A 1,153,433-nucleotide genomic window follows, 5' to 3' on the forward strand; every position below is an offset into this window, starting at 1 on the left:
CTGGCACTTTTTTTAAACAGAGTACAACTGTTTTTAGTTCAGCATTGACAAGACATCCGTTTCAGCTTTCACATAATCCTGCCTCATAAGACCATTCATTAGCAAGAATATCATAGGGTGCTTTTCCCCCACTCTGGTATGTCATTTGGAACCTGGGAAACTTCCTTTTACTTTTGCCAAACATTTTTCACTTTTAAATCTTTTACTTTGTATCCTGCCGACTACACCAAATTGTTCTGCTTAGCTTCAAACTATAGAGGAAACAAATAGAAAGAATGCAAAGAATGCAACACTCTTAGTCTGAGTAATGAATTTATTAAGGCACTTCCCAGATCTCAAACGAGGTCATACAAAAATATTAACGTGAGCATTTAACTTGAATGCAGCAAAACACGTGCAGATAGTAAAATAATCACAGCAGTTGAATAATGATATTCAGAAAAAGTGCACTACATCAACAATGTGTATATGCAGTGAGTATATATATATATTCAAATTTGTGCACAGCAAAGCTAGATAATTAAAAATTAAAATGCAACACCATGGTGATCGAATCCAACATCATCCTTGTTCTTGCCAATCTCAAGCTGTGGAACCCTGGACAGCTGAGACACGAGAAACATTCACCAATGGTACTTTGGTTTTTTGAGCAGTGCGTCCACCTTCAAAAGTGAGTTCCTTCCGCCTCAGCTTCCCCACCTTATATACATTAAAGACACCCAATAGAAAGATTCTGGTAACCTTCCCCCTCCTTTCGAGTAAGTTGTGAAATTCAAACGCTGGCTGTACTTGGTCTGTGTCGAAAAACACATGAAAGAACTACCCAGATCCCAATGCACATTCTCGAGACAGAACTGTACCTTTCTCTGCTGTAAACATTCTTGTCCTGATACACTCTTATCACCTCCGCATCCCTCATGATATGTTCCCTTCTCTGGTGAGAAAAGCAAAAGTGCGTTCAGTGTAGAAAACAAGCTGTGCTTGGTAAAATACCCACGCCACCGATGTGATGGCATTTGAAGCTAAGCTGAGCACAAAATGTAGTCAGTGGTCAAGATGGAATCAATGGTTAAATACAGATACCATTGCAGTAGTGTAAAAGGTTTTTCTTTGTTCTACTAACAATACAGAAAATATAAACTGCAATTGTTCATTTTAATGTTTTCCCTGGATGTTTAGAACAGGATGCTGGACATGTCTTTGGATTGGTAACTACCATTTGGCTGAATGGCTGACCACACTTTAGAAATTGTTAAAGGCTTGAGACAAACATCTTATTGGCTGATCATGTCCGATACACTCAAACCATTGTTCTTTATTATACAACAGTAGTGAACTATTCCTCCAACCAGAGGAAGCAGAAAGAGGTTTGGAAAGGGACTGCATCTTAAAACTGCACAAGTAGAAGAGACATTTTGGTGGAGAAAAGTAAGGGAACATAGATAGGTAATGACTACAAATATGATGTAATTCAGTATCCAAGAAGCCTTTTCTTGGCAGTGGTACATACTCCTATAAGAACAGAGAGATCTACTCTGTTTAGTTGGGCTTTTACACGAAGGGGGTGATTACAACTTTGGCGGGCGGCGGAGGCCGCCCGCCAAAGTTCCCCCAACAGAATACCGCTACGCGGTCAGAAGACCGCCGCAGTTATTCTGTGTTTCCCGCTGGGCTGGCGGGCGACCGCCAGAAGGCCGCCCGCCAGCCCAGCGGGAAACCCCTTCCCACGAGGAAGCCGGCTCTGAATGGAGCCGGCGGAGTGGGTAGGGTGCGACGGGTGCAGTAGCACCCGTCGCGATTTTCAGTGTCTGCATGGCAGACACTGAAAATCTTTTAGGGGCCCTCTTACGGGGCATTGGCATGGGCACTGCAGGGGCCCCCAGGGTCCCCACGACACCCCTCACCGCCATCCTATTCCTGGCGGTCAAAACCGCCAGGAACAGGATGGCGGTGAGGGGGTCGGAATCCCCATGGCGGCGCAGCAAGCTGCGCCGCCACGGAGGATTCCTCAGGGCAGCAGAAAACCGGCGGGAAACCGCCGGTTTTCCGTTTCTGACCGCAGCCATACCGCCGCGATCAGAATGCCCTTAGGAGCACCGCCAGCCTGTTGGCGGTGCTCCCGCGGTCGTCGCCAGGGTCAGAATGACCCCCCCAAGTGTATTTACTTAAAATCAATGTGTATTGGTAACTACATTTACATTATGTCCTCTAAGCGTGGCAGATTAAGGTGGTCATTATGAACTTACCGGTCTGGCCCGCCATGCCGGCGTTGGCGGGTGTGACCGCCAGCCGGCATGGCGGGCCAAACTGCCACATAATGATCCCAGTGAGGGCCGCCATCAGCAGCCCTCACTCACCGCCAGGATTCCTTCGTCAGGCAGCCTGACGGCGGGCGGAAACATTATCCGACAGGGCAGCGGTGCTACCACTCGGATAATGTTTCCTAATACTCCAGCCTGTCCCTGGCGGGGGGCTGGCGGAAGGGGTTCACTATGCATGGGCAGTGCAGGGGCCCCGGTGCAGTGCCCTATCGCGCAGGTCAGGCAGTGATCTGCGCGACTGGTGCAGCTGCACCCGCCACACAGAGGCATTGGCGGCGGCACCGGCCCCGGCCCCCAGGAAGGTTCATTATTTGGCCGGCGGTGATCCGGGGACGCTGACGGTCAGTGTTTTGACCGCCAGCATGAACACAGAGGTTGTTACCACCGTGTTCATAATGAGGGCCTAAAACTCTTCATCAGGGGGAATGCTTTAGTTTTACAGGCACTTGCTGAAACACAACCTAGGCACATTTATTTCCTTCCATTAAATGAAGCCTTTCTAACACCCTAATGGGCACCTGGTCTAAGCCTTAGTCATGCCTGCTGGTGAACTAGTAGGTTGTTAGGTGCCATAGGCTGACACCAGGTGATCTGAACTTCTTAAAACAGCATCTCTACACCATAAAGTTCGGATGTTCTGGCTTTTAGCACCAGAGTGAACCCCAATTAATTCCCTATGACTTCCCCAGACTGAGTCAAAATGAATAGGGACGTTTGGGACACGGATACTTTCTTCAGCCACCCGGTCAGTCAATGCAAGCTTTTGCTGGGGAGATATTCCTATGCTTTGTGAGACATGGTCAGCAAGATCTTGCCGGCAGTCCCCGAGGAATTTTGAGCCAACCATCCTAAAAGCACCCAGTACGGTCAATACTTACTATACTCAGAACTGGACACCACTAACAGTTTGGGCAAAGTAATTGGTACTATTGTGGTGCTTGGGCATCACATCTGGATGAAATTCACTTGCTTTTCCAGAGAGGTGCAGGCCTCCTTGATGGATATGCCATTTAACAGATCTTGCCTGTTGGGCGATAAGCCCTATTCAGTGTTTGTACACATCAAGCAAAGCCAGCCCATAGCTTGTTCGTTAGGCCTTTCTACCCCTGCGAAACAGCAACCTCAACTATTTCGCCCTTCAGGCCACTATGCAAGAGGGCTAGAGTACCGGCAAACCCTGGACCTTTCTGCCCCTGCAACAAGCACCCCAAACCTTTTGTCATCAGGACGAGGATCAAGCAGGCAATTACCAGGCCACTAAAGGCTGCAAACTTCCCAGTCTCCGGCACCAAGATGTTTTAATTTGCCCTGAGTGACAAACAACCACCCTGTGGAAGGAGGTTATCAAACAATTCCTCCATGGGTGGCAAAGTATAACATCTAACAGGTAGAACCTTCGGATCACCAAATAGGGCTATGCCCTTCCACTCTTTCTCAACCTGCTGCATCTACCATCTACATCAGAACATCTTTCAGAGAAGCAACTGTCCATCTTGCTTCAAGAAGTGTAAGCTGTTTTGGCCAAAGGAGTCATAGAGTGGGTGCTTGCCATGTAAATAGGAATGGACTGTTACCCCTGCTGAAGAACAGATGCCTTCATCGTACTTTAGATCCCTGCTCTTTAAATGCCTTCTTACTAAAGGATAAATTCAAGATGCTCACTCTGGCGCAGGTTCTGTCAACCTTGGATCATGGTGACCGGATGGTGGCTCTGTACATGCACGGCACCTATTTTCATGTACCCATCCTGCAGTCTTGCAGGTGGTGCTTGCAATTCAAAGTGGGGAAGGAGTATTTTCAATTTGACAGGCTCCCGTCAGCCTCACCAATGCCCTTAGGGTGTTTACAAAGGTGATAGTGGTGGTCACAGCACACCTTCAGACGTTTGGGATTACAGTGTTCCACTACCTTGACAATTGGCTGCTGAAGGTGGGCTCACCAGTCAGTCGTAGATCACCTCCAGACAATGCCCAACAACCTGACCTCACTGGGGTCACTCTCATTGTGCCAAGGACACACCCAAATCCTTTGCAGTCTCCTTTTTACTGGAGCCATTCTGGATATGGTGTAGCTTCGAGCCTTCCCTCTTCTACAATGAATTCAAGACATTCAGGCTGGGATACTGATGTGTCTGTGCCTGCCCTGAGTCTCGGTAAGAATTACTTTGAGGCTTCTGGGCCTCTTGGCATCCCACTTGTTGAACATGCCAAGTGGCATATGAGACCTCTGCAGTGGAACCTCAATTCTCATTTTCAAAGAGAAGAGGCTCTATTAGCTGGACCCCAAAATAACTTTGAGCTTTTACATCAATCATACTAAAACCATTGGCTCTTTGTGGGGCTCTTTGGAAGAAGAATGGTAAGGCCATGCAGAAAAGGACTCTGTCAAGGAGGATAATTCCATGCTACATGTTGGCCAAGAAGCAACTTCCCGAAGGGCTGAGGGCCCATTCCACTAAGGACACAGATACTACTACCACTCTGGCACATTGAGTGCCTGCCTTTGACATATCCGGCTGTGACATGGGCATGTGTACACTTTCACAAAGCACTACTGCCTTGATAGTGAGGTCCAATGGGAATGGCATTTCGCCTGTTCAGTCCTTCAGTTCTTTTTGGTCTGAGCCATTCCACAGACCCACCACTTTGGGCGGGACTGCTCTGGTATTCTTTTTAAAGGTGAAAATTGCAGTTATTAGTATCAGAAAAACAAGTTATTTACCTTTGGTAACAATCTTTCTGGTGGCTATATTGCCGATTTTCACTGGTTTTCTGTAGAATGCCTAATTTTCCATCTAACAACGTCCTAGACTTGAGATGTCAAAACTGATTATAGTTTGACTCTGCAGCCAAGGGACAAGAAAGAACCAGAGGTCGACATGCAGGGGTGGCACTTACATTGTCATTTTCGGTGAAGAACAAAGTTAACCCTGAGCCACACAGCACCACCTTGCATAATGCGGGAGCAATGCTGTTTAAATCCTCCTGATCCAGTGTGGTGCCTGGAGATATTCTAAAGATAAGCAAAATGCCTTTAAATAGGGTATCCTTGAGAAAAATTGTTACTGAAGGCAAATATCTGGTGCAACCTGCCTCTGTTCTTTTGTTCATGATATACCAGTTTTTTGTCTCAAGTGCTTTGGTTTTCGATTTTAAATTACATTTGTCCATTAAGTCTTATTTAAATTATTTACCAAATATGGCTGGAGACACGATTTTCCACCAGGTTTCCAGTGTGAAGGTATTTTACCTCTCCATTATTTTGGTGATATTTTAGCGTTTCAATCTTTACCGTTTAAAAGTGGAAGTCTAAAATGTGCTGCATATTATTCTGGGTAATGTAGTACTGTATTTAGTTCATATTCTCACTTTATTGTTTTTTTCACAATATACCACATCTTTTTGTATTTCACATCAATATGATTTATTATAGCAAACTTTTTTTGTTTGTATAATTTCGGTTACAGGAAATTGAATTTCTTTTTATAAATCATTATTTTTTTCCTTCTTTTGTGAATCATTTTAGATTTGTATTTCTTGCATACCTGTGTATTTCAACATGTTCTTAATGCTAGTTTTTATTTTATATTCCTTTACAATAAGCACGACTGCTGTTTATCATTTAGTCTAGCTGGTTCTAAGGAGCTTAATTGTCCCATCTACGATGCCTATCGTTGGAGACGTGTTATTCCATATAGTTGAGTTGTGTTCTTCAGTGCATATTTAGAATTTTCCTGTAGTTTGGTTAATGTAGAATTTTGGTATTTGCCTTACATCTGCTTGCCCTATTGACATGTCTTGTAGGTATGAGTTGATTGTGTAGATAAATAATGGCTTTTTCATTGCAACTGTTTTTTGTACCTGGATTAGTTTCCAGTACTCTCCAGTCATTTGTTGTGTTAGGTGAATTTGTAAAGCGCATGATTACATATACTTGTCGGCACTGAAGTCTGTCAAAAGGGTAACACTGAGAAAAGAGAAATTACCATTTGAATAGTTAGGTCTCAAAGAGTTTTCTAAAGATAGTGAGAGTAGGGTGAGAGCGCAGTTGTAGTGGGAGGTGACCCAAAGTTTGGCCACTGCTGAAAAAAACAGATATGTCCACAGTAGGAACTTTGAGAGTAAGTGTAAGATAAACAAGCATTGCCAAAACCAATAGGTCTCGCCTATGCAAGAGCCACTAGCTTTACCAATGTGTTTTATTCATGTTTTACACCTGCGAGGCTGCTGATAAGCATGGATAAACGTTATAGAGTGGAGAGGCAGATAGTGTCCTGTATTGGAGTGCAATAGTGTGGAGTCACGTAGAGTAGGATACACTAGTGTGGCATAGAGTAGAGTGGACTGGTGTAGAGTGCATTGATGTAGTGTTGCAGAGTATAGGGTGTAGAGTGCAGCGGCATTGAGTTTAGATGCATATAATACAGCTTTGTAGAATGCACTGGCATAGATTAGGGTGGTGCATAGTAGGGTGCAGTGGTGCAGAGTAGAGTGGTGCAAAGTGCAGCAGGGATGAGTGAGGCAGAGTGGCGTAGAGTTGAGTGATGCCGAGGGCTGCGGCTCATAGCAAAGTCGAGTGGCATAGAGTGCAGTGGCATAGAGGGCTGAGTAGAGTCAAGTGGTATAGAGTGGTGCAAAGTAGAGTAGCAAAAAATGGTGCAGAGTAGATTATAGTGCCGTAGAGTGCAGTGGCATCCAGTGGAGTAGTACAGAGTAGAGTTCAATGGTGGAAACTGCAGTGTTGCAGCGCTGTGTCAGAGTGCAGTGGTGTAGAGTGGTGTAGAGAGAAGTGGCACAGAGTACAGTGATGCAGAGTAGAGTGCAGTGACAGACTGCAGTTGTGTAAAGTGCACTGGCATAGAGTGCAGTGGTTAAGAGTAGATTGGCATAGAGTGCAGTGGCAAAGATTGGAGTAGAGTGCCACAGAGTAGACTGTTTCAGAATAGACTGAAGTGGCATAGAGTGCAGTGGTGCAGGGTAGAGTACAGTTGCATAGAGTGGCATAAAGTGTAATGCCTTAGAGTAAAGTGGTATAGAGTGCAGTGGTGCAGAAGTAGATTAGAGTGGTGTACAGTGGATTGGCGTAAAGTGAGGGGGAGTTGAGTGTTGCAGAGTAAAGTGCATTGACAGAGTGTATTGGCAAAGAGTGCAGATGTTAAGAGTAGAGTGGCATAGAGTGTAGTAGCAGAGAGTGGAGTAGAGTAGCATAGAGTAGACTGTTTCAGAGTAGAGTGAAGTGGCGTAGAGTGCAGTTGTGCAGGGTACAGTATAGTTGCGTAGAGTGGCATAAAGTGTAATGTTTTAGAGTAAAGTGGTATAGAGTGCAGTGGTGCAAAGTAGATTAGAGTGGGGTACAGGGGATTGAAGTAGAGTGCAGGGGGAGTTGAGTGTTACAGAGTAAACTTAATTGACAGAGTGTATTGGCACAGAGTGCAGTGGCATAGAGTGCAGTGTTGCAGAGTGGCGTGGAGTACAGATGGGTAGAGTGAAGATGTGCAGAGTAGATTGGTGTGGCCTAGACTGAAATGGTGTAGAGTGCAGTGGTGAAGAGTGAAGTGGTGAAGAGTGCATTGGCGGAGAGTGGTACATGGTAGAGAGGAGGTGTAGCTTGAAATGGCATAAAGTGCAAGAGTGCAGTAGTGCAGAGTGCAATGGCGTGAAGTGGTGTAAAGTGGAGTGGTGCAGAGTAGACTGCAGTGGTGTAGAGTAGAGTGGAATAGTGTAGAGTGGAGTATTTAATGACCATTATATTTGCACAGACATACAGTTTTACTAACAAAACTATACAGTGCACAGAACTGTGTAATGATTTGTTTGATCATATTAACAGTATTCGTCTCCAACACACTTCTGAAATAACAAGAAATGTGGTGCATTTGTTTCTAATTCTACTATATTCTGAAATTCTTACACAGTTCATTTAAATATTGTTGTGTGCTAGAGAAATAAACACTTTCCTACCTCCAGTATCCAGCAGGATTGTCACATAAATCCTCCCACTCTGAAGTTAGAGAAAAAAAGTAAACAAGCGCCCTCGGAAGACAGTGCCTGTCATTTGACCTCTGTCTTTGACTGCACAGCAAATCAGGGGCATCCTAAGGATTTTGGGGGCCCTGGACCAAACATATTTTTGGGGCTCCTGGTCGAAACAGCTTTGAATTTATGATACAATTTCAGTTCTTCATGCCCGGTTTGGCTAGGTCACTGACAATGCACAGCATACTTGTCCAAATTCTAAATGTGTTTAATTTTAATATTCAGGGATAGTGGCTTTTTTATATTGTAACACAGCAGTAGCTCACTAATATTACTGCAAATAAACTCTGTGACACCCTCCCATTACTCATGTGTGAGGTCCTGTTTTGAACTAAACGTTTTCAATGGATGTTGCATGAACCAAACACAACATTTCTCTACAAAATGTCTGCGAGAGACCCTCACACATCACCTACATTAAGAATAAATTCAAGGAAAACATATTTAAAACAGTCTCTTTAAGAATTATTCAAGGTCATCAGGCCAAGACTCTGTAGGGCAGAGCTGACTCTATCAGGGGGGCCCATGAAAGGCCGGGCCCTGGGCCATAGCCCACTAAGCCCATGCTTTAAAACGTCTCTGCAGCAAATGCGAGGAGGTAAGAACAAGATTTACAGGCCTGTTTACAGAAAGGGGGGACTCAGAAAGATACTGTAATTAAGGTTTTGGCCGGGGAAGGTACAAACTCAAGGTGGGCAGCCTAAATCAAATAAAGCCTGTAAACGTAAAGCAAGAAAATGTGAGTCCACAAACCACAAAGCCATTGGCAAGCAACGGGAAGAATGCATTCCTAGGTCAACTTTCTGAATGTCCTCAAAATGTCTTTAGCAAACCAGATAGCTGCACTGTCTGGTAGGTTGCATTTGGAAACGCTAGGGATAATTGAAGGATTTCTCTGCAGAGCCAAGACAAATATCACTTCCATAAACCAGCCTAGCTTGTACAAAGCATTGATTACTTGGATTTGAAATTGATGGCAAGTAAAGGCAAAATATACTGAAAAATCTTTACGTTGAAAAACAAGAGCTTGTTCCCACACAGATCTGGGACTCTGTTAACTTTTCATCCAGGCTGCAAATTGTTTTGGCAGAACGGGACCGGTGGAGGGGTGGGGTGTTGGGGGTGGTGGTGTTGTTCAGGGAGGTTGAAACAGCTTCTTGAGGGACATCCCAATTAAGATTATGATCAGATGAGAATGGTGACGGGACAACTCTTTGTGATAGGTTCTGCAAGAGACAAAACTGCCAAGCTAGAAGTGTTTCATGGCAGTCAACATCATGAAGTTTCTACATGAGGCTCTGATAGTCAAAAGAGGTGGACACACAATGCCTTTGGGTAAGATTCCCGGTCTCAAAAGATTCCCACTGGAATTCTTTAAAAGGTATACCACACTGCTTGCACCACACTTCGAGGTGCATTTTGAAGATGCCTACAATACACACACTTTACAATACGACTTGAGAAGGGAGACAATGCCAGTCATATAAACCCCCAGAAGACTGTGAATCCTACTGCCCAATATCCCTAATCAACGTAGATCGAAAACTCCAGCAAAAATCTTGGCAGCCCAAAGTTATACAATAAACCTTTACAATAAGCACGACTGCTGTTTATCATTTAGTCCAGCTGGTTCTAAGGAGCTTATTTGTCCCATTGACGATGCCTATCGTTGGAGACGTGTTATTCCATATAGTTGAGTTGTGTTCTTCAGTGCATATTTTGAATTTTCCTGTAGTTTGGTTAATGTAGAATTTTGGTATTTGCCTTATATCTGCTTGCCCTATTGTCATGTCTTGTAGGTATGAGTTGATTGTGTAGACAAATAATGGCTTGTTCTTTGCAACTGTTTTTGTAACTGGATTAGTTTCCAGTACTCTCCAGTCATTTGTTATGTTAGGTGAATCTGTAAAGCGCATGATTACATATACTTGTCGGCACTGAAGTCTGTCAAATGTGTAACACTGAGAAAAGAGAAATTACCATTTGAATAGTTAGGTCTCAAAGAGTTTTCTAAAGATAGTGAGAGTAGGGTGAGAGCGCAGTTGTAGTGGGAGGTGACCCAAAGTTTGGCCACTGCTGATAAAAACAGATATGTCCACAGTAGGAACTTTGAGAGTAAGTGTAAGATAAACAAGCATTGCCAAAACCAATAGGTCTCACCTATGCAAGAGCTACTAGCTTTACCAATGTGTTTTATTCATCTTTTACACCTGCGAGGCTGCTGATAAGCATGGATTCTAGACACTGTCTCAGGTGCCTTCTTGTTACCCTAACCCAAAATAATCTGTTGCAGGATGACTGCGCTCTCCTGTCACTAGATATTGACAAGGCCTTTGATTTGGTGCGATGTTACGAACCTTGGGTAAGATGCAATTTGGTCCTCATTTTCTCAGGTTTGTCAAGACCCTATGCACAAGTCTGAGTCAACAGTGTTCTGAACATTCCCTTCCCAGTGGAGAGAGGGACACACCAGGGTTGCCCACTCTCTCAATTATATTGATAGATTATTAGTTGAATGGATAGTAAGAGATGCTTAATTGACTGGATTTTGATGGAGCAATGTATATGAAGACGGGATCTCTGTGTGTGCTGATGAAATGCTTCAGTATATCCAACAATCCAATCATTCCATTTTGCGCATTTCCAGTATCCTTACGACATATGAAGATTAATCCGGGCTTAGAGTCAACTGGGGAAAATTAATCTTTATACTAATTAAAAAACACCACTACCATGTCTTATAGCAGCCAGATTCAGGTTGTGAGTAATATATTTTGATATTTGGGGATGACTTGGGGCAGGACCAACAGCGTTACTGGGAACTTCATATACTCCTGCTCATTGCCAAGGTCATGTCCAAACATAACTCTGGGAGCCCATCCCCCTACTCATGATGTGCAGTGCACTGTTTAAGATCATACCTCTTCCCTACTCCTCCTACGCTTTATAGATCTACTCTTATATGCAGCTACCAACTTTTTTCACTAAAGAGCTATTTAAACAGCCTTTTGTGTCCAACGTTTCCTCTTTGTAAAATATATCCAATCGCCATATGGTGCTAGATTGGGAAGGGCAGATCTGACACTGTACTATTGGGTGTCCCAGATTGTTCCAAACTGGCTGTTTGGGGATAGATGTAACCACCTCTCCCCTCAATAGGTTAGATTTGGACCTTCTAAACACAAATGGAATAAACATTTTACTGTATGGCAAGACTATGGCCTACATTTTGTCATCAGTATCAAGGCTTCCTATACTTTGTTTTCATGGGGCCATCAAATGCAATGGTACACCCACTGCATTAATTCCCCTGTGATATTACATAGCTCACCTGAGTGACAAGATTTGAGGAATTTCACCAGTGAGATTTCATAGAAATCGCAAACCTTGGAGACATTTGACAGCAATGGCATAGTAAATCAACCCATGGTTTGACAAATTACTTACTCCACAGAACCCAACTCTTTTGCTATTTACAATTGAGATACGTCCTCAACACACACCAGGAAGCACTAGCATGTGCCCTTGACTACAGTCCTCTAGAAGAAAAGCTAATCCTTGACAGATTGGGCAAGGAAGGTACAGCTAGGATATGTAGCTCACTGGTGATCAATTGACCTGACCCACTAGAGCAACTGAGGCACATTTGGGAGCTTGACCTAGGACCCTTTGCAGGCGAAGAATGTGGTGAACCTAAAAAGGCACCCAGAAATCTGTCAATTTTCTCCAGACTTGAGTCATTCAATTAAAATATTTCCAAAGATTTTGTTACAACCCCACACATCTATGGGGCATGGGCTGGGAGAAGAGCTCCAACTGTCTGCAATGTTGCTTCCACTGGAAAGGGATATCAGTTTTTCATGACACATGCCTAAGACAACCATCGGGTCGCAGTCAATAAAGGGCCTGATCAAAATCTTCCTTGCTTTCCAACTCATCAAGGGACAAAGAAAGAATAGGATGCACAACAAACATCATGCTTCACTACCAGGTAAGTCACCCCAGTGATCCCAGGCTCATGGGGAATGCAGAGTTGGAGCCATAGCTGCTCCGGATCCAGTAACTCCACTGAGGCCAGGGCACCGCTCTGATTCAAATTCTATGGAACTCTCACAAATGCTGCCCTAGCCCTAGTTTCCCAATCTGGATACTGCCCCTGCAGTTTTTAAATGCTATGTTTGACCTCTCTTGTCAAGCAGCAGTACCCTTGGGAGCACTTTCTGGTCACATGGAATTTTATGGGATGCCCTTCTTTATATGGATGGCCAACCCATCAGCACCATAAGGTCTCTAAACTGGCTCAAACATCCAGCCAAAGCAGATGTTCTCCCCAGCACATATATACATGGCTCTTCCTCTGGGATCATATTGGCTGCTCCATCCCTTCCACCACTGGCACAACTACCACCGACTACCTCAAGCACTGGACTAGACTATTCCAGTGCGAGTTTGACAAATTGGTGCTGATACCTTGTGTTTTGGATCCAGTGCAGGATCTCCTCCAAAGGATCCAAAGGTTGTTATCTCTTGAGAAGGGAGGGTCAAAACTTTGTGGAAGAAGAGAGCTACAGAGGGCAACACATCTGCCAAATGCCCTTACTGGCAAACTGTTCACAAACTATTTATTTCAGGTTCAGACCCTATGGAGGTACATAAAACACGGATGACAAGTCTACAGCTGCCAAACGTTTGGCTTTAGGAACAGCTAGTGGCCTAGACACATCACCTGAACTGGAGATCGAATTTCCTTCTGGCTCTGTCTCTTCAGACTTTTCGGCCTTCCATGCAGTTATCTGTATGACTGAAGGAATTAGAACTGCCATTTCCCAGTGAAGGGATAAAAAACAAAATCCTTACTGCAGTTCTTCAGCCAGTAACATAACCCATAGGACCTGTGCTAAAGTTCAGCAGGGCTTTTCTGGATCCAATTACAGCGGCCTGGGAGAACTTCAGCCCCAGCCTTCAACAGATTGGTGGGCTAGAGGCACTGACCAGCTTTTGGAGACCCTTCTTTTCTGTTGGCCCATCATTTTTCAGAGGTGGTCAGAGATGGCCAGGACACTTTAAGAAGCGTTACTAAGGTGGGCCCAGATACTGTAGATTCCTTTGCCATGCTTGGTACAATTGTCTTGATTTCCAAGGACGTGCATTTGACATTAATGGACTTGCCTTTTGATGGCTACTAGTAACTTAAGATTTCTCGCCTTTAGAATATACCCAGGTGCCACACTAGATCAGAAAATTTAAACAGTACAGTTCCTGTGCACTATCAGGTGGTGCCATGCAATTCGCTGTTGACTTTGTTCCACCCCGGAAAGATCCATTCTGTGCACTGATGTCAGTTTCTTTTTTCCATGCCTTCATATGTGGATCAAGAGCTCATCTCTACTTTTTCCTCCTCATTTGAGGAGTTTTTCTCAGAGTTCTTCTTTTTTTCTTTTGTGCAAGGGAGCTTTGTCCCCGTCTAAAACTACAGGGTTAAAATCTTGAACGGACTGTTGTAAATAATGTCTGAAACAGATGACTTCAAGTCCTGCAAGCAGTGAACCCTTATTAATCTGAAGGTAATTAGAGAACAAGAAGTGAAGCTGTACATTGCTGAACACCGAATAAAGTCATGGAAGTCTCAAATCCGCTCAAAGTCGCAGTCGTGGACCAGTTCCCTCTCTCAGGGCCCTTCATGCATCATGTTCTCCTTGCCAACTTTCTTTTGGTAAGTAGAAGTGGAAGTGTAAGTAGGATTCATCCCAGCCTCACCATGCTCAGACAGAGAAGAGACATCAGAGTGTCTCCTAGTCTCGCTCATGCTCAGAGAGAGAAGAGACATCAAAGTTCCTCCTAGGTCTCGCTCCCAGTCCCCCACTGGCAAGCTGATTCCAGAACCAATCCTAATGTATTTCAAGTTTACGGTGGACATCTGCAACATTACAGCAAATTGAGGCCTTTAGCGAGGCCATGTTCCAAATCTTAGGCACTATGCTGCCTCCCTCTGGTGCTCTTTCAGACCCCAAGGATTCAACTGGGTTAAAATCAGCAGGTCCATTCTCGGCACCATCTGTGTTTCCTGAACCAATCTTGGATTCCACTCTGACTACAGAGCAGGCTTCCAGTCATGCAGACCTTGACAGCCCAGATATTGCCAGCACCAGAGGAAGACCTTCCCTAATAGTTCTATCTGACTCCAAGCGAAATTCATCTCGACCCTGACAAAGGTCAAGTCCTGAAGCCATACTGATGCTTCTAGTTAAAACTAACTCTGACAGAACCATGACTTCACCTCAGAGCCACACCCCAGCACACCAACATCGTTTTGGTTGTACCTCTGATCAGAGTCAACCAGCTTTCAGAGATGACAAAGGAGATAATAGGGATTATTTTCCCATCCACATTATGACAATCTCTACACGGTTTTGCAGGAGGCCAATGGGATGTGTTCTCCCCTGGTGCATCAAGGGAACAGAGTACTTATTTTGCTGTAGTGATAAGACATGCAGTGAAGTTCTTAGACTTACAGCTGGCATCTATGGACGTTAAGACCAACATGTTAACAGAAGTTTTGCAAACAGGGCAGGTTTCCTCTGAGCCTTTGCTGCCATTTAGTGAAGCCCTGACTGACATCTTAACAGGTATGAGCCTTGTTTCTGTCTACCGGTGAACAGGCAGGTAGTGAGGCGCAATAGGCTAATGCCAGGCAACCTCAATTTCTTGATGCAGCATCCTAGGCCAGAAAGTGCGGTTGTTCAGGCTTCCACCAGAGGGGTGAACCCCAATTCAATCCCTACAACCCTATCCTCCAGATAGACAATCAAAGGGAATTGAAACATTCAGGAAACAAATGTTTTCATAGGGCAGCTGAGCACTGTGGTTTGTCATGCCAGCTGTTTGCTGGAGAGATATTCCCACACTTCATGAAATATGGATAAGGAGGTGTTGCCTGCAGTCCCTAAGGAATTTCAGGCCAACCAGGCTCAAACCATCCAGGATTGTAAGGATGTGGCCAAATACATTATCTGTTTGGGCTTGGAAACTGCAGACTGCTTGAGCAGAACAGTCAGCATTCACATGGTGTTTCAGCAACACGCTTAGATGAGATCCACTGGCTTTTTTGGTGACATGTAGGCCTCACTGATGGATATGCCATTCGATGGATCTTGTCTGTTTGGTGAGAAGGCTGATTCCGCACTGGAACTCTTGAAAGTGAGACAAACCATGGCACGTTCCTTAGGCCTTTCTATTCTGACTAGACTATCCCATCAGCAATTTTGCTCCTTTTAAAGCTGCTCCAGAAGGTTGGAGTACTGACAACTCCAATGCTCACTGCTTCTGCAACAGGCACCCGAGCCATTTCGAGGTCAGATAGGGAACAAGCAGACAATGTCCAGGTCACAAGGGGCAACCAACTTTCCAGCTCCCTCTCCTGCAGCATCATCCACCAAGCTGCTTTAGTTTGCTCTTAGTGGCATATGACCATCCTGTGGGAGGTAGGATCAGGGATTTTCTTTAAGAGTGGCAAAACAGAACACCCGACAGATAGGTCCTTCAGATAGTTCAACGGGGCTATGCCTTACCATTTGTTTTCAAACTGCTGCATCTTCCTACTGCATCACATGCGTATCTGTTTTCACAGGAGCACATCTCTATCTTGCTCAAAGAGGTGCTGACTCTTTTAGCTACAGAAGCCATAGAGAGAGTTTCGCTCCCAGAAACAGGAACTGGCTTTTACTCCCACTATTGCCATGTGCCAAAGGACAGTGACCGTCCTCCTCTTTTACATATCTGCCTTGTAAATGCCTTTTTGGGAAGGAAAAATTCATATGCTCACATTTGCCAAGGTTTTGTCTACCCTGTATCCAAGCAACTTGATGGTGGCTTTGGACCTAAAGGACTCCTTGCATATATCAGACATGAAATTCTACAGACTCTACTTGTAGTTCTAGGTAGGCCAGGAGCATTTTCAATTTGTCAGGGTGGATGAACTCAGCCAGCGGCTCTCGGCAGATCACAAATGGTGGTTACATCATGAGGTGGCAGAGGGCATCTTCCAATAATATGTACCTGATTAGGGCCCGTATTTATACTTTTTTTGCGCTGCATTTGCGTCGGTTTTTTGACGCAAAAACGGCGCAAACTTGCAAAATACCATTGTATTTTGTAGGTTTGCGCCGTTTTGCGTCAAAAAGCGGCGCAAATGCGGCGCTAAAAAAAGTATAAATACGGGCCTAGATGTTTTCACCACTATCGAAAACAGGCAGTGTCAAAACTCTTGCATATTGAAGCCTCTAAGAGGGAGACACATTCTGGATAGAATAGAGCATGGGAAACCTATAAGACTTTCTGCCACTGCCTGTCCTGCCCAGAGCCCTGAAGATGAGGAAGGACCAGATCCAAGTCATCGTAATGGCTCAGAATTGGGCAAGCAGAGTGTAGTACCCTGGACTTCTGGACATTAGCATATGTCCTCCGATCAGGCTACTTTTTCATGAGGATATCCTTCAGCAGTAGAGCAGGGACCTGCACCTAAACCTACCCAATATACGCTTTCACAGAAGGAGATTGAGTAGGGGCAGTTGATTGGGTTTTGTCTTCCTCCCAAAATTGTGGATGTCATCCTTGCTGCCAGGCATCTCTCTATAAAGTCTGTTTATGCCGGGCAATAGGACTTGTTTGTGGCCTGGTGTGGCACTCACAATACGCACCTGTTGCAGGCCAAACTGTTGGATGTTTTCTTACTTGTTTTATCTTTGGCCTAGCAATGACTTGCAGTGGGCACTGTTCTTTGTCATCCCTTTTTGCGTTTGTCAGACCAGCTATCCATGTTCAAATTACCTGATGTTATGAGGTTTATGAAAGGTCAGTTTCATGTTTCCTCCCAAACCATGATGTTGAGGACCAGAGGGACCTTTCTGCCAAAGGTGGTGACCTCTTTATTCATTGGCTGATCCATGTCTCTCCCAACTTTCTTTGCTCCACCTCACTTCTTGACTTCTTGAAAGGGAGAGACTTAAAGGGCTGGATCCCAAGAGAGCCTGGAGCTTTTACATTGATCACACCAAAGACCATTGAGTGGACAATAAAGCTTTTTGTGGGATTCTCTTGGGCAAAGATAGGCAAGGCAGTGCAGGAAAGGACTCTGTCAAGGTGGATAGCCCTCCACATTAGGATTTGCTACACACACTCACTAAGAAGCAGGCTCTAGAAGGACGGAGGGCTTATTCCGCTAGTGTCAAGACTGTTACCGCTGCCTGTTCTTGATATCTGACAGGAGATGATGTGGGCGTACTTAACAACCAGCTCGAACAGGAAGGTCATTTCATTTGTTCAGTCCTTCAAAACCTTTATCTGAACCCATACCATGGATCCACCACCTTGGGAGGTACAGCTATTGTATTCATTGCAAAGATGAGGAATCTGCAGTTAGAAGTTTCTATCAGAAGAACACGTCACTTACCTTTGGTAACACTTTTTCTGGTGAATACTCTATCTAACCGCAAATTTCTTACTGTCTTCCCACCTCCTGTTCCATGAAATGGTCTCTTTCACCCCCTCTAAAAAGATCTCCCACTAGCAACCTGCATGCTGGTGTAGGAAAGTTCCCTTTTTGGAATGGTTACCCCTCAACATTTTTCCTGGTATTGATGCTAATTTGACTGTGTGTGTGCTGTGATCCTGCTAACCACGCCTCAGCACCAGTGTTCTTTCCCTAAACCGTACCATTGTTTCCACAATTGGCACACCCCCAGGATACAGCTAAGAACACAGGTACTTGCCTGCCAGCAGATCTTTTCTGACTGCCCCCAGTCTCCAAAGGATCCCATTCTAAACCTGACATCAACTTTGACTTCTGCACCAAGCCGGCCTGTGTTGCTGGTGGTGCATGTTTGGGGTCAACTTGAACTCTGACCAGTGGACATTTTAACCCCCGGAGACTGGAACTGTAAGTCAAGTACTTACCTTTAAAGCATACTAATACCTTTCCTCCCCTAGGACTGCATTGGTTCGTATGAAAAATTGCACTACGTGTCAACTTTTGAAATAGAAAATTGCTACTGTAAACTGTGTTATCTGCTAAAACCAAACAAAGTACATTTGATACATATGCTTGATAACTACTTACAACTGTATCTACCTGCAACAAAGTTCTTCTGGTTCTAGTAATAAAGTAACAAAATATATTTTGCCTGGAGTTAGTCATTGAGTTTGTGCCTCATTTCTTGACTGTCTGTGTACAAGAAATGCTTTGCACTACCCTCTGATAAGCCTAACCGCTCAACCACACTACCACAAAGGAAAGCATTAGTACTACCTACTTTAGCCTCTGTTAAGCCTCTGGGGAACCCCTGGACTCCGTGCACAGTATACCTCATTTTGATATAGCTTGAGTCCCAAATTGATTCCAAATATTCATCTTTATTTCTTCCTCTCCATTCCACTCCAGCCAAGCCAACACGTGTTTCAACTGGGGTGTGTCGCCCCTTGACTTCCTCAGGGCTTCCAAAATCTCCAAATATGTCCTTTTTCACTACTCTGAATTCTTCCGTAATATCCGATCGAATAGCACCAGTCTATTTCTCCTTTCCACTTATTCTTTGAAATATCTCCCTTATTTTGGATGCTTCTTACAAGATATGGACCGCGAGTATGATAATGGACTCCCAAATCAGGTTTGGGAATCCATTAGCGTACTCACGGTCCAAACGGTAACGCGCCAGAAGATAGAGGATACGCTTAGAATATTGTGTAGGAGGCATCCAAAATCAGGGAGATATTTCAAAGAAATCACCTACACAGGAAGTGACATCACTGAATTTCCCATCATATATCTGGCCAGGAAGTTACATTACTGTTTTTTCTGCCAAAACCAACTTTAAAAGAAGAAGCCGAGCAAGAGGATTTCATTTCCCAATACCCATCAGCAAATAAATTACATAATGACACCCTGCACTCCTCCTCTGTCCCAGGACCTACTTAATGGAAGCTGCAACATGGATGCACAGCGGACACACCTCTGGTGCAGTGCACTAAAGGCAAGCCCATCAGTGCCTATTCACGCCCAGCGCCAGGAAACTTGGTCCGATCACAGCCTAGCCATACTCAGCTTGACATTGTTCAGAATTTTGTCCATCAGCTGTTCTTTTTGTATTTGTCACCCTAAGTGTGCCAGGTATGCCCAGATGTGGGTCCTGGGCTCACTGTGTCATCTGGATTCAACCTAGCCTGGATGATGAGGGGTGATCCCCTGATGCTTCTTTCCAGTCCAGGGAGGACCTCGTCTGGCAGTTTGAGCTGAACTATTCCCACGGGGAGCAGGGTCAAGACTGATTTGCATATGGCTGGGTCAAACCTGGGGAGGCATGGTGGGCAAAAAAACGATAGATTTTGGCCCAGATCTCGGACTAGGGGTGAATGTTTGAGATTGTTCAGCATTCCGTCCATCATCTGTTCTCCCAACATCACCACAACAATCCAAGCAGGCTATAAGATCGCTCGACAGGCCTTCACAAGCCAGGAGGAGGGCTCGCTATCATCTACAAAGAATCCATCAAATGCTCAATATTCACAGATAACACCACCTCATTCATGGATCACCTCAACTTCAAACAGCAAGTCTCAGAAAACTTCACCCTGAATGGAGCCCTCGCCTACCGACCACCGGGACCATGAGACACCTTTACCAACCTCATCACCAACTTCAACGTTCCACTCATCATCGACTCCAGAACCTACATTCTACTTGGTGACCTCAACTTTCCACTGCAAGACCGAAACATCCCCTGCTCCAGAGCACTCCTTGAAAGCTTGAGCAACATCGGTCTCACCCAGTTCGTCCCAGAATCAACACACACTGGACCCCATCTTCACCACAGGCGACAGACTCAAATACAATTCCACTATACTGCTCACATGCACTGACACTTCATCATCCACTTCCAAATCAACACACCTCAAGTCAACACCCCTACCAGGTTCAGCATTCCAAGCTGCAGCTGGTGGAAAATCACAGTAGCAGACTGGCTCAGCGCCCTCAGCACGGATCAACCTAGCCCCACAGACTACCTTTACAAGGACATCAACAACTTCAACAACAGGATCAAGTACAGTGTGGACTCCCTCATACCCATCAAACCCAACAAGCATAGTAGATTACACAAGCAGGCCAGCTGGTACACAGAAGACCTCCAAGACACCAAACAATACCCTAAACAACTGGAAAGGAAATGGAGAGCTAGGTGCAACACCACTGACAGAACTACCTACAAGGCTACACTCAAACGCTATCACCAGCAAATAAGCGAATCCAAGGAAAAAGCACTGCTTTGAAGGAAGTTCCGAAAGCTGCAAGGAGAGCTTCTCCACCTCTCTGCTGCCTTCAACACTGTCTTCAATAACACCATCATCAGAAGACCGCACAAGATTGGCATAAAAGGATACACTCTCAAATGGATCTGTTTCTTCCTCACAGGGAGAACCCAAAGTGAGAGGCTGCTACCCTGACTGAATGGACAACCCTTACCAGAAACAACACAGAGGCAATCATGCAGACCATCCACTCAGAGGCCGCAACAGACCCATGCCCCCACCACATGTACAACCTGGGAACATCACCAGTAAGCACCAACCTGACCCACATCAACACCTAAATCACATCTGGAACTTTCCAGGATGAATGGAAAGTTGCATAAATCAATAACCCTCCTCAAAAAGCCCACAGTCGATCTGAATCAACTGAGTAACTTCCGACCCAGCTCCCTCCTTCCCTATCCAGTTGAAGTGATTGAGAAGGCGATCAACAAGCAACTCACATCCCACCTTGATCTTCACCATCTGCTAGACAGTACTCAATCAGGTTTCAGAAAGAACCACAGCACCGAAACTGCACTCATCGCAGCCACTGAAAAATGTCTAATCATCATGGACTGAGGAGAAACAGTAGCCCTCTTACTTCTCAACCTCTCTGATGCCTTCGTCACTGTCTTCCATAACACCATTATCAGAAGACTCCATGACATTGGCATAAAAAGATATGCTCTCAAATGCATCTGTTCCTTTCTCACAGGAAGAACCCAAAGGGTGAGGCAGTCACCCTTCACATCAGAGACCAAGAAATTGATATGGAGAGTATCACAGGGATCATCCCTCAGCCCACCCTTTTCAACATAGACATGACACCGCTCGCCAACATCATCCGATTACAAGACACCACCATCATCTCCTACGCCGATGACAACCAACTCATCCTCCCCCTGACTGACAAAACAACCACCACCAGAATCATCTTCCTCAACTCCATGACCATGGTAGCAGACTGGATGTGAATCAACTACCTGCAGCTCAACTCTGACAGGACTGAAGTACTGGTCTTCTGTAACAAGATCGTCCCATAGGGTACTACCTGGTGGCTGTCGGAGCTAGGACCAACATCCACTGACCACACAAGAAATCTAGGTATCATCCTGGATGACAAGCTCAACATGATGGCTCAAGTCCTACTTGAACAAAGATTTACATGATCATCATCCCGCCCGCTGCTAGTAAAAAACCATACCCAGATAAAGATACAAGTCAACCTTTTCTAATTTGTCCTCCCAAAGTACCAGTTGAATTTCCCCCTCATTCATGTACCTTTCTTACAAAAAATCAAGATTTTACTTGTAGAGATGTTTATTTCCAAAATGTAGGCTTCTGCATACTCCATCAAGACAGAAAGACGACGCTGTAGGCCAACAGGCTTTAGATCCATTACTGCCATGTCATGGGCATACAACAGGGTACTAATAGACATTGTACCAACTTTTGGAGGGTCCCCCCTATGCCTGACTTAATGTACTGGGAAGATCATGTATACAGAGGGAAAACAACAGGGAAGCCAACACCCAGCCCAGCTTTAGATTGCTTTTCATCCTTCCCATAAGATTTTGACACCAAGTATCCAAATGAAGTTCGATAATAAGCTTTAGGAGATTGTGCAGGACTCCAAAACAAGGAAGCTTTCTCCACAGCGTATGGTGGTCTACTTTATCAAATGCTGTGGAGAAATCAATGACAGGTGTGTACACAGCATGCCCCAAGATAGAAGATATTTTTCAATTATTGCTTGTTCAGGGGGGATGATGTTATTTCCTTTAGCCCATTGTTGTAAGAGAGAGAGTACATTCCTGCCAAAACGTTTGGCAGTTGCATCCAATAGTGCTATTTGTCTAAAACTGGCGGGGAGGATTTGGGTCCTTTTTTTATACAACCGAACAAGACACTGACCTTCTAAGATGGGATTTTTCCAAAATTGATAGCAATATTCAAAGATTGGGCCAAGAAAGGAATCCCATGCTACAGCCTCCTTTTTAATAACCTCAATGGGAACCTCATCAGGCCCCACTGCTCCAGATGCTCTAGGTTTTTTTTTGTGAAACCAACAATCTCACCTACCGAGGATGCACCATTAACTACAAACATTTCTTCATCTACACAGAGCTCCACTGGGTTAACTTCTCAGCATTACTAGAATACAACTTGGTAATATACCCTACCCAAATGTTTTCAGGGATAGCGATTGTAAGCACAATTGCCCAATAATCACAGTATTCAGCACCAAGCACCAGTATTTCCTTGAATCCTTGTTTGCATCCTTCATTAGGTTGATCTGCTTGGTATCACTTTTCCTCCTATGCTTTTGCGTATTAAATGTACATCTTACACATTTGAGACAATCAATTTCATGCTATATTGCTAAGGAGAACAACAATTGATATCTCCTTATCAAGTAATTTATTTCCTGGTTTAGCGCCTTAATCTCAGGATTACACTTTTTCAGCTGCTGGTACCCTTCATCCAAAGATCCTTTGTATCGAAACCCATCCATGTGTGATTCATATACTGATATAGGGTCATCCCTTGTAAACCCACTAAAAATGGTTCAAACAGCATTTATTCCTTAATTTAAGGTTTCAATATTCTTAGCAGTCCAAAAAGTACAACCGTTCGACTTATTAAAGCTGATCCTGCCCAAAGATGAATTCCCAAGAACTAATTCCTGCAGATTGAAGGCCACAGTTGTACCTACTAAACTGTGAGCACTCTTAGCAGTTGCAGGCCCAATTAAGGCCCATATTTATACTTTTTTAGCGCCGCATTTGCGCCGTTTTTTTACGCAAAATCGGCGCAAACTTACAAAACAACTGCATTTTGTAAGTTTGCGCTGCTTTTGCGTCAAAAAAGTGACGCAAACGCAGGGCAAAAAAAGTATAAATATGGGCTTAAATTCCTCACAAGCTCCGAACAATTGAAGGGATGCTATCATATGATCGAGTAAACTCTGCATAGAATATTAATGAAAAGTATAGGAGGCAGTAACGCCAGCTAGAGATCTTCCATTTAAAATAATCAAATCATACTTTCCCAGAGATTCAAGTAATAGAAAACCTTGCTTGTCTGTTCTATTTTGTTCTGGTAGAGAGCTCTCCGGAACAGACTAGACTTCTTATTTACTAACATTCACGAAGGTCAAGGAGGCCGAATTAGAAACCTTTGAATTTAAGTCACCCATGATTATTACCAAGGGACAATCTTCGGCCATACTGATGTCATGGACTAAAGCAAAACATGAACTCACCAAGTTGTCAAAATATTTCCACGTATAAATGTACATGTTTGCTAAAAAAATAAAATAAAAAAAAAGAAGTGTAGCTTGTCATATTTTGAAAAGTCTATTTCAAGCAAAGACATAAATTTGAGGGATGAACAAAAACCTCTTGATTCCAATTCACCATATTTTTAAGTAAGAATGACCTCCCCCTCCAACTGGCATGGCCCCTTTCAGAACACCTTGCACTGCAAGCAAGTACAAAATAATCAGCACATATAAAGTCTAAACATGACCAGGTTTCTTGTAAACATCTAATTAATGGGTTCAAAGACTTTAAAAAGTTACGTTTTACCTCATCAAATTCCAGCTCTGCCATATTCCAAGACAGAAGTAGCCCACCGAGCTACCTCAATGGCTCACCATTTTTTAATGTGTGTGTGGGGGGGGGGGTGCTGTTCAAGGCTCCCACAACCCAACTTCACTTAAGGAGGTCATCATTGGATTCCACAGTTTATGGATAACCCACAAGACCTTCCAAGATTTTGATCACTTATCCACCCAGCGCAAATTAAACAACTGTGTTTTCAGGAGACCCCCTTTGGAAAAACATTACCATACTCGATGACAGTGACCACTATTGACTTATTTTCTTTAGGAGTATTTCATTGTTGTACAGGGGTGTCTAAGTGCTCCAACATAAGAACAACGTCAATCACACCACACTTTCATTCTCCCTCCCTCCCCCATACAAAGCAAATAAAGCACTTGGTACAGAATACAGTACTCCCGGGTGGCCTGGGGAAACCACAGAGGGAAATAAGAGGATCAACTGAGATTGCCCCAACTCTCGCTTCCATCATGGGATTCAAGTCATCTAAAAGGGAGTTAAATGAATGAAGATTCGGAGCACTGACTCCTAGGGTCATTAGTCACCTCACCAGAACACTTCGGGGGTGATTCTAACCCCGGCGGTCTTAGACCGCCGGGGCCAGGGTCGGCGGGAGCACCGCCGACAGACCGGCGGTGCCCCGCAGGGCATTCTGACCGCGGCGCTTTGGCCGCGGTCAGTGCAGGAAAACCGGCGGTCTCCCGCCGGTTTTCCGCTGCCCCTTGGAATCCTCCAAGGCGGCGCAGCTTGCTGCGCCGCCGAGGGGATTCCGACCCCCCCTACCGCCATCCAGTTCCCGGCGGTCCGCCCGCCGGGAACCGGATGGCGGTAGGGGGGGTCGCGGGGCCCCTGGGGGCCCCTAAATGTATTTCACTGTCTGCTGCGCAGACAGTGAAATACGCGACGGGTGCAACTGCACCCGTCGCACAGCTTCCACTCCGCCGGCTCGATTCCGAGCCGGCTTCATTGTGGAAGCCTCTTTCCCGCTGGGCTGGCGGGCGGCCTGAAGGCGGCCGCCCGCCAACCCAGCGGGAATGTCAGAATTACCGCCGCGGTCTTTCGACCGCGGAAAGGGTAACCTGACGGCGGGACTTTGGCGGGCGGCCTCCGCCGCCCGCCAAGGTCAGGATGAGGGCCTTCATGTCAGGACGGCTGGGAAAAATCATTCTTTTTGTTTTGACATTTTGTACTCTTTTTATTTTTACATTTTTTTTATAGCGCTTGTCTGCGTCCAACGAAGATGGCTCTAGTTTGGGCTTCTGCTTTGAGCAGCTTGATACAGGGTCAGAATTTTGCATTTCTACAGAATTGTTAACTACCTTGCACCCTGCACCAACCCCTGCTCCTGACTGAGACACAGATCCATTCTCCTTACTAGATTGCTTATCACCTTCTTTGGGCCCCTTTCAACACATCAGGAAAATTTCAACCCTAACGATGTCTGATGGAGAATTCTGACTATGGTCCACAAACAACAGGCTTAAGTAGAGATCAGTAGAGATCCTAATTAACATGTGTACAACTATTTTTGGAGACACCACCTCTCACATTGTTTTGCCAACTTGGATAGAGGCATTCTTCACACCTCCCGGGGGCGCAGCTGTTCTTGACTCACAAAAAGACTTACATTCTCATTAATACTATTCATATTAGAACTCATAATACATGATCAGAATTGGACACAGATTTTTCTAAGACAAAATGGAGGATAGAAAATGTTCAATACAAAACAGACATTCAGATGGAAAACTTCCTCCACCTCCTCCGTTGTCTGTATTCAACTGTGAACTTAGGAATGAAAAATGATCATATTCTGATTCAGAGGGGTAACCCACAAGGAGTGATGAACTGTGATATAGTGGTGGTAAGGATGGACGTGAAGGGTGGGTAGATAGGTTAATATTAGATTGACCCTCAACATCCATATTATTCATGTGAGAACAACCATTTGAAGCCCCTGTCCCTCAAAGGTCAAAGTCAATATCAGGCAAGGTAAAGTCTTCCACAAAAACAACCTTCTTCTCCACAAATTCAACACAATTGCCACTTACAGGAAAAGCTTCTCGATCTACATAAGGGCCCCCGTGACATGATGACAGTGATGACAAGGGACAATCTCCATTATCCTCATCAAACAGAATACCCCCGGATGGCCAAACTGAAGGAACAGCCATTGGCATTCCCTCCAAATGCCTTGCCTCCAAAGGAATCAGACCCAAGCCCTCAGATGTGCTAGCAACCAGCGAGGACCCAGTGAGCTTGCTGTTCCCCTCTAATCATCCTTTCCCCAGTCTTAGATGCTCCTGCGCATTTGCATCTAGAGACCAAGGTGAGAAAGTGTACTTCCAGTCACTTGAACTTGACTCAACTGAAAGCGAAGGAAACACATTCAAAGATGAGGATATCGGAAGACAAGAACTAAGGGCTTCCACAGCTTGGTTAGGCATAACTTAGGCTATTTTTCGGAAGAAACCAGAGATCGAAGAATGAGATTTATAAAGTTTCTGCTGAAAGTCTCTTCTGCTACTAATCGATTTATTCATTTTTTGATTTAAAATGAAAGGAATTACATGCCTAGAGTCAGTGCTTAATTTGTGCTTGTTGTTTCCAGTGCTGACACCTGCACTTATTTGTGAAGGCCGGGTCTTATTCCTATGCCTCAAGCATTTGCTGCGAGCAAAAGACACATATGGGAAAGATGGAAGAAGGAAAAACTAAAAGCGTCATAAAGGGAGAAAGTAGAAAGTTGCAGGATGAGCTGAAGGGGGAGGGGTGGCCAGAAATGGATCGAAGAGGCCTGAGATGGCTTTAGGATTAAGCTGCCTCAGTATTCAGTGTTGGCAGATTTAATTACAGCAGTCTCGTGTTTAAGAGAAGGGCTTTGAGCACCAGCACCTCTTTATTTACAAATTAAGCACTGCCTACAGTGCAATTTCCTCAGTGTCATCGTTGCTGGGGTCAGCTCCCAGAGCTCAGGCAGAACTCAGACAGAACAAGCAGAGAAAGAATAACTTGTGCCACTCAGACCAATCATCTAGTGCCCCAAGATGCCCAGCACTGGGAGCCAAAACTGCCACCAACTCCTGCCCCTAACCTATCTGCAGAAGGAGCCAAGCCGATGTAACTGTTGTAGACCGTTTTGGATTGTTAATGGCTGATTCATCGCTCTGTTTGTCAGTAAGGCAGTAAGGCAATGTGGCAGTGGGGCAATGAACCTATGAAGTGAACCGCTGCTCCCCCTAGAGCAGAGGTCTTCAATCTGGGGGGGCGCGACCCCCAGGAGGGGTATGGAGTCATGGGAAGAGGGTCGTGCATTCCCCAGTCTTACTGTCCGCACAAAAAGGATTTATGAAAAACTGCTCTTTTTGTAAAATAACCGTCAGGGGACGATTAATTTGGATATTGTAAATGCTTCAGCTTAAGTGTCTTTCAAGGTGTGTGCTGTGAAACAAAAGCCGGGTAGACAGGTAAACAACTTCCTGCCAGAGTGCCTGCTGCCTGAAATAAATGCTAATATGCGCTAAGAGTTAATTTGCAAATGTAAAAGGTAATCTGCATATGTAAAGGATGCTTAGGAGCCAGTACTGGCTTTAATTTATGGAATCTTTGTGATAACAAAAATGTATTATTTTTGAGTGGTAGTGCAGTTAACAACTGAGCTGTGATGTGAGTGCTTTTAATTGTAATTGTATTTACTTACTGCCATGAGTAGGTGTTGAAGGTGCAGGTATGTAAGAAAAACTGCATTACACAGTCTGGGTATTGCTAAAATCTATATTTTGGAAGCACCATGTTATCGCAAAACATTTAATGCATTTTGTAGCAGTGTATTTCATACTGGGTGTATTCCTAGTTTAAAATACTGACTTGCATATTCACAGTGCTTTCTGTCACAGGTTGTGACCTCGCAGCAGTAAAAATACACAAGTCACTATTTTCCACTGCACCAACTAAGATTTAATTGTGGTTACATACAGACCAGTGCAGTGCATTACCTAATAGAGGTTTCTCAACATACTATTGTGCATTTACCAATGAGTAACAACTTTTTTTATTAAATTCTTTTAAGCTGTGTGTTATTTTATATGTTACTACCTGACAGTGAGAGACCAAAAAAACGTACAGAATATTTTGTTATTGGCCACACCGTTGACAGCTGGTTGGCCTGGCTGCCCGTTCCTGTGCGGATGGTGAGAGGTTGACAAGAATTGGAGCACTGCACTGCACACAGCACTAACGCCTCTGTGAGTACAGTTGAATCATCACAAAATAGCTGGCACTGGTAGCGCTGGCCTGGGGGCTCAACTGCACTGGCTGTGCAGTCTGACCACAGCTGAGACTCCCTCAGCCCAGGCGGCAAGCAGCAGTTATGTTCCTTTTTCGTGTTGCTGCCTGTGCCAACAGTTTGGTGTATGCCTTATTGACAATGTGCAACCACTGACTTATTTTTGGGCTAAATTGAACCCTATATATGTGTTTTTTTAATGTGAGGGGCACTTCACCTGTAAGTCGTGCATACATGCATTGTTCTACAGTACTGTGCTAGATGCTGCCGCAGCTGCTCACCCACCCAGACAGTGCCTGCCTCAGCATACGGCTACACCCCTGATCCTAGGCCAACTCTCACTCCCAGGCAGCAGAAAAAAAGAGAAGTGTGTTGCAGGTGCACACATTAATTAACCCCAATGGTGCATGGGGGCACAGCACAGGATGTTATACCACTGGTTTCGGAAGCGCTGTCACATGGTTTTCCGTGCTCAGACTCTCAAGGCCCTCCAGCCTCCACCCCAAACATGACTGAAGCCAACAACATCAGCAAACCATTATAACTAGGAGTCACTGTAGGAAAGTACCATCTTGCCTGGCATGTTACTCCCATATTTCACTGTATATATGTTGTTTTAGTCTATGTGTCACTGGGACCCTGTCAGGCAGGGCCCCAGTCCTCATAAGTATGTGCCCTGTATGTGTTCCCTGTGTGATGCCTAACTGTCTCACTGAGACTCTGCTAACCAGAACCTCAGTGGTTATGATCTCTCTGCTTTCCAAATTTGTCACTAACAGGCTAGTGACTAAATTTACCAATTCACATTGGCATACTGGTACACCCATATAATCCCCTAGTATATGGTACTGAGGTACCCAGGGTATTGGGGTTCGAGGAGATCCCTATGGGCTGCAGCATTTCTTTTGCCACCCATAGGGAGCTCTGACAATTCTTACACAGGCCTGCCAGTGCAGCCGGACTGAAATAACATCCACGTTATTTCACAGCCATTTACCACTGCACTTACGTAACTTATAAGTCACCTATATGTCTAACCTTCACCTGGTGAAGGTTAGGTGCAAAGTTACTTAGCGTGTGGGCACCCTGGCACTAGCCAAGATGCCCCCACATTGTTCAGGGCAAATTCCCCGGACTTAGTGAGTGCGGGGACACCATTACACGTGTGCACTATACATAGGTCACTACCTATGTATGGCGTCACAATGGTAACTCCGAACATGGCCATGTAACATGTCTAAGATCATGGAATTGTCACCCCAATACCATTCTGGTATTGGGGGGTGACAATTCCATGATCTCCCGGGTCTCTAGCACAGTACCCGGGTACTGCCAAACTGCCTTTCCGGGGTCTCCACTGCAGCTGCTGCTGCTGCCAACCCCTCAGACAGGTTTCTGCCCTCCTGGGGTCCAGGCAGCCCTGGCCCAGGAAAGCAGAACAAAGGATTTCCTCTGAGAGAGGGTGTTACACCCTCTCTCCTTGGAAATAGGTGTGAAGGGCTGGGGAGGAGTAGCCTCCCCCAGCCTCTGGATATGTTTTGATGGGCACAGATGGTGCCCATCTGTGCATAAGCCAGTCTACACCGGTTCAGGGATCCCCCAGCCCTGCTCTGGCGTGAAACTGGACAAAGGAAAGGGGAGTGACCACTCCCCTGACCTGCACCTCCCAGGGGAGGTGCCCAGAGCTCCTCCAGTGTGTCCCAGACCTCTGTCATCTTGGAAACAGAGGTGTTGGGGGAACACTGGACTGCTCTGAGTGGCCAGTGCCAGCAGGTGACGTCTGAGGCTCTTTCTGATAGGCTCTTACCTCTCTTGGGAGCCAATCCTCCTAACTTGGTAGCCAAACCTCCTTTTCTGGCTATTTAGGGTCTCTGTTTTGGGGAATTCTTCTGATAACGAATGCAAGAGCTCACCCGAGTTCCTCTGCATCTCCCTCTTCACCTTCTACCAAAGGATCGACCGCTGACTGCTCAGGATGCCTGCAAAACCACAACAAAGTAGCAAGATGACTACCAGCAACATTGTAACACCTAATCCTGCCGGCTTTCTCGACTGTTTCCAGGTGGTGCATGCTCTGGGGGTAGCCTGCCTTCACCCTGCACCAGGAGCTCTGAAGAAATCTCCTGTGGGTCGACGGAATCTTCCCCCTGCTAACTCAGGCACCAAAAGACTGCAAAACTGGTCCTATGGGTCCCCTCTCATCCTGACGGGCGTGGTCCCTGGAACTCAGCAACTCTGTCCAAGTGACTCCCACAGTCCAGTGACTCTTCAGTCCAATTTGGTGGAGGTAAGTCCTTGCCGCGTGATTTGCAGCTGCTCCGGCTCCTGTGCACTCTTCCAGGATTTCCTTCGTGCACAGCCAAGCCTGGGTCCCCGACACTCCTTCCTGCAGTGCACAACCTTCTGAGTTGTTCTCCGGCATAGTGGGACTCCCTTTTGTGACATTGCGTGGACTCCAGTTCACTTTCCTTCCAAGTGCCTGTTCAGGTACTTCTGCGGGTGCTGTCTGCTTCTGTGAGGGCTCCCTGGGTTGCTGGGTGCCACCTCTGTCTCCTCCTCCAAGTGGCGACATCCTGGTCCCTCCTGGGCCATAGCAGCACCCAAAAACCTCTACCGCGACCCTTGCAGCTTGCAAGGCTTGTTTGCGTTCTTTCTGCGTGGGAACACCTCTGCAAGGTTCATCGCGACATGGGACATCAGTCTTCCAAAGGAGAAGTCCCTAGTCCTTTCTTGCTGAACTCCAAGCTTCTTCCAACAGGTGGCAGCTTCCTTGCACCCTCAGCTGGAATTTCCTGGGCTCCTGCCCACTCTTGACACGGTCGCGACTATTGGACTTGGTCCCCTTGTCTTGCAGGTACTCAGGTCCGGAAATCCACTGTTGTTGCATTGCTGGTGTTTGTTCTTCCTTGCAGAATTCCCCTATCACGACTTCTGTGCTCTCTGGGGGTAGTAGGTGCACTTTACACCTACTTTTCAGAGTCTTGGGGTGGGCTATTTTTCTAACCCTCACTGTTTTCTTACAGTCCCAGTGACCCTCTACAAGCTCACATAGGTCTGGGGTCCATTCGTGGTTCGCATTCCACTTTTGGAGTATATGGTTTGTGTTGCCCCTATACCTATGTGCTCCTATTGCAATCTATTATAATTCTACACTGTTTGCATTACTTTTCTTGATATTACTTACCTAATTTTGGTTTGTGTACATATATCTTGTGTATATAACTTATCCTCATACTGAGGGTACTCACTAAGATACTTTTGGCATATTGTCATAAAAATAAAGTACCTTTATTTTTAGTAACTCTGTGTATTGTGTTTTCTTTTGATATTGTGCATATGACACCAGTGGTATAGTAGGAGCTTTACATGTCTCCTAGTTCAGCCTAAGCTGCTTTGCCATAGCTACCTTCTATCAGCCTAAGCTGCTAAAAAACACCTCTGCTATACTAATAAGGGATAACTGGACCTGGCACAAGGTGTAAGTACCTCTGGTACCCACTACAAGCCAGGCAAGCCTCCTACATTGGTTGTGCAGCGGTGGGATAAGTACTTGTAACTACTTACCACTTTGTCATTGTGTACTTTTCATAAGAGAATCATACACAAAACAGTTCAGTGTATGTATACTTAACCAAAAAAGTTTTGCTTTTCTCCTCTTAAACTTTTTACAAAGTTCTGAAAAGTTTTCTAAAACTTCTAAAAGTTTTCTAAAAGTTAGAAAAAGTTTTTTTCTCTGTTCTTTAAAAAGTTCTGAAACTTTTTCTTCCTTCCCACTGTCTCTAAACCTTTTGCTATAATGTCTGTGGTAGATTCAGCTCTTAAAATGGCCAATACAACTTATGACAATTTGAATTACAAGAGCCTAAAGAGTCTCTGCTTAGATAGAGGTTTTGTGATAGGAAAGAACCCTACAAAAGAGTTTCTATATAACATACTTATTGTAAATGATGAGTCCCAAGCAGGCACATCAAATGAGAGGTTAATAGAAGGTTCCCATTGTGACTCAGAGGATCACCTAGAGGGAGGTGGGGAGGGTTCTGAACAGGATCTGCCCCCTAGCAGGACACCCAGTAATGTTGGTAGTAATGGAGGTTCCCATCACAGTAGGGAAGTCTTTATTCCTAGAGGCCAAGTTACCAGGGGCCAGACAATTAGGGACAGATCCCCCTCTGTAGTTTCCAACTTGCCTTCTGTGTCCAAGCATTCCCAATCCACCCACCCTGAGGATAACTTGTTAGAAAGGGAACTCAAAACGTTGAGGGTTGAAGAGACCAGACTGAAGCTTAAACAGCAACAGCTGGCCTTAGATAGGGAATCCCTAGACATTGAGAAGGAGAGACAGAGGTTGGGGTTAGGACCCCATGGTGGCAGCATCAGTATTCCTGATAGTAATCCTGTTAGAGAGCATGATTCCAGGAAGCTGCACAAGGTAGTCCCCCCCTTACAAGGAGGGGGATGACATCAACAAGTGGTTTGCTGCACTTGAGAGGGCCTGTATGGTACAGGGGGTCCCCTCAAAGGCAGTGGGTTACTATTTTGTGGCTATCTTTCACTGGAAAGGGTAGGGATAGGCTCCTTCCTGTTAGAGAAAGTGAAGCTAACAATTTTACAGTTTTGAAGGATGCACTCTTGGATGGATTTGGCTTAACCACTGATCAGTACAGGATTAAGTTCAGAGACACCAGAAAAGAGTCCTCTCAAGACTGGACAGACTTTGTGGACTGTTCAGTGAAGGCCTTGGATGGGTGGTTACATGGCAGTAAAGTATCTGACTATGAAATCCTGTATAATCTTATTCTGTGAGAGCATATTCTGAATAACTGTGTGTCTGACTTGTTAAACCAATATCTAGTGGACTCAGATCTGACCTCGCCCCAAGAATTGGGAAAGAAGGCAGACAAATGGGACAGAACAAGAGTGAACAGAAAAGTTCATACAGGGGGTGACAAGGATGGCAACAAGAAGGATGGTAAGTCTTCTGACAAGGGTGGGGACAAAAGTAAAACTGAGTCTTCATCAGGCCCACAAAAATCCTCTGGTGGGGGTGGTGGGTCCAAATCCTCTTCCAATAATCAACCTAAAAAGCCTTGGTGTTATTTGTGTAAAGTCAAAGGCCATTGGGCAACTGACTCCAGTTGTCCAAAGAAAAACACCAAACCTCCCACTACCACAACCCCTGCTGCAAATTCGAGTGCCCCTAATAATAGCAGTGGTGGTGGGAGCAAACCTACAAATAGCCTATCCAAGGGAGTAGCTGGGCTCACTATTGGTAATGTAGTTGGGGGTTGGTCTTGTTAGGGTGACCACAGAGGCTGTGTTAGTCTCTGAAGGTGCCATTGATTTGGCCACCTTGGTTGCTTGTCCCCTTAATATGGATAAGTACAAGCAACTTCCCTTAATAAATGGTGTTGAGGCTCAGGCCTACCTGGACACAGGTGCCAGTGTTACCATGGTAATAGAGAAACTGGTCCACCCTGAACAACACCTACTTGGTCACCAGTACCAAGTGACAGACGCTCATAACAACACTCTTAGCCACCCCATGGCTGTTATGAATCTCAACTGGGGGGGGGGGTTACTGGTCCAAAGAAAGTTGTGGTTGCCTCAGATTTACCTGTAGACTGTCTACTAGGAAATTATTTAGAGACATCAGCTTGGGCAGAAGTGGAGTTGGAGGCTAATGCAGCAATGCTGGGCATTCCTGGGCATACTTTTGCTTTGACAAGGGCTCAGGCCAAAAAGCAAAAAGGACAGGGTAACTTGGATCCTGGAACAATGGACCAAGTGCTCCCTAAAGCTACGGGGTAGCAAGGGTAAATCCATACCCACTATCCCTCCCTCTACAGATGTTTCTCCATCCATACCCACTATCCCTCCCTCTACAGATGATTCTCCTTCTGAGGAAGAAGAATTTCCTCCCTGTGCAGAACCTTCACCAGATGAGCTGGCAGCAGACACTGCTGAGCTTTTGGGTGGAGGGGGGCCTGCCAGGGAAGAGCTGAGTGTTGCACAGCAAACCTGTCCCACATTAGAGGGTCTCAGACAGCAAGCTGTCAAGCAGCAAAATGGGGATGTCAGTGACTCACATAGAGTTTACTGGGAGGACAACCTCTTGTACACAGAGGCAAGGGACCCAAACCCTGGAGCAGCCAGAAGATTGCTAATTCCCCTGCAGTACAGAGAGTTCCTCTTAACTCGTGCACATGACATTCCTTTGGCTGGGCATTTGGGCCAGATCAAAACATGGGAGAGACTTGTCCCCCTGTTTCACTGGCCTAGGATGTCAGAGGACACTAAAGATGTTTTCAAATTTTGTGTGACCTGCCAAGCCAGTGGCAAGACTGGTGGCACTCCAAAGGCTCCCCTTATTCCATTGCCTGTGGTTGGGGTGCCCTCTGAAAGGGTAGGGGTTGACATAGTTGGCCCCCTTGACCCTCCTACTGCTTCAGGCAATAGGTTTATCTTGGTGGTTGTGGACCATGCCACAAGATTTCCTGAAGCAATTCCTCTAAGGACCACTACAGCTCCTGCAGTGGCAAGAACCCTCCTGGGAATATTTTCCAGGGTGGGTTTCCCTAAAGAGGTTGTATCAGACAGGGGTAGCAACCTCATGTCTGCATACTTGAAAGCAATGTGGAAGGAGTGTGGTGTTACCTACAAGTTCACCACTCCTTATCATCCACAGACTAATGGACTGGTAGAGAGATTTAATAAAACTCTCAAAGGTATGATAATGGGACTCCCTGAAAAACTCAGGAGGAGATGGGATGTCCTGTTACCTTGCCTCCTTTTTGCTTACAGGGAGGTACCCCAGAAAGGAGTGGGCTTCAGCGCCTTTGAACTCCTCTTTGGACACCCTGTAAGAGGTCCACTCACTCTTGTGAAGGAGAGTTGGGAACAACCCTTAAAAGCTCCCAAACAGGACATTGTGGACTAAGGTGCTTAGATGCTTGGCAGATGCCAGTGTATCTATGAGCTCATCTGCCCTGGGTATAGGGTGAGAATCCGTTTTTGTTACCTGGTTGAGACCTCTGTAATCTACACAAAACCTCATCTCTCTTTTCCCATCTTTTGAGTGAGGCTTTGGTACAAGCACCACAGGAGAGGCCCATGGGCTTTCAGAATGTTCAACCACTCCTAATTCAAGCATTTTCCGAACTTCTTGTTTGATGCAGTCTTCTGACATGGTCAGGCTGCCTATAGATTTTCGTTTAGACAGGCATGCTGTCTCCAGTATCTATAGTGTGCTCACACCAAGAAGTGGTGCCTGGCACAGTAGAAAAGAGTTCAGAAAACTGACCTAGGAGATTTATGCAGTTGTCTTTCTGCTCAGCAGTAAGACAGTCTGCCAAAACTACACCTTCCACTAGAGCATCCTGTTCTGTGGAAGAGAAGAGATCAGGGAGAGGGTCACTCTCTTCTTCCTGTACTTCATCTGTTGCCATGAGCAGGGTGAGATCAGCCCTGTCATAGTAGGGTTTTAGGCGATTGAATGGAGCACCCTAAGGGGACTCCTGACAGTGCCCAGGTCAACCAAGTAGGTGACCTCGCCCTTCTTTTCAACAATTATATGGGGTCCACTCCATTTGTCTTGGAGTGCTCTTGGGGCCACAGGCTCAAATACCCACACCTTCTGTCCTGGTTGGTACTGAATCAGAACAGCCTTCTGGTCATGCCATTGCTTTTGGAGCTCTTGGCTGGCCTGAAGGTTTTTACTGGCCTCTTTCATGTACTCAGCCATTCTGGATCTTAGGCCAAGTACATAGTCCACTATGTCTTGCTTAGGAGCTTTTAAAGGTTGTTCCCAACCCTCCTTTACAAGTGTTAGGGGACCTCTTACAGGGTGCCCAAAGAGGAGTTCAAAGGGGCTGAAGCCCACTCCTTTCTGGGGTACCTCCCTGTAAGCAAAAAGGAGGCCAGGTAACAGGACATCCCATCTCCTCCTGAGTTTTTCAGGGAGTCCCATTATCATTCCTTTGAGAGTTTTATTAAACTTCTCTACCAGTCCATTTGTTTGTGGATGATAAGGTGTGGTGAATTTGTATGTTACACCACATTCCTTCCACATGGCCTTTAAGTATGCAGACATAAAGTTGCTACCCCTGTCTGATACAACCTCTTTTGGAAAACCCACTCTGGAAAGGATTCCCAGGAGGGCTTTTGCCACTGTAGGTGCTGAAGTGGTCCTTGGAGGAATTGCTTCAGGATATCTTGTGGCATGGTCCACTACCACCAACATAAACCTATTGCCTGAAGCAGTAGGAGGGTCAAGGGGGCCAACTATGTCAACCCCTACCCTTTCAAAGGGAACCCCAACCACAGGCAATGGAATAAGGGGAGCCTTTGGGGTGCCACCAGTCTTGCCACTGGCTTGGCAGGTCACGCAAGATTTACAAAAGTCTTTTGTGTCCTCTGACATCCTAGGCCAGGAAAACAGGGGGACAAGCCTTTCCCATGTTTTAATCTGACCCAAATGTCCAGCCAAAGGAATGTCATGTGCCAGAGTTAGGAGGAACTCTCTGTACTGCAGGGGAATGACCAATCTCCTGGTTGCTCCAGGTTTTGGGTCCCTTGCCTCTGTGTACAAGAGGTTGTCCTCCCAGTAAACTCTATGTGAGTCACTGACATCCCCATTTTGCTGTTTGACAGCTTGCTGTCTGAGACCCTCTAATGTGGGACAGGATTGCTGTGCCACATTCAGCTCTTCCCTGGCAGGCCTCCCTCCACCCAAAAGCTCAGCAGTGTCTGCTGCCAGCTCCTCTGGTGAAGGTTCTGCACAGGGGGGGAAATTCTTCTTCCTCAGAAGTTGAATCATCTGTAGAGGGAGGGACAGTGGGTAGGGATTTACCCTTACGAACCCTAGTTTTAGGGAGCACTTGGTCCATTGTTCCAGGATCCAAGTCACCCTGTCCTTTTTGCTTTTTGGCCTGAGCCCTTGTCAAAGCAAAAATATGCCTAGGAATGCCCAGCATTGCTGCATGAGCCTCCAACTCCACTTCTGCCCAAGCTGATGTCTCTAAATCGTTCCCTAGTAGACAGTATACAGGTAAATCTGAGGCAACCACAACTTTCTTTGGACCAGTAACCCTCCCCCCAGTTGAGATTCACAACAGCCATGGGGTGGCTAAGAGTGTTGTTATGAGCATCTGTCACTTGGTACTGGTGACCAAGTAGGTGTTGTTTAGGGTGTACAAGTTTCTCTATCACTATGGTAACACTGGCACCTGTGTCCCTGTAGGCCTGAACCTCAACACCTTTGATTAGGGGACGTTGCTTGTACTTATCCATATTAAGGGGACAAGCAACCAAGGTGGCCAAATCAATGGTACTTTCAGAGAATAACACAGCCTCTGTGGTCTCCCTAACAAGACCAACCCCAACTAAATTACCAAAAGTGAGCCCAGCTACTCCCTTGGATTGGCTATTAGTAGGTTTGCTCCCACCACCACTGCTATTACTAGGGGCACTAGAGGTTGCAGTAGGGGTTGTGGTAGTGGGAGGTTTGGTGCTTTTCTTTGGACAACTGGCATCAGTTGTCCAATGGCCTTTTACTTTACATAAATAGCACCAAGGCTTTTTTACCTGATTAGAAGAGGATTTGGACCCACCACCCCCACCAGAGTGTTTTTGTGGGCCTGATGAAGACTCATTTTTAGATTTGTCCCCACCCTTGTCTGAAGGCTTACCGTCCTTCTTCTTGCCATCCTTGTCACCCCCTGTATGAATTTTTCTGTTCACTCTTGTTCTGACCCATTTGTCTGCCTTCTTTCCCAATTCTTGGGGAGAGGTCAGATCGGAGTCCACTAGATATTGGTGTAACAAATCAGACACACAGTTATTCAGAATATGCTCTCTCAGGATTAGATTGTACAGGCTTTCATAGTCAGAAACTTTACTGCCATGTAACCACCCCTCCAAGGCCTTCACTGAATAGTCAACAAAGTCTACCCAGTCTTGTGAGGACTCTTTTCTGGTTTCTCTGAACTTAATCCTGTATTGTTCAGTGGTTAAGCCAAATCCATCCAAGAGTGCATCCTTCAAAACTGCATAATTATTGGCATCACTTTCTCTAACAGTAAGGAGCCTATCCCTACCCTTTCCACTGAAAGATAGCAATAGGATAGAAGCCCACTGCCTTTGAGGGACCCCCTGTACCATACAGGCCCTCTCAAGTGCAGCACACCACTTGTTAATGTCATCCCCCTCCTTGTAAGGGGGAACTATCTTGTGCAGATTCCTGGAATCATGCTCTCTAACAGGATTACTATCAGGAATACTGCTGCTGCCACCATGGGGTCCAAACCCCAACCTCTGTCTCTCCTCCAGATCTAGAAATTCCCTGTCTAGAGCCAGCTGTTGCTGTTTAAGCTTCAGCCTGGTCTCTTCCACTCTCAACTTATTGAGTTCCCTTTCTAATAATTTGTCTTGAGGGTCGGTGGCTTGGGAATGCTTGGACACCAAAGAAATATTGGATTCAACAGAGGGAGACCTGCCTCTAACAGCCTGCACTCTAACAACCTGGCCTTCAGGAACAAAAACATCCCTACTATGATGGGAGCTTCTATTACTACCAGCAATGCTAGGTGGTCTGCTAAGGGACAGAATAGGAAGATAACCCTGTCCCACTCCCTCAAGGGGCTCCCCTGAGTCAGAGTGTGAGCTATCTATCAACTTTTCAGATGAGGTGCCACCCTGGGCCTTATCATTCTCAATAAGCATATTAGATAGAAATTCTCTAGAGGGATTCTTTCCTACCACTAAACCTCTATCAATGCAGATACTCCTTAGACTCTTAAAGATAAGATTGTCATATGTTGTTTTGACCATTTTAAGAGAAGTTCCTACATCAGACATGATAGAAGAAGGTTTAGAGACCGTGAGAAGAGAGAAAAAGTTTCAGGACCTTTTAAAGAACAGGAAAAAACTTTTTGAAACTTTTAGAAAGTTTAGGAGTACTTTTCAGCACTTAGCAGAAAGTGTAAGAGAAGAAAAGCAAAACTTTTTGGTTAGGTGTACATACACTGAACTTGCTTTGTATATTTTTCTCTTATGAAAAGTACAAAATGACAAAGTGGTAAGTAGTTACAAGTACTTATCCCACCGCTGCACAACCAATGTAGGAGGCTGGCCTGGCTTGTAGTGGGTACCAAGGGGTACTTACACTCTGTACCAGGTCCAGTTATCCCATATTAGTGTAGAAGAGGTGTTTCTAGCAGCTTAGGCTGATAGAAGGTAGCTATAGCAGAGCAGCTTAGGCTGAACTAGGAGACATGCAAAGCTCCTACTATACCACTGGTGTCATAGGCACAATATCATAAGAAAACACAAAACACAGATGTACTAAAAATAAAGGTACTTTATTTTTATGACAATGGGGGGCAATACAACATTGGCGGTAAAAGCCGCTTACCGCTGTGCAGAAGACCACCAATACACCGCCGCGGCCGTGGAAATCCACCACAGCTATTATGACACACATCTCAGAATCCGCCGAAATTCAGACACCCACACAAGTCCGCCACACCAAAGGTCAGTGATAAACTGGCGAAAACAATTCCTCCACTGTCACGCCAACAGAAACACGCCCATGCTATCACAACCCACGAATCCACGCGGCGGTCTTTCAACCGTGGTATTCCATTGGCGGTACACACCGCCGGGCTCAAAATACACACACATCTCCAAAACACTGCCACATTGGACTATTCGAAATACACACACCTGATACACTAGCATGGACGATGAACTACCCACCACCTCCGCCGGCACTAGTGGACAGGATGCCCCGCCAAAGGAACACCACACCAGCACCCCACCCCCTGCAGACTGACAACCACCCCGCAAGCGGTCCCTGAGATCCAGGAACAGGACAGAGCAAGATGGCAAGACCCCCGCCAGGAAATGAGACCACCCTGATTGTCCTCCCACTGTCCCACTTTGTTACCCTGTCCAGATTGGAACTGCCCCAGCTCCACTTCCTATGCCCATTTGGGAAGTGCACCTGTGTGACTAATAGACTGGACTCTGCCATGGACATTCCTCCACCATCACCCATCACCATTATACCATCCCCCTCCAATATTTAGCACTTCAATAAACACCCTTGAACCACCAAACAATCTGGAGTCAGTCTGTGATTTAGAAAATTTGTATTATCAATGACAGTGTCAAAATGCATTTTCAATGGTAATGCCAACATACCTATGTCACACATCACAAGTCCATGAAGGATGCAAGCAGATGACACACGTTGGTAACCACACCTGTGAAACCGTAATGGAAAGTTACAACTCAGTTACCAAATACTGCTACTAAATGACAGACAGGATAGAGGTAGAAGTGTGAAAGTGAAAGTAATAGTAAAAAAAAATGTTCTCACCTATGTGTCACTGGAAATATTGCTGTATGACTGACTCCCTGTTGTCTATGTCTTCTTCCTCAGCTTCCTCCTCATCAATGTCCACAGTCTCCACAGCTGCCACAACACCGTCATCTGGACCATCCTCCTGCAGAAAAGGCACCTGGCGTCGCAAAGCAAGATTGTGAAGCATCGAGCAGGAGATGATGATCTGGCACACCTTCCTTGGTGAGTAGAATAGGGAACCACCTGTCATATGGAGACACCTGAACCTGGCCTTCAGGAGGCCGAAGGTGCGTTCTATCACCCTCCTAGTCCGCCCATGGGCCTCATTGTAGCGTTCCTCTGCCCTGGTCCTGGGATTCCTCACTGGGGTCAATAGCCATGACAGGTTGGGGTAAGCAGAGTCCCCTAATAGCCACACCCGGTGCCTCTGGTGTTGACCCATCATATAAGGGATGCTGCTATTCCACAAGATGTAGGCGTCATGCACTGAGCCAGGGAACATAGCATTTACCTGGGAGATGTACTGGTCTGCCAAACATACCATCTTTACATTCATCGAATGATAACTCTTCCGGTTCCTGTACACCTGTTCACTCCTGCGGGGGGGGACCAGAGCTATATGGGTCCCATCAATAGCATCTATGATGTTGGGGATATGTCCAAGGGCATAGAAGTCACCTTTCACTGTAGCCAAATCCTCCACCTGAGGGAAAACAACGTAGCTCCTTATGTGTTTCAGCAGGGCAGACAACACTCTGGACAAAACGTTGGAAAACATAGGCTGGGACATCCCTGATGCCATGGCCACTGTTGTTTGAAATGATCCACTTGCAAGGAAATGGAGCACTGATAGCACCTGCACGTCAGGGGGGATTCCTGTGGGATGGCGGATTGGTGAGATCAGGTCTGGCTCCAACTGGGTACACAGTTCCTGGATTGTGGCAAGGTCAAACCTGTAGGTGATGATTAAATGTCGCTCCTCCATTGTCAACAGGTCCACCAGCGGTCGGTACAACGGAGGATTCCGCCATCTCCTCACATGTCCCAGCTGACGGTGCCTAGGAAGGACAACAGCGTCCACAGAGTCAACAAATTCCCAGGTATGTACCCACACCTACACAGAACACGACACCAAATGCAAAAATCTTCCTGTATGTGTGTTGAGTGTAGGCCTAGGTATGTGTGACTGTAGGAGGCTGGTCTGATTTGTAGTGAGTACCAAGGGGTACTTACACTCTGCACCAGGTCCAGGTATCCCTTATTAGTGTAGAAGAGGTGTCTAGCAGCTTTGGCTGATAGTAAAGGGTAGCTTAGCAGAGCAGCTTAGGCTGAACTAGGAGACGTGTAAAGCTCCTACTATACCACTGGTGTCATATGCACAATATCATAAGAAAACACAATACACAGATATACTAAAAATAAAGGTACTTTATTTTTATGACAATATGCCAAAAGTATCTCAGTGAGAACCCTCAGTATGAGGATAGCAAATATACACAAGATATATGTACACAATACCAAAAATATGCAGTAATAGCAATAGAAAGCAATGCAAGCAATGTACAGTCACAATAGATTGCAATGAGAACGCATAGGTACAGGGGCAACACAAACCATATACTCTAGAAGAGGAATGCGAACCACGAATGGAGCCCAAACCTATGTGACTTTGTAGAGGGTCGCTGGGACTGTAAGAAAACAGTGAGGGTTAGAAAAATAGCCCACCCCAAGACCCTGAAAAGTGGGTGCAAAGTGCACCTAAGTTCCCCAGAGAGCACAGAAGTCGTGATAGGGGAATTCTGCAAGGAAAACCAACACCAGCAATGCAACAACGATGGATTTCCAGACGAGAGTACCTGTGGAACAACGGGACCAAGTCCAAGAGTCACACTCAGGTCGGGAGTGGGCAGATGCCCAGGAAATGCCAGCTGTGGGTGCAAAGAAGCTGCCACCGGATGGTAGAAGCTGTGGATTCTGCAAGAACGAAGAGGACTAGGAACTTCCCCTTTGGAGGATGGATGTCCCACGTCGCGAAGAAGCTTGCAGAGGTGTTTCCGTGCAGAAAGACTGCAAACAAGCCTTGCTAGCTGCAAGGGTCGCAGTTAGGGTTTTTGGATGCTGCTGTGGCCCAGGAGGGAACAGGATGTCGCCAATTGCGTGATGAGACAGAGGGGGCGTCCAGCAAGACAAAGAGCCCACTCAGATGCAAGCAGCACCTGCAGAAGTGCCAGAACAGGCACTACAAAGAAGAGTGAACCGGAGCTCACCCGAAGTCACAAAAGAAGGTCCCACGATGCCGGAGGACAACTCAGGAGGTCGTGCACTGCAGGTTAGAGTGTCGGGACCCAGGCTTGGCTGTGCACAAAGGAAATCCTGGAAGAGTGCACAGGAGCCGGAGCAGCTGCAAATCACGCGGTACCCAGCAATGCAGTCTAGTGTGGGGAGGCAAGGACTTACCTCCACCAAACTTGGACTGAAGAGTCACTGGACTGTGGGAGTCACTTGGACAGAGTTGCTGAGTTCCAGGGACCCCGCTCGTCATGCTGAGAGGGGACCCAGAGGACCGGTGATGCAGTCTTTTGGTGCCTGCGGTTGCAGGGGGAAGATTCCGTTGACCCACGGGAGATTTCTTCAGAGTTTCTAGTGCAGAGAGGAGGCAGACTACCCCCACACCATGCACCACCAGGAAAACAGTCGAGAAGGCGGCCGGATGAGCGATACAAGGTCGCAGTAGTCGTCTTTGCTACTTTGTTGCAGTTTTGCAGGCTTCCAGAGCAGTCAGCGGTCGATTCCTTGGCAGAAGGTGAAGAAAGAAATGCAGAGGAACTCTGATGAGCTCTTGCATTCGTTATCTAAAGAATTCCCCAAAGCAGAGACCCTAAATAGCCAGAAAAGGAGGTTTGGCTACTTAGGAAGGAGGATAGGCTAGCAACACAGGTAAGAGCCTATCAGAAGGAGTCTCTGACGTCACCTGCTGGCACTGGCCACTCAGAGCAGTCCAGTGTGCCAGCAGCACCTCTGTTTCCAAGATGGCAGAGGTCTGGAGCACACTGGAGGAGCTCTGTGCACCTCCCAGGGGAGGTGCAGGTCAGGGGAGTGGTCACTCCCCTTTCCTTTGTCCAGTTTCGCGCCAGAGCAGGGCTGGGGGATCCCTGAACCGGTGTAGACTGGCTTATGCAGAGATGGGCACCATCTGTGCCCATCAAAGCATTTCCAGAGGCTGGGGGAGGCTACTCCTCCCCAGCCCTGACACCTTTTTCCAAAGGGAGAGGGTGTAACACCCTCTCTCTGAGGAAGTCCTTTGTTCTGCCTTCCTGGGCCAAGCCTGGCTGGTCCCAGGAAGGCAGAAACCTGTCTGAGGGGTTGGCAGCAGCAGCAGCTGCAGTGAAACCCCGGGAAAGGTAGTTTGGCAGTACCCGGGTCTGTGCTAGAGACTCGGGGATCATGGAATTGTCTCCCCAATGCCAGAATGGCATTGGGGTGACAATTCCATGATCTTAGACATGTTACATGGCCATGTTCGGAGTTACCATTGTGATGCTATACATAAGTAGTGACCTATGTATAGTGCACACGTGTAATGGTGTTCCCGCACTCACAAAGTCTGGGGAATTTGCCCTGAACAATGTGGGGGCACCTTGGCTAGTGCCAGGGTGCACACACACTAAGTAACTTAGCACCCAACCTTTACCAGGTAAAGGTTAGACATATAGGTGACTTATAAGTTACTTAAGTGCAGTGGTAAATTGCTGTGAAATAACGTGGACGTTATTTCACTCAGGCTGCAGTGGCAGGACTGTGTAAGAATTGTCAGAGCTCCCTATGGGTGGCAAAAGAAATGCTGCAGCCCATAGGGAATCTCCTGGAACCCAAATACCCTTGGTACCTCAGTACCATATACTAGGGAATTATAAGGGTGTTCCAGTATGCCAATGTGAATTGGTGAAATTGGTCACCAGCCGGTTAGTGACAATTTGTAAAGAGAGAGCATAACCATTGAGGTTCTGGTTAGCAGAGCCTCAGTGAGACAGTTAGGCATCACACAGGGAACACATACATATAGGTCACAAACTTATGAGCACTGGGGTCCTGACTAGCAGGGTCCCAGCGACACATAACAAACATACGGAAAACATAGGGTTTTCACTATGAGCACTGGTCCCTGGCTAGCAGGATCCCAGTGAGACAGTGAAAACACCTGACATATACTCACAAACAGGCCAAAAGTGGGGGTAACAAGGCTAGAAAGAGGCTACTTTCTCATACAACCCCCCCCACCCCCAAATGAAGGACAATAAGGCTAACCTTGGCCAGTTGAGACTTTATTGCCTAAGTGGTGATAAGTAGAGAGTAGCTCTGCAATAGACTGGTTACTCCCTTTATCATCCACTATATGGTTACTTCCCTGTGGGGATGTAAACCACCCTGTTTGAAGTTTGTTAGCTAAGCAACAATGTGAAGATATATTTTCAGAGTTTCTATCAGTAAGTTTTAGTTTAGAGCAGTGGGAATTAACCACTGAACCTATTTCTAGTGATGAGAATGCCAGACAGGGATGCTGTCTCAGTAAAGCCGTAGCTGGGCAAAAACTTTGTCCATATGGCTGGAAGAGAGGACAGAGATGTTGTTTCTCTTTAGTTGGAGCAGGGCAGGGGTGCTGTCGTATGAGCTCCACACTAGGGCAGGGATGCTGTCCTAAGTGTTGTGAGGCAGTGCAGGGTTTCTGCACTAAAGTTTCTCTGGAAGGGTTGGAGGGATGCTCCATGTTAACTAAAATGGTGCTCTTTTTCTCACCAATGTTAGTTATCCCACAGAGAGGTACTTCCACCTCAGGGAGTACAGCTATGCCAGCTGATGATTCCCTTGGAACAGGTGCCACCCCAGGGTAGGTTTCTCCCACCACAGGAATGGTATCCTGAATGGTAGGGTGGTTAGGGGATACTGTGATACCCCTTTTACCTGTTGTTGGAGAGGGATCCTGAGTTTTCAGGCCTTCTCTCCTTTGCTTTTTCATTTCAGTAGAAATGAGAGGGATCAATTCCTCAGGGATACCCAGCATGGCTGCATGGGTATAAAACTCTACATCAGCCCAACCTGAGGCCTCTAGGTCAATACCCAAGAGACAGTCTACAGGTAAGCTAGGTAATACCACCACCTGCTTAGGGCCAGTAACTCCACCCCAACTAAGCTGAACTATAGATAAGGGAAGAAACTTAGTGGAGTTATGGACATCAATAATCTTATACTGTTGTCCAATGATGTGTTGTTCAGGAGCCACAAGGTTTTCAGTCACCAAAGTGATACTGGCACCTGTGTCCCTGTAGGCCTGGGCCTCAACACCATTTATTGAAACTGTCTACCTGTACTGATCCATTGTAAGGGGACAAGCAGCCAGTGTGGCAAGGCCAATGCCACTAGGTGTGACAGAAACTGTCTTGGGACTGACTACCCCAGTTTCTATGATAGACCCATAAGTGAACCCAACTACACCCTTAACTTGACTGTTGCCAGCAGTCCCAACACTAGTACCACTACTGCTAGGGGCACTAGAGCTTGATGTATTAGTGGTGGTAGGCTCAGGGGGTTTACCTGGATAGGACTTATCCCCTGGCCTATGGCCTCTGTTTTTACACACAAAGCACCAAGGCTTTTTAATGTGTGTGGGTTGAGAAGAAGAGGAAGAATTTGTTTTATCCCCACCCCCTGAAGAGTGTTTAGGATTTGAAGAAGGATCTTTGGTTTTACCCTTATCCCCATGCTTATCCTGAGATTTCTCACCATCTTTCTTCTTGCCATCCTTGTCACCACCTGTATGAACTTTTCTGTTCACTCTTGTTCTGACCCATTTGTCTGCTTTCTTTCCCAATTCTTGGGGAGAGGTCAGATCTGAGTCCACTAGATATTGGTGCAACAAATCAGACACACAGTTATTAAGAATATGCTCTCTCAGGATTACGTTATACAGGCTTTCATAGTCAGAAACTTTACTGCCATGTAACCACCCCTCCAAGGCCTTCACTGAATGGTCAACAAAGTCTACCCAGTCTTGTGAAGACTCCTTTTTGGTTTCTCTGAACTTGATCCTGTACTGTTCAGTGGTTAAGCCATAACCATCTAGGAGTGCATTCTTAAGAACTGTAAAATTATTGGCATCACTTTCCTTCACAGTAAGGAGCCTATTCCTACCCTTTCCACTGAAAGATAGCCATAGGATAGCAGCCCACTGCCTTTGAGGGACCCCCTGTACAACACAGGCCCTCTCAAGTGCAGCAAACCACTTGTTAATGTCATCCCCCTCCTTGTAAGGGGGAACTATCTTGTGCAGATTCCTAGAATCATGCTCTTTTACAGGATTACTATCTGTAATACTGCTGCTGCCACCATGGGGTCCAAACCCCAACCTCTGTCTTTCTTTTTCTAAGTGAAATGCTTCCCTGTCTAGATCCAGCTGTTGCTTCTTGAGCTTCAGCCTGGACTCTTCCACTCTCAATCTATTGAGTTCCCTTTCTAACACGCTGTCATCAGGGTGGGTGGGTTGGGCATGCTTAGACACAGAACAATGGTGTGAATGAACAGAGGGAGACCTGTCCCTAACAGATGGCACCCTAACAACCTGGCCTAAAGGAGTGATCTCCCTACTATGATGAGAACTCACATCAGTATCAGCCCTGCTAGGTGGACTGCTAAGGGGCAGGTTGGGAAGGTTCCCTTCTAACACTCTTGCTGGGGCTACCCCAGAATCAGAGTGTGAACCATCAGCTAATCTCTCACCAGATGTGCCAGCTATGGTCTTATCATTTTCAATGAGCATATTAACTAACAATTCTCTAGAGGGATTCTTCCCTACCCCTAAACCTCTATCAATGCAGAGACTCCTTACACCTTTCCAGTTAAGGTGGTCATAAGCTGTGCTGGCCAGATAGAGAGTTCGACCTGTACCAGACATGATAGAAAAGGGTTTAAGGGACAGAAAAAGAAAGAAAAAGTTTCAGAACTTTTTAAAGAACAGAAAAAAACTTTTTCAACTTTTAAGAACTTTTTGAAAGTTTTTAGAGGTACTTTTCAGCACTTAGCAAAAGAGTAAGAGAAGAAAAGCTAAACTTTTTGGTTAGGTGTACATACACTGAACTTGTTTTGTATATTATTCTTTTATGAAAAGTACAAAATGACAAAGTGGTAAGTAGTTGCAAGTACTTATCCCATCGCTGCACAACCAATGTAGGAGGCTGGCCTGGTTTGTAGTGAGTACCAAGGGGTACTTACACTCTGCACCAGGTCCAGGTATCCCTTATTAGTGTAGAAGAGGTGTCTAGCAGCTTTGGCTGATAGAAAAGGGTAGCTTAGCAGAGCAGCTTAGGCTGAACTAGGAGACGTGTAAAGCTCCTACTATACCACTGGTGTCATATGCACAATATCATAAGAAAACACAAAACACAGATATACTAAAAGTAAAGGTACTTTATTTTTATGACAATATGCCAAAAGTATCTCAGTGAGTACCCTCAGTATGAGGATAACAAATATACACAAGATAGATGTACACAATACCAAAAATATGCAGTAATAGCAATAGAAAGCAATGCAAGCAATGTACAGTCACAATAGATTGCAATGAGAGCACATAGGTACAGGGGCAACACAAACCATATACTCTAGAAGTGGAATGCGAACACGAATGGACCCCAAACCTATGTGACCTTGTAGAGGGTCGCTGGGACTGTAATAAAACAGTGAGGGTTAGAAAAATAGCCCACCCCAAGACCCTGAAAAGTGGGTGCAAAGTGAACCTAAGTTCCCCAGAGAGCACAGAAGTCGTGATAGGGGAATTCTGCAAGGAAGACCAACACCAGCAATGCAACCACAATGGATTTCCAGGCGAGAGTACCTGTGGAACAACGGGACCAAGTCCAAGAGTCACACTCAGGTCGGGAGTGGGCAGATGCCCAGGAAATGCCAGCTGTGGATGCAAAGAAGCTGCCACCGGATGGTAGAAGCTGTGGATTCTGCAAGAACGAAGAGGACTAGGAACTTCCCCTTTGGAGGATGGATGTCCCACGTCGTGAAGAAGCTTGCAGAGGTGTTTCCGTGCAGAAAGACCGCAAACAAGCCTTGCTAGCTGCAAGGGTCGCGGTTAGGGTTTTTGGATGCTGCTGTGGCCCAGGATGTCGCCAATTGCGTGAGGAGACAGAGGGGGCGTCCAGCAAGACAAAGAGCCCACTCAGAAGCAAGCAGCACCCGCAGAAGTGCCAGAACAGGCACTACGAAGAAGAGTGAACCAGAGCTCACCCGAAGTCACAAAAGAAGGTCCCACTACGCTGGAGGACAACTCAGGAGGTCGTGCACTGCAGGTTAGAGTGTCGGGGACCCAGGCTTGGCTGTGCACAAAGGAAATCCTGGAAGAGTGCACAGGAGCCGGAGCAGCTGCAAATCACGCGGTACCCAGCATTGCAGTCTAGCGTGGGGAGGCAAGGACTTACCTCCACCAAACTTGGACTGAAGAGTCACTGGACTGTGGGAGTCACTTGGACAGAGTTGCTGAGTTCCAGGGACCACGCTCGTCGTGCTGAGAGGGGACCCAGAGGACCGGTGATGCAGTCTTTTGGTGCCTGCGGTTGCAGGGGGAAGATTCCGTCGACCCACGGGAGATTTCTTCAGAGCTTCTAGTGCAGAGAGGAGGCAGACTTCTCTGAGGAAGTCCTTTGTTCTGCCTTCCTGGGCCAAGCCTGGCTGGACCCCAGGAGGGCAGAAACCTGTCTGAGGGGTTGGCAGCAGCAGCAGCTGCAGTGAAACCCCGGGAAAGGTAGTTTGGCAGTACCCGGGTCTGTGCTAGAGACTCGGGGGATCATGGAATTGTCTCCCCAATGCCAGAATGGCATTGGGGTGACAATTCCATGATCTTAGACATGTTACATGGCCATGTTCGGAGTTACCATTGTGACGCTATACATAGGTAGTGACCTATGTATAGTGCACACGTGTAATGGTGTCCCCGCACTCACAAAGTCCGGGGAATTTGCCCTGAACAATGTGGGGGCACCTTGGCTAGTGCCAGGGTGCACACACACTAAGTAACTTAGCACCCAACCTTTACCAGGTAAAGGTTAGACATATAGGTGACTTATAAGTTACTTAAGTGCAGTGGTAAATGGCTGTGAAATAACGTGGACGTTATTTAACTCAGGCTGCAGTGGCAGGCCTGTGTAAGAATTGTCAGAGCTCCCTATGGGTGGCAAAAGAAATGCTGCAGCCCATAGGGATCTCCTGGAACCCCAATACCCTGGGTACCTCAGTACCATATACTAGGGAATTATAAGGGTGTTCCAGTATGCCAATGTGAATTGGTGAAATTGGTCACTAGCCTGTTAGTGACAATTTGTAAAGAGAGAGCATAACCATTGAGGTTCTGGTTAGCAGAGCCTCAGTGAGACAGTTAGGCATCACACAGGGAACACATACATATAGGTCACAAACGTACGAGCACTGGGGTCCTGACTAGCAGGGTCCCAGTGACACATAACAAACATACTGAAAACATAGGGTTTTCACTATGAGCACTGGTCCCTGGCTAGCAGGATCCCGGTGAGACAGTGAAAACACCTGACATATACTCACAAACAGGCCAAAAGTGGGGGTAACAAGGCTAGAAAGAGGCTACTTTCTCACAGTGACGCAGTAGTAAAAGAAGCCATGTGGGCCCCTGAAATGACGGCTGCCTGACCTCTAAACTGGGACAATGGAATCTGAGGTATCTGCGATGGCGTTGTACATCGTCGCGGTAGGCGGTCATAGACCGCGGCGCAATGCTGCATTGGTTAACATTGGACCCTATGGGTCCCAGGAGCCAATGATGAAGTGCGCCGGCGGTGATGAGACGCACCGCCGCGGATCTCACCGCCGTGGACGTGACCGCCATTTTCTATCTGTTCAATCACTCGATACCTGATCTTCGACAGGAGAGGACCTACACTGCAAGTGCTACTGTGACCTCGGTCTGGAAGAGACAATGGCTGCTGCGTCTGGGGAAAGGGCCTCTGCCTTCACTGCTCAGGAGTTTGAGAAGCTAGTCAACGGGGTCCTCCCCCAGTACATGCTACTCTACGGTCCTCCAGACCAACAGGTAAGTACACAGGGAGCATGTTGTATGGGCTATGCCTGGGTGGAGAGGGCTGGATGTCAGTAGGAAGGGGGCTGTTAGAGTTTGTGCACAGCAAAGACCATGTCCCCTCTCACTGCACTAGTGGGTTCTGTAATAGCTCCCTTTTAAACTTACTATTGAAAGCCTTTCTTGTTATCTCACCTTCCTCCCCCCTCCCCCCCCCCCCTCTAGGCTTCTGTGTATGATGTTTAATGTGCTGTTTTGTTTACACATTGGGCCTTGCTTTTACCAAGGCGTCTTTAAAACGCTCCTCTCTAGGCCATGTGTTAATTTAACTCATTTGCATAATAACTGAAACTCTGCACACCTTTCAAGAACATGTGCAGGATGTGAGGACCACACCCAGCTCTTCAAACCACACCCAGCTCTGCACACCTTTCAAGAACATGTGCAGCATGTGAGGACCACACCCAGCCCTGTCTATAAAAGGCAGCCCCCGAGCCTCACCCAGTGCTTGTGCTCGTCTACCTCCCGCTTACCTGAGGACAGATCCCTCGGCGCTGGCACTCATGCTCTCTACAGACTTTCATTGGCTTCAATGGGCGCAGCTGCTGGCTCTTCCTTCTTCCGGTTTCCGGTTCCTCCTTGCCTTAGCCTCTCTCCTACAAGCAACCTGCAAAAGAGAAAGAAGACAAGGTTAGACTGATCAGTATCTCTTGCCAGCAACAAGTAAGTGCAAAACTTTTATTACCTGAAAGAACTTTGACAACAATTTCTGGATTCGTGTATAGACAATTTGAAACAAGATACCTTCCACGAACATTGTGATTCAAACTCTTTGTTACAAGAATACTTTGCGGAACTTTGTGAAGTAAACAATTGATTTTTTTTATGGAACTTTTAAGAATCGAACCGTGGAAACCATTAACAGCAAGGCAAACAGTAAATCAAGGACTTGCACAAATTACATGCTGTATTTTGACGTAAAAGTACAGTATTTGTTTTATAAAAGATTCTGGAAATATGGGAAAAGTGAGTCTGCTATTGGGAATTTAGGCTTTAGTTATATTAAGATGAATGTTTGATATTGGTAATTCTGATAACGGTATTTGTTTAATGTTTTAGAAGCTTTAGAGTAATAGAAAGCACATCCCAGAGCAGTAACACATTCCAAACCTGGAAACTAGAGACCAGGATCCAAGAGGTACTTTTAGAAGAAAATTTCTAATAAATAAAGGGATAGTCAGGAACCCAGTTAGGAATAGGTTGTACTTATCTGTTCTTTGTTTATGTTTCATTAGGCACCAGTTTCTACAAAAGTCAGAGGGGGCCGCAGATTTGTGCAGCACTTCAACAGTGGAAACGCAAGAACGGTGTTGTCTCTTTATTTTATTTTATCCACTTCCCCCCTTCCCTTGAGCTTCTGTTCTTAGTGCACTGTTTTAAAAACTAGTGTGCTGGAGCAAGCAGTTTCAGGGTGGGGTCGGATTGTCTTCAACCTCCATCAGAACTGAACAAGTACTCAGGTGAGCTGGGCTTTGACAGGGGCAGAGGTCAGGGAACATGAAGGACTGTGAATGCATGTGCCACATGGCAAGGGTAGGGATGGGGGCCACACTCTTCGACGGTGCTGTTGTTAATGACTTCTTTTCTTCCCCTGTACATGTCATGTAGGTCAGCGCCCACCAGAAGAAGGACATTTGGCGTGCCATCGCCAAGGACGTCCGGACCCTGGGGGTCCACCAGAGACGGGGCACCCACTGCCCGAAAAGATGGGAGGACATTCGCCGCTGGAGCAAGAATACGGCGGAGGCTCAGCTGGGGATGGCCTCCCAACGTGGGAGGGGTGCCCGTCGAACCATGACCCCCCTGATGTTCCGGATCCTTGCGGTGGCCTACCCTGAGGTGGATGGGAGCTTGAGGGCATCACAGCAGACACAAGGGGGTGAGTACACTCTCATTCTGTGGACTTTGTGCGCAGTGGAGGGGTCTGGGTGGGGGAGGAGGGCTGTGGGTTTCCCTAGGCCAGGGCGAGTTCCGTAGGCTAGGCCCCTCCAGAAGGCAGGTCATGTGGCACTCCACCCCACCTCTGTAGAGTGCCAAGTACAGGTATACATGCCCCTGTGTCATCTATGTGTGCAGATGACCACCATAGCCATGTAGGGCAGATCCCAGGAATTGTATCTGTAGAGGCAAAGAGCACGGCGTAGTGCAGGGGGCTGCTGTGTCTGTATTGTCCACCAATGGTAGCGGTAAGCCATGCACTCAACCTGTCTTTCTTCTGTCGTCCCCCCCCTTTTTGTGGTCTCCCTGTTCTTTTGTGCATCAGCATCATCAGGCGGAGGTACAGTGGCACCGGAGCACGAGGGACCTGCATCCCACTTGGCCATGGAGGGCCACACCACAGACTCTGAATACACCAGTGGAACAGAGGGCGAGGGGAGCTTCACGTCGGCCACCGGATCACCAAACAGCGACACGGACTCGTCCGCCGATGGGAGCTCCCTTGTGGTGTCGGCACCATCTGTGCCCCCCACTTCTACAGGTACAGCCGCCACCTCCCCTACCAGCACCGCCCTCCCAGCAGCCCCTCAGCCTTCACCCCGTGCCCGCTCACCCAGGAGGGTGGGCATCACCTTCGCCCCAGGCACCTCAGCCCCTGCCCCAGTCACCCCTGCTGCCCTCAGTGAGGAGGCCATTGACCTCCTCAGGTCACTCACTGTTGGGCAGTCTACCATTGTGAATGCCATCCAGGGTGTAGAAAGGGAGTTGCAACACGGTAATGCATTCCTGGAGGGCATTCATTCTGGTCAGGCTGCCCTTCATCGAACCCTGCAATCTCTGGCCTCAGCACTGATGGCAGCCATTGTCCCTGTGTCTAGCCTTCCCCCTCCAACTTCCTCCACCCAGATCCAGTCCCCTGTACCCCAGCCTATCCCAAGCACACCATCAGACAAGCATGCATACACCTCAACACGCAAAAGTAGCTCAGGCAAACATAAGACCCACACAACCCACAGGCACTCAAACAAGCATCACCCACATACAGACACAACAACATCCACTGCCTCCACTGTGTCCCCCTCCTCGTCGTCTCCCTCCTCCCTCCTAGTGTCATCTACACTCTCACTTGCATGCACTACATCTACAGGCACTAGGACTCGCACCAGAACCCCCAGCACCACACCCCGCTCCCCTGCAGTCACCACCCCCACTACCATTTACACGTCCCCTGTGTCCACTCCCAGTTTGTCTGTGACGCCCCCTCCCAAAGTACACAAGCGCGGGCACCCACACACCCAACATCCATCCACCTCACGACAGCCTCCAGTACCTGCACCTGCACCCAAATCACCTAAAGTTACACCTCCTACAACCACCTCCTGTTCCTCCACTCCCAGAACCCCACCAGCTACCCATCCCAGTATTCGTCAGAAACTCTTCCTCAGCAACTTTGACCTCTTTGCCACCACCCCCGCCCCTCTAATTCATAGGTCCCGTAGTAGCGCCTCAGCCAAAAAAAGTGCAGTACCAGTGGTGCGTGTTAAAGGTGTGTGGAGTGCACCGGCCACCAGGGCAGCCAGTGTGACACGGAGCCAAAGCACTGCCCGTCCACCCCCTGTAAAGCACCTTAAGTTGGAAAGTGGCCAACGGGACAGGGTGAAGACTACTGGCGGCAAAACTGCTCACAAGGGTCCCAGGGGGAGTGCCGAGTCAGCTGTGACTCCTCCAATGGTGGTGAAGGGCCAGAAGAAGTCTGCAAAGTCTGGTAAGAGCAGCACGGCAGAGAAGGGCGCCATCCTCCCCGGCAGCCGGGACGCCACCGCCAATCAATCAATCAATCATAACATTTATAAAGCGCACTATGTACCCGTCAGGGTTTCGAGGCGCTGGGGGGGGGGGGGGGGGGGAAGGAAGAAGAGAGGTGCTGCTAGCGTTCGTAGAGCCAAGTCTTGAGGAGTCTCCTGAAGGTGAGGAGGTCCTGGGTCTGACGTAGTGAGGTGGGGAGAGAGTTCCAGGTCTTGGCGGCGAGGAAGGAGAAGGATCTGCCGCCAGAGGTCTTGCGCTGGATTCGGGGGACGATGGCGAGGGCGAGGTGGGCAGAGCAGAGTTGACGTGTGGGGACGTAGAAGCCGAGTCTGTTGTTGAGGTAGGTGGGCCCAGTGTCGTGTAGAGCCTTGTGAGCGTGGGTGAGGAGTTTGAAGGTGATCCTTTTATTCCACGGGGAGCCAGTGGAGGTCCTTCAGGTGCGGGGAGATGTGGCATCGGCGGGGTATGTCGAGGATCAGGCGGGCGGATGCATTCTGGATGCGCTGGAGTCGTTTGATGTCTTTTGTTGGGATGCCTGTGTAGAGTGCGTTGCCGTAGTCAAGTCTGCTAATGACGAGGGCTTGGGTTACCGTCTTTCTGGTTCCTGCTGGAATCCACTTGAAGATTCTACGGAGCATTCGGAGGGTGATGAAACAGGAAGAGGAGATGGCGTTGACCTGTTTGGACATGGTGAGAGCGGAGTCGAGGATGAATCCGAGGTTTCTTGCGTGGTTGGCTGGGGTGGGTGGTGGTCCGAGGGCAGTGGGCCACCAGGAGTCATTCCAGGCCGAGGGGGTGCGTCCGAGGATGAGGACTTCCGTCTTGTCGGAGTTGAGCTTCAATCGGCTGTTGTTCATCCACTCGGCGATGGCTTTTAGTCCCTCGTGGAGGTTGGTTTTGGCGGTGAGAGGGTCTTTGGTCAGGGAGAGGACGAGCTGGGTGTCGTCGGCGTAGGAGATGATGCTGAGGTTGTGTTGACGGGCCACTTTTGCGAGGGGGGCCATGTAGACGTTGAACAACGTTGGGCTGAGAGAGCAGCCTTGAAACGCCGCAGATGAGGTAGGTGGCTTTGGAGCGGAAAGGGGAGAGCCGGACTCTCTGGGTTCTGTCGGAGAGGAAGGATGAGATCCAGTTGAGGGCTTTGTCTTGGATGCCGGCTTCGTGGAGGCGGGTCAGTAGGGTGCGGTGGCATACTGTGTCGAAAGCGGCTGATAGGTCGAGGAGGATGAGGGCTGAGGTTTCGCCGTTGTCCATTTGTTGTCTGATGTCATCAGTGGCGGCGAGGAGTGCGGTCTCGGTGCTGTGGTTTCGTCTGAATCCAGATTGGGAGGGGTCTAGGATGGAGTTGTCTTCTAGGTAGTGGGCGAGCTGGGTGTTGACGATCTTCTCGATGACTTTCGCTGGGAAAGGGAGGAGAGAGATCGGTCGGAAGTTTTTGAGATCGTTGGGGTCAGCCTTGGGTTTCTTGAGGAGGGGTTGGATTTCTGCGTGCTTCCAGCTGTTCGGAAAGGTGGCTGTGTTGAAGGAGAGGTTGATGATCTTGCGGAGTTTTGGGGCGATGGTGGTGTTGGCTTTGTTGAAAACGTGATGTGGGCATGGGTCCGTGGGAGAGCCTGAGTGGATGGAATTCATGGTTGTTAGGGTTTCGGCGTCGTCCACTTGGGTCCAGGTGGTGAGGCGGCGGTCGTGGGCGGAGTCGTCAGGGGTGGGGTCTGGCGGAGGTGCGGTGTTGAAGCTGTCGTGGATGGCTGCGATTTTCTGGTGGAAGAAGGTGGAGAGGTCGTCGCAGAGTTTCTGGGAGGGTGGGTGTAGGAGGCTGGACTGGCTTGTAGTGAGTACCAAGGGGTACTTGCACCTTGCACCAGGCCCAGTTATCCCTTATTAGTGTATAGGGTGTCTAGCAGCTAATGGTAGCTTAGCAGAGCAGCTTAGGCTGAACTAGGAGACGTGTGAAGCTACTACAGTACCACTTAGTGTCATATGCACAATATCATAAGAAAACACAATACACAGTTATACTAAAAATAAAGGTACTCTATTTTTATGACAATATGCCAAAGTATCTTAGAGTTTACCCTCAGTGAGAGGATAGGAAATATACACAAGATATATATACACAATAGCAAAAATATGCAGTATAGTCTTAGAAAACAGTGCAAACAATGTATAGTTACAATAGGATGCAATGGGGAAACATAGGGATGGGGGCAACACAAACCATACAGGGAGTGCAGAATTATTAGGCAAGTTGTATTTTTGAGGATTAATTTTATTATTGAACAACAACCATGTTCTCAATGAACCCAAAAAACTCATTAATATCAAAACTGAATATTTTTGGAAGTAGTTTTTAGTTTGTTTTTAGTTTTAGCTATGTTAGGGGGATATCTGTGTGTGCAGGTGACTATCACTGTGCATAATTATTAGGCAACTTAACAAAAAAATATATATACCCATTTCAATTATTTATCATTACCAGTGAAACCAATATAACATCTCAACATTCACAAATATACATTTCTGACATTCAAAAACAAAACAAAAACAAATCAGTGACCAATATAGCCACCTTTCTTTGCAAGGACACTCAAAAGCCTGCCATCCATGGATTCTGTCAGTGTTTTGATCTGTTCACCATCAACATTGCGTGCAGCAGCAACCACAGCCTCCCAGACACTGTTCAGAGAGGTGTACTGTTTTCCCTCCTTGTAAATCTCACATTTGATGATGGACCACAGGTTCTCAATGGGGTTCAGATCAGGTGAACAAGGAGGCCATGTCATTAGATTTCCTTCTTTTATACCCTTTCTTGCCAGCCACGCTGTGGAGTACTTGGACGTGTGTGATGGAGCATTGTCCTGCATGAAAATCATGTTTTTCTTGAAGGATGCAGACTTCTTCCTGTACCACTGCTTGAAGAAGGTGTCTTCCAGGAACTGGCAGTAGGACTGGGAGTTGAGCTTGACTCCATCCTCAACCCGAAAAGGCCCCACAAGCTCATCTTTGATGATACCAGCCCAAACCAGTACTCCACCTCCACCTTGCTGGCGTCTGAGTCGGACTGGAGCTCTCTGCCCTTTACCAATCCAGCCACGGGCCCATCCATCTGGCCCATCAAGACTCACTCTCATTTCATCAGTCCATAAAACCTTAGAAAAATCAGTCTTGAGATATTTCTTGGCCCAGTCTTGACGTTTCAGCTTGTGTGTCTTGTTCAGTGGTGGTCGTCTTTCAGCCTTTCTTACCTTGGCCATGTCTCTGAGTATTGCACACCTTGTGCTTTTGGGCACTCCAGTGATGTTGCAGCTCTGAAATATGGCCAAACTGGTGGCAAGTGGCATCGTGGCAGCTGCACGCTTGACTTTTCTCAGTTCATGGGCAGTTATTTTGCGCCTTGGTTTTTCCACACGCTTCTTGTGACCCTGTTGACTATTTTGAATGAAACGCTTGATTGTTCGATGATCACGCTTCAGAAGCTTTGCAATTTTAAGAGTGCTGCATCCCTCTGCAAGATATCTCACTATTTTTGACTTTTCTGAGCCTGTCAAGTCCTTCTTTTGACCCATTTTGCCAAAGGAAAGGAAGTTGCCTAATAATTATGCACACCTGATATAGGGTGTTGATGTCATTAGACCACACCCCTTCTCATTACAGAGATGCACATCACCTAATATGCTTAATTGGTAGTAGGCTTTCGAGCCTATACAGCTTGGAGTAAGACAACATGCATAAAGAGGATGATGTGGTCAAAATACTCATTTGCCTAATAATTCTGCACTCCCTGTATACTCCAAAAGTGGAATGCGAACCACGAATGGACCCCAAACCTATGTGACCTTGTAGAGGGTCACTGGGACTATTAGAAAATAGTGAGAGTTAGAAAAATAACCCTCCCCAAGACCCTGAAAAGTGAGTGCAAAGTGCACTAAAGTTCCCCTAAGGACAAAGAAGTCGTGTTAGAGGAATAATGCAGGAAAGACACAAACCAACAATGCAACAACTGTGGATTTCCAATCTAGGGTACCTGTGGAACAAGGGGACCAAGTCCAAAAGTCACAAGCAAGTCGGAGATGGGCAGATGCCCAGGAAATGCCAGCTGCGGGTGCAAAGAAGCTTCTACTGGACAGAAGAAGCTGAGGTTTCTGCAAGAACGAAAAGGGCTAGAGACTTCCCCTTTGGTGGACGGATCCCTCTCGCCGTGGAGAGTCGTGCAGAAGTCTTTTCCCGCCGAAAGAACGCCAACAAGCCTTGCTAGCTGCAAATCATGCAGTTAGCGTTTTTGGACGCTGCTGTGGCCCTGGAGGGACCAGGAGGTCGCAAATTGGACCAGGAGAGAGAGGGGACGTCGAGCAAGACAAGGAGCCCTCTCAGCAGCAGGTAGCACCCGGAGAAGTGCCAGAAACAGGCACTACGAGGATGCGTGAAACGGTGCTCACCCGAAGTCGCACAAAGGAGTCCCACGTCGCCGGAGACCAACTTAGAAAGTCGTGCAATGCAGGTTAGAGTGCCGTGGACCCAGGCTTGGCTGTGCACAAAGGATTTCTGCCGGAAGTGCACAGGGGCCGGAGTAGCTGCAAAAGTCGCGGTTCCCAGCAATGCCGCCCAGCGAGGTGAGGCAAGGACTTACCTCCACCAAACTTGGACTGAAGAGTCACTGGACTGTGGGGGTCACTTGGACAGAGTCGCTGGATTCGAGGGACCTCGCTCGTCGTGCTGAGAGGAGACCCAAGGGACCGGTAATGCAGCTTTTTGGTGCCTGCGGTTGCAGGGGGAAGATTCCGTCGACCCACTGGAGATTTCTTCGGAGCTTCTGGTGCAGAGAGGAGGCAGACTACCCCCCCAGCATGCACAAGCAGGAAAACAGTCGAGAAGGCGGCAGGATCAGCGTTATAGAGTTGCAGTAGTCGTCTTTGCTACTATGTTGCAGGTTTGCAGGCTTCCAGCGCGGTCAGCAGTCGATTCTTTGGCAGAAGGTGAAGAGAGAGATGCAGAGGAACTCGGATGAGCTCTTGCATTCGTTATCTAAAGTTTCCCCAGAGACAGAGACCCTAAATAGCCAGAAAAGAGGGTTTGGCTACCTAGGAGAGAGGATAGGCTACTAACACCTGAAGGAGCCTATCAGCAGGAGTCTCTGACGTCACCTGGTGGCACTGGCCACTCAGAGCAGTCCAGTGTGCCAGCAGCACCTCTGTTTCCAAGATGGCAGAGGTCTGGAGCACACTGGAGGAGCTCTGGACACCTCCCAGGGGAGGTGCAGGTCAGGGGAGTGGTCACTCCCCTTTCCTTTGTCCAGTTTCACGCCAGAGCAGGGGCTAAGGGGTCCCTGAACCGGTGTAGACTGGCTTTTGCAGAATTGGGCACATCTGTGCCCAAGAAAGCATTTCCAGAGGCTGGGGGAGGCTACTCCTCCCCTGCCTTCACACCATTTTCCAAAGGGAGAGGGTGTAACACCCTCTCTCAGAGGAAGTCCTTTGTTCTGCCATCCTGGGCCAGGCCTGGCTGGACCCCAGGAGGGCAGATGCCTGTCTGAGGGGTTGGCAGCAGCAGCAGCTGCAGTGAAACCCCAGGAAGGGCAGTTTGGCAGTACCAGGGTCTGTGCTACAGACAACTGGGATCATGGGATTGTGCCAACTATGCCAGGATGGCATAGAGGGGGCAATTCCATGATCATAGACATGTTACATGGCCATATTCGGAGTTACCATTGTGAAGCTACATATAGGTAGTGACCTATATGTAGTGCACGCGTGTAATGGTGTCCCAGCACTCACAAAGTTCAGGGAATTGGCTCTGAACAATGTGGGGGCACCTTGGCTAGTGCCAGGGTGCCCTCACACTAAGTAACTTTGCACCTAACCTTTACCAGGTAAAGGTTAGACATATAGGTGACTTATAAGTTACTTAAGTGCAGTGTAAAATGGCTGTGAAATAACGTGGATGTTATTTCACTCAGGCTGCAGTGGCAGGCCTGTGTAAGAATTGTCAGAGCTCCCTATGGGTGGCAAAAGAAATGCTGCAGCCCATAGGGATCTCCTGGAACCCCAATAGTGGGACGTCGTTGATGTTGGCGTTCGGGTTGGAGAGTCCCACCACCACTGTCGTCTCTGGTCCGGAGACCATTGCCAGAGTCAGTGCCCTGGAGGGCAGCACTGTAGTCACTGGTCTGGAGACCACCGCCAGAGACAGTGCCCTGCAGGGCAGCACTGTCGTCACTGGTCCGGAGACCACCGCCAGAGTCAGTGCCCTGGAGGGCAGCACTGTAGTCACTGGTCTGGAGACCACCGCCAGAGTCAGTGCCCTGGAGGGCAGCACTGTCGTCACTGGTCCGGAGACCACCGCCAGCGTCAGTGCCCTGGAGGGCCCCGGCAGCCACAGCCCCGCTGGGCAATGAGGGACCGTCATGCCACACACCAATGCACAGGTCAGAGACAGGAAAGGCAAGCACCGCTGAACAGGGCAAAGACCACCATGGCAAAGCACCGCTGAACAGGGAAAAGACCGCCATGGTGAAGACAGCTGAACAGGGCAAAGCACCGCTGAACAGGTCAGAAACTGCAAAGTCAAGCACCGCTGAACAGGGCACAGACCGCCATGGCAAAGCACCGCTGAACAGGGAAAAGACCGCCATGGTGAAGACCGCTGAACAGGGCAAAGCACCGATGAACAGGTCAGAAACTGCAAAGTCAAGCACCGCTGAACAGGGCACGGACCGCCATGGCAAAGCACGATGAACAGGGAAAAGACCGCCATGGTGAAGACCGCTGAACAGGGCAAAGCACTGCTGAAAAGGGCAAAGACCGACATGGCGAAGCACCGCTGAACAGGGAAAAGACCGCCAAATCAAGCATCGTTAGCCCATGTGCAGCTGGGACAGTGACGGAACAGGAACCGTCACGGGGAGCCTGATGCAGTCTGGGCACCAGTCCCCCTCCAGAACCAGTGGAGACTGTTATCCACTTGAGAGACTGTGGCTTTGCACTCCCTAGGATGGTACAGTGGGCAAACCACCCACTGCAAAGACTTGTGAGACTGTGGCTTTGCACTCCCCAGGATGGTACAGTGGGCAACCCACCCACTGTAGAGACTTGAGAGACTGTGGCTTTGCACTCCCCAGGATGGTACAGTGGGCAAACCACCCACTTGTGAGACTTGAGGGACAGTGGCTTTGCACTCCCCAGGATGGTACAGTGGGCAACCACCCACTGTAGAGACTTGAGAGACTGTGGATTTGCACTCCCCAGGATGGTACAGTGGGCAAGCCCCCCACTGTAGAGACTTGAGAGACTGTGGCTTTGCACTCCCCGAGGATGGTACAGTGGGCAACCCACCCACTGTAGAGACTTGAGAGACTGTGGCTTTGCACTCCCCAGGATAAATCAATGGGCATCGAGCCCCGTTGTGGATCTGGCGTGGTGCTGTAATCCGGCTGAGGTGCCCCCCCCCTTTCCTTCCCCCTGAGGTGCCTGTTGTATTTCTATCTGATGCCCCTGCAGTGCTCTCTCCGTTTGTGGACAGGTATCTAGTGTGGGCCTCGCCCATGCATTTTGGGCCCAGTGGGGCACGGACATTGATATGTGCACACCTGCACTACTAATCGTTATGTATAAATTCTGGAATGTGTATATATATCTGTATATATTTGGTTACCGTATTTTGATACATTACAATGGTTGAACTGATTTCCTTTTGTCTTTGCATTCTTCAGGGGGGGTGGTGGGTTGTTACTGTTCAGTTTGGACATGCATTGGTGTGTGTGTTGTAGTGGGTGAGGGTCGGGTTGGGGGTGGGGGTGGGGGTGTTGCGTGTGTGTCCCCCTGACTTTTGCCTCCCCCCCTCCCCTATGTCGTAGGTGCAGTACTCACCATTGTCTTCGGCGCCTACGTAGATGGTGATCGTAGAGGAGCAGAAAGACAAGCGCAGGGAGTATTTGTAGTTCGGGGTCCATGGTGGCCTCCTTCCTCGTGGAGTGTGTTAAGGTGAGCGTTTTCCCATTGAAAAAGCTGTTTCCGCCATGTTTTTATCCACGGTGAACCCGCCCCGGAAAAGGTGGCGGATTGGCGGGTTGTGATACTGTGGGCAGTACAATGTCTCCCGCCTGTCTGTTGGCGGTGACCGATGCGCTGCTTGTCTGTACCGCCGCGGCGGGCGGAGTGTTTAAGTGGCTGTCTATGTTGTCGGTTTCCGCCACGGTCATAATTCCCTTTTTTTGTCCGCCGGCCTGTTTGCGGTATTACCGCTGCTTTAACACCGTCCGCCAGGGTTGTAATGTCTACCAATATGCCAAAAGTATTTCAGTGAGTACCCTCAGTATGAGGATGCCAAATATACACAAGCTATATGTACACAATACCAAAAATATGCAGTAATAGCAAAAGGAAGTAATGCAAGCAGGGTACAGTTACAGTAGATTGCAATAGGAGCACATATGTATAGGGGAAACACAAACCATATACTCCAAAAGTGGAAGGCGAACCACAAATGGACCCCAAACCTATGTGAGCTTGTAGAGGGTCGCTGGGACTGTAAGAAAACAGTGAGGGTTAGAAAAATAGCCCACCCCAAGAACCTGTAAGGTAGGTGTAAAGTGCACCTACTACCCCCAGAGAGCACAGAAGTCGTGATAGGGGGATTCTGAAAGGAAAACTAACACCAGCAAAGCAACAACAGTGGATTTCCGGACCTGAGTACCTGTGAAACAAGGGGACCAAGTCCAAAAGTCGCGACAGTGTTGAGAGTGGGCAGCTTCCCAGGAAATGCCAGCTGAGGGTGCAAGGAAGCTGCCACCGGATGGAAGAAGCTTTGTTCTGCAAGGACGAAGATTACTAGGAACTTCCCCTTTGGAAGATGGATGTCCCACGTCGTGAAGAAGCTTGCAGAGGTGTTCCCACGCAGAAAGACCGCAAACAAGCCTTGCTAGCTGCAAGGGTCGTGGTTAGGGTTTTTGGATGCTGCTGTGGCCCAGAAGGGACCAGGATGTCGCCACTTGGATGAGGAGACAGAGGGGGCGCCCAGCAAGTCAGGGAGCCCTCACAAAAGCAGGCAGCACCCGTAGAAGTACTGGATCAGGCTCTTAGAAGAGGAGTGAACCAGAGTCCACCCGAAGTCAGAAAAGGGAGTCCCACAACGCCGGAGGACAACTCAGAAGGTTGTGCACTGCAGGTTAGAGTGTTGGGGACCCAGGCTTGGCTGTGCACGAAGGAAATCCTGGAAGAGTGCACAGGAGCCGGAGCAGTTGCAAATCACGCGGTACCCAGCAATGCAGTCTAGCGTGGGGAGGCAAGGACTTACCTCCACCAAACTTGGACTGAAGAGTCACTGGACTGTGGGAGTCACTTGGACAGAGTTGCTGAGTTCCACGGACCACGCTCGTCGTGCTGAGAGGGGACCCAGAGGACCGGTGATGCAGTCTTTTGTTGCCTGCGGTTGCAGGGGGAAGATTCCATCGTCCCACAGGAGAATTCTTCAGAGCTCCTGGTGAAAGAAGGGTTGCTACCCCCAGAGCATGCACCACCAGGAAACAGGCGAGAAAGCCAGCAGGATGAAGCGATACAAGGTTGCAGTAGTCGTCTTTGCTACTTTGTTGCGGTTTTGCAGGCGTCCTGAGCAGTCAGCGGTCGATCCTTTGGCAGAAGGTGAAGAGGGAGATGCAGAGGAACTCTGATGAGCACTTGCATTCGGTATCTGAAGAATTCCCCAAAGCAGAGACCTTAAATAGCCAGAAAAGGCGGTTTGGCTACCTAGGAAGGAGGATAGGCTAGTAAGAAAGGTAAGAGCCTATCAGAAGGAGTCTCTGACGTCACCTGATGGCACTGGCCCCTCAGAGCAGTCCAGGGTGCCAGCAACACCTCTGTTTCCAAGATGGCAACCTGTCTGAGGGGTTGGCAGCAGCAGCAACTGCAGTGAAACCCCGGGAAAGGTAGTTTGCCAGTACCCGGGTCTGTGCTAGAGACTCGGGGGATCATGGAATTGTCTCCCCAATGCCAGAATGGCATTGGGGTAACAATTCCATGATCTTAGACATGTTACATGGCCATGTTCGGAGTTATCATTGTGACGCTATACATAGGTAGTGACCTATGTATAGTGCACGCGTCAAATGGTGTCCCCGCACTCACAAAGTCCGGGGAATGTGCCCTGAACGATGTGGGGGCACCTTGGCTAGTGCCAGCGTGCCCACACACCAAGTAACTTTGCACCCAACCTTCACCAGGTGAAGGTTAGACACATAGGTGACATATAAGTTGCTTAAGTGCAGTGGTAAATGGCTGTGAAATAACGTGGACGTTATTTCACTCAGGCTGCAGTGGCAGGCCTGTGTAAGAATTGTCAGAGCTCCCTATGGGTGGCAAAAGAAATGCTGTAGCCCATAGGGATCTCCTGGAACCCCAATACCCTGGGTACCTCAGAACCATATACTAGGGGATTATAAGGGTGTTCCAGTATGTGTAAGGAAATGCCTCCTTGGCATGGTTACCCCCTGACTTTTTGCCTTTGCTGATGCTAAGTTTTGATTTGAAAGTGTGCTGAGGCCTGCTAATCAGGCCCCAGCACCGGTGTTCTTTCCCTAACCTGTACTTTTGTTTCCACAATTGGCACACCCTGGCATCCAGATAAGTCCCTTGTAACTGGTACCCCTGGTACCAAGGGCCCTGATGGCAGGGAAGGTCTCTAAGGGCTGCAGCATATCTTATGCCACCCTGGGGACCCCTCACTCAGCACAGAAACACTTCTTTCCAGCTTGTGTGTGCTAGTGGGGATAAAAAGACTAAGTCGACATGGCACTCCCCTCAGGGTGCCATGCCAACCTCACACTGCCTACAGGTATAGATAAGTCACCCCTCTAGCAGGCCTTACAGCCCTAAGGCAGGGTTCACTATACCATAGGTGAGGGCATAAGTGCATGAGCACTATGCCCCTACAGTGTCTAAGCAAAACCTTAGACATTGTAAGTGCAGGGTAGCCATAAGAGTATATGGTCTGGGAGTCTGTCATGCACGAACTCCACAGCACCATAATGGCTATACTGAAAACTGTGAAGTTTGGTATCGAACTTCTCAGCACAATAAATGCACACTGATGCCAGTGTACATTTTATTGTAACATACACCCTAGAGGGCACCTTAGAGGTGCCCCCTGAAACCTTAACCAACTACCCGTGTAGGCTGACTGGTTTTAGCAGCCTGCCACACACCAGACATATTCCTGGCCACATGGGGAGAGTGCCTTTGACACTCTGTGGCTAGTAACAAAGCCTGTACTGGGTGGAGATGCTTATCACCTCCCCCTGCAGGAACTGTAACAACTGGCGTGAGCCTCAAAGGCTCACCCCCTTTGTTACAACACCCCAGGGCACTCCAGCTAGTGCCCCACTTTTGGCGGCAAGGCCAGAGGAGATAATGAGAAAAACAAGGAGGAGTCACTGTCCAGTCAGGACAGCCCCTAAGGCATCCTGAGCTGAGGTGACTCTGACTTTTAGAAATCCTCCATCTTGCAGATGGAGGATTCCCCCAATAGGGATAGGAATGTGCCCCCCTCCCCTCAGGGAAGAGGCACAAAGAGGGTGTAGCCACCCTCAGGGCTAGTAGCCATTGGCTACTAACCCCCCAGACCTAAACACACCTCTAAATTCAGTATTTAGGGGCTCCCCAGAACCTAGGAACTCAGATTCCTGCAACCTAAGAAGAAGAGGACTGCTGAACTGAAAACCTGCAGAGAAGACGGAGACACCAACTGCTTTGGCCCCAGCTCTACCGGCCTGTTTCCCCACTTCTAAAGACACTGCTCCAGTGACGCGTTCCACAGGGACCAGCGACCTCTGAAGCCTCAGAGGACTGCCCTGCATCTAGAAGGACCAAGAACTCCCGAGGACAGCGGCTCTGTTCACCAAAGACTGCAACTTTGCAACAAAGGAGCATCTTTGAAACAACACGCGTTTCCCTCCGGAAGCGTGAGACTTGGCACTCTGCACCCGACGCCCCCGGCTCGACTTGTGGAGAACAATCACTTCAGGGAGGACTCTCTGGCAACTGCGAGACCGTGAGTAGCCAGAGTTGAGCCCCCACAGCGACACCTGCAGAAGGAATCCCGAGGCTCCCCCTGACCGCGACTGCCTGCTTCAAAGACCCGACACCTGGTAAAGGCACTTCCTCTGCAGCCCCCAGGACCTGAAGGATCCGACCTCCAGTGCAGGAGCGACCCCCAGGTGGCCCTCTCCCTTGCCCAGGTGGTGGCTACCCCGAGGAGCCCCCCCCTTGCCTGCCTGCATCGCTGAAGAGCCCCCTTGGTCTCCCATTGATTTCTATTGCGAACCCGACGCTTGTTTGCACACTGCACCCGGCCGCCTCCGTGCCGCTGAGGGTGTACTTTCTGTTTGGACTTGTGTCCCCCCCCGGTGCCCTACAAAACCCCCCTGGTCTGCCCTCCGAAGACGCGGGTACTTACCTGATGGCAGACATAACCGGGGCACCCCCTTCTCCTTTGAAGCCTATGCGTTTTGGGCACCACTTTGACCTCTGCACCTGACCGGCCCTGAGCTGCTGGTGTGGTAACTTTGGGGTTGCTGTGAACCCCCAACGGTGGGCTACCTTGGACCCAAACTTGAACCCCGTAGGTGGTTTACTTACCTGCAAAAACTAACAAACACTTACCTCCCCCAGGAACTGTTGAAAATTGCAGTGTGTCTAGTTTTAAAATAGCTATATGTCATTTATGTGAATACTGTATATGCTATTTTGCTAATTCAAAGTTCCTAAAGTACCTACCTGAAATACCTTTCATTTGAAGTGTTACTTGTAAATCTTGAACCTGTGGTTCGTAAAATAAACTAAGAAAATATATTTTTCTACACAAAAACCTATTGGCCTGGAATTGTCTCTGAGTGTGTGTTCCTCATTTATTGCCTGTGTGTGTGTACAACAAATGCTTAACACTACTCCTCTGATAAGCCTACGGCTCGACCACACTACCACAAAATAGAGCATTAGAATTATCTCTTTTTGCCACTATCTTACCTCTAAGGGGAACCTTTGGACTCTGTGCATACTATTCCTTACTTTGAAATAGTGCATACAGAGCCAACTTCCTACAGTATGCCAATGTGAATTGGTGAAATTGGTCACTAGCCTGTTAGTGACAATTTGGAAAGCAGAGAGAGCATAACCACGGAGGTTCTGGTTAGCAGAGCCTCAGTGAGACAGTTAGTCATCACACATGGAACACATACAGGGCACACTTAGGAGCACTGGGGCCCTGGCTGGCAGGGTCCCAGTGACACATACACTAAAACAACATATATACAGTGAAATATGGGGTTAACATGCCAGGCAAGATGGTACTTTCCTACAATAGGTCACTACCTATGTTTAGCGTCACAATGGTAACTCCGAACATGGCCATGTAACATGTCTAAGATCATGGAATTGTCACCCCAATACCATTCTGGTATTGGGGGGACAATTCCATGATCCCCTGGGTCTCTAGCACAGTACCCGGGTACTGCCAAACTGCCTTTCCGGGGTCTCCACTGCAGCTGCTGCCAACCCCTCAGACAGGTTTCTGCCCTCCTGGGGTCCAGGCAGCCCTGGCCCAGGAAGGCAGAACAAAGGATTTCCTCTGAGAGAGGGTGTTACACCCTCTCCCTTTGGAAATAGGTGTGAAGGGCTGGGGAGGAGTAGCCTCCCCCAGCCTCTGGAAATGCTTTGATGGGCACAGATGGTGCCCATCTCTGCATAAACCAGTCTACACCGGTTCAGGGATCCCCCAGCCCTGCTCTGGTGCGAAACTGGACAAAGGAAAGGGGAGTGACCACTCCCCTGACCTGCCCAGAGCTCCTCCAGTGTGTCCCAGACCTCTGCCATCTTGGAAACAGAGGTGTTCGGGGCACACTGGACTGCTCTGAGTGGCCAGTGGCAGCAGGTGACATCAGAGGCTCCTTCTGATAGGCTCTTACCTTTCTTACTAGCCTATCCTCCTAACTTGGTAGCCAAACCTCCTTTTGTGGCTATTTAGGGTCTCTGCTTTGGGGAATTCTTCAGATACCGAATGCAAGTGCTCATCAGAGTTCCTCTGCATCTCCCTCTTCACCTTCTACCAAAGGATCGACCGCTGACTGCTCAGGACGCCTTCAAAACCGCAACAAAGTAGCAAGACGACTACCAGCAACATTGTAGCGCCTAATCCTGCCGGCTTTCTCAACTGTTTCCAGGTGATGCATGCTCTGAGGGTAGCCTGCCTTCACCCTGCACCAGGAGCTCTGAAGAAATCTCCTGTGGGTCGACGGAATCTTCTCCCTGCTAACGCAGGCACCAAAAGACTGCAACACTGGTCCTCTGGGTCCCCTCTCATCCTGACGAGCGTGGTCCCTGGAACTCAGCAACCCTGTTCAAGTGACTCCCACAGTCCAGTGACTCTTCAGTCCAAGTTTGGAGGAGGTAAGTCCTTGCCTCCCCACGCTAGACTGCATTGCTGGGTACAGTGTGATTTGCAGCTGCTCTGGCTCCTGTGCACTCTTCCAGGATTTCCTTCGTGCACAGCTAAGCCTGGGTCCCCGACACTCCTTCCTGCAGTGCACAACCTTCTGAGTTGTCCTCCGGTGTTGTGGGACTCCCTTTTATGACTTCACGTGGACTCCGGTTCACTTTCCTTCCAAGTGCCTGTTCAGGTACTTCTGTGGGTGCTGCCTGCTTCTGTGAGGGCTCCCTGAGTTTCTGGGCGCCCCCTCTGTCTCCTCCTCCAAGAGATGACATCCTGGTCCCTTCTGGGCCACAGCAGCACCCAAAAACCTCTACTGCAACCCTTGCAGCTAGCAAGGCTTGTTTGCGGTCTTTCTGCGTGGGAACACCTCTGCAAGCTTCATCGCGACGTGGGACATCAGTCTTCCAAAGGAGAAGTCCCTAGTCCTCTTCTTTCTTGCAAAACTCCAAGCTTCTTCCAACAGGTGGCAGCTTCCTTGCACCCTCAGCTGGCATTTCCTGGGCTCCTGCCCACTCTCGACACTGTTGCGACTATTGGACTTGGTCCCCTTGTCTTACAGGTACTCAGGTCCGGAAATCCACTGTGGTTGCATTGCTGGTGTTTGTTCATCCTGCAGAATCCCCCTATCACGACTTCTGTGCTCTCTGGGGGTAGTAGGTGCACTTTACACCTACTTTTCAGGGTCGTGGGGTGGGCTATTTTTCTAACCCTCACTGTTTTCTTACAGTCCCAGCAACCCTCTACAAGCTCACATAGGTCTGGGGTCCATTCGTGGTTCGCATTCCACTTTTGGAGTATATTTTTTGTGTTGCCCCTATACCTATGTATTCCTATTGCAATCTTTTGTAATTCTACACTGTTTGCATTAGTTTTCTTGCTATTACTTACCTAATTTTGGTTTGTGTACATATATCTTGTGTATATAACTTATCCTCATACTGAGGGTACTCACTGAGATACTTTTGGTATATTGGCATAAAAATAAAGTACCTTTATTTTTAGTAACTGTGTATTGTGTTTTCTTATCTTATTGTGCATATGACACCAGTGGTATAGTAGGAGCTTTACATGTCTCCTAGTTCAGCCTAAGCTGCTTTGCCATCGCTACCTTCTATCAGCCTAAGCTGCTAGAAACACCTCTTCTACACTAGTAAGGGATAACTGGACCTGGCACAAGGTGTAAGTACCTCTCGTACCCACTACAAGCCAGGCCAGCCTCCTACAGTCACCCACAAAACTTTGGTTTGCTAAACACTGGCTAACATTATTTCTCTACAGTGAAAATGATTTGCTGTGGGAATTTGGGGCATTTATGGTTGTTGATGTTGAGGAGTACAAGGTTCTAGAAATTTTTGTCAGGAGAGGGTCCTTACGCCTAAACAATTTTGACAGGGGGGTCTCGGCATCAAAAAGTTTTGCCCTAGAGTGCAAGCTGCCCCGGCCTAACGCCACCCGACTCAGTGCTCAGGAGGGCAGCAGGTGCCAAGTGCACTTTTGTCACACCACTCTACCCACTAAGCCACTGGGCAGCCTCTCCACCGTGACCCTGCGTTCCCTGCCATGACTCCAAATTAAACCAGGGAGGGAGGGCAGTACTAGCACTGTGTGGACAGATCACGTTCTACAGGTGTAGAGTGTAGGAGTGCTCTGGATGCTCAATAGCTGGCTTCTGCTCCACCTCACCTCACTTAGCTGGTGTCTAAAACCTTTACCTGAGTCGGCACCCCTGAGTCTGCGGGAACCAACAGTAACCTTCCCTGCAGATCCGGCTCCAGTCCTATGCACAACTCCATTCCAAAGGCACGGGTGATGTGAAAGCCAGTGAGTGAATGTGCAGGCCCCACCAGCTAGCACAAGCTACACCAGCTTAGCTGTCTGCCACCATGCCGAACCGGAGGTCTGCCACCTAAAGCTGCCTTATTGCACTCACCACTGCCAACCCACTGCCCCAGGCAATTTGGCCTCTTCTGCAGGGAGCTCTGCGAGGATCTCCTCCTCTTTCTGTGCGCTTGCCTTTGCCGTATGGCCAGCAACCAGCCGACCCAAATTGGTCTGTGATGTTTTGGTGTGGCGAGGTGGGACCCTCAAGGACAACAAAGAACAAGCGGCACAGTAAGAGAAGCAGCAGCAGCAAGCACACCTCCACAGCTCCCCCCGTTCATAGTGTTCAGCGGCACATGTTGAGCACGAAACAGGAAACAGCAACATAATCAGCCATAAGTTTAATCAGCTCAATCACACATTTCCAAGAGTGGAGAACAAATGTACAGAGCCCCACTCACAAGCGCAGCCAATTTAAACTTCTCACACACACATGCAAAGCCCTACACAACACAGGACTAAAATACCTGAACAGCTGCATACACTTTCACCAACCCATCAGACACCTATGCTCTGCCTCACTCTCACTCATTCCCCGCATCAGCAAAGTCAAATCTGGAGGTCGCTCATTCTCTAAGATTGCACCCAAGACAAGAAACTACCTCCATTCACACATCAGAACTTACTCCTCACTTCTTGAGTTTCACAAGAAGCTGAAGATGTGGCTCTTTGTATAAGCACTTTGGGGGTCTGCCCAAACCCCCGGATACTCCCCATGTGATTAGTGCGCTATACAAATCAACATAAACCTCAAATAACATAGCAGGGTTGGCACTCACATGCAGCTCCATCATTCCTTCGGGGGCAAAACAAAGTCAAAACAGACCCACACAGTACCACCTACCTGCATGCAGGAGCGATGCTGTTGAAATCCTCCTGATCCAGTCTGTCACCTGGGAATAATCTAAAGGTGAGGAATGTGCAATTCGATAGAGTAGTCACCCAAAAGAGATTTACCGAAGGTAAGTTGTTCTTTCTGGCTGACAAGCCATATTGGACCCTAGAATGTTTGAAAAATAGTAGCTCCCTTGGCCACCAGTGCTCAAAAGAGACTATAAGTAGTTTTGTGGCTCCTTCTCTAGCTTCACTTTCTGCCAGCCCACTCTGCCTCAGCAGCAACAGCCCCAGGATCCCTTTCCTAAGCAATATTACGGCAGAGGCAAGGGCAAAGGACGTGGTCTCCATCAAACACAGTCTCCTCATCCCCTCCTCCCCACCATTAGGGTAGCAGTCTTAGTTCGCTCTTGTCAGATCATTAGGGGCCAGTGGAAGAGGTGTACCCTTCCTTTCTACATGCCTGGAAGGCCACAGCTTCAGACCAGCGGGATCTACAAACTGAAAAAAGGGCATACCCTACCCTTCCAACAGTCCATCCCTGTATAATTCCCCAAACATCCACTCCTGTGGAAGACCATCTATATAACTTGCAATAAGACGTGGTGGATTTACTATAGAAAACAACGATGGACTTGGTACCCAAGCAGGAAACTGGAAGTTGTGCCACTCCCAGTACTTCCTGGTTCTCAAGGAGGACAGTGTACTTCATCCGATCCTCAACCTCAGGATCTTGAACCTCTTTTTCCATAAGCAGAAGTTCAAGATGCTGTCCCTGGCTCAGGTTCCGGTGGTGCTGGAGGCTGGAGACTGACTGGTGTCACTCAACTTGCAGGAAGTGTATTTTCAAAGATCAATCGTGCCGTCATACATGAGGTATCGGCATTTTTTGTTTCCTGGATGAATGGCTGCTCAAAGCAGCATCACCGCAGCTGGTGTTGTATTACTTGCAATCAACAGCATCTCTGTTGTTCAACCTGGGGTTCTCTAATAATGAATCAAATTCCTACTCTGAACCTCTTGTTTATAGGAAAAGTTATGGACACATCCTTGGTAGAGCCTTCCCCCCTCCCCGGATGATCTGAGACATTTGGGTTACAATTTCTATGTTTGGGGAGGGAGCTCTAATCACAAGGGTTTACATCTGTATCCTCCTATTTTGCATGCATTCTGGCACACCAGAGCTCTGCAGTAGTGCCTTTGAGGGCAATGGTTCCAACATGGGGGAAAACTGTTTGACACCTTGGGGGTCTCTTGCAAAGTTTCAGCAGAGCTCTTCTGGTGGTCAGTAGAGGAGGACCTTCTCCAAGTGATGGCCTTCTGCCTCCACCAGCTGTGACCATGGTAGTAATAGACGCTACTGAGAACTGGAAATCAGAGGCCACTGATCTCCAGAAGCAAGAACACTTCCTATCAACCTTCTAGGACTGTCAGCAATTCAACTGGTGCTCTAGGTCTTTCTCCCTTCCCTATCAGTCTGTCCAGATCTTGATGGACAACACAAATGATATGTAGTACATCAACAAGCAGGAAGTAGTAGTTTCTCAACTCTTCTATCATAAAGTGCTTAGGCTGTGGGCTTGGTTAAATGCCAATCACTTACTTGAGCCTCCTAATGTCTGAGCCAACAGTCTGAATCCATCTCATGCTACCAACCACGAATGACATCTTCACCCAAAGGTAGTGGAGGGCATTTTCTCCCTGTAGGGGACACCTCTGCTGGATTGTTTTGTCATGTTGGACAATGATCATTGTCCTCATTTCTGTGCCTACCAGTATCTGCTAAGAGGAGGATTGGGGGATGTGTTTCGGATGAGGTGGAATTTTCTGCTTCTCTACACATTTCTTCGTTCTCAAACTCTTGATTCCTTGAGATCTGAGGGAGATTTGCCAAGACCAGGCCCAAGTCATTCTCATCATCCCAGACTGGCCAAGAAGGTTGTGCTACACAAACTATCTGCATCTCTCCTCGTGCCAACCGCTTTATGCACATCTCTATATGGACCTCCTTAGACAGAAAGGAGAATCCTGCACCCTAGCCTTCAAAACCCCTACTTTTACACCTGGAAGTTGAGCAAGGGTACTTGAATTCCTCTCAGCTGTCACCAGAGATGGTAGATGTCATTCTGTCTACATGTTGCACCTCCAATAAAACAGTCTATTGTGGAAAGTGGAGCAGGTTTGTCAGCTGGTGCACAAAGAACAAAGTACATCCCATAAGGGCCTGCCTGTTGGAAATCCTTCATTTTGCACTCTGGCTGAGCAGTATTCTGCAGAGGGCCTTGTCAGTACTCCTCTGCCTTCCAGAGCTGTGATGAGGTTCTTAAAAGAGCTGACATGTATATCTACCAACCCCTTTCATCATACTTCAATAGGATTTGAATTTAGTGTTTACATGTTTGATGTGGTTTACATTTGAGTCCCTTCCCATTTGCCAGTTAAGGCTATTGATGTTGAAGATTGTGTTGAAGATTGTGTTTTTGTTTGCCATTACATTAGCAAGACAAGTCAGTGAGTTGTAAGCAGCAAGTGTTCACCCTTAATGTTTTATTTTTCCCCATTAAAGTTGGTTCTTCGAACCAGAGCTGCTTTCCTGCCCAAAGTGGTAACTCCATTTCTACTAGGGCAGTCCACTACCACTCTTTCCTTTTATCCTCCACCACATCCCACAAAGAAATGATGCTCAGTTCCTCATACGCAACACTAAAAGCAGGAAGGGCAAGGCATTCGAAAAACTAATTTTGTCTTCCTGGGTCATTTGTTGCATTAAAGTGTGCTACACTCTGGTGCAGAGGGAATCCTGGCCCACTCCACCAGGGCCAAATCTTCTTCTGCCCTGCAACGGGTATTTATCTTGTGGAAATTTGCAGAATGGTGCCATGGGCATCCATCCACACCTTCACCAAGTATTACTGTCTGGATTCTCAGATGAAAAGGGATGGTCATTTTGCACGTTCAGGCAACTGAATTTCCTTCTCTAACCATTCCTTCAGATCTTCTACCCTTGGGTGGTACTGCTTGGGAATCTATTTGAGAGGGGAGGAATCTGCAGGTGACTATCCATCAGAAGAAAAAGTTACTTTCCTTCAGAAACAATCTTTGTAGTGGATAGTATATCTAGCTGACCATCTCTCACCGTTTCAACCCATTGTCTCTGTCTGAAGGCTGTCAAAGGCCGCAACTAGGGCCTCTTTTCTTTTTTTTTTTTTTAAAAGGTTCCAAGTTAGAACACTGCACTGCATATATCGATGTTGTTCCCATCCGTTAATTGCCTCGAAGGCATGTGAAAAAAATGGATGGAAGCTCAGGACACCATGGTGGGCACTTTATGACTGCAGTGATATCATGATGGCATTACTTCTGGCACCAATGTAGAGTCTGCACCTTACACTGGCACTGAAGATCTATTAAAAGTTTCCAGGTCTCCAGTAAGGTGCCTTGGATATTCAAGAGGTGTAGAATCTGCTGGTAGATAAAGTATTCACGGAAAGATTACTACAGAAGGCAAGTAGCTTTTTCTTTCAAATTTAATAAAGGCAATTAAAATTTCCCCAACATTGCAGGAGGCATAGAGGTCAATCCCGGTTGCTACAAAGTGGTTACAGAAAATGATGGCTTCTCCTCTTTTAGGACACTGTCTGCGGTTGGCAAGGAAATTAAAGCAAAGTGTGAATAAAAATTCCAGCACAGGGCCACTGTTGTTGGAAAGCCAAGTTTCTGTGAGGAAAACCATGTCCATTGTCAGTTATAAGAATGCCTATCTCAGCATAGTTTTTCACTGAGGAACTTGTGGTTTGAAGAAACACATTCACGTAACATTAAGTTACTGGGGAGGAGGAAGAGGCACAAAGATGTTGGGGCGGAGCAGAGAAAAAAGGCAGTGGAGAGAGTATCAAATTAGTTCGGGGGGAATGGGACGAGGAATTTGAGAGCTCATAAAGGGGTGAAAAGTGATTTGAACAAACAATTAATTCTCATGTGTGGAATTCTGAGCACGGAAAATGGCAGCTGGCAACGGACGGGTGCAGGTGGTCCAGATGGGTATCCCTTTTGTGCGTCCATGTACTAGCTCTCATTAAGGATAGAAGGTATTTTGCTCATACTCAGATGGTGTAAAAGAAATTAGACCACTGAGTGAGGTTCTACAAGATGGATCTACCAAGAGGCTGCTGAGCTCAGAAAGTGAGTAAGCTGGAGTATTTGCAACAATGGAAAAGCATTGAAGACCCTGAGGGGCAATGTTGCACAATAACAGCACCTAGACTAAAAATTACATTTAGAAAAAGAAAAAAACAATCAGTGCTCCTATAAATCTAGAAACAGTATAAAACGTCCAAAAGACAAAAACAGCATGTAAAATGAAAACAACAAGAGTATGGATTTAATCATGAATCACATTAATGACTTTTCAACAGCTTTTCATATTTGCATTGTTTGTGTCTAGGAAGAATATGTTTAATACACTTCATCTGATTTGTTTTTTACAGATACAGTAAATATTCTTTCCTGGTATTTTGTATACCCACTTTCTTTGAATTTTACTAACACTTCATTTTCAATTCTTTAAATAATGTTCATTTGAGATAATTTGATTCGCTCGAAAGCGTTGCCTATAAGGAAGATTCTTCTCTACTGCACATGGATGGTAAAATGTAGCTGAGAGTAATGTGTTCAAGTCTATGCCTTTGGTGTAGATCTCCGTCAGAGGTGAAGGCTACATGGACAAATTATGGTATATAATACATTTACCTTGGTTTTTCAATTGTGGTTGTTAATTTTATTGAGTGATGTATTTCTTCCGAAAATCATGAAAAATCAGACAATTCTTTCTGTGTAAATATTCATATATTTTCATCTATATAGAGCCACAATAGCTTTATCTCTGTCTACCAAGATGCATTTTGCAGAATAAGTCCTTCTTCAAAGTAATACATATATGTATTTTCATATTCAGCAGTGGTGCTACTGCTCATTGCTATGGCTTTTGTTTCAAGAGATGTATTTCTATCTAAACTGTAATAGTTGTTAAATAGGATTTATTTTAATAAAGATAATATAATCAGATTTGGGGCCAGATGTAGCAAAACGGCAATTTGCGACTTGCAAATTGCGAGTCCCTGCGACTCGCAATTTGCAAGTCGCAAATTGCTATGCAGTACGGTGTCTCAGACACCGACTGCGACTCGCTATGGGGTCGCAATGACCCACCTCATGAATATTCATGAGGTGGGTCGCAAATTGCGGCCCCATAGCGAGTATAGGCACGCGACAGCAGGCCTCCATGTTCGTGACTGCTTGATCAATAAAGCAGTTTTTTTTTTTTTAAGTGTAGCCCGTTTTCCTTACAGGAAAACGAGCTGCACTTAAAAAAAAAACGAAACCTTTAGTTTCGGTATTTTTTCAGGGCAGGGAGTGTTCCCTTGGACCACTCCCTGCCCTGAAAAAATATTTGTGGGTCCAGTCACAAACTGGAAGGGGTCCCATGGGGACCCCTTCCAATTTGCGAGTGGGTTACCATCCACTTCAAGTGGATGGTAACTGCGATGCCATTTGCGACCGCGTACGCGGTCGCAAATGGTATTGCATCCCACTGCGAGTCGCAAATAGGAAGGGAACACCCCTTCCTATTTGCGAGTCGGAAATGCATTTTGCGAGTCGGTTCTGACTCGCAAAATGCATTTCTGCATAGGAAACTGCGTTTTGCGACTCATTTGCGAGTCGCAAACAGTTTCCTACATCTGGCCCTTGCTGTATTAAGTTCTGGATGTTCCATGAGCATACGATCAGTGTTCTGTTAACCCTCAATAAGCAGAATTGATCCGTACAAATTTGCAACACCAAGAGAAATTAATGTTTCTACATCTTCCAGTTTGATTTGTTAATTCGGTAGTATGTTTAGGGTTGGTAGAAATTAAATTACACATTTCTGCAATTTATACCAACCCTAATCAAAGACAAACGTAACTTTATCAATAAACTGACTTCTTGCTTCAGCAAAAAAACTGTAAAAAAAAAAAAAAAAAACCTTATTGAAAGAACTGAATACAACCCCCCCAGCAGCCTTATGTCACACAGAATAATATGCAGCACTTTCTAGAGATCAACTTTTAAACAGACTATACAAGTGTGGAAATATTATCAATTAAATAAGAGATAATGGATAAATGGAATTTAAAAAAGAAAACCAGAGCATTGGAGACACAAATCTGATAACCATCAGGCGAAAAAACGGCTATGGGAACTGAGCTTGATTTCATGTTTGGATTTTTCACTCCCTATTAATTTACGTTATCCACAATGGGTAAATATGAACAGCACTTGTTATCAATTAGAACATGGATTGTCGCCATATAACAAATGGATTCTATGAACTAATAGTGATGCCAAAAATATTGCGATAAACAAATATTGTGGCCCAAAAGATCGAGTTTACATAGCTGGAAAGTAACCAACAAAAGTATTGTCTATAAAATCTTGTGGCCCTAAATATTGAGACTAAATAGCTAAGTAGATATATTTAAACGTCTTTACAAATATAATAACCTAAAAAAGTAATATGTACATAGCAAAAATAAAGGTAATGCACTTTTTAATAAATAAAACCATCTGAAATTAAATAAAGAAATATATAGTAAATAATTAGATAAAAGTATTTTATGAATAATTAAACCAAACACTAATAACACACATGCTTACATATCTCTCTCTCTCTCATATATATATTTATCTTTCCAATGCAGTCTCAGAAAGGTGGCACGCTCTTTCTGCTGCTGCCAGCATCAGGAGCTCAATGCACTCAGTGAACCTCCAATATTACTTTATTCTGGGATTACAATTGCTCCACCAATGCATTTGAACACTCAGGCCCTCATTCTGACCTTGGCGGGCGGCGGAGGCCGCCCGCCAAAGTCCCGCCGTCAGGTTACCGTTCCGCGGTCGAAAGACCGCGGCGGTAATTCTGACTTTCCCGCTAGGCTGGCGGGCGGTCGCCTTCAGACCGCCAGCCAGCCCAGCGGGAAAGAGGCTTCCACGATGAAGCCGGCTCGGAATCGAGCCGGCGGAGTGGAAGCTGTGCGACGGGTGCAGTTGCACCCGTCGCGTATTTCACTGTCTGCGCAGCAGACAGTGAAATTCATGTAGGGGCCCTCTTACGGGGGCCCCTGCAATGCCCATGCCAGTGGCATGGGCACTGCAGGGGCCCTCAGGGGCCCCGCGACCCCCCCTACCGCCATCCGGATCTCGGCGGTCCGACCGCCGGGATCTGGATGGCGGTAGGGGGGGTCGGAATCCCCGCGGCGGTGCAGCAAGCTGCGCCACCGCGGAGGATTCAATGGGGCCGCGGTACACTGGCGGGACCCCGCCAGTGGTGCCGGTCCGACCGCGGCTTTACCGCCGCGGTCGGAATCCCCATTGGAGCACCGCCGGCCTGTCGGCGGTGCTCCCGCGGTCCTCCGCCCTGGCGGTCAAAGACCGCCAGGGTCAGAATGACCACCTCAGTCTTTTTCATGGAATGCGAGACCTTCCTCTAATCATCTTAAATACACCCCATTCCTGCCCAGTAAGAGGCATTACAGGATATATAGTACATGGCTCTCCAATCACCAAAATATCCCATCACCAAAATTCAAATGCAATTTGCACCAAGGAAACCTCAATTCAGTCCAGGGCAGAAAAGCTAAACACCGCTTCTTTTGCATATCGCTCTACCTTGATCATTTTATTTTCCCGAGCTGTCAGCAAGAATTTGTGCCTCGTAGAAACCAACTGCTGCCCATCCATCACTCATTGGAGTAACTTCTCGAATTACTTCAAGCCCATAACTGCTCCCTCTTTAATCAGTGAGTGGAACATCCACGTATACACCTGAGTGTAACACAACTTTTCACCTTCTCCTCCCCCCCTTTGTGCTTAATCTGCATCTGTTGGAAAACATTCCTCCCAACTCTTAAATTCCACTCTAACACATTTTAAAAATCTCTCTACCGAAACATTAGTGTAAAAGAAGATGGGGAGCTGGTTAGGCATTTGTTAAATCCTGTGCCATTCCAAACTTGGAGAGTGGCACTCACATGTATAGTCCCTTGGTCCTATCCCCATTCCACAGCCATGGACCCTCCCACAATAGGTGACCCAGTTCTGTTCGATCCATGAATCACAAGTGGATCACTTTATACTCAAGAAACAAACCAATATCTCATATATAATTTATCTCATATATAATTTCGCAAGTACAGTACATAAAGAACATGGTCAACAATGATGAATCATTCTTAGCTTTAAAAGTAAAGGAGAATAATGGAATATATCAGTTCAAATACAGATACAATTGTTACAAAGCAGCTACATTAAAACAACGCTGTACATAAAAAAATAATCACATTTAACAGCCTCATCTACCATGAACAAAATGTACCTCATTAGCCCCCAATAAAACTGTAACATAGAACACGTGGTACATCTCGAACGTAAATAACAGACAGGGAACAAATAATTAGAGATGGCAAAAATACCAGTCTGTGAAGTGTCCGATGTACATATTCTTAAAGCTATCTCTTAACACTTTGTACCAGTATTCCTCAGTCAGAAAATTGGGTAGTTGTTCCTGGGTCTCTGTACAGTGGACAGAAAAATAATGACCCACCTTCAGTTTATGCAACAGAAGGACGAAAATGGCAACATCCCGATTCATTTGGTTGCGATGAAGCAGACCTCAATAAATAAGCTAATGGTAGACTACCCATACAAATTTCAATATGAACAACTTAACGTTCTGTGGTGCCAAAAATCTAGACATTTTTCACAGCTAAATTAATTCTTGTGTACATGATATTGTTCTTGAACCAACCTAAACTTAAAGACTGTAGGATAACTTATTCATGCCACTGAAAATGTATACTGACTCCACAATCTGCTCTGTGCCAGATTCAATTTTGATTTCGGGGATACTCAAAAGATATCTTAATTCAGACAACTTTAGCTGATTACACACATTTCAGTCATTTTAGGCCATTAGCTACCCTTGGTCAACTTATGCTGAACAAAAAAAGAGGAGCGAAGGGAAGTCTCAAGTACATATCACAAGTTCTCCCTACCTAGACACTATGGGCCTCATTATGAGTCTGGCGGACTTGCAGATGGCAATCGGACTGCCGCTGTTAGAAATGGGGGGTCTCTAGTTGATGTAGGTATACACCCTTGTCCAAGTAGGGACCACAATCCTAGTCAGGGTAAGTCACACACAATCCAAATTATCCTGTGCCCACCCTATGGTATGTTAGCCCTGAGCAGTCAGGGCTAACTTAGAAGGGAATGTGTAATGTATTTGTGCAATAAATCATACAGTAACACAGTGAAAACATCACAAAAACACACCACACAGGTTTAGAAAAATATAAGATATCTATCTGGTTAAACTAAGGTCAACAAAGATATCACTTTTGCAAGATTAAAAAGAGTCTTAAATCTAAGAAATCAACAGTTGTCTCTTAATTACACAAAGTACCTGGTTTGCGTAAAAAAATAACAAGTACGGAGACCCCAGAGGAGGAGATGCGTGGAAAAATAGGGGGTACGTTGGATTTTGCAGCACGGCACAAACAATGCGTTGTTTCTTTCTATGCTGCACGGGGCTTTGCTTCGTTTTTTAGCGCGCAGTCTTGGTTCCTCGCTGCGATGCGGGGATAATTTTGATGCCCAGGTACGATGCAGGGAAATCCTGGGCATGCAGGAAGAAGTCACAGGCATTGCGTCAATCCGGTGTGGCGATGTGTTGAACTTTCTGTTGCACAACAGGCGCTGCATTGATTTTCCACTCGCGGAATCGGCTGCATCGTTCGGGTTTGGCTGTGAGTTGTTCTGGTAGGGCTCTGCATCGAATTTCCAGTCACAAAGCAGGCACTACGTCAAATCTTCACTCAGGAAGTCGGGCTGTGTCATTCCGGCTCAGCTGTGTGGCGATTTCTCGGTCGCAAAACGGCTGTGCATCGTTTCCAGCAGCCTGCGTGTTGATTTTCGGCGCACAAGGAGTTTCGTGAAGAAATGAAGTCATTTTTGCCCTAAGACTTCAGAAAACAGGAGGCAGGCTCAATACAAGTCTTTGGAGAGCACTTCTCAGCAAAGTCAGAGGGCAGCAGGGCAACAGCAGGGTAGCAGTCCTTCTCAACAAAGCAGTCCAGATGAGTCCTTTGGGCAGCCAGTCAGTTCCTCTTGACAGTTTGTAAGTTCAGGTCCAGAAGTCTCTGAGTTGGTGGGTTTAGGGACCTAGCTTATATACCCCAAAATGCCTTCGTAGTGGGGAAGACTTCAAAGAGTGGTTTGAAGTGCAAAAGTTCCCCCTTCAGTACAGATCTGTCTGTCAAGGTACCAGTAGGGGGTTTGGCAGTACATTGTGTGAGGGAATACACTTACAAGGCTCCAGTCAGCTGCACGCAGGAGGCACATCAGCATCTGACAAGGGCAGGCTCTGCTTAGAGCTTATGTAGTCGGCTCAGTCAGCAATTGAAGTGGTCCTCCTGCATGGTAAGTTCTGTGCTTCCCAATGGAGGAGAGTGTGTTGGATTCCCATGCTTTTGATCCGGGTCTCAGTGATGTGGCGATACCCCCAAGGCATACTTTGCAGTTTACGGGGGCTAATCAGGTGCGAGCCACGATGCTTCCTTGTGAGCTACGAGTCACACAACTTCATAGTTCATGGGTAGCGGGCGGACGCTCAAAGCACTTGTTACCAGCAACCGCAACACTACCAACCAAGTGCCGAACCTCACTGCACTGTAGTTCGTACCACTGTGGCCCCTCCTGGCATACAGGTTCTGCACAGGCTTTGGTCCTTGTTATCCAGCAATATAACACAGCAGCCTCTCCTGGCATAATGGGTCTCCACAACGAGGCTGCAAAGGCTTTCACACTTCCTGCATAGCACTCTGCTCACAGCTATCTTCACACTGACCCTCTCCTGGCATACTGGGGTCACCAATTTGAATCTGCACACTGGTAATGACCTGTTTTGTGCAGCAACCATCTCCTCACACCTCACGCTAGTAATCCACTCAACAGAGCTCACCACTGGAACTCACTCCCTCCAACACTCTCCTCTACCTTACAAGGCACACAGGTATTTGCAAGCAGGCAGGTGCTGATGTTCCAGAGCAGGTGGTCTTGGTTTCCCTGGGTGATGTCCCCTCCCCCAGCAGACAGAATAACAGGCTTTGGCCTCCAGCCCTATGCAGAAGTCTTGCAGAGCTTCCAGTCCTCCTCACATAGCCCGTCTGGCTGCTTATCAGATAACATATTTTTGGGGTCTCAACCTTCACCTTCCTATAGTCCATTTCCAGGTACCAAATATGATTTACGGTCTGGGTCATTGCTGGAGTTCTGCTTCTTTTGAAGTGCACACTTGTCCAGTGGTGGCGGTTGAATTTTGAAAGTGGTAGGCGCTACTCCTGGGGTCATGTTGAACCACGCAAGCGAAGCAAGAACACTCAATTTCTTACCATACACCTTTCCAACAACATGGCAGCATCCAAGTAGGATAACCTGTTAGATGTGGGATTATTAGTATGCACAGAATAGTTTCAGTTTATCACTCTTATCAAACATATTCTCTCAAAAAGCATGGTTGAGCTGGGGGTAGGAGAGGTGCCCCTCCCAAGGACAGTAAATGGTAGAGTTGGATAGAGTTTGATCATTGGACTTGTACAAAGGCTTGTGGGTTTGCATAGGGGCATAGTTCAAAAAAAGGCATATTTTATGTTAGAGAGCATCCTGTACTGTATAGGACAGAACATAGAGAATGCACAAGATAATGACATCATTACAAGATGGATACAGTGTATAATAAAAGAACTGAAAAAAGGCTGACAACGGAAAAAGCTAATACTGTTAAGTTTCCTAAGAGTGGGGCAGCTATTTCGTATCACAGCTACACTATAGCTGATGTACACAGGACAAAAAATATAATTGTTGACTCAGATTAAAAATTAAACTACTAATATTTTCTTCCTGAAATGCTGTTTATCAGTGCACATAGCAAAATTAATTCTAATGATATATAGCATGGATAAAACACTAGAAAAGTAGTCATGTTAGAATGGATGATTAGGCAAAAATGCTTATGGCAATGTGAATATGCACCGTCTTCTACTTGCACAAAAATGGATTTTATATTGTTGATACGATTTAACGCAGCACTGGCTCTGACAGCTGTTTTCCTTGCAATGCAGAGCACGCATGCCGGCTCTTGTCAAGGAGTGAGTGTGTGTCTGCATGCCTGGACATTTACTTATTCTCGGCACTGTTGACTCTTAAGTAACATCAGCCCTAATCATCATACCGTATAATTGCACCAGATCTTCAAATGCATCCAGCAATACAGTGATGCACTTATTTTTAACAGGAACAAAGGACATCGATTTTTCTGCCTGGTAAGAAGCACGTCTTATAAAGTAGTCTGCACAGTTCAGTAACTGGCCCGGTAGCAGTCACTCTGCGGCTATGGCTAGGCCAAACCCAGACTTCCTCCTGTGGTGCTCACCTGCCACCTCGAGGCCCCTCCCGGCTCCCTGTGGTACCCTTGTAGTTCGTGCTGCCGTTATAATCAATAGCCTACCTTGTGGTACGTTACAGCTGCACCGCTCAGTGGGGTAATTTTTTAATCCATTTTTTTCACAGATGCCCCTGTAGGCACCATCTGATCTACGTGTGCAACAAAAGGTGAAATGAGTGTAGTGTATGTCTTCAATGCATTATGGAATGCAATTGCATCGGGAGGATTCTTTCTTCCTGATGCAGTGGCGTTACATTTCTGTTGGAATGTTTGGTTTGGTTTTCCTGGTGGGAGGCAGTTATTCTGAACCTCTCATTAGGTGACTGCTGTAGCCGTGGCTCTTATCGTTTCATCTATCTTTTTCAAAGAAGAATAAACTTCTCTACATTTAACCAGTGTGTGAGGACAAACTCTTTTCCTGTGCGCCAGTACTACATTTTGGTACCAGAAGTTGGGTACTACCGTGACTGCTTGGACCGTAGCATCACGTTTTCAAGAGAAAAAAGGAGCCTCAGACTTTTCTCTTTTCTGGATCATTACCCCAGGTGCATGTTTTTATTTTCCCTGACTGCCTCTTCGGCTGTTCGCACTCACCGTTACTTTCCTGCTCGTGCTGACATTTACTCGTGCTTGGCCTCACGCGCTCAGCACGCCCTCACTGTTGTTCTTAACCTTCCTGCTCGTGCCCACATTTGCTCGCGCTCTTGGCACACGTGCTCAACACTCTGTCTCTGCAGTTTGTTCAGGCAGCCCCACCTACTTCAGAAACTAGCGTACTCATGTCGTTTGACGTCCAGCCGCCATCTTGGAAGGTTGGGATACTTTCATGTATCCCAATAGACTTTAAAGGTTTTTGCCTTCATTTATCTTAGGTGTGCCTGATCAACATTGTTCGCTTGTTTTTGGGACTTCCTTCCAAGCCTCTGATTGGTTCACATGGCACTATTATTTTTTTTTTTTTTTAAAGTGCATTTGAAGCCTGCATTTTAATTTCTTTCATCTTTTGTTTTACAATTTGCTACTACTGTCTACTATTGAAGTCATCCTCATGGCAACATCACAAAATGTTATCAATCCTCCTCCTTTTTTGTCAAGACCAGGCAAACCTAAGTTACAATAGAAACATTGGATGCGTATATTTGAGAACTATTTGGCAGCCATAGACGGGCTTTCATATGATCCACCCAGGAAGTTTGCATTACTAGTTAATCATTTAGGAGTAGCAGGTCAAAATGTTTTTGACAATCTTCCCCAAGTACCTTCTACCAGTGGGGACTGTGTCTGGAATGTCTACACTGAGGCCATTGAGAGGTTAAAGAAACAATTTGCTGAAGAGTCTAGTGCGCTGTTGGAGAGACACAGTTTTTTCAAATGCAAACAGTCTAGCGATGAGTCAGTGGAGGAATATGTCGCAGCTTTGCACATTTTAGCGGCACCTTGCGAGTTTGATAATTCCGTTAACACATATATCAGAGACCAGTTTGTCTTCAACTGCTTTTCTTAAAAAATGCAAGAAAGGTTACTTACCTGCAGGAATCCTTCTCTTGCTGAAGTCATGGACATTGCCAAAAGTATTGAGAGATCCATTGTTTCCACGCAAGCTCTTAATACCCAGGAGGGTTCTCACTTGTTTCTTGCATTACAGGTGGTAACTATACTGTTGCAACTGTAAGGAATGTGAAAGAAAAGAGGAAAACTATTTGTTACAGATGTGGCTCACGCAACCACCTCGGTAACCATGTTTCATGTCCAGCGATAGGCAAGAAATGTATGAGGTGCAAAAAAGTGGGACATTTTCAAGCTGTGTGTAAATCCCTACCTTCAAACGTGAATGTTAGAATTCACAATCTTGAGTTTGGCTCCTCCCAAAACTCTACAGATGTCTACAATTCACAAGTTCAAAACTGTTCAGGCAGATTTGCTAATGTGATTCTTACCATTGATAGTGATCAGTCTCATATTAAAATTAAGGGACCTGTGTATCTAGCTTTGATTGATGGTAGGTCACTTTCAATCATGGCTGATTCAGGTGCTCCCATCACAATTTTAGCTGACAGTACTTTTCACTCTCTTTGGCCAACTACTTTTACACTGGACAGTCTTGATATCAACCCCAAGGCATTTGGTGACAAAGAGATTGAATTGGTTGGGTTTTTTTATGTTTATTTACAAATTCTTGGCAGGAGCACTTGGACCAAAATCTACTTAGCTGTTAATGGGAGAGATTTTGTTGGTTGTATGGACTTGGCCAGGTTATGTATTCATCTCAGACCTGGGCAAGTTGATCTGATTGTGTTGGGTGAACTACCAGAGATATCTGTGGAAACACATTCGGATGTTTTCCCTGCTATATCTTCCAAATTTCCAAACGTTTTCAGGTCTGAGATCGGTTCTGTTTTGGGTTTCCAGCACAAAATCAAATTGAAAACCAATGCCAATACTATTTCGCACAAGGTCAGGCCATTACCCATCAGTGTTAGGGAAGATTTGAAAACATTGCTTGGAAATTTGGAGAGAGAAGGTATTATAACTCCAAATGAGTCATCGGAATGGGTCTCTCCCATTGTTCTAGCTAGAAAAAAAATTAGGTGAGCTTTGTTTGTGCGTAGACCTCAGGTCTCTCAACAATAACATTCTTGTTGATTGTCACCCTTTTCCCCGTATACCTGATATGTTAGCCAATATAGGAGAGTCAAAATATTTTTCTGTTATTGATTTACATGCCGCGTACCATCAGATTACTTTGAATGTTGAGTCGCAGGACCTCACTGCCTTTGTCACACCTTTTGAGGCATAGAAGTATCTGAGATTGCCTTTTGGTCTGGCATCGTCAGCCAGTGTCTTTCAGAGACTTATGGAATTCCTGTTTAAAGATCTACAAAATGTACAAGCGTTCCAGGATGACATCCTTGTTTTCACAAAGAATAGGGATGAACATCTTGTTCTTTTGGAGAAGGTGCTCAGTATACTCAATGATAGGGGAATCACCGTCAGGCCAGAGAAATGCAAATTTTGGGCACAACAAATTGATTATCTTGGCCATTCCATAACCCCAGAGGGTATCCAACTAAAATTTTGCAATGTTGAAGCCATACTCAAAGCTCCAGCACCCACTGACAAAGATTCTCTGAAATCATTTTTGGGTATATGTGAGTACTATGCACAGTTTGTTCCCAACTATGCTTCCATCGTACAACCCATGAGAAATTTACTTAAAAAGGGTGCCAAGTTTACATAGTCCACTGATGTTGATGAGGCTTTCACTTCAGCCAAGAATCTAGCGCTCAAGGCTCCTGCCTTGAGCCCTTTTGTTCATGGCCTGAAGTGTTTCATCAATGTGGATGCTAGCTTGAAAGGTCTGGGAGCTGTATTTGGTCAGTTCACTAACAGCAAGCAAACCACTACTGCTTTTGCATCCAGGAGTCTCACTGTTTCTGAGAAAAATTACAGCACAATAGAAAGAGAGGTGCTAGCCTGTGTTGGGCAATTCCGAAATTCAAGACCTATTTATGGGGTAATTTGTTTGAATTATATACAGATCATAAACCCCTAGTCTATTTATTTCAAGGGGACAGTAAGTATGGTAAGCTTACTGTCTAAGCTGCAGGAGTATAATTGTTCCATCCATTACATACACTGTGGGAGGATTTTCAGCGCAGATTGCCTTTCACGATTATCGCTACCAGATGTTGATGAAGTGATTGAATGTGTTGTTGCTGCCATTGATGCAGTGTCAGAGCTCCATGGTGCTATTTCTGAAAAAGAATGGCTAGAAGCCATGTCTCATGATGACATGTTATTGAAAGTTATGGCATTCACGCAAAAAGGTTGGCCACCTATTCATAGTGTTGAAGCTGTTTCTAAACCTTTTGCCCAGATTTCAGCAGAGCTATCATGTGAAAATGGCATATACATTAGAGGGGGGTGTTTTATTCCACCTACTGGCTTAAGAAACAAATTGATTGCTTTGGCACAGGAGGGTCACTTAGTGGTTACTGCTACGTGCAGGAAAATCAGAGAGCATTATTGCTGGCCTGGTTTTAACAGCCAAGTTTCTTCTTTCATGAATCTGTGCCCACAGTGCATTGCTTCTGATAAACACTAGAAAACTGTTGAGAAGCCCCTTTTTCCTGTACCATTCCCTGATCAACAATGGAAGAAAGTGGCTCCGGACTTCATGGGTCCTATTAGCCTGCTCACTTTTATTAATAAGTTCTTTATTGTCCTTGTTGACTACTTTTTGAAGTGGATTTACTATGCTTTCGTAGAGTCACCAAATACTAAATCCGTTATTCAATTTCTTGAAAACAAAATTTCTATTGAAGGGGTCCCGAAAGAAATTGTAACGGATAATGGTACCCATTTTGTTTCCGGTGAAATGAGATCTTTTCTCACTAAACATGATATGAGACGTCTGCAAGTAGCCTTGTACAGTCCTTCAGCGAATGGTTTAGTTGAGAGAGTAAACCGCTTTCTCAAAGAGGGCATTCAATCTGCTTTTTCTTCTGCCACAGATGTTTTGAGTTTTTTGAGAAGCAAATTCAATGCCTATCAATCTACCCCCCATTCCACTAGGGGTGTGTCTTCGTTTGAGTTATTGAGGGGGAGAAAATGTGTGTCTAAAGTTTTTCCAAACTGGAGCGTGCACATAATTGTCCTAATCCTTCCCAACTGTCTGTTCAGGAAAAGGTGTGGACAAAACATGCTCAACAGAAACAATATTTTGATTCTCATAAACATGTACATGTGAAACATTTTGTTGTGGGATAATGGGTGCTTATCAAAAAACCTTACAAGGTTTGCAAAGGGATGTCTCAGTTTTCCTCTCCTTTTAGGATTGAGCAGGTCTCCAATAGTGCTGTTCTGCTGACTGGTAAGGGTTGGTGGAATAAGAGTAGGTTGGTACACATTTCTGATGCACAAAAGGAAATCTACAATTAAACTTGTGTTATTCCTAAGGATGATTCCATCATTTTTGAGACAGTGAAGCAAGGAAGTAGTGAACAGTATATGGTTCCTATCTCAATTAAGTTTCCTGTTGTACCGGATCCTGGATCATCTGTAGAACCGGAGTACATCTCTAATAACAATGATGTAAATGTTGATAACTCTTCCTTTCATGCTTTGCAGGGTTCTGTTGCCATGAAAAGGGTTTCCAAACTGCCTGTGAAATTGTTATACTATGATCTTAGTTATTTTTGTTAAGGAAAGGGAGATGATGTAGTGTATGTCTTTAATGCATTATGGAATGTAATTGCATCAGGAGGATTCTTTCTTCCTGATGCAGTGGCGTTCCATTTCTGTTGGAATGTTTGCTTTTGTTTTCCTGGTGGGAGGCAGTTATTCTGAACCTCTCATCAGGTGACTGCTGTAGCCGTGGCTCTTATCGTTTCATCTATCTTTTTCAAAGAAGAATAAACTTCTCTACATTTAACCGGTGTCTGGAAGACAGACTCTTTTCCTGTGCGCCTGTACTACAATTAGTCACAAATCCTGCCAGAGCTGGAGCCGGGAAACTGTTGCAAAGAGGGCAGCATCTGTTACTCAGGCAGGCACTTTACAGAGACCTCATCTAATCCCTATAATGGAACAGTCTACACTGGTAGGAATGGTGGACAGCACGCAAACTGACTGAAGAGGTGCACATTAGAGTGCAAGACACAGAAGAACATTACCAATAAATGTATGGCTTCAAAATAAAGCCACACAGTGACTGGCCATATCTTGTGAAGGTACCAAGCTGTTGATGGACTAGATGTCTACCAGCTGGCACCAGAACCCAATCCAGACGCTTCTCTCATGCTGGTTAAGTTAGCAAACAAGATGAAAGCAGCACAAGGATTGGCTGAAGAAGGCAAAACAAGCACTCCGAAGGAGACAGGGGGCATGTGGCTGTAATCCACCCAGCTAACTAACATTGTGCAGGTTCAAGAAACCTTTAGCGCCATATTTATACTTTTTGACGCAAACCTGCGCCGGCGCAGTTTTGCGTAAAAAATATTACCGCCGGCTAATGCCATTTTGGTGCACCGTGCGGGCGTCAAATTTATACTTTGACGCACGGCGGCGCAGACCACAGGTAGGAGTCATTTATTTTGACGCACACCGCAGCGTCAAGTCGTAAAGGAAAATTACGTTAATGCGGCGGAAATGACTCTGGGGCGATTTCTGACCCCGCAAACCAGATATGCGCCGTTTTTTGACGCAATAGCGTAAAAAAACCTCGCAAACACTGCCATTTCACCAGAGGACAGCCAAAATGGTTCCCAGATGCCACTACAGACCCCAGCAAGATGACAACAGACAAGGAACCAGCCAGGAGGACCCACACAAGAACCAGGACACTTATAAGAAGAAAAGAAAGTGTCGCTTCAGTGCAGAGGAGCAGGAAATTCTGGTTAAAGAGGTGACGGAACACCAGCACCAACTGTTTGTCACCTTAAAATTGCCAATCAGTAGGAAAGAGGCTATATGGCAACAAATTGTTGACAAGATCAACAGTGAGGCAGAAGTACGCAGAACTGTCATCGAGTGCAAGAAACGCTGGCAAGACTGCAAGAGCAGGACCAAGGAAAAGATGGCCAGGAACTGGAAGGCAGCACTGCAGACTGGAGGTGGGAGTCCAGCACACCAGGAGGCCCTAGACCAAATGGCGGAGATGGTCGCAGCCGTCATCCCTGAGGAGATCGTCACAGGGATTCAAGGACAGGACAGCGCAGATTACCAGGAGACAACGCACATGCAGGGTAAGTCGCATGGGCAATTGAAATGCACTAATGTCAACTGCAACCGGGGGGGAATACCTACTACACATTGCATGTAAGTCATCATATACATGGAGTGGCATGGGTAAAGGGGCACAGCATGGGGGCATGGCCTACACAGACAGAAGCTGGGGCACACCATTACACTACACCAACAACAGTCCCATGGGGGCATGCTGCCATGCCAACGTTGGAGCAAAGGGAAAGCCACGCCAGGAGGGAAGGGCACAACGTCAAACTGACATCCCGGCACACGTCAGCCACCATACCCCCCACATTAGGGCCCTCTTAACAACCTCTAGCCATACCGACAACTGGAATGTAACTGCTACAACAGTTGCCACTACCACCTCCGCTCTGTGTGCAGCTCAAGTAACCAATGGCAGTAACCTCCCCATGGATCATACACACCTAAATTAGAGGGTTGGGGATGACAACTTCAACAATCCCCTGAAACAAGACAAAGGCCCCAGTACTGTCAAATGTCAATGCCCATAGCTGTTGCAAACATCAGCCAATGTAAACAACAATAGGAGCTACACAGCACTAAGGACATACCCATGCTGCATATGTCAGGGTCCATCCTGTGCCTGGGTCACAATGTAACATCCCAAATGTCATACTGCTCAGACAGCAGCATTGAGGGGGACACACATGTAACTGGTCACTGAAATACACCTGCACAGTCAGAGGAGGAAATAGGACACTGATACGATTATCAGGGTAATCCAATGTACCACACATTCCCAACATCAGCTGTACACATTACCAATGCCAACATCCATATTGTGTCATAACATTGCTCTGCATAGGATATGCTACATGTCAAATACATTTAAGTGGATGTGAAAGATCAGAGACTGGGGCAGGTCCAGATTGTTAAGTGTGCTGCCAGTGCCATCTGAACACCCACAGCCAGTGAAAGGTCTCACCATGAGAATGGATGTAGACGGAGTGTTGAGTAGGACAAGAAGGTGGCAATTCACTATTTGGCCAAAACTAACACCTAGAAGAGATGATGCCAACAAGTCTAATAACTTAATAAAATACATGTGACATGCAGGTGGGCCATAGGCCTGGGAGAATGCCCATCTGAAAGACTGGAACAAAAAACACGAAACAAGATCACAATGTGAATTCATCACAAGGGAGGCATGTCACATCACTCATGCCACAACACAGACACACTAATTGTACCCTGTTTCATTGCAGAGGAAGATGGATCTCCTGCGGATATGCCTGTCCCAGATGACCCTGATGACATGGATGACGAGCCGATAAACATTCCCCAGGAGACTATCCAAAAGGTCCTTGAAACCCTCCAGACCCCACCTTCAGTCACAAGGAGGAGCACAGAACAAGCAGCCATTGCAGAGGATCCACCCACCACCCCAATTGTAAGACCTGCCAGCTCCAATACAGCTGAGGACTCAGATGACACAGGCACCAGCTTTTAGAGAACTGTAGTCGGAGTACAGCGGGAGCTGGCCAATGAGGTGCCGGTGGGGATGCAAAGTATGACAGCCAGCCTAGAGGGGGTGCGTTCGTGCATGATGTCATCTGCAGATCAGGCAGCAGCTATGCAATCCCTAACATCTATCTTGCAGGAACAGCAAAAAACCCAGAAGGAAATCAGCACAGCTGTAATACAGTTGACCCAATACCTACAACAGCAATCCTGTCAACGCGTGCACGAATGCAACATTGAACCCCTCAGGGCCGACCTGCCTGCCTACCATCGTGATGTGGCTGCTATTCTCAAGAACCAGCAGATCCTCCTTGCTTCAGTACTGCCCTTAAGACCTTCACAGGTAGCAGCGACCGGGATGTCTGACTCCACGTCTTTTAACACTGAGGTGTGTGTTGCCCCTTCACAACCACCACCACCAAGAACAGAGGAGGCAACACACACATCAGAAGAAGAAGACATGGAACAGATCACCCTCACACGGAAAAGTACCCAGAAGCACTAGTCCCTGCCACATGGCCAACAATTACCAAGGTCCTGCGCTTTGTAACATGCCAGTCTTCCAACAACTCTACTTAATGACTGTTCTGCTTACCACTGTATATCTTGTCAGCCTGCCCAGTGATTGTCTCTCTCCTACTCATTGGCAAATCCTGTCTCTCTGCACTGTCTGAAACATCACCCCAGCATGTCAAAAGCATTTCCGTAAACCCTTGTGTAGGATCACAATGTAAGATGTCACTCTAATGGACTCACAATCATGGACAATGTACAGATAGCCCTACAGCACTTTTCAATAAATAGCACTTACACAACAAATCTGTCTCTGGGTAATGTGACATATCAACTGTGCAGTAGATAACTGAAATGTGCCTACTGTCTGCTATTGGCCTTCAAAGGAGAAATGTACATGATATATGTCATTTACAGTGTGCGTGTATGTGACCATTGTATGTTACGCATCACATTAGCTATGGGATTTTCAGTGTCCTAATCAGTACATCAGCAATGCTCCATGAGGCAACACTCTTATTCTGATAGTTAGAGATGAAGGTGTGCAAAAATGATTAGCCAGACCATGATATGGTGATTATTATAGGTGTTTATTTAAATTAGTTCATTAAAGTGGTGATGGTGATTATGCTTTAAAAAAATTGTTAACGAAATTTTGCCGCCTGCGTATACCAGCGGCCGTGTTCTGTAGTTCCCCCTCATGTTGCAGACCAGCATCCTCCTCTTCAGGCATGTGTGGCTCTGGTTCCAAGAGGGGAATGTTCCTTTTGATGCAAATGTTGTGCAGAATAGCACATGTTAGGATGAGCTTACAGACCATCGCCGGGGAATATAGGAGGCTACCACCAGTGATGTCGAGGCACCGGAACCGTGACTTGAGGATGCCGAAGGTCCTCTCGACTATGCTGCGTGTCCTCCTATGTTCGTCATTGTAGGCACGCTCTGCTGCAGTACTCGGGTTGCCAATAGGTGTCATTATCCATGGCTGGATGCCATACCCCTGATCAGCTGCAAGAGAAAATGAATGGGATCATGTTGATGTAGCTAGCCCCATTGAAATCACCTTTCATGGCAGTAGTTGTCTTGTGCTGTCTGTGACTCTTTTGTGTTATTATGTCACATCCTAGGCTTGTAGGATGTACCATCTGCATCGTGTTGTTTCCTTGGCTGAACGAGTGTTTGGCTGCTGACCGTTTGTCAGCAGTATGTTTTGGGATTTGAAGTACAGTGTGCCCTCCCTAGCATTGTGACTTGTGATACAGGTGTCCCTGTGTCTTCACTGGGGTGAGAAGATAGTTCCATACACAGATTCATTTTCACAGTGTTGTTAACACATTCATATCAATGTACCCTGGACATACCATACCTTTCGACTTAAGCAATGTATTAATGTAAACGTCATTTGGACACTTACAATTTGCAAGGTGACATTTAGGCAACCCACTCCACATGTTGTGATCTTTGACGTCTTAACATTAGACCGTACACTAATTTCCGATGTGTGACAGGTTCAATGGTGACCTAAGAAACATGGCTAGCGGTGTCACAACCTCAGTGTGTTCCTGTTCACATGTCGCTGTTGTGGTGTATGTGTTGTGTGTCCAAGAGGGTTACTGTGCAGTGTGTATATAAGTAGGTTTTTGTACTTACCAACAAGTAGTCCATTGCCATACCGTCCATCCTGGAAGTGTTCATTGATGGTGCAGTGACGGAAGATGAATGAGTCATGGACACTCCCAGGATATTTAGCCACGATGTTGGTGATCAATCCTTGGTGATCCACAATGGCCTGCACATTTATAGAGTGTGTGTGCTTCCTGTTGCGGTAGAGGTGTTCAGTTGCAGCAGGTGGCACAAGGCGTACATGTGTGCAGTCGATTGCACCAAGGACGTGTGGGAAGCCACTAATGAGGTAGAACCCCAGTTTTGTTTCCTGCTGCTTCAGCAGTGTGTTAGGGAAGCAGATGTGGCGGGGTGCAAGTCCAATGATGGCATCCAGTACTTTGGGCAAAAAGGCAGAGAATGATGGTTGTGATATTCCGGCAACCAGGGCACCAGTTGTTTGAAAAGAGCCACTTGCCAGCATGTGAAGTACGGCAAGCGGCTTGGTTTCTGTTGGGATGGTGAGGGGTGTCAGCAAAGTGGGTGCCAACCGCGGCTCAATGTTGCGCAGCAGCTGCTGAATGGCCGGCCAGTTCAACCTATACCTCTGGATGATGTTGTGTTCTCTGAGGCCATGAAGGGTTGTTCTGAGGTGGAATATCCTCTCCTGCCTTCTGCGCTGCCTTTGGGGTCCCGGCTGGTGTTGTGGTAGCTGCTGTTGTAGCTGCTGGGCTCTGCGTCTGCGTGCACGCTGGATAAGAATCACCTACATGTCTCCCTTTTGCTGCTCTGCTGTTGCTTCTGTGTGTCTGATTAAATATAGGTGTGTTTGCCCCATTTTAACGCCTGCCCTGACCCAGGCGGTAAATTTTGACACAAATCGGGCTGTGCGTCATTTTCCGGCTCCGCCTCCCGGCCGTGCGTCATTTTTGCCCGAAAGCATAAATACGACGCATGGCCGTTTAAGTCATTTTTTGGATGGGAACGCCTACCTTGCATATCATTAACGCAAGGCGGGTTGCGCATCTAAAAAATTACGCACGTGGCAGACTTTTGTCGTCTGCGGGCGCAGGCGTCAAAGTTTAAATATGGGGCAATGTTTGCGCTGAATGTGCGTCAACATTTTTGACGTACATTCGGCGCAGACGGAGTATAAATATGCCCCTAAGTGCGCAAGTCAGGCTGGCTACAGTATGACACAGGTCCAGTCGGACATGCACACTTCACTTGTACCCCTTGCTCGAGACCCTTCTGCTGCCAATAAAGACCCATTTTACCTTCAAGCAGTAAGTTAACAGACCCACAAAACAGTTGAGCGCAACAGAAAAATGCCAGTGAAAAAAAACGTTAAATTAAAGTTTGTGGTAGCTCACAGGGTAGAGGGCATGCCAATGCCCTTCAACATTTAAGAAGCAGCCAGCCCTGCACCTCTCCTCTCCTTCTTCATCTTGAAACAGCAGGAGAGACTCCGAAGATGATAGTCCAACAACACACGCTATGGGCTTGTCAAGAGTTCACACCTGGATGTCAGCCATGGTGATGTGTGCTTCAAAAGGTTAACACGGGGCTCCCAACCTTACTATTTATGATTCCCTTAACAGCACCATCTCCTTCCTGAGATGTGCCCAGGTCCCTTCCTTGTGATATCTTAATGAATCAAAAAGCACATTTTGAAGTATACAGAGGAACTCTCTCTCTTCTCCAGTGAGTCCCACCGAACTCAAAGGCATGCAGCAATACACACATTTGTCTGAGGGTGGATTCCTCTACCTCCGCATATCTTCACCATTCAGCTCTGGGCCTCCAAAAATGGAATCCAGGGTCCTCCATGTAATGTACCATTAAAGGCATTTTGGCACTCAGGGTATGCACACAACACACACACTGTTCAGTACTGATATCTGCATGTATTGTGCCACCACAAACACATAAATTCAGCACACACATTCACTCAGCGTGCACTGCTCAGTACTGTAGCCTTTTTTTGTTGTGCCAGGGTCTGCCACTTACTGGGACACACACTGTCATCACATACATTCACAATGCATTCACTGCAGAACACTACACCTTTCATGCATCTGTACTTCTCCCATGTTCACATACACACAGTGCATGCATTCACCATGCATGCACTACATCTCTCATGTAATGTACTCCTCACAGGTATACATGCAACTAGTACATGCACTGACCATACACACAGTGCTAAGCAATGCTCTATACCTGTACTGTACCCTTTCTAGGCACCCATACAAGGGGCGAGTTAAGCACACGGCAGCAGAACTTTAAAAAAGTGAGTGAGCTGGTGGGCCTCACTCCAGTGACACAGGTTAAAAAGGACGCGTTCACTACTGATCACTACAGGGTATGCTGCCACCACTGCGCTTGTGCTGCTTAACTCCTGGTAAAGACAGTAGCCTTCCACCACTATGAGGTTAGCGGGTTGGGAGCCCGTCCTGGTCTGCAATCTGTGAGACAGGCATATGTCATGGTGCATATGCATGAAAAGTGTTTATCCCTGACAACAAAAATCAGGATTAAGGATCCAGACAACTGTTCATTTGGGCACTGAAGGCAGGGGTACATGTCTATTACCATGCAGAGGACTTTTTGAGTCCCAACAGGCACATTCATGCCATGTCAGCTCAGGAGTCTTTTCTCTTTGTGACCATTTGTACCACTGCCATCTTAGTACGCACCTTAATGTGGCACCTCATTGTGTTGCATTTATTCATTGACCACTGTAGTTGATAAAATGTCACAACATGCACTCAAATCACAATCAACTGTCACTCATTAGTCCTGCATCGAGTATTGCATACTTTACAAGCATGTTAACTTATTTCAGAGATTCCATTTTTGGGTTCTGAATCCCTTCAATTATGCCTAACCAGAAAACTACGTGCTTTCACAATTATTTGTCTTTCATTTAGGTATGCATCACGTTATTACATACTTTTCAAGCATTGTGGTCTAATGCCACAGAACTGACTACTTAGTTCCATGTCTTCAATAATACATTTTCAGAAAGCATACTCCTCGTGCAGGTTGTCCATATGCCGTAAAGTCAATTTCATTGGGTTCCACCTATCTTTCACATACTCATAGTACACAAAGGTTTTACTTCAACAAGACTTAGTATAGGGCTCTTAAACCTAGTCCTCATCCTTCATATTGGAAAATGTTTAACTGTGCTGGCTTGTCCCAGAATTGTCGCAGCCTCGCAGGACCGTACGCTGTATCTAATTCAGACACAGGGGTTTGCACATGGCTTCACACGAGTGGATTCATGGGAGCCGAAGTTTCTTCAATCCCGAGTCTTTCGGAAGAGGGTGGTCATTTCACAAAGTGGTAAGGAATAACCAACTGGCAAAATGAACACCTTCAGTGTAAGACTATATTTGAAACAATGATACTCTGGCTGGTACTGGACTGCCTGAGTAACCACCAACTTTTTTTTTTTTTTTAAGATGAGTGCTTGAAAAAGACTTACTACCACAGGGGCTTCAATTATTATAATTATTTCAATGTGTGGTGTAGAAAAAACGTACTAAATACACATTCAGTCTTAGAAATGCTCAAACAACAGATCTTATTAGTGCTGGTTGTCCAGCTGAGCACACACTGTCACTTGGATCCCTACTAATGTTGCTATAAAGGTATATCATTGTGAGCTCCTTCGTGTGCATCCCCACGCAGTACATCAATATCTGTTCTCACTTGAACAGAGCTAGATGAACATCCATATAGCTGTGGGCATTGCTTAAAGGATATACTATTCAAGGTCATACTCGGTGTGCCTCAAGGCAATATAGTGCTTGATCAGTTTATTTTTTATTTGCACCAGATTGTGCTGCGGTGTTTATTTAATTGTGCCCTCCATTTTTTAGACCTCACAACAATGTATATTAGGTTGAATAGGCATTGAATCAGATATGAGTTGAAGTTTGTATGTTGTTTCAGAACCAACGGTGTTGCCAAACCAAGGACAAGCCATTTTTTCACTTTTATAAAGGCACAGATGCCACATATGCTGCATAGGAAATGTCACGAGATTGGGGTACGTTCCCAGGAGAGGCTGTCATTTATTTTTTCCACTAATTTTTTGGGTCGAGTGTGCACCGGGCTATCTCTGAGACTCACTCCTTTTCTAAATAAGGGTACAGGTTTCTGAAGTTCCTGAATACACACGTTTCTAGTTTTTATTCTTTTCATGACCTGATTGGAATAGGGGTTCAAAGTAGTCACACATGTTAGTCTGTATACTTCATTTTTCTCAAAAAGTTCTAACATTGTAACTGCCAGGCAATCGTTGCCTTTCTGACATTTTTTCAGGATATTCAGGGCCATATTTATACTTTTTGACGCAAAACTGCGCTAACGCAGTTTTGCGCCAAAAAAATTAGCGCCGGCTAACGCCATTCTGAAGCACCATGCGGGCGCCGTATTTATTGAATGGCGTTAGCCGGCGTTAGTCGACCGGCGCTGCCTGGTGTGCGTGAAAAAAAACCACGTACACCAGGCAGCGCCGGCGTAGGGAAAAATGGCGTTTGGGCGTCCAAAAATGGGGCAAGTCAGGCTGAGGCAAAAAAATTGTCTTAACCCGATTTGCGCCATTTTTTTGGGGCGCCCAGACGCCATTAACATGACTCCTGTCTTAGCAAAGACAGGAGTCATGCCCCCTTGCCCAATGGCCATGCCCAGGGGACTTCTGTCCCCTGGGCATGGTCATTGGGCATAGTGGCATGTAGGGGGGCACAAATCAGGCCCCCCTATGCCACAAATGTTTTTTTTTTTGTAAACTTACCACAACTTACCTTTTCTTCCCTGGGATGGGTCCCTCCAGCCTTGGGTGTCCTCCTGGGGTGGGCAAGGGTGGCAGGGGGTGTCCCTGGGGGCTTGGGAGGGCACCTCTGGGCTCATTCTGAGCCCACAGGTCCCTTAACGCCTGCCCTGACCCAGGTGCTAAAATCCGGCGCAAATGCGGGTTTTTTAGACCCGCCCACTCCCGGGCGTCATTTTTGCCCGGGAGTATAAATCCGACGCAATAGCATCGGAGTCATTTTTTAAGACGGGAACGCCTACCTTGCATATCATTAACGCAAGGAAGGTGTTCACGCAAAAAAATCACGCTAACTCCATGAACTTTGGCGCTAGACGCATCTAACGCCAAAGTATAAATATGGAGTTAGTTTTGCGTCGAATTTGCGTCGAAAAAAACTACGCAAATTCGGCGCAAACGGAGTATAAATATGCCCCTCATTCTCCAGAAATGTTCCTGTCAGTTTACTGGCATGCTACTCAAAATCATCTCTATCAGTCCTTCTCAGTCTCAGGAATTGCCCAAACCGTAGGTCCTCCATAATGAAATGAAGGTGAAAACTGTCAAACCACAACCGGTTATTAGGCTGAGGTGGTTTGATGTATACCTCCGATTTCAAGGTACCTTTGTATGCAAAGATTCTCAGACTCAAGAAATAAAGTTCTTTTGGACTCGCAACGTAAGTGAATTTTAGGAATTTATTCCTACGTTTCAACCAGTTAGCAAATTCAATGGCTTGAGTTTTGTTTACATTCCAGACAATAAAAATATCATCAATGTATTTTTATCCATATCTTTATATGCTTTTTGTAGGGAATGGTGTTGTTGAAGATATTTTCTAGTTCAAAGTTATGAACATAGAGAATTGCTATGCTCGTACTCATGTTAGACCTGTTGGTCTGAAGAAAAAAAATTACCCTCAATCTCAAAGTAGCTCCTTGTTACTGTCACATATGCACAGTCGAGAACAAATTCTCATGGACTCATAAAGCCCCAGTGTACGTCTGAAAATAAGGAGCCAGTTACCTGCAATGTCTCCTCCTGTGGAATACTGCTATAATTTGATTCCACATCCATGCAGATTCATACACCACTGTCTGGATGTAATATATTATTTTTCAGGACATTGAGCATCTCCTTCGTATATATTAGGAGCATCTGTTACACCAAATGTCTTTGAGAAACAGTCACAAAAGTCCACCCGATAAGAGGGCCTCTAGACTGACATTACAGAGATTTTATTTGAGAACAATCCTCAGGATTTTCTTCTATAAGGAAGATTAGCATATAAATGGAAATTTTAGATTACAATCATTCATGACTTTTCCACCAATTAAGGCGTTTGACTACAAAGGGTGCCTCCGCTTTCTGCCCATGACAAATTTCTAACCCATAGCTAGGTTAGGGTGTATGAATACCTGTGTACAGCAATCTCCTACTCACTTCTGCAGTGTGCTTGCAGTGTTCTCACTCCATCTCACTTTGGGATCACTGCTTCTGTGTTTGTACTCACCACCGGGGTGTGATGAGAAAACTAACCTTAGAGGTGCAAATATGTTTGATCTTTTAATTAGCTTATTGACTTTGATTCTTGGTTTCTCTACAGATCAGCTAGAGATCGCACTTAGCTCTAGGAAGGCTATCAACACTTAGAGGCATAACATAGACCAAAACAAGTTGGTGTAACAATGATGAAAGAGTAATTGTGATCACTGTGCATCTTGAAAGCTATTTGGCTTATCCAGCATTCTACAAATAAAATTAGTTAGTTTATATATGAGGTAAATTTAGATATTTGAGTTCCTAGGATTAGCCACTGCTGATTTACTAAGATCTCTCTTCAATAAGAGGTTGAGCCCGCCCTGGCAGTACCGTCTAGCGAGGATGGGGTAAAGATTACCTATGATAAAGCATGTTGCAAAACAGTGGGTGAGGTTTCCTTTTCCACAAACTTTGGATCCACTGTGGCCACTACAGTCCCTCTAGGGAGCAGGTCGCCGCATCTATTGTGATATAGACCCTGGCTGGACTCAACATCTTGGAGGGCAACTCTCTAAAATACCAGGTCGGCACTTCTCCATAAACAAGCTCTAGCACAGTAAGGGCTTTAAGCGTATATTTGCCTCAGTCATAGTTAACTCCAGCACAAGATAAATTGGCAAATTAGGTATGTTCCGGGTAAGACTAATGAACGTTTTCAGAAAACCTTTTTCAGTAACATATAACATTTGAATGCTGGTATACCCACAGATTTCAGCACCATAGTGGAATTCCATAAGTACACAGGTATAGCTGGTAAGAAGGCTGTGCCGCCCAGTTTTTCACAAACCGTACTACAGCCCCTTCTGTTTGTGTGAGAATAGTGTTGCTACGAACTTGTAGATCTCACTTTCTGTTGCAGCTGTACTTAACCCCCAAATAATCGTTTGTCATGCTTTCCAGTCCCATTCTGTTGATTTAATTTACCACAGAAAGACATATGGGGATTAAAAGCCATACATTTTATTTTTGCACTTTAAAATGGCACATGCCCATCTGATCAGGTCTTGGGTCCAGATGGCAATTGTTATGGCCAGGGCCTTAAGAAGAACACTGCCACTGTAAGTATCCCCATGTTATCTGGTGCTACCCGAACTATCGATGGTAGCAATACGTAATAGAATCTCTGGAGGGCCAAGAAGATTTCTTTAATGAGTCCCAGGACATTGGCTCCATATACTCACTCTACAGTGGGAGTTAGACGGACCTCAGGTGTCTGATCCAGGTAGTTACCATTCACTGGTATCTGTCTTCATAGTCTCTTTCGTGAGTGGCAGATATCAACAAATTTCGAGCTTCTGATTTGAGCATATTTATCTTATACAGCAAAACCTCACTGAATTGCTTTAAGTACTCAAGCAGTACCAGTAAAGAGATGGTCGGAGCTGCTGGTGAGACCAAAATGTGTGCTTTAAAGAATCTCTACTAAATGTAACTAATTTCACATTCAGCGTCGGGAAAACCTCGCAAGCAAGTTGTGCAGTATATAAATACATACAGAACATTCCTTTTTCTCATTATTTATTGTGCCAGTGGTTATAGGGAAAGCTAATAGAAGAGGCAAGAGCAGACCCCACTGCCTCATGCCCCTCTATATTTGTAAAGAGGAATTCAGCCAAGTCACTTTTACCCCTGCTGTGGAGCTCACGTAGCTTACCAGTACCATGATCACAAACTTGCCCCCAAAACATTCTTACCTTCAGGGCCTAAAAAAAAAAACTAATGTCAAAGGTGTTTTTTCGTGTTGAGGGATAAGAGCTTCGACAAGAGAAGTAACTTCTCCATTCCTTGTTAGAGATATCCGAGAATCTTATCCTTTAGACCTAAAGCAAACATAGTTAACGTTCTCAGCGAAGCAGGTGTTATCCAGTACCAAGGAAATAAGATTTTCTTTTATGCAACTTCCTCCCCTGACTTGAGGAAAGTGGGGGAAAACTATTATGAAATAAAGGAACAACTAGTGTCACTTGCTATACCACACATTATTGTGGACTCGTCGACACCAAGTGTAGAAATAAAAAGGTACTTTGAGAAGCCTATGCTCTCCCTGTCTTATCTTATCTCCTTTGGTTAACATGACTGTTCTTCTCTATGATACCTAAATCTGCTTACTGAACTAACAGTAATGAAATAAATAATTTTGTCAACTTTACATCCAATGCACTGGAGCAAAGGGAAGTGAAAAATACAAAATGAGATGCTTACAAGAACATGGAAACTATACTCGAGGACCTACATGTTGGTGCCTAACTGTATATCAACTTTCCCCTCCACAAGAGTGCACCTGCCCCAGTTGTCCAAAGAGGGGGAAAACAAACAACACAGTTACACTCTTAGGGGCAAATTTAAGAGAACCTAGCGCCTCCTTGCGTCACACTAGTGTCATTTTTTAAAATGCTAATTTGGCCAAAAGAGCCAAAACTTGCGGTGCCAAATTTACAACGTGGTGCAATGCATGCATTGCGCCACTGTGAACCCATTTCGCTACATTATGCCTGCGCCAGGCATAATGTATGCAAAGGGGGTGTTCCTCCATTGGGGGGTGAGGGGAGAAAATCTGAGAGATTTCTTTGTTTCATGTTTTTTCTGCAGTTTTAATGCCTGCTCAGAGCTGGTGTTAAAAGGAGGGTCCCCACTGTTTACAATGGGCCTCTGGGTGCTTTGCAGGATTAGCATCAGAAGTTTTGACGCTAATCCTGCACAGGGCGGAACTTTCATAAAACATTCTGACACAAGTTCCCTGACTACCGCCATGGTGCGCCATATATTAAATACAGTGCACACATGGAGGTGTTGGAGGGGTGCTAAGGGGTGCAATAAAGGTGTTGCTGCACTGGTACAGCACCACTTTCTATAAATCTGCCCCATGGTCAGTTGTACCGGCCTTGGGCTTCAAAAGAGGCACATGCTTTTTGTAGGAAGCTGGCTTTCTACATGGTGCACTAAAAAGAAGAACACTGTGCAGAGAGTCAAGTGGGTCCCCAATTTGGTTGCAGAGGCAAAAGAAGATAGGAGTAAAGCTCTATTTTGTGGTAGTATGGGTGAGCAGTTAGTCTTATCAGAGGGGAGTGCCAAGCATTTGTTGAACTCACCGAGGCAATAAATAAGACACACACACTCAAAGAATAAATCCGAGACCAATTTAGAAAAATAACACTTCTTTTTATATATACTTAAAACCCAAGCACTTCATTATGAGGTACGTACGTTTTCAAGCATGAATACTTTTTATAAAAAAAAAAAAAAATCGACAGTGCAATTTTAGAGTTCTTCAATGTTAACCTATAGAAGGAAAACACAGTCAGCAAACAAGCACTTATTACAATTTCAGAGTTCTTAAATGTTAACCTATGGGAGGAAAACACAGTCAGCAAACAAGCACTTATTGACGACTCACGGGATCATTTTGGTAGACTTATAGAAATTACTGGGCAAGGGTCAGGACCTCACCAAAAGGTCATTCTGGGCAGCACTCTGGGGCCGGGTGCAGAGATGCAGTAAGCGTCGGGTGGCAAATGAATTTCAATGGGTATTGGAGTCCCTGGCTTTAGGCTGCAGGCTCAATCTGGGGGGCAGTCGGGGACAACCAACAGGTAAGTTACAAACGCGGGGTGCTCGGGGACGTGGATGCAGGGGTGACCTTTGGCATTGGGTTTCCTTGTCCTGGAGCACTTGCGTGTGGGGGGAGGGATCCTGTGGTCTGAGGCTGCAGGCACCGTGGGGGGAGTCTAGAAGGGGTGAAACCACAGTGGACTGGAGCTCAGGAGAGCTGGGGGACGTCGTTGACACCAAGGGTCCACATCACCTCGGGCTGGCGGTGCAGTGGTTGCTTTAGGTGTCGGGTTTCTCTCACCACAGACGCTGCGGGAGAGGAGGCCTTTGTGCACGAACTGCAGGCGACTTCAAGGAGTCCAGGTGGGGTGAAACCACAATGGATTCGGACTCTGGACAGCTGGGGGACCTTGCTGGCACTGGAAGTCCACTCCCACTCAGGTCAGTAACGGAGGGTGTAGTGGTGACTTCACCACTTCACCAGTTCCAGAGGCTTCAGAGTCCTTTATTTGGAGTTAGTTGGAGAGCAGGTCCGCTTTTTACGGGAGACGTGAGTCTTTTTTTTAAGGCTGGCAGTCCTCCCATGTTTCTGGAGATTCAGCTGCAGATCGAGGTGTCTTTTGATGCAGAGTCCGGCGAAAAGTGCAGGTAGGTCAGTGGTGTTGGTACCATGTCAGCTGCTCCTTCTTCTCCTCTTCTGCTGGTGCATCTCTTCTTTCTCCTTTTCTACTTAGGTTATCAGGCTCTGAGTTGTAGTGTTCAGAGGTGCCATATAAATATTCAAATTATGGGATGACCACCTTTAGGGTGACTACACCTTTCTACAACCACCTCTGCTGGGAAGGGGGCATAACGCTAACCCTAGTGGCCTAAATCCTTCAAAACAAATATGGAGGAATTTAAAAAGTGGTGTCCACTTCAGCTCGTCCACCTTAGGGGTGGAACTGTTATGCCGCGACGCTCCCCGCGGCCGCGGGCTCCGGTTACCGCGGCGCGGCACGTTTATTCTGCCGTGGCCGGCGCCCGGGTCGCGGAGAGCGCCGCGGCCGACGCTCAGGTCGCAGGGGTTGCCGTGCCCGGGCGGGAGCCGGTCTAGGGGTCGCGGCACTCGCCGCTTGCCCTATTTCAAGTTCTGCCGTAAAGGCAGAAGCGGCAGAGCCTGAGACCCCGAGGGGGTTCAGGCATGGCCGCATCAGCGCTGTTTGCGCTCAACATTTTTCTTGCATGTCCTTTACCTGCCAACCACTTACCAATGTTCCTGGATCAAACCGAACCCTTACACTTGGGGTACTTTATACTTGTCTCTCTTCTTCCCAGCATGCTGACCACTTCCTGTCTGCCCAGCATGCATTGTTAAACACACATACCTCATTCACTATTGTTGTCTTCTCCCCAATCCAAGATGGTGGTGTTCTACTTCCTGTTTCCTACTTCCTGTCCAGGGGTATATAAGGGGATTCCAACTGCTTGTCCATTGCATTGCAACACTCCTTGGTGGTAGTCACGCTCTGATTGATCTCCTCCTGCGAATCCTGTCTGTTCCTGTCCTGCCTTGTTTTCCAGTCTTCCTGATCCTCGGTCCTAACGCCCTGGTGTCCTCCTTTCATTTCAGGGAGTTCCTGTGGAGGTTTTTTACCTTACTGGGGTTTTTCCTCTGGGACTCCTTCTGGAGGGCACGGACTGTAGTGGTTTGCTCATACCAAACAGCACTGTGGCTACTGGAAGGGGTCGCCCCTACCTCGGCCAGAGCAGAACCTACCGGAACAAGGATCGTTCCCCTACGCCTCTCAGCTTCGACGGTAAGACCATTGAAAACCGTGACAGATTGCAACGCCAAAAATTCCAGTTGCAGTCCGGTACTATGGATAACCCAGTGGCAAACATGGAACCTACTAACCAGGACCTACTGGCGACGATACAACAACAGGCTCAAGAACTCCAGCAATTACGTACTGAGAATACTGTTTATCGACAAGCCTTTGCCTCCAGGACCACAGATGTTCCTGCAGTAGCCGCCTCTACACCTCGATTTTCCAGGGATCCCACCACATTAAAAGAATTCCTGGACGCCTTGACGGTGTACTTTGCCTTTCGCCCCTCGCAATTTGTACAAGATAAGACCAAGGTGGGGTATTTGATTAGTGCCTTATCAGGGCCAGCCTTGGCTTGGGCCACACCTCTAGTAACCAGAAACGATCCCTGTCTATCTAATTATTCCACCTTTATCACTACTTTTAAACAGATGTTTGAACGCCCTGGACTCGAGGCGTCAGCAGAAGAGGCTCTTTGCGAAGTCCAACAAGGGAGTCAAGATGTATTACAATACATCACCCGTTTCAGACAATTAGCAGCAGAAACAACCTGGGTGGAACGTACCTTGGTGACATTCTTCCGTAGAGGTCTCAGAGAGGACATCAAGGATGAACTAGTGCATTCTGCCAGAATAGAAAACCTCAAAGGATTGATGGACCAGGCACTAACGATAGAATATCGGTTGAATGAACGAAGAATGGAGAAAAAGAAGAGTCGTTTGCCTTCTCACTCAGTACCATCTCGTCCCTTCGCCCATCGTACCGAGGAAGTCCGTCCTGAATCCAAAGGGAATACCGAGGAAGAGCCCATGCAGATTGACACAGCTCGCGGACCTTTATCCGCCAGTGAAAGGGAACATAGACGAAGGAAGGGGCTTTGTCTATATTGTGGTGCAGCTGGTCACCTAATTTGCGCTTGCCCCATTCGTCCAACCAAGCCCTTGGGAAACGCCAACTCCCGTCCTCAGTAAGAAGGGTGAGGACGGGATATCGTGATATACCTTCTATTTGCTCTTCCAGGGAGGAAGGAACTGCTCTTTTTCTCTTACCAGTTACCCTCCATTTAACTGATGGCCGGGAAGAAAGAACTTTGGCCTTATTGGACTGCGGAGCCAGTGGCCTCTATTTAGATGAAACCTGGGCCAAAGAACGACAGATAACACAAATAGCCAAAGAAGTACCAGAACAGGTACATACCGTTGATGGGTCACTCTTGGCCTCTGGACCTGTACAATATACTACCCCTACCTTCTGTTTACAGTTTGGAAAACACCAGGAGATTCTCTCGTTTGACTTAATTTCATCACCACACCACGTCATGATCCTGGGGATTCCATGGCTTGCACGGCACAATCCTTACATCAACTGGGAAACGAAAAACATTTAGTTATCCTCCCATTTTTGTCAACACCACTGCTATCCGGCCGGGGATTATTGGTCCCCAAAAAGTCTCTCAACATCACCTTCTCAGGTGGGAGGATCCATTAATGTCCTACAGGGAGTTCCCAGACATTATCAGGACTATATCGATGTATTCCAGAAGCCAGAAAAGCCTGAATTGCCACCCCACAGAGAATACGAATGTGCCATTCCTTTAGAACCAGACACAGTAGTTCCTTTTGGGCGGATGTACTCTCTCACAGAACCAGAGAAACAAATTTTGAAAGAGTACCTAGATGAGAATCTACAAAGTGGGTTGATAACTCCCTCCTCTTCCCCCACCGGGGCTCCTCTTTTCTTTGTACCAAAGAAAACCAAAGATTTGCGTCCCTGTATTGATTTCAGAGGGTTAAACAGGATCACTATTAAAGACCGGTATCCGTTACCACTCATAAAGGACATCTTAGAAGCAGTCAGAGGAGCCAAGAGGTTCACCAAGTTGGATCTCCGAGGAGCTTATCATCTACTACGAATCAGAGAAGGTGATGAGTGGAAGACCGCCTTTAGAACACCTTTTGGTCACTACGAATACAGAGTAATGCCATTCGGACTCACTAATGCCCCGTCCATCTTTCAAAGATTCATGGATTCTATCTTTTCTGCTCTTTTGCAACAAACAGTGGTGGTGTATCTTGACGATATCCTAATCTATTCGGTTCATCCAGAGGAACATTCCAAGCACGTTCGCCAAGTCTTAGAGAGACTCCGACAACATCATTTGTTCTGTAAGCCTGAAAAATGCGAGTTTGATCAGATAGAAGTAAAATACCTGGGATACTGTATAAACCAGACCGGAGTTGCCATGGACTCAGACAAAGTACAGGCTATATTGAATTGGCCATCTCCTTCTTCCATCAAGGAGACTCAATGTTTTCTGGGGCTAGCCAACTTCTACCGACAGTTCATAGCAGACTTTGCCCAGAGAACCAGTTTCATTACTCAAACCCTCAAAAAGGAACATCTAAAGAAAGGGTTTTGTTGGACACCAGGCGCTGAGTCAGCCTTTCAGGACTTAAAGAAAGCCTTTATTCAAGCCCCTATTCTTCGACACCCAGACACCAGCAAACAATTCATTGTTGTCACAGACGCCTCAGAAAGAGCCATTGGGGCTGCCTTGTTACAAAAACAAGACGATGATGACCTAGAACACCCTGTATTTTATCTATCACACATTCTATCTGATTCTGAGCAAAACTATTCCGTGCTAGAACGCGAATTACTCGCCTTAAAAGTCGCGTGCACCGAATGGAGACACTTTTTGATGGGATCAAAAGAACCCTTTGAAGCCCGGACCGATCACAGAAATCTACAGTGCTTAAGAAATTTTCAGTGCCAAAATAGCCGGCAGGCTCGATGGGCCTTCTTCTTCAGCAAATATGACTTCTATATCACCTACATCCCTGGCTCTCAGAACATCCTAGCGGATGCCCTGTCCCGACGTTACCCTGGGTGCGGTGATTCCGCGGTTCAAAACTTATTTGACAACAATAAAATCATAGGGGTAGCACAGACTTTTTTAGATCAAGTCAAGTCCGAATATGCCCGTCTACACGAAACAGAACTAAAAAAGTTACGTCCGCAGCTGCACACAGATCATGACTACTATTATCGTGATAAGGCCCTGTTTTTACCCACTAAAGCAGTGCAAATCGAAGCTTTACGCATGTGCCATGATTCCCCTATCGCAGGTCATCGAGGAATGAAAGCCACTCAAGATCTTTTGCTTCGCTCTTTCTGGTGGCCAACTCTCAAGGCTGACACTGAGGCATATGTGTTATCCTGTCCTACGTGTGCTCAAGCCAAGACACCCCGAACCAGACCTGTGGGGTTACTTCGCCCATTACCTGTTCCCCCAGGCCCATGGCATACCATATCCACCGACTTTATGTGCGCATTACCTTCCTCAATGGGAAACCACGTCATAATGGTAACTGTGGACTCCTTCACCAAGATGGCCCACTTCACGGCCTTGAGAAAGTTACCAACGGCAAAGGAGTTAAGTCAGATCTTTACTCAAGAAATCTTCAGGCTACATGGGTTACCCCAAGTTATTATATCGGACAGGGGTCCTCAATATATCTCCCGATTCTGGAATCAATTCTGCAAGACCTTGGGGATCCAGGTGGCCTTATCATCCGGGTTCCACCCACAAACCAATGGACAAACGGAACGACTCAATCAGGGTCTTGAACAGTACTTACATAGCTTCTGTAACGCTACACAAAGTAATTGGGCTCCCTACTTACCGCTTGCAGAATTCTCCAATAACAACTCTCTACACAGTGCCTCTAAGGTCTCTCCTTTTTATGGCTCTTACGGTTTCCATCCCAGGGCCTTCCCAACTCCCCTGAGAGACAACTCCAATCTTCCCGCCATCTCCTCCTACGTTCGACAGCTACAGGGTATACAACAAATTATCCATTCCAACCTTGTGTCCTCCAAGTCCCGCATGAAGAAGATAGCAGATAGGAGACGCTGTGCGGCTCCTCTATATCAGGTCCATGATAAGGTCTGGCTCTCCTCTAGATTCCTACCTCTCCAACTCACCCAAAACAAATTCAAACCCCGCTTTTATGGTCCCTTTCTAATTCTCAAAAAAATCAACCCAGTGTCTGTGCGTCTTCGCCTACCTCGGACATGGAAGATCCACTCGGTATTTCATGTCTCGCAATTGAAACCTTACCGTCCTGATCTTTTTCATAGGCAGTTGCCCTGTCCCCCTCCTCTGTTGGTTGACAATGTACCTGAGTACGAAGTTCAGGAGGTCTGTGACTCTCGGTTTTTCCATGGGCGCCTCCAATACCTTATTCATTGGAAGGGATACCCTTTGAGTGAGTGTTCTTGGGAGGATGCCTCTTCAGTCCATGCTCCTCTTTTGCTCTGCCGCTTTTTTCGGCTCTTCCCTCACAAACCCGGGGCCTCGGGGGGGGGGGCATACTGTTATGCCGCGACGCTCCCCGCGGCCGCGGGCTCCGGTTACCGCGGCACGGCACGTTTATTCTGCCGTGGCCGGCGCCCGGGTCGCGGAGAGCGCCGCGGCCGACGCTCAGGTCGCGGGGGTTGCCGCGGCCCGGGCGGGAGCCATGGAGGCTCCAGGGAGCCGCTCCAGGGAGCCGGTCTAGGGGTCGCGGCACTCGCCGCTTGCCCTATTTCAAGTTCTGCCGTAAAGGCAGAAGCGGCAGAGCCTGAGACCCCGAGGAGGTTCAGGCATGGCCGCATCAGCGCTGTTTGCGCTTAACATTTTTCTTGCATGTCCTTTACCTGCCAACCACTTACCGATGTTCCTGGATCAAACCGAACCCTTACACTTGGGGTACTTTATACTTGTCTCTCTTCTTCCCAGCATGCTGACCACTTCCTGTCTGCCCAGCATGCATTGTTAAACACACATACCTCATTCACTATTGTTGTCTTCTCCCCAATCCAAGATGGTGGTGTTCTACTTCCTGTTTCCTACTTCCTGTCCAGGGGTATATAAGGGGATTCCAACTGCTTGTCCATTGCGTTGCAACACTCCTTGGTGGTAGTCACGCTCCGATTGATCTCCTCCTGCGAATCCTGTCTGTTCCTGTCCTGCCTTGTTTTCCAGTCTTCCTGATCCTCGGTCCTAATGCCCTGGTGTCCTCCTTTCATTTCAGGGAGTTCCTGTGGAGGTTTTTTACCCTACTGGGGTTTTTCCTCTGGGACTCCTTCTGGAGGGCACGGACTGTAGTGGTTTGCTCATACCAAACAGCACCGTGGCTACTGGAAGGGGTCGCCCCTACCTCAGCCAGAGCAGAACTTACCGGAACAAGGATCGTTCCCCTACGCCTCTCAGCTTCGACGGTAAGACCATTGAAAACCGTGACAGGAACTGACATGAAGTGGGCACACCTCCTAATCTTCCTGATTTGCCTGCCAGTTCTGCTGCCAAAAGTGGGGTCACGACAGGGACGTCAGTCATCTCTGCTATCTGGAGAGACCTGGGTTGCATTCCAAAGGTGGCTAGGCCTTTGAAGCTTCCTGCACTGGAATGTCCATCCTGCCTTGGTGAGGTGCTAACACCCCCGCCCAATGCAGGCTTTTGTCAGTGGCCCTCGAGGATGCTGGTTCTCACCTTGGGTGGCCAGAAATGTGTCTAAGGTGGCTGAACTGATCAGATGCAGTCATTCAACACACTAGTAGCTGATAGGTTTCAGGGAGCACCTCTAAAGTGCCCTCTGGGTGCCTTCATTAATAAATCCCTCACTGGAGTCATTAAGGGTTCATTAATCTGAGATGTTTGATACCAAACATCTCTGGGTCCGGAGAAGCCATCATGTACCTTGGAAAACTCGTAGTGACTGGCGTCCAGCACATGTATTTAAAATGGCTTCCCTGTTCACTTACTATGTCCAAGACTTGATAGAGACATACCAGGGGCATTTATGCCCTCACATGTGTCGGTATGAACCCTGCCTTAGGGGTGACTTACACCTGGCACAAGAAGTGGTAGGGGACCTAGCACACAGGGGTGTATGACAGGTCGTGTTTTCAATTTTACCTGCAGCAACACAAGCAGTTTGCAATGGTAGCACTGTGTGGGTTTGGTGAGGAGTCCCAGTGGGTGACACAACTGATGCTGCAGCCCTCAGGGACCTTCCTTAGTCCCCTTGGTCCTAGGCACCAGGGGTACCATTTACTAGTGACTTACAGATGGTGCTAAAGAGTGTGCCAATTGTGGAGAACAAATGTGCAATTTTGGGAAAGAGCTCTGGCACTGGGAACCTGGTCAGCTGGGCCCCAGTGCACTTTCATTCAAAATCACATCAGATACCAAGCAAGTTGGTGGGCTAACCATGCTAAAAAAAAAGGGTGCTTTCCTACATTGTTCAAGTAGCATTTGGTTGTGCGCTGGGTGATTTCATTAAAGTCCTGGACAAGATCAGGAAAATTTCAATGAATTTCAGAGATATTTATAATGCCCACACGCCATGTGACGAAAATTACTCTCAATATGTAGAAAGAGAAGAAGGACAACTGATCCTTCACCAAGTAATGCCTTTCAATGTTAAAACATATAAAAGAAGGCAAGAGATGGTTCTACCAATAAAGGCACTTTCACAGAGGTTACACTAATTATATATAAACACAATTAACAGTACCCCGATAAGGAAAACGAGGTATTACCACTGATGGTGATGTAATAAGTTCTGGAAATTAACTGCTCATTAGATACTGCCACTGACAGATCTTCAAATATACCTACAAGAGACCCCAGGGTTACGGTTGTACTCTAGTCACTATGCCCAGACACTGGCGGCCTCATTTATGAGGCCGGTGGAGCAGGGACCACCATTTTGCAAGAATCTTATGGCATTAAGAAGGTATTTCCATTTTGTGTGCTTGATGTTGTACTCGCAGACTTAATAATTATTAATGTCCTTATGGAATACTACTATTTGACTTTGTACTTATATTTGTCAGACTTTCCTCGACTTTAGAACTGAACAGTCCTATGATAGTTTGCTCTTGCACTTATCCTTACAATATTTCATTGATAACTGAGTTGCCTCACTAGACTTTTAGCTTTCTGTAATGATTTTTAATTTGAAATAAACTTTCAGGGTTTAGACTTTGAACCTTGTATGTTTTCCTGTTTCGAATTTTCCTTTAGTTGTCCGGTCCCTCAATCTTTAGGACTCACATGAGCCTGATTTATCCAACTGTCCCTTTTAATAGTAGAAAGCACTGACAGAGTTTGGTAGTGGAGGATGCTTTCAGCAGATTGGGGAAAATCTGTTGCAAAATTTAGTGCAACTCCTATTTGAAATTGCACCCCCAAAATTATCAGTTATGGAATCCAGGCATGGTGTGGATTATGTTGATGTAGCTGACCTGTTAGAGTTGTCGTATAACTAGAGCTTTGTGTAGTGAGTTGCCTACCGTAGTGGATTGTTATGTGAAATGTGATGGTGCACTCGTGCTGTCTTCCAGGTTGTGGTTTGTAGTGAGTAACTGATCTGCAGAGTGTGTAAATCACATTGAGTAGTTACGTCAATGGTGTTTTGAGTTTCATGTTGTGCATTTGTCAAAGTCAAAATTTACACTGCATTGTAATTTTGTCTGGCAAACTGTTGAAATTGTGATTTTGATAAATATATTGTAAGTTAATGTGATGTAGGGGCATAGGTTTTCTGAATTTATGTACTGTATAGGCTTAGCATATTCAAGGAAATCGAAGATCTGAAGAAAAACTGAAGTTGTCTGCTGAAAGTGTGTGGCGTCATTTCAAGTTATAGATTAAAATCCTTTGAAATCCTTAATGGTCTAGTTGTGCAGTAACTAATTGGGGTGGTTTTGTTGATTTCCTTGTGCACAGGAAATAGGTGTACTAACTCACAGGTAGGTTACCGATGGTTGAGAACCTTTCTTGATGTGATTGAACACACCAAGGGCCTCATTTACAAACCCCTAGTGGCACACTGTGCCACCGGGGAGTTATTTATTTTTAAGATAGGGTTTACAATGCCATGCAAAGCCCCATTGAGTGCCTTTTCGTGGCCTTGTAAATATGGTCCTCTTTCACTCATAACTCTGTGTGAAAGGGGTGTCCCATGAGTGTTGCTGTGGGTGTTCCCATGCAACACCCATGGAATCTGACGTATTCCCAGATTTACAAGGCTGGGAATATGTCAGATTCCTACGCACCTCAGGGGGGGGCGTAAAAGTAGTGCAATGGGGAGAAATAACATTATTTCTCCCTGTTTTCTTCTCTTTCTTTGCGTGTTGCATTCTGCGGCACACATAGAAAGAGGAAAACACCCTTAATGATTGTTTATCTGCAGGAAGGTGTCCCCTCCTGCACATAAACAATCATAACTGCAACGCAGACACCCTCGCACCATGGCACAAGGGTGCCTGCGTTGGTGCTAGGTAGCAGTTTGTGATCAGCAAAGTGGAAAATACAGGGATGGGTCATATTTCTGTAAATACAACAGATCCCTGCACTTAAAAAATGCAGGGCTTGCAGGGCCACGCTCCGTCATTTCTTTGTCAATGAGTCCCAAAGTGTTGAGGTGTTTCCCTAATTCTCTTAAGATTCATGTTTGGTCCTATATCCCAGTGGATAGACAAGGTATTTTTTTGGGATTGATTATTGTGTTTGAAGTCCTGTTTTGAAATCGTATTGTGATTGGTTGAATTAGTTTTGTCTGTGAGCTAGGTTGAGGTTACAATAAGTTCACGTTTAAATATGCAGATGGAGATAATCCACCCCCTATTTGTACTTTCACACAACAGATGCTAATGGATATCTGATCACATACATATTACGGCTAATGCAACAGAATTACTGTTGACAATAAAAAGCTACATTTCCCTATGTATGGCACATTTGAAGTGAAAAGGATTGAGAATCCGAGGTGTGCCATGTTTGAGATGCAGCTGCAGTCTGTACCAGCACAGTTATAACACCTGAATAAGTAGGTTTATGTAGCAAATGAGAGCGCACATAAGAAAATGCTAAAAGGACAGAGTGGTAAGGCAGTCAGCCATTGGATGGATGTGAGATTGTGCTTGCAGTGGAAAACATGGAGACAGGAAGAGTTACAAATAATAGGTGCTTTGCCAGTGATTATACAAGAATCAAACAAAAGGAATAAAAAAAGAGGACAAAAAAGGGATAACAAAAAGACAGAAAAGAATAAGAGTGACTCAGAGGTAGAGGATGATTCGATACATTGTTGACTGATGAGACAGTACCCCTGGAGGATGAGGTCACATAGCACAAGTGCAGGAAGTAGGGGCAGGAGAGCCCAGTGTCAGAAGATATACAGCGGTGCCTAGTTCATTTTCACATGGTGAGACACAAAGATGTAAATAAATACTGTTGAGTAACATCACGACTTGGATTAATGGTGGTAATTTAAGTTAACACAGACAACATTTTAAATTACAATAAAGATGAATTGGCATACTTTAGTGTAAAGGCGGGGAAATATGATCTTCCATAAACTTCTAGAGTTGGCCCAAAATATTGAGGTAGATTCAACACAAAAGAGAATTTAAAAAAACAACAACATTTGGAGGTCGGTGAATAAATGATTGTACTTGAATCCCAGAGCTTTACAGAGTACTCTCATAGAAATAATGGAGACAATTAACAAATGGGCAGATTTATCTAGTTATTGAGAATAATGGTCAAACCAGAACAGCCTAATAAGCCTGAATGGTTGAAAAAGTAAAAAAGATACAAAATGAGTGTGAGTGATTCTGAATAAGATTATAACAGTCAAGAAAGGAAGGGTTTCCATTGAGAGAAGTGCATGGAGGAGCGTCTGTGTGTGTGCCGTGGAGTTATCTCTATGCATTCTCAACAAATTTTCCCAAGCCTAGAGAAGAACCAGAGAAGTGGTATGCGGAGAATTGGGCAGATTTAAATATATTGTTTGAAATTATTGCTCCAAAGGTTTTGTGAAACAAAAATGTTAGTTGTCAATTGGCCAACTGAAGCACCCTAGAGAGAAGCACCTGAAAATAAACCTTCTCTGATTGTTATTACAAAGTACAAAGAAGTGACTGCTCATTTAAAGATAAAGGTTCCTCAGAAGCAGTGAACTGGTCAAAGATTATGAGAGCAACACAAGATCCAAATGAATCAGTACATGCATATTATGAGAGTTTAATGCAGGTTTACATGAATCTTTTTATTATCAATTAATAAAATATTGAACATGATATCCCTTCTATCAAATACATGTTTTACATATCTCGAACATTGCTTCATATAAACACTTTTTTTTACAATCAAGTTATGTTGGGATCTCTCAAATTCCCTGGTGGCTTGATGTCTTCTCAACCCGTGTTTCGGCGTGAACCCCTTTTTCACAAATGCCACAATATCATCATTCAGAATTCAGGGGCATATTTATACTCCGTTTGTGCCGAATTTGCGTCGTTTTTTTCGACGCAAATTCGGCACAAAACTAACGCCATATTTATACTTTGGCGTTAGACGCGTCTAGCGCCAAAGTATGAGGAATGAGCGTAATTTTTTTGCGTGAACGCCTTCCTTGCGTTAATGAGATGCAAGGTAGGCGTTCCCGTCTAAAAAAATGACTGCGACGCAAATGCGTCGTATTTATACTCCCGGGCAAAAATCACGCCCGGGAGTGGGCGGGGCAAAAAAACCTGCATTTGCGCCTCTTTTTAACGCCTGGGTCAGGGCAGGCATTAAGGGACATGTGGGCTCAAAATGAGCCCACAGCTGCCCTCCCATGCCCCCAGGGACCCCCCCTGCCACCCTTGCCCACCCCAGGAGGACACCCAAGGATGGAGGGACCCATCCCAGGGACATTCAGGTAAGTTCAGGTAAGTATAATTTTTAAAAAAAATAATAATAATTTTGGCATAGGGGGGCCTGATAAGCTTCAAGCAAATCAAATTATCCAGACAGAGAAATAGCAGACAGACTTATACATGCATTAATGTTGAGGATGTTGGTGTGATTGAGGTTTGAGTGAAGGTGGGAAGTTGATTTGGAGTGTTGGTTTTAATCTTTGCTACTTTCTAGATGTGCAAATATGTTGTTCAAGATATGTAATTAATGTATCTAATAGAAGGGATATCATGTTCATTATTTTATTGATTGACAACAATAAAAAGTTTAAAGTGAACCAAATATCCCTTTTCTGCCTATACATTCTAATCATAATTTTACAAAACATTAACTGATCACAATTGTAAAGTTGCCGGGGGTTTTCTTTACATTTTATAAATTTTTCCCTGCCCCAGGAACTCCGGGGGGGGGGGGGTAGTCTCTATTTTTAGATAGTACAGTGGTGTTGAAGACCCAGCAAAAGAAGGCATTTCTGGACTTGTTTTGGCTTTTGTGTTGGCATTGAGTCCAGAAATTAGTATGCATATTGAGCAGAGTGTGCTGTGTTGGCAGGTCAAATCTCTTGGTGAGCTTTTGGCCACGTTGTAGTGATTGTTGTGATGCTAAAAAGAAACCAAAAAAAGAAAAATTACTAATGGCTCAGGAAGGTTTTTTACAGAAGGGTAGTTGCTGACAAGATGGATTTCAGGTGACTGGTTCTGACATTGTTATGGATTTTGGTCCTGCTGAATGATGTTGGCATGCAAGATCTTGCATAAGGAAGTCGTGTGTAGTTTCGGTAAGGTGGTAATGGTGGTCTCCGTGGCAGAGGTAGAGGTTAATGACTAATCAGAATATTAACAATGCACAAATGAAAAATCGCCCTTGCCACATTTGCTGGAAGATAGGCCAATAAATATGCAATTGTAAGTTTAGGTTTCAGAATGAGTTGAAAATGATTCTCCAAATGCAGCAGAATTTGAGTGAGATGACACAAAATTGGATTATGCAGTCCGCTGTCCAATACCTACTGGCTTGTGAACAGAACATGCAGAATCCAAGGCAGTTAAACAGGAATATGCCTTTAGCTCCTTTTATGCAGCAACAGCAGAATAATAGACAGGATTTCCATCAGAATTATAGATTTTAGCAAAACGTCCAATGATTAATGATACTTTTTCAAACGTTACATGCACACTCAGAGTCCCTACAGGATCGAGTCAGACACAATGATGGTGTCTGTGGGGGCCAGGAGGATTGTATGAACCCGTCAAAGTATGAGAATACAAAGATCCCTGACCTGTGAAGATGGGCCGCTACGCCCGAAATGATCTCTGAAAAGCCCTGAGGTTCGGATGCCAGACCAAAGGATTGGATGGTGAAATGGAAGTGGTCATACTCGACAACAAAGCAGAGATATTTCCTGTGTGCCTGCTGGATTGGCACACAACAGTAGGTGTCCTGCAAGCCTCGAGACACCATTCAGTCCTGAGGATCCAAGGCTTTGAAACCTGAGCCAGTATAAGCATTTTTAGCTTATCCTTTCTAAGGAACAAGTTCACCACTCTGAGGTCCAAAACCACAATTAGGCCCCGTTTAGGGATTTGGAAGTACCCAGAAAAGCAGCCCAGGCCTCCCTATGCCTCGTGTAGAAATGTTATGGTTCCCTTAGCAAGCAACATTATCACCTCTTGGAACAAAATTATGGTATGTTCCAAAAAGGTCTGAAAAAAAAAACGGAAGCAACATGCGTCGGAGTGCACAAAAAGGCCCAACAATCTGAATTATTCATTGATTCAACATGACCAGCCAAAGGGGTAGATAATGGAAGAAACCTGGACGTAATTTGAAAACCTGGTAGACGCGTCCAAGCTTGTCACCTGATGACAACACTTGGGCCTAGAGCCCAGGCAACACAGTCGGTAGCACCCAGGCTGTACTTCAAAATATACGTTGCTGCATCCCGGCCACTATGTGTTGTCTGTGCACATGAATTGTGGAATCTCGCTTGCCATGACCTATAGGGGTTTTCCAAAATATTGATTCTAAGAATATAACCTGCCCATAACATCTGAGTCAAAACATCAAAGGTAAGTATATATTTATCATAATATAAAACGTTTAAAATATAATTTACTTTCAATTTGGTTTTTATTATGGTATCTTATTGTATTATACTTTTTTTTCTTAATTTAAAATGTTTTTTTCAAATATTCATGCATACCAAAAATCCAATCTGCAGTCACAAAATGTGTGACTTTCGAATCGCAGGATATGCCAGTGAAAAATGACTTTGTACATCAGGCAACAAGAAATAAAAAAAATTGTTATGTTGATAAACCAGTGAGAGATTGTCAAAAATCACATATAGAGGAAGACCGGGATGATTTAAACAAATTTGCAAGGCCCTTACTTTATGGTGTTATTTATAAAAGGACAGAAACCCTCACCTACCACCAGTGGCATACTTCATCATTGGATTTCCCATACCCACGACCTAGTCATCAGTATGTTACCTTTATTTGACAGGCTCTACATTGTGGGAGTTACATTGTGTAAGGAAATGCCTCCCTTGGCATGGCTACCCCCTGACGTTTTACCTTTTGTTGATGCCAGTTATGATTGAAAGTGTGCTGGGACCCTGTCTTTCCATAAACTGTACCTTTGTTCCCACAACTGGCACAGCCCTGGCACACAGATAAGTCCCTTGTAAATGGTACCCTTTGTACCAAGGCCCCTGTGGCCAGGGAAGGTCTCTAAGGGCTGCAGCATGGCTTATGCCACACTGGGGACCCCTCACTCAGCACATACACACTGCCTCACAGCTTGTGTGTGCTGGTGGGGAGAAAAAGATAAAGTCGACATGGCACTCCCCTCAGGGTGCTATGCCCACCTCTCTCTGCCTGTGGCATAGGCAAGTCACCCATCTAGCAGGCCTTACAGCCCTAAGGCAGAGTGCACTATACCACAGGTGAAGGCATAAGTGCATGAACACTATCCCCCTGCAGTGTCTACGCAAAACCTTAGACATTGCAAGTTCAGGGTAGCCATTAAGAGTATATGGTCTGGGAGTCTGTCAATTACGAACTCCACAGTTCCATAATGGCTACAATGAAATCTGGGACGTTTGGTATCAAACTTCTCAGCACAATAAATGCACATTGATGGCAGTGTGGGATTTATTGTAAAATACACCCAGAGGGCATCTTATAAATGCCCCCTGAATACCAGTCTGACTCCTAGTGCTAGGCTGACCTGTTTCTGCCAATCTGCCACAACCAGATGAGTTTCTGGCCACATGGGGTGAGTGCCTTTGTCACTTTGTGCCCAGGAACCAAGCCTGTACTGGGTGGAGGTGCTTTTCGCCTCCCCCTGCAGGAACTGTAACACCTGGCGGTGAGCCTCAAAGGCTCATGCCTTTTGTTACAGCACCCCAGGTCATCACAGCTAGTGGAGATTCCCACCCCTCCGGCCACTGCCGCCACTTTTGGCAGCAAGGCTGAGGGGATGATGAGGAAAACAAGAAGGAGTCACCCACCAGTCAGGACAGCCCCTAAGGTGTCCTGAGCTGAGATGACCCCTGCCTTTAGAAATCCTCCATCTTGAGTTTGGAGGATTCCCCCAATAGGGATAGGGATGTGCCCCCCTCTCCTCAAAGACAGTAGCCATTGTTTTTAGTATTTAGGGGCTACCCGGAACCCAGGAAATCAGATTCCTGCAACAAGAAGAAGGGCTACTGACCTGAAAGCCCTGCAGAGATGACGGAGACACCAACTGACTTGGCCCCAACCCTACCAGCCTGTCTCCAGACTCAAAGAACCTGCACAGCGACGCATCTGACAGGGACAAGCAACCTCTGAGGACTCAGAGGACTGCCCTGAACCTGAAAGACCAAGAAACTCCAGAGAACAGCAGCACTGTTCGAAACTTGCAACAACTTTGCAACAAAGAAACAACTTTCAAAGAACTCGCTCCTCCCGCTGGAAGCGTGAGACTTCATACTCTGCACCCGTCGCCCCCGGCTCGAGTTCAGAAGAACCAACACCGCAGAGAGGACTCCCCGGTGACTATGACAACATGGGTACCCTGAGTCGACCCCCCTGCACCCCCACAGAGATGCCTGCAGAGAGGATCCAGAGGCTCCCCCTGACCGCAACTGCCTGGTAACAAAAGAACCGACGCATGGACCAAGCACTGCACCCGCAGCCCCAGGGACTGAGAGGAACCACCTACCAGTGCAGGAGTGACCATCAGGCAGCCCTCATCCTAGCCCAGTTGGTGGCTGGCCCGAGAAGCCTCCCTGTGCCCTGCCTGCATCACCTAAGTGACCCCCGGGATCCCTCCATTGCTTTCAATAGCAAACCCGATGCCTACTTTTCCTACTGCATCCGGCCGCCCCTGTGCCGCTGAGGGTGTGTTTTGTGGGCTTGTGTGTGTCCCCCCCAGTGCTCTACAAAACCCCCCTGGTCTACTCCCCAAGGACACAGGTACTTACCTGTAAGCAGACTAGGACCGGAGCACCCCTGTTCTTCATAGGGGCCTATGTGTTTTGGGCCTTCCTTTGACCTCTGCACCTGACCGGCCCTGTGTTGCTGCTGCTGTGGCTTTGGAGTTACCTTGAACCCCCAATGGTGGGCTGCCTATGCCCTGGAGACTGACTGTGTAAGTGCTTTACTTACCTGAGAAAACTAACCAAACTTAACTCCCCTAGGAACTGTTGATTCTTGCAGTGTCCACTTTTAAACTAGCGTATTGCCATTTTTACTGTGTGTACTACTGCTTTGAATCAAAGTTCTATACTTACCTGTGTGAAGTACCTTGCATTTTATGTACTTACCTAAAATCTTCAATCTTGTGTTTCTAAAATAAATTAAGAAAGTATATTTTTCTATATAAAAAACTATTGGCCTGGAGTTAAGTCTTTGAGTGTGTGTTCTTCATTTATTGCCTGTGTGAGTACAACAAATGCTTAACACTACCCTCTGATAAGCCTACTGCTCGACAACACTAGCACAAAATAGAGCATTAGAATTATCTAATTTTGCCACTATCAACCTCTAAGGAGAAACCCTTGGACTGTGTGCACACTATCTCTCACTTTGAGGTAGTATATACAGAGCCAAGTTCCTACATTGGTGGATCAGCGGTAGGGTCTAAGACTTTGCATTTCCTAGACTACTCAGCCAATACCTGATCACATGACTAAATTCCAAAAATTGTCATTAGAAACTGATTTTCACAGGTAAGACTTATGAGCCTGAATTAGATTTTGGCCTGATTTAGATTTTAGCGGAGGGGTTACGCTGTCACAACAGCTGGACGGATATCCTGTCCACCGAAATCTAAATCTAATAGGAAACAATGGGATTTAGATTTCGGCAGACGGGATATCTGTCACCGTTGTGATGGAGTAACCCCTCAGTTGAAATCTAAATCAGACACTAAGGGGCATATTTGAGAGCCTTTAGCGCCATTTCAACGCCAGTTAGTGTCAACTTTTTTACTGTAATGTGGCGTATACCAAAAAAAACATTGCCATATTCACAAAGTGGCACAATGCATGCATTGCACCACTTTGTAACCCTTTGCGCTACATTATGCCTGTGCCAGGCATAATGTATGTAAAGGGGGCATTCCCCTTTCAGGAGGGCCCAAAAAATGGTGCAAGGAAGTCTAAGAGATTTCCTTCTGCAGTTTTTTTCAGCACTTTTGACGCCTGCTCAGAGCAGGCGTTAAAGGAGGCTTTTATTGCTTACAATGGGCCTCTGTGTGCTTTGCAGGATTAGCGTCAGAATTGCTATTCCTCCAAAGTGCCAGACTAGCGTAAAAGATTCTAACACTAGTCCCCTAACTACTGCTATGATGCGCTGTATTTTACTTTTCAGGTGAACTTGTTTTTACAGTTTTAAGCAACACCCTTAAGAGTAGATTTGAATATGCTGATGGAAACAAACTTTCAAATGTGTTTTTACTAGAAATTATTTCAGTTACTCTTCAATCACACATTTATACTCCTGGATGCTATTACTCAATGGCCATGATGTAAAATGTATCATATACCACATAAAGATTTACGCAAATAGGCATAAACAATACTTTTGTAAGAAAACAGCAAAGGCAGTTGACATTAATGTTTTCCACTGCAATGTTCCCACATTTCCTCTCTCTTTCCTCTGTGAGTTTTCTAGTCAAAAGAATCAATTATATATTTATAAAATTACAGTGTCCTGTAACGGCCCATTAACAAATTATTAGCCATTTAGATGGCACTCATAAAATATCAGACAATATCATATTGTCTCCGGCTCCACTGGACTTGGAACAACAACCCTCCTAACCTTTTAAGTGCATGTGTCGGCTAATGGCAGACACTCGCACTACCTCCCCAGCGTGTTTGTTGGCCACTGGCGGACTCTGAGGAGGTACTTATAGGTCTATCTGTTTTTGGCATCATTGTTTTTGTTTTGTAATGACGATCAACGCTCAGGGTGTACTGATGTCACTGCTGTAAATTGAAAGTAAAATTAGCTGACGGGCTTGTTTTACTTTCACTGAAATAGTTCTTGGGGGCCTTTCTCATCCTTCCGAGCACTGATTCTTTTAGGAGAGGTATCGGAAATGGGGGAATCGCCCCATTCCAATTGTTCCTCTACCCAGCAGATTCCTGCTTGGGGATCGCCACAGGAAAAAAATCCTCAAGCAGGGATCCACCTTCTAGGCATCAGAGGTGGGAGTGGTGGGGCAGCCTTAGGCAAAAGCTGTGCACCCTCTAGCACATTCAAATATTTCAGTCTTTCCGCCCCCCCCTCCTTGGGGGGCTAATAGTGGGTACTTCTTTGATCTACACCCTGGAGGGTAGAAATCCACCCGACACCAGGAATTTTGCCTTTGGGGCAAAAGACAGTATTGCAGCTTTTTCCCTCTAGCATTGGCCACACAACTCACCCCAAACGGACAAACCAGTCCCCCACCCCCTCAGGACAGACAGGAAGTGTGCCTGCAATTTGCTCCTGGGAGGCAGAAATCCCACTGTAAAATGGGAATTAATTTTTTTAATTAAATAATAGGGTGGGCCTGGAACATCCTAACATCAGGCCCCAACCTCACCCCTAAAGCCTCAGTCTTTCTGCTCTTCTGCAGACTAAAAGGGTGGTTCTCAAACCTTTGACTTCTGTGGACCCCCACCTAATCATTATTGGAACCCTAGGATCCCCACTGAATCATTATTGGAATCAGGGGACGCCCCCATTGAGTCATTAATGGAAGCCAGGGACCCCGGCCTAAACACTGTTGATGATTTGAACTGCAAAACAATACAGGAAAAATACAGAAACAAGCATTCATTTAAACACATAAACAAATGATAGCACATTTTATTTATTTGCTAACAAATATAAAATAAAAAATAAACATTTTTGATAGGAATGTAGGAGCTTTTCTAAATTCAATTTAAGCCACTCATCGTCCATACTATATTCTGTATGATGCACCTGCACTGCTCCCATGAATCAATCTGAGGATACTAATACAATTTTTAGCATCCAATTTCAAATTCCCTGATAATTACAAATATTTACAGTAAGTCTTAACATTTTTGAATTGCACATTTAGCCACTTTATTTGTATACACTTCATTAATCTGTTAATATTATTTAATTTTCTAAGCTGTCACAGACCCTATGAGGAGGTTTTGTGGACCCACAAAAGTCCCTGTACGACAGGTTGGGAACCACTGAACTAATACATCCCATCTCAATAGCAAGTGAGAGAACACTTGGGGCCAGATGTAGCAAAATCCCAAATTGCGACTTGCAATTTGCGAGTCCCTGCGACTCGCAAATTGCAAGTCGCAATTTGGGATGCAGAAAGGTGTCTCAGACACCTTCTGCGAGTCACTATGGGGTCGCAAAGACCCACCTTATTAATATTAATGAGGTGGGTCGCAATATGCGACCCCATAGCGATTCAGGGCACTCACGGGGATGGAGGCCTGCTGTAGTCAGCAGACCTCCATGTCCGTGACTGCTTTTAAATAAAGCAGTTTTTTTTTTCAAAGTGCAACCCGTTTTCCGTAAAGGAAAACGAACTGCACTTTGAAAAATAAACCGAAACCTTTTGTTTCGGTATTTTTCAGGGCAGGTAGTGGTCCATTGGACCACTGCCTGCTCTGAAAAATGTTTTTTGGTCCAGTCACAAAGGGGAGGGGGTCCCCTGGGGACCCCTTCCCGTTTGCGACTGGGTTACCATCCACTTCAAGTGGATGGTAACTGCGCTTTCATTTGCGACCGCGCGGTCGCAAATGAAATTGCATACCAGTGCGACTCGCAAATAGGAAGGGAACACCCCTTCCTATTTGCGACTCGGAAATGCATTTTGCGAGTCGGTTCCGACTCGCAAAATGCATTTCATATAGCAAAGTGTCTTTAGCGACTCGCAAACGGCAATTTTCGCCGTTTGCGAGTCGCTAAAGCTTTGCTACATCTGGCCCTTGATTCTTTTGAGTAGTATTTTTACATATAGGCCAGGAGAGTGTGGCTAACTCCCCGTATTGTCCCACTTGCAATGGTGAATAGCTGCACTTTTGGGGTTTGGGTAGGTTGTCACCTGCAAAAACCTACCAGACTCAGACAGTTTTTTTTTTTCTTTTCCAAACATCCGTTTATTACATTTTAAAGATATAAGAAAGAAAGGAAGAGAGGAAAGTTCTAGGGTGTTCCAGAGCCATCTCAATACCACATTAGGTGAAACAAAATGAAGGGAAGGTAGATTAAATGTTGAGTGATGAGTCACAACAGCATTCACTGCGAAGGATAGCTGGAAGGGCGGGCCCAAAGGGGGCTAACACACAAGACATTATCACACATAGTCACATGATTATTGGCCCTTCATGGGGAGGCCCAGATAGTTCTGAAACCTAGACATCTAGGGAAGTCCATTGTGGTGTGCTTCGCATTGCCGTAGGGCTCTTACTTTGGGGATAAGACTGCGTAGTTTAGGGCAGCAGCACCACTAAGAGTGGGTGACCGAGTCAGCTGGACTGGAAGTTGTTGGCCTGAGTTCGTCAGCTACCTTGCAGTTCCTCGCCCGAACCTAGAGAGTAAAGGTGGTTTGTGGCAGTCTAGAAAATGACACTCTGACTTCCCAGAGAAGTCGTGGTGAACAAAATATACTCTTTCTCTCAGTTACACAAAGTGTCACCCATGTCAAGGCAATAAAGGAGATGCAAAATGAGTTGTAATATATTTATTGAAGCAATTGCGTACAAGTATGAAAAGTGTGGGCTGCAATAATTAGGCAGATGAAACATAATACAGTGATCATTGTTACTATTAGAATGAAGAAAGTAAACAAACAATCTCACCATCCTGGTATGATCCTAAAGACCTAAAGATTTCTAACTACACCTTAATGTCTAAAACCTGAGAGCATAGTGATGTTAGCCCTTCTGCCTATCACAGTCTATGGGAAGAGCCCTAACCCCATCCCTGAAACACGGGCTAGGGTCTGCCTGTTGTCTGCTGGCAATCGTCCAGCTAGGTCATGAATCAGTGCCAGGATCAGCGAAGCTGTCAATGAAATGGAGTACGATCCCGGAGGGCCATGACAGCAATAAGCAAAAGCTAACTACCTAAAGATATGCTAAAAATATACATAAAAGAGATAACATGCCTAAAACGGTAAGACCAGGCCCAAGCACATGAGCCAAACTGAAACAAGGCAATTTAAAAGGTGCCAATTCAATAATCATTGGGATCCCGCAGGAGGTCACCAAGCACATTAGTGGGGATGGAATGCAAGATAGACCCCACTTCAGCAGACAGTAAAAACACCAGCTTGCCACTCAGATGGTGGAAGGAACATACATGATCCGTTGCATCAGCCTTCATTCCGTCCGAGATGGCAGCATTCCATGCAGTGCCAGATGCTGAGGCACCAGGAGCCACTAGATCCACAAAGGGAAGCTCTTAGTAGGCGTTGCGTAATAACTGCAATTTCACGGGACACCTCTGGCAATCAACCCTCATTGAGAACATCAGATTTACATACTCAGAAAGTACATGTTGCAAAGCAAGACACTTCCAGTGAGCATTCGAAAGGACACCATAAGCAGCAGAAGAAGAAGGGTGCACACAGTTCAGAATCAGTTGAAATGACACTGACCAATTCTTGAGTTCCTCCAATACCGATGCCCTGAAATACAGCATCATGCATTCCCAACACAGTTGGGCTCTTATGAGCTCCATCATTTCGCTTATTTGAGATGGGGCAGCCACTGTGAAACAAAAATAGCAACAGCAGGATATAGCCAATTAATACCAGAACTATCAGGAATCCCCCAAAAACAATTGATAAAAGTAAGTGAATGGCTGAAGGTATAACTCTAAATACAGCCCGGAGGGTGCTAGCAAATTCAGAACCCACAGCCTTAAAAAAGTGTACAATCCCAGCGGTGTTGGACACATTAAAGACGCGACTGACCAATTCACAATGTCTCAGAAATGTTGTATTTAATAGGGACTGTATCCCTGCAGATGACTTTGCCACTTGCAGGTCATAGGTTTCACAGGCTGATGTAAGCGGCACATCTTTCTAAAACAAAAGTGCTTTTATAATTTCAAAACTGATATTATATGTAGCAATGTGAGACCACAATTCCGCTACTTTTATCTCATGTGTAGGCGGAAAGAGAACATTCACACAGCAAGTCACTATTTGAGAAACAGAAATCATACATGCTCTCATCCCACAGCACTCTAGATCACTCAGCACTCTAGATCACTCAGCACCAAGTAACTCCCATTCAAAAGTAACTGAAATGCTGGGCAAATCAAAGGGATGGGAATAACCTTCAAATAGCAAGCAAAAATGTGACGCGCTACATGCACCATGCGAAACCATCTGCTTACAAACATATAGTGGCTTACAGAAGTTTCACATTCACTTTCGCTAAGAAAAACCTCTTTGTCACCATTCAGATCAAAGGGCAACTCCCACACCTGTGAATGTAGCTGTCTCCTAACTGCTCAAACCTGCAAACAGGAAAACATTTTAAACACAAAGTGAACTGAAATTTTGATATAGGCAGAGAGATCACTCCATGTATTACCCACATGGACAATAGCACTTTGGGTACAGTGAAAGGTAACTTTTCTAACTTCTCAATGTTAGGCATGATGTAACTAGCTTCTTTCTTAGCCATTATCTGTTGGTTTTGTGTAAGGTTGAATAAGGAAAATAACTCCTTAGCGTTAACGTGCTTCAAGGGCACGCAGACTTTTTCAGACCATGTGAAGTTCAACCTAACTGCATAAAGGATCTAAACAGACTGTCCATGGTGTAAAAGTGACATGTTATTTTGAATGATGTCAATAGCACAAGGCACAATGTTGATTAATGTGTATATGCGGTTGGACATAGGGTTCATACCATTATCGACAATGACTAAAGCTTTCTCTAAATTCTCTTTATTTGCCCGAAATGCGCAGCAGCTTTCGTTTGCAAAAGCTTCCATATTTCGTTATATATAGCATATAAGAAATGTTTTGAGCATGGTTTTCTGGGACCCAACAAGAAGACTTATAAGTCAACATCTTCAGAAAGGAGAGAAAGGTGTTTTTTTACAGCTGTTATTGTAGATGATTGTAACCACTGCTAACAAGGTTTACCTCAACTCTACGTGGTAACGATATCGGAGTGCTGTGTGATGATGTCATGAGGACCGCGTCTGCATGCGCTAAAACCATGTAGAGTTATTAAAATGTGTATGACAGCCAATTATGTCCACTGGCCACAATAACTACCTGCTGGGATCTGAAAGTGATGAAGTAAAGGCACCATTCTGAACCCAACAATTCAGCTGTTCTTTTGTAACAGTTAGAATATTCTGCCATTTTTTTTATTTTTGTTTATTTTTTTATTGAGTTTAACAAACAACAGAGTCAGCCCATGGCATAGAATGAACACAAACATTGCCTTATATACGCCGATCCAATTATCAAGTAACAGTCACATAGATCAACACATCCAATATCAATCGCATGAAACACCTGAACTCTTGATCCTGTCAAAAATGTCCGGGGCCACCACCGACGGGCATACGAAGATAATAACTATCTCAAAGACAAAGATTAAAACTCAAAGTATCCGTAGGGCTGTGTAACACTACGTCTAACAAATAGAGAGAGAAGAAAAAGGTAGGATAAGAAGAGACGCAGAAGCAGTGCCAACATCCATTCCAGCACATCAGTCAAAGCACACGGAGATTTAACGCAGGATTCTAACCACGAAGCACATGGCGGGGTGCAGCTCCCCATCTACAATCTCACAGGTTAGTCTCCAAGAAAGAGCGTAACGGGCCCAAATATCCAGAGGTCGAGATCCCTCAGGCATCAACTCCCAATAAAGCATAAGTTGTTCTTGGCAAAAAGAGGCATCTCGCAGCCACTCAGATTGGCGGGGGATCACCCACGTCCCCAGCACATCGCAACTCTACTTTTAGCCAACAACAGCAGGAGGCCTACCAGCTTCCTATGAACCAACGGTATCTCCTCAACATAGCCAAGCAGCGCAAGCTTAGGGGTAAAGGGCAGAACCAGGCCGGTTATACCCAAAATCGTATGCATCACCTCCTTCCAATAATCGCACAACTCCGCACAGCTCCACGCAAGTTGAATAAAATCTGCGTCAGAGGCACCACATCATTCACAACAAGAATCCACTCACAGTCCCATACCATGCAAACCACATGGGGTATGATATAAGCGATGCAAGAATTTGAAATGAATAAGGCGTAGTCTGTAATTGAGGGGAGAGCACCCACATATGCGCGCAACATTTCCTCCACATCTCATCAGATATATCTTCACCAATGTCCACTTCCCACTTCGCCTTAGCAGTAGTTTCTGTTCCCTTCTTCTCGCTTTGCAAGCAATTATATAACTTAGTAATGAGCCTGTGAGATGATTGCGCACAATACATCAACTCCAGCGCCTGATACACCAACGGGGCCTCAGGAAAACCCAGGAAGCGTGCACAGAGCATCGGACTAAGTCGCAGCACATATAGCCAATGTAACGCGGAGTCTCGTCCATCCTCCAGCGCAGACTCCAGCGCGATAAACCGCCCCTCCACAAACCAGTTTTCCAGATTGGTTAAATTCGATTCACAGAGGAATTTACACAGTCGGACGTCCCGGTACATACGCTCACCCGCAACATCGAGTACTGACATTGAAGGGGCGAACGGCTCACGTACACCAGCCCAACAAAGCAGCCCAGGCCCGGGCCATAGAGGCCAACGTGTCTGCTCCGCATGGCCTAGGAAGAGACGGGTTCCCGATCATCCGCGACAATCCGTCCGGCCACACCGCATCACTCTGGCGCAAGGTGCGGTACATATCGGATGGGACGTATCCAGAAATGTGCAAAGTGAGCCTGTGCACAGTGATAATAAAGCTCCAAATCTGGAGCAGCAAGGCCACCTAATTCGAACCGGAGCATCAAGTTGTCCTAAGAGATTCTGGGTTTGCTGCCTGCCCGAGCCAACCATATCAACACATAGCGAAGTCTTTGCAAAAAGCCAGCTGTAAAGGTAAGAGGTAAATTCACAAACAAGTATAACAATTTGGGAAGCACCACCATTTTAGCAATCACGATACGTCCAGTGAGCGAAAGCGGTAATGAACGCCAGGCGTCTACCCTGTCCTCCAGCCACGCCATTGCCCTTCCATAGTTAGCTGGCCAGAGTGTCTCTACCTCTCCACTTAGCCAAATGCCCAGGTAGCGCACCAGGCCATCAGCCCATCCAATAGGATACCTGGAAAAAAAGCGTGGCGTTCCGACAGAAAGAGGCATCACCACCGACTTAGACCAGTTAATCGTAATCCCAGAGAATGCACCAAATAGCATTATCTCATCAAGCAGGATATCAAGATTATCTCACGGCTCGCGAACATACAATGCAATATCATCCGCGTACATGGATATCAATATAGGTCGCTGGCAAAATGCCAGGTCACGGTGTTTACGGTGCTGTCTCAGACACGCCGCAAGATGCTCAATAGCTATCGCAAAAAGCAACGGGGATAGAGGGCAACCCTGTTGAGTCCCTCAAGCCACCCAAAAACAGCCAGAAACAATTCCATTTACTTGCAGCCTAGTAGTAGGCTCCAAATACAGCAAGCGGATCAGTTGCACAAACCTAGCGCTCATCCCCACTCTAGCTAGTAACGCATATATATACTTCCACGCCAAAGAATCAAAAGCCTTGGTAGCGTCTAAACACACAGCTGCTGCATTATCCTCAGCCTCAATCGTACTCGCGACTGCGAAGGACGTGCGTAAATTAGATGATGTAGATCGACCGGGGACAAAACCAGACTGGTCAGGTAACACCAGCTTCGGGAGCAAAGGCTGCCATTGCGCCGCTATCATCTTAGATAAGATTTTGTTATCTATATTGATCATAGAGAGTGGGCGATACGAGTCGCAGCTGCACGGATCTTTGCTAGGCTTTAAAACTGTGACAATCAAGGCCTCTCGCAGAGAAGCGGGGAGAATCCCAGTCTCCATATATTCCGCGTAAACTTCCAACAGGTGAGGTGCTAGAATATCCGCATATTCTTTATAAAAGGACAGAGAGAGACCGTCAAGGCCAGGAGTCTTATCTCCTGGCAGACTACGAATCGCCATTTTGACATCTTCCACAGTGAAGGGGTTGTCGAGGTAGGACCTGTGTGAATCATCAAACCAGAGTAGGCTAATCTCAGAAAAGTAGTCCTGCGCCGCTTCAGCATCCAGACCAGGAGGCTCTGTGTACAATTCTGCAAAAAAGTCAGTAGAGACCCGCATGACACCATCCGTGCCCACCACCCGCTCACCCGATGCGCTGTTCAGTTCGACAATATAGTTACTAGCCCATGGTCTTCGTAACATACTCGCGAGGGTACATCCTGCCCTCTCACCCTCCCCATATCTCCTTGCCTTGGCATGTTTCCCCAAGAAGCAAATCTCGCGCAGCGAGGTTTCCACGTATTGTGATACAGTGCTTCGCAGAGCTGCTGGCATATCTCCAGACCAGTCAACAACCAGGCACCCTTCCAGTTCTGCTATCTGCGCCTCCAGATCAGCCAACTCCCGCCGCAGGGACTTCAGCACACCATGCTGTTTAGAGAGGCATACCCCACGAATTACCAACTTGAATGCCTCCCACAGGGTGCCAGCAGAACTCACCGACCCACAATTCTCATCGAAATAGTGAATAATGGCCTCATGAACTTCCTCCCAAAACACCTGATCTCGCAGTGCTCCCTGCAGCAGACGCCACGCATACGCACGCCCAGGCCGCCCCTGCACAGCCAACACTAACTTGACCGGCGAGTGATCTGACACAGTGCGCTCCATATGCTCAACCGACTGCGTCCAGAGCGCCACATCTCTCATGCCCAACCAGCGATCAATACGTGACCAGCTATTATGAGCATAATTAACACAGGTGCCCTCTCTGGCAGTCCCATGCTTTGCACGCCAGATGTCCACCAGGGCTCCCTCGGTAATTACAGACAACAGGGCTTTAGCAGCAGCAACGTGCTGCACTCTAGCCAGGCTCTCACGGTCCACTCCAGGGTCCAGAATCACATTAAAGTCCCCTCCCCAGATCAAAGTGCTGCTTCCCAGCGACTCAATCAACCGCCACACTTCTCGGAAAAATACAGGGTCATCGGTATTAGGACCATAGATAGGAACAAGCCTGCAAGCTCTGTTTAGCAACATTCCACTCATCATGACATATCGGCCATTGGGGTCCACAATTACTCTCTGAGTGCGCCACTGCAATCCCTTCCGCAGCAGGATTGCAACCCCTCTCGCATAGCGTGAGAACACCGCTCCGTGATACTCTCCAATCCAGCCAGCCTTCAACCGATTTTGAGTCGCCGCCACTAAGTGAGTCTCCTGCAGCATGCATATATCAATTTCTTGCCGCTTCACATAAGCAGACATTAGCCGCATCTTGCGCCCGTCATTCAGACCACGCACATTCCAAGTAAGACAGCGTACCGGCGTCACATCTCCACGCACCATTGCATCTTCCAATCAAATAAGCTGCACCGTCACAGCGTCTCATTACAATCGCCCGCCACATATATGCAGAAGAGTAAAGTGAGAGAAAAAAGAACAAGAACGATAAACCAGAACCAGAGCCCATCCTCCTCCCTCCCACGCAGGCCCCCCAATTGGGTCAAAGCAGAGAACCCACGCCGCTCCTGAACTGCAATCCCAAACGCAGCAAAAGGACTCATCCAAGGGGCGCGAGCCAGGCCATCCATCCCACCTGCCCATACAAGATAGGGGTTAAGGGGGGGCAGTGGGCCATTGAACAAATCATACATCAGAGCATCCGGAAAGAACAATGAACCCAGTATCAGTGACAGGGAGCCCCCATATAGTCATCAGAGAGAGAACTGCAACCATCACCACCCCACAATTCTATTCATTGTCACTTAATGCATCTCTCTTGACTCCAGAGGCATCCGGATCCCCCAATGCTGCCTTTTTAGGAACGGTTTTGGCAAACTTGGCCGCCAATTTCAGGTCCGTAAAGAAATGCAATTTACCCCCATGTTGCACTCTCAGCTTTGCGGGGTAGATAAGAGAATATCTTGCGTCTGATCAGAGTGCGTTTGATCGACAGAAAGGCTCTGTGCGCAGCCTGTACTCCCAGGGTGTAATCAGGAAAAATACTCAATTCTGTGTTTTTGTAAATTACAGGCCGCCGCTCCCTCGCCAGTCGGAGAACAGTGTCTCTATCACGGTAATTTAACAGCCGAACAATGATAGGCTGCAGTGGCGTGCCAGGCAGCGGGTGACGACCCAACGACCTGTAAGCCCTCTCCACCACCAGCAGCTGGGAAAGTTCACCAGGAAAAAGGTGAGACAGCATGGACTCCACAAAATCTTCCATCCTTCCCATTGCTGTGGAGTCCAGAAGACCGACTATGCGAATGTTATTGCGGCATGACTGCGCCTCCAAGTCCTCATTCTTATTACGAATCACTTCCAATACCCGCTCCATACGCAGCAGATGTTCCCCATCGCCGTGTCGCTGATCCTCCAACTCCGACGTGCGCGACTCCAGGCAGCTGATCAGACCTGAAATCATGATCATACCCCCTAGCCTTGATCCGGTCCAGTTGTTCCATCAGGTGATCAATCTTAGCATCAATACCTGTGAGGCTGATCTTTAGGTCAAGAAACATAGCCTTGACCGAAGCGTCTGGAGCCCCCTCCTCCGCAGACGTCTCTTCCGAATGGGAACCAGGCTCTCCACCCTTCTTCCTACTCCCATCAAAGGTGAGCTTTGCCTGTCTCTGCTCCGCCTTGCCCATCTTCGCCACTATGAGGACCAGTAGCCAGGGTTTCCAGCCGCAGCCTCCCCAGTGAGACAGCAGAAGATAAAAAAGACGCACAGCCAAAGAGTGTCAGCGGCTCTCCCAATGCAGCAATACAGTTCAGCATCACCAAGGAAATGGGAGGCGTACCGGTCCCAAACACAGCCATTCCACCAGTCCCGGTCGGCCCCAGGGAGCCCCAGTCCGCCAGCCCAGTGGAACAGTACCCTAGGGATCGCAACTCTCACTGCACCGACCTGTCGCAGCCAATCCCCCGCAGACCAGGGGCCAGCTTCCGTCCATGGGCCCCATCCAGCAGCAGCTGAGCGCCACCGGTCCGGAAGTAACCTGTAGAGCAGAATATCAGCTGCCAGACCCAATCCCAACAGCTCCCCCAGCACCTCAAACGGCCCGCGGATCGACCCGCCCGCCAAAGCGCCTCTCAGCTGGGGAAGTCCCATGCACCACCTGCCCACTGCAGCAGCCTCCACCAAGTCACCATCTCAAGCAGCAGGGTTCAGCATTAGTAGTGGTATCGAAATTCGCTGAGATCGGGGGCCCTCACCTCCTCACCTCGCAGCCAGGCCTGTTCCCAATGGCAGTGACAGGACCCTGTACCTAGGGTCTGGCAGCACTCACGAGCCAACCCAGCTGCCGCCAACCAGCTCACACAGGCCTCTCACCGGCTGCTAAGGCCAAGGCCACCGGCGTAGGAACACAGCACAGTCCCCCCCTCCACTCGAAGCCGTGCCCCACTCAAGGCCGCGGTCCGACCCGACCGCCCTCAGGAGACGAGCCCACCACTCACCTCCTTCTGTCTGCTGCAGCCAGCAGCGCAACCTCAGCAGGGCCCGCCAGGAGTAACAGAGCGGTCCCTGGGACGGTGCGATCCGCAAGGCTACAGGCCCCCCTCCACCGCAGGCTCCAGTGAGGTGCCGGAGTCACCAGGCCCGCCTCCTCCCATCCAGGTGCACCCGGGGCAGCCGCTGCGGAAACAGCCCACCGCCTCGGGGATATTGTCAGGGAGGCTCCCCCAAAAAATACACCGACAAAAGGGGCCGCTCAGCAGGATAATTTAAAAATTAGGCCCCCAGCCCAGCAGAGCCTCACAGAGTGACGGCCATCTTGCTGGTGGGCCTAACCACGCCCCTGCCAATTCTCAAACTTAGCAAATACTGGGTGCATTAATGTCTTTTATTTTAGCTAACCGGTGTCTGTACAGTGTCATTTAAAATATAATTGGCAATGGAATTAAACATGCTCCAAATAAAGCCTCCAGGCCTTGCATTTGCCAATTTGTAGTTCCCCAAACACTTTTCAATTCAATGAATTTCTTCCAATATTCATAACCTTCTATGGCCAACTGGGAATCTAAATAAATTAATTTAGTGTCAGTTAGCAATATTTTCCTCACTTTCAACTGGTAATTTAAAATAATAAGACAGTGGGCCATATTTATACTTTTTGACGCAAAACTGTGTCGATGCAGTTTTGCGTCAAAAATTTTACTGCCAGCTAATGACATTTATTTGCGCCGCTTGGGTGTCAAATTTATACTTTGATGCACGGAGGCGCAAACCACAGGTGTGAGTCATTTTTTTACTCAAACCAATGCGTCACGTCGTAAAGAAAAATTACGTCAATGCGGCGAAAATTACTGTGAGCCGGTTTACTACATCGCAAACCGGATAAGCGCTTTTTTTGACGCAATAGCATCAAAAAGCGGCGCAAACACAGCAAAATGTGCTAAGGAGAGCCAAAATGGATCCCAGGTGCTTGGACGGACCCCAGGAAGATGACAACAGGCCAGGAACCAGCCAGGAGGACCCACACAAGACCCAGGAGAGGGAGAAGAAGAAAAGAAAGTGTCGCTTCAGTGCAAAGGAGCAGGAAATTCTGGTGAAAGAGGTGACAGAACACCAGCACCAACTTTATGTCACCTCAAAGTTGCCAATTAGTAGGAGCGAGACAATATGGCAACAAACTGTTGACAAGATAAACAGTGTGGCAGAACTACGGAGAACAGTCACCGAGTGCAAGAAACGATGGCATGATTGCAAGCGCAGGACCAAGGAAAAGATGGCCAGGAAGGCAGCACTGCAGACTGGAGGAGATGGGAGTCCAGCACTGCAGGAGGCCCTGGACTCCCACCTCCACATGGAGGAGATGGTGGCAGCTGTCATCCCTGAGGAGGTTGTCACAGGGATTCAAGGACAGGACAGCGCAGACTACCAGGAGACAACACAGTTGCAGGGTAAGTCACATGGGGAATTAAAATGCACAAATGTTAACTGCAAGGGGGGGGCATTCCTACTACACAATGCATGTAAGTCATGATATTCAGGGAGTGGCATGCGTAAAGGGACATGGCACAGGGGCATGGGCTATTCAGAGGAAACCTGGGGCACAGTACTACACTACACCAACAACCTTTCCATGGGGGTATGTTGCCATGCCAAGGATGTTGGAAAGGTAAAGCCAGTCCAGTAAGGTAGGGTACAACGTAAAACTGGCCTGCTGTCACACGACAGCTGGTATTCTCCCTACATGAACTAGGGCTCAATTAACAGTATCAGGCTATATCTGCAAGTGGAATTTAACATTGACAACAGTTGCCACTACCACCTCTGCTGTGTGTGCAGGTCAAGTAGCTAATGGCAGTAACGTCCTCATGGATCAAACACACCCAAATTAGAGGGTTCAGGATGACAACGTTATCAATCCCCTGTAATCAATATAAATGTTCTTATCTTGTCAAATGTTAGTGCCCATAGTTGCTACAAACATCAGCCATTGTCATAAACATTATGAGGTACACAGCACTAATGTCATACCCATGCTGCATATGTCAGGGTCCACCCTGTGCCTGGGTCACAATAGTTCCAATGACACCATGCAACATCCCAAATGTCATACTGCCCAGACAACAGCATTGAGGGGGAGGACATATGTCACCGGCTAGTGAAATTCACCCTCACAGTCAGAAGAGGAAATGGAACACTGCTAGGACCATCAGTGCAATCCAATGTAGCACACATTCCCCAACATCAACATTACACACTACCAATGCTGACATCTGTAGTGTGCCATGCCAATGCTTACATAGTATATGCTAGGTCTCAGCAACATATAGCTGGATGTGAAATATCAGAGACTGGCTCAGTTACAGATTGTTAAGTGTGGTGCAATTGCCATCAGAACAACCACAGCCAGTGCAAGGCCTCACCATGAGAATGGAAGTAGACGGAGGATTGAGTAGGACAAGGTGGCAATATACAATATACAGTTTGCCCAGAATCAAAACCCAGAGGATGCAGGTGGGGCATAGGTCTGGGAGAATGCTAATATTATAGACAGGAACAATGAACAGGAACCAAGATCACAATGTGCAACAAATAGGAAAGCAGGCACGTCACATTACAAATCCAAGACAGACACACTAATTGTACAATATCTCATTGCAGAGGATGCAGGCTCTCCTGGGGATATGCCTATCCTGAACTTCCCTGATGACATGGATGACGAGCTGACAAACATCAGCCACCAGACCCTCCAAGATGTCCTTGGAACCCTCCAGACCCCACCTTCAGTCGCAAGGAGGAGCACAGATACAGCAGCCATCACGGAGGACCCACCCACCACCCCAATTGTACGACCTGCCAGCTCCAACCCAGTTGAGGACTCTGATGACACTGGCACCAGTTTTGAGAGAACTGTAATTGGAGTACAGCGGGAGCTGGCCAAGGAGGTGCAGGTGGGGATGGAAAATATGGCAGCCAGCGCAGAGGGGGTGAGATCGTGCATGTCAACTGCAGAACAGGCACCAGCCATGAAAGGGCGAACATCTATCCTGCAAGAACTTGAAAAAAGTGTGAAGGAAATCAGCAAAGCTGTAAGAGAGTTGACACAACACCTCCAACAACAAACTTTTCAATGCGTGCTTGAATGCAATATTGACCTCCTCAGGGCCGACCTGGCTGCCTACCACACTGATGTGGCTGCTATTCTTAAGAACCAGCAGCTCCTCCTTGCTGCAGTACTTCCCTTAATAACCAAACAGTTGGCAGATACCGGGATGTCTGACTCCACGTCTTCAAACACTGAGGTGTGTGTTGTCCGTTCCCAACCACCACCACAAACCAAGGGCAGAGGAGACAACACACACATCAGAAGATGAAGACATGGAACAGATCACCTTCACCCACAAGAGTACCCGGTAGCACTAGTCCCTGCCACATGGCCACTTATAACCAAGGTCCTGTGCTTTGTAACATGCCAGTCTTGCAACAGCTACTCTCAAGCACTGTTCTCCAGCCCACTGTTTATCTTGTCACTCTGCCCTGTGATTGTTTCTCACTAACTCATTGGCAAATAATGGACAATGTAACTATAGCACTACAGCACTTTATGATAAATAGAACTTACACAACCACTTTGTCTCTGTGTAATGTGACACATCAACCGTGTAGGAGATCAGTGATGTTTGCCTCATGTTAATGATTACAGAATGTCAATACAACTACCCTGAAAGGGCTGATAACTATGCACTGGGGTCTGGAATGTACCATCATCTGCCCTTCCTGAGGGTTAATTCTGAGGTAAATAGAAACTATACAGTATAATGATGTGTTGGACAGAATAGGTCTTCCTCAAGGGATGTCTAAGCCAAAAATTATTGTCTTCAATTTTTTCTTCAATACAATCTTTACGTATGTGACATTTGACCCAAATCTTTCCTCACACACAACATACAGCAGGAATGGGTGTGTATGAGTGTACGTACAAATAAGTAACCTGACTGAACAATGTAACAAATGACAGGAGTGAGTTATGTATACCATACTACATGAAATCATACCACCACTCACCTTATAAGGCTTCACTTGAACATCAGGCTGCAGGCAGACATAACACAGTGTCCTCAATACCAAATTTGGCCCCAAAGTATGTGAGATTGAAAACATACATCAAAAATTAACAAACCATTGGGATCCATAGTAACCTTGAGTTGTGGGTGCAATGGATGGCAGAATCTTAGCAAAGTAGCTCTGGTGTAGCTGCCAATGTAACAGCTCAATTGGGAATTGGTTGCAGGATGGGACACAAATGCAAATACTAAAGGGACAAGGTCCTGATGCCCAAGCATTTGACACACACTGTAAATGAGTACCATAAATATTTATTTAACAGTAAAAAAAAAGGAAGATAAAACCTGGGGAAACACCTTAACTAACCTAACCTATCCTAACTACACATTACCCACAACAGGCCCTAACTAACGTAAGCTAAACTTACTTATCACATTTAACTAAACACTCTAAACATCAACCCCCAACCCCCTTTATCAGACGGGACACATGGAGGACAACATATACTAATCTAAACACATACTATCGTATACTAAACAAATATATATTTTTTTGTATTTATATATTTTTATATATTTTTTTCCAACACCAAAACCCCAACATCATCTAACACACATAATAAATAAACATTTTAAATTATCCTACCCCCACCCCAACCCACTACTACTAACTAAACTAACAGCTTATTCTAACCTAAAACTAAGCCCCCTAAACCCACTAATTAAAAGAACCAGGAAAGAGGGGGGAGGGATTCAAGGCATAGGGTATCATTTTCACAATGTTGCCCTCCGCAGGGTCTTCTTGATGGCACGCACCCTCTTATTAATTTGCGACACCTCCTGCTGCAGCCTGTTCATTCTCCTCAACACACGTTGCATGTCACGTTGCATCCTTTGGAAATCTGCAGGGTCAATGACTGCAGAAGGGTGGTCTGGATGCAGTTGTAGATGTTTGTCTGGTTGTTGGTGCCATACTTGTAGGGGGAGGTGCACGTGGTGCTGTAATAGGTCCGGGAGCAGTGGAGGTTGATGGTCCTGCAGTGGTACCTGATATGCTTGGTGCCACCTGGGTGGTAGTGGTGGTGCTGGTGGTGGCAGCTGTTGTGGACACCGAAGGGCCCCCTTGGGCAAATGCCCTCCACACTCCTGAAGCTCTTTCATGGCGATAACGCTGTGCCATGTGGCGGAACCCAGACTCCACATCCAGAATGTGGCGGTAATGCATCGCCCAGTGCTGATACTCCCAAATCTGGATGGCATTCATATTGGCTGCTGTTACAAAAGATAAAGCCAAACATTAGGTACTTCATTATGTGATATAGCTACTGAAGATAATCAGACAATACATCTAATGTAGCTGAAACAGGCCATATCACCATACAGATCACAGATTGTCCCTGAGGAAGAACATGCCAACGCAGCCTACACATGTCCTATCTAACAGCACAGCAATGCTCTAAAAGATGTGTAGCAACTTAAATGACCTATGCATTGTTAAGCCATTTGTCACGTACAAAATGCTGCAAGTCCTCCACATGTGACAGGCCAACTAATGACTATCTTCTGGATGACAATCAAAGGCCACAAGACCTGTGATTTGTAAATGGAATTGCCAGGATGGAATGCAGTTGCTAATCATGAGTGGGTATCCTAGTTTTGGACAAGTGATTTACATGTCTGTGTACTAAACTTGGATCATCACATGTAGGTACATATTTCATAACCCTAAGCCTGTGCCTCGGGGGGATCGAGAAGCAACAAATACTTTCAAACATCTAGGACACCCAGGAAGCTTTGGACAGCTGTACATGGGTTTGGGCAGTCCACCACAGGTAAGGAGGATGTCCAACTAGGATACACCCAAACCTTGGCCAATCCCATCCACATTTATATTTGTAAATGCTGACAATTGTCAGCATCATTTAATACCACTAATACCTGTCTTACAACAAGCATACATCTGGCCATGAGATGCATGCACACCTATGACATTGTACTCAAGTGCCACATACACATAGCACAACATGTGGAGCTTGTCAGAGTCACCAGATCCTTGGGGTCTGTGCACGTTCCCAACACGTCCACCACTGAACAGCTCCAAGACTCTGATAGATAAATCACAGAGACTGAGAGAGTTCAAGAGGGGAAAAGGGGATTAGGAAGGGAACAGCTGGGAAGGAGACCTGTAGTAAGAAAAAGGTTAGAACACACAATATGAAAATTATATCTTCTGAAATCAATACTAGACTATAATTCTAAGCCTAGTCACTCTGAAAACATGAACAATCTAAAAGTTAAGTTTAAAATGACTAAGTTTCAAGATACCTGTAAGGGAATCAAGATGAATTAAATGAAAACGTTCTTATTCAAGTTCTTTCCTTTACATGAGAATCAGAAAAAACATTCTGACTAAATTTTAAACCAGTCATATAAATCCTGTTTTGAGAATGTATACTAGGACCATACAATATTGCATCTAGAAACTCTGGCCTTCTGTGTACTCTTAAAATGTTTCAACACAAATTGCGCATATTGTAGATATATATATAGATATATATATATATATATATATATATATAGTAAACCCCATGAAAGGATTGTGCACCATGAATAACACAGTATGGATTCAGGAAACAAATCACATAACTTGTCAACTCGAATATTACATAATAAATATCTTAGAATAGTGGCATCCAATAAACAACATGAAATAAACTCGAGGAGAGAATTGTGCGTCTTGCCGATTCGAGTGTCACCATGTAAAATACCAAGAAATGGTAGCACGCAATGAATATCAAAGTCAAATCATCATTAATCGAATCGCGCGTCTTGCCGATTCGTAAAACATGATGTAAATGTCAAGAAATAACAGCTCACAATAAATAACAAGATCAAAGAACAATGAAACAAATCGCGCTTCTTTTGCCGATTCTTAAGCCACCATGTAAATGTCAAGAAATGGTAGCACCCAATGAACAACAAAGTTAAATTCTCATGAAACGAGTAGCGTGTCTTGCCAATTCGTAAAACATGTAAATGTCAAGAAATAGTAGTGCGCAATGGACAACAATGTTTAAACACCATAAAACGAATTGCGCGTCTTGCCGATTCTTAAGCCACCATGCCAATGTCAATAAATGGTAGCACGCAATGAATAACAAAGTCAAACCTTTTTGCCTATTTGTAAACTACCATATAAATGTCAAGAAATGGTAGAGCACAAGTAATCTGTTACTCATTTAAGAATGAAACCAAGAATATGAAAATTCTCAATAATGGTGTCGGAACAGTCCAACCACCGTCTTACCGCCTGGAACAATGATCACCAATGAAGGGCAGAAGACTGGAAGATCCAAATAGGCCGCCGGGACAGGAGCTCAGGAAGAAGCTGCTGCTCTGCACAGGGACCAGTGAATAGTAAGCACTGGGAGTTGGGCTGTCTCTCTTTTATAGAGTTTTGGCCCAGCCCAGAACCACGCCCAGGCATGTTGCAGGGAAAGTCTCTGGAAGGCCCTGGAAAGGGGCCACACCCTAACACACTCTGAAAACCTGCAGCAATACATTGCAAAGGAACAGTATTTGTAAGCATATTAAAAATACGTTTTCAGGATTGAACTCTGCAATGCAAAAGGTTAAACCACAACATATCAGCACAACGCATAAATTACGTTGTGTTGAGAGTGCTTGGTTTTTGCATTTTTGTCACCAATAGAGCGCGTACTGCTCTGGTGTTGACAGAGCTACATGCTGCTAGGAAGTCAAACATACAGTAGAACATGTTCATTAGTGAACGGGGAGGCTCAAGTCTGTGGGTAAGACTTTGGCATCCCTATTCTTTGAGACTCAGGGTCTGACTTGCTGACTAAATCATAAATATGGCCCTCTGCTAAATTTTCTTTATAACAAATTTAACAACAAATGTCACCCTATTCACATGGCCATGCCTACAGGGCTGCACTACAATCCCAAAATATGACTATACGCTAATGATTGTCCAACTCAAAGATAGAAAAAATATGATACTCCACTCAAGTAACATATCCAATCATTTACCAGCACATCATACCTTGCAATGTGTCCAACACACAGGAGTCAATCACACAACAGCTGCAAACACAACCCAGAACTGAAATATCAACACTTACTGGATATTTCTGGGTCCGCAAATCGAGCCACCTCTCCGATTGTGTAGGGGGCAGGTCCACCTGTAAAGCATAGAAGGGAAACATGTGCTCAATGTCTGTGCACTGTACAACACTTCCAAATAAAATGACGGTATGTAACATTAAATCTGAAACTCCAGCCTCTCAGGCATGATGATACTGCAACAGACATACCACTGCAAAAATGTACAGCCCCGGTCACTCCAGTGAGTGAAACACACATCTGCACACATGCGGGGGTCCTTACTATCATGTGTTGACAAACATGCTCCATCAATTGTTTGCAGACTCATTTATGGAGTGTACTCCTCTCATCATTTGTAGTAATGAGAGACATGCAAAGCCACTTTCCTGGAGCACTGCAATACCAATCACTCAGGTATTGTGGCTTGTGCATCAAGGTACAATCATTTACTGTGTGACGCACGTGTGGGTTGATTTAAGGTCATGATTTATCATGCTGTCTATGGTCCCTTACATGTAGGGCCTGTGTTGTGTCTAGGTTACATATGCTACATTAACAGTGTACTCTGAGCCACATATGCCCCCTATGAAACCATAATGGCAGGGATCCTGTGCATTAATTGGTGACGAGTCTAGCCATGGATTGACCAGTTTTAATATTTGGATACAACAAGGAGATATATGTTGACAGTGTATATCGTTGTGATCCATGACAGACTGCATGGGCACAGGTGTAGTCATTGCACCTGAAATGGGTCACTCATTGCCCTGTGTACAAATTATGGGTTTTGGAAATCACAGTGAGCCACATTCATCATCTTACATTTGCCAAGTTGTTTGATCAGCGGCTATACAGCAAACTGACACTGTCATATTATTAACACATGGTTTAGCAAATGTACCACTGTATCAATCATGATGATGTAGGTTTCAATTTGTATGTACCTTTGGAATGGTAGCAGTCACAAGAATGCTGGTCTTCTAATCTTAGTATACACCCATGTCTGTGATAGCCTCCATACTGGGAAGTTAGTTATTAAACAAATGCTGCACTAGATTAGCAGGGGTGTGCCAAACTAAACTAGCAAGTATTAGGGAACTTTATATGTATGATGGAATTGGTCAGGGATCCCTTGGACGACATCATGCACATAATACATTGTGATCATGCATTCCCCAACGTCAGGTATCCCCTGATGATCCCATAACTTATGAGAAGTTCATGGCTATAGAGTACCACAGATGGCAAATGCATTAGCTCTGGTCCAGCTATTGTGCCCAAGACCAATGTAAAACACACAGGTACAATGAACGGAGGGCAATGGATAGTTTTTACCCCTCAATTTGTAACAGTTGCTTCATTTTATGTGCCACAGCTATGGAAATTAGCACCAAACATTCAGATATGAACCTGTGTGCATTACTTTTGGCATCCATCCCTAATTTAATTGCGGCACAATCAAGCCAAACTATCAGTCTAAGATGTTACCTGCGGTTAGAAATAACTTGGTACGTATGTGTCAGAATCCAGTTCAGACACGTATCAGAAATAATTGGGGGACACATTAATTCTTGAAAATATGTGGATTAAAAACGTCTTTCCGGTACACTCACAGACAATGCCTAAAACATAGGTTAGAGCCACATTTGCTTCATCTATTGACGTGAAGGCAGCACTATTTACAGGCTTCAGTTGTGTTTTGTAACTCAGTGCAGCTGTTGCGTCAACAAATTACGGTAATGTGTAGCAATTATTGTATAACTCACGGCCAGTGTATGTTTAACTTGCATTCCACATGTCCGAAAACATTGCCTGCAGCATAAGAACAAATCTGCTACTGTCACTACAGAGCATTTAAATTTGCACATTACTCTGAATTGTACTCACCAACAGGGCCACCAATCACAATCCCCAGGTGGTTCAGCAGGTCTTGCTCCCTGGCAACAAGGTCAGCCCAACGGTGCTTTAGCTGGTGGTTGTTGCGCGGTGTGTTGTATATGCGTTGCAGATGGTACAGGACTTTTGCCCACCGGAGCCTCCTTGCCTCTGTGTGATACCCCTGTATCGCCCGGCCACTGCTTCTATCATCAATGGGAGGAAGTGGCACTCCAGCCAAATGAATCCCCCCAGCTCCTCCTCTCCCATTCTACCGAGATGTGGCCTACCCAACAAGCTTGAAAAAATGAAGGAATTAAGGGGTACAGAGGATAATGAAGGGAAAGGGTGAGAGGGAAATGAAAAGTAAATAACACTACAACAGCCCAGCTATCCCCAAACTAACACTACCCACAACAGACTCCCAACAGTACAAAGACAAAATTAGACACCAGAAATGACAAAAGTACACTCACACAGGATACCACAGACACTTAGAAAACACCAAAAGACAATATAAAGAGCACACAGGAGACAAATTCACAATATTCACACAGAGACAAGTCCAAACACAGCCACACAGTCAAGAAAAATCACAGACTGCAAAGTGAAAGTACACCCACTGTACCAATTCTGTAAACAGGATATCTTATTACATCACTTCCTGCCTCAAATGCAGTGCGTTTTTATTATGATGCGTCAAAATATTATAATGCTTACAGTCTGTGCGTCATTTTTTTTATGCACATGCTTAGAATTTACCCTGCATCCATATTTTCAAATACTTTTCATAGTTAACCAATTTCATGGGGTACAGAGTGGGAATTACCGCTCAGGGCCAATGGATGTATCATGGCAGTGAACGTCATTTTTCTACGCATATGCAATGTTTTTTGACGCATGTGCTTCATTTTTGATGCGTATGCGTCAAAATTTATGTCTTTTACTGGGTTTGGGTCATTTCTCAAATTTTATAGTACATGACAGCTGTAACTATACAGAGATAGGCTGTTTGCACCTACACTGTGCATTCCGGTGCATGGGCACATGTGGCAGATCACACTACTGCGGACCATGATCCTCTAGTTGTTGTACCGGATTTGCACTCTTCAATGACGCAATAGATCCCCAAACATTTGGAATACAAATTGGTATTACCCAGTTTGAGCAGGTTGTGCTTCAATAGAGGATAGCAAGGCTACGCAACTCAATACAGTAACGCATTGCCTGTGTGTCAATGTGTGTGAATTGGCTCTTGCAATTTTAGTTGTCCCACTGTGTGAACATCACAAGACGTGTTTTCATCAATGTGCGTGTATGCATGTGTTGTCAATGTGGACAACCATCAGGTGCTATTCAGTGTGGAAGTGGGTAAATAAATGTGTTTGTCATACATGTAGCAACAAATGCTGTGTGAACTTCCCAGACTTTTGGGACATAAGCATCTCCCATTAAAAACCATGCACAGGATAGATAGAAGAAAGTTGATCATGGTATTGTTCCAAGACTAAGCCATCACATGTCCTGGCATGTTGGATACCACTTCCTGGTCACTTGTTTGTATACTGCCCTTGAGTCAGGCATTTGAAAATGCTATGTGGGTACGGTGTTTGTGACACCGAGTCCCAAAACCAATCCACAAATGTAATGTCACTCCGCAGTTTGAGTCATATAAATGACCATGGTTTCTCCTGTGGCAGTGGAGGACCAGCAGACCAAGCAGCATGTGTTCACAAATTTCCAGTGGTTAATTTCACAAAGGTGTCCAGTTCAAATGTGTGGGCCCATGCGTAGCCTGTGTCATTATTGGGGTCCATGTTGTCACAGTTACGTGCAGGTCTAGTCATGAGTCTGTGGAGCCATTCCCTGCATTAACAAAGTATCCTTCACAGCTGAATTGAACGAAAGCCAAAAAGGAATTGAGAAGACACATTGGGATAGTCCAGCTATGGCACTGCAGAATATTTATGAGACTGACAACAGGGCAGCCCTAAAATTCCCACTGCAGCCAGGAACATCAGTGCCTCAGTGCTGATTAATCTCACAGCTATTCACCACACAAGCCCCATCAAGATTTTGGGGCCGATGTAAATCAATGTGTGGACCGTCAGGGTACAAATATGTGTTTACATTTCATGCACATTATCTAATGTTGTTTGTTGTGCTGGAGACACCATACCCAATCCATGCAAACAGCCATGGTACACTGTCACTATTTGTCACTCATGCAAACATGAAACCCAAACAAGGGATGGGCCGTGATTAGGCTATTTGAAGACAAGTTCCATCCCATGATATGAAAAGTAAACTGATTACGCTATACAATGTATTTGAGTATTCATTGTAGACCTACCTGACACAATACCCCAGGAGAAAAGTGAGGGCATAGAAAGCAACTATGAGCCAAATTTAGCCACAGGGAACCTTTTGGTAACGCAAAGACAGGAACCAGTTCTGGTCAAAGCTGGAACAACACTGTGGAAAATCTAAACTGTTTTTGTCCTGTGTGCTGCAACGTTACACAATAACCCAAGGCCTGTGTTACACAAGTGATTTATACGGCAATACATAACAGTGATATACATATAATGGCAGTTTCTATAACGTTCCAGGCAGCAGCAAGGGCAGTGCATGTTCAAATTGCTGGTCTGCATGGAGGTGCTCACAGGTGTGTGCAGCTTCAGTCTCTCACAAGTCCTGTAGGTGAGAATCAAGTTCAAAGGGCCAACAGTACTTTTCACATGGGAAGCAATGGACAGGTGATTACAGGTCCTGCAGACTACAATGCAGTGCATTATCCGACCAGAAGTCCATGCAGACAGATGAACAATGACTATGGCATACCATACCAAAGAGGGAAGCACACTAGAGTCAGAATGTGAGTCTGGGTGTGTGGAGATGAGGGATTATCTGGGTACAAATAGTCTATTTCCAGGGCCCCCTCAAGAAGGGTGGGGAGAGACAGAAAACATGGCAGTGGCAGGACTTATGACCTGGGATGGCATGTGCAGGGGATGTCTTGTGAGCAATGCTAGTCATACCTGGAGCACTCGTGCTATCCATTTGCTGCTTACATGGATTTCTTGTCACACATACTCCTTGCAAAGATAGCTGATGTCACACTTACTGCTGTCAAGGGTCTGGTCATGCATTTCTGTTACCAATGCAATAGCACATCCACTGCCTCATGCATGAGGCATTGTATTTCCTTAGTGAATGATGGTGTCTTTGTTGTGTGCCATATGCTGCAATGAACCATGTTGCCAACATGTATGTGCAAAATAGCTGTGGTCCTCTGCTATTGCCCTTCAAATGTGAAATGGACAGGATATATGTCATTTACAGTGTGTGTGAAGTGGCTGTACATTCATACCCATCAAATGTGATGTGGATTTTTCAGCATCCCAATATGTATTTCTGCAATGCTCCATGAGGCTACACTCTGATTATGAATCTTAGGGATAATGTGATGCAAAAATTATTACCCAGACCATGATATAGTGATTAGAATAGGTGTTTAATGACATATGGTAAGACAGTGGTGATGGTGACTATAGTTAAAAGAAGTTTTGGACAATGTGTTGCCTCCGACGCAATCCTGCTGCTGTGTTTGGATGGTCCCCCTCATGTTGATGGACAACGTCTTCCTCTTCCTCCTCTTCGGGCATTTGTGGGTCTGGTTTATAGAGGGGAATGTTCCTCCTTACACAAATGTTGTGCAGGATGGCACAGGTCAAAATTATCTTGCAGACCATTTCTGGTGAGTATAGGAGGCTGCCTCCGGTGATGTCGAGGCACCTGAATCATGACATCAGGATGCCAAAAGTCCTCTTGACTATGGTGTGTGTCCTCCGATGTGCCTCATTATAGGCACGCTCTGATGCTGTGCTTGGGTTTGCAAATGGGGTCATGATCCATGGCTGGATCCCATACCCCTGATTAGCTGAAAGAGAAAATGAGTGAGGAAATGTTGATGTTGCTAGCACCATGATTATCACTTTGCATGGCAGTTGTTCTCTTGTGTTGTCTGTGACTCATCTGTGTATTGTGTGGACTCCTAGCCTTCCAGGATGTACCATCAGCATTGGGTTGTTTCATTATCTGAACTGGTGTTTGGCTGATTGACCGGATGTTAGCAGTCAGCAGTATTTTTGCAGAGTTGCAGTACATCGTGTACTCCCTTGCATTATGTCATGTGAAAGAGGTGTCCATGTGTCTTAACTGGGGGTGACATGATACTTCCATACACAGTATCAATTCCATAGTGGTGGTAACAGAGTTGCATCTATATGGCCTGGAGATCCCATCCAATTTAACATATGCAATAGAATTTGTTAAACATCAGTGAGGCCCTTTGATTTGGCTAGGTACAACACATCTCCATAAGTTGTCAGCACTGAATAGTTGACAATTGACAATGCACAAATATCCCATGTGTGACAAGTTCTCTGCAGACCTCTTTCTCTGCCCTTACCGATTTGACTCATGTTCAACCGTGTACCTATACTACTGAACCTGGTCCAGTTCAGCTGGCTAACTTGGTTGTGAGGTGACGTTTTGAGTGTTAGAAGGTCCATATGCCTGTACATCTGTTGTGTATATATGTAATTGTCTCAAACCATATGTGTATCAATGTGTTGATTGATGGTGCAGTGGCGGAAGATGAATGAATTATGCACACTCCCAGGATACTTTGCCACGATGTTGGTGATCAATCCCCGGTGATCGACAATGGCCTGCACATTGATGGAGTGTGTGTGCTTCCTGTTGCTGTATAGATGTTCGGTTGCAGCAGGCGGCACAATGCGTACATGTGTGCAGTCAATGGCACCAAGCATGTGTGGGAAGCAGTTGATTTGATAGAAACCCTGTTTGGTCTCCTGCTGCTTCTGCTGTGTGCTGGGGAAGCTGATGTGGCGGGGTGTGAGGGAGATGATGGCATCCAATACATTGGGTAGGAAGGCAATGAATGAGGGCTATGAGATCCCGACAACCAGGGCACCAGTGGTTTGAAAGGAGCCACTTGCCAACATATGGAGGACAGCTAGCAGCTTGGTTTCTGGTGGAATGGTGTGGGGTGTCTGCAAGCTGGGTGCCAACTCTGGCTCAATGTTGCGCAGCAGCTGCTGAATGGCTTGCCGGTTGAGTCTGTACCTGTGGATGATGTCTTGTTGCCGGAGTCCCAGAAGGGTTGTCCTGGTCCTGAATATCCTCTCCTGCCTTCTGCGTTGTCTTTGGGGTCCCTTCTGGTGTTGTGGAAGCTGCTGTTGTTGGTCCTGTGCTCTGCGTCTGCGCACATGCTGGATGAAAAGCACCTTCATGTCTTCCTTTTTGAGCTCTGATGTTGCTTCTGTGTGTTCTCTTTAAGTACTGGTGTGTTTGCCCCATTTTAACGCCTGCCCTACTCAGGCGTTATTTTTTTTATGCAAATCGAGCTGTGCGCCATTTTCCGACTCCGCCTCCCGGCCGTGCAGGATTTTTGCACGTAAATATGGTGCACGGGTATTTAAGTCATTTTTTGGACGGGATCACCTATCTTGCATGTCATTAACACAAGGCAGTTTCCCGCATCCAGAAAATGACTCACACAGTGGAATTTTGGCGTTCGCAGGCTTGGGCGTCATTGTATAAATATGGTGCAAGGTTTGCGCCAAATGTGCGTCAAAAGTTTTGACACACATTTGGTGCAGACAGAGTATAAATATGCCCGTGTATTTTTAACATCATGCCCTATAAAATAAGTAAACTTTGCTACATAAGTTTTAGAACTCCCCACGGATGGAGTCGGACAATGCTCCCATTGTGTACAATTAAAAACTACTTTTGGAGTATTAGCTCGATGTAAATAATGGTGTCCATAATGGTGATAACAGATCATTTCTCCATAATTTGTGGTATTCATGTATACATCTTCAATTTCAAATACAGTATAATACCCGAGCTCAGAAAGCATCAACTGGCTTTACACCCCAGTAATCAGAAACAACCTCAGGTGTAATAATATAACTTGTTGATACTTTCAACACATATGGAATTTGAATCTCTTCTTTAGGGCCAAATATATGAAAGGGTACTTTTTCCAAAACAATCCCAAAAGGAATTGGAACAGCTGTATCATTCACAAGGGACAAGCATCTTTGCACTTTATGCGAGGACAAGTAAGGTTTTAGAACCTCAGCCACCAGTTCAACATTAGCGTATTCAGAAAGATAGTGAACATGTATCAGCAAGAAGACAATAACAAATGCGATCCATAGAAAAAAGGCAAGCAATGTCCGTATTATCCACAGATAGTACCGTAGACGAATCAAATAGTTATGTTTAGGCCAATCAAAAAGCTTATGTATATTAGATACAGGTGCTGATGCTGAAGAGTGAAGAAAAGTCATCAATGTTGGCAAAGTAACCAGAGGAAGTCTGCGCAAAAACCGGAGCCGGTGAAAGAGAACTGGTAGATGTATTCATGGGAGGGTCATCATAAACGATTCCATTCATTTGTGTTGCATTTGAAAACTGCACATTCATATTTTGGTCATTTCTTATCGATGAACGGGTGACAGGAATCAACAAAAGTTTATTTTAACCCTCCCCAGACTCGGGGTAATAATTTCAGCATTGTTTAGTACTTGAATATCCTGAATGGCAATAAGAAGGTAAGGGATCTACCCAGGAATCCTTGCAGTCTATTTTGTAGGGTCAGCCACATTATGCAATCTAACGTTATCAGTGGAGACAAAACAGTTTTCTTTTGAACCGGGCTGCATGGAAGAATGACAGTTCTGGTACTGTGAATTCCTAGAACTGAAATCAGCACTGGGCAGGGTGGGCCAAACTTCTTCTTCACAGGTATCTTTTCTCATACTAGATCCCCAACTTTAGGAATCCAGTCTGGGGATGTTAGCAAGTCCCTCATTGCCAAGGTGGTGGCGTGTGCTTATGAATTTTCTTCATGGAACTGTTGTATTTACTGCAAGACAGGGACACGTTCATTTATGTCAAAAGGTGTTTCTGTCGCTACCATGCCAAGGCCATCAAGACCTAGGATGTACATGGTGATTCCCAAACAGGACTTCATATGGAGTTCATCCTTCCAAAGACCTTCTGGGCAGATTGTTTCATGCTCTCTGGACTCCGTAAAGGTGATGGAGACAACTCCAACCTGAGCCTAATACCCTAGCTGTTAAGGATTGCTTTAAGTCTTGGTTCTTCTGCTCCAATACCAAATTCTCTCCTGATGATAGGGAGAGGAGTTGCAACGCCCATCATTACCCTGGAGGCAAAAGCAGGGCCCTGGTCCAAGTGGAATAGTCTAACTGCATATGTCTCAATGAAGACTTGTAAATCTTTAACAACAGTTTGAGTGTCAGCAGATTGTAGTGGCTAGACCAATAGGAATCTGGAGAAAGAATCTACAGCAAGTAGAATATAATTTTATGCACCAACTCTTTGTAAGGGACCACAGTGGTCCAGGTACACACATTCAAAGGCTTGTCAGCGGTGGGCCTTTAATGGTCGAGCCCTTTAATTTGTTGGCAAATGTCACAACTAAGATCATACTGAGTGATCTGTTTGTATAGACCTGGCCACCTGTAGCATTTTTGCACTAAGGCGATGGTAGATGCTACACAAACACAGGCAGAAGCAACATCTATATCAGCTGCTATAATCAAATCTAGTCTGTGGTATTGGTTGGGGATCACCTGATCACCCACCCCTGATACTGTAACAAAAGCAATCTCTTGGGCACTTAAATGGTAGGAATATTTTGCAGGATGTGCTTTTGGGAAAGGCTTGCCATCAGCTTAAGCGTTCACGGCAGGCAAAATTTCATCATCCATCCTCGTATGAGAACGAGTTATTGCAGCAACAGAAGCCGTAGTAACTGCAGATTTGGCAGCGTCATCCGCCAACGAGTTTCCAACATGTATTCCACAATGCTGGTGACCCAATGGTGTACTACATGACCCCATGACAGCTTGTCTTTAAGATCTGCCACTTTCCCCCACAAGAACTAGTGTTTTATGGTGCTCCTTTTACTGTATATCTCTAAACCCATTAGGGCACCAGTAGTGTAAGTATTCATTGAAGGACTGGATGCAATAATACGAAACGGACACAATCCGTGTTGAAAGTTCAGGATCCGTATGTTCCAGTGCCAAAATCAAAGCGTTGAGCTCTGCAAGATGTGCTGTGCAGTCCCCTAGGGTCTGCATCTAGGTTTGTTGAGGGTGGAATTTACCTTCCCTCATTACCCCACAAATGGCTGTGTAAGCCACTTAGTATTGATGGTTGGTACCTACAGCTGGTTGAGCTGAACCATCAGTGTAAATGATGATCCTGTATTGATCAAGATGCAGAATGTTGGTAGATATGGGGTATTCAAGTTCATACTGGAAAAATTCTTGGGTCTGCAAGTTTGGATCAAAACCATAATCAGCATCAGTGGCAGTCAAGAAGGTAGCCCATTATATCCAGTGTAGATGTAGCGCTTTTGCTTTCAGGACACTTGCTTTTGTGACCGCATCAAGGGGTGTTATTGGGGTGCCAACAATGATGAATTTCCCCTGGGCTAGTGGTCTCTCCTTTATGGTAGCCATCTGGATAGCAGTCAGTATTTTTTCTGTTGGTGCAAAACACATTTCTGCATTAGAGTACTGATGTGATTTGTATGCTTGTATCACCTTCATTGAATGTGACATATGCAAATCCGAAGGCACCCGTAATGAACCAAATTTGTTTTGTTTTTACATGAGTAAATGTTTTGCATCAAGCATGTCAGTGTGTACTGATCCAAGATTTTGTTTGTGTTGCAGGGTCCAATGTTTGCTTGAAAAATCAGGAAACAATAATTCATAAAGCCGTTTGATGTGTTGTACATAGTCTGGGATGTAAGTTCAGCAAAATTAAAGAAAACAAGCAATGATTGCTGGTTCTTGATGCTATTTGGTGGTTGTAACTGCACATATTTCTCTAGGAAATGTGGTACCAGGATTTTCCCCTCATTTGATAGTTCGTATCCTAAAAATCCCAAACAATCCGATCCATCCTGGCTAAATGTGTGTTGAGGTCGTCATCTGTCAGATAGACATCATCTACAAAGGACAAAGCCACGTGATCAATATCATGCAATATTGATGTCACAGGACTGCTCTTATACCTTTGAGGAAAACAACAAAATCAGTGTTAAGAACCCAACGCGGAAAATGCACTTAGATCCTGCATTTCAGGCTGTAGGTTTTGGCAGAAAAAAACATTGGAAGTATTTTTTGTGCACTATGTTGTTGATGAGTACTGTACTGTGTGAATGTTGGATAGCAAATGTGCATTTGTGGCTACTGAAGTGCCTGTAATCTAAGACTATTCTATATGAATGGTCCAGCTTAGCTATAGGAAACAAAGGGTTATTCATAGCAGAGACAAATGGTTCAATCACTCTATGGTACTCAGGTTGTGAGAGAATTTCCCTCACTGAGAGTTTAGCCTCATGTTTAATGGGATACTGAGGTTGTATCTGTGGACTGGACCGTATTAGTATGATATGGTAGGAAGAATTCCTATCCCAACCCACAGGGTACACTGCTGGGGCTTGCACCAATGCCTAATGTGCAGCGTAAACTTCTTTTACTGGGTCTGAATCAAGGACTGAGAAAGAAGACAAAATTACATCTTTCCTTTGTGGGAGCTTACAGACAAATTCTAGTGCCCAATCTTTTTCACCAATAGAATTTTGTAACCTAGTGTTAATCTTCCCCAGAAGGTCATTTTAATGGCACATGGGGAGATGCCTGCCCACTGTTTGAACTTCAGAGAAGTTGTTAGTTGCTGTCACATTCAGAAGCTCCCAAAGATTCTGGTGAACTATTGAGACCTCTGCCTCGCTGTCTAGCAGATTCACTGCCCATGTCCTGTTCTTCAGTTTTGCTCTCAGTATGTGTGGCATATTTAGCCCAATTGCTGCAATCCTTTTCTTTTTGAACTGGGGATTTTGTTCTGGAAGTTTCTCTTCCTTTTTAATCGTGATCTCCAAAGAGCACTGTGAATCCCTTTTCTGTTTCACATACCCTTTTCGGTGTTCTGACCGCCCCCTCTCTCTCTCGGTTTATCGGATTGGTCCTGAAAGGAACGAGAAGGGTGTGCATCAGTATACTGATATCAATCAGGGTTTTTTAAAGTGTCACAATTTCTTAAATTATAGCACTTTTCAGAGGTTTCAGACTGCGGAGATTCTCCTCTTTGCTTTACTTTAGCTTTCATTATATTTTCTGTTTATCCCAGCATTTCTTTAGAACCCTCTTGTGCTTGCTTGGTATTATCCTTACTGGATTTACCTTGTAATTGTGGTTTACTTGGTCGAGCTAACAGACTATCCCAACCAACCTATACTAGGATAAGTCTCAGCGATAATCAGCTCGCTTTCCTAATCTTGTTGAGGAATGTCCCGGGGCCGCTGGTGTACTGCCAATGCTACTGCTTCCCCTTTAATACTACTTAGTATGATTGAAGAGACTGTGGCAAAGTTGCCCATTAATCTCATCTCCAAATCCAGGGTAGGGGCTTCCCCATGTTCATCTTGAATTTGTTTTAACACTTCCAGAAGATTAGCAAGTGTTGGTGTACCATGTGTGGTAGTATATATTGCAGCAAATACTGTACCTCAAGTGGCACTGATATCTACTGAGGGAACTATTCCAAATGGCAAGAAGCACATTGTGACAATTTTATGTCTATCTTGGGGTCCTGTATGGGGAAACACTGCTTCCAGCACATTTGTTTTTTGTGGTATCCAGACCGGAATTTCATTGTGTTTGGAGGGAACCTTACACATTATTGAATGCACCGTCGCCGGGCTTATCCCTTTTTGGCACGGTTACCCCCACTTTTTGCCTGCTGTCAGTGTATTTTGACCCTGTTCACTGGGATCCTGCTAACCAGAACCCCAGTGACTGTGCTCTCTCCCTCTACATTTGGTTGCTTCCAGCTTAGCACACCCTGCAATTAGCATACTGGTGTCCCCATATAAGTCCCTAGTATATGGTACTTAGGTACCCAGGGCATTGGGGCAACTAGGGTTCCCCATGGGCTGCAGTATGTATTGTGCCACCCATGGGAACCCATGCAAAAGGTGGCTGCAGGCCTGCCATTGCAGCCTGCAAAGAAAAGGTGCATGCACCCTTTCACTACAGGTCACTGCACCAGGTCACTGTAAGTCACCCCATGGCAGGCCCTCCTAGCCAAGAGGGCAGGGTGCAGGTACCTGTGTGTGAGGGCACCCTGCATGAGCAGAGGTGACCGTACGAGCTCCAGCCCCATTTCCCTGGACTTTGTAAGTGCAGGGAAGCCATTTTACCTCTGAACTGGACACAGGTTACTACCTATGTCCAGCTGCATAATGGTAACTCCCGTCCTGGGCATGTTTGGCATCAAACATGTTGGAATCATACTCCAATACTGTCACCAGTATTGGTTGTATGAGTCAATGCACGCAGGGGGCCTTTTAGAGGATCCCCAGCATTGCTCCTACCAGTCTTCTGGGGTTTTCTGGGCAGCCCTCAGACAGGTTTCTACCCTCCTGCTGCTTGACCAGCTCAAGTAGAGGAAGGCAGAACAAAGGATTTCCTTTGGGAGAGGGAGGCATCACCCTCTCCCTTTGGAAATAGGTGTTACATGGCTTGGGAGAGGTAGCCTCCCCAAGTCACCGGTATACTTTGAAGTGCACATTTGGTTAACTCCTTGCATAAACCGGTTCACACCAGTCCAGGGACCTCTTGTCCCTGCTCTGGCGCAATACTGGACAATGGACAGGGGAGTGACCACTCCCCTGTCCATTACCACCCCAAGAGTGGTGCCCAGAGCGCCTCCAGGTGGCCTCTTGATTCTGACATCTTGAAGCCAAGGTGGGCAGGGGCCCCTGGGAGCATCTGAGTGGCCAGGTGAGGCAGGTGACATCACAGCCCCCTCCTGTTAGGTGGTCACCCTGCTAGGAGACCAATCCCCCTTCCCGTGCTATTTAGGTAATCGCTCCTGGGTGGGTCTTCAGATTTGACATCCAAGACGCCAGCAGGATTCTCGGTATTGTTTACTTCATCTTCTGGCCAACGGGATTGCACCTGGACCCTCCAGGAACCGACAATCTGCAACTCCAGCGACGACTCCGCTCTGCAAAATTGTTTCTCTGGCTTCTTCCAGCAACTGCAACATTTCCCTGGCTTTGCATCCTCTGAGGGCGACGAGTCTTCAGCCTGCAGAAGAAGCCAGAAGGAATCTCCCTTGGAGTGAAGGAGTCTCTCCCCTGCATCCACAGGCACCAACTGCAACAACGACCGGCTGCGTGAATCTTCTTTCCTCCGGAGCTGCATGGATCCTGCATCACACGTGGTGGTCTGGAGTGGTCCCCTTGGTCGTCTCTACCAGCTGTCCAACTTGGGAGATGGTAAGCTCTTGCATCTCCTTGCAGGACAGTACCCACGTGAACCACAACTCTTGCAGCTACCAAGGCGTGTTTGTTCCTCCTCCAAGGGATCTTCAGATGCCATGTAGGCCTGGCCTCCAGCACTCTTCTCTGGAAAGCACAGTCTCCTACCTGTTGCTCCAGCAACATGGGACTCATCTCCAGGTGTGCTGAGTGGGCCTCACTGCGACTCCTGTGCCTGCTGCCTATGGCTCGCCTGTGGGGGCTGCCGCCTCTTCTTGTGAATCTCCCAGCTGCTGAGGGTCACCTCGGACTCCCTTCCTTGGGTCGAGCCCCTGGGCTGTGCTGGTCCTCCGCAGCCTTGCAAAACCGTCTCTGACTCTTGCAGTTGCCAAGGCTTGTTGGTGGTTTTCCAGAACCACTGACTGACTGCATCATGACAGCCAACATGGGACATTACTTGCATCACTTCTGGTACACTTCTTCTGCTCCTGTTCTTCACTGCTAACTTTCTTCATCCACCGTCGACCTGGGCCTGCATCCACAGAAGGGTGGGTAGTGGCTTCTGCCACAGCCAGACACTCCAACTTAGACTAGACTTGGTCCCCTTCTTTTGCAGGTCCTCTTCTGTCAGGATCCACCTTTGGTTTCTTCCAGTCTTGTCTTGCACAGTCCTTTTCATAAGTTCTTCTGTGGGTTTGGGGAAACACCAGGTACTTACCTCTTCCCTCCTGGTCGCTGGGCAGCACCTGCTACTTACCTTTTGGGGTTCTTAGCTCCTTCAGCTGCCCACTACTGATTCCACTTCCTTAGGTGGTGGGGCTGCCTTCCGCATTCCACTTACTTAGTATATGGTTTGGTCTCCCCTAGGGCTTTCTCTATTTGCTATTGTTTTTACTATTTGCTAATGCTTTCTGTGCTAATCACTGCCTTCTAATGTGTACATAATAGTGTGTTTACTTACCTCCTACTAGAGTATTGCATATTCAGTATTTTAGTATTTGTGTTACTTTAATAAAGTACCTTTATTTTTGTAACACTGTGTGGTTCTTTCATCAATCAATCAATCAATCAGGGATTTGTAAAGCGCAATACTCACCCGTGAGGGTCTCAAGGCGCTGAAGAGGGGCAGGGGGAAAAGGTAGTGGGGGGAAAGTGCTGCTACTGCTCGAACAGCCAGGTCTTCAGAAGTTTCCTGAAGGTAAGGAGGTCTTTCATCTGGCGCAGGTGGATGGGAAGAGTGTTCCACGTTTTGGCGGCGAGGTGTGAGAATGACCTACTGCCGGTTGTAGTTCTATGGATGCGTGGTAACAGTTGCGAGTGCGAGGTCGCGGAGCGGAGATGCCAGGTCGGGATGTAGAAGGAGAGTCATCTGTTGAGGTATTCTGGTCTGGTGTTGTGCAGTGCATTGTGAGCGTGGGTGAGGAGTGCTGTGTAACTGTAGTGGTATTGCATAAGCTTTGCATGTCTCCTACATAAGTGTTGGCTGCTCATCCACAGATACCTCTAGAGAGTCCTGGCTTCCTAGACACTGTCTACACCTCACTAATAGGGGATACCTGGACATGGTGTAAGGTGATAATACCGTAGGTGCTCACCACACATCAGACCAGCTTCCTACAATCCCGGGTGTAGCCAATTGTGGCCCTGCTGGAGTAGCCCTCGCTGGGGTGGTATTTAAGGACTGCATTACAAATTGTATTACGTCTACATATATCTACTGAATTATTATAAAAGCAGCATAGATCCGCTACCCGCATATCTTGTACATTGGGATGTGGTGTGTATGTGACCAATTCTGGCCAAGTAGGTACCTCATTACTTAGGGAACCTACTGTTTTGAATAATATGTAGAAGGTCACCTTGAAACCAATTCTGGTGTTCTTGATAATAAAGAGGTATTTCTAAATATGCATAAGCTCTGCGTTGTGCAGGTATGTTTGACATGGTATAGTTATGAAAATTGTGTTATCTGCATCTGCTGCAGGAAAGGTGACCCATGAATAGAATATTTCTGTTCTGTATACTTTGTGTGCCTCAACCACGAATGTAACATCTCCACACTCATCAGTGAGCCCTTGAGTTAATAAATGTTGTGTGAAAGGAAGCCTCATATTTACTGAAACACCCACCCGTTGTGGTTGGGCCATATTGGAAAAACAGTAAATTCAGAGACAGAAACACCAGTTTGGCGAATCCTTTTAAGCTTTAAGCTTGAACAACCTACAGCATAAAATAGGTGCTCCCTATTTAGCTGAGGAGGATTTTCCCTAATACCACATACATCTCTTTATCGCAGTAATTAGGGCACCTTTGGCATGCAAGAAAGAGGTACTCAGGAGATCCATTACATTTGTGCCTGACCAAATGCTAGTGGCTCAATGTCGTAGGACTCTTACTTTGGGGATAAAACAGCAAAGGTTAGGGCAGCAGCACCAAGAGGGGGTGACTGAGTCGGTCCCACACAGTCTGGAAGCTCTCAGTCTGACTTTGTTGGCTAGCTGACAGTGCCTCACACGAACCTAGAAAGTAAAGGTGATTTGTGGCAGCCTAGAACGTGACACTGACTCCCCAGAGAAGTTGTGGTGAACAGAACATACCCTTTCTCTCAGTTACACAACTTCTCACCCATGCCAAGGCAAATAAGGAGATACAACCTTAGTTACAATAAATGTATTGAAGCAATTGCATCAGATTATGAAAAGCGTGGGCTACAATATTTAGGCGGATAAAACATATTACAGTGATCATTGAAACCACTGGAGTGAAGAAAATAAACAATCCTGCCATCCTGATATCCTAAAGACCTAATGAGTCCTACCTACAACCTAATGTCTAAGACCTGAGAGCATGGTATGTTAGCTCTTCTGCCTATCGCAGTCATACCTGAAAGATGGGCAAGGGTCTGCCTGTTGTCTGCTGGCAATCCTACTGGTTGGCTGAAGAGTCAGTTGCAGGATCAGCTAAGCTGTCAATGAAATGGTGTGCGTCCCCGGACGGCCATTACTGGAATGCCCTCTACCCTCCCTTAGGCCTACATGGAGTTTATATAACAAACTGAACAGCGTTCTAAGAGCAGGCCTGATCTGATATGTCTGAAGTCAAGGGTTGTCTCTGTAACTCCTGGGGTGCAATAGTGATTAGAATGGCAAGTACCAAATGCGACAGCTTTAAGCAGGGCACAGAATGAAATGTGTGAGAAGGTGCTGATAAAATGTGCAACTCGAACTATGCCTTCTCAGAAAAGACAACTGAATAAAATATAAAAACAATGAGCTGAAAGCTAGCTGTGGTAACAAATATTAACAGGAATAAAATGAATAAATGCTGTATTGTATTAAAGGCACAGGCCACTGGCCTAAGGTTAAAATAAGGATCACTAGTCAAGGTACTTAGGGGAACCTACAACAGCATGGATCCCACACCATTTTCTTACCCAGAATGCTCTGCAAACCTCAAACTTTGACTAAAAACACACATTTTTCCTCACTGTTCGCTGAGGAAAATTTCTGTAATTTGCAGGTAGCCATACAATTCCTACCACACATAATTCACCCAAGTCTCTCAATAAAAATGGTACCTTACTTGTGTGGGTGGACCAAGAGGCCTTGACATAAAAGCCGTAAAGCATTTCGTGGAGAGATCAGTAATAGTGATAGCTGCAGGATTTGGGACCGTGCTTGGCTGCCACCTATGGAACTCTACCAACCATAGACATTTTTGAAAGTTGGACACCAGGGGATTCCAGGGTGGTGTGCCTTGCATGGATCCTACAAGGTTTCCTTACCCACAATGCTCAGCAAATCTCAGACTTTGCCGAAATCGAGCATTTTTCTGTGATGGAAACTTCTGGAATCCACAAAATTCCTACCACCTAGTATTGCCTCACTTATGCCGATAAAATTTTTGTTCCAGTGCCTGTGATAGGAACGGATAAAATCGAGGTCAATGGAAGTCCCCTTGCAAGGACTCGCATTGACGCGTGCACATAATTCCTGATGCATGCACATAATCCAATATTTGTTTTTAGGAACCAGGAACTCCCTCCTGTTTTTAACACAGACTTCATTCAATAAAACTTCAATCCCTTCTAATTCAGGACACAGGATTATATACATATCCTTTTTAACTACAACACACTATGCACACAGCCTTAGGCTACTAGGTCCAGTGCTGAACCCACAGTGTGTGGCAAAACCCTGTTGTGTAAGTTCTAGGGCTCTGCGCAGCTGGTATTAGGCACAGGATCGGGCAAGAAGCACCTTGTCCAAATCGCACCCAGCAGCCAGTTCTTGCTGTGCACTGCCTTCAGTAGTGCACAGTGGGGTTGGCGGCCTTGTACCCAGCCCACTATGGATGGCCAACCGGCACTGTGTCTCAGTGATGTTTTACACAGCACAAGGAGGTGGCGCAAGTTATGGTGTGTGTTACAAACAATATTTGATTTTTTTTACTGGTCTTTAACACTGGACTAAATACCGTAATTCACTTTCTGTGTTTTTTCAGTGAATGCCATTTTTTAGGTCGAGCGTTAGCGTTTGGCCTGCTGTATACTAAAGTATATAATAGAGTGAGTTCCACCATTTTGATTTGTTAGTGCAGTGTCCTTCAAAAATCCTAGCTTGCTAGTGGTCTGTTCTGCCTTTTTGTCCTGCCTTTTTAGGGTCGCGCATGCGTATCGCAGCGAGACGCTTTAGGTATTAGAAAAGGGCTTGGAGCCCTGTCAACTTCACGTCAGTGTTTTTCATTGGTTCGTGGGCTTGCCTATTAAAATCTGCTTGCTTTCATTAGTCGAAGGCATGCATAAGTCATGCCTTTTCCGGTGGCTAGCCTTCCTCAAGCGCATCGACCAAGTACAGAAAACATGCGAGGCTCGCTGTTTTCTGTCCGGCTCGTGGACTAATTTTTTTCTCTATTTTCTTAGCGTGATTTCGCTTGGCAGAAGTCGAGCGCTTTACACAGTTAATTGCACTTTTTCGGGTTACGTACATAAAGCACTTTTGCCGATAGGTGTAAAGTCGGGTTAGGAGTTTACAAAGCTATCAGCTCTAACATGAGCAAACACGAGACCCGTTGCATTGCAAATGTTTGTTTCACTTTGGGAGCAGCGCAAAGTACTGTGTAATTACATTAAGGGGGTCATTCTGACCCTGGCGGTAGACTACCGCCAGGGCCAACGACCGCGGATGCACCGCCAACAGTCTGGCGGTGCATCCCAGGGCATTCTGACCGCGGCGGTACAGCCGCGGTCAGAAACGGAAAACCGGCGGTGTCCCGCCGGTTTACCGCTGCCCTGAGGAATCCTCCATGGCGATTCCGACCCCCTTACCGCCAGCCTGGTTCTGGCGGTTTTGACCGCCAGAACCTGGCTGGCGGTAACGGGTGTCGTGGGGCCCCCTCACAGGGCCCCACCAAGATTTTCAGTGTCTGCATAGCAGACACTGAAAATCGCGACGGGTGCAACTGCACCCGTCGCACCCTTCCCATTCGGAGCCGGCGTCCTCGTGGGAAGGGGTTTCCCGCTGGGCTGGCGGGCGGCCTTCTGGCGTTCGCCCGCCAGCCCAGCGGGAAACTCAGAATTAGGTCAGGTTGAGCCGACACCATTACTCGATTCCCCCGGTTCCAAAGTCAGCAGCTCTAGCCCTTGCCCCACACCTCTCTCTTCAAGCAGCTTTCAGAGCGCATGAGGCATTCCATCTCCTTAAATTGTTGCAGCGCGGCATACTGTGCTTTGTTTACATGTGGCGGCCACCGCATCACAATGTGTCTAAACCACGGAATCTGGACCATAAATAAAAATGTCGATTACATTACAAATGCTTGGTTGTACAAGATTTTACTAGTGCAGGCGTTGGTGTTTTAGTTTATCACAGCTCCGACTTCATAGCCACTCCACCGTTACCAAGCTTGATAATACATAGTTGTGGTGCTTTTAACCATTAGCGATGGATTCACACCTGCTTAATGGCATCTTCAGTGTAAGAGCTACATAAGCCTCCAGAAGAGGAACCGAGCAGTAGGCTGTGATTTTCATCTCCGATTGTGATCCCTGAAAGAAATGGAATGGGATTAGACATCAAGAAAAAGGGGGCCAAGGCCACTACCAGAGGGACGAAGAAAACAAGAAAAGGGTTATAAGGAGAACAAGGAAAATGTTACTCTACTCTTTCCATATACAGAAACGAAATGTTTTATTTTTCATCTATAGGGAAATCTGGGCTGCACCAGCATATTTACTTAGACACTTTTTGAAGGTAATCAGCAGGCCTGAAGGATTTTGTTGAGCATTTTTGGTATTCTAACGCGTGGCTTTACTGACGTGTTGGTTATTATTAAACCTTCTTTATGTGGTGAACATTAACAGTGGTCAAAATCCACTGGCTACTGTTTCCAAGTAGCGTCTTTGCTATTGTATCTTGTTCAATATTGCCCTCTAGTGGGTTGTCCGTGGCGTGCTTAACCACACCGTTTAAAAGGCATTTTCAGCAAAAGTCCTATTTTCTTTTTGATGGAGCCTTAGGATTAATTGAAAAATACAGGAAATTTCGAATTGATTGCAGTGTTTGTTCACCTTGGATACGCTTGTGGAACACTCAATGGTTCATATCCATGGCTTGCATCTGGTAACTGCCCTCCCGCGCATTCTCCCTCCCTTCCTAGTTAATTAATTTTCTTTTGTGTTGTTTCAGTCGCCTAGCTGAGGCATTACCCAGTGTGCTGTTATTTGCTACTTTTTCCACTGGATTGGTGACTTGTGGTCTCCAGCCTACCCTCTCTTGGTGCATCGTTCTTGTAGACATGTTTGTAAGTTCAGGATTTGTCCATGTTTATAAGAATGGTTAACCTGAGTGCATTATTTGGGCTATCCTATTGTTTTTGTATTTTCAGCTACTTAAATTGCTAACCAGCACCTATTGCTATATGTTAAGTGCCAAGAGGAGCTTTTCTTTAATGAAATACTTGTGCCCACATGCCCAGGGTGCTCAGTACACAGAACGTGGTAGTTTAATGGTGTAGCTGTTTGCTAGAATCTATACTTTGTGGCTGATATCTATTTTCAGACACTGTTTTGTTCACAGGGACTCTGCAATGTTTAAAGGGGCATGTACTTTTGAATTTAGCAGGGACGTTTTTCTTTTAAAAAAACAAACAGGTGTAGGTGAAAATGTTAGTTTGCTAGCCAGGCCTCGTACCATTGTACTGGATCTTCCCCAGACCATGTATTTTGAGATACTAATGTTAATCCTTCCACGGATCATTAATTTGAGGCTGGATTATTAAGGGTGTGTTCTTCGATTACAGGTTGGTGAATGTATTGCTTTAGCAACAAATGCATTTATATGCAGGGCCACTGGAATTATGTGGGAGGAAAAGATGAAATTATAAAGGTAGGATTAACCAATTTATGTGACACGAAAGGTTCATTTATAAATTTACAATGCCAATAGCTCTAACTCAAGCAAATGCAAGACCTATTGCATTGCAAATGCTTGTTTAATTATGCACTCAATTGCCAATTCCAGAATATAGAGAATCTGCACCCAGCCCTCCTTCAACAGCAAACCCACACCTTGACTCTGCTCATATGCAGCATGGATTGACTACAGACCCTTGCCTCCAGCTAGTCCCCATGGCCCGGTCGCAGCAGGCAGTCAAACCCAGCTACACAAGGCCTTAGGCCCTGTGCACCAGGAGTTGGCCACATGGTAGGTCTGCACTTGGCCCTGCATCCAACCCGCTTTTAGTGGCCAACACCTGCTGTGTACAACCTTTGGCATGCGCCTTAGTAACAAGCCCTCTTATTTGGTTCTTTAGCTGAACTTTATATTTTGTTAAACTAAGCCAGTTTCAGCACACAACACTCCATTATGTATGCCCTTGAGCCCAAGCATCCATGGATGACCATACTTGCTGAAGGCTGCCCACAGAGGGCTGGGCTCTGGGATGTGTTCAGAGGTGGTCAGTGCAAGTGGAGAGTTGGGCTCAGGGCCATGTGCAGCAGTGAGTGGCCACCCATTGAGGGTATGCATAGGTCAGTGCTCCAGCCAAGCCCTATGCCAAAGCTTCCTTGGGCACTACTTTCTGTTGTACACACCCTTCAGTCCTGACAGTGGGGATGTCATGGGGCCTGGCCCCTTGTGAAGCCCTGAACCCAACCCTCTGCTGGGAGTCATTGGGCATATGCAGCAGGGGTTGGCTGCATGACTAACCTACTGCCGTCGGCTTATCCCAGTTACACACTGTCTTTTTCTATGTGTAGTGCAGTTAGACTGCATGGTCTGGCTGTAGAGCTAGCCCCTCCACCTAAGTAATTTGGACCATACAGATTGCTCTTCTGAGAGGTTTATGTTCTTGTTTAGTGATTCCCAGACCTTAATTTGGTACAGCCAGGACAACCTTCATGCCTGGGTACCTCAAACACAGGACAAATTTCTGAGAGCAATGCAGGGTTCAAAGTTCTGTATCTATAGATATGGAACCATGATAGGTGATGCGTGGTTTGGCTTGGCCTAGGTTTACAGTACCCAGACATGCAGCTTGCCCCCAGAGTCACAGATACTTTGGGATTCATAGATCCTAGACACCTAAAACGGGGGGCCGAGTTCACACGTCTTAGTATGGGCGGCTATTTTAGGTCTCTGGGAACCCTGGAGGCTATAACTGCTTGAATTGTTGAAAAAAGGGGCAGGCCTTTGAGTGCCCCCCTCCACTATGGGCTGGGGGTCAGGGTGTGCCCACCCCGTCCTGGTACACAGTCTTTTTTATTTTTCTGCAAAGAACAGGGACTGTTCTCTGCATTCTGAAAGTTTTCTCTCATGGCCAGCTATCCAGATCACTCCGATCTGTGGTTTTAACTCTGGAACTACAGATCTGAAGAGGACAATAAAAGAAAACGTTCAGTTGTCCAATGGGTTCTGGCAATCTTGGAATTCTTGGCTTTGCGGAGGGTTCGATGATCCCAATCAGCCAACATATACAAAAGTGCTAATCCTTGAAATCTGCTCAGAAATCTACACAAACACACAAAAAAAAAAAAAAAAATATATATATATATATATATATATATATATATATATATATATATACACACATATATATCATAATGTATTCTCTATTTAAATCACTGTGTATAACCCTACTCGAGCTGTGTGACTAGAAAGAAGTTGAACCTTTGGATATAAGCCTCTTATTCGTCCAAAATCTGAAGCCAAAAATGTAAAACTTAAAATAAATCCTTTAACGTGTAATTCTCTATTTGGATTCCCCAGTCCCCAAACAGCACTAAGGAAGTGGTAAGGAGAACGGTCCATCCAAGAAAAATAGAACAAAGTGTACAACTTTACATTTGGGCTAAGTGAGGGAATTCGCCTGATGGCAAACATCAAAAGCAAATGAACGACCCAATGCTGCTCAGCCAATTAACCCCCTGCCACTCTCTTTCTGTATAAGCTGCATACTTGTAGTAATGTTAGAATCTAAGTTTAAATGCAGGCAAAGAGCTATCTGTATTTAATCTAGTTATCACTGTAACACAGCTTCCAGACATACAAGATTAATTATTGGTGAATCACATTTTTAGGTCTAGCCTTTCATCCAACGTTATAAGTCTTGTCAGACTATTGTTTTACAAAAAGAAAATCACACATAAGCCACAAACATAGATGACCAGAAGGCTTCATCATCCATTGGCCTGTTGAACTGTTACCCACATTTTGTTTACACCCACCACAGCATACAGATTAGGGTAATTGGTTATCTCACTGTACCACTGGCTCCCTTTACTTAGAATAACTGCACAAGCTCGTGCACATTGTTCACATATGCAGTGACAAAACTGTATACATTTTTAAAAATTTATTTTCGTTATTTTCTTTAAAAGCAGCTATTTATTATCATTGCACTTCAAGTGCCCAGTTAGATGGTGATTTAATTTCTGATCCCTTTCTTTAAAGCTTTTAGGGGACAATGTAGCTGCCCGGAACTTGAATACTTTGTTGCATGATGATTTCTTCTTGTCACCTGTGAGAAAGTAGCCTCTTTCTAGCCTTGTTACCCCCACTTTTGGCCTGTTTGTGAGAATATGTCAGGGAGTTTTCACTGTCTCACTGGAATCCTGCTAGCCAGGGCCTAGTACTCATAGGGAACACCCTATGTTGTCAGTATATTTGTTATGTGTCACGGGGACCCTGCTAGCCAGGACCCCAGTGCTCATAAGTTTGTGGCCTATATGAATGTGTTCCCTGTGTGTTGACTGTCTCACTGAGGCTCTGCTAACCAGAACCTCAGTGGTTATGCTCTCTCTGCTTTCCAAATTGTCACTAACAGGCTAATGACCAATTTCACCAACTCACATTGGCATTCTGGTACACCCATATAATTCCCTAGTATATGGTACTGAGGTACCTAGGGTATTGGGGTTCCAGGAGATCCCTATGGACTGCAGCATTTCTTTTGCCACCCATAGGGAGATCTGACAATTCTTAAACAGGCCTGCCAGTGCAGCCTGAGTGAAATAACGTCCACGTTATTTCACAGCCATTTACCACTGCACTTAAATAACTTATAAGTCACCTATATGTCTAAACTTCACCTGGTTAAGGTTGGGTGCAAAGTTACTTAGTGTGTGGGCACCCTGGCACTAGCCAAGGTGCCCCCACATCGTTCAGGGCAAATTCCCCAGACTTTGTGAGTGCGGGGACACCATTACACGCGTGCACTATACATAGGTCCCTACCTATGTATAGCGTCACAATGGTAACACCCTACATGGCCATGTAACATGTCTAAGATCATGGAATTGTCACCCCAATGCCATTCTGGCATTGGGGAGACAATTCCATGATACCCCGGGTCTCTAGCACAGAACCCGGGTACTGCCAAACTGCCTTTCAGGGTTTGCACTGCAGCTGCTGCTGCTGCCAACCCCTCAGACAGGTTTCTGCCCCCCTGGGGTCCAGGCAGCCCTGGTCCAGGAAGGCAGAACAAAGGATTTCCTCTGAGAGAGGGTGTAACACCCTCTCCCTTTGGAAATAGGTGTGAAGGCTGGGGAGGAGTAGCCTCCCCCAGCCTCTGGAAATGCTTTGATGGGCACAGATGCTGCCCATCTCTGCATAAGCCCGTCTACACCAGTTTAGGGATCCCCCAGCCCTGCTCTGGCGTGAAACTGGACAAAGAAAAAGGGAGTGACCACTCCCCTGACCTGCACCTCCCAGGGGAGGTGCCCAGAGCTCCTCCAGTGTGCCCCAGACCTCTGCCATCTTGGAAACAGAGGTGTTGCTGGCACACTGGACTGCTCTGAGTGGCCAGTGCCAGCAGGTGACATCAGAGACTCCTTCTGATAGGCTCTTACCTTTCTTACTAGCCTATCCTCCTTCCTAGGTAGCCAAACCTCCTTTTCTGGCTATTTAGGGTCTCTGCTTTGGGGAATTCTTCAGATACTGAATGCAAGAGCTCACTAGAGTTTCTCTGCATCTCCCTCTTCACCTTCTGCCAAAGGATCGACAGCTGACTGCTAAGGACGCCTGTAAAACCACAACAGAGTAGCAAAGACGACTACTGCATCGCTTCATCCTGCCGGCTTTCTCGCCTGTTTCCTGGTGGTGCATGCTCTGGGGGTAGCCTGCCTCCTTCTTGCAACAGGAGCTCTGAAGAAATCTCCCGTAGGTCGACGGAATCTTCCCCCTGCAACCGCAGGCAACAAAAGACTGCATCACCGGTCCTCTGGGTCCCCTCTCAGCACGACGAGCGTGGTCCCTGGAACTCAGCAACTCTTTCCAAGTGACTCCCACAGTCCAGTGACTCTTCAGTCCAAGTTTGGTGGAGGTAAGTCCTTGCCTCCCCACGCTAGACTGCATTGCTGGGTACCGCGTGATTTGCAGCTGCTCCGGCACCTGTGCACTCTTCCAGGATTTCCTTTGTGCACAGTCAAGCCTGGGTCCCCGACACTCTAACCTGCAGTGCACAACCTTCTGAGTTGCCCTCCGGCATCGTGGGACTCCCTTTTCTGACTTCGGGTGGACTCCGGTTCAATCCTCTTCCAAGTGCCTGATCCGGTACTTCTGCGGGTGCTGCCTGCTTCTGTGAGGGCTCCCTGACTTGCTGAGCGCCCCCTCTGTCTCCTCATCCAAGTGGTGACATCCTGGTCCCTCCTGGGCCACAGCAGCATCCAAAAACCCTAACCGTGACCCTTGCAGCTAGCAAGGCTTGTTTGCGGTCTTTCTGTGATGGAACACCTCTGCAAGCTTCTTCACAACGTGGGACATCCATCCTCCAAAGGGGAAGTTCCTAGTCCTCTTCGTTCTTGCAAAACGCTAAGCTTCTTCCATCCGGTGGCAGCTTCCTTGCACCCTCCGCTGGCATTTCCTGGGCTCCTGCCCACTCTCTACACTGTTGCGACTGTTGGACTTGGTCCCCTTGTCTTACAGGTACTCAGGTCCGGAAATCCACTGTTGTTGCATTGCTGGTGTTGGTTTTCCTTGCAGAATCCCCCTATCACGACTTCTGTGCTCTCTGGGGGTTGTAGGTGCACTTTACACCTACCTTACAGGGTCTTGGGGTGGGCTATTTTTCTAACCCTCACTGTTTTCTTACAGTCCCAGCGACCCTCTACAAGCTCACATAGGTTTGGGGTCCATTCGTGGTTCGCATTCCACTTTTGGAGTATATGGTTTGTGTTGCCCCTATACCTATGTGCTCCTATTGCAATCTATTGTAACTTTACACTGCTTGCATTACTTCCTTTTGCTATTACTGCATAATTTTGGTATTGTGTACATATATCTTGTGTATATTTGGCATCCTCATACTGAGGGTACTCACTGAGATACTTTTGGCATATTGCCATAAAAATAAAGTACCTTTATTTTTTAGTATATGTGTGTATTGTGTTTTTTTATGATATTGTGCATATGACACCAGTGGTATAGTAGGAGCTTTGCATGTCTCCTAGTTCAGCCTAAGCTGCTCTGCTATAGCTACCTTCTATCAGCCTAAGCTGCTAGAAACACCTCTTCTACACTAATAAGGGATAACTGGACCTGGCACAAGGTGTAAGTACCTCTGGTACCCACTACAAGCCAGACCAGCCTCCTACACACCTTAAAAAAAAGTAATGGTATTGTACGTGGCGCAACTAAAGGCCTTGTTATTTATAATAAAAAAAATCACTAGTAAACAGCCAATCAGTGACGTTTTTTAAATGTAACATTCTTAATTTATTTATGTGGCAGTCTCTTTTCTTTTTATTATGTGACATATGCTTTCATTAAGAAATGTAAAATAATAAAAGGCCACACCTAATGGCTTTGCCCATTCTTGTTTTAATGTTTTCAATGTGAACTCCTTGCTGAGGACCTATAGGTATTTGCTCTCTAGCTTAAAATGTAATTTTAGCTAACATTTCTTGCAGGCTTTTCTTTGTTCTTCCCTTTATTTGTACCACCGCCAAAGGTGGAGAGCCTCAGGACATTGGACCCTGGACCCCACTCTACCCTGCTTATTATAGTACGACATGGCAGTACTGATGTTCAGCAGGAAGGCCTTCAGAGCCAGATGACTGGCCCACTACTCCAGTAGACAGATATGGAGCTCGCTCTGCACTGGAGACCAGAGTCCCCTTATCTCTACCTCCGCCAGCTGATCTTCCCAGCCCAGAAGGGTTGGGTCTGTTACCATCCCCAGCCTTGAGTGGAGAAAAGGAAGGGGGCTTAATGCTGGACCAATTGTGTTGAAGCAGCATCACTGCATATTATGAGCCACCTCCGAAAATTAGATGGCATCAGTCAGACTGCCTTTGTGATGGGCCCATTTTAATTTTAAATGTCACTGCAGAGCCCACATGTCCCAACGGGCATCAGATGAGGAGAATGCAAGAGGCTAAGAAACTGCTCTCATCGTGATCCTATATCAAACCCTGAAACATCATGATCATAGCTTGAATCTCTTACACCATTGTGGCAGAGGGAAATCTGTAAATTCCACTGTATACAGGACTGCTCTAATCAATGGAAGCCTCTGTGAAAACATCAGGTAGGACTTCAGCTCATTGACAGAGACCCCAACAAAGTCAATAGGCTCTCCATCATCCAGAGGATCCCCATGACTGACTCTAGCAATCTCACCTTCAACACAGTCCTCGAGGTAGGGGAAAATATTTACCACCGCCATCAATTTTGTGTACACCTGGGCAGAGCTGGTGAGGCCAAAAATACTCATGGCCTACCTTGAACTGTACATAATGTCTGTGGGACCACAGGGTGGGTGTATGGAAACATGCATCCTAAAGGCCCAAAGACAACACTCAGTCGCCTGACCACAGAAGACAGAATCTGAGCCAATGTGAGCATTTTGAAACTATCCTTTCACAGGAAGGTTTTCAAAAGTCATGGATCCAAAAGAGGCCTGAGGCCCCAGTCTTTCCTTGGAACAAGGTACTAGCAAGTAGCAACCCCTTCTTTCCGATTACAGAACCCTCACAATGGCATCTTTAGAAAGAAACAACCACACATTCTCAAACAGAGTGGATAAGTGCTCCTCTGTGATTCACTATGATATTGGAGGAATAGTGAGCAGAGCAGAAAAAAAGGTGGGGTGCAGCCATTTCGAAACATCTGTAAGAACCAACTTCCCAGCGTTGATTGATCACACAACTGGAAGGCAATGTCGAATCTTACCCCTACCAGTTGGACATGTGCGACTAAAACCAAACTAAAGTGGTTGTTGGCCTTTGTAGCAGGCAACGTGGAGTTGGAAGATTAATGCCCCTGCTGTCTCACATACAGCCAACCAGACTCCTGGCCTCAAAAGGACAGAGACAATGGCCGCACAGGTTCGGTAGGTTGTCTGCCTGTAAACAAGTCCCCTGGAATAACCTCTAAACTTTCTCAACTTACTGGTAACTGCTTGGTACGTGTCAATAGTCCCAAAGAGTGTGCCATAGGTCTACTGTCAGTAAAGCGCTCTACTGCCGAGTCAGTCTTCTCACCAAAATGCGGGACCCACCGAAGTGCATAGCCATGGCGTCTGCAGCCAAGTTGAGGTAAGCCGGTCACATGCTGCTCAGGCAGCTGCACTTAGTGGGTGCAGAGTCTCTCAGTTGCACTTCTCAAATGAATGCAGGTTTTCTGCAACTCCTTCTGCGGAGTGCTTGTTTGGCTCCTGATGTCAGGTGGCTATGACGATCCTGTCTTGGGCCCCTCTCCTGGGTGCTGGAATGCTGGTGCTCCCATGGCATGCTCACTTCTCTGGCGGAATGTAGAACAATATATAGGGTCACCACAACACATCTATGCTTTGGTCTGATCAGCATGGTGAGATTCTCCACGACAGCCACTCCTAGGCTACAGGGTTACTGCCTAGCCACAGCACAGGCCTATGGCCCCACCACTCGGCAGTCTGTCCCACGGCGGCCCCTACTGGCATATGAGGTTGCTGCCAATATACTGTACAAGGCTACACCCCTTACTGCACTGCAGTTTTTTCCATTATAGCCTCTTCTGACGTACAGGGTCGCGGCCTCGCTACTATGCATGGGCTCCAGTAGATTAGCACAGCACGACATACGGCTAAATTCATACCAACTCTCTCCTGACACACGGGCAACAACCTGATCAGTGCAGTAGCTGTTTCCTCACACCTCACTCTGGGAGTCCACTCTACAGGGTTCTCAATTGGTCCTCGGTCCCAATGCTCGCTTCTTCCTCACAGGGCCACTGATCTTGGCAAGCAGGCAGACCCTGGTGCTCCTGTGGAGCAGGTGGTCTTAGATTCCCTGGGTGCTGTCCCCTCACCCAGCAGGGAGACTAGCGGACCTTGGCATCTAGTCCTGCTTCCTCTCCTCAAACAGCCCTCCTGGCTGCTTTGCAGATGACAATTTTTGGTATCTTAAACTCCCCTTCTTATAGTCCATTTCCATACACCAAATGTGATACAGCATCCGCATCTTTAAAGTTTTATGTTTGGGTCTGCTTCTTTTGAAGTGTCCATTCCTTTGCTCCCTCTTCCTCTTGAAAAGCAGTCAGTCTCAGCAAAAGTGTCTCCAATGCAGTTAGTCCCACAGCACAGGCCATGGAAGTGACTAGAGTTCAAAACCTGGATGTCAGCCACAGTGATTATTGCATCAAAAGGTTAGCCCAGGGCCCCCAGCCCTAAGCTTTGATGTTCTTATCAGTCCTATCTCCTTCCTGAGGTGTGCCCAGGCTCCTTCCTTGTGCCTTCTCACTGAATCAAAGAACACCCTTTGAAGTGTACATGGGAAGCCAGGTCTTCCCCTCCCCCATTTGTGTTCAACCCAGTTTACAGCAATGCAGCAATTCACAAATCTGTCTGGTTGACCTCACTGCCTCCTCTCTGTTTCACCATAAAGGCCTGGGTCTCCCAAAATGGAATCCAGGGCCCTCCATTTATTGTACCATTCACACACACATATTCACCCAGTACATGTATACAGCAGACACGCACTGCACAGTACTGTATCCTTCATGTACTGTACCACTTGTAGGCACATATACATCCAGCACATGCATTTAACATGAAAGCACTGCACTCTCCATGTATTGTACCACTCACAGGTAAGCATACACCCAGCACTTGCATTTAATCTGCACGCACTGTGCAGAATCAAATCCTTCAGTTATTGTACCACTCATAAGCACAAATACATTGACCACATTAATTTATTATGCATGCACTGCTCAGAGCTACATTATCCCTGTATTGAACTCTTACTCTTCCCTGTCACACATACTTTTACTGCAGATACACCATCTCGGCACTACGCAGCACTTCACAGCAAATCAATGTAGGCCAAGAGTTTAGATAAGCACACAGCAGCGGAACTTTAAAAGAGAGTGAGCTTCTAGTCCTCACCCCAGTGGGGTTCAAAATGACCTGTTCATGCCTACTGATCATTACACAGTATGCTGCCACCACCGCACTCGTGTTGCTTAACTCCTGGCGAAGGACCCTGTGGGTAGAGCGCACTCAGGAACTCCAAAAGCTTCACACATGCCGATGCGGGTAAGACTGGGCTTAGGGCTTTCGGCCCAGGGGAAGTTGCTGCTAATTTAGTGCGAGAGCACTGGAACACTTTGACTTAAAGCTAAAGTTTTAGTGGAATCTTAAGCCTCAGACTACTAGTAGCGCACACTGTGGACATTATCAATAGTGAATGAGTAGTAACCAGAATTGCTAGTGCAACCAGTGAGTGGGACAGGAAATTACCAGAGAAATACTAGAGCCTCGACCTCTTGGGAGGGCTGTGTAATTGTTTAAGGCTGACATTTTTCCTTTGTGTGGTTAGTGGCGGGTAAAAAATACCTCTTGGGTCATAAAGGTGAGTATTTGGCTGGACAATGATTTATTGCTGCTGCGCGCATGCTGAATTATCAGCCCATGTTCACTATCCTGATTCCACGCCTCCTTCGACTGCTCGGACCACACTTTCCTAAGAGTCAAGTGCAGAAGGGGCACTTGACCCAGTTGCTTAGGATCTATAGTAGGTCAAGGCCCGGGACATCAGGAGTAAAAGGCCTCAAGCGCCAATGGTTGGGCCCAGTGGCCCATATGTGTTCCATGGCCCTCTGCAAGGGGCTCTGACAGGCACTGTTGAAAGGTAGCAGGGCTCAGAAGTAGCTGAACCAACCTTTAAAATCTCAAACATTTACTTCGGTCTCAACTGAGAGTAGCAGAGCTGAGATTGACCACCACTGCAAATGAGGCACTCTCTTCCATGAGCGGGGGAGCTAGCTATCCCTATCCCTATCACCATCATCATCATTATCATCATCAATATCCTTTGTTGAACCCTCCTCTGGCATAGGTTCAGAGTTAGAACCAAAAAGATTATTTAGCATCAGCTGGTATGTCCAATTTGGCAGAGGCTCTGGTTAGAGTCAGGCTGCACTATGCCTGATAGCACTTTTTGTGATTTTGTAGAGCTACATTGGTTGAGGTCAGGCACTGCAGAAAGGACTGGGTGGATCTCTGGGCCAGAATAGAAGTCTGTACTAGCGCCAGCATGGGCCCTGTAATGGGTCCCAAGGGGAGAGACTGTGCTGAGGCTGAACCTGCCAGCTGTAACCAGCTGGGGCCCCTGCAGTTCCTTGGCACAAGAAACTGTGTCCGAGGGGACCAGAACTGAGCAGAAAAGTTGCAGCATAGCCTCCTTGAAGGTCTTGATCTGCTGCAGGGTTGAGGATGGCCCAGAAAATTTGTAACATGTCGGGACGAGTTGACAAATTGGTTCCATGGCCAGAGACCTCGATGGGGGAGAGGGAAGTTGGGGGGAGGGTGGGGGTGGCAGCCTAAGATAATAACATACTTGTGTAGCTGGATGGGGTAGATTTCCTCTTTGTTTTCTTATGCTCGCACTTGAACTTGGACTTACTGAACGCCTTTGAGTGTAAAGTTCAGCAGCTGTGGAACTGGCCAGGAGACTGGGATTGAGTCTGCAACTTGGAACAGGACTTATGTGAAGGCGACAATTTTTTGGGGCAATACAAGCTACATGTTGCGGTGCAGGATCACCTCTGGGTACATGAGGGGACTTATTACACAACTTAGAGTCATGGCCAAAACCAAAGTTACACCTTGTGCAGGTTCATGACCAACATCTGCATCCTGCAGTTGCAACATAGCTTCAAACCTGTTGTTTTAGGTGGAAACATTGTTTCCTACTATGATGATTTTGGAATAGTTTCAGAATTCATCAGAAAACAAAGTTGAGAGAGAAGCTTCAGACCCTCGTCGTTCTAGGTGCAAAAAGAAAGGACTAGCGGTCAGCATGCCAGGGTGTCCCTTATATGCAGCTCCAATGTCACTACAGGGTGGTACTGAACTAGCAAAAACCACATGTCATAACCTAGCAGCATGCTGGAGCACTACTGTAAAATGTTTCCTGATCCAGTCTAGTGGCTAAGGAGCATCTGCGGTTAGAAGTATCCATCAGAAAAAGAGCAATGTAAACAGTTCAGAAGAAAAAACTAGGATACCCATCACGTACTTCATTTTTTCATATTATTATTATAACAATCTACAAAAGGTATTTGAAATTATTTTGAATAAAAGTAAAGATTTAGTGATTATTCTCCATGTGCCCTTTTTAGGTTGAGCCCACCAGACACCACACCTGTCAGAATATGAAAGACCTATTGTAATAACATACAGGTATTTGGAGCCCACCTATTGCTTTTAATTGGTTGACTTACGTGTCACTCATTTGCCTGCTTCTTATTTGTGTCCCAGTTTGTCAATTTTGTGTTTGTCCCAGTTTGTCAATTTTGTGTTTGTCCCTCCCATCGACCACTTTTTCTCTCCCATCTATAGTTTGTCAATTTTGTGTTTGTCCCTCCCATCGACCACTTCTTCTCTCCCATCTATTTGATTTGGCTGGCTTCTATGCTACTTCAGATCACTTTTCAGGGACTACTTTTTTGCTATTGTTTAAGCACTCCCTGAGAGTGCGTATGTTCCCCATCTCTCCCCTCCGTCTTCAGTTCCCTCAAATTCTATGCCCCATGCTTGTGCAGTGTCTTGTGCTGCTGCTTTCATACATAACATTATTGCACTTTTGTTTCATTTGTTTTCACACTGCTTCAAAAAAATCATATTTTCTGCCTTGCTGTAATGCTTTCGCTCCTCCGCTGTTTTCACTTTGCTTCAACATTATTAATGCCTTTCTGTCCTTCTGTAATATGTTTGTTTTATAAGTAGGATCACCGCCGGCGCTCTTTGTTCCTTTTTAAAAAAACTTTAAGTGGTCAGTTTTATTTTTCTCGTTTCCTGTGTGTTTCTTTTTATTCAAGTCTGGACTGTCCTGATGAAAACAGAAACCTCATCTGCAGAAGACTCCATGCCTAACGGAATCCACATGCATTGTAGTCAGTCAGTCTACAACCAGGGCAGTGCCATGTTGTCACTGAGCTTTCCTTGTGGCTGGAAGGATGGAGGCGGACATGAAAACTAGATATGGGGAGCGTAAACTGAACTCTGTATGCAGTTTCATCATTTTGTGATTAAGTATACAAACGGCATGCCTTTATGCCAGTAGCTGCCGGAAGCTTTAGGAGGGAGGGGGGCAGGCGGGAAGCGCACACACACACACACATTCTTTCACACACAGACATGCACGCACATCCATTAAAAACACTCATAACATTCAAACTTGCACACATGCACCAAACATTCATTTTAAAAGTTCACACACACTCATTCTTTCAGACACACACGCACATCCATTAACACTCATACCATTCAAACATGTAGGCACGCACCCAACATTCATTTTAAAACATCACACACACATTATTGCAAACACGCACGCTCGCACATCCATTAACAACACTCATAACAATCAAACATGCTCGCACGCACCAAACATTCATTTTAAAACATCTCACACACACTTACCTTCAGCCTCGAGGTCCCAGGAGGGTTGGGACTGCTGCCTTCCCTCAATGAGGGAAAGCAGCAGTCCCAGCCTCGTCACAGAGTGGGATGGGGCCAGTGAGACTGCTGACCCCACCCCACTCTGTGATGAAGTGTCACTGATTCACTCTCGCCCGGGGCGCTTCAGGGTTTAAACCTGAGCGCCCAGGTCGAAGTCAATGGATGACACTTTCCTCGTCACCCAGGGGAGGGCCTCGAGCAGGCGCAGCCCGTCCTTTAGGGCAGAGGGACCACGCCCCCCCCACCTTTTGCCCCTCATGAAGAGTGTCTGTCAAGCTGAACAAAGGTCAGCCTGACAGACACTCTTCATTTTCAGCTCAAACAGCCAGGCATGAGACATGCGCGATTTGCGCAGACTCCTGGCTGCCTGAGCTGAACTTTGCTGGGCTGAGGAGGTCACAGCTCCTATGGGCGTAACCTCCTCGGCTCAGCAAAGGTGCCTCGAGGCCCTCCCCTGGGTGACAAGGAAGGCGTATGTACTGTTCAGGTTTAGCGTGAACATTTTTGGGCTAACCCTGAGCAGTACGCAAATAGCGTCAAAATTGTTGACGCTGTTGTCCCCTACCCTGCTCCATGGTGCAACGTATCATGGATATGGCACACACATGGAGGAGGTAGGGGGAGTTTTAAGGGGGGGCAAGGAAAGTGTTGCCGAAGTGGGTGCTGTGCCACTTTCCTTAAATCTTCCCCTTAATGAGAGTGCATGTGTTTTTCGCTTCCCTTCTCTGTGCCATCTGTCACTGCAGCTCCGTGTTGCGCTCTCCAGTCTGTTTGCATTTTTATCTCCTACTCTCTGGGCTCCACTTTGCTCTCCGTTTTTTCCCCCATCCTCTCTATGTTGCTTCCCCATCCACACTCTCCCTGATGCTTCTGGTCCCTTGGTGTTGCTTCCACTCTCCTTCACCCAGGTCGATTCCCACAACCGATGTAAAAAAAAAATAAAAAAAAAAACATACATTGCTTTTGCCCACTTTTTTTTTGCTGATCCAGTTGGATTGGCACATAAAAAGAAAAAAAAGGTGGTTTACTTATTTTACAGGCACACAAATGCATAGTGCATGTCCCCAACAAATAGGCATTTTTTTTTTTCTTATTTAGCCTTGCTACACAGCATCAGGGAGGCATGACTAAAAGGTATTACATGGCTATTTGGCGAGACCGAATGCCTTTCCCAACGCTTGTTGTTTTTATGTATGTAGTCAGTTCAAACAGCACAAGGGGTTATCGTTATGCATGCCTCGGAGTAACAAGCTGCCAATTAATTGCAAAAACCTATTCCACTCTTGTATATCAAATGAGGATGCACTTTAATTGATTCAATGTTTGGCAGAGGTTTATTGACTTCATTTTACAATGATCCACCATTCAGTCAGTGAAGAGTCCAGCATCTTATGGTTCCACTCAAGTAATGAGTATCCTTCATTGCTGAAAATAATAAGAAAAATACATATTGCCATTTTGTAAAATCTCGAACCAATAAACTCATATAATTTAATTTTGTATGTTTAAATTTTTTTTTTATTGGAGAATTGTATGTACATACAGCGAAGCAATTTATGGTAGTAGAGACTGATACAAACGTATTTTAGATGCAAGGAAAAACATCTCTGAGTTAAATAACAAGAAAAATGAATAAGAATGTGTGAAAAACACTTAAGGGTAAGGGGGATGTAAATAGGGATGGATGTTGTATGCAACACTCACGTTAATGACAAAGAAGATGAAAGAAAGTTCAGAAAAAGGGGTAGGAAAACAGATAAGGTAAACAAGGGGTGTGGGAGGTGAGGGGCTACTCATTAGAACGAGCTCATAAATGTAGGTATTAGTAATGATTTACCCATAAGGATATTACCATTTAACCATGTAACTCAGTAATTCAAGTCATATATATCCATTATCTACAACGTAAGTTGCCTTTCCCATGTCCAATAAAAACCATCCACCCACCAGAGGTTTTTTTGGGCCGGCTTCCTTAGAAAAGTCTCCAATTTAGTGCACCTGACATACGTCCAAACCAATATTTTAATACAACAAATTATAATTAAGCACGGAATGATTTTAAATCACATCCATCGGTTAACCAAACTTTTTGGCCTATCTGTCTCTACAATTTTCAAACACAGGCAAAAAGAATTCAGGTCCCCGACGTTTGTGTCATCATCTCATTATTGATTGTGACTTTTTCGATACAGGTTATGAATTTTCCCATGTTAAAAAATTCTTGTAAAGATGCTCTGTCCATACGATTTTTATACCTTCAGGGTATCTTAGTCATTACTAATATTTAGTTCATCTTCAGCTTAAAAACCCATATAAAATAGCAATAAATAACATTGCAATGCATGTGTCTTAAGAAAACTATCACAATAAATGATCGCACATCACTATTTATAAATATTATCTGAGCTTTAATCTTTTAGACTAGTTATTTTTTTATAGACACATTCTATTGAGTTTTGTTACACAAATAGCAAATGAGGCAATAAAACAAGAACAATAAGAAAGCTCCCTGCATATTGTCCCGGTCCTTCCTGCACTCCTGCCAATCCACTACCACAAATCAAACCATATGGCTCGATCTTTTAGACTAGTTCTTACCTGTACCAATTTAACAGCCAACCATAAATCATTAATCTCATTATGCAGTTTCAGTTTGGAAAACTGAACCTTACCAAGACTAGCAGGCGTAAATAAAACAATTCAGAAAGTGTTACTGCTTTTATACCTACCCTCAGAAAAAAAAAAAAACTATTCAGTCTGTTTTCAATATGAATATGCATCAACAAATGGCTGACCACATCTAGAAGGCTTTAAAATAAATGACAAAATACTTTTAATCGTGACCAGCTAGAGCCAATTATGTTTAACAATGATTCTAGATTGGCTGGAATAGTTTCTTACTGTCCCTATGGTAAAAAAAAAAACAGGCTATACTTGAGTGCACCAGGAGTTATTCATATAATCTACTTTGAAAAAACAGCGTAGTTCCATTTCTTTCAAATTAGCCTAACTATCCATACAGCAACCCATATTCATAACTGGGCGGGCATCTTTTTTATTTGAGATCGAATGGGTCGGGTCTTCCAAAGTAGATGTGCTAGCAGACTGAGTGCTTTCTTACGTTACATACTGGCTGGGAAATGTCCCCCAGAATGTGGCCAAGACTCATGAGAACAGCGATGTTTGAATAAAGCAAGGGTGCATGACTCACTGAAGGAGTGGGTGTTTCGCTGCATGTGGGTAGGAGATCTTCTATTTGGCGGGTGTACCAGCTTGTCCTTGTCTTCTAGTTTTTGCCCAGTTGTTGGCTGGACTGTTGTACAGTTGAATTATGCAGGATGTTTTGGAAGCATGGAAATGTGGCAAAAGGAGAAGACATGCAAATCATAAGGACATGTTGAAGTGAAGAGGTGAGGGGAATCAACAGCAATCAAGTAGATGTCATCAGGGTTTTATTTAAGAGTAAAGCATAGCCCACGAGTGATGAGTACATCAACATCCTAGTTCAACTTGCACCCGGCTGTAACTGGCGTTCCCCGATTCCCCTCACAACAACATTTTATTATAACATTCTAATTCTGTTCTAAGAATCTCATAACACACATACATGCCTGCGCACCTTATATTTACAAACTACAAAAAAAAAAAAAAAACTAGTAGGATACACTACATAAAAGAAATGAAAAAACAATACAAACTAAATTTCTTAGGCAAAATATTACCTCCCAGAACCATTCAATAACTCTTGATTCATTGGATAAATTCTTTCCAAGTTCTGATGAACCCATATTTCGAAAATGTGTCAGAAATATCACTCAAATTATTATCTTTACACTTATTAGCACTGGTATGACAACTCACATTTTCTTTTGACCTGACAACTTCATCTAGATTCCTCCCTTCAAAACCATGCTGTGAATCAACATTTTCTTTTGACCTGACATCTTCACCTTGACTCCACTCTTTCAAACCATGCTGTGAATCCTCATCACTGGTGTTGTTTAAAGCAGATACATTTCAACTGACCAGTGATGAACAATAACCACCCGGGATGGCAGTTGGACCACTGTATTAGGAGTCCAGCAGGCATTTGGAGCAAATACTGGCATGGTTCCACCAGCACCGCCTGGTAGCAAAGACCACCACGATTATGAGGCCGCACAAGCAGGCCAGTGGAGCCTGTGTTTCTGCTGAACACATTACAAGGTTGCACACTGCCAATGTGACAGTGGCGGTTCAACCACCACGTATCAGCAGGTGGAAACGGACAGTATAAAGGGAGACACTCACCTGTAGGCAGCCTCACTTGTCCCCTGCCTCTATGGAGCCCATCACACATGTCCTGTTTCTGATCATCGGAGGTGCACAAAATAAACGTCACCGTGGACAACACCGACCATAAGTACACAGCCTTTATAGATCGTAGCGTGTCATCCACATCATATGGGGGTCACGCTACCGGCACCAAGTACACGTCTCATCCTGTACACAGGGACAGTGGAGGCTACACAATATTGTCTCACACATCACAAACAACACACAAACATCACATCTACCAATACAACTCACACATTCACATTTCACACAGGCCAAGGACTGTCATCACAAACACCACACATATGTATCAATGTGGCATGGAACACAAACACTCCCAGTAAACAGCCCTGAAATGGACAAACACAAATCACAGCAAAATGGAAGGACAATGGCATGCACAATAAGGGAGACAAACAGACAAGGCACACTATGCTGATTATACCTGCACAGTAGGGATGGGGGCATCAGGAACACTCAGGGAAGGAAGCTGCACTGGGACACAAATAACTTTGCACACACCACTAAAACATGTGCACAGGAAAGGGCCATACATGTGTCTCTGGGACAAACAGTACTAGACCCAAATGTCATGCCCATCTGCACAGTAGGGAAGTGCAAGTCAACAAGCACACACAACTCCAACTGCATGGGAAATATCTCGACAGGAAGTAGCTGCAAGGAACACACACCTAAATGGACACATGCACAGTCAAATGCAAACAAAGCTACCACACTTAACCCACTCCATGTCTGCACAATCAAAACTCAAGCTGACACACATCAGATGAACACACAGGCCATATCAGGTGGACAAGTCTAACACCATACATGCTCACACTGGACAACATAAGATTAAATACTCACCATAACAAACCACACAATGCCATAACACCACCATTGCACGAACACCCACATATCCATGAACTCAACATATACCTTTTTCTTGGGGGACATCAGCACTGCCCACAAAGTCAGATAATGCAAACAAAATCAAATGGAGCAGCACGCAGGCTGAAACACACACAACTCCAGGCAGACAACACTCAGGAACAACATAAATGTAGGAAAGGGACTGCAGAACAAATGTATACCCCAAAAAACAACTGTTGGGTTTATCAACCTTGAAACACTTTAAAGTGAAAAGGCCCTTGGCCAGTCCATATATATATAGTCCAAAAGTAGCACAGTGTTGTGCCTAAACTTGACTCCCAACACCCATGGAACCAAGGAAGGGGTATCAAGGGGGCAGGCGGGCACCTCATGGGTCATCCAGGGTAGGAGGGAGGGTTGGATTTGGGAGGGAGGGTTACGCTTGGGAGTGGTTGTGGTCTTCTTGGGAGGGGTGGACTTCTTTGTGGGGGGCAGAGGTATGGGTGCTTGCAGGGGGGGACAGGGGAGGCCTGGGAGGTGAAAGGGAGGGACTGGGTGGGGGCCAATTGAGTTTGGGATGAGAGGTGGAGGGAACAGGGTAAAGGTCAAGGTCTAACAAAAAAATGTTTTTTAGGGACATGGGACGGTCATCAGAAGGGGGGTCAGGATTTGGAGGTCAAGGGAGTGGTTTATGCTGTGTCGGTGGGGATGTTGCAGGTGCATGCTTATCGGAGGTATGCTTGTATGTGGTGGGTGAGTGAACTTGTGTTTCTTGGGGGTATGGGAGATTGAGGTGCTGGGTGGTGGAGTGGTGGATGTGTGTGTGGCTTTTGGGGTGGTGACTGTGGGTTGGCTGGATGTGGTAGGTGTCTTTAGTTGTGGTGTCTGGGGGTGTGGTGCTTGTGGAGGATCCCCGGGGGTCTGCTGAGGTTGTGTCTGCAGGTATGATGTGTGTGGTGGGTGTGTCAATGACTGTTGGTGTGGTGCCTGTAGGTATGCTGGATGCTGTGTGTGTGTCATGCTGGGGGTGGTGGGAGTGTCCAGGGAAGTTGTAACTGTTGTTGTGTCTGTGTGTGTGTGCCAGTGTGTTTGGTGGTGCTTGCGTTTGTGTGTGCTGCTCTTGGGTGTTGTTGTGGATGCATGAAGATCTGTCTGTCTGCTTTGGGTAGATAGGGGAAGGAGGGATTTGGATCTTCCAGGAATGCATTGGTTTGTTACAGTTGGGTCGCCAATCCCTGGATGGTGTTCACAATGGATGACAGACCCAAGAGGTCAATAGCCTCCTCACTGAAGGCAGCAGGGGTAACACCTCTTGGATGAGCGGGCATGGCCAACTGGGGGGGAGCAACAGGGAGGGCGGTTTTAGAACGGGTTGTGGTGGACAAGGACGGCACAGGGCAAAGCCCAGATGGGTCTGCCATCACTAGTGAGTGCCCACTGGAGGGGGAATCTGATGATGAGAATAATGTTCTGGTCTCCCCGTGGCACTCCCCTGGCCCTCAGGGTCCCTCTGTGTGAGTTGTGCCTTGACCCGAGGTCCCATAGCCAGATGCTTTCCCAATCGGCTGTGTCCTGTCTCCCTTGCTTGCCAGTGCCAATGCCAAGACAAAGAGGAATAGGGTCATCACATGTCCATGATCACACTAAACAACAGCTCTGATTAGCAAACACTACCATGATGTCAAGTAGGCCCCAGCTAAAAACTCCATGTAAGTGGCCCATACATGTGCCATTTCATATGCATGCCCGTCATCTGAACAGTCAATCAATCAGGAATTTGTGAAGTGCACTACTCACCCGTGAGTGTCTCAAGGCGCTGAGGAGGGGAGGTGGGAAAATGGGTGGCCAGGGGGTGCTGCTACTGCTCGAACAGCCAGGTCTTGTGAAGTTTCCTGATGGTAAGAAGGTCTTTGGTCGGGTGCAGGTGGGTGGGAAGAGTGTTCCACGTTTTGGCGGCGAGGTGCGAGAATGATCTACCGCTGCTTGCAGTTCAGTGGACGCGTGGGACAGTAGCGAGGGGGAGGTCGCGGAGCGGAGATGCCGGGTCAGGGTGTAGAAGGAGAGTCGTCTGTTGAGGTATTCTGGTCCGGTGTCGTGCAATGCTTTGTGAGCCTGGGTGAGGAATTTAAAGGTAATTCTCTTGTTGACTGGGAGCCAGTGCAGGTTTTTCAGGTGGTCTGTGATGTGGCAGTGGATGTCCAGAATGAGGCATGCAGAGGCGTTCTGGGTGCCTTGCAGTTGCTCACAGGAAAATCAGGTTCTCACACAACTACAATTGCAAGGTTGTGCAATCACAATAACCAGTCAACATGTAGGAGACCTCCTCACCCACAAAGATTTGCCCCATGGAGCAGACCTCAGTTACCTGTTGTCATAAAATAAAAGCCAATGCTAACTGCATTCCCACAGATCCCAAAAAAGGTCATGCACACATCTATTGGTCACATACATAATGACCCTACAATAGGAAATGATGCTCCAAAATCCTGCCAAGTTGATGACAAAAGTACAATATCCTGGAGAAGGTGGCATGGAAATACTCATGTCACACTGGAAACATATCAACAATGTACACTTCACAAAGTGACATTTGTCTCAATAGTCAAGCAGGTAGTATTGAGTTGCTCCGGTAGATCATACAAGTGGCAAGGAAATGAACAATGTAGACATGTTCAAAATGTCAGGGAGAGATGTCCCCAAAATATACATCACAATGATTCAGCAAGCCCTAGGGTGATCACCATGTAGGCGGCTGGCCTGGTTTGTTGTGGGTACCAACATTACTTACACCTTATACCAGTAAAAGACTAGAACCTGTACTAGGTATATATTTGTATAGCTCTAGGTATAGAGTACACTTTCCTGTGAAAAGCACTGGTGACAGAGTGATAAGGCAAATGTAAGTACTTATCCCACTGCTGCAACATCAATGTAAGAGGCTGGCCTGGTTTGTAGTGGGTACCAAAGGTACTTACACCTTATACCAGGTCCAGTTATCCCTTATTAGTGAAATGTAGTCAGTATCTAGAAGGCAGGCTGTCTAGGGGTAGCTGCAGTTGAGCAAACTGAAGCTTATCTTGGAGACAAAACTCATGCAATACAACTGTAGTCACACAGAACCTACACACATGAAAGAAAATACTCAGTTTTACAAAAATAAAGGTACTTCATTTTTAGTGACAATGCCAAAAATACCTTAAAGACTATACTCCCTTAGGAGGTAAGTAATATACACAGTATATACACTAGAATGTAGAATTAGCTGTAAAAACAGTTACAAAACAGTGCAAATAGTGAAAATCACAATAGGTTGCAATGGGCCTGGGGGAACACAAACCATATACTAAAATAGTGGAATGCTAAAGTCGCTTTCCCACCTATGCAAGTGTAATGTGTAGAGGGGCGCTGGGAATGTTAGAAAACACCAAAAGTAGGTAATAGAACCCACCCTAGAGCTGAGGAAAGCAGGAGTAAATCACAGTACGTTTCCTAGGACACACAAGAACACGTGATATAAGATAATGCAAGAACCAAAAGAGACTGGAAGAACCCAACAATGGATTACTGGACCTGAAGATCTGTGGAAGAAGGGCACCATGTCTCAGAAGCACTGAAGAGTCCAGGGAGGACAGAAGCCCCTGCTAACCCAGATGAAGGTGCAAAAGAAGAACCACCAGTGAAGAAGAACAGTCAGTACTGTACCCAAGAAGACGGATGCGGGTTCCTGGTTGGTGCAGATGATGTCCCACGCCGGATGGATGATTGCAGTCTGGTTTGTGTCGCTGGAGTCCTCCAACAAGCCTTGGCACATGCAAAGCTTGCGGTTGGCAGAAAATGGTGCTGCCCGAAGCCAGGAGGGAACTGGTGGCCTCTACCCAGGAGGGGGGTTGGCAGAGGGGGCTCTCAGCAAATCATAGAACCCTCAGAAGACCAGGCAGCACACACAGGAGTCCCACAGCACAGGGACAACAAAGGTGCAAATGGAGGCCTACGCAGCACGACACAAAGGGATCCCACGCCGCCAGAGAACCACTCAGGATGCTGTGCATCGCAGGAAGGAGTGCTGGGGGGCGGAGCCATGCGGTGTACAAAGAACTTTGTGGAAGGTCGCACACAAGCCTTGGTAACTGCAAATCACGCGGTGCACAGGGGTAACATCTTGCGTGGGGAGGCAAGCTCTTACCTCCACCAAAGTTGGACAGCTGGACCTTAGGACCGTCATGACAACTTCAGTCCACCACCCTTGTTGCTGGGTCCATGCACTTCATGAGGAGAGGAGACCCAGGCCACCAGTCATCACTCCAGAGGGGTGCCTGCTGAAGCAGGAAAGTGACTCCACTTCAAGGGAGATTCCTTTGTTCTTCTGGTGCAGGCTAAAGACAGGCAGTCCTCGGAGGATGTACAACCAGGAAACAGTTGCAGCAGGAGCTAAAGATACAATGTTGCAGAAGTTGTCTTTGCTTCCTTGCTGCAGTTTGTAGAGTTCCTGGAGGGTCCAGATGCAGTTTCGTCGGTAGAAGGTGAAGTAAAGGATGCAGAGGATTCCTGCTGGAGTCTTGCAATGCGAATCTGAAGAAACACCCAGGAGAGAGACCCTAAATAGCCCTGAAAGGGGGATTGGTCAGCTACACAGGTAAGCACTAATCAGGTGAGGGCTCTGACGTCACCTGCTGGCACTGGCCACTCAGATGCTCCCAGAGTGCCCCACCACCTTGGAATCCAAGATGGCAAAAACCAGGGATACTCTGGAGGAGCTCTGGGCACTACCCCAGGGGTGGTGATGGACAAGGGAGTGGTCACTCCCCTTTCCTTTGTCCAGTTTCGCGCCAGACCAGGGGTCCCTGAAATGGTGTAGAATGGATTATGCAAGGAGGGCACCTTCTGTGCCCTTCAAAGCATTTCCAGAGGCTCTGGGAGGCTACTCCTGCCATGCCTGTAACACCTATTTCCAAAGGAAGAGCGTGTAACACCCGTCTTCCAAAGTAATGCTTTGTTCTGCCTTCCTGGACTTGATCTGCTCAAGCAACAGGAGGGCAGAAACCGGTCTGTGAGGTGGCAGCAGCTGGGGCTGCCTGGAAAACCTCAGAAGGCTGGTATGGCATTAATGGAAGTCCACTGTGGAGCCCCCAGAGTGCATAGAATTGTAAAACCAATACTAGAATCAGTATTGAGGTACAATTCCCAGATGTTAGACACCTTACATGGCCATATTAGGAGTTACCATTGTGAAGGTGGACATAGGTATTGACCTATGTCCAGTGCACGCGTAAAATAGCGTTCCCACACTCACGAAGTCTGGGAAAATGGTCCTAGATGACGTGGGGGCACCTATGCTAGTGCAGGGGTGCCCTGACACACAGGTACTTTGCACTCAGCCTTCAGGGTTGGAAGGCCTGACATATAGGTGACTTATAAGTGACCTGGTGCAGTGTAAATGGCTGTGAAATGGTGCATGGACCATTTGACACAGGCTGCAATGGCAGTCCTGTGTAAGGCTTTGCATGGGCTCCCTATGGGTGGCAAAAGTAATTCTGCAGCCCATAGGGACACCCTGGAACCCCAATGCCCTGGATACATAAGTACCACATACTAGGGACTTATAAGGGGCACCAGTATGCCAATTTAGGATGAACTACTGGGGTACCATTACGTAGTGACAAATTTGAGAGGGGAGAGCATAAGCACTGGGGTCCTGGTTAGCTTGATCCCAGTGACACAGTCAAACACACTGACATCAGGCAGAAATTGGGGGTAAAATGCCAAATAGAGGGCACTTTCCTACACAGCACCCCCACCCCCAAAACGAGGGACAATATTGCTAACCTTGCCCAGATGAGTCTTCATCGTCCAAGTAGAAATATCTGGAGAGTCCATCTGCATTGGAGTGGTTACTCACAGGTCTACATTCCACTGTAAAGCCCATTCCCTGTAGGGAAATGGACCACCTCAACAATTTAGGGTTTTCACCTTTCATTTGTTTTAACCATAAGAGAGGTCTGTGGTCTGTCTTAACTATGAAGTGAGTCCCAAGTAAGTATGGTCTCAGCTTCTTCAATGCCTAAACCACAGCAAAGGCCTCCCTCTCTATGGCAGACCAACGCTTTTCTCTAGGGGTCAACCTTTTACTAATCAAAGCAACAGGTTGATCCCAGCCCTCTGAATTGAGCTGTGATAGCATTGCCCCAACCCCTACTTCTTAAGCATATGTCTGGACAATAAACTTATTTGAATTTGAATAGTGTGCTTTTTAGGACCGGAGCAGTACAAATAGCCTGCTTAAGCTTCTCCAAAGCTTTCTGACAGCTGTCTGTCCATAATACCTTCTTAGGCATTTTCTTGTAAGTGAGATCATTAAGAGGGGCAACAATGGAGCCATAATTCTTAATGGACCTCCTGTAGTACCCAGTGATACCAAGAAAGGATCTGACCTTGGTCTGTGTTGTAGGGGGAGACTAGTCTAAAATAGTCTGTATCTTCCCCCCTAGTGGTTCAATCTGTTCCCCACCAACCAGGTGTCCCAGATAAACCACCTCCGCCTGCCCTATCTGACATTTTGAAGCCTTGATAGTGAGGCCTGCCTTTTGCAGGGCCTCCAAAACTTTCCATAGGTGGACCAAGTGGTCATCGGAGGTGGAGCTAAATACAGCAATATCATGTAGATATGCTGCAATGAAAGCTTCCAGACCTTGAAGGACTGGGTTCAAAAGCCTCTGGAAAGTGGCAGGTGCATTCTTCAAGCCAAAGGGCATAACAGTGAACTGATGGTGCCCTCCAATGGTAGAGAATGCAGTCTTTGGTTTGGCCTCTTCTGATAGCTTGATTTGCCAGTACCCTGCAGTCAAGTCAAAAGTGCTTAGATACTTCGCAGATTCCTGTGTATCTATAAGCTCATCTGCCCTGGGTATAGGGTGAGCATCAGTCTTTGTGACTGTATTGAGCCCTCTATAATCAACACAAAACCTAATCTCCTTTTTACAATTCTGAGAATGAGGATTGGGTACTAGCACCCCTGGCTAGCCCAGGGGCTATCTGAGTGCTCAATCACTTCTAGGTCAACCATTTTCTGAACTTCAGATTTAATGCAGTCCCTGACATGGTCAGGCTGTCTATAAATCTTACTTTTGACAGGTAAACGGTCTCCAGTATCTATGGTGTGCTCACACCAAGTGGTCTGACCAAGTGTCAGAGAGAACAGCTCAGAAAACTGGCTTAGGAGGTTCCTGCAATCCTCCCTTTGCTCTACTGAAAGCCACTCTGCAAGAACTCCTCCTAACACTGAGCCTTCAGCTGCAGTGTTGGAGAAGAGGTCAGGGAGAGGGCCACTCTCTTCTTCCTGCCCCTCATCAGTGGCCATGAGTAGGGTGAGGTTTGCCCTATCATAGTAGGGTTTCAGATAGTTCACATGAAGTACTCAGAGGACTTCTGGGAGTGCCTAGGTCCACTATATAAGTGACCTTACCCTTTTTCTCCATTATTATATGTGGACCACTCCATTTGTACTGGAGTGCTCTTGGTGCCACAGGCTCCAGTACCCACATCTTCTGTCCTGGGTGGTACCCAGTCAGGACAACCTTCTGGTCATGACATTGTTTTTGAAACTCTTGGCTTGCCTAAAGGTTTTTGGTGGCCTTTTACATGTACTCGGCCATTCTAGATCTTAGGCCAAGTACATAATCCACTATATCCTGTTTGAGGGTCTTCTAGGGTTGCTCCCACCCCTCCTTCACAAGTGAAAGTGGACCCCTAACATGGTGACCAAAAAGGAGTTCAAATGGGCTGTAGCCCACTCCCTTCTGGGGTACCTCCCTGCAGGCAAATAGGAGGCATGTTGATAGGACATCCCATCTCCCTCTTACCTTTTCTGATAGTCCCATGATCATATGTCTTAGTGTTTTATTAAACCTCTCAACCAACACATTTGTCTGAGGATGGTAAGGAGTGGTGAATGTGTAAGTTACACCACAATCTTTCCACATTGCTTTCAAGTATGCAGACAGGATGTTACTACCCCTGTCTGATACTACCTCTTTTGGAAAGGCCACCCTAGAAAATATTCCCAGGAGGGCCTTTGCCACTGCAGGAGCTGTAGTGGTCCTCAGAGGAATTGATTATAGATATCTAGTGGCATGGTCCATTACCACCAAGATAAACCTATTGCCAGAAGCAGTAGGAGGGTCAAGGGGGCCAACTATGTCAACCCCTACCCTTTCAAAGGGCAGCCCAACCACAGGCAGTGGGATGAAGGGGGCCTTTGGGGTGCCACTAGTCTTACCACTGGCTTGGCAAATGACACAAGAGCGACAGAACTCTTTTGTGTCTTCTGACATATGAGGCCAGTGAAAATGAGGGACCAGTCTGTCCCAGGTCTTACTTTGCCCCAAATGTCCAGCAAGAGGAATGTCATGTGGAAGTGTTAGAAGAAACTCCCTATACTGCAAGGGAATGACCAGTCTCCTGGTAGCACAAGGTTTTGGGTCCCTTGCCTCTGTATAAAGGAGATTGTTTTCCCAATACACTTTGTGAGAATCACCGAAATTATCTGCATCTTGTTTGACAGCTTGCGGTCTCAAACCCTCTAGTGTGGGACAGGTCTGCTGTGCACACTCAACTCCTCCCTGGCAGGCCCCCTGCACCCAAAAGCTCAGTGGTGTCAGCTTCGAGCTCTGGTGTAGGTTCTGCACAGGGAGTAGACTCCTCCTCATCAAAAGGGGAATCTTCAGTGGAGGGAGGGATAGTGGATAAGGGTTTACCCTCTATATCCCTAGTTTTTGGGAGCACTTGGTCCATTGTTCTAGGATCCAAGCTTCCCTGTCCTCTTTGCTTCTTGGCCTGAGCCCTAGTGAGAGCAAATATGTGCCCAGGAATGCCCAGCATTGCTGCATGTTCCTCCAATTCCACTTCAGCCCATGCTGAAGTCTCCAAATCATTGCCCAGTAGCCATTCTACAGGTAGGTCAATGGATACCACAACTTTATTTGGACCAGTAACCACCCCCCCCCCCCCCAAAGACAGTTGAGTTTCACAACAGCATTGGGGTGGCTAACAGTGTTATTATGGGCATCAGTCACTTGGTACTGATGACCAAGTAGGTGCTGCTCAGGGGCTACCAGTTTTTCCATCACCATTGTGACACTGGCACCTGTGTCCCAGTAGGCCTGAACCTGAACACCATTTATTAGGAGTTGTTGCTTGTACTTATCCATATTAAAGGGACAAGCAACAAGGGTGGCAAGACTAATGCCACCATCTGAAACTAAAACAGCCTTGGTGGTTTCCCTACCTAAACCAAACCCCACTACATTACCCAAAGTGAGCCCTGCTACACACTTGGACTGGTTAGCTGTAGTGTTTTTCCCACCACCACTGCTATTACTAGGGGCACTAGTGAAAGCAGTGGTGGTTGTGGTGGTGGGAGCTTTGGTGTTTTTCTTAGGACAAGTGGGGGTCACTTGCCCAATGGCCTTTGTTTTTACATACGTAACGCCAAAGCTTTTTCTGTTGGTTGGAAGAGGATTTATACCCACCCCAGAGGATTTTTGTGGGCCTGATGAAGACTCTTACTTTTTATTTTTGTCCCCAAATTTGTCATGTGACTTACCATCCTTCTTCTTGTCTTTGTCACCCCCTGTATGAACGTTTCTGCTCACCCTTGTTCAGACCCATTTGTCTGCCTTCTTTCCCAATTCTTGGGGAGAGGTCGGACCTGAATCTACCAGGTACTGGTGCAACAAGTCAGACACACAATTGTTAAAGATTATAAAGACCCTCATAGTCAGACACTTTGCTGCCATGTAACCAACCTTCCACAGCCTTCACAAAACAATCCACAAACTATATTCAATCTTGTGAAGACTCTTTTCTGATCTCCCTGAACTATATTGTTAAGTGGTTAAGCCAAATCCATCCAAGAGTGCTGTCTTCAAAACATTGTAATTAACTGAATCTTCCTCCCTGACAGTGAGAAGTATATCTCTCCCCTTGCAAGAAAAGGACAACCACAGAATAGCACCCCACTGCATCTGAGGGACCCTCTGTACTCTACAGGCCCTCCCAAGTGAAACAAACCACTTCTAGATGTCATCCCCCTCCTTGTAAGGGGGAATAATTTTGTGCAAGTTCCTGGAATCAAAAGTATTCACCCTAACACCATATTTCCTGAAACTGCTGCTACCACCATGGGGAACAAAACCCAACCCCTGTCATTCTCTCTCCACAGCTAAGGCCTCCCTATCCAGGGCTAGCTGTTGCAGCTTCAGCCTGGCCTCTTCCAATCTCAGCTTTCTGAGCTCCCTATCTATGGAGTCATCAGCTGGAGTGGAAGTGTTGGGCCCCTCAGAAACTGAGGTGACATGAGAATTGGCAGAGGTAGATCTTTCCCTAGCTTTGCTGATTCTAATGACCTTACCTCTAGGTGTGAAGGGAGCCCTACTTGTGTGTGAACCTCTCCCACTGCCAGCTACACTAGTAGGTCTGCTAGGTGGAAGATCTTGGGAAGAGCCCTCCCCTGAATCTACAGGGTGATTCCCTGACTCGAAAGGGGTTAGAATATCCCTTTCGTTCCTCCTCCTGGTTATCAGCATGCTACTGATCATTCAGAGGAGAAGACTCAACAGAAAATTCTTGTTTGGGTTCTTCCCTATCTCTAAGCTTCTCTCTGAGCAAAGCCCTCTTAGTACTTTGAAAGTCATGTCCTCATAAGGAGTTCCCATGACTCCAGGGGTGGCCTCAGAGGAAGACATAGGGGGTCATTACGACATTGGCGGTAAAAGCCGCTTACTGCCGTGCAGGAGACCGCCAACACACCGCTGCGGCATTCCGCCACAGCCATTTTGACCCACAGCTCAGAATCTGCCAAAATCTAGACACCCACACAAGTCAGCCACACCAAAGGTCAGTGATAAACTGGCGATAACAAAACCTCCACCGTCACGCCAACAGGAATACGCCCACACTATCACGACCCACGAATCCACGCGGCGGTCTTACAACCGTGGTATTCCATTGGCGGTACACACTGCCGCGCTCAAAATACACACACATTTACAAAACACTACCACATTGGACAATTCAAAATACACACACCTGATACACATACATTCCCACACACCCAACACGCTATAAATCACAAACCCACATCACCCACAAACCCCTACGACAACAATTGCGACAGAAGGCCAGAGAGAGACACCACCAGAAAGAACAATAGCATCCCCAGGCACTCAAAACCATCACTCACACAACTTCCACGCACCTCACACAACACACCTCTAAATATCACCCCACACATCACAACACACACTACCCCACATATCACCCACACCACCCCATGGCAGCGCAAAGACACCCCAGGTTTTTGGAGGAGGAGCTCAGGGTCATGGTGGAGGAAATCATACGGGTAGAGCCACAGCTTTTCGGATCACAGATGCAGCACACCACCATAGCTAGGAAGGTGGAGCTATGGCGCAGAATCGTGAACAGGGTCAACGCAGTGGGACGGCACCAAAGAACTAGGGATGACATCAGGAAGAGGTGGAACTACCTACGTGGGAAGGTGCGTTCCGTGGTCTCAAGACACCAGATTGCGGTTCAGAGGACTGGCGTCGGACCCCCACCTCCTCCCCCAGGACTTAAAACATGGGAGGAGCAGGTCTTGGCTATACTGCATCCTGAGGGCCTCGCAGGAGTAGCTGGAGGAATGGACTCTGGTAAGTCAAACTTTAAACTACTTCATCCCACACCCATCTGCATGCTACCACATACCCCCACCCTCGCCCTCACCCCCATCACTCCAACTCCTCACACATGTCCCACTATCACAAACCACACATCCCAAACCCAAGCCCTGCATGTAACACCAAAGCATGGACACCCATCACCAAAGCATGTCCACTGCACATACCCATACACCCCACTAAATCATTATCACAGAAGGTCCCACACAAGAATGGAAGCACTGAGGTACAGGGTGATCCACCCATTGCACACCATGGCACACAAAGATGCAATAATCATGCCTTACACCCCTGCAGGACCCCTACCCAACTTCACCAGACAGGCGGGTCCAGACATGTCCACTCCACCCACAGAAGAGGCCCACAGTGATGACAGCAGCTCTGTCCAACTGGATCTAGATGACCAGCCCAGCACATCCTCCACGAGGCCCTCTCCAACATCATGGGAGCCTAGCACCATTCCCAGGAGATGATGGCAATAGTACTGGCCATGTTTCAGGAGACCCAGCGGCTGCAAGAGGAACAGTATTTGGGGTTCCAGGAGGAACTCAAATCCATCAATTCCACCCTGGGCACCATTGTAGGGGTGCTGAAGGAACTTGTGAACACCAGGAGGGACACTGTGGCACATCAAGAGGCCCCTGACACTAGCCTGGAGGATGAACTGGCCACCACCTACGCCGGCGCTAGTACACAGGAGGCACCGCCACAGGACCACGACACCAGCACCCCACCCCCTGCAGATGGAGAACCACCCCGCAAACGGTCCCTGAGATCCAGGACAAAGACAGAGAACGATGCCAAGACCCCCGCCAAGAAATGAGACCACCCTGATTGTCATCCTTCTGTCCCACTTTGTCACCCTGTCCATACTTAAACTGCCCTAGCTCCACTTCCTATGCCCCTTTGGACAATGCACCTGTGAGACTAATAGACCGGACTCTGCCATGGACATTCCTCCACCATCACCCCTGACCATTTTACAACCACCTCCACTATTTAGCACTTAAATAAACACCCTTAAATCAAAAAACAATGTGGAGTCAGTCTGTGCTTTCGAAAATGTGTATTAGCAATAACTGTGGCAAAATGCTATTTCCAATGTAATGGCAACATACCTATGTCACACAGCTCTAGTCCATGCGGAAACAAAGCAGAGGTCACACAGTGGGACCCACATCTGTGAATTCAAAAGGGAAAGTGAAAACTGAGTGACCATACACTGGATGAAAATGACAGACAGATGAGAGGTAGAAGAATTAAATCAGATGTAGCAGGCAGTGTTGTCTTCTTACCTGTGTCTCGCTGGAAGTATTGCTGGATCACCGTGTTCCTGTTGTCTATGTCCTCTTCTTCTACTTCCTCGTCTTCACTGTCCACAGGCTCCACAGCTGCCACAACACCTCCATCTGGACCATCCTCCTGCAGAAAGGGCACCTGTAGTCGCAAAGCCAAGTTGTGAAGCATACAGCAGGCCACGATGATCTGGCACACCTTCTTTGGTGAGTAGAATAGGGAACCACCTGTCATATGGAGGCACCGGAACATGGCCTTCAGGAGGCCGAAGGTCCTCTTGATAATCCTCCTAGTCCGTCCATGGGCCTCATTGTAGCGTTCCTCTGCCCTTGTCCTGGGATTCCTCACTGGGGTCAGTAGCCATGACAGGTTGGGGTAACCAGAGTCACCTGCAAATGGCGAGGGACAACTGTTAGACACACACTAACTCTTAGGGACATCCCCATACCCAGACACCTAGTCACACTGTATTGGGTCCATGTCCTCACCTATTAGCCACACACGGTGCCTCTGGAGTTGCCCCATCACAAAAGGGATGCTGCTATTCTGCAGAATGTAAGCGTCATGCACTGAGCCAGGAATTTTGGCATTTACATGGGAGATGTACTGGTCGGCCAAACACGCCATCTGCACATTCATAGAATGGTAACTCTTCTGGTTTCAGTACACCTGTTCACTCTTGCGTGGGGGGACCAAGGCCACATGTGTCCCATCAATGGCACCAATGATGTTGGGGATATGTCTCAGGGCATATAAGTGACCTTTCACTGTAGGCAAATTCTCCACCTGAGGGAAAACAATGTAGCTGCTCATGTGTTTCAGCAGGGCAGACAACACTCTGGACAACACATTAGAGAACATAGGCTCAGACATCCCTGATGCTATGGCCACTGTTGTTTGAAAAGACCCACTTGCTAGGAAATGGAGTACTGACAGCACCAGCACTAGAGGGGGGATTCCTGTGGGATGGCGGATAGCTGACATCGGGTCTGGCACCAATTGGGCACACAGTTCCAGGATTGTGGTACGATCAAGTCTGTAGGTGATAATTACATGTCGCTCCTCCATTGTTGACACATCCACCAGCGGTCTGTACACGGGAGGATGCCGCCATCTCCTCACCTGCCCCAGCGGACGTGCTCTATGGAGGAGAACAGCGAGCAGAGAGTCAACCAACACTGAGGTAGGTAAACACAACTTTATCGGAAAATGTTTGAAAATCGACATATGGCTGTATTAGTGTTTAAGCAAGGCCTAGATATGTGTGACGCAGTCAAAATTTATGCCATGTGGCCCCTTGAAATGGCAGCTGTCTGACCTGTAATGTGGGACAAGGGGATATGAGGTAACTGCGATGGCGTTGTACACCGTTTCGGTAGGCGGTTGAAGACTACGGCACAATCCTGCATTGGTTAACATTGGACCGTAAGGGTCCCAGGAGCCAATGACGATGTACGCCGGCGGTAACGGTACGCACCGCTGTGGACGTCACCGCCATTTTCTCTCTGTTCAATCACTTGATACCTGATCTTCGACAGGAGAGGACCTACACTGCAAGTGCTGCTGTGACCTCAGTCTGAAAGAGACAATGGCTCATGTGTCTGGGGAAAGGGCCCCTGCCTTCAGCACAGAGGAGTTGGAGAAACTAGTGGATGGGGTCCTCCCCCAGTACACGCTACTCTACGGTCCTCCAGACAAACAGGTGAGTACACTGTGAGCATGCTGTATGGGCAATGCCTGTTTGGAGTGGTGTTGATGAAAGATAGGGGGGGGGGAATGAGACGTGCATGATATGACGGTGAGTGCATGTGCGTCATGGCAAAGGTAGGGATGCGGGCCAATGACTGTGACGGTGCGGACGGTTATATCTTCTCCTTTTCCCCTGTACTATTCCTGTAAGCCAGCGCCCACCAGAAGAAGGATATTTGGCGTGCCATTGCCAAGGAAGTCCGGACCCTGGGGGTCCACCACAGACGGAGCACCCACTGCCGAAAAAGATGGGAGGACTTTCTCCGCTGGAGCAAGAAGACGGCGGAGGCCCAGCTGGGGATGGCCTCCCAACGTGGGAGGAGTGCCCATTGCACCATGACCCCCCTGATGTTCCGGATCCTGGCGGTGACGTATCCAGAGCTGGATGGGCGCTTGAGGGCATCATAGCAGGCACAAGGGGGTGAGTACACTCATTCTGATTCAGCGTGCATTGTAGGTGTCTGGGTGGGGGAGGTGGGCTGTGGGTTCCTCTAGGACAGGGCGAGTTTAGTAGGCTAGGTCCCTTCTTAAGGCAGGCCCTGTGGCACCCCACCCCACCTGTGTTCAGAGCCAACTACACCTAGTCAGGCTCCTGTGACTTCCATGTGTGCAGCAATCGGGCATAGGCCTTGTAACCCATGTCCCTGTGATTAATTAGGAAACTCTAAGCGCACAGCGTAGTGCAGGGGGCTTCTGTGTCTGTAGTGTCCACCAAACGGCAGCGATATTGGATGCACTCAACATGTCTTTCTTCTGTCTTTCCCCCCCTTTTTGTGGTCTCCCTGTTCTTGTGTGCATTAGCATCATCAGGCGGAGGAGCAGTGCCGCCGGAGCAGGAGGGAGCTGTATCCCACATGGCCCTTGAGGGTGACACAACGGAGTCAGAAGCCACCAATGGGACGGAGGGCGAAGGGAGTTCCACGGCGGTGACAGGAGCTGAGACCAGCGACACCGACTCCTCCTCTGATGGGAGCTCCCTTGCGGTGGCGGGCCCCTCTGTGCCCCCCACATCTACAGGTACAGTTCCCACCCCCCTACCAGCACCGCCCTCCCAGCAGCCCCTCAGTGTGTGCCCTGCGGCCGCTCACCCAGGAGGGTGGGCATCTCCTTCGCCCCAGGCATCTCAGCCCCTGCCCCAGTCAGCCCTGTTGGGCAGTCTACCATTTTGAATGCCATCCAGGGTGTAGAGAGGCAGTTGCAACAGACCAATGCATACCTGGAGGGCATTCATTCTGGTCAGGCAGCCCAATAGCGAGCTTTTCAGACTCTGGCCTCAGCACTGATGGCAGCCATTGTCCCTGTCTCTAGCCTCCCCCCTCCAACTCAGACCCAAACCCCTGTACCTCAGCCTATCCCAAGCACGCCATCAGACCAGCATGCACACACCCCAACACACAAGGGAAGCTCAGGCAAACATAAGCACCACACATCCCACATGCACTCACGCAAGCATCATACCCATGCAGACATACCAACAGCCACTGCCTCCACTGTGTCCCCCTCCTCCTCATCTCCCTCCCAGTCTCGTCTCCACTCACACCTGCTTGCACTACATCATCAGCCACTACCTCCATCACCAGCACACCCACCACCACACCCCGCTCACGTGCATTCACCACCCCCACTACCATTCACACATCCCCTGTGTCCCCTCCCAGTGTGTCTGTGAGCCCACATCCCAAGGTACACAAACGCAGCCACACACCCACCCAACAGCCATCCACCTCACAATAGCCTCCAGCCCATGCACCTGCACCCAATGTCACCAAACGTACACCTCCGACAACCACTACCTCTTCCTCCACTCCCAAACCCCCTCCATCTACCCGTCCCAGTGTGTCCAAAAAACTTTTCCTGTCCAACCTTGACCTCTTCCCCTCACCTCCCCCACCCCTTCAGTCTCCTAGGGCCCACCTTTCCAGGTCCCAACCCAGCGCCTCAGCCACAACATCTGTGGGAACAGTGGTGCCAGTAGTAACCAGCTTCTGGAGTGCACCAGGCAGCAGGGTAGCCAGTGTGCCGAGGAGCCAGACCACGGACAGGGCCCCACCTCAAAAGCACAAAAAAGTTGGCCAGTGCCCCGCAGGAGATGGGCAAAACATCTTCCACCTAAGCCTCTCCCAGGGGTACAGTTGGGAGTGTGAAGACAGCTGCGCCACCATCCAAGTTGGGGAAGGGGCACAGTAAAACAAGCAAGTCTGCGAAAACCTGCACGGTGGACAAGACCGCCACCAGCACCGCTGAACAGGACACCGCCGCCACCAGCACCGCTGAACAGGACACCGCCGCAACAAGCACCACTGCCAAGGACACCGCCGCCACAAGCACCGCTGCCAAGGACACAGCCGCAACAAACACCGCAGCCCCGTGAGCGCCAAAGATTCTGAAACTAATGAGGCCGCCACGAGCAGGATGAAGCACTCTGGGCTCAAAGCCCCCTCCAGAACCAGTGGAGATTTACATCCACTACCTCTGTCCTTGGCAGAATGACGCACTCTGGGCACAAAGCCCCCTCCAGAACCAGTGGAGATTGACATCCACTTGGGAGACTGTGGCTTTGCACTCCCCAGGATAACGCAGTGGGCAAACCACCCACTGGAGAGACTTGAGAGACTGTGGCTTTGCATTTCCCAGGATAAAGAAGTGGGCAATCCACCCACTGGAGAGACTTGAGAGACTGTGGCTTTGCTCTCCCCAGGATGCAGCAGTGGGCAAACCACCCAATGGAGAGACTTGAGAGACTGTGGGTTTGCACTCCCCAGTATAAAGCAGTGGGCATGGAGCCCCCTCATGGATCTGGCGTTGTGCACTCATCCGGCTGATGTGCCTGTTGTATTTCTATCTGATGCCCCATCAGTGTTCTCTCCGTTTTGCTCGGGTATTGAGTGTGGGCCTCGCCCATGTATTTTGGGCCCAGTGGTCAACGGACGGTGGAATACCTTGGACTTGTATTCTTGGTGTATATATTTGTTTCTAGTGTAAATATATATATATGTATATATTTCTGATTACTGTATTTGAATAGATTACAAACGTTCAACTCATTTCCTTTTGTCCTTGCATCTTCCAGGGGGGATTGGGGGTTGTTAATGTAATGTATCAACATGTACTTGTGTGTGTGTGTGTTGTAGTGGGTGAGGGTGGGAGTGTTGCGTGTTGCATGTGTGTGACACTCTTTTTTTCCCTCCCCCCAACCCTGTGTCGCAGGTGCAGTACTCACCATGGTCTTCGCCACCGTCTTTGTTGTTCCTGGTAGAGAAGCAGGAAGATAAAGGCTGGGAGTATCTGGAGCTCGGGTTCCATGGCATCCTGATTCCTCGTGGGGTGTGTAGAGGTGAGCGTTTTCCCTTCCAAGTCCTGTTTCTGCCGTGTTTTTGTTTGCGGTGAATCCGCCCCGGAAAAGGTGGCGTATTGGCCTGTTGTAATACAGTGGGCGGAACCTTGTCTTCCACCTGTCTGTTGGCGGTTACCGCTGCGCTGTTTGTTTGTACCGCCTTGGCGGCCGGAGTGTTAAAGTGGCTGTCTATGTTGGCGGTTTCTGCCACGGTCGTGATTCCAATTTTTTTACCGCCGGCTTGTTGGCGGTTTTACCGCCGCTTTAACACCGACCGCCAGGGTTGTAATGACCACCATAGTGTAGTGAGTGTTAGAGTAGAATGAGAGGAAAGAAAAGACCTACTCTACCTAACCCGTAGTCTTTTAGAAAGAAAGTAAAAGACTAGAACCTGTACTAGGTATATATTTGTATAGCTCTAGGTATAGAGTACACTTTCCTGTAGAAAGCACCAGTGACAGAGTGATAAGGCAAATGTAAGTACATATCCCACTGCTGCAACATCAATGTAGGAGGATGGCCTGGTTTGTAGTGGGTACCAAAGGTACTTACACCTTTATGCCAGGTCCAGTTATCCCTTATTAGTGAAATGTAGTCAGTGTCTAGAAGCCAGCCTGTCTAGGGGTAGCTGTAGCTGAGCAGCCAAGGCTCATCTAGGAGACATGCAAAGCTTATGCAATATCACTGTAGTTACACAGTACTTACACACATGAAAGAAAATACTCAGTGTTACAAAAACATAATGATACTTTATTTTTAGTGACACAATGCCAAAAATAAATTAGAGACTATACTCTAATAAGAGGTAAGTGATATACACAGTATATACAATAGAATGCAGAAATAGATGTAAAAACAGTTAGAAAACAGTGCAAATAGTGAAAATCACAATAGAGTGCAAAGGGCCAAACTATATACTTAAATAGTGGAATGCCAAAGTCGGTTTCTGACCTAGGCAAGTGTAGTGTGTAGAGGGGCGATGGGAGTGTGAGAAAACACCAAAGGTAAGTAAAATACCCCTCCCTATAGCCCAGGAAAGCAGGAGTAAAACACAGCAAGTTTCCTAAAACACACTAGAAGTTGTGATACAAGATAATGCAAGAACCAGAAGAGTCTGCAAGACACCAATGGTGGATTGCTGGACCTGCAGACATGTGTAAGAAGGGGACCAACTCCAAGAGCACTGAAGAGTCCAGGGAGAACAGGAGCTCCTGCTAACCCGGATGAAGGTGCAAAAGAAGACAAAGTCAGTATTTCACTAAAGAAGACAGGGTTCCTGGTTGGTGCAGATGATGTCCCATGCCGGATGGATGAATGGAGTCTGGTTTGCGTCGCTGGATTCCGCCAACACGTGGTTGGCCGAAAACGGCACTGCCCGGGACCAGGAGGGACCTGGTCGCCTATACCCAGAAGGGGGAGGCAGAGGGGGCTCTCAGCAACTCAGAGAGCCATTAGAAGACCAGGCAGCACACATGAGTCCCAAAGCATGGGGACAAAGGAGGTGCGAATGGAGGCCCATGCAGCACTATACAAAGGATTCACACGCCGCCGGAGAACCACTCGGGAAGCTGTGTGCATCGCAGGATGGAGTGCTGGGGGTCCCAAGCTGTGCTGTGCACACATAACTTCTTGGAAGGTTGCACACAGGCCTTGGCATGGGTAGGCAAGTTTTGCTGGATTCATGCCTGTCGTCATTCATCGCTGCAGAGAGCTGCCTGCTGAAGCAGGGAAGTGACTCCACTGGAGATTCCTACGGTTGTTCTGGTGCCGGCTGAAGACTGACAATCCTCGGAGGATGCACGACCTGGAAACTGTTGCAGTTGCTGGCAGGAGCTGAAGATACAATGTTGCAGAAGTCGTCTTAGCTTCTTTGTTGCAGTTTTGTAGAGTTCTTGGAGCAGTCAGCGGGTTATCCGTCAGTAGAAGATAAAGTAAAGGATGCAGAGGATTCCTGCTGGAGTCTTGCAATCTGAATCTGAAGAAACACCCAGAGGAGAGACCCTAAAAAGCCCTGAAAGGGGGATTGGTCACCTAATCAGGTAAGCACCTATCAGGAGGGGTCTCTGACATCATCTGCTGGCACTGGCCACTCAGATGCTCCCAGAGCGCCCCACAACACTAGAATCCAAGATGGCAAAACCCAGGGACACTCTGGAGGAGCTCTGGGCACCACCCCTGGGGTGGTGATGGACATGGAAGTGGTCACTCCCCTTTCCTTTGTTCAGTTTCGCACCAGAGCAGGAACTGGGAGTCCCTGAACCGGTGTAGACTGGATTATGCAAGGAGGGCACTATCTGTGCCCTCCAAAAGCATTTCCAGAGGCTATGTAGCACCTATTTCTTAAGGAAATGCATAGTTCTGCCTTCCTGATATTGAGCTGCCATGCCCCAGGAGGGCAGAAGCCTGTCTGTGAGGTAGCGGCAGCTGAGGCTGCAGTGCAAACCTCAGAAGACTGGTATGGCAGTACTGGGGGTCCATGGTGGAGCCCCCAGAGTACATGGGATTGTGCAACCAATACTGGAATCAGTATTGGGGTACAATTCCCAGTTGTTGAACACCTAACGTGGCCATATTCAAAGTTACTATTGTGAAGCTGTGCATAGGTATTGACCTGTGTACAGTGCACATGTAAAATGGTGCCTCCGCACTCACTAAGTCTGGAAAAATGGTCCTGGACGACATGGGTACTTTGCACCCAGCCTTCAGGGTTGGAAGGCCTGACATTTAAGTGACTTATAAGTGACCTGGTGCAGTGTAAATGGCTGTGAAATGGTGCATGCACCATTTCACACAGGCTTCTATGGCAGTCCTGTAGAAGCCTTTGCATGGGCTCCCTATGGTTGGCAAAGGTAATGCTGCAGCCCATAGGGATCCCCTGGAACCCCAATGCCCTGGGCACCTAAGTACCATATACCAGGGACTTATAAGGGGGCACCAGTATGCCAATTTGGGATGAAATACTGGGTTACCAGTATGTAGTGACAAATTGGAGGCACGAGAGCATAAGCACTGGGGTCTTGGTTAGCAGGATCCCAGTTAAACGTTACCCCCATTTTTACTTGTGTGTCTGTCTGTTTTTGCATGTGTCACTGGGATCCTGCTAGCCAGGACCCCAGTGCTCCTAGTTTGTGGCCTATATGTTTTCCCTGTGTGGTGCCTAACTGTAGCACTGAGGCTCTGCTAACCAGAACCTCAGTGTTTATGCTCTCTCTGCTTTTAAATTTGTCACTGCCGGCTAGTGACCATTTTCACCAATTCTGATTGGCACACTGGACCCCCCCTTATAAGTCCCTAGCATATGGTACCTAGGTACCCAGGGTATAGGGGTTCCAGGAGATCCCTATGGGCTGCATAATTAGCTTTGCCACCCATAGGGAGCTCAGACAATTCTTACACATGACTGCCACTGCAGCCTGAGTGAAATAATGTCCATGTTATTTCACAGCCATTTTACACTGCACTTCGGTAACTTATAAGTCACCTATATGTCTAACCTCACTTGGTGAAGGGTAGGTGCAAAGTTACTAACTGTGAGGGCACCCTGGCACAAGCCAAGGTGCCCCCACATTGTTCAGGGCAATTTCCCCGGACTTTGTGAGTGCGGGACACCATTACACGCGTGAACTACATATAGGTCAATACCTATGTGTAGCTTCACAATGGTAACTCCGAACATGGGCATGTAACATGTCTAAGATCATGAATTGTCCCCCCAAGCCAAATCTGGTATTGGGGTGCCAATCCCATGCATCCCCGGGGCTCCAGCATGGACCCGGTTACTGCCAAACTAACTCTCTGGGGTTTTCTCTGCAGCTACCGCTGCTGCCAACCCTCAGACATCTTTCTGCCTTCCTGGGGTCTGGGCAACAAAGTCCCAGGAAGGCAGAACAAAGGATTTCCTCTGAGAGAGGGTGATACACCCTCTCCCTTTGGAAATAGGTGTTAAGGGCCTGAGAGGAGTACCCTCTCCTGGCCTCTGGGAATGCTTTGACGGGCACAGATGGTGCCCTCTTTGCATAAACCAGTCTACACCAGTTCAGGGATCCCCCAGCCCCTGCTCTGGTGAGAAACTGGACAAAGGAAAGGGGAGTGACCACTCCCCTGTTCATCATCACCCCAGGGGTGGTGCCCAGAGCTCCTCCAGTGTGTCCCAGACCTCTGCCATCTTGAATGCAGATGTGTGAGGGCACAATGGAGACCTCTGAGTGGCCAGTGCCCGCAGATGACGTCAGAGACCCCTCCTTATAGGCTCTTACCTGGTTAGGTAGCCAATCCTCCTCTGAGGGCTATTTAGGGTCTCTCCAGTGGGGTTCTCGTCAGATAACGAATGCAAGAGCTCACCAGAGTTACTCTGCACTTCTCTCTTCAACTTCTGCCAAGGATCAACCGCTGACTGCTCCAGGACGCCTGCAAAACCACAATGTAGCAAGAAGACCACCAGCAACATTGCAGCGCCTAATCCTGACGGCTTTCTCGACTGTTTCCTGGTGCTGCATGTTTCTGAGGGCTGTCTGCCTTCACCCTGTACTGGAATCCAAGAAGAAATCCCCCGTGGGTCGACAGAATCTTCCCTCTGCTAACACAGGCACCAAACTTCTGCATCACCGGTCCTCTGGGTCCCCTCTCATCTCGACTAGTGTGGTCCCTGGAACACAGGAGCTGGATCCAAGTGACCCCAACAGTCCAGTGGTCCTTCTGTCCAAATTTGGTGGAGGTAAGTTCCTGCCTCCCCACGCCAGGCAATAATCCTGTGTACTACGTGATCTGCAGCTGCTAGGGCTTCTGTGCACTTTTGCAAGGATTCCTTTGTGCACAGCCTAGCCCAGGTCCCCAGCACTCCGTCCTGCATTGCTCAACTCGCTGAGTTGACCACCGACTTCGTGGGACCCTCTTTTGTTGTGCTGAGACGACCGCCGTGCTCAGATTTTTTGAACGCCTGTTCAAGTGCTTCTGCGGATGCTGCCTGCTTCTGCATGGGCTCTCTCTGAGCGCCCCCTCTGTCCCCTCCTCCAAGCGGCGACCTCTTGGTCCTTCCTGGGACCTGGCAGCATCCATTATCTTCAACTGCGAATCTTGCAGCTGGCAAGGCTTGTTTGTGGTCTTTCTGCGTGGAAACACCTCTGCATCCTCCAGCACACCGTGGGACATCTTCTGACCAAGGGAGAAGTTCCTGGCACCTTCCGTTGTTGCAGAATTTGTCGGCTTCTTCCACCCGAAGGTAGCCCTTTTGCACCTTCATCTGGGGTTTAGTGGGCTCCTGCCCCCCCAGGACACTTGCGTGACTCTTGGACTTGGTCCCCTTCCTTTGCAGGTCCTCAGGTCCAGGAATCCGTCTTCAGTGCTTTGCAGTCAGTTGTTGTCTCTGCAGAATCCCCTATGTCGACTTTACTGTCTTTCTGGGGTAGTAGGGTAACTTTACTCCTACTTTTCAGGGTCTTGGGGTGGGGTATCTTGGACACCCTTAGTGTTTTCTTACACTCCCAGTGACCCTCTACACACTACACTCGGCCTGGGGTCCATTCGTGGTTCGAATTCCACTTTTGGAGTATATGGTTTGTGTTGCCCCTAGGCCTATTGTCTCCTATTGCTTTCTAATGTGTTCTACAGTGTTTGCACTACTTTTCTAAGTGTTTTACTTACCTGATTTTGGTTTGTGTGTATATTTTGTGTATTTTACTTACCTCCTAAGGGAGTATATCATCTGAGATACTTTTGGCATATTGTCACTAAAATAAAGTTCCTTTATTTTTAGTAACTCTGAGTATTGTGTTTCTTATGATATAGGGCTTTATGATATAAGTGGTATAGTAGGAGCTTTGCATGTCTCCTATTTCAGCCTAAGCTGCTCTGCTATAGCTACCTCTATCAGCCTAAGTTTCTAGAACACTACTAATCTATTAATAAGGGATAACTGGACCTGGCACAGGTGTAAGTACCATCAGGTACCCACCATAAGCCAGGCCTGCCTCCTACAATAGTCAAACACACTGACATCAGGCAAAAATCGGGTGTAACATGCCAACAAGAGGGTACTTTCCTACATACCACTAATGTCAAGGATCCCTTACAATGACATACTCTGAGTGCTTCAGTAGAAGCTATTTGTTCTTTGCATGTAGGAGAGACAGAAATTGCAAGGACTTGTAGAAGGCCCTCAACAGGTTGCTCAATGGGAAGCTACATCACTGTCCACATTTTCCTTATGCAAACCCAGATGTCTGTCTGTGGATGAATGCCTGTATCCAAACACGTGTTTTAAACATAACTGAAAGTCACTCCATGATGCGTGCCAACAGTCAGGTCATAAACCTTAACCATTACACAGGTGCAGTGCACTTCACCACCTGATGCCACATCAAGGGCATAGATATTCACATTGTGGCTCAACACTCTAGGTATGCCTGTCATGTCCATCATTGCTACTGCAGTTGTACATGACAAATTACATGCTATGATGCATGAGGTAATGTGTCAGACAATAAACAAGGGTGACACTCCTGTATGTGGCACAACAAGAAATATATCCCCATTGTAAATGTACTAATCCACAAACAGTTTGCCATGCACACATATGTAAGTGAATACAATCAATCAATCAATCAATCAGGAATTTGTAAAGCACACTACTCACCCATGAAGGTCTCAAGGCGCTGAGGAGGGGAATGGGGTGCAAGGGGGGAGGAAGATGCTGCTACTGCTCGAACAGCCAGGTCTTGAGAGAAGTTTCCTGAAGGTAAGGAGGTCTTTGGTCTGGCGCAGGTGGGTCGGAAGAGTGTTCCACGTTTTGGAGCGAGGTGCGAGAATGATCTACCGCTGGTTGTAGTTCTGTGGACACGTGGGATGGTTGAGAGGGCGAGGTCGGCGGAGCGGAGCTGATGGGTCGGGGTGTGGAACGAGAGTCGTCTGTTGAGGTTTTCTGGTCCAGTGCTGTGCAGTGCTTTAGTAGACCATTCATGAAACTGAAGCTTACAAATGTTTTGTAAAGAGAAAGGGACACATGCTAACATGTAGGCACAAGGAATGATGGCAACAGTGATGGCACATAAATCATGTCAATGGACATTCCCCACTTACCAAGGGAATGTAGTGATCTATAGCTGCATCCAAAGAACAATGTAGGCCCTGTCACATGTACGTTGGACACCTTCAAATTACAGACTGCAGTGAGGTGCCAGCACCCATCATATGCTGAAGATAAGTGGCCCCTGGTTGGCAGACGCCAACATATACATTTGCCCAGACACATAGCAGAAGACAGCAATTCATCACTTACTTACCTTTAGCCTGGAACACGGAGGAGTAGTGGTCTGTTCCATAGAATTTACACACAATACAACAAAAAGTACATGATTGATCAATGTACTCAGCCATACGTGACCCCAGCTGAGCAAGGTTTTGAGGATTACACCCAGTTTTGTCCGAGGCCCCTGGTCCAATAGGCACATCAGTATACAACACATGAAATGTCAACACAAACAATCTCTCATGTACTGTGTGACACATGGTTCATCTCTGTCAGGGGGAGCTGTCCGAACCTCACCCAATCACTTGGCAATGAGACAGGCAGGGATATGCCCCTACTTATCCCCTTGTGGCTGTTGTGCTGCCCTCAAATGCCCATCAAGGTCGGGATAGGCCACCGCCAGAATGTGGGCCATTAGAGGGGTCATGGCCCGACAGGCACCCTGCCCACTTTGGGAGAAAAGCCCCAAGCTGGGCTTCTGCAATCTTGCAGGCCCAGCTACTCAGGTCCTCCCACCTTTTTCTGCAGTGGGTGCTCAGCTGGCTGTGGGCCCCCAGATTCCTTACCTTCTTGGCGATGGCTCTTCATGTCCCCTTCTTTTGATGGGAGTTGACCTGCATGGATGCAAAAGACAAATCAAGAGACCGTGTTCACAAGTTTCATCACAAATGGTTGTCACATACATGTCAGTAACATCAAGCAAGAACTTTCCTGTTTGTCAATACTCCCCAAGTGTGACACATACAAGTGAATGAATACATAGCCATCCCTACAGACATACATTTCACAATCTAGAGAACAACCCACCACCCTGCTTAGGCCCTACCAATGATTAAGCAAGCTTACTGACATCATGTTGGACATGCTCTAGCAACCTGACTGATATGTGAGCCACTATGAGTCATATCAAACCTCTGTGGCTTCTGAAAGGTAAATTCTAAAGGCAGAAATGGACCAACACATTCACACTCTGAGAATGACTCTCTGCATACAGTCCCCTACAGGCTACTGCCACAGTACAAACTTCAACATTACACATGGGTAATGTAAGAAATGGGGTCTCTGGTTGGCAGTCAGTTATGAATGTTTAAATTAAAAAGAGTGTTAATCCATAGAAATCAATAGATGCGTTGTTTTTACACAAAGTACCTGGTTTGCGTCAAAAATAGAGCGGCACGGGTGAGCATGCATGGAAAAGTCAGAAATGCATCGATTCCTTACTCACAAGCGAGGCCGTGTGCCAATTCTTCTCCGGTAGCTAGGTGATGCGTCGTTTTTCTTTTTTGCAGAAGAGCAATGTGTCGATTTCCAGACGGGCAACCTCAGGCCCACCCAGGTTTACTGTGGTTTTGATGCCCATCAATGATGGATGCGGAATCCTGGTGCACAGTGGTGCAGACCCACGCTGCGTGGGTGATGCATTGGTTTTGGCAGCCACCAGCGGGTGTTGGTCGATTTTCCAGCTGCAGTGCAGGTGGTGTGTTGATTTTTCAACCTCAAAGCAGGTACTGCATTGTTTTTTCTACCGCACAGCTTCTGTGCATGGATTTCAGCCTTGGTTCCATCAGATTCTCCTTTTAAAGCCCAGGGACTGGATTGGGCACCACTTGGCAGGGTAGGAGACATAACAAGAGAGTCCAAGTGCTGGCAGAGGAAGTCTTTGATGGCCCAAGACTTCAGAACAGGGAGAAGCTCAGTCCAAGCCCTTGGTGAGACTTCACAAGCATGAAAACACAGCAAAGTCCAGTCTTTGTCCTCTTTCAGGTAGAAGCAACAATTGCGGGCCAACCCAGAAAAGCACACACACAGGCAAGGGGGGCAAAACCCCTCCTCCAGCTCTTCTCGGCAGAGTTTCCCCTTGATCCAAAAGTAAACTAAAAGTCTGGGGTTTTGGGTCCACTACTTATACTCCTTTCTGCCTTTGAACCTAAAAGGAAAGTCTCTGTTGATCACAGGATCCTGCCTTGCCCAGGCCTGGCCCCACACACACACCAGGGGTTTGGAGACTGCACTGTGTGAGGACAGGCACAGCCCTTTCCGGTGTAAGCGTCAGCTCCTCCCTCTCTACTCTAGCCCAGGAGACTCATCCGGATATGCAGGCTACACCCCAGCTCCCTTTGTGTCACTGTCTAGAGAGAATTCACAAACAGCCCATCTGTCACTCTGACCCTGACCCTGACCCTGACGTGGATTCCACAGGCAGGCAGAGGGACAGAATGGTTAAGTAAAAAATGCCTACTTTCTAAAAGTGCTATTTTAAAACTGATAATCTAAAAACCAACTTAACCAAAAGGTGTATTTTTAAATTGTGAGTTCAGAGACCCCAAACCCATATCTCAATCTGCTCCGAATAGGGAACTGCACTTAAAAGATATTTAAAGGCAGTCCCCATGTTAAGCTATGAGAGAGATAGGTGCAGCAACAGTGAAAAACTAATTTGGCGGTATTTCACTGTCAGGACATGCAAAACACATCAGTACATGTCCTACCTTTAACATAAACAATACCCTGCCCCTGGGGCTAGCAAGGGCCTATCTTAGGGATGCCTTACATGTAAGGTTTGAGCCTGGCAAGTAGGTACACTTGCCAAGTCAAATTGGCAGTGCAATACTGAACACAAAGACACAGCAGTGGCAGGTCTGAGACATGTAGGAAAATGCCTCTCATGGCATGGTTACCCCCTAACCATTTGCCTTTTGTTGATGTTAGTTATGATTGAAAGTGTGCTGGGACCCTGCTAACCAGGCCCCAGCACCAGTGTTCTTTCCCTAAACTGTACCTTTGTCTCCACAATTGGCACAGCCCTGGCACACAGATAAGTCCCTTGTAAATGGTATCCCTGGTACCAAGGGCCCTGATGCCAGGGAAGGTCTCTAAGGGCTGCAGCATGTATTGTGCCACCCTGGGGACCCCTCACTCAGCACATGCACACTGCCTCACAGCGTGTGTGTGCTGGTGGGGAGAAAATGACTAAGTCAACATGGCGCTCCCTCAGAGTGCCATAGCCACAACCCACTGCCTGTGGCATAGGAAAGTCACCCCTCTAGCAGGCCTTACAGCCCTAAGGCAGGGTGCACTATACCACAGGTGATGGCATAGTTGCATGAGCACTATGCCGCTACAGTGTCTAAGCCAAATCTTAGACATTGTAAGTGCAGGGTAGCCACAAAGAGTATATGGTCTGGGAGTTTGTCAAACATAAACTCCACAGTTCCATAATGGCTACACTAAATTCTGGGAAGTTTGGTATCAAACGTCTCAGTACAATAAGCCTCAAAGGCTCAAGCCTGGTTTTACAGCGCCCCAGGGCACTCCAGTTAGTGGAGATGCCCACCCCTCCGGACGCAGCCCCCACTTTTGGCGGCAAGTCCAGAGGAGATAATGAGAAAAAAAGGAGGAGTTACTCACCAGTCAGGACAGCCCCTAGGGTGTCCTGAACTGAGGTGACCCCTGCCTTTGGAAATCCTCCATCTTGTTTTGGAGGATTCCCCCCAATAGGATTAGGGATGTGCCCCCCTCCCCACAGGGAGGAGGCACAAAGAGGGGGTAGCCACCCACCAGGACAGTAGTCATTGGCTACTGCCCCCAGACCTAAAACACCCCCTAAATTGAGTATTTAGGGATGACACTGAACCCAGGAAATCAAATTCCTGCAACCTGAAACAAGAAGAAGGCTTTCTGACCTGAAAGCTCTGCAGAGACAACGGAGACGACAACTGACTTGGCCCCAGCCCTAATGGCCTGTCTCCAGACTCGGAGAACCTGCACAGCGACGCATCCAGCGGAACCAGCAACCTCTGAGGACTCAGAGGACTGACCTGCACCTAAAGGACCAAGAAACTACTGTGGACAGCTGTTCTGTCCAAAACTGCAACAAAGAAACCATCTTTAAAGAGACTCCAGCCTCACACCGGAAGCGTGAGTCTCCACACACTGCACCTGCCATCCCCGGCTCGTGTCCAGAAAAACCAACACTGCTGAGAGGACCCCCAGGTGACTCCCACATCATGGACACCCTGAGATGACCTCCCTGCACCCCCACAGCAATGCCTGCAGAGAGGAGCCAGAGGCTCCCCCTGAATGCGACTGCCCGGTAACAAAGAAACCCAATGCCTGGAAGAAGCACAGCACCTGCAGCCCCCAGGCCCGAGAGGAACCAACTACAAGTGCAGGAGTGACCAGCAGGCAGCCCTCATCCTAGCCCAGTCGGTGGCTGGCCCGAGAAGCCCACCTGTGCCCTGCCTGCATCACCAGAGTGACCCTCGGGTCTCTCTATTGATTCCTATCTGCAACCTGACACCTATTTTTGCACACTGCACCTGGCCACCCCTGTGGTGCGGAGGGTGTATTTTGTGTGCCTATTTGGGACCCCCCCCCAGCGCTCTACAAAACCCCCCTGGTATGCTCCCTGAGGACACAGGTACACACCTGCTAGCAGACTGGAACCTGAGCACCCCTGTTCTCCATAGGCACCTATGCTATTTGGGCCCTACTTTGACCTCTGCACCTGACCGGCCCTGTATTGCTGGTGCTGGGTGCTTGGGGTTGACTTGAACCCCTAACGGTGGGCTGCATATGCCCAGGAGACTGAACTTGTAACTGCTTTACTTACCTAAGAAACTAACCAATACTTACCTCCCCCAGGAACTATTTATTTTTGTACTGTGTCCACTTACAAAATAGCTATTTGCCATTTTTGCCAAAACTGTGTACATTACTATTTTAATTCAAAGTTCCATACTTACCTGTGTCAAGTACCTTCCAATTTATGTACTTACCTAAATTCTGAATCTTATGGTTCTAAAATAAATTAAGAAAATAATATTTTTCTATTTAAAAAACTATTGGACTGGAGTTAAGTGTTTGAGTGTGTGTTATCATGTATTGCGTGTGTGTACAACAAATGCCTAACGCTACCCTCTGATAAGCCTACTGCTCAACCACACTACCACAAAATAGAGCATGAGTATCTCATTTTGCCACTATCAACCTCTAAGGGGAACCCTTGGACTCTGTGCACACTATCTATCACTTTGAGATAGTATGCAGATCCAACTTCCTACACGTTTGCAGAGCTACTTATGTGGGTGATGCAACCAGTGCTGCAGGCTCACTAGTAGCATTTGCTTTACAGGCCCAGGACACCTTTAGTGCACTTTACTAGTGACTTACTAGTAAATCAAATATGCCACTCAGGGATTAACCAATCACCAATACAATTTAGACAGCGAGCATATGCACTTTAGCACTGGTTAGAAGTGGTAAACTGCCCAGAGTCCTAAAGCCAACCAAAACTGGTTAGAAAAATAGGAGGAAGGAGGCAAAAAGTTTGGGGATGACCCTACAAAAAGGGCCAAGTCCAACAGGTAACAATGAAGAGACTGGCATGGTGGGTACAGAAGTGTCTAGCATGTCCATTTTTTTACATTTGGAATGACAAATGCAGACTCATGCCACTTCAGGGGGTTGGGTTCTGTGTTATGTATCTATAACAAAGAACACGCTTTTGGACACATGTGTCTATCCTACAGAGATGGCATCCAACAGACACAGCCATGCATTGTCCATTTTCTGCTATGTGACGAGACTACATCAGTGCTCCCACGCATCCCATAGGGAGTAGCACGCCCTGCTCTGTTGCGGAAAGGGAAGAAACCAACTGATAAAGCATGCCACCAGGGGGGTAACTCTGGTGGGTGAGGGTTTTTCTAACAGGAAAATTCTTTTTACTATCCATCCTGTGGTAGTTCTTTTAGCTGGGCCTTTTTTGTAATGTTACAAATCAGTAACTCACCTCTGTACCCATTCCTCATCGGATCAAAGGAATAAGGCATTCTAGGCAGCATATTACACCAGAGCCTCATACTGGCCACATGACAGGATCTGCTGGGGTAGAGGGAAAGGAAACAGTGCCACAGCTGCATAGCCACACTAACTCCACCCCAGCCTAGATTAGGACCCATACTGGGCGATATAAGTGAGAGGCCACGGTCTCTGCAGGCCAAGGAGACAGAACCTACATGGCACTACATTCCCATCACTTCTGTGAGGAAGGGCCTCTTTTTGACATGGTTAGCCCCTACTTTTTGTCTGATTCATGATGTATCCGAGAAGCTGATAGTGCCTAGGGCCCCTGCTAACCAGGTTCCCTGGGCCAGAGATCTTTCCCTAAACTGTTGTGATGCATTTGCACAATTGGAGACACCCTTTGCTGGCACCACAAGCCCCTAGTACATGGTACTTAGGTGCCCAGGGCAGGAGGTACGGGTAGGCCCCTGAGGTCAGCAGCACTGATTGTGCCACCCTTTAAGGCCCTGTGTCCAGTTGCACCCAGGACTGCTATTGCAGGTTGAGTGCCCTGATGAAAACCTAAAGTGAATGCTCAACATGGCACACTGCCCGTCTGCCCTGTCCACTCTTCACTGCATACCATATAGTTAAGTCACCCCTCTGGCAGGCCTTTCAGTCCTAAGGCAGGATGCACTATACTGTATGTGAGGGCATAGTTGCATGCGCAATATGCCCCCACTGTGTCCTTGTCCAAACTAGGACATAGTGAGTGAACAGAGCAGCCATTTTAAAATACACCGGTCAGTACGAGTTTCACAGCAACATGATGTCCACTCTGAACCCTGGGTTGTTTGGTATCAAACAACTTAAAATGATAAATCCACGCTGGCGCCAGTGATTTATTATGAAAAGGTACCCAGGGGTCACCTTAGAGGTGCTTCCTGCAAAAGCTAACTACCCTGGCATGGTTGCTGACTGGATGTCTGGAGGTGGCAGGCTGGATAGAACCAATCTACAAACCTTGGGGGAGAGATTAGTCTCGCTGGTTTGTAAAACAAAGCCCTTCCAGGGTGGGGGTGCCAACACCCCCTCCCTCAGGAATGTGCAATGCCCTGGCAGCTAGCTTCAGAGGGATAACCACCTTTGAAACTCGACCACCAGGCCTGCTGCTAGCAGCAGATGGTAATCCCCATGGAAACCCCCACTTTTGGCGGGAGCAACAGTGGGAAACTCAGAGTAGGAGGAGTGGCCCCACCTGGCATGCACTCCCCCCTAAGGTTTTGCTTGCTAGGTGGGCATTCCATTTCATTTTCCTCCATCTTAAATGGAAGGAAATAGCCAATCAGGGATAGGGAAGTTACCCTTTCCACAGGAAGTGGTCACTTTAGTGGGTGTAGCCACACAAAGATAGATGACCCATTGGTCACTACCAGGTTCCCCTTAAATACAGTATTTAGTGGGTATCCCTAGACCAGGAAATCAGATTCAACAGACAAAAGAGGACCAGCACCAAGAAGATCCATGGCACGAGAACTGTGGACCGGTTACAACCAATAAAAGGCACCAAACCGTGCCTGCTGCACCCAGGACCCAACATTGGCCACTGAGGAGCTGCTTGACAACTGGAAAAACTCTTAAAAACCCCAGAGGACCTCCAGGATTTGAAAATCACCATAGAACTCCCTCCAGAGTGAAGGTACCACTCTACAACAGCAAGAACAAGCAAGTCAGTGAGGGTCACTTCACTGACCAGCCTCTAACTCCTGAACCAGATGTCACAGCTGGACCATACTAAACACAGACGACTGCAAGGACGACCCCTGCAAGTGTGCCACGTTTGGTGGCACTGTGCCCTCCAATGATCAAACTGTGCCAATACCATGGGTATTGGTCAGCCAACATCAGACACCAAGAAAACCAGCTCTCCCTGGGCTGATATAGGGACTTCAGGAACACCGCAGTCCTCCCGCCAGAGTGCCCCCATTGTCCTGCAAACGACCCTTGAACCAACTTACCTCTGGCTTCTTAGGGCATCCTTGCGCCCAACTCTAGGCTAACCAATTTGCTCTGAACCCGGCCACCCTGTGCCCTTCACTGAAGAACCTGCCGTGCCCTAAGGGCCGCCACCCATTGCGACCTCAACACTCCAAGAGGACCCCAAAGAACCATCTTCAAACTTACCTGTGCAGTGCTTGTCCAAGTGGTCCCCCCCAGCAGTGGCCCTGCACCAGCTCCAGAGATCTTTCATTGCTGATCCCGCCTGAACCAGGAGCTTCCTGAACGTCTATAGCTGGCACAGTGTGCCTATCGATGACATCAACGAACCTGCAAAAGGAGAACTTGGTAAACCAACTGTACAATTTTATATGCATTTTTAAAGGTGGTCTTCCATTAATTACACACAAAGACTATTTTCATTAAAATTCATTAATTCATATCTTGAAAACTACTCAATTTTGATAATCTTGATCTTAAAAATTACATACAAATCTGAAGTATTTTTATAAATTGGTCTTGAGTTATTCCTTAGAGCGTGTGAGTTGCAAGATTGATACTGTGGGTACAACAAATGCTTTGCACTTCTCCAAGATTGGCCTAAGTGCTCGAACAAGCTACCTAAAAATTAGAGCTTTAGGTGATCTCGTTTTTGCCCCTGTAAACCAATGTGTGGTTGCCTGGCCCCCTGCACAGTGTGCCTAGCCAGCCCCCTACAACTTCCATTTATAACAGTACATCATGTAGCCAACAGTTAATTGGCATGTGGTGGGTGTGGCAACATGAAGGGAAGAGAAAGTGATGACATGCCTTACAAACCACAGTCTAGCAAGGGCAGATGTGTGAAGAAATCCCTGAGGCAACATACACACAGCTCACATTACTCACAATTGACACATATAACATGCATACTCAGCTCATGCTGCCATGCACAGACAAGTTGTCGCACATATAGAACAATCAAGTGGAAAGAGATGTTAGTGGATAGCTGTAATGTCACCTCACCTAGTTATGTGCATCCAACACAAGGTGGATCTAGTTACACAAAAAACACAGACACCACATAGTGATTTAACTTAACATATGGCACTGGCCACCAATACCTGCACGTTGATCCTCCCACTGAAACCACAAAGACTGAACGTACAGGCACATGAGTAGTCAATCTGGCACACGTGCACAATGTAGCCTGTTAGGAGAGAAAGAATGGTGAAGTACAGAGAAAACTCTGCACATGAGGCACTTACCTGCTCCTCTGGTGCACCACAGAGTTGTGCATACCAGGGTGGGGCCTTGTTAACTAGCCTCTTCAGCTCTTCTGGAGAGAAAGCTGGGGCCCTATCACCTGCTGGATGTGGCATGATTGTCCCCAGAGGCCATACACAGCAGCTTGGTAGTAGAGGTGTTGCTGGCAGCAGTGTCAGGAGTCAAGTTAGGGAATCTGCAGAATATGGCGGTTATGTACGTGGTCGTCACTTCCGGCAGTCATAGCCATTGGCCCACGACCACCACTGGCAACAACGTTAGCCTACATTTGTGTATCAGCTGCAGTTGCAACCACCTACCACCATGACAACTTTAGCCAGTAGTCGCAGGTAGTTCCTAATGTCCAGTAGAATAGGTCAGGAAGCTGCCATTTTAGAGGTCTAAAATGTGGGACTGGGCGTCAAAAACTGTGTCACACGTCTGAAAATGTTGTCTTGTGTCATCAGTTGGAGCCAGATCTGATACCAGCTATTAGTTATCCAACCACCCATTGTACAAGTCATGTCAGTGTTGCACTTCCTAGCCACAGGGATCTTCCAACATACAGTGGCCCTAGCTGCTGGCATGTCCCAACCTATGTTTAGTCTGGTGTTGAAGGATGTCCTATCTGCAATATTGAAACACCTGCACATCCAGTTTCCCCGACGTGAGGATTTAGCCCATGTGAAGGCTGACTTTTATGATTTTGCACGCCTTCCACATGTGGTGTGGGCTATTGATGGCACACATGTTGGCCTGGTCCCACGGCATGCAACAAACAAGTGTACCACGACCGAAAGAACTTCCATTCCATCAACATCCAAGTTGTATGTTTGGCAGACCTAAGCATTTCACAGGGCTGTGACAGTTATCCAGGTTCAGCCCATCATCCCTTCATTATGCGGAACAGCGCAATCCCCCAGCTGATGTCACGATTGTACGCAGAGAGGGCGTGGTTGGTTGCTAAGTCACATCTGTCATGTTTGTGTGTAAGTTATGTCTGGTGCCACCATTATGATAAGAGGGACTAACTGTTGCACACACGTCCCATTCCTAAACAGGAGACTCTGCATATCCAAACCGTCCATGTTTGATGACGCCAATAAGGAATCCAACTTCACCGGGGGAAGTCCGCTTCAAAGAGGCCCATGCACGAACACGGCACATAGTGGAGTGGGCTTTTGGGCTCCTGAAGGCCAGGTTTAGGTGTCTTGACAGGACTGGTGGAGCCCTCCTCTACTCACCCGGTGTAGGAAGTTGGCTCTGTATATACTATCTCACAGTGAGAGATAGTGTGCACAGAGTCCAAGGGTTCCCGTTTGAGGTTGATAGTGGCAAAAATAGATAATGCTAATGCTCTGTTTGTGGTTTTGAGGAATCAGTAGTAGGCTTATCAGAGGGTAGTGTTAGGCATTTGTTGCACACACACAGGCAATAAATGGGAACACCCAATCAAACTTAACTCCAGGCCAATAGGTTTTTATATAGAAAAATATTCTTTTCTTAATTTATTTTAGAACCACAAGATTCAGAATTCAAGTAACTACATAAATTGTAAGGTACTTGGCATAGGTAAATATAGAACTTTGAATGAAAACAGTAATGTACACAGTTTTTGCAAAAATGGCAATGAGCTATTTTAAAAGCGGACACTGCAAAATTCAACAGTTCTGGGGGAGGTAAGTACAAGTTAGTTTAGCAGGTAAGTAAAGCACTTACAAGTTCAGTCTCCAGGGCATAGGCAGCCCACCGTTGGGGGTTCAAGTCAACCCCAGACACCCAGCACCAGCAACACAGGGCTGGTCAGGTGCAGAGATCAAAGCAGTGCCCAAATAACATAGGCACCTATGGAGTCTAGGGGTGCTCCGGTTCCAGTCTGCTAGCAGGTAAGTACCTGGGTCCTCGGGGAGCAAACCAGGGGCGTTTTGTAGAGCACTGGGGGGGTCCCAAACAGGCATACAAAATACACCCTCAGCTGCACAGGGGCAGCCGGGTGCAGTGTGCAAAGTAGGTAGCGGGTTTCATTTTGGTTTTAATGGAGGGACCCGAGGGTCACTCTGGTGATGCAGGCAGGGCACAGGGGGGCTTTTCAGGCCAGCCACCGACTGGGCAAAGATGAGGGCCGCCTTCTGGTCACTCGTGCACTAGTAGTTGGTTCCTCTCGGGTCTGGGGGCTGCGGGTGCAGTGCTTCTTCCAGGCATCAGATTCTTTGTTACCGGGCAGTCGCAGTCAGGGGAGCCTCTGGATTCTCTCTGCAGGCTTCACCGTGGTGGTGCAGGGAGGTCTTCTCAGGGTGGCCACGTCGTGGGAGTCGCCTGGGGGTCTTTGCTGCAGTGTTGTTTTTCTGGACACGAGCCGGGGGTGTCGGATGCAGAGTGTTGGGGACTCACGCTTCAGGAGTGAGGCTGGAGTCTCTTTAAAGATGGTTTCTTCTTTGTTGTTTAGACAGAGCTGCTGTCCACAGGAGTTTCTTGGTCCTTTGGGTTGCAGGGCAGTCCTCTGATTCGGCAGAGGTCGCTGGTCCCGCTGGATCGGTCGCTATTGCAGGTTCTTTGACACTGGAGACAGGCCAGTAGGGCTGGGGCCAAGTCAGTGGTTGTCTCAGTCTTCTCTGTGGGGCTTTCAGGCCAGCAGTCCTTCTCATTTAGGTAATCTGGAAATGTGTTTTCCTGTGTTCAGGGTCGCCCCTAAATACTAACTTTAGGGGGGTGTTTAGGGCTGGAGGGCAGTAGCCAATGCCTACTGTCACTGAGGGGGGCTACACCCTTCTTGTGCCTCCTCCCTTGGGGTGGGGGGGCACATCCCTAATCCTATTGGGGGAAAACCTCCAAAGCAAGATGGAGGATTTTCTAAGGAAGGGGTCACCTCAGCTCAGGACACCTTAGGGGCTGTCCTGGCTGGAGGGTGACTCCTCCTTGTTTTTCTCATCATATCCTCTGGACTTACTGCCAAAAGTGGGGGCTGTGTCCGGGGGAGCGGGCATCTCCACTAGCTGGAGTGCCCTGGGGCACTGTAACACCAGGCTTGAGCCTTTGAAGCTCACCGCCAGGTGTTACAGTTCCTGCAGGGGGAGGTGTGAAGCACCTCCACCCAGGACAGTCTTTGTTCCTGGTCACAGAGTCCACAAAGGCACTCTCCCCATGTGGCCAGAAACTAGTCTCAAAGTGGCAGGCTGGCAGAGACCGGTCAGCCTAGCACTAGCAGTTGGCCTGGCATGTTCAGGGCCTCTCTAAGATGCCCTTTCAGTGCATTTCTTAATACATCTCACACTGGCATCAGGGTGGATTTATTGTGCTGAGATGTTTGATACCAAATTTCCCAGTATTAAGTGTAGCCCTTATGGAACTGTGGAGTTTGTGTTTGACAAACTCCCAGACCATATACTCTTTATGGCGTCCCTGCACTTACAATGACGAACAATTGGCTTAGACACTGTAGGGGCATAGTGCTCATGCAGCTATGCTCTCACCTGTGGTATAGTGCACCCTGCCTTAGGGCTGTAAGACCTGCTAGAGGGGTGACTTACCTATGCCACAGGCAGTGGGTTGTGGGCATGGCACCCTGAGGGGAGTGCCATGTTGACTATCTTTTTCTCCCCACCAGCACACACAAGCTGTGAGGCAGTGTGCATGTGCTGAGTGAGGGGTCCCCAGCGTGGCATAAGACATGCTGCAGCCCTTAGAGACCTTCCCTGGCATCAGGGCCCTTGGTACCAGGAGTACCATTTACAAGGGACTTATCTGTGTGCCAGGGCTGTGCCAATTGTGGAGACAAAGGTACAGTTTAGGGAAAGAACACTGGTAGGGGGACCTGGTTAGCAGGGTCCCAGCACACTTTCAATCATAACTAGCATCAGCAAAGGCAACATGTTAGGGGGTAACCATGCCAACAGTGGCATTTTTCTACATCCGGAATAGCGTGTAAGATCACTGTGGCATGCTGCATGCTCCACAACCTCGCCCTGAGGAGGAATATCCCACACATCCCAGAGGAGAGATACCCTGCAGTGTCATCGGGTGAGACTCATGAAATGCCAAGTGAGGATGACAGTGGCAAAGAGTAAGGAGCTGACTGGCAGGAATATCTCATCAATAGCTACTTTTCTTGAATGTATGTCATGTGACTTAATGACTGTGACTGTACAAAGAACTGTAGTTGTCAGAATGTGTGGAGTAAAGTGTTTTTGCAATAACTGGAAAGCTATTACTCATAATGTTCAGCCAAAGGGCTTCATTTGAGAGGTTACCAAAATGGTCTTTGGACAAGAGAACACAGTGCTCATAATTTGGAGTTACAGAAACAGTGCCTGCTGGGAGCTGCCATCCTGTCAGTCTCTGTGGTACATTCGCTATACATATGTGAACCCTCCAGGTGAGTATACCTCATTTGAGACTTGCCAGACAACGATATTTGTAGCAGTGAACACTGTGCTGGAGTTTGGATTCACAGACACTGGGCCTTCCTGTCTTTGCAGTCCTGTCCGTCCCCGTCGTACTCCCACCATACATATGTGAAACCCCCAGGTGAGTACACTTCATTTGAGACTTGCCAGACAACAGTATTTGTAGCTGTGAACACCGTGCTGGTGGTTGGAATCACTGTAACAGTACTTCCTGGCCTTTGCAGTCACGTTAGTCCCTATGGTACACACATTATACAAACATTAAGCCCCCAAGTGAGTACACTTCATTTGAGAGGTTACCAAAAAGGTATTTGGAAAAGAGAACAATGTGCTGGTGTTTGAATTTATAGAAACAGTGTATCCTGGGATGTGCAGTCCTGTTGCCTCTACTACACACACCATAAAAATGTTGTTCCCTCAGGTGAGTACACTTCAACTGGGAATTCACATACAGAATATTTGGAGGGGAGAACACTGGGCTGGTGAGTGGGGCAGCAGAAAAGTAGGATAAAGGTGAGCTGTAGGCAAGCATGCATTTAGGTGAAATTGTTTTCTTGTTGTGACTTATCAGACTCGACTTCCCTAGGTATTCCTGTCGAGTCCTCAGGATGCAGGATAGGCAAGACCGTCCCATCCCCGGGAAAGAGTTGTAATGGAACACTGGGAGGGCCACCACCAGCCTTTTAGGCTTGCAGCTGGTGCCTGGATGCCAGGGAACAGACCTTACCCCTGAGGTCGTTCCACCTCTTCCTGATGTCCTCCCTGATGCACAGGGTGGTGCCTACAGCATTCACTCTGTTGACGATCCTGTCCCATATTTCCATTTTCCTACTGATAGGAGAGTGCTGGACTTGTGCTCTAAACAATTGTGGCTCTACTCTTATGATTTCATCTACCATAACTCTTAACTCATCTTCTGAAAAATGGGGATTTTTGGAATGTGACATGGTGGAACAAAATTAAAATGGGTGACATCGACTTTCTAAATAGGGAAAGTGTAATTGGTGTGACTGTACAAAGGTGTGTGCAGGGTGTTCAATGTGATGGTGAATAAAGGGGTACCTGATCTATGTACTCGGCAAAAAAAAAAAAAAAAGGTGCTCAGGCTTCGTTGTCTTGCAGTGTAGATGCGAAGGATTGTGGGGTGTAAAGGGGAGTGTTTTATAGTGTCCTTTGTAGGTGTGTTGAGTGTGGCAATGTGTCAGCTGTGTTGTTTTCAAATCCATCCAATGTGCTGTTGTGTATTACTTTGCTGACCATGAACCGCCGTGGTTCGGATTGCCACTGGCTAACCGCCATGAATGTCCGCCACTGAGATTTTGGACTTGTAATACGGTCAGTGGTTGGTCAAAGTGCTCTTGGGGCTGGAGGTCGGACCGCCTATTTCCGGGTCCTCCGCACTGCTGGCAGTCTGGCTTTTTTGTTTGGTGGTCGGCGGTCCTACCCATGTAACTCGTAATAGGGCAGTCTGAGAGACCGCCAACCTGGCAGTCTTTTTGGGACTGTCAACATGATGGTCTGACCGCCAAACTCGTAATGAGGCCCTCTGTCCTTTCAAACCTTGTTGGTGTGGATTTTTTTTGTCTCTTGTAACAAATCACCACCGAAATATCCTTCACTGTTTTCTATATCAGAATCCTTCTGTACCTGCCAAAAATTCTCTTGTCCTTGTTTAAGAACCACTATGGCACTTTTGTTCCATCTTCCTTTTTTGCGTACTAAAACAACATTACTAGCCATTTTTAGCACCTGTAGTGGACCCATAAATTTGGACTCACATTTGTATGTCATTACCGGTTTAGATATTAATACCCAATCTCTTATTTTGACCTTTTTGCTCTTTGTTCTATTTACTTTATCAAAGTAAGCTTTTGCTTTGTCTTATTTGACTTGCAGATTTTGCCTGGCTTCTTCCCATGTCTTAGTAAATACATTTTCATCTTCATTGTGTCCTTTGTCTTTTGTACTAATCATCCTAGGTGTCATCATAGTACGGGCCTTCCTACCTCTCATCAAATAAGGTGAAAAGCCTGTTACAGAATGCAGAGTATTATGATAACTCCAAATTTTTGTTTAAAAATAAATCCTCAACATCCAAATTATTTGACAGTGCAGACTCATTATCCTCTTTTATGTATCTATTACCCCTTTCAACTTAAGCATTTGCTTTTGGGCAATAGAGCAGGGCTCTTTCAATATCAATGCCACGTACATTAAAGAAAAAAAGAAAATAATTTTTTTTTTTAAAAATCAACATTTTGGCTGAAACAAATTGCACTCCATTATCTCACTTTAATGTTATCAGAAAAACTTCAATTTACTCTCAAGAAACAAAATCACCTCCTCTGTACTGGGATTGCTGGCAAATTCATAATACATCCACTTCGAAAAGTTATCTACTAAACCACTGAGAAATCTTTTTCTTTGCCCAAAAACATTGAATGGACCAGAAATGTCAACTGACACTTTCTCCCATAGATGTCCTGGAGTTTTGGAAGGTAGAGCGGCTCACAAGTAGTCTTTAAATGTTTGTTAGATTTAACACACACCATACAAGACTCAATGAACTTCTCAATGGCCGAATCCATCTCTGGCCACCAACAGTGTTGACTGAGTGTCTTCTTTGTGGCAGTAGATCCTGGTGGACCTTGATGAGCTAACATAACTAATTTCTAAGACCGCGTGGAGGAATTAATACATCTTTCCTTTAAAACATACCGTTCATAACACTTAGTTCTTCTGCTATTAGTGCAAAACTTTGCAATTCTGGTTCTAAATTCCTACATGGTGGCCATCCATCGGTAACAGTGTTTGATAACTGTCCCCCTCGTTATGTTTAATCCATTCAGTTTCTGAAATAGCACCGCCACTATTGTTAATTGCATCCACCACAGCAACCACACATTCCTGAATATTTGATTCTTCTTCCTTAGGTTCTACATTTTGAGGCAAACTGGATAAACAATCTGCTGTAGCATTTTTTCTACCTGGAATGTGTCTTATCACAAAATTAAACTCTTGCAACCTTGAAATCAATCTTACCAACCTTAAGGATGCTCTATCAAATTTCCTACAGTCGATCATTTAAAATCAATGGATTGTGATCCGTCAATAAAACAAACTCTTTAGCCCATAAGTAATTTAGCAATTTCTCAACCGAGCATACGTAAGCTAGCGCTTCTCTTACTATGGTACTATATTGTAATTATGCTTCTCTTAAACTTCTGTATATAAAAGATACAGTGCTCTCTGTGCCCTCAGCGACCTGATTAAAGACAGAACCCATTCCCGAAGAGCTCGCATTCACAGTGACATAAGATTCAGCAGAAGGATCAAATGGTTTAAATGTAGGATTACATTAATGATTTAACTTTCTCAAAAGCTTCATCTTGTTCTTCATTCCAATTGAATTGTTCACCTTTCCTCAATAATCTCAGCAAGAGTTCAGTAAAAATAGCATATCCCTGAACAAATCTTGTGCAGTATTCTCCTAACCCTACAAATGACCTTAAAAATACCTTGTCATATGGTTTGGTAGCTTTGGCTATAACATCCAACAAATCTGCCTTAGGTTTAATGTCTTGACCTGAAATTTGATGTCCCAAATAATCAATTTCTTGCATAAGGAATTTACACTTGTTGATACATACAGTCACACCTTTGTCTTCAAGAGTCTGTAAAACCTTATCAAGTAACACATTGTGTTCCTTTACAGTCTTAGCAAGTATTAGGATGTCATTGTATAATGCTTGGGTTTCATCAATCCCTTGGAACAACATATCTATTTTTTTAAACACTTGCCGCAGATGCCAGGCCAAAAAGGCAGTCTCAAATACCTGTAGGCACTTAAGGAAGTGATGAATGTATAATACCGTGCACCGTTAACAGCTGCTAACAACGCTTCTTTTTTTGGAAGTGGATGACAATCCACCACTATGTTTTTGTTTAAAGATCTCAAGATCCACTGCTGAGTGGCCCCACCGTCTGACTGAACTGGGAATTTTATACAAAGTGTAGGAGGCTTGCTAAGTTTTTGGTGTAGACCTATGGTGTGGCACCCTATACTGAGTCCAGGCATCTCTTAGTCATAGTGTTTTGGTGCCCAGCTAACCAAAGCTTTCCAAGGGTAGCTGTGGAGAGCAGCTCAGGCTTATTAAGAAGGAGTGTAAAACACTTACAATACCACAATAGTCAGTCAGTGATATCAGCAAAAGAAAGAGCCACACCAAGTGTTACAAAAATGAAGTATTCTTTATTAGAACACTAGTACTATCCTTACATTAGTATATCCCCACTTGGAGATATCTACACACAAACAGGAAAAGCATAGAAAAACACGTTGCCCAATTGGGGGGTTAGGGGGCAAGCCATTTACTAAGAAAGTGGTATAACAATGGGGGTGCCCAACCAAGGTAAGTGTGTTAGGATCGCAGGGGCTAGGCGAGTACAAAACCACCCAAAGTAATTAAGAGAAATCCCCCAGGCTTCTGTGTGCAGAGGTGTTACCTAGTTGGGTGTCCCATAGGCTAACACAGGACAGTCGCGGTTGGAATTTGCAGGATTCAGGACCCTTTCCAGAGGACCCTGAGGAAACCAGTTGGCACAAGGAAGGTTCGATAGTGCCCCCATCCATGGATACCCAGGTGAGTGGAGTACCAACACAAGGGAGCCCAGGTGCACGGTGGGTGAAGTGACATCAGAAAACATTTGCTGGAGTCAATGAAAGTCTTGTTTGTCCAGCTGCTGTTGCGACTCATGGACCACGTCGGCCAGAAAAGAAGAACCTGAAAAAGAAGGGGACAGTGTCCAGACCACTCGGCAATGTCCTGGCAATGCAGGTAGGCAATGCCCACCCTCTTGGGGAGGAGTTCCTGCAGGTCGGTGAATAAAGTACAGCCGCAGAGTCCAGGTGATGCCGGAAGGTCCTTGGAATCACCCACGACCTGTCCCATGTTGGTCCCCAGATAGCAGAGGGGTCAGCAGAACCGCCAACAAGCATTGGCAAATGCGGGAAGAAGCTGCAGGAAGTTTGCAGGTGTTTGGGGACGAGCAAGGTTCAAGCGATTCGACCCTAGGAGGGGAGACAGGGCTGGCCCTCAGCACACAGGAGAGCCAGTAGGAGCCCCCAAGAGGACCCACTGGCAGCAGGCACAGGGAGTCGCAGGCGGGCCTCAGCAGCACAACAAAGAAGGAGTCCCACGCTGCAGGAGTTGCAGGGTGGATGCTGTTCTTGGAGTTGCAGAGTGCTGGAGGCTAGGGCTTCTTGGAGCTCAAAGATCTCCTGGAGGAAGAGCCAACAAGCCTTGGTGACAGCAACAGATGCGGTGCACAGGGGTTCCGTCCCAGTGGCCACAGCAAGGGCCCACCGTCTCTCAAGTTGATTAGAAGACAAGATAGACCTGGCGGGGACCACAGAACCATCACCTGTGTAACAGAGCCTTCACAATGTCCATGGGACAGCAGGATCCACCAGCTAGTCATTGAGGTGCTTGCGGATGCAGGGGAGTGACTCCTTCACTCCAAAGAAGATTCCTTCTTGCTTGCAAACAGAGTCCTTGTGACCCTGGATGATGCACTGCCACGGAGGCCGCAGAAATCTTGCAGGAGCTGGAGAAAATGTTGCAGTGGGAGCCCTCCCAACTGGACAGTGTCTTGTTTCAGTTCCTACGGCAGACTAGCAGCAGTTCCAGAGGCCAGGTTGCAGAAGAGTCTTGCAGAGAGTTCCTTGTAGAGTCTTTGCTCAACTAATCTGGGGACCCACCCTCAGGGGAGCCCTTCAGAGACCCTAAAAGGGGGTTGGACACTATCTGCAGTGACCCACCTATCAGAGGGGGTCTGGGACGTCACTCCCCTGGCCTAACCAGTCAGATGCCCCAGGGGCCTCTGCACATCCTATTTCCAAGATAGCAGAATCAAGTGACCACCTGGCAGAGCTCTGTAAACCTCCCTAGGGGAGGAGCTGGACAGAAGGGTGGTCACCCCTGTGTTGTTTGTGTGGTTTTACACCAGAGCAGGAACCAGGGGTTCCTGCACTGGTGAAAGCCGGTTTATGCAAGGAGGGCACTAAAAGGCAGTCTGTTGGCACTCAGAGGCCACCCCAGCCCAGAGACACCTAGTTCTAAAGGAGAGGAGGTCACACCTCCCTCCTACAGGAAACAGTTTTTTCTGCCTTCCCCTGCTCGAGCTAGGCTCAGCAGCAGGAGGACAGAACAGTGTCTGGGTTCGGCACCAGCACAGGCTTGCATGCAGGCCCTCGAAGGCTATACAGGCAGATCTGGGGGATCCTTTACGGAACCCCCAGAGTACATGGTATCATGCGACTATCACTGGAATCTGTGTAGTTGCATGACTCCAACATATTTGATACCAAACATGCCTAGGTTCTGTGAAGCTATTCTGTAGATGGACTACTTGTGTTGACCAGTGTCCACTACATACTTTAAAATGGCTTCCCTGTATTTACAAAGCCCAGGTAATGGAGGATGGGGTTTGTAGGGGAACCTCTGCTCATGCAGGGGTGCCCTCACACTCAAGACCATACACCCTGCCCTTGGGCTGAGGGACCTAACATAGGGGTGACTTACAGAGTCCAAGTGCAGCGACTGTGATATAAGGCAAGCCTTATATCTTAAGTGAAAGGTGTATGCACCATTTCACGCAGGCTGCAATGGCAGGCCTTCAGACACAGTTTGCATGGGTTCCGATGGGTGGCATAATACATGCTGCAGCCCATGGGAGACCTCTGGTGTTCCAATGCCCTGGGTACCTAAGCACTATATACTAGGAACTTACATGTGTGCACCAGTATGTCAAATGTAGGGTGCAAAAGTTACCATATAACCGAATTTAGAGGAGAGAGCATTGACACGGAGGTCCTGATTAGCAGGATCCCAGCGTAGTACAGTGTAAACACACTGACACGAGGCATAAAGTGTAACTATGCTAGAAAGATGCTGCTTTCCCATACAAAGAATTTTGGTTACCCAAAAATTGTTTGGTGAAGAATTGAATTGTGGAACCAGCCACAGAAATTGTGATTGACTATCCAAGACTGAATATCATTATGTTTACATTCTATTGTAAAACACTTTCAATACAACTTTTTATGCAAAATCAGGGTAACACTGTTGTACTGCATGCCACATTCAGCGTGCCTTATTTTCCTTGCCGGTGGGTGTAGCGCTTGCGTTGCAGCACACCCTACATATACCGTGTGCCTTTTCATGGGGGTGGTGGGGGTGAGAGAAATTTATAATACTGTTGTGTGAGATCTGGATTATGAGTTGCAACATGTATTAGCATATCTATGTTGTAACTGTAGCAGGGTAGCATACATGCAGAAAGTGAATATTGCTTGCTGCAATGCACCATACATGCCTAGTTGCATTGCACCTTCCAGATGCAGTTTGCGGGAAACAGCCATTACAACATGGCTGTTTCCCTGACTAGCCATTACCACGCATGCGTCACAAAGCATGCGTCATTACCACAAACAGCCCTTACGACGTATACCATTACAACAAATTATCTTTTAATGGTAGGTATGGTAAGGGCTATGCGTGGTAATTCTGGTGAAGTCTATCAGTGTCATTAGAGGAAACTGAAAGATCATTCCATTTCCTCAGAACGAGCTGCGCCTTAGTAGTGAGGTAAGGGGGATTGGGTTTGGGGGGTACAGTTCTGGGGAGGGGGCAGAGGGGGTTAGGTTTTAGGGCAGGGGACTGTTTTTGAGCTTAGTGTGGGGGGATTGGGCCTGGGGCTGGGGGGTGCTGTTTTAGGGAGGGGGCAGGGGCCTGGGGAGGTTAGGTTAGGTTTTAGGGCAGGGGCAGTTTTTAGGCTTAGTGCGGGGGGGGGGGTTGGGTCTGGGGGTGGAGGTACAGTTTTATGGAGGCGTCGGGGTGGGGGGATTCGGTTTTTGAGCGGGGATGGTTTTTGGGCTCTGGGTTGTGTTTTAGGGAGGGGGTGGGGCTTCGGTTTTTGGGGCAGGGGAGCCGGTTTTCGGGATAAGGGTGGGCGGATTGGGCCTGGGGGGGGTACTGTTTTAGGGAGGGGGTGGAGGTGGGGGCATTAGGTTTTAGCGTGGGGGGTCAGGTTTTTGGCTTAGAACGGAAATACGATTTTAGGGTTCAGGAAGGGGATAGGTTTGTACTAATTTAGGGTTCAGGGTGAAGGAGGGGTATTTTTTTAGAATGACTAGGGTGGGGGTGAGGGGGGAGTCTCGCTAGGACCTTTTACCACTCATATTCCTTTAAAACACATGCTTTCACAATGTAATTCATTGTAAAGGCATGCGTAGTAAAGGATATGCATAGTAATGGCATTTTTATTGTGGCACACGTGCAGTGGCAGCTCCTTCGCTATGGTGGCAGCTCCTTCGCTATGGCAAAGGAGCGTTGCCCCATTGGTGGGTCAGAAGCAGAAAAACAAAACAATAGTTTTCTATTGTTTTATTTTTCTGCTTCTGGCACAGCAGGGAGGGGTGGGGCTGGGCCAAAGGAGGTGGGAGGAGGGGAGAGTGCACTAAGTGCCTGTGTGTTTGGCAGCCATTAGAGGCCGGCAAAACACACATGCGCCCCTAAGTTTCTCCAACTATGCTGCAAACAGCCAGGCTGGAGAAACTGCGCAGACCTCAGGCTTGTGTCTGGAATCCTGATGCTGCTTACATGCTATGTATAGCATTAAGCAGTGCCAGGATTGTTGGGAAGCCTGTTCTGGTGTCCCAGTGAATGGTGGGACACTAGAACAGGTAAGGAGGACGAGCGACGCAACAGGAGAGGACTGTGACGGAAGGAGGCAAGTCTTTTTTTGTTTTTTATTATTATTTGTTATTCCCTCCCAGCCCCCCCATTCCCATCCTACCTCCCGCTCCCCCCCCTTGAGAGCTGCGGCTGCCGCTGCTGCACATGCGTGGTAACGTGCGTTGCAACGGAATGCATGGTTCAGACACACAACCGTAGTGTGCCATTGTCGTAGGAGAGCATGTAGACAAATTGTTAACACTGTCAATTTCTATCACATCTTATGTAGATCTCATGTAATGGCAAAGCATGCAAGCAAAACAAGCATTTGCAACGCAATGGGTCTCGCATTTCTCTGAGTTGGAGCTATTAGCAGTTGTAAACTCCCAACCAGACTTTTCTTGCCTCATTAAATGAAGAAAAAAAACTGAGCGCAAGCACTCTCCTGAAAAATGGAAATGGAAACGGTCTTGCGTTTGCTTGAGCGTGAGCAATTAGCATTGTAAACTCCTAACCGGACTTTTCTTGCCACATAAATTGAAAATAAAAATAAAACAGTTGCACATATCTAACTGAACTTTTCTTGCCATTTAAACTGAAAAGTCAAAGTTTCACAAAAGCGAGCTAATGGCCGCCATCAGTGCAAAGCAGACACACAAACGAAAATAACAGTTCACTCATAGTGAAACCTACCGGCAAAGTGCAATTATCTACGTAACCGGCAAAAGTGCAATTAACTATGTAACAGGGTCGATGTCATGCAAAGCGCTCGACTTCTGCCAAGCGAGAGCGTGCTGCGAAAAAAGAGAAAAAGTAGTCCACAAACCGGACGGAAAACAGTGAGCCTCGTATGTTTTCAGTATTTGGTCGCTGCGCTCGAGGAGGGCTAACCACTGGAAAAGGCATGACGTATGCATGCCTTCCACTAATGAAAGCAAGCAGATTTTAAAAGGCAAGCCCACCAACCAATGAAAGACACTGACGTGACATGGGTAGGGCTCCGAGCCCTTTTCTAACTACTACAGGGTCTCGTAAGCTATACGCAGGCTGGACCACAAAAGGGCGAAATGGTTGTGTACTCGGTTAATACACCTTCTGTGTGCCACAATTACGTGACGGGACGGCAAGAGCACAATATGTTGAAAATGTGAATGTTCTAGTGTTCTTTGAGCAATGCACAGTGCGTTTTGGAGTTCAAATGTGCGTGCCTCTTTTGCCTTTCAGATGGGGCAGCTGTATGGAACTATTTAACCACAACCGACTTTATTCTCCCTACTGTTAAGCAGCTTTAGAGCCCGATTTGCTATTAATATCCATATTTGTTACCCGTCTGACACCTATAAATATTTAGGCTTGCCTTCTGGATTGATATCTGGAGCCAGTCTATTTCAGAAATTAATGCCATCCTCCATATAGAATTCCCCATTTTAAAATATATTACAGGTGTGCAAGCATTCCTAGAAAATATAATTTCGTTGGCTAACATTCTGCATAAAGTGCTTGAAGTACTGAGGGAGAGTGTACGACCGTCAGCAAGAGTAGGTGTAAGAGCCTAACTCCTACTGTGGATTTTATTTAGGGCATTGTATCACACCTCGGGGCATACATCCAAAAAAGGATTTAAGAAAAGCTGTTGCTCAAACGTTTTCACTACATAATAAAAACCAGCTGGGTTTATTTATGCGTTCAAGCGCAAATAATGCGATAAAGGTTAAGCTCATATTATTAAACTCTTGTTACAGGTACGCTAAGACAATTTTAAGAGGGAAAAGCTTATATGGGGTGAAATTGAGAAAAAGATATTAAAAGAATGGTTTTGCAAACACTTGCACAAGCCTTTGTATCTGGATATAAGCGTGTGGTTGTGTTTTTTGCAAGAAGGCTGGTTTACAAGCAGTATTAAGGCAATGGGTTCAGCAGAAAGAAAACACGGACGTTCATCATACATTTTAAAAGGAAGCAGTGAACCACTACAGCACAACTGAAAGGTAGGTGGTGGTATATTTGTGGGCTGCAGACAAATTAAAAACTTACTTGTGGGGTACGCAATATACCTTATTTACAGACCACAAGCCTGTGATTTGTTTCACGGGCAATAATGGATAAGGCACATCATTAGCTAGGTTGATATACTTAATATCCAAATTGTAACAGTGTTACTTTGAAATCAAACTCAACACCTCACTTGGTTACCTGTTTTGGACAGCCACAATGATCTGGATTGTGAGGATGTGGTGAAGTTTTTCTGAAAAATCATAACTGCAAATTAATGGAATGGCCTACATAAGGATAATGTCCTACAAGAAGTACATACTTATGTGGTATCTGAATTGTGGATTGCTACAAACCTCAGACAAGAAGTTGAGTTTTGGTCAAATGGCTACAAATCTGAGCTTGGAAAGTTGTATTCTTTTGAGAAAGGATACACTTGTTACTCCTTCTGAGTTATGAATTGCGTTATATGCACGAGGGACATCGTGCCAGCATCTCTAGCAAGCTAATTTTAAGACAACAATTTTGGAGGGCGGGTTTAGACCACTAAATGGAAAGGTTTCTGGATGTTGGTATTCCCTCAGATAAACACTGGAAGATCTGCAGCAACCAGTGCCACTTCTTGGTGGATAATGGGAGAAAGTGGCAACTGACTTTTGTGGTCCCACTGTTCTTTCACAACATTTGAAATATGCATTTGTACTGGTTAACTATTTTTCAAATCAGACCCACTCATCATTTGTTTCTCCACCCACTACTAATGTTGTTATAATTGTTTGCAAAAGTTTTTCATATTGGAGGTTGTACCTGACATATTGGTCGCAGTGAGGGTAAATTCGTTTAAAAAATAATATAGAACGTTTTGGAAACAGTAGCCACTGTATCCTTATACAATACACTATCTAATGGTTTAGTTTAACACATCAAAGAATCTAAGGGATTCATAATACTCCTCATTCCATCATGGGTAAATATCCCTTTGGGTTGTTGAGGTACAGGGATTGTAGTTCTAAACTTGTGCATAGTTGGTTATATGAAGTCACACAGATGTGGAATAAGGACAAAGCTGAGGAGAGTCAAGTGAGAGAAAACGTTTTGCTCATGACCAAGAAGTATTACAGAAAACAGTTTAGGAACAAAGCCTTTAGTGTGAAGCTTCGTCACTAGGACTCATTACAAAAAACGAGGTTTTAAGGGCTCTAAAAGTAAATTAAATTTTGAGGACCTGTTTTAGTAGTCAAAGTTTCTACGAATGGGGTATTGTTGCAAGACACCAGTTGGTAGTTGAAGCGTGATATAGTTGTGGTTGATGAAGGGCAATTTAGTTGTTTTGTCAGTCTGGGGGATTGTGGCATTCCTTTTAGTTGGGAAGATGGAAATAAATTGCCAATAGGTTTAGTGGAGTGGTTTGTAAGACATTTAGGGCCAGATGTAGGTAGAAACCAATTTGCGAGTTGCAAATTGCGAGTCCTTCCGACTCGCAATTTGCAACTCGCAAATTGGTATGCAGAAAGGTGTCTTAGACACCTTCTGCGACTCGCTATGGGGTCGCAAAGACCCACCTCATAAATATGAGGTGGGCCGCAGTTTGCGACCCCATAGCGAGTCTAGGCACTCACGGGGATGGTGGCCTGCTGGAGACAGCAGACCACCATGTCTGTGACTGCTTTTAAATAAAGCAGTTTTTTTTCTCTTTGCAGCCCGTTTTCCATAGGACCACTGCCTGCTCTGAAAAAACATTATTGTGAGCATTCACAAAGGGGAAGGGGTCCCATGGGACCCCTTCCCGTTTGCGAATGAGCTACCATTCACTTCAAGTGGATTGTAACTGCGGGTTGATTTGCGACCGCTTTCGCGGTCACAAATCAACCCTACATCGCGGTGCGACTCGCAAATAGGTAGGGAACGCCCCTTCCTATTTGCGAGTCTGAAACACATTTTGCGAGTCGGTACCGACTCGCAATATGTGTTTCAGTATCGCGTGAGGGCATTAGCGCCTCGCAAACGGCGTTTTTCGCTGTTTGCGAGGTGCTAATGCCTTCCTACATCTGGCCCATGATCTGGTACGAGTCCACACTTACTGAAATTTTGATTTACTTGTTGATAATTATGTTGCCAGGGAAATGTCCGATTGTGTGACTAAAGAAAGCACTTCAAACTGTTCAGGTCAAGGCATGAGTCAGTGCAGCAAGATCATGTTTGGTGGAATGTTGTTAAAGTGAAAATGGCGGTTCTTGCAAGGTACTGAACAGTGGCAGGGTTTCTAAAATGCCCAAATAGTTTAAGTATTATGAAGAGTAGTAAGGTAGATTTGGAGTTTGATTGAAAAAACGTCAGAGGTCTTGTATTTTGCTTAACATATTTAAATTTAGGTTTCACTTTGAAACCTTTAAAGTTCCTTTACGTTGGTGTTTTCATTGTGCTCTATGTCTCGAGATGGCCTATGGTTGTAACACATCTTTGTTCCAATGGATGCCGTGGTAGCTATGGTTAGGAATTAAAACTGAACGTTAAGGCAGTTGGAGTCCTAAGTGTGTGGTGACTGCTACCTGGGAGTTCTTGCTTCCTTTTTACCTTAAATAATAAATACTACTTTACTTACATGTTAAAGCAAGGGGGAAGTCTTCTTTTAAGATCGCTCTCCATCCTCGCTATCAAGGCAAGGCCACTATGCTATTTTAAACAGGTGGGAGTCAAGATGTGTCCCATTCTTACCTCCTCATCAATGCTCCCATCACACCTTCACCATGTCAGACATTAGCTAAGGTTAAAGCATGCAGTTGTCCAGCTCATTCATCTGCCGCACCTTTAGTAAATTAATGGTTCTACCACCTGAGCCAAAAGCTCATTTTAGATCAAAAACAGTCAAATGCGAATTTTATAGCAAACAGGACTGATCAATTGTCCAATGCCCTTTCTAAAATATATTTGGCACTTTTAACACAGAGCAACAACATTTTGTCAGTCAAAAAACAGTTCAATCCTACTAAAAAACAGTTGGCCATCCTGACTGATGACTCAGTAATGGATAATAGTCAAAAGACACGGTGCCTGATTAGAGGCTGGCAGAGGGAGTTACTCTGTCACAAATGTGATGGATAACTAATCAGCCGTATTACATTTGTGACGGAGTAACCTGTCTGCCAAACTCTAAACCAGGCCCATAATTTGTTAAATAGTTTTTAAAATGTAATTCGTTATTATTGCCCAATATTATCCCAGGAACATATAATTATTTTTATAATGATAGAAATGATTTTGGGATCTAGGTTCTTTTGCCTTTTCTTGTCAATCTGAATCTTTTATTTCCTGGAGAGGAAAACATTCCATCTGGAAGGGGTCCTATCTGTCTATGTTTCTGATTTTGCCTTGTGAGGCAATTTAGGATCATCTGCATGTACTGAGAAGGGATTTACAAATCTTTTCCCCCTTACAATTGGTTCTGCTTCTTAGTGCTTAATACTCGGCCTAGTCTGTTCTTACCTTCTAAGGTTTATTTATACTAGCACCCCATACATAGTGTTTTTAGCATTTCTCTGCAGTGATTGTCTTACAGCAGTTATGGCAATTTACTTCTCTCTGAACCTTGTAGGTGATCAGCAACAGTCTTTGAAAAGACCTAATTTCCGGTACTTTAGATTCCCAACATCAGGGTTGTACAGATCTATACATATATCAAACAATGGGCATTACTTCTTTAAAGAATCCTTGAAGAACTACATTAATTTTTGTGTGAGTTTTAACGATGATAGGTGCTCCAAGACTACAATAAACAGCATAAGCTCTACGACAACCAGCCCTAGCCAAATCTTCACAATATCCAGGAAAGGCACATGTACTGTTCTTAATCTAAATAGGAATAATTTATATAGTCCACTGGCATCTTTAAAATCTGGTGTGTATTGACCCCTCTTGAACTTACAATGGGAACCCCTGCTCTTGGCTCTGGTAAATCTGGGATCCCATTCTCACACAATTCAGGGGGTAGCTGGGCCTATAGAAGAACATAATTGTTATCTCTATGCAAGACATTCATAGCCTGGACACCACACAAGCTTTAAACATTTGTAGAGATGAAAATGTCTATTCTGTCAGTGGCGAGTAGATGAAGGACAAGCAATTGTAAATCATGCCCATAAAGGGAGACAATGACCTGCCACCAGTGTGGGCAAGTCTGAAATGGATATGGAAAAAAAATATGATTTAAGGTCTCTGCAATGGGTGTACGGGTGTACCAGAGTAACTTGGTCCAAAATCATATATAGTTTTGTTTCACAGTCAGAGGTGGTAATTACAACCCTGGCGGACGGTGTTGAAGATGCGGTAATACCGCAAACAGTCAGACGGACAAAAAAAGGGAATTATGCCCCTGGCGGAAACCGCCAACAAAGACAGCCACTTTAACACACCGCCCACCACGGCGGTACAGACAAGCAGCGCGGCGGTCACCGCCAACAGACAGGCGGGAGACAATGTACCGCCCACAGTATCACAACAGGCCAATCCGCCACCTTTTCCGGGGCGGATTCACCGTGGATAAAAACACGGCGGAAACAGTTTCTGCAATGGGAAAACGCTCACCTTCTACACATCCCATGAGGAACGACGACTCCATGGAGCCGGAACTCCAAATACTACCTGCCCTTGTCTTTCTGCTCCTTCACAACCAACAGCGACGTAGGCGCAGAAGATACCGGTGAGTACTGCACCTACAACACAGGGGTGGGGGGAGGCAAAAGTTAGGGGGACACCCACCAAACACCCCCACCCTCGCATAGTACAACATACACACCAATGCAGTCACAAAAAGAACAGTAACAACCCACAATCCCCCCGGAAGAATGCAAAGACAATGCGAATTTCGGGCAAACATTATAATGTGCCAATATACATGTCATACAAAAATATACAAATATATGTATTCCAAAATCACTCATATTTACATAAATAATCCGAGAAGTATTGCAGATATGTACACAACAATGTCCGTGCACAAACAGTCCAAAAATGCATGGGCGAGGCCCACAATAGATACCTGACCAAAATCCGAGAGAACACTGCCGGGGCATCAGATAGAAACACTACAGGCACCTCAGGGGGAAGGGAAGGGGGGCACCTCAGCCAGATGAATGCAAAGCCAGATCCACGACAGGGCTCCATGCCCATTGATGTATCCTGGGGAGTGCAAAGCCACAGTCTCTCAAGTCTCTACAGTGGGTGGCTTGCCCACTGTTCAATCCTGGGGAGTGCAAAGCCACAGTCTCTCAAGTCTCTACAGTGGGTGGCTTGCCCTCTGTACCATCCTGGTGAGTGCAAAGCCACAGTCTCTCAATTCGATGCAGGTCCATACTGGTACTGGGGGGTGACTGGTGCCCAGACTGGATGAGTCTCCCCGTGAAAGGTAGTGTCCTGTCACTGTCCCAGCTGCACATGGGATAAGGATGCCTGATGTGGTGGGCCATGCATTCCTACCCGGTGCATTGCCCTGTTCAGCGGTGCTTTGCCATGGCGGTTCTGGACTGTTCAGCGGTGCTTTGACATGGCGATCTTTGCCCTGTTCAGCGGTGCTTTGCCATGGCGGTCTTTGCCCTGTTCAGTGGTGCTTTGACATGGCGGTCTTTGCCCTGTTCAGCGGTGCTTTGACATGGCGGTCTCTGGACTGTTCAGCGGTGCTTTGCCATGGCGGTCTCTGGACTGTTCAGCGGTGCTTTGCCATGGCGGTCTCTGGACTGTTCAGCAGTGCTTTGCCATGGCGGTCTCTGGACTGTTCAGCAGTGCTTTGCCATGGCGGTCTTTGCCCTGTTCAGCGGTGCTTTGCCATGGCGGTTCTGGACTGTTCAGCGGTGCTTTGCCATGGCGGTCTTTGCCCTGTTCAGCGGTGCTTTGCCATGGCGGTCTTTGCGCTGTTCAGCGGTGCTTTGCCATGGCAGTCTTTGCGCTGTTCAGCGGTGCTTTGCCATGGCGGTCTTTGCCCTGTTCAGCGGTGCTTTGACATGGCGGTTCTGGACTGTTCAGCGGTGCTTTGCCATGGCGGTCTTTGCCCTGTTCAGCGGTGCTTTGACATGGCGGTCTCTGGACTGTTCAGCGGTGCTTTGACATGGCGGTCTCTGGACTGTTCAGCTGTGCTTTGACATGGCGGTCTCTGGACTGTTCAGCAGTGCTTTGACATGGCGGTCTCTGGACTGTTCAGCAGTGCTTTGACATGGCGGTCTCTGGACTCTTCAGCGGTGCTTTGACATGGCGGTCTTTGCCCTGTTCAGCGGTGCTTTGCCAACGCGGTTCTGGACTGTTCAGCGGTGCTTTGACATGGCGGTCTTTGCCCTGTTCAGCGGTGCTTTGACATGGTGGTCTTTGCCCTGTTCAGCGGTGCTTTGACCTGGCGGTCTTTTCCCTGTTCAGCGGTGCTTTGACCTGGCGGTCTCTGGACTGTGCAGCGATGCTTTGCCATGGCGGTTCTGGACTGTGCAGCAGTGCTTTGCCATGGCGGTCTTTGCCCTGTTCAGCGGTGCTTTGACATGGCGGTCTTTGCCCTGTTCAGCGGTGCTTTGACATGGCGGTCTTTGCCCTGTTCAGCGGTGCTTTGACATGGCGGTCTCTGGACTGTTCAGCGGTGCTTTGCCATGGCGGTTCTGGACTGTTCAGCGGTGCTTTGCCATGGCGGTTCTGATACGGACATTAGTGTGTGGCATGACGATCTCCACACTGGACATTGGTGTGTGGCATGACGATCTCCATACTGGACATTGGTGTGTGGCATGACGATTTCCACACTGGACATTGGTGTGTGGCATGACGAACTCCATACTGGACATTGGTGTGTATCATGACGAACTCCATACTGGACATTGGTGTGTGGCATGACGATTTCCACTCTGGACATTGGTGTGTGGCATGACGAACTCCACACTGGACATTGGTGTGTGGCATGACGAACTCCACACTGGACATTGGTGTGTGGCATGACGAACTCCACACTGGACATTGGTGTGTGGCATGACGAACTCCACATTGGACATTGGTGTGTGGCATGACGATCTCCATACTGGACATTGGTGTGTGGCATGATGTTCCATCATTGCCCAGTAGGGCTGTGGCATCCTGGCCCCGCCTGGGCTGTGTCTTGTGCGGTGGTCTCTGGACCAGAGACGATACTTGGGCCCTCCTGGCCTGTGTCTTGTGCGGTGGTCTCTGGACCAGTGACGATACTTGGGCCCTCCTGGGCACTGACTCTGGCGGTGGGCTCTGGACCCATTATGATACTTGGGCCCTCCTGGGCACTGACTCTGGTGTGGGCTCTGGACCCGTTACGATACTTGGGCCCTCCTGGGCACGGACTCTGGCTGTGGCCTCTGGACCCATTATGATACTTGGGCCCTCCTGGGAACTGACTCTGGTGTGGGCTCTGGACCCGTTACGATACTTGGGCCCTCCTGGGCACTGACTCTGGCGGTGGCCTCTGAACCCGTTACGATACTTGGGCCCTCCTGGGCACTGACTCTAGCGGTGGGCTCTGGACCCGTTACAATACTTGGGCCCTCCTGGGCACTGACTCTGGCGGTGGCCTCTGGACCCGTTGCGATACTTGGGTCCTCCTGGGCACTGACTCTGGCGGTGGGCTCTGGACCCGTTACGATACTTGGGCCCTCCTGGGCACTGACTCTGGCGGTGGCCTCTGGACCCATTACGATACTTGGGCCCTCCTGGGCACTGACTCTGGCGGTGGTCTCTGGACCAGTGACGACGGTGCTGGCGGTTGTGTCTGGACCGCCGGAAATGATGGCGCACTTCTCCGCCGTGACACTCAGAACAGGCTGGGCAGACTTCCTCAGGACCTTCCCCACCTTTTTTGGAGTTACAGATGACTCACCAATAGCCTTCGATCCCATTTCACTTGTTGTCCCACCAGGAGTCTTGACACGCTCCCGTCGTCCACTCTCCAATTTCGGAGCCTTTACAGGGGGTGGGATGCCACTGCCTTGGCTCCGGGTCCTACTGCCTGCCCTGGTGGACGGTGCACTCCAAAAACCTGGAACACGCACCACTGGTACTGGTGGCTTTTTGGCTGAGGCGCTACGATGGGACTGATGAATTGGAGGGGGGTTGGGGGCAAAAAGGTCAATTTGACATAGGGACAGTTTCTGACGTACACTGGGATGGGTAACTGGAGGGGCTCTGGGAGTGGAGGAAGAGGAGGTGGTTGTAGGAGGTGTCACTTTAGCTGTTTTGGGTGCAGGTGCAGGTACTGGAGGCTGTTGTGAGGTGGATGGATGTTGGGTGAGTGATTGCCGGCGTTTGGGTACTTTGGGAGGGGGCGTCACAGACACACTGGGAGAGGACACAGGGGACGTGTAAATGGCAGTGGAGGTGGGGAGTGCAGGTGAGCGGCGTGTGGTGCTGGGTGTCCTGGTGCGAGTCCTATTGCCTGTAGATGTGGTGCATGCAGGTGTGTGTGTAGACGAGACTAGGAGGGAGGAGGGAGGAGGGAGAAGAGGAGGAGGGGGACACAGTGGAGACAGTGGATGTTGCTGTGTCTGTATGGGTAAGATGCTTGTGTGAGTGCCTGTGGGATGTGTGGTGCCTATGTTTGCCTGAGCTACTTTTGTGTGTTGACTTGTGTGCATGCTGGTCTGTAGGTGTGCTTGGGATGGGCTGGGGTACAGGGGATTGGGTCTGGGTGGAGGAAGTTGGAGGGGGGAGGCTGGACACAGGGACAATTGCTGCCATCAGTGCTGAGGCCAGAGATTGCAGGGTTCGCTGAAGGACAGCCTGACCAGAATGAATGCCCTCCAGGAATGCATTACCGTGTTGCAACACCCTTTCTACACCCTGGATGACATCACAATGGTAGACGGCCCAACAGTGAGTGACCGGAGGAGGTCAATGGCCTCCTCACTGAGGGCAGCAGGGGTGACTGGGGCAGGGCCTGAGGTGCCTGGGGCAAAGGTGATGCCCACCCTCCTGGGTGAGCGGGCACGGGGCGAACGCTGAGGGGCAGCTGGGAGGGCGGTGCTGGTAGGGGGGGTGGCGGCTGTACCTGTAGAAGTGGGGCGCACAGATGGTGCCGCCACCACAGGGGTGCTCACATCGGCGGATGAGTCTGTGTCGCTGGTTGGTGATCCGGTGGCTGACGTGAAGCTCCCCTCGCCCTCCGTCCCACTGGTGTATTCAGAGTCTGTGGTGTGGCCCTTCATGGCCATGTGGGATGCAGCTCCCTCGTGCTCCGGTGCCACTGTACCTCCGCCTGTTGATGCTGATGTACAAAAGGACAGGGAGAGCAGGAAAAGGGGGGGAGACAGAACAAAGAGAGTTTTAGTGCATGGCATACCGCTACCGTTGGCGGACAAGACAGACGCAGCAGCCCCATGCACAACGCCGCGCTCCTGCCCTCTGCACATGCAATTTCTTGTCATATGGCCTACATGGAATTGGTGGAAATCTGCGCACATGGATGCCACAGGGGCAACTATACCTCAACTTGGCACTCTGGTGAGGTGGGGTAGAGTGCCACATGGCCTACATTACGGAGGGGCCTTGCCTGCCTAACTCGCCCTGGCCTAGGGACACCCAGAGCCCACCTCCCCCACCCAGACACCTCCACTGCACGCAAAGTCCGCAGAATGAGGTTGTACTCACCCCCTTGTGTCTGCTGTGATGTCCTTAAGCGCCCATCCAACTCCGGGTAGGCCACCGCCAGGATCCGGAACATCAGGGGGGTCATGGTACGACGGGCACCCCTCCCACATTGGGAGGCCATCCCCAGCTGAGCCTCCGCCGTCTTCTTGCTGCAGCGGCGAATGTCCTCCCATCTCTTACGGCAGTGGGTGCCCCGTCTCTGGTGGGCCCCAGGGTCCGGACCTTCTTGGCGATGGCACGCCAAATGTCCCTCTTCTGGTGGGCGCAGACCTACATGACATGCACAAGGAAAGAGGAACAGTCATTACCAACTGCACCATCAATGTGAGTGGCCCCCTCCCTACTCTGACCATGTGGCCCATTTATTCCCATGCTTTACTGTAGACTTCTGCACCCTTCCCTCTTCTACCCAGCCCTGTCCACCCAGGCCTAGCCCCTACAACGTGCTCCCTGTGTACTAACCTGTTGGTCTGGAGGACCGTAGAGTAGCATGTACTGGGGGAGGACCCCCTCCACAAGTTTCTCCAACTCTTGTGCAGTGAAGGCAGGGGCCCTTTCCCCAGACGCAGCAGCCATCGTCGCTTCCAGACCGAGGTCACAGCAGCACTAGCAGTGTAGGTCCTCTCCTGTCGAAGTTCAGGTATCTAGTGATTGAACAGATAGAAAATGGTGGTGACGTCCGCGGCGGGGCGCATCATCACCGCCGGATTACCTGTTCATTGGCTCCTGGGACCCATAGGGTCCAATGTTAACCAATGCAGCATTGCGCCGCGGTCTACGACCGCCTACCGCGACGGTGTGCAACGCCAGCGCTGTTACCCCACAATCCCATTGTCCCAGTTTAGAGGTCAGGCAGCCGCCATTTCAGGGGCCCACATGGATTCATTTTCAACTGCGTCACACATACTGAGGCCTACACTCAACACACATACAGGAAGGGTTTTGTGTCTGCTGTAGTCTTGTGTGTAACTGTGGGTACATACCTGGATGAATAGTGACTGGTTCTTTGCTGTTGTCCTTCTTAGGCACCGTCAGCTGGGACATATGAGAAGATGAGAAGATGGCGGAATCCTCCGGTGTACCGACTGCTGGTGGACCTGTTGACAATGGAAGAGAGACATTTAATCGTGACCTACCGGTTTGACCATGCTACAATCCAGGAACTATGTACCCAGTTGGAGCCAGACCTGATGTCACCAATCCGCCATCCGACTGGAATCCCCCCTGACGTGCAGGTGTTGTCAGTGCTCCATTTCCTTGCAAGTGGGTCATTTCAAACAACAGTGGCCATGGCATCAGGGATGTCCCAGCCTATGTTTTCCAACGTGTTGTCCAGAGTGTTGTCTGCCCTGCTGAAATAAGGAGATACATCATATTCCCTCAGGTGGTGGATTTGCCTACAGTGAAAGGTGACTTCTATGCCCTTGGATATATCCCCAACGTCATAGGTGCCATTGATGGGACCCATGTAGCTCTGGTCCCCCCCACAGGACTGAACAGGTGTACAGGAACAGGAAGAGTTATCATTCAATGAATGTCCAGATGGTCTGTTTGGCAGACCAATACATCTCGCAGGTAAATGCTATGTTCCCTGGCTCAGTGCATGACTCCTACATCCTGCGGAATAGCAGCATCCCTGATATGATGGGTGAACTCCAGAGGCACCGTGTATGGCTATTAGGGGACTCTGGTTACCCCAACCTTTCCTGGCTATTGACCCCAGTGAGGAATCCCAGGACCAGGGCAGAGGAACACCACAATGAGGCCCATGGGCAGACTAGGAGGGTGATCAAACGCACCTTCGTTCTCCTGAAGGCCAGGTTCCAGTGCCTCCATATGACAGGTGGGTCCCTATTCTACTCACCGAAGAAGGTATGCGACATCATCATCGCATGCTCCATGCTCCATAACTTGGCATTGCGACGCCAGGTGCCTTTTCTGCAAGAGGATGATCCAGATGACGGTGTTGTGGCAGCTGTGGAGTCTGTGGAGCCTGTGGACAGTGATGAGGATGAAGCTGAGGAAGACGAAAACGACAACAGGGAGTCAGTCATACAGCAATATTTCCAGTGAGACACAGGTGAGAACATTTTCATTTTTACCATTACATTAACTTTCACACATCTACCTCTATCCTGTACCTACATTTCACTCACTATTTGTTAATTGAGTTGTACCCTTCCATTTCAGTTTCACAAAGTGCGGTAACCTACGTGTCAACTGTTTGCATCCTTGAAGGGCTTGTGATGTGTGACATAGGTATGTTAGCCTTCCAATGGGTAACCCATTATGAAACTGTAATTGATAATACAGATTTACAAATCATAGACTGACTCCATTTGTTTTTAGTGTTTCAAGGGTGTTTATTTAAGTGCTCAAAAAATGAAGGGGGGTTGTAAACTGGTGATGGTGGAGGAATGTCCATGGCAGAGTCCAGTCTATTAGTCTCACAGGTACATTGCACATCTGGGCATTGGAAGTGGAGCTAGGTCAGTTCCGATTTGGACAGGGTAACAAAGTGGGACAGTGGGGGGGACAATCAGGGTGGTCTTATTTCCTGGCAGGGGTCTTGCCATCTTGCTCTGTCCTGTTCCTGGATCTCAGGGCCGGCTTGCGTGGTGGTTGTCCGTCTGCAGGGGATGGGGTACTGGTGTGTTGGTCCTGTGGCAGGGCGTCCTGTCCACTAGCGCCGGCGGAGGTGGTGGGCATTTCATCGTCGTGGCTAGTATCAGGGGCCCCTTGGAGTGCCATGGTGTCCCTCAAGGTCTTTTGAATGTCCGTCAGCACCCCTACGATGGTTCCCATGGCGGAGCTGATGGTCCTGAGCTCCTCCCTGAACCCCAAATATTGTTCCTCCTGCAGACGCAGGGTCTCCTGCAACTTGTCCAGGACCGTGGTCATCGTCTCCTGGGAGTGGTGGTATGCTCCCATGATGGAGGAGAGGGCCTCGTTGAGAGTTGGTTCCCTTGGCCTGTCCTCCCTCTGTCGCACAGCAGCCCTCCCAGTTCCCCTGTGTTCCTGTGCCTCCATCCCCTGGACCGTGTGCCCACTACCACTGCCCCCAGGTCCCTGTTGTTGTTGGGGTGGTGGGTTCGCCTGGGTGCCCTGTAGTGGTGGACACACTGCTGATTGACCTGTCCTGGGTAGGGAGGTTTGGGCCCGCTGGGTGGGTGCTGTGCTGGTGTTACCAGAGGGTGTAAGCTCGGTGTTGGGCTGTGGCTGGGCAAGGGGAACCGACTGTCCTGAGGCCCACGATGGTCCGGCCTCGTCATCAAGATCCAGTGGGGCAGAGCTGCTGTCGTCACTGTGGGCCTCTTCTGGGGGTGGAGTGGTGTTGTCTGGACCCTCTGGTGTGGTGACGTTCCTTCGGGTTCCTGCGGGGGTATAAGTACATGATTATTGCATGTGTGTGTTTCATAGAGTGCAATGGTTGGGTGTTCATGAACCCCAGTGCAGGCATTCCTGTGTGGGGGATTGTGTGCTGATGGTTGGGGGGTTGTTGGGGGTCTGTGCAGTGGGCATGCTTTGGTGATGGGTGTCCATGCTTAGTTATGTCATGCAGTCTTGGGGTTGGGATGGGTGGTTGGTGTCATGGGTAGATAGGTGAGGATTTGGGGTGATAGGGGAGGGTGTGATGGTGGGGGTGTGTGATATCATGCAGGTAGGGTGGGGGGTATGATGGTTAAGATTAGACTTACCAGTGTCCGTTCCTCCAACGACTCCTCTGAGGCCCTCAGGATGCAAGATGGACAAGACTTGCTCCTCCCATGTTAGTTGTGGGGGGGGGGAGGTGGGGGTCCGCCGCCAGTCCGCTGTACCACGATGTGGTGCCTGGATACCGTGGAACGCACCTTCCCCCGTAGGTCGTTCCACCTCTTCCTGATGTCCTCCCTATTTCTTGGGTGCTGTCCCACAGTGTTGACCCTGTCCACTATTCTTTGCCATAGCTCCATCTTCCTGGCTATGGATGTGCGCTGTACCTGTGAGCCAAATAGCTGTGGCTCTACCCGGATGATTTCCTCCACCATGACCCTGAGCTCCTCCTCAGAGAAGCGGGGATGTCTTTGGCGTGACATGGGGTGGTGTAGGTGATGTGTGGGGTGGTGTATGTGTTGCTGAGTGTGCTGAGTGTAGTGGTATGTGGTGTTTTGTGCTTGGATGTTGCGTGGATGATGGTGTTGTGTGCCTCTGTGTGATGGGGTTGTCTGTTCTGTGCTGTCTCTCTGGCCTTCTTTCTGAATTTTTGGTAGTAGGGGTTTGTGGGTGATGTGGGTGTGTGTTTTATATAGTATTGAGTGTGTGGGAGTGGTGTGTGTCTGTGTGTCAGGTGTGTGTATTTCAAATTGTCCAATGTGGCGGTGTTTTGGAGATGTGTGTGTATTTTGAGCGCGGCGGCGTGTACCGCCAATGGAATACCGCGGTTGAAAGACAGCCGCGTGGATTCGTGGGTCGTAATGGCATGGGCGTGTTTCTGTTGGCGTGGAGGTGGAGGATGTGTTTCTGCCAGTTTCTCGCTGACCTCTGGTGTGGCGGTATTGTGTGGGTGTCTGAATTTCGGTGTATTCCGTGATGCGTGTCATAATAGCTGTGGCGGTCTACCGCGGCGGTGTATTGGCGGTCTTCTGCACGGCGGTAAGCGCCTTATACCCCCAATGTTGTAATTACCCCCAGAGTCTTTTAAATATAACCATCCTGGAAAGAGGAAGCAAACAAATTACCTAAATGTCCAGATTCAGTGTTCCAGAATTGCTGTTCATTTTGTAATTTTAACTTAAGATCACAGCTAGGCAGATCACAGAGTTGAGCATGAACGTACAAGAAATACCCCTGTAGATGACCTAACTTCAATATCACAGTTTTCTCTGTTGACACCCCCAGCAAGCAGTATGTATTCTGGGTTCTCAAATAATAACAGAGATGATATAAAATATAAATGTAAAAGTGTATACACTGTCCACAGCTATAGTACCCCCACCACCATTCTGACAAATCTCAGGCAGGCCTGTGGGAAGGCGAGGGCAGCGGTATCATTATTCATCAGACCATGTGCTTGTGCTGCAATAATTATGTCTAGATTTTAAAGGCAGTCTGCTCTATTTAATAACGACAAAGCATCTGGCATTTCTAACACCAACAGATGTCACCAGATTCAGGTTTGCTGCCCCGAGTCTGAAAAAACTTCTCACAATTTATCTATTGCAACTTTATAGTATGTATGTGTTATTTCTATAGCACAAGCCTAACAAAAACACAGTGGGGCACTGCACATGGTCAAAGACAAGACTAAAGTAAGCGAGTAATAGGAGATGGAACTGATTTGTGGACTTATAATGCACTGTGATGTAGTGTTCTTTAAAGAGGTGAGTCTTCCACCCTTTCCTAAACTACGGCAGTGTTGGGGCAGTGGTTTTGAAGGATAAGGGAATGCTGTTCCATATCCTATGGGGATTAGACGAAAAACAGTTACTGCCTTTCCTTTTCTTTTTTATAATTCATAATGTGCAGTCTGATAGTATCCTGGCTGCAGATGTGCCAAGAACCACAAACAATGGTGAACTTGTCTTCGAGATAAGAAGGGGGGGCTGGTAGTGATGGCGATATAAATGATGCAGCTTGTTTTAAAGGTGGTGCAGGCCTTCAAGGGAAGCTGGTATTTTTTTTACAATGCCCTCTATTAGCCCTGTGGGTCTAATGGAGAGTCCACCCTTTTTGTTTTCAAGACCACACCTACCTTTTCAGGTCTGCCTTCAGATAGCTTTGCTGCCTTTTTGCAAACAGACACTGCATCAAATATAGACTTATAGTGGACTTTGTGTCTAATCTTTGCTCATGATTTGATGGTTTGCATGTCTATCTCAGTTCCTTGCTCCTGATTCCATAATTGTTCTCCCTAGTAATGTGGTTGTCCTACCCAAGCAGCATTTCAGTCTCACTAAGGTTTGACTGGATGTCGTCTATTCTTCGATTGCCACTGACAATTTTGTATCCAATTCACAATTGGCTCCCCCATACAACTTTTAGACCATTGGACCATCCAGCCCTTGCTTGCACCCACCCTGTTGTCCCTTCATATCCCCCATCTGTGTGCTGATTACCACCAGCCGCAGTGTTGCAGGTAGCCATCTTTAAATCTTTTTTTAACCATTCTATGATGCCTGTCCGTGTGTGCCCATGCATGCAACTGGCCCAATCTGTCTTAAGAGTTCTGCCTTAAATACAGCAATGCAATTTTAAATTGTAAGAGTCTGCCTGCCATTTTCTTTAAAGTTCTGAATGGTATCATTATTACAATGCCTGCAGTCATTCACATTGTGGCTTTCAGCAGGGCAAGTCTGCATTTACAATGCCCATCTTCCTTGACAATCCTCCCATCAATCAACACATGGTCCGAAAATAGTCGCTGGAGTAACTGTTCAAAAGAACAGTTAGAATGTTCACATCACATTTCTTGATGAGGTCAATGTAAAAATGCTGAAAATTTAAGAAATTGCAAAAGGAACGGGGGGGAGTAAATGTTTGGTGAAGAAATTAACATCTACTGAAAGCCCCAAATGCTCTTGGATTCTATCAGGAGCGTAGGGGCTATTTCTCTAACTGTGTTTTTTGTCAAATAAATGACGCCTAACATTGATAATCGTCATTAAAACTTACTACCTGATCGTCACCATCTCGTCTGATTTGCCAATCCCTGACTCACGATTAGAATATGTACTGAATAAGCGTGTATGTTATAAATATGGATTTATATCAATCATAGTGGTTCACATAGCATTTAGATTAGTTTAAATAAGAAACATATTAGATGCATCTTTGTGCATACTGCACTGGTTCATATACCTTTTATTGGTTTGCATGCCCTATACTGGTTGGTATGTAGTAACAGTGGTTTGAGAAATCAATGCGTTAGTTAATGCAAAGGTACATTTTTGGAACACCAATAAAAGACATTTAAAGGTGTATCGTTTTTAAACGCAACCTATTGGTATATATTCCATTATACTAGTTTAAATCAACAGACCATTGCTGTGTCTGTTAAATGAACTGGAGTAGGTAGGGTATCTATTGGCTTATGTATACCACACTGGTGTGTTTGCTTAATGTATTGGTTTGTAGGCATACTCTATTAGTGTGACCTCATTAATGAAATGCTGCTAATGCATAAGTGTGGCATGCATGCATACCCTACTGCTGTACAGGCATAATACACGGTCAAGAATTATAGCATACTGGTTGATATGCAAAATGTATTGGTTTTCCCTCAGACTGTACTGGTTGTTTGCAAGGCAGATTGATTCACATGCATATCATACTGCTTTCAGAGATAACGCATGGGTCCAGATGTTTAACATACTGATTCATATAATAGTATATAGGCTCACTCTTGTGTCATACTGGTATGTGTGCATTATACTGGTTGAAATGTGCACCCTATTGGTCTAGTTATATGCTTGTGTGCATCCATAATGAACTGATTGACATGCATGATTGCTTTGTTTGGATACATAATGTATTGATTCACTCTTGTAATGTACTGGTTTGGATGTGAAATATATTGGTTGTAACATACAATCTATTGGCATGAAAACATTACATGCTGCTGTGCTAGTACAGAAAGGGCCAAAAGTGGTTGTATGGCCACTTCTGTTGAACAGATAGCGCAGGCATTAAACAAGTATTAGCAAAATCCCAATGGTGCGTTCCCTCATTTGCATGGGGTGAGGTTCCTTTCAAGTAGGGTAATTCTTTGCCTTCCAGCCAACCCATATAACATTTATGGCTCCAAGGCTAAGAGGACTTCACAAGGCGCAGTGTGCCACGTAGAGGTGGTGTAAATTCATTGCGGCCCTGTGGGAGTCCCGTGGCAAGGTGCACTAGAGTCAGATCATTCATGGGTGCCTGCTCGAAACGTCTTCTCTAGTACAGAGCAAACAGGTGGCTTCAAATAGCTCATCTGCATTTCACGAACACGCCGTTCGCACTGCTGGTGCAAATCCATGCACACACTTGGACAGCGCCTTTGCTGTGATATGACACACAGTCCCAATGTGCTCCTGTCACAGTTACTTAAGGGTAAACCACGGGGCAGAGTGGGACAAAGCTGTAATATGGCGCCTTGTTTCCTTGGCACATGTGCTGGCAATATCACAGCCATCGCTTGAAACCACAGAAATATGTTAATGCGTTTTTCATGTTTTTTACTTTGGCAAAATATCCTCTTAATGTATTTCAATTGAAGAATAAAACTCTGCATCTCTTTCTCATCCAAAATAACCCTTCTCAATATTTTAATGCTCAGATATGCGTATTCTTAAAATAAATAACACCTTTTCTATCTGTTTTCTGACCACATCAATTACTTTATATAAATCAACTTTCTCTTACTTTTCTGCTTTCAAACGCCAGTAGGCTCAGATTTACTATTACAAAAGGCTGTCTCAATCAAAGTTTGTGTTAAAAAGCTATTTTTTACTCAATACAAAGGACCAATGCAGTTTTTAATATATTTAAAGGAGGGGCTAAAACGGCAGAACTGCGCAGACACCCATAGGATTTGACACAAAGCCAGATTAGTTAAACTAACCAGACCTGGCTTTCTCTCAAATCATGGTGCCAAGCTAAACCAAGCACAATCAGGGAGGAGTGGGCACCGAGATTATAACAAGCAATAACGTGAATTGTATGAAACTAGAGATAACACACAAGGAGACATTCCCATTCTCAGCAATCCCTCGCCAGTTCAGACCATGTCAACCATAGCTACCAAGGCTTCAGATGGCTTAAGTATGACATTTTCATAATTTTAGTGTAATTATGAGTGACATTCAACGACTGAGTGACACTTTCTCGCCGGCAAAATCAAGCAATGACGACAAGGGAAACATATAAATATCTGAAATTACACCCATTTGAGGAATGGTAAACTGTAAGATCTTGAAACTGCTTCAAAGCACCTGAAATTGAAGTAAGCTAATCTTACCGTAAAACAATTGGTCAACCATGATATTACACAGAGACAATGAACAATATGTGTGTAAATCAGTTTAGGAAATGTTACATGAAATAATGAGGACTGCAAGGTGTAGGAATTAAATGTCAGCCATACTAGCAGGCGGTACATTTTAAGTGTTTGGTCTGGAGAAGCACAAACTCAGGATTTAGAACGCGCCACTGTGGTTGGGGTTGTCTTTAATTATATGAAATATGAATCAATTTCTACCCAAACTAACCCCTTTTGGCAACATTAGGTTCTGTCAGATTCATAATGCACATTCTTTGCAGCAGGCACATTAACCCTCCGACCTACTGGCGAGTCACGGTCACGGTCCGCCCACAATAAGAGCTGCTGAACTTCTACCTTAATCAGCATGAACACAGCACGGGCACCTGGCAGCAGTAAACTTCTTATGGCGGGCAGGCCTGCCATTGGCTGTACCCAAGAGCCTACTGCTACTGATTTATTACTGCTGGGGGAGATACGCAGGTCAGCCCTCGCTATGTAATGAAAACAAAACAGTCCATTAACCCCATTCCTGCAAGGCTTTTTCCCTCCTGTGCCGAGCCTTTTTTGGCTATTTGGGGCAGTTCGCGCTTAGGTCCTCATAACTTTTTGACCACATAAGTTATCCACTCCAAATTTGCGTCCTTTTTTTCCAACATCCTAGGGATTCTAGAGGTACCCAGAGTTTGTGGGCCTCCTGGAGGAGACCAAGAAATTAACAAAAAAAAAGAAAAAAAGGTTTGCAGAAGAAGGCTTGTTTTCTTTCCCTGAAAACTGCATCAGCAAAGGGTTTTGCGATGGTAAAATCACCATCTTCCCAGCTTTCAGGAACAGGCAGACTTGAATCAGAAAACCACGTTTTTCAACACAATTTTGGCATTTTACTGGGACATACCCCATTTTTACTATTTTTTGTGCTTTCAGCCTCCTTCCAGTTAGTGACACAAATGGGTGTGAATCCAATGCTGGATCCCAGAAAGCTAAACATCTCTGAAAAGTAGACAGAATTCTGAATTCAGCAAGGGGTAATTTGTGTAGATCTACAAGTGTTTCCTACAGAAAATAACAGCTGAAATAAAATAAAATATTGAAATTGAGGTGAAAAAAACAGCCATTTTTCTCCACGTTTTACTCTGTAACCTTTTCCTACGATTTCATATTTTCAAAAGCAATATACTGTTACGTCTGCTAGACTCTTCTGGTTGTGGGAATATAAAGGGCTTGTAGGTTCAGCAAGAACTCTTGGTACCCAGAGCCAATAAAGGAGATGCACCTTGCAACAGGTTTTCATTGTATACTGGGCATACAGTAATTAATTTGGTGAAATATAAAAAGTGAGAAATAGGTATCAAGAAAACCTTTGTATTTCCAAAATGGGCACAAGATAAGGTATTAGGAAGCGGTTATTTGCACATCTCTGAATTCCCGGGTGCCCATACTAGCATGTGAATTACAGGGCATTTCTCAAATATGTCTTTTTTTTTTACACACAGTCTTAGATTTGGAAGGAAAAATGTAGAGAAAGACAAGGGGCAATAACACTTGTTTTGCTATTCTGTGTTCCCCTAAGTCTCCCGATACAAATGGTACCTCACTTGCCTGCGTAGGCCTAATGCTTGCGACAGGAAACACAAAATGGACACATCACATTTTTACATTGAAATCTGACATATTTTTTGCAAAGTGCCTAGCTGTGTATTTTGGCATCTAGCTCAGCCGGCACCTAAGGAAACCTAGCAAACCTTCACATTTTTTGAAAACTAGACACCTAGGGGAATCCAAGATGAGGTGACTTGTGGGGCTCTGACCAGGTTCTGTTACCCAGAATCCTTTGCAAACCTCAACATTTGGCCAAAAAAACACTTTTTCCTCCACAAATTTCCTTCCACCCAGCGTTCCCAAGTCTCCCGAGAAAAATGGGTAGGCCTACTGCCCGTGAAAGTAAATGCCCCAAAACACTATCTGGACACATCAAAATGATCAAATACAAAACTACCTGTTTTTGCGGGGGCACCTGCGTTTTTGGTCCTGGGCTCAGCAGCTATCTAGGGAAACCTACCAAGCCCAGACATTTCTGAAAACTAGACACCCGAGGGAGTCCGGGGAGGTGTGACTTGCGTGGATCCCCCAATGTTTTCTTACCCAGAATCCTCAGCAAACCTCAAATTTAGCTAAAAAGAACCCCACATTTTTCCCACATTTCTGTGTGGGATCACTGCACCAGGACAAATTTCATGCCACCCAACGTTCCCCTCAGTCTCCAGGTAAAAATGATACCTCACTTGTGTAGGTGGGCCAAGTGCTTGTGACAAGGAAGAACCAAAAACATGTCAAAATTGAGGGGGAACCAAAGCGGGTCCAAAAGGGCAGTTTGAAAAACAAATTATTAGGCTGACACGTGCAGCAGAATTTTTATCGGTATAGATGAGACAATGCTGGGTGGTAGGAATTTTGTGGATTCCTGCAGATTCCGGAAGGTTCCATCACAAAAATGTGGGAAAAATGTGAGATTTCCAGCAAAGTTGGAGGTTTGCAGGGCATTGTGGGTAAGAAAATGGTGCGGAGTGCATGTGAAACACACCACCCTGGAATCACCTAGATGTTTAGTTTTCAGATGTGTCTAGGTCTTGTGGATTTTTCTACGTGGCAGCGTCCCAAAGTCCATAAAGTGCAGCCCTCACCATTCCAAGTGGGACGATTTTGAGAGTTAGCCAAGCTCTCATGGCCCAAATCTAAAACCAAAACCCAAAATAATCAAATGTCCTCTTGCTTGCTGTGGGATAAGATGTTTTAGTGTGTGGGGGAGAGCTGAAAGACTGTTACCCCCTTCAGTTGGGGTGGGGGCATAACCAGGCCCATACTGGTTGGTAGCCACCACCCCACTATTTTTATTTTTATTTTAATTCCCTGGCATCTAGTAGACTTTCTGCCCCCCCGGGGAGTGGATCAGGGGTAAATGCCCCATCTGCCCACTGGTGGGCAGAACAACTTTGGCCCCATTTATTTGGGGTGGGGGTATGGCCATACCCCCACCCTTTTATTTTGGAAAAACAATCTTCCCTGGTCTCTAATGGGCTTTCTGCCCCCCTTCGGCCTTCCAAAAATAGGCCAATCTGTCCCCAAGGGGGGCAGATATGGCCAACAGTAATGTGCCCCCCATGGGGAGCCACACTTACCCAAGGGGCTGCCCCCCTAAAGAAAACACACACATACACACACACCAATCCCTGGTCCCTAAGTGGTTTCTGCCCCTCCCCCGCCCAGGGACAGATCGGCCTAATAGAAATACGCTGATCTGCCCCCAAGGGGAGCAGAAATGGCCTAAAATAAATTTGCCCCCCAAGGGGAGCGACCCTTGTGTGAAATTGACGCAAAAATATCCCTGGTGTCTAGTGGTTTCTGCCCCCCATGGGGGAAGATTGGCCTAACAAAAATTGGCCGATCTGCCTCCAAGGGGGGAAGAAATGGTCTAAATATAATTTGCACCCTAGGGGAGCGACACTTGCCTGAGGGGTCATTCCCCTCTTCTAAAAAACAAAAAAGAAATTATCCCTGGCGCCTAGAGGTTTCTACCCCCCCGGGGGCAGAAAAGGCTTTAAAAAAATGGCCCCCCGGGGGTGCGACCCTTGCCCAAGGGGTCACTCCTGGTAGGCCCATTTCTGTTGATAAATAAATCCCTGGTGTCTAGTGGGCATTTCAGAAGCCGGATCGCTTCACGATCCGGTTTCTGAAATGCTCTGAGAGACCTCAAAGGGAAGGAAATTCCTTTCCTTCCCTTTGAAGCCTTTCAGGCCCCCATCACATGATCGGAAGAGAAATGCTTTTGGGGGGGGGGGGTCGGGGTGGAAGGGGAAGGGCTTCCCCTTCCATCCCTGCCTTGGGGGGGTGGGAGGGAAGCCTCCTTCCGAGCTCATGTCCGAGGACGTAATGGTTACGTCCTCGGCACAGGAGCACTGTGCCGGTGGATGTAACCATTACGTCCCCGGCACAGAAGGGGTTAAGGGTGAACCAGGTTTGCCCCATCAAAGCACAACAGAACAGCCATGGGCTGCTGTGCGCCACCTCACGAAATAGCGGATTCTACAAAGCATGAAAACAGGCAGTACACTCAGCTTTTTAGTAAGCTGATTTGTGTGACAATCTTTTTGCTTGGGGTAATGCGTCTCAGTGACTTAAAATGTATTATTGTAATGCAAGATGTGTGACACTTGGCAGGACTGGTCAACATCTTGCCTTCCCACTAATAGGAGAAAATCCCTTGGTGCTTACACCAGAGGGATTTGCTTTCAAAGCCTAAGCTGAGGCTGCTTATTGATGATCAGTGTGCATAGAACATTGATGTCATCACTGTATAAAGTGAAAGTAAACAGAGCAGTCCTGCTCCTTTTGCTTTCACTGGATTCAGTTATTGGGAGCGCAGCACTTATCACAAAGGGAGAGTTATCAGTTGGAAGTGGGTGTCCCTATTTTAAAATTATTCCTCTCCGCAGTAAACCAACACAGGAGGGCAGTTACTGAGCAGGAATCCACCCATAGGCCACCAGGGATAGCTTCAAAGGGGGGGGGGGGGTGAGAAGGCCGCCTCAGGCAGAGTCAATTGCTAACCCCTCTATACTTAGTGACACTACAGTCTTCCCTTGGTGGAATTTACCTACAAACCGGCTTACCTGGGGAAGGGGGGGGGGAAAGCTCACTAGATGCCAGTGTCCTTCAGTAAAGAGAATGGGGTGGTGTTTGCCATCTCATAGGGCCCCATTCCCCGCCCCACTGCCCAAGCAGACTTTCTGACCCCCGCTGGGTCAGACTGTGGGATTTACCTCCAATCTGCCCTCTCAAGGGAAAGGGAAGAAAGCCCACTAGACACTACAGATAGATTTAGTTTTAGAGAAAAGAACAGGGTGGCGGCTGGCCCAAATCAGCATTGTGTCATACCCTTCTCCACTAAAGCCCAGAAGCCTTTTCGCCCTTGACTAGGGCTTGGGGACATAAGCATATTTATCCCCAATCTGACATCCAAGGTTGCAGAAAGCACATGTTTCAAACAAATGGGGTGTAGGAGGTTGACCTGCCCTGACATCTGGCCTCATTCCCCACCCCTGAAGGACAACAGTTATGTCCCTCTGGTGTGGGCAGTTTGGAGAATGTACCCCCAATCAGCCTTCCGATGGGGGCTTATCACAGAAAGCCCATAGGGGAGCAATCAATGTTGTGTGTGAGGAAGAGCCCCCTTTCTGACATGCTTAGCCCCACTTTTTGCCTGATGTATGATGTAGCCTAGAAATTGCATTGCCCAGGGCCCCTGTTAACCGGGTTCCCTGGGCCAGAGCTCTTTCCATAAAACTGTTGTGATGTATTGGCACAATTGGATACACCTTCAGCTAAAACTATAGGTCCCAAGTTAAAGGTACTTAGGTACCCAGGGCTTTGGGTACTAAGGGTAGGTCCCCGAGGGCAGCAGCAGTAATTGTGCCACCCTCTAGGGCCATGCACCCAGATACACCCAGTCCTACCATTATAGGCCGAGTACTCTATGGCAAACATAAAACACAAAATCGACATGGCACACCACCTGTGTGCCCTGTCCACCATACACTGCATACACTATCAGCAAGACACCCCTGTGGGAGGCTCTCCAGCCTTAAAGCAGGGTGCACCAGATTGTAAGAAGGCATAGCTGCAACAGCAATATGCTCCCACTGTGACCTTGCCAAACCTAGGACATAGTGAGTGAACAGATCAGCCATTTTAATACATGTGCTGGACACTGGTCAACACAGGTTTCCCAGCTACATAATGGCCACTCTGAACCCTAGGGTGTTTGGTATCAAACAACTCCGAACGATGTAAGAAAGTAGCCCCTTTATAGCTTGGTTACCCTCACTTTTTGCCTGTTTGTCAGTGTGTTTGACTGTTTTCACTGGGACCCTGCTGACCAGGACCCCAGTGATTATGCTCTCTCTTTTAAACTTGATTGCTGGAACCTGTTTTCCCCCCACATTTGGCATACTGGTACCCCCATGTAAATCCCTAGTATATGGTACATAGGTACCCAGGGCAATGGGGTACCAGGGGATCCCTATGGGCTGCAGCATATATGATGCCATCCATAGGGAGCCCATGCAAAGTGTTCTGCAGGCCTGCCATTGCAGCTTGCATGAAAAGGTGCATGCACCCTTTCACTGCAAGTTCACTGCACCAGGTCACTATAAGTAACCCCTATGGCAGGCCCTCTCAGCCCAGAGGGGAGGGTGCATTTACCTTGGTGTGAGGGCACCCCTGCACTAGCAGAGGTGCCCCCCACAAACTCCAGATTCATTTTCCTGGACTTTGTGAGTGCGGGGACACCATTTTAGGCATGTACTGGACATAGGTTAGTACCTATGTCCAGCTACATAATGGTAACTCCAAACCTAGGCATGTTTGGTATCAAACATGATGGAATCATACCCCAATACTTTTGCAAGTGTTAGTTGTGTGATTCCATGCACTCTGGGGGCTCCTTAGATGACCCCCAGCATTGCTCCTACAGCCTTCTGAGGTTTTTCAGGCAGCCCCAGCTGCTTCCACCTCACAGAAAGGTTTCTGCCCTCCTGTTGCTTGAGCAGCTCAAGCCCAGGAGGACAGAACAAAGGATTTCCTTTGGGACTGTGGTGTTACACCCTCTCCCTTTGGAAATAGGTGCTACATGGCTTGGGAGGGGTAGCCTCCCCTAGCCACTGGTATACTTTGAAGGGCGCATTTGGTGCCCTCTTGCATAAACCAGTCTACCCCGGTTCAGGGACCTCCAGTCCCTGCTCTTGCACAAAACTGGACAATGGAAAGTGGAGTAACCAATCCCCTGTAGATCACCACCCCAGAGGTGGGGCCCAGAGCTCCTCCAAAGGGTCCCTGGGTTTTGCCATCTTGAATCGAAGGTTGGCAGGGAACTCTGGGAGCCTCTGCATGGCCAGGTTAGGCAGCTGATGTCAGAGCCCCCTCCTGATTGGTGGTCACCCAGCTAGGTGACCAATTCCCCTTACAGGGCTATTTAGGGTCTCTCTTTTGGGTGTTTCCTCAGGTTTGGCTTGCAAGATTCCAACAGGATTCCTCTGCAACCTCCACTTCAACTTCTAACCAAATAAACTGTATCGGGAATCTCCAGGACCCGGAAATCTGCAACAAAGACGAAGACTTTGCCTGCAACATTGTTTTACCAGCTCCTTCCAGCTTCTGCAACATTTCCCCGGGTGTGCATGCTCTGTGGACAGCCTGTCTTCAGTCTGCACAGCAAAGCAGAAGGAATCTCCCTTGGAGAGGAGGAGTCACTCCCCTGCATCTGCAGGCACCAACACCAACGATGACTGGCTGCGTGGGTCCCCTCTCCTGCTGAGCTGCTTGGCTGCTGTATCATGCCTGTTGGTCAGAAGTGGTCCCCTCGGTCCTCTCTACCAGCTGTCTAACTTGGGTGGAGGTAAATCCCTGCCTTCCCACACACGACAGTATCCCAGTGCACCATGTCTTTTGCAGCTGCCAAGGTCTGTTGGCACTTCTTGCAAGGGGTCTTCAGGCATCCTGTACTCCAGCCCCCAGCACTCCTTTGTGCAATGCAGAGCTCTCTGAGTGGCTATACTGCGGCGCAAGACTGCTTTTCGTAGTGCTGCATGGGCTCCATTTGCAACTTCTGTGTCCATATCCTGTGGGACTACTGTGAGTGCTGCCTGTGCTTCTGTGGGCTCTCCGCGATGCTGAGGCCCCCCTCTGACTCCCTCTCCTGAGTTGAGTCCTCCTAGGCCCTTGCTGGACCCTGGCAGCACCACTTTCCACCATCCGCGAATTTTGCCTGTGCCAAGGCTTGTTGGTGGAATCCAGACACGCAAACCTGACTGCAATCTTCCTTCTGGCGTAGGACATCACCTGCATCCTCCAGGAAATCGACTCCGACTCCAGGGCTGCAGTGCTGACTTTCCTTCCTCACTGTCGACCAACTCCTGCATCCTCAGCTTGGAGGGTAGGGGCTTCTGCCTCCACTAGACTGCTTTGTCTTCTGGACTTGGTCCCCTCTTTTCAGAGGTCTTCCTCTTTAGGAGTCCACTGTTGGTTTCCTTATAGTCACCTCTGGGCTTTGTATTTCTCTTTTCTTTTAAGTGGGTGTTTTGGGTAAATTCTCATGATTTACTCCTGCTTTCTTGGTCAGTGGGGGTGTTGTGGTACTTACCTTTGTGCTTTTCTGGTACCCCCAGAGCCCCTCTACACACTCCCCTTACCAAGGTGGGGGTCCAACTCTTGCATTCTATGTTTTTGGTATATGGTTTGTGCTCCCCCCGAGTCACTATTCTCTAGTGTGTTTTACACTGTTTTCTAACTAGTCTTATGCCTATTTTCAACTACTGTTGTATATATCTTGTTTGGTACTTACCTCCTAAGGGAGTATTGCCTCTATTGTATTTTTGGTGCTGTGTTACCATAGCAACACACTTTTATTTTTGTAACACTGAGTGTTTTCGTTCATGTGTGTAAGTGCTGTGTGACTACAGTGGTATTTCATGAGCTTTGTATGTCTCCTAGATAAGCCTTGGCTGCTCATCCACAACTACTGCTAGAGAGCCTGGCTTCTAGGCACTGCCTACACTACACTAAAGGGGATAAGGTATAAGGTGTAAGTACCCTAGGTACCCATTACACACCAGGCCAGCTTCCTACAAACGATAAGTCCAAACTGGTACCAGTATTGGATCTATTACTAAATGTACCCAGGGGTCACCTTAGTGGTGCCCCTGCAAAAGCTAACTACCTTAGTATGGTTGCTGACTGGTCCTATCCAGCCTGCCACCACCAGACATCCAATCTACAAACTTAGGGTGGGAGATTCTTCTCCCTGGGTTGCAGAACAAAGCCCTTCTTCGGTGGAGGCGCTAACACCCTCTCCCTCACGAATGTGCACTGCCTTAGAGGAGAGCTTCAAAGGGCTTACCGCCTTTGAAACTTGATCCCCAGGCCTGCTGCTAGCAGCAGATGCCCGCTCTGCTGAAAACCCCCACTTTTGGCAGAAGCAACAGCTGGAAAATACACAAAGGGTAGGAGGAGTGGCTGCACCTGGCATGCACCAACCCCAAGGTGCTGCCTTTGAGGTGGGAACTCCATTTCACTTTCCTCCATCTTGGATGGAGTACAAACAACCAACCAGGTATAGGGAAGTGGCATCTCCCCACAGGAAGTAGTCACTTAGTGGGTGTAGCCACCCTAAGGTAGATGACCCATTGGTCACTACCAGGTTCTTCCTAAAATGCCCACTAAATACAGTAGTTATTAGGCATCCCTAGACTAGGAAATCAGATTTGACGGTCATAAGAAGATTAGCACCAAGAAGATCTAAGGCACGAGAACTGTGGACCTGCTGCAACGAAGAAAAGGCGCCAAATCCTGCCTGCTGCACCCATGACTCGACAGGAACACTGAAGAACCCCAGGGGACCTCCCGGCTTCAAAAATCGCGATAGAGCTCCCTCCAGAGTGTAAATACCCCTTTAAAAACAGCAAGAAACCAGCAAGCCAGTGAGGGTCACTTCATTGACTATCCACTAACTCCCGAACTGGATGCCGCAGCTACACCAAACTATATACCAACGACTGCGAGGACAAACCCTGCCAGTGTGCCAAGTTTGGTGACACTGAGCCCTCCAGCGGCCAAACCATGCCCATACCCTGGGTATTGGTCAGCTATCATTGGACAACCAGAAAAACAGCCAGCCTGGGGCTGAAAAAGGGCCAGGATGAAGCCCCAGTCAAGGGACTTCAGAAATACCCTGGACCTTTCACCAGAGTGGGTCATTGTCCTGCAAACAACCCTTGAGCCAGCTTACCTCCTGAGGGCATCCTTGCGCACAGCTCCTGGCTTACTGATTCGCTCTGCACCTGGTCTCCCTGTACCGAAAAACCTGCTGTGCCCTAAGCATCCCCCACCCCTTGCGACCTCAACACTCCAAGGGGATCCAAAGAAACTATCTTTAAACTAACCTGTGCTGCGCTTTTCCAAGTGCTCTCCGCAGCGGCCCTACACCAGCTCCAGAGACCTTCTCCTGCTGCTCCTACCAGAACCAGGAGCCACCCAAACTTCTCCAGCTGGCACAGTGTGCCCACTGATGACCTTGACCAACCTGCAAAAGAAGAACTTGGTAAACTAACTGTGAGATTCAAATGTATTTTAAAAGATGATCTTCCATTGATTCTTATGGTGCCTAATTACGCACAAAAAGACTATTTTTATTATAACTTTAAAAATTCAAATCTCTAAAAGTACTTAACCAATTGTGATAATCTTGGTCTTAAAAATTACATAAAAATGTAAAGTATTTTTATAAATGTGTCTCTCGTTATTATTCCTTTGAGTGTGTGAGTTGCACAATTGATGCTATAAGTCCAACCAATGCTTTGCACTTCTCCAAGATTGGCCTAAAGGCTCCACCAAGCTACCTCAAAAATTAGAGCACTAGGTGATCTAGTTTTTACCCCTGTAATCCTACGTGTGGTTGCCTGGACCCCATGCACAGTGTGCCTAGCTTTGCACACTAGAGGGCCAGCCTCCTACATTGTCTCTGCTGATCTCACCCACAGGACACATTGCCTTTGCATCTGCACCGTATTAAAGATGGGAGCCCAGACCAAAAAACCTGTTGTCCATGCACTCACTTTATGTCACACAGAGGTGGTCCACTGTCTGCTCTTCCTCAGATGGTGCCTCTTGGGAAGGGGACATAGGGGGCCCTGGGCTCCCATGCATCACCCTCTTCAAAGAGAGGGCGGTCTGTTTCCAGTGAAAGGTGAAGCTCAATTTCAACTTGTGGTTCTATCTTTCATTACTCTTAAAAATGCAGCCTTGCAATTGTCAATACATAACATCAGTAAAAGATCCCAAGCGTTCCCCTCTGAAGGCCACCAGCAAGTGCTTCTCGACTTCACAGAAAGTGGTGTCACGAGGACTTGAAAAAAACTGTGCATCCATCTTCTAGAGACCTTGTGATACTTGTCATTGTCTCTGCCATCTCAAGTCTGCTGAGTCAAACCACAGTATAGTCACAAAGAAACAATGAAAGAAGCACGGGCTTCAGTGTAAAACCTATTAAAATCAAAGTGTTTGTTATTAAGTAGTGTAATGGGGAAACACCAAATCGGGCAAACAGAAATTATGTATATGTTTATGCTGACATAAATCTATGATGTAGAAAACAGAATATTTAGTAGACAAACATGTGTGCCCTTGCAAACCGAAGTGTTATTCATGAGAACCATACAATTGTGTATGTCTATCAGTACTAAATGCTTGCAAATCAGTATGGTAAACAAGAGGTTTATGCCTGAGAACCAGTACATCATGCATGGAAATTAGTTCGGAAAACTGTCAAGACAATGGGTTGTGAATTTAAACCAATGTCTTATAAACACAAAGCAGTACAAAAAGAAGTGCTTTATTATATGTAAGAACCATACAGTTATGTATGTCAACCAGTACAGTACGCATTCAAATCAATGTGGTATTATTGTAAACAACGAAGGAAGCTCCTTAATAGTATTTATGTTTTATTCACACGAGGACTCCTCAATATACTACCTTGCCTGAGCGTCTCTTCACCAGAAACTCAACAGCCAGAGACAGTTGCCAACATTCTAAATGAGCTTTGGATCAATCGAGTTGCAAAGTATGAGAAGGGGGGAAGGGTAAAAGGAGGCAACAGTGGAATGAACCATTATGTACAATAGCATACAACAAAAGATAACCCTACATAATAATGTATAAGGTGAATCCTTAAATGTTTAATTATACCAATAAGTTTCTGATAAGAGTAAGGACTGCTTGTGAAAAGGAACAATTCCAACAGGTATGCATGCAAAAAAATAGGATATGCACATGAACCAGGGCATCACGTTTTTAAACCACTGTGTATGCTTTCCATCCAATACGTTCCACATTACAACCAGTATATTACACATACAAATATTACAGCAGTGAACCAACACGTGTCCAAACCAAACATGCATATGTACCAACTAGTCCATTATGAATGCAAAAAGGCATATAATGCTTTAAAAATCGAATTGGTTGCACATTTCAGCCAATATAGTATACATAAGCAAGTACATTAAAGAGTGAGCCAACATAGTGTGCCTATGAATCAGTATGTTAAATATCAGAACCCATTGGTTACTCTTGCAAAGCACGCATCTAGCTTAGTGTGCTACAAATACAACCAGTATATTATGAGGGCAAACTAATGTATTACACAACTAAAGAAGGAACACGTTACACTTATGGGCCAGTGTATTATGCATGCAGAGCAGTAAGGTAAGCATGCAAATCATAATGGTATCCATGCAGTGGTGCTGAAAGTAGGGGTGAGGGGGTGCTGCAGGAACACTAGATATTCTTGATAAACCATAAATGGATAATTAACACATATAGGTCGTTATCTATCCATCTTGAAGCATTTACCGTGCATTCAAGTGTAAACTGTCACATGACATGCAACTTTGTTGTATTACCTGGAGAGATAGGTTTACTGTTCTTTTCGCTGACTGCAATTTCATTTCATAATTTTAAATAGTGACACTCTTACTAAGACATAGGTGAAAAGAGAACGCCACAGTATTCTTGAGGGTTTCAAACACATATAAATGAAAACATAAGGTAAAGTGCAAACATCGCAAAATAGATATCTCTATGGAAAGTACAAAAAAGGCACTTAGGTCGAAGGCCATCGCCCACACTCGGAAAATAGTTCGAGCACCACTGTATGCATGAACCAAATATTTAAGAGGATAAACCTATGGAAAATGACTACAGATCAATACATTCTGAAAGCACATCACCGTCTTATACACACAGCAGTATTTAATGTGTATATACTAATGCACTAAATAGACGCAACATTAATCTGTTGATAGAAACCAGTATATTGGGAACTTAAACATTTATTTTGTTAAAATAACACAGTCTAAATCATACACTTTATATGCTTTATTGGTGCTCCAACATTTTACCTTTACATTACCCAACATTTTGATCCTTTGAAACAACCCCAAATTGCACTTAGAAAAGTTCTTTGAACTCCACAGGAAGGGAGTCTTGGGCTGCGGATATAAAACTTTATTATTGGGCTATTCAAATAGTACCCATCAACAACTGGCTATCTGCTGGTGGTGCCAACCCATGTATCTGCTCTAAATCAGAGTGTACAGATGCTCAGAGCATGATTAACCAGCTACCTACCCAACTAAGTATCAGGACCTTCCTCCTGCAACAAAAACAGCATTGTCTTGTTGGCACCCTGCCCTTAGATGAATTAACTGGAAAGGGTTTTTAACGGATTAAATTGTGATCGTGTGGTACCGGTTTTAAGCATACTGGGGCAATGCAGATATTTTGTCCCTGAGATCTAAGTTAGGAGATGGGAGAATGACCATATTCGATCATTTGTATACCTGCAAACCATACAGTATGCACACAGTAACCACACCTCTCGAACGTAGAAGGTAGTGCAATCTTGAGGGGGGGGGAAAGAATGTGGCATCCTGGGATAGCCAGGTGCCACAGATCACTGAAACATCATCTCTAGGTAGGAGGGGACTGGCAGCCCATTGGCTAGTGACAAAAAGGTTCCCCTCAGGGCACTTTCTTGGGATAAATATGAGAGTTCTCACTCATTGACATTGACCTTCCGTACTCGCTGGACTTGGAAGAAAAACACTTTGCATCATTGGAATAGACTGCGATGCTAGAGTGGCTACACCTGCAGCACTTTGGGATCGTAGTTTGGACCCTGTTCTGCATGCCTGGCTCAAGAAAAAGTGGATTCCTGGCCGCAGTCCAAAGCATGGACACCAAGGGTCAGTTGGCTGTCCCCCCAGAACGGCACTCGGAACAGCAAAGCTGAAACAGCCCAAGACGTACATCCTGTAGCCACTTCTGATGTTTTGCCGCTGACGGGCACCCCAAAGCACAATTCAGAGATATCCACAAGGTGCACCCGTGCCTGCTGGAACCATGAGTGTTGATTGTGTTTGGATTCATCACCCAAGAGAGACACCTGCCGCCACCAAAGATTTGCACAGTGACTGCTGTGTTGCAAAAGCACAAGGTCTGCATGGGCAGCCCTTAGAGCCCTGCAAAGAAGACTTTGTGGAACCCTGAGATCCATGGACAGAGTCACCCCCACTCACCTATGGACTGAGGACTCGACTGGACGTCACCCCCCATGGACCCTCCGTCGACCACACAGCTTCAGGGGCATCATTGAGCATATTTGAGCCTGCATACCTCAGCATCAGGGTGACTCCACTGTCGTCTCGGCAGTTACCCTGTATAGTTTGAATCTTGCTCTAAAAACTCTCTGGTGGCCAGGTAACTGTCCAAAGTATCCTTTCTGGCCCCCTACACTTCTGTTCTGCTGGACTTGGTCACCCAACTTGGGCCAGAGATGCTGAACTAATTTTTACAAACTTTTTTAAAGTTTCTACAAGTTTTGTTGGCCAATGCTGGTTTGCCAATGATACAAAAGTTATTTATTATTTCTAAAATCTGTATATCCGGAAACACCTGGTGGATTTTGATGATTGAGGTCTCAAAGAATGTATACAAATCTACTCTATATTTATAAATTGGTGTCTTATTTTGTTTGTGTCGTGTGACTTTCCTTATCTGTCCTTGGTGCTATTAAATGATTTACACATTGTTCCTTTGCTAAGCCTTACTGTTCATAGCCAAAGCTACCTATGGTTGAGCTAAGGTTAAATAAACGTACCTGACGGGACCCATGACAATATTTGAGTGTACAGCATGGTAAGGCTTCCCAGCCAGACCATACAGTACACCCAAACCTCACATTGGTGCCTACCGGTGGGAGCTGTGCCAGACAACTAATAAGTTAGTAACTGGCTGAAACAATTTTTGCCAAGTCGAGAAACAAAAGTTTGGTGAAGTTCTGACATTTCAAAGGCACCTGCTTACAAGAAGGAAGAATTCAGGGATTTGCAAAAACATCTTCAAAGATGGAGGGCAAAAAAACAGACTTGTCCGTCTTGCCTACTTTGAAAAGGAATCAGTCGAGGTCTTTGTGCAAAGAGAGAAAAATACTTCCTAGAGGCTAAGCTAACAAGGATGACCGGGAAAAAGCCCTCAAAACCTGAAAAAAGGCAAGGAAAGCACAACCCCTGCTGGGGGATGAAATTACCACTGAGAGTGGGGATGAGGATGACATTATGGATCCATTCACAGAAGGGGACCAGGAGAGTTGTCCCCACAAGTCCTTTTAGGCATGACTCCCTGTCTGGGAGTAAAAGGAGCTTCATATCTTTGAGGAGGCCTAAGGATGTACGAGCCCATCTTAGCCTCTTGGAGAAAGATGACTCTAGAAGAAAAAACAATTGGCCCTGGAGGAGAGAAAAGTCAAGCTGGGAATGAGAACCCAGGAGATTGGTGTAAGCAACAGTGTCAAAGGTACCTGTTGAAGGTGCCCATGATCCAAGGTTTGCCAAAAGGAATTGTGGCAAAGTATACTGAAGGGATGACATAGACAAATGGTTGGCATCCTATGAGAGAGCTCTTAAAATGTGAAGGGTGGGTGTACAACATTGGGGGTCCTTACTGTGGGAGCTCATTACAGCTGTAGGGAAAGCTAGATTGCTGACACTAGAAAAAGAGGTAACAGAATCTTACACTCACATGAAAGGTGCACTCATTAAGCTCTTTGGCCTAACCCCTAAAGAGTATAGACAAAAGTTTAGGAGGACACAAAAGGGGCTAACACATTCATCAGTTGATTTTGTAGAAGCCTCTGAAGTCACTGGACGGGTCGATTAAAGGTAATAAGGTTGATACCTATGAGGACTTCTACAATTTAGTGGATAAAGAAAACATCTTGTTACACCGCAGCGCTCGCTGCGGCCGCGGGCTCAGGTTGCCGCGGCGCGGCACGTTAATTTTGCCGCGGCCGACGCCCGGGCCGCGGTAGACGCCGAGGCAGACACCCAGGTCGCGGGGGTCGCCGCGGCTCCGGCGAGGGCCATAAAGGCTCCAGGGAGCCGGTCTGGGGGTCACGGCGCTCGCCGCTCCCCCTTTTTCAAGTTCTGCCTTAAAGGCAGACGCGGCAGAGCCTGAAACCCCGAGGGGGTTTCAGGCATGGCCGCACACAGCGCATTATGCGCTTAACATTTATTTCTCTTGCATGTATTCACCTGCCCACCACCACTTACCGATGTTCCTAGGACAAACCGAACCCTTACACTGGGGGTTCTTTATACTTGCCTTTTTTCTCTTCCCAGCATGCTTACCACTTCCTCTCTACCCAGCATGCATTGTCTAACACACATACCTAATTCATTACTGTTTTCTTTTCCCCAATCCAAGATGGCGGTGTTCTACTTCCTGTTTCCTGTTTCCTCTCCAGGGGTATTTAAGGGGATTCCAACTGCCTGTTCATTGCGTTGCAACACTCCTTGGTGATAGTCACGCTCCTATTTGATATCCTTCTGCGAATCCTGTCTGTTCCTGATTTGCTTTGTTTTCCTGCCTTCCTGAACTGCGGTCCTAATACCCTGGTGTCCTCCTTTTCGTTTCAGGGAGTTCCTGTGGAGGTTTTTTACCCTACTGGGGTTTTTCCTCTGGGACTCCTTCTGGAGGGCACGGACTGTAGTGGTTCGCTCATACCAAACAGCACCGTGGCTACCGGAAGGGGTCGCCCCTACCTCGGCCAGAGCAGAACCCGTCAGAACAAGGACCGTTCCCCTACGCCTCTCCGCTGCGAGGGTAAGACCGTTGAGAACCGCGACAGATTGCAACGCCCACAATTCCTGTTGCAGTCCGGAACTATGGATAACCCAGTGGTTAACACGGAACCTACTAACCAGGACCTACTGGCGACGATACAACAACAGGCTCAAGAACTCCAGCAATTACGTACTGAGAATACTGTTTATCGACAAACCTTTGCCTCCAGGACCACAGATGTCCCTGCAGTAGCCGCCTCTACACCTCGATTTTCCGGGGATCCCACCACATTAAAAGAATTCCTGGATGCCTTAACGGTGTACTTTGCCTTTCGCCCCTCGCAATTTGTACAAGATAAGACCAAGGTGGGGTATTTGATTAGTGCCTTATCAGGACCAGCCTTGGCCTGGGCCACACCTCTAGTAACCGGAAACGATCCCTGTCTATCTAATTATTCCACCTTTATCACTACTTTTAAACAGATGTTTGAACGCCCTGGACTCGAGGCGTCAGCAGAAGAGGCTCTTTGCGAAGTCCAACAAGGGAGTCAGGATGTATTACAATACATCACCCGTTTCAGACAATTAGCTGCAGAAACAACCTGGGTGGAACGTACCTTGGTGACACTCTTTCGTAGAGGTCTAAGAGAGGACATCAAAGATGAACTAGTACATTCTGCCAGGATAGAAAACCTCAAAGGGTTGATGGACCAAGCACTAACTATAGAGTATCGGTTAAATGAACGACGAATGGAGAAAAAGAAGAGTCGTTTGCCTTTTCACTCAGTACCATCTCGTCCCTTCGCCCATCGTTCCGAGGAAGCCCGCCCTGAATCCAAAGGGAATACCGAGGAAGAGCCCATGCAGATTGACACAGCTCGCGGACCTCTATCCGCCAGCGAAAGGGAACATAGACGAAGGAAGGGGCTTTGCCTATATTGTGGTGCAGCTGGTCACCTAATTCGCGCCTGCCCCATTCGTCCAACCAAGCCCTTGGGAAACGCCAACTCCCGTCCCCAGTAAGAAGGGTGAGGACGGGATATCGTGATATACCTTCTATTTGCTCTTCCAGGGAGGAAGGAACTGCTCTTTTTCTCTTACCAGTTATCCTCCATTTAACTGATGGCCGTGAAGCAAGAACTTTGGCTTTATTGGATTGCGGAGCCAGTGGCCTATATTTAGATGAAACCTGGGCCAAACAACAACAAATAACACAAATACCCAAAGAAATACCAGAACAGGTACATACTGTTGATGGGTCACTCTTGGCCTCTGGACCGGTACAATACACCACCCCTACTTTCTGTTTACAGTTCGGTAAACATCAGGAAATTCTCTCGTTTGACTTAATCTCATCACCACACCATGTCATGATCCTGGGAATTCCATGGCTTACACGGCACAATCCTTACATCAACTGGGAAACAAAAACCATTTCGTTATCCTCCCATTTTTGTCAACACCATTGCTATCCGGCCGGGGATTATTGGTCCCCAAAAAGTCTCTCAACAGCACCTGCCCAGGTGGGAGGATCCATTAATGTTCTACAGGGAGTTCCCAGACAGTATCAGGACTATATCGATGTATTCCAGAAGCCAGAAAGACCTGAATTGCCACTCCACAGAGAATACGACTGTGCCATTTCTTTAGAGCCAGACACTGTAGTTCCTTTTGGGCGGATGTACTCCCTCACCGAACCAGAGAAACAAATTCTGAAGGAGTACCTAGATGAGAATCTACAAAGTGGGTTAATAACTCCCTCCTCTTCACCCGCCGGGGCTCCTCTTTTCTTTGTACCAAAGAAAACCAAAGACCTGCGTCCCTGTATCGACTTCAGAGGGTTAAACAGGATCACTATCAAAGACCGGTATCCGCTACCCCTCATCAAAGACATCTTAGAAGCAGTCAGAGGAGCCAAGAGGTTCACTAAGCTGGATCTCCGAGGAGCCTATCATCTGCTAAGAGTCAGAGAAGGTGATGAGTGGAAGACCGCCTTTAGAACACCTTTTGGTCACTACGAATATAGAGTAATGCCCTTCGGACTCACTAATGCCCCGTCGATCTTTCAAAGATTCATGGATTCTATCTTTTCTGATCTTTTGCAACAAACAGTGGTAGTGTATCTTGACGATATCCTAATTTATTCGGTTCATCCAGAGGAACATTCCAAACACGTCCGCCAAGTCTTAGAAAGACTCCGACAACATCATTTGTTCTGTAAGCCTGAAAAATGCGAATTTGATCAGATAGAAGTGAAATATTTGGGATACTGTATAGACCAAACCGGAATTGCCATGGACTCAGACAAAGTACAGGCTATATTGAACTGGCCATCTCCTTCTTCCATCAAGGAGACTCAATGTTTTCTGGGACTAGCCAACTTCTACCGGCAGTTCATAGCAGACTTTGCCCAGAGAACCAGCTTCATTACTCAAACCCTCAAAAAGGAACACCTAAAGAAAGGTTTTTGTTGGACACCAGGCGCTGAGTCAGCTTTTCAGGACTTAAAGAAAGCCTTTAGTCAAGCCCCTATTCTTCGACACCCAGACACTAGCAAACAATTCATTGTTGTCACAGACGCCTCAGAAAGAGCCATTGGGGCTGCCTTGTTACAAAGACAAGACGATGATGACCTAGAACACCCTGTATTCTATCTATCCCACATTCTATCTGATTCTGAGCGAAACTATTCCGTGCTAGAACGCGAATTACTCGCCTTAAAGGTCGCGTGCACTGAATGGAGACACTTTTTGATGGGATCAAAGGAGCCCTTCGAAGCCCGGACCGATCATAGAAATCTACAGTGTTTAAGAAATTTCCAGTGCCAAAATAGCCGGCAAGCTCGATGGGCCTTCTTCTTCAGCCAGTATGATTTCTATATCACCTACATCCCTGGTTCTCAGAACATCCTGGCGGATGCCCTGTCCCGACGTTATCCTGGGTGCGGGGATTCCGCGGTTCAAAACTTATTCGACAACAATAAAATCATAGGGGTAGCACAGACCTTTTTAGATCAAGTTAAGTCTGAATATGCCCGTCTACACGAAACAGAACTAAAGAGGTTACGTCCACAGCTGCACATAGATCATGACTACTATTATCATGATAAGGCCCTGTTTTTACCCACTAAAACAGTGCAAATCGAAGCCTTACACATGTGCCATGATTCTCCTATTGCGGGTCATCAAGGAGTGAAAGCGACTCAAGATCTTTTGCTTCGCTCTTTCTGGTGGCCAACTCTCAAGGCTGACACTGAGGCATATGTGTTATCCTGTCCTACATGTGCTCAAGCCAAGACACCCCGAACCAGACCTGTGGGGTTACTCCGCCCATTACCTGTTCCCCCAGGCCCATGGCTTACCATATCCACCGATTTTATGTGCGCCTTACCTTCCTCAATGGGAAACCACGTCATAATGGTAACTGTGGACTCCTTCACCAAGATGGCCCACTTCACGGCCTTGAGAAAGTTACCCACGGCAAAGGAGTTAAGTCAGGTCTTTACTCAAGAAATTTTCAGGCTACATGGGCTACCCCAAGTTATTATATCAGACAGAGGTCCCCAATATATCTCCCGTTTCTGGAACCAATTCTGCAAGATCTTGGGGATCCAGGTGGCCTTGTCATCCGGGTTCCACCCTCAAACCAATGGACAAACAGAACGACTCAATCAGGGTCTCGAGCAGTACTTACGTAGCTTCTGTAACGCTACACAAAGTAATTGGGCTCCCTACTTACCGCTTGCCGAATTCTCCTATAATAACTCTCTACACAGTGCCTCTAAAGTCTCTCCTTTCTATGGCTCCTATGGTTTCCATCCCAGGGCCTTCCCAACTCCCCTGAGAGACAACTCCAACCTTCCCGCCATCTCCTCTTTCGTTCGACAGCTACGGGGTATACAGCGAATTATCCATTCTAACCTTGTGTCCACCAAGTCCCGCATGAAGACAATAGCAGATAGGAGACGCTGTGCGGCTCCTCTATATCAAGTCCATGATAAGGTCTGGCTCTCCTCTAGATTCCTACCTCTCCGACTCACCCAAAACAAATTCAAGCCCCGCTTTTATGGTCCCTTTCTCATTCTCAAGAAGATCAACCCAGTGTCCATGCGTCTTCGCCTACCTCGGACATGGAAGATCCACCCAGTATTCCATGTCTCGCAACTGAAACCTTACCGTCCTGATCTCTTTCATAGGCAGTTGCCCTGTCCCCCTCCTTTGTTGGTTGACAATGTGCCTGAATACGAAGTGCAGGAGGTCTGTGACTCTCGATTTTTCCATGGGCGCCTCCAATACCTTATTCATTGGAAGGGGTACCCTTTGAGTGAGTGTTCCTGGGAGGATGCCTCTTCAGTCCATGCTCCTCTTTTAATCCGCCGCTTTTTTCGGCTCTTCCCTCACAAACCCGGGGCCTCTGGGAGGGGGCATACTGTTACACCGCAGCGCTTGCTGCGGCCGCGGGCTCAGGTTGCCGCGGCGCGGCACGTTAATTTTGCCGCGGCCGACGCCCGGGCCGCGGTAGACGCCGAGGCAGACACCCAGGTCGCGGGGGTCGCCGCGGCTCCGGCGAGGGCCATAAAGGCTCCAGGTAGCCGGTCTGGGGGTCACGGCGCTCGCCGCTTCCCCTTTTTCAAGTTCTGCCTTAAAGGCAGACGCGGCAGAGCCTGAAACCCCGAGGGGGTTTCAGGCATGGCCGCACACAGCGCATTATGCGCTTAACATTTATTTCTCTTGCATGTATTCACCTGCCCACCACCACTTACCGATGTTCCTAGGACAAACCGAACCCTTACACTGGGGGTTCTTTATACTTGCCTTTTTTCTCTTCCCAGCATGCTTACCACTTCCTCTCTACCCAGCATGCATTGTCTAACACACATACCTAATTCATTACTGTTTTCTTTTCCCCAATCCAAGATGGCGGTGTTCTACTTCCTGTTTCCTGTTTCCTCTCCAGGGGTATTTAAGGGGATTCCAACTGCCTGTTCATTGCGTTGCAACACTCCTTGGTGATAGTCACGCTCCTATTTGATATCCTTCTGCGAATCCTGTCTGTTCCTGATTTGCTTTGTTTTCCTGCCTTCCTGAACTGCGGTCCTAATACCCTGGTGTCCTCCTTTTCATTTCAGGGAGTTCCTGTGGAGGTTTTTTACCCTACTGGGGTTTTTCCTCTGGGACTCCTTCTGGAGGGCACGGACTGTAGTGGTTCGCTCATACCAAACAGCACCGTGGCTACCGGAAGGGGTCGCCCCTACCTCGGCCAGAGCAGAACCCGTCGGAACAAGGACCGTTCCCCTACGCCTCTCCGTTGCGAGGGTAAGACCGTTGAGAACCGCGACACATCTTGACACATAGTTCCTCAGAGAAGTTACACCAGCATCTGGTAGACTCTAAGCTATCTAGCCCTCAAGAGCTGGGGAAGATAGCTGATGAGTGGTACAAACTGGGGAATCCAAGAAGTCCTCAGGTGGTTAACACAAAAAGGGAGGACTGGACCCCCTACAGGGGAAATATGTGGGGGGGTTAAAAAGTCTGAGAAACCCAAAGTGTCCCCAAAAGAAGCCAAAGGGGGGGGAAGCCAATACCACATCCTAAAATAAGGGCAAGGGCAATAAGGGAAATAATTTTGACCCTTTAAAGGCTGGGATGTGCTTTGACTGTAGACAGCCAGGGCACAAGACAGGTGATGCTGCATACACCTTAAAGTCACCACTGGTGGAACTCTCAAGGGGATGGCCAGTTAAGGGATTGGGGTGGAAGTTGTCCCTGAAGATTGCTAAGGGTACACTTAAACCACATTAGTTTCCCTGGGTGGTGAAGAAATTGAAAATTTGTCCCACTGGCCTTCCAAAATTGGTAAAGTACAGACAGTGGCCAAAACCCATTGGGGTGGAAGTCCAGGACTTGAGGGATACAGGTGCCAGCATAACCATAGTGATGTCTAAGCTGGTTTCCCCAATCCAGATCCAACCAGATGAGGTGCATGAGATAGTCAACTCTGACAATGTCACAAAGCCACGTCCCATAGCTGTGGTAGACTTTGAGTGGGCTGGGTTACTAGTTCTAGGAAAGTAGCTGTGTCCCCTGCCATCCCAGTGGAGTGTCTATGCTGGGCAATGCCCTTTAAACTTCTGCCTGGGTAGAGGTGGAGAGAAGGACTCATGCAGCAATGCTGGGTCTCCCTGAGTGGGTTTGTATCGCCACTAGAGCACAGAAGGCCTTAAGGGAAAGTACAGGGACTGTGGATCCTGAAACAGTGGGGCCAGTCCCTAGTGACAAGACAAAGGGCAGGAAGCCGTCTGCAAAAAGTCCTCAGAACCAGAGGGAGCCCAAACCTTAGGGGGAGGGCCTGATATGTGAAGTGCAGGGTGTTGCCTTGAGAGGCTTGCCTGCCTTGAAGACCCCTGTAATATCATGCCTGGATTATGGTAATGCCTAATACCTTGGTTCACCTCGATATATAGTTAAAAGGTTCCAGGTTTTCCAGAATGTCACTGCTCGGCTTCTCATGAATATCCAGAGACACCAGTCCACCGAAAGGGTTCAGGCAGAACTGCATTCACTTCCGGTAGAGCGGCGAGTGCAATTTAAGGTGTTACATATTATGCAGAGATCACTAAACAACAAAGGTCCCTCATTGCTAAAACCTTTAGCCTCCCCACATAACCTGGTCAGCACACATACTGATTGTCCCTAAGATTCACAGGTCTCAATGGGGAGGCCGCTCAATGGCCTATTTGGTTCCCAAACTCCGGAACACCTTGCCACTAGATTTATGCCAATTGGACCGCAAATTATCTTTCCGTAAGGCCTTGTGAACTTGGCTGTTTAGGAATTAACTCCCTTTCTGTGGTGATCTGGTGAACTGCAATGTCTGTTCTAGTGCTGGGAGGCCTTCGGGTAGCCATGCACATTACAAGAACTTTAGACTAAAATAACTTTGCGGAACTTGAAGGAGCAAGTGATGCCTCCAGAGGGCTGTCAAGCCTAGGACAAAAGACTTGAGCTACTCTTGAGGGCCTGAGACAGTTAGCTGTCAGAGAGGAAGATGATGTCAGTGGTATCCATAAGTTATACTGGGTAGAGGGGATCCTGAATAGTGAGGCAAGGGACCCCCCAAACCGTGGGCAACAAACAGAGTGGTGGTCCCCCAACAGTAGAGAGAATTCCTCTCTAACTTGGCCCATGACATCCCCTTGGCTGGACATCTGGGACAGACTAAAAGCTAGGACAGGTTGATCAATCATTTTTATTGGTCCCTGATTTAAAAAAAAAAAAAAAAGAAAAAGAAAAAAGTTAATGAGTTCTGTCGCTCTTGTGTGACCTGCCAGGCCTGTGGCAAGGCTGGTAGCAAACCAAAGGCCCCTGATATAACTTCCACTGGTGGGGGTCCCCTGTCCACCCTCTGAATGAGTGGGGATTGACGTTGTTCGTACTCTAGACCCACCTACTTCCTCAAGGAACAGATTCATTCTACTGGTAGTGGACCATGCCACTAGATACCCTGAAGTCATCCCCTTAGGACAGATACTGCCCCTGCAGTGGCTAGAGCCCTCCTTAATAGTTTTACTAGAGTAGAATTTCCTAAGGAGGTAATTTCAGATAGAGGCACCAATTTTGTCTGCCTATCTAAAAGCAATGTGGGATGAATGTGGGGTGACGTATATGTTCACCACACCTTACCATCCACAATTAAATGGCCTTGTTGAAAGATTTAACAAGACATAGAAAGGTATGATTATGGGTTTACCAGAGAAACTCAGGAGGAAATGGGATATTCTTCTCCTGTTTCTGTTGTTTGCCTACAGAGAGATTCCTCAGAAAGGAGTAGGATTTAGCCCTTTTGAACTGCTCTTTGGACACCCTGTCAGAGGTCATTTAAAGCTGGTTAGAAAAGGTTGGGAGAGAACCCTCAAGAAGCCCAAACGGGACATCCTAGACTATGTAGTAGGCCTTCACTCCAGAAGTACATGAAAATTGCAAACAAGAACCTGAAGGCCAATCAAAAGATTGTCAAGCACTGGTATGACCAAAAGGCTTCTTTGGTTGAGTACCGACTTTTGTAACTGGTTTGGGTGTTGGAGCCTGCAGCACCCAGGGTACTCCAAGACAAATGGACTGGGCATTACCCTATCATGGAAACAAAAAAGGGAGAGGTCAAATAGTTGGTGGATTTCGGTACCTCAAGGAACTCCCAGGGGGTGATACATCTGAACAAGCTCAAGTTACATCATGACAGAGCTGATATGACTACGCTCATGGTGATAGATGGTGGGGAAGAGGAAGAAAGTAACCATCTATCGTCCCTGCTCTCTTCCAATGTCAAAGATGGTTCAGTGGAAGGAGTAGCACTCTCTCCTACTTTGATAAGTCAGCAACAGACAGACTCTCTTAACTCACTTAGGCAGTTTGCTGGATTGTTTTCCTTTGCACCAGGTCTAACAACATGGTGTACCCATGATTTGGACACAGGGGACAATCTACCTGTCAAAAGCAAAATTTACAGACTGTCAGATCAGGTCAAGGCTAGCATAAAAGCAGGTGTCACTAAAATGCTAGGGCTAAGGATGATTAAGCCCTCTAATAGTCCAAGGGCCTGTCCAGTGGATTTGGTGCCTAAAGCTAATCCAAAAGGAGGAAAACCTGAGCTAACGTTTTGTGTAGACTATAGAGGCCTGAATGTAATCAGAAAGACTGATGCTCTTCCCATCCCGAGAGCTGATGCGCTCATAGACAGGTTGGGCACTGCAAAATATCTGAGTACCTTTGACCTGACTTCAGGTTATTGGCAGAGAGCCATCATACCAGAAGATAAGGTAACGTCTGCCTTTTCAACCCGAGAAGCCCACTTTCAGTTCTGATTGATGCCCTTTGGGTTGAAAAATGCACTTGCCACCTTTCAGAGGTTCATGAACAGAGTTCTTTCAGGTCTGAACATTTTCTGTGCAGCATATCTTGATGACACTGCTGTAGTCTGTTCCACCTGGGAATATCACCTGGTCCACATCAAGTAAGTGCTTCAAGCCCTTCAACAGGCAAGGCTGACTATCAAAGAAAGCAAGTGTCTGACAGGGCAAGGTTCTGTAGTGTACGTGGGCTACCAAGTTGGTGGAGGCCATGTACAATCTCCTCTACAGCCCAAGAACCAGACACTTCTGGCCTGGGAAGCTACAAAGAACCAGACTTATGTCAGACTTTTTAGAATTGACTGGGTAATATAGGAGATTTGTGGAAGGTTATGGGACCATAGTGGCATCTTTAACAGAACTTACCTCTAAGAAACAGCCAATTAAAGTCAATTGAACTGACTCCTGTCAAAACACATTTAACACCCTAAAGGAAGCTCGCTGCTCAGCACCTGTTCTAAAGGCACCTGACTTCACCAAAAAGTTTGTTGTTCAAACAGCTGCTCCACAACATGGGATTGTGGCAGTTCTGCTACAGCTAAATGACCAGGGTCAAGATCAACTAGTTTCCTTTATTAGCAGGTGACTCCTCCCCAGAGAGCAACGTTGGAGTGCCAAGGAGAGGGAATCCTTTGATGTGGTTTGGTCCCTGAAGAAGCTAAAACCCTACTTGTTTGGGATTCACTTCAAAGTTTAAACTGACCACATACCTCTCAGGTGGCTTATGCAGATGAAAGTAAAGAATACCAAACTTTTGAGGGGGAGTCCATCTCCCTAAAGGGTATACACTTTACAGTGGAACACAGACCTGGGACTGACCATGCCAATGCAGATGGCCTTTCCAGGTTTTCCCACTTAAATAATGAGAACCACCAGGATAAGGGTTAACTTGCTCATCGCCTTTCGTCTGGAGGGGGGCATGTAAGGAAAAGCCTCTTTTTGCACCACCCACTTTTTTGGTAAGGCAGAGTTTCCACTCAGGGCTGCAGCTGCTAATAGTCCAAATGGGGGAAAAGGGTGAGGGGAAACCTGCAAAAACCCTATTTCATTACATGCTCTACATATTTTACAGCCTAACCTGAATGAGTAGGAGGAGGAAGATATGAATCCCCACTGTTTGAGATGTGGGGTGCAACTAGGTATCTTATTTCACAGTTTGTGGCTCCCCAATTATATAAAGAGACTGGTTCTGGCATTTATGACAGACAGACTCAGATCATGGGTATGCCTGTTGCAACTGATCCCACGTTGGGGCTCTTAGGCTTGATGGATGAGTGGGGAGGCTGCAGAGCGCAAGACTGGGACTTGAGACTGTTAGTAGCCAAAGGAAATACTCCTCCACTGGAGGCTGAAACATGGCTCCATTAATCAAGGAATGGACCCAAGGTATGGACTATTGTGCCAGATCAAAAGAACATGTGTATAAATCAAGGTGTGTGCTCTGCAGTACCATAGTGAGTGGGCACCGGCCCTGTTGTAACTGCTCAACAAAAGTTTAAATTGTTAAAATAAAACAGTTTAGAAAACAACATTTTGATCCCTCAAACCAATTTTAGTGTATACCAACTGTTGGGTCTCTACATGTTAAAAGATGTGTACCATGTCACAGCCAAACATGGATCATGTGCGTGCCATGACACAGTCCTGTCTCACAGATTACGTCTCGTTGGGCCAGAGGGGTACCCAAAGAGCTACCCTCATAGTGGTGGAGGGATAACGCCTTAGCCAAGAACTAAGTAGAATAAACGCGATGGTAGCAGCATACTGTGTTGTGATCAGTAGGAGTGAACAGGTCATTTTCACTCAGTCACTGGGGTGAGGCCTACAGGCTCACTCACCTTTTTAAAAGGTTACACTGCTGTTTGCTTAGCTCACCCTTGGCCTAAATCAGGTAGATGTAGAATGAGGCACAGCACAAGAGTGGTAAGTCTACCCTTCCCAGGAACACATACATGTAGTGCACAGTACAGGAGCAGTGCTGTGCAGTACATGCATGGTCATTGCATGTACTGAATATGTATGTCAGAGGAATATATTACATGAAAGATGTAGGGTTCTGCAGTGCGTGGTCAATGAAAGCATGTGCCTGGTGGATGTGTGCTTGCGAGAAGTACCATACATGAAGGGTGAAGTGTTGTACAGCGTGCGCATGGTAAGTGTGTGTACTGAAAGTGTTTGTTTACACATAGCACTCCAGAGCACAATACAGAAACAATACTGTACTGAGCAGTGCAAACGGAATGATTGTGTGTACTGGATGAATGTGCACCTAGGGTGGCACAATAGATGGCGGTGATAGCGCTGGATAGTATGTGTGCTGTGTATGTACAGTAAGTGCAAGAGTGCCTGCAATGGTACCTGACATGGAAGATCCTGGGTTGCATTTAGGGAAGCCCAGAACCGCTTGGAGAAATCCTAAGGAGTAGAGAATAGATAAGCAAGGAAGTGGCCCCTGAAGGACAATCTCCATTCTTTGTGATTGGGCGCACCCACAGAGTGCCGGCCCGGCCCCCACCACCGGGAGCGAGCCAAGGCATTTACAGATTGTCAACAACACAGTGGGGCTTCAGGCTCTTGGAGACATTTGCATCCCAGAGATCAGGATGACTCCTTTTATTCGAGCCTACATGATCTGCATGTCCGACTGGACATTTTCTTGGCATCACCCGAAGTCAATAGAGTAGGAGGCTGGACTGGCTTGTAGTGAGTACCAAGGGGTACTTGCACCTTGCACCAGGCCCAGTTATCCTTTATTAGTGTATAGGGTGTCTAGCAGCATAGGCTGATAGATAATGGTAGCTTAGCAGAGCAGCTTAGGCTGAACTAGGAGACGAGTGAAGCTCCTACAGTACCACAAGTGTCATATGCACAATATCATAAGAAAACACAATACACAGATATACTAAAAATAAAGGTACTTTATTTTTATGACAATATGCCAAAGTATCTCAGAGTGTACCCTCAGTATGAGGATAGCAAATATACACAAGATATATGTACACAATACCAAAATATGCAGTAATAGTATTAGAAAACAGTGCAAACAATGTAAAGTTACAGTAGGATGCAATGGGGACACATAGGGATAGGGGCAACACAAACCATATACTCCAAAAGTGGAATGCGAACCACGAATGGACCCCAAACCTATGTGACCTTGTAGAGGGTCGCTGGGACTATTAGAAAATAGTAAGGGTTAGAAAAATAGCCCACCCCAAGACCCTGAAAAGTGAGTGCAAAGTGCACTAAAGTTCCCCAAAGGACATAGAAGTCGTGATAGGGGAATTCTGCAGGAATGACACAAACCAGCAATGCAACAACAATGGATTTCCAGTCGAGGGTACCTGTGGAACAAGGGGACCAAGTCCAAAAGTCACAAGCAAGTCGGAGATGGGCAGATGCCCAGGAAATGCCAGCTGTGGGTGCAAAGAAGCTGTTACTGGACAGTAGAAGCTGAAGGTTCTGCAGGAACGACAAGGGCTAGAGACTTCCCCTTTGGAGGATGGATCCCCCACGCCGTGGAGAGTCGTGCAGAAGTGTTTTCCTGAAGAAAGACCGCCAACAAGCCTTGCTAGCTGCAAATCGTGCGGTTAGGGTTTTTGAATGCTGCTGTGGCCCAGGAGGGACCAGGAAGTCGCCAATTGCGTCTGGGGACAGAGGGGGCGTCGATAAGACAAGGAGCCCTCTCAAAAGCAGGCAGCACCCACAGAAGTGCCAGAACAGGCACTACGAAGATGCGTGAAACGGTGCTCACCCGAAGTTGCACAAAGGAGTCCCACGTCGCCGGAGGACAACTTAGGAAGTCGTGCAATGCAGGTTAGACTGCCGTGGACCCAGGCTGGACTGTGCACAAAGGATTTCCGCCGGAAGTGCACGGAAGCCGGAGTAGCTGCAAAAGTCGCGGTTCCCAGCAATGCAGTCTGGCGTGGGGAGGCAAGGACTTACCTCCACCAAACTTGGACTGAAGAGTCACCGGACTGTGGGAGTCACTTGGACAGAGTTGCTGGATTCAAGGGACCTCGCTCGTCGTGCTGAGAGGAGACCCAGGGTACCGGTGATGCAGTTCTTTGGTGCCTGCGGTTGCAGGGGGACGATTCCGTCGACCCACGGGAGATTTCTTCGGAGCTTCTAGTGCAGAGAGGAGGCAGACTACCCCCACAGCATGCACCACCAGGAAAACAGTCGAGAAGGCGGCAGGATCAACGTTACAGAGTTGAGGTAGTCGTCCTTGCTACTTTGTTGCAGTTTTGCAGGCTTTCAGCGCGGTCAGCAGTCGATTCCTTGGCAGAAGGTGAAGAGAGAGATGCAGAGGAACTCGGATGAGCTCTTGCATTCGTTATCTAAGGAAATCCCCAAAGCAGAGACCCTAAATAGCCAGAAAAGAGGGTTTGGCTACTTAGGAGAGAAGATAGGCTAGCAACACCTGAAGGAGCCTATCAGAAGGAGTCTCTGACGTCACCTGCTGGCCCTGGCCACTCAGAGCAGTCCAGTGAGCCAGCAGCACCTCTGTTTCCAAGATGGCAGAGGTCTGGAGCACACTGGAGGAGCTCTGGGCACCTCCCAGGGGAGGAGCAGGTCAGGGGAGTGGTCACTCCCCTTTCCTTTGTCCAGTTTCGCGCAAGAGCAGGGCTGAGGGGTCCCTGAACCGGTGTAGACTGGCTTATACAGAAATGGGCAACATCTGTGCCCATGAAAGCATTTCCAGAGGCTGGGGGAGGCTACTCCTCCCCTGCCTTCACACCATTTTCCAAAGGGAGAGGGTGTAACACCCTCTCTCTGAGGTAGTCCTTTGTTCTGCCATCCTGGGACAAGCCTGGCTGGACCCCAGGAGGGCAGAAACCTGTCTGAGGGGTTGGCAGCAGCAGCAGCAGCTGCAGTGAAACCCCTGAAAAGGCAGTTTGGCAGTACCAGGGTCTGTGCTACAGACCACTGGGATCATGAGATTGTGCCAACTATGCCAGGATGGCATAGAGGGGGCAATTCCATGATCATAGACATGTTACATGGCCATATTCGGAGTTACCATTGTGAAGCTACACATAGGTAGTGACCTATGTGTAGTGCACGCGTGTAATGGTGTCCCCGCACTCACAAAGTCTGGGGAATTTGCCCTGAACAATGTGGGGGCACCTTGGCTAGTGCCAGGGTGCCCTCACACTAAGTAACCTTGCACCTAACCTTTACCAGGTAAAGGTTAGACATATAGGTGACTTATAAGTTACTTAAGTGCAGTGGTAAATGGCTGTGAAATGACGTGGACGTTATTTCACTCAGGCTGCAGTGGCAGGCCTGTGTAAGAATTGTTAGAGCTCCCTATGGGTGGCAAAAGAAATGCTGCAGCCCATAGGGATCTCCTGGAACCCCAATACCCTGGGTACCTCAGTACCATATACTAGGGAATTATAAGGGTGTTCCAGTATGCCAATGTAAATTGGTAAAATTGGTCACAGCCTGTTAGTGTCAATTTGGAAAGAAATGAGAGAGCATAACCACTGAGGTTCTGGATAGCAGAGCCTCAGTGAGACAGTTAGGCACCACACAGGGAACACATACATATAGGCCACAAACTTATGAGCACTGGGATCCTGACTAGCAGGGTCCCAGTGACACATAACAAACATACTGAAAACATAGGGTTTTCACTATGAGCATTGGGCCCTGGCTAGCAGGGTCCCAGTGAGACAGTGAAAACACCCTGACATACACTCACAAACAGGCCAAAAGTGGGGGTAACAAGGCTAGAAAGAGTCTACTTTCTCACAAATAGCATGGCCCATGATGCAGAGTACCTCTGCCGCACAATTTCAGATCATAACCGTTTATTCCTTAGGCTAGCCTGGCCCAGGGAGCGTCCCCTAATACTGGATTGGCGGCTAAGAGTGGAAACACTAGAAGATGGTGCCTTCCGGTAGTCGATTGGCAAAACGATTCAGACTTATTTCAAGCATAATGAGGGAACTGCGCCTTCTCGTGCCTTAGAGTGGGAGGCCTTCAAACGGTAGTCAGGGGTCAGTGCATGACCGGGGTGATGGGGATGAAGAAGCCCCTTGAGAAAGAAATTGGGGACTATGAAGAGAGACTCAGAGCACTGGAACAGAAGAGACCAGGTGCCCCGGAAATGTCCCCTTTGATTACACAGGCTTAAGAAAAGGTTGTAATATCAATAGAAAGACTAAGATGTTTTGATCATAAAAACTACATGACCCAGAGGTCTTCAAACTGGGGGGCGGGCCCCCCTAGGGGGGCCTGAAGTGATCTCGGGGGGGCCCAGACTCTGGCCAAAATAAATATTATACAGATAACAGGCCTTTGTTTCAAGCAGAAGCATGTTATTGCAGTTTAAAAAAAGGTAACAGTACTTAACTGCAATGTTTATGTAGGTTCAGACATATTTAAACATTGCCATGTTTATAAAATAATTGTGAAAAATTCTGAGGGGGGGCCCAATGATTTTTATTTTTCAACTGGGGGGCGCGGCATAAAAAAGTTTGGAGACCTCTGACATGACCCGAATACATACAGAGGGGGTCAAAGCGGGGGCTGTTCTGGCATGGCTCTCGACCCCTCGCGGACAGCACTCTCTAGTGATAGAGATAGAGAACGAAAGGGGGGGGGCGTCTGTTTAGGCAAAGAGAAATAAATGCTAGATTGACAAACTATTATTACTTACTATATGCTTCTCCGGTGGCGGGCATATCTCACACCCAACTTTGGAACCTGGAGGAGCTTCAACTCCCCCAGTTAGAGGAGGCAGACCGTCTGGTATTGGAGGATTAATTTTCCGCCTAGAAATTAGTACAGCAGTGAAGGCAATGGCCAGGGGAAACTTGCCGGGGGCAGACGGACTCCCGATGGAATTTTATAGAGCATATATATTGAATTACTAGCTCCTCAACTTAGTGCACTCTATTCAAAGGTGCTGAAGACAGGAACACTGCCCCCGTCCACTAACGAAGTCGTAGTTATACCACCCTTAAAGCCCGGGCGCCCCGCAACAGATGTGCAATCATATCGTCCACTGTCCATGCTGAACATGGATTATTAAATATTAAGTTGGATCCTAGCCACGCGCCTTCTGCCCCACATGATTCATCCGGACCAGACAGGATTAATTCCTCACCGTAACACGGCTATTAACATTAGACGCTTGATTTCTGTACTTCAACAGCAAGCCCCGGACTTGCAGAAAGCAGTAATCATATCGGTTGACATTGAGAAAGCCTTCAATAGTCTTAGATGGGACTATCTACACCAAGTGATTGAACGGATGGGCTCAGGACAGGGCTTTATCAAGGGGACAAAACTACTAGACACAAACCCAATGGCTTGTGACCGAACAGGTCGTACAATATCAGAGCCTTATGCGGTGGGTAGAGGAACCAGACAAGGTTGCCCTCTCTCACCCCTATTATTTGCCACAGCAATAGAGCATCTAGCGCAAGCTGAGAGAATGGATGACTACTTCCAGGGGTTAAATATCAAGGGTCGGACTCATAGAATAGCGCTCTAGGCGGATGAAATGTTACTCTTCTCACACAACACAGAGAAAGATCTGGCAGGTGGGATGGAGCTGCTTGAGAAGTTCGGGGACCTCTCTTGGCTATGTATTAACTGGCAGAAATCCCATATTTTCCCGTACAAAAAGGCACTCCACCGGTGGGGAACACACAGGGTATTAAGTGGATAGCTTCCACCTTTCGATACCTGGAGTACAAATATACCACAAGCCTGAGGACCTACCAGAGGGCAACGTGGGTCAGGTAATTCAGGGGTTAAAATCAGACGTCCTGTTCTGGAAAACGCTCCCATTGTCTGTGGGAGGGGGGAATTGCACTGGTTAAAATGGTAGCCCTGCCCAGATTAACGTACTATTTTGCAACTTTACCATTAATTCTTCCTCGCTCCCTATTTCAGGAGATAAACTCCATAATGGTTGGTTTCATCTGGGGAGCGTGACTAAACTTCAACAGTGCACAATGTGGGGATGTGTGAGGGGGTTGGCAGTGCCTGATGTGGAACTCTACTACCTGGTGTGCCAGTTACAGTGGCTTGCATTGGAGATACATACGGCGACTCCATGTCCAAGAGTAGGGCAACAATCAGAGAACTCTGGAAAAGACTTACTTAGGATCCTGTTGAACCCCAGAGGGCGACGCCCAATGAGCTGCCCAGACATGCACACACTGTGCAATTGTTGGCTACGCAGTTCACATCGCAGTAGAACCTCCTTGCCTTATGCACCGGAAATACCCATTATTGGGCTCTCCACACTCCCAGGAGGCCAGACCCTAACAGGAATATCAAGACTGACAGCCCTCATACAACTTCATTGGCAACAAGGAATGACGGAACCACCCACACACGGGATTGTCAGATCATCTGTATGGTGGGAGGGGAAGGCTGTATCTACCTTATATAAAGCGCTGAGGAAGGACACATTGCTCCCATTGGACACTTTAAGACTAGCTTGGGAGGGAGCCATAGAGGCACCTATAGATTCACATCAGTGGACCAGAATTACATCACACATCTATACTGTATCTAGAAATGCTTGCTTCAAGCTGATTAGTTTATATGTGTTCCATAGGGTATACCTCATGACAAAGAAGTTAGCCACAATGTTTGAAACGGCGAATAGTGGGTGTCCCCGTTGCACTGATCAGGAAGCAGGCCTCGCACATATGCTGTGGGGGTGCGCACGAATCAAGCAATATAGGGAGGGAGTGTTCCAAAACATTGTAGAGGTGACCGAACGGAGGCTGTCTGTCTCGCCAATAGTGGCTTTACTGGGAGAATTTCCCCGCTCCCATGTCAAAAAAGTCAAAAATAAATACCTGGCATTAGTGTTAGCAAAGAGAGAAATCACACTACACTGGACGGATCAAGGGGGTCCACACCTGGGTAGATGGAGAGATATACTATTAAGATGGGCGGAAGCGCAGGAAAGGGCCCAACATCTAGAAGCAGCGAGGGGCTGCGGCCCAATAGAGGCAGCTAGAAAATGAGACCGTTTGATAGACTGCCTAAAAGAGCCAGATCCCGGAGAGTTGTAATCATCACAACATCAATTGAGTCCAACAGAGAAGGAGATCAAGGACAAAATCGAACTGATGAACCAGACATCTAAACCCACACAATGGTCAAGGAAGTCTTATAAGTGTTGTCATCACGGATTAACAGAATGAGCTGATACGGAAGGGGGGATGGAGGGAGAAAAGAGTAGTGGGGGGTAGACCTACCAAGAAGTCGTTTGTGTATGTTATGTTAAAAAACAACAATGAAAACATGTTAAAAAAAAAAAAAACAGTGCAGTGATATGGACACCAGCACTAGTCTGACCCCTGATGTCTGGGACTGAACAAGACTGCAAAGGTGGAATTTGCACTCTTAAAAATGTAAACGTATATTTCTATAACATGTAGAAGATTTGACATTATCACGCCACATTATAGCACTACAATGAGAGCATTTATTAACAGTGATAGTGCTTAAACATGAACTTAGGTTAATTCTGCTACTTCTTCCACACTGGTGACAGTACCATTAGTGCACTAAGAGCCAAAACAGTTGTCATGTGAACTCTGCATGTGGGCTAGATTCCTATAGTTAGGGCAACATTACATCAAAAGCACTATGTTTCTGTACAGCTTGAATTCTGAACATGTAATGTGGTTAAGGAAAAGGACGATCAGTAAAATAAAATATTTACAGGTTTAAACTAACCTTGCCAGGCTGATTGAGAGGCTCTGTCTCAGTCTGTCCTGCGGGTTGGTAAGTGACCCCTTGTTACCAGCTACCATGTAAAGTCATGTGCAAAAGGGTTGCTTAACCCATTTGCTCAGGATCCATAGTAGATTGTGCCCCTGGACTTCAGGAGTAAATGGTCTCAACCACTATAGTTTGGCCCAGTTGCCCTGCATGACCCTTTGAAAGGGGTTCTGACACCAACCCTTACAGTGCATGCAAATCCCAAAGTACACAGAGACATATCCAATATGTTTGCATATTTAAACGAGCAACTATGATTCATAGAACCCAATGTGCGTCACATCCGAGGTAATTTAATTTGACCTGTTTAGATACTCATGCTAAAGCTATGGGCTTTCCCACAAACCTTTGGCCGCGTTTTACCTTTGAATCAACAAATGCCCCACTACCGTTGTCAGAGTGCTGACTCTGTCTTCATTTAAATAAATGCTGTATTTCAGCTCATTTTCCTTTTGTAGAATCTTTTTCTGCAAAATGCATGTGCAGTTGGAATGCTTAGTGTTTTATGGGAGAGCTAAATATTAACAGCAAATATACACAACTTAACAGGTAAAACATTAAATGCAACACAGGAAGAAGAATTTCCATACAAAAGCCAACATGAACACCATCTTAAACCCAAATCAGGTTACAAAAAAAAAACAAAAAAAAACGAGAAACATCGAAATTATATACTGCAAAAATATGTAAATAGGTTATAAATAGGAACTGAAAAGGATGTAGTGACTATTCAAGAAAGTCACATCTGCCAAATTATAAATGATAGTTTCTTTAAATGTAAGCATGCCAGTATGTGGAAAAACATTTTGAAACTGTAACATGTGTACCTTCATTTCTGCAACTCGTTGCTTTTTTCTTTTTATTTTTTCTCCAGCATATTCAAGAGCAGTGAATCCTTGCTTTCTTTTCTCTACAAGTGGCTTGGACACTATATTTTCACAACTGCTTCCGGATGTTAGGTGAGGCTGATGCAAAGCTGCCTTCACTGCTCCTTCAAGGAATTCCGTGGATCTTTCGGAATGTATTCCTATTAACATAAATTGTCCTGAATGAAAGCGGGCTGCATCACTAATGACCCCCGAGTCCATGGACTGTTCAGAGGGTTGGGCAACCCCAGATGAGCAGCTCCACACCTCCTCACATGGATGTGCTAAAGGCATTTCTGAATCCAGAGGGTGCATAAACACGTCATTAGTCACAAGTACTGTGGACAAGCTATTTATGTTGGGACTGAGACAGTCTCGTGGATGTTCCATGGAAGAGGCATCTGCTAATGGTGAGCAACGTTGTTTTTTGTAAGCCCAAGAACAAACCTCACTGTATGCTTGTTGTGGCTTTATTCCAGTCAAACTACAATCTGAATGTGTTGACGTTTCCTCCGAATCGCCATCGTAGGGATCTAGAAACTAAGAAAATAAATCTGTGAAAAAAGTACTGCTGCGCTGGATATCCTAGTTTATGAACCGTAAGCCACACCACAGAAACTTCATTTAAGTAACAGAAACTGCAAGCGCATTTCATCCTTCACAGGAATCAAACACTTCACCAAGGTCGATAGAACATTTGACCCAGAACGAAGTGTTATGAACCATTCTCAATGTTACATCAACACCACTCCAACAATTTAGACACCATGACCAATGTGGCCATGGAAGGGAAACTCTAATCAGGAGTAGTTCAAAACTTTATTTTTCCAACCACAAGGTCAGTGTTCTAAAGACAATATGCAAAATCAAATTACAAAGATATATGATCACCATAGGTTGCCCAAAGCTGCGAAACAAACTCAAACAAGTTAGCATTGACACTATTAGGCATTCAAGAAGAATCAAAATATCATTAATGAAATTATCTGAGACACAGAAACATATATCTCAGGTCAAACTATTTCAACATTTGTCAAGCTCAATTAAGCAGAGTACGCAATTGTGGGCTGGATATACATTGTCCCTAGAGCTAACCAAATTAGGAAATGCATGTGAAGGGATAAAACACATGAGGGCAAAAAGGAAGTCAAAAATAATTTAGAAAAATATATCTTGGACTACAGAACACTAGCTAGAAAATTAAAAAGCGTGAGTGTCAGCATGATATATTCTATTCTAGAAAAAGAGACATGTTATGGGGAGAGAGATACCTGTCTAAGGGGCAACATTCAAGGATTTTTCATCAGCAAAGCATTAAGATCACCAGCAAAGTCCAGTCAAGCATGTCATCAGGAAAGGTGCACAGAGAGAAACAAAGGCCAAGTGTTCTGAAGATTTGCAGAAAGACTGCCTTAAACTTTCAAAAGTCTATCCCTAATAAAAACACATAAATCAATTTGATAGGTCAGTTTAGTGTCATCCTGTCACTCAAAAGGGGCATCATCGAATCAAAATGTCAATAAAACTTCAGATTGCAACAGTCCGTCAGTTTCTCAGGTCTAGCCTGAGGACATTCCCTCTTTCCTTGCAACTCCAAATGATGGAAACAATGGTATTCCTTTGCAACAGTTCAATTTATTCCCAGGGTTTACAAAACGATAATCTCAGTTTCATGTGAATCCATAGGTCAATTGACACAAATTACTTCACGTTAAGCCCACAGGCCTGGGTGTTCCTTTCCAATGTCGCTAAACTAAACGGCTATGTGCAATTTAACAAAGAACCTATTGCTACTTGCAAAGTGTCTCATGAGAAGAGAACCTAAAGAAAAATTCGCATTAGACATAACGGTGATTCATCACATTTACATGACTGCAAATATGAATTCTGCAGGCCTAAGCTATGCTAACACAAGAAATATAAATAGCATTGAAAAATACTTGTTAATAAAATGCACATACTATGCAAACTAGTAATTCAGCATTAATATACCATCAGAATAAGAAACATTGCATAAACTGTAAAACGTAGTTAATGTATCACATTAGATATAACAAAGAAGGGCATATGCATTATGTACACATTTTTCTTATTAACTTATTTCTCCTTCGCTAAACATTGGAAATGCTAATTCGTCTTGATACTAGCAATTAATCTAGAGTCTAGAATACATTTTAACACCAATTATATTTCACTAAAATATTATTCGATAAGGATGGCATAATTGTGACCAACAAATGAAAACATGAGCACTTTCAAAATATGTGTCAGTGCAGCTTTCTATGTTATGCTGTCCAACATGAGGCATAATTGTCACCTTCTGCTGATGTCTGGGTCACTAAAAGCATTACTAGAATTTATGCTCCAACAGTCCCTCCTTTGATGGCAATCTATGCTGTCACAAAAAGGACATGCATTTCAATGAGACATCTCAGAAGTTCAATGTTTTTTTCCAGTGAGGTCTGCTGTAATTCTCCATTTTGTGAAGATTACAATATTAAATGCTTCGCATCTTCTCCATTTCTCTCTCTTCCCTCCTCTCCCTACTTTTAGCTCTTTTCTCTTCCCACATTTTGCATATTTTGTATAATCCAAGTGCAGCTAAGGCACAGAAAGGCACAATCAACATTGGTTTCAAGATCATTCCCACTACTCCCTTTCCTAAGTTTCCAAACTATATTCCAATGGTTGAAAAATCATTACCTATCGCTTCCCATGCACGGATGGCTGTCAGTTCTTTCAGGTAGTTTTTCAGATTTGTGATGCTAGAGATAAACTTTTTTATCTCTGTACAAATTATCTGGTATGTAAATGCAACACTGTTGCACATGTAAAACTTTGCAGACGTTGCCTGCCTTTGCGAGTAAGAGGTCTAACGTAAGAGGATTCTGCAAAACCATTGATCACATATCAACCATCTCCATATCCATTAAAAACATAGCTCCAGAATAATCAGTAGATAGTTTATCTACTATTGTTGACAATTTCTTAATCTTGAGATCATTCACGATTACTCCAACTGATGGAATGATGGCACCCAAAATATTTACTGCTGCTCTAGCCCCTAATTCTGGAATTTTGTTTCTCTTTCCAGGCCGTGTTGTCAAAATTATTCAAATCATAATTTTTCTGAAATACCACTCCCAGGTCACATGTACCATACTAGCCTTTCGGCTATTTGTAATAAGCATTTTTCCCACAAATGAAATAAACACCTGGGATGATGTGATCCTGTGCATTAAACATAAAGGTCCAAACACTCAAGCAAAAACACATGTCTACATTCACTAGTTTCTAGAAAATGTGTGTCTGTCATTGATTAGGTCTATATATACATAATTTCCACGTGCTGCCTGTCTAACAACAAGTATCCTTGGTTACTGCTACCTAAAGCATGTGCAGAGTCTTTTGGCAATCTTGTAAAACTACTTCTTTTTCTATCTTGGCTTTCACTGATTTCCTTTGTCATCTACTTATCTAATTAACTCCTTTTCAACTGGTATAAGAATGCAGGTTAAATTGTTCTTGTGTGCATATGCGGTTTCAAAAGTCAGGGTCGGTTCAAAGAAACCTCCCACAATGTCAATGTTTTTAAGTAGCAATACTACTCAAATGCTTATGAACAGGCACAAAAGAAAACACTAGGTCATGATTGGAATAAAGGTATTGAATATACTCCTAGTCATACAACTGTGTTAGTAACAGACTACACGAACTTCCATCTGTTAATGGCAAGCTGTAATAAGTGATTCCTCCCTGAACTGATGAAGAGTTTTGGGTGTAAACAATCACGCACTTCCATAGTTTAAATATACTCATACAATAATTTATAATACACATTAGATCTCAAATCTCCTTTAGAATCGTCAGTGTGTAACAATCTCTCATCCTCACATAGGTGTTTTTTTCTGCAGTTGAATCTCTTAGCATCGGTGTGCTTGTTGTCTCAATCTCCTCTTTTACTGGCAGACTTAATCCAATTATCAATAAAATGCTCACAACGACACATACTGTTGCCAATCCTACACACACATACTTGTATATACTCCTTTTACTTTGGTCGGGTTTCATGGCTTGCCTAGACTCAGACCAAAAATACCTTGAATTCAAAAATAAAAATAAAAAATGCAAAAAAAGTCTCTCAATTTACAGCGTCTTTTCTTTATGTGAGCAAGTAAAAATCTAAAATGTATCTTCTCAAATCATTGCAATTATTTAAAAAGATCTATATCTTTTAGGAAGTTCATCAAGATTCTTCTCTACTTGCAAATATTCAAAATCAATACTAAAAGCTCAAATGTCTCTAATAATAAACCATCTGATAATAACGGATTAGCACTTCCAGCAAATAATGTCTCTTTTCATCAAGCTGCGATGAGATTTCAAAGTTCAAAATGTTCAATTAGATTCAAATTGTCAGCACAAAAGGCAATGAAGTCCAATCATTAGCTGCGTAATAAGTCCATTTAGGAGCTGAATATTTTCGATTGGGCACTCTTATTGACCTCCTTGCAGTACAACCTTCAATATCATTATCACTTTGATTCTTCAGCCACTTCAGCAATAGCAGGAGGCACATTTATCACTGGGTCTAGACTTTTCAGGCCGCACTGGTCTCCAACCATGATTCTTTTTTCAGGCACAACTGGGATTTCAGCATTTTCTGAGCTAGCGGGAGTCAACTGCCTCAGACTCAACCCTTCTGTACCTTCAGCTGCTTCTGAAACACACGGATTTTCACCAGACTTTGCATGCTCTGTGACAGCCACTTGTCCAGTCCTCACAGCCTGGCTGACCTGGATCCCATCTCTCACTGTAACCAGCTGTTGAGGAACAGGCCTGTATCATAGAGAGGACTTGGAACTTTGCATGTGTGGCTTGCATGTACCTAGTTCGGTAGACCAGCAACCTTCACAGAAGTTGTTGTAACTAGGACAATTTGGAACAGCCCTTTCTAGCGTGGCTTTAAGTATTACTTTCTTTCATGCTTCGTCATCAGAACCCAGATTCCAGGACTCAGGTTGTGGCACAGTTCTTGTTGTGGTTGAGCAGTTGCTTCTCCAACCTGGGGAGACAGAGTGAAGAACCACATCAGCTAGTACACTGCAATAATACAGCACTAAGTCATCTGTGATGTTCTCAAGTGTATTTGCAGGCACAGCTGGCAATCTCATAGCATTCCCCATAATGATTTAGTGAGGGGACAATCCCGTCTTTTTGTTGGGTGTGCTGTGAATGCTTATCAGGACAAGAGAATGTATCCGGCCATTTCAACATTGTAGACACTTTTGCCAGTTGAGACTTCAGCGCTCCATTCATTTGCTCGATTAAGCCTCAGGCAGCTGGTCTGTAACTGCAGTGCGATCTTTGCACAATTTGTAAAGCTGCACACATCAATTTTATGATTTCATTATTGAAATTAGTTCCTTGGTCTGATTCCAGAGAAGTCAGAAAGCCAAATCGAGGTATCAATTCCCTCAAAAGCAGCTTTGCAACTGTGAGGCTATCATTCCTGCGAGCTGGATAAGCCTTGACCCAATGCAAAAAGACACACACCACAACGAAAACATTTTCAACCCATTACACACAGACATTTCAATGAAATCAAGTTGCATTCTGTTGAAAGGAACTCCTAATCTACCTATGTGACTCAAGTGAATCACAGTGCGTTTCCCTACATTCATTTGTTGACATGTTGCACATCTGTGACACACTGCTTCTGCAACCAGTCTGAATCAGGGTTGTACCAAGTTTCTCTGATCATTGAGTCTCTACCTAGGTGAGCCTGTTCATGATAATACCCGGCCATCGGAAGCAACAGACTATTGGGCAATACGGCTTCTCCATCACTTGAAACCCAATCATCATCCTCATCTCTCTAAACTCCAACTTCTTCGTTCTTCTGGCACTTCATCTTGCAATCTTTTGACTTCTTCCCAAGTATCAACTTCTGTCAAAGAGGTTTTGATTTGTCTCACTGGTGCTGCTTCCATTCCTCATTAAAGGATGTGCCATTTATTGCACAATAATTTGCCAATTGGTCAGCACAGGCATTGTCTAACAAGCTGTAACCATTTGACTTTTGATGTGCTGCACATTTGACAACAGCATTTTTTACAGCTAACTGTAATGCATTCTACAATTGTTTTGGAAAGGTGATCCAAAAGAGGTCATAAAGCCTCTCTGGGACCATACCTTTCCGAAATCATGAACACCACCAAACCCATACTGGCTATCAGTGAAAATGTTCCTGTTAAGCTGTTCAGAAGCACAGCATGCTCTAGTAAGAGCAACCAATTATGCTACTTGGGCAGAAAGACTACTTGAAGCCATGAAGATACTATCACACTTGAGACTATGCAAACTGCATAATCAGATTTCAGAGTTCCATAAGCAGCTCTTAAAGAGGAGCCATCAATGAACATACCAGTCATTTTTATCTAGTGAGGTATCTTGAATATCAGGTCTCGGTGTGATGCACAGTTCAATCACATCAAGACAGTCATGCTCCACATCATCCTCGAGGTCATTAACATATACAACAGGAATTGGTAGGAGCATTGCCACATTCAAAAAAATTGATGGTAACTCGGTATAACCTTCAGGTGTACGATACCATGAAAAAAATGTGGATTTCGAATTTAATGGCAAATTAGAACTGACTGTCCTCATGGAAAGTAATGGAGAAAAATGCTTGGCACAAATCAATGACTGTAAACCATTCCGCCTTACAAAGAACCTGGAATAAAATCACTGCTGGATTCAGTACCACTGGGCAACATGAAACAACAATCTTGTTCACTTTTCTCAAATCCCTAATCACACAGTATTTTCCAGTGGGCCTAGGTATTTCTAAAATAGGGGAATTACATGGGCTTCTCAAGATTTCTTTTAGAACACTTTGTTCAATTAAATTATCAATTACGAGAGTTATTCCTGCAATTACTTCTGGGGTCATTTTATAAGGTAGTATCCTTGGATACACTGCATTTGGCTTCACTGTAATTTGTACTGGCTCAACTCCTTTTATGAGGCCAATCTTTTCCTGAAAAATCCCAAACTTCTGGCAAAACTGTCGCTTGCAACTCCTCAGGCAAATCTTTAACTGTCATCATGGGACAGTATGACAAGCAAGGTCTGTTCTATTATTTCACAGGGACCGTCATCATTTGTTTAGATTTCAAATCCTTTGGGTGTGTAGCTAATGGAAAAATTTATCTTACACAATAGATTACGACCTAACCAGCTAACAGGACTTTAATCACAGACCACAAATTGGTGCCGATCCTCAAACAAACTTACTTTTACTGGGATATGTTCTGTAACAGGATTTAATTGCTTATTTGCTACTCCTACCACATGAATTATTTTTCCTGACAAGGACAAGTCCGGTACTTCGGCGGTTCTGACAGTGGAACGTGTAGCTCCAGTGTCAATCAGGAATGAAACATTGTGTCCCATAGCATTGGCATTTACATAGGGACCACACTGATCTACCTCTAAGGATGCTGCTTACATGCAATCCTCATCATCAGAACTGTCACTGTTAAATGTTTCTGAAATCTCCTCATCACCTATGTTACTGAAAATATGGAAAAAGGAGAAGTCCAACTTTTGCTAATGCGTGAATTAGAGAGGAGTACAGGCCTAAAATGTTCATGATGTCCAAATAGAGAGCCAAGGATAGAGAGGATGCTGGGGGTGCAAGGACATGGGCGAGCAGAAACATTTATTCATAATGCAGTTGGAAGTAGAAGGCCACAACCCAAAAGAGTGAGCCATCACTTGATAACACATTCACAGGGAGGGCGTACATTCTGTTGCACATTCACAAGGGAAGTGTACATCATGGTGGTTTTGGAAAGGGAACACAATAAGCTTGATGCTTGAAGGCCAGCAGCTGTGCAAGGGAGGATAGACAGAAATGTTTCCAAGTGTGGAGCTAGCTGACGAAGAACATACTGATACGCTTCAGAACTTGAGATCAAAAGCACTGTGACTATTGGCAAATGTATCCATGGCAGATGTGTAACCTTCGCTTTCCTGTAAATGCGTAATTAGATGCTTTCCCAAGGAGAAATCTTGCTTTGTGCTAACGTAAGTAGAGATAACAATGTACCAAGTAAGTGCTTAAATCAATATGCATGACAAGTGATGAGACGCACTCGAGGCATTTTGAGACTATAAAAGATGTTGTTTGTGATGACGCACTTGAGTGCGGTATCAGTCGCTGAGCTGTTCTGCCCTCCAAGCCATAATTCATAAATGCTCATATTATTTGCCAAACAGAGTTGTGTTGTTTTTTAATTTCCTGACTCCGCAACACTTAGATCAAATAAGGGAAACTGTGACACCAAATGATTTACATTTGCACTCCTATTCACATTTTGCTGTTGAACAATCACTTGCTGCTGTGGCATCAGAGGTTGGGGAATCTGCATTTGTTGTGGAACCTGTATTAGCTGTGCAACTGTAGAAGTCATTACATTTTGGACTCTGGGTCTTTGAATTCTCTGAATTTAAACTTTATCATTGCCAACAGTCTTAGCAACACTACCAGATTATTCACATTATTATAAGGACATTCCAGTCTCCAATGCAAAAAATGTCCTCATGCATGACAAGGCTGCATTTTCTTCATTGGCTGCACGTCAACCACATTCCCACTCTGGTCTATCAGCAAATCATGTCCTCTAACCCAACTGATGCATGTTAACCGGCTGTTGCACACTTTGCATTCCACTAGTGTTTACCATCATCTCTGGGCTCCGATTTCCTGTCTAAGCAGCTTTCAATTTTATCACCATCAATTTCTCTCTCAACTTTTTCTGCTTCAATTCAATTTTGTATACTGTAGTTCTACATCCATGGGCTTATTCTGCCAACAAATTAAAAGCTGCTGAAACACGGTACTGATCTCATGCTTCAATTCTCGCACAAATCTAAATACAAAATGACTCATCTTTTTCGGCTCAATGGTTTCACAAACACTGTGCTATTTGAACACTTGCAATAATCTCTCGTAATATACACTAATTGACTCTTGTTTCCTGTGCTGTCCCTGTCAATCTTCTGCCAATCAACATCTTTCTAGGAAACATTGTAATACCTTTTCAGTACTTCTTCAGATCTCACACTTGTTAATGGATCTCTCGGCGTTTCACGATCAGTCCCATCAACACTTTGCTTGCACACAACCCACAAATCAACTGGAACCACAATATCAAATAAGGTGTTCAAATCTTCACACAGGCATTTTGAAAGGTGCACAAATCTGTCTGCTGGTACCTTTTCACTGACTTCTCTCTCGGGTAATCATTTGTGAATAACAATATGTCACGTCTGCTCCACAGGACATGTACATAACCACCACCTGGAATTTCTCTCATAGGTATAATTTTTATATTGTCTTCAGCTGAATTTGCTACAGCTGGAGATAAATTCTACTTCAATCTATTTCCTTAGCCCATCTGCCCTCCCATTTACTTAATGCACCCCATCTTAATGTTTTTTCCTGAATGTACATTCTCATTCCGCGTGATCTCATATTCTGAATATCTTTGGTACTGAATTCTAAGCTGTATCTTCTTCTAAAGGGTTTAGATTTTTCCAAATCTACTTCATATTTATCGGCCAATTCTGACAACTTCCCATAAGGCAGTCCTGCATGTTGATTAATATCTTGGCACATGAAGAGCAATTCATTCTCTACGTATGTTTCTAATTGCTCCATCACTAGTGTTCCCATAATCAATTCATTGAATTCTAATTTTTAGGCACATTCATGGTACTGCCTCTCTCCGGTGTCTCTTCTGTTCTAACATTATCATTTGTCGCACCTGCTTCTCGTTTAGGGCTCAGATTGTCTAACCAATCAGTTAACTGCTGTTCTGAAAAACCTTGCAAACTAATGTTATTTCTCTGAAGCATATTTTGCGGGGTACCTCAATGTACACTCGTAATCTGATCTGGTTGGGGCATGTAAGGAAGTGGAGTTCACGGAGGACATCTAATACTGGTTCTGCATGGTTTAACATCTGATTAGGTTCTACAATTCGTATAGGGGTCACAGTTGGGACACAAGAAGCTATTTTCTCCATCTCCAAATTGTTTGACTATACTGATCTTTGCATACCAATTGAGGACATCCCTGCAAATACTGGTGCTGGTGGGACTTCTGAAACGTTAACTGGGCATTACTTTCAGGGCTGCCTGAAGCATACAATGGACAAACTGGCCATATAGTCATAGGAACTGTTAAAGTATTGGGTCTGAGGGAGTCTGTGGAATTTGCATTTCAGTACTTTGACCTGTTAAGACAGTACGGAAAGTCTGTCCTGTTTGACTTGGAGTAACATTTTACCCTGTCTGCAGAGGTGTATACATAGGTATGGTCTGATCCTGATTAAAATTCTGCACAGGTGTAGTCACATCAGGTGTCTACATCATCTGCTTTGCACTAGGACTAGGTATTACCCGATTCATAGATGGGCTTGTAATGTACTGTGTTGTAGTAAAAGTTGGAACTGGTGGATAAACCAAGGGCACTTCTGTCATTTAATCTGCAGGTGTGTTTAGAACTATCTGAATCGGGCTTTGTGTAACTGGAGCAGTTTGTACATTCGAGGCTACATTCTGTACGGCTTCCTCAACTGAATGATCCGGTGGGGGACAATTCATCACAAGCTGATTTATAAACTCATCTTCTGATTCACTTTTATATATGGCTGTCTTTTTATTCTCATCTGCGGTCTGTCCTGCTTTTACTGTCTGCTTCTTTCTTGTCTTAGATTTTGTACTCCCTTCACCTTCCTCTGTGATAGCTGGAAACATTCTCACTCCATCTAGTATTTCCACTCTCCACATTTTTTGTTCTGCATTGCATCTAACCTCTGCTAACATCTTAACTGTTTTTTTATTCTGTTCTCAAATGTTGTCATTTCTTTCTCTCTTGCAACAAGTTATGAAATAGCAAGAGTTTCAAATTGTGGGGGTCTTGGAGGGGGCTTTGATTCGCACATTACTCTTTTCATAATTGTCTAAAATTCTTAGATTAAACATTCCATTACAAGTAAATGCTAATGACCCTTCATTCTCAGTATTCGTATACCATTGTTTAAGCCATACGCATGCTGAAACTCATTTTGTTTCTGACACTGTGTAAGCTGGTGTTCCCTCTGTTGCTACATTTTCACCCTCTCTGATTGGAATATACACACCTCCTCTAGTGCACTCAAAGCTTTGAAAAATTTAATTTTTGCACAATTTAAATTACTCGCAACAATTTAAATCAAATTCAGGAAATAAATTAAATGCCACAATCCTTTCGCAATCTGCTCTCAACCAATAGCAACATTACTGTCCACCATGGTAAAACGGCTTTCACACTACCCGACTTCTCAGCGCAGCACAAAATTATGTCACACTCACTTCACTTAGCAGCTGCAGTCACTTTGCAATTGTTTCTCACACATACACTAAATGCAAAATATTGCAAGCAAAATCAGAAACCCAAAAAACATGTCTGCACACTATGGGTAGGACTCAAACACTTTGAAAGTTCTCAGGGCTACACTGTGGCTTTCACAATTACACAACGAATAAAACTTGACGAGCAGTTCTCACTCCGGCTGATATAGAACCTGCGTAGGCCTTTCAGATTCACTAAATACTAACCACAACTCACAGTCACTCAAGAAACAACTAATGACACTGGCAATAATACCTCCTGACACGTACCTCACTGCAGACAAAAACTTTACCCAGTGCCTTTTACTACACGTGTGTTATTCTGGTATCTAAGGCCTCGAATGATTAGTCAACAACCGCAGACAATTTTTGAGCAGAATGCGCCATAATAACTTTGTGTAACAAGACTCTGCAAAACACCTCCCCACAATCTTCAAGCAAAAAGCACTGCACGCGCAAATCCCTACTTAAACTCACTCAGCATGACACTTGTAGACACAACCCTGGAACTTCATCAATCTCTGAAACGGATCGTGAGACGAATTACAGGGTGGAAAAAATTTAGACTGGGCAATGACATGTGAACTCCCTATCACAAAACAAATTATGGTTCCCCCTCTTATGGAAGGACCTGTAGCTTTGTTTGTTAACAGTAAATCCTAATCCCCTAACATTAATCTAAAATAAGGTTCCCCCTTCTACGGGACGAAACCGTCACTCTGCTACCAAAACTGCAAGCATGTTTTCATCCTTCAAAGGTATCAAACACTTCACTGAAGGCGGCAGAGCTTTTGACCCAGAAAGAAGTGTTGTGAACCATACACAAATTTACATCAAGACCACGCCGATAATTTAGACACCATGACCAATGTGGCCACAGAAGGAAAACTCTTATCAGGAGCTGTTCAAAGCTTATTTCACAACCACAAGGACAGTGTCATAAAAACAATGCACAAAAGTAAATTATAAAGATGATCACCATAGGTTGCCCAAAGTGGCGAAACAAATTCAAACAAGTTAGCATTAACACTATTAGGCCTTTAAGAAGAATTAAACATATCATCTAAGAAATTATCCAAGATGCAGAAAAATAGCTCAGGTCAGATTGCATCGACATTTGTCAAGTTCAATTAAGCAAAGTAAGCAATTTTGGGCTTGACATAGGTTGTCCCTACAGCTAAACCAAATTAGGAAATGTATGTGAGGGGACAAACACATGCAGACAAAAATCCAAAAGGAAGACAAAAATAATTTAGAAAAATGTATCTTGGACTACAAGACACTAGCTAGAAAAATAAAAAAGAGTGAGTGTCAGCATGATAGATTCTATTCTTGAAAAAGGGACATGGCTAGGAGCAATCAGCAGAGAAAGATATACCTCTCCAAGGCACAGCATACAAGGATTCTTCATCAACAAAGCATTTAAATTGCAGCAAAGTCAGGTCAAACATGTCATCAGGAAAGGTGCAGAGACCTCAGGTCAAGGGGGCTGAAGATTCAGAGAGAGACTGTGCTTTAAAATTTCGAAATTTCATCCCTAATAAAAACACATAAATCAATTTTATTTGTCGGTTTAGTGGCATCATGTCACGCAAAAGGGACATCATCCAATCAAAATGTCAATAAAACTTAAGACTATAACAGTCCATCAGTTTCCCAGGTCTAGCCTGAGAACATGTCCTCTTTCATTGTGACTGCAAATGATGGAAACAATGGTATTCCTTTTCAACAGTTCAGTGTATTCCCAGGGTTTACAATACGATCGTCATAATTCCATGTGAATCTGTATGTCAATTGAAACAAATTACTTCATGTTAAGTCCACAGGACTGGGTGTTCCTCTGCAAGTTGCTAAACTAAAAGTCTCTGTGCAATTGAACAAAGAACCTATTGCTACTCGCAAAGCTTCTCATGGGAACAGAACCTAGATAAAAACTCATGTTAGAAAGAACAATGATTTATCACTTTTACATGACTGCAAATAGGAATTCTGTAGGCCTTAGTTATGCTAACACAAGAAATATAAAAAGCATTAAAAATACTTGTTAATAAAACAAATATATTATGCAAACTTGTAAATTCAGCATTAATAATATACCACCAGTATAAGTAAAACATTTCAATATATACCGTAAAACTTTGTAAAGGCATCATATTAGATATAACAAAGAAGTGCATTTGCATTATGTGCACTTATTTTTAAACTTATTTCTCTTTCACTAAACATTAGAAATTAAAATTAGTTGTGATACTAGCAATTCATCTAGAGTCTAGAATACATTTTAACATTAATTATATTTCTCTAACATACAATTTGATAAGGAAGGCACAATTGTGACCATCAACAATTGAAAACTTGAGCACTTTTAAAATATGTGTCAGTGCAGCTTTCTACGTTAGGCTGCCAAACATGAGACATAATTGTCACCTGCTGACGTCTGGGTCACTAAAAGTATTACTAAAATTTAAGCTCCAACACCACCATCACAGTGCAAAACATCCGCAATAGTGCTTTTGTGGGAGTGATGTGACTGTTCATAAAACAAGGTGCATTCACCTACAAATAAAGGTATTTTCAAAGAAAATAATTCCATCGTCACTGGAACCACTAACAAAACGAAATTACATCAAAGAAAGAAAAAAAGACGAATGAAGAAAGAAAGTATGGAAACAGTGAAAAGTGGCAGTAAACGCTGTCTCACCTGGAAATTAGGCAAATCTAACTTATCACACTGTGCATTGCAATTGGTGACAGTATGATAATGAAATATGGCACAGAGGCAACAAGGGGGTTTCAGCAGTTACTACCCCTATGCAGCGAAAAGGATGACTCTAGAGGAAGAAGTATTCTGCCATTTGCAAGGAACATAAATACTTGACAACAAGCTTGGCTGCTCGAATAAGTTTTAGACGCACAGAGAACTTATCAGATTCATCAGATTATGAATTAAATATTATTGAGGCCTCTGGAAGAAGTATGGCCTTCAGTTATGTGTGCTTTATGTTAGATATGTATGCCCTTTTTCTCAGTACATCTCATCTATCTGCACGTTTTCAATCTCCTCTCTTTCCTCTTCAGCACCCTCTTTTCACTGTCACCTGAATTCACTCTCCCTCATTTTACCATCTCAAACATACACTGCACTCATACACATTTGAGGACTTTAGTTCCTTTTGCCTTCTAAATATTTTTATCTCTGCACAACCTTTGAACACATTTACACTGAATTTCAATTGTAGCTTGAATACATAACCATTGTTCTGTGTGCTCTGCAGAGGCGCCAACACACCGACAGGCATTTTGCTTTGCCTTCAGCCTCAGCACCAGCGATCTCAATCAAAGCCCTTCATAAACACCTATCAGAAGTAAAAGTAGGCACTATGCAAGAGTAATAAAATGCACAAAAAGAAATACAGAAACAGAGCATGATGAAACAGCGAACTCGCTTGGCGAATGCAACAGTCATTAAAACGTGAAAAAAAGAGAAACTAAATCACTGACACACATCAAGTTTTTAACATTCGTTGTTTGCAAATTAATCCATGTTTTTTCATTAATGTTAAGGGCATGAATATAGGGCCAATTTTAATTCATACAGTAGATAACTGCCTTTCCTGTAAGCACATATTTCTCGCTTTGAGCGTGACTCGGATATGTGGTTAAACTTTGCAAGGGAAATCAGAACTCTTCTTGTCTTTTGGAACAATTTAGTGGAGGAACAAATGCAGTAGCTCTAATTCTGACAGGGCCACCAATCTGCAGCCAGGGTCTGGGGTGTCAAAGTGGGGGATGTTAAGGTGACAAGGGGTCCCAGCATAATATAAATAACCCAATATCAGCATTATAACACTTACCATTACAGAGGACAAGGCACTAAACCAGATGTGTAGACATTCACTCCTACTGCATGATGAATAGGAAAGGGTGGGATTGATATCTGTGAGTGATAGATGCCTCCCCTCATTCAGGGATGAAGACTCCAATGCCCGAAACCATGCCGCTAAAAGTTTCACTGGCCTATAGCAGATACCACTGTAGACCACAATGGAAATGAAGGGCTTTAGAAAGCTAATCCCTGCATTGTGTGTCACAGTGCAGAAAAGTTGATTTACTGCCTGGCTTCTGTCTCCGACTTCAAAGCGAGGCGGGGCAGGCAGCCTGAGTCAGCCCAGAGTTAAATATATCGATTTGTTCAGAGATATGATAGTGTCTCTAAACAAATGAATCTATTTAAAAAAAATGTAATGCTGCTCTTCTATAATTTCAGAGGGGCACAGCCCCCTAGCCCTAGAGGAGAAACCACCCTTAATGAAATGACAGGTATCTTACACGTCAACCTAAGTAATTGGCTAGCTATAATAGAAACCTCACTGCATTCACCAAGGTGCATTGACTGCCACTGAATACAAAATAGGTTAATACTATTGAGATGCAAAGCCAATGGCCACAAATTCACCTCCAAAAACATTTTCTAAAATTAAACAAAATGAACTAATCTCACCCTCTAACTGCTAATCCTGTCAGAGTGAACATCACTCTTTAGCAGCATGAGCTAAACATCTTCTCATATATAAAAGCTGATGTCCACAAGAAGTCACTTTCAATCAACAAATGCACTCTCACGCACAGCTAGAGCAATACTATGTACTAGTTTAACAAACAACCTGATCACAATCCTCAACATAATTCCTCTATTTCAGATAGACTACATCAACTTCATTCAGCATCCCTGATTTTGATTACACATTTAAAATTGCCAGCTCCCGACTACAGCAGACGGAGGAACCATGTAGAAGAAACCCTGCTCCCAAACACTGCTGGGGTGAAGCATTACCCCAGTAATCAAGCTACCTCCTCAGACACGGAGAAAAAGAGCCATGGAAAACCACACTGAAGATACTAAAGAAAAAGGATAGCCTTTTGAAAAAATATATTTAAAACATATGTGAATGGAAAATTAGAGAAAAAAGTTATTTGCCTTTGTTAACAATATTGCTGTTGGATACATATTTTTCCACAGAATCCTCACCTGATGAATTATCCTTCCTGAACTCAGACTGACTGGGAAAAGCTTTCTTCTGCAATGGGTCTCCAGCACTGCCAGGTGGCACAATGTGGCTCCAGTATGGACAGGTTATGCACCAACCAGCACAATGGAATCTGTTGCTAAATGTTTTTCGTATCCTATCAAAGCATATGGAGAGGAACCAAAAGTGCAAAGATAGTGACATATACAGCATATAACATGTCTGTATACCTTGAGATCCTTTCAGTCGTGGCCCTAACAACTCAGGAGGGCAGGCATAGAAAAATGTATAGGAAGATTATGTATTCATCAGGAAAACATTTTACCAAAGGTAACTACATTTTTCTTCTGTTGATACAACTTCCTGCATATTCCTCACCTTATGAATGAGTTCCAAGTCTATTCCACCCTTTGAGGTGGGATGGAGCACAGCTATTCAACCGAGATGTCATGCAACACCCATAAAGCAATGTACCGGTCACTGTGCACCTGAGATGTTTGTAAAGGTATACTAATTTGACCTTCCAGCTTTCCAACCAGTATAACGAGGTAGCTTGGATGCTTCTGGAGAAAGTTGCTGATGCAGCTGAGAAAGCGTAGCTTATATAAGTAATATTAACATGAAATGTTTATGATCTTATGTGCAATAATGCTGCATAGAAATTGTATTAATATGTTTTGCGAAAAAACGTGCACTTGAAATGTGCCCACAGGGAGTAGCCGCCAATGTATACAGGGAACAATGAAAATGACTAATGTTGATGAATTATTGCCTTTAGATGGTTTTACACTAATTATTAATAGTTATGTTATTAAAGTTTTGCTAATAAATCTTTTAGGCTTTGGTTAGCATGAGTCGAGGCCTAGCTGCCTGACTCTCATATTAAATGTGTTTCTCTAAATGTGCAGTGTGCTGACTTGCTAAAGGACATGAACTCTTGTTTTTTCTTAAAATTCGAAGCTGAATGTAACTATAGTAAATCTGTTCTCATGAAGTTCATCGTGCTTGTAGAAATGTACTAACTGAATGCAACAGTTTAAATTAATGTTAAATACAAGGTCGCCCAAACCGGTAGAGACAATGGCGCTACTGACCGAAGATGCGCAAAGAATTACAAAAGGATGAAATCGTACCAGACATTCTACCTCTAAAGACGTCAATAATATGGACCAATAAAATGCCTGAGAACTGATGTGTGGTGACAAATTCAATGACCTAATTTGAAGTTAATTGGTTAAAGATAATGGGGTGCAACCCCTTGTCCAATCAAGTTTTAGGGGAATGTACAACGAAAAGGGGATAAAGACCCATGACACCAGGAAGTAAATCAGAACAGGAGGGATAAGAGAGAGAGAGAGATTAGGGGAGATGCTGATACAAATAACTATGATCTAGACACTTTGTCACTTTGATTAGTGACTTTCTAATTTAGATTAGAACCATCTTTGTCCTAGTTTGCTCATTTGCACCTTACCTCCTTATGAGGGAAGTACCCCTTTACCTGAGCTGAGTTCCTGACTGATGGCGAATCAATTGATGTCCTGAAGACGACGACCGAACCTGAGTGCTGACCCAAAATTAGAGGGTAACTATAGGACAATGAAATTGTGATTGTCTGTTTGCTTTTCCTTTCTAGGTACCAACTGCTTTTCTTTTGACAGAGACCATAGCTAGATGTTTTCCAAATTGGTGTTACTAAATTGTTTTGCATGAAGCCCAACATGCCAATGCTAATTCGAGATTAGTTAAAGGGGTTCACTAAACCGACACAAATAGACAAATGACTGAATCTATGCTTTGTTGAATAATGTATGTATGTATGTATTGAGTATTTATAAAGCGCATTCCGGCCCAAGGGCATCGAAGTGCTAACTAGGGTGAGGCTGTATCCGCTAAGGAGGAGACTCCGGATCTTATAGCAGGAAGAGCCAGGTCTTAACCAGTCTCTTAAAAGTAAGATAATTGTGTTCTTTCCTCAGTTCCAGTGGAAGTGAGTTCCAGGCCTTAGCAGCTGCAATAGTAAATGCTCTGTCGCCCCCACTTCGCCTTTTTAGTGCAGGGAATTTGAATTTGATAGGTGGTGGCAGAACACAACAACCTCTTAGGTCTATACCATTGAAGTTTAGTAGCAATGGCCTTAGGATCAAAGCCCATGGGCGGCTTTGTGGGTGATGCAGAGGGCTTTGAAAGAGATCAGTTGGATTACCGGAAGCCAGTGCAGGTTTTTGAGGCACTTCTTAGCAGAGGCAGAGCGTGGCAGCTTCAATATTAGCCTAGCAGCCGTGTTCTGCATCAGCTGCAGTTTATTTAGCGATCCTTTATCCAGGTTGAGCAAAAGCGCATTCCCGTAGTCCAATCTGGAAATGACTAAAGCCAGAATAGCAGTAGTTCTCCAGGGTTGTGGGATAAAGGGAAAGATTTTCTTTAATTTCTTCAGAGTCCACATGCAAGTTTGAATTATCTGATTAACCTGGGGTTTAAAGGACAGTTGATCATCGAACAGTAATCCTACGTTCCTAGAGGTAGACCCTGGCACAGGGAGAGTGCCACACTCTTTGGGCCACCAAATGGAGGACCAATGTTCCCTCTTGATCCCAAAGCACAGGATCTCAGTTTTTTCGCAATTCAGTTTTAGCCAATTGGCCTTCATCCAGCTGTTCACTGCTATCATACAGGCGTTAAAGCGGGTCGCCACTTCCTCCATGTCTTTGTTAATCGGAATGATAAGTTGGGTATCATCTGCGTAGGAAGTCGGGATGAAACTGAATGAGCGAATTAGTTCTGCCAGCGGGGCTACGTACACATTAAATAGCGTTGGGCTAAGAGAAGAGCCCTGTGGGACCCCGCATGGCAGAAGATAGGCAGGGGATCTAAAGTCACTACTGCTGACTGTGGCACATCTATTAGATAGAAAGGATTCAATAAGCTTAAGAGCTTGGTCTCTAATGCCTATCTGATGTAAGCGTTCTAGCAGGATATGTGGGGCAATGGTGTCAAATGCTGCAGACAGGTCCAATAGAACCAGAAAGACCCCCTGACCCTCATCAACCAGTCTGCGTATAGTATCGGATGAGGAGATGAGAGCGGATTCCATACTGTGGGATTTCCGGAAGCCGTGTTGTGAACTGTCTAAGCCCCCTGAGTCTAACAGGAAGTCGACCAGTTCTTTATTAATGTATTGTTCCAGAATTTTGGCCAGGCAGGGGAGCAAAGCTATAGGGCGTAGATTAGTCAGATCATCAGGTTTACCAGTTTCCTTCTTTTTTAAGGGGATAATGATGGTTTCTTTCCATGCCGTTGGATATATGCTAGTAGTAAGGACCTCCTGGAAAATAGGGACCAGCATGGATGCCACCAACTCCGGGACCAGTTGAAGGATGGCGGGGGGGACAAGGGTCTAATGGGGAACCTGATTTACATTCAAGGAGCAACTTGCGAATCACCTCTTGAGATGGCGTTTTAAACCTAGAAAGAAGACATGGCTTATCTGGAGCACCAGTGGATGCCATCACAGGGAGCATCGGCATAGCTGTCCAGGGAGAAGAAATCCCCTGAGCCTTGTCCGTGGTGTAGCTAGAATAGATGTTAAGAATTTTACTTTCAAAGAATTTGGCTTTTTTGTTACAAAAATCTTGGGAATTCTCCCTTTTGGGCATGCCAAAGGGAGTAGTAAGACCATTAATAATTCTAAAAAGCTCTCTGGAGGAGTTCGCTACCTCTCTGATTCTAAGTGTGAAATAATCCGATTTAGCTACAAAACAATCCTCTTTATAAGTGTTTAAGGCTCATTTTGAATCGGCTTTCTCATTGGCCCTAGGATTCAGTTTCCAGCAGCGCTCCTTCTGTCGGTATTGCCTCTGTAATATTTTGAGGTCCCGAGAGAACCATGGTTGGCTGGGTTTTTTCCCAATGCGTGGTGCAAAAGCCCTCAATAGCGCTAATGAGTCAATTGCCAGAGTGAAGCCCTGATTGAAACCTTAGGATCTTTCCAACTCTGTTTTAATGCCGTTTCCAGAGGTTCTGCCTTAATACTTTTCCAAGATCTTAGCATTTTTTTATGGGGGAATGGGAGTCAGAAGAGGCTGTCTTTCCAAGAATTTAAAAGTCAGGAGCGAGTGGTCAGTCCACTCTAACGGGGTGGTTAAAAGTTTTAGTTCCTCCTCAGGACGGGTAAAAATTCCATCGAGGGTGTGGCCTGCTATGTGAGTGGCCAACCCTTCCTTTAAAACCCAGTCCAAAGCAGCCATAAGGTTAAGAAATTCAGTAACCAGCGGGTTGCTCGTATCATCAAAGTGAATATTGAAGTCTCCTAAAATTATTGCTTTAGGGGCCATAATAAGGGGTTCCAACAGGAAAGTCCATGTAGAGAGGAACTTAGGGAGGGGCCCAGGGGGACGATAAATTAACAAGCCTTCTGAGACCATGGAATTACCATAAAAAAATTTAAAGGCCATAGTTTCACAGGCCTCTGACGTGCAGCTCGTGCTGCTCCAGATGCAGATGAGGTCGGACCTACAAATAATAGCCAGGCCTCCTCCTCTGCCCGTGGTCCTGTCTAACCTATAAAAAGAGAAACCTACGGGAGCGGCCTCAATAAAGTCAGGATCCGAGTCCGGCCTCGCCCAGGTTTCTGTTAAGAAAAGACAGTCTATATTAAAGGTGGAAATGAGTTCACTAATTTCAAATTTGTGTTTGGGGAGGGATCTGACATTAATGAGGGCAAAGGAGCCCATAACTCTAAAATCCCTTATGCCTCCACTAAGAGCATGTTCTGGCTTGTTCCCTCCTTCTCCCCGGGCACCCCAGGTTCTCTGTTCTTCCACCGTAAGTGGCATAGGCGCAGTCCAGTTGCACTGCGCACACTTCCAGGCATCAGAAATGCCAGGAATCAGTGTGTGCGTGCAACGAGAGCCAGCAAAACTTTTAAGTTCTGAAAAGGCATACCTATTAATTCTGGAGCCAGCTGTAAGGTCCCTGGCCCTCAGGCCCGTTCTGGCGTGGATGGGTGCAGACGGGCTTGCCTTTGGCGCGCCTTTGGCGTGCCCGCTGCACGGCCGTGTTGCTGCCTTCATTTATCCCCCCCTCGATCTAGTCAAGCTAGATCAACTAGACCGCTAACTGCGGTCCCTGACGGGGAAACAGGAAGTGGGCTCTAACAGGCCCAAACTTCCTGAAACAGGTCTGAAAAACTGAAAGGACCCCCAGCCAATCAATCAATCAATCAATCACAGACATTTATAGAGAACGCTACTTACCCGTTAGGGTTCCAAGGCCAGAGAAAATGTGATCCCCAACAGCCCCCAGAAAAGCATCACCCAGGTAAAAGTGCCTATTAAGTCGTTTTAGCTAAAATATAAAGTGCTCGTTCAAATAAAGTTTCTGTCTAAAAGAGCCTAAAAACCGGCCCCCAACATTTTAAAAAAAGAATAAGAACACAGATTCACAGAATGTGCTAATGATACTCTGCTAAGGATAGCTTATGTTCACGCCTTGTTATATTCTGATGTTTGTGATTCCTGCTTTGATGAAATCTTATCAGAGTTGCCATATTGTGACTATGCTAATGAGTTTCTTGGTTTTGGGACTAATCAACTTACCATTAGAATTGTAACCAATAGGGAATAAATATCACAAAATTCATACTAAACTGGTGTGGTTATTCATGGCTGGATGGTCATGGTGGTGTCTTGAGTTTTGATAAATGTCATTGACTAATGTGAAATGCATTGTTGTAATAAATATTGATGACATTATTGACATATTGATTGACATGCTTGATTAGCTATCTCGTCCTAAGGTGTCTCCCAACAGGGTCAAAAGATTCATTGGCCTAAAACGAGCCCCAATGTGTAATAACTAGTCATAGAGGGACGCGTTATCAGTTCTGGTAGCAGAGCGACGGTTTGGCCCTTTGCGGCCCTAGGACGGAGAACCATTGTTTAAAATTGTTTTTCGAGCTAATGCAAATTGGAGGTATGATGTGTTTCTAAATTCCCCATGACTTTCCCGGAATCTCAGAGCCTGCCTAAGTGAGTTGGGTATGTTCTCAGCGTTTTAGCATGTGTGGTATAGAATTTGTGCTTGCTCAGCTTATGCATATTGCAGGTGTTTTGTGAAGTTTGTTTTTAAGGCCAGGTACTGTTGTTTTAGTAGGAGTGGGCGTACTCCGCAGAATGAGAGTAGGGAAGTCGGCGTACTTCATGTGAGTATGGCGCTTTGTGCTAAATAATTTTCCACATGGTTGGTTGGTAATGTACGGACCCGTCGTGGTCTAAGACTCCAGAGTATATTGACAAGTGTTGGAGACACTTGGGTTTATGTTGTAATTTGTGTGGTTTAATAGGTCAATCGGGCGTGGTTGACAAGTCGACTTTGAGTCAAATTGTGAGAGTGAAACCTTCGATGGAGATTTGGCAAGTTCTAAAGTGCACTAGAACAAACCATTGACAAGTTGAGAGTAGGATTTGCGGGTCGAATTCTGCTTGCGTATACAGGAGCTGAGAAGGACAGAGTAGCGGCCGAGGCTTCAAGTGAAATCTCTGTAAAGTTCTGAAGCAATTGTGTACCTTTCCTGTAGAAAACTGGTAAATTTGAGTTATTGTGGTTGTTAAAGGTGTTCGCAATATATTGCATTAGTTTGGTGTGAATCCAGTGAAGAGGACAAGCCGCAAGACTTTGTTAGCTGCAGTGTGTGTAAGTGTGACGTCAGTGGTGCTGCGCTGGGATAGGTCAGTTGCCGAGAGGGGTCGCGCACGGATTGGCAGCCATCCGTGAGAGGCAATAGGTTGAGAAAGGTGGGTGAAGAGTGCTCTGGGAATTAAAGTCACTTCCTGATTAGATTCAAAACAAAAATAAAAGACGCAAAATTAATTTTTTCAAAGCTTTAAAGAGCGCTCTGAAAGGAGACGCATACATTATGGCGAGTGAGGGGGAGCCTACACCGCCTGAGGGTACTCCAGCTTATATAGTAATGGAGGAAAAGGGAGTCGCGCCTTGCCTATGGATGAAGCAATGGCGCAAATTAACTGAGAAAGAGGGATGTTTGGCGTTTCCGGAGCACGGAACGTTCAATACAAGAATTTTAGAGAACTTGAGGTGGATGTTAAGTGTACAAAAGCCGCCTCCGAGACCAGCTCAATATGAGGCATTAGCAGTTTGGGATTTAATGGCCATACGACAAAGACAGCAAAAATTTGAAAGGAGAATGAAAAAGGCAGAAAAGACTTTAGCCGAGGCTAGATGGGACAATGAGAGCAGAATGTGGAGAAGGGGAACAGTTGACAGGCTTAAACTGTTTCCGGCAATAATGCAGGAGGATGAGACACAAGGAAAGAAAGCCACCTGTAAGACAGACAAGGGCTCTAGCAAGCCAAAGGAGACTCAGATCTTGGGTAGACAAAGATGACTCAGACGATGAAGAGTTTCTTAATCAGTTGTTACATCACCGCCCGCCACCATATGCCATAAACGACACTGCTCCAAGCACTAGTGCGGGTCCTGGGAATCTGACACAAAGCAAGGAAGTTACAAATGCAATGCAGACAAGTGATACAGTTTTGATACAGATTGGTGTCAGTGTACCCACTGCACCAGACGCGCAGATACAGTTGCAATCTCCACCACAGATACAGAGGATTTATCCAGACGTCCCAGTACTAGAGACAAACACGAGTCTGATGGTGTCGCCTGATCCGATATATACGAGATCAAAGCTAGTACAGATTGAGCCAACTCCGCAATTGCTGCCCCAGCCGCAGCAACAGCTGATTCTGTGTTACAATCCAATACCAGGACATCAGTCACTACCTGCACCAGCCACAGTGAGTCAAGCTTTAGGAGTTACTGCTCCACGGAGCTTGGGACCAGGCCAGACACCAGCTGCCATATCCTTACCAATTACTGTTGGTCCACCAGTACCACTGTATGCGCAAGGTAAGCATGGCACATGCGATCAGGGAGTGAAGTCCCAAGAGATAATAAGAGGAGGGTTCACAGGAACACCCCATCCAATGACACCAAGGGAACAAGCAGAAGAAGGACTCAGATCTCTGTTAGACCTTAGTCCGATTGGGGCTCCTCTAGAGGCGATGAGACAAGCAGGGCTAAGTGTGCTAGCCCCACAGACGCTGAGTACAGATACGTCACAGTCACCATTGATGCAGTCAGGAAACATTTTGTTGCAAGGCTTCTCCGTGCAACAATTAAATGAGTGGTTAGAAAAGACGTATGCTTCACAAACTACTGCGGTATCCGCAAATAAATCAGAAAAAGAAGAATACCTGAATTTTGTGAGACTGGGTGTAGAAGCTGCGGAACTAGTGGAAGGGACAATGGGGGTAAACAGATTAGAGTCATACACAGAAGCAGAATTGAGATATCTATGCCCCAAGATCACTAAAGAAGTGGGTAAGGTACATCAGAGGTTGGCAAACCTGGCAGACAAATACAACATAGACATTGGGAATACTAAACATTTGAAAAGAAGCTACAGATTAGACTTTGATTCTAAAGATTTTGAGCACATGAGATCCACCGGAATGAAAGCGCATCTTAAAGAGATACTGCAAAGTGCATTAATCTGGGGAGCCTTAGAAAAGTGCGAAGGCAGATGGGCAAAGAAAAGGGATAAAGAAAAAGGCGAAGGTCCAGAACCAAATCAGGCTAAAGCCGCACCGGACAAGGGGACAGTAGAAATGTTACAGATGAGAGAGACAGCCGGAGGGGTGCTGGTCCACGTACCTTGGTCTAGGGGTGATATCCTATCATTCACAAATGATTATCCCAGGTTGAGGGAGAAACCAATAGAGTGGTATCAGAGTAATGATGATGATGATGAGGTATCAGCAGACAGACAGGTTTGTGAAGTTTGCGAAATGTCTCTGGGAGGACTTGAACACCCTGTTTGAGATTATTGTTCCACCTGACTTATGGCTTGAGTGTAAGAGAGGTGTGGATTGCCCGATACAGGAACCGGCAAGGGATAAGGTGACTGGAGCACCGTCTGAGGAGGTGATGAAGTACTACCATAAGGTGATTGAGTTTTTGAAGCAGAAAGTGTCGCCGAAAGTGACTGATTGGCAGGAAATCGATCGGACCTCACATGAGGTCAAGGAGTCGATTCATGCTTACTATGAGAGACTGTTGAAAGCGTTCAAGCATTACAGTGGCACTGAGACCATAGAGCCGAAAGACTTGAACCATCTTGTGTTCAGGTTTGTTGAAGGACTGAGACCAGAGGTTAGCCAGATGATTAAGAATCATTTGATCTGTTGGCAAGGAAAGCCGATTGATGAGGTGTTGCAGTATGCAAAATACTGCAGTGACGAGATTGAGTTGAAGCAGAGAAAGTTGAAGGAGAAAGTAATGGTGATGCAAATTAAGGCAGCGTAGGCAGGTACGCAGGGAAATGGAATCCAGCAGATGGTACAGCAGCAACCGCAAGGGAATGGCATGTTTCAGGTGCAACCAAGAGGCCGAGGTCGAGGTTTTGTGAACCGTGGTCCGGATCTGAATACTGTTCTGGTTCAAAATGATGTGCAGGGGATGGAAAAAGGTATCACCATGTCACGCGTGCGTGGGGCATTGGAAGCGGGAATGCCCAATGGTGGTGCAGGATGGTGTTGTTCAACAAAGCAATGAAGTCAGGACATTTCAAAATGTGAGGGGTCCAAAGATAAGGGGCCAAAATCAAAACTTCCAGAATAACATGGTTCAGATGCAGGGGTTACAGCCTATGCAGCAAATACAAATGCCGCGTGTCCAACCAGCACAAATGCAGCAAGTACAACAGGAGGTTCCCATGGTACCTAGACAGCCAATGCAATTACCATTAGCTCCAATGGGACAGCAACAGGTGATGCTTCCTCAGCAGGTCACAGGCCAAATGATGGGTCAAAATAACAGTACAGCAGTTCCCATTGAGTTGTGAGGATGGAATAAACAATGAATGGTCGGATGATAGTTCAGACAGTGAGGAGTGCAGGCTTGCAGAGTCCCTAGAAGTAGACCAGAGGGGTCCTATGTAGAAGGAAAGGTGATGGGTCACAAGGTTTCTCTCCTGGTTGACATGGGAGCTGCACGCTCTACAGTCAGAAGTGAAAAGTTCCAAAATTGCCACTTTCAGGATGTGCAATAAGGGTGGTAGGAGTAGCAAATCAATATTTGACAAACCTGATTACAGACCCAGTCCAAGTTGAGATTGGCAACTTCCAGGAACTGCAGAAGTTTGTAGTCTGTGATTCTAGTCCAGTATCCCTACTGGGAAGGGACTTACTGTGCAAAACGAGGTGTTCAATTACCTGTTCCAATGAGGGAATTGAGGTGCAGACAAACAGTGATGATGAGGGGGACGATGGGCAGTTATCAGAATTGGAGACAGAGACTGCAAATGAGGAATACCCATTGATAACCCTATTCCCGATGCTTGCAGTATCTGACTTACCAGCTGAGTTGCAGGGAACAGTGACAGAGAAAGTGTGGGACCTGACAGGGAAGGCAGTGGGACTGATTAAAGGAGTAAAACCGGTTAAAGTACAGGTAACGCCGAATGCAGCGTTTCCCCAGGTACCGCAGTACCACATGGCACAAGATGTCCTCATTCAGGTATCGCAGATAATCGCGGACTTTGTGAAGCAAGGGGTTCTGAAGGAGGTATTGAGCAGCCCATGTAATTCACCAATAATGGGTCTGAAAAAGCCTTGTGGGAAGGTTTGAATTGTGCAAGACCTGAGGAAAATAAACAAGATTGTGATAAAATGTTGCCCCATAGTGCCAAATCCAGCAGTAATCATGTTTCAGGTTCCGTGTGATGCAGAGTAGTTCACAGTTGTGGACCTGTCTCAAGCATTCTTTTCAGTGCCTCTTCATGAGAACAGCCAATTTCTTTTCAGTTTCAAATTCCTGGGTAAGGTGTACAGTTGGTGCAGAATTCCACAAGGGTTTTCTGAGTCACCTTCCATCTTCAATCAGATATTGAAGAAAGACTTAGAGTAGTTGGAACTGCCTTTCAGTTCGACTCTAGTACAGTTCATTGATGATTTGTTGATCGCGTCCAAAACAAAAGACGACTGTAGGTATGACACAATTGCCTTACTGAACCATTTGAGAAAGAATGGACATAAAGTGTCCCCAAAGAAGCTGCAGTACTGTCAGAAAGAGGTGAAGTACTTAGGTCACTTGATTGAGAAGGGCTCCAGGAGAATATCGAAAGAAAGGGTGACAGCCATACTGCGGATGAACCCCCGACAAACAAAGAGAGATGTCAGAATGTTTTTGGGAATGGTGGGTTACTGTCGTCAGTGGATTCCCAACTTCTCGATTATCCTTAAACCATTAGTGAAACTGACAGGCAAGGAGGTTCAGGATGACCCTGGTACCATAATTATGTCAGAGGAAGAGATGGAAGCATTCATGGAATTGATAAAGTGTATGTGCAGGGCACCAGCTTTAGGTATGCCTGATTACACGAAGCCTTTCCTACTGTTTTGTCATGAACGTGATGCATGTTCTTTGTCTGTCTTAACACAGATCCATGGAGGTGCAAACCGCCCAGTAGCAAATTTTTCAGCTACTTTGGACCCAGTCGCAGCAGCCTTACCAGGTTGTTTGTACGCAGTTGCAGCAGTTGGTCACAGCCTCACATAGTGTGAAGGCATAGTGATGGGAGACCCCTTAACAGTAATGGTTCCACATTCAGTTGAAATTCTGTTAACCCAAACTAAGACTCAGCATATGACAAATGCTAGGCTGACGGGATATGAGACCATCATACTGGGGTCTCTAAATGTTTCCCTCAAAAGGTGTACTGTATTGAACCCGGCAACTCTACTTCCTGTTGAAAATGCTGAGATTAGTAATACTGAGGAGGTAGAACATGATTGTCTTGAGGTAACAGAACTATGCACCAAACCCAGACCTGACATTAAAGTTACACAGTTAGAAGAAAATGATTACATTATGTTTGTTGATGGTTCATGCTTGAGAGACTCAGTCGGAATACTGAGAGCTGGTTATGCCGTGTGCACAATCACCAGTATCCTAGAAGCTTCCTGGCTCGAAAGAGTGTACTCCGCACAAGTGGCTGAATTAATTGCCGTTACTAAGGCATGCCACGCTGCTGAAAACCTGAAAGTCACTATACTGACAGCAGATACGGATTTGGAATTGTCCATGATTTTGGCCAATTGTAGTCACAGAGGGGTTTCATGACCTCTTCTGGTTCACCAGTGAAATATGGCGAAAAGACTTCGTGTCAATGGGAAATGGCTATGCAGATCAAGTCGCAAGGTTTTGCGCATTGAACGGTATATCGTTCACGGATCAGTGGGAATTGTTACCGGAAACTGAAAATGAAACCTGTCTAATCTATGCATTAAGAGTGGTTGATACATTAGATGAGTTAAGATCACTGCAGGGTTGTGCTAGCAGAGAGGAAAAACGTTCCTGGCAGAGAATGCAATGTATACAAAGGTCTGACGACTTGTGGGTCTCAGAGGAGGGGAAAATGGTTTTACCAAACAGTCTTTTGTCACAGTTTGCAAGGTTTTACCATGGTCAAGCACATCTTGGCAGAGACGCAATGATCAGGTTGTTTAAAATCGACTGGTTCAACCCAAAATTCAGACAAGCCGCAGAGGTTATCTGTCACAGATGCATCATCTGTCAATGGATGAATGCAGGAAAAAGGACTGTGGCGACTTTGAGCCACATAGGGAGACCTGGAGGTCTGTTTAGCAAGATGCACATGGATTTCATTGAGATGACTGTGTGTGGAGGCTTGAGGTATGTGTTGGTGATTGTGTGTGTTTTCAGTCATTAGATTGAGGCATACCCTACACGTAGAAATGACAGTCTCACAGTAGCAAAGGTGCTGCTAAGAGAGTTAATACCACATTTTGGATTCCCAATCTCTTTAGAATCAGATAGGGGCAGACACTTCGACAATGAGGTGATAAAGCTCTTGTGTGCCGCATTAGACATTGAACAGAAGCAGCATTGTAGCTATCACCCTGAAGCATCAGGACTAGTGGAACAGATGAATGGTACCTTGAAGTCAAGAATGGCAAAAATGTGCGCAGCTACCAATCTGAAATGGCCAGATGCATTGCCCTTAGTGCTGATGTCAATGAGAAGCACACCAGACAAGAAAACAGGACTGTCTCCCCATGATATTTTGATGGGAAGAGCCATGAGGTTGCCCGCAGTACCTGCAAATGCTCTTGTGAATATCACGGATGATATGGTGTTGGACTACTGCAAGGGTCTGGCTGATGTGGTCCGCTCTTTTTCTCACCAGGTGGAGGCTACCACATTACCACCGATCTGTGATCCAGCTCACACTCTGAAAGCCGGTGACTGGGTGGTTGTCAAGAAACACTCGAGAAAGTCGTGTTTGGAGCCACGCTGGAAGGGGCCATATCAAGTAATACTGACAACAACCACTGCTGTGAAACGTGCAGGTGTTCCAAACTGGATACATGCCAGTCATACAAAGAAGGTGACGTGTCCAACTGATAAGGAACTTGAAGTGACCAAAACAACTGCAGAAAAGGAAGTCTCAGGGCCGGAGAGCATTCGAAGGGGAACTGAGACTGAGGGAGAGCCCACTGAGGACGGCCTAGTCCCTCAAACAGTAAACTAGTTCGAGAGAGGTGACAGTGAGCCTATCTCAGCGGAGGCAGCAGGAGAACCGACACAAGGAGAGGTTCTCCCAGAAGTAGACGATATGGGTTTGAAGTTGAGCCCGTTACAGACCCTGAAGACGAGGGGGAGGAAGCAGAGGGAGGTCAAAGTGAATCAACTCTCCCTGAGCCACTTGCAGGTCCGACAAGAGAAAACACCATAGCACAAGAGGAGGGTGCTGTTCAACGTTCTGAAAGACCAAGCAGAAAGAAAATGCATAAAGGTGATAACTGGCCAAAGAAACAAGCTGCAAGGCAGAAAGTGGTCCCTGGTGATACAATAGAGGAAGAAGTTAATACAACCAGAAAAAAGGATCTTAGTGAAGGAGAGTTGCAAAGTGAACGCAGACTGAAAATAAAAAGAGTAGCAAACAGAAGGTCCTGAATGGGTGTATGCAACATCAGCTGAATGGCAACAAGCATTCTTGGCGTTCTGTTTTGACCGAGAAGTACCAGGTCAATATTACGGTACCTGAATTCAAACAGCGAAAGGGACTGTGTTAAAATTTAAATTGAAATTGAAAGCTGAAAAGCTGAGAAAAGAGACTGATAAATTACCAGATGTGACACTTAAAACCTGAATTGACTTTGAAAAAACGATCATGACAAGCTGCTAAACCTGATTTGACAAAGGGGTCCTGGAGCGAGTGAAACACTGTAAATATTCGCAGAGAAAGTAAGAAAGTTTTGCATTAAGAAAAAAAAAAAGCTTTTTGTCATCCTCAAGTTAATTATTTGCTTTGTATTTTCTGCTATCTGATTCTTTACAGATCATGGGTTACACTAAGAGTAGAAAGGGTAGGATGTGTGGTTGGTTGAGTGTCATTCTAGGTATTGTGTGTGCAATAATAATTGTAGGTGTGATTGTGCGAATGCCATGGATTGACAAGAAAGTGACTACCAATGCTTCAAAACCTGAGAATGCTACACTAACACCGTGGGAAAAGTTTGAGCAGGATGCAAAATACTTACATGCAGGGACTAATTCAAAGGGGGAACTTTCTACTAATGTCTTCTATCGCTTGCTGAATGAGTATGTTGATAATATGGATGCGAGAAACTGTTATGTGTGTACAAAGATTCCTTCATCAGTACAAGAAGGGGTCACCTATCATAGTTTGCCTCTAACTTACAGGATAAGCTGTAGTTTGCTACTAACAAGATTCTATAATCAAGAACATGTGCAATATTTTTATTCTAATTTAGATGTAGAGGGTCATTCTGACCCTGGCGGCCGGTGGCCGCCAGGGCCACCGACCACGGGAGCACCGCCAACAGGCTGGCGGTGCTCCAACGAGCATTCTGACCGCGGCAGTTCAGCCGCGGTCAGAAGCGGAAAGTCAGCGGTCTCCCGCTGACTTTCCGCTGCTCGTGTGAATGAGGATTCCGACCCCCCCTACCGCCATCCTGTTCATGGCGGGAAAGCCGCCATGAACAGGATGGCGGTAGGGGGGGTCGCGGGGCCCCTGGGGGCCCCTGCCGTGCCCATGCCAGTGGCATGGGCACGGCAGGGGCCCCCGTAGGAGGGCCCCGCAAAGTATTTCAGTGTCTGCCTTGCAGACACTGAAATACGCGACGGGTGCCACTGCACCCGTCGCACCTTCCCACTCCGCCGGCTCGATTACGAGCCGGCATCCTCGTGGGAAGGTCGTTTTCCCCTGGGCTGGCGGGCGGTTTTTCAGCAACCGCCCGCCAGCCCAGGGGAAAACTTGTAATACCCGCCGCGGTCTTTTGACCGCGGCGCGGTATTTTGGAGGGCGGCATCCTGGCGGGCGGCCTCCGCCGCCCGCCAGGGTCATAATGAGGCCCGTAGTGTTTTCCTTTGTGCCTGTGATTGAGTTTCTGAACAAGTTAGCTAAGGAGCATAGTATAAAACTAGTTTGGGGTTTCTTTGAGCTGACACTGACATTTGGGACAGCTTATGCACACCGCAACAATCTAATCTGTTTACTAACGCCTGTAGAAAAGAGCTTCTTAGATCACACTGATGAGACGCAAAGCATTGAAAGAAAGGCTAGAAAAGGAGTTAGAAAAACGCACAATTGCAAATGATTATGCTTACACTGCAATAAAGACACAAGGCAAATTGGCTGTAGATGCATTACATGTAGGTAGGCTTTGTATATATAGGCCAAAATCTGAGCATGACACTTTATTTGTGTGAACTAGTGAACGAGGCATGTGTTTTTGTTTGAGTAAATGGACATTCATGTTAAATGGACAGGATCCAGCGATCCTTGGGATCTACTATATCTGTGGGCTTAATGCTTATTACCGTCTCCCTAAGGGATGGTATGGGACATGTTATTTGGGGATAGTTTTCCCAAAGATCTACCAGATTGATGACTTAAAGCAAATACCTAAAATGTCTGAATGACAACATGCTAGACAAAAATGAGAGACAGCGGCTGCTGTCATTGGTGACATATTTGGAGCCATAATTCTTTCAGTAGGGGTTATCTTAAACTCCATAAAGACTTGAAAGTTGTCTATTACAGTATTGTGGATAACATGCTAACAAGCTTCACAGGAGCTATACTCCTGATGGATACTGAAGTTGCTGCGGAAAGAGCTATGACTCTTCAAAACCGGCTTGCTTTAGACATTCTTTTAGCAAAGAGCGGCGGAGTCTGTAAGATGCTTATTGAGCGCCATTGCCGTGCGTTCATACCGGACAATAGCAATAAGATTAGAAGTATGCTTACTAACCTAACAAGAGATAGTGCAGATTTGAAAGACTTGAAGGAACCTGGAGCTTGGGAAAAAGTTGGGAAAGGAATTACCAGAGTAGGGAATTGGTTTAGTAATATTTGGAATGGGCTTCTTGCAAAAATATTAGGGGGTCTATTGATTGTTCTAATTTGTTTATTAGGCTTATGGGGATCATGCAAAATTAAGGAAAGAAGACAAAGCAAAAGAAATAAAGAAAATGAAAGGGAGAAAATGTTTAATGAAATTTGGGAAAGTTCACACAAAGGTCAGGATGTTGAAATGAGAGTTATGAGGAAAGTGAGAGGTTAAGAGGGAAAGGTTCATGTGATGACAAAGGTCATCAGAGGAGGGACAGAGCGTAGCTTATATAATTAATATTAACATGAAATGTTTATGAACTAATGTACAATAATGCTGCATAGAAACTGTATTAATATGTTTTTCTAAAAACTTGCACTTGAAATGTGCCCACTGGGAGTGGCCGCCAATATATACGGGGACTAATGAAAATGACTAATGTTGATGAATTATTGCCTTTAGATGGTTTTACACTAATTATTAATGGTTATGTTATTAAAGTTTTGCTAATAAATCTTTTAGGCTTTGGTTAGCATGAGTCGAGGCCTAACTGCCTGACTCTCATATTAAATGTGTTTCTCTAAATGTGCAGTGTGCTGACTTGCTAAAGGACATGAACTCTTGTATATTCTTCAAATCCGAAAGCTGAATGTAACTATAGTAAATCTGTTCTCATGAAGTTCAAAGTGCTTGTAGAAATGTACTAACTGAATGCAACAGTGTAGATTAATGTTAAATACAAGGTCGCCCAAACCGGTACAGACAATGGAGCTACTGACCGAAGATGCAAAGTATGAAATCCTACCGGACATTCTACCTCTAAAGACGTCATTCATATGGACCAATAAAATGCCTGAGAACTGATGTGGGGTGACAAATTCAATGACCTAATTTGAAGTTAATTGGTTAAAGATAATGGGGTGCAACCCCTTCTCCAATCAAGTTTTAGGGGAATGTACAACAAAAAGGGGATAAAGACCGATGACACCAGGAAGTAAATCAGAACAGGAGGGATAAGAGAGAGAGAGAGAGAGATTAGGGGAGATGCTGATGCGAATTACTATGATCTAGACACTTTGTCACTTTGATTAGTGACTTGCTAATTTAGATTAGAACCATCTTTGTCCTAGATTGCACATTTACACCTTACCTCCTTATGAGGGAAGTACCCCTTCACCCTTTACCTGAGCTGAGTTCCTGACTGATGGCAAATCAACTGATGTCCTGAAGACGAAGACCAAACCTGAGTGCTGACCCAAACTTGGAGGGTAACTATATGGCAATGAAATTGTGATTGTTTGTTTGCTTTTCCTTTCTAGGTACCAACTGCTTTTCTTTTGACGGAGACCATAGCTAGATGTTTTCCAAATTGGTGTTACTAAATTGTTTTGCATGAAGCCCAACATGCCAATGCTAATTCGAGGTTAGTTAAAGGGGTTCACTAAACCGACGCAAATAGACAAATTACTAAATCACAGAAGTCTTGCATTCACTAGGGCTAAGAAAGACCTATTCATGCCACTGAAACATTTGTACGAAAAGGGAAGTTCCCACAGCTCGTGTATGTTACTATGTCCCAGACTTTCATATCTGCCTGCGGGAATGTGTTCTAAGCAGGATGTAAATTGAAGTGTTGAAATAGGCAGACTTATAACCCTGTGTATCAGCCATTCAGGAGATGCCATTTCACCCACAGTAAAAGGCAATGTTTCTAACTTCTCACTGTTCAGCATGACATAAGTCGATTCCTTCTTGGCCATTATTTGTTGTTGTCGCATTAAATAAATATTGAAAATATTTTTCTTCTGCTAACATGTTGCCAGGGGATGTGACCTGCCTTCAGTGTTTGTAGTGTCCAACCTAACTGCATAATGGACCTTAGCTGACTCTGCCCGTGGTGTAAAGATGACATGGGCAGTTGCTTCTTCTTCGGAAACTTTCCAAATGTCATGATATACTGCATATAAGAAGCGTTTTCTGCATTGTTTTCAGGGGCCTAACAGGAAATGTTGTAGATCTGTTTCGTGGACAGAAGACTGAGGTGTTCTTTAACAGCATCTTGTGAGAAACTCTTCAACCATGGCTGGCATAATTTTCTCTACACTATATGTTGTTACTATACCCGAGTGTTCTGAGAACACATAGCGAGGGTCCAGCCTATTTGTTCTAAAAACCCCTGTGGAGTTTACAAAATGTGTATGGCACCCATTGGTGTCCACAGGCCACATTAATCACCCGCCAGGAAATGAAAGTGATGTGTTAAATTTTCCATTCTGGACCCATACATCAGGATGATCTTCAGATGCAGTTATATACTTTTGTCATTTGTAATAGTTTGCAGGGGTAGGAATGCTGGGCGCATTCAGTTCCTTAACTTTTTGCTAAGCCTAAACAACTTGTTTGTTGTACAGTTTTGTTTTAAAATATAATTTGAACAGGTATCATGCATGCTCTAAATAAAGCTTCCTTTCCTCTTATTTGCAATTTTTTAGTTCCCCTCACACTAAGTCTTTCGACTTCAACCAATAATCATAGCCTTTTATAGCAAACCGGGAAAAAAAGAATCAGAATAAATTAATTTTGTATGGGTAAATAAAATATATTGACTTTCCATTACTCGCAATTCGTAATAATACGACTCAGCATTTATAACATTGTGCCCACAGAAATATGCACATTTTTCAGTATACGTTTTGGAACTCCCCACTGGTGGAGTCAGACAGTGCTCCCACTGTGTGTTATTGAAATAGTCTTTGGGGTACTTACTCTGTGAATTAAACTATGTCTATATTAATTATAACAGAACATACCTCCATAAGTTTCTTTGGATTGATACACTCCCTCATTTTCAAACATAGTACAATATTGCAAATCAGACATCATAGAATCAATGGTTTTCTCATCCCAATCATCAGAAACCACTCCGGGTGTAACTACATCATTCATGGAAAGTTTGAACACATAAGGAATTTGAATGACCTTCGTCGGTCCATATTTATCAAATAGGACTTTATCCCAAGCAATCCCACCAGGAGTTGGTATGGCAGATATGTTCACTAGGGACAAGTCTCTGTGGATTTTGTGCAGAAACAAATGTGGTTTTAAGACCTCATCCACCAGTTCAACTGTAGAGCACTCAGGAAGGTAGTGACCATGTATAACTAACAAGAAAAAAATGACTAACGCTGTGAGAAAGTAGCCTCTTTCTAGCATGGTTACCCCCACTTTTGGCCTGTTTGTTGGTGTGTGTCAGTGTGTTTTTACTGTGTCGCTGAGATCCTGCTAGCCAGGACCCCAGTGCTCATAGTTTGTGGCCTAATGTGTGTGTTGTGAATAATACTTAACTGTGTCACTGAGGCTCTGCTAACCAAAACCTCAGTGCTTATGCTCTCTGCTTTTACATTTGTCACTGTAGGCTAGTGACTTCATTTACCAATTTAAATTGGCACACTGGACCCCCTAATAAGTCCCTAGCATTTGGCATCCAGGGAATTGGGGTTCCAGGAGATCCTTATGGGCTGCAGCATTTTTTTTGCCACCCATAAGGAGCTCAGACAAACCCTTCCACAGGCCTGCCATTCCAGCCTGAGTGAAATAGTGCACACACTATTTCCCAGCCATTTTCACTGCACTTAAGTAACTTATAAGTCACCTATATGTCTAACCTTCATTTACTGAAGGTGAGGTGCAAAGTTACTAAGTGTGAGGGCACCCTTGTACTAGCAAAGGTTCCCCCACATAGTTCAGGGCCAATTCCCGGAACCTTGTGAGTGCAGGGACACCATTACACGCGTGCACTACATATAGGTGAATACCTATATGCAGCTTCACAATGGTAACTCCGAATATGGCCATATAAGGTGTCTTAGATCATGGAATTGTCCCCCCCATTCCAAATCTGGTATTGGGAAGCCAATTGCAAGAATCCTGGGGGCTCCACCATGGACCCTCAGTACTGCCAAACCAGATCTCTGAGGCTTGCACTGCAGCTACAGCTGCTGCCACCTCACAGACAGGGTTCTGCCCTCCTGGGGTCTCAGCAGCTAAGTCCCAGGAAGGCAGAACAAATAATTTCCTTTGGGAGGAGGGTGTTACACCTCCTCCCTTTGGAAATAGGTGTTACATGCTGGGGAGGGGTAGCCTCCCCCAGCCTCTGGAAATGCTTTGGAGGGCACAGATGGTGCCCTCCTTGAATAAGCCAGGCTACACTGGTTCAGGGACCCCTTCTTCCCTGCTCTGGTGGGAAACTGGACAAAGGAAGGGGGAGTGACCACTCCCCTGTCCATCACCACCTCAGAGGTGGTGATCAGAGCTCCTCCAGTGTGCCCAGACTTCAGCCATCTTGCTTTGCAAGGTGTGGGGGCACTCTGGAGCGCTCTGAGTGGCCAGTGCCAGCAGGTGACGTCAGAGACCCCTCCTGATAGGTCCATACCTGATAAAGTAGCCAATCCCCCTCTCAGGGCTATTTAGGGTCTCTTCTGTGGGTTTCTCTTCAGATTCTACTTGCAAGTTTCCAGCAGGAATCCTCTACAACTACTTCATCCTCTGACGTCGGATCGACCGCAGACTAGTCCAGGAACCGCTGCAACAGCAACAAAGTATCCAGAAGGGCTACTTTTCCTCTGCAACCTCAGCTCCAGCCAGCAACTGCAAAAGTTTCCAAGGTATGCACTCTCTGGGGACTCCCTGTCTTCACCCTGCACAAGAAGGACTGAAGAGATCTCTAAATGAGTGACAGAGTCACTTTCCTGCTCACGCAGGCACCTTCTAAGTCGACGATCGGTTCTCTTGGACTCCTCTCCTGGCGATGAGCGTGCTTCTTGGAACATAGGTGGTGGACCCCTTTGACAAAGACTGTCCTGAGGTCCTGCTGTCCCAATTTGGAGGAGGTAATAGCTTGCTTTCCCAGACTCCAACAGTACCCCTGTGCAATGTGTCTACTTCACCTCCTGAGGCCTCTGTGCATTATGTGCAAACTTCCTTCGTGCACAGCCTGGCCCAGATCCCCAGCACTCTATCCTGCGAAGCTCAACTCGCTGAATTGATCTCGGGTGGCGGGGAACCTTCCTTTGTAGTGCTGCACCAACCACATTTTGCACCTCCTTTGTCTCCATGTCCTGGGGCTCGCGTGGGTGCTGTCTGGTCGACTGAAGAATCTCTGGAGTGCTAAGAGCCCCCTCTTCCTCCTCGAACAGAGTTAAGGCCCCCAGGTCCCTCCTGGTTCCAGACAGCGCCATTTTGATGCAAAACGCGACTTTGCCGGAACCAAGGCTTGCTGGATGTATTCAGTGCAAAAACTCACCTGCATCCAACATCTCTTTGTGGGATATCCATTGCATCACGCAGGAAGAACCCACTGACATCTTCCTTGGGTGCAGTTCTGCAGTTTTTGTCCAACCAGGGACTCTTCTTTTGCACCCTCTTCTGGGTTGGCAGGGGCTCCTGTCCATCCTGGAACTTCTTCCAACTTCTGGACTTGGTCTCCTTCCTTTGCAGGTCTTCAGGTCAAGGAATCCACCGTTTGTTGTTTGCAGTCTTGCTTGGTTCTTGCAAAAACTCTAATCAAGGCTTGTAGTGTTTCCTAAGGAAACTTGCAGTACTTTACTCCTACTCTCCTGGGCTCTGGGGTGGGGTAATTTACTTACCTTTACTGTATTCTTACCCTCCCAGCGATTCTCTACACACTACACTTGTCTAGCAGTGAATTTGTGATTCGCATTCCACTTTCTTAGTATATGGTTTGTGTTGCCCCTAGACCTATTTTCTCCCATTGCATTCTATAACATTTCCTATGGTTTGCACTGTCCTATGTCTAATTACTTATCTTATTTTGGTCTCTATTGTATATATTGTGTATAATACTTACCTCTAGAAGGAGTATTGCCCTAAAATATCTTTGGCCTTGTGTCACCCAAATAAACTACTTTTATTTTTGGTAACACTGAGTATTGTCATTACTTGTCTATAAGTACTGTGTAACTATAAGTGGTATTGCAGGAGCTTTGCAAGTCCCCTAGTTCAGACTAAGCTGCTCTGCTATAGCTACCACTATAAGCCTAAGCTGCTAGAACACTACTACATTTCACTAATAAGGGATAACTGGTCCCAAGGTACCCACTACAAACCAGGCTAGCCTTCTACAAACACAATCCAAAGGACAAAGGCAAGTACACTCATAAGAGCCATAGATAGTTCCACGGAAGAATTAAATAGTTATTTTTGAGTCATATTTTCAGTTTACCTGCTCTTGACAGTTCTGTTGCAGTAGAGGCAGATGAGTTAGTGAAAGTGTCATTAATGTTGGCAAAATATCCAAAAGCAGTTTGTGCAAAAACTGAAGCCGTGTTTGGAAGAGGAGAACTTGCAGAAGACTCCCTTGATGGTTCATAGTAGACTTTGCCATCTGTTTGTGTAGAATTTGAATAAAATCCATCAACAATATTGGTGTTATTTGTTGTGGAAGTTAGTGGAACCAATGAAAGCTCATTTTCCACCCTTCCCTAGCTCGGGGAGATGTCAGCGTTGCTGCTTAAAACCTGTAGAGGAATATCCAGGTCTGTAGCGAAAGGGATTTAGGTGCAGGATCGGCCACATGGTGTAGCTTGACATTCTCAAGCTACACCATGTGACATTGTTGATGAAGTGGAAGCGATTTTCTTTAGAACCAGTCAGTGGTGGTAAAATGACAGTTCTGGGACCGTGTATTCCCAGGACTGGAACTGGTGCACCATAAGAAAGACCAAACTCCTTTTTCACAGCAATCTTTTCCTGCACTAGATCGCCAACTTTTGGAATCCAGCTAGTAGATGTTACTGGTACATCCCTTTTCCCAAGAGGCAGCACTGGTGGATGCATTGTCATCAGGGAACTGTTGTCCTGCAAGACAGTGACACGTTAATTTATGTCAAAAGGTGCATCTGCCGCTTCCACGCCAAGACCATCAAGGTCTGGAACATAAATTTGTGTTCTGAACAGGCATTCATATGAGGTATGCCCAGCTCCCCACCCTCCAGGAACCTTCTGGGCAGATTGTTAAGTGCTCTCTGGACTCCATACAGGTGTATAAGCCAACTACAACCCGTGTCCAATACTCTTGTTAAGGATTGCTTTGAATCTCGGTTTAGTTGCTCCATGACACTATTTCCCTCAGGCTGAAATGGAGACAGTAAAGCAGTTGGAACCCTAACAAAGCCATGGCGTCCTTGAAAGCCCCTGAGGTAAAAGCAGGGCCTTGGTCCGAGTGGAAAGCTGCAACAGCATATGTGCCGATAAAGACTTGCAATTCTTTAAATAACAGTTCAAGAGTCAGCCGAGCAATGTGGCCAAACCCATAGAAATCTGGAGCATGAGTCAACAGCAACTAAAATATATTTGTATGCACTATCAGGTGTCAGGGGACCACAATGGTCCAAGTACACACATTGTAATGGTCTGTGGTAGGCACTTGACGGGTGATCCTTTTATTTGCTGGCAGATGTCACAACAAAGGACATACTGCTTGGTCTGAATGTAGAGACCCGGCCACCGATAATGTGCTTGTAACAGAGAAACTGTAGCTGCCACGCCAGCATGGGCACAAGCAACCCCCTTCATGCACTGCTTTGATCACTTCTGGTCTTTATTGGGATTCACACAATTTCCCACCCCTGGTATGCTAGGGCTGTGCTGAGGCATGGTATGCAGTAGGAATATTTAGTGGGATATACTTTTGGTAAGGGCGTGCGGTCAGCCGAAGCCTTCACAACTGCCATTGTTTGATCATCCTATTTTGTTATAGAACAAGTTACTGCAGCAACAGAAGCCGTAGATACTGTTGATTTGGCTGCTTCATCAGCCAAAGTGTTGCCTGCAACGTGTATTCCAACATGCTGATGTCCTAGTGTATGTACAACATGGATGCTGGGTGACATTTCTTTCAGATCCGCTACTTTCCCCGACTGAAGTTTATGTTTAATGGGGTTTCCTTTCTAATCTCTGAACCCATTCTGGCGCCAGTAATGCAGATATTCACTGGAGGACTGGACACAATAGTATGAATCACAGACAATCAGTGTTGTTAGAAATGGGGTCTTTGATTGGCAGTCATGTTACCTTCTGTTCAAGCAAGGACCCTCACTTTAGTCAGGACAAAGGAGAAACAGACCTGGTTAACCCCACTCATCCCCTTGGTAGCTTGGCACCAGAAGAAAGGCTTAACCCAAGAGCAAGGTGTAAAGTATTTGTACCAACACACAGTGATACAGTGAAAACACTACAAAATGGACACCACACCAGTTTAGAAAAATAGGCAATGTTTATCTAAATCAAACAAGATCAAAACAACAAAAGACCAAAATACACAAGTCAAGATATACATTTTCAAAAGAATAAGAGCCTTACTCGATAGAAAACAATGAAAATGTTGATTTTACACAAAGTACCTGATTGCGTCCCAAATAAAGCTGCACGGACGAGAGTGCGACAGAAGTCAGCGAGGTGTCTGTTCCTTACTCGCAAGTGAGGCCGTGTCATTTCATCTCTGGTCGGGTCGGCGGTACATCGATTTCCGGTCGGGCACCTCGGATCTGCGCATGGTTGGGATGACTTGGACACCCAGGGACAATGTGTGCGAAATCCGGTCACACGCTGTTAGAAAACCACGCTTCGTGTGGTTTGCGTCATTATCAGCAGCCGCAAGCGGGTATTGAGCATCGTTTCGCCAGCCACGATGCATCGATCTCCCAGTTGCAATGCAGGTGGAGCATCGATTTCAACCATGAAGCTGGCGGCACGCCGTTTATCAGCTGCATTGCAGATGGTGACTTGAAAATTTCCCCACACGGTGTTCTGTGCAAAGAGTTCAGCTCTTACTCTGCCAACTTCACCTTTCAAGGACCCAGGGGCTGGATAGGACACCACTTGGCAGAGCAGGAGTCTCAGCAGAGAGTCCAGGTATTTGCAGAGGAAGTATTTGATGGCCTTCAGACTTCAAGGCAGGAGGCAAGCTCAGTCCAAGTCCTTGAAGATTCTTCTCAAGCAGGAATGCACAACCAAGCCCAGTCTTTGTTCACTTTCACAGGCAGAAGCAACAACTGCAGGGTAGCCCAACAAAGCACAGTCATAGGCAGGGGCAGGACTTCTCCTCAGCTCTTCTCCTTGGCAGAGGTTCCTCTTGAATCCAGAAGTGATCTTGAAGAAATCTAATGTCTGGGATTTTGGGTCCACTACTTATACCCCTTTCTGCCTTTGAAGTAGGCAAACTTCAAAGGAAAGTCTCTTTTGTTTACAGTATCCTGCCTTGCCCAGGCAAAGCCCCAGAGAAACACCAGGGGGCTGAAGACTGCGTTGTGAGAGGGCAGGCACAGCCCATTCGGGTGTAAGTGACCACTCTTTCCTCCACTCTAGCACAAATGGCTTATCAGGATACGCAGACTACACCACAGCACCCTTTGCCTCACTGTCTAGAGGGGATTCACAAACAGCCCAACTGCCAAACTGACCTAGAGAGGGAATCCACAAACGGGCAGAGTCACAGATTTGTTATAGCAAGAAAATGCCCACTTTCTAAAGTGGCATTTTAAAACTAACAAACTTAAAACCAACTTCACTAAAAGATGTATTTTTAAAATTGTGAGTTCAGAGACACCAAACTCCACATTTCTATCTGCTCCCAAAGGGAATCTACACTGTAAAGTTATTTAAAGGCAGCCCCAATGTTAACCTATGAGGGAGATAGGCCTTGCAACACTGAAAACTGAATTTAGCAGTATTTCACTGCTAGGAAGTGTAAAACACATCAGAACATGTCCCACCTTTAAAATACACTGCACCCTGCCCATGGGGCTACCTAGGGCCTACCTTAGGGGTGCCTTACATGTATAAAAAGGGAAAGTTTAGGCCTGGCAAGTGGGTACCCTTGCCAAGTCGAATTGGCAGGTCTGAACTGCACACTCAGACACTGCAATGGCAGGTCTGAGCCATGTTCACAGGGCTACCCATGTGGGTGGCACAACCAGTGCTGCAGGCCCAGTAGTATCATTTGATTTACAGGCCATGGGCACCTGTAGTGCACTGTACTAGGGACTTATCGGTAAATCAAATATGCCAATCAGTGATAAACCAATTACATACACATTTTGTATAAGTGCACTTGCACTTCAGCACTGGATAGCAGTGGTAAGGTGCCCAGAGTAACACAAACAGCAAAAACAGAGTCCAGCACACATCAGCAACCTGGGAAACAGAGGCAAAAAGTTAAGGGAGACAATGCCAAGGATCCCAGGTCTAACACGTGCCTCCCCAGCTGAAAATGGGGATAACTACCCTAGCTCATGGGAGTTCTCATCATTAAGGCGGAAGAATATGGACAGACTATCAGCATAGGCGTGGTCTGTGCCAGGGCTGTGTTCCACCATAAAGTCCATCCCCTGTAGGGAAATGGATCACCTCAACAGTTTTGGATTCTCATCCCTTTTATGCATCAACCATCTGAGGGGTGTGTGGTTGTTTTGAACCCGGAAGTGAGTCCCAAACAAATAGGGCTTAGCTTCCTCAGCACACAGACCACAGCAAAAGCCTCACACTCAATTGCACTCCACCTAGGCTCCCGGCGAAGTAACCTCCTACTGATGAAGGCTACAGGTTGAGTTAGGCCCTCTTCGTTTAGCTATGATAACACGGCTCCTACACCATGCTCTGAAGCATCAGTCTGCACGCCAAATTCTTTGGAGAATCCAGGTGCCTTCAGCACAGGTGCGATGCACATGGATGCCTTTGGGTCATCAAAAGCTGTCTGGCAAGACTCAGTCCAGATCACCTTTCTGGGCTGCTTTTTTTAAGTTAACCCAGTCAAGGGAACAACAATAGTGCCATACACCATGACAAACCTCCTATGGTATCCTGTGAGACCTAAAAAGGCTCTCACCTCATTCTGGGTCTTTGGAGGCTCCCAAGCCAGAGTAGTGTACATTTTTGGCTGTAGGGGGCCCATCTGGCCACTCCACACCTGGTGTCCCAAGTACACCACAGAGCCATGCCCTATTAGGAACTTGCTAGCCTTAATAGTGAGGCCTGCCTTTTGCAGGGCCTCCAACACTTTGCAGAGGTGCTATAAGTGTTACTCCCAAGTGGAGCTGAACACAGCAATGTTATCCATGTATGAGGCACTGTAATCATCCAGTCCAGCCAACATTAGGTTGACAAACCGCTGACAGTGGCAGGGGCATCATTCATCCCAAAGGGCATCACCCTAAATTGGTAGTGCCCATCTGGGGTGCAAACCTTTCCTTTGCCCCCTCAGTCAGGGCAATCTGCCAATATCCAGATGTTAAGTCAAACGAGCTTGGATATTTAGCAGCCCCTAACCGGTCAATGAGCTCATCAGCTATGGGGATGGGGTTTGCGTCAGTCTTAGTGACCGCATTGAGTCCCCCGTAATTCACACAGAACCGGAGTTCTGAAGTAGCACCAGGAGCAGCAGCTTTTAGGAACAAGACCACAGGGCTGGCCCAAAGGCTACTGGAAAACTCAATAACCCCAAGAGCCAACATTTTAAATACCTCATCTTTAATGTTGGCACTGACCTTGTCAGTTAGTCTGTCAACCTTATGTTTAACAGGAAGACTATCCCCAGTGTCCACATCATGTGTACACAAATGAGTGATCCTTAGAATCAAAGAAAATAGAGGGGCACACGGTCCCAACACTTAGCAACAGTTCGACCCTCAAAGGGTTCCTGGGAGTCCACAAGTTCACCAGAAAGGGGACATAACTCTTGCGCTCCACTATCTCAAATGTCCCAGTCCTGTTATCTTGGAGAGCCCTAGATTCCACTGGGGCCATCACCCAAACTTTTTGACCAGACTGGTACTCAACCAGAGTGGCATTCTGGTCGTACCAGCGCTTCATATCCTCCTGGCTTGCTTCCAGGTTCTCTTGGGTGAGCTTCCTGAAGGGGGCTATCTGGTTCCTAAAAGCCAGCATGTAACTGAATACATCCGGGGGAGGGCTTACTGGAGGCTTTCTCCAAGCTTTCCCTAACCAAACTCAAAGGTCCCCTAACAGGGTGGCCATACAGTATCTCAAAAGGGGTAAATCCAAGACCCTTTTGAGGCACCTCCTTGTACGCGAGCAAAAGGCATGGTAAGAGGATGTCCTACTTACGCCTCAAGGGCTCTGACAGACCCATGATCATGCCTTTCAAAGTGCGTTGAATCTCTCAACCAGACCGTTACTTTGGGGGTGGTAAGGAGTGGTGAACTTATATGTCACCCTACACTCCTTCCACAGAGACTTCATATAGGTTGATATGACGTTGGTACGCCTATCAGATACCACCACCTTGGGTAACCCCGTACGGGTAAAAAAAAATAAAAAAATCAAAAAATCAAAGCACGTCCCACTATGGGGGGCGGGGTGATTTACCTCAAAGAAATGCCTTCTGGGTACCTGGTGGCATGGTCCACCAAGACCAGGATGAACCTGTTGCCCATGGCTGTCTTGGGATCCAGAGGCCCCACAATGTCAATACCAACCCTTTCAAAGAGGGTTCTGACCACAGGAAAAGGTTGGAGGGGAGCCTTACATTCCCTCCCACTCTTGCCACATGCCTGACAAGTTTGGTAAGACCTACCCACTTTTACTGGTGCATCTGGAGCCAGTAAAAGTGGATGAGAAGACGTTCAAAGGTCTTGTCCTTCCCCAAATGACCAGCTAAAGGCACATCATGAGCCTCACCCAGTAAGAAGGCTCTGAAGCAGCACTGGGGTACCACCAGCACACAGGCTGACCTAGGCTCAGCAACCTTAGGCTCACTATATAGGAGGCCATCCTCCCAGTAGATCAAGTGTTATCCAGGCTCCTTGCCAGACGCCTGGTCTGCAGTCTGCTGCCACAAACCCTCCAAAGTATGGCATGTCTTCTGTGCCTCATAGAATGCCTCCCTGGTGGTTCCTCCCTTCTGCTGCCACTGCATCAGCTCAGGGACCTCCCCCAGTTCAGCCACTTGGTTCTCTGTAGGCTCCAGGCCTCTTCCTTCAGGTTCAGCCTCCTCCTAGACCTTGGGAACCTTTGGAGTGGGTTTCCCGCGCCCCTTACCCTTCCTACTTCTGGCAGACACCTGGGCCACTCTTTCAGGCTCCAGGGTCTCCTGATCACCCTGGTGGGTTGCTATCGACCGGGAGGACACACAAGGCGCCCACCCACCCAGGCAGACCCAACATCTCCAAGTGGGACCTAGTGTTCCACCTCCTTCCAGGGGAATCCTCCGGGTCTTTGTCAAGCAGATAATCTACAGGCATGGTTGGACTCACAGCTATTCTCAAGGCACCTGAGACCCCCCCCCCCACATCAAAGGGAACCTGTGCCACTCTGCACAGATGCTCTGAGTTGTCTATCACAACTACTTGGTGAAGTACATGGGGATCTATCTGCTCTTCAGACACCAGGGGGGTCATTCTGACCCCGGCGGTCTAAGACTGCCGGGGCCAGGGTCGGCGGGAGAACCGCCGACAGGCCGGCGGTGCCCAGCAGGGCATTCTGACCGCGGCGGTTCGGCCGCGGTCAGAAGAGGCAAACCGGCGGTCTCCCGCCGGTTTACCGCTGCCCTCAGAATCCCCCATGGCGGCGCAGCTTGCTGCGCCGCCATGGGGGATTCTGACACCCCCTACCGCCATCCTGTTCCTGGCGGTTCGCCCGCCAGGAACAGGATGGCGGTAGGGGGTGCCGCGGGGCCCCTGGGGGCCCCTGCCGTGCCCATGCCAATGGCATGGGCACGGCAGGGGCCCCCGTAAGAGGGCCCCGCAAAGTATTTCAGTGTCTGCTAAGCAGACACTGAAATACGCGACGGGTGCAACTGCACCCGTCGCACCCCTGCAACTCCGCCGGCTCAATTCTGAGCCGGCGTCCTCGTTGCAGGGGCATTTCCTCTGGGCCGGCGGGCGCTCTTTTGGAGAGCGCCCGCCGGCCCAGAGGAAATGTCTAAATGGCCGCCGCGGTCTTTTGACCGCGGTGCGGTCATTCAGCGGCGGTACCTTGGCGGACGGCCTCCACCGTCCGCCAGGGTCATAATCAGGCCCCAGGTGACTTCTCACAGTAGTCACACTGGCCCTTGTGTCTCTCAGAGCCTCCACCCTCTATCCATTGATGGCCACCCAGTGCCTGTACTTCTTAGTGTTCTCAGGCACAACGGTCCTCTGGACCATCTCACTGTCTACTAGTGAGACAAGGGTCATCTCAGCTGGCTCCCACTCCCCTGGAACCAACTCATTCCCAAGCGCTATACTGGCAAACCCTATGACTGAGCACCAGTGGGTGCCTGTGTCCACTTGGGACAATTGGGGTCCCCCCCTCCCATGACCCACCTGGTCAAATGCATAACATTTGCAGGAACCCCTCTCTGAAGGTTTCCTTTTGTAACACTAATGCTTCTTTTCAACTGGGGGCTGGGAATCCTTACCCTGGGACCTAGGTTGGGGCACTTTAGAGAACTTCCCCTGTTTATTCTTAACTCCCTTATTCTTCTGAGAGGGACCCTGCCTACCCTTGCCATGGCTCCCCATACCTCCTCTGGACCCTGGTGCTCTTCCAACGGTCTGCTTCCAGTGGAAGCTTCCTGGGGTCTGCCAGCTTGCTCTCAGTCAGGCGCTGGCGCCACTCTGGAAAACACAGACTATAGAAATGCTCCCAATCAATCAAATTGTACAGCCCCTCAAATGTTGTTACCTTTCTGCCCTTCACCCAACCATCCAGTGACCTGCAAAAAGAGTCAACACTTTCCAGCTATGTTTGGGATTCCTTCTTCTTGTAGGACCTAAACTTGTCCTTATACTGCTCAGGGGTGACACCATACCTTCTGAGTAGGGCGTCCTACACAATAGAGTACGTGAGCCCCTGAGAATCCCCTAAGGATGTCAGAGTATCCCTCCCCTCTACCTCAAAGTGCTTCCACAGACCCACCCTCAATGTGCTTCAAGGACCAGATTAATTTGGAGAGCAGATTTATACCCCTTAAACCACAGATGTATGTCAACCTCCCTCTTGTAATCCTTCACTAGGTCCTTTGGGTTGTTTACCCTCCTGTCATGCTGCACTGAGGTACTGTTGCCACTATCTCTACTAGACTGGCACCGCTGATCTAATTCCCTCAAACTAAGCTCATGAGCCAGCAGCATCTTCTTCTCTTCAATGGCCAGTCTCTGTTCTTCCATCTCTCTTTGCATCCTAAACTTCTCTAACTCCAACTGGTGAGCATTTTCTCTGCCGGTCTGTCCTCCAACTCTTCATGAGTCACACCCTTGGATGACACACTGCTACCTTGTAGGAGGCTGGCCTGGCTTATAGTGGGTACCTGAGGGTACTTACACCTTGTGCTAGGTCCAGTTATCCCTTATTAGTAGATTAGTAGTGTTCTAGCAGCTTAGGCTGATAGAGGTAGCTATAGCGGAGCAGCTTAGGCTGAACAAGGAGACATGCAAAGCTCCTACTATACCACTTATATCATATAGGTACTGTATCATAAGAATCACAATACTCTGAGTTACTCATAATAAAGGTACTTTATTTTAGTGACAGTGTGCCAAAAATATCCCAGAGGATATACTCCCTTAGGAGGTAAGTAAAATACACAAAATATATACACAAACCAAAATCAGGTACGTAAACAGTTATAAAAGTAGTGCAAACACTGTAGAATACAATAGGATGCAGTAGGCCTAGGGGCAACACAAACCATATACTAAAAAAGTGGAATGCGAACCACTTAGGGACCCCTGGCCTAGTGTAGTGTGTAGAGGGTCGCTGGAAGTGTAAGAAAACACTAAGGGTATCAAGACACCCCACCCCGAGACCCTGAAAAGTAGGAGTAAAGTGATACTACTTTCCCAGAAACACACTAAACTTGTGATAGGATATTCTGCAAATACCACAACAGACTGCAAAGCACTGAAGATGGATTCCTGGACCTAAGGACCTGCAAAGGAAGGGGACCAAGCCCAAGAGTCACGAAAGTGTGCAGGGGGGCAGGAGCCCACTAAACCCCAGATGAAGGTGCAAAATGGCTGCCTCAGGATGGAAGACGCTGAAGATTCTGCAACAACAAAAGATGCTAGGAACTTCTCCTTTGTGCTGAAGATGTCCCTCGGAGTGCTGGTGGATGAAGAGCTGTTTCCTTGGAGAAAGACCCCAAACAAGCCTTGTTAGGTGCAAAGGTCGCTGATGAAGAAAAAGGGTGCTGCCCGGGCCTAGGAAGGACCAGGAGATCGCCACTTGAAAGAGGAGACAGAGGGGGCCCTCAGCAACACAGAGAGCCCATGCACAAGAAGGCAGCACCCGCAGAAGTACCTGAACACGGGTTCAAGAAAACTGAACACGGCAGTCGTCTCAACACTACAAAAGAGGGTCCCATGAAGCCGGTGGTCAACTCATCGAGTTGAGAAATGCAGGACGGAGTGCTGGGGACCTGGGCTAGGCTCTGCACAAAGGATTCCTTGCAAAAGTGCACAGAAGCCCTAGCTGCTGCAGGTCACACAGTGCACAGGATTACTGTCTGGAGAGAAGAGGCAAGGACTTACCTCCTCCAAATTTGGACAGTTGGACCTCTGGACAGTCTGGGTCACTTGGGTCCACCACCTGTGTTCCAGGGGCCACACTTGTCAGGATGTTAGGGGTCCCAGAGTACCGGTGACGCTGAAGTTTGGTGCCTGCTGGAGCAGGGGGAAGATTCCATCGACCCACAGGAGATTTCTTCGTGGCTTCCAGTGCAGAGTGAAGGGAGACAGCCCCTAGGGCATGCACCACCAGGAAACAGTTGAGAAAGACGGGAGGATTAGGTGCTACAATGTCGCTGGTAGTCTTCTTGCTACTTTGTTACAGTTTTGCAGGTGTCTTGGAGCAGTCAGCGGTCGATCCTTGGCAGTAGTCATAGAGAGAGATGCAGAGGACCTCTGATGAATTCTTGCAAGTAGTTATCTGAGGAAAAGCCCACTGGAGAGACCCTAAACAGCCCTCAGAAGAGGATTAGCCACCTAGTCAGATAAGCACCTATCAGGAGGGGGTCTTTGACGTCACCTGCTGGCACTGGTCACTCAGGGGCCTCCATTGCGCCCTCACACCTCTGGATTCAAGATGGCAGAGGTCTGGGACACACTGGAGGAGCTCTGGGCACCAAACCTGGGGTGGTGATGGACAGGGGAGTGGTCACTCCACTTTCCTTTGTCCAGTTTCGCGCCAGAGCAGGGACTGGGGGTTCCCTGAACCAATGTAGACTGGCTTATGCAAGGAGGGCACCATCTCTGCCCTTCAAAGCTTTTCCAGAGGATGGGGGAGGCTACTCCTCCACAGCCCATGACATCTATTTCCAAAGGGAGAGTGTGTAACACCCTCTCTCAGAGGAAATTCTTTGTTCTGCCTTCCTGGGACTGGGCTGCCCAGACCACAGGAGGGCAGAACCCTGTCTGTGGGTTGGCAGTAGCGGTAGCTGCAGAGAAAAGTCCAGAGAGCTGGTTTGGCAGTACCCGGGGTCCATGGTGGAGCCCCGGGATGCCTGGGATTGGCACCTCAATAACAGGTTTAGTATTGGGGGGGCAATTCCATGACCTTAGACATGTTACATGGCCATATTCTGAGTTACCATTGTGAAGCTACATATGCCTATATGTAGTGCATGTGTTTAATGTTGTCCCCGCAATCAAAAAGTCCGGGGAAATTGCCCTGAACTATGTGGGGGCACCTTGGCTAGTGCCAGGGTGCCCTCACACTTAGTAACTTTGCACCTAACCTTCACCAAGTGAGGGTTAGACATATAAGTGACTCATAAGTTACTTACGTGCAGTGTAAAATGGCTGTGAAATTACGTGGACGTTAGTTCACTCAGGCTGCAGTGGCAGTCCTGTGTAAGATTTGTCTGAGCTCCCTATGGGTGGCAAAAGAAATTCTGCAGTCCATAGGGATCTCCTGGAAACCCAATACCCTGTGTACCTAGGTACCATATACTAGGGAATTATAAGGGTGTCCCAGTGGGCCAATTAGAATTGGTGAAAATGGTCACTAGCCTATAGTGACTTTTTGTAAAGGCAGGCAGAGCATAAGAACTGAGGGTCTGGTTAGCAGAGCCTCAGTGACACAGTTAGGCATCACACAGGTATACACATTTAGGCCACAAACTATGAGCACTGGAGCCCTGGCTAGCAGGATCCCAGTGAGACATGCAAAAACAAACTGACATATAAGTAAAAATGGGGGTAACATGCCAGGCAAGATGGTCCTTTCCTCCATACCTGCCCTGGAGATCTCCCCCCCAGGCATAACAGGTACATCCACTACACCATTGGGAATACTCTGCACCTCCCCATCATCCTCCTCCTCTGTGTGCACCCCATCATTCTTGGCTGTCACCCACATCCTCATTGTCTTTTGCAGCTCCTCCTTCCTGGTGGAGCTCTTCTTGAGACAGGCAAGATCCTTATAGAACTGTTTCAGTTTAGCAACTGTGTAACTTTCCAGTTTCCATAACTCAAAAACAGCTCCAGCTAGTACATCTCCAGATTGAGACATGATGGCAAATCAAAAGTGCAAAGTTCCAAGGTAGAAAGAAGAGTTCCCAATGAGAAGTTCAAGAATCAACAAAAAGATCACAAAAAATATGGAAGCAGGAAAAAGTCCAAAAAGAGCAAAAATAAAAACACAAAGACAAGTAGTATGTGGTCACATAATGGCCTGCACTGAAAACAGTAGTGTACACTTAATCACTGTATGTCAAGTACAAATACAAGTCCAAGCCTAACTGCTGATTACCAATGTTAGAAATGGGGTCTTTGGATGGCAGTCAGATTGGCAGTCAGATTACAGCCTGTGCAAGCAAGTATCCTCACTCTAGTCAGGGCAAAGGAGAAACACACCTAGTTAACCCCCTTGGTAGCTTGGCACCAGCAGAAAGGCTTAACCCAGGAGCAATGTTTGAAATATTTATATCAACACACACAGTAATACAGTGAAAACACTACAAAATAGACACCACACAAGTTTAACACCTCCTCCAAAGTTGTAATAACCCCCTAAGTCTTACTCCATAGAAAACAATGGAAACGTTGATTTAACACAAAGTACCTGGTTTGTGTCGAAAAAAGCCGCATGGGCGAAAGTGTATTGGAAAAGTCAGAGATGTATCTATTCCTTACTCACAATTGAGGACATGCTTAATTTCTTCTCTGGTTGACGATGCGTTGTTTTCCTACCTCACAAGGAAGCAATGCGTCTATTTCCGGACGGGGCACCTCCAGGGTCAGGATGACTGATGCCCAGGGACGATGCGTGATAAATCCGGTTGCACGTGTTAGGAAACCGCACTGCGTGGGGTTTGCATAGTTAGCAGCAGCAAGGGGGTGCTGGTCGTCGTTTCTCCAGCTGCGATGCGTTGATCTCCCAGCCGTGATGCAGGTGTAGTGTTAATTTCAGCCGGGGAAGCCGGCGGCACATAGTTTATCAGGTGCGTTGCAGATGGTGTGTTGAAAATTTCCCTGCATGCCATTCTGTGTGACGATTTCAGCTCTTGTTCTGCCCACGTCACCTTTCAAGGGCCCAGGGGCTGGATAGGACACCAATTGGCAGGGCAGGAGTCTCAGAAGAGTCCAGGTGTCGGCAGAGGAAGTCTTTGATGGCCCTGAGACTTCAAACAGGAGGCAAGCTCAGTCCAAGCCCTTGGATTCTTTTCAAGCAGGAATACACAAAGCCCAGGCTTTGTCCCCTTTCACAAGCAGAAGCAGCAACTGCAGGATAGCCCAACAAAGCACAGTCAGGGGCAGCACTTCTCCTCAGCTCTTCTCCTTGGCGGAGGTTCCTCTTGAATCCAGAAGTGATCTTGAAGAAATCTAAAGTCTGGGGTTTTGCGTCCACTACTTATACCCCTTTCTGCCTTTGAAGGAGGCAAACTTCAGAGGAAAGTCTCTTTTGTTTACAGGATCCTGCCTTGCCCAGGCTAGGCCCCTGACACACATCAGGGGGTTGGAGACTGCATTGTGAGAGGGTAGGCACAGCCCATTGAGGTGTAAGTGACCACTCTAGCACAGATGGCTTATCAAGATATCCAGGCTACACCCCAGCACCCTTGGAATCACGGTCTAGAGGGGATTCACAAACAGCCCAACTGATCCAGACAGGGAATCTACAAACAGGCAGAGTCACAGAATGGTTAAAGCAAGAAAAGTCCCACTTTCTAAATGTGGCATTTTAAAACTAACAATATGTAAACCAACTTCACTAAAATATGTATTTTTAAATTGTGAGTTCAGAGACACCACAGTCCATATTTCCATATGCTCCCAAAGGGAATCTGCACTTTAAAGTTATTTAAAGGAAGCCCCATGTTAACCTATGAAAGAGATAGGCCTTGCAACAGTAAAAAACAAAGTTAGCAGTATTTTACTGTTAGGACATGTAAAACACATCAGTGCATGTCCCACCTTTAACATACCCTGCACCCTGCCCATGGAGTCACCTAGGGCCTACCTTAGGGGTGCCTTACATGTATAAAAAGGGAAGGATTAGGCCTGGTAAGTGGGTACACTTGCCAGGTCGATTTGGCAGGTAAAAGCTGCACACAAAGACACTGCAGTAGCAGGTCTGAGACATGTTTACAGGGCTACTAATGTGGGTAGCACAACCAGTGCTGCAGGTACACTAGTAGCATTTGATGTATAGGCCCTGGGCAACTCTAGTGCACTTTACTAGGGGCTTACTAGTAAATCAAATATGCCAATCATGGAAAAGCCAATTACATATACACTTTACACAGAAGCACTTTCACCTTAGCACTGGTCAGCAGTGGTAAAGTGCCCAGAGTACCAAAAACAGCAAAAACAGAGTCCAGCACTCAGTCAAAATATGGGAAGCAGAGGCAAAAAAGTCATAGAAGACCACGCCAAGGATGCCAGGTCTAACAAGCGTCATCTGCTCAGGATCCGTATGTTCCAGTGCCATTACCAGAGACTTAAGCACTGCTAGTTGTGCAGTGCAGTCCCCTACGGTCTGCGAGCAAGTATGTTGTGGATGCAACTTGCCATTTTTCAAGGATCCACTCACGACTGTGCAAGTGGAGGAATATTGATGTTTAGTGCCTATAGCTAGTTGGGCTGAACCATCAATGTACGAAAGTGTTCAATAGGCAATGTGTTTGCTGGAACTGGATATTCAAGTTCATATTGCAAAAACTATTGAGTTTGTAATTTTGAGTAAAAAAATATATTTTACATCAGTGGTCGTCAGAGATGGTGCCCATTGACTCCAACGTGGATGAAATGCTTTAGTGTTAGGAATGCTAGCTTTGGTAAGAGCCTCAAGGGCTTGGATGGGGGATTCAACAATGATACGTTTCCCTTGGGCCAGAGGTTTGTCTTTAATGAAAGCCTTCTGAACAGCAGTGAGAATTTTCTCAGTGGGAGCAAAGAGTTGATCAGCTGTAGTGTACAAATGTGATTTATATGCCATTGGGACTGTTTCACCCTCATTGAACATTACAAAGGTGAAACCAATGGCACCAGCAATTACTCTGATGACCAGATGTTTTTTGATGTCCCTGTATGTAGGTGTTTTGTTTCAAGCATGTATTTTATAATGCTCTGAGAATGCGTATATGTTCGACTGTCTGGTATTTGCTGGTAAAATCAGGACATATTACTAATGGTTTAATGCATTGTGCATAGTCTGGAATGTATGTTCTGCCAACATTTTAAAATCCTAATAAAGACTAGAACTTTTTGATGGTGTTTGGAGGTTGTAGTTGAGTGCATTTTTCTAAAACTTGGGGTGCACGGCTCTTGCCTTCATCCGACAGAACGTATCCCAAAAATAGGATACTAAGGAAGGCTATTTTTGTTTTTTTTAATACATTTTTTAGCCAAATTTGGCAATTTCTACAACAATGCAGGTTACCCATTTTATATGTTGCATGAGGTCGTCATTCGTGAGGTAGATATCATCCACGTATGACAACACCTCAGGGTCAATGTAGTGTAAAATAGATGTAACATGAGCTGAGAACAGTTCTGGGCTATTCTTGTACCCTTGTGGGAGACTGCAGAATTTTTTTTGAGAGCCTAAAGCGCTGAAACTTGTTAAGTCCCTACTTTTAGGTGCTATTTTTTGGCAGAAGAACCTGTCAGAAATATCAAAGGTAGTTTTGTATTTTTTGCACACTATATTGTTCATAATTGCTGTGTGCATTTTGTATAGCAAACGTACGTGTATGACTGCTCAAATGTCTCTAGTCTAAGACTATTCTATATAAATGGTCTAGTTTAGCAACAGGAAATAATGGACTGTTCATTGGTGAAACACAGAATTCATTTACGCCCTAGTATTGTGGATTTCCCTCAGAAGTGCTTTAGCTTAATGTTTTATTGGGTATTGGGGTTGCTGTTGGGATTTAATTGGAATTACATGATAGGGGGAATCTTTATCCCACCCTATGTGGTTGCAATTTAACACAGGTGCCTGCACCACTGCCCAATAAATGGCATGTATTTCCACAAGCTTTCTGGGAACAAAGGGCAAGAATGATTTTTCAACAACCTCTTCTCCATATGGGAGATCACGGACAATTTCTGGTGGCCAGTCTTTTTGCGGCCAGCAAAATACCATAAATAGTAACAATGCAGTCCCAAAAAATAGCATCTATTCTGCGTTCAATGTCTCCCTTGTAAGGAGTCATCAGTTACTTTCACCTCCAGACCCTTTTGAAGATCCTGGCGAACTATTGTGACTTCTGCTGCACTGTTTAGCAGTGCCAGTGCCCACTTCCTGTTCTTCAGTAAAGCCCTCTTCCTGAGTGGCGTGTCGTATTGCAATTGCTGCCACTTTTTTCTTTTAAAACTGGGGTTTTTGTTGGGGAAGTTTCTCTTCTTTCTTAACAGAAACTTCAGATGAATGTTGTGAGTCCTTTCTCGGTTTCACATACTCTGTTTGCTGCTCTGACTGCCTACCTCTCACTGCGTTTTTCCGATGAACCCTGAAAGGAACGAGATTGGTATGTATCAGTATATAGATATCTGTCAGGAGTTTTTATATTATCTCTATTTCTAACATTACATCTATTTTGAGTGGGTCTCAGAACACAGAGATTCTCCCCTTTCTTTTTTAGTTGTTTGTTGTTTTTTATCCCAGCGCTTTTTGGAACCTTCAGGTGCTTTCTTAGTAGAATCTTTATTAGATCTACCTTGTAATTGTGGTTTAATTCGTCTGGCCCCCAGACTATCTGGACCAATGCTGGAGCAGGTCTCAGTGATAATCTTTGGCAGCTCACGTTCTTGATCCTGTACAGGAATGTCCCAGAGCCACATGCACACTGCTAGTGCAACTACTTCCCCTTGAAGGTTACTTAATATAATTGAAGCACAGTGGCAAAATTGCCCATTAATTGCATCCCCAAATCCAGGGACGGAGCAGCCCCGTATTCATCTTGAATTTGTTTTAGCTGCTCTGGAAGATTGGCATGTGTTGGTGTACCGTGTGCGGTAGTATAGAGCATGGCAAATACTGTGCCCTATGTATTGCAGTTACCTACACTGGGAACCATCCCAAATGGTAAGCACATAGTGAGGATTCTATGTTTATCCTAAGGACCCGTATGGTGAAAGATTGCTTCCAGTGCGTTTATTTTTTGGGCTAACCAAATGGAATTTCCTTCCGCTTCGCGGGTACTTTACCCATGATCAAATGGACAGTTGCAATGTTAATGCCTGGCGAAACTGCGTGTGGTTGCGCTGGGGCAGCACGTGCTGGGTTAGTATTTAATATCTGCATTACAAACTGTACCAACAGGCTGTATATTTCAGTGAGTATATAAGCGGCGAACCTTAGCTACCACCAAGGTTGCTGCATTAGGGTGTGGCGTATATGTGGCCAATAAAAGCCAGGTCTGGCCATCGTTGCTCAGGGGACCTAAAGTAACGTGTAGTATTGTATGTGGTAGGGCACCAGCAAGCCAATTATTATGGTCTTGATAAGATAGAGGTATTTCTAAATATGCATAAGCTCTGTATTGTGCAGGTGTATTTGCAGATGTATGGTGATGAAATATGTTTGTGTTCCCATCAACTGCTGGAAAAGTGACCCAATAATAAAATGTTTCTATTTTGTAGGATGGATGAGCCTCAACAAATGTAACTTGACCCCACTCGGCCGTTAGGCCATTTGCTAATAAGTGTGAAGTAAGGGGCGGTCGCATATTTACTGTAATTGCTACCAGTTGTGGGTTTGCCATGTTAATGGTGAAGGTGTTTGTTCAGAGATAAGGACACCAAGTGGGGTGAATTCCTTTTTGAGGTTCAAGCATGAACAACCTACAGCGTTAGGTAGGTGCCACCTACTTAGCTGAGGAGGAAATCCTCAATACCACCGATGTCTCCATATATAGCATTGAGGTGCTTTTAGCCTTTAGTGAGACTGAGATATGGAGGATCTGAAAATTAATGCCTGATCTAACGCTGGCTGTGCCATGTCGCACAGGGTTTCATTATCCTAATGAAACGGCTAGATTGGGGTGGTAGGATTGCATAGATTGTGGGGTACTAAGTACAATTGCACACCATGTGACACCTCTCTGCCTAATCTGGGTTTTCCGGCTATCTAGCAGCGCCTCATCTCTACCGAAGAGCAGAAATGATCGTGGCAACCGGGTGCATGATAAGAAAGACTCCTGAGGGGAATCGTGGTCGATCAGATCTCATCCCTTTCTCTCAGTTATATTAGTCTCACAAAGACAAACAGAGGCAGAATATAATTCAATAGGGGTTTATTGAAGTAACTGCATCATAGATAAAATGGCATGTATTGCAATAAGTAGGATGATAAAACACAATAAAAACAAAATTTGCGACAAAGAGAATGAAACACAAAAACACTCCCACCATGCTGTCACTAGGAGTGATATATAGTTCTCCTCCTTAAGCTATAATAGAGCACAGCAGAATAAGCCTTAATTCGTCCTTCAGGTTACACCTGAATAAGGAAGCCTGTAGTTTAGAGAGACACCATCCCCATGTAGGCCAGGTGTTTGACAGTCTGAGCAAGCAGCTGTAGCGAGGCAATCAGAATGCAATTGTGGTCATCTGGCTGAAATCTCTAACACGTATCGGACGACAGAAGTGTTTTTATAATAAAACAGTTGACATTCTAAGAAAGGGTCCCCACGTAGGATTATGTGTGTTTCTGTGAATGTTGAAGACACAGCATACCACTTTTGCCGGCAACCCTATCTGTCTGCAACCTGAGGAAAGCACAAAGTGAAATGAATGTCCTTCTGAGAACATAATGCTTTCCTAGGCAAAGGAACAAATAGATAGAGAAAAATAAAACAATACCGCAAATGTGGCTATTGCTAGAAAAATAAAGCAATGTTGAGTAAAATATAACTGGGCTAAAGTGCACGACGTGTAGGACTTGGAAGTGTTACCCAGCCACTAGAAACCAGGTTCAGTCAATGTAGGAGGAGCGGTATGAGTGGGGTAGGATGGGGGGGGGGAGACAGTGTCAGACAGGCAGATCCAAATGATAACTGATGTGTTGCTCTATCAACTGCACAACAACGCCTATGGTCCCACCACCATTCCCATATCAAAGCCAATTGGGGTGGGCATAAGCAGGCCTGGAGTCACATCCCCCATCATTCCATTTCAGGAGAGGTAGGAAACTTAGTCCATCCGGGGTATGCAGTCTACATTTCAGGAAGGCAAGTAATCACATCTGTTGCTGGCTTATGCACTGACCCTTAGGAACTAAGTGGTGGCCATATGGCCCCAACAAGTCATCCCTCGACCTCAACAGTGGGAGCCAGTACAACACAGGGCCTCATGTCTCAGGCCCTGTCTGAGTGACCGTGGACGCATCACACAATGTAGTCATCAGCCGCAGGGCCCATAAGAATCTACTTCTGGAGCCAAGTTTGGGTGACCCCCAACAGCATCTTTTTGCAGGGCTGCAGTGGTGATCCTGTCTCCAGGCCTCCTCACCTGCGGTGAAGACCTAATCTTCCCTCGAGTCAGCAGCAGTCCCCAAACTCTGAGGTCACAGGCAGGTTCAGCAATCCTCGACAAAAGGGTCCACTCCACAGTCCACGGTCGCCCAAGCCACCAGCAATCCAGTCAAAAGGACTGCCTGACAAGCCTATTTATGCCCCACGGAGCTATGTTGATCCAACTGTGAGGACAGGCGATAAATTTTTAGCAGTGTGCAGAGTTCAAAAGGTCTAGCGCTCCTAATTATTCAATGGGGGCTGGGGGATGACCTATCAGTACAATTTTGGTATAGTGTGTGTTAGAAATGGGGTCTCTAGTTGGCAGTGGTTTGCACCCTGTCCATGCATGAACCCTCACTCTAGTCAGGGTAAACGGGCCACACAGCTAAGGTAACTCCTGCTCACCCACTTGGTAGTTTTGCACAAGCAGTCAGGCTTATCTCAGAGGCAATGTGTAAAGTATTTGTACACAAACACACTGTAACACAGTGACAACACTTCAAAAGGAGGCCACACTAGTTTAGAAAAATAATCAATATTTATCTGAGTAAAACAACAAAACGACAAAAACTCAATATACACAAGTTTTAAAGGTTTAAATAAGTCTTAGCCTATCGGAATTGTTAGAAACTGGGTTTCTAGCTGGCAGAGGTATACACCCTTACCCAAGTAGGAACCACAATCCTAGTCAGGGTAAGTTACAACACAATCCAAATTATCCTGTGCTCACCCTCTGGCAGTTTGGCAGAGAGCAGGCAGGCTTAACTTAGAAGGCAATGTGTAGTTGTGCAATACCTCATACAGTAACAGTGAAAACACCACAAAAGGTACTCCACACCAGTTTAGGAAAATAGATAATATTTATCTGAATAAAATAAGATCAAAACAACAAAAATCCTATAAGCACAAGTAGAGATATCACTTTTGAAAGGTTTAAATGAGTCTCAATCCTTAAGAATCAATGGTTATATCTTTGTAAGACACAGCACCTGGGATGCATAAAAAATAACGATGCATGGGGGCTGCAGAGGAAGAAATGCGTTGAAAAAAAAGGCGCTGCGATTGATTTTCTGGCATGGCACATTTGTGTCGCTTCTTTATATGCTGCAAGATGATGAATCAATTTCCAGGAGTGCAGCAGTGGTTGCTCGCTGCGATGCAGGGATATTTTTACACCAGGGACGATGTGTTGAAAATCCTTCACACGCTAGTGAGAAGGAGCAGGCACTGGGTCGATCCGGTAGGTGATGCAGTGACTTTTCAGCCGCAAGGCAGGCGCTGCATCGAATTCTGCAGGCGCTGAATTGATTTTACAAAGCACATAGATTTTCTTCTCGTTGGTGAAGTTTTTGCAGCCCTGAGACTTCAGAACAAGAGACAAGTTCAACCAAAGCCCTTGGAAAGCACTTGTGGGGAAGGCAGAGTATTTCTAGCAGAGTCAGGGGCCAACAGGGCAAGAAGCAGAGCAGCAGTCCTTCTCAGCAAAGCAACTCAGAGGAGTCCTTTGGGCGGCCAGGCAGTGTGAGAAACTAGCCTCTTTCTAGCATGGTTACCCCCATTTGTGGCCTGAGAGTTTGTCAGTGTGCTTTTACTGTCTTACTGAAATCCTGCTAGCCAGGACCCCAGGGCTCATAGTTTGTGGCCTATGTGTGTGTTGTCAGTATGCTTAACTGTAACACTGAAGTTCTGCTAACCAGAACTCCAGTGCTTATGCTCTCTCTACTTAACCAATTTTTCACTATAGGTTAGTGACTCCATATTCCAATTCTGATTGACACACTGGACCCCCCTCTTACAAGTCCCTAGTATATTGTACCTAGGTACCCATGGCATTGGGGTTCCTGGAAATCCTTATGGGCTGCAGCATTTCTTTTGCCACCCATAAAGAGCTAGACAAATCTTTCTTCAGGACTGCCACTGCAGCCTGAGTGAATTAGTGCACACACTATTTCTCAGCCATTTTCACTGCACTTAACCAACTTATAAGTCACCGATATGCCTAGCCTTCATTTACTGAAGGCTAGACGCAAAGTTACTGTGTATGAGGGCACCCTTGCACCTAGCCTTCATTTACTGAAGGCTAGGTGCAAAGTTACTGTATATGAGGGCACCCTTGTACAAAGGTGCCCCAACGTTGTCCAGGGCCAATTCCCTGGACTTCGTGAGTGTGGAGATACCATTATACGCGTGCACTACATATATGTCAATATATATGTAGCTTCACAATTGTAACTCCGAACATGGCCATGTGAGCTATCTAAGAGCATGGAATTGTCCCACCATTCTAAATCTGGTATTTGGGGGGGGGGGCAATCCCATGCACCCTGGTGGCTCCACCATGGACCCCCAATACTGCCAAACCAACTCTCTGAGGTTTCCACTGCAGCCCCTGCTGCCACCTCACAGACAGGCTTCTGCCCTCCTGGGCCTTGAGCAGCCCAACCCCAGGAAGGCAGAGCAATGCATGTCCTTTGGGAGGAGGGTGTTACACCCTCTCCCTTTGGAAATAGGTGTTACAGGCTTGGGAGGGGTAGCCCTCCTTGCATAAGGCAGTCTACACCAGTTCAGCCCCCCCCCACTCCCTGCTCAGCGTAAAACTGGACAAAGCAAAGGGGAGTGACCACTCCCCTGTCCATCACCACCCCAGGGGTGGTGCCCAAAGCTCCTCCAGAGTGTCCCTGTCATTAGCCATCTTGGATTCCAAGGTGTGGGGACCCTCTGGAGACCTCAGTGGCCAGTGCCAGCTGGTGACAGAGACCCCTCCTGATAGGAGCATACCTGGGTAGGTAGCCAATCCCCCTCTCAGGGCTATTTAGGGTCTCTCCTCTGGGTGTTTCCTCAGATTCAGCTTGCAAGACTCCTCCAGGAATCCTCTGTATCCTCTACTTCAGCTTCTGACCGTCGGATCAACTGCAGACTGCTCCAGGAACTGCTGTAACTGCAACAAAGTATCCAGGACAACTCATGTGACCTGCAACTTAAGCTCCAACCAGCATTTACAACAGTTTCCAAGGTGTTCTTGCTCTGAGGTCTGTCAGTCTTCACCCTGCACCAGAAGAACCGAAGGAATCTCCCATGGAATGACGGAGTCACTTCCCTGCTCCCTCAGGCACCTTTCTGCGACGACGACCGGTACTCTGGGACTCATTTCCTGACAAAGAGCATGCTCCCTGGGACACAGGGGGCAGACAGAAGTGACCCACACTGTCCAAAGGTCCAGCTGTCCAAATTTGGTGGAGGTAAGGGTTTGCCTCTCTGTGCTGTGACAGTACCCCTGCGCACTGTGTCTTCTCCATCTCCTTGGGCTTCTGTGCAGTTCTTCCAAGAATCCTTTGTGCACAGTGTGCCCATGTCCCCAGCACTCCATCCTGCGACGCACAGCTCTCTGGGTTGTTTTTCGGCAGCTAGGGACCCTCCAGTGTAGTGCTGCAACAACCGCATTTTACATCTTCTTTGTCCCCGTGTTCTGAGACTCCTGTGGGTGCTGCCTGGTCTTCCGAGGGCTCACTGAAGTGCTGAGAGTCCCCTCTGTGTCGTCAGTCCAAGTGGAGACCCCCATGTCCCTCCTGGGTCCAAGCAGCTCCTTTTTGACACAAACCACATACTTGCTTGTCCCAAGTCTTGTTGGCGTAATCCAGCGACGCAAAAAGCCTGCATCCAACAATTCGATGTGGGACATAACCTGCACCAAGCAGGAACCCGCAGCCATCTTCTTTGGTGCTCTTCTGTACTGTTCTTCTTACCGGAGAATCCACTTTTGCACCATCTTGTAGGTTGGCACGGGGGCTCCTGTCCTTCCTGGACTCTTCGACTTCTGGACTTGGTCTCCTCTCTCCACAGGTCTTTAGGTTGTTTGTTGCTTGCAGTCTTGCTTGGTTCTTGCAAAATCCTTTATCACAACTTTTAGTGTGTCCTGTGGAAACTTGCTGTACTTTACTCCTGCTTTCCTGGGCTCTGGGGTAGGGTACTTTACTTTTGGTGTTTTCCTACACTCCCAGGGCCCCTCTACACACTACACTTGTCTAGGGGGAAATATGGTTTGGGTTTCCCCTAGGCCCATTGCAATCTATTGTATTTTCTACTGTTTGCACTATTCTAGATCTGTTTACTTACCTGATTTTGGTTTCTAGTGTATATATTGTGTATAATACCTACTTCTTCTCAAGGTATTGCCTCCAAGATCGTTTTGGCCTTGTGTCACTAAAATAAAGTACCTTTATTTTTGGTAACATTGAGTATTGTCTTTTATTGTGTATACGTACTGTGTGATTATAGTGGTATTGCAGGAGCTTTGCAGGTCTCCTAGTTCAGCCTAAGCTGCTCTGCTACAGCTACCTCTAGACAGCCTAAGGTGTTAGAACACTGCCTACATTTCACTAATAAGGGATAACTGGACCTGGTATAAGGTGTAAGTATCTTAGGTACTCACTACAAACGTGGCCAGCCTCCTACAGACAGTCCCTCTGACAGAGTCCTGTTGCAAGTCCAGAGGTATTTGATTTGGTGGGGTCAGAGACCCAGTATGTATAAATAAATATGCCTTTGAAGTGGGGGAAACTTCAAAGGGTGGTTTTGAGGTGCATAAGTTCCCCTTTCAAATCAGCCCTGTGTGCCAGGATCCCTGTAGGGGGTTATCAGTCCTTTCTGTGAGGGCTGGCCACTGGCCTTCGAAGTGTAAGAAAGAGCCCCTCCACCCTTTCTTTCCTGGGAGGCCCATTCAGTATGCAGATGAATGCATTTGTGACTGAGTGTCCTGTGTTTAAGGCTGTCTGGGTGGAATGCACAAGGGGAGCTGTCAACCAGCAAAGCCCAGATAGGGATTGGAGGCAGGCTGTAAAGCACAGAAGTCAGTAAGTGCAGAGAAAGGCCCACTTTCTAAAAATGGCATTTATAAAAGAGTAATATTAAATCCAACTTCACCAGTAAGCAGGATTTTCTATTACTGTTCTGGCCATACTAAAACGATGGGGCTACTCATTTCAAATCGGAATCTACCACTTAAAAGTATATTAGAGCAGTTCTGATGCTGTCCTGCAAGAGGGGCAGGCCTCAAAGTAGTGGAAAACGAGTTGGTGAGTTTTTCACTACCAGGACTTGTAAAACACATAAGTACATGTCTTGCCTTTTACTTAGATGGCACCCTGCCCTATGGGTTACCTAACCCTTAGGGGGTGACATATGTAGAAAAAAGAAAAAAAAAGAGTTTAAGGCTTGGAAAGTAATTTTAAAAGCCAAGTTGAAGTGGCAGTGAAACAGCACACAGGCCTTGCAAAGGGAGGCTTGAGACATGGTTAAGAAGCTACTTATGCAGGTGGCAAAACCAGTGCTGCAGGCCACTAGTAGACTTTAATTTACAGGCCCTGGGCACCTCTGGTGCACTTTACTAGGGACTTACAGGTAAATTAAATTTGCCAATTGGGTAGGCACCAATGTTACCATGTTTAGGGGAGAGAGCACATGCACTTTAGCACTAGGCAGCAATGGTAATGTGCAAAGAGTCCTAAAATCAGCAAAAGCGGGTCAGAAAACTGGCGTGAGGCAGGCAAAACATTGGGGGCTACCCACCCTAAGGCTGTCAGGTCTAACAGCAATCAATGGTTGTACCTTTTTAGCACAAAGTACCTGGGATGCACGTCAAAAACAAAGACGATGCAGGCCGGCAGGGGATCTGAGGTACTCAAAAAGCGTTACTTCCTTTCTGTGCAGGGGCTTCTTTCCTCACAGGTGAGATGATGCGTCAGTTCCTCACTGGCAGAAGAGATGATGCGTTGACTTTCCTCACAGGAAAGGCGATGCATTGACTTCCGGACACGCAGCCTCGGTTCCTTATGGCAGTGCGGGTTGATTAGAAAATTACACCCATGGACTATGGCCCTCATTACAACCCTGGAGGTAAATCCCGCTTACGGCCGCGCTGACGGCTGTTGAGATACCGTGGCCGCAGTGGAAATCCGCTACGACCCACGTCTCGTAATCTATCACAATACAGACACCCACACAAGTCCACCACACCAAAGGTCAGTAATAAACTGCCGATAGCAAAACCTATACCGTCACGCCAACAGAACTACGCCCACACTATCACGACTCACGAATCAACGCAGCAGTCATTCAACCATGGTAATCCATTGGCGGTACACACCGCTGTGCTCAAAATACACATACATTTACAAAACACAACCACATTGGACAATTCAAAATACACACACACCACACCACTATAAAACACACACACAAATTACCCACAACCCCTTACAATGAATTTTTTGGACGAAGCAGAGAGAGAGAGAATAGCAAACACAAAACCAGCATCCACAGGCACACAACACCACCACTTATACAACATCCACGCAGCTCAAAGAACACACCCCATACAACACATCACATAGCACAACAAACATCACCTCACACATCACCCACACCACATTATGGCACCTCAAAGACACCCCAGGTTTTCTGAGGAGGACCTCAGGGTCATGGTGGAGGAAATCATTTGGATAGAGCCACAGCTATTCGGATCACAGGTGCAGCAGACGTCCATTGTAAGGAAGATGGAGCTATGGTGGAGAATTGTCAACAGGGTCAATGCAGTGGGACAGCATCCAAGAACACGGGATGACATCAGGAAGAGGTGGAACGTGCGTTCTGTGGTATCCAGACTCCAGGAAGCTGTACAGAGGACTGGCGGTGGACCCCCACCTCCTCCCCTACAACTAACAACACGGGAGGAGCAAGTCTTGGCGATCATGCATCCTGAGGGCCTCACAGGAGTAGCAGGAGGACTGGACTCTGGTAAGGCAAATCTTTACTACTATATCCCCCCCCACCCTACCTGCATGCTATCAAACTCCTAGCCCAACCCTCACACCCATCATCCCAACACCCCACAGATACCCCACTATCACAATGCACACATCCCAAAACCATGGCCTGCATGTTACACCAATGCATGGACACCCATCACCAAAGCATGTCCAGTACAGATACTCACCCAGGCCCCAAAATCAACAATCACGCAAGGGCAAAGACAATAAGCCAAGCACAGGAGTAGAGGGTAACTCACCCATTGGCCAAGATGGCACACACAGATACAATAACTATGCATTTACACCCCTACCCAACATCACCGGAAAGGAGGTGCCAGCCATATCCAGTCCCTCCACAGAAGAGGCCCAGTGACAACAGCAGCTCTGCACGCCTGGATCAAGATGAACAGCCCGGCCCATCAGGGACCTCGGGACATTTGGTTCCCCTGCCACTGTCACAAACCACCACTGAACCTCCCCCCTCAGGAAGCACCACCACAGCACCCACCCAGCAGGCCCATCCCTCTGTACCCAGGACACGTCAATCAGCAGTGTGTCCACCACTACAGGGACCCCAGGCAAACCCACCAACCCAAGACAATCAGGGACTTGGGGGTCAGTGGCAGTGGCCACACGGTTCAGGGGACAGAGGCAAGGGATAACAGAGAAGCTGGGAGGACTGCTGTGCGACAGGGGGAGGAAAGGCCCAGGGAACCCACTCTCCACGAGGCACTTTCCAACATCATGGGAGCAGTACCTGGGGATCAGGGAGGACTTGAAGTCCATTAACATCACCCTGGTCACCATTGCAGGGGTGCTGGCAGACATGGCCAACACCATGAGGGACACAGTGGCACACCAACGGGCCCCTGACACTAGCCTGAACGATGAACAGCCCTCCACCTCCGCCAGCCCTGGTGGACAGGAGGTCCCGCCACAGGACCAACAGGCCATCAGCACCCCACCCCCTGCAGAAGGAGAACCAGCCCGCAAACGGTCCCTGAGATCCAGGAACAAGACAGAGAACATTGCCAAGGCCTCCACCAGGAAATAAGACTCTCCTGATTGTCACCCTTCTGTCTCACTATGTCACCCTGACAACCTTGAACTGCCATTACTCCACTTCCTATGCCCCCTTAGATAATGCACCTGTGATACCAATAGACTGGACTCCACCATGGACATTCCTCCACCATCACCCCAGCCCACTGCACAGCCGCCTCAACTTATTAGCACAGAAATAAACACCCTTGAATCACAAATCAATCTGGAGTCAGTCTACTTTCACAAATGTGTTATTGCAACCTCTCAGAAAAATATCAATATCAATGTTCATTTTAACATAACAATGTTCGACAGTTGTTGGGCAGCAGTAAACATAGCAGAAGGCAGAAAGTGGTACCCAGATCTGTGAAATGGAAAGCCAAAGGGAACTGTCATGGTCCATTCACAGAGGTAAAAAGGCAGAATCTTGCAATGTCCTACAGTAGTATGATATAAGAGGAGCAGAGCCAGTCTCTTACCTGTGTCTCACTGGAAGTATTGCATGATGATGTTGTTTCGGTTGTCTATATCTTCTTCTTCTGCCTCATCTTCTTCAATGTACACAGGCTCCAAAGCTGCCTCAAGACCAATATCAGGCCCATCCTCCTGCAGAAAAGGCACCTGGCGACGCAATGCCAGGTTGTGCAACATGCAGCATGCCACAATGATCTGGCACACCTTCTTTGGTGAGTAGTATAGGGAGCCACCTGTCAGATGGAGGCACCAGAGCCTAGCCTTCAGGAGGCCGAAAGTACGCTCTATTATCATCCTAGTTCGCCAATGTGCCTCCTTGTAGCGTTCCTCTGCCCTTGTCCTGGCATTCCTCACTGGGGTCAGTAGCCATGACAGGTTGGGGTAACCAGAGTCAGCTGCAAATATCGAGGGACAACTGTTAGACACACACCATCCCTTAGGGACTCACTCATACCTAGACACCTATGTCAACTGTGTTGGGACCTTGGGCTCACCTATTAGCCACACACCGTGCCTCTAAAGTTGCCCCATCACATAAGGGATGCTGCTATTCCTCAAAATGTAAGCGTCATGCACAGAGCCAGGATACTTGGCATTCACATGGGAGATGTACTGGTCTGCCAAACACACCATCTGCACATTCATGGAATGGTAGCTTTTGCAGTTTCTATACACCTGTTCATTCCTCCGTGGGGGGGGGGGACGACAAATGCCACATGTGTACCATCAATGGCACCAATGATTTTGGGGATATGTCCCAGAGCATAGAAGTCACCTTTCACTGTGGGCAAATCCTCCACCTGAGGGAAAACGATGTAGCTGCGCATGTGTTTCAGCAGGGCAGACAACACTCTGGACAACACGTTAGAGAACAGTGGCTGTGACATCCCTGATGCCATGGCCACTCTTGTTTGAAAGGACCCACTGGCCAGGAAATGGAGTACTGACGACCTGCACTAGAGGGGTGATTCCTGTGGGATGGCGGATAGCTGACTTCAAGTCTGGCTCCCACTGGGCACACAGTTCATGGATTGTGTCACAATCAAGTCTTTAGGTGATAATGATGTGTCTGTCTTCCATTGTCAACAGGTCCACCAGGGGGTCTGTATACCGGAGGATGACGCCATCTCATCATCTGCCCCAGCGGACGTGCCCTATGGAGGAGAAGGGTGAGCAGAGGGTCATACACCACATAGGTTTCACAAGGGTGTTTAGAACAATTGTGATTTAATCGGTGTGTTGCGCTGTATGTCCGTATTCCTGCACAAAAGTGATGTGACGCAGTTAGTTGCTCTGCCATGTGGCTCCCTGAAATGGCGGCTGCCCGACCTGTAAGGAGGGACAAGGGGAAATGAGGTAACTGCGCTGGCGTTGTGCAGCGTCGCGGTAGGCGGACGAAGACCATGGCGAAATTCAGCATTGGTTATCATTGGGCCCTAATGGTTCCAGGAGCCAATGACTATGTACGCTGATGGTGACGGTACGCACCGCCGCGGACGTGACCGTCATTTTCTATTTGTTCACTCACTTGATACCTGACCTTCAACAAGAGAGGACCTACACTGCAAGTGCTGCTGTGACCTGAGTCTGGAAGTGACAATGGCTACAGTGTCTGGGGAAAGGGCCCCAGCCTTCACCGCAGAGAAGTTGGACAACCTGGTGGCTGGGGTCGTCCCCCATTACACACTACTCTACTGTCCTCCAGACAAACAGGTGAGTGGATGGGACATGAATGTATGGAGTGGCGTGGATGGAAGATACGGGGGTGAGCAGAGGCCAGCATGTGAGGATGGTCAGTGTATGTGTTTCTGGGCCAGGGTGGGAGGTTGTGGCCAATGAGTAAGATGAACCGGACGGGGGAGTAAAATTCATTCTTACCTCACTTTTCCTCTAGGTCAGCGCCCATCAGAAGAAGGGTATTTGGCGTGCCATCGACAAGAAAGTGCAGACCATGGGGGTCTACCATAGACGGAGCACCCACTGTCGCAAAAGATGGGAGGACCTGCGCCACTGGAGCAAGAAGACGGTGGAGGCCCAGCTGGGGATTACCTCCCAACGTGAAAGGGGTGCCCGTGGCACCATGACCCCCCCCCTGATGTACTGGATCCTGGCGGTGGCCGATCCCGAGTTGGATGGGTGCTTGAGGGCATCACAGCAGCCACAAGGAGGTGAGTACAGTCTCATTCAGCTGACTCTGCACGTTTTATGAGGTTCCTGGGTGGGGGAAGTGGGCTGTGGGTTCCCCTAGGCCAAAGCAAACATGCCAGGGTAGATCCATTGTTAGGCAGGCTTAGTGGCAGTCCAACCCCAAAAGTGGTAGTGGCCCTCTACACCTAGATGTGCATCAAATGGGTCTAGGCACAGTCCTCCATGGGTATGTGATTTTCCCCTGAACTGTTAGTGCATGGCCTAGTACATAGGGCTGCTCCATGTGTGTTGTGTCTGCCAACTGTGGTGTTGCAGGCACTGACCATGTGTCTCGTCTGTCTTTCCTCCCCTTTTTGTTTCGTTACCCTGTCCCTGTGTGCATTATCATCATCTGGCGGAGAAGCATTGGCACCGGAGCAGGAGGAAGCTGCAACCCACATGGCCCAGGAGGCTGAATGTACAGAGTCTGAAGACACCAGTGGGACGGAGGGCGAGGGGAGCTCCACGATGGGGACAGGAGGAGACACCAGTGACCGCAACTCCTCCTCTGATGGGAGCTCCCTTGTGGTGGCAGGCACCTCTGTGCCCACCGCATCAACAGGTACAGCCGCCACCCTCCCACCAGCACCGCCCTCCCAGCAGCACCTCAGCATGTTTCCTGTACCCGCTCAGCCAGGAGGGTGGGCATCTCCTTCGCCCCAGGCACCTCAGGCCCTGCCCCAGTCAGCCCTGCTGCCCTCAGTGAGGAGGCTATTGACCACCTGCGATCCCTCACTGTTGGGCAATCAACCATTCTGAATGCCATCCAGGGTGTCGAGAGGCATTTGCAACAAACAAATGCATACCTGGAAGGCATTCAATCTGGCGTGGCAGCCCAAATGAGAGCATTTCAGGCTCTGGCCTCAGCACTGATAACAGCCATTGTCCCTGTGTCCAGCCTCCCCCCTCCAACTTCCACTACCCCGACCCAATCCCCTCTACCTCAGCCTATCCCAAGCACACCATCAGACCAACATGCACACTCATCAACACACAAGAGTGGACATGGCAAACATAAGCACCACATATCCCACAGGCACTCACACAAGCACCACCCCCACTACCATTTACATGTCCCCTGTGTCCTCTCCCAGTGTGTCTGTGAGCCCTCCTCCCAAAGTACATAAACGCAGACACACACCCACTCAACAGCCATCCACCTCACAACAGCCTCCAGCCCATGCACCCTCACCCAAACTCAGCAGACGTACACCTCCTACAACCACTACCTCTTCCTCCACTCCCAAACCCCCTCCATCTTCCTGTCCCAGTGTGTCTAAAAAACATTTCCTCGCTAACATTGACCTCTTCCTTACGCCTCCCCCCGTCCTTCCCCTAGGGCCAGGATGTCCAGATCCCAGCCCAGCACCTCAGCCACGAAATCCTCGAGTACTGTGGTCCCTGCAAGTCCAGTAACATCACGGGCGGCACACATCAGGGCTGCCAGTGTGCCACCTAGTGATGCCAAGGATCACCCTATTCCGCCACCTGCCAAGGTGAAGAAGGGGCCTGCATGCCGTAGGGAAAAGCTGCACCAACCACCAAGCAAGGCCTCCTCCAAGACAAAAGAGGACAGTTCCAAGGTCCCAGCAGCGACATCCAAGGTGGGGAAGTGACACAAGGCTAAAAGGAAGTCAGCTCAGGGCACGGACCCTCCGTGGACTGGTGTCACCCCTTCCGCAAGACAGACCAGCAACCTGCACGGCAGTGGCCACCGCCGCAACCACCGCCACTTGCACGTCTGCTGCCTCTGCTACAGTCCCCAGCATCATCCCCAGTGGGCAGCTGTCCGAGGCTGCAGGAGACATCCTGCTGTCTCCCTCCACAGGTGCTGACACATGCACCACCGCCAGCATCTCCGCCACTGACACTGCCGGAACCACCACCACCTGCCCCGCGATGTGCTCAGACAGTGCCACCACAGCCGACATGAACATCATCCCCAATGGGCAGTCGTCCGAGGCTGAAGGAGACGTCCTGGACACTGCACAGAGTACATGAGGCACCACAACCAGCACTGGCAGTACCAGCAGTTGGCAGGCTAAGTCACCGCAGGATGGAGTGTGTCTCTGCCTCCATGGATTATCATGCTACCTGTTCCCAGAAACTCTTGTGGCTCTGACACCCAGGTGAGGTAATGGGAACTGCCACACACCATCTGCAGCACTCTGGGTACCGAGCCCCCTCCAGAACCAGTGGACAACAGTATCCACTACCCCAGTCCTTGGCAGGATGAAGCACTCTGGGCACCAAGCCCCCTCCAGAACCAGTGGAGAAAAGCATCCACTAGCCCAGTCCTTGGCAGGATGAAGCACTCTGGGCACAAAGCCCCCTCCAGAACCAGTGGAGAAAACCATCCACTAGAGAGACTGTGGCTTTGCACTCCCTAGGACCAATCAGTGGGCAAACCACCCACTTGAGACTTGTGAGAATGTGGCTTTGCACTTCCCAGGACCAATCAGTGGGCAAACCACCCACTTGAGAGACTTGGGAGACTGTGGCTTTGCACTCCCCAGGACCAATCAGTGGGCATGGAGCCCCCTCGTGGAGCTGTGGTGTCGTCCCATCATCCGGCTGAAGTGCCCCCCTCCTCTTCCTCCTGAGGTGCCTGTTTTTTTTCGACCTGATGCCCCTGCAGTGTTCTTTCCGTTTTGAGGCAGGTATCATGTGTGGGCTTCGCCCATGCATTTTGGGACCACTGGTCCACGGACAATAAATGGAACACTATCCAGACTTGTGTAGTTGCTGTACATATTTGTACATATTGATCTTTTACAGACCTGCTTCCCTATCTGGATTTTCGATTATTACACTTGTTACAATCATTTCATTTGGTCCTTGCATTCTTCCAGAGGGTTACGGGGTGTATATGTAATGTTGATGCATGTATTTGTGTGTATGGTGTTGTGGGTGAGGGTGTTGCGTGTGCGTGTCCCTCTCTTTTTCCTCCCCCCTCCCCTGTGTGCTAGGTGCAGTACTCACCGTGGTCGCCGCCGCCATCTTTGATGTTACTGGTAGACGAGGAGGTAAACCAACATGGGTAACACCTGTAACTCAGGTCCTATGGCGTCTTGGTTCCTCGTTGGGTGTCGAGAGGTGAGTGGTTTCCGTCCAAGTACTGTTTCCACCGTGCCTTTGTTGGCGGCGGATTGGTGCCTTGTAATACAGTGGGCGGTACATTGTCTTCCGCCTGTCTGTTGGCGGTTACCGCCCCGGTGTTTGTTTCTACCGCTGTGGAGGTCGGAGTGTTAAAGTGGCTGTCTGTGTTGGCGGACTCTGCCAGGGCTGTGATTCCATTTTTTTACCGCTGGCCTGTTGGCGGTAATACCGCCGCTTTAACACCGACCACCAGGGTTGCAATGAGGGCCTATGTATGGGAAATCAAGATGTGCTGTGATGATTGAACTGCAGTGGAACAGGCACTGCATTGATTCTTCAACAGCGAGACAGGCTTTCGTCTATTCTGCAGGCACTGCGTTGTTTTTTTAACCGCAGTGTGTTGGTTCGTGGATTTTCTCCTTCAGGTCACCAGCTTATACTTCCAAGGGCACAGGGAATGGAGTTTGCACCACTTAGCAAGTCAAGACTCTCACCAGAAGTGCCCAGGCTGTGACAGATGAAGTCTTTGATGCCCCTAACATGTCTCAACAGGAGGCAAGCTCAGCCCAAGCCCTTGGAGAATGGAAGCAGGATGTGGAAAGCCAAGTCCAGTCCTTTCACTTCCAGGACAGAGGCAGCAAGCAGCAGGCCAGCAGAACAAAGTAACAGGCAGAGTGGCAGACCCTCCTACACTATCCAGCTCTTCTTCCTTGCAGAATGTTCTCATTACAGAAGTGTTCTAACTTTGTGGTGTCAGAGGTCCAGCACTTAAACCCATTTCTGTCTTTGAAGTAGGCAAACTTCAAAGAGAAGTTTTAGAAGTTTTTGTAGTGCACAAGACTCCTACTTTCCCAGCCCTGGCCACAGACCCACTTCAGGGGGTTGGAAACTGCTTTGTGTGAGGACAGTCACAGCCCTATTAAAGCGCAAGTGTCGGCTCCTCCCACCACTCTAGCCCAGGAAGTCCAACTGATATCCTGATCCAGCCGTGTATTCCACAGACAGACAGAAGCACAAAAGGGTTCAGCAAGAAAATGCACACTTTCTAAAAGTGGCTTTTTCAAACTTTGTAGTAAAATAGCTATGTTTGACCACTGACTGTGTTGCACCCCTTTGCATATTAGTTGTTCGGTGTTCACCAGTTGCAGATTACATTTTGTATTAAGTTTAGCTGCCTATTGACTTTATTGTGGCGTTAGACATTGCAGTTGGCCTGTGTTTTTCCACATGGTAAAGTAAGCTTGTTTTTTTATTTCTTTCTCACCGAACAGTTAGTCAGTCAACTTAAGAAAGTACAGTACAGGAAACGGTGCGGCCTTGGGAGGAGATCCTTTAGAATTTGGCCAATTTTCAACGTTTTTCATCCAACTCTGACCTACAGTAGCCAGCATGTTTCAATATTTTTTTTTCATTGGAAGGTTTTTTGTTTTTTTTCCCCGGAAAGCACTTTCGGTTATTTAAAGGTATAAAAAAAAGGTGGCCCTGCTCAGTAGTGAGGGGAATTTCCAAGACCTCGTCAGGATTAGATGTCGAATGCCTGACACACACTTGTCCCGTGAGGGTGTATATCTCTTTCTCGCAGTTGAACAGGGTCATTTTCTTGCTGGCATGAGAAAGATGAAGAGCTTGGGAGGCCCAACGGTGATTAATTTTTACTTTATTCTTTGCTTTGCAATTATGCTATAATAAAATCACATATATTAGCTGTGTACATTGCAGTTGAGAATCATTTTGATATATTTTCCTATCACTGCTGTGACTATTTTTAAACATGTGCTTTTGGCCTACTAATCTCCTTCAATTTTTAGGACCCTCGCGGTGAAATAATAATAAATGTCTTCTTTGAACTAAGAAGTGCATTCCAGAGATTTTTGTCAGCTCGGTCATTACTGAAAGCAAAACATTTTGGCGTAGTCAGTCTAAAAAAAATAAAAAAAGGTGGTTGGAAGTGCACAATTTAAAAGTGTAAATATGTTTTTGTTCAGAGAGTCAAACGAAGCACTGCAAACTATGTTTGAACATGCATGTGAAATTAAAATGTCTTATGATGTTTTGGTTAATATATTTTCTTGTTTATCAGGACTTTCTAAGTTTTGGGATGGGTGCTTGGATAAAACAAAAGAGTTTCATATTTGGAAAAGGTGCTTTTTGAACAGAATGATGTCCCTTTTATTCTTGACATGAGAGTTTGGATAATTTTGTCTGCTTACAGAAAAATGCATTAGAGATGTAAACAGTTAGAATATGAAAATAAGAATTTAAGTGAGCACATTAGCCAGAATAAATTATTGCAGGATAAAGCTGAAATCTACCAAGCTTTTAGAGGAGAATCTGACTTTTCACATTCCAGTAATGAGAAGGTCAAAAAAGGTGGGGGCAAGTGTGAGCCTCCTGGGAGAATGTAGTTCTTCGTACGAAGAGTAGCCCACAGTTTTTGGCAGGAGTTGAAATACATTCTTTAAAAGATTACACTGAGCAAAAAGTTGACGATGTTACCGGTATATTCAGACCACTTTTGCTGAATACGATGTGTACGATTACTTCAGACAAGACACAGGTACTGTTGCAAAATGTGCAGTTTCTGGGTATTCAGTGGAATACAGAACATAGAGAGATGTTCTTACAGGTAAAAAAAAGATTTTGGAGTTTCTTACTCTTTGCACTAAGCAAGAGACACAGTTTCATGGGATTGTTTGATTTTTGGACACAGTATAGCCCTCATCTGAGTGAAATTTGAATCCTTTGGTACAAAGTAACCAGGAAAAACATGAGTTTGAATGGAGTAAGGAGCAGCTGTGTGTTTTTGATATAACAAATGAAATAATTCAACAGACTTTAGATTTGTGTGCAGTGCAAGAGGAAAACATTGAGTTACATGTAACTGTTCAGGGACAATATGCAAACTGGAGTTTGTGGCAGAAAAGGAGAGGACGAGGGTGCCCGTAGAAATTTGGACTAGAAAACCAGCTGACTTTGGGGAGGGCTATACTCCTTTTGAAAAACAGCATTTGACTTGTTTTTAGGCTCTAGTGAATACTGGGCAAATCACACTAAGCTATAATGTAATTCTGAAACCTGAAATATCAATCATGCAGTGGGTGATGAGTTCACCTAAATCTCACTGTATAGGACATGCACAAGAGGCTAGTATCATGCACTGGGTCTGGTACATACAAGACAGGGCTCGAATAGAACCGGCAGGCACTGCAGCCCTACATGAACAGGTGTCACAAGCCCCTGTACAGGATGAGGAGAAAGTGCAGAAGGTACCACAGGTAAAAGAGTCACCAGTGAAATGGAGTGCACTATTTGAATTCTTGTCCCTGGTGGATAGGAAGCATGTTTGTTTTACTAATGGTTCATTCAAATACGTGGGTACTAAAAGACATTGGAAAGCAGTGTCATACAATCCAGTTTCTGAAAAGTTGTTGAACACCACAGGAGAAGGAAAAAGTAGCCGATATGCAGAGTTGTACACTGTGTGTGAAGTTCTAAAGCAAAAGCTGCCTGGGATGTGTCATTTTTACACTGATTCTTGGTCCAGTGCCAATGGATTAGCCGTTTGGCCTTCCATATGGCATACATATAGCTGGTTCATTAATTCAAAGGAGGTGTGGAGCAAAGAGTTGTGGCAGGAAATTTGGGATATATTGTGACAGAGTAAAGCAGATGCTCATTGTCCCATTGACTCATTAGAATGCTGGTTCAATTCCCTTGCAGACCCCAAAGACAAAAGTTCAGAGGAAGAAGTGCCAACCCAGAATTCTGACTTGGTGGGGATGGCTAAGTGGGCGCACCAGAAATGTGGATACCTGGGAGATAAAGCCACTTACAGTTGGGCAGAGATATGAGAGATGCACATTCCCCTAGATTTGATCAAAACTGTGATTGTGCTGTGTCCTAGTTGTCAGCACACACAACAGAGATCCGTCCCATAAACAGTCAGAGATAAATTTGGAAGAGGAAAGTTACCAGGACAGGTAGAAATCAAAGCTATTCTGTTAAATAGTGGAAAAGCTGATTTATTCATACTGATTGGAGACAGAGTTGTCCAAGTTATCATAAGTGCAGTTTATGGAGGTTTGGTAAGGAAGGGGACTGCCCCAGCTCTTCTGACAGTGCAAGGAAAGGGACGTTCAGCAGATAAAAACCTCAGTGCTAAGGTGTGGGTTGAATTTCCAAATGGCCATTCAGAACCTGCAGAAATTATAGAAAAGGGCCCCAATGACATCCTGCTGATTATAAAACAAAGAAAGGAAAAAGGAGAGCACATTTCAGATGACAAATGTTATTTGCAAGAAAAGCCATACTTGTTTCTTTTACAGAGCCTACTACAACTTGCCACTGACCATGAGTGTGCTGTGTGGTCTCCCTTTGGGCGTTTGTGTATGGGGTCGGGGGAGGGACCGCCCCCCCAAACTGAACCTGATTGATAACCTTTGTGGAACGCTCCTGCTGCTTTTAAAGTACAAAACCTATGGATCCATTTTGCACAAATTGTGCTTCACAGATCAACGTTCTGCATTGGATCAATGCCGAGTACCATGGATGTGCGGTCAACTTGTTTGATTACATTCTTCCACTGGAACTAACTAATAGCTTGTTATCATCTGATAATTGCTGCCAGTCTCATTAAGCAAAATTGCCAGTTAGCTGGCTGTTTTTGTGTGGAAACCTGACTTTCACTTACACTCCAGCAAACCTTTCAGGTGGACCGTGGACCTTTACATGATTAGAACTCATGATGTTTCCATGTAATTCTACACCAATTTGCTACCCTAGAGACACTATTCAATCAGTTATTATCCCAATCAGATTACATAAGCTTCAGTCTTTTCATTGTAGGTGTGTTAGGGTTAACTGTTTATAAGATCACTACGTTAATCCACTTCCATTGCTTTTTTAGTGATTGCTTATATCATTGCATTATGTTGCTGTATACACTGCAAACCTGATTTGCTTATAATGTTTTCTTTTTTTTTTTTTTTTTTAAATAAGAGAAAAGTACACAAAGTCATTGATCAAAGGGTGGAAATGTAGTAAAATAGGTATGTTTGACCACTGACTTTGTGCTGCACCACTTTGCATATTAGTTGTTCAGTGTTCACCAGTTGCAGATTACATTTTGTATTCAGTTTAGCTCCCGATTGACTTTATCATAGCGTTAGACATTGCAGTTGAGCTGTGTTTTTCTACAGGGTAAACTGAGCTTGTTTTTCTGGTTTCTTTCTCACCGAACAGTTAGTCAGTCAACATGATAAGAAAGTACAGTGCAGGGAACGGTTCGGCCTTGAGAGGAGAGCCTTGAGAATTTGGCCAGTTTTCAATGTTTTTCTTCTAACTCTGACCTACAGCAGCCCGCATGTTGGAATATTTCTTTTTCAAGGGAAGTATTTTTTCCAGATATCCCTTTCGGTTCTTTAAAGGTATAAAAAAAGGTGGCGCTGCTCAGTAGCGAGGGGAATTTCCAAGACCTCGGCCAGGAGTAGACGTTGAATGCCTGACACACACACTTGTCCTGTGAGGGTGGATATCTTTCTCGCAGTTGAACGGGGTCATCTTCTTGTTAGCATGAGAAAGATGAAGAGCTTGCCAGGCCCTACGGTGATGAATATGTGCTTTATTCTTTGCTTTGCAATTATGCTATAATATGATCACACATATTTGCTGTGTACATTGAAGTTGAGAATCATTTTGATATATTTTCCTTTCATTGCTGTGACTATTTTTAAACGTGTGCTTTCGACCTACTAATCTCCGTCATTTTTTAGGAACCTCGTGTTGAAATAATAATAAATGCCTTCTTTGAAATGAGAAGTGCATTCTAGAGATTTTTGTCAGCTCGGTCATTAGTGAAAGCAAAACAAACTTCCAATTCAAAAAACAACTTTCCCAAATTTTCTATTTTAAATATGTGAGCTCAGAGACCCCAAACTCCATATCGCTATCTGCTCCTAATGGAAAAGTACATTTAAAAGATATTTCAAAGGAATCTCCATGTCACCTTCTGTGGAGATAGACCCTGCAATAGTGAAAACCAAATGTATCTGCATTTTCACTATCAGGACATGTAAAACACATCAGTACATGTCCTACCTTTCAAAATACACTGCAACTTGCCCAGGCGGTTGCCTTGAGCCTACTTTAGGGGTGACTTACACAGGGGTGTGAAATTTAATTAAAAAATATATATCTACTTGTCCATGGGACAGGTTGCTTCTTAAATCTACTTGTCCCTTTGGTGCCATGCAGTGCGGCGATAAATTATGGCCGCAATCTCATTACGTAAGAGCTCTGATAATCGCCTCTCTGATTATGCCAGGGCTAATAATATAGTAGGGCTTGAATACCATTAATTTCAAGCCCTATTTTAGCAGTTTCCTTATTTTGCCATTCCCAGTAGGAAGATAGCCACCTCAAAAGTTGAGGATTCTAACTCCTCATTTGCATTAATCATCTGATGGGCCAGTGGTCTGTCTGAACACAGAAGCAAGTCCCAAACACAGAGTCTTAGCTTCTTCAGCGCCCAGACCACAGCAAAAGCTTCCTTTTCCATTGCGCTCCACCTCTGTTCCCTGGGAATTAACCTCCTACTAATGAAGGCTACAGGTTGATCTAGGCCCTCTTCGTTTAGCTGTGATAGCACTGTTTCCACATCGTGCTCCGAGGCATCTGTTTGCACCACAAATTCCTTGGAAAATTCAGGAGCTTTAAGCACAGATGCTGTGCACATGGCATCCTTCAGGGTGTCAAAAGCGGCCTGGCATGCCTCTAGTCAGATAACCTGACATGGCTGCTTCTTGGAAGTCAGCTCTGTCAAATGGGCAACAATGGTGTTATACCCAATGACAAATCTCCTGTAATACCCGGTGAGACCTAAAAAGGCTCTAACCTCTGTGTAAATCTTTTTGGGGGGGGGTACCAAAGCCAGAACAGTATCAATCTTGACTTGTAAGGGCACCATCTGGTGGTTTCCTATCTGGTGTTCTTAGTACATCACAGACCCCTGCTCTATCTGGCATTTACTGGCCTCGATAGTGAGGCCTACACTCTGCAGGGCCTTCAGCACTTCCTGGAGGTGGTGCAAGTAGTCCTCCCAGCTAAAGCTGGAGACAGCAGTGTCATCTAGGTAGGCAGCACTGACCTGGTTGACGACTTTCCGGAATGTGGCAGAGGCAGTCTTCAACCCAAAGAGCATAACACAGAACTGATGATGCCCCTCTGGCGTTGAGAACGCTGACCTTACTTTTGCTCCCTCGTTCAAGGCACTCTGTCAGCTCCCGGACGTCAGATCAAATGTGCTGAGGAACTTGGCAGTTCCCAACCAGTGTCAGTCTTGATGACGGCACTGAGCCCAAGGTAGCCAACACACAACCTTAGTTCAGGTGTGACACCAGGTGGAGCAGCCTTGATGAGTAAAACCACTGGGCTGGACCAAGGACTGCTGGAGTGTTTAATCACCCTTAACTCCAACATCTTAGAGACTTTCTCTGTGATGCTGTTCCTCACTCAGTCAACCTTTATGACACTGGGAACAGCCTGCCTGTTAAGCACGAGTCTATGTCGTGGGTACGCTATGGGATGACTCCAGGGGTGAGCGAGAACATGGAGGTGAACAGCCCTAGTAACTGGTAACAGTCCCTCTGCATTACAGGATCAGAGTAGGGGAGAGTAGGGGCTCTTCTGACCCATCCTGCTGTTTAGAAGACAGGAGGTTGGGTAGAGGTTCACTCCTCTTTTCCACCCCATCATCCGTGGCCAAGACAAAGGTCAACTTAGACCTCACAAAGTGCAGTTTGAGGCGGTTCACATGCAGAACCCTCAAACGGTTCCTAAGTGTCTGCATGTCCACCAGTTAAGTGATATCACTCTTGCTCTCCTTCACCTCAAATGGGTCAGACCAGCGGTCTTGTAGAGCACGGGGCTCTACCGGGGCCATCACCCACACTTTCTGGCCAGGCTGAAACATGTTGGCCATACATTAAGTGACTCGAACCATAATTTGAGGTATTACCTTCTACTGTTTTCAATAATACCTGTGTTACCCATTAATAAAGGTGAACAGCTGGGGTAATACAATGTATTTTAGTCATCTGGATCCCAGTTTTTATCCAGTAGTTTAAAAGTAGTTGACTTTTTTAGAACTCCCTCCTGCGTTGAATCTATCAGGTGGTTGAGTCTGCCATCGTGGCATTGTCCTATTCAGGGTGGGGAGAAAAAGCTGATGAAGCATGGCACTATTAGGTGTGTGAGGCTTCCTCTTCCATAAAAAGGAATGACCATCCCCGTGGCTTACTACTCTGCAGCTATACCTCAATTGAAGGCTCTTTGGAAAGAGAACCAAAACTGGGCTTCTCTGCTGCAGCAGTCACATTTGGTTGTATTTTTTCTGATTCTCTAAGAGTATGTGTGACTGTTCCATCCAGTTCCTCTCTAACTATATGTGATTGAATCTACTAGTACTAGCTTTGCTGTGAGATGCATTGGATTTTATGATAATTGAGCCACTTCCACAAAATGGAGGGCCAACCCTTATTCCTGTCAAGAGGGAGCCGATAGGGTACTATCAATTTGCTTTCTGTGTCCCAGGACTCCAAGGTTGCCCCAGTCTTGAGACAGTAGTGGTGTGCACCAAGTATATTGGCAGTAAGAATGTTAGTAGGCCTGGCATTCGATGATGAAGAGGTTTCAGCTATCCTGGCTGCACCATCTCTGTTGGGTGACACTACAATTACTAGACTATCTCCCAGCTAGGTGACCGGGATACTTTGGAGGAAACCAAGCAGAACCAAGTCAAAACTATCCTACATGGAAGAGTCCTAACAGAATATCCATGGGCAAATATAGCCTCAAATGGACTATTAGTCACTAATGAACCCAGGATTTTCCTGGAGGACAAAGTTCCACAAAAAAAAAAAAAAAACAACTGAACACTCACAGCTTGGAGGTACACACATGACTGGCTAATCCTCATCAAAAACAGCAAAGAGGTTGAGTGATGCTCTGTTGGCTAAGATTACGACTAGTAAAAGTAACTTAAAAACAGGATTTAGTACTACTGCATTTGAGAAGAAGCTTGAGGAATCAAACAAGATAATTGCAGAGCATAAGGAGTATTTAACAACCAAATAAAAGTTTCAGAAAGATCTGAAAAAGTTCTACTTAGAAAAAGTGTACCTCTACTCGAAGGATGAGTATGTACCAAATCCCTCTCCAACTCAGACACTTCCTCTAGGAGAGCCTCCTCTTAAGATTCAGATAATGACCTGAGAGGTGGGGGACGTCAGAGAAGGAGCAGAAGATGGGGACAACAAGGCTTGCAGAAACTCAGGATTGTCAGGGTTTTTCACCTCCCCAGAACACTAACACTTTGGGGCTGGGCACCTAACTATGGTATCTTGCCGGGGTACGGAATGCCTGCTTTTTTGCACCTTTAGAACCAGCCATGGTTTTACAAAAACAACCCATCTCTTTTAGAGAGATGTTGAGGCAGAGGGATTGGAAAAAGAAGGGTGACGTGGCAGAACAAGAATAATCTACAAGAACAAAATCAGTCAGGAGCTGCAACTCCAATTACAAGGAAGTCATAGATCCACCTAAGGACAATGTGAAAAATTACAGAAAACAAGCCTGAGACGAAGTAGAGACCAGGGTTTTGAATAAAGGTCTTGGTTTCATTACAATCCCCAAGGGTGATGTGTTCAATCTGAAAATAGATGTAGCAGAGTTCTTACAGCAAATATGACAGTGTTTTTTTCAATATAGACCCAGTTCTGATTATGAAAAAATATTGGCTTACGTCCAAAGTCCACTTTGCTCCCTCCCTCCTTTGAGATGACACTGGAGTTGATGGCTTTTGAGAAGGCAGTCTATAGGGACATTGGTAAATTAAGGGGAAATGTCCCTGATTCAGTTTCGCAACATGAATAATGAAGAAAATAGATCCAGGCATGCATTTGCAACAGACTAATCTATGGTAATAAAACAAGCATACAAAAGAGGAGCAGTAGTATCCTTTCTGAGGAAATGTACAGAGCGGGGTGTTTAATACTCCTGAGTGATGACCGCAACTACAAATGCCTGACAAAAGATCAGACTCCAGATGTACAGGAAGAAGTTGCATTTCTAGTAACAACCGGTTTGGACAATGGCTGGATTACCAAACATGAGGCTGATTTTTTGACCCAAAAGCAACCTAAATTGCCCTATTTCTATATTTTACCTAAGGTGCATCAATCAAATTCCCCCCCAATACCCCGGGAAAGACCGATTGACTCAGGTATTGGTTCTGTGTTGGAGTCTAAATCAAAGTTTTGCAATTTTTTCTTTCAACCTTTGGTAAGAAGCATGCCAACTTTCCTGCAGGACACGAAGGATGTCCTAAACCTGATAAGAGATTTATCTTTTGATAACACCAATGAGTTGCTGATCAGTTGGATGTGGAGTGGTTATATACCAATATTCCACATGAAGCATCCCTGTCTGTTGTTAAGATCTTTGGGGGCATGGAATGGGAATAGAACCCAGGATTAAGTACTAGATTTGGCCCATTCGGCATTGACACGGAACTTCTTTGAATTTGAGGGCGAGTTCTCTCTCTAGGTGCACGGAACCTCGATGTGAAGCACATCTGCTTCCAGCCTGGTCGGACTTTATGTGCACTCTTGAGTCAGAATGTGTTCAACATGATTCTAATCCCTTTAGAGAAAAAATTAATCTCTGAACACGTTACATTGATGACGTTCTCCTAACCTGGAGAGGGAAAAAAGAAGAAACTGCTGCCTTTGTGGAATGGTTGAATGCACTGAATCCTTTCCTACATTACTGGGACAGAGGACAAAGGGGAATTACCATTTTTGGACTTAGTCATCAGGGCTACGATGGGTTGTTTGAGACTGAGGTATTTTATAACGAAACAGACAGCAATAGCCTCCTAAGGTTTGACAGCTTCCACTCCCAAGCACTACAGGAGAGCTTACCTGTGGGGCAGTTTCTGCACCTACGTTGTAACTTCTGAATTAGCAATGTATAGGTCACATGCAAAAAGATTTATCTGGAAAGTTCATTGAAAAGAAGTATCCAAGCACAGTAATAAAAAAAAGTAAACAAGTAAAGGTGCCCTTTACAACAACAGGGAGTAGTTGCTACTGTCTTTTAATGAAGAGGACACTAAAAGATTAATTTGTGTAACCACTTTCAGTCCCTTATCGAACAGGTTGTAAACGATTGTTAACAAACACTAGGTGGCCTGGATTTAGAGAAACCTGTGTATTCCTTTAAGAAAGCCAAGACTATAAAAGACATTGTGGTACATTCATGCCCCCCAAAAAAAGAAAACACAGGGCAACCAGCCAACCCTCTGTAATTTATCTCCCCTTCAGGCCATTCACCTTGTGGCAGCTGTATTGTCTGTCCTCTCACACAAAGGATGAAAGAGGTGGATGTGGGCCTGAGGACACCATGGAAATTGAAGAATCTAACTGCAACTTGAAGAATGTTGTCTATATGATCATATGCTAATGCAACTATCTTTATATAGGCATGACATCCAGAAGTGCGCAGATAGGGATTGTTGAACATCACAGTACCATTAGGTGCAAAAGAGATGCAACTAAACTGACCAGACACTACGGTGAGCAAGGACATGGCAAGAATGAGATGGAATAGTGTGTACTGGAGAAACTAGAGCAAAGACGCCCTGATGTGACAAACCCTTGGTAATTTTTGAACAATGATGGATCTACCGACTCCTTTTATACTTTGAGGAGGGAGTATAAAAACTTGATTTCCCTTCCACATGGCCATTAAGTCCTTAGGAATGGACTGGGGAAAAAACCCTTTTTTCAGTTATTGGTATGAGTGCAGTGAATTGGGTCAGAGAGCATTTGAGATCGGCATTCTATGAGGGTTCTGGGTGCTACAGTCAAGATACTCTTGTCGCCAGTAATCTTAATGAATGCATAAAGTGAGTTGTCTTGCACAAAATATGTTGAAGTTGAATGCTTGGGGTCAGTAGGGGATGATGTACAATTACTCTGGTGATGATTCAGCCTTGGTGGAGATACAGTATGAGCTCTCCAATGTTTTGCTGTACTGCTGACTGAGCCAAAATACACACACTGAGAGGAGTTGAAAGGATTCTCTGGAATGCACTTCTTAATCTGAAGAAGACATTTATTATATCTTTTTGCATGGCTCGTGAAGGAAGGCCTGCATAATCGAAAATGTACTTTTAAAATTTGCAACAATAAAGTAAGACGATGTACAAAGAATCCTCAATCTATACACAGCCAATACATACATGCAAAGATACAAATACTTATATTGATATATGTATATATATTCATACACAATTGTAGGAGGCTGGCCTGGCTTGTAGTGGGTACCAGAGGTACTTACACCTTGTGCCAGGTCCAGTTATCCCTTATTAGTGTAGAAGAGGTGTTTCTAGCAGCTTAGGATGACAGAAGGTAGCTATGGCAAAGCAGCTTAGGTTGAACTAGGAGACATGTAAAGCTCCTCCTATACTACTGGTGTCATATGCACAATATCATAAGAAACACAATACACAGATAAACTAAAAATAAAGGTACTTTATTTTTATGACAATATGCCAAAAGTATCTCAGTGAGTACCCTCAGTATGAGGATGAGAAATATACACAAGATATATGTACACAAACCAAAATTATGCAGGAAATAGCAAAAGGAAGTAATGCAAGCAATATAAAGTTACAGTAGATTGCAATAGGAGCACATAGGTAGAGGGGCAACACAAACCATATACTCCAAAAGTGGAATGCAAACCACGAATGGACCCCAAACCTATGTGAGCTCGTAGAGGGTCGCTGGGACTGTAAGAAAACAGTGAGTGTTAGAAAAATAGCCCACCCCAAGAACCTGAAAGGTAAGTGTAAAGTGCACCTACTACCCCCAGAGAACACAGAAGTCGTGATAGGGGGATTCTGCAAGGAGAACAAATACCAGCAATGCAACAACAGTGGATTTCCGGACCTGAGTACCTGTAAGACAAGGGGACCAAGTCCAAGAGTCGCAACAGTCTCGAGAGTGGGCAGGAGCCCAAGAAATTCCAGCTGAGGGTGCAAGGAAGCTTCCACCTGTTGGAAAAAGCTTGGTGTTCCCACGCAGAAAGACCACAAACAAGCCTTGCTAGCTGCAAGGGTCACAGTTAAGGTTTTTGGATGCTGCTGTGGCCCAGGAGGGACCAGGATGTTGCCACTTGGATGAGGAAACAGAGGGGGCGCCCAGCAAGTCACGGAGCCCTCACAGAAGCAGGCAGCACCCGCAGAAGTACCTGAACAGGCACTTAGAAGAAAAGTGAACCGGAGTCCACCCGAAGTCACAAAAGGGAGTCCCATGACGCCGGAGGACAACTCAGAAGGTTGTACACTGCAGGTTAGAGTGTTGGGGACCCAGGCTTGGCTGTGCACAAAGGAAATCCTGGAAGAGTGCACAGGAGCCGGAGCAGCTGCAAATCACGTGGTACCCAGCAATGCAGTCTAGCGTGGGGAGGCAAGGACTTACCTCCACCATACCTGGACTGAAGAGTCACTGGACTGTGGGAGTCACTTGGACAGAGTTGTTGAGTTCCAGGGACCACGCTCCTCGTGCTGAGAGGGGACCCAGAGGACCGGTGATGCAGTCTTTTGTTGCCTGCGGTTGCAGGGGAAAGATTCCATCGACCCACGGGAGATTTCTTCAGGGCTCCTGGTGCAGAGAGGAGGCAGGCTACCCCCAGAGCATGCACCACCTGGAAACAGTCAAGAAAGCTGGCAGGATGAAGCGATACAAGGTTGCTAGTAGTCGTCTTGCTACTTTGTTGCAGTTTTGCAGGCGTCCTGAGCAGTCAGCAGTCGATCCTTTGGCAGAAGGTGAAGAGGGAGATGCAGAGGACCTCTGCTGAGCTCTTGGATTCGTTATCTGGTGAGATCCCCGAAGCAGAGACCCTAAATAGCCAGAAAAGGAGGTTTGGCTACCTAGGAAGGAGGATTGGCTACCAAGAGAGGTAAGAGCCTATCAGAAGGAGCCTCTGACGTCACCTGCTGGTACTGGCCACTCAGAGCAGTCCAGTGTGCCACAAACACCTCTGTTTCCAAGATGGCAGAGGTCTGGGACACACTGAAGGAGCTCTGGGCACCTCCCCTGGGAGGTGCAGGTCAGGGGAGTGGACTGGCTTATGCAGAGATGGGCACCATCTGTGCCCATCAAGGCATTTCCAGAGGCTGGGGAAGGCTACTCCTCCCCAGCCCTCACACCTATTTCCAAAGAGAGAGGGTGTTACACCCTCTCTCAGATGAAGTCCTTTGTTCTGCCTTCCTGGGCCAGGGCAGCCAGGAGGGCAGAAACCTGTCTGAGGGGTTGGCAGCAGCTGCAGTGGAGACCCCGGAAAGGCAGTTTGGCAGTACCCGGGTTCTGTGCTAGAGACCCGGGGGATCATGGAATTGTCCCCCCAATGCCATGATCTTAGACATGTTACATGGCCATGTTCGGAGTTACCATTTTGACGCTGTACATAGGTAGTGACCTATGTACAGTGCACGCGTGTAATCATGTCCCTGCACTCACAAAGTCCGGGGAATTTGCCCTGAACAATGTGGGGGCACCTTGGCTAGTGCCAGGGTGCCCACACACTAAGTAACTTTGCACCCAACTTTTACTAGGTGAAGGTTAGACATATAGGTGACTTATAAGTTACTTAAGTGTAGTGGTAAATGGCTGTGAAATAACGTGGACGTTATTTCACTCAGGCTGCACTGGCAGGCCTGTGTACGAATTGCCAGAGCTCCCTATGGGTGGCAAAAGAAATGCTGCAGCCCATAGGGATCTCCTGGAACCCCAATACCCTGGGTACCTCAGTACCATATACTAGGGAATTATATGGGCGTACCAGTATGCCAATGTGAATTGGTAGATTTAGTCACTAGCCTGTTAGTGACAAATTTGGAAAGCAGAGAGAGCATAACCACTGAGGTTCTTGTTAGCAGAGCCTCATTGAGACAGTTAGGCATCACAAAGGGAACACATACATATAGGCCACAAACTTATGAGCACTGGGGTCCTGGCTAGCAGGGTCCCAGTGACACATAACAAACATACTGACAACATAGGGTTTTTACTATGAGCACAGGGCCCTGGCTAGCAGGATCCCAGTGAGACAGTGAAAACTCCCTGACATTTACTCACAAACAGGCCAAAAGTGGGGGTAACAAGGCTAGAAAGAGGCTACTTTCTCACAACAATGCAAAGCAAATAATTTATAAAAATGCATCACCGTAGGGCCTGTTTGGTGGTTCATCTTTCTCCTGCCAGCAAGTCGCTGACCCCGGTTCGACCTCAACGAGAAAAAAAGAGCTCTACCCTCCCGGGAAGTATATCAGACATTCGACATCTAAATCCTGATTGAGGTCTCTGAATCTCCCACTGCCGACCTGGGTCTCTTATATACCTTAAACAAACGAGGAAAGAGCTTTCTGGAAAACCACTCTTGCTCTGTAAGAAGTACAAAAAAATGCTGGCTATTTTAGGTGAGGGTTGAAAGAAACATGTCGGAACTTGGCCAATATCCTAAGGCGTCTCTCCCAAGCCTAAACCGTTCCCTGCTGTACCATAAACATAATTCTATTACATCCTTATCTTGCTGACTGACTCCTCTGCGTTATGTCTTAGCCCGCCAGTGAGAAAAGAACACGCAGACTAGAAAACACATTGCATAACATGTTTTGTACTGAAAACTACTTGCACCTTCAACGTGGTAGTAAAGCTAAGGAAAAACTGAATACAAAATGGAGTCAGTAACTGGTGACCACTCATGTGACGGTGGACAGCTAAGCCAAGTGTAAAGTGGGGCGACACACAGTCAGTGGTGAAAACCCAAATATCACTACATTCCACCCTTTGACCAGTGACTCGTGTAGCCTATAGGTTTGAAACAACTTTTTTTTAGTCTAAACACTGCAAGCAGATTAGGAATACATTGTACACAGCAACCTAATTATATAATAAGAGCTAATACCACAAAAATGCCACCCAAAACTTTGCGTAATTGTCCAAAATCAAGTAACCACTGAAACAACCAATCCCACCATCCCTGATCCATATCCTATTTTACCCCTTTCACTAATGTATGTAGCATATCAGTGTGGGGCTGTATAGATTTAGAGTGGTCAGAAAGGTTAAAACAACGCATGCCTTCAAATTCAGAACAACCATGATTATGTTTTAGCAAAAGATAGTCTATAGCAGCCCTGTTTTGTAATGCAGCTTTTCTAGTACCATGCACATCTAATAAAAATTTGGATAAAGCAACAGAAATATGGTTAATGTTTTTAACTATCAGACATGCTAACTTATTTGTTACCCCAGTATTGTATACAGCTAAACCAGGCACGTCTACAATAGAAAGACTTAAGCTTAGATACTCTGATTTGGATAATTGAATATCTGAGTTACAATTTTCATCTAGTTGCATAGTGTCTCTAGGATAATGGGTATGTATAGAGTTAGATGGAAACATCATGAGTCTCAGGCTTGTGAAAGTACACAGCCCGCCTGTTATGTTAGCTGGACTGTAGGTAAAAGTAAGGTTTCCACATGACAACAGTCAGCCAACTGGTAACTTGACATGTTTAATGTGACTGGCAGCAGTCACTAGAAGATGACAAGCCATGTGATTTGTAATGTTTTTACAGTGCTGGTCCATTTGGTAAAAGCACAAAACTCTGTGTTCCCATGGTATGTTTTGAGAAGTTGATGTTTTCTTTTCTAAACGCAATTGAATGCATTTTCCAACGTCACAAGGAATTGCAGGACATCTAGTAACACACGTCACCAGTAGTAATGTTGTATGTACTTATCTGAGTGAGCTTGTCCCACTTCTCATCGGTTGTTTCCTGACAGTCCCTGCAATACTCATAGGGACTGAAGTGGGCTTCCACGTCATGTTCATACACATTTTTATCCTGGTTTGTGCACTGAAAATTTCTAACAAGATGCTTGTTGGTGTTGATATGGCGATCAAACACGTTGACAAAACATGCAGTGCTTTTCATGGCGCCCATGTAGAAGTCGGATCTGTTGATCATGGTCTGCGCCAAATGAATCCAAATCTGGTCATTCAGATGCAGTAAAGGTGTTGCACGACATGGTCGTTCAATCAAGTTGAGGTTGGGGGTGTTAGGTCTTTCCCAACCCAACACGCACACACCCAAAAGGAGACCACACAGCACACTCATGGCAAAGACAAGCTGTAGTAGGATCTGTAAAAGAAACAAGTATGATCATTCTCGCAAATAACATTTATCAGCTGGAATAAGTTCCCATTTTTTCCTTTCTGGGTTTCATGATCAGCAGGACATTATTGGGACCCTTTGCTATAATTTCTGCAGGTCTTTAGGGACATTTGCGGATACCACCCACACTTTAGCACCAGGGTTTTTGTCAGTTGAACTAAAACCTCCCTCCCCACGTACAGTAAGAAGAGCTGGGGCAGTTCCCTTCCTCACCAATCCTCCATACTACGGAATCATGACAAGTTGGGCAATTCTGTCTCCGATTAGTATGAAAAAATCAGCTTCTTCACTATTTAACAGAATAGCTTTGATTTCTCCTTCGTAATCTGCATCAATCACTTTCCCTAAAATCTGAATACCAGCACATGATGGTATTGGTGGCCACATGTGGTTGTATTTGCAAAGCTGGAGTTAGCGCTCGCATCAAGGGTGTTTCAGCATATGTTAGTGGTCTGTTATTCAGAATCTGGAGGGCTTCATTTAAATGCTCTCTCCAGTTTTTTAAAGTTCCATCAGATAATTTTCGCAATTGAGCTTTCAGTAAGTCATTCATTCTCTCAATCAGACCTGAGGCTTGTGGATAATAAGGAATATGATATATCCACTCAATATTGTGCTGAGAACAGTAGTCCTGCACCAATTTGCCTTTGAAGTGTGACCCACTGTCACTCTGGACCTGGAGTTGTACTCCATAGTATAACTTTAACAAGTCCAAAGTTCTGATAGTATTGTGCTGAGTTGCACGTAGCAGGGGACAGCAATCAGGTACCTAGAGTAAGTGTCCACTACGGTGCAGGCGTATTGACACCCGCAACTAATCGGTAGTGGTCCAATGTAGTCAATTTGCCGTATATGTCCTGGTAACTTTCCTTTTCCCAATTGACCTTTGACTGTTTGCAGGACAGATTTGTTGTGTGTGCTGACAAATAGGACATTACAAAATCAGTTTTTATCAAATCGGGGGGATGTGCATCCCTCTAATCTGTGCCCACCTGTAAGTGTTTTTTTTTCCTAGGTGTCCTCATTTTTGGTACACCCATTTAGCCATCCCCACCAAGTCAGAATCCTGTGTTGCCACTTCTGCCTCTGAAATTTTGGCTTTGTCTGCAAGGGAATTGAACCAGCGTTCTAGTGAATCAATGGGACAATAAGCATTCACATGGTATACCTTGACTTTACTTTGTTCTAACATTTCCCAAATTTCCTGCCACAACTCTTTACCCCACACCTCCGTTGAGTGGATAAACTAGTTATGTGCATGCCATGTGGGAAGCCAAGCGGCTAACCCATTGACAGTGGACCAAGAATCAGTGTAAATATGACAAGTCCCAGGCAGCTCTTGCTTTATAGCCTGATACACAGCACACAACTCTGCATATTGGCTACTTTTCCCTTCTCCTATAGTAGTCAACAACTTCTTGGTAACTGGATTATATGACACCGCTTTCCAATGTCTTTTGGTACCCACATATTTGGATGAACCATTAGTAAACCATACATGCTTCCTATCCTCAGGGGACAAGGATTCAAATGGCGCACCCCATCTCACTGGTGACACTTACCTGTGGTACCTCCTGCACCCTCTCCTCATCCTGTACAGGGGTTTGTGACACCTGTTCATGTAGAGCTGCAGTACCTGCCGGCTCTACTCGAGACCTGTCTTGTATGTACCATTTCCAGTGTACGATACTAGCCTCTTGTGCATGTCCTATACGGTGAGATTTAGGTGAACTCATCACCCACTGCATGATTGGTATTTCAGGTAAAAATAATGACATTATGACCTAGTGTTATTTTCTCAGTATCCACTAGAGCCGGCCAAAAGCTGTTTTTCAAAAGGATGATAGCGCTCCACAGAGTCAGGTAGTTTTCCTGTCCAAAACCCCAGGGGCACCCTCGTCCTTCCTTGTTTTTGCCACATACTCCAATTTGCATATTGTCCTTGAACAGTTAAATGTAACTCAATGTCTCCCTCTTGCACTAGCCACAAGTCTAAAGCCTGTTGAATTGCTTCCTTTGCCAAATCAAAAGCACACTGCTGCTCTTCACCCCATTCAAACTCATGTTTCTTCCTTGTCACTTCGTACAGAGGGGGCAAGATCTGACTCAAATGAGGGATGTGCTGTCTCAAAAAACCAAACAACCCAATACATCTCTGTCTCTCCTGCTTAGTACCGGGGTGGCAAACTCGAGAATCTTTTCGTTCGCTTGCGGCAGCACCTCTCTGCGTCTCTGATTCCACTGAATGCCTAGAAACTTCACATTTTGAGAAGGTCCTTGTGTCTTATCTGTATTAATCATCCACCCCTTACTCTGCAAGAGTTTCACCACTCTCTCCAACTGAATCTGCACCTGTTCTGTCTCTCCCTGAATCATCACATCATCAAAGTAATAGATCAATTGCACACCTGGAATGACAGATACTTCATCCAGGTGCTAGGACACCAGCCGGTGACAGATAGTGGGACTATGTATGTACCCAATTGGCAAAGATAACTTACGAAACTGTCTCCCACAGTGTGAAAATGAGAATTATTCTTGATATTCTGGTGCCAAGGGTATAGAGAATAACGCGTTGGCAATATCAATGGTGGCATACCAAGTCCCTGTATGTTTCTGTATTCGTTCAATCAAAGTGATGCTGTCTGGGACCGCGGCTGTCAAAGGGGGTATATGTTTATTCAGCTCACAGTAATCAATTGACATTCTGTACCGCCCGTCAGGTCGTTTAACCGGCCAGAGGGGATTGTTTTATTCAGTGGTAGTTGGAGCTATCACACCAGCCTCAATCATGTCTCATGGTTTCACTTATTTCATCATGCCCTCCAGGAATGCACTTCTGTTTCAAATGAATTATTTTAGTTGCCAGAATTACCTTCACTGGGGGAATTTGTAAACGACTCACCTCATGGCTGCCACTAAAATGTATCTTTTTGTTTCAATCTCATAGCAACCATCATCCAGATACAAAGTCAATCCGTTCAAAATACAAATTCCCATTATGTATTCCAAAAGAGGCACAATCAGCACAGTATATTCTCTTTTTGCTGCTCTCCCTATTTTCATTTGCACTGTAGTTTGCACAGCGGGGGGTCTGTCTTCCCACCAACCCTGTGATGGTGTAATGCGGTCCGTTAAGCTTCCTAGGGTTTCCATAAATCAAGGAGGCCTCCGCCCCGGTGTCAACTAAGGCTCGAACTTTTTGCACATTTTTGTTTTTCCAATGTATTTTTAAATCAACATGAGGTCTGTTATCTCAATGAGCCCAACTTTCTACCAGAGCTTTGCCAGTTTCATAGTCTGATTTAAACCTGTCAACTTTTGCCCAGTTGAGGTCTGGATATGCGCTTTCATATTTGCGCGCTGACTCACCCCTGTTCCCTGTTCTCAAAAGTTAACCAGTCACTGTCCAGGTTTTCCTCTCTCTCACTTTCTCCCTTGCTTTTCCTTCGCCTGATGACTGTGACTGGCTCTGCGTTTCACGCTTGTTATCTTTCTTGTTTTCCTTTCTAGTGCCTTCCTTTCAATCTAAACCTCTTTTACAGTGCATTTCCCACAAGCCTTTGGTACCTATCCCATCAATCAGTTCTTTCCTGACACCATCTTTTAGTAGCGCCGTAAACATGTCTTCCTGGACACCCTGTTGTTATCTGTGAAACCCTCAGACCTTGAAGATCTCTCAGGTTCATCCCAAATTCCTAATTCACCTAACTCTCTGACCACCTCTAGTACATCTTTCAAAGCCTGACCTGTCTGATTGATTCATAAAGTCATAATTACTTGCTTATAGGCAGGTGGAGCAAGGCAAATTATTTTGTTTCTTATTGGTACAGTAAGCGGTCCATCTAACAATTGGTGTGCATTGCCCAAGAAAATGGCAGATTTCATTGCCTTCTCCTTAATTCTTTGCATTGCAATTCTATGATCCCGCAGGTGGCTCAAGTAACTCTTGCCACTGACTCACGTAGTCGTTTCCTGCATGTCGTTTCCTTGCACTGAATATAATAGAGAATAAAGAAGATTAATGAGCAAGGTTTAGTAGGGATCCATGACCCTGATGAATGCTCGACACCCGTTAGGGCTTATACAAAATGGGCATAAACATGTTGGCCGTGTATTAGGAGACTTGAACCATAATTTTCGAGGTATCACTTTCCACTGTTTTTAATAATACTTGTGTTCCCCAATAATAAAGGTAATACAAGGTATTTGTAATCATCTGGATCCCAGTTTTTGTCCAGTAGTTTACTTATTAAGAACTCCCTCCTGCACTGAATCTATTGGGTGGTTGAGTCCACTCTAGTGGCATTGTCCTACAAGGGTGGGGAGAGAAAGCCGATGATGATGCATGACACTATTAAGTGTGTGAGGTTTCCTCTTCCATAAAAGGAATGATGCCACCCACCCCGTGGCTTAAAACCCTGAACCTAGACCTCAAGTGGAAGCTCTTTGGAAAAATAATCAAAATTGAGCTTCTCTGCTGTAGCAGTCACATTTGGTTGTGTTTTTTTCAGGCTGTATAGGAGGCTGGCCTGGTTTGTAGTGGGTACCTAAGGTACTTACACCTTATACCAGGTCCAGTTATCCCTTATTAGTGAAATGTAGGCAGTGTCTAGAAGCCAGGCTCTCTAGAGGTAGCTGTAGCTGAGCAGTCAAGGCTTATCTAGGAGACATGCAAAGCGCATGCAATACTACTGTAGTCACATAGTGCTCAAACACATGAAAGAAAATACTCAGTGTTACAAAAATAAAGATACTTTATTTTGGCGACACAAATACCAAAAATATAATAGAGACTATACTCCCTTAGGAGGTAAGTAATACACAAATTAAATACATTAGTATGCAAAAACAGGTGTAAAAACAGTTAGAAAACAGTGCAATTTGTGAAAATCACAATAGTTAGAAATGGGGTTGGGGGAACACAAACCATATACTAAGAAAGTGGAATGTGAATGTCAGATTCCCACCTAGGCAAGTTTAGTGTGTAAAGGGGTGCTGGGAGTATTAGAAAACACCAAAGGTCAGTAATAGAACCCACCCCAGAGCCCAGGAGAGCAGGAGTAAAACACAGTAACTTTCCCAGAACACATAGAAACACGAGAAAGAAGATTATGCAAGAACCAGAAGAGACTGCAAGACACTAACAGTGGATTCCTGGACGTGAAGACCTGTGGAAGAAGGGGACCAAGTCCAAGAAGCACAGAATAGTCCAGGGAGAACAGGAGTTCCTGCTAACCAGGATGAAGGTGCAAAAGAAGAACCACCGGTGAAGAACAGTTAGTACTGCACCCAAGAAGACTGATTTGGGTTCCTGGTTGGTGCAGATGATGTCCCATGCCGGATGGATGATTTCAGTCTGGTTTGCATCGCTGCACCTTGACACAGGCAAAACATGCGGGTAGCGGAAAATGGCGGTGCCTGGGACCAGGAAAAACGAGGTGGACTCTACCCAGGAGGGGAACTCAGAGGGGGCTCTCAGCAATTTGGAGAGCCCACAGAAGACCAGGCAGCGTGCATAGGTGTCCCACAGCATGGGGACAAAGGACGTGCGAGAAGGAGGCTCACGCAGCACTACAACAAAGGCTCTCACGCCACCCAGGAAGTTGTGCGTCACAGTATAGAGTGCTGGGGGCCAGAGCTGCACGGTGCACAAAGAACTTCATGGAAGGATGCTAACAAGCCTTGGCAACTGTAAAACACGCGGGTACTGTCTTGCGTGAGGCGGCAAGCCCTTATCGCCACCAAAGTTGGACATTAGGACGTCAGGACCACTTCAGTCCACCACTCATGATGCAGGATCCACACAGCTCGTCAGGAGAGGGGATCCGGGCAGCCAGTTGTCGATGCAGTGAGGTGCCTGCTGAAGCAGGGGAGTGAGTCCTTCACTCCAAGGGAAATTCCTTCGCTCTTCTGGTGCAAGTTGAAGACAGGCTGTCCTCCGAGGATGCATCCGAGGATGCACGACCAGGACACAGTTGCAGTAGCTGACAGGACTTGAAGATGCAACGGTGCAGAAGTCATCTTTGCTTCTTTGTGGCAGTTTGTAGAGTTCCTGGAGGGTCCAGATGCAGTTTCTTCGGTGAGAAGGTGAAGTAGAGTATGCAGAGGATTCCTGCTGGAGTCTTGCAATCCGAATCTGAAGAACCATCCAAAGGAGAGAACCTAAATAGTCCTGAAAGGGTGATTGGTCAGCTAAACAGGTAAGCACCTACCAGGGGAGGGCTCCGACATCTCTTTCCTTTGTCCAGTTTCATGCAAGAGCAGGGACTGAGGTTCCCTGAATCGGTGTAGACTGGATTATGCAAGAAGGGCACCAAATGTGCCCTTCAAAGGCATTTCCAGTGGCTTGGGGAGGCTACCCCTCCCAAGCCTGTAAAACCTATTTCCAAAGGAAGAGGGTGTAACACTGTAGGAAAGTACCATCTTGCCTGGCATGTTACCCCCATATTTCACTGTATATATGTTGTTTTAGTTGTATGTGTCACTGGGACCCTGCCAGCCAGGGCCCCAGTGCTCATAAGTGTGCCCTGTATGTGTTACCTGTGTTATGACTAACTGTCTCACTGAGACTCTGCTATTCAGAACCTCAGTGGTTATGCTCTCTCATTTCTTTCCAAATTGTCACTAACAGACTAGTGACCAATTTCACCAATTTACATTGGCATACTGGAACACCCTTATAATTCCCTAGTATATGGTACTGAGGTACCCAGGGTATTGGGGTTCCAGGAGATCCCTATGGGCTGCAGCATTTCTTGTGCCACCCATAGGGAGATCTGACAATTCTTACACAGGCCTGCCAGTGCAGCCTGAGTGAAATAACGTCCACGTTATTTCACAGCCATTTACCACTGCACTTAAGTAACTTATAAGTCACCTATATGTCTAACCTTTACCTGGTAAAGGTTGGGTGCTAAGTTACTTAGTGTGTGGGCACCCTGGCACTAGCCAAGGTGCTCCCACATTGTTCAGGGCAAACTCCCCGGACTTTGTGAGTACGGGGACACCATTACACGCGTGCACTATACATATGTCACGACATATGTATAGCGTCACAATAGTAACTCCGAACATGGCCATGTAACATGTCTAAGATCATGGAATTGTCACCCCAATGCCAAACCCCAATGATCCCCCGAGTCTCTAGCTCAGACCCGGGTACTGCCAAACTACCTTTCCCGGGGTTTCACTGCAGCTGCTGCTGCTGCCAACCCCTCAGACAGGTTTCTGCCCTCCTGGGGTCCAGCCAGGCTTGACCCAGGAAGGCAGAACAAAGGATTTCCTCAGAGAGAGGGTGTTACACCCTCTCCCTTTGGAAAAAGGTGTCAGGGCTGGGGAGGAGTAGCCTCCCCCAGCCTCTGGAAATGCTTTGATGGGCACAGATGGTGCCCATCTCTGCATAAGCCAGTCTGCACCGGTTTAGGGATCCCTCAGCCCTGCTCTGGCGCGAAACTGGACAAGGGAAAGGGGAGTGACCACTCCCCTGACCTGCACCTCTCCTGGGAGGTGCCCAGAGCTCCTCCAGTGTGCTCCAGACCTCTGCCATCTTGGAAACAGAGGTGCTGCTGGCACACTGGACTGCTCTGAATGGCCAGTGCCAGCAGGTGACGTCAGAGATTCCTTCTGATAGGCTCCTTCAGGTGTTACTAGCCTATCCTCTCTCCTAGGTAGCCAAACCTCCTTTTCTGGCTAATTAGGGTCTCTGCTTTGGGGAATTCCTTAGATAACGAATGCAAGAGCTCATCAGAGTTCCTCTGCATCTCTCTCTTCACCTTCTGCCAAGGAATCGACTGCTGACCGCGCTGGAAGCCTGCAAAACTGCAACAAAGTAGAAAAGACGACTACTGCGACCTTGTAACACTGATCCTGCCGCCTTCTCAACTGTTTTCCTGGTGGTGCATGCTGTGGGGGTAGTCTGCCTCCTCTCTGCACTAGAAGCTCCGAAGAAATCTCCCATGGGTTGACAGAATCTTCCCCCTGCAACCGCAGGCACCAAAGAACTGCATCACCGGTCCTCTGGGTCTCCTCTCAGCACGACGAGCGAGGTCCCTTGAACTCAGCAACTCTGTCCAAGTGACTCCCACAGTCCAGTGACTCTTCAGTCCAAGTTTGGTGGAGGTAAGTCCTTGCCTCCCCACGCTAGACTGCATTGCTGGGAACTGCGGCTACTCCGGCTCCTGTGCACTCTTCCAGGATTTCCTTTGTGCACAGCCAAGCCTGGGTCCCCGGCACTCTAACCTGCATTGCACAACCTCCTGAGTTGTCCTCCGGCTTCGTGGGACCCTCTTGTGCAACTTCGGGTGAGCTCCGGTTCACTCCACTTCGTAGTGCCTGTTCCAGCACTTCTGCGGGTGCTGCTTGCTTCCGAGTGGGCTCTTTGTCTTGCTGGACGCCCCCTCTGTCTCCTCACGCAATTGGTGAAATCCTGGTCCCTCCTGGGCCACAGCAGCATCGAAAAACCCTAACCGCGACCTTTGCAGCTAGCAAGGCTTGTTGGCGGTCTTTCTGCACGGAAACACCTTTGCACGACTCTTCACGACATGGGACATCCATCCTCCAAAGGGGAAGTTTCTAGCCCTTGTCGTTTTTGCAGAATCCACAGCTTCTACCATCCGGTGGCAGCTTCTTTGCACCCACAGCTGCATTTCCTGGGCATCTGCCCACTCCCGATTTGATCGTGACTTTTGGACTTGGTCCCCTTGTTCCACAGGTACTCTCGTCTGGAAATCCATCGTTGTTGCATTGCTGATGTTGGTCTTTCCTGCAGAATTCCCCTATCACGACTTCTGTGCTCTTTGGGGAACTTAGGAGCACTTTGCACCCACTTTTCAGGGTCTTGGGGTGGGCTATTTTTCTAACCCTCACTGTTTTCTTACAGTCCCAGCGACCCTCTACAAGGTCACATAGGTTTGGGGTCCATTTGTGGTTCGCATTCCACTTCTAGAGTATATGGTTTGTGTTGCCCCTATCCCTATGTGCCCCCATTGCATTCTATTGTGACTATACATTGTTTACACTGTTTTCTATTGCTATTACTGCATATTTTGGTATTGTGTACATATATCTTGTGTATATTTGCTATCCTCATACTGAGGGTACTCACTGAGATACTTTGGCATATTGTCATAAAAATAAAGTACCTTTATTTTTAGTATATCTGTGTATTGTGTTTTCTTATGATATTGTGCAAGTGACACTAGTGGTACTGTAGGAGCTTCACTCGTCTCCTAGTTCAGCCTAAGCTGCTCTGCTACGCTACCTTTTCTATCAGCCTAAATCAGCCTAAGCTGCTAGACACCCCTATACACTAATAAGGGATACCTGGGCCTGGTGCAAGGTGTAAGTACCCCTTGGTACCCACTACAAGCCAGTCCAGCCTCCTACATTGGTTGTGCAGCGGTGGGATAAGTACTTTGCAACTACTTACCACTTTGTCATATTGTACTATTCATAAGAGAAAAATATACAAAACAAGTTCAGTGTATGTACACCTAACCAAAAAGTTTTGCTTTTCTTCTCTCACTTCTTTACTAAGTGCTGAAAAGTACCTCTAAACTTTCAAAAAGTTCTTAAAAAGTTTTAAAAGTTTTTTTCTGTTCTTTAAAAAGTTCTGAAACTTTTTCTTTCTTTTTCTGTCCCTTAAACTCTTGTCTATCATGTCTGGTACAGGCCAAACTCTTGATCTGGCCAGCATAGCTTATGACAACCTTAGCTGGAAGGAAGCAAGGAGTCTCTGCGTAGATAGAGGTTTAGGGGTAGGGAAGAATCCCTCAAGACAACCGTTAGTTAATATGCTCATTGAACAAGATAAGACCTTAGGTGGCACTTCTGGTGAGAAATTAGCTGATGGTTCCCAATCTGATCCTGGGGCACCCATAGCAAAAGATTTGGGAAGGAATCTTTCCAACCTGCCCCTTAGCAGGCCACCTAGCATAGCTGGTACTGATGTGAATTCACATCACAGTAATAGTATTGCTTCTCATCACAGTAGAAGTGTTACTTCTGTAGGCCAGAATGTTAGAGTGCCATCTGTAAGGGAAGGGTCTCCCTCTGTTCATTCTCACCATTCTACTGTGTCAAGGCTTTCCCAACCCACCCACCCTGATGACAGAGTGTTAGAAAGGGAGCTCAATAGATTGAGAGTGGAACAATCCAGGCTGAAGCTCAAGAAGCAACAGCTGGATTTAGATAGGCAGTCCTTTGATTTAGAAAAAGAAAGACAGAGGTTGGGGTTAGGACCCCATGGTGGCAGCAGCAGTATTCCAAATAGTCATCCTGCAAAAGAGCATGATTCTAGGAATCTGCACAAGATAGTTCCCCCTTACAAGGAGGGGGATGACATTAACAATTGGTTTGCTGCACTTGAGGGCCTGTGTTGTACAGGAGGTCCCTCAAAGGCAGTGGGCTGCTATCCTATGGCTATCTTTCAGTGGAAAGGGTAGGGATAGGCTCCTTACTGTTAAAGAAAGTGATGCCAATAATTTTACAGTTCTTAAGAATGCACTCCTTGATGGTTATGGCTTAACCACTGAACAGTACAGGATGAAGTTCAGAGAAACCAAAAAGGAGTCTTCACAAGACTGGGTAGACTTTGTTGACCATTCAGTGAAGGCCTTGGAGGGGTGGTTACATGGCAGTAAAGTTTCTGACTATGAAAGCCTGTATAACTTAATACTGAGAGAGCATATTCTTAATAATTGTGTGTCTGATTTGTTACACCAGTACCTGGTAGACTCTGATCTGACCTCTCCCCAAGAATTGGGAAAGAAGGCAGACAAATGGGTCAGAACAAGGGTGAACAGAAAAGTTCATACAGGGGGTGACAAGGATGGCAAGAAGAAGGATGGTAAGTCTTCTGACAAGGGTGGGGACAAATCTAAAAATGAGTCTTCATCAGCCCCACAAAAACACTATGGTGGGGGTGGTGGGCCCAAATCCTCTTCAAATCAAAACAAAGAAAAGAAACCATGGTGCTATTTATGTAAAATAAAAGGCCATTGGACAACAGATCCCAGTTGTCCAAAGAAAAGCACCAAGCCTCCTACCACTACAACCCCTGCTGCTACACCTAGTGCCCCTAGTAATAGCAGTGGTGGTGGGAGCAAACCTACTAATAGCCAATCCAAGGGAGTAGCTGGGCTCACTTTTGGTAACTTAGTTGGGGTTGGTCTTGTTAGGGAGACCACAGAGGCTGTGTTAGTCTCTGAGGGGGCCATTGATTTGGCCACCTTAGTTGCTTGTCCCCTTAATATGGATAAGTACAAGCAATTACCCCTAATAAATTGTGTTGAAGTTCAGGCCTACAGGGACACAGGGGCCAGTGTTACAATGGTAATAGAGAAACTGGTCCACCCTGAACAACACCTACTTGGTCACCAGTACCAAGTGACTGATGCCAATAACAACACTCTTAGCCACCCCATGGCTGTTGTGAATCTCAACTGGGGGGGGGTTACTGGTCCAAAGAAAGTTGTGGTTGCCTCAGATTTACCTGTAGACTGTCTACTAGGGAACGATTTAGAGACATCAGCTAGGGCAGAAGTGGAGTTGGAAGCTCATGCAGCAATGCTGGGCATTCCAGGGCATATTTTTGCTTTGACCAGGGCTCAGGCCAAAAAGCAAAAAGGACAGGGTGACTTGGATCCTGGAAGAATGGACCAAGTGCTCCCTAAAGCTAGGGTTAGTAAAGGTACTTACTATCCCTCCCTCTACAGTGGATTCTACTTCTGAGAAAGAAGAATTTCCACCCTGTGCAGAACCTACACCAGAGGAGCTGGAAGCAGACACTGCTGAGCTTTTGGGTGAAGGGGGGCCTGCCAGGGAGGAGCTGAGTGTGGCACAGCATACCTGTCCCACACTAGAGGGTCTAAGGCAGCAAGCTGTCAAACAAGCAAATGGGGATGTCAGTGACTCTCACAGAGTTTACTGGGAGGATAACCTTTTGTATACTGAAGCAAGGGATCCAAAACCTGGAGCTGCCAGGAGATTGGTGATTCCTCAGGAATACAGAAAATTCCTCCTAACTCTAGCCCACGAAATTCCCTTAGCTGGACATTTGGGGCAAATGAAAACTTGGGACAGGCTTGTCCCCTTGTTTCATTGTCCTAGAATGTCAGAGGACACAAAGGAATTTTGTAGGTCCTGTGAAACCTGTCAAGCCAGTGGCAAGACAGGTGGCACTCCAAAGGCACCCCCTATTCCACTGCCTGTGGTTGGGGTTCCCTTTGAAAGGGTAGGGGTTGACATAGTTGGCCCCCTTGACCCTCCTACTGCTTCAGGCAATAGGTTTATCTTGGTGGTAGTGGACCATGCCACCAGATATCCTGAAGCAATTCCTCTAAGGACCACTACAGCTCCTGCAGTGGCAAAGGCCCTCCTGGGAATCTTTTCCAGGGTGGGCTTCCCAAAAGAGGAGGTATCAGACAGGGGAAGAAATTTCATGTCTGCTTACTTAAAGGCCATGTGGAAGGAATGTGGTGTTACATACAAGTTTACCACACCCTATCATCCACAAACAAATGGACTGGTTGAGAGGTTTAATAAAACTCTCAAAGGAATGATAATGGGACTCCCTGACAAACTCCGCAGGAGATGGGATGTCCTGTTACCTTGCCTCCTTTTTGCTTACAGGGAGGTACCCCAGAAAGGAGTGGGCTTCAGCCCCTTTGAACTCCTGTTTGGACACCCTGTAAGAGGTCCCCTAACACTTGTGAAGGAGGGTTGGGAACAACCTTTAAAAGCTCCAAAGCAAGACATAGTGGACTATGTACTTGGCCTAAGATCTAGAATGGCTGAGTACATGAAAAAGGCCAGTAAAAACCTTCAGGCCAGCCAAGAGCTCCAAAAGCAATGGCATGACCAGAAGGCTGTTTTGGTTCAGTACCAACCAGGGCAGAAAGTGTGGGTCTTGGAGCCTGTGGCCCCAAGAGCACTCCAAGATAAATGGAGTGGACCCCACATAATTGTTGAAAAGAAGGGTGACGTCACCTACTTAGTTGACCTAGGCACTGCCAGGAGTCCCCTTAGGGTGCTCCATGTCAATCGCCTGAAACCCTACTATGACAGGGCTGATCTCACCCTGCTCATGGCAACAGATGAGGGACAGGAAGAAGAGAGTGACCCTCTCCCTGATCTCTTCTCTTCCACAGAACAAGATGCTCTAGTGGAAGGTGTAGTACTGGCAGATTGTCTTATTGCTGAGCAGAAAGACCACTGCATAAATCTCCTGGGTCAGTTTTCTGAACTCTTCTCTACTGTGCCAGGCACCACTTCTTGGTATGAGCACACTATAGATACTGGAGACAGCTTGCCTGTCAAAAGTAAGATCTATAGGCAGCCTGACCATGTCAGAGACTGCATAAAGCAAGAGGTGCAGAAAATGCTTGAACTGGGAGTAGTTGAGCACTCTGAAAGTCCATGGGCCTCTCCTGTGGTACTTGTACCAAAACCTCATTCCAAAGATGGTAAAAGGGAAATGAAATTTTGTGTTGACTACAGAGGTCTCAACCAGGTAACCAAAACTGATGCTCACCCTATACCCAGGGCAGATGAGCTAATAGATACACTGGCATCTGCCAAGTATCTAAGCACCTTTGATTTGACTGCAGGGTATTGGCAGATCAAGTTATCAGAGGATGCAAAAGCAAAAACTGCATTTTCAACCATTGGAGGCCATTACCAATTCACAGTAATGCCTTTTGGATTGAGAAATGCACCTGCCACTTTTCAAAGGTTGGTGAATACAGTCCTGCAAGGGCTGGAAGCTTTTAGTGCAGCATATGTAGATGATATAGCTGTCTTTAGCTCCAGCTGGGATGATCACCTGGTCCACCTATGAAAAGTTTTGGAGGCCCTGCAAAAGGCAGGCCTCACTATCAAGGCTTCAAAGTGCCAGATAGGGCAGGGGAAAGTGGTTTATCTGGGACACCTGGTAGGTGGAGAACAGATTGCACCACTTCAGGGGGAAATCCAAACTATTATAGATTGGGTTCCCCCTACAACTCAGACTCAGGTGAGAGCCTTTTTAGGCCTCACTGGGTACTACAGGAGGTTCATAAAGAACTATGGCTCCATTGCAGCCCCTCTTAATGACCTCACTTCAAAGAAAATGCCTAAGAAGGTATTATGGACAGCAAACTGTCAGAAAGCTTTTGAGGAGCTGAAGCAGGCCATGTGCTCTGCACCTGTCCTGAAAAGCCCCTGTTACTCCAAAAAACTCATTGTCCAAACTGATGCATCTGAATTAGGGGTAGGGGCAGTCTTATCACAACTTAATTCTGAGGGCCAGGATCAACCTGTTGCTTTTATCAGCAGGAGGTTGACCCCTAGAGAAAAGCGTTGGTCTGCCATAGAGAGGGAGGCCTTTGCTGTGGTCTGGGCACTGAAGAAGTTGAGGCCATGCCTGTTTGGCACTCACTTCATTGTTCAGACAGACCACAAACCTCTACTTTGGCTAAAACAAATGAAAGGTGAAAACCCTAAATTGTTGAGGTGGTCCATATCCCTACAGGGAATGGACGATACAGTGGAACATAGACCTGGGAGTACCCACTCCAATGCAGATGGACTCTCCAGATATTTCCACTTAGACAATGAAGACTCATCGGGTGATGGCTAGTCTTATTGTCCTTCGTTTGGGGGGGGGGGGGGGGGTTGTGTAGGAAAGTACCATCTTGCCTGGCATGTTACCCCCATATTTCACTGTATATATGTTGTTTTAGTTGTATGTGTCACTGGGACCCTGCCAGCCAGGGCCCCAGTGCTCATAAGTGTGCCCTGTATGTGTTACCTGTGTTATGACTAACTGTCTCACTGAGGCTCTGCTATTCAGAACCTCAGTGGTTATGCTCTCTCATTTCTTTCCAAATTGTCACTAACAGGCTAGTGACCAATTTCACCAATTTACATTGGCATACTGGAACACCCTTATAATTCCCTAGTATATGGTACTGAGGTACCCAGGGTATTGGGGTTCCAGGAGATCCCTATGGGCTGCAGCATTTATTGTGCCACCCATAGGGAGATCTGACAATTCTTACACAGGCCTGCCAGTGCAGCCTGAGTGAAATAACGTCCACGTTATTTCACAGCCATTTACCACTGCACTTAAGTAACTTATAAGTCACCTATATGTCTAACCTTTACCTGGTAAAGGTTGGGTGCTAAGTTACTTAGTGTGTGGGCACCCTGGCACTAGCCAAGGTGCTCCCACATTGTTCAGGGCAAATTCCCCAGACTTTGTGAGTACGAGGACACCATTACACGCGTGCACTATACATATGTCACGACATATGTATAGCGTCACAATGGTAACTCCGAACATGGCCATGTAACATGTCTAAGATCATGGAATTGTCACCCCAATGCCATTCTGGCATTGGGGAGACAATTCCATGATCCCCTGAGTCTCTAGCTCAGACCCGGGTACTGTCAAACTACCTTTCCCGGGGTTTCACTGCAGCTGCTGCTGCCAACCCCTCAGACAGGTTTCTGCCCTCCTGGGGTCCAGCCATGCTTGGCCCAGGAAGGCAGAACAAAAGAGTTCCTCAGAGAGAGGGTGTTACACCCTCTCCCTTTGGAAAAAGGTGTCAGGGCTGGGGAGGAGTAGCCTCCCCCAGCCTCTGGAAATGCTTTGATGGGCACAGATGGTGCCCATCTCTGCATAAGCCAGTCTGCACCGGTTCAAGGATCCCTCAGCCCTGCTCTGGCACGAAACTGGACAAAGGAAAGGGGAGTGACCACTCCCCTGACCTGCACCTCCCCTGGGAGGTGCCCAGAGCTCCTCCACTGTGCTCCTGACCTCTGCGATCTTGGAAACAGAGGTGCTGCTGGCACACTGGACTGCTCTGAGTGGCCAGTGCCAGCAGGTGACGTCAGAGACTCCTTCTGATAGGCTCCTTCAGGTGTTACTAGCCTATCCTGTCTCCTAAGTAGCCAAACCCTCTTTTCTGGCTATTTAGGGTCTCTGCTTTGGGGAATTCCTTAGATAACGAATGCAAGAGCTCATCAGAGTTCCTCTGCATCTCTCTCTTCACCTTCTGCCAAGGAATCGACTGCTGACCGCGCTGGAAGCCTGCAAAACTGCAACAAAGTAGCAAAGACGACTACTGCGACCTTGTAACGCTGATCCTGCCGCCTTCTCAACTGTTTTCTTGGTGGTGCATGCTGTGGAGGTAGTCTGCCTCCTCTCTGCACTAGAAGCTCCGAAGAAATCTCCCGTGGGTCAACAGAATCTTCCCCCTGCAACCGCAGGCACCAAAGAACTGCATCACCGGTCCTCTGGGTCTCCTCTCAGCACGACAAGCGAGGTCCCTTGAACTCAGCAGCTCTGTCCAAGTGACTCCCACAGTCCAGTGACTCTTCAGTCCAAGTTTGGTGAAGGTAAGTCCTTGCCTCCCCACGCTAGACTGCATTGCTGGGAACCGTGTGTTTTGCAGCTACTCCGGCTCCTGTGCACTCTTCCAGGATTTCCTTTGTGCACAGCCAAGCCTGGGTACCTGGCACTCTAACCTGCATTGCACAACCTCCTGAGTTGTCCTCCGGCTTCGTGGGACCCTCTTGTGCAACTTCGGGTGAGCTCCGGTTCACTCCACTTCGTAGTGCCTGTTCCGGCACTTCTGCGGGTGCTGCTTGCTTCTGAGTGGGCTCTTTGTCTTGCTGGACGCCCCCTCTGTCTCCTCACGCAATTGGCGACATCCTGGTCCCTCCTGGGCCACAGCAGCATCCAAAAACCCTAACCGCAACCTTTGCAGCTAGCAAGGCTTGTTGGCAGTCTTTCTGCACGGAAACACCTCTGGGCGACTCTTCACGACGTGGGACATCCATCCTCCAAAGGGGAGGTTTCTAGCCCTTGTCGTTCTTGCAGAATCCACAGCTTCTACCATCCAGTGGCAGCTTCTTTGCACCCACAGCTGGCATTTCCTGGGCATCTGCCCACTGCCGACTTGATCGTGACTTTAGGACTTGGTCCCCTTGTTCTGGTGTTGGTCTTTCCTGCAGAATTCCCCTATCACGACTTCTGTGCTCTTTGGGGAACTTAGGTGCCATTTGCACCCACTTTTCAGGGTCTTGGGGTGGGTTATTTTTCTAACCCTCACTGTTTTCTTACAGTCCCAGCGACCCTACAAGGTCACATAGGTTTCGGGTCCATTCGTGGTTCGCATTCCACTTCTAGAGTATATGGTTTGTGTTGCCCCTATCCCTATGTGCCCCCATTGCATTATATTGTGACTATACATTGTTTGCACTGTTTTCTATTGCTATTACTGCATATTTTGGTATTGTGTACATATATCTTGTGTATATTTGCTATCCTCATACTGAGGGTACTCACTGAGATACTTTGGCATATTGTCATAAAAATAAAGTACCTTTATTTTTAGTATATCTGTGTATTGTGATTTCTTATGATATTGTGCAAGTGACACAAGTGGTACTGTAGGAGCTTCACTTGTCTCCTAGTTCAGCCTAAGCTGCTCTGCTAAGCTACCTTTTCTATCAGCCTAAGCTGCTAGACACCTCTCTACACTAATAAGGGATACCTGGGCCTGGTGCAAGGTGTAAGTACCCCTTGGTACCCACTACAAGCCAGTCCAGCCTCCTACAAACACCACTCTCACAAAGTAAAATCCTTTGTTCTGTCTTCTTGGGTTTGAGCTTTTCAAGCAACAGGAGGACAGAAACCTGACAGAGGTGGCCCCAGCTGGGGCTGCCTGGAAAACCTCAGAAGGCTTGAATGGCAATACTGGGGGTCCTCTAAGGAGCCCCCAGAGTGCATGAAATCATACAACCAATGCTTGCAAAAGCCTTGGGGTATGATTCCAACATGTTTGATACCAAACATGCCTATGTTCGGAGTTACCATTATGTAGCTGGACATAGGTAGGGACCTATGTCCAATACACACGTAAAATGGCGTCTCCGCACTCATGAAGTCCAGGAAATTGGTCCCGGAGGTAGTGGGGGCACCTCTGCTAGTGAAGGGGTGACCTCACACACAGGTACTCTGCACCCTGCCCTCAGGGCTAGTGGGCCTGCTATAGGGGTCACTTATAAGACACCTGGTGCAGTGTAAATGGCAGTAAAAGGGTGCATGCATTTTTTCACACAGGCTGCAATGGCAACTCTTCAGAAGCCTTTGCATGGGCTTCCTATGGGTGGCAAAAGATATGCTGCAGCCCATAGGAATCCCCTGGAACCCCAATTCCCTGGATACCCAGGTACCATATACTAGGGACTTATAAGGGGGCACAAGTATACCAATTGTGGGTGAAATACTAGGTTACCAGTACGCAACAACCAAATTTAGAAGAGACAGCGCATACTCACTGGGGTCCTAGTTAGCAGGATTCCAGTGAACACAGTCAAGCACACTAACAAACAGGCTAAAAGTTGGAGTAACAAAGCTAGAAAGAGGCTACTTTCCTATAGGCTGAAACTCAACCACAGTGATATTCAGGTCAAACCAGCGTTTCATGTTCTCCTGGCTAGCTTCAAGACTCTCCTGGGCGAGTTTCAAGAAGCGGGCTGTCTGGTTCCTGAAGGCCAGGTTGTAACTAAATTCATCCTGGGGTGGCTTCTTAGGAGCTTGCTCCCAGCTCTCCTTCACCAAATAGAGGCCCTCTCATAGGGTGCCCATATAAAAGCTCAGAAGGGCTGAAGCCAATCCCCATCTCCTGCACCTCCTTGTAGGCAGACAACAAGCACGGAAACGGGATGTCCCACTTACGATGCGTGGGTTCTGAGAGACCCATAATCATGCTCATCATGGTACAGTTGAATCTTTCACCCAACCCATTGCTTTGGTGGTGGTAAGACGTGGAGAACTTATATGTAAAACCATACAGCTTCCACAGGGCTTTCATGTACACTGACATGAAATTGGTACCCCATTCAGATACCACCTCCTTAGGAAAACCTAAACGGGTAAAGAATCCCCATAAGTGCCCTGCCCAAGGTGGGCGCAGTCACTGTCCTCAAAGGGACAGCTTTTGGATACCGGGTGGCATGGCCCACCAAGATCACGATAAACCTGTTACCCATGACTGTCTTAGGATCCAGAGGCCCCACAATGTCAACCCGCTCCAAAGGGGAGCTTACGATAAAAAACGGCTGAAGAGGAGCTTTGCACCTCTTCCCAGATTTGCCACTCGCCTGGCAGGTTTGACAGGACTTGCAGAACGCTTGGAGGTCTTCCTCATTTGGGGCCAATAGAAGTGTGTGACAAGCCTGTCAAAGGACTTCTCCTGCCCCAAATTACCTGCCAGTGGTACATCATGAGAAACCCAGTGGGAAGGCTCTGTAATACTGGGGTACCACCAGCACACAGGCTGCCCCAGGTTCAGCAACCTTAGGTTCGCTATACAGGAGATAAGTCTCCCAGTAGATCAGGTGAGATCTAGAGGTGTCACCAGCTGGCCTGTTTCCAAAGACTCTCAAGAGTGCGGCACGCTTTCTGCACAGAGCACCTCCTTTCTGCTGCCAATGGGTCAGCTCAGGTAGGTCCCCCAGTTCGGCTACTGCTCACCTGTAGGTTTCGGGGCGTTCTCCTAAGGTTCAGCCTCCTCCTGGACTGTGGGAATCTCAGGAACCAGTTTCCTACATCCCTTGCCCCTCCTCCTCATGGTAGGCACCTGGGCCACTGTTTCAGACTCCAGGTCTTTCTGTTCATCCTCAGTGCCGGCCATGGGCCGTGTAGTCATGCACGCCCATACTGGCAATCCTGACATCTCCAAGTGCGACCTGCGCTCCACCTCCTTCCAGGCCGTATGCTCCAGGTCGTTCCCTAGCAAACAGTCCATAGGCATGGATGGACCCACAGCTACCAAACACTGGAGCTCACTGTTGTCTACTGCTACAACCTGGTGGACCACATTAGAGATTACCTGCTTCTCAGACACCAGATGACAGACAACAGTTGTCAAACTGGCTCCTGTGTCTCTCAGAGCCTGCACTAACCTCTCACTGATGGTCACCCACTGCCTGTACTTTATTTTTTTGCTTGAATCTTTTTATTTCAACTTTTTCCAAAAAGTTGAAATGTTTACAATCACTATATAGTTCTTACAATGAAGGAAAAAGATCAGGGGTGGAGCTCTGAATACATTCAATGCAGTCCAAACACGTATCACTGCAGGGCTTCATATCTCAGCTAGTTACAGGATTAGGTTACACTTCAAACAAAGCAACATGCCGATTCTCAAGACAGTTATACATCTCCGACCCACAAGGTGTACCGTGATGCCGAGTATTAGTCAAGACAAAATGGTCTCTCGATATATGTGTACTCTTATCATTACGGCAAAGGAGAAAAGATTCAACATAGTCATTGTGTATAAAACCTTATTAACAACAGAAACAACTGTAACTGAAGCCCGCTTTACAACTCCCAAGCAATCTCACTCCCCCCAGAAACCCCCCAACCCCATCCAGTCGGGCTCTCCGCTGCACAGTCACAGGCCCCAGATGAGACCAGGCTTGTCTGGCCCGTATCAAAGTAGGAGAATGAGGTACACATCCAGACAGCCCCAGCATCCCAGTGCAAATCACAGTTCTAGAATATCTGCATCAGATCCATGTTCTAACGCTTTGAGATCAGACAGTATCGCGTCCCAACCCGAAGCCAGCGGGTATTTACGCATTCCCAAACCATCCTCTCTTCGCAAGGCTAACCCCTCTATGTGCTGCCCACACCACAAAAGACCACATCACTGCCTCAAGTGAGGGGGGCTCTGGGGACTTCCATGGTCTGGTGATAAGGCGTTTGGCCGTCAGTAGGCTTTAGTCTAGGAACCTCAAGGTCGCCTTTTGTTTTTTAGCTCTAGTAAACATTCCCAATATACACACCTCCCATGTACACAGTAGCTGGCATGCCGTGCAAGCGGAGAGCCGGATCGATAACCCGTCAATGCAAGTGCAGACATGGACAGGACCACAACTTAAGGAGCAGGTACAACGCTGCCACCAACACACATCGAGGACAGGCTGCGTCAGTGCGATGGAAACACCACTTCATTTTGTCATGGTGAGATAGGCCATGAAATATGTAGAACTGAATCAAACGGAACCTTGCGCTGGGCAGTATGTTAGTAGGGCTCTCCAGAACTGCTACTCATTCAATGTCTGTGTACGGTCAAGCAAGGTCGCCCTCCCATTTGGCTTGCAGGGCAGCATGTATGGGGGCAGTGTAAAGTCATAGCAAGCCATCACACCAATCTCCTCCCAGGTCCCATGACTTGCAGATATTGCACCATTAAGTGTGTTGATGGCTTGATGGAGAGGACCCCCTAGTGTCCAGTCTGTGATGCCAGTAAAGAATTGTATAGAAAAAACTGTCCTGGTGGCAAACCTCTGCCCTCTGCCAGCTCAGCGAAGGGGATTAGTGTGTCATCTCAATACAGATCTCCCAGAGTATATATTCCAACCACATGCCAGGGCTCCAGCTCAGTCACAGACGTGCACAGAGCATGTTGCTGTGTGCCCAATAGAGCTAGTGCAGGGGCGTAAGGAACCGTCGCTTGCATGAGATGCAGGCTCAAAGTGCTACTCCCAACAAGAGGGAGGCCGGCGTCCCCACATGTGTAATTGGATGAAACAAGGGAGACACCCTGGATCAAGTCCATGGCAGCAGGGCAGTGGTTGCCCCAGCAGATGTATGCTGGAGAGCTATTTAGCCACCCATTGCAGTTGGGAGGCCAAATAGTATAGCTTCGTGTTTGCCACCGCAAGGCCGCCCTGACCAGGTGGCAAATACAATTTCGCTAATGCTACTCTGCAGCGTCCCTTGTTTCAAATGAATTCGATAAACCTGGGTTCCAATTCCCAAAAGAATCTGGCTGGAATGTACAGTGGTACGTTGGAGAAGTAATATAGCAGCCAAGGGAAGACCACCATCTTCAGAAGGACTACTCGTCCCATCACTGATAGCAGTAGTGTCTGCCAGAAGGACATCTGGGCTCCAACAGATGTGACCGCACACTGAAGATTCCCATCCTGGAGATCCTCTGCAGAATGATACACCTGAACAACCAGGTATCGGAATGTCCTGGGCTGCCAAGGAATAAGCACACTAGACAGTGTGAGGCCGTGGTCTCCCGCGCCCACTGTGACAGGGAATAAACATGACTTTTCCCAGTTCACATGCAGACCAGGGAGGATGCAAAAGGTTGCAGCATGGCAGCAACTTCATCGGGAACATTGGAAATGTTCCTGAAATACAGGAGAAGGTCATCTGTATAAAGGGACACAATATGTGGTCAGAACTGGATGAGCCAGTCTTAATTCTGATCAGGGGTCGAGTATACAGCAACTGTACCAGCCGCAGGAAGTGGGCCCAAGCACACAACAGCGCAATACCAAACACAGAAAAGGCCATTCCAGCGGATATAAGGTGTTTTCGAAGCCTAGCACAAGACAGCCAGCCTCAGGCCAGTTCTGTGTGGAGTACTTCATAACGCAGAAGAACCACCTGAGATTCAGAGAGGTTCTGCGCGCTGGCACAAACACACTCTAGTCTGAATTGAGCATTGCTAATGACCTATAGCAGCCCATCTCCGTTGGATCCCTACCAGGCTTAGAGAGGAAAATCAGCAAGGCCTCCCGCTGCGAAGCAGTCAGAGTGTCCTCCGACAAAGCCTCCTCATACAGCCGCAGTAAGCTGGGGGGGGGGGGCAATCCGAGATGAGTACGCTTTATAAAATTTGGCCAGGAGGCCATCAGGACCTGGGGTTTTACCAGTGTCTAGGGCACTATGCAGCCTTGCAACTCAACCAGCCTTTTGGATTAATCTAGTTCCACCTGCTGTTCAGCCGTAAGGCTGGGTAGGGAGAGCGGGGAGAGAAACGCTTCAAATTCCGCATTACTCACCAACACAGTCGACTGGTATAAGAGTTTCTAGTTTTTTGTGAGCTCGTCCTGTATCTACCTTGGGGTATAAAGCATGTGGCCTGTGACTGAGCATACCACCACGACGGGAGTACAGGCCTGTTCCTGCCGTATCAACCAGGCTAGTAGTTGGCCAGATCTATCAGCTGCAGCATGTGTGCAAGCAGAGTGTGCTGCATAATTGAGGTAGCGTAACCTTTCCAACAAGGACGCGCACTCCTTATGCCGGTCTAAGGCGATGCTTCTCCGTAGGGTCATGAATCGCACTATTCTTGCGTTGCAAGAGTGTACGCTCCACTCGGGTTAAATCACGGTCAATAGATATTCGCATGTTCCACTGCGTGCCCAACCAATGTCCTCGCATGGTGACCTTGAATGCATCCCAATCGAGGAGCCTTGAGGTTGCAGTGCCATCATTACAATCAAAGTATTCAGGTATGACAGTGCCCAGAACTGACCAGAAGAGGGTGTCCTCCAGCATCTCAGGCTGTAGCAGCCAAGTGGAGAAAACAGGGGTTGAGTTATCCCACATTAGATGCAAGTACTGTGGATTTTGATCAGAGTGGGTGCAACCTAGATAATCAGTTTGCATTACTACTTGCATCAGGCTAACCGTGCACAGGACTCTGTCAAGCCGCACGTGCAATTGGTGTGGGGCAGAGAAAAATTAGTAAACCCTTATAAGGGTATTTCGCTGGCGCCAGATGTCTATTAATTGCCACTTCTGGATCCAATCCCCCAACGATCGTGCAGCAGTCATCACCAGTGTGGTAGGCAATGGAGAGAAGGAGTGATTGAGCCTCGGATCAAGGACACTGTTGAAGTCTCCCCGATAAGCCACAGGAGTCCACTCCAGCAGGAAAGAACACCAGACAGCTATTGGAAGAAGGAAGCCTGGTCTGTGTTTGGTGCATAAATGGACCCTAATAATAATGTACCGCCATCTAAGCATCCATGTACAAACACATACCGACCATTAGCGTCAATGTCATGTTCCTCGGCCACGAAAGGGGTACCCGGTCGGATCCATATAAGTGCACCACTAGCATAGGAGGAGAAGTGAGTTGCGAACAGCTGCCCTCGGGAGCGCCGCTGCAGTCTAGTGGTCTCTGGGCGCGCAAGGTGTTTTTCCTCCATTAGTGCAATATGCACCAAGTGCCTTTTAAGGTAAGAGTAAAGGGAGTACCTGCGCACAGGTGTGTGTATTCTGGTCACGTTCCATGTGAAAATTTTATTGTGGGTCACTAGTAGGTATTGGGGGTGTAAGAGTGTATATTATCGCTGCGCGGCCACAGCAGTGTCCCACAGTCAGCAACCAGACTGGGGGCTGGAGGAGAGGATCGGGCTCCGGTGACTCACAACAATTGCAGCCAGAACCAAACATATGCAGCAAGACCAAAACAGAAGCAGAAAAATACCATTGGAGCAAAGGGACAACTTGTTTCGGCCCAAACTACCGAACCTTTTGATCTGGCACAACTAAGGTATAGGAAGAAGTACCTATGGGGGCTATCTAATACACCCAGTAGTGGAAGCCCCAAATCCAGAATATTCGTAGGCAAGGGTCAGATACTTAGCGCATCATGTTCATAACAATACAATACAATGCATAGAGTTCCAGCAGGTAAGCCAATGAAAAGAGGTGTACTGTAGGGGGAAAGAAAAGGCAGGAGCAATGAGGGATAGGCACGGGAGATATGGAAGAGATAAGAGATGGAGAGGACAACCAAATGTAAACCCCCTTCCAGAGGCACTAAATAGCCTCAGACAGTTTACACGGCTATATTACTGAGAATCCAAAACAATTGTTAGTTCAAACTATGTTGTCTGTTGTTTGCGGCGTCACTTCTGGGGGAGCCTGGGAGTTGGCTTCCAAGAGTTCTCCACTGAGTGTATCTTCACCACTCCTGGAACCACTGCTGTCCACCCCATGTTTTGAGGTAGATTTTATTAATGGCTGCAGTAGATTGTAGAGCGTGGCGACGGTCTTGTATGATCTGTTCTAAATCACTGCTCAAACACGGGTGGAGAGGGGTGGGGGCAGGGGGAGTCTTGCGGCACCAAGACTAGGCCTTCTCTCCCTCTGCCTGCCCCAAACAACCGGTGAGGCCGGCTATCACATCGAGTCTGGTTTTTCCAGCCATTCCCAGGCAGCTTCAGGAGTATCAAAAAAATGTGTTTTTCCTTGTGCTACCACATGCAGCCGCAGAGGAAAAGGAGAGTATTTCAAATTGAGAGTTCTTAGCTTACGCTTCACTGATAAGAAGGAGCTCCTCTGTCGCTGTACGGCCATGGTGTAATCCGGGAACATCATTACGTTGGCGTTGTCCACCGGAAGGGAGGTGAGCGACCTCACTTCGCGCAGTATAACGTCTCTGTCTACATAATGAAGCAGGTAGAACAGAAGGGGTAGCGGGCCTGATCTCGGAGGCGGAGGCTGCGTCGGGATGCAGTGTGCCCGTTCATTGGAGAAAAACTGTGTGAGTGACTCAGCGGGGACCAGTTCACGGATCCACTTCTCTATGTAGGAGACAGCATCACTGTTCTCTGCCCCCTCCGGGAGGCCCACCACGCGGATATTGTTTCTCCTTGTGCGCCCCTCCGCATCTTCTGCTCTGCATTCCAAAGCTGTTTTTCAGCCAACCAGTGACTGCATCAAGGCTTCCATCTATTGGATTTTAGGGGTAAGGTAATTCAGATTGTATTCAAGCGAGCGAGTGCTGTCCGCTAGCTTGCGGTGGTCAGCATGAAGCAAGGTGAGGTCAGTGGCCACTTTGTTGATCTTGTTCTCTAGTGATGCTCTTATTTGATCTAGAGATGCCCCCAGACATTCCACTGCTATCAATATAGCATCTAGATATTGAATGCTGGAAGCTGATGCACAAGACGCCGATACTGGGGAGTTACCACCAGTGCCAGAGTGCACACGCCCCATGACTCATGATTCCAAGGCAGTGTGGCCCCAGTCGGTGAAACCAAGAATCACAGGCCGTAGGGCAGAGACAGCTGATCCCCAGCACACCAGTCAGCCACAGTCCACGTCTCAGGACAGACAGGTAGCTCGACAATTCAAGTGTTTTTGTGCATGCCAACACTGCAGGGTAGCCGGTATAGCGATGATCCAAAAGCGAAGGACCCACTTGCATGCGCCAGTATCCGCCAACAGAGCACAACAGCACAAGCAGGCCCACGTCCCAGGCAGTAGACACAAATGCATCCATCCAGGGGATCACTCCGCTAACCCCCTCACCTATAGGCCACGCCTACCATTTTGGTGCTATATCAACTTCAGGCCAGGATCGCAGTGATCAGCGTTCCCCGCATGCACTCTCATTGTTTCTCCTTCCAGAAGGACAAAGCGTCTCCTCAATGGCCGGTCTGCGCCTCCATCACGCAGGAGGAGATGGCTGCACAGCGGGGCCCGGCCACCACAAGCCCCAGCCCAGCGCACCCAGGTGCAGCAAGGCAGTCTCAGGGGGAGGGGGCCACTCTGCTCCAAAAATGTCCTCCTCCTCTGCTGCGGAGCAGGCCCTCCACCTGCCTCGTCCCACCCAATCCACCCACCGGGATGTTGGTGGTCTCAGCGATCAACAAGCTCCCCCCTCTAACAGAGTCTGGGGGTAGTGCAAGGCCCCTTCCAGTCCCGGGCCCGGCATCACCTCCACTGGTGCTGCGCGTGCTGCGGGGCATCAGCCTCCTTCTGCCTCGGGCCCAATCACAGCCACACCAGGGGTGCTTCACTCTCTCGTCCTCCCAGACTGGGTAGGATCACTTTCCGTTCCAGCCTCCTGGGCTTGCGGCTCAATGCAGCCACCTTTGTTTCCCTCAGCCGAAGGACGCCCCAGGCAACATGCACGCTGGTGGTGCAGGTGACCTCTGTCGCGGCACCCACTCTTCTGCCCCCGCTATGGGCACCCACAGATGCTGCTGCTGTGCAGCCGTGTCCAGTGTAATGCCTGGCATCAAATATCATTGGGATAATCAGGGCTTCATAGTGGAGCACTGTTAGATTCCATCTGCCATCTTGGCTCTCCAGGCCACCCCCCCCCCACACACTGCCTGTACTTCTTAGTGTTGTCAGGCATGACGGTTCTCTGTACCACCTCACCCAGGGAGACTAGGATTATCTCAGCTTACTCCCCACCACTAACTGGGGCCAACTCCTCCCCAAGTGCTAAACTGACCACCTCTAGTGTCTGCCCACCGATGGGGTGCTGTGCCCACTCTGGACACTTGGAACTCTCCCCTGAAATTCCCTTCCGGATTACAGGCGAAACACATTAGGGGTCTTTCTCTCAGAGGGTTGGAAATCCTTACCCTGGGAACTAGTTTGGGGCACTTTTGAGAACTCCTTACTTTTATATTTGTTGCCCCTCCCACTTCTGCTGGGTACTCTTTAGGAAGCTGGCTCAGTACATGGTGTGCACCTATAGGTGAGACATCCTGCACTGAGTCCAGGAAACCCTCAGTGATCGTGTTATTGGTTCCAAATAACCAAAACTCTCATAGGGTAGCTGTGGAGAGCAGCTAAGGCTCATCAGAGATGGTGTAAAGCAATTGCAAATACCACAATAAGCAGTCAGTGATGTACACCCAAGAACAAGCCATAGCAGTGTTAGAAAAATAATGTATTATTTTTCAAAACACAGGCACTAAACTAACTTTGGTCTATCTCCAAACCAGAGATAGAGAGACACAAAAATATACTTAAAAACAGGTAAGCAAAAGCATAAAATATCATGGTTCCCTATGCGGGGGCCAAACCGTATACCAACAAAATGGGATGAGAAAGTCACACCTAACCAAGACTGACAGCCAAGGATCTTCAGGGCTGGGGGGGGGGAATTACTAAAATACCAAAGTTAAGTAACTAGGTTTCTCCAGGCGCCAATGTGCAGAGATGTTACCCCGGGTCAGTGTCTATAGGATAACATGGGGGAAGTCATGGTTAGAGTTTGCATGTTTCAGGACCTTTCCCAGAGGACCCTCGAGGAAACCTGTTGGGACAAGGGAGGTTCAAGAGTGCCCACACCCTTTGCTACCCAGAGAAGTTGAGTAGCTACACCAGGGAGCCCAGCTGCATAGGTGTGAAGTTGTGTCAGAACTTCCTGTTGAAGTCGATGGGGACCTCAGATGTTCATCTGCCTCCATGACCAGTGGACTAGGGGGGTGGAACCCAGGAGTGGATTCCAGATGAGGAGTACTTGTGAAGAGAGGGGATAGAGTTCAAGCCACACAGAGTCCCCCAGAGGGTGCAGGAGGGCAATGCCCACCCTTCTTGTGGATATTTCATTGTAGGATGGAGGCCTCGAAGATGCAGCTGGGAATCCAGGCGATGCTGAGGGATCCCAGGAGTCGTCCACGAGCTGACCCATGCTGACCATTTGAATTGCAGGAGGGTCAGTGGCCAGCAGGACCACCAACAATCCTCAGCAACTGCAAGAGACGTGGTGCAAGCAGAGTTACTGGAGTGGGGACCATCAAGGTCCAAGGGGCTCAACCTTTACAGGTAAGACAGGGCCAGCCCTCAGCAAGCAGAGCCAGCAGGAATGGATGAAGACCCCAGGGGGACCCTCTGGCAGCATTCACAGAGAGTTGCGAGGAGGCCTCAGCAGCACAAAGAAGATGGATGCCCATATTGCAGGAGTTGCAGGAAGGATGTCGGTCATGGAGCTGTGTGATGCTTGAGGCTGGGTCTTCTTGGAGCTAGAAGGTCTTCGGACTGATGAGTCAACAATCCTTGGCAACAACAAACAGATAAGGTGCACAGGGGTTCCGTTCATGCAGCTCCATCGAGGGACCACAGTCTTCCAAGTTGCAAAGAAGACAGGTCAGGTCTCTGGAGAACCATCACCTGTGTTGCAGAGCCTTGAAGAGTCCACAAGATCCACAAACCAGTCATCAACAGTGAGGTGTCTGTGGATGGAGGGGAGTGACTCCTTCACTCCAAGGGAGATTCCTTCTTGCTGTCCTTAATGCAGGCCGAGTCCTTGTGACTCTGGAGGATGCACAGCCACAGAAGTTGCAGAGTCCTTGCAATACCCAGGGACAAATTTGCAGTAGGAGTCCTCCTACCATATGCAGTCTTCTCTTGGGTCCTGGTGAAGTCCAGCAGCAGAATCTGGTGTCCAGCAGCAGAAGTGACTTGAAGAGGAATCTTACAGATCAATCTAGGTTTCTACCCTCAGGGGAGCTCTTAAGTAACCCAGGGGGTTAGACAGCTTCTAAGGTGACCCACCTATCGATGGACCAGGGCCTCTAATCTGGTGGGCTGACCAGTCAGATGCTACCAGGGGCCTCTGCTCATCTTATTTCTAAGATGGCAGAATCAAGTGGCCACCTGGCAGAGCTCTGGGCACTTTCCTAGGCGAGGAGCTGGACGGGGGTGGTCACTCCCCTGTCCTTTGTGTGGTTTTACGCCAGAGCGGGAGCCGGGGGCTCCTGCACTAGAATAAGCCTATTTATGCAAGGAGAGCACCAAATGTGCCTTTCAAAGCAGTCTGGTGGTTTCTCAGGAGCTCCCCCACCGCAGTCCAGAACCATCTATTTCTAAAGGCGGGGTGGTAACACCTCTCCTCCACAGGAAATCCTTTGTTCTGCCTTCCCATGCTGAGTTGTGCTCAGCAGCAGGAGGGCAGAACAGTATCTGGGGTCGGCGGCAGCACTGGCTTGCAAACAGACACTGCAAGGTTGTACACGCAGACATGGTCCCTCTAAGGAACCCACCCATACATGGTATCATGCAACAAACACTGGAATCAGCTGACTAGCTTCAGGGAAGCCAATAAGTAGTTGGACATCTTGTGATGACCAGTGTCCACTACGTACCTTATAATGGCTCCCCCACACTGCCAAAGCCCAGAAAATGGGGTCTGGGGTGTATAGGAGTACATCTGCTCATGCAGGGGAACCCTCACACTTCGAACCATGCACTCTGCCCTTTGGCTGAATGGCCCACTTTATGGATGACTTATAGGGTCTCAGTGCACGGACGGGGATATAAGGTAAACCTTATATCTGGGGTGAAAGGTACATGCACCATTTCACACAAGCTGCAATGGCAGGCTGTAGAGACAGTTTGTACCCATGGGTGGCATAATAAATGCTGCAGCCCAGGGGGGACCCCTGGTGTACCAATGCCCTGGGTACCTAAGTAACATATACTAAGGACTTACAGGAGTTCACCAGTATGCCAGTTGTGGGGTGTACGAAGTACTCACCAACTAAATTAAGCGGGGAGAACACTGACACTGGGGTCCTGGTCAGCAGGATCCCAGTGTACTACAGTCAAAACACACTGACACCAGGCAAAAAGTGGGTTCAACCATTTCAGAAATATCCTACTTTCCTACTGGCACTACCCACCGTTAGCTGAGTCTCCTCCTTGGCAAGTTTCCTATGGTCAATAAGCTTGCTGTAAATCAAGTGCTGGCCCAGCTCTGGAAAACGACTAGACAAGTGCTCCCATGCAATCAAATTGTACAGTCCCTGATAGTCTTACCTTGCTGCCCTTCACCAAACCATCCAGGTCTCTGCAAAAGTAATCAACATACTCCACACAAGTTTGAGAACCAAGCTTAGTCCGCTCCCTAACCTTTACCCTGTAACGTTCTGGGGTGAGACCATACCTCCTGGTTAGGGCCTCTTTCATGGCAAGGTACCACATCTGATCTTCTGGATCTAATGCCAACAAGGTGTCCCTTCCCTTCACTGAATTACTGATACAGGCCTGTCCCCCACACTCTGATCGGGGACCATGTTCATTCTCAATGCCACCTAATAACCCATAAACCACTGATCTATGTCATTCCCCATAACAAAATCCTTCACCACATCCTTGGGTATATGTGCCTTTCCTTCTGACTGCACTGGAGAACTGCTGCCACCATCTGTGCTGGTCCTGATTTTTAACCCCAGCTCCTTCAAGCTCAGCTCTAGAATTCAAAGTATTTCCTTCTCATCCATAGCAATTATCTCCTTCTCTGCCTTACTTTTGAATTGGCTAGTTCCAACTGGAGCTCCCTTTCATGCTCGCTCCAGCTTGAGCTTCTCCAGCTCCATTTAGAGCCTCCTACTTCCCCTCCAGCTCTTCTGGGGGCAGACCTCTTGAGGAAACCTTGATGCTTGCCCTGGAAGTTACCTTCCTCTATGTGCTCATCAGCCTCTTTTGCTGCCAACCAGGCCCTCAGTGCCTTTTGCAGCTCCTCCTTTCTAGTGAGGCCTTTAATAGGACACTTGAGCTCCATGCAGAACCTTTTGAGCTGAGGCACCAAATAGGTCTCCAACCTCTCCTGCTCAAACACCAAATCTGTAACACCTGTAGACGGCTCCCCAGACAGACATGATTGTGGATGAAGACTCAAACGTTGCAAAATTTGAAGAAGGCAAAAAAAAAAACAGTACATTGGGGTGTAATGGTTCGCGATATGGAAGTAGTGAACACCAATCACTGTATGTAGAGTACAAATAAGTCCTATTCTCACCGCTGATCACCAATGTTAGAAATGGGATCCCTAGTTGGTAGTGGTTTGCACCCTGTCCAAGTAGGGATCCTCACTCTAGTAAGGGCAAGGGAGACACACAGCTAAACAAAAAAAAACACCCTGCTCACCCCCTTAGTAACTTGGCAAGAGCGGTCAGGCTCATCTCAGAGGCAATGTGTAAAGTATTTGTGTACAAACACACACACACACACACACACACACACACACACACACACACACACACACACACAGAAACAAAGAGAAACACAGTGACAACACTACAAAAGGACTCCTCAACAGTTTATAAAAATAGCCAATATTTAACAGAGTAAAACAAGACTAAAACGACACAAAACCAACAAACAAGTACAGATATCACTTTTTATGGATCAATTCTATTTTATTAATGAAGGTACATGAGAATACACAGCTGAAGGCCTACAACCTCAAGGGCCGGCCACACATCTTGCATAAAAAATGAGTGCACAGCTAAAGTTGAGGACCTGGAGGTCGACTGCTTCAGTAAGACATAAAACCAACATGAACAATACAATCCCAAGAACCATTCCCCAACTCCTTCTGCAAATGTGTAGGGCTATTGAGCAGCGTGGTCGATCTTGTGAGTGGTCACTCTGTAGCATTTACAGAGGATCAATCGGACAGTGTGAGGAAAAGGGTTGGCAAAGAGTCTGCGGTGGGAAGCAGGTGAAGGAGTTTCAGGTATGCAAGGCAAGTCAATTCATTAAATTCTGTGGAAACGAATACAAACGAAAGGGGCCCAGTCCAAGGGGTAATCATCAAGTCTCTGATCAAGCACGAATGACAGCTTCTCCATCCCCAGGATGTACCATAGTATGTGCAGCCAGCTTGGGTATTGGGGGATTTTGTAAGTACCCCAGAGTGGCAAGTTTTCCTGGTGCCAAGAGTTGGGGAGCCCTAAGATTGTGTAGGCCGGGACCATGGGGATAGTGGTTTAGAATACCCTGTCAATGTCTTCCAGCACCCGGTACCAAAAATGCTTGAGTTTGGGGCTGTGTCAGAGTAAACGGAGTAGTGTTCCGGTCCCCCAGCAGCCCCTCCAACATGCCATTGAAAGGGGTTAAACACCATATCTTATATGCGGTCTCGACACTTGATATATTGTGTGCTGCGTGCCCCCCTCTCTCTCTCCTCTCTCTCTCTTCATCTTTTCTCCCCCCTCTCTCTCTCTTCCCCCTTTCTTCTCCCTCTCTCTCCCTCTTTCTCTCTACCCCGATCACTCTCCACCCTCTCTATATCCCCTTCTCTCTCTACCCCCTTCTCTCTCTACCAACTCTCGCGCTCTCTCTCTCTCTTTCTCTACCCCCCTCTCTTACACCCCCCTCCCCTCCCCACCAAAATGAATCAGTTAATGTCAGCATGCAGGGGCTGGAGGGCCTGTGGTGGCGGGGTTGGGGCAGTAGCTGAATTAAGTAAAGAATCTACGGTAGTGTGGTCATTTTGATACCTGCTGCCCTGCCCTGCCCCGTTGTTCCCAGCAGTTTATGGCCCTCATTAGGACACTGGCGGTAAATACCGTAAACTGCCTCGTTGACTGCAGCCAGCATACCGCCGTGGAGTTGGACATCAATCCGCCAGATTATGACACATACATACAAAACCAAGGGAAAACAGACACAACCACAAATCCGCCAGACCCAATGAACGTGATAAACTGTCGCTACTACCACCCATACTGTTACACCACCAATACTATGCCCCCCAAATAATGACCCACGAATCTCCACAATGGACATTCGACAGCAGTAAACCATTGGCGGTGAACACATCCGCGGCAGATATGGCCACCCAAATATAAAGCAAGAAAACATTGGCCAGAAAAAATATCCACACCTCAAACAAATACACCCCCCCACCAACAGCACTATAAAACAAACACCAACATCACCCATATTCCTTTGCTAACACAAGACGGCTACACTTTGCAACAACAATCCAAAAGAGAACTTCACACACATATCACAACTACCAGTTCATCCGACACGCACCACACACCCCACCACATCACACATCACCCTCTGCACAACCTACATACACCATACAACACCCATGTCCCCACAAAGGCACCCCCGGTTTCACTGATAAGGAGTTGCGGGTCATGGTTGAGGAAATAGTCAGGGTAGAGCCACAGTTAATTGGAGCACAGGTCTAGCAGATATCCATTGCCAGGAAGATGGAGCTATAGTGGAGGATCGTGGACAGGGTGAACGCCATGGGACTACATCCACGCACAAGGGACGACATAACGAAGAGGTGGAACGGCCTACAGGGAAGGTATGTTCCATTGCAGCAAGGCACTAGCTCGCCATCCAGAGGACTGGCGGTGGAACCCCACCTCCTTCCCCACAGCTGACAGCATGGGAAGAGCAAGTCTTGGCAATCCTGAGGGACTCACTGGAGTAGCCGGAGGACTGAACACTGGTGAGTCAACATTTACTACCTATCATCTCCCATAATGCATGCCACCACGACCCCTCATACTGACCCCCATCACCCCACTCCACCCCACACAGAGCACCACCCCAATTATCAAACCTAAATGCCAAGCCCTGCATGCCATACCCACTGCATGCACATCCCTCCCAGCTCTGCATGCACACCCACCACCAATGCATGTACAGCATGGAGAACTAACAATCCCACAATCCATCACCATACACAACCAAAGTAGGGAGGACAACAGCAATCACATAGGGAAAGTTAGTAATGCTAACTATGTCACTGACATGTACCATAACACATCAGTTACATCCCCACTGGTATCCCAGTAAATGTCAGCGGCGAGGAGGTGCCACAGCTACCCAGTCCCCCACCAGAAGATGTCCCCAGTGATGACAGCAACTCTGGAGCTCTGGATCTTTATGAACTCCCTGGCCCATCAGGGACCACTGGTCAGTCGGCTACCTCAGCCTACACCCAGTCCGCTACAGAGCCTCCCCCCTCAGAATCCAACACCACAGCAGCCACCCAACGTCCCCAGAACTCTGTCCCCAGGACACGTCAATCAGTAGTGTGCCCACCTGTACAGGGACCCCTGTCCACACCTCACAGGCAAGACAATGAGGGGGACAGCTGTGCGCCAAGGGAAGGACAGGCCCAGGGAACCGATTGCCCAGGAGGCGCCCACTAATGTCCTGGGGACTTACCAACAATCCCAGGACAAGATGGGTCAGGTGATAAACATCATACAGGAGAACCAGTGGCTGCAGGGGGTACACCACCAGAAGATCAAGCAAGAATTGCAGACCCTGAACACCACCATGGTCTCCACTGCAGGGGTGCTGAGTGATACGGCCAACATTATGAGGGACTACACAGCACAACAGTGGGCCCCTTCCACTAGCCAGTGTACTGAACAGCCCTCCACATCTGCTGCAGTGAGTGGATAGGAGGCCCTGCCGCAGGACCCACAGGCCACCTGCACCCATCCCCATGCAGACAGTGAACCACCCCGCAAACAGTCCCTGCAACCCAGACAGACACCAGAGACAGTTGCCAAGACCACCGCCAGGAAATGAGCCCCTTCTGAATGTCCCCTTTGTGTTCCACTGTGTCACGTGGTCCACTTTGAACTGCCACTGCTCCCCTTCCTATGGCCTCTTGGACACTGGACCTGTGCTACAAACAGACTGGCCTATTCCCAACCATCAATCCATTCTATTGCACTTTGCATTGTATACAAATTTTCAATTAAACACCCTTGCACACAACTTGAGTAATAGTGCTTTATCTGAAGGCAATGTAGAATGTTCTGAACTGTAATGAACTGCATGATCCTCTGTAAATTTCCAGTAACATGTTGATCCATCCGTCTCAGTAGTCTGTACACATCATAGCATTACACTGTTGTAACCACAGCAACATCTGCAATAGGGAAAGCATTGGTGACAGTCCGATGGACACAAAGGTGATGACTGGCATTATGCTACAGCCACCCAGCACAACACTGATATGGAGAAATGTTTAGATTAACAGTCTTACCTGAGTGTCACTGGAAGTACTGCTGGATCATATGTGTCCTGTTGTCCACATCCTTTTCCTCACTGTCATCAGTGTCCACTGCTGCCACAGCTGCATTGTCACCCCCATCCTCCTGCAGATAGGGCACATGGTGTCATGCAGCACACAACAACAATCCTGCAGACCTTCTCAGGGGAGTAGCATAGGGATCCACATGTCAGATGAAGGCTCCTTTTGACAATCCTCTCGGTACAGCCATGAGCATCATTGTAACTATTCTCAGATCATGTTCTCTGATTCTTACCAGGGATCAGGAGCCAGGACAGGTTTGGGTAGCCAGATTTACTTGCAAGAAGTGAGGGACACACATTATCCCTGCACAATGGCATGGGGTATGACTCCTGAAGGCATACAATGATATACACTGGGTGGGGACTCAGGCTCACTTATAAGCCACCCTCTGTGCCTCTGTAGTTGTGCCATCAGCTGTGGAATGCTGCTATTTCTCAGGACAAAGGCATCATGCACCGACCCAGGATTCTTGGCAGTGATGTGGGAGATGTACTGGTCAGCAAGGTACACCATCTGGACAGTGAATGAGAGGAAATTCTTCCTATTCCTGTACACTTGTTCATTGACCCTGGGAAGGAATAAGGCAATATGGGTCCCGTCAATGGCCCCAATAACGTGTGGTATGTGTCCCATTGCATAAAATCTAGCCTTCACAGTGGGTAAATCATCTACCTGGGGAATGCAATGTAGCTGCACGTGTTTGAGCAAGGCTGACAAAACTCTTGCAAGCACAATAGAGAACATTGGTTGTAAAATTCCTGCAACCAAACCCACTATCACCTGGAAAGAACCAGTTGCCAGGAAATGGACCATTGAGAGTACCTGCACAAGAAGGGGTATTACTGTTGTGCAACAGATAGCAGGTAGCAGATCAGGCTCCAATCGTGCACACAGCTTTGTGATTGTGGGCCTGTCCAGACAATAGGTGAGTATGATGTACCTGTCCTCCAGTGTAGCCAAGTCCACAAGGGGTCTGCAAATGAGTGTTTGCCTCCTCCTCCTATTCCTTCGCAGTGGTTGGTACCTAAGGGACCCAAAAGTAAGAAGGGAGTGACAACAGGAACTATGAACACATTAGAGCAGTGTACAAAGAGCATGCTTGTATGTGGGACACTGGAATTGTCTAGGTGTGAACATTCAACTACGACGCCCTTTTAAATCTGTCGATATGTACTAGCATTAGAAAATGGCAACCACCTGTCCTATATTCAGGGACCGGTGGAAGTGACCTCACTCCACCGGCGTTCGCGTCATGGCAGAAGATGGTCTGCACAGCTGTGCAATTCCTCATTGGCTAACATGTCCCTCTACAGAGTATGGGAACCAATGATGATCAACACCGGTGGTGATTGTGTTCATCGCCACGGACGTGACCACCATTTTCTTTCTACCACTTCACTTGATTCCTGACTTTCCACAGGACGACATAACCACTGCATGTGCTGCTCTGACCTGTGTCTGGAACCTGCCCTGGCACGTGCAACAGGGGAAAAGGCCCCAGCCTTCACGTCGGAGAAGTTAGAGAGGCTCGTGGATGGGGTCCTATACCCCTGTATGGGCAGTTGTATGGGCCTCCAGACCAACAGGTGAGTACAACATGGGTACGTTGCTTGGGACATGAATGCATGGAGGTGTGTGTGTGTGTGCGTGTTGGCAGTTTGTCATTTGTGAGGGGTATGGCTGGTGGCAGTGTTAATGCAGAGGTATGGGTCATGTGTGTGCCTGATGAGGGGCAGCTGCAGTTTGTAGGCCATATGTGTGAAAGGCTGGATTGTCTGGTTCATGGTGTCCCACTGTTTGTGTTTCCTCTGCAGGTCAGTGCCCATCAAAAGAAGGGGTTGTGGCATGCCATCGCCAAGGACGTGCAGACCCTGGGTGTCTATAGCTGGCAGAACACCCACTGCAGGAAAGGGTGGGAGGAACTGAGACGCTCGGCCCGCAGACTGCAGAGGCCTAGCTGGGGACGGCCTCCCAAAGAGGGAGGCGTGCCCATCAGAACCTGACCCCCCCCTCCCCGATGGCCTGCATACTGGCAGTGGCCTACCCAGAGCTGGATGGGCACTTGAGGGTATCACAGCAGCCACAAGGGGGTGAGTACAGTGTGTTTGACAACCATCTCCATTGCCCGGCACGGGATTTGGGTGCAGGGAGGCAGAGTCAATCGACGCCAAGGGGACCAGTGGGACGGAGGGCGAGGGGAGCACCACGGTGGAGACAGGAGCTGATACCACTGACTCTGATTCCTCCTCCAATGGGCGCTCCCTGGTGGTGGCGGACCCCTTCAGGACCACCTCAGCTACAGGTTCTACCACCACCCCATGTACCAGCACTGCCCTCCCAATAGCCCCCACCGAGTTGCCCAGGCCCGCTCATTCAGGAGGGTGGGCATCCCCTTCACCCCAGACACCTCAGGCCTTGCCCCAGTCAGCCCTGCGGCCCTCAGTGAGGAGACTATTGACCTCCTGAGAGCCATCTCTGTACGGCAGTCAACCATAGTGAATGCCATCAAGGGGCTGGCATTCCAGATGCAGCAATACAATGCCTTCCTGGAGGGCATTCACGGTGGCTTGGCAGCCCTACAGAGATCATTTCAGGCTCTGGCCTCTTCACTGACCGCAGCCAGTGCCCCTGTTTCTTCCGTCCCCCCCTCCAATTACTATTTCCCAGTCCCAGTCTCCTCACCACCAACCCATCCCACGCACACATTCAGACAAGCATGCACACAAAACATCACCCAAGACTCACACAGAAACACAGACAGCACACTTCATCTCCCCCTCCTCCTTCACAGTTACATCCGCACTCACACCTTCATGCACGGCATCAACAGTTCCTGAACCTGCCACCTGCACAGACTTGCCCACAGTCACCACAACAGCAGACCTGACCCCACACACCACATGTGCAGTCACCAACACCATCACCATCTCATGCAGCACACCCACCTCACTTGCAGTCACTACCATAAAATCCATCCTCGTGTCCTGTTTGCCCTCCCCCACCATGTCTGCCCCCCCAAACACACACAGGCGCTCGCACTCAGACCCCCCCAACAGCCATCCACCTCACATACACACAGACCATGCACCTGCACCCAAGTCCAGCACACATCCTCCTCCAACTACAACCACTACCTCTACCTCCACTCCCATCCCCCACTTCCTAACTCATTGGCCCCAAGAAGCTTTTCCTTGCCTGCCTTGACTTCTTCCCCTCCCCCTCTCCCCCCATCCTGCCTGTAAGAGTAAGGTCCCACCCCCCCCAGCCCAGGTCCTCAAGCACCCAGTCTGACACTGTTCCACCCCCAAAGTCTCCAGCTACCACTAAGGGGCACAAAAGTGTGCGGCGCTGGCCCCTGCCCCAAGGACACTCCTCCGCCCCCAAAACAGAGGACTAAAGTGCTACCCCCTCCAAAACCACCAAAACCATGGAACCACCTCCAAAACCAAAGGCCAAGGGGGCCTGTCCCAAGAAAAAAGGCCAAGGGGGCCTGTCCCAAGAAAAAAGGCCAAGGGGGCCTGTCCCAAGAAAAAAGGCCAAGGAGGCCCTCCCAAAACAAAGGCCAAGGAGGCCCCTCCCAAAACAAAGGCCAAGGAGGCCCCTCCCAAAACAAAGGCCAAGGAAGCCCTTCAAGAACCAGAGGCCAAGGAGCCCCTTCAAGAACCAGAGGCCAAGGAGGCCCCCTCCAGAACCAGAGGCCAAGGAGGCCCCCTCCAGAACCAGAGGCCAAGGAGGCCCCCTCCAGAACCAGAGGCCAAGGAGGCCCCCTCCAGAACCAGAGGCCAAGGAGGCCCCCTCCAGAACCAGAGGCCAAGGAGTGCCCCCTCCAGAACCAGAGGCCAAGGAGTGCCCCCTCCAGAACCAGAGGCCAAGGAGTGCCCCCTCCAGAACCAGAAGCCAAGGAGTGCCCCCTCCAGAACCAGAAGCCAAGGAGTGCCCCCTCCAGAACCAGAAGCCAAGGAGTGCCCCCTCCAGAACCAGAAGCCAAGGAGTGCCCCCTCCAGAACCAGAAGCCAAGGAGTGCCCCCTCCAGAACCAGAAGCCAAGGAGTGCCCCCTCCAGAACCAGAGGCCAAGGAATCCCCCCATTCTGGAGGCAAAGGAATCCCCCCTCCAGAACCAGAGGCCAAGGAGCCCCCCTCCATAACCAGAGGCCAAGGAGCCCCCCTCCATAACCAGAGGCCAAGGAGCCCCCCTCCATAACCAGAGGCCAAGGAGCCCCCCTCCATAACCAGAGGCCAAGGAGCCCCCCTCCATAACCAGAGGCCAAGGAGCCCCCCTCCATAACCAGAGGCCAAGGGTGCCCCCCTCCAGAACCAGAGGCCAAGGGTGCCCCCCTCCAGAACCAGAGGCCAAGGAGCCCACCCTCCAGAACCAGAGGGCAAAGAGCCCCCCCTCCAGAACCAGAGGGCAAAGAGCCCCCCCTCCAGAACCAGAGGGCAAAGAGCCCCCCCTCCAGAACCAGAGGGCAAAGAGCCCCCCTCCAGAACCAGAGGGCAAGGGGCCCCCCTCCAGAACCAGAGGGCAAAGGGCCCCCCTCCAGAACCAGAGGGCAAAGGGCCCCCCTCCAGAACCAGAGGGCAAAGGGCCCCCCTCCAGAATCAGAGGGCAAAGGGCCCCCCTCCAGAATCAGAGGGCAAAGGGCCCCCCTCCAGAATCAGAGGGCAAAGGGCCCCCCTCCAGACTCAGAGGGCAAGTAGCCCCCATCCAGACTCAGAGGGCAAGGAGCCCCCCCCCCCAGGAAACAGAGGGCAAGGAGCCCCCCTCCAGAATCAGAGGGCAAGGAGCCCCCCTCCAGAATCAGAGGGCAAGGAGCCCCCCTCCAGAATCAGAGGGCAAGGAGCCCCCCTCCAGAATCAGAGGGCAAGGAGCCCCCCTCCAGAATCAGAGGGCAAGGAGCCCCCCTCCAGATCCAGAGGGCAAGGAGCCCCCTCCAGATCCAGAGGCCAAGGAGCCCCCTCCAGATCCAGAGGCCAAGGAGCCCCCTCTCAATGACATTGTCTATGGGAGGGATCCCCGCCACGTTATTATTTGGCAGTCATTACCGCCGGCCTGGCAACGGTACTACCGCCATCACCGGCGTGGCGGTCACCTGACCGCCGAGGTCATAATGACCACCTATATCTCCCTTGATTTGCTTGCCCAGCGTGCTATAATTTGTAGAGATAGTCTTGGAGATCAAATTAGCTAATTGAATCCACAGGTTTGAGGTGTGTAAGGTAGCCCATTCAAACACGAAATGAGCCCAGATGGAGGCCTCAGTCTGGGTCGAACTGAGAGGCTGTGAATCAGCGATTTTTATATGTTTACTTTGAAACCGGAGAGGGTTCCAAAAAGATCTGCCATGTGGGCAGGTAGAGTGGTCAGGGGCTCTGTAACAGCCAGGATTACATCGTCAGCACAGAGGTTGATTAGATGTTGTTTACTGCCAAAAATTATGCTGGAGATATCAGGGTGGGCCTGCAGGTGTTGGGCTAAGGGCTCTATATACAGAGCGAAGCGGAGGGGAGACAGAGGGCATCCCTGGTGCATCCCCCAACCCATGGGGAAAGGTAATCCTGTTAACCCGCATAGCAGCCCTAGGGGTGCTCTCTATGCTCCTGATTCCCCCCCCAAAAAAAAACTGGGCACCAAAGCAAAACTGCTCTAGGGTTTTGAGGAAGTAGTGTCAATTAACTCTATTGAAAACCTTCTCTGCATCAATAGAAAGGAGAAGAGCTTCCTTGTGTGACCTCGAGATTTTGTCAATCAGGTGGTAAAGTTGCCAAGTGTTGTCCCCGCATTAGCGTGTTGATACGAATCCTGCGTGGTCCGGGGAAATCAACCCCAGCATGAGCGGGTTTAAGAGGTGGGCCAATATGCTGGTGAACAATTCAGCATCCATGTTAAGCAAGGATATGGATCTAGAGGACCTGCAGAAAGCAGGGTCCTTGCCTGGTTTAGGGATTACAGATATGAAGGCCTCCGGCATGAGCCCGTGAGGGTTCCAGCTGACGAAAAAGAATTGAATAACCATGCGAGAATAGGGGCTAACTCATGACAGAAGGTTTTGCAAAATCTGGGTGAAAAACCATCTGGTCGATGGGATTTCAGAAGCCTGAGGTGGGCAATGGCCGAGACCACTTTGTTAATTTAGATTGGTTTAACAAGAGAGTCTGCCGACTGCAGTGGTAGGAGGGTTAGGTGACGGGATGCCAGGTAGTCGAAGGGGTCTGCTAAAGGGCCAGTCGGTGCTGTGTAGAGTGTCTTGTAAAAGTTATGGAACATGTCTGTGATCCGTGTATCCGAGTATACCTCAGTGGTGGGATTGGGATGAATAACCCAGATCGACCCCGAGTGTACGTTGGCCAGTAGGCGATAAGGAAGCATTCTACCATGGCAGCTGCTTCCGAGGTAGAATTTGTGTTTGAGTCGAGTAAGTGCATACTCTGCCCTATCGAGATTGAGGCACTTGAGACATAAGTGCATTCTCTCGAGTTCCCTTTAGACCCGCGGGCCCCTGTGCACTTGTGGATAGCCTCCAGTTTTAGAACGTTCAGCTCCAGTATTGTCTGCATCTCCTTCAGACGTTGGTTTTCGAAGGCAGATATGGCAGTAAATTCCCCTCCAACTACCAATTTCAGTGCCTCAAAAAGGGAGGATAGTGCAGTCTGGCCGTTGTCATTAGCTTCTAAATGGCTAGCTATGGTCTTCTGAAAAGATTTGACTGTTGAGGGAGACTATAGTAGTGTGTTTCTTAAGCACCAGCATGTACTAAAGGATGGCAGGACTTTAGTGTGGAAGATGAGGGATAATGGTACATGGGCTGATAGTGATCTAGGGGCTATGTTGGAGTCTACAATAATGGCCCGCATGGCTAGGCTTACCAGGAAGTGATCTATGTGGGCGTTTGTTTTGTGTGCAGCAGAGTCATGGGTGAAGTCTCTGGTGCCTGGATGCTGAGAGTGCCAGATATCTAGGAGGCCAACCAGTTCAAGCCTGGAAGCGAGAAAACCCCTATTTGGTCCAATCATTCGGCCTATCGGTCCATGTTATTGTCCATGATCAGATTTAGATTGCCCCAATCAAGATGGCCATGTCGGGGTTTGAAGGAGTGGTGTGACAGCGTTTAAGATGAATTGGTTTTTGTTGGTCATTGGGGGCATACATATTTGCTAGGGGGAAATGAAAGGTTCCCAGCTGGGGCCGATATGCAAGGAAGTGCCCTCGGATCTCTGTCACCTTAGAGAGTATGACGCCCTTAAGCCAACCTGAAAATAAAATGGCCACCCCCTCTTTTTTTTGGTAGAGTTGGTAGACCACAGCTGGAGCGGGAATGACTGAACACATACGGGGTACATCTTTGGGTAAAAGATGGGTTTCCTGGAGTAAGCATATATCGCTACCAGAGTGTTCTAATAGGAAAAGTATATTTTTTTCTCTTGATAGGATTGTTGAGGCCCCCAACACTGAGGCTTGTGACTTTGATGTCCAGGGTTATTGTGCAGAGAGAAGCGGGAAGACCCCCTGAGCTCCAAATGGGGTAGGGTACATCATTAATGCACAGTGGGGGGCTTGGTAGCACCTAGTGCCAGCTCTTACCGGCATGGCGTTGTGCTGCTGTGAGAAGGAGTAACCTCCCAAACAACAATTAAGTAATGAAAACAAAAAATAAAAACAACATATGGAAAAGTCCATCTTCGATGGAAACCTACGCCATCGGCCTGAACTAGGAGAGGAGATGGTCCTGTCTGCCGAAAGAGGGGCCGCAAAGGTATCATACTAGGGGTGACCACCCATCCCCCTCCCCTGCCCCAAGCCACCCTCTCAGCCCAAGAATTTAAAGCAGGATGCAGAGAAAGTCCAGGCATCAGGGTTGTCCAGAGTTGTAAGCTGCCCCAGATAAGGACTGAATCTAAACCGTAACGGGGAGGCCCAATAACCCCAATTGTATCTGGGCCAAATCTCAATAAACCATTCTCAATATACAGTGAGGATAAATAAGTGTATTAACAAATTAACAATGAAGACATCAATTGATCATTGTGGACAATTATTGTCCTGAATTTATTTTTAATAATTATTAATGTTTTTGTGTCTCTCCCTTCGATTCATGTCACAAAGTGGAGTTGCATAAATACAAAAATACATATAATACATATAATGACAACACTCAATTCTTAAACTGATACACATAGGAAAAAGTACAAGAATGGAAAAAATCTATCAATAAAAAGCGAATGGTTCAAAGCACTGGAGTCAGTCTTTTTTTATAATAAAGCTGCTAAACATTCCTGTGGCAAGCAGTCTTGTATCAGGAGGTAAGATAAGGACTGAAGCACTGCTCGTCTCTCCCTGGCCATGGAGGTGGGGTCAGGCTTGGTAGTTGGAGGAGACCTCTTGACGTGTTGTCAGCAGGATGCCTTGTGTTTCTTCTAGTTCGGGGCTCTATCCAAAGCATCAGGAGCAATAGGTTCTGCAATGCCAAGGAGTTTAGGAGCTTCCTTAAGCGATCGAAGTTGGTGTTGTTTTCCATCAAGGCGGAATATGAGTCAGAAGGGGTGGCCCAAGATATACATTATTCCAAGTTTGTGCAAGTGAGTAGTGATGGGATGGAGGTCCCATAGTTTTTGGAGGGTGATCGCTGATAAGTATTGATATAACACAGATGCCCTCTGAACTGCACTGGGTGAGACTTGTGCTTTGTGGAGAATACGTTCTTTCGGTTGACAACTGTAAACGCACACCAGCATGTCGGCCAGAGGGGCTCAGTCCACCCTGCGGGGGGAGGAACGTGGTGTGCTCAGTGGAGCTTGAGGCTTGTGCCATGCAGGTTCCCTAGGATCTGTCGGAACAGTGCCCCAATATATTCCCTAAGATCTGAGCCCTCTGCATATGTCTGGCCCCTCTGATCAGCACACTGTTCCTCAGTGAGCGATTTCCTAAATCATCAGTGTGGGCTTGAAACTAGGCACGTTGCTCCTTCAAACATAGAACTTCCTGCCCTAACCAATCGACTTCCTGTTCTCTAGCGGTTTTCGCTGTCTTCAATAGCAGAGACCCTATACACGACCTCGTCTGAATTGTGTCTAGCCTCGTGCAGGTAGGCCGAGAGATCCCTCTTTACCACCTGCAAGTTGCCACTGAGCAATGCGAAAAGGATCTCTGAAAGACTCATGTCACTGGGTCCTCGCCATCCTCCGCACCACTCGGACGGTCTTTGTCCTGAACAGAGGGCTTGCCGTCACTCGAGGGGGTTTAGAGAGCATATCTTTGAGGGAGCGCTCCTTCTTAGTTCTGGCTCTGGACAAATTGAGGGACCAGCAGGAAGCAGCATATGAAGATGTAAATCAGCTATAGTGGGTAGCAATATGCAGGCATTGTTGGGCCCACTGGACCCACTAGGCATTGCAGGATGCCGCGTGGGACAGGCGGATGACTCCCTCCTGTATGTCAATCCCTTTGATACTAGCAGTCTGCCTCCCTGTGTATGTTGCAGCTTCGCTGAGCCCCTGCAAGCAGTACCAAGGTCAGCGTGCAGGGCGGCGGGGAACCAGCGCCCTTAAGATGTGCATAAAGGGCTCGTTACTAAGATGGAGAGTATGCTGGGTGCTAAGACACTGTCCCCCAGCGGCCGCTGGACAATGCCCTCTGCCTCCCAGAGGGATGAATGCGGAGCCAGTGCGGGTGGCAGGCGAGGCGTAGAGCTGTCCGCCTTGCAAACTTGAGGCACAGGTTGTAGTGAGTGTCTTTGGCCTCAAGTCTGGGTCCTCCCACCAAGCTCACCGGCCAGGGGAGGTCTCCGAGTGCCATGGCGGCAGCTCTGCGCTGCTGGAGGCGGTGGGACAGAGAGGCGAGGGATCACTGTGGGAGAGGGGGGACCATCTGTCCTCTATGCCCCCTCCTCAGGTAGCTAGTTGTGCTCCCTCTTCCTCTTACGCCGCCCTCTTACCGGTGCTGCCACATTTGGTGATGGGCCCGAGGCTGGGACCGCTCTCTCTCTGCCGGGTCCCCATGGGTCGGTGTCATTCCTGGTGGTGACTCTGCACTGTCAGCCAAGAGTACTCCGCACCATGCTTGCCAGCTGGGGAGGAGGCCCCGGAATGCCACGGCAGTGCCTCTGCATTGCGGACGGCGACAATCGGTGAGAGTTGCTGTGCGGGGAAGGGGTGACCCCCCCGTCTGCTGCTCCTCGTCCTCAGGTAGTTAGCTGTGTCTCCGCTGCTGCCATTCTCTTACTGGTACCGCTGAGTGCAACAATGGGCCCAAGGCCAGAGCTGCTCCCTCCACAGAACCCCAACAGGCCAGCGGCAATCCAAAGAGTAGGAACGCACCACCAGCCAGAAATGCTCAGCAAGGTCCAGTGCAACGAGGAGTATTTGGAGCAAGGTCCACCCAACTCCGCGAGCCAGCTGAGGCCCGACCGAACTCAGTCATTGCGGCCACCATCTTGTAGTCCTGGGTGGCTGCACAGTTAAACCAGTTGCAGCTAGAGGTGCTGAATTGGGGCTACGGCATCTGTTCAGCAGGAGCAGGCTGTACCGGTGGAGGAAGCGATGTCCATGGGGCGCAAGGAGAGCCTCACAGGGTGGGCAAGAAGGGCGCTTCTGGTTGCTAAAGATCATCAGGGACAGAGAGACAGGAGAACACGTCTCACTCGTCCGCTATCTTGGCCACGCCCCCCAAGATATAATTTTTTGAAGGTTTTAATGAGTCTTAGTCCATGGGAATCAATGGTTGTATCGTTTTAGCACAAAGTACCTTGGATGTGTAAACAAAAAAACAAAAAACAAAAAAAGGTGATGAAGGTGGCATGGGAGGCGAGGCACTGAAAAAGCAAAGTGATTAATTGGTTCTCTACTAAGCAGGGGAGGTGAGGTACCTATTCTTTCCTCGTAGGTGAGGCGATGCATCGGTTCCTTACTGGCAGGGGATGTGATGCAGCGACTTTCCTCAAAGGAAAGGAGATGCATTGATTTCCAGACACGCAGTCTTGGTTCCTTACTGTGGGGTGGGGGTGATGAGAAATAGACACCTAGGGACGATGCGTGGAAAACGCAGACACTGTGAGGATGGAACCGCAGTGGAATAGCCACTATGTTGAGTCTTGAACCGCGAGACAGGCGCTGGGTCGATTCTGCAGGTGTTGCATCAATTTTTCAGCCGTGGTGCATCGGTGTGTGGATTTTCTCCTTCAGGTTACCAGCTTACACTTCCAAGGTGCCAAAAGACTGGAGTTGGCACCACTTGGCAAGTCGGGACTCACAGCAGAAGAGCTAAGGGACTAGAAGATGAAGTCTTTGATGTCCCTGAGACTTCCTAACAGAAGGGAAGTGCAGTTCTTGTCCACAGAGAACCTAGGAAAGCAGGATGTAAAAAGCAAAGTACAGTCCTTTCACTCCCAGGACAGAAGCAGCAAGCAGCAGACCAGCACAACAAAGCAACAGGCAGAGTGACTATCCCTCCTACAGCATCCAACTCTTCTTCCTGGCAGAATAACCTCAATCCAGAAGGATTCCAACTATGTGGTGTCGGGGTCCAGTACTTATACCAATTTCTGTCTTTGAAGTAAGAAAACTTCAAAGAGAAGTCTTTGGAGTGCACAAGACCATGTCTTTCCCTACACTGGCCCCAGACACACTCCAAGGTGTTGGAGACTGTTTAGTGTGAGAATAGGCACAGCCCTATTCAGGCACAAGTGTCAGCTCCTCCCACCACTCTAGCTCAGGAAGACCATCAGCCTGGTGATGGGCTATCAGGATATGCAGGGCACACCTCAGCTCCCTTTATTTGACTGTCTAGAGTGAAGGCACAAACAGCCCAACTGTTGTCCTCACCCAGACATGTATTCCACAGACAAGCAGAGACACAGAATGGTTCATCAAGAAAATGCCCACTTTCTGAAAGTGGCATTTTCAAACTTACAATTTAAAAAAAATCTAACTTTTGAATTCTAAGTTCAGAGACCTCAAACTCCATATCTCTGTCTGCTCGCAATGGCAAATTATACTTGAAAGTTATTTTTTCTAAGGCAACGCCCATGTTACCCTATGGGAGAGATAGGCCTTGCAATAGTGAAAAAACTACTTTAGCAGTATTTAACTATCAGGACATAAAACACACCAGTACATGTCCTACCCTTTAAATACCCTGCACCCTACCCATGTGGCTGCCTTGGGCCTACTTTAGGGGTGACATATGTAGTAAAAGGGATGGTTTGGGTCTGGCAAGTGGGTGCACTTGTCAGGTCGAAATTGCAGTTTAAAACTGACCTCACAGACACTGTAGCGGCAGGTCAGACATTTTTACAGGGCTACTCATGTGGGCGGCACAAACAGTGCTGCAGGCCCACTAGTAGCATTTAATTTACAGGCCCTGGGCACACATGGTGCACTATATTAGAGATTTACTAGTAAATCAAATATGCCAATCACAGATAAACCAATCACCAATACAATTTAGACAGAGAGCACTTGCACTTTAGCACTAGTCAGCAGTAGTAAAGTGCCAGAGTCCTAAAGCCAGCAAAAACGAAATTCAGCACAGGATCAAAAACAGGAGGTCAGAAGCAACAAGACTCAAGTGCCCCCACCCCTTGCAAAAAGAATTGTTAAAGCTTCTTGTACTAGCATCGCCTTAGGGTCTGTCTCTTTAAAAAGTGAAACAGCATTTGTCAGAATGAATCGGTCATTTTTTATAATATTTATTTGGGTTTTGTGTTGGACATAAATGCATTAGTCAACATCATGTTTTCTAACTGAAGTGCTAGTGTTTTTACTAATGGTAATGCTATCTTTATTTTAATTTACAACATACAAGTCAAGAAGGTATAAAATTGCATTTGTATGCACAAATATAATTTCCATAACATCCTGACTCCTCACTCTCCACCGTCATGAAGGTGATACAGCTTTTTCTTGTTTCTCTAAATACATGTTAATTTCTATACAATTTTGGCATTACCCCCAAAGCCCTATGTATGGAACGTATGTTTGAAGATCGGAATTTCAACAGAGCACAAGAAACAATACAACGTTTAGGTATATGGTTTTCAAAAATAAAGAATTCTATAAATTTTAATCTCTATAGGCTTTGTAATCTTAAAATAATATATGTTCACCGCTCTGTCACAGCGAGAAAAACCCTAGGTGATTACGAAGCTATTTTATGGTATAGTGGAGCCTTTCAAAACTCCTAAGTATGGGCTCAAAGCGATAGAGAATATGGGGCCATATGTACGAAAGCTTTTTCCCATAGACACAGAATGGGTAAAATCCTTTCGTACATCTGGCCCATGGTATTTACTTTTTGTCGGATACCTTATCTGTTTCCAATCTACAGAGGCTTATGTTGGCAGTGGGCTTCCATTTGATTTGTTTGATTATATCAGTCTAATTTCTCTTTTAGGTACATGTTCACTCTTAAGTAACTACAAATGAGATATTTCTTTGAGACAGGTAGGTATACAAAACCTTTTCAAAACTTTTCCCTCAAAGATGTGTTATACAGTATGTGTACATTTGGTATGCTCTTAAAACACTTCTAGTTGGTTAGATGTTCAAAAGGTACTAAACATAGTACTACTTTGTAAGTAATACCCTAGTGATCCTTCTTGATTTTTCAGTTATGTTGTTTAATAATTATTTTATAGTTACTATAATTAATTATAATGAAATAAAGTTCATAAAAAATATATTTTTGGAACAAATGGCATGAGAAATAAATATCTGGATTGCTTAATCAATTAAAACCTCTATTATATACTTTAATACATTAGTTATTACATACAAATGTTCTATTAGCTTGTCTTAAGGAAACTAGAGGTCATTTTAAAGGTTGGATCCAGAACATGGAATAACAACCTGTCAGTTCTACCTTTGTTTATCTCCAGAGCGTGTAGAAGAGAGTGTTCAGAGGATCTCGGGGATCTTTGTGGGCAACAGTGCTTCAGATGCTTACCTAAGTCATAAGGATTATGTTGTAAAAACATTAATGAGTCACACAAAGGGTCTGAAATCTAGTCCAGTGTACCATGAACAACAAATTAAGATTACTCACAGATAAATCTCACAACATAGGCCCTCATTCCAACCCTGGCGGTTTGAAACCGCCAGGGCGGAGGGCAGCGGAAGCACCGCCAACAGGCTGGCGGTGCTTCCTGGGCTATTCTGACCACGGCGGTAAAGCCGCGGTCAGAAAAGGGGAACCGGTGGTTTCCCGACGGTTTTCCCCTGGCCCAGGGAATCCTCCATGGGGATTCTGACCCCCCTCCCGCCACCCTGTTTCTGGCGGTTTACACCGCCAGAACCAGGATGGCGGGAACGGGTGTCATGGGGCCCCCTAACAGAAACACAAAGATTTTCACTGTCTGCTTAGCAGACAGTGAAAATCGCGACGGGTGCTACTGCACCCGTCGCACTCCTGCAACTCCGCCGGCTCCATTCGGAGCCGGCTTCGTTGGAGGGTCTTTCCCGCTGGGCCGGCGGGCGCTCCTTTGGCGGGCACCCACCGGCCCAGAGGGAAAGCCAGAATGGCCGCCGCGGTCTTTTGACCGCGGTGCGGTTATTCGGCGGTGACCGCATGGCGGGCGGCGCGGTCAGAATGACCGCCATAGTTTTTAATGTGATGCAGCCTCTCTGTTTAGGCTGTCGGAATTGGTGGGTTTCCCCAGGAGGAAGGCAGCATACTGTCCTAGTGATGCATTTCCCTTCCCAGTTAGAGCTCAGTATCTTACCAGCATTATGCTGTAATTATGGCCCATCTATTTGCTGGAAGTCATCCAGACAATCACACAAATTGGAAGCAGAACCCGGTAGACTCTTGTTGGTCCAACTGGACCACAATTTGTTTATCATTCAAATGAGCAAATAAAGTTCAGCAAGGGCTGAACATATAAGTTAAAAAACACCAAGGACAAGGAGAAACACTGTGGTACCCTGCCTGCAATTACTAGGACACTTAACAACCAAACAGCAGTTTACCTTAATGACTAAAAGAGACCTTCCAAAAGAAAGTGAACCAGCAAGTCTGTGGGCAAGGTACCTGAAGCAAGAGGCAGTGAGGCTTTGCAAATTATGCAAGGATGCCAAGTAGCAGCCCAACAGAATCTGGCAAATGAAACGCAGCCAGGGCCCTGGTGGAATGAGCAGATCTTTTTTGGTCAGTGCATACTATATCTTAATATAGGGAATGGGACGGCCTACTGCAAACTGACACAAACAAACTGAATTGCCCTTTTCATCTGCAGCAAAATCCATAAAGAGCTGGTCATCAACTCTGTCCTGTTTCACGTGGTCTATGTTGTACCATAGAGCTCACTTGGGGTCCAGCTTGTGCAGGCATTCTTTTTCTTTCGTTGGAGGCATTGGAGGGAAGAAAGAAAGACTACACCTATATGAGATGAAGAAACTACCTTAGCTAAAAAGGAGAGAGGTGAAAAAGAACAACCTACCCTGCAAAAACCTTAATTTTAAGCATGCACGAACTGAAAAGATTCTAGCTGGCACAGCTCAGTCTTCTTTTGTGCAGCAGCAAAGTCTGGGGAACGGGGTGGAGGGCCTGACTATCCTGCTACAGACCAAGTCTGATATGTGTGGGAGGGATAAAGGTGGGTGAATGCTGAGTGAGAACAGGTAGGGGTATCAGATCCTCCTCACTCCATTTAGAATGAAAAACTCAGCTATGCCTGATCCTCCCACACTTTCTGCAGTACTTTGGTCATAACTAATATTGGAAAGAACATGTACGGTAAACCCCGACACCAGATGAACCTGAAGGAATGTATTACACAAAACTAAGGATGCTTACTTTTCCTAGTTGCGGGAAAGAGATCCCCTAAAGTGAAACCTCCATTCTAAAAATGATCCCCTCGATTACCTGTGGAGTAGGTCCCACTCGTGGTCTTCAAGTAAAAGATGACTAAGGCCATTCACTTTCAGACTGAGCTGGCCAGCAAGTGGGCCATTGAGAGAAGACCCTACCCCGTTGCTGTGCCCATGTCCACAGAATAATAATCTCCAATATAGGGTCCATGACTACAACTGCCTGTTTGTTGATATGATGACCAGTAGTGGTGTTGTGTGACATAAGCAGGATGTTGCACCATATCAGGGAAGGAAGAAAGGCCTTTCAGGAAAAACGGACCACCCGCTATGTGTAGGTGCTGTTCCAACCCAAACCAAACCAAAGACCCAACACCATCATGTTGCCCATAGAAGCACTCACACCCAGCAAGAATGCATCCACCATCACAGTAGCCCGAGCCTGCAGGGGACTAAATACGCAACATTTTCAAAGGTTGGACAGGTCTATTAACCAGCGCAGATCCCAGTTCACTAGCCAGAAGATCTGCACTCAAGCAGAGAGGCTCCCACTGTGCTGCAGCTACATCCTCCTCCTACAGCACTGACCTTTTCTCATTCATCACCTGGGGTAAGGCACCAGTGGATTGCAAATGATCTAGCAGCTGCAAATCCTACAGGACCGGGATCCAAGCTTCAGTCAGACACAATGGAATCACCAGAAAATCCTCAAACTTCTGAGAAGTAAGAAAGGTTTTCGTAAGAACTGTGTTGAGCACTGCCCCAATAAAATCTCTGTGCCTAAAGGAGGGGAGACCCCTGAACACCAACAGTAAAGTCCAGAATCATTGTATGCTGGGGATGTTCCCGCACCAATTCCAGGCACTTCTCCAGCCATCCATCTATCCAGCCATCCATCCAAGCACAATACACATGCTCTTGTCCACTGCAGCGAAGCAGGCAATAATGCCTTTATACTTTCCAAACACCCTTGGGGCTATTGTCAGGTATGAAAGGGAGGACCACCAGCTTACAGTGAATGTCCCCCACCTTGAATCTCAATTAGGGTTTGTTGGTGAGAAAAATCAGAAGATACATGTATGCATCACGGAGGTCCAGAGATGCTAACTGATCTCCCATATTCAGAGAACAGGACCTGGCTTAGGAACAGCATCTAGATTTTGCCCTGCCGGATGACTAGGTTCAGAAGGCAGATATCTGAGCTAGGGCTTCTTGGGATCACAAAGTAAAGGGAGTAACATTCAGATACACCCCCTCTAGTACTCCTTTATCCAGGAAGGCAAAGGCTTCTGCCTCTTGGATTGAAGTATGAGTCTATGAGCAGGAGCAAGGTAGTCTAGAGAGGAAAATAGGAAAGTAAGGTAATAGTCCTGGCTGATCAGCTGAATGACCCAGCAGTCTGTTGCGATTTCCTCCCAAAGAGCGTTAAAATGGGAGACCATGCCTCCCACCAGAAGGTGATGTCACAGGGACAAACATCAGATGGGTATGCAGTGACAGAGCCTGCCGAGAACAGTAGGAAGTAGATCTGCTGCTATTGCTTGGCAAAACTCCACATACAACTATGCTCTGAAAGGAGCAATAAAGTGGCCTTTGAAGAGGTTAAGATGGCTGCCTTTGTGGAGACTGCACAACCTTAGAATAACCACATAACTTCCAATACTGTTGGTGGAATCACAATGCAAGGGAGGGCAGAGTCCAGGCATGACCCACAACCCTAATGTTCCTGAAGCACTCCAAGGTGGAGTCAGCCTTCTCTCCGAATAGCTGTCCACCATCGTATCCCTAAGAATGGCCTGGACATCTCCCAAAATTATAGTGGAATACATCCAGACATGCCAATGCAGCAAGACACCCATGCCCAAAGACCTATACCCACAGACAGAGGCAGCAATGTCCGCAGAGTCAATCCAAGCTTTAGGATCAGTTTTGATGTAGGTTACCATTCACCAAGTCAGAGAATGTTTTATTCATGTGGTCTGGCAAGATAACTAAAGGTTGCCAGTTCCCACAAAGATTAGGGTATCATCCTAAAAGGAAAGTGACATTAGCATTGCAGAGGGCCAAACTGTAGGAGAGAAAAGTTGTATTACCCAAGGGGTCATTTTTCTTGAATTCAAGAAAAATGAGAGCCACAGGAAAGGCACTGGGATTTTGCTTTGAGGATGAGGTTGAAGTTTCAACAACCAGATATACAGGTGGCAGCACAGGAAGTGCAGGCCACCCACAACAGTATTATGCCACCTGGCAATCTGCCTGTAGATTGTCCCATGTAGCCATGATAGGGTCTAAGAGGACCTCATTAAATGGACCAAGGGTTCTGCCACTGATGTACAAGGGGATAAAATTTCCATTAGAATGCTAGACTCTACTTCAGCAGAACGTTAAAGAATATCCATGGGCTTCTGCCACTTTTCCAAACAAATGTAGTTAAAGATGTAACCTCTTCCAAAGCAGGGTTAGAAATTGTCACATTCTTGTGAAGTACTTAAGCAACTGGCAATTTGGTAAGATCGGGTAAAGACCAGTATTAATAGTGGCAGGAGGTGATCAGCTTCTGCGCCATAATCCTCCATCTGGCCACTGTCCTTATCCTGCAAAGCTAATGTATCTGAATTGGAACCGAAAATCTTTGAGCTGGCAAACCTTTGGGCCCTGAGAACATACTCACAATATGGTTATTTCCACAATTAGCACTGACTTTCTCCTTTGTCTCCCCTACTGGATCTTTGGCCAGCGCAGGAATCACTCTCTGGGCGGTATTGTTACCGACTTTAAAAGTGGCACTGTAGAAGGGCCAAAATGAACAGGGACAGCATCGTAGCAATTTTAAACTTTGCCTGAGGTGCTGAGGCCAAAGCTCATGGAGACGCAGTGCTGGGCAGCATTGGTATTGGAGCAGTCAGAGTAGTTAGAAGCCCACAGGAGAAGACCTCCCATTTTTGGGGAGTGGCCCAGAGGGTTGTGGAGCAGTCCTGAAATGTTCCAGCATGGCTATCTATAAAGACCTGATCCTTGCTAGGTCAGCTGAAGAACCCAGAAACACTGGTTTCATAGTTTTGGGTGCTAGGTCACCTGGTATGGAGATACAGTCCTTCATCAGGGAGTGCCATCAAAATGCCGAACAGTCTCAGGAACAAGATTACTTCTTTGGGAAAAGAGAATTTCTTATTCCATCAGCATGTTTGTGTTCCTGAAGATATCTTAGGAGAATGTTTCTTGGAAGATGACGTGCCTTTTGACGAGGGAGTCGACTTGTGAGACTCCCCATAGGTGTTAGTCAAAAATAACTTGGCATCCCGCTCCCTGAAGGCCTTCAGGTGCATGGAGATGCAAGAGTCTCAGCCCTTGTTGCCAGGTTCCTCCCCAGACAACACGTACAGTCATCCTTTTCGGACCCCTGTGACAAATTCCGCTGGCACTGTCTAGTGGTTAAAACCAGAGGCCTTTTGGAGGAGACATTGGGCCTAGTCACATTCAGAAGCTGAGGAATTTGTCAGTGAGACACAAAAAAGAGCTCCAAACAACGCTTAGGAGGCATCGAAAAGCAGATCTGACATCAAAGCAACCAATGCATTCTGGCGGCATCATGTCCAAAGTAGAAATTGCAACTGGAGTGGTGTGGCGCCACTTGGTGGCTCTGAAAAGTAATTGTTGGGGAAAACTTATTCTGAAGCTTGGTAGAAGCATTCATAAAGTGAAGAATCGGTGGAAATATTTATCCATTAAAAAATCCACTCAAGGGAATTCAGTCATCATAGCTTTTTACCTTGGAATTATGGGACTCAAAACATCACTCTCATCATTTACCCCCACTCTTAGTTAAATAACATATGCAAGACATTTGCCCAGTAATTTCCAACATTATGCCGTGATCAGTCAAGTTCTAGTCCCAACAAAACTAAAATAATCACTGCTCCAACTTATTCTCCTTCTAAAATTCAACAAGAGATTACATGAAATGTCCAAACTTGTAGTACCCTAGCTTTAGGATTGGCTAAACAACTATTCTGGTTCAGCAGAAAACTTGACATGTGCTTCCCAGTGTAGGTTGCTAGATTTGGTATTTTTTCTGCATACACACTGAAGAAGGCGAGGAAATGTTCAGCACTGGAGGATCTTGAATCAAAAATAAGGTTGGCAATTCACAGCCCAATTATGGTAAGCACAGAAAACCACACAATGAATGCTCTGAAATAGTTAATGTGACAAGTTACAAAAGGATGCACTGCTTTATTACATGAGGCAAGCCTTCAAAAACACAGCATTCGAAGAAGGAAGTTTATTACAACCTACAGAAAGTGAAGAGGTCATTGAAATTAATTTGGTGCCTCAAGATGAAGGTTTGCCTGCTCTGTACCTTAGCTTTATAATGTGTAACCAAGAGGCTATAAAATTACCAAGATACTTTCAAGAAAAGGTCTATTAAGCAAGGCTTATTATCGCTAAGCACATATTAGAAGATAATTGGAATCTATACAATAATACAAAGGTAACAAAGAAGCTGGAAAAGTTACGAAAAAGCAAGAAGCACAATTACAAATCTAGCAATATTCCAGGAGAACCATAAGATGGGAGCAATATTTGGACAGCAGTCTGAAGGATAAAATTATGCTGGGTTGTGGTAATTCCCAAAAACTGGCGTGATAAGGATTTTTGAAGAAAACAAAATAGAACACAATCAATAGTTTAACTCGGCTTTAGGTTTCTCCAACTTCTAAAGTTTGCAAGAGAAAGAAGCCTTGTAGCAATATTTTTCAAGTAAGGCTAAGGTCTTAGTGACACAGAAAATAACCAGAAAACAAGACATACACATTTAGACTCTATAATTTTATAAATGTATACTGGACATTTGTTGATTATAAGTGGACCTTGGAGGATAAACTATGCTGCCTTAGTACGACAATTTAAATCTGAATTCCAAAGTTGAAAAGGCACTGGATTAGCCTTTCCAAGAATACTTTTCCAGGTAATGCCACTACTTCCCCTCTATGGGCAGGGTCAGCTTTAGCGCTGGTGGAGCCATGTGAGATAGTCTTTTTTTGCCGTCCCTCCACCCCATGACCACCTCCTCGGGTTCCCTCACTAGTACCCGGAAAATGTGCCCCTCATCTCTCCATAGACCCCTTTCACATACATTCATTTGTTTTAAAGCGCTTGTAAAGGGTTGCTGTACTAATCCACTCATCTATACACAGAAAATATAGCTCTGTTCTTTGCAGCAGGCACTTTAACACACTATGCTACTTTATGGCAAGTAAACGCAGCCATAACCTCCCATTTCTCTCCCTAGCAGGAACATTACTCACAAGAGGCATCTTTACATTTTAATTGCTTCCTGAAGGCTGGGCGAACAAGGAACTTTTCAGCAGGTTCTTTAAAATCGCAAGTTTCAAAAGTCATTACTAAACACAATGCCCCCCTTGAAGTCAGCGCCCCCCAATCCAGGTCAGCACCCGGTAGGGCTACACCACCTTAAAGCCGGCCATGCCTATGGACACGCTATGGCTCATCCAACAGCAATTCAACAACATCCTGTAGGCATGAAAGAGGCCCAGAATAGAAGTTAAGCAAATGTTACAATCAATAGAGGGTGGGGTGGGTCAGGTATCCCAAGTATAATTTTTTAAATGAAATTTTTGGTGCTTCATGGACCAACCAATTTATTGCATCTGGAAAGTTTTATGGCTCCCCAAAATGTATCAGCCCTAGAGCCTGGAATTGTCTTCGGTTACATGGGAAACAATGGACCTTGGGGCAGGGTGGTTGCTTAGGCAGGGCCTTTCTCCTATTCCTTACCACATGACACTGATAACGGGCAACATGATTTTACCACAGCCCTATGCAAACAAAACGTCACTGTGTGACAGAAAGCAGGTGTTGGAGTGTGTTTTTTCAAAATCAATATTAACATGAAAAGCTTGCAATATATCGTGTAATGAAGCTGCATAGAAAATGTGTTAACAGAAATAATGCACGCATTTGAAATGTGCCCACGGGGAGTGGCTACCAATGTATACGAAGACTATGAAAGCTTGTTAATTCTGAATTATGTACTAATGTTTTGAATTTGTATTACCATATCATAATTAGAGTTATGTATTAGGAGTTTGCTCATTTAATCGTTAGGCCTTAGCTTAGCGAGGGTCTGGGCCTAGTTGCCTGGTCTCATATTAAACTGCATTTTCTAAACATGTAATGTGTTGTTTTCCTGAAGGACACGAAGCTGTACTTTTCCAGAAGGTAGATGTGTGTAGCAGTAGTAAATTCTTTCTCATGAGCACTGACTTGCTCAAGGAGACATTCTTGCTGAATGCAACAGTGTAATTCGTAACAGGTGCAAGGCTGCCTGGTGTACGAGAAAACAATGGACCCACTGACTGGAGCGTAAAGTGTAACTTTTCTTACCTGACATTCCAACCGATGAAGACATCAATAACATGAACCAATCAGTGACATGAGAACTGTCGTTTGTGGAACATTTTGGCAAAGTGCGTGGAGGATTATTGGACACAGATAAAGATGCACCAATTATTATCCAATGAGGAATTATGAGCTAATTAGGTAGATCTGATTTAACAGAGTGACCCAAGGAGAGAGTAGCCCTTTTTGAGAGAAGAACAGAGACGCAGAGACAGAGACTTTTCACTTCTTTTGCTTGTCCTTTTCCCTTTTAACCATCCTCTACTTACCTGATGCTTACTTCTCCTCCATATGAGGGAAGAGTCCTATTCCTTAACCATGCTATATTGAGACTTTGCCCCATTCTATCTCTGCTGATGGCGAGTCGACTGATGTCCTGAGGACGAAGACTGAAGCTGTTTGCTGATCTAATGGATTGGTAACTATCTGATGCAAAATTGTAATTGCCTGTTTGCCTTTCCTTTCTAGGTACCAACTGCTATTTTGACAGAGGCCATAGTTAGATATTTACCAAATTTTAGTTTGTTAAAATGTTTTGCATGAAGCCCAATATGCTAATGTTAGTTAAGGTGTTCACAATTATCCGGTGCAAATAGACAAGTGACTGAGTTCTTGCTTTGTTGACTCATGCATTAATGAGACTTTGCTAAGTTGCTTCATGTTAATGATGCACCTAATGCTGAATAATATTATCTGTACATTGATTAAATTGCATTCTAATTGAAAATCTGAAGAATTACTAATGAGATGAATTGCTAATGAGATTAACAGAGGTGATATTAGATTGTAACCAATAGGGAAATAAATATCCTAATGCTTAATTAGTTTGTTGTGGTTATTCATGACTGAAAGGTCATGGTGCGTTTAACAATTGATTCTTACTAAATGTTATTGAGTAGTCTGTTGATTAGTTACGGTGCATATTGATTGAGTTATTGATCTATTGATTCTGTGATGCCAAAAAGACACCTCATACTGGAAAGTCCCCGAACGTGGTTCAAAGGTTCATCGACCTATGCATGTCTCCTTGTAAGTTTACTTGTCAAGGCGCTGACACGCTATCAGTTTTTGGTAGCAGTGCGGATGGTTTGGCCCTTTGGGGCCCCAGTACAAGGGACTACAGTTTGATAGAGTTGTTGGTTCAAGAGGACTGCTATAGATTGATGGGTGTGGTTTGGAAATAAGCAAGGTGTATCGGAAAAATTGGGTTTGGGAAAATTATTTTTCAATAATGCAAATTGGAGAGATGATGTGCCCCTAAGTCCCAAATTACTTTCCCGGAATCTCGGAGCTTGCTGAAGGGAGTTTGAGTATGTTCTCGGCGTTCTAGTGATGGTGTGAATGAAGTAGGTTTTGCGCATGCACAGCTTATGCATACCGCAGGTGAATTGTGAAGTTTGTGAGGATTTTAGGCCAGATGATGATGTTTTAGTAGGAGTGTGCGTACTCTGCAGTATGAGAGTAGGGAAGTCGGCGAACTTCATTTGAGTGTGGCGCTTTGTGCTAAAAACAATTTTCCACGTGGTTGTTGATGATGTATGGACCCTGCGTGGTCTAAGACTCCGGAGTATATTGATAAGTGTGTGAGACATTTGGTTTATTTTGTAATTTGCGCGGTTTAATAGGTCGATGGTGAAATTTTAGAGACTACAATGAATCTGATGAGGACTGTAAAGAAATGCCTCCTTGGGTTGGTTACCCCCTGACTTTTTGCCTTTGCTGATGCCAAGTTATGATTTGAAAGTGTGCTGAGGACTGCTAACCAGGCCCCAGCACCAGTGTTCTTTCCCTTACCTGTACCTTTGTTTCCACAATTGGCACACCCTGGCATCCAGGTAAGTCCTTTGTAACTGGTACCCCTGGTACCAAGGGCACTGATGCCAGGGAAGGTCTCTAAGGGCTGCAGCATGTCTTATGCCATCCTGGGGACCCCTCATTCAGCACAGACACACTGCTTGCCAGCTTGTGTGTGCTGGTGGGGATAAAATGACTAAGTCCACATGGCACTCCCCTCAGGGTGCCATGCCAACATCACACTGCCTATGGCATAGATAAGTCACCCTTCTAGCAGGCCTTACCGCCCTAAGACAGGGTGCACTATACCATAGGTGAGGGCATAGGTGCATGAGCACTATGCACCTACAGTGTCTAAACAAAACCTTAGACATTGTAAGTGCAGGGTAGCCATAAGAGTATATGGTCTGGGAGTCTATCATACACAAACTCCACAGCACCATAATGGCTACACTAAAAACTGGGAAGTTTGGCATCAAACTTCTCAGCACAATAAATGCACACTGATGCCAGTGTACATTTTATTGTGAAATACACCCAGAAGGCATCTTAGAGATGCCCCCTGAAAACACACCGACTTCCAGTGTGGGCTGACTAGTTTTGCCAGCCTGCCACACACCAGACATGTTGCTGGACACATGGGGAGAGTGCCTTTGTCACTCTGTGGCTAGTAACAAAGCCTGTACTGGGTGGAGGTGCTTCTCACCTCCCCCTGCAGGAACTGTAACACCTGGCAGTGAGCCTCAAAGGTTCACCCCCTTTGTTACAGCACCCCAGGGCACTCCAGCTAGTGGAGATGCCCACCCCCTCCGGCCACAGCCCCACTTTTGGCAGCAAGGCCGGAGGAGATAATGAGAAAAACAAGTAGGAGTCACTGGCCAGTCAGGACAGCCCCTAAGGTGTCCTGAGCTGAGGTGACTCTGACTTTTAGAAATCCTCCATCTTGCAGATGGAGGATTCCCCCAATAGGATTAGGGATGTGCCCTCCTCCCCTCAGGGAGGAGGCACAAAGAAGGTGTAGCAACCCTCAGGGCTAGTAGCCATTGGCTACTAACCCCCCATACCTAAAGACACCCCTAAATTGAGTATTTAGGGGCTCACAGAACCTAGCAAGATAGATTCCTGCAACCTGAAGATGAAGAAGGATTGCTGACCTGAAGCCCTGCAGAGAAGACGGAGACACCAACTGCTTTGGCCCCAGCCCTACCGGCCTGTCTCCCCACTTCAAGAAAAACTGCAACAGCGACGAATTCCACAGGGTCCAGCGACCTCTGAAGCCTCAGAGGACTACCCTGCATCTAAAAGGACCAAAAACTCCCGAGGACAGCAGCTCTGCTCCAAAGAAGAAACATCTTTGCAACAAAGAAGCAACTTTTAAAGACAACACGTTTCCCGCCGGTAGCGTGAGACTTTGCACTCTGCACTCGAAGCCCCGGGCTCGTCCTGCGGAGAAACAACACTGCAGGGAGGACTCCCTGGCGACTGCAACCCTGTGAGTAGCCAGAGTTGACCCCCCTGAACCCCCCAGCGACGCCTGCAGAGGGAATCCAGAGGCTCCCCCTGACCGCGACTGCCTGCTTCTAAGAACCCGATGCCTGGTAAAGACACTGCACCCGCAGCCCCCAGGACCTGAAGGATCCGACCTCCAGTGCAGAAGTGACCCTCCAGTGGCCCTCTCCCTTGCCCAGGTGGTGGTTACCCTGAGGAGCCCCCCCCCGCCTGCCTGCTTCGCAGAAAAGACCACTGGGTCTCCCATTGAAACCAGTTGCAAACCAGACGCCTGTTTGCACTCTGCACCCGGCCTCCCCCATACCGCTGAGGGTGTACTTTTTGTGCTGACTTGTGTCCCCCCCGGTGCCCTACAAAACCCCCCTGGTCTGCCCTCCGAAGACGCAGGTACCTACCTGCTGGCAGACTGGAACCAGGGCACCCCCTTCTATAAAAAGAAGCCTAAGCGTTTTGGGCACCACTTTGACCTCTGCACCTGTCCAGCCCTGAGTTGCGGGTGTGGTAACTTTGGGGTTGCCCTGAACCCCCAACGGTGGGCTACCTTGGATCCAACCTTGAACCCTGTAGGTAGTTTACTTACCTGCAAAACTAACAAACACTTACCTCCCCCCCAGGAACTGTTGAAAATTGCACTGTCTAGTTTTAAAATAGCTTATTGCTATTTTTGTGAAAACTGTATATGCTATTTTGCTGATTCAAAGTTCCTAACTTACCTAAATGAAATACCTTTCATTTGAAGTATTACTTGTAAACCTTGAACCTGTGGTTCTTAAAATAAACTAAGAAAATATATTTTTCTATACAAAAACCTATTGGCCTGGAATTGTCTTTGAGTGTGTGTTCCTCATTTATTGCCTGTGTGTGTACAACAAATTCTTAACACTACCCTCTGATAAGCCTACTGCTCGACCACACTACCACAAAATAGAGCATTAGAATGATCTCTTTATGCCACTATCTTACCTCTAAGGGTAACCCTTGGACTCTGTGCACACTATTTCTTACTTTGAAATAGTACATACAGAGCCAACTTCCTACAATGACAACAGAGCAAATATATGGAAGACCAAAGTTGATTCAGACTAATCCTACCGATCCTACTCCACCTTTACTGCCCCATGTACAGCAGCAAATGGTTCCGAATTGTACTTCGGTCATGGGGCCACAGTCAAACATGGCACCAGTAATGAACCAGAATATGGGAGTTAATACTCCACAGGTTTTGGGGACCAGACAGACACCAGCAGCAATATCTTTGCCCATTACAGATGGTCCACCAGTACAATTGTATGTGCAGGCGAAGCCTAGTGTATGCGATCAAGGGGTGATGACTCAAGAGATGACAAGAGGAGGGTTCGTAGGAAGCTCCCAAGGAATGACTCTAGTGGAACCGACATTTGAAGGATCTAGGTCTTTGTTAGATTTCAGTCCGATTAGAGCTCCTCCAGAGGCCATGAGACAGACAGGTTTGAGACTGTTAACTCCGCAGATCTCGAGTGCGAATATACTGCAAACACCTTTAGCGCAGGCTGGGAATATCTCCTTACAAGGGTTAACAGCACAACAGCTGAACGACTGGTTAGGCAAGCTTAATACTCCCCAGACTACTCCTGCAGCAGCAGGGAGAACGGAAGGAGAAGAATACCTGAATTTTGTGAGGTTGGGCATGGAGGCAAATGAACTTGTTGAAGGGAGCATGGGAGTGAACAGGTTAGAGTCATACACGGAAGCAGAATTGAGATACTTGTGTCCAAAGATAACTAAAGAAGTGAGCAAGGTGCACCAGAGGTCGGCAAACTTGGCAGATAAGTATGGCATAAATTTAGACAATACCAAACATCTGAAGAGGAGTTACAAGTTAGATTTTGAGCCTAAGGATTTTGAACACATTAGGTCTACTGGGATGAAGGCACACCTCAAAGAGATACTGCAGAGTGCACAAGTTTGGGGATCCTTAGAAAAATGGGAAGGCAGACGGGCGAAGAAAAGAGACAAGTGGAAAAGTGATTGCATAGAGCAGTCAGCAAAGGCATTACCGGACACCGGTACAGTAAAGATGTTACCAATGAGAGAGACTGCCGGAGGGGTTCTTGTCCATGTGCCGTTGACTAGAGGTGATATTCTGTCATTTGCAAATGATTTTCCCAGGCTGAGGGAGAAGCCAATAGAGTGGTATCAGCAGACGGACAGGTTTGTGAAGCTTGCGAAATGCCTTTGGGAAGACCTGAATACTCTCTTTGAGATCATAGTTCCAGCTGACTTATGGCTTGAGTTCAAGAGAAGTGTGGATTGGCCGACCGAGGAACCGGCAAGGGACAGAATCACAGGAGCACCGTCTCCTGAGGTGATGAAGTACTACTATAAGGTGATTTAGTTTCTCAAATCGAGAGTTTTGCCGAAGAATATTGATTGGCAAAAGATATTTTCAACGGCTCAGGAAGCCCAGGAGTCGATACATGCCTATTATGAGAGGTTGTTGAAGGCGTTCAAGCACTACAGTGGTACAAAGATTGTTGAGGCGAAGGACATGAATAACCTTGTGTTTCGATTTGTTGAAGGGTTGAGACCTGAGATTATTCAGATGATTAAGAGTCATTTGATTTGCTGGCAAGCAAAGCCGATTGATGCAGTGTTGCAGTATGCGAAGTACTGTAGTGATGAGATTGAATTGAAGCAAAGAAGGTTAAAAGAGAAGGCAATGGTGATGCAAATTAAGGCAGCACAGTCAGGGATGCAGGGAGGTTGCTTCCAGCAGATGGTGCAACAACCGCAAGGAAACAGGATGTTTCAAGTGCAAGTGAGAGGCAGAGGTTGCGGAGGTTTCGTGAACAGAAGTCCAGATTTGAACACTTTAGTGGTTCAAAATGATGTGCAGGGGATGAAGAAGATGTTACCTTGTCATGCTTGCGGGATCGTTGGACATTGGAAGCGGGGGTGTCCGATGATGGTGCAGGAGGGTGTTGTTCAAAAAAGCAATTATGTCAGTTCATTCCAAAATGTGAGGGGACCGAGATTGAGAGGTCCAAATCCGAACTTTCAGAATAATATGAATCAGATGCAAGGTTTTCAACCCATGCAGCAAGTACAGATGCCACCATTATAGCCGAATGCAATTACAACAAGTGCAACAGCAGGTTCCCATGGTACCTAGACAGCAAATGCAAGTTCCTTTGGCACCAATGGATCAGCAACAGGTGATGCTTCCTCAACAGGTCACAAGTCAAAGAATGAGTCAAAATAACACTGTGCAACAGTTCCCATTGTGTGGTGAGAATGGAATAAACGATGAATGGTCGGACGAGAGTTCAGATAGTGAGGAGTGCAGGCTTGCAGCATCCTTAGAGGTAGATCAGAAAGGGCCCTATGTTCAGGGGAAGGTGATGGGTCACAAGGTTTTATTCTTGGTTGACACAGGAGCTACCCGCTCTACAGTCAGAAGTGCAGAGGTTCCGAAACTGCCTCTTTCGGGACGTACAGTTAAGGTAGTGAGAGTAGCAAACCAACTCCTGACTAACCCGATCACAGATCCGGTGCAGGTTGAGCTTGGCACTTTCCAAGGACTGCATAGATTTGTGGTTTGCAATTCAAGTCCTGTGTCCCTACTGGGAAGAGACTTACTGTCCAAAAGGAGGTGTTCAATCACCTGTTCATATGAGGGGATTGAGGTTCAGACAAAACAGTGATGATGAAGGAGAAGAGGAGAAGGTTTCAAGGCCTGAAACTGAGACTACAGACGAGGAATACCCACTGATTAACTTCTTCCCGATGTTCACAGTGGCTGATCTCCTGGCAGACTTTCAGGGAACAATCCAAGAGAAAGTGTGGGACATGACAGGGAAAGAAGTAGGACTGGTAAAAGGAGTAGAACCAGTTAAAGTCAGTGTGAAGCCAAATGCTGTGTTCCCCCAGGTACAGCAGTATCATATGGCGCAGGATGTCCTTATAAAGGTGGCACAATTAATTGCAGACTTTGTGAAACAAGGAGTCTTGAAGGAAGTGATGAGCAGCCCCTATAATTCACCAATAATGGGCTTGAGAAAGCCCTGTGGAAACGTTCAGATTGTCCAAGATTGAGAAAGATCAGTGACATAGTGGTGAAATGCTTCCCATTGGTGCTAAATCTAGCTGTGATTATGTTTCAGATTCCCTGTGATGCAGAATGGTTCACAGTAATTGATTTGTCCCAAGCATTCTTTTCTGTGCCTCTTCATGAGGACAGCCAATTTCTTTTCAGTTTTAAATTCCTGGATAAGGTTTACAGTTGGTGTCGAATTCCTCAAGGGTTTTCGGAATCACCTTCTACATTCAATCAAATACTAAAGAAGGATTTGGAGCCATTGGAGTTGCCTTTTCAATCGACTCTAGTGCAGTACATTGATGATTTGTTGGTCGCATCCAAGACAAGGGATGAGTGCAAGTATGATTCGATTGCCTTACTGAGCCACCTGGGAAAGAATGGGCACAAGGTGTCCCCAAACAAATTGCAATATTGCCAGAAAGAAGTGAAGTACTTGGGTCATCAAGTTTAGAAAGGGTCGAGGAAGTTATCCAGGGAAAGAGTGACTGCACTATTACAGATGAATCCCCCAACAACACGGAGAGATGTTAGGATGTTTCTACGAATGGTGGGTTACTGTCGTCAGTGGATCCCGAATTTCTCAGTCATCTCCAAGCCATTGGTGAGACTGACAGTCAAGGAAGGGCCAGATGTCATAGTGTTGAAAGATAAGGAAATGAAGGCGTTTACTGAGTTAAGAGAGAGCATGTACAAGGCTCTAGCTTTAGGTATGCCTGATTACACGAAGCCTTATGTTCTGTTTTGTCATGAGCGTGATGCATGTTCTTTGTCTGTCCTGGCACAGGTCCATGGAGGTGTAAACTGACCAGTATCATATTTTTCAGCTACTTTGGACCCAGTTGCAGCAGCCTTACCGGGTTGCCTGCGTGCAGTAGCAGCAGTTGGACAAAGCCTCACACAGTGTGAAAATATAGTAATGGGACATCCTATAACGGCCATGGTCCCTCACTTAGTTGAAATCCTGTTGACCCGTACTAAAACACAGCACATGACGAATGCAAGGTTGACTAAATATGAAACAATTTTATTGGGGTCACCAAATGTAACGTTGAAAAGATGTACAGTGTTGAACCCGGCAACTTTGCTTTCAAATGAAAACACAGAGGTTGAAAATGTGGAAGATGTAGAACATGATTGTATTGAGGTAACAGAAATGTGCACCAAACCGAGGCCTGATATTAAAGATACCCAATTGCACGAAAATTACCAAATTATCTTTGTTGATGGCTCATGTTTGAGAGACTCGGTAGGAGTACTGAGAGCCGGATATGCTGTATGTACGATTGCTGGCATCCTGGAAGCGTTTTGGCTTCAAGGAGTATATTCTGCTCAAGTAGCTGAATTGGTTGCTCTTACTAGAGCTTGCCATGCCGCTGCCCAGTTGAGAGTAACTATCTATACTGATAGTCGATACAGATTCGCAATTGTCCATTACTTTGGCCAACTATGGTCACAGAGAGGTTTCTTGACATCTTCTGGTTTGCCAGTAAAAAAAATGGTGAGAGAATTGAGGAGTTGTTGCACGCGTTTCAGTTACCTCATGAAATTGCCGTGGTGAAATGCAGAGCTCACCTGAAGTCACAAGACTTTGTTTCAATGGGAAATGGATATGCGGATCAAGTTGCAAGGTTTTGTGCATTGAACTGTATATCGCTTAAAGATCAGTGGGAATTGTTACCCGAGACAGAAAATGAGACATACACTGGTTACGCCTTAAGGGTGATTGACACGTTGGAAGAATTGCTATTGTTGCAGGGTCGTGCTAGCAAGGATGAGAAGCATTCTTGGGTTAGGATGCAATGCGTACAAAGACCAGATGACTTGTGGGTCTCAGATGAAGGGAAAATGGTTTTACCGAACAGCCTTTTGTCACAATTTGCAAGGTTTTACCATGGTCAAGCACATATTGGGATCAGGTTGTTCAAAATTGACTGGTTTAACCCGAAGTTCAGACAAGCTGCAGAAGTGATTTGCCATAGGTGTATGATCTGTCAACAGATGAATGCATGGAAAGGGACAGTGGAGAATTTGAGCCACATTGGGAGAGCTGGAGGTCCATTTAGCAGAATGCAATTGGATTTTATTGAGATGCCTGTGTGTAGAGGTTTGAGATATGTGTTGGTGATTGTGTGTATCTTTAGTCATTGGATTGAAGCATACCCTACATGCAGGAATGACAGCCTCACAGTAGCGAAGCTGCTGCTTAGGGAATTTGATACCACGTTTCGGGTTTCCAATCTCTTTAGAATCAGATGAGGGAAGTCACTTCAACAACGAGGTGGTTAAGCTATTGTGTGCAGCATTGAACATTGAACAGAAGTTGCATTGTAGTTACCGCCCTGAAGCATCAGGACTAGTGGAGCAGATGAATGGTACCCTGCAGTTGAGAATGGCAAAAATGTGTGCAGCAACAAATTTGAAATGGCCTAATGCATTGCCTTTAGTGTTAATGTCAATGAGAAATAAGCCCAACAAGAAAACAGGACTGCCCCCTCATGAGATTCTTATGGGCGGAGTACGAGATTGTCCGCAGTGCCTGCGAATGCTCTTGTGAATATCACGGATGATATGGTGTTGGACTACTGCAAGGGTCTGGCTGATGTGGTCCGCTCTTTTTCTCACCAGGTGGAAGCTACCACCCTGCCACCGATAAATGATCCAGGACACAACCTGAAAGCTGGGGACTGGGTTGTCATCAAGAAACACGTAAGGAAGACATGTTTGGAGGCACGTTGGAAGGCCATACCAAGTGATACTAACGACTAATACTGCTGTGAAGTGTGAGGGAATTCCGAACTGGATCCATGCCAGTCACACGAAGAAGGTGACATGTCCAACTGATGAGGAAGTTGAGTTGTTGAAAGTACCAACAACAGAGAAGGAAGTCTCAGGGCCGGAGAGTGATCGAAGGGGAACTGAGACAGAGGGAGAGCCCATTGAGGACGGCTTGGTCACTCCAGTAAGAGACGAAGGAGAAGAGACCCAGAGGGGTGACGGTGAGTCTATCTCAACTGAGGCAACAGGAGGGCCTAATCAGAGAGAGGTTCTCCCAGAAGCAGATGATTATGGAAATGAGCTAGAGCATTTGACAGACCCAGAAGGTGAAGGAGTTGAGGTGGAAGAAAGTCAGAGTGTCCAAACTCCTCCTGAGCAGATTGCAGGTCCATCAAGAGTAAACACCATAGAGCCAGAGGAGGGTGAAGGGTTGCCACAAGAGAGATCAAAGACCAGAGAGACACAAAGGAGTTAAGTGGCCAGAATTGCAAGTGAAAAGGGGAGAAGTGGTTGTCGAAGATGCAATGGAGGAAGAGGTTGACACAACAAGGAGAGAAGATCTAAGTGAGGGAGAGTTGCAAAGTGATCGCAAGTTGAAAAGAAAGAGAGTAGCAAACAGAAGGCACGCAGGTCCCGAATGGGCATATGCAATGACAGCTGAATGGCAACAAGAGTTCTTGGTGTTTTGCTTTGATCGAGAGATTCCAGGTCAGTACTTTGACATCTGAATCTGGCTGAAGAGACTGAATTGGTGTAGAGATCAAAATAAAGTAAAGAGAACATTTTTTGAGAAAAGAGACTGAGAATTTACCGGATGAGACTTTGAAAAACCTGAATTGACTTTTGAAAAAACAATTTTGACAAGCTGCTAACCCGAATTGACAAGGATCCTAGCAGTGCAACTGCAAGCTGTAAATAATTGCTTAAGGAAGACTTGCTTGTTTGACTTTTGCTGCAAAGAGAAAAAAAATGGGGGAGAAAAAAAAAAGAAGACAAATTTCTAACCTTCCTCTGTTGTTGTTTGTATTAACCATCCTTCACTTTCTGATTCTTTACAGATCATGGCTAACACTAGCCAAGATAATAGAGGGAGTAGGCGTTTGGGTGTTGATTTAGATGTTGTGTGTGATATATTCATTATGGTTGTGATTGTGGGTGTGACACTAATGGATAAGAGCGGGACTAACAATGCTACAATTCCTGAGACTACCACTGCACTAACAGCTTGGGAAAGGTTTGACCTAGGTACAAAATGGTTGCATGAGGGAACTAACGCAAAAACGGGAACTCTCCACTAACGTTTTCTATCGCTTGCTGAGTGAGTATGTTGACACAATGGATGCAAAGGATTGCTTTGTGTGTACACAGATTCCTGTTTCTGTACAAGAGGGGGTTACCTATCATAGTCTGCCATTAACCTATGGCATAAGGTGTAGTTTGTTACTAACAAGATTCTATAACCAGGAGGAGATTCAATACTTTTACTCAAATTATGACCTTGTGTTTTCTTATGTGCCTATAATAGAGGATTTGAGTGGGGTAGTTAGATTCTATAGTATAAAGTTAGTTAAAGGATTCTTTGGTCGACGTTGACGATTAGTACATCTTATGCACACTGCAACAACTTGACATGCTTGCAAATTAGAAAAATAATTGCAGCAGTGGGTTTTTACTAGAAATGAGGGTTATGTTGCAATTAGAGAACAAGTGAAGCTAGCTTTAGATGCATTACACATAGGGAAGCTTTGCATTTCTAGGCCGAAATCATATTATGACAATGTGTTTGTGGGAATGAGTGAATGTAAGCATGTGTTTTTGTTTCAGAGTAAATGGACGTTCATGTTAAATGGACAGGATCCTGCAATCCCAGAGATCTATTATATATGTGGACTTAATGCTTATTACCGTCCTCCAAAGGGATGGTATGGGACATGTTATTTGGGGATAGTTTTCCCAAAGATATATCAACTTGACGATTTGAAAAGGTTTCCGAAATTGTCTGAATTACATCGTACTAGACAGAAGAGAGAAACTGCAGCTGGTGTAGTAGGAGACATATTTGGGGCGATAACTCCTTCAGTGGGAGTTATCTTAAATTCTACAAAGATTCGAAAGTTGTCTACTATTGTGGATAACATGCTGACAAACTTTTCAGGGGCTATACGCCTGATGGATACTGAACTTGCTGCGGAGAGAGCTATGACTCTTCAAACAGGCTTGCTTCAGACATTCTTATAGCGAAAAATGGCGGAGTTTGTAAGATGCTTAATGAGCATCATTGTTGTGCCTATATACCAGATAATAGTAATGAGATTAGGAGTATGCTTACTAACTTGACTAAGGACAGTACAGATTCGAAGGAATTGAAAGAACCAGGTGTTTGGGAAAAGGTTGGAAAGGGATTTGCTTCAGTGGGAAATTGGCTTAGTAAAGTTTGGCATGCGATATTGTCTAAAATAATACAGGGAATATTGATTGTTATAGCTTGCTTATTTGGATTATGGGTGGCATGTAAAATTAGCAAAAGAAGAAAATTGAAAATGGCGAAAAATAATAAGCGGAGGGAAGAAAAATAAAAGGAAAAATTGTACAGGGAAAAATCAAAGGGGAAGCCAATAAGGGAGGAAATTGAGTTGAGAGAATTTTAATATGTAAAATTTCGGGGGGAGGTTTATGTGATGACAAGAGTCATCAAAGGAGGGATTGTTGGAGTGTGTTTTTTCAAAATCAATATTAACATGAAAAGCTTGCAATATATTGTGTACTGAAGCTGCATTGAAAATGTGTTAACATAGAAATAATGCACATGTTTGAAATGTGCCCACGTGGAGTGGCTACCAATGTATACGAAGACTAATGAAAGCTTGTTAATTCTGAATTAGTTATGTACTAATGTTTAGAATTTGTATTCCCATAATCATAATTAGAGTTATGTATTATGAGTTTGCTCATTAAATCGTTAGGCCTTAGCTGAGCGAGGGTCTGGGCCTAGTTGCCTGGTTTGGTATTAAGCTGCATTTTCTAAACGTGTAATGTGCTGTTTTCCTGAAGGACACGAAGCTGGACTTTTCCAGAGTTTAGATGTGTGTAGCCGTAGTAAATTCTTTCTCATGAGAACTGACTTGCTCAATGAGACATTCTTGCTGAATGGAACTGTGTAATTCGTAACAGGTGCAAGGCTGCCTGGAGTACGAGAAAACAATAGAGCCACTGACTGGAGCGTAAAGTGTAACTTTTCTTACCTGACATTCCAACCGATGAAGACGTCAATAACATGGACTAATCAGTGACATGAGAACTGTGGTTTGTGGAAAATTCTGGCAAAGTGCGTGGAGGATTATTGGACAGAGATAAAGATGTACCAATTATTATCCAACAAGGAATTATGAGCTAATTAGGTAAATTTGAATTAACGGAGTGACCCAAGGAGAGAGTAGCCCTTTTTGAGAGAAGAACAGAGACGCAGAGAGACAGAGGGCCTGATTCTAACTTTGGAGGACGGTGTTAAACCGTCCCAAAAGTGGCGGATATACCACCTACCGTATTACGAGTCCATTATATCCTATGGAACTCGTAATACGGTAGGTGGTATATCCGCCACTTTTGGGACGGTTTAACACCGTCCTCCAAAGTTAGAATCAGGCCCAGAGACTTTTCACTTCTTTTGCTTGTCCTTTTCCCTTTGAACCATCCTCAACTTACCTGATGCTTACTTCTCCTCCATATGAGGGAAGAGTCCTATTCCTTAACCATGCTATATTGAGACTTTGCCCTGTTCTATCGCTGCTGATGGCGAATTGACTGATGTCCTGAGGACGAAGACTGAAGTTGTTTGCTGATCTGTTGGATTGGTAACTATATCTGATGCAAAATTGTAATTGGCTGTTTGCCTTTCCTTTCTAGGTACCAACTGCTATTTTGACAGAGGCCATAGTTAGATATTTACCAAATTTGTGTTTGTTAAAATGTTTTGCATAAAGCCCTATATGCTAATGCTAATTTGAGGTTAGTTAAGGTGTTCACAATTATCCAGTGCAAATAGACAAGTGACTGAGTTCTTGCTTTGTTGACTCATGTATTAATGGGACTTTGCTAAGTTTCTTCATATTAAAGCTGCACCTAAATGCTGAATAATATTCTCTGTGCATTGATTAAATTGCATTCTAATTGAAAATCTGAAAAATTACTAATGAGATGAATTGCTAATGAGATTAACAGAGGTGATATTAGATTGTAACCAATAGGGAAATAAATATCGTAACGCTTAACTAGTTTGTTGTGGTTATTCGTGACTGAAAGGTCATGGTGCGTTCAACTATTGATTCTTATTAAATATTATTGAGTAGTCTGTTGATTAGTTACTGTGCATATTGATTGAGTTATTGATCTATTGATTTTGTGATGCCAAAAAGACACCTCGAACTGGGAAGTCCCCGAACGTGGTCCAAAGGTTCATCGACCTAGGCGTGTCTCCTTGTAAGTTTACTTATCAAGGCTCTGACGCGCTTTCACAGGATGTAGGAGGATTGGAGCGGTAGGGCATAAAGCCACTCAAACAGATCAAGGCTAACTACGGACCACCGGAAGGGGTAATATTTTATTATCAGCAGGTGCATCACAGGGTCACAAACCCCACGGTTAAACCAACAACTAGTCGCACATTACACATATTTGATAAATTTCTTATTAATACATGGGGTATACGTGTATCCTCTCTATATGTAAACATCTAATACAGGAAAACAGCTGGGCATAAGAGATGGGAGTAGAGCGCAGATAGAATGCTCGATGCGAAATTTTTTTTTTTTTTTTTTTTTTAAACGTTTTCTTAAGTATAAAGGCCACAGCAGCTAGTGCAGCTGCCAAAGAAATGCTGATAAAATTGGCCTCATATTGTTATTACACCCCACAGAAGATACATGCATGGAATTCCACTAAATCTAAAGGACTGCTGGCAGGGATGTGGAAATAAAGGGCTACAGCTATATTTACTCTGGAATTGCCCCAAGATCACCAAGTATTGGAAGGTGGTCCTGAGGGGTATGGCGACATTCTGAGATTACTAACCAATATAATTCTCAGGGTCAATGAGCTCATTTACCCTTTAAGATTCCCTAGAGGAAAACTGATTACAATCCTACTGTGTGCGGCTAAGCATGTAATATCTTGGCATGGGTCACTGAGAAGATATCTGCTCAGACACAGTGACTGTATAAGATCTGGAAACGTTTGGTTCTGGAAAAAAAATCGCTGTATCTGGTCAAAATGGAAAAGACTTCATGTAATCTCTACCTGAAACTACTGTCGAACAAATTTAAAGAGGTGGCCCGTCTCAAGTACCTTAGGTTGCTCCGGCTGATGGCACTGAAGGATAAGAAGTTCACATAAGCAACAGAAGATAGGAATTGGTGATGGTGGGTCTGTCTCTTGTTTCGAAGGAACACAAGCATCCCTTGCCACAGTAACACTTCTGGTTTGAGCACAGTCTGATTGTGGCAGAGGAAGGGAGGGAGGGAGGGAAGGGGAAGCAGGAGCGTTAGACTTTTTTCCAGTTATTTATCGTGCCAGCCATTTGGTGTAGGGAGGGTCAGGCTGTGTACTGTTTTATATAAAACCAATAAAAGAAACTCGATTTAAAATGGAAAAGGCAATTGCCTATTTATATTACTGCCTGATAGTATTAAGCTTATAATAAACATAAAAAGCAACAAACAAAACGTGGTCAAGTGAACTAGTGTGTTGTAAATAGATGGAATAGACCTGTAAATATCAGTCTAATCATTTTTCCACTCTACAACTAGTCTCAAAAAGTACTACTTTCCAAAAACTGTAACAACATCAATAGTGTCAGATGAGGAGACATGGGGTTCAGGAACCTACAGACACCAAAATTATTTTACCTTGAAAGCAAGCTTGACTTCTCACTGGCAAATTAAGGTCTTAAAATAGGTCTACTTTACACGACTGAGGATTGTAGGACAATGCAAACGAACTCAAATGCGTGCAACAGAAATGAGGTATGCCTATTATAATTGTGCTAAAAAGTGTGCATTAAATTCCACTGGCAGGATACCCCTAGAATTATATTACTGCTACTATTACAGCCATATGGTTCCACCTAAAACATCTTCCACCTCACCATTCATGCTCAAAATACACCAAGCATGAAGCACATCTACTCCTTTTGGCGAAGCAAACTATTAATGACATCAGTGTTTTTCCTACAGAATGCATCCAACAAACTTCATAACATAGGCCGAACATAAAATGCACTCAAAAGAGAGTAAATGAAAACGCAGAAGTCTTTCTTTTACACTGCCCCTTGAAATAAAACTTGCCAATACACTGAAGCAGAACTCGGACATTGACAATGTAAATTGAAATTTTTGACAAAGCTATGCCATGAGTAGGCAAACCTACCTGAGCTTTGAGGTCATTCGTATTCCTCAAAATTGTTGTTGTTGGAAGACAACTGGAACCCTAGAAAATATAATAAATAACGTGAAAAAGTCTCTGTGCAGAAATCGGTTTGTTAGAAACATGGCCATCCTTGACTAAGATAGTTCAAAAAAAAGTTGCAGAATTCAACTAAGGGTACTTGTTTTTCTCACTCAAAGTTTTATTTTTCTAGATATACTTAAACTTACTTAAGAGAATCGCAAATTGAAACTTTCAATGTTCTTTGGAGTAATGTAGCAAAAGAAGTGTGAAAATGCACGGCTGAATTTTCTGGGAGACAAATACACAGCAATAAAAGAACATCTCATCTGTATTCACTATCAGTCCTGAGAGTGTTGTATTACGATGATTATGTTAGAAGAAGCAAATAATTCTTGCCATGTCCTATACAGGGCTTTAACATTCAGCGAAGTGTCCAGATCCAGAGATCCTGTAAATAAATGTACCAAATGAGCTCCCCGATCAATACTTTCTTATGGGTACAAGTAAACTATATTTTAGGTACTTAGTACATTTGTTGTTTCTAAACACGGTGGCTTCGTTTGTTTAAATTGGTGCATAATTAGTTTTCAACATATAATGCAGCGTGCTGAAGAAGGGTTAGTCACATGCTGTTATGTCCTATTTGTGAAACTGGGCAACCTCCTTAGTGGCCTTTCAAAAGTTCCAAGCAGTATGCAGTACTGGAAAATAAAATACATGACCAGATCGGCAAGTCAGACACGAATTGTCAGATTAAATGCAATAAATACTTATGGGAATATATAGAATTTAAAAAACAATTTGGTATGTTGCAGTTCCAAGTCATGTCCGCTGTAAGAATATATTTTCATTAGCTGTATTCCTTTTTAGCAAAGAAAAATTAACCAAGTCACTGTGGCAGCATGGCCTTCCCAGGTCGTGGGTATCTGTAATTCCTGTAGGTCAAAAGTGACAAGCATTTGATTATTACTGCAAGCTCATGCTGGCAAACAACAATTTCTATTCGTCTCATTTCAATTTGTTTCACCGTGGCAAACGGTGTGGTACGTTTTCTAAGGCCTCATTAAAGATGCATATACAGATTTTTGTTGACATGAAGAATCTTGAACAGAGGTTTAAGTATCAATAAAGGAAAAGTGGCCCATGGTATCCCTTTAAGGCATACTCACGTTAGGGGCTCTAAGGCAGTGGATTTTTGAATATGCTTGACCAAATTAAATATAAATTACTGATACATACTCTTAGAAAGATATCTCAAATTACATTTTTGGAAGGCTTGTGTAAGTTTAACAACAATGGCACTTCCCTTTGCAAATTCAACTTGTTATAAATAGACACCTCTAAAACTAGAGACACAATATAAACAGAAAAGTGACAAAGCAAGGTAGGCCCACCTGAGATACAGATTGTGGCGATGCTTTATATCAAAAGTCTGGTATTATAAACTAGAATATTATGGTGAAAGACACAGGAGAACAGGGCTTAACACATTATTGCATATTACTCGTCATGTAATCAGGGTATTAGTATGTGCTTCATTTTCTTCCCCTTCTGCTCGACTCTTTAGGTTTTTTTTTCTTGTGGGAAACAGTTACAGTTTCCAGCCAAATCGAGATTTACAAGGAAAATAGGTATACCGCATTACCGATAAACTATCCTCGTCCAGTCACATGCATACATTTGGCCAGATATTTTGTAGTGAAATCTTCATGTTGGCAAGGCCTGAAGAATGGGTAATTACTGTGGAAACTGGGTATGATACTCCCATTTTCCATGACAGTACGCCAACTGTTTCAGACAATCATTTGCATTCATAATGAAGATGTAATTCGCCATTCCAAACTTATAGGTACCTGTGGAAACTGTTTTTTGGTGTAAAACTAATCGATGATTGGTGCAGAAGATGCAACAAGAACACGGTTGCACTCTTTCGCAGATGACTATTCGTTGGGTACAGACTTTTTTACCTGTATCACATTGGGAAAACTGTCTATCATTATAGGTGCGGGGAACACCACAATTTTGGCACCCTGAAATGTACCTCAACAGAATGCCCACAATTTAATGAGGCTGCATTAAACCTCAAATTTTGTGAGGCAACGTGTCCCAGAGGTAAGGCACCTCCCAAAAGTGCACAAATTAGAAGTACAGTAGATTAAGTAAAAGGACTCACTCAATAACTGAGTTGTATATCAGCTGAGTAGTAGTTTGAGGGTTTCATTTGTCATATGACCTCTGGCATAGAAACAGGACTTCTGGATTTGGTGGTGGCAGCACCTCTGCATTGTAGGTGACTGAGTCACTCCCACAACATTTGGCAGCTGTTGGCCCAACCCTCCCGACTCACTAACAGCACCTCACCAAAACGTAACCAGTAAAGGTGATTTGTGGCAGCCTTGCATGGACTCTGAAAACCTCTCAGAGAAATTGTGCTGGAAACAAGTCTTACCCTTTTCTCTCCACATACAAGTCTCTTACACACACACAGGCAAGAAAAGAGATGCAGGACAGTTTTTAATACATTTATTGAAAAAACTGTAATCTACGATAAAACACATGAGCTGCAATGATTAGGATAATGAGGAATAACAGAATCAGGATTGTGAAAATTAGACATGTGAATATAAACAACCCCAACATATTGTCATAACGAGTATACAATTCCTACCTAAAAACAATCTATAGCCCCTAAGCAAAAGCATGGCGATGTAAACTAAATATGTCCATATAGTGTCCAGGAGAAACACACCTAACCCCCATTAACTTGGTACTAGGCCAGGCTGCCAGTCTCCAGGTCAGGATCGGTGGAGACAAAGGCTGAGGTCGTCCGAAAACCGGCCTGCAGCATGGAGGAAATTCTGGCTGAAACTCCCTCTGCCATTTGTCCTACAAGATGTTTTTTATAGAGGACATGTTTAGTTTCATGCACAAAAGCCAGATGCAGGTATGTACCTAAGTACTGGACTGTTTACACAGGCGTGGGGTGGCAATACAAAATATTATACTATGTCTCGCATTCTGTTCTTGTGATTCTGGGGAAAAGAACATGATGCAAAGTATGTCATCCATAGTGCTGATAATGACGCTTTCACAGAATAGCAGCGGGCAGTAGAATTAAAACAACACCACTAAAGGTTTTAGGCAAATAAAATGAATAAGAACAACAGAGCATAATAACTGGGTAAAAGGGCACAGGCAGCAAGCCTAGACTAAGCTACCACTATGCCCAAGCGACTCACTCAAATGGACCCAAAACTCCCTTCCCTATTGGTGGAACAAGGATGCGAAGTCCAAGCACTAACGTCTAAAAATGCTCTAATAAAATCCTAAAAACTCTAAAAGCATAACTAAAAACATACATAAGAGATGAATGTCTAAATCGTCAAGCCAAGCAGGCCAACAGACAGAATGGATTAAAAGGCAATTTAGTGTCACATTTTACGTTCAAAAAGCCAATGGTCAAAGTTTAACAATCATCTTCCTGCAAAAAGTCTCCAAGGTCATCAAGGGAGATTGAGACCAGGAAGGACTCCACTTTGGCAGGTGGCAAGTTGATCAAGGTATTGGCAGAAGGATCCACAGAGCAGAAATGTGCAGAAGCCTCTGGAGCAGACATAACTGCATAGGTAGTACTGTCCATTGTGCCAGATTTAGTTGGAACCAGCAAATCCACATGCAGTAGCTCATTGGATGCCTCGCGAACCAACCGCAGTCTCAAGGGGCATGTCCACGAATGAACCCTCATCCAGAACATTAACAGGTTCATGTCCACAGGAGGTGCAGGCTGCACAGCATAACACACCATGGGTGCACATTCGAAGAAGCACCAGATGCAACGGAAGTCTGGCTGGAAACATGCTAAGACCGGTCTGAATATCAAAGACCAATCTAGCTCCAGCTCCCCAAGCAAGGAAGCTCCGAAATAATACATCATGAGTTCAGGACACAGCTGGGCTGGTGGTAGCTCCTTAACTCTGTTCTGCTGAGAGAGAACAGACACTGCGTATCAAATATAGCAGCAGAATAATTCTGCCAATTAATGCCAAAGTTAAAGGAAATTGTAAGAGGCTAGCCTGGTTTGTAGTGGGTACCTAAGGTACTTATACCTTATACCAGGTCCAGTTATCCCTTATTAGTGAAATGTAAGCAGTGTCTAGAAGCCAGGCTCTCTAGGGGTAGTGTGGATGAGCAGCCAAGGCCTAACTAGGAGACATGCAAAGCTCATGCAACACCACTGCAGGCACACAGTACTCACACACAAAAAAAAACCAGAGAGAATATATTCCCTTAGGAGGTAAGTAATACACAAATTATATACATTAGTATGAAAAAATAGCTGTAAAAACAATTAGAAAACAGTGCAAATAGTGGAAATCACAATAGTTACAAATGGGCCTGGGGGAACACAACCCATATACTAAGAAAGAAGAATGCGAATGTCGGCTTCCTACCTAGGCAAGTGTACTGTGTAGAGGGGTGCTGGGAGTATTAGAAAACATCAACGGTCAGTAATAGAACCCACCCCAGAGACCACGAAAGCAGGAGTAAATCACAGTAACTTTCCTAGAACACACAAGAATACGAGAAAGAAGATTATGCAAGAACCAGAAGAGACTGCAAGACACCAACAATGGATTCCTGGACCTGAAGACCTATGGAAGAAGGGGACCAAGTCCAAGAAGCACTGAAGAGTCCAGGGAAAACAGGAGCCCCTGCTAACCCGGATGAAGTTGCAAAAGAAGAACCACTGGTGAAGAACAGTCAATACTGCACCCAAGAAGACAGATGCGGGTTCCTGGTTGGTGCAGAAGATGTCCCACGCCAGATGGATGATTGCAGTCGGGTTTGCACCGCTGGATTCCACCAACAAGCCTTGGCACACGCAAAGCTCACAGTTAGTGGAAAATGGCGCTGCCCGGGACCAAGAGGGACCTAGTGGATTCTACCCAGGAGAGGAGTCAGGGGGGGTGGGCTCTCAGCAACTCAGAGCCCTCAGAAGATCAGAAATTGTGCATAGGAGTCCCATAGCATGGGGATAAAGAAGGTGCAAAAGGAGGCCCACTCAGCAATCCAACATAGGGTCCCACGCCGCCGGAGAATCACGCAGGAAGTTGTGCATCGCAGGAAGGAGTACTGGGGGCCGGAGCTGCACGGTGCACAGAGAACATCGTGGAAGGATGCCAACAAGTCTTGGCAACTGCAAAACATGCAGCGCATGGGGCAACTGTCTTGCATGGGGAGGCAAGCTCTTACCTCCATCAAAGTTGGACAGCTGGTCATCAGGATCGTCGGGACCACTTCAGTCCACCACCCGTGATGCAGGATCCATGCAGCTTGTCAGGAGAGGGGTCCCACACAACCGGTCGTCCTTGCAGAGAGGTGTCTGCTGAAGCAGGAGAGTGATTCCTTCACTCCAAGGGAGATTCCTTCATTCTTCTGGTGTAGGCTGAAGACAGGCTGTCTTCTCAGGATGCACGACCTGGAAACAGTTGCAGTTGCTGGCAGGAGCTGAAGAAACAATGTTGCAGAAGTTGTATTTGCCTCTGTGTTGCAGTTTGTAGAGTTCCCGGAGGGTCCAGATACAGTTTCTTCAGTAAGAAGGTGAAGTAAAGGATGCAGAAGATTCCTGCTGGAGTCTTGCAATCCAAATCTGAAGAACCACCCCCAGAGAGAGACCCTAAATACCCTGAAAGGGGAATTGGTCAGCTAAACTGTAGCTATCTTTCACTGGTAAGGGTAGGGATAGGATCCTTACTGTCAGAGAAAGTGATGCTAATAATTACAAAGTTTTGAAGGATGCACTATTAGATGGATTTGGCTTAGCCACTGAACAATACAGGATAAAGTTCAGAGATACCAGAAAAGAGTCCTCTCAAGACTGGACAGACTTTGTAGACTGTTCAGTGAAGGCCTTGGAGGGATGGTTACATGGCAGTAAGGTGACTGACTATGAAAGCCTGTATAATCTAATCCTGAAAGAGCATATTTTGAATAATTGTGTGTCTGACTTGTTGCATCAGTACTCGTTAGACTCAGATCTGACCTCTCCCCAAGAATTGGGAAAGAAGGCAGACAAATAGGTCAGAACAAGAGTGAACAAAAAGTTCACACAGGTGGTGACAAGGATGGCAAGAAGAAGGATGGTAAGTCTTCTGACAAGGGGGGGGGGACAAAGATAAAAAACATTCTGAGTCTTCATCAGGCCCACAAAAATCCTCTGGGGTGGTGGGTCCAAATCCTCTTCCATCAAAAGAAGCCATGGTGTTATTTGCATAAAAGTAAAGGCCACTGGGCAAGTGATTCCACCTGCCAAAGAAAAACACCAAGGCTCCCACTACCACAACCCCAATTGCGTCCTCTAGTGCCCCTAGTAATAGCAGTGGTGGTGGGAAGTCTATTACAAATAGCCAATCAAAGGGTGTAGCTGGGCTCACCATTGGTAGTGTAGTTGGGGTTGGTCTTGTTAGGGAGAACACAGAGGCTGTTTTAGTCTCTGATGGTGGTATTGACTTTGCCACCTTGGTTGCTTGTCCCCTTAATATGGGTAAGTACAAGCAACTTCCCCTAATAAATGGTGTTGAGGTTGAGGCCTACAGGGATACAGGAGCCAGTGTCACTATGGTGAGTGAGAAACTGGTTCACCCTGATCAACACCTACTTGGTCAGCAGTATAAAGTGACTGATGCTGATAACACTCTTAGCTACCCCATGGCTGTTGTGAATCTCAATTGGGGGGGCGGGGGGTTACTGGTCCAAAGAAAGTTGTGGTAGCCACTGATTTACTTGTAGATTCCTTCCTATGCAATGATTTGGAGACATCAGCTTGGGCTGAAGTGGAGTTGGAGGCTTATGAAGCAATGCTGGGCATTTCAGGGCATATCTTTGCTTTGAGAAGGGCTCAGGCCCAGAAGCAAAGAGGACAGGGAAGCTTGGATCCTGGAGCAATGGACCAAGTGCTCCCAAAAACTAGGGGTAGAAAGGGTAAATCCTTGCCCACTATCCCTCCCTCTCCAGAAGATTCCCCTTTTGAGGAAGAGGAATCCTCTCCCTGTGCAGAACCTACACCAGATGAGCTGGCAGCAGACACTGCTGAGCTTGTGGGTGCAGGGGGGGCTGCTAGGGAAGAGCTGAGTGTGGCACAGCAGACCTGTCCCACACTAGAGGGTTTAAGACAGCAAGCTGTCAAACAGCAGAATGGGGATGTCACTGATAGCCATAAGGTCTATTGGGAAGACAATCTCCTTTATATTGAGTCAAGGGACCCTAAACCTGGAGCTGCCAGGAGATTGGTTATTCCTTTGCAGTATAGGGAGTTTCTTCTGACCTTGGCACATGACATTCCTTTAGCTGGGCATGTGGGTCAGAGCAAAACTTGGGACACACTTGTTCCATTCTTTCACTGGCCTCATATGTCAGAGGACATTAAGGAGTTTTGTCGCTTCTGTGTGACCTGCCAAACCACTGGTAAGACTGGTGGCACACCTAAGGCCCCCTTAATTCCATTCCCAGTGATTGGGGTGCCATTTGAAAGGGTAGGGGTTGACATAGTTGTCCCCCTTGACCCTCAAACAGCTTCAGGGAATAGGTTTATCCGTGTGGTGGTGGACCATGCCACTAGGTATCCTAAAGCCATTCCCTTAAGGACCACTACAGCTCCTGCAGTGACAAAGGCCCTCCTGGAAATCTTTTCAAGAGTGGGCTTCCCTAAGGAAGTGGTGTCAGACAGAGGTAGTAACTTCATGTCTGCATACCTCAAAGCTATGTGGAAGGAGTGTGGTGTAACTTATAAGTTCACTACTCCTTATCAACAGACAAATGGTCTGGTTGAGAGTTTTAATAAAACTCTCAAAGGTATGATTATGGGACTCCCTGAAAAACTCAGAAGGAGATGGGATGTCATATTGCCATGCCTCCTTTTTGCTTACAGGGAGGTAACCCAGAAAGGAGTGGGCTTTAGTCCCTTTGAACTCTTCTTTGGACACCCTATAAGAGATCCCCTTGCACTTGTGAAGGAGGGTTGGGAACAACCTTTAAAAGCTCCAAAGCAATGGACATGTACTTGGCCTGAGATCCAGCATGGCTCAGTACATGAAAAAGGCCAGTAAAAACCTTCAGGCCAGCCAAGAGCTCCAAAAGCAATTGCATGACCAGAAGGCTGTCCTGACCCAGTACCATCCAGGACAGAAGGTGTGGGTATTGGAGCCTCTGGCATTGTTAAAAAGAAGGGTGAGGTTACCTATATGGTAGACCTGGGCACTGCCAGGAGTCCCCTTAGGGGGCGCCATGTCAATCGCCTAAAACTCTACTATGACAGGGCTGACTTAACCCTGCTCATGGCAACTGATGAGGGGCAGGAGGAAGAGAGTGACCTTCTCCCTGATCTCTTCTCCACCACTGAAGCTGATGACTTAGTGGAGGGAGTGCTGCTTGCAGATTGCCTTACTGCGGAGCAGAAGGACAACTGTATAAATCTCTTAGGCCAGTTCTCTGACCTCTTCTCACTGATAACAGGTACACCTACCTGGTGTGAGCGCACCATCAACACTGGAGGCAGTTTACCTGTCAAAAGTAAGATTTATAGGCAGCCTGACCATGTCAGAGATTGCATAAAACAAGAGGTACAGAAAATGCTGGACGTAGGAGTGATTGAGCCTTCCGAAAGCCCATGGGCTAGCCCAGTGGTGCTTGTCCCAAAACCTTACAGTAAGGATGGTAAAAGAGAAGTTAGGTTTTGTGTTGACTACAGAGGTCTCAATCAGGTAACCAAAACTGATGCTCACCCTATACCCAGGGCAGATGAGCTAATAGATACACTGGCTTCTGCCAAGTATCTTAGCACTTTTGATTTAACTGCAGGGTATTGGCAGATTAAATTGTCAGAAGATGCTAAACCTAAAACTGCATTTTCCACCATTGGAGGGCACTATCAGATCACTTTGGTTTGAAGAATGTACCTGCCACTTTTCAGAGGTTGGCGAACACAGTCCTGTAAGGTTTGGAAGCTTTTAGTGCAGCATATCTTGATGATATAGCTGTCTTTAGCTCCACCTGGGATGAGCACCTGGTCAACCTATGGAAGGTTTTGGAAGCCCAGCAAAAGGCAGGCCTGACTATCAAGGCTTCAAAATGCCAAATAGGGCAGGGGACAGTGGTTTATCTGGGCCACCTGGTAGGTGGGGAACAGATTGCACCACTGCAGGGGAAGATCCAGACCATTATGGAATGGGATCCCCCTAAAACTCAAACCCAGGTGAGAGCCTTTCTAGGCCTCACAGGGTACTATAGGAGGTTCATCAAGAATTATGGCTCCATTGCAGCCCCTCTTAATGACCTCACTAGTTAGAAGAGGCCTAAAAAGGTATTGTGGACAGCTAGCTGTCAAAAGGCTTTTGATGAGCTAAAACAGGCCATGTGCTCTGCACCTGTCCTAAAAAGCCCTTGTTACTCCAAGAAATTCATAGACCAAATTGATGCTTCTGAACTAGGGGTAGGGGCAGTTCTATCACAGCTTAACACTGAGGGCCAGGATCAACCTGTTGCTTTTATCAGCAGGAGGTTGACCCCTGGAGAAATGCGTTGGTCTGCCATAGAGAGGGAGGCCTTTGCTGTGGTCTGGGCACTGAAAAAGTTGAGACCATATCTGTTTGGTAGTCACTATATTGTTCAGACAGACCACAAACCTCTATTATGGCTTAAACAAATGAAAGGTGAAAACCCTAAATTGTTGAGGTGGTCCATCTCCCTACAGGGAATGGGCTATACAGTTGAACATAGAACTGGGTGTACCCATTCCAATGCAGATGGACTCTCCTGATATTTCCACTTAGACAATCAAGACTCATCTGGGCAAGGTTAGCCTTATTGTCCCTCGTTTGAGGGGTGTGGGGGGGGGGGGGGGCGGGGTTGTGTATGAAAGTAGCATCTTGCCTGGCATGTTATCTCCATTTTTTTACTTGTGTGTCAGTATGTTTTTGCCTGTCTCACTGGGATCCTGCTAGCCAGGACCCCAGTGCTCATAGTTTGTGGCCTGAATGTGCTCCCTGTGTGGTGCTGAACTGTGTCACTGAGACTCCGCTAATCAGAACCTCAGTGCTTATGCTCTCTCTGCCTTTAAAATTGTCACTGCAGGCCAGTGACCATTTTTACCAATTCTGGCTGTCACACTGGAACTCCCTTATAATTCCCTAGTATATGATACCTAGGGACACAGGGTATTGGGGTTCCAGGAGATCCCTACGGGCTGCAGCATTTCTTTTGACACCCATAGGGAGCTCAGACAATTCTTACACCGGACTGCCACTGCAGCCTGTGTGAAAACGTCCACGTTATTTCACAGCCATTTTACACTGCACTTAAGTAACTTATAAGTCACCTATATGTCTAACCCTCACTTAGTGAAGGTTAGGTGCAAAGCTACTAAGTGTGAGGGCACCCGGGCACTAGCCAAGGTACCCCCACATAGCTCAGGGTAATTTCCCCAGACTTTGTGAGTGCGGGGACACCATTACACACGTGCACTACTTAATACCTATATGTAGCTTCACAATGGTAACTCAGAATATGGCCATGTAACATGTCTAAGATCATGGAATGGTCCCCCCCATGCCAAATCTGGTATTTGGGTGCCACTCCCCTTTCCTTTGTCCAGTTTCGTGCCAGAGCAGGGACTGGGGTCCCTGAACCAGTGTAGACTGGATTATACAAGGAGGGCACCATCTGTGCCCTTCAAAGCATTTCCAGAGGCTTGAGGAAGCTACCCCTCCCAAGCCTGTAACACCTATTTCCAAAGGGAGAGGGTGTAACACCCTTCTCCCAAAGGAAATCCTTTGTTCTGCCCTCCTGGGTTTGAGCTGCTCAAGAGAGCAGAAACCTGTGAGAGGTGGCAGCAGCTGGGGCTGCCTGGAATACATCAGAAGGCTGGAATGGCAATACTGAGGGTCCTCTAAGGAGCCCCCAGAATACATTGAATCATACAACCAATGCTTGCAAAGGCACTGGGGTATGATTCCAACATGTTTGATACCAAACATGCGTATGTTCGGAGTGACGTATGTCCAGTACACGCGTAAAATGGCATCCACACACTCACGAAGTCTGGGAAAATGGTCCTGGAGGTCATGGGGGCACCTATGCTAGTGCAGGGGTGCCCTCCCACACAGGTGCACTGCACCCTGCCCACAGGGCTGGAGGACCTGCTATAGGGGTGACTTATAAGCGACCTGGTGAAGTGTAAATGGCAGTGAAATAGTGCATGCACCCAATGCCCTGAGTACCTAGGTTCCATAAACTAGGGACTTATAAGGGGGTACCAGTATGCCAATTGAGGGTGAAATACTAGGTTACCAGTATGCAGTGACATAATGTAGAGGAAAGAGTGCATAATCACTGGGGTCCTGGTTGGCAGGATCCCAGTGAACACAGTCAAACACACTGACATCAGGCAGAAAATGAGGGTAACCATGGCAAAAAGATGGTTATTTCCTACAGAAATCCACAAAAGACATTTGAAAAGAATGAATGTATGGCAGCAGGTATCACTGCAAACATGGTGTGGAAGGTGCTAACAAATCCAAACCATCAGCTTTAAAAACAAATGCAGTATTCGATGCGTTGAAAATTCTGCTGACCAATTCTTCAAAATGCTTTGGGAAGTTGGTATTTATTAGGGATTTTATGTTAGCTGATGATCTTGCTATCTGGAGATCGTACGTCTCTCTGGCTGATGTCAGGGCCACATATTTTTGGAATAATAGCACCCTTAGCCTGCTCAGCTTGTCAAAGTTTACATTAGAAGTAGCAATATGGGGCCACTAGTCTGCCACTTTCATCTCTTGTGTGTATGTGTGGGGGGGAATAAAAACATGGCTGCAACAATTTACCATTTGAGTAACTGAAATCACGTAAGCAATTCCTGGATTCATTCTGCAGCAGCTTTGATCGTTCAGAACCTCATAACTTGTATTAGAATGTATCTGAAATACTGGACAAATCAAAGATGGGAGTGCCCTTTAGTTAACATGCCAAGTTTACTACTTCCGCATTGCGCTGGCCGTGAAAGGACAAGTTACAAATCAAAGAACGACTAACAGTAGTCCCACATTTGCTTCTGCTAAGAAAGACCTCTGTTTTGCCGTTCATACATTTGTAATAGAAAGGCAACTCCCACACCTCGTGTATGGCGGTCTCCTAGCCTCTCAAACCTGCATACTGCAAAATGCTTTAAGTATTTCATAAAACAGAAGGGGAAATGGGCAGATTTATTACTCCATGTATTAGCCATACTGGCCAGGGGATTTCTGCTACAGTGCAAGGCAACTTTTCTACTTTCTCAGTGTTAAGCATGATATAACTAGCTTCTTTTATAGCCATTATCCGTTGCTGTCAGGACAATTTAAAAGCGGCAATTAATTCAGTTATGTTTACGTGCTTGCAGGGCACGCAGCCACTTTTGAGGACCTGCAATGTCCAACTTAACTGCACGATAGAACGCAGTTGGCTTTGTCCATGTTGTAAAAAGGACATCATTCTGAATGACGTAAATTGCAGAAGACACATTATTATTAAAAGTTTAAGATCTGCTAAACAGTGTTCATGCCATTATCAACAGCAGCTAAAGTCGTTTCCATGTTTTCTTTTTCAATCTGCCTTTAACGTGAAGCAGCTTCCATATTTGACAGTTTCCAGATTTCGTTATATATGGCATAAAGGAAATGTTTTGGGCGTGGCTTACTGGGTCCTAACAGGAAATCTTGTAGACTGACTTCCTCAGACAGGGGAGTAAGGTATTTTTTTATTACAGATGTTAAGGTGGAGGATCGCAGCCATTGTTAGCACAGTTTACCCACACTGTATGTAGTAACAGTACCCGAGTGTTGAGCCGATACAGTGCGAGGATCTGGCTGGCTTTCTGTGAAACCCCCAGAGGAAGTAATAAAATGTGCCTGCCACTCATTTGTGTCCACTGGCTACAATAATCACCCGCTGGAACTCGAAAGTGAGGAATTACCTTTCTGAACCCAATCAGTTAATTGTTCTTTGGTAATATTTAAAAATGCTTGCCTATTGTGAAATTTAGCAGGTGAGGGTATAGTGGGTGAGTTCAACTCTTATTTTTGCTAAACATCAAACGGGATGTTTGTTGGATGGTGTCATTGAAAAATATAATTTGTAAAGGAATAACACATGCTCTTAACAAAGCTTCCCTACCCTGTATTTGCCAATCTTTTGTTCCCTATTCACTTTTTAATTCAATAGTGTTTTTCCAATTTTCATAGCCTTCCACAGGAAGACGGGAAACAAAGGAATCTGCGTAGATCAAATGTGTGTTGGTTAGCAATAAATTCCTCATTTGGAAGGCAGCAATTTGACATAATACGACGCAGCATTACTGGTGTCATACCCAGTAAAATACATAACTTATCTACATATGTTTTGGGACTTACCACAGGTGGTTTTGAACAACGTTCCCACTGTGTGCAATTGTAAAATTATCTTGGGGGACTGGTTCGGTGCAGAACGGAATGTCCATAATGGTGGTGATAAAACATTTCCACATAATTCGCTGTGTTCATATACACATCTTCACTTCCAAATACAGTGTAATATTCAAGCTCAGATAGCACAGAATCAACCGTTTTAACATCACAGTCATCACAAACAATACCAGGTTCAATTACATCATTCATTGAATCTTTAAACACATATGGAATTTCAATGACCTCAGTAGGACCGTATATGTCAAATGGTACTTTGTCCCACACAATCCCATCTGGAATGTAAACAGCTGAAATGTTCACAAGGGACAAGTCTCTTCAGACCTTATGGGAAGAAAGGTTAGGTGTCAAAACCTCATCCACCGGCTCAACGGCAGAGTGTTCAGGAAGATAATGACTATTTATCAGAAGGAAAAAGACAATAAAAAAACAATCCAAAGCTGAAAGGCAATCAATGTCAACAATATCCGCAGATGGTACCATGGATAAATTAAGTAAATGTTCTTAAACCAAAAGTACAGTTTATGTGTCTTTGATACAGTCTCAGTTGCAGACGCAGATTAGTCAGAAGAAAAGACATCAAGGTTGATGAAATAACTAGAAGCAGTCTGTGCAAACACGGGAGCCAGTGCGGAGCTGGTGGATGGAGCCATTTGTGGTGGTTTATGGTAGACAATGTCATCTGTCTGGGTCGAGTTGGAATAATAGCGTTCCATGTCTCGGACAGTGCTCGCCAATGAAGTGGTGACAGGAATCAGCAAAAGCTCATTCTCTGCCCTCACCATGCACAAGGAGGCACTTGTAGCATCAATGCTGGCAGACACATTGTTTACTGCTTGTAGAGGTATACCTTGTCAGATAGTGAGGTGAATAGGTAATACCCGAAGGACCTCTGGATCTTCTGTGCAGCATCAGCCACATGGTACAATTTGACGTTGTCAATGGAAACCAATCTGTCCTCTCTGGGAGCAGGCAGCGGTGGTATGATGACAGTTCTGGTACTCTGTATCCCCAGCACTGGAACCGGTGCTCTGCAGGATGGGCCAAATTCCTTTTTCACAGCAATCTTCTAACGCACCAGATCCCCTTCTTTAGGAATCCAGCCTGTACATGTTGGCAAAACCCTTATTCCCAAGGTGGCAGCACAGGTGGATGAATTCTCATCACAAAATTGCTGTAGCTCCTGTAAAACAGCGACACGTTCATTTATGTCAAACAGTGCATCTGTCCACATCGTGCCAGAACCATCAAGATCAAGGACATACATGGGTGTCCCGAAGAGGACCTCATGGGGGTGGAACTTAGGACTTTCAGGGCAGATTTAGTGCTCTCTGGACCCCATATAGGTAATGAAGCCATCTACGGCCCCAACCTACAACTCTTGCTGTTAAGGACTGCTTTTGGTCATGATTCGGCCTCTCCACCACACTGTTTACCTTGGGATGATGAGGAATAATAGAGTTGAACACCCATCGCTCCCCATGGTGTCCCTGAATGCCTTAGAGGCAAAGGCAGGGCCCTAAGCCGAGCGGAATGCTGCAACCACATTTGTACCGATAAAGACCAGCAAGTCTTAATAACAGTCTCAGCCTACCATTGTGGCCATACCCACAGGAATCTAGAGCAGACATCAACAGCAACTAAAATTATTTGTATGCACCATCTGGTTTTGAGGGACCACAGTGGTCCAGGTACACACATTCTAGTGGTTTGTTTGAAATTAGGACGGATGTCTGCTGTGGGTGTTTAACAGTATACCCTTTAATTTGTTGGCAAATGTCACAGCAAAGGACATATTGTTTGGTCTGCTTATAAAGATCTGGCCACCAAAACTGCTTTTGTAGTAGTGATATTGTAGCCACCACATTTGCGTGAGCAGAAGCAACACTCTCATGCGCTGCTTTGATGAGATCTATTCTCTGATCTTGGTTGAAGATCACACAATCACCCAATCCTTGAATGGCTGCAAATGCAATGTTCTGGGCACTGAGATGATAGGTATATTTAGCAGGGAATGCTTCTGGTAAAGGCTTGCTGTCAGCCAAAGCTTTCACAGCAGCCAGTATCTCATTATCCAACCTCGTCTAAGAACGAACTATTGCAGCAACAGAAGCCGTGACTACTACATATTTGGCAGCTTCATCAGCCAAAGTATTTCCTACAAGGTGCACTGCTATACATTGCTAGCCCAAAGTTAGTACTACATGAGCTTTTGGTAGTCTGTCTCATGGGTCAGCTACCCTTCCCCAATGTTTCTATGTTTGATGGTGTTCCCTTTAGAATCTCTGAGCCATTCAGGCGCCAGTGATTTAGGTAGTCATTATAGGACTGTGCACAGTAATACGTATTGCATACAATCAGGATTGGTTGGTCAGGATCCATATGTTTTAGTGTCAAGACAATAGCCTTATGTTCTGCCAACTGTGCACTGCAGTCTCCTAGCGTATGTGTATAGGTATTTTGAGAGTGGAATGTACTGTCTCATCATCCACTTACAACAGCACAAGCAGCTCAGTATTGATGTTTAGTACTTACAGCTGGTTTTTGCTGAACCTTCAGTATAAATGACAGTTTGGGATTGGTCTAATGGTAATATATTAGTAGGAGTGGGGTACTCCTGTTTATATTGGAAGAATTCCAAGGACTGAAGTTTTGGGTCAAAGATGTAATCAACATCAGTGTCAGTCAGGGAGGTTGCCCACTGAATCCAAAGAGGATATTGTGCTTTTACTTATGGAATGCTAGCTTTGGTTACCCCCTCGAGGACTAGCACTAGAGTAACGACAAAGCGTTTCCCTTGGCCAAGTGGCCTCTCCTTGATGACAGTCATCTGAACAGTAGTCAGTATTTTTTCTGTCAGTTCAAAACGTTGCTCTGAATTTGAGAACAAATGTGATTTGTATTTTATGGGTACCGTCTCACCTTATTGAATGTGACATAGGTAAAGCTGATGGTACCAGCAATTATTCTGATGACCAAGTTTGTTTTGTTGTCATGTGTGTAAATGTTTTGCCTCAAGCAGGTCTTGTTGAAGTTGTTTGAGAATGCGTGTGTGCTCTATTGTCCAGTGTTTGCTTGAAAAATAAGGACCAATTTCAACTAAGTGGTTTTATGCATTGTGCTTACTCAGGTCTGAATGCTCTGCCAAATATAAAGAAACACGACAATGACTGCAGTGTCTTAAAGGTATTTCAAGGCTGAAGTTGAGTGCATTTTTCCAGAAAGTGCAGGGCCAGGCTCTTGCCTTCATTTGATAGTTCGTATCCCAGAAATAGGATACTCGAGAAAGCAATTTTAGTTTTCCTGAAATTGAATTTGTAGCCCTGGGTGGCAAATCCTAACACGATCTGATCCACCCTGGCCAGACATATGCTGAGGGCGTCATCTATGAGATAAATCATCACCCACATATGACAACGCCTTAGGATCAATCTCATGTATACTCGGGCTACCCAGGGCTGTTCTTATACCAATGAGGTAAACGACAAAAGCGACACTGCAATCCTAAAAAGCTAAAAGAGCTTGGATCCCAACTTTCAGGCGCTAGATTTTGGCATTAAAGAACACAGGAAATATCCAAGGTTGTTTGTATTTTTTGCACATTATGTTGTTAATTAGAGCTGTGCTGTATGCGTTTTGGATTGCATAAGTCCATTTATGACTGTTTAAATGTCTATAATCTAAGACTTTTCAGCATGAATGATCTGATTGGGCAACAAGGAATAACCAGTTATTCGTTGCAGAGACACATGGTTCAATTATTTCCTGATACTCGAGTTGAGCGAGAATCTCTCTCACTGGATCTTTGGCTTTGTGTTTAAAAGGATATTGAAGTTGAGGCTGTGGTGAAGATCTAATTAGTTTTACATGACAGGGGGATTCTTCATCCCATCGCCAGAGCCCAATCAGCCGCATAGGCTTCCTTTACTGCGTCTGGAACCAGGACGGAGAAAGAACCCAAAATGACATCTTCCCCATGTGGGAGATTGCTTACAAATTCAGGTGGCCCATCTTTTTCTGCGAATAGAATATCATGGTGTAAAATTTTCCAGAATATTGGTTCAATAATGCACTCTATGTCTCCCTCTATTTGGATATTTAATTCATAAACCCTGTTGAGTGTAGAGTTGCAACTGTCCGCTGTCTCCTTGACGAGAAAGTCATTAGTTGATAGCCAATCCAGATGATCTATAGGATTCTGGTAACAAATCATACTTTGGCTGCGCCGTCTAGAAGAGTCGCTTCCCACATCCTGTTCTTCAACAACATTCGGAGAATGACTGGCATTTTTGACCAAAATTGCAGCCACCATTTTCTTTTTAAATAGGGTTTTTTGTTGAGGAGATTTGTCCTCTTTTCTAACCTAAGCTTCTGAGGAACATTCTAAGTCCTTCTTCGGCTTTGTGTAGCCACTTCATGTTTCAGACCATCTCACTCTATCACTCCATTTTTCTGGTGTGTACTGAAAGGAACGAGATGGATGAGTATCAGTAAATCGGTGTCTATCAGGAGTTTTTAAAGTTTCTCTATTTTGGAGATAATTTATTTCAGATGTCTCTGAATGTGTAGAATCTCCTCTTTGACGTAGTCTGGCTATATTTTGTTTATCCCAGCATTTTTTAGAATCCTCTTGTGTTTGTTTGGTACCTTATTTAGGGGTGGTACTTTGTAGTGGTGGTTTAGTTGGTCTGGCCACAAGACAATCATGTCCTATGCTAGTATAGGTTTCAGAAGTAATCTTTGATAGCTCGCGCTTTTGTTCCTGCTGAGGAACCTCTCAGAGCCGTTAGCGAATGACCAATACTGCTGCTTCCCCTTTAATGTTACTTAAAATAATTGAGATTGTGTCAAAATTGTGCATCATTTTCATTCCCAAATCCAGTGCTGGGGGCGTATTTGATTTGAATTTGTTTTAACACTTCCAGTAAATTGGCAAGTGTCAGGGTACCATGCATGGTAGTGTAAATTACAGCAAAGACTGAACCCCAAGTGTTACAGTCTTCTATTGAAGGGACCATGCCTAACAGCGAGCACATAGTGAGAATTCTATGTTTGTCTTGGGGTCCCATATGGAGAAACACTGCTTCTAGTGGATTTATTTTTTGTGCACTCCAGAACAGAATCTTCTCCCGCTCTGTGGGTGCTTTTCCCATTATTGAGTGGACTATTTGCGGATTAATCCCTAGAATGGAAAAATGATGAACAGCTGGATCAGCCCTTGCTGGGGCGGTGTTCAAAGTCCGCATCATGATTTGTATTACTCGTCTATATATTGCTACTACCTCAATGTAAAGAGTGCCTACATCAGCTACTTGCATAGCATGTACATTGTGACATGGCGTGTATGTGCTGAGTGTTGGCCACATTGGTCCTTCATTGCTTGGAGGACCTAATCTCACGGGTTATATTACAAGTGGAAGGGCACCATTGAACAGGTTGTGTTTTCTTGATAAGCGAGAGGTATCGCTAAGTATTGTTAAGCTTGGTATTCTTGTGGTATGTTTGCTATTCTGTGTGCATGAAATGTGTGTGTATTTGCATCTACTTCAGGTAGGTTGATCCGGGAGTAAAATATTTCTGTCCTATTTGTGTCATGGACTACCACGACATATATGACATCCTGCCATCTTCTGTTAAGCCATTGGCTAAAGGAAACTGCATGAGTGGTTGTCTGCAGTTATACCTGAAGTTCACAGGATTTGCCATATTTGAGAATAAATGTTAGGGAACAGCAACAGGAGAAGATCCTTCTGTGGTTCAAGCCTTAACAATCTACAGCCTAGATAGATGCTGCCTATTTAGTGGAGGAGGATTACCCCTAAGACCACGGCTCACTAGTAGTATCTCACAAAAACCCAACCGGTAAAGGTGATTTGTGACAGCCTTGCATGTAGTCTGTAACCCCTCAGGGAAATTGTGATAGAAACAAGTCTTGCCCTTTTCTCTCCACTTACAGGTCTCTTACACACACGCACACACACACACACACACACACACACACACATTTATTGAAAAGACTGCAATCTATGATAAAACCCATGAGCTGCAATGATTAGGATAATGAGGAATAACAGAATCAGAATTGTAAAAATTAGAGATGTGAATATAAACAACCCCAACATAGTTTCATAACACGAGTATACAATTCCCACCTAAAAAGCCTACTCTCTAGCCCCTAAGTGAAATCAAAAATATTTTAAGTCCCAAGTGGGCAGCAAAACCAAGAGAGAAACGGACAACATCCCTAGCAGCATATGAAATATATCAGACTCCGCCCTAAAATACAGGGTTGTTAATAATTTTCACATTTAAAATTAGCAAAACTGCAGAAACCTCCTGGTATGAGAAAATATGTTACATTCGTAGGAAATCAGAGCACAATTCTGTTCTGTGTCATATTGTCTTAGCACATAAGCAGTAGGTCACTACATGAATAATTATTCTGCCCACTCTATACCAATTAACATTACAAAAAGGCACAGCCCAAAGGAGCTTCCACAGATTGGGCTGAAGGAGAAAAAAAGGGATTTTTGTGAGTGAAAAACCCTCACTCACCAGGGTTACCCCTTGGAGGCATGCTTCATCATTGGGTTTCCTCCCATTACGTTGCAGAATGGGGCGTGCTACGACCAACGGAATACGTGGGAGCATTGTTGTAGTTTCATCAATGTGAATTTTGAGAGGGATAGGAGTGGTGGGGTCTTAGGTGAGTTAAATACTTGCCTCTGGGTGGTATTACTAATTTAATATGGCTCACAGGGGCGGTATGGTTAAAAAAAGAGGCGTTGGAGGTGGGGAATATTATGTACCTTACCTCCTGGTCGGTCTACATGTTTAGGAGTCTACCCTTAGACTCCTCTTCAGAACCAAGGTGCACTTCCTAGTGTCACTCCTTGATTAACTACCACTAGTGAAAGCACTAACATTAAATGCTTTGTGTTATGGTGTGGTGCACCTAACTAAAGTAACACAGTACCCAATGGTATTGACATGCTTCTGGAATACCTGTAGAAAACAAAAGAATAAAGGTTGCTATCCGTATTACTTATGGGTGTGGTGCCTCTTCAACCTCCACCCCACTTGTGGGAAAAGGTACTCGCAAATCACATAAAATAGACAATTACAGGACATACTACACTTAAAAAAACATGTAAACATACATCAACGCGTGAGGCACCTCTTATAAAAAAACATAAAAAAACACACGTGGTGCATGTGTGACCTACTTTTTAGTGTCTACACTTTTGTATCATAGATCCTCTGGGAGGGGTGTGTGCTTGTAATCACGCTGAAAATATATACAGGATATTAGACTCACCAGATGGCTGCTTGTGTTGCACCTTGTAAAAAGAGGTAAGTGCACTTAATTCATCAAAGCGACGCTCCCGCTTTCTGCCTAATGCTCCCCTCCCCGGGGTCTAAAAGACTGTGGCTCACGTGGGAGTCCGGTTTTTAAGCTTGCTGCAGCTGACGCGTCTCAACTTGCTGACACGTGTGGCACTAGACTGCTTATCTTCCAAAATGGTGGTCTCTAGTGTGCTGAGGTAAGGCTGCAAGGGCCCCTTGCTTATGTGTCCCTCAAGTGTGCCTGTTTCGGTGCGGAAATTAGAAAATAAGGGGAAAGAAACAGTGATAATTGGCTCTACCTCCTCATGGGAGTGGGGTTTATATGACTACGGGTTTAAGACTAGTCATTGGAATAGCAAAGGAAGGTCACTTATATTGATGGCCAGGTTCTGGTTAGCAGAGCCTCAGTGAGACAGTTAGTCATCACACAGGGAACACAAACAGGGCACACTTATGAGCACTGGGGCCCTGGCTGGCAGGGTCCCTGTGACATACACTAAAACAACATATATACAGTGAAATATGGGGGTAACATGTCAGGCAAGATGATACTTTCCTACAGCGAGGTAATACCCCATCCCCCCAGAATCATTAATCGAGCCATGAAATGAGCACGCAACAACAACAGAAAGGCTCTCCTGGACACTCCTCCTCAAATGGGAAAAAATAAATATCTATACGTATCACAACATTCAATGTAGCATCTTATCAAGTGAGCAAGATTATAAACAAACAGTGGTGCATTCTGAACAGCGGCCGTTTGGGTTTTCCGAAAAACCCATGTTTTCAGACAAACGTAGTAAAAGTGTAAGAGGCATGTTAGTACATACCCGCCGGCATCAACCTTCTACCACCACCCATCGGACATTACTCATGTGGGAACTGCAGCGTGTGCCATCTAATAATCACTTTCAAAAGGGTCTTTTTTAATGACAATACAACGTGGGAAATCAAGGATTTCACCAACTGCAACACCCAGTGAATAGTCTATATGATTACGTGCCCATGCAATTTGCATTACATAGAAATGACCACCTGCAAAGTAAAAACTCACATCTGTGAACATCTGAGCATCATTACCTTGACAATGAACACACAGTGGAGGATTACCGGTGGGTTAACCTTGAACATCACAAAGAGATTAAGAGCAAATCCTTCCTGCTCGAAAGAGAACAACGTTGGGTTTTTAAGTTATGCACACACCAACGAGGTCTCAATGAGAATATCCCCTGGGACAAGTTAAAGCAACACTAACACCTTGTTACCTAGACAAGCGTAATGCTATAATAACCAGCAGGCCACTTTCCCTTGACAAGGCCATCAATATAAGTGACCTTCCTTTGCTATTCCAATGACTAGTCTTAAACCCGTAGTCATATAAACCCCACTCCTATGAGGAGGTAGAGCCAATTATCACTGTTTCTTTCCCCTTATTTTCTAATTTCCGCACCGAAACAGGCACCCTTGAGGGACACATAAGCAAGGGGCCCTTGCAGCCTTACCTCAGCACACTAGAGACCACCATTTTGGAAGATAAGCAGTCTAGTGCCACACGTGTCAGCAAGTTGAGACGCGTCAGCTGCAGCAAGCTTAAAAACCGGACTCCCACGTGAGCCACAGGGTTTTAGACCCCAGGGAGGGGAGCATTAGGCAGAAAGCGGGAGCGTCGCTTTGATGAATTAAGTGCACTTACCTCTTTTTACAAGGTGCAACACAAGCAGCCATCTGGTGAGTCTAATATCCTGTATATATTTTCAGCGTGATTACAAGCACACACCCCTCCCAGAGGATCTATGATACAAAAGTGTAGACACTAAAAAGTAGGTCACACATGCACCACGTGTGTTTTTTTATAAGAGGTGCCTCACGCGTTGATGTATGTTTACATGTTTTTTTAAGTGTAGTATGTCCTGTAATTGTCTATTTTATGTGATTTGCGAGTACCTTTTCCCACAAGTGGGGTGGAGGTTGAACAGGCACCACACCCATAAGTAATACGGATAGCAACCTTTATTCTTTTGTTTTCTACAGGTATTCCAGAAGCATGTCAATACCATTGGGTACTGTGTTACTTTAGTTAGGTGCACCACACCATAACACAAAGCATTTAATGTTAGTGCTTTCACTAGTGGTAGTTAATCAAGGAGTGACACTAGGAAGTGCACCTTGGTTCTGAAGAGGAGTCTAAGGGTAGACTCCTAAACATGTAGACCGACCAGGAGGTAAGGTACATAATATTCCCCACCTCCAACGCCTCTTTTTTTAACCATACCGCCCCTGTGAGCCATATTAAATTAGTAATACCACCCAGAGGCAAGTATTTTTAACTCACCTAAGACCCCACCACTCCTATCCCTCTCAAAATTCACATTGATAAAACTATAGCAGTGCTCCCACGTATTCCTTAGGTCGTAGCACGCCCCATTCTGCAGCAGAAAGGGAGGAAACCAAATGATGAAGCATGCCACCAAGGGGTAACCCCGGTGGGTGAGGGTTTTTCACACAAAAAATCCCTTTTTTTCCTCACTTTAGTCCACCCTGTGGAATATCCTTTGGGTTGGGCCTTTTTGTAATGCTATATAGGCTTTAAGGAGGACAGACTCAGCTCTACAAAAACCTCCTTCTCCCTCTTTGTTTATACAATGTATACTAATTCCATCCGGAAATGGTGAAATAAACTAGATACATGAACTGCAGCAAACTATTACAAATGAATAGGGATAGTGAATTAAAGGAAGGACCCTGGACAAGGATACAGTTTTGTGGCTGCACAAGATTCATTGAGAAACTCAAACAATAACAATAGAAATAAACAAATATGATTCTGCTTGACTGTGTGGTGTAGAAATATACAGGGAGATGTGTATGGGGAAGGTAAGAGAGGGATCTATTTTAAACAATAAGGTGGCACGGCCCAAATTGAGGCCTAGTTAACAATGACCAGGAAAACACTTACACACATCATAAAAAACTTGTTCAAAGGACAACAGTACTATATTAGTGTGTACGTGTGTAATCAAATGTAAAACCACCTTTTGCTGGTTGTCACAAAATGCATAAAAATGGCAATGCACAAAAAATCCCCTGTGTAAATCCTGTGGGGTGCTAGGTCTGAGCCCCATACTTCACCTTGACTGTACGTGGTGATATTCTCCCCTCACCACCACCATCACTCCATCGCAGTTTGCGTGCAGCCGCTGCAGCTGTGGTGTGGTTCATAAGGTTTAGTGGTAATCTAAGCTGCTATCTCCTCTCCTACCTTCCACTCTTCACTTCTCTACTGTCCCACTTCTTTTCAGAATCTGTTTTAAAGCAAAGCATATGTGCTTGTGTTTTTTTAATTCAAATCTTTTGAATGAAATAGGAGGGATCCTTTGTGCTACTTAACTAGGACAATGCTGTTCCCGCAACCTTTGATATGAGGAAGGAATCATTTAAACAAAGGCAGTATCCAGTTGCATGGTCTAGACTGCACAGCTACAAGAAAGATATGGGCTGCTTGCCCATACCCGGGATCATGTGACCTTCCCTACACCGTATCCGTCCAACCTATGCGTAGATTTCCCAGTATTAGTGAGTAGAGCTTAAGTCAAAAGACATCCTTAAGTGACTAAGTACTTTTACTGATTTAAAGTTTTTTCAATTTACTTATTCTTCTGTCTTTATTCTCTTTTCTAGGTTTTGCTGTGGGGGATGAGGAGCACTGTAAATCCCGATAAGGTATGCATACACCAACACAATCCTACTTCCCCAAATTATTCCGCTTAGGAAGAAATTGTGATTGAAATCTGTGTTTAACTTGATATTTACTTTTTTTATGAAAAAGCCTGGTCAATGGAGCATGATCAGTGTATAATATAAATTATCTCCTTACTACATACCACCTGAGAGTTTCTATAGCCCATTTTATTGCAAGACATTCGTTCTCTATGGTCAAGTAATTTCCCTCCCTAGGAAATAACTTTTGACTGATATTGGAAAGGTTTCTCTTCTCCATTAGCACCTTCATGAGATAGAATGGACTGAGGCGTACTCCAGAAGTACCAGGGTGCAACAGAAATACATTAGTAAAAGCTAGGGGCTGCAAAAAGTGGTTGAAGGGAATTAATTTCTTTGGACTGTTTGATTGCTTACTATAGCCAACTTCCTGGATTTCTAAAAAGTTTATTGGTTTTCTCTTTTTAGCAAGCTGGTTAAGGGAGAAGCTATAGGAAAGAAGTTTGGGATAAACATTCTTTAGTACTCTATGAGGCCTAGGAAAGCTCTTAAAGTTATCTTAGTTTCTGGAAAACATATTTCTCTAATACCTTACTTGCTTCCGGTTTTAACAGTATCCTTTCGCCAACAAGGAACATAACTGACTTGAGCAGCAGCTAATTTGCTTTTCTTCAATTTGATCTACAGGTTTGCTTTTTGGGCAGTATACAAACTATCTCTTATAATAATATTGTCAAAATAGGCAGAAGTTTAACTTTGATTAGATTGCAATAAAGAATTCATTAACCTCTGAAAGGCTGCATCAGTACCCTGTAAGCTGAAAGACAATACAGTGAAATGATATAAACCATCAAGGGTAGAAAAAGCGGTTATCTTTTTGTCGTCTGAGTTAACAGATATCTTCCAAAAACCTTTAGTTAAGGCTAGCTATATTCTGCCTTTAGCCTCATCCGAATGTTCAACCATTTCATCTATCTAGGGTAACTGATATGTATTGAACGCAGAGGTTTAATTTACTTTATTGTAGTCAAAACAAGACTAGATGGACCCGCCAGTTTTAGGAACTACCAGCTAAACTCCAGTTGCTTTTTTAAGGCTCTCTATCGCTAAGCTTTTTCTTTAGCGCCATCATCTTTATTTCTTCTTTTATAGTTTATATAGTTTTGTCCTGTCTTAATATGATATTTTATTAAATGGGTTCTGCCCTCTTTAGTGGAAAATATCCTTCAAAAAGAATATACTACTGTTTTAACTATGCCCTTTCTCACTTGTTCAACTCTGGTCCAACATAAATCTATTTCTCCAGATTAGCCACCCCCTGAACCAAATAAATAGGCTAAGGAGATATAGGTCCCTCCCACTTGTGCAGAAGATTAACATGAAATATCTGATTTTCCTTTTTAAGATAACTATCTATTAAAGTTATAGTTATGTTTGTAGGACTCCAGAGGGTCCCTCCCCTTTGGCAAACATCTTGTTTTAAACTAGATATCAATAAAAGCAGAAGCCAGTCTTCTGAGTGAAATTACTATAACTTACTCCCCTAGTTAGACTACTGCTATTGACAGATCTGAGGATTTCCTAGATTTTGTTAACCAATTCCTGATATCTTTTACTGTAGTGAAATATGTGTTTTGACCACTGACTTTGTGTTGCACCACTTTGCCCCTGGATTAGCTGTCCAGTGTTCACCAGTTACAGACTACATTTTGTATTCAGTTTAGCCTAAGACTCATTCTGCCTATTGAATTTATCGTAGCATTAGACACTTGCATGTTAAAGACTGCCCGTAATTTTCCACAATGTAAACTGTGCATTCTGCCTTGTTTTCGTGCTTTTTCTCACCAAGGGCTTTGGCTGATAAGGATGTACTCAGACGGCAAGGAACGGCCTTGTTTCGACTTGACAGCTTGGGATTGTGGCCAAACCCCAACGTATTATTTTCAAAGCATACCTAAACTAGCCAGCATGTTTTAATACTTCTTGCGATGGTTTTTTCCAGAAGCTCCTTTGTTTTTTTAAGATATAAAAAAAAAACAGTGCGGCAGTGAGGGTTGGAGTGGCCTCAATCAGGGTTCAGACGTCGGATGCCTGATCTAGAGTTCCCGTGAGGGTGGAGACCTCTTTCTCTCACTCGAATGGAGTCATCGGCTTGCTGGCATGGGAAAGATGAAGCACCTGACAGGCCCTACGGTGATGCATTTTTAAGCCATTATTTGCTTTGCACAATGGAGAATCACTTTGGTATGTTTTCATTTAATTGCTGTGACTATTTTTAAATGTGTGCTTTCAACATGCTATTCTCCTTTTAGGAACCTCCGATAGTGAAATAATAAATGCCTTCTTTGAACTCAAAAGTGCATTCCATAGATTTTTGTCAGCTCGGTCATTAGTGAAAAGCAAAACACTTACTTAACAAGTCTTCAAATGGGGAACCCTACTCTAATGATGGTTTACCAGCACTGGGTCACCCCTTCCATCTGCATTTCTAACCATGTTGTGGCTTCCTTTCGAAGAATCATTTTAAAGCTGAAAATGCAGAGCCTTATTGGGTTTGACATTGAATGACAAATAGGGGTTTTGGTAGTGTTTTGTCCAAATTTCTCCATTTCATCTGAACAATATATAGTATCACTGTAAATTAACTAGTCTGTAGGTTTGTGGCTGATAGGCTGAATCTGTGGGGGGATTAATTTAATAATATTAAAAAAATACACTTACCTTTACTTGCCGCCGCAACCTCTACAACCACGACCACGCTGCTCCTCTTCTGCAGGCACAGGCTCCCACTGGCCAATCCTGATGCTGCTCAGAGAAGTGTTAGGATTGGCGGGAGCACCAAGCAAGGGCGCTCCCAGGCAGACTAGTAGCCTGTGCTTGCTCTCTCCAGCCCAACAACACTGTGCCGGCCTGGAGAGAGCACAGTGCTCATGTTTGTTTGGCCTGCTCTAGACAGCCAGCCAAACATATATGCACACAGAGAGGAATGCTCTGTGCACTCTCCTCCATGGCTGTCATCCCCAATGCCCCACCTCTTTTTACTACAAAACGATAATTAACTTAGTTTATTATCGTTTTGTAGTAAAAGGTTTGCAGCTGCTGATGTTGGCATAGCGGAGAAGCCACTACTGACTAAAACACCTATTACCGTCACATTCACCTGGGTTAACAATAAGAGAAGCACTTAAGAGGGGGGTGCCGATGGAGTAGGCAGCACACAGCAGTTTCCTGCTAGTGAAACCCCATGCAGTACCACCCTGGCATAGTTGGCAGACTCAGGAGCTATCATCAGCCTGGCACTGCATCCCTGATACCTGTGATGCCCATCAGAGGCCGATTGCTGGTGCCGTGGGTGGATTTCTGAGCCTGAATGCTTAGACGGGGCAGCGCAGCCACGGCATCAAGATGACAGCCTCGCACTAGCAAAGCCACAAGAGGCCAGAGAGATACTGGCCACTGCAACGCCATCCTGAGGTACAGTAGTGCCCACACCGCACACAGGCTTGAAAATTGGGAGCTCAACTCCCCTGTGTGAGAATAGATGTACACCACGAGGTGCAGGCCCAGCCTGGTGAGTCAAGGTGGTCGGCCAAGTGAGACCGGAGGAAGATGGGAGGCCACTGCAGAAACAAGCCAGGAGCAGAGGCAGTGCCTGTGGGAGATAGAACCTGTTGTGAGCCAGATGATGGGAGGCTTGCCCTGGATAATGGTCACAGCCAGAGTAGTGTGAGCTGCCAGTGGGATTCCTCCCCCTCAATCCTGATGCAAGTGCAAGATGCAAGTGCTGCAGCAGCAGATCCATGAGCCCCAGTCGGCAGTATGGCGCCCACCGCATGTGATGGAGGCGCTTTCATAGGCCTTCTGAAATTAGATTACTTCCTGAAAGAGGCTGCCGTAGAGAGCAATACTGACCATAAGAACCCCGACAGGCCACCAGAGTAGCCACTGCCTACTTGGGCCTCGCTGCCTCATCCCAGACCCATCGAAGCAGAAGAGATTGGGCAGTGCACGGGCTGCTCTGCAGCAGAGAAGGGCCGTTAAATGGGGGCACAGCCTGACCCTGGACAGAAAACTAGGCCGGTGGTGGGGATTTCAGGAGGACCTACAGGAAGCCACGAGAACCTGTCACACCTATGATAAACTCCCCCAACAATCAGGCGGGGGGAGCCCGCTTGATGAGGTAAGAGCACACCAATGACAAGGCGGGCAGCCTGCTACTGCCACATGCATCCTCAGGTCAAACACAGCTCAGACTTGTTAGACCCGGACTCATTTGGAGAAAAACAGCACTGCAACAGACCCTCCAGAAATGCACACAATACAGTGATGGGTCTGATTACCACTTAGAACCGGGGCATTGTCCCCCCGCGTTGAGCCCTTTTTGGCTATTTGGAGTAGTTTGCGCTTAGGCCTCCATAACATTTTCTCTACATAAGGTATTCACACCACAATTGTGTTTTTTGCCAACATCCAGGGATTCTAAAGGTACCAAGGGTTTATATATTTTTTTTGTGGGGGGGGGGAGTGATGCAGTAGAAAGCATCTGTTTTTTCCCTGCAAATGGCATGAACAAAGAGTTTGTGGTGCTAAAATCACCATCTTCCCAGCTTTCACGAACAGGCAGAGTTGAATCAGAAGACCACATTTTCCAAAGCAGTTTTGGCATTTTATTGGGACATTGCCCATTTTTCCTATTTTTTGTTCTTTCAACCTCCTTTCAGTTAGCGGTAGAAATGGGCATGAAACCAGTGGTGGATTCAGGACAGCTATACATTTCTCAAAAGTAGACACAATTCTGAATTCAGCAAGGGGTCATTTGTATATATCCTTTAAGAGTTTACCAAATAAGGTAACAGTTGAAATAAAAAAATATTGGAAAAGAGTTGGAAAAAAAACAACCTGTCTTTTCAACACCACCGCCCTGCTCGACAACCTCGCCAACCTCGGCCTCAAGCAACTGGTGAACACCGCCACTCACATCGCCGGCCACACGCTTGACCCTATCTTCTCCGCCAGCAAACACGTCTTCTTCAGCCACACTTCCGCTCTACACTGGACCGACCACAGCTGTGTCCATTTCACATTCCGACGCGAGACCCGCCACCTCCGCACTCAACCCATCCCTCGTCGACAGTGGAACAAAATCCCAGAAGAGCAACTCTTCTCCGCACTCGCCGTCAACCAACCTACCCTCACCACCGACCCAAACGACGCAGCCCTCAGCCTCTCGAACTGGATCTCCAACTGCGCAGACAACCTTGCTCCCTTCAGACGCACGCATCAACAGGCCATCACCAAAAAACCTCTCGTTCTCGGACACCCTCAAAGAATCGAAGAAAACATGTCGCGCCCTCGAGACCTGGCGCAAGGACCACACCGCAGACAACATGACCGCCCTAAAAAACGCAACCTGCGAATACCACCACCTGATCCGTGCAGCCAAAAGGAACTTTTTCACCGACAGACTGGACAAAAACAGCCACAACAGCAGAGAATTTTTCTGCATCGTCAAAAAGTTCGCCAACGCCAACGCCGTCACGCCCTCACAAGACTTGTGCAACTCCCTCGCCACCTTCTTCCATCGCAAGATCAGCGACCTCCACGACAGCTTCGGACACCAGACCCAACCAAGCATCACCGAACCCACAACACCGGCCATCACCCTCAACGACTGGACCCACATCAACACTGAAGAAACCAAAACCACCATGAACTCTATCCACTCCGGCGCCCCATCGGACCCCTGCCCTCACTTCATCTTCAATAAAGCCGACGACATCATCGCCTCCGCACCTCCAGGCCGTCATCAACTCTTCATTTTCTTCTGCTACCTTCCCCGAAAGCTGGAAACACGCTGAAGTCAACGCCCTACTAAAGAAACCTACGGCTGACCCGAGCGACCTGAAAAACTTCCGCCCCATCTCGCTCCTCCCTTCCCTGCCAAGGTAATAGAGAAGACCGTCAACAAACAGCTTACCACCTTCCTGGAAGACAACAACCTGCTCGACCCTTCACAAACCGGATTCCGAACCAACCACAGCACTGAAACCGCCCTCATCTCAGTCACAGACGACATCAGAACCCTGATGGACAACGGTGAAACAGTCGCCCTCATCCTCCTTGACCTCTCGGCTGCCTTCGACACCGTCTGTCACCGCACCCTAATAACCCGCCTCCGCTCCACCGGGATCCAAGGCCAGGCCCTGGACTGGATTGTCTCCTTCCTCTCAAACCGATCTCAAAGAGTTTACCTCCCACCGTTTCGCTCAGACCCCACCGAGATCATCTGCGGCGTACCTCAAGGCTCATCGCTCAGCCCGACACTCTTCAGTGTCTACATGAGCCCCCTCGCCGACATCGTACGCAAGCACGACATCATCATCACCTCCTACGCCGACGACACCAAACTTATACTCTCCCTCACCAAGGACCCCGCCAGCGCCAAGACCAACCTACAAGAGGGCATGAAGGACGTCGCAGATTGGATGAGGCTCAGCCGCCTAAAGCTGAATTCTGACAAAACGGAAGTCCTCATCCTCGGCAACACCCCGTCCGCTTGGGACGACTCCTGGTGGCCCACGGCCCTCGGCACTGCACCGAACCCCTCAGACCACGCCCGCAACCTCGGCTTCATCTTGGACCCTCTTCTCACCATGACCAAGCAAGTCAACACAGTGTCCTCCACCTGCTTCCTCACCCTCCGCATGCTCCGCAAGATCTTCCGCTGGATCCCCGCCGACACTAGAAAAACCGTGACCCACGCCCTTGTCACGAGCCGCCTGGACTACGGCAACACCCTCTATGCTGGGACCACCGCTAAACTCCAAAAACGCCTGCAAAGTATTCAAAACGCCTCGGCCCGCCTCATCCTCGACGTACCCCGCAACAGCCACATCTCTGCACACCTGAGACACCTGCATTGGCTCCCAGTCAGCAAAAGGATCACCTTCCGACTTCTCAACCACGCACACAAAGCCCTCCACAACAAGGGACCGGAATACCTCAACCGTAGCCTCAGCTTCTAAGCCCCCACCCGTCTCCTCCGTTCCTCTGGCCTCGCGCTCGCTGCCGTCCCTCGCATCCGCCGCTCCACGGCGGGTGGGAGGTCCTTCTCCTTCCTGGCAGCCAAGACCTGGAACACCCTCCCCACCAGCCTCAGGAGCACCCAGGACCACTCCGCATTCCGGAGACTCCTCAAAACCTGGCTTTTCGAGCAGCAGTAACCGCCCCCCTTCCTCCTAGCGCACGGGCGAGTAGTGCGCTTTATAAATGTTAATGATTTGATTTGATTTGATTTTGTGTCTACGTTTTCATCTGTAACGTCTTCTAACTATGGTAGATTTTCAAAAGCAATATACTGTTATGTCCCCTGGACCCTTCTGGTTATGTGGCTATGTACAGCTTGTAGGTTTACCAAGAACCCGAGGTACCCAGAGCCAATAATTGAACTGCACTTTGCAATGGTTTTTCATTGTGTACTGGGTATACAGCAATTCATGTGATAAAATATAAAGGGTGAAAATAGGTATCAAGGAAACTATGCATTTCTGAAATGGGCACAAGATTGAAGTTTAGAAGCAGTGGAATTTGCACATCTTTGAATTTGTGGGTACCCATACTAGCATGTAAATGAGAGGGCATTTCTCAAAATGACATCTTTCTTACACATTGTCTTACATTTGGAAGGGGAAAATGCAGAGAAATACAATTAGTAATAACACTTATTCTACTATTCTGTGTTCCAAGTCTCCAGATAAAAATGGTACCTCACTTGTGTGGGTTAGTGACTACAACAGGAAAAGGCCCAAAACACAACATGGACACAAAACATTTTTCCACTGAAAGTGGACCCTTTTTTTGCAATGTGCCTAGCTGTGGATTTTGGGCCCTAGATCAGCCGGCACCTAGAGAAACCTAGGAAACCGGGACATTTTTAAAAACTAGGTATCCAGGGGAATCCAGGACAGGATCCCTCATCAGGTTCTGTATTGTGGACACATCAAAAAGATCACAAAACAACCTGTTTTTACAAGGGGTGGCACCTGTGTTTTTGGTCCTGGGCTCGGCAGCCATCTGAAAAAACCTACCAAACCCAGAAATGTCTAAAAATCTAGACACCTGGGGGAGTCCAGGGAGGTGTAGCTCCCCGAACATTTTCTTGACCAGAGCCCCCTACAAACATTAAATTTAGCTAGAAAAAAAATAAACATTTTACTCACATTTCTGTGTGGGATCACCACGCTGGCACAAATTTCCTACCACCCAGCATTCCTCTCGATCGTCCGATAAAAATTATGCCTCACTTGTGTGGGTGGGCCAAGTGCCTGAGACAGGGAAGGGCCAAAAACATGTAGAAAGTGAGGGGGAACCAAAGCGAGTCCAAAAGGGCAGTTTGTCTCATACGTTTTTAGGATGACTCTGCTTTGGGTACCCAAACAAGTGGGGCGGAGTTTTTATCAGTACAGATGGGGCAATGCTGGGTGGTAGGAATTGTGTGTATTCCTGCGAATTCCACAAGTTTCCATCACAGAAATGAAGGGAAAATGTGTGATTTCAGGCAAAGTAGGAGGTTCGCAGGGCATTGTTGGTAAGAAAATTGTATGGGGTGCATGTGAGGCTCACCACCCTGGATGACCCCTGGATGATGTTTAGTTTTCATAACTGTCCGGTAGGTTTTTCTAGGTGGCAGCGTACCAAAGTCCAAAAAGTGCAGCCGCTCACTATTGCAAGTGGGACGATACTGGGGAATCAAAACCCAAGAGAGTCAAATATCGCTTGCCATTGGGATGAGATGCTTTAGTTCACAGGTGGGGCAGAAAGACTGTTGCCCCATTCAGCTGGGGTGGAGGATATATAACCACGCCCCTAGTGTTGGGCAGCCCAGCGCTCTATTTAAAAACAAATGCTTCCCTGATGCTGAGTGGGCTTTCTGCGCTCTGGGGGGCACCTCCTACCTCTACACTACCAAAAGAAATCCCTAATGCCTAGTGAGCTTTCTGCATGCCCTCCCCCGGGGGGGCAGAAAGACTGATTTTTTGGGGGGAGGGGTGGGGGCACTGCAATGCCCACTCTGGGCAGCCTCCTCACCTAGATGTAAATACAAATATCCTTGGTGCCTAGTGGGCTTTTTCCCCGGGGGGGGGGGGAATCAGGGCAAATTGGGGGCCTCAGGAGGGCAGAAGGCCTGATTATAGCCACAAAATGAAGGGGGGGAGCAAAAGCTCTTGACCAAGGGGCTGCTCCCCATTTCCTACCCCCTCCCTGGAGTTTACTGGGTGGATACCTGCTTGGGATCACCCTCCTGCAGCAATCCAGAAGCAGGGATCCACCAGGGAGGGGTACCCCTTTCCAATGATACCTCTCCCATCTGTTTTGGTTCTCGGGGGGCTGAGATAATCCCCTGAGCACCAAGGCAGTGAAAGTGAAATGGCCCAATTCAGTGAAAGGATGTTAGTGTACCATAAGTGTGGATCATCATTTAACTAAGAACAAAGAAACAGTTTCAGGAGCTGGGGAAGCTCTCCCCTAGCTCCAAAGGCAGTTTCTTTGTGCAGGAAATCTCTCTACGTTTCGCACCAGAGGGATTGCCAGTGCCAGGTGCTTGTACGGCTGGGAGCCGTCCGATGCACATGAGCACTGAGGCTTCAGATGGCTTTCGGCGCACGCAATAGGTATAACACTCTTAGACTGTTGGCAGAGTAACTGTAGATGTCTCCTGCAGCGAAAAGAGGGCGACTTCGCATCACCCCATCAAGAGCAAATGTACCCCTGGATAGGTGGTTGGGCAGACGGGCCTAATAATGCAGTCTTGCATGACACCAGTGTGCTCCCCACAAGCTCATATTAGTAGCCTAACCTCTGCCGGGCATTAAGGACTTCCAGAGGAGACAGCCAAGCCTCTAATCCATTTGTACACCATAAACATGAGCAAAAGTTAATGAAAGAAGGATCAGGCCATGGAGGGTGTGTAGGAGGCTGGCCTGGCTTATAATGGGTACCTGAGGGTACTTACACCTTGTGCCAGGTAAAGTTATCCCTTATTAGTAGATTAGTAGTGTTCTAGCAGCTCAGGCTGATACAGGTAGCTATAGAAGAGCAGCTTAGGCTGAACTAGGAGCCATTCAAAGCTCCTACTGGCCGGTGTCCTGGTGGTATGTAAGCAAGGGTGCCTCTTTTTGTACTTGTGGCATCTATTTGTAGTCGGAACTTGAGGTCCTCCATGAGGGGTATGGGGTTGTTGTTGGTGATGGTGCATTGGATGGTTTCCTTGAAGATTATGGCAGTGCCTCCACTGTGTCTGTTTGTGCAGTCTCTGTTTATCATCTCGTAGCTGATGGGTGAGGCGTGGCGATGTCAGGGTTCAAGGTTGGGTTGAGACACGTTTCAGTATAAAGCCAACATCAGGGGAGAGGGTGGTGATTGTGTCCCAGATTTCTATGGCATGTTTGCAGCGGGGGCGGGTGTTGAGCAGGATGCATTGGAGTGGTGCTGGGTTGTGCGTAGCCGTGTGACATAAGATATGGTGTGGGTCAGTGGTCCTGTGAGGCACGGGGAGCGGCAGTGCTGCCAGGTGACGGGTCCTTTGGTTTATCGTAGGGAGGCTGTGAAGCAGTTGTTGTTGCAGCATCCAGGGTCTAGGGCCAGGAGGTCCTTGGTGGTGTAGCGGTGGACGGTGAAGAGCCAGGTGTCCTGGCACTGCGCACGGTCCAGGCACAGATGAGCTTGCCTTTGATGCGGCTATGTAGCTGGTTCCATAAGTAGTCCTGGGGTAGGGAGGGCTTTGCAGGAGGCAGGGGTTGGACAAAAACAGCAGAAAGAGTAGAAAACGACAGGGGAAGACGGCAGAGCAACTGGTCTGGATGAACCAGATCCAACCAGTAAAACCACAGGTGCAGACAAACAGGGACTTAAATTATATTAAGAGATGCCAAAGTAAATAAAATGCCAAAGTACATAAAATGCCAAAATCAATAAATGGCAAAATTCAAAACCACCAAGGCAAAAGAGGCCTTAAATTACCACTATAATGGGTGGGCAGTGGGCATACAGCAGGATGGAGCTCATAGCTCAAGGATCAAGGATATGAAGCAGAGATCAGAGGTAACTGTTGTAGACATGTACTGGCTTCCATAAGTAGTCCTTCGTGTAGGATGGATTGTGCAGGAGGCAGGGGTCGGGCAAAGTGCAGACAAAGCAGGACTTAAATTACTAGGCATGCCTAGGGTCTCATGGGACTACTCGAAAAGCCAGGTCTTAAGCTTCTTGTGGATGTCAAGAATTTAGGAGGAGGGTCTTACGTATGGCGGCAGGTCTACCATGCTTTAGGATTGATGTAGGAGAGACTCAACTGCTGAATCTAATCTTCCATAATCTTCTCACATGCTACAACTATGTAGATGACACACAAATACTACTTAAATCACAATGCCCCAAAAACATTGAAAACTCACAAATCTTCAGTTGCCTCAGAGCCGTTGATCAGTGGATGACCTGGAGCCATCTCAAACTAAATACCTCCAAAACAGAAACACTCATATGTGGTGACTGGAAAAATTATGACCCTCTGTGCGTCTGGCCTGACGATCTCGGACCACCTCCTCAATTATCCAAGGAAGTTAAAAACCTAGGAATCACCATGGATTCCAAGTTAACTATGAATGCCCAAGTGGACAAATTAGCACAAACAAGCTTCATCACCTTGAAGACTTTATGACGCATCTTCCCCCACCTCGGATCTCCACACAAGGTGCAAGCTACTATCTCGCTTGTACTATCCAAACTGGATTATGCCACCATGGATCATCTCTATCTGTTATGAAAAAACTACAACGTATCCAGAATTCCGCAGCCAGGCTACTATTACATGTGAAGCCGCAAGCCCACATCTCCCATGTCTTGAGTGCACTACACTGGTTACCCGTTGCCAGAAGATGCACTTTCAAGCTGCTTTGTATCACCCACAAAGCTATACATGGAACAGGACCGCTTTTTATCAGAAACAAAATTACCAAATACATACAACAAAGAAACTTCCGCTCAAGATTGGCACCCCGCCTTAGAACACCACCATACAAGAAAAAGAAGATAGGTAGTACATCCTTCTCCGTTCAAGCAGCCAAACTATGGAATTCATTACCCCCAACTATAAGAGCCACAGATAACTTTCTTCTCTTCAAAAAAACTACTCAAGAGTTGACTCTTTCCTTCATAACCACCATATTCAAACAACTATGAACTGCATATGCCTATGTTGATAAATATTTTTCTCAGATTATGTGTATATTTCTAGTTATTTATAGTTTCTTTAGGAAATATGTATTGCTACTATGTTATAACAATAAAATACTCACACACTCTTTAAACCTGTTTGACTGAGTATATTTTACCCATGGTTCTAATTATGTATTGTATGTGCATATGTGTGTGTATTCATGTGTGTGTGTGTTTGTGTGTATGTGTATATATATATATATATATATATATATATATATATATATATATATATATGTATGTGTATATGTTGTTTCTGTGCTTGGCATGTTCGTGGATCATTCCATGGCTCCTGGGTGGGTTGCTATACTAGATATCTATGAATTCTTGCTCTCATCTTATCACACTTGTCTACCCATCATCATATGTCATGTCTCTATCAAACTATCCTCCATTCTCACTCTGACTCATCCCAAATCCTTTCTACTACTTTCATCTCCTAAATAACTCTGCCTAAGCTCTTCCCTCCGCTTCCACATCTAACTCACCAAACCTCACTCTACTACCGTGACCTCCCACACAACCCTACTAAATTCTCCCACATTTATCTCACCCTGCTACTATGCTCTCCCTAACCCTTCCACATACTCTTCCCTCCTCCACCCCCCTTTACTCATCCCAAGCCTTTGGGTTGAGTAAATTAAGGATATACTCCCTATTAACACTTCTGGATTTCTTTCCTCCTCCTCCCCTCCATTACTCCAGTCAATCTAACTAACAAACTCTCATATCCACGGCTCAAATTAACTCATAATAATACTAAAACTGTACTCATTATTTCCTGATACTAATGCATCACTAATTCTTATTGGGTTCCAGAGTAGCGTGCTACTCACCGAAAAGCGCTTCGACACCTCGTCAGGGGTAGTAAGTGCTATATAAATACAATTACAATACGATTACAATACAATATCATAAGAATCACAATACTCTAAGGGCCAGATGTAGGAAGGGTTTTGCGACTCGCAAACGGCGAAAAACGCCGTTTGCGAGGTGCAAAAGCCTCTCCGCGATGTAGAAACGTATTTTGGGAGTCCGATCCGACTTGCAAAATGCGTTTCTGACTCGCAAATAGGAAGGGGTGTTCCCTTCCTATTTGCGACTCGCAACGCGCTGTCGCAAAATGAAATCGCAGTTACCATCCACTTGAAGTGGACGGTAACCCATTCGCAAACGGGAAGGGGTCCCCATGGGACCCCTTCCCCTTTGTGAAGGAACACAAAAATATTTTTTCAGAGCAGGCAGTGGTCCAATGGACCACTGCCTGCTCTGAAAAAATCCGAAACTAAAGGTTTGGGTATTTTTTTCCAAGTGCAGCTCGTTTTCCTTTAAGGAAAACGGGCTGAAGATGGAAAAAAAAAACAGCTTTATTAAAAAGCAGTCACGGACATGGTGGTCTGCTGTCTCCAGCAGGCCACCATCCCCGTGAGTGCCCAGACTCGCAATGGGGTCGCAAACTGCGACCCACCTCATTAATATTAATGATGTGGGTCTTTGCGACCCCCATTGCGAGTCGCAGAAAGTGTCTGAGACACCTTTCTGCATAGCAAATTGTGACTTGCAATTTGCGAGTCGCTCGGACTCGCAAATTGCAAGTCGCAATTTGCTTCTTTCCTACATCTGGCCCAAAGTTACTAAAAATAAAGGTAATTTATTTTAGTGACAATGTGCCAAAAATATCTCTGAGGATATACTCCCTTAGGAGGTAAGTAAAATACACAAAATATACACATAAACCAAAATCAGGTAAGTAAACAGTTAGAAAAGTAGTGCAAACATTGTAGAATACTATAGGATGCAATAGGCCTAGGGGCAACACAAACCATATACTAAGAAAGTGGAATGCGAACCACAAATGGACCCCAGGCCTAGTGTAGAGTGTAGAGAGTCGCTGGAAATGTAAGAAAACACTGGGGTGTCCCAGATACCCAAATCCAAGGCCCTGAAACGTAGGAGTAAAGTTCCCCTACTACCCCAGAAACACACTAAAGTTGTGATAGGAGATTCTGCAAAGACCACAACTGACTTCAAAGCACTGAAGACGGATTCCTGGACCTGAGGACCTGCAAAGGAAGGGGACCAAGTCCAAGAGTCATGAAAGTGTCCGGGGGGCAGGAGCCCACTAAACCCTGGATCAAGGTGCAAAATGACTGCCTCTGGGTGAAAGAAGCTGAAGATTCGGCAACAACGGAAGGTGCCAGGAACTTCTCCTTTGCACAGAAGATGTCCCACGGCGTGCTGGAAGATGCAGAGTTGTTTCCACACAGAAAGACCGCAAACAAGCCTTGCTAGCTGCAAAGGTCATGGTTGAAGAAAATGGGTGCTGCCAGGGCCCAGGAAGGACCAGGAGGTTGCCCCTTTGAAGAAGAGACAGAGGGGGCGCTCAGCAACGCAGAGCCCATGCAGAAGAAGGCAGAAGTCTCCTTGGAGGGGGACAGAAGTGAGATCCTGCAGCCCGTCTCCCTTGGGGTTCCACCCTACAGGACATCTTGCAGGCCATTACATCCACTCAGAGGCCCTGGAAATGGAAATAGACACTCTGGGAACTGACCTAGGGCTCTTAAGAGATGACCATCAATGACTAACAGGGAAGGTCACCTTGGCAGAAAGAGACCTGGCTGAAGTACCACCAGTTTTGTCTACAGTGAATGAAAGGCTCGCCACCATGTTAGCGAAGGTGCAAACGCTCGAGTTGCGGGCAGAAGACCTGGAAAACAGATGGAGTCCTAATAACATACAAGTTGTGGGCCTTCCTTAGAGAGTTGAAGGAAATAACATGTTGACAATTTAGAGGTATGACTACGAGGGGGAAGCAGCTATAAAGGAACGATGAGTGTTTGTCAGGAGGTCCAAGTTCTCGGATTCTGCACGATGCTGATAAGGGTCCCACTTCCAGGCAACACCAAAGTCAGATGCAGTTATGGCGCTGAACTTTAGAGGGGCCCGGCCGGGGGAAGGGGTAATCGGGAAGGAACAGCCAGGAGGGAGATCTGAAAAGGAAAAGGTTAACACAGAACATACAATAAACGGTTTCACAACAATAATTCACTGTCTCTCAAAGATCTTACTAATTTCTATTGCTATCAGAAGAAACAAACTTCCTAAGTATATATTTTTGAAATTAAATTCTGCACGACTCTTACTCCAGAGATCCAAAAAGCTGTATATCAAAACATTCCACAAAATACCTTGCCTTATGATCATTAAAAAGAAGATGACACTAGTGTTTCTTTAATGTCACTCATGCGGGATGAAAATATAATATTTGTCTTTTCTCAGAATTTAACTTACTCGAGTTTCAACAAGACAATGTTTAAGAAAGCACAATGTCACTTTCTATTTGTTGAGAAATAACACAGAAACTCCAATAACACTGTGGCGTGGAATTAGCGCATTCACAACCTAAGACGATTACACAATTTTCTAAGCAAAATATACAATAGCAACCATGTAGCCAACTTCAAAAGAAAATGCCCGGGAGAAAGTGGTTAATTTGAATCACACATAATACAAAAGCTGAAAGAAACGATGTTGCTAAGCAACATACTCGTAACATTTCATTGTCCAAATAGACTCCGAATTCGGAGTTCACAGAAAGGGCAGGAATGCCCTAAAGGAAATTTCTCACCGCCGCGAGCCGGCCGCTCGCCAAAGGAAAAACAGGCTTGATGAAATCCAAACAGCAGCGTGGAAGGCACTCGCTCTCCACAGGCGCTCAGAATAGGAAGCGTCGGTTGAACGGGTGTGGCAGGTATTTATAGCCTGACCACACCCAAAGTAATTATCGTCACAGGAGGCTGGGAAATGAAGTCCTTTCTGACTTCCTGGTTCTATTTCTACGGTGATGTGTGCGATCAAATGATGAGGGTGTAGAGGCTACACCTAGTGTTTATGGGTAATGATCAGAACAACGATACCACCAATGGCCCAATCGTTTAGGAAGGTGACTTTTACCACACAAGGTGTGTGGTTTCACAGAAATGGTGGCTGCAACATATAGGCAATTGCGCCCACGCTCCACTAGGGTCCTGACAGGACACCCTCTCCCCAGGCGCGGACCTGGTTTATTGGGATAACGAAGATGAAATTGACATTAATCGTGGGGCATGGATTTGTGAAGCAGGTTCCCAAGAGTCCTCCTCGGAACCGTAACCTTTCCAAGCTACAAAATACCATAAGGAATTACCACGGAACCGAGAATCTCGAATGGATCGTACTTCATATTTCCATTGATCTTGAACAAGAATTGGGGGTGGAGGTGTGTTACGCTTTGTTATGGCAGGTTTGAGTGATGAAGTGTGAAAAACAAAATGAATCCGTAAGGAAAGGGGTAGCATCAATTTGTATGTTACAGGGTTGAGGCGTCGGAGAATTTCATAGGTCCCTATGAATTTTGGATGAAACGCACTTTTGTCTTTGAAAGTCAAATTTTTTGTGGATAACCAGACCATGCATTTCACTTTGTATTCTGGGCCGGGTTGGTGTTTCTTGTTGTATTGTTTTTTTGTATCTTATTTTGGCCTGTTGAAGATTTTGTTGGAGTTGTAAGTGGACATTTTTTAAATGTGATAACATCCCTTGTACTGCAGGCATTTCTTGTATGGAACTTGGTAAATCAACTGGTAAGATACGTGGGTGTTGACCATAAAGACCATAGACTGGAGTGTTTTTTGTTGAAGAATGATAAGAATTATTATAGGCTAGTTCGGCAAGCCAAAGGAGCGTTGGCCAAGAAGAAGGAGCTTCTGCTGCATAACAGCGTAGGTATTGTTTTAGAGTCTGGTTTAATCTTTCAGTCTGGCCATCAGTTTGTGGATGGTGACTTGTAGATAGATTAGAATCAATATTTAAGGCCTGGCACCAATTTTGCCATAAATGCGCTGAAAATTGAGATTATCTGTCGGACAGTATAACCTTTGGGAGACCATGGAGACGTACAATATTTTGCAAAATAAGATTAACTAGGACACTTGATTTGGGAAGTCCTTTGCAGGCGATAAAATGAGCATATTTAGTAGGACGATCTATGACTACTAATAGTGTGTTAACATGGTCGACTTCAGGGAGACCTGAAATGAAGTCCATTGAAATATGTTCCCATGGGTAATCAGGAGTTGGTAAAGGTATTAACAGCCCCTTTGGTTTAACACAAGAGCTTTTACAACATGCGCAAATCTCACATAATTCTGCCATTTGTTTAATATCCTTGATAAAAGTGGGACACCAAAAATATCTTTTCATAAGTTCTAGGGTTTTTTGGGGTCCTGGGTGGCCTGCTACTGGATGTGTGTGCAACCATTGGAAAGCTGTGCATTGTAACTCTTTAGTGGGTAAAAAGATTTTAGAATTATAAAAGGGCAATCCCTGTCGTATTGAGTAATCAGTGCCTTTTTTAAGCCAAGTTGGCCACTCCGTGACGTGGAAATGGGTATGAATGGAATCAAGGAATTCGTCAGCAGCTATTAAACATATAACTTTAGAAGGATTAATGATTGGCATTGGTTGAGGTTTTTCGTGCACTAACGTAGAATCTTGTCTGGTTAAAGGATCGGCTTTTCTGTTATCACTACCTGGTCTGAAAGTAACAACAAGGTCGAATTCAGCGAAAAACAACATCCATCTCAATTGTCTAGGAGTTAACACTCGGGCTGAACTCATGAATTGTAAGTTACTATGATCTGAATAGACTGTGATTAGGTGGACTGTTCCAGATAAATAATGTCTCCATTCCTTGAATGCTTCATGTGTTGCCAACAGTTCTTTCTCTGCAATAGTATAATTTTGTTCTGCTGTGTTACGTTTCTTGGACATATAGGCCACAGGATGCATTTGTCCTGTAGTAGGGTGTTGTTGTGAAAGAATGGCCCCAATTGCCACATCGGAAGCATCCGCTTCTACAATAAACGGATCCGAAATCCGTGGACGAGCTAGGATAGGAGCAATGGTAAAGGCTTGTTTTAACATCTGAAAGGCTTCTTCAGTTTGTGATGACCAACGAAAAGGGGTATTTTTGCGAAGTAATTTTGTAATGGGGGCCACCTTTTGGGAAAAATGATCAATAAAACTCTGATAAAAATTGGCGAAACCCAGGAAACACTGGACATCTCAAACAGATTTAGGTGTTGGCCAATCCATGACAGCTTGGATCTTTTGTTCGGTCATTTGCATCCCCTTAGGCGTTAGAGTGACACCCAAAAACTCAACTTCTTCCATATGAAACTCACATTTACTAAGTTTACTGTATAGATGATGTTTTTGCAGAGTTAAGAGTACCTTCTTCACGTGTTCTTCATGGAATTCCTTTGCACTGGAGTAGATTAGAATGTCATCAATGTAGACATTGACGAATAGATCTAGGTATTCTCTTAAGACGTCATTGAGAAAATATTGAAATGCAGCAAGAGCGTTACAGAGACCGAAGGGCATTACTTGATATTCAAACAAGCCATAGCTTGTTATGAAAGCTGTTTTCCATTCGGCTCCTTCTCGTATACGGACCAGATGATAAGCCCCTCGGAGGTCAAGTTTGGTATAAATGACAGCATCCTTGACTTGATCCAATAGTACGGGAATTAAGGGCAAAGGATATGTCTTTTTTATAGTGATTTTGTTCAGGGCTCTATAATCAATACAAGGTCTCAATTCACCATTGGCTTCGGGAACGAAGAACAGGGGGGAGGCTGCTAGAGAACGTGATGGTCTAATTAAATTGTTTGTTAAACATTGGTCAAGATATTCCCATAGATATTGATTTTATTTTTCAGAAAGAGCGTAAATTCTACAATTAGGGATCACAGATCCTGGCACCAAATCAATTTGACAATCATAATGTTGATGGGGTGGTAGCATACCAGCTGCTTGCTCACTAAACACATCTGCAAATGTGGCATATTGAGAAGGTAATGTTATTGTTTTTTCAGCGGCTGTAGCTATCTGTTGGATAAACTGTTTAGTGGAAAGACAAGTTTTAGAGCAGCGAGACGATGAGAAGGTTAGAGTGTTCTTTTTCCAATCTATGTGTTGGTTATGTAATTTTAGCCAAGGCATACCCAAAATGAAACCATATTGAGGGGCTCTGATAACATCAAGCTGTAATTGTTCTAAATGTTGGTGGCCATTGGAATTGTAACATGTCATTTGAATTGGGGTAGTGTGAGAGGTGATTGGACCTCCAGCGAGTTCACTGCCATCCACAGCCTGTACACTTTCCGGTATTACCTTCTTTTGACATGCGAGTTGTAATCGATGTGCGGTTTGAGAATCTACAAAATTTCCAGTGGCTCCTGAATATATTAGAGCAAAAGCCTCCTGCCATTTATCCATAATCAAAAGCTGTATTGGAATACGAAAATGTCTATTATGTTGATTTGAACAGGAATGTACAGAAGGGATTGTAAGAACACCCAAGGGATTCCCTTCTCTATCTCTTGGGTTCACTAGTTTTCCTCACAATTTCCTACAGAAGCAACTTGACTCTTGGTATTAGCAAAATAATCAGTTTTGCTTTTAGGTTTAACTGAGCAATCTCTTACGAAATGTCCCTTCTTTCCACAATATAAACACAGACCTTTGTGACGTCTTTGTTCTTTTTCCTCTTTGGTTAACAGTTGACGAAGTGTTCCAATTTCCATAGGTTCACTAACAATATCCGAGGAGGTGGAGGAAAGAGAGGGGAGATATTTGTCTTGACGCCAAGTACCGCGATATGGTCTTTTCTTATCTCCTTTTCTTTCAGAAAGTCTATGATCAAGTCTTAGGGTTAGATTTATCAGATCTGTACATGTTTTAGATTGAGGGTCGATTTGAGCTAAAACGTCTTAGTTCCTCCTTAAGGCCTTGATAAAAAAGTGAAGCTCTCTTTCCTTCGGGCCAAGCTGTTTCAACCACCAAACGATTGAATTGTGAGAGATAAGAAATAAGGTCCTTGCTTCCTTGTCGTAGTTCCAATAGTTCTTTATCAGCCGACATGGTGACTGCTCTTCGGTCAAACACTTTCTCAAATTCGTCAACAAATCGACGCCAATTGTAAAGCAAAGGACTATCTTGTCATACTAGGGGAACTGCCCAATTGGCTGCGTCTCCTGACAAGTAAGAAATCAAAAAGGCAATTCTAGACTGTGGGTCAGGGAAAGCAGCTGGACGACAAGTGAAATGTAGCTCCACTTGGGTAAGGAATATCTGGACGTTGTTGGCATCTCCAGAAAACCTTTCAGGGGCGGCCAACGGTATCTGCGTAGGAACATTGACGGATACATTGGTGGGAGATGGAGGTAAACGTGGCAAAGGTGTCACTCCAGGACCATCCACCTTGGCTTGTAATTGAGTGACTTTGGTAACTAAGGCTGCAGTGTAATTCCTGGAATCCTGTAACTCCTTTTGTAATTGTGTTAATGCCTGCATCACTGTGTCTAAGGTAGTCATCTCGCCAGCTATCGTGCAGATCAAGAGAAGAGAAAACTCGTGGGCTTCCTATTCTGTCAGAAGGTGCAAGTTCTCGGGATCTGCACAACGCTGATAAGGGTCCCACTTCCAGGTAACACCAAAGTCAGATGCCGTTATGGCGCTGAACTTTAGAGGGGCTCGGCCGGGGAAAGGGGTAATCGGGAAGGAACAGCAAGGAGGGAGATCTGAAAAGGAAAAGGTTAACACAGAACATACAATAAATGGTTTCACAACAATAATTCACAGTCTCTCAAAGATCTCACTAATTTCTATTGCTATCAGAAGAAACAAACTTCCTAAGTATATATTTTTTAAATTAAATTCTGCACAACTCTTACTCCAGAGATCCAAAAAGCCGTATATCAAAACATTCCATAAAAATACCTTGCCTTATGATCATTAAACAGAAGATGACACTAGTGTTTCTTTAATGTCACTCATGCGGGATGAAAATATAATATTTGTCTTTTCTCTGAATTTAACTTACTCGAGTTTCAACAAGACAATGTTTAACAAAGCACAATGTCACTTTCTATTTGTTGAGAAATAACACAGAAACTCCAATAACACTGTGGCGTGGAATTAGCGCATTCACAACCTAAGACGATTACACAATTTTCTAAGCAAAATATACAATAGCAACCATGTAGCCAACTTCAAAAGAAAATGCCCGGGAGAAAGTGGTTAATTTGAATCACACAGAATACAAAAGCTGAAAGAAACGATGTTGCTAAGCAACATACTCGTAACATTTCATTGTCCAAATAGACTCCGAATTCGGAGTTCACAGAAAGGGCAGGAATGCCCTAAAGGAAATTTCTCACCGCCGCGAGCCGGCCGCTCGCCAAAGGAAAAACAGGCTTGATGAAATCCAAACAGCAGCGTGGAAGGCACTCGCTCTCCACAGGCGCTCAGAATAGGAAGCGTCGGTTGAACGGGTGTGGCAGGTATTTATAGCCTGACCACACCCAAAGTAATTATCGTCACAGGAGGCTGGGAAATGAAGTCCTTTCTGACTTCCTGGTTCTATTTCTACGGTGATGTGTGCGATCAAATGATGAGGGTGTAGAGGCTACACCTTAGTGTTTATGGGTAATGATCAGAACAATGATACCACCAATGGCCCAATCGTTTAGGCAGGTGACTTTTACCACACAAGGTGTGTGGTTTCACAGAAATGGTGGCTGCAACATATGGGCAATTGCGCCCACGCGCCACTAGGGTCCTGACAGTTTTTTGCCCCGGAGTGAGCCCATAGAATACCTGCAAAACCCCCAGTCCCAGGGGCACTGCCGCGCCTTGTCGTGGCCCACCTGCATGTACTACAAGGACCATAACCATATCTTGCATCAGGCCCAACTCAAGGGTAAACTCCCAGTTGAGAACTGCAAAATGAAGATATTTCCTAACCTATCTCGTGCGGTGCAATTCCAATGTTCCAATTACCTGGAAGAAAAGAAGAAACTCCGGCAGTTGGGAATCCCTTATGCCATGATGTTACCAGGATAGTTCTGGGTAGTAACCCCTGACAGTTGTTGATGCTTAACATATACTAAAAAATTCTAAGTAAAATCCTAGCCTCTAGGTTCCTCCCGTTGATACATCCATACCAGTCAGGATTCATCCCAGGCCGGAGCACAGCACTGAATGTGGGGCATCTCTTGCAATTGATAGAGGCCAAAACCTATGACTGGGGTGGCAGTGTGTTTGCAGTTGACATTAAAAAGGCCTTTGATAGTCTAGAATGGGATTTTCTATAAGGAATACTGACTCACATGCATCTAGGGAGAGGCTTTCTATCATGGACTAAATTGCCCGAAACAGACTCAACGGCTAGAGTCCTCACAGGCCAGACCATATCTGAAAGCTACAGCATATGGCAAAGGACAAGACAGGATTACTCACTTTTACCTTTGCTCTTTGCGCTGGCCATGGAACCTTTGACTAGCCTGACCAGAATGGCCAATTGGTACTGGGGAATGTGGATTGACAACTTGTCATTGCATAGCATTATATGCACATGATCTACTGATTATACTCAAGGACACAGAGACTGATCTTTCAGGGGCCAGGAGCATGCTGGAGGAGTTTGGATCCCTGTCAAGTCTGAGTGTCACTTAGCAGAATCCAGATTTTTCAAGACGGATGGGAATCACGGGGCACCAGAGAGAATGGGAGTCCTGCAGTTGGAGCCTCGCTTCCGGTTTTATTTGGGGGTCAAGATTTTTCATTACCCATCTGACCTGGTTGAGGGGAATTTGGGTCTAGCTATAAGACTATTGAGGGTGCATACCGACTTCAGGAAGACACTACTGTTATCAGTGGTGGGGTGAGTAGCACTACTGACGATGGTGGATGGTGGTTCTCCCCAGATTGTTATAATTTTTTGTGACAGTCCCAGTGTAGGTACCTTGGGTCATGCTTCAAGAAATGGATTCACTGATCACTGCGTTCATATGGGGTCTGGACCGCAGTCGGGTGGCCCTGTCCACATTACAATGTGGTCAATAAAAGGGGGGGCTGGCAGTCCCCGAATTTGAGGCGTACTATCTTGAAACACAGCTGCATTGGTTTACACAATGGCTGGCGGGTAGGCAGTCTCCGGGAGGGACATTGGGACTAACTGTCCTACACCTTAGCAGACTAACAGGAGTACTGCTGAAAATGGGGGGCCTGCCCCTCAGTTGAAATTACTAGAGAGTTCACAGTAATAAGGAGGTGCTGGAACACGTGCTTCCAGAGGGTGTGCAGCCGGGCCCCTTACTTGCCTGATTTTCCCATGACAATGCTCATTTTTTTGCTTCATGGTGGATACTTTGAGGGTGGGGGGTGGGGGGGTAATTGGGCTGAGTTAGACAAATGGGTAGCAGAGCAGCAACAAAAGTGGGTGACCTAGTCCTGGAGGCATAACTCCTACCATTTGAGGACTTTTGCACGGAGTTTGACCTCCTAGAGGGTCACTTCTTGCTCCACAGAGCAACGCTGGTGGCCATCCGTAAACATTAGAATACAGGTACCTCTGAGCCACGGCCACACAGATGTTGCCAATACACAGCACTTCCCTCAGGCACATTTACAGCAGTCAAGTGTTTATATACAGCACTGTGAGACAACACACTCCAGCCCCTGGAAACTGACTGTGCGTTGGGAAGAAGACCTAGGGACGCCCATAATGAAAAGATTGAGAGGCTATCCTGGAAAGAGTCCCTAAGTAATCTAGAAATACCCAATTCAAATTGATAATTTATTACATACTTCATAGGGCATACCTCACACCTGGGCTCATTAATAAATATTTTCACATGCCTGATGCAGCCTGCCCCAGGTGCAATGCAGTGGGTGCTGAGCTCCTACACATGATGTGGTCTTGTCTCTCATTACCCACTTTCTGGGTGGATGTAACGTGGGTACCCGCTGTTATCAAGAAAGATGTCCCTTGCTCCCCTGGTCATTGCTGAACTGGTTTTCTTATACTTCAAAAATCAAATTCACTAGCAAAGTTCAAGACCTGGCACTAATATTGGCAAAACGCAAAATCACAAGAAACTGGAAAGCCCCAGGGGGAACTCGAGTGGCTACCTGGTGCAGGGAACTGGAGAAATGGGCAGAATATGAGGGTGGAGTCCTGCTGAGGGAAGCATGAAGCGGCATAGGGACAATGGAGATTGCCTGACCTGGGTGACCTTGGTTGATAGCATGAAAGACCCAGAACCTACCTCTCCAGGGCCTTCACCCGGGGGATTTACTGCACCTGACAATCCTTAGCAACTGAGAACCATCCAGGAAGCTACCCAATAAAATCATGAGACCCACATGATGCAATGTGGAGTGACAATAGAGTACCTCAGAGATCTGAACCCTAAGACAGGTAATCCATGGACAAGAGGTAGTGATATTATACTGGTACAATGCACAGTCACGGCTCGTGGAGAAGTTGGAGTGGGGGGGACAAAGTTGAGACAATTAGGAAGGGTGTTCTTTGGTCCTGAACTACGTAGATGTCTTAATGTAACATTATCAGGAAGATATACCTGACAATTGTGCACTGAAGCCAAGTAAAACCCAATAAAATTTGTTTGCAACAAAAAAGATTTAAGTTTGTGTTCTTGCTTCAGCAGTAATATTTTCTCTACAGAAGGGGGTGCCAGACAACCAAGATTCCTCATACTCTGTGCTGAAATAACTAAGGGGGTCATTCTGACCTCGGCGGTAAAAGGCCCTTACCGCCGGTCAGAAGACATAACACCGCCGCGGCCGCGGTTAACCGCCACGGTCATTCTGACCCACAACGGCCAAACCTCCAAAATTCCGTCCTCCACTGCAGGCCGCCACATCAGCGGGCAGCGATAAACTGGAGATGACCAAACCTCCACCGTCACGCCAACAGAAATACGCCCATGCCATTACGACCCACGAATCCACGCGGCGGTCATTCAACCGCAGTATTCCATTGGCGGTACACACCGCCGCGGTCAGAATACACACACATCACCAAAACCCAGCCACATTGGACAATTTGAAATACACACACCTGATACACATACACACACCACTCCCACACAATCAACCAACTATAAAACACACACCCACATCACCCACAAACCCCTGCGACCAGAATTACTGAGAGAAGGAGAGAGAGACACAGCAGACAATTCAAAGCAAGACACACTGAGGCACACTACACCATCAAACACACCACATAGTAGCACAAAGCACCACTCACCAACATACTTATCATCACATACACCACCCCACACCACACCCACACCACCCCATGGCACCCCAAAGGCACCCACGCTTTTCTGACCAAGAACTCCGGGTCATGGTGGAGGAAATCCTAAGAGTGGAACCCCAGCTCTTCGGCTCGCAGGTGCAGCACACCAGTATAGCTAGGAAGGCAGAGCTATGGCAGCGGATCGTGGACAGGGTCAACGCGGTGGGACAGCATCCCAGGAATAGGGAGGACATACGCAAAAGATGGAATGACCTACGGGGGAAGGTCCGATCGATGGTCTCCCGGCACAACATCGCGGTCCAGAAGACTGGCGGCGGACCCCCACCCACCCCTCCCGAATTCACATTGTGGGAGCAAGACGTCTTGAACATCCTGCATCCTCAGGGCCTCGCAGGAGTATCCGGAGGAATGGACTCTGGTAAGTCCAATCTCAACTACTATATCCCCCCCCACCCCACCAGCATGCCAACCCACACCCCCACCCTCACCCCCAACCCCCCAGCACACATCCTCCCTGACAATGTCTCACCAGCACACCCCACCCATCCCAACACCAACTCCTGCATGCCAACACAAATCATGGGCACCCATCACCTAAGCATGACCACTGCACTAACCCCCCCCCCCCCCCCTAACTACCCTCACAACACCTCCCTCAAGGGAATGCCTGCACTGGGGGACAAGGGCACCCATAACACGCACGCTATTGCACACACAGAAACAATAACCAAACTCTCTTACCCCATGCAGGACCCGAACGACAACACACCAGCCAGGAGGGTCCAGAAGTGTCCATCCCACCCCCGGAACAGGCCCACACTGAGGATAGCAGCTCTGTCGACAGTGAACCTGATGACCAGCCCGGACCATCGGGGACCTCTGGGCAGTCGGTTCCCCTCAGGCAGCCACAGGCCACACCAGACCCGACCCCCTCTGCCAACACCAGCACAGCTCCCACCCAGCGGGCCCATGCCTCTGTCTCTAGGACAGCTCAATCAGCGGTGTGTCCGCCACTACAGGGCACCCAGGCTAACCCAACACCCCAACAACAACAGGGACCTGGGGGCAGTGGTAGCGGGCACACCGGCCAGGGGACAGAGGCCGGGGGAAACCGGGCAGCTCGGAGGGCTGCTGTGCGACAGGGGGGGGAGGAGAGGCCCAGGGAACCCACTCTCCAAGAGGCCCTCACCACCATCATGGGGGCATACCACCACTCCCAAGAAACGATGGCGACGGTACTGGCCAGGTTCACTGAGATCCAGGCACAGCAGGAAGAACGCTACATGGGGTTCAGGGAGGAGCTGAGAATCATCGGGACCGCAATGGGGACCATCGTCCTGGCCCTCCACAGGATAGAGGACGCGTTGCGGGACCATGGTGCACCACACAGGGCCCCTGTCACTAGGCCGGACCAGGAACAGCCTACCACCTCCGCCGGCGCTAGTGGACAGGAGGTCCCAACACCTCGACAGCCCCCCAGAACCCCACCTCCTGCTGAAGAACAACCACCCCGTAAGAGGAGCCTGAGACCAAAAAAAAAGACAGAGTAGGATGTCAAGACCCCCGCCAGCAGGACATACCCCCTCAAGTCTTCCCACTGTCCCACATTGCCACCCTGTCCAACCATGAACTGCCTATGCTCCATCCTTCCACAGGCAAAAGAACAATGCACCTGTGAGACTGAGAACTGGACTCTGCCATGGATATTCCTCCACCCCCACCCATCACCCTTAGAATCACATGTACCGATATCTAGCACTGTAAATAAATCACATTTTGCACACAAATCTGTTTTGAGTCATGCTGTATTATTAACAAATGTATTACATATTACTGTTCAATTTCTGTTCTGTCAATTAGTCATGACAACATACCAATGTCAATACGCTGTATTTCATGGGCGAACCAAGCAGAAGTCAGGTACTGAGTCAGACAGCACTGAGAAGGGAAGGGAAAGGCAAAAATTAATGAAAAACATCTGTGGGGAACTACAGAATGTACAGATGCAGGAGGCTATAAGCAATTGTGAAATGGCGTGGGTGATTCTTACCTGGGTGTTACTGGAAATACTGTTGTATCACTCTGTCCCTATTGTCTGTGTCGTCCTCAGAGTCTTCCTCCTCTTCACTCTCCACAGGCTCCACGGCTTCTACAACACCACCATCTGGACCATCCTCCTGCAGGAAAGGCACCTGGCGTCGCAAAGCCAGGTTGTGGAGCATACAGCACGCCACGATGATATGGCACACCTTCTTTGGTGAGTACATTAGGGATCCACCTGTCATATGCAGGCACCTAAATCTGGCCTTCAGGAGCCCAAAGGTTCGCTCAATCACCCTCCTAGTACGCCCATAGGCCTCATTGTACCGTTCCTCTGCCCTGGTCCTGGGATTCCTCACTGGGGTCAATAGCCACGGCAGGTTGGGGTAACCAGAGTCACCTATTAGCCACACACGCTGTCTCTGTTCCATCACATAGGGAATGCTGCTATTTCGCATCACATACGCGTTATGCACTGACCCAGGGAACTTGGCATTCACATGGGAGATGTACTGGTCAGCCAAAAAGACCACCTGGATATTCATTGAATGGTAATTCTTCCTGTTCCTGTACACCTGTTCATCGTCATTTGGGGGGACTAAAGCCACATGGGTTCCATCAATTGCACCAATGATGTTGGGGATGTGTCCAAGGGCATAGAAATCAGCTTTCACTGTAGGCAAATCACCCTCCTCTGGGAAAATGATGTAGCTCCGCATGAGTTTCATCAGGGCAGACAACACTCTGGATAAGATCTTGGAAAACATAGGCTGAGACATCCCAGATGACATGGCCACTGTTGTCTGGAATGAGCCAGTTGCAAAGAAATGGAGGACTGACAGAACCTGCACCAGAGGGGGAATTCCTGTGGGTTGGCAGATGGGGGACATCAGGGCTGGCTCCAGCTGGGCCCACAGTTCATGGATGGAGGCACGGTCAAGTCGGTATCGTAGTATTATATGGCGTTCTTCCATTGTCGACAGGTCCACCAGCGGCCGGTACACGCGAGGATTCCTCCTTCTCATCGCTAGTCCCAGCGGACGGTGCCTAGGAAGGAGAATATGGAGTACAGAGTCAATCCACTCACAGGTACGTACAACACAGCTTGCACAGTACAGGTAAATGTATGGTTTGATATGTTTGTATGTGTGCCATTGCAAGGCCTAGGCCTGTGTGACGCATTAGAAATTAAGCCATGTGGGCCCTTGAAATGGCCGATGCCTGACCTGTGAAGTGGGACAATGGGATGTGAGGTCACTGCGCTGGCGGGGCGCACCGTGGCGGTAGGCGGTCGAAGACCGCTGTGCGAAGACGCATTGGTTAACATTGAAGCCTATGGGTTTCAGGAGCCAATGACGATGTGCGCCGGCGGTCGTGGGACGCACCGCCGCGGTACGCACCGCCGCGGGCGTGACCGCCATTTTCTATCAGCTCAATCATTCGAGACCTGATCATCCACAGGAGAGGACCTATACTGCAAGTGCTGCTGTGAACTCGGTCTGGAAGTGACAATGGCTTCTGCGACTGGGGAAAGGGCCCCCGCCTTCAGTTCAGAAGAGTTGGGGAAGCTCGTGGACGGGGTCCTCCCACAGTATGCGCAACTGTACGGTCCTCCAGACCAACAGGTGAGTACACTCAGTGCACATTGAATGGGTTATGCCTGTGTGGAGGGGGGGGGATGTAAGTTGGTGGGGTGTGGAGGGAATGGGGAGTGCAACGCACGACAGATGAGAGAATGGGAACCATGACAAGGTTGGGGAGGGGGGGCATGTACTCCAAACATGCAGATATGTGACGGTTTCTCTTTCCCACCCTGTACATGTCAAACAGGTGAGCGCCCACCAGAAGATCGATATTTGGCGTGCCATCGCCAAGGAAGTCCGGAACTTGGGGGTCCACAACAGACGGGGCACCCACTGCCGCAAGAGGTGGGAGGACATCCGCCGCGGAACGAGGAAGACCGCAGAAACACTGCTGGGGATGGCCTCCCGACCTAGGAGGGGTGCCAGTCGCACCATGACCCCCCTGATGTCCCGGATCCTGGCGGTGGCCTACCCTAATTTGGATGGGCGCTTGAGGACAGCACAGCAGACACAAGGGGGTGAGTATCCGCACATTCTCCCATCTGTATGCGCATTGGAGGCGTCTGGGGGGGGGAGGAGGGATGTGGGTGACATTAGGCCCGGGCGCTCTCTGTAGTGTAGTCCGCTCCCTTAGGCATGGCCCTGTGCCCCCGCCCCCCACCTCTGTAGGGTGCCAAGTGCAGCTACCCATGCTCCAGCATCACCCATGTGCGCGTGTGTTGTCCCTAGACCTGTTTGCCTAGTCAGAGGTACTGAGTAGTGTACCCCAAGTTCGCGACTTAGTGCACGAGGCACCTGTGTCTGTCCTCTCCGCAAAGGGTATTGCTAAGGCATGCACTCAACTTTGTTTAATTTCTCCCCCCACCCTAAATCTTTGTCTTCTTGTGTTTTAGCATCATCCGGCGGAGGAAATTTGGAGTCGGAGCAGGAGGGAGCTGCAGGTCACCAGGCCCCGGTGGGCACTGACACAGACACCGAGGGCACCAGTGATCCGGAGGGCGAGGGGAGCACCACAACGGGGGCCGGTGGAGACACCAGCGACACGGACACGTCCTCGTTTGGGAGCTCCCTGGCGGGGGCGGCACCATCTGTGCCCCCCGCAACAACAGGTACAGCCGCCACCCAGCGCACCAGCACCGCCCTCCCAGCAGCCCCTCAGTCTTCGCTCCGTGGCCGCTCGGCCAGGAAGGCGCGCGTCTCCTTCGCCCCAGGCACCTCAGCCCCTGCCTCTGTTACCCCTGCTGCCCTCAGTGCGGAGCTCATTGACCTGGTGAGGACGCTCATTGTTGGGCAGACTACCCTTCCGAATGCCATCCAGGGGGTGGAAAGGGAGGTGCATCGGAGCAATGCCTACCTGGAGGGCATTCATTCGGGTCAGGCTGCCCATCAACGAGCGTTCACTGCTCTGGCCTCAGCACTGACGGCAGCCATTGTCCCTGTCTCCAGTCTCCCTCTTCTATCTGCCTCCACCCTTTCTCTGTCTCCTGTACCTCAACCTATCCCATCCACACCATCAGACCAGCCTGCACACACCTCAACACCCAAGGCCAGCTCATCCAAACATAAGCACCACAGAAAACACAAGCATTCACCCAAGCAACACACAGATGCAGACATATCAACAGTCACTACCACCTCTGTGTCCCCGTCCTCCTCGTCTCCCTCCTCCCTCCCTGTGACGTCTACACTCACACCTGCATGCACCCCAACATCAGCCAGTTCTTCAACCACCAGCAAACCCTCCACTACAGTCCGCACACCTACAGTCACCACCCCCACTGGCATTTACACGTCCCCTGTGTCCTCTCCCACTGTGTCTGTCACCCCCTCTTCCAAGACACATAAACGCAGGCAGACACCCAAACAACAGCCAACCACCTCACCACAGCCTACGTCCCAGTCACCTGCACCCAAGGACAGCACACCTGGCTCTCATACAACCACATCCTCTTCCTCCACTTCTCTCACCACTACTCCTACCCCTTACCTTGGTCCCAAGAAAAATTACCTCTCCAGTTTTGACCTCTTTCCCTCCCCCGACCCACCCCCTCCAACTGGGAAAAGTCCCAAGGGCACCTCAGCCACCACCAGCCCAACTACTACAGTGCAAGTGGTGCATGGCATGTGGAGTCCACCCTTTGGCAGCAGTAACACTTCGGTGAGCAGCAAGGGGACAGCCAGCCCCCCCCCAGGCAAGAGGACCCGGAAATTGAAGGGCCGCCGTGAGCGGACAGAGACGGCTGCCCCCAAGGAGGTGACTCCGGCCACTTCACCGGCCACAGCAGCCAGGGGAGGCAAGGGCCCGAGAGCCCCATCTAAGGAGCGGAAGGACAGCAGGGCGGAGAGGACAACCACCAGGTGCGCGGAGCAGGAGGGCCCCACAAGCCCCATCCCGGCTGCAATGGACAACACCAAAGGGCCCAGGACTCACTCCCCGAAGGGGCCTAACACAGCACGGTCGGAGGGCGACTGAGCAGGGTGTCCAGGCCAGGTATGACTCCCTTGACATACTGCAAGAGCACCGCTGAAGAGGGCCCCGCCGTGAAGACAGGTACCGCTGAAGAGGGCCCCGCCGTGAAGACAGGTACCGCTGAAGAGGGCCCCGCCGTGAAGACAGGTACCGCTGAAGAGGGCCCCGCCGTCTCAAGCACCGCTCCGCTGGGCCCTTCCTGTCAAGCACCGCTCCGCTGGGCCCCGCCGTCTCAAGCACCGCTCCGCTGGGCCCCGCCGTCTCAAGCACCGCTCCGCTGGGCCCTTCCTGTCAAGCACTGCTCCGCTGGGCCCTTCCTGTCAAGCACCGCTCCGCTGGGCCCTTCCTGTCAAGCACCGCTCCGCTGGGCCCCGCCGTCTCAAGCACCGCTCCGCTGGGCCCCGCCGTCTCAAGCACCGCTCCGCTGGGCCCCGCCGTCTCAAGCACCGCTCCGCTGGGCCCCGCCGTCTCAAGCACCGCTCCGCTGGGCCCCGCCGTCTCAAGCACCGCTCCGCTGGGCCCCGCCGTCTCAAGCACCGCTCCGCTGGGCCCCGCCGTCTCAAGCACCGCTCCGCTGGACCCTTCCTGTCAAGCACCGCTCCGCTGGGCCCCGCCGTCTCAAGCACCGCTCCGCTGGGCCCTTCCTGTCAAGCACCGCTCCGCTGGGCCCCGCCGTCTCAAGCACCGCTCCGCTGGGCCCTTCCTGTCAAGCACCGCTCCGCTGGGCCCCGCCGTCTCAAGCACCGCTCCGCTGGGCCCTTCCTGTCAAGCACCGCTCCGCTGGGCCCTTCCTGTCAAGCACCGCTCCGCTGGGCCCCGCCGTCTCAAGCACCGCTCCGCTGGGCCCTTCCTGTCAAGCACCGCTCCGCTGGGCCCCGCCGTCTCAAGCATTGCTCCGCTGGGCCCTTCCTGTCAAGCACCGCTCCGCTGGGCCCCGCCGTCTCAAGCACCGCTCCGCTGGACATCGCCATGTCATGCACCGCTGCGCTGGGTCCCGCCGTCTCAGGCACTGTTTATGGTTCACTGTGCCCACCATGCCTCCTCCTTGACCAGTGGACTCTGTAATCCACCTGAGAGACTGTGGCTTTGCACTCCCCAGGATGGTACAGTGGGCAACCCACCCACTGTAGAGACATCGAGAGACTGTGGCTTTGCACTCCCCAGGATGGTCCAGTGGGCAACCCACCCACTGCAGAGACTTGAGAGACTGTGGCTTTGCACTCCCCAGGATGGTACAGTGGGCAACCCACCCACTGCAGAGACATTGAGAGACTGTGGCTTTGCACTCCCCAGGATGGTCCAGTGGGCAACCCACCCACTGCAGAGACTTGAGAGACTGTGGCTTTGCACTCCCCAGGATGGTACAGTGGGCATGGTGGCTCCTCGTGGATCTGGCGTCGTGGACTCATGTGGCTGTGGTGGCCACCCCTTCCCTACCCCCTGAGGTGCCTGTAGTTTTGACATCGGATGCCCCTGCAGTGTTCTCTCCAAAGGACTCAGGTCTCGTGTGTGGGCTTTGCCCTTGTTTCGCAGAACCTTGGCCCACGGACATGTTAGATTCGTAGGATGTGCAGGACTTGTTACTTCAGTGATACACTGATGTGTATATATTTTTGGTTTTTGTAAATATTTTTCACGGTTGCTCAATTATTTCCAGGTGCTTTTTTTTAACATGAAAATTTATTCAAAATTTGGTTGTGTCATTGTATTTTTTAAGGGTGTTTGTGTGGTGTCACTGTGACTTCCTGCTCTGCATTGGTGTGTACATATTGGGGGGGTGGGGGGGTCGCATATGTATATGCCCGTAACCTTTCTTCCTCCCCCCTCCCGTGTGTCGTAGGTGCAGTACTCACCGTTGACGTCTGCGCCGGAGTTCGTACTCGTGGTAGATGAGCAGGTAGACGAGAGCAGGTATGATGTTCAATTCGGGTTCCATGCTGTCCGGATTCCGCGTGGAGTGTCTCGAGGTGAGCGTTTTCCATTGGAAATGTCTGTTTCCGCCGTGTTTTTATCGGCGGTGCTCCCGCCCCGGAAAAGGTGGCGGATTGGTGGGTCGTGATGGGGTGGGCGGTACATTGTCTGCCGCCTGGCTGTTGGCGGTGACCGCCGCGCTGTTTGTTTGTTCCGCCGTGGCGGTCGGAGTGTTAATGCGGCGGGCTGTGTTGCCGGTTCCCGCCAGGGTCAGAATTGACTTTTTTTGACCGCCGGCCTGTTGGCGGGTCGGCCGCCGCTTTATCACCGACCGCCAGGGTTAGAATGACCCCCTAAGTATTTCCTTGTTTAGGGTGGACTTATGTAAGTTGACAGTCTCTTATCATATACAGACTTGATGGTTGACATTCTTTCTGTATTTATCTGATCTGGGGTTCTTATTTGCTTTGTGTTGGACCTGACCCCCTCTCTAGGGTCACCCCCAAACTTTTTTGCATTTTTCCCTCCAGTGTTTTGCTGAATTTGTTTTTGCTGGCCTTCAGAATGTGCTCTTGGTCACTGCTAACTAGTGCTAAAGTGCTTGTGCTCACTCCCCTAAACATAGTTTGATTTGCATATACCTAACTGGCATTTTTTATTTACTTATAAGCCCCTTGTAGAATGGTATACCTTATATGCAGTGCCTGTACATTTTGTGCTATCAGTAGACTTGCAGCAATTATTGTGCCACCCACTCAAGTAGCACTTCCAAACAAGTCCCCGGCATGCTATTGCATCCTGAATGCAGTGTTCCACTGTCATGCAAACTTGGCATTAAAACCTCCTTGCCAAGCCTTAAACTCCCCTTTTATTAAATATATGTCACACCCATCCCCAAGGTAGGCCCTAGATTGCCCATAGGGCAAGGTGCTGTGTAATTAAAAGGTTGAACATGTACTTTTAAGTTTTACGTGTCCTGGTAATGAAAAACTTCCAGATTCGTTTTTCAATACTGCAAAGCCTACCACTCTCATAGGATAATCTAAGAGATTCCTTATTAAAGGTTATAAAAGTTTAAAAGCCCTCTGCTTTATCCCGCTGGAGCTTTTTGACTTCCATTTCGGAGGCTAAGTCCGAAGATAAAAATCTGTACTGCATTCTTGCTTGACGGCAAATCATCAACTACGCTCCCTCCTTGGACACTCCAGCAGCTTTGTCCTGCTGAATTTCTACCTTCCCAGACTTTTTTCTTCTGACATTTTTTTCTTTAAGTCCAAAGGTAAGTGCTGACCGGGCCAAATCCGCTTCTTGTATCCAAACAACGCTCCAATCACAGTCAGCCTTAACTTTTGACTTTGACCCAGTCTTGCGCAACCAGATTTCTGTGGTTGACGCTTTGATCTTTTAGGTTCTAGGTTTCATTTAAAACTTTAAAATTCATAATTCTGTTTATACCGATTGATTTTGTGTTATTTATAGGTGTATTTGTAGAGCACTTTCCGGCCGTAGCATCGAAGCGCTAAGGGGAAAGAAATGCAAAAGAGGGCAAATGAAGATGGGGGAGGAACAGCAACTTTCAAGGATGCAGAGTTATAATTTGAGGGAGAAAAGCCATGTTTTCAGCTGTTTTCTAAAAGGCATAAAGGATTCCTCTTACCTGATCCGGAGCCGGAGAGTGTTCCAAAGCTTAGCTGCCGCCATTGAGAATGCGCTCTCACCCCATTTAAATTTCCAGCTACAAGGGACTGCGGCCAAATAGAAACTGGTGGACCTAAGATGGCGACTAGGCACATACCATCTCAAGATCACGCAAAGATATTTGGACCCTTCGGAATGGAAAGCCTTATGTGCGAGGCAGAGAGCTTTAAAAAAAGATACGCTTCTACCACAGGTAGCCAATGTAGTTGCCTCAGGCTTCCACTAGTGGATGCTGACCTTGGAAGATCCAACACAAGGCAGGCTGCGGAGTTTTGTATAAGTTGCAGCTTGCGAAGAGAGCCTTTGCTGATATTCAGCATCAACGCATTGCAATAGTCCAATTTGGATATGACTAGAGCAAGGATCACTGAGATTCTGAGATCCTACTGTAAGAAGGGAAGAATTTTCTGGAGGGTTTTAAGTGCCCAATACCAGGTTTTAATAGTTTGATTAACCTGTAGGTCAAAAGAAAGCATTGTCAAATAAAACCCCTATGTTTCTAGCTGCCGGTATGGGCACAGGCAGGTCTCTGCAGGATTACGGCCACCAGCGTTTGCTCCACAGGGAACCGTTAGAGCCAAAAAACAGGATTTTGGTTTTCTCTCCATTCATTTTAAGCCAGTTTTGGCTCATCCACTTGTTGACTTCCTTCATGTAGTTGTGAAATCTGACTGCAACCTCCTCCCGGTCCCTACTGACCGGGAAAATGAGCTAGGTATCATCAGCATAAGAGGATACCTGGAAGCCAAACAAGCGGACCAACTTTGCCAGCGGAGCCACATACAGATTGAACAGAGTGGGACTAAGAGAAGACCCTTGGGGACTAAACAAGGAAGTTGGAACGGGGCAGCTCTAAAATCACTGGAGCTCACAGTGGTTGATCTTTCGCGCAAGAAGGACTCCAGGATATCCAGGGCACTGTCTCTTCCCCAGCTTGATACAGGCGCTGCACCAACAGATGCGGAGAGACAGTGACGAACACCGGCAAGAGATCTAATAATACCAGAATGGCTCCCTCCCCTTGATCCACTGTCCTGCGGATCAAGTCAGAAGTGGCAATAAGAGCGTATTCTGTGCTATGCGCTTTCTGGAACCAGTGCTGGGAGTGGTCCACGCAGCCACTCTCCTGGAGGAAATGGGCTAGCTCGATATTAAGATGCTTTTCGAAAATCTTAGACAGAGTGGGTATTAAAGAAATGGACGAAGATTTTTTGAGATCATTAGGGGCGCCTTCTGGTTTCTTTTTAAGCAGGATTACAATTGCCTCTTTCCAGGAGGAAAGAGGCAATCACAAAACTGTTTCTGTGCCGCATAAATACTTTACACATTGCCTCAAAGTTAAACTTGACTGCTTTGTGCATCAAGCTATCCAGGGTTAAGCACAGGTTGGTTAAGTGACTTTTTGTGGTACAACCCTGCTGTTTGACCTGGGCTCACACCCCAGTCAACCAACAACCCAATTTCTCACACTGTTGTTTAGCAGTGTGGATCAGGACTTGCGTTTGTGCAGTTCCATAGAGTGATGTGATGCAAAAAATAAATTTAAAAAAAGTAGTTTGGCCTCAGAGTGACCTTTTTTTTTATTCTTTTTCGGTTTTCAATGGGATATTTTCTCCCTTTTCTAAATGTAAGTGCCCTATCTTCCTTTTTTGTACTATGGAAATGGAGCCATGCAACTTTGACTCCCTCAGCAGAGCTGACATGCTAAAACTCTGCTAACAGAAGGGACGGAAAGCAGACAAGAAGGCTACCGAACTGGATCTCCAGATAGCCCTCAGAGCCTTTGAGTGCAAAAGTGGTTGACCACATCAGAAGAGGAGAGGACGATGTGAAAGATAATGAGGAGGAGGGAGCACAAACTGAGGATTACGAGAGAGAGAATACCCAGTACAGGGTCTTGAGCTGCTAGGAGAGCCAAACTCAACCCCATGAGATGGCCTGGATGCCCCGGATGGAGCAGGGAGCAGTGAGCAGTGAGTCTGCCAGAGGTCTGATCCCAGAGGAACTTGAAGACAGGAGGGAAAGCTCAAGTTGGAGCTGGAACTGGTCAGGCATGTACTGAGTCTGAAGGAGCTGGACATTTGTTTTGCTTTATTTTTGACTGAGCCAAAATATAAACACTGAAAGGAGTCAAAAAGATTCTCTGGACTGCACTTCTTAATCTGAAGAAGACATTTATTATAGCTTTTCGCAAGGTTCGTGAAGGAAGGCTTGAATAGCAAAAAAGTGTACTTTCACAATGTGCAACAATGAAGTAAGACTATATATAGAGACTCTTCAATCTATAAACAGCAAATATATACATGGAAGAATACAAACACTAATATTGATGTATGTATATATATTCATACACAATGAAAAGCAAATAATAAAAATGCATCACCGTAGGGCCTGTCAGGTGCTTCATCTTTCTCCTGCCAGCAAGCCGATGAACCCGTTCGACTGCAAGAAAGATCTCCGCCCTCACAGGAAATCTATATCAGGCATCTGACGTCTGAATCCTGACTGAGGTCTCTGAATCTGCTATGGTTGATGAGGGTCATCTTTTATATCTTAAACTAGAGAAGGGGCTTTCTGGAATACCCCTCCCTTTAAGAAGTATTCAAAAATGTGGCTAGTTTAGGTAAGCTTTGAAAGAAACACGTTGGGAATTGGCCAAAATCCTAAGGCGTCCCTCCCGAAGTCAAACTGCTCCCTGCTGTACCATAAACATCAGTCTACTACATCCTGACTGACTCCTCCATATTATGTCCTAACTCTTTGGTGATATGCCCTAGCTCTTCGGAGAGAAAGAAAACGCAGAAATAGAAAACACATTGCATAACATGTTTATATGGAAAACTACTTGAACCTCTAACGTGGCAGTGAAGCAGTGAAGCTAAGGCTAAGCTGAATACAAAATAGAGTCTTTAGCTGGTGACTACTAATGTGACGATGGGCAGCTAAGCCAAGTGCAAAGTGGTGCGACTTGAAGTCAGTGGTCAAAATGCAAATATCACTACAACATTAAAAGCTAAGCAAGTGGAATCCAGCAATAATGGTGAAAGTTAATCATCAGTGTCTACTGGAGAGGTGAGGGTCCACATCACCAAGGGCCTGGTGCCCAGGTATGTGGTGGAGGATAACATAGATAAATGCCACTCAGCATACAAGGTGGTTCTAAGGGTACACAAGGTCCCAGAGGAATACTGGGAAGCTTCTGGAGGTATATGCCCACAGTGGGGAGGGACTCACTCCTGACACTAAAGGAACAAACCAAGTATGTCCACATGAAGGTCTTTCTTCTTACTAAATTTGGGCTGACCCCTGAAAAGTATGGAGGTTCGGGGACAGCCACAACCTCCCAAACCAGTACTGGGTGGACTTCCTAGATTACTCCAGCAAGACACTGAAGGGCTGGAGGAGCAGCAAGGTAGATGATTTCAATGGGCTGTACAACTTTATTTTGAGGGATCACACGCTCAATACCCATTTTACAGAGCTGTGCCAACACCTGGTGGATAGCAAGCTTGCTGACCCCAGGCAGCCTTCTGAGGAGGTGGACCACTTGGTCAGCAGCAGTGCCCCAAAAGGTACCTGGAAGTGACCCCAAGAAGGGTGATTCAGGTTCCTCCCAGACAAGTGAGAGGGAGATCAAGGGAGACACGGAGAAGTCTCTACTTAAGGGGGAATTAAAGGGTTCTCATGTGCCTTCTGAGAAGGAGGGAGGTTCTGGGGCGGTGGCCCAGGTTACTCCATTTCTAACTCTGCTGCTTTGATTGTTCTAACTAGGGCACAATCACCCACTGGTAAGAACTCTAAAGAAGTGGCCCATGGGGCCTTAAGGGGAGATAGTCCCCAGGAGCAAGAGGTAAATCATGCCCTAGTATGTCTTAACTGCGGAGTGAACTCAGAGACTAGACTAGTGATGCCTGAAGGTGGGAGCTGTCACTTCCACCAAGTTAAAGTGAATGGAGTCCCTGTCACTGGTCAGAGGAACACTGGGGCCAGCCAGACCATGGTATTGGAAGGGATGGTTTTCCTAGAGCAGTACACCAATGTAAGATAACTCAGGCCCAAGGGCAGGACTTTGCTTCCCCGTAGCCCTGATATCCCTAGAGTGGGGTGGATAGATAATCCAGAGAAGACATAGCTAGTCCTCAGATGCCCATCAACTGTATTCTGAGGACTGAGTTGCCACCGGTGATAGAAGAGCTAGGAGAGGTGGCCACCCAGGGTGCCCTGAAAGCTCAGACATCTAAGCACACCACTCCCAGTCGATGTTCTTATGGGCAGAGTTTTCCTTGAGTTGGGGACAGGGGTCTGATCCAAGGTATGGAATGGGCTACACCACTTTGTTGGCCATGGTATAAATTAAGTTTAGGTGCTGCACACATGGGGTCCACAGGTGAGGAGGGTTCCCCATGGGACAATTCAGTGGCTCGAGAAAGTGTAGACAGAGCAATCCAGTTGAATTTACAGGGACAGAACTGCACAGCCCTCTGTGATAGAGGGCCAGTGTCTATGTTATATCACCTAGACAGAGAAGTCCACGAACGTATTGATTAGTCTACCCTGGGTTTAGGCTGGAGGTGGGTCATGTTGAATCTGGTCCTCTATGCAGGTCACCTCCAAACATTTTGCATTTTTCCTTCTTTTGCTGGATTTGTTATTGCTGGCCTTAGGACTTTGGCATTTTACTACTGATAACCAGTGCTTGTGCTCACACCCCTCCCCTGAAGATGGTTTAAATGGCATGTACCTAACTGGCATATTTATTTTACTGATAAGTCTCTTGTAGAGTGGTATACCATATACCTAGGACCTTTAAATTAAATGCTATCAGTTGGCCTGAAGCACGTACAGGGAGTGCAGAATTATTAGGCAAATGAGTATTTTGACCACATCATCCTCTTTATGCATGTTGTCTGACTCCAAGCTGTATAGGCTCGAAAGCCTACTACCAATTAAGCATATTAGGTGATGTGCATCTCTGTAATGAGAAGGGGTGTGGTCTAATGACATCAACACCCTATATCAGGTGTGCATAATTATTAGGCAACTTCCTTTCCTTTGGCAAAATGGGTCAAAAGAAGGACTTGACAGGCTCAGAAAAGTCAAAAATAGTGAGATATCTTGCAGAGGGATGCAGCACTCTTAAAATTGCAAAGCTTCTGAAGCGTGATCATCGAACAATCAAGCGTTTAATTCAAAATAGTCAACAGGGTCGCAAGAAGCGTGTGGAAAAACCAAGGCGCAAAATAACTGCCCATGAACTGAGAAAAGTCAAGCGTGCAGCTGCCACGATGCCACTTGCCACCAGTTTGGCCATATTTCAGAGCTGCAACATCACTGGAGTGCCCAAAAGCACAAGGTGTGCAATACTCAGAGACATGGCCAAGATAAGAAAGGCTGAAAGACGACCACCACTGAACAAGACACACAAGCTGAAACATCAAGACTGGGCCAAGAAATATCTCAAGACTGATTTTTCTAAGGTTTTATGGACTGATGAAATGAGAGTGAGTCTTGATGGGCCAGATGGATGGGCCCGTGGCTGGATTGGTAAAGGGCAGAGAGCTCCAGTCCGACTCAGACGCCAGCAAGGTGGAGGTGGAGTACTGGTTTGGGCTGGTATCATCAAAGATGAGCTTGTGGGGCCTTTTCGGGTTGAGGATGGAGTCAAGCTCAACTCCCAGTCCTACTGCCAGTTCCTGGAAGACACCTTCTTCAAGCAGTGGTACAGGAAGAAGTCTGCATCCTTCAAGAAAAACATGGTTTTCATGCAGGACAATGCTCCATCACACGCGTCCAAGTACTCCACAGCGTGGCTGGCAAGAAAGGGTATAAAAGAAGGAAATCTAATGACATGGCCTCCTTGTTCACCTGATCTGAACCCCATTGAGAACCTGTGGTCCATCATCAAATGTGAGATTTACAAGGAGGGAAAACAGTACACCTCTCTGAACAGTGTCTGGGAGGCTGTGGTTGCTGCTGCACGCAATGTTGATGGTGAACAGATCAAAACACTGACAGAATCCATGGATGGCAGGCTTTTGAGTGTCCTTGCAAAGAAAGGTGGCTATATTGGTCACTGATTTGTTTTTGTTTTGTTTTTGAATGTCAGAAATGTATATTTGTGAATGTTGAGATGTTATATTGGTTTCACTGGTAATAATAAATAATTGAAATGGGTATATATTTTTTTTTGTTAAGTTGCCCAATAATTATGCACAGTAATAGTCACCTGCACACACAGATATCCCCCTAACATAGCTAAAACTAAAAACAAACTAAAAACTACTTCCAAAAATATTCAGCTTTGATATTAATGAGTTTTTTGGTTTCATTGAGAACATGGTTGTTGTTCAATAATAAAATTAATCCTCAAAAATACAACTTGCCTAATAATTCTGCACTCCCTGTATTGTGCTATCCACTCAAGTACCACTTCAAAAAATGTTCCAGGCCTGCCACTGCTGCCTGAATGCAGTGTTCCACTGCCATGTCACTTGGCATCTAACCCACGTGCCAAGCCTTAAACCTCCCTTTTATTACATACAAGTCATCCCTAAGGTAGGCCCTAGGGAGCCCACATGGCAGGGTGTTGTGTAATTAAAAGGTTGGACATGTACTTGTAAGTTTTACATGTACTGGTAGTAAAAAAACTCTCAAATTAGTTTTCACTACTGTGAGGTGTACCCTTCCCTTAGGATAACATTGGATAACATTGGATAACATTGGGGATTCCTAATTACATTTAATAAGATATAATTCCTAAATTAGAGGAGCTAGATAGGTCATATTGGTACATATGGAATGGTAATAATAAATCCTTTTTAATGGTTAAGTCAGATCAGATTTTTCATTACAATTTTGAAAATGCCACTTTTAGAAAGTTGGCATTTTCCTGCCTTTAGCCCTTTGTGCCTGCAGCCTGTCTTGGGTCATGTGACTGGGCATAGCTGGCAGTTAGACTTTGTGAATCCCTCCCAGATAGTCACAACAAAGAGATTATATGTGCCTCAATATGCCATCCACTAAGAGGATGGGGTGTGTGGGGGTGGTGAGGTACAGCTGAGCACAGCCCTCCTTACACCTGAATAGGCTTAGTCCTGTCTCCAAACAAAAAGGAATAGTATTGTATTGTCACTGCAGCCAGCTTGGAGCCAGGGTAGAAGAGTCAGGAAATTCCATGCACTTCTAAGATACTTCCCAAAAGCTTATCCCACCTTCCAGGAGAAGGACACTAGGGTATAAACACAGGACCTTTTGGCCCACTCTTCACTATTGTACCTGTGGAATGATTCTCAGAGGACTGGCTGCCCCTGTGATCTGCTGTTCACTCTGCCAGACAGCTGCTGTAAATGGAAAGATTCCTTCCCTGCCTCGATCCTCCATTGAACCCTAAGAGGCCAGCCTGCTGTTGAGCCCTGCATCTACAACTGCACCCAGGACTACCTCAAGTGACCACAAGGGCTAGTTTGCTGGCATCTTGTTTAGAGCCAGAGGGACATAACAGGCTCCCACCATCTTGAACCCGCACCTCAACCCAGCCTGAGTGAGTCCAGAACCCTCAAGGTGTCTCCAACTGCTCCTGGACCGTGGGTCTTGTGCTAAAGGTGCCCAGATGACCAATTCCCAAAACTGAGGACTTAGACACGTTTTGCCCAAAAATTGCTCTGAGAACCAGGAGGAGACAGTGACCTACCTGCTCGCCTAACCGCCTGAGGTGCTTCGCCGTTTGGATTGACTTTGCTGCTTATTTCCCTATGTTAATCTCCACAGCAGCAAATCAGTTTCAGCGGTCCTTCACCAAAAGGGTATCCGACCTTGTGGAACTATCTTTAGCTACAGCCCTCTGCTTTCTCCTGCTGGAGGTTTTCGACTTCCATTTAGGCGACTAAGTCCGAAGGTAAAAATCTTCACATCGGCTTTGCTCCATGGCCATCTAACAAAGATGCTCCCTCTTTGGACACTCCTCCAGTATTGTCCCGCTGAACTTCTACCTTGCCAGACTTTTTTCTTCAGAATTTTTTTTTTTTTAAATCCGAGGGTAAGCGCTGACCGTCCCCAATCCACTTTTTGTGTCTGAACAGTGCTCCATCTCTGCTGGGCTTAACTTTCGACTTTGAACCGGTCTCGCATGAGCAGATGTCCACGGTTAGCAATTAGATTTTTTAGGCACTAGGTTTCAGTTAAAACTTTAAAAATTCTTTAACTCCAGTTCTACTGATAGGATTTTTGACATGTTGGTGTCAAACAATTCATTAAAATGTGCTCCATTTTTTTTTCTACATTGGTTTGGGATTTGTCTTGTGTTTTCACTTTATTTTTGTTTGTGTGCTGCATAACTACTTTACACATTGCCTCAAAGGTAAGCCTGACTGTTTTTGTGTCAAGCTACTGAGGGTTAAGTACAGGTCAATTAAGTTATTTTCTGTGGTACATCCTACAAGGGACTGTGGCTGTTGCTTGACCAGGGCTCATACCCCAATCAGCCAACAGCCCAATTTCTCACACTTTGAATAATCAGTTGTTTACAACCCATATTCGGCCAAAGCCTTATGGGTTCTGCAATGACTTTCACAGGACAATGAAAGGACTTTGATTACTTTTCTGTACACTAAATGTTATTTCTTGGCCAGTCAATTTCCATAACGTTGCCATTTTTCTTTGGTCAAAACCGGCAAGTATGGCCCCAGACTCTACATTAAAAACACTGAGATCCCAAAGTCAAAGGGTGGAGGACTTTAGGGACTGACAAAGAATTTATGTCAGGTTTTTGAATGGCTGATTTCTTTCCAGGATTTGCAATTAGGGACATTTTCCTTTGTGAGAGTTTTTCCTATCAGGTTTTTTTTTAAATCTTGTGACCCTGAAAAAAAGCATGTCAACTATATAGCTTAGAAAAAAGTAATTCAATATGCTGTGGCCCACATCACTATACGTTAAGGCGAGAGCATATAGAAACTGCTACCTTGGTAAAAGAATCGGGCCTAAGCCATTTAAATCTCAAATATTAAAGTCTATAGAATAAGACTCTCAGAATGTCTCCTGCTATTCACTTCTCTTTCCTAAAACATACTCAGATTTTAGAATCTATACCAAGTCTGTCATAAATAGTTTTTTATCTCATAAGGGGCACAACCACCATGCTTGACTGGCTGATAAGCTGCTTGTAATTTCCCAGCTAACAAAGGTGGTCTATATTGGCCCCACTGTTCTACTGGTCAAATTTCATTTTTTTCAAGATGTTAAAAGGTGGTAAAAAAAAAAAAAAAAAAAAGTAGGTCCTTTCCGGATGTATACTACTGTAGCTCAATAAAGGGACCATTAGGATTTCCACAATATTGGGTAATTATTTAAGCATGTTTCTGCAGGGCTATTTCTTGAGAAACGAACACTAGAGCTATCTGTTTAGAGTAGGCTCAAAGAGTTCATTCCATACTGTCTCTTTTCTGTTGATAGGAGGGGGTATACTTCTTTCAAGTCCATTCTAATGTCTTTAGGCACTCAAACAATTTTTACTTCAAAACGTAAGTTCTCCCGAAATCAGCAAACCCACTTCTGACACCACTTGTCACTGAGTGGGCTTCAAGTTATCACTACACTTAGTAGGGTTTTTATTGAATAAATTTGAAATGTATTATCTTACTCTTAAAACCAAACTTAGTTTGCATGCTGTGGCTCTTCTCCCAGTCTATCGTACAAAGAAATAAAGGTTTCACAAAACTAAATCCTCTTTTTTCCTGGTTTCTGAAGGTCTCACCAAGTTGTCCTCCAGTACTGCATTTCTTCCACCAGCTTTGTCCTTGAAATAAAAGAGAACAGTAAGTAGAGGTTTGTATGAGAGAGAACAATAAAGCAAAACAAAAGAAAAAAAAAGGTATGCCTTTCTTCTTTCTCCTATTTTAGCTGTTGCTTTGTTTTTCTTGTAGTCTTGTTCTGGGATCTCTCCCTTTCATCTGTATTTTCTTTATGACATCCTTTCATTTTCCAGCTTTACAAAGTATGGCCCCAAGTCTCTACTACATTAGAAACATTAGAAACACTGAAGGCCCCGACTCAAAGGTTGAGGACTTTAGGGACTGCCAAAGAGTTTGTCCGGTTTTTGAATGGCAGATTTCTTTCCAAGATTTGCAAATGTGGAAATTTTCCTTCCTGAAGGTTTCCTCTTGCAAGGTTTTTCAAAAAGCACAAGCCAACTCTCAACACTGTAGGAAGGTAGCCTCTTTCTAGCCGTGTTACCCCCACTTTTGGCCTGTTTGTGAGTATATGTCAGGGTGTTTTTACTGTCTCACTGGGACCCTGCTAGCCAGGGCCCAGTGCTCATAGTGAAAACCCTATGTTGTCAGTAGGTTTGATATGTGTCACTGGGATCCTGCTAGCCAGGACCCCAGTGCTCATAAATTATGCCCTGTATGTGTTCCCTATGTGGTGCCTAACTGTATCACTGAGGCTCTGCAAACCAGAACCTCACTGTTTATGCTCTCTCTGTTTTAAAAATTGTCACTGCGGGCTAGTGACTAATTTTACCAATTCTGATTGGCACACTGGAACACCCTTATAATTCCCTAGTATATGGTACCTAGCTACCAAGGGTATCGGGGTTCCCAGAGATCCCTATGGGCTGCAGCATTTCTTTTGCCACCCATAGGGAGCTCAGACAATTCTTGCACAGGACTGCCACTGCAGCCTGAGTGAAATAACGTCCACATTATTTCACAGCCATTTTACACTGCACTTAAGTAACTTATAAATCACCTATTTGTCTAACCATCAACTTAGTGAAGGTTAGGTGCAAAGTTACTTAGTGTGTGGGCACCCTGGCACTAGCCAAGGTGCCCCCACATTGTTCAGGGCAAATGCCCCGGACTTTGTGAGTGCGGGGTCACCACTACACGCGTGCACTACATATAGGTCAATACCTATATGTAGCGTCACAATGGTAACTCCAAACACGGCCATGTAACATGTCTAGGATCATGGAATTGTCACCCCAATACCATTCTGGTATTGGGGGGACAATTCCATGCATCCCCGGGTCTCCAGCATAGAGCCCGGGTACTGCCAAACTAACTTTCCAGGGTATCCTCTGTAGCTACTGCTGCTGCCAAACCCTCAGACAGGTTTCTGCCCCCCTGGGGCCTGGGTAGCCTGGTCCCAGGAAGGCAGAACAAAGGATTTCCTCTGAGAGAGGGTGTTACACCCTCTTCCTTTGGAAAAAGGTGTGAAGGGCCTGGGAGGAGTAGCCTCTCCTGGCCTCTGGAAATGCTTTGAAGGGCACAGATGGTGCCCTCCTTGCATAAGCCAGTCTACACCGGTTCAGGGATCCCCCAGCCCTGTTCTGGTGTGAAACTGGACAAAGGAAATGGGAGTGACCACTCACCTGACCAGCACCTCCCAGGGGAGGTGCCCAGAGCTCCTCCAGTGTGTCTCAGACCTCTGCCATCTTGGATGCAGAGGTGTGAGGGCACAATGGACAGCTCTGAGTGGCCAGTGCCAGCAGGTGATGTCAGAGACCCCTCCTGATAGGTGCTTACCTTTCTCTGTAGCCAATCCTCCTCTGTGGGCTATTTAGGGTCTCTCCTGTGGGCATCTCACCAGATAACAAATGCAAGAGCTCACCAGAGTTCCTCTGTACTTCTCTCTTCAACTTCTGCCAAGCATCAACAACTGACTGCTCAAGGACGCCTGCATAACCGTAACAAAGTAGCAAGAAGACTACCAGCAACATTGTAGTGCCTCATCCTTCCGGCTTTCTCGACTGTTTCCTGGTGGTGCATGCTCTGAGGGCTGTCTGCCTTCACCCTGCACTGGAAGCCAAGAAGAAATCTCCCGTAGGTCGAAGGAATCTCCCCCCTGCCAATGCAGGCACCAAACTTCTGCATCACCGGTCCTCTGGGTCCCCTCTTATCCTGATGTGTGGTCCCTGAAACACAGTGGCCCTTCTGTCCAAATTTAGTGGAGGTAAGTCCTTGCCTCCTCACGCCAGACAGTAATCCTGTGTACTGCGTGAACTGGAGCTGCTCGGGCTTCTGTGCACTTTTGCAAGACTTCCTTGTGCACAGCCTAGCCCAGGTCCCCAGCACTCCGTCCTGCATTGCCCAGCTCGCTGAGTTGGACTCCGGCGTCGTGGGACCCTCTTTTGTTGTTCTGAGTCAACAGTCGTCCTCAGATCTTCTAAGTGCCTGTTCAGGTACTTCTGCGGGTGCTGCCTGCTTCTGCGTGGGCTCTCTGTGTTGCTGAGCACCCCATCTGTCTCCTCCTCCAAGGGGCAACCTCCTGGTTCTTCCTGGGCCCTGGCAGCATCCAAAATCCTCAACTGCGACTCTTGCAGCTAGGAAGGCTTGTTTGGGGTCTTTCTGCGTGGAAATAACTCTGCATCCTCCAGCACGCCGTGGGACATCTTCTGACCAAAGGAGAAGTTCCTGGCACCTTCCGTTGTTGTAGAATCTTAGGCTTCTTCCACCCGAAGGCAGCCCTTTTGCACCTTCATCCGGGGTTTAGTGGGCTCTTGTCCCCCCTGGACACTTGCGTGACTCTTGGACTTGGTCCCCTTCCTTTACAGGTCCTCAGGTCCAGGAATCCGTCTTCAGTGTTTTGCAGTCAGTTGTTAGCCTTGCAGAATCCCCTATCTCCACTTTACTGGCTTTCTGGGGTAGTAGGGTAACTTTACTCCTACTTTTCAGGGACTTGGGGTAGGGTATCTTGGACACCCTTAATGTTTTCTTACACTCCCAGTGACCCTCTACACACTACACTAGGCCTGGGGTCCATTCGTAGTTCGCATTCCACTTTTGGAGTATATGGTTTGTGTTGCTCCTAGGCCTATTTCTCCCTATTGCATTTTATTGTGTTCTACATTGTTTGCACTACTTTTCTAACTGTTACTTACCTGATTTTGGTTTGTGTGTATATACTTTGTGTATATTACTCACCTCCTAAGGGAGTATATCCTCTGAGATACTTCTGGCATATTGTCACTAAAGTAAAGTACCTTTATTTTTAGTAACTCTGAGTATTGTGTTTTCATATGATATAGTGCTATATGATATAGTGCTATATGATATAAGTGGTATAGCAAGAGCTTTGCATGTCTCCTAGTTCAGCCTAAGCTGCTCTGCTATAGCTATCTCTATCAGCCTTAGTTGCTAGAACACCTCTAACCTACTAATAAGGGATAACTGGACCTGGCACAAGGTGTAAGTACCACAAGGTACCCACTATAAGCCAGGCCAGCCTCCTACAACCACCACTCCACATGCCAGAACTCATCTGCCTCGTCCTCAGGTCCACAAGTCTCACCTAGCTTCTTGTATTTCTTAGGGGTCTTTGCCTTGCCATCCTCATTGCTCCAGACTCGAGTCTCTTTTCTGCAGCTTTCATATATGGAGACCAGTTGTAGCTCCCAGGCCATGCTTTTTTCCCTTCTCTGTGCCCTCCGTGAAAGCTTGCCATTCTGAGACCTGATGCGAGCCAAGACGGTCTTTGCAGTCCTTTTCTTTCTTTCTTATCCCAGTTTTTCTCCTTGCCTTTATGTCCATGGGTCTTTGTTTTCCTAGTCCTTTCTCATTTTGCATGAACCTATCCTTAAATATTTCTCCTCTTGCTTTTTCTACTGCTGCAGCAGCAAGAGTGCTGTGAATCCAGATAAGATGTGCGCACTGTCATAAGTACCATCTGCTGCATGATTTGCAGACTAACAATAGATATTGTTTCTATCTCAAGTGAATCAGAAGTTGGTACAAGTATTGTGCATGGATCACAACACACGTGCCAGTGCTGTACAACATGAAAATGGTCACCTTCCATATGCTGCTTGCAGTATAGAGGTATTAGGGAGATAAGAACCTACACCAGAGAGTGTTATTATACACATTTTTAATATGCACATTTAATGATCTGTTAGAAGGGTGTCTAAAGCAGGAAATTGAAACCTTACATTTCAAGTATATTTGATTGTAAAGAAAGACTCACAATTCAGTCAGAAAAGTTTTTTACCTTTATTCAGTAAACTTCTGATTTACACTACATCTCCTCATCTCAGTAGTTGATTTAAGAGATACTCTTGATCTAGAAAAATACCCCAACCACTTTGCGGATCTTTCCAGATCCAATATTCTTAACACTGAAAAAACCCCAAGAGCACAGCTGAAACAATAGGTGTGCAGTATACAATCCTTCTCTGGCTGCTGTTTCCTTTTAGGGAAAGTTGCTTCCAAAGAATGTGAACTCACAATACAATGATACTGAACTGAGTTCATTATAACTGTGGTTTATGGAGCAGTGGTGTGGTTTAATAAAAACACGGTATCTTATAGAAGGCTGAGGTAGTCTGTAGAGACCAACTCTTACTAGACAGAAGTGTTCTTCTATTGAAGAATTTAATTTAGAATTTGATCAACCCTCACTTAAGGTGAGATAATACAAGTTATGTGGGAAACTGTGGAGAGAACAGGGAATTACCTAGCTAGTGAATTTCCCATTTCACAATGAAACTCCAGTGACCCACTCAAAATACCTGCTATATTTGCCTCCTAAGGCTTAACAAGATACCAGTAAAATTGTGAAAATTGTAAGGTGAACTAAGCACAACCTAAAAACTGATCGCCCATTTCCCACTTAGTCTTGTGCTTTGGGGAGTGCCTGTTGTAATGAGAGGTCCATGGTCTCACTATTCCTGAAGGACCTGCTAATGGGTACCTAGTCTACTGAGGAAATACAATAGAGGTAAACCAGCAGAACTGAATGGCTACTGGATGCTCTGGTTGGAGTCAACCTTCGGAAAGTCTTAATAGTGTGGGATATGAAGTGAAAGCGAGAAAGGTGATATGCACTCCAGAGCCCGATGCAATCTGTTAAAGAGCACAGTAACCAAAAACAAGGACTCCTAAAAATGTCTGGCTAAGCAAGTTGATTCCAGGAGTGTATGTCTCTCACTGTTCTGTACTTACTGTAGACTTGGTAGAACTTTATCTCTTGCACTTCTTTTTTGTGGTATAGGCCCTCAATATCTCGGCTGTCAGACTCCGCTTAGAGTTCGGAGAGGGGAGGTGGGCCAATCTTTGTCACTTAGTTAGTGATGGGGCTGGAGAAGGAGGCATGGCCCACCAAGTTTGAGAACCGAACAGCAAAATTGAGCAAAAAGCATTGAAAGTTTAGTGTGTGCACTCCCCATTAAGATAAGGTGGCTGTAGAGGCAGGGGAGGCAGGGACTGAGGATCACAAGTTGGCTTAAGATGGCAGCAGTGTCAAACTAAACTGAGTGAGTCTACTGGGGGAAATGATATGTTGTGGTGCAAGTGAAACATCAACTCTTGTGGCGAGGCTATTTTGTATTTATTATGAAAGTCTTACGCATCTCCTTGAAGAAACCACTGTTGTCTTGTTAGGACACGCTCCAACTGTCACTTACGGAGACGTCCCCTACACAAGCAAGAGCGGAGGAACCTATACAGTGACACTGTGGAATGCCATACTATCACAGACAGACACTGAAAGAAATTATGCAAGAACTAGAAGAGACTGCAAGACTCCAATAATGGATTCCTGAACCTGAAGGCCTGTGAAAGAAGGGGATCAAGTCCAAGAAGCATTGAAGAGTCCAAGGGGAACAGGACCCCCTGCTAACCCGGATGAAGGTGCAAAAGAAGAACCACCGGTGAGGAACAACAGTCAGTACTGCATTCAAGAAGATAGATGCAGGTTCCTGGTTGGTGCAGAAGATGTCCGACACCAGATGGATGAATGCAGTCTGGTTTGCGTCGCTGGAGTCTGCCAACAAGCCTTGGCACATGCAAAGCACGGAGCTAGCGGAAAAAGGCACTGCCCGGGACCAGGTGGACTCTACCCAGGAGAGGGAGTCAGAGGGGGATCTCAGCAAGTCAGAGAGCCCTCTAGAAGACCAGGTAGCACGCACAGGAGTCCCACAGTACAGGGACAAAGAAGGTGGAAAAGGAGGCCTACGCAGTACTACACAAAGGGATCCCACGCCGCTGGAGAACCACTCAGGATGGTGTGCATCACTGGAAGGAATGCTGGGGGCCGGAGCTGCATGGTGCACAAAGAACTTTGTGGAAGGATGCCAACAAGCCTTGGTAACTGCAAAACATGCGGTGCACGGGGGTACTGTCTTGCATGGAGAGCCAGGCTCTGACCACCACCAAAGATTGACAGTAGGACGTCAGGACCATCGGAACCAGTTCAGTCTACCACCCATGATGCTGGATCCACGCACTTCGTCACGAGAGAGGACCCAAGCCACCGGTTGTCGCTGCAGAGGGGTACCTGCTGAAGCAGGGAAGTGACTCTGTCACTCCACGGGAGATTCCTTCGGGTTCTTCTGGTGCAGGCAGAAGACAGGCAGTCCTCAGAGGATGCACAACCTAGAAACTGTTGCAGTTGCTGGTAGTAGCTGAAGATACAATCTTGCAGAAGTTGCCTTTGCTTCTTTGTTGCAGTTTGTAGAGTTCCTGGAGGGTCCAGATGCAGTTTCTTTGGTGAGAATGTGAAGTAAAGGATGCCGAGGATTCCTGCTGGAGTCTTGGAATCTGAATCTGAAGAACCACCCAAGAGAGAGACCCTAAATAGCCCTGAATGGGGCATTGTCAGCTACACAGGTAAGCACCTCTCAGGGGAGGGGTCTGACGTCACATGCTGGCACTGGCCACTCAGATGCTCCCAGAGTGCCCTGCCAACTTGAAATCCAAGATGGCAAAACCCAGGAACCCTCTGGAGGATCTCTGATCACCACCCCTGGGATGGTGATTGACAGGGGAGAGGTCACTCCCCTTTTCTTTGTCCAGTTTCGTGCCAGAGAAGGGACTGTGGGTCCCTAAAATGGATTATGCAAGGAGGGCACCATCAGTGCCCTTCAAAACATTTCCAGAGGCTCTGGGAGGCTACCCCTCCCATGCCTGTAACACCTATTTCCAAAGGGAGAGGGTGTAACACCCCTCTCCCTAAGGATATCCTTTGTTCTGCCTTCCTGGGATCGCGCTGCTTGAGCAACAGGAGACCAGAAAGCTGTCTGTGAGGAGGCTGCGCTGGGGCTGCCTGAAAAACCTCAGAAGGCTGTAATGGTAGTACTGGGGTTCCTCTAAGGAGCCCCCAGAGTGCAGGGAATCATACAACCAATGCTTGCAAAAGCACTGGCGTATGATTCCAACATGTTTGATACCAAACATGGCCATATTTGGAGTTACCATTGTGAAGCTGGACATAGGTAGCGACCTATGTCCAGTGCATGCATAAAGTGGCGTCCACGCACTCACAAAGTCCAGGAAAATGGTACTGCACGTCATGGGGGCAGCTCTGCTAGAGCAGGGGTGCCCTCACACACTAGTACTCTGCTCCCTGCCTTTAGAGCTAGAAGGCCTGCAATAAGAGTGACTTGTACGTGACCTGGTGTAGTGTAAATGGAAGGGAAAGGGTGCATGCACCATTTCACACAGGCTGCAATGACAGTCCTGTAGAAGCCTTTGCATAGGCTCCCTATGGATGGCATAAGAAATGCTGCAGCCCTTAGGGATCCCATGGAACCCCAATGCCCTGGGTATCTAGGTACCATATACTAGGGAATTATAAGGGGGGAACAGTATGCCAATTGTGGGTGAAATACTGGGTTACCAGTATGCAGTGACAAACTTTCAAACTTTAGAGGAGAGAGAGCATAATCACTGGGGTTCTGGTTAGCAGGAGCCCAGTGAACACAGTCAAACACACTGACATCAGGCAGAAAATGGGGGTAATATGCCAAAAAGAGGGTACTTTCCTACATTGCATCTTTCCATTGGGCCCAGGCCACCTCCCAGTGCACCAGCACGCCAAATTATGGAAAAAGTGTTATTTTACGGCAACAGGAAGGGTGATCTCTGTCTAGCTAGGAAAAACGTGAACTACATATTCAAGGCTATGGAGTCACTTTTCTGGATTTCACACTTTCAGTTTAATCTGCACAAAGGGATTTACTCCCAGTAAAATATCATCTACAAAATTAGGTATTATCTATGCGATGCTTTAGCCACCACAACTCCAAATAAACTGCAGTGGGACAGAACAGTCTTCAACTCTCCACGTGCCCCCTAAACATTTCTGAAAATTCATAATAAAATCAAAAATAAGGATAAATCAGACCAAGAAGATGAGGACGTACATAATGTGGCCACTACCTAAATCCTCTGGAACTAAGGTTGAATATTAAATAAGACCGATAGACCAATTGCAGAAGCAGATACTGTTTATCAGTTACTCATTCAAAATGTTTAACGTGGTGCTCATCTGTTGTCATGACCTTCTCTACTTAAACTAAACCACCTTCCAGCCTCCGTAACTTCAGAGGTGTTTTGCTGGTGTACTAGAAATCCCCACATAGGTGATCCCCGTATCAAGTATTTGCATGTAGAATCTGCTGGATATCAAGTTTTGGGATATGTGTTGACTTGCTTGGTCACCATGAGACTAAGGAAGGTGGGCAAATCTACTGGTGTGATTTGGCTACCGGCGTGGGAGCCGGGAAATGTACAATTATCTTTTTGTATTGAAGTCCATACACCAACTCCATGTCAAAACTTTATCATTGTACACTCACAGGTACTCAACTGCAGCATATATATTATAACTTAAATGTGTGCGACAACTACCTGGGCACTTAACCTTCAAAACATGTTTGAAAGTTACACTTAGGTTCCTAACAAGAAATATTAGGGGTCTAACTAATGCAAGTATTTTCATATCTGTCCAGATGAAATGTATGAGAAGCATTTCTCCAAGAGACTCACTTTGTAATGTCCACAAAAAAAGCTCCTAATCACCATGTGGGTGGTTCATGTTTTTTCACTGTTGTACTCTACATATTCTAGAAGTGCTGTAATTGTGATAAAAAAGGCATGAGATTCCAACATCTAAACAATGTGGGGCATACACAAGGGTGATGCATTACTGTACAAGGCATACTGAAGGGTAAGCATATGACCTTAATTCATGTTTACACACAAATATTGTTGATCCCCAGTTCTTTCACATATTTTGGGGACCTTGATGAAGGTCTCTTGAAATTGATCCTGAGGGAAGGAGTTTTTAATGTGGTCCTTAACCCTAAATTAGATACTAATTACACAACGCCTCCAAACACAGCATAAAAAAGGATAGTAACAGATTACAGTTTGCTTGATCAGTGGAGATTACGTTCCACCACTTAGACAAAGCACATTCATGCCCACTGCTCATAACGTGGTCACAACGAGACTACTGGCTGTCTACCTGGGATGTTAGTACATGGGTCATGGAGAGACTCCAACTACCAGCAGGCATTTGGCCCCAAGAGGCGGTGCTTTGTCATTAGCACACCTGCCCTGACACTGCACTACTTAAGCACCTCATTCTCAACGCGGTGCGGCACACACTAGACAATCAGCTATTACAGAGGGAGACTCCAACTACCAGCAGGCATTGGGCCCAAAGAGGCAGTCCTTTGACATGCAAACCTTCCCTGACTCTGCACTACTTAAGCGCCTCATTCTCAATGGGGCGCAGGCCAAGGGCAGGCCCGTCCTGTGCCGGTAAGTGACAGCAAGGGGCAGGGCAGGGCCACCCCCTTGGCGTTACTCGTTAACATCCTCAAAAGGGGTAAGTGTTGAGTGAATCAAGGATCTCATAGGCACATATTGACTATCCATGAGGACGGATTTACATGAGATTGTTTTGTAACAAAGAACCATCATCATCACACCAGGTCCTGAAGACCAATAAATTGCTGTATGACTGGGTACCTATTTAAAAGACTGCTAGCACTTTGTGGGTGAATGATTTCAAGCTGGTATTGCCTATCTATACCACCTGAGGTTGGGTGCGTCCGGAATGCATTGGGTGTCGACCTGCTGACCTGTTTGAGTTGTCTGACCGTCTTAGTATTCAACGTACTCGTTGCGTTCTGTGCTCTTTTAATTTTGGGCAAATGTAAAGCTACTGAGAAACCTGCTGAGCAGCAGGTATAAGTAAGTTACCAAGGTACTCAGCAGAAAACTGCACTTTAAATGAAATAGATGATCTAATAGTAGAGGTGGAGGGCATACTGCCATCTAATGTTTCAGCCTTCTCCCAGCAGAAGGGGTCTAGAGATGCTAAACATAAGGGTATACACTCATACTTTAATAAAACCTCCATCAGTCTGGGCAGCATGGCTGGGTTAAGGCAGGATGCCAGTTCTGCCTCTTGTGAAGAACTTCCAGCTAAAATGCGGGTCAGTAGCTGATAGAGATCAGCATTTGGGAAATCTCCAAATGGAAAGCTCATTGGTAATCAATACTGACTGCTCCAATCGCTGTGCTCCTCTAGCCACTGATGCAGGGGCTTCATCTGAGAAGAAGGAACCCTCTGGCACATCTAAGCCTGTAGTTCTGAGTGACATTAGCCAGTCCAATATGAGCAAATCTCTTGCACAGTTCCACCTACTAAGGGGAGAGATCAAAAGCTTGCTTAAGTGTATGAGCAAGCTGGTTAACGATTTAGACATAAATGTGGCTAAACGTTCACTATTGGTGGAGAACATACGTACTAAAGTTGGTGTTGATAAAGTAGTGACCTGTTTGTCAGTTTATTTTTACTGTCTCACTTGGATCCTATTAGCCAGGACCCCAGTGCTCATAGTTTGTGGCCTACATGTCAGTATGTTTTGCTGTTTTGTCAGTATGCTTGACTGTGTCACTGAAGTCCTGCTAACTAGAACTCCAGTGCTTATGCTCTCTCAGATTCCAGATTTGTACTTACATACTGGTAACCCAGTATTCCTCTGCAAATTGGCACTGGAACCCCCCTTGTAAGTCCCTACTATATGGTACCTAGGTACACAGGGCATTGGGGTTCCAGGAGATCCTTATGGGCTGCAGCATTTCTTTTGCCACCCATAAGGAGCTCATACAAACACTTCTTCAGGACTGCTGTTGCAACCTGAATGAAATAGTGCAAGCATTATTTCACAGCCATTTTCACTGCACCAGGTAACTTATAAGTCACCTGTATGTCCAACTTTCAGTTCCTGACGGCTAGGTGCAAAGTTACTGTGTATGAGGGCACCCCTGTACCTCCACATTGTCCAGGACCAATTTCCCAGACTTCATGTGTGGGGACGCCATCATAAGTGTGCACTACATATAGGTCAATACATAAACGTAGCTTCACAATGGTAACCCCGAATATGGCCTTGTAAGGTGGCTAGGTTTCAGAAATTGTACCCCTAATCTGATTCTGGTACTGGGGGGGCAATTCCATGCACCTTGGGGGCTCCACCATGGACCCCCTGTACTGCCATACCAGCCTTCTGAGGTTTTCACTGCAGCCCCAAGCTGCGGACACCTCACAGACAGGCTTCTGCCCTCCTGAGGCTTGAGCAGCACAATCCCAGGAAGGTAGAACAATACATTTCCTTTGGGAGGAAGGTGTTACACCCTCTACCTTTGGAAATAGGTGTTACAGGCATGGGAGGGGTTTCCTCCCAGAACCTCTGGAAGTGCTTTGAAGGACACAGATGGTGCCCTCCTTGCATAATCCAGTCTACCCTGGATCAGGGACCCCCATTCCCTGCTCTGGCACGAAACTGGACAAAGGAAAGGGGAGTGACCACTCCCCTGTCCATCACCACCCCAGGGGTGGTGCCCAGAGCACCTACAAGGTGTCCCTGGGTTCTGCAATCTTGTTTTCAGGATGGTCAGGGAACTCTGGGAGCATCTGAGTGGCCAGTGCCAGCAGGTGACGTCCGACTCCTCCTGGTACAGAAGGACTGGTCACCTAACCAGGAATAGACCTGAGGCCTATTTAGGGTCTCTCCTGTGGGTGTTTCCTCAGATTCAGATTGCAAGATGCCAGCAGGGATCCTCTGCATCCTTTACTTCATCTTCTACCGTTGGATCAACCGCAGAACTGCTCCAGGGACTCTACAACTGTAACAAAGTAACCAAGAAGGCTACTGCAACTCTGACTTCAGCTCCTGCCAGCAACTGCAACAGTTTCCAGGTTGTGTGTGCTCCAAGGACTGCCTCTCTTCATCCCGCACCAGAAGAACCAAAGGAATCTCCTGTGGAGTGATGGAGTTACTTCACTGCTTCAGCAGGCACCTCTCTGCAGCAACGACCAGTACACCTGTTCCCCTCTCCCGACGACGAGCATGGATCCTGGAACACAGGTGGTAGACTAAAGTGCCCCTGACTGGCCAAAGGTTCAGCTGTCCAATTTTGGTGGAGGTAAGAGCTTGCCTCCCCGTGCTAGACAGTACCCCTGTGCACCAAGGGTTTTGCAGCTCCTAGGGCTTCTGTGCACTTCTCCAAGAAATCCCTTGTGCACAGCGTAGCCCAGGCCCCCAGTACTCTATCCTGCGATGCTGAGCTCTGTGAGTTGTTCCCCGGCGGTGTGGGATCTCTTTCTGTAGTGCTGCAACGACCACCATTTGCAACTCTTTTGCCCCTGTGCTGTGGGACTCCTGTGCATGCTGCCTGGTCTTCTGAGGGCTCTGAGTTGCTGAGAGCCCCCTCCGTCTCCCCCTCCTGGTTAGAGTCGACCTGGTCCTTCCTGGGCAGCGCCATTTTTCACAAAACGCAAGTTTTCCGTTTATCAAGGCTTGTTGACGGAATCCCCTGACGCAAACCAGACTGCATTCATCCATACGGCAAGGGACATCTTCTGCACCAACCAGAAACCCGCATCGGTCTCCTTTGGTGCAATACTGATTGTCTTCTCACCAGTGGTTCCTCTTTTGCACCTTCCTCCGTGTTAGCAGGGGCTCCTATTCTCCCTGGATTCTTCAGTGCTTCTTGGACTTGGTCCCCCTTCATCCACAGGTCTTCATGTCCAGGAATCCATCATTGGTGTTTTGCAGTGTCTTCTGGTTCCTTTATATCTTCTATCACGACTTATAGTGTGTTTTAGGAAACTTGCTGTGTTTTACTCCGGCTTTCCTGGGCTCTGGGGTGGGGTATTTTACTTACTGTTGGTTTTTCTTACACTCCCAGAACCCCTCTACACACTACACTTGCCTAGGTGGGAAACAGATTTTCACATTCCACAATTTTAGTATATGGTGTGCGTTCCCCCTAGGCCCAACGCAACCTACTGTGATTTTCACTATTTTCTGACTGTGTACTTACCCAATTCTGGTTACTAGTGTATATTTTATGTGTATTACTTACCTCTTAAGGGAGTATAGCCTCTAAGATATTCTTGGCCTTGTGTCACTAAAATAAAGTACCTTTATTTTTGGTATCACAAAGTATGGTCTTTCTTGTGTGTAAGTACTGTGTGACTACAGTGGTATTACAACAGCCTTGCTTGTCTCCTAGTTCAGCCTTGGCTGCTCTGCCTACAGCTACCTCTAGACAGCCTGGGTTCTAGACACTGCCCACATTTCACTAATAAGGGATAACTAGACCTGGTATAAGGTGTAAGTACCATAGGTACCCGCTACAAACCAGGTCAGCCTCCTACACTCAGCATAGTAGGCAAACCCCAAGTTTACACTGCGAAAGGGTTCCAGAATTAGTCCCAGGCAAGGAAGGTTTTTCTGACAAGGTAATCACAATTTTCCCTAGCTTTGAAAGAGGTGAGCTCATTGAGGTAAGATACACTCTTAAGCAGAGTAGTAGTCATAGAACACAACCTATATGGAGAAAGGTCAGCCAGAGAGACCGGAACCACTCTGGGTACTGCGGTCCCAGCGGCAACACGGAGCATAAATTAAACTCGAGTGACATCTACCTGATAGATGTCCCTAGACTTCCACGTGGAGGTGGAGAATCACAATACGCCTGTGTGGACAAAGTAATCCATTGGCTTTGTCACACTAGGGGATGCACATCAATTATTAGGGATGACATCCTGTATGCAACGCGCTGTAGCCCAGCAGGACTCCAAACCGACTATATAGGGCTGAAATTAAGGAGCCGTAAAATGGTGGATGAGCTGTTAGCCTGGGAGTTAAGACTCCAACTCACGGCCCCTAACCCAGCAAAGGGTGGCCTAAATTCAATAGCATGCAATCCCCTAAGCTCCTCTACACTGCACAGCACTGCTCTTAAGGATGAGTGTTCCATGTTAGCCAAGATTGATTGACAACAAGAGAACGCAGAGCTTGAAGCTACCTGTAACTAACTCACTTATGGTGGCTTGCATGGGCCTGCTAGAGTACTGCTGACACAGGACACAACGATAGGTGCCAATATAGACAAGGGAAGGGAATACAGCTTTTCATTTAGAGGCTAGCTGTATTCTGGAATCCCAGAGTTCTATTAGTAGGAGAAGGATCCTACAGGACTCAGAGTTAGGTGCTAAGAGTTATAAGGGAAGGGATATAGGGCCTGATTACAACTTTGGAGGACGGTGTTAAACCGTCCCAAAAGTGACGGATATACCACCTACCGTATTACGAGTTCCATAGGATATAATGGACTCGTAATACGGTAGGTGGTATGTCCGCCACTTTTGGGACGGTTTAACACCATCCTCCAAAGTTGTAATCAGGCCCATAGCCTCTTTCGTAGAGGTGATCCCGACTGTGAAAGCCCAGGTTATTAATAGTGGGGGGTGGACGACTGGAAGAGGGTCACCTGGTAACAACTCAATAAGAATACTATCCTGGAATGTGGCAGGTCTTCGAGCTAAGCTAGCAGACCCGGAGTGGGGAAATGTTTATTTACTCCCATCAAATAATTATTCTGCAGGCAACGTGGGCTGTGGCTCCGGTATTTAGTTGTGGGTATGTCACTTTTACGGCGGATGTGGTTTCTTCTACCTCAGGTAGAGCCTCTGGTGGAATTCTTATTTGGTTTAAACTAGATCTCTTCCCAGTAGTGAAAAGTGTTGTACCGGGGACTAAAAACTTGCTGGGGGTAGATGTAAAAGTAAAAACTTGCACAGGGGTGCGTCAAATTGCTATTATTAATGCCTATATTAGATCTGTCCCTACTCTTCCCCCATATTGGCCCACCTTGCAGATATTCTGCTGAGTCACAAAGGTAGTACCCTGAAACTTCTTGCTGGTGACGTACCCAAGGCTAGGAATAAGATTGTTTGCCATATCTAGCTAGTCCAATGGATAGCCACGGGATGTTGGAGCAAATCATAGCAACTCAATTGGAAGATCTGATCCTTGAGCATGGCTTAAGAATTGAAAATGGCAGTGCTAGATCTGATATCCCTCCCAAGCCGACCTTTAAGAGAGGTTCTGTAAAATCTCATATTGACTACCTCTTGCTGGATCACGACCTGTGGGCATCTCTAATTGATATGGCTGTCATCTCTAGAGCAGATAGCGACCATGACACTTTAAGTGCTGTATTTGCAGTGGGTATGTTCACAAGCAGTAACCTATCCCTAACTTACAATATGAGCCTGGTGGAGGCAGGTAATAACAGAAGGAATGTCAAATGGGCAGAAGTTATGGATAATAAATGTAGGAAAGTACCATCTTGCCTGGCATGTTACCCCCATTTTTACTGTATGTATGTTTGTTTTTGCCTGGGTCACTGGGATCCTGCTAGCCAGGACCCCAGTGCTCATAAAGTGTGCCCTGTATGTGTTCCCTGTGTGGCGCCTAACTATCACTGAGGCTCTGCTAACCAGAACCTCAGTGTTTATGCTCTCTCTGCTTTTAAAATTGTCACTGCAGTCTAGTGACTAATTTGACAAATTCTCATTGGCACACTGGATCTCCCTTATAATTCCCTAGTATATGGTACCTAGGTACTCATGGTATTGGGGTTCCAGGAGATCCCTATGGGCTGCAGCATTTCTTTTGCCACCCATAGGGAGCTCAGAGAATTCTTACACAGGACTGCCACTGCAGCCTGAGTGAAATAACGCCCACGTTATATCACAGACATTTTACACTGCACTTAAGTAACTTATAAGTCACCTATATGTCTAACCCTCACTTAGTGAAGGTTAGGTGCAAAGATACTTAGTGTGAGGGCACCCTGGCACTAGCCAAGGTGCCCCCACATTCTTCAGGGCATTTCCACGGACTTTGTGAGTGCGGGACACCATTACACGCGTGCACTACATATAGGTCAATACCTATATGTAGCGTCACAATGGTAACTCCGAACATGGCCATGTAACATGTCTAGGATCATGGAACTGTCCTCCCAATACCATTCTGGTATTGGGGAGACAATTCCATGCATCCCCGGGGCTCCAGCATAGATTCCGGGTACTGCCAAACTAACTTTCCGGGGTTTTCTCTGCAGGTACCACTGCTGCCAACCCTCAGACAGGTTTCTGCCCCCCTGCGGCCTGGGCAGCCCAGTCCCAGGAAGGCAGAACAAAGGATTTCCTCTGAGAGAGGGTGTTACACCCTCTGACTTTGGAAATAGGTGTAAAGGGCCTGAGAGGAGTAGCATCTCCCGACCTCTGGAAATGCTTTGAAGGGCACAGATGGTGCCCTCTTTCCATAAGCCAGTCTACACCGGTTCAGGGATCCCCCCCACCCTGCTCTGGCGCAAAACTGGACAAAGGAAAAGGGAGTGACCACTGCCCTGACCAGCACCTCCCAGGGGAGGTGCCCAGAGCTCCTCCAGTGTGTCCCAGACCTCTGCCATCTCAGATGCAGAGGTGTGAGGGCACAATGTACAGCTCTGAGAGGCCAGTGCCAGCAGGTGACGTCAGAGACCCCTCCTGATAGGAGCTTACCTTTCTCTGTAGCCAATCCTCCTCTGAGGGCTATTTAGGGTCTCTCCTGTGGGTTTCTCACCAGATAACGAATGCAAGAGCTCACCGAGTTCCTCTGCACTTCCCTCTTCGAGTTCTGCAAGGATCGACTGCTGACTGCTCCAGGACGCCTGTAAAACCGCAACAAAGTAGCAAGAAGACTACCAGCAACATTGTAGTTCCTCACCCTGCCGGCTTTCTCGACTGTTTACTGGTGGTGCATGCTCTGAGGGCTGCCTGACTTCATCCTGCACTGGAAGCCAAGAAGAAATCTCCCGTGGGTCGAGGGAATCTTTCCCCTGTCAATGCATGCACCAAATTTCTGCATCACCGTTCCTCTGTGTCCCCTCTCATCCGGACGAGCGTGGTCCCTGGAACACAGGAGCTGGATCCAAGTGTGTGTGTCTCTGACAGTCCAGTGGCCCTTCTGTCCAAATTTGGTGGCGGTAAGTCCTTGCCTCCCCACGCCAGACAGTAATCCTGTGTACTGCGTGAACTGCAGCTGCTAGGGCTTCTGTGCACTTTTGCAAGACTTCCTTTGTGCACAGCCTAGCCCAGGTCCCCAGCACTCCGTCCTGCATTGCCCAACTCCCTGAGTTGGACTCCGACTTCGTGGGACCCTCTTTTGTTGTGCTGAGTCAACCGTTGTGCTCAGATCTTCTGAACGCCTGTTCAGGTGCTTCTGCGGGTGCTGCCTGCTTCTGCGTGGGCTCTCTGTGTTGCTGAGTACCCCCTCTGTCTCCTCCTCCAAGGGGCGACCTCCTGGTCCTTCCTGGGCACTGGCAACACCCAAAACCTTCAACTGCGACTCTTGCAGCTAGCAAGGCTTGTTTGTGGTCTTTCTGCGTGGAAACAGCTCTGCATCCTCCAGCACGCCGTGGGACATCTTCTGACCAAAGGAGAAGTTCCTGGCACCTTCCGTTGTTGCAGAATCTTCGACTTCTTCCACCCGGAGGCAGCCCTTTTGCCCCTTCATCCGGGGTTTAGTGGGCTCCCACCCCCCCTGGACACTTGCGTGACTCTTGGACTTGGTCCCCTTCCTTTACAGGTCCTCAGGTCCAGGAATCCGTCTTCAGTGTTTTGCAGTCAATTGTTGTCCTTGTAGAATCCCCTATCTCAACTTTACTGTCTTTCATGGGTAGTAGGGTAACTTTACTCCTACTTTTCAGGGTCTTGGAGTGGGGTATCTTGGACACCCTTAGTGTTTTCTTACACTCCCAGTGACCATCTACACACCACACTAGGCCTGGGGTCCATTCGTGGTTCGCATTCCACTTTTGGAGTATATGGTTTGTGTTGCCCCTAGGCCTATGTTTCCCTATTGCATACTATTGTGTTCTACAGTGTTTGCACTACTTTTCTACCTGTTTACATACCTGATTTTGGCTTGTGTGTATATTTTGTGTATATTACTTACCTCCTTAGGGAGTATATCCTCTGAGATACTTTTGGCATATTGTCACTAAAATAAAGTACCTTTATTTTTAGTAACTCTGAGTATTGTGTTTTCTTATGATATAGTACTAATTGATATAAGTGGTATAGTAAGAGCTTTGCATGTCTCCTAGTTCAACATAAGCTGCCCTGCTATAGCTACCTCTATCAGCATAAGCTGCTAGAACACCTCTAATCTACTAATAAGGGATAACTGGTACTGTCACAAGGTGTAAATACCGCAAGGTACCCACTATAAGCCAGGCCAGCCTCCTACAATAAAGCTATCCAACCCCAAATCTATGCGCTGTTTGTGGACAATTTAGCTGAGGCAACTAACAAGATAGGGTGTATGCCTGAAATGGTCCCTGTGAACTGACAGTTAATGGAACAATAAAAGCCCTTGTTCATTGTTAATGGACTGTACATATTGCATCTTCAGTGTTTATAGAGGTATGCAAACGGTAGCTGATGATATATTCAAGCTCTATTTCCACTAAACGTCCCGGGTCTATTCTTTGCACATGCACTTTAAGATTTTACTTTAAGTAGTTTCAAATAATATTTTCTGGAGGTGCATTGTCTCTTTCCCCCCATTTATACTTCGGTAGAGTTTCAGGTTTCACATATGACAAAATGGAAGAAATATCATTGCACATTACTAGGTTGTTAATATGGTTCTGTGCATACTGTCTTGGGCAGCTGACGATCTATTAGATTAGCATTGTTTTAAATATGCAATCCCTCATTTTATTTGTATATGTATTTAACGTTTCATGCGAAGTAGTTTTAAGTAATATATTATTATTTTGTCCTAAATTAATAAAATCATATGTGTATTTTATATGGACTGTTTTACAGATGTACATTTCTATATATCTATTCATGCTTTTATGTTTTTTTAAACCAAAATAAAGTATTCGCTACTACTACTACTACATGGGTCATGGATATCTTTCACCTAGCTAAAACACTGTCAGATTAAGACCCAGTTGAACTGAACATCGCTAGCCAAGAAATGAGATCCCTACCTAGACAATGGAAATTACAACTGGATATGGCGAAAAATGGTGCATTCTGGAATTAACTTAAACACAAGATATTTAAATATTTTACTATAAATACTGAGTCAGTTGATAGTATGGTTTTGGTTTGGAAGGCCTTCAAAGTGGTTAACCACTATTTTGCCATTTCAAAACAAAATGGCATCTTAAAGGCATTGAGGGCACATATGGGCACACTTAAACAGACCATAACAGATCTTGAACATCATTGGCAGGAAACATTTGACCCGACACTCCTTCCACACGAGGAAAAGGTAACAATATAATGAGGTGGCATTGAGAGAGATCACATTTCTTGGCAAATATGCTGAGACCCACAGATTCAGGGAGTTAGAGCACCCTGTAAACTCTCTGGCCATAAGGGGCCTAGAACATTACATGTCTACATGGATGAGATGGCATACAACACAGAGGAAGAAGCAATTTTACAAAATAACAAGCTTCCAATGGCCACACACTCTACTTAGCAGCACACTGAAGACTACGTACAGGACATTACTCCTATCTGGCTTGGCAAAGCGCAACAGGAATATCAAGGTAAGCCATTTTCTATTGAGGAAATAATGCAATTAAAAGCCTCCCAACAGGCAAAGCTCCAGGAACTGACAGGCTGCCAGCAGGATTCTATAAAGAATACTGTTAGATCCTTGCACCGCACCTGGTTGATGAAGTTCATGATAGGAAGACACTCCCTAGATCTTTGAGCAAATTCCTGCTAATAACTCTCCTAAATTCCAGCAAGCTCCCAAAAAAGCTTGATTCATACCGTTCTTTGGCAGTGATTATTTGTGGTGTTAAAATATTAGCCAAACTCATACCAAACAGGCTACTGTCATTGATCCCAGACCTTGCATGGCCAGATCAATCAGGCTTTAAGCCTGGTCATGCCACCGTACACATTATATGTATATTTTTTGCACTTCTGCTTAAAATTAACCCAGACACTAAAGGAAGGAAGTTTTCTCGGACTCCATGAAGGCATTTGGTTCAAACACCCATTTAGCTGCATAGATTGGGCCTTTTCTTCTCCACTGTAAGGTAGATACAGCTTTTTTTTACAGAAAGCCTACCGCTCGAGTTAGGGTGAACAGACTATTGTTCCCCATTTCAAATCCAAAGAGGAACCAGCGAGGGATGCCCACTGTCTTCAAAATGATTTGATCTAATGCTGGAGCCTCTTGCGGCTCAATTACGTCACTACTATGGTACACATGCCCTCAGATTCAAAGCCCGCCCTGTATGTGTCTCACTATATTCCCTATAAATATATTATTCAACGCAGAGTCTAAATCCAATGATGTGGGTGTTTATTAAATTTGGGGATCTTTCAAGAATAACCATAATCGAAGGGTGGTGAGGCTATCAGTCGTCTTTCCCCCTCACTTCAAATGCTGCCTGATTTGTGTCCGATTTCCCAACAGTGTTGAGCCAGGGGCCAAACAAACATTTAGGCATTTGGATACATCACAACATGAACATTATAAAAAGTGAGAATTACAGAAGAGCAATTTCCAATTTAGAAATGAACACTGGATTAACCTACCACTGTCCCTGATTGGCCGTATTGCAATTTGCAAAATGGGGATCCTTCCACAGAGCTTATATTTTATGAATATCACCATTCGTCTCTGGTGGGATGAAAAAGTCATCCACATGTTAATAGATGTGCACCCTTGCCCTGAGTGCTCCAAATGTACTGATGTCCAGATTCCTAATACAGTTTTTTGGTGTCATAGGCAAAAATGGATCATGTGTGTGTGCCATGACACAGGCCTGTCTCATGGATTGCGATCTTGGTGGACTGGGAGGGGCAGCCAAAGTACTACCCTCATAATGGTGAAAGGCTACTGCCTTTACCAGAAGTTATGCAGCATGAGTGCGGTGGTGGCAGCATACCATGTAGTGATCAGTAGGAGTGAACATGTCCTTTTTAACCCATGCCACTGGAATGAGGCCCAAAGGCTCACTTATTCAAAGTTTAATTGCTATGTACTTAACTCACACTTTGGCCTACATCAGATTGTTGTAGAGTGCTGTGCGGTGCATGAGTGGTGTATCTACACTGTGTGTATGGGTACCTGGGAAGGGTATAATACAGGGATAATGCAGTATTGTGAGGGCATGCATATTAAATGGGTTTATATGTGCCTATGAGTGTTACAATACATGGCAGACTATGGGTTTTATTTTGGGAAACCTAGGGCTGGATGGTGAAACATGTAGAGGGGGTAAGGAAAACCCCATATATGGGCATTGCTGCATTCCTGCAAGCTTGGTGGGACACACTGGAGGGGGAGAGCCTGCCTTAGCTGTACACTTGGAAGGGTGCTCTTTGATTAAGAGAGAGGTTACAAGAAGGGGTGTCTGCACATCTCAGGAAGGAGATAGGGCTGATAAGAATAATAAACAGTAGGCTGAGGCCCTTCGCTAAACTTTTGATACACAGATCACTGTGGCTGACATCCAGGTGTAACATCTGGTCGCTCCAGTGGCCTGTGTTGTAGGGCTGTCAGCTTTGGAGTCACTCCTGCTGTGACAGACTGCTTTCAAGAGGAACAGAGGGCAGAGGAGTGGGCCACTTGAAGAGGAAGCAGACTCCCAACATAAACTTCAGAGTCTTGGACCCTAAATCACATTTAGTGACTGGAAAAGGACTATATGAAGGGGAGCTTGAGACCCCAAAAATTGTCAACTGCCAAGCAGTCAGTCAGGCTGCAAGAGGACAAGCTCTGCAAGAATTCTGCCTGTGACCAGGACTCAGAGCCAAGGCTTGCTAGTCTCCCAGATGGGTGAGGGGACATCACACAGGGAATCCAAGACCACCTACCCTGGAACTTGGATCACCAGGGCCTGCCTGTTTTCCAAGACCAGTGTGCCATGTGAGGAAGAGGAGAGCATTGGAGGAAGTGAGCTCCAGTGGGGAATTCTGTACAGTGGACTCCCAGAGTGAGGTGGGAGGAAACAGCTGGTGCACTAATTGGGTCTTTGCCCATGTGCAGGGCAGTCAGTGACCCCCCAAAATGCCAGGGGAGGGCAGACAAGAAGTGGGCCATGGATATCACAGTGCTGATCAGGCCAGAGTCCCTGTGCAGTGAGGCGTCAGCAACCTCACATGCCAGGAGGTGCCGCCATGAAGTGAACGGTCATCATCACTGTCCCGATCGGGCCGGAGGCCATGTGCAATAAGGGAGTGATGACCCTGTATGCCACAATTGGCTGCTGTGGATTGACTGCTATGAGTTAAGGGCCATAGCCTTTGCATGGCGAAGAGTCAGTGAACCTGTATTGCAAGAGTGGTAGCGGTGTAGGCATCTGCTGTGCCAATCGGGTTGGTGCCAGTATACAGTAAAGATACAGTAACCCGTATATCGGGGGGGAATTAATTGGAACTACCAAGGAGACGTGTGCCTGGATCAGGAGCGTCAGAGGGATGAGGCTGCCTTGGGACCCACTACACACCTACCCTGGGAGAAGGAATCAGCATCAGAAACTTTGCACCACCTTTCCCAACTGCTAGATGGACCAAAGACTTGCCCTACAAGGAGGAGCCATGGCGAACCTCTGGTCGCTGCAGGTGTGCAACCGTGTCAAGATCTTAGGGATCATAGAGTGCAGCCCACTTACAGTGAACTCAACGAGATGCTACAGTGCCCACAGAAGGGGCGCGCTCAGGAACTACAGACACTCCGATCCTGCAGGTATGAGTAAAACTGAATTTGGGCCAGTCAGCCCCACGGGAGCCTGCTTGCTAGATAGTGCTTCAGCGCTGGAACACTTTGGACTTTAAAATAGAGTTTGACTGGGTTCTTGAGACTCAGACTGCTAGTGGGCTTATCCTAGATAGTGAATGGGAAATAACTACTATCACTAGAGTGAGGAGGGAGTAGAATATAGGGAACTGCCTACGAAACACTAGAGCCCCAGCCTCAGAGGACTGTGAATGTTGTATTTTCCTTTCTGTTGATAACACTACAAATAAAATACTTCTTTTATGTAAAAGTGAATATTTGGCTGGACAATCATTTATTGCTGCATATACTTTTGAGTGGTGTGTCCCTGTCCAGCCCTGTGTATCCACCTCCCCTTCTGAGGGTGCCTTGGACTGCTCAGACCATGCTATTCCTGAAAGTCAAGTGCTGGAGGAGTACTTGACCCAGTTCCTCAGAATCCATAGTAGATCTGGCCACAGGGCATTAGGAGTATAAGGCCACACATAGGCCCAGTAATATCTCCCTGCTGTGGCCTTCTGAACGGGGTACGGACACTCCTACAATAGCTTTCTTCCAAAGATTGTGCTATCTACTGATAAGACTGATATAGGCGGGAAAGCAGGCCCTTATCAGATGGGAAGTTCTGACCTTACCATGTAATAGGAGTGGTTTTACTGCACCAGATGGAATTAGATTTCCTGTATGCACAGGCACAGTTTACAGGTTATTGGAATCACCTTCAATGATTTATGTCATACTCAGCAGTGGAACCATATGTAGCTCACCTCACACCATTAAACTAAGTGCTCCAGCAAATGTCTAATAAAATTGGATCAGAAATAAATACCTAAAAAAGTACAGCTCTGGCATGGAAAATACTTATAGATAGTGAACAATTAGTGCTTCTTTATTCACCATCCATCCCTTTAGTAGGCTACCCCGATTTAGCACTGAGTCCAAACAAATAGCTTTTGTAAATAAATTGAATATCAAGTGTTAGGGTGACACACCAAAATGGCACATTCTAACACAGGTCTATTTTTTAAAGAAAATATAGAGGCTACTCAGGCACTCGTATTATCAGCTTAGAGCAACAGTTAGGGCAAACAAGAACCTCCTTGTTTCCATCAGTTGGAAGGATTAGTGAATGCTAAACTGTCAAAATAATTAGTGCCAAATCTTTATTATACCACTCAATAAGAGGCTCCTAGCTACTCATTAGCCAGAAATAAATAGCTTAGTGTCAGTGGCACTGTACGCACAAGTCTGTGTGGGTATACCTGTGCCACTTATGGCAACACAGTAAAGTATTAAAAACTAAATTAAAAGATAAATGCACCACATCCAGACAGGCAACAGGGCCCAAAGAAATCAGACACACCCTCAAGAGCAATCTTCAGCTTACATAATTGTTATGGCCCACAATATTACAAAAAACATATTATGCAACGGTCAGCAACAAATTGCAACGTATACAAATAAATTCACATAATACATATCTGCTGTGAAGGCTACCCATCCCCAGCACTGTACGGCCAAAAAGCAAAAAACTTACAAAATCAGTAAGCATGGAATAACGAAATATTGGCCATACAATACTGGACAGTTTTAGAGAACCTTAATAGAGTCCATTCAATGCAGGTCCTAAATATCTATACAATCCGACTGCATCTTTATATAGACACTCAGATATGGGATCATAGTAAAAATACCCATCTCTACAGCTCTCTACCTCCAACCATGCCAGCTCAGGACCACAACTAAACAAAGAATCTCAGATTGGACAACCTAGTACAGTAAACAGCTAATCATACTATATAATAAGATACACAGGTAGGTGTGGCTTGGCTCTTGCCAAGATGGCAGCACACTGAAAGCGCTCCGTAACGCCTGAATGCTTAACCCCACCATCCGCACATAATCCGTAGGCATCAACATTACAAGTGACTGCCCTGATGACCGAGAGAGCCTTGTGAGAGCAGAAAGACTGACTCCCCGTCATTTCCCTGCGAGAGAGAGCGCAGAGGCTGGAGGGTGAGGCCAGAGGTACTGAGAGACTCGGGGGCACGGCTCCCATAGGGGTGGGGGTGAGGGGTGGGGGGACTGGCCACTGCTGAACATTTAAGGGGGCAGCTGTCCCTGCCCCCTCCCCCTTTTCCGAGAGGACGGAGGCGATTGAGAGGAGGAGGGCTGGGATCATGATGAGACTGGAGTGCGGCGTCTGTGGGGGGGGGGGGGTGGGGGGGGGGGGGCAGACTAGGCCGACGTGGCACTCAAGAGGAACCAAGTGTGCAACTGTCTTGGACGGCGGGCAGTGTTGACGGCCCTGTCTGCTGCTGAGGCTGGAGCCTGCCCACAAGGCCCTAAGAAGGAGGCGACGGGCTGTGGAACATCTGCAGGCCTCTGGAGATCTGAACAGGCCCACCGCTGCTGAGAGGCCCGGCACTCGACTTGGACCATACCTGCCCCCTGGTAACGAAGAAAGTGCACATTTACATAGGAAAAGCAGGGAAATCATGCAGTAACTGCCCACTTTATCTGGAAAGCCTTCTCCAGAGCTAGGGCCTACCCCATCTCCCTCCAAGACTGTTTGGTGCCACATACGTTGGCCTGACAACAGGGAATATGGGTGATCACAGAAAGGATGAACTGCACTGTATTGGCGGGTGCGTACCCCAACCCTGGAACCAACTTTGTGAGATTGGTGAATCCTGATTGAGCACCCAAAGAAACAATCATCCTGCACCTGTGGCGCGACCGCCTCCCTGAGGCCAGGGTCAATCCCAAAGGCCAGGCCCATGCACAACTCAACAAAATGGTTAAGTACACCGTGCACAAATCCTACTTACAACTGTAGAACCAGGCATGTACACGGCTGGGAAATCAGAACCTTCCTTAAGCCCGATCATGGCAGCAAGATAAGACCTAGAACACACCTTAGAACCTAAAGAAGACTAGACGCTGTGCAATAGACATCTCACTTTTAAGGGCTGACCTCCAAAAATGCCAGAAAAGGTCACAACCACCGAAATACATTCAGGCCCCTACAGTCCACGTCCAAATGGCTAGAGGAACATGTTCAGCATCTTACAAAACTGCAAACAGCCATGGCTGCCAGACTTGAGGATCAGGAAGGGAGGGCCATGTAGAAATAATATCAGAGTGGTTCTTTGAGGACCTTATCCTCAACAAACTCCGACCAAAGTGCCTCTCAAACTTTTTCCTCGGTGAAGCTGGCTCACCAGGCGCCAGTCCCGGTGCCTTATCCTGGGGCCCCCCCAAACGATTAGAGCCAAGATTCTCAATTACAGAGATCGGGGTGCCATCCTAAAGGCAGTCCATTCTCATGGAGACCTGGTTTACGACAATAAACAGATAAGATTCATTTCGGACTACACACTGCAGGTCCGAAAACTGCGTCGCAAATTCATCGAAGTTAAAAAAGCCCTACGAACGAAGGACCTCAAGCACATCACCCTTTTCCCTGCACAGTTGCGAGTGATAGCAGAGGGAAAATCCTGGTTCTTCACCTTGCTTGAGGAGGGGTGGGAATGGATCGAGGGCTGGCGAAAACACAAAATCATCCCGTAAGGGAGCACTGAGAAGGGGACTTGGTGCTCAGAACGACAAGGTAATCTACACATTCAGTGGAGCGCACTGATAATGTGCAGGCCGAGGGGGACGGACCATCGACTGCAGCAGTCTTCTTACCGCACCAAACTAAGCACACCACTGTCTGAGATGACAAGGTAATAGAGGAAGGGATCAAAATGCCTATTCAGGTCCACACAGAGACGAAACTATATGAATTAGAGTAACTGAATTAATTATTTGGTAACATGGTCACACTTATTCCTTGTGTAGCTATTGTCTTATCGAGGCTTGCTAACCACTGTACCAAAGGGAACAAATACATAGCTTATAGAAATTCAGCCACTCAAGGCGGGGCTGGCCAACCCTTACCACATTTCATGTTAGTAGCTGGGTGACAGGAGCTCTGCATGTTGGGGGGGGGGGTCATTTCTAAGCCTACTGTGCACGGTAGCTGAGAGGGGGAGGTCACTTGGGAAATGCAGTTATTGCATAGTTTAGTACTTGTTGATGTTCTCTACAGCTTTTGCTCAGCACACTCGTACTACCTGGCGAGGGAGCGATCTGAAGTAGGGGGAATGAGTGTTCCATTGCCTTACATGCCCTACTATACATACATACACCATGGAGACAACTAAATGCTCGAAACTGATGGTCTTGACCTGGAACGTGCCGAAATGAAGCACAAAACTCAATCTAAGGAGATTATATGGGATCCTACATACAAACAAAAGAGAGAGCAGGGAAGCATGGATCTCCCTATATGCAGAGAATATTATCTTATATGTCACAAAGCCCGGTCGCTCCATAGACCGAATACTACACATTTTACATATTTTTGGGAGTTACTCGGGTAGAAACAAATTAGGACAAATCCTGGGCTTTCCCACTAACAAAGGGAGAACCAAATCTGCCATCCAGATGTGTAACTCCACTAGCTATGGATGGGTTTACATATCTGGGCATATATATCTCAAGGAATCTGGAAATGTAGTTCCTGAAGAACCTCCTCCCACAACTGGAACATCTCTGAGAAGATGTAACACTCTGGCAGAGGCTCACGATCTCTCTGATGGGCCAAGCTGTCCTTTATATACCCCATATAAAGTTCCAACAGAATTCTTTGCTAAAATCAGTAGCAAACTGTGCAGTCTCCCGTGGGATGAGGGGGTAGCTCACGCATCTCCCTTAGTAAGTTGCAGAGAGGATTTTTTCATAGCGGCCTTGCGGTCCCAGATATACAGGCATACTACTGGGCAGCCCAGCCGAACTCTATCAACAACTGGGTATTTGCATATATCGGAGAACCAGCTTACAGAATAGCTATAGTAGCTCTAGGGGATCGAGGATACCCTTCCATTCTATACACTAGGAAGCGGGAGGCCCGTCACCCACCTCGCACTCAAGCTAAGGTGCAGGTGTGGAGAGAAGCCACGAAATTCCTGGGGTGGAAGGGTAAACTGATGATTGCAGCCCCACTCTGGACTAGTGCCAACTGAGTGAGCTGAGTAGATTAGCAGGCTTTAGCAAATGGACTCATTGGCGTGGACTGCCAGGGGGACATGTGGAGGAACGGGGCTAAACTGTCCTTTGAGGAGCTGAAGAATTAATTCTCAATGAAGGACTCCGAGATACAGGTATATTCAGTTAGGACATGCACTCAGACGACACATGCAAGAAGGTGACTTACTCCCAGAGGCATCCCTGTTAGAAGACAGGCTACTACTAGAACCTCTCTCCCAGACAAATCAGTATCATGACCTATAAAAAATATTATATAATTCCCAGGATCCCTGGCGCTGTATTTGGGAGGCCTGGGAAGGGTATATGGCACACATAGAGGACGATGACTGGCAAGTAGTCCTGCAGAGTCCCTGGGAGGTGGTAATATGAGCCCAATTCTGACTCCTACAACTTTTACACAGATCACACTATTCTAAATCCCTCCTACATCACAAGAGCCACAGTAGATTCCAATCTTTGGAACAGAGGATGTGGCTCCAACATTCTCTGGAGCTTCCCCATAATCCAGCACTTCTGGTCACAGGTGGTGCATGTGATGACCCAAGAAACGGGCCACCCTGCACATCTGGACGCCAGATGGCTTATCCTACATATAATGGGGGAAGAAACCTGGCTTCGACACCAAAAAACCCGGTTAAAGCTGGCAGAAGGAGTGGCCAAAAGAGACATAGCTAAAACATGGGGAGCGAACAGGCCTCCCGACGATCCGGGACTGGAAAAAAAACAGACTGGTGTCAGCAAGCAAAACAAGTGATCTATCAGGGCAGGGGCTGCCCCAAAAAATATGATACAATTTGGTCCCAATGTAGTAATTATAGAGACGTATGAACTTTTGCATGTATAGGGCAGGGGAACAGAAGAATACTGAGCGAGGGTCATTGATTAGGGTTATGTCATAGTTGTGAAGAAACACGTACTGCTGATACTCTCCTTTGTTTATATGGCACAGTCCGGACTCTGTAGCGTGATGACGAAAAATGTTCTGTACTGAGCACCTGTTAAATTCTAATAAAGAGTATTAAAAAAAATATAACATAAAGGGACCCGCAGAGCTGTTTAAAGCCAACAGCATGCTGAAAACCTGTAAGCCCATCTCTTACACATCATCATCCTACACACTGTGACCCATAACAATAACCACACCTCAGTAGTGTTCTCGCACAACATGGAAACACTTCCCACATAGAATAAAAAAAATAAAAAAAAACATTCTTCCAACCACACACCCTACATGGTGGAGCATGCTACTCATGTAAGCAACTAGTTCAGTGCTCCACATAGGGGTAGTAAGTGCTATACAATTCTGCAATACAATACTGAATGAAAACCTTCCAACCTACAAAGATGTTTTATTACCCCATAGCTCATGCTCTGCAAGTGATCTATGATGGCCGGTCTGCCTCACTGCCTCCTGCCTTGCTCTCACTGGCATCAGTTCTGCCCAAAATACTGAAATCCCACTATCTCTTCTCCCCTACCAAATCTTTTAAGAAGCCCCACTCTACATCGTTCTTGCCCAAATGCAATACAAACATATTCAGACAACCCCTTCCTTTTTGCAATTCTACCAAGGATGTCAAGAACTGACTGGAAGACATCTGACATTTTCCCCACCAATCAACTCCCGTTCTACTCTTATTCAAAACTGCCTTCCAAAAGACTGTTTCTCTTCTTGATATGCTGCCCATTCAACACACAAATATTTGTAAATGAGCGCTACTACCCTGGCATCCTCCGGACCTCAGATACAGCCTGCATAGAAAAAAAAAAGAAAGGATATGTTAAAGAATGGCCACGTCGGATATCATTTGGGGACCCTAAGGGAGACAACAACTAGTGGGTTCCAATAGTGGTTGCTGAGACGGTTTGACACTGGTGTCCTGGATCTGTCTGAGTAGTGACAGGCTTCTCAGGCAGAGAGTGTGGGGCAGGAACTCAGAAGTCAATATCAAACAAATCACAAATAATGTGAAGTCTACCCCAGTTCTGATCTTATGAAAGAAAGTACTTTTAATAAACAATTTAGCTAGTAAAGCATTACACAGGTTTGATATCAGTTGGCTGATGGAGAGGGGACACAATCCCTTCTCCATCCTGTGAACTGTACTCTCTCCCACCATAGTTGAAATAACTTCACTCAGTTCTATAGGTGTAAGCAAGGATTAGGCTCATAGGCAAACTGCTCACAAAATACAAATGTCCCACACACAAACCCACCTCCACCACCCACACCAGCCTATCTCAGTGTCTTTAATTGCTTTAGAGTCAAAAGTGACAAATCTGGCCTGTCCCACAGTTTCTCTAGTTCCCAGGAGTAGTCAAGCCCTGCAATTACCTGTTGGTGATTCGCAGGTATGAGGATCTGTCAGCAGGCCTGCATTGCTCACCGGCTCTCAAGGAGAGGGCTCCCTCACTGCATGTAATCACAGTAACTAAAAAACACAAGATGAAGATCAATGCTCTGACAAGGCTGCTTTAGTCTGCAGCACTAGTCCTCAGCAGCCTTCTGGGATCGGCTGCAGACCAGCTCTTAACTTATGAGGGTTGCATCCTCCAAGCTGATTCTTCCTGTAGTGTTTCGGGCAGTTGCAGCCTTCGAGCCATTGGGGGAGGGGGAGGGCATTATCAATGGCAGTGACTCAATAACCTTTTCATTGTCAGAGACAGCAGCCAGGAACTCTGTATCACTTTCATGGGGTTGTCAGCTTCCTAGTTGAGCTCCCCTTACTGGGACCATGTGTGGCCTCTGCTCCTTAAGAGTTTCTCCTCCTTCAGGACAAGCACACTCCATCCCTCTCTCAGCAGGAAGGCAGGCTTCCAGGTCTATCAGGCAGATCCCCAGCTTTTCCAGCAGGAAGTGTTTACCTGAGGTAACATGCCATGGTAATATATTGTCACTTCAATATTCTAGGAGTACTCCCTTTGTTGGTCAAGAAATACTTGGGACTGGAAACAAGGGGGATGATTTGGCTTTTACTTTTATACACATTTTCTACATTGAAACGTTACCACTAAATGATATGGAGCACCAAACACATTGCTCTGGCAGACCACATCGATGCTAGCACCAATAGAAGCAGTGAAATCTTCACCAGTGTGAACGATTTTACCTTATCAGCAGCCGCCTTCAAGTTGATCACCCCCTCGCAATATCTCTGCAACAATCTCTCTCAATTCTTCAGCAACAAAAATCACAATTTACTGCAACTTCAACACACAACCGTACACAGCAGACCTCTCCAAACAACTTCCGAACTTATCCAAAGAAACAGTTCTTACCACCTGTCCAGTCATCACCCTAGAAGAAACCATCACCACCATGAAGTCCATATACTCAGGGACAAATCAAACTCCTGCCCCAACCATGCCTACTCCAAAGGACTGCAACCAATCTGCGCCATGCTCACACTCATTCTGAACACCTCTTCTACGACATTCCCAGGTGTTTGAAAACATGCATGGTCCCACCATTGCTAAAGAAACCCTCCACTGTCCCTTCAACACTCAAAACAGAAAGAATTTCCTGCTACCATTCCCAGCCAATGTCTTAGAAAAGAACATCAACAAACACCTCACTGAATACCTCAAAAACACTGTAAACCAAGTGCCTTCGCTAACGGGGCATGTAGTATCAAACCAGTACAGGGGACTGCCTCTACACAGTGCGTACATGTCAACAATTGTGGAACATCTGGACCTATGACCCCAATAGTTGAACCATCAAATGGTCCAGCTGCAGCTGAATTAAATAGATACACATCAGATCAGACCACATCTGAGAATGTAGACAAAGAAACATAGGGGGTCCTTACAACATTGGCGGTATAAGGCGCTTACCGCCGTGCAGAAGACCGCCAATACACCGCCGCGGCAGACCGCCACAGCTATTATGACACACATCACGGAATCCGCCGAAATTCAGACACCCAGACAATCCCGCCACACCAAAGGTCAGCGAGAAACATGCGGAAACAAATCCTCCACCTCCACGCCAACAGAAACAAGCCCATGTCATTACGACCCACGAATCCACGCGTCGGTCTTTCAACCGCGGTATTCCATTGGCGGTACACACCGCCGCGCTCAAAATACACACACATTTACAATACACCGCCACATTGGACAATTCAAAATACACACACCTGATACACATACACACACCACACCCACACATCCAATACAATATAAAACACACACCCGCATCACCCACAAACCCCTACAACCTGAAATTCTGAGAGAAGGCGAGAGAGAGAGCACAGAATAGACAACCTCATCACACAGAGGCACACAACACCATCACCCACACAACATCCAAGCACAAAACACCACATACCACTACACTCACCACACTCATCACCACATACGCCACCCCACACATCACCCACACCACCCCATGGCACGCCAAAGACATCCCCGCTTCTCCGAGGAGGAGGGTCATGGTGGAGGAAATAATCTGGGTAGAGCCACAGCTATTTGGCTCACAGGTACAGCACACATCAATAGCCAGGAAGATGGAGCTATGGCAAAGAATAGTGGACAGGGTCAACACAGTGGGACAGCACCCAAGAAATAGGGAGGACATCAGGAAGAGGTGGAACGACCTACGGGGGAAGGTGCGTTCCACGGTCTCCAGGCACCACATCGCGGTACAGCGGACTGGCGGCGGACCCCCACCTCCTCCCCCACAACAACATGGGAGGAGCAAGTCTTGACCATCTTGCATCCTGAGGGCCTCGGAGGAGTCGTTGGAGGAACGGACACTGGTAAGTCAAATCTTAAATATCACATCCCCCACCCTACCTGCATGCTATCACACACCCCCACCCTCACACCCTCCCCTATCACCCAAACGTCTCACTAATGTACTAATAACACAAACTACACATCCCAACCCCAAGTCCTGCATGACACAACTAAGCATGGACACCCATCACTAAAGCATGCCCACTGCACATACCCAGAACACCCCCCAACCATCAGCACGCAAGCCCCCACACAGGAATGCCTGCACTGGGGTTCACGCAAACCCACCCATTGCACACCATGAAACACACACATGCAATAATCATGTTCTTATACCCCTCAGGAACCCGAAGGAACGTCACCACACCAGTGGGTCGAGACAACACCACTTCACCCCCAGAAGAGGCCCACAGTGACAATAGAAGCTCTATCCTACTGGATCTTGATGACCAGCCCGGACCATCGTGGGCCTCAGGACAGTCGATTCCCCTTGCCCAGCCACAGCCCAACACTGAATTTCCACCCTCTGGTAACAGTAGCACAGCACCCACCCAGCGGGCCCAAACCTCCCTACCCAGGACAGGTCAATCAGCAGTGTGTCCACCACTACAGGGCACCCAGGGCAACCCACCACCCCAACAACAACAGGGACCTGGGGGCAGTGGTAGTGGGCACACGGTCCAGGGGACGGAGGCACAGGAACATAGGGGAACTGGGAGGGCTGCTGTGCGACAAAGGGAGGACAGGCCAAGTGAACCAACTCTCCATGAGGCCCTCTCCTCCATCATGGGAGCATACCACCACTCCCAGGAGACGATGGCCACGGTCCTGGACAAGTTGCAGGAGACCCTGCGTCTGCAGGAGGAGCAGTATTTGGGTTTCAGGGAGGAGCTCAGGACCATCGGCTCCGCCCTGGGCACCATCGTAGGGGTGCTGACGGACATTCAAAAGACCTTGAGGGACACCGTGGCACTCCAAGGGGCCCCTGGCACTAGCCACAACGATGAACTGCCCACCACCTCCGCCAGCGCTAGTGGACAGGACGCCCCGCCACAGGACCACCACACCAGCACCCCATCCCCTGCAGACGGACAACCACCACGCAATCGGGCCTTGAGATCCAGGAACAGGACAGAGCAAGATGGCAAGACCCCCGCCAGGAAATAAGACCACCCTGATTGTCCCCCCACTGTCCCACTTTGTTACCCTGTCCAAATCGGAACTGCCCCAGCTCCACTTCCAATGGGCAGTTGTGCAATGTACCTGTGAGACTAATAGACTGGACTCTGCCATGGACATTCCTCCACCATCACCCATCACCATTTCACAACCCCCCTTCATTTTTTAGCACTTAAATAAACACCCTTGAAACACTAAAAAAACTGGAGTCTGTCTATGATTTGGAACTTTGTATTATCAATTACAGTGTCATAATGGGTTACCCATTGGAAGGCTAACATACCAATGTCACACATCACAAGCCCTTCAAGGATGCAAGCAGTTGACACGTAGGTTACCACATTTGTGAAACTGAAATGGAAGGGGACAACTCAGTTAACAAATAGTGAGTGAAATGTCGGTCCAGGATAGAGGTAGACGTGTGAAAGTTAATGTAATGTGAAACCTGAAAATGTACTCACCTGTGTTTCACTGGAAATATTGCTGTATGACTGACTCCTTGTTGTCGTTTTCTTCTTCCTCAGCTTCATCCTCATCACTGTCCACAGGCTCCACAGGCTCCACAGGCTCCACAGGCTCCACAGCTGCTACAACACCATCATCTGGATCATCATGGAGCAGGCGATGATGATGTCGCACACCTTCTTCGGTGAGTAGAATAGGGATCCACCTGTCATATGGAGGCACCTGAACCTGGCCTTAAGGAGGCCGAAGGTGCATTCGATAACCCTCCTAGTCCGCCCATGGGCATCATTGTAGCGTTCCTCTGCCCTGGTCCTGGGATTCCTCACTGGGGTCAATAGCCAGGAAAGGTTGGGGTAACCAGAGTCCCCCAATAGCCATACACGGTGCCTCTGGAGTTGACCCATCATATCAGGGATGCTGCTATTCCGCAGGATGTAGGCGTCATGCACTGAGCCAGGGAACATAGCATTTACCTGCAAGATGTACTGGTCTGCCAAACAGACCATCTGGACATTCATCGAATGATAACTCTTCCGGTTTCTGTACACCTGTTCACTCCTGCGGGGGGGACCAGAGCTACATGGGTCCCATCAATGGCACATATGACGTTGGGGATATGTCCAAGGGCATAGAAGTCACCTTTCACTGTAGGCAAATCCTCCACCTCAGGGAAAATGATGTATCTCCTTACGTGTTTCAGCAGGGCAGACAACACTCTGGACAACACGTTGGAAAAAATTGTCTGGGACATCCCTGATGCCATGGCCACTGTTGTCTGAAAAGACCCACTTGCAAGGAAATGGAGCACTGACAGCACCTGCACTTCAGGGGGGATTCCAGTCGGATGGCGGATTGGTGACATCAGGTCTGGCTCCAACTGGGAACATAGTTCCTGGATTGTGGCATGGTCAAACCTGTAGGTGACGATTAAATGTCTCTCTTCCATTGTCAACAGGTCCACCAGCGGTCGGTACACCGGAGGATTCCGCCATCTTCTCATATGTCCCAGCTGACGGTGCCTAAGAAGGACAACAGCGAAGAAACAGTCACTATTCCTCCAGGTATGTACCCACAGTCACACAGAACACGGCACCAAACACAAAACCCTTCCTGTATGTGTGTTGAGTATAGCCCTAGCTATGGGTGACGCAGTAGTAACTGAAGCCATGTGGGCCCCTGAAATGGCGGCTGCCTGACCTCTAAAATGGGACAATGGGATTGTGGGGTAACTGCGCTGGCGTTGCACACTGTCGCGGTAGACGGTCGTAGACCGCGGCGCAATGCTCTATTGGTTAACATTGGACCCTATGGGTCCCAGGAGCCAATGAACAGGTGCGCCGGCGGTGATGATGCGCCCCGCCACGGATGTCACCGCCGCGAACGTCACCGCCATTTTCTATCTCTTCAATCACCAGATACCTGACCTTATCCTGCTCTCCCTGTCCTTCTGTACATCAGCATCATCAGGCGGAGGTACAGTGGCACCGGAGCACGAGGGAGCTGCATCCCACATGGCCATGGAGGGCCACACCACAGACTCTGAATGCACCAGTGGGACGGAGGGCGAGGGGAGCTTCACTTCGGCTACCGGATCACCCACCAGCGACACGGACTCGTCCACCTATGGGAGCTCCCCTGTGGTGGCGGCACCATCTGTGCGCCCCACTTCAACAGGTACAGCCGCCACCTCCCCTACCAGCACCGCCCTCCCAGCAGCCCCTCAGCATACGCCCGTGCCCGCTCACCCAGGAGGGTGGGCATCACCTTCGCCCCCAGGCACCTCAGCCCCTGCCCCAGTCACCCCAGCTGCCCTCAGTGAGGAGGCCATTGACCTCCTCAGGTCACTCACTGTTGGGCAGTCTACCATTGTGAATGCCATCCAGGGTGTAGAACGAGAGTTGAAACACGGTAATGCATTCCTGGAGGGCATTCATTCTGGTCAGGCTGCCCTTCAGCGAACCCTGCAATCTCTGGCCTCAGCACTGATGGCAGCCATTGTCCCTGTGTCTAGTCTCCCCCCTCCAACTTCCTCCACCCAGACCCAATCCCCTGTACCCCAGCCCATCCCAAGCACAGGTGTGTAGGTACAGACCAGCATGCACACAAGTCAACACCCAAAAGTAGCTCAAGCAAACATAGGCACCACACACACCACAGGCACTCACACAAGCATCACACCCATACAGACACAGCAACATCCACTGTCTCCACTGTGTCCCCCTCCTCCTCTTCTCCCTCCTCCCTCCCAGTCTCGTCTACACACACACCTGCATGCACCATATCTACAGGCACTAGGACTCGCACCAGGACACCCAGCACCACAAGCCGCTCACCTGCACTCACCACCTCCACTGCCATTTACACGTCCCCTGTGTCCGCTCCCAGTGTGTCTTTGACGCCCCCTCCCAAAGTACCCGAACGCCGGCAATCACTCACCCAACATCCATCCACCTCACAACAGCCTCCAGTACCTGCACCCAAAACAGCTAAAGTGACACCTCCTACAACCACCTCCACTTCCTCCACTCCCAGACCCCCTCCAGCTACCCATCCCAGTGTCCGTCAGAAACTGTCCCTATGTCGAATTGACCTTTTTGCCCCCACCCCCCCTCCAATTCATCAGTCCCGTCATAGCGCCTCAGCCAAAAAGCCTCCAGTACCAGTGGTGCCTGTTCCAGGTTTTTGGAGTGCACCGTCCACCAGGGCAGGCAGTAGGACCCGGAGCCAAGGCACTGGTAGCCCACCCCCTGTAAAGGCTCTGAAATTGGAGGGTAGATGACGGGACCGTGTCAAGACTCCTGGTGGGACAACAAGTGAAATGGGATCGAAGGCGATTGGCGAGTCAGCTGTAACTCCAAAAAAGGTGGGGAAGGTCCAGAGGAAGTCTCCCCAGCCTGTTGTGAGTGTCACGGCGGAGAAGTGCGCCATCATTTCCGGCGGTGCAGACACAACCGCCAGCACCGTCGTCACTGGTCCAGAAACCACCGCCAGAGTCACAGCCCAGGAGGGCCCAAGTCTCGTTACTGGTCAGGAGACCACCGCCAGAGTCACAGCCCAGGAGGGCCCAAGTCTCGTCACTGGACAGGAGACCACCGCCAGAGTCACAACCCAGGCGGGCACAAGTATCGTCACTGGTCAGGAGACCACCACCAGAGTCACAGCCCAGGAGGGCACAAGTATCGTCACTGGTCAGGAGACCACCGCCAGAGTCACAGCCCAGGAGGGCACAAGTATCGTCACTGGTCAGGAGACCACTGCCGGAGTCACACCCCAGGAGGGCCCAAGTCTCGTCACTGGTCAGGAGACCACCGCCAGAGTCACAGCCCAGGAGGGCACAAGTATCGTTACTGGTCAGGAGACCACCGCCAGAGTCACAGCCCAGGAGGGACCAAGTATCGTTACTGGTCAGGAGACCACCGCCGGAGTCACAGCCCAGGAGGGGACAGGATGCCACAGCCCAGCTGGCCAATGATGGAACGTCATGCCACACACCAATGTCCAGTGTGGAGATCGTCATGCCACACACCAATGTCCAGTGTGGAGATCGTCATGCAACACACCAATGTCCAGTGTGGAGATCGTCATGCCACACACCAATGTCCAGTGTGGAGATCGTCATGCCACACACCAATGTCCAGTGTGGAGATCGTCATGCCACACACCAATGTCCAGTGTGGAGATCGTCATGCCACACACCAATGTCAGTATCAGAACCGCTATGACAAAGCACTGCTGAACAGGGCAAAGACCGCCAAGGCAAAGCACCGCTGAACAGTCCTGAACCGCCATGGCAAAGCACCGCTGAACAGGGCAAAGACCGCCATGGCAAAGCACCGCTGAACAGGGCAAAGACCGCCATGGCAAAGCACCGCTGAACAGTCCAGTACCGCCATGGCAAAGCACCGCTGAACAGGGCAAAGACCGCCATGGCAAAGCACCGCTGAACAGGGCAAAGACTGCCATGGCAAAGCACCGCTGAACAGGGCATGCACCGTGTAGGAATGAATGGACCGCCACATCAGGCATCATTATCCCATGTGCAGCTGGGATAGTGACAGGACAGGAACTTTCACGGGGAGACTCATCCAGTCTGGGCACCAGTCCCCCTCCAGAACCAGTGGAGACCTGCATCTACTTGAGAAACTGTGGCTTTGCACTCCCCAGGATGTAACAGTGGGCAACCCACCCACTGTAGAGACTTGAGAGACTGTGGCTTTGCACTCCCCAGGATGGCACAGTGGGCAAACCACCCACTGTAAAGACTTGAGAGACTGTGGCTTTGCACTCCCCAGGATGGCACAGTGGGCAAACCACCCACTGTAAAGACTTGTGAGACTGTGGCTTTGCACTCCCCAGGATACATCAATGGGCATGGAGCCCCGTCGTGGATCTGGCTCCGCATTCATGTGGCTGAGGTGCCCCCCCTTCGCTTCCCCCTGAGATGCCTGTAGTGTTTCTATCTGATGCCCCGGCAGTATTCTCTCCAATTTTGGTCAGGTATCTATTGTGGGCCTCACCCATGCATTTTTGGACTGTTGGTGCACTGACATTGTTGTGTACATATCTGCACTACTTCTTGTATTGTATATATAATTATGAGTTATTTAGAGATATATATCTGTATATTTTTGTATGACATGTATATTGGCACATTACAATGTTTGACAGAATTTCGCTTTGTCTTTGCATTCTTCCGGGGGGATTGTGGGTTGTTAATGTGATATTTTTGACTGCATTGGTGTGTATGTTGTAATATGCGAGGGTGGGGGTGTTTGGTGGGTGTCCCCCTAAGTTTTGCCTACCCCCTCCCCAGTGTTGTAGATGCAGTACTCACCGGTATCTTCTGCGCCTATGTCGCTGTTGTTCGTAGAGGAGCAGAAAGACAAGGGCAGGGAGTATTTGGAGTTCCGGCTCCATGGAGTCCTCGTGGGATGTGTTCAGGTGAGCGTTTTCCCATAGCAAAAGCTGTTTCTGCCGTGTTTTTATCCACGGTGAATCCGCCCCGGAAAAGGTGGCGGATTTGCGGGTTGTAATGGTGTGGGCGGTACATTGTGTTCCGCCTGTCTGTTGGCGGTAACCGCTGCGCTGCTGGTCTGTACCGCCGTGGCGGGCGGTGTGTTAAAGTGGCTGTCTTTGTTGGCGGTTTCCGCCAGGGTCATGATTCCCTTTTTTTGTCCGTCGGCCTGTTTGCGGTATTACTGCACCTTTTACACCGTCCGCCAGGGTTGTAATGACCACTACAGTCTTTTTGAAGTATACCCCAGTTGATTGCATATGCTATTTAACATGTAGCCTGTAAATATCTTATGGGCATGTGCCATTTGGGTTTTACCTGAATAACAAAACATGTCTCCTCAGATAGTACTCATGATAGTCACCCCAGCAGCTCATTAGCTGTCTGTGGAGTGAGCCTTGCTGCCGTTGGAATCAGAGTCTGAGGCATTGCCCTGTTATGAGCTGGAGTGGACAGGTGGTTTAGCGGTCTGTAGGGTAGTCGTTTACCAGATCACTGCTATCTGCCCCTCCAAAGCTTGCTGAGGGGAAGTGGTCACCCGCGGCATCCCAGGTGGTTGCCCCATGTCGCAGCTGACTAGGGGCACACTGTACACTTTAGGCAGTGCAGTCCCACCAGGCCACCATCTCCGGTAGTCTGGAAAACATTGCTCTATACACTCCCAAGCCATTTCTGTACTCTCCAAAAAGTGAGAGCATTGATCATGAATTACTTTGAGTATAGCTGGGAATAACAGGGCATACGTAAGGCCAATGTGCACAAGTATTTTTTCACTTCCTGGAAAGATGCACATTTACACTGTACGGCAATAGTATAGTGCGGGAACAGGGAGATCCTGGTGTAGTCCATAAGGACCGGTGCTTTTTCACGAGCCATTTACAACAGTGTATCTCTGTCCTTAAAATTAAGAATCTTGGCCACTATGAACCTTAGTGGAGCTCTAGGTATAGGTTTCCTTGTGGGGACTTGGTGTGTAAATATGTCAGGCAGACCAGTTGGGCCACCACCCTCTGAAGCCAGTCTTCCACATATTGAGTGGCGTAGGGGCTTTCTGTACCCCCTTGGACACCAACTATCCAAATGTTATTCCTGTGGGCCATCCCTCTTGCATCCTCCACCCATTCCTGAAGTTGGTTCACCTGCCAGCGTAGTTGGGCAATTTGTGTGATGTGGTCTCTGTGGCCGAACAGACAGGGTGAAAAGAGCCAATTTGTTAGTTTTTACCCTATCAGCCAACTTACGTTGATCGTCCTTCAGCAGGCTGATGTCTGTGGTGATGACTCCTAGATGCTGTTCTATTAACACTCCAATTCGGGAATATCTTGAAGTAGAACATCTAATTTTTCCATGGGGGTTTTGCTATGGTGGAAGGTATGCAATCTTCTGGAATTTAGACAGGCAAGCACTCCGAGGGTGTGAATTGAGACAGCGAGTGGGCCGCTGATCTCTCACTTTTAGCTCAGGTGCGCCCTATGGTTCCTGCTTCTGATTTTCAGTGTGCACAGCCAGAAGAGAGACAGGGACCTCCGTTATTTCATCAGCGGAGATCCTCTTGATGCTTATCGGGTAAGGGGTCAGGGGCAACCCTCCACAACTCTATGGGTACTCGTGCCGTCCAAAACCACTCCACTATGACTCTAGCTATTGGGTCGGAGAACTGATGAGAGGTCCGCTGAGGATTTCAGGTTAGTATTAATGCGGAGTGTGTATCTAGGCTTGAAGTGCCACATTTTGCACAATTGTACAAGAGGGACTCCAGAGCTGCGCCGTGTAGGAATCAACAGTGAAGGCCACAGGTGCTCCGCGCACTGCCCGGGAGCTCACCCTGGCATAGAAATGGCCGCACCATGCGCATAGTACAGTCAGTGGTCACCCAATACCGAACCCTGTAGTTCTGAATACTACATCAGCACGTTCAGTGGAGTAATAAATGCTGTCCCTAAGCCATCTGCTGCACCACTGGGCCCTGGGCGGCTTAATCATTCACTACCATGTTGCAGACACTCTCCTTGAGTCCCAAGGGCACCTGAAGGGGTTTCTCCACAAGCCCTGGAGCATGACTGTAGGAAAGTACCATCTTACCTGGCATGTTACCCCCATATTTTCACTGTATGTATGTTGTTTTAGTCCTTGTGTCACTGGGACCCTGCCTGGGACTCCGAACATGGCCATGTAACATGTCTAAGATCATGGAATTGTCCCCCAATACCATTCTGGTATTGGGGGGACAATTCAATTGTCCCCCGGGTCTCTAGCACAGAACCCGGGTACTGCCAAACTGCCTTTCCGGGGTTTCCACTGCAGCTGCTTCTGCTGCCAACCCCTCAGACAGGATTCTGCCCTCCTGGGGTCCAGGCAGCCCTGGCCCAGGAAGGCAGAACAAAGGATTTCCTCTGAGAGAGGGTGTTACACCCTCTCCCTTTGGAAATAGGTGTGAAGGGCTGGGGAGGAGTAGCCTCCCCCAGCCTCTGGAAATGCTTTGATGGGCACAGATGGTGCCAATCTCTGCATAAGCCAGTCTACACCGGTTCAGGGATCCCCCAGCCCTGCTCTGGCGCAAAACTGGACAAAGGAAAGGGGAGTGACCACTCCCTTGCCCAGTACCTCCCAGGGGAGGTGCCCAGAGCTCCTCCAGTGTGTCCCAGACCACTGCCATCTTGGAAACAGAGGTGTTGGGGGCACACTGGACTGCTCTGAGTGGCCAGTGCCAGCAGGTGACGTCAGAGACCCCCTCTGATAGGCTCTTACCTCTCTTGGTAGCCAATCCTCCTTTCTTGGTAGCCAAACCTCCTTTTCTGGCTATTTAGGGTCTCTCCTCTGGGAAGTTCTTCAGATAACGAATGCAAGAGCTCACCAGAGTTCCTCTGCATCTCCCTCTTTGACTTCTACCAAGGGCTGACCGCTGACTGCTCCAGGACGCCTGCAAAACCGCAACAAAGTAGCAAGACGACTACCAGCAACATTGTAGCGCCTCATCCTGACGGCTTTCTCGACGGTTTCCTGGTGGTGCATGCTCTGGGGGTCCCCTGCCTTCATCCTGCACTGGAAGCCAAGAAGAAATCTCCTGTGGGTCGACGGAATCTTCCCCCTGCTAACACAGGCATCAAAAGACTGCATCACCGGTCCTCTGGGTCTCCTCTCATCCTGACGAGCATGGTCCCTGGCACACAGGAACTCTAAGTGACTCCCACAGTCCAGTGATCCTTCAGTCCAAGTTTGGTGGAGGTAAGTCCTTGCCTCCCCACGCTAGACTGCAAACCTGTGTACTGCATGATTTGCAGCTGCTCCGGCTCCTGTGCACTCTTCCAGGATTTCATTTGTGCACAGCCTTGCCTGGGTCCCCAGCACTCCGTTCTGCAGTGCTCAACCCTCTGAGTTGGCCTCCGGCATCATGGGACCCTCATTTGTGACTCTGAGCCAGCTCCGGTTCACAAATCTTGTATGTGCCTGCTCCGGTACTTCTGCAGGTGCTGCCTGCTTCTGTGAGAGCTCTCTGAGTTGCTAAGCTCCCCCTCTGTCTCCTCCTCCAAGGGGCGACATCCTGGTCCTTTCTGGTCCCCAGCAGCACCCAAAAACCTTCACCGCGACCCTTGCAGCTAGCAAGGCTTGTTTGCAGTATTTCAGCGTGGGAACACTTTTGCAACCTTCATCGTGACATAGGACATCTTTCATCCAAAGGAGAAGTTCCTAGTCCTCTTCGTTCTTGCAGAATTCCAAGCTTCTTCCATCCAGAGGCAGCTTCCTTGCACCTTTATCCGGAGTTTCCTGGGCTCCTGGCCCCCTGGAAACTACTGCGACTCTTGGACTTGGTCCCCTTGCTTTGCAGGTCCTCAGGTCCAGGAATCCACCTTCAGTGCCTTGCTGGTGTTTGTTGTTCTTGCAGAATCCCCCTATCACGACTATTGTGTCCTTTTGGGGTAGTAGGTGTACTTTACTCCTACTTTTCAGGGTCTTGGGGTGGGGTTTCTTGGACACTCTGACTGTTTTCTTACAGTCCCAGCGTCCCTCTACAAGCTCCCATAGGTCTGGGGTCCATTCGTGATTCGCATTTCACTTTTGGAGTATATGGTTTGTGTTGCCCCTAGACCTATGTTCACCTATTGCAACCTATTGTAATTCTACACTGTTTGCATTACTTGTCTGACTCTTACTTACCTGTTTTGGGTTTGTGTACATATAACTTGTGTATATTACTTACCTTCTTACTGAGGGTACTCACTGAGATACTTGTGGCATATTGTCATAAAATAAAGTACCTTTATTCTTAGTAACTCTGTGTATTGTGTTTTCTTATGATATTGTGCATATGATATAAGTGGTATAGTAGGAGCTTTGCATGTCTCCTAGTTTAGCCTAAGCGGGTTTGCCATAGCTACCTTCTATCAGCCTAAGCTGCTAGAAACACCTCTATTCTACTAATAAGGGATAACTGGACCTGGCACAGAGTGTAAGTACCTTTGGTACCCACTACAAGCCAGGCCAGCCTCCTACACTGACCAATGTCTCAAAGCTGGGGTAAGCGAGGGGCCCAAGTGCCAGGTCCTGCTGCATGAAGGTGACAGCGCAGCACACACACCAACATTCTCCATCTGCCTTATCCTCTACGTCAGGGCAGTCCGTGTATCCAGGGCAGGCCGTTGTGGCCCCCATTCAGTCAATGCACACCCGCTCCTAGGGCTGATGCAAAGGCAACCGCTGCTCTAAATCACCAGGCCACATGTGTCCCCTGGGCCCACCATGCTACCTCTGCGTTCCACACTCAGTCTCCGGCGGACTCGCCGGTAAACAATGGAGTCTTTATGTGCCCCGTCTCACCTTTGGTATTGGTGCTGCAGTATTCTATAGGGCCAATCGGCACCTCCAGTCACGTGTCTTACTGGCCCAGCTGGGCCCTCTCACTGCTAAGCTCAGCCTAGGTGAGCAGGCCACCCATGTCACACCCGGTATTGGAGCCCCCCCCTCTGCTCAGTGTATTGACAGCTTTGGGGAAGGGGGCCTCCATTCCAGATCCAGGGCTCCGATGTTTACTGGCCTAAGGGAGGCTTGCCTCCAGCTGCCATTTTGTCCATGCAGTGAAGGAGAGATTACATCAGAATCTCCGGCCACCCGTTGGTTGATTTTCCAGGCTGAGATGTTGCTGTGTATTTGGGGCCTGTCCTGTAGTAGAGCCGAAGCCTGACTGGTTATTCAAGGAGATGAAGGTGTCCGGGAGCCCGCAAACAATGCGTCCACCATCTTCAACAGCTGGCCCTTTCTTATGAACACCTAAGGCTAACTTAGGGAGACTTGCAAATATCTAAAAGGAGGGTTTAGGTCAGTCAAAAGGGGTTATTTTGACAGGTCAAATTTGCAGTTTAAAATTGCACCGCCAGTCTACTAGGGGCAGGCCTGCAGTCATGTTGTGCATTGTTACTTTAGTACTTCATAAAGTGCTGTCATCCACGAGTGACATTTAACTTACAGGCCCTGGTTAAACTTGGTACAATATACTAGAGACTTCTATGTAAGTTAAGTTGGCCAACTAGGAATATAGCCAAATTCAATCTGTTTAGGGATGAGAACACCTACACTGGGGCCTGGTTAGCAGAGTCCCATTGCAAAGACTCAAAAATAAACAGAAGCATCAGTCCAAAACAATGGAGTGATTATGCTTCAAAAAATTTTTAAAAAGCATTTTCTTACATGCCACCACCCCTAGCTGAAAGGTGAAGAGCAAATCAGCCATTTCCTTGGGATTTATCATCTAAGCTGAAGAACCTGAAAAGACAATCTGCATTGGCAAGGTCAGTCCCAGGTCTGTGCTCCACTGTAAAGTCCATACCCTATAGAGAAATGGACCACCTCAATAGTTTGTGGTGTTCCCCACCCATCTGCATGAGCCATTTGAAAGTCCTACAGTCAACTTCAACCCTGCAGTGAGTCGAAAAAAGTAGGGTCTCGGTTTTTTCAGTGAACAAACCACAGCAAAGTTCTGCTTCCCCATAGCTCTCCAACACTGTTGTCTGGGGATAGTTACCTGATAAAAAAGGCAACTGGTTGATCCTGACCCTCATCATTTAGCTATGATAACACTGCCCCAATTCCATGTTGAGGCATCAGTTTTGGTTCACAAACTCATTGCTTAAGTCTGATGCCTTTAGTACAGGTGCTGTACACAGAGCACCTTTCAGGGTGTCAAAGGCCTTCTGACACACCACACAAATAGGCAGATGGCTACTGTGGCAAGTGGATGCAGAAACAAGGGCCAGAATAAGCCCATTAAGGGTAGGAGAAATGTCAGGACGTATGACAACCTGCAAGGTTTCCACAATTGGGACCATATGGGCATTTCAACATTGGGAAACATTTTGGGATCGGAGAGAGGCAGGGGATGTAAGGCTATGCCCAAATGCAGGAGCAATTCAAACTGCATTCCACAACACTTCAGGTATACCTAAAAGGAAGATACAAAATGGGCGTAGGGCAAAGTGGGACTGCCTCAGATGCAACACTGCAGAGGGAACCTTCTTCCACACTTTTTGAAGCTCTAGGGAGATAGACATTTTGGGCAGAAGTAGGAAATAAACTATCCAAGACCCTGAAGAGAGAGAGGTACTTATGACACAACAATGTCATATCTATGATTCTGGTGACATAGGGCTTAGTTACAGTCTGGTGGATGGATTCTCCATCATTTTCTAAACCAAAAATGGAAGCTGAAGCAAGAGCTGAATATGGATTTGAATCCATTGACATTTATGTCCAACAATTAGAGGACCCCTTCAAGGTATAAATGAAACTTAGAGGGCATGCCAGGACAAGCTGCTAACATGGTGGATTCTCTTGCCAAGATATTAAAACTACCCAAGCGTTTGGGTGAACTCACTGTCCTTGATATCCTGATTGGCTTGATACATCCCTGGATTACTAACTAGGTGTTATCCACAGTATCTCAGCAATATGGTTGGAAAGAGATCTCAAATTGGGGGAATTATTTTCATCAGAGGATGGACCACCTGCAAATTGGATTCTTTAGTAGTTCCTTTTTCTAAGGAAATATTTATGTTTGTTGAATCTACCTTATAGTTGATAAAGCACAGAATTCCAAGGAGGTTTTACCCTTAATGATTTCCTCTCTGACCTAAATTCGCTGGGGCTACTCAGCTGGCCACCTCTTTGCCTACTGACAGTTTGTAAGAAGGTTGTGGGATTTATACATCAGTGGCCTGCTCCTCACAGAGAACCAGATGTCACAGTACGAGAAGGTGGTGAGCAATCCAGAGGTCACCTATGCACCACAGGTAAGCAATGTTTCCTATTGTCCTGATGAGTGATTGAATAGACCGAAGTGTTCCCAACTGATCGAATGAATACTTAAATATTACATGTTTTTAGACTACTGCACTAGAATTCATTGAATCCCGATTCATCTTTCCCTCTTCCTTAAGCTTATTGAAGTAGGAATCCATTCTTCTGCAACAAGCAACCATGGTGATAGCAATACATTCATAAGGACACAAAACAGCTAGGAAGTCAAATCAGGAATAAAACTTAGATAATTCAATAGGTAACTGGTTTATTTCACTTCAAAATAAAGATAAGACGCCCCCCATGTCCAGACAGTGGATAAAGTGTGTGCGCTTAAAGGATGCCTATCTTGCCATTCTTTTACAGTGATGATGTCTTACATTTCTGAAGGGCAAGCACTGGAATTCTTCAATTCAACCCGTCCTTTGAACTGGTATTAGTCAACTAGTTTTTCACCAAGTAGCTAACATCAATAGCAGCGGATCAGAGGTCCTAATTGATCAGAGGCTCTTCATATCTTAATCAAGAGAAACTTTGGCCTGATACGCACGAAAAGTAACAACTTACTACCGGAACCAATTGAGTTTATCAATTTGGGATATAAAGCCTGGAGTCTTATCGAGTGGCAGAATTCCTGGGGTTTGTGTAGATACAGTCAATGAATCAATGAATCCATGAGTCTTCCATGGTACAAAATGTGCTACAGAAAGAAAGATCTGCCCAGGCTTCACCAACGCAGTATTTCTCTCTTCGCAATCTGACCATGGAAGACTGGCCTAGTCCATTTAATCCAACATAATAGGCCCACTACCCTACATGGCCTTCCAAATGGAGAAGCACTGTAGGCATAGACTGTCTTACACATAGTAGTCCCTTGACGTTGGATGTAAAGAATTATTCTAAATGGCAGCTGGACCTTATGGACGACTGGAGTTGTATCATTTTCAGTGCAGCATTGAATATGGTGCTACACATTAGGTACTAGTCAAAGCAGTTGGTGATTTCAGTTTGGCAAGATCTTAACTGGTGGTGAACAGTCCTCACACTGACTAGACCATTATATTAACAACTTACAACAGTTCAATAATTGTAAGCAGTAGTAGTGGTAAAACAATCGCACCTCATATCCTAAAGGTGGGCAATATTAGTTGAAACAACTTGAACAATATATACTAGGTGCTTATGGGTATTAGGGCCTACTACCACAGGCCTGTTAGTCCATGGCACCAATTGGATGCACTGAGCAATATAAACACAAAAGGTACCAAACGGACTCTATACACAAAGTCCAAAAAATTAAGTTTCAAATTCCAAGTAGTAAGGATATGTAGACATCAGATGAAGTCCAAATCCTTTATTGCATGTGAGGTGATCAATTCTTCCACCTATTACAGAGTCTTTTCACACCAGCTAACATGAGTTTTGTCACAAACATTACTTTTTCAAGGCTGTGGAAGTGTATGACAAAAAAACAACACTATGTAAACTCAATTCGATGACAGGGGATCAACTTAAAAAGTACACATGCATACCACATGGGCTGCCATGTTACTTAAAGATATGCCCTGGAAATGGGGGCACAATATGGATGTTCTATTGAATTTCTGGCTGATTTGGAATATTTTCCTAAGTCCCAGACAACTTTCGATAGTGATATGTTATACTTTTAACCGCATGAGTTTCCTACGTTAGGCTACTGCAATATTTTGACTTGCGTCTATCCTGAGCATCAATAGTATAGCTGCCACATGTTTTCATTCTGAGATGTAACCCTGTTCCTCGTCTCTGATACTCATCTCATGGGATATTCTACTTGCGTTTTGGATGCTCACCGATATATATGTAAATATACAATTTTTACTGAGTGTTGTTTTTTTCTGTTCTTTCTGATTTATGCACCTAGATGCGAAACTGATCAGCCTCTGGATTTCCTCTGCAGGCGTTGCTGTGGGAGATCAGGGGGGTCAACTCTGGCTACTCACTGGCTTGCAGTCGCCGGGGAGTCCTCCCTGTAGTGTTGGTTTTCCGCAGGTCGAGCCAGGGCCGTCGGGTGCAGAGTTAAAAGTCTCACGCTTCCGGCGGGAAACGTGTGGTCTTTAAAAGTTTAAAAGTTGCTTCTTTGTTGCAAAGTTGCAGGTTTCTTGAACAGGGCCACTGTTCTCAGGAGCTTCTTGGTCCTTTTAGATGCAGGGTAGTCCTCTGAGGCTTCAGAGGTCGCTGGACCCTGGGGATGCGTCACTGTTGCAGTTTTTCTCGAAGTGGGGAGACAGGCCAGTAGGGCTGGGGCCAAAGCAGTTGTCGTCTCCGTCTTCTCTGCAGGGCTTCAGGTCAGCAGTCCTTCTTCTTACGTTGCAGGAATCTATCTTCCTCAGTTCTGGGAGCCCCTAAATACTCAATTTAGGGGTGTGTTTAGGTCTGGGGGGATAGTAGCCAATGGCTACTAGCCCTGAGGGTGGCTACACCCTCTTTGTGCCTCCTCCCTGTGGGGAGGGGGGCACATCCCTAATCCTATTGGGGGAATCTTCCATCTGCAAGATGGAGGATTTCTAAAAGTCAGAGTCACCTCAGCTCCGGACACCTTAGGGGTTATCCTGACTGGCCAGTGACTCCTCCTTGTTTTTCTCATTATCTCCTCCAGCCTTGCCGCCAAAAGTGGGGGCAGTGGCCGGAGGGGCGGGCATCTCCACTAGCTGGGATGCCCTGTGGTGCTCTAACAAAGGGGGAGAGCCTTTGAGGATCACCGCCAGGTGTTACAGTTCCTGCAGGGGGAGGTTAGAAGCACCTCCACCCAGTACAGGCTTTGTTACTGGCTACAGAGTGATAAAGGCACTCTCCCCATGTGGCCAGCAACATGTCTGGTGTGTGGCAGGCTGGCAAAACTAGTCAGCCCACAGTGGAAGTCGGGTAGGTTTTCAGGGGGCATCTCTAAGATGCCCTCTGGGTGTATTTTTACAATAAAGTGCACACTGGCATCAGTGTGCATTTATTGTGCTGAGAAGTTTGATACCAAACTTCACAGTTTTCAGCATAGCCATTATGGTGCTGTGGAGTTCGTGTTTGACAGACTCCCAGACCATATACTCTTATGGCTACCCTTCACTTACACTGTCTAAGGTTTTGCTTAGACACTGTAGGGGCATAGTGCTCATGCACCTATGCCCTCACCTGTGGTATAGTGCACCCTGCCTTAGGGCTCTAAGGCCTGCTAGAGGGGTGACTTATCTATGCCATAGGCAGTGTGAGGTTGGCATGGTACCCTGAGGGGAGTGCCATGTGGACTTAGTCATTTTCTCCCCACCAGCACACACAACCTGGCAAGCAGTGTGTCTGTGCTGAGTGAGGGGTCTCTAGGGTGGCATAAGACATGCTGCAGCCCTTAGAGACCTTCCCTGGCATCAGGGCCCTTGGTACCAGGGGTGCCAGTTACAAGGGACTTACTTGGATGCCAGGGTGTGCCAATTGTGGAGACAAAGGTACAGTTTAGGGAAAGGACACTGGTGCTGGGGCCTGGTTAGCAGGCCTCAGTACACTTTCAAATTATAACTTGGCATCAGCAAAGGCAAAAAGTCAGGGGGTAACCATGCCAAGGAGGCATTTCCTTACACAAACCCCCCCCCCCAAACGAAAGAGGATGAGACTAACCTTTCCCAAGAGAGTCTTCATTTTCTAAGTGGAAGAACCTGAAGGACCTGGAAAGGCCATCTGCATTGGCATGGGCAGTCCCTGTAGGGAGATGGACCACCTCAACAGTTTTAAATTTTCACCTTTCATTTGCATTAGCCATCTGAGAGGTCTGTGGTCAGTCTGAACTACAAAGTGAGTACCAAAGAGGTATGGTCTCTGCTGTGGTTTGGTCCCTGAAGAAGCTAAGGCCTCCCTCTCAAAGGCACTCCAACGCTGCTCCCTGGGGAGTAACCTCCTGCTAATGAAAGCAACAGGCTGGTCTAGGCCATCAACATTTGTTTGGGACAAAACTGCCCCTATCCCATGTTTAGAGGCATCAGTCTGTACAATTAACTGCTTGGAGTAATCTGGAGCTGTGAGAACTGGTGCTATGCACATAGCTTGTTTCAGGGTGTCAAAGGCCTGTTGGCATTCTATGAGCCAGTTTACCTTCTTGGGCATTTTCTTGGAGGTAAATTCTGTGAGGGGGGTCACTATAGATCCATATCCCTTCACAAACATCCTATAGTATCCAGTCAAGCCTAGGAATGCCCTGAGTTGAGTCTGGGTTTTTGGAGCTACCCAGTCCAGAATAGTCTGGATCTTGGATTGGAGTGGCTGAACTTGGCCTCCACCTACAAGGTGTCCCAAGTAAACCACAGTTCCCTGCCCTATCTGACATTTGGATGCCTTGATAGAGAGGCCTGCTGCTTGCAGGGTCTGCAAAACCTTCTTCAGGTGGACCAGGTGATCCTGCCTGCTGGAGCTAAAGACAACAATATCATCAAGATAAGCTGCACTAAAGGACTCCAAGCCACCAAGGATTGATTCACCAACCTCCAACCTTTGGAAGGTGGCAGGAGCATTCTTTAAGCCAAAGGGCATCACAGTAAACTGATAGTGCCCATCAGGTGTGGAGAATGCTGTCTTTTCTTTTGCTCCTGGTGCCATTTTTATTTGCCAGTACCCTGCTGTCAAGTCAAAGGTACTCAAGTATCTGGCAGCAACCAATTTATCAATTAACTCATCTGCCCTTCGAATGGGATGGGCATCTGTCTTGGTGACAGAATTAAGTCCTCTGTAGTCCACACTAAACCTCATCTCTCTCTTTCCATCTTTGGTGTGAGGTTTGGGGACTAAGACCACTGGGCTAGCCCAGGGGCTGTCAGAGTGCTCAATGACTCCCAATTCCAGCATCTTGTGGACTTCCACTTTGATGCTTTCCTTAACTTGGTCAGACTGTCTGAAAATGTTGTTTTTGACAGGCATGCTGTCTCCTGTGTCCACATCATGGGAACACAGGTGTGTCTGACCAGGGGTTAGGGAAAAGAGCTCAGCAAACTATTGTAAGACTTTCCTACAGTCAGCTTGCTGTTGGCCAGAGAGGGTGTCTGAATAGATCACTCCATCTACTGAGCCATCTTTACGGTCAGTGGAGAGGAGATCAGGGAGAGGTTTACTCTCAGCTTCCTGGTCCTCATCTGTAACCATCAACAGGTTCACATCTGCCCTGTCATGAAAGAGTTTGAGGCGGTTCACATGGATCACCCTTTTGGGGGTCCTGCTAGTGCCTAGGTCTACCAGGTAGGTGACCTGACTCTTTCTCTCTAGAACAGGGTAAGGGCCACTCCATCTGTCCTGAAGTGCCCTGGGAGCCACAGGCTCCAGAACCTAGACTTTCTGCCCTGGCTGAAACTCAACCATAGCAGCCTTTTGGTCATACCATATCTTCTGGAGTTGTTGGCTGGCCTCAAGGTTTTTACTTGCCTTTTCCATGTACACTGCCATCCTAGAAGGTAGGCCTAGTACATAGTCCACTATATCATGCTTAGGCTCATGGAGAGGTATCTCAAAGCCTTCTTTAACAAGAGCTAGTGGTCCCTTACAGGATGGCCAAACAGAAGTTCAAAGGGGGAAAACCCTACTCCCTTCTGAGGCACCTCTCTGTAGGCGAAAAGCAGACATGGCAAGAGGACATCCCATCTCCTTTTGAGCTTTTCAGGAAGCCCCGTGATCATGCCCTTCAATGTCTTGTTGAATCTTTCCACAAGACCATTGGTTTGTGGATGGGATGATGCGGTGAATTTGTAAGTCACCCCACACTCATTCCACATATGCTTCAGGTATGCTGACATGAAGTTGGTACCTCTGTGAGACACCACCTCCTTAGGAAATCCCACTCTGTTAAAAATACAAATGAGTGCTTTGGCTACTGCAGGGGCAATAGTGGACCTAAGGGGAATTGCTTCAGGGTATCTAGTAGCATGATCCACTACTACTAGTATGTACTGGTTCCCTGAGGCTGTGGGAGGTTCAAGTGGACCTACTATGTCCACACCCACTCTTTCAAATGGGACCCCCACCACTGGAAGTGGAATGAGGGGGCCTTTGGATGGCCACCTGTCTTACCACTGGCTTGACAGGTGGCACAGGAGACACAAAACTCCTTTACTTTCTGGAACATGTTGGGCCAATAGAAATGGTTACCTAACCTTTCCCAAGTCTTGGTTTGTCCCAAATGCCCAGCAAGTGGAATATCATGGGTAAAGGTCAGAATGAACTTCCTAAACTCCTGAGGCACTACCACTCTCCTAGTGGCACCAGGTTTGGGATCTCTTGCCTCAGTGTAGAGGAGTCCATCTTCCCGATAGACCCTATGTATTCCAGTGATTTTTCCTTTTGTTTCCTCAGCAGCTTGCTGCCTAAGGCCTTCAAGAGAGGGACAGGTTTCTTGCCCCTTACACAACTGTTCCCTTGTGGGTCTCCCTGGGCCTAAGAGTTCAACCTGATAAGGTTCCAACTCCATTGGCTTAGTTCCCTCAGAGGGCAGAACTTTTTCCTGGGAAGAGAGGTTCTTTTTCTTTTGTTGTGTTGAAGCTGGTTCCCGTATTCTTTCCTTTCCTCTTGGGGGGTTGGGCCATTATTCCAAGCTCCAACACCACTTTTTCACCCTGAGCCTTGCACTGTGCCCTTGTCTTGACACACACCAGTTCAGGGATACCCAGCATGGCTGCATGGGTTTCGAGTTCTACCTCAGCCCATGCTGAGGACTCCAGGCCATTTCCAAGCAAACAGTCTACTGGGATATTGGAGGAGACTACCACCTGTTTCAGCCCAGTGACCCCTCCCCATTCTAAAGTTACCATAGCCATGGGATGTACTTTAGTTAGTTTGTCTGTCACCATTGTGACACTGGCACCTGTATCCCTCAGGCCTTCTACACTAGTCCCATTCATCAAGAGTTGCTGCCTGTATTTTTGCATATTAGGGGGCCAGGCAGCCAGTGTGGCTAAGTCCACCCCACCCTCAGAAACTAATGTAGCTTCAGTGTGAACCCTGATTTGCTCTGGGCACATTGTTGATCCCACCTGGAGACTGGCTATTCCAGTGCTAACTGGAGTAGAAGTTGAAGTGGAACCTTTCTTGGGACATGCCTTGTCTCCTGTTTGGTGTCCCTGCTGATTACAGCTATGACACCAGGCCTTTTTGGGATCAAAGTTTTTACCCGAAATTGGATTGTGAAAAGACTTTGGACCCTCCCTCCTGAGCAGGTTCTTGGGGCCCTGTAGAAGACTCTTTACTTTTACCCTTGGATGTCTCAACACTCTTCCCCTTGGAAGTCTTTGTGACCCCTTTCTTTTGGTCACCCCCTGTGGAAGTCTTGGTCACCCTAGTCTTGACCCAATGGTCTGCCTTCTTTCCCAATTCTTGGGGAGAAATTGGACCTAGGTCTACCAGATGCTGCTGCAGTTTATCAGTGAAACAATTACTTAAAAGGTGTTCTTTCATAAACAGATTGTACAGCCCATCATAATAATTTACACCACTGCTATTAATCCAACCATCCAGTGTTTTGACTGAAGTCAACAAATCAACCCAGGTATGGCGCGAGGATTTTTGAGCCCCTCTGAACCTAATCCTGTACTCCTTAGTCGAGAATCCAAAGCCCTCAATCAGGGTAGCCTTCATGAGGTCAAAGGATTCTGCATCTTTTCCAGACAGTGTGAGGAGTCTATCCCTACACTTTCCAGTGAACATTTCCCAAAGGAGAGCACCCCAGCGAGATTTGTTTACTTTTCTGGTTGCACAAGCCCTCTCAAAAGTTGTGAACCATTTGTCATCACCATCTTCATATTTTGTTACAATCCCTTTGGGGATTTTTAACATGTCAGGAGTATCTCTGACCCTATTTAAATTGCTGCCACCATTGATGGGAGCTAAGCCCATCTCTTGTCTTTCCCTTTCTATGGCTAGGAGCTGTCTCTCCAAAGCCTATCTTTTGGCCATCCTGGCTAACAGGAGGTCATCTTCATTGAGGCTGCCCTCAATGCTTCCAGAGTTGCTGGACTCCCCTGTGGGAGAAGCAGCATCTTTGACTATCACTTGTGGAGTCAGGGTTGGAGAAACCCTGGTCTCCTTAACTAGGAGTGGAGGGGGGAAATCATCCTCCACTTCACTAGCTTCCCCCTCTGTAAGGACATCTTCAGAGGGGTTGTCTCTAGCAAACTCTGCCAAGAGCTCCTGGAGCTGTGCTTTGGTAGGGTTTGGTCCAGTTTTTATATTTCTGATTTTGCAGAGAGTCCTTAGCTCGGACATCCTAAGGGGTGAGGTTGAGCTCCACCACAATCTCTTCTGCAGCAGACATTATTTCTCTATAAGTTGGGATACCTTTTAAGAATCTAACACTATCTCTAGAACTTAATCCAAACGTTTACAAAACTTTTAAACTCTAAAAGAAATGCTAGCAGGGACTAACACAAGGCCCTAGCAGGACTTTTAAAACTTTTTAAAAATAGCTCAAATTTAAAAAATCAGTTTCTAATGACAATTTTTGGAATTTAGTCGTGTGATCAGGTATTGGCTGAGTAGTCCAGCAAATGCAAAGTCGTAGACCCCACCAATGTGGGAAGTTAGCTCTGTATATACGATTTCAAAGTAAGAAATAGTGTGCACAGAGTCCAAGGGTTCCCCTTAGAGGTAAGATAGTGTCAAAAAGAGATAATTCTAATGATCTATTTTGTGGTAGTGTGGTCGAGCAGTAGGCTTATCAGAGGAGGGTAGTGTTAAGCATTTGTTGTACACACACAGGCAATAAATGAGGAACACACACTCAAAGACAATTCCAGCAGGCCAATAGGTTTTTATATAGAAAAATATATTTTCTTAGTTTAATTTAAGAACCACAGGTTCAAGATTTACAAACAATACTTTAAATGAAAGGTATTTCACTCAGGTATCTTAGGAACTTTGAATTACCACAATAGCATGTACAGTTTTGGCAACAATGGCAATAAGCTATTTTAAAAGTGGACACTGCAAAAATTAACAGTTCCTGGGGGAGGTAAGTAAATGTTAAGTTCACAGGTAAGTAAAACACTTACAGGGTTCAAAGTTGGGTCCAAGATGTCCCACCGATAGGGGTTCAAGGCAACCCCAAAGTTACCACACCAGCAGCTCAGGGCCGGTCAGGTGCAGAGGTCAAAGTGGTGCCCAAAACACATAGGGCCTGATTCTGACCCTGGCGGTCACCACCGGCCACGGGAGCACCGCCGACAGGCTGGCGGTGCTCCGAAGGGCATTCTGACCGCGGCGGTTCAGCCGCGGTCAGAAAGGGTAAACCGGCGGTCACCCGCCGGTTTACCGCTGCCCTTCTGAATCCTCCATGGCGGCGGAGCACGCTCCGCCGCCATGGGGATTCAGACACCCCCTACCGCCATCCTGTTCATGGCGGGAAACCCGCCATGAACAGGATGGCGGTAGGGGGTGCCGCGGGGCCCCTGGGGGCCCCTGCAGTGCCCATGCCAATGTCAATGGCATGGGCACTGCAGGGGCCCCCGTAAGAGGGCCCGCAAAGTATTTCAGTGTCTGCAAAGCAGACACTGAAATACGCGACGGGTGCCACTGCACCCGTCGCACCTTCCCACTACGCCGGCTCAATTCTGAGCCGGCGTCCTCGTGGGAAGGTTGATTTGCCCTGGGCTGGCGGGCGGCCTTTTGGCGGCCGCCCGCCAGCCCAGGGCAAATCTCAGAATCACCGCAGCGGTCTTTCGACTGCGGTGCAGTGTTCTGACGGGGTTACTTTGGCGGGCGGCCTCCGCCGCCCGCCAAAGTAAGAATGACCCCCATAGGCTTCAATGGAAATAGGGGTGCCCCGGTTCCAGTCTGCCAGCAGGTAAGTACCCACGACTTCGGAGGGCAGACCAGGGGGGTTTTGTAGGGCACCGGGGGAGACACAATCAGGCACAGAAAGTACACCCTCAGCGGCACATGGGCGGCCGGGTGCAGAGTGCAAACAGGCGTCGGGATTTCAATAGAGATCAATGGGGAGACCCGGGTGTCTCTTCAACGATGCAGGCAGGCAGGGGGGGGGGGCTCCTCGGGGTAGCCACCACCTGGGCTAGGCAGAGGGTCGCCTGGGGGTCGTTCCTGCACTGGAGTTCGGTTCCTTCAGGTCCTGGGGGCTGCGGGGCAGTGTGGTTTCCAGGTGTCAGGTTCGTTGAAGCAGGCAGTCACGGTCAGGGGGAGCCTCTGGAGTTCCTCTGCAGGCGTCGCTGTGGGGGCTCAGGGGGGTCAACTCTGGCTCCTCACGGGCTCGCAGTTGCGGGAAGTCCTCCCTGTAGTGTTGGTTTTCCGAAGGTCGAGCCGGGGGCGTTGGGTGCTGGTCAGTATAGGGAAAGGTACGGAATACATTGTGACGCGAAGGGTTAATTAGCTTGAGCAGTGTAGATGAGCGTGATGCCTGCTGAAACCCCCGAACAACGTGGAAAAGTTCATGATATTATTTTCTAGCTTGTTTGTGTAGAAGACTCCGTCTCAACCTTGAGAACTAGAGTACAGGGAGAAGATGGAATGAAAACAAAGGCTGGGGAAGGGCAGAGCAGCCAAGTGCTGATAACATAGCTAGAAAATGCCAGAAAGAGATAGAATCCAAGCTTCGAGTTATTTAAGCACTAAAGTGCGGGTGAGGGATTTGAAGCTCGCAGATGGGGTTGTGAAAGCTGCCATGGCCCAGCGCTGCCTCCCTGTTTTGCTGTTCAGACACCTTGAAGCTTGAGGGGGGGAGAGAGGTCCAAGCAGGCGATAGAGGGCTTCCCAGCATTTCGTGGACTAAGTGAAGTTCCACACAGGGATGAAAGGCCTTTGTTTCTCTGCTCTATTATTATGATTGATTATTATGCTTGCACTGCGTTTATAATCTGAAGTATTCAGCTTGTTTACATTTTGCTTTCTGAACATCGTAGTGTGAGCTTGCTGCAGTAATTGAAACATGCATTTTGGTATGCAGTTAAACAAAGCTAATCTGAAGTATTCAGCTTGTTTATATTTTGCTCTCTGAACATAGTAGTGTGAGCCTGCTGCAGTAATTGAAACACAAATTTTGGTGTGTAGTAAATCAAAGCTTATCTTAAGTATTCAACTCGTTTATATTTTGCTTCCTGAACATCGTAGTGTGATGCATTTTGGTATACAATTAATCAAAGCTTAAATCTGTCAATGAACTCTTTGTTTATATATATGCATAGATGCTCCTTGTATTGTACTCATATATAAATAGATGCTTTTCATTGCTATTCTTATTCTACTATTGTTGATGTGCTAAATACATATATTCACCAGAAATTCTAGTAAAGCTAAATTGTATTCATAATTGGCGTGTGGTCCTTCATTGAGCGTCCTTATTGACTTATACCGAACAGGTGTCAACCAGTCGCCTGGATAAGACAGGTGCAGAGTGGAAAGTCTCACGCTTCCGGCGGGAAATGTGTGGTCTTTAAAAGTTGCTTCTTTGTTGCAAAGTTGCAGGTTTTTTTAACAGGGCCACTGTTCTCGGGAGCTTCTTGGTCCTTTTAGATGCAGGGTAGTCCTCTGAGGCTTCAGAGGTCGCTGGACCCTGTGGGATGCGTCGCTGTTACAGTTTTTCTCGAAGTGGGGAGACAGGCCGGTAGGGCTGGGGCCAAAGCAGTTGTCGTCTCCGTCTTCTCTGCAGGGCTTCAGGTCAGAAGTCCATCTTCTTCTTAGGTTGCAGGAATCTATCTTCCTCGGTTCTGGGAGCCCCTAAATACTCAATTTAGGGGTGTGTTTAGGTCTGGGTGGGAAAGTAGCCAATGGCTACTAGCCCTGAGGGTGGCTACACCCTCTTTGTGCCTCCTTCCTGTGGGGAGGGGGCACATCCCTAATCCTATTGGGGGAATCCTCCATCTGCAAGATGGAGGATTTCTAAAAGTCAGAGTCACCTCAGTTCAGGACACCTTAGGGGTTGTCCTGACTGGCCAGTGACGGCTCCTTGTTTTTCTCATTATCTCCTCCAGCCTTGCCGCCAAAAGTGGGGGCAGTGGCCGGAGGGGCGGGCATCTCCACTAGCTGGGATGCCCTGTGGCGCTGTAACAAAGGAGGTGAGCCTTTGAGGATCACCGCCAGGTGTTACAGTTCCTGCAGGGGGAGGTGAGAAGCACCTCCACCCAGTACAGGCTTTGTTACTGGCCACAGAATGACAAAGGCACTCTCCCCATGTGGCCAGCAACATGTCTGGTGTGTGGCAGGCTGGCAAAACTAGTCAGCCCACATTGGAAGTCGGGTATGTTTTCAGGGGGCATCTTTAAGATGCCCTCTAGGTGTATTTTACAATAAAGTGCACACTGGCATCAGTGTGCATTTATTGTGCTGAGAAGTTTAATACCAAACTTCACAGTTTTCAGTGTAGCCATTATGGTGCTGTGGAGTTTGTGTTTGACAGACTCCCAGACCATTTACTCTTATGGCTACCCAGCACTTACACTGCATAAGGTTTTGCTTAGACACTGTAGGGGCATAGTGCACATGCACCTATGCCCTCACCTGTGGTATAGTGAACCCTGCCTTAGGGCTGTCAGGCCTGCTAGAGGGGTGACTTACCTATGCCATAGGCAGTGTGAGGTTGGCATGGCACCCTGAGAGAAGTGCCATGTCGACTTAGTCATTTTCTCCCCACCAGCACACACAAGCTGGCAAGCGGTGTGTCTGTGCTGAGTGAGGGATCTCTAGGGTGGCATAAGACATGCTGCAGCCCTTAGAGACCTTCCCTGGCATCAGGGCCCTTGGTACCAGGGGTACCAGTTACAAGGGACTTACCTGGATTCCAGGGTGTGCCAACTGTGGAGACAAAGGTACAGTTTAGGGAAAGAACACTGGTTCTGGGGCCTAATTAGCAGGCCTCAGCACACTTTCAAATCATAACTTGGCAACAGCACAGGCAAAAAGTCAGGGGGTAATCGTGCCAAGGAGGCATTTCCTTACAGCTACACATCAACCACCTTGCTTTCGTGCTTATCTGCACAAAGGTGTCCTTGGTCTTTTGGGTATTGATTTCTTTTAATTTTACTCTTGGCATGGTGTGTTTGGGGACTCTCTTGACTTATGACTTTGTCTTGACACTGTGGTATGCACATGTATTTTTTATGTTGATCCCCAGTCATCGAATGCAGTTTACATTTTGTGTTTTATTTTGTTATGTACTTCCACACCCTTACAAAAATAATGTTTGTGACGAAACACGTTTCAGCTGTTGTGAAAAGAATCTGTAATAGGTAGAAGAACTGATCACGTCACATGCAATAAAGGTTTTGGACTTCATCTGGAATCTACATATTCTTACTACTTGGAATTTGAAGCTCAATTTTTGGACTTTGTGTTTAGAGAACATTTGGCAACTTTTGAGTTTAGAACAGTTGGCATGGTCATTTGTTGTAAGTTGTTTTGGCAAAGTAAAAATGTTGGCTTCAACATCAGGTCTTTAGTCAGGTGCAAGGACTACATGTTTTCTGCAAAGTAGCGACAACCTGATACAAATTATCTAGCCAACTAGAGCAAGAGGAACTGGCAATTATTAGATGAGTGAAATCAGTATGAGGCAACTCTGAGGGATGCCTTCTATGAACAAGTACTCCAAATCTTCAATTAGAAGCTGGGCCCGAAAGCAGTGGACAAAGATTTTTTCCTGCAAGATTGGAACTGGTTCTTGAAAACAACTTGTCCATAGAGGAAAAGGTTTTTGGGTAAGGTGGATCAGCAAACATCACACTTAATCCCAATCACATTACTAATGAGAATATGGACATGGCTTCCAGTTGATCTGAAACTTTCTCAGAATTCTCTAGTCATTCTTTCCTGCTCGTATGGTCTGTTGAGGAACTACTTTGCAATTTAAGACAGATTATGGCATTGGTACTGGAAAATTTCAAGAAGGTCTAGATGGAGATTGACAGGACTCCTGAAAGAAGCTGGAGGGGGGAAGAGGAGTGGGGGAGGGAGGTTATTAAGTAGTCTTGGGCTCAAGGCACAGTCAGGTAACAATGGCCAGCCTCGCAATTCTTGACTGAATGGTGTATGGGGCAGAATGTCCACCCCTCTTTAGTATCTGGATTATAAATTCTCATTATTCGGCTCGAACCAATCAAGCCAAACAAGGCACATAGGATGGTTAATGCATCCATGAGTATTTCAGCAGGTGAGCCCACTCACTTGAGATGCTGCCTCTGGTAGACTGGAAGTAAAAAGGGAACGGTAGGGTTTTTCAGAGAGTTAGTTCTCCAAGATTCCGATATGTCACACTGGCATATGAAAAGCATTTTCAATATTTGTTTTTTTATAATCAGCTTTATTTTTTTTCTTAATAACATCTTGTAGCTTAAGAGTTATTAGTCAAGTATAAATTGAGGGCAGACAATTACAGTGTTTACATCATATGGGTGACAGAAAGGCAACTCTAGAGTTGACAAGCAAACTAGGAAAAGCACACCACAGCACAGGCTGGCTGAAGTCATGACTCAAGACCCACACATTTTAAAGTGTTTTGTAGGGAATCATCTAGCAGAATATAGAGAATCCTCTAGCAGAATATATTGTCTCCCTAACTTGACAGCTGATACCTCTACCTCCCATCTGAACTTTATGCAGTAGGGGCCGGTCAGATCACCATCAGTGAACAATATTGCACTTGGCCAGCAGGAAACCCAACTCTCAACAGGGATTGGCACTACAGGACCCTCATAGTGTTGTGTAGCCATTTTAGTTACAGCTCCATGCACGTTATTTTAACACACTAGGCCACTGTACACTCTAACCAAGATATATTTTATTTGGCTTCGTACAATAACCAGATTTACAGTCTTGCTTTATTTTCATCTATCTGTTTTTGCCTAGGCCAGCACTTTGTTCTCAAAAAAGACATTCTTGATCACTCTGTGCTTCCTTCAAGGATTTTAGTTCGGTATATTGCTGGTGTACGTGGTAGAAGTTTAGTCTCAAACATTCGTAGAAAATACACATCTTTACATAGGGACATTTTCTTAGAATATGAGCTGTGTTATTATATAAGCACGTCCTTGTCCCTTACACATTAGAGGAAGAGTCCAGCCAGGGAACCACGACTGTATGCTGATTACTGAATGCTTTGCTACAGATGCTAACGCAGACCGCAGGCCTCTGCTCAGGTATGGGGGCTGATGTCTTCCCAGGGGAACCTGAAGGGCAGAATTAGAACTTAACATGCTGTGCTCGATTAGAACCTAGGTAGGAATTAGTCCATCAATAATAGTGACAATATGATAGCGTTGTTTTTATGCTTCACTCTTCTCGTCACAATTTTAATACTGTCATGTTGTGTCATCCTGGTTGTTGCAGCTCAAGCTTTGCTATCTGAGATGCAGTTGTCTTATTAAACTCATTATTGAATCATATACTGCTTCTGTTTGTCATTTATATATGAGACTGAATTGTAAGTGAGAGAACCGGATGAGACCTGAGTGACCACAACTTCCCTGAGAAGCCAAGTATGTCATGTGCTCGGCTACCCAGTCATCACTATCCTTGGGTAGAGATGAGGCTATGCTAGTTAGCCGGAGCAAAACCTGGATTGGAGTGACAGGTGTCACCCGCAGTGGGTTAGACAGTCTCCCACACCGCAGGCGATTCTGCCGCTCAAAATCCAGTAGTCTCATTAGAATAATGAGAACCTATGCAACAATAGTCCTCCAAGATTCCAAGGAATCATAACTTTGGATGAGACAACAGTTACAAACGATCCTTATAAGGATCCCTCTGCCAGCATTCCTGGATTATTAAGTAACTGAAAACAATATGAAAGAAATGCTCCATATCAGACTAGTATCTCTAGCAAGCAAGGTAACATGTCCTACTCATCTTCTAAAGGTGCTTTAGACTAGATTACTCTTCATGCAAGTATTTTGATTGGATAAAACAAACAAGCAAGAATTGCTAACTCACAAATTACATATATTCACTTGTCTCCATTCCTCCTTTTCTAATGACCCCAAGTCTACCAGCCATTGGGATCAACCAATGAACCTTATAACCATGAGATGCTTCACTTACCTGATGGGTCAAGCATTGTTTTAGCTTCAAGAGGATTGAAGATTTGCAGTTTTGTCCAATCTGTTCAGCATTGCTAAGGAGTACAGCATTCTGTGAAGCTAAAATTCCTTTCAGATACCTTCAAAAGACTTCATGGCCCTCCTCCCACATATTTCCCAATTTTAAAATCACAATAAGGTCCCAAGCTCTGAAACCTTCCAAATCAGCATAGTGCCATATGGGTGTCTCACGTGTCAGCTTGTCATCCCATCCAAGCCCAACGAACAGATGTTTTCCCAAAACTGAGTGTGACTAGAGTTGCCAGAGGGAACAAGGTAGGTACTGGAGAGTCATACAAGCAGGGGGGAGCTTTCAAATAATCCAGCTCCAGATGAAAGGAGGTTCTAGTTGTCTCTAGACTCAAACAGTTAATCATTTATGGCAGACAGAAGTGATGCTCAGTATGCGGTCTGCGATACCCAGTTATTAAAAGGATTGGATACATATGTGTGGGGAGACTCTAGGTTGCATAAATGCCTTAAGAAAGTGTATAAACAGGAATCAAAGAAACATTCAGGCATTTCATACGGGTAGGTCTGAAGACTATAGTGAAGCTGTGGAAGAGCAACCATTTTAAACAATCAACTCTTCCAACAATAGAGAGAGGGAAGGTGTTATAACCTCAAGGGTATTCTTGTAGAGTTTCCAAGAAACAGGGCCTCACTGAATCTCTAGCATTGGCCAGCCAGCATTCCACCAGCTTCCATGTATAAAAGGACAATACCTGATTTGACCTGGTTAACACCAAAACTAGGTGCCTCCCAATTAAGGTCTAGAACTACTTTCAGCATCTGGCCCATTCATCATGAGTAACAGAGAAACAGAAGCATGTAATCTGCTTAGAGTGATAGCTGGTCTTCAAAATCACCTTCTCCCTGAAACGTCTGGAGAGGCAATTTTTCTGTTTCCAAGCCACAAAAGGTTCTATTATGACAAAAGAGGCTAAGGTTGAGAGAGGGTAACCCTGCTGAGTAACTCTCAGACTGGGGCAGACAGGGTGGTGTGTACCCAAACGAAAGCCCATATGCCACATACATGGGGCCTAAGTTCATCTTCCCAAGAATCAGAAACGAATCCGCAGTGCAAGATGTGAAAGTCCTTTTCAAAATCTACCATAAATGTAATGGTGCCAGAGAAAATGTGGGTGCAAGATAATGGAATCTAAACTTATTCAAGACAATGACATGTCCTTCAATTTTAGTTTTAAAGTTTACTGTAGTGAGGTCCCTGTCCTGTGCCTTAATGTTAAGCTATACCATGGCCTACTCCTCTCCACCAGTCGTAAAGGCCTCCCAGATTGTACCCAGGGAGGAGGCATAGCTCATTTCAACTTGAAGTAGGCATCCACCTCTTCCAATAGGAAGGCAGAGAAATCATTCACTAACTGCCAAGCGTTTAGGCGCCATATACACCGAGCACCACTTTGGGTGTGGTGCACGCTTAATTCTACTCGTTATCAGATCGGTAGGAGCAAGGTACACATGTCAGTTACCTAGGATAAATCTGTGGCTGATTGATAACATATAATCAATATAGGAAAGGTGGAAACGGAGTAAGAGGTATAAGTCCTCTCTTCCCTGTGCCAAACCCATCATGCATCACAGTAGAAATACTGCCAAATCAGAGAAAAGCGATCCTATGAGCATTTCACAAGTGGATTCAGTACGTATCCACATTCTAGTCCATGGTAACATTGAGATCACCCCCTATTACTGCAACTCATTGGCAGGTGCGCGTCAGTCGACCACTCAGTATGCAAAGAGTCTCCTCTGTAAGGAGCACTCTTCTCTGTCCATGATTAACTATTCACGTTACCTGTGAGTAGGATGTACTGATTCCAGTCAATCCATGAGAACCTAGGACATCACCAACAGAAAGGACCCTCGGAGCAAAATGGCCACCCTTAGTGAACTTCAAAGTACCTGCATCTTCCCAAAAATTACACTTTGTTTCCAACAGATGCATTTCTTGTAAAAGCGAAGCATCTGCAAAATGTTTTTTTTAGCAAACTGTAACACTACCATGTTGAATCCGATTGTACAAGCAGTTGACATCTCAAGACATAACTCCATACTACCATCCCATTTAGGTGGACTAGGGCTTAAGGATATCGTTCAGACATAGGGTAAACGACTGGGTACAATAAAGAAATTCTAGATCCCCTGGTCATCTCAAGGGACTTATTATGTTCCAGTCCCCCTATTCCGATAGTTTGGCTGCTCCTTTCTCCTCTGGATCTACAGACTCACCCAAATTGTTGCTCAGGCTTGTCTGTGAGACACCAGAGGTAGGGTGGCGGTATCTCAGAGTACTTACCTGTTTAGGTGACACAACTGTAGGAGAAGCCTCCTACCGCTAGGTGGACCTTGGCAATCCATTTGAACTAGATAGATCCCACTTCTTCTCCACCCAGTTCCAAGCAGCCTCTGGCGTCTCAAAGAAGCTTGCTTTTCCTAAAAAGTTAACCTTGAGTGTAGAACGGTATAGCAGCATATAGTTCGGCTGCTTGACATGCAGCTTTTGTTTACTGATAAAGAAAAGATCTCCTTTGTTACTGGCTCACAAAAGAAAGGTCTGGGAACAATCTCACTTTATTTGTAAACCACTCCCCAAACAAGATGTCCTGAATTGCAATCCAAAAGTTACAATATACCTGGGTAACCCCATGATGTGCTCTTTCAAAATGACTCAGGGTCAGAAGTCGTAAGGGGTGATTCACATCTTGAGCCAAGCATAGAGCAACTGCTGAGGACACTTCTTTTTTTGTCCCCTCTGTGATCCCAAAGTCCTGAGGTGGGATCTCCCCTCTGCTACCAGGAGTCTCACAGTGCAAGCAGCCGTGAGGCTGCAGTATGTATGGTCTGGATCGTAGCCTACACCACTAAGAATCATTCCTCTCTCTCAGTGATGCATTTAACTGCATTATGGAGATTGTTGCAGAAGGGAAACAGTCAGACAGACATCAAATGTTGCCTTTAAGCACCGTGTAAGGCTCCTAAACTGCCCAAAGAATGGCATTCAGCAAGGAGACAGAGGCTTGCATGGGCTGCTTTTCCAGGAGATTCAGACTGCACAACCCAGCTCATAGTCATATTTGTCCATCTTTGTTGCGCTGAGGTGGGTTTTTTTGTCATTGCACAAGGCCTGTGCAGAGTTTTGAGGGAAAGAGAGGGGTCTCCCAGGAGGTTCAGTGAACCTAAATGCTTCTGGTAAAGGTAGATACTAGTCTATTTTACAGCCATATAAACTTTCAGGAAAATAGAGTTTATCCCCCCCAATTTGTCCAAGCAAAATTACTCTCTTTCAAGTCAGCGTGCTCCATTCTGTTAATGCCATATTTGCATCAAGAGTTCCAGATTTGGTGACATGCCGTCTGAATAAGCAGAGCCTAAAAAGGCAAGTACAGCATACCAGTAGCAAGATCTAGAGTTCATGCTCTGAGTGAGTGGCTACGCTGATGTATTCCTACCATAGTCACTTCACTGCTCTCTTTTATGGTGGGGAGAGCAAATTGAGCCTGGTGCTGGGGCCTCACCTTAGTCAGCCCAGGTGGGGTGTTGAATCCCCCCACACCCACCCAGGTCACGTTGACAGCAATCCAGTGGTTGAAACACGTAGCAAGTTGACCTGGCCACCTAAAATCCTGTAGATGTAAGCTTCTATCTTGACTCAAGTTTATTAGCTGCCAATGGGCGGAGGGGTGAATGCCTTACTTACAGTGACAGGAGAACCAACAACCCAAGTGCTCGAAGGTCTCACCAGGGAAGACTTAGCCCATATGCAGCCACCACCGGCAGGGCCCTCTTCTACTTCCAGACTAAAGCTTGCCATAGGGAAGCCTGGGAGCTTGATGGCTGGCTCCTAGGTGCAAGATCTGCTCGTGCCTGTTGCAGAAGGCCAACCCCAGTTCCATACACAGGACACTGGTGCAGGTTGCCACACCATATTCTGGTGCTGATCCATTACCTGTGGCCCTGGACAGTGACATCAGTTTCAGAAAGACATTGGAGAGGCAGAGTCTTGGCCTACTACACGTTGGTTACTCTGCTGTAGAACATTAGGCTTGTCCCTCTGGCAATGCACTGGGGGAACTACATCGCTCCATAGGCCACCTCCATGTACCCTGAGGTTAGTGGGGTGGCTTCTTCTACCATCTTTGCTTGCACCTGCCCAACCAAGCAGGCCATGGACGATGAGTCAGGTGCAGAGCAATCATACTGACAAACACAAAGACTGTAGCAGAGTGGGATGTGTGCCATGAAAGCCATAATCTGATGGATCATCTAGGCAGCAGGTGGGAGCTCAACTGCAGCACATGTGCCATACTGGCTCTTCAAGCCATGTACGTTTTACAGTTGGTTTGAGCTTGGTGATGAGACGACAATATTAGTACCAAATATCTGTGGAAAAAACCTCATGATTTCCATCAGTAAAACTGTTCTCCCTTTTAACTTCAACGTATATATACTGAAGATTTTGGGACCCGGTTCAACTCTAGCCTCTAGGGCTTTTCTGCCAGGGGATAATATATAACAGGAGGACCCCCTTCCTGGCTTTGTAAAAATATCTTCAAAGATTTTCATTATGAATGCACTAAATGGCATTGGCGGTTACTGATTACCTTTAAAAAATATATATATATACATACTCATGCTGCTTTTCAGAAAATTATGACTTTCTTTGCTAACATGCATTTTAAAAATTACATTGTTTGGAGTTCTAGCCATACACAAGAGTGTGAAAGGAAGTGAAGCTGAATTCACTTCTTGGTCGGTAGAGGAAACAGATCTTGGGAAGAATAGATAAACGTGTTCCTTGCAAAATTCACACCAAAATTAGAAACAAAACACGGATCTACAGAATTAAAAACAAGCATTGGCAAATCCTATAGGTCTCCCCTACACAAGTGTTATTGGCTTTTCCAAAATGTTTTAGTCTGTTGAACACCAGTGTGGCTGCTGTTCAACGTGGCTAAAGGTTAGTGGGGTAAAGGAGGGTATTTATGGACTGTTGTGGAGTTTTATGAAGGGGCATAGAGTGGTGTACAGTGGTGTGAGGTGGAGTGTCAGAGTGCAATGGCTTTGAGTGTTGTGGAGTGTTGTGAAGGAAGTAGAGTGCCAGAGTGAAAGTGCGTAGAGTGGATTAGAGTGTTGTATAGTTGAGTGGAGTAGACTGTCACTGTGGAGTAGAGTGTTGTGGAGTGGCATAGCGTTGTGGAGTGGCGTAGATGGTGTTGAGAAGAGTGGAGTAGACTGTTGTAGAGTAGAGTGACGTAGAATGGAGTAGATTGTCAGAGTGGAGTGGCAGAGTGGAGTAGTGTACAAGAATGGAATGGCAGAGTGGAGTGGCGTATAGTGGAGAAAAGTGTTGGGGAGTGGCACAGAGTGGCTAGGAGAAGTGGAGTATAGTGGAACAGTGTGTCACATAACAGAGTGGAGTAAAGAGGTATAGAGTGGTGTAAAGAGTTGCAAACAGCATGATAGAGTGGAGTAGTGTTGTAGAGTGGCACAAAGTGGAGCTGAGTGTTGTAGAGTGAAGTGGCATAAGTGGAGTAGCCTGCCAGAGTGGAGTACAGTTTAATGGAGTACCGCGCCAGAGGGGCGTGTCATAGAATGGAGCATTGTAGAGTGGCCTAGAGTGAAGTGGCATAAGGTACAACAGGGGTGCACAGTAGATTGGTGTAGACAGGGACGTATCATGCTGTGGAGTGGCAGAGTGCAGTGGTGCAGAGTAGATTGCAGTTATGTAGACTGTAGCGGCGTAGGGTGGAGTAGATTGGTGTAGAGTGCAGTGGCATAGCATAGATTGTTTAAGAGTGGAGTGGTGCAGGGTAGAGTGCACAGGTATAGAGTAGAGTGGCAAAGAGTGCAGCAGAGTGGCACAGAGTGCAGGGGCATGGGGTGCAGTGGTGCAGGGTAGATTAGAGTGGCATACAGTGCAGTCATACAGAGTGCAGTGGCACAGAGTGGAGTGACGCAGAGTAGAGAGGAGTGGCATGGAGTGCAATAGAATGGCAAAGAGCTTAATTGTGCAGTGCGCAGTGGCATAGAGTGCAGTTGTTTAGAGTAAAGTGGTGTAGATAGAAGTGGTGTAATGCACAGTGGTGCAGAGTAGAAATGTGTGATGTAGAGTGCAGTTACATAGAGCACAATTGTGTAGAGTGGTGTAGCATGCAGTGGCGTAGATTGTTGCAGAGTGGAGTGCAATGGTGCAGAGTATTTGGCATACAGTGCAGTGGCAGTGTGCACTGGTTTTGAGTAAAGTGGTGTAGATGTAATGGCATAGAGTGCAGTGCTTTAGTGTAGAGTGCCACAGAGTGCACTGGCATACAGGAGTGTAGAGTAGAGTGGCATAGAGTGCTTTGGCACAGAGTGAAGTAGAGTGGTGTAGGGTGCAGTGGCACAGAGTGCAGTGGGATAAATTCGATTGTTTCAGAGTAGAGTGAAGTGGTGTAGAGTGCAATGGACAGGGTACAGTGCAGTGGCATAGAGTAGTGGTGCAGAGTGCACTGGTGAATAATGTAGTGGTATAGAGTAGAATGCACTGGCAAAGTGCAGTGGTATAGAGTGCAGTGCAGAGTAGCATAGTATGGAGTGGTGCAGAGTAGCGCGGTGTGCACTAAACTAGAATGGTGTAGATTACAGTGTCAAAGAGTGCAGTGATGCATAGTAGAGTGAGGTAGAAGGCACTGGCAGAGAGTGGAGTGGTACAAGGTAGAGTAGAGGGGTGTAGAGTGAAGTGGAGTAAAGTGCAGTGTCCGAGTGCAGTGGTACACAGCAGATAAGAGTGTCATTGAGTGGATTAGTGTAGTACAGAGTGGCATAGAGTACAGTAGAGTGCAGTGGCATAGTGCAATGCGCAGGATAGAGGGACGCAGAGTAAAGTGGCATAGAGTACAGTGCAGAAGTCAACGCTATATCGAAGAAACCAACAGTGGACCCCAAAACCCTCAGCAGCTACAGACCCATCTCACTCCTACATTTTCCAGCTTAAGTCATGGAGAAAGCCATCAATACCCAACTCGCAGAACCCCCCCAGAACTTCATCAACTCCTAGACAGCTCTCAATCTGAGCTTTTGCATCAACCATAGCAACAACCCTCACTGGGGGCCACCAATGACATCAGAAGCATCATCAACCAGAAGAAATGGAAGCACTAACCCTCCTCGACCTCTCCACAGCTTTCAATACAGTATGAGTTTTAGACTACCCCGCCTCCCCCCCTACACCTCAAAACCGAAGAAACTCATCTGTGAAGTCCCTCAAGGAATGTTGCTTTGCCCAACACTGTTCCAATCTACAAGACGCTCCTCGCGGACATCATCAGAGCCCAGGGCATCAACACAGCATCCTATGCTAATGACACACAGCTCATCCTCTCCCTTACCGACTCAGCCAGCACTGCTAATTCAAACTTTGCAAACTGCTTGAACAGTGTCGCTGTTCGGATGAAAAACAACTGCCTCCAGCTCAACACAGGCAAAACCAAAGTCCTCCAAACTTGGACTCCACCACCCACCCCTATGTTCCATGTCACGAACATCAGGCTCATCGTGGGCACCAACCTCTCAATGAGCAGACAGATCAACATCGTCGTCTCATCATCCTTCCACATCCTGCAAGTGGTACGCAAGATTTTCAGGTGGATCCCACTTAACACCAGACAAATAGTCAACCAGGCTCTGATCAAAAGTAGACTTGCCTATGGAAAGGTACTCTACTTTGGTCATCTCAGCCCATGCTCTACACCGACTCCAAACCACCCAGAACTCCGCCAGGCGCATCCTGAACATGCTGCAAAATAACCATACCTCAACAATCTCCACTGGCTCCCAGTGCAGGAAAGGTGTAAGTTCAAGCTATTCTTCCACACCTACAAAGCTCTCCACAACAGGGGCCCAGCGTACCTAAACCACTGCCTCAATTTCTAACAACCTACCAGATATCTTTGGTCTGCATCACCTTGCTCCCATCTAGAAGTCCAGAACTGGAGAATGCTCCTTCCTATACCTCGTATCCAAGAACTGAAAAAATCTCCCGCAACACCTCAGAACCTCCCCGCCCCTCATGGGCTTCCAAAGGAACCTCAAGACATGGTTCTTAAAGACAAAACAGGCATTATCTCCTTCCCCTTCAGACCTGCCCTTCACAGTACCTGGATCCCTTCACCTGTGATTAGCTGTGTTCTACAAACCTACATAACTTAACATAAAATAACAGTGGTGGAGCGTGCAGAATTGCTGGGTAGAGTGTTGTAGAGTGGTGTGGAGTAGAGTGGCAGAGGGCATTAGTGCAGAGTGCAGTGACATGGAGTAGAGTGGTGCAGAGTAGAATAGTGTGGCATTGAGTTCAGTGGCATAGAGTGCAGTGGCACAGAGTAGAATGTTGCAGAGTGTAATAAAGTGCCAAACAGTGCAGTGGTGCAGAGTAGATTAGAATAGAGTGCAGGGGCATAAAGTGTATTTGTTTTGAGTAAAGCAGTGTAGAGTGCATTGGCGTACAGTGCAGCAACATAGAATAGAGTGGCACAGAGAGCAGTGGTATACAGTAGAGTGGTGCAGAGTACAATGTAGTGGCGCAGTGCAGAGTGGAGTGACACAGGGCAAGGTGGAGTGGGGCAAGGCAGATTGTTGTAGGGTGCAGTGGTGCAGAGTGCAGTGGTGCAGAACAGAGCAAAGTGCTTTAGAGTGGAATGGCGTAGAGTGCTGTGATGAGAACTGGCATACAGTGTAGTGGTGTACAGTGCATTGGCGTCAAACTGCAGAGTGGCCGAGAGTGCAATGGTACAGGGTAGAGTGCAGTGACAGTGTGGAATTGTGCAGTGTGGAGTGGTGCAGAGTGGAGTGGTGTGGACTGGAGTGGTGCAGAGTGGGGTTGGATAAAATGGAGTATTCAAGGTGTGGTAGCGCACCGCTCTTACAGACAACACACCTGCATTTGAAATTGCCATTATATTTGCACAGACATACAGTTTTACTGGTAAAAGTATAAAGCGCACAAACGATAAAGTGTGGAAATGTCATTACCTAGTGTATTGATTTGTTTTGATCAAATTAAAAAGTGTGTTTCATTTCTGCTTTACTAAATCTGATATATCATGAAATATCTGCAAGTCATTTACAAACATTTACAATTTGTTGTGCCCTAAAAAAATTGCATGTACAGTCGTCTTCCAGCACACCCTCAGTAGCCAAAATGAATTTTACATAAATCCTCTCACTTTAAAGACAGAGGAAGAAAAATAAACATCAATCTCCCTCAGAAGACGGAGCCTGACAATTGACTTCTGTCTTTGAAAGCCCAGCAAATGTGACAAAATAAGAACAAGATCTAACGGCCTGTTTACAGACAGCTAGATGTGGAAGAATACGGTAAATACAGTATGGGCCACATAAGGGACAAACTCAAGCTGGACAGCCTAAAACAAACAAAGCCAGCAAATGGAAAGCAAGTAAGTATGAGTTACAAACCACAAAACCCATGGTAACCAATAGGCAGAATGCCTTACCAGGGTCACTTTCTGAATATCCCAAAGATGTTGGAATCAAACCAGACAGCTGCACTGTCTGGTAGGCTTCAACGTAAAAAGACATTTGCAAAGCAATAATGTCTGGGCTTTACTGGTTTACACAATAAGGACAGACCAATGTAAGAAATCAAAACTGGTCTATAATGAAGGCTTCCCTTGTCCTCATTACAGGCCTGCTTTACTTCCAATGTGAAAGGAAGGTTGGATGGCAAAGAAGACTTCAATAGAGTCATTCCGTTGTTTCTATAGCATAGCAAGACACTAAGAACCACAATGAAGGGTCCCCTGCAACCCAAGCTTCATTTCTCACAGAAATATATAAAAAAAAATAAGTTGTGAGTGAGAGGAAACTCATTAATAAAAGCTCATTTGATGTCCACGTAAAAAAGATCAAAAACATATCTGGTACTGGAGGCACTGAAGATCTGTTGCTGGGAATGAAGGGGAGAGGGGACGAGGAAATTAGGAGCAACATAGGAAAGAATGAGGTGCAGGAGGGAAGACCAAAAAGGTGGCGGGGCAAAGGGAGTAAGGAGAGAGACAGTGGAAAACTAAGGAAACAGAGTGGGTGGCTGGTGGAAGAAATTAAGAGCAACAAACATAGAAAAGAGTGGGATGCAAGGGAACCAGGAGGAGTGTACACAAGAGGGTAATGCCATAGGCCACAAGTGTGCATCAGGTAGCCGACAGAAATGCCTGTAGTGGTAAAATAAGCCCTAATGTAATTCAATACAAGCCCTCAGTTGGAAAATACACGTTATATACTAACGGTCAATAGCATCAGCTGAGAGAAAAGTTATCTGGGCTGAGCGCTATATGGAAGATACGGTCTAAAACCAATAGCTGAAAGAATGGGGTCAAAGACAAGAACATTATTGATCTGGGTGGACCCAAAGCCCACTCTAACTATATTAAAGACAACAGATCTACTTGCCAGCTGTGCTGGAAAACCCCAGATCCAAAAATAGCATTTAAAAGCAGAATGTTAATAGGTGTAAGAAGTTGGTGCAGGTGTCTGAGAAATGAAGCCAAAATTATCACAGGCATGACAGAAGTTGAACTGCCATATGTCCAGACTTGGTACTGCAAAGTCGAACGTCATAAGAAGGGAGCAGACTACTTCCCATATCCTCTTAATCCCCAATATCCTAATTGCAATACTACAGAAATGTTTTATAATAGAATTTGGTGCAATTAAATTAAGTTTATATACAATGTTTTAAAGGCACAAGGAAATGCATTACAGGCTTCAAGGTAAAAAGATGATGCTTACTGTTTTGGATAGAAGTTCCTAAACCTGCACACGTACACAGAGTACTCTGGCTTTCTGATTATCTATCTGGAGGATCGCTGAATCATTGATCAGCTGACAATCAGGACAACATTTCGGACTTTTCTACTCTAGGTCAAGATATCAGAAGAAGTATATGTCATGTGTGGATAAATTGTAATAACAATAGATTGGTTTGTACAATCCTGTAATACCACAATTAACTAGCATATGCAAGGCCGTTTAACAAACAGCAATCAAATACATAGACGTGAGAATGTTCACTGCAAAGGTGTTTCAGACAACACAGACGTAAATGATACAGAAATATAAATACCTCATTGTTTATGTCGGATTCAGACTCTGTGCTGGAATCAACCGTGCATTTTCGCTTCAAAAGAAGAAAAAAATGCCGTTAATGTTAAAATCAAGAGGAAGATCAGATACATGAAGGAAAATAGAAGCTTGATAAAGAACAAATATTAAAGCATTAACAATCATTTTATTAACAATTGTAATAATTTCCATTTTTACTTACTTTGCGAAATATCAGAAATTACACAAACATGCATGCCACAACGCCGTCCCTTCTAAAATATGAGGCAAATTAAGGGGGTGATTCTAACCCTGGCGGTCGGTGTTAAAGCGGCGGCCAACCCGCCAACAGGCTGGCGGTAAAAAAATATGGGATTCTGACCCTGGCGGGAACCGCCAACACAGACAGCCACTTTAACACTCCGACCGCCACGGCGGTACAAACAAACAGCGCGGCGGTCACCGCCAACAGCCAGGCGGCAGCCAATGTACCGCCCACACTATTCCAACTCACCAATCCGCCACCTTTTCCGGGGCGGGAGCACCGCCGATAAAAACACGGCGGAAACAGACTACGGACGGGAAAACGCTCACCACTACGCACTCCAGGAGGAAGGAGGACAGCATGGAACCCGAATTAAACATCCTACCTGCTCTCGTCTACCTTCTCATCTACCACGAGTACGAAGTCCGGCGCAGACGACAACGGTGAGTACTGCACCTACGACACACGGGAGGGGGAGGACGAAAGGTTACGGGCACACACATATGCGCCCCCCCAACTATGTACACACCAATGCAGAGCAACAAGTCACAGTGACACCACCCAAACACCCCTGAAAAATGCTAGGACATAATCCAATTTGGAATAAATATTTATGTACCAAAAAGCTCCAGAAAATTATCGTACAACCATGAAAGATATTCACAAGAAAACTAATGACATACACATCAGTGTATAACTGAAGTACCAAGTCCTGCACATCCTACGAATTCATCATGTCCGTGGGCAAAAGTCTTGAGAAATAAGGGCAAAGCCCACACAGGAGACCTGAGTCCTTTGGAGAGAACACTGCAGGGGCATCAGATGTAAAAACTACAGGCACCTCAGGGGGAAGGGAAGGGGGGGGCACCACAGCCACATGAGTCCACGACGCCAGATCCACGAGGAGCCACCATGCCCACTGTACCATCCTGGGGAGTGCAAAGCCACAGTCTCCCAATGTCTCTACAGTGGGTGGGCTGCCCACTGTACCATCCTGGGGAGTGCAAAGCCACAGTCCATCAGGTGGATGACAGTCTCCACTGGTCAAGGAGGAGGCATGGTGGGCACAGTGAACCATAAACAGTGATTTCGACAGCGGTGCCCAGCGGAGCAGTGCATGACAGGAAGGGCCCAGCGGAGCGGTGCTTGAGAAGAAGGGCCCAGCGGAGCGGTGCTTGAGATGAAGGGCCCAGCGGAGCGGTGCTTGAGATGAAGGGCCCAGCGGAGCGGTGCTTGAGATGAAGGGCCCAGCGGAGCGGTGCTTGAGATGAAGGGCCCAGCGGAGCGGTGCTTGAGACGGCGGTGCCCAGCGGAGCGGTGCATGACAGGAAGGGCCCAGCGGAGCGGTGCTTGAGATGAAGGGCCCAGCGGAGCGGTGCTTGAGATGAAGGGCCCAGCGGAGCGGTGCTTGAGATGAAGGGCCCAGCGGAGCGGTGCTTGAGACGGCAGTGCCCAGCGGTGCGGTGCATGACAGGAAGGGCCCAGCGGAGCGGTGCTTGAGAAGAAGGGCCCAGCGGAGCGGTGCTTGAGATGAAGGGCCCAGCGGAGCGGTGCTTGAGACGGCGGTGGCCAGCGGAGCGGTGCATGACAGGAAGGGCCCAGCGGAGCGGTGCTTGAGAAGAAGGGCCCAGCGGAGCGGTGCTTGAGATGGCGGGGCCCTGTTCAGCGGTGCCTATCTCCACAGCGGGGCCATGTTCAGCGGTGCTCTTCTGCACCGCGGGCCCTGTTCAGCGGTGCTCTTCTGCACCGCGGGCCCTGTTCAGCGGTGCCTATCTCCACGGCGGGGCCATGTTCAGCGGTGCTCTTCTGCACCGCGGGCCCTGTTCAGCGGTGCTCTTCTGCACCGCGGGCCCTGTTCAGCGGTGCCTATCTCCACGGCGGGGCCATGTTCAGCGGTGCTCTTCTGCACCGCGGGCCCTGTTCAGCGGTGCCTATCTCCACGGCGGGGCCATGTTCAGCGGTGCCTATCTCCACGGCGGGGCCATGTTCAGCGGTGCTCTTCTGCACCGCGGGCCCTGTTCAGCGGTGCTCTTCTGCACCGCGGGCCCTGTTCAGCGGTGCCTATCTCCACGGCGGGGCCCTGTTCAGCGGTGCTCTTCTGCCCCGCGGGCCCTGTTCAGCGTTGCCTATCTCCACGGCGGGGCCCTGTTCAGCGGTGCTCTTCTGCCCCGCGGGCCCTGTTCAGCGGTGCCTATCTCCACGGCGGGGCCATGTTCAGCGGTGCTCTTCTGCACCGCGGGCCCTGTTCAGCGGTGCCTATCTCCACGGCGGGGCCATGTTCAGCGGTGCTCTTCTGCACCGCGGGCCCTGTTCAGCTGTGCCTATCTCCACGGCGGGGCCATGTTCAGCGGTGCTCTTCTGCACCGCGGGCCCTGTTCAGCGGTGCCTATCTCCACGGCGGGGCCCTGTTCAGCGGTGCTCTTCTGCACCGCCGGCCCTGTTCAGCGGTGCTCTTCTGCCCCGCGGGCCCTGTTCAGCGGTGCCTATCTCCACGGCGGGGCCCTGTTCAGCGGTGCTCTTCTGCCCCGCGGGCCCTGTTCAGCGGTGCTCTTCTGCCCCGCGGGCCCTGTTCAGCGGTGCCTATCTCCACGGCGGGGCCCTGTTCAGCGGTGCTCTTCTGCCCCGCGGGCCCTGTTCAGCGGTGCTCTTCTGCACCGCGGGCCCGGTTCAGCGGTGCTCATCCAGCAGGTCAAGGGAGCCAGACCTGGCCTGGACTCCCGTCTCAGTCGCCCTCGGACCGTGACGTTTCTGGACCCTTCGGGGACGGACTCCTGGCCTCCTTAGTGTCCTCCTTCCCAGCTGGGATGTGGCATGTGGGGTCCACCTTCTCCGCGCTCCTGCTGCCCTTCCGCTCCTTTGATGGGGCTCTCGGGCCCTTGCCTCCCCTAGATGGTGTGGGTGGTGAAGTGGCCGCATATTGCTCCTTGGGGGCAGCCCTGTCGGTCCTCGCACGGCGGCCCTTGTTTTTGCGGGTCCTCTTGCCGGGGGGGGGGGGGGGGCTGGACGTGTCCTTGCTGCTGATGGATGTGTCACTGCTGGCAAAGGGTGGGCTCCAGAGCCCATGCACAACAGTGACACCCGAAGCTGGGCTGGTGGTGGCTGCGGTGCTCTTGGGACTCTTTGAAGATGGATGGGGGAGCTCATCGGGGGGAAAGAGGTCAAGGTTAGCCAGGAAAAGTTTTTTAGGGCCAAGGTAAAAGGTAGGAGAAGTGGAGGTAGAAGAGGTGGTTGTAGGAGAGTCAGGTGTGCTGTCATTGGGTGAAGGTGCTGGTGCTGTAGGCTGTCGTGAGGTGGATGGCTGTTGGGTGGGTGGCTGCCTGCGTTTGTGTGTCTTGGAAGAGGGGGTGACAGACACAGTGGGAGAGGACACAGGGGACGTGTAAATGGCAGTGGGGGTGGTGACTGCACGAGTGTGGACTGTACTGGAGGGTGAGGTGGTGATGGAAGCACTGGCTGATGTTGGGGTGCATGCAGGTGTGAGTGTAGACGTCACAGGGAGGGAGGAGGGAGACGAGGAGGAGGGGGATACAGGGGTGGCAGTGGCTGTTGGCATGTCTGCATCTGGGTGTTGCTTGGGTGAGTGTTTGTGGGATCTGTGGTGCTTGTGTTTGGATGAGCTGCTCTTGGGTGTTGAGGTGTGTGCAGGCTGGTCTGATGGTGTGGATGGGATAGGCTGAGGGACAGGAGACAGAGAAAGGCTGGAGGCAGTAAGAAGAGGGAGGCTGGAAACAGAGACAATGGCTGCCGTCAGTGCTGAGGCCAGAGCAGTGAACGCTCGTTGATGGGCAGCCTGACCCGAATGAATGCCCTCCAGGTACGCATTGCTCTGTTGCACCTCCCTTTGCACACCCTGGATGGCATTCAAAAGGGTCGTCTGCCCAACAATGAGCGTCCTTACCAGGTCAATGAGCTCCGCACTGAGGGCAGCAGGGGCAACAGGGGCAGGGGCTGAGGTGCCTGGGGCGAAGGAGACGCGCGCCTTCCTGGGCAAACCGGCACGGAGCGAAGACTGAGGGGCTGCTGGGAGGGCGGGGCTGGTGCGCTGGGTGGCGGCTGTACCTGTAGAGGCGGGGGGCACGGATGTTGCCGCCACCGCTAGGGAGCTCCCGTCCGAGGACGTGTCGCTTTCGCTGCTCTCACCAGCGGTCCCCGTCGTGGTGCTCCCCTCGCCCTCCGGATCACTGGTGCCCTCGGTGTCTGTTCCTGGGCCCACCGGGGCCTTGTGTCCTGCAGCTACCTCGTGCTCCGATGCCAAATCTCCTCCGCCTGATGATGCTAATGCACACATGCACAAGAAGATGAAGAGAAAGGGTGGGGGGAGAAAAAAGAAGACCAGGTTGAGGGCATGCAATGTCAACACCGTTGGCGGAGAGGACAGACACAGGAGCCTAATGCACTAAGCCGCGCATTCGGGGTACACTACTCAGTACTACTGACTAGGACAACAGGCCAAGAGACGTCAAACGCGCACATGGGAGATGCAGGACCTTCAATGGCTGTACTTGTCACCCTACCGAGGTGGGGGCCGGGGGCACAGGGCCATGCCTAAGGGAGAGGACTACACTACAGAAAGCGCCCTGGCCTAATGTCACCCACAGCCCTCCTCCCCCACCCAGACGCCTCCACTGCGCAGAAAGATAGGAGAATGTGCTGATACTCACCCCCTTGTGTCTGCTGTGATGTCTTAAAGCGCCCATCCAATTCTGGGTAAGCCACCGCCAGGATCCGGGACATCAGGGGGGTCATGGTGCGACTGGCACCCCTCCTAGGTTGGGAGGCCATCCCCAGCAGTGTTTCTGCGGTCTTCCTTGTTCCGCGGCGGATGTCCTCCCACCTCTTGCGGCAGTGGATGCCCCGTCTGTTGTGGACCCCCAAGTTCCGAACTTCCTTGGCGATGGCACGCCAAATCTCGATCTTCTGATGGGCGCTGACCTATTTGACATGTACAGGGTGGAAAGGAGGAATTCATCAATGACCTGCATGTTAGATGTGATTGGCCCCCCCCACCAACTTTGCCATATGGCACATGCTCTCATGTGTCGGGCGTTGCACTCCTCATTCGCCCCCCACCCCACCAACTTACATCCACCCCAATCCACACAGGCATAGCCCATTCCATGTGCACCCGGTGTACTCACTTGTTGGTCTGGAGGACCGTAGAGTACCGCATACTGGGGGAGGACCCCATCCACGAGCTTCTCCAACTCATCAGACGTGAAGGCAGGGGCCCTTTCCCCAGTCGCAGCAGCCATTGTATCTTCCAGACCGAGGTCACAGCAGCACTTGCAGTATAGGTCCTCTCCTGTGGATGATCAGGTCTCGAGTGATTAAGCATATAGAAAATGGCGGTCACGCCCGCGGCGGTGCGTACCGCGACCGCCGGCGCACTTCGTCATTGGCTCCTGAAACCCATAGGCTTCAATGTTAACCAATGCGGCTTTGCGCCGCGGTCTTCGACCGCCTACCGCCATGGTTTGCCCCGCCAGCGCATTGACCTCACATCCCATTGTCCCACTTCACAGGTCAGGCAGCCGCCATTTCAAGGGCCTACATGGCTTAATTTTGACTGCGACACACAGGCCTAGGCCTTGCATTGCCACACATACACGCCTTTCAACCCATTGCCATTCTTTAACTGTGCAAGCTGTCTGTACGTACCTGTGGTTTGGCTGACTCTGTGCTCCATGTTGTCCTTCCTAGGCACCGTCCGCTGGGACTTGGGATGAGAAGGAGGAATCCTCGCGTGTACCGACCGCTGGTGGACCTGTCGACAATGGAAGAACGCCACATCATACTACGATACCGACTTGACCGAGCCACTATCCATGAACTGTGTGCCCAGCTGGAGCCAGCCCTGATGTCCCCCATCCGCCAACCCACAGGGATTCCCCCTCTGGTGCAGGTTTTGTCAGTCCTCCATTTTTTGGCAAGTGGGTCATTCCAGACCACAGTGGCCATGTCATCTGGAATGTCTCAGCCTATGTTTTCAAAGATTTTGAGTAGAGTGTTGTCTGCCCTGATGAAACTCATGCGGAGCTACATCATTTTCCCAGAGGAGGGTGACTTGCCTACAGTGAAGGGTGATTTCTATGCCCTTGGACATATCCCCAACATCATTGGTGCCATTGATGGGACCCATGTGGCTTTGGTACCCCCAAAAGACGATGAGCAGGTGTACCGAAACAGAAAAAGTTATCATTCGATGAATGTCCAGGTGGTCTGTTTGGCTGACCAGTACATCTCCCATGTAAATGCCAAGTTCCCAGGGTCAGTGCATGACGCGTATGTGATGCGAAATAGCAGCATCCCCTATGTGATGGAGCAGCTACAGAGACAACGTGTGTGGCTAATAGGTGACTCTGGTTACCCCAACCTGCCTTGGCTACTGACCCCAGTAAGGAATCCCCGGACCAGGGCAGAGGAACGGTACAATGAGGCCCATGGGCGAACTAGGAGGATCATCGAAAGGACCTTTGGCCTCCTGAAGGCCAGGTTTAGGTGCCTGCATATGACTGGGGGATCCCTGATGTACTCACCAAAGAAGGTGTGCCACATCATCGTGGCCTGCTGTATGCTTCACAATCTGGCATTGCGACGTCAGGTCCCTTTCCTGCAGGAGGATGGTGCAGATGGTGGTGTTGAAGTAGCTGTGGAGCCTGCGGAGAGTGAAGAGGAGGAAGACTCAGAGGACGACACAGACAACAGGGACAGAGTAATAGCACAGTATTTCCAGTAGCACACAGGTAATGATCACCCATGCCATTTTACATTTCCTGAAAGCCTCCTGCATCTCAACTTTGTCGGTTTCCCCCCAGACCTATGGACATGATGTTTGAATTTCCCTTCCCTTTTCTGTGCTGTATGAGCCACTGCGTGACCTCGGCTTGGTTGGCCCATGGACTAATGCTAAGTTACCTCGGTATGTGTAATTCACAATGTTCACAATACGTAATTGATATGTAATGTGTCATACATTTGTAAATAAGACAGCCAGAGTCCTGATTGATTTCAGTGCAATGTGTGATTTATTATTAGTGCATAGATATTGGTACATGATGGTGAAACAGTGATGGGTGGGGGTGGAGTAATGTCCATGGCGGAGTCCAGTTCTCAGTCTCACAGGTGCATTGTCCATACGCCTGTGGCAGGATGGAGCAGGGGCAGTTCAAGGTTTGACAGGGTGGCCATGTGGGACAGTGGGAGGACTTCAGGGGGTATGTGATGCTGGCGGGGGACTTGACATCCTACTCTGTCGGTTTTTTTGATCTCAGGCTCCTTTTGCGGGGCGGTTGTTGTTCAGCAGGAGGTGGGGTTCTGGGGGGCTGTCGTTGTGGTGGGGCCTCCTGTCCACTAGCGCCGGCGGAGGTGGTAGGCTGTTCCTGTTCCTGGGTAGTGACAGGGGCCCGGTGTGATGCCACATGGTCCCGAAACGTGTCCTCTATGCGGTTCAGGGCCTGGACTATGCTCCCCATAGCGGTTGAGATGTTGGTTAGTTGGTCGCTGAACCCCATGTAGCGTTGCTCCTGCTGTGCCTGGATCTCCTGGAACCTGGCCAGTACCGTCGCCATCGTCTCTTGTGAGTGGTGGTAGGCAGCCATGATGGTGGTGAGGGCCTCTTGGAGAGTGGGTTCCCTGGGCCTCTCCTCCCCCCCCTGTCGCACAGCAGCCCTCCGAGTTGCCCTGTTTCCCTGGGCCTCTGTCCCCTGGACGGTGTGCCCACTCCCACTGCCCCCAGGTCCCTGTTGTTGGGTTGGTGGGTTACCCTGGGGGCCCTGTAGTGGTAGACACACCGCTGCTTGACCTGTCCTAGAGACAGAGGCATGGGCCCGCTGGGTGGGAGCTGTGCGGTTGTTCCCAGATGGGGTTGGGTCTGCAGTGGCCTGTGTCTGGGTGAGGGGAACCGACTGCCCAGAGGTCCCCGATGGTCCGGGCTGGTCGTCAGGTTCCAGGTCGACAGAGCTGCTGTCATCACTAGTGGCCTGTTCCGGGGGTGGGATGGACATTTCTGGTCCCTCCTGACCGGTGTGTTGTCGTTCGGGTCCTGCATGGGGTAAGAGGGTATGGTTATTGTTTCTGTGTGTGCATTAGCTTGCGTTTTATAGGTGCCCTTGTCCCCCAGTGCTGGCATTCCCTTGGGGGAGGTGTTGTGAGGGTGTTTTGTGGGGGGGGGTGATGGGTATGTGCAGTGGTCATGCTTAGGTGATGGGTGTCCATAGTTTGGGGGTGGCATGCAGGGGTTGGTGTTGTGTGGGTTGTGCTGGGGAGACATTCTCAGGGAGGATGTGTGCTGGGGGGTTGGGGGTGAGGGTGGGGGTTAGCATGCTGGGGGTGGGGTGAAGTGGTTGGCCTTGTACTTACCAGAGTCCATTCCTCCGTGTACTCCAGCGAGGCCATCAGGATGCAGGATGTTGAGTACCTCCTGCTCCCATGTTGTGAATTCGGGTGGAGTGGGTGGGGGTCCCCCGCCAGTCTTCTGCACTGCGATGTTGTGTCGCGAGACCATCGAGCGCACCTTCCCCCGTAGGTCGTTCCATCGTTTGCGGATGTCCTCTCTATTTCTGGGATGCTGTCCCACCGCGTTGACCCTGTCCACGATCCGCTGCCAGAGCTCCGCCTTCCTCGCTATGGTGGTGTGCTGGACCTGTGAGCCGAAGAGCTGGGGTTCCACTCTTATGATCTCCTCCACCATGACCCAGAGTTCTTGGTCCGAAAAGCGTGGGTGCCTTTGTGGTGCCATGGGGTGGGGTGTATGAGGTGTGGGGTGGTGTATGTGATGACGTGTGTGTTGGTGTGTGGTGCTTTGTGCTTCTATGTGGTGTGTGTGATGTTGCGGTGTGCCTCTGTGTGTCTGGCTATCTATTCTCTGATGTGTGTCTCTCTCTCCTTCGTCTCTGGTTTTTGTTGGTAGGGGTTTGTGGGTGATGTGGGTGTGTGTTTTATATGGTATTGGATGTGTGGGAGTGGTGTGTGTATGTGTTTCAGGTGTGTGCCTTTCAAATTGTCCAATGTGGTAGGGGTTTGTAAAGGTGTGTGTATTTTGACCGCGGCGGGGTCTACCGCCAATGGAATACCGCGGTTGAATGACCACCGCTCGGATTTGCGGGTCATAATGGGATGGGCGTATTTCTGTTGGCGTGGCGGTGGAGGTTTGGTCTTCTCCAGTTTACCGCTGGCCGCTGATGTGGCGGACTGCAGTGGAGGGCGGATTTTCGGAGGTTTTGCAGTTGTGGGTCAGAATGTCCGTGGCGGCTGACCGCGGCCGTATTGTGGCGGCCTTCTGACCGGCGGTAAGCGGCTTTTACCGCCGAGGTCAGAATGACCCCCTAACTCTCTTAGCAAATATTACCCGCTCTCCCCTGAGATTACAACAATGGACTAATAAGGACTATGGCATTTTTAGCATTTCACTGTCGAGGGAGGGTGGACTCAAAACATTCTACATCAGACTTTAAAAATCCAAACCCCCAGGATCTACCCATCATAAAACCGTCACACACTACCAACACCACTACTAAGGCAAAATGGCCGTCATTACAACATTGACAATGCCTCCACACTCCCGCGGTGGCCATTTCGACATCCCCGCTGGGCCGGCGGGCAGAAACCAAGTTTCTGCCTGCCGGCCCAGCGGGGATGTGGGCCGCAACATGGGAGCCGGCTCCAATTGGAGCCAGCGGTGTTGCGGCGGTGCGACGGGTGCAATTGCACCCGTTGCGCTTTTCACTGTCTGCTATGCAGACAGTGAAAAGCTTCATGGGGCTGTGCCAGGGGGCCCCGCGACTCCCCTTTCCGCCAGCCTTTTCATGGCAGTTCCTACCGCCATGAAAAGGCTGGCGGGAGGGGGACTCGTAATCCCCTCGCCATCACCTCAAGCAGTGGAGGATTAAATCCGCCAGGACCAACGTGGCAGAAAACCACCCGTCCCGGCGGTGCGATCGCGGCGTCATCGCAATCCCCGAGTTTGTACCGCCAGCCTGTTGTAGGTACAACCTCCAGGGTTGTAGTGAGGGCCTAAGTCACACATTACCAACTGAAACCCAATTTGTCATAATCCTTCCTACACCATATTAAGATATTTTCTTTAATCAACACCTGCTTTTACTTTGTTTCTCCACCAACAGTCACTCCTTCCTCTTCCTCTTATCCCATCTCCTCCTGTTTCTAATTTCCAGTCTTAAGCAACTGGCAATGCTACCTGTCGCTGTACAGATTTTCTCTGATGTGTATAGATATTTACCTGTTCATATGCTAGAACAACAAACTATATTATCGAATGCGCTGCAACCTCATGTATGTTTTTGTTGAGTATTCTTCTAGTATAAAACCACAATAAAAATCTTTGAAACACAAAAAATCCTGCCTATCAAAATATATTACTTGGCCAAGAGAGCCCAAAATAGACTTTGTAAATAGTTATATGCATCAGCTCTTTTAAAATATCCAGAGGCATAAATTGTGGTGAAAAATTAGATGTTTGCCGGAGTCAATAAACAAAAGCTGATGTAACTCTATGACGTTACAAAGACTTTAAAATCAAGCTTTGGCTATAAAGGCAGCAAAAGTAGAAGCTGGAACAGAGTCAGCATTTCCCTGTGTGTAGATCAATGTAGCTATAGCAACTCTCGACCCCTATGTGTAGCCCTTTAGAAAATAAAGATCTAGTAAAGCAATAAGCTCACAGCTCAAACCACGTTTGTGCCTATGCTTTGGCTGGACCAATCAGTGCCACCAATTGTGAGGTCTACGAGATCCCTTGCATCTTCTTTGCCCACACATTTTGCACTGAGCAGCATTCTGTGTACTTTGTTAGGGCAGATGGCAAACTGACTCTTACACGATGAGTCACAAAAGTGGATACAGTGTCGGAGGAATTATTGTTAAACATTGGCAGTAGTGAAACATGAGTAAAATTTGTGCTTTGGTATGGCAGTAGTAATTAACATGGTAATGGATACTGGACTTCAGCTCCATGAAAACTGACATCATAGGAATATCTTAAAACTGACAAATAGTTCTCTTCATGCGGACGACACACTGGCGTATTTTCACACCCCAGATCGGGCATTGCCGATCTTGATGGGCTTCTTGAGACCTTTGGCAGGGTCTCTGGCCTTCAGGTCAGCCTCAGAAAGTCACGCCTATTCTAGCTTGGCAGCCTGATGTGTGTGTCCACTGATCGATTGCCTGAACTTGGCCTCCACTGGGAAACAGAGGGCTTTAGATAATTGAGTATATGGGTGGCTCATACAGAGGACAGGTATCAACATTTGAATGAGGACAGAGTCATGACAAATTTTGAGAGCTCCATGGCATTCTGGCATAGACTCCCCCTATCTGTGATAGTTTGGGCGGCAGTGGCCCAGATGGTTTTCCTTTTAACACTGCCTTTACCTGGTTCAGATCTCCAGGTTTCCGGTCCATTCTCCATTGTTTCATAAGTTGGATGTTTGCTTATCTCACTTGTCAGGGTGATTTGGAAGATGGCGGTCTTGCTATGCCGGAAATGCAACATTATTATTACTCAGCTAATTTACAGCATGCTGCGAGATGTTTGACAGAGATGACAACTGGGAGAAGAGGCTGTTTCTAGGTATACTGGGAAATGACACGCTGGTGCATTTACTGATGCGGGGAGGGCAGTCTGGGGAGGAGATCCCACATCTGATGAAGCAGACCACAGCACTCTGGGAGGCAACTGTGTGTAAGGTGATATGCAGGGCACCATTCGACAGAGAGCTGTGCATTCGGGACCTTACCCCATTTAGGGTGATCGATGCCGACAAGTCCATGAAACGCTGGAGGGCAGGGAGTTGTCAGACAGGGAAGTGTTTTCACGTTTCGGGAGGCCCAGGAAACTTTTGAAGTGGGACTGAGTCAATTCTTACCTTACGCGAAATTGTAAAGTGTTGGCGGGAGGTCTGGACTGGGTTCCCTGCTGCTCTGAGGCCCTCAGGTGTTGGTCAGCCTACTTCAGTGGGGAGGGGGGCACCTTATCTCAATATTCTATATGGCAAATAGAAATTATATGACATCGCCCCTGTGTGCTGCAAGAGACGCCTAGGTGAGGGAGCCTGTGAAAGATGTCGAATGGCTACGTGCGTGCATGTTAGTGAGGAAAGTGTACTGCAATCAGATTTAAGTTGCTCCATTTCAATTTTTTACAGTGTACCTATGGGACTCCCAAACACTTACATAGAATAGCTCCCAATAAGGCGGCGTGGGGCATGTGATGTGGGGAGCTAGGTGCCTTTTTATGAATCTGGCTTGTGCAGGGGTTCAGGGGTTCCGGGAGGCTGTAGTGCCAAAAATAATAGAGGTGACTGGCATTGAAATTCCGTTAACCCCATTAGCCTGCCTCTTGGGAGTGGTGGCGCAGCCCAGGAGACGAAGGATGCATCACAAGGTGGCCTAGCTGGCTCTGTTGCTGGCCAAGAGACGAGTGGGCATTCGCTGGATGAGTACCCGAGCACCCCTAATGTCTTCATGGCAACGGGACCTACTTGAGTGGGGGTGGCGGAAGAGGTACATATGCATACTGCTCGTAGGGACGGGTGCCTCAGATGCGATCCTGTTGTGGGGGGGTCTCTCCTTAATAATTTTGCGAATGAGGATGTAAATTATTCAACAGAAGGCTCTAGTGATGGGGAGTGATGTAGGGCCCTTTATATGCCAGTAATGAGATCATGGCCAACTGTGTAACTTTGTGTTATCTGCCCTGTAACCGACTAGCAGACTTGGTCTCGAGGCGCCCTGGACCTGTGGGGGTCATAGTCGGTAAACACACTAACCCGGATATATGTACTGCCACTCTTGACTGTACTGCCATGAATACAGATTTGAAGTCTTCTCCTATTAATATGTCAATATGCACTGATTGTTTGTTCTTATTGTGATATTGTACTATCAAAAACAAATAAAAACAAAAGTTTTAAAAAAAATGACTAATAGTTAAGCTTCCGGAGGCCTCCTCTAGTAAGACTTACAGCCAGAGGGTTATCTGCATGTTGAATCATTCTTTGTAGACTTAGAAGCCCTGTGGCGCAACAAAAAAACACTGGTCTATTTCAGCAGCACCACAGGCATGTACAGCAGAACAAACCATCTCACACAGCAACTCTAATATGCTTCCACACTGAGCTGCACCCCAGTTATAAAAGGCATAAATCCACCTAGCCAGTGTCACTGAGGCATTTCAACAAAACCAAAATATCAGACTAAAGAAGACACAGTAGGGTCATTTAATATTAAACGTGTACAAGTGAGTTTATCAGAGCCCTTCCATACCCTTTTCCTTTGCAGATAGCCCCTCATCTCAAACATTCACTCCACAAGTATGAACGGCAGGTTGCAGGGGGTTCAAGACTACTTTAGGTCTGAATCATGGTTATTGTCAGCATGGCACTTTGAGAATGCAAAATTCTGCTTGGAAATTCCACACCAGGGAGAGGGGTGATGACAGTGGAAAAGCCATTGAACAGGTTTCCCTACTTTTCAATAAGACCACCCTTGGGTGGCAGCACCATGTGTCTTTACTAGAACAGCCCAAATGAGGAGATAAGTGATACTATATATTCTGTAAGATATAAGTAGACTACCAAGTTCCGTTAATGTAAACTGCACATATATGATAATGATATACGGACAAAGAGAAATACAGTTCACATTGTTAAAAATTTGAAAAGATTGAGGGGTGCGTTTCAGTATGGGGGGCATATGGTTCATTCCGATCTACTCCCAGGTGAAATTGATAAATCATTTGAATCACCAAAGAGAAACAGAGTTAATAACACCATTTTACCTTTAGGCCATTGTTTCTTTTTGCTGCCATTGTCAATCCTACGGGTATCTGGTTAGGCAGATACCCCTTGGGGTGGAGATGAGAACCCACCTTGAATAATAATCACAATCCTGGTCAGGGTAAACCACAAATTAACCTGTGCTTAACCCTCTGGTAGCTTGGTACAAGGCATTCAGGCTTAAGCTAGAGTCAATGTGTAAAGTACTTATGCAGCACTCCAACAGTTATAAAGTGAAAAACAAGAAAAATTACAAACCAACTTAAAAACAAAAAATCTTCGGTTTAGAGGTGTAGGGGGGGGAGGCGGGGTAGTCTAAAACTCATACTGTACATTTTAATAAATATAATTACACTAAAACAACAAACTTTCAATAAGTAGAATCGCAGATATGGATTTTTAAAGGTTGTCATTCAAAATAGTGGTAATAGCCATCCACAGCCATCTGATTGGGCTTGACTGGGACAAGGGTAAGGTTTATGGCTGACTGCGATGAATAACTGGCCGTATACAGGGATGTCCTGGTGAAAAGTTTTACCACTGGTCTCTGGAATGGAAGTCAAACATCCTCAGTGGAGCAAAGCTGCAGGCTATAGCTGAAGAGGGCTCCACCTCCCTGAATAGTCACTGGGCGAGGTCTCGGTGGAGCCACTGACTTTTGGCAGTAAAGCTCCGAGCAGGAAAAATTTGAGTTTTGCACCCAGAAAAGGTCTTTGACCAGGAGGATAATTATCATGGCTTCAACAGGTAAAGATTTCTACGTTTAGACAGTCACTTTTTTGGCACTCAGACTCTTTTAGTGGTACTGCTGGATCAGATTTGCTGCTCCAGAGAAGAACATAGCAAGAGCAACCTGAATATCTGGCCTAAAGGTGATGCACCTTCGCCTCGCCTGATCAGCTTGGCAGATTGGTCCCAGTCCCCAGTCAGGTTTTAGAGCAAAAAGTTGGAAAAAGGTTTCTAAGTCCCAGATTTCAGAAAAGTCAGAACTTGTGTACACGTTGACAACATCCAAGTGTCCAGGACCTTGGGGACAGTACAGGGGGACCCACTCCTGCAGAGGTAAGTAGTACGGCCCTGGTTAAGTTCAGTTAGAACTAGTCAGCTGAGATTGTAAGAAAAATACCTCTTGGGGATTGCTATGTCCCAGTAGCTCAAACAGTAGGCCCGTCTTATGACCTTTGGAGCTCAGTTCTTTGTTCTGGGTACAAGAGGGAGAGCAGGTACAGTCTTCAAGGCGTCTCTCAGGTCACAGATAGCAGGTCCAGTCCTCTTCTGTTTCTACTCATGTCCCAAAGTGATTTGGGGAGGATAATAGGATTGCCAAGGGCACTAGGTCTGCCACATTTATGCCAAGTGCAAGCCTATGGGTGGGGGAATCTCCTGGCCACTCCCTAAGCAGTGGGGGAAACGTTCCGAGGGTGACCATTCCCAATTTTGCAGGACTTCCGGTTTACTGTAAGCTATCCCAAAGTACCTCTCTCTCCCTAAAAACAACATGGCAGAACCCTTTTTCCCATAGTCAGATCCCACTGTGCCCTCCAAGAAGCGTGACTATAGAAACAGGTATACCCTCCTTGTGGTCACTCCAAACCAGTTTTGGGACAGCTCCTCCTCCCACTGGTTTTAGAGTTAAGCTGACAATGAGACAAAGTAGCAGGCCTAGGTGTGAGCTACATCTGCTGATGACCAAGTAGGCAACCTTTGTGGCTCAGGAAAAACACCTCTCCGCCCCAAATCCTTTTGTCTACTTCCTGAAAGCAAGCCACATCTCACCAAAGGGGTGGCACTGGATACTGGCAAAAAAAGCTTTTTTGGGTTAAGCAGAACAACTTCATAGAAGTGCAACTCCTAAAATAGTAGTATTAGAATCGGACTTGACCATTAAGTTGGATTTTAAATTACTATTAAAATGAGCCCTTGAATCAATTTTCTAGGCGATCCTCAACTGAATTCATATCAAAACGTGCACATCAACCTCAGATGATGATTTACTCCAAGTTCTTAAACACGGGGGAACCTCGCTCTGCCTTGGAAATCAGTGGCTGCCGCACCATGTGCAGCACATGTTCCTAAATGGGCACGCTCGCCAGGCGATCAGCGTTTCTGCTCCTCGCGTCAACACTCAACCTCACCTTCCTCTGCTAAAGTTGAAAGAGCTGTTTGTGTAGGAAAGTACCCTCTTTTTTGGCATGGATACCTCCTTTTTAAGCCTGTCAGTGTGTTTGATTGTGTTCACTGGGATCCTGCTAAATAGCCTCAGTTTGGGTCTGTTCCTGCACACAGATTAGACCAAACACACAAAGTTAAAAAGCCATGTTAGCTAGCAATGGAGGTAAGTGAGACTGGGGCAAAACCTTGCATTTGTGTGGGCAAGTTGCAGGGTCAAACAGTTTGCCCAGCACAACTCTCCCTCAGGTTCAATGTCAGCCAGAGCTTTTTTAAGGCATGGTCAGAGTAAGCAATTGTCAATGCCCCCACCACTAAAGAGGTCCCTGATAAAGAAACAAGCACAATTAGAAATCCCACCATAGCAAAAGTGTGCATAAAAAATATTTTTAATCTGACAACTGTGTATAAGCACTTTCCATAAGGTCAGTGTGTACGCCCCTCTTGCCCAACCATAACTCTTGCACTCACAGGCAGTTGGTGGCAATTACGTTAAAAATCAGATGTCTCTTGCTTTATTTCACCTCACCACTTCTGCCTCATCCTCCTATCATCATCTCTTTCCACCTCTCTCCAATTTTGTACCTATTTCCCTTCTCACAATACACTTTTCTCTACTTCATAGCTCTCAATTCCCTTTCACAATCTCTCACCCCCTCTATGATGTGACTCCTCTATATCTCTACCACTGCACCTGCTCTCCACCGCAACTCTCCCTCTTGTACCCTTCTCTCTGCACTTTATTTCACTGCTGTGTTCCCATGTCAATAAATGTAAATATATATATATATATATATATATATATATATATATATATATATATATATATATCCTCCATCTAATTCAGCTCTTGCTCAACCTCATCCTTAACTCTTATCTCTCACACCATTTCACTATGACCTTCCCCTACCCCGTCTTTGGTCTACCTCACCTCTCTATCTTACATTTCACACCATTTGTTCGATACCCCACCTCTCAACTTTCCCTTATCACAGTTGCTACCTCTGTTCCCTATACCTCACATCTTACACCTCTTAAACCTTTCTTGCTACCTTTTCCAAGTTCTATCATTACCTCTTGCACATTTTTGCATCTTTCGCTATTTTATTTCACCCGTTTACCTCTATTAGACCTGACTGTCTTAGGGTGGTCATCTCACAACTTTTTGCCTGCCTCCCTCCACTTTTCGGACACTGTTTTTACCGGTTTTAGGACTCCACGTTCTTTACCACTGCTAACCAGTGCTAAAGTGTATATGCTCTCTCCCTTAAACATGATAACATTGGTTCATCCCCAATTGGCATATTTGATTTACCTATAAGTCCTTAGTAAAATGCACTACATGTGCCCAGGGCCTGTAAACTAAATGCTACTTGTCGGCCTACAGCACTGATTGTGCCACCCACATAAGTGGCCCCATAACCATGTCTCAGGTCTGCCATTGCAAGGCCTGAGTGTGCAGTTCCACTGCCACTTCGACTTGTAATCTAAAAGTACTTGCTAGGCCTTAAACTCCCATTTTCTACATATATGTCACCCCTAAGGTAGGTCCTAGGTAACCCAAAGGGCAGGATGCTATGTAGGTAAAAGGCAGGACATGTACCTATGTGTTTTATATTTCCTGGTAGTGAAAAATCCCTAAATTTGTTTTCCACTACTGTGAGGCCTGCACCTTTCATAGACTAGCATTAGGACTGCCCTCATATACTTTTTGAGTGGCAGATTCTGATTTGAAAGGGGTACCCAGGTCATGTTTAGTTTGTCCAGAATGGTGGTAAAAAATCCTGCCTACTGGTGAGGCTGGATTTTATATTACTATTTTAGAAATGCCACTTTGAGAAAGTGAACATTTGCTGTTCTTAAAACCATCTGTGCCTTACAGCCTGTCTACAATCAACATCTGGTCTGTGCTGGTTGACAGCCCCCTTGTTCATTTCACCCAGACAACCACAAACACAGGACACTCAGTCACACCTGCATTCATCTGCTTATTGAATGGGTCTTCCTGGTCTGGAAGGGTGGAGGGCCTGACACTTACATTTCAAAGGTCTGTGGCCTGCTGTCACACAATAGGACTGATAACCCCCCACTTGGACCCTGGCAGACAGGACCTGGCTGTAGGAAAATGCCACTGTTAGCATGGTTACCAACCCCATCCCCACACTTTTTGCCTGGTGTTGATGCCAACTTAGATTGAAAGTGTACTGGGACCCTCCTAACCAGGCCCCAGCACCAGTGTTCTTTCCCTAAAGCTGTACCTTTGTCTCCACAATTGGCACAGCCCTGGTACACAGATGTGTCCCTTGTAAATGGTACCCATGTACCAAGGGCACTGTGGCCAGGGAAGGTCTCTAAGGGCTCTAGCATGTATTATGCCACCCTGGGGACCCCTCACTCAAGACATGCACACTGCCTGGCAGCCTGTGTGTGCTGGTGGGGAGAAAAGAAAGTCGACATGGCACTCCCCTCAGGGTGCCCTGTCCCTAAACCACTGCCTGTGGCATAGGAAAGTTATCCCTCTAGCAGGCCTTACAGCCCTAAGGCAGGGCACGCTATACCACAGGTGAGGGCATAGCTGCATGAGCAATATGTCCCTACGTTGTCTAAGTCGATTCTTAGACATTGTAAGTGCAGGGTAGCCATACTGAGTATATGGTCTGGGAGTTTGTCATTATGAACTCCACAGCACCATAATGGCTACACTGAATACTGGGAAGTGTGATGTCAAACTTCTCAGCACAATATTTATTGGAAAATGCACACAGCAGGCATCTTAGAGATGCCCCCTGTATGTTAACCCAACTGCTAGTGTAAGGATGACCGGTCTATGCCAGCCTGCCACTTCCAGATTAATTTCTGCCCACATGGGGTGAGTGCCTTTGTGCACTTTGTGGTCAGAAACACAGCCTGTCCTGGGTGGAGGTGCTTCACACCTCCCCCTGCAGGAACTGTAACACCTGGCAGTGAGCCTCAAAGGCTCAGGCCTGGTGTTACAGTGCCCTAAGGCACTCCAGCCAGTGGAGATGCCCACCCCCCCTAAACGAGCCCCCACCTTCGGTGGCAAGTCCAGAGGGATAATGAGAAAAACAAGGAGGAGTCACCCCCTCAGCCAGGACCACTCCTAAGGTGTCCAGAGTTGAAGTGACCACCTCCTTGAGAAATCCTCCATCTTGCTTTGGAGGATTAAGAACAATAGGGTTAGGGATAGGGATAGGGATGTGCCCCCCCCTCCCTAGAGGGAGTGGGCACAATGAGAGTGTAGCCACCCTCCGGGACAGTAGCCATTGGCTACTGCCCCAGGACCTTAACACACCCCTAAATTTAGTATTTATGGGTGCCCATGAACCCAGCTCTTTAGATTTCTGACGACCTCAAGAAAGAAGGACTGCTGAGTTGAAAAACCCGCAGAGAAGAGAAGGAAACAACAACTGACTAGGCCCGATACGTACCGGCCCGTCTCCTGCTTCAAAAAGCTGCAAAAGAAGAAGCAACGCATTCTGCAGGACAAGCAACCCCTGAAAAGCCTCCAGGGGACTACTTACATCACTGAGGACTAAGAAACTCCCATGGGCTGCGGACCTGTCCAACAAGAAGAAAAATAAATCATCTTTAAAGGGACTCCCACACCTCACTCCAGAAGCGTGAGTCCAAACTACTCCGCACCCGACACCCCTGGGCCGTGTCCAGAGGAACCAACCAGCCAGAGAGGACCCCCATGCGATTCCGACCAAGTGTCCACCGTGGGCTGACCTGCCCACCCCTCCACGATGACACCTGCAGAGGGAATCCCGGGAATCCCCCAGACCGCGACTGCCCGGGACAAAGATATCAGACGCCTGGAGAAGCACAGCACCAGCAGCCCTCAGACTCAAGAGAAACCGATCACCGGTGCAGCAGTGAGCAGCAGGCAGCCCTCCTCCGAGATCAGTTGGTGGCTTGCCCGACAAGCCCCCTGTGCCCTGCCTGCAGCGCCCAAATGACCCCCGGGTCCGCCCACTGAGTTCCACTGGGAACAAGGGGCCAGATGTAGCAAAGGGTTTGCGCCTCGCAAACGGCGAAAAACGCCGTTTGCGAGGCGCAAAAGCCTCTCTGCTATGCAGAAATGCATTTTGCAAGTCGGATCCGACTCGCAAAATGCATTTCCGACTCGCAAATAGGAAGGGGTGTTCCCTTCCTATTTGCGACTCGCAATGCTATGCAATTTCATTTGCGCCCGCGAAAGCGGTCGCAAATGAAATTGCTGTTACCATCCACTTGAAGTGGATGGTAACCCATTCGCAAACGGGAAGGGGTCCCCATGGGACCCCTTCCCCTTTGTGAATGATCACAAAAACAATTTTTCAGAGCAGGTAGTGGTCCTATGGACCACTGCCTGCTCTGAAAAATACCGAAACAAAAGGTTTCGGGTTTTTTTCTAAGTGAAGCTCGTTTTCCTTTAAGGAAAACGGGCTGCAGATAGAAAAAAAAAAAAACTGCTTTATTAAAAAGCAGTCACGGACATGGTGGTCTGCTGTCTCCAGCAGGCCACCATCCCCGTGAGTGCCCATACTCGCAATGGGGTCGCAAAGTGCGACCCACCTCATAAATATTTATGAGGTGGGTCTTTGCGACCCCATTGCGAGTTGCAGAAGGTGTCTGAGACACCTTTCTGCATAGCAAATTGCGACTTGCAATTTGCGAGTCGCACGGACTCGCAAATTGCAAGTCGCAATTTGCTTTTTTCCTACATCTGGCCCAAGATGCCCTGTTTGCACCCTGTACCAGGCCGCCTAAGTGCCACTGAAGGTGTGGGATTGGTGCGTACTTGGGGCCCCTCCAGTGCTCCCCTAAACCCCCCTGGTCTGCCCTCTGACAATGCGGGTACATACCTGCAAGCAACCCGGAACCGGAGTGCCCCCTGCCCCCATAGGGGCCCACGTTATTTTGGCTCCTGTTTGACCTCTACACCTAACCGGCCATCTGTTGCTGGTGCTGGGTGTTTGGGGTTATCTTTGAACACCCAATGGTGGGCTACCTATGCCCCAGAGATTGAACCCTTAAGTTTGTTACTTACCTCAAAAACTGTACTTTGCTTACCTCCCCCAGGAACTGTTGAAAATTGCACTATGTCCACTTTTAAAATAGCTTTTTGCAATTTTAAAGAAGACTGTGTACATTGTTGATTCCATTCAAAGCTGTAAGTATTACTATGCAAAGTACCTTTCATTTAATGTACTTACCTACTAAATTAATCTTGTGGTTCCAAAAATAAATTAACAAAAGAATATTTTTCTATATAAAAACCTATTGGCCTGGAGTTAAGTCATTGAGTGTGTGCTTTCACTTATTGCTTGCGTTTGTTCAACAAATGCGTAATACTACCCTCTGATAAACTTAACTGCTCGACCACACTACCACAAATAGAGCATTGGTATTATCTATTATTGCCTCTGTCAAGCCTCTTGGGGAACCCTTGGAGTCTGTGCACACTATGGGGGTTATTCTAACTTTGGAGGAGGTGTTAATCCGTCCCAAAAGTGACGGAAAAGTGACGGATTTACCACCAGCCGTATTACGAGTCCATTATATCCTATGGAACTCGTAATACGTCTGGTGGTATATCCGTCACTTTACCGTCACTTTTGGGACGGATTAACACTCCTCCAAAGTTAGAATAACCCCCTATATCTCATTTTGATATAGTATACATAGAGCCAGCTTCCTACACTGGCTGAAAGAGGAACTTGTGCACTATTTGAAGTCTCCCCCACTTCAAAGGCATTTGTGGGCATATAAACTGGGTTTCTGACCACCAAATCAGGCACTTCTGGACATACACCTGCATCTTGTCAAGAGAAATTGCCTGGCTGCCCTAAGGACTAACCTAGACTGCTTTGAGGAGAAGGGCTGCTGCCCTTCTGGCCTCTGACTTTGCTGACAAAGACTCTGCCTTCCCCAAAAGTGCTCTCCAAGGGCTTAGATTGAGCTTGCCTCCTGTTTTCTGAAGTCTCAGGGCCAAAAAGACATCTCTTCAGGAAACTCCTTGTGTGTCAAAAATGGATGCACCACCTGCTGAAATCAATGCAAAGCCTGCATTGAGACAAAGAAATCACCACACAGCCAACCAGAACGATGCAGCCCAACTTCCAGCGTGGAAATTCAACACAGCACCTGCCTTGCGATGGAAAACTAGATGCAGCGCCCATGTCTACTTCCAGCACGTCAAGGATTTTTCCCTTCATTGTCCCTGGGTGTCAAAATACCCCACATCACAGTGAGGAACTAAGACTGCACACCGAATAAAAATGACGTAAACCCCTTGCAGCGTGGAAAGAAATGATGCATCATCTGTGCTGCACCGGAAAATCTGACGCACACCTTATTTTTTCATGCATCTCTTTCTGTGCGGTCTCCGTGCATCGTTAGTTTTGACGCAAATCAGGTAGTGTGTGTAACAAAGAAACAACTCTATTTTTAAGAGTTTCAAACATTTCAAAAGTGATATTTTAACTTGTGCTTATTGAATCTTTGTTGTTTGGACCTTATTTTATTCAGATAAATATTATCTATTTTTCTAATCATGTGCAGTGTATTTTTGTTGTGTTTTCACTGTGTTACTGTACGATTTATTGCACAAATATTTACACATTGCCTTCTAAGTTAAGTCTGACTGCTCAATGCCAAGCTACCAGAGGGTGGGCACAGGATAATTTGGATGTATGTGACTTACCCTGCCTAGGATTGTGGTCCCTACTTGGACAAGGGTGTATACTTCTGTCAACTAGAGACCCAGTTTCTAACATTGGTGATCAGCAATGAGGATAGAACTTGTGTTTGTGCAGTGACATACAATAGCTGCGTGTACAATGCCTACCCACAGTTAAAGGTACACTTAATTTGTTCATTTTGCTTCAATTTCTCTGCTTGACATTCTTTAATCAGTATCCTATACAACATGTCTCTGGCTGGGTCGCAAGGAGGAGCTGGAAAGTTTGAACTAGCCAAGCTGGAGGCAAACACTGTCAGCCAGCTGAAAGGGTTCTGCAATGGGATGGGAGTACCTACCCGGGGAGCCTCCAAGAAGGAGTACCAAAAGGCGCTGAGGGCCTGGGCAGAGAGCAAGTGGATGGCTCTCCAGAGGATTTGCCAACAGCAGTGGGGGATGACACCTATGTATTTGTGCTCCCTGAGAAAGCAGGGAGCAGTATCGCCGTTCACAGCCTGACCGCAGAGGAAAGGAGAGAAGAGAGGGAATTCCAGCTGCAGTTGGCAAGATTAAAAAATGGAGGCAGAGGAGAGAAAGGCTGAGAGAGAAGCTGAGAGAGCCTTGGCAGAAAAACTACTTCTGGCTCGTGAACAGAGTTGTGCAGACTCAAGGCTTTATTGTTTCCAAAACATGTGGCTCTCACATCTGCATGCGAGACCTACACACTTCAGTTGGCAAGGTCGTCAGCAGAGATACAGTCCCTTTTAAGTACTAACTTTCCGAGACACTTTGGTGAACTCATGGGACGGATATTTAATGAGTCCAGTACTACTGGAATCACAAATTTCTTTAAGGCTGTTGGTTCTAGTTTCATTCACACCTTTTCCCTCCATATTCGGTTTAATACTATCAGCCATCCACTCAATTTTCTCCAGTATTTTCAGGGGATTTCCAATAACTTTGGCTTTAATAATTGGCATTTTGCTGTTGCTATTTTTGATGGGCAATCGCTGCCCCACCGCAACAAGGAGGAATGAAAGCGCTCCCATCAGCACAGCTGTGTCATGAATGCATGATGCAGTATTTTATAGCAACACTTCTGGAGCAATTGAAGTGTGACTGGTCCCTGTCATTCAGACTGATTTTGCATTGTGTGCAGCCCGTGTTTCGGTGCCTCTGGTGTTCTTTCAAACATGCACTGGAAGTCTGCCTTTCTACGCAGCACTTGCTTTCATTGGACACCGATCTGTTGATGTTCTCGCTGAGGGCTCATTACCAGACATGCGTGTTGAAGGTGTATTTGCTATGAGAAGCTACTTACTAGTTGCCCTTCCTGGAGGATGTGGCTCTTAACTCATCATTGGGCACACCATGGAATGCCACCTGGGCTGAGGCTGAGGCTATAGAACACGACTGCTCCTTGGTCCTTCTTGGTGATGCCTTTCCAACTTTAAAACCTGCCGAAGTGGAAGATTTCCAGTCCTCCGTTGTCCCGGAATCGAATGGAAATACTAAAAATGACTTGGACTCTTAACATTTGGTCCTTTTTAGCCACGTTAACATTTTAAATTGACCTTTTATATGCTCATGTGTCCTTTTAACTTGTCATTATCAACTATATATATATATATATATTCCAGAAAAAGGCCAAGAGCAACCTTGAGGCCAGTCAAAAGGTTATGAAACACTGGTGCGACCAGTAGACCACCCTGGTGGAGTTTGGGTGATGGAGCCAGTAGAGCCTAGAGCTCTTCAGGACTGCTGGACTGGCCTATTTGAGATGAAGCAACATAAAGGGGAGGCCACTTACTTAGTGGACCTTTGGTCCCCTAGGATCCCCCTAAGGGTGCACCATGTGAATAGACCAGAGCCTCACTTTGAGAGGACTGAAGTCAACCTGCTTCTGGTGACAGATGATGATGTGGAGGAGTAGTGAACATCTCCCCGACCTTCTCTCTGCCCAAGGTGGTGATGGGTCAGTGGAGGGTGTCAATATCTCGGACTCCCTGACCATGGACCAGCGAGGGGACTGCTACCAGTTACTGGAGCAGTACTCCTTCCTGTTTTCCCTCACCCTTAGACTCACACTTGTGTGTCCATGATATTGACACGGGAGACAGTCCCCCTGTAAAGAATACAATTTACAGGTTGTTAGATAGCGTGAAGGCCAGCATCAAGAGGAAGTTGCCAAGATGCTGGCTCTAGGGATAATTGAGAAATTCAGCAGTCCCTGGTCCAGCCATGTGGTGCTAGTACCCAAGGCTTCTGCACCCGGTGCCAAGCCAGAACTTCAGGTTCTGAATAAACTACCGGGGGTCTCAATTCTGTCACAAAGACTGACACTCATCCATTCCCCAAACTGATGAGATGAGCTCGTAGACCGGCTAGGCGCTGCCAGATTCCTCAGTATTTTTGATCTCACATTAGGGTACTGGTAGATCGCCTTAACTGAGTGGGACCAAAGAGCGATCCGCTTTTTCAACTCCTGAGGGACATTACCAGTTCAGAGTAATATCCTTAGGTTTGAAAAATGCTCCACTACCTTCCAGCTGTTGGTTAAAAGGGTCCTGGCTGGTAAGGATGCATTCTGCACCGCCTACCTGGATGACATTGCTGTCTACAGTTCCAGCAGGTAGGAACAACTGCTCCCCCTCCAAGAGGTGCTCCAGGCCCTGCAACAGGCAGGCCTGACAATAAAGAGCAGTAAGTTCCAGACTGGGCAGGGTTCTGTGGTGTACTTGGGACACCTAGTAGGTGGTGGCAAGGTGCAGCCCCTCCAGGCCAAGATTGAGACAATCACGGCCTGGCAACCACCTAGAACCCAAATGGAAGTGAAAGCCTCTCTAGGCCTCACTGGATACTACCATAGGGTTGTTAGGGGCTATGGCACCATAGTGGTCCCCTTAACAGAACTAACTTCCAAAAAGCAACCTAGGTTGGTGAATTGGACAGAGGCTTGTCAGAAAGCCTTTGACTCCCTAAAGGAAGCCATGTGCATGGCACCCGTGCTGAGGGCCCTGGACTACTCCAAGGAGTTAATCGTGTAGACAGACTCTTCAGACCATGGCATAGGGGCGGTTCTAGCACAGCTGAATGAGGAGGGCCTAGAACAACCAGTAGCCTTTATTAGCAGAAGGTTATTACCACGGGAACAGAGGTGAAGTGCCATTGAAAGCGAAGCATTTGCTGTGGTCTGGGCACTGAAAAAGTTGACACCATACCTGTTTGGGGCTCACTTCTGGGTTCAGACAGACCACAGACCCCTCAAATGTCTCATGCAGATGAGGGGTGAAAATCCTAAACTCTTGAGGTGGTCCATCTCCCTACAGGGAATGGACATTTACAGTGAAGCAGCGCCCGGTGATTGACCACACAAATGCTGATGGTCTCTCCAGATTCTTCTTAGTGATGAGAGCTCCCAAGGGGTTGGGTAGCTTTCCCCACTTTCAGCTTGGGGGGGGCTCATATTAGACCTGACAGCCTTAGGCTGGTCATCCCCCAACTTTTTCCTGCCTCCCTCTACTTTTCTGACACTGTTTTTGCTGGTTTTAGGACTCTGCACACTTTACCACTGCTAACCAGTGCTAAAGTGCATATGCTCGCTCCCTCAAACATGGTAACATTGGTTCATTGTGAGAAAGTAGCCTCTTTCTAGCATGGTTATCCCCATTTTTGGCCTGTTTGTCAGTGTGTTTTGACTGTCAATGGGATCCTGCTAGTCAAGACCCCAGTGCTTATGTTTTGTGCCTTGTACGTTAGTCTGTTTCACTGTTTTCATCGGTGTACTTGAATATGTCACTGGAGTCCTGCTAATCAGAACTCCAGTGCTGATGCTCTCTCTGGTTTCAAATGTGTACTCCCACCCAGTATTTCACTTCAAATTGGTATACTGGACCCCCCCTTATAAATCTCTAGTACATGGTACCTAGGTACCTGGGGCATTGGAGTTCCATGAGATCCTTATGGGATACATCATTTCTTTTGTCACCCATAAGGAGTTCATACAAACACTTCATCAGGACTGCCATTGCAGCCCTAGTGAAATAGTGTAAGCACTATTTCACAACCATTTTGACTGCACCAGGTCACTTATAAGTCACCTATATGTCTAACCTTCAGATCCTGAAGGCTAGGTGCATAGTACCCGTGTATGAGGGCACCCCTGCACTAGCAGAGGTGCCCCCACGTTGTCCAGGCCCATTTTCCCAGACTTGGTGAGAGCGGGGACGCCATTATAAGTGTACACTATATATAGGTCAATCCACATATGCAGCTTCACAATGGTAACTCAGAATATGGCCATGTAAGGTGTCTAACAACTGGGAATTGTACCGGTTAGACTTGGCATCCTTGGCGTGGTCTCCCCTAACTTTTTGCCTCTGTTTCCCAGGTTGTTGATGTGTGCTGGACTCTGTTTTTGCTGTCTTTGCTACACATATACTGGCGAGATTGTGTTCTTTAATTGGAGTCAGCTTTATAAAAAAAAATCACTTAATATGCACTGCAAGGTACCATAAAAAACATATAGGTACTTGAAAGTTGCTTGTCCGTGAACTATCAATCATCGCAACAGAGTGGAATACAAGTGTAAATTTGAAATTGTGACCACTAGCATTTTATAAAGAAAGGTTGTTGGGCACAACCCTCTACTGACGGTATGGCCAGCCTCAAGACTGCGAGAAGCTGGCCTTGGTTGAATCAAAAAGAACATGTGAATTGAATTTTATGTGTGTAATGTTTTGTTGTTGTAAATATTTTGTATTCTGTATAATGTACTAAAGAGTCATTTTTTGCCTCGCATATAATCAGTTGGAATACAATTTGGAAAGTAATTAATCCATAAAGACAGTATTGAGCACTGTTTTTCAAAAATATTGATTTAATTTATTACTACCGTTAGACCATTTCTTTGTTTACATATTGTTATTTAACCCAGGTCAGGTTACGGTTATCGGGTTTCCTCTTTTTTGCATAATAGTCTTTGTTACTCTGGGCACTTTACCACTGCTATCCAGTGGTAAAGTGCAAGGGCTCCTTTACAAAATGTGTATGTAATTGGTTAATCAATGACTGGCATATCTGATTTACTGGTAAGTCCATAGTACAGTGCACTAGAGGTTCCCAGGGCATGTAAATCAAATGCTACTGGTGGGCATGCAGCACTGGTTGTGCCACCCACCTTAGTAGCTCTGTAAACATGGCTCAGCCCTACCACTGCAGTGTCTGTGTGTGCAGTTTTAAACTGCCAATTCAACTTGGCAAATGTACTCACTTGGCAGGCTTAAACCTTCCCTTTTCTTACATGTAAGACACCCCTAAGGTAGGCCCTAGGTAGCCCCATGGGCAGAGTGCAGTGTATGGTTAAGGTAGGACATATACTAATGTGTGTTATATGTCCTAACAGTGAACTACTGCCAAATTCGTTTTTCACTGTTGCAAGGCCTGTCCCTCTCATAGATTAACATGAGGGCTGCCTTTAATTATGGTTAAAGCGTAGATTCCCTTTGGGAGCGGATAGAAATGTGGAGTTTGGGGTCTCTGAGCTCACAATTAAAAAATACATCTTTTATTAAAGTTGATTTTAAGATTGTGCGTTTGAAAATGCCACTTTTAGAAAGTGTGCATTATCTTGCTTAAACCATTCTGTGACTCTGCCTGTTTGTGGAATCCCTGTCTGGGTCAGTTTGACAGTTGGGCTGTTTGCACCTCTCTCTAGACAGTGACACAAAGGGATCTGGGGTGTAGCCTGCATATCCGGATGCACCATCTGTGCTAGGAGGGAGGGTAGGAGTGGTCACACACACCTGAAAGGGCTGTGCCTGCCCTCACACAATGCAGTCTCCAGCCCCCTGGTGTGCGTCTGGGACCTGGCCTGGGCAAGGCAGGATTTCACAAACAAGAGAGACTTTTCTTTGAAGTAAGCCTACTTCAAGGGGCAAAATGGGTCTAAGAAAGCCACCCAAAACCACAGACTTTAGATCACTTCTGGAAATCAAGATGAACCTTTGCCTGGAGAAGAGCTGAAGAGCTGAGGAAGAAGAGCTGCCCTGCCTGTGACTGTGCTTTGTGGAGCTATCCTGCAGTTACTGCTTCTGCCTGTGCAAGGGGACACAGACTGGACTTTGTTGTGCATTCCTGCTTGTGAAGAACTCTCCACAGGCTTGAAACTGAGCTTGCCTCCTGTTGTTGAAGTCTCAGGGCCATCAAAGACTTCCCCTGCCAGCACCTTGACTCTCTGCGGAGACTCCTGAGCGCGGCTGAAATCGATGCTCCGTCTACAGCGTAGCTGGGAAATCAACGCGCGTGGCTGGAGAAATGACACGTGGCATTGCTGACAGAGGCTGCAACAATGCAACATCGCTGGGTGCGGAAAAACACCACAAGCCTGCTTGGACCTGAGGTGTTTTGTCCAGATCGACGCATCTCTCTCCTGCAGGGAAAGAAATGACGCACGCCAATCAGACCAGAGAAGGAGAAACAACGCACGACCTCGCTTGCGGGTGAGCAATCGAAGCACCGCTAACCTTTTTCAACGCATACTCGCCCGCGTGTGTTATTTTGACACTACCTAGGTACTTTTCAACACCAACAGTGTTAGCATTGTTTTCTCAAGGAGTTAAGACTCTTTTTGATTTTTAATTAAATACCTTGACTTGTGTATGTTGGATGTTTGTCGTTTTGGTCCTGTTTTGTTTAGATAAATATTTCCTATTTTTCTAAACCTGTACTGTGTCATTTTGTAGTGTTTTCATTAAGTTACTGTGTGTTGGTACAAATACTTTACACCTAGCACTCTGAAGTTAAGCCTGCCTGCTCGTGCCATGCTACCAAGGGGGTGAGCGGAGTATAGCTGAGGGTGATTCTCCTTTACCCTGACTAGAGTGAGGGTCCTTGCTTGGACAGGGGGTAACCTTACTACCCACCAAAGACCCCATTTCTAACAGTACCCAAATACTGATTCCACTATTGATTGCACAATTCCATGCACCCTGGGGGCTCCACCATGGACCCCCAGTACTGCCATATCAGCCTTCTGAGGTTTTCAAGCAGCCCCAGCTGCCGCCACCTCACAGACCGGATTCTGCCCTCCTGGGGCTTGAGCAGCTCAATTCCAGGATGGAAGAACAAAGCATTTCCTTTGGGAGGAGGGTATTACACCGTCTCCTCTTGGTAATAGGGGTTACAGGCATGGGAGGGGAATCCCCCCAGAGCCTCTGGAAATGCTTTGATGGGCACCGATTGTGCCCTCCTTGCATAATCCAGTCTACACCAGTTCGGGAACCCCCAGTCCCTGCTCTGGTATGAAACTGGACAAAGGAAAGGCGAGTGACCATTCCCCTGCCCATCACCACCCCAGGGGTGGCGCCCAGAGCTCCTCCAGTGTCTCCCTGGGTTTTGCCATCTTGGATTCCAAGGTGGTGGGCCACTCTGGGAGCACCTGAGTGGCCAGTGCAAGCAGGTGACATCAGAGACCGCTCCTGATAGGTGCTTACCTTGATAGGTGACCAATCCCCCTCTCATGGCTATTTAGGGTCTCTCCTCTGGGTGTCTGTAAGGAAATGCCTCCTTCGCATGGTTACACCATGACTTTTTGCCTTTTGCTGATGGCAAGTTATGATTTCTTTTTTTTTTTTATCCTCATTTATCTTCCAAAATTTCCCTCATATGACCGATGGCGGGGGGTGAGGGGGTAGTCAGCAAAGGTTCTCACCCAACTGCTCACCACCCATCCTTGACCTCGTCACCCCTGTCCGGGGGAGACTTTCCACCCAAACTCTAATGCGAAAAGCAGAGGGAAGGATATAATCATAGGATCACATCTTATATATTTATACCTCCCTGCTTCCCAACCATTGCTTCAGCGGATTCCAAAATCTGATCCTCTTACAAACTTTATGACAGTCAAACTTATGATAGTAAATTAGAGAATTTTTCCATTCAACAAAAGTAGGGGGAACAGGGCTGATCCATTTCCTACAAGTCTCCCTTCTTGCCACAAGCATCATATAGAACAACAGTTTAGCTCCATCTCTACCCATCTTCTGTGTCTCATATGAACAGCCAAACATCACTATCAAAGGTCTTACCTTTGGGCTTGAGGGAAGAATCTCATTAATTGAATCACCCACCTCTTGCCAAAACTTACGAAGTAAAGGACAGTCAATAAACATATGTAGATTGTCAGCTAATGCAAAATCACACTTCTTACACCTCACCACGTTATCTTGTCTGAGCCTAGACAATTTTTTGGGAGTCCAGAAGGCTCTGTGGATAGAAAATAGATCAGTGGTTCCCAACCTGTGGGCCGGGGACCCCTGGGGGTCCGCGAAGCCTCCTGAGGGGGTCCGCGACTGCTTAGAAAATGTAATATTATTAGGGTCCAACTATCAGTAATGACTCAGTGGGGGTCCCCGGATTCCAATAATGATTCAGTGGGGGTCCCCGGCTCCAGTATTGATAAAATGGGAGTCCACAGAAGTCAAAAGGTTGGGAACCACTGAAATAGATGATTTCTCCTTAACACAGCAGGTTTAACAGTGTTACACAGAAGTGTAGTAGATACTTGCCAAAGGTCTTTAAGCTGCGGCTCCGGCAAGCTCTCCCTCCAGATTTCTTCCGGGAGGTTAAATTCCCCATCCACAATGTCCATCATCAGCCAATACCATCTCGCCACTTTCTTCATCGGAATGTCCAGCTGCATCTGGTCCACCAGTCAATTAGTACTTCCCACTTCCTCTGTCACATTCCCAACCCAGGACTTCATCTGAAGGTAGTTAGACTTAGACAGCCCTCCTCCTACCTCGATATTAGGGTTATCAAAGTCCCTAAGTTCACCATTATAACAAAGATGTTTCCATTGCAAAAAACCTGCCTCTTTCAGGGGCATAGCCAGGGCGTCTTTAGTCCACTCCTGGGAGCCAGGAGAGTCACAAATCGGCGCATACTCATTATAATATGACAACTTTGTGATCTTCCTCACCTCATACCACAGGACTGCCCAATCATATAATATCTTAAATCATTTTTTTTTTTAAAGAACTTCAGATCCCTGAACTTACTGTATACAAGAAGCTTCTCTGGACCTCCTGGCCTTCCATCATAGCAGTTAACACCTGCCCCAGCTCAGACCGGTGTAATGCATAAAAACTCTGTCTTACATTTTTTAACAGATATGCCCATGCGTAGTACTGTTTATCAGGGGCCACCAGACCACCTTTTTCTTTCTTTCTCCTGAGCTTTTTCCATGATATACGAACACCTTTCGATGCCCAAATAAAACTGCTCATTTTCCACTGCAATTTCTTTAAAGCAGCCTTGTTAAACATTAATGTCAATGCATTAAAAATAAAAGTTAATTTAGGGACAATCCCCATTTTTACCACGTTAATCCGACCTATTATAGTTAGTGGAAGATTAAGTCATTTTATCAGTAAAAGATCCACCTCCCTCATAACCCGGGCAAAATTTGTTTCCGCCATTTTACTTATACCATGTGTCACCGTGATGGCGAATTATGATTGAAAGTGTGCTGGGACCCTGCTAACCAGGCCCCAGCACCAGTATTCTTTCCCTAAACTGTACCTTTGGTTCGACAATTGGCACAGCTCTGGCACTCAGATAAGTCCCTTGTAAGTGGTACGCCTGGTACCAAGGGCCCTGATGCCAGGGAAGGTCTCTAAGGGCTGCAGCATGTTTTATGCCAGTCCCCTCACTCAGCACATACACACTGCCTCACAGCTTGTGTGTGCTGGTGGGGAGAAAATGACTAAGTCGACATGGCACTCCCCTCAGAGTGCCATGCCAACCTCACACTTCCTGTGGCATAGGTAAGTCACCCCTCTAGCAGGCCTTACAGACCTAAGGCAGGGTGCACTATACCACAGGTGAGGACATATGTGCATGAGCACTATGTCCCTACAGTATCTAAGCAAAACCTTTGACATTGTAAGTGCAGGGTTGCAATAAGTGTATATGGTCTGCGAGTTTGTCAAACACAAACTCCACAGTTCCATAATGGCTACACTGAAATCTGGGAAGTTTGGTATCAAACCTTCTCAGTACAATAAAGGTACACTGATGCCAGTGTGGAATTATTGTAAAAAGCACCCAGAGGGCATCTTAGAGATGCCCCCTAAATACCAATCTGACTTCTAATGTTAGGCTGACCAGTTTCTGTCAGCCTGTCACAACCAGACGAGTTGCTGGCCACATGGGGAGAGTGCCTTTGTCTAGACTGTTTTAATGAGGACCTTTTGTCTAAGCCTTCCAACATGAAAGATCTTGGTGATTCACATACAAGTAGAAAGTATTTTACACTCCTCTGCATACGTTAGTCCTCATCAGAGAAAGAACTAAAAGTGTCACCCATGCAAATAAAAAACAGTGCCCTTTTACAGAGACGGAACTACTGTGATCAGGTTTCAGTTTACTTCATAGAACACTCACCCAGAAACCGGGATATATGCTGTGTCCATGTGAGAATGCCAAACACAGCTCCGTGCCCCTCTTTAGCCTAGTTCAAGCTGAGTCCTTAGGGTCAAGGAGATAAAAGTTACTTCTCTGGGTAGACTCCCAAATAAACCGCCCACACAAGAACACCTTTGGGCCCTCAGGAGCCTAAGATGTGAACATTTGGTTGCCGGTGCTCTCTGAAAAAGGTCTCCACCACTGAATCAACGATAAGGCCATTAAGCAGTACCATGCACCCTTTTGAACTGGAGGTCTGCTTTAAGAGGTCTGTGCGTGACCAAAGAAGGCTGCATCATTCAAAGCCGGGAAGCAATTTCCCTCATACTACCTCAATTCACTAAATACTGGACAATGGCTTCCAGTTCTCTTTAACAAGAAATTCTGAAGGGAAACGTTCTACTCCGCAAAGACACAATGTCCTCTGCAGCCCCAGGGAAATCGCGTGGAACAACAAGACGAGTTCTTTATCTCTGTGGGTGTTTAGTGCTCATGTCTGCATTATCAGTAAAGAGTAGGTCATGTGGTTCACAACTCAGTATGTTTTCGGTTTGTGATTATATATATATATAGGTAAAAGAGTGCTTCTCTTTATCTGTTGTATGTGCTTGCCTGCCTTTGTGGTGTTATTAGTCTAACCCCTTTTGTGCCTCTGCTATGTACTCAGAAAAAGTACTTTGACTGGCAAATGTTCCAGGTTATGAGGCCAGCCATCCCTCTCATCCCATTAGCCATAACTCTTAGAACTTAGCTGTCATTTAAAAAAAAAAAAAAAAACACTGATGATGATTAAAAAACACCAGAGTCGATAAGAAAAGTAGCTGGCACCCCAGTCTCAATATGAGGCACTTCTCTTTTAACATGATGTCCATGGAATGCGTAAGCTGGTGAAGGAAGTCTTCCTTATCGAAAGAAGTACACATACTCCTGAACTTCATTTCATGATCAGGCACTTTTCCATTTTCAGTTAGACAGCTAGATGGTTCAGTCATATTATGTCAGCCAACTCCAGTCCAAGCTCATCATGCTGCTACTCTGTTCTTGTCTGGCTTCATGTATTAAAGTGCTGAGACGGCCCAGGTATTCCTGATTTTCAGCTATCAGACGTGTGCATGGCTCTCCTTCTTTGGTGTCCGTCATTGATGACAACGGATGTGGAATATTTCCACAGGTAGTCTGCGGACACCACACTGGTGTCTGGGGGGTGGCAGGTCCTTCAAGACTGGAGGTCACAAGGGATCGAGCAGAGCTCTGCGTACAGGCAATTTTGAGCAAGTGCCAGATCTCTCGCTGCCTCTTGCCCTGCATCTGCATTAGAGAGCTGTCTGCTTCTTTAATATTATTTAGCGCCATCTCAATTCTGGGAAGCAAGTCGATGATCTTCTGCTTACACCCCAATAATTTGCTGAGATGGCCAAACAGCTCCTTGAGGACGCGATCCTGACTCTGTACAGTTTGTATGATGATCTTCACCATCTCTGTGCTGTCGCTGTAGCCATGCTCTGGTGATCGTGGTTTCAGTTGCTTGTATAACTCCATGGCCCTTTGCTCCAGGTTCTCCATGACATCCCCCTGGCGTCGGGCATATGGACTCCTCTGTAGTTCCACAATTTCTGTGTGCAGGACCATGATGTTTTCATCTAGGTAGCTTATTTCTGCAGCCTCTGCACACTGGACTGCCTTTTCTTCCATTTCCTTCCAGGCTTTAAGCATCTTTTCTGAGGATATTCCATAGGCCATCTGGTCACTGTAACGGTCTAGGTCAATGAGGATACTCTGCTGGAAAAAGTCCAGCTTAGCTCGGAGCTGTTGTGATGCAGACACCATTGTGTTCTTCATTTTAGTCATATTAGCATTATATCGGAGGAGACTCAGCATTGCAGCTCTTTGCCCCTGGAAGAGTCGGCTGTAGTCATCCTTTAATCCAGAAACATAATGCACAGCTTCTGCCCACACTTTCTTTAGCTGAGCGATAGGCAACTGAATTTTGCTGTCCTGAACAATATAATTCACACACTCTGACAAACTTCTTGAAGCAAAAGGACCTTCATATGCTGTCTTGCTCTTATCGAACAAATATACCATGTAGCTGTCCCAGCCCCTCACTCCATCAATGACACACTGAGAGGCTGGTTTGCGAGGGTCAAGAGATACACCCATTTCCAAAAGCAGCTCCTGGTTGCAGGCATTGATCTCTGTCTCTTGCTGAATCCGAGACTGCAGGCTGTGCAGGCTTTCATCAGGTTTCAGAGGGAAGGATAGAATCTTGGCAGAGGTCATATTCAGAATGTGCACTACCTTGATATTTAGGATATGGTCCATCAGTACAAAGCAGACAGGTCGCTTTGTCTGGGGCTCAAGGCCTCCGCCTCTCTGCTGTGGATCCCAGTTCAGCATGAGTTGAAGCCAGTTCTCCATGGGCTCTACAATTACCCTAGAAAGACTGTTAGGCTGTGGTAAGTGCGAGCTGAACCGAACATCGCCTGCCATCTCCTCACAGGCATAAATGTGTTTGGGGTCCTTTTTCTTTATTTTTTCATGCCATGAAACAGGCTGTAGGTTGTGCAGAAAAGGCCGGAAGCCAGCAATGCATTCAAACACCATGGTGCCCAAGCTCCAGTAATCAACTCTGACAGAGTAGGACTTATTCTCAAACAATTCGGGGGCCAAATACTGCAACGTTCCCACAAAAGAAGTGCACAAACTGCATTGGTCCAGGTCTTTGGCATACCCCAAGTCTATTATTTTATGAACAATCTTGCCACTGCACTCCTGGAGGACAATGTTCTCCGGTTTCAAATCTCGATGAATTATTCGATTTTCGTGTAAGTATTGGATACCAGAACCTACATCACTGAGAAAATAAAGCACTTGGCTTTCCTTCAGTCCACAGCAGTTTTCAGGTTTGTTCAACAGCTTTCGCAGGTCACCTCCCGAGCAGTATTCCATGGCTAGAAGGGGGACATCATTCACTAAAAAGTTCATCTCTTCTGGGATGCTGCAGGCTTTAACCACATTGGGATGATTCAATTTTCCCATGATCTTGATCTCATGGCACCATCGCTCCTTGTTCTTCGCACTAAGTTCCAGTCGACATGATTTGATTGCAATCTTCACACCGGTTTCCTGGTGTCGGTAAAGGATGACGTTCCCGAAGCCCCCGCTGCCAAGGCGTTCGCGGTGTTCCCAGGGTCCGCAATGCACAGCCTGCTGTAGGGGTGGTTTCTCCATGGCCCTCCGTGCCCGTTTCCGTGGTACCGTATAACCTGTCACACATCAGGTAATCGCACAGGCGCAGAGGGAATAACAACCACCCACACCGGACGCGTGATCATTGGATGCGCAAACCTATCCTGTGGCCAGAAACAAAGCCTGTATTGGGTGGAGGTGCTTCTCACCTCCCCCAGCAAGAACTAGAACACCTGGCGGTGAGCCTCAAAGGCTCACCCCTTTTGTTACAGCGCCACAGGGCATCCCAGCTAGTGGAGATGCCCGCCCCTCCGGCCACTGCCCCCACTTTTGGCGGCAAGGCTGGAGGAGATAATGAGAAAAACAAGGAGGAGACACCCACCAGTCAGGACAACCCCTAAGGTGCCCTGAGCTGAGGTGACCCCTGCCTTTAGAAATCTTCCTTCTTGAGACTGGAGGATTCCCCCAATAGGATTAGGGATGTGGCCCCTTCCCCTCAGGGAGTAGGCACAAATAGGGTGTAGCCACCCTCCAGGACAGTAGCCATTGGCTACTGCCCTCCCAGACCTAAACACACCCCTAAATTTAGTATTTAGGGGCACCCAAGAACCCAGGAAATCAGATTCCTGCAACCTGAACTAAGAAGAAGGACTGCTGACCTGAAAGCCCTGCAGAGACGACAACTGCTTTGGCCCCAGCCCTACTGGCCAGTCTTCTGACTCGAAAACCTGCAACAGCGACGCATCCAACAGGGACCAGCGACCTCTGAAGCCTCAGAGGACTGCCCTGAACCTAAGGACCAAGAAACTCCTGTGAGCAGCGGCTCTGCTCCAACAGCAACAATATTGCAACTTCTTGCAAATTTTAAAGGACTTCACTTTTCCTGCCAGAAACATGAGACTTCACCCTCTGCACCGGAAGCCCCCGGCTCGAGATCCAGAGAACAAACACCACAGGGAGGACTCCCCAGCGGCTGCAACCTCGTGTGTAGCCTGAGATCACCCTCCCAGGCCCCCAAAGCGACGCATGCAGAGAGAATCCAGAGGCTCCCCCTGATTGCGACTGCCTGTAACAAGGAACCCGATGCCTGGACCAAGCACTGCACCCGCAGCCCTAAGGACCAGAAGGAACCGAACTTCAGTGCAGGAGTGACCCCCAGGCGACCCTCTGCCTAGACCAGTCAGTGGCTGGCCTGAGAAGCCACCCTGTGCCCTGCCTGCCCAACAGAGTGACCCCCGGTTCCCTCCATTGATTCCTATTCAAAACCCAATGCCTGCTTTGCGCATTGCACCCGGCTGCCCCTGTGCCGCCGAGGGTGTGTTTTGTGTGCCTACTTGTGTCCTCCCCAGTGCTCTACAAACCCTCCGGTCTGCCCCCGAGGACACTGGTACTTACCTGCTGGCAGACCTGAACCGGAGCACCCCTGTTCTCCATAGGTGCCTATATGTTTTGGACACCACTCTGTGACCACTGCACCTGACTGGCCTGGAGTTACTGGTGTGGTAACTTTGGGGTTGCCTTTAACCCCCAGCGGTGGGCTACATATGCCCAGAAACTGAGACTTAAGTGTCTTACTTACCTCACAACCTAACCAATACTTACCTCTCCCAAGAACTTTTGATTTTTGCACTGTCTACTTTTAAAATAGCCTATTGGCATTTTAACAAAAACTGTATATGATATTGCCCTAATTCAAAGTTCCTAACTTACCTGTGTGGAGTATCTTACATTTTATGTATTTACCTCAAATCTTGAACTTGTGGTCCAAAAAATGAATTAAGAAAATATATTTTTCTATATAAAAACCTATTGGCTTGGAATTGTCAGAGTGTGTGTTCCTCATTTATTGCCTGTGTGTGTACAACAAATGCTTAACACTACCCTCTGATAAGCCTACTGCTCGGCCACACTCCCACAAAATAGAGCAGTAGAATTATCTAATTTTGCCACTTTCTTACCTGTACTTTGGACTCTGTGCACACTATCTCTTACTTTGAGATAGTATATACAGAGCCAACTTCCTACATTGGTGGATCAGCGGTGGGGTCTAAGACTTTGCATTTGCTGGACTACTCAGCCAATACCTGATCACATGACTAAATTCCAATACTTGTCATTAGAAACTGAGTTTTGAAATTTTAGCAATTTATCTACATTTTTGAAAAGTCCTGCTAGGGCCTTGTGTAAGTCCCTGTTAGCATTTCTTTTAGAGTTTAAACATTTGTAAACGTTTGGATTTAAGTTCTAGAAGTAGTTTTTAGATTCTTAAAAAGTAATCCCAACTTTTAGAGAAATAATGTCTAGCACAGATGAGATGGTGGTGGAACTCAACCTCACCCCTTACCTGCATCTAGGGATGTCAGAGCTAAATACTCTCTGTAAGCTAAAAAATATAAAGACTGGGTCCAACCCTACCAAAGGAAAGCTCCAGGAGCTTTTGACAGTTTGCAAAGGACCACCCCTCTGAGGATACTCCTGCAGATTGGGAAGTTAGTGACCAGGGGGATAATTCCCTCCCTCCTGTCCTAACTAGGGAGACTAGGGTCCCTCAAACCCTAACTCCACAAGTAATAGTCAGAGAGACTGTTTCTTCTACAGGGGAGACCAGCACCTCTGGAAGCATTGAGGGCAGCCTCAATGAAGATGACCTCCTGTTAGCCAGGCTGGCCAAAATATTAGCTTTGGAGAGACAGCTCCTCGCCATAGAGAGGGAAAGACAAGAGATGGATTTAGCTCCCATAAATGGTGGCAGCAACTTAAATAGGGTCAGAGAGAATACGGACATCCTAAAAATCCCCAAAGCAATTGTAATAAAATATGAAGATGGTGATGATATCACCAAGTGGTTCACAGCTTTTGAGAGGGCTTGTGCAACCAGAAAGATAACAAATCTCACTGGGGTGCTCTCCTTTGGGAAATGTTCACTGGAAAGTGTAGGGATAGACTCCTCACACTCTCTGGTAAGGATGTAGAATCCTATGACCTCATGAAGGCTACCCTGATTGAGGGCTTTGGATTCTCAACTGAGGAGTACAGGATTAGGTTCAGGGGAGGGCTCACAAATCCTCGAACCAGACCTTGGTTGACTTATCAGTCAAAACACTAGATGGTTGGATAAATGGCACTGGTGTAAATGATTATGATGGGCTGTATAACTTGTTTATGAAAGAACATCTTTTAAGTAATTGTTTCAATGACAAACTGCATCAGCATCTGGTAGACCTAGGTCCAATTTCTCCCCAAGAATTGGGAAAGAAGGCAGACCATTGGGTCAAGACTAGGGTGACCAAGACTTCCATACGGGGTGACCAAAAGAAAGGGGTCGCAAGGCCTCCCCAGGGGAAGAGTGTTGAGACATCCACGGGAAAAAGTAAAGAGTCTTCTACAGGGCCCCAAAAACCTGCTCAGGAGGGTGGGTCCAAAGCCTCTTCAAAATCCTCATTTGGGTATAAGGGTAAAAACTTTGATCCCAAAAAGGCCAGGTGTTGCATCTGTACTCAGCATGGACATCAAACTGGAGACAAGGCCTGTCCCAAGAAAAGTCCTACAACTACTACTCCAGTGAGCACTGGAATAGCCAGTCTCCAGGTGGGATCAACAGTGTGCCCAGAGCAAATCAGGGTTCACACTGAAGCTACATCCAAATGATGATGGAGTCCTCAGCATGGGCTGAGGTAAAACTCAAAACCCATGCAGCCATGCTGGGTATCCCTGAACTGGTGTGTGTCAAGACAAGGGCAGAGTGCAGAGCTCAGGGGAAAAAAGAAGTGTTGAAGTCTGGAATAATGGCCCAACCTTCCAAGAGAAAAGGAAAGAAGACTGGGGAGCCAGCCTCAACACAGCACAAGAAACAGAACCTCTCTCCCCAGGAAGAAGTTCTATCCCCTGAGGGAACTGAGTCCATGGAGCTGGGACTTTACCAGGTACAGCTCTTGGGCCCAGGGGGACCCTCAACGGAACAGCTGTGTAAGGGGCAAGAAACTTGTCCCTTTGCTGAAGGCCTAAGACAGCAAGAAGCTGAGCAAGAAAAAGGAAATGTCAGTGGAACTCACAGGGTCTATTGGGAAGATGGACTCCTTTACACTGAGGCAAGAGATCCCAAACCTGGTGCCACTAGGAGATTGGTAGTGCTCAAGAGTTTAGGGAGTTCATCTGACCTTAGCCCATGACATTCCCCTTGCTCTGCAACAAAAACATCATTACCCCCTCATAGGCACTCTGTGACAACCTTTCAAACTTCTTCCACAACAAGATCACCAACATCTACAGAAAGTTTAAACCCCAGCCAAACGCCAACTTCTTCAGGCAACACAGCGACTCCATTACCGCCACAGACAAACAACTCACCGAATCGATCCAGCTTGCCCCACAGGACACGTCTTCATCATGAACTCGATCCACTCAGGAGCCCCCAACTGACCCATGCCCCTCACTACATCTTTAACCTAAGAGAAGCCTGAATCAGCCACGTATGCACCACCTTGTTTAACACCTCAATTGCCACGGTCACCTTCCCAGAGGACTGGAAACACACAAGTCAATGTCCTACTAAAGAAATCATCAGCAGACCCCAGTGAACTCAACAACTACCGACCGATATCCCTGCTCCTCTTCCCAGCCAAAGTATTAGAAAAAGCCATCAAGCAGAACTCTCCTCACATCTGGAACAGAACCTCCTACTCAGCTCTGCCCAATCCTGGTTTCGCCACAGCCACAGCACCAATACAGCCCGCATCGCAACTGCTGACTACATCAAAGCCCTACTTGACTGAGTAGAGTTTGAGACTGATCCTCCTAGACCCCTTGGCAGCCTTCGATACGTCTCCCACCATACACTCATCACAAGGCTGGACAACATAGGCATCCAAGGACAAGATGTGTTTTTGAGTTCTAGAATAAATATCAATAATGTCCACAAATGGAATAGAGATTTTGTATTTTAAAGTTTTTATTAAATATACTTGTTTCTCGAACAAAATACTAGATAAGCAGTCTTTATGGTTTCAAGCCAAATGCTAGATAATTAGTCTCTCAAGCAGTCTTTAAAGTTTCAGGCCAACACGTGTTTCGCTAACCTAAGTCGCTTTCTCAGGGCCAAAGAAATAATCAATAGGAATTATCAGAATATCATGTTACAAAATTGGAACACAATGTAGGATATTTTTCAAAATGTGAAATTCAGGCGTAATTTCAGAACTTCAAATGTAAATCTTTGTTAACAAGAGTGAAGGAGGGTAAAAAACACAAGATGTAATATCAGGTAATACCACATCAAATTGGCATGATAGGCCAATGTGTCAGGTATAGCAGTAAATTATCGGACATGGATGGGCATCAAAAGAGTCGCCCTTAGATAGATCTACTCTTTCCTCACTGGAATAAAATTAAAAAGCTCGCCTCCCCCACCTCTCCTTCACCTCTGAAGTCCAAATCATCGGTGGCGTATCCCAAGGATCCTTGCTCAGCCCTTCCCTCTTCAACATTTATATGACACCTCTGGCCAGCATCGCCAAAACCCATAAATTCAACATCAATCCTATGCGGACGACACACAACTCATCCTCTCCCTCGCTGAAGACACCACCAAGACTAACTTCCACAACTGCATGACAGACATTGCAAGATTGATGAAAGACAACTGCCTGAAGCTCAACATGGACAAGAAAAAGGTACAGATTTTTTTTTTTTTTTATAAAACAAAAACTCCCAACAGGATGCATCCTGGTGGCCCTTAGAACTTGGACCTACTCCTACCCCAACTGACCACATTAAGAACTTAAGCATCGTTCTGGACAAACAAGGTAACCATGACAAATCAGGTCAATACCGTCTTCTCCTCCTCCTCCATCCTCCGCATGATTTTTAAGATATTCAAATGGCTACCCAAAACCTCCAAAAGCACCATCACCCAGTCCTTCATCTCCAGCTGACTGGTCTATGGCAACGCTCCCTACGCAGGAATCACAGCTCACCTCCCCGATGACTACAGACCATACAAAACGCTGAAGCCAGACTCATCCTGATCTCCCTAGACCAACTCACATCACCTACCTTAGGGAACTCCACTGGCTCCCTGTACTGAAAAGATACCAGTTCAAGCTCCTGACCCATGCATACAAAGTCTTACACAACTGCGGACCTGCCTACTTGAACCACTGCCTGAACTTCCATCAGCCCACCAGAAACCTCTGCTCTGCGTCCCTTTCGCTAACCCTTACCTCCCACATCAGACATAGAACATGCATAGGTTGCTCCTTCTTCTACGTAGCAGCGAAGCCACTGAACGAGTTACCCTTTCATCTTCAGACCTCCCCCATCTGTTCTAGAAGTTCCGAAAGGCTGTATAGACCTGGCTATGCAGCTGATCAGCTGGACCCTGCCAGCACCTGGATACCCTCATGGGTAACATGTAAAGCTCTACAAATCTACTGATTGATTGATAAGTGCCCCAAATAAGTGTTTGATGTCCCGTATTTCTATTGGGAGCACCATTTTGTTATAGGCAGAAGCAGGATTATCTTTTGCAAAGAAATGAACTGCTGCACATTATCAAATTCAGCCTAAAGGCAATTCACAGCATCTGAAGAGTGGGAGTAGCAGTATGGAAGCAAGTACTGTTGTATTCCACCGTTTCCTTTCAAACTACACTGATGTATGCAGAGAGGACTGGGTGCAAGTCCTGAACACTAGAGCTGAAGAGAAACCTGAGCCACCTCCTGCAAAGTATGTGGAGAGGCAACCCCTCACACAAAGACAGACTTAAAATGACAAACTACTGCGGGACCCCACCCATGACCAAAGGACCCAGGGGTCCCCTGCACTGCAAGACTCTGTGTTCCCCTCTTTCAGAGTGTCAGGCTCAGCTATACCATGTAAGGGTGGTTGATGAAAAACACAGTAGTCTGTTGGAAAATGTCAAACAAGTGTACATGCTTGTTAGAAGCTGGGCCTCTAGTTGACAGGTGTACACCCTTGTGGAAGTAGGGACCGCAATCCTAGTCAGGGAAATTTATAACAATCCAAATTATCCTGTGCTCACCCTCTGGTAGCTTGGCACAGAGAAGGCAGGCTTAACGTAAAAGGCAATGTGAAAACTATTTGTGCAATACCTCATACAGTAACTCGGGTGAAAACATCACATATGGTACCCCACACCAGCTTAAGAATATAGATCATATTAATCTGACCAAAACAATAAAAATCCAATATGCACAAATTAGTATATTACTTTTTAAAGGTTTAAATGAGTTTTAATCCTTAAGAATCAGTGATTGTATCCTTGTAACACACAGTACCTGCGATGTGTCAAAAATAACGGTGCACGGGGTTGCAGAGAAGGAGATGCGTTGAAAAATGAGGTGCTGCATAAAATTTTCTGGCATGGCACAGGCAATGCGTTATCTCTTTCCACGCTGCAAGATGATGTGTTGATTGCCAGGAGCACAGCCTTGGTTCCTCACTGCAATGCGGGGATATTTTGAAGCCCAAGAACGATGTGTTAAAAATCTGTGATGCGCTAGTACGACCGAGCAGGTGCTGCGTTGATCCTGTAGGCGATGCAGCAATTTTTCAGCCGCAAGGCCGGCGCTGCTTTCGATTTCGGCCACAGTTGCATTGATTTTCCAACGCACAGGGTTTTTCTTGTTTTTTTTTTGGTGAAGTCTTTGTGGCCCTGAGACTTCAGAACAGGAGGCAAGCTCAATCCAAGTCATTGGAATGCACTTGTGGGGAAGGCAGAGTCCTTCTAGCAGAGTCATGGGCCAGCAGGGCAGCAGTCAGCAAAGCAATCCAGATGAGTCATTCGGGCAGCCAGGCAGTCCCTCTGACAGAGTCAAGTTGCATGTCCGGAAGGGTCTGATTTGGTGAGGTCTAAGACCCAGTATATATACCCAAAATGCCACTGAAGTAGGGGAAACTTCAAAGAGTGGTTTTGAAGTGCACAAGTTCCCCTTTCAACCCAGCTCTTTCTGCCAGGATCCTTGTGGGGGGCGGTTATCAGTCCTGTTTGTGAGGGCAGGCCACCAGCCTTTGAAGTGTACGAAAGAGTCCCTTCATCCTTCCTGCCCAGGAAGACCCATTCAGTATGCAAATAAATGAAGATGTGACTGAGTGTCCTGTGTTTATGACTATTTGGGTGAAATGCACATGGGGAGCCGACAACAAGCACAGAGCAGACGTAGATTGGAGACAGGCTGTAAGACACAGATGACATTAAGTGCAGAGAAATGCCCACTTTCTAAAAGTGGCATTTTTTAAATAGTACTATTAAATCCAACCTCACCAGTAAGCAGGATTTTCTTTTACCATTCTAGCCATACTAAACATGACAGGGCTACTCCTTGCAGACCAGAATCTACCACTTAAAATATATAAGGGACGTTCTGATGATGGCCTATGAGAGGAGCAGGCCTCACAGTAGTGAGAAACAAATTTGTAAGTTATTCACTATCAGGACAAGTAAAACACATAAGTGCATCCTGCCTTTTAAATTAGATAGCACCCTGCGCCATGGATTACATACGGACTACCTTAGGGGTGATGTATATGTAGAAAAAGGGGGATTTAGAGCTTGGCAAGAAGTTTCAAAAGCCAATCCGAAGTGGCAGTAAAGTGCACACACAGGCCTAGCAATGGCAGACCTGAGACAACGTTAAGGGGCTACTTATGTGGGTGGCACAGGCACAATCAGTGATGCAGGCCCAATAGTAGCATTTAATTTACAGGCCCTAGGCACCTCTTGTGCACTTTACTAGGGACTTATAGGTAAATTAGATATGCCAAGTGTGTATGAGCCAATGTTACCATGTTTCAGCAAGAGAGTACAAGCACTTTAGCACTGGTCAGCAGTGGTAAAGTGAGCAGAGTCGTAACACTGGCAAAAACAGGATCAGAAAAATGGAGGGAGGCAGGCACAAAGTTGGGGGATAAAAACCCTAAGGCTGTCAGGTCTAACAATGCTGCTCTGGGAGAAGATGATACGTGAACTGGAAAGGTGGCAAAATAGGGACCTCACCATGTACACAGCTAGAGCTGACACTACAGCCTTTCAGTGGAGTCTTTCCAGACCATGGAGCCAAATGGAGGGAGGCTCACACTTCCTCACATAGTAATGGACTTTACAAGTTTAAGCAGTACTTTTCATGGCATCACCAATTCTATTATTAAGCACTTTTCTAATTTCTCTGGGTTTGTTTGCTTGATTGGTCATCCACATCCACATGGTTTAAAGACAATCTGGCAATGCACCAGTTGTTCCTAGGAGCCCAGATTAACAGTTGTGCAGCTATGCACATATCAGGTCATACTTTCTAAGGCTACTGATGCCACTTAAGGGACAGCACTGAAAAAACAAATAAGCCTTGACAAAGCCAATAGGTGTCGCATATAAGAGAACCATTGGCTTCGCCAATGTCTTTTAGCCATGCTGAACAGCAGCATGGCTACTGTTCAGCATGGCTAAAAGTATGTGGTGTGGTAGAGAGTGGCGTAGAACAGAGCGGAGTAGAGTGGAGTAGTTTAACACTGTGTGAAGAGGCGTGGCATAGAGTGGGGTGCAATAGAATGAAGTGGAATAGGATGGAGGAGTGGAATGCAGGAGTGTAGAGTGCATGGCGTAGAATGGAATGGAATGGCATAGAGTAGAGTGGAGTGGAATTAAGTGGTTTAGAGTGGCATGGAGTAGAGTGGCATAGAGTTGAATGGAATAAAATGGAATGGAGGATTTACAGTGGCATAGAGTGCAGTGGCACAGAATAGAGTGGTGCAGAGTGGAGCGGCACAGGGAAAGGGAATGGGACAGAGCAGAGTGAAGTGACAGAGCAGAGTGGCACAGAGTGGAGTAGAGGAATGGAGTAGAGGGGAATGGAGTGGCCTAGTGTGGAGTGACGTAGAGTTGTATTGTGTAAAGTACAGTAGAATAGAGAAGCAGTATGGCATGGAATGCAGTGGCAGAGTGGCACAGGGTGGAGTGGTGTGTAATGGCATTGTGTGGAGTGGAGTTGAGAGGCATAGAGTGGGGTGGAGTATACTAGGGTGGAGTGGATTGGAGGAGTGGTATGGAGTGGAAGGCAAGGGCTTGAACTTGCGTACAGTGGAGTGGAGCAGAGTGAAGTGGAGAGCCACAGAGTAGAGTGGCATAGAGTTGAAATGAATAGAATGGAGGTGTTAGAGTGGCATAGAGTACAGTGGCATAGATTAGGGTAGCGTAGAGTGGCATACACTGAAGTGGCGTAGAACAGAGTGGCCCAGAGTGGAATGGAGTGGCCTAGAGGTTACTGTGTAGAGGACAGTACAACAGAGAAGTGATATAGAGTGGAATGCAGTGGTGTAGAGTGGAGTGACATTGTGTGGAGTGGAATTGAAAGGCACAGAGTAGGGTGGAGTAGACTGGGGTGGCGTAGAGTGGAGCGGAATGGATTAGTGGGACAGAGTGGAATGCAGAAGCTTTGAGTGGTGTACAGTGGAGTGGTACCGAGTTGAATGGAGTGGAATAGAATTGTATGGAGTGGAATGGAGAAGTGGTATGAAGTGAATTGCAGTAGCATAGCGTGGAGTAGTGTAGAGAGCATAGATTAGAGTGGCATAGAGTGGAGTGGCAGAGAGCAGCGTGGCTCGGCACAGCGTAGCATTGCATATAGGGGTAAAGTAGAGTGGCGCAGCGTGGAATGGAGTGGCCTTGAATAGAGTTTCATAGAGTGGCATTGTGTAGAGGAGAGTAGAAAGGGGGAGTGGTATGGGGTGGAATGCATTGGCATGGAGTAGAGTGGTACAGAGTAGAGTGGAATGGAGTGGCCTTGAGTGGAGTGGCATTGTGTACAGCAGAGTGGAGTAGAACAGAGTAGAGTGGAGTAGAATGGAGGAATGGTGTGGAATGTAGTTGCATAGAATAGAATGGCATAGAGTAAAGTGGCACACAGAGCCTCATGGAGTAGAGTGGTGTAGAGTAGAGTGGCTTGGTGGGGTGTAGAGTACAGTGGAGAGTAGAGTGGAGTGTGAGAGACGCATTGTGTGGCCTAAAGTGGCAGAGAGGAGAGTGGCACTGTGTGGAGAGGAGTTCAGTGGCATGGCATAGAGTGGATTGGCGTAGAGTTGAGTGGCATAGATTGGTATGGAGTGGCATAGAGTGAAGTAAATTGGCTTGGAGTGGCATAGAGTGGAGCAGCATAAAGTAGTACAGAGTAGTACAGGTGTGGGTGGAAGTAACTAAAGTGTAAAAAACAAAACAAAAGATAAAACATCACAAAATTTGAAATTGCTGGAAAGACTTGCAGATCCATGCAGCGTCATGAACTGATTAACTGTAAAGAAAACCAAATGTAAAATAAAAGTGCATCTTTTGAAATTAAGAAAAAACACAGTAAAATAAAAGCACATCTTTTAAAAAACTGTTACCCTTGTTTTATAATTTCAGAGCACAATTTAATGTGCCCAGGTGGTGTCACAATATTACTTACGCATCGATGGCTAGGGTATAAGCAACATACACAAGAAGCCATATGCCAGCATCAAAAGTAAGAAAGCACATTGCACGTCCAGGAATATAACTAAAATGTTTACAAAAAAGTGTGAAAAGGTTAGGAAGAACAAAGACGAGGAAGAACACATGTACATGGTCCATGCTCCAGGGAGGAGCAAACACAAGAAAGGAAGTGAAACCTATGAGAGCTAAGCAATCGAAAGATTGCAAATGAGCGTGACAATGAAAACAACCAATGGTATGCTGTGGAAGGATTGTAAGCCTTTTGAGTAGTAAACAATACGTCTTACAGCACAGGGCTGATAAGGCAAGACCTAAAAACAGTGAAGAGTATGCCAAAAAACAAGCCACTTTAAGCCAGTAGAAAACAGAGGGTTACTCCTATTTGATATTTTCAAAGTCTTTGCCAGATAAACTGTTAGCAGAATGATGGTTTGAACATGTTTTAGCAGGTTTCTTAAAACAAATGTAGTTTGGTTCTGCCCAATTGTGAGTGTAAGGTATTCCAGTGTTTGAGGGCCTGAACAGTTGCCATGCTTAAACTACCTGCAGGCTTTTTGTTGGATCAAGTGAAGATTTCTGGATGGGTTATAACTGAGGACCCAAGACCCAGCTTTAACAAGAAGGCTGATCCTTAGGGGATTGGTGCAGAGTTGTTTCAGAATCTTAGTGTGGCTCCATCAACACATGAATCATGCATCAGGGTGCGTTCTCTACTCAAATGTAAATGGAGAATAATCAACATACATTTGGAAATGCACTTCATAATTACCCAGTGTCCAAATGTACAGCAACATTCCACCATAAAAACCAATGGAGAGAGTAAAAACACAAGAGGTTCAACCCTCCAAAAAAAGCACTACAGATTAATAAAGCGTCAAGGTGTAGAAAGTTTGAAAGAAACCTAGGCTGCAAATGAATGTGGAAACATTTAGACTGATGGGAAATAAAATTACACAATAAATTAAAATAATTGATTGAAATAAAATTTTGGAAAAAAGCAAAAAGGGATTATCAAGTTCTCTTAAAAGGAAAAGAAAGAAGCATGGATGGCATTACTGAGTGTACAGAGAGGAAATATTCTCATTTAGATTGCTTTATCTTGGATGCCTCTTAACGTCTCTTCCTCATTTACCTGTGTGAAGAATGAACTAAATAAGGGAGGATGAATGTTTGAGGGGCATGGTGAAGGCTGGAGGCCAGTTAGCAATCTCTTCACAGATTTTATTTGTGTCATTTTGCATTATGTCCAGTCGAGGCTCCTGTCAAGGCAAAATGGTGGGAAGGGAGGGCACAAAATACAAATAGAACCCCACCAACCCCCAAAAACATGTACCTGCTGCATTGCCAATTACATTAGGCACTTAACTTTCAATATTTTGTCCCTTGATATTCTGTCCTCGATATTCTTTTACCAAAATATTGTTGGTGTCGATATTCAGTAGTACACCTGAAATTTAGGGCAGGTACAACTGTATAGAAGTCTTGTTGGGGCTGGTCAGTGGTTAGGTTGTGTTCTATTTAGAACACCTCAAAGGTGCATAGTGACGGCATTGCCATGGTTGTGAATAAAATAACACAGAAAATGTAAGTGTTTGATCCATTACATTTTTTAACTAAGACGCAATGCAGTTAATTTTTCAATCACATCGGCCTCAAATCTGTTGTATGTTTTATCTAGCCAAATGTCAAAATCAGCCATAATGCCAATTTCTGGTGCTAAGGTCTATGGGAGCAAGGTAAATGTCGGCAGTTCAACCAGAACTTCTGGTCATATCTTGTTGGTAGAGGGCAGTGATTATAAAGCTGCCTACAAGAAGTAAGAATTGAGCACTTTCATGGCTGGCGGGACTCGCTCCTAGTGAGCTCCCGCCATCCCGGCTTGATCCTTCACTAATCCTGGGGCGCCTGGGACAATTGGCATCCCCCCTCAGCATGGGAAGGTGCCCCGAGCATATCGGCACAACAGAGCCCCGTCTTGGGGCTCCAATTAACAGCATTTGGGACTGCGCCATTGGGCCTCCCCCGGCTGCATGGCGTGCAGCTGATCGGTGCTGGGAGGAGGCAGTGGCCAGCTGCCTCCCTTGCACTTTCTGCACTTTGCTGCTGGGGGTTGCTCCTCTCAGGTGGAGTAATGGGCTTGCTGGCCCCTGGAGGTGCACGGCCTTTGCTGCCTGGCCTGGTGCGGCATTGGGCTCGAGCCGCCCTGCTGGGCGCTCGAGCGGAGAACTGAATAGCGCGGAAGTGCACTGTGGCCCAGGCCGGGCTGGGGGCCGGCCCTGAGTGACAGAGGAACGAGGAAGCCCGGGGGACGGGCAGAGGACTGGCCAAGAGTGGGCTGTGAGGAGCAGCTGGAGAGCTGCCGAACAGACCGAGGTACGGCTTAGTGGTGGAAGGCTGCGGATCCCCGCGTGCAGAGCTAGTTTGCTGGTGCTTGTCCTGTGTCCCGGTTGTGGACCCTTTGAGTTCAGAGGCACTGGGCTAGTTGAGAGGCGCCTTCTGGGGGCACCTGGATCCCCTGGCTGGGAGATAGTGCATGACGGCACCCCGCAGCTGAGAGTGTAGCAGAGCCCGGTCTCGTGGTGCTGTAACCTCCAGGTACTTTTGCCTCCTCACCAGGTCAATCGAGACGGCGATAACGCTTGGTTTCTGGTCGGCTACGAGATGTGGTGAAACCGGCAGACGGTGGCTATGCAGGAGGAACACCATGGAACAATGCACCACGCCGGCACCCCTGCCACAGTGCCAGACTCTATTAGGGGGGGCCGGAGATGTCCTGAGCACACCGGCGACTGCAGAGGAGTCATCACGAGCTGAGATTCTTGCGGCTATACAGGGTTCCAGGGTGGCCCTCAAAGGGAAAATAGAAACAGTGGCAATGGAGGTCAACCTCCTTCAGGCAGACTTCAGGTAGGTCTCTGATAAAGTCAAGGTGGCAGACGGCTGTATTTTGGAGCTGCAGACAGAGGTCGGGGCTCTGCATAAACAGATGGTGCAAGTCAATTCCACGGTCGGAAGGCTGGAGGCAAGGCTGGAGGAAGCAGAGGGCAGGTCCCAGTAGAATAACATCTGTCTGCTTGGGTTCCTGGAGAGCGGGGAGGGGTCCATGGTTGAAAGCTTTGTGGAGAGTTGGATTAAGGATGTTTGGCAGCCGGTCGGGCTGTCCAGGGTGTTTGTGGTGGAGCGTGCTCACAGGGCCCTGGTGGCACCTCCCAAGCCCCTTGCACCGCCAAGGGCTATCATTGCCCGTCTCTTGAATTATAAAGACAGAGACTGTACTGCGGGCGGCCCGTGAATCTGACCGGGGGGTTCTCGAGAACTGTAAAATTTACATCTATCCTGATTACACGAACAAGGTTCAGAGCTCCAGAAAGGGGTTGCTGGAGGTGAAACCAAAGCTCTGTGCCATGAACATCAAATATATGTTGTTGTATCCGGCACGCCTAAAGGTGCTCTCCGGTGGCAAGTTCCACTTTTTTTTTTAATGTCTGGAGGAGGTTTGGAGATGGCTGGAGATGTGGGACAAAGTTACTCTGGCAGACCGGGGAGGACCAACGTGATGGCTCATCGGGCTTCTGGCGTGGACGGCCCGGACTGGAGGACTTTTGGGGACAGCCAAGTGGACAGCACCGCGGCAGAGGTGGTAGCTACTGATACTGACCATAGAATCGAGATACAACAGGATGGGACAATGGCGGTGGTGACTCCTGGATCGGCGGATGGATCGAATGGGGAGCTGGAACAGGGGGTGGAGAGGATCCCTGTGCATGCTTGACTTTGCTGCTTGTATCTGGAGACTGCTGTGGTGCCCTCTTTTTGGGGGGCCTGTGTCTAAGTGAGAGGCACTTGTGCTGCATGGAGGGGTGCCTCAGGATGACAATCAGATTTCTAATGGGGCTCTACTTGAATTTAGAATTGTATTGTACATGGGGGGGGGGGTCAACAAGATCACTGAGTTATGTTGGGTTGGCATTCAGGCACAAGCATATTGAATCCGGGGTGGAGGGTGGTTACTCCACAGTTGTGGTAGGACTTCCTAACTGGGAAGTTGGGGATTAGGCTGTTGTCCTGGCAGCATCTATACCATGGATCTACAGTACAGTTTTATGTGTGTGTTCTACTGTTCATCCGGGGTGGGTGATGGCGGGATTGGGTCCTTTGGTTTGTAAGGTCTATCAATGTTTGAAGTTCATAACAGCAGTGTATGCATGTATGTGAGAGAGGAAATGGGTATTTGCCTTGTCTTCTCTACTTTGGGGGAGGTGAGGGGTGGAGGATTAGAGGGACGGATAGCAGCAAGGCTTTGGCATGGGCCTACAGATTAACGCCCTGACATGGAATGTCAGGGGGTTGAAGAGGTACACCAAGCATTAAAAGGTACACTCCTTTCCGAGGATACATAAGGTTCATATAGCCTGTCTTCAGGAAACGCATATGACTGAGGAGGAAACAAAAACGATCCAAGAAATGGCAGGGTCAGATATTCTCCTCCTCCTTCTCTTACGCAAGGGGCATGACAATATGCGTGGCCTCAGGGATCTCATTTACCCACGTTTACAGTGAAGTGGATGTGGAGGGTAGATATGTACTCATACAGGACACCTTGGATGGGTCACCCATCACTATTCCCAACACTTATTTGCCCACTTTTGATGATTACTCATTCTATGCTAGCATACCTGAGATCTTGGGGGATGGGGTGGACTCGCTTATTGTATGAGCCGGTGATTACAATTGTATTTTGGATGGTGAAAAAGATCATCTCCTGCCCAAGTTGGGGACTAAACCTTTGATGGTGAGATCCCTCACAGAAGTTATGAGTAATTTAGGGTTGTGGGACACATGGAGGTAACTACACCCAAAGGGTAGGGAGTACACCTGTCATTCTAAGACACACAACACGCTTAGTCAGCTAGATCGGTTTCTTCTGGGTGGACTGAACTGCTCACAGGTGCTGAATATCAAGCACCTGGGTAGGTTTTTATTGGATCATGCACCGGTGTTGATGCAGCTGCAGTGGGGAACCGATAATACTGGGTTAGCACGTAGCTGGCGTATGCCTGTGGATTTTCTGACTGGTGCTGGGACAAGGTGGTGGTTGCCATGAAAGGTTATATGGACTTGAATTGGAACACGACCAAGTCTAGGGGTACGGAATGGGAGGCCTTGAAAGCCATAGTGCATGGGTCTGCATAGGCACCACTTGTGGGGTTCGCAAAGAAATGGAACAAGAACCCACTAGCTCAGAGGATAAGTTAGCAGTTCTGCAGCAAACACTGACCACAACAGAGACTGAAAGGTACCAACTCAGGTTGTATAAGTCAGTTAACAACTGCTGGGACACGCTGAGCAGGATAACACTCAGAGCATACAGGCAGCGCTTGCACGGAGAGGGGGATAAATCTGGGAAATTATTGGTGTGGATCCAGAAACGGGAGGTGGAGGCGCCTCCCCATCATGCATATAAGGAATGCCAAAGGTGAGACAATTACCAATCATAAAGATATCCTTCAGGTGTTGGTGGAACATCTGCAGAGAGTATCAAGGGCTGGTGCTCCAGTCCCAGAAGATGATTTAGGGAAATTCCTGCGGAGGATGCAGCTCCTGCGGTTAGTACCGGAGACTAGGGATGCTCTAGAGGCTGCGATAACTGTGGAGGAAGTGAGTGAGGCAGTGGAAGCATTGATGAAATCTAGGTCTCCGGGGGTGACTGGTTCCCGGGCGAGCTGTACCAAACGTTCACCCTCCTCCTGCAAGAGAAGTTGCTGGCGGTGTTTGAGGAGGTCTGGCTGCGAGGCACACTGCTGGAAACTATGCGCCAAGGCATTGTGTGCTCGATGCTTAAGCCTGGAGGGGTACCTGGTGATCCTATCGCCCGCTTACTATGCTGTCAAGATATTGTCTACTTGGTTTCGTAGGGTGATCCGGAGCTTGGTGCATGACTATCAATGGGGTTTTATCCCTGGTCGTAGCATGACCTACAACTTGCATCGCTTGGCACATGTACTGCATGAAACAGAAGGTGAAGAGGATGTACTGGTGCTAGTGTCATTGGACCTGGAGACGGCCTTTGACACGGTGGAGTGGGGCTATCTTCCGGAGGAGCTGCAGGTCATGTGGTTTGGCCCACACTTTCGTGTATGGGTGAGACTGTTGTGTACTGCACCCTCCACATGTGTCCGGGTGAGAAAAGAGAGCTGTCGGAATCCTGGGAGATTGGTAGGGGAACCAGGCAGGGATGCCCACTTTCGCCACTCCTTTTCGCCTTGGCTGTAGAGCCGCTGGCAATCTGGCTCTGAGAGGAACTGGGATCTTGGGGTATCCGTGTGGGGCAGATTACCCACATCGTTTCCCTATATGCAGATGATGTGTTGGTGTATCTTCGGGAGCCGAGTGTTTCGGTGCTTTTGTTGCTGCGGCTGTTGGAAGCCTTTGGAGTTGTGTCTGTTCTCCTGGTAAATAGGAAAAATTCACTTCTGTTACCTTTGGGGTCACTCTGAGGTGTGCCTCAGGAGGATTTACCGAGGGTGGGGCTCAGGTGGGAGATTGAAAGCTTCCGGTATCTAGGTATTTGGGTCACTCACACTGTGGCAGCACACGAAAAACACAATGTAGAACGAGCGGTTACCTGCCTGGAACTTTAGGATTCGTTCGGGAATAGATTACCTCTTTCAGTGATGGGGAAAGCAGCTGTGGCTAAGATGGTGTTCCTGCCACGGTGTCTTTACCTGGTTCATAACTCTGTTTCCGTTATCCGCTCGGCTCTTCAGTTGCTTAGATAGCTTGCGGATTTCATTGGTGTGGGCTGGGTGACGCAGTAGGGTGGCACTCTCCGTGCTGCAGAAGGATATGGAAGAGGGAGGGCTAGCGATTCCCAATATTAGACATTATTATTACGCAGCACATCTACAACACGCTGCTAAGTGGATGACTGAATCAGACAATTGGGAGAAGAGGTTGTTTGCAGGAATGCTGAGTTGGAGCATCTATTGATATCAGGAGGTCGGTCTGAATCTGCCATCCCCTATTTGGTCAGAACCACTGCCTGGATCTGGGAGCAGTCCGTTAAGAATGTGCTACGACGGGCCCAGTTTGATAGAGAACTGTGGATTTTGGGCTTAGCACCCTTCAGGGATATGGACAATCTAATGTCTGTGGATGGTTGGAAGCTGAGAGGATGTGAATTGGAAGATTTTTACCCCAATGGTGAGTTTATCTCTTTTATTGATGCTTGGGACACGTTCGGTCTGGGCCCCGGTCAGTTCTTGCAATATACAAAAATGGAGAGTGTGGCTCGTGAGATCTGGTGTTGTTTTCCGGTGGCCCCTCAGGCATCGGCGGTGTTGAGTGGACTGATGAATTGGGGCGAGGGGATTCATTTGATCACTCGGTTCTATAAAGCCCTTCGGGATGATCAGCCGGGCACGATAAGTGTGGCGCATAGGGCTTGGAAGCGTGAACTGGGGGACCACATAGAGGATGCTGACTGGGCAATGGCGTTGTCGTTGGTGCACACAGTGTCATGCAACAATAGGTTTAAACTGTTACGCTTCAATTTTGTGCATAGGACATACTTCACACCTAGCCGTCTCAATAAGATTGCTCCAGGAAGAGAGGCTGGGTGTCCCAGGAGTGGCGCTTTCAATGCCCCCTTCCTACACTTGGCTTGGTCCTGTCGTGTAGGCTCTCATTTTTCTAATGCGACTACTGGATTTCGAGCAGCAAGATTGTCCACAGTGTGGGAGACTGAGTCTGACCCACAGTGAATGACACTTGTCACTCCAAATCCGGGCTTTGCTCCATCTAACTAGCAGGGCCTCATCTCTCCCAAATGGTAGAGACGATTGGGCAGCCGAGCACATGACATATGGGTACTTCTCAGGGAAGTCGTGGTCACTCAGGTCTCAACCGGTTCTCTCATACACAGTGCGGTCTCATATATAAATGACAAAAGAAGCAGTATAAGTTTTAAAGATTGGTTTAATAAAACAACTGCATTTTGGATAGCAAAGCGTGAGCTGCAATAACCAGAACTACACAACACAACAATATTAAAATAGTGACGATGAGAGTGAAGCATAGGAATAATGCTACCATAGAGCCACAAGGTTCAATGGACTATTCCCTATCTAAATCATATTGCGAGCACAGCATGTTAAGCTCTAATCCTGCTTTTCAGGTTCCCAGGGAGGACATCAACCCTCATACCTGACCAAAGGTCTGTAATCTGCATCAGCATCTGCAACGGAGCATTCAGCATACAGTTATGGTTCCCTGGCTGGAATCTCCCTCTTGACGTATACTAGGACTAGAAAGTGTTTTTATAACTAACACAGCAGATGTCCTAAGAAAATGTCCCTACGTAAGGATGTGTATTTTCTACAAATGTTGGAGACTAAACTTCTACCACCTTTACCGGCAATGTACCAGACTGTAGCCTTGACTGAAGCACAGGGTGATCAAGAATGCGTTGTTTGAGAACACAGTGCTGAACTAAGCAAAACAGTTTGATAGATGGAATTAAAACAATACTTTAAAACTGGTCATTGTAAAAATAACAAAAATGCGAAGCTGAATAAAATATATCTAGGTCAAGGTGCACAGCGGCCTAGTGAATTAAACTAACGTGCATTGAGCTATACTTAAAATGGCTACACAACAGTCCTGCAGGATGGTGTACAAGTTTTGGGGGGAGGTGGTAGGGAGAGTAGAGGTGGTTACGGGATTGGGGCTGGAAGCAACGCCATTGACATGCTTCTTAGGTATAGTGCAGAGACCGCGGGGTAGGAGTATCCCATATAAGCTCACATAGCTGACTCTGGTGCTGGCCAATCGTAGGGTGGCTATTGGCTGGATGAGTGTCCGGAACCCTTCCATCCCTTGCTGGATTCGAGATTTAATGGAATGGGGTGCGGCCGAGGAACAATATATGTGGAGAACACGCAGGAAGGAGGGGACACTGACAGACGTGGTCACTAGGGTGGAGGATTTAAGTTCTGCAGGAAGCACGGATGATGAGGGCTGAATAAGTACACCTTGCATCAACTTGAGAGGTGACGACCAACTGTGGTGAGGCTATGTCTCTGTTATTTACAGTATGTGTAATGGCTGGTTTCATATGGATCCTCGCCAGGGGGAGAAGGGGTGTTTGAGGGAAATTACTGCCACAGTGGGTGCTATCGACCCTGGTCTTGGATTTTATGTTAACTCTGTCCTCCAGTAATGTGACAAAACGATACTGTAATATCTCGCATTTATATGCACTGCACTGTATTCTTGCTGGTTATGTTTTCCAAACTCAATAAAAAGAAAAAGAAAACAAGAAAAAAAGAATTGAGCACTTTCACGAGGAGAAAGCTGGCACAGGTTTTTCAAATCAAGTCATAATGAATTTGTAGAGGAGTGTTCAGAACAGGAAAGAGTTGAACTCTTTTTCTGTGAAAAAGACCTATGCCCTTGGGATCAGATCACCAACGATGAAAATGCAGCGACCTGTGAACCACATTTCGGTGAGAGCAAGTATGTAGCATGTGTTGTCCAATATCTGGTACAACATATATGCAATACGTTTTCTGAAAGATGAGGAATTTAGTAGGCAGAGCTTAACAGCTGAATCAGACCAGTCTTTGGAAGCAGGATGGGTCAGTGAGGGACTGGGTATTTACTTGTGTTACTGTAATCGGAATTAACAGGGAAAGTTTGACTCCTAGAGCTGGTGATGTGGCCTTAGAATTTTGGTACAGGTGACGTACCTGTGGCTGGTGAAGGAGTGTCACAAGGGCGATTCTCCCATGTTAGAGAGGAGAGGAAAGAGGAGAATAAGGTAGGCTGGTTGGTAGTCACAGTTTGCTGAAATTAACATGAAACCCATGGCAGATTCAGAAGATTACATGTTGAGTTACGATTAGCTGGATATCGAGTAGGGGCAGGAACAGTTGCAAACACAGTCTTAATACAATGGAGTTTTGCTATGGTGCCATTGTTTACAAATTGACTTCTTTTTCGAATTGTAATACAGGTGGTGACTGTACTAACACACACACGGCAAAGAATAAAACAATCAAGAAGGACCTTAGATGCTTTTAAGTTTCCGAGAAACATTACCGAATCCTAATCTGTTACAAAGTGTCAGTGTATAAGCGCTGGCATTCTGTATGGATGTAGTAAACTTCAAACTAAATATTTTGATATACTATTTCAGAGTTTTCTATTGTAACGGAAAGTTGTTACATGGTTGCAGGAATACTTTATTATATTCTATATGGATATAATTTTAATTGTTTCTTTGATAAGTGCAATTCTTTTATTACAAAAACGAGGCATTATGCTCTTGGTTAAATATATGAATACAACGATTAATTTTTGGAAACAATAGAGGAAGTTGAGAGTTAAATATGGAGATTTATCCTGTTTTTTCACAGAGAGCTCCAAAAGGAAACTAGGGCATGTATGATTCTGCGCCACGACAGTGGATAACTAGATGATTAGATTATTTTTATTCAACACAGTGAAAATCATGTGTCTAAGAGGTATTTACAGATATTTAAGTCTGTGTGGTATTTTGAAATAATTTAATATATCAATTTATTAGATTTTATTATATAAAGTCATTAGATGATAGAAAAGATTAATAAATAAATAAATTGAGATTATAAAAAAGACTAAATTGCACATTAGTTGAAATTAAAATGAGATAATTTTATCATGTTCTATTTTTTGAAAAATTTTACTTGAAGAAATCATTGGAATTAAAGAAAAAAAAAAACTTACAAATATATGTCTTTTGACTCACAATAAAAAAAAGTAAAAAGAACAAATCAGAGTAAAGGTGAAAGTATTGAAAAAAAAAATATATATATATATATATATTTGTTTTTACCTAGGTGAGACCGACATAAAAAACTCTTAGTCCTGAAGATGACCCTTTAATTAATTCTATATAGGGTAGAAACGTTGACTACTAAATGTGGTTTAGCATACAACGTGACTTCAAGACACATGGAATGAAGTGGTCCTTTTGAAGTTCACTATTTTGTCTTGGTTTTTACCACATTATTGTAAATATTGTATCAAACACTTTTGCACTTAAATTATCACTGCACTACGTCGTTATATTTTGGAAGCACCTGAGGTTTATGATTTTGAAATGGAATATTTTCTTACACTTGAAACATGATTTTATCAAGGATGATAAAAATAAAAAGTAATGTATATTGATTTAACAATGGTATGTTTGGTTATAAATAACCTCCTAACAGAAGGTTAAAGGTGCTGTGGAAGTGTAGGCTTATACTTCTCCCTGAGGACCGAAGAGTTTTGATATAATTACCCAGGTCCAGGGGTTACTTGGGTTTGCCTCATTTGGTAGAATAATGATGAGTGTGGGGAGAGCAGCCTTCACTCTACAAGCGTATCACTGGCTTCCAGATGCTTATGAGGTTACTGTTTCTAGTGTTCAGAAGAGGTATGCAAATGTGAACCATCTCAGACTCAAACTAGGCTTCTTTTGGTCCTAGGTTTAGCTTAGTAAACCCAGAAAAAGGTATGGTTGGAAATACGGACATAAAAATAATGTATGATACCATCATAATGTTGGCAACATATGTTTTCATTTTTCACCCTCCTGATAAGTGATGGCATGTTTGTTATTATAATGGTTAATATTCATATTCTGTGCGCTAGGATAGGATTTTGATTTTAAATAAATCATTAACATATTCCAGGTTTTCTACTGTTTATATGTACACCTTTCCATGATGAAAGGGGTTTCGGGTTCCAATACCTACCCCTGTGAAATCTCACAGGTCTGTTTGTTACCTGCAATGTCCCTCAATCAAGTAATCCTCAGCGGGTTGCAGTCGAGCCAGTTTGCAATCTCAGGTTGGCATACCGAGTAAGTCCTTAGTGCCAGAGCACCTCTTTCAGGGCCGTGCTCTGGAAAGAAAAGATGGAGTTGGGACTATAAAAAGTGGCTTTCTAACCTTTAAACAAACTTTCAAAATGTGCTGAGTTTTTATTTTTGACTTGGAGCATAATTGTCCAAAAGGGTGTAGGTGTTTACTGTGTGTTTCTGAGGATTCGGCAGTTTCCTGTTGTATACAAGGCGAGACCCCTTGACCATTAAAGATTTGGAAGTAGATGGAGTATCACAAACAATTTGACAAACTGAAGGTGTCGGTGAAGAAGAGATCAATTTCTGTCCTCCCAGATTTAGGGCAGATGAACTCATTCACAGTTAAAATGTAGGGTAACTTATTAAGTATGGTATTCTTGAATCTTCTTCTGACACTCTTGGAAATAGTGGTTGGGACAAATGATGGAGAATCCCACTTGGCTGAAGGAGTGCCTAATCAGTTTGTGGTTTTCCACTGCTAAGCTGGACAATTTCATTTCGCAATGGTCATTGGAGTGATAAGTCACAGGTGTGTTGTATAGTAAATCTGGCCGAACATCAAAAGAGACGAGAAGTGCAAACAAACATTGTGAAAAATGTTCTCCTGGCCATTAATTCTCAGAAGATGATCTCTTGTATCTTGGTTGAGAGTCCACTAATTTTCTTTAGGGAAAGAAACTTCCAGGCTGCATCTGCATTCACAACCATTAGACACCTCACCAGCCCTAACTTGCCAATTCACAGAGGGACCGCAGGAAACTCCCATCCCAAGTGAGATTAGATCTTTCTTCAAGGCTTGTTGGTCCCATTTATGACTGGAGTTACCAATGTCATATAATGGAATACATGCATTATGGAACTTTTCAAAATCAAATTGTATTTCTCAGCTACTGCGTTGGTGATAAGTCCCCACTGAAAAGAGTCTTAACAGTCAGATAGCAAAATTCACCCTCTCCTGTACTATCTTTCTGGGAAGCCTTGTGACACTCTTTGCCAACACTGCTTAAGATGACGCTACAGAACAACTTCATTCAAATGTTTCTTTACCTCTTTTTCAAATCTTCAGTGTCTGACCGGGAAGGCAACCCCAGAAGGCAAATTTTTGAATAAATGGTAAAAGGTACATCCATCAAACTGGAGGGTACATTTGGCTGTTATTCTCATGAATATGCACTGTTTTTTTTTTTAAAGAGACGCCACTCTATTCTACAATGATTCCATGTCTCACCCTGTGGACATAATGCATCCCTGCCTATCCTCCATTGTTTCCTCCAAAGAGGCAATTTTTCCTGAGCACAGCATCTAGTACCCTGTGTGTCATTTAAAGGACATAATGAGCAATTCTATTTATGAAAAAAGGTCCATATCTCTCAGATAACACACCCTTTTTCGCACATCACTGTTTCTGCTAATCGCAGGACATAGTGGACCTTCCAGGAGCAGCCCTTAACAATGCAGCCCCTGGAGCGCAATTTTCCTACAGCAGAGGAAACAAACACAAGATAAGCCCATAATCTACTCTTGATTGAGCAGATGTTCTTTACTTAGCACCTTGAAGTCACTCTGCTAGCACCCCTAAGAGGCCATTCAGGGAGTCTCCTCTGAAATGAAGCACACTTTACACTTCAGAGCCTTCAGGGAAACCATTTAATGTACCACCATCACATAGGTTCCGGTAACTGACAAAACTCTGGCTTAGTGAAGCCATCCAGTGACAAAAGGGGCCTAAAAAGATCCTTATAGGGGCACTGCAAAATCAACACACCTAGAAGCCGTTGGTCAATAGCCCCACCAGTTGTTCTTAGAGTCAGTGAACAGTCTCAAGGCAAGAGCTGCACCAAAGCTTCCAGAGAACGCAGCCATCTCAAAGTCCGGCAAGCACTATCCCATTAAATACTCACTATTAATACAAACTGTGACACACTAGCAAGTGTCATTCTGGTTTCAAGTTTAAGTTGAGTGATGTGATCAATAGGGCAGATGTGTGTAAAATTTCGTCTGAAAACAGCTATTCAGAGGTAAAGTAAATATTCAGAGTAAATACAGGAGAATCAGCTCTGACAGATCGCTGGTTGCAATAACTGAGTCCACACAGGAGTATTAGAGGGCACGAGTCTCCATGACATATCATAGGTTAGCAGTCTTAAGACACACCACTCTCCCAATGTGCATCTAAAATCGAGCAGAACATGAGCTTAATTGGAGGGGCTGGACCAAACAGGAGTCAGCAAGCAGTATAGCAGGTTCCACGGGTGCCTTTATAAGGGTTTTGTATACTTTTAAGTCTAAAAATGAAACCAATTGCTGCACTGGCGGGAATTCTGAGTACAACTGATACTGTGGCCAGTCAGACAATATTGTTGTAGCTTTTAATAAAACTTAGATAACCGGTGACAATTATCTCACAAAACAGTGTGTGTAACTAATAAGGCACATAAAGGACTAAGGGGGTTATTCCAACTTTGGAGGAGGTGGTAATCTGTCCCAAATGTGACGGATTTACCACCAGCCGTATTACGAGTTCCATAGGATATAATGGACTCGTAATACGGCTGGTGGTATATCCGTCACTTTACCGTCACTTTTGGGACGGATTACCACTTCCTCCAAAGTTGGAATAACCCCCTAAGTGATGCCACGTCACCAAAACCCAATAGGGAATACAAAAGCGACAATTTGCCCTGCCACTAAATGCCACTGCCTCGATGGACAGATCACCGAAGCAATGGTAAACTATGAGAAACAAATAAAATAAAATCGCTGACAGGGGTTAGTCCAAAGAGAACTTCTCTTAATAACTTGTTGTACTTTTTTCTTTGAAGAACTGATGATGCAATGTCATCCATATAGCTAAAGCTGTCTGTAGCTAAAATTAAAATGGGACCAAAGAAAATAAAAATAAACTGCCATCAAACATGAGGGAATCAAATACAAAAAGAATTAAAGGTAAAAGATGGGTTCTGGGGTTTACCCTTAATGGGAACAAAGAGAGGTAAAATATATGGATAAATTAGATGGCTGGATAAAGGTACTCAGTCATAAAAGTCACGGATGACCCATCCACTAACGTCCAGCAACCTGTTTATCTTGCAGGCAAATTTATCCTTTTCTAGTAGTCATCAGCCCATCGGGTGCCAGGACATCGGACTGCAGTCTAAGAAGTGTAAAAAAAAAACTAAAAAAACAACAACAAAAAACAAGACAGCAGGCCATTTCTATCTAGGCTCTGAGAATCTGAAACAATTTCCCCATATCAAACAGGACTGCTCCAACTTAGGAAAGAATATGAGACTCACCCTTTTAAAAGAACACTACTTTACAACACAATAGCAGTCTATTGCTGAGCTTCCTCTCCCATTATTCTTTGACTTTATGCTTGTCTTTGACAATGTACAGCACTCTGGTGCCTTTTAGGTGGGTTTGTACTATAGAAATACTATACCAACATACAATAAACGTATGGTTCCCACGCCAGATTTAGAGTGGGGGAACAGTCATGTTTCCAATGGGGGAGTTCTTACATCGGCTCAGCCAGCAAAACCCTTTCACCAACAGACTGTCAAATATTGGGCCATCAGTCAAAGCACCACAGTCCATCAGCCCATTTAGATAGGATGTTCCACTTTACTTTTTTCCTGTATGGGCCTAACAAGGAAAGCCTGGGGATCCCGAAGCTAAAAAAAACAACCCACGCAGGCCTGTCTAAAACTCCCAGCATGATAGATATATTTTTTTGTTTTTCAATAATAAACTCCTGTTTCAGAGTTTATTTTTGAAGAACAGAAAAATAAAAAAATAAAAGAAAACTTTGCTGAGTGACACGTTTAATTAAAGGAGCCAACTCTGCAAAGTGTCACCACCTGTGCTGATAAGGATATAGGATGAAAGGCGGCCATACTGAACTCTGAAATAAAAGGCAAGCTAGCCATTATGTAATAATTTGGAAATGCTGTGTTGTATATAATGTATTTCCCTCAGGATGGGATGTAATTTAAAGAGTTAAATAAAATACATTATTTTAAATAATAAATAAAATGTAAAAAAAAAAAAAGCAGTAAGAAATGTAAAAAAAATATATTTAAAAACGGGCTAACATAATTTGATTGGTACCTTTAAGGGACTTGCCTTTTACACAATTTGCATGATTGGCCTTTAGGTAATTCAGGAGCAATTAAAAGGTCCCTCGAGTGATAAATAAAAGAGTAACTGTCAAAAAAATTGTTAAACTGTAAATCATCTTAAGAAAAGATTATTTCTTGACATAACACATTTCTTACCCTTACTTACCATTCCCAACTCTTCTCATACAAATACCAACCGACATTTGTCCATTGACTCATGCAGATTTGGAGCTAAAAACGTTTCGACAAAGCAAAGGCACCACAGTGCTATACCAAAGGCAGTTGCATTTAATACAAATAATAGATAACCTACATAATGTTTTTTGACATTACCGGGGCTCAGCTTCAGCCACCCTTCACCTACAATTTAGGTTTGCACTCACTTCAATGCAACTCTTTTTTCTCGTTTACGTAGGACTTAACAAAAATGTACTTCAATTAAAAAAAAAAGCTAGTTAAATAAGAATTTTTTTTCAGCACTGCCCACCTTACTTTGCACTTCATTTCACTAACGTAACGTGCAGGGGACCGTACAGAAATGTTTAGTTTCTGACCAGGCATTTGACCAATTTTAAGAACACCGATCCAGCAGTCTCTCTTGTTCCTGATGGTTAAGATTCAATGAAGCATAAGCCAGAGCAAAGCGAGAGAGGGACTTCTAGCTTTAATACCCGGCTGGTTCACGGGGCCCAAGGCTACGAATAAGCAGAGCCATTGCTTGCTCCACAGACAAAGGTGTAGTGCCATAACTGCTATGGTATATTCAGGCTAGAAGAGGTCGGCAAAAGATTCAGAGAGTTATTGAAGAGAGTCTATGAAATCGCAATATAGACTACGAACACTGGAAAGAGCTGGTCTGGGGTCACACCCAAATCTAAGCTAAATTAAATATCCACTCCACCACACCATTCACTCTAATGAGAGTACTGAAAAGACCTGCAAGGTCCAACATTTGGCCGACACCAAGATTAGAGATTAGATTACCACAACATTAGAAAACCCCTTTTAATGTACTGTTCCAGTAAACCACTTTACGAAATTATGCTGGTCAGTACCACCTCTTTGCAAATCTTTTTCTGGATGTTTCTGACAAGAAAGCTGGTGCCTCTAGCTAATGATGATCAGAACTATCATGCTATTAATAGGGGACATATTGCTGAATCTTGCGGGTGCACCCATCCATGTACGGGTGACTAAGATGGACCAAGCAGGAATAGCGAGCCACCATAAACAAGGGAGTTGAGCAAGAGGAAGTGTTGGCCGGAGGCATGGTTGGGGCACATTTCCTGCCACTAGAAGGCAAGATTCCTGAAGTCTCCTCATCTTTCTAGTAAGGATGCCTCAACCACACCTTCAATTTAGCAATTTGCAAATGTGTTTGGGAAGACAGACTTCAAAAGATAAAGGTCTTCTCCACCAAGTCCTGTGACACAACTAGAACAACATAGGCTTTCAAAGGAACTAGCAAAAGGAGACATCAAGTGATTCCAGTGGGGAGGATCTGAGAGATTCAGACTGTGCATACATCCATAGCCAGCAAGTTGTTCAAAGAAGAGGCTGCCAGTGAACTTTCAATTGTTTTGCCGTAACACATTACTCACACCAATTTTTTTCAAATTAATTTCATTGTTTCTATCAAATTAATTATAAAGACTGCTTTGAGAAAGCAAGGACTAAGGCAGCTGTTGCTCAATGAGTGTACATGGTCATCTGAAGCCTAGGGTTGGTCCTCAAGAACAAGCAGTCAGTGTACTGATAGCACAGGCATGCAACGAATTCCATTGAGGATTGAAAAGCTGCATCATCCCCTAAAACATGCGCAGTGTTAGTTAATTATCTAAATTCAACTGAAAGCAGTTTCACTGTCAAAATACAAGAAACCCTGACTATTTTGGGTAGGGTGTTGGATGTGGCAGAAATTATCATATTATTAATAGTGGTCAACACTATAGGAAAACAGCGTTCACAACATGAAGATCCATATGAATAGAAAGACAAGTGAGCAAGGTGCACATATTTTAGATCAAGGTGGGGAATATTAAGTGTGGATATGCTTTTTCAGACCTTTGAACTGCAGAGGGCAGGAGGGTGGACTTCCTTATAGAAAAAAAATATGATACTGAAGGAATGTCCCTTCACAATGATAATTACAGTGACCCAATGAGAGCATACCTTGTGAAGCAATATGCAATTATTACATGGCACCATTTTAACTGGGGAACTGATGTGATCAGATGATTTGCAGGCCAAACCGGCAGTGGTTGCAAGCATGGGTTCTATTTGAAGTATAACCAAGGGGTTGACTGTTGTCATAAGAAACACAGAAGAAGTACTCAAACCTGGATGTCGGGATGGAAAAGTAATCTGCATGGTAAAAGACGCGTACCTTGGCCTGAGTGCCCCACTGTACTTTTGTCTGGATCCCTAATGCAGATTTTTGTTTTCATAGCCAAACACAGATTATGCATGTACACAATGACCTTGGCCTGTCTCATGGATTGCGTTCTTGCTGGACCAGGAGGGTCACTCAAAGCACTATCCTCGTAGTGGTGGAAGGCTCCCGCCTTCACCAAGAGTTCAACAGCAGGAGAGCAGTAGTGACAGCATACTGTGTAGTTATCAGTACCAGTGAAGGGGTCCTTTGTATCCCATGTCACTGGAATGAGACCTACAGGCTCACTCACCTTTTTAAAAGTTCTGCATCTGTGCGTTTAACTCACCTTTTTCCTACATCAATTAGATGTAGTGTTGCGCAGTGCAGGAGTGGTGACCCTGCACTGAATGTATGTATTCCTGGAAGGGAACAATACAGGGACGGAGCAGTACTGTGCAACACATGAGTGGTTAGTGCATGTAATAAGTGGATGTATGCCTGCAAGGAATACATACTACAGTATACAAAAAGTGGTGAATGGAATGCTTCAATTAAACTCTACTAATGGTAATTACTTAGGGCTGCAACATAATCAATCATTATTTTGCATACCATGTTACATTGGTTTGAACCCAGCTGTATGCAAATCAGTCTTGACCCCACTCCAATGGGAGCAGTCCAGTCCGAGCTGCCAGGCCAGGTACTCCCTGCACCGGAACACAAGCAACCCAGGACCACTTGTCAAGGTGGACAAAAAAACAATGGATTGAGATGTGGCCTGAGCAATTGCCAGTGGTTCAGATTAATTCAAGCATTCATCCATCACTTTGTTATTTTTGCATTACCGCCCTAAGTGCACCGGGTATGCCCAGACTTCGGTACCGGGCTCACTGTGCCACTGGAACCAAGGTATACCTGGCTGAAGAGCCCTAACTAAGGCGAAACCAGTCTGAGGTTGCCTGTGTTTCGGTTCTGGGATAACATGGCCTGGCAGTTTAGGTTGGAATCTTCCCATGAGGACTGATGTGCATATGGCTGTGTCCAAACTGAGGTGACATGGTGGGCAAAACAAATGATGGCTTGGGATGCAGCCCATGTGATTGCCAGTGGCTGAGATAAATTCAAGCATTCCCTCCATCACCTTGTTCTTTTTGCAAGGAATACATTACATAAAGAACGTTGTGGTGTGTGCCCCATGAAAGCAAGTGTTGGGTGTATGTCTGCTTGCCAGAAGTACAATACATGAATAATGACGTGTTGTGCAACATGTGCATAGTAAATGTGTGTGCTGGCACGGTGTCTGTTTGCAAATAGTACACCACGGCACAATATAGAAAGGATACAGTACTGAGCAGTGCACAGAGAGTGACTGCGTGCTGGATCTATGTGCACCTGGGGCACAATAAATGGAGGTGACAGCTGGACAGTGAGGGTGTTGAATATATACACTGAGTGCAAGTGTGCCTATAATGGTACATTATATTGAGGACCCTAGTTTCTACTTTAGGAAGTCCAGGCCTGCCTGGTCAAGATATAAGGATTAGGGAAATCCCCTGAGACATATCTGTGTATTGCTGCATTCCTGTGAGCACGGTAAGACACACTGAAAGAAGCGAGAGAGACACTCTGTAGGAAGGTATCCTCTTTTTAGCCTTGTTACCCCCACTTTTGGCATGTTTGTGAGTATTTTTCAGTGTGTTTTACATGTCTCACTGGGACCCGGCTAGCCAGGACCCCAGTGCTCATAGTTTGTGGCCTGTATGTGTATCCCTGTGTAGTGCCTAACTGTGTCACTGAGGCTCTGCTAACCAGAACCTCAGTGCTTATGCTCTCTCGGTCTTTAAAATTGTCACTATAGATTAGTGACCATTTTCACCAATTCTAAGTGACACACTAGAACACCCTTATAATTCCCTAGTATATGGTACCTAGGTACCCAGGGTATTGGGGTTCCAGGAGATCCCTATGGGCTGCAGTGTTTCTTTTGCCACTCATAGGGAGCTCAGACAATTCTTAAACAGGTCTGCCACTGCAGCCTGAGTGAAATAACGTCCACGTTATTCCACAGCCATTTTACACTGCACTTAAGTAACTTATAAGTCACCTATATATATATATGTCTAACCCTCACTTAGTGAAGGTTAGGTGCAAAGTTACTTAGTGTGAGGGCACCCTGGCACTAGCCAAGGTGACCCCACATAGTTCAGGGCAATTTCCCAGACTTTGTGAGTGCAGGGACACCATTACACGCGTGACTACATATAGGTCAATACCTATATGAAGCTTCACAATGGTAGGCGCGAATATGGCCATGTAACATGTCTAAGATCATGGAATTGTCCCACCCATGCCAAATCTGGTATTGGGGTGCCAAGCCCATACATCCCCGGGGCTCCAGCATGGACCCCGGGTACTGCCAAACCAGCTCTCAGGGGTTTTCACTGCAGCGACCGCTGCTGCCACCCCACAGATAGGCTTCTGCCCTCCTGGGGTCTGGGCAGCCCAATCCAAAGGAAGGCAGAACAGAGGATTTCTTCTGAGAGAGGGTTTTACGCCGTCTACCTTTGGAAATCGGTGTTAAGGTCCTGAGAGGAGTAGCCTCTCCTGGCCTTTGGGAATGCTTTGAAGGCACAGATGGTGCCCTCCTTGCATAAACCAGTCTAACTGGTTCAGGGATCCCCCATCCACTGTTCTGGCGCAAAACTGGACAAAGGAAAAGCAAGTGACCACTCCCCTGTCCATCACCACCCCAGGAGTGGTGCCCAGGGCTCCTCTAGTGTGTCCCAGACCTGTGCCATCTTGAATGCAGAGGTGTGAGAGCACAATGGAGGCCTCTGAGTGGCCAATGCCAGCAGGTGACGTCAGACACCACTCCTGATAAGTGCTTACCTGACTAGGTGGCCAATCCTCCTCTGAGGGATATTTAGGGTTTCTCCTGTGGGCTTCTCTTCAGATAACAAATGCAAGAGCTCACCAGAGTTTGTCTGCATCTCCCTCTTTGACTTCTGTCAAGGATCGACCGCTGACTGCTCCAGGACGCCTGCAAAACTGCAACAAAGTAGCAAGAAGACTACCAGCGACATTGTAGCGCCTAATCCTGCCGGCTTTCTCGACTGTTTCCTGGTGGTGCATGCTCTGGGGGCTGTCTGCCTTCACCCTGCACTGGAAGCCAAGAAGAAATTGTAGGAGGCTGGCCTGGCTTAAAGTGGGTACCTTGTGGTACTTATACGTTGTGCCAGGTCCAATTATCCCTTATTAGTAGATTAGAGGTGTTCTAGAAGCTTAGGCTGATAGAGGTAGCTATAGCAGAGTAGCTTATGCTGAACTAGGAGACCTGCAAAGCTCCTACCATTCCACTTATATCACTTAGCACTATATAATAAGAAACACAATACTCACGAGTTACTAAAAATAAAGGTACTTTATTTTAGTGACAATATGCCAAAAGTATCTCAGAGGATATACTCCCATGGGAGGTAAGTAATATACACAAAATATACACACAAACCAAAATCAGGTAATAACAGTTAGAAAAGTAGTGCAAACACTGTAGAACACAATAGAATGCATTAGGAGACAATAGGCCTAGGGGCAACACAAACCATATACTCCAAAAGTGGAATGCGAACCACAAATGGACCCCAGGCCTAGTGTAGAGGGTCGCTGGGAGTGTAAGAAAACACTAAGGGTGTCCAAGATACCCCACCCCAAGACCCTGAAAAGTAGGGGTGAAGTTACCCTACTACCCCAGAAAGACAGTAAAGTCGAGATAGGGGATTCTGCAAGGACAACAACTGACTGCAAAGCACTGAAGATGGATTCCTGGACCTGAGGACCTGTAAAGGAAGGGGACCAAGTCCAAGAGTCATGCAAGTGTCCATGGGGGGGCAGGAGCCCACTAAACCTCGGATGAAGGTGCAAAAGGGCTGCCTCCGGGTGGAAGAAGCCAAAGATTCGCAACAACGGAAGGTGCCAGGAACTACTCCTTTGGTCAAAAGTTGTCCCACAGCGTGCTGGAGGATGCACAGTTGTTTCCACGCAGAAAGACCGCAAACAAGCCTTGCTAGCTGCAAGAGTCACGGTTGAAGGTTTTGGGTGCTGCCAGGGCCCAGGAAGGACCAGGAGGTCACCCCTTGGAGGAGGAAACAGAGGGGGCGCTCAGCCATACAGAGAGCCCACGCACCTGATTTTGGTTTGTATCTAAATTTTGTGTATTCTACTTACCCCCTAAGGGAGTATATCCTCTGAGATATTTTTGGCACATTGTCACTAAAATAAAGTACCTTTCTTTTTAGTAACTCTGAGTATTGTGATTCTTATGATATAGTGCTATAGGATATAAGTGGTATAGTAGGAGCTTTGCATGTCTCCTAGTTCAGCCTAAGCTGCTCTGCTATAAGCTACCTCTATCAGCCTAAGCTGCTAGTACACTTCTAATCTACTAAAAAGGGATAACTGGAACTGGCACAAGGTGTAAGTACGGTCAGGTACCCACTATAAGCCAGGCCAGCCTCCTACACACTCCCCTTGTAAACTTCAAAATTGCGCTATTTGAGTCAAAGATAGATCAGAAGGAAGGGGCCTGGGCACATCTTAGGAGGTGTTGATAAGGAAATAATAAAGAGAAGGGCTGGGAGAACAGAATTAACCTTTTGATGCACATGTCACTGTGGCTGACTGAGATGTGAATGCTTGTTACTCCCAGGATCTGTGTTGTGGGACCATCAGCTTCAGTGTCTCTCCTGCTGTGTCAGACAGCCTCACAGGAGGAAGAATGAAGTTAAAAATGTACACTTCAAAAGAAGAAGAACCTCAACATAAAACTTCAAGTATCCAGGCTTTAAGTCACATTTGGTATCCGAAAATAGACTATAGGAAGGGGAGGTGGAGACCCCAAAACTTTCTGTCTGCTGTGTGAGGAGAGCAAGCTCTGCAAGACTTCTTCCTGTGACTGGCACCGCTAGTCTCCCTGCTGGGTGAGAGGACATCACCCAGGGAAAGCAAGACCACCTTTCCTAGAGCACCAGTGACTGTCTGCTTGCCAAGAATAGTGTGTCATGTGAGTAAAAGGAAAGTGCCGGGGGGAGCGAGGTCCAATGGGGAGTCCTACCGAAAGGACTTGTGGTGCAAGGTGTGAGGAGACAACTGTGCACCAATCAAGTTGCTGCAGATGTGCAGGAAGGAAGTGGCAACCCCTGCATGCCAAGAAGGGCAACTGTGGAATGAGTTTGCATTGAGTGCTGTGCGGGGAGCACCATGACCGTACCGCCTCATTTCGGTGGCACAGTATGTCAGAGTGGGCCACCGTAGAAGCGAAGTAACAGTGCCGACAAAGTGCCAAGACATATATGACCCTTAGCGGTAAACCCATATACCAGCCGAGGCCACATTGGTATAGAAAACTGCACAGGAAAGGTAGACGCCTTGCCAGATGGTAGCACAGAAACCCTGTATGAAGAAGGGCTGTCAGTACAGAGTAAACAGGGAAAACTGAAGCTGCGACCTGCAGGTCGAAATTGAGCATCAAGACCTGTCCCCTGACCAACTCCATGGACTAAACAGAACACCAAGAGGACTTGGTTCTATTGCTGGGATCCAGTCAGGAGCATGAAGATCAACCACCTCCACCATGTGGGGAAACCTGAAGTTGCTGTGACAACGGAAGCCTGGAGCAACTCTGACCACTGTTAAGGCTTGCACCACTGCTCGGGAGCAGCCTGCACCTGAGGGGTGCTGCTGCTGCATGTCCTGCAAGCAGCCCGACTCCGCTAAGCAGGATCAGAGCATTGCAAGAGCCAACAGTAGGGGCCCTCGCTGAAACACTCAGCACTTCTGTGCTGCTGGAGTGGATAAAACTTGATATGGACCCGTTGGGACTCAGGAGACTTGCTGATGAAGGTGATGCAGCACCAGAAACACTTTTGACCACAGAGTCAAAGGGAACTTGTGAGTGATGCCTACTAGTGAGAATTCCGTGGATGCAGCTACCAGTGAATGGGGAATAACCCGGCCACATTCCAAGGAAGAGGTGGGACAGAGTTTTGCCAAGAAAACACTAGAGCCCTAACCTCAAGTGGATTATTTTGTTGCTTATGAATGTCCTATACTTATTTGAATGTGTAGAGTTAGAAATAAAATATTTCTTTCTCAGATCAAAAAAAGTATTGGACTGGACACTGATTTATTGACGACATTGCTGAGTGAGTGCACCATGAGTAATGAGTCTTGTTCATTAACCCGTATCTATATTTCCTCCCCCCTCCCCGATGGAGCCTTTGAGTACTCATCCACAGCCATCACTGAGAGTCAAGTGTAGTAGGAGTATTTGGCCTAGGATCCGTAGTAGGTCAGGAGTGGGTCATCAAGAATAAAAGGCCCCAAAACCACCACAGTTGGACCCAGTATCCCCTGCATGTCCTATGGCCCTCTAAAAGGGGCTTTGACAATGCAATGGAGAACACTAAAGCAACTCACATTTTTTTGTTTTCTCATTGATGCCTTGATTTGTTCTAGACTGTTCAGTGTGAGTTTGTCCCTCCCAAGGAGCAAACCCTCAAGACAGGGTCTCCTTGCATTCTTCCACAAGTGCTCATTTCTGTAAACAGTCACATCCAAAAAGGGGATCTACCCAAATGACCCTACTATACCTGGGTAGGCTACACAATATATAAAAAAAAAGTGGTCAAATAGTAGGAAAAAATCATATATCAGTTATCAACCAATGAAACTATAAATCAATCATTGGGATCACATTTTAATTCCTTAATTCATTATATCATTCTATTTTTCAACAAAAAGGATAGCCAAAAAATAATTCACACTAACAAATGTAAAGACAGACAAATAACCAAATGTACATATATACACATAGACAAGGTCCTTTACAACTCTTCATAATTCAAATCTATGTGGTTATCTAATTGGTAATCACAATAATCCACATAACGGAGATGGTTGCCTAATTAATCCACATCTCTAGTCTTTTTTATTTTCTATCATTGTTTCAATAGAGATGTTGTCCAAAATCCTTAAAGGTTCCATCAATTTTCTTGGCAACCTCTCACAATAACAAGATTTATTGAGTGCAACTATAATTATCTATGTCAAAAACAGCCATATTTGCCTCTTCGTGTAGAAGAAAAAAAACCTTATCCGATGCGTTTATGCAACTGCAAGGTTGTCTCGACTCTCCTGTCTAAAGTGAAGTTAAATAAATCAAGTTGTTATTTCCTGCTGAAAATAATCGATATATAATTTTTACACCCGTTGTCAGTCCCAAGGACTTATAGGTACTTACTTATTCAACTCAGCTTATTTCATTCTCACATGCCGTGTAGCCTTCGCCCGGGCGTTTCAAAAGCTGCTACTTGCCACGAACCGGACGTACAGTGTCGGTAGCTAATGAAGAAGCAAATATGGTTGTTTTTGACACAGATAATTATAGTTGCACTCAATATATCTTCAGTTGCACTGGGCAGTTAATGGGCTTCTTGATTTGAGTTTCCGCACATGATAAATTGTATGATTAACGATTAATGATCGAGTCAACTGTTGGACCTGACCTTTTCACAGGGTCATCCCCAAACTTTTTGCCTCCTTCCTCCTATTTTTTCTGACCTGTTGTTGTTGGCTTTTGCACTCTGGGCACTTTACCACTGCTAACCAGTGCTAAAGTGCATATGCTCTCTGTGTACATTGTGCTGTTGATTGGTTTATCCATAGCTATTTGATTTACTTGTAAGACCCTAGTAGAGTGCACTATATGTGCCTAGGGCCTGTAGATTAAATGCTACTAGTGGGCCTGCAGCACTGGTTGTGCCACCCACTTAAGTAGCCCTTTAACCTTGTCTCAGGCCTGCCATTGCAAGGCCTGTGTGTGCAGTTTCACTGCCACTTTGACTTGGCATTTAAAAGTACTTGCCAAGCCTGAAACTCCCCTTTTTCTACATATAAGTCACCCCTAATGTGTGCCCTAGGTAACCCTTAGAGCAGGTTGTTGTGTGGGTAAAAGGCAGGACATGTACCTGTGTAGTTTATATGTCCTGGTAGTGTAAATCTCCTAAATTCATTTTTACACTATTGTGAGGCCTGCTCCCTTCATAGGCTAACATTGGGGCTGCCCTCATACCTTGTTGAAGTGGTAGTTGCTGATCTGAAAGGAGTAGGAAGGTCATATTTAGTATAGCCAGAATAGTAATACAAAATCCTGCTGACTGGTGAAGTTGGATTTAATATTACTATTCTAGAAATGCCACTTTTAGAAAGTGAGCATTTCTTTGCACTTAAATCTTTCTGTGCCTTACAATCCACGTCTGGCTGGGTTTAGTTGACAGCCCCTTGTGCATTCACTCAGTCACACCCCAAACCCAGGGTACTCAGCCTCACTTGCATACATCTGCATTTTGAATGGGTTTTCCTGGGCTGGGAGGGTGGAGGGCCTGCTCTCACACAAAGGACTGCCACACCCCCTACTGGGACCCTGGCAGACAGGATTGAACTGAAAGGGGACCAGGTGCACTCCTATGCCCCTCTTTGAAGTCTCCCCCACTTCAAAGGCACATTTTAGTATAAAACAGGGCCTCTGCCCTACCACCTCAGACACTTGCTGGAGAAGAAACCTGAACCAGAACCTGCATCCTGCCAAGAGGAACTGCCTGGCTGCTCAAAGGACTCACCTGACTGCTTTCTACAAAGGACTGCTGCCTTGCTGAACTCTTGCCTTGCTGCAGAAGTGCTCTCCAAGGGCTTGGATAGAGCTTGCCTCCTGTTCCCTGAAGTCTCAGGACCAAAAAGATTTTTCAACTGGACTCCTTGTGCGCCGAAAAATTTGACGCACAGCTTGCTCCACAGTGAAAAATTCACCACACGCCGATCCGGAAAGATGCCGCTCGACGAAACGCCTGCGGTGCGACCCGAACTTCGACCCACGGCCCGTATGGACAACGGCGCCTGACTTCCAAAGAGGAAATCGACGCGACGCCTGCCGTGAGGAAGAAAATTCCACGCACAGCCCACCGGAACGACGCGCAGCCGGATAACAAGCCAAGGATTCCACGCACAGACCCTGGGACATCTGGTAATCCCGTGACCCACAGAAGGAGATGGTCCGTGTGCCGGAAAACAACGCACATCTTCCCAGAGTAAAAAATAACGACGCAAGTCCGTGTGTGAAAGGGCGAAACCGACGCACACACCATTTTTCTTCCCGGAAAACGACGCACGTCTCCCCACGTGGAAAATAACGCAAGTCCGTATGTGAAGGGGTGAAACCGACGCACACACCATTTTTCTACGCATCTCTCCCTCTGCGGCCCTCTGCAGAGATTTTCAACTCCAAACCAGGTACTTTGTGCTTGAAAGAGACATTTTTACTTTTTAAAGACTTAAGACACTTCATATCACTTTTCAGTGATATCTCTACAATCTCATATTGCATCTTTTATCGTTTTGACCTGCAAATACCCAGATAAGTATTATATATTTTTCTAAACACTGTATGGTGAATTTTTGTGGTGCTATATTGTGGTACTGTACGATTTTTTGCACAAATACTTTACACATTGCCTTCTAAGTTAAGCCTGACTGCTCAGTGCCAAGCTACCAGAGAGTGGGCACAGGATCATTTGGATTGTGTGTGACTTACCCTGACTAGAGTGAGGGTTCTTGCTTGGACAGGGGGCAACCTGACTGCCAACCAAAAACCCAATTTCGAATATCAACCTATTGGTGAGATGTTGCAGACACCATGGAATGGGGAGAATTTTTATATTGATATTATTTTTAATTTTACTTTATTCTCTCACGGTGAAGGGAGCTTAATCTTTGATAAAACCAGTGAAAGTAATTTGCGTTGTTTGTATTTATTAGGTATTTACCTCTCCGTTAGTCCTGATGAGGCCTATATGAAAAAGGGCTGAAACGTGTTGACTTGTTATTGTGAGAGGTTGGCAAGAAAATTGACTGAACCTTTAAAGATTTTTACAACATCTCTATAGAAACAATGATAGAAATTAAAAAAGACTAGCAATGTGATTAATTAGGCAACCATCTCCGTTATGTGGATTATTGTGATTACCAATGTATATAACCACATCAATTTGAATTATGGAGAGCTGTGAAGGACCTTGTATATATGAACATTTGTTTTTTTGTCTGTCTTTACATTTCTTAGTGTGAATTATTTTTTGGCCATCCTTTTTGTTGAAAAAAATAATGGTATAATGAATTAAAGAATTAAAATGTGTTCCCAATGATTGATTTATAGTTTCATTGGTTTATAACTGATAAATTATTTTTTCCTACTATTTGACCACTTATTTCTATGCATTTCTGTAAACAGGCCTGTAATTCTTGCTCTTATCTTGTCACAATTTGTCAGCATCAGGGCAGTGCGCGCTCTACGGGCGACTGGAATGCAAAAACCCAGCACTTATGAGATAACATAGCTCATGCATTATGTTGATATGCTGTTGTTTAACCTTTTGCATTACAGAGTTTAATCCTGAAGGCTTATATTCAAGGTGCTTGTAAATACTGTTCATTTGCAATGTATTGCTGCAGGCTTTCAGAGTGTGTCAGGGTGTGGTCCCTTTCCAGGGCCTTCTAGAAGCTTTCTCTGCAGCATGACTGGGTGTGGTTTGTGGGCTGGGCCAGACTCTATATAAGGGAGCAAGCCCAGCTCCACGTGCTCACTATTCAGCGGTCCTGGTGCAGAGCAGCAGCAATTTCCTGAGCGCCTGTTCCGGAGGCCTACCTTGATCTTCAAGGCCTTTGCCCCTTCATTGTATTGGTGATCCTTGATCAAGGTGGTAAGACGGAGGTCGGGCTGGGCCCCCTATCCAGTTTTCGAAGGCATTTGAGTTCTTGGGCCTAGTTTTCATGTTAGAAGATTTTTCCTTGTGTGTGTGAATGTGCTCTTGATTTCTGGCATTTACATGTTGATATTTGAATCGGCAACACGCATGATTCATTCTTGGTATTTGATTTTTGAGATTCGGGTCAGCAACAGTGTACGCGATCATTTCTAGACATTTGCATATTGGCATTCGAATCGGCTAGACACGCGATTCATTACGTGCATTTAACTCTTGATAATCGTTGTGCGCAACCATTTCTTGGCATTTACATGGTGGCATTTGAATCGGCAAGATGCACGATTCATTCCTGCATTTAAATCTTGATGTTTCAGGTCGCTTGCAGAGTGCGTGGTAATTTCATGCCATTTGCATATCCTTGTTGAAATCAGCAGTGTGTGCGATTTATTTCCCGCAGTTAAAACTAGGTGTTAAAGTTCTAGATGTTACATTATATGTGCATATTAAGTCCTTAATACAATTCCTATTGTGTTCCAGGAAAAGTTCAGATTACTTTTTGTTCTCATGAAAAAAGACCATGTTTGTTTTGAAAACATAATTCTAGACGGTTCTTATATTCCTAGACAATGTGTAACATTTCATGAAAAGTTTCATTGAGAAGTTGTATTAATCATTCTTGATTCCTTCCCAGGTACCCAGACGTTTTGAGGCCTAGTTATTAGTCCTTTCTTAAGTTATCCATGGTTACAGTATGACAATGCTTAGGATCATAGTCTAGTAAGAGTCAATGTGATATAATCTTGATATTGTGTGGTTTAAACTTTTGTTTCCTACAGGTCTCCTTCCCAGCTGTTCCCATCCTAATCCCCTTTTCCCCCGCTTGGACTCTCTCAGTCTCTGTGATTTTATCTATCAAAGTCTTGGAGCTGTCTAGTGGTGGACATGTTGGGAATGTGCGCAGACCCCGAGGATCTGGTCTCCCTGACACAATTGCTGTGCATTCAAAGACAGAGGACAATTGTCAGGCTCTGTCTTTTGAGGGAGCTTGGTGTTTACTTTTCTGTCTCTGACTTTACAGTGAGAAGATTTATGTGGCAATCTTGCTGGACAATGGGGGTAGGAAAGTTTTTTTTCTAGAACACAACATTTAAGTGAAATGGGCAGATATTTTAGAATATGACAATTAGGAAAGCACAAATTAAGCATATTTTTTTGTTATTTCTTAAGTGTGCTGGAAACACAATTTAATATTAACAAATCAATTCACTAGATGCTGCCACTTCCACAAATTATCGTTTGTGCACTGCATAGTTATACTAGTAAAACTGTATGTCTGTGCAAATGTAATGGTCATTTCAATTGTACGCCACTGAATTCTAGGCAGATGCACTCTTTGTCAACGCATTCAACGTAACTCTACTCTGCAATACTCTATGCCACTGTACCCTACACCAGTCCACTCTACTCTATGTCACTGCACTGATCACAACTCCACTCTATGCCACTCCACTCCACTAAATAACATTCTGTGCCACTCCACTCTGCGACACTACTCCACTCTTCGCCATTCCACTCTACGATACTTCAAACCACTCTCCTCCACAGCACTAACTGTTAGACATGCTGAACAGTAGCCACACTGGTGTATAATCTGGATAAAACACACTGGCTAAGCCAATAAGTCTTGCATGAACGAGACCTATTGTCTTTGCCAATGCTGGTTTGTCCTGTTAGGCAGCACCTGTCCCAACGTGGACCACCCCAACATAGTGAGTTAAAAAATAAAACCTGCCTTGATCAAAAGCATAAAAGAGAACCATGCTGCTAAATTGTTTTTGATTGTTTTGCACCAAAAGATAGACAATATAATTATAAACATCCCACCACACAGTTCCCTTAATATGATACACTTCACTGTTATCACTTACCAGCAAAAAAGGAAACCAAAAATACACACCGACAGTAGTTAACATCATCAATCATATACACTAAAATGAGATTTTCTAGTCAATTCTGAATGCTATTACCGACACTCCTGCTCAGTTCAGGTTTGCTACCTCCCCAACAGTGCCTGCCCCACACCCAGTACCTAATGTTTGGGGGTCAAGGGTAACAAGTATTCATGTTTATTTTGTCCTTGGGACAAGCAGGCCCAAACCTCTGCAGCACATATCCTTTAGATGTCCTTTACAGGGCATTGCATGTAGTAAAGGTAATATTTGTGTTGATGTTTTCATGCTGTTCAAACTTGTATTTATGGTACATTAACGGAAAGCCTAATTATTAGAGTGAGCGCTCTAAGGAAATGTTGTTAGCTCATATTACACTACTGACAGGGGTTCCAGCATAAAAATGTGTACACAAGTTTGCAAAGTTCACCACTATGAGGCTTACTCTCACAGAATGCTCTCCGATAAGATGCAAATATCTGCAGAAGCTTTAAAGCAAGGTTGATGATTCTGTGTTTTCAAAATTAAATCTTCATAAAAAATGCCACTAGGTAAAAATGTTTTCCTGAACAAACTCCTGTGAAATTTTGGATACCACTTCTAGTAAAATGTGTTGATGCATGCTAGTATTTCCAAACAATATTCATAATTGAAATGATTATGTGAAACATGAAAATACACAAACATTGTCAAATCCATTAGGTCCGACATTGGTGGTTAGTCTTTTGGAATTGTCAAAGCGTGTATTGTTTTGAAATGGGCTATGCAAAACTTTGTAGAGGGAGCTGCTGGGCCCTCACCATTATAACAAATATTGGCAAAAAGCTAAAATATTTTTGGTCTCAAAGAAGAAAACATTGACACACTAGTCCCTGCACAGAACAAAAGTATATAGTGTGTTGATATGCTCTTTGCAAAAGAGCAGAATGCTGCCACTCACAGTGAAGCCAGCCAACGAATAGACAGAACTTAAAACACCAGACCTAATTAGGGGCCCAATTCTTTAAAAAAAAGTCACAAAAGTGCACCTCTGGTATATGTCCTTGCATTAGTGCAGATTTACTGCTTCTGTCACTTCACAAGAATTTACAGAAGTAGGCCAAGAAACTGTACTCCTAGAAATATTTGTGAACTGCATTTTAGTTTGAGCAAATGCACATGTGAAGATTGTTCATGCGAAATCTGTTGAGCATTTACAAGTTCACTTTTGCTTCAACCAATTTTTTCCCTTTTACCTAAGCCATTTTCAGTGTAAATTTCCAACCTTTCTCAGAATTGAAAAAGATTAGAGAAGAGCTGGTGAAAACACCTAAAACGTGCAAGTTAGTAGGTTTGCGCAGATTCAAAAGGGCACTCCAACCCTGACACTTTTGCTTACTGCTACCTCCGACTTATGCTGGTTGTGTCGGCTGTGTTGGATTGGTTGAGAGATATTAAGTTGTAATGTAACCCAGATAAGACGGACGTTTTATTATTTGGTCGCAATCCTTCTCCTGGTTGGGCTGGAGCATGGCCCAAGACTGTCCCTCCTGCCTCCCTCCATCTACGTCGGTGGCTCGAAATTTAGGGGTTATATTTGATACACAACTTTCATTTGGGCTCAGGTGTCAGCTATTGTTAAATCTTGTTATTGGATCTTTCACATGTTGAAAAAATGTCTACAGTTTCTTCCACACTGTGCCCTGGTGATAGTGGTTAGGGCATTGATCATTTCAAGGCTGGACTATGCCAATGCTCTTTATTTGGGGCTGCAAGACTACTTTACCAAATGGTTAAAAGTGATGCAAAATATGATAGTTCGCCTTGTTTTAAAATACCCAAGTTTGCCACAGTGTCCCCATTTAATAAAAAACTGCATTGGCTGCCTTTGCGGCAAAGCATAATCTTCAAAGCCTCACTAATGGTCACCGAGCTTTCCATAACAAGAGGCCAAATTACCTCAATAAGAAGGTGACAGAATATCTTCTGGTGCGCCCATTTCGGTCCAGTAATGCATGCCTAATTGTGATCCCTCGCTTTAAAAGGCAGTGCCATGGAGGCTCCTCCTTCATGGTGATGGCTGCCAGGCTGCCAGGCTGTGGAATCAGCTTCCTACACACTTAAGGGACATCACAGCCAAAGATATATTTAGGAAAAGAAATGAAAACATTATTGTTCAAGGGATAGGTGAGATGATCTTAGTTACCTTTGTTTTGCCCCATGTCAGTATCTTAAGCGCCGGGACACACTGCATGAGTAGTTATGCGCTATATAAGCAAAGTTCATTCATTCATTCAGTCATATGCAGAAAGGTAGCAAAGTACAGGTAATACTAGGATTCAAACTCTACTATATTATAAGCCCTGGCATAATCAGAGAGGCTTATTTTCAGAGCTCTTATATAACAAGACTGCTGCCATAATTTGTTGCTGCACTAGATGCCACCAAAGAGACTAGTGGATTTTTTTTTTTTACAGGACAAGCAGACTTATAAAACAACTTGTCCCACAGGCAAGTAGACATTTTATTAAATTCCGCACTCCTGAAGGTAATGTTCAACTGGCACCAAAATGTTCCTGAGCCATTTTAGGTACGAGTTTGCAGATTTATGACATTTGTGCATTACAATGTGCTATTTTTGTAATCAGTCCGTGCTTGTTAGTGCCAATTATCGCCACCATCTCATGACCGCCTATGCTTCGCTAGTACCAGTAGCGGTGAAATCAATGTACTGTTTCATGTGCATAGGTTACAGCCTTGCACGCATCTGTAGTTTGCACCAGGCCTACGCCATGCAGTTCACTGTATTAATTTCGAATGGGGTCCCGGGGGGGGACCAGCCAAAGAATGAGGTCTCCCCCCCCCCCCCCCCAGGGTCTTTGGGGAGGGTGGTACAGCCCGGGGCACCGTGGGTTGCAGATTGGGCTTTCTTTGGGCTACGTGGGTGGGGGGGGCATATATAGGGAGCTCCCGTTTTTGACGGAGCAAACATTTTTTCATAAAGTTTGCGTATTTTTCGCATTTAGGTGAATTTCTGACTTAGAAGGGTATTTGGGCTTTCAAAAAAAAAAAAAAGAGGAGGGAAAGGAATAAACAAGAAAAATAATATAAATAAAAGGTAATCGCCTACCTTGTCTCAAGCCCGCGGAGGAGCGTGCGTCGGCGTACAGCAGGCGGTGCGCACATATTCGCGATGGAGGGTGAATATGTTAAAGCAGCGTTGTCGCTCCTGAAGAAGGCCGGGTGCATGGACCTTGTGCGGCAGGAGGCCCTCCCTGCCTTGCGCCCGGCGAGGAAAGCTGTGCAGGGGGTCGCGGCCGCAGTGATGGCCTGCTCGCCGCCGAGAGCGGGAGCGAGGCCAGGTGAGGAGGCAGGGGCGGGGTCCCCAGGGAAGCAGGGCCGCATGGTCTCCAGGCCCACCGGCTCCTGCAAGGCTTCGTTGGGTTTTCAAGGAAAGGGGAGGGGCGGGGCTGGGATTGGAAAGGCATGGGGGAGTGGAAAGAAGATGCGGGGCGCTCCCCAAAGGGTGGGCGGTCGCCGTACCTAGCGTGCTGTGCATACAGGTACAGGACAGGGACAGTGGGGTACAGGGAGGGGGGGTTGTGGGCGCAGATCAAGTCGGGGAGGCTGAAGATTTGAACCTTCAGCAGGGGTTGCGTAGCCCCAGCTGGGAGGGGGAGGGTACGACTTTTTCAGGGAGATGGGGAGTTTGACCCATTAGTGCCCATATCTCGCAGGTGGCCCACTATATTAGAGTGGAGCGCCACAGAGAGTGAGGGGGAGGAAACGGACGACGTGGGGGATATTCAGGGCGGGGCATCTCCGACCCCTATTGTGCGCCGCAGAGAACCACGCAAGGTTTATGGGGAAACGGTGCACCGGGGGAAGGTAGAGTTTAACAAGGAGGGGCCAGGTTTTTCGGGTGCAGGGCCTGGGCAGCGGGGGTCTTGGGGGCAGGGAGGGTGTCCATTTTTTCCGCGGCAGGGGATGATGATTTTGCCGGCACGCCAGTTCTTTATTGTCAGGGAGAGCGTCGCGGGCGGGGAGAGCCAGGCGAGCACGGGGCGGCTCGACCACCCTGGCGAGAAGAGCAGGCGGAGCCACGGGCGGTTGGCCTAAGCTCATCACCAGGGTTGACGGCGCAGAGGCGTTTGGCGGCGGACGCTCCCGAGGAACAGTGTGGAGGCAGGGGTTTGCGCCCGCCAGCGCCGCCTCTTCATGGGAGCAGTGTCCGGGCACATCGGGGGTGCAACCGGTTGTGAACATGAGGCGCACAGTCAGGACCACAGCGGGTGAGTTGCCACGGCGGGCCCAGGAGGTGTTGGGCTACGGCAATGAATTGTGGCGTGAGGATGACTGCATATTGGATTATGATGAGACCAGCCTGGAAGAAGGGGAGCTGGTGGATGATGGTGAGGAGGAGATTTGATGGGAGCAGGGTGGGGTGGGGCCCGCTAATGCTCTGTCTCAGTCTTTGCAGGGTGTTCAGGAGCAACCAATTTCACGTGTTAAGGCGTCCAGAGAGTGCAGTGGAAGGCACAGGAGCGGCCATCGTCACTGCCTGCAGGTGAGGAGGCAAGCGTTACCATAGTTTCAGTTGCAGTTGAAGCAATAGATCCAAGAGGGTCGGGGCGGCACTTTTGTCCAAAGGGGTTTACGTTGCGGACGCGGGTGTCGGCACAGAGGGGACCTCAACACAGGAGCCGATAAAAGGTGAGGGCGGGGAGCAGGCGTCAGGGGACGGGGGGGAGTAAGGAGGCAGACAGTAAGCAGAAGGATGACAAGCAGGAAGGAGACAAGGCGTAACAGCCAGTCTCGAAGCGGGCACATTTGCCCTACATGGGCACCGCGAAACCGTTGGGGGCGCATCTTATGCAGTCCACAAAAGAAAAGATTTGGAAAGGGGAGTATGTGGAGGTGCTCAAACTGCTGCATAGAGAGGTGCGGGCGAAGGAGGGTTCGAAGGAGGAGGAGTTTGAGCTGTCGAAGCGCCTTAGGGTGCCCGTGAACATCGAAAACTGGACGCCGGCTTTCTTAATATTTGCCAGAGTTTATTGCAAGCGCTTTCCGGAGCGGGCTGTGGCATTGTTCAAATATATGGATATTATACGAAAGGCCCACCTTAATTACGGGGATATGTGTGGTGCCAGTATGATGAGGCGTTTCGGGCCCGAATGGCGGCGGATTCGGATGTCCAATGGGGTGAAACCGATGCCGACCTCTGGCAGCACACTATGGGCCCAGCTAAGTTTGGCAAGGCTGTGTTCACAGCCTGTGGCCTCCCCATTACTTATCGGCCCTTTCGGGAGCACCCCACCCAAGGGGTGGGGAACGGGAGTAGCAATCAGTCCGGCTCTTCATCCTCAAGCGGCGGGAGATCCGGGGCCTGCTGGGACTACAATAAAGGGATTTGCTCCTGAGAATATTGTAAATTTCGGAATGAGTGCTCGAAATGTGCAGGGAGACATCCAGTCATTCACTGTTCCGGCCAGACGGCTGCAGGGAATTCGGCGGGTCAAAGTCAAGGGGCTTGGGGACGGAAGCAGTCAGGTCCCAGCGGGAGGGAGCAGCGGTTCCACCCAGGCCCTTCGGGTAAGAGCTCATACGCCTGTTAAGGTACAGAAGTTGGCGGCCTGGCTGGAGATCTATCCATACAGGAAGGATGAGGATTTGCTGCTGCAAGGTTTCTCCCAGGGTTTTCGTTTGGGTTACGTGGGGCCGCGGTTGCGTCGTTGGGCTGAAAATTTGCGGTCGGTGATGGGAAAAGAGGGCTTGGTCAGGGAGAAGCTGGAGAAGGAGGTGGCCGAGGGCCGCATGGCTGGCCCATTTCACCAGTGGCCGTTACCCAACCTTATCGTATCCCCGATTCGGGTCGTCCCTAAGAAAGAGAGGGCAGTTGTAGGAAGTTGGCTCTGTATGTACTATTTCAAAGTAAGAAATAGCATGCACAGAGTCCAAGGGTTCCCCTTAGAGGTAAGATAGTGGCAAAAAGAGATAATTCTAATGCTCTATTTTGTGGTAGTGTGGTCGAGCAGTAGGCTTATCAGAGAGTAGTGTTAAGCATTTGTTGTACACACACAGGCAATAAATGAGGAACACACACACTCAAAGACAATTCCAGGCCAATAGGTTTTTATATAGAAAAATATATTTTCTTAGTTTATTTTAATAACCACAGGTTCAAGATTTACAAACAGTACTTTAAATGAAAGGTACATCACTTAGAAACTTTAGGAACTTTGAATTAGCAAAATAGCATATTCAGTTTTCACACAATTGGCAATAAGCTATTTTAAAACTGGACACAGTGCAATTTTCAACAGTTCCTGGGGGAGGTAAGTGTTTGTTAGTTTTCCAGGTAAGTAAACCACCTACAGGGTTCAAAGTTGGGTCCAAGGTAGCCCACCTTTGGGGGTTCAGAGCAACCCCAAAATTACCACACCAGCAGCTCAGGGCCGGTCAGGTGCAGAGGTCAAAGTGGTGCCCAAAACACATAGGCTTCAATGGAGAAGGGGGTGCCCCGGTTCCAGTCTGCCAGCAGGTAAGTACCCGCGTCTTTGGAGGGCAGACCAGGGGGGTTTTGTAGGGCACTGGGGGGGACACAAGTCAGCACAAAAAGTACACCCTCAGCGGCACAGGGGCGGCCGGGTGCAGTGTGCAAACAGGCGTCAGGTTTGCAGTGTAGTCCAATGGGAGACCTAGGGGTCTGTTCAGCGATGCAGGCAGGCAAGGGGGGGCTCCTCGGGGTAGCCACCACCTGGGCAAGGGAGATGGCCACCTGGGGGTCGCTCCTGCACTGGAGGTCGGATCCTTCAGGTCTTGGGGGCTGCGGGTGCAGTGTCCTTACCAGGCGTCGGGTTCTTAGAAGCAGGCAGTCGCGGTCAGGGGGAGCCTCTGGATTCCCTCTTCAGGCGTCGCTGGTGGCGACTCATGGGGGTCAACTCTGGCTACTCACAGGGTCGTACTCGCCGGGGAGTCCTCCCTATAGTGTTGTTTCTCCACAAGTCGAGCCGGGGGCGTCGGGTGCAGAGTGGAAAGTCTCACGCTTCCAGCTGGAAACGTGTGGTCTTTAAAAGTTGCTTCTTTGTTGCAAAGTTGCAGTCTTTGTGGAACAGGGACGCTGTCCTCGGGAGTTCTTGGTCCTTTTAGATGCAGGGTAGTCCTCTGAGGCTTCAGAGGTCGCTGGACCCTGTGGAACGCGTCGCTGTTGCAGTTCTCTTGAAGTGGGGAGACAGGCCGGTAGAGCTGGGGCCAAAGCAGTTGGTGTCTCCGTCTTCCCTGCAGGTTTTTCAGCTCAGCAGTCCTTCATCTTAGGTTGCAGGAATCTAGTTTCCTAGGTTCTGGGAGCCCCTAAATACTCGATTTAGGGGTGTGTTTAGGTCTGGGGGGTTAGTAGCCAATGGCTACTAGCCCTGAGGGTGGCTACACCCTCTTTGTGCCTCCTCCCTGAGGGGAGGGGGGCACATCCCTAATCCTATTGGGGGAATCCTCCATCTGCAAGATGGAGGATTTCTAAAAGTCAATCACCTCAGCTCAGGACACCTTAGGGGCTGTCCTGACTGGCCAGTGACTCCTTGTTTTTCTCATTATCTCCTCCGGCCTTGCCGCCAGAAGTGGGGCCGTGGCCGGAGGGGGCGGGCAACTCCACTAGCTGGAGTGCCCTGGGGTGCTGTAACAAACAGGGTGAGCCTTTGAGGCTCACCGCCAGGTGTTACAGTTCCTGCAGGGGGAGGTGAGAAGCACCTCCACCCAGTACAGGCTTTGTTACTAGCCACAGAGTGACAAAGGCACTCTCCCCATGTGGCCAGCAACATGTCTGGTGTGTGGCAGGCTGGCAAAATTAGTCAGCCCACACTGGTAGTCGGGTATGGTTTCAGGGGGCATCTCTAAGATGCCCTCTGGGGTGTTTTTTACAATAAAATGTACACTGGCATCAGTGTGCATTTATTGTGCTGAGAAGTTTGATACCAAACTTCCCAGTTTTCAGTGTAGCCATTATGGTGCTGTGGAGTTCGTGTTTGACAGACTCCCAGACCATATACTCTTATGGCTACCCTGCACTTACAATGTCTAAGGTTTTGCTTAGACACTGTGGGGGCATAGTGCTCATGCACCTATGCCCTCACCTATGGTATAGTGCACCCTGCCTTAGGTCTGTAAGGCCTGCTAGAGGGGTGACTTATCTATGCCTATAGGCAGTGTGAGGTTGGCATGACACCCTGAGGGGAGTGCCATGTCGACTTAGTCATTTTCTCCCCACCAGCACACACAAGCTGGCAAGCAGTGTGTCTGTGCTGAGTGAGGGGTCTCCAAGATGGCACAAGACATGCTGCAGCCCTTATAGACCTTCCCTGGCAGCAGGGCCCTTGGTACCAGGGGTACCAGTTACAAGGGACTTACCTGGATGCCAGGGTGTGCCAATTGTGGAAACAAAGGTACAGGTTAGGGAAAAACACTGGTGCTGGGGCCTGGTTAGCAGGCCTCAGCACACTTTCAAATCATTACTTGGCATCATCAAAGGCAAAAAGTCAGGGGGTAACCATGCCAAGGAGGCATTTCCTTACAGCAGTTCTGCCTGATTCAGCACTTGTCATGGCCAGAAGGCTCGTTGGTCAATGATTTCATCCCTGAGGAGTGCTCCCGGGTTTCGTACGCGTCCGTTGATGTGGCAATTGATATGGTCGAACGGTTGGGCCCCGGGGCACTGATGGAAAAAACAGACAAAGTCGGCATTTTGCTTGCTGCCGGTTCACCCAGAAGATTTGAGCTGCTGGGCATACAGTTTGACGGGTGCTGGTTTGTGGATAAGGCACTGCCTATGGGCTGGCTAGTTTGTGTGCCTTGTTCAAATGTTTCAGTTCTAGCTTGCAATGGATATTCACGGAAGTGTCCGGTCACATTCAGGTGACGCATTACCTGGATGACTTCTTTTTTGCGGCGGAAGCTAATTCTCTGCGTTGCGCGGAGGTGTTAACCATCTTTCAGCAACTCATGGAGGACCTTGGTTTGCCCTTGGCCCCCGAAAAGACAGTGGGGCCTGGTACGGCGCTGTCCTTTCTCGGCATTGAATTGGATACGGTGGTGGGGATGGCTTGTTTGCCGCAGGACAAAAAAGTTGATATGTTGCACAAGACGGCACATATGTTGGGGAAAGAAAAGGTCACGGTTCAAGAGATACAAGTTTTGTTGGGGCATCTCAACTTTGCATGTAGAGTGATTCGGGCAGGTAGGACGTTCTGTCGACGCTTGGCACTGGCTCTCTCTGGTATGCATTTGCCCCATCACCATGTGCGTCTCAAAGTTGGCGTGCGGGAGGATCTTCGGATGTGGCTGACGTTTCTGGAATCTTTTAATGGCATTCCCTTGAAGGCATGTCAGGAGTGGAAATGGGACGTTCAGATATTTTCGGATGCGGCTGGGGCATCGGGATTTGGAATTTTCTGGCAGGGACGGTGGTGCGCGGAGACGTGGCCGGCAGCATGGAAGGGGGGAGGGAGGAGCATAGCCTTTTTGGAGTTTTTCCGCTGGTGGTCGCGGTGTGTTTGTGGGGAGGCGCTCTGCAGCATAAAAAGGTGTTGTTTCGAGTGGACAACATGGCAGTGGTCCAGTTGGTAAACAGGCAGTCGGCAAGGGAGCAACGGGTCCTTCGTTTGCTTCGGGTTTTTGTCTTGCAATGTTTAAAGCATGATATTTCGTTTCGGGCGCGACATGTACCAGGTGTGGACAATGACATTGCAGATGCTTTGTCTCGTTCACAGTGGGACAGATTCCATGGGTTGGTCACAGGCACAGCGTTGTGCAGGACGGTGAGCCAGAATCTCTTTGGACCATAGGCATGCGAGGATGCTTCACCTGGTAATACAATCCCTTGCCCCCTCCACTCGTCGGGCGTATGTGAAAGCATGGGAGGAATTTAGACAATCGGGGGCACGCAAGAGGTCCAGGATGGAGGATGTTGTTGAGGATGTGGTACAATTCATACTGACATTGATTGAGAAAGGTCAGTCGCGCGTTACTATAGCGGGTAAGCTGGCGGCGTTGGGGTTTATGGGTAAGTGCTTGTGGGGTTACCAATCGACGGCGGGGGAACTGGGACAGCGAATCTTGGAAGGTTGGGCGTGGAAAGGGGAGCAATGGGTAGCCAACGGCACCCCCTGTCGTTGCCTTTGTTGAAGGCATTGGTGCGAGTATTAACCGAAATATGCTATTCTAGCGGGGAGGCCCTGTTTTTCCGGACACTTATGTCTTGGATGTTTTTTGGGGCCTTCCAGGTCTCCAAGCTGCTGGGGTCTTCCCGTAAGCCAGGCCTGTGCTGGGGGGACGTACAGCGGTCTCCAAGGGGCGTAGCTGTGCGCATTAGCAGCTCTAAGACAGATCAGAGGGCAGCGGGTGTAGTAGTATTTTTGAGGCGGTACCCAGTGCCTATCTTATGCCTGCTTGCATTAGGACAGCAATGGCGTCAGCAGGCCGAACCCAGCTCCGGGCCGGTTTTTCAACATGGGGACAGTAGTAGGGTCACGGCAGCCCTGCTTTTGGCGGTGCTTCGCAAAGGGCTGGTTTCATTGGGCAGAGACCCTCCCTTTTTGGTACACACTCGTTTCGCATCGGGGTAACGACCGAGGCGGGGAGGCAGGGTAGGTCGAGGGAGGCTCTTATGTTGCTGGGACGGTGGGGATCTGATTGCTTTAAGAGATACGTCAGGCGATAGGGATTCGCGGCAGTGAGCGCGCTCTAATTACCATTTTTCTTTTGCAGGTGTGGTGGCAGGCCCGGAGGATGAGTTCATCCGTATTTGGATAGTCGGTTATTCTTTTGTAAAATGGGCTCATCGCCAGGCTCAGCGGACTGCATTGGGGGAGAATTTGGGGTTCGACTTACGGCAGTACCAAGTTAGGTGGTTTGGCAAGGGTGGTATGCATTGGGAGGAGCTGCTTTCTCGCTTGAAGGGGATACGGGGGGTCCCTGCCCAGACGTGTTGTATTTGCATGTGGGGAAGAACAATATGGTCAGGAGGACAGGCTTGGACTTGTTGAAGTCGATAAAGAAGGATTTGTTGATTATTAGGTCGCAGTGGAGCGGTTCCCACATAATGTTTACTGGTTTTGTTCCGCGTCGGCTTTGGAGGGGGGCGAGGAAGCCAGGGGCAGTGGAGAGAGCGAGGCGAAAACATAACAAGGAGCTGCAGCTTTTTTGCATAGACAGGGGCATTACGTTCCTTGAGCACAGGGATCTATGATTCGAAGATGTAGAATTCTTTAGGGACGACTGGGTTCACTTGTCGTTTGTGGGGATGGAGCTTTATTTGTTGCAATTGAAGGATTCCTTGAAGGCGTTGTTTCGGGTGACATAAGCAGTGGGGGGGCCGACAAAGCCCATGAGTGGAGGGGGGGCAGAAAAAGCCTAGGTGGCTTTTTCTGGTGGCGGTGATTAGAGTTTGCAGCCAACTAAACACGTGCGGATGGGCAGGATGGGTGGGCAATTTGGGATAGTAGGGGCGGGGGGTACAGCAGCAGGTCGCGACGGGCAGGAAGGAAGATTGACAGGGTCAGGATGACAACAAACGGCCAGGATTGAGAAGTAGTTACACAAGCCTCGAGAGGGGTGGCAGGAGAACTTGACAGGGAAGAGGGAGGTGGGGGTAGGGGAGGGGGAGGATGGTGCTTAGGTGAACTTGATGTCTAGTGAGGCTTTAGTTTTGTAAGGCAAAGGCCGAGGAGAATTGTTTGTAAGTGCACCTGTTCCAATAAAGCGGCCTTTTACACACAGCCACAGGGTCGTGTTTTTGTGCCCTCCTCCCCAATGATGACCTTTTACTATCAGCCCATAAATCTGCGCTCAGCCACTGCGGCGCAATAGCTCCAGCTTCATTCACTGAGCGTGGTGGGAACAAGGACAGGAAAACCCAGCAATGAAGATATAGTGCATGTCCACTTAAGTAATAAAACAAAATCTATGGCCGACATGCCTTCCCATTTATAAGGCCTGTGTCACCCATTTCAAGCGGGGCTATTTACCTGCCCCTTTCAGCCGAGACACACTGAACTGCTGTTTGGTCAAAATAATCCTGCTGTAAGAGAGATGATTATGTTATTGAACAGGTAGAGGTACCCCAGTAAAAGCACCATCTGTCAGCGTGAGGCACCCCTTGAATGACAGCTGTAGTTTTATACGCCAACTTGTTGTTCAGTTGGTCTTTACACATACAAGGCAATGTCATCAGCATGTAATATTATTATATGCCTGTCAGTGAAGCCAAGGCACTTTTCTGCATGATGTTTTCGCAGTCGGGCCACAAGGGACTCCATCGGCAGGGAAAACAGGATTTTAGAGAATGGGAAGCTCTGCCTCGTACCTAGGGCTACATAGAATGCACAAGTCCACCTCAGCATCTCATCATGATTTCCAGACATTGTATAATGTAAAATAGTTATGGCCACTTCAATTAATCAAACCCTTAGGGCATCTAGAAAGACTATTGCTGCTTTGCATTCAAGATGGATTTCGCGTTGTAGTCCAAAAAAGGGTTCTGAGATTATGTGACATATATCTACCAGAGACAAACCTCAAATTATCCGGTTAAATCAAATGGGGAAGCAGCGGCTGAAATCAACTCGCCATCACTTTGGCTAGAATTTTATTATTCGTATTAATTAGGAAAACAGATTTGTGTGAGCTGTCTGCCAGAGGTTTGCCTGGCTTAAGAAGCATTATCTTAAGGGCTTACTGCATAGAAGTAGGTAGTTTGCTCGAGGCAAATGGCTCCTCATGGACGGACAGCTATCTAGGGGACACAAAGAGGTGTGTATTTTTTTTTTTTTATATAAAACTGAGTGGGCAGCCTGTCTGGGCCCAGGGCTTTAACACTTGACAGGGTCCATATAGTTGCTGCGATTTACTCCAGTTTTGCAGTCTTGTCCATATACAGACTGTAGTCTTCTTCCAAACAGACCGACACAACAGTGTGTCAAAGTATTGACCTAATGTTGTTTGATCAGGGTGGTACCTGGATGTAAATAAATCTGTATAGTATTTGTAAAAAGCTGTCAGTATTTTATCAGTTTTGTTGGCTCTACGCCTCTCTGGCATGAAGAGTTCCATAATGACTGAGCTAGCCCTTTTATGATGAATCACAGGTTCTAAGGTTTGGCTTGGCCTGTTTTCTCCATACATGCGGGCCTGTCACCCTGCCTAGGTAGTGAAGTTCAGCTTTGGCCCTCCTGGTATTCATCATCCAGAGTGGCCCTAACAGCCGTAAGTTAGTAGTTGGTTACCGGGGTATTTAGGACCGTTTCCAGCTCCCCGGGTTAATTCTAACTTATGCAACCTCTGTCTGATGTCTTTGAACACCCACATGAGCTTTGCTATACAGGCTGCCCGGATGACCATCTTGTAGAATTCCCATAGGGTGGCCTTGCTGTCCACCAATCGTTCATTTAACTCAAAGAACAGCTACTTTTCCACTTTCATCTCTTCTTTGAATACCTTATCCCAGAGTGTCCTAGCAGGCAGTCTCTAGAAGCATGCCTTCTGTCCGAGAACTTCCAGTTCCAGCTCGAACCTAGAATGATCAGGCAGCGTTCTGGCCAGGTGCCCAATGACAGTTGTACAAGTGCCAGTGCCACCTGACAAATCAGTAGTCCAATATGGACCATAAGTTATTGCAGGTAGAATAGCATGCTCTACCCATCTGGTTTTGGCTTGTAGCCTGGTGCCTGTCCTTCTTAGGTGTGTCTCTGGCAATTGGCACACATCAATATTGTCTTAGCGCACGCCATCACCTGCTTGGTTTACCTAGAGTAGTTGAGTTTAGACATTTCACCACAAGAATTCAAATGTTCCTAATGTCATTTCAGCTTAGGGCATTTCCTTGTCTATTTGAATGCATTATCCAGATGTTAACAGTGTGTATCTGTACCCATCTCTTGAGTGTGTTGCGTCTGCCCCATGTCTCAGTCATGTAGTGTAGAACAAACATTTTCTTACTGTCTCCCCTAGCAAATGGTAGGCTCACGCCACCAAGAATAGTGGAATAAAAACTGTTTCACTGTAGAAGTTTTTCAGCATTTTTTCCTAGTCTTCCATAAAACCACAATTCATAGTTTTGGCTATGGCAAGAATCCTTAGGTTGTTCCGTCGAGAACAAGCTTCAAGTTCTTCCTTGTTGGTCTGAAGTAATGCAAGTAATTTTTCCTTTTGATAAAGTTTCTCTTTATGAATATTCAGTGTCCTCTGTGCCTAATGCTTGTTGCTTGATGCTTGTTGCGTTCCCAGTGTGCATCAACTCTTTCTTTCATGCGGTCAAGTTAGTCTACTCGGGTATCAACTTTGGAGTCACTTTCTTCCAGGCTATGTTTCATGGCCAGTAATAAATATGCGAAGTCAGAATCTGGTTCCACTTCAGGTGGTTGCTGGCTTTCAGCCACCACTCTTATGGCTGCTTGCTGCCCAGTGGTGCAGTATGTCTCAAACAGCAGCTTTGGCTATTGCCCGCCGTGTTTACAAACGGTGCCACGTAACACATTGCTAAATGTAAGCATGTAGGTTATGGACATTCTCATCCGTCAAGGTATTTACCCTGTGGTCAGAGTCAATACACCAGTGCTTGGCATATGTATGAATGGACTTCCATGTTGTTGTTCTACTAATGTCCAGAATAGGGACATTCCCTCATTAGTGCAGCAGTAGTTGCTTTTCTTCTGGCACAGAGGGCCTTATGTTTGCCTGGTAAAAGTGCTTTTTACCTTCTGGTAGCATGTTATGATGCCTAAGAATATTCATCTACTTACAGCCTTTGTGGATGCCATACCCACAAGAGCAGACCCATAATTAAGAAGTAGCTGTTTAGCTCGCTTCAAGCCATTTGTTTCCCCTCCCCCCAAAAAGAAATCTCAGAATTCTCTAACGTATGGAAAGCCCTTTCCGATAAAGTAGAAGAGTCCTGAAGAAAAGCTCAAAGGCAAATTATCTCGTTGAGATTGAAATCTGAGATCGCTTTATGTATAAAGGAAGGAGAATATTTTAAATATATTGGTCTGCCAAGAAGGGGTATATAATACTCTAACATGCAGATAATAAAATAAAATGTTAGGCCTGATTTGGCCAGATAAAGAAAATAAACACAGTATCAGCACTTCTTTTCAAGTTCTCAGATCCACCTGTTTCTGTATACACCAGATGGAGACTATCTTCCACTTGTAGGTGTGTGTTAACCTGGTCGAAGGACGTATGGATTCTTTCAGGATGTTTATGCACTGATCTGGGCACACTGCAGGCACTCACGAGACAGGTGGTCATGCTCAATGACAGAAAAGCATTGATGAAGACCCGCGGCCATTCTATACAGGAATTAATCCCGCCCGTATGGATTGCCTTTTCCCATGTCTGTTCAAACAATGCTTCGATTTCGAGGAGGGGTGACACTACTGATTGCAGTCTCAATACACTGTTCTCCCGGAGAAGACCACTGTTGGCACTGTGGGGAAGTGGCGTGAGACGTAATTGAAATGTATATTGGGAATGATAAGAAGTGACAGCTGATGAACATTATGGGGACTTACTTTTAAGTGGTGGGGCAGTTCGTGCTTTGCCGGTAGTATCCTGGGTGGGTATAGTCATTTAGCAAGTGTCTCAGGTACCCAATCCTGGTGCTCTTGTTTTGGATAGCTACATTACTGCTGCATAAAACACCAGACTATGGCCGATTGGCAAGAATGGGCAGTCAAAGCTTACTCCAGGAGGTGGAGGGCTACAATCAGTATTGCTCGGTAAACAACACACGCAATATCATCAATTTCCACTCAAGGCTTTACTTCGAAAAATGAATCAGACTTCAATAACAGTCAAGTAATACAGAACATTTGCAATTAGGATAGCCACAAAAAAAAAAAAAAAAACTTTAGCAACGTTTGAAGCAGAGATACAATCCCAACAGTACAAGCTCTAGATTTCTATAACACACCTACGTTATACTATAGGGCTTGTTCCAGGACAACTTAGGGTACATGAAATGGGGTAGGGGCTCTACTTATTAGTGCAAGCTAACCATTCGCAAAAGGGTTTTAAAATAAGCAAGGGATAAAGAAGTGGAGGCTGTGGCCGAACCTAGGTCCTTTCGTAACAAGTGTCACCCCTTAACAGCCCGAGACAAAATAGAACACCGTCCCAGAAATAACTCAGTCACGCAATTCAACCCCCCACACAATTAACCCACCCTGCAAGTCTCTGCTGCGTCCACTCCACCTTATGATGAAGGCAAGGTTTGCCAAACTGTCGTCACCAGTGACTAGTTAAATACTTTCTATATTAATTAGAGTCCCGGTATGGACCCACTATGCGTTCTAAGAAGACAGATTAAAGTAATGGGGGTAGGGTCTCAGTACTGAGAGCCTAAAGTTCCTTTCAATGGCTTTGATCTCAGAATATATCAGTTGCTGGCACAGGGTACCCACAGTACAAGGGCACCCACTGGTACCTAATAGGTCTTTTAGGATCAGACAGTAACTAACGTTATCTAAGGATATATATGGTTCAGTAAAGCATACAAGGATGGTTCAAACGATTCTGGAAACAAGATGACCACCAGTATAGAGTACAAACAGACCCTATACCGGGGCATATAAATAATGATTGCCCTCGTGGTCCATCTAGGCTGCAGAATGGGTATAAAGCCTTGCTAAAGGCTTGGGACTGCTTAGGGAACAGTAAATGTTTAGCCTCGGTCTCCAGCAGGTGAGCGATGCAGTATCTCCCCAACACAGATGATCCCCTTGGTTTTCCCTGGATAGCTTTGAATTAGAGACCTCATAGCCCCTGGATGGTTCATTCCTTCAGGCAGTCCCCATGCAGGTCTTTCTCTCAAAGGCACTTGTGGTGATCTTCCCAGGTATCTGATAACTCCTCCTGATGGAGCAATGAAACTCTTTCCAAGGCACGCACACATGCCCTACTCCACTCCTGGATCAGGTATCTTCTCTCCTGCACGAACATGAATACCCTTTTACTGGAAAAATGGCAAACGTGAAGTGCTGGCTGGGAAGCCTTGTACTTATACTCCACTGGTGATGAAGATAGGATCTCAAAGCTAAAAAGAAGGCTTGTTACATTTAAAGGTTGGTGGGCTCCTCCAATCTTGAAGGAGCATTTCGTCCATGTTAAACTCTAGAATATGTGGCTTGTGAGGCAAATGTCCACAGGCAGATCAGTTCTCATTGAGACTCACCTGCTATGGTAACCAAATGAGATGCGCACAAGAGAAAATGGCTAAAAGCCAGTTTCACCAAATTCAGGGGGACTTTATACAGCACAAAGTGAATGGGAGGGAAACATCATCTCACCCACCATACACAGGGGTTTCGGAAAAAGGGGTAGGAAAGGTTTATGTGATGGCTAGGCTGGAATGTTCATAATAAACACCACCAGGTAAACACAAAGGAGACCACCATTTTATGCAACACACATTTGGTCCAAAGTGACCTTATTATTCACCAGTCTGCTTTTGAGGCATGCCCTCCCACACATTTCCATGCATGACCCAGGCAGAGTTTTTGCAAAATGCACCAGTAATGGGGACTGTAAAGAGCTAGTAGGCAGTCTGCTTGTGGGAGTACATGCCTAACCTTTGCCCTCCCAGTACTTTAAACCTGTTAACATCATCATTAGTTACCATATAGTCTGGGTTCATAGAGGTAACTATTCCCATACAAAGGGGATATACTGTGGGTGCCCACCCTTGACCCAAAACACACCTGAGATATTGACAAAAACCATGAGCTAACATAATTGTCATGCTCTTTGGATGAAAACACAGGATTGCCCATGTATAACAAAATGCAAAGGCAGGGTGGCACCGCTTTTCAAAACCATGCAGGAAACATTTACCCCAACAAATTATGTTGTAAACAATTTTGATATATTTCCATTAAGGGTGTTAAGAAGCATGACCAATCTAATTGCCAAAGTAAGGCTAGATGGACTTTCCTCTTGGTGAACTGAGAATCTCTATGAAAAGAACAAAGTGCCTTCTTAAATATGAATGGAATGGCAAGCTAGTATGATTCTTCAAGGCCATACACCACAAGCAGGGGTGGGTATTTTTTTGTTATTTATTCTGAAGCAAACATGCAAATCCTGGCAAACATTCATATTTGCACTAGATTTTGATCCACCATCCATGACCGAAAATAAACCGCCATCTGCATCTGAAATAACACTACTGCACATGCAGTTCTTAGTGTTTCTCCCACTGGCACTGAGTGAAGAAAACGATGTGAATTCAATAAATAATACCATAATCTCTACCCAGGACATCAACATAACTACTTGTCACAAGATCTCCATCCGAAAATATAGAGCTTTCACTCAGGAGTGAACTCAATTTCCTGGACCAGTGGTTCCCAACCTGTGGGCCGTGGGTCCCTGGGGTCCGCAAAGCCTCCTCAGGGGGTCCGCGACTGCTTAGCAAATGTACTAATATTAGGATCCAACTATCAGTAATGACTCAGTGGGGGTACCCGGATTCCAATAATGATTCAGTGGGGGTCCCTGGGATCCCGTATTGATAAAATGGGGGTCCTCAGAAGTCAAAAGGTTGGGAACCACTGTCCTGGACATTTTTATTGCACCTCAAGACGACACCAGTAAGATAAGTGAAATAGCTCCATGACTTGCTTCTGCCAGAAACAGTATTACTGCTTTCTCTGCAAAAGTGACTGAATACTATCAGTCAATTTTCCCTCTTAATTGGATACCAAGACCAAAGGGTTCTTAACACTCCTGCTTCTTACAGCAACAAGCCAGGTTACCTTGTATCCTTCTTGCATTACCTGGATTACACACCATTAGCTAATGTGCACCTTTACGGCTTCTACACAGAATAGGCAATTTATCACTACTCACAGCATATTTAGGACTCCATGACTTTACTGATGGCGATTGTCCCTTGGCAGCATCAGAAGAGGAGCTTGGCCTGCTTGTGAATAGGTTGGAAAATGCTTGATGACTACAAAAGCCAGTTGGATGATTGAAAGGACTTCTTAGCACTGAAGAACATTTGTTTTTTGTAGGCAACTTCATGTTTATGTATCTGAACAATATGGTACACCTTTTTTTCGAGCAGGCCATAAGAGTTTTATTCTTACAATGAAATCCGGAAAGCTACTTTCTTCTTCTTGCACCTGATCTCCAATCATAGATGCTCCAATGTCTGCTGGTGGTTACTGAAGAACCTGCTGAATAGACTCATACTCTCGACATATCCGGAAAAAGGAAAAAAAATCAGCGAGGGTTATTCTCATTTCTTCATGGTTTTGTTGTGTAGCCATTTTAGTTATAGCTCCATGCATGTTATTCAACATATTAGACCTGCCGCTGTGCACTTTAACCTAGATATATTTTATTTGGCTTTGCTTTATTATTGTTACAATAGCCACTTTTACGGTCTTGTTTTATTTATTTCTATTTAACAGTTTTCGCTTAGGCCACCACTCTGTTCTCAAAAAGACATTCTTGCTCACTCTGTGCTTCTTCCAAATCTGCAGTAAGATAGATTGCTGGTGAACGTGGTATAGGTTTAGTCTCTGACACTCATAGAAAACACACATCCTTACATAGGGACATTTTCTCAGAACACTGGCTGTTTTATTATAAAAGCACTTCCCTGTCCCTTACACGTTAGAGGGAGATTCCAGCCAGAGAACCACGACTGCATGCTGATTGCTGAATGTTTCGCTACAGCTGCCTTTGCAGACTTCAGGCCTTTGCTCAGGTGTGGGGGATGATGTCTTCCCACGGGAACCTGAAGGGCAGAATTAGAGCTTACACTGTGCTCTATTATAGCCAAGGTAGGAATTAGTCTATTGACTCTAGTGACAATGTGGTAGCATTAGTTTTATGTTTTACTCTTCTTGTCACAATTTTAATCTTGTTATCCTGTATCATCCTGGTTATTGCATCCACGCTTTGCTATCTAAGATGCAGTCGCTTTATTAAGGCATTATTGAAATATATACTGCCTCTGTTTGTCATTGTGTATGTGAGACTAATGTAACTGAGAGAAACGGATGAGACCTGAGTGACCACCGCTTCCCTGAGAAACCAGTTATCTCATGCACTCGGCTGCCCAATCATCCCTGCCCTTGGGTAGAGATAAGGCACTGCTAGTTAGCCGGATCGGAACCCAGACTGGAGTGACAGGTGTCACCTGTAGTGGGTCAGACTCAGTCTCACACACTGCAGGCGATTCTGCCACTCAAAATCCAGTAGTGTCATTAGAATAATGAGAGCCTATGCGACATGGCGCTGCCAACGTTTGGTCAGATTCTAATTTTCGGGTCCTCTTTAGTATCTCTATCTCACTATATCCAAAGACTCCTCAGTACTCTATATACGGAAATGTCCGTGGTATGGAGGATTTCCTCCTCAGCTAAGTAGGACACCATATCTGATGCTGGAGGTTGTTCAAGCTTGAACTCCAAAAGGAAAATCCCTATTTGGCATGCCTTCTCGGAACAAATTTACCATCTATTATGGCGAATCAGCAACAGGTAGCAATTGTAGTCAATACGAGACAACCCCCTGACTGCACATTTAAGGCAAATGGCCTAACGGCCCAGGGGGGTCCAGTCACATTTGTGGTGGACGCCCATCCAGCTTACAGAACAGAACTTTTCTATTCTTGGGTCACATTTTCAGCAGTTGATGGGAACACAAACACATTTCATCACTATACACTTGAAAATGTACCTGGACAATACAAAGCAGATGCATTTTTAGAAATACCTTTATCAAGAACATAATAATTGGCTTGATGGCACCCTACCACACACGATCTTACCAGTTAGGTTAGGTCCTCTTAGTAATGATGGTCCTACCTGGCCTTTATTGGCCACTTATACACATCACCCTGCAAAAACTAATTTAGCAGTAGCTGATGTTCATCGCTTATATACTGAACTGACAGCGATATACAGACGATTGAGTACAGTTTGTAATGCAAACATTGAATACAAACCCAGCACATGCTGCTCCATCGCAACCACATGCAGTGACGCCAGGTATTAACCCTGCAACTGTACATTAGATCATGGGTAAGGTGCCCTCCAAATGGGAGGAAACTCCGTTTTGGCTAGCTCAAAAAATAAATACGCTGGAAGCAGAATTTCCCCATTCGTGACCTCAGGATAAACATAGAATTCTAACAATGTGCTTGCCATTTGGGATGGTCCCCGCAGTAGATAACTAATACTTGGGGCACAGTATTTGCCGCGCTCTATACTACCGCACACGGTACACCGACACTTGCCAACTTACTGGAAGTGTTGAAGCAAATTCAAGATGAATACGGGGCTGCCCCGGCCCTCGACTTAGGGATGCAATTAATGGGCAATTTTGCCACAGTATCCTCAATTATTTTAAGTAGTCTTTAAGGGGAAGCAGTTGCACTAGCAGTGCGCATGTGGCTCTATGATGTTTCTCAACAGGATCCGGAACGCGAACTGCCAAAGATTATTGCAGAAACCTATTCTAGTATTGGTTGAGATAGTCTAGGGGCCAGACCAAGTAAACCACAATTTCAGGGCAAATCTAATAAAGATTTAACAAGAAACGCAGGGATAAAAAAACAACAAACTCCTAAAAAAGAAAGGGGAGAATCTCCGCGTACGGAGACCCCACAGAATAGATATAATCTCCGAAATAGGGATAATATAATTACACCTGATAGATATCAATATACTGATACACGCCAATCTCGTTCCTTTCAGGACTCACTGGAAAAAAAGGAATGAGAGAAGTGGGTGATCAGAGCGAAGAACAGAGTACATGAAACCGAGACAGGAATCAAAACATTCAGATATTTCTGTTAAAAAAGGAAGAGATTAGCGCTGCTAGACAGCGTGGCAGAGGTCACAAAAGTTCGCCTGAATCTTCTAGAGCATCTGTAGGTGAAAGCAACTGATGACTTTCTACAAGTAGAAACTACGGATATGCGAGTCTCCATGCCTGATAGGGTGTATAAAGTAACGTTACAGTTAGGAGACAATGAACGCACAATAGAAACAATCTTTTGGGATCGCGTGGTAAATATATATCATCTTGTTGGCCGAACAAGATTGGCCACCTGATCCTGCCCACATGGGGAAGAGGTTATTACATCTTCTTTCTCACCCCTTCTTCCGGAGGAACTCGCTGAATCCTACGCCATCAATTGGGCATTGGCGCAGGTACCGAAGTTATATCGTAACCACGTAGGATGGGATAAAGAATCCCCCTACCATGTAATTCCTTTTTAAAATCAACCACAACCTCAACCTCAATATCCAATAAAACATGAAGCACCTGTAAGAGAAATTCGCACACAACTAGAGTACCAGGGCGTAATTGAACCCGGTCTCTCCCCAATTAATAATCCTCTATTTCCAGTAGCTAAACCAGATCATTCGTACAGAATAATCTTAGACTACAGACACCTAAATAGTCATACACGCACATATGCTATACAAAAGTCACATAGCACAGCACTGATGAACAACATAGTGCGTAAAAAATACAAAACACTGGATATTTCAAATGTTTTTTTCTGCGAGAATAGTAGAGACTTAAGTTTCAGCACACTAGGCTCTCAGAAAACATTCTGTTGTTTACCCCAGGGGACAAGAACAGCTCAGGACTTTTCGCAGCTCGTGTGACTGCAATTTTTCACGACACTGACCCTGAAGGATTGTCCTATGTAGATGATATCTATCTGACGGATGATGAATTCCTACAACATTTAAGATGGGTAGCCCGCATTGTTGTGGGATTCGCTGAATTTGGCTACAAATTAAGCTTAAAAAAAATAAAAATAGCCTTTCTCAGCGTCCTGTTTCTGGGATATGAGCTACTGAGTGAAGGAAAGAGCCTAGTGCCACAATTTTAAGAAAAATGCGCACAATTACAACCTCCAAATACGATTTAAAAACTCCAATCTCTATTGGGTTTCCTAAATTTTGGCAGAACTTACATTCCAGATTATGCGTCACGCATAAAACCCTTATATTACTTAATACGTCCTGACTTTTCAAGTACAATTGGGACAGTCGAACACGCACACATTGTAGGAGGCTGGCCTGGCTTATAGTTGAAAATGCAGTTTTAGGTTTAGCATTCTCAGCCAATTTGATCTGCCAATACCCTGCAGTCAAATCAAAGGTGCTTAGATACATGGCAGATGCCAGTGTATCTATGAGCTCATCAGCCCTGGGTATAGGGTGAGCATCAGGTTTTGTTACCGGATTGAGACCTCTGTAGTCTATACAAAATCTCATCTCCCTTTTTCCATCTTTTGAGTGAGGCTTTGGTACAAGCCCCACAAGACTCGTCCATGGGCTTTCAGAAGGTTCAACCACTCCTAGATCAAGCATTTTCTGAACCTCTTGTTTTATGCAGTCCCTGACATGCTCAGGCTGCCTATAGATTTTACTTTTGACAGGCAAGCTGTCTCTAGTATCAATTGTGTGTTCACACCAAGATGTGGTGCCTGGCACAGTTGAAAAGAGTTCAGAAAATTGTCCAAGGAGAGTTATGCAGTTGTCTTTCCGTTCTGCAGTCTGACAATATGCCAAAACTACTCCCTCCACTAAAGCATCATTTTCAGTGGTGGAAAAGAGATCAGGGAGAGGGTCACTCTCTTCTTCCTGTCCCTCATCTGTTGCCATGAGCAGGGTGAGATCAGCCCTGTCATAGTAGGGTTTTAGGCGGTTGACATGAAACACCCTAAGGGGACTCCTGGCAGTGCCCAAGTCTCCCAGATAGGTAACCTCACCCTTTTTCTCAACAATTAGATGGGGTTCACTCCATTTGTCCTGGAGTGCTCTTGGGGCCACAGGCTCCAATACCCACACCTTCTGTCCTAGTTGGTACAGAACCAGAACAGCCTTCTGGTCATGCCGTTGCTTCTGGTGCTCTTGGCTGACATGAAGGTTTTTACTAGCCTTTTTCATGTACTCGCCATTCTGGATCTTAGGCCAGGTACATAGTCCACTATGTCCTGTTTGTGAACTTTTAAAGGTTGTTCCCAACCCTCCTTCACAAGTGTTAGTGGACCTCTTATAGGGTGTCCAAAGAGGAGTTCAAAGGGGCTGAAGCCCACTCCTTTCTGGGGTACCTCCCTGTAAGCAAAAAGGAGGCAAGGTAACAGGACATCCCATCTCCTCCCGAGTTTTTCAGAGAGTCCAATTATCATACCTTTGAGAGTTTTATTAAACCTCTCTACAAGTCCATTAGTCTGTGGATGATAAGGTGTGGTGAATTTGTAGGTCACCCCACATTCCTTCCACATTGCTTTCAAGTATGCAGACATAAAGTTGCTACCCCGGTCTCATACAACCTGTTTTGGGAAACCCACCCTGGAAAAGATTCCCAGGAGTGCTTTTGCCACTGCAAGTCCTGTAGTGGTCCTTAGAGGAATTGCTTCAGGATATCTTGTGGCATGGTCCACAACCACCAAGATAAATCTATTGCCTGAAGCAGTAGGAGGGTTAAGGGGCCAACTATGTCAACCCCTACCCTTTCAAAGGGGACCCCAACCACAGGTAGTGGAATAAGGGGAGCCTTTGGTGTGCCACCAGTCTTGCCACTGGCTTGGCAAGTCACACAAGACTTGCAAAAGTCTTTTGTGTCCTCTGACATCCTAGGCCAGTGAAACAGGGGGACACGCCTTTCCCATGTTTTGATCGGGCCCAAATGCGCAGCCAAAGGAATGTCATGTAATTAATTAATTAATTTATAGATTTGTAGAGCGCATGGCTACCCGGGGGCATCCCAGCGCTAAAGTACACCATGAATGTCGGAAGAGCCAGGGGAAGCAGATTAACTGGGAAAGAGAATGGTTTTCAACTTCCTCCTAAAGAGAAGTTCAGAGGATTCCTGACGGCATTCAAAGGTCAGGTTATTCCAGAGCCGAGCAGCCCTGATGGAGAACAAATTACCTCCCCATGATCTCTTGACCGAAGGGATGTAAACCTGTCGAGAAGAACGAGATCTAAGAGGTCTAAGGGGCGAGTAAAGAAAGATACGTTTTCTAAGGGAAAGGGGACCCTTATTGTGTAAGGCTCTGTGAACAAGACACAGAGCTTTAAACTGAATGCGCTGCTTAATCGGGAGCCAATGAAGAGCTGCAAGTGCTGGTTTAGCGGAAAGATGCCTTGGGGTATTCATGAGAAGTCTAGCTGCCGCGTTCTGCGTAACCTGCAGCCTCTTTATTACATAATCTGGAGAACTAAGATATAGGGAGTTCCCGTAGTCCAGGCGGGAGAGAACAAGGGCTTGTACAAGAATTCTTCTGGCAGCGAATGGCAGAAGTCCAAGAATCTTCCTGACACTTCTAATTAAGCTGAAGCAGATCGAGGAGATTCTTTTAGCTTGTGGCTCCATAGTTAAGCGTGGGTCAAGCAGAAAGCCGAGGCTTTTTACTTGTGTTATTGGAGGAGGCAGGCTGTTAAAAGCCTCAGAGTACATAGCCAGAGGGGCGGTAGGGGCGCCATTACCTATAATCATTACCTCTGATTTGCTGTCATTAAATTTCAGTTTCGACAGGGTCATCCAGTCCCCAATATCTTTCATGCAGTCAGCCAGGTTGGCAGAGGGGGAGTCCCTACTACTAGAGAGGGAACCCACCAATTGCGTGTCATCAGCATAAGTGACCATAGAGAGGTAATAAGGAGCGACTACTGTGGCCAAGGATGACAGATAGATGTTAAACAAGGTGGGGCTTAAAGAGGAACCCTGCGGGACTCCACAAGATAGAGACCTGACGTCAGACAAAAAAGAGAGATCCAAAACTTGAAAGGATCTTCCCGAGAGGAAGGAGGAGAGCCAGGCAAGGGCTGGACCTCCTAACCCTATCTTGGAAAGTCTATCAAGGAGAAGAGTATGAACGACAGTGTCAAATGCCGCACTAAGATCAAGGAGGATAATAGCAGCATGACCACCTTGATCTAGAAGTTGCAGAGCAGATTCAGTTACAGTAAGGAGTGCCGATTCTGTACTGTGATGGGTTCTGAAACCCATTTGAGACGGATGTAAATGATCGTGGCTCTCAAGATGCCTGGTCAATTGCAGGTTCACGTGCTTCTCCAGAATTTTTGCCAATATAGGAATAAGGGCAATGGGTCGATAATTATCCAAGACAGAGGGATCCATCCTAGGTTTTTTTAAGAGAGGCTTTATGATTGCATGTTTGAGGGAACTGGGAAGAATACCAGCGGACAAGGAATTATTAAGTATTTCTGTCAAAGGACCAACAACAATATCTGCTGCCTTCAAAAGAATAGAAGGAGGGGCCGGATCCAAGGGAGAACCCGATTTGATATTGGCAAGAAAGTTCCCAATCAGAGTACCTGTGAGGGGGGAAAAATTGGTTAACTGGGTCATACCCGTGGAAGAATTCATCTCCTGCCCCATGAGATTATTCTGAGAGGGAGGAAAACCGGAGTATATCTTGTTAATCTTGTCTTGAAAGTGAGCCGCTAATACATTACTATGCATAGTAGAAGCTTCCACCGGGGAGGGCGGCATAGGGGGTAAAGTGAGCTCCTTGAAGATCTGAAAGATTTCTTTCTGAGAAGTGGACGAGTTCTCTATTCTACTGCTGTAATATAGAGCTTGTGTTGTCTTAATATTCTGATGGTAAGATCTAATAGCTGATCTATAGGCTTCTTTAGCAGAAGGATTATAATCTTTTCTCCAAATTCTCTCCAATTTTTTACAGTTCTTTCTAAGGTCCAATAGAGAAGACGAAAACCAGGGACTAGACTTATGAGCAGGTTTTTTCACCCTCAGTTTGCAAGGCAAAACTGAGTTTAAAGAGGTAGAAATCCATTTGTTAAACAGGTCCACCGTATTAATGGAGGCATGGTCACTGGCTAAAGGAGAAGCACAGAGTGCCATATGCCAAGTGCTAGGTACCAACTTCGACCAAGCACGACCCATTGTGGTGCACCTGGGCTGTGTCTCTCTAGGAGCATCATAGGGAAACGTAAGTGACACTAAATAGTGATCGGTCCAGGGTAGAGGTAGAGAGGAGGAGAAGGTAAGATTAGGGATATTACTAAAAAAAAGGTCTAAAGTATGGCCTTTCGTGCGAGTTGGACAGTAATATGCTGGTCCATACCCATAGAGGTAAAAGAGGCTAATAATGATTTAGCAGATGGACAGTTAGGATTGTCTAGGTGGATATTAAAATCGCCGAGGACGGTTAAGTAAGAGGCCTTCTCAATAGAACTGGCCACTGCCTCCGGGATAGCTTCTAAAAAGACTCCACACGGGCCAGGGGGGCGATCGAGAAGGATTCCTGAGAAAGTATAAGTAGACGACAAGCGCAGAGAGAAGAACATACTTTCACATCCTGGAATTTCCAGTGGGAATGTTGAGCATTTAATGGAGATTTTGTGAATAATAGCTATACCGCCACCTCTCATGTGAAGTCTGTCTAAATGAACTATAGAATAGTTAGGGGGTAAGGTACTGCATAAATCTGCTGAAGAATCTCCATTCAGCCAGGTTTCAGTGAGAAACAAGGCATCTGGTGATAGCTCTTCAAGGAGCATGTGAATATGTAAGGCGTGAGCCGCTAGGGAGCGGCAGTTAAGCAGTAATATCTTACCTAATTGATGGGAGGAGGTATTAGAAGGCGAGATGAAATTGGGAGCCCAAGAACAACTAGAACAGGGGGGACACACAGACGACCGGTTAGGCCCTACAGGAGTGGAACATATCTGGGTGTTTCTAAAAGCATAAAGATGTGAAGCTGAATACCTAAAACGAGCAGCATCTCTGGGCCCTGGGCTCGTCAGGGCGCAGACGAGCTTGCCTTAAGCGTGCCTTCGGCGCACCAGCGGCGCGCCCGCTGCGCGCGCCCGCTGCGCGGCCGGTGGCTGCCCACGTTTAAAAAGAGCATGAGGGAGGCCTGACCTGGCTCCAGCACCAACAACTAGACCGGCAACCAAGAAGGCTGCCGGAAAATGGCACCTTAATGGCTGCCGAATAAAAAGTAAAAGGAGATGCACCAGGAGCCCCCAAAAACCGGGCACCGGTGCAGAAAAAGAGAGTAAAAACCACAAAACCAATATTTATAAAAGTAGCACCCCTGAGGACTGAAAAAAACAGAGTCCTTTGGTTAAAAGTTCCCAACAGCAGATCGACCCACAGTAAAAAGAGTAAAAATACTAAATAGCAGAAAGAGGCTTTATAACTTATTTTAAACTGTTAAATCTCTAAAAGGTAATAAGGATGACATAGGATAGCTGTTCCAAAAATGCAGAGTGTACAAGACTTAGGAGGAACTCTCTGTACTGCAGGGGAATGACCAATCTCCTGGCTGCTCCAGGTTTTGGGTCCCTTGCCTCGGTGTACTAGAGGTTGTCCTCCCAGTAAACTCTGTGAGTCACTGACATCCCCATTTTGCTGTTTGACAGCTTGCTGTTTGAGACCCTCTAATGTGGGACAGGTTTGCTGTGCCACACTCAGCTCTTCCCTGGCAGGCCCCCCATCCACCCAGACGCTCAGCAATGTCTGCTGCCAGCTCATCTGTTGAAGCTTCTGCACAGGGAGGAAATTCTTCTTCCTCAGAAGGAGAATCATCTGTAGAGGGAGGGATAGTGGGTAGGGATTTACCCTTGCTACCCCTAGCTTTAGGGAGCACTTGGTCCATGGTTCCAGGATCCAAGTTACCATGTCCTTTTTGCTTTTTGGCCTGAGCTCTTGTCAAAGCAAAAAATATTCCCAGGAATGCACAGCATTGCTGCATGAGCCTCCAACTCCACTTCTGCCCAAGCCGATGTCTCTAAATCATTCCCTAGTAGACAGTCTACAGGTAAATCTGAAGCACCCACAACTTTCTTTGGACCAGTAGACCCCCCCCCCCCCAGTTGAGATTCACAATAGCCATGGGTGGCTAAGAGTGTTGTTATGAGCGTCTGTCACTTGGTACTGCTGACCAAGTCGGTGTTGTTCAGGGTGCACCAGTTTCTCTATTACCATGGTAACACTGGCACCTGTGTCCCTGTAGGCCTGAACCTCAACAGCATTTATTAGGGGAAGTTGCTTGTACTTATCCATATTAAGGGGACAAGCAACCAAGGTGGCCAAATCAATGGCACCTTCAGAGACTAGCACAGCCTCTGTGGTCTCCCTAACAAGACCAACCCCAACTAAATTATAAAAAGTGAGCCCAGCTACTCCCTTGGATTGGCTTTTAGTAGGTTTGCTCCCACCACCACTGCTATTACTAGGGGCACTAGAATTTGCAGTAGGGGTTGTGGTATTGGGAGGTTTAGTGTTTTTCTTTGGACAACTGGTGTCAGTTGTCAAATGGCCTTTGACTTTACACAAACACCACCAAGGCTTTTTAGGTTGATTATTGGAAGAGGATTAGGACCCACCACCTCCACCAGAGGATTTTTGTGGGCCTGGTGAAGACTCAGTTTTACTTTTGTCCCCACCCTTGTCAGAAGACTTACCATCCTTCTTCTTGCCATCCTGGTCACCCCCTGTATGAACTTTTCTGTTCACTCTTGTTCTGACCCATTTGTCTGCCTTCTTTCCCAATTCTTGGGGAGAGGTCAGATCGGAGTCCACTAGATATTGGTGTAACAAGTCAGATATACAGTTATTCAGAATATGCTCTCTCAGAATAAGATTATACAGGCTTTCATAGTCAGAAACTTTACTGCCATGTAACCACCCTGCCAAGGCCTTCACTGAACAGTCAACAAAGTCTATCCAGTCTTGTGAGGACTCTTTTCTGGTGTCTCTGAACTTAATCCTGTATTGTTCAGTGGTTAAGCCAAATCCATCCAAGAGTGCATCCTTCAAAACTGCAAATTTATTAGCATCACTTTCTCTAACAGTAAGGAGCCAATCCCTACCTTTTCCAGTGAAAGATAGCCACAATATAGCAGCCCACTGCCTTTGAGGGACCCCCGTACCATACAGGCCCTCTCAAGTGCAGCAAACCACTTGTTGATGTCATCCCCCTCCTTGTAAGGGGGGACTATCTTGTGCAGATTCCTGGAATCATGCTCTCTAACAGGATTACTATCAGGAATACTGCTGCTGCCACCTTGGGGTCCTAACCCCAATCTCTGTCTCTCCTTCTCCAGGTCTAAGGATTCTGTATCTAAGGCCAGCTGTTGCTGTTTAAGCTTCAGTCTGGTCTCCTCAACTCTCAACTTTTTGAGTTCCCTTTCTAACATGTTGTATTCAGGGTGGGTGGGTTGGGAATGCTTGTACACAGAAGATAAATTGGAAACAAAAGAGGGGGGATCTGTCCCAAACTGACTGAACCCTAACAACTTGGCCTCCAGGAATAAAGACTCCCCTACTATGATGGGAACCTCCATTACTACCAACATTACTAGTTGTCCTGTTAGGGGGCCGATCTGGTTCAGAACCCTCCCCACCTCCCTCAAGGAGATCCCCTGAGTCAGAATGGGAACCTTCTATTAACCTCTCATTTGAAGTGCCTGCTTGGGACTCATCATTCACAATAAGCATGTTAAATAGAAACTCTTTTGTAGGGTTCTTTCCCATCACTAAACCTCTATCTAAGCAGAGACTCCTTAGGCTCTTGTAATTTAAATTGTCATAAGTAGTATTGACCATTTTAAGAGTAGCGTCTTCTACAGACATGTTAGTAAAAGGTTTAGAAATAGTGAGAAGGAAGAAAAAAAGTTTCTGAACTTTTTAAAGAACAGAGAAAAAACTTTTGTAACTTTTTAGAAACTTTTAGAAGTTTTAGAATACTATTCAGCACTTAGTAAAAAGTGTAAGAGGAGAAAAGCAAAACTTTTTGGTTAGGTGTACATACACTGAACTTGTTTTGTATATTATTCTCTTATGAAAAGTACACAATGACAAAGTGGTAAGTAGTTACAAGTACCTGCACAACCAATGTAGGAGGCTGGCCTGGCTTGTAGTGGGTACCAGAGGTACTTACACCTTGTGCCAGGTCCAGTTATCCCTTATTAGTGTAGAAGAGGTGTTTCTATCAACTTAGGCTGATAGAAGGTAGCTATGGCAAAGCAGCTTAGGCTGAACTAGGAGACATGTAAAGCTCCTACTATACCACTGGTGTCATATGCTCAATATCATAAGAAAACACAATACACAGAAGTACTAAAACTAAAACTAAAAATAAAGGTACTCAGTGAGTACCCTCAGTATGAGGATAAGTTATATACACAAGATATGTACACAAACCAAAATTATGCAGGTAATAGCAAGAAAAGTAATGCAAGCAGTGTAAAGTTACAGTAGATTGCAATAGGAGCACATAGGTATAGGGACAACACAAACCATATACTAAAAAAAGTGGAATGAGAACCACGAATGGACCACAAACCTATGTGAGCGTGTAGAGGGTCGCTGGGACTGTAAGAAAACAGTGAGGGTTAGAAAAATAGCCCACCCCAAGACCCTGAAAGGTAGGTGTAAAGTGCACCTACTAACCCCAGAAAGCACAGAAGTCGTGATAGGGGGATTCTGCAGGAAGAACAAACACCAGCAATGCAACAACAGTGGATTTCCAGACCTGAGTACCTATAAGACAAGGAGACCAAGTCCAATAGTCGCAACAGTGTTGAGAGTGGGCAGGAGCCCAGGAAATGCCAGCTGAGGGTGCAAGGAAGCTGCCACTGGATGGAAGAAGCTTGGAGTTCTGCAAGAAAGAAGAGGACTAGGAACTTCCCCTTTGGAGGATGTGTGTCCCACGTCGCGATGAAGCTTGTTCCCACGCAGAAAGACCACAAACAAGCCTTGCTAGCTGCAAGGGTTGCAGTAGAGGTTTTTGGGTGCTGCTGTGGCCCAGTAGGGACCAGGATGTCACCACTTGAGGAGAGAACAGAGGGGGCACCCAGCAACTTAGGGAGCCCTCACAGAAGTAGGCAGCACCCGCAGAAGTACCTGAACAGGCACTTGGAAGAAGACTGAACCGGACTCCACGCAAAGTCACAAAAGGGAGCCCCACGACGCCGGAGGACAACTCAGAAGGTTGTGCCCTGCAGGTTAGAGGGTTGGGGACCCAGGCTTGGCTGTGCACAAAGGAAATCCTGGAATAGTGCACAGGAGCTGGAGCAGCTGCAAATCATGCGGTACCCAGCAATGCAGTCTAGCGTGGGGAGGCAAGGACTTACCTCCACCAAACTTGGACTGAAGAGTCACTGGACTGTGGGAGTCACTTGGACAGAGTTGCTGAGTTCCAGGGACCATGCTCGTCGTGCTGAGAGGGGACCCAGAGGACCAGTGATGCAGTCTTTTGGTGCTTGCGGTTGCAGGGGGAAGATTCCATCGACCCACAGGAGATTTCTTCAGAGCTCCTGGTGCAGAGAGGACGCAGGCTACCGCCAGAGCATGTACCACCTGGAAACAGTCGAGAAAGCCGGCAGGATGAAGCAATACACGGTTGCTATTAGTCATCTTGCTAATTTGTTGCGGTTTTGCAGGCGTCCTGAGCAGTCAGCGGTCGATCCTTTGGCAGAAGGTGAAGAGGGAGATGCAGAGGAACTCTGCTGAGCTCTTGCATTCGTTATCTGGTGAGATCCCCAAAGCAGAGACCCTAAATAGCCAGAAAAGGAGGTTTGGCTACCTAGGAAGGAGGATTGGCTACCAAGAGAGGTAAGAGCCTATCAGACGGAGCCTCTGACGTCACCTGCTGGCACTGGCCACTCAGAGCAGTCCAGTGTGACACAGACACCTCTGTTTCCAAGATGGCAGAGGTCTGGGACACACTGGAGGAGCTCTGGGCACCTCCCCTGGGAGGTGCAGGTCAGGGGAGTGGTCACTCCCCTTTCCTTTGTCCAGTTTCGCGCCAGAGCACGGCTGGGGGATCCCTGAACCGGTGTAGACTGGCTTATACAGAGATGGGTACCATCTGTGCCCATCAGAGCATTTCCAGAGGCTGGGGGAGGCTACTCCTCCGAAGCCTTCACACCTATTTCCAAAGGGAGAGGGTGTAACACCCTCTCTCAAAGGAAATCCTTTGTTCTGCCTTCCTGGGCCAGGGCTGCCTGGACCCCAGGAGGGCAGAAACCTGTCTGAGGGGTTGGCAGCAGCAGCTGCAGTGGAGACCCCGGAAAGGCAGTTTGGCAGTACCTGGGTACTATGCTAGAGACCCGGGGGATCATGGAATTGTCCCCCCAATGCCAGAATGGCATTGGGGAGACAATTCCATGATCTTAGACATGTTACATGGCCATGTTCGGAGTTACCATTGTGACGCTGTACATAGGTAGTGACCTATGTACAGTGCACGCGTGTAATGGTGTCCCTGCACTCACAAAGTCTGGGGAATTTGCCCTGAACGATGTGGGGGCACCTTGGCTAGTGCCAGGGTGCCCACACACTAAGTAACTTTGCACCTAACCTTCACCAGGTGAAGGTTAGACATATAGTTGACTTATAAGTTACTTAAGTGCAGTGGTAAATGGCTTTGAAATAACGTGGACGTTATTTCACTCAGGCTGCAGTGGCAGGCCTGTGTAAGAATTGTCAGAGCTCCCTATGGGTGGCAAAAGAAATGCTGCAGCCCATAGGGATCTCCTGGAACCCCAATACACTGAGTACCTCAGTACCATATACTAGGGAATTATATGGGTGTACCAGTATGCCAATGTGAATTGGTAAATGTAGTCACTAGCCTGTTAGTGACAAATTTGGAAAGCAGAGAGAGCATAACCACTGAGGTTCTGGTTAGCAGAGCCTCAGTGAGACAGTTAGGCATCACACAGGGAACACATACAGGGCACATACTTATGAGCACTGGGGCCCTGTGACACAGACTAAAACAACATATATACAGTGAAATATGGGGGTAACATGCCAGGCAAGATGGTACTTTCCTACACACATTCACAGAGACCTGCAGACTGACATGCTTGCAGCACAACATTTGCACACAAGAGACAACAAAACACATTTGGTCATCAGAGTAATTGCTGGTGCCATTGGTTTCACCTATGTAACCTTTAATGAGAGTGAGACCGTCCCGACTGCATACAAATCACATTTGTACTCAGCAGCAGAACAACGCTTTGCTCCCACTGAAATAAATTTCTCACTGCTGTTCAGATGGCTGTCATTAAAGAAAGAGCTCTAACCCAAGGTAAACGCATTATTGTTGTTTCTCCCATTCCAGCCTTTGAGGTTGTTACAAAAGCCAGCGTTCCTAACACTAAAGCATTACATCCACGTTGGATGCAATGGGCCACTTCTTTGACAGCCACTGATGTAGACTATATTTTTGACCCCAAATTACAAACTCAAGAATCCTTGCAATACGAACTAGAATGCCAAGTTCCAGCAAACACATTGCCTACTGAACAATATGATAGAGTCATGTAACCGATGGCTCTGCACAACCTGCAATTGGCACACAGCACCAATACTCCGCTGCTTGCACAGTTGTAAGTGGCTACATGGAGGATAATACATTTTGTCCACAACATAGATTCACACAAACCCTTGGGTATTGCACAGCACAACTAGCAGAGCTGAAAGCTCTGGTGATGGCACTGGAACATATGAATCCTGCGCAGCACACGCTGATTGTTTGTGATTCGTACTACTGTGTCCAGTCCTTCAATGAATATCTGCATTACTGGTGCCAGAATGGGATGAGAGATTCCAAAGGCAACATCATTAAACACAGACTTCTGTGGGGGGAAAGTAGCGGATCTGAAGGAAATGCTACCAAATGTCCATGTTGTGCATACACTTGGACACCAGTGCGTTGGAATACACGTGGCTGGAAACACACTGGCTGATGAAGCCGCAAAGTCAGCAGTTGCTATGGCCACTGTTGCTGCAGTAACCTGCTCAGGAGCGAAACCGGACGCCGACATATGGGCTGCCGTAAAAGCTATGGCTGATGGTATGCCCTATTCAAAAGCATTTCCTGCTAAATATTCCTACCAAATGGGAGGGTGCCTAAACGCTGAAGTTAAAATACCAGGCATAGGGGTTCGAAAAATTCCCAATAAAGATATAGGACCAGAGTTGATTAAAGCAGTGCATGAGGTGGCAGCATCTGCCCATGCTGGTGTGGCAGCTACAATATCATTACTACAAGTCCCTTTTTGGTGGCCAGACCTATACAAAAGAGGCCAAGCAGTATGTCCTTTGTTGTGACATCTGCCAACAAATCAAAGTTTCCACTGATAAGCGCCCACCGCAGACACCCCTCTTAATTTCTAATAAGCCTTTACAATGTGTGTACTTGGACCATTGCGGTCCCCCAACACCGGACAGTGCATACAAATACATTTTAGTTGAGGTTGACTCCTGCTCCAGATTTCTAAGGGTGTGGCCACAACGCTCGGCTGACGCTCAGATTGTTATTAAAGATTTGCAAGCCTTTATCAGTACATATGCAGTTGCGGCTTTCCACTCTGACTAGGGCCCTGCTTTCACCTCAAGGGCATTCAGGGACACCATGGCTTTGTTGGGGGTCCAACTCCAGTACTCGTCTCCATTTCATCCCGAGGGAAATAGTGTCATAGAGCAATTAAACCATGATTTAAAGCAATCCTTAACAGCCAGAGTCTTAGGTATGGGTCGTAGTTGGCTTAATCACCTGTATGGAGTCCAGACAGCACTTAATCTGTCTAGAAGGTCCCTGGTTGGGGGGGGGAGTCAAATTTCATATGCGTGCCTGTTAGGAACACAATTGTATGTTCCAGATCTTGATGGTCCTGGAGTGGAGGCGGCAGAAACACTTTTTGACATAAATGAACGTGCCACTGTCTTACAGGTATTACAGCAGTTCCGTGATGACAACTCTTCTGCCAGTGCTGCCTCCATAGGAATTAAGGATTTACCTGTAATGCCTACAGGCTGGATTCCTAAAGTTGGGGATCTAGTACGTGAAAAGGTTGCAGTGAAAAAGGTATTTGGTCCTTCTTATCGTGCACCGCTCTTGGCTACCACCATTGGCAGGTTCCACAGAAAATCGTTTTGTTCCATCGACAATGTCAAACCACACCATGTGGCCGATCCTACACAGTCGACCAAAAGGAAAAGCCAGTAGTTCCCGAATCCCTCTCACTACTTGTCAAGAAGTTCCTCTACAAGTTCAAGCAGCAACACTGAAACTTCTGAGCTTGGGGAGGGTGGAAAATGATTTTGCATTGGTTCCACTAACAACAAATATTAAAGAAACAACTGATCGATTTGACACAACTTCGACACAGACGGATGGTGCTATTTATTCGGTGCAACAGAGTGAAACACCAACTCCACCAACTAACACAGCTCCAGTTTTTGCACAAACTGCTTCAGGATATTTTGCCAACATCAACGATGATGTCTCGGACTCATTCGCCTCTTTGACACCTGAACTGTCAAAAACGCGCAAGCTGATGAATTGGCTTAAAGTAACTTATTTCATTCTTCCATGGAACTATGTGTAGCTTTCTTTCAATGTAGTAGCCTACCTGCTTTGGATTGGGTTTGCCATCACTTTCTTTTTGTTAATACATGGACATTTTCTTCCTGAAAACTAAACAGTTAAACTGGTGGATTAGGTTCTAAAACCACATTTTTCTCCTCACATGGTCCGCAGAGACTTGTCCTTTGTAAACATTTCCACTATACCAATTCCTGATGGGATTGTTTGGGATAAAGTAACATTCAATATATATGGCCCCACGGTGGTCATTCAAATACATGTGTGTTTAAACTTTCAATGAACAATATAATAATACCCAGAGTTGTTTCTGATGATTGGGATGTGAAAACAGTTGATTCGATGACTGAATTGCAGTAATATACTCTATTTGAAAATGAAGATGTTTATCAATCTAAAGAGAATTATGGTGATATGTTTTGCTATAATTATTATGGGCACCATTTCATCCACAGAGCAAGCAGCCCAAAAACTGTTTTTAATTATACACAATGGGAACATTGCCCGACTCCCCCACAAGGGAGTTCCAAAACATACTCTGAAAAGTCTACATATTTTTCTGGACACGATGTTAAAAATGCTGAGTCGTATTATTTTAAATTGCCACCTACAGAAAACATACGCATACTATTGACAAATACAAAATTTATATATTCGGATTCCTTTGTTTCCCGGTTGACTATAGAAGGCTATGAATATTGGCTGAAGTATTAAACACACCCTGTATACCTGCCCCTGCAAAATTTTAAAAATGGCAAAAATATATAAATGCAACTGAAGATCAGCTCGATGAATGGGTCCAGAATGGCACATTTAATGTTTCACTGACACGTCCTGGCGGGTGGTTATTGTGGCCAATAGATACCAATGGGTGTCACAAACGTTTTATCAACTCCTCAGGGGGTTTTAGAACTAGTAGCCCAGACCCTTGCTATATATCGTCCGATCATGCAGGTATAGTAACAACATACAGTGTAGTGAAACTATGCCAGCAATGGTTAAAGACTTCCTCACTAGACGCTGTTAGAGAACACCTAATTCTCCTGTCTAATAACACCGACTTACAGGACTTCCTGTTGGGCCCCAAAAAACAACAATGAAAACGCTTCCTATCTGAAGTATATAATGAAATCTGGAAGCTTTCACAACAAGAAGCTGCTGCCCTGTTAACGCAAATAGACCAGGAAAATTTAAAAAAAGGCATTAGTTGTTGTAGATAATGGGATTAATACCCTGTCCGACCGAATATATACCTTAAATAACATTGTCTCTTCTGCTATAGACATTATACAAACACATATGTCTTCCTTACATCAGGGACAGAGTCAGCTAAGATCCATTATGCAGTTGGGTTGGACACTTCAAACACTGAAGGCGGGTCGCGTTCCCTGGCAACATGTCAGCGCACAGGAGATATTTTCTTCCTTTAATATAACACGACAACAACAACAACTAATGGCTAAGAAAGAAGCAACTTATGTAATGTTAAATATTGAAAAGTTGCCTTTAACTGTGGCGGAAATACACAGGGTCATTATTCTGCCTATTTCTACACTTCAATTCACTTCCTGTTTAAAACACATTCCACTAGGCAGATATGAAAGGCTGGGAGATAGTTACATCCATGAGGTGTGGGAGCTACCCTTTGCATACAAATGTCTTGGTGGCATGAAAGAGGTCTTTCTTAGTGGTAGTGAATGCGAGACTTCTGTCAGCCATTCGATGGTTTGTAAACAGCTGTCCTTGCATGGGGCGTGTAACGCGTATGCAGCGAACTTGGCTTTTTAACTTAAGGGAGTTCCAGTCCCTTTGATTAGAACTACGTTACAGGTGCTTTCAAACGGCAGCTATGCCCTCCTCAATGGTAAAGACTGTTGTGGGATGTGAGCCGGAATAGTTAATGTTGTTTCGGTCTCTAAGATTGCTACGTGCTGCGGGAACGTAGTCTTGCCTCCCACTAACCTAAAACCTAAAAGAGGTGGCAGACATTTGGCCTCATATTGCTACTTCTAATGTGAATTTTGACAAGTTGTGCAGACTCAAGGCTTTATTGTTTCCAAAACATGTGGCTCTCACATCTGCATGTGAGACCTACACACTTCAGGTGGCAAGGTCGTCAGAGATACAGTCCCTTTTAAGTACTAACTTTCCGAGACACTTTGGTGAACTCATGGGATGGATATTTAATGAGGCCAATACTACTGGAATCACAAATTTCTTTAAGGCTGTTGGTTCTAGTTTCATTCTCACCTTTTCCTCCATATTCGGTTTAATAATATCAGCCATCCACTCAATTTTCTCCAGTATTTTCAGGGGATTTCCAATAACTTTGGCTATAATAATTGGTGTTTTGCTGTTGCTATTTTTGATGGGCAATGGCTGCCCCGCCGCAACAAGGAGGAATGAAAGCGCTCCCATCAGCACAGCTGTGTCATGAATGCATGATGCAGTATTTTATAGCAACACTCCTGGAGCAATTGAAGTGTGACTGGTCCCTGTCATTCAGACTGATTTTGCATTGTGTGCAGCCCGTGTTTCGGTGCTTCTGGTGCCCTTTCAAACATGCACTGGAAGTTTGCCGTTCTACGCACCACTTGCTTTCATTGGACGCTGATCTGTTGATGTTCTCACTGAGGGCTCATTACCAGACATGCGCGTCGAAGATATATTTGCTATGGGAAGCTACTTACGAGTTACCCTTCCTGGAGGATGTGGCTCTTAACTCATCATTGGGCACACCACGGAATGCCACCTTGGCTGAGGCTGAGGCTATAGAACACGACTGCTCCTTGGTCCTTCTTGGTGATGCCTTTCCAACTTTAAAACCTGCTGAAGTGGAAGATTTCCTGTCCTCCATTGTCCCGGAATCGATTGGAAATACTAAAAATTACTCGGACTCTTAAAATTTGGTCCTTTTTAGCCACATGTTAACATTTTAAATTGACCTTTTATATGCTCATGTGTCCTTTTAACTTGTCATTATCAACTATTTTTATATATATATATATATATATATATATATATATCGTGGGTTTAGCAGCTTTTATATATCTATTTAGGCTTTGAACCACCTTCAACCGACAAGGGCATTTTTGTTATAGCTTCATGCACATTATTCAACATACTAGGACTGCTGCTGTGCACTTTAACCTAGATATATTTTATTCAGCTTGGCTTTATTATTGTTACACTAGCCACTTTTACGGTCTTGTTTTATTTATTTCTATCTAACTGTTTTCGCCTAGGCCAGCACTCTGTTCTCAAACAAGCCATTCTTGCTCACTCTGTGCTTCTTCCAAGGCTGCAATAAGATAGATTGCCGGTGAACGTGGTATAAGTTTAGTCTCTGACATTCATAGAAAACACACATCCTTACATAGGGACATTTTCTCAGAACATTGGCTGTTTTATTATAAAAGCACTTCCCTGTCCCTTACACGTTAGAGGGAGATTCCAGCCAGAGAACCACGACTGTATGCTGATTGCCGAATGCTTTGCTACAGCTGCCTTTGCAGACTTCAGGCCTTTGCTCAAGTATGGGGGATGATGTCTTCCCAGGGGAATCTGAAGGGCAGAATTAGAGCTTAACACGCTGTGCTCTCTCATAGCCTAGGTAGGAATTAGTCTATTGACTCTAGTGACAATATGGTATCATTATTTTTATGTTTTACTCTTCTTGTCTCAATTTTAATCTTGTTATCCTGTATCGTCCTGGTTATTGCAGTCCACGTTTTGCTATCTAAGATGCAGTCGCTTTTTTAAAGCATTATTGAAATATAGTCGGCCTCTGTCATTGTGTATGTGAGACTAATGTACCTGAGAGAAACGGATGAGACCTGAGTGACCACAGTTTCCCTGAAAAATCAGCAATGTCATGTGCTCGTCTGCCCAATCATCCCTGCCCTTGGGTAGAGATGAGGCACTGCTAGTTAGCTGGATGGGAGTGACAGATGTCACCTGTAGTGGGTCAGACTCAGTCTCCCACACCACAGGCGATTCTGCCACTCAAAATCCAGTAGTCGCATTAGAATAATGAGAGCCTACGCGACAGTCTAAACTAATTCAAAATAATCACATACTTTATACCATTAAAAGGGCAGTCTAATCCACTAGTACCGACTGCGCCATAGAAGCATATGTACTTACCCACAGAAACTGAGCAAACCACACAAAGATTTTCTTTAATTCAGACTTCACACTCTTATAGGTGGAAGCCCATGAAGGGCTGCACTACCAAACTCAATAGATGCAAATTCATCACTACTGCCACTAACATTAATTCTTGAATGTCTTTCAGTGGATACAACTTTAAGATAAATCTAGTGTGAGGATTTTGGTTGTACTATATGGTATGGCTAGATAGACCTACTATGCAGTACACTCAGAAATACCATTTTGGGTCCACGTCAGGTAAGTTTACTCAACCTTAAGCTCAACTCTGGGTAGCTCTGGCTGTGAGCAGTAAAGTTTAGAAAAGGAACAATGTGTAAAGCATTTAACAACACCGAACAACAGAGTAAGAGTCACACGACAAGAAAGAAACAAGACACTGGGTTAGAAAAATAGATTTGATTTTCATGAATCGTTAGAGACCTTGAGCATTAAACTCCACCATAGGGTTCTGGAGATATAGAATTTTAAAGTAATAAATTAACTTTAGCATCAACCCCAAACAAGCATTGGTCAACAAAAACTTCAGAAACTTTAAAAAAAAAAATGTTTGGAAGAGTTAGTTTGACAACTGTGGTCCGAGTTGGGTGACCAGGTCCGGCAGGACAGAAGCCCAAGGATACTTTGGACATTTACCTGGCAACTAGAGCATTTTTGGAGCAAGATCAAAACTTTACAGGATGGACACCATAGACGATAATGGCATGGGCCTACCGCTGAGGAATGCAGACTCTAAGGTGCTCAAGGATGCTCTGGATGCAAATAGTGCTGCAGTCCTGAGTGGAAATTCTGCCTTACATCTCCTGGGTACCATATTCTAGGGACGCATAAGCAAGTGTGGCCTTGTCAATTGGGTGCATCCAATTTGACATGCAGTTTGTATGAGGTTAAAACTCTGGCACTGGGGTCTGGTAAGCAGGCCTCAGTGCACTCTCAGAGACGGAAACCAGCAACTAATAGTACAAATGGGGCAATAAGTGTGTGGGGAATGGGGAGGGGCAGGAAAACTGCAAAAAGCCTGCTCCCTTACATCTATGGACTGTGTCTATTCATTAGGGTTGCAAAGTTACCCCTTTTTGGGTGGCCATCCCCAGTTTTTCACATTTTTCTATGGACTCACCTGCTGGTAATCTTGAACTCAACATGGACACTACTACCCAGAGCCCAGAGTATGTGCTCTGACTGAAAAAACATGTTAAAACTGGTTTAAAATCTGACTGGCACATTTAACTTTACTAGAAAGTCATAGTGCACCTGTGGCATGGAATGTTAAAAGCCAGTTGTGGGCTCCAGCACCTATTGTGTCATCCGCTACAGTGGCAGTGAAAACATGGCTTCAGACCTACCCAGTGTCGGCTGAGCGCAGCAGCTTGAAACCCAGACCAGTCAAAAATCACCCTTTTGACAGGTAGGAAAACCTGATTTTAAATATTAGGTAAGTGATCCCTGAACATACCCTTTAGCCCACAAGGAAGGGTGCATAAGATTTAATAGTAGAACATGTGTGACATAAGAAATGGCATGTTCACCAGTGACCGGGCCCAAAACTGCATAGTCACAGGTCAGGCTGTTTTAACTGACACACAGGAAAAGTCATAGTATAGATAATACACTTAAATCTATAACTTTTGACCTTACTAGCTACAGACTACTGAAAGACTTACCTCAAACCTGTACTTTGCCTAAATTAAGTCTGAAAGAGGTATAAAAAAACTGCTCCCAGAGCATAGACAATGGCCTGGGAGTGAGGGGATATTTTTTTCCCCTGGCAGAAGACCAGTATGGTGGGCCCAGGGCCTTAATTAACTTCAGAGGGGCCTGTCCTACCACAAGAGAATGTTAGGGGAAACCTGGAAAGCATCAGTCTTTGTCCCCATAGTCAGGCTGGCACCAACCCAATGGGAGGAATGCTATCCCCTGAACCAGTTTTTTGAGTGACCACAAAGGAAGGGGGCTACTCATTACTCTGGCCACAGTTTGGAGAGGGCACACATGCTGTACACAAAGGGAGACATGTTTCCCCATCTTTAACTGAGGATGAGGGTCACTGGGGGGATTGCTTACAGTAGGGCTAACAGGGTACAGTTGTCCCTGGGAACCTTTACTACACTAGTCAGGGGTGCCCAGAAGTCACCTCCACTCACTAGCTGGTGCACTTATCTCCCCAGAACAATTAATGTACTTGCAGAACAACAGAACAGGAACGGTTTGCTGATTATAAACTGAGAGGAGCTAGGAAGGTCTGGACCTGCTCACTCCTCTGCCAGGAAAACGTTGACTCCAAAGGTCCGTTGGCTGACGATTTGTGAAGCTACAAGGTAATAAACAAGCTGCAAGAGGGAGGCATTTTCCCCAGAAGTGCCCAGCTGAACAGCAACAACTAGATATGGACTGGACTTTGCTGTTGTCCACTGCCTGACACCCTGAAAATATCTCTGCGCACTCCTCTATGGTCCTTTGAGTCTTACAAAAGTGTAGTGCTGCAGCTGTATGGCACCAGAAGTGTAGAAACATTTGAAAACCTTTCCATCAGAGCTTCAATTAGGTCACAGGAAAAACAATCTGACTGCCAGTTCCACAGTGTTGGAATGAATTTCAGCTTGATCCCGCTCAAGATCCCAGCACCTCCGAAAAACAGCAAAGTCCCATTCTGTCTGGTGACTTAGAAAATGTTTGAATCTCCAAACCTTCAAAGAGACCAACCTGCTTCAAGGATCAGGCCTTTAGTTCCACAATGATGGCTACAATTTCAGTGGTGCCCACTCAGGGAGGTTTTTCTCTCTCAAAAAGAGAGGAAGTCTGTAGGAAGTTGGCTCCGTATATACTATTTCAAAGTAAGAAATAGTGTGCACAGAGTCCAATGGCTCCCCTTAGAGATAAGATAGGGTCAAAATTAGATAATTCTCATGCTCTATTTTGTGGTAGTGTGGTCGAGCAGTAGGCTTAACAGAGGGTAGTGTTAAGCATTTGTTGTACACACACAGGCAATAAATGAGGAACACACACTCAAAGACAATTCCAGGCCAATAGGTTTTTATATAGAAAAATATATTTTCTTAATTTCTTTTTAGAACCACAGGTTCAAGATTTGAAGTAAACACATAAAATGCAAGGTACTTCGCACAGGTAAGTTAGGAACTTTGAATAAAAGCAATATCATATACAGTCTTTGTTAAAATGGCAATAAGCTTTTTTTAAAGTGGACGCAGTGCAATAATCAACAGTTCCTGGGGGAGGTGAGTAAAGGGTAGAATGTGAGGTAAGTAAGACACTTACAAGTCTCAGTTCCTGGGCATAGGCAGCCCACCGTTGGGGGTTCACGGCAACCCCAAAGTTACAAGACCAGTAGTTCAGGGCCGGTCAGATGCAGAGGTCAAAGAGGTGCCCAAAACACATAGGCGCCTATGGAAAACGGGGTGCTCCGGTTCCAGTCTGCCAGCAAGTAAGTACCTGCGTCCTCGGGGGACAGACCAGGAGGGTTTTGTAAAGCACTGGGGGTACACAAGTAGACACACAAAACACACCTTCAGCGGCACAGGGGCGGCCCAGTGCAGTGTGCAAAGCAGGCGTCGGGTTTCAGATAGGAAACAATGGAGGGACCGGGGGGGGGGTCACTCTAGCGGTGCAGGCAGGCACGGGGGGCTTCTCGGGACAGCCACCACCTGGGCTAGGCAGAGGGTCACCTGGGGGTCACTCCTGTGCTGAGGTTCGGTTCCTTCAGGTCCTGGGGGCTGCAGGTGCAGTGCTGGTTCCAGGCATCGGGTCCCTTGTTACAGGCAGTCCTCTGGATTCTCTCTGCAGGCGTCGCTGTTGGGGCTCAGGGAGGTCGTATCGGGCTACTCACGGGGTGGCAGTCGCCGGGGAGTCCTCCCTGTGGGGTTTGTTCTCTGGATCTCGAGCCGGGGGTGTCGGGTGCAGAGTGGGAAGTCTCACGATTCCGGCGGGAAACGTGAAGTCTTTAAAAGTTGCTTCTTTGTTGCAAAGAAGTTGCTGTTGTTGAGCAGAGCCACTGCTCACGGGAGCTTCTTGGTCCTTTAGTCCAGGGCAGTCCTCTGAGGCTTCAGAGGTTGCTGGTTCCTGTTGGATGCATCACTGGTTGCAGGTTTTCAAGTCAGGAGACAGGCTGGTAGGGCTGGGCCCAAAGCAGTTGTTGTCTTCCCTCTTCTCTGCAGGCTTGTAGGTCAGCAGTCCTTCTTGTTTCTTCAGGTTGCAGGAATCTGATTTCCTGGATTCATGGTCACCCTTAAATACTTCATTTAGGGGTGTGTTTAGGTCTCTGGGCAGTAGCCAATGGCTACTGTCCTGGAGGGTGGCTACACCCTATTTGTGCCTCCTCCCTGAGGGGATGCGGCACATCCCTAATCCTATTGGGGGAATCCTCCAAACTCAAGATGGAGGATTTCTAAGGGCAGGGGTCACCTCAGCTCAGGACACCGTAGGGTCTGTCCTGACTGGTGGGTGACTCCTCCTTGTTTTTCTCATTATCTATTCCAGCCTTGCCGCCAAAGTGGGGGCAGTGGCCGGAGGGGCGGGCATTTCCACTAGCTGGGATGCCCTGGGGCACTGTAACAAAAGGGGTGAGCCTGAAGGAGGAGGTGAGAAGCACCTCCACCCAGTACAGGCTTTCTTCCTGGCCACAGAGTAACAAAGGCACTCTCCCCATGGGGCAAGCAACATGTCTGGTGTGTGGCAGGCTGGCAGAAACTGGCCAGCCTACACTAGAAGTTGGGTTGGTATTCAGGGGCATCTCTAAGATGCCCTCTGGGTGTATTTTACAATAAATTGCACACTGACATCAGTGTGCATTTATTGTGCTGAGATGTCTGATACCAAACTTCCCAGTTTTCAGTGTAGCCATTATGGAACTGTGGCGTTTGTGTTTGAAAAACTCCCAGACCATATACTCTTATGGGTAACCTGCACTTACAATGTCTAAGGTTTTGCTTAGACACTGTAGGGGCATAGTGCCCATGTATATATGCCCTCACCTGTGGTATAGTGCACCCTGCCTTAGGGTTGTAAGGCCTGCTAGAGGGGTGACTTACCTATGCCTCAGGCAGTGAGGTTGGCATGGCACTCTGAGGGGAGTGCCGTGTTGACTTAGTCTTTTTCTCCTCACCAGCACACACAAGCTGTGAGGCAGTGTGCATTTGCTGGGTGAGGGTCCCCATGGTGGCATAAGACATGCTGCAGTCCTTAGAGACCTTCCCTGGCATCAGGGCCCTTTGTACCATGGGTACCAGTTACAAGGGACGTATCTGAGTGCCAGGGCTGTGACAATTGTGGAAGCAAAGGTACAGTTTAGGGAAAGAACACTGGTGCTGGGGCCTGGTTAGCAGGGTCCCAGCACACTTTCAATCAAAACTTAGCATCAGCAAAGGCAAAACGTTAGAGGGTAACCATACCAAGGAGGCATTTCCTTACACAATCCCCCCCAAACGAAAGAGGAAGAGAATAACCTTTCCAAAGCGAGTCTTCATTTTCTAAGTGGAAGATCCTGGTAAGGCCGTCAGCTTTGGCATGGGCACTCCCAGGTCTGTGTTCCACAACAAAGTTCATTCCCTGTAGGGATATGGACCATCTCAACAGTTTAGGTTTTTCTCCTTTCATTTGCCATCTGAGAGGTCTGTGGTCAGTTTGAACTACAAAGTGAGTACCAAAAAGGTATGGTCTCAACTTCATCAGGGACCAGACCACAGCAAATGCCTCCCTCTCAATGGCACTCAAACGCTGCTCCCTGGGGAGTAACTTCCTGCTAATAAAATAAACAGGCAGGTCAAGGCCATCATCATTTGTTTGGAACATGACTGCTCCTATACCATGTTCAGAGGCATCTGTCTGCACAAGAACTGCTTCGAGTAATCTGGAGCTTTCAAAACTGGTGCTGTGCACATTGCTTGCTTCAGGGTGTCAAAGGCCTTTTGACAGTCCATGGTCCAGTTAACTTTCTTGGGCATTTTCTTGGAGGTAAGTTATGTGAGGGGTGTCACTATTGATCCATATCCCTTCACAAACCTCCTATAGTACCCAGTCAAGCCCAGGAATGCCCTGAATTGAGTCTGGGTTTTTGGAGCTACCCAATACAGAATAGTCAGGATCTTGAGTTGGAGTGGCTGAACTTGTCCTCCACCTACAAGGTTTCCCAAGTAAACCACAGTTCCCTGCCCTAACTGACATTTAGATGCCTTGATAGAGAGGCCCACTGCTTGCAGGGCCTGCAAAACCTTCTTCAGGTGGACCAGGCGATCCTTCCAGCTGGAGCTAAATACAGCAATATCATCAAGATAAGCTGCACTAAAGGACTCCAAGCCAGCACAGACTTGATTTGCCAACCTTTGGAAGGTGGCTGGGGCATTCTTTAAGCCAAAGGGAATCACAGTAAACTGGTAGTGCCCATCAGGTGTAGAGGATGCTGTTTTCTCTTTTGCTCCTGGTACCATTCTTATTTGTCAGTACCCTGCTGTTAGGTCAAAGGTACTTAAGTATTTGTCAGCACCCAATTTGTCAAACAGCACATCTACCCTTGGAATGGGGTGAGCATCTGTCTTGGTGACAGAATTAAACCCTCTGTAGTCCACACAAAACCTCATCTCTCTCTTGCCATCTTTTGTGTGAGGTTTGGGGACCAAGACCACTGGGCTAGCCCAGGGACTCTCAGAGTGCTCAATTACTCCAAACTCCAGCATCTTGTGGACTTCCACTTTAATGCGTTCCTTAACTTGATCAGACTGTCTGGATATTTTGTTTTTAACAGGCATGCTGTCTCCTGTGTTCACATCATGGGTGCACAGGTGTTTCTGACCAGGGGTCAAGGAAAAGAGCTCAGCAAACTGCTGGAGGACTTGCCTGCAGTCAGCCTGCTGTTTGCCAGAGAGGGTGTCTGAATAGATCACCCCATCTACTGTGCCATCCTTAGGGTCAGTGGAGAGGAGATCAGGGAGAGGTTCACTCTCTGCTTCCTGGTCCTCATCTGTAACCATTAACATGTTTACGTCTGCCCTATCATGGAAGAGTTTGAGGCGGTTAACATCGATCACCCTCTTGTAGGTCCTGCTAGTGCCTAGTTCCACCAATTAGGTGACCTGACTCTTCTTTTCTAGCACTGGGTAAGGGCCAATCCATTTGTCCTGGAGTGCCCTGGGAGCCACAGGCTCCAGAACCCAGACTTTCTGCCCTGGCTAAAACTCAACCATAGCAGCCTTTTGGTCATACCACATCTTCTGGAGTTGTTGGTTGGCCTCAAGGTTTTTGCTTGCCTTTTCCATTTACTCTGCCATCCTTGAACGTAGGCCTAGAACGTAGTCCACCACATCTTGTTTAGGCTCATGGAGAGGTCTCTCCCAGCCTTCTTTTACAAGAGCTAGTGGTCCCCTAACAGGATGGCCAAACAGAAGTTCTTAGGGGAGAAAACCCTTCTCCCTTCTGAGGCACCTCTCTGTTGGCGAAAGGCAGGCATGGCAAGAGGACATCCCATCTCCTTTTAAGCTTTTCAGGGAGCCCCATGATCATGCCCTTCAATGTCTTGTTAAGTCTCTCAACAAGACCATTAGTTTGTGGATGGTATGGTGTGGTGACTTCGTAAGTCACCCACACTCATTCCACATGTGTTTTAGGTAAGCTGACATGAAGTTGGTACCTCTGTCAGAAACCACCTCCTTAGGAAATCCCACTTTGGTAAAAATACTAATGAGTGCTTTGGCTACTGCAGGGGCAGGAGTGAACCTAAGGGGAGTTGCTTCAGGGTACCTAGTAGCATGATCCACTACTACTGGGATATACTGATTCTCTGATGCTGTGGGAGGTTCAAGTGGACCCACTATATCCACTCCCACTCTTTCAAAGGGGACCCCCACCACTGGAAGTGGAATGAGGGGGGCTTTTGGATACCACTGGTCCTACCACTGGCTAGACAGGTGACACGGGAGGTACAAAACTCCTTTACCTTCTGGGACATATTGGGCCAATAGAAATGGTTGACTAACCTCTCCCATGTCTTGGTTTGTTCCAAATGCCCAGCAAGCAGAATGTCATGGGCTAAGATCCCTAAACTCCTGAGGCACTACCACTCTCCTTGGGCACCAGGCTTGCGATCTCTTATCTCAGTCTAAAGGAGTCCATCTTCCCAATAGACCCAATGTGTTCCACTGACAATTCCTTTTTCTTGTTCAACTGCATGCTGTCTTAGGCCTTCAAGAGAGGGACAGGTTTCTTGCCCCTTGCACAGTTGTTCCCTTGAGGGTACCCCTGGGCCCAAGAGCTCAACCTGGTAAGGCTCTAGCTCCATGGACTCAGTTCCCTCAGGGGATAGAACTTCTTCCTGAGAAGAGAGGTTCTGTTTGTTTTTCTGCACTGCAGCTGGTTCCCCAGTCTTCTTTCCTTTTGTCTTGGAAGTTTGGGCCATTATTCCAGACTCCAACACTTCTTTTTCACCCTGAGCCCTGCACTGTGCCCTTGTCTTGACACACACCAGTTCAGGGATACCCAGCATGGCTACATGGGTTTTGAGTTCTACCTCAGCCCATGCTGAGGACTCCAGATTATTTCCAAGCAGACATTCTACTGGTATAGCAGAAGAGACTACCACCTGTTTCAGGCCAGTGACCCCTCCCCATTCTAAAGTTACCATTGCCATGGGATGGACTTTAGTCTGATTGCCAGCATTATTGACTGGATAAGTTTGTCCAGCCAGGTACTGTCCTGGGGAAACCAGTTTGTCTGTCACCATAGTGACACTGGCAGCTGTATCCCTCAGGGCTTCAACTCTAGTCCCATTAATTAAGAGCTGCTGCCTGTATTTTTGCATGTTAGGCAGCAAGTGTGGCTAGGTCCACCCCACCCTCTGAGACTAATGTAGCTTCAGTGTGAACCTTGATTTGCTCTGGTCACACTATTGATCCCACTTGGAGACTGTCTATTCCAGTGATAACTGGAGTAGTAGTTGCTGTGGAACCTTTCCTGGGACAGGCCTCATCTCCAGTTTGGTGTCCATGCTGATTACAGCTGCAACACCAGGCCTTTTTGGGATCAAAGTTTTGCCCTTGGACCCAAATGAGGATTGTGAAGAGGCTTTGGACCCACCCTCCTTTGCAGGTTTTTGGGGCCCTGTAGAAGACTCTTTACTTTTTCCCTTGGAAGTCTCAACACTCTTCCCCTGGGGAGGCTTTTGTGACCCCTGTGGGTCACCCTTGTCTTGACCCAGTGGTCTGCCTTCTTTCCCAATTCTTAGGGAAAAATTGGACCTAGGTCTACAAGATGCTCATGCAGTTCATCATTGAAACAATTACTTAACAGATGTTCTTTCATAAACAAGTTATACAGCCCATCATAATCATTTACACCAATGCCATTAATCCAACCATCTAATGTTTTGACTGAAGTCAACAAAATCAACCAAGGTCTGGTACGAGGATTTTTGAGCCCCCCTGAATCTAATCCTGTACTCCTCAGGTGAGAATCCAAAGCCCTCAATCAGGGTAGCCTTCATGAGGTCATAGGATTCTGCATCCTTTCCAGAGAGTGTGAGGAGTCTATCCCTACACTTTCCAGTGAACATCTCCCAAAGGCGAGAACCCCAGTGAGATTTTTTTTATTTTTAACTTTTCTGGTTGCAGAAGCCCTCTCAAAAGCTGTGAACCATTTGGTGATGTCATCACCATCTTCATATTTTGGTACAATCCCTTTGGGGATTTTTAGCATGTCAGTACTTTCTCTGACCCTATTTATGTTGCTGCCACCATTGATGGGAGCTAAACCCATCTCTTGCCTTTCCCTCTCTATGGCTAGGAGCTGTCTCTCCAAACCCAATCTTTTGGCCATCCTGGCTAACAGTTCATCTTCATTGAGGCTGCCCTCAATGCTTCCAGAGTTACTGGTCTCCCCTGTGGAAGAACCAGTATCTCTATCACTTGTGGAGTCAGAGTTTGAGGGACCGTGGCATCCCTAACTAGGGCAGGAGGGAGGGAATCATCCTACTGGTCACTAGCTACCCCCCCTCTGTAGGGTTATCCTCAGAGGGGTGGTCCTTTGTAAACTCTTCCAAAAGCTCCTGGAGCTTAACTTTGGTAGGGGTGAACCCAGTTTTTATATTTCTTTAGCTTACAGAGAGTCCTTAGCTCTGACATCCCTAGATGCAGGTAAGGGTGAGGTTGAGTTCCACCACCATCTCTTCTGAGCTAGACATTATTTCTCTAAAAGTTGGGATAACTTTTTAAGAATCTAAAAACTACTTTTAGAACTTAAATCCAAACTTTTACAAACAAACTCTAAAAGAAATGCTAACAGGGACTTACACAAGGCCCTAGCAGGACTTTTAAAAATTTAGAAAAATAGCTCAAATTGCAAAAATCTGTTTCTAATGACAATTTTTAGAATTTAGTCATGTGATCAGGTATTGGCTGAGTAGTCCAGCAAATGCAAAGTCTTAGACCCCACCGCTGATCCACCAATGTAGGAAGTTAGATTTGAAGTAAACACATAAAATGCAAAGTACTTCACACAGGTACGTTAGGAACTTTGAATGAAAGCAATGTCATATACAGTGGTTTTTAAAATGGCAATAAGCTATTTTAAAAGTGGACACAGTGCACAAATCAACAGTTCCTGGGGGAGGTAAGTAAAGAGTAGATTGTGAGGTAAGTAAGACACTTACTAGTCTCAGTTCCTGGGCGTAGGCAGCCCACCGTTGGGGGTTCACGGCAACCCCAAAGTTACCACACCAGTAGCTCAGGGCCGGTCAGGTGCAGAGATCAAAGAGGTGCCCATAACACACAGGTGCCTATGGAGAACAAGGGGTGCTCCGGTCCCAGTCTGCCAGCAGGTAAGTACCCGCGTCCTCGGGGGCAGACCAGTGGGGTTTTGTAGAGCACTGGGGGGTTCACAAGTAGGCACACAAAACACACCCTCAGCAGCACAGGGGCGGCCCAGTGCAGTGTGAAAAGCAGGCGTCGGGTTTCAGATAGGAAACAATGGAGGGACCCGGGGGTCACTCTAGCAGTGCAGGCAGGCACAGGGTGTGCTTCACGGGACAGCCACCACCTGGGCTAGGCAGGGGGTCGCCTGGGGGTCACTCCTGCGCTGAGGTTCGGTTCCTTCAGGTCCTGGGGGTGCGGGTGCAGTGCTGGTTCCAGGCATCGGGTCCCTTGTTACAGGTAGTCGCGGTCAGGGGGTACCTCTGGATTCTCTCTGCAGGCGTCGCTGTGGGGGCTCAGGGAGGTCGTCTCGGGCTACTCACGGGGTCGCAGTCGCTGGGGAGTCCTCTATGTGAGGTTTGTTCTCTGGATCTCGAGTCGGGGGTGTTGGGTGCAGAGTGGGAAGTTTCACGCTTCCAGCAGGAAACGTTAAGTCTTTAAAAGTTGCTTCTTTGTTGCAAAGAAGTTGCTGTTGTTGAGCAGAGCCGCTGCTCATGGGAGCTTCTTGGTCCTTTAGTCCAGGGCAGTCCTCTGAGGCTTCAGAGGTCGCTGGTCCCTGTCGGATGCCTCGCTGGTTGCAGGTTTTCAAGTCAGGAGACAGGCCGGGAGGGCTGGGGCAAAAGCAGTTGTCTTCCGTCTTCTCTGCAGGCTTGTAGGTCTTGTAGGTCAGCAGTCCTTCTTGTTTCTTCAGGTTGCAGGAATCTGATTTCCTGGGTTCAGGGTCACCCTTAAATACTAAATTTTGGGGTGTGTTTAGGTCTGGGGGGCAGTAGCCAATGGCTACTGTCCTGGAGGGTGGCTACACCCTCTTTGTGCCTCCTCCTTGAGGGGAGGGGGCACATACCTAATCCTATTGGGGGAATCCTCCAAACTCCAGATGGAGGATTTCTAAAGGCAGGGGTCACCTCAGCTCAGGACACCTTAGGGGCTGTCCTGACTGGGGGGTGACTCCTCCTTGTTTTTCTCATTATCTCCTCCAGCCTTGCCGCCAAAAGTGGGGGCAGTGGCCGGAGGGGCGGGCATCTCCACTAGCTGGGATGCCCTGGGGCGCTGTAACAAAAGGGGTGAACCTTTGAGTCTTTGAGGCTCACCGCCAGGTTTTACAATTCCTGCAGGGGGAGGTGAGAAGCACCCAGTACAGGCTTTGTTCCTGGCCACAGAGTGACAAAGGCACTCTCCCCATGTGGCCAGCAACATGTCTGGTGTGTGGTAGGCTGGCATAAACTAGTCAGCCCACACTGGAAGTCAGGTATGTTTTCAGGGGGCATCTCTAAGATGCCATCTGGGTGTATTTTACAATAAACTGTAAACTGGCATCAGTGTGCATTTATTGTGCTGAGAAGTTTGATACGAAACTCCCCAGTTTTCAGTGTAGCAATTATGGTGCTGTGGAGTTCGTGTTTGACAGACTCCCAGACAATATACTCTTATGGCTACCCTGCACTTACAATGTCTAAGGTTTTGCTTAGACACTGTAGGGGCATATTGCTCATGCACCTATGCCCTCACCTGTGGTATAGTGCACCCTGCCTTAGGGCTGTAAGGCCTGCTAGAGGGTTGTCTTACCTATGCCACAGGCAGTGTGAGGTTGGCATTGCACTCTGAGGGGAGTGCCATGTTGACAGTCATTTTCTCCCCACCAGCACACACAAGCTGTGAAGCAGTGTGCATGTGCTGAGTGAGGGGTTCCCAGGGTGGCCTAAGACATGCTTACGGACCTTCCCTGGCATCAGGGCCCTTGGTACCTGCGGTACCAGTTACAAGGGACTTACCTGAGTGCCAGGGTTGTGCCAATTGTGGAGACAAAGGTACAGTTTAGGGAAAGAACATTGGTGCTGGGGCCTGGTTAGCAGGGACCCAGCACACTTTCAGATCATAACTTAGCATCAGCAAAGGCAAAAAGTCAGGGGGTAACCATGCCAAGGAGGCATTTCCTTACAGTGTGGTATCAAACTCTTGGTTTAAATACATCAGAGACGTGTCACTATATCAAAATGGAGAAGGTGTGGAGATCTCCCCATCTTCTAACACAGGAAGCGATATCACGGATAAAGCAATGCTATTGGGAGATGGCTTTGACTCAGATAAGGTGTAGTCAAAAATCAGGTAGCAGAACAGATCAATTTTTAAACCACAATTGTTCACTGAAGTTTGAATCCTACATGGACAATGTACAACCAGCCAACATCAAAAGCCTTTTTATCAAATTTAGATTGGGGATCTTGCCACTGAACTCTTACTACGGGGTGGAATAAGGATAACTGTATTCCTTATTTTTGTTATTACTGCCCGACGCAAGTTGAGACCCTGGCTCATTTTGTATTTTTTTGTCCAAGATACTCAACTCTCAGGCGGAAGTGGATTATTCCCTTATGTAGGCTCCTTGGAGTAAGGAACCACAGGGGATCACTTTGTATATTGACAAGTGATAGTAGTGACAAGGTTGTTTTTGCAGTAACAAGGTACCTCCAATGTGCCTGGGCCATGAGATCTAGGGAGAGGTTACATTTGGTTGGTTTGTAACTTTACTAAGATACCTGGTTGGAACCATGATTTGTAAGATGCCACAGACCAGTAATTGATTTATTAGAGAGACTGTCAGCGCAGTCGTATGAGATAGGTTATCAACTGTGTGATATCATGAATCGATTTTAAATCATGTTTTCTGTTTTTTACGAATTTTATGAACACATGCATTTATTGTTCTGTAATTGCTTTTATGACTCCTAGCTGAAATAGTTATTTATAACTGATTGCATGTCTATAATGGAAAACAAAACAGCTCGCACCAGAGTAACATCAGAGTAGTAGGGCTATCAGAGTAGGCGGAAGGAGGCAATATTATAAACTACCTTAAGAGCCTGCTCTGAGTGGAGCGGCCTCTTTGCTCTGGAAAGGGCACACAGGGTGCTGGCGATACCCCCAGGGGCACCGCCACGACTGATTGTGGTAAAACTTATGTTCTACAAAGATCAAGATTACTTCCTGGCCCAGGCCCATCACAAAGGGAATCTCATGGTGGATAACAGTAGAGTGAATATCTTGCCAGACTTCTCTTGGGAGGTTCAGAGATTCCGCTCCACATTCTTTGAGGCCAAGAAAAAGCTCTGCCAAGTGGGCATAAAATATGGCATGATGTTTCCGGCCTGGCTCACAGTAATAACCCCTAAGGGAACCAGATTTTACCAGTACCCACAAGAGGTCTGGGACTGGATTGACCATCACCCTCAGCCCAGCCCAAGCTGTAAACTGAAGGAGCAGCGTTCTTGTGGGCCTCTAAAGAGGAGAACGAGTGGCCCACACAACTCAGCGGCGCCTAAGGGGGAAGAGGCCTGTTAAGAAAAGGGGGGCACACTGGAACCAGCGGCCTCGCTGAGAAGCTCAGGCCCTAGGTCATCAAGGAATCAGCTGAAGACTCTGGTTTTCACATGGCTTCCAGTGTCTCGTGTAATTTTAGCACAATCATGCCACAAGTCACTCTAGGAACAGCAGATGACATTATCTGACACTCTGATTTTATCCAGCGTTTTTTGGGGAACAATCCTGATTACCAGTTCATTTGGATTGGAACCTGATAGGGGTTGAGCTTTGAAGTACACATTTGCCCCGGGTCGCAACATTCATTTTTTTTGGGGGGTTTATTTTGGACGGGGTGCTGGGACCTGGAACACATTATTGAATCTCACCCCTTCTAACGCATGCTACACGAGATTTCCTACATTATTTGTTCCTAGAGAACTTTGTTTGGATGGTTGGCCTCACCCTGGGAAATGGGAGTTGGTTGGGGGTTTATAAATTAGTTAACTTGGGGACTCAAGAATTGAAGCATCGTATGTGTAACAGGTTTAAGCTTTTGATACCTCCGGAGGGTTAAGTGGAGTGGGGAGGGGTGGATAGACAGACACCACACTTAACATTCATTTAAGTCTTATGGCTGCTACAACAAAATACAAGTTCCTCTCCTGGAATATTAGGGAAATGCATACAATTTCTAAGATGTACAAAGTGCTATCCTTTTGCATAGGCGTGGGATCAATATTGCCTTTCTCACAGAAACTCATCTCACCGCCAAAGAGTGGATGGCACTCCAGAGCAAATGGAAGGGCCAGGCATACTACACTAGCTATTTAGCCTTTGAAAGGGGTATCCTGATACGGATAAGTCCAGGAGTCCAATTCCAATAGGTTAACCACCTAGTTGCCCCCTAGCAAAATACCTTACACATTCTACTTTGGTGGGTGGTGTATTTTAGGTGTGTGGCTAACCAGACTGTGGATAGATCATATACCCCACTACTGGATTCTCCCTTGCAGATGATGGACGGAATGCAGAGCAAATCAAACATTAACCCCCAGTCAGGCCCCTTGCTCACTATGCCACCAGATTCAAGCTAGCCTGGCTGATGAAGGGTGATACCATGAAACCGGTCCCAGGATGCTTGTTTCTGGTCCAGGGAAGACCTGGCCTGGCAGTTCGGGCTGGACTGTTCCCATGGGGAACAGGGTCAAGAAGGATTTGCATATGGCTGGGTCCAAACTGGAATGGCATGGCAAGCAAAAAACTGATGGATTAAACCCAGATCTGTGACTTGGGGTGAATGTTTGATTTGCTCTGCATTCCTTCCATCATCTGTTGTTTTTGCATTTGTTAATACTGAGAAGGCCTTTGATAGCCTGGAATGGTGTTACTTGTATACGGCAGGGTATAGACGAGCAAAGTAATATCACGTAGCTGCCATGTGGGGCGAGGGATGCAACAGGGGTGCCCTTTATCACCATTAGTTCTTGCCTTTGCCATAGAGCCCCTGTCTTCACAAGCACGATCAGGACCGAGGGCCTAACTTTTGACAGATACTGGCACAGGATTGCTCTATATGCTGATGATTTATTGATCTTTCTGGGAGATACACACAACGACTTGGCTGGTGTAAGATCCATGCTGGTAAGCTTTGGGTCCTTTTGGGGGCATAAGGTGAAATGGCAGAAATCTGGTTTGTTTCCGACTACCCCAGGTGCAGATCCACCAAGAAGCGTTGAACCCGTTGCAGTGCGCCCTGTAAGGCTATTTGTATTTAACCACCAGCTCCATCTTGACCACTGACTCCATTTTGTGCTTAGCTTAGCTTCACTCACCGTCAGGTACTTTTCCATGCACAGCTTCTCTTTTTTTCACTGAAGGATGGGTACATTACATGGGGGAGTGAGGACCATGGATGATAAGGTGTACCAGGCTGAGAATGTTTATGGTAAGACAGAGAACAGCTCGGTCTTGGAAAAACACTGAGAGTTGGCCAGTCTCAAGCGTGCTCCTCTCCAACACTAACCCGGTGCGGCCAGCGTTTGAACAACAATTTACCTGAAGGGAGGGGTGGTTTCTAGAATTCTCCTCTCCAGTTTGTTTAAAGTAAATAAGGGGAGGCGGCTTGACAACTGGATTAGACGGAACTCATTCTGAGGGAGTACACCTTGCTCAGAATCGCATGCGATTGGAAAATCTCCCCGTCTCGGTTGGGAGCATTCCTCAGCCTGATGCTGGCAAACAAAGGGATGATATCACTGGCAAGCCCTTTGGTGATGCTTGTTGGAAGAGGTGCTGGAGGCAGTTCATGAGCTCGGAGAGCTGAGAGATTGGAGTAAACCAGAGAGAGCCTCAAGGTCGGAGGGTCGCACAGGTAATAATCAAGTATCTAGGAGAGGCATGTTTATGACATTACTCAAGTATGGTGTCAGTAAGGAGCAGATTGATGGCATAGATACTAAAAGCTTGTTGGAATGTACTGCAAAAGAGGGCTGGACTGAGAGGAAGGCAATAGGAAAGTAAACCAGCAGGATAATAAACAAGTGAATCAGGGCCAGCCACAGATGTAGGAGGAAGGAACAAGGAGGGTAAGAAAGGTTTCTTCACGAGGGAAACAGGAGGAAGATTTGGACAGTGAATGGTTAATTGAGAGCAGGAAAGGAGGAGAATCTGCTCGCAGATATGAAAGCGTACATCCAGACCTGACTTGGGTTAAAGTAGACAGGTTTAAATCAGATTAGGAAACAGGTCAAGCTCCGGTACAGGGATGTGCTCGTAAAGATAACCGACCACATGTTGATTTAGAGATACACTGGAAACAGAATAATGTTCAAAGAGTTTGACAATTAGTTGACACCGGAGCGGAGACCTCATCAATTTATGGAAATCCCCAAAGCTTTACTGGTCAGCACTACACCATCACAGGGTTGGGTGGAAAACAAACCACTGTCATGCAGACTACTGTTCAAATGAAAATAGGAAGCCAAAAAGTGAACATACTGTTTTGATTGTGTCTCTTCTAAAATATATACAAGGAACTGACATTTTAAAGGGGAAAACTTTGTATTTGGATAATGGTTATCATGAGTTTGGATCAAAGAGATACATTTCAGTGGCAGCTAGGAGGATGGGCCATCTGACGGTGCCCCAGTAACCAAGGTAATCCGCTTGAAGCAGTATCGCATTCCAGGAGGGCATGAGGAAATAGTTAAAACTATACATGAATTGATTGAGGCTGGTGTGACAGCTCCAACTACCACTGAATGGAACAATTCCCTGTGGCCCATGCGTAAACCTGATGGGTGCTATAGAATGACGGTCAATTATCGTGAGCTGAATAAACATACACCCCCTTTGAAAGCCACGGTTCCCGACACCATCACTTTGATTGAAAGAAGACAGAAACATACAGGGATCAGGTATGCAACCATTGATTTTGCTAATGCTTCCTTTTCTATACCATTGGCCCCTGAATGTCAGAAACCATTTGCTTTCTCGCTTTGTGGCAGACAATTTCAAATGCTATCTTTACCTACAGAGTATATACATAGTCCCACCGTCTGTCACTGGCTGGTAGCAGAGCACGTGGATGAGGTATCTGTCATTCCAGGGGTGCAATTGACCCAGTACATTGATGAAGTGATGATTCAAGGAGAGACAAAAGAACAGATGCAGACTCATTTGAAGCGGTTGTGCAACTTTTGCAGAAAAAAGGGTGGATGATTAATCCAGATAAGACACAAGGACCCTCTCAAAGTGTGACGTTTCTTGGAATTGAGTGGAATCAGGGGCATAGAGAGGCGTTGCCCCAGGCAAAACAAAAGATTTTAGAGTTTGCTACTCTCTGCACTAAGCAGGAGACACAGCAATTCATTGGATTGTTTGGATTTTGGAGACAGCATATTTCTCAGTAGAGTCAGATTCTAGCCCCTTTGTACAAAGTAACAAGAAAGAAGCATGAGTTTGAATGCGGTGAACAGCAGCAGTGCATGTTTGATTTCACAAAGAAGGCGATTCAACAGGTTTTAGTTTGTGGCCCGTACAGGAAGGAGACATTGAGTTACATGTAACCGTTAAAACAAATTGGAGCATGTGGCAATAGCAGGGAAGAACGCGGATGCCCCTGGGTTTCTGGACTACAAAGCTAGCTGATGCTGGGGAGCGATATACTCCCTTTGAGAAAACAGTTACTTGCATGCTACTGGGCTCTAGTGGATATTAAGCAAATGACCCTAGGTCATAATGTGATTTTGAGACCTGAGATTCCAATGCAGTAGGTGATGGGTTCTCCCAAAACTCGCCGCATAGGACATGCAGAAGAAGCTAACATCATACTTTAGAAATGGTCCATGCAAGACAGGGCCCGAGTGGGACAGCAGGCACAGCATTGCTATGTGAACAGGTGTCACAGGGCCCTGTGCAGGATGAGTAGAGGGTGCAGCAGGTACCACAAATAAGAGTCACCAGTGAGGTGGGATGAGCCATTTGAATGCTTGTCCATGGAGGATAGGGAGCATGTATTGTTTACCGATGGTTCAGCCAAGTATGTGGAGGCCAAAAGACACTGGAAAGCGGTGTCATACAGCCCAATTACCAAGAAGCTGTTGACCACTACAAGAGAAGGGAAGAGTAGTCAATGTGCACAATTGTACGCTGTGTATCAGGCACTGAAACAAGAATTACCTAGAACTTGTCACATTTATACTGATTCTTGGTCCACTGCCAAAGGGTTAGCTACCTGGCTCCCCACATGGCATGAACATAACTGTCAAATACATTCAAAGGAGGTTTGGGGCAAAGAGCTGTGGCAGGAAATGTGGGAAATGCTAGAGCCAAGTACTGTACTGTGTATTATGTAGATGCCCACTGCGCCACCGACTCGCTCACACACTCGTTCAATTCCTTTGCAGATGACAAAGCCAAAATCTCAGAGGCAGAGGTGGCGACACCAAATTCTGACTTGGTGGGGATGGCTTAATGGGTGCACCAAAAATTAGGACACCTGGTAGAGAAAGCCACTTACAGGTGGCCGGAGATTAGAGGGATGCGCATTCCCCCAGACTTGATAAAAACTGCAATCATGCAATGCCCTATTTGTTAACACACACAACAGATCTGTCCCGCAAACTATCACAGATCAGTTGGGGAGAGGTAAGTTACCAGGGCAGATATGGCAAAGTAATTACATTGGACCACTACCATGGTGTCATGGGTGTCAATACACTTAAACAGTAGTGGACACTTATTCTGGTTTCCGGATTGCCATCTCTTGTAAATGTGCCACTCAGTACAACACCATAAAAACTCTGGACTTGTTAATGTTATATTATGGAGTACCATTCCAGGTCCAGATTGATGCAGACTACCAAAGAGAAATTAAGATTATCTTCCTAAATAGTGGAGACACTGATTTGATGACACAAGTGGGAGATAGAAGTGCTCAAATGGTTATTATCCCATTGTATGGAAGAATAGTGAAAAAGGGGACTGCCCCAGTCCTTCTTACAGTGCGTGGGGAGGGAGGTTTTAGTTCAACTGACATAAACTCTGGTGCTAAGGTGTGGGTAGAATCCCCAAATAGGCTTCCTGAATCAGCAGAAATCATTGCCAAGGGGAAGGACAATATCCTCCTGGGTATGAAGCCCAGGAAAAAGAAGTGGGAACATATACCAGCTGACAAATGTTATTTGCGAGAATGATCATACTTGTCTCTTTTACAGATCATACTATGAGGTGTCTGTGCACTAGCTGTGCTGTATCGTCTCCTTTTAGGTGTGTGGGGTCAGGAAGGACCAAAAACCCCCAACTCCAAAATGAATGATCGACCAAGCCAATTGACATCTTTACTGCACGTAACTGAGAATGTGTGGACACATCTGGCAAGGGTGGTACTCAACAGATCATATTTCTGCATGGGAGCCACACAAAGCACGGTGGACGTCATATCCATGTGTCTGGTTGCACTATCCACATCTGCAAAAGTCCTACTTGAAATATTGTACGCCAATGCCCAGGATGGAGATGCCCAAGAACACAATGTGGTATCCCATTTTAGCCCCTATGAATATGGTAGGTTTTGCCAAGAAACTACTAACAAAAAGTGGAACAATCTTACTCAAATAATTGTGTACAATATCACCACCAGCGACGTCTTTTACAACATGGCTTACAATTCTCACGCCATTGGAAAATGCACTCAACAGAACCTAGAGGCAAAAAACAAGGTCTCCTCAAGAGATACCGTGAAAACACAAAACTCATTGCAAAAATATGACAAACCACATAGCTTGCCTTCACGTTGTGACTGCCGCTAGTCACAAACGTGTCAAACTACCAGTGGGATGGTTATTTTCCTGTGAAAATATAACTTTCACATACATTCCGGCCAATATAACTGGTGGACCATGTACTTGTAGATGATTGGGACTCATGAGGTTTCCTTTCCATTCTGTACATACTCGCTATCCAAGGGATACTGTTCAGTTAAGTGAGGACTGTTACTCCAAAATGCAATTATTATCCCAATCAGAATATATAAGCTTGAGTTATCTCTATTGTAAGCGTGCAAGGACTAGCCATTTAGAATACTCAAATTATTAATAAATTAGCATCTTTAATGGTTAAGAATATCAATCATACTTCTATCGCTTTGGCCAAGCTATTGTTAGCTATACAAGGTCCTAGGAAAGCCGCACTGCAAACCAGAGCCGTTTCTAGAATTCTCTGTTTAAAGTATATTAGTGGAGCAGGCTTGACAACTAGGTTAGAAGGAACTAATTCTGAGGGGGGACGCCTTGCTCAGAATCCCATGCCGGTGAAAAAACTCCTTCTGACTCGGTTGTGAGAGTTCCTCAGCCTGATGCATTTTTAAGTCTTATTTGTAGCTTTGTATTGTGCATGCATGAATGTGCGTGTGTGTGTATATATATATATATATATATATATATATATATATATATATATATATATATATATATATATATATATATATATATATATAATAATCATTGTTGAATTCTGTGATCAGTATTATTTCACCGATGTGATCATTTTCAAAGTTGCACATGTGTTTCTGCATCTGAAGTAAAAGCTCACATTATTTTTGTCCATGCATGAGGCTTGAAAAGCGTCTTAATAAATTCATTACTTAGACTAGGAGTGCTACATTCTTGGCATTCCTTTTATTTCATCTCAGTCAGAAGTAAAGCAGTACAGGCCCCCAGAAGCTTGCACTGTTTGGGGGTTAAAATATACTTTGACCAAACTGACTTACTGGAGGGGAATGTGGGAGGGGCCATGAGATCACTTAAGTCAAGTATACTTTTTTTTTTTTAAAGACACTGCAACTCTCAGTGTTGGGCAGAATAGCCTTCCTGAAGATTGCCTCGCTTGCTATACTTTTGTGGAGTACGGATGCACAAGGCGAATTGGATTCTTTGATTGTAACTTTTTTTGGGGGGGGTTCAATCTGCAAATGGTTGGCCCTGGCTACATTACAACGTCCAATAACAAAGGGAGGGTGGCAACACCAGACTTTGAGGCATGTTACTTGACTGCCCACCTACAGTGGTTTGTGCAGCGGCTGGCGGACCATCAGAGGCACAACAGGGCTCGCAGCCCATTTGCTACCACGCTGTCGGACCTCGTGAAGACATTACTGGGAATGCTGCGGGCTTCATCTCTGGACACAGGGGAATTTCGGGTAATACTTAGATGCTAGAATCGCTGCCTGTGAAAAATCTATACCAAGAAACCTTAAACTCCAGATCTGCCACTTACCATGCTGTGAGACCTTCCACATGGAGGAAACTGAAGGACTGAGTGAACGCATGGACCACTCTGCTGAGTAAGCTCTACAGTGCTGGGGAATTGCTCCCTTTCAAAGTCATTAGAGTAGAATTTGGCCTCTCACAGGAGCATTTCCTCCTACACACGGGGGTAGCACGGAGATTCAGAAGCATTGGCAAACCGGAACCACCGAACCTCAGACCCACGGAGTCTGCCACAACATAGCCTATTCCTCTGGCACCATTTAGGTTGTAACTTGCCTCTATCGAGCCATTGGGGCGGATCGACATCACCCTTTGGAGAAACTGTGGAACAGTTGGGAGGGAGATCTAGAGACTCAATTTCTGAGACAGTCTAGGCCACCAACTTGGACAGAACCCCTCAGGTGTCTAGAAATGCTCACTTTAAACTGATTAACCTCTATAGTCTACATTGGGCATATTTAACCCCAGATTATTTTCAGATAGTGGATGTGGCCTGCCCAGATATAGGGATGTGGGAGTAGGTCTGCTCTATATGCTGTGGTCATGGCCCCACCTATGCCTCTTTTGGGAAGAGGTTACAGAGATACTGGGGACAGTGGTAGGAAAAGACATTCAATGTACACGTGGACACTGCCTTTTGGGCTGGTTTCCACACACCTCTAAAACTAAAGCCACTAGCAGATTAGCCAAGAGGGAAGCTACCCGAAACTAGAAATCCCCAGGGAGACCCTACAAATTGAAATGGCAAAAAGAGCTTGAGAAATGGGCAGCATGCAAAGGCAGGGTGGTGCTGCAGGAGGCCAATAGTGGGATAGGTTCAAGTGAAGATGGCTCGGGCATGGGAGGTGTTGATGGTGTAGCTCCAGACCCTCGACTTGGATGATGGAAAGGGTATATGAGAGCCTGCTGTGGTCCTAAAGGAGAGCTGTCCCCTATTGCTTCCTTTGTGACCACATGCCTGGGTGTCCCCCATGCCACTCCCCCCCACATCCGGATCAAAGTTTACCATGTATGTGATTAGGCACACCATGGCTTTTAACCACAGAAGTATTTGTCACATCACTATTACTTCACTATAGATACAATGATGAGGGAAGGATATGGGATGTATTGTTTTTTTTTCTTTCTGCATTAGTTTATCAGAAATGTTTTATTATTTTGTTTAATTGGTTTACATACTATCTACTGCCCGATACCCAACGTGAACTTGTTGGGCTTGCCTACTTTAACTCATTGTTACGATAAATGGTGACTGGAGAGGTTATATATATATATATATATATATATATATATATATATATATATATATATACCAACGAACAGTGTTTTAAAAAAAGTTACAAACCAGTCGCATTGCACAGTTACTGTCATCTTCGTTGAATATACACACCTTCATTTTCAATTGCAGACAAAGTTGTCCAAGTTTCTGTGCTTTTCTTCCCCAGATGAATGGAGGCTTCTTCCATGTGCAGGTCCCAGGCCAAGCTCTCCTGTACTGTTGCATCATTCTGCTTCCTCCCCATTTTATGAGTGCTTTCTCCTGCTTTTTCCTCGGTTTTTACTGCTTTCTCCTTACTTTCCCCAGGTTTTCTAAGGCTTTCCCCTAGATTTTACTGCTTTCTCCTTCCTTTACTCCATATTCTGAGTGCTTTCTACTTCTTTTCCCTTGTTTTTACTGCTTTCTCCTTCCTTCACCTTTTTTCTGAGTGTTTTTCCTAATTTTTCACTGCTTGCTCCTTGCTTTTCCTCTCCTTTTACTGCTTCTCCTTGTTTTACCCTAATTTGCTGCTCCAGCCTGCCGCATGCTTTCTTGGGTCCCGTCTAGCCTCGTCCACCGCCTCCCAGCACCCCTGCCGTCTCCCAAAACCTACTCAATGGAGGCCGCAATGAGGCCACACTGCCGGAATGACACTGGTGCACCAAAGGCAAGCCTGTCCGTGCCTGGACCGCACCCAGTGCCAGGAACCCTGGTTCGTCCACCCTGGGAAGCTACACCTCTGCAGACCTCCAAGCCCTGGACCCCGGTTCGCATCGATACCAACTGCTGCCATGCATTTCCATGCACCACCAGAGGACCATTCTTCTACCAGCACTGCTACTTCACCTGCAAAACCGAAGCAACCAACAATACCAGAGACATCGCAAACACGACTGCGCCCACCACACCAACCGAGACCGCCAACAGCACAAATCCAATGCATTCTACTCAATGCACGACTGCTCTGCAAACACTCTCCAGACATCTGGAACACACTCATCCCACACCCCGGATGTCATCTTCCCCACAGAGACCTGGCTGAACCCCACCTCTGCACCAGACATCTGAAGGCTACAAGATAACACACCGGGACCGAATCAACAAACACAAAGGTGGAATTGCTATTATCTACAAGCACACCATCTGCTGCACAACCTCTTCAGACGACTCAACCCCAATAATGGAGCATCTCAATTTCCAACTTCACATAGATGGAAAAGGCATCAACGGAGGCACCCTCGCATACAGACCACCGGGACCACAATCCAGCTCCTGCAACGCCATCCCTGACCTCATCACCCCATCGACTCCGAACACTACATCTTCTTTGGAGACCTTTACTTCCACCTCGACCACCCCAACTAAACTAACACAACCAACTACTTGTCACCAACCCCACCCACATCGCAGGACACACGCTCAACCCCATTTCTACTTCTAGCAACATAGTCAAATACTACCATGACTCACAGCTCACCTGGACTGACCACTCCAGCATCGATTTCACCAACTCAAGATCCACCAACACTGGCACCACGCCATCCCCATGGCCCTGTCAGCCACCTTCGACACCATCACCCACCACATCTTGATCAACAGACTTCACCAAATCAGAGTTCAGGGAGATGCCCTCAAATGGATAGCCTCATACCTCATCAGAAGAATCCAGAGAATCTGTCCCCCACCATTCACCTCACAATCCAAGAAGATCATCTGCGGCATCCCACAAGGACTATCCTTCAGCCCCACCTTCTTTAACACGTACATGTCTTCCCTGGCCAACACTGTCACATCACATGCACTCAACATCATCTCCTATGCCAACAACACCCAGCTCATCCTCTCGCTGTCAGAAGACCCATCCACCAACATAACAAACTTACACAGATGTATGATGAACATTGTCAACTGGATGAAGGACAACAGTCTCAAGCTCAATACCGACAAGATGGAAGCTCTCATCTTTGGGAACAACACTCGCCATGGAACAACACTGGGTGGCCTGCTGAACTCAGTCCTTCCCCCACCCAAACTGACAAAGCCCGCAACCTCGCCATCATCTTGGACAGCAAGTTATATATGCAACTTCAGAGTCTTGTTCTCCTGCTTCCACACCCTACGCACACTCCGCAAGATCTTCAGGTGCCTCCCAATCAACACCAGAAAGACGGTCACTCAAGCCCTCATCACCAGCAGGCTCGACTACGGTAACACTCTCTACATAGGAATCACTGCACGCCACCTGAAGAGACTACAGACAATACAAAATTTGGTGGCAAGATTCATCCCTGACCTCCCCAGATGGACTCACATCACCCCACACCTCAAGAACCTACGCTGGCTCCCGATCCAGAAGAGATGCCAGTTCAAGATGCTGACCCATGCATACAAAGCCCTACACAACGAAGGACCAGCACACATCAACAAGTGAATAACTTTCCACCAACCGACTAGACACGTGTGTTGTATCTCCCTCTTCCTCGCAGACACCACCGCAGATACACCGATCCAACAGTGGAAGATGCTCCTTTTCTCACCTGGCAGCCAAAGCCTGGAACGACCTTCTTCTACACCTCAGGAATGTTGTATCGCACCAGGAATTGAGAAAAGGGCTCAAGATGTGGCTGTTTAAATGAACAGAGAATTGCAAAGCAGCTAGCAACTTCAGAGCCCTAACACTCTCACCGGTGATTTGCCACGCTTTATAAATACTGACTGATTGATGTGCAAGTTAAGTCTAACCACCTCCAGCAAAACCTATGATCAAAGCTAATGTCATACTCCAGGGTACATATTACCTCCTCACCCTTGTCTTGGTACCAGTCCTTATATATCTTCCCCTTCTCAGTACCCATTGTGTAAGTAAACCGCTGTGCATGGCCCCAAGACTGTGCCTTGTTCCTACGGTTAACAATCCTTCACAACATGCTTTGTCAATAGGAGAGGGTGTCGTAGTTCAGTTAAATAGTAGGATGGAATCTTCCTTGAAACCTACATAATCCAGCCTGGCTTTATCCAGGAGAGTAGGAGTTTACGACTCAGAGATTTGGTCAAAGAGTTTCATCTGTACTCCTAACTCTAGGTTTGGGAGGAGGGTGACAGAGTGGAGGGAGATATGCATGGATGTGTTAGAGGATAGGGTGACCAAAGCAAAACATTTCATAATCCCCTCAAAAAACTCAAAAATTTGGAGCGTATGGCTGAAGGTATTATGCCAACTATAGAAAAGGTGTGAACGAAACAAGAACCAACAGCACTTTTAAAAAATGTGTAATTTCAGTAGTACTGGACGTGTTAAATTTTCATCCCAAGAGTTCATCAAAGTATCTAGGAAAGTTTGTACTTAAAAGGGACTGAATCTTTTCCGATGACCTCACAACTTGAAGCACATAAGTCTTGTGCACAGATGTAAGAGCCATATGCTTTTGAAACAATAAAGCCTTGAGTCTGCTCAACTGGTCAAAATTCACATCTGAAGTATCAATATGAGGCCAATCATCTGCCACTCCTCTTTTTTCCCCCTGCACAACAAAGGACATTCCTTTAACATTTGACAATTTGGGAGACAAAAACTACATAAGCTATTCAAGTTCGCATTTCACAACAGCTCTCACTGTTAAGGAGAATATAGCTTCCATTTGAGAGAACCTGGAACGCAGGTCTAGTCAAGGGGACTGGATCTCCCTTCAGATAACAAGCCAAGTTTGCTGCCGAGGTATTACATGCCCCGTGCAAGGACAGCTGTTTACAAACCATTGAATGCCTCACGGAAGTCTTGCATTCACTACAAATAGGAAAGACCTCTTTCATACCACTGAAGCATTAGTACAAAAAGGGAAGCTCCCACACCTCCTGTGTGGTAACTATCTCCCAGCCTTTCATATCTGCTTACTGGAATGTGTATCAAGCAGGATGTGAACTGCATTGTTGAAATAGGCAGAAGTATAACCCTGTGAATTAGCCATTCAGCAGATGGCATTTCAACTTCAGTAAAAGGATTTTTTTCTAATTTCTCTATGTTTAGCATGACATATGTTGCTTCCTTCTTAGCCATTATTTGTTGTTGTCGCGTTAAATGAAATGTTGAAAATATGTCCCTTGCGCTAACGTGTTGCCAGGGAACGCAACCGCTTTCAGTGTTTGTAGTGTCCAACCTAATTGCATAATGGACCTTAGCTGACTCTGACCATTGTGTTAAGATGACATGTCACTCTGTACTAGGTCTATTGCAGAGGATACAATGTTTTTTAAAGTCTATATCCGCTCAGACGAGGTGCTAATCCCATTATCTACAACAGCTAATGCTTTCTGTAAATTTTCCTGAACAATCTGCCTTAACCGGGCAGCCACGTCTTGTTGGGAAAGTTTACAAATTTCATTATTAACTGCATATAAGAAGCATTTTCTGCGCTGTCTTCTGGGGCCTAATAGGAAATCCTGTAAATCCATTTTGTTAGACAGGAGACTGAGGTGTTCTTTAACAGCATCTTGTGAGAAATTCTTCAACCATTGCTGGCATAATTTTCCTACACTATATTTGGTCACTATACTCGAGTGTTCTGAGGACACATAGCGAGGGTCCGGCCTATTTGTTCTAAAATCCCTTGTGGAGTTTACAAAATGTGTATGGCACCCATTGGTGTCTAAAGGCAACAATAACCACCCACCTGAATGTGAAAGCGATGTGTTAACTGTTCCATTCATCAAGCCGATCTTCAGATGCACTTATATATTTTTTGCCATTTGTACAATTTAGCAGGGGTAGGAATACGGGACACATTCAATTCCTTGATTTTAGCCAAACCTAAACAACTAGTTTGTTGTACAATTTCATTTAAAAATATAATTTGAATGTTATAAAGCATGCTCTAAACAAAGCTTCCTTTCCCCTTATTTGCCAATTTTTGATTCCCCACACACTTTTCAAGTCTATCGACTTCAACCAGTAATGATAGCCTTCTTTAGCTAACCGGGAAACAAAGGAATCAGAATAAATAAATTTTGTGTCCGTCAATGAAATATGTTGACTTTCCATCACTGGCAATTTAAAATAATATTACTCAGCATTTTTGACATTGTCCCCAGAAAAATATGCAAACTTTTCAGTATATGTTTTGGAACTCCCCACTGGTGGAGTCGGACAGTGTTCCCACTGTGTGTAATTAAAAATAGTCTTTGGGGTACTTGCTTTGTGAATAAAATGATGCCCATAATAATTATAACAGAAAACATCTCCATAATTTCATTTGGATTGATACACATCCTCATTTTCAAATAAGGTATAATACTGCAAATCAGACACCACAGAATCAACTGTTTTCACATCCCAATCATCAGAATCTACTCCGGGTGTAATTACATAATTCATGGAATGTCTGAATACGTATGTACTTTAAATGACCTCCGGGAAGCCATATATATCAAATAGTACTTTATCCCAAACAATCACCTCAGGAATTGGTATAGCAGAAATGTTCACTAGGGACAAGTCTCTGTGAACTTTGTGCAAAGAAAAATGTGGTTTTAAGACCTCATCCACCGGTTGAACTGTAGAGCGTTCAGGAAGGTAATGACCATGTATAAGTAAAAAGAAAACCCAATCCAAAGGACAAAGGCAAGTGCAGTTAATAAGAGCCATAGATAGTTCCATGGAAGAAAAAAATTATTAATTTTGAGCCAAATTATCAGCTTACATGCACTTGACAGTTCTTTTGCAGTAGAGGCATACAAGACATTGATATTGGCAAAATATCCGGAAGCAGTTCGTGCAAAAACTGGAGCAGTGTTTGGAAGACGAGAACTTGCAGAAGACTCCCTCAGTGGTTCATAGTAAACTATGCCATTCGTTTGTGTAGAATTTGAATAAAATCGATCAATATTATTGGTGTTATTTGTTTATGTGCAGTAGTAGAAGTTAGTGGAACCAATGAAAGCTCATTTTCCACCCTCCCCAAGCTCGGAGAGGTATCAGCGTTGCTGCTTATAACCTGTAGAGGAACATCCTGCTCTGTGGTGAGAGGGATTCGGGTAGTACCCAGGAGTCCCCTAGGTCTACTGTGAAGGATCGGCTATATGGTGTAGCTTGACATTGTCGATGGTGACAAAGCATTTTTCTTTAGACCCAGGCAGCGGTTGTAGAATGACCGTTCTGGTATCGTGTATTCCCAGGACTGGAACTGGTGCAGGATAAGAAGGACCAAACTCCTTTTTCACAGCAATCTTTTCACACATTAGATCCCCAACTTTTGTGTTCCCAACAGGTATTTGTATGAAGAACACCTCCTCCCCCCACCCCCGGGACCTTCTGGGCAGATTGTTAAGTGCTCTCTAGACTCCATACAGGTTTGTAAGCCAACTACAACCCTTGCCTAATACTCGTACTGTTAAGGATTGCTTTAAATCTCGGTTTCATCGATCCACAACACTATTTCCCTCTGGATAAAATGGAGACAAGTAATGCCATTGGACCCCTAACGAAGCCATGGCGTCCCTGAATACCCTTGAGGCAAAAGAAGAGCCCTGGTCCAAGGGGAAAGCCGCAACAGCATATGTGCAGATAAAGACTTGCAAATCTTTAATAACAGGTTGAGCATCAGCAGAGCATTGTGGCTAAACCCATAGAAATCTGAAGCAAATTTGTATTCACTATCAGGTGTCAGGTGACCACAATGGTCCAAGTACACACATTGTAATGGTTTGTTGGAAATTGGGATGGGTGTCTGCGGTGGGCGTTTGACTGTGGATCTGTTTATTTGTTGGCAGATGTCACAACAAAGGACATACTGCTTGGTCTGTTTATAGAGACCTGACCATCAGTAACGTGCTTGTAACAATAATATTGTACCCCCCACAGCAGCATGGGCAGAAGCAACTCCCTCATGCGCTCCTTTGATCAATTCTGATCTTTGGTCATTATTGGGAATCACACGATTACCCACCTATAGTATAACAGCAAGGGCTGAATTGAGGTGTGAAATGCAGTAGGAAGATTTAGCATGATATGCTTTTGGTAGGGGCGTGCCCTCATCTTACGTTTTCATAGCTGCCAGTGTTTCATTATCCAATTTCATTCTAGAACAAGTTACTGCAGTGACAGAAGCCATAGCTACTGCTGATTCGGCTGCTTCATCAGCCAAGGTGTTGCCTGCAACGTGTATTGCAACACACTGATGTCCTAGTGTATGTAAAACATAGATAGTGGTTAGCGCTTCCTTCAGATCTGCTACTTTTCCCCACAGAAGTCTGTGTTTAATGGGATTTCCTTTTGAATCTCTGAACCCATTTTGGAGCTATTAATGCAGATATTCATTAAAGGACTGGACAAAATAGTACGAATCGCAGACAATCAATGTCATATGTTCAGGATCCGTATGCTCCACTGCCATCACCAGAACCTTGAGCTCTGCAAGTTGTACAGTGCAGTCCCCTAGGTTCTGCATGTTGTGGATGGAACTTGCCATTTTTCATGTATCTACTCACAAGTGCGCAAGCAGTGGAATATTGATGTTTGGAGCCTGTTGCTGGTTGGCCTGAACCGTCCGTATACAGAATTGTTTGATATTGTTCAATAGGCAATGTGTTTGCTCGAACTGGATATTCAAGTTTGTATTGCAAAAACTCTTGAGTTTGTATGTTTGAATAAAAAATATAGTCCATATCAGTGGCCGTCAGAGACGTTGCACATTGGATCCAACATGGATATAATGGTTTAGTGTTAGGAATGCAAGCTTTGGTAACAGCCTCAAGGGCTGGAATGGAGGAGACAACAATGATGCGTTTCCCCTGGGCCAGAGGTCTCTCTTTAATGACAGCCAGCTGAACAGCAGTGAAAATTTTCTCAGTGGGAGCAAAGCGTTGTTCTGCTGTAGCGTACAAATATGATTTGTATGCAACTGGGATGGTCTCACCCTCACTGAACGTTACATAGGTGAAACCAATGGCATTAGCAGTTACTCTGAGGACCAGATGTTTTTTGTTGTCCCTTGTACGTAAGTGTTTTGCTTCAAGCATGTCTTTCTGTAATGCTCTGAGAATGTGTGTGTGTGTGTTTGACAGTATTTACTGGTAAAATCATGACGTATTAAGTCATATAATGGTTGAAGGCATTGTGTATAATCTGGAATGTATGTTTTGCCAATATTTAAAAGGCACAATAAAGACTGGAGCTTTTGTATTGTGTTTGGCGGTTGTAATTGTGTGCATTTTTCCATAAACTGGGGCACAAGGCTCTTGCCTTCATCTGACAATTCGTATCCCAAAAACAGGACACTAAGGAAGTCTATTTTTGCTTTTTATTAAACTGAATTTGTAGCTGAATTCAGCAAATCCTACAACAGTGTGGGCTACCCGTCTTATATGTTGCATGAGATTATTGTCCAAAAGGTAGATATCATCAAGGTATGACAACGCCTCAGGGTCAATGTCGTGTAAAATAGATGTAAGACGAGCTGAAAACTGTTCTGGACTGTTCCTGTATCCCTGTGGGAGTCAACAGAATTTTTTTGGAGAGCCTAAAGTGCTGAAACTTATTAAGTCCCGACTTTCAGGCGCTATATTCAGGCAGAAGAACCCGATGGAAATATCCAGGGTCGTTTTGTATTTTTGCACACTATATTGTTCATAAGTGCTGTGTGCATTTTGTATAGTAAAGGTGAGAGTGTGGCTGTTTAAATGTCTGTCGTCTAAAAATATTCTGTATGAATGGTCGGGTTTAGCTACAGAGAACAATAGATTGTTCATTGGTGAGACACAGGGTTCAATTACGCCCTGGTACTCTAATTGTTTGAGGATTTCCCTCACGGGTGCTTTTGTTTCATGTTTTATTTGGATACTGAGGTTGTTTATTTGGAATTACATGATACGGGGAATGTTTATCACACTCTAGGTGGTTGGGATATAATGCAGGTGCCCAATCAATGGTGTGTACTCCTACAAGCTTTCTGGGAACAAGGGGCAAGAACGTTTTTCAATAATCTCTTCTCCATATGTGAGATCACCGACAAGTTTTGTTAGCCAATCTTTTTCAGCCATGAAAACATCAAAGAGTGACAACGCGGTCGCAAAAGATAGCGTTGATTGTGCATTTAATGTCTCCCTCCAACTGTATAGTTAATTTATACACCCTGTCGGGTATGGCGACACGCACGTCCACAGTCTCAACTTGTAAGAAGTAATTGGTTGCTTTCACCTCAGATGCTCTTGAAGACCCTGGCGAACTATTGTGACCTCTGCTGCACTGTCTAGCAGTGGCAGTGCCCCCTTCCTGTTCTTCAATAAAGTCCTTTTCCTGAGTAGCATGTCGTATTGCAACTGCTACCACCTTTATCTTTTTAAACTGGGGTTTTTGTTGGAGAAGTTTCTCTTCTTTCTTAACAGAAACTTCAGATGAGCGTTGAGTTCTTTCTCGGTTTCACGTACTCTGTTTGCTGCTCTGAATTCCCACCTCTCTCACTGCATTGTTCCGGTGAGTCCTGAAAGGAACAAAATTGGTGTGTCTCACTATAATGATATCTGACCGGCATCTTTATATTATCTCTATTTCTCCGATTATATCTATTTTGGGAGATATCCGAATGCAGAGATTCTACCCTTTCCTTTTTAGGCATTTGTAGTTTTTTATCCCAGCGCTTTTTGAAACCTTCAGGTGCTTGCTTAGTAGAATCTTTATTAGATATACCTTGTAATTGTGGATTAATGGGTCTGGCACCTAGTCTATCTCGTCCAATACTGGAGTAGGTCTCAGCAGTAATCTTTGGCAGCTCACGTTCTTGATCCTGTACAGGAACATCCCGGAGCCTCATTCACACTGCTAGTGCAACTGCTTCCCCTTTAAGGTTACTTTATATGATTGAAGTCACAGTGGCAAAACTGCCCATTAATTGCATCCCCAAATCCAGGGCCACGGCAGCCCCGTATTCATCATGAAAATGTTTTTTTACACTTTTGGAAGATTGGAAAGAGCTGGTGTACCGTGTACAGTAGTACAGAGTGAGGCAAATACTGTGCCCCATGTGTTGCAGTTATCTACTGTGGGAACCATCCAAAATTGGCAAGCACCTAGTAAAGATTCTATGTTTGTCCTGAGGACTTGTATTGGGAAAGACTGCTTCCAGCACATTTATTTTTTGAGTTAACCAAAACCAAAATTCCACCCACTTGGTGGGTGCTTTACCCATGATCAAATGTACAGTTGCAGGATTAATGCCTGGCATAACTGCATGTGATTGCGTTAGGGCAGCATGTGCTGGGTTAGTATTTAATGTTTGCATTACAAACTGTACTAACAATCTGTATTCCTGTGAGCTCTGTATATAAGCAGGGAACCTCAGCTACCGCTAAGGTTGCTGCGTCAGGGTGCAGTGCATATGTGGCCAATGAAGACCAGGCTGGGCCGTCATTGCTCAGAGGACCTAACCTAATGTGTAATACTGTATGTGACAGGGCGCCATTAAGCCAATTGTTATAGTCTTGATAAGATAAAGGTATTTCTAAATATGCATAAGCTCTGTATTGTGCAGGTATGTTTGCAGATGTATAGTGATGAAATGTGTTTGTGTTCCCATCAACTGCTGGAAAAGTTACCCAAGAATAAAATATTTCTGTTCTGTAGGCTGGATGAGCCTCAACAACAAATGGGACTTGACCCCCGTGGGATGTTAGTCCATTTGCTAATGAGTGTGCAGTAAGGGGAGGTCGTATGTTTCCTGCAATTGCTATCTGTTGCCGGTTCGCCATGTTAATGGTAAAAGTGTTTGTTCAAAGATAAGGACACCAAGTGAAGATTAATCCTTATTAAGGTTCAAGCTTGAACAACCTACGGTGTTAGACAGGTACTACCTACTTAGCTGAGGAGGAAATCCTCAATACCACAGACCTCTCTGTATATAGTATTGAGGTGTCTTTAGCCTTTAGTGAGACCGAGATACTTAGGAGGATCTGAAAATTAGTGCCTAGCCAAACGTTGGCGGCGCCATTTTGCATAGGTTCTCATTGTACTAATAAGGCTACTGGATTTGGGCAGCAGAATTGCATGGGTTGTGAGGTACTAAGTACAATTCCACACCATCTGACACCTGTCGGCCTAATCCGGGTTTTCCAGCTAAATAGCAGCGCCTCATCTCTACCCAAGAGCAGGGATGATTGTGGCAACTGGCCGCATGACAATAAAGACTCCTCAGGGGAATCACAGTCGATCAGATCTCGTTCCTTTCTCTCAGTTACACTGGTCTCACACAGGCCAAGACAAACAGAGGCAGAATATAGTTCAATAAGGGTTTATTGAAGTAACTGCGTCTTAGATAATATGGCATGTATTGCAATAAATAGGATGATAAAACACAATAAAAGCAAGATTGTGATAGGGAGATGAAACACAAAAACAGTCCCACCATACGGTCACTGGGAGTGACCTATATATTTAGCCTACCTAAGCTACGTTAGAGCACAGCATAATAAGCTTAGTCCGCCCTTCAGGTTTCCCCCTGGTAAGACATCATCCCTCATACCTGACCACGGAAGGCTGTAGTTTAGAGAAACACCGTCCCCATATAGGCCAAGGATTAAGTAGCCTTAGCAAGCAATTGTAGCGAAGGCAATCAGCATGCAGTTGTGGTCGTCTGGCTGGAATCTCCATCTAATGTGCATGGGACAAAGGAGTGTTTTTATAATAAAACAGTTGACATTCTTAGAAAGGGTCCCCACGTAGGAATGTGTATGTTTCTGTGAATGTTGGAGACACAGCGTACCACTTTTGCTGGAGACACAGCGTACCACTTTTGCTGGCAACCCTATCAGACTGCAGCCTTGAGGAAAGCACAAACTGAAATTAAAAACCTGCTAAGTACGTAATGTATTCCTAGGCGAAAGAACAATTAGATAGAGAAAATAAATCAACACTGCAAAGGTGGCTTTTGCTAGAAAAATAAAGCAATGCTAAATAAAATGTAACTGGGCTAAAGTGCACAATGGCAGGCCTAGTTTGCTAAAATAGCTATACAACAATATCACATATAACAAGATTCTGGCTTTTGCAGGTGTGATATTAGAAGTGCTCTTTCAGGGTTAGAAGCTTTTGTGGTGATGTGGTCAGCCATCTGTGTAAATCATTTATACCGTCTAAAAATGCTCGGTGTTTTGAGGCAAAGTTTAAGGTTTCAAAGACGAAAGATTTTTTTTCAATTTGTACCCAGAAGGAACGCCTTTACACCAACTAAGGGCAGTTTTCAACAAAGCAGCTTGTGCAAATATCTTTACTTCCCCCCTTTGCCTACTGAGTTGGACTTTGGAAAGAGCTGCAGAATCGGCTATTCTAAGAGAGCCTTCTCATATCTTCAGGTCGGCAGGGAAACCGATCTTCCTTGTGGCTTGCAAATATCAAAGCTGGATGCTTGCATCCTGGAAGTGGTCATCAAATTTACAACCAAGCTGCCAAATTCTAGCCTTGTTCAGAGGTCATAAACTTGACGTTGAAAAAGATGTCTGGAATTGATCAAGAAAATACAGGAGATGATATTGAAGAGGTAGTTGTGCCTGTACTTCCCTTGGAACAGAGCCAAGGGTTCCATTCCAGAGTGTTCCCGAAGTCAACTGAAAAACTCTATCCGGTCATCAACCTAAAGTGTCAAGATGTTAGGTTGTACTCTGCATTTCAAGAAGCTACAGAGGACCCTGATAATTCGCTCAGGAGAGCTCAGCGCACTTACTGACCTCAGGATGAATGCTTTTATATCCCAATTACATCACACTATCAGAGGCCCCTTTGCAACTGCACCCAAAGAACACATTGACAGCTTCTAGTGCCCCCCCTTTCCCTCCCAAGTCTTTGCCTCATGTATACACAAAATCACTGGCTCATCTGTTAAGGGAAACTCTGCAACACATACTCAGGTGGCCATTTGTGCCTGGGCAAAATGCCATTCCAGACTTTATCCAAGGAACAGATTTTTAGGGACACAAACTGTCTGCCAGATATTGAGGAACCACCATTTCCTCTTGACAAGTTGCATCTAGTATCAACATGGGACAAGGAGTGCATAGTGTTTCACTTCAAAAGTCACCAGAGGGGAATTCTGCTTCCTCAAATCTTAGCATCCATTAGATTCTGTATGGAGGGCCACAGAACAGACAGGTGTTATGTGTCCCAATTGAGGTGTATGAGATCACTTACCACTGTTGGCCTGGGGTCCGTCTCACTATGGGTCTGCAAACTCCACCAAGTACATCCTTTCCACATTTGACTCCAAGTGTAGTGAGGGCGACATCTCAGAGAGGAAGTTGGGGGGGAACTCAGAAATTAATCACAAAATAGATGCATAGTGTAACACCCATCCCAATGTTTCTCTTTTTCATCACAAATAAGCATTTTATTCACAACAGAACTTAAGATGGTATACACAGAGTAAGCAACTCTACTGGGATTTTCTGCAGAAGGAAACCATGGAAGTAATCATCATTAAAGCTGAAGTACAGAAGAGCATCTCCCTAGTGGTCTGTGACCTCACCGGCCACTGCATAGCCAATCACTATTCAGTTCTTGAAGGGGGATAATAAAGTTTGATACATTTTCTGTAGGAAGTTGGTTCTGTTTATACTATTTCAAAGTGAGAGTTAGTGTGCACAGAGTCCAAGGGTTCACCTTAGAGGATGATAGTGGCAAAATTAGACAAATCTAACGCTCTATTTTGTGGTAGTGTGGTCGAGCAGTAGGCTTATCTGAGGGTAGCGTTAAGCATTTGTAGTACAAACCGGGCAATAAATGAGAAACGCACACTCAAAGACTTAACTCCAGGTCAATAGTTTTTATATAGAAAAATATTTTCTTAATTTATTTTAGAACCACCAGATTTAAAATTTAGGTAATTACAAAAACTAGTACGTATTAGAACAGGTAGGTATAGAACTTTGATTTAAAAGAGTAGTATACGCAGTTTTGGTAAAAATGGCAAATAGCTATTTTAAAAGTTGACACTGCAAAAATCTACAGTCCCTGTAGAGGTAAGCACTGGTTAGTTTCTCAGGTAAGTAAAGCACTTACAAGTTCAGTCGCCTGGGCATAGGCAGCGCACAGTTGGGGGTTCAAGGCAACCCCAAAGCCACAGCACCAGCAACACAGGGCCGGTAAGGTGCAGAGGTCAAAGTAGGGCCCAAATAACATAAGCGCCTATGGAGAACAGGGGTGTCCGGTTCCAGTCTGCTAGCAGGTAAGTACCTGCCTCCTCGGGGAGCAGACCAGGGGGGTTTTGTAGAGCACTGGGGAGGAGGGGTGACACACACAAGCACAGAAAACACACCCTCAGCGGCACAGGGGTGGCCGGGTGCAGTATGAAATGTAGGTGTCTGGTTTGTAATAGAAAACAATGGAGGGACCTGGGGGTCTCTCTGGCGATGCAGGCAGGGCACAGGGGGGCTTTTCGGGCCAGCCACCGACTGTGCAAGGATGAAGGCCGCCTGCTGGTCACTCCTGCACTGGGAGGTGGTTCCTCTCGGTCCTGGGAGCTGCGTGTGCAGTGCTTGGTCCAGGCATCAGGTTCCTTTGTTACCAGGCAGTCGCTGTCAGGGGGAGCCTCTGGATCCTCTCTGCAGACGTCGCTGTGGGGGTGGAGGGAGGTCGACTCAGGATGTCCACGTCATTGTAGTCGCCTGGGAGTCCTCTCTGCAGTGTTAGTTGTCCTGAACTCGAGCTGGGGGCGTTGGGTGCAGAGTGTGAAGGCTCACGCTTCTGGCGGGAAGTTGAGTCTCTTTAAAGTTGCTTTCTTTGTTGTTGTTTCTGGACAGAGCCGCTGTCCTCGGGAGGTTCTCGATCCTTTAGGTGCAGGTCAGTCCTCTGAGTCCTCAGAGGTCGCTGGTCCAGGTGGATGCATCACTGTGCCGATTCTTTGAGTCTGGAGACAGGCCGGTAGGGCTGGGGCCAAGTCAGTTGTTGTCTCCATCGTCTTTGCGGGGCTCTCAGGTCAGCAGTCCTCCCTCTTTCTTCAGGTTGCAGGAATCTGAATTCCTGGGTTCAGGGTCGCCCCTAAATACCAAATTTAGGGGGGTGTTTAGGTCTGGGGGGAAGTAGCCAATGGCTATTGTTCTGGAGAGTGGCTACACCCTCTTTGTGCCTCCCCCCTGAGTAGAGGGGGGCATATCCTTATTCCTATTGGGGGAATCCTCCAAAACCAAGATGGAGGATTTCTTAAGGCAGGGGTCACCTCAGCTCAGGACACCTTAAGGGCTGACCTGACTGGTGGGTGACTCCTTATTTTTCTTATTATCTCCTCCAGACTTGCTGCCAAAAGTGGGGGCTGCGTCTGGAGGTGCGGGCATCTCCACTAGCTGGGATGCCCTGGGGCGCTGTAACAACAGGCATGAGCAGTTGAGGCTCACCACCAGGTGTTACAGTTCCTGCAGGGGGAGGTGAGAAGCACCTCCACTTAGTGCATGCTTTGTTCCTGGCCACCGAGTGACAAAGGGACTCACCCCATGTGGCCAGAAACCCATCTGTTTGTGCAGGCTGGCAGAAACTGGTCAGCCTAACACTGGTGTTTAGACTGATATACAGGGGGCATCTCTAAGATGCCCTCTGAGTGCATTTTTTAATAAATACCAAACTTTCAGTGTAGCCATTATGGAACTGTGGAGTTTGTGTTTGACAAACTCCCAGACCATATACTCTTTATGGCTACGCTGCACTTACAATGTCTAAGATTTGGCTTAGACACTGTAGGGGCATAGTGCTCTTGCAACTATGCCCTCACCTGTGGTACAGTGCACCCTGCCTTAGGGCTGTAAGGCCTGCTAGAGGGGTGACTTACCTATGCCACAGGCAGTGGGATGTGGGCATGGCACTCTGAGGGAAGTGCCATGTCGACTTAGTTGTTTTCTCCCCACCAGCACACACAAGCTGTGAGGCAGTGTTCATGTGCTGAGTGAGGGGTCCTCAGGGTGGCATAATACATGCTGCAGCCCTTAGAAACCTTCCCTGACCACAAGGCCCTTGGCACCAGGGGTACCAGTTACAAGAGACTTATCTGTGTGCCAGGACTGTGACAATTGTGGAGACCAAGGTACAGTTTAGGGAAAGAACACTGGTGCTGGGGCCGGTTAGCAGGATCCCAGCACACTTTCAATCATAACTATCATCAACAAATGGCAAAACGTTAGGGGGTAACCATGCCAAGGAAGGCATTTCCCTACATTTTCCCACTAAACTGGACAGATAAAAGGTCACCGTCAATGACTTTCAGGTGTATGGAATTACCTGAAGCGGTGTGCACTTCAAGGGAGAAGCCAGGAAAAATAAAATACCACATACTTTGTACAGTAACGGAAATAGCAGTGAGCAAGTAAGTGATACAAATGAACCCTGCAATGGTTTGGGCATGCCATGTTTCCTTTCTTCCATAGTTACAATCTTCATTGTTTCTGCCTTTTTCTGTCTAGCGTTCCATGCTACCTTCCATCTACTTGCCTCCATCCTCTGTTTCTTCCTTCTCTCCGTCATTGTATTAAACCATCAGCCATAATTCCTTCCTCTCCCATCCATCCATTCATCCAACCATCTTCTCTTGTTCCATTCATTCTTCTCTCTATCCAGCTATCTATCTAAGCCCATATTCCTCCATCACTTTGTTTTGTGCTGCATTTCATTTGTTCCCTGACCACAGGGCTCTGCCACACTACCCTCTTGCAGTGGTATTTATGAGCTTCTATTTGAAGATCTAAGCCTTGATAAAAGTCAAAGGAACAGTAAACACCAATTTAAATGCTTTATGTTACACAGAACTCCCCAGCATCACTCACCACAGCTCAAGCTGGTAAAGAGGGGGTGGGGGGGTTGTGACACCCCTGGTGCACTCAGGATTACCAAGCATGGGTTTGAGGGTGGACGGGGCATAGATGAGCTGTTGCACTCACCAGGCATATTCAGGCAACCCAGCCTCTTCCCTGCAGCCAGCTGGTTAGTCTACCATCAACTCCAGGATGACCATTCTAGTAGTCTGCTCAACCTGTTGTAGTGGATGGATGTTCCTCCTTCAGTTTCAAGTACTAGTGTGATTGGTGAAGTGCAACCAAGTTAGGTTCAAAGTCTTTCCCCATGGTGGTCTCCAAATGGGGCACTTCAACGTTGCAATTGACAACGGCAAGTCAGACTCCACCTCTCTTCAGTTGGACTTGGCTCAGCAGTAGGGCGGGGAGACCAGGAGACCCTGTGCATTTCATGGTCTTCTCTACCCTCTCTCACATTTTGTTTGCTATGTCTAGTCCGCTGCTCACATGAGGCGCAGCAAATTGGTGCCCCTTTACAGATAGGCAGCCATTTAAAATAAGGTGCTCTCCAAGCAGGAATCTCCCAAGGTTACTGACAGACACATAGGTCCTTCAAAAAAGACTTCCAGAAATCAGGTAATGTCACCTCGCCTTCAGGAGATTGGCCCTTGAGGATACCAGTCCTGGAATACCGCAACTGTTATCCTCAGGCAGGGGGGGGGGGGCAGCTCAAACTGGAACAAAGTATGTACATTTGGGACCAATCTTATACAGTATTTTCAGACAGAACATGTGGATCCATTGACTAAGTTTAGAAACTGGTTTGCTCTGTTCATGGTTCATATTTCCTCTACAGTGCAGACCGGTCTTTGGGCACAGTGATCACTCCTTGCAGAAGGTAATGACCATGTGGTCTTGAAGCAGGAGAACCCACCTCATGAGCACAATCTGTGTGAAGCTCTGCACCTGGCTCTCATTAGCCTGCCAGGATGGAGCACTCAAAAGAATACAAAAGACCCTGGCTTTCCCAAATTACTTCTCTTTCTCTATCAATTGTCCCTGCCAACTCGCCCCTTTCGCCCACTATTAACGAAATGGCAGTGCTCAGGAAAGACTGATTAGCAACCACTTACTAAATAAGCATTGGCAAAGCCAATAGGTCTCATCCATGCGACATCTACTGACTCTACCAATGTTCTTTTTGTTTTGGGACAACATTACACGCGTGCACTACATATAGGTCAATACCTATATGTAGCTTCACAATGGTAACTCCGAATACTGCCATGTAAGGTGTCTAAGATCATGGAATTGTCCCCCCATTCCAAATTTAGTATTTGGGAGCCAATTCCATGCATCCTGAGGGCTCCACTATGGACCCCCAGTACTGCCAAACCAGCTCTCGGAGGCTTGCACTGCAGCTACAGCTGCTGCCACCTCACTGACAGGGTTCTGCCCTCCTGGAATCCTCTGCAACTACTACTTCATCCTCTGACCTCGGATCAACCGCAGCCTGCTCCAGGAACCGCTGTAACAGCATCAAACCCACAAGGGATACTTTTCTTCTGCAACTTCAGCTCCAGCCAGCAACTACAACAATTTCCATGGTGTGCACGATCTGAGGACTCCCTGTCTTCATCCTACACCAGAAGGACCGAAGAAATCTCCTGTGGGGTGACAGAGTCACTCCCCTGCTCACATAAGCACCTTCTAAGTTGATGACCGGTACTCTTGGACTCCTCTCACAGTGACGAGCGTGCCCCTTGGAACACAGAGGGTGGACACAGACTGTCCTGAGGTCCTGCTGACACAATTTGTAGGAGGTAAGACCTTGCCTTCCCCCAGAACAACAGTACCCCAGTGCACTGCGTCTTCTTCACCTCCTGAGGCCTCTGTGCACTATTTGCAAAATTCCTCCATGAGCAGCTTCCTAGGGTGTATTTCTGCAGTCTTCGTTCAACCGGGGACTCTTCTTTTGCACCCTCTTCTGGGTTGGCAGGGGCTCCTGTCCTTCTTGGAACTTCTTTCGACTTCTGGACTTGGTTCTCTTCTCTTGCAGGTCTTCAGGTCCAGGAATCCAGCAGTTGTTGTTTGCAGACGTGGTTGGTTATTGCAATAATCCCTAACACGAGGGGTAGGGTGTCCTAAGGAAACTTGCAGTACTTTACTGCTGCTTTTCTGGGCTCTGGGGCAGGGTAATTCTTATTCTTACTCTCCCAGCAATTCTGCATACACCACACTTGTCTAGGGGGGAATTCATGATTCGCATTCCACTTTCTTAGTATATGGTTTGTTTTGCCCCTAGGCCTATTTTCTCCCATTGCATTCTATAGCATTTCCTATTGTCTGCACTATCCTATATCTAATTACTTACCTTATTTTTGTGTCTAGTGTATATATTGTGTATAATACTTACCTCCAGAAGGAGTATTGTCTCTAAGATATTTTTGTTACTGTGCCACCCAAATAAATACCTTTATTTTTGGTAACACAGAGTATTGTCTTTACTTGTGTGTAAGTACTGTGTAACTATAAGTGGTACTGCATGAGCTTTGCATGCCTTAAAGTTCAGCCTAAGCTGCTCTGCTATAACTACCTCTATCAGCCTAAGCTGCTAGAACACTACTACTTCACTAATAAGGGATAACTGAACCTGGCATAAGGTGTAAGTAACCAAGGTATCCACTGCAAACCAGGCCAGCCTCCTACACATAATTATTGATAACACTCAATGATTTGACCTTTGCCACAAGAATCTGTGGCTCACTTGAATGAAGGCCATTAACATTTGCTACAGTTAACTTCCTATAGCCAGAAGTAAGAACTCTGCCTTGTTGGGAGTTACGTTTTGAGACTCTGTGGCCCATCCACGCCGCCTGAGTGTCCAAATAATCATACATGCTGACTCACTCTAGTGCTGTTTGGTTCAGATGACTTATGATCTGTGTGTCATCCACACACAAAAATGTTCCAGATCCAAACAAGTGGATAAGGCACAGCACAGGTTAAACAGAGAATTTGGGCCTGATTTAGAGTTTGGCAGAGGTGATAACCCTGTCACCATAGTGACAGGGTTATCTGCCATGTCTGCCATGTTTCGATCCCATTATAGCCTATGGAGATCGTAATATGGTGGATGGGATATCCATCACGTTTGTGAGAGAGTAACCCATCCGCCAAACTCTAAATCAGGCCTTAAGTGGCACTGGGACAAGGAGGAGCCTTGCAGCACACAGCGATAAATCGTGTCACTTGATGACTGAAAAGTATCCAACCTTAACAACTGAGACAGCCCTATCAGCAAAGATTTAAACCAATTCCACACAATGCCTTTTCACCCAGAATCTGAACATCTTCTCTACACCACCTTATGATGTACTATACTAAAGGCAGCAAAGAGATCCAGGACTATTACTGCAGCTGCTTCATCTTGACGAGCCAACAGCTTGCCTTCCTCCAAGATTGAAAAAAGTTAACGACCAGATTTTATAAGATTTTATGTAGGGCTAGTGGAAGTGTTGTATAAGATGATATTTATTTAAATCAGATTACAATTTTTTTTTATTTTTTTTTTTAAATCAGGGTGATAACATCTTGCTTGATTGGGCCTGAAGCATACCAGAAAGAAGGTGTTAAAACACTCAGGGGGTTATTACAACTTTGGAGGAGGTGTTAATCCGTCCCAAAAGTGACGGTAAAGTGACGGATATACCACCAGCCGTATTACGAGTTCCATAGGATATAATGGACTCGTAATACGGCTTGTGGTATATCCGTCACTTTACCGTCACTTTTGGGACGGATTAACACCTCCTCCAAAGTTGTAATAACCCCCATAGTGTTACTTCCTGTCAGTGCAGAAGCTACAGCTCAGAGCACATCAAGGGGACTGTGATTATGTGGGGAACCGAATTTAAGCAGTTGCTCCAATGGTAAGCTGAAGTTGGATCACTGTAAATAAAACTGCAGCGTGAAGATTTCTCCTCTTGCACGAGCCTTCCACCTTTTCGAATAATTCTAATGAAACACACCAACCACAAGCATATGTAAACATTTCCAATAGCTAAGTTGCGGAGGTGTAATTCTTCATACACTGTGGCAGGATTTTTATCAACTGCTATTACTATCCCATATACTGCAGCTACCACTATTCCTGGGCATGTTGCAGGTTTGACCATCCATTTTTTGCTCTGGTGGCACCATGTATACTCACACACTGTACTCAGTTTCTGTGCTTTGAGCTTCTTTACGAAAGTGAATTGTATTTAAGGCTTTTGGAGTGCCAAAGCATGTCCAAATCAATAATATTTGATGGGTACTGGCACTTACGGTTACCGTGTTGCTATAGAGATACAGCATCTGCCTTTGTGTACTAACATCTACAATCTACAGAACTACGAATATTGTAAAGGTATTGTATGGCGATAAGAGGAGTAACGATAGAAAATAACCTAAGAATTGTGCTTAACCCCTTCCCCGCCATGGAAGTAATGGTTACGTCCGTGGCTGCGGCGCGGAGGCACAATGGACGTAACCATTACGTTCTGGGACCGGCCCTCAGGGGAAGCACTAGCGCTCCACCGGAGTGCAACCCACCCTGGTCAGGGTTGGAAGGGGAATCGCTTTCCCTTCCACCCCCGCCACACTCAATGACATAAGCGACATCATCAGATAATGCCAGACGCGCTGGAAGCCATTTGCATATATAGCACGTCAAAGAAGAAGGAGGTAAGTTTTTCCTCGGGTGGGTGGGATTGCACAAAAAGAGGTACTGGGGAACCCTCGATGTCTCTCAGCATTCCAGCTGCCCGGTCGCGATGCGATCGGGCAGCAGGAATGCCCACTAGACACCAGGGAATTTTTAGGGTGTGTGTGTATTATATATATATATATATATATATATATGTATATATATATATATATATATATATATATATATATATATATATATATATACACACATACATACATGCATACACACACACACACACACACACAAGGGGCGACCCCTTGGGCAAGGGTCACTCCCCTAGGGTGGCCAATATATTTATCACTGTTTCTGCCCCCCCTTGCGGCAGATTGGCCTTTATTTTTAGGCTGATCTGGAAGCCACTAGAAACCAGGGATTGTTTTTGTGGCTGCTTTTTTGTGTTGGGGGGCGGCCCCTTGGGCAAGGGTCACCCCCAAGGGGCAAGAAACACTATTGGGCAGTTCTGCCCTCCCCCTTTGGGGGCAGACCGGCCTATTTTGTTTAGGCCCATCTGCCCCCAAGGGGAGCAGAATCCACTTAGCGCCAGGGTTTGTGTGTGTGTGGAGTGGCCCCTTGGGCAAGGCTCGCACCTCAAAGGGGGCAATATAATCTATTCCATTTTTGCCCTCCTTGGGGGTAGATTGGCCTATTTATTTTATGCCCTTCTGCCCCAAGGGGGGTGGGGGGCAGAAACCATAAGGACGCCAGGGATTTGTTTTTTCTTTCTTTTGTTTTTTTGTGTTGTGGGGGCACCCCTATGGGCAAGGGTCGCCCCCAAGGGGCCAAAAGCACTTGTGGGCAGTTCTGCCCCTCATCGGCTTATTTTTTTCAGGCCTGTCTGCCCCCAACGGGAGCAGAATCCACTTAGCACCAGAGATCATGTGTGTGTGTGTGCTTTTTGAAAATTGTAGCTTTTAACTTCAATTTTATATTTTTATTCTCACTTTGCACACTCTTCTGGCAACTCATTGACCAACCAGATTTGGTTTATCTGCCTTTCAAAACTTATGGTTTTAATTTGGTTATTCCTTGATGTTTCCAAGATCGCTTTGCCTATCATTAAAGATAATGGTTAAATCAGGGTCTAATGTACCCTTATAATTGTCTTTTCACATTCACCTCTCACCATCTCTACGTAACTTTAGGTAGAATGTCACGGATTGGACAGGGCTCTGAATACCCGATCACTTATTCCTAACTCACTGACACTTTTATTAGCACTCTTATTGGTCCACTTTAATACTTAATAAGTTTACTTTTGATTGATTACAGCCCTGAGGAAGCCCTAGGTGGATTCGCCATAGAGGGCGAAACACATGTCGGCTGTGTGTTGGTCCACAATTTTTAACTCTCTCATATATTTTGGAATCAATGAATAAAAGCTGTACTCAGTTTGCAACGTGTCAAGTTCTTTTCTTACAATTTCCTGCAATCCCTCCTACAATATAACAGATGAACTGTACAGCTACCTGATCACTGAAAAAGACTACATTAAGAATCATTCTACTCATCTTCTAACTCATTGATGGATCTCATTCTTAACCAGTTTTGGACTTCTACCTTGAGGGGGGATTTGGTCCATACCCCCTGTTTGAGACCCTACTGTTGAATTCTCAACTCCTATGTGGCATTTACACAGGAAGGAAATCCGGACATTCCCTTTCTAGGGTAAATAAATTGTTGTCAAGACATCTTCCTGTAAAGCCGTTGTACATAATTATTATTATCAATAAACACAATTTCCTTAATCCTGCCCTTGACTATTGCGATGGCGAATCAGGAGAATAGACGGGAACTATGTAACTCCAAGCTGGATTAAGCCTTCAGTACTTCTGGTGCTGACATAAAACAGTCCAATTCCACCAATCCACAGTCAGTAAAAAGCACCTTTTTAGCACTAGAACGAGCTGTAAAAAGGGAAACCTCTAAATGGTGGGAAGCAGCTTCACTAAAAAAGTATCTAGAACACGACTTGATACACCGTGGCCTACAAATTTTTATCTTTCCCCCAACTGACACTAGATCCCAAGAAAGACTCCAGTAAGGGGAAGCTAACTTACAAACAGCATCAATTAACATGATTAGATACCTAATTGATATAGCCCAGGAAGCATACGATAAATATCGACAGGAGGTTGATATGCTCAACAAACGAATAGAGGAAGCTAATTGGGGTGACATTTCGGTAAAAAATTATGAAATTCTCAACAACATCATAGATCACTATGAAGAAGACATTATTCAAAGAAAACATAGGAAATTTAGATGTGATCTAGCTGATTATCAACTAGAAAGAGTCTACACCTTTGGAAAACAATATGATAATATCAAGGATACTAATTCCATCACAGAATTACCAAGCTGCTCAGAAAGTATACCTTCCTCAGATATTGAATCTTCAGAAGAAGTGGAAAAACGTCAACCCAACAAACCAACAGTACATTTTTCCAAGGAAGTCAGAAGACATCGCCTTGGTACAACACAAGACAACCGTACAAGACCACCAGGTACTATAACGGAAGAACCAAAATTTACAGGCATGCAGACAAGAGCCCGAAGCAAGGAAGCCAGACATCGAGATCAGACCAAGACTTAATTATTAATCTATCTGGTTTAAATCTATCATCCACTCAAGTTGAAATTCTCAACAGGGGTTTATCATTTTGCACAACAAACCGTTGGGACCTTGTTAAAACAAAAATTGACCTCTTCAAATTCACACGTAAACTTAAACTCAATTCTTTCTTTTCCACTTCATTACCCAAACCTTCCTCATTTCAATCTTCTCGGCTTTCTAGTGATTTTAGGGCCGAAGACCTAGAAGCAATATGCTTATTAAGCAACCTCTCAAATGTTGAAGAACAAGATTGATCAATAACTGAATTAGCCGAGGAGCTGGATATTGAGATTAAATCGCTCCAACCTTTTGAACTCCCTATAAAATCCACTTTTACTCCAGTCTTGCCTGCAGGCAATTCGATAGATCTCTTTCTCACAGCAACGACCCAAGACCTCGATCAGGAATTTCGTAAATATATTTTAAGAAACAACAATACCTGTCATCAAACATAAGCACAAAACAAAAAACAGCAATCAAGCAATCAAAAAAAGAACAATATGGTTGTTATTAAAGAAGCTGATAAGGGCGGGAATATCGAGATTCTCAATAAAAATGATTACCTCTATGAAATTCACAGACAACTTAATGATAGCACTTGCTACAAGAAACTCTCCACAAATCCTACACGGGAGATCCAAAAGAAATTAAAGAACTGGCTAGACCATTTGCATTCTAGACAAATCATCTCATCTAAGGAAAGTAATTTTCTTTTCATACAAAATCCGACTATCCCTACTCTACATGTACTAACGAAAATATATAAAGGGGGTAACCCCCCCCCGCCAAAAGGCTGACCAATCATCTCAGGAATTACCTCTATCTGCTACAATCTCTGTACTCTCATTGATTCTGAATTACAACCCTTTATGCTAAATTTACCTTCCTTCACAAGAGACACTAAGGACAATCTTCAAAAACTATTGACTGGCAATCAGATTTTATACTTGCCACCATAGATGTAGTTAGTTTATACACTTTTGTTAGACATCAAGATGGGACTGAAGCAGTTAGCAGCTGCCTCTCCTCAAGATCGGCTCACCATACTGAACGTAATAAGATGATAATAGAAATGTTGTCATTCTGTCTTCAAAACAATTTCTTTCTTTTTGAAGGACAATTTTATCTCCAACTTCAAGGGACGGCAATGGGAGCAAAATTTGCACCTCCATAAGCCTGCATCCTCATGGGGAGCTATAGAGAGATTTTGGCTCTGGAATGACCAGTTTGAACATTTTACCCAGCATATTATTTTCTGGGGACGTTACATAGACAACATATTGCTAATCTGGCAGGGTCAGGAATATTTGCTTCAACTCTTCCTTGAATCATTAACACCTAACAGATGGAACATTGATATCACATACCAATTTTCGAGAACCACAGTGGAATACTTAGACCTCACATTATACATCAAAGATGACAAACTACATACTCGCCTCCATAGAAAGAGTACTGCAGCAAATTCCATCTTACATGCTTCAAGCTGTCACCGATCTAGTATAAAGCGCAATATCACGGCAGGAGAATTTAGGAGAGCCAGACTGAATTGTAGCAACATATCTGACTACACGACAGCCTCTTCTGAAATCACACAACGTCTATCTACCAGAGTTTATAACCTCGCAAGCCTAAATAAGACTATGAATCATTTCGCCAAATTAGACCGCACTATGATGCTTACTAAACCTAAAACAAATAAGGACTCTGTCATTCGTTTTATCACAGATTTCCATAATGGTCATCAACTGATCCGTAAACTACTTCGCAAGCACTGATACATACTTCAGAATAACTCATCCATTAATCAATATGTCTCATTTTATCCACAAATTGGCTTTAGAAGAGCTTCAAATTCAAAGGACAAACTATGTTCTTCTTTCAAATCCGACCAAACTCAAACAAAGTATTATTCAATGACCTAAAGGTTTCTACACGTGCACAAAGTGCTCAATCTGCAAACTTGGTCTCTCAAAATCTAAATCCATCTTGATTAATGATCAACCTTTCATGATACGAGACTTCATCAATTGTGATAGTGTCAATACAGTTTATTTAATAACACCCTCCTGTAAAAAACCTTATATTAGAAGTACAATCCGAGCACAGAAGACTTGGATCCAAGAACATTATCGCAATATACAAAGGAATGATACCAAATTGCCCTTGGTGGAACATTTTGTTGAACATCACCCAAATGCCCGCACATTTACCTTCTGGGGTCTCCTGCAACTGAAACCGCACCCTAGAGGTGGTCATTTGGAACTACAATTACGACAAAATGAAAGCTGTATTATTATCCGATATGATACTGTACGGAGAGGCCTCAATAAAGATCCGGAAAGGCATTATTAGCTACATTGACTTATACCTGCAGCATGGTTACAGCAAGAGGTCAAACTCTAAAGGAACTTAATATCTAGACTGAAAATATAACTATTTAAGTTTGTGTTAATCGTTAGCCTTCCATGTCATTTCAAATTGCCTGTTGGTTCTTGGACTTACTTTGATTCATCATGTTTATAATAATTGTGAATATCTTTGATCTCTTATCACTTGTTTTTCTTTAATATTCTTACCATGACTCAGTTCTCTTCGTGATAGTGTTGATTACCAACTATTGTACACCATGTTTACGTTGTTAAAATCTTGCTAAATTACATGAATTCTCACCTTCTCCATCACATCTCAACTTCTGTTTCCTGTTTTCCATCATATTGCCTGGCTACAAGTGTCCCATTTATCTATACACGATGGTATATTTGATACTGAATTTAGGGATTCACTAACTGTCATGACCTTTCAAGATGGCACCTACCATATTTTGTTATTTCCTTTCAAGGAGTCTTCCGCAATAAGGGTACTTTAAATATTTTGACACCTTATAATAGTGACTCTATTAACATTATTCATTATTGGGTAATCATTTCGTTTTAATTGTATTGACCGTTTACACGATTGACATTAGCCAAAATAAACATCAGCACATTTTGTCTGGCTCATACCGAGCCTCATTTAAAAACTAAATTTCTTCTGTACTAATATGGCACTTCCTGATTAGCCCTTCCTTTATGTTTAGGACATTTTAAAAACGTAGTACTAAACCTGTAGTAGATAAATACCCGGACATGTCAATAGACCCCTTCCAAGATGGCGTCTCACTAAGACGCGGACACCGCAAACGAGTGCCGTTTTTCTCTTTTTTCTTGGACTAACGTACGGTATTTGGGTGAGTTGCTGTTACCGAAACTTTAAAATATGCATAAGACAGAGTTTTAAGTCACTTTGCATTGTTATGAATAATATAGATCTTGTTAAATCATATAAACATTTCCTCAACTAGAAATGAGTGAAAACAAGTACCTCATATATAATATCCACACACTTCATCTAAATGGTATTTTGAAAAATATAACCACCAATCTATCAATCAATCAATTTGTAAAGCGCGCTACATACCTGTGAGGGTTTCAATGCGCTGGGGGTGGAGGGGGAGGGTGCTGCTACTGCACAAAGAGCCAAGTCTTGAGGAGTTTTCTGAAGGAAAGAAGGTCCTGGGTCTGTCGTAGGTCCGGCGGGAGGGTGTTCCAGGTCTTGGCGGCGAGGTACGAGAATGATCTGCCACCGGAAGATTTGCGTCGGATGCCGGGGATGGAGGCGAGGGCGAGGATAGTGGAGCAGAGATACCGGGTGGGGGTGTAGAAGCTGAGTCTGTTGTTCAGGTATGATGGTCCGGTGTTGTGGAGTGCCTTGTGTGCATGGGTGAGGAGCTTGAAGGTGATCCTCTTGTTGACGGGGAGCCAGTGAAGGTCTCTTAGGTGGGGGGTGATGTGGCAGTGGCGAGGGATGGTGAGGATGAGTCGGGCGGAGGCGTTTTGGATGCGTTGGAGGAGTTTGGATGAGATACCGGTGTAGAGGGCGTTGCCGTAGTCGAGTCTGCTGCTGAGGGCCTGGGTTACTGTTTTTCTTGTTTCTGTTGGGATCCATTTGTAAACTCTGCGAAGCATGCAGAGGGTGTTGTAGCAGGAGGAGGAGATGGCGCTGACCTGCTTTGACATGGAGAGTGAGGAGTCGAGGGTGAAGCCAAGGTTTTGTGCACTGTCGGTGGGTGTCAGTGGGGGACCCAGCGTGGACGGCCACCATGAGTTGTCCCAGGCGGAGGGAGTGCGTCCAAGGATGAGGACCTCTGTTTTGTCCGAGTTCAGTTTTAGCCTGCTGTCTCTCATCCAGTCGGCGATAGCTTTTAGTCTCTCGTGGAGGTTGGTTTTGGCAGTGTGCGGGCCTTGGTGAGGGAGGGGATGAGTTGGGTGTCATCGGCGTAGGAGATGATGTTGAGGTTGTGCTGACGGGTCACTTGTGCGAGGGGGGCCATGTAGATGTTGAACAGCGTCGGGCTGAGGGATGAGCCCTGGGGTACGCCGCAGATGATGTTGAAGGCTTTGGATTGTTGTAATCTAGCATTATGTATAGCATTCTATTATTTCAAATCAGTCCTATAAGTCTAGACTCTGAAGAATTAGCTTCCAGGCTATTTAATACCTCTCATGTACTTGAATTTTTGAAGGGAGACTTTAAAAAAAAAAAAAAAAAACTTTTTACTCAATTTCCAGGCCATATACTACATGATATGTTGTTACTCATGACTACTACGATGACTGTTTACGACATGATGCGTTACTTTACATGAATACTACAATGGTATGGATCTTTCCTGTTTTTGACACTACTTTTTGTCTCATTTAGAGTTGTATGCGGGACTAACTCATTCTGAGAACCTTCTTTATACACAATGACCACTAAACTTAACTTTAGATTGTAATTTGATGTGCCAACACCCTTACTAATATTTTTTACTTAAATTTTATGTTTTTATTTTCACTTTGCACACTCTTCTGGCAACTCGTTGATCAACCAGATTTGGTTTATCTGCCTTTCAAAACTTATGGTTTTAATTTGGTTATTCCTTGATGATTACAAGATCGCTTTGCCTATCATTAAAGATATTGGTTAAATCAGGGTCTAATGTACCCTTATAATCGTCTTTTCACTTTCACCTCTCACCATCTCTACGTAACTTTAGGTAGAATGTCACGGATTGGACAGGGCTCTGCATGCCCGATCACTTATCCCTAACTCACTAACACTTTTATTAGCACTCCTATTGGTCCACTTCAATACTTAATTAGTTTACTTTTGATTGATTACAGCCCTGAGGAAGCCCTAGGTGGATTCACCACAGAGGGGGAAACACGTGTCGGCTGTGTTTAGGTCTACAATTTTCAACTCTCTCTCATATCAATGAATAAAAGCTGTACTCAGTTTGTAACGTGTCAAGTTCTTTTCTTACAATTTCATGCAATCCCTCCTACAATATAACTGATTAACTGTACGGCTACCTGATTACTGAAAAAGACAACATTAAGAATCATTCTACTCATCTTGTAACTCATTGACGGATCTCATTCTTAACCAGTTTTGGACTTCTACCTTTGAGGGGGATTTGGTCCATACCCCCTGTTTGAGTCCCTACAGTTGAATTCTCAACTTCTATGTGGCATTCACACAGGAAGGAAATCTGGACCTTCCCTTTCTAGGGTAAATAAACCATTTATATGTAGATAACTTCTAGACTGGAGTTCAGTTACTCAAGGAATTGTTCAGAGTGGACACTGTTGCTGTGGCACAATGCGCTTCAATCGGAAAGGCTATCCAAGAGAGCTTGTCTGTTAAAAAAAAAAATAAAAAAAAAAAAAAAAAAAATGAGAGGGGACTGTGCAGTGCCTTGCAGAATAATGAGCTGCTAGCTCTGAAATTTGTAGACAGGAGGGATGTGTACATGCTAACTACCATTCATGATGAGTACTTCACCTTTGGCTGTTTGGGGTCAAGTTGCTCAAGTGCGCAAAACTGTGTGCAGTTTAGACTACAATAAGCACATGGGTGGAGTTGATAGAGTAGATAAAAGGTTGGAACCTTACACTGCTGCTCGTAAGGCTTATGTTTGGTATAAGAAATTAGCGGTTCACCTGTTCCACTTGGCATCTTTTAACGCTTTTGTTGTGTTCAAGGATAGTTCTCCAGAGTCAAGGATGACATTTGTGAAATTTCAGGAGTCGGTCATAGCAAGCCTTGTTGTGCTGGAACAGGCAAAAGTTCCTAGAGAAGCAGTGGTGGAGGATGTGGCTAGATTGAAAGATCGTCACTTTGCTGAGAACATTCCCCCCACGGCCAAAAAAGACTTTCCTGCTAAGAGATGTAGAGTCTGTGCTCGAAGAGATATCAGGAAGGAAATTAGTATGTACTGCCCTATTTGTCCTTCAAAGCATGGGTTGTGTGTATGTGACTGTGCCAGGAGTTACCACACACAGAAATATTATTGGGAAATAACATGAGCATAAACAGCTGTTTTATATTTTCGTATATTCAGTTTCACGGTTGGCATTACTGTCATGTATACAGAGCTTTTGTGTTTTGTACTAATTTATAATTAGTGGTTTCTTTGTTTAAAAACAAAAAAGAAGTGGTGGTGGTGTGCATGGAGTGGCGCTTGGCTGGCGATGTGCATGGGGTGGTGCTAGGCTGGCGGTGACTTTATGTCACCGAAATACGAGGAAAAAGTGTTTTTTTAGCCAAATTTTGATGTTTGCCAAGGATCCTGGGTTAGAAAACACTGGGGGAATTAACGCAAGTCACACCTCCCTGGACTCCCTCGGGTGTCTAGTTTTCAGAAATGTTTGGGTTTGGTAGGTTTCCCTATATGGTTGCTGAGCCCAGGACCAAAAACGCAGGTGCCCCCCACAGCAAAAACACTTTTGGATTTGATCATTTTGATGTGTCCACATAGTGTTTTAGGGCATTTCCTTTCCCAGGCATTAGGCCTACCCACACAATAGAGGTACCATTTTTATCGGGAGACTTGGGGGGAGGGACGGATGCTGGGGGGAGGGAAATTTGTGGCTCCTCTCAGGTTCCAGAACTTTCTGTAACCGAAATGGGAGGAAAAAGTGTTCTGTTTGCCAAATTGTGAGGTTTGTACAGGTTTCTGGGTAACAGAACCTGGTGAGAGCCCCGCAAGTCACCCCATCTTGGATTCCTCTGGGTGTCTACTTTAAAAAAATGCACAGGTTTGGTAGGTAATCATTAAATACAACAATGCCCTAACGGGGAAAGATCAACAAATTAATTATATATCATAAAACAACATAGGTGAAAACAAAAACACTATTTATTCATATAAATATATATATTCATTTATTTACTTATACATAAATATCAATTTAATATATTCATCCTATATGGACAACCCATCTAGTAAAACAACACACCAAAGAACAGATAGTGTGTGAAAAAGTGCTCGTGATAGATAGAAAGAAGAATACATATTCCAATTAATCAAAAACCTATACAAAAAACATTAAAAACAGTCGGTTGGTTCTTTTCAGTTTGCTGCAGTAACTCCATTCCAAATCCTCAGAGATTCTAAATCAATTCCTTTAATCCTCTAAATATCCTCTGCAGAAATCAATCCAGACTATGATATATCCTCAGACTTTTCAATTCTTTTACTTGTCTACTTATGAAGAGATCATATCTAATTTTAAAATATCATTCCTCCTCATATACCGGGTCACCAATCAATTCCATTGCACTCTTCATTCATGCGTTCACGCTCAGTCTTCTGAAGGCTCACACGTGAATGAAGAGTGCAATGGAATTGATTGGTGACCCGGTATATGAGGAGGAATGATATTTTAGAATTAGATATGATCTCCTCATAAGTAGACAAGTAAAAGAAGTGAAGAAGTCTGAGGATATATTTAAGGGACTCCCATCGTACTAGTCCTGAAGACCCATTGTGGAGCTGGGATTTGGCCCAAGGTATAGAGGGGTCGAAACGTCGACGGATATATCATAGTCTGGATTGGTTTCTGCAGAGGATCTTTGGAGGATTAAAGGAATTGGTTTAGACTCTCTGAGGATTTGGAATGGAGTTAATGCAGCAAACTGAAAAGAACCAACCGACTGTTTTTAATGTTTTTTTTATAGGTTTTTGATTCATTGGAATATGTATTATTCTTTCTATCTATCACGAGCACTTTTTCTCACACTATCTGTTCTTTGGTGTGTTGTTTTACTAGATGGGTTGTCCATATAGGATTAATATATTAAATTGATATTTATGTATAAGTAAATAAATGAATATATATATTTATATGAATAAATAGTGCTTTTGTTTTCACCTATGTTGTTTTATGATATATAATTAATTTGTCGATCTTTCCCCGTTAGGGCATTGTTGTATTTAATGATTATCTTCTACACAGCCCGATCGGGTTTTTGGGTTACCCTCTGTGGTTTATAAGTACAGGTTTGGTAGATGTCCCTAGGTGCCGGCTGAGCTAGAGGCCAAAATCCACAGCTAGGCACTTTGAAAAAAACAGCTCTGGTTTCTTTGGGAAAATATGATGTGTCCACGTTGTGTTTTGGGGCACTTCCTGTCCCGGGCACTAGACCTACCCACACAAGTGAGGTGCCATTTTTATAGGGAGACTTGGGGGGGGAACGCTGGGTGGAAGGAAATTTATGGCTCCTCTCAGATTCCAGAACTTTCTGTAACCGAAATGTGAGGAAAAAGTGTTTTTTTAGCCAAATTGTGAGGTTTGCACAGTATTATGGGTGACAGAACCTGGTGACAGCCCCGCAAGTCACCCCATCGTGGATTCCCCTAAGTGTCTATTTCCCTAGGTGCCAAGTGAGCTAGAGGCTAAAATCTACAGCTAGGGACTTTGCAAAAAAAACACGTCAGATTTCAATGTAAAAATGTGATGTGTCCATGTTGCGTTTCCTGTTGCAAGCATTAGGCCTACCCACGCAAGTGAGGTACCATTTTTATCGGGAGACTTGGGGCAACACAGAACAGCTAAACAAGTGTTATTGCCCCTTATCTTTCTCTACATTTTTTCCTTCCAAATGTAAAGCAAAGTGTAAAAAAGACGTCTATTTGAGAAATGCCCTTTAATTCACATGCTAGTATGGGGACCCCGGAATTCACAGATGTGCAAATAATCACTGCTTCTCAACACCTTATCTTGTGCCCATTTTGGAAATACAAAGGTTTTCTTGATACCTATTTTACCTCTTTATATTTCAGCAAATGAATGGCTGTATACACGGTACAGAATGAAAATCCATTGAAAGGTTCAGCTCATTTATTGGCTCTGGGTACCTAGGGTTTTTGATGAACCTACAAGCCCTCTATGTCCCCGCAACCAGAAGACGTAACAGTATATTGCTTTCAAAAATCTGACATCACAGGAAAACAGAGTAAAATGCGGAGAAATTTCAATATTTTTTTATTTCAGCTGTTATTTTCTGTAGGAAAACCTTGTAGGATCTACACAAATTACCCCTTGCTGAATTCAGAATTCTGTCTACTTTTTTAAAAATGTTTAGCTTTCTGGGATCTACCATTGGTTTCACACCCATTTCTGTCCCTAACTAGGAGGCTGAAAACACAAAAAATAGTAAAAATGGGGTATGTTCCAGTAACATGCCAAAATTGTGTTAAAAAAATGTGGTTTTCTGATTCAAGTCTGCCTGTTCCTGAAAGCTGGGAAGATGGTGATTTTAGCACCGCAAACCCTTTGTTGATGCCATTTTCAGGGGAAAAAACAAAAGCCGCCTTCTGCAGCCCTTTTTCCCCATTTTGTTGGGAAAAAAACTAAATTTTCGATGTATTTTGGTTAATTTATTGGTCTCCTTCAGGGGAACTCACAACGTCTGGGTACCCCTAGAATCCCTAGGATGTTGGAAAAAAAGGACGCAAATTTGGCGTGGGTAACATATGTGGACAAAAAGCTATGAGGGCCTAAGCGCGAACTGCCCCAATTGGCCAAAAAAAGGCCTGGCACCTGAGGGGTAAAAGGCCTGGCAGCAAAGTGGTTTAAAGTCACTACTGACCATTGGATTTCAAAAATTAGGGGGGGTGGTGCTAGGGGCACATAATTTGCTAGTGATGGTGCCAGAAACCGAAACGCACAACATTCTACATCCCAGGGAGTATAAAAATCAAATATATGTGAAGGAAGCCCCCAGGAGTAACCGCAACTCTTAGTTTGATGATGGTCCTCCTAGCCCACTTAGCCTCCAAATGTTTGGGTCTTCGCCTCTGAGCTAGCCACTTCCTGTCGTAAGGAATGGGAGAATAGATAAAGTTGCAATGGTCGGTATAACTAGAAAGGGTTTCCCTTCATGTCACCTTACAGCCAATTGTGAAAATGTAATCTTCATATCAAGTGTGAGGAGGGTTGTATCAAACGTAATCGAGGCTGAGAGGACCGCCAATGTCATAGGGTCATTGCTTAAGGAGTGAAGCATGCGCGCTCCTTTCCATTGTTCTAAAAGAAAATAAATACGACTCTGCCTTATAGCAAAGGAAGTCCCCCTGTACAGTAAAAATACAATTTTGCCTTGTTCATGTCTTCAGAACGTAACGTTGAGAGTCATAAACGTCCATTTCACAACCAATGGATTCTGGGTGTTTGCCGTCTTGGTCTGTTGCACTAAAGCACATTTTATGCACACTATTCCTAAACAAAAGCTGAAGGCCGAAAACGCAATGTCCTAATGGCAAGCAGCAAAGGTAGCAACAGTTGTCAGGAAGCATTAAACAGTATCCCGTTTTTTCCTGAACTCACAGAGGCTTATTGAAAGTATTACGCAGCGCTAAAAGTTGTTACCATGTATTTCCGCGCCAGCCGGTCTACAGGGTCCACGCCCGTTTCACAGTCCATGTCACAAGGGTCTAAAGAGCAAGAAAGATAAAAATCAATTCCACTATCGGGTGCATTATGGGATTTCTCCTTGGCACACATAATGTAAAGAGAAACGAAGGCGACGCTTCAAAGTCGGCTTATTTTAAAAAACTGAGTTTTAAATAAAACTGCCAAAAATACGCTCCCCTCATCTTGCACCCGCGACACTTAAGTGAAAAGAGTTTCGGTCCCGTGACAAGGACTGACTTTTACTGGGAGTTAAACTGGGAGTTGCGAAGCACCTTCGATAGCAAGCGAGCTGCTGACACAGGGCTCCAGCTTACGCCGCCGTCTCCTCCCGCCGGCGGACATCCTCCTAGTCGGCTGGAAGCGGCCCCACAGTGCTCTGCTATATCTGGAGCACGCCCCCTGGCGCCCCTATCGCTTCTTGACATCGAAACTGGCAATGGAAAATTGGTGCTGTATAACGAGGCGGTGAAGTGCTTTGAGGAGGACAAGCAATTTACTACGTAAAATCTCAGTGTTAGTGATTCAGTCGTGCGTAACTTATATACTTTGTCATGCTTATTAGGCATTGTCACGTATTTTGCAATATTCGTTTCGTTTTCATTTTGTTATGTCGCGCGGTAGGCACGCGCCGCATGCAATAAAGACGCGAGTCAGTTTGACGTGTACCGTCTTTATTCAAACTCTACTCGTTCACTGCCGATTTCCCGGCCTCGTTACCCTTTATATCCCCTCCCTCCTGTCTTCATGGTGCGATCCATCTCGCACCTCCTGTAAAGTGGTCACTCCTCGTTCCCCCCTTCCGGATCTCTCTCGATGATGTTGGCGCTTTCCGGCGGCAACACTACATCCCTCCCCAACGGGGAAGAGAGTAGGAATAACTTTGAAAATGTTAATAAAAGAACATATATACACCCACTGTCTCCGTGGTATTAGTAGGCCTAGGGGTTTACCTGGATTGCTGTCTATTCAAATTGGTCACATGCGAAATCGGCGTACCACCGTGATGGACCTGGGTTGTGTCTCAGCATGTATCTTCCTCTGCCGGACCGCCCTGATGCTTGGACTCTTTCTTCAATCGGGTCAGGCGTTCTTGTTCCTGAGGCTTGGGTTTGGCCCCGTTCCGTTGACGGTTGACCTGCCTGGTGTTCCGGGTTGTTTCCTGCTCCTTCACCTGTTGTATCCCAACTGTCGGGCCCCATATCTGACTCTGTCCCCTCCTCGGTACTGCTCCTGTCATTTCCGCTGGGTGTCTCCTGGGACAAATGCTTAAAAAACACCACATTACGGGTTACAGTTTCTGATCCTCGTCGAACCGTCAACATGGTGCCTTTTATGGTGGTCACAGTCCACGGCGCGTTTCAAAAGGCAGACGGAATTTGCTGCCTGGGTGGAGATCTTTGGCCAGGACGGTATCCCCGACTTGCATCCTTGTCTCCCAGGTTCTTCTTGTCTGGGAGGCTTGCATATTTGCGGCGTTTCTCCTTGCTGCTGACTTGTTTGGTGGTGGGGTTTGTGCCGCACAGGATGGGTGATGCGGGATGGTGTCCATCACTGTTCTGCCAGAACAGAGTTGGCTTGGCTCCTGTGGTGGCGTGAGGTGTGACTCTGTACTCTCTCCGGAATTTGTAAATTGCTCTTTCCGGGTTTTCTGCTTCTGGAACCGCGATGCGGATGACTTTGTTCAGGATTTTCACAAACCTCTCTACCGCCCCATTTGCCTACGGCCACCGGGGTGTGATGCGCCTGTGTTTAGTGTTCGTTGACGCTAGAAATTCCGCCCACTCGTGGCTATTGAACGGGGGCCCATTGTCCGTGCGTATCTCTCCGAAAAACCCGTGAGTGGGCATGAGTTTTTTTCGAACTTGGGAATGATGGTGTGCGCGGAGGTTGAATGTACTACCTCCACCTCAGGATAACGCGAGTAGTCGTTGACCACAATGATCATGTGAGAGCCATCGGGCAGAATACCAAAATCCGCGCTTACTCTTTGCCATGGTGCTGAAGGTCCTTGCTCTGTTATGACTGGTGCTGGGGGGGTCAGGGTTGCCACTGGCTTGGCAGACGAGGCATCTTTTGACCGTGTCTTCGACTAACTTGTCAAGACCTGGGAACCAGACTTTGTTCCTGAGGCAGGCCTTGGACTTGACAATTCCTTGGTGTGCTCCGTGTGCAAGGGACACTGCTCTGGTTGTGAGGCTGGAAGGAATCACCAGGCGGAATCCCCATAGCAAACAGCCTTCTTCACTTACCGAGAGCTCCTGGCGTACATTGAATAGGGCGTGTAGACAGGCTTGGGCTTGTTGCATGCGGAACGAGTCTGGCCGCTGGAGCGGCCTCCATTCCCTTGTACAGGTGGCTGCTATGGCTAGTTGTAGGCATTCGTCTTGTTTGGTCGCCGTCACCACTTCGCTGAGTGGTATGGGTAGAGGTCGTGCTCATTCTACTACCAACCTCACGTACTCTTCCGTTTCCTGGGCTTTTTCAACTTCCTGGGATGTGGCTGGGCGTGCGTGTCTGGATAGGAAATCCGCTGGTTTTTTTGTGCCTGGTTGGTAGTCGACCGTGAAATCGTACTCCTGGAGTTGCAGGATCCATTTCTCGATTCTTGGTGGTTTAGAGGATGACCCTTTGAACAGGGGCAGTAGAGGCTTGTGGTAGGTGTAGGAAGTTGGCTCTGTATGTGCTATTTCAAAGTAAGGAATAGCATGCACAGAGTCCAAGGGTTCCCCTTAGAGGTAAGATAGAGGCAAAAAGAGATAATACTAATGCTCTATTTTGTGGTAGTGTGGTCGAGCAGTAGGCTTATCAAAGGAGTAGTGTTAAGCATTTGTTGTACATACACAAAGGCAATAAATGAGGAACACACACTCAGAGACAAATCCAGCCAATAGGTTTTGTTATAGAAAAATATATTTTCTTAGTTTATTTTAAGAACCACAGGTTCAAATTCTACATGTAATATCTCATTTGAAAGGTATTGCAGGTAAGTACTTTAGGAACTTTGAATAATTACAGTAGCATATATACTTTTAACATAAAACACAAATAGCTGTTTTAAAAGTGGACACTGCAATTTTCACAGTTCCTGGGGGAGGTAAAATATTGTTATTTTTAGCAGGTAAGTAAATCTCTTACAGGTCACAGTTTTGGGTCCAAGGTAGCCCACCGTTGGGGGTTCAGAGCCACCCCAAAGTTACCACACCAGCAGCTCAGGGCCGGTCAGGTGCAGAGGTCAAAGAGGTGCCCAAAACACATAGGCTTCAATGGATAGAAGGGGGTGCCTCGGTTCCAGTCTGCCAGCAGGTAAGTACCCGCGTCTTCGGAGGGCAGACCAGGGGGGTTTTGTACGGCACCGGGGGGGACACAAGTCAGCACAAAAAGTACACCCTCAGCAGCGCGGGGGCGGCCGGGTGCAGTGTGTAAACAAGCGTCGGGTTCTCTGTAGGTTTCAATGGGAGACCAAGGGGTCTCTTCAGCGGTGCAGGCAGGCAAGGGGGGTGCTCCTCGGGGTAGCCACCACCTGGGCAAGGGAGAGGGCCTCCTGGGGGTCACTCCTGCACAGAACTTCCGTTCCTTCAGGTGCTGGGGGCTGCGGGTGCAGGGTCTTTTCCAGCTGTCGGGACTTTAGGTTCAGGCAGTCGCGGTCAGGAGGAGCCTCGGGATTCCCTCTGCAGGCGTCGCTGTGGGGGCTCAGGGGGGACAACTTTGGTTACTCACGGTCTCGGAGTCGCCGGAGGGTGCTCCCTGAGGTGTTGGTTCTCCACCAGTCGAGTCGGGGTCACCGGGTGCAGTGTTGCAAGTCTCACGCTTCTTGCGGGGATTTGCAGGGGTCTTTAAATCTGCTCCTCTGTAACAAAGTTGCAGTTCTTTTGGAGCAGTGCTGCTGTCCTCAGGAGTTTCTTGTCTTTCTTGAAGCAGGGCAGTCCTCTGAGGATTCAGGGGTCGCTGGTCCTTAAGCGTCGCTGGAGCAGGTTTCTTTGGAAGGCAGGTGACAGGCCGGTAGGTCTGGGGCCAAAGCAGTTGGTGTCTTCTTTTCTTCCTCTGCAGGGGTCTTTCAGCTCAGCAGTCCTCTTCTTCTTGTAAGTTGCAGGAATCTAAATCTTTAGTTTCAGGGAAGCCCTTAAATACTAAATTTAAGGGCGTGTTTAGGTCTGGGGGGTTAGTAGCCAATGGCTACTAGCCCTGAGGGTGGGTACACCCTCTTTGTGCCTCCTCCCAAGGGGAGGGGGTCACATCCCTAATCCTATTGGGGGAATCCTCCATCTGCAAGATGGAGGATTTCTAAAAGTTAGAGTCTCTTCAGCTCAGGACACCTTAGGGGCTGTCCTGACTGGCCAGTGACTCCTCCTTGTTATTCTCATTATTTCCCCCGGCCTTGCCGCCAAAAGTGGGGCCGTGGCCGGAGGGGGCGGGCAACTCCACTAGCTGGAGTGCCCTGTGGTGCTGGAACAAAGGGGGTGAGCCTTTGAGGCTCACTGCCAGGTGCTACAGCTCCTGCCTGGGGGAGGTGTTAGCAACTCCACCCAGTGCAGGCTTTGTTACTGGCCTCAGAGTGACAAAGGCACTCTCCCCATGGGGCCAGCAACATGTCTCTAGTGTGGCAGGCTGCTGGAACCAGTCAGCCTACACAGATAGTTGGATACAGTTTCAGGGGGCACCTCTAAGGTGCCCTCTGGGGTGTGTTTCACAATAAAATGTACACTGGCATCAGTGTGCATTTATTGTGCTGAGAAGTTTGATACCAAACTTCTCAGTTTTCAGTGTAGCCATTAGGGTGCTGTGGAGTTCGTGTTTGACAAACTCCCAGACCATATACTCTTATGGCTACCCTGCACTTACAATGTCTAAGGTTTGGCTTAGACACTGTAGGGGCACAGTGCTCATGCACTGGTGCCCTCACCTATGGTATAGTGCACCCTGCCTTAGGGCTGTAAGGCCTGCTAGAGGGGTGACTTATCTATACTTGCATAGGCAGTGAGAGGCTGGCATGGCACCCTGAAGGGAGTGCCATGTCGACTTACTCATTTTGTTCTCACCAGCACACACAAGCTGGCAAGCAGTGTGTCTGTGCTGAGTGAGGGGTCTCCAGGGTGGCATAAGTCATGCTGCAGCCCTTAGAGACCTTCCCTGGCATCAGGGCCCTTGGTACCAGAGGTACCAGTTACAAGGGACTTACCTGGATGCCAGGGTGTGCCAATTGTGGATACAAAAGTACAGGTTAGGGAAAGAACACTGGTGCTGGGGCCTGGTTAGCAGGCCTCAGCACACTTTCAATTCAAAACATAGCATCAGCAAAGGCAAAAAGTCAGGGGGTAACCATGCCAAGGAGGCATTTCCTTACACAACCCCCCCCCAAACGAAAGAGGATGAGACTAACCTTTCCCAAGAGAGTCTTCATTTTCTAAGTGGAAGAACCTGGAAAGGCCATCTGCATTGGCATGGGCAGTCCCAGGTCTGTGTTCCACTATAAAGTCCATTCCCTGTAGGGAGATGGACCACCTCAACAGTTTTGGATTTTCACCTTTCATTTGCATCAGCCATCTGAGAGGTCTGTGGTCGGTTTGAACTACAAAGTGAGTACCAAAGAGGTATGGTCTCAGCTTTTTCAGGGACCAAACCACAGCAAAGGCCTCCCTCTCAATGGCACTCCAACGCTGCTCCCTGGGGAGTAACCTCCTGCTAATGAAAGCAACAGGCTGGTCAAGGCCATCATCATTTGTTTGGGACAAAACTGCCCCTATCCCATGTTCAGAGGCATCTGTTTGCACAATGAATTGCTTGGAGTAATCTGGAGCTTTTAGAACTGGTGCTGTGCACATAGCTTGTTTCAGGGTGTCAAAGGCCTGTTGGCATTCTACAGTCCAGTTTACTTTCTTGGGCATTTTCTTGGAGGTGAGTTCTGTGAGGGCTGTCACAATGGATCCATATCCCTTCACAAACCTCCTATAGTACCCAGTCAAGCCAAGGAATGCCCTGACTTGAGTCTGGGTTTTTGGAGCTGCCCAGTCCAGAATAGTCTGGATCTTAGGCTGGAGTGGCTGAACTTGGCCTCCACCTACAAGGTGTCCCAAGTAAACCACAGTTCCCTGCCCTATCTGGCATTTGGATGCCTTGATAGAGAGGCCTGCTGATTGCAGAGCCTTCAAAACCTTCTTCAGGTGGACCAGGTGATCCTGCCAGTTGGAGCTAAAGACAGCAATATCATCAAGATAAGCTGCACTAAAGGACTCCAACCCAGCAAGGACTTGATTCACCAACCTTTGGAAGGTGGCAGGGGCATTCTTTAAACCAAAGGGCATAACAGTAAACTGATAATGCCCATCAGGTGTGGAGAATGCTGTTTTCTCTTTTGCTCCAGGTGCCATTTTGATTTGCCAGTACCCTGCTGTTAAGTCAAAGGTACTTAAGAATTTGGCAGCACCTAATTTGTCAATCAGCTCGTCAGCTCTAGGAATGGGATGGGCATCTGTCTTGGTGACAGAATTAAGACCTCTGTAGTCCACACAAAACCTCATCTCTCTCTTTCCATCTTTGGTGTGAGGTTTGGGGACTAAGACCACTGGGCTAGCCCAGGGGCTGTCAGAGTGCTCAATTACTCCCAATTCCAGCATCTTGTGGACTTCCACCTTGATGCTTTCCTTAACTTGATCAGACTGTCTGAAGATTTTGTTTTTGACAGGCATGCTGTCTCCTGTGTCCACATCATTGGTACACAGGTGTGTCTGAACAGGGGTTAAGGAAAAGAGCTCAGCAAACTGTTGCAGGACCTTCCTACAATCAGATTGCTGTTGGCCAGAGAGGGTGTCTGAATAGATCACTCCATCCACTGAGCCATCTTTAGGGTCTGATGAGAGGAGATCAGGGAGAGGCTCACTCTCAGCTTCCTGGTCCTCATCTGTTACCATCAACAGATTCACATCAGCCCTATCATGGAAGAGTTTTAGGCAGTTTACATGGATCACCCTCTTGGGGCTCCTGCTTGTGCCTAGGTCCACCAGGTAGGTGACCTGACTCTTCTTTTCCAGGATTGGGTAAGGGCCACTCCATCTGTCCTGACGTGCCCTGGGAGCCACAGGCTCCAAAACCCAGACTTTCTGCCCTGGTTGAAATTCAACAATTGCAGCCTTTTGGTCATACCAAAACTTCTAGAGCTGTTGGCTGGCCTCAAGGTTTTTACTTGCCTTTTCCATGTACTCTGCCATTCTTGAGCGAAGGCCAAGTACATAGTCCACTATGTCTTGTTTAGGCTCATGAAGAGGTCTCTCCCAGCCTTCTTTAACAAGAGCAAGTGGTCCCCTTACAGGGTGGCCAAACAGAAGTTCAAAGGGTGAGAACCCTACTCCCTTCTGAGGCCCCTCTCTGTAAGCGAAAAGCAGACATGGCAGGAGGACATCCCATCTCCTTTTGAGTTTTTCTGGGAGCCCCATGATCATGCCCTTTAATGTCTTGTTGAATCTCTCAACAAGGCCATTAGTTTGTGGATGATATGGTGTAGTGAATTTATAAGTCACTCCACACTCATTCCACATGTGTTTCAGGTATGCTGACATGAAGTTGGTACCTCTGTCAGACACCACCTCCTTAGGGAAGCCCACTCTGGTAAAGATACCAATGAGGGCCTTGGCTACTGCAGGGGCAGTAGTCGACCTAAGGGGAATAGCTTCAGGATACCTAGTAGCATGATCCACTACTACTAGGATGTACATATTTCCTGAGGCTGTGGGAGGTTCAAGTGGACCCACTATGTCCACACCCACTCTTTCAAAGGGGACCCCCACCACTGGAAGTGGAATGAGGGGGGCCTTTGGATGTCCACCTGTCTTACCACTGGCTTGACAGGTGGTACAGGAGATGCAAAACTCCTTAACCTTCTGGGACATGTTGGGCCAGTAGAAGTGGTTGACTAACCTCTCCCACGTCTTGGTTTGTCCCAAATGCCCAGCAATGGGAATATCATGGGCTAAGGTCAGAATAAACTCTCTGAACGCCTGAGGCACTACCACTCTCCTAGTGGCACCAGGTTTGGGATCTCTTGCCTCAGTGTACAGGAGTCCATCTTCCCAATAGACCCTATGTGTTCCATTTTTCTTGCCTTTGGACTCTTCAGCAGCTTGCTGCCTAAGGCCTTCAAGAGAGGGACAGGTTTCTTGCCCCTTACACAACTCTTCCCTTGAGGGTCCCCCTGGGCCTAAGAGCTCAACCTGGTAAGGTTCCAGCTCCATAGGCTCAGTTCCCTCAGAGGGCAGAACTTCTTCCTGAGAAGAGAGGCTCTCTTTTCTTGTTGTGTTGCAGCTGGTTTCCCAGCTGACTTTCCTTTTCTCTTGGTAGGCTGGGCCTTTCTTCCAGACTCCAGCTCTACTTTTTCACCCTGTGCCTTGCACTGTGCCCTTGTCTTGACACACACCAGTTCAGGGATACCCAGTATGGCTGCATGGGTTTTCAGTTCTACCTCAGCCCATGCTGAGGACTCCAGGTCATTTCCTAACAAACAGTCTACTGGGATATTTGAGGAGACCACCACCTGTTTCAGGCCATTGACCCCTCCCCACTCTAAAGTTACAATTGCCATGGGATGTACTTTAGTTTGATTGTCAGCATTGGTGACTGGATAGGTTTGTCCAGTCAGGTATTGGCCAGGGGAAACCAGTTTCTCTGTCACCATAGTGACACTGGCACCTGTATCCCTCAGGCCCTCTACACTTGTCCCATTAATTAATAGCTGCTGCCTGTATTTTTGCATGTTAGGGGGCCAGGCAGCCAGTGTGGCTAAATCCACCCCACCCTCAGAGACTAATGTAGCTTCAGTGTGACACCTGATTTGCTCTGGGCACACTGTTGATCCCACTTGGAGACTAGCCATTCCAGTGTTAGCTGGAGTGGAGTTTGAAGTGGTATTTTTCTTGGGACAGGCCTTGTCTCCAGTTTGGTGTCCAGACTGACTACAGCTACGACACCAGGCCTTTTTGGGATCAAAGTTTTTACCCTTGTACCCAGAATTGTTTTGTGAAGAGGCTCTGGGCCCACCCTCCTGTGCAGGTTTTTGGGGGCCTGTAGAAGACTCTTTACTATTTTTGTTTTTGGCTGTCTCACCACCTTTCACCTGGGGAGGTTTTGTGACCCCTTTCTTTTGGTCACCCCCTGTGGAAGTTTTGGACACCCTAGTCTTGACCCAATGGTCCGCCTTCTTTCCCAATTCTTGGGGAGAAATTGGTCCTAGGTCTACCAGATGCTGATGCAGTTTGTCATTGAAACAATTACTTAATAGGTGTTCTTTCACAAATAAATTGTACAGCCCATCATAATTACTTACACCACTGCCTTGAATCCAACCATCTAGTGTTTTTACTGAGTAGTCTACAAAGTCAACCCAGGTCTGGCTCGTGGATTTTTGAGCCCCCCTGAATCTAATCCTATACTCCTCAGTGGAGAATCCAAAGCCCTCAATCAGGGTACCCTTCATGAGGTCATAAGATTCTGCATCTTTTCCAGAGAGTGTGAGGAGTCTATCCCTACACTTTCCTGTGAACATTTCCCAAAGGAGAGCACCCCAGTGAGGTTTGTTCACTTTTCTGGTTACACAAGCCCTCTCAAAAGCTGTGAACCATTTGGTGGTGTAATCACCATCTTCATATTTAGTTACAATCCCTTTAGGGATTTTCAACATGTCAGGAGAATCTCTGACCCTATTTATGTTGCTGCCACCATTGATGGGTCCTAGGCCCATCTCTTGTCTTTCCCTTTCTATGGCTAGGATCTGTCTTTCCAAAGCCAATCTTTTGGCCATCCTGGCTAACTGGATGTCCTCTTCACTGGAGTTATCCTCAGTGATTTCAGAGAGGTTGGTCCCTCCTGTGAGGGAGCCAGCATCTCTGACTATTATGCTTGGAGTCAGGGCTTGAGAGGCCCTGTCTTCCCTAGATAGGACTGGTAGGGGGGAATCACCCTCCAAGTTACTATAATCATCCTCTGAGTTGCCATCCTCAGAGGGGTTGGCCTTTTCAAACTCTGCCAACAGCTCCTGGAGCTGTAGTTTGGAAGGTCTGGGGCCCATTGTTATTTTCTTTAATTTACAGAGTGACCTTAGCTCCCTCATCTTAAGATGGAGGTAAGGGGTGGTGTCGAGTTCCACCACATTCACATCTGACTTGACATTATGCTTCTAAAAGTTGGAATACTTTTTTAAGAATCTAAAACTAGTTCCAGAATCTAATTCAAACTTTTACCAAACTTTTAAACTCTAAAAGGAAATGCTAACAGGGACTAACACAAGGCCCTAGCAGGACTTTTAAGAATTTAGAAAAATAGTTCAAATTGCAAAAATCAATTTCTAATGACAATTTTTGGAATTTTTCGTGTGATCAGGTATTGGCTGAGTAGTCCAGCAAATGCAAAGTCTTGTACCCCACCGCTGATCCACCAATGTAGGAAGTTGGCTCTGTATGTGCTATTTCAAAGTAATGAATAGCATGCACAGAGTCCAAGGGTTCCCCTTAGAGGTAAGATAGTGGCAAAAAGAGATAATACTAATGCTCTATTTTGTGGTAGTGTGGTCGAGCAGTAGGCTTATCAAAGGAGTAGTGTTAAGCATTTGTTGTACATGCACACAGGCAATAAATGAGGAACACACACTCAGAGACAAATCCAGCCAATAGGTTTTGTTATAGAAAAATATCTTTTCTTAGTTTATTTTAAGAACCACAGGTTCAAATTCTACATGTAATATCTCATTTGAAAGGTATTGCAGGTAAGTACTTTAGGAACTTTGAATAATTACAGTAGCATATATACTTTTAACATAAAACACAAATAGCTGTTTTAAAAGTGGACACTGCAATTTTCACAGTTCCTGGGGGAGGTAAAGTATTGTTATTTTTAGCAGGTAAGTAAATCACTTACAGGTCACAGTTTTGGGTCCAAGGTAGCCCACCGTTGGGGGTTCAGAGCCACCCCAAAGTTACCACACCAGCAGCTCAGGGCCGGTCAGGTGCAGAGGTCAAAGAGGTGCCCAAAACACATAGGCTTCAATGGAGAGAAGGGGGTGCCCCGGTTCCAGTCTGCCAGCAGGTAAGTACCCGCGTCTTCGGAGGGCAGACCAGGGGGGTTTTGTAGGGCACCGGGGGGACACAAGTCAGCACAAAAAGTACACCCTCAGCAGCGCGGGGGCGGCCGGGTGCAGTGTGTAAACAAGCGTCGGGTTCTCTGTAGGTTTCAATGGGAGACCAAGGGGTCTCTTCAGCGGTGCAGGCAGGCAAGGGGGGGGCTCCTCGGGGTAGCCACCACCTGGGCAAGGGAGAGGGCCTCCTAGGGGTCACTCCTGCACAGAAGTTCCGTTCCTTCAGGTGCTGGGGGCTGCGGGTGCAGGGTCTTTTCCAGCCGTCGGGACTTTAGGTTCAGGCAGTCGCGGTCAGGGGGAGCCTCGGGATTCCCTCTGCAGGCGTCGCTGTGGGGGCTCAGGGGGGACAACTTTGGTTACTCACGATCTCGGAGTCGCCGGAGGGTCCTCCCTGAGGTGTTGGTTCTCCACCAGTCGAGTCGGGGTCGCCGGGTGCAGTGTTGCAAGTCTCACGCTTCTTGCGGGGTTTTGCAGGGGTCTTTAAATCTGCTCCTCTGTAACAAAGTTGCAGTTCTTTTGGAGCAGTGCCGCTGTCCTCGGGAGTTTCTTGTCTTTCTTGAAGCAGGGCAGTCCTCTGAGGATTCAGGGGTCGCTGGTCCTTGGGAAAGCGTCGCTGGAGCAGGTTTCTTTGGAAGGCAGGTGACAGGCCGGTAGGTCTGGGGCCAAAGCAGTTGGTGTCTTCTTTTCTTCCTCTGCAGGGGTCTTTCAGCTCAGCAGTCCTCTTCTTCTTGTAAGTTGCAGGAATCTAAATCTTTAGGGTCAGGGAAGCCCTTAAATACTAAATTTAAGGGCGTGTTTAGGTCTGGGGGGTTAGTAGCCAATGGCTACTAGCCCTGAGGGTGGGTACACCCTCTTTGTGCCTCCTCCCAAGGGGAGGGGGTCACATCCCTAATCCTATTGGGGGAATCCTCCATATGCAAGATGGAGGATTTCTAAAAGTTAGAGTCACTTCAGCTCAGGACACCTTAGGGGCTGTCCTGACTGGCCAGTGACTCCTCCTTGTTATTCTCATTATTTCCCCCGGCCTTGCCGCCAAAAGTGGGGCCGTGGCCGGAGGGGGCGGGCAACTCCACTAGCTGGAGTGCCCTGTGGTGCTGGAACAAAGGGGGTGAGCCTTTGAGGCTCACCGCCAGGTGTTACAGCTCCTGCCTGGTGGAGGTGTTAGCATCTCCACCCAGTGCAGGCTTTGTTACTGGCCTCAGAGTGACAAAGGCACTCTCCCCATGTGGCCAGCAACATGTCTCTAGTGTGGCAGGCTGCTGGAACCAGTCAGCCTACACAGATAGTTGGATACAGTTTCAGGGGGCACCTCTAAGGTGCCCTCTGGGGTGTGTTTCACAATAAAATGTACACTGGCATCAGTGTGCATTTATTGTGCTGAGAAGTTTGATACCAAACTTCTCAGTTTTCAGTGTAGCCATTATGGTGCTGTGGAGTTCGTGTTTGACAAACTCCCAGACTATATACTCTTATGGCTACCCTGCACTTACAATGTCTAAGGTTTGGCTTAGACACTGTAGGGGCACAGTGCTCATGCACTGGTGCCCTCACCTATGGTATAGTGCACCCTTCCTTAGGGCTGTAAGGCCTGCTAGAGGGGTGACTTATCTATACTTGCATAGGCAGTGAGAGGCTGGCATGGCACCCTGAGGGGAGTGCCATGTCGACTTACTCATTTTGTTCTCACCAGCACACACAAGCTGGCAAGCAGTGTGTCTGTGCTGAGTGAGGGGTCTCCAGGGTGGCATAAGTCATGCTGCAGCCCTTAGAGACCTTCCCTGGCATCAGGGCCCTTGGTACCAGAGGTACCAGTTACAAGGGACTTACCTGGATGCCAGGGTGTGCCAATTGTGGATACAAAAGTACAGGTTAGGGAAAGAACACTGGTGCTGGGGCCTGGTTAGCAGGCCTCAGCACCCTTTCAATTCAAAACATAGCATCAGCAAAGGCAAAAAGTCAGGGGGTAATCATGCCAAGGAGGCATTTCCTTACAGTAGGTCACTACTGAAAACGACTTGCCATAGAGATAAAGGTGAAAATGGCAGCACCCCCAGTGGATGGCGATGGTTTCACGTTCGATTTGTGAGTATCTTTGTTCTGTTGGTGTGAGCGTGCGGCTGGCAAAAGCGATGGGGGCCCACTCTCCGCAGTCCTGTTTCTGTGCTAGCACTGCCCCTAGGCCTGTGGGGCTGGCATCGACTACTAGTTGTGAATGTCGCTGGGGATCATAAAATGCTAGTGTGGTGTCGGCTGAAAGCGCTCTCTTGGTGGCTTAAAAGGCGGCTTATTGCTCTTCACCCCATTCCCACAGTTGGTTCACCTGTGTGAGTTGCTGCAGGGGTCCTGGGATGTCCGCCAGGTTTTTCATGAACCGCCCGCAGTACGTGACCATGCCCAAAAGGCTTCTGACTCCTGAGACTGTTGTCGGCGCTGGGGCCTCTTGGATATCTTTGACTTTCTGGGGGTCAGGTCCCACCCCGTGCTTTGAAAAGTGATATCCAAAGAAACAGATTTATTCTTTGACGAAGTCGCATTTGTCTTTGTGGAGTGTTAGCCCTTGTTTTTGTTGCCTGGTGAACACGGCTCACAACCTTTTTAGATGTGTTTCGATGTTTGGTATGTGGACTAGGATGTCACCACTCACGTTTAGGACTCCTGGGAGTCCGTGCAGGACTTCCTTGATGACATGTTGGAAGACTTCTGCTGCGCTTGATACGCCAAAGTTGAGCCTCTTGTACCGCCACAAACCATTGTGAGTGGAGAAAGTGGTTATGGGCCTTGATTCAAGGTGTAGCATGATCTGGTGGTATCCTGACCAGAGGTCCATTTTCGAGAACCAGCAGGATCCTGTTAGCTCGCTAAGGATGTCGTTGATCGTTGGGGTGAGGTGCCTTTCTCTTTCTATTGCTAGATTGAGCATGCGCATGTCAACGCATATCCGGACCGCATCAGGTTGTTTGGGTTTCTTTGCGACCACAATTGGGGATACCCACGGTGTGGGACCCATGACTCTCTCAATGATTCCCGCTTGTTCCAGCATCTGGATTTCGCGTTCTACTTTGGGGCGAAGGTGTCACGACTTATGTGCTGCTTTACCCTGTAGGCCGCAGAGCGAGTGGTGTGGATCCTGTTCTTAAATGTTCGGCCTTGGCCCAAGTAGGGGCGACTCTTTCTGGTAGCCACGGTGCTGTAGGCAATGGGTACGCTAAGAGCAGGCCCTGTCCCTCAGAAGTAGCGCCAGAGGGAAAAAAAACCCGGAAAGGGGAAAAAACCTCCACAAAGATATGTTCCTAAAACAGGAACAAAAAGGAAGAGATATCAGCAAGAGCAAATACAGGAAAAAGTATTGTGAACTGACGAGAACCAGCACAAGAATACGAGGAAGCAGGAGCGAAGACACCATCCAAACAGAAAGTGTTGCAGCACAAGGAGAGAAAGAATCACAGCCCTTAAATACCAACAAACAGGAAACGACCAACAGGAAGTAAAAGGACACCATCTTAGATAGGGAAAAGCACATAGAACAGAATGGACTAGGAACCATAGAGAATAGGGAACAAGGAATGCTGGGAAGAGAAAGGTAACATGGGAAGGGGGAAAAAACATAAAGGAAGGCACAACCAGATGTCCAAGAAAAGAAGAAAAAAAAAGAGAAGAAAAGAACAGGAGAGTGGGGGGTCAGACATGCCTGAAAAAGCGCTGCACAGCAAAAGAACAAGCCCCCATGCCCAATTGGGGCACGTTGCGTCTGGGAAACGCGTGCTGCGGCCCGAGCCGAATGTTCGGCTCGTGCCGCGTGCAGCAACGCGACAGTAGATCCCCCAGAAGGCTCAGGTTTGTGCGTAAACAAGCGGTGAAAATGACGAATCAGAAGAGGTGCGTGAACTGAAGATGCATCTTCCCAAGAGCATTCACTGAGAGGGTAACCCTTCCAATGAATCAAGTACTGAAGACGTTTGTGAAAGATACGAGAATCACAAATCTCCTGTATCTCATATTCAGGTACATCATCCACTAACATAGGAGGAGGACAGGGAAACTGACAAGAGTAAGGATCAGGTACATAGGGTTTTAGCTGAGAAACATGAAAGACCGGGTGAATCCTCCAGGTACGAGGCAAGTGAAGACGGACAGTGACGGGATTGATCAGCTGAAGGATTTCGGAAAGGACCATAGTAACGAGGTGTGAACTTATTCTGAGAAAGGCGTAAAGGTAGACATTTTGATGAAAGCCAGACTTTATCCTGAAGGTGATATTCTGGAGCATCCCTCCGTTTCTTGTCTGCTATTCTCTTCATGTATCTCTTGGTGTTCAACAAGTTAGAGCGAATCAATCTATGAATCTGTAAAAGTCGTCTGGAGAATGAAGTAACAGCAGGAAGAGAAGAGGTAGACTGAGGAGTAGTAGGAAAAGAGGTAGGATGATAGCCATAAGAACAGAAAAAAGGAGTGACCTTGGAGGCACATTGGACAGAGTTATTGTAGGAGAATTCAGCGATAGGGAGGTAAGTGTTCCAGTTGTTCTGAGTAGAATTACAAAAGCAGCAAAGGTACTGCTCCAATCCTTGGTTGAGACGCTCAGTCTGTCCATTGGTTTGAGGATGGAAACCCAATGAGAGTGCTATGTTGATATTCAGTGTCCTACAAAAATGTTTCCAAAACCGGGAGATGTACTGAGGTCCCCTGTCAGATACAATGCTGTGTGGAAGTCCATGTAGACGGAAAATATGATGGATAAATATCTGACTTAGTTTTTGGGAATTAGGTAGTTTTTTCAGAGCAGTGAAGTGAGCAATCTTAGTAAAGGAATCTATGGTGACCATGATAACCCGGTTTACTGTTGATGGAGGTAATGAACACATAAAATCAGTAGAAATGGTGTGCCAGGGAGCCGGTGGAACAGGTAATGGTTGTAGTAATCCTGCAGGTCTGGTACGGGGAATCTTTACTTGAGCACATATGGGACAAGCCTGAACGTATCTTTCGACGTCTGACTTCCAGGTAGGCCACCAAAAAGATCGCAAGAGTAATTCTTCTGTGGCCTTAATGCCTCTATGACCTGCAACCGGTGAATCATGGCACATTTGTAGTGCCTTTTCTCTGACTCCATTAGTAGGGAGAAACAACAAGTTCTTATTATAATAATATCCTTGCATCTTACATATGTTCAGTTTCTTTACTTCTTGATCAGTCAGATTGGAGTATTCCAGTTGTACCTCATCCAGGAAAGACTGAGGTACTCCGATGATTTTACTGGGCTCAAGAAGATACTGTTATGGGGTAGAAGTACAATCTGGATAATGGCGAGATAGGGCATCAGCCAGAATGTTTTGGGATCCAGGAATATAAGTGACATAAAAGTCATACTGACTGAAGAAGAAGGCCCAACGAGCCTGACGACTGTTCTGGCATAAAAAGTTATGCAAACATTGTAGATTGCGATGGTCTGTTCTAACTCGAAGGGCTCTTTGGAACCCATAAGAAACTGTCTCCACTCAAGGCAGGCTGTTTTCAGGGCTAACAACTCCCTTTCAAGTACTGAGTTATGTTGTTCTGACGCCGAAAGTACATGGGACAAATAGAACACAGGATGTTCAAGACCGTCATCTTCTTGCTGTTGGAGTAAGGCAACTCCGATGGCTCTTTCGGAAGCATCTGTAACAACAATAAATTGTTTGTTGGTATCTGGGTACCTCAATATCGGTGCCTGAGTGAAGGCCTTTTTTAGAGTCTGAAAAGCTTGTTCAGCCTCCTTGGTCCAGACAAAGCCTTTCTTTAGATTTTCTTTTTTTAATGTTTGCGTTATGTGGCTGGTTTGTTCTGCAAAGTCCAAGATAAACTGCAGATAAAAATTAGCCAATCTTAGAAAACATTGTGTTTCCTTAATAGAGGAAGGAGAAGGCCAATCTAGAATGGCTTGTACCTTTTCTTGGTCCATAGCTATGCCAGTGGGACTAATGTGATGTCCCAAATATTTGACTTCGGTCTTGTCAAACTCACACTTTTTGGGTTTACAGGACAGTTGATGTTCCTGGAGTCTTTGGAGGACCTGTTTAACGTGAGAAGAATGAAGTTCAGGACGTTTAGAATAAAAAGGATATCGTCTAAATAGATGACAACTGTATGGTTCAAGAGATCAGAGAATACTGAATCCATAAATCTCTGGAAAATGGAGGGGGCATTATTAAGACCAAAAGGCATAACTCTGTACTCATAATGACCAAATGGGGTCCGGAAAGCAGTTTTCCACTCGTCTCCTTCTTTAATACGCAAAAAGGTGGTAGGATCCACGAAGATCCAGTTTGGTAAATCGTTGAGCCCCTCTGACTGCCTCCAGTAGATCGTTAATGAGAGGCAAAGGATAACGGTCCTTTATAGTTATTTTATTTAGCCCGCGAAAATCCAGGCAGGGACGAAGATCCTTAGTTTTCTTGGGTACAAAAAAGAGAGGAGCCCCAGCCAGAGAGGACAATGGTACAATAAGACCGCTATGTACGTTTTCTTGCAGATATTCTTTTAGTACTTCTCTTTCAGGTTCAGGGAGGGAATACATCCTCCCAAAGGGAACAATAGCTCCGGGTTCCAAGGGAATAGCACAATCGTAATGGAACACATCTTGAAATTCTAGATAGTGATCAGGAACTCCTTGAACTGTATTGATGGAACATCCAATAATACTTTCAGTAGGCATCAACCTCTTGGGTGACCAATAAGTGTCTGAAGCAAAGCAGTTCTCATGACAAAACTGGAAGGACAGGGAAATAGTCCAGCTTTCCCAATTTACATAAGGGTTATGTCTTATGAACCACAGAATTCCCAAAATGATAGTATGACTGGGGGATGATATTAGATCAAAAGAGATGTGTTCTTGATGGTTTCCAAATTGTAAACTCAGTGTCATGGTGGTGGTATCAACTGGACCAGAGGATATTAAAGACCCATCCACCGTGTGAACTTGTTCTGGGGTTTCTTTGGGTCGTGTTGATATTTGTTGAGTCGTGGCCCAACTCTTATCCATATATATGCCACTGGCACCACAATCAAGTAAAGCCAGTGTTCTCTCTTGACAGCTGTCCGGTAAATGTAACGTCACAGGTAACATAAACAAAGTAGTGGCATTGTCCTTGAAGGAACTGATGGAAGGTATAGCTGATGATCCCGTCCCCAACCCTTCTTACAGAGGACGGGAAGTGGCGTTTCCCGATGGCCTTTGAGGATGAACGGGGCAGGTCTGGAGCATGTGGCCGGCAGCACCACAATACAGGCATAATCCCTTCCTACGTCTGCCTTCCCGCTCGCTAACGGAAAGTGGTCCTCGAGTGGTATCCACCTGCATAGGTTCGCCTTTGGCGTCTCTGGCGGTAGGACGAGGTTCCTCGGGACGATGCATAAAGACACGTGAAGTGCTTGGCTGAGATGATCCTCTACTCTTTCTCTTCTCTATATGTCGCTCTTGGAGACGGTATTCGATGGAAAGAGCCTGATCCATCAGACCACGAAGATCTTCAACTCGGGTGGAGTGTACTAACTCGTCTTTGATTTCTTCTTTAAGTCCTCTACGAAATAAAGTCACCAGAGTTGGTTCCACCCAAGTGGTCTCAGCCGCTAGCTGTCGAAAGCGGGTAATATATTGGAGGACATCTTGTGAGCCTCGTTGGATGTCACATAAGGCTTCTTCCGCAGAGGCCTCCAATCCTGGACGACTGAACATCTGTTTAAACTGACTCACGAAGGCAGGATAGTCTGATAATACTGGGTCATTGGAGGATACCATCAGTGTTGCCCAGGCCAAGGCAGGGCCGGATAAGACACTGATAAGATATTCCACCTTTGTCTTGTCGTGGGAGAATTGGGTAGGTCGGAAGGCGAAATACACAGTTAATGCATCGAGGAACTCTCGCAGCTTAATTGGTTCACCAGAGAAATGAGGAGTAGAGGTGGAGACGGCCAGAACATCCGCACTGCGAAAGGCCAAAGCTTGTCATAAAGCAGCATTCTCATTGCGTAATTGTTGCAGTTCCTGAGCCTGTTGCTGAATGGTTGCCAGAAGAGATTGATCAGGATCTGCAGCAGCCGCCACTGTATCATCCATGATGTTAGACGACGTCAGGAGTATTGGGCGCTGCAATCTATCACGACTTACGTGCTGCTTTTCCCTGGAGGCCGTAGAGCGAGTGGCGTGGATCCTGTTCTTAAATGTTGGGCCTTGGCCCAAGTAGGGGCGACTCTTTCTGGTAGCCACGGTGCTGCAGGCAGTGGGTACGCCAAGAGCAGGCCGTGTCCCTCAGAAGTAGCGCCTGTAATGGGTTCGGGGTCTACCCGTGAGGGATATTGAAATAACTATATAGGCACCGAGCTTGGTTGATATTTTCTTTATTTGTATTTGTATTCCAGGCTCTTTCTGATCTCTTTCTTGGGAATTCTTGTTCATCTCCTATTTAGTTCATAAGTATGATGTGATGTTTTGCTTTCCTTCAGGGGGTTTCTGGTGGATGACTGAACCCGTCCTTCTGATGGTGAAGTAGGGTCTGGAACTCGTCCCAGTAGAGGTGGATCGGTTTCCCAAAATAGAAAGGACGGGACAAAAGGTAAGTATAGATGTTTGGCTTTGGGCTTGTATAAGGTTAGTAAGGTTGGGGTAGGGTAGTGGTGCAGGGATGTGCGTGGGAACTATACGTATAGTGGTTTCACCTTCCTGTGTATACTCTCTCTCTCTCTTTCTCTCTCTTAGTACACTTCTATAGGTGGATGGTTCTTTTCACCACCCTGTCCGTGGGTTAAACGTTATCGTCTCCTTCAAAACCCCTCTCCCCCAATCCTCCCTTCACTCCCACTAGGCTTTTCCCACGCTTCAACCATTCGGGCAGGAGTTTCAATGTGAGGTACGATCGTACATGAGTATGCCACGCCCCTCCTGGGACGTGGCGGCTTCTTCCGTTTTTCCTCGGCGTCTCTCTGGGGCTCTTTGGTGCCTCCCGAAGCTGTTCCCCTGTCTCCAGTCTCCGTCGATCCTCGTTGGTGGCTTTCCTCTCTCCCGTTTCCCTGTTACGCTGCTCTCCTGGGACTCCGGCCATCTCCTTCTCTCCGGTCTCTGTCCACAAGTCTCCCTCCGGCTTGTCGGACTGCAACACCTTTTGTCCTACATCTTTCTCTATTTCAGTCCATGCGACTCGGAACCCTTCCTCCGACGTCACTTCCGGGTTGCTGATTCGGTCTTCAGTACCCCTGGGGCATGAGCTTACCGGCTCGGGGTTTTGATTTGTAACCGTGGCAATAGACGCCCGGTTACATGTCCCCTCCCTTGAATGGGGCTGTTCGAGTCCCAGAGCGGCCGGATAACGGGATAAGTAGTCGGCTTGTCCCATAAGCTCCCCAGGAAGGTGGCAAAGCTGGAAGGAAAAAGGTTGAAGTTCCATAAACCATCTCAGAATACAGTTGTTGGTATCTTTGTGTCTTGTCAGCCACGTAAGAGGAGCGTGGTCAGTGTATAATAAGAAAGGTCGCCCCAGGAGGTAATACTGTAGGCTTTCCATTGCCCACTTGATGGCCAGACACTCCCTTTCTATTATAGGGTATCTCTGTTCCCTTTTGAGAAGTTTGCGGCTTATGAACAGCATGGGGTGGCTTGTGTTCTCTTTGTCTTTCTGAAATAGAACTGCACCCAATCCTACACCTGAGGCATCAGTTTGTAGGTGGAAGGGCCGGCTGAAATCTGGACAACTCAATATAGGCTGAGTAGTGAGACACTTTTGTAGCGTTCTATAACTACGGGTCTGGGAAGGGTTTAGGTTTGCTATTTTTGTAGGCTGTCCTTTCTTTAGGAGATCAGTTAAGGGTGCAGCCAGAGTCGAATAATGGGGTATATATCTCCTATAGTAACCAACTAGACCCAGAAAAGAACGTACTTCCTTTTTGGTAGTAGGAGCTTTTATGCGAGTAATGGCTTCTACTTTATTCATCTATGGTTTAATGATACCCCCTCCGATGTGATATCCTAAATAAGAGATCTCATTGAAGGCTAAACGACTCTTAGAGGGATTAGCTGTAAGTCCTGCTTGGTGTAAGACAAAAAAAATATTATGTAAGTGGCACAAGTGGTCATCCCAGGTCTCACTATATATAACAATATCGACCAGATAGGTGGCTGCATATCTGGTATGGGGTCGTAATATAGAATCTATAAGACGCTGGAATGTGGCTGGAGCACCATGTAACCCAAAAGGGAGGACGTTAAAATGGTAAAGTCCCAAGGAGGTAGAGAAGGCTGTTTTTTCCTTATCTTTTGCTGCTAATGGGATTTGCCAGTATCCCTTTGTCAAATCAAGGGTGGACATATACTTGGCTTTCCCTAGTTTCTCTAGAAGTTCGTCTACCCGGAGAAGGGGATATGTGTCAAATTGAGACACTGCACTGACTTGTCGAAAGTCAATACAGAAACTTATTGATCCATCAGGTTTGGGAACTAATACCACCGGGGAACACCATGGACATTTTGAGGGTTCTATAATTCCCATGTATAACATTTTCTCTACCTCTTCCTCTACCAGGATTTTTCGGGCCTCGGGGATACGATAGGGTTGTAATCGTACTATTTTACCCGGTTGGGTTGTAATATGGTGTTGTACTAAGCTGGTTTTACCCGGCTGCGTATAAAAATACCTGCCTATGACAGGCGAGCAGTTGTGTTAACTGGTTTTGCTGCTTTGGTTTGAGGTGGGTACTTCTCTGAGGTTCTTCTGGGTTGGAATTTCTATCAGTAGGACACCATCCTATATCTAGCTCTTTGACAGTATTAACCAAATATCTGGTTGCCTGCGGCCTACGGGTTCTTCCCATTTTTTAGCAGATTTATGTGGAATATCTGGGTTCTTTTTGGATTATCTGCCATTTGGATTGTATAGGTACCCGGGGTAACTGTTCCTATAACCTCATACGGCCCTTGCCATTTGGCCAACAGTTTGTTATCCGAGCTGGGTAAGAGAACTAGAACCTTCTCCCCCCTGTTTAAGGTCCCCATTTGTGTACTTCGTTCATAATACTGTTTTTGTTTATTCTGAGCTTTTTCTAAATTTTCTCTAACGTCTTCCCATACTGATTGAAGTCAGGTTTTTAGGTTGCTAGTATACTCCAAAAGGGATTTCTCTCCTCCTTCCTCCTCTTCCCACAATTCTGCCGCCATGTCTAATAAGGTTTGTGGTTGCCGTCCGAACACTGGTTCAAAAGGACTGTGTCCCGTAGATGCTTGTTCATGGGTCCGGATGGCATACAGTACTAGTGGCAACCTCCTATCCCAGTCTTTTCCTGACTCAGAAACCGATAAAAAAAAAAGGGTTTTTAAGGTGCGGTTGTATCTCTCTACCAAACCATCGGTTTGGGGATGATAAACCGCTGTCCTTATTTGTTTAATTCCAAGAAGTTGACATATTTGAGCCATTAGATTTGACATGAACTGTGTTCCTTGATCCGTTAGGATCTCTCTAGGAAACCCTATTCGGGTAAAGAAGCCTATCATAACGTTAGCTACACTTTTGGTATTAATACTGGTGAGGGGAATGGCTTCGGGGTAACGAGTGGCGTAGTCCACTAATACTAGTACATATCTATAACCCTTTGAGGATGGTATGAGAGGTCCTATGATGTCCATCCCTATCTGGGAAAAGGGTACTTCGATAATTGGGAGGGGTTGTTGAGGGGCTCTCTTCTTTGGCCCAGGATCAATAAACTGACACTTAGGACATTGTTGACAACATTTCCTGATCTGGGAGAATACGCCAGGCCAATAAAACCGTCTTAACAGATATTCTTCTGTTTTTTCTCTCCCATAGTGTCCCCCTCCCGGTTGACTATGGGCCAGATGCAATACCTGTAGTCTATAAGGCTCAGGAACAAGTAGTTGTTTCTTTTCCTGATTATCAGTTTTAGTGAATCTATAAAGCAGATTTTTGATTATGGAAAAAGAAGGGCCCCTATCTTCAGGGGTTCGGGGTCGGGCGCTTCTCCAGGCATTAAGGAGACTGGAATCCTCCCTCTGACACGCGCGGAATGGGGGAGGGCTATTGAGGGTGTGGACTTGTGTAATTACCCTGGTAGAGTTCTTGTCCTTCTGTCCATAGAGTCTCTTGGTTTCTCATTTCTCATCACTACTCGGTTTATAACGGATAGCCGGAGGCTGTATTTGTTCGCTGGAAAAAGGGGCGTCCTTCCACCAGGAATTAGTGTCTTCCAGGTTCCTCATACCATCCAAAAAAGTAGCAAAGTCCTTATAATCTGTTCCGATTATGGCTTCCTCTACCAACCGATCCACTACTCCCATTCTGATTTGTGTTTCTTTCCCTTCCCAAGAAAGTGGGACCCAAGCCATGGGGTATTCTCTGGTTTCTCCTTGGATACAACAAATAGAAATGGTAGCTCCTGGAGTAATAGTATAGCTGGATATCAAGTCAGCTCTGATTATTGACTGGCCACATCCGGAATCAATAAGTGCCAGGGTTGGTTGCCTATTGAGTAGCAGTTCCTTTTTATGATGTGTATCTCTGCCACCGTTGTTATAGACCTGTCCTCGAGTAATACCTATCTCCATAGGTTCTGGTTTGTTGGTTTTAAGGGGACATATCCGGGCTATGTGGCCCCACTCCCCACAACTATAACATTGGGGTTGTTGTGAAAACGGTCTCTGCATTACTTTAGATTTTACAGAGTCCTCGACCGGTTTTCTTCCCAATGGGGAAACCGGCCCCACGTTCTGACGAGATGTCGTAGGGGTCGCACGTTGGAGAGGCGTTTTAAACTCAGGGGAGCGGTGAAAAGCGCACGACAACTCAATGGTGCTATTCGTATCTGGACTAGGATGTTGTTTGATCCAGTTACGAGTGGTGACCGGTAGAGCTTCTAGATATTCTTCCAGCAATATGACTTCTATGATATCTTCCCGGTTGGTCCCTATGGGTCCGAGCCATTTGAGACCCAGGTCTTTTACCCTGAAGTACAAGGCTCTTGGATTCTCGGAAGGTCCCCACTTAGCTTTCCTAAACCGTAGTCTATAATGCTCTGTGTCAAACCCTACCTGCTCCAAAATGCTCTTTTTAATATCTTGGTATGGCGTGGTACCTCCCGGGTTCATGGCTTGATAAGCTGCCTGGAGGGTCCCGGTTAATAAAGGGGCGACGTACTGACCCCATCGATCTTGGGGCTAGGTGGCTGAGGTGGCAACATGTTCAAAGTTTGCAAAAAAGGCGTCCGGGTCTTCGCCTTCCTGGTACCGTTGTAACACTGAGCTTGGCACATTAGGCTGTACCCAGTTGGCCGCGATGGTGTCAGTCAAAGACTTTAGAGCATTCTCATGTACCAACTGGTTGTTGGCCATGATAGTGGCCTGACATTTTAGGGCACTTTGAAGGGCTTCCCTTTCAACCTTGGCTTCTTTCTGTTCTTCCCACACAATCTGAAGGTGCCTATGTCCTTCTGCCAATTGTTGCTTCATATCAGCTATGGTGGGAGAGCCTTCCATTATGTGACTGTCCGTTGTCTGGTGCCTATTTAAATCCCACTTCTGAGACCACTGTAATGGGTTCGGGGTCTACCTGTGAGGGATATTGAAATAACTATATAGGCACCAAGTTTGGTTGATATTTTCTTTATTTGTATTCGTATTCCAGGCTCTTTCTGATCTGTTTCTTGGGAATTCCTGTTCGTCTCCTATTTAGTTCATAAGTATGATGTGATTTTTTGCTTTCCTTCAGGGCGTTTCTGGTGGATGACTGAACCCGTCTCTGACTCCATTAGTAGGGAGAAACAACAAGTTCCTATAATAATAATATCCATGCATCTTACATATGTTCAGTTTCTTTACTTCTTGATCAGTCAGATTGGAGTATTCTAGTTGTACCTCATCCAGGAAAGACTGAGCTACGCCGATAATTTTACTGGGCTCAAGAAGATACTGTGATGGGGTAGAAGTACAATCTGGATAATGGCGAGATAGGGCATCAGCCAGAATGTTTTGGGATCCAGGAATATAAGTGACATAAAAGTCATACTGACTGAAGAAGAAGGCCCAACGAGCCTGACGACTGTTCTGGCATAAAAAGTTATGCAAACATTGTAGATTGCGATGGTCTGTTCTAAATCGAAGGGCTCTTTGGAACCCATAAGAAACTGTCTCCACTCAAGGCAGGCTGTTTTCAGGGCTAACAACTCCCTTTCAAGTACTGAGTTATGTTGTTCTGACGCCGAAAGTACATGGGACAAATAGAACACAGGATGTTCAAGACCGTCATCTTCTTGCTGTTGGAGTAAGGCAGCTCTGATGGCTCTTTCGGAAGCATCTGTAACAACAATAAATTGTTTGTTGGTATCTGGGTACCTCAATATCGGTGCCTGAGTGAAGGCCTTTTTTAGATTCTGAAAAGCTTGTTCAGCCTCCTTGGTCCAGACAAAGCCTTTCTTTAGATTTTCCTTTTTTAATGTTTGCGTTATGTGGCTGGTTTGTTCTGCAAAGTCCAAGATAAACTGCCGATAAAAATTAGCCAATCTTAGAAAACATTGTGTTTCCTTAATAGAGGAAGAAGAAGGCCAATCTAGAATGGCTTGTACCTTTTCTTGGTCCATAGCTATGCCAGTGGGACTAATTTGATGTCCCAAATATTTGACTTCCGTCTTGTCAAACTCACACTTTTTGGGTTTACAGGACAGTTGATGTTCCTTGAGTCTTTGGAGGACCTGTTTAACGTGAGAAGAATGAAGTTCAGGACGTTTAGAATAAAAAGGATATTGTCTAAATAGATGACAACTGTATGGTTCAAGAGATCAGAGAATACTGAATCCATAAATCTCTGGAAAATGGAGGGGGCATTATTAAGACCAAAAGGCATAACTCTGTACTCATAATGACCAAATGGGGTCCAGAAAGCAGTTTTCCACTCGTCTCCTTCTTTAATACGCAAAAAGGTGGTAGGATCCACGAAGATCCAGTTTGGTAAATCGTTGAGCCCCTCTGACTGCCTCCAGTAGATCCTTAATGAGAGGCAAAGGATAACGGTCCTTTATAGGTATTTTATTTAGCCCGCGAAAATCCAGGCTGGGACGAAGATTCTTAGTTTTCTTGGGTACAAAAAAGAGAGGAGCCCCAGCTAGAGAGGACAATGGTACAATAAGACCGCTATGTACGTTTTCTTGCAGATATTCTTTTAGTACTTCTCTTTCAAGTTAAGGGAGAGAATACATCCTCCCAAAGGGAACAATAGCTCCGGGTTCCAAGGGAATAGCACAATCGTAATCTCGATGTGGGGGTAACACAGGTCTGGTTGGTTTTTGGAACACATCTTGAAATTCTAGATAGTGATCAGGAACTCCTTGAACTGTATTGATGGAACATCCAATAATACTTTCAGTAGGCATCAACCTCTTGGGTGACCAATAAGTGTCTGAAGCAAAGCAGTTCTCATGACAAAACTGGGAGGACAGGGAAATAGTCCAGGTTTCACAATTTACATAAGGGTTATGTCTTATGAACCACGGAATTCCCAAAATGATAGTATGACTGGGGAATGATATTAGATCGAAAGAGATGTGTTCTTGATGGTTTCCAAATTGTAAACTCAGTGTCATGGTGGTGGTATCAACTGGACCAGAGGATATTAAAGACCCATCCACTGTGTGAACTTGTTCTGGGGTTTCTTTGGGTCGTGTTGGTATTTGTTGAGTCGTGGCCCAACTCTTATCCATATATATGCCACTGGCACCACAATCAAGTAAAGCCAGTGTTCTCTCTTGACGGCCGTCCGGTAAATGTAACGTCATAGGTAACATAAACAAAGTAGTGGCATTGTCCTTGAAGGAACTGATGGAAGGTATAGCTGATGATCCCGTCCCCTCCCTTCTTACAGAGGACGGGAAGTGGCGTTTCCCGATGTCCTTTGAGGACGAACGGGGCAGGTCTGGAGCATGTGGCCGGCAGCACCACAATACAGGCATAATCCCCTCCTACGTCTGTCTTCCCGCTCGCTAACGGAAAGTGTTCCTCGAGTGGTATCCACCTGCATAGGTTCGCCTTCGCGTCTCTGGCGGCAGGACGAGGTTCCTCGGGATGATGCATAAAGACACGTGAAGTGCTTGGCTGAGATGATCCTCTACTTTTTCTCTTCTCTATACGTCAATCTTTGAGACGGTATTCGATGGAAAGAGCCTGATCCATCAGACCACAAAGATATTCAACTCGGGTGGAGTGTACTAACTCGTCTTTGATTTCTTCTTTAAGTCCACTACGGAATAAAGTCACCAGAGTTCGTTCCACCCAAGTGGTCTCAGCCGCTAGCTGTCGAAAGCGGGTAATATATTGGAGGACATCTTGTGAGCCTCGTTGGATGTCACATAAGGCTTCTTCCGCAGAGGCCTCCAATCCTGGACGACTGAACATCTGTTTAAACTGACTCACGAAGGCAGGATAGTCTGATAATACTGGGTCATTGGAGGATACCATCAGTGTTGCCCAGGCCAAGGCAGGGCCGGATAAGACACTGATAAGATATTCCACCTTTGTCTTGTCGTGGGAGAATTGGGTAGGTCGGAAGGCGAAATACACAGTTAATGCATCGAGGAACTCTCGCAGCTTAATTGGTTCACCAGAGAAATGAGGAGTAGAGGTGGAGACGGCCAGAACATCCGCACTGCGAAAGGCCAAAGCTTGTCATAAAGCAGCATTCTCATTGCGTAATTGTTGCAGTTCCTGAGCCTGTTGCTGAATGGTTGCCAGAAGAGATTGATCAGGATCTGCAGCAGCCGCCACTGTATCATCCATGATGTTAGACGACGTCAGGAGTATTGGGCGCTGCAATCTATCACGACTTACGTGCTGCTTTTCCCTGGAGGCCGTAGAGCGAGTGGCGTGGATCCTGTTCTTAAATGTTGGGCCTTGGCCCAAGTAGGGGCGACTCTTTCTGGTAGCCACGGTGCTGCAGGCAGTGGGTACGCCAAGAGCAGGCCGTGTCCCTCAGAAGTAGCGCCTGTAATGGGTTCGGGGTCTACCCGTGAGGGATATTGAAATAACTATATAGGCACCGAGCTTGGTTGATATTTTCTTTATTTGTATTTGTATTCCAGGCTCTTTCTGATCTCTTTCTTGGGAATTCTTGTTCATCTCCTATTTAGTTCATAAGTATGATGTGATGTTTTGCTTTCCTTCAGGGGGTTTCTGGTGGATGACTGAACCCGTCCTTCTGATGGTGAAGTAGGGTCTGGAACTCGTCCCAGTAGAGGTGGATCGGTTTCCCAAAATAGAAAGGACGGGACAAAAGGTAAGTATAGATGTTTGGCTTTGGGCTTGTATAAGGTTAGTAAGGTTGGGGTAGGGTAGTGGTGCAGGGATGTGCGTGGGAACTATACGTATAGTGGTTTCACCTTCCTGTGTATACTCTCTCTCTCTCTTTCTCTCTCTTAGTACACTTCTATAGGTGGATGGTTCTTTTCACCACCCTGTCCGTGGGTTAAACGTTATCGTCTCCTTCAAAACCCCTCTCCCCCAATCCTCCCTTCACTCCCACTAGGCTTTTCCCACGCTTCAACCATTCGGGCAGGAGTTTCAATGTGAGGTACGATCGTACATGAGTATGCCACGCCCCTCCTGGGACGTGGCGGCTTCTTCCGTTTTTCCTCGGCGTCTCTCTGGGGCTCTTTGGTGCCTCCCGAAGCTGTTCCCCTGTCTCCAGTCTCCGTCGATCCTCGTTGGTGGCTTTCCTCTCTCCCGTTTCCCTGTTACGCTGCTCTCCTGGGACTCCGGGCATCTCCTTCTCTCCGGTCTCTGTCCACAAGTCTCCCTCCGGCTTGTCGGACTGCAACACCTTTTGTCCTACATCTTTCTCTATTTCAGTCCGTGCGACTCGGAACCCTTCCTCCGACGTCACTTCCGGGTTGCTGATTCGGTCTTCAGTACCCCTGGGGCATGAGCTTACCGGCTCGGGGTTTTGATTTGTAACCGTGGCAATAGACGCCCGGTTACATGTCCCCTCCCTTGAATGGGGCTGTTCGAGTCCCAGAGCGGCCGGATAACGGGATAAGTAGTCGGCTTGTCCCATAAGCTCCCCAGGAAGGTGGCAAAGCTGGAAGGAAAAAGGTTGAAGTTCCATAAACCATCTCAGAATACAGTTGTTGGTATCTTTGTGTCTTGTCAGCCACGTAAGAGGAGCGTGGTCAGTGTATAATAAGAAAGGTCGCCCCAGGAGGTAATACTGTAGGCTTTCCATTGCCCACTTGATGGCCAGACACTCCCTTTCTATTATAGGGTATCTCTGTTCCCTTTTGAGAAGTTTGCGGCTTATGAACAGCATGGGGTGGCTTGTGTTCTCTTTGTCTTTCTGAAATAGAACTGCACCCAATCCTACACCTGAGGCATCAGTTTGTAGGTGGAAGGGCCGGCTGAAATCTGGACAACTCAATATAGGCTGAGTAGTGAGACACTTTTGTAGCGTTCTATAACTACGGGTCTGGGAAGGGTTTAGGTTTGCTATTTTTGTAGGCTGTCCTTTCTTTAGGAGATCAGTTAAGGGTGCAGCCAGAGTCGAATAATGGGGTATATATCTCCTATAGTAACCAACTAGACCCAGAAAAGAACGTACTTCCTTTTTGGTAGTAGGAGCTTTTATGCGAGTAATGGCTTCTACTTTATTCATCTATGGTTTAATGATACCCCCTCCGATGTGATATCCTAAATAAGAGATCTCATTGAAGGCTAAACGACTCTTAGAGGGATTAGCTGTAAGTCCTGCTTGGTGTAAGACAAAAAAAATATTATGTAAGTGGCACAAGTGGTCATCCCAGGTCTCACTATATATAACAATATCGACCAGATAGGTGGCTGCATATCTGGTATGGGGTCGTAATATAGAATCTATAAGACGCTGGAATGTGGCTGGAGCACCATGTAACCCAAAAGGGAGGACGTTAAAATGGTAAAGTCCCAAGGAGGTAGAGAAGGCTGTTTTTTCCTTATCTTTTGCTGCTAATGGGATTTGCCAGTATCCCTTTGTCAAATCAAGGGTGGACATATACTTGGCTTTCCCTAGTTTCTCTAGAAGTTCGTCTACCCGGAGAAGGGGATATGTGTCAAATTGAGACACTGCACTGACTTGTCGAAAGTCAATACAGAAACTTATTGATCCATCAGGTTTGGGAACTAATACCACCGGGGAACACCATGGACATTTTGAGGGTTCTATAATTCCCATGTATAACATTTTCTCTACCTCTTCCTCTACCAGGATTTTTCGGGCCTCGGGGATACGATAGGGTTGTAATCGTACTATTTTACCCGGTTGGGTTGTAATATGGTGTTGTACTAAGCTGGTTTTACCCGGCTGCGTATAAAAATACCTGCCTATGACAGGCGAGCAGTTGTGTTAACTGGTTTTGCTGCTTTGGTTTGAGGTGGGTACTTCTCTGAGGTTCTTCTGGGTTGGAATTTCTATCAGTAGGACACCATCCTATATCTAGCTCTTTGACAGTATTAACCAAATATCTGGTTGCCTGCGGCCTACGGGTTCTTCCCATTTTTTAGCAGATTTATGTGGAATATCTGGGTTCTTTTTGGATTATCTGCCATTTGGATTGTATAGGTACCCGGGGTAACTGTTCCTATAACCTCATACGGCCCTTGCCATTTGGCCAACAGTTTGTTATCCGAGCTGGGTAAGAGAACTAGAACCTTCTCCCCCCTGTTTAAGGTCCCCATTTGTGTACTTCGTTCATAATACTGTTTTTGTTTATTCTGAGCTTTTTCTAAATTTTCTCTAACGTCTTCCCATACTGATTGAAGTCAGGTTTTTAGGTTGCTAGTATACTCCAAAAGGGATTTCTCTCCTCCTTCCTCCTCTTCCCACAATTCTGCCGCCATGTCTAATAAGGTTTGTGGTTGCCGTCCGAACACTGGTTCAAAAGGACTGTGTCCCGTAGATGCTTGTTCATGGGTCCGGATGGCATACAGTACTAGTGGCAACCTCCTATCCCAGTCTTTTCCTGACTCAGAAACCGATTAAAAAAAAAGGGTTTTTAAGGTGCGGTTGTATCTCTCTACCAAACCATCGGTTTGGGGATGATAAACCGCTGTCCTTATTTGTTTAATTCCAAGAAGTTGACATATTTGAGCCATTAGATTTGACATGAACTGTGTTCCTTGATCCGTTAGGATCTCTCTAGGAAACCCTATTCGGGTAAAGAAGCCTATCGTAACGTTAGCTACACTTTTGGTATTAATACTGGTGAGGGGAATGGCTTCGGGGTAACGAGTGGCGTAGTCCACTAATACTAGTACATATCTATAACCCTTTGAGGATGGTATGAGAGGTCCTATGATGTCCATCCCTATCTGGGAAAAGGGTACTTCGATAATTGGGAGGGGTTGTTGAGGGGCTCTCTTCTTTGGCCCAGGATCAATAAACTGACACTTAGGACATTGTTGACAACATTTCCTGATCTGGGAGAATACGCCAGGCCAATAAAACCGTCTTAACAGATATTCTTTTGTTTTTTCTCTCCCATAGTGTCCCCCTCCCGGTTGACTATGGGCCAGATGCAATACCTGTAGTCTATAAGGCTCAGGAACAAGTAGTTGTTTCTTTTCCTGATTATCAGTTTTAGTGAATCTATAAAGCAGATTTTTGATTATGGAAAAAGAAGGGCCCCTATCTTCAGGGGTTCGGGGTCGGGCGCTTCTCCAGGCATTAAGGAGACTGGAATCCTCCCTCTGACACGCGCGGAATGGGGGAGGGCTATTGAGGGTGTGGACTTGTGTAATTACCCTGGTAGAGTTCTTGTCCTTCTGTCCATAGAGTCTCTTGGTTTCTCATTTCTCATCACTACTCGGTTTATAACGGATAGCCGGAGGCTGTATTTGTTCGCTGGAAAAAGGGGCGTCCTTCCACCAGGAATTAGTGTCTTCCAGGTTCCTCATACCATCCAAAAAAGTAGCAAAGTCCTTATAATCTGTTCCGATTATGGCTTCCTCTACCAACCGATCCACTACTCCCATTCTGATTTGTGTTTCTTTCCCTTCCCAAGAAAGTGGGACCCAAGCCATGGGGTATTCTCTGGTTTCTCCTTGGATACAACAAATAGAAATGGTAGCTCCTGGAGTAATAGTATAGCTGGATATCAAGTCAGCTCTGATTATTGACTGGCCACATCCGGAATCAATAAGTGCCAGGGTTGGTTGCCTATTGAGTAGCAGTTCCTTTTTATGATGTGTATCTCTGCCACCGTTGTTATAGACCTGTCCTCGAGTAATACCTATCTCCATAGGTTCTGGTTTGTTGGTTTTAAGGGGACATATCCGGGCTATGTGGCCCCACTCCCCACAACTATAACATTGGGGTTGTTGTGAAAACAGTCTCTGCATTACTTTAGATTTTACAGAGTCCTCGACCGGTTTTCTTCCCAATGGGGAAACCGGCCCCACGTTCTGACGAGATGTCGTAGGGGTCGCACGTTGGAGAGGCGTTTTAAACTCAGGGGAGCGGTGAAAAGCGCACGACAACTCAATGGTGCTATTCGTATCTGGACTAGGATGTTGTTTGATCCAGTTACGAGTGGTGACCGGTAGAGCTTCTAGATATTCTTCCAGCAATATGACTTCTATGATATCTTCCCGGTTGGTCCCTATGGGTCCGAGCCATTTGAGACCCAGGTCTTTTATCCTGAAGTACAAGGCTCTTGGATTCTCGGAAGGTCCCCACTTAGCTTTCCTAAACCGTAGTCTATAATGCTCTGTGTCAAACCCTACCTGCTCCAAAATGCTCTTTTTAATATCTTGGTATGGCGTGGTACCTCCCGGGTTCATGGCTTGATAAGCTGCCTGGAGGGTCCCGGTTAATAAAGGGGCGACGTACTGACCCCATCGATCTTGGGGCTAGGTGGCTGAGGTGGCAACATGTTCAAAGTTTGCAAAAAAGGCGTCCGGGTCTTCGCCTTCCTGGTACCGTTGTAACACTGAGCTTGGCACATTAGGATGTACCCAGTTGGCCGCGATGGTGTCAGTCAAAGACTTTAGAGCATTCTCATGTACCAACTGGTTGTTGGCCATGATAGTGGCCTGACATTTTAGGGCACTTTGAAGGGCTTCCCTTTCAACCTTGGCTTCTTTCTGTTCTTCCCACACAATCTGAAGGTGCCTATGTCCTTCTGCCAATTGTTGCTTCATATCAGCTATGGTGGGAGAGCCTTCCATTATGTGACTGTCCGTTGTCTGGTGCCTATTTAAATCCCACTTCTGAGACCACTGTAATGGGTTCGGGGTCTACCTGTGAGGGATATTGAAATAACTATATAGGCACCAAGTTTGGTTGATATTTTCTTTATTTGTATTCGTATTCCAGGCTCTTTCTGATCTGTTTCTTGGGAATTCCTGTTCGTCTCCTATTTAGTTCATAAGTATGATGTGATTTTTTGCTTTCCTTCAGGGCGTTTCTGGTGGATGACTGAACCCGTCTCTGACTCCATTAGTAGGGAGAAACAACAAGTTCCTATAATAATAATATCCATGCATCTTACATATGTTCAGTTTCTTTACTTCTTGATCAGTCAGATTGGAGTATTCTAGTTGTACCTCATCCAGGAAAGACTGAGCTACGCCGATAATTTTACTGGGCTCAAGAAGATACTGTGATGGGGTAGAAGTACAATCTGGATAATGGCGAGATAGGGCATCAGCCAGAATGTTTTGGGATCCAGGAATATAAGTGACATAAAAGTCATACTGACTGAAGAAGAAGGCCCAACGAGCCTGACGACTGTTCTGGCATAAAAAGTTATGCAAACATTGTAGATTGCGATTGTCTGTTCTAAATCGAAGGGCTCTTTGGAACCCATAAGAAACTGTCTCCACTCAAGGCAGGCTGTTTTCAGGGCTAACAACTCCCTTTCAAGTACTGAGTTATGTTGTTCTGACGCCGAAAGTACATGGGACAAATAGAACACAGGATGTTCAAGACCGTCATCTTCTTGCTGTTGGAGTAAGGCAGCTCCGATGGCTCTTTCGGAAGCATCTGTAACAACAATAAATTGTTTGTTGGTATCTGGGTACCTCAATATCGGTGCCTGAGTGAAGGCCTTTTTTAGATTCTGAAAAGCTTGTTCAGCCTCCTTGGTCCAGACAAAGCCTTTCTTTAGATTTTCCTTTTTTAATGTTTGCGTTATGTGGCTGGTTTGTTCTGCAAAGTCCAAGATAAACTGCCGATAAAAATTAGCCAATCTTAGAAAACATTGTGTTTCCTTAATAGAGGAAGAAGAAGGCCAATCTAGAATGGCTTGTACCTTTTCTTGGTCCATAGCTATGCCAGTGGGACTAATTTGATGTCCCAAATATTTGACTTCGGTCTTGTCAAACTCACACTTTTTGGGTTTACAGGACAGTTGATGTTCCTTGAGTCTTTGGAGGACCTGTTTAACGTGAGAAGAATGAAGTTCAGGACGTTTAGAATAAAAAGGATATTGTCTAAATAGATGACAACTGTATGGTTCAAGAGATCAGAGAATACTGAATCCATAAATCTCTGGAAAATGGAGGGGGCATTATTAAGACCAAAAGGCATAACTCTGTACTCATAATGACCAAATGGGGTCCAGAAAGCAGTTTTCCACTCGTCTCCTTCTTTAATACGCAAAAAGGTGGTAGGATCCACGAAGATCCAGTTTGGTAAATCGTTGAGCCCCTCTGACTGCCTCCAGTAGATCCTTAATGAGAGGCAAAGGATAACGGTCCTTTATAGGTATTTTATTTAGCCCGCGAAAATCCAGGCTGGGACGAAGATTCTTAGTTTTCTTGGGTACAAAAAAGAGAGGAGCCCCAGCTAGAGAGGACAATGGTACAATAAGACCGCTATGTACGTTTTCTTGCAGATATTCTTTTAGTACTTCTCTTTCAAGTTAAGGGAGAGAATACATCCTCCCAAAGGGAACAATAGCTCCGGGTTCCAAGGGAATAGCACAATCGTAATCTCGATGTGGGGGTAACACAGGTCTGGTTGGTTTTTGGAACACATCTTGAAATTCTAGATAGTGATCAGGAACTCCTTGAACTGTATTGATGGAACATCCAATAATACTTTCAGTAGGCATCAACCTCTTGGGTGACCAATAAGTGTCTGAAGCAAAGCAGTTCTCATGACAAAACTGGGAGGACAGGGAAATAGTCCAGGTTTCACAATTTACATAAGGGTTATGTCTTATGAACCACGGAATTCCCAAAATGATAGTATGACTGGGGAATGATATTAGATCGAAAGAGATGTGTTCTTGATGGTTTCCAAATTGTAAACTCAGTGTCATGGTGGTGGTATCAACTGGACCAGAGGATATTAAAGACCCATCCACTGTGTGAACTTGTTCTGGGGTTTCTTTGGGTCGTGTTGGTATTTGTTGAGTCGTGGCCCAACTCTTATCCATATATATGCCACTGGCACCACAATCAAGTAAAGCCAGTGTTCTCTCTTGACGGCCGTCCGGTAAATGTAACGTCATAGGTAACATAAACAAAGTAGTGGCATTGTCCTTGAAGGAACTGATGGAAGGTATAGCTGATGATCCCGTCCCCTCCCTTCTTACAGAGGACGGGAAGTGGCGTTTCCCGATGTCCTTTGAGGACGAACGGGGCAGGTCTGGAGCATGTGGCCGGCAGCACCACAATACAGGCATAATCCCCTCCTACGTCTGTCTTCCCGCTCGCTAACGGGAAGTGTTCCTCGAGTGGTATCCACCTGCATAGGTTCGCCTTCGCGTCTCTGGCGGCAGGACGAGGTTCCTCGGGATGATGCATAAAGACACGTGAAGTGCTTGGCTGAGATGATCCTCTACTTTTTCTCTTCTCTATACGTCAATCTTTGAGACGGTATTCGATGGAAAGAGCCTGATCCATCAGACCACAAAGATATTCAACTCGGGTGGAGTGTACTAACTCGTCTTTGATTTCTTCTTTAAGTCCACTACGGAATAAAGTCACCAGAGTTCGTTCCACCCAAGTGGTCTCAGCCGCTAGCTGTCGAAAGCGGGTAATATATTGGAGGACATCTTGTGAGCCTCGTTGGATGTCACATAAGGCTTCTTCCGCAGAGGCCTCCAATCCTGGACGACTGAACATCTGTTTAAACCGACTCACAAAGGCAGGATAGTCTGATAATACTGGGTCATTGGAGGATACCATCAGGGTTGCCCAGGACAACGCAGGGCCGGATAAGACACTGATAAGATATTCCACCTTTGTCTTGTCGTGGGAGAATTGGGTAGGTCGGAAGGCGAAATACAGTTAATGCATCGAGGATTTCTCGCAGCTTAATTGGTTCACCGGAGAAATGAGGAGTAGAGGTGGAGACGGCCGGAACATCCGCACTGTGAAAGGCCAAAGCTTGTCGTAAAGCAGCATTCTCGTTGCGTAATTGTTGCAGTTCCTGAGCCTGTTGCTGAATGGTTGCCAGAAGAGATTGATCAGGATCTGCAGCAGCCGCCACTGTATCATCCATGATGTTAGACGACGTCGGGAGCATTGGACGCTGCAATCTTATCACGACTTACGTGCTGCTTTACCCTGGAGGCCGCAGAGCGAGTGGCGTGGATCCTGTTCTTAAATGTTGGGCCTTGGCCCAAGTAGGGGTGACTCTTTCTGGTAGCCACGGTGCTGCAGGCAATGGGTACGCTAAGAGCAGGCCGTGTCCCTCAGAAGTAGCGCCTGTAATGGGTTCGGGGTCTACCCGTGAGGGATATTGAAATAACTATATAGGCACCGAGCTTGGTTGATATTTTCTTTATTTGTATTTGTATTCGTATTCCAGGCTCTTTCTGATCTCTTTCTTGGGAATTCTTGTTCATCTCCTATTTAGTTCATAAGTATGATGTGATGTTTTGCTTTCCTTCAGGGCGTTTCTGGTGGATGACTGAACCCGTCCTTCTGATGGTGAAGTAGGGTCTGGAACTCGTCCCAGTAGAGGTGGATCGGTTTCCCAAAATAGAAAGAACAGGACAAAAGGTAAGTGTAGATGTTTGGCTTTGGGCTTGTATAAGGTTAGTAAGGTTGTGGTAGGGTAGGGGTGCATAGATGTGCGTGGGAACTATACGTATAGTGGTTTCACCTTCCTGTGTATACTCTCTCTCTCTCTCTTTCTCTCTCTTAGTACACTTCTATAGGTGGATGGTTCTTTTCACCACCCTGTCCGTGGGTTAAACGTTATCGTCTCCCTCAAAACCCTTCTCCCCCAATCCTCCCTTCACTCCCACTAGGCTTTTCCCACCCTTCAACCATTCGGGCAGGAGTTTCAATGTGAGGTACGATCATACCTGAGTATGCCGCGCCCCTCCTGGGACGTGGCGGCTTCCTCCGTTTTTCGTCGGCGTCTCTCTGGGGCTCTTCGGTGCCTCCTGAAGCTGTTCCCCTGTCTCCAGTCTCCTTCGATCCATGTTGGCGGCTTTCCTCTCTCCCGTTTCCCCGTCACGCTGCTCTCCTGGGACTCCGGGCGTCTCCTCTCCGGTCTCTGTCCACAACTCTCCCTCCGGCTTGTCGGACCGCAACACCTTTTGTCCTACATCTCTCTCTATTTCAGTCCGTGCGACTCGGAACCCTTCCTCCGACGTCACTTCCGGGTTTCTGATTCGCTCTTCAGTACCCCTGGGGAATGAGCTTATCGGCTCGGGGTTTTGATTCATAACCGTGGCAATAGACGCCCGGTTACAGCGCCAGAGGGAAAAAACCCCTGAAAGGGGACAAAACCTCCACAAAGATATGTTCCTAAAACAGGAACAAAAAGGAAGAGGTATCAGCAAGAGCAAATACAGGAAAAAGTATTGTGAACTGACGAGAACCAGCACAAGAATACGAGGAAGCAAGAGCGAAGACACCATCCAAACAGAAAGTGTTGCAGCGCAAGGAGAGAAAGAATCACAGCCCTTAAATACCAACAAACAGGAAACGACCAACAGGAAGTAAAAGGACACCATCTTAGATAGGGAAAAGCACATAGAACAGAATGGATTAGGAACCATAGAGAATAGGGAACAAGGAATGCTGGGAAGAGAAAGGTAACATGGGAAGGGGGAAAAACATAAAGTAAGGCACAACCAGATGTCCAAGAAATGAGAAGAAAAGAACAGGTGAGTGGGGGGTCAGACATGCCTAAAAACGCGGTGCACAGCACAAGAACGAGGCCCCATGCCCAATTTGGGACCTCTGAAAGCACACAGCAGACTGGGGTTGCTTCGCGTCTGGGAAACGCATGCTGCAGCCCGAGCCGAATGTTCGGCTCGTGCCGCGCACAGCGGCGCGACAGGAGGTGGAACGCTACACGGCGATGTCTGAGTGCTGTAGGGGTGACGGATTCATTGATATGGAGCCGTAGCGGGGGCCCTTTCAGGCAGCCAATGCCCTCGAATAGAGTCTTGAACTCCTGCGTGAGGTTGCGGAGTGCGTGCGCGTGGATGCTGAAGGCAAAGTGTACCAACTCAAGATCTTGGGCTGTTTGGCAACCTAGCAGTAATCCGGCGCCGTAATTGGGGATGTAGATTTTTGTAGCTTTCCTTGTGTCTTCATGGGAGATCTCTGTGGTGAATGCTCCCGCTATCTCTAGAGGGCGGCTGTTTTCTAAAAGCAAACACCTGTACATTGGTGGGTTTTAGTGGCAGCAGTGGCTTGGGTAGATTGCTGTATATGTCCATGGCCATCAGATTTATGGAGTCCCCAGTGTCTACCAGCACTGATATGGGTGACCCTTGGATCATGTCCTGGCATGTGGGCAGGTGTCGGTCCCCAACAGCGTGTATTACGTGCACCGCGTGTGAGTCATTGTCCATATCACTATCTGAGTCTGGATCTAGCATGGTCTCCACCATTTTGATGGTTTTCCTTGTGCTGGTGGTTGTCGGTTTTGGTGCTGATCTGTAAACTTTTGCGAAGTCGTTGACTTTTCCATGTGCGCTGCAGATTTTGTCCCACGCCGGGCAGGTTGTTGGGTGTGGTGCTGGGCCGCCGCACCACTTGCATGGTCTGCCTTTGAGCCTCCCTTTGTAGTTGTCTTTCTGTCGCAGCGTATTGGTTGTTACCGCGTTGGCTGCCTCTGCTTTCGGCTGGGTTGCAGGAGCTTGTTCCATATGCGCCGCACGGACCCATGACAGTTCCTGAGACCGTCCCAGTGTGAGAATGTCTTTCATTGCCATGTTCGGTTGCTGCAGGACACATTCTCGAAGTTTTGACGACGACCATCCTTGAATGAATTGTGCCCTGATTTCGTCCTCTTCGTCGGGCAGTGTGCTGGCTAGTTCTTTGAGCCTGGCATAGAAAACGTCAACAGACTCGACGGTTATTTGTCTTGCTTGGAGCAGGAGGAACCTCTCATAGTCTGGATTCACATAGGGCTTGAAGTGTGCTGTGATTGCCCCTTTTAGAGTTTCGTATGTCCGTGGTCTCACTTCTGTAACCGACTTGAATATTTTGTGGATGTCTGCTCCCCCGATATGGCGAAGAATGGGTCTCCTCCTTTCTGGTTGAACATCCAACGCTTCAAAATACGTTTCGAGGCGCTCTATCCAGACTTTCCACCTTGCTGCTTGGGTGGGGGATGCGCCTGTGACTGTGAAAGGCCCCAGTGGTGGTATGCCAGCCATTCTGATATGTACCCCGGTGTGGGAGACGAAATGAGGACGGCTTGGTATATGTCAGGACGCTTGAGTTTGTGCTGCCTGTGGTATTCTTTGTTTTGCTTTGCTCTTTTTTTTTTTTTCTTACTATAAGGCCTCTTTATTTATTTTTTTAAGTTCAGAAGAGCGAGTAAAACAAACTACACGTCCAAAACATATGTTGTATATTTTTTCTTAGTTGCTGTGCAGCACATGTGTTCTGCAGTGGAGAATTGCCCTTTTATTTGTTATGCTTTACTTTTTTAAACAAAACGTGGGTATTCTTCAAAAGTTTGCCGTCATCCGCTTTGTGGGTCGTCTTTCAGTTGTTTGACGGTATTTATATATATATTTGTAGACTAGTATGCAGATTCGCGCAGCGGAGGTCACTCTCAAGTGGCACTGGGGCGTGTCGGGGGATCCCCTCACCTGCCACGTGCGTGTTGTTTTCCGGGATTCTTCCCGGTATGGTCAGCGCGTTGTCTGCAGTGGAGCACCACTGCCTGGATCCACAGCGGGTGCAGGCGTCGTAGGGCTCTGCCAGGCGCGGTCCCAGCTTTGAGGCTGAGGCTGGGCATTGCGGCTACAGAGTTCTGCCTGTTGTTACATGTGTGCTGGAGCCTCCTGCAGTCGGGACGCAGCAGGAGACGGCGTCGAGCGGCTTCCTCTGCCTCTGGAGACCAGGCAAAGATGGAGTCGACAGTCCTGGGCCTCGGACACGGTGAGGTAGGATCGGGTGCACTGCTGGGTGGCGTTGCTACCTATCAAGGTATGCCCACATACATCGCCAAATGTTATGTTGTGCGGTGGGCATGCGTGGCATGCAATAAAGATGCGGAGTCAGTTTGACGTGTACCGGTCTTTATTCAAACTCTACTCCTTCTCTGCCGATTTCCCTCCTCGTTACCCTTTATATCCTCTCCCTCCTGTCGTCACGGTGCGATCCATCTCGCACCTACTGTAAAGGGGTCACTCCTCGTTCCCCCCTTCCGGATCTCTCTTGATGGTGTTGGCGGTTTCCGGCATCAACACTACACATTTATTGTCCAATTTTCCAATAAATGGAATGGAGGTTAAAACTGTGTTTTTAAATTATTGTGATGCTTCACACCATTAAGAATTATGACATTGTATTGTTTTGTGTTAGATGGGTATTTATATAGCATTTCTGTTCCTGAGGAGTTGTTGACGTGCTTTGCAGACGGGTAGTGTTACTCCATAGGAAGTTTAAAAGACATTGGCCCTCATTACAACCCTGGCGGTCAGTGTTAAAGTGGCGGTAAGGCCGCCAACAGGCCAGCGGAAAAAAAATGGAATCACAACCATTGAGGAAACCGCCAACATAGACAGCCATTTTAACCAGTGCTTAATTTGTAATTAAGAAGGTGCCGGTGCCCAAAGCACTCCACTTAAACATGCGGCTGCTGCAATTAAATGTGTGAACACGGAATATTGAGGCAGCGTAACCTTAAAGCCATCTCGGGCCTCTTCAATCCATGTAAAGCCACTCCCTGCCCCTTCAGCTCACTCTAGCAGCTTCTCCCTTTGTGACGCTTTTTCGTTTTTCCCTTCCTCCGTCTTTGCCATATGTGTATTTTGCTTGCAGCAAATGCTTCAGGCAGGATATTAAGCCCCGGCCCTCAAAAATAAGTGCCGGTGCTCAGCACCGGAAACAACGAGCACAAATTAAGCACTGACTTAAACACTCTGACCGCCACAGCGGTACAAACAAACACAACAGCGATCAAAGCCAACAGACAGACGGAAGACAAATGTACCGCCCACACTATTATGAGAGGCCAATCCGCCACCTTTTCCGGGGCGGATTCAACGCAAACAAAAACACGCCGGAAACAGGACTTGGAAGGGGAAACACTCACCTCTACACAACTCACGAGGAACCAGGACGCCATGGAGCCAGAACTCCAAATACTCCCTGTGATAGTATTCCTGCTCCTCTACCAGGAGCAGGAAAGACGGCGGCGGCGACCACAGTGAGTACTGCACTTACAACACAGGGGAGGGGGGAGGAAAAAGAGAGTGACACACACACGCAACACGCAACACCCCCACCCTCCCCCTCCCCCACAACAACATACACACTAATACATGCTGCATCATTACATTTACACCCCCCCCAAACCCCCCTGGAAGAACGTAGTGACAAAAGGAAATGACTGTAATCAATAAAAATCCATTAGTCAAAACTTTAAATACAGTATAAACAATTATGTACACCAACTATATAAGTCCGGGTAGTGCACCATTCATAGTCCGTGGACCACTGGGCCCAAAATGCATGGGCGAGGCCCATACTCGATACCAGATTTGAAACGGAGAGAACACTGCTGGGGCATCAGATTGAAATGAAACAGGCACCTCAGGGGGAAGGGAAGGGGGGGCACCTCAGCCGGATGAGTGCACCACACCAGCTCTACGAGGGGGCTCCATGCCCACTGCTGAATCCTGGGGAGTGCAAAGCCACAGTCTCTCAAGTCTCTCCATTGGGTGGTTTGCCCACTGCTTTATCCTGGGGAGTGCAAAGCCACAGTCACTCAAGTCTCTCCAGTGGGTGGGTTGCCCACTGCTGTGTCCTGGGGGGGTGCAAAGCCACAGTCTCTCAAGTCTCTCCAGTGGGTGGGTTGCCCACTGCTTTATCCTGGGGAGTGCAAAGCCACAGTCTCTCAAGTCTCTCCAGTGGGTGGTTTGCCCACTGCTTTATCCTGGGGAGTGCAAAGCCACAGACTCTCAAGTGGATAACAGTCTCCATTGGTTCTGGAGGGGGCTTTGTGCCCAGAGTGCTTCATCCTGCCAAGGACTGAGGTAGTGGATGCCTTTCTCCACTGGCTCAGGAGGGGGCTTTGTGCCCAGAGTGCTTTATCCTGCCAAGGACTGAGGTAGTGGATGTAGGAAAGTACCATCTTGCCTGGCATGTTACCCCCATATTTCACTGTATGTATGTTGTTTTAGCCCTTGTGTCACTGGGATCCTGCCAGGGAGGACCCCAGTGCTCATAGTATGTGCCCTGTATGTGTTTCCTGTAATTGTTAGACCTATCATATGTCTGTCACTTTCACCCACCGTATGGACCCTGACCTGTCACTTTGCCTTTCCATTTCACAGATGTGGGTCCCACTGTGTGATCTCTGCTATGTTACCTCATGGACTAGAGCTGTGTGACATAGGTATGTTGACAATACAATGGACATTGCTATTTTCCTCAGTTATTGCAAATACACATTTGTGAAAGAACATACTGACTCCAGATTGTTTTGTGATTCAAGGGTGTTTATTTAAGTGCAAATTAGTGGAGGGGGTTGTAAAATGGTCAGGGGTGATGGTGGAGGAATGTCCATGGCAGAGTCCAGTTATTAGTCTCACAGGTGCATTTTCCAAAGGGGCATAGGAAGTGGAGCTAGGGCAGTTTAAGGATGGACAGGGTGAGGAAGTGGGACAGAAGGATGACATTCAGGGTGGTCTCATTTCTTGGCTGGGGTCTTGGCATTGTTCTCTGTCTTGTGCCTGGATCTCAGGGACCATTTGCGGGGTGGTTTTCCATCTGCAGGGGGTGGTGTGCTGGTGTCGTGGTCCTGTGGCGGTGCCTCCTGTCCACTAGCACCGGCGGAGGTGGTGGGCAGTTCATCATCGAGGCTAGTGTCAGGGGCCCCTTGTTGTGCCACAGTGTCCCTCCTGGTGTTGACAAGGTCCTTCAGCATCCCTACAATGGTGACCAGGGTGGTGTTGATGGACTTGAGTTCCTCCCTGATCCCCAAATACTATTCCTCCTGCAGCCGCTGGGTCCCCTGAAACTTGGCCAGTACCGTTGCCATTGTCTCCTGGGAATGATGGTACGCTCCCATGATGTTGGAGAGGGCCTCGTGGAGAGTGGGTTCCCTAGGCCTGTCCTCCCCTTGTTGCACAGCAGTCCTCCCAGTTCCCCTGTTTTCCTGTGCCTCTGTCCCCTGAACCATGTGCCCACTGCCACTGCCCCCAGGTCCCTGATGTTCTTGGGTTTGTGGGTTTGCCTGGGTTCCCTGCAGTGGTGGACACACTGCTGCTTGACATGTCCTGGGGACAGAGGTATGGACCCGCTGGGTTGGTGCTGTGCTGGTGGTTCCTGAGGGGGAGGCTCTGTGGTGGCATGTACCAGTGTGTAGGGAACTGACTGTCCCGAGGTCCCAGATGGGCCAGATGGTCATCTAGATCCAGTTGGACAGAGCTGCTGTCATCACTGTGGGCTGCTTGTGTGGGGGGGGGGGGGGGGTGGACATGTCTGGAACCTCCTGTCCAGTGACATTGGGTAGGGGTCCTGCAGGGGTGTAAAGGCATGATTATTGTATCTGTGTGTGCCATCGTCTGCAGTGGGTGGGTGACCCTGTACCCCAGTGCTTACATTCTTGTGTAGGTACTTGTGTGATATTTGGTTTGGGGATCTGTGTGGGTATCTGTAGTGGACATGCTTTGGTGATGGGTGTCCATGCTTCGGTGTTGCATGCAGGGCTTGGTGTTGGGATGGCTGGGTTGTGATAGTGGGGCATATGTGAGGTGTTGGAGTGATGGGGTGAGGGTGAGGGTGGGGTTATGTGATAGCATGCAGGTAGGGTGGGGGTTGTAATAGTTAAGATTTGACTTACCAGAGTCCATTCCTCCAGCTACTCCTGCAACGCCTTCAGGATGCAGTATAGCCAAGACCTGCTCCTCCCATGTTGTTAGTTGTAGGGGAGGAGGTGGGGGTCCACCACCAGTCCTCTGAACTGCAATCTGGTGTCTTGAGACCACGGAACGCACCTTCCCCCGTAGGTCCTTCCACCTCTTCCTGATGTCATCCGTGTTCTTGGATGCTGTCCCACTGCATTGACCCTCTCGACAATTCTGCGCCATAGTTCCATCTTCCTAGCAATGGAGGTGTGCTGCACCTGTGATCCGAATAGCTGTGGCTCTACCCGGATGATTTCCTACACCATGACCCTGAGCTCCTCCTCAGAGAACCTGGGGTGTCTTTGCAGTGCCATGGTGTAGTTTGGGTGATGTCGGAGGTGGTGTGTGTTGTGATGTGTGAGGGGATGTGTTTGTGTGTGTTGTGTGAGGTGCGTGGATGTTGTATGAGTGATGGTGTTGTGTGCCTGTGGATGCTAGTTTGTTGATGGTGGTGTCTCTCTCTGTGCTTCATTCTCAATTTTTGTCATAGGGGTTTGTGGGTGATGTGGGTGTGTGTTTTATATTGTATTGGGTGTGTGGGAGTGGTGTGTATATGTGTATCAGGTGTGTGTTTTTTGATTTGTCCAATGTGGTTGTGTTTTGTAAATGTGTGTGTACCGCCAATGGAATACTGCAGTTGAAAGACCGCCGCGTGGATTTGTGGGTCATGATAGTGTGGGCGTATTCCTATTGGTGTGGCCGTGGAGGTTTTGTTATCGCCAGTTCATCACTGACCTTTGGTGTGGCAGACTTGTGTGGGTGTCTAGATTTTAGCAGACTCCGAGCTGTGTGTCGTAATAGCTGTATCGGAAATCCACAGCTGCAGCGGTGTGTTGGCGGTCTTCTGCATGGCGGTAAGCAGGATTTACCGCCAATGTTGTAATGAGGGCGATTGTTTTTTGTAAATTGCGTTACAGTTTGTCATGCTGCTACTCCCACAATTGTCACACGGCTTGTAAGTGGTTTGCCGTGGAATTTGAGGCGTGTTATGTTGCAGAAAGCTGTCCATGTTCCATACCATGTGGCTTAACAGATAGAGCAGCTCCTTTTGAGCTGGGAAACTAGGTGCGAATCTCGGTGTCAGCTCAACATCCTATGATTCTATGTCAGGACCAGAGACTCCGATTATGCTTCTCTTTCTATGCTTTATTTTCTACAGCAGCCAATAAAAAATCTTTATTCCAAAAAATTACATTTCCCAGAAACATATTGATCACATGACCAACTGTAGCCGGGCGACGGACGCCGCGGCTCCATTTCATGCCGATCCAGGAAAGGCATGGCACCTGACAGCTACCACAGAGGACAAAACACCTGAAAACAGGAATCCGGACATCCTGATTCCCATAGCCTTACCTGTAGAGGAACGAACACCACACTGCCGGGAGGAAAAGGAAGTGGCCGACAAAGCCGGGAACCCGGATATCCGGGTTCCCAAGAGAGTGAAAAGTGGAGAAGGCGCACAGCGGAGGAGAAGAACGCCGAGGAGAAAGATGCCGAGGAGGAAAGGACGGAGACTGCGAACAGAGAGGACATCAAAGGATCCGAAAGAACCAGAGATCCACACCTTGGGGAAACAGAAGCAGAGAACCACCGAGAGGCCCCCACGGAGGGACAGGAGAGGCCCCAGAGACTCGAACTCCGCCACGTCCCTGGAGGGACGTGGCTAAAGCAGGTATGGTCCTGCTTAAGGAATAAATTACTGTCTATGGTCGGAAGGGAGGAGGGTGGAGGAGAGGGGTAGAGGAAAGAAGGGGGGGGAAGTGTGAGAAAGTAGCCTCTTTCTAGCCTTGTTACCCCCACGTTTGGCCTGTTTGTGAGTGTATGTCAGGGTGTTTTCACTGTCTCACTAGGATCCTGCTAGCCAGGGCCCAGTGCTCATAGTGAAAACCCTATGTTTTCAGTATGTTTGTTATGTGTCACTGGGACCCTGCTAGCCAGGACCCCAGTGCTCATAAGTTTGTGACCTATATGTATGTGTTCCCTGTGTAATGCCTAACTGTCTCACTGAGGCTCTGCTAACCAGAACCTCAGTGGTTATGCTCTCTCATTTCTTTCCAAATTGTCACTAACAGGCTAGTGACCAATTTCACCAATTCATATTGGCATACTGGAACACCCTTATAATGCCCTAGTATATGGTGCTGAGGTACCCAGGGTATTGGGGTTCCAAGAGATCCCTATGGGCTGCAGCATTTCTTTTGCCACCCATAGGGAGCTCTGACAATTCTTACACAGGCCTGCCATTGCAGCCTGAGTGAAATAACGTCCACGTTATTTCACAGCCATTTACCACTGCACTTAAGTAACTTATAAGTCACCTATATGTCTAACCTTTACCTGGTAAAGGTTGGGTGCTAACTTACTTAGTGTGTGGGCACCCTGGCACTAGCCAAGGTGCCCCCACATTGTTCAGGGCAAATTCCCCGGACTTTGTGAGTGCGGGGACACCATTACACGCGTGCACTATACATATGTCACGACATATGTATAGCGTCACAATGGTAACTCCGAACATGGCCATGTAACATGTCTAAGATCATGGAATTGTCACCCCAATGCCATTCTGGCATTGGGGAGACAATTCCATGATCCCCCGAGTCTCTAGCTCAGACCCGGGTACTGCCAAACTACCTTTCCCGGGGTTTCACTGCAGCTGCTGCTGCTGCCAACACCTCAGACAGGTTTCTGCCCTCCTGGGGTCCAGCCAGGCTTGGCCCAGGAAGGCTGAACAAAGGACTTCCTCAGAGAGAGGGTGTTACACCCTCTCCCTTTGGAAAAAGGTGTTAGGGCTGGGGAGGAGTAGCCTCCCCCAGCCTCTGGAAATGCTTTCATGGGTACAGATGGTGCCCATTTCTGCATAAGCCAGTTTTCACCGGTTCAGGGATCCCCCAGCCCTGCTCTGGTGCGAAACTGGACAAAGGAAAGGGGAGTGACCACTCCCCTGACCTGCACCTCCCCTGGGAGGTGCCCAGAGCTCCTCCAGTGTGCTCCAGACCTCTGCCATCTTGAAAACAGAGGTGCTGCTGGCACACTGGACTGCTCTGAGTGGCCAGTGCCAGCAGGTGACGTCAGAGACTCCTTCTGATAGGCTCCTCCAGGTGTTGCTAGCCTATCCTCTCTCCTAAGTAGCCAAACCTCCTTTTCTGGCTTTTTAGGGTCTCTGCTTTGGGGAATTCTTTAGATAACGAATGCAAGAGCTCATCAGAGTTCCTCTGCATCTCTCTCTTCACCTTCTGCCAAGTAATCGACCACTGACTGCTCTGGAAGCCTGCAAAACTGCAACAAAGTAGCAAAGACAACTACTGCGACCTTGTAACGCTGATCCGGCCGCCTTCTGAACTGTTTTCCCCGTGGTGCATGCTGTGGGGGTAGTCTGCCTCCTCTCTGCACTAGAAGCTCTGAAGAAATCTCCCGTGGGTCGACAGAATCTTCCCCCTGCAACCGCAGGCACCAGAAGACTGCATCACCGGTCCTCAGCACGACGAGCGAGGTCCCTTGAACTCAGCAACTCTGTCCCAGTGACTCCCACAGTCCAGTGACTCTTCAGTCCAAGTTTGGTGGAGGTAAGTCCTTGCCTCCCCACGCTAGACTGCATTGCTGGGTACCGCATGATTTGCAGCTGCTCCGGCTCCTGTGCACTCTTCCAGGATTTCCTTTGTGCACAGCCAAGCCTGGGTCCCCGACACTCTAACCTGCAGTGCACGACCTCCTGAGTTGTCCTCCGGCGTCGTGGGACCTTCCTTTGTGACTTTGGGTGAGCTCCGGTTCACTCCACTTTGTAGTGCCTGTTCCGGCACTTCTGCGGCTGCTGCTTGCTTCTGAGTGTTCTCTTTGTCTTGCTGGACACTCCCTCTGTCTCCTCACGCAATTGGCGACATCCTGGTCCCTCCTGGGCCACAGCAGCATCCAAAAACCCTAACCACGACCCTTGCAGCTAGCAAGGCTTGGTTGCGGTCTTTCTGCATGGAAACACCCCTGCAAGCTTCTTCATGACGTGGGACATCCATCCTCCAAAGGGGAAGTTCCTAGTCCTCTTCATTCTTGCAGAATCCACAGCTTCTACCATCCGGTGGCATCTTCTTTGCACCCACAGCTGGCATTTCCTGGGCATCTACCCACTCCCGACTTGATCGTGACTTTTAAACTTGGTCCCCTTGTTCCACAGGTACTCTCGTCTGGAAATCCATCGTTGTTGCATTGCTGGTGTTGGTCTTCCTGCAGAATTCCCCTATCACGACTTCTGTGCTTTCTGGGGAACTTAGGTGCACTTTGCACCCACTTTTCAGGGTCTTGGGGTGGGCTATTTTTCTAACCCTCACTGTTTTCTTACAGTCCCAGCGACCCTCTACAAGGTCACATAGGTTTGGGGTCCATTCGTGGTTCACATTCCACTTCTAGAGTATATGGTTTGTGTTGCCCCTATCCCTATGTGCCCTCATTGCAATCTATTGTGACTGTACATTGCTTGCATTGCTTTCTATTGCTATTACTGCATATTTTTGGTATTGTGTACATATATCTTGTGTATATTTGCTATCCTCATACTGAGGGTACACACTGAGATACTTTTGGCATATTGTCATAAAAATAAAGTACCTTATTTTTAGTATATCTGTGTATTGTGTTTTCTTATGATATTGTGCATATGACACCAGTGGTATAGTAGGAGCTTTACACGCCCCCTAAGCTGCTCTGCTAAGCTACCTTTTCTATCAGCCTAAGCTGCTAGACACCCCTCTACACTAATAAGGGATACCTGGACCTGGTGCAAGGTGTAAGTACCCCTTGGTACCCACTACAAGCCAGGCCAGCCTCCTACAGAAAGGAGGGAGGAAGTTTGGAAAAGGGACAACTCATAAACAAAAGGATCACTAACCACTGAGCACGGGGACAGAGTGGTTTAATAAACTTTGATGGAGACTATATACACAGAGGTGTAGGGACGGGGTCCTACAGCCCTCACCCTTGAAAATCCTACTTCCGTTTCTTTTTGCTTTTCTTCTCTTGGGAGAAGATATTGCTACCACACTCACTCACTTATTCTCTCTCGCTCTCTCTCTCTCTCTCTCTCTACACACCTTCCCTGCATGTTACTAAATACCAACTCACTTACAGAGACACTACTTACCTGCCTTTTGTTCCTCTTTTTCCGGTCCTCCTGACAATACCACCGCCGTTTATTATTCTGAGAAGTTTGATACCAAACTTCCCAGTATTCAGTGTAGCCTTTATGGAGCTGTGGAGTTCGTTTTTGACAGACTCCCAGACCATATACTCTTATGGCTACCCTGCACTTACAATGTCTAAGGTTTTGCTTAGACACTGTAGGGGCATAGTGCTCATGCACCTATGCCCTCACCTGTGGTATAGTGCACCCTGCCTTAGGGCTGTAAGGCCTGCTAGAGGGGTGACTTACCTATGCCACAGGCAGTGTGAGGTTGGCATGGCACCCTGAGGGGAGTGCCATGTCGACTTAGTCATTTTCTCCCCACCAGCACACACAAGCTGGCAAGCAGTGTGTCTGTGCTGAGTGAGGGGTCCCTAGGGTGGCATAAGACATGCTGCAGCCCTTAGAAACCTTCCCTGGCATCAGGGCCCTGGGTACCAGGGGTACCAGTTACAAGGGACTTACCTGGGTGCCAGGTTTGTGCCAATTGTGGAGACAATGGTACATTTTAGGTGAAAGAACACTGGTGCTGGGGCCTGGTTAGCAGGGTCCCAGCACACTTCCCAGTCAAGTCAGCATCAGTATCAGGCAAAAAGTGGGGGGCAATTGCAACAGGGAGCCATTTCCTTACATTGTTTTTTCCTCTTTTTCACCGCCCCGTGTGACCCCCTGCCCCCCCAGCGCATCGGCTCCCCCGAGCCGTCTCCTTTTCCCGCCGTTGCGTCCCTGCAGCCCTGCCACCCTTGAGCCCCCATTCGTCCACGCCTCCCACCTCCCGCCTGCTCCTCCCTCCCTCCTCCCCTTCTTAATGGCGGTCGCTGCGCGACGCGTAGAGTGACCTTTGACCTCTGTGGCCTCTGGATCGCTCCCCGCGCGTACAGCTACACCCAGCTGTCCCCTTGTCCTCCCCTCCCCACCCTTGCTGCTCCCTGCTGACCATCCCTGGTGTCTAGTGGTAAGTGCCGTCTTGTAATCGATGTGTGTGTTTTCCCCGTCCTGAGTTACCTTGTCTCAGCTGTTTTGTTATTTCCGTGTCTTGTCTTGTCTTAGCTGTCTGTTTACTCTGTGTTTTTCAGTGTTTTTGTATTGTCTTCGCTGTCTGTTTACTTCGTGTTATTCTGTGTTTTGCCTAGTTTTAGCTGCCTGGTTACTTCGTATTTTTCCATGTTTTACCTAGTTTGAACTGTCCGTTTACTCCGTGTTTTTCCATGTTTTGCCTAGTTTTAGCTGTCTGTTTACTCCGTGTTTTTCCGTGTCTTGCCTAGTTTAGCTGTTGTTTTTTCCTCTTTTTCGCCGCCCCGTGTGACCCCCTGACCCCCAGCGCCTTGGCTCCCCCGAGCCGTCTCCTTTTCCCGCCGCTGTGTCCCTGCGGCCCGCCCCCTTCGAGCCCCCATTCGTCCACGCCTCCCGCCTCCCAGCTGCTCCTCCCCTTCTTAATGGCGGTCGCGCCGCTGGCCCGCCAGAGGCAAGCCCGTCTGCACCCGTCCGCGCCCGTCCGCGCCTGGACCGCGCCCAGCACCACTCCCCGGTCCACGGAACCCCCACACCTCCAGACGCCACTACACTCCCAGCGACCTCAACGCCCTCAACCCTGGCCGCTTCACAGCATGCTTCCAGTCCTCACCAAGAAATACCCATGGACCCTTCTCCTGCCACAACTGCAGATTTACCTGCGACAGAACCACTAAACCTCCAGAAACCAGAACCAACCACCTCCACTGCATACTCCCTAACACCCGCTCCGCACACAAGCATGCCATCGAGCTCTGGGACCTACTCGACACCTCAGCCCCGGACGTGGCCTTCCTTACCGAAACCTGGTGGAACGACTCCTCGGCACCCGACATCGCCACAGCCATCACAGAGGGCTACAGGATCACCCGCAGGGATCGCACAAATGGAATCGGAGGAGGAATAGCCATCGCCCACAAGGCCACCCTCAAGGTCCACACCCACACGGACGACACCCTCAAGACCGCCGAACATCTGCACTTCCAAATACACACCGACCCCAACACCACCCTCAGAGGAACGCTCGTCTACAGACCCCCCGGACCACGGGCACCTTTCAGCGACTCCATCTCTGACCTCGCCAGCGCCCACGCACTCGCCTCCGCAGACTACATCCTCCTTGGGGACCTTAACTTCCACTTCAGGAACAACAACGACGTCAACTCCACCACCCTGATCGACAACCTCGGCCTCAGACAACTCGTCACCACACCCACCCACGCAGCCGGCCACACGCTTGACCCCATCTTATCCACAAGCACCCACATCACCTTCAACCACACCACCAAACTCCACTGGAGCGACCACCACTGCATCCACTTCACCTTCCAGAAACAGGTCAAGCACCACCGTACCCTACAGCCACTCCGCCGCCACTGGAGCAAAGTCACCCAAGACCAGCTGACCAGCACCCTTGCCCAGAACCCGCCTAACGACCCCACCGACTCAGACACCGCCGCCCACAACCTCAGACAGTGGATCAACAACTGCGCCAATACCCTCGCACCACTCAAGAAGACCACAAACAACCAAGCCACCAAGAAAGCCACCTGGTTCACCGAAGAGCTCCTGACCTCCAAGCGCATTTGCCGGAAACTTAAGAATAAATGGCTCACCGAACACACACCTGACAGCCTCACGGCCCACAAAGACGGCAATCACAGACACCACCAACTAATCAGACTAGCCAAAAAATCCTCCTTCAAAGACCGCCTAGAATACAACGCACACAACAGCAAAGAGCTATTCAGCATTGTGAAAGAACTCTCCAACCCCAGCGCCAACGTCAACGACATCCCACCCTCACAAGAACTCTGCGACTCTCTGGCCACCTTCTTCCACCAAAAGATAACCGACATCCACAACAGCTTCAACACCACAGCCACCCCCACCACGCCAGACACCACCCCCACTAACACCACCCGCTCTGATCGCCTACCCGCCTGGGCCAACGTCAGCGACACCAAGACACACAACTTCATGAACTCCATCCACTCCGGATCACCGTCAGACCCATGCCCTCACCACGTGTACAACAAAGCAGACGCAGCCGTCGCTCCCCAACTACGAAAGGTCATCAACATCTCCTTCGAAACAGCAACATTCCCTGAAAGCTGGAAACACGCCGAAATCAACGCCCTCCTTAAGAAGCCCAAAGCAGACCCCCAGGACCTTAAGAACTTCCGACCCATCTCCCTACTCCCGTTCCCTGCGAAGGTCATCGAGAAAATCGTTAGCGCACAACTGACCCGCCACCTCGAAAACAACGACATCCTGGACCCCTCCCAGTCTCGCCGCCAAAGACGACATCAGACACCAAATGGACAGCTGTGAAACATCAGCCCTCATCCTCCTGGACCTATCAGCCGCCTTCGACACGGTATGCCATCACACCCTGGGAACCCGCCTCTTCGAAGCCGGAATACAAGAGAAAGCCCTCGAGTGGACTACATCCTTCCTCTCTGACAGAACCCAGAGAGTCCGCCTCCCTCCCTTCCACTCCAAAGCCTCCAAAATCATCTGCGGCGTACCCCAGGGCTCATCCCTCAGCCTAACATTATTCAACATATACATGGCACCCCTCACCAAAGTAGCCCGCCAATACAACCTCAACATCATCTCCTACGCCAACGACACCCAGCTCATCCTCTCCTTCACCAAGGACCCGCACACGGTCAAGTCCAACCTCCCAAGGGAATGCAGGCCGTTGCCGAATGGATGAGAAACAGCCACCCGAAACTGAACTCGGACAAGACGGAGGTCCTCATCCTCGGACCCAGCCCCTCCGCCTGGGACGACTCCTGGTGGCCAATCTCTAGGAACCCCACCAACACCGACCGACCACGAACGCAATCTGGGCTTCAACCTTGACTCCTCCCTCTCCATGTCAAAACAGGTCAACGCAGTCTCCACCTCCTGCTACAACACTCTCCGCATGCTCCGCAGGATCTACAAGTGGATCCCAACAGACACAAGAAAAACAGTGACACAGGCCCTCGTCAGCAGCAGGCTAGACTACGGCAACGCACTACACACAGGCATCCCGACGAAACACCTGCGGCGCCTCCAATGCATCCAAAACGCCTCCGCCCGACTGATCCTCAACGTACCCCTCCGCAACCACATCACACCCCACCTGAGAGACCTCCACTGGCTCCCCGTTACAAACAAGAGGATCACATTCAAGCTACTCACCCACGCACACAAAGCACTCCACAACACCGGACCTGCTTACCTCAACAACAGACTCAGCTTATACACCCCCACCGACAACTCCGCTCTGCAGACCTCGCACTCGCCACCGTCCCCCGCATCCACCGAAAGACATCCGGCGGCACATCCTTCTCCTACCTCTCCGCCAAAACATGGAACACTCTCCAAACCAACCTGCAACGGACCCAGGACCTACTCACCTTCAGAAGACTCCTCAAGACCTGGCTCTTCGACCAGTAGCAGCTTACCCCCCCCCTCAGCGCCTTGAAACCCTAACGGGTATGTAGTGCGCTCTTCAAATATATTGATTGATACCCTTTTGGTCCTTTACCCGCAAAACTGTCGAGGACACTACTTGGCCGAAAGAAGGTGAAAAACCTCCTATGCAGTAACCACAGTGCTACAGTTGCGGCGAATGGGGCCACATAGCCCGGGTATGCCCTCGCAAGGAGGACAAAACAGAGCCCATGGAAGTCGGGATTACTAGGGGAAGAGTCCTATGCACAGGAAAAGGCAACCCCAGATACATACAGGAGATAAGAGTTAATGGAAGAACCATCACAGTCCTGGTTGACTCCGGTTGTAGTCAGTCCGTTCTCAGAACTGAGGTGGTAGACCTGCCATAACAACAGTCATGGGTTTCTATTTGCTGCATCCACGGGGACAAAAGAGAATATCCCCTGGTTTCAGTTTGTCTAGAATGGGAAGGGAGACAGGAGGAGGTCCACTTGGGGGTTATGGACCGCTTAGTGGAGGACTGTATATTAGGGACAGACTACATACACTTTCCGGAGGTACTACAGAAAGTAAAAACTCAAATCCAATCAGACCCTTGGTGGGCAGAGGCTCCATTTTTTCGGATATCCCCATAGAGAATGAACCTCCCCGCTACAGACCTACTAAACGGGAGAAGAGACGCAATAAACAACTCTACTGGACAAAAGAGAGGGAAGAGGACCCCAGGACGATCTTGGGTGCTGTCCCAACCCTCTGTCCCTCCTTCCGGGGCAGTCAACGGGAAGATCCATCCCTTCAAAATGCATGGAAGGCTGCCAAGACAGAAAGCACAGGAGAGGTGGGTCCTTATTTCCTTATCCACAAAAACCTCCTATACCAAATCATCAAACACGATAATAAAGAGAAACGACAACTAGTTGTACCCGAGCCCTATGGCACACAAGTGCTCTATCTTGCTCACAATCAACCAGGAGGGGGACACTATGGTAGAGAGAAAACGAAAGAATATTTATTACGCCGGTTTTATTGGCTAGGAGTCTATGCACATAACCGACGGTATTGTACCCAATGTCCGAAATGGCAATTAGTAGACCCTGGACCTAAGAGGAGAGCACCCTTACAGCCCATACCAATAATAGACATTCCCTTTTCCCGAGTTGGAATGGACTTGATAGGCCCCCTCCTCCCATCCACAAAAGGGCATACTTTTAGTTCTCATCGATTACGCCACCAGGTATCCAGAAGCCATATCCCTCACTAGCATGACGACCAAAAATGTGGCCCAAGCCATGATTGGCTTCTTTTCTAGGGTTAGGTTTCCCAGTGAAATCTTAACCAACCAAGGTACCTCATTTATGTCGGCCTTGATGGCACATATCTGTAAGACTTTAGGAGTCAAACAACTCAAAATCTCAGTATATCATCCACAAACCGATGGCCTAGTCGAACAATATAACCGTACAATAAAATCATTGTTAAAGAAAACTGTCTCAGAATCGGGGTGGGACTGGGATCGGAAGCTCCCATTGGTCCGCTATACTATAAGGTCCCATGAACAAGCCTCTACAGGGCATAGCCCTTTGGAACTTGTCTTTGGGCGACAACCCGGCAGTTTAATAGATATGGCGGCTGAGATATGGGAAGAGGAGGAAGGAGGTGAAAAACCCTTCCTAGAGTATGTCCACAAACTAAAGTCCAAAATACAAACAGTATGGGAAGACGTGAGGAGTCATATGGAGAGAGCCCAAAACAAGCAAAAGCAGTATTATGATCAGGGTACGAAAACAACAACACTTCAGCCCAACGAGAAAGTTCTCATATTATGCCCCAGTTCCGATAATAAACTATTAGCCAAATGGCAGGGTCCATATACAGTGTTAAAGCCAGTTTCTCCGGTTACCTACCTCATCGAATTATCAAAGAACCCAAAATGAGTACAAATCTATCATATCAACTTGCTGAAGAGGTGGGAGGAGCCCACTATGTCTATTAACCCTGTTGCTACGGGATTCTTAATAACACCCGAGAAGCCTTTAGATATCGAGTTGTGTCCCATTAACCCAGAAGTATCTCCGGAACTGTCCCAGATTAACCCTGAAATACCAGGATACCAACGCAGACAGCTGGACCGCCTCCTGGCTCAGCATACCAGCTTCTTTTCAGAAAAACCCAGTAAAACCATTCTAATACAACATCACATCAGAACACCAGAGGGTCAAACGGTACGCCAACGACCCTACCGTATTCCAGAATCCCGATGACATCTTATTGAGCAGGAAATAAAAACCATGCTACAAATGAAAGTCATAGAACCATCGGTCAGCCCTTGGTGTTCACTGGTCGTATTGGTACCAAAACCGGATGGCTCTATCCGTTTCTGTATTGACTTTCACCGGTTGAATGCCATATCCCTTTTTGATACGTACCCCATTCCCAGAGTTGACGATCTAAGCAAGGCCCGAAACATGTCAACTCTCAATTTAACAAAGGGGTATTGGCAAATACCTCTAGCACCAGCAGACCGGGAAAAAAAAATACGCCTTTCTCAACACTTTCCGGGCTTTACCAGTTCACGGTACTGCCATTGGCCTACATGGTGCTCCGGCTACCTTTCAAAGGTTAATGGATCATCGCTTAAGACCCTTTCAAAATTTCACAGCCGCCTATCTCGATGATATAGTGGTTTTTAGTGAGACATGGGAAGAACATCTTGAACATCTAAATAGCGTTTTCCATATCCTACGCGGAGCAGGTCTTACAGCTAATCCAAAAAAGTGTCATCTGGCCCATGATCATATAGCTTATCTCGGCTACTTCATAGGGAGGGGACAACTGCGGCCCCAGAAAAACAAAGTAGAGGCCATCCAACAAGTACCTATTCCAACAACCAAAAGAGAGCTTGGTTCCTTTTTGGGCTTAATCAGCTATTATCGATGGTTCATACCCAGGTATTCCACCAGAGCAGCACCCCTTACCGACCTGTTACAGAAAAACCAACCATCCAAAATATCAGCCTTGTCAGACGAACAACTATCTAGTTTCCGACATCTCAAACACTGCCTCACGACTGAGCCCGTCTTACAGTGCCCCGACTTTACTAAAGTCTTTCACCTTCAAACTGATGCCTCAGATGTTGGATTAGGAGCTGTGTTGTCTCAAAACGGATGAGAAAGGTTATAATCATCCCATAGTATTCATTAGTAGGAAGTTATTGTCTAGAGAACGTCATTACCCCATAATCGAGAGGGAGTGTCTTGCCATCAAGTGGGCCATGGAGAACCTACAATACTACCTTTTAGGGCACCCCTTTATTTTGTATTCAGACCATGCACCCCTCACTTGGTTGGCCGCTTACAAGACTACCAACTCACATATCCTCAGGTGGTTTATGGAACTCCAACCCTTTTCATTCCAGGTCCGTCATATCCCTGGGGACGTGCAAGGTGTTGCAGACTATTTGTCAAGGTTTCCTGGACCCACAGAACTCCATCAGTCCCGTCATTGGGAGGGGAGATGTAGCCGGGCGACGGACGCCGTGGCTCTATTTCATGCCGATCCGGGAATGGCATGGCACCCGACAGCTACCACAGAGGACAAAACACATGAAAACGGGAATCCAGACATCCGGATTCCCATAGCCTTACCTGTGGAGGAACGAACACCACACTGCCGGGAGGAAAAGGAAGTGGCCGACAAAGCCGGGATCCCGGATATCCGGGTTCCCAAGAGAGTAAAAAGTGAAGAAGGACTATGCGCTTGGCGCACAGAGGAGGAGAAGAATGCTGAGGAGGAAAGGACGGAGATTGCGAACAGAGAGGACATCGAAGGATCCGAAAGAACCAGAGATCCACACCTTGGGGAAACAGAAGCAGAGAACAACCGAGAGGCCCCATGGAGGGACAGGACAGTCCCCAGAGACTCGAACTCCACCACGTCCCTGGAGGGACGTGACTAAAGCAGGTACGGTCCTGCTTAAGGAATAAATTACTGTCTATGGTCGGAAGGGAGGAGGGTGGAGGAGAGGGGTAGAGGGAAGAAGGGGGGGAAAAGGAGGGAGGAAGTTTGGAAAAGGGACAACTCATAAACAAAAGGATCACTAACCACTGAGCACGGGGACAGAGTGGTTTAATAAACTTTGACTAAGACTGTATACACAGAGGTGTAGGGATGGGGTCCTACAGCCCTCACCCTTGAAAATCCTACTTCCGTTTCTTTGCTTTTCTTCTCTTGGGAGAAGATATTGCTACCACACTCACTCACTTATTCTCTCTCTCTCTCTCTCTCTACACACCCTCCCTGCACGTTACTAAATACCATCTCACTTACAGAGACACTACTTACCTGCCTTTCATTCCTCTTTTTCCGGTCCTCCTGACAATACCGCCACCGGGACACCATCAACCACCACTGAGATACCTGATGTTGGTCCGTGGCGGCCCGCGGCGTCACCCAGCCGGGCGCGGGGGAAGCTGCGGCCCGTGTCAAAGGTCACGGGGCCCACGGCGGGCCTTTTCTCCACCCGCGCGCTGCTTTCTTGGTGCGGCGAGGCCGGAGGCCCAGAATTAGGCATCGGTCCTTGCCGCGCACGGTGCGAGTGTTGTCGCTGGGTGTCTGCGCCCCCCCCAGCATCACACTTACCGGGTACCTGTTTTCAGGGCCTTCCTTTCCTCCTGCCTGGTTCTTGAGCCATGCCTTCTCCTTCCCAGCATACCTTGCACCTCCCTTTTCCCTGCATGCATCTGTTCTCTTTTTTACTATGGTGTTTTTTCCTATCTATTGCTATAGCCCCTTCCCAATCCAAAATGGTGGTGTTACTTCTTCCTGTCCATCACTTCCTGTCTAGGGGTATATAAGGGGAATCATTTCTTCTTCTCATTGCGTTGCAACACTTCTGCTGTGGTGGTCACGCTCTGGCTGGTCTTCCCTTGGACACCAATTGTTCCTGTTTTTTCTTCAGCTTTCCAGTATTTCCAGGCTCCTGAGTGCCAATTCCTTGTGTCCTCCTTCTGTTCCAGGGAGTTCCTGTTGGAAGTTTTTTCCCCTTGGGATTTTTCCTCTGGGACTCCTTCTGGAGGGCACGGACTGTGGTGGCGTACTATTGTCAACAGCACCGTGGCTCCCGGAAGGGGTCGCCCCTACCTCGGTCGAGCAGGACTTGCAGCAACCGGGGTGGCACACCATCCCTCTCCAATACAGACGGTAAACCCAGGGTGAATCGTGACAGATTGCAACGCCCAAAACTTCAGTCGCTGACCGAAACCATGGAGAATCCCGTGATGAGTACGGAACCAACAAGTCAAACATTGCTCCTGACTATCCAGCAACAAGCCCAAGAACTCCAACAGCTACGAACCGAAAATACAGCTTTCCGACAAGCCCTAGCCTCTAGAGCCACTGATGTCCCTACTATCTCTGCAACCACACCTCACTTCTCTGGGGATCCTAACAAATTGCAAGAATTCCTAGACGCCTTGACAGTCTATTCCGCATTCCGTCCTTCACAGTTCATGCAAGATAAAACTAAGGTCGGATATTTGATCAGCGCTCTATCTGGTCCGGCCTTAGCCTGGGCAACCCCCTTGGTGACAGGCAATGATCCCAGCCTGTCTAACTATTCAGCCTTTATCGCTGCCTTTAAACAAATGTTTGAGCGTCCTGGACTTGAATCTTCGGCAGAAGAAGCTCTATGCGATATTCAACAAGGAAGTCAGGATGTTCTACAATACATCACACAGTTTAGACAATTGGCAGCTGAGACTTCTTGGGTGGAGCGTACCTTGGTGACCCTGTTTCGAAGGGGTCTTCAGGATGACATCAAAGATGAACTAGTGCACTCCGCCAGAGTGGAGAATCTCAAGGGTTTAATGGATTTGACACTTGAGATAGAATATCGTCTAAATGAGCGAAGAGTGGAGAAGAAAAAGAATCGTATACCATCTCACTCAATGACCTCCCGCGCCATTCCTCATTGTTCCGAGGAGACTCGTTCTGAACCTAAAGGGTCTACTGGTGAGGAGCCTATGCAAATCGATATGGCGCGTGGGCCATTATCAACTAGTGAGCGTGAAAACAGGCAACAAAAAGGACTTTGCCTTTACTGTGGTGCTTCTGGTCATCTACTCCGTACCTGTCCCATCCGTCCAGCCAAGCCCTTGGGAAACGCCAGCTCCCGTCCTCTGTGAGAAGGGTGAGGACGGGATATTCCGAGATACCTTCCATCTGTTCCTCCAGAGAAGAAATAACCGCTCTTTTCCTCTTACCCGTCACCTTACAATTAACAGATGGCCGTGAAGAAAGAGCACTGGCCTTGTTGGATTGTGGAGCCAGTGGTATCTATCTAGACGAAACATGGGCCATGGAAAGACAGATTCCTCAGATACCTAAGGACGTACCAGAGCAAGTCCACATGGTGATGGTTCTCTCCTAGCCTCGGGACCTGTCAGGCATACCACTCTTACGTTATGTCTGCATTTCGGGAAACATCAAGAAAACATTTCCTTCGACTTGATATCCTCACTGCATCATGTAATGATTCTGGGGATTCCATGGCTAACCCGGCATAATCCCTACATTAATTGGGAAACTAGAACCATTTCTCTTTCCTCCCACTTTTGCCAACAGCATTGTTATTTAGCAGGAACCTATTGGTCCCCGAAGAGTATCTTACTAACACCACCTAAAGTGGGATGTTCCATCAACGTTCTACAAGGAGTACCCAGACATTATTTGGAATATGCCGATGTATTCCAGAAACCAGAAAGGCCAGTACTGCCACCTCATAGGGAATACGACTGCGCCATTCCTCTGGAATCAGACGCCGTGGTTCCTTTTGGGCGAATGTATTCTCTAACCGAGCCTGAGAAAAAGATTCTCAAGGAATATCTAGAGGAAAATGTACAAAGTGGTCTGATTGCCCCTTCCTCTTCACCTGTAGGTGCTCCCCTCTTTTTCGTACCAAAGAAGACGAAAGACTTACGTCCTTGTATAGACTTTCGCGGATTGAATAAAATCACCACTAAGGACCGCTACCCTCTGCCTCTTATTAAGGATATCTTAGAAGCCATCAGAGGGGCTAAGAAATTCACCAAGTTAGATTTTAGGGGAGCATACCATCTTTTACGGATAAAAGAAGGTGATGAATGGAAGACCATCTTCAGAACACCTTTCGGCCATTATGAATATCGGGTGATGCCCTTTGGACTAACCAATGCTCCCTCCATCTTTCAGAGATTTATGGACGCTATTATTTCTGATCTCCTACACCAGACAGGGGTCGTCTATCTGGATGACATTCTGATATTCTCTGTCCACCCAGAACAACACACTAAATATGTACTCCACGTATTAGAAAGGCTTAGACAACATCATCTATTCTGCACGCCAGAAAAATGCGAATTTGATCAAACTGAAGTAAAATACTTGGGGTATTGCAAAAGCCAAGTAGGTGTTGCCATGGATTCAAACAAGATCCAAGCCATTCTGGATTGGCCATCCCCCTCCTCCATCAAGGAAACTCAGTGTTTTTTAGGATTGGCCAATTTCTATCGTCAGTTTATAGCCGACTTTGCCCAACGAACCAGTTATATTACACAAACCCTTAAGAAAGAAAGTCTACGGAAGGGTTTTTGTTGGACCAAAGATGCCGAATCTGCATTTCAAGAGTTAAAAAATGCCTTCATTCAAGCTCCCATTCTACGGCATCCAGACACCACCAAACAGTTCATTGTCGTTACAGATGCCTCAGAAAGAGCAATCGGGGCTGCCTTGCTACAAAAACAAGATGATGATCGGTTAGAGCACCCCGTATTCTATCTTTCACACGTACTATCCGACTCCGAACGTAACTATTCGGTTTTAGAATGGGAACTACTCGCCTTGAAGACAGCTTGCACTGAATGGAGACACTTTCTTATGGGATCGAAAGATCCTTTTGAGGCACGGACAGATCATTGGAATTTACAATGTTTGAGAAACTTTCAATGCCAAAATAGTTGGGCAGGCTCAATAGGCTTTCTTTTTTAGTCAATACAATTTTTACATCACATATATCCCTGGTTTCCAAAATATTTTGGCAGATGCCCTATCTCGCCGCTACCCTGAGTGTAGTGATTCTCCTGTGCAAAACCTATTTGAAAATAATAGGATCATTGGGTTGGTACAATCATTCCTAGACAAAGTTAAAACTGAATATTCCAACCTTGAAACAACTGAGATGAACAATTTACGACCACAGCTTCATAAAGATCAGGAATACTACTATCACAAAAAGGCTTTGTTCCTACCTACTAAAATAGTCCAAACAGAGGCCCTATGAATGTGCCATGATTCTCCCATCGCAGGTCATCGTGGTATGAAGGCTACCCAAGAGCTCCTGCTTCGCTCTTTTTGGTTGCCCACACTTAAAACAGACACTGAAAACTATGTGACTTCTTGTCCCATCTGTGCACAAGTCAAAACACCTCGTAATAAACCAGTAGAATTACTCCGTCCTTTACCTGTTCCACCAGGTCCGTGGCACACTGTATCCACTGATTTTATGTGCTCTTTTCCTCCTTCGGTTGGGAATCGGGTAATAATGGTAAAGATTGACTACTTCACGAAAATGGCACATTTCACGGCATTAAGGAAACTACCTATGGCTAAAGAACTAAGTCAAATCTTTATTCAGGAGATCTTTCGGCTTCATGGCCAGCCGCAAGTCATTATCTCAGACCGGGGTCCCCAATACATCTCCCGTTTTTGGAGACAATTTTGTAAGACACTAAGAATAGAGGTGGCTTTATCATCTGGTTTCCATCCCCAATCTAATGGACAGACAGAACGGCTGAATCAAGGCCTTGAACAATACTTACGTAGTTTTTGTAATGGTACGCAGAGCAACTGATCTAGGTACCTACCACTTGCTGAATTCTCATACAACAATTCGGTACACAGTGCCTCGAAAGTCTCTCCTTTTTTTTGTTCTTATGGAAAGCCTTTCCTATTCCTCTGAAAGAAACACCTACTCTCCATTCCATTACCTCATATGGCCGGCAACTATGTGGTATCCAACGTGTCATACATTCAAATCTTTTAGCCACGAAGACACGCATGAAAAGAATGGCTGCCAAGAAACGTTGTGAGGCCCCGCATTATCAGATCAACGATAAAGTCTGGCTTTCCTCTAAGTTCTTACCTCTTCGACTAACCCAAAATAAATTCAAACCCTGGTATTATGGTCCATTCCTGATCCCTCAAAAGATCAATCCTGTTTCTGTTCGTCTTCGTTTGCCTCAGACTTGGAAAATACATCATGTGTTCCATGTATCTCAGCTTAAACCCTATGTCCCTGATCCTTTTCGCAGACAATTCACCTGTCCTCCTCCTCAACTGGTTGACAACGTGCCTGAATAAGAGGTCCAGGAAATCTGTGACTCTCGGGTCTTCCGTGGTCATCTCCAATACCTCATTCATTGGAAGGGCTACCCTATGAGTGAATGCTCATGGGAAGACGCACCTTCGGTTCATGCTCCTCTTCTGATCCGTCGTTTTTTCCATCTTTTCCCTCACAAACCCGGGGCCTCGGGGGGACCTACTGTTGCGCACGGGGGAAGTCGTGGCCTGTGTCAAAGGTCGCGGGGCCCACGGCGGGCCTTTCCTCCTGCCGTGCGCTGCTTTCTTGATACGGCGAGGCCGGAGGCCCACAATTGGGCATCGGTCCTTGCCGCGCACAGCGCACGGCGCAAGTGTTGTCGTGGGGTGTCTGTGCCCCCCCCCAGCATCACACTTACCGGGTACCCGTTTTCAGGGCCTTCCTTTCCTCCTGCATGGTTCTTGAGCCATGCCTTCTCCTTCCCAGCATACCTTGCACCTCCCTTTTCCCTGTATGCATCTGTTCAATTTTTTACTATGGTGTTTTTTCATATCTATTGCTATAGCCCCTCCCAATCCAAAATGGTGGTGTTACTTCTTCCTGTCCATCACTTCCTGTCTAGGGGTATATAAGGGGAATCATTTCTTCTTCTCATTGCGTTGGAACACTTCTGCTGTGGTGGTCACCCTCCGGCTGGTCTTCGCTTGGACGCCAGTTGTTCCTGTTTTTTCTTCAGCTTTCCAGTATTTCCAGGCTCCTGAGTGCTAATTCCTTGTGTCCTCCTTCTGTTCCAGGGAGTTCCTGTTGGAGGTTTTTTCCCCTTGGGGTTTTTCCTCTGGGACTCCTTCTGGAGGGCACGGACTGTGGTGGCGTACTATTGTCAACAGCACCGTGGCTACCGGAAGGGGTCGCCCCTACCTCGGTCGAGCAGGACTTGCAGAAACCGGGGCCGCACACCATCCCTCTCTGACATGAACACCTGTCGTCTTTCTTTGCTGCTCAGCAGCCAGTTGTCGTGTTCTTATACTTTTCATGATTCTGTGTTATTTGACTTGCTCACTGTGATTGTTAAAGCGCTTTAGCAAGCGCTAATTTATTTATTTGTCTTCCAGGGTATTGTTTTGGGAGCGCTACGGCCTCCCCAGGTCGCAAGGCTCTTGCGGACCTGTTTCACTATGGAGTAGGAGTGGAGCTGATTGCGACCGCCATCTTGGATGGCCGCGATCTTTTCATTCTAATATCTCGGGATTAATAACTGCCGCGTGCATGTGTACTGCAGCTGCGTGTGCAGATACAGCAGTCGGGAGGCTGTGGAGAACGTCAGGCGGTAAGCTCCACTGCTCATTAGCATTCTGAATATCCCAAAGTGGCTCTTGACGCCCTGATGCATCTTAGTGTGCCCAGGGTAGCAAAATCAGCATACGCTCTGCCTAGAGTGTTTGGCAGGTGTCTCCGTCCATAAGCACTATGGCCTAATATGATCCTTATGAGGGACATGGAGGCGAGACTCAAGATGGGTCTTTCGTTTCAAGACAGCCTTGTCGAAGCTCTTGATTCTAATGTACAATATTCAGTCAATAAGGACTTGGCTAAGGCTGCAGGCCCTCTGACTTCCCACCTTAAGGGATTTGCGCACCAGCAAGGCTGGCTTCTCCCTCTCCCAGCCTCAGAATCAGCTACGCAAAATGCCAACTCATCTGGTGGTAAGGCGAAAGGGAAGTCCCAGGGGAAACGTTGGCACTCTGATGCCTTTGAACAATTTTCAGCTTCGGTCCTCGCGGACCATGGTTATAGTAATTCACAGCCACAAGCTTCTACTTCAGATGATGCTTTCCAGTACCAGACGCTTTGGGTTCCGATTCCTCTTCTCAGGATTCATCAGACAGCCATCAGGATGACGCTCCGGGCCCTAGAAGGAAAAAGCGCAAGGATCGCGGATCGGATCCAGGTCCGAGTCCTCTTAAGGTGCTCACTTTTGATCCCACAGAGATTGTGCACCCTAGGTCTACTAACTGGGTTCCTTTACCAGAGATCGCCACTTATGTCCAATCCCACCTTCAGCAGGGCTTGGACAAGGAGATCAGAGGGAGGCTTCGTTCTGAATGCCCGCATCCAGATCTAGCGGGGAAAGTTTCAGACAGTCCAGAACTGGACCAGATTATGGTTACCTTCATGAAGAAGTGGGCTAAAGACCTGAAGAAGGGTCCTGACAGAGCTTGGCAGTCATGCCAGGACAAGTTACTCGATATGTCAGGACCTCTTACCAAGATCCTTGAACTTTGCTTTCAGGCTAAAGAGTCTGGTGTGGCTGTTGACACGGACATCTTAATAGGTTGGGCACAGCGTGCAGTCTGCCTGTTGGGTAACAGCAATGTGGCAATGTTGACGGAGAAACGGAGAACTATTATAATGCGCATTGACCCGAAACTTAATGAACTAGAGTCCTCCAAAGCTGGTCCTGTGGCTCAAGGTCTCCTCTTCGGAGGTCCATTTGTGAAAGATTTGGCAAAGTTTGTAGCCACCTACAATACCTTGGCTAAAGCCCATTGGCCATTGAAGAAGGTTTTTTGCAATACCCTTGTCGGAAGGGCCGGATGATTCAGGGTCCCATTCATCAGGCCAAGGATTTTACCAGTGCTCCCCGAGAGAAAATTTAAATCGCCCACGCAGCAATTGGCAAGACCAGTTGTAAGGAAATGCCTCCTTGGCATGGTTACCCCCTGACTTTTTGCTTTTGCTGATGCCAAGTTATGATTTGAAAGTGTGCTGAGGCCTGCTAACCAGGCCCCAGCACCAGTGTTCTTTCCCTAACCTGTACCTTTGTTTCCACAATTGGCACACCCTGGCATCCAGGTAAGTCCCTTGTAACTGGTACCCCTGGTACCAAGGGCCCTGATACCAGGGAAGGTCTCTAAGGGCTGCAGCATGTCTTATGCCACCCTGGGGACTCCTCACTCAGCACAGACACACTGCTTGCCAGCTTGTGTGTGCTGGTGGGGAGAAAATGACTAAGTCGACATGGCACTCCCCTCAGGGTGCCATGCCAACCTCACACTGCCTATGGCATAGATAAGTCACCCCTCTAGCAGGCCTTACAGCCCTAAGGTAGGGTGCACTATACCATAGGTGAGGGCATAGGTGCATGAGCACTATGCCCCTACAGTGTCTAAGCAAAACCTTAGACATTGTAAGTGCAGGGTAGCCATAAGAGTATATGGTCTGGGAGTCTGTCATACATGAACTCCACAGCACCATAATGGCTACACTGAAAACTGGGAAGTTTGGTATCAAACTTCTCAGCACAATAAATGCACACTGATGCCAGTGTACATTTTATTGTGAAATACACCCAAGAGGGCATCTTAGAGATGCCCCCTGAAAACATACCCGACTTCCAGTGTGGGCTGACTAGCTTTACCAGCCTGCCACACACCAGACATGTTGCTGGCCACATGGGGAGAGTGCCTTAGTCACTCTGTGGCTAGTAACAAAGCCTGTACTGGGTGGAGGTGCTTCTCATCTCCCCCTGCAGGAACTGTAACACCTGGCGGTGAGCCTCAAAGGCTCACCCCCTTTGTTACAACGCCCCAGGGCACTCAAGCCAGTGGAGATGCCCGCCCCCTCCGGCCACGGCCCCACTTCTGGCGGCAAGGCCGGAGGAGATAATGAGAAAAACAAGGAGGAGTCACTGGACCAGTCAGGACAGCCCCTAAGGTGTCCTGAGCTGAGTTAACTCTGACTTTTAGAAATCCTCCATCTTGCAGATGGAGGATTCCCCCAATAGGATTAGGGATGTGCCCCCCTCCCCTCAGGGAGGAGGCACAAAGAGGGTGTAGCCACCCTCAGGGCTAGTAGCCATTGGCTACTAACCCCCCAGACCTAAACACACACCTAAATTGAGTATTTAGGGGCTCCCAGAACCTCGCAAGATAGATTCCTGCAACCTGAAGACGAAGATGGACTGCTGACCTGAAAGCCCTGCAGAGAAGACGGAGACACCAACTGCTTCGGCCCCAGCCCTACCGGCCTGTCTCCCCACTTCAAGAAAAACTGCACCAGTGACGCGTCCCACAGGGTCCAGCGACCTCTGAAGCCTCAGAGGACTACCCTGCATCTAAAAGGACCAAGAACTACTGAGGACAGCGGCTCTGCTCCAAAGAAGAAACAACTTTGCAAAAAAGAATTAACTTTAAAAGGACTCCACGTTTCCCGCCGGAAGCATGAGACTTTGCACTCTGCACCCAACGCCCCCGGCTCGACCTGCGGAGAAACAACACTACATGGAGGACTTTCCGGCGACTGCGACCCTGTGAGTAGCTAGAGTTGACCCCCCTGAGCCCTCCAGCGCCTCCTGCAGAGGGAATCCAGAGGCTCCCCCTGATCGCGACTGCCTGCACCTAAGAACCCGACGCCTGGTAAGAACACTGCACCCGCAGCCCCCAGGACCTGAAGGATCTGACCTCCAGTGGAGAAGCGACCCCCAGGTGGCCCTCTATCTTGCCCAGGTGGTGGCTACTCCGAGGAGCCCCCCCTTGCCTGCCTGCTTCGCTGAAGATACCCCTGGGTCTCCCATTGAACTCCATTGCAAACCCGACACCTGTTTGCACTCTGCACCCGGCCGCCCCCGTGCCGCTGAGGGTGTAATTTTTGTGCTGACTTGTGTCCCCCCGATGCCCTACAAACCCCCCCTGGTCTGCCCTCTGAAGACGCTGGTACCTACCTGCTGGCAGACTGGAACCGGGGCACCCCCTTCTCCTTTGAAGCCTATGCGTTTTGGGCACCACTTTGACCTCTGCACCTGACCGGCCCTGAGCTGCTGGGGTGGTAACTTTGGGGTTGCCCTGAACCCCTAACGGCGGGCTACCTTGGACCCAACTTTGAACCCTGTAGGTGGTTTACTTACCTGCAAAACTAACAAACACTTACCTCCCCCAGGAACTAGTTTTAAAATAGCTTATTGCTATTTTTCTGAAAACTGTACATGCTATTTTGCTGATTCAAAGTTCCTAAGTTACCTAAGAGAAATACCTTTAATTTGAAGTATTACTTGTAAATCTTGAACCTATGGTTCTTAAAATAAACTAAGAAAATATATTTTTCTATACAAAAACCTATTGGCCTGCTGGAATTGTCTTTGAGTGTGTGTTCCTCATTTATTGCCTGTGTGTGTACAACAAATTCTTAACACTACCCTCTGATAAGCCTACTGCTCGACCACACTACCAAAAAATAGAGCATTGGAATTATCTCTTTTTGCCACTATCTTACCTCTAAGGGGAACCCTTGGACTCTGTGCATGCTATTTCTCACTTTGAAATAGTGCATACAGAGCCAACTTCATACATTGGTGGATCAGCGGTGGGGTACAAGACTTTGCATTTGCTGGACTACTCAGCCAATACCTGATCACATGACTAAGGGGGTTATTCCAACTTTGGAGGAGGTGTTAATCCGTCCCAAAAGTGACTGTAAAGTGACGGATATACCACCAGGCGTATTACGAGTTCTATAGGATATAATGAACTCGTAATACGGCTGGTGGTAAATCCGTCACTTTTCCGTCACTTTTGGGACGGATTAACACCTCCTCCAAAGTTGGAATAACCCCCAAAATTCCCAAAATTGTCATTAGAAACTGATTTTTGAAATGTAAGCTATTTTTCTAAATTTTTAAAAGTCCTGCTAGGGCCTTGTGTTAGTCCCTGTTAGCATTTCTTTTAGAGTTTAAAAGTTTTGTAAAAGTTTGAATGAAGTTCTAGAGATAGTTTTAGATTCTTAAAAAGTGTTCCAACTTTTAGAAACATAGGGGGTCATTCTGACCCCGGCCGGCGGCGGTAGCCGGCGGCCTGGCTGGGACCGCCAGAAGACCGTACCGCGGTCAAAAGACCGCAGCGGTCATTCTGGGTTTCCCACTGGGCTGGCGGGCGACCGCCAAAAGGCAGCCCGCCAGCCCAGTGGGAAACACCCTTCCACGATGAAGCCGGCTCCGAATGAGCAGACACTGAAATTCAAAGTGGGGCCCTCTTACGGGGGCCCCTGCAGTGCCCATGCCATTGGCATGGGCACTGCAGGGGCCCCCAGGGGCTCCACGACACCCCTCACCGCCATCCTGTTCCTGGCGGTCGAAACCGCCAGGAACAGGATGGCGGTGAGGGGGTCGGAATCCCCCATGGCGGTGTAGCAAGCTGCGCCGCCATGGGGGATTCCTCAGGGCAGCGGAAAACCGGCGGGACACCGCCGGTTTTCCAGTTCTGACCACGGCCATACCGCCGCGGTCAGAATGCCCTCAGGAGCACCGCCAGCCTGTTGGCGGTGCTCCCGCCGACCCCGGCCGGAATTACCCCCATAATGTCTATTGCAGAAGAGAATGTGATGGAACTCAACCTCAACTCTTACCTGCATCTTAGGATGTCAGAGTTAAGGTCTCTCTGCAAAATGAAAAAGATAAAGACTGGTTCAAACCTGTGATCGGGTCGAGCCGATCGCGGCCCCGACAGCGGCAGCCACTGACGTGTCGGGTAAACCCGACACGTCACTTCCGCGTTCCCACGTTTCCGTGGGAACGCTCTTTCAACGAGGGCGGCATTCCCCGGTTGCCAGGGAAACTAGAGAGGACTTCCGGGCCGGGGAAGGAGAAGAGGCGGCGGTGAGCAGAGACGAGCACGGAGGAGCGGCAGGCGAGAAAGAGAGGGAAGCAGCAACGAAGTTGGAGTGTATCGGGACAGAGGAAACCCGACCCGAAGACGGAAGCAAGGAGAAGGAGAGTGCTCACGGAGGAGCACCGGTGGAACAAAGCCCAGGAGCCAGCCATGACCCAGGAGGGTTGTGGCTTACCAAGGTACGATCCCTGTGGGGAATAAGAGAGAGTGTACGACCTAAACAGGCACTGGGGAAAGGAACTGGGGAGGAGAAAAGGGGTGGGGGTGGTAAGGCTGCTGAATAGGGAGTAATTGGGCACAGGAGGGCATCTAACACGTTCACTTTAGTGTGTATACTGTCCACGGGTGTCCCACCACGCTACCATCACACCCCCTTACCTTCCCCTTTTTTTTCCCTGGTGGTTGTTTTTTTGTACAAAAACAAACCCAGACATAATTCACTACTTACCTTGGCGTTCTCCTTCTTTTCCCGGTAATCCACTGGAATCGTGTGGGAGACCTAGGACCCATCGCCCTAAAAGACAAAGAAGAAGGAGAAAACCCCAATTAGAAGACTCGAAGATACCATCCTGAAACTTTAAAAATACTGTGAATTGGGTGACTGAAAGACAAGGAAAGGAAATCTCACTAATAAATCACTTACTTTACCACGATAACCGCTCTCAGTTGTCTTTTTACCGTTCCGCCTGCCACAGTGGTGTCAGAAGTGGGATCTGGCTAAAGAACCCTAAGGCTAAGGAACGGTATAGACAATGAGTGAAAGTCCTACATTAGAGGACATGATTAAACAGCTGGCGGAAGGCCAGCGCCACTTACAGTTGGTATGGGAAGCTCACCAGCGAGAAGCTAAGGAGGACAGGGAGGCCTTACAGTCAGCCTTAAAAAGTGAAGCCACTATACTGGCAAACAACCAACTGGTACATGAAACGGCGATGAAAAAATTAACAGAAACAATAGCTGCCAGTAAAGTCCACCCTAATGTCCCCAGTTCGGTGCTACAAAAATATCAGGAGGGGGAAGACCCGGACTCTTTCTTTACTAACTTTGAACGAGTGTCTTCCTCCGCCCAATGGCCTGAGGAAAGATGGGGTCAATACATCGCCCCATTACTCACAGGTCTCCTGCAGGCCGCATACCAAGCAGCCAACCCCGGGGGAACAACACCGTACATCGACATAAAGAATAGCATTTTGGAACGAGTGGGGCACGATACCGAGTACTATAGAGTACAATTCCGTAAAGTAAAATGGGGACATAATGAGGACCCTCTAACCTTTTATTTTCGTGTTAAAGATTTAGCACTGAAGTGGTTGGGACCAATAGGAAATAGTAGAGAGGAGGTCATAAAGACAATCGTCCTCGAGCAATACTTGGACTCCTTACCTACTACTACAAAAAATTGGATAAGACAACATCCAAAGGTAGATACAGACATGGCCATAGACTTAGCCTGTGCATACCACCGGTCCACCGATGTAAGAGGTATACCGGCCAGGGCCAACATAAAAACCATCACCCCAACCACCAAACCCACACCGAGGTTTCCTTTAGAGGATTCATTTCCTCGGAAACACGGAGAAGGTCAACCCATGCAGGGACCCCAATGTTTTAACTGCGGGGAATGGGGTCATATCGCTCGCATGTGCCCCAGGAAATTAGAAAGCGGAGAGCCTATGGAAATAGGAGTGACCCGACATAGAGTCCTATGTACAGGAGGGGGAGACCTTAAGTTTAAGCTAACCATAAAAGTCAATGGACGGCCACTACGTGCTCTTATAGATTCGGGTTGCAGCCAATCCGTTGTTCGCGAAGATCTAGTAGACCCTATCGATAGGAAAGCTAGTCAATGGGTCAACATCTGCTGTATCCACAGCGACAAGGAACAATACCCCGTTAGGGTAGTGGAACTAGAGTGGGGTACCTACCGGGACTTCCTTCCTATGGGGGTTATGGACCAACTCATTGAGGAGTGTATCGTTGGTACCGACTATATACATTTCCAACAGCTTCTAAATTGTATCCAAAATTCAAGAGAGAACCTGGACTGGTGGGCCGAGGCTCCTTTTTCCGGTAGTCCCATTGAGTATCCTCCACTCCGCAGAAAACTTTCTCGCAGAGAGAAAAGGGACGAGAGAGCACAGTTCCGGGCTCTCAAAGAGAAGGAGCATCCCCTAAAACGTATTGCTGAGAATCACAAAGCACCCTTAAGTTTCCGTCAACAACAGAGAGAGGACCCCACCCTCACTCAGGCTTGGAGAGGCGCGAAAACTGAAGAAACAGATGAGGTGGGTCCCTATTTCTTGGTACAAAGAAACCTCCTTTATAGGGTTACCGCTACACGAGCAGGGGATCGCAAACGTCAATTACTAGTCCCAGAATCCTATAGAAACCAAGTTCTTAACGTAGCACACAACCAACCAGGAGGGGGTCATTTTGGGAGAGAAAAAACTGAGGAGTATCTCCTCAGACGGTTCTATTGGCCAGGGGTCTTTGCACATATTAGAAAATATTGCTCTCAGTGTCCTATGTGTCAGCTTACAGAACCAGGTAGGCCAAGGAAAGCACCTCTCCTACCCCTTCCCATCATTGACATTCCGTTTAGCAGGGTGGGGATGGACTTAATCGGACCTTTAGTACCCTCCTCTAAAGGCCACACATACATATTGGTTATTGTAGACTATGCTACTAGATACCCCAAAGCTCTTCCCCTTTCGAGTATGATGACAAAAACAGTAGCACAAGCAATGATAACCGTATTCACACGAATAGGGTTTCCCCGGGAAATACTCACTGACCAAGGTACACCATTCATGTCGAACCTCATGAAACAGGTATGCAGAGTACTAGGAATTTCTCAAATAAAAACCTCAGTTTATCATCCCCAGACAGATGGACTGGTTGAGCGCTACAATCGGACCATCAAAACACTATTAAAGAAGGTGGTCGAGGACTCTGGGAGGGATTGGGGCCAAAAATTACCCTTAGTACTTTATGCCATTAGAACCCACGAACAAGCTTCAACAGGACATAGCCCGTTCGAATTAGTATTCGGAAGGCAACCCCGCTCCCTTTTAGATATGGCTGTAGAAACCTGGGAGGACGAAGGAGAGGAAGAAGGAAGGCCATTACTAGAATATGTCCAAAAATTGAAATCCCATTTACAGGGACTATGGGAAGATGTACGGCAACATATAGAACAGGCCCAAGAAACACAAAAACACTACTATGATAAAGGAAGTAAACTGCGTACCTTTCACCCAAATGACCAAGTCTTAATAATGCGTCCCACGTCCGAGCAAAAGTTACTTGCAAGATGGCAGGGGCCCTATCGGGTTATTAGAGCCATCTCCCCTGTCACTTATCTAATAGAACTAAATGTCAATCCCAAAAAAAAAAAAATTATCATGTGAATCTCCTAAAAAAATGGGAAGCCGCAGATGAACCGGACAACCCAGTAGAAATGGGCCGGTTCTTATGTCCCAGTAAGGAATTAGACGTAGAGTTCTTCCCCGGTGATAAGCAAACTAAAGAAAAAATGCCCTCTATCAATGATTCGCTGACAAGGTCCGGGAAAAGGCAATTGTACTCCCTGTTAAGTCAATATCAACATGTCTTTTCAGAGACGCCCGGAAGAACTTCCCTGATCTGTCATAAAATAAGAACCCCACCAGGTCAAACAGTCAGAATGCGTCCATATCGTATTCCCGAGGCAAGGAAACATATCATAGAAGACGAGATAAAGAAAATGATAGCCTTGGGTGTGATTGAGCCCTCTAATAGCCCTTGGTGCTCTCCAGTAGTCCTGGTCCCTAAACCGGATGGGTCAGTCAGATTTTGTATTGATTTCCGTAAACTGAATGCGATATCCATGTTCGACACATATCCTATTCCCCGAGTAGACGATGTCCTTGAGAAACTGGGAAGAGCTAAATACTTGTCCACGTTGGACCTCACGAAAGGGTATTGGCAGATTCCCCTTTCCCCAGGTGACAAGGAAAAAACAGCCTTCTCTACACAATGAGGTCTCTATCACTTTACAGTGCTACCCTTTGGTCTTCATGGAGCCCCGGCTACTTTTCAGAGACTAATGGATAGGTTACTAAAACCCTTTCACACATTCTCTGCAGCCTATTTAGACGATGTCGTCATTTTTAGCGAGACATGGGGGATCATCTTCACCACCTCCGTCAAATATTTAATACCCTGGCAGGGGCCGGGTTAACGGCCAACCCCAAGAAATGCATATTAGGAAAAACAGACATTTCATATCTAGGGTACAAAATTAGCCATGGTACGCTACAACCGCAACCCACGAAGGTAGAAGCCATAAAGCAAGCTCGGACCCCTAAAACAAAGAAAGATCTGCGTTCTTTTCTTGGGTTAGTGGGCTACTATCGTAGGTTCATACCGGGTTATTCAACCATTGCGGCCCCCCTTACGGACCTCCTGTCAAAACATCACCCTAATAAGTTGCTACCCTTTACGGAATGTCAGATGAATAGTTTTGAACGCTTAAAATCCTCTCTTACGGCGGAACCTGTGTTGCAATGTCCAGATTTCTCTACACCATTTCATCTATACACGGATGCCTCTAATGTGGAGCTTGGGGCGGTTCTAGCTCAACCTGACGAGGACGGCAGGGACCACCCTATCGTGTTTATCAGCAGGAAACTTCTGCCCCGGGAATGTCATTATCCCATCATCGAGAGGGAATGTTTGGCCATTAAATGGGCAGTGGACAACTTGCAATATTATCTTTTGGGCAGGCCCTTTATTTTGTATACTGATCACGCTCCCCTTACCTGGCTGGCCGCTCATAAGGATTCCAACTCTAGGATTTTACGATGGTTCCTTGAACTACAGCCTTTTTCCTTTCAGGTCTGCCATATACCGGGGTCGCAACAGGGCCCTGCGGATTACTTGTCCCGCTTTCCCTGCTCCTCTTCGGTCCTCGATCAGGACCGCTCTTTGGATGGGGTGTGTGATCGGGTCGAGCCGATCGCGGCCCGACAGCGGCAGCCACTGACGTGTCGGGTAAACCCGACATGTCACTTCTGCGTTCCCACGTTTCCGTGGGAACGCTCTTGCAACGAGGGCGGCATTCCCCGGTTGCCAGGGAAACTAGAGAGGACTTCCGGGCCGGGGAAGGAGAAGAGGCGGCGGTGAGCAGGGACGAGCACGGAGGAGCGGCAGGCGAGAACGAGAGGGAAGCAGCAACGAAGGTGGAGTGTATCGGGACAGAGGAAACCCGACCCGAAGACGGAAGCAAGGAGAAGGAGAGTGCTCACGGAGGAGCACCGGTGGAACAAAGCCCAGGAGCCAGCCACGACCCAGGAGGGTCGTGGCTTACCAAGGTACGATCCCTATGGGGAATAAGAGAGAGTGTACGACCTAAACAGGCACTGGGGAAAGGAACTGGGGAGGAGAAAAGGGGGGGGGTTGGTAAGGCTGCTGAATAGGGAGTAATTGGGCACAGGAGGGCATCTAACACGTTCACTTTAGTGTGTATACTGTCCACGGGTGTCCCACCACGCTACCATCACACCCCCTTACCTTCCCCTTTTTTTTCCCTGGTGGTTGTTTTTTTGTACAAAAACAAACCCAGACATAATTCACTACTTACCTTGGCGTTCTCCTTCTTTTCCCGGTAATCCACTGGAATCGTGTGGGAGACCTAGGACCCATCGCCCTAAAAGACAAAGAAGAAGGAGAAAACCCCAATTAGAAGACTCGAATATACCATCCTGAAACTTTAAAAATACTGTGAATTGGGTGACTGAAAGACAAGGAAAGGAAATCTCACTAATAAATCACTTACTTTATCACGATAACCGCTCTCAGTTGTCTTTTTACCGTTCCGCCTGCCACAAAACCCTACCAAATTACAGCTCCAGGAGCTCTTGGCAGAGTTTGCTCAAAATAACCCCTCTGATTGATACCTTCCCAGAGGGGGAAGCTAGTGATGTGGAGGATTTCCCACCTCCAGTCCTAGATAGGGAGCCCAGGGTTTCTCAAACCCTGTCTCCACAAGTGATAGTCAGAGATGTTGCTTCTCTAACAGGAAAGTCCAACAGCTCTGCAAGCATTGAGGGCAGCCTCAATGAAGATGACCTCCTGTTAGCAAGAATTGCCAAAAGATTGGCTTTGGAAAGACAGGTCATAGCCATAGAAGGGAAAGACAAGAGATGGGCCTAGGTCCCTTCAATGGTGGCAGCAACACAAATAGGGTCAGAGATTCTCCTGACATGTTGAAAATCCCTAAAGGGATTGTAACTAAATATGAAGATGGTGATGATATCACCAAATGGTTCACAGCTTTTGAGAGGGCTTGTGCTACCAGAAAAGTAGACAGATCTCACTGGGGTGCTCTCCTTTGGGAAATGTTTACTGGAAAGTGTAGGGATAGACTCCTCACACTCTCTGGAAAAGATGCAGAATCCTATGACCTCATGAAGGCTACCCTGATTGAGGGCTTTGGATTCACAACTGAGGAGTACAGGATTAGGTTCAGGGGGGCTCAAAAATCCTCGAGCCAGACCTGGGTTGATTTTGTTGACTACTCAGTTAAAACACTGGATGGTTGGATTCATGGCAGTGGTGTAAATGATTATGATGGGCTGTACAATTTATTTGTGAAAGAACACCTGTTAAGTAATTGTTTCAATGATAAACTGCATCAGCATCTGGTAGACCTAGGGCCAATTTCTCCCCAAGAATTGGGAAAGAAGGCGGACCATTGGGTCAAGACTAGGGTGACCAAGACTTCCACAGGGGGTGACCAAAAGAAAGGGGTCACAAAGACTCCCCAGGGGAAGAGTGTTGAGACATCCAAGGGAAAAAGTAAAGAGTCTTCTACAGGGCCCCAAAAATCTGCTCAGGAGGGAGGGTCCAAAGTCTCTTCACAATCCAATTTTGGTTACAAGGGTAATAACCTTGATCCCAAAAAGGCCTGGTTTCGTAGCTGTAACCAGCAGGGACACCAAACTGGAGACAAGGCCTGTCCCAAGAAAGGTTCCACTTCAAACTCTACTCCAGCTAACACTGGAATAGCCAGTCTCCATGTGGGATCAACAGTGTGCCCAGAGAAAATCAGGGTTCACACTGAAGCTACATTAGTCTCTGAGGGTGGGGTGGACTTAGCCACACTGGCTGCCTGGCCCCCTAATATGCAAAAATACAGGCAGCAACTCTTAATTAATGGGACAAGTGTAGAAGGCCTGAGGGATACAGGTGCCAGTGTCACCATGGTGACAGAGAAACTGGTTTCCCCTGGTCAATACCTGCTGGACAAACTTATCCAGTCACCAACGATGACAATCAGACTAAAGTGCATCCCAAGGCTATGGTAACTTTAGAGTGGGGAGGGGGTCAATGACCTGAAACAGGTGGTGGTCTCCTCAAATATCCCTGTAGACTGTTTGCTTGGAAATGACCTGGAATCATCAGCATGGGATGAGGTAGAACTCAAAACCGATGCAGCCATGCTGGGTATCCCTGAACTGGTGTGTGTCAAGACAAGGGCACAGTGCAAGGCTCAGGGTGAAAAAGTGGTGTTGGAGCCTAGAAAAAGGGCCCAACCCTCCAACAGAAAAGGAAAGAAGACTGGGGAACCACCTTCCACACAACAAGAGAAAGAGAACCTCTCTTCCCAGGAAGAAGTTCTGCCCTCTGAGGGACCTGAGCCCATGGAGTTGGAACCTTATCAGGTTGAACTCCTAGGCCCAGGGGGACCCACAAGGGAACAGTTGTGTAAGGGGCAAGAAACATGTCCCTCTCTTGAAGGCCTTAGGCAGCAAGCTGCTGAAGAGACCAAAGGAAAGATTATTGGATTCTATTGGGAAGATGGACTCCTCTACACTGAGGCGAGAGATCCCAAACCTGGTGCCACTAGGAGAGTGGTAGTGCCTTAGGAGTTTAGGGAGTTCATTCTAACCTTAGCTCATGATATTCCACTTGCTGGGCATTTGGGACAAACCAAGACCTGGGAAAGGTTAGTTAACCATTTCTATTGGCCCAAAATGTCCAAGAAAGTAAAGGAGTTTTGTGTCTCCTGTGCCACCTGTCAAGCCAGTGGTAAGACAGGTGGACACCCAAAGGCCCCCCTCATTCCACTTCCAGTGGTGTGGGTCCCCTTTGAAAGAGTTGGTGTGGACATAGTGGGTCCACTTGAACCTTCCACAGCCTCAGGGAACCAGTATATCCTAGTGGTAGTGGATCATGCCACTAGGTACCCTGAAGCAATTCCCCTTATGTCCACTACTACCCCTGCAGTAGCTAAAGCACTCATTGGTATCTTTACCAGAGTGGGATTTCCTAAGGAGGTGGTTTCTGACAGGGGTACCAACTTCATGTCAGCATACCTGAAGCATATGTGGAATGAGTGTGGGGTGACTTATAAATTCACCACGCCATACCATCCACAAACCAAGGGTCTTGTAGAAAGGTTTAACAAGACATTGAAAGGCATGATCATGGGGCTTCCTGAAAAGCTCAAAAGGTGATGGGATGTCCTCTTGCCATGTCTGCTTTTCGCCTACAGAGAGGAGCCTCAGAAGGGAGTAGGGTTTTCCCCCTTTGAACTTCTGTTTGGCCATCCTGTAAGGGGACCACTAGCTCTTGTAAACGAAGGCTGGGAGAGACCTCTTCATGAGCCTAAACAAGATATAGTGGACTATGTACTAGGCCTACGTTCCAGGATGGCAGAGTACATGGAAAAGGCAAGCAAAAACCTTGAGGCCAGCCAACAACTCCAGAAGAAGTGGTATGACCAAAAGGCTGCTATGGTTGAATTTCAGCCAGGGCAGAAGGTCTGGGTTCTGGAGCCTATGGCTCCCAGGGCACTTCAGGACAGGTGGCGTGGCCCTTACCCAGTGCTAGAAAGAAAGAGTCAGGTCACTTACCTGGTAGACCTAGGCACTAGCAGGACCCCCAAAAGGGTGATCCATGTGAACCGCCTCAAACTCTTTCATGACAGGGCAGATGTGAATCTGTTGATGGTAACAGATGAGGACCAGGAAGCTGAGAGTGAACCTCTCCCGGATCTCCTCTCCACATACTCTAAAGATAGCTCAGTAGATGGAGTGATCTATTCAGACACCCTCTCTGGCCAACAGCAATCTGACTGTAGGAAGGTCTTACAACAGTTTGCTGAGCTCTTTTCCCTAACCCCTGGTCAGACACACCTATGTACCTATGATGTGGACACGGGAGACAGCATGCCCGTCAAAAACAAAATTTTCAGACAGTCTGACCAAGCTGAGGAAAGCATCAAAGTGGAAGTCCACACGATGCTGGAATTGGGAGTCATTGAGCACTCTGACAGCCCCTTTGTTACAACGCCCCAGGGCACTCCAGCTAGTGGAGATGCCCGCCACGGCCCCACTTTTGGTGGCAAGGCCAGAGGAGATAATGAGAAAAACAAGGAGGAGTCACTGGCCAGTCAGGACAGCCCCTAAGGTGTCCTGAGCTGAGGTGACTCTGACTTTTAGGAATCCTCCATCTTCCATATGGAGGATTCCCCCAATAGGATTAGGGATGTGCCCCCCTCCCCTCAGGGAGGAGGCACAAAGAGGGTGTAGCCACCCTCAGGGCTAGTAGCCATTGGCTACTAACCCCCCAGACCTAAACACACCCCTAAATTGAGTATTTAGGGGCTCCCAGAACCTAGCAAGATAGATTCCTGCAACCTGAAGACAAAGAAGGACTGCTGACCTGAAAGCCCTGCAGAGAAGACGGAGACACCAACTGCTTTGGCCCCAGCCCTACCGGCCTGTCTCCCCAATTCAAGAAAAACTGCACCAGTGACGCGTCCCACAGGGTCCAGCGACCTCTGAAGCCTCAGAGGACTACCCTGCATCTAAAAGGACCAAGAACTCCTGAGGACAGCGGCTCTGCTCCAAAGAAGAAACAACTTTGCAACAAAGAAACAACTTTAAAAGGACTCCACGTTTCCCGCCGGAAGCGTGAGACTTTGCACTCTGCACCCGACGCCCCCAGCTCGACCTGCGGAGAAACAACACTACAGGAAGGACTCCCCGGCGACAGCGACCCTGTGAGTAGCCAGAGTTGAGCCCCTCCAGCGATGCCTGCAGAGGGAATCCAGAGGCTCCCCCTGACCGCGACTGCCTGCTCCTAAGAACCCGACGCCTGGTAAAGACACTGCACCCGCAGCCCCCAAGACCTGAAGGATCCAACCTCCAGTGCAGAAGCGACCCACAGGTGGCCCTCTCCCTTGCCCAGGTGGTGGCTACCCCGAGGAGACCCCCCTTGCCTGTCTGCTTCGCTGAAGAGACCCCTGGGTCTCCCATTGAACTCCATTGCAAACCTGACGCCTGTTTGCACTCTGCACCCGGCCGCCCCTGTGCCGCTGAGGGTGTACTTTTTGTGCTGACTTGTGTCCCCCCCCCCCGGTCCCCTGCAAAACTCCCCTGGTCTGCCCTCCGAAGACGCGGGTACCTACCTGCTGGCAGACTGGAACCGGGGCACCCCCTTCTCCATTGAAGCCTATGCGTTTTGGGCACCACTTTGACCTCTGCACCTGACCGTCCCTGAGCTGCTGGTGTGGTAACTTTGGGGTTGCCCGGAACCCCCAACGGTGGGCTACCTTGGACCCAACTTTGAACCCTGTAGGTGGTTTACTTACCTGCAAAACTAACAAACACCTACCTCTCCCAGGAACTGTTGAAAATTGCACTGTCTAGTTTTAACATAGCTTATTGCCATTTTTGTGAAAACTGTACATGCTATTTTGCTGATTCAAAGTTCCTAAGTTACCTAAGTGAAATTCCTTTCATTTTAAGTATTACTTGTAAATCTTGAACCTGTGGTTCTTAAAATAAACTAAGAAAATATATTTTTCTATACAAAAACCTATTGGCCTGGACTTGTCTTTGAGTGTGTGTTACTCATTTATTGCCTGTGTGTGTACAACAAATTCTTAACACTACCCTCTGATAAGCCTACTGCTCGACCACACTACCACAAAATAGAGCATTGGAATTATCTCTTTTTGCCACTATCTTATAGGAGATATAATTTTCATATTGTGTGTTCTAATCTTTTTCTTACTACAGGTCTCCTTCCCAGCTGTTCCCTTCCTAATCCCCTCTTCCCCTCTTGAACCCTCTCAGTCTCTGTGATTTATCTATCAGAGTCTTGGAGCTGTTCAGTGGTGGACGTGTTGGGAACGTGCACAGACCCCGAGGATCGGGTGACTCTGACACTAGACATGACTACGGTGGGATTGATTACAAATCCCAGAGATTGCAAAAGCTGAACTGTCCAAGACTGCGTAACCTTAAGAGGATCCTGGGCCATCAGAATGAGATCGTCGAGGTAAACAATCAACTGAATGCCTCTGGCACAAAGTCCTTTCATGACCAGCCTCATCAGTTTGGTGAAACACCATGGGGCTGATGAGAGGCCAAAAGGAAGGACCTTGTACTCACAACATTGCCCCTGCCAAAAGAACTGCAGGAAGCGCCTTTGGGGGGGGGGGGAAATAGGACCGACAGATAAGCGTCTTTTAGATCCAAACGGACCATCCAGTCGCCTTCTAGTAGCAAGTCTCTGAGAAGATGGATACCCTCCATCTTGAAGTGTCTGTAAACTAGCCAAGAGTTGAAATCTTTGAGATTGAACACTAAGCGGGATACCCCTCCCCACTTGCTGGCCAAGAATATGGGACTCACAAAACCCTTGGGATGAGGACTGGACCGGCAGATAGCATCCTTTCGGAGCAGTCCGGCAATCTCCTCTGATATGAGATTCAGATCATGTAGGGAAAAATACAGATCCTGAGGAAGAGAATCTTGAACTGGGGAACTGTAAAATTCCAGTTTGTACCCTCGGACGGATTCTAGAACCCAGGAATCCTGGGTCAGTTGCATCCAATTGCTCACAAAATGCTGAATCCTTCCCCCCAATATCACATCTGAATAAGGCAAAATGCTCAGCTGAGTAACCTGACTTCTGGGAGTTTTGTTGTTGGCCTCTGCCATAGCCTCTGCTGAATCTCTGGTGTCCTCCACGGGGACGGGAGGGATAGAAGCTTTGATCAGTTGACTGGTGTAGCAAGTTGGCTCTATATGCACTATTTCAAAGTGAGAAATAGCATGCACAAATGTGTAATGCACTATGCTTTCTAGAGACCAAATATATGGTTACACTGCATTACTTTCTCCCATTCTTTTTTTCATGTGGTTATGCTCTCTAAGGGCTGACTATATTTTTACATGTCTATGTTTCTTCCAAATGCTATTTAATATTGTGGTGTCTTTTAGGGGCTGTTCTGAGCATTGCAGTCAACATACTATAATATTTGTGTCACAAAAACCAACCCATAATGCTTTGTATGACATTACTTTTGCAAAATATTGTTGCTAATAACTCAGCCTTTGGTGGTCCTAGGACAATGGGAACACCTGCTGTAGGAAGTTGGCTCTGTATGCACTATTTCAAAGTAAGAAATAGCATGCACAGAGTCCAAGGGTTCCCCTTAGAGGTAAGATAGTGGCAAAAAGAGATAATTCCAATGCTCTATTTTGTGGTAGTGTGGTCGAGCAGTAGGCTTATCAGAGGGTAGTGTTAAGCATTTGTTGTACACACACAGGCAATAAATGAGGAACACACACTCAAAGACAATTCCAGGCCAATAGGTTTTTGTATAGAAAAATATATTTTCTTAGGTTATTTTAAGAAGGTATTTCACTTAGGAACTTTAGGAACTTTGAATTAGCAAAATAGCATGTACAGTTTTCACAAAAATGGCAATAGGCTATTTTAAAACTAGACAGTGCAATTCTCAACAGTTCCTGGGGGAGGTAAGTGTTTGTTAGTTTTACAGGTAAGTAAACCACCTACAGGGTTCAAAGTTGGGTCCAAGGTAGCCCACCGTTTGGGGTTCAGAGCAACCCCAAAGTTACCACACCAGCAGCTCAGGGCCGGTCAGATGCAGAGGTCAAAGTGGTGCCCAAAACGCATGGGCTTCAATTGAGAAGGGGTGCCCCGGTTCCAGTCTGCCAGCAGGTAGGTACCCGCGTCTTCGGAGGGCAGACCAGGGGGGTTTTGTAGGGCACTGAGGGGGTCACAAGTCAGCACAAAAAGTACACCCTCAGCGGCACGGGGCGGCCGGGTGCAGTGTGTAAACAGGCGTCGGGTTTACAATGGAGTTCAAAGGGAGACCCAAGGGTCTCTTCAGCGAAGCAGGCAGGCAAGGGGGGGGATCCTCGGGGTAGCCACCACCTGGGTAAGGGAGAGGGCCACCTGGGGGTCGCTCCTGCACTGGAGGTCGGATCCTTCAGGACCTGGGGGCTGCGGGTGCAGGGTCTTTACCAGGCGTTGGGTTCTTTAAAGCAGGCAGTCGCGGTCAGGGGGAGCCTCTGGATTCCCTCTGCCGGCGTCGCTGGGGGTGCTCAGGGGGGTCAACTCTGGCTACTCGCAGGGTCGTAGTCGTCGGGGAGTCCTCCCTGTAGTGTTGGGTCTCCGCAGGTCGAGCCAGGGGCATCGGGTGCAGAGTGCAAAGTCTCACGCTTCCGGCGGTAAACGTGTGTTCTTTTAAAAGTTGCTTCTTTGTTGCAAAGATGTTTCTTCTTTGGAGCAGAGCCGCTGTCCTCGGGAGTTCTTGGTCGTTTTAGATGCAGGGTAGTCATCTGACGCTTCAGAAGTCGCTGGACCCTGTGGAACGTGTCACTGTTACAGTTTTTCTTGAAGTGGGGAGACAGGCCGGTAGAGCTGGGTCCAAAGCAGTTGGTGTCTCCATCTTCTCTGCAGGGCTTTCAGGTCAGCAGTCCTTCTTCATCTTAGGTTGCAGGAATCTATCTTGCTAGGTTCTGGGAGCCCTAAATACTCAATTTAGGGGTGTGTTTAGGTCTGGGGGGTTAGTAGCCAATGGCTACTAGCCCTGAGGGTGGCTACACCCTCTTTGTGCCTCCTCCCTGAGGGGAGGGGGGCACATCCCTAATCCTATTGGGGGAATCCTCAAGATCTAATCCTCCAAGATGGAGGATTTCTAAAAGTCAGAGTCACCTCAGCTCAGGACACCTTAGGGGCTGTCCTGACTGGCCAGTGACTCCTCCTTGTTTTTCTCATTATCTCCTCCGGCCTTGCCGCCAAAAGTGGGGCCGTGGCCGGAGGGGGCTGGCAACTCCACTAGCTGAAGTGCCCTGGGGTGCTGTAACAAAGGGGGTGAGCCTTTGAGGCTCACCGCCAGGTGTTACAGTTCCTGCAGGGGGAGGTGAGAAGCACCTCCACCCTGTACAGGCTTTGTTACTAGCCACAGAGTGACAAAGGCACTCTCCCCATGTGGCCAGCAACATGTCTGGTGTGTGGCAGGCTGGTAAAACTAGTCAGCCCACACTGGAAGTCGGGTATGTTTTCAGGGGGCATTTCTAAGATGCCCTCTGGGGTGTATTTCACAATAAAGTGTACACTGGCATCAGTGTGCATTTATTGTGCTGAGAAGTTTGATACCAAACTTCCCAGTTTTCAGTGTTGCCATTATGGTGCTGTGGAGTTCGTGTTTGACAGACTCCCAGACCATATACTCTTATGGCTACCCTGCTCTTACAATGTCTAAGGTTTTGCTTAGACACTGTAGGGGCATAGTGATCATGCACCTATGCCCTCACCTATGGTATAGTGCACCCTGCCTTAGGGCTGTAAGGCCTGCTAGAGGGGTGACTTATCTATGCCTATAGGCAGTGTGAGGTTGGCATGACACCCTGAGGGGAGTGCCATGTCGACTTAGTCATTTTCTCCCCACCAGCACACACAAGCTGGCAAGCAGTGTGTCTGTGCTGAGTGAGGGGTCTCCAGGGTGGCATAAGACATGCTGCAGCCCTTAGAGACCTTCCCTGGCATCAGGGCCCTTGGTACCAGGGGTACCAGTTACAAGGGACTTACCTGGATGCCAGGGTGTGCCAATTGTGGAAACAAAGGTACAGGTTAGGGAAAAAAACACTTGTGCTGGGGCCTGGTTAGCAGGCCTCAGCACACTTTCAAATCATAACTTGGCATCAGCAAAGGCAAAAAGTCAGGGGGTAACCATGCCAAGGAGGCATTTCCTTACACAACCCCCACCCCCAAACGACAGAGGATGAGACTAACCTTTCCCAAGAGAGTCTTCATTTTCTAAGTGGAAGAACCTGGAAAGGCCATCTGCATTGGCATGGGCAGTCTCAGGTCTGTGTTCCACTATAAAGTCCATTCCCTGTAGGGAGATGGACCACCTCAACAGTTTTGGATTTTCACCTTTCATTTGCATTAGCCATCTGAGAGGTCTGTAGTCAGTTTGAACTACAAAGTGAGTACCAAAGAGGTATGGTCTCAGCTTCTTCAGGGACCAAACCACAGCTAAGGCCTCCCTCTCAATGGCACTCCAACGCTGTTCCCTGGGGAGTAACCTCCTGCTAATGAAAGCAACAGGCTGGTCAAGGCCATCATCGTTTGTTTGGGACAAAACTGCCCCTATGCCATGTTCAGAGGCATCAGTCTGCACAATGAACTGCTTGGAGTAATCTGGAGCTTTGAGAACTGGTGCTGTGCACATAGCTTGTTTCACGGTGTCAAAGGCCTGTTGGAATTCTACAGTCCAGTTTACCTTCTTGGGCATTTTCTTGGAGGTAAGTTCTGTGAGGGGTGTCACTATTGATCCATATCCCTTCACAAACCTCCTGTAGTACCCAGTCAAGCCAAGGAATGCCCTGACTTGAGTCTGGGTTTTTGGAGCTGCCCAGTCCAGAATAGTCTGGATCTTGGGCTGGAGTGGCTGAACCTGGCCTCCACCTACAAGGTGTCCTAAGTAAACCACTGTTCCCTGCCCTATCGGACATTTGGATTCCTTGATAGAGAGGCCTGCTGCTTGCAGGGCCTTCAAAACCTTCTTCAGGTGGACCAGGTGATCCTGCCAGCTGGAGCTAAAGACAGCAATATTGTCAAGATAAGCTGCACTAAAGGACTCCAAGCCAGCAAGGACTTGATTCACCAACCTTTGGAAGGTGGCAGCGGCATTCTTTAAACCAAAGGGCATAACAGTGAACTGATAATGCCCATCAGGTGTGGAGAATGCTGTCTTTTCTTTTTCTCCTGGTGCCATTTTGATTTGCCAGTACCCTGCTGTCAAGTCAAAGGTACTTAAGTATTTGGCAGCACCTAGCTTATCAATCAATTCATCTGCCCTTGGAATGGGATGGGCATCTGTCTTGGTGACAGAATTAAGTCCTCTGTAGTCCACACAAAACCTCATCTCTCTCTTTCCATCTTTGGTGTGAGGTTTGGGGACTAAGACCACTGGGCTAGCCGAGGGGCTGTCAGAGTGCTCAATGACTCCCAATTCCAGCATCTTTTGGACTTCCACCTTGATGCTTTCCTTAACTTGGTCAGACTGTCTGAAAATGTTGTTTTTGACAGGCATGCTGTCTCCTGTGTCCACATCATGGGTACACAGGTGTGTCTGACCAGGGGTTAGGGAAAAGAGCTCAGAAAACTGTTGCAGGACCTTCCTACAGTCAGATTGCTGTTGACCAGAGAGGGTGTCTGAGTAGATCACTCCATCAACTGAGCCATCTTTAGGGTCTGTGGAGAGGAGATCAGGGAGAGGTTCACTCTCCGCTTCCTGGTCCTTATCTGTTACCATCAACAGATTCATATCTGCCCTGTCATGGAAGAGTTTGTGGCGGTTCACATGGATCACCCTTTTGGGGGTCCTGCTAGTGCCTAGGTCTACCAGGTAGGTGACCTGACTCTTCCTTTCTAGCACTGGGTAAGGGCCACTCCATCTGTCCTGAAGTGCCCTGGGAGCCACAGGCCCCAGAACCCAGACTTTCCGCCCTGGCTGAAATTCCACCATAGCAGCCTTTTGGTCATACCACATCTTCTGGAGCTGTTGGCAGGCCTCAAGGTTTTTGCTTGCCTTTTCCATGTACTCTGCCATCCTTGAACGTAGGCCTAGTACATAGTCCACTATATCTTGTTTAGGCTCATGAAGAGGTCTCTCCCAGCCTTCTTTTACAAGAGCTAGTGGTCCCCTGACAGGATGGCCAAACAGAAGTTCAAAGGGGGAAAACCCTACTCCCTTCTGAGGCACCTCTCTGTAGGCGAAAAGCAGACATGGCAAGAGGACATCCCATCTCCTTTTGAGTTTTTCAGGGAGCCCTATGATCATGCCTTTCAATGTCTTTTTTAATATTTCTACAAGACCATTGGTTTGTGGATGGTATGGTGTGGTGAATTTGTAAGTCACTCCACACTCATTCCACATATGCTTCAGGTATGCTGACATGAAGTTGGTACCTCTGTCAGACACCACCTCATTAGGAAATCCCACTCTGGTAAAAATACCAATGAGTGCTTTGGCTACTACAGGGGCAGTAGTCGACCCAAGGGGAATTGCTTCAGGGTATCTAGTAGCATGATCCACTACTACTAGTATGTATTGGTTCCCTGAGGCTGTGGGAGGTTCAAGTGGACCCACTATGTCCACACCCACTCTTTCAAAGGGGACCCCCACCACTGGAAGTGGAATGAGGGGGGCCTTTGGGTGTCCACCTGTCTTACCACTGGCTTGACAGGTGGCACAGGAGACACAAAACTCCTTTACCTTCTGGTACATGTTAGGCCAATAGAAATGGTTGACTATTCTCTCCCAAGTCTTGGTCTGTCCCAAATGCCCAGCAAGAGGAATATCATGAGCTAAGGTCAGAATGAACTTCCTAAACTCCTGAGGCCCTACCACTCTCCTAGTGGCACCAGGTTTGGGATCTCTTGCCTCAGTGTAGAGGAGTCCATCTTCCCACTAGCTTCTATGTGTTCCTGTTATTTTTCCTTTGGACTCTTCAGCAGCTTGTTGCCTAAGGCCTTCAAGAGAGGGACAGGTTTCTTGCCCCGTACACAACTGCTCCCTTGTGGGTCCCCCTGGGCCTAGGAGCTCAACCTGATAAGGTTCTAACTCCATGGGCTCAGTTCCCTCAGAGGGCAGAACTCCTTCCTGGGAAGAGAGGTTCTCTTTCTCGTGTTGTGTTGAAGCTGGTTCCCCAGCCTTCTATCCTTTTCTCTTGGAGGGTTGGGCCCTTTTTCCAGGCTCCAACACCACTTTTTCACCCTGAGCCTTGCACTGTGCCCTTGTCTTGACACACACCAGTTCAGGGATACCCAGCATGGCTGTATGGGTTTTGAGTTCTACCTCAGCCCATGCTGAGGACTCCAGGTCATTTCCAAGCAAACAGTCTACAGGGATATTTGAGGAGACCACCACCTGTTTCAGGCTGTTGACCCCTCCCCACTCTAAAGTTACCATAGCCATGGGATGTACTGTAGTCTGTTTGTCAGCGTTCGTGACTGTATACGTTTGTCCAGCCAAGTATTGACCAGGGGAAACCAGTTTCTCTGTCACCATGGTGACACTGGCATCTGTATCCCTCAGGCCTTCTACACTTGTCCCATTAATTAAGAGTTGCTGTCTCTATTTTTGCATATTAAGGGGCCAGGCAGCCAGTGTGGCTAAGTTCACCCCGCCCTCAGAGACTTATGTAGCTTCAGTGTGAAACCTGATTTGCTCTGGGCACACTGTTGATCCCACTTGGAGACTGGCTATTCCAGTGTTAGCTGGAGTAAAGTTAGAAGTGGAACCTTTCTTGGGACAGGCCTTGTCTCCAGTTTGGTGTCCTTGCTGATTACAGCTACGACACCAGGCCTTTTTGGGATCAAAGTTTTTACCCTTGTACCCAAAATTGGATTGTGAAGAGGCTCTGGACCCTCCCTCCTGAGCAAGTTTTTGGGGCCCTACAGAAGACTCTTTATTTTTTCCCTTGGATGTCTCAACACTCTTCCCCTGGGGAGTCTTTGTGACCCCTTTCTTTTGGTCACCCCCTGTGGAAGTCTTGGTCAGTCTAGTCTTGACCCAATGGTCCGCCTTCTTTCCCAATTCTTGGGGCGAAATTGGTCCTAGGTCTACCAGATGCTGATGTAGTTTATCATTGAAACAATTACTTAACAGGTGTTCTTTCACAAATATATTGTACAGCCCATCATAATCATTTACACCACTGCCATGAATCCAACCATCCAGTGTTTTAACTGAGTAGTCAACAAAATCAACCCAGGTATGGCTCGAGGATTTTTGAGCCCCCCTGAACCTAATCCTGTACTCCTCAGTTGAGAATCCAAAGCCCTCAATCAGGGTAGCCTTCATGAGGTCATAGGATTCTGCATCTTTTCCAGAGAGTGTGAGGAGTCTATCCCTACACTTTCCAGTGAACATTTGCCAAAGGAGAGCACCCCAGTGAGATATGATTACTTTTCTGGTTGCACAAGCCCTCTCAAAAGCTATTGGTGATGTCATCACCATCTTCATATTTAGTTACAATCCCTTTTGGGATTTTCAACATGTCAGGAGAATCTCTGACCCTATTTATGTTGCAGCCACCTTTGATGGGACCAAAACCCATCTCTTGTCTTTCCCTTTCTATGGCTAGGAGCTGTCTCTCTAAAGCCAATCTTTTGGCCATCCTGGCTAGCACGAGGTCCTCTTCATTGAGGCTGCCCTCAGTGTTTCCAGAGTTGCTGGACTCTCCTGTGAGAGAAGCAGCATCTCTGACTATCACTTGTGGAGACAGGGTTTGAGGGACCCTGGGCTACCTAACTAGGAGTGGGGGTGGGAAATCCTCCACATCACTAGCTTCCCCCTCTTGGAGAGTATCCTCAGAGGGGTTGTTTTTAGAAAACTCTGCCAAAAGCTCCTGGAGCTGTACTTTGGTAGGGTTTGAACCAGTTTTAATCTTTTTGATTTTGCAGAGAGACCTTAACTCTGACATCCTAAGATGCAGGTAAGGGGTGAGGTTGAGTTCCATCACTATCTCTTCTGCAGTAGACATTATGGAGGTCATTACAACATTGGCGGTAAAAGCCGCTTACCGCCGTGCAGAAGACCGCCAACACACCACCGCGGCCGTGGAATTCCGCCACAGCTATTATGACCCACATCTCGAAATCCAGTGAAATTCAGACACCCACACAACTCCGCCACACCAAAGGTCAGTGATTAACTGGCGAAAACAAAACCTCCCCCATCACGCCAACAGAAACACGCCCATACTATCACGACCCACAAATCCACGCGGCGGTCTTTCAACCGCGGTATTCCATTGGCGGTACACGCCGCTGCGCTCAAAATACACACACATTTACAAAACACAACCACATTGGACAATTCCAAATACACACACCTGATACACATACAAACACCACTCCCACACACCCAATTCAATATAAAACACACACCCACAAACCCCTACGACCAATTCATCTGAAAGAAGGCCAGAGAGAGACAACAGCAATAGACAACCCCACCACACAGAGGCACACAACACCATCACCCATACAACATCCACACTCAAAACACGCCACACCACCACACATCACCTCACTCATCAACACATGCACCACCCCACACATCACCTACACCACCCCATGTCACGCCAAAGACACCATGGGTTTTCCGAGGAGGAGCTCAGGGTTATGGTGGAAGAAATCCTACGGGTAGAGCCACAGCTATTTGAATCACAGGTGCAGCACACCTCCATAGCCAGGAAGATGGAGCTATGGCGAAGAATAGTCGACAGGGTCAACGCTGTGGGACAGCATCCAAGAAATCGGGAGGACATCCGGACGAGGTGGAACGACCTACGGGGGAAGGTGCGTTCCGTGATGCCCAGGCACAACATCGCGATTCAGCGGACTGGCGGCGGACCCCCACCTCCTCCCCACAACTAACAACATGGAAGGAGCAGGTCTTGACCATTATGCATCCTGAGGCCCTTGGAGGAGTCGGTGGAGGAATGGACACTGGTAAGTCAAATCTTAACTATCATATCCCCCACCCTACCTGCATGCTATCACACACCCCGACCCTCACCCCCTCCCCTATCACGCCAAATCCTCATTAATGTACTCATAACATAAACCACACATCCCAACACCAAGCCCTGCATGCAACATCAAAGCATGGTCACCCGTCACTAAAGCATGCCCAAAGCACATACCCTTAACACCCCCCCAACCATCATCACACAAGCCCCCACACTGGAATGCTAGCACTGGGGTACACGCTCACCCACCCATTGCACACCATGACACACACACATGCAATAATCATGCTTTTATACCCCTGCAGGACCACTACCCAACGTCACTAGACAGGAGGGTCCAGACATCTCTACCCCACCCACAGAAGAGGCCCACAGTGATGACAGCAGCTCTGGCCAACTGGATCCAGATGACCAGCCCAGACCATTGTGGGCCGCGGGACAGTCGGTTCCCCTTGCACAGGCACAGCCCAACACTGACCTTCCACCCTCTGGTAACACCAGCACAGCACCCACCCAGCGGGCCCATCCCTCCGTACCCAGGACACGTCAATCAGCGGTGTGCCCACCACTACAGGGAACCCAGGATAACCCACCACCCCAACAGGGACCTGGGGGCAATGGTAGTGGGCACAAAGTCTAGGGGACGGAGGCACAGGAACACAGGGGAACTGGGAGGGCTGCTGTGCGTCAGGGGGCGGACAGTCCAAGGGAACCCACTCTCCACGAGGCCCTCTCCACCATCATGGGAGCATACCACCACTCCCAGGAGACGTTGGCGATGGTCCTGGCCAAGTTTCAGGAGACCCAGTGCATGCAGGACGAACAGTATTTGGGGTTTAGGGAGGAGCTTAGAACCATCAGCTCCGCCCTGGGCACCATCATAGGGGTGCTGAAGGACATACAAAACACCATGAGGGACACAGTGGCACTCCAGGGGGCCCCTGACACTAGCATGAACGATGAACTGCCCACCACCTCCGCCGGCGCTAGTGGACAGGACGCCCCGCCACAGGACCACCACACCAGCTCCCCACCCCCTGCAGATGGACAACCACCCGCAAGCGGTCCCTGAGATCCAGGAACAGGACAGAGCAAGATGGCAAGACCCCCGCCAGGAAATGAGACCACCCTGATTGTCCTCCCACTGTCCCACTTTGTTACCCTGTCCACATTGGAACTGCCCCAGCTCCACTTCCTATGCCCATATGGGCAATGCACCTGTGTGACTAATAGACTGGACTTTGCCATGGACATTCCTCCACCATCACCCATCACCATTTTGCCACCCCCTCCAATAATTAGCAGTTCAATAAACACCCTTGAACCACAAAACAATCTGGAGTCAGTCTGTGATTTTGAAAATGTGTATTAACTATGATAATGGCATAATCCGTTCGAAAATGTAATGTCAGCATATCTATGTCACACATCACAAGTCCATGAAGGATGCAAGCAGATGACACACGTTGGTAACCACACCTGTGAAACCGTAATGGAAATGTATAACTCAGTTACCCTTTACTGCTACTAATTGACAGACAGGATAGAGGTAGAAGTGTGAAAGTGAATGTGATAGTAAAAAAATTGTTCTCACCTGTGTGTCACTGGAAATATTGCTGTATGACTGACTCCCTGTTGTCTATGTCTTCTTCCTCAGCTTCATCCTCATCACTGTCCACAGGATCCACAGCTGCCACAACACCGTCATCTGTACCATCCTCCTGCAGAAAAGGCACCTGGCGTCGCAAAGCAAGATTGTGAAGCATGGAGCAGGCGATGATGATCTGGCACACCTTCCTTGGTGAGTAGAATAGGGAACCACCTGTCATATGGAGGCACCTGAACCTGGCCTTCAGGGAGGCCAAAGGTGCGTTCGATCACCCTCCTAGTCTGCCCATGGGCCTCATTGTAGCGTTCCTCTGCCCTGGTCCTGGGATTCCTCACTGGGGTCAATAGCCAGGACAGGTTGGGGTAACCAGAGTCCCCTAATAGCCACACCCGGTGCCTCTGGAGTTGACCCATCACATACGGGATGCTGCTACTCCGCAGGATGTAGGCGTCATGCACTGAGCCAGGGAACATAGCATTCACCTGGGAGATGTACTGGTCTGACAAACATGCCATCTGTACATTCATGGAATGATAACTCTTCCGGTTCCTGTACACCTGTTCACTCCTGCTTGGGGGGACCAGAGCTACATGGGTCCCATCAATAGCACCTATGATGTTGGGGATATGTCCCAGGGCATAGAAGTCACCCTTCACTGTAGCCAAATCCTCCACCTGAGGGAAAACGATGTAGCTCCTTACATGTTTCAGCAGGGCAGACAACACTCTGGACAGCACGTTGGAAAACATAGGCTGGGACATCCCTGATGCCATGGCCACTGTTGTTTGAAATGATCCACTTGCAAGGAAATGGAGTACTGACAGCACCTGCACGTCAGGGGGTATTCCTGTGGGATGGCGGATTGGTGAGATCAGGTCTGGCTCCAACTGGGTACACAGTTCCTAGATTGTGGCACGGTCAAACCTGTAGGTGATGATCAAATGTCGCTCCTCCATTGTTAACAGGTTCACCAGCGGTCGGTACACCGGAGGATTCCGCCATCTCCTCAAAAGTCCCAGCTGACGGTGCCTAAGAAGGACAACAGCGACCACAGAGTCAACAAAATCCTAGGTATGTACCCACAGCTACACAGAACACGACACCAAATACAAAACTCATCCTGTATGTGTGTTGAGATTAGGCCTAGGTATGTGTGACGCAGTAGTAAATGAAGCCATGTGGGCCCCTGAAATGGCGGCTGCCTGACCTCTAAAGTGGGACAATGGGGTGTGAGGTATCTGCGCTGGCGTTATACACCGTCGCGGTAGGCGGTCATAGACCGCGGCGCAATGCTGCATTGGTTAACATGGACCCTACGGGTCCCAGGAGCCAGTAAGGAAGTGCGCCGGCGGTGATGATACACACCGCCCCGGATGTCACCGCCGCAGACGTGACCGCCATTTTCTATCTGTTCAATCACTCGATACTTGATCTTCGGCAGGAGAGGACCTATACTGCAAGTGCTGCTGTGACCTCAGTCTGGAAGAGACAATGGCTGCTGCGTCTGGGGAAAGGGCCCCTGCCTTCACTGCTCAGGAGTTGGAGAAGCTAGTCGACGGGGTTCTCCCCCAGTACACGCTACTCTACGGTTCTCCAGACCAACAGGTAAGTACACAGGGAGCACGTTGTATGGGCTATGCTGGGTGGAGAGGGCTGGATGTCAGTAGCAAGGGGGCAGAGTTAAGCGACCATGAAGGACTGTGAATGCATGTGCCACATGGCAAGGGTAGAGATGGGGGCCACTCACTTAGACGGTGCACTTGTTAATAACTTCTCTTCTTCCCATGTACATGTCATGTAGGTCAGCGCCCACCAGAAGAAGGACATTTGGCATGCCATCGCCAAGGACGTCTGGACCCTGGGGGTCCACCAGAGAATCGGCACCCACTGCTGTAAAAGATGGGAGGACATTCGCTACTGGAGCAAGAAGACGGCGGAGGCTCAGCTGGGGATGGCCTCCCAACGTGGGAGGGGTGCCTGTCGCACCATGACCCCCCTGATGTTCCGGATCCTGGCGGTGGCCTACCCTGAGTTGGATGGGCGCTAGAGGGCATCACAGCAGACACAAGGGGGTGAGTACAACATCATTCTGCGGACTTTGCGCACAGTGGAGGGGTCTGGGTGGGGGAGGAGGGCTGTGGGTTCCCCTAGGCAAGGGCGAGTTAGGTAGGCTAGGCCCCTCTGTAATGCATGCCATGGGGCACTCCACCCCACCTGTGTAGAGTGCCAAGTACAGGTATACATGCCCCTGTGTCATCTATGTGTGCAGATGTCCACCATAGCCATGTAGGCCATATCCCAGGAATTGCATCTGTAGATGCCAAGAGCACAGCGTAGTGCAGGGGGCTGCTGTGTCTGTATTGTCCGCCAATGGTAGTGGTAAGCCATGCACTCAACCTGTCTTTCTTCTGTCGTTCCCCCCCCCCCTTTTTGTGCTCTCCCTGTTCTTTTGTGCATCAGCATCATCAGGCAGAGGTACAGTGGCACCGGAGCACGAGGGAGCTGCATCGCACATGGCCATGGAGGGCCACACCACAGACTCTGAATACACCAGTGGGACGGAGGGCGAGGGGAGCTTCACGTCGGTCACCGGATCACCAAACTGCGACACGGACTCGTCTGCCGATGGGAGCTCCCTTGTGGTGGCGGCACCATCTGTGCCCCCCACTTCTACAGGTACAACCGCCACCCCCCCCCTACCAGCACCGCCCTCCCAGCAGCCCCTCAGCCTTCGCTCCGTGCCCGCTCACCCAGGAGGGTGGGCATCACCTTCGCCCCAGGCACCTCAGGCCCTTCCCCAGTCACCCCTGCTGCCCTCAGTGAGGAGGCCATTGACCTCCCCAGGTCACTCACTGTTGGGCAGTCTACTATTGTGAATGCCATCCAGGGTGTAGAAAGGGAGTTGCAACACAGTAATGCATTCCTGGAGGGCATTCATTCTGGTCAGGCTGCCCTTCATCGAACCCTGCAATCTCTGGCCTCAGCACTGATGGCAGCCATTGTCCCTGTGTCTAGCCTCCCCCTCCAACTTTCTCCACCCAGACCCAATCCCCTGTACCCCAGCCTATCCCAAGCACACCATCAGACAAGCATGCACACACCCCAACACACAAAAGTAGCTCAGGCAAACATAAGCACCACACATCCCACAGGCACTCACGCAAGCATCACCCACATACAGACACAGCAACATCCACTGCCTCCACTGTGTCCCCCTCCTCGTCGTCTCCCTCCTCCCTCCCAGTGTTGTCTACACTCTCACCTGCATGCACTACATCTACAGGCACTAGGACTCGCACCAGAACACCCAGCACCACACCCCGCTCACCTGCACTCACCACCCCCACTACCATTTACATGTCCCCTGTGTCCACTCCCAGTGTGTCGGTGACGCCCCCTCCCAAAGTACACAAACGCGGGCACCCACACACCCAACATCCATCCACCTCACGACAGCCTCCAGTACCTGCACCTGCACCCAAATCACCTAAAGTGACACCTCCTACAACCACCTCCTCTTCCTCCACTCCCAGACCCCCTCCACCTACCCATCCCAGTGTTCGTCAGAAACTCTTCCTCAGCGACGTTGACCTCCTTCCCACCACCCCCACCACCCCCACCCCTCCAATTCATAGGTCCTGTAGTAGCACCTCAGCCAAAAAAAGCCCGGTACCAGTGGTGCGTGTTAAAGGTGTGTGTAGTGCACCGACCACCAGGGCAGCCAGTGTGACACGGAGCCAAAGACTGCCAGTCCACCCCCTGTAAAGCACCTTAAGTTGGAAAGTGGCCGACGGGAGAGGGTGAAGACTCCTGGCGGAAAAACAGCTCACAAGGGTTCCGGGGGGAGTGCTGAATCTGCTGTGACTCCTCCCAAGGTATTGAAGGGGCAGAAGAAGTCTCCAAAGTCTGGGAAGAGCAGCACGGCGGAGAAGGCCACCATCCTCCCCGCCGGCCGGGACGCCACCGCCAGCAGTATCATTACAGGTCCGGAGACCACCGCCAGAGTCAGTGCCCTGGAGGGCACCAGTATCGTCACAGATCAGGAGACCACCGCCGGAGTCAGTGCCTTGGAGGGCACCAGTATCGTCCCTGGAGGGCACCAGTATTGTCACAGGTCAGGAGACCACCACCGGAGTCAGTGCCCTGGAGGGCACCAGTATCGTCACAGGTCAGGAGACCCCCACCAGCATCAGTGACCTGGAGGGCCCCGGCAGTCACAGCCCCGCTGGGCACTGACGGACCGTAATGCCACACACCGCTGCACAGGTCAGAGACAGCAAAGGCAGGCACCGCTGAACAGGGCAAAGACCGCCATGGTGAAGACCGCTGAACAGTGCAAAGACCGACATGGTGAAGACCGCTGAACACAGCAAAGACCGCCATGGTGAAGACCACTGAACAGGGCAAAGACCGCCATGGCAAAGCACCGCTGAACAGGTCAGAGACAGCAAAGGCAAGCACCGCTGAACAGGGCAAAGCACCGCCATGTTAAAGCACCGCTGAACAGGCCAAAGACCGACATGGTGAAGACTGCTGAACACGGCAAAGCACCGCCATGGTGAAGACCGCTGAACAGGGCAAAGCACCGCCATGGTGAAGACCGCTGAACAGGGCAAAGACCGCCATGGTGAAGACCGCTGAACAGGGCAAAGACCGCCATGGCAAAGCACAGCTGAACAGGTCAGAGACAGCAAAGGCAAGCACCGCTGAACAGGGCAAAGCACCGCCATGGCAAAGCACCGCTGAACAGGCCAAAGACCGCCATGGTGAAGACCACTGAACAGGACAAAGACCGCCATGGTGAAGACCGCTGAACAGGGCAAAGACCGCCATGGCAAAGCACTGCTGAACAGGTCAGAGACAGCAAAGGCAAGCACCGCTGAACAGGGCAAAGCACCGCCATGGCAAAGCACCGCTGAACAGGTCAAAGACCGACATGGTGAAGACCGCTGAACAGGGCAAAGACCGCCACGGTGAAGACCGCTGAACAGGGCAAAGAGCGCCATGGCAAAGCACTGCTGAACAGGTCAGAGACAGCAAAGGCAAGCACCGCTGAACAGGCCAAAGACCGACATGGTGAAGACCGCTGAACAGGGCAAAGCACCGCCATGGTGAAGACCGCTGAACAGGGCAAAGCACAGCCAAATCAAGCATCGTTAGCCCTTGTGCAGCTGGGACAGTGATGGAACAGGGACCGTCACGGGGAGCGTGATGCACTCCGGGCACCAGTCCCCCTCCAGAACCAGTGGAGACCTGCATCCATTCTGTCTGTCCTTCAGAGGATGAAGCACTCTGGGCACCAGTCCCCCTCCAGAACCAGTGGAGACTGTTATTGACTTGAGAGACTGTGGCTTTGCACTCCCCAGGATGGTCCAGTGGGCAACCCACCCACTGTAGAGATTTGAGAGACTGTGGCTTTGCACTCCCCAGGATGGTACAGTGGGCAACCCACCCACTGTAGGGACTTGAGAGACTGTGGCTTTGCACTCCCCAGGATGGTCCAGTGGGCAACCCACCCACTGTAGAGACTTGAGAGACTGTGGCTTTGCACTCCCCAGGATGGTACAGTGGGCAACCCACCCACTGTAGAGACTTGAGAGACTGCGGCTTTGCACTCCCCAGAATGGTACAGTGGGCTACCCACCCACTGTGGAGACTTAAGAGACTGTGGCTTTGCACTCCCCAGGATGGTACAGTGGGCAACCCACCCACTGTGGAGACTTGAGAGACTGTGGCTTTGCATTCCCCAGGATACATCAATGGGCATGAAGCCCCGTCGTGGATCTGACGTGGTGCTGTAATCCGGCTGAGGTGCCCCCCCTTCGCTTCCCCCTGAGGTGCCTGTTGTATTTCTATCTGATGCCCCTGCAGTGTTATCTCCGTTTGTGGACAGGTATCTAGTGTGGGCCTCGCCCATGCATTTTGGGCCCAGTGGTCCACGGACATTGAAATGTGCATACCTGCACTACTAATCGTGATGTATATATTTGGAAAGTGTATATCTATCTGAATATAGTAGATTACTGTATTTTGATACATTACAATGTTTGAACTGATTTTGTTTTGTCTTTGCATTCTTCCGGGGGGGGGTTGGGGGTTGTTACTGTGCTGTTTGGAACTGCATTGGTGTGTGTGTTGTAGTGTGCGAGGGTCGGGTTGGGGGTGGGGGTGTTGCGTGTGTGTCCCCCTGACTTTTGCCTCCCCCCTCCCCTATGTCGTAGGTGCAGTACTCACCGTTGTCTTCGGTGCCTACATTGCTGGTGATCGTAGATGAGCAGGAAGACAAGCGCAGGGAGTATTTGTAGTTCGGGCTCCATGGTAGCCTCCTTCCTCGTGGAGTGTGTTCAGGTGAGCGTTTTCCCATTGAAATGGCTGTTTCCGCCGTGTTTTTATCCACGGTGAATCCGCCCCAGAAAAGGTGGCGGATTGGCGGGTTGTGATACTGTGGGCGGTACTTTGTCCTCCGCCTGTCTGTTGGCGGTGACCGCCGCGCTGCTTGTCTGTACCGCTGTGGCGGTCGGAGTGTTAAAGTGGCTGTCTATGTTGGCGGTTTCCGCCACGGTCATAGTTCCCTTTTTTTGTCCGCCAGCCTGTTTGCGGTATTACCACAGCTTTAACACCGTCCACCAGGGTTGTAATGACCACCTATGATTCTAAAAGTTGGAATACTTTTTAAGAATCTAAAGCTATCTCTAGAACTTAATTCAAACTTTTACAAAACTTTTAAACTCTAAAAGAAATGCTAACAGGGACTAACACAAGGCCCTAGCAGGACTTTTAAAAATGTAGAAAAATAGCTAAAATTTCAAAAATCAGTTTCTAATGACAATTTTTGGAATTTAGTCGTGTGATCAGGTGTTGGCTGAGTAGTCCAGCAAATGCAAAGTCTTGTACCCCACCGCTGATCCACCAATGTAGGAAGTTGGCTCTGTATGCACCATTTCACAGTAAGAAGTAGCATGCACAGAGTCCAAGGGTTCCCCTTAGAGGTAAGATAGTGGCAAAAAGAGATAATTCTAATGCTCTATTTTTTGGTAGTGTGGTCGTTCCTGGGGGAGGTAAGTGTTTGTTAGTTTTGTAGGTAAGTAAACCACCTACAGGGTTCAAAGTTGGGTCCAAGGTAGCCCACCATTGGGGGTTCAGAGCAACCCCAAAGTTACCACACCAGCAGCTCAGGGCCGGTCAGGTGCAGAGGTCAAAGTGGTGCCCAAAACACACAGGCTTCAATGGAGAAGGGGGTGCCCCGGTTCCAGTCTGCCAGCAGGTAAGTACCCGCGTCTTCAGAGGGCAGACCAGGGGGGTTTTGTAGGGCACCGGGGGGGGACACAAGTCAGCACAAAAAGTACACCCTCAGCGGCACAGGGCGGCCGGGTGCAGTGTGTAAACAGGCGTCGGGTTTACAATGGAGTTCAATGGGAGACCCAGGGGTCTCTTCAGCGAAGCAGGCAGGCAAGTGGGGTGGCTCCTCAGGGTAGCCACCACCTGGGTAAGGGAGAGGGCCACCTGGGGGTCGCTCCTGCACTGGAGGTCGGATCCTTCAGGTCCTGGGGGCTGCGGGTGCAGGGTCTTTACCAGGCGTTGGGTTCTTTAAAGCAGGCAGTCGCGGTCAGGGGGAGCCTCTGGATTCCCTCTGCAGGCGTCGCTGGGGGTGCTCAGGGGGGTCAACTCTGGCTACTCGCAGGGTCGTAGTCGTCGGGGAGTCCTCCCTGTAGTGTTGGTTCTCCACAGGTCGAGCCAGGGGCGTCGGGTGCAGAGTGCAAACTCTCACGCTTCCGGCGGTAAACGTGTGTTCTTTTAAAAGTTGCTTCTTTGTTGCAAAGATGTTTCTTCTTTGGAGCAGAGCCGCTGTCCTCGGGAGTTCTTGGTCGTTTTAGATGCAGGGTAGTCCTCTGACGCTTCAGAAGTCGCTGGACCCTGTGGAACGTGTCGCTGTTACAGTTTTTCTTGAAGTGGGGCAACAGGCCGGTAGAGCTGGGTCCAAAGCAGTCGGTGTCTCCGTCTTCTCTGCAGGGCTTTCAGGTCAGCAGTCCTTCTTCGTCTTAGGTTGCAGGAATCTATCTTGCTAGGTTCTGGGAGCCCCTAAATACTCAATTTAGGGGTGTGTTTAGGTCTGGGGGGTTAGTAGCCAATGGCTACTAGCCCTGAGGGTGGCTACACCCTCTTTGTGCCTCCTCCCTGAGGGGAGGGGGGCACATCCCTAATCCTATTGGGGGAATCCTCAAGATCTAATCCTCCAAGATGGAGGATTTCTAAAAGTCAGAGTCACCTCAGCTCAGGACACCTTAGGGGCTGTCCTGACTGGCCAGTGACTCCTCCTTGTTTTTCTCATTATCTCCTCTGGCCTTGCCGCCAAAAGTGGGGCCGTGGCCGGAGGGGGCTGGCAACTCCACTAGCTGGAGTGCCCTGGGGTGCTGTAACAAAGGGGGTGAGCCTTTGAGGCTCACCGCCAGGTGTTACAGTTCCTGCAGGGGGAGATGAGAAGCACCTCCACCCAGTACAGGCTTTGTTACTAGCCACAGAGTGACAAAGGCACTCTCCCCATGTGGCCAGCAACATGTCTGGTGTGTGGCAGGCTGGTAAAACTAGACAGCCCACACTGGAAGTCGGGTATGTTTTCAGGGGGCATTTCTAAGATGCCCTCTGGGGTGTATTTCACAATAAAGTGTACACTGGCATCAGTGTGCATTTATTGTGCTGAGAAGTTTGATACCAAACTTCCCACTTTTCAGTGTTGCCATTATGGTGCTGTGTAGTTCGTGTTTGACAGACTCCCAGACCATATACTCTTATGGCTACCCTGCTCTTACAATGTCTAAGTGAAGTAATTTCAATGCAGGAAACCAGGAAAACAGTAATCCGTATTTATTGAAGAATAATTCTCAACGAAGAAAAGGAAACCCCAGCCACTCCTGCTCTGCTCCTTCACCAACTGTCATTCCAACATTCCAAGCAGTCCCATTGATGGAGCAGGGGCGGCCGGAAGAAACCAAATAACATGTTACAAATAAACCAAGTGCAAAACAATGAAATACAATTACACCAGTAATATGATACATTTTAAATACATGAAAGTTATTTTTTCTTTACTTATTCTTAACACAATACCACACTAAGGTTTTGCTTAGACACTGTAGGGGCATAGTGCTCATGCACCTATGCCCTCACCTATGGTATAGTGCACCCTGCCTTAGGGCTGTAAGGCCTGCTAGAGGGGTGACGTATCTATGCCTATAGGCAGTGTGAGGTTGGCATGACACCCTGAGGGGAGTGCCATGTCGACTTAGTCATTTTCTCCCCACCAGCACACACAAGCTGGCAAGCAGTGTGTCTGTGCTGAGTGAGGGGTCTCCAGGGTGGCATAAGACATGCTGCAGCCCTTAGAGACCTTCCCTGGCATCAGGGCCCTTGGTACCAGGGGTACCAGTTACAAGGGACTTACCTGGATGTCAGGGTGTGCCAATTGTGGAAACAAAGGTACAGGTTAGGGAAAAAATACTGGTGCTGGGGCCTGGTTAGCAGGCCTCAGCACACTTTCAAATCATAACTTGGCATCAGCAAAGGCAAAAAGTCAGGGGGTAACCATGCCAAGGAGGCATTTCCTTACACAACCCCCACCCCCAAACGACAGAGGATGAGACTAACCTTTCCCAAGAGAGTCTTCATTTTCTAAGTGGAAGAACCTGGAAAGGCCATCTGCATTGGCATGGGCAGTCTCAGGTCTGTGTTCCACTATAAAGTCCATTCCCTGTAGGGAGATGGACCACCTCAACAGTTTTGGATTTTCACCTTTCATTTGCATTAGCCATCTGAGAGGTCTGTGGTCAGTTTGAACTACAAAGTGAGTACCAAAGAGGTATGGTCTCAGCTTCTTAAGGGACCAAACCACAGCTAAGGCCTCCCTCTCAATGGCACTCCAACGCTGTTCCCTGGGGAGTAACCTCCTGCTAATGAAAGCAACAGGCTGGTCAAGACCATCATCGTTTGTTTGGGACAAAACTGCCCCTATGCCATGTTCAGAGGCATCAGTCTGCACAATGAACTGCTTGGAGTAATCTGGAGCTTTGAGAACTGGTGCTGTGCACATAGCTTGTTTCACGGTGTCAAAGGCCTGTTGGAATTCTACAGTCCAGTTTACCTTCTTGGGCATTTTCTTGGAGGTAAGTTCTGTGAGGGGTGTCACTATTGATCCTTATCCCTTCACAAACCTCCTGTAGTACCCAGTCAAGCCAAGGAATGCCCTGACTTGAGTCTGGGTTTTTGGAGCTGCCTAGTCCAGAATAGTCTGGATCTTAGGCTGGAGTAGCTGAACTTGGCCTCCACCTACAAGGTGTCCCAAGTAAACCACTGTTCCCTGCCCTATCTGACATTTGGATTCCTTGATAGAGAGGCCTGCTGCTTGCAGGGCCTTCAAAACCTTCTTCAGGTGGACCAGGTGATCCTGCCAGCTGGAGCTAAAGACAGCAATATCGTCAAGATAAGCTAAACTAAAGGACTCCAAGCCAGCAAGGACTTGATTCACCAACCTTTGGAAGGTGGCAGGGGCATTCTTTAAACCAAAGGGCATAACAGTGAACTGATAATGCCCATCAGGTGTGGAGAATGCTATCTTTTCTTTTGCTCCTGGTGCCATTTTGATTTGCCAGTACCCTGCTGTCAAGTCAAAGGTACTTAAGTATTTGGCAGCACCTAGCTTATCAATCAATTCATCTGCCCTTGGAATGGGATGGGCATCTGTCTTGGTGACAGAATTAAGTCCTCTGTAGTCCACACAAAACCTCATCTCTCTCTTTCCATCTTTGGTGTGAGGTTTGGGGACTAAGACCACTGGGCTAGCCCAGGGGCTGTCAGAGTGCTTAAAGACTCCCAATTCCAGCATCTTGTGGACTTCCACCTTGATGCTTTCCTTAACTTGGTCAGGCTGTCTGAAAATTTTGTTTTTGACAGGCATGCTGTCTCCTGTGTCCACATCATGGGTACACAGGTGTGTCTGACCAGGGGTTAGGGAAAATAGCTCAGCAAACTGTTGCAGGACCTTCCTACAGTCAGATTGCTGTTGGCCAGAGAGGGTGTCTGAGTAGATCACTCCATCAACTGAGCTATCTTTAGGGTCTGTGGAGAGGAGATCAGGGAGAGGTTCACTCTCCGCTTCCTGGTCCTTATCTGTTACCATCAACAGATTCACATCTGCCCTGTCATGGAAGAGTTTGAGGTGGTTCACATGGATCACCCTTTTGGGGGTCCTGCTAGTGCCTAGGTCTACCAGGTAGGTGACCTGACTCTTCCTTTCTAGCACTGGGTAAGGGCCACTCCATCTGTCCTGAAGTGCCCTGGGAGCCACAGGCTCCAGAACCCAGACTTTCTGCCCTGGCTGAAATTCAACCATAGCAGCCTTTTGGTCATACCACATCTTCTGGAGTTGTTGGCTGGCCTCAAGGTTTTTGCTTGCCTTTTCCATGTACTCTGCCATCCTTGAACGTAGGCCTAGTACATTGTCCACTATATCTTGTTTAGGCTCATGACGAGGTCTCTCCCAGCCTTCTTTTACAAGAGCTAGTGGTCCCCTGACAGGATGGCCAAACAGAAGTTCAAAGGGGGAAAACCCTACTCCCTTCTGAGGCACCTATCTGTAGGCGAAAAGTAGACATGGCAAGAGGACATCCCATCTCCTTTTGAGTTTTTCAGGTAGCCCCATGATCATGCCTTTCAATGTCTTGTTAAATCTTTCTACAAGACCATTGGTTTGTGGATGGTATGGTGTGGTGAATTTGTAAGTCACTCCACACTCATTCCACATATGCTTCAGGTATGCTGACATGAAGTTGGTACCGCTGTCAGACACCACCTCATTAGGAAATCCCACTCTGGTAAAAATACCATTGAGTGCTTTGGCTACTGCAGGGGCAGTAGTCGACCTAAGGGGAATTGCTTCAGGGTATCTAGTAGCATGATCCACTACTACTAGTATGTATTGGTTCCCTGAGGCTGTGGGAGGTTCAAGTGGACCCACTATGTCCACACCCACTCTTTCAAAGGGTACCCCCACCACTGGAAGTGGAATGAGGGGGGCCTTTGGGTGTCCACCTGTCTTACCACTGTCTTGACAGGTGGCGCAGGAGACACAAAACTCCTTTACCTTCTGGGACATGTTGGGCCAATAGAAATGGTTGACTATTCTCTCCCAAGTCTTGGTCTGTCCCAAATACCCAGCAAGAGGAATATCATGAGCTAAGGTCAGAATGAACTTCCTAAACTCCTGAGGCCCTACCACTCTCCTAGTGGCACCAGGTTTGGGATCTCTTGCCTCAGTGTAGAGGAGTCCATCTTCCCAATAGACTCTATGTGTTCCTGTTATTTTTCCTTTGGACTCTTCAGCAGCTTGTTGCCTAAGACCTTCAAGAGAGGGACAGGTTTCTTGCCCCTTACACAACTGTTCCCTTGTGGGTCCCCCTGGGCCTAGGAGCTCAACCTGATAAGGTTCTAACTCCATGGGCTCAGTTCCCTCAGAGGGCAGAACTTCTTCCTGGGAAGAGAGGTTCTTTTTCTCTTGTTGTGTTGAAGCTGGTTCCCCAGTCTTCTTTCCTTTTCTCTTGGAGGGTTGGGCCCTTTTTCCAGGCTCTACCCTGAGCCTTGCACTGTGCCCTTGTCTTGACACACACCAGTTCAGGGATACCCAGCATGGCTGCATGGGTTTTGAGTTCTACCTCAGCCCATGCTGAGGACTCCAGGTCATTTCCAAGCAAACAGTCTACAGGGATATTTGAGGAGACCACCACCTGTTTCAGGCTGTTGACCCCTCCCCACTCTAAAGTTACCATAGCCATGGGATGTACTTTAGTCTGATTGTCAGCGTTGGTGACTGGATAAGTTTGTCCAGCCAGGTATTGACCAGGGGAAACCAGTTTTTCTGTCACCATGGTGACACTGGCACCTGTATCCTTCAGGCCTTCTACACTTGTCCCATTAATTAGGAGTTGCTGCCTGCATTTTTGCATATTAGGGGGCCAGGCAGCCAGTGTGGCTAAGTCCACCCCACCCTCAGAGACTTATGTAGCTTCAGTGTGAACCCTGATTTGCTCTGGGCACACTGTTGATCCCACTTGGAGACTGGCTATTCCAGTTTTAGCTGGAGTAGAGTTAGATATGGAACCTTTCTTGGGACAGGCCTTGTCTCCAGTTTGGTGTCCTTGCTGATTACAGCTACGACACCAGGCCTTTTTGGGATCAAAGTTTTTACCCTTGTACCCAAAATTGGATTGTGAAGAGGCTCTGGACCCTCCCTCCTGTGCAAGTTTTTGGGGCCCTACAGAAGACTCTTTATTTTTTCCCTTGGATGTCTCAACACTCTTCCCCTGGGGAGTCTTTGTGACCCCTTTCTTTTGGTCACCCCCTGTGGAAGTCTTGGTCACCCTAGTCTTGACCCAATGGTCCGCCTTCTTTCCCAATTCTTGGGGCGAAATTGGTCCTAGGTCTACCAGATGCTGATGTAGTTTATCATTGAAACAATTACTTAACAGGTGTTCTTTCACAAATAAATTGTACAGCCCATCATAATCATTTACACCACTGCCATGAATCCAACCATCCAGTGGTTTAACTGAGTAGTCAACAAAATCAACCCAGGTCTGGCTCGAGGATTTTTGAGCCCCCCTGAACCTAATCCTGTACTCCTCAGTTGAGAATCCAAAGCCCTCAATCAGGGTAGCCTTCATGAGGTCATAGGATTCTGCATCTTTTCCAGAGAGTGTGAGGAGTCTATCCCTACACTTTCCAGTGAACATTTCCCAAAGGAGAGCACCCCAGTGAGATCTGTTTACTTTTCTGGTTGCACAAGCCCTCTCAAAAGTTGTGAACCATTTGGTGGTGTCATCACCATCTTCATATTTAGTTACAATCCCTTTTAGGATTTTCAACATGTCAGGAGAATCTCTGACCCTATTTATGTTGCAGCCACAATTGATGGGACCAAAACCCATCTCTTGTCTTTCCCTTTCTATGGCTAGGAGCTGTCTCTCTAAAGCCAATCTTTTGGCCATCCTGGCTAGCAGGAGGTCCTCTTCATTGAGGCTGCCCTCAGTGCTTTCAGAGTTGCTGGACTCTCCTGTGAGAGAAGCAGCATCTCTGACTATCACTTGTGGAGACAGGGTTTGAGGGACTCTGGTCTCCCTAACTAGGAGTGGGTTTGGGAAATCCTCCACATCATTAGCTTCCCCCTCTGGGAGGGTATCCTCAGAGGGGTTGTTTTTAGAAAACTCTGCCAAAAGCTCCTGGAGCTGTACTTTGGTAGGGTTTGAACCAGTTTTAATCTTTTTGATTTTGCAGAGAGACCTTAACTCTGACATCCTAAGATGCAGGTAAGGGGTGAGGTTGAGTTCCATCACTATCTCTTCTGCAGTAGACATTATGGGGGTCATTCTGACCCCGGCGGTCTCAGACCGCCGGGGCCAGGGTCGGCGGGAGCACCGCCGACAGACCGGCGGTGCCCCGCAGGGCATTCTGACCGCGGCGGTTCGGCTGCGGTCAGACAAGGAAAACCGTTGGTCTCCCGCCGGTTTTCCGCTGCCCTTGGAATCCCCCATGGCGGCGCAGCTTGCTGCGCCGCCATGGGGGATTCTGACACCCCCTACCGCCATCCTGTTCCTGGCGGTTCGCCCGCCAGGAACAGGATGGCGGTAGGGGGTGCCGCGGGGCCCCTGGGGGCCCCTGCAGTGCCCATGCCAATGGCATGGGCACTGCAGGGGCCCCCGTAAGAGGGCCCCACTGTGTATTTCAGTGTCTGCAATGCAGACACTGAAATACGCGACGGGTGCAAACTGCACCCGTCGCACCCCTGCAACTACGCCGGCTCAATTCTGAGCCGGCGTCCTCGTTGCAGGGGCATTTCCTCTGGGCCGGCGGGCGCTCTTTTGGAGAGCGCCCGCCGGCCCAGAGGAAATGTCTGAATGGCCGCCGCGGTCTTTTGACCGCGGTGCGGTCATTTGGCGGCTCCCTCCAGGCGGGCGGCTCCCGCCGCCCGCCGGGCTCAGAATGAGCCCCTATGTTTCTAAAAGTTGGAACACTTTTTAAGAAAAACCAAAGCTATCTCTAGAACTTAATTCAAAGTTTTGCAAAACTTTTAAATTCTAAAAGAAATGCTAACAGGGACTAACACAAGGCCCTAGCAGGACTTTTAAAAATTTAGAAAAATAGCTCAAATTTCAAAAATCAGTTTCTAATGACAATTTTTGGAATTTAGTTGTGTGATCAGGTATTGGCTGAGTAGTCCAGCAAATGCAAAGTCTTGTACCCCACCGCTGATCCACCAATGTAGGAAGTTGGCTCTGTATGCACTATTTCAACGTAAGAAATAGTGTGCACAGAGTCCAAGGGTTCCCCTTAGAGGTAAGATAGTGGCAAAAAGAGATAATTCTAATGCTCTATTTTGTAGTAGTGTGGTCGTTCCTGGGGGAGGTAAGTGTTTGTTAGTTTTGCAGGTAAGTAAACCACCTACAGGGTTTAAAGTTGAGTCCAAGGTAGCCCACCGTTGGGGGTTCAGAGCAACCCCAAAGTTACCACAGCAGCAGCTCAGGGCCGGTCAGGTGCAGAGATCAAAGTGGTGCCCAAAACGCATAGGCTTCAATGGAGAAGGGGGTGCCCCGGTTCCAGTCTGCCAGCAGGTAAGTACCCGTGTCTTCGGAGGGCAGACCACGGGGGTTTTGTAGGGCACCAGGGGGGACACAAGTCAGCATAAAAAGTACACCCTCAGCGGCACGGGGGCGGCCGAGTGCAGTGTGTAAACAGGCTTTGGGTTTACGATGGAGTTCAGCAAAGCAGGAAGGCAAGGGGGGGCTCCTCGGGGTAGCCACCACTTGGGCAAGGGAGAGGGCCACCTGGGGGTCGCTCCTGCACTGGAGGTCGGATCCTTCAGGTCCTGGGGGCTGCGGGTGCAGGGTCTTTACCAGGTGTAAAGACCCTGCACCCACAGCCCCCAGGACCTGAAGGATCCGAAGCAGGCAGTCGCGGTCAGGGGGAGCCTCTGGATTCCCTCTGCAGGCGTCGCTGGGGGGGCTCAGGGGGGTCAACTCTGGCTACTCACAGGGTCGTAGTCGCCGGGGAGTCCTCCCTGTAGTGTTGGTTCTCCGCAGGTTGAGCCGGGGGCGTCGGGTGCAGAGTGCAAAGTCTCACGCTTCCAGCTGGAAACGTGTGTTCTTTTAAAAGTTGCTTCTTTGTTGCAAAGATGTTTCTTCTTTTGAGCAGAGCCGCTGTCCTCGGGAGTTCTTGGTCCTTTTAGATGCAGGGTAGTCCTCTGAGGCTTCAGAGGTCGCTGGACCCTGTGGAACGCGTCGCTGTTGCAGTATTTCTTGAAGTGGGGAGACAGGCCGGTAGAGCTGGGGCCAAAGCAGTTGGTGTCTCCGTCTTCTCTGCAGGGCTTTCAGGTCAGCAGTCCTTCTTTGTCTTAGGTTGCAGGAATCTATCTTGCTAGGTTCTGGGAGCCCCTAAATACTCGATTTAGGGGTGTGCTTAGGTCTGGGGGGTTAGTAGCCAATGGCTACTAGCCCTGAGGGTGGCTACACCCTCTTTGTGCCTCCTCCCTGAGGGGAGGGGAGCACATCCCTAATCCTATTGGGGAAATCCTCCAAAACCAAGATGGAGGATTTCTAAAGGCAGGGGTCACCTCAGCTCAGGACACCTTAGTGGCTGTCCTGACTGGTGGGTGACTCCTCCTTGTTTTTCTCTTTTCTCATTATCTCCCCTGGACTTGCCGCCAAAAGTGGGGGCTGTGTCCAGGGGGCAGGCATGTCCACTAGCTGGAGTGCCCTGGGGTGCTCTAACAAGGGGGATGAGCCTTTGAGGCTCACCGTCAGGTGTTACAGTTCCTGCAGGGGGAGGTGAGAAGCACCTCCACCCAGTACAGACTTTGTTACTAGCCACAGAGTGACAAAGACACTCTCCCCATGTGGCCAGCAACATGTCTGGTGTGTGGCAGGCTGGTAAAACTAGTCAGCCCACACTGGAAGTCAGGTATGTTTTCAGGGGGCATTTCTAAGATGCCCTCTGGGGTGTATTTTACAATAAAGTGTACACTGGCATCAGTGTGCATTTATTGTGCTGAGAAGTTTGATACCAAACTTCCCAGTTTTCAGTGTAGCCATTATGGTGCTGTGGAGTTCGTGAATGACAGACTCCCAGACCATATACTCTTATGGCTACCCTGCTCTTACAATGTCTAAGGTTTTGCTTAGACACTGTAGGGGATAGTGCTCATGCACCTATGCCCTCACCTTTGGTATAGTGCACCCTGCCTTAGGGCCGTAAGGCCTGCTAGAGGGGTGACTTATCTGTGCCTATAGGCAGTGTGAGGTTGGCATGACACCCTGAGGGGAGTGCCATGTCGACTTAGTCATTTTCTCCCCACCAGCACACACAAGCTGGCAGGCAGTGTGTCTGTGCTGCGTGAGGGGTCTCCAGGGTGGTATAAGACATGCTGCAGCCCTTAGAGACCTTCCCTGGCATCAGGGCCCTTGGTACCAAGGGTACCAGTGATAACACGTACAGCCCTTATAAATTACCTGTACCTGGACACGTTGGAGGTCGGTGAACCTTTTAGCCGAGTCGGGCTCTTCTCATCCTAGAATAGTCGGGTCACTTAGATCAATAATCAATAACTGTTGTAATCAGTACTCAATACTCCATTAATAAATCAAAATAACACGTCAGAAATCAATAGCAGTTGGTATTTCGGCGCACTATGACCTTTCAGTTATGAATAACCACACCAGTTTATTAAAAGTTAGTGAATTTATTTCCCTATATTAACAAAGCTAGCACAATGTATATAAGTCTCAAAACCAAATGATATATGTATACGAACATTTCTAGCTGTCCATAACGGCGGAAGAAACGCAATCTACGGCCTAGTACGAAACCTTGGAGATAAGTGTATTAGTTATCTCTGCTGGAAAAATACAACTTTAAGCAGGAATATATGTTTCATTAGTTCAAGGAAAAGCCACGCAGTTAGAATTTGAGACCAGGCAACTAGGCCAAAGCCTCTACTACATTTAAGCTAAGCATAAACAGTTTCAACAAGAAATCATGGCACGCATTTGCAATTATGACGGATTACTACATTTTTCAATCCTTCATGATTAATAAAGCTCGTTTACAATTATGGCGAACTACCACAAGGGCACAATTTCCCTCGTGCATTATTTTCTTTACTAAAATCACACTACATTATACGATTTTGGTTACATGATATATGAATATATGTTGGACCTTCTTTTCTGCGTCATCAATCCCTCCTCTGATGACTAATTATGTCATCACATCAAATCTACCCACAAATTTTATTCCATTAAAATTCTGTTTATTAATTTGGCACTTCAGTCAATTCCCTTTTTCTTTTAATCCCTTTAGATTTTTCTCTGTATATTTCTACCATTTTGGTTTGTTCTTTCTCTTCTCTCCTCCTCTTACGTCTTGTTTTCAATATTTTGATCGCTTTCCATATTCCCCAAAAGCCTAATAAACAAATTAATATTATTAATATTCCCTTTACTATTTTCAGTAACAATCTGTTCCAAACGTTGCTGAGCCAATTTCCCACAGAAGCAAATCCCTTTCCAACTTTCTCCCAGACTCCTGGTTCTTTCAATTCCTTCAAATCTGCACTTTCATTAGTTAAATTTGTAAGCATCCTTCTAATTTTTCCACTGCTGTCTGGTATATATGTACAACAGTGAGGTGTACCAAGCATTTTGCAAATGCTTAATCCTTTGCTAAAAGAATGTCTAAGGCAAGCCGATTTTGAAGAGTCAGAGCTCTTTCTGCAGCGGGTTCAGCATCCATCAGGATTATAGCTCCAGAGAATTTTGTCAGCATGTTATCCACAATAGTAGACAACTTTCATATTTTAATTGAATTCAATATGACTCCCACTGAAGGAATCAACGCTCCAAATATATCTCCTACCACACCAGAAGCTGTCTCCCTTTTCTGAACATGATGTGATTCAGACAGCTTTGGAAATTTCTTTATATCATCCAGTTGATAAACTTTTGGGAACATTTTTCCCAAATAACATCTCCCATACCATCCTTTAGGAAGACGATAATAGGCGTTAAGTCCGCAAATATAATTTACCCCTGGAATAACTGGGTCTTGTCCATTTAGCATGAACGTCCACTTAGGTTGAAACAAAAACGTATGTTTACATTCACTCGTTCCCACAAAGACTGTGTCATAATAAGATTTATGTCTATGTATACAGAATCTCCCTACGAGCAATGTATCTAAAGCTATTTTCCCTTGTGTCTTTATCGCGGCAAAAGCATAGTTATCCAGAGATGTCCTTTTGTGTAGTTCCTTCTCTAATGTCTGCTTTATTTCTTTCCTCCTATCGTCAGTGTTATCTAAAAAACTTATCTCCACCGGTGAAAGCAAGCATGTAAGGTTCTCTCTATGTGCGTGAGCTGTGTGAAAAGGTGACAACGGCTCAAAGAAGCCCCTCATCAATTTTATATAATAATCCCTGGCCACTTTACTCAGGTACTCGATTATGGGAACATATGCAAAGGTAACATCGTAATTAGAATAAAAGTAGTGAAGATACTCCTGAGCATAAAATCTAGACGTTATTATACTACATGTAATTCCATACGTAAGAGGCATGCTATGATATGTCACCCCTTCCACTACTGAGGTAGGTATTTGTGTGCACACATAACAATCTTTTGCATCCATTGTCTCAACATACTCACTCAACAAGCGATAGAAAACGTTAGACGAAAGTTCCTTTTTATCATGCAAATGTCTTTCGTCTTGTTCGAGTTTCTTCAAAGCTGTTAGTTCAGTAATAATAGTAGGTTTAGAAGTAGAAGCACCATTCGTCTCACTCTCATTCTTTCCATGCATTCCAAGAACTATTGCTACAATGATTAGTACGCATGCGGTTATTAGACCTATACACAGGTATTTACAACACTTCATTTTATGCCCCTGTGTGGTGTAGCCTGTCATGATCTATATAAAATCAGAAAGCTGAAGACACTTTATCAAATCAGATTTGCAAATATGTATAAAGCTGAACGAGTTCAATGTTCACACAGTTTTCTTTAGCAGCTCAGTCTCTTATCGGTTAGCAGCTTTGTCACAGAATTGGTTTCAAAGTCAATCAAGTTAGCAATGTCTTAGCCGGTTCAAAAGTCAATCAGGTTATCAATGTCTTTATTCGGTAATATTCATGAAATTTCACTTCTCAAGTGCCGAAGTGTCGTTCTGCTTCTTCGTTCTCAAGACTAAGTGATAGAAATTCGTCTGACCAATCGTTAGTGGCTAAGTATGTCCACTCCGGACCAGAATATCTTTTGCTCGGTATTCTCTTCCTTTTCAATTTTGCATCTCTCTTTGACTCTTTCTCGCTGGTACTTTCTTCCTTGGCCAAGTCTTTCTCTTCACTTGGTGCTGCTATTGTGACAGACACTTCTTTTCTTTTCTCTTTCACCTTTGGCCCTTCACTTTCGTTTAATGCTTCTCTGATCCTTAATTTTACTGGCGATATGCTTTGTCTTCGTTTTGCACTGTTTCCACTTGATGGACCTGCAACCGTTTCTGAAGGAGTTTGAACAGTTTCGCTCTGCCCTGCCTTGTCTTCTCCCTCTGGGAAGTCGATCAGGTTTTCCTTTTCTTTTCCTGTATCGTCTACTTCTGGGAAAGCCGTCCTCTGATCAGGCTCTCCTGCTCCTTCACCTGTCTCGAGCTCTTTGTCACTGTTACCTGCTTCAGGCTCTCTGTCGTCTTTAGCTATTTCAGGCTCTTTGTCACCTTCAGGACCTTCGTCACTTTCTGAGGCTCCTCCTTGGTCCTCCCCAAATGAATCAGTTGCTTTGTCCTCAGAAAATATTTCTCCTTCCTCTATTTCTACCTGTTCGTTTCTACGTTCTCTTCGCTCTGTCTCAGCGCTTGGTATTCTGTTATCAGACACTGGTGATTTCAGCGCTTCAACTTCCTAATCCGTGGGGCACGTCACCCTCTTCGTGTGACTGGCGTGAATCCAGTTTGGAACTCCCGCACACTTCACAGCGGTGGTAGTTGTCAGAATCACTTGGAAAGGTCCTTTCCAACGGGGTTCCAAGCACGACTTCCTCACGTGCTTCTTTATCACGACCCAGTCACCTGCTTTCAGGGTGTGTCCTGGACCTTGGATCGGTGGCAAGGTGGTTGCCTCCACCTGGTGAGAGAAAGAGCGGACCACATCAGCTAGACCTTTGCAGTAGTCTAACACCACATCATCTGTAATATTCAAAAGAGCATTTGCAGGAACTGCTGGAAGTCTCATGGCTCTGCCCGTGAGGATCTCGTGCGGGGACAGTCCAGTCTTTCTATCAGGGGTGTTTCTCATTGACAATAACACCAAGGGCAATGCGTCAGGCTATTTTAAGTTTGTTGATGCACATATTTTCGCCATCCTCGATTTCAATGTGCCATTCATTTGCTCCACTAGTCCTGATGCTTCAGGGCGGTAGCTACAATGCAACTTTTGCTCAATTTTCAGCGCTGCACAAAGTAATTTTATTACTTCGTTATTGAAGTGACTTCCCCTATCTGATTCTAAGGAGATCGGAAATCCGAAACGTGGTATTAGCTCTCTCAATAGTAGTTTTGCAACTGTGAGACTGTCATTTCTGCGTGTAGGGTATGCTTCAATCCAATGACTAAAAATGCACACAACCACCAACACATACTTCAAGCCTCCATGCACAGGCATCTCAATAAAGTCCATTTGCATCCTGCTGAAGGGACCCCCTGCTCCTCCAATGTGGCTCAAATTTACTGCGGTTCCCTTCCCTGCGTTCATCTGTTGGCAAATGACGCAACATTGGCAAACTGCTTCAGCAACTTGACGGAATTTGGGGTTAAACCAATCAGTTTTAAATAGTCTAATCATGGCATCCCTCCCAAGATGTGCTTGTCCATGGTAGAATCTGGCTAACTGTGTCAAAAGACTGTTTGGCAGAACAAATTTCCCTTCATTTGAAACCCATAATTCATCTAGTCTCTTTACACATTGCGATTTGGTCCATGAGAGTTTCTCATCTTCACTGACATCATTCTGTAAGGACTTCAATTCATCTATTGTATCTACAACCTTTAGAGCAAAAATTTCGCTTGGTTCAACTTCTGGCTCATTTATCAAGTTCCATTCATCTCTGAGCAATATACAGTTCAATGTGCAAAACCTTGCGACTTGATCCGCATATCCATTTCCCAGAGAAACATAGGGGGTTATTCCAACTTTGGAGGAGGTGTTAATCCGTCCCAAAAGTGACGGAAAAGTGATGGATTTACCACCAGCCGAATTACGAGTCCATTATATCCTATGGAACTCGTAATACGGCTGGTGGTATATCCGTCACTTTACCGTCACTTTTGGGACGGATTAACACCTCCTCCAAAGTTGGAATAACCCCCATAGTCTTGTGCCTTCGAGTGTGCACTGCATTGTACCACTGCTACTTCTCCTGGTAACTGGATGGCATGTAACAATTCTCTTACTCTTTCACCATTTTTCACTGGTGATCCTGAAGAGGTCATGCAGCCCCTCTGTGACCACAACTGTCCAAAGTCATGCACTATCCCAAATCCGTACTGGCTGTCAGTGTAAATGGTGACTTTCATTAATGCGGAAAGTTGGCAAGCTCTAGTAAAGGCTACCAATTCCGCTACTTGTGCAGAGTAAACTCCTTGAAGCCAAGATGCTTCCAGAACACCTGTTACTGTACATACAGCATATCCTGCTTTCAATATTCCCAGTGCATCTCTTAAACATGAACCATCAACAAAAATAACTTGATCATTTTCTTCCAATCGGGTATCTTTGATATCAGGTCTTGGTTTTGTGCAAAATTCCGTCACCTGAAGACAGTCGTGCTCGATGTCTTCAGCGTTCTCAATTTTGGCATTTTCACTGGGAAACAAGGTTGCTGGATTCAACGTAGTGCATTGTTTCAGCTGCACATTGGGTGATCCCAGGATTATTGTTTCATACCTTGTGAGCCTAGCACCAGTCATGTGCTGTGTTCGGGAACGTGTCAAAAGTATCTCCACTGAGTGAGGGACCATGACTGTTAAAGGGTGTCCCATCACTATTCCTTCACTTTGAGTTAGGCTGATACCAACTGCAGCTACGGCACGCAAGCACCCTGGCAGTGCAGCTGCGACCGGATCCAAAGTAGCTGAAAAATATGCCACTGGTCTGTTTACGCCACCATGGGCTTGGGTCAAGACAGACAAGGAACATGCATCACGTTCATGACAAAACAATGTGAAAGGCTTTGTGTAATCAGGCATACCTAAAGCTGGAGCCCTGCACATGCATTCCTTCAATTCAATAAAAGCGTCCATCTCATCTCCTTTCAGCTCTATTTCATCCAGCGCATCTTTCTGGGTCAGTTTCAGTAAAGGTTTTGCTAGAGTTGAGAAATTGGGAATCCATTGGCGACAGTAGCTTACCATTCCCAAAATCTTTCTCACCTCCCTTCTCGTCTTTGGGGGACTCATTTGAAGTACACTTGTTATCCTTTCTTTCATAATTCTTCGTGACCCTTTCTCTATTTGGTGACCCAAATATTTCACTTTCTTCTGGCAGAACTGTAATTTTGAAGGGGACACCTTGTGTCCGTTCCTTCCCAAATAGTTCAATAGGGCAATGGTGTCAGCTGTACAGTTGCTTTCTGTCTCAGATGCGATCAGCAAATCGTCAATGTACTGTACTAGGGTTGACTCGAATGGTAACTCCAACGATTCCAAATCTTTCTTTAGAATTTGATTGAAAATTGATGGTGACTCCAAAAACCCTTGAGGAATTCGACACCAACTGTAAACTCTGTCTAGGAATTTGAAACAAAAGAGAAATTAGCTTTCCTCATGAAGAGGCACAGAAAAGAATGCTTGTGACAAGTCGATGCCTGAGAACCACTCAGCATCACAGGGAACCTGAAACATGATCACAGCTGGATTTGGTACTACGGGACAACACTTGACTATTATGTCATTTATTTTCCTCAAATCCTGAAGAATCCGGACCTTTCCACTCGGTTTTATTAGCCCCATGATTGGTGAATTACATGGACTGCTTAACACTTCTTTCAGTACTCCCTGTTTTACAAACTCATCAATGAGTTGGGCGACTTTCATGAGGGTGTCTTGCGCCATATGGTACTGTGGAGTCTGGGGAAAGGTTACACTGGGTTTTACAGTCCCTTTCACTGGTTCTACTCCTTTGACCAATCCTACTTCTTTCCCTGTCATATCCCACACTTCCTTTCCGACTGTTTCCTGTAACTCAGCAGGAATGTGTGCTTCAGTGAGCATTGGATAAAGAGTAATCAGAGGATACTCTTCATCGACAGTTTCCACTTCGTCCCCTCCTACACTGTCCTCTTCTTCCCCATCACTGTTTGTCTGAATTTTAATCCCATCATTTGAACACATAATCGAACACCCCAATTTGCACAATAAGTCTCTCCCTAATAGTGAAATCGGGCTTGAGTCACACACCACAAATTTATGTGACCCTTGATTGTTACCAATTCTGACTTGAACTGGATCTGTGATTGGGTTCGTCAGGTAACTATTTGCTACTCCCACTACTTGAACTGTTCTCCCTGAAAGTGGCAAATTTGTTACTTCAATGCTCCTAACAGTGGAACGTGTAGCTCCTGTGTCAACCAAGAATGAAACGCAGTGACCCATAACTCTTCCCTCCACATACGGACCCTTTTGATCAACTTCCAAAGATGCTGCAAGCATACAATTTCCCTTCCTCATCTGAACTTTCACTCTCCCATGCATCGTTTATTCCATTCTCACTGTGTAATGGAAATTGGTGCACTGTGTCATTTTGGTTCATTCCTTGACCCGTGACCTGTTGAGGAAGCATTGCCTGTTGCTGATTCATTGGTGCTAAGGGTATTTGCATTTGCTGATTAGGTACCATAGGAAACTGCTGTTGCATTGGCTGCAACTGTGCCATCTGCACACGGGGCATTTGCACCTGTTGCGATTGCATGGGTTGTAAACCCTGCATCTGGTTTACATTATTTTGATAATTTGGATTTGGACCTCTCAATTTTGGTCCCCTCATATTCTGAAATGCATTGACATCATTGTTTTGCTGACCTACACCTTCCTGCACCATCATTGGGCACTCCCGTTCCCAATGCCCGACGATTCCGCACGTGTGCCATGGCATCACCTTCTTCATTGCCTGTATACCATTTAGAATAATGACAGTATTTAAATCAGGACCATTATTCACAAAACCTCCTCGGCCTCTGCCTTTCATCTGCGGCTGAAACATAGCATTTCGCTGCTGCTGCAGCATCTGTTGTTGAAACCCTTGCAAACCTTGCAAACCTGTCTGAGCTGCTCCAAGCTGCATCACCATCACCTTTTCTTTCACCCTTTTCTGCTTTGTCTCAATCTCATCACTGCAGTATTTCGCATAATTCAACACTTCATCTATCGACTTTGACTGCCAACAAATCAAATGCGTTTTAATCATATGGCTGATTTCGGGTCTCAACCCTTCCACAAATCTGAACACAAAATGGAGCATGTCCTTTGCCTCAATCGTTTCTGTGGCACTGTAATTTTTAAACGCTTTCAACAATCTCTCATAATATGCATGTATTGACTCTTTAACCTCTTGGACTGTCCTGTCAATCCTCTGCCAATCCACATTTTTCGACGCAACCTTGGTTTTCAACTGCTCGATCACCTTGTGGTACAAACTCATTACTGTAGGTGATGGTGCACCTGTGTCCCTATCTCTCTCTGGTTCACTCGTCGGCCAACATACAGCCCTTTTACAATCTTCCCACAAATCTGCCGGAACCACGATTTCAAATAAGGTATTTAGGTCTTCCCAGAGACATTTTGCAAGTTTCACAAATCTATCTGTCTGTTGATACCACTCGATCGGTTTCTCTCTTAGTTTGGGAAAATCATCCGTAAAGGATTGAATATCGCACCTGTGCCATGGTACATGTACAAGTTTTCCCCCTGCTGTCTCTCTCATTGGTAACATGGTTATCAGGTCGTCATTCTGTTGTGCTTTCTCATTCCGCTCTGGGGTATTTTCTTTCTTTTTGTCCTTTTTCTTAACCCATCTACTTTCCCACTTGTCTAAACATCTCCAGACCTGTGCGCTCTGCAGTATCTCCTTAAGGTGTGTTTTCATCCCTGCGGATCTCATGTGTTCAAAGTCTTTTGTCTCAAAGTCTAGCCTGTAACTTCTGCTCAAGTGTTTGGTCTTACCTATATCGATCCCGTTCCTGTCTGCAATTTCTTGTAACCTTTTATGTATGCTGCTTACTTCTCTTGTAATTCTAGGGCACATGTATCACAGCTCTTCTTCTGTTTATGATTCTAATCTGTTCAGACCCATTGTTCCCTCTACCAGTTCATCTGCCTCCATGGCCAATCTTATTTTATTCAGGTATTCTTCTCCCTTCCTGCTGGATGTCCTCTGTGGGGAGTTCAGGCTGTTGAACCATTGTGTTAGCTGTTGTGCATTCAGTCCCATCAATGTAGCACTTACATCAACTGCTACTGATGGTTGCTGTAACGTTTCAGTCTTTGAAGTTAACGGTACTATTAGTGGTGGACTTGACCTTACCACAGTTGACGGAGCACAAATTGGAATTGGACTAAATTCCGACAAGGACCCAGATCCATTTGCCAGTGTCGCTATTGGAGTTGTTTCTGGAGTGTTTTCTATGCATCTTCTCCCTGTCCCACTTTGTATCACTACCCCTTGGTCGCATGCGTTTGGGTTTGCCTGTATGTACAGTGGTACTGGTGGACCTACAGTGATAGGCAGAGATATTGCGTCTGGATGCTGTCTGTTCCCCGAATTCTGTGGCATATTAATCCCCACATTATGGTTCATCACTGCTGGCATACCTAACTGGTTCTCTATTACTCGAGTATACCTCGGCACTTCTTGTGCCTGCTTTTTAGGCATCAAAAACTGTGTTGATTCAGCTTGAATCAATGTCGGTCTTTGATAATTTTGTCCTCCCTGTGCCATTAAATCAGAAGTCATTCCCATGTTATGCTCATCACAGTAGTGCCTTTGAGCCTGTGGCTGATAATTATCAACAGGTTTCAATTTAGGCACATCTGGGTATATTCTCTGAATCTGTGGTATTTGTAGTGAGAAAGGCATGTCGGAACTGCTCTGCCTCTGAGATATTCTCAAATTCGGTGTTACATTACCCTGTATTGGTTCTGGAGGGGCAGTACTAATGCTTGAGCCTTTTTCGCTTTCCACATATGGTGGCGGGCGATCATTCAGCAATTGTATAATGAACTCCTCATCGTCTGACTCGTCTGACCTTTTCGAGTTTCTGTTGCCCTCTCTATCTCTGGACTGACTCCTATTTGTCTTATAGGTAGCTTTCCTTCCTTCCGTCTCCGCTTCATCAGTAATTGCTGGAAACAATTTAATCCCCTGCAATACATCTGATCTCCAAACCTTTTGTGTGCTATCCCATCTAGCATCCGCTAGTGTCTTTTCTACTTTTCTTATTCTTGTCTCAAATTTATTTTGTTGTTGGTTTCTGGCTATTAGCTCCCAAATTGCTAGTGCCTCAAACTGTGCTGGTCTAGGGGGTACTTTCATGTCGTATAGCGCAAATCTTAGATTCTCAAAAACGCTTAGATTAACCCCTTCTGTGCCCAGGACGTAATGGTTACATCCTGAGGCACAGTGCTGCTGTGCCCAGGACGTAACCATTTCGTCCTGTGCACAGAGCCCAGAGGGAGCGCTAGCGCTCCCTCTGTGGGGTTCCCCCCCCACCCCCCCAAGTCAGGGATGGAAGGGGAAGCCCTTCCCCTCCCACCCCCGACCCCCCAACCCCCCCTGTGACGTCAGCGCGCGAGCGCGCGCTGATTAGTCACAGGGTCTCCCCCATTGCGCTGGAAGCAGAGCTTCCAGCACGATTGAAAGAGAAATGCTTTTGCATTTCTCTTTCAATCCCATGGGGGAGGCCCCAGGAGGCTTCAAAGGGAAGGAAATGTATTTCCTTCCCTTTGAAGTCTCTCACAGGTTTCAAAAGCCGGATTGCTTGCAATCCGGCTTTTGAAACCCCACTAGACACCAGGGATTTTTTTTTTTTTCAATGAAATTGGCAAACGGGAGCGACCCCTTGGGCAAGGGTCGCTCCCAGGGGGGGCATTTTTTTGGGAAGGCCTTTTCTGCCCCCAGGGGGGGCAGAAACCTCTAGGCACCAGGGATCATTTCTTTTATTTTTTATTTTTGTTATGTTTTCTTTTTTTTTTAGGTGGGGAGCGATCCCTTAGGCAAGGGTCGCTCCCCTAGGGGGGAAATTATATTTAGGCCATTTCTGCCCCCCTTGGGGGCAGATTGGCCTATTTTGATGAGGCCAATCTGCCCCCAAGGGGGGCAGAAACCATTAGACACCAGGGAGTTTTTTTTTTGCGTGAATTTCACGCAAGGGGAGCGACCCCTTAGGCAAGGGTCGCTTTATGGGGGGGGGGATTATTTTAGGCCATTTCTGCCCCCCTGGGGGGTAGATCAGCCTATTTTGATTCGGCTGATCTGCCCCCAAGGGGGGCAGAAACCACTAGGCACCAGGGATTTTTTTGTTTTTTTGTTTTATAGATGGGGTCGCTCCCCTGGAGGGGTAAAATGTATTTAGGCCATTTCTGCCCGCTTTGGGGGCAGATCGGCCGATTTTAGGTCATTCTGCCCCCAAGGGGGTAGAAACCACTAGGCACCAGGGATCTTTTTTTTGCACTGTCACGCAAGGGGAGCGACCTTGTAGGCAAGGGTCGCTCCCCGGGGGGGGGTAGGGGGGGGGGGCAAAATTATTTTAGGCCATATCTGTCCCCCCTGGGGGCAGATCGGCCTATTGGTATTAGGCCGATCTACCCCCAGGGGGGGCAGAAACCTCTAGGCGCCAGGGCAAACTTTTTTTTTGTGTTTTTTTTTTTTTTTTTATCGAGATGGGGAGCGACCCATCAGGCAAGGGTCGCTCCCCTGGGGGGCAAATTGTATTTAGACCATTTCTGCCCCCCTTGGTGGCAGATTGGTCGATTTTAGGTCAATCTGGCCCAAGGGGGCAGAAACCACTAGGCACCGGGGATTTGTTTTTTGGTGCCAATGTCACGCAGGGGGAGCGACCCCGTAGGCAAGGGTCGCTCCGAGGGGGGGGGGAATTTATTTTAGGCCATTTCTGCCCCCCCCTCGGGGCAGATCGACCTATTATTAGACTGATCTGCCCCCAGGGGTGGCAGAAACCTCTAGGCGCCAGGGCAATTTTTGTTTTGTTTTTTGTTTGTTTGTTTTTTTAGAGATGGGGAGCGACCCATCAGACAAGGGTCGCTCCCCTGGGGGGCAAACTGTGTTTAGACCATTTCTGCCCCCATTGGTCAATTTTAGGGCAATCTGCCCCCAAGGGGGCAGAAACCACTAGGCACCGGGGATTTGTTGTTTGGCGCCAATGTCACGCAGGGGGAGCGACCCCGTAGGCAAGGGTCGCTCCTGGGCAGGGGGGGTTTGGGGGGGTGGGGGGTCAAATTTATTTTAGGGCATTTCCCCCCCCCGGGCCGGCTGAGCTAGAGGTCAAAATCCACAGGTAGGCACTTTGCAAAAAACACCTCTGTTTTCTGTGAAAAAATATGTTGTGTCCACGTTGTGTTTTGGGCCATTTCCTTTCGTGGGCGCTAGGCCTACCCTCCTCTCAGATTCCAGAACTTTCTGTCACCGAAATGAGAGGAAAAAGTGTTTTTGGGCCAAATTTTGATGTTTGCAAAGGATTCTGGGTAACAGAACCTGGTTAGAGCCCCGCAAATCACCCCATCTTGGATTCCCCTAGGTCTCTAGTTTTAAAAAATGAGCTGGTTTGCTAGGTTTCCCCAGGTGTCGGCTGAGCTAGAGGCCAAAATCCACAGGTAAGCACTGTTTTCTATGAAAAAATTTGATGTGTCCACGTTGTGTTTTGGGCCGTTTCCTGTCGCGAGCGCTAGGCCTACCCACACAAGTGAGGTATCATTTTTATCGGGAGACGTGGGGGAACGCTGGGTGGAAGGAAATTTGTGGCTCCTCTCAGATTCCAGAACTTTCTGCCACAGAAATGTGAGGAACATGTGTTTTTTTAGCCAAATTTTGAGGTTTGCAAAGGATTCGGGGTAACAGAACCTGGTCCGAGCCACACAAGTCACCCCATCTTGGATTCCCCTAGGTCTCTAGTTTTCAGAAATGCACAGGTTTGGTAGGTTTCCCTAGGTGGCGGCTGAGCTACAGGCCACAATCTACAGGTAGGTACTTTGCAAAAAACACCTCTGTTTTCCTTCAAAAATTTGGCTGTGTGCACGTTGCGCTTTGGGGCGTTTCCTGTCGCGGGCGCTAGGCCTACCCACACAAGTGAGGTATCATTTTTAGCGGGAGACGTGGGGGAACGCTGGGTGGAAGGAAATTTGTGGCTCCTCTCAGATTCCAGAACGTTCTGCCACAGAAATGTGAGGAACATGTGGCGGCTGAGCTAGAGGCCAAAATCTACAGGTAGTCACTTTGCTAAAAACAGCTCTGTTTTCTGTGATGTGTCCACGTTGTGTTTTGGGGCATATCCTGTCACGGGCGCTAGGCCTACCCACACAAGTGAGGTATCATTTTTATCGGGAGACTTGGGGGAACATAGAATAGCAAAACAAGTGTTATTGCCCCTTGTCTTTCTCTAAATTTTCCCTTCCAAATGTAAGACAGTGTGTAAAAAAGACGTCTATTTGAGAAATGCCCTATAATCAACATGCTAGTATGGGCACCCCGGAATTCAGAGATGTGCAAATAACCACTGCTTCTCAACACCTTATCTTGTGCCCATTTTGGAAAAAAAACAAAGGTTTTCTTGATAGCTATTTTTTATTCTTTATATTTCAGCAAATGAATTGCTGTATACCCGGCATAGAATGAAAACCCAGGGTGCAGGTCATTTATTGGCTCTGGGTACCTAGAGTTCTTGATGAACCTACAAGCCCCATATGTCCCGCAACCAGAAGAGTCTAGCAGACGTAACGGTATATTGCTTTCAAAAATCTGACATTGCAGGTAAAAGTTACAGAGTAAAACGTAGAGAAAAAGTGATGTTTTTTTCACCTCAATTTCAATATTTTTCTTTTTCAGTTGTTATTTTCTGTAGGAAACCCTTGTAGGATCTACACAAATTACCCTTTGCTGAATTCAGAATTTAGTCTACTTTTCAGAAATGTTGCGGTTTCTGGGATCCACCGTTGGTTTCATGCCCATTTCTGTCACTGTCTGGAAGGAGGCTGAAAGCACAAAAAATCGTAAAAATGGGGTATGTCCCAGTAAAATGCCAAAATTGTGTTGAAAAATTGGGTTTTCTGATTCAAGTCTGCCTGTTCCTGAAAGCTGGGAAGCTGGTGATTTTAGCACCGCAAACCCTTTGTTGATGCCCTTTTCAGGGCAAAAACCACAAGCCTTCTTCTGCAGCCCATTTTTCACTGTTTTTTGGCTAATTTCTTGGCCTCCTTCTGGGGAACCCACAAAGTCTGGGTACCTCTAGAATCCCTAGGATGTTGGAAAAAACGGACGCAAATTTGGCGTGGGTAGCCTATGTGAACAAAAAGTTATGAGGGCCTAAGCGCGAACTGCTCCAAATAGCCAAAAAAAGGCTCGGCACAGGAGGGGGAAAAGGCCTGGCAGCGAAGGGGTTAAACGACCCATGGATAGGGAACGCTACACTTCCATGCTTCTCTGTTAATTTGCACCATTGCTTTAACCAAAGACACGGTGTTACACCTTTTTCTTCAATCACGATGTAAGCTGGTGTACCCTCAGGCAGTGTTTCTTCTCCTACATTTGCTTTGATATAAACATCTCCCCTCATGGCACTCTTAAATACTTTGAAAAATGTCATCTTTCCGTCTTTTATTTTTCTAAAATATGTAATCAATAAGTGACTTTAATTCCCGGAATACTCTTTGCTTGCCTTTCCCCTACCAATTGCGCTTCACGGACTGTGTCTAGTCTGTGCGCGACCTTTTTCACCAACCAACCTATCCCAGCGCGGCTCCTAGTGACGTCACACTCACACAATGCGGCTGACAAAGTCCAGCGGCTTGTCCTCTTTCGTTCGTCTTCACTCAAATATTAATTTCTGCAATATATCGCGAGCACTAATCAAAGGAAGAAAACAAATCTGTCGGTTTATTACAGGAAGGGTAATACAATCGCTTCAGAAACCTTAGGGATTTTTCACTAGCCTCTGCAGTTATTCCATCTTTCTCGGTTTCCCGCTTTCGCAAGCAAAATTTGACCCGCAAACTTCACTCTCAACTGATCAATGAACTATTCTAGTGCACTTTAGAATTCGTCAAATCTCAAAGTCGAAAATTTTCTTTCATTCCTCAATATTCATACCGACTTGTTGACCACGCCCGATCAACCTATTAAACCGACCAGATCACAACATCAAAACAAGTGTCTCATACACTTCTCAACATACTCCGGAGTCTCTTGACCTCGCAGGGCCCGTCTCAAAATCAACAACCACGTGGACAATTTTTCTGCACAAAGCGCTACACACATGTGAAGTTCGACGACTTCCCTACTCTCATAGTTTGGAGTAACACTCCTCTAATATCTTTTATCTCCCTAAAATCCTCACAAACTTCTCAATTAATCTGCGGCAATAAGCTGTGCAAGCGCAAAACCCTAACTTCTCTCATACCGTCACTAGAAACGCCGAAAACATTATCACGCCTCCCTGTCCTCCATTCGCAAGCTCCGAGATTCCGGGAAAGTCATTGGGGACTTACGGCATCATCATCTCTCCAACTTGTTTTATCAAAGAAAATTCGAACTTAACTCCGTCTATTGTTCGGATGGGGTCCCAAAGGGCGAAACCATCAGTCTCTGCTACCATCTACTGATAACGCGTCCAGCCCTTATAAATTACCTGTACCTGGACACGTTGGAGGTCGGTGAACCTTTTAGCCGAGTCAGGCTCTCCTCATCCTAGAATAGTCGGGTCACTTAGATCAATAATCGATAACTGTTGTAATCAGTACTCAATACTCAATTAATAAATCAAAATAACACGTCAGAAATCAATAACAGTTGGTATTTCGGCGCACCATGATCTTTCAGTCATGAATAACCACACCAGTTTATTAAAAGTTAGTGAATTTGTATCCCCATATTAACAAAGCTAGCACGATGTATATAAGTCTCAAAACCAAATGATATATGTATACGAACATTACTAGCTGTCCATAACGGCGGAAGAAACGCAATCTACGCAAAATCTGAATTATGATACATTCAGTTATGGCAATGCAAATCACTAATATGAGTAACTGTATTTGACTAATTTCATACATTGGTCAGCATAACAAGATTTCAAATTAGCATGGTGCATCGGATGAATACTTTGACTAACCTCTAATTAGCATTGGCATGTGGGGCTTCATGCAAAACTAATTTAGCCAACACAAATTTGGAAAACTTCTAGCTTGGGCCCTATCAAAATAGCAGTTGGTACCTAAAAGGAAAAACACAATGCATAATACAATTATCCTTTCATATTTACCAAATACAATCAGCATTCAAGAAAAGTCTTTGTCCCTCAGGTACTGGTTCGATCAGCATGGGGCAGGTTTCAAAGGGGCAAAGTTAAGGGCAAGCTTCCTTGCAGCGGCAAGGAGAATGGGGCAAAGTTACTGCATGGGCAAGACGGGGCAAATCAAAGTTAAAGTCTCTAGGGTGAGAATTCTTAAAGTCTCTTTCTCTGGAATAGAGAAAAGGGCATCAGGGTGTCGTCCAAAATGGAGTCTGGCATCTTGCTTCAATTTGGCATCAAGGAAAATGGCTGATTTCTCCTTGTCCAGTGGGTTTAAGTAAGAAACATTCCAAATTCTGCAGAGTCTTCCATTGGAGGGTTCATAGGTTGGCTTCAAATTGTCCAATGAAAATTGTCTTTCTACTAGCGCTCATTTATGCATACATTGTCCTTGGAGCCTTGGAACACAAGTTGCAACATGGGTTGGCAATTATTTTGATATCTGTACCCTCATTGTCCGCACCTGCAAAGACCGACCTTGCTTCAAAGGAGATGAAACCGGCCTAGTACGAAACCTTAGAGATAAGTGTATTAGTCATCTCTGCTGGAAAAATACAACTTTAAGCAGGAATATATGTTTCATTAGTTCAAGTACTTCACAAACCTCCTGTAGTACCCAGTCAAGCCAAGGAATGCCCTGACTTGAGTCTGGGTTTTTGGAGCTGCCCAGTCCAGAATAGTCTGGATCTTGGGCTGGAGTGGCTGAACTTGGCCTCCACCTACAAGGTGTCCCAAGTAAACCACTGTTCCCTGCCCTATCTGACATTTGGATTCCTTGATAGAGAGGCCTGCTGCTTGCAGGGCCTTCAAAACCTTCTTCAGGTGGACCAGGTGATCCTGCCAGCTGGAGCTAAAGACAGCAATATCGTCAAGATAAGCTGCACTAAAGGACTCCAAGCCAACAAGGACTTGATTCACCAACCTTTGGAAGGCGGCAAGGGCATTCTTTAAACCAAAGGGCATAACAGTGAACTGATAATGCCCATCAGGTGTGGAGAATGCTGTATTTTCTTTCGCTCCTGGTGTCATTTTGATTTGCCAGTACCCTGCTGTCAAGTCAAAGGTACTTAAGTATTTGGCAGCACCTAGCTTATCAATCAATTCATCTGCCCTTGGAATGGGATAGGCATCTGTCTTGGTGACAGAATTAAGTCCTCTGTAGTCCACACAAAACCTCTTCCCTCTCTTTCCATCTTTGGTGTGAGGTTTGGGGACTAAGACCACTGGGCTAGCCCAGGGGATGTCAGAGTGCTCAATGACTCCCAATTCCAGCATCTTGTGGACTTCCACCTTGATGCTTTCCTTAACTTGGTCAGACTGTCTGAACATTTTGTTTTTGACAGGCATGCTGTCTCCTGTGTCCACATCATGGGTACACAGGTGTGTCTGACCAGGGGTTAGGGAAAAGAGTTCAGCAAACTGTTGCAGGACCTTCCTACAGTCAGATTGCTGTTGGCCAGAGAGGGTGTCTGAGTAGATCACTCCATCAACTGAGCCATCTTTAGGGTCTGTGGAGAGGAGATCAGGGAGAGGTTCACTCTCAGCTTCCTGGTCCTTATCTGTTACCATCAACAAATTCACAGCTGCCCTGTCATGGAAGAGTTTGAGGTGGTTCACATGGATCACCCTTTTGGGGGTCCTGCTAGTGCCTAGGTCTACCAGGTAGGTGACCTGACTCTTCTTTTCTAGCACTGGGTAATGGCCACTCCATCTGTCCTGAAGTGCCCTGGGAGCCACAGGCTCCAGAACCCAGACTTTCTGCCCTGGCTGAAATTCAACCATAGCAGCCTTTTGGTCATACCACATCTTCTGGAGTTGTTGGGTGGCCTCAAGGTTTTTTCTTGCCTTTTCCATGTACTCTGCCATCCTTGAACATAGGCCTAGTACATAGTCCACTATATCTTGTTTAGGCTCATGAAGAGGTCTCTCCCAGCCTTCTTTTATAAGAGCTAGTGGTCCCCTGACAGGATGGCCAAACAGAAGTTCAAAGGGGAAAAAGCCTACTCCCTTCTGAGGCACCTATCTGTAGGTGAAAAGCAGACATGGCAAGAGGACATCCCATCTCCTTTTGAGTTTTTCAGGGAGCCCTATGATCATGCCTTTCAATGTCTTTTTTAATATTTCTACAAGACCATTGGTTTGTGGATGGTATGGTGCGGTGAATTTGTAAGTCACTCCACACTCATTCCACATATGCTTCAGGTATGCTGACATGAAGTTGGTACCTCTGTCAGACACCACCTCATTAGGAAATCCCACTCTGGTAAAAATACCAATGAGTGCTTTGGCTAATGCAGGGGCAGTAGTCGACCTAAGGGGAATTGCTTCAGGGTATCTAGTAGCATGATCCACTACTACTAGTATGTATTGGTTCCCCGAGGCTGTGGGAGGTTCAAGTGGACCCACTATGTCCCCACCCACTCTTTCAAAGGGGACCCCCACCACTGGAAGTGGAATGAGGGGGGCCTTTGGGTGTCCACCTGTCTTACCACTGGCTTGACAGGTGGCGCAGGAGACACAAAACTCCTTTACCTTCTGGGACATGTTGGGCCAATAGAAATGGTTGACTATTCTCTCCCAAGTCTTGGTCTGTCCCAAATGCCCACAAAGAGGAATATCATGAGCTAAGGTCAGAATGAACTTCCTAAACTCCTGAGGCCCTACCACTCTCCTAGTGGCACCAGGTTTGGGATCTCTTGCCTCAGTGTAGAGGAGTCCATCTTCCCAATAGACTCTATGTGTTCCTGTTATTTTTCCTTTGGACTCTTCAGCAGCTTGCTGCCTAAGGCCTTCGAGAGAGGGACAGGTTTCTTGCCCCTTACACAACTGTTCCCTTGTGGGTCCCCCTGGGCCTAGGAGCTCAACCTGATAAGGTTCTAACTCCATGGGCTCAGTTCCCTCAGAGGGCAGAACTTCTTCCTGGGAAGAGAGGTTCTCTTTCTCTTGTTGTGTTGAAGCTGGTTCCCCAGTCTTCTTTCGTTTTCTCTTGGAGGGTTGGGCCCTTTTTCCAGGCTCTACCCTGAGCCTTACACTGTGCCCTTTTCTTGACACACACCAGTTCAGGGATACCCAGCATGGCTGCATGGGTTTTGAGTTCTACCTCAGCCCATGCTGAGGACTCCAGGTCATTTCCAAGCAAACAGTCTACAGGGATATTTGAGGAGACCACCACCTGTTTCAGGCCGTTGACCCCTCCCCACTCTAAAGTTACCATAGCCATGGGATGTACTTTAGTCTGATTGTCAGCATTGGTGACTGGATAAGTTTGTCCAGCCAGGTATTGACCAGGGGAAACCAGTTTCTCTGTCACCATGGTGACACTGGCACCTGTATCCCTCAGGCCTTCTGCACTTGTCCCATTAATTAGGAGTTGCTGCCTGTATTTTTGCATATTAGGGGGCCAGGCAGCCAGTGTGGCTAAGTTCACCCCGCCCTCAGAGACTTATGTAGCTTCAGTGTGAACCCTGATTTGCTCTGGGCACACTGTTGATCCCACTTGGAGACTGGCTATTCCAGTGTTAGCTGGAGTAGAGTTAGAAGTGGAACCTTTCTTGGGACAGGCCTTGTCTCCAGTTTGGTGTCCTTGCTAATTACAGCTATGACACCAGGCCTTTTTGGGATCAAAGTTTTTAACCTTGTACCCAAAATTGGATTGTGAAGAGGCTCTGGACCCTCCCTCCTGAGCAAGTTTTTGGGGCCCTACAGAAGACTCTTTACTTTTTCCCTTGGATGTCTCAACACTCTTCCCCTGGGGAGTCTTTGTGACCCCTTTCTTTTGGTCACCCCCTGTGGAAGTTTTGGTCACCCTAGTCTTGACCCAATGGTCCGCCTTCTTTCCCAATTCTTGGGGAGAAATTCGTCCTATGTCTACCAGATGCTGATGTAGTTTATCATTGAAACAATTACTTAACAGGTGTTCTTTCACAAATAAATTGTACAGCCCATCATAATCATTTACACCACTGCCATGAATCCAACCATCCAGTGTTTTAATTGAGTAGTCAACAAAATCAACCCAGGTCTGGCTTGAGGATTTTTTTAGCCCCCCTGAACCTAATCCTGTACTTCTCAGTTGAGAATCCAAAGCCCTCAATCAGGGTAGCCTTCATGAGGTCATAGGATTTTGCATCTTTTCCAGAGAGTGTGAGGAGTCTATCCCTACACTTTCCAGTGAACATTTCCCAAAGGAGAGCACCCCAGTGAGATCTGTTTACTTTTATGATTGCACAAGCCCTCTCAAAAGCTGTGAACCATTTGGTGATGTCATCACCATCTTCATATTTAGTTACAATCCCTTTTGGGATTTTCTCCATGTCAGGAGAATCTCTGACCCTATTTATGTTACAGCCACCATTGATGGGACAAAAACCCATCTCTTGTCTTTCCCTTTCTATGGCTCAAAGCTGTCTCTCTAAAGCCAATCTTTTGGCCATCCTGGCTAGCAGGAGGTCCTCTTCATTGAGGCTGCCCTCAGTGCTTCCAGAGTTGCTGTCTCTCCTGTGAGAGAAGCAGCATCTCTGACTATCACTTGTGGAGACAGGGTTTGAGGGACCCTGGTCTCCCTAACTAGGAGTGGGGGTGGGAAATCCTCCACATCACTAGCTTCCCCCTCTGGGAGGGTATCCTCAGAGGGGTTGTTTTTAGCAAACGCTGCCAAAAGCTCCTGGAGCTGTACTTTGGTAGGGTTTGAAGCAGTTTTAATCTTTTTGATTTTGCAGAGAGACCTTAACTCTGACATCCTAAGATCCAGGTAAGGGGTGAGGTTGAGTTCCATCACTATCTCTTCTGCAGTACACATTATGGGCCAGATGTAGCAAAACAAAAAATTGCGACTCGCATTTTGCGAGTTTATGCGACTCGCAAAATGCGAGTCGCAATTTGTAATGCAAGGAAAAAAAACGTTCCGAAATAGCGACTCGCACCCGGACTCGCAACGCAGTGTGCGAGTCCGCAGATTGCGAGGTCGCTTTTTGCGAGTGTGCAAAAAACGAACTCGCAATTAGCGAGTAGGTGTCGCAAATTGCGATTACCTTGAAAATTGCTAACAGGTGCAGCAGAACACTCCAGAAACCACACAGGAGGGGCAGAAGGTCTTAGAGATCACCCTGGACCATTAAATGTGGCACATGACGTTAATGTGCCACATGCCTGGTTGGCATTTTACTGCCCATGGAAATCTTCACTTGTGAATAGTTGATTTAATACACTAATAAAACAGTTATTTTTTTGCCACTTAACAAATGGAGTTTTTGGTTAATAGGTGAGTATGGTTGGAGTTGACACGTACCGTCCAAAATATTGTGTTCCCGTCTCAGTCTGCCTTGATTTGCCAAACTCCTATCCCCATGATGGCGATGTGGTTGTTCTTGCTCTTCATCATCAGGATCTGGGTCTGCAGGGGTGAGAGGTAGCCGACGTCGGGTGGCTATGTTGTGGAGGATGGCGCATGCGACCACAATTTGAAATGCGGTAATGGGGGTGTATTGGAGGGCACCTCCACTGCGGTGGAGGCATCTGAATCTTGCCTTCAGGAGTCCGAAGGTGCGCTCAATGAGGTTCCTGGTCCTTTTATGTGCACTGTTGTATTGCCTCTCTGAATCATTGCTGGGTGTTTAAAACGGAGTCATGATCCAAGGCCTGAGAGCATATGCACTGTCACCTGTTGGGCACAAAAGTACACTGTTAGGAAGTCCAGATTGTCGTGCACAGTGACCTGTGTGTATGTCTGCAAGTGTCTGTGGCTCTACCTAGGAGGTAACCGTCTCCGAATTCCCCACGTTCCAGGCGTTGATGTATCCCACTATGCCTAAAAATGTATGAGTCATGGGTACTGCCTGGAAACTTAGCTACAATGTCAGTGATGACATAATGGGCGTCACAAACAACCTGAATATTGAGTGAGTGGGTACACTTTCTGTTGCGGAAAATGTGTTCTAGATTAGCAGGGGGGCATATTTGAATGTGTGTCCCATCTACACACCCTATGACATGGGGAAAGTGGGCAATGCGGTAAAAGTCCAGCTTGGTGCTGTTCATTTCTGCCTCATTCCTTGGTAAGTATATGAAGTGGGACATGTGCGTGACTAAGGCATCTATGAAGGCCCTGAGGAACCTTGACACTGCACTTTGGGATACCCCACCTGCCACAGCAATGACCCCCTGATAGCTCCCTGAGGCCAAGAGGTGCAGTGAGCATAGCACTTGCACATGCGTAGGGATGGCGCAGCCACGCAGAGTTTGGTGCTCTAGCTGTGGTTTGAGTAAATCTATTAATTCTAGGATGGCTGCGCTGCTAAGGCGGTATTTGTCATAGATCTCATCCTCAGTTTGCTGAAAAAGAGTCTGCCTTGTTCTATATATCTTCTCCTGTCTGTGGCCCCTCCTCCTCCTCTGCTGGGCTGCGTGGACTCTCCTTCTCACTGCTATCAGGTATATCTCCGCCATCTTGTGTAACCCAGATGCCTTCTGGGTCTCCTTTTATACTTTGGTAATGGTTACCACCTGCTCTGAGTTAGTGGTAAATGGGACATGCAAAATGGCCTTTTTGCGACTAGTCGCAATTTGCGAGTTGCAATTGCATAAGGGTTGCGACTCGCAAATTGCGACTTGGTATTTGCGGGTCGCAAAATGGGATTGCAACGGATGCGACTCGCAAACGGGTCCCATCGCTTTTTGCGAGTCGGAAATGGGCTTTTTGCATCCCATTTCCGATTTTGCACTGTCGCAAATTGCGATTCTGCCCGTTTGCGAGTCGCAAACCTTTGCTACATCTGGCCCCTAGTTTCTAAAAGTTGGAATACTTTAAGAATCTAAAGCTTTCTCTGGAACTTAATTCAAACTTTTACAAAACTTTTAAACTCTAAAAGAAATGCTAACAGGGACTAACACAAGGCCCTAGAAGGACTTTTAACATTTTTGAAAAACAGCTCAAATTTCAAAAATCAGTTTCTAATGACAATTTTTGGAATTTAGTCGTGTGATCAGGTATTGGCTGAGTAGTCCAGCAAATGCAAAGTCTTGTACCCCACCGCTGATCCACCAATGTAGGAAGTTGGCTCTGTATGCACTATTTCAAAGTAAGAAATAGTGTGCACAGAGTCCAAGGGTTCCCCTTAGAGGTAAGATAGTGGCAAAAAGAGATAATTCTAATGCTCTATTTTGTGGTAGTGTGGTCGTTCCTAGGGGAGGTAAGTGTTTGTTAGTTTTGCAGGTAAGTAAACCACCTACAGGGTTCAAAGTTGGGTCCAAGGTAGCCCACCGTTGGGGGTTCAGAGCAACCCCAAAGTTACCACACCAGCAGCTCAGGGCCAGTCAGGTGTAGAGATCAAAGTGGTGCCCAAAACGCATAGGCTTCAATGGAGAAGGGGGTGCCCCGGTTCCAATCTGCCAGCAGGTAAGTACCCGCGTCTTCGGAGGGCAGACCAGGGGGGTTTTGTAGGGCACCGGGGGGGACACAAGTCAGCATAAAAAGTACACCCTCAGCGGCAAGGGGGCGGCCGGGTGCAGTGTGTAAACAGGCTTTGGGTTTACAATGGAGTTCAATGGGAGACCTAGGGGTCTCTTCAGCGAAGCAGGCAGGCAAGGGGGGGGCTCCTCGGGGTAGCCACCACCTTGGCAAGGGAGAGGGCCACCTGGGGGTCGCTCCTGCACTGGAGGTCGGATCCTTCAGGTCCTGGGGCTGCGGGTGCAGGGTCTTTACCAGGCGTTGGGTTCTTTAAAGCAGGCAGTCGCAGTCAGGGGGAGCCTCTGGATTCCCTCTGCAGGTGTCGCTGGGGGGGATCAGGGGGGTCAACTCTGGCTACTCACAGGGTCGTAGTCGCCAGGGAGTCCTCCCTGTAGTGTTGGTTCTCCGCAGGTCGAGCCGGGGGCGTCGGGTGCAGAGTGCAAAGTCTCATGCTTCCGGCGGGAAACGTGTGTTCTTTTAAAAGTTGCTTCTTTGTTGCAAAGATGTTTTTTCTTTTGAGCAGAGCCGCTGTCCTCGGAAGTTCTTGGTCCTTTTAGATGCAGGGTAGTCCTCTGAGGCTTCAGAGGTCGCTGGACCCTGTGGAACGCGTCGCTGTTGCAGTTTTTCTTGAAGTGGGGAGACAGGCCAGTAGAGCTGGGGCGAAAGCAGTTGGTGTCTCTGTCTTCTCTGCAGGGCTTTCAGGTCAGCAGTCCTTCTTTGTCTTAGGTTGCAGGAATCTATCTTGCTGGGTTCTTGGAGCCCCTAAATACTTGATTTAGGGGTGTGTTTAGGTCTGGGGGGTTACTAGCCAATGGCTACTATCCCTGAGGGTGGCTACACCCTCTTTGTGCCTCCTCCCTGAGGGGAGGGGGGCACATCCTTAATCCTATTGAGGGGAATCCTCCATCTGCAAGATGGAGGATTTCTAAAAGTCAGAGTCACCTCAGCTCAGGACACCTTAGGGGCTGTCCTGACTGGCCAGTGACGACTCCTTGTTTTTCCCTTATCTCCTCCGGCCTTGCCGCCAAAAGTGGGGCCGTGGCCGGAGGGGGTGGGCAACTCCACTAGCTGGAGTGCCCTGGGGTGCTGTAACAAAGGGGGTGAGCTTTGAGCTTCACCACCAGGTGTTACAGTTCGTGCAGGGGGAGGTGAGAAGCACCTCCACCCAGTACAGGCTTTGTTACTAGCCACAGAGTGACTGAGGCACTCTCCCCCTGTGGCCAGCAACATTTCTGGTGTGTGGCAGGCTGGTAAAACTAGTCAGCCCACACTGGAAGTCGGGTATGTTTTCAGGGGGCATTTCTAAGATGCCCTCTGGGGTGTATTTCACAATAAAGTGTACACTGGCATCAGTGTGCATTTATTGTGCTGAGAAGTTTGATACCAAACTTCCCAGTTTTCAGTGTAGCCATTATGGTGCTGTGGAGTTCGTGAATGACAGACTCCCAGACCATATACTCTTATGGCTAACCTGCACTTACAATGTCGAAGGTTTTGCTTAGACACTGTAGGGGCATAGTGCTCATGCACCTATGCCCTCACCTATGGTATTGCAGCACCCTGCCTTAGGGCTGTAAGGCCTGCTAGAGGGGTGACTTATCTATGCCTATAGGCAGTGTGAGGTTGGCATGACACCCTGAGGGGAGTGCCATGTCGACTTAGTCATTTTATCCCCACCAGCACACAGAAGCTGGCAAGCAGTGTGTCTGTGCTGAGTGAGGGGTCTCCAGGGTGGCATAAGACATGCTGAAGCCCTTAGAGACCTTCCCTGGCATCAGGGCCCTTGGTACCAGGGGTACCAGTTACAAGGGACTTACCTGGATGCCAGGGTGTGCCAATTGTGGAAACAAAGGTACAGGTTAGGGAAAGAACACTGGTGCTGAGGCCTCGTTAGCAGACCTCAGCACACTTTAAAATCATAACTTGGCATCAGCAAAGGCAAAATGTCAGGGGGTAACCATGCCAAGGAGGCATTTCCTTACACCTGCAAAATACTCATTCTCTCTACATCATCTCTGGGTCCCTACACTAGATTAGTGGGGATCCCAAAATAATAACCTCTCCCACCATTCATTGTTTTTGTAACCTTTCTCATGGCTACAATGTTTGTTTTTACAGCTGGGTGAAATTTTGCTTTAAAGGACTTGTTTGTAATGTAATTGCAGTCTAATGCCAAAAGTTTATTTCTGATAACAGTTTATATGATAATTGTTTATATTTTATTAACTTCTCCTTATTACAATTATGATCATAATTCAGTCCAATGTAACATCCTTATTACCCTATGACTGTTGGAACACTCTTAATATGTTTGGTAGACCCTTCTAGTTTATTTCTCCTCTCTGGCTGGCTTGTGTATTTTTGGGGGGAATCATGTTAGCCAGCAACTCTGATGGTGGGGTGGTGAAAGTGGTATTCTATTGGAATTAGCATGGCAGATTTAAATTAGTATGCTAAATGGCAACATTTTAATTTTTTGCTGCAGATAGATGAAGGAGTTAAATGAAAGTGCTTTAGTTATATGCAAGGCCACTGGAATTAAATGACAGGAAAAGACAAAATTATGAGGCAGTGTTGACCAATTTATGTGGTAAGAAAAGTCCAGTTATGAATTTACAATGCCAATAGCTCTAACTCAAGCAAATGCGAGACCTATTGCATTGAAAATGCATGTTTTGATTTTTTTGGTTTGGAACTGCCAACCAGGCCATCACTGGCTACAATTTGTGCTAAGAAGGAAGCAAACATATAAGTACAGCAAAACCATAGATCGTAATTTAGCCTGTAAAACGGAAGAGTTAACATCTGTTAATAAAATTGTGGAAATAAAGTTTGAAAGCGGCATCAAACAGAAAGACACTGGGGATATGTTAGATGTATTTTGTAATTACTATGAGAAGTTAAATAGGGAAACAACTGTGAAGTCTTAAGATGATAAAGATGAGTACTGCTCAAATGTAATTTGCCAAAAGCCAGAGTTTATGCTTGCTACTAAACTGGAGGAACCTTTTACAGTCAATGAGATCTACAGTGCCATCACAAAGCTGCCTAGCGGTAAGGCTGCAAGAGATGACACCTTGCCTATAGAAATTTGAAAGAGATGTGGTAGTGTGCTGATTTCTATAGTATATAAGCTGTACGTGAGTATCTGTAGCAGTACGCCAGCACTGGCAACTTGCGATACAACAAAGAGAGTGTCGTTTTATTTTAATAAAAAAAGGAGATAAACCAGCAGAAGAGAGGGCTTCATGCAGGTGTACCTCTTTAATGAATTTGGGTACAACCATATATTCCAAAATATTGGCAACACCATTAACAGTAGTCGACTGATATCTCGACAGTATTACTTGGTCATGAGATTACAACACATATTAATATACCCATGACATTATTCAGTTTTGCACAAATTGTGCTCAAAGGGCTTGCCGTCATTTTATTAGATGTCAATAAGGTATGTGATCTGGTTTCTTGGCCTAATCTGTGGTCTGTTATGTGAGGGATGCAGTGCTTAATTTGTGCTTGTAGTTTCCGGTGCTGAGCACCAGCACTTATTTTTTGCGGGCCAGCGGTTAGTCTTCTGCCTCAAGCATTTGCTGCGAGCCAAAGACATGTTTGGGAAAGACGGAGGAAAAGCGTCACGATGAGAGAAAGCAGAAAGCTGCAGGTGTGAACTGAAGGGGCAGGAAGTGGCTTTAAATGGAATGAAAAGGTCAGAAATGTCATCGGGATTATGCTGCCTCAGTATTCCATGTTTGCAGATTTAATTGCAGCAGCTGCGTGTTGAAGAAGAGAGCTTTGAGCACCGTTTTTATTTTTATTTACAAATTAAGCACTGGGGGGATGTGGTTCGGTATACAATTTATATTACATTGTTACAAGTACTCTGTCACAATCCAGGATTGTGTAATAACCTAGAATAATAATATTGGGAACGCATGCACGGCCTTCAAGATTAGTATAGGGACACAAAAAGGGTTCCGGTTCCCCATTAATATTTGCCACATACCTAGAATACTACCTAAAACCTACACTGATTAATTTCGGTATCACTTAAGTCAAAATGAGTAGGCATTTAACAAAGTCTCTGCCTGTGCTGATGATGTGACCATATATACAAGTAAGATAGATAGCACAATGTCTGCAACATGAGGCCTTGCCGTTCAAAAAGGTACCTGGGTATCATCTTAACCCTACAAAGACACAACACTTTCAAATTATAGCAGCATCCTATATGGTGACAAGGTTGTAGGAGGCGGGCCTGGCTTATAGTGAGTACCTTGTGGTACTTACACCTTGTGCCTGGTCCAGTTATCCCTTATTAGTAGATTAGAGATGTTCTAGCAGCTTAGGCGGATAGAGGTAGCTATAGCAGAGCAGCTTAGGCTGAACTAGGAGACGTGCAAAGCTCCTACTATACCACTTATATCACTTAGTACTATATCATAGGAAACACAATACTCAGAGTTACTAAAAATAAAGGTACTTTATTTTAGTGACCATATGCCAAAAGTATCTCAGATGATATACTCCCTTAGGAGGTAAGTAATATACACACAATATACACACAAACCAAAATCAGGAAAGTAAACAGTTAGAAAAGTACTGCAAACACTGTAGAACACAATAGAATGCAATAGGAGACAATAGGCCTAGGGGCAACAAAAACCATATACTCCAAAAGTGGAATGCGAACCACGAATGGACCCCAGGCCTAGTGTAGTGTGTAGAGGGTCGCTGGGAGTGTAAGAAATCACTAATGGTGTCCAAGATACCCCACCCCAAGACCCTGAAAAGAAGGAGTAAAGTTACCCTACTACCCCAGAAAGACAATAAAGTCGAGATAGGGGATTCTGCAAGGACAACAACTGACTGCAAAGCACTGAAGACGGATTCCTGGACATAAAATATGATCAAAACGTAGAGAAAAAGTGATGTTTTTTTCACCTCAATTTCAATATTTTTCTTTTTCAGTTGTTATTTTCTGTAGGAAACCCTTGTAGGATCTACACAAATTACCCCTTGCTGAATTCAGAATTTTGTCTACTTTTCAGAAATGTTGCGGTCTCTGGGATCCAGCGTTGGTTTCATGCCCATTTCTGTCACTGACTGGAAGGAGGCTGAAAGCACAAAAAATCGTAAAAATGGGGTATGTCCCAGTAAAATGCCAAAATTGTGTTGAAAAATTGGGTTTTCTGATTCAAGTCTGCCTGTTCCTGAAAGCTGGGAAGCTGGTGATTTTAGCACCGCAAACCCTTTGTTGATGCCCTTTTCAGGGGAAAAACCACAAGCCTTCTTCTGCAGCCCATTTTTCCCATTTTTTTGAAAAAAATGAAATTTTCCCTGTTTTTTGGCTAATTTCTTGGCCTCCTTCTGGGGAACCCACAAAGTCTGTGTACCTCTAGAATCCCTAGGATGTTGGAAAAAACGGACGCAAATTTGGCGTGGGTAGCCTATGTGAACAAAAAGTTATGAGGGCCTAAGCGCGAACTGCTCCAAATAGCCAAAAAAAGGCTCGGCACAGGAGGGGGAAAAGGCCTGGCAGCGAAGGGGTTAAACGACCCATGGATAGGGAACGCTACACTTCCATGCTTCTCTGTTAATTTGCACCATTGCTTTAACCAAAGACACGGTGTTACACCCTTTTCTTCAATCACGATGTAAGCTGGTGTACCCTCAGGCGGTGTTTCTTCTCCTACATTTGCTTTGATATAAACATCTCCCCTCATGGCACTCTTAAATACTTTGAAAAATGTCATCTTTCCGTCTTTTATTTTTCTAAAATATGTAATCAATAAGTGACTTTAATTCCCGGAATACTCTTTGCTTGCCTTTCCCCTACCAATTGCGCTTCACGGACTGTGTCTAGTCCGTGCGCGACCTTTTTCACCAACCAACCTATCCCAGCGCGGCTCCTAGTGACGTCACACTCACACAATGCGGCTGACAAAGTCCAGCGGCTTGTCCTTTTTCGTTCGTCTTCACTCAAATATTAATTTCTGCAATATATCGCGAGCACTAATCAAAGGAAGAAAACAAATCTGTCGGTTTATTACAGGAAGGGTAATACAATCGCTTCAGAAACCTTAGGGATTTTTCACTAGCCTCTGCAGATATTCCATCTTTCTCGGTTTCCCGCTTTCGCAAGCAAAATTTGACCCGCAAACTTCACTCTCAACTGATCAATGAACTATTCTAGTGCACTTTAGAATTCGTCAAATCTCAAAGTCGAAAATTTTCTTTCATTCCTCAATATTCATACCGACTTGTTGACCACGCCCGATCAACCTATTAAACCAACCAGATCACAACATCAAAACAAGTGTCTCATACACTTCTCAACATACTCCGGAGTCTCTTGACCTCGCAGGGCCCGTCTCAACATCAACAACCACGTGGACAATTTTTCTGCACAAAGCGCTACACACATGTGAAGTTCGACGACTTCCCTACTCTCATAGTTTGGAGTAACACTCCTCTAATATCTTTTATCTCCCTAAAATCCTCACAAACTTCTCAATTAATCTGCGGCAATAAGCTGTGCAAGCGCCAAAACTAACTTCTCTCATACCGTCACTAGAAACGCCGAAAACATTCTCACGCCTCCCTGTCCTCCATTCGCAAGCTCCGAGATTCCGGGAAAGTCATTGGGGACTTACGGCATCATCATCTCTCCAACTTGTTTTATCAAAGAAAATTCGAACTTAACTCCGTCTATTGTTCGGATGGGGTCCCAAAGGGCGAAACCATCAGTCTCTGCTACCATCTACTGATAACGCATCCAGCCCTTATAAATTACCTGTACCTGGACACGTTGGAGGTCGGTGAACCTTTTAGCCGAGTCAGGCTCTCCTCATCCTAGAATAGTCGGGTCACTTAGATTGATAATCGATAACTGTTGTAATCAGTACTCAATACTCAATTAATAAATCAAAATAACACGTCAGAAATCAATAACAGTTGGTATTTCGGCGCACCATGATCTTTCAGTCATGAATAACCACACCAGTTCATTAAAAGTTAGTGAATTTGTTTCCCCATATTAACAAAGCTAGCACGATGTATACAAGTCTCAAAACCAAATGATATATGTATACGAACATTACTAGCTGTCCATAACGGCGGAAGAAACGCAATCTACGCAAAATCTGAATTATGATACATTCAGTTATGGCAATGCAAATCACTAATATGAGTAACTGTATTTGACTAATTTCATACATTGGTCAGCATAACAAGATTTCAAATTAGCATGGTGCATCGGATGAATACTTTGACTAACCTCTAATTAGCATTGGCATGTGGGGCTTCATGCAAAACTAATTTAGCCAACACAAATTTGGAAAACTTCTAGCTTGGGCCCTATCAAAATAGCAGTTGGTACCTAAAAGGAAAAACACAATGCATAATACAATTATCCTTTCATATTTACCAAATACAATCAGCATTCAAGAAAAGTCTTTGTCCCTCAGGTACCGGTTCAATCAGCATGGGGCAGGTTTCAAAGGGGCAAAGTTAAGGGCAAGCTTCCTTGCAGCGGCAAGGAGAATGGGGCAAAGTTACTGCATGGGCAAGACGGGGCAAATCAAAGTTAAAGTCTCTAGGGTGAGAATTCTTAAAGTCTCTTTCTCTGGAATAGAGAAAAGGGCATCAGGGTGTCGTCCAAAATGGAGTCTGGCATCTTGCTTCAAATTGGCATCAAGGAAAATGGCTGACTTCTCCTTGTCCAGTGGGTTTAAGTAAGAAACATTCCAAATTCTGCAGAGTCTTCCATTGGAGGGTTCATAGGTTGGCTTCAAATTGTCCAATGAAAATTGTCTTTCTACTAGCGCTCATTTATGCATACATTGTCCTTGGAGCCTTGGAACACAAGTTGCAACATGGGTTGGCAATTATTTTGATATCTGTACCCTCATTGTCCGCACCTGCAAAGACCGACCTTGCTTCAAAGGAGATGAAACCGGCCTAGTACGAAACCTTAGAGATAAGTGTATTAGTCATCTCTGCTGGAAAAATACAACTTTAAGCAGGAATATATGTTTCATTAGTTCAAGTACTTCACAAACCTCCTGTAGTACCCAGTCAAGCCAAGGAATGCCCTGACTTGAGTCTGGGTTTTTGGAGCTGCCCAGTCCAGAATAGTCTGGATCTTGGGCTGGAGTGGCTGAACTTGGCCTCCACCTACAAGGTGTCCCAAGTAAACCACTGTTCCCTGCCCTATCTGACATTTGGATTCCTTGATAGAGAGGCCTGCTGCTTGCAGGGCCTTCAAAACCTTCTTCAGGTGGACCAGGTGATCCTGCCAGCTGGAGCTAAAGACAGCAATATTGTCAAGATAAGCTGCACTAAAGGACTCCAAGCCAGCAAGGACTTGATTCACCAACCTTTGGAAGGTGGCAAGGGCATTCTTTAAACCAAAGGGCATAACAGTGAACTGATAATGCCCGTCAGGTGTGGAGAATGCTGTCTTTTCTTTCGCTCCTGGTGTCATTTTGATTTGCCAGTACCCTGCTGTCAAGTCAAAGGTACTTAAGTATTTGGCAGCACCTAGCTTATCAATCAATTCATCTGCCCTTGGAATGGGATAGGCATCTGTCTTGGTGACAGAATTAAGTCCTCTGTAGTCCACACAAAACCTCTTCCGTCTCTTTCCATCTTTGGTGTGAGGTTTGGGGACTAAGACCACTGGGCTAGCCCAGGGGATGTCAGAGTGCTCAATGACTCCCAATTCCAGCATCTTGTGGACTTCCACCTTGATGCTTTCCTTAACTTGGTCAGACTGTCTGAAAATTTTGTTTTTGACAGGCATGCTGTCTCCTGTGTCCACATCATGGGTACACAGGTGTGTCTGACCAGGGGTTAGGGAAAAGAGTTCAGCAAACTGTTGCAGGACCTTCCTACAGTCAGATTGCTGTTGGCCAGAGAGGGTGTCTGAGTAGATCACTCCATCAACTGAGCCATCTTTAGGGTCTGTGGAGAGGAGATCAGGGAGAGGTTCACTCTCAGCTTCCTGGTCCTTATCTGTTACCATCAACAAATTCACAGCTGCCCTGTCATGGAAGAGTTTGAGGTGGTTCACATGGATCACCCTTTTGGGGGTCCTGCTAGTGCCTAGGTCTACCAGGTAGGTGACCTGACTCTTCTTTTCTAGCACTGGGTAATGGCCACTCCATCTGTCCTGAAGTGCCCTGGGAGCCACAGGCTCCAGAACCCAGACTTTCTGCCCTGGCTGAAATTCAACCATAGCAGCCTTTTGGTCATACCACATCTTCTGGAGTTGTTGGGTGGCCTCAAGGTTTTTTCTTGCCTTTTCCATGTACTCTGCCATCCTTGAACATAGGCCTAGTACATAGTCCACTATATCTTGTTTAGGCTCATGAAGAGGTCTCTCCCAGCCTTCTTTTACAAGAGCTAGTGGTCCCCTGACAGGATGGCCAAACAGAAGTTCAAAGGGGAAAAAGCCTACTCCCTTCTGAGGCACCTATCTGTAGGTGAAATGCAGACATGGCAAGAGGACATCCCATCTCCTTTTGAGTTTTTCAGGGAGCCCTATGATCATGCCTTTCAATGTCTTTTTTAATATTTCTACAAGACCATTGGTTTGTGGATGGTATGGTGTGGTGAATTTGTAAGTCACTCCACACTCATTCCACATATGCTTCAGGTATGCTGACATGAAGTTGGTACCTCTGTCAGACACCACCTCATTAGGAAATCCCACTCTGGTAAAAATACCAATGAGTGCTTTGGCTACTGCAGGGGCAGTAGTCGACCTAAGGGGAATTGCTTCAGGGTATCTAGTAGCATGATCCACTACTACTAGTATGTATTGGTTCCCCGAGGCTGTGGGAGGTTCAAGTGGACCCACTATGTCCCCACCCACTCTTTCAAAGGGGACCCCCACCACTGGAAGTGGAATGAGGGGGGCCTTTGGGTGTCCACCTGTCTTACCACTGGCTTGACAGGTGGCGCAGGAGACACAAAACTCCTTTACCTTCTGGGACATGTTGGGCCAATAGAAATGGTTGACTATTCTCTCCCAAGTCTTGGTCTGTCCCAAATGCCCAGCAAGAGGAATATCATGAGCTAAGGTCAGAATGAACTTCCTAAACTCCTGAGGCCCTACCACTCTCCTAGTGGCACCAGGTTTGGGATCTCTTGCCTCAGTGTAGAGGAGTCCATCTTCCCAATAGACTCTATGTGTTCCTGTTATTTTTCCTTTGGACTCTTCAGCAGCTTGCTGCCTAAGGCCTTCGAGAGAGGGACAGGTTTCTTGCCCCTTACACAACTGTTCCCTTGTGGGTCCCCCTGGGCCTAGGAGCTCAACCTGATAAGGTTCTAACTCCATGGGCTCAGTTCCCTCAGAGGGCAGAACTTCTTCCTGGGAAGAGAGGTTCTCTTTCTCTTGTTGTGTTGAAGCTGGTTCCCCAGTCTTCTTTCCTTTTCTCTTGGAGGGTTGGGCCCTTTTTCCAGGCTCTACCCTGAGCCTTACACTGTGCCCTTGTCTTGACACACACCAGTTCAGGGATACCCAGCATGGCTGCAAGGGTTTTGAGTTCTACCTCAGCCCATGCTGAGGACTCCAGGTCATTTCCAAGCAAACAGTCTACAGGGATATTTGAGGAGACCACCACCTGTTTCAGGCCGTTGACCCCTCCCCACTCTAAAGTTACCATAGCCATGGGATGTACTTTAGTCTGATTGTCAGCATTGGTGACTGGATAAGTTTGTCCAGCCAGGTATTGACCAGGGGAAACCAGTTTCTCTGTCACCATGGTGACACTGGCACCTGTATCCCTCAGGCCTTCTGCACTTGTCCCATTAATTAGGAGTTGCTGCCTGTATTTTTGCATATTAGGGGGCCAGGCAGCCAGTGTGGCTAAGTTCACCCCGCCCTCAGAGACTTATGTAGCTTCAGTGTGAACCCTGATTTGCTCTGGGCACACTGTTGATCCCACTTGGAGACTGGCTATTCCAGTGTTAGCTGGAGTAGAGTTAGAAGTGGAACCTTTCTTGGGACAGGCCTTGTCTCCAGTTTGGTGTCCTTGCTAATTACAGCTATGACACCAGGCCTTTTTGGGATCAAAGTTTTTAACCTTGTACCCAAAATTGGATTGTGAAGAGGCTCTGGACCCTCCCTCCTGAGCAAGTTTTTGGGGCCCTACAGAAGACTCTTTACTTTTTCCCTTGGATGTCTCAACACTCTTCCCCTGTGGAGTCTTTGTGACCCCTTTCTTTTGGTCACCCCCTGTGGAAGTTTTGGTCACCCTAGTCTTGACCCAATGGTCCGCCTTCTTTCCCAATTCTTGGGGAGAAATTCGTCCTATGTCTACCAGATGCTGATGTAGTTTATCATTGAAACAATTACTTAAGAGGTGTTCTTTCACAAATAAATTGTACAGCCCATCATAATAATTTACACCACTGCCATGAATCCAACCATCCAGTGTTTTAATTGAGTAGTCAACAAAATCAACCCAGGTCTGGCTTGAGGATTTTTTTAGCCCCCCTGAACCTAATCCTGTACTTCTCAGTTGAGAATCCAAAGCCCTCAATCAGGGTAGCCTTAATGAGGTCATAGGATTTTGCATCTTTTCCAGAGAGTGTGAGGAGTCTATCCCTACACTTTCCAGTGAACATTTCCCAAAGGAGAGCACCCCAGTGAGATCTGTTTACTTTTATGATTGCACAAGCCCTCTCAAAAGCTGTGAACCATTTGGTGATGTCATCACCATCTTCATATTTAGTTACAATCCCTTTTGGGATTTTCTCCATGTCAGGAGAATCTCTGACCCTATTTATGTTACAGCCACCATTGATGGGACAAAAACCCATCTCTTGTCTTTCCCTTTCTATGGCTCAAAGCTGTCTCTCTAAAGCCAATCTTTTGGCCATCCTGGCTAGCAGGAGGTCCTCTTCATTGAGGCTGCCCTCAGTGCTTCCAGAGTTGCTGTACTCTCCTGTGAGAGAAGCAGCATCTCTGACTATCACTTGTGGAGACAGGGTTTGAGGGACCCTGGTCTCCCTAACTAGGAGTGGGGGTGGGAAATCCTCCACATCACTAGCTTCCCCCTCTGGGAGGGTATCCTCAGAGGGGTTGTTTTTAGCAAACGCTGCCAAAAGCTCCTGGAGCTGTACTTTGGTAGGGTTTGAACCAGTTTTAATCTTTTTGATTTTGCAGAGAGACCTTAACTCTGACATCCTAAGATCCAGGTAAGGGGTGAGGTTGAGTTCCATCACTATCTCTTCTGCAGTACACATTATGGGCCAGATGTAGCAAAACAAAAAATTGCGACTCGCATTTTGCGAGTTTATGCGACTCGCAAAATGCGAGTCGCAATTTGTAATGCAAGGAAAAAAAACGTTCTGAAATAGCGACTCGCACCCGGACTCGCAACGGAGTGTGCGAGTCCGCAGATTGCGAGGTCGCTTTTTGCGAGTGTGCAAAAAACGAACTCGCAATTAGCGAGTAGGTGTCGCAAATTGCGATTACCTTGAAAATTGCTAACAGGTGCAGCAGAACACTCCAGAAACCACACAGGAGGGGCAGAAGGTCTTAGAGATCACCCTGGACCATTAAATGTGGCACATGACGTTAATGTGCCACATGCCTGGTTGGCATTTTACTGCCCATGGACAATCTTGTGAATAGTTGATTTAATACACTAATAAAACAGTTATTTTTTTGCCACTTAACAAATGGAGTTTTTGGTTAATAGGTGAGAATGGTTGGAGTTGACACGTACCGTCCAAAATATTGTGTTCCCGTCTCAGTCTGCCTTGATTTGCCAAACTCCTATCCCCATGATGGCGATGTGGTTGTTCTTGCTCTTCATCATCAGGATCTGGGTCTGCAGGGGTGAGAGGTAGCCCACGTCGGGTGGCTATGTTGTGGAGGATGGCGCATGCGACCACAATTTGAAATGCGGTAATGGGGGTGTATTGGAGGGCACCTCCACTGCGGTGGAGGCATCTGAATCTTGCCTTCAGGAGTCCGAAGGTGCGCTCAATGAGGTTCCTGGTCCTTTTATGTGCACTGTTGTATTGCCTCTCTGAATCATTGCTGGGTGTTTAAAACGGAGTCATGATCCAAGGCCTGAGAGCATATGCACTGTCACCTGTTGGGCACAAAAGTACACTGTTAGGAAGTCCAGATTGTCGTGCACAGTGACCTGTGTGTATGTCTGCAAGTGTCTGTGGCTCTACCTAGGAGGTAACCGTCTCCGAATTCCCCACGTTCCAGGCGTTGATGTATCCCACTATGCCTAAAAATGTATGAGTCATGGGTACTGCCTGGAAACTTAGCTACAATGTCAGTGATGACATAATGGGCGTCACAAACAACCTGAATATTGAGTGAGTGGGTACACTTTCTGTTGCAGAAAAATGTGTTCTAGATTAGCAGGGGGGCATATTTGAATGTGTGTCCCATCTACACACCCTATGACATGGGGAAAGTGGGCAATGCAGTAAAAGTCCAGCTTGGTGCTATTCATTTCTGCCTCATTCCTTGGTAAGTATATGAAGTGGGACATGTGCGTGACTAAGGCATCTATGAAGGCCCTGAGGAACCTTGACACTGCACTTTGGGATACCCCACCTGCCACAGCAATGACCCCCTGATAGCTCCCTGAGGCCAAGAGGTGCAGTGAGCATAGCACTTGCACATGCGTAGGGATGGCGCAGCCACGCAGAGTTTGGTGCTCTAGCTGTGGTTTGAGTAAATCTATTAATTCTAGGATGGCTGCGCTGCTAAGGAGGTATTTGTCGTCATAGATCTCATCCTCAGTTTGCTGAAAAAGAGTCTGCCTTGTTCTATATATCTTCTCCTGTCTGTGGCCCCTCCTCCTCCTCTGCTGGGCTGCGTGGACTCTCCTTCTCACTGCTATCAGGTATATCTCCGCCATCTTGTGTAACCCAGATGCCTTCTGGGTCTCCTTTTATACTTTGGTAATGGTTACCACCTGCTCTGAGTTAGTGGTAAATGGGACATGCAAAATGGCCTTTTTGCGACTAGTCGCAATTTGCGAGTTGCAATTGCATAAGGGTTGCGACTCGCAAATTGCGACTTGGTATTTGCGGGTCGCAAAATGGGATTGCAACGGATGCGACTCGCAAACGGGTCCCATCGCTTTTTGCGAGTCGGAAATGGGCTTTTTGCATCCCATTTCCGATTTTGCACTGTCGCAAATTGCGATTCTGCCCGTTTGCGAGTCGCAAACCTTTGCTACATCTGGCCCCTAGTTTCTAAAAGTTGGAATACTTTTTAAGAATCTAAAGCTTTCTCTGGAACTTAATTCAAACTTTTACAAAACTTTTAAACTCTAAAAGAAATGCTAACAGGGACTAACACAAGGCCCTAGAAGGACTTTTAACATTTTTGAAAAACAGCTCAAATTTCAAAAATCAGTTTCTAATGACAATTTTTGGAATTTAGTCGTGTGATCAGGTATTGGCTGAGTAGTCCAGCAAATGCAAAGTCTTGTACCCCACCGCTGATCCACCAATGTAGGAAGTTGGCTCTGTATGCACTATTTCAAAGTAAGAAATAGTGTGCACAGAGTCCAAGGGTTCCCCTTAGAGGTAAGATAGTGGCAAAAAGAGATAATTCTAATGCTCTATTTTGTGGTAGTGTGGTCGTTCCTAGGGGAGGTAAGTGTTTGTTAGTTTTGCAGGTAAGTAAACCACCTACAGGGTTCAAAGTTGGGTCCAAGGTAGCCCACCGTTGGGGGTTCAGAGCAACCCCAAAGTTACCACACCAGCAGCTCAGGGCCAGTCAGGTGTAGAGATCAAAGTGGTGCCCAAAACGCATAGGCTTCAATGGAGAAGGGGGTGCCCCGGTTCCAGTCTGCCAGCAGGTAAGTACCCACGTCTTCGGAGGGCAGACCAGGGGGGTTTTGTAGGGCACCGGGGGGGACACAAGTCAGCATAAAAAGTACACCCTCAGCGGCAAGGGGGTGGCCGGGTGCAGTGTGTAAACAGGCTTTGGGTTTACAATGGAGTTCAATGGGAGACCTAGGGGTCTCTTCAGCGAAGCAGGCAGGCAAGGGGGGGCTCCTCGGGGTAGCCACCACCTGGGCAAGGGAGAGGGCCACCTGGGGGTCGCTCCTGCACTGGAGGTCGGATCCTTCAGGTCCTGGGGCTGCGGGTGCAGGGTCTTTACCAGGCGTTGGGTTCTTTAAAGCAGGCAGTCGCAGTCAGGGGGAGCCTCTGGATTCCCTCTGCAGGCGTCGCTGGGGGGGATCAGGGGGGTCAACTCTGGCTACTCACAGGGTCGTAGTCGCCAGGGAGTCCTCCCTGTAGTGTTGGTTCTCCGCAGGTCGAGCCGGGGGCGTCGGGTGCAGAGTGCAAAGTCTCATGCTTCCGGCGGGAAACGTGTGTTCTTTTAAAAGTTGCTTCTTTGTTGCAAAGATGTTTTTTCTTTTGAGCAGAGCCGCTGTCCTCGGAAGTTCTTGGTCCTTTTAGATGCAGGGTAGTCCTCTGAGGCTTCAGAGGTCGCTGGACCCTGTGGAACGCGTCGCTGTTGCAGTTTTTCTTGAAGTGGGGAGACAGGCCAGTAGAGCTGGGGCGAAAGCAGTTGGTGTCTCTGTCTTCTCTGCAGGGCTTTCAGGTCAGCAGTCCTTCTTTGTCTTAGGTTGCAGGAATCTATCTTGCTGGGTTCTTGGAGCCCCTAAATACTTGATTTAGGGGTGTGTTTAGGTCTGGGGGGTTACTAGCCAATGGCTACTATCCCTGAGGGTGGCTACACCCTCTTTGTGCCTCCTCCCTGAGGGGAGGGGGGCACATCCTTAATCCTATTGGGGGAATCCTCCATCTGCAAGATGGAGGATTTCTAAAAGTCAGAGTCACCTCAGCTCAGGACACCTTAGGGGCTGTCCTGACTGGCCAGTGACGACTCCTTGTTTTTCCCTTATCTCCTCCGGCCTTGCCGCCAAAAGTGGGGCCGTGGCCGGAGGGGGTGGGCAACTCCACTAGCTGGAGTGCCCTGGGGTGCTGTAACAAAGGGGGTGAGCTTTGAGCTTCACCACCAGGTGTTACAGTTCGTGCAGGGGGAGATGAGAAGCACCTCCACCCAGTACAGGCTTTGTTACTAGCCACAGAGTGACTAAGGCACTCTCCCCCTGTGGCCAGCAACATTTCTGGTGTGTGGCAGGCTGGTAAAACTAGTCAGCCCACACTGAAAGTCGGGTATGTTTTCAGGGGGCATTTCTAAGATGCCCTCTGGGGTGTATTTCACAATAAAGTGTACACTGGCATCAGTGTGCATTTATTGTGCTGAGAAGTTTGATACCAAACTTCCCAGTTTTCAGTGTAGCCATTATGGTGCTGTGGAGTTCGTGAATGACAGACTCCCAGACCATATACTCTTATGGCTAACCTGCACTTACAATGTCGAAGGTTTTGCTTAGACACTGTAGGGGCATAGTGCTCATGCACCTATGCCCTCACCTATGGTATTGCAGCACCCTGCCTTAGGGCTGTAAGGCCTGCTAGAGGGGTGACTTATCTATGCCTATAGGCAGTGTGAGGTTGGCATGACACCCTGAGGGGAGTGCCATGTCGACTTAGTCATTTTATCCCCACCAGCACACACAAGCTGGCAAGCAGTGTGTCTGTGCTGAGTGAGGGGTCTCCAGGGTGGCATAAGACATGCTGAAGCCCTTAGAGACCTTCCCTGGCATCAGGGCCCTTGGTACCAGGGGTACCAGTTACAAGGGACTTACCTGGATGCCAGGGTGTGCCAATTGTGGAAACAAAGGTACAGGTTAGGGAAAGAACACTGGTGCTGAGGCCTGGTTAGCAGACCTCAGCACACTTTAAAATCATAACTTGGCATCAGCAAAGGCAAAATGTCAGGGGGTAACCATGCCAAGGAGGCATTTCCTTACACCTGCAAAATACTCATTCTCTCTACATCATCTCTGGGTCCCTACACTAGATTATTGGGGATCCCAAAATAATAACCTCTCCCACCATTCATTGTTTTTGTAACCTTTCTCATGGCTACAATGTTTGTTTTTACAGCTGGGTGAAATTTTGCTTTAAAGGACTTGTTTGTAATGTAATTGCAGTCTAATGCCAAAAGTTTATTTCTGATAACAGTTTATATGATAATTGTTTATATTTTATTAACTTCTCCTTATTACAATTATGATCATAATTCAGTCCAATGTAACATCCTTATTACCCTATGACTGTTGGAACACTCTTAATATGTTTGGTAGACCCTTCTAGTTTATTTCTCCTCTCTGGCTGGCTTGTGTATTTTTGGGGGGAATCATGTTAGCCAGCAACTCTGATGGTGGGGTGGTGAAAGTGGTATTCTATTGGAATTAGCATGGCAGATTTAAATTAGTATGCTAAATGGCAACATTTTAATTTTTTGCTGCAGATAGATGAAGGAGTTAAATGAAAGTGCTTTAGTTATATGCAAGGCCACTGGAATTAAATGACAGGAAAAGACAAAATTATGAGGCAGTGTTGACCAATTTATGTGGTAAGAAAAGTCCAGTTATGAATTTACAATGCCAATAGCTCTAACTCAAGCAAATGCGAGACCTATTGCATTGAAAATGCATGTTTTGATTTTTTTGGTTTGGAACTGCCAACCAGGCCATCACTGGCTACAATTTGTGCTAAGAAGGAAGCAAACATATAAGTACAGCAAAACCATAGATCGTAATTTAGCCTGTAAAACGGAAGAGTTAACATCTGTTAATAAAATTGTGGAAATAAAGTTTGAAAGCGGCATCAAACAGAAAGATACTGGGGATATGTTAGATGTATTTTGTAATTACTATGAGAAGTTAAATAGGGAAACAACTGTGAAGTCTTAAGATGATAAAGATGAGTACTGCTCAAATGTAATTTGCCAAAAGCCAGAGTTTATGCTCGCTACTAAACTGGAGGAACCTTTTACAGTCAATGAGATCTACAGTGCCATCACAAAGTTGCCTAGCGGTAAGGCTGCAAGAGATGACACCTTGCCTATAGAAATTTGAAAGAGATGTGGTAGTGTGCTGATTTCTATAGTATATAAGCTGTACGTGAGTATCTGTAGCAGTACGCCAGCACTGGCAACTTGCGATACAACAAAGAGAGTGTCGTTTTATTTTAATAAAAAAAGGAGATAAACCAGCAGAAGAGAGGGCTTCATGCAGGTGTACCTCTTTAATGAATTTGGGTACAACCATATATTCCAAAATATTGGCAACACCATTAACAGTAGTCGACTGATATCTCGACAGTATTACTTGGTCATGAGATTACAACACATATTAATATACCCATGACATTATTCAGTTTTGCACAAATTGTGCTCAAAGGGCTTGCCGTCATTTTATTAGATGTCAATAAGGTATGTGATCTGGTTTCTTGGCCTAATCTGTGGTCTGTTATGTGAGGGATGCAGTGCTTAATTTGTGCTTGTAGTTTCCGGTGCTGAGCACCAGCACTTATTTTTTGCGGGCCAGCGGTTAGTCTTCTGCCTCAAGCATTTGCTGCGAGCCAAAGACATGTTTGGGAAAGACGGAGGAAAAGCGTCACGATGAGAGAAAGCAGAAAGCTGCAGGTGTGAACTGAAGGGGCAGGAAGTGGCTTTAAATGGAATGAAAAGGTCAGAAATGTCATCGGGATTATGCTGCCTCAGTATTCCATGTTTGCAGATTTAATTGCAGCAGCTGCGTGTTGAAGAAGAGAGCTTTGAGCACCGTTTTTATTTTTATTTACAAATTAAGCACTGGGGGGATGTGGTTCGGTATACAATTTATATTACATTGTTACAAGTACTCTGTCACAATCCAGGATTGTGTAATAACCTAGAATAATAATATTGGGAACGCATGCACGGCCTTCAAGATTAGTATAGGGACACAAAAAGGGTTCCGGTTCCCCATTAATATTTGCCACATACCTAGAATACTACCTAAAACCTACACTGATTAATTTCGGTATCACTTAAGTCAAAATGAGTAGGCATTTAACAAAGTCTCTGCCTGTGCTGATGATGTGACCATATATACAAGTAAGATAGATAGCACAATGTCTGCAACATGAGGCCTTGCCGTTCAAAAAGGTACCTGGGTATCATCTTAACCCTACAAAGACACAACACTTTCAAATTATAGCAGCATCCTATATGGTGACAAGGTTGTAGGAGGCGGGCCTGGCTTATAGTGAGTACCTTGTGGTACTTACACCTTGTGCCTGGTCCAGTTATCCCTTATTAGTAGATTAGAGATGTTCTAGCAGCTTAGGCGGATAGAGGTAGCTATAGCAGAGCAGCTTAGGCTGAACTAGGAGACATGCAAAGCTCCTACTATACCACTTATATCACTTAGTACTATATCATAGGAAACACAATACTCAGAGTTACTAAAAATAAAGGTACTTTATTTTAGTGACCATATGCCAAAAGTATCTCAGATGATATACTCCCTTAGGAGGTAAGTAATATACACACAATATACACACAAACCAAAATCAGGAAAGTAAACAGTTAGAAAAGTACTGCAAACACTGTAGAACACAATAGAATGCAATAGGAGACAATAGGCCTAGGGGCAACAAAAACCATATACTCCAAAAGTGGAATGCGAACCACGAATGGACCCCAGGCCTAGTGTAGTGTGTAGAGGGTCGCTGGGAGTGTAAGAAATCACTAATGGTGTCCAAGATACCCCACCCCAAGACCCTGAAAAGAAGGAGTAAAGTTACCCTACTACCCCAGAAAGACAATAAAGTCGAGATAGGGGATTCTGCAAGGACAACAACTGACTGCAAAGCACTGAAGACGGATTCCTGGACATAAAATATGATCAAAACGTAGAGAAAAAGTGATGTTTTTTTCACCTCAATTTCAATATTTTTCTTTTTCAGTTGTTATTTTCTGTAGGAAACCCTTGTAGGATCTACACAAATTACCCCTTGCTGAATTCAGAATTTTGTCTACTTTTCAGAAATGTTGCGGTTTCTGGGATCCAGCGTTGGTTTCATGCCCATTTCTGTCACTGACTGGAAGGAGGCTGAAAGCACAAAAAATCGTAAAAATGGGGTATGTCCCAGTAAAATGCCAAAATTGTGTTGAAAAATTGGGTTTTCTGATTCAAGTCTGCCTGTTCCTGAAAGCTGGGAAGCTGGTGATTTTAGCACCGCAAACCCTTTGTTGATGCCCTTTTCAGGGGAAAAACCACAAGCCTTCTTCTGCAGCCCATTTTTCCCATTTTTTTGAAAAAAATGAAATTTTCCCTGTTTTTTGGCTAATTTCTTGGCCTCCTTCTGGGGAACCCACAAAGTCTTTGTACCTCTAGAATCCCTAGGATGTTGGAAAAAACGGACGCAAATTTGGCGTGGGTAGCCTATGTGAACAAAAAGTTATGAGGGCCTAAGCGCGGACTGCTCCAAATAGCCAAAAAAAGGCTCGGCACAGGAGGGGGAAAAGGCCTGGCAGCGAAGGGGTTAAACGACCCATGGATAGGGAACGCTACACTTCCATGCTTCTCTGTTAATTTGCACCATTGCTTTAACCAAAGACACGGTGTTACACCCTTTTCTTCAATCACGATGTAAGCTGGTGTACCCTCAGGCGGTGTTTCTTCTCCTACATTTGCTTTGATATAAACATCTCCCCTCATGGCACTCTTAAATACTTTGAAAAATGTCATCTTTCCGTCTTTTATTTTTCTAAAATATGTAATCAATAAGTGACTTTAATTCCCGGAATACTCTTTGCTTGCCTTTCCCCTACCAATTGCGCTTCACGGACTGTGTCTAGTCCGTGCGCGACCTTTTTCACCAACCAACCTATCCCAGCGCGGCTCCTAGTGACGTCACACTCACACAATGCGGCTGACAAAGTCCAGCGGCTTGTCCTTTTTCGTTCGTCTTCACTCAAATATTAATTTCTGCAATATATCGCGAGCACTAATCAAAGGAAGAAAACAAATCTGTCGGTTTATTACAGGAAGGGTAATACAATCGCTTCAGAAACCTTAGGGATTTTTCACTAGCCTCTGCAGATATTCCATCTTTCTCGGTTTCCCGCTTTCGCAAGCAAAATTTGACCCGCAAACTTCACTCTCAACTGATCAATGAACTATTCTAGTGCACTTTAGAATTCGTCAAATCTCAAAGTCGAAAATTTTCTTTCATTCCTCAATATTCATACCGACTTGTTGACCACGCCCGATCAACCTATTAAACCGACCAGATCACAACATCAAAACAAGTGTCTCATACACTTCTCAACATACTCCGGAGTCTCTTGACCTCGCAGGGCCCGTCTCAACATCAACAACCACGTGGACAATTTTTCTGCACAAAGCGCTACACACATGTGAAGTTCGACGACTTCCCTACTCTCATAGTTTGGAGTAACACTCCTCTAATATCTTTTATCTCCCTAAAATCCTCACAAACTTCTCAATTAATCTGCGGCAATAAGCTGTGCAAGCGCAAAACCCTAACTTCTCTCATACCGTCACTAGAAACGCCGAAAACATTCTCACGCCTCCCTGTCCTCCATTCGCAAGCTCCGAGATTCCGGGAAAGTCATTGGGGACTTACGGCATCATCATCTCTCCAACTTGTTTTATCAAAGAAAATTCGAACTTAACTCCGTCTATTGTTCGGATGGGGTCCCAAAGGGCGAAACCATCAGTCTCTGCTACCATCTACTGATAACGCGTCCAGCCCTTATAAATTACCTGTACCTGGACACGTTGGAGGTCGGTGAACCTTTTAGCCGAGTCAGGCTCTCCTCATCCTAGAATAGTCGGGTCACTTAGATTGATAATCGATAACTGTTGTAATCAGTACTCAATACTCAATTAATAAATCAAAATAACACGTCAGAAATCAATAACAGTTGGTATTTCGGCGCACCATGATCTTTCAGTCATGAATAACCACACCAGTTCATTAAAAGTTAGTGAATTTGTTTCCCCATATTAACAAAGCTAGCACGATGTATACAAGTCTCAAAACCAAATGATATATGTATACGAACATTACTAGCTGTCCATAACGGCGGAAGAAACGCAATCTACGCAAAATCTGAATTATGATACATTCAGTTATGGCAATGCAAATCACTAATATGAGTAACTGTATTTGACTAATTTCATACATTGGTCAGCATAACAAGATTTCAAATTAGCATGGTGCATCGGATGAATACTTTGACTAACCTCTAATTAGCATTGGCATGTGGGGCTTCATGCAAAACTAATTTAGCCAACACAAATTTGGAAAACTTCTAGCTTGGGCCCTATCAAAATAGCAGTTGGTACCTAAAAGGAAAAACACAATGCATAATACAATTATCCTTTCATATTTACCAAATACAATCAGCATTCAAGAAAAGTCTTTGTCCCTCAGGTACCGGTTCGATCAGCATGGGGCAGGTTTCAAAGGGGCAAAGTTAAGGGCAAGCTTCCTTGCAGCGGCAAGGAGAATGGGGCAAAGTTACTGCATGGGCAAGACGGGGCAAATCAAAGTTAAAGTCTCTAGGGTGAGAATTCTTAAAGTCTCTTTCTCTGGAATAGAGAAAAGGGCATCAGGGTGTCGTCCAAAATGGAGTCTGGCATCTTGCTTCAAATTGGCATCAAGGAAAATGGCTGACTTCTCCTTGTCCAGTGGGTTTAAGTAAGAAACATTCCAAATTCTGCAGAGTCTTCCATTGGAGGGTTCATAGGTTGGCTTCAAATTGTCCAATGAAAATTGTCTTTCTACTAGCGCTCATTTATGCATACATTGTCCTTGGAGCCTTGGAACACAAGTTGCAACATGGGTTGGCAATTATTTTGATATCTGTACCCTCATTGTCCGCACCTGCAAAGACCGACCTTGCTTCAAAGGAGATGAAACCGGCCTAGTACGAAACCTTAGAGATAAGTGTATTAGTCATCTCTGCTGGAAAAATACAACTTTAAGCAGGAATATATGTTTCATTAGTTCAAGTACTTCACAAACCTCCTGTAGTACCCAGTCAAGCCAAGGAATGCCCTGACTTGAGTCTGGGTTTTTGGAGCTGCCCAGTCCAGAATAGTCTGGATCTTGGGCTGGAGTGGCTGAACTTGGCCTCCACCTACAAGGTGTCCCAAGTAAACCACTGTTCCCTGCCCTATCTGACATTTGGATTCCTTGATAGAGAGGCCTGCTGCTTGCAGGGCCTTCAAAACCTTCTTCAGGTGGACCAGGTGATCCTGCCAGCTGGAGCTAAAGACAGCAATATTGTCAAGATAAGCTGCACTAAAGGACTCCAAGCCAGCAAGGACTTGATTCACCAACCTTTGGAAGGTGGCAAGGGCATTCTTTAAACCAAAGGGCATAACAGTGAACTGATAATGCCCGTCAGGTGTGGAGAATGCTGTCTTTTCTTTCGCTCCTGGTGTCATTTTGATTTGCCAGTACCCTGCTGTCAAGTCAAAGGTACTTAAGTATTTGGCAGCACCTAGCTTATCAATCAATTCATCTGCCCTTGGAATGGGATAGGCATCTGTCTTGGTGACAGAATTAAGTCCTCTGTAGTCCACACAAAACCTCTTCCGTCTCTTTCCATCTTTGGTGTGAGGTTTGGGGACTAAGACCACTGGGCTAGCCCAGGGGATGTCAGAGTGCTCAATGACTCCCAATTCCAGCATCTTGTGGACTTCCACCTTGATGCTTTCCTTAACTTGGTCAGACTGTCTGAAAATTTTGTTTTTGACAGGCATGCTGTCTCCTGTGTCCACATCATGGGTACACAGGTGTGTCTGACCAGGGGTTAGGGAAAAGAGTTCAGCAAACTGTTGCAGGACCTTCCTACAGTCAGATTGCTGTTGGCCAGAGAGGGTGTCTGAGTAGATCACTCCATCAACTGAGCCATCTTTAGGGTCTGTGGAGAGGAGATCAGGGAGAGGTTCACTCTCAGCTTCCTGGTCCTTATCTGTTACCATCAACAAATTCACAGCTGCCCTGTCATGGAAGAGTTTGAGGTGGTTCACATGGATCACCCTTTTGGGGGTCCTGCTAGTGCCTAGGTCTACCAGGTAGGTGACCTGACTCTTCTTTTCTAGCACTGGGTAATGGCCACTCCATCTGTCCTGAAGTGCCCTGGGAGCCACAGGCTCCAGAACCCAGACTTTCTGCCCTGGCTGAAATTCAACCATAGCAGCCTTTTGGTCATACCACATCTTCTGGAGTTGTTGGGTGGCCTCAAGGTTTTTTCTTGCCTTTTCCATGTACTCTGCCATCCTTGAACATAGGCCTAGTACATAGTCCACTATATCTTGTTTAGGCTCATGAAGAGGTCTCTCCCAGCCTTCTTTTACAAGAGCTAGTGGTCCCCTGACAGGATGGCCAAACAGAAGTTCAAAGGGGAAAAAGCCTACTCCCTTCTGAGGCACCTATCTGTAGGTGAAATGCAGACATGGCAAGAGGACATCCCATCTCCTTTTGAGTTTTTCAGGGAGCCCTATGATCATGCCTTTCAATGTCTTTTTTAATATTTCTACAAGACCATTGGTTTGTGGATGGTATGGTGTGGTGAATTTGTAAGTCACTCCACACTCATTCCACATATGCTTCAGGTATGCTGACATGAAGTTGGTACCTCTGTCAGACACCACCTCATTAGGAAATCCCACTCTGGTAAAAATACCAATGAGTGCTTTGGCTACTGCAGGGGCAGTAGTCGACCTAAGGGGAATTGCTTCAGGGTATCTAGTAGCATGATCCACTACTACTAGTATGTATTGGTTCCCCGAGGCTGTGGGAGGTTCAAGTGGACCCACTATGTCCCCACCCACTCTTTCAAAGGGGACCCCCACCACTGGAAGTGGAATGAGGGGGGCCTTTGGGTGTCCACCTGTCTTACCACTGGCTTGACAGGTGGCGCAGGAGACACAAAACTCCTTTACCTTCTGGGACATGTTGGGCCAATAGAAATGGTTGACTATTCTCTCCCAAGTCTTGGTCTGTCCCAAATGCCCAGCAAGAGGAATATCATGAGCTAAGGTCAGAATGAACTTCCTAAACTCCTGAGGCCCTACCACTCTCCTAGTGGCACCAGGTTTGGGATCTCTTGCCTCAGTGTAGAGGAGTCCATCTTCCCAATAGACTCTATGTGTTCCTGTTATTTTTCCTTTGGACTCTTCAGCAGCTTGCTGCCTAAGGCCTTCGAGAGAGGGACAGGTTTCTTGCCCCTTACACAACTGTTCCCTTGTGGGTCCCCCTGGGCCTAGGAGCTCAACCTGATAAGGTTCTAACTCCATGGGCTCAGTTCCCTCAGAGGGCAGAACTTCTTCCTGGGAAGAGAGGTTCTCTTTCTCTTGTTGTGTTGAAGCTGGTTCCCCAGTCTTCTTTCCTTTTCTCTTGGAGGGTTGGGCCCTTTTTCCAGGCTCTACCCTGAGCCTTACACTGTGCCCTTGTCTTGACACACACCAGTTCAGGGATACCCAGCATGGCTGCAAGGGTTTTGAGTTCTACCTCAGCCCATGCTGAGGACTCCAGGTCATTTCCAAGCAAACAGTCTACAGGGATATTTGAGGAGACCACCACCTGTTTCAGGCCGTTGACCCCTCCCCACTCTAAAGTTACCATAGCCATGGGATGTACTTTAGTCTGATTGTCAGCATTGGTGACTGGATAAGTTTGTCCAGCCAGGTATTGACCAGGGGAAACCAGTTTCTCTGTCACCATGGTGACACTGGCACCTGTATCCCTCAGGCCTTCTGCACTTGTCCCATTAATTAGGAGTTGCTGCCTGTATTTTTGCATATTAGGGGGCCAGGCAGCCAGTGTGGCTAAGTTCACCCCGCCCTCAGAGACTTATGTAGCTTCAGTGTGAACCCTGATTTGCTCTGGGCACACTGTTGATCCCACTTGGAGACTGGCTATTCCAGTGTTAGCTGGAGTAGAGTTAGAAGTGGAACCTTTCTTGGGACAGGCCTTGTCTCCAGTTTGGTGTCCTTGCTAATTACAGCTATGACACCAGGCCTTTTTGGGATCAAAGTTTTTAACCTTGTACCCAAAATTGGATTGTGAAGAGGCTCTGGACCCTCCCTCCTGAGCAAGTTTTTGGGGCCCTACAGAAGACTCTTTACTTTTTCCCTTGGATGTCTCAACACTCTTCCCCTGTGGAGTCTTTGTGACCCCTTTCTTTTGGTCACCCCCTGTGGAAGTTTTGGTCACCCTAGTCTTGACCCAATGGTCCGCCTTCTTTCCCAATTCTTGGGGAGAAATTCGTCCTATGTCTACCAGATGCTGATGTAGTTTATCATTGAAACAATTACTTAAGAGGTGTTCTTTCACAAATAAATTGTACAGCCCATCATAATAATTTACACCACTGCCATGAATCCAACCATCCAGTGTTTTAATTGAGTAGTCAACAAAATCAACCCAGGTCTGGCTTGAGGATTTTTTTAGCCCCCCTGAACCTAATCCTGTACTTCTCAGTTGAGAATCCAAAGCCCTCAATCAGGGTAGCCTTCATGAGGTCATAGGATTTTGCATCTTTTCCAGAGAGTGTGAGGAGTCTATCCCTACACTTTCCAGTGAACATTTCCCAAAGGAGAGCACCCCAGTGAGATCTGTTTACTTTTATGATTGCACAAGCCCTCTCAAAAGCTGTGAACCATTTGGTGATGTCATCACCATCTTCATATTTAGTTACAATCCCTTTTGGGATTTTCTCCATGTCAGGAGAATCTCTGACCCTATTTATGTTACAGCCACCATTGATGGGACAAAAACCCATCTCTTGTCTTTCCCTTTCTATGGCTCAAAGCTGTCTCTCTAAAGCCAATCTTTTGGCCATCCTGGCTAGCAGGAGGTCCTCTTCATTGAGGCTGCCCTCAGTGCTTCCAGAGTTGCTGTACTCTCCTGTGAGAGAAGCAGCATCTCTGACTATCACTTGTGGAGACAGGGTTTGAGGGACTCCCTGGTCTCCCTAACTAGGAGTGGGGGTGGGAAATCCTCCACATCACTAGCTTCCCCCTCTGGGAGGGTATCCTCAGAGGGGTTGTTTTTAGCAAACGCTGCCAAAAGCTCCTGGAGCTGTACTTTGGTAGGGTTTGAACCAGTTTTAATCTTTTTGATTTTGCAGAGAGACCTTAACTCTGACATCCTAAGATCCAGGTAAGGGGTGAGGTTGAGTTCCATCACTATCTCTTCTGCAGTACACATTATGGGCCAGATGTAGCAAAACAAAAAATTGCGACTCGCATTTTGCGAGTTTATGCGACTCGCAAAATGCGAGTCGCAATTTGTAATGCAAGGAAAAAAAACGTTCTGAAATAGCGACTCGCCCGGACTCGCAACGGAGTGTGCGAGTCCGCAGATTGCGAGGTCGCTTTTTGCGAGTGTGCAAAAAACGAACTCGCAATTAGCGAGTAGGTGTCGCAAATTGCGATTACCTTGAAAATTGCTAACAGGTGCAGCAGAACACTCCAGAAACCACACAGGAGGGGCAGAAGGTCTTAGAGATCACCCTGGACCATTAAATGTGGCACATGACGTTAATGTGCCACATGCCTGGTTGGCATTTTACTGCCCATGGACAATCTTGTGAATAGTTGATTTAATACACTAATAAAACAGTTATTTTTTTGCCACTTAACAAATGGAGTTTTTGGTTAATAGGTGAGAATGGTTGGAGTTGACACGTACCGTCCAAAATATTGTGTTCCCGTCTCAGTCTGCCTTGATTTGCCAAACTCCTATCCCCATGATGGCGATGTGGTTGTTCTTGCTCTTCATCATCAGGATCTGGGTCTGCAGGGGTGAGAGGTAGCCCACGTCGGGTGGCTATGTTGTGGAGGATGGCGCATGCGACCACAATTTGAAATGCGGTAATGGGGGTGTATTGGAGGGCACCTCCACTGCGGTGGAGGCATCTGAATCTTGCCTTCAGGAGTCCGAAGGTGCGCTCAATGAGGTTCCTGGTCCTTTTATGTGCACTGTTGTATTGCCTCTCTGAATCATTGCTGGGTGTTTAAAACGGAGTCATGATCCAAGGCCTGAGAGCATATGCACTGTCACCTGTTGGGCACAAAAGTACACTGTTAGGAAGTCCAGATTGTCGTGCACAGTGACCTGTGTGTATGTCTGCAAGTGTCTGTGGCTCTACCTAGGAGGTAACCGTCTCCGAATTCCCCACGTTCCAGGCGTTGATGTATCCCACTATGCCTAAAAATGTATGAGTCATGGGTACTGCCTGGAAACTTAGCTACAATGTCAGTGATGACATAATGGGCGTCACAAACAACCTGAATATTGAGTGAGTGGGTACACTTTCTGTTGCAGAAAAATGTGTTCTAGATTAGCAGGGGGGCATATTTGAATGTGTGTCCCATCTACACACCCTATGACATGGGGAAAGTGGGCAATGCAGTAAAAGTCCAGCTTGGTGCTATTCATTTCTGCCTCATTCCTTGGTAAGTATATGAAGTGGGACATGTGCGTGACTAAGGCATCTATGAAGGCCCTGAGGAACCTTGACACTGCACTTTGGGATACCCCACCTGCCACAGCAATGACCCCCTGATAGCTCCCTGAGGCCAAGAGGTGCAGTGAGCATAGCACTTGCACATGCGTAGGGATGGCGCAGCCACGCAGAGTTTGGTGCTCTAGCTGTGGTTTGAGTAAATCTATTAATTCTAGGATGGCTGCGCTGCTAAGGAGGTATTTGTCGTCATAGATCTCATCCTCAGTTTGCTGAAAAAGAGTCTGCCTTGTTCTATATATCTTCTCCTGTCTGTGGCCCCTCCTCCTCCTCTGCTGGGCTGCGTGGACTCTCCTTCTCACTGCTATCAGGTATATCTCCGCCATCTTGTGTAACCCAGATGCCTTCTGGGTCTCCTTTTATACTTTGGTAATGGTTACCACCTGCTCTGAGTTAGTGGTAAATGGGACATGCAAAATGGCCTTTTTGCGACTAGTCGCAATTTGCGAGTTGCAATTGCATAAGGGTTGCGACTCGCAAATTGCGACTTGGTATTTGCGGGTCGCAAAATGGGATTGCAACGGATGCGACTGGCAAACGGGTCCCATCGCTTTTTGCGAGTCGGAAATGGGCTTTTTGCATCCCATTTCCGATTTTGCACTGTCGCAAATTGCGATTCTGCCCGTTTGCGAGTCGCAAACCTTTGCTACATCTGGCCCCTAGTTTCTAAAAGTTGGAATACTTTTTAAGAATCTAAAGCTTTCTCTGGAACTTAATTCAAACTTTTACAAAACTTTTAAACTCTAAAAGAAATGCTAACAGGGACTAACACAAGGCCCTAGAAGGACTTTTAACATTTTTGAAAAACAGCTCAAATTTCAAAAATCAGTTTCTAATGACAATTTTTGGAATTTAGTCGTGTGATCAGGTATTGGCTGAGTAGTCCAGCAAATGCAAAGTCTTGTACCCCACCGCTGATCCACCAATGTAGGAAGTTGGCTCTGTATGCACTATTTCAAAGTAAGAAATAGTGTGCACAGAGTCCAAGGGTTCCCCTTAGAGGTAAGATAGTGGCAAAAAGAGATAATTCTAATGCTCTATTTTGTGGTAGTGTGGTCGTTCCTAGGGGAGGTAAGTGTTTGTTAGTTTTGCAGGTAAGTAAACCACCTACAGGGTTCAAAGTTGGGTCCAAGGTAGCCCACCGTTGGGGGTTCAGAGCAACCCCAAAGTTACCACACCAGCAGCTCAGGGCCAGTCAGGTGTAGAAATCAAAGTGGTGCCCAAAACGCATAGGCTTCAATGGAGAAGGGGGTGCCCCGGTTCCAGTCTGCCAGCAGGTAAGTACCCACGTCTTCGGAGGGCAGACCAGGGGGGTTTTGTAGGGCACCGGGGGGGACACAAGTCAGCATAAAAAGTACACCCTCAGCGGCAAGGGGGTGGCCGGGTGCAGTGTGTAAACAGGCTTTGGGTTTACAATGGAGTTCAATGGGAGACCTAGGGGTCTCTTCAGCGAAGCAGGCAGGCAAGGGGGGGCTCCTCGGGGTAGCCACCACCTGGGCAAGGGAGAGGGCCACCTGGGGGTCGCTCCTGCACTGGAGGTCGGATCCTTCAGGTCCTGGGGCTGCGGGTGCAGGGTCTTTACCAGGCGTTGGGTTCTTTAAAGCAGGCAGTCGCAGTCAGGGGGAGCCTCTGGATTCCCTCTGCAGGCGTCGCTGGGGGGGATCAGGGGGGTCAACTCTGGCTACTCACAGGGTCGTAGTCGCCAGGGAGTCCTCCCTGTAGTGTTGGTTCTCCGCAGGTCGAGCCGGGGGCGTCGGGTGCAGAGTGCAAAGTCTCATGCTTCCGGCGGGAAACGTGTGTTCTTTTAAAAGTTGCTTCTTTGTTGCAAAGATGTTTTTTCTTTTGAGCAGAGCCGCTGTCCTCGGAAGTTCTTGGTCCTTTTAGATGCAGGGTAGTCCTCTGAGGCTTCAGAGGTCGCTGGACCCTGTGGAACGCGTCGCTGTTGCAGTTTTTCTTGAAGTGGGGAGACAGGCCAGTAGAGCTGGGGCGAAAGCAGTTGGTGTCTCTGTCTTCTCTGCAGGGCTTTCAGGTCAGCAGTCCTTCTTTGTCTTAGGTTGCAGGAATCTATCTTGCTGGGTTCTTGGAGCCCCTAAATACTTGATTTAGGGGTGTGTTTAGGTCTGGGGGGTTACTAGCCAATGGCTACTATCCCTGAGGGTGGCTACACCCTCTTTGTGCCTCCTCCCTGAGGGGAGGGGGGCACATCCTTAATCCTATTGGGGGAATCCTCCATCTGCAAGATGGAGGATTTCTAAAAGTCAGAGTCACCTCAGCTCAGGACACCTTAGGGGCTGTCCTGACTGGCCAGTGACGACTCCTTGTTTTTCCCTTATCTCCTCCGGCCTTGCCGCCAAAAGTGGGGCCGTGGCCGGAGGGGGTGGGCAACTCCACTAGCTGGAGTGCCCTGGGGTGCTGTAACAAAGGGGGTGAGCTTTGAGCTTCACCACCAGGTGTTACAGTTCGTGCAGGGGGAGGTGAGAAGCACCTCCACCCAGTACAGGCTTTGTTACTAGCCACAGAGTGACTAAGGCACTCTCCCCCTGTGGCCAGCAACATTTCTGGTGTGTGGCAGGCTGGTAAAACTAGTCAGCCCACACTGAAAGTCGGGTATGTTTTCAGGGGGCATTTCTAAGATGCCCTCTGGGGTGTATTTCACAATAAAGTGTACACTGGCATCAGTGTGCATTTATTGTGCTGAGAAGTTTGATACCAAACTTCCCAGTTTTCAGTGTAGCCATTATGGTGCTGTGGAGTTCGTGAATGACAGACTCCCAGACCATATACTCTTATGGCTAACCTGCACTTACAATGTCGAAGGTTTTGCTTAGACACTGTAGGGGCATAGTGCTCATGCACCTATGCCCTCACCTATGGTATTGCAGCACCCTGCCTTAGGGCTGTAAGGCCTGCTAGAGGGGTGACTTATCTATGCCTATAGGCAGTGTGAGGTTGGCATGACACCCTGAGGGGAGTGCCATGTCGACTTAGTCATTTTATCCCCACCAGCACACACAAGCTGGCAAGCAGTGTGTCTGTGCTGAGTGAGGGGTCTCCAGGGTGGCATAAGACATGCTGAAGCCCTTAGAGACCTTCCCTGTCATCAGGGCCCTTGGTACCAGGGGTACCAGTTACAAGGGACTTACCTGGATGCCAGGGTGTGCCAATTGTGGAAACAAAGGTACAGGTTAGGGAAAGAACACTGGTGCTGAGGCCTGGTTAGCAGACCTCAGCACACTTTAAAATCATAACTTGGCATCAGCAAAGGCAAAATGTCAGGGGGTAACCATGCCAAGGAGGCATTTCCTTACACCTGCAAAATACTCATTCTCTCTACATCATCTCTGGGTCCCTACACTAGATTATTGGGGATCCCAAAATAATAACCTCTCCCACCATTCATTGTTTTTGTAACCTTTCTCATGGCTACAATGTTTGTTTTTACAGCTGGGTGAAATTTTGCTTTAAAGGACTTGTTTGTAATGTAATTGCAGTCTAATGCCAAAAGTTTATTTCTGATAACAGTTTATATGATAATTGTTTATATTTTATTAACTTCTCCTTATTACAATTATGATCATAATTCAGTCCAATGTGACATCCTTATTACCCTATGACTGTTGGAACACTCTTAATATGTTTGGTAGACCCTTCTAGTTTATTTCTCCTCTCTGGCTGGCTTGTGTATTTTTGGGGGGAATCATGTTAGCCAGCAAGCCAGCAACTCTGATGGTGGGGTGGTGAAAGTGGTATTCTATTGGAATTAGCATGGCAGATTTAAATTAGTATGCTAAATGGCAACATTTTAATTTTTTGCTGCAGATAGATGAAGGAGTTAAATGAAAGTGCTTTAGTTATATGCAAGGCCACTGGAATTAAATGACAGGAAAAGACAAAATTATGAGGCAGTGTTGACCAATTTATGTGGTAAGAAAAGTCCAGTTATGAATTTACAATGCCAATAGCTCTAACTCAAGCAAATGCGAGACCTATTGCATTGAAAATGCATGTTTTGATTTTTTTGGTTTGGAACTGCCAACCAGGCCATCACTGGCTACAATTTGTGCTAAGAAGGAAGCAAACATATAAGTACAGCAAAACCATAGATCGTAATTTAGCCTGTAAAACGGAAGAGTTAACATCTGTTAATAAAATTGTGGAAATAAAGTTTGAAAGCGGCATCAAACAGAAAGATACTGGGGATATGTTAGATGTATTTTGTAATTACTATGAGAAGTTAAATAGGGAAACAACTGTGAAGTCTTAAGATGATAAAGATGAGTACTGCTCAAATGTAATTTGCCAAAAGCCAGAGTTTATGCTCGCTACTAAACTGGAGGAACCTTTTACAGTCAATGAGATCTACAGTGCCATCACAAAGTTGCCTAGCGGTAAGGCTGCAAGAGATGACGCCTTGCCTATAGAAATTTGAAAGAGATGTGGTAGTGTGCTGATTTCTATAGTATATAAGCTGTACGTGAGTATCTGTAGCAGTACGCCAGCACTGGCAACTTGCGATACAACAAAGAGAGTGTCGTTTTATTTTAATAAAAAAAGGAGATAAACCAGCAGAAGAGAGGGCTTCATGCAGGTGTACCTCTTTAATGAATTTGGGTACAACCATATATTCCAAAATATTGGCAACACCATTAACTGTAGTCGACTGATATCTCGACAGTATTACTTGGTCATGAGATTACAACACATTAATATACCCATGACATTATTCAGTTTTGCACAAATTGTGCACAAAGGGCTTGCCGTCATTTTATTAGATGTCAATAAGGTATGTGATCTGGTTTCTTGGCCTAATCTGTGGTCTGTTACGTGAGGGATGCAGTGCTTAATTTGTGCTTGTAGTTTCCGGTGCTGAGCACCAGCACTTATTTTTTGAGGGCCAGCGCTTAGTCTTCTGCCTCAAGCATTTGCTGCGAGCCAAATACACGTTTGGGAAAGACGGAGGAAAAGCGTCACGATGAGAGAAAGCAGAAAGCTGCAGGTGTGAACTGAAGGGGCAGGAAGTGGCTTTAAATGGAATGAAAAGGTCAGAAATGTCATCGGGATTATGCTGCCTCAGTATTCCATGTTCGCAGATTTAATTGCAGCAGCTGCGTGTTGAAGAAGAGAGCTTTGAGCACCGTTTTTATTTTTATTTACAAATTAAGCACTGGGGGGATGTGGTTCGGTATACAATTTATATTACATTGTTACAAGTACTCTGTCACAATCCAGGATTGTGTAATAAGCTAGAATAATAATATTGGGAACGCATGCACGGCCTTCAAGATTAGTATAGGGACACAAAAAGGGTTCCGGTTCCCCATTAATATTTGCCACATACCTAGAATACTACCTAAAACATACACTGATTAATTTCGGTATCACTTAAGTCAAAATGATTAGGCATTTAACAAAGTCTCTGCCTGTGCTGATGATGTGACCATATATACAAGTAAGATAGATAGCACAATGTCTGCAACATGAGGCCTTGCCGTTCAAAAAGGTACCTGGGTATCATCTTAACCCTACAAAGACACAACACTTTCAAATTATAGCAGCATCCTATATGGTGACAAGGTTGTAGGAGGCGGGCCTGGCTTATAGTGAGTACCTTGTGGTACTTACACCTTGTGCCTGGTCCAGTTATCCCTTATTAGTAGATTAGAGATGTTCTAGCAGCTTAGGCGGATAGAGGTAGCTATAGCAGAGCAGCTTAGGCTGAACTAGGAGACATGCAAAGCTCCTACTATACCACTTATATCACTTAGTACTATATCATAAGAAACACAATACTCAGAGTTACTAAAAATAACGGTACTTTATTTTAGTGACCATATGCCAAAAGTATCTCAGATGATATACTCCCTTAGGAGGTAAGTAATATACACAAAATATACACACAAACCAAAATCAGGAAAGTAAACAGTTAGAAAAGTACTGCAAACACTGTAGAACACAATAGAATGCAATAGGAGACAATAGGCCTAGGGGCAACAAAAACCATATACTCCAAAAGTGGAATGCGAACCACAAATGGACCCCAGGCCTAGTGTAGTGTGTAGAGGGTCGCTGGGAGTGTAAGAAATCACTAATGGTGTCCAAGATACCCCACCCCAAGACCCTGAAAAGAAGGAGTAAAGTTATCCTACTACCCCAGAAAGACAATAAAGTCGAGATAGGGGATTCTGCAAGGACAACAACTGACTGCAAAGCACTGAAGACGGATTCCTGGACATAAGGAAATGCAAAGGAAGGGGACCAAGTCCAAGAGTCACGCAAGTGTCCAGGGGGGCCAGGAGCCCACTAAACCCTGGATGAAGGTGCAAAAGGGCTGCCTCCGGGTGGAAGAAGCCAAACATTCTGCAACAACGGAAGGTGCCAGGAACTTCTCCTTTGGTCAGAAGATGTCCCACGGTGTGCTGGAGGAAGCAGAGTTGTTTCCACGCAGAAAGACCGCAAACAAGCCTTGCTAGCTGCAAGAGGCGCGGCTGGAGGTTTTGGATGCTGCCAGGGCCCAGGAAGGACCAGGAGGTCACATCTTGGAGGAGGAGACAGAGGGGACGCTCAGCCACACAGAGAGCCGATGCAGAAGCAGGCAGCACCTGCAGAAGCACCTAAACAGGCGTTCAGAAGATCTGAGCATGACGGTCGACTCAGCACAACAAAAGAGGGTCCCACAAAGTCGGAGTCCAACTCAGCAAGTTGGGCAATGCAGGACAGAATGCTGGGTATCTGGGCTAGGCTGTGCACTAAGGAAGACCTGCAAAAGTGCACAGAAGCCCGAGCAGCTGCAGTTCACACAGTACACAGGATTACTGTCTGGTGTGGGGAGGCAAGGACTTACCTCCACCAAATTTGGACAGAAGGGCCACTGGACTGTCGGGGACACTTGGACCCAGCTCCTGTGTTCCAGGGCCACGCTCGTCAGGATGAGAGGGGACACAGAGGACCGGTGATGCAGAAGTTTGGTGCCTGCGTTGTCAGGGGGAAGATTCCGTCAACCCACATGAGATTTCTTCTTGGCTTCCAGTGCAGGGTGAAGGCAGACAGCCCTCAGAGCATGCACCACCAGGAAACAGTCGAGAAAGCCGGCAGGATGAGGCACTACAATGTTGCTGGTAGTCTTCTTGCTACTTTGTTGCAGTTTTGCAGGCGTCCTGGAGCAGTCAGCAGTCGATCCTTGGCAGAAGTCGAAGAGGGAAGTGCAGAGGAACTCTGGTGAGCTCTTGCATACGTTATCTGTTGAGAAGCCACCAGGAGAGACCCTAAATAGCCCTCAGAGGAGGATTGGCTACAGAGAAAGGTAAGCACCTATCAGTAGGGGTCTCAGAAGTCACCTGCTGGCACTGGACACCCTGAACCGGTGTAGACTGTCTTATGCAAGGAGGGTACCATCTGTGCCCTTCAAAGCATTTCCAGAGGCCGGGAGAGGCTACTCCTCTCAGACCCTTAACACCTATTTCCAAAGGGAGAGGGTGTAACACCCTCTCTCAGAGGAAATCCTTTGTTCTGCCTTCCTACGACTGGGCTGCCCAGGCCCCAGGGGGGCAGAAACCTGTCTGAGGGTTGGCAGCAGGGGTAACTGCAGTGAAAACCCCAGAGAGTTAGTTTGGCAGTACCCGGGCTCTATGCTGGAGCCCCGGGGATGCATGGAATTGTCTCCCCAATATCAAAATGGTATTGCGGTGACAATTCCATGATCCTAGACATGTTACATGGCCATGTTCGGAGTTAGCATTGTGACGCTACATATAGGTATTGACCTATATGTAGCGCACGCGTGTAATGGTGTTCCCGCACTCACAAAGTCCGGGGAAATTGCCCTGAACAATGTGGGGGCACCTTGGCTAGTGCCAGGGTGCCCTCACACTAAGTAACTTTGCACCTAACCTTCACTAAGTGAGGGATAGATATATAGGTGACTTATAAGTTACTTAAGTGCAGTGTAAAATGGCTGTGAAATAACGTGGACGTTACTTCACTCAGGCTGCAGTGGCAGTCCTGTGTAAGAATTGTCTGAGCTCCCTACGGGTGGCAAAAGAAATGCTGCAGCCCATAAGGATCTCCTGGAACCCCAATACCTTGGGTACCTAGGTACCATATACTAGGGAATTACAAGGGTGTTCCAGTGCTCCAATCAGAATTGGTAAAATGAGTCACTAGCCTGCAGTGACAATTTTAAAAGCAGAGAGAACATAAACACTGAGGTTCTGGTTAGCAGAGCCTCACTGATGCAGTTAGGCACCACACAAGGAACTCATACAAGGCATACTTTATGAGCTCTGGGGTCCTGGCTAGCAGGATCCTAGTGACACAGGCAAAAACAAACATACATACAGTAAAAATGGGGGTAACATGCCAGGCAAGATGTTACTTTCCTTCAAAGGTCATCAGTAAAGTTACATATAATCAGCAGCAAAGCTGAAACAATATCTAAAATCAAGTATGAGACTTTATACAGAGACTTCATACTACTGCAGAACTGACATAGATTATTCATTAGTTTGATTGGCAGTGCAACCTGGTAAAGATGACAATTCTGCCTAAATTTATATATCTGTTTCGGTCATCACCATTGCTAGTCACCAATTTATTTTTTAGGAAATTGAATACTGCAATAAACAGTTTTTTATTTGGTTATAAGAAAAACAGAAAGACAATTACACTTCTCAGAGGAACCATTCAGAATTGAAGACAGGCTTTACCTGATTTTCTTTTTGCTACGGGACATATGAACGAGTTACTTACCTTCGGTAACGACTTTTCTGGTGGATACATTAGCTACCTGTGGATTCCTCACCTCATGAATACTCCCATGGCGCCAGCATTCGACGGAAATCTTCTTACTAGTCTCTGCACGTCGACGAGGACGTCACTGTCTCGCACGCGACGCCGTCTGACGTCATACAGGCAATAAGAGGTCCTCGACGACGTGCAGACGTCAGTACCAATCATTTTTTACGTGCATGAGAACAACCAGGCAATGCAATGAAAGAGCAAGGCAACATCCATTATATTGTAAAAATACACCACATTGTATGAATAACTGTAAATCTTTTTATGTACATATATATATATATATATAAAACTCTCTCTTTTAAAATATATACACACACCAAGTATATACATAAAGATATATACACATATACATATATATATATATATATAAATATATTATATATACATCTATTGCACCCTCAAAGACCAAGAGGAGCGCACTCAAGGATTACTTGGCAAGACCATAAAGGCAACGGGGAGGCGGGTGGGACCGTGAGGAATCCACAGGTAGCTAATGTATCCACCAGAAAAGTCGTTACCGAAGGTAAGTAACTCGTTCTTCTGATGGATACAACTACCTGTGGATTCCTCACCTCATGAATAGAGTCCCAAAGCAGTACCACGCCCGGCGGTGGGTGCCTAAATGGTCAAACCAAGAAATCCTGCAGCACTGACCGTGCAAAATGGCCGTCCCTTCTAACCTCAGAATCTAAACAGTAATGTTTTGCAAAAGTGTGAAGGGACGACCAAGTTGCGGCCTTGCAGATGTCGACCACAGGAACACCTCTGGCTAAGGCCGAAGTGGCCGACTTAGCTCTGGTGGAATGAGCTCTAATGCCCTCAGGAGGATCCTTCTTTGCCAAAGAGTAACATATTTTAATGCAAAGAACAACCCACCTGGATAGTGTTCTCTTGTGGACTGCCTTTCCTCTCCTCTTGCCCACGTATCCAATAAACAGCTGATCCTCCAGCCTGAAATCCCTTGTTCTATCGATAAAGAAGCTCAACGCTCTCTTTGGGTCCAGACGGTGCAGTCTTTCTTCCTCTTTGGAAGGATGAGGCGGAGGATAGAACGTGGACAAAGTAATTGCCTGAGCCAAATGGAAGGGTGAAACAACCTTCGGGAGGAAAGCAGCCTTGGTCCTCAACACCACCTTATCCCCATAAAAAGTTGTATAAGGGGGTTTTACTGATAAGGCCTGCAACTCACTCACTCTCCTTGCTGATGTTATAGCTATCAGGAAGACTGTTTTTAAAACCAAATACCTCAAGGGGCAAGAATGCATAGGTTCAAAAGGGGACCCCATAAGGAAAGTCAGGACTAAGGACAAATCCCATTGCGGCATAACGAATGGCTTTGGAGGATATTGATTTAAAAGACCTTTCAAGAATCTGATAACAATAGGGGATTTAAATAAAGATGGTTGGTCTGGAAGACATATGAAGGCTGACAAGGCCGATAAATAACCTTTAATGGTAGCCACTGCACAACCTTTCTGCGCCAGAGATAGAGCAAAAGACAAAACGTCTGATAGATGAGCATGTAAAGGATCAATCTGCCTCTCTCCACACCACGCAACAAATTTAGACCACCTATTAGCGTAGATAGATTTAGTGGAGTGTCGCCTGGCCGCTAATATAACATCCACTACCTCAGGCGGGAGAGAGAAGGAACTCAGGTTGCCCCGTTCAATCTCCAGGCATGTAGGTGCAGACTCTGGAGGTTGGGGTGTAGAACCTGCCCCTGCGACTGTGAGAGGAGGTCTGCCCTGAAAGGGAGACGGAGCGGCGGGCACGTTGAGAGTTGGAGAAGGTCGGAGTACCACACCCTCCTTGGCCAATCCGGAGCTATTAAGATTACTAGAGCCCGGTCTTGGCGAATCTTCCTCAATACTCGAGGAATCAAGGGTATGGGAGGAAACGCGTAAAGCAACTGGCCGCACCAGGTCATTTGAAACGCGTCCCCCAACGCTTCCTGCATCGGATACTGAAGGCTGCAGAACAACGGACAATGCGCGTTCTCTCGAGCGGCGAACAGATCTACCCGAGGAAACCCCCACTTCTGGAAGATTAAACGGACTTGATCTGGATGGAGACGCCACTCGTGGTCTGCCGAGAAGTGGCGACTGAGACTGTCCGCACGCACGTTCAAAACTCCGGCCAGATGGTTTGCTATCAAGCAAATCCGATGGTCCTTTGCCCAGGACCATAGTCGAAGAGCTTCTCTGCAGAGAAGGTACGACCCCACTCCTCCCTGCTTGTTTATGTACCACATCGTGGTAGTATTGTCCGTTAGGACCTGTACCGACTGACCACGAAGGGAAGGGAGGAAGGCCTTGAGAGCCAGACGTACAGCCCGTAACTCTAACAGATTGATGTGAAAAATCTGTTCCTCTGGAGACCAAAGACCTTTGATCTCCAGATCCCCCAGATGAGCTCCCCACCCTAGAGTGGAAGCATCCGTTATGACTGTGGCCACTGGTGGTGACTGCTGGAACGGCTTTCCTTGTGAAAGATTGTTGCTTGCAATCCACCACTTCAAATCCACAGCCGCATCTCTGGAGATCTTGACAGTACCCTCTAGATCCCCTCTGTGTTGAGACCACTGCCTTCGGAGGCACCACTGAAGAGCCCTCATGTGCCAGCGAGCATGCATGACCAACAGAATGCAGGAGGCAAAAAGACCGAGCAGACGAAGGACCTTGAGGACTGGAACTACCGCTCCATTTCGAAACATTGGAACCAAATCCTGAATATCTTGAATCCGCTGAGGCGGAGGAAAGGCCCGACCCAATGTTGTATCCAGTACTGCCCCTATGAACAGGAGGCGCTGAGAGGGCTCTAGGTGAGATTTGGGCTCGTTCACCGAAAAGCCCAGGTCGAACAACAACTGGGTTGTTGACTGCAGATGACGCAACACAAGCTCCGGGGACTTGGCTTTGATCAACCAATCGTCCAAGTAAGGGAATACTGCTATCCCCTTCCTTCTGAGCTCTGCCGCAACCACCGACATCACCTTCGTGAAGACTCGAGGTGCTGAAGTAAGACCAAACGGAAGGACCGCAAACTGGTAGTGTTGCGATCCCACCACAAACCGGAGATACTTCCTGTGTGACTTGAGTATCGGGATATGAAAGTAAGCATCCTGCAAGTCGACAGACACCATCCAGTCTTCCATGTTCAACGCCAAAAGCACCTGTGCTAGGGTCAGCATCTTGAACTTTTCCTGCTTGAGGAACCAATTCAAGATCCTCAGGTCCAGAATTGGTCTCAAACGACCATCCTTCTTGGGAATCAGGAAATACCTTGAGTAAACTCCTTGACCCCTTTCCTGCTCCGGGACCAACTCCACCGCGCCCTTTAAAAGGAGGACTTCTACCTCCTGTTCTAGCAACAGGAGGTGTTCTTGTGAACAATACGAAGGGCGGGGCGGGATGAGGGGCGGAAACTCCCGAAAGGGAAGGGTGTAGCCTTTTCCCACAACACTGAGAACCCAAGTGTCCGACGTAACAGTCTCCCATTTGGTGAGAAAATGCTGTAATCTTCCCCCTACAGGAGAGGAGTGAGTGGGAAATGGTGGAAGCCTAAGGCTGCTTCCCCTGCTGCACCCCGCCAGAGGATGAGGAAGAGGCAGAGTGCTGCTGAGAAGCTCCCCTGGTGCGGACCCTACCCCTCCCCCTAAAAGATCTATAGGGATGGGAAGAGGCAGGTTGCTGATATCTTCCCCGAAAGGAAGAGGAGGAAGAGCCACGCCCAAATCCACGAAACCTCCTGAAGAATCTGGAAGAGGCCGTGGAAGAAGGAGCTTGGAGTCCCAACGACTTAGCCGTGGCCCTGCTCTCCTTAAACCGTTCCAAGGCCGAATCAGCCTTAGCCCCAAACAGTTTTTCCCCATCAAACGGGAGATCCAACAATGTGGACTGTACATCTGCCGAAAAGCCCGAGTTACGGAGCCAGGCCTGTCTCCTTTCCACCACAGTTGTGCCCATTGCTCTGGCTACCGAGTCGGTGGTATCCAGTCCCGTCTGGATAATTTGGGTCGCAGCAGCCTGGGCATCAGAGACAAGATCCAAAAGACCCTGGGGAAGCTCTGTAAACGAAGAGGAGATGTCATCCATCAGAGCATGAATATACCTCCCCAGGATACAGGTTGCATTGGTGGCTTTTAATGCCAGACTGCAGGACGAAAAAATCTTCTTCGACTGCGCCTCCAGCTTTTTTGAATCTCTGTCCCCAGGCACCGTCGGAAAAGAACCAGGCGCTGACTTGGACGAACAGGAGGCCTGCACAACCAAGCTCTCCGGCGTAGGGTGCCTAGATAGGAAACCAGGATCAGTTGGAGCCGTCCGATACCTCCTGGCCACGGCTCTGTGAACTGCTGGGGAAGATGCCGGCTTCTTCCACACCTCTAAAACCGGATCCAGCAGAGCGTCATTAAAAGGTAATAGAGGCTCCGCCGCGGCTGAGGCCGGATGCAACCCCCTTGTCAAAAGGTTTTGTTTCGCCTCCACCACCGGCAAAGGCAGGTCCAAAAAACTAGCTGCCTTCCGTACCACTGTATGAAAGGAAGCAGCTTCCTCGGTATATTCCCCCGGGGACGAAAGGTCCCACTCAGGGGAAGTGTCCAGCCCACTGGCCGACTCCAGTCCACGCAGCCCATCACCCGAGTCCTCTAGCTCTCCTTCCTCTAGGGCTCGTTGGTACTCCTGCTCTTCTAGTACCCGGAGAGCACGCCTCCTTGAATGCAGTCGTTGCTCAATCCGCGGAGTCGACAATACCTCCGCCGAAGTCGGAGATCGGCGCCGATCTTCCGAAGCCACCGACGCCGCATCCGGCGCCACAGGTAACTTCGGCGCCGACTGAAGAGCAGTTGAAACGGATGGACCCACCGGAGTCACAGGCCGAAATCTCGACGTCGACGGGATGGAAATCCCTGGGGCCAATCCCTCCGAAGCCACCGGAGCGGCCACCGGCGCCGACACTGGCGCCGAGCCCACGTTCCCAAACGGGAGAAAGGGCATAAAGGGTGCCGGCCGAAGAGGCGCAGGATCACCCAAAGAAAAGGCCAAAGGCCCAGCCGGAGCACCCCCTGGAGCCATCTGTTGGAAGATGGCATACATCGCATTCAAGAATGCGGAACTATCGGCTCCAGGGGTGGGAAAAGCCGGATACTGGGGTGCCTGACTCGGAGGCGACCCCGACGCCGGCCTCGGCGTCTGCGCCGGAGAAAACACTTGAGGCTCCAATACCTCAATCACCGACGCCTGTCCAGGCGAAGTTGGAGACGCCGGAGAGGGCAACGGCGTCGAAGGATGCGGCGTCACCGTGGGGCTGACCTCCCATGTTCTTCGGCGCCGATCCGGAGACCTGGAACGAGCCTCCCTTGAATGACGCCGAGATTCTCTACGGCGCCGGGAGTCTCGATGACGCCGATGTCTTGGAGAAGACTTTTTCTTGTGATGCTTCTCCTTTGACTTGGCCATAAACAGCTTCGCCTCGCGTTCTTTAAGGGCCTTCGGATTCATGTGCTGACATGAATCACAAGTCGAGACGTCGTGGTCGGAGCTCAAACACCAAAGGCAATCGGAATGAGGATCCGTCACCGACATCTTGCCTCCACACTCACGACAAGGCTTAAATCCAGACTTTCTCTGCGACATTATTTCCACAGAGCAAGAGTATGCAGCAAGATATACACTGTAACCGCAAGAGTAACAGTTGCTCCCTCGAAGATAACTGTTTCGAATGCACGGAAAAAAGGGAACTGACGTCTGCACGTCGTCGAGGACCTCTTATTGCCTGTATGACGTCAGACGGCGTCGCGTGCGAGACAGTGACGTCCTCGTCGACGTGCAGAGACTAGTAAGAAGATTTCCGTCGAATGCTGGCGCCATGGGAGTATTCATGAGGTGAGGAATCCACAGGTAGTTGTATCCATCAGAAATATATATATAGGCAGATGAACTTAATCACTAGTACTAACATCTGGAAAATATCCTTTATTATAAAATATTTGTCTGGGCAATGAAGTTAGTGGATATTTTTTGCAGAATTAGCTAAGCTAGCTACCAGAAGAGAGTTAAATTCTACATTATGGGAACAGGCATTGAAATAGATCAAGCCCGGGTAAAACTATTTGATATTAACCCTTTCTCGCGATACACCCTCTTATGGGTTATGACTTCCAGAACTTTTTCACAATCACTGTAAGAATTGGGTACCAAGGAGATCAAGGTTATGAGTGACCTGTAGAATAATGGTAACCATTATTCTTATCAAGAACTACAAAACAAGGATGCCCTCCCTGGGACATGGTCATCTTCAGATGTGGGCATATCTAAATACGGTTTTACCTGGACAGCAAAAATATAGAAGTCAGCCCATTAATGGAACGATTGCACAAAAGGCACATAAAAATCACTATTCAAAAGATGTATCAGGTATTTAATTACACATTAAATGATGGTTTAGAATCACTAGTACTGCAATGGAGTCGTGTTTTGAGTGTTCCAGTTACCAAAGATGAGATTTTAACGACCATCAGTCTAGGTTATAATTTGCTGAAATCCGCAAACCTGAAAAGTCATCACTTTTAAATAGTTAATAAATTATATTATACTCCTTTACAACTGCATAAATGGAAAAGTATATTGAATGTGAACTGTCCCAGGAGTGACGTGGAAGATGATGGGAATATACATGTTTTCTAATTGTCTAAAAGTGAGGGCGTTCTGGGATTCCATATAATATAAGCTGAGTCAAATAACTGGATGGGAATTGACTATTAATAATTTACCTGTGATGTTTGGTTTCTCCAAACAGGAAGAGGAGGTGGCTCAGTGTCTTTTTGTTTATTGCTTGACTATATATTAGGAGTGGATGTAGGGAGTGATAATATCTTTAACAGGAAACACTACACAGTAAATAGAATCATAATTTAAATTGTATTCAATCAATGAGATAATTTTATTTTCTTTCTTGCGTATAATTCATAATTTTCACACTTCAAAAATGTATTTCCACTTACAGTAAAAAAATATGGTCCTGATCAAATAATAATGAGAAAGTGCAGTTCTCACAGAAAAGAAGAGAACAGTCCACCAGAATAAAGAATATTTAGAAAGTCCAATTCACACAGTAAAAGAACAGCTAAAACGTGTTTTGTGGTTGCCTCTTACTTCTTCTGGGCTGTATAAACAATGGTTTGCAATATAAGTTACATATTCTATATATATAGTATGATCAATACTAAATTGTGGTGTTGTGCAAATTGAGCAAAAGGAGGGGATTCGTTCCATTACGGTATTGCGTAGTTCATCAGAGACCATAAGATTAGAATAAAATTACAAATTTGCAATATAAGTAACACATTCTACATTTCATCAATGTTACATTATGCTAATGTACAGATTAGGCAGTAGGAGCAAATTAGCTCCAATATAGTGCAGTATAGCTGATCAAGAGACCATAAAATATGTATACACAACATTAGATCAGATATATCAGTATTTGGTTATAGTATTAAATCTAAATTATGATATTCAATAACTCCAAGGTCACATGGGATCCCTTCCTACCTATTGTTTTGCACTGTTTCCAACATATCATTGCACTGTCAGAAGGTTAAATTTCCTAGCTTTGGTAACAGTAAGTTTCAATTCTACTAAGGACACAGAGGCAAGGATTATGCTATCCCTTTCTTCGCTTTTATGAAACAGCAGCCTTAACAACTCAAAGAATAACCTTCCTTTCCCATGAACCCATGGGAAAGACCACAACAATGGCAACCAATCAGAATGTCCTTGTGTGTATATCGTCCATTCACAGTCCCTATGCTCCCTCTTTCTTCGTGTGACAAACAGCATCCAGTAAACCATGATCGGTCCAGTTCAGAAGAGTAGATCACAGCAAGAAGGACGGAGAGAAGCTATGTAATTAAATAATTCCACAAAACCATAAAGACAACCTAGGCATGTAAAGATATGCAGAGTCAACGATCAACTTCATGGGTTACGATAAGCCACGGATCCCCCCAAAAAATGCATTCCCCCAAGCAGAAGATGATATACTTATGCTAAACAATGTTCAGTGCACCTCTCTTGATAACTCCAATCATGTTAAAGGAGGGCCAAAAACCAGGATGGATGGGGATAATCCTCGCCTTATGTCCTTAATGAAATTGAAATTTTTGGTTACTACAGCTAGGTAATTTTATATTATATGTCAGGAGCAGAAGCAAAGATTATGCCATTTCAAAGCTTCTCTATGACTGTGGCCAATGTATCCACTGGTTTGGAGTAAAATGTTTTGATGCCAGAGTAGCAGGAGGAATGGACTCTGGCATCCTTTTTCTGGTAAGTCAACTCTTAACTATTATATCCCCCACCCTACCTGCATGCCATCACATACCCCCACCCTCACCCCATCACTCCAACACCTCACATATGTCCCTCTATCATAAACCACCCATCCCAACACCAAGCCCTGCATGCAACACCAAAGCATGGACACCCATCACCAAAGCATGTCCACTACAGATACCCACACAGACCCCAAACCAAATATCACACAAGGACCTAGAAATGAATGCAAGCACTGGAGTACACTTAGATGCAATAATCATGCCTTTATACCCCTGCAGGACCCCTACCCAACATCACCGGACAGGAGGATCCAGACATATCCACTCCTCCGACAGAAGAGGCCCACAGTGACGACAGCAGCTCTGTACAACTGGATCAAGATGACCAGCCCGGCCCATCTGGGACCTCGGACAGTAGGTTCCCCTGACACTGGCACAAGCCACCACAGAGCCTCCCCCCTCAGGAAACACCAGCACAGCACCCACCCAGCAGGCCCATCCCTCTGTCCCCAGGACACGTCAAGCAGCAGTGTGTCCACCACTACAGGGAACCCAGGCAAACCTACCACCCCAAGAAAATCAGGGACCCGGGGGCAGTGGCAGTGGGCACACGGTTCAGGGGACAGAAGCACAGGAAAACAGGGTAACTGGGAGGACTGCTGTGCAACAGGGGGAGGACAGGCCCAGGGAACTCACTCTCCATGAGGCCCTCTCCAACATCATGGGAGCGTACCATAATTCCCAGGAGACTATGGCAACGGTACTGGCCAAGTTTGAGGAGACCCAGTGGCTGCAGGAGGAACAGTATTTGGGGATCAGGGAGGAACTCAAGTCCACCAACACCACCCTGGTCACCATTGTAGGGGTGCTGCAGGACCTTGTCAACACCAGGAGGGTGTAGGAGGCTGGCCTGGCTTGTAGCGGGTACCAAGGGGTACTTACACTCTGTACCAGGTCCAGTTATCCCTTATAAGTGTAGAAGAGGTGTTTCTAGCAGCTTAGGCTGATAGAAGATAGCTATAGCAGAGCAGCTTAGGCTGAACTAGGAGACATGCAAAGCTCCTACTATACTCTTGGTTTCATATGCACAATATCATAAGAAAACACAATACACAGATATACTAAAAATAAAGGTACTTTATTTTCATGACAATATGCCAAAAGTATCTCAGTGAGTACCCTCAGTATGAGGATGCCAAATATACACAAGACATATGTACACAATACCAAAAATATGCAGTAATAGCAAAAGGAAGTAATGCAAGCAGTGTAAAGTTACAATAGATTGCAATAGGAGTACATAGGTATAGGGGCAACACAAACCATATACTCCAAAAGTGGAATGCGAACCACGAATGGACCCCAAACCTATGTGAGCTTGTAGAGGGTCGCTGGGACTGTAAGAAAACAGTGAGGGTTAGAAAAATAGCCCACCCCAAGACCCTGTAAGGTAGGTGTAAAGTGCACCTACTACCCCAGAGAGCACAGAAGTTGTGATAGGGGGATTCTGCAAGGAAAACCAACACCAGCAAAGCAACAACAGTGGATTTCCGGACCTGAAGACCTGTAAGACAAGGGGACCAAGTCCAAGAGACGCGACAGTGTCGAGAGTGGGCAGATGCTCAGGAAATGCCAGCTGAGGGTGCAAAGAAGCTGCCACTGGATGGAAGAAGCTTGGTGTTTTGCAAGAACGAAGAGGACTAGGAACTTCCCCTTTGGAGGATGGATGTCCCACGTCGTGAAGAAGCTTGCAGAGGTTTTCCCACGCAGAAAGACCGCGAACAAGCCTTGCTAGCTGCAAGGGTCACGGTTAGGGGTTTTGGATGCTGCTGTGGCCCAAGAGGGACCAGGATGTCGCCACTTGGATGAGGAGACAGAGGGGGTGCCCAGCAAGTCAGGGAGCCCTCACAGAAGCAGGCAGCACCCGCAGAAGTACTGGAACAGCCACTTAGAAGAGGAGTGAACCGGAGTCCACGCAAAGTCACAAAAGGGAGTCCCACGACGCCGCAGGACAACTCAGAAGGTTGTGCACTGCAGGTTAGAGTGTCGGGACCCAGGCTTGGCTGTGCACGAAGGAAATCCTGGAAGAGTGCACAGGAGCCGGTCCAGCTGCAAATCACGCGGTACCCAGCAATGCAGTCTAGCGTGGGGAGGCAAGGACTTACCTCCACCAAACTTGGACTGAAGAGTCACTGGACTGTGGGAGTCACTTGGACAGAGTTGCTGAGTTCCAGGGAACACGCTCGTTGTGCTGAGAGGGGACCCAGAGGACCGGGGATGCAGTCTTTTGTTGCCTGCGGTTGCAGGGGGAAGATTCCGTCGACCCACGGGAGATTTCTTCAGAGAGCTCCTGGTGCTAGAAGGAGGCAGGCTACCCCCATAGCATGCCCCACCAGGAAAAAGTCGAGGAAGCCAGCAGGATGAAGCGATACAAGGTTGCAGTAGTCGTCTTTGCTACTTTGTTGCAGTTTTGCAGGCGTCCTGAGCAGTCAGCGGTCGATCCTTTGGCAGAAGGTGAAGAGGGAGATACAGAGGAACTCTGGTGCAGGGAATTCGGTATCTGAAGAATTCCCCAAAGCAGAGACCCTAAATAGCCAGAAAAGGAGGTTTGGCTACCTAGGAAGGAGGATTGGCTTCTAAGAGAGGTAAGAGCCTATCAGAAGGAGTCTCTGACGTCACCTGATGGCACTGGCCACTCAGAGCAGTCCAGTGTGCCAGCAACACCTCTGTTTCCAAGATGGCAGAGGTCTGGGGAACACTGGAGGAGCTCTGGGCACCTCCCCTGGGAGGTGCAGGTCAGGGGAGTGGTCACTCCCCTTTCCTTTGTCCAGTTTCGCGCCAGATTAGGGCTGGGGGATCCCTAAACCGGTATAGACTGGCTTATGCAGAGATGGGCATCAAAGCATTTCCAGAGGCTGGGGGAGGCTACACCCCCCCAGCCATCACAACTATTTCCAAACGGAGAGGGTGTCACACCCTCTCTCAGAGGAAATCCTTTCTTCTGCCTTCCTGGGCCAGGGCTGCCTAGACCCCAGGGGGGCAGAAACCTGTCTGAGGGGTTGGCAGCAGCAGCAGCTGCAGTGCAAACCCTAAAAAGGCAGTTTGGCAGTACCCGGGTTCTGTGCTAGAGACCCGGGGGATCATGGAATTGTCTCCCCAATGCCAGAATGGCATTTGGGTTACAATTCCATGATCTTAGACATGTTACATGGCCATGTTCGGAGTTACCATTGTGACGCTACACATAAGTATTGACCTATAAGTAGTGCACACGTGTAATGGTGTCGCCACACTCACAAAGTCCGGGGAAATGGCCCTGAACTATTTGGGGGCACCTTGGCTAGTGCCAGGGTGCCCACACACTAGGGGGTAATTACAACCCTGGCGGATGGCGGAGAACCGGCGGTAAGACCGCCAACAGGCTGTCGGTCTTACCTTGGTGAATTATGACCATGGTGGTTACCGCCATGGTCATCCGCCAGTTCTCCGTCCCGCCCGCCCGGGCGGAGACGCCCACTGGGCTGGAGACCTAGGTCTCAAGCCCGGCGGCCGTCAGTATACCGCCGGCGGTATTTGGACCCGGCTTCCTGCCGTGGATTTCCAGCGGTTTCAACCGCCATGAAATCCATGGTGGTAAGCACTATCAGTGCCAGTATCAGCGCACACACCCCAACATACATGCCAACATCCACACACACAGTCAGACATGCACACCCACATTCAAACATACACGCACACATCCATACAGACATACCCACAGCCATACACGCACTCATTCCCATACACACAACACCCCCGCAAGCATACACGCACTCACACACCCCCTCTACATACACACACGCACACCCCCATGCACGCACACACCATACAACACCCCCCACCCCCCTCCCCTAACGTACGATCGGCTTACCTGGTCCGTCGATCCTCCAGGAGGGGACGGGAGCCATGGGGGCAGCTCCGCCAACACCACACCGCCAACAGAACACCGCCACGGCGAATCACAGGACGTGATTCGCTGGGCGGTGTTCTGTTGGCGTGGCGGTGGAGCAACCTCCACTTCCCCGCCGCCCGCAAGTATGGCTGTTGGCGGCTCTCCGTCGGAATAACGACGGAGAGCAGCCAACAGTCATAATACTTGCAAAAAGACAGCTGAGGTCGTAATGACCCCCTAAGTAACTTTGCACCCAACCTTCACCAGGTGAAAGTTAGACATATAGGTGACTTATAAGTTACTTAAGTGCAGTGGTAAATGACTGTGAAATAACGTGGACGTTATTTCACTCAGGCTGCACTGGCAGGCCTGTGTAAGAATTGTCAGATCTCCCTATGGGTGGCAAAAGAATTGCTGCAGCCCATAGGGATCTCCTGGAACCCCAATACCCTGGGTACCTTAGTACCATATACTAGGGAATTATATGGGTGTACCAGTATGCCAATGTGAAATTGGTCACTAGCCTGTTAGTGACAATTTGGAAAGCAGAGAGAGCATAACCACTGAGGTTCTGGTTAGCAGAGCCTCAGTGAGACAGTTAGGCATCACACAGGGAACACAAACATATAGGCCACAAACGTATGAGCACTGGGGTCCTGGCTAGCAGGGTCCCAGTGACCCATAACAAACATACTGACAACATAGGGTTTTCACTATGAGCACTGGTCCCTGGCTAGCAGGATCCCAGTGAGACAGTGAAAACACCCTAACATATACTCACAAACAGGCCAAAAGTGGGGGTAACAAGGCTACTTTCTCACAGAGGGACACTGTGGCACAACAAGGGGCCCCTGACACTAGCCTGGATGATGAACAGCCCACCACCTCCGCAGGAACTAGTGGACAGGAGACACCGCCACAGGACCACGACACCAGCACCCCACCACCTGCAGATGGAGAGCCACCCGGCAAACGGTCCCTGAGATCCAGGGACAAGACAGAGAACATTGCCAAGACCCCCGCCAGGAAATTAGACCCCCCTGAATGTCATCCTTCTGTCCCACATTGTCACCCATCCTTCAACTGCCCTAGCTCCACTTCCTATCCCCCTTTGGACAATGCACCTGTGAAACAAATAGACTGGACTCTGCCATGGACATTTCTCCACCATCACCCCTGACCATTTTACAACCCTCTCACTTATTTTCACAAAAATAAACACACATCAATCACAAAACAATCTGGAGTCAGTCTGTGCTTTCACAAATGTGTATTTACAATAACTATGAAATGTAGCAATGTAAATTGTATTGTCAACATACCGATGTAACACAGCTCTAGTCCATGAGGAAATATAGCAGAAGTCACACAGTGGGACCCACATCTGTGAAATGTATAGGCAAAGTGACAAGTCAGGGTCCATACACTGGGTGGAAGTGACAGACTTATGATTGTTCAAACAATAGTATGAGATGTGTGAGGCAGTGATATCTTCTTACCTGTGTCTCACTTGAAGTATTGCTGGATAACGTTGTTTCTGTTGTCGATATCCTCTTCTTCTGCCTCCTCTTCTTCACTGTCCACAGGCTCCACAGCTGCCACAAGACCTCCAGCTGGACCATCCTCCTGCAGAAAAGGCACATGGCGTCACAAAGCCAGGTTGTGCAGCATACAGCAGGCCACGATGATCTGGCACACCTTCTTTGGTGAGTAGTAGAGAGAACCACCTGTCATATGGAGGCACCGGAACCTGGCCTTCAGGAGGCCAAAGGTTCTTTCTATAATCCTCCTAGTTCGCCCATGTGCCTCACTGTAGCGTTCCTCTGCCTTTGTCCTGGGATGTCACACTGGGGTCAGTAGCCATGACAGGTTGGGGTACCCAGAGTCACCTGCAAATGTCGAGGGACAACTGTTAGACACACACTAAACCATAGGGCCAACCCCAGACCCAGACAACTATTCACAGGGTATAGGCTCCTTGTCGTCACCTATTAGCCACACAAGGTGCCTCTGGGGCTGCCCCATCACATAAGGGATGCTGCTATTCCTCAGAATGTAAGCGTCATGCACTGAGCCAGGAAACTTGGCATTCACATGGGAGATGTACTGGTCGGCCAAACACACCATCTGCACAGTCATTGAATGGTAGCTCTTCCGGTTTCTATACACCTGTTCACTCCTGCAGGGGGGTGCCAAGGCCACATGTGTCCCATCAATGGCATCTATGATGTTGGGGGTATGTCCCAGGGTATAGAAGTCACCTTTCACTGTAGGTAAAAATGGTCACTAGCCTGCATTGACAATTTTAAAGAGAGTGAGAGAATAAGCACTGAGGTTCTGGTTAGCAGAGCCTCAGTGACACAGTTAGGAACCACATAGGGAACACATTTAGGCCACAAACTATGAGCACTGGGGTCCTGGCTAGCAGGGTCCCAGTGAGACATATAAAACACACTGACAAAAAGGGTTTTCACTATGAGCACTGGGGCGCTGGTTAACAGGATCCCAGTGAGACAGTAAAAACACCCTGACATATACTCACAAACAGGCCAAAAGTGGGGGTAACAAGGCTAGAAAGAGGCTACCTTCCCACACCTGGGCACTGCCAGAAGTCCCCTTAGGGTGCTTCATGTCAACCGCCTGAAACCTTATTATGACAGGGCTGACTTAACCCTGCTCATGGCCACTGATGAGGGGCAGGAGGAAGAGAGGGACCCTCTCCCTGACCTCTTCTCCACCACTGAAGCTGATGGCTTAGTGGAGGGAGTTGTGCTTGCAGATTGCCTTACTGCTGAGCAGAAGGACAACTGCATAAATCTCTTAGATCAGTTCTCTGACCTCTTCTCACTGATCTCAGGTACTACCTGGTGTGAGCACACAATGGACACTGGATACAGTTTGCCTGTCAAAAGTAAGATTTATAGGCAGCCTGACCATGTCAGAGACTGCATTAAACAAGAGGTACAGAAAATGTTAGATCTGGGAGTAATTGAGCCTTCTGAAAGTCCCTGGGCTAGCCCAGTGGTGCTTGTCCCCAAACCTCATAGTAAAGATGGTAAAAAGGAAATGAGGTTTTGTGTTGACTATAGAGGTCTCAATCAAGTAACCAAAACTGATGGTCATCCTATACCCAGCGCAGATGAGCTCATAGATACACTACCTTCTGCCAAGTATCTAAGCACTTTTGACTTAACTGCAGGGTATTGGCAGATTAAGTTGACAGAAGATGCTATACATAAAACAGCATTTTCAACCATTGGAGGGCACTATCAGTTCACTGTTATGCCGTTTGGATTGAAAAATGTACCTGCAACTTTTCAGAGGTTGGTGAATACAGTCCTCCAAGGTTTGGAAGCCTTTAGAGCAGCCTATCTGGATGATATAGCTGTCTTTAGCTCCACCATGGATGATCACCTGGTCCACCTGTGGAAAGTTTTTGAGGACCTGCAAAAGGTAGGCCTCACTATCAAAGCTTCAAAGTGCCAGATATGGCAGGGGAAAGTGGTTTATCTGGGCCACCTGGTGGGTGGGGCACAGATTGCACCACTGCAGGGGAAGATCCAAACCATAATGGAATGGGCTCCCCCTACAACTCAAACCCAGGTGAGAGCCTTCCTAGGCCTCACAGGGTACTATAGGAGGTTCATAAAGAACTATGGAAGTATAGCTGCCCCTCCTAATGACCTCACATCCAAAAAGATGCCTAAAAAGGTATTATGGACAGCTAGCTGTCAAAAGGCTTTTGATGAGCTCAAACAGGCCATGTGCTCTGCACCTGTCCTAAAAAGCCCTTGTTACTCCAAAAAGTTAATAGTTCAGACTGATGCTTCTGAATTAGGGGTAGGAGCATTTCTATCACAGCTTAACACTGAGGGCCAGGATCAACCTATTACTTTTATCAACAGGAGGTTGACCCCTAGAGAAAAGCATTGGTCTGCCATAGAGAGAGAGGCCTTTGCTGTGGTCTGGGCCCTGAAAAAGTTGAGACCATACCTTTTTGGTACTCACTTTATTGTTCAGACGGACCACAAACCTCTATTATGGCTTAAACAAATGAAAGGTGAAAACCCTAAATTGTTGAGGTGGTCCATCTCCCTGGAGGGAATGGACTATACAGTGGAATTTAGACCTGGGAGTACCCACTCCAATGCAGATGGACTCTCCGATATTTCCACTTAGACAATGAAGACTCATCTGGGCAAGGTTAGCCTTATTGTCCCTCATTTTGGGCCGGGGGGGTTGTGTAGGAAAGTACCATCTTGCCTGGCATGTTACCCCCATTTTTACATGTACAGGGAGTGCAGAATTATTAGGCAAATGAGTATTTTGACCACATCATCCTCTTTATGCATGTTGTCTTACTCCAAGCTGTATAGGCTCGAAAGCCTACTACCAATTAAGCATATTAGGTGATGTGCATCTCTGTAATGAGAAGGGGTGTGGTCTAATGACATCAACACCCTATATCAGGTGTGCATAATTATTAGGCAACTTCCTTTCCTTTGGCAAAATGGGTCAAAAGAAGGACTTGACAGGCTCAGAAAAGTCAAAAATAGTGAGATATCTTGCAGAGGGATGCAGCACTCTTAAAATTGCAAAGCTTCTGAAGCGTGATCATCGAACAATCAAGCGTTTCATTCAAAATAGGCAACAGGGTCGCAAGAAGCGTGTGGAAAAACCAAGGCGCAAAATAACTGCCCATGAACTGAGAAAAGTCAAGCGTGCAGCTGCCACGATGCCACTTGCCACCAGTTTGGCCATATTTCAGAGCTGCAACATCACTGGAGTGCCCAAAAGCACAAGGTGTGCAATACTCAGAGACATGGCCAAGGTAAGAAAGGCTGAAAGACGACCACCACTGAACAAGACACACAAGCTGAAACGTCAAGACTGGGCCAAGAAATATCTCAAGACTGATTTTTCTAAGGTTTTATGGACTGATGAAATGAGAGTGAGTCTTGATGGGCCAGATGGATGGGCCCGTGGCTGGATTGGTAAAGGGCAGAGAGCTCCAGTCCGACTCAGACGCCAGCAAGGTGGAGGTGGAGTACTGGTTTGGGCTGGTATCATCAAAGATGAGCTTGTGGGGCCTTTTCGGGTTGAGGATGGAGTCAAGCTCAACTCCCAGTCCTACTGCCAGTTCCTGGAAGACACCTTCTTCAAGCAGTGGTACAGGAAGAAGTCTGCATCCTTCAAGAAAAACATGATTTTCATGCAGGACAATGCTCCATCACACGCGTCCAAGTACTCCACAGCGTGGCTGGCAAGAAAGGGTATAAAAGAAGGAAATCTAATGACATGGCCTCCTTGTTCACCTGATCTGAACCCCATTGAGAACCTGTGGTCCATCATCAAATGTGAGATTTACAAGGAGGGAAAACAGTACACCTCTCTGAACAGTGTCTGGGAGGCTGTGGTTGCTGCTGCACGCAATGTTGATGGTGAACAGATCAAAACACTGACAGAATCCATGGATGGCAGGCTTTTGAGTGTCCTTGCAAAGAAAGGTGGCTATATTGGTCACTGATTTGTTTTTGTTTTGTTTTTGAATGTCAGAAATGTATATTTGTGAATGTTGAGATGTTATATTGGTTTCACTGGTAATGATAAATAATTGAAATGGGTATATATTTTTTTTTGTTAAGTTGCCTAATAATTATGCACAGTGATAGTCACCTGCACACACAGATATCCCCCTAACATAGCTAAAACTAAAAACAAACTAAAAACTACTTCCAAAAATATTCAGTTTTGATATTAATGAGTTTTTTGGGTTCATTGAGAACATGGTTGTTGTTCAATAATAAAATTAATCCTCAAAAATACAACTTGCCTAATAATTCTGCACTCCCTGTATGTCAGTTTGTTTTTGCCTGTCTCACTGGGATCCTGCTAGCCAGGACCCCAGTGCTCATAGTTTGTTGCCTGAATGTGTATACCTGTGTAGTGACTAACTGTGTCACTGAGGCTCTGCTACCAGAACCTCAGTGCTTATGCTCTCTCTGCCTTTAAATTTGTCACTATAGGCTAGTGAACACTTTTACCAATTTTAATTGGCACACTGGAACACGCTTATAATTCCTTAGTATATGGTACCTAGGTATTGGGGTTCCAAGAGATCCCTATGGGCTGCAGCAATTCTTTTGCCACCCATAGGGAGCGTTATTTCACAGCCATTTTACACTGCACTTAAGTAACTTATAAGTCACCTATATGTCTAACCTTCACTTACTGAAGGTTAGGTGCAAAGTTATTAATTGTGAGGGCACCCTTGCACTAGCAAAGGTGCCCCCACATAGTTCAGGGCCATTTCCCCGGACTTTGTGAGTGTGGCGACACCATTACACGTGCGCACTACATATAGGTCAATACCTATGTGTAGCTTCACAATGGTAACTCCGAACATGGCCATGTAACATGTCTAAAATCATGGAATTGTCCCCCCAATTCAAATATGGTATTGGTGAGGCAAACCAATGCATCCCCGGGGTTCCACTATCAACCCCGGGTACTGCCAAACCAGCTCTCTGGGGTTTTCTCTGCAGCTACAGCTGCTACCAACCCACAGACAGGGTTTTGCCCTCTTGGGGTCTGAGCAGCCCAGGCCCAGGAAGGCAGAACAAAGAATTTCCTCTGGGAGAGGGTGCCACACCCTCTCCCCTTGGAAATAGGTGTTGAAGGATGGGGAGAGGTAGCCTTTCCCAGCCTCTGGAAATGCTTTGAAGGGCACAGATGGTGCCCTCCATGCATAAACCAGTTTACACCAGTTTAGGGATCCCCCAGTCCCTGCTCTGGCGTGAAACTGGACAAAGGAAAGGGGAGTGACCACTCCCCTGTCCATCACCACCCCAGGAGTGGTGCCCAGAGCACCTCCATTGTGTCCCAGACCTCTGCCATCATGAATGCAGAGGTGTGATGGCACAATGGAGACCTCTGAGTGGCCCGTGCCAGCAGGTGACATCAGAGACCCCTCCTCATAGGCTCTTACCTGGTTAGGTAGCCAATCCTCCTCTGAGGGCTATTTAGGATCTCTCCTGTGGGTTTCTCTTCAGATAATGAATGCAAGAGCTCATCAGAGTTCCTCTGCATCTCCCTCTTCGATTTCTGCCATGGATCGACCCCTGACTGCTCCAGGACGCCTGCAAAACTGCAACAAAGCAGCAAGACGACTACCAGCAACATTGTAGCGCCTAATCCTGCCTGCTTTCTCAACTTTTTCCTGGTGGTGCATGCTCTGAGGGCTGTCTGCCTTCACCCTGCACTGGAAGCCAAGAAGAAATCTCCTGTGGGTCGACGGAATCTTCCCCCTGCTAACGCAGGCACCAAACTTCTGCATCACCAGTCCTCTGGGTCCTCTCTCATCTTGATGAGCGTGGTCCCTGGAACACAGGAGCTGGATCCAAGTGACCCCGACAGTTCAGTGGTCCTTCTGTCCAAATTTGGTGGAGGTAAGTCCTTGCCAAACAGTAATCCCGTGTACTGTGTGATCTGCAGCTGCTAGGGCTTCTGTGCACTTTTGCAAGGATTCCTTCGTACACAGCACAGCCCAGGTCCCCAGCACTCTGTCCTGCATTGCTTAACTCGCTGAGTTGACCACCAGCTTCGTGGGACCCTCTTTTGTTGTGTTGAAACTACCGCCGTGCTCAGATTTCTTGAACGCCTGTTCAAGTACTTCTGCGGGTGCTGCCTGCTTCTGCGTCAGCTCTCTCTGTTGCTGAGCATCCCCTCCGTCTCCTCCTCCAAGGAGCGAACTCCTGGTCCTTTCAGGGCCCGGGCAGCACCCATTATCTTGAACCGCGACTCTTGCAGCTTACAAGGCTTGTTTGCGGTCTTTCTGCGTGGAAACAACTCTGCATCCTCCAGCACGCCGTGGGACATCTTTTGACCAAAGGAGAAGTTCCTGGCACCTTCCGTTGTTGCAGAATCTTTGGCTTCTTCCACCCAGAGACAGCCATTTTGCACCTTCATCCGGGGTTTAGTGGGCTCCTGCCACCCCCTGGACACTTGCGTGACTCTCTGACTTGGTCCCCTTCCTTTTTACGTCCTCAGGTCCAGGAATCCATCTTCAGTGCTTTGCAGTCAGTTGTTGACTTTGCAGAATCCCCTAACTCGACTTTACTGTCTTTCTGGGGTAGTAGGGTAACTTTACTCCTACTTTTCCGGGTCTTGGGGTGTCGTATCTTGGACACCCTTAGTGTTTTCTTACACTCCCAGGTACCCTCTACACAGTACACAAGGCCTGGGGTCCATTCGTGGTTCGCATTCCACTTTTGGAGTATATGGTTTGCGTTGCCCTTAGGCCTATTGTCTCCTATTGCATTCTATTGTGTTCTACAGTGTTTACACTACTTTTCTAACTGTTTACTTACCTGATTTTGGTTTGTGTGTATATTTTGTGTATTTTACTTACCTCCTAAGGGAATATATCCTGAGATACTTTTGGCATAGTGTCACTAAAATAAAGTACCTTTATTTTTAGTAACTCTTTTGTGTTTCTTATGATATAGTGCTATATGATATAAGTGGTATAGTAGGAGCTTTGCATGTCTCCTAGTTCCGCCTAAGCTGCTCTGCTATAACTACCTCTATCAGCCTACCTGCTAGAACACTACTAATCTACTAATATGGGATAACTGGACCTGGCACAAGGTGTAAGTACCATCAGGTACCCATTATAAGCCAGGCCAGCCTCCTACAGCCGTGAGTCACAAAAGCCTCAGAGTCTATCTCACTGAAATCCAGGATAGAGGCTGAAACATCGGTATCATAACCTGAATATCCTGGACTCGCTGATCGAGAGGATAAGTCCGCAACTGCACTGTATCCAGAACAGCTCCGATGAAGGGGAGCTTCTGAGAAGGAGTCAGGTGTGACTTCTGCACGTTTATAGTGAACCCCAGCGAATGCAGGATGTCTGCCGTAATCTGAAGGTGGGTGACGAGAACCTGAAGCCTTCAACAGCCTGTTGTCAAGGTAGGGGAAGACTGAAATCCCTAACCTACGCAGATGAGCTACTACCACCGCCATCACCTTGATGCACACCTGAGGGGCACTGGAGAGACCGAAAGGGAACACGTTAAACTGAAAGTGCTTGTGGCCGAGCTTGAACTTCAAGTAACGCCTGTGGGTGGACAGGATGGGGATGTGAAAATAAGCATCCTGCAAGTCCAACACTACCGTCCAGTCTCCTAGGTCTAGGGTAGACAAGAGTGTACATCTTGAATTTCTCCTTTTTGAGGAAGAGATTGGTGTCCCTTAAATCCAAGATAGGGCGAAGACCCTTCTTTTTTGGAATCCAAAAGTAGCGGGAATAACAACCACTGCCTACATCTGACATCAGGACCCTTTCTATGTCTCCCTTGGCCAAGAGAGCAGTAACTTCCTCGTGGAGCAAGATGAAATGATCCTCCTTCAGCCGTTCTTTCAATGGAGGGAAAGAGGGAGGGAAAGACTGGGAGGGGAGGGAATGGTTCTTCTGTATGATTTGCAAGACCCATTTGTCCGATGTTATGGACCTCCAGTGAGGGAGATGAAATCAAATCCTCCCTCCAACTGGATGAACATGGTCTTGCACAACCATACTAGGAGGGCTTGGGTGTTGTGGAAGAGGGGGGTGGGGTGGTGGCTGACCTCTGGCTAGACCCTCTGGGCTTGAAGGTACCACAACCTCGTCCCTGCTCTGGATGCTGTGGCTGACCTGTGGTTGGTGTGGTACCCTGCCCCTCCCGAAGCCTTGAAAGGGGCGATAGGCAGACCGTTGGCGAGCGGGTGCCGAGAGGCTTAAGGATCTGGCCGTGGCTCAAGAGTTCTTGAACCGCTCAAACGCCGAGTCTGCCTTTTCACCAAAAAGGCATGAGCCATCGAAGGGCATGTCCATCAGATTTGCCTGGACATCCCCCAAAAAGCCAGTGGTACACAGCCACTGTTGAAGAAATTGCCCTGCCCAGCGATCGTGTCCAAGCCACACTGAATAGTAAACTTGGCTGCATTTCTCCCATCCTTGACTGCTTGGGAGAGAGTGTCCCGTACGCCATCCGGGTCGTGGGGCAGCACCTATGCCACCGTATCCCATAAAGTATGGGAAAAACAGCCCAATAGGCATGAGGTGTTTACCAACCTCAATGCCAGGCAGGAGGAAGAAAACATCTTTCCAAGTTGGTCCAGCCTCTTGGATTCCCTATCCAGGGGAGCGGAAGGGAAGGCACCATGAGAAGTGGAAGCCTGGACCACCCAGCTCTCTGGGGTGGGGTGTTGGGTGAGGAAATTAGGGTCTGTAGGAGCTGGTCAATGGCGACGGCCAATTGTCCTATTCACAGGAGCCCCTGTGCTGGGTTTGGACCACGTCCCCAGCAGGACATCAGTAAGGGCCTCAATGAAGGGTAACATCGGCTCCAATGTAGCAATCCTTGGCTGACGCACCTCTGTCAGTAGGTTAGTCCTGACCTGCACCGTAAGCAAGTCTAGGTTCAAGACCTCAACTGCTCTGTGCACCACCAGAGCGTACAACACTCCCTCCTCCATGGCCACAGAGGGAGGTGAGAGCATACCAGCATCTGAAGAAGTATCCAGTCCACTGGCTTCCCCTAGATCCTCATACTAGTTCTGCTCCTCCAATCCATATTCCAAAGGGTCCTCAGACCCCTCCCACTCCTCGCCTGGTTGATCAAAATAAGCCTCAGGGACTGATCTGAGCCTAGTCGGCTCCTTCAAAGTCGTACGACATTGTTCCAGCTCCGGATAATCAGGAATGAGAATGGGGATTCCACCACCTGTGGGCCCCGGTGGTGTGGGGAGCGTTGACTTCAGGCCCGGTGCCAGAGGAGGCTGACTGTGAGGAACCGGCGCCAGTCTGGATCCAATATTGGATCCTGGGGTTCTCAACGGCACCGAAGACGCCAGTGTTGAACCCAATGGGGCCCCTGCTGACCCCACGGGATCCAAAGACCCAGCCGCGGGTGCAGCCTGCTCAAAAACAAGGCGCATGGCTTCGTAAAAGTCTTTTATTTGAGCAACGGCTCAGCGGGAGCCATGCTCGGAATGTCGACGTTCCAGAGATGCTTTGTTGGCCGACAAGCATAGCAAAGTCAAAGTCCACTTGGCTTCTTTTTGTGCCACTTCCCTGAGTGCCCCGAGGACCTCGAGTGGGAAGAGGAGGACTTGGGGCTCCTGGAGCGATCCCGCGACCTCCTCCTTGAGTGGGACCATGACCTCCGAGGAGTTGCACCGACCAAAGTCGACTGCTGGGTCGCCATGAGCCTTAGAGACTACTCTCTCAAAGCCTTTGGGGCCATGGCCCGGCAGTCGGAGCACGACTTAGAGTCGTGGTCCCTGTCGAGGCACTAGAGACATACAGGATGGAGGTCTGTCGCTGACATGGCACAATGACAGGCACCACACGACTTAAACCCTGTCTTTCTAGATGACATCTTCCTTGCACAGACAAAAAGGTTCTCTGAAAAAAGGTCAAAGAAGGCTTGCCAAAAAAGGCAAAGGGTAACTCGATACCAGACCTGCACTTAACCGTCGTGGAAAGAAAAGAACTGACATACGTGCACCGAGTTTGTGCCTTTACAGGCGACCGTGACGTCACAAACGGCTCCAACAACATTGATGAAGCCACGCAGAGACATGCGATGCACCCGATGGCACGCACAGGGTATTGCTCAGCAAAAAGATTCTGGATTCGAAGCTGATGCCAGGGAATTCAAAGGTAAGGAATCTGCAGCTAGAAGTCTCTATCAGATGGGCCCACGCAGCACAACTGGAGAAGGGTCCCATGCTGCAGGAGAAACATGCAGAGGGATGTGCGTCACAGAAAGGAATGCTGGGGGCTGGAGCTACACGTAGCCTGAAGATCCTTTGGAGGAGATGCAAAAAAGCCTTGGCAGCTGCAAAAGACACAGTGCACGGGGGTACTGTCTTGCAAGGGAAGGCAAGGGCTTACATCCACCAAAGTTGGACAGTTGGCAGAGAGAACTAAGAGAACTACTCCGGACCGCCACCTGTGATGCAGGATCCACGCAGCTCAGGATGAGAGGAGATCCACACAGCCAGTCATTGCAGTAGGTGCCTGCGGATGCAAGGGAGTGACTCCTTCACTCCAAGGGAGATTCCTTCTTCCTTCTCATGCAGACTGAAGACTTGCCACCCTCAGAGGATGCACAGCTGGGGAAAAGTTGCAGAAGCTGGAAGGAGCCATGGAAAGAATGTTGCAAGAATAGTCTTCCTCGTGGATGCAGACTGTTAGTTGCTGGAGGGTCCAGTAGCAGTTCCAGTGGCTAGAAGTCGAAGTAAGGTTGCAGAGGAGCCCTGCTGGAATCTTGCAATCCGAATCGGAGGACCCACCCAAGAGAGAGACCCTAAATAGCCCTGAAAGGGGGATTGGTCACCTAGCCAGGTGAGCACCTATTAGGGGAGACTCTGACGTCACCTGCCTGGCTGCTCAGATGCTCCCAGAGGTCCCTGCCAACCTTGGATTCAAGATGGCAGAACCCAGAGACCCTCGGGGGGAGCTCTGTGCACCACCCCTGGGGTGGTGGTGGACAGGGGAGCGGTCACTCCCCTTTCCATTGTCCAGTTTTGCACCAAAGCAGTGACTGGAGGTCCCTGAAGCGGTGTAGACTGGTTTACGCACAGAGGGTACCAAATGTGTCCTTCAAAGCATACCAGTGGCTTGGGGAGGCTACCCCTCCCAAGCCATGTAACACCTATTACCAAAGGAAGAGGGTGTTAACCCCCTCTCCCAAAGGAAATCCTTTGTTCTGCCTTCCTGGGCTTGAGCTGTACAAGCAGCAGGATGGCAGAAACCTGTCTAAGGGGTGGCAGCAGCTTGGGCTGCCTGGAAAACCCCAGAAGACTGGTACAAGCAATTCTGGGGGTCCTCTAAGGAGCCCCCAGAGTGTATGGAATCATACTTTCGAAACTGGCAACAATATTGGGGTATGATTCCGACCTGTTTGATAACAAACATACCTAGGTTCTGATCGAGTTACCATTATGTAGCTGGACACAGGTAGTGACCTATGTCCTGTACACGCATAAAATGGCGCCACGCACTCACGAAGTCCAGGAAAATGGAACTGAGGGCACCTCTGCTAGTGTAGGGGTGCCCTCATGCACAGGTACTTGCACCCTGCCCTCTGGGTAAGGAGGGCCTTCCATACGAGTGACTTATAGTGACCTGGTGCAGTGACCTGTAGTACAAAGGGTGCATGCACCCTTTCACGCAGGCTGCAATGGAAGGCCTGCAGAACACTTTGCATGGGCTCCATATGGGTGGCGTAATACATTCTACAGCCCATGGGGATCTCCTGGTACCCCAATGACCTGGGTACCATATACTAGAGATTCACATGGGGGCACCGGTATGCCAAATGTGGGGTGAAAAATGATAAAAGTTACCAAGTTAGAAGGGAGAGACCATAATCAATGGGGTCCTGGTTAGCAGTATCTCAGTGAACACAATCAAACACACTGACAACAAGCAGAAATGGGGGTAACCATGCCAAGAAAGAGGGTACTTTCCTACAGCCGGCACATCCGCAAGAGGCAGAATGGAACTAGCAGAATGCAATATACACATCACCCCTAGTTGGGGTTTCAAGAGGCAAACTGAAAGTGACTTTATTCTTTGTACATATTTTGCTAGATACATCTATTTTAACTGCTTCTCTAGTGTGAGGTACATCTTGCTGAGTGTTGTGTCGATGCTGGCACCTAAAAATCCTCTCTTGACTTCTTCAGGTTGAGAGTGGGATCCCAGCTCTCTCAATAGGTGTAAGCAGGCTGTTGTGGAGTCCTGAGCTGACTGACTGGAAGGTGCCTTGACCAACCAGGTGTCGAGGTAAGGGAACACCAGATGGTTGTGTTGCCTCAGAAAACCTGCCCCCAGTTTCAAACATTTTGTAAAGATGCGAGGAGCGGATGTTAGGTCAAATGGGCTTCTGGCTGCTGTAAATCAGATATTTTCTGTGTTTTGGGTGAATTGGGACTTGGAAACGTGTCTTGGAGATCAAGGGTTGTCATATAGTTCCCTTGATTGAGGAGCAACCTCACAGAATGATGAAGAGCGCTTAAAGTACATACAAAATGTATTTGTGAGAAATGAAAGTTCATCAAGGCATCAAAAAATATAATAGTCGCTAAGAAATCTGGTTCATCCTCAATTCATCCAACAAGAAGCATTGCAGTAGTATCACAATAGAGCTTGATTGGTTTTCTTTACATTGCCATGCAGCCCAGCCAATACGTTTCGTCCAGCAACGGACTTCATCAGGGTTGGTAGCTATCATAATATTCCGCTGCCTCACAAATAATGATACTTAAGTATTTTGTTCTGCCCAAGTAGGATCTGTGTAGTTGCAAGCATGGTACCTAAAATCAGGAAATCTCTGCTTGATTGAGGAGTTGCTTTATGTCCTACAGCGTTACCATGCAGAAAGACTTTTTGAGATAGGTGTTGAGGTTTCTCAGATTTATAATTGGTCACTATTCCCTTAACTTTTTCCAAGAACAAAAAAAGACGGGAATAGAAGTCTTACTTTTTGTGCTGCAGGGACTCTCTCAATAGCTTCTTTTTTGAGCATGGTTTTGACCTCCAACTTGAGAAGACACTTTGGGATCGATGTTTAAGGCAGGGTTGGAGATGGTGATTGGATGAACCCTGTTGGACCTGGCAGCTGTTTGGGGTGTCCTCGCCCCCCCTGTCTTTTTGCCTTCTGACCTCCTGGTTTTGGACTCTGTTTTTGCTGGTTTATTGTCTCTGCGCACTTTACCACTGCTAATCAGTGCTAAAGTGCAAGTGCTCCCCAAATAAATTGTACTGTGGATTGGTTTATCCATAATTGGCATATTTGATTTACTAATAAGTCCCTAGTAATGTGCCGTAGAGGTGCCCAGTGCCTGTGAATCAAATGCTACTAGTGGGCCTGCAGCACTGGTTGTGCCACCCACATTAGTAGCCCTGTAAACACTCTGACCTGCCATTGCAGTGTCTGTGTGTGCAGTTTTAAACTATCAATTCGACTTGGACAGTGTACCTACTTGCCAGGAAGGCACCCCTAAGTTAGGCACTAGGTAGCCCCAGGGGAAGGGTGCAGTGTATGTTTAAGGTAGAACATATACTAGTGTGTTTTATATGTCCTAACAGTGAAATACTCCCAAATTTGGTTTTCACTGTGCAAGGCCTATCTCACTCAGAGGTTAACATGGGGGCTGTGTTTAAATATCCTTAAAGCAGATAACAATATGGAGTTTAGGGCTTCTGAGCACACAATTTAAAAATACATGTTTTAGTGAAGTTGGTTTTTAGATTGTTAGTTTGAATATGCCACTTTTAGAAAGCAGGCATTTTCTTGCTTAATCCATTCTGTGACTCTGCCTGTTTGTGGATTCCCCGTCTGGGTCAGTTTGACAGTTGGACTGTTCACACCTCTCCTCTAGACAGTGACACAAGGAGGGCTGGGGTGTAGCCTGCATATCTTGATTAGCCATCTGTGCTGAAGGGGAGGGGAGGAGTGGTCACTCACACCTGAAAGGACTGTGCCTGCCCTCACACAATGCTGTCTCCGACCCCCTGGTGAGTGTCTGGGGCCTGGCCTGAACAAGGAAGGATCTTGCAAACACTTGAGACTTTGCTTTGAAGTTTGCCACCTTGAAAGGCAGAACTGGGTATAAGAAGAAGACCCAAAACACCAGACTTTTAGAATCTTTCTGGAATCAAGAGGAACCTCTGCCCAGAAGAGCTGAAGAGCAGAAGGAGGAGTACTGTCCCTTTGCTGTGTTGCTTTGCTAGAGTGGGCTGCAGTTGCTGCTTCAGCCTGAAAAGAGTGCAAAGGGTGAACTTTGCTGTGTGTCCTGCTTGAGAAAATTCTCCAAGGACTTGGAGTAGAGCTTGCCTCCTGTTGGAAGTCTCAGGGACACCAAAGACCTCAGTTTCCTCGATCTGCAGCCTGGGAACTGTGTATTTTGTGCTGTTCAAGAGAAGAAACCACTGCGACGCTGCCAACGACGCCACTGGCCTGCACGTGACCTGCTGACGCCACACGGAGTGGCATTGCCCCGCTTCGCACCGCAACCCTGGTCTCCCCGACGCTGTCATCGGACGACTTCACTTAGCCGCTGCTCGCACTGCGACCTGTGGACCCTGCACTCCGGCATCGCCTGCTCACACCGCAGCCTGGGCATCCCTGCTGACACCGGCGGCGCTGCCTGCACCGTGGCCTGTGGACACCGCTTGTGAGGTATGCAAAACACCGTCCCGTGCCGCAGCCCTGGTCCACCGACGCCAGCACCATCGACTCCGGTGTCGTCTTGAGGCATCCTGCCTGCACCGTGGCCTGTGGACACCGCTCGTGAGGGTCATGAAGCACCGTCCTGTCCCGCACTGCTGGCTTGGGCCTACCGATGGCAGCGCTTCAGCAACAACGCTGCCTGCACCGTGACCTGTGGACACCGCCCCGCTTCACACCGCAGCCCTGGTCTCACTGACGCCGTTGGACGCCATCACTGAGCCTCTGCCTGCACCGTGACCTGTGGGCACCGCACGTCGCATCGTCCCACTTTGCACCGCAGCCCCGACGCCATCCACGCCAGCGCACCTGACTTCATCAGCCTGGAATTCGATCTGCAACACGTGTGACCTCAAGGGCCTGACAACTCCTGCACCGACTCCAGACCCGACAGTGCAAAGTCAGTGACGCCGCCCTCCGGAGCTCACCGCGAGGATCACAACGCCCTGCAAATGCAAGGTACTGTTTGCGGGTCTTCCCGACACCGTAGCTGGCCCGCAACGCCACGGCTGTCCTGAACTGTTGGTTTTGTTGATCACGACGCCGTGATAGCTCCAGGTGGAGCTATTGACTTCAAGGAACTGTAGTTTTGAGTAAATCTTGCATAATTCATATTTTTCTTACTGTATGTTGGATTCTGATCGTATTTGGCCTTGTTTTATATAAATATTGGCTATTTTTCTAAAACTGGTGTGGTGTCCTTTTGTAGTCTTTTCACATATTACTGTGTGTTGTGTGCAAATGCTTTACACATTGCTTCTGAGATAAGCCTGACTGCTCGTGCCAAGCTACCAAGGGGGTGAGCAGGGGTTATCTGAGCGGGTATCTCCCTTATCCTGACTAGAGTGAGGGTCCCTACTTGGACAGGGTGCAAACCAACTGCCATCTAGAGACCACATTTCTAACAAACCCTTAATGTATAGCCAAACTGAACCAGGTCTAAAACCCATTGGTCTTTCATTTCTTGACTACACTGAAAGTGGTTTGATATTTTTCCACTTGGGCCTGATGAAGAAAAAAGGGGAGTAGCCAGAGCCTGTAATTGGTCACTGACAGCGAACTTTGGCCTTCCCCTTGCATCCACACTGTCCCCTTGGTTGGGGTCTATTATAGGCAGCTTGTGGCAGTTGTCTGTGCTGATATTGGGTACAAAACTGGTGCGAGTAGGAAGGATAATACTGCTGGTAAGTACTCCTGTATGATGGAAGTCTTCTTCCCTGAGCACCCTGAAAGAGCACTTTTCTGATTTACAACTGTTTTCTCTACGACTGTGAGTAACCAGTCAACAGTGGGGATGAAGGCTTTTTAAGAGTGCTTGGCCTGTAGGAGAGGTGTTCAAGGCTCAGAAAGAATCTTTGAGGGTTGCGTTGGAGAAAGCAGATTACTTTCTCCTATTGTTTTTAAGAACCCTCACATTCATGTTGTGATGTGGATGGACTACGTCCTCTATAGGAGTCTTGGAAGGACTTTCTTGAAGACTTGAGGTGGCTCAAGGATGATTTTGACTGGCCTGATACCAACTCCCTCTTGTGAGACCTTCTAGAGGAGGATGAGGAGTCCTCACTGTTGCTGAGTGACACAGGCTCCTTCTTTAGTCTTTGGAGAAAAAAAAAGGTTCTACAAATCTTACAGTCCTTAACTTTGTGAAGGATTGAGGCAGTAAATACATTTGTGATGAATATCATCAGAATTAAGTCTCTTCAAATCCTCTCCCCCCCCCAAAACCAGGTAGCAGAGTATCTGAAAATACTTTTTTGCCTTCTGACAAAGCCAGTTTTTTTGGCAAGGCAAACACAGATACATAGGAATACCATTGTATACATCTGAAGAGATATAGTTCCAAATTTCTCTGTAGAATAAGTCAGGTAAAGCCAAGCAGAGCCCAGTGGAGACTTGCAAGGCATGCAGTAGAAAAAGTCTGAGGGGTCGGAGCTTCTCACAGGAGTGTTTTACAGGATGGTGCAATATGATTGGTTAAGCCTTAAGTTTAGTCCTTTAAGTAATCGTAATTTAGTAATGTTAGTAAACTGAAAAGCTTAGGGCCTTTCTGGTCTTTGCCTGTCATTACATTTCTTTTTTAAAGGTACCTGGAACTCCCATCTCAACGACAGGGAATGATTGAAGCATGTGAATCTATTAAAGTTCCAATACTGACGTAACAGCTGCTCATCACCCCAGAACTCTCAGGTTTTATGCAAGTAAAAGCAGAGCACTGCAAGGACCCAAATGGTGGAGGCGTCTGCTCCTTTGATGAGGCAGGTAGAAGGTGGGAAAGGCGACTGATGGGCCAACATGAAGAGTAATGGCAAACACTGCACCTCACAGACCTGTAATGACTCCACCTCATCAGAAGCCTGATAATCAGGAGAGCTCTGGTGTCACTGAGGAATAGTTAACAGTGTACGGGTCCTGGAGAACATACTGTTCAGATACCTCATGATAACTGGGACTTAGGATGGTCCAGGAAACTAACAAAAGTTGAAATGTAACATTTAACAGTGCACACTTCACACCCTTGCTGGTTTAACAAAAGTACAAACATCAAAAAGAGGCATCTTCAGAGGATCACTACTTTCCCCTGCATGCAAAAAAACAAAATAGGTAAACTACCTGATATAGGCTGACTTCGTGGGACGGCAGCGTGCCGACTGAACATCTACACTGGTAGAAGGAGAAATATCTCTGATGGCCCTAATCAATCTCAAAGAATGAAGATGGAAGCTCTGAACAAGAAAAGGTCCATTCTGAGTTGACAAGGAGACAAGCAATGCAGGTCTGCGTACAAAATGTTCCTTGGTTAGTCTGGTGCAATCAATTCAATAATCTGCCTTCTCTATCCTTTTGAGTCTTGGCAGAAAAGAACAAGTTACTTACCTTCGGTAATGCTTTTTCTGGTGGATACACTAACTACCTGTGGATTCCTCACCTTATGAATTCGATCCTTGCGCCAGCATCTGACGGAAATTCTTCTTCCTAGCTGTCTATGTCGACGAGGACGTCATAATGGCATGACTCCGTCTGACTCCGTCTGACGTCAACGTGCCAATAAGAGGTCCTCGTCGGCGCACTGACGTCAGTTTCACACCATTTTTTTGTGCTCTTAAAGCAAATAGGAGTAAACCAACCATGAAAATTGATAATTAATATAGAAATATATACGCACACAAAAACCTTGACCATTTAAATCATCCATTCTTATTGAGAGTTTAAATACATGAATATACAAAAATATATAGAGAAATATCACTATATACATATAAATATATACGCATTTATATACATACAAATATATATATAAATATAAGAATAAATATTAAACCAAAGACTGCAAGATAACTGTGTAATCAGGCAGGCAACGGGGAGGCGGGAGGGACCATGAGGAATCCACAGGTAGTTAGTGTATCCACCAGAAAAAGCGTTACCGAAGGTAACTTGTTCTTCTGATGGATACAACTACTTGTGGATTCCTCACCTTATGAATAGAGTCCCAAGCAGTACCGCACTCGGCGGTGGGTGCCCGCCTGATTACACTAAAAAATCCTGCAATACGGAGCGAGCAAAATGACCTTCCCTCCTCATCTCAGAGTCTAAACAGTAATGGTTTACGAAAGTATGGAGGGACGCCCAAGTTGCTGCTTTACATATATCTATCAATGGAACTCCCCTCGCCAGAGCCGAGGATGCAGATTTAGCTCTAGTAGAGTGGGCCCTGATACCTTCAGGAGGGACCTTTTTAGCCAAAGAGTAACAGATCTTGATACACAAGATGACCCACCTGGAGAGTGTCCTTTTCTGTACCGCTCTGCCCTTTTGCTGACCAGCATATCCAACAAACAGTTGCTCATCTAAACGAACGTCCTTAGTCCTTTCGAGGTAAAAACTCAGGGCCCTCTAAGGGGCCAACCTATGGAGTCTCTCTTCTTCTTTAGACGGGTGGGGAGGAGGGTAAAACGCAGGAAGAGTGATATTTTGCCCTATGTGAAAAGGGGTGACAACTTTCGGTAGAAAAGCAGCCCTGGTTTTTAGAACCACTTTATCAGGGAAAAACAGAGTGAAAGGAGGCTTAACGGAAAGCGCCTGAAACTCTCCAATCCTTCTGGCAGAAGTAATTGCGATTATGAAAACAGTCATGAAGGCTAAATATCGCAATGGACATGAATGCATGGGCTCAAAAGGCGAACCCATTAAGAATGTTAAGACAAGATTTAAGTCCCACTGAGGCATGTGAAAAGGAGTAGGAGGAAAGCTATTCACCAAACCCTTAAGGAACCCATGTACAATGGGAGACTTGAATAAAGATGGCTGGTCCGGAAGGCAAAGAAACGCCGACAGAGCTGCCAAATAACCCTTAACTGTAACTATAGCACAGCCTTTCTTCGCCAAACTAAGAACAAACAAAAGTACATCTGAAAGATGGGCCTTTAAAGGATCTTTTTGGTTCTCTCCACACCACAGCACAAATTTTGCCCACCTTCCGGCATAAATAGAGTTAGTGGAGTGTCGCCTGGACGATAGTATAACATCCACTACATCCGGATGGAGAGAAAATGAACTCAGGTTGCCCCGTTCAATCTCCAGGCATAAAGGTGCAGGCTCTGGAGGTGGGGGTGTAAAACCTGCCCCTGCGATTGAGAGAGGAGATCTGCCCTGAGCGGGAGACGGAGCGGAGGGCACTGAGAGAGTTGAAGTAGGTCTGTATACCATACCCTTCTCGGCCAGTCCGGTGCCACCAATATGACTTGGGCCTGGTCTTGACGAACCTTCCTCAAAACCCGAGGAATCAAGGGTATGGGGGAAACGCGTAAAGCAACTGGCCGCTCCAGGACATCTGAAACGCGTCCCCCAACGCACCTTGCATCGGATACTGGAGACTGCCGAATAACGGGCAATGCGCGTTCTCCCGAGTGGCAAATAAATCCACCTGAGGAGTACCCCACATCTGGAAGATGTGGAGGACTAGATCCGGATGGAGACGCCACTCGTGATCTAATGAGAAGTGACGACTGAGAACATCCGCACGTACATTCAACACTCCGGCCAAATGATTTGCCATCAAGCAAATCTGATGGTCCTGAGCCCAGGACCAGTCGTAGGGCTTCTCGGCAAAGACGATACAACCCCACTCCTCCCTGCTTGTTTATATACCACATCGCAGTAGTGTTGTCCATCAAGACCTGAACTGACTGACCGCGAAGGGAAGGGAGGAAGGCCTTGAGCGCCAAACGTACAGCCCGCAATTCCAACAGATTGATATGCAACATCTGTTCCGCTGGTGACCAACGACCCTTAATCTCCAGGTCCCCCAGATGAGCTCCCCACCCTAGAGTGGAAGCATCCGATATTACTGTGGCCACTGGAGGCGGCAGTGAAAACGGTTTTCCTTGGGAAAGGTTGCTGTTCACTGCCCACCAAAGAAGATCTGCTACAGCGTCCCTGGAGATCTTTATTGAATCCCTGAGATCCCCCTTGTTCTGGAACCACTGTCTGCAGAGGCACCACTGAAGAGCCCTCATATGCCAGCGAGCATGAGTGACCAACAGAATGCAGGAAGCCAACAGACCCAGCAGGCGTAAGACCTTGAGCACTGGAACTGCCGCTCCACTTTGAAACAAAGGAATCAGCGCCTGAATGTCCCGTACCCGCTGAGGCGGTGGGTAGGCCCGAAACTTTGTCGTGTCCAGTACTGCCCCTATGAACAGGAGGCGTTGAGAGGGCTCCAGGTGAGATTTGGGTACGTTCACCGAAAAGCCCAGATCGAACAACAACTGCGTTGTCATTCGCAGATGAGACAACACAATCTTTTGAGACTTGGCTTTGATCAACCAATCGTCCAGGTAGGGAAAAACCACTACCTCCCTCTTTCTGAGATGTGCTGCCACAACTGCCATCACCTTTGTGAAGACCCGGGGTGCTGAAATAAGACCAAACGGAAGGACCGCAAACTGGTAATGTTGCGATCCGACCACAAAACGGAGATACTTCCTGTGCGACTTGATTATGGGAACATGAAAGTACGCGTCCTGCAAGTCGACAGACACCATCCAGTCTCCTTCATTCAACGCCAATAGCACCTGCGCTAGGGTCAGCATTTTGAATTTTTCCTGCTTGAGGAACAAATAAAAAATCCTCAAGTCTAGGATCGGCCGCAACCGACAGTCCACCTTGGGAATCAGGAAATATCTTGAATAACACCCCTGACCCCTTTCCTGCAACAGTACCAGCTCTATAGCGCCCTTTGCCAACATGGTTACAACCTCCTGTTGCAACAACTGAAGATGGTCTTCTGAACAAAAGGAGGGAAGGGAGGAGGAAACTCCTGAAAGGGGAGAGCATAGCCCTTTTCCACAATTCCTAGCACCCATGAGTCTGTTGTAATTGACCTCCATTGCTGTAGAAAAAGACTCAACTGCTGGGCTGGACCTCCAGCCCTACCCCTACCCCGCCCTCTGAAGGCACGATAGGGCGGGTTGGCAGGTTGCTGGGCATAAGATTGAGACCTACGAAAGGCAGAGCCTCTAGCAAATCCTCGAAACCTACGAAAAGGTCTGTACAATTTAGCAGAAGGGGCCTGCAAACCCAGGGACTTAGCTGTAGCCCGACAGTCCTTAAACCGTTCAAGGGCAGAGTCTGCCTTGTCCCCAAACAGCTTTTCCCCATCAAACGGAAGGTCCATTAAAGTGGATTGTACATCTGATGAGAAACCCGAAGATCTTAACCAGGCATGCCTTCTCGTAGCCACCGATGTTTCCATGGCCCTGGCAATAGAATCCGTGGTATCCAAGCCAGATTGAATAATCTGCTGAGCAGCAGCTTGTGCATCAAGGAAAAGGGACCCAAAAGATTTTTGCATCTCCTGTGGCAGATCTTTTGCCATCTCCTTAGCAGAGTCCATTAGGGCATAGATGTATCTGCCTAGCACACAGGTGGAATTGGTAGCTTTTAGGGCCATGCTGCAAGAGGAGAAAATTTTCTTCGAGGATTGCTCCATCCTCTTGGATTCTCTGTCCGTCGGAACACCTGGGAATGTACCAGGGGCAGACTTTGCACAACATGATGCCTGAACCACCAACCTCTCCTGAGTCGGGTGACGAGATAGAAAAACTGGATCTCCTGGGGCACTCCTAAGCCTTCTCGCCACTGCCCTGTTCACAGCAGGAGATGTCACCGGCTTTTTCCATAAGTCTATAATAGGCTCTGTCAAAGCCTCATTAAAAGGCAGCAAAAGGTCAGCACTGGAGGAAGATGGATGAAGAACCTCTGTGAGCAGGTTAGTCTTTACCTTTGCTGTGGACAAAGGCAAATCCAGGTAATCAGCTGCCTTCCTCACCACAGCATGGAAGGAGGCGGCCTCCTCAGTAAACTCCCCCGGAGAAGCAATGTCCCACTCCGGGGAAGTATCCAAACCACTTGCAGTGGCAAGCCCCTGGAAGTCATCAGAAGGCTCTATCTCACCTTCCTCAAGCCTTCTGTATTCCTCCTCCTCCAGAAGCCTCAACGCCTTCCTTCGAGATCTAAGATGAGTTTCCAGAGCCGGCGTCGACAAGGACTCCATCGACGCCGACGATCTCAGACCCCGAACCGGTTCAGGAAGGCTCCTAGATTCAACCGGTGTCTGAGCCGGCGCCGGCCCGAAGTCGGCAGATGACCTCCTCGAAGCCGTATGAACGGAAGGAGATGGAGCTGGTCTGGATGAGGCCATCAATGACGCCGGATGGCGCGGAGAAGGAGTCGGATGAGAAACCGACGGATCCACAGTCCCAGGCGAAGGACTTCTGCCAGGGGAAACCCCCGGCGCCGGACCACCAGGCTCTGTAGGGCAGAAGGGCATGAATGGAGCAGCCCTGTACGACGCCGGCGAGCCCAAATCAAATGCCAATGGCCCCGTGGGACCCGCCAGTGCACCAACAGGGGCCATGGATTGAAATACAGCATACATCGCATTAAAAATTGCGCCCGGATCCGTCCCTGGAGTCGGGAAAGCCGGGTACTGCTGTGCAGATGTCTGTTGACCATCAGAATCCCTCGGCGCTGGTGAAAAGTGAGGACTACCTTGAGTGACCTCATAGACTGAAGGCGCCGGTGACAACCCCGGACTCCCCAGCTGAGGCGTGACAGTAGGACTCATCTCCCACGTCTTCTGATGCCGCGACGAACGAGACCTCGAACGACTCCTCGATCGGCTCCGCTCCGAACAGCGCCGAGAGTCATGATGACGCCGCTTCTTATATTTTTTAGGAGAAGCATGGGAGGAAACCTTCTTGTGATCTTTCTTCTTTGCCTTGGCCAAGAAGAGCTTCGCCTCGCGTTCTTTCAGAGCTTTCGGATTCATGCTGTGGCACGAAGAACAACCTTCCACATCATGTTCGGAACTTAAACACCAAATACAATCCGAATGGGGGTCGGTCACTGACATCCGACCCCCGCATTCCCTACACAGCTTAAAACCGGACTTCTTCGGAGGCGACATTGTAACTTCGAGAAATCGTTACAGTTACCAACGGGCCAGGAAGAAAAACCGTTGCCGAAGCACGGAAAAAGGAAAAACTGACATCAGTGCGCCGACGAGGACCTCTTATTGGCACGTTGACGTCAGACGGAGTCACGCGGAGCCGTGCCATTATGACGTCCTCGTCGACTTAGACAGCTAGGAAGAAGACTTTCCGTCGGATGCTGGCACAAGGATCGAATTCATAAGGTGAGGAATCCACAGGTAGTTGTATCCATCAGAAAGTACGACATTGTGCACCCCTTTGCCTTACAGTCAGGGTAAAGGCAGTAAATAAAGTTTGAATGAGGATGATCCACCTGAATTTTGTTCCCCCATTGGTCTTGCAGGGAAGAAAGACCTTTAGAGTCAGACATGGCAAATATAGATGAAAATCAAATACCTTGTTTGCAATAGAAGAAAAAGAGCAGAGCTCAGGGAGTGTTCTAGAGGATGCTGGCGCTCTATTTGTCATAGTTCGTGTTTGGTCCATTTCAGAATAAGGACAAATAGGCTAGTGGACTCGGGCCTACTGCCATTATAGCCTATTGGGTTTGTTGCATACTGTTTTTCTAAAGGTACTGAGGGACTCCCACTTTGACAACAGGAAATTTAATCATGTGAATCTATGAAAGATGTAATATTGGATAAGTTGGATTGTCCTGAGGCCAGCCAATGGAGATGGGTAATCTGGTCAGAGCCATGGCGTTCAGTGGCTTGGGCCATGCTGCCTTTGTGTTACCTTAGAGTCCTGTTAAATGGGGGCAAGGGCTCACCTGCAGCACCAGGTTGAAGGGGTGGAGGGATGAAGACAGCTTGTGGTGAACCAAGGGGTAAATAACACGGGATTCTGCCATCTAGTAGGTAAGTGTTGTTAATTGGGTATTAATTGGAATTGTTATTGTGGGTTTCCCTCTTTGCTCTTCTGGTCTTTCTCTGAGGTTGCTACCCCGGTCCCTGGATCTTATTCTTCTCCTTGCTTCTCTCCGTCTCTCAGGTCTCCCGGGAAGCGCTTGTGGAGAGAACAACAATATCAGTAAGTGATTTGTTTCCCTTGGTGTGGTTTCCTCCTTATCTGTTTCTTACTTTCACTCTTCTTATTACGTTTCTTTCTTGGTCTCTGTCTTTTCTTACATTCTGAGCTTTCCTGGTCTGTTGGTCTCTTCTTTTCCCTTCCCTTCCTGCCAGTGGCTGTCCTTATTCTTCTCCTGTCTTCCTCTTTCTTCCTGTACGTGTGCTTCTGTGGCCCTGTTGTCTATCTTTTTATGCTTTCCTTCGTTTATGACTTGTGTGGCTTTGTCACTTGTTTTATCTCATATGTTCTTTTCCCTAAAAACCCCTCTCCCCACCAGTGGACATTAACCACCCCAGTGCTCGCCCCTCTTTTCCCTTCCTTTCTCCAACCTCCGCCCACAACCCCCTTGTTCGTCAGTACCCAATCCTCCCGTCCTCCCTTCCCTCAATGCGGTAGTTCAACACACCTGGCTATGCCACGCTTCTCCAGAAGCGTGGCAGGATTCTGCGTTCCGCCTCCCAGGGTCGACTCGGTACTCAGACCTCCGTCTGCCGATTTGTCGTCCTCTTCTCCCCCACTGGGGGAAAAGCCACTCTCCAAGTTCCTCTGGCCGTGGGTAATCTCTCCTCGTCTTCCTCTCGTTCCTTGTTTCCTTCGTCTCGTCCCTCCTCGCCTCCGTCTCCTCGCTCATCCACCTCGTTTATTTTGTTCTACCGACGCCGACCTTCTTGTCCCTCCTCCTTCCTGCGTCGAGCCGGCATTCCGCTTCCCATTGGTGGCTGCCCCGTGGTGTTCCTGCACACCACAGGCAGCGGCAGCACAAGTCGGTCTTGTGTGCGAGCTGGTTCCCGTCAGCCCGTCACACAGCTGTTTCTCGTTCTTCATATTCTCTTTTGAGGATTAAGGAATAAGACAATCTGAAATCTAACCTGGACGAAGGAGGAGGCAGAGCCCAGCATTCATTACACACTTGAACCATGAAGCATTTATGGCCTTAAAGCACACGTTGGCTGCACAGCTTTGAAGTGTGATTATGCTTAAAATGCACAGTATTTAAAGGGTCCAAAATTGATCAGTTCATGGCACCACAGGTATTAAAATCTGCCTAGCACTGAGTTTTAACTTTCGGTTAGAAAGGTTCCGTTGAGACGCTCTGGATCCATGAAGGGTGTTGGGGGGGGGGGAGACCTGACGCCAGTGCACCGGGGTGTCACTCTACGACCCCAGTAGATCGTCTGGTTGCTAATGCCAAGACATGCTGTTACTACAGCAGGAAAGCCACTGTCTATTTTTTTTTTAATCCAATCTGAGTGAACATAAACAAACCCACCGGGACTGGTCCCAAGCTAGTCTAGTTTGCATGCAAGTATCTACCTGGGTGCTGTCTAGACATTAAAGCACTGCACCCATCGTTTTCCCTGTAATGGCAGGAGAATGCCAGCTGCTCACGAGCAGCGCCCTCAAGTTTAAAATACTTGAAAGGTTCAGTATGAAATTAGGATCATAGCAGCAGGGCTTTGAATCCTCTTGCAAAACCATAACAAATGAAAGATTTACTGAAGCAATATTAGGGAAGCACATTAATCCTTGCTTACACAGGTCTAAGATAAGTGTTCAATGTCGCACTAACTAACGTGAGTTTAAAGGTAACAGAAGGAACAGCCTTTTATTTGGTAACAGTTTAACATAAAAGTCAAGATACCAAGAATAAAGTGTAACATTTCAGACCCACAATGTGGTTAGATAATGGAAAACAAACACAGAAATTCAACCAATACATTTATTTTTAACTTCTGGTAAACATACCTCTGTACAATAAACACAAATGTCTTTGGGTGCAAATATAGTAAGAAAATATAACAACAATGCTGTACATTAAATACGCCATTAACAGAATCCTTCAACGTTTAACTTTTCAGCCTTGAAACCGAGGAATAGTTTATCATCTTTTAAAGAGTCCATTCTTCATTGAAGTGGCAATATTTTTTATCTTTTTATGTGGCACTGAATATTGAAGGAAACTTGGAAAGTGTAATAAGAAAAAAGTATTTTGAATTTACAGATTCACATTAAGTTTTAGTCTACTTCTTCCATTCTTGAAGAGTCCTCATCGTCACCTTCTAGAGGCGGCATGTCCTCTGTTACCTGTGTGGTGTATTCCATAGGAACATCCTCCTCATCAATACCTGCAGAGATGTAACATCACGTTAGTTTGGAGTAAAGCTACCAAAACACATTTTCTAACTATGACATTTTACCCAACTATAACTAATGAGGTAGGTTCCATTATCAAATCTTCCAACACCTAGTTTCCAGTACCAGCTGTGCCCGTTCCTTTTATATGAAAATTGATATGCAGACAAAAAAAAAAAAAAATGACTGGCTTCATGTAGAGGCAAACAAGTTTGAGAGTGATCATATTAATTGATCTGCTTCCGGCCAGATACAGGTCAATCATATAAATATGTACCTGCAGTAATTAAGGTGGGTGAGGTGTAATTATGAAAGTGCTTAAATACAATAATTTTGCTACATTCCTCACAGATACTTTACCCAAGCCAAGTTTAATCATCCTGTAGATTCGGTTAGCATGAGTTTGTGGATCCTCAAGTGAAAATCCAGAAGACAAGAGTGCAGTCTCATACAGCAAAATAACAAGATCCTTGACGGATTTATCATTTTTATCTGCCTCTGCTTTCTGTCGTAGAGTCTCGATGATGGAATGTTCAGGGTTAATCTCTAAGTGTTTTTTCGCTGCCATATAACCCATTGTAGAGTTGTCTCTAAGCGCCTGTGCCTTCATGATCCTTTCCATGTTAGCAGTCCATCCATAAGTGCTCGTCACGATGCAACATGGAGATTCAACTAAACGATTTGATACAACTACCTATAAAACAGGTCGAAGGAGCCATGTTAAACAGATTTTCTATGCAACGCTTTCCTTCAGTACATTTTCGAATAATTTCTTCTTGCATAACTTGAACTTGCTCTCAATTAACCGAGTACCCCCAAACCTGCTATCACAACTAATCAGGCCTAGAATGCCTCAGCATCGATAAGGAACTTATTCATAAAGCAGTGCTGATGAGATTCTCATTCATGAAGAGGAGCCTTGAACTTACCTGAAATGGCTGAAGCCATTCCCTTTGGTAATGGGACATCTTGTAAGCAACCAACTTAAACAAACTTAGAAATACGGCACCAACCTTAAACATACTTATCATATTAATAATATACCTATAGGTTTTTATAATTTATCGGTTAACTGGTAGAAGTATTGCCCTCCATTATAGATTAAGAGGGCAACAGAAATCTTTCACTAACAGATTAATGAAAACTGTTTAGTGTCAACCAGCCAATTGTCAATACTATGAAGGGGCACTATTTGTCGAGCCATCACCCCCTCCCCCTTTTGAAATAGTTAAATCACCTCTATGCAAATGCAAGGGCTTGCTTCCACAGTAATATCCGGCGATGGGATAGGAGATGGGCCATAGGATTTGTTCCCATCTGACTGATACGGCAGGACACCTTACAGCTGCCAGGGGGCCTTATAAGTCCCAAAAGACGAGGCCAGGCACCTTTGCGCTACATAGCGCTGTCGGCTTCCACACGCTGCGGGAGAAGCCCAGGCCAAGGGCGGGCCACCCCCCTGAGAATTGCCTACCCGGGAGACGGTAAGGAACAGGCCCTTATGCTCAAGGCTGTAACGAGAAGGATAAGTTACTTACCTGTAAATCCTAGTTCTCTTCCAGGGGTATCCTCATCAAAGTCATAAACATTGAATATTCCCGCACTTGTGCGGGGACCCCGGAGCATACATCAAATATACACATATTATACATGTGTAATAAATAATCATGCAGGCTATCATGTTAAAAACAGGCTAAAAATGCTTTATTTCTATGAAGTTTTTTTTAATTTTTTTTTTATATTAAATACTACAATAGAGCATAATTATGAGCCCAAGCTCCTAAAACTAGGATTAGTGAAGTGAGCAGTAGCAAACTCTAGAGAAGAAATAGAAAAAACTGCATTGAAAAACACTGAAGCATTCTTAGCCAATAGGCTGCATGCAGGTTAACACAGGAGAACCATAAAAACTTTGGCACCGTGCCTTTAAGACCCTGAGCACCTCCAGTATCCCACCATGCCTCAGGGGTGAAGGAAAGGTGACAGTTGGTTCACAGTTAGGTCAGTTCTTTTTACGGTGACAATTTTCATAACTGATTCAAAACACAGTCTGTCCTGCACTTCTAGGAGACGTGCGTCCGGGGAGGAGGGTGGGTTGTTTATGACTTTGATGAGGATACCCCTGGAAGAGAACTAGGATTTACAGGTAAGTAACTTATCCTTCTCTTCCAGGGGATCCTCATCAATAGTCATAAACATTGAATAGATTAGCAAGCCCATCCCTAAACCCAGCGGACTGTCCGATAGAAGTGCAGGAATAGATAGGTATTACGCAAATAGATTTCTTAGAGAGGCCTGCCCCACTTGGGCATCCGCTCTTGCATCTGAGTCTAAACAATAATGTCTTGTAAACGTATCGACAGACTTCCATGTAGCAGCCTTACAAATCTCAGATATTGGAACATTGTTAAGGAGAGCAGCAGTAGCCGCTTTACCCCTTGTGGAATGCGCTTTAGGCCGCGCTAGCAATTGTCTATTGGCTAGCTGATAAGTATTAACAATGCAAGAAACTATCCATCTTGATATTGTACGTTTAGATGCTGCCTCTCCTGTCCTTAAATGACCATAGTTTACAAACAAACGGTTAGAGTGTCTAATCGACTTCGTCTTGTCCAGATAAAATTTTAGCACTCTTTTCAAGTCTAATGAGTGCAATGCTTTCTCTGCCGGAGTCTCCGGATTGGGAAAGAACGTCGGTAAAGTTATGGTCTGATTAATATGGAATTCTGACACCACCTTCGGAAGGAAAGATGGGTGAGTTCGTAGAACCACTCTATTGTCATGAAAAACCGTGTACGGTTCTTTTGCAGACAAGGCCTGGATTTCACTGACCCTCCTCGCTGAAGTAATGGCCACTAGAAAAGCCGCCTTCCACGTAAGGTGTTGTAAAGAGGCCTTATGGATAGGCTCGAAAGGAGGGCCCATAAGTTTTGCCAGGACTATGTTCAGTTCCCACGAAGGAGAAGGCCTCCGAATTGGCGGAAAAACTTTCTTCAAACCTTCTAAGAAATCCTTGACTACAGGTTTTGTAAAGAAGGATTCCTGAGAAGGCGATTTGCGATAGGCAGTAATAGCAGACAAATGTACCTTAATAGATAATACCTGCAGACCGGACTTCGCTAGATGAAGCAAATAGGATAGTATGACATCCTCCTGCGCCCGTATGGGATTATGACCTTGCTGACAGCACCATATGTAGAATCTCTTCCACTTAAAAGCGTAGGAAGGTCGTTTGGACTCTTTCAAGATGCTCATGCACTCCTGTGAGAGCCCTAGGTGCCCATACTGCAGGAATTCAGGAGCCACGCTGTTAAGCTCAGAAAGGGTAGGTTGGGATGTAGAATCCTGCCCTCCATTCTGCTCAGAAGATCCGGTCTGCACGGCAGCCTCCTGTGAGGTTCTTCCGACAGGTTGAGAAGATCCGTGTACCAGAACTGTCGGGGCCATTGCGGCGCTATAAGAATCATTCTGGTCCTGGATCTGTAAAGTTTGCTGATCACTGCCGGAATGAGGGGAATCGGCGGAAAGGATTAAAGAAATATCCCTGACCAGTCGATCAACAGGGCATTCCCTCGAGATCCCGGACGGTAGAACCTGGATGCGAAGTCTGGGCATTTCTTGTTTACTTCGTCTGCGAAGAGGTCCAGTTGAGGCCGACCCCATTGCACGAAGATGTATTCTGCGACTTCGCCGTGCAGGACCCAATCGTGAACGTCCTCCAGGTGTCTGCTTAGAAAGTCTGCTTCCACGTTCTGCTGACCTGGCAGGTGAACTGCTGTAATTGACATTCCTCTGGCCAGGAGCCAATGCCATATCGCTTGGGACTCTCGCGATAGGGGTAGGGACCTCGTTCCCCCCTGTTTGTTCAAGTAATACATCGTGGTTGTATTGTCCGTCTGTATCAAGAGAGTTTTCCCCTGAATTAGCGGTATGAAAGACTTGAGAGCGAGATGGACCGCTCTGAGTTCTAGCAGATTGATGTGGTACTGCTTTTCCTTGTCTGACCAGACCCTGCGCTTGAAAAGGACCCAGATGAGCCCCCCATCCCTGAAGAGATGCATCCGTTACTAGGGTGTCGGATGGAAGCACCTGGTGAAACGGAGCACCCACTGACAGGTGAGGTCTGTGCATCCACCATCTCAATGACTGAAGTGCTACCTCCGGTAGCCGCACCATGTCCTCCCAGCGACCTGTTCTTTGGCTCCAGTTGGTCTCCAATGCCTCTTGGAGGGGTCTCATGTGGAGTCTGGCATTTGGGACAATAAAAATGCACGATGCCATGGAGCCTAGTAGTGATGTCACCTGACGTGCCGTAGGTGTGCTGGTTCTCAACAAGTCCTGGCACTTCTTGTTTATTGAGGATAGTCGTTCCTCCGAAGGATACACTTTTTATATTTCTGTGTTTATGATAGCTCCTAGGTAGTGAAGATTCTGCGTTGGAGTCAAGGTTGACTTCTGGTAATTGACCTGAAGACCTAGGGCTTCGCAAACTCTTAGTACAATGTCCCGATGGCTTCTCGCCTGCTCCGGAGAAGAAGCCTTTAGTAGCCAGTCGTCTAGGTATGGATATATGTATATCCTTTGTCTGCGGAGATGCGCCGCCACCACTGCCATACATTTCGAGAAAACTCTTGGGGCAGATTTCAGGCCAAAGGGTAGAACTCTGAACTGGTAATGCTGTAACGCTACTCGGAAGCGCAGGAATTTCCGATGCTTTGGAGCTATTGGGATGTGAAAGTACGCATCCTGCAGGTCGATGGAGCACATCCAGTCTCCCTGATGCAGTTGAGGGAAAATCTGGTGAAGCGCTAGCATTCTGAACCTCTGCTTCCTTATGTATTTGTTCAGCAGCCGTAGATCCAGAATTGGCCTGAAAACGCCCTCTCGACCCTTCTTTGCCACTAGAAAGTAACGGGAGTAGACCCCCTGTCCTCTTTGTGCAGGTGGAACCTTTTCTATGGCGTTCTTTCTCAGGAGGGCGAGAGCCTCCTTGCGTAGCAAGCTGAGATGAGATGGATTGCCCTTGGTTGGTGGCAAGCGTGGTGGAGGCTGTTTGAAAAGAAGAGATTAGCCATGTTCGACAATATTGAGCACCCATTTGTCTCTTGTGATAGAGTGCCACTCGTGAAGATAAGCCGTAATACTTCCCCCCACCGGAGTGGTGTACAGTGTCGAGGGAAGCGAGATCTCATTGCTTGGTGGGTGCTTTCGGAGTGGACTGTTGAGGTCTGCTTGACCCTCGCTCCCTTGTGTTTCTTTGTTGAAAAAGAGGGCATCCCTGTCGCTGCTGTGACCTTTGCGACCAATGAGGGGTTTGAACCCTCTGCTGGAAAGGGCGCCTATCATACGGCCTGTACCTCCGCCTGAAATCTTTCTTTCTTTCGAGGCCCACCGCCTTCAAGGTATCCACCTCGGTCTTCATGCGGGCCATCTCTTCGTCTGCATGGGCACCGAATAGAGAGTTCCCGGCAAATGGGAGATTCAGGATGCGTTGTTGTGCCTCCTGTTTCAAGCCTGTGAGCCTCAGCCAGGAAGATCTCCTCGCACAGATACCATGTGCGTACCCATGAGCAGCCAAATCCGCCCCATCCGCTGCCGCGCTGATAACCTGGTTGGATACCAGGCATCCTTCTTGTAGTATCTCCTGGAAATCTTGCCTGTCTTCTCTGGGCAATTTTTCTGTAAATCTACTGAGGGAATCCCACAGAGAACGATCGTACCTGCCCAGGAGCGCAGACGCACTGGAGACCCTTATTGCTGAAGCCGCCGTCCCGCATATCTTTCTCCCTAGAGAGTCTAAATGCCTGCTCTCTTTATCCGGGGGTACCGTGGATGAAGAAGCCACTGAGTGGGTCTTTCGGGCGGCAGCTATGATTACCGAGTCCGGTGGCGGATCTTTTCTAAGGAATAAAGGGTCTTGTTCTGGAGCCTTGTATTTCTTGAGAATCCTAGCCGGTGCAGACTTAAGCGAGGCTGGGGCCAGAAAAGTGTCCATAGTTGGCTGCAGCAAGCCAGGCACCAGAGGTAGCAACTTTTTCGACGCTGATCTCTGTTGTAGAGTCTCAAAGATGATCGATGAGGAGGTAGATGGTTCTGGAACCTCTATGTTGAGTTTCTGCGCTCCTCTTAGCAACACCTCGTTGAATGTGGTAATATCATCCACCGGTGAGACTCTAGCAGGTGGTGAATCTGTAAGGGTGGGTGAGTAACGCCCGACAGAAGAACCTGATGAAGACCAAGAGGGTGATGATCTTCTTGACCGCGACCTGGATCTCCGTTGAGAGCAAGATCTGCTGCGAGACGCTGTAGCAGAGCGTCTAGGCCTCGCGGTCGGTTGGCGAGGAGCTGAACGAGCCCGTTCTGCCCTGGCTGTCGGTGATGGCGTTCTTGGCAGGGAGGCAGTAGGTGAATACATTCGCGAATACTGCGAATCTGGGGATGCCGCTGGTCTGTTGAGGCTCTCCAGCCATCTCGGAGATAGATTGATGGGCGAGACATGCCCAGATGATGCCGCTCTAGACCGAGAAGAGCCGCTCGGTATGGAGACCACTGGAGATGGTGCCTTGTCTGGCATGGGGCGATGTTCTGCTCCCTGTGGGACAGGTAAAACCTGCTTCGACGTCGATGGCTGTTTCGACGTCGAGGGACGCCCAGCCTTTTGTTCCTGTCTCGCCGTTGAGTGCCTCGACGTTGAGTGCCTTGACGTCGAACGGCGATCCTTGGACCTCGACCTGCTCGCCGTCGTGTGCCTCGACGTGGAGCGATGGGAGGTTGACGGCGGATGTTTCTCGTGCCGTCGTGGTGATGACGACGCCGTGTGTCCTGACGTCGGGGGGCGTACAGCCTTTGGCGGCGACCGGGCACGCCGGCGATGGCTCGACGTCGATCGGCGGGCTGCCGTCGACGGAGACCTGCCCCTGCTCTGATGTTCCCTCGACGCCGTTCCCTTCGAAGTCGGGTGTGTCGCCGTCGACGGCGATCTATGCCGGTGAAACGGTGGTAGCGACGACGTCGACGGTGAACAAACAGGTACTTTCCTACCTGTCGACGTCGACCGGGCCATTCTCTCCTGAGAATGGCCTTCTCTGGGAAGTGAGGAGGACGATGTTCTTTTCCTCTCCTGAAGCCCATGAAGCCGGATCTTCTCTCTGTCTTTCAGAGTCCTCCTAGACATGTTCTTGCAGTACTTACAAGTGTCAGGGCAGTGACTCTGAGGCAGGCACACTATGCACAGAGAGTGGGGATCTGACTGGGCCTTCTTCTTCCCACAAGCAGGGCATTTGACAAAAAGAGAAGGCATTTTTCTGTCAGAAAAAACCTTCCTAGCTCAGACAAAGATGTTATTTGTCGAGTGAAAAATGAAAAAAACCTTTTTTAAATAATTTTTCTGAGAAAAACTCAGAAAAACTGAGAGCTCAATACTCCAGGATCCTCTCAGAAGAAGCCGGAAAAAAGAACTAACCTAACTGTGAACCAACTGTCACCTTTCCTTCACCCCTGAGGCATGGTGGGATACTGGAGGTGCTCAGGGTCTTAAAGGCACGGTGCCAAAGTTTTTATGGTTCTCCTGTGTTAACCTGCATGCAGCCTATTGGCTAAGAATGCTTCAGTGTTTTTCAATGCAGTTTTTTCTATTTCTTCTCTAGAGTTTGCTACTGCTCACTTCACTAATCCTAGTTTTAGGAGCTTGGGCACATATTTATGCTCTATTGTAGTATTTAATATAAAAAAAAAAAAATTAAAAAAAAACTTCATAGAAATAAAGCATTTTTAGCCTGTTTTTAACATGATAGCCTGCATGATTATTTATTACACATGTATAATATGTGTATATTTGATATATGCTCCGGGGTCCCCGCACAAGGGCGGGAATATTCAATGTTTATGACTTTGATGAGGATACCCCTGGAAGAGAAACATTAATAATTTGTCCAGCACTTGGGAGGCCTTCTCTGTTCTCTTTTTTCCCCTTAGGGAAGGGGCTAATTGCCCAGTTCTATATAGGACTTCCAGTGTGTGAGAATTATCATTTACAATGGGCAAAAGGAAAATTAATATACAAAAGGGGGAGGGTGCCCAGGGCCCTGCAACCCAACCTACAATCACCAGTTACCTATCATCTGTTATTGGGGCTACTGAATCTGAAATAGTGCAGGTTTAAGAGAAAATTGGGGCTGCCCATAAACTCACACAGAGAGGACCCTCTGAGCCTTCTGTTTTTGTCAAATTCAATCACGGGGATCAGGGGCCTTTGTCTGTCCCCAACTCTGATATATCTCAGCTCGGTTTTGGCGCTCCCCCCATGCAAACTTCAAGCGAACATAAAGGATGTATTGCAGATTGTTCCTCTGTGGTCTCCCCACCATTGAAAAAGAGAAAAGCAGGAGGCCGTTCTAAAAATACAAAACGAATCCCAGGTGCTAAGAAGAAAATTTACACACAGATGGAACTCCCTGCGCGTCGATCGTTAGCACCAGAAATGCCATCTGATAACTACAATACTGTTAACAGAGAGAAGGGAGCTTTCCTGGATGATTCCACACATATAGTTGATTCTATACTTGAATCATTCTGTATAGCCCTAGAGGAGAAACTTATAACCTTGATAACTAAGAAAACTGGAACAATTCCATACTAACATGATTAGAATGATTACTCAAACAGCTATCAGTTCATCTAACCTGGGTAACCTACACACGCAAGAGGTAGCACCTGAAATTGGAGAAGTTCTTCAAAACCCTTCATTAACTGAAAGTGATTCATCCCTGGTCCAACCCTTAGCTAGACATGGATTTTTACTTACGGAGACCAAGCCCCCCTTGGAGAACAGAAAGGGAGCCCAGTTAGGATGTTCACGCACCCTTCATACTAATTCTATCAGTGACCGAGAAGAGCCATAACTTCCGCCTGATTGTATGAGGTATGTTCTGGTTTTAGCAAATGTGCCTCCTCTAGATCCTTGCCATAAGGAAGATTCCCAGACACTAATGAGGAAATGTGCTTATTGGTTAAGGCCTAAATCTAGTTACCAGGAAGATTTAAATAACAAGATTCTTACGGCACGCAGAGTGAATTGGGTTGGTTTCTCAAAGAAAGTATATGAGGGTGATTGTGTTGTGTTTAACTTTGCTAATCCTTGTTTAGTTAAATGTTTGTTGGCTGACTTGTTTTATTGTACCAAGAAAGAAGGGATCCAAATGTATCCATTAAGTTGTTTTTTATGATCCATCTGTTTTATCTGCTCACCCTATAGTAGCTCAACGCGATTTTAATGTAGGGTCAGCTACTACACAAGCCTGGCCAAATACTTCTACTTTTAACCACCGTCAGTACTTGACTCCTCTAGATGAGAATGATTGACATGTGGGTAAGGATAGGTCTTCAAAGTTGTGTCCTGAAGGGGCCAGCGGTGGGTAATGGGCATGATATTTTTTTATCACAGAAAGGGCTTGATGACATAGATCCTTCGCCATATGATTTTTATAATAATATCTCGTGTAATCTTTTGAAGGGAAGTTTTGAGGAGTTAACAGATTTACGTGACTCTTTTGAAACGTTTCAGGACAATGATTTAGTTATTATATGGGCAGGAAATTTTAATGTGTCATTATGTAACCAGGAAGCATCACATGTGTGTAGTGCCTCCATTGAGGACAGAGAGAGGTCAACTCATTTTACTCACACAAATCAAGGTGAAGTTTTAAATACTTTTATTGATTAATTTGATCTTGTATTCGCAAGGGAGAAGGTTCATGCATATGTTAACAAAATAACTACATTTATGGGGAATTCTAAAGGGAGCATTATTGATTTTATTCTAATCAGTTCCTCTGATTTCCACTTAATTCTTGGTTTTAAGATAATACCACATTGTGCCAGTGATCATAACCCACTATATATTAATATAGCTTTTAACAGCAATTTGTTTCCAACTAATAGAGAACGCAGTGGTAAATTTGCCTTCAATTAAAACTCTGGCCTACGCATGAAATGGGAAAGGGTAGATCCAAAGATATTTAATCAGAATATTACTGAACAAAATTTGGATTCCATTAATTTATGCCTGTTGCAACAACCAATCCATGATTGTTTAGTATCGTAATTTGAACAATTAAGTTATGCTATATCTGAGGCGTTGCTGAGTGACAGGACTCTCCAATGCCAAACGGTCCGCCGATGGTTCAACTCCACATGTACAGCTGCCCACAAAGAACTAAAAACAGCTCTTGAATCTATTCCCTTTTCCCGTGATTTAGTTAGATCGGCAAGGGGCCAAAATAAGGCAGTCCTGGCAGAGAGGAAAACTGAAATCAGAACTCAAGCATGGGAAGAGCCTTTGGAAGCTGCAGAACTGAAGGATATTACACAATTTTGGAGGGTGGTTAATCACCCTTACTTTATGGAACACGATAACAAAGAGGATGATTGCCTGATACCTGAAGCGGTCTGGGTGAATCATTTCACAAGGGTTTTTCAGCCCGGAAATGATTTCCAATCTGAAAGGGAAGATAGCTGTAATCCGAGTCCCGTAGATTCCAACCTGAACATAATTGATTTATCTTTGAGTTACATGAGGTAACTTCAGCCATTAATCGACAGACCAGGTAAAGCACCTGGCCCGGACGGGGTCCCTGTTGATCTTTTTAAATCTATGCCGGATCTCTGGGGCCTGCTAGTCACAAATCTTTTAAGAAGTGTAGTGAAAAGTAATATTCCCCCACTTGTGGAAATCAGAATTGTCCCTATTTTTAAAAAGGGCACCCAACAAGATCCAACTTGTTATAGGCCAATCTCTCTCACAGATTCTACTGCTAAGATATTGGGGAGCGTGATTTTGACTCAGCTGGAGGAATGGTTGTAGGAGGCAAATATCCTTTCCCCATTCCAATACAGCTTTAGACCTGGTTTAGGTACAGTTGATCAAGCACTAAACCTGAACCTCATTCTTAGCAAATATGTTATGGCCAGGAGATAATCTATGCATCTGACATTTATCGATCTATCAAGTGCCTTTGATCTGGTGAACAGAGGGAAGCTCTGGCAAATCATGGAATTATGGGGGTTGACCGGAATCTGCTGGAGTTAATTAAACGTCTATATACTGATCTTACGGTTTCAGTTCAGTATGGTTTGCATGGCGAGAGGTCTTCCCCCTTTCCATCCATGGGAGGAGTAAGACAGGGCTGTATTTTTTTATGTATGGATTTTTAGGTAAAAAACGGGAAGGATTTCCCCAGGATGGGATTAAGACCGCTCCTGGTACTTCGGTATGCTGATGACGCAGTTTTAATTGCCCGTACAGCTAATGGTCTCCAAAGTTTGATGGATCTCTTTTTAACCTTTATGCAGGATTTAGATTTGAAAGTAAATTTTACGAAGACGTATGTTATGACCTGTGGCCCCCGAAACACATGAACTAAACGTTTTACTATGGGTGGAAACATTATTAAAAAAATAAAGACTTTTGCTATTTAGGTTTGCATGTAAGTTCTTCCATGTTATGGAATTTCCACCTCACTACTAAGACCCAACAAATGGTGAGAAACCTGGAAGCGATTTTTCGCTTCGCTCGTAAATTAGGCCATAGACTAGTCCATCAGATTGTTATGCTTTATAATTCAAAATGTGTATCAGCAGCCACTTATGGGGCAGGTTTGTGGGGTCACTTTAAAGCAGACACCCTACAATGTGTCAAGAACAAAGTCCTACACAGACTAATGCTGGCACCCAAAAATGTAGCAAATATAATCTGCCATGAGGAGCTGTGATTACGGCATATTGAGGATCTGATTGGTGTCGCCCCACTTCTGCTGTGGCTGAAATTCTGGTCAAATCATGTGGCTAGTTTGGTACAAGATTGATTGACTAATTGCATACAATTGTCTAATTCTAATAGACTTCCGTGGCTTACATTCCTGCAAATTTCCTTCCAGAATTTAGGTCTGAAGGATTTATTTACTTATCCAGAGTCCCTACCCACCAATGCAAAGGAACTGGTTAAAAACCGTTATGTAGAGTACAGCTCGAAGCTTAAGATTACAGGGAGCCTTGAATCTGCAAACTTTTGACCCATATGTCCAGATTTCAACTACGATCTTAATGGAAACTTATTTAACCTGGTTCCCGAGCTCTTCATCATATTACCTGCTTGTTTTATTTAGATTAAACCTGATACACTTTAGAGTGGCCTTCCCGAAGCAATGTACCTGACAAAAAGTGCTCCCAAATTGCCCCTGTGATACTTTTTCTAAGCAAAGCACGTCACTTTTTCTTATTTTGTTCACTTTAATCTGCTCCTAGACAAGCTTTTATATTGCCCCTTTTACGTGAATTACAAACTATTTCTCATAAGCATTGATTAGTGTCCAAAAATTATCATTAAAATGTGTTTTAAATTTTATCAGAGCTTCTATCGCCATTAGGAAATAATACGAAATGGTGGATGCAGTCGTATTCTAATTCAAGTTGGAACAGTATATATTCCTAGATTTGACTTTGTGGTATGTGTTATATGTACGTTATTGTATTTGCTGCTTGTTTATGATGGTTTTATATATTACTTCGGTTTTGCTACTGTTTTTAAGTATTATTATGGAAGCATTGACACAGGTAATCGTAATTAGATTTGGCATTTTTGCTACGTGAAAATGTTTTGCTATTTTATCCCATATCACCTGCATTACATTTTAATTATTTACATTTTTATGCGCAATGTATCTGTACTTTTTGGCATTCTGCCAAATAAAGAAATTTTGACAGACTGACTGATATGGCGTCCTTGGGCAGGATTAAAGTGCATTGGAAGCCCACTCTAAAACAGACGCTGTCAATCTCAGTAGCAGTGGAAAAATCTGTTCCATTACACTACCATTCCATTTCCTAGCAGCAAGTATATTGGAAGCACTTACATTGTACAGACGTTTTATATGGTTTACTTTGTGGGTATACAAACTTGTTTAAATATATATATTAAAATAGATATACTTTAATTTTCTTAAGTATTTAAATGTATTTAATATTAAGTTAACAAAGGGAAACTTAAATATTAAAAGGGATTATTAAAGATTAATATAATTTTGTTGGGTTTAGGGTGGTAGTGGGATAAAAAAAGTTCAAGGACAGTAGTAAAGAGTTTAGGGCTCCTGGATCAGAGTATGTTTTTTCTGAGTTCAGGTAAGCGTATAGTGAGAGTAATGTTTAGGAGTTTCGGGATCGGTAGTGTGTAGGAGGTAGCACTGAAATTCTAGGGCTCAGGGACAAATAATCAATCAATCAATCAATCACTGCATTTGTAAAGCGCGCTGCATACCCGCAAGGGTCCCAAGGCGCTGGGAGGGGCGGTGCTACTGGTCGAAGAGCCAGGTCTTGAGGAGTCTTCTGAAGGCCAGCTGGTCCTGGGTCTGTCGTAGGATGGTGGGGAGAGTGTTCCAGGTCTTGGCGGCGAGGTATGAGAAGGATCTGCCGCCGCCGGTGGTTTTTCGGATGCGGGGGACTGTGGCGAGGGCGAGGTTGGCTGAGCGGAGGCTTCGGGTGGGGGTGTGGAAGCTGAGTCGGTTGTTGAGGTAGGTGGGTCCGGTGTTGTGCAGTGCTTTGTGTGCGTGGATCAGGAGCTTGAAGGTGATCCTTTTGTTGATGGGGAGCCAGTGCAGGCCTCTCAGGTGGAGTGTGATGTGGCTGCGGCGGGGGACATCGAGGATGAGTCGGGCCGAGGCGTTCTGGATGCGTTGGAGTCGTCTCAGGAGCTTGTTTGTAGTTCCTGAGTAGAGGGCGTTCCCGTAGTCGAGTCTGTTGGTGATGAGGGCCTGGGTAACGGTTTTTCTCGTGTCGAGAGGGATCCATTTGAAGATCATGCGGAGCATACGGAGGGTGTTGAAGCAGGACGCGGAGATGGCGTTGACTTGCCTGGTCATGGAGAGAGTGGAGTCGAGGATGACCCCCAGGTTGCGTGCGTGGTCTGTGGGTTCCGGGGCTGTGCCTAGTGACGTGGGCCACCAAGAGTCGTCCCAGGCTGATGGGGTGGGTCCGAGAATGAGGACCTCCGTCTTGTCTGAGTTCAGCTTCAGTCTGCTGTCTTTCATCCAGTCGGCTATGGCCTTCATTCCTCGGTGGAGGTTAGCTTTGGCGGTGTCGGGATCTTCGGTGAGGGATATGATCAGCTGGGTGTCGTCGGCGTAGGAGATGATGTTGAGGTTGTGTTGTCGTGCGACGTGGGCGAGGGGGGGCATGTAGATATTGAACAGTGTCGGGCTGAGGGAGGATCCCTGTGGGACGCCGCAGATGATCTCAGTGGTTTTGGAGCGGAAGGGTGGGAGGCGGACGCTCTGGGTTCTGCCGGAGAGGAAGGATGTGGTCCAGGCCAGGGCCTTCTCTTGGATACCGGCGTCATGGAGGCGTGCTGATAGGGTGCGGTGGCAGACCGTGTCAAAGGCTGCTGATAGGTCCAGGAGGATGAGGGCAGCTGTTTCTCCTTTGTCCATCAGGGTCCGGATGTCGTCAGTGGCGGCGATGAGGGCGGTCTCGGTGCTGTGGTTACTGCGAAAACCAGATTGGGACGGGTCCAGGATGTTGTTGACTTCGAGGTAGCGGATCAGCTGTTTGTTGACAATCTTCTCGGTCACTTTTGCCAGGAAAGGGAGCAGGGAGATGGGACGGAAGTTCTTGAGGTCCGCCTTGGGCTTCTTCAGAAGGGCGTTGATCTCGGCGTGCTTCCAGCTTTCTGGGAAGGTTGCTGTCTCGAAGGAACAGTTGATTGTTTTCCGGAGGTGGGGCGCGATGGCTGCGCTGGCTTTGTTGAAGACGTGGTGAGGGCAGGGGTCCGATGGGGATCCGGAGTGGATGGAGTTCATGGTTTTGATGGTGTCTTCGTCGCTGACGCTGGACCAGACGGTCAGGCGACTGGTGCGAGTGGTAGTCGCAGGGGTGGTGGACTCGGTGGTGGGTGAGGGGGGGTCGGGGTTGAAGCTGTCGTGGATGCCGGTGATCTTGCGGTGGAAGAAGGTGGCCAGGGAGTCGCACAGGTCTTGAGATGGCGGGATGTCGTTGGTGATGGAGCTGGGGTTGGAGAGTTCTTTCACAATGCTGAAGAGCTCTTTGGTGTTGTGTGCGTTGTTGTCTAGGCGGTCCTTGAAGGCAGTCTTCTTGGCGGTCCTGATGAGTTGGTGATGTCTGCGGGTGGCGCTCTTGAGGGCTGTGTGGTTGTCTGGTGTTCGGTCGTGGAGCCATTTCTTCTCCAGCTTCCGACAGGTGTGCTTGGAGATCCGGAGGTCCTCGGTGTACCAGACGGCTTTCTTGTTGGTGTGGTTGGTTGTAAAGGTCTTGAGGGGGGCGAGGGTGTTGGTGCAGTCGTTGATCCACTGTGTGAGGTTGGTCGCGGCAGTGTCTGGGTCGGTGGGTGGTCTCAGGGCGAGGGCAGTAGTCAGTTGGTCCCCAGTGACCTTGCCCCAGCAGCGGCGTGGTAGCTGTTGGGTGCGGTGGTGTGTGGTGGGTTTTCTGAAGGTGAAGTGGACGCATCTGTGGTCGGTCCAGTGTGGTTCGGTGGTGTGGTTGAAGGAGACGTGGGGGCTTGCGGAGAAGATGGGCTCAAGCGTGTGTCCAGTGGCGTGAGTGGGTGTCGTTACTAGCTGTTTGAGTCCGAGGTTGGCAAGGTTGTCGATCAGGGCGGTGGAGTTGGCGTCGTTGTTGTTCTCGAGGTGGAAGTTCAGGTCCCCGAGGAGGATGTAGTCCGTGGAAGCGAGGGCGTGGGTGCTGATGAGGTCAGCGATGGTGTCACTGAACTGTGGGCGGGGTCCGGGAGGTCTGTAGATGAGAGTTCCTCTGAGGGTGGTGTTGGGGTCGGTGTGGATCTGGAAGTGCATGTGCTCGGCGGTGGTGAGGGTGTCATCGGTGTTCGTTGAGATTTTGATGGAGTCTTTGTGGATGATGGCGATTCCTCCTCCCACTCCGTTGGTGCGGTCTCTGCGGGAGATCTTGTAGCCCTGTGGGATGGCTATGGCAATGTCTGGTGCTGAGGTGGCGTTCAGCCAGGTCTCCGTCAGGAAGGCAACGTCAGGGGCAGTGGAGTCTAGGAGGTCCCAAAGTTCGATGGCGTGCTTGCGAGCGGAGCGGGTGTTGAGGAGGATGCAGCGGAGGTGGTTGGGTTCTCTGGCTGGTGGTGTGGAGGGTTGGATGCTGGTGAATCTGCAGTTCCGGCAGGTGAAAGGCCCCTGGGTGCGTTTCGGGGTGGCCCGGTAGCAGGGGTGGTCTCGTCTGGTGTTGAGTGCGTGTAGGGTGCTTGCGTCGTAGTGCAGTCTGGCGTTGCGGGGGGTGCGGGTTCCAGGGGTTCTGGTGCTGGGTGCGGTCCAGGCGCGGACGGGCGCAGACGGGTTTGCCTTAGGCGCGCCTTCAGGCACGCCAGTGGCGCGCCCGCTTCGCGGCCTCCATATGAGGGCAGAGGGAGGGAGGAGCAGCTGGGAAGTGGGAGCGGGGCAGACAATGGGAGTGAAGGGGGCGGGCAGCAGGGGCTCAGCAGCAAGGGAAAAACCCAGGGAAAAACCCAGGGGAAAACCTGGGGAAAAAACGGTGGGAAAAGACAGCGGGAGAGGGACAACAGAGCACAGGGGTACAGAAAGCAAAACACAGGGGCACAGAATGGAAAAAACAAGTGGCACAGAAGCACAAGCTCAGGGGAATAGAAAAAAGGGAGCGAGTAGTCAGGCGGCAAAAGTGGCAACGGAGGTTCAACCCACAGGGGGCTGCGTGGCAGATGGGGGGACCGACCTGCCTGGTGACAATAATCTTTGATAGTAAGGGAATTCTGATGTGCAGAAATAGCAGATATAAAAAAAAGCTTTATCACAATGTAAAGATTAACACTCTAATAAAATTCATTAAACTTAATGTTTAATGAACTCCCCATGTAACTAACAGCAAAGTTAAGACTGAATTGTTTTTCGTGCTAATAAATGTTTGAAGGCACCACTTGGATAAATGTACTTTTCCGCAATTACACATACCTTTTCTACTTTTTTTTCGAGAATATCCTTCATTACTTTACAGAGACTTTCATATTTTGCATTTTTCTCTTCTTGCTTTTTCTTTTCTTCTTCGTCTTCAGGAAGCTCCAAACCCTCTTTAGTCACAGATAACAGAGTCTTCCCTTCAAACTCCTTAAGCTGCTGAACACAGTATTCATCAATGGGTTCAGTCATGTAAATAACCTCCAAACCATGCTTACGAAGTCTCTCCACAAAAGCAGAGTGAGACACCTGATCACGGGTTTCACCTGTTGAATTAAAAAAATATATATATTTGTTTCCAAATTTATGTTTGGAAAATGTTAACCCTGTAAAAATACAGTGCACAACCGTCTCTTACCCGTGATGTAGTAAATATGCTTCTGGTTTTCTTTCACACGTGACACATAATCTGCAAGAGACACCATTTCGTCACCAGAGGCTGAGGTATGAAACCTGAGCAACTCTGAAAGTTTTTTACGATTCTGTGAATCTTCATGAATGCCAAGCTGCAAGGTAAAATAAAGAACACTATGAAACAGACTGTATGACCCCATTGATGAAGCTTGCTCTCCAAGGCAATTAGGACTCAAGGGCCAATGAAACACTCACACAATTTAAAAGACGCTGACAAGTTGATCCCCACTTTAGCTACAGTGATAGTCAACATTTTATAATACTATTAAACCACACCTTTAAATGCTGTGGGGAGAACTTGAAAAAGCAGGCTTTGTTTACTTGTGAACTGAAATAATCAACCTAGACCCAAACACAGCAGCAGATATGCAAACTGGTAAATGTTTGATCCTGCATATGGTTTCTTTAATCAGAACAAGTACAAAGAGAAATCACTGAAAGATTTAAAAAATAAGGAAATAAAGCTAGAGGCAGACTAAGAAATTCATGCTGCAGTGGCAAGGAATGGTGGGAGAGAATTAATTTCCCTTGAAGCATATGATGTGATCCTCACATCTTAAATAAATAAAAGATATATATATATATATATATATATATATATATATATATATATATATATAAATAAATAGTATGAGAAGCATGTGAAAGAACTCCATCTATTTGCCAGGTATGACAAAAGAAAAATGGACGGTCAGGCTGGCTGACCCTAGCGGGGATATAGTCATGGCCAGTGTAAGTCAGTTCTTAAACTTTAATTGCAACATTACATAACACCCATGCCACCTTTATGTCTACACTGCGGAAAGGCCAGGTGAAGTTTACTTAAAAATACAAATGTATGCGCCGTGGCATTTGTTAACAAAATAAGCAACCTTAACTTTAGTCTACTGGAAGATACAATTCGTGTAGCAACCCCTTCCCCTACCCAGATGACTCTGAATATAACAAGAAACTCTAAAGGTGGGCATGGGGAGGGGGAGTTCTGAAAGAGCTTTGTTATTAAATGTTTTGTTAACATTTTGATAGTGTTTTTTTCTATGGTGCTGAAATATACAATTTCAATACAAGCATCTACAGAAAAGGGATGCCCCAAGGCTTTGCATTAACAAATTTCAGTGTAAGCACTTTTTAAAAAGTAAAAACTCTTGTCAGTCACATGCTTTTAAAGGGGTAGGGGCAGGGGAGTACCTTGCTAGTGCTCATCAACCAACAGTCGGCTGACAAGTTAAGTTGCCGCTTATGACTTGTATGCCCAAAGGAGATTTGTTTTAACATAAAACCTACCACATCTAGTTAAACACTAGCAAAAATGTCTTACCTTGAGGTTTTTGGAAAACTGTTCGTAGAACTTTTTATAGTTATCTTTATCCTCAGTCAATTCAGTAAAAAGTTCCAAGCACTTTTTGACTATGTTCTTTCTGATAACTTTAAGAATCTTGCTCTGCTGCAACATCTCACGAGAAATGTTAAGAGGAAGATCCTCCGAGTCCACAACACCTCGTATGAAATCTGTCAAAACAAAGACAAGGATGGTTTGCAAACGCAACGGAGTTAGGTGGAGAGAAAAAAGTGCAAATAGGAGTAGTCTAGTTGCTTATATAGTAAACCTACTGAGCCAAAATTAATGAGGTGTAACAAAATTAGATTATGCCCTCCTCTCTAATGCACACAAACGGAAGGTAAAAAAAATATATATATATTTTTCTGGAGGAAATATATTCTTAACAATAGCCGAAATGAAAATCCTTTTTGAAGATAAAAAACAAATCTTTTAGGGGCCCGCCTAAAATTAAGTTCAGCCTTTACCTAAGAGCAGTATATGGACATTTTTTATTGCAGAGTTGCTGTTTAGCCCAAAAAAAAAGCACACACATCTGACAACAGGAACACCTCACAACAGCCTTATTTCAATAAAGATAACACAGATCACAGTCTGAGGAATCTTGACTATGCAACTTAAATTCTAACTGCACTTTACCAAAAATATGTTTGACCAAATATACATTAACTGTACATTTTACACACCTACGTGTTAAAAGGAACCGTGCATACTCTGTGTAAGGAAATGCCTCCTTGGCATGGTTACCCCCTGAAGTTTTGCCTTTGCTGATGCTAAGTTATGATTTGAAAGTGTGCTGGGACCCTGCTAACCAGGACCCCAGCACCAGTGTTCTTTCCCAAAACTGTACCTTTTTCTCCTCAATTGGCACAACCCTAGCACTCAGTAAGTCCCTTGTAACTGGTACCCCTGGTACCAAGGGCCCTGATGCCAGGGAAGGTCTCTAAGGGCTGCAGCATGTCTTATGCCACCCTAGAGACCCCTCACTCAGCACATGCACACTGCCTCACAGCTTGTGTGTGCTGGTGGGGAGAAAATGACTACGTCGACATGGCACTCCCCTCAGAGTGCCATGCCAACCTCACACTGCCTGTGGCATAGTTAAGTCACCCCTCTAGCAGGCCTTACAGCCCTAAGGCAGGGTGCACTATACCACAGGTGAGGGTATATGTGCATGAGCACTATGCCCCTACAGTGTCTAAGCAAAACCTTAGACATTGTAAGAGCAGGGTAGCCATAAGAGTATATGGTCTGGGAGTCTGTCAAACACGAACTCCACAGCACCATAATGGCTAGACTGAAAACTGGGAAGTTTCGTATCAAACTTCTCAGCACAATAAATGCACACTGATGCCAGTGTAAAATGTATTGCAAAATACACCCAGAGGGCATCTTAGAGATGCCCCCTGAAAACATACCCGACTTCCAGTGTGGGCTGACTAGTTTTTGCCAGCCTGCCACACACCAGACATGTTGCTGGCCACATGGGGAGAGTGCCTTTGTCACTCTGTGGCCAGGAACAAAGACTGTACTGGGTGGAGGTGCTTCTCACCTCCCCCTGCAGGAACCGTAACACCCTCGCCTTTGTTACAGCGCCACAGGGCATCCCAGCTAGTGGAGATGCCCGCCCCTCCGGCCACAGCCCCCACTTTTGGCAGCAAGTCTGGAGGAGATCATTAGAAAAACAAGGAGTCACCCACCAGTCAGGACAGCCCCTAAGGTGTCCTGAGCTGAGGTGACTCTTACTTTTAGAAATCCTCCATCTTGTGGATGGAGGATTCCCCCAATAGGATTAGGATGTGCCCCCCTCCCACAGGGAGGAGGCACAAAGAGGGTGTAGCCACACTCAAGGACAGTAGCCATTGGCTACTGCCCTCCCAGACCTAAACACACCCCTAAATTCAGTATTTAGGGGCCCCCAGAACCTAGATTCCTGCAACCTTAAGGACTGCTGACCTGAAACCCTGCAGTGAAGACGGAGACGACAACTGATTTGGCCCCAGCCCCACCGGCCTGTCTCCCTATTTCGCCGAAAACTGCAACAGCAACACATCCAATAGGGACCAGTGACCTCGGAAGCCTCAGAACTCTGCCCTGCATCCAAAGGACCAAGAAGCTCCCAAGAACAGCGGCGCTGTTCAACAAACTGCAACTTTCTGCAACAAAGAAGCAAAGTTAAAGACTTCACATTTCCCGCCGGAAGTGTGAGACTTTCCACTCTGCACCCGACGCCCCCGGCTCCGTCTACGGAAAACAAACACCTCAGGAAGGACTCCCGGCAACTGCGAGCCCGTGGGTAGCCAGAGTTGACCCCCCTGAGTCCCCACAGCAATGCCTGCATAGGAAATGCAGAGGCTCTGCCTGACCGCGACTGCCTGTAACAAGGGACCCGACGCCTGGAACCAACACTGCACCCGCAGCCCCCAGGACCTGAAGGAACCGAACTCCAGTGCAGGAGCGACCCCCAGGCGACCCTCTGCCTAGCCCAGGTGGTGGCTACCCCAAGGAGCCCCCCCTGTGCCTGCCTGCAACGCTGAAGAGACCCATAGATCTCCCCATTGATACCAATACAAAACCCGAAGCCTGTTTGCACTCTGCACCCGGCCGTCCCTGTGCTGCTGAGGGTGTACTTTCTGTGCCTGCTTGTGACAAAACCCCCCCTGGTCTGCCCTCCGAGGACGCGGGTACTTACCTGCTGGCAGACTGGAACCGGGGCACCTCTGTTTCCATTGAAGCCTGTGTGTTTAGGGCACCTCTTTGAGCTCTGCATCTGACCGCCCCTGAGCCGCTGGTGTGGTAACTTTGGGGTTGATTTGAACCCCCAACGGTGGGCTACCTTGGACACAACTTTGAACCCTATAAGTGGTTTACTTACCTGTGAACTTAACAATTACTTATCTCCCCCAGGAACTGTTGATTATAGCACTGTGTCCACTTTTAAAATAGCTTATTGCCAGTTTTGTCAAAACTGTACATGCTATTGTGATTATTCAGTTCCTAGAATACCTGAGTGAAATACCTTTCATTTGACGGATTACTTGTAAATCTTGAACCTGTGGTTCTTAAAATAAACTAAGAAAATATATTTTTCTATATAAAAACCTATTGGCCTGGAGTAAGTCTTTGAGTGTGTGTTCCTCATTTATTGCCTGTGTGTGTACAACAAATGCTCAACACTACCCTCTGATAAGCCTACTGCTCGACCACACTACCACAAAATAGAGCATTAGAAGTATCTCTTTTTGCCACTATCTTACCTCTAAGGGGAACCCTTGGACTCCGTGCACACTATTTCTTACTTTGAAATAGTATATACAGAGCCAACTTCCTACACTCTATGTACAAAAAAAAAGGGGGGTGGGAGGCAGGACTGTGAGTTTAAGTTCTTTCCTCATTAACTATAGCTCACTGTTTAACATTTAGAAGAACAATTAAATAATGTAATATTTAGCTTGTGCCAAACATTGTCAGCCATGTTCTGACTGACCAATATTGGCCTAAATATTTGTCATGCTATTATGAAATACACTTCATCAGGGACTGAAGTTAGGCAGCAAGCAATAATTCCAGGGTTAGGAATGCCTTCTGAATACTCAGAAAAGAAAAACAAAATACATGCTCCAGGGTACTACTTTAACTTCTTAACCAGCTTCTTTGAAGACTGAGAAAGGCTGGAAATGTTCCCATTGAAGGGGTATGGGAGGTTCCAGGGTGGAGAAATCAGTGAATTTGCAATTTAACATATTACCACATAAGCACATATAGGCACAGATGTAAGGGATACCATTTCCAGGCCTACTTCTGTAAACATTAATTCCTTAAAGTTACGCAAGGCCACAACTGCTGGTGCACTTTCGTGACCTGTTAAGAATGGAAAAAATTTTTTTATTTCGGTGTTGCCCGTAATGGTTTTGCACCAACTCCTTCATGAGAAAAAAAAAAAAAAAGTATGCATTCATAGTTTTATGTAAAAATACAAAATTGCCTTCAGGCTTTTGCATATAATCGCAGAGTATTTTCACTATGCTCAGAATTAAAATTTGGAAACATGTCCATCTTTTAACTATAACCAGTCAGTAGTGCAAGCCGAGGTTAGTGATGGAAGTCCTTCTGCTATTATCAGAGGCTTTTCATTACTAAATTATAACACTAGTTAGAACTCCTACATAGATACACATATTGCCTTACTGACATACATACAGCTATCACAGATCTATAATGTGAACTGGCAGCTCCAGGCTTTGTACTCCAGGTTGTTGGACCGGCTTGTCCATGTGGACAAAATTAATATGAACACACGTCCCGGACTGCGATGCGTCCCAAGTGCCACCGCCTGCACATCAGACCAACAACCCTCATGGTTATATTACTATTAAGAAGAAAGTGCTAGCAGCCATAGTGCTCATATCGCAGAATATTTTTGAGTAGCGTATTTGACCCACATCAGAAAGTTTACATTTTGTTACCGTCTTGCGGATATGCTGATTCTTTTTTAGTTACTGTTCAACAAGTGACCATTATCTTGACATCTACGAACATAATTTAGTCGTCTCAGGATTTTAATTGTCTTTCTGAAACCATGCCATTTAAATCTTGACAGAAGGACAGTACCATCAGATCGCCACCTACGCTTATCTCTTTCAAATCAGCCTTGCACCTGAAACTAATGTTTGCCGTCATCACTTAAAAATTAAAACGAGGTATTCAGCTTTTTTTAATCTATCAGAGTAAGGTCACATAAATACATACTCAAGTATTCAGGTATCAGATCCTCGCAGTTGTCCATAATGAACACTCTACGCACATACAACTTTATATTATTCTTCTTCTTCCGGTTTTCAAAGAGGTCAAATGGAGCACGTTTTGGAACAAACAGGAGAGCTCTGAATTCTAACTGGCCTTCAACAGAGAAGTGCTGCAAAAAAATACATATATACATTTAACTTAAATTTGCCAAATGCTGATTTACACCGGTTTAAAAGTGTTCTGTGCTGGCAGTGGGCACCGTAAGTTGTATATTGTTTTACTTGAGGACATTGCACATTTCACAGCACCCATAAGATGGATTTGACTGAGTAGGTTATGAAAATACAACTGAAGATGAAGCATTTTAAACCAGTAACCAACAAGCAAATATGAAAATAAAAGGAATGAGTGATCTTAGGAGGGTGCTCTAAAATGTTAACACATTCTGTTAATTTACCTTAACTGCCAAATGATCTTCCCAGTCGTTGGTGAGACTTTTGTAAAATTCTCCGTACTCCTCATTAGTAATATCATCTGGGTTTCTGGTCCAAATAGGCTTGGTTTTGTTGAGTTCTTCTTGGTCAATATATTTTTCCTTAATTTTTTTTGTCTTCTTTTTGCTTCCAGCCTTCTTTTCATCCTCTTCTTCGTCAGAACCAACATCCTCTATATCTGGCTTATCTTCAGACTTCTCCTCCTTTTCTTCTTTATTTTCCTCCTTTTCTTCTTCCACTTCGTCGTCACTTATCTCTTTATCACGCTCTTTCTCGACCTACCAACAAAGAAAAAAACAAAAGCATACTTGTAACTGTTTGGGAGCGGGGGAGGAGGGGTGTCAAGACAAAAATAAATTTTCGTTCAGTAGTTCTAAAATAAATGTGTAATGCCCTAATTTAAATGGCAATAGCTTCACAGTCTATTGAGTATGGTTCGCAAAGGTAAGAACACTTGGAAGCAAGTGGTGGAGCAAAGTACGTACACAATTTCTAGCCAAGCATTTTTTGATTACCCAAAATCATGTTTAATGTCCACTCCTATTTTTGCGGTCAATTTTCTCAACTACGTTCTACAGGTACATGGATTGTTAATCATGCAGCATAAAATAAGGAAAAAATAAAACACCTAAACGTAGGTTCCAATAAATAAAACACAATTGTGAAACAACCAATTAACATGCTTACCGATGTGGCCCAAAATAGAACCATTAACATTTTATGGCAACCTAATAGGACACCAGGGAAATTCATCTACTCATTGATTGCAACAGTTTTGGCAACGCTCCAGATGCAGTGGTTCTGAAAAACTATAAATACTTACAAAAAGAGTGATGGGATAGCCAATGAATTGCGAATGTTTCTTTACAATTTCTTTGATTCTTCTTTCCTCCAAGTATTCTGTCTGATCTTCCTTCAAGTGTAGGACCACCTTGGTTCCTCGACCTAAAGGCTCACCTACAAAACAGAACGCATTTAGTTATCAATTTAACAACACTGTGAGAGTGAAACGTCTAAATCCCTACCAGTAATGAAAATTCATAGTTAGACCTGCAGTACTCAATTTAGAAAAGGGACTTTTACCCGTGTTCATAGTTAGTCATAGGGTACTTTCTTAGTATACAGTAGATTTTTTAAACGTGTGTATTTTTCAAACGAATATTATACAAACCCCCACACTGAAGAAAGTACAATACCCTAAACTGGTAACAGCTGAATAAATGTCATACCGCGACATTTCAGCAGAGTCCTTCTAAGAAACAAGCATTAACAAAGCCAATAGGTCTCACCTATAAAAGAGCTACTGGCTTGGCAAGTTTTTTTTCCAAGTTGTACAACAGTGTGGCGGCTCTTCTGCATGGCTTAAAGTTAGAGGCATGGATTGTGAGGGTGGGGAGAATAGTTAGTAGAATGGATGTGTTGGTGCACTGTAAGTGGAGTAAAGGGAGAAGTGTTGCAGAGCTGAGTAGCAGGGAGTATACTTCAGTGGGTCGTTGGCAGAGGGTGTCGTGGAGTGCAGTGTTTGAGTGGAGAGTGTAAAACAGGGTGGAGTGTGTACGTGGATTGAAGTAGTTTTGTGAATTGGAGTAAAGTGGGTGGATTAAAAAACAAAATATCTGGTGAGATGGACTGGATGGAATGCATGGGATAGATTAGACTGGATGCACTGTATTGGAGCAATAGGACCTTGGAGGGGTGAACTGGATTGAAATGGGGTGGGCTGCACTGGAGGGGGTAGCATTGGCTTAGCGGGGTGAATTGGACTGAGTGAGGTGGATTAAACTGAATTGGATTGGAGTGGGATGGAGTGGTTGTGGTGGACTGAAATGCGGTGGGATGATTTGAGAGGGTGGACTGAGTTGGATTGGAGTGAAATGTGATGAAGTGGGGTGAGGTGACTGGGGTAAATTGGAGTGGGTCAGGCTGTTTTGGACTGGAGCAGACTGTTTGGCATTGGAATAGGACAGATTGTAAGGTAACAGTTTTTTAGATTGGGTGGGGCAAATTGCAGTGGTTGGGTTAGTGGACTAGATTTTCAGGTCAACTGGAGTGAATGGGGGTGGATTAGGTGGGGCAAATTGGGGTGAACTGCATAATTGGTTTAAAGAATAATTTCGACAATTATACTTTAGAAAGAAAAAGGGTTGCTTTGCAATATGTAGAACAAGATAGCCATCTTTTGATAACATCGTCCATGAGCAATAACAAAACAGTCACACGCCTTCAGATTGCAGGATCCTATAAAACATTTTTTTAAAGAGTACCTCAGTCGCGTCGGAAACAGTGAACTGGCACAGGTTAAGTTAAATCAGTGCTTAGTCGCTGCTCTGCTGGCAGGAACGGAAATAATGTTTGGATGCAGTGACAAGTTATGAGGTTCTAAAGAAGAGTGCCATGCAAGCCAATAAATGGCAAAGAACGGATGTGCTCCAAGCCTAATTCAGGAAACAGTCTCACTAGCTAGACAGTTCGTCCCCAGAAACGTGTACAAGTGGTTCATGTTGAGTAATTTATTCTGAAAACAAAATGTCAGGTTTGCCGTACAAGCGCACGGTAGATAAGATTATAAAATAAAAAAATCCTGCAGAGGTCTGCCTTTTTTCTGTACCTGAAGACATAAAATTGTGCAATTGACTATAATGGTGAACTGTGTGGTTGGGGCAGAGGCGGGGCTAAAAGCACCACGGAAGACAGTTAAGAAACTAATCGGTCGTGCTTGGGATTGATCATAAATTAACAGGTTTGACGTGGTACAGGGAGGGCACCTGGTCAGCCGTGTGATCAACACAAAAGGATGATGGACAGAGTGCTGAACAATGCAAACACCCACCCCCAGTCACAGATCTGGGTTTAATCCATTGTTCTTTTGCTCACCATGGCACCCCAGTTTGGACCCTCTTTCCTCATGGGAACAGTCCAGCCCGAACTGCCAAGCCAGGTCCTCCCTGGACCGAAAACAAACATCCTGGGACCGGTTTCAGGGTTTCACCCTTCATCAGCCAGGCTAGCTTGAAGCCAGTGGCACCTTGAGCAAGGGACCCACGTCCGGGCATACCCTTCCCACTTAGGGCAACTTTAGCAACACAAAAGGGTGATGGACGGAGTGCTGAACAATGCGAACACTCACCCCCAGTCACAGATCTGGGTTTAATCCATTGTTCTTTTGCTCACCATGCCACCCCAGTTTGGACCCAGCCATATGCAAATCAGTCTTGACCCTCTTCCCTCCTGTGATCAGGTAGGCAACTGTATTATATACGAGATGGGAGGTATGGTGCAGAGACATTTCCTGGAACCAGGATGTAAGCAAGCCAAGGGCTTAAAGGGGCATAACGCTGTTATTAATACAAACTATTTAAAGTTAACCAGTACAAATATATATTTTTTTTTTGCAACTTCAGCCTGTTAGACAGACATCACAAAGTAATAAAGTACACAAATGTTGTAGTACAGCAGCAATTGAAGACTTTCAAAATTTGGGAGCAACATAAAGAAAATGCGAATAGGTCGACTGAAGGCTAGGTGGAAAATATCAACTATAAGCGATTGTAAAATATAAATTTAAGGGGACCAAGGGATATGGTACGATTTAAGTTAAGCCCACATATACAAGTTACTTACCAGTATCAGTTCGTACTGTGAACAATCCTCCGGCCGACGACTCCCAGGCATACTGTTCATCATCGTTATGCTTTGTGATCACGGTCACCTTCTCAGCAACTAGATATGCCGAATAGAACCCGACGCCGAACTGACCAATCATGGAGATATCTGCGCCTGCCTGCAACGCCTCCATGAACGCTTTGGTGCCGGATTTGGCAATGGTACCCAGATTATTAATGAGGTCGGCTTTGGTCATACCAATGCCTGTGTCTATAATAGTTAGGGTGCGTTTTTGTTTGTTTGGAATGAGATCAATCTTCAATTCTTTTCCAGAATCCAACTTGCTTGGATCAGTCAAGCTCTTGTATCGAATTTTATCCAGTGCCTGGACACAAAAGCAACAAGCTCAGCTCAGCTGCAAGAACATGAACATAAAACAAAAATAGAATTTTAGCAATTAAGTGAAACTTACATCGGAGGAGTTGGAAATTAGTTCCCTCAGGAATATCTCTTTGTTTGAATAGAAAGTGTTGATGATCAAAGACATCAACTGAGCGATTTCCGCCTGAAAGGCGAACGTCTCCACCTCCTCCACCATTGCCAGATCTTTCTTAATCTCTTCAGGCATCTGAAAAAAATGATTAAAAATAAATAAATTTAAAGCATCTCTTGTCTCCCAGTAAGTGAACGATCAGGATGTGTCACGCATGTTTCTTTTGCGCTCCTGTCTTGGTGTGAGCCAATCCATGAAGAAACGCGCCACACCAGTTAAGCGGTAAAAACGTATTCATTAATCACTAGCGTAACCTTATGCCTACAATCACAGGACTATAAGGGTTAATTTCACATCTACTACCAGCCGTACAGAAATGTTGGCAAAGTAACGCGCCACTGATATGAAACCAGCCGAATATGTGTAATACGGGCTCGAACTGTGCGAAGTACTGTCTACGATTAAAACAGTACGGAGGTATCGTATCATGTACGGTAAGAGGATATTGGATCAGCGTCCGATATTTTGTAACTAAGAATACGACTACATACTGTAAAACCAAATCTAAATATCTAGGGTCTTTTCCCAATATCTGCTAGTACGATGAAATGAGGAAAGAGTCCACTCTCAAAATCCTCTGTAAAGATAAGGGACATTAAGCTATAAATGTCCATACACTGCTTAACAATACCCACTCACCTTCCGGCCAAGAAGTTTAGAAGGCTTTGGGTCCCGTAGACTCCCAGTAAAAACGTCAAAAGCACGCTCGTACAGTTAATGTCCCAACTATGATGCTGGTCTTGTTTCCACCAAGACTCGAACCCACTGTAACGCCTGTTTGAGACAAAACCTAGATAGGTTTGAGACTCCTGCTATTTACAGTCCCTCCGCTTGCTTTTAAACATGCGCCTCCCCTTTTCTTTTCTATAAATGACCCTATCTACTGGAACGCTCCAACCGCTACCCTCCTACACGAGCAGTCTGGAAAGCTCTAGAAGCTCGAAGCTTCCAGCACCGTCGCGCGGATCCCGCCCCGTAAGCCTTTACGCAGTACTCGTGTTCCTCTCCAGTAGGCGGAGTTCCTGTTGTCACAGTTTCATCTACAGAGACACTGCATGGGACGTGGTACGCTGGCATTTTTTCTTCACCGCACCTCGGACCTTTGTACGGTGGTCCTTGTTAACTCTGTGTGCTGATTCGTGTAGTCTTCTACGCTAGAAATTGTCTGTACCCACAAAAGTGAGGAATTTCGGGTTCTCTACAATGTATGTTTTAAAATAATAATGATTTAAAGGGATGGCATGAATGAAAGTATGTTCACGTTTGTTACATAGACATACATGCCAGCCCTCCCGATTCACGTGGGGGACTACAGATTTCAAAGCTAGCCTTACACCTCCCGATTCCTGCGTGTAGAAATCCTATTCAGATTGCCAATTCGGATCTGCTGAAACTAAGGCAAAAGTGCAATGAAGATGCCTGGCACTGACACTCACACCCCCTCCAAGAATTACCCCACATCAAAAGTGAACATTTTGTAATCAATTCTTGAAGGGGGAGACTAGAGCATGTGACAGGCCTCAACATTTTATATATAGTATAAAGTGAATGGGGGAAAAAAAAACATTACCCGATTTTTTGTTTTCAAATCTTTCACGTGCCTCCTCTAAAATGTTGTCATGTATTCATAGAAGCTAAATCTGGATTCGCCTATATGTGACGTTTTCACAATGCTTTTTAAAATTTTTTAAAACAGGTGTCCAATTTGTTCTTGACAGGCCGCCACCTATTTTGCCATAGTGACAACCGCTAGCTGCCTGAAAAATGCCCCCAGCTTGCTTAACTTGGGGGTGGTGAGAAATGAAGGGTTAGAAATATGGTCAAATAGTGCATTTTACAGCCAGTTTTTCAATTAAATTAGCTACAGCATTTGAAACACTCAAAGGGCACTCGTGAAATATTGCAGTACTTTAATGGCCTGATTTGTGGGGGAGGCCCGAGTATTGGAAGAAGTGCCTTGCACTACTTGATCAAATAAAATATTAAACACATTGGGGGTCATTACAACCCTGGTGGAAGGCGTTAAAGCGGCGGTAAGACCGCCAACAGGCCTGCGGTAAAAAAATGGGAATTATGACCGTGGCGGAAACCGGCAACAAAGACAGCCACTTTAACACTCCGACCGCCACGGCGGTACAGACAAACAGCTTGGCGGTCACCTCCAACAGACAGGCGGGAGACAATGTACCGCCCACAGTATCGCAACCTACCAATCCGCCACCATTTCCGGGGCGGATTCACTGCGGATAAAAACACGGCGGAAACAGTCATTTCAAGGGAAAAACGCCCACCTCTACACACCCCACGAGGAACGACGACACCATGGAACCGGAACTCCAAATTCTCCCTGCGATAGTCTTCCTGCTCCTATACGACCATCATCAACGCCAGCAGCGAAGACAACAGTGAGTACTGCACCTACGACATAGGGGAGGGGGAGGCAAAAGTCAGGGACACACACACGCAACACCCCCACCCTGACCCTCACCCACTACAACACGCACACCAATGCATGTCCAAACATTACAGTAACAACCCCCAACCCCCCCGGAAGAATGCAAAGACAAAAGGAAATGAATTCAACCATTGTAATATATCACAATACAGTAACCAAATATATACAGATATATCTACACATTCAACAAAATATACATCACGATTAGTAGTGCAGGTAATGCACCATTCATTGTCTGTGGACCAGTGGGCCCAAAATGCATGGGCGAGGCCCACATCAGATACCTGATCAAAACGGAGAGAACACTGCCGGGGCATCAGATACAAATACAACAGGCACCTCAGGGTGAATGGAAGGGGGGGCACCTCAGCTGGATGAGTGCACCACGCCAGATCCACGAGGGGGCTCCATGCCCATTGATGTATCCTGGGGAGTGCAAAGCCACAGTCTCTCAAGTCTCACAAGTGGGTGGTTTGCCCACTGTACCATCCTGGGGAGTGCAAAGCCACAGTCTCTCAAGTCTCACAGGTGGGTGGTTTGCCCACTGTACCGTCCTGGGGAGTGCAAAGCCACAGTCTCTCAAGTCTCTACAGTGGGTGGGTTGCCCACTGTACCGTCCTGGCGAGTGCAAAGCCACAGTCTCTCAAGTCTCTACAGTGGGTGGGTTGCCCACTGTACCATCCTGGGGAGTGCAAAGCCACAGTCTCTCAAGTCTCACAAGTGGGTGGGTTGCCCACTGTACCATCCTGGGGAGTGCAAATCCACAGTCTCTCAAGTGGATAACAGTCTCCACTGGTTCTGGAGGGGGACTGGTGCCCAGAGTGCTTCATCTTGTTAAGGGCACACGGAGTGGATGCATGTCTCCACTGGTTCTGGAGGGGGACTGGTGCCCAGAGTGCTTCATCCTGTTAAGGACAGACGGAGTGGATGCATGTCTCCACTGGTTCTGGAGGGGGACTGGTGCCCAGAGTGCTTCATCCTGTTGAGGAAAGACGGAGTGGATGCATGTCTCCACTGGTTCTGAAGGGTGACTGGTGCCCAGAGTGCTTCATCCTGTTGAGGACAGACGGAGTGGATGCATGTCTCCACTGGTTCTGGAGAGGGACTGGTGCCCAGAGTGGTTCATCCAGTTAAGGACAGACGGAGTGGATGCATGTCTCCACTGGTTCTGGAGGGGGACTGGTGCCCAGAGTGCATCACTCTCCCCGTGACGGTCCCAGCTGCGTCACTGCCCCTGCCGCTCATGGGCTAGCGGTGCTTGAGTTGGCGGTCCTTGCCCTGTTCAGCGGTGCTTGCCCTGTTCAGCGGTGCTTGCCATGGCAGACTTTGCCCTGTTCAGCGGTGCTTGATTTTGCAGTTTCTGACCTGTTCAGCGGTGCTTGCCATGGCGGTCTTTGCCCTGTTCAGCGGTGCTTGAGTTTGCAGTTTCTGACCTGTTCAGCGGTGCTTGCCATGGCGGTCCTTCATTGCCCAGCTGGGCTGGGGCTGGCGGTCCTTCATTTGGCAACTGGGCTGTGGCTGCCGGGGCCTTCCTGGGCAGCTGGGCTGTGGCTGGCGGTGGCCTCCTGGCCACTGATGATGGGGCTGCCCTCCTGGGCACTGACACTGGCGGTGGCCTCCTGGGGCTGCCCTCCTGGGCACTGACTCTGGCGGTGGCCTCCTGGCCACTGACGATCGGGCTGCCCTCCTGGGCACTGACTCTGGCAGTGGCCTCCTGGCCAGTGACGATGGGGCTGGCGGTGGCCTCGTGGGCAGCGGGGATGATGGCGGTCTTCTCCGCAATGCTGCTCCTCCCAGACTTTGGCGATTTCTTCTGCCCTTTCCCCACCTTGGGAGTAGTCACAGCTGAATGGACACTCCCCCCCGGGACCCTTGTGAGCGGCTTTGCTGGCTGGAGTCTTCCCCCACTTCCGCCGGGCACTGTCCAACTTCTGGTGCTTCACAGGGGGGGGGACTTTCTGTGCTGTGGCTCCGTGTCACACTGGCTGCCCTGGTGCCTGGTGCACTCCACATACCTCTAACAACAGGCACCACTGGTCCCGGATATTTTTTGGCTGAGGTGCTAGTACGGGACCTATGAATTGGAGGGGGGTGGGAAAGAGGTCAAGCTTGGTCAGGAAAAGTTTCTTAGGAACACTGGGGCGGGTAGCTGGAGGGGGTCTGGAAGTGGAGGAAGAGGAGGTTGTAGGAGGTGTAACTTTTATGGCTTTGGGTACAGGTGCATGCGCTGGAGGCTGTCGTGAGGTGGATGTATGTTGGGTGGGTGTGTGCCTGCGTTTGTGTACTTTGGGAGGGGGCGTCACAGACACACTGGGAGAGGACACGGGACGTGTAAATGGTAGTGGGGGTGGTGAGTGCAGGTGAGCGGGGTGTGGTGGTGGGTGTGCTGGTGCGGGACCTAGTGGCTGTAGTGGTAGTGCATGCAGGTGAGAGTGTAGACGAGACTGGAGGGAGGAGGGAGACAACGAGGAGGGGGACACAGTGGAGGCAGAGGATGTTGCTGTGTCTGTATGTGTGTGATGCTCGCGTGAGTGCCTGTGGTGCTTATGTTTGCCTGAGCTTCCCTTGTGTGTTGACGTGTGTGCATGCTGGTCTGATGGTGTGCTTGGGATAGGCTGGGGTACAGGGGGTTGGGTCTGGGTGGAGGAAGTTGGAGGGGGGAGACTAGAGACAGGGACAATGGCTGCCATCAGTGCTGAGGCCAGAGTTTGCAGGGCTCGATGAAGGGCAGCCTGACTAGAATGAATGCCCTCCAGGAATGCATTTGTGTGTTGCAATTCCCTTTCTACACTCTGGATGGCATTCAAAATGGTAGACTGCCCAACAGTGAGTGACCTGAGGAGGTCAATGGCCTCCTCACTGAGGGCAGCAGAGGTGACAGGGGCAGGGGCTGAGGTGCCTGGGGCGAAGGTGATGCCCACCCTCCTGGGTGAGTGGGCACGGGGCGAAGCCTGAGGGGCTGCTGGGAGGGCGGTGCTGGTAGGGGGGGGGTGCGGCTGTACCTGTAGAAGTGGGGGGCACAGATTTTGCCGCCACCACAAGGGAGCTCCCATCGGAGGTCGAGTCCGTGTCGCTGGTTGCAGATCCTGTGACAGCCGTGAAGCTCCCCTTGCCCTCCGTCCCACTGGTGTATTCAGAGTCCGTGGTGTGGCCCTCCATGGCCATGTGGGATGCAGCTCCCTTGTGCTCCGGTGCCACTGTACCTCCGCCTGATGATGCTGATGCACACAAGAACAGGGAGACCACAAAAAGGGGGGGGAACGACAGAAGAAAGACAGGTTGAATGCATGACTTACCGCTACCGTTGGCGGACAATACAGACACAGCAGCCCCCTGCACTATGCCGCGCTGTTGGGCTCTACAGATGCAGTTCCTGGGATATGGCCTACATCGCTATGGTGGACATCTGCATACATAGATGACACATGGGCATGTATAACTGTACTTGGCACTCTACAGAGGTGGGGTGGAGTGCCACATGGCCTGCATTACGGAGGGGCCTAGCCTATGGAACTCGCCCTGGCCTAGGGGAACCCAAAGCCCTCCACCCCCACCCAGACACCTTCACTGCGCGCAAAGTCCGCAGAATGATGTTGTAGTCACCCCCTTGTGTCTGCTGTGATGCCCTCAAGCGCCCATCCAACTCAGGGTCGGCCACCGCCAGGATCCGGAACATCAGGGGGGTCATGGTTCGACTCCCACGTTGGGAGGCCATCCCCAACTGAGCCTCCGCCGTCTTCTTGCTCCAGCGGCGAATGTCCTCCCATCGCTTCCGGCACTGGGTGCTCCGTCTGTGGTGGACCCCCAGGGTCCGGACGTCCTTGGCGATGGCACGCCAAATATCCTTCTTCTGGTGGGCGCTGACCTAGATGAAATGTACAGGGGAAGAAGAGAAGTCATTAGCAACTGCACTGTCGAAGTGAGTGGCCCACATCCCTAGCCTTGCGGCACATGCATTCACAGCCCTTCATGCACGCAGAACTGTGGCCCTTCCTTCTTACAAACAGCCCTCTACACTCAGGCATAGCCCATACAATGTGCTCCCTGTGTACTTACTTACCTGTTGGTCTGGAGGACCGTAGAGTAGCATGTACTGGGGGAGGACCCCGTCCACGAGCTTCTCCAACTCCTGTGCAGTGAAGGCAGGGGCCCTTTCCCCAGACGCACGAGCCATTGTCTCTTCCAGAGCGAGGTCACAGCAGCACTTGCAGTGTAGGTCCTCTCCTGTCGAAGATCAGGTATCGAGTGATTGAAAAGATAGAAAATAGCGGTCACGTCTGTGGCGGTGACGTCCGCGGCGGTGCGTATCATCACCGCCGGCGCACTTCGTCATTGGCTCCTGGGACCCATAGGGTCCAATGTTAACCAATACAGCATTGCGCCGCGGTCTTCGGCCGCCTACCACGATGGTGTACAACGCCAGCGCAGTTACCTCACATCCCATTGTCCCAGTTTAGAGGTCAGGCAGCCACCATTTCAGGGGCCCACATGGCTTCATTTTCAACTGCGTCACACATACCTAGGCCAAGACTCAACACACATACAGGCAACTTTTTGGATTATGTTTCGTGTTCTGTGTAGACTGTGGGTACATACCTCTGAGTTGTTTGACTCTGTGGTTGCTGTTGTCCTTCCTAGGCACCGTCCGCTGGGACATGTGAGGAGATGGCGGATTCCTCTGGTGTACCGACTGCTGGTGGACCTGTTGACAATGGAGGAGCGACCTTTAATCATCACCTACAGGTTTGACCGTGCCACAATCCAGGAACTGTGTACCCAGTTGGAGCCTGACCTGATGTCAGCAATCCGCCATCCCACAGGGATCCCCCCTCAAGTGCAGGTTCTATCAGTGCTCCATTTCCTTGCAAGTGGGCCATTTCAAACAACAGTGGCCATAGCATCAGGGATGTCCCAGCCTATGTTTTCCAACGTGTTGTCCACAGTGTTGTCTGCCCTGCTGAAACACATGCGGAGCTACATCATTTTCCCTCAGGTGGAGGATTTGGCTACAGTTAAAGGTGACTTCTATGCCCTTGGACATATCCCTAACATCATAGGTGCCATTGATGGGACCCATGTAGCTCTGGTCCCCCCACAGGAGTGAACAGGTGTACAGGAACCGGAAGAGTTATCATTTGATAAATGTACAGATGGTATGTTTGGCAGACCAGTACATCTCCCAGGTAAATGCTATGTTCCCTGGCTCTGTGCATGACGCCTACATCCTGTGGAATAGCAGCATCCCTTATGTGATGGGTCAACTCCAGAGGCACCGGGTGTGGCTATTAGGGGACTCTGGTTACCCAAACCTGTCATGGCTACTGACCCCAGTGAGGAATCCCAGAACCAGGGCAGAGGAACGCTACAATGAGGCCCATGGGCGGACTAGGAGGGTGATCGAACGCACCTTCGGCCTCCTGAAGGCCAGGTCCAGGTGCCTCCATATGACAGGTGGTTCCCTATTCTACTCACCAAGGAAGGTGTGCCAGATCAGCGTGGCCTGCAATATGCTTCACAATTTGGCTTTGGGACGACAGGTGCCTTTTTTGCATGAGGATGGTCCAGATGACAGTGTTGTGGCAGCTGTGGAGCCTGTGACAGTGATGAGGAGGAAGCAGAGGAAGAAGACATTGACAACAGGGACTCAGTTATCCAGCAATATTTCCAGTGACACACAAGTGAGAACACATTCCTGCCTACTACAAGTACTTTCACACTTATACCTCTATCCTGTCTGTCGATTTCAACCAGTATATGGTAACTGAGTTGTACATTTCCATTACGGTTTCACAGGTGTGGTTACCAACGTGTGTCATCTGCTTAGGTTCCTCATGGACTTGAGATGTGTGACATAGGTATGTTGACATTACATTTGAGAAAGGATTTTGTCACTGCCATTGCTAATACACATTTTCAAAATCACAGACTGACTCCAGATTGTTTTGTGCTTCAAGGGTGTTTATTGAAGTGCTAAATATTGGAGGGGGGTGGTAAAATGGTGATGGTGGAGGAATGTCTATGGCAGAGTCCAGTCTTTTAGTCTCGCAGGTTCACTGCCCATATGGGCATAGGAAGTGGAGCTGGGGCAGTTCCAATATGGACAGGGTTACAAAGTGGGACAGTGGGATGACAATCAGGGTGGTCTCATTTCTTGGCGGGGGTCTTGGCATCGTGCTTTGTCCTGTTCCTGGATCTCAGGGACCGCTTGCGGGGTGGCTCTCCGTCTGCAGGGGGTGGGGTGCTGGTGTGGTGGTCCTGTGGCGGTGCCTCCTGTCCACTAGAGCCGGCGGAGGTGGTGGGCAGTTCTTCGTCCATGCTAGTGTCAGGGGCCCCTTGGAGTGCCACGGTGTCCCTCCTGGTGTTAAGTATCTCCTTCAGCACCCCTACAATGGTGCCCAGTGCGGAGCTGATGGTTCTGAGTTCCTCCCTGAAGCCCAAATACTGTTCCTCCTGCATGCGCTGGGTCTCCTGAAACTTGGCCAGTACCGTTGCCCTCGTCTCCTGGGTGTGGTGGTAGGCTCCCATGATGGAGGAGAGGGCCTCGTGGAGAGTGGGTTCCCTAGGCCTGTCCGCCCCCTGTCGCACAGCAGCCCTCCCAGTTCCCTTGTGTTCCTGGGCCTCCGTCCCCTGGACCGTGTGCCCACTACCACTGCCCCCAGGTCCCTGTTGTTGGGGTGGTGGGTTATCCTGGGTTCCCTGTAGTGGTGGACACACAGCTGATTGACGTGTCCTGGGTACGGAGGTATGGGCCCCCTGGGTGGGTGCTGTGCTGGTGTTACCAGAGGGTGGAAGGTCTGTGGTGGCCTGTGACTGGGTGTGGGGAACCGACTGTCCCGAGACCCACGATGGTCCGGGCTGGTCATCTGGATCCAGTTGGACAGAGCTGCTGTCATCACTGTGGACCTCTTCTGTGGGTGGGGTAGAGATGTCTGGACCCTCCTGTCTGGTGACGTTGGGTAGTGGCCCTACAGGGGTATAAAAGCATGATTATTGCATCTGTGTGTGTCGTGGTGTGCAATGGGTGGGTGAGCGTGGACCCCAGTGCTAGCATTCCTGTGTGGGGGTTTGTGTGATGATGGTTGAGGGGGTGTTATGGGTATGTGCAGTGGGCATGCTTTAGTGAGGGGCGTTCATGCTTTGTTGTGTCATGCAGGGCTTGGTGTTGGGATGGGTGGTTTGTGTTACTAGTACATATGTGAGGAGTTGGAGTGATAGGGGAGGGGGTGAGGGTGGGGGTCTGTGATTGAATGCAGGTAGGGTGGGGGATATGATAGTTAAGATTTGACTTACCAGAGTCCATTCCTCCACCGACTTCTCTGAGGCCCTCAGGATGCATAATAGTCAAGACCTGCTCCTCCCATGTTGTTAGTTGTGGGGGAGAAGGTGGGGGCCCACCGACCAGTCCGCTGTACCGCGATGTTGTGCCTGGAGACCACGGAACGCACCTTCCCCCATAGGTCGTTCCACCTCTTCCTGATGTCGTCCCGATTTCTTGGGTGCTGTCCCACTGCGTTGACCCTGTCGACTATTCTTCGCCATAGCTCCATCTTCCTAGCTATGGAGGTGTGCTGCACCTGTGATCCAAATAGCTGTGGCTCTACCCGTACGATTTCCTCCACCATGACCCTGAGCTCCTCCTCCGAGAACCTGGGGTGTCTTTGCCGTGCCAGGGGGTGGTGTAGGTGATGTGTGGGGTGGTGTATGTGGTGGTGAGTGTGGTCATATGTAGTGGTGTGTGGTGTTTTGTGCGTGGAAGTAGTGTGGGTGATGGAGTTGTATGGTGGGGTTGTCTATGCTGTGCTGTCTCTCTGGCCTTCGTCTAACTTTTTGGTCGTAAGGGTTTGAGGGTGAGGTGGGTGTGTGTTTTATATAGTATTGATTGTGTGGGAGTGGTGTGTGTATGTGTATCAGGTGTGTGTATTTCGAATTGTCCAATGTGGTGGTGTTTTGGAGATGTGTGTGTATTTTGAGCGCGGCGGTGTGTACCGCCAATGGAATACCGCGGTTGAAAGACCGCCGCGTGGATTCGTGGGTCGTGATAGCATGGGCGTGTTTCTGTTGGCGTGACGGTGGAGGTTTTGTTTTCGCCAGTTTATCACTGACCTTTGGTGTGGCGGACTTGTGTGGGTGTCTGAATTTTGGCGGATTCCGAAATGTGGGTCATAATAGCTGTGGCTGAATACCGCGGCCGTGGCAGTGTGTTGGCGGTCTTCTGCACGGCGGTAAGCGGCTTTTACCACCAATGTTGCAATGACCCCCATTATCCTTTCCATCTTACCTTGTTTTGTTAGGTACCACCTACTAGACAGCACCATTGCCCTGTCTGTCGCAGGGCATATTGTGATTCGTTGTCAGTTTTGAGACATATTGTTAGCTTAGCTTCTGCCCATTGCATACCGTTGATTGGCTTCATTTTAATTTGTTTGCTTATTAGCACGGAAACATTACTTATGCCCTTCTGCTCATTTTCAGCACTTGTTTTTAGGGTCAAACCAGCAAGTGCATGCGCTAGCATATGCGTCTTGCTTGCAAGACTGTTTTGTATAGTAAAAGGCTTGGAGCCTGTCTTTCGCTCACCATTTGTATATATTTAATATTTTTTTTTAAATGTATATTTAAAAAAAAAAAAAAAAAGCCCTTTACGTGCTATCTGGCAATGAGGAGGAAGCCTTAAGGCTTCCCCTGCAGTGCCATTGCTTCAGCAGCTCCATGCTTGCTGAAGCATTTCATCTCTGGCCCCTGCACGTGTGCAAAAATTGTAATGAGTACAGCTGGTCGCAAACCCCCAAAAGCTCAGTGTGGAGGTCTAGTGACCTTCACACTGAGCTACTAGGGATTTCCTTTTTTTAACTGTTGTTTTTTGCCTTTTATGGGCTTTCTGGGACAGCAAGGGAGCCCTCAAGGCTCCCCCGCAGTCCCTTCTTCTTATTTATGTATTTATTTTTATTTTTCAAATTTTAAAAATAAAATGCCCTTTTTACGGGCTACCTGACACTGCAGGGAAAGCCTTTTCCCATGCAGTGCCAGTGCTTCAGCAAGCACGGAGCTGCTTTGAGACAGCTCCGTGCTTGCTGAAGCATTTTATCTCTGCCTCTGCACGCGTGCAGGGGACAGAGATGAAAGCTCTGTTGTCTGACAGCGGGCCCTGCTTTAAAGATCCCGCTGTCAAACAGCAGAGTGTTTGCTGTGGTTTGGCTGCAGCCAAGCCACAGCAAAGATCGATGTACAGGGGGCTTTATAATAAGGAAGAGCAGGAGTATGCGCTTTGTTTTTTTATTTTTTTATTTAACAGCGGATCTGCACCGGATCCGGCATAATTTTTTTAAAAAAAAAATGTTTTTTAGCCCTTGGGGGGGTCCCATTGGGACGCCAACACCATAGCTAAGGGATCAGGGTGTTCGCACACTGGCCCTTTTTGTATTTTGTATTATTTTTTTTCTGGGACTTGGCTTCAGCCGAGTCCCAAGATGGCTGACAACACTTCTTTTGGTGAAGTGTTATCAGCCAATCAGATCTCTGCATGAGATTGGGAGGGGTCACAAATACATTGCGTCCCTATATATATGAATTTGGATTTCCTTGAATTTCTCAAAAACTACTTCACGGATTTACACTAAATAACAAAAATGGTTCTTTCTGGACCAAGAGCTAAATTTCTGCCAAATTTGGGTAATTCCGTCCAGTGGTTTTTGCGCTATTGCTATTAAATTTTTCCTATGGGAATTAACATTGGAAAAGCTCTAAATTTCAACCCCCCTTTATCTCGGCCCCACTTGACGGATCAACCTGCGAAAACCAGAACCAACAGCCTTAAAGAAATTTGCAATTCCAGTTGTACCTCCCAGGGTTAGAACTCAAGAGTGAGAGTGCTACGGTCTGGTACCTAGGTGTCTAGGTGACAGGAGATCCAGAATTGTACCATCAATATAACATGGCAGGGTACTGCGGGTCTTGGTGCGTCCGTGACCTTTTGGCATACACTCTGTCTGTCCTTGACTGGCAAGATAGCCCTGGTTAAATGATAATGTTGCCATACTGTTTGTATGTTTTGCAGTGTGCAACGTGTAGTGTTTCCCAACAGACATACAAGGAGCTTAGGAAACTTAAAGTAGGTCTTTTGTGGGCGGCAGGAAGGAAGGTGGTGGGGCTGGCCTCCTGCAAGATGACTTGGAAACGGTGGGGGGCGTCAATGTATAGATCTTCATTATGTAGCTACCCAACTCCAGCATGCGGTCCATTGCTACACAAGTGAAAGAGCTGGTAGAAACGACTATTGGAAGGAACACATGGGTCTGTCTCCCTGCCTGAACTTTTAATGTCTCGAAATAGGGTCCTCAGCTTCATGTCCCTTGTGGTTGTGTAGCTATGCAGTGCTCGGGAACACGTGGTCCTAAGGGGGCTGGGCAGAGCCCCAGTTGGGTCCGAATTAAGCATAAGGATTCTGTGGCCATATTATATAGGTTTCCAGCCAGATGAAGGTGGAAAGGTGGAGAGCGGGGGCTGTGAGGAACTGCAGGATTTATTTGCCAACAATAGATTTCTCACATTGGCTGAGGGAATTGAAACCTTTGTGCTGGGGGCTGGTCAGTTCCTGCAGTACGCAATGCTGGCTGCTACTGTGCAGGGTATTTGGCCCTCGTTCCCTGACATCCAGGAAACGTCTCGTATTCTGGTGGAACTATTTGGCCTGACGGGCAGGCGACCTGTGGTCTCACAGATTTATAGAGCTTTCCGAGAGGATGTTCCTGCATCAGTGCTTGGAATTCAGGGTAGATGGCATGATGTCTTTGGGAACAAATCACAGAGATGGAATGGCATACGGTCCACAAGGGAGTGTCTAAGACATCAACAAATGTTCACGTCAAGCTGACTCAATATAATTTTATACACAAAGTTTATTTGACAACCACGTTACTGGGTATTATTAACTTTGGCCATTCGTTCTCATGTCCATTGTGTAACATGAATGAGGCTGATTTCTTGCACATGGAATGTGAAAGGTTACAAGAATACTGGCTAGAGGTGGGGACGGTGATGGAGCCTGCAGCTGGTTGGTCGATTGACCTAAGTGTGAGGGTGTGCCTGGTCAGCCTGGTTCCCAAGCACAAGAGAAGGTGTTTTCTTCTACTGGGGCTGGTTTTGGCAATGCGCAGAATTGTGAACAGAGGGATTTCCCAGGTTCCACTACTGGTCTCTGATTAGCTGCAGGATTTGGCAAAGTGGGATGCGATGGAAGAGAGGCACATGCGCAGGAGTCGCAAGGATGATAAAGTAGCAGATCCAAAGATGGAATGGACAATGATGCTCAATGACTTATTGGGCCATAGGGGCCTTGGGGTGCATGGCACCCATGAAGCTGGAGGGGCTGGTAGGGAGAGGGGAGGCAGAACTATTTGATGGATTCACACAAGAGGGAGATTTTAAAGTGCAGCTGCTGGTATGGAGCAGCAAGGATATTGATGTGTTTTTTTTGTATGTGTTCTGGACTGGTGGATTGGTATATCTGAGGACAATCATTGCGGTGCCAATGTTTCTGCAGTGGAGCAGGGTGGGGGATGTTATTTATGGATGCCATTCTGTGTTGCTATATGATGGTCAAAGTTTATAATGCTGTGTTTTTATATGTTACTGAACTAATAAAAATATACTTAAAAAAGGCAAATTGTGCAGCTCATTGGAACACATTTTGTTACAGTATTACTTCTTTATTTTGCAATTTTTGCAGGTTATCAAATACATGCAGAAGTAACTGAAAGGTGATCAGTCAGCATATGTGAAGGACCTTGCGTTTTGCAACAACATTTTTCTTTAGCTGTATTTTTAGTAACTTTTGATCCGTTTGAGCTAGAAACATTTTTTTGTTAAAATATGCTGTTTATGCATCGCATGGTGGACTAGATAGCAAATGCAGTAAATCCATAATTCTGTGGAAAACATGGCAGCTGCAGAATTATTTAAAAAAAAAAAAATCTTTTTATTAATCATTCTGCACACATGACAGTACATTTTGCTATTGATAATTTTGCAATCTGTTTACACACATGTATAAGCTTGTACAGCGCAATAGCGCAGTGAAGTGTAAAGAAAAACAACAAAAGACAAAAAAAGACAAAACAAATGAACAATACAACTTGAAACTGAGCGACAAATAATAAAAGTCACAGCTAATCAACACTAATATCGCAGCTGGTACTGGCTACACCGATTAGAGGGTTGGGAGGAGAAAGGGTGTTACAACTACTGTGTGTGGGGGGCCATGGGGACATAATTGAGGTATGAGTTGTGGGGTAGAGAGAGGCGTGGAGTCGTACGAATAATGAGCTAGGCTAGACGTGGATTACAGAAGAACATATTCGAAGGTGAAGCACCATGAGTTGTTACGTTATTGCATTGATGAGACAGGTGAGGAAGTTATTATCAGGAATGAGTGATGGGGGGGGCAACTGGGAGTAACGTAATATAGATATTGAGAAGAAAAAAAAAGGAAAATTAATAAATCAATAATACATATACCGTTGTTAGTTTAGGGGGGGGTATGTGTCATCTCTAGCTTCCATGGCTACCACAAAAGTGTCCCAGACTTCGGGTCCGTCTTGTAGAAGGCCTCTATGTTGTATTAAGCGTAGTGTCTGAGCTTCGGCTTGTGAGCGACTGTGTAAGTCGCGAAGCCAAGCAGAATGGGATGGAACGTGTGGGGCCTTCCAGTGCGTAGCTATTAGGCGTATAAAGACGACGAATGCTAAGTCAATGAATCTGTGTGTGTGTTTATCACTTTTGGTACGGTGCCGTATGCCAAGTAAACAAGAGTCTGGTGTGGGCAACAGAGCATGGGATGCAATATCTGCTGTGACGTCCGTGACGCGGTGCCAAGCCGAGTTTATGGAGTGGCAGCTCCAGACCATGTGGTAAAAGTCTGCCGCCGGAGTGGCGCATCTGTGGCATGTCGGGTTTGTGCTCGGGTATATTCTTTGGATGCGGGCTGGAGATAGATATGAATGGTGGATATAGTTGAATTGGGTATAACGCAGGCTGGGATTGCGGGATATTGACTTAATCATTATTGCTAACGCCACTCTACGCCTGTCTTTGCCCCAGAGCAGGTCAGTTAACAGGGAGTGCAATTTACGAAAGAACAAATGTGGTAAACATGGTATAAATAATATAAGAATCTGGGGAGGATAATCATTTTGGCTACTGCTACTCGACCCATGGGGGATAGGGGTAGTGAACTCCAGAACGACAATGAGTTGCGGGTAGTGCTAAATGCCCTGTCGATATTGCCCTCTTTCAGATCGGCAATGGAGTGATAAATTTGTATCCTGAGGTATTTAAAGGTGGTGTGTGACCATGCCAGCTGATATTGTGGTAATACCGTATGAAGGACGGTTGGTATGGGGGTAAGGGGGAAAATACTTGACTTGGACCAGTTGTCACGTAGACCAGAGGCGAGGGCAAAGGAGTCAAGCATTAATTACACCCCTGCTATAGAGGTGGAGTGATTACGCAGGTATATCAGGGCATCATCTGCATATAAGGATACAATATGTTGTGTGCTAGATTCGGAGATGCCCCATATGTGTGCATAGCTACGCAGCTGAATTGCTAATGGTTCCATGGCTATAGCGAGTAATAAAGGGGAAAATGGACAACCCTGTCTGGTGCCTCTGCCTATAGGGAATGCTTCTGAGATAGCCCGACCATTTTTAACTCGAGCTGTGGGTTTGGAGTAGAGCGTTTTGATCCAACTAATGAACCCAGGGCCGAATCCAAACGCTTTGAGTGTACATAGAAGATAGTCCCAGCTCAACGTATCGAACGCTTTTTCAATGTCTAGGTAGAGGGCTACCGCTTCTGATTCTGTGTTGTTGTGTATTATGTGGATTAATCTTCTAATATTTAAAAAGGTGCTTCTCCCTGGAATAAAGCCAGATTGATCAGAGTGTATTAAGCTTGATAAGTAAGGGAGTAGTCTGTTTGCCAGTATTTTCCCCAATAATTTGCAGTCTGTGTTGAGGAGAGAAAGCGGTCTGTATGATTTGACATCAAGAGGGTCTCGGCCAGCTTTTGGAAGGACAACTATTAGGGCTTCACGCATGGAATCCGGTAATTTCAATTTATCGCTTTGTTGAATACCTCTATGAGTGGTTGTAGGAGGTGGGTAGCATGGGAGTTAAAATACTCTACCGGAAGGCCATCTGAGCCAGGGGTTTTGCTACGTGCCATTTGCGCCAGAGCTGAGCGCAATTCTTCTATAGTAATAGGACCCTCTAAAGCGGGTGCATTGTTGATAATATATTGGTTTTGAGAGACTAGTGATAATATGTCAGCCAGTTGCTGCTCCGGAGGGGGGGGGAGGAGGCATATATAGTGTACGGTAGTATGTAGAAAAGGCATCATTAATTCCTGCTTGTGTGTTGGTAATGACATTGGAGTTCAAGCGTATCGCGCTGATAGGTGATGATTGCGAGGGTTGGCGGGTCAGCCACGCTAGCAGTCTCCCTGACCTGTCCCCCTCAGCATGTTGTCGTTGCATGTAGTGTCTGTAGTCATGCTTACATAGTCTGGTGTCTGCTTCTTTATGGGCAGCTCTGAGCGAATTCAGTGCTGCTATTGTGGACTCATTTCTGGAGACCTCAACCTCTATTTTACGGAGTTCAGCCTCAAGGACTTGTAGTTCTTTGGTGAGTGTCCATCTTACCCCCACTGTGGCCGCGAGGCAGTGTCCTCGTATTACCGCTTTGTGGGCATCCCATTCTATAGCACGAGATGATGTTGTATTTTTATTCAGTGAGAAGTAATCAGCCAGATGCTTAGACATTTCTGCGTGAAAGGGGGGGGTCTAAGAGAGCTTCTGTCTGTAGTCGCCATGTTGATATGCGAGTGTGGATGTGGCCCCCGGTGATTATTGCGCAGAGCGGATTATGATCTGATAAGGTGAGTGCTAGGTATTCGGTCGAGCACACTTTCTGGATTATGGTTGCGGATGCAAAAATCATGTCTATTCTGGTATGTAACTTATGCACAGAGGAGTAATAAGAATATTCGCGGTGGGAGGGGTGGCTGATCCTCAAAATGTCCCTCAGACCGTTATTGGAGGCCCAGTTTATTAGTGCTTGTGAGGCACGATTGGATGAAGCCGCTGCAAGTGGGGGAAATAAACGGTCTATGTGAGTATCTAGGACGCTGTTAAAGTCGCCCCCACATATGCACTCTAATGTGGGGTCACTAAGGTTACCAGTGGTAAGCGTACCCAGGAAGTCGCGTTGATTTGAATTTGGGGAGCATAGTGCTACTAGCGCTAAGGGGGACCCGTCTAGGGCACCCTCTAGTATTACATATCTACCGTTTGGGTCGCATTGTGTACGAGATGTGTTAAATGGGACCCCGGGAGCAATCCAGATCGCCACCCCTCGAGCAAAGGACGAGGAAGTGGTACCGTGCAATTGTCCTTTCCATTTTGAGCGTGTGCTTTCCAACGTGGATTTAGAGAGGTGTGTCTCTTGTGGTAAGGCTATGTGTACCTGATGTCTTTTAAGGAATGCATGAAACTTTTGCCGCTTGCGAGGTGTTGCCATACCTTTGATATTCCATGTGAGTATCTTATATTTCAAGATACTTTGTTGTGTTTGGGAGGCCATGAGATAATTTTAGGTTTAACAAGATCCGAGAGATGAGTGCCCTCCTTCCCCATTGCGGAAATATTGTGTTGATTACCCTCCAAGGCTAGCCAGTGAATAAGCTTAGTGTTGCCAAGTGCAAGCCTATTGCTAAGGTGGATGTGATATGCACATCTGTCACTGTGTTTACGATTAATTAGCATGTGACAAAACCAACAACTAAGAAAAAAACACCCAAAAACAACATATAACATCAACTGGAATAATGAAAAATCGAAAAAAATACCAGCGATAGCCGGCATGGGAGAACAGTCCTAATGGAGCAGTGGGGTGCCGAGGGGCATTAGATCAAAGTCATGGAATTGCCCTGCCCTAATTACTCACGGTACGGGGTTCACTGCCCGGGACCGCAGGCGGCAGCTCACGGCAGCGAAGGATCAGTGGTGTCGCTGGGCCATTTCTGAGCAGCTTTTGGGGGGGGGGGCATATTATTGTGTGGAAGGAACAAAAATAGGTGGTGCTTGGTTGTCCTAGCAGATATCGTCTGCTGTGCGCGGCGCGGGGGTGGGTCCGCGTGTAGACTCCGCTGAGTCAGAGTTTATGTTGTGGTCTAGTTCCACGTCAGTTAGAGTAGACAGGGCTGTTGGCGACATGTTGACGAATCTGGATGTGGTCTGCAAGAGAAGAGAGCGTTCCGTTTGTGACTGTTCAGGTGAAGGTTTAGTGCCTTGTTTTTTGCGTTGCCTTCGCCTTGTCTTAGTAGAGGACCAATTTTCATCCGGAGTGCCTGTGTCCAACGGATCGGCAAGACCCTTGGCATGTAGCCAGGTCCAGGCGTCTTCTGGTGTAGTGAAGAAAAGTACCTGTGCGTCATCTTGCACCCGGAGTCTGGCTGGGAACATCAGCGCGTACTTGATGTGTTTGCGAAGGCATTCTTTGATGTGATAAAAATAACTCCGCTACTTCTGAACTTCTGCTGTAAAGTCTGGGTAAGCTGTGATCGTTGCGTTTTCGAAGTCTATTGAACCAGACTTGCGAAATAACTGTAGGATGAGGTCTCTGTCCCGGTAGTTGAGGAGTCTTGCTATCATCGGGTGAGGCTGTGCACCAGGTGGAGGGGGTCTGCCAGGGACCCTATGGGCACGTTCGACAGAGAAGAACTTCGGGATATTGTCTTTAAGAATCGTGTCCGTGAGCCATTGTTCTATTAATAATTCTGTGCTGGGGCCTTCGACACGTTCAGGGAACCCCACAAAGCAAATGTTGTTACGCCGAGATCTGCCCTCTGCATCTACAGCTCTTCGTTGTAAGAGATCCATTTCAGTTGTTAAGTGAGACAATTGTGATTGAATTTCTTTCACGGTCCGAGGGAGGGTTGCAGAGTCTTTTTCTAATTCAGACACCCTGTCGGCCAGTGCGTGTTGATCCGTACGGAGTATATTAAGGTCTTCTGCCACCGAGTCTATCTTGGCTTCCATGGTGGACTTGGTGTCGAGAATGGCTTGCAATATCTTTTCAAATTGTGACGTGTGTGATTGTAAGGTGAGTTCCATTTTCTGCAAAGCCAGTTGCATGGTAGTTTGGGTCTCCAAGGAGGGGGGAGCGGCGGGGTCCATTTTGCCCAGAGGAGCGCGTGGGGTTTTTGGTTTGACCATTTGACAAGTACAGATCCAAGTGGGCACTGACGGAGCAGGATCGGTTGGATGTGGTGCAGGCGGGGGGAGCAGAGAAGCAAGCCGCAACATGGTGCAAATTCAGTTCCAGAGGGTTGTGGATAACTGTTGAAAACCAGAATCAATATACCAGAGTCGGCGAAGTACTTAGCGGAGTTTGGGAGATGTCTCAACCAATACCAGCACAATTGTACTACGACCGGGCTAGTACTCAGTGGCTAGTAGAATACTTTAGCGCTTCGACGTATGCCTACCGCGCCACTAGGTTCCAGACAACAAAGGGGTCAAGTGTGTAGTATACTTATCACCCCATAAACCGGCAGTAAGGCCCCGTGTCCACGCCAGGGTGACGGAGCAATAGAGGAGTCAATGATGGATGATAGGTAATGGACAAATATGTTAGCGGTTGCTTGCGCGGTTTGGAAGTAGTTGTACTGATGGAGGGTTGTGTGTAGGGCCTGATGGGGCAGAGATGTGCTACGTTAGGGCCCCGCCGCTATTCCATATGCCGTGGTGCGAGGGGATGTGTGCGACACGTTTGCGCACTGCGACTCGGTAAGTGTCGCCGAAAGGCTCCCCTCACTTTTCCCTTCACCTTAGCACCCTTCCGCGTCCCTGTCTTCAGTCGGCATTTCTGTCGCTACACCGCTCCTGCGGTGCAGCACAGGCTGGTATTAGGCGGGACTACGAGTTTGTAGAGTCTTTGGTGAAGATTTAGGCCCAGGTACTGGGCTGCGGGCCCGCTTCCCAGCTGCACCAGGGTCTTTACACTGGTGGGCCTCCACCAGGCCGGTAGCAGCTTCCCCAATCTTCGGGGCACAGCAGGATATCCAGCGCGCCCTCTCCCAGTGAACACCGTGGGCAGAGCCTCCTAGAGAGTCCTGTAGAAGTCTGGTTAGCTTGCTGTTCCTATAAGGAGTCCTGGGTAAGCTCTGATTTAGGGCATCAGCACCTTTACTGAGAGCAGAGAGAGAGGAGTTGATAGCACCACTCACCTTGAAGCAGATGCCCTGGTTTCAGATCAAGCAAGGTCAGACATGTGCAGCTACACTGGAGCCGGTGCGCGAAGTTCTGTAGCCCTCCCCTTAGCGCGATGGGCTTTACGGGCAGGGTGCAGCGCCATGGCAGGTCCGCTCCGCCTCAGCGCTGCCGCCCCGCAGAGCAGCAAAGGGTGCGGCGCCCGTCACCAGCGCCGTGTACAGGGCCGGAGTCCCTGCTTCCCGGCCTCCGGCTGAGGCGCGGGTCCGGCCTCCGGCGTCAAGCCCCCGGAGGCGTCGCACCGCTCAGAGCGGTGAATGCGGGGGCCGCAGACGTGGCCGAGGAACCCGCTGCGCGGCAGTCCGCTTTGGCTCTCAATCGGCGGCCGCGATCTCCAATATATGGGTGCGGCTGCCAGAGCAAGTCCCGGGCAGTTGGGTGTGCGGCGTCCGGCACCCTCGGAAGAGATAATGGCGCCGCAAGCAGGATGTTTAAAGGGCCAGGGATCGGAGCTGCAGTTCATGCTGCCGCTCCGGTCGCCATGTTGGCCACGCCCCCGCAGCTGCCGAATCACTTAATTCCAGTGGCCATGCTCCTAGTTCACTGATAGCATTATCAGCAAGGTGGAGGCAGCCAAGAATGTTCCATTACATACCGGTAATCTTCATTACCCCGATTAGGGGTCCTCCTCTTCTCAGTCCTAACAAATGAGGCTTGTCCTGCACCCGACAGTAGTAACACAAAAGTCTTTCTTCTATTTTTAATTTTTATTTTTTAAAACAACTCCTCCCCCCGCCTCATCCTGTATGTTACCAAGCAGAGCCAGACTAGGTGCAACAGGGAGGGAGGGAGGGAAGAGTACTGGGACAAGGAGGACCCCTCCTCTGGGTAATGAAGATTACCAGTAAGTAACGGAACAGTACCCCCTCATGGGGTCCTTCTCGTCCCAGTCCTAACAAATGAGGAAGTATCCAAGCAGAAAGAAAACACGCTTGCACCAAAAAAAACAAGCAAACGTGTCAAAATATGGAAACACCACTACATAGCAGTAGTAGACACAACAACAGACTCAAAATGACCATCAAGCTCCACACACATAGAAAGATGGTAATGAGTGTGGAACGCAAGAGGAGACGACCAAGTGGCCACCCTGTAAATAACCAAAAGGAAAACACACACAGTCTCTGCCCGGGAAGCGGGCACTGCCAGACATGACCTCACCTGGATAACAGCAGGAAGAGACATCCCCACAGCAACAGAAGTGCAGGCCACAGCCTGTCTGACCCATCTACTCAGAGACTCGTGGAAACCTTGGAACCCTCTGAGAGAAAACCACAAGCAACCTGACTGGCCACAAACAAATCAAATAAGACAGAAGAGCCCACCTGACATTCAAGGCAGAGGGAAGTGCTGACGAGGAGGCAGAAAAACAGGCAAAACAACCTCCTGTGAAACTCAAACAAAGCAGAAACGCCAGGAAGAAACCCAGGATCTAACCGGAACACAACTCGAGGTGGGAAGAACACACATAGGGAAAACAGGTCCAAGAGCACCCAACACATCCAACCGTCTGCCTGAAGAATGGCCACCAGGAAAATCACCATAGCCAAAGCAAATCAGCCACATCCATATGCTCAAATGGGGCCCCTGCAAGCCCCCAGGACAATGGACAAGACCCAGGAAGGAACCAACCGACGAGCAGGAGGCCACTGCACTCGAAAGCCCTGAATCAATATCGACACTAGGGGAGACAAGGTAGACAATTCACCAGCAACAAGCACGGATAGCAGGCCACCATGCAGAAAAAGTACTGGGGGCCAAACCTACAAAAAAAAAACAGCACGGAAACAGGCCAAGACCCTAAAAGGAGCCACAGAGAGGTTACTGCATCTATAAGAACAAGACCCCCAGTGCATAACAGCAGACGTAAAGGTCGACTGACACTGGGAAGACTGAAAGGCCATAGCAACTTGCGAGGAACAACCCAAGTGAACCAAACCAACCAGGCCAAAAGCCAAATCGTCAGACACAACTGAGATGTCATCAAGCCCGACAGAAGACGAAGCCGAAGGGGAGAGGGCCTGTGAGGAAGAACCAGAGACTGCTCAATGGGCCAGAGACAGAAGGATAGGAAACTGGAGACGGCAGCGCCGGGAAGGAGCAACGAGGATCACAAGAGACCGTTCCACCCAGACCTTCTGCAGGGCCCGGGGCAGGAGAGGAAAAGCACAAAGCAGCCCCTACGACCAAGGATCGGACACAGCATCCACACCTCAGGCCCAAGAAGACTGAAGGCCTGTGCAAAAGAGAGGGCAATGGGCAATGTCCGGGGACGCAAACAGACCCAGCCAAGGAACACTGAACTGCCAGCACTGAAAAAGGAACAAGGGTCCGGCAAGGTGATACACCACAGAGGATGGAAAGCACCTGCAGAGACAGTCCACCCAGCAACCATCACCCCCTCGGAGCACATCGCCTGTAGAAGCAGAACAGGAGCTGCTGAGCAGGTAAAAATCTGGGAGGCAACCCGAATGAGGGACCTGCACCTAACACCCCCTAGCCGGGAAGGGAAGCCATGGCAACCAGGTATACTGGATGACTGTCCTGACCACCACAGACAGACCCTGCTGATTAGGCTGAAAAGCAAGCAAGGCCCACAACACCGCCAGGAGGTCCCTCCAATACGAGGACCATTGAACCTTATCTGGATAGCAAAGGGCCCTCCTCTTCAGGCGACCCAGGACCGCACCCCAACACAACTCGCTGACACCGGCCGTCAAGAGAATCGAGGGCGGAAGTTGAAAAAGCATACCCTCCAACAAATAGACCCCGAACAACTACCAGGACAGACCCAGTGACACATGAGTCGAGAAGGGAATCATAGCACCGGAGTCCCTGTAGCAGCGAACCCAGTGGAAGAGGAAGCGACTCCCAATCAGGCTGCAAATGAAACCCCGCTAAGACAACCACAGCCATGGAGGCCACCAACAGGTCTGCCCATACAACCAGCATCATGCAGAATTGTGCGTACAAGCTAACAAGACTGATAATGCCAATTGAAGAGAAAGAACCCTGACATCTGAGAGAAAAGCAGCACCCAGCAGAGAATCCAGAGGAGAGCCGATGAACAACCACCACAGGGAGGGAACAAGGTGAGACACCGGAAGAATCACCAGGCAACCAAAGTCGTACTGGGGCCCGAGCACCAACAACACATGTGGTGGAACATACAGAAAAGATGCAGCAGAAAGAACAACAACGTACAAATGCAGGAATCAAAAAAGGGGCCAACAGCACTGTGAACACTCAGGGAGACAAAGGCAAGCTGAAAAGAACAACCAGAAAGTGAAAGTGCAGGCCGAAGACTGCAAACCGCAGGAACTGCTGACACACCCCATATACCTGCACGTGGAAGCCTGCATCCAGGAGACCCAGAGTGGCCAAGAAATCACCCACAGTAGAAGAGGAATGACAGAATGAAAGGACACCACCTGTAATGTCCCATAAGCAGAAATCTGCCCGGAGACCGGAGGTTCATGATGGGCCGAAAGGAACCGTCAGGATTTGGGACCAAAAAACAGGGTCGAGTAGAACCCCAAACGCCACTGCACTTCCGAAACAGAACAAGTGCCTGGTTCAACAAAAGCAACTCAATGCCCACCTGGAGACAGTGCCACCTCACAGGAACCAAAGGAGAAGGAGAAAGCCTGGAGGTGGGACAAGAACATCAAACTGGATCCAAAAGCCACAAGCCACTACGGAAAGAACCCAGGCACCGGACAACGCCAGGCTCCAATGAGGAAGAAAGGCTGTGAAGCGACACCCCACCACCACATAGACATGACTGCTGCTGGACAGATGAGGCACCAGAGGGAGAGGGATGGGCAACAATACAGAAGGCGCCCCCCCAACCACAGGCCTGGCCACGAAAAAGGCCAACAAACCTTGGACTAAAAGGCACCATGACTGAAAAACCCAATCGTCTTATACACCCATTGTTTAAAAGGACCCAGAAGCATCATCTCCTCAGCAGCCTCCTCAAACAAAGCAATGAGGCCAGGACCAAACAATGTCTGTCCCAAAAAAGCCAGCAAACAAGTGAGTGAACACTGGCCTGAATCCAACTGCCAGGACTTCAACTACAAGGAGTGCCGGTTCGCGAAAGAAGCACCAGCCGCAGCTGTGGAGGCCCAAAGATAGAAAAACAGCAGCAACAGACAAACATTTGAGACAAAAGTTCCATACTGGTCAACAAGGCCGAAAGAACTCCAGGAGCCCAGAGACAACCAAACAAAGCAAGGAAGACTGCCCAAAGAACCTGAGAGGCAACGGCAGCGTAAGCATTGAGGTGGATCCCACAATCAGAGGGAGCAGAAGCCCACCACAAGCAGACACCACCCTCACATCTGCAGTAACGGAGGCAACAGCATTCTCAGAAGTCAAAGCAGAAGAAGACGACATTGAAGAAAACGAGGATTACCCCCATAACAATGTCACTCCTCCCCACAAGCAGGGACCCTGAAGGACCACAAGGAAGGGCAAATGAGCAGAAGGAGAAGCAGCGCACTGAGACAAAAACACCACCCCAGCCAACTGCGGAGCAGGAAATCCCACTGCTTCTCAAAAAGGGACAAAACACCCTCAACTAGATCAGACTGGATATAGGCCCTCATTAAAACCTTGGCAGTAATTCCCGCTTACCGCCGTGCTGATGGCCATCAAGATACCGTTGACGCAGCGGAAATCCGCTACAGGTATTACGACCCACATCTCGTAATCCGCCACAATACAGACACCCACTCAAGTCCACCACACCAAAGGTCAGTGATAAACTGGTGATAGCAAAACCTACACCGTCACGCTAATAGGAATACGCCCACACTATCACGACTCACGAATCAACGCAGCAGTCATTCAACCGCGGTAATTCATTGGCGGTACACACCGCCGCGCTCAAAATACACACACATTTACAAAACATAACCACGTTGGACAATTCAAAACACACACACCTGATACACATACACACACCACACCTACACACTCACACCATTATAAAACACACACCCACATTACCCACAACCCCGTATACCGAATTTTTGGAAGAAGCAGAGAGAGAGAGAGAATAGCAAACACAATACCATCACTTATACAACATCCACGCACCTCAAAGAACACACACCAACACAACACATCACACAGCACAACAAACATCACCTAACACATCACTTATACCGCATTATGGCACCCCAAAGACACCCCAGGTTTTCTGAGGAGGAGCTCAGGGTCATGGTGGAGGAAATCATCTCGGTAGAGCCACAGCTATTCCGATCACAGGTGCAGCAGACATCCACTGCAAGGAAGATGGGGCTACGGCAGAGAATTGTCGACAGGGTCAACGCAGTGGGACAGCACCCAAGAACACGGGATGACATCAGGAAGAGGTGGAACGACCTACGGGAGAAGGTGCGTTCCGTGGTATACAGACACCAGGTAGCGGTATAGAGGACTGGCGGTGGACCCCCACCTCCTCCTCCACAACTAACAACATGGGATGAGCAAGTCTTGGCGATCCTGCATTCTGAGGGCCTCGCAGGAGTAGCAGGAGGACTGGACTCTGGTAAGTCATATCTTTACTACTATATCCCCCTGCCCTACCTGCATGCTATCACAAACTCCTAGCCCAACCCCCACACCCATCACACCAACACCCCACAGATACCCCACTATCACAGTCCACACATCCCAAAAGCAAGGCCTGCATGTTACACCAATGCATGGACACCCATCACCAAAGCATGTCCAGTACAGATACTCACCCAGACCCCAAAATCACCAATTACACAAGGGCAAAGACAATAAGCCAAGCACAGGAGTAGAGGGTAACTCACACATTGCACAAGATGGCACACACAGATACAATAACTATGTATTTACACCCCAACAGAACCCCTACCCAACGTCACCGGACAGGAGGTGCCAGACATGCACGCCTGGATCAAAATGACCAGCCCGGCCCATCAGGGACCTCTGGACAGTCTGTTCCCCTGCCACTGTCACAAACCACCACTGAACCTCCCCCCTCAGGAAACACCACCACAGCACCCACCCAGCAGGCCCATCCCTCTGTCCCCAGGACACATCAATCAGCAGTGTGCCCACCACTAAAGGGACCCCAGGCAAACCCATTAACCCAAGACAATCAGGGACCTGGGGTCAGTGGCAGTGGGCACACGGTTCAGGGGATGTCTCCAAATCATTGCCTAGTAAGCAATCTACAGGTAATTCAGTGGCTACCACAACTTTCTTTGGACCAGTAACCTCCCCCAGTTGAGATTCACAACAGCCATGGGGTGGCTAAGTGTGTTATTGTGAGCATCAGTCACTTGTTACTGCTGACCAAGTAGGTGTTGATCAGGGTGAACCAGTTTCTCTATAACCATAGTTATACTGGCTCCTATGTCCCTGTAGGCCTCAACCTCAACACCATTAATTAGGGGTAGTTGCATACTTACCCATATTAAGGGGACTATCAACCAAGGTGGCAAAGTCAGTGCCACCATCAGAGCTTAAAACAGCCTCTGTGGTCTCCCTAACAAGACCAACCCCAACTACACTGCCAATGGTGAGCCCAGCTAAAGCCTTGGATTGGCTATTTGTAGTAGACTTTCCACCACCACTGCTATTATTATGGGCACTAGAGGTTGCAGTTGGGGTTGTGGTAGTGGGAGCCCAGGTGTTCTTCTTTGGACAACTGGCATCACTTCCCAGTGGCCTTTTACTTTACAGAAATAACACCATGGCTTTTTCTGATTGTGAGAAGAGGAGTTAGACCCACCACCCCCAGAGGATTTTTGTGGGCCTGATGAAGACTCAGAATGTTTTTTATCTTTGTCCCCACCCTGGTCAGAAGACTTACCATTCTTCTTCTTGCCATCCTTGTCACCCCTGAACCTTTCTGTTCACTCTTCTTCTGACTCATTTGTCTGCCTTCTTTCCCAATTCTTGGGGAGAGGTCAGATCTGAGTCTACCTAGTACTGGTGCAACAAATCAGACACACAATTTTTCAAAATATGTGCTCTCAGGATTAGATTATACAGGCTTTCATAGTCAGTCACCATACTACCATGTAACCAACCCTCCCAGGCTTTCACTGAACAGTCTACAAAGTCTGTCCAGTCTTGAGAGGACTCTTTTCTGGTGTCTCTGAACTTAATCCTGTATTGTTCAGTGGCTAAGCCAAATCCATCCAAGAGTGCATCCTTCAAAACTTTGTAATTGTTAGCATCACTTTCTCTGACAGTAAGGAGCCTATACCTACCCTTACCAGTGAAAGATAGCCACAAGATAGCAGCCCACTGCCTCTGAGGGACCAACTGTACCATACAGGCTCTCTTAAGTGCAGCAAACCACTTGTTAATGTCATCCCCCTCCTTGTAAGGGGGGCTATCTTATGCAGGTTTCTGGAATCTTTCTTTCTAACATGATTGCTATTAAAAACACTGCTGCTGCCACCGTTGGGAACTAACCCCAACCTCTGCCTTTCCCTTTCCAAATCCAGAGATTCCCTGTCTAAGGTCAGCTGCTGCTGTTTACGCTTCAGCCTGGCCTCTTCCAACCTCAGCTTTCTGAGTTCCCTTTCCATTAAGTTATCCTCAGGGTGGGAGGCTTGGGAATTGTGAGACACAGAAGAAATGTGGGAATTGGGAGGAGACTTGTCCCTAACTGGCTGGACTCTAGTAACCTGGCCTTTAGGAGTGAAAGGTGCCCTACTAGTGTGTGACCCCCTCCCCCTACTAGTGTCACTAGCTGGCCTGTTAGCTGACAGGTCCTTGGAAGAACCCTCCTCAGCATCCTCAGGGGACTCCTCTGAGTCTTGCTGAGCACCCCCCTCCTCTACCTCCTGATCCTGGGATGGGCCAGACTGGTTCTGGTCACTTTCTAGGAGGAGGCTAAGGGGAAGATCTCTTGTAGGATTCTTACCAATGGCTAAACCTCTTTCAGTGCAGAGACCCCTCATACCTTTAAAGTTTAGATTCCCATATGTTGCCTGGACAACTGTGGGAGTATGTTCTACTGCAGACATGATAGAAAGGGTTTAGGGCAAAGAGAAAAAAAAGTTTAGAAACTGTAGGAAGGTAGCCTCTTTCTAGCCTTGTTACCCCCACTTTTGGCCTGTTTGTGAGTATATGTCAGGGTGTTTTTACTGTCTCACTTGGATCCTGCTAGCCTCTGAGTATTGTGTTTTCTGATGATATAGTGCTATATGATATAAGTGGTACGGTAGGAGCTTTGCATGTCTCCTAGTTCAGCCTAAGCTGCTCTGCTAGAACACTTCTAATCTACTAATAAGGGATAACTGGACCTGGCACAAGACGTAAGTACCACAAGGTACCCACTTTAGACCAGGCCAGCCTCCTACAGTCACTAAAATAAAGTGCCTTTATTTTTAGTAACTCTGAGTATTGTGTTTTCTTACGATACAGTACTAAGTGATATAAGTGGTATAGTAGGAGCTTTGCACGTGTAGGAAAGAACCATCTTGCCTGGCATGTTACCCCCATTTTCACTGTATCTATGTTTGTTTTAGCCCTTGTGTCACTGGGATCCTGCTAGGCAGGACCCCAATACTCATAGTAGGGGCCCTGTATGTGTTCCCTGTGTGGTGCCTAACTGTATCACTAAGGCTCTGCTAACCGGAATCTTAGTGTTTATGCTCTCTCTGGTTTCTAAATTTGTCACTGCAGGCTAGTGATTAAATTTACCAATTCTCATTGGCACACTGGTAGACCCATATAATTCAGTTGTATATGGTACTTAGGTACCCAGGGTATTGGGGTTCCAGGAGATCCCTATGGGCTGCAGCATTTCTTTTGCCACCCATAGGGAGCTCAGGCAATTCTTACACAGGCCTGCCACTGCAGCCTGAGTGAAATAACGTCCACGTTATTTCACAGGCATTTATTACTGCACATAAGTAACTTATAAGTCACCTATATGTCTAACCCTCACTTGGTGAAGGTTGGGTGCCAAGTTACTTAGTGTGTGGGCACCCTGCCACTAGCCAAGGTGCCCCCACATCGTTCAGGGCAATATCCCCGGACTTTGTGAGTGCGGGGACACCATTACACATGTGCACTTTACATAGGTCACTGCCTATATATAGCGTCACAATGGTAACTGCGAACATGGCCATGTAATATGTCTAAGATCATGGAATTGTCACCCCAATACCATTCTGGTATTGGGGAGACAATTCCATGATCCCCCAGTTATCTAGCACAGAACCTGGGTACTGCCAAACTACCTTTCTGGGGTTTCCACTGCAGCTGCTGCTGCTGCTGCTGCCAACCCCTCAGACAGGATTCTGCCCTCCTGGGGTCTCGGCAGCCCCGGCCCAGGAAGGCAGAACAAAGGATTTACTCTGAGAGAGGGTGTTACACCCTCTCTCTTTAGAAATAGGTGTGAGGGGCTGGGGAGGAGTAGCCTCCCCCAGCCTCTGTAAAAGCTTTGATGGGCACAGATGGTGCCCATCTCTGCATAAGCCCGTCTACACCGGTTCAGGGATCTCCCAGCCCTGCTCTGGTGCGAAACTGGACAAAGGAAAGGGGAGTGACCACTCCCCTGACCAGTACCTCCCAGGGGAGATGCCCAGAGCTCCTCCAGTGTGTCCCAGACCTCTGCCATCTTGGGTTCAGAGGTGTTGGGGGCACACTGGACTGCTCTGAGTGGCCAGTGCCAGCAAGTGACGTCAGAGACCCCTTCTGATAGGCTCTTACCTCTCTTGGTAGCCAATCCTCCTTTCTTGGTAGGCAAACCTCCTTTTCTGGCTATTTAGGGTCTCTCCTCTGGGGTATTCTTCAGATAATGAATGCAAGAGCTCACTAGAGTTCCTCTGCACTTCCCTCTTCGACTTCTGCCAAGGATCGACCGCTGACTGCTCCAGGACGCCTGCAAAACCGCAACAAAGTAGCAAGACGACTACCAGCAACATTGTAGCGCCTCATCCTGCCGGCTTTCTCAACTGCTTTCTGGTGGTGCATGCTCTGAGGGCTGTCTGCCTTCACCCTGCACTGGAAATCCTGAATAAATCTCCCGTGGGTTGACGGAGGCTTCCCCCTGCTAACGCAGGCACCAAACTTCTGCATCACCAGTCCTCTGGGTCCCCTCTCATCCCGACGAGCGTGGTCCCTGGAACACAGGAGCTGGATCCAAGTGACCCCCACAGTCCAGTGGTCCTTCAGTCCAAGTTTGGTGGAGGTAAGTCCTTTCCTCCCCACACTAGACAGCAAACCTGTGCACTGTGTGATTTGCAGCTGCTCCGGCTTCTGTGCACTTTTCCAGGACTTCCTTTGTGCACAGCCTAGCCTGGGTCCCCAGCACTCCGTCCTGCATTGCCCAACTTGCTGATTTGGACTCCGATGTCGTGGGACCCTCCTTTGTGACTCTGAGTCGACCGCTGTCCTCAGATATTCCAAGTGCCTAGTCCGGTACTTCTGCGGGTGCTGCCTGCTTCTGTGGGGGCTCTCTGAGTTGCTGAGCGCCCCCTCTGTCTCCTCCTCCAAGGGGCAACATACTGGTCCTTCCTGGTCCCCAGCAGGACCTAAAAACCTCTACCGCGACCCTTGCAGCTAGCAAGGCTTGTTTGCAATATTTCTGCGTGGAAACACTTCTGCAACATCCAGCACGCCATGGGACATCTTCCACCCAAAGGAGAAGTTCCTAGCCCTTTTCGTTGTTGCTGAATTTTCGGCTTCTTCCACCCAGAGGCAGCCTCTTTGCACCTTCATCCAGGGTTTCCTGGGGTCCTGCCCCCCCTGGACACTATTGTGACTCTTGGACTTGGTCCCCTTGCCTTGCAGGTCCTGGAATCCGTCTTCAGTGCTTTGCTGGTGTTTGTGGTTCTTGCTGAATCCCCCTATCATGACTATTGTGTCCTTTTGGGGTAGTAGGGGATCTTTACTCCTACTTTTCTGGGTCTTGGGGTGGGGTATCTTGGACACCCTGACTATTTTCTTACAGTCCCAGCGACCCTCTACAAACTCCCATAGGTCTGGGGTCCATTCGTGATACGCATTCCACTTTTGGAGTATATGGTTTGTGTTGCCCCTAGACTATGTTCACCTATTGCATCCTATTGTAATTCTACACTGTTTGCATTACTTTTCTTACTATTACTTACCTGTTTTGGGTTTGTGTACATATAACTTGTGTATATTACTTACCTTCTAACTGAGGGTACTCACTGAGATACTTGTGGCATATTTTCATCAAAATAAAGTACCTTTATTTTTAGTAACTCTGAGTATTGTGTTTTCTTATGATATTGTGCTATATGATACAAGTGATATAGTAGGAGCTTTGCATGTCTCCTAGTTCAGCCTAAGCTGCTTTGCCATAGCTACCTTCTATCAGCCTAAGCTGCTAGAAACTCCTCTATTCTACTAATAAGGGATAACTGGACCTGGCACAGGGTGTAAGTACCACAAGGTACCCACTGTAAGCCAGGCCAGCCTCCTACATTGGTGGTGCAGCAGTGGGATAAGTACTTACAACTGCTTTACCACTTTGTCATTTGGTGCTTTTCAAAAGAAAATCTTATACCAAATAGTTCAATATATGTACACTTAACCAAAAAAGTTTACGTTTCTACTCTAAAACCTTTAACAAAGTTTCTGCTTTTTTTTTAAAACTTCTAAGTTTTTCCAAAGTTTGAAAAAGTTTTCTTTCTGTGCTTTCTAAAGTTCCAAAACTTTTTCTCTCACTATCCTTAAACCTATACTATCATGTCTGTTGTAGAGCCCACTCCCAAAACTGTTGATGCAACATATGAGAGTTTGAACTATAAAAGTTTTAAGGGGTCTCTGCCTGGATAGAGGTTTGAGTATAGGTAAGAATCCTACAAAAGAGTTTCTCTTTAACATGCTCATTGTAGATGACCAGAACAAGTCTGGCCCATCTCAGGAGAGGTTAGAAAATGGGGAAGCTTCCCAGTCAGACTCAGAGGAGTTCCATGAGGAAGCTGGGGAGGGTTCTTACAAAGTCCTGCCCCCTAGCAGGACACCTAGTGACACTGGTAGTGTTAGAGGGTCCCACACCAGTAGGGCATATTTCACTCCTAGAGGCCAGGTTACTAGGGTCCAGACAGTTAGGGACAGGTCTCCCTCTGAAACTTCCCACATTTCCTCTGTGTCTGAACATTCCCAACCCACCTACCCTGAGGATAACTTGTTAGAAAGGGAACTCAAAACGTTGGGGGTAGAAGAGACCAGACTGAAGCTTAAACAGCAGCAGTTGGCCTTGAATAGGGAATCCCTAGACATAGAGAAGGAAAGACAGAGGTTGGGGTTAGTTCCTCAGCAGCAGCAGCAGTATTTCTGATAGCAATCCTGTTAAAGAGCAAGATTCCAGGAATCTGCACAAGATAGTCCCCCCTTACAAGGAGGGGATGACATTAATATGTGGTTTGCTGCACTTGAGAGGGCCTGTATGGTACATTTGGTCCCTCACAGGCAGTGGGCTGCTATTTTGTGGCTATCTTTCACTGAAAAGGGTAGGGATAGGCTCCCTAATGTCAGAGAAAGTGAGGCCAATAATTACAAAGCTTTGAAAGATGCACTATTGGATGGATTTGGCTTAACCACTGAACAATACAGGATTACGTTCAGAGACACCAGAAAAGAGTCTTCTCAAGACTGGACAGATTTTGTGGACTGTTCAGTGAAGGCCTTGGAAGGGTGGTTGCATGGCAGTAAAGTTTCTGACTATGAAAGCCTGTATAATCTTATTCTGAGTGAACATATTCTTAACAATTGGGTGTCTGACTTGTTGCACCAATACCTAGTGGACTCTGATCTGACCTCTCCCCAAGAATTGGGAAAGAAGGCAGACAAATGGGTCAGAACAAGGGTGAACAGAAAAGTTCATACAGGGGGTGACAAGGATGGCAAGAAGAAGGATGGTAAGTCTTCTGAGAAGGGTGGGGACAAAAGTAAACATTCTGAGTCTTCATCAGGCCCACAAAAATCCTCTGGGGGTGGTGGGTCCAAATCCTCTTCTAACAATAATCAGAAAAAGCCTTGGTGTTATTTGTGTAAAGTCAAAGGCCATTGGGCAAGTGATTCCACTTGCCTAAAGAAAAACACCAAACCTCCCACCACCACAACCCCTGCTGCAAATTCTAGTGACCCTAGTAATAGCAGTGGTGGTGGGAAATCCACTACTAATAGCCAATCCAAAGGTGTAGCTGGGCTCACTATTGGCAATGTAGTTGGGGTTGGTCTAGTTAGGGAGACCACAGAGGCTGTTTTAGTCTCTGATGGTGGCATTGATTTTGCCACCTTGGTTGCTTGACCCCTTAATATGGGTAAGTATAAGCAACTTCCCCTAATCAATGGTGTTGAGGTTGAGGCCTACAGGGACTCCAAGAAATTCATTGTTCAAACTGAAGCATCTGAATTAGGGGTAGGGGCAGTACTATCACAACTGAATTCTGAGGGCCAGGATCAACCAGTTGCTGGTCCTTCCTGGTCCCCAGCAGCACCCAAAAACCTCTACCGCGACCCTTGCAGCTAGCAAGGCTTGTTTGCGGTATTTCTGCGTGGAACAAGCCGAAGCTGGGTGGAAGAAGCCGAAGATTATGCAACATCCAGCACACCGTGGGACATCTTCTATCCAAAGGAGAAGTTCCCAGCCCATTTCGTTGTTGCATAATCTTCGGCTTCGTCCACCCAGAGGCAGCCTCTTTGCACCTTCATCCGGGGTTTCCTGGGCTCCTGCCCCCCGGACACTATCGCGACTCTTGGACTTGGTCCCCTTGCCTTGCAGGTCCTCAGGTCCAGGAATCCGTCTTCAGTGCTTTGCTGGTGTTTGTGGTTCTTGCAGAATCCCCCTATCACGACTATTGTGTTCTTTTGGGGTAGTAGGGGAACTTTACTCCTACTTTTCAGAGTCTTGGGGTTGGGTATCTTGGACACCCTGACTGTTTTCTTACAGTCCCAGTGACCCTCTACAAGCTCCCATAGGTCTGGGGTCCATTCATGATTCGCATTCCACTTTTGGAGTATATGGTTTGTGTTGCCCCTAGACCTATGTTCACCTATTGCATCTTATTGAAATTCGACAGTTTGCATTACTTTTCTTACTATTACTTACCTGTTTTGGGTTTGTGTACATATGACTTGTGTATATTACTCACCTTCTAACTGAGGGTACTCACTGAGATACTTGTGGCATATTGTCATAAAAATAAAGTACCTTTATTTTTAGTAACTCTGAGTATTGTGTTTTCTTATGATATTGTGTTGGATGATATAAGTGGTGTAGTAGGAGCTTTGCATGTCTCCTAGTTCAGCCTAAGCTGCTTTGCCATAGCTACTTTCTATCAGCCTAAGCTGCTAGAAACCCCTCTACTCTACTAATAAGGGATAACTGGACCTGGTACAGGGTGTAAGTACCACAAGGTACCCACTATAAGCCAGGCCAGCCTCCTACAGCATGTCTCCTAGTTCAGCCTAAGCTGCTCTGCTATAGCTACCTCTATCAGCCTAAGCTGCTAGAAACACCTCTATTCTACTAATGAGGGATAACTGGACCTGGCACAGGGTGTAAGTACCACAAGGTACCCACTATCAGCCAGGTCAGCCTCCTACATTGGTGGTGCAGCAGTGGGATAAGTACTTGTAACTGCTTTGCCGCTTTGTCATTGGTGCTTTTCATAAGAAAAACATATACCAAATACTTCAGAATATACACATTGACCTAAACAGTTTAACTTTCATTCTCTAAAACTTTCTACAAAGTTTCTGAAACGTTTCTGAAAACTTTCAAAAGTTTGAAAAAGTTTTTTTCTGTTCTTTTAAAGTTCCAAAAACATTCTTTCTCTCTCTGTCCTAAACCTTTTTCTATCATGTCTGCAGCAGAGCTTACTCCCACAGTTGTCCAGGCAACCTATGGGAATCTAAACTTTAAAAGTTTGAGAGGTCTCCTCATTGAAAGAGGTTTAGCAATAGGACAGAATCCTACCAAAGATCTTCTCCTCAGCCTTCTCCTAGAAAGTGACCAGAACCAGTCTGGCCCATCCCAGGATCAGGAGGTAAAGGAGGGTGTTATCCAGTGAGACTCAGAGGAGTCACCTGAGGTTGCTGGGGAGGGTTCTTCCAAGGACCTGTCAGCTAGCAGGCCACCTAGTGACACTGGTAGTGGGAGGGGGTCACACACTAGTAGGGCATCTTTCACTCCTAAAGGCCAGGTATCTGGCGTACAGCCAGTTAGGGACAGGTCTCTCTCTGCCAATTCCCACATTTCTTCTGTGTCTCACAATTCCCAAGCCTCCCACCCTGAGGATAACTTAATGGAAAGGGAACTCAGAAAGCTGAGGTTGGAAGAGGCCAAGCTGAAGCTTAAACAGCAGCAGCTGGCCTTAGACAAGGAATCTCTGGATGTGGAAAGGGAAAGGCAGAGGTTGAGTTTAGTTTCCCGTGGTGGCAGCTTCAGTGTTTTTGATAGCAATCCTGTTAGAGAGCAAGATTCCAGAAACCTGCATAAGATAGTTCCCCCCTTACAAGCTGGGGGATGACATTAACAAGTGGTTTGCTGCACTTGAGAGTGCCTATATGGTACAGTTGGTCTCTCAAAGGCAGTGGCTGCTATCTTGTGGCTATCTTTCACTGGTAAGGGTAGGGATAGGCTCCTTACTGTCAGAGAAAGTGATGCTAATAACTACAAATTTTTGAAAGATGCACTCTTGGATGGATTTGGCTTAACCACTGAACATTACAGGATTAAGTTCAGAGACACCAGAAAAGAGTCCTCTCAACACTGGACAGACTTTGTAGACTGTTCAGTGAAGGCCTTGGAGGGTTGGTTACATGGCAGTAAGGTGACTGACTATGAAAGCCGGTATAATCTAATCCTGAGAGAGAATATTTTGAACAATTGTGTGTCTGATGTGTTGCACCAGTACTTGGTAGACTCAGATCTGACCTCTCCCCTAGAATTGGGAAAGAAGGCAGACAAATGGGTCAGAAGAAGAGTGAACAGAAAAGTTCATACAGGAGGTGACAAGAATGGCAAGAAGAAAGATGGTGAGAAATCTCAGGATAAGCATGGGGATAAGGGTAAAACTAAAGATCCTTCTTCAAATCCTAAACACTCTTCAGGGGGTGGGTATAGATCGACATATTCCTCTTCTTCACAACCCACACACATTAAAAACCCTTGGTGCTGTGTGTAAAAATAAAGGCCACAGGCCAGGAGATACGTCCTGTCCAGGTAAACCCCTTGAGCCTACCACCACTAATACATAAAACTCTAGTGCCCCTAGCAGTAATGGTAATAGTGGTGGGACTGCTGGCAACAGTCAAAATAAGGGTGTAGTTGGGTTCACTTATGGGTCCATCATAGGAACTGGAGCAGTCAGTCACAAGACAGTTTCTGTCACACCTGGTGGCATTGGCCTTGCCACACTGGCTGCTTGTCCCCTTACATTGGATAAGTACAGGCAGACAGTTTCAATAAATGAGGTCCAGGCCTACAGGGACACAGGTGCCAGTATCACTTTGGTGACTGAAAACCTAGTGTCTCCTGCACAACACATCATTGGACAACAGTACACGATTATTGATGTCCATAACTCCACTAAGTTAGCTATATTTCAGTTTAGTTGGGGTGGAGTTACTGGCCCTAAGCAGGTGGTAGTATCACCTAGCTTACCTGTAGACTTTCTCTTAGGTAATGACCTAGAGTCCTCAGGTTGGGCTGAGGTAGAGTTTTAATACCCATGCAGCCATGCTGGGTATCCCTGATGAATTGCTTCCTCTGATTTCAGCTGAAATGAAAAAGCAAAGGAGAGAAAAAGGCCTGAAAACTCAGGATACTTCTCCAACAATAGGTAAAAAGGGCATCAAAGTATTCCCTACCCACCCTGCCATTCAGGATAACACTCCCGTGGTGGGAGAAACCTCCCCTGGGGTGGCATCTGTACCAAGGGAACCATCAGCTAGCACAGCTGTGCTCCCTGAGGTAGAAGTACCTCTCTGTGGGATAACTAATATTGGTGAGAAAAAGTGCACCATTTTAGTTAACATGGAGCATCCCTCCAACCCTCCCAGAGAAACGTTAGTGCAGAAACCCTGCACTGCCTCACAACACTTAGGACAGCAGCCCTGCCCTAGTGTGGAGCTCATAGGACAGCATCCCTGCCCTGCTCCAACCCAAGAGAAACAGCTACCCTGTTCTCTCTTACAGCCACATGAACAAAGTTTGTGCCCAGCTATGGCTTTATTGAGACAGCATCCCTGTCTGGCATTCTCATCATTTGATATAGGTCCAGTGGACAATTCCCACTGCTCTCAGCTTAAACATACTAATAGGAACTCTGAGAATATAACTTCACATTGTTGGCTAGCTAAAAAACTTCAAACAGGGTGGTTTACATCCCCACAGGGAAGTAACCATATAGTGGATGATAAAGGGAGTAACCAATGTATTGCAGGGCTACTCCAATTATCACCACTTAGACAATAAAGACTCAACTGGCCAAGGTTAGCCTTATTTTCCTTCGTTTGGGAGGGGGGTTCTGTACGAAGCCTTGTTACCCCCACTTTTTGCCTGTTTGTGAGTATATGTCATTGAAAACCATATGTTGTCAGTGTGTTTGATATGTGTCACTGGGATCCTGCTAGCCAGGACCCCAGTGCTCATAAAGTGTGCCCTCTATGTGTTCCCTGTGTGGTGCCTAACTGTATCACTGAGGCTCTGCTAACCAGAACCTCAGTGTTTATGCTCACTCTGCTTTTAAAATTTTCACTGTAGGCTAGTGACTAATTTTACCAATTCTTATTGGCACACTGGAGCACCCTTATAATTCCCCAGTATATGGTATCTAGGGACACAGGGTATTGGGGTTCCAGGAGATCCCTATGGGCTGCAGCATTTCTTTTTCCACCCATAGGGAGCTCAGACAATTCTTACACAGGACTGCCATTGCAGCCTGAGTGAAATAACGTCCACGTTATTTGACAGCCATTTTACACTGCACATAAGTAACTTATAAGTCACCTATACGTCTAACCCTCACTTGGTGAAGGTTAGGTGCAATGTTACTTAGTGTGTGGGCACCCTGCCACTAGCCAAGGTGCCCCCAAATCGTTCAGGGCAATTTCCCCGGACTTTGTGAGTGCGGGGACACCATTACACGCGTGCACTTTACATAGGTCACTACCTATATATAGCGTCACAATGGTAACTGCGAACATGGCCATGTAATATGTCTAAGATCATGGAATTGTCACCCCAATACCATTCTGGTATTGGGGAGACAATTCCATGATCCCCCAGTTATCCAGCATAGAGCCCGGGTACTGCCAAACTAACATTCCGGGGTTTTCTCTGCAACTACCGCTGCTGCCAACCCTGAGACATGTTTTTGCCCCCCTTGGGCCTGACCAGCCCAGTCCCAGGAAGGCAGAACAAAGGATTTCCTCTGAGAGAGGGTGTTACACCCTCTCCCTTTGGAAATAGGTGTGAAGGGCCTGAGAGGAGTAGCCTCTCCTGGCCTCTGGAAATGCTTTGAAGGGCACAGATGGTGCCCTCCTTGTATAAGCCAGTCTACACCGGTTCAGGGATCCCCCCAGCCCTGCTCTGGTGCAAAACTGGACATAGGAAAGGGGAGTGACTACTCCCCTGACCACCCCCTCCCAGGAGAGGTGCCCAGAGCTCCTCCAGTGTGTCTCAGACCTCTACCATCTTGGATGCAGAGCTGTGAGGGCACAATGGACAGCTCTGAGTGGCCGGTGCCAGCAGGGGACGTCAGAGAGCCCTCCTGATAGGTGCTTACCTTTCTCTGTAGCCAATCCTCCTCTGAGGGCTATTTAGGGTCTCTCCTGTGGGTATCTCACCAGATAACAAATGCAAGAGCTCACCAGAGTTCCTCTGCACTTCGCTCTTCGACTTCTGCCAAGGATCGACTGCTGACTGCTCCAGGACGCCTGCAAAACTGCAACAAAGTAGCAAGAAGACTACTAGCAACATTGTAGCGCCTCATCCTACCGGCTTTCTCGACTGTTTCCTGGTGGTGCATTCTCTGAGGGCTGTCTGCCTTCACCCTGCACTGGAAACCAAGAAGAAATCTCCTGTGGGTCAACGGAATCTTCTCCCTGCTGTGATGCTATTAATTGTGTTTGACCTATGACTTTGTGTTTCACACCTGCGCATATTAGTTGCTCAATGCTCACTAGTAGCACATTATGGGGGTCATTCTGACCTCGGCGGTAAAAGGCGCTTACCGCTGGTCAGAAGACGCCCATAACATCGCCGCGGGCGCGGTAAACCGCCATGGTCATTCTGACCTGCAACTGGCAAACCGCCAAAAACCCGACATCCACAAAAGTCCGCCACACCAAAGGCCAGCGGGAAACTGGCGATGACCAAACCTCCACCGTCACGCCAACAGAAATACGCCCATTCCATTCCGACCCACGAATCCACGTGGCGGTCTTTCAACCGCGGTATTCCATTGGCGGTACACACCGCCGCAGTCAAAATACACACACATCTCCAAAACACAGCCACATTGGACAATTCGAAATACACACACCTGTTACACATACACACACCACTCCCACACACCCAATGCAATATAAAACACACACCCACATCACCCACAAACCCTTACGACCAAAAAAAACGACAGAAAGCCAGAGACAGACAGCACAGATTAGATAACACCATCACACAGAGGCAAACCACACCATCACCCACACAATATCCACGCACAAAACACCACACATCACCACACTCACCACACTCTACAACACATACACCACCCCACACCTCATCCACACCACCCCATGGCACCCCAAAGACACCCCCGGTTTTCAGACGCCGAACTCCGGGTCATGGTGGAGGAAATAGTTCGGGTAGAGCCCCAGCTCTTCGGGACACAGGTGCAGCACACCAGCATTGCGAGGAAGATGGAGATATGGCAAAGGATAGTCGACAGGGTCAATGCTGTGGGACAGCATCCACGAAATCGGGATGACATCAGGAAGCGGTGGAACGACCTACGGGGGAAGGTGCGTTCCATGGTATTAAGGCACAACATCGCGGTGCAGAAGACTGGCGGCGGACCCCCACCTACTCCCCCAGAATTTACAGCATGGGAGGAGGAAGTCTTGCACATCCTGCATCCTGAAGGCCTCGCAGGAGTATCTGGCGGAATGGACTCTGGTAAGTCAAATCTTAACTACTTCATCCCCCCCACCCCACCTGCATCCCAAATCATACCCCCATCCTCACCCCCACCCCCATCACACCTACTCCCTGCAAATGTCTTACCATCACAACCCACCCATCCCAACACCTAGCCCTGCATGCGTCCACAGAGCATGGACACCCATCACCAAAGCATGCCCACTGCACATACACATCTCCCCCACAAGCCACCCTCACAAAAGCCCCCACACAGGAATGCCAGCCCTGGGGTACACGGGCACCCACCCATTGCACGATATGGCACACACTGAAGCAATAATCATACCTCTATACCCCTGCAGGACCCGAACGCCACCACACCGCCCAGGAGGGTCCAGAAATGTCCATCCCACCCCCAGAAGAGGCCACCAGTGTGGAGAAGTGTGGCTCAATGGTTAGAGCGGCAGACCCTGAAGCAGAGATCTGGCTCAAGACCAGGGTTCAAGTCCCGCTTCGGCAGGTCTTGGGCTCAATTCCCCTTGACCAGATAATTCTCGCCTCTGTGCCTAATCTAATTCATGGGTCCCACTCTGCAACTCTGGGCAATAGCTTTCTTAATCTCCACAACGGCCCCAACAGCGCTTGGATGCCTGGCTTCACCCTGGGGGTGCTCAGGAGTGGGCGCCTCACAGGGAAAAGCCAGGAGGGGTTCCATAGCGGTATGAGTACAGCGCCTTGAGACCCTAACGGGTGATTAGTGCGCTATACAAGTGCTAATTTACATTTACATGACAGCAGCTCTGTCTCCCTGGACCCAGATGACCAGCCCGGCCCTTCGGGGACCTCGGGACAGTCGGTTCCCCTCACACAGCCACAGGCCACAGCAGACCCAACCCCCTCTGGGAACACCAGCACAGCTCCCACCCAGCGGGCCCATGCCTCTGTCTCCAGGACACGTCAATCAGCAGTGTGTCCACCACTACAGGGCACCCAGGTTAACCCACCACCCCAACAACAACAGGGACCTGGGGGCAGTGGTAGTGGGCACACGCTCCAGGGGACAGAGGCCCAGGGAAACAGGGGAACTGGGAGGGCTGCTGTGCGACAGGGGGGGGACAGGCCCAGGGAACCCACTCTCCACGAGGCCCTCTCATCATGGGAGCATACCACCACTCCCAGGAGACGATGGCGACGGTACTGGCCAGGTTCCAGGAGATCCAGGTCATGCAGGAGCAACAGTACATGGGGTTCAGGGAAGAACTTCGAAGCATCAGTTCCGCAATGGGCACCATCGTCGGGGCACTCAACCAGATTGTCACCACATTGCGGGACCATGTGGCACCACAAAGGGCCCCTGTCACTAGCATGGACCAAGAACAGGCAACCACCTCCGCCGGCGCTAGTGGACAGGAGGCCCCCACACAACAACAGGCCACCAGAACCTCACCTCCTGCAGAAGAAGAACCACCCCCAAGCGGGGCGTGAGATCTCGTAAGAAGACAGAGTAGGATGCCAAGACCCCCGCCAGCAAAGGATACCCCCTGATGTCATCCCACTGTCCCACATTGTCACCCTGTCCAACCTTTAACTGCCCCTGCTCCACCTTCCACAGGCATATGGACAATGCACCTGTGAGACTGAAAAGCTGGACTCTGCCATGGACATTCCTCCACCATCACCCATCACCGATTTGCAACCATGTCCCTAAATTCTGCACTTTAATAAAAACACTTATTGCACAAAAATCATCTGGAGTCTGCCTGTATTGTGAACAAATGTATTAGACATAACGCTGCCAAAATGTCCAGTTACACAGTGATGAGAACATACCACTGTCACACAGCTGTAGTCCATGGGTAAACAAAGCAGAGGTCACGCAGTGGGGGCCACATCTCTGAAATGTGAAGGGAAAGTCACAACTCAGTTAACATACACTGGGGGAATAGGCCAGACAGTGGAGAGGCAGGAGACTGTAAGTAATTATAAAATGCCAGTGTTGAATCTTACCTGTGTGTTATTGAAAATACTGTAGTATCACTCTGTCCCTGTTGTCTATGTCGTCCCCGTCGTCTTCCTCCTCTTCACTCTCCACAGGTTCCACCGCTGCCACAACACCACCATCTGGCCCATCCTCCTGCAGGAAAGGCACCTGGCATCGCAAAGCCAGGTTGTGAAGCATACAGCAGGCCACGATGATATGACACACCTTCTTTGGTGAGTACATTAGGGATCCACCTGTCATATGCAGGCACCTAAACCTGGCCTTCAGGAGGCCGAAGGTCCGCACGATCACCCTCCTAGTACGCCCATGGGCCTCATTTTACCGTTCCTCTGCCCTGGTCCTGGGATTCCTTACTGGGGTCAGTAGCCAGGACAGGTTGGGGTAACCAGAGTCACCTATTAGCCACACACCGTGTCTCTGTAGCTGTTCCATCACATAAGGGATGCTGCAATTTCGCATGATGTACGCGTCATGCACTGACCCAGGTAACTTGGCATTTACATGGGAGATGTACTGGTCAGCCAAACAGACCACCTGGACATTCATCGAATGATAATTTTTTTGGTTCCTGTACACCTGTTCACTTTCTCTGGGGGGAACCAAAGCCACATGGGTCCCATCAATGGCACCAATGATGTTTGGAATATGTCCAAGGGCATAGAAATCACCCTTCACTGTAGCCAAATCGCCCACCTCAGGGAAAACAATGTAGCTCTGCATGTATTTCATCAGGGCAGACAACACTCTGGACAATACCTTAGAAAACATAGGCTGGGACATCCCTGATGAAATGGCCACTGTAGATTGAAATGACCCACTTGCCAAAAAATGGAGTACTGACAGAACCTGCACTAGAGGGGGGATCCCTGTGGGTTGGCGGATGGGTGACAACAGGTCTGGCTCCAGCTGGGCACACAGTTCCTGTATAGTGGCGCGGTCAAGTCTGTAAGTCTGTATGACATGTCTTTCTTCCATTGTCGACAGGTCCACCAGCGGTCTGTACACCGGAGGATTCCTCCATCTCCTCGCAAGTCCCAGCGGACGGTGCCTAGGAAGGACAACATGGAGCACAGAGTCAAGCAACCCAACGGTACGTTCACACAGCTTGCACAGTACACGATTCTCTATGCATTGAATGGCTTGTATGAGTGGCAATGCAAGGCCTAGGCCTGTGTGACGCAGTAGAAATTAAGCCATGTGGGCCCTTGAAATGGCGGCTGCCTGACCTGTGAAGTGTGACAATGGGATGTGAGGTCAATGCGCTGGCGTGGCACACCGTGGCGGTAGGCGGTCGAAGACCGCGGTGCAAAGCCGCATTGGTTAACATTGAACCCTATGGGTTTCAGGAGCCAATGAGGATGTGCGCCGGCGGTCGCGGTACGCACCGCCGCGGCCGTGACCGCCATTTTCTATCTGCTTAATCACTCGAGACCTGATCATCCACAGGAGAGGACCTATACTGCAAGTGCTGCTGTGATCTCGGTCTGGAAGAGACAATGGCTGCTGCGACTGGGGAAAGGGCCCCTGCCTTCACTTCTGAAGAACTGGAAAAACTCGTGGATGGGGTGCTCCCCCAGTATGCGCTACTCTACGGTCCTCCAGACCAACAGGTAAGTACACTGGGACTATGTTTTGTGGCCTATGCCTGGGTTGAGTGGTGTGAATGAACGACGGTGCGGAGGGGAGCGAATGAGGCATGCATCAAACAACAGATGAGAGCATGTGCCACATGGCAAGGGTGGGGAGGGGGGGCCACTCACATCGAGCATGCAGAAAATGTTGATATATTTTTTTTCTCTCCCTGTACGTGTCACATAGGTCAGCGCCCATCAGAAAATAGACATTTGGCATGCCATCGCCAAGGATGTCTGGACCCTGGGGGTCCACAACAGACGGGGAACCCACTGCCGCAAGAGGTGGGAGGACATCCGCTGCGGGAGCAGAAAGACCGCTGAGGCTCTGCTGGGGATGGCCTCCCAACGTAGGAGGGGTGCCAGTCGTCTACTGACCCCCCTGATGTCCCGGATCCTGGCGGTGGCCTATCCCGATTTGGATGGGCGCGTGAGGACAACACAGCAGACACAAGGGGGTGAGTACAAGCACATTCTGCTATCTTAGCGCGCAGTGGAGGTGTCTGGGTGGGGGAGGAGGGATGTGGGTATCCCTAGGCCAGGGCGATTTCTGTAGGCTAGTCCCCTCCGTAAGGCATGGCCCTGTGTCCCCGCCCTCCACCTCTGTAGGGTGCCAAGTACAGCTATCCATGGCCCTGTGTCACCTATGTGTGAAGTTGTCGTCCATTGGCTTGTAGGCCAGGTCTCACTGATTGCGTAGTGTACCCCAAGTGCGCGGCGTAGTGCAGGGGTCTTCTGTGTCTATCCTCTCCGCCAACTGTGTTGCCAATGCATGCACTCAACATGTCATTATGTCCCCCCCCCCCTTTTTTTGTCTGCTCTCCCTGTTCATGTGTGCATTAGCATCATCTGGCGGAGGAGAAGTGGCATTGGAGCACGAGGGAGCTGCATCTCACATGGCCCCGGAGGGCCATGCAACGGACTCTGATTTGACCAGTGAGACGGAGGGCGAGGGGGGCTCCACAACGGGGACACGTGGAGACATCAGCGACACCGACACGTCCTCGGAAGGGAGCTCCCTTGTGGTGGCGGCAACATCCGTGCCCACCGCAGCCGCCACCCAGCGCACCAGCTCCGCCCTCCAAGCAGCCCCTCAGCGTTCGCCCCGTGCCCGCTCGCACACCAAGGCGGGCATCTCCTTCGCCCCAGGCACCTCAGTCCCTGCCCCATTTACCCCTGCTGCCCTCAGTGAGGAGGTCATTGACGCTCATTGTTGGGCAGTCTACCCTTTTGAATGCCATCCAGGGGGTAGAAAGGGAGGTGTATCGGAGCAATGCATACCTGGAGGGCATTCATTCGGGTCAGGCTGCCCATCAGCGATCGTTCAACGCTCTGGCCTCAGCACTGACGGCAGCCATTGTCCCTGTCTCCAGCCTCCCTCCTCCAACTCCCTCCACCCAGTCCCTCTCCCCTGTTCCTCTGCCCATCCCAGACACACCTACAGACCAGCCTGCACACACCTCAACGCCCAAGGGCAGCTCATCCAGACATAAGCACCACACATCCCACAAGCATTCACACAAGCAACATCCACATGCAGACATGCCAACAGACACTGCCTCCTCTGTGTCCCCCTCCTCCTCGTCTCCCTCCTCCCTCCCTGTGACGTCTCCACTCACACTTGCATGCACAACATCATCAGCCACTACGTCCATCACAAGCACACCCACCAGAACACTCCGCACACGTGCACTCACCACCCCCACTGCCATTTACACGTCCCCTGTGTCCTCTCCCACTGTGTCTGTCACCCCCTCATCCAAACCACACAAACGCAGGCAGCCACCCACCCAACAGCCATCCACCTCACGACTGCCTCCGTCACAAGCACCTGCACCCAAAGACAGCACACTTGACTCTCCTACGACCACATCCTCTTCCTCCACTCCCATACCCACTCCACCTACCCTTTCCATTGCTCCGAAAAAGCTTTTCCTCTCAAAATTGAACCTCTTTCCATCACCTGACCCACCCCCTCCATCTCGTAAAAGTCCAATCAGCACCTCAGCCACCACAACCCCTGGACCTACAAGGACCATAGTCCAGGGATATTGGAGTCCACCACCTTCGAGGGCAGCTACATCGGCCAGCAGCAAAGGGACAGCCAGGCCACCCCCTGGGAAAAAGTCTAAAAAAGGGAATGCCCGGTGCGAGAGGACAGAGACGGCAGCCTCCACAGCCACCACCCTGGCCCCGTCAGGAAGTGGGGTGCCACCTGGCACATCTACAAAGGGAGGCAAGGGCCACAGAGACTCAAGGAAGGATGGCAAGGGCAGCACGGCCGACAAGTCCGGCAGCAGGCGAGCAGCCCAGGAGGGCCCAACCAGCCCCATTCCTGGGGTGAAGGAGGACACCCATGGGCACGGGACACCAGCACAGGAGGGGCCCAGCAAGCAAGAAGTCGGATGGCGAATGAACACCATCTATTGTCCGGAACTGGTGCCCTGGAGACACATGTGAAGAACCGCTGAACAGGACACCGCCGTCTCAAGAACCGCTGAACAGGGCCCTTCAAGACCAGCACCGCTGAACAGGGCCCTTCAAGAGCTGCACCGCTGAACAGGGCACTTCAAGACCAGCACCGCTGAACAGGACACCGCCGTCTCAAGAACCGCTGAACAGGGCCCTTCAAGAGCTGCACCGCTGAACAGGGCCCTTCAAGACCAGCACCGCTGAACAGGACACCGCCGTCTCAAGAACCGCTGAACAGGGCCCTTCAAGAGCTGCACCGTTGAACAGGGCCCTTCAAGACCAGTACCGCTGAACAGGGCACCGCCGTCTCAAGAACCGCTGAACAGGGCCCTTCAAGACCAGCACTGCTGAACAGGGCCCTTCAAGACCAGCACCGCTGAACAGGGCCCTTCAAGAGCTGCACCGCTGAACAGGGCCCTTCAAGACCAGCATCGCTGAACAGGGCCTTTCAAGAGCTGCACCGCTGAACAGGGCCCTTCAAGAGCTGCACCGCTGAACAGGGCCCTTCAAGACCAGCACCGCTGAACAGGGCACCGCCGTCTCAAGAACCGCTGAACAGGGCCCTTCAAGACCAGCACCGCTGAACAGGGCACCGCCGTCTCAAGAACCGCTGAACAGGGCCCTTCAAGACCAGCACCGCTGAACAGGGCCCTTCAAGACCAGCACCGCTGAACAGGGCACCGCCGTCTCAAGAACCGCTGAACAGGGCCCTTCAAGACCTGCACCGCTGAACAGGGCACCGCCGTCTCAAGCACCGCTCCGCTGGGCCCTTCATCTCAAGCACCGCTCCGCTGGGCCCTTCATCTCAAGCACCGCTCCGCTGGGCTCTTCCTCTCAAGCACCGCTCCGCTGGGCCCTTCATCTCAAGCACCGCTCCGCTGGGCCCTTCATCTCAAGCACCGCTCCACTGGGCACCGCCGTCTCAAGCACCGCTCCGCTGGGCCCTTCCTCTCAAGCACCGCTCCGCTGGGCCCTTCCTCTCAAGCACCGCTGGCCCATTGGCAGAAGGGGCGGCCCGTATCAGTGTTGGGCAGGGCTGCACGATACACTCTGGCCACCAAGACGCCTCCAGTACCAGTGGAGTCTGTCATCCACTTGAGAGACTGTGGCTTTGCACTCCCCAAGATGGCACAGTGGGCAAACCACCCACTGTAGAGACTTGTGAGACTGTGGCTTTGCACTCCCCAGGATGGTACAGTGGGCAACCCACCCACTGTAGAGACTTGTGAGACTGTGGCTTTGCACTCCCCAGGATGGCACAGTGGGCAGGCCTCCCACTGTAGAGACTTGTGAGACTGTGGCTTTGCACTCCCCAGGATGGCACAGTGGGCAACCCACCCACTGTAGAAACTTGTGAGACTGTGGCTTTGCACTCCCCAGGATGGCACAGTGGGCAGGCCTCCCACTGTAGAGACTTGTGAGACTGTGGCTTTGCACTCCCCAGGATGGCACAGTGGGCAACCCACCCACTGTAGAGACTTGTGAGACTGTGGCTTTGCACTCCCCAGGATGGCACAGTGGGCAGGCCACCCACTGTAGAGACTTGTGAGACTGTGGCTTTGCACTCCCCAGGATGGCACAGTGGGCAACCCACCCACTGTAGAGACTTGTGAGACTGTGGCTTTGCACTCCCCAGGATGGCACAGTGGGCAGGCCACCCACTGTAGAGACTTGTGAGACTGTGGCTTTGCACTCCCCAGGATGGCACAGTGGCCATGGAGGCCCCTCGTGGATCTAGCGTCATGGACTCATCTGGCTGAGGTGCCCCCCCTTCCCTTCCCCCTGAGGTGCCTGTAGTTTTCCTATCTGATGCCCCTGCAGTGTTCTCTCCAATGGATTCGGGTCTCCGGTGTGGGCTTTGCCCATGTGTTGAGGACCATTGGCCCACGTACAATGACTGTAAGCCAATTTTTACGGGACAATTTACATATGTGTATATAGTTATTGGATGTTCGAATTACTTATTTACTTAGGCTTACAATATATTTGGTTTTCGATATCATATTTTTTTGTCTTTGCATTCTTCCGTGGGGTTTGGGGGGTGTCACTCTGAGTTGTTGCTCTGCATTGGTGTGTAGGTAGTTGGGGGGGGGGGGTGTAGCGTATGTGTGTGCCCGTTACCTTTTCTCCTCCCCCCTCCCCTGTGTCGTAGGTGCAGTACTCACCGTAGTCTTCTGCGCCGGCGTTCGTGCTCCTGGTAGAGGAGCAGGTAGACAATTGCTGGTAGGATGTGTAGTTCGGGTTACATGCTGTCCAGATTCCTCGTGGAGTGTGTAGAGGTGAGCGTTTTCCCGTTCGTTTTTTGTTTCCGCCGTGTTTTTATCAGCGGGGCTCCCGCCCCGGAAAAGGTGGCGGATTGGTGAGTTGTTATAGGGTGGGCGGTACATTGTCTGCCGCCTGTCTTTTGCCGGTGACCGCCGCCTGTCTGTTGGCGGTGACCGCCGCGCTGTTTGTTTGTTCCGCCGTGGCGGTCAGAGTGTTAAAGTGGCGGTCTCTGTTGGCGGTTCCCGCCAGGGTCAGAATTCAATTTTTTTGGCCGCCTGCCTGTTGGCGGGTTGGCCGCCGCTTTAACACCGACCGCCAGGGTTGGAATGAGGGCCTATATGTTTTGTTCAGTTTAGCTGCCTATTGGCTTTAACATGGAGTTAGTGTTAAGATGCCGATACAGGTTAGATTTAACCACAGCTTTATTCCAATACCACCAACCCAGGACAGAGCGGCTACACTCGACGCTCACTCTGCCCAACTGCCAAAGAACCTCCTTTGCTCATCACTCGCACAAGGAACCCTGATGAAGTGAGGGTTCTAATATGTGCCTTACATTGACAGAATCATAACCAGGTAACTATAACACATCCCCCTTACCCCAAATAAACACTAAGAAAAGATAGGGAACATGTTTTAAAAGGAGAGAAAAATAATATTTACATACTAGGAAGGAAATATAACTTACTACATATTGCTAACAAGTTTCCCCTATGATCTACATGTTACTATACAGATTATACTATGTTGCAATTATAAGCAAGGCACCATGTGTTAAGCACAGTACCAATAAATTCTAATGCACAAAATCTTTTAACCATTTTGGTTCAGAGCGTAACCTGGAAGAAACCTTGGTTTGAACCCCGCCCTCAGACGCATGACTATTTTTCATTCCTTGGTTCTCTGGAGAAGTGGAATCTTTCACAATCCTGGACATACTCCACACATCTCCATTATCCAAAACAACAACATTTTTTCTTACTTCCTTAATACTGTAAGGACCCTTGAATCTCGATCTTCCCTTTGTTACAAAAGTAGGATCTTTTACCAGCACCATGTCACCAATCTTCCATTTAACATTAGAAACGCCCCATTTTGAGTCATAACGCAATTTGTATTTCCCTTGATAGTTCCTCTTACGGTCATACGCCTTATCGACCCTCTTAAAGTCAAAATGATCAAAATCCTCCAGCTCCAATCTATTTTTCATCCAAGCTGGAAACATTTTGGTGCACCCTGACCTGCCTCTCATATACTCAAAAGGAGCAATGTTGGTAATACTATTAGGGGTATTCCGATGTGCCCACCACAAGTCTCTGAGCAAACCGGCCAATGGAGCTCTGGTCACAACAGCCTCTTGTACACATGATTTAACCATTCTATTCATACGCACTGCAAGACCGTTAGCTTGAGGTAAATAGAGAGCTGTCCTTAAATGTACCACAGCCAAAGATTCCAAGAAAAGTTTAATTTCTTGAGATGTCAGCTGTACCCCATTGTCCGTGACCAAATGACTTGGCACACCTTCCCGAGAAAATTCTTCCCTCAGAAACTCAATAACTGTTCTGGTGTCTATTGAACACACACACTTCGTTACCACCCATTTCGATGCATAATCAACCAACAACAATACATACCGTTCATTGGCAGGCAAAAGATGAAAAGGTCCCATGAAATCAAGACCCAATTTCAACCAGGGCATCTCAGGTGTTTCTACAGGGTACAGTGGAGCTTTCCTCATAACCTTACTTTTGTCACTGCATGCGCAAGATACACAATCCTTCACAACAGCCTCTGCATCTCGGTCAAGCCCAGGCCACCAGTACACAGCTCTCAATCTAGATTTGGTTAAACTTCTGCCCAGGTGTCCTTCATGAGCCAAGTTAATTATTTTACTTCTCAAAGCAACTGGAGGTATGGACTTAGAACCCCTAAATAATCCACCTTCACTCAAACTCAGCTCATCTCTTACATTCCAATATTTCCTCAACGAATCAGAGATATCTTTATACTCTGGCCAACCTTTCACAATGAACTCTGCAAGAGATTTCCTGTCAGGATCCTGCTCTACTGCCACCTTCCACTCGTCTTGAGTTATAGCCATTTCTCTCCCCCAATTGAGCACCATCGATACATCAGAAGAATCATCAATGGAATCATCCTTACAGCTGACAGAAGCACGGGACAAGAAATCCGCTACCACATTCTTCGGACCAGGTATATATTCCACCAAAAAATTATATTCCATCAGCCCTTCCACCCATCTTCTTATCCTAGGTGTGAGGTCATCTCCTTTTTTTGCAGAAAAAATTTGGACAAGGGGTCTATGATCTGATCTGACCACAAAAGGTAAACCCCATAAGTAAAACCTAAAATGTTTGATTGCCCACATACACGCTAGTGCCTCTCTCTCTATAACTGAATAGTGTTGTTCAGCTTCTTTAAGAGAGCGAGACGCAAAGGCAATGACTTTTTCTTCCTGGTCTATCCTTTGAATCAAAACAGCTCCTAAACCCTTGACACTTGCATCCGTGTACAGGAAAGTTTTTGCAAAGGCATTAAAATGCCCCAAAGTGGGCATTTTACTGATACTATCTTTGACAGAGGTGAAAGCAGAAATGCAATCAGCAGTCCAATTAAACTCACACCCTTTCTTCAGGAGAGATCTTAGTGGTTGAGTTACACTAGAAAAGTTAGCAATGAACTTGGAGTAATATTCTGCCAATCCCAAAAAGGATCTTTATCCCTGGGCTCAGGTGCTCGGATGATGGAATCAACTAATTCTATCTTGGGCTTAATTCCATCACCTGATATGGTGTGACCAAGGTAAGCTACTGAAGTGACCCTGAATTTGCACTTCTCTTTCTTAACAGTGAGACCTGACTGGGCAAGCTTCCTCAACACTTTCCTGAGAATTCCATCATGGTCACTTACAGTCTTACCATGGATCAAAATGTCGTCTTGGAAAAATAAAATCCCAGAGATCCCTTCAAGAGTCTTCTTCATAACCCTTTGAAAACATGCAGCTGCTGAAGCCAATCCAAATGGCATTCTTAAGAATTGATATGCTCCCACTGGTGTTACAAAGGAGGTGAGATGCCTAGATTCAGGATGTAAGACAATCTGATGGTAAGCAGAGGATAAGTCTAACACACTGAAGATTCTCGACCCTCCCAACCGCGATAATTCCTCAGATATGTTCGGAAGAGGTTGGCGATCTACCCAAATATGTCTGTTCAGATCTCTAAGATCCACACACATGCGAGTCTGTTTTCCATTATCCTTGGGAGCCAAAACCACAGGGGCAAGCCATTCTGAAGATTCTATCTCCTCAATTATTCCCGCATCCAACAACTTATTCAATTCAGCTTTGAGAGGCTCCATCATCAGTCTCGGAACCCTCCTTGCCTTGTGCACGGATGGGACTGCACCCCTTTTTAGTATTATTCTGTGCTTGAAATTGGTTAAACACCCTAACAAGTCACAGAAAACTTCAGGAAATTCTTTGAAAATCTCTAGGTCAGCATTATCATCACTCACCACTGAAACTTGAGAATCAGAGTTGGGATCCAATCTAATTCCCATGTCACGCTGGTGACACCAACCCAGAAGATTATTCCCTCGCTTGGCTACATAGACTTTACCCATAGTGGATTTATTCTGAAACTGGATTTCCATAACCTTATAACCAATTACATCTATTTTCGTACCACCATAACTGACGGGGTTAATGTCCGATTCAATTAAGGAATTACAGTTCTCACCAAATACTGCTTGCCAATTCTTGTCACCTACCATGGTGTACGGGGAACCTGAGTCTGCTAAAACTTTAACAACCTTGCCATCAAGACGAATTGTGCATTCAGGCAAAATAATGGGCCCATCATCAACCATACCCATGCTAATTCCTACATGATTAATATTTGGCTCAACGCATAGAACCATCTTATTAATATTATCAGTAACAGCATCTACCGTACTCTGTTTGTCACTATTACAAATTCTTGCATAATGGCCTTTTTTCCCACATTTCCTACATGTTGAATTGCGTGCAAAACAGTTTGGGCTATTCGCTGAGTGCCCAGTATTGCCACAACGATAACACCGTAGTCCTGAATGTTTCTTCTTCTCCTGGGATGATACATCAAAACCAACTCTTGAAATCTCCTCCTGAACTCGTGACGCTTGTGCTAAGCACAAATTATCTCCTTCATAATTGTTCATTTCTTTGATCCAGCTATTGGTGTTCTCCATACCTTCTACGATCGCAATAGCCTCTCGCAAATTGGGATTCTTTGTTAAAAGCTTCTCCTGAACCCGCTTGCTGTTAGTACAGCGAACTAATTGGTCGCGGATAAGAGAATCAGAGATGTCTCCAAAGTCACAGGTACGTGCTAGAGTACGTAAGGCAGCAACAAAGTTCCCAACACTCTCCAATTTACCTTGAGATCTCGCAAAGAATTTGTGTCTCTCTAACACCACATTAAGTTTGGATTCAAAATGAGCTGCCAACATAGTTATAGACATGTCATAAATATCTCTTGGTTCACCTTCCGCTCCTCCAAAGGATAATGTTTCAAGACTGTCATAGATGTTCCTTCCTTCAATGCCCAAATTGTGTAAAAGAACAACTTGTTTCCTAGCTGGGGAAAATTTTTCCCCACCTATTGCTATTAAATATGAGTCAAAAAGATTTTTCCAACGCCTCCAGGGTAAAATGGGCTCACCTTTATCAGAGAGAAAAGGAGGAGGTTGAGACATCGAGGTTGCAGACATCATTGTAACAGTCAGTAAAATTCCTAACAAATTCCAATAATAAAGAAGCTCACAGAGGTCAGCAGTCTAGTTTCTTTTTCCAGTCCCCTTGGTAACAGGAATACAGTATCAAACAGTTGAATGCAGAGACTCTGCAGTGCTTCTTGGTGGTTGCTAGGCAACACAAGTGCATCGGAAGCACACAGACAACCGTGTCACGAGACAGGATTGTGCGCAGTTGCCTCACGCGCAACAATCAACAGATGGCCCAAAAAAAAACTTCAATGTTCATGAAATGTCATGAAATGTCGGAAGGAGACGCCAACGCCACCACGGACGAACATATGGCCACAGGAAGAACTGCTTCAACTCGCGGCGGACGCACAGAAAGTCTTACCGCGAACCGCGGCAGTAAACCGCAGCGGCGTCTCTTCTCAGGCAGCAGGCAAGAAATGGATGGTCCCGCAGGGACAATCACGGACCGGAACGACGGCCCAACCGGAACGGCCCTACAGGACCCGCTCACATGCGGCCGCAAATACCGGAATGAAGCAAGGCAATTCCAACGGTGGGTCCAGGGTTGGTGGCAGCGCCTGTGACAAACAGGCCCTCGTCGCCAGTGTTAAGATGCCGATACAGGTTAGATTTAACCACAGCTTTATTCCAATACCACCAACCCAGGACAGAGCAGCTACACTCGACGCTCACTCTGTCCAACTGCCAAAGAACCTCCTTTGCTCATCACTCGCACAAGGAACCCTGATGAAGTGAGGGTTCTAATATGTGCCTTACATTGACAGAATCATAACCAGGTAACTATAACAGTTAGCCATTACATTTTGTATTCAGTTTAGCTGCCTATTGGCTTTGACATGGCATTAGCCATTACTTTCTGTATTCAGTTTAGCCGCCTATTGGCTTTGACATGGCATTAGACATTACATTCTGTATTTAGTTCAGCTGCCTATTGGCTTTGACATGATATTAGACATTACATTTGACATTTAGGTTAGCTGCCTATTGGCTTCGACATGACATTAGCAGCTTAGCTGCCTATTGGCTTTGACATTAGACATTACATTTGATATTTAGGTTAGCTGCCTATTGGCTTTAACGTAGGGTTAGACATTGCAGTTGAGAATCCAAGCTGTGTTTTTCCACAAGATGAAACAAGCTGTTTTCTTCACACCAGACCGTAGCTGATAAGAGCACGTAGATTTTGTGTTTACCTCGCAATCCAGTCTGAGAGCAGAATGGCTCAAGAGAACTGGCCATTCTCCAAGGTCGTTCGGATCTCACACTGAGTTTGCTTTTAATGATGACTCTGGGCTACAGTGAGTTAGATTTGAATCTGCTTGACTTCAGACTGGAACTAGACGTCAGTTGCCAGTCTCCCGTTTGGGTAGAAAATCTCTTTCTCGCAGTTGACCGGAGTCATCAACTTGCAGACCCCAGAAAGATGAAGCTGAATATAGGCCCTACTTGCCCATACGGTGGTGAATTTTGACTTTTATGCTTTGCTTTGCAATAATATTATGCTATAATCATATATATTTGCTGTGTACATTGCAACTGAGAAGTACTGTGATATATTTTGCTTTCATTGCTGCGACTACTCTTTTAAACGTGTGCTTGAAATCTACTAATTTTGTCTCTCAAGAACATGTGGGTGGGGGAGAATTAACAACAATAAAGGTCTTCTTTGAACTCAGAAGTGCATTCCAGAGAGGTTCTGTAAGCTCCGATAGGAGATATGTAGGAAAGCAGAACACCTGCCAACGCAGGCACCAAACCTCTGCATCACCGGTCCTCTGGGTCCCCTCTCATCCTGACGAGCGTGGTCCCTGGAACACAGGAGCTGGATCCAAGTGTCCCTGACCGTCCAGTGGCCCTTCTGTCCAAATTTGGTGGAGGTAAGTCCTTGCCTCCCCAAGCCAGACAGTAATCCTGTGTACTGCGTGAACGTGAAGATTTGGCTTGGGGGGACAATTCCATAATCTTAGACATGTTACATGGCCATGTTCGGAGTTACCATTGTGAAGCTACATATAGGTATTGACCTATATGTAGTTCACGCGTGTAATGGTGTCCCCACACTCACAAAGTCGGGGGAAATTGCCCTGAACAATGTGGGAGCACCTTGGCTAGTGCCAGGGTTCCCTCACACTTAGTAACTTTGCACCTAACCTTCACTAAGTGAGGGTTAGACATATAGGTGACTTATAAGTTACTTAAGTGCAGTGAAAAATGGCTGTGAAATAACGTGGACGTTATTTCACTCAGGCTGCAGTGGCAGTCCTGTGTAAGAATTGTCTGAGCTCCCTATGGGTGGCAAAAGAAATGCTGCAGCCCATATAGATCTCCTGGAACCCCAATACCCTGGGTACCTGGGCACCATATACTAGGGAATTATAAGGGCGTTCCAGTGTGCCAATCAGAATTGGTGAAAATGGTCACTAGCCTGCAGTGACAATTTTAAAAGCTGAGAGAGCATAAACACTGAGGTTCTGGTTAGCAAAGCCTCACTAGTACAGTTAGGCACCACACAGGGAACACATATAGGCTACAAACTATGAGCACTGGGGTCCTTGCTAGCAGGATCCCAGTGACACAGGCAAAAACAAACTGACACACAAGTAAAAATGGGGGTAACATGCCAGGCAAGATGATACTTTCCTACAGGGACAGAGGCACATGATTACAGGGAAGCTGAGAGGACTGCTGTGCGACAGGGGGAGGACAGGCCCAGGGAACCCACTCTCCACGAGGCACTCTCCAACATCATGTGAGCATACCACCATTCCCAGGAGACCATGGCCATGGTACTGGCCAAGTTTCTGGAGACCCAGAGGCTGTAGGAGGAACAGTACCTGGGGATCAGGGAGGACTTGAAGCCCAGTAACACCACCCTGGTCACCATTGCAGGGCTGCTGGCAGACATGGCCAACACCATGAGGGACACAGTGGCACTCCAACGGGCCCCTGACACTAGCCTGAACGATGAACAGCCCTCCACCTCTGCCGGCGCTAGTGGACCGGAGGTCCCGCCACAGGACCAACAGGCCACCAGCACCCTACCCCCTGCAGAAGGAGAACCAGCCCACAAACGGTCCCTGAGATCCAGGAACAAGACAGGGAACATTGTCAAGACCCCCGTCAGGAATTAAGACTCTCCTGATTGTCACCCTTCTGTCCCACTATGTCACCCTGACAACCTTGAACTGCCATTACTCCACTTCCTATGCCCCCTTGGACAATGCACCTGTGATACCAATAGACTGGAATCCACCATGGACATTTGTCCACCTTCACCCCAGCCCATTGCACAGCCCCCTACACTTATTAGCACAGAAATAAACACCCTTCAATCACAAATCAATCTGGAGTCAGTCTGTACTTTCACAAATGTGTTATTGCAACCTCTCAGAAAAATAGCAATTTCAATGTTCATTTCCACATACCAATTTTCGACAGGTGTTGGGCAGCAGTGAACATAGCAGAAGGCAGAAAGTGGTACCCAGGTCTGTGAAATGGAAAGCCAAAGTGAACTGTCAGGGTCCATACAAAGAGGTAAAAAGGCAGAATCATGCAATGTCCTACTGCAGTATGAAATGAGAGGAGCGGTGCCAGTCTCTTACCTGTGTCTCACTGGAAGTATTGCATGATGATGTTGTTTCGGTTGTCTAAATCTTTTCCTCATTAACTTTGACCTCTTCCCTACACCTTCCCCCCGTCCTTCCCCTAGGGCCAGGATGTCCAGATCCCAGCCCAGCACCTCAGCCACAAAATCCTTGAGCACTGTGGTCCCTGCAAGTCCAGTAACATTGCGGGTGCCACCCATCAGGGCAGGCAGTGTGCCACCTAGTGAGGCCAAGGATCACCCTATTCCGCCACCTGCCAAGGTGAGGAAGGGGCCCACGTGCCGTAGGGAAAAGCTGTACCAACCACCCAGCAAGGCCTCCTCCAAGAAAAAAAGAGGACAGTGCCAAGGTCCCAGCAGCGACTTCCAAGGTGGGGAAGAGACACAAGGCTAAAGGGAAGTCAGCTCAGGGCACAGAGCCTCCGGGTAAGGGACTGGTGTCACTCCTTCTGAAAGACAGAACAGCAACCTGTACGGCGGTGGCCACCGCCGCAACCACTGCCACCTGCACCTCCACCTGCTCCGCCACCTGCACGTCTGCTGCTTCTGCTACTGTCCCCAGCATCATCCCCAGTGGGCAGCCGTCCAAGGCTGCAGGAGACGTCCTGCTGTCTCCCTCTACAGGTGCTGACACATGCACCACCGCCAGCATCTCCGCCGCAGACCCCGCCCAACCACCGCCACCTGACCCACGACGTGCTCAGCCTGTGCCACCACATCCGACATGAACATCATCCCCAGTGGGCAGTCGTCTGAGGCTGCAGGAGACGTCCTGGACCCTGCACACACTACATGAGGCAACACAACCAGCACTGGCTGTACCAGCAGTTGGCAGGCAAAGTCGCCGCAGGGTGGAGTATGTCTCTTCCTCCATGGAGTATCATGCCACCTGTTCCCAGAAAATCTTGTGGCTCTGACACCCAGGTGAGGGAATGGGAACTGCCACACACCATGTGCAGCACTCTGGGCAGCAAGCCCCCTCCAGAACCAGTGGAGAAAAGCATCCACTACCCAGTCCTTGGCAGGATGAAGCACTCTGGGCACAAAGCCCCCTCCAGAACCAGTGGAGAAAAGCATCCACTAGAGAGACTGTGGCCTTGCACTCCCCAGGACCAATCATAGGGCAAACCACCCACTTGAGATACTTGAGAGACTGTGGCCTTGCACTCCCCAGGACCAATCAGTGGGCAAACCACCCAATTGAGAGACTTGAGAGACTGTGGCTTTGCACTCCCCAGGAGCAAGCAGTGGGCATGGAGCCCCCTCAAGGAGCAGTGGCGTTGTCCCATCATCCTGCTGATGTGCTCCCCCTCCCCTTCCCCCTGAGGTGTCTGTTTTTTTTCGACCTGATGCCTCTGCAGTATTCTCTCCGTTTTGAGGCAGGTATCATGTGTGGGCTTCGCCAATGCATTTTGGGACCATTGGTCCACGGATAATGAATGGAACACTATCCGGACTTGTGTAGTTGCTGCACATATTTGTATATATTGATCTTTTACAGACCTGTTGCCCTATCTGGATTTTCGATGGTTACACTCGTTACAATTATTTCATTCGGTCCTTGCATTCTTCCAGAGGGTTACGGGGTGTATATGTAATGTTGATGTGTGTATTTTTGTGTATGGTGTTGTGGGTGAAGGGGGGGCTGTTGCGTGTGTGTGTGTCACTCTCTTTTTCCTCCCCCCTTTCCTGTGTGCTAGGTGCAGTACTCACCGTGGTCGCCGCCACCGTCTTTGATGTTCCTGGTAGAAGAGGAGGTAAACCAACATTGGTAACACCTGTAGTTCGGGCTCCATGTTGTCCTGGTTCCTCATTAGGTGTCGAGAGGTGAGTGGTTTCCGTTCCAAAGACTGTTTCTGACGTGCTTTTGTTGGCATTGGTACTGTCTGGGAAAAACTGGCAGATCGGTGCCTTGTAATACAAGGGGCGGTACATTGTCTTCTGCCTGTCTGTTGGCGGTTACCGCTGCGGTGATTGTTTCTACCGCTGTGGCGGTCGGTGTGTTAAAGTGGCTGTCAGTGTTGGCGGTTTCCGCCATGGTTGTGATTCCATTTTTTTTTACCGCCAGCCTGTTGGCGGTATTACCGCCGCTTTAACTCCGACCGCCAGGGTTGTAATGAGGGCCATAGTGTCTTCAACAGACATCCAGAACTACAGCATCCCAACCAATCACAGATGCGCAGTAGACAGGACTATGTCCAGCAAGGCAGCATCTACGGCTACCAAAACCAAGGAATGCAAACTAACTCCAGAAAATGCAGGATGCCCCAGCGTCCTCCAGCACAGAAACCTGGGAACGGAGATGTCCCACCACATGTTGAGCCATAACGCCTTCTGGTCAAGCAGGCAACAACAGACACAGAAGCACTTAGACGTGCTACTGCAGCGCCTGTGCAACTGGTATGAAGAATATCTACTGCAACAAGATCTTGCTGCGCAAGACCGAGACTGGATAGCAAGCACAAAGAGGCAAAAAGCGTCCAAAAAGAGACACATGCCAATGAGGAAGCTAGCAAAACCGGCCCTCACATCAACCGCGCTCCAGACGCCATCAGAGTACCCTGTCCCAGCTCAGCACATGGACAGGGAGCACGCTGGAGCCCGGGAACAGAAAACATTGTGCGCCCCCGCAGCACGGACCATAAAGAAACACAAGGTAAGCCAAAAATGAGGCAAAATACAAAAACACACTCACAAAGCGTAAAGGGAAGGACCATCAGGGAACTCACTTCTCAGCACAGGAAACAAAACAGGACGAGGAAGGGAGGAGGAATTGTTTAAAAAAAAGAAAAATAGAAGAAAGACTTCAGTGTTACTGCTGTCTGGGTGGAGGACAAGCCTCATTTGTTAGGACTGGGATGAGGAGGACCCCATGAGGGGGTAATGGTTCTCAGTTCATGCCTAAAGGCTCTTGCATTTAATAAATACTTGTAGGAAAACGGCTCCTTGTTGCAGGTACCCTCCCACTTTTTGTGTGTTGGTGGGGAGAAAAAGGCAAGGTCGACATGGCATCCCCCTCAGGATGCCATGCACACAAAATAATGCCTGTGGCATGGGTAAGTCACCCCTCTAGCAGGCCTTAAAGCCCTAAGGCAGGGTGCACTATACCACAGATGAGAGCATAGTTGCATAAGCAATATGCCACTGCAGTGTCTAAGTCCATTACAGTGTAGCCATATTAAGTTTAGGGTCTGGGAGTTTGTCAAAACGAACTCCACAGTTCCATAATGGCTACACTTGATACTGGGAAGTTTGGTATCAAACTTCTCAGAATAATAAACCTACACTGATGCCAGTGCTGGATTTATTAAAAATGCACTCAGAGGGCATCTTAGAGATGCCCCCTGTATTTTACTCAATCCTTTAGGTTAGGACAGACTGGTCTGTGCCAGCCTGCCACTTAGAGATGAGTTTCTGACCCCCTGGGGTGAGAGCCTTTGTGCTCTTTGTGGCCAGAAATAAAGCCTGCACTGGGTGAAGGTGCAGGAACTGTAACAGTCTCAAAGGCTCAGGCTTCGTGTTACAATGCCTCAGGGCACTCCAGCTAGTGGAGATGCCCAGCCCCCAGACAAAGCCCTACTTTTGACGGCAAGTCCAGAGGAGATAATGAGAAAAACAAGGAGAGGTCACCCCCTCAGCCAGGACCACCCCTAAGGTGACCAGAGCTGAAGTGTCTCCCTCCTTGGAAATCCTTCATTTTGCTTTGTAGGATTAGGACCAATAGGTATTGGGATGCGCCCCCCTCCCCAGAGGGAAGGTGCACAAGGAGGGTGTAGTCACCCTCAAGGACAGTAGCCATTGGCTACTGCCCTGTGACCCTAACTCACCCCTAAATTCAGTATTTAGGGGCGACCCTGAACCCAGGACTTCAGATTCCTGACGAACTAACAAGAAGAAGGACTGCTGACCTGAAAACCCTGCAGAGAAGAAGGAGACAACTGCTTTGGCCCCAGCCCTAACGGCCTGTCTTCTGATTCAAAGAACCTGCAACAGCGACGCATCCTGCGGGCCCAGCGACCTCTGCAAACTCAGAGGACTGCCCTGCAACTCCAAAGGACCAAGAATCTCCTGTGGACGTCAGCCCAAAGTAAACCAGCAAGAAGAAACCATCTTTAAAGGGACTCTCACCTCACTCCAGAAGCGTAAGTTCCCACCACTCTGCACCTGATGCCCCTGGCCCGTGTCCAGAGAAACCAATGCGCAGAGACGACCCCCAGGCGACTCCGATGATGTGTCCTCCCTGAGCCAACCTCTCTGCACCCCCACGATGCCTGCAGATGGAATCTGGAGGATCCCCCTGACCGCGACTGCCCGGTGAATAGAAACCTGACGCCTGGAAGAAGCACTGCACCCGCAGCCCCCAGGCCCGTGAAGAACCAACCACCGGTGACCTCCGGGTCCCTCCATTGATTTCTATCACAAACCCAACGCCTTGTTTGCCCACTGCACCCAGCCGCTCCTGTGCCACTGAGGGTGTACTTTGTGTGCCTACTTGGGACCCCCCCCCCAAGTGCTCTACAAAACTCCCCTGGTCTGCTCGTCAAGGATGCAGGTACTTACCTGCTAGCAGACTGGAACCGGAGCATCCCCTGTCTCGAGAGGTGCCAATGTTATTTGGGTCCCTCTTTGACCTCTGCACCTTACCAGCCCTGTGTTGTTGGTGCTGGGTGTTTTGGGTTGACTTGAACCCCCAACGGTGGGCTGTATATGCCCCGGAGACTGAACTTGTAAGTGCTTGTAAGTGCTTTACTTACCTCAAAAACTAACCTGTACTTACCTCCCCCAGGAACTGTTGAATTTTGCAGTATCCACTTTTAAAATAGCATATTGCCATTTTATGCCAAACTGTGTACATTACTGTTTTGATTCAAAGTTCTATCTATACCTATGCAAAGTACCTTACATTTAATGTACTTACCGGCATTTTGAATCTTGTGGTTCTAAAATAAATTAAGAAAAGAATATTTTTCTATATAAAACCCTATTGGCCTGGAGTTAATCATTGAATGTGTGTTCTCATTTATTGCCTGTGCGTGTACAACAAATGCTTAACACTACCCTCTGATAAGCCTAACTGCTCGACCACACTACCACAAATAGAGCATTAATATTATCTATTATTGCCTCTGTCAAGCCTCTTGGGGAACCCTGGACTCCGTGCACACTATGGCCCTCATTACAACTCTGGCGGTAAATGCCGCTTACCGCTGTGCAGAAGACCCCCAACATACCGCTGTGTCCGCGGAATTCCGCTACAGCTATTACGACCCACAGCTCGGAATCCGCCATAATACAGACACCCACACAAGTCCGCCACACCAAAGGTCAGTGATAAACTGGCGATAACAAAACCTCCACCGTCACACCAACAGGAATACGCCCACACTATCACGACCCACTAATCCACGAGGCGGTCTTTTAACCGCGGTATTCCATTAGCGGTACACACCGCCGTGCTCAAAATACACACACATTTACAAAACACAACCACATTGGACAATTCGAAATACACACACCTGATACACATACACACACCCAATCCAATTTAAAACACACACCCACATCACCCACAAACCCTTACTACCAGAATTCTGATACCACGACCGAGAGAGACACCACCATCAACAACACCAGCATCCACAGACACACAACACCATCACTTACACAACATCCACACACCTCAAACAACACATAGCAAAACATCCCCTCACACATCACAACAGACTGCACCTCACACATCACCCACACCACATCCTGGCACCTCAACAACACCCCAGGTTCTCTGAGGAGTAGCTCAGGGTCATGGTGGAGGAAATCGTCCGTGTAGAGCCACAGCTATTTGGATCACAGGTGCACCACACCTCCATTGCAAGGAAGATGGAGCTATGGCGCAGAATCGTCAACAGGGTCAACGCAGTGGGACAGCATCCAAGAACATGAGATAACATCAGGAAGAGGTAGAACGACCTACGTGGTAAGGCGCGTTCCGTGGTCTCCAGACACCAGATTGCTGTACAGAGGACTGGCGGTGGACCCCCACCTCCCCCCCACAACTAACAACATGGGAGGAGCAGGTCTTGGCAATACTGCATCCTGAGGGCCTCGCAGGAGTAGTAGAAGGACTCTGGTAAGTCAAAGCTTCACTATTATATCTCCCACCCTACCTGCATGCCACCCTCACCCTCATCCCTATCACTCCAACACCTCACATATGCCCCACTATCACAACCCACCCATCCCAACACCAAGCCCTGCATGCAACACCAAAGCATGGACACCCATCACCAAAGCATGTCCACTACCGATACCCACACAGACCCCAACTCAAATATCACACAAGGACCAAGACAAGAATGCAAGCACTGGAGTTCAGGATCACTCACCCATTGCACACAATGGCACACGCAGATGCAATAATCATGCCTTTACACCCCTGCAGGACCCCAACCCAACTTCACCAGACAGGAGGTACCAGACATGTCCAGTCCCCCCACAGAAGAGACCCACAGTGATGGCAGCGCTCTGCACAACTGGATCAAGATAACCATCCCGGCCCATCAGGGACCTCGGGACAGTCGGTTCCCCTGACACTGGCACAAGCCACCACAGAGCCCCCCTCAGGAAACACCAGCACAGCACCCACCCAGCGGGCCCATCCCTCTGTCCCCAGGACACGTCTATCAGCAGTATGTCCACCACTACAGGGAGCCCAGGCAAACCCACTAACCCAAGACAATCAGGGACCTGGGGCAGTGGCAGTGGGCACACGGTTCAGGGGACAGAGGCTGAGGAAAACAGGGAAACTGGGAGGACTGCTGTGCGACAGGGGGAGGACAGGTCCAGGGAACCCACTCTCCACGAGGCCCTCTCCAACATCATGGGAGCTTACCATCATTCCCAGGAGACAATGGCAACGGTACTGGCCAAGTTTCAGGAGACTGAGCGGCTGCAGGAGGAACACTACCTTGGGATCAGGGAGGACCTTAAGTCCATTAACAACACACTGGTCACCATTGTAGGGGTGCTTCAAGACCTTGTCAACACCAGGAGGGACACTGTGGCACAACAAGGGGCCCCTGACACTAGCCTGGACAATGAACAGCCCTCCAACTCCGCTGGCACTAGTGGACAGGAGGCACCGCCACAGGAACACAACACCAGCACACCACCCCCTGCAGATGGAGAACCACCCGGCAAATGGTCCCTGAGATCCAGGAACAAGACAGAGAACATTGTCAAGACCCCCACCAGGAAATGAGACCCCCCTGAATGTCACCCTTCTGTCCCACTTTGTCACCCTGTCCTTCCTTCAACTGCCATTGATCCACTTCCTATGCCAGTTTGGACAATGCACCTGTGAAACAAATAGACTGGACTCTGCCACGGACATTCCTCCACCATCCCCCCTGCCCATTTTACAACCCCCTCCACTTATTTGCACAGAAATAAACACACTTCAATCACAAAACAATCTGGAGTCATTCTGTGCTTTCACAAATGTGTAATTGCAATAACCATGGAATATAGCAATGTCAATTTAATTGTTCACATACCGATGTAACACAGCTGTAGGGCTGGAGAAAATATAGCAGAGGGCAGAAAAGGCACCTGCAGTCGCAAAAAGCCAGTTTGTGCAGCATACAGCAGGCCATAATGATCTGGCACACTTTCTTTGGTGGGTAGTAGAGAGAACCACCTGTCATATGGAGGCACCGGAACCTTGCCTTCAGGAGGCTGAAGGTGCGTTCAATCACTCTCCTAGTTCGCCCATGTGCCTCATTGCAGCGTTCCTCTGCCCTTATCCTGGGATTTCTCACTGGGGTCAGTTGCCATGACAGATTGGGGTAACCAGAGTCACCTGCAAATATTGAGGGACAACTGTTAGACACACACTAACCCGTAGGGACAACCCCATAGCCAGAAAACTATTCACACTGTATAGGGTCCTTGTCCTCACCTATTAGCCACACACGGTGCCTCTGGAGTTGCCCCATCACATAAGGGATGCTGCTATTCCTCAGATTGTAAGCGTCATACACTGATCCAGGAAATTCTTGGTTTCATTCTTAAATGAGTAACATAAACCTATTGTTTACAAATAGGCAAGCCGCGCGATTCGATTAATGATGATTTGACTTTGATATTCATTGCTTGCTACCATTTCTTGGTATTTTACATGGTGACACTCGAATCGGCAAGACGCACGATTCTCTCCTCGAGTTTATTTCATGTTGTTTATTGTATGCCACTATTCTAAGATATTTATTATGTAATATTCGCGTTGACAAGTTATGTGATTTGTTTCCTGAATCCATATTGTGTTATTCATGATGCACAATCCTTTTATGGTGTTTACTATATATATATATATATATGTATGTATATATATATATATATATATATATATATATATATATATATGCAATATGCACAATTTGTATTGAAACATTTTAAGAGTACACAGAAGGCCAGAGTTTCTAGATGCAATATTGTATGATCCTAGTATACATTCTCAAAACAGGATTTATATGACTGGTTTAAAATTTAGTCAGAATGTTTTTTCTGATTCTCATGTAAAGGAAAGTACTTGAATAAGAACGTTTTCATTTAATTCATCTTGATTCCCTTACAGGTATCCGGCCATCTTGAAACGTAGTCATTTTAAACTTAACTCTTAGATTAATCATGTTTTCAGAGTGACTAGGCTTAGAATCATAGTCTTGTATTGATTTCAGTAGATATAATTTTCATATCGTGTGTTCTAACCTTTTTCTTATTACAGGTCTCCTTCCCAGCTGTTCCCTTCCTAATCCCCTCTTTCCCTCTTGAACTCTCTCAGTCTCTGTGATTTATCTATCAGAGTCTTGGAGCTGTTCAGTGGTGGACGTGTTGGGAACGTGCACAGACCCCGAGGATCTGGTGACTCTGACAGAATAGTGAGCCCACTAATTATTATCCTCCTGGCTTGTGTATGTTCTCAGCATGGCCATGCTAGACAAGTTAGTCAAGGCTATCACGCAGCTCCAAGCAGAGGTGGTATCATCCAAAGAATTGACAACTAGCTTAGCAGAGAGAGTGAGTCAGTTGCAAGATAAGGTAGAGAAGAAGGAACAAAGTCCCACAGGTGTGTCTTGGCCAGGTACTTCTCAGGCTTCTGAAAGTAATCCGATTTCCCTAAATGTTCCTTCTGCAATTCCTTTAGCTCCTCCAGAACGTTTCTCAGGTGACCCTTTGAAAGCGCAATCTTTCCTGGTTCAAGTGGAACTACACTTCACCTGTAGACCAAATACTTTCCCGATGCCCAGTCCAAAGTAGATTTCTTGTTATCATATCTGTCTGGGGATGCAGCTACTTGGGCAATTCCTCTTGTGTGTAAAAATAGTCCCTTGTTGTACAACTGGAGAAATTTTGCTAGTGAATTTGAGAGTTTTTGATCGTAAACTGTAACACAGTCAGCAGATCGTGAATTATTAGATTTACGCCAAGGGAATCAAGACCTGGGGGGTCATTTTGACCTCGGACCGCCGTGCGGAAGGCTGCCAGTGGTGGCGGTTTGCCGCTCGGCCTATTATGACCGTTGGCAGCTCTCCGTCCTTTTACGGACGGAGAGCCGCCAACAGCCATACTGGCGGGCGGCGGGGAAGTGGAGGTTGCTCCACCTCCTCTGCCACGTCAACAGAACACCGTCAGGCGAATCATGTCCTGTGATTAGCCGTTGCGGTGTTCTGTTGGCGGTGTGGTGTCGGCGAAGCTGCCCCCGTGGCTCCCGTCCCCTCCCGGAGGATCGTCGGACCAGGTAAGTCGATCATCCGTGAGGGGAGGGGGTGGGGGGTGTTGTGTGTTGTGTGGGTGCATGGGGGTGCGTCTGTGTATGTAGAGGGGGTGTGTGAGTGCGTGTATGCTTGCGGGGGTGTTGTGTGGGTGCATGGGGGTGCGTCTGTGTATGTAGAGGGGGTGTGTGAGTGCGTGTATGCTTGCGGGGGTGTTGTGTGTATGGGAATGAGTGCGTGTATGTCTGTGGTATGTCTGTATGGATGTGTGCGTGTATGTTTGAATGTGGGTGTGCGTGTCTGACTGTGTGTGTGGATGTAGGCATGTATGTCAGCGTGTGTGCGTGTAAGTGGTGCCTGCGTGCGTGTCATGTGGGTATGGGTGATGTGGTGTTGGGGGTCGTGTGGGGAGGGGGGCCCTGCCACCTTTGGGGGGTGGCAGGGGTGGTGGGGGGGTAGGGGAGGGAGTCGGGGTGTGGGGTGGGGGAGACCCCTATCAGTGCCAGGGTAGGAATTCCCTGGCACTGATAGTGCTTACCGCCATGGATTTCATGGCGGTTCAAACCGCTGGAAATTCACGGCGGTAAGCCGGGTCCAAATACTGCTGGCGTAGTGAAGGCCGCCGGGCTGGAGACCCAGGTCTCCAGCCCAGCGGTCGTCTCCACCCTGGCGGGCGGAACGGAGAACAGGCGGATGACCATGGCGGTAACCGCCATGGTCATAATTCCACAAAGTAAGACCGCCAGCCTGTTGGCGGTCTTACCGCCGTTTCTCCGCCTTCCGCCAGGGTCATAATGACCCCCCTAGTGTTGTATTTAGCCAACTTTAACCGGCTGGTTGCCGAGACATCCTGGCCTGAAGAAAAACAAGCAGTCTTGTTTTACAAGGGACTCAAAGAGGAACTAAAAGATATCTTAGCGCAAATTGAACCACAACCTACAGACTGTCAAGAATTAATAAATCTTGTTTTGAGACTTGATCATCGTTGAGCAGAACGTAAAGGAATGCTCAAAAAGAATGAAAAATATTCATGGCGCGTTCATGATAACAGAGACTCAAGAACTCCGAAAGAACGAAAGCCGGAACCGATGGAAATTGGAACCATCAGAAGACCTTTGACCAAAGATGAAAAGGACCTACGCAGAAAAAATGGACAATGTCTTTATTGTGGGCGAAAAGGTCATTTTGCCAAAGATTGTCCAACCAAACCAAAGAACAAGCAAGGTCCAGTTCAGAAGGTCGCAGCCAATGCACCAGTCGAGTTGGAAAACGAAAACACCCAAGATGCAGAGAAGGGTTGCTCTTGGGTGTCACCAAGGACCCTTCACAATCTAGACATCTTAAACTGGAAATAAGAGTTCAGGTCAAGAAAAAGATCTATTTCAAAAGAGCTCTAGTCGATTCTGGGGCTACTGGGAACTTTGTTGATGTCCAATTGGTTCGTGCATGGGGGATCCGATGTATTGAAAAGAAGACCCCAGAAATCATCCAGGCAGTCGATGGAAAACTCTTGACTGGAGGTCCAGTAACTCTTCAGACTATCCCCTTGTCGATGATTTGTGAAGATAAGAATCAAAGAAAGAAACATAAAGAGAAAATCATCTTTGATGTGATCCATGCTCCCCAAAATAGGATTATCCTCGGCTTGCCATTGTTAACTCATCACAATCCGGAGATCAATTGGGCAGAACGAAAAATCGTGTTCTCATCTGCGCTATGTAATGAACAATGTCTCCAAAAGATTCAAGTACCAAAAGTTTGCAACTCTTACATAGCTACTGCCGCGGAGAAAGAAATTCAGCTGCCCAAACAGTATTCATCTTACAAAGATGTATTTGATGAGAAAGGAGCAGAGACTCTACCTCCTCATAGATCTTATGACTGTCAAATTGATCTAGCCCCAGGTGCAATACTTCCCAACTGATGTGTATATGCCCTGTCAGAACATGAAAATCAACATTTACGAAAATACCTAGATCAATTTTTGGAGAATGGCTTCATTCGCCCCTCTAAGTCTCCTGCAGCTTCGTCTTTGTTTTTTGTTCCAAAAGCTAATGGAGAACTTCAAACTTGCATCGACCATAGGGGTTTGAACAAAGTCACCATCAAGAATAAATATCCTTTACCCCTAATTCCGGTTTTATTGGAACAAGTAAAGAGAGCAAAAATCTACATGAAGCTTGACCTTCGAGGTGCTTATCATTTGGTCAGAATGAGAGAGGGTGACGCATGGAAAACAGCGTTCAAGACAAGATATGGCCTTTTTGAATACACCGTCATGCCTTTTGGACTGTGTAATGCTCTAGCAGCATTTCAGTTTTTCGTGAATGACGTTCTTAGAGAGTACCTCGTCATATTTGCCATAGTCTACATCGATGACATTTTGATCTACTCAGACAATGAAAACGAACATGTCCAACATGTCAAGAAAATTCTTGCAGCCCTTCGAAAACACCATTTATATTGCAAACTAACCAAGTGTGAGTTTCATGTTACCACAATTGAGTTTTTAGGGGTTATTCTTACCCCTCAAGGTATGGTGATGGCAGAAAAGAAAGTAAAAGCCGTACCTGATTGGCCCACCCCAAAGACTGTTTGTGATGTACAATGTTTCCTGGGGCTTGCAAACTTTTACCGGAGGTTCATAAATCATTTCTCCCTGACAGTGGCTCCAATCACTAAGCTACTAAGAAAGAAGGAAAAGTTTGTATGGTCCCCAGAAGCTGATCAAGCCTTCTCGACTTTCAAGGAAGCTTTCTCCACTGACCCAGTCTTGACTCATCTTGATGTGAATCAACCTTTCATAGTGGAAGTTGATGCTTCGGATGTAGCAATAGGATTCGTCTTATCACAACGAAATAAAGAAACTGGTCAACTTCATCCTGTAGCTTATATGTCTCAGAAGTTGAACGAAGCGAACAGAACTATGTCATTGCTGAAAAAAAGCTTCTGGCGATTCGGGACGCCTTTAAAGAATGGAGACATCACTTGTTGGGTGCCAAATACACTATCACAGTATATACTGATCATCGTAATCTTCAATTCATGAGTTCCGCTAGACTTTTGACCCCTCGGCAATTACGCTGGATGCTTTTTTTTGCCGAATTTGATTTTGTAGTAACCTTCCGGCCTGGTAAAGCTCATCGCAAGGCTGACGCCTTGTCCCGTCAAGAGTCTGCCACGTTGCCTGCATTTCAAGCCTCCAGAGCTATCATTGCTCCTGACAAGGTTCTATGGATCATAAAAACTGAAGATTTCTTTGAAGAAATTCGCAACTCTTTCACTGTTGAAAAATGGCAAACAGGGGCCCAAGCAGATCCCAAAAGGTCAATCAAGCAAGGTTTACCCTTTCATGACGCTCGTTTGTTCGTACCCACTACCAAACTTCGCAAGATAGTGTTTCATTGGTTGCATGCTGTACCTACGGCAGGTCACCCAGGTACTCCTAAAACTCTTGTACTGATCCAACGCTATTTTTGGTGGCCTACCCTAACAAAAGATATAAAAGCAATGGTAAACAACTGTGAAGTTTGTGTCGCATTAAAACAAGTCCTTCAAAACCAAAAGGGTTGTTACATCCAATTCCAACCCCAAGTCGTCCATGGGAGCACATTTCTTTAGACTTAATTACCGGTCTGCCAGCGGTTCAACAGCATTCAGTAATTCTGGTAGTAGTAGACAGTCTCACGAAATGTGGACATTTCATCGCCTGTAAAAAATTGCCCACTTCTAGTGAATTGGCAACTATTTTACTGAACAGAGTGGTTTGTTATCATGGACTGCCAAAGGTTATCCTCTCCGATCGGGGGTCACAATTTTCCTCCAATTTCTGGAAGACATGGTGTAAAACACTCCAAGTGACATTTATGCTATCTACTAGTCACCATCCTCAAACAGATGGTCAAACGGAGAGATTGAGGTGGTCATTACAACCTCGGCGGTCTTTTAAGCAGACCGCCGAGGGACCGCCGTGCGGAAGACCGCCAGTAGTGGCGGTTTGCCGCTCGGCATATTATGACCGTTGGCTGCCCTCTGCCATTTTTTCCGACGGAGAGCCGCCAACAGCCATACTTGCGGGCGGCAGGGAAGTGGAGGTTGCTCCACCTCCACCACCACGCCAACAGAACACCGCCGAGCTAATCACGTCCTGTGATTCTGCGCGGCAGTGTTCTGTTGGCGGTGTGGTGTTGGCGGAGCTGCATCCATGGCTCCCGTCCCCTCCCGGAGGGTCAACGGAACAGGTAAGTCGATCGTCCATTAGGGGAGGGGGGTAGGGGGGTGTTGTGAGTTGTGTGGGTGCATGGGGGTGTGCTTCTGTGTATGTAGGGGGGGTTGTGAGTGTGTGTATGCTTGCAGGGTTGTTGCGTGTTTCGGAAATGTGTGCATGTCTGTATGGATGTGTGCGTGAATGTGTGAATGTGGGTGTACGTGTCTGAGTGTGTGTGTGGATGTTGGCATGTATGTCGGTGTGTGTGAATGTATGTGTGTAGGTGGTGCCTGCGTGCGTGTCGGGTGTGTATGTGTAAGGTAATATCAGGGGTTGGGGTGGGGAGGGGGGCTCTGCCACCTTTGAGGGGTGGCAGGGGTGGTGGGGGGTGTAGGGGAGGGAGTCAGGTTGGGGGTGGGGGAGACCCCTATCAGTGCCAGGGAAGACATTCCCTGGCACTGATAGTGCTTACCGCCATGGATTTCATGGCGGTTCCTACCGCTGGAAATCCAAGGCGGTAAGCCGGGTCACAATACCGGCGGCGGTATTGTCACGGCCGCCGGGCTGGAGACCCAGGTCTCCAGCCCAGCGGTCGTCTCTGCCCTGACGGGCGGAACGGGGAAGCAGCGGATGACCATGGCGGTTACCGCCATGGTCATAATACTAAAAAAAAGACAGCCAGCCTGTTGTCGGTCTTACCGCCACTTTAACACCGTCCGCCAGGGTTGTAATGACCCCCTAAATCAGACTTTGAAACAATACCTACGTGCCTACGCAGAAAAGGCACTTCATTCTTGGACATCTATGCTCTGGTTAGCTGAGTTAGCTTACAATAACTCATTCCACACTTCTATTGGTGTTACACCCTTTTTTTGTTTATTTGGCTATCATCCTGACACCTTGCCCATCACAATTCCTCAAGAATGTTCTCTTACTCCAGCTGTGTCAGAAACCATTCAGCATTTACATCAAACCCAGAAACTGATTCAACAGCATTTAGAAAATGCCAAACAAAAATATAAAAGTCATTATGACAAGAAACATTGTGAGGGACCGCAATATCAACCAGGTGACAAAGTGTGGCTTTCCACAAAACATATAGACTTCAAGAAGAAGCACATGTTTAACCCCAAATTCATAGGTCCTTATACTGTCCTTCAGCAAATCAATCCGGTGACCTATAAACTACAATTGCCCAGATCCTAACAGATTCATCCAGTGTTCCACACTTCCCTCTTGAAAAAGGCAGTCCAAAAGGTCCACCCTCATCCAGCTCCTGTTCTAGTACAAGGGGAAGAAGAATACGAAGTCAAGAAAGTGTTGGATTCTAAACTGAGAGGACGTAATCTATGGTACTTAATCTCATGGAAAGGTTATGGTCCTGAAAGTAACTCAGGGGTTTCCGCATCTGATGTTCATGCTCCAGTACTTGTGAGACGCTTTCATCGTCTTAATCCAAGCAAACCAGGCCCTAGAGCACGTCTGGGAGAGGTGAGTACTGTCAACACCAGAGCAGTATGTGCTCTATTGGCGACAAAAATGCAAAAACCCAGCACTCTCAAAACAACGTAATTTATGCATTGTGCTGATATGTTGTGGTTTAACCTTTTGCATTGCAGAGTTCAATCCTGAAAACTTATTTTTAATATGCTTACAAATACTGTTCCTTTGCAATGTATTGCTGCAGGTTTTCAGAGTGTTTTAGGGTGTGGCCCCTTTCCAGGGCCTTCCAGACACTTTCCCTGCAACATGCCTGGGCGTGGTTCAGGGCTGGGCCAAGACTCTATAAAAGAGAGCCAGCCCAACTCCCAGTGCTCACTATTCAGAGGTCCCGGTGCAGAGCAGCAGCTTCTTCCTGAGCTCCTGTCCAGGTGGCCTATTTGGATCTTCCAGTCTTCTGCCCTTCATCCTTCAATGGTGATCATTGTTCCAGGCGGTAAGACGGTGGTTGGCCTGTTCAGACACCGTTATTGAGAATTTTCATATTCTTGGTTTAATTCTTAAATGAGTAGCAGATTACTTGCGCGCTACCATTTCTTGACATTTATATGGTAGTTTACAAATAGGCAAGACGTGCAAATCGATTAATGATGATTTGACTTTGATATTCATTGAGTGCTACCATTTCTTGGTATTTTACATGGTAACACTCGAATCGGCAAGACGCACGATTCTCTCCTCAAGTTTATTTCATGTTGTTTATTGTATGCCACTATTCTAAGATATTTATTATGTAATATTCGCATTGACAAGTTATGTGATTTGTTTCCTGAATCCATATTGTGTTATTCATGGTGCACAATCCTTTGATGGTGTTTAATATATGATTTTGGCAAGACGCGCCCGGCAACAACAACTGAACCTTTACCCGATAAACAGCACAGCACAGAAACCAGCGCTCCGGATCGGCGTCGAAGGACGCCGGTAAGGAAAAGCACTGTGTGAAGGTAAGACCGTGTAGAGACCGTTTGTCTCGTTACGGGTTTTGAGTTAATTATTAACTTGTTGCCGCTACAGCCCCCTAAGCAATTTTTATTGCGCTTTTACTGTAATGATACGGGCCATTAAGAGGTCATTTTTCAGAGATTATTTCACAAACACAGACTGAAAAATTCTGTTATTATCTATTCAGCGAGCATATCACACGCAGTAATGGAGGACAGAAAAGTTAAAAGAGCCATGTCAGCTGCAAAGGTGTTTGATACTAGCAACATAATCATGGAGGAGAAATTGACATCAACAGATCCTAACTCAAGGAAAGAACTTTCTAGACAACAGAAGTTTTTTGAACTTGAAAAGTGTTATAAAAGGGAAATTAATAAGAGTCGGGAGATTTTAGAATTGGAGAAATATATTGAAGTTAAAAGGATCCCAAGGGGTTTGCGGATATTTTTAATGCCAACATATACCGGCATTAAACCAGATTTGTTTACGGAATGGGCTGAAAATAATACACAATGTTCCCTAAACATGATGAAAATCTTGATCAAACATGCTAAATTAGAATTGGAAGAAATATATACTAAAATCAGAGATTTGGAAGAGAAGTTAAACAATCAAACAATAAAAGTGATTATGCTTCATTACGCCAAGCTATGGAAAAACGATTAAATACTTATGAAGACGAAATTCAGGAAAGAAAAAAGAGTACATTTTTGAGGGATGAAAAAGACTACAAATTTGGGAGAGTATATACATTTGCCAAGAGATTTGATCAATTAAAACGCAATTCCAAGTTTATAAGACCACAACCGGCCCAGAGTGGAGATGAGACATCCATAGAGTCAGAAGTAGAATTAAGTGAAGGAGATAGCATTGATAACGGAAATACTTTTTTAGAAGAAATGCAAGTACTCTGCATGGATCAAAAACTATCAAGAGGAAGAGGCAGAACAACAGGCCGTGGCTTTGGAAGAAAGCCAAATCAGGCAGGATCAACAAAAGAAAATCAAGGAGAGCAAAAAGAAACAGTCAAAAAACAATACTCTCTCAGGAGTTTAAGGAAATAAGTAAATCCCCAAACTTAGTAGTTAATTTTTCTGACTATGAACTATCGGCATTGGAATTAAAAACTCTTAAGAAAGGCTTATCGTTTTGCCCTGAAATTCATCATAACCATGTAGATACCTGGATATACATTTATAAATTCATAAGAAAGCTAAAATTGCTGAAATTTCATGCACAGCAAAAGAAGAAGGCTTTATCTAATTTAGAGGATAATTCTATAGTGGAATCAGAGGAGACTCAATTAACAGTTGATCAAGCAACTGACTTGAAAACATTGTTTGATTTAATTCATAATTTACAGGATGATGAATACACGGAAATGGAAGTTTTACAACAATTAAATGTGAACACCAAATGCCACATACCATCTGGTTTAAAAGAAAAATCAAAGTTTTGTCCAGTTCTTTCTCCAGGCAATAAAATAGATTTATATTCCGAATTAGTCTTAGAAGACTTGGAGCGCTTACAAAATAAAAGACGGGGAAAAAACATGGACAAATTGACAAAAAATGAACGCTTGGCATTGAAAAACTTGATGCAAAATAATCTGATTATAATTAAACCAGCAGACAAAGGAGGAAATATTGTCATCCAAAATATATCCGATTATATGACGGAAGCTTATAGACAATTAAATAACCCAATCAAATATAAAAAGTTGACAAAAAAACCCTATTAAAAAGCTGACATTTTTTTGCACACCAAATTGGAGATTTGGCACCAACAACTATTACTTGATCGTGAGGAATATACTTTTTTAAGAAAAGAGAATCCTACTTTACCTACGATTTATTTTCCGCCGAAGATTCATAAATCATTGACATTACCACCGGGGAGGCCAATAGTCTCCGCATGTGATTCATTATTTGAAAGGATTTCGAATTATGTAGACATTTATCTAGCTCCCATAGTAAAAACTTTGAGCTCATACATTAAGGATTCTGGAGATCTTCTCAAAATTCTATTAGATTTAAATTGGCAAAGTAGCTACTTGTTGGTTACAATAGACGTAGTCTCTCTTTACAAATCGATAAAACATGAAATTGGGTTAAATGCTTGTGAATACTTTCTAAAACAGCGCAATATCTCAGAGTTAGAACACTCAAAAATGTTACTAGACATGATTGACATGTGCCTTAAAAATAATATTTTAATTTTCAATCATGAGATTTATCACCAATTATGTGGTACTGCTATGGGGATTTCATTTTCCCCAAACTACGCCAACCTGGTAATGGGTTGGTGCGAAAGAGAGATAGCGTGGAGTAAAAACAATGAGAACTATGCTGGAAAGGCATTACTTTGGGTTCGCTACATAGATGATCTCTTCATCATCTGGGATGGATCAAGGCAGGAATTTATGCAATATTTTGACATTCTCAATAATAATGAAGGGGGTCTCAAATTTACTTGTGATACAAGTCAAACCTCGATTAATTTCTTAGACATCACGATTTACATTGAGAATGACAAAATAGAAACCACAGTTTTTCGGAAAGAGACTGCATGTAACAGTATACTACATGGGAAAAGTTTTCATCCCATATCTTTGATCAATAGTATCTCCTTGGGTGAATTTATAAGAATGAAGAGAAATTGCTCCAGTGAAAAAGATTCATTATCAAAATTTTATCAAACGTATGAAAGATTTAAAACTCGAGGATATAATGAGAATATTCTCAAGAAAAATCTTAATTTGATTCAGTCTAAAAAACGAGAGGACTTTCTGTTTCACAATAAGGAAAAAGATTCAAAAGAATCAATCAGAATGATTATGCAATATACTAAAGAAAGCACTCTTATTAAGAATATTCTGTGTAAACATTGGCAGATTGTTAGAAGGGACCCGGATTTAGGAGCCCTAGTTGGCCCTATGCCTCTATTCTCATACAGGAAGGCACCTAGCATAAAGGATATGATAATTAAAAGTCATTTTGTCTTGGAGAAAGACCATAATTGGCTAGGGGAAAGACAAAAGGGGTTTTTCAAATGTAATCATTGTAAAGCCTGTAAAATAGGACAATCTTTGAAAAATGTTTGGTAATCAAACATAAGATCACATGTGACACAAAATTTGTGGTGTATGTTATTGAATGTCACTGCAGTTCCAAGTATATTGGTAGCACAATTTGTGCATTAAAGAAGAGAATCTTGGAACATATAAGAGCAATCACTCATAAGGATTTCACATATGCCACAGCTAGACACTTACAAACCCATACACAAAATGACTGGAGAACCTTGAGGTATTATGCTATTGATCATATCCCTGAACATGAAAGAGGAGGTGACAGAGTCAAAAAGTTAAGGCATCTTGAATCTAGATTTATAATACAGATGAAAACGAGGGCCCCCTTTGGGATGAACAATGATGAAGAACTTTACGTTCATTTGTAGGTCCAGTCTTACCTTACTTTATAATACCCAGAGTCAATGTGGAATTATAGATCTTACTACACTAACACTTGGTTTTATCCCCTTTGCAGTGAGTAATAAGAGTCTGTCTATTCAAGGTGACATATATATTTTTTTCAAACTATTGAGCATGGCTCCTCTGTACTTGTATTTGTTTTACAATCAATGGCTGAATTGATTTACTTGGAAACCGATATGGCTACATAAAATTACAATTTTTGATACATTAAGAAACTCATGCTCATGAAGAAATTTAGTGTTATATATATTTTTTGTAGAGCGATAATAATGGCTAGGTTAAAATCTAACATTTAAATTGAAATCTAAAATTAGTTTAATATAATTTTCATTAAAGTAGTATGCACATTGATACATGCATTTAATAATAAGTTGTTCTCTCTTTGTATATAGTCACAGAGGTTAAAATAATGTTGTTTGAATTGAACTGACTTATGCCCCCTTTTTTGAAATGTAATAACATTCGTATAATTAATAATTACCATTATTGTTTTTTGGTTGTGACGTAAGATGTAGCGTTTTAGAACTACAAGTCCCAATATGCATTGCAATCAGTACTGAATGTCACTATATTTAAAAGCTGTGATAGTAACAAGATTTTTTTGAACTCGAAAAAGACCAGCCGGTCGAAACGTGTTGTTCTTTCTTTTGTTTCCAGCTTGAAAAGAAATAAATACAAGATTTATCACCCGTAATGGAGTGCACTGCTACTTTTTGATTGATATATATATATATATATATATATATATATATATATATATATATATATATGCAATATGCGCAATGTGTGTTGAAACATTTTAAGAGTACACAGAAGGCCAGAGTTTGTAGATGCAATATTGTATGATCCTAGTATACATTCTCAAAACAGGATTTATATGACTGGTTTAAAATTTAGTCAGAATGTTTTTTCTGATTCTCATGTAAAGGAAAGTACTTGAATAAGAAAGTTTTCTTTAATTCATCTTGATTCCCTTACAGGTATCCGGCCATCTTGAAACTTAGTCATTTTAAACGTAACTCTTAGATTGTTCATGTTTTCAGAGTGACTAGGCTTAGAATCATAGTCTAGTATTGATTTCAGGAGATATAATTTTCATATTGTGTGTTCTAACCTTTTTCTTCTTACAGGTCTCCTTCCCAGCTGTTCCCTTCCTAATCCCCCCTTCCCCTCTTGAACTCTCTCAGGGGGTCATTCTGACCCCGGCGGGCGGCGGGCGCCGCCCGCCTGGCGGGAACCGCCATTTGGCCGCTCCGCGGTCAAAAGACCGCTGCAGCCATTCCAACCTTCCCGCTGGGCCGGCGGGCGCTAACAATGTTAGCGCCCGCCGGCCCAGCGGGAAGGGGGCCTGCAACACTGAAGCCGGCTCCGAATGGAGCCGGCGGTGTTGCAGGTGTGCGACGGGTGCAGTTGCACCCGTTGCGCTTTTCACTGTCTGCTAGGCAGACAGTGAAAAGCAGGCTGGGGCCCTGTTAGGGGACCCTTAGACACCCGTTACCGCCAGCCTCTTCAAGCAGCGGCACCATGGCGGATTCGCCCAGCCGGGGGAAAACCGGCGGGAAACCGCCGTCCCCGGTTTTCTGACCGTGGCTTTACTGCCGCAATCAGAATGGGCAAGGAAGCACCGCCAGCCTGTTGGCGGTGCTTCTGTCATTCGCGGCCCTGGCGGTCTTTGACCGCCAGGGTTGGAATGACCCCCTCAGTCTCTGTGATTTATCTATCAGAGTCTTGGAGCTGTTCAGTGGTGGACTTGTTGGGAACGTGCACAGACCCCGAGGACCTGGTGACTCTGACACTATGTGATGCCCCTCCAGTGTTCTTTCCGTTTGGAGTCAGGTATCTAGTGTGGGCCTCGCCCATGCATTTTGGGCCCAGTGGTCCACAGACAATGATTGGTGCACTATCCGGACTTGTGTAGCTGGTGTACATATTTGTATATACTGGATTTTGACTTTTGACTCATGGATTTTTATTGATTACATTTGTTCAAATCATTTCCTTTTGTCCTTGCGTTCTTCCAGGGGGTGTGGGGGAGTGTATATGTAATCTTGCAGCATGTATTTGTGTGTATGGTGTTGTGGGTGAGGGTGGGGGTGTTGTGTGTGTGTGTCACCCTTGTTTCCCTCCCCCCTCCCCTGTGTTGTAGGTGCAGGACTCACCTTGGTTGTAGCCGCCATTGTTGGAGCCCCTGATAGAGGACCAGGAAGACCATCGCCAGCAGGATCTGCAATTCAGGCTCCATGGCGTCCTGGTTCCTCGTGGGGGTGTAGAGAGGTGAGTGCTTTGCTGTTTCCACTGTGTTTTTATTCGCATTGGTTCCGCCCCGGAAAAGGTGGTGGACGGCCGTGTTGTGATAGGGTGGGCGGTACATTGTCTCCCCCCTGTCTGTTGATGGTGTCCGCCATGCTGTTTGTTTGTACCGCCGTGGTGGTCGGAGTGTTAAAGTAGCTGTCTATGTTGGCGGTTTCCGCCATGGTCCTAATCACATTATTTTTCCGCCGGCCTGTTGGAGGTTTTACCGCCGCTTTACCACCGACCGTCAGGGTTGTAATGAGGCCCTGTATCTAATTTTGATATAGTATATACAGAGCCAGCCTCCTACAATACTTCTCAAATAATCTGAGGTGAAACTTTGTAGTCAAGACTTCTATTTAGGGACTCCCTTGAGGGTGGGTCCCCAGATTTGTCGTGCAAGACTCTACCAGGACCTTTCTGCAAAGACATCTTCTGCTCTTGGCCTCCAGAACTGCAGCTGGGCTGCACAGGAACTGAACAAGACAGCATTGCCTGAGATTACCTCTCATTGTAATATTGTCTCCGTGGCACCACGGCTGTGCATCCTCTGGGGTTGGCAAGACTTCAGCTGTACCAAGAAGGAATATCCCTTGGAGTGAAGGAGTCACTTTCTTGCATCCTTAGGCACCTAAGGCAATTACGTCCGGCTGGTGGGATCTTCTGTTCTCTGGATCTGCAAAGATTCTCCAACACAGGTGGTAGTTCTGAGGGATCATCTGGGACTTCTCTGCCTTCTGTCCAACATGGGAGACAGTGAGCTCTTACCTCTTCCATTGGGACAGGATCCCTGTGCACTGCTACTGTTGCACCAACCAAGGCTTGTTGATTCCTGTAGGAAAGTAGCCTCTTTCTAGCCGTGTTACCCCCACTTTTGGCCTGTTTGTGAGTATATGTCAGAGTGTTTTCACTGTCTCACTGGGATCCTGCTAGCCAGGGCCCAGTGCTCATAATGAAAACGCTATGTTGTAAGTATGTTTGTTATGTGTCACTGGGATCCTGCTAGCCAGGACCCCAGTGCTCATAAGTTTGTGACCTATATGTGTTCCCTGTCTGGTGCCTAACTGTCTCACTGAGGCTCTGCTAACCAGAACCTCAGTGGTTATGCTCTCTCTGCTTTCCAAATTTGTCACTAATAGGCTAGTGACTAAATTTACCAATTCACATTGGCATACTGGTATACCCATATAATTCCCTAGTATATGGTACTGAGGTACCCAGGGTATTGGGGTTCCAGGAGATCCCTATGGGCTGCAGCATCTCTTTTGCCACCCATAGGGAGCTCTGACAATTCTTACACAGGCCTGCCAGTGCAGCCTGAGTGAAATAACGTCCACATTATTTCACAGCCATTTACCACTGCACTTAAGTAACTTAGAAGTCACCTATATGTCTAACCTTCACCTGGTGATGGTTGGGTGCAAAGTTAATTAGTGTGTGGGCACCCTGGCACTAGCCAAGGTGCCCCCACATCCTTCAGGGCAAATGCCGCCGGATTTGTGAGTGCGGGGACACCATTACACGCGTGCACTGTACATATGTACAGCGTCACAATGGTAACTCCGAACATGGCCATGTAACATGTCTAAGATCATGGAATTGTCAACTCAATGCCATTCTGGCATTGGGGGGACAATTCCATGATCCCCCGGGACTCTAGCATAGTACCCGGGTACTGCCAAACTGCCTTCCGGGGTCTCCGCTGCAGCTGCTGCTGCTGCCAACCCTTCAGACAGGTTTCTGCCCTCCTGGGGTCCAGGCAGCACTGGCCCAGGAAGGCAGAACAGAGGATTTCCTCTGAGAGAGGGTGTAACACCCTCTCCCTTTGGAAATAGGTGTCAGGGCTGGGGAGGAGTAGCCTCCCCCAGCCTCTGGAAATGCTTTGGTGGGCACAGAGGCTCCTTCTGATAGGCTCTTACCTCTCATGGTAGCCAATCCTCCTAACTTGGTAGCCAAACCTCCTTTTCTGGCTATTTAGGGTCTCTGCTTTGGTGAATTCTTTAGATAACGAATGCATGAGCTCACCAGAGTTCCTCAGCATCTCCCTCTTCACCTTCTACCAAAGGATCGACCGCTGACTGCTCAGGACGCCTACAAAACTGCAACAAAGTAGCAACACGACTACTAGCAACCTTGTATCGCCTCATCCTGCCGGCTTTCTCGACTGTTTCCAGGTGGTGCATGCTCTGGGGGTAGCCTGCCTCCTCCCTGCACCAGGAGCTCTGAAGAAATCTCCTGTGGGTCAACGGAATCTTCCCCCTGCAACCGCAGGCACCAAAAGACTGCATCACCGGTCCTCTGGGTCCCCTCTCAGCATGACGAGCGTGGTCCCTGGAACTCAGCAACTCTGTCCAAGTGACTCCCGCAGTCCAGTGACTCTTCAGTCCAATTTTGGTGGAGGTAAGTCCTTGCCTCCCCACGCTAGACTGCATTGCTGGGTACCGCGTGATTTGCAGCTGCTCCGGCTCCTGTGCACTCTTCCAGGATTTCCTTCGTGCACAGCCAAGCCTGGGTCTTCAACACTCTAACCTGCAGTGCATAACCTTCTGAGATGTCCTCCGGCGTCGTGGGACTCCGTTTTGTGACTTCGCGTGGACTCTGGTTCACTCTCCTTCCAAGTGCATGTTCAGGTACTTCTGCGGGTGCTGCCTGCTTCTGTGAGGGCTCCTGGAATTGCTGGACGCCCCCTCTGTCTCCTCCTCCAAGTGGTGACATCCTGGTCCCTCCTGGGCCACAGCAGCACCCAAAACCTCTACCGCGACCCTTGCAGCTAGCAAGGCTTGTCTGCGGTCTTTCTGCGTGGGAACACCTCTGCAAGCTTCATCGCGACGTGGGACATCCATCCTCCAAAGGGGAGGTTCCTAGTCCTCTTCTTTCTTGCAGAACTCCAAGCTTCTTCCAACAGGTGGCAGCTTCCTTGCACCCTCAGCTGGCATTTCCTGGGCTCCTGCCCACTCCCGACACTCTCACGACTATTGGAGTTGGTCCCCTTGTCTTACAGGTACTTAGGTCCGGAAATCCACTATTGTGGCATTGCTGGTGTTTGTTCTTCCTGCAGAATCCCCCTATCACGACTCCTGTGCTCTCTGGGGGTAGTAGGTGCACTTTACACCTACCTTTCAGTGTCTTGGGGGGGCTATTTTTCTAACCCTCACTGTTTTCTTACAGTCCCAGTGACCCTCTACAAGCTCACATAGGTTTGGGGTCCATTTGTGGTTCGCATTCCACTTGTGGAGTATATGGTTTGTGTTGCCCCTATACCTATGTGCTCCTATTGCAACCTATTGTAATTCTACACTGCTTGCATTACTTTTCTTGCTATTACTTACCTAATTTTGGTTTGTGTACGTATATCTTGTGTATATAACTTATCCTCATACTGAGGGTACTCACTGAGATACTTTTGGCATATTGGCCCTCATTACAACCCTGGCGAACGGTGTTAAAGCGGCGGTAAGACCGCCAACAGGCCGGCGGTAAAGAAAATTGCAATTACGACCTTGGCGGAAACCGCCAACAAAGACAGCCACTTTAACACTCCGACCGCCACGACGGTACAGACAAACAGCGCGGCGGTCACCACCAGCAGACAGACAGGAGACAGTGTACCACCCACACTATTATGACAGGCCAATCCGCCACCTTTTCCGGGGCGGATTCACAGCGGATAAAAACACGGCGGAAACAAGAATTCTGAAGGGAAAATGCTCACCTCTACACACCCCACGAGGAACGAGGACACTATGGACCCGGAACTCCAAATTCTACCTTCGATAGTCTTCCTGCTCCTCTACCAGGAGCACGAACGCCGGGGGCGAAGACCACGGTGAGTACTGCACCTACGACACAGGGGAGGCAAAAAACAGCGACACACACACGCAACACCCCCACACACTACAACACACACACTAATGCATATTAATACATCACAGTTACACCCTCCAAACCCCCCGGAAGAATTGAAAGACAATAGAAAATGAGTGTAACCATTGTAATATTTAAAAATCAAGTAGGCAGAAATATATATTTACACCATTTACAAAATATATACCAAGCATAGTAGTCCAGGTAGTGCCCCAATTAAGTCCACGGAACACTGGGCCCACACGGTATGGGCGAGGCCCACAGAAGATCCCCGACCATGACGGAGAGAACACTGCAGGGGCATCAGAGAGCAACTAAACAGGCACCTCAGGGGGAGGGAAATGGGTGGGGAACCTCAGCCGCTTGAGTGCACAATTTCAAATCCACGAGGGGGCCACGTGCCCACTGTTCCGTTCTGGGGAGTGCAAAGCCACAGTCTCTCAAGTCTCTACAGTGGGTGGCTTGCCCACTGTTCCATCCTGGGAAGTGCAAAGCCACAGTCTCCACTGGTTCTGGTGGGGGCCTTGTGCCCAGAGTACTTCATCCTGCTAAGGACTGAGGTAGTGGATGCCTTTCTCCACTGGTTCTGGAGGGGGCCTGGTGCCCAGAGTGCTTCATCCTGCTAAGGACAGAGGTAGTGGATGTGATTCTCCACAGGTTCTGGAGGGGGCCTGGTGCCCAGAGTGCTTCATCCTGCTAAGGACAGAGGTAGTGGATGTGATTCTCCAATGGTTCTGGAGGGGGCCTTGTGCATAGAGTGCTTCATCCTGCTAAGGTCTGAGGTCGTGGATGCCTTTCTCCACTGGTTCTGGAGGGGGCCTGGTGCCCAGAGTGCTTCATCCTGCTAGGGACTGAGGTAGTGGATGCCATTCTCCACTGGTTCTGGAGGGGGCCTTGTGCCCAGAGTGCTTCATCCTGCTAAGGACTGAGGTAGTGGATGCCTTTCTCCACTGGTTCTGGAGGGGGCCTGGTGCCCAGAGTGCTTCATCCTGCTAAGGACAGAGGTAGTGGATGTGATTCTACACAGGTTCTGGAGGGGGCCTTGTGCCTAGAGTGCTTCATCCTGCTAAGGACTGAGGTAGTGGATCCCTTTCTCCACTTGTTCTGGAGGGGGCCTTGTGCCCAGAGTGCTTCATTCTCCCCGTGACGGACTCAGTAGCGTCAGTGCCCTTGGCACTCATGGGCCAGCGGTGCTTGAGACGGCGGTTCCCTGTTCAGCGGTGCTTGAGACGGCAGTGCCCTGTTCAGCGGTGCTTGAGGCGGCGGTCTCCATTGCAGGGACTCAGCTGCTGGTGGTCCTTCATGGCCCAGCGGGGCTTCTGCTGGCGGTCCTTCATGGCCCAGCGGGGCTTTTGCTGGCAGTCCTTCATGGCCCAGCCGGGCTTTTGCTGGCGGTCCTTCGTGGCCCAGCGTGGCTGGTGCTGGCGGTCCTTCATTGCCCAGCGGTGCTGCTGCTGGCGGTGGCCTCCTGGCCAGCGGTGCTGGTGCTGGCAGTGGCCTCGCTGGGCTGGTGCTTCTGTCCTGGGCAGCTGGGCTGGTGTTGGCGGTCCTGTCTTGGGCAGCTGGGCTGGTGCTGACGATTCTGTCCTGGGCAGCTGGGCTGGTGCTGGTGTTGGCCTCCTGGGCAGCTGGGCTGGTGCTGGCGGTCCTGACCTGGGCAGCTGGGCTGGTGCTGGTGGTTCTGTCCTGGGCAGCTGGGCTGGTGCTGGCCTCCTGGTCAGCTGGGCTGGTGCTGGCGGTCCTGTCCTGGGCAGCTGGGCTGGTGCTGGCGGTTCTGTCCTGGGCAGCTGGGCTGGTGCTGGCGGTCCTGTCCTGGGCAGCTGGGCTGGTGCTGGCGGTTCTGTCCTGGGCAGCTGGGCTGGTGCTGGCGGTGGCCTCCTGGGCAGCGGGGATGATGGCGGTCTTCTCCGCCGTGCTGCTCTTCCCAGACTTGCTGGGTTTCTTGTGGCCCTTCCCCACCTTGGAAGGTGTCGCAGCTGACTCCACACTCCCACCGGGACCCCTGGGAGCGGCTCTGGTGGCTGGAGTCTTCCCTCTCTCCCGCCGTGCACTGGCCAACTTCTGATGCTTCACAGGTGGGGGACTGTCTGTGCTGTGGCTCCGTGCCACACTGGCTACCCTGGTGGCCGGTGCACTCTAGATTCCAGTGACTACAGGCACCACTGGTCCTAGAGATGTTGTGGCTGAGGTGCTAGTTCGGGACCTAGGAGACGGACAGGGTGGGGGAGGTGTGGGAAAGAGGTCAAGGTTGGACAGGAAACTTTTTTTGACACACTGGGACGGGTAGCTGGAGGGGGTTTGGGAGTGGAGGAAGAGGTTGTGGTTGTAGGAGGTGTTCATTTTCTGACTTTGGGTGAAGGTGCATGCGCTGGAGGCCGTCGTGAGGTGGATGTCTGTTGGGTGGGTGTGTGCCTGCGTTTGTGTATCTTCAGAGGGGGCGTCATAGACACACTGGGAGAGGACACAGGGGACGTGTGAATGGTAGTGGGGGTGGTGACTGGACGTGAGAGGGGTGTGGTGGTGGGTGTGCTGGAGAGGGACGTAGTGGCTGTAGAGGTAGTGCATGCAGGTGTGAGTGTAGACGAGACTGGGAGGGAGGAAGGAGACGAGTGGAGGGGGACACATTGGAGGCAGTGGATGTTGGTATGTCTGCATGTGTGTGATGCTTACGTGAGTGCCTGTGGGATGTGTGGTGCTTATGTTTGCCTGACCTTCCCTTGTGTGTTGACGCGTGAGCATGCTGGTCTGTAGGTGTGCTTGGGATAGGCTGAGGTACAGGGGATTGGGTCAGGGTGTAGGAAGTTGGAGGGGGGAGGCTAGACACAGGGACAATGGCTGCCATCAGTGCTGAGACCAGAGTCTGAAAAGCTTGCTGAAGGGCCGCCTGACCAGAATGAATGCCCTCCAGGAATGCATTTGTTTGTTGCAACTGCCTTTCTACACCCTGGATGGCATTAAAATGGTAGACCTCCCAACAGTGAGGGACCTGAGGAGGTCAATGGCCTCCTCACTGAGGGCAGCAGGGGTGACTGGGGCAGGGCCCGAGGTGCCTGGAGCGAAGGTGATGCCCACCCTCCCGGGTGAGCGGGCACGGGGCGAAGGCTGAGGGGCTGCTTGGAGGGCGGTGCTGGAAGGGGGGGTTGTGGCTGTACCTGTAGATGGGGGGGCACAGATGTTGCCACCACCACAAGGGAGCTCCCATCAGAGGACGAGTCTGTGTCACTGGTCTCAGCTCCTGTCCCTGCCGTGGAGCTCTGCTCATCCTCCGTCCCACCGGTGAAGTCCGAGTCCATAGTGTGGCCCTCCATGGCCATGTGGGATGCAGCCCCTTGGTGCTCCGGTGCCACTGCTCCTCTGCCTTATGATGCTAATGCACACAAGAACAGGGAGACCACAAAAAGGGGGGACGACAGAAGAAAGACATGTAGAGTGCATGCATTACCCCTACAGTTGGCAGACACAACAGACAAAGAAGCCCCCTGCACTATGCCACGCTCTTGGGCTCCACTGTTCTATTTCTGGGAAATGGCCTACAAGGCTATGGATGACATCTGCACACATAGATGACACAGGGGCATGACTAGGTGTACTTGGCACTCAACAGAGGTGGGCTGGAGTGCCACATGGCCTGCCTTACGGAGGGACCTTGCCTATTGAACACGCCCTGGCCTAGGGAATCCCACAGCCCACCTCCCCCACCCAGACCCCTCCACTGCGGGCAAAGTCAGCAGAATGCGAGTGTACTCACCCCCTTGTGTCTGCTGTGATGCCCTCAAGCGCCCATCCAACTCCGGGTATGCCACCGCCAGGATCCTGAACATCAGGGGGGTCTTGGTGCGACGGGCACCCCTCCCACGTTGGGAGGCCATCCCCAGCTGAGCCTCCGCTGTCTTCTTGCTCCAGCGGCGAATGTCCTCCCATCTTTTCCGGCAGTGGGTGCTCCGTCTGTGCTAAGTGGTAGACCCCCAGGGTCCGGACGTCCTTGGCGATGGCACACCAAATATGTTTTTTCTGGTGGGCGCTGACCTAAATGATTTGTACAGGGGAAAGAGAAAGTTATTACCAACTGCATCGTCAAAGTGATTGCCCCCCATCCCTACCCTTGCCATGTGGCACATGCACTCACTGTCGTTTCATGCACGCCGCACTCTCCCCCATTCCTTCTTACATCCACCCCTCTCCCCACAGGCATAGCCCATACATCATGCTCCCAGTGTACTTACCTGTTTGTCTGGAGGACCGTAGAGTAGCGTGTACTGGGGGAGGACCCCGTCCACGAGTTTCTCCAACTCCTCCGATGTGAAGGCAGGGGCTCTTTCCCCAGACACTCGAGCCATTGTCTCTTCCAGACCAAGGTCACACCAGCACTTGCAGTGTAGGTCCTCTCCTGTCGAAGATCAGGTATCGAGTGATTGAACAGATAGAAAAAGGTGGTCATGTCCACGGCGGTGCGTACCGTCACCGCCGGCGTACATCGTCATTGGCTCCTGGGACCCATAGGGTCCAATGTTAACCAATGCAGCATTGCGCCATGGTCTTCGACCGCCTACCGCAACTGTGTACAACGCCAGCACAGTTACCTCACATCCCATTGTTCCGCTTTAGAAGTCAGGCAGCCACCATTTCAGGGGCCCACATGGCTTCATTTTCAACTGCGTCACACACACCTAGGCCTACACTCAACACACATACATGCTACTTTTTGAGTATGAATGGTGTTCTGTGTAAGCTGTGGGTACGTACCTCTGAGTTGTTTGACTCTGTGCTCACTGTTGTCCTTCAAAGGAACTGTCCGCTGGGACATGTAAGGAGATGGCGGCATCCTCCGATGTACCGACCGTTGGTGTACCTATCGACAATGGAGGAAAGACATGTTATAATCACATACAGGCTTGACCGTGCCACAATCCAGGAACTGTGTACCCAGTTGGAGCCAGACCTGATGTCAGCTATCCGCCATCCCACAGGAATCCCCCCTCAAGTGCAGGTGCTGTCAGTGCTCCATTGCCTTGCAAGTGGTTCCTTTCAAACAACAGTGGCCATAGCATCAGGGATGTCCCAGCCTATGTTTTCCAACGTGTTGTCTGCCCTGCTGAAACACATGCAGAGCTACATCGTTTTCCCTCAGGTGGAGGATTTGCCTACAGTGAATGGTGATTTCTATGCCCTGGGACATATCCCCAACATCATAGGTGCCATTGATGGGACCCATGTGGCTTTGGTTCCCCCCCCACAGGAGTGAACAGGTGTACAGAAACCAGAAGAGTTATCATTCGATGAATGTACAGATGGTATGTTTGGCAGACCAGTACATCTCCCATGTGAATGCCATGTTCCCTGGCTCAGTGCATGACACTTACATCCCGCGGAATAGCAGCATCCCTTATGTGATGGGTCAACTCCAGAGGCACCGTGTGTGGCTATTAGGTGAGCACCTGGAAGCAAGTCAGTGGGAATGGTTGTCTGGGTCTGGGGATATCCCTCCAGGTTAGTGTGTGTCTAACAGTTGTCCCTCGCCATTTGCAGGTGACTCTGGTTACCCCAACCTGTCATGCTACTGACCCCAGTGAGGAATCCCAGGACAAGGGCAGAGGAACGCTACAATGAGGCCCATGGGCGAACTAGGAGGGTGATCGAACGGACCTTCGGCCTCCTGAAGGCGAGGTTCAGGTGCCTCCATATGACAGGTGGATCCCTATTCTACTCACCAAAAAAGGTGTGCCAGATCATCGTGGCCTGCTGTATGCTTCACAATATGGCTTTGCGACGATAGGTGCCCTTTCTGCAGGAGGATGGTCCAGATGGCGGTGTTGTTGCAGCTGTGGAGTCTGTGGACAGTGAAAACGAGGAAGCAGAGGAAGAAGACATGGACAACAGGGACTCAGTGATCCAGCAATATTTCCAGTGAAACACAGGTAAGGATACAAACCTGCCTACTACATGTACTTAAACACTGCTGCCTCGCTACTGTCTGTCTTTTACACCCAGTGTGTGGTCACTGAGTTGCCACTTTCACTTACGATTTCACAGATCTGGGTCCCACAGTGTGACATCTGCTTCGATTCCTCATGGACTAGAGCTGTGTGACATAGGTATGTTGACAGTACAAATGAAAGAGCTTTTTGCCACAGTTATTACTAAATACAGTATTCCGAAATCACAGACTCACTCCAGATTGTTTTGTGCTTTAAGGGTGTTTATTTTAGTGCTCAAAAATGGAGGGGATAACAAAATGGTGAGGGGTGATGGCAGAGGAATGTCCATGGCATAGTCCAGTCTATTAGACTCACAGGTGCATTGCCCAAATGGGCATAGGAAGTAGTGCTGGGGTAGTTTAATTATGGACAGGGTGACAAAGTGGGACAGTAGGATGACAATCAGGGTGGTCTAATTTCTTGGCGGGGGTCTTGGCATCGTTCTCTGACTTGTTCCTGGATCTCAGGGACCGTTTGTGAGGTGGTTCTCCCTCTGCAGGGGATGGGGTGCTGGTGTGGTGCTCCTGTGGCGGTGCCTCCTGTCCACTAGCGCCGGCGGAGGTGGTGGGCAGTTCATCCTCCAGGCTAGTATCAGGGGCCCCAGCGTTAGTGCCACAGTGTTCCTCCTGGTGTTGAGTACTTCCTTCAGCACCCCTACGATGGAGCCCAGGGGGGAACTGATGGTTCTGAGTTCCTCCCTGAAGCCCATATACTGTTCCTCCGGCAGGCGCTGGGTATCCTGAAACTTGCGCAGTAGCGTTGCCATCGTCTCCTGGGAGTGGTGGTAGGCTCCCATGATGGAGGAGAAGGCCTCGTGGAGAGTGGGTTCCCTGGGCCTGTCCGCCCCCTGTCGCACAGCAACCCTCTCAGTTCCCCTGTGTTCCTGGGCATCCGTCCCCTGGACCGTGTGCCCACTACCACTGCCCCCAGGTCCCTTTTGTTGTTGGGGTGGTGGGTTAGCCTGGGTTCCCTGTAGTGGTGGACACACTGCTGATTGACGTGTCCTGGGGACGGCGGTATGGGCCCGCTGGGTGGGTGCTGTGCTGGTGTTTCCAGAGGGGGGAAGCTCTGTAGTGGCCTGTGACTGGGTGTGGGGAACAGACTGTCCCGAGGTCCCCGATGGGCCGGGCTGGTCATCTAGATCCTGTTGGACAGAGGTGCTGTCATCACTGTGGGCCTCTTCTGTTGGTGGTGTGGACATGTGTGGACCCTCCTGTCCGGTGACGTTGGATAGGGGTCCTGCAGGGGTATAAAGGAACGATTATTGCATCTGTGTGTGTCAAGGTGTGCAATGGGTGGGTGCCCGTGTACCCCAGTGCTTGCATTCCTGTGTGGGACCTTGTGTGATGATGGTTTAGGGGTGTGTATGGGTATGTGCAGTGGGCATGCTTTAGTGATGGGTGTCCATGCTTTGGTGTTGCACGCAGGGCTTGGTGTTGGGATGTGTGGTTTGTGATGTTGGGACATTTGTGAGGAGTAGGAGTGATGGGGGTGAGGGCGAGGGTGGGGGTATGTGATAGCATGCTTGTAGGGTGGGAGATGTAATAGAAAAGCTTTGACTTACCAGAGTCCATTCCTCCACCTACTCCTGCGACGCCCTCAGGATGCAGAATCACCAAGACCTGCTCCTCCTGTGTTGTTAGTTGTGGGGGAGGAGGTGGGGGTCCGCCGCCAGTCCGCTGAACCGCCAGGTGGTGTCGTGAGACCACGGAATGCACCTTCCCCCGTAGGTCGTTCCACCTCTTCCTGATGTCCTCCCGATTTCTTGGGTGCTGTCCCACTGCGTTGACCCTGTCCACTATTCTTCGCCATAGCTCCATCTTCCTTGCAATGGAGGTGTGCTGCACCTGTGATCTGAATAGCTGTGGCTCTACCCGGACGATTTCCTCCACCATGACCCTGAGCTCCTCCTCCGAGAACCTGGGGTGTCTTTGCCGTGCCATGGGGTGGTGTGGGTGATGTGTGGGGTGGGGTGTGGGGTGAAAAGTGTGCTGATATGTAGTGGGGTGTTGTGTGAGGTGCGTGGAAGGTATGTGGGTGATGGTGTTGTGTGCCTGTGGATGCTAGTGTTGTTGCTGGTGGTGTCTCTCTCTGGCTTTCGTTTGTGATTTGTTGTCGTAAGGGTTTGTGGGTGAGTGTGTGGGAGTGGTGTGTGTATGTGTATCAGGTGTGTGTATTTGGAATTGTCCAATGTGGCTGTGTTTTGTAAATGTGTGTGTATTTTTAGCGCGGCGGTGTGTAGCGCCAATGGAATACCTCGGTTGAAAGACCGCCGAGTGGATTCGTGGGTCGTGATAGTGTGGGCGTATTTCTGTTGGTGTGAGGGTGGAGGTTTTGTTTTTGCTAGTTTATCACTGACCTTTGGTGTGGCGGACTTGTGTGGGTCTCTGAATTTTGGCGGATTCCGAGCTGTGGGTCATAATTGCTGTAGCGGAATTCCGCGGCCGCGGCAGTGTGTTGGCGGTCTTCTGCACGACAGCAAGCGGCTTTTACCGCCAATGTCATAATGACCACCATTGTCATAAAAATAAAGTAACTTTATTTTTAGTACTTCTGTGTATTGTGTTTTCTTAAGATATTGTGCATATGACACCAGTGGTATAGTAGGAGCTTTACATGTCTCCTAGTTCAGCCTAAGCTGCTTTGCCATAGCTACCTTCTATCAGCCTAAGCTGCTAGAAACACCTCTTCTACACTAATAAGGGATAACTGGACCTGGCACAAGGTGTAAGTACCTCTGGTACCCACTACAAGCCAGGCCAGCCTCCTACATTGGTTGTGCAGCGGTGGGATAAGTACTTGTAACTACTTACCACTTTGTCATTGTGTACTTTTCATAAGAGAATAATATACAAAACAGTTCAGTGTATGTACACCTGTAAAGAAATGGCTCCCTGTTGCAGTTACCCCCCACTTTTTGCCTGATACTGATGCTGGCTTGACTGAGAAGTGTGCTGGGACCCTGCTAACCAGGCCCCAGCACCAGTGTTCTTTCACCTAAAATGTACCATTGTTTCCACAATTGGCACAACCCTGGCACCTAGGTAAGTCCCTTGTAACTGGTACCCCTGGTACCAAGGGCCCTGATGCCAGGGAAGGTCTCTAAGGGCTGCAGCATGTCTTATGCCACCCTAGGGACCCCTCACTCAGCACAGACACACTGCTTACCAGCTTGTGTGTGCTGGTGGGGAGAAAATGACTAAGTCGACATGACACTCCCCTCAGGGTGCCATGCCAATCTCACACTGCCTATGGCATAGGTAAGTCACCCCTCTAACAGGCCTTACAGCCCTAAGGCAGGGTGCACTATACCACAGGTGAGGGCATAGGTGCATGAGCACTATGCCCCTACAGTGTCTAAGCAAAACCTTGGACATTGTAAGTGCAGGGTAGCCATAAGAGTATATGGGCTGGCAGTCTGTCAAAAACGAACTCCACAGCTCCATAATGGCTACACTGAATACTGGCAAGTTTGGTATCAAACTTCTCAGAATAATAAACCCATACTGATGCCAGTGTTGGATTTATAAAAAAATGCACACAGAGGGCATCTTAGAGATGCCCCCCTGTATTTTACCCAATTGTTCAGTGCAGGACTGACTGGTCTGTGCCAGCCTGCTGCTGAGAGACAAGTTTCTGACCCCATGCGGTGAGAGCCTTTGTGCTCTCTGAGGACAGAAAAAAAGCCTGCTCTGGGTGGAGGTGCTTCACACCTCCCCCCTCCAGGAACCGTAACACCTAGCAGTGAGCTTCAAAGGCTCAAGCTTCGTGTTACAATGCCCCAGGGCACTCCAGCTAGTGGAGATGCCCACCCCCTGGACCAGGCCCCCACTTTTGGCGGCAAGTCCAGGAGAGATAATGAGAAAAACAAGGAGGAGTCACTGGCCAGTCAGGACAGCCCCTAAGGTGTCCTGAGCTGAGGTGACTCTGACTTTTAGAAATCCTCCATCTTGTAGAAGGAGGATTCCCCCAATAAGAATAGGGATGTGCCCCCCTCCCCTCAGGGAGGAGGCACAAAGAGGGTGTACCCACCCTCAAGGATAGTAGCCATTTGCTACTAGCCCCCCAGACCTAAACACGCCCTTAAATTTAGTATTTAAGGGCTCCCCAGAACCTAGGAACTCAGATTCCTGCAACCTAAGAAGAAGAGGACTGCTGAGCTGAAAAACCCTGCAGAGAAGACGGAGACACCGACTGCTTTGGCCCCAGCTCTACCGGCCTGTCTCCCCATTTCGAAAAGACACTGCTCCAGTGACGCTTTCCCCAGGACCAGCGACCTCTGAATCCTCAGAGGACTGCCCTGCTCTAGAAGGACCAAGAAACTCCCGAGGACAGCGGCTCTGTTCACCCAAGACTGCAACTTTGTTTCAAAGGAGCAACTTCAAGACAACTGCGTTTCCCGCCAGAAGCGTGAGACTTGCAACTCTGCACCCGACGCCCCCGGCTCGACTTGTGGAGAACAAACACTTCAGGGAGGACTCCCCAGCGAATACGAGACTGTGAGTAGCCAGAGTTGCCCCCCCTGAGCCCCCACAGCGACGCCTGCAGAGGGAATCCCGAGGCTCCCCCTGACCGCGACTGCCTGACTCCCAGATCCCGACGCCTGGAAAAGACTCTGCACCCGCAGCCCCCAGGACCTGAAAGATCGGAACTCCAGTGCAGGAGTGACCCCCAGGAGGCCCTCTCCCTTGCCCAGGTGGTGGCTACCCCGAGGAGCCCCCCTTGCCTGCCTGCATCGCTGAAGAGACCCCTTGGTCTCCCATTGATTACAATTGAAAACCCGACGTGTGTTTGCACACTGCACCCGGCCGCCCCGTGCTGCTGAGGGTGTACTTTCTGTGCTAACTTGTGTCCCCCCCGGTGCCCTACAAAACCCCCCTGGTCTGCCCTCCGAAAACGCGGGTACTTACCTGCTGGCAGACTGGAACCGGGGCACCCCCTTCTCCATTGAAGCCTATGTGTTTTGGGCACCACTTTGAACTCTGCACCTGACCGGCCTTGAGCTGCTGGTGTGGTAACTTTGGGGTTGCTCTGAACCCCCAACGGTGGGCTACCTTGGACCCAAACTTGAACCCCGTAGGTGGTTTACTTACCTGCAAGAACTATCAATTACTTACCTCCCCTAGGAACTGTGAAAATTGCACTGTGTCTAGTTTTAAAATAGCTATATGTGTTTTACTTGAAAAGTATATATGCTATTGTGATTATTCAAAGTTCCTAAAGTACTTACCTGCAATACCTTTCATGCAAAGTATTACATGTAGAATTTGAACCTGTGGTTCTTAAAATAAACTAAGAAAATATATTTTTCTATACAAAAACCTATTGGCCTGGAATTGTCTCTGAGTGTGTGTTCCTCATTTATTGCCTGGGTGTATGTACAACAAATGCTTAACACTACTCCTTTGATACGCCTACTGCTCGACCACACTACCACAAAATAGAGCATTAGTATTATCTCTTTTTGCCACTAACTTACCTCTAAGGGGAACCCTTGGACTCTGTGCATACTATTCCTTACTTTGAAATAGTGCATACAGAGCCAACTTCCTACAACACCTAACCAAAAAGTTTTGCTTTTCTTTTCTCAAACTTTTTACAAAGTGCTGAAAAGTATTCTAAAACTTCTAAAAGTTTTCTAAAAGTTAGAAAAAGTTTTTTCTCTGTTCTTTAAAAGGTTCTGAAAATGTTTCTTCCTTCTCACTATTTATTTTACTATCATGTCTGTAGAAGACTCTACTCTTAAAATGGTCAATACTACTTATGACAATTTGAATTACAAGAGCCTAAGGAGTCTCTGCTTAGAAAGAGGTTTAGTGATAGGAAAGAACCCTACCAAATAATTTCTAATTAACATGCTTATTGTAAATGATGAGTCCCAAGCAGGCACATCAAATGAGAGGTTAATAGAAGGTTCCCAGTCTGTCTCAGGGGATCTCCCTGAGGGAGGTAGGGAGGGTTCTGATCAGGATCTGCCCTCTAACAGGACACCCCGTAATGTTGGTAGTAATGGAGGTTCCCATCACAGTAGGGAAGTCTTTATTCCCAGAGGCCAAGTTGCTAGGGTCCAGTCAGTTAGGGACAGATCCCCCTCTGTTGTTTCAAACTTGTCTTTTGTGCCCAAGCATTCCCAACCCACCCACCCTGAGGATAACTTGTTAGAAAGGGAACTCAAAAAATTGAGGGTTGAAGAGACCAGACTGAAGCTTAAACAGCAACAGCTGGCCTTAGATAGGGAATCCCTAGACATTGAGAAGGAGATACAGAGGTTGGGGTTAGGACCCCATGGAGGCAGCAGCAGTATTCCTGATAGTAATCCTGTTAGAGAGCATGATGCCAGGAATCTGCACAAGATAGTCCCCCCTTACAAGGAGGGGGATGACATCAACAAGTGGTTTGCTGCACTTGAGAGGGCCTGTATGGTACAGGGGGTCCCTCAAAGGCAGTGGGCTGCTATATTATGGCTATCTTTCACTGGAAAGGGTAGGGATATGCTCCTTACTGTTAGAGAAAGTGATGCTAACAATTTTGCATTTTTGAAGGATGCACTCTTGGATTGATTTGGCTTAACCACCGAACAATACAGGATTAAGTTCAGAGTCACCAGAAAATAGTCCTCACAAGACTGGACAGACTTTGTAGACTGTTCAGTGAAGGCCTTGGAGGGTGGTTACATGGCAGTAGAGTTTCTGACTATGAAAGCCCATATAATCTTATTCTGAGAGAGCATATTCTGAATAACTGTGTGTCTGACATGTCACACCAATATCTAGTGGACTCAGATCTGACCTCTCCCCAAGAATTGGGAAAGAAGGCAGACAAATGGGTCAGAACAAGAGTGAACAGAAAAGTTCATATAGGGGGTGACAAAGATGCAAGAAGAAAGATGGTGAGAAATCTCAGGATAAGCATGGGGATAAGGGTAAAACCAAAGATCCTTCTTCAAATCCTAAACACTCTTCAGGGGGTGGGGGTTAATCAAATTCTTCCTCTTCTACACAACATACACACATTAAAAAGCCTTGGTGCTATGTGTGTAAAAATAAAGGCCATTGGCAAGGGGATAAGTCCTGTCCAGGTAAACCCCCTGAGTCAACCACAACTAATACATCAAACTCTAGTGCCCCTAGCAGTAGTGGTAATAGTGGTGGGACTGTTGACAACAGTCAAAGTAAGGGTGAAGTTGGGTTCACTTATGGGTTCATCATAGAAACTGGGGTAGTTAGTCCCAAGACAGTTTCTGTCACACCTAGTGGCATTGGCCTTGCCACACTGGCTGCTTGTCCCCTTACAATGGATAAGTACAGGCAGACAATTTCAATAAATGAGGTCCAGGCCTACAGGGACACAGGTGCCAGTATCACTTTGGTGACTGGAAACCTAGTGTCTCCTGAACAACACATCATTGGACAACAGTACAAGATTATTGATGTCCATAACTCCACTAAGTTTCTTCCCTTAGCTATAGTTCAGCTTATTGGGGTAGAGTTACTGGCCCTAAGCAGGTGGTGGTATCACCTAGCTTACCTGTAGACTGTCTCTTAGGTAATGACCTATAGACCTCAGGTTGGGCTGAGGTAGAGTTTTATACCCATGCAGCCATGCTGGGTATCCCTGAGGAATTGCTTCCTCTCATTTCTACTGAAATGAAAAAGCAAAGGAGAGGAATAGGCCTGAAAACTCAGGATCCTTCTCCAACAACAGGTAAAAAGGGCATCACAGTATCCCCTACCCACCCTGCCATTCAGGATACCATTCCTGTGGTGGGAGAAACCTCTCCTGGGGTGGCACCTGTAGCTGGCGCAGCTGAACTCCCTGAGGTAAAAGTACCTCTCTGTGGGATAACTAATATTGGTGAGGAAAAGAGCACCATTTTAGTTAACATAGAGCAACCCTCCAACCCTCCCAGAGAAACTTTAGTGCAGAAACCCTGCACTGCCTCAAAACACTTAGGACAGCAGCCATGCCCTAGTGTGGAGCTCATAGGACAGCAGCCCTGCCCTGCTCCAACTCAAGAGAAACAGCATCCCTGTTCTCTCTTACAGCCATATGGATACCGGTTTTGCCTAGCAATGGCTTTACTGAGACAGCATCCCTGTCTGGCATTCTCATCACTTGAAATAGGTCCAGTGGACAATTCCCACTGCTCTAAATTAAAACTTACTGATAGGAACTCTGAGAATATATCTTCACATTGTTGGCTAGCTAAAAAACTTCAAACATGGTGGTTTACATCCCAACAGGGAAGTAACCATATAGTGGATGATAAAGGGAGTAACCAGTCTATTGCAGAGCTACTCTCCACTTATCACCACTTAGACAATAAAGATTCAACTGGCCAAGGTTAGCCTTATTGTCCTTCCTTTGGTGGGGGGGGTGTAGGAAAGTAGCCTCTTTCTAGCCTTGTTACCCCCACTTTTGGCCTGTTTGTGAGTATATGTCAGAGTGTTTTCACTGTCTCACTGGGATCCTGCTAGCCAGGGCCCAGTGCTCATAATAAAAACACTATGTTGTAAGTATGTTTGTTATGTGTCACTGGGATCCTGCTAGCCAGGACCCCAGTGCTCATAGGTTTATGACCTATATGTGTTCCCTGTGTGATGCCTAACTGTCTCACTGAGGCTCTGCTAACCAGAACCTCAGTGGTTATGCTCTCTCTGCTTTCCAAATTTGTCATTAACAGTCTAGTGACTAAATTTACCAATTCACATTGGCATACTGGTACACCCATATAATTCCCTAGTATATGGTACTGAGGTACCCAGGGTATTGGGGTTCCAGGAGATCCCCATGGGCTGCAGCATCTCTTTTGCCACCCATAGGGAGCTCTGACAATTCTTACACAGGCCTGCCAGTGCAGCCTGAGTGAAATAACGTCCACATTATTTCACAGCCGTTTACCACTGCACTTAAGTAACTTATAAGTCACCTATATGTCTAACCTTCACCTGGTGAAGGTTGGGTGCAAAGTTACTTAGTGTGTGGGCACCCTGGCACTAGCCAAGGTGCCCCCACATCGTTCAGGGCAAATTCACCGTACTTTGTGAGTGCGGGGACACCATTACACGCGTGCACTATACATAGTTCACTACCTATGTACAGCGTCACAATGGTAACTCCGAACATGGCCATATAACATGTTTAAGATCATGGAATTGTCACCCCAATGCCATTCTGGCATTTGGGGGACAATTCCATGATCCCCCGGGTCTCTAGTTTAGTACCCGGGTACTGCCAAACTGCCTTCCGGGGTCTCCACTGCAGCTGCTGCTGCTTCCAACTCCTCAGACAGGTTTCTACCCTCCTGGGGTCCAGGCAGCCCTGGCCCAGGAAGGCAGAACAAAGGATTTCCTCTGAGAGAGGGTGTAACACCCTCTCCCTTTGGAAATAGGTGTCAGGGCTGGGGAGGAGTAGCCTCCCCCAGCCTCTGGAAATGCTTTGATGGGCACAGATGGTGCCCATCTCTGCATAAGCCAGTCTACACCGGTTTAGGGATCCCTCAGCCCTGCTCTGGCACGAAACTGGACAAAGGAAAGGGGAGTGACCACTCCCCTGACCTGCACCTCCCAGGGGAGGTGCCCAGAGCTCCTCCAGTGTGTCCCAGACCTCTGCCATCTTGGAAACAGAGGTGTTTGTGGCACACTAGATTGCTCTGAGTTGCCAGTGCCATCAGGTGACATCAGAGGCTCCTTCTGATAGGCTCTTACCTCTCTTGGAAGCCAATCCTCCTAACTTGGTAGCCAACCTCCTTTTCTGGCTATTTAGGGTGTCTGCTTTGGGGAATTATTTAGATAACGAATGCAAGTGCTCACCAGAGTTCCTCTGCATCTCCCTCTTCACCTTCTACCAAAGGATCGACCGCTGACTGCTCAGGACGCCTGCAAAACTGCAACGAAGTAGCAAGACGACTACTAGCAACCTTGTATCGCCTCATCCTGCCGGCTTTCTCAACTGCTTCCTGGTGGTGCATGCTTTGAGGGTTGTCTGCCTTCACCCTGCACTGGAAATCCCGAAGAAATCTCCTGTGGGTTGACAGAGTCTTCCCCCTGCTAACGCAGGCACCAAACTTCTGCATCACCAGTCCTCTGGGACAAAGATTCCTTTGTCTTACATTCCACCCGAGACCCTCTGTGCACTGATTACCAAACACAGAGGGTCAACAGGCTGGCGGTACCTACCTCCACTATTATGACATTGGCGGTATGGCCAAACTTAAACCGCCAAGTCAACACACCGACCACCACAGCAGTAACGACTGCCGGGCTGGAGACTTCAGTCTCCAGCCCAGCGGCCGTTACTAGGTCACCTATGGCATTCTGACCCCGCCCACCGCCATGGGTTCTGTGGTTTCTGTGCCGCCACGGAAACCATGGTGGTAGACACTATCAGTGCCAGGGAACTCCTTCCCTGGCACTGATAGGGGTCTCCCCCACCCGCCTCCCCAGGACCCTCCCCCACCCTTCCCCTCCCGACCCCCTGACCTATACACACATACATGCACATACATACACACCCATGTACACACGCATACACACATTCACCCATGCATGCATACATTCATACACACCACAGCAACACTCACGAACATACATCCAGGCACACACGCACTTACACGACACAACATGCACGTACACACACACCCACTCATGCACACACGCATTACACACATGCACGCATTCATACACAGTCACACTCACCCCCACACATGCACACAACACCACCCTCTCCTTTCAGAGAACCTGACTTGCCTGCTTGCAGGGGGCCCTCCAGCAGGAGACGGGATGCGGCGCTGCTGCCAGCAGCAGCATCCGCCAGCAGAACACTGCCAGGCCGTATCATGGATCATGATACGGTAGGCGGTGTTTTGCTGCCATGGGACACAAACAGGCACCCAAAACACACCCTCAGTGGTGCAGGGGCGGCCGGGTGCAGTGTACAAAGCTTGCGTCGGGTTTGCTATTGAAAGCAATTGAAGGACCGGGGGTCACTTAGGCGATGCAGGCAGGGCACAGGGGGCTTCTCGGGCCAGCCACCGACTGGGCTAGGCAGAGGGCTGCCTGATGGTCACTCCTGCACTGGGGTTTGGTTCCTCTCGGTCCTGGAGGCTGCGGGTGCAGTGCTTGGTCCAGGCGTTGGATTCTTTGTCCAGGCAGTCACGGTCAGGGGGAGCCTCTGGATCCACTCTGCAGGCATCGCTGTGGGGTGCTGGGGGGGTTGTCTCAGGTTACTCACGGGGGTGCAGTCGCCTGGCAGTCCTCTCTGCAGTGTTGGTTCTCTGGAGCTCGAGCCAGGGGCGTCGGGTGCAGACTGTGAAGTCTCACGCTTCCGGCGGGAAGAGTGAGTTCTTTAAAAGTTGCATCTCTGTTGCAAAGATATTGCTGTTGGTAAACAGTGCTGCTGTTCTCTGGAGTTTCTTGGTCCTTCCGGTTTAGGGCAGTCCTCTGAGTCCTCAGAGGTCGCTGGTCCCTTTCAGATGCATCGCTGTGCAGGTTCTTTGAGACTGGAGACAGGCTGGTAGGGCTGGGACCAAGTCAGTTGTCGTCTCCATTGTCTCTGCAGGGCTTTGAGGTTAGCAGTCCTTCTTCTTTGTGTAGGTTGCAGGAATCTGATTTCCTGGGTTCAGGGTCGCCTCTAAATACTAAATTTAGGGGGGTGTTTAGGTCTGGGGGCTACTGTCCTTGAGTGTGGCTACAGCCTCCTCCCTGAGGGGAGGGGGGCACATCCCTATTCCTAATGGGGGAATCCTCCAAAATGAAGATGGAGGATTTCTAAAGGCAGGGGTCACCTCAGCTCAGGACACCTTAGGGGCTGTCCTGACTGGTGGGTGACTCCTCCTTTTTTTTTCTCATTATCCTCTCCTGCCTTGCCACCAAAAGTGGGGGCAGAGGCCGGAGGAGGGGGGCATTCCCATTAGCTGGGATGCCCTGGGGTGCTGTAACAAAAGGCATGAGCCTTTGAGGCTCACCGCCAGGTGTTACAGTTACTGCAGGGGGAGGTGAGAAGCACCTCCACCCAGTACAGGCTTTGTTTCTGTCCGCAGAGAGCACAAAGACTCTCACCCCAGGGGGGCAGAAACTCATCTTAGGGGCAGGCTGGCACAGACCAGTCAGTCCTGCACTGAAGGATTGGGTAAATTACAGGGGGCATCTTCTAAAATGCCCTGTGTGTGCATTTTGTATTAAATCCAACACTGGCATCACTGTGGGTTTATTATTCTGAGACGTTTGATATCAAACTTCCCAGTATTCGGTGTAGCCATTATGGAGCTGTGGAGTTCGTTTAGACAAACTCCCAGACCATATACTTAATATGGCCACACTGTACTTACAATGTCTAATAATAGACTTAGACACTGTAGGGGCATATTGCTCATGCAGCTATGCCCTCACCTGTGGTATAGTGCTCCCTGCCTTAGGGCCGTAAGGCCTGGTAGAGGGGTGACTTACCTATGCCGCAGGCAGTATTTTGGGTGCATGGCATCCTGAGGGGGATACCATGTCGACTTTGCCTTTTTTCTCCCTACCGACACACACATTCTGCAATGGCAGTGTGCATGTGTTAGGTGAGGGGTCCCTTAGGGTGGCACAACACATGCTGCAGCCCTTAGGGACCTTCCCTGGTCACAGGGCCCTTGGTACCACTGGTATCTTTTACAAGGGACTTATCTGTGGGCCAGGGATGTGCCAAATGTGGAACAATGGTACATTTTTAAGTGAAAGAACACTGGTGCTGGAGCCTTGTTAGCAGGGTCCCAGCACACTTCTCAGTCAAGTCAGCACCAATATCAGGCAACAAGTGGGTTGTAACTGCAATAGGGAGCCATTTTCCTACAATAGGTCTGTAATAAATTAGTTACTAATATAGCTAAATATTAAGAGCATGTTTCTTACGCTGAAAACTAAACTTGGGGGGAACATTCAAAGCTTAACCAGTACTATAGACTTAATTATTTTTTTGCACAGCAACCATTTCACATTCTTAAATTGCAGATTTTTTGCATTGAAGTTAAAACACAATCCAGATAATAATAGAAATAAAATGATTTTTAAGGAGAACATCTACTTCCCAAAGGCCATTGTTTGGTAAATGTTGAAACAGCCAATGTCACCCACCTACACTTGCCTAACGTTCTTGGTTCCTGGATTCTTCATCACCCTTGTCAGTGTTGTGTTTTTATATTGTGTTTGGTTTTGTTTTTTATTTAACAGTGAGTCAGATAGTGGCCAGCAAGGTGGACGTAATGTAGTATATTGTGTTACCGACACTGAATCACAACCACTAAAGCACCAGTCCAATGCATGCCATCTGGCCCAGGACCAGAGATGCCAAAGGGGGTGGCTATTGGAGTTCGGAGTGAAAAGGGAGAGCAAACATGGTGGGAGTGGAATGCAAGGTTGATGTAGGAGTGGGAAAAGATTTAATGGAACAAGGGAGTAGGGTTTATGCAGGACCAGTCGAGTTATGCAACGTGGTTGACTGAACTATGCAGGAAAAAGCAAATTATGCAGCATAATGTGGCACATTTTCTGATGGTCTCACTTTGACATTTTACACACTGTAACACTTTTAGGGCAAATATTTCACTTTATTAGTACCAGTTTAACACCCAAATACAGCAATAGGCTATTGAACGATGATCAGTGAATCTTTGCGAAGGGCCTTCCACTGAGTAGGAACACGTTGATGTGTATTTAGTAACTTTTGATCATTTAGGCTAGAACATTTTTTTTGTTACAATTTTCAGATTAAGCAGAAGATGATGTACTATGTGGCACGTGTCAAATTCATACTTATGTAGAAAATGCACCGGCTGAAGAATTGCATAATTTCAGTGGGTTGGTATACATAAAAACCTCGCTGTTCTATTAACGCAGCCCAAGTGGATTGTTCAGTCACTGGTCCATCAAGCATTTGTTAATCACTAGATCATCAAACTGTGATCTATCCCAACCCATCCTCCACCCCCACGTCCTGCACTCCACTAAGATTAACCGCTTTTGGGCCAGTCTTGGACCTCAGACCTGGTGCCCCATTTGGGAAGGATGTGAGCCTTAAAATAGCACAGCAAGGATCTGCTTCTCTTCACATCTCCAGATTCATGCTGAACACAGTGCCCAAAGGGCAAGAGACTAGCAATATCGGGTAGCATAGAGCTACATCCTGAATCAGAGCTCACTGACAGTACGTGCTGATGAAAGGGTTGCTTAATTAATCTGGCAGTCTGATCACAACAGAAAAAAGTGGTGGTTAAGATGACTTAAGCTTCGAAGGGCCTAGATGTGGGTTCACATGATTGGGTGGGGTGGGGGGGTCTACACCTAATGCTCGCTCATATAAGGTGAAGTCAGGGGCACCTCTGGCTCACTGAGTGTAATATGGTTGAAAGGTACTTAAAGTAGATAGGCCTAATGCTCTATTTTCTGGTAGTGCTTACCACACACCAGGCCAGCTTCCTACATTGGTGGTGCAGCGGTGCGATAAGACACTTGCAATTGCCTTACCACTTTGTCACTAGTCACTTTCCACAGTAAAGACTATTACTAGTTGTTAGGTACACACTACACTTTGTTGTCAGGATTTCGGGTCTCCTAAGTTTGGGTAAGTTAGGGGTCTAGCATAGCCCTTGCTCCAAACATTTCTAGGGAGCCTAGTTGTTAGAGTAGTTAGATGCACCCACCCCACTCTAGCAAAAATGTCTTAAGTCGAACACACCTCTCAGGCCGCAGACTCTAACTATGAGAATCTCACTTTCCAAGATTTGAGGGAGATGTGTGGCCCAAGAAAACTAAATACAGGGAGAAATCCCAATAACAGTCTGCTTCTGGGGTTACTTCTCCAGGCTTATAAGGACAATGCAGGCAGCCAGGAGGAGGAGGAAGTAGAAACTGACCCTCCAGTCTTAGACAGGGTAGATTTAGGCTACACTGGGGATGGTTAGGTAGAACCTGGGGAACACCGCAGCCCTGTTAGAAGCACTACAGGCAATGAAAGGGGGGTCATTCCAGTAGGCCCACTTTTTCTCCTAGGGGTTGGTTCAGAGAGTTCCCGAAGGAGGGATAGGTCCTTCTCTGTCAATAGCCATGTTTCCTCAGTATCTGAGGAGACCCACTGCTCCAACTCAGAGGAAGATTCCTTAGATAGGGAACTTAATAAAACTAAGACCCTCATTTCAACCTTGGCGGGCGGCGGAGGCTGCCCGACCAGGTTGACCTGCTTAACGGCCGCCTATGTGGCCGCAAACCCGCCAGCCCCATTACAACATCCCCGTTGGGCCGTAACATTGCAGCCGGCTCCAAATGGAGCCGGCGGCAATGTGGCAGTGCAGCGGGTGAAGCAGCACCCGTCGCACTTTCCACTGTCTGCCAAGCAGACAGTGTAAATCGCGATGGGGCTGTACCTGGTGGACCCCTGCACTGCCCATGCCAAGTGCATGGGCAGCACAGGGGCCCCCCAGGGCGCCCCGCGAGTCCCCTTACCGCCAGCCTTTCCATGGCAGTGTCTACCACCATGGACAGGCTGGTGGTAAGGGGAGTCAAAATCCCCAGGGCAGCTGGTGGATTGCGACCGCCGGGACAACCATGGCGGTAAACCGCCGGTCCCTGCGGTGTGACCACAGCAGTACCGCCGCAGTCATAATATGGCATTTCGTACCAACACTTTAACGCCAGGGTTGAAATGAGGCCCTAAGATTGGGCGAGGCCAGGCTGTGGCTGCAGCAGCAGCAGCTAGCCCTTGCTAAGGTTTCAGTAGCAGTGGAAAGGGAGAGAAATAGGGTTTGAGGTTAGCCCCCAATTGTGGCAGCGATCTTAGCTTTAGAGACACCAGGGTCAGAGATGACTCCTATGATTCTAGGAACCTGAGCAAGATAGTCCCACCTTACAAGGTGGGAGATGATATACATAAATGGTTCACTGCTTTGGAGAGGGCCTGTGAAGTGCAGAAGGTCCCCCAAAGACAGTGGGCAACAATCTCGTGGCTCTCCTCTGACAAAGGCAGAGACAAACTCCTCATTGTCAGAGAGGAAGATGCAGTCAACTATACAGCAAAAATGCACTGTTAGGTGGTGTTGGCTTGACCACTGAACAAAACAGAAATAACTTCAGGAAAACCAAAAAGGAGTCCTCCCAAGATTTGATAGATTTTGTGGACTGCTCTGTTAAATCTCTGGAAGGCTGGTTGCATAGGGTCGAAGTGGGTGACTATCAGGGCTTATACAATTTGATTCTAAGAGAGCACATTTTGAATAACTGTATGTCTGATCAGCTGCATCAATAGCTGGTGGACTCTGATCTGACCTGTCCACAAGAATTGGGAAAGAAGGCAGACAGCTGGGTCCACACCAGGGTGAGTAGAAAAACTTACACAGGGGATGACCACAAACAGAAGGAAACAGGTAAGCATTAGGATAAATGTGGGGGCAAAGATAAAACTAAACAGTTTCCATCAGTCCCACAAAACTCTTTTGGGAGTGGGAATAAATCATCTTCCTCATCCATTAAGAAACCTTGGTGCTACATGTGTAAGCATAAATGCCATAGAACATGTGACAGCACCTGTTCTAAGAAAGGCACCAACCCCCCTACCACTACTAATACCACTTCTACTCCTAGTTCCCCTAGCAATAACAATAGTATTGGTAATAATAATAACAGTAATAAGTCCAAGTGTGTACCTGAGCTCACCTTGGGGACCCCAGTGGGCTCAGGGCTGGTCAGGTAGACTATTGAGGCTGTGTTGGCCTCTGATGGGTCTATAGGCTTTCCTACCCTAGCTGCCCGTTCCCTCTAATATTGGTAAGTACAGCCAGCATCCCTTAATAAATAGTGTTGAGGCTGAGGCCTACAGGGACACAGGTGCCTGTGCCACTATGGTGACTGAAAAACTGGTGTCACCTGAGCAACACCTGTTTGGTCACACGTACCAAGTGACTGATGCTCACAATAACAGTGTGCCACCCCATGGCAGGTATTGACGTTAGCTGGGGGGGGGGTCACTGGCCCCAAAGAGGTTGTAGTGTCCTCTGATCTATTTGTAGAATGTCTGCTAGTTAATGACTTGGAAACCTCAGCTTGGGCTGAAGTGGAGTAGGAGGCCCATGCAGCAATGCTGGGCATCCCTGGGCATTTTGTTGCCCTCACGAGAGCACAGGCCAAGCAACAAAGGGAACAGGAAGCCCTGTAGCCTGGACCAATGGCCCAGAAGGCACCTAAAAAGAAGAGTAGAAAGGGTAAAAAGGTACCCCCGGCTCCAGCCTCCAGTGAAGATTCAACTCCTGAGGGAGAAGAATCTACTCCTTGGGGGGTACCTACACCAGAGGAGCTCAAAGCTGACACAGCTGAGCTCTTGGGGCAGGGGTACCCACCAAGGAGGAACTCAGTATGGAACAGAAAATGTGTCCCACACTGGAAGGCTTAAGTCAGCAAGCTGCAGCACAAGAGGCAGGGAATGTCAGTGACACTCATTGGATGTACTGGGATAACAGCCTCCTTTACTCAGAACCAAGGGACCCTAAACCTGGTGCCACCAGGAGACTGGTGATCCCTCTGAAGGTCAGGGAGTTTTGGATAACTCTTGCACATGACATTCCCCTTACAGGCCACTTGGGGCAAATCAAAACATGGGACAGGCTTGTCTCTCACTTTCACTGGCCCCATATGTCTGAAGACACCAGGGGGTTTTGTCGCTCCTGTGTCATTTGCCAAGCCAGTGACAAGACAGGTGGCACCCCAAAGGCTCCCTTAATTCCACTCCCAGTGGTTGGGGTACCCTTAGAAAGGGTTGGGGTAGATATTGTTGGCCCCCTAAACCCTCAAACAGCCTGGTGATGGTGCACAATGCCACTCAGTATCCGGAGGCCATTCCTCTTAAGACCACTACAACTCCCACAGAGACCAGAGCCCTCCTGGGAAGATTCTCAAGGGTGGGTTTTCCTAAAGAGGTGGTATCAGACAGAGATGCAAACTTCATGTCTGCCTATATTAAAGCCATGTGGAAGGAGTGTGGTGTCACTTATAAATTCACTACTCCTTACCACCCTCAAACCAATGGATTAGTTGAGAGGTTGAACAAACCCCTCAAAGGCATGATAATGGACTCCTAGAGAAACTCAGAAGGAGGTGCCTCCTCTTTGTCTATAGGGAGGTTCCTCAAAAGGGAGTGGTTACAGCCCCTTTGAACTTTTGTTTGAACACTCTGTTAGGGGTCCACTTGCTCTTGTGAAAGAAGACTGTGATCAACCTCTTAGGCCTCCAAAACAGGACATTGTGGAGTATGTATTAGGCCTCAGATCTAGGATGGCCGACTACATGAAGAGGGCTTCAGGTCAGCCAAGAATTGCAAAAGCAATGGCATGATCAGAAGGCTATGCTGACTGTTTACCAGCCAGGACAGAAGGTGTGGGCCCTGGGGCCTGGGGCTCCCAGGGCACTCCAAGACAAATGGAGTGGACTGCACACTATTGTGGAGGGAAAGGGTGAGGTCACCTATCTGGTTGACCTAGGCACTCCTAGAAGCCCTCACAGGCTGCTTCATGTGAACCACCTGAAGCCCTACTAGGATAGATCTGACATGACATTGCCCATGGCAACTAATGATAGACAGGAACTAGAGAGTGGCCCTCTCCTTGACCTCTTTTCCCACAATACAGTGGATGGCTCAGTAGGTGGGGTTGTGCTAGCAGACCGCCTCTCTGAGTCACAAAAAGATGACTGCAGAAATCTCCTAGGACACTTCTCTGAACTGTTCTCTCTGACCCCTGGTCAAACTACATGTTGTGAACACACCACTGACACAGGTGACAGCATGCCTGTCAAAAGTAAAATTTACAGATGGCCTGATTATGTCAGGGAGTGTATCAAAGCTGAGGTGTAAAAGATGCTAGACTTGGAAGTTATTGAGCCTTCAGACAGTCCATGGGCTAGTCCTGTAATACACTCTCAAAATGCCAAAAAAGAGATGAGGTTCTGTGTGGACTATAGAGGTTTCAATACTGTAAACAAAACAGATGCTCATCCTATCCCTAGGGCAGATGAGCTAATAGATACACTTGCTTCTGCCAAGTATCAGAGCACCTTTAACCTGACTGCTGGCTACTGGCAGATCAGGCTGTAGCAGATGTCAAACCAAAAACTGCATTCTCCACTCCTAGTGGGCATTTTTACTTTACAGTGACGTCCTTTGAACTGAAGAATGCCCCTGCAACATTCCAAAGGCTGGTGAATAAAGTTCTCAAAGGCGTGGAGAGCTTCAGTGGAGCTTATCTTGATGATACAGCTGTCTCTGGCTCTACCTAGGAGGATCACCTGGTCTACCTTGGGAGAGTATTGGATGGCCTGCAAAAGGCAGGTTTCACTGTTAAGGCATCAAAGTGCCAGATAGGGCTGGGATAGTGGTTTACCTGGGCCACCTGGTAGGAGGAGGCAAGATTCAACCACTACAAGGCAAAATCCAGAGCATTCTGGATTGGACTGCCCTTACCATTCAGACCCAAGTCAGAGCCATCCTAGGCCTGACAGGGTACTGTAGGACATTCATCAAGAACTATGGCTCCATTATAGCCCCCTTAAATGACCTCACATCTAAAAGGAAGCCCAATAACGTTTGATGGACAGCTTGCTGCAAAAAAGCTTTTGATGACCTCAAACAGGCTATGTGCTCTGCTCCTATACTAAGAAGCCTGATTACTCCAAGCAATTTATTGTGCAGACAGATGCTTTTGAGGTAGGGATAGGGACAGTACTGTCTCAAGAGAATGAAGAGGGCCAGGACCAACCTGGGGTTTTCATAAGCTGAAGGTTGACCCCCAGGGAAAAGTGTTGGTCGGCTATAGAGAGGGAGGTGTTTGCTGTGGTCTGAGCTTTGAAGAAGCTGAGGCCATCCTTGTTTGGCACTCATTGTGGGAAACTGGCACCTTGTTGCAGTACACCCCCCCCCCTATTTTGTGCCTGGTTTCTGAATGCAACTTGAACTGGAGTGCACTGGGATTCTGCTAACCAGGTTCTCAGTGCCAGTGGTCTTTCCCTAAAATTGCAAAGGTAATTGGAAACACCTTTAGGTGCCACTATAATTCCCTAGTAAATGGTACTTAGGTACCCAGGGCATGGTGTTCTAAGGGTAAGCCCCTGAGGGCCACCATCTAGGGCCATGCATCCAGATGCACCCAGCACTGCCATTGCAGGCTGAGTGTCCTGGTACAAACCTAAAATGCAAACTCGACATGGCACACTGCCTGTGTGCCTATCCAGTATGCACTGCGTACCATATAGGTAAGTCACCCCTCTGGCTGGCATTTCAGCCCTAAGGCAGGGTGCACTATGTTGTATGTGAGGGCATAGCTGCATGAGCAATATACCCCCACTGTGTCCCTTCCATAACCTGGGACATAGTAAGTGAACCGAGCAGCCATTTTAATATATGTGCTGAACACTGGTCAACACGAGTTTCCCAGGTACATAAGGGCTATTCTGAACCCTGGGTTGTTTGGTATTAAACAATTAGGAATGATAAATCCAAACTGGTACCAGTACTTGATTTATTATAATATGTACCCAGGGGTCAGTTTATTGGTGTCCCCTGCAAAAGCTAACTAACCTGGCATGGTTGCTGACTGATTCCAGCCAGAATGCCACCTCCAGTCAGCCAATATACAAACCTCTGGGGAGAGCCCTGTCTTGTTTGTAAAACAATGCCCTTCCTGGTTGGAGGAGCTAACACCCCCTCCCTCAGGAGTGTGCACTGCCCTGGCAGTGAGCTTCAAAGGGCTACCACCCTTGAAACTCGACCCCCGGGACTGCTGCTAGCAGCAGATGCCTCCCCCTTGCAAACTCCCACATTTGGCGGGAGCAAAGGCAGGAAACCACACAAAGGGTAGGGGGAGTGGCCCCACCTGGTATGCACCACTCCTAAGGTGTTGCCTCCATTTCATTTTCCTCCATCTTAGATTGAAGGAAAATAGCCAATCAGGTTTAGGGAAGTGACCCTTCCCACAGGAAGTGGTCACTAAAGTGGATTCTACCAAGTTTCCCCTAAAACACCCACTAAATTCAGCATTTAGTGGGCATTCCTGAACCAAGAAATCAGATTTGAAAGGACAAAGAAGACCAGCACCAAAGACAATCCAAAGCAAGAGAACTGTGGACCTGTTGCATCAAGAAAGGGTGCCAAACACTGCCTGCTGCACCTAGGACCTGACAATCACAGCTGCAGAGGAGCTGGACACTGACTGACCTCAAGAAACCCAGAGGACCTCCAGGTTTCACCAATCGTCCAAGATCTCCCTTCTGAGTGGAGGTACCACTCTGCAACAAACAAAGAACCAGCAACGCAGTGAGTGTCACTTCACTGACTTCCCGATATCTCCTGAACTGGAAGTCGTAGCCAGAACCGAAGGCACACCGACTTTTGCCAGGGCAAACCCCATAAGAGTGCCAAGTTTGGTGGCACTGCACCCTCCCGTGGACGAGTCGTGCCAATACCCCGAGTACCAGCCAGCTGATGTTGGACAACCAGAAAGCCAGCTCCCCCAGAGCTGAAAAAGGACTAGGTAGAAGCCCTAGTCAAAAGACCTCAGGAACACCCTGGACCTCCCAGCAGAATGCCCCGTTGTCCTGTATGCTACCTTCAAAGAGACGTACCTCCAACTCCAAAAGGCTTCGTTGCCCACAGTTCCTGGATCCCAAAATCATTCTGCACCCGGCTGCCCAGCACCCTGCAACGAGGGTTCAGCTGTGTCCCAAGAGTCCCTTACCCCATGCAACCTCGACAACACAAGGGGACCCCAAGGCACCACCTTTAAATCTGCAAACACCACCCTTTTCCAAGTGGTCCCCCTCAGTGGCCCTGCACCTGCTCCAAGAGGCTTTTCAACCCTGCTCCAGACGGAAGCGGGAGCCGCCCGAACCTCTCCAGCTGGCACAGTGTGCCCACCCGTGACCTCAACCAACCTGCAAAAGCTGAACTTGATAAAGCAACTGTGTGATTTTATATGCATTTTTTAAAGTGACTGCGTATTGATTTCTATGGTGCCTAATTACTCACAGAAAGACTGTATTTATTAAAACTTTAAAAATCCATATCTTGAAAAGCACTTAACCAATTTTGTTAATCTTGGTCTTAACATTTATATAAAAATCTGAAGTATTTTTAAAAATTGTTCTCATGTTATTCCTTCCAGTGTGTGAGTTGCATGATTGATACTGTGAGTACAACAAATGCTTTGCAATTCTCTAAGATTAGCCTAACTGCTCGACTAATTTACCTAAAAAAATGAGGTGATCTAGTTTTTAACTCTGGAAACCAACGTGTTTTTGCTTCGACCCCGTACACAGTGTGCATAGCTTTGCACACTACATAGAGGGCCAGCCTCCTAATCTCACTTCCTTGTTCAAACAGACCACAAGCCCCTCCTATGGTTAAAACAGATGAAAGGTGAAAATCACAAACTTTTGAGGTGGTCCATATCCCTACAGGGTATGGACTATACACTGAATCATAGACCTTGGAGTAACCACTCCAATGCAGATGGACTCTCCAGATATTTCCATTTAGATAATGAACACTCAACTGGACAAGGTTAGTGTTATTGTCCTTGGGGGGGGGAAGGTTATGTAGGAAAGTATCCTCCTTTTGGCATGGTTACCCCACTCTTTGCCTGCTGTCAGTGTGTTGTGACTGTTTTCACTGGAATCCTGTTAACCAGGACCCCAGTTATTGTGCACTCTCCCTCTAAATTTGGTTGCTTTGGACTTTGCACCCCCCACAATTGGCATGCTGGAGCCCCCATATACGTCCCTAGTATATGGGGCTTAGGTACCCAGGGCGTTGGGGCACCAAGAGTTAACCATGGGCTGCAGCATGTACTGTGCCACCCATGAGAGCCTGTAAAATGTGCCTGCAGGCCTGCCATTGCAGCCTGCATGAAAAGATGCATTCATCCTTTCAGTACAGGTCACTGCATCAGGTCACTGGAAGTCACCCTCAAGCTAGGCCCTCCTAGCCTAGAGGGCAGGGTGCAAGTAGCTGTGTGTGAGGGCACCCCTGCATGAGCAGAGGTGCCCCTACAAACTCCAGCTCCTGTAGACTGGACTCCGCAAGCCAGTGTCCAGCTACATAATGGTAACTCCGAACCTGGGCATGTTTGGTATCAAACATGCCAGAATCATACCCCAATACTGTTGCCAGTATTAGTTGTATGATTCCATGCACTCTGGGGGCTCCTCCTTTGAGGACCTCTAGCATTGCTCCTACTAGTCTTATGGGGTTTTCCGGGCAGCCCGTGCTACTGCCACCCCTCAGACAGGTTTCTGCCCTCCTGCTGTTTGACCAGCTCAAGCAGAGGAAGGCAGAACAAAGGATTTCCTGTGGGAGAGGGAGATAACACCCTCTCCCTTGAAATAGGTGTTACATGGCTTGGGAGGAGTAGCCTACCCAAGCCACGGGTATGCTTTGAAGGACACATTTGGTGCCCTCCATACATAAACCATTTGACACCAGTCCTAGGACCCGGGTCCCTGCTCTGGCACAAAACTGGACAAAGGAAAGGGGAGTGACACCTCCCCTGTTCATCACCACCTTAGGGGTGGTGCCCAGAGCTCCTCCAGGTGGCCACTTGGTTCTGCAATCTTGAATCCAAGGTGGGCAGAGGCCCCTGGGAGGATCTGAGTGGCCAGGTCAGGTAGGTGATGTCATAGCCCCTCCTGATAGGTGGTTGTCCTGCTAAGTGACCAATCCCCCTTCCTGGGCTAATTAGGGTCTCCCTCTTGGATGGGTCCTCAGATGCGATGTGCAAGATTCCAGCAGGACTCCTCTGCATGGTTTACTTCATCTTCTGGCCACTGGGACTGCAACTGGAATCCCCAGGAACTGACAATCTGCAACTACAGCAACGACTCCGCTCTGCAACATTGTTTCTTCGGCTCCTTCCAGCAACTGCAATATTTACCCAGCTGTGCACCCTCTGACGGCAATGAGTCTTTAGCCAGCACAAGATGTAAGAAGGAATCTCCCTTTGAGTGAAGCAGTCACTCCCCTGCATCCCCAGGCACCAACTGCAACTACGACGGATGCATGGATCTTCTCTTCTCCGGAGCTGCATGGATCCTGCATCACAGGTGGGGGTCTGGAGTGGTCCCCTAGGTCCCCTCTACTAGCTGTCCAACTTGGAAGATGGTAAGCCCTTGCCTCATCTTGCAGGACAATACCCCTGTGCACCGCAACTCTTGCAGCTACAAAGGCTTATTTGCTCCTCCTCCAAGGGATCTTCAGGCTCCCTGTAGCTCCGGCCCCCTGCAAACCTTCCTGCAAAGCACAGTCTCCTGCCTGCTGCTCCAGCAACGTGGGACTCCTCTTCAAGTGTGATGGGTGGGCCTTACTGCGACTTCTGTACCTGCTGCCGGTGGGTTGCCTGTTGGGGCTGCCTCCTCTTCTTGTAACTCTCCCAGCTGCAGAGGGTCACCTTGGACTCCCCTCCTTGGGTCAAGTCCCCTGGACCTTGCTGGTCCTCTTCAGCCTTGCAAAGTTTCTTCTCCATTTATTGCATTTGCCAAGGCTTGTTGGTTTTTCCAGCACCACTAACGAACTGCATCTTGACCGCTGACTTGGGACATCACTTGCATCACTTCTGGGACTCCTCTTCAGATCCTGTGCTGCACTGCTGACCTTCTTCGTCCACCATCGACCTGGTTCTGCATCTACAGAAGGATGGGAAGAGGCTTCTGCCACCATCAGACATTCCAACTCAAACTGGACTTGTTCCCTTTCCTTTGCAGGTCCTCTTCTGTTAGGATCTACCTGTGGGTTCTTCCAGTCTTGGTTGGGTCTTGCATAATCCTTTTCCAAAGTCCTCCTATTGGTTTTGAGGAAACCCATGTACTTACCTCTGCTCTCCTGGTCACTGGGGGTCACCTTGGTATTCAGTTCTTGTGGTCCCTAGTTCTTCCAGCTCTCTTCTACTGATCCCACTTCCTTTGGTTGGGGACTGCCTTTGACATTCCACTTTTTTGGTGTGTGGTTTGGCCCTCTGCTGTGGCCCTCACTATTTGCTGTTGCTTTTACCAATGCTTCTTGCTTTCTATGCTATTTACTGATTGCTAATGTGTATATAATAGTGTGTTTACTTACCTCCAGTATTCTAGTATGTGTTACTATAATAAAGTACCTTTATTTTTGTAACACTGTGTGGTTCTTTCATGTGTGTAAGTGCTGTGTGACTATAGTGGTATTGCATAAGCTTTGCATGTCTCCTAGATAAGTCTTGGCTGCTCATCCACAGCTACCTGTAGAAAGCCCTGGCTTCCTAGACACTGCCTACACCTCACTAATAGGGGATACCTGGGGCTGGTATACGGTGGTAACACCATAGGTGCTCACCACACACCAGGCCAGCTTCCTACATGAGAGAACTAGGGTAATAGAGGACTGTGGGATCCATTTTGGATACCCCTGGCTTGCTCCTGCTGATGACAGCCCAGGGCAGAAATATCATACCTCATTTTGCCTTTATTGTAGGTACTTCAGGCTAGAGACTACCTTGCTGTGAGGACCATCACTCTATACAAAGGCTGTGTGTGAAGAGCAGCCTGGAAAGGAAACGTGAAAGAAGAACCACTCAAATTGGATCCACATCTCCTGACTGCTTAACTGTATAAAAGTGTGAGCCACTGATATACCTTTTATTCCAATTCCAGGTTTTCGTTGACCAAAGAAGATAAAAGTTACTTACCTGCAACTGTAGTTTTCCAGCGTTTGTATCTTTAATAGAGTCACATAGATTCACTTGCTTAAATCACTCCCTTTTGTCAAAGTGGGAGTCGTCTGCCGATGGACTCCCACTTCGGCGATGGGGAATGACTCAACCATTTAAATTTATGAAAGATTCAATGCTGGAGAAGGAAGCGCTTCACATAGTACTCTGAATACTGCTGTGCAACCAGAGATGATATCTGCATTACAGCCAGCTTCCTAGAGGTGAGGGAACATTACTTGGAGTCATACCTTGCTTGAAGATGTTCACTCTTAAGAAGGAAGTTATTTTGATGAGATATCAGCTTGATATGAGCTATACTTAATTATCACAACTGCTCATGGTTGAATAGTCAAGACTCAAGATCTATTTAGCGGGACGCTTCCTTATTCAAACAGATCCACAAAATCTATTGTATTAGTTTTGATAGCCACCTCGGGGAGGTGAACTCAAATCTAGTAATTGAGTTACTTGATTTAAAGATGCCTGCAAGGTGCAGAATTCCATGGCTCTTTGAGCAACGATGGAAACCTTTAGGGATAAGATCCTGTAGAACTAAATTGGTACCACTGTTTGTCTCTAGACTTGCTTCAGATGTATCAGCAGGGATAGTGAAATTGTCCAAGCATGAATGAAATTTGAGGTGCTTTCCATGGTTTTATTTTTTTCGATTCTATGTCTCGGAAGCTTCCGTTTCTTATGCATAAAATGGACTGAAGGACTGAGTATGGATGGAAAATGAAACAGGAATTTAGAGTAAACATACATGTTTCTTCTTGAAATAACTTTTTGTGCCAAAAGCGGGATAAAGGGTTAATTTGTCTTATTATGGATATCTCTAGCCAATTTTCCCTTTACCATCAGGCAACCTGTTCGGAACAATACATATTGCAATGCTCTTTTCTCTCCTGGGTATTCTCATGCATGACGTGGGATTGGAGTACTTAAGGTAACATCTTTTACTGTGTGAGTATTCTGTGCCTTCAGTGTTTTCGCTCGGCGATGAATCAGTTTGATTACTGGGAGTAGGGTTCTTCGTTAAATTCCTCAGTATGATGGATAGAGCTCCCAAGATATGGCTAGAGCTGAGCGTAGTTATGTTTTCTAACAGAGGTTATACAGATGACAGAATTCTCTGCAGCGCCTACAGAGCTCCTGAGTACTGCACACAATTGCCTGGAAGATTTAAGGAATCTTCGAAAGGCAAATAAGGTGTAACGGAAAGGTTTTAATTGTCCTTGCACTGAGAATTCTTTAGGGTAGATGACCAGCGTCAGGAGCCTTTCCAAGACCTCAACTTAAGACTGGCAGCAGCAGCTTGACTAAAACTCTGATGACCAATGGTCGCAAGCTAATACCACCCTCTCCTCCCAGCTTCATTGTCAATGGGTTAGCTTGGTAACGCCAAGTGTTATACCACTCTTCCTACAAGCATTGTATGCTATACATATGATATAGCACGAACTCCAAAGTACAACAAGTTACTTGCCAGAGAACATTTTTATGTCAGCTGCAATATCTCAAATTCTTTGTATACTATGCTAATCACATTACAAAAAAATAAAATGTGACAAGGGGTAAAAACGATTTTATTGTAGCGTTGCTAGACAACAGGAAGATTTGCCCACAATCAAACGAGTTTTGGTCATGTACTAAATCCATCACTTGAATGCAGGTCTTGTGTGTTAGAAGGTCAAAATGATTACATGTGAATAGGGAGCTGGTGGGGATATCTCTGGCACTTTTTCCGGTGTTCTGGATCCTGCGCTGACTCCGTCCCTGCTAACTCCACCACAGCAGCCAGCGTTGGTACCCATCGACCCTGAGTGCCTAGCACTAGCAGCAGACCTGGCTGGCTTCATTGGAGCCATGATGGATATTTTTGGGAAGATATCAGTCCTCTCTGGTGCTCCAGCTGGCTCCATGAGACAGGTCGCAGATCTTTTGGTCTTAATCATCACTTCCTTTGGCAGCTTTTGGGTTCTTCCATGCTCTGTGCCAATTAAGAACCCTAACGTATCCAATATCACACAGGCTGACTTCAATACTGGTATCGTTCCCGCATAGACAGGTGCTGAGAGCTGCCTCAATATCGAACTTGTCAATGTAATTGTCACTGGTCGACTCTGAATCGCAAAATCTTTTTGTTCCAGTGTCGTGTATGGCACTGACATCAGAGCCACACGCTGCATTGGAGTGCCTGTTGGGAGTCAACACACTCCAGTCCAAAAGAGATTTTCAACTCCTTGAGAATGCTCATTCCTTCTAAAGAACAGTGCTGGCAGCCATTTCACTCAGCAATAACCTCAGATGATCGAATTTATCAGGGTGATGATGAAGAATCATCTTCCAAAACCGTGGCATTCAGGAGGCATGGTGGCTGGATACCTCTCAAGACACTGATTTGGATCGTTTACTAGGCCCTGCTCCATCTATCGGGGCTTTTCATTCTGTATAGAATGAAGCTGCAGAGCTTCTTGAGCTAGCTTTGCCTACCGTGGAGTATCGCCCTAACATCTTAATGGTTTTAACAATGGTTTCTTCTGCCAGTGAACAACTGCCTCCCTTCAATGACGCATGGTTAGGAACATGGTCAATGGTGTCATCTTATCAGTATAGTCCAGATGCTGCGGATATAGCCTTCCTTTCTACACATCCATCCTAAGAGAGTTTAGGGGTTCTTCCACCTCCAGACTTAAACTGGAAGCCTTCCCTAAACATCCTCCGGATAGGATGCTCAGGAAACTGCAGGCAATGGGAAAGACGTCTTTCTCTGCTGCAGATTTTGCCCTCTAATCCCTTACGTTGTCTTGTCTCCTTAGTGACTAAGTGCATGCCCTTTCGAATATGGAAGCTTTAATCATGCCCAACCTTTAGACCACGTACAGGGCCACTTTATGGGGGTTACGAAATATGGACAGGATACATCCAGGAACATTATAGAGATCAGCCTGGACACTGCTCACTTTGTGGCTTGGGCCATGGGATAGTCTGTCACATTAAGAACACATGCCTGTCTTTGATTCAGTTGGTCCTCTGCAGATGTGCAAAATAACCTAATAAGCATGCCTTTCAATAGAGAAAGTCTATTCAGCCAAAAAGCAGAAACTGTCCTAGTGCAATTTAAAGAAGAAAGTGTGAGAGCCAAGTGATTATTTGGCTTTCAATCTTCAGCTGTTTTTCCACGCCTTATAGAAACCAAAACCCTGACCACATTTGTTTTCCTGGCCAGTAGCTGAACCCTTCCATCCATCACTACAGAGGACAAGGAAAGTGACAGGTCAAGTAACTTCTATGCACCTCTTAACCCTGCACCACCAGGAAAGCAGCAGTAGTTTGTCTGTAAAGGGGCACCTCATGTCAGTGGGGGGAGGGGTATCCCTATTTCTACAGGCCTGCAGACTATCACTTTGCACTGCTGGGTCCTTCAGATCATAGAGTAAGGGTCCACCTTACCCTTCCCCCAGCGTCATTCCCAATGACCCTCCTCCGTCCAGCTGAACATTGCCAGATCCTGTAACAGGAAGTGGCAGTCTGGCTGCAGGAAGGGGCAGTAGTTAGGTACAGAACAAGAAACTGGGCACATGACTACTCTCAGTACAGCCTGGTTCCCAAGTAGGGCTGCAATGTTTGACTGATCCTTAACCTCAGGGTTGAGGTTTTACTGGTGTTAGACTCGGAACACTGGATAGCATCAGTAAACGTGCAGGGCACGTACTTTCACTTTCTAGTCCTTCCGAACTACTGGAAGTACTTGCGATTTGTGGTAGATTCTACCAGTTTACAGCACTTTCTTTTAGGTTATCAGCACCTTGAGTTTTCAGCAAGGCGATAGTGGCCCAGGTACTAGATATCATCATGCTCCGAGTCTTCTGTCCTCCAAAGAGGACCCAGGACATTCAAGACATCGTTTCAGTGTTTCGTGCAGGAGTTCTTGTACCAGTCATGAAGGTCCTATAGTTACTCAGCGTAGGAAAGTAGCCTCTTTTTAGCATGGTTAACCCCACTTTTTGCCTGTTTGTCAGTGTGTATGACTGCTAACCAGGACCCAGTGATTATGTTCTCTCTCTTCTAACTTGGTCACTTATACCATTTTCACCCCACATTTAGCTTACGGGTGCCCCCATGTAAGTCCCTAGTATATGGTACACAGGTACCCAGGACATTGGGCTACCAGGGGATCCCCACGGGCAGCAACATCTATTATGCCACCCATGCGGAGACCGTGCAAAGTGTTCTGCAGGCCTGCCATTGCAGCTTGCCTGAAAGGGTGCATGCATCATTTTTCACCATAGGTCACTGCACCAGGTCACTCACTATAAGACACCCTTATGGCAGGCCCTCCCAGCCCAGAGGGCAGGGTACAAGTACCTGTGTGTGAGGGCACCCCTTGCACTAGCAGAGGTGCTTACATAAACTCCAGTGCCATTTTCATGGACTTCGTGACTGCGGGGACGCAACTTTGTGTGTACTGGACATAGGTCACTCCCTGTGTCCAGGTACATAAGGGTAACTCTGAAGCTAGGCATGTTTGGTATCAAACATGTCGGAATCATACCCCAATATTATTACCAGTATTAGAAGTATGATTCCTTGCACTCTAGAGGCTCCATGGAGCTCTCCCAGCATTGCTCCTACCAGTCTTCCAGTGTTTTCCAGGCAGCCCAAGCTGCTGCCACCCCTCAGACGGGTTTTTGCCCTCCTGCTGCTTGAACAGCTCAATCCCAGGAAGGCAGAACAAAGGATGTCCTTTGAGACAGAGGGGTAATAACCTCTCCCTCTGGAAATAGGTGTTACATGGCTTGGGAGGGGTAGCCTCCCCAAGCCACTTGTATGCCTTGAAGGTCACATTTGGTGCCTTCCATGCATAAACCAGTCTACACCGGTTCAGGGACCTCCAGTCCCTGCTCTAGCGCAAAACTGGGCAATGGAAAGGGGAGCAACCACTCCCCTGTCCATCACCACCCAAGGGCTGGTGTTCAAAGCTCCTCCAGAGTCTCCCTGGGTTCTGCCACCTTGAATCCAAGGTTGGCAGGGACCTCTGGGAGCATCTGAGTGGCCAGGTCAGGCAGTTGACGTCAGAGCCTCCTCCTGATAGGTGGTCACCTGGCTAGGTGACCAATCCCCCTTTAAGGGCTATTTAGGGTATATCCCTTGGTGGGTCCTCAGATTCGGCTTGCAAGATTCCAGCAGGACTCCTCTGCAACCTTACTTTGACTTCTAGCCACTGGAACTGCGACTGGACCCTCCAGGAACCGACAATCTGCATCCACGAAGAAGACTCTTCTTGCAACATTGTTTCCATGGCTCCTTACAGCTTCTGCAACATTTCCCTGGCTGTGCATCCTCTGAGGGAGGCAAGTCTTCAGTCTACACAAGAAGGAAGGAGTGGAGTCACTCCCCTGCATCCACAGGCACCTACTGCAACAACGACTGGCTGCATGGATCTCCTCTAATCCTGAGCTGCGTGGATCTTGCATCACAGGTGGTGGTCCAGAGTAGTCCTCTTGGTCTTCTCTGCCAGCTGTCCAACTTTGGTGGAGGTAAGCCCTTGCCTTCTCACGCAGAACAGTACCACCTTGCAGCGTGTCTCTTACAGCTGCCAAGGCTGGTTTGCAACTCCTCCGCGGAAACTTCAGGCTACATGTAATTCCAGCCCCCAGCACTCCTTCCTGCGACGCACATCCCTCTGCGTGGTTATACTGCGGCGGACCCTTCTTCAGTCGTGCTGCGTGGGCTCTTCTGCGACTACTGTGTCCCCATCCTGTGGGTCTCCTGTGGGTGCTGCCTCTGCTCCTGTGGGCTCCTTGTGTCACTGAGGGTCTCCTCTGACTCCCCCTCCTGGGTTGAGTCCTCCTGGGCCTTGCTAGTCGCCGGCAGTGCCACATTCCGCCAACCGCAACATTTGCCTTTACCAAGGCTTGTTGGTGGAATCCTTGCACCAGAACCTGACTGCAATTCTTCTTCCTGGGTGGGACATGACTTGCATCCTTCAGGAACTCTTCACCGACTCCAGGACTGCAGTGCTGACCTTCACATCACGGTCAACCAACTCCTGCATCCACAGCTGGGTGGGCAGTAGCCCCTACTCCTCCTGGACTCTTCTGTGACTTCTGGACTTGGTCCCCTTCTTCCACAGGTCTCTTTCTTCCGGACTCCACTGCTGGTTTCTTGCAGTCTTGTCGGGTGTTGGATTTTCTTCTTTTCCTTCCTTTTGGGTGGTTTGGGGAAAATCCACTAACTTACTCCTTTTCTTCTGGTCACTAGGGGGCACTGTGGTACTTACCTTTGGGGTTTCCAAGTACCCCCAGCTCCCCTCTACACATTCCACTTACCTAGGTGGAGGTCCTGTGTTCGCATTCCATTTTTTTAGCATATGGTTTGAGCTCCCCCTAGGGTCACTATCGTCTAACTACATTTGCACTATCACTTTCCATGCCTATTTCTGGTTACTATAGTGTGTGTAGGAATAATAATAATAATATATGTAGGAAAATGCCTCTGATGGCATAGTTACCCTCTCACTTTTTGCCTTTTGTTGATGCTAGTTTTGATTGAAAGTGTGCTGGGGCCCTGCTAACCAGGCCCCAGCACCAGTGTTCTTTCCCTAAACTGTACCTTTGTCTCCACATTTGGCACAGCCCTGGCACACAGATAAGTCCTTTGTAAATGGTACCAAGGGCCCTGTGAACAGGGAAGGTCTCTAAGGGCTGCAGCATGTATTATGCCACCCTGGGGACCCCTCACTCAGCACATGCACACTGCCTCACAGATTGTGTGTGCTGGTGGGGAGAAAAAGACTAAGACGACATAGCACTCCCCTCAGAGTGCCATGCCCACAACCCACTTCCTGTGGCATAGGTAAGTCACCCCTCTAGCAGGCCTTACAGCCCTAAGGCATGGTGCACTATACCACAGGTGAGGGCATAGTTGCATGAGCACTATGCCCCTACAGTGTCTAAGCCAATTCTTAGACATTGTAAGTGCAGGGTGGCCATAAAGAGTATATGGCCTGGGAGTTTGTCAAACACGAACTCCACAGTTCTATAATGGCTACAATGAATACTGGGAAGTTTGGTATCAAACTTCTCAGCACAATAAATCCACACTGATGCCAGTGTGGGATTTATTGAGAAATGCACACAGAGGGCATCTTAGAGATGCCCCCTGTATACCATCCCAACTACTGGTGCTAGGCTGACCAGTTTCTGCCAGCCTGCCGCATCCAGATGGGTTTCTGGCCACATGGGGTGAGTGGGTTTGCACTCTGTGGCCAGGAACAAAGCCTGTACTGGGGTAGAGGTGCTTCACACCTCCTCCTGCAGGAACCGTAACACCTGGCGGTGAGCCTCAAAGGCTCACACCTGGTGTTACAGCGCCCCAGGGCACTCCAGCTAGTGGAGATGCCTGTCCCTCCGGACACAGCCCCCACTTTTGGTGGCAAATCCAGAGGAGATAATGAGAAAAACAAGGAGGAGTCACCCTCCAGTCAGGACAGCCCCTAAGGTGTCCTGAGGTGAGGTGACCCCTGCCTTTGGAAATCCTCCATCTTGTTTTGGAGGATTCACCTCAATAGGATTAGGGAGGTGCCCCCTCCCCACAGGGAGGAGGCACAAAGAGGGTGTAGCCACCCTCAAGGACAGTAGCCATTGGCTACTGCCCCCAGACCTAAACACACCCCTATTGAGTATTGAGGGGCAACCCTAAACCCAGGAAATCAGATTCCTGTAACATGAAACAAGAAGAAGGACTGCTGACCTGAAAGCCCCGCAGAGACGACTGAGACGACAACTGACTTGGCCCCAGCCCTACCAGCCTGTCTCCAGACTCAAAGAATCTGCACAACGTCGCATCCAGCGGGACCAACGACCTCTGAGGACTCAGAGGACTGACCTGCACCCAAAGGACCAAGAAACTCCTGTGGACAGCGGCTCTGTCCAAGAAACCAAGAAACAACCGTCTTTAAAGAGACTCCAACCTCACTCCGGAAGCATGAGTCCCCAACACTCTGCACCTGATGCCCCCGGCTCGTGCCCAGAACAACCAACACTGCAGAGAGGACCTCCAGGCGACTCCCACGACGTGGACACCCTGAGGCAACCTCCCTGCACCCCCACAGCGACGCCTGCAGAGACAATCTGAAGGCTCCCCCTGACCGCGACTGCCCGGTAACAAAGAACCCTATGCCTGGAAGAAGCACTGTACCCGCAGCCCCCAGGCCCGAGAGAAACAAACTACTGGTGCAGAAGTGACCAGCAGGCAGCCCTTATACTTGCCCAGTCAATGGCTGTCCCGAGAAGCTCCCCTGTGCTCTGCCTGCATCGCCAGAGTGACCCCCGGGTCTCTCCATTGATTCCTATCTGAATCCTGACACCTATTTCACACAATGCACCCGGCTGCCCCTGTGCTGCTGAGGGTGTATTTTGTGTGCCTGTTTGTGACCCCCCCCCAGTGTTCTACAAACCCCCCTGGTCTGCTCCTCGAGGACGCAGGTAACTTACCTGCTAGCAGACTGGAACCGGAGTGCCCCTATTCTCCATAGGCACATATGCTATTTGGGCCCTACTTTGACCTCTGCGCACCTGCCCGGCCCTGTGTTGCTGGTGCTAGGTGTTAACTTGAACCCCCAACGGTGGGCTGCCTAAGCCCCGGAGACTGAACTTGTAAGTGCTTTACTTACCTGAAAAACTAACCAATACTTATCTCTTCCAGGAACTGTTGATTTTTGCACTGTGTCCATTTTTAAAATAGCTTATTGCCATTTTTGCCAAAAATGTGTACATTACTGTTTTAATGCAAAGTTCCATATTTACCTATGCCAAGTACCTTACAATGTATGTACTTACCTGAATTTTGAATCTTGTAGTTCTTAATTTATTGTGGAAAAGAATATTTGTCTATATAAAAACCCATTGGCCTGGAATTAAGTCTTTGAGTGTGTGTTCTCATTTATTGCTTGTGCCTATTTTGGCCAGGTAATACACTCCCCGCGCACACAGCACCACCAAGCCGTGCCCATGTCTCCCCCTCCCCGCCCTCGCTGCTTCTAGGGATCGAGGCCCTCCGGGACCCGATCTGCTAGAGTGTCTCTCTGCCATTTTTCAGCCTTTACTCTTTGCCTTTATTCAGCCTTTACTCTTTGCCTTTTTTCAGCCTTTACTCTTTGCCTTTTTTCAGCCTTTAGTCCTTGCCTTTTTTCAGCCTTTACTCTTTGCCTTTTTTCAGCCTTTACTCTTTGCCTTTTTTTCAGCCTTTACTCTCTTGCCTCTTTCTCTAACTTTTTCTAATCTCTGGCCTTTTTGTCCTCTTTAATTTTTGAGCCTTTTTTCCCGTTCCTTTTCCCGCCCCCGCACCCCCATTCGCCCGCTCCTCCCGCCTCCCAGCTCCTCCTCCCTCCCCCCTCCCTTCTTAATGGCGGGAGAGGCGCACCAGAGACAAGCCCGTCTGCGCCCGTCCGCGCCTGGACCGCGCCCAGCGCCTGAACCCCTGGACCTCGCAACAGCCACATCTCCAGCCTTCGGTCCGACGCCAACACCCTCCGCGCACTCGATACGTCCGAGACACCACCTGCTTTCAGGCCACTCCGAAGAGCACACACAGGCCTTTCTCCTGCCACAACTGCTGCTTCACCTGCACCAGAGCCCACATACCTCCCAGGACCAAGACCAACCACCTCCGCTGCAAACTCCTCAACACCCGCTCCGCACACAAGCACGCCATCGAGCTCTGGGACCTGCTCGGCTCCACCACCCAAGATGTGGCCTTCCTAACTGAAACCTGGTGGAATGACTCCTCAGCACCTGACATTGAGATAGCGATTCCTGCCGGGTACAAGGTCTCTCGCAGAGACCGCACCAACAGACCCGGAGGAGGCATAGCCATCATCCACAAAGCCACCCTCGAAGTCAAGACCTTCATGGGCGACTCCCTCAGCTCTGCCGAACTCCTGCACTTTCAAGTCCACACTGACCCCAACACCACCCTCAGAGGTACGCTGATCTACCGATCTCCGGGACCCAGGGCACCGTTCAGCAAGGCAATCGACGACCTTGCCAGCACCCACGCACTCGCCTCCACGGACTACATCCTCCTCAGGCAACTGAACTTTCACCTCGAAAACAACAACAACATCAACTCCACCACCCTGACTGACAACCTCGCCAACCTTAGCTTCAGGCAGCTCGTCAACGCACCCACCCACTCGGCCGGTCACACTCTAGACCCCATCTTCTCCACAAGTGACCACATCACCTTCAATCACACCACCGAACTCTACTGGACCGACCACCACTGCATCCATTTCACCTTCAAGAAACAAACCGAACACCCCCTCACCAAGCAACCACCCCGCCGACGCTGGGGCAAAGTCGCCGAAGATCAGCTAATCAACGCCCTAGCCCAGAAACCACCCACCAACCCCACCGACCCTGACATCGCCGCCCACACCGGAAGCTATGGATCAACGACTGCGCCAACCGCCTTGCACCACTCAAGAAACCCTCCAACAACCAAATTAACAAAAAAGCACCCTGGTTCACCAACGACCTCCAAGCCTCCAATGCAACTGCCGTAAACTCAAGCAAAAATGGCTCCTGGATCGCACACCAAACAACCACACAGCACTCAAGGACGCCACATGTAGCCACCACCAACTCATAAGGCTAGCAAAAAGACCCTCCTTCAAAACCCGCCTAGAAAACAACGCTCACGACTGCAAAGAACTTTTTAACATCGTAAAGGAGCTCTCCAGCCCAAGCGCCACCGTCAACGACATCACCCCCCTCCCAAGAACTATGCGGCGCCCTAGCCACCACCTTCCAGCGAAAAATCACAGACATCCACAACAGCTTCAACACCCCTCACACCTCGGACACACCTACTCCGCCCTCCACGAACTCCACCCACTCCAGCCGCCTGACCTCCTGGACCAGCATTAACGACGACGAAACTCGCAAGACCATGAATTCCATCCACTCCGGATCACCATCAGACCCCTACCCACACCACATATTCAACAAAGCAGACGCAGCCATCACCCCACACCTACGGAAGGTCATCAACATCTCCTTTGAAACAGCAAGATTCTCGGAAAGTTGGAAACACGCCGAAATCAACGCTCTACTCAAAAAACCAAAGGCGGACCCCAAAGACCTGAAGAACTTCCGGCCCATGTTCCTGCTCTCATTCCCGGCGAAGGTCATTGAGAAAATCGTCAACGCACAGCTCACCCGGTACCTCGAAGACAACAACATCCTCGATCCCTCCCAGTCCGGCTTCAGACGAAACCACAGCACCGAGACCACCCTCCTTGCCACCACAGATGACATCAGAAGTCATCTCGACAATGGAGAAACATCAGCCCTCATCCTCCTAGACCTGTCGGCCGCCTTCGACACTGTCTGCCACCACACCCTGAAAATCCGCCTCCTCGACGCAGGGATCCAAGACCAGGCCCTTGACTGGACCACATCCTTCCTCTCCGGCAGAACCCAGAGAGTCCGCCTCCCCCCGTTCCAATCCAAAGCCTCCAACATCATCTGTGTTGTACCCCAGGGCTCATCCCTCAGCCCGACGCTGTTCAACATCTACATGGCCCCCCTCGCACAAGTGGCCCGTCAACACAACCTCAACATCATCTCCTACGCCGACAACACCCAACTCATCCTCTCCCTCACCAAGGACCCACCCACCGCCAAAACCAACCTCCACGAGGGCTTGAAAGCTGTCGCCGACTGGATGAGAAGCAGCCGGCTGAAACTAAACTTGGACAAAACAGAGGTTCTCATCCTTGGGCCCACCCCCTCTGCTTGGGATGACTCGTGGTGGCCAGCCTCGCTGGTACCCCACTGACACCAACCGACCACGCACAAAACCTCGGCTTCATCCTCGACTCATCCCTCTCCATATCAAAACAAGTCAACGCCGTCTCCTCTTCCTGCTACAACACCCTCCGCATGCTTCGCAGAATCTACAAATGGATCCCAACTGAAACAAGAAAAACAGTTACTCAGGCCCTTGTCAGCAGCAGGCTCAACTACGGCAACGTACTCTACGCAGGCATCCCGTCCAAACACCTGCAACGCCTCCAACGCATCCAAAACGCTTCCGCCCGACTCATCCTCAACATCCCTCGCCACAGCCTTATCACCCCCCACCTAAGAGACCTTCACTGGCTCCCCATCAACAAGAGGATCACCTTCAAGCTCCTCACCCACGCACACAAAGCACTTCACAACACCGGACCAACCTACCTGAACAGTAGACTCAGCTTCTACACCCCCACCCGGCAACTCCGCTCCGCCAACCTCGCCCTCGCCTCCATCCCCCGCATCCGGTGCAGCTCCTCCGGCGGCAGATCTTTCTCTTACCTTGCCGCCAAAGCCTGGAACACCCTCCCGTCTGACCTAAGGCAGACCCAGGACTTGCTCACCTTCAGAAGACACCTCAAGACCTGGCTCTTCGAGCAGTAGCATCATCCCCTCCCCCCCCAGAGCCTTGAAACCCTCACGGGTAAGTAGTGCGCTTTAGAAATAGATCGATTGATTGATTGATATATACTATCTCAAAGTGAGAGATAGTGTGCACAGAGTCCAAGGGTTCCCCTTAGAGGTTGATAGTGGCATAATTAGATAATGCTCTATTTTGTGGTCGTGTGGTGGAGCAGTAGGCTTATCAGAGGATAGTGTTAAGCATTTGTTGTACACACACAGGCAATAAATGAGGAACACACTCTCAAAGACTTAACTCCAGGCCAACAGTTTTTATATAGAAAAATATATTTTCTTAATTTATTTTTAGAACCTCAAGATTCAAGATTTGAAGCAAATACATAAAATGCAAGGTACTCCACACAGGTAAGTAAGAAACTTTGAATTAGAGCAGTAACATACACAGTATAGGTTAAAATGGCAATAAGCTATTTTAAAAGTGGACATAGTGCAAACATCAACAGTTCCTGGGGGGGAGGTAAGTAAGGTTAGGTTTCTGAGGTAAGTAAAGGACTTACAAGTTCAGTTTCCTGGGCATAGGCAGCCCACCGTTGGACGTTCAAGGTAACCCCGAAGTCACCGCACCAGCAACACAGGGCCGGTCAGGTGCAGAGGTCAAAGGACGGCCCAAAACACATAGGTGCCTATGGAGACCAGGGGTGCTCCGGTTCCAGTCTGCCAACAGATAAGTACCTGCGTCTTTGGAGGGCAGACCAGGGGGGTTTTGTAGAGTACTGGAGGGGACACAAACAGGCACACAAAACACACCTTCAGTGGCACAGGGGTGGCCGAGTGCAGAGTGCAAAGTTGCGTCAGGTTTTCCGTAGAAATCAATGGAGGGACAAGGGGGTCACTCTAACGATGCAGGCAGGGCACATGGGGACTTCTCGGGCCAGCCACCGACTGGGCTAGGCAGAGGGTCGTCTGATGGGCATTCCTGCACTGGAGATTGGTTCCTTTCGGTCCTGGGGGCTGCGGGTACAGTGCTTAGTCCAGGCGTCGGGTTCTTTGTTCCAGGCAGTCGCGGTCAAGGGAAGCCTCTGGATCCTCTCTGCAGGCGTCGCTGTGGGGGTGCAGGGCGGTCGTCTCAGGCTACTCACGAGGTCGCATTCACCTGGGAGTCCTCTCTGCAGTGTTGGTTCACTGGAGCTCGAGCGGGGGGCGTTGGGTGCAGAGGGTGAAGCAAACGCTTCTGTCTGGAAGGGTGAGTTCTTTAAAAGTTGCTTCAAGTTGCAAAAAAGTGGCTGTAGGTGAACAGTGATGCTGTTCTTGGGAGCTTCTTGGTCCTTCGGTTCAGGGCAGTCCTCTGAGGCTTTAGAGGTCGCTGGTCCCTGTCGGATGCTTCCCTGTGAAGGTTCTTTGAGTCTGGAGACAGGCCAGAAGGTTTGGGGCTAGGTTAGTTGTCGTCTCCATCGTCTCTGCAGGGCTTTCAGGTCAGCAGTCCTTCTTCTTTGTGTAGGTTGCAGGTATCTTATTTCCTGGGTTCTTCGTCACCCCTAAATACTAAATTTAGGGGTGTGTTTAGGTCAGGAGAGCAGTAGCCAATGGCTACTGTCCAGGAGGGTGGCTACACACTCTTTGTGCCTCCTCCATGAGGGGAGGGGGGCACATCCCTAATCCTATTGGGGGAATCCTCCAAACTTAAGATGGAGGATTTCTAAAGGAAGGGGTCACCTCAGCTCAGGGCACCTTAGGGGCAGTTCTGACTGGTGGGTGACTCCTCCTTGTTTTTCTCATTATCTCCTCCAGCCTTGCCGCCAAAAGTGGGGGGCATCGCCACTAGCTGGGATGCTGTAACAAAAGGCATGAGCCTTTGAGGCTCACCGCCAGGTGTTACAGTTCCTGCAGGGGGAGGTGAGAAGCACCTCCACCCAGTACAGGCTTTGTTCCTGGCCACAGAGTGACAAAGGCACTCTCCCCATGTGGCCATAAACTCGTCTGGTTGTGGCAGGCTGGCAGAAACTGGTCAGCCTAGCACTAGTGTTCAGGGGGCATCTCTAAGAGGCCCTATAGGGGAATTTTACAATAAATTCCACACTGGCATCAGTGTGCATTTATTGTGCTGAGAAGTTTGATACCAAACTTCCAAGATTTCAGTGTAGCAATTATGGAACTGTGGAGTTCGTATTTGACAAACTCCCAGACCATATACTCTTTATGGCTACCCTGCACCTACAATGTCTAAGGTTTTGCTTAGGCACTGTAGGGGCATAGTGCTCATGCACCTATGCCCTCACCTGTGGTATAGTGCACCCTGCCTTAGGGCTGTAAGGCCTGCTAGAGGGGTGACTTACCTATGCCACAGGCAGTGTGAGGTGTGCTTGGCACTCTGGGGGGAATGCCATGTCGACTTAGTCATTTTCTCCCCACCAGCACACACAAGCTGTGAGGCAGTGTGCATGTGCTGAGTGAGGGGTCCCCAGGGAGGCATAAGACATGCTGCAGCCCTTAGAGACCTTACCTGGCATATGGGCCCTTGGTACCAGGGGTACCATTTACAAGGGACTTATCTGGTTGCCAGGGCTGTGCCAATTGTGGGAACAAAGGTACAGTTTAGGGAAAGAACACTGGTGCTGGGGTCTGGTTAGATGGCTCCCAGCACTCTTTCCATCATAAGTGGCATCAACAAAAGGCAAAAAGTCAGGGGGTAACCATGCCAAGTAGGCATTTCCTTACAAAAGTGCTTTGGTTTAAAGCATATATAAAAGCAAATTTTATTTTTCTAATTTGGTCTTGAATTTATTCTTTGAGTGTGTCTTATTAATTGCCTCTGTGAATACAACACATGCTTAACACAACTCTTTGATAATCCTGCAAACCTTTGGGGATCCACTAGACTCTCTGCATGGGGTACTTCATTTTAGTGCCCCATATAGAAAGCCAGCTTCCTACACACATCCATTGCACCCCACTGTAGCAGCCCCTCTTAGTGTACTGCTGAATGAATCGGTTACCACAATCTGGAGGTCACATCCTACACACCAATCTTCACTTTCACATTTATGCATGGAGTTATAGCCGGGCAATCAGTACTTTTCTGCTTCCACCAGAGGTGGTAGACAAGATCTGTTCTGCATGTCAATTCTCTACCAGAGTGGTTCTTAACCTGTGGTCCAGGGACTCCTGGGGGTCCACGAAGCCTACTCAGGGGTCCGCAACTGCTTAGAAAAAGAACTATTAGCAGGTCAATAAAGTATATAGATATAGAAGCATAATGCAAACATTACATTTTACAATGTTCTTTATATATGAAGGAATTTCAAATTGGAGAATACAAATTAAGTTAGTATACACAGACTGATTCGTAGGAGCAATGCATGTTCAAACATAGTATGGAAATGAGTGGCCTAAATTGAATTTACAAACAATCAATCAATCAATCATGACATTTATAAAGCGCACTATGTACCCGTCAGGGTTTCGAGGCGCTGGGGGGGGGGGGAGGAGAGGTGCTGCTAGCGTTCGTAGAGCCAAGTCTTGAGGAGTCTCCCGAAGGTGAGGAGGTCCTGGGTCTGACGTAGCGAGGTGGGGAGAGAGTTCCAGGTCTTGGCGGCGAGGAAGGAGAAGGATCTGCCGCCAGAGGTCTTGCGCTGGATTCGGGGGACGATGGCGAGGGCGAGGTGGGTAGAGCGGAGTTGACGTGTGGGGACGTAGAAGCTGAGTCTGTTGTTGAGGTAGGTGGGCCCGGTGTCCTGTAGAGCCCTGTGAGCGTGGGTGAGGAGTTTGAAGGTGATCCTTTTTTCCACAGGGAGCCAGTGGAGGTCCTTCAGGTGCGGGGAGATGTGGCATCGGCGGGGTATGTCGAGGATCAGGCGGGCGGATGCGTTCTGGATGCGCTGGAGTCGTTTGCTGTCTTTTGTTGGGATGCCTGTGTAGAGTGCGTTGCCGTAGTCAAGTCTGCTGATGACGAGGGCTTGGGTTACCGTCTTTCTGGTTCCTGTTGGAATCCACTTGAAGATTCTACGGAGCATTCGGAGGGTGATGAAACAGGAAGAGGAGACGGCGTTGACCTGTTTGGACATGGTGAGAGCGGAGTCGAGGATGAATCCGAGGTTTCTTGCGTGGTTGGCTGGGGTGGGTGGTGGTCCGAGGGCAGTGGGCCACCAGGAGTCATTCCAGGCCGAGGGGGTGCGTCCGAGGATGAGGACTTCCGTTTTGTGGGAGTTGAGCTTCAATCGGCTGTTGTTCATCCACTCGGCGATGGCTTTTAGTCCCTCGTGGAGGTTGGTTTTGGCGGTGAGAGGGTCTTTCGTCAGGGAGAGGACGAGCTGGGTGTCGTCGGCGTAGGAGATGATGCTGAGGTTGTGTTGACGGGCCACTTTTGCGAGGGAGGCCATGTAGACGTTGAACAACGTTGGGCTGAGAGAGGAGCCTTGGGGGACGCCGCAGATGAGGTTGGTGGCTTTGGAGCGGAAAGGGGAGAGCCGGACTCTCTGGGTTCTGTCGGAGAGGAAGGATGAGATCCAGTTGAGGGCTTTGTCTTGGATGCCGGCTTCGTGGAGGCGGGTCAGTAGGGTGCGGTGGCAGACTGTGTCAAAAGCGGCTGATAGGTCGAGGAGGATGAGGGCTGAGGTTTCGCCGTTGTCCATTTGTTGTCTGGGACCTGCTCGGCTCCACCGCCCAAGATGTGGCCTTCCTAACTGAAACCTGGTGGAATGACTCCTCAGCACCTGACATTGAGATAGCGATTCCTGCCGGGTACAAGGTCTCTCGCAGAGACCGCACCAACAGACCCGGAGGAGGCATAGCCATCATCCACAAAGCCACCCTCGAAGTCAAGACCTTCATGGACGACTCCCTCAGCTCTGCCGAACTCCTGCACTTTCAAGTCCACACTGACCCCAACACCACCCTCAGAGGTACGCTGATCTACCGATCTCCGGGACCCAGGGCACCGTTCAGCAACGCCATCGCCGACCTTGCCAGCACCCACGCACTCGCCTCCACGGACTACATCCTCCTCAGGGAACTGAACTTTCACCTCGAAAACAACAACAACATCAACTCCACCACCCTGACTGACAACCTCGCCAGCCTTGGCTTCAGGCAGCTCGTCAACGCACCCACCCACTCGGCCGGTCACACTCTAGACCCCATCTTCTCCACAAGTGACCACATCACCTTCAATCACACCACCGAACTCTACTGGACCGACCACCACTGCATCCATTTCACCTTCAAGAAACAAACCGAACACCCCCTCACCAAGCAACCACCTCGCCGACGCTGGGGCAAAGTCGCCGAAGATCAGCTAATCAACGTCCTAGCCCAGAAACCACCCACCAACCCCACCGACCCTGACATCGCCGCCCACAACCGGAAGCTATGGATCAACGACTGCGCCAACCGCCTAGCACCACTCAAGAAACCCTCCAACAACCAAATCAACAAAAAAGCCCCCTGGTTCACCAATGACCTCCAAGCCTCCAATGCAACTGCCGTAAACTCAAGCAAAAATGGCTCCTGGATCACACACCAAACAACCACACAGCACTCAAGGACGCCACATGTAGCCACCACCAACTCATAAGGCTAGCAAAAAGACCCTCCTTCAAAACTCGCCTAGAAAACAACGCTCACGACTGCAAAGAACTTTTTAACATCGTAAAGGAGCTCTCCAGCCCAAGCGCCACCGTCAACGACATCACCCCCCTCCCAAGAACTATGCGGTGCCGTAGCCACCGCCTTCCAGCGAAAAATCACAGACATCCACAACAGCTTCAACACCCCTCACACCTCGGACACACCTACTCCGCCCTCCACGAACTCCACCCACTCCAGCCGCCTGACCTCCTGGACCAGCATTAAGGACGACGAAACTCGCAAGACCATGAATTCCATCCACTCCGGATCACCATCAGACCCCTGCCCACACCACATATTCAACAAAGTAGACGCAGCCATCACCCCACACCTACGGAAGGTCATCAACATCTCCTTTGAAACAGCAAGATTCTCGGAAAGTTGGAAACACGCCGAAATCAACGCTCTACTCAAAAAACCAAAGGCGGACCCCAAAGACCTGAAGAACTTCTGGCCCATGTCCCTGCTCTCATTCCCGGCGAAGGTCATTGAGAAAATCGTCAACGCACAGCTCACCCGGTACCTCGAAGACAACAACATCCTCGATCCCTCCCAGTCCGGCTTCAGACGAAACCACAACACCGAGACCACCCTCCTTGCCACCACAGATGACATCAGAAGTCATCTCGACAATGGAGAAACATCAGCCCTCATCCTCCTAGACCTGTCGGCCGCCTTCGACACTGTCTGCCACCACACCCTGAAAATCCGCCTCCTCGACGCAGGGATCCAAGACCAGGCCCTTGACTGGACCACATCCTTCCTCTCCGGCAGAACCCAGAGAGTCCGCCTCCCCCCGTTCCAATCCAAAGCCTCCAACATCATCTGTGGCGTACCCCAGGGCTCATCCCTCAGCCCGACGCTGTTCAACATCTACATGGCCCCCCTCGCACAAGTGGCCCGTCAACACAACCTCAACATCATCTCCTACGCCGACGACACCCAACTCATCCTCTCCCTCACCAAGGACCCACCCACCGCCAAAACCAACCTCCACGAGGGCTTGAAAGCTGTTACCGACTGGATGAGAAGCAGCCGGCTGAAACTAAACTCGGACAAAACAGAGGTTCTCATCCTTGGGCCCACCCCCTCTGCTTGGGATGACTCGTGGTGGCCAGCCTCGCTGGTACCCCACTGACACCAACCGACCACGCACAAAACCTCGGCTTCATCCTCGACTCATCCCTCTCCATATCAAAACAAGTCAACGCTGTCTCCTCTTCCTGCTACAACACCCTCCGCATGCTTCGCAGAATCTACAAATGGATCCCAACTGAAACAAGAAAAACAGTTACTCAGGCCCTTGTCAGCAGCAGGCTCAACTACGGCAACGTACTCTACGCAGGCATCCCGTCCAAACACCTGCAACGCCTCCAACGCATCCAAAACGCTTCCGCCCGACTCATCCTCAACATCCCTCGCCACAGCCATATCACCCCCCACCTAAGAGACCTTCACTGGCTCCCCATCAACAAGAGGATCACCTTCAAGCTCCTCACCCACGCACACAAAGCACTTCACAACACCGGACCAACCTACCTGAACAGTAGACTCAGCTTCTACACCCCCACCCGGCAACTCCGCTCCGCCAACCTCGCCCTCGCCTCCATCCCCCGCATCCGGTGCAGCTCCTCCGGCGGCAGATCTTTCTCTTACCTTGCCGCCAAAACCTGGAACACCCTCCCGTCTGACCTAAGACAGACCCAGGACTTGCTCACCTTCAGAAGACACCTCAAGACCTGGCTCTTCGAGCAGTAGCATCATCCCCTCCCCCCCCAAACCTTGAAACCCTCACGGGTAAGTAGTGCGCTTTAGAAATAGATCGATTGATTGATTGATATATACTATCTCAAAGTGAGAGATAGTGTGCACAGAGTCCAAGGGTTCCCCTTAGAGGTTGATAGTGGCAAAATTAGATAATGCTCTATTTTGTGGTCGTGTGGTGGAGCAGTAGGCTTATCAGAGGATAGTGTTAAGCATTTGTTGTACACACACAGGCAATAAATGAGGAACACACTCTCAAAGACTTAACTCCAGGCCAATAGTTTTTATATAGAAAAATATATTTTCTTAATTTATTTTTAGAACCACAAGATTCAAGATTTGAAGCAAATACATAAAATGCAAGGTACTCCACACAGGTAAGTAAGAAACTTTGAATTAGAGCAGTAACATACACAGTATAGGTTAAAATGGCAATAAGCTATTTTAAAAGTGGACATAGTGCAAACATCAACAGTTCCTGGGGGGGAGGTAAGTAAGGTTAGGTTTCTGAGGTAAGTAAAGGACTTACAAGTTCAGTTTCCTGGGCATAGGCAGCCCACCGTTGGACGTTCAAGGCAACCCCGAAGTCACCGCACCAGCAACACAGGGCCGGTCAGGTGCAGAGGTCAAAGGACGGCCCAAAACACATAGGTGCCTATGGAGACCAGGGGTGCTCCAGTTCCAGTCTGCCAACAGATAAGTACCTGCGTCTTTGGAGGGCAGACCAGGGGGGTTTTGTAGAGTACTGGAGGGGACACAAACAGGCACACAAAACACACCCTCAGTGGCACAGGGGTGGCCAAGTGCAGAGTGCAAAGTTGCGTCAGGTTTTCCGTAGAAATCAATGGAGGGACAAGGGGGTCACTCTAACGATGCAGGCAGGGCACATGGGGGCTTCTCTGGCCAGCCACCGACTGGGCTAGGCAGAGGGTCGTCTGATGGGCATTCCTGCACTGGAGATTGGTTCCTTTCGGTCCTGGGGGCTGCGGGTACAGTGCTTAGTCCAGGCGTCGGGTTCTTTGTTCCAGGCAGTCGCGGTCAAGGGAAGCCTCTGGATCCTCTCTGCAGGCGTCGCTGTGGGGGTGCAGGGCGGTCGTCTCAGGCTACTCACGAGGTCGCATTCACCTGGGAGTCCTCTCTGCAGTGTTGGTTCACTGGAGCTCGAGCGGGGGGCGTTGGGTGCAGAGGGTGAAGCAAACCCTTCTGTCTGGAAGGGTGAGTTCTTTAAAAGTTGCTTCAAGTTGCAAAAAAGTGGCTGTAGGTGAACAGTGATGCTGTTCTTGGGAGTTTCTTGGTCCTTCGGTTCAGGGCAGTCCTCTGAGGCTTCAGAGGCGCTGGTCCCTGTCGGATGCTTCCCTGTGAAGGTTCTTTGAGTCTGGAGACAGGCCAGAAGGTTTGGGGCTAGGTTAGTTGTCGTCTCCATCGTCTCTGCAGGGCTTTCAGGTCAGCAGTCCTTCTTCTTTGTGTAGGTTGCAGGTATCTTATTTCCTGGGTTCTTCGTCACCCCTAAATACTAAATTTAGGGGTGTGTTTAGGTCAGGAGAGCAGTAGCCAATGGCTACTGTCCAGGAGGGTGGCTACACGCTCTTTGTGCCTCCTCCATGAGGGGAGGGGGGCACATCCCTAATCCTATTGGGGGAATCCTCCAAACTTAAGATGGAGGATTTCTAAAGGAAGGGGTCACCTCAGCTCAGGGCACCTTAGGGGCAGTTCTGACTGGTGGGTGACTCCTCCTTGTTTTTCTCATTATCTCCTCCAGCCTTGCCGCCAAAAGTGGGGGGCATCGCCACTAGCTGGGATGCTGTAACAAAAGGCATGAGCCTTTGAGGCTCACCGCCAGGTGTTACAGTTCCTGCAGGGGGAGGTGAGAAGCACCTCCACCCAGTACAGGCTTTGTTCCTGGCCACAGAGTGACAAAGGCACTCTCCCCATGTGGCCATAAACTCGTCTGGTTGTGGCAGGCTGGCAGAAACTGGTCAGCCTAGCACTAGTGTTCAGGGGGCATCTCTAAGAGGCCCTATGGGTGCATTTTACAATAAATTCCACACTGGCATCAGTGTGTATTTATTGTGCTGAGAAGTTTGATACCAAACTTCCAAGATTTCAGTGTAGCAATTATGGAACTGTGGAGTTCGTATTTGACAAACTCCCAGACCATATACTCTTTATGGCTACCCTGCACCTACAATGTCTAAGGTTTTGCTTAGGCACTGTAGGGGCATAGTGCTCATGCACCTATGCCCTCACCTGTGGTATAGTGCACCCTGCCTTAGGGCTGTAAGGCCTGCTAGAGGGGTGACTTACCTATGCCACAGGCAGTGTGAGGTGTGCTTGGCACTCTGGGGGGAATGCCATGTCGACTTAGTCATTTTCTCCCCACCAGCACACACAAGCTGTGAGGCAGTGTGCATGTGCTGAGTGAGGGGTCCCCAGGGAGGCATAAGACATGCTGCAGCCCTTAGAGACCTTACCTGGCATAAGGGCCCTTGGTACCAGGGGTACCATTTACAAGGGACTTATCTGGTTGCCAGGGCTGTGCCAATTGTGGGAACAAAGGTACAGTTTAGGGAAAGAACACTGGTGCTGGGGTCTGGTTAGATGGCTCCCAGCACTCTTTCCATCATAAGTGGCATCAACAAAAGGCAAAAAGTCAGGGGGTAACCATGCCAAGTAGGCATTTCCTTACAAAAGTGCTTTGGTTTAAAGCATATATAAAAGCAAATTTTATTTTTCTAATTTGGTCTTGAATTTATTCTTTGAGTGTGTCTTATTAATTGCCTCTGTGAATACAACACATGCTTAACACAACTCTTTGATAATCCTGCAAACCTTTGGGGATCCACTAGACTCTCTGCATGGGGTACTTCATTTTAGTGCCCCATATAGAAAGCCAGCTTCCTACACACATCCATTGCACCCCACTGTAGCAGCCCCTCTTAGTGTACTGCTGAATTAATCGGTTACCACAATCTGGAGGTCACATCCTACACACCAATCTTCACTTTCACATTTATGCATGGAGTTATAGCCGGGCAATCAGTACTTTTCTGCTTCCACCAGAGGTGGTAGACAAGATCTGTTCTGCATGTCAATTCTCTACCAGAGTGGTTCTTAACCTGTGGTCCAGGGACTCCTGGGGGTCCACGAAGCCTACTCAGGGGTCCGCGACTGCTTAGAAAAAGAACTATTAGCAGGTCAATAAAGTATATAGATATAGAAGCATAATGCAAACATTACATTTTACAATGTTCTTTATATATGAAGGAATTTCAAATTGGAGAATACAAATTAAGTTAGTATACACAGACTGATTCGTAGGAGCAATGCATGTTCAAACATAGTATGGAAATGAGTGGCCTAAATTGAATTTACAAACAATCAATCAATCAATCATGACATTTATAAAGCGCACTATGTACCTGTCAGGGTTTCGAGGCGCTGGGGGGCGGGGGGGAAGGAGAGGTGCTGCTAGCGTTCGTAGAGCCAAGTCTTGAGGAGTCTCCTGAAGGTGAGGAGGTCCTGGGTCTGACGTAGCGAGGTGGGGAGAGAGTTCCAGGTCTTGGCGGCGAGGAAGGAGAAGGATCTGCCGCCAGAGGTCTTGCGCTGGATTCGGGGGACGATGGCGAGGGCGATGTGGGCAGAGCGGAGTTGACGTGTGGGGACGTAGAAGCTGAGTCTGTTGTTGAGGTAGGTGGGCCCGGTGTCGTGTAGAGCCCTGTGAGCGTGGGTGAGGAGTTTGAAGGTGATCCTTTTTTCCACGGGGAGCCAGTGGAGGTCCTTCAGGTGCGGGGAGATGTGGCATCGGCGGGGTATGTCGAGGATCAGGCGGGCGGATGCGTTCTGGATGCGCTGGAGTCGTTTGATGTCTTTTGTTGGGATGCCTGTGTAGAGTGCGTTGCCGTAGTCAAGTCTGCTGATGACGAGGGCTTGGGTTACCGTCTTTCTGGTTCCTGTTGGAATCCACTTGAAGATTCCACGGAGCATTCGGAGGGTGATGAAACAGGAAGAGGAGACGGCGTTGACCTGTTTGGACATGGTGAGAGCGGAGTCGAGGATGAATCTGAGGTTTCTTGCGTGGTTGGCTGGGGTGGGTGGTGGTCCGAGGGCAGTGGGCCACCAGGAGTCATTCCAGGCCGAGGGGGCGCGTCCGAGGATGAGGACTTCCGTTTTGTCGGAGTTGAGCTTCAATCGGCTGTTGTTCATCCACTCGGCGATGGCTTTTAGTCCCTCGTGGAGGTTGGTTTTGGCGGTGAGAGGGTCTTTGGTCAGGGAGAGGACGAGCTGGGTGTCGTCGGCGTAGGAGATGATGCTGAGGTTGTGTTGACGGGCCACTTTTGCGAGGGGGGCCATGTAGACGTTGAACAACGTTGGGCTGAGAGAGGAGCCTTGGGGGACGCCGCAGATGAGGTTGGTGGCTTTGGAGCGGAAAGGGGAGAGCCGGACTCTCTGGGTTCTGTCGGAGAGGAAGGATGAGATCCAGTTGAGCGCTTTGTCTTGGATGCCGGCTTCGTGGAGGCGGGTCAGTAGGGTGCGGTGGCAGACTGTGTCGAAAGCAGCTGATAGGTCGAGGAGGATGAGGGCTGAGGTTTCGCCGTTGTCCATTTGTTGTCTGATGTCATCAGTGGCGGCGAGGAGTGCGGTCTCGGTGCTGTGGTTTCGTCTGAATCCAGATTGGGAGGGGTCTAGGATGGAGTTGTCTTCTAGGTAGTGGGCGAGCTGGGTGTTGACGATCTTCTCAATGACTTTCGCTGGGAAAGGGAGGAGAGAGATCGGTCGGAAGTTTTTGAGATCGTTGGGGTCAGCCTTGGGTTTCTTGAGGAGGGGTTGGATTTCTGCGTGCTTCCACCTGTTCGGAAAGGTGGCTGTGTTGAAGGAGAGGTTGATGGTCTTGCGGAGTTTGGGGGCGATGGTGGCGTTGGCTTTGTTGAAAACGTGATGTGGGCATGGGTCCGTGGGAGAGCCTGAGTGGATGGAATTCATGGTTGTTAGGGTTTCGGCGTCGTCCACTTGGGTCCAGGTGGT

General features: G+C 47.1%; 3 protein-coding genes across 3 annotated transcripts; all 3 read right to left on the bottom strand.

Moving 5' to 3' along the window:
- Nucleotides 1–166,879: 166,879 nt before the first annotated feature.
- On the bottom strand, nt 166,880–774,188 carry LOC138259764 (uncharacterized). Its single transcript, XM_069207649.1, has 8 exons — nt 774,052–774,188; nt 773,735–773,799; nt 595,891–595,944; nt 452,270–452,329; nt 288,131–288,709; nt 217,992–218,077; nt 217,075–217,218; nt 166,880–166,988 (listed from the first exon to the last, which is right to left on the bottom strand). The coding sequence occupies exons 1-8, from the start codon at nt 774,119–774,121 to the stop codon at nt 166,880–166,882; spliced, it is 1,167 nt and encodes a 388-aa protein (XP_069063750.1). The 5' UTR covers nt 774,122–774,188.
- On the bottom strand, nt 629,015–632,553 carry LOC138260147 (inhibitor of nuclear factor kappa-B kinase subunit alpha-like). Its single transcript, XM_069208348.1, has one exon. The coding sequence runs from the start codon at nt 632,479–632,481 to the stop codon at nt 630,244–630,246; it is 2,238 nt and encodes a 745-aa protein (XP_069064449.1). The 5' UTR covers nt 632,482–632,553; the 3' UTR covers nt 629,015–630,243.
- Nucleotides 774,189–984,537: 210,349 nt separating the features above from the next.
- Nucleotides 984,538–1,014,038, bottom strand: LOC138260148 (heat shock protein HSP 90-alpha-like). The gene is made up of 11 exons (XM_069208349.1): nt 1,013,747–1,014,038; nt 1,013,027–1,013,182; nt 1,012,573–1,012,939; nt 1,009,775–1,009,908; nt 1,008,915–1,009,229; nt 1,008,461–1,008,626; nt 1,003,691–1,003,881; nt 1,002,317–1,002,464; nt 1,001,956–1,002,224; nt 985,325–985,658; nt 984,538–984,957 (listed from the first exon to the last, which is right to left on the bottom strand). Exons 2-11 carry the CDS (start codon nt 1,013,180–1,013,182, stop codon nt 984,848–984,850), a joined length of 2,190 nt encoding a protein of 729 aa, XP_069064450.1. The 5' UTR covers nt 1,013,747–1,014,038; the 3' UTR covers nt 984,538–984,847.
- Nucleotides 1,014,039–1,153,433: the final 139,395 nt, after the last annotated feature.

Source organism: Pleurodeles waltl, chromosome 9 (assembly GCF_031143425.1).
Source record: "Pleurodeles waltl isolate 20211129_DDA chromosome 9, aPleWal1.hap1.20221129, whole genome shotgun sequence".
In the NCBI taxonomy this organism is placed as follows: domain Eukaryota; kingdom Metazoa; phylum Chordata; class Amphibia; order Caudata; family Salamandridae; genus Pleurodeles; species Pleurodeles waltl.

Excerpts from the sequence above, each read along its gene's own strand:
- LOC138260147 (XM_069208348.1), bottom strand. The coding sequence starts at position 632,481 with ATGGAGAAACCACCCCTACAGCAGGCTGTGCATTGCGGACCCTGGGAA.
- LOC138259764 (XM_069207649.1), bottom strand. The coding sequence starts at position 774,121 with ATGTCCGCCGGCGGGAGGAGACGGCGGCGTAAGCTGGAGCCCTGTGTC. Across the intron at positions 773,800-774,051 it reads CAGCTCGCTTGCTATCGAAG|ACCCTTGTGACATGGACTGT; the intron begins GTGCTTCGCAAC and ends CTTGCTCTTTAG. Across the intron at positions 166,989-217,074 it reads CTTGGACAAGCACTGCACAG|ATCTGTAGTTCCAGAGTTAA; the intron begins GTAAGTTTGAAG and ends TGTCCTCTTCAG.
- LOC138260148 (XM_069208349.1), bottom strand. The coding sequence starts at position 1,013,182 with ATGCCTGAAGAGATTAAGAAAGATCTGGCAATGGTGGAGGAGGTGGAG. Across the intron at positions 1,003,882-1,008,460 it reads TCTGATACCTGAATACTTGA|ATTTCATACGAGGTGTTGTG; the intron begins GTATGTATTTAT and ends TTGTTTTGACAG. Across the intron at positions 1,002,465-1,003,690 it reads AGTTTTCCAAAAACCTCAAG|CTTGGCATTCATGAAGATTC; the intron begins GTAAGACATTTT and ends TTTACCTTGCAG.